Source organism: Hyperoodon ampullatus, assembly GCF_949752795.1.
Source record: "Hyperoodon ampullatus genome assembly, chromosome: 1".
NCBI classification, from domain to species: domain Eukaryota; kingdom Metazoa; phylum Chordata; class Mammalia; order Artiodactyla; family Ziphiidae; genus Hyperoodon; species Hyperoodon ampullatus.
Window position 1 is genome coordinate 100016885 of NC_136914.1, and position 1153433 is coordinate 101170317.

A 1153433-nucleotide genomic window follows, 5' to 3' on the forward strand; every position below is an offset into this window, starting at 1 on the left:
AGAGAATTCTCAAACTTAGGTATTTCCTGGCATCATAAAATACAAGAGAGCTTTAAAATATTTTTTAAAAAATATTCTTTTTTATGTTAAAACAACATGAGAGTGGTGGGAATGATAGCTGAGCCTTTTCCGGTCATTAAGTAATAAGAGATTTAGCTTTTAATTAACAACTAAATGTACTACGTGTGAATCAGAGCTCTTTAAATTGTATATATCCCCTTATTTTTTGTTTCCATGTTTCATTGTCTTAAATTTATTTTTTTGAGAAAATATTTCTAAATTTGACCTTTTTCAAATATTAAGTTGGCATATAGACGATTCATGTAAATGTTATTAGTTATGCATTTTAAAATAATTATGTTGGTTTTATTATAAATATGGGGAATAATTCCCCAAGATCATAGCAGAAATAATTAATATCAATACTTAGACATTTTTCTAGCTCTAATGATTAAACGATTGCTTCAGTAGTGTAATTTTTCACCTCTACATAATTAATGACTCTGCATAAGCAATTAAGTTATGTTTAATTTTGATAACTGTTATGATTAAATAATTACATGTTTTGTTATTTCTAAAAGTTAATCGTTTTATTAGCTGTGATGTTGATTGAGTTCTCAATTTATTGATTTTTGTTTTATAGGAAATGTTTTGCAAGTCAAAGAAAAAGCCCATGATACAGCATGACAAAATCTCTATGTGTTTATTATGCTGGCAGGAATAAAAACTGTGGTCCAAATACAAGAGCAGTTCTGCATATTACTGATTCACGAACTATACCAAGAGGATGGTCATTGATATTTTCTGAAAGGAAGTCCTTAGTGGCATACTACACGTTTCTGTTTCTTTTGTCCTCTTATGAAATAGTCAACATTTTATTAATGACTTGAAAAAAGACATCAAAAGGAATTTCTCCAGATTTGCAGAGGACACTTATTTGGTAGCAAAATATTACATTTCAGAAATAAATTCCAAAATTGGTCCCTACAGGCTATAAAATTTGCATGAGTTATAGAAGAGGTTTATGGTATCTTATTTTCTTCAGGAAGCCATCTGAGGAAATACTCTGTCAGGATGAAGTGGGTTAAGAGCTGCTCAGTGGGATAAGACTGAGGGATTTTTATTCATTTGTCAAACCTGTCTGAGGGCTGACTACATGCTAGGTTCAGCTGCTGCTGTGCCTCCAAGGAACTTATAGTAACTGCTGAAATAGATATACACAAATTAGTGATGTTCAGTAGTATAGATGCTCTGTCAGAAGTAGAAGGTTTGCACAGAAACAAAATTAAAGTCATTTTAATGTGGGCATTGCTTCGGATGTTTGAGGTTTCAGTTGCCTTACCACAATTTGACTTTGTGGAGGTATCATTAGTGACAATTAATATTATCCAGAATAAGGCAGTTATATGTAGTATTGAAAAGAAAGAAACTTAAGAATTAGGGCCATTCTTACATACCCTATATGATAAATTATGGTGGTGAAGAAGGTCCAGACCATATTATGTAAAGAAATATTGAAAGACTATTTAGCCTAAGGAAGAGAATACTTAGGGATATGACAGCTTTGTATTGATGCCTGCAAATGCCATAATACATGCTTTTACTATTCTTTGCCCTACTATAAGTGTCCAGAATATTTGTGAGATTTAAAACAACTTTCAGAGTACCCTAAATTATATACAGTGAGGGTATAAGGAACCTTAAGCTCCTCTACTGGTATGTGAAACTTCCTTAAAATGGTTATGAGGAGAATTGCTTTAAGTTCTTTATATACCTTTCCTTACACCAAAGTTAATATTTCCAACTATAAGAAGAAAGAAAAGATATATACTTCCTACTATTAAGTAGGAAGAAGGTATATTCAATTTGATTCATCCTGGTAACTAAGTCTCTTCCTATAGCTATAGGAAGGTGCATTAGGTTTTCCAGGCCAGCAGGTATCATTATTCAAATAATAGAGCTCATTGTGTTATTAATACACCAGTCTGGTTTTTAGTATATAACCACAACTACTTAGAATGGTGTTTGGAATTATAGTCCTACAGTATGATGTTTGAGTTCACCAAAACAAAAAAGCCAATGTATTGTATGCGTATATTAAACCTGATTTATGTTTAAGGTCCCAGGGATGACTGTAGCTTTGCAGTATAGTCTGAAGACATGGAGCCTGATACCTCCAGCTCTGTTTTTCTTTCTCAAGATGGTTTTGGCTATTCGGGGTCTTTTGTGTCTCCATATAAATTGTAAGATTTTTTTGTTCTAGTTCTGTGAAAAATGCCATTGGTAATTTGATAGGGATTGTGTTGAATCTGTAGATTGCCTTGGGTAGTATAGTCATTTTGACAGTATTGATACTTCCAATTCAAGAACATGGCATATCTTTCCATCTGTGTTGTCTTCGATTTCTTTCATCAGCATCTTATAGTTTTCAGAGTACAGGTCTTTTGTCTCCTTAGGTAGGTTTATTCCTAGGTATTTTATTCTTTTTGATGCAATCGTAAATGGGATTGTTTCTTGAATTTCTCTTTCTGATTTTTCGTTGTTAGTATATAGAAATGCAACAGATTTCTGTGTATTAGTTTTGAAACCTGCAATGTTACCAAATTCATTTGATGAGTTCTAGTAGTTTTCTGGTAGCATCTTTAGGATTTTCTATTTATAATATATCAAGTCATCTGCAAACAGTGACAGTTTAACTTCTTCTTTTCCAATTTAGATTCCTTTTATTTCTTTTTCTTCTCTTAATGCTGTAGGTAGGACTTCCAAAACTATGTTGAATAAAAGTGGCGAGAGTGGACATCCATGTCTTACTCCTGATCTTAGAGGAAATGCTTTAGCTTTTCACTGTTGAATATGATGTTAGCAGCAGGTTTGTCATATATGGCTTTTATAATGTTGAGGTATGTTCCCTCTGTGCCCACTCTCTGGAGAGTTTTTATCATAAATGGTTGTTGAATTTTGTCAAAAGCTTTTTCTGCATCTGTTGAGATGATCATATAGTTTTTATTACAAGAGACACATGAAAAGATGTTCAACATTTCTAAGTGTTAGGAAATGCAAATCAAAACTATCAGAGAGGGCCTCCCTGGTGGCGCAGTGGTTGAGAGTCCGCCTGCCGATGCAGGGGATACGGGTTCGTGCCCCGGTCTGGGAGGATCCCATATGCCGCGGAGCGGCTGGGCCCGTGAGCCATGGCTGCTGAGCCTGCGCATCCGGAGCCTGTGCTCCGCAACGGGAGAGGCCACAACAGTGAGAGGCCCGCATACCACAAAAAAAAAAAAAAAAAAAAAAAAAAAAAAAAAAAAAAAAAAAACTACCAGAGATATCACCTCACACCAGTCAGAATGGCCATCATCAAAAAATCCACAAACAGGGCTTCCCTGGTGGTGCAGTGGTTGAGAGTCCACCTGCCGATGCAAGAGACACAGGTTCATGCCCTGGTCCAGGAAGATCCCACATGCCTCGGAGCGGCTAGGCCCGTGAGCCATGGCCGCTGAGCCTGCGCGTCTGGAGCCTGTGCTCCACAATGGGAGAGGCCACAACAGTGAGAGGCCCACGTACCACAAAAAAAAAAAAAAAAATCCACAAACAGTAAATGCTAGAGAGGGTGTAGAGAGAAGGGAACCCTTCTACACAGTTGGTGGGAATGTAAATTGGTGCAGTCACTATGGAGAACAGTATGGAGTTTCCTTAAGAAGCTAAAAATAGAGCTACCATATGATCCTGCAATCCCACTCCTGGGCATATACCCAGAGAAGAATATGGTCCAAAAGGATACATGCACCCCAGTATTCATTGCAGTACTGTTTACAATAACTAAGACATGGAAACAACCTAAATGTCCATTGACAGAGAAATGGATAAAGAAGATGTGGTACATATATATAATGGAATATTACTCAGCCATTAAAAAGAATGAAATAATGCCATTTGCAGCACGATGGATGGACCTAGAGATTGTCAATACTGAGTGAAGTAAGTCAGACAGAGAAAGAGAAATATCGTATTATATCCCTTATATACAGAATCTAAAAAGAAACGATACAAATGAACTTATTTACAAAACAGAAACAGACTCACAGCCTCAGAGAAGGAACTTATGGTTACCAGGGGGAAAGGGTGGGGTGGGGGAGGGATAGCTAGGGAGTTTGGGATCGACATGTACATATGGATAACCAACAAGGACCTACTGTATAACACAGGGAACTCTGCTCAATATTCTGTAACAACCTAATTGGGAAAATAATTTGAAAAAGAATAGATACTTGTATATGTGTAACTGAATCACTTTGTTGTACAACTGAAACTAACACATTGTTAATCAACTATACTCCGATATAAAATAGAGTCCCAGGGAAAGTAATGCCTTTATTCAGATGAAAGGACCTATCACAAGTACTTGAAAATCTTGGATATTCTGTGAGAAAAAAAATGTTGAAGTTTTGTACTTGCTCAAAACCAGGATGAAGAGATGGCTTCACCAGTTTGACTCATGGTATGTTTCTTCACTGACTCATATTTTGTACATCTTATGTATAGAGAGTTTTCATTTATCTATCCAAATAAACTATATTCAGACTTTTTCTTCTTATTTCTCAAAAAGATTCTGTTAGTGAATTATTCTACTCCTAATGGATAATTTCTTGTCTATCATTTATTAAAATCAGATAAGCTGCCTTGTTAATATTTCTTCATCATCTAAACCACCAGAGAGCACTCTTGGATAATTTTAGCACTTTTTCTAGACTTGTAATAAAAACAAATATTATTGGAAAAATAGAAAACATGATTACCAAAGAGAAGGAACCAAATCAAATCAAACCCCCAAACCCAAAGACAGACACTTTTTATTCTTTAATGTACATGTGAATGTTTTAATGAAAATGATTACAAAATAATTATTTTCCTATGTAATTGATTCTCTATTTTACATGTATTTATATCATAGAATTTGAAATTACTTGGAGGGTAATTTTTGAATGTGCATCAAGACATATGTTAATCTTTTTATTTAAAAAATAAGTCACAGCTGGTCTTTCAACATTTTATAATTATTCTTCCTGGAGTACTTCAATGAGATCATGTAATAAATACTCCTTATTATTGCAAAGCAGAGTTGTGGAAAAAAACATGGATACTCAAACGAGTATCCTAGTAGTACTGCCAGAATAAATATATGTTCTTTAAATACGTTAACAAAACTTGTATTCTTTGGAACATGGAAGCATAATTCTCAACTTAAACTTTTACAAGACAGAATTAAGGTTATTTAATGGGTGAAAATAAATTTCTGTAATACAGAAAGCTTAAATGTGAGAAAAGGACTAGTCGAGTTATAAAATATGGTAGCTATAATAATGAATTTAAAAACCTTTGTAAATCATGACTGTGCCATTTTATTAGACGTTGTTTCATAAACTGGAAGTTCTGACAATCTGATAAATCTGTCTTTTAATATTCAGTGGTTAATTTTTTAAATAAATTATTCCTTTGTCTTCTAATGCAGTAGTTAGCTAAATATGTCTTAAGGAATGTGGAAATCTGCAGTCATGGCAGAGTAATAATGCAAATGTAAGTAAAAAGTTCTGAACTTAAATCCAAAACTATTATTTTAACCAAGTTCTTGTTGTAATTTCAGAAGAGAATTTTGTAGTGAAGGTGAATGGGTTGGAAGGGTAGTTATTTAAGATATATACATTTCATTTAACTGCCTTAAAGTATTTATTTTATTTCTATAAGAATTGATTATGTTTGAATGCTAAGTAAAACATTTTTATCATGTTACTAGTTTCATGTAAAAAACAGGCAGTGCTATTTTTAAAAATAACAGGACATTTTGAATCTTAGGAAGTAGTGAAAATTGATAAATAAACAGACTTTTAATTTTGGTATTTAGAGATGTGTTCCATCAATATGTGGATTCCTTTCCTGAATAGAAGAAAACAGTAACAATTTTTAAATATTTTCATTACACTGAGAACCATTTATTGTACGTTTTTACTTTAAAGGTAATTAAGCATTTGGTTATTGCTTTTCTGCCAGTGCTTACAGAAAATGCAACACAACAATAACAACCTATGGTTATTTTAGTAGTAAATCTCTTCCTCTTCCTAAAATGCTACACCACAATTATGTGTATTCTCTCTGTATTAGGCTCACCATACAATAAGACACAGTGTCCCTTTATAAATATTGATCAAGTCCAGCCCCCTGACTTCATTGCACACAAGGGTGTAACAACTTACCTCTTTTACCATCTGTTAAATGGAATAGTATTAGTACTTGTCTTATAGGTTGTCGTGGGGATCAATGAAATGAGGCTTAACAAGTGCAAGTACCTTTATATAAAATAACCTGTCAAAAATGTTAGATGTCATTATTTTCCATTAAACTCTGGGGTCAATAGGACTTTGTTTTCTGTAATATTTATCCATGGCTCCTCAAACTGTGCCTTCCCACTGTCAATATATGTTAAATGAATCAGTGAATAAATGAATGAATGTTTCGTGGATGGCCTTTTCACGCTATACCTCACTCCTACTCTTTTTTTTTTTTTTTTTTGGTACGCGGGCCGCTCACTGCTGTGGCCTCTCCCGTTGCGGAGCACAGGCTCCGGACGCGCAGGCTCAGCGGCCATGGCTCAGGGGCCCAGCCCCTCTGCTGCATGTGGGATCTTCCCGGACCGGGGCACGAACCCATGTCCCCTGCATCGGCAGGCGAACTCTCAAACCACTGCACCACGAGGGAAGCCTCCTACTCATTTTTGAATTAGCCATTGGAAATTTAAAAACATGTATTACTTCTTTCATTCATTCTACAAATATTTATTGAGTAATCACTCAGAACCAGGATACCCTCTGAGGCTGTCAGTAGATTAGGATGTATTTAGTTATTTTAAAGGTTCCTTAGTTTCACAAATACATACTGAGTACTTACTGTAGGTATGGGCCAGGTGTTGTAGAGATTATTTCAGAAGGGGCTGAAATTGGAAGCAAGGAAAAAGGTTCAAACATGATATTGGTAACAATCAGAAAACATTATTTCAGATCTGACATCAGTGGAGTATGAACCAATATGTGTACTATTTTCAGTTAATACAGTCTTCCTTTTCCTTTTTGGATTTTGAATTCTATACTGAAGAGTAATTATGAAGTGGAAAGTGTAATTTTTATGAAAAGGTGTGCCTCCCCCCAAATATTCTCATATAGAATATTTTCTTTCTGTCTAGGCAAATCTATACCTTCATAATAACTGTTCTGTCAGAAATATAAAATTAAAAGCAGTGATGTGGTGTTCTTTCTGTTATTCATAACTACCACTTTAGTACATTCAGGCACCTAATGATTTGAGTGATGTAATGAATCTGAAAATATTCAATACCTGTTAGTTCCTACACTTGCAGTTCAACATGAATAGAAAGGACCTGAGTCTCTCCATCTTTTTAACTCCTGGTTCAAAAATCCCAAGAGAGGAGTTTATTTCTGTCTAGCTACTCTAGCTTAGGGAGACAGCCCCTAGCACTTCCAAGAAGGAGGAGTTTGCTGATGTTCTGGGCAAAGTGATCCAGGTGATCTAAGGTACAATTTATTTGTGTGCTTTTTTTTTTTTTTAATAAATTCTCCTTAGCACTATGTTTGTTTATTTATTTATTTATTTATTTATTTTTAGTTTATTTTATTTTTGGCTCCTTTGGGTCTTCATTGCTATGCGCGGGCTTTCTCTAGTTGCGGTGAGTGGGGGCTACTCTTCCTTGTGGTGCGTGGGCTTCTCATTGCAGTGGCTTCTCTTGTTGCAGAGCACGGGCTCTAGGCGCGCAAGCTTCAGTAGTTGTGGCTCATGGGCTCTAGAGCTCAGGCTCGGTATCTGTGGCTCATGGGCTTAGTTGCTTTGCGGCATGTGGGATCTTCCCGGACCAGGTCTCGAATCCGTGTCCCCTGCATTGGCAGGTTGATTCTTAACCACTGCGCCACCATGGAAGTCACTGCATTTAGTATTTGATATTAAATTTGTTAAAGGATGATAGACATAGAAGGAGTTTGATATGTGACGTTACTGGATATAATTAGGGGAGAGCTGCAAAATTTAAGTTACAGGTAAAAACGTGAAACTGTGTTCTGACCCTGTTTTGAGAAGTTCTGGTTCTTTTGGCGGGTGTATTGAAAGAAGCGAAAAACTTGGGAAAATTTTGAAAAGTATTTATGATTAGATTAATAAGTCTGAAAAAATGTTGTATAACTCAAAAATAATAGTTGGTGGTTGTGGTATATTACTAAACTAGTTAATATTAACATAGGAAAGGTGCGACTTAAAAATGTACCACTATGGGAGGTGGTCTCTTCTAGATTAAAAGATCATTAAAAGCCATATTTAAATATTGGATATGAACCATTATTAAATCCTTTTTGAACAAATCAGCAGTAAATAATGATAAATTGGATAGTGGGTGATATTAAATAGTGATTGTTAAATCAGGTGTGAAAATAGAATGGTGGTTAAATAGAAAATATTATTATTTTTTAATAATTGGCAATGGAAGGCATTCTGTGTGTAGTTAATTTTAAAATACTCGGCCTCTAACCACCATCTGAAAAGAGATGAAGAGGGGAAATACTTAACAGCTTTCAATATGTGGATGGATGTGTATAAAATTCGTGCTTTGCATTTTTCTCTTCACTTTTCTAATTGGAATTAGTTTTTTTTTGAAGTGATAAAGTTTACCAGTATGGTTTCCTACTTTTCTTTCTAATTCCACAAATGGGTTTAATAGTGCCATTTTCATTCTCTAGGTAGAACCTACACCCAGCCATATTTTGTATTTATGTCTCTCTTCTTTTCTGACAGAAACATATACTATATAAATAATAACTGCAATACCAAATACTTATTGGTTGCTTACCATGTGCCATGTATGATCTAAGTGATTGACTTCTCTTAAATTTTTAAATCCTTATAACAGCCCTATGATATAAGTAATGATATACTGCCTTTTCATAGGGGAGCACACTGAGGTATGGACAAGTCAAGCGACTTGTCTTAGGTCTCACATCTAGTCATTGGAGCATCAGGGATGGGATCCTTAGCCATTTGTCTTCATTGCTTATGCTATTAACCACTGAACTATGCTGCTGCTTATAAAATAGTTTATTCCAAATACCTGGAAGTTCTAAGTATACTATGTTACAATATAAAATTTACAGTCAGAAACAAAATTGTTTTAAGAAAAATAATATGTCATGGGAAATACAAATAATTGTAGAAATGAAGGAAGAATTTAAGAAGAAATGATAATGCTCGGGGTTATTTATTTGGGTAATAAAGCATGATGGCATATATTACAAATTTCATATAAAGTCCTCTACTACTTGGAGTTGATAAGACTGTTTTTTTTTGGTGCTTTAGTGACCCAAATAAAATTCAGACTTTGAACTCTGACTAAATAAGCTATTGTAAGATATATAACATTTTCAAAATTATTAATCAGGAATGTGAATGATCTACCCATTACATCTGGGTTCAGAGGGGCCAGGACAGTGGGTTCCGAAGAAATTAGCATGATTTATTAGTAGTTCCAATTTGTATTCATTTCAATTTATCAGCACGACTTCGCTAAGACTCTTTAAAAAGCTTCTAGTGTTCACCTTGAGTCTCTGTTCTGCGTAGGTTTGAACAGTGGTATAGTTTTATACTTGCTAGAGCAAGTCAGTCTCTGATTTCAACTTTTCCTTCTGTCACAGTCTGAATTGATTGGAATATTTAAGGTCAGTGGACCAGAATAATTTGTCCTTGGTCCTTTCTTGAGCTCCTTAAAGGTAGGAATAGAAAGATTAGATTCATTTTATAAAAATAGTAGCAGAGATCTCTTTTCTGTTACCAATTCTTTAACTGCCTGGTAGGTAATATTAGAGGAGACACTTAACTAAGTAGTTGGATATTTTCATCTGAAAATCTGGTAAGATGAAGTATAACATGTTTACTGTTCAGAAATGTAAAATTCAAGTAAGATAAAACATTTTCATCTGCTACAAACAGATCCCACATTATATCATTATATTATTATTATAACTGATTTTTTTTTAATATTCTCGTGTTAATTTTTTAAGCCTCTTCCAAAAAGGCTTCCTCTCAGAGATATATTTTCCTCTTAGAATATATACATGTGTATCCATAGTCCATCTTTTTTGATGATTTCTTAATCCTTAAATAATAGCGGTGCATTATTCACTCTACATAAATAAATTTGGTTCCTGTTATATAAGCACAGCTATTGTGCTTGGTTTAAATGCATTTCTAAGTTCTCGAGTGAAGAAGGTACATATCAAAATATGGAAACCTCTACTGGTAAAATAGAAAGGTAATAGATAGGTAATATCTTTCTAAAAGTGGTCATTTGAAAATTAAATTGGGTGTTTTCAATTTGTGGAGGGCATGCAACTGAGTCCTTTTTGGCCATGTCTATCTTGACACAATATGCCTTGGCAGTCAGAGCAGACATTGACCTACTCTCCTTAAATGTATATGTATATATGTAGCTTTTAGTTGCTGACCATTTCACTTCTCAGCACAGCTGTGCTAACCTTCCTATGGGAGTTATGCATCTAGCAGAGAATAAAAGGAATGAAGGATTTTCAATAAATGTTGGTTAAATGAATGAAGAATAAATTCAAGTTTATGTTTCAAGGATAGTCTTTTGGCTTCGGAGATAATGTTTATGGTGATATTCAAGTTTTAAGTGTAATCCTGAATCTATTAGTTAATGTGGTATTAATTTGTTCTTTTTAATTTAGCTTTAGTGATAATAATAATTTATTATTTGAGCCACACAAGGATAGGTAGCTAGCTAGCTAGCTAGCTAGCTAGATGCTATTTCTGTAGGGAAGTTTTGACGCTAGATCCTTGTATATAGAATGTGATATTTATGACTGGTGGATAGAGGAGATTATACACATTTGACCACAGTTTTGTTCCTTTTATCTGTGATAAATTCCTTTTCTTTTCTCTAAAAATAGAACATTTGCCACTACTTAGGCAGATTACCCACTTACTGGTATTCTCATTGGTGTCTAGGTAAGGTTATAGATTTCTGCATTCCAAAGCAGCGATGTTGGAAAAGAGTGCATTTAAGCCCTAAAAAATATGTTACGTAGAATTTTTTTCTGCAAAACAGTTAAGACTATACCAAATGCACTGTTCTGGCACCTCATTAGTAAAATGGTACATTGTTTCTGTTAATGCAGAAAAAATGATTCCACATATTAAGAGGAAGAATCCAAGAGTATTTTTCCTCAAAGAGGAAAAAAAATTGTTATGTAACTAATGACCATACACAATAGCTTTTTTAAAAATTCTATAATACTAATCATAGTTTTTATTTAATTTTTGCAAGCATTTTTTAAACTGTAGTGAAGCAAACACAACTCATTCCATGTGTATTTGACAAGCTCATTGCATTAAATGGCTTCTTCAGTTTTTGCTTCTTAATTTTTTTTGCTTGGTCTCATTTTAAATTAAAAACAAACATTAAATTTTTCCTTGTAGTTTCTCTTCATAAACAAAGTGGTTTGCAAATGCATTTTATCATTAATCATAAGAAGGAAAAATTTAGGAATAATTGTTTTGTTCATTACTTTATTCTCTCTTAGAAAAAAAATTTCTAGCACATAGGAAAAGCTCAATACATTTATTGAAATAATTAAATATTTTTTGAATGAATGAATTTAAAATCAGTACATATTCAGTTTACACTGTGTATTATTAGTATCATGTTATTGTTTTCATTATTATACATAGTATTATATATAGTATGGATTAGTCTTTATCTGTAATATTGGTTTACCAACTGATGGTACTTGGGACCTAGACAATTCTATGTTGTGATCTTAAGGATCATAAATATTTCTAACTGTAAATTTGAATACAGTTTATAATAGTCAGTCCAATGTAGAAGGGGCAATTTATTAGATGTAGGAATCCTAAAAATGAACCAAATCATTAGAAAAGATGGTATATGTAAAATTTCTAAAGAAATTGAGATTATTCAGCCTGAAGAAGAGAAATGGCAGGCTTTATGTATATGACCAAGGTTATTATCCAAAAAGTTTCTATAACTACCAAAACAGACAAAGTAGATTAAAAAATGATCTTTGGCCCTAATTGTAAAAATTTTCTTTAAGATAGAGTTGTTGAACAAGAGGATATACTACTAATAAAATTATCTTTCTATGATAGTTTTTTTTTTTAAACCCTTTCTCTGAAATGGATCTATAACCTAAACTCTAAGAAGGATTTGGATTATAGGTGCCTAAAAATCGCTGCTCAATGCAACATACTTCGGTGCACTTTTCTCTCTTACAGTAAAAGATAGTTAAGGCTAAAACCCTTCAGACATTTAACGAGCATCTTTTCATTGCCTACTGAATACTGAGATTTTTGAGGAAGTGAACTTTCAAATAGCTCTTTCCCTACTAGGTGATGATGTCGTGTAAATAGCAATTATAATAATAATAGCAGCCAAATTTTATATATTAGGCTCTTTCAGTGAGCATGTGCCTGTGTTATTTCATTTAGGACTTCAAACAGTACTGTGAGGTAGACACTATTTTTTTTTAACATCTTTATTGGAGTATAATTGCTTTACAATGGTGTGTTAGTTTCTGCTTTATAACAAAGTGAATCAGTTATACATATACATATGTTCCCATATCTCTTCCCTCTTGCGTCTCCCTCCCTCCCACCCTCCCTATCCCACCCATCCAGGTGGTCACAAAGCACCGAGTTGATCTCCCTGTGCTATGAGGCTGCTTCCCACTAGCTATCTATTTTACTAGCTATCTATTTACATGGATATATGTCCATCCCACTCTCTCACTTTGTCACAGCTTACCCTTCCCCCTCCCTATATCCTCAAGTCCCTTCTCTAGTAGGTCTGTGTCTTTATTCCCGTCTTACCCCTAGGTTGTTCATGACATTTTTTTCCCCTTAGATTCCATATATATGTGTTAGCATACGATATTTGTCTTTCTCTTTCTGACTGACTTCACTCTGTATGACAGACTCTAGGTTCATCCACCTCACTACAAATAACTCAATTTCAATTCTTTTTATGGCTGAGTAATATTCCATTGTATATATGTGCCACATCTTCTTTATCCATTCATCTGATGATGGACACTTAGGTTGCTTCCATGTCCTGGCTATTGTAAATAGAGCTGCAATGAACATTGGGGTGCATGTGTCTTTTTGAACTATGGTTTTCTCAGGGTATATGCCCAGTAGTGGGATTTCTGGGTCGTATGGTAGTTCTATTTTTAGTTTTTTAAGGAACCTCCATACTGTTCTCCATAGTGGCTGTACCAATTCACATTACCACCAGCAGTGCAAGAGTGTTCCCTTTGTTAGACACTATTTTTATATAGATATTCATACCAGTGAAGAAATTGAGGCTGGTAGGTACCACAACCCAAAGGCTGTGAATCTACTAAGTAGGAGACCCAGATATGAGCCCAGTGCTCCTCATCCTGTTCTCTTCTCTCCAAGAGCAATAGAATGCTGTGTGCTGTGCATGATGTGGGGAGCACAGCTTCTAAGGTTGAATTTTTACCAGCCACGTGACTTTTTAAATGCCTTTGGTCTTCATTTCTTACATTTATAAAGTGGAGATAATTATATTACCTATATCGTTTGTGAGGTGACTCATGTATAGGAATAGTGCCTAGCATATAGTGAATATTAATAAGTATAAGGGATCAGAGAAGAACAGGTACATGGGATGAGGAGAGAGAGGGAAGCTTCGTTTTGACTGATTGCCTGATTGTAAAAAGCTTTTTTGAAATAATCTGCTTTTGATTTGAGCCTTGAAGTATAAATAACATTAAACCAGTCAAAGAAAGTAGAGACCAAAATGAAATGGTTAAGACTGTGGGCTTTGGGGTTAAATAGGCTTGATATCTAGTCTAGGCCCTGCCAATTAGTAACAAATTTCTAGACCTCCATGGCTACATCTTAAAATCAGAACAGTAATGATAGCTACCCTCATGATATTGGGAAGATTAGATGAGTCCATGTATGCAAAAAGACTTAGAATGGGGCCTAGCATATAATAAAGTTAACTATTTTCATTATGAATTTACCTGTATTTTATGACAGATACTCTGGAAGCAATAAACAGTATGAATTAGCAGAAAGAAAACGGGAGATGTAGAAAACTATGATAGACTTCTGTAAATAAAAATTAGCAAAAAAATTTGTCAGAATACCACAGAGCTTAGTGTTCTTTAGAAATAAGCAAAAATTGTGAAACAGACCTATCCAGTCATAAAGTTGAAGACAAATATACAGAAACAGTTAAAGGAATTATGAAATTGTGTGTGAGCTGAAGTAAAGAAGTTCTCTGAGGAAGGATGCATTTTATTTTATGCTGCAAGGATATATTTGAAAGTGCTATTTTTATGATATATATATGTAAGAAAAAAGATTGCTTCCTAGATACTTCTGCTATAGTATATCCCAATGCCTATTGTTAATGTCTATTTTTCAAAGCTTTGTGTAGCCATTTACCCATTTACCAATGACGAGCTCATCTTCCTGTATTTTATTTATTTATTTATTTATTTATTTTGGAATTTTATTTACTTTTTTATACAGCAGGAACTAATAAGAACCATTTTCCTGCGTTTTAATTCAGAGCATAACATGTTGACACCAATGTCCCATGACTAGCCCTTAACTACTTTTTCTCTGATTTTAAATTCTGTATTGTTGCTACAACTGTCTAGCTTGAGGAGTTTAAAATGTTTATTTTAGAACTTTATATTGGATGCCTGTTAGAATGGCAACTTCTCTGTTTAAGCAATCTGTTGATATGAGTAGCATTTGTCCTAACTAACATTAATGTTAGATGAGATTATTGTAATAATCATCATGTAAGCCAAGTGAAACTCTTAGATGTGTCCTAGCTTCCTAGTCCTGGGAGGGGAAATTTCTATTTCAGTTGTTGAAACAATTATTGTAGTGTCGAAATTATTGTGTTGTATTGTTGAAAATTATTGTAATTATTCTTTCTAAGGCTATAGGAGAAAGCTATTAGTGTAAATTTCATTAACTAAATTAATGAATTAATTAAATGATAAATTGATAAATATAAACTTGATAAGAAACAAAAGCCAAGTACATAATTTCATCTAAAATGCCATGCATTTTTTTTTTTTTTTTTTTTGCTGTACGCGGGTCCCTCACTGCTGTGGCCTCTCCCGCCGCGGAGCACAGGCTCCGGACGCGCAGGCTCAGCGGCCATGGCTCACGGGCCCAGCCGCTCCGCGGCACGTGGGATCCCCCCGGACCGGGGCACGAACCCGCGTCCCCTGCATCGGCAGGCGGACTCCCAACCACTGCACCCCCAGGGAAGCCCGAGGCATTTTATTTTTTAAAAAAGGAGTAATGGGGGCTTCCCTGGTGGCGCAGTGGTTGGGAGTCCGCCTGCCGATGCAGGGGACGCGGGTTCGTCCTTTTTTAAAAAATAAAATGCCTCGGGCTTCCCTGGGGGCGCAGTGGTTGGGAGTCCGCCTGCCGATGCAGGGGACGCGGGTTCGTGCCCCGGTCCGGGGGGGATCCCACTTGCCGCGGAGCGGCTGGGCCCGTGAGCCATGGCCGCTGAGCCTGCGCGTCCGGAGCCTGTGCTCCGCGGCGGGATAGGGGACACAGCAGTGAGAGGCCCGCGTACTGAGAAAAAAAAAAGGAGCAATGGTACTTAGCAGCTTTATTTTAAAACAACTCTTCTCCTTCCAATGAGTATAGGGTCACTAGAGATGCAGATAAGGCTCTAGGTTTCTGCAAAGCCACAGTCTTATGGAACATGTAAGTGACAGTAGTTCTGCTAGCTTTACCATTAGCCACATAAACATCAGTTTCTACTGAGACATTGTAAAGGCACAAGTGGAATGTAGCCTGGCATGCTGCCGTCTATGCTGAGTTTTAATAGTGCATCTGCATCATTTTTCCCAGTGGAAAATAATAGGATGTCGCCTTGTAGTTTTTTTTTTTTTTTTTTATAACTACTGTATAATAAAATATAGCCATAATAAATAGCATCTAAGCTAATAAAGCAGATTTGGACTGAATCCATTTTGCCTTCATCACTTAGTGTAGCTCAGGCTTTTAAGTAGTTGTGTATCCTAAATTGGCTTAATTGGATCAGGTTGCATTTGACTGCAGTGAAGTAGAGAAAGATTTTATTTTTATTTGCTGTTTAGGTAATATTTTCAGTATATTTTTCTTTGTACTGCACTGTGCTATTAACACAGTTTGCCCAGATTGTAATGTAAATTGCACTTTGATTAAGGTAGTTGACCTCTTAAGCTATTTTTGTTGTTGTTTTGTTACTATTATTATTCTTATTCCTAATGCTGGTAATTAAATAGCTCCAAAGAAAGGTGTTGTACATTGTTAAGAATTGGACCTGAGTGTCCTGGGAGCAGGAATAATGTTTACTTCAGTTTTGCAGCTCTGTTAGCTAACCCAGATTCAGGTTTTCTGTGGCTTTGTTTATCGGATTGATTACTGAATGAAAATGGCTATGAATAGTTTTCTTCCTTGAAATCTAAATATATAAATAGGTTTGCTTTTTTAATAAATTTAAAATTTTCATCCTTTTTAATAGAATAATGGTTAAAATTACAAGTTGAAATATAGAATTTAAAAGCTGTTGCCTATCAGTAGGAATTTTGCCAAGCATTAGAAGAAAAAAAATTAATTTTGGGGGTGAAAAAATGATTTCAGCCAAGTTTTTCAAACCCTTTCTGTCTTACCCTTCCAGAAATACCTTGTTCATCTTTGATCTTGATTCGTAACTATAATAACCGTAGCTTGCTGTGTTTACAGTTATAATAGGTATGTAATAATCATGTAAGAGGGGATATATGACTATGTTTTCTATAAATCATGGTCATTTAGTTCTAAATGCTATTTGAAGGAACAAGAAACATGCAAAATTTTATTTTCATTTATAGTTATAGGTAACTTTATATTTGCATATTTTATCTCATGAATTTGAGAATTTCACTTTATTTGTTAATAAGAAAAGTAGAAAAAAATAGAAAAAAACATTTTATTTTAACCATTAGTATTTCCTTAACATCTCCTGAAAGCATACTTTAAAGTAAATTGGTTATATTCAATAACAAAGGAAACTAAATTGCAGTACCAAGTAAATTTAAAAAACTCAGTATTTTAATTCAGTGATTTCCCTTGTGCTATGTTCCTTGACTTGTTATTCTGAAAAGTACTGTTTCATTTTGATAGACCTTACTTTTTAAGGATTTGTGTTGATTGCTTGCAAGCAATATTTATTACTGTTAAAAGAGCTCTGAATAAATATGGTTCCCCCAAACCCCCACCCCAAACCCCCAACTAATTAAAAATATTCTACTGGACATTGTTTAGAAGGAGAGATATGAATTTCCCCCCTCATGGGTATGTGATATTTAAATAGCTTAGGGACTTCCCTGGTGGCACAGTGCTTAAGACTCTGCACTTCTAATGCAGGGGGCCCGGGTTCAATCCCTGTTCAGGGGACTAGATCCCATATGCATGCCACAACTAAGAGTTTGCATGCCACATCTAGGGAGTCTGCATGCCTCAACTAAGGAGGCCACCTGCTGCAACTAAGGAGCTAGCGAGCTGCAACTGAGACCCGGCGCAACCAAATAAATAAATAAATATTAAAAAAATAAATAAATAGCTTAAAATATGGGTTTATGTGCTCTTCTTTTGATGTACATAATTTATAGAAATAAAATAGACATATTTAAAAGTAACATCCTCAAAGGGCATGTGTCAAACACACACGTATATACATATCCTTTAAACTTTATCAAGGGTGTTAACTTTTTTTTTCTTATTTTTTGCGGTACGCGGGCCTCTCACTGTTGTGGTCTCTCCCGTTGCGGAGCACAGGCTCCGGACACGCAGGCTCAGCGGCCATGGCTCACGGGCCCAGCCACCCCGCGGCATGTGGGATCCTCCCGGACTGGGACACGAGCCCCCATCCCCTGCATTGGCAGGCGGACTCTCAACCACTGCGCCACCAGGGAAGCCCGGGCGTTAATTTTTAATTGTTTATAATACCAACATAGTTTGACCTTATTGAACTGCACAAAAGTAAAAATTCAGTTACATAGAATCTTGTTTGGGCAATGTGTTCTTTGCATAGAGAAAAACTTCTGAAAAATTGAAGCAAACACCTACCCGATTAAAGTGGCAAAATTCCAAATGTTTGATAATTTGAATAAAACAGTTTCCAAGGTTCTTTTTAGATAGATTTCATTTTTCCTCAGAACATCAGGTATTCGTGGTGGTGGTTAGTCTGTCATTATGTCATTGTGCTGCCTCTGCTTCTGATTTTTACTTGATAGAACTCTATAGAAAATAAAGAATAACTAAGTGTTGACTGAGGTCCTGTCTTTGAGTCAAGTGGATTGAGTTTTAGTGCAGTGTGACTGTTTTCTTTTTTAAACATATTTCTTGATTAAGGACTGTATGTTAGATCGATCTGATTTCCAGATGGTGGAGTCTCATGATAAGGGACTTTTTACTGTGGCATATAAAGCACATCGTTTTAAAGATCTCAGTACTCAAGATTTTCTGCTTGAAATCTTATACAAATTGAGAATAAAGCTGCATGCAATGAACTACAGGAAGTGTTAAGAATGGAACAGAAAAAAGGAGGAGAAAGCAGAGTAGCAGTGCAATGGAAATCTGATATTTGATATGTAAGCTATTCCCTTTTAGTCCTGCAGCCAGATTTTTTTTTTTCACTTGTGCAGAAGGATTTCTTTCTTTCTTTCTGCTTTTTGATCCCACACCCTGCCCCCTGCACAGTTGGAATGTCCCCAAAAGACTTTGGCAGAGGTCACTTCTCAGAGGCTTTTTAAACTTTAGTTAGAATACATTTATTGATTTTTTTTTTTTTAATGACCAGTGGAATGAGGATTTTTGGAAAAAGCTCATCTGAGATTCAGTGTCTGACTTGGCAATCCAAACTCTTTTAAACCTTTGAGAACACTTCATTAGATGCCAGGTCCTCATCGTTAGTAAAACTCTGTGAGGATTCTGGCATATTGGATTTTCCTTGGGATTGATATCAGCTGACAATTTGGCCTCACAGATATCAGAGATAAAAATCATTTTTCTGGAACTGACAGAAACTGCATAGGTATTTAAAAGTTCAGTAACTCTTTTTAAAAAATTCAGTCATGAGTCTGCTGAAAGTATTTGGTAGCATGAGTTTGCACAATAACTTGTTCTTAGGCTCTTTTCCTTATTTGTAATCATTTGAGATTAAACCGTTTTAATTGTGTAAATTAGCCATGAAGAGAAAGTACATTTATGTCAACTGAAAACCTGATAATTAAGGATAGGATAATGTTTAAAGAAAAATATCTTTTCATATTTCTGCTTCAGTGCATTTTAAAGTTTCTTGTTTAAATTTTGAACATGAGATAAAACTTGACAAGGTTTCCTACATCCTTAATTCTGAGATAATTCTCATATGAATCAGCGAGTGTACTCCCCAAGTTATTCTGGTTGATACTGTTCTAGCCCCCATGTTTCAGGTTAGGCTCTGGTGTCTGACTGGTGTGAAAGGAAACAAGATTGATTGATTGTAGAGTGTTTAAATAAAATACACTGAAAGTTGATTATTATGCATTGTATTTAAAAATTACTATACATTGTATTTAAAAATTATTTAGAGGTCATTTAAATAACAAATATCTGCAATACATACAAAATGAATTAATTCATATGCAACCTTTCAAAAATACATCTTATAAAAAACAAGATAACTGTACTTTTTTTCTTTTTACAATCCACCTTAAAAAAGGAAACATTATGAGCTTTAAAATGTATATTCAAAGAAGCAATAGCGATCAATATCACTTGGTTGATGTATATATTAAATTCTATATAATTTGTGAATCATAGTTTTGTATTTTAACAGGAATTCTGAGACCACATTTTTTCTAACTCCTGTGTTTGAAAAAAATGTTTATTATTCAAAATTTACTATATTGCTACTGAAGTTGAAACAAATGGATATTGATCTAAATAATCCTCTTTTAAATAAAACTTCTTGGGTACTCAATTACTGTTATATTTTCATTACTTATAAAGCAAACTGTTCAAATTATTTTGAACTGGTTTGTCATAGAACATATAAATGTGTGTGTGTGTGTTTTTTTTTTTTTTTTTGCGGTACGTGGGACTCTCACTGTTGTGGCCTCTCCCGTTGCAGAGCACAGGCTCCGGACGCGCAGGCCCAGTGGCCATGGCTCACGGGCCCAGCCGCTCCGCGGCACGCGGGATCTTCCCGGACCGGGGCACGAACCCACGTCCCCTGCATCGGCAGGCGAACTCCCAACCACTGCGCCACCAAGGAAGCCCAAAATGTTTATTTTTTATAACAATTAATACTTCATGATATAAGTAATGAAGTGGATTTCAGTGTGTTCTACCAGAAAATGATTATTTAAAAGTATAGAGAATAGGCATTTTTTATTATAAATGAAAGAAGCTAGATGACTCCTTTTATTGTATAACTTAGAAATCATGATTAGGATGCAAATATGTGTTGTTATAGTTAAAACATAACCATTTTTAAGCGTTAAAAACACAGATTAAATTGTATGAAAAGAAAGAATTGGAAAGAAAAGAGCATACATTGCACAGGAAATAATCTTCCTGGAATCCCACCAACTCTTCTTAGGGTTAGAGCAATGGGTTGATGACTACTTGTAATGCAGAAATGTTAAAGGGAAAGCAGGAAACCCTCCTGCCCTCAGCCCTTAATCCATCCTCCCCACACAGAGTTTCCATTATGAACTGAGTCTTTTTCTAAGTATTGGTTCTAACTTCCCATAGTCACATCTGTTGCATATTTTACCATCTTTTCTCCCATCATAGGAAGCTTCTTGTTTTCCTGTAAGTGACAGAGTGCTTGAACTCCTTTTGATGGTGAATTATTCACAGCAGGTCACATTTTTTTCCTGATTATGCCATAGGGCAGTAGCTGCAGAGGTCCTTACATAGGAACAAGCTGAAGCATCTGTGACTCAGTTCTAAGGCCAAGCCCGAAGAAAGAGGTGCTTGTGCGTACAAAAACTTGGGAGAGAATAATGTTCTTGCCTTTTAGTATCTTTATCAAGGCCAAAAGAGTACAGCAGAAACAATCCCCTGAAGGAATTACCACTCAAGTACAACGCCTTAACCAAGATGAGAGTTTTGGTGTTACATATGCCATGAACTTCTGATTAATCAGGAAATTACCATATCTGTGGGGCAGAAACAATCTTTATGTAATTGAATTACAAATGAAGTAAAAGGCCTATTTTTGGTTTTGATTTTAATAAATAAAAACTGTTTTCTGTGAAAGTAAGAACTTTGTGTATACTATTCTAATCCTTGTTATTAACTACGGAGGCTGGGTATACAGGAGACACTAATTAAGGGTTTTCCCCTTCCCTTCTGTTTGTCTACCGTGTCGTATCCTATTCTACTTTATCTTATCCTGTCCTACCCAGTCCTATCCTCTGTATGCAGGCAGCCAAACTGACTGTCACCATAATAAATTTCTTACCTTGTCTTGTGTTAATTATAACATTTTCATATTCATTTAAACAAAATGTAAGAAGTTCAGCATTTTATAAGTAAAAATGTTGGGTAATACATTGATTGAGCTCTGAGGATTATTCCCTGTTTTGGATTGTCTGTAGTCCTTTCCCCCAATGAACTATGAGTTGTCCATGTACTGTATATTATTTATATCCTTTGTAGATCTGTTTGCTGTTCCAAATAATATGTTAAATTTTTTCCATGAGGAGGAAGTTTATAAGTAATTTATTCTAATTTATCCACTTAAAAATGAAGATACTAAGGACTAGAAAAGGGATGGGATTTTTCATATTGTAAAATAAATAATTAGTGGGAGTGTTTTCATTTTAATATTGGTCTACAGTCAACATTACACATTCTTTCCTTTATTATTCCCTTGTTTTTGTTAACTTGGCATTGAGTTTGCTCTACTTTTCTTACTTCCATTTAAGGTAGAAGCTTTAGTTATTGATTTGGGAACTTCTCTGCTAATATAGATGTTGAAAGCTATACATTTGCTTTTAAGCACTACTTTAGCTGCATTTCATAAATTTTGTTATGTTGTGCTTTAGTTTTCCTTAATTTGAAAATATTTTAAGTGATTTCTTCTTTGATGAATGGGATATTTAGAAAAAAACATTTTTAAAAAGTCCAAATATTTAGGGATTTCCAAAACTTCTGTCTTTTTTATTTTGAATTTAATTATGTTTTGGTTAGAAAACTCACTCTGTATGATTTCAATTCTTTTAAATTGGGAGAAAGATGGTATAATTCCTAGGTAAAAATGCCACAGCATCCCTACTGTTCTTACCAAAAGCAGAGTAGTTCTTCTGGCATAAGCACTTAATTTATTATATGACTAGTCAATTTCCATTGTCCTGAAATAGTAGTTTTTGGCAATTTTGTCCAGTTTTATAATTGATTTAGAAGTCTACCCTAAGGTACTCTCCTTTATAAAATAGCATACATTCTTGGGGCCTCTAAACTATCACATGTGAAAAATATGGTGCATTTAGAATTAAACTTTGCCTCTCGATTTAAAATGCACCAGGAGGGCTTCCCTGGTGGCACAGTGGTTGAGAGTCTGCCTGCCGATGCTGGTTCGTGCCCTGGTCCGGGAGGATCCCACATGCCGTGGAGCGGCTAGGCCCCTGAGCCATGGCCATTGAGCCTGTGCATCCAGAGCCTGTGCTCCGCAACGGGAGAGGCCACAAGAGTGAGAGGCCCATGTACCGAAAAAAAAAAAATAGTAATAAAATAAAATGCACCAGGACTTTAGAGATGTTTTTGTGTTCAAAGTGTTGAGGCTAAATTCATGGAGTTTACCTTAACAAGCTACTCTATCTTAGCTGTAATCTGTCCGAGGAACCAGCCAGCAACCCAAGCTGGCTGATGGGGAAATTCTGTTTAATGGAGTAGAGTAGTGTCAAAAAATGTTTATAATGGAAAAGAATGTATTCATCCTATAGAGGGTCTTGAAAGCCAGAATCTATGGAAAGCAATAGGGTGCATTTTTGGATTACTGAGGAAAATGAGGTCTTAGATTATTCTGTTAACTGTTTTCAAGGTAGATTTAAAAGGGGATAGAATGGTGCTCTAAGAGTACCAAGGTGCTGTTGCAGTATGGCAGTAATGGGGGCCAGTGGTGACAACATGTAGTAGCAGGTGGTCAAACTAAGTGTCAGATGCTTTGGATTCTTGTTTTGGCACTATTACTTGATAACCATGATAATCTTTATGAGTTGAAGCTTTCTAATCTGTAAAATAGGAATATTTTTGCCTCTGCCTTATTACTTTATACTGATAGAACAGTGTCATGTGATATACCTTTTCTTGCCCTTCTCTGCTTTTCTATTCCCTTTACCTGTCCACTCCTCTTTTCCTTTCTGTGTTTTATCTCAGACCTGGCCTTCCTCCTCTTAGGAGGCTAAGTGACCCTGTGTGTGCTTGTTCTTTCCTCTGAGTTGTCTACAACTCTTAAGTTCCTTAAGTGGCTGTAATTGAGTGAAGTACTGAGACATTGAATAGCCAGACTGTAAGTTGGAGAATCTCTATTCTTCTGTATCAATAGAAATATGACCTACAGAGATACTTATACAAACAAAATCAAAGGCACCTATAATGGTGCACTTTTGTTCTTGGTCTCAATTTATGTAAGGTCAATACAGACAGTTTCCAATTAATAATTTTAATTTTTAACTAAAAAAATTGTTCTGTTCACCCAGTCAGCATTTTTGAGGCTGTATTAGGGGCTTTGTTCTTTAGGGAGGGGTAATGGAAATTGAAGAAGTAGTAACAGTCCCTGTTCTCAAACAATCCACATTACAATGTAGGGTTCAGCAAAATAGAAGAATATACAAAGAGGTAACAGAGCATCAGGGAAAATCTGCTTGGCTCTGTCTGTGGTGTAGTTGTTCTGGTGCTATCAGGGAGAATGTTGTGGAATAAGTTATGTATGGATTTCAGGATGTATTTTCTAAATGGGAAAAAAAAGATCTAAAGCACGAGGATATTTGGAGGAAAACCTGTGCTGTCGTTACCCATGATTGCCCAGATATGTAGAATATTTACAAGGTGGGACATGCTTTTTCTTCAAAAAACAGAGAAAAATACCTTACTGGTATTTTAGCCAATAATTATTCAAGGAACATATTCAGTTTGTTGAAAGAAGAGTTGTACATGGAAATTCAAGAAGTTGATGAAAAAATTGCTTTCAGGTTCCTGTTCAAGTGGTCAAATGCACCATTCAAATATGGACTTGGATTGCTCTTGTACCAAACCTCACTGATTGGCCAAATATGGGTAGATAGTCACTGGAAAAAATACAGCAAGTTCTATTGCTTTAATGTTTTAAAATGCTCAAACAAAAAATAATGATTCTACTAGTGAATATTTTTCCACTAATTTGTTTTTATACATATCTGATGGTAATCAATAGTGATTCTGTAAAGGAGAACTCAATTTTAGTTTTATGCTAATGACTTTCTGCCTGTATCTAATTCCTTATCCATTTGGGGGACAAGATTCTAGAATAGATAATAGATTTTGTCATTGTTTTGGCATGTACATGATTACTTAACCTTCTGGTAATAGCATAATACTACTAATAGTGTAATAAATACTAAGTATCATAATAATTAATACAGGTGATGCTTGTATAAAGCATTAAATGGACTCACTGGAAAGTTCAAAATTTGATAGGACCAGTTGCATAACACTTAGAAAACACTGAAATCTCAAAGAGAATACCTTGAAGGACATTACTCCTTTTTACAATTTACTTTATATGTATATATAAAATATACTATATATATAGAGTATATATATACTTTATATATATATATATATATATGTCTTTACATTATTCCTTTTTTGGTAAAATGTCTGACATTGATATTATTTTAATAATAACAAAAATAGAAAATGCTATGGTAATTTACAGAAAATGAAGACCAAAATCTACCATTTAAGTAAACTCTCATATTATTGTTTATTCCTTTCTAATATTTTTAAAGTCTGAAAATGTCTAAATTATTGTAATCATAGCTTCTGTATTTATACATGAATACACAGAGTATGTGTATTTTTTGTTTTTGTGTGTATGTGTATGATAGAGTAGGGAGATATAGTAAGGTCTTCCTCCAATTTTTTTCTCACAGCAGTTCTAGTAATAAAAGTGGTTAAACACACCCAGAATCTTAGCTAGAAGTGCCTGTTGCAAAAAAACAGAACCTTTCTTGGAAATCTCAGAATTTATTTTAAAACCTTGTGTGTTCATTGAATTAGGAAAATATTTAAATTCCATGCCTATCAAATTCATTCACTTTTCCCAGTGAACATTATAGTAATGTGGTGGCATAGGAATATAGGTCACATGTAAATTGAAATTCATTTTTACACATGGTTCTGCTGCTATACCCCACGCACTGTGGGAAAAAATACACTTGACAAACAATAAGAAATACGCAAGTCTAGGGGCCTCCCTGGTGGCGCAGTGGTTGAGAGTCCGCCTGCCGATGCAGGGGATACGGGTTCGTGCCCCGGTCTGGGAGGATCCCATATGCCGCGGAGCGGCTGGGCCCGTGAGCCATGGCTGCTGAGCCTGCGCATCCGGAGCCTGTGCTCCGCAACGGGAGAGGCCACAACAGTGAGAGGCCCGCGTACCACAAAAAAAAAAAAAAAAAAAAAAAAAAAAAAAAAAAAAAAAAAAAAAAAAATACGCAAGTCTATTCAAGTAGTCCTACATCTATAACCATAAAATAAAATGTATATTTTTTCTCATCATCTAATTAACTTTTTTTTACAGAAATGTTTAAATGTTCAGTAAATCGGAGGAAAAAAACATGGATTTTTAGCAACTGAAGAGCAAATTAAGGTAATTATTAAATTATTGTTGGGAATCATGATTGTTAGTAATTTCAAAGGGTATTTAATATGTTTATATTCAAGTTAGTATCTGCTTTTATAAGTATCATATTGAAAATTTAACATTGTTTAATGGGCTACTGAAATGAAATTTTACATATTTTTGGAAAATAGACATTTCTTGTGAACAAAAATGTAAATAATATACGTCAAAGTATTTGCTGTTGTGGGGAAGTGTACTCCAGCTATATGAAAAATAAATGAGCTACTAAAAATAAATAATTTCGGTAGCTTTCTACCTCTTTTAAAAGACACGTCGCTGTCTTACTCTCTTAACTAATATGGGATAACTATTCAGATTTTTAAGAAATTAGTACATGTATATGACAGTTCATTAAAGCCACTTTTGTTTAATTCATTCCATTTGCTCTCAATTACATATCTGTGATAGTGAATGTCAATATTAGGAAATAAAATGTATGCATTTTATAGACCAAGCTGTTTAACATAAAACACATCCTTTTCAAAAGTGTTTTTATTTATCACAAACATATTTATAGAGTACAACCTGAGAGACTTCAAGGAGTATAACAACCTTAAGCCAGTACACATATTTGCATCTTCTTCAGCAATCATTTGAAGGCTAAACAGGCTTTTATATTAATCAATCAACAATAAATTGGAATTTCCTTTCTTCTTAAAGTTACTAAAGTTAAGTTCCTTAAAGCAATTTTGTAATTTCTAGAATGTAAATTCTTATAAATATGCAGCTTAAAAGTAGAAATAACTTTTTTATTTTCTTTATATTAAAATCATGTTCATTTAATTTTGAATTGTTAATATTTGTATGTATTATAAATCATTATAAACCTATTTTCAAAGATTCTGTATTTTCCTTTTTACTCTAAGAGTACTAACTTAAGACTATAAAAACATTACACTCACCTTTGTAGATCCTAAGTTTTCCCCTTGATGTCTCTTCTTTTAGATATTTCTGTTTTAATTTCTTTGTGACTGCTTTCTTCTGCACACATTCACAAATGCAAACAAATAATATTATCCCTCTTTTCCAGAATAGATATGATTGAATCTACTTTATTTGTATTTGCTAGCTTATCTATATGTTGGCAGATAAATTTTACAGACATTCTTTTACTGACTTGAATAAAATGAGTTTTTTGGTACTTAGTGAAAGAAATAAATTTAGGCTGATTGAATCATTTTTTTAAAAAATAGGCTGATTGAATAGGCTGATTGAATTATTTTTTTTTTTAAATTAAGCCAAGCAAAACTTAGACGTCTTGCTCTGGAGAAATTAAATGCTAGTGGGAAAGATATGAAGCTCTATAGAAATTACTGTATACATTTTAAAAGGGTCAGTGGCAAACTGCTAAGGAAACAAACGTGGGAGCAGCTAACTTTTGCTGGAGGCTCTTGAAACCTTCATGGAGGCTGTGAAATTCACTGAGGAGGTTGTTGAGACAGAGAAGGTGAGGTCATGCATTCCAGACTAACAGAACAGCTTGTGAAAGAGCATATAGAGCAAGGGATGGCCACTGAAGGATTGATATTTACTTTGTTGCTGAAGGGTTACACACGTGGTAGAACAATGTTAAGATATGAGTCTGGAAAAGTAGATTTGGAGCAGCCCATGTAATATATCATGTTTGCCAGACGAATGCTTAATTTTCCATTAAGCTGCCTCTATGGAGTGCTCAAGGGTATCTGTAAGGTTGTGAGAAGAAAATTTCAGAACCTCTCCTGATGCTTGTTTTCATTAAGACATATAAGAAAGAAAGGCCTTATAATATTTAATATAATGACTGCTACTGGCCCCACATATGAAGTTTCTGGAAAATTGTAGGAATTTTTACAGTGTTAAATGATTGACAATGTTTGCTTCCTTGTTTTTTAATTGAAATATAATACATGTACCATAAATTCACCCCTTTAAAGTGTACAATTCAGTGTTTTTTAGTATATTCACAAAGTTGTGTAATTCTCACCACTATCTAATCTAGAAATTTTTTTCATTCCTAAAAGAAACTTTGTACTCATGAGAAGTTACTCCTTATTCCTCCCTCACCCCATCGCCTGGCAGCCACTAATATACCTTTGGCTGCTATGGATTTACCATATAAATGGAATCATACAATATTTTTGTATCTGTCCTTTTTACTTAACATAATGTTTTCAAGTTTCATCCTTGTGTGAATCAGGACTTAATTTTTTTAATGCACGGATAATAGTAATAATATACATTTTGCTGATCCATTCATCAGTTGACAGACATTGGTTTTTTTTTTTTAATACCTTTTGGCTATTATGAGTAATGCTACTATGAACATTTATGTCTAAGTTTTTGTGTAGACGTATGTATTCATTTCTCATAGGTATATACCTGGGGTGGAATTGCTGGGTCATATGGTAACTGCATGTTTTATCTTTTGAGGAATTTCCAAATTGCTTTCCAAAGTGGCTGTACCATTTCACAATCCCACCAAAATGTATGAGTGTTCTAATTTCATCGTATTCTAGCCAAAAGTTATTGTCATTTTGAATTATAGCCATTCTGATGGATGTCAAGTGATAACTCATTGGATTTTGATAGCAGTGTTTGTTTTTAAGAGTATTTTAGTGTACTGATGTTACATGAGTTTGGATAAGTGCATTAAATGTAATTATTGCCAAATTTAAACTACACTGGTTCTCATATTTAAAAAATACATGCATAAGTCAACAGTAAAAAATGGTAGAGCTGGTGTTTTCTCTATTCCTATTAAGGGATATTTTCAGAGTCATTATATGATAAACATTGTAAGCTACTCAGATTTATTAAGGATAGCAAAAACAAAATAATCTTATACAATATGTGATTAAACTTGGCCTAAGGACATATTTGTCTTGCAGTATAAGTTAATGATAGTACACAGCATCATTAATAGCAAGACTTTTAATAACATCTGGAACACAAGTGCACACCTCTCTGGGTTTTTCAGCAGTGTTTGAAGTCATGCTCAATCTAATCATTTACAAATTTTCACTAAATTTATGATAAATGTTTAGAAGCCTTATTTGAGATTTCCTGGGGGGAAGGAATGAAATCATTGGAAAAAACCCTAGTTCTTCCTGCTGTGGTAAAAATGGTTGAAATCACACAAGATAAATTATATGGCAACAAATAAAATTGTATTACTTTATCACCAAATCCTGTTGGAAGATGACATGAAAAACATTATTTTAACCAGAAAAAATAAAGTATTCGGACAAATTATGTAGTATGAGAGATTTGTTTTGCCTTCGGACAAAATATATGTTTTTCCAACATGCATTAATTTATGCTATTTGTTAGATTATTTTTTAAAATCAGGTTTATTGATATATAATTATGTAATGTACAATTCTATTCTGATGCATAAAGTTGTGTGAGAACGTACCACCAAAATCAAGATATAGAATATATCTTTCACCCCCAGTTCTCTTGTGCCCCTATGTAGTCATTCCCTCCCACCACTATCAGCCCCGGGAAACTCTAGATTCTTCTTTAGAAACAAAATACAAAACAAAAACAAAAACACCTGAGAGGAAGCAGACTAAAGAGGTCACGTTTTGAAAACAGATTCTATATATGACCTTCAGGGTGTTACTTATCCTCTCGCTGTTTCCATTTCTTTATTAGAAATATGGGATTAAAAAAACCGTCTACCACATATCATTTAGGATAGAGCTAGGTATATTTAAGCGCTTATAAACACTTAATGTTTTTAAAATAAACTATAATTTTTTGAACCTTTAAGGAAAGATATACTGGAGAAGATGTATTTTCCACAGTAAATGACCTCTTAGTATGGATTCAACCACAAAGCGTCAAATCAAGTTTTCAAAATAATAAAACCAATTCAGGAACATCATGTCCACACAAGTTTTGGTTAATGGCTCCATTCTTCCAATTCCTTAGGCACAAATGCTTGAAGTGCATCTCGAATTTTCTTTCACCTACATTGCACATTCATTAGCTACTGAGCACCTCTTCGGCTACTACCTTGGTCCAAATTGCAATCCCCTTTTGGCCGGAGAATTACAACATTCTCCTGTTTTTCTTGCTCCACTGTTTTCACTGTACAGCCCTGAGAGCCTCTTTCTACCCTCAACCTCCCCTGCCCTCCAGACGCCATTTCCATTTGCTGAACACAAGAGGCCGCTCTACGCAGGAGCCTTAGCTCCTTTTACCAATCACACTCTCCCAAGTTACACCCATGGCTTATTTCCTAGGCTTCAAATATCCTCTTCTCATGGCAGCCTTCCTTGAACAACCTACTTAAAATGGAAACTTTCTGGGGGCACTCCCTGCCCTCCTCTCTTGCTTTATTTTTATCCAGATCATATAATACCACATTACACACAATTCTGTTTATTGTCTCATCCCATTAGTTAATGGATTTTAAATATTTCCTCTTTATGGCATCCTTTTAATTTCTACTTTTATGTGTCTTTTATATTGTACCACTGGCCTTGCTCATGGATTTGGATATTAGAAAGTTAATTTTGGAAGCAGGCAGTGTGGGGGGTCATGTGACTAGAGGAAAGGAGGATTATCTGGGAAATATTTGCAATATCTCATGTAAGGAATTATAAAGATCTGGTTTAAGGCAACAACACCGGGGATTGAGTGGTAGTAACACATTTGAGACTATGTGTTTAAAAAGTAAAACTGACAAGTCTTAGTGACTATATTTGATTAGTGAGAATTGAAGTCTCAGTGGGACAAGTCTCAGGCTTGAAACTGGCAACCCCATGGATGGTGACGCCTTTTACTGAGCTTTAGGGAGCAGGGTTCTTTGTGTGTTTTTACAGAAATAATTAATGGTTTCACAGAAATAATAATGCTTGTGTTTTACAGAAATAAAGTCCAGAGCTAGATGTTAATTTTTTTCTTTAGGTAGAAATGATCTCTAAAAATACAACACCTTAAACTGAAGGTCATTAATGTCTCAATTCTTTACCCAATTGTTTATAGAAATTAAAAAATATTTTGACTTGCTATGAAATTACATTTTCTAATTAATTTCAAAACCACAGTCAGAAAGTACAGGATGTAGAAACTGGCCGTGGGCAGAGCAAAAGCACATTAATTATTCAGACAGTCATCCCTGCTTATCCCATTCTTGGAGATAAAGTGGCTGTCAGAATCTGTCAACTGTATAGTTAGTGCCCTTCAGAATTTACATGCATAAATGGTGACCTTTGGAAATTTGCATAAAGATAAGTCTGGCATTGGAATGATAGCTGCCAGTCAGTTTTGCAAGGCAAAAGTTGTCAGCCACCATCTAAACCATAGAATGGGCAGTGAAGCAAGAATAGCAAATGGAGTATATACAAAACAACAATAATACTTATTTCACCAAAACAAAAATACAACCTGTTTTTAATAGAGGTTTATAATGGTTACAGAAGTTATAACCAATTACTGAATATACTTGAATCAGTATTTTTACTTTTCTCACTAAACATTTTTGTTAAAACTTTTGTTCTAAAATATCAAAAATTTAAAATTTAATCATTAAAATGTTTATTAGATGTTGTATTAGAAAATCAATGTATACTCATTATAGAAAATTTAGAAATATTGCAAAGAGTTTATTATCCATAACCCCATACCCAGAGGAAGCAGCGGTTAAAGTTTTTGTGTAAATTTTTAAATAAACAAATATACATAAACATATTCATAGCCTCATAAGTGGGCAAGTACCTTCTTACTAGCATTTTACTGTATTTTACTCAACATAAATACTACTGAGAGAAACTGAGATAAACGTATACTTATATAAATCTTTTGGTATATAAGTGATTATTTTCTTGAATAGATTTTTAGCAGTGGAATTATTGGGTTTAAGTTTATGACTCTTTTTAAAGCTTTTGATACATATTGTTAAAATTTCCTTCCAGAAGGTTTCATTTCCATAAGCTCTCAATTTACCTAAATACTCACCTTCTTTACTTAGTCATTTTCAAATGTTATATTTTAAATGTCTGATAAAAGCCTGCCATTTAGGGAATGTTGTATTAAAATCTTTGTAAGGTAGAAAATCATTTTCAGTTAAAAATATATTTTCTTTGATAACTGTTACAAATTTCAATTTCTATATATAGTAGCATGTCACTTTATAACTTACCACACTCATCACCCTAAACCTGAAACATTCATATTTCAGAACAGTGCTGAATATCTAAAATGAAACTAAAATATAATGAAAACAAAATTCAAAAACTTTGAGCATTCAAAATAATTATACATAAATTGTGTGATAAGAGAGACTGACTAGCTGAGCAAGCAAAGTTTATTCTTCATCTCCTCTTCTTTGGACACCTATGACTTTTCCTGCTTTGGCAAACAAGGTAGTGTCCACTATAATACTGGAATGCAACCAGACCTCCTTTAGTTTTTTTCATCTTGAAAATACCTGAACACGTTTTTTTTTTTTTTTTTTTTTTAAGTCGGTACATTAAAAATAAAACAAAAAGACTAGTTGAGAATAAACTATAAATGGATATACAGCTTTTTCCTGGCATAACAGTTAATCTTAAATTTGGACATTATGTCAGAAGTATACTAGTTTAGTCAAACCTCTAGGACAATTGTATGTTGACTTTCCATTATTTCTTATTTTGATGGGTAAACCCTGAGCCGGCAGTGCCCTGGACAGAATCTTGTGTCCTGAACCTTATACTTGACCAGATCTTCTTTTCCTTAAACTATCCAGTGCTGCCTCTAATTTATGGCATTGAAAATAATATGATGGTTCAAAAAGACTGGTCTTTTCTGCCTAAATCAGGGATGCTATGTTGAATATAGAGAGATCTGCTCTAGGCCATAAATATTTATAGATTGGGGTTTTGTGCCATAGCTAGAAAGCTAAAAATAGTTCATTATTGACTATTGATTTTATTTGTTTTTTGCAGGAGAGGGATTTTTTAATAATTTTTAAATTGAGTATATACATTTAAAAATTTTTATTGTCTGTATGTATTTAAAATTACTTAGGAATTTGTAAATACTGGAGGAATTTTATTAAATGTGTATACCCATGCAACCATGAGTGTTATTTGTCTGTCTTTATAGATCTGTGTATCTATGCTTATAGTATTTGTTTTGTTTTGTTTTCTGCATGCAATTATATGAGATTTAAGACTTGTACTTGTATAGGGCTTCCCTGGTGGCGCAGTGGTTGAGAGTCCGCCTGCCGCTGCAGGGGACACAGGTTTGTGCCCCGGTCCGGGAAGATCCCACATGCCATGGAGCGGTTGGGACCATGAGCCATGGCCACTGAGCCTGCGAGTCCGGAGCCTGTGCTCTGCAACGGGAGAGGCCACAACAGTGAGAGGCCCGCATAGCGCAAAAAAAAAAAAAAAAAAAAAAAAAAAAAAAGCAAAAAAAAAAGACTTGTATAGAACTGTGTTTTTATCACCACAAGTAGGATACAAAATAGTTCTATCACCTAAAAATTCCCCCATGCTGCCCCTTTGTGGTCATTTTCTGCCTGTGTCTCTAACCCCTAACAACCACAATTCTGTTCTTCATTCTTATATTTTCAGATTTTTCAGAATATCATATAAATGAATCATACAGTAAGTAACCTTTTGAAACTAACTTCTTTCACTCATCATAATGCCTTTTTTACTTGTTTTTGAGTATAACAATAATTCATTCATTCATTATTGCTGGGCAGAATTCCATTGTATAGATGACTCATGGTTCAACTATCCATCCACTTGTTGAAGACTTTTGGGTTGTTTCTAATTTTTGGTGAAAAGATAGTTGCTATAAACATTCATATGCAGGGTGTGTGTGTGTGTGTGCACATAAATTTTCATTTCTTTAGGGTAAATACCTAAAAGTTGGATTGCTGGATCGTGGTAAGTGTATATATTAATTTTTTATTGTTCGTATTTTGTATTTCTAGCTGTATTTTTTTCTATTTTATTTGTATTTTATGTGACATTGTTATCATATAAATTGTTGTGCAAAAGCATTAATCTTCAAGTGCTAAATTAAGCTGTTAATTTTTTAACACTAGCTTGACTATGGCAGGACCTACTTTTATTGGTCTCTGAATTTAAGTAGAAAAAATTATACCAGCCAAGTGGAAAATGCAGCTTTCATGATTTTTCCTTCCATGATATTTTTCACTTTTCCTTAGGAGTGTGTCATGTTTCCTTTAGTAAGTGATCCCCAAACAACTAACCACAGGAGCCGCAGCTTAACTGTTTCTGCACTGGATACAACATGAACTGTTTTATTCTAACTAAAGCACTTTTTACATAGAAAAGACCCTCATTGAGAAAATAGTTTACAATATGTTCTAACAAATTTGGTCGTCTAGCATCCAAGACCCAGGAGATGAAAATAAAAATTATAAAGGGTGGAAATACTAAAAACTAAACATGAATCTGTATATTAAGGATGGAGACCAAATAACCACTGAAAGTCATCATAAAAAATTTAGTAAACATAGCAGTCTGGATCTATTGTATGTCAGAGCAAAGTTTCCATATGTATCTGAGAGCCTTTGAATTATACATATTTTACAAATGTGGTTCCTATTAGGAACACCTCTGGATCAGGTTACCTTCCCTCTAGGCCTGGTCTTGCCATTAACTTGCTGTGAGACCTAGGGCACATCATACAATCTCTCTGGATTATAGTATTCTCTCTGGATTATAGTATAGAGAACACTATATAGTGAGGGTAGTACTAGATTATCCATAAAGGACCTTCTTGCTCTTATAAAATAGGATGCTGCAATTCTGTGGTGATCTTGGGTCACTGAGAAAGAAAAGTTCGTTTGTGTGTGTTTAATATACTTTGTCAGAAAGCAAGGATATATACGGTACATTTTAAAAGACTTTTAAAAAATACATGTAACTTTGAAAAACAGTTTTGGTGCTTGGAAGAAATCCACTAGGTATTCTAGAAAGCTTGACTATTATAGAATCATTAATTTCCCTATTATTTTTAAAAAGTTAAGTAATTTGAAAAATTCTGGATTTTGTTTTATATTAAGTGTTTACATGAGTAAATATAAATTGATATCCCCATTTTTTAGTGTTATAGATCTTTATAGAAAATTGTATTTTAAGATTTTTCCAGAATTTCTAATGTCAATAAAAATTTATTGAATTAGTGCCTCCCCTTAACTATGAAACAGAGGCTTCATAGTAAATTCTCAACTTTTTTCAGAATAAATATGCATTTTTTTCTAAACAATTTCAAGCTTATATAATCACAAGAAAAGGAGACTGATTAAAAGCATCATCTTTGGTTACATTTGCTTAATTCAGAATAACTACTACATTAAGTAACATGTTTCAAATGCTAAAGAATGTCATTGTAAATCTTGAAGAGGAATGAAGATTAAAACATTAATCTTAATTTGCTTTTAAAAAATTTAGTACATATTATATTAGTGTCTGGTGTGTGTAAGACCTCTGCTGTGTTCTGGAGTGATGGTGCTGTCCTGACATAGAGAAAATCACAAGTCTAGCTGGGTATACAAAAACATGTAAAACTAGATATATTATAATGTCCTAAATACTATAATAGAAAAAGGAAGTAAGTAATTCTGAATAAAAAGCCTTAGTAAAGTTTTGCAGAATTGGTAGCATATGGGCAGGATTTTACTACTGGAGAACAGAGAATGGACATTCTAAGAGAACAGATATTCTTAGAGTATTCATTAGAAAATAGTGAATATTTTGTTCTGGGGAATATAATTTTCCTGGATGATAGAGTATTAGGTAAAGATACTTGAGGAAATTTAAGTACATTAAGAGACCCTTTTAATATTATTATGTATTTAGTAGAGACCTAATAATATAGCTATTATTGTGATACTGGTTTTTTTAAAGAGCAACATCTCTTGGAAGTGTGAGAGTTTCATTAAAGGTGGGATAAAACCATCAGATAAGAAACATGAAATAGAGGGCTAAAACTGATAGCTACCATCTTCTGTGAACTTTTTGCAAACACCAATGCTCTCAGCATTGATGAAATTCCAAATACTGAACTTTCTCCACTGAATTTTTATATGAACCTTTGAAATATATACTTTTAGAACTTATTTAGCTCAGGAGGACTACATTTTTTCTTCTTTAAAACATTATAAATTTTACACTTAAATAAAAGTTTCTTTTATATCTTTCTAGTTCATCTCATATACATTATATGCATTTTTTCTTGAGTCCTAAGATGTGTTAGTGGAGGAGAATTTAATTGTTTAAGAAAAAAAAGAAATAAAGAAATTGGATTTCTTGGTTTGGCTTAGTGCTGCCTTCAATATTCTGAGAACAATAATGAAATTAGCTAAAATGTTTATCCACAAAATTTAATTCCTGGGGAGTAGCTTCTCAAATTGCCTCTTACAAGTGTAATGGAAGCAGGCAGTTGTTTGCTGCTTTGTTGCCAAAAATTGTGAATGGCTAGATTTTTATAAAACTTGGTGGTAATGCATGTATAATCATGTAAACTCTCCATTGTCAATTTGAATGAAGAAACTGAATTTTGTAGACACTTTTTCTTATATTGTGTCTCAGTGTTCTCAGCCATGAGTGAACAAATCCTTGATGTTATTAATTATTCCACAAATGCAGTTTTTAATAGAGTTCTTTCTCATTTCAATTTAATTTCATCCCTGATTAAATACACTGAATTAGTAATATTTTGGATTGTCATTTTATGGATAATCTAGTGATAAGTAGTTGAAAATGAAAGTTTGGATATTTATTCTGGGCATAAATAAATATCCAAAGACAATGAATGCTTCTTATCATTATACCTGTATCAGTAAATATTGTAGCAATAATTCCCTCTGGTACTACCTTCTAAAAGAATTTCTAATAGGGAAAGAGCAGAGGAAGTGTATTATAAAACCTTTGCTGAATATATAGCTTCTGAAAAGTTATCCCTGGGCAAAATCCTATACAAATCCCTTCTAACAATTTTGCTTTATTGTATTATGTTATTTCAGGTGCTTTCTATCTCAACTGGACTGTTTCCTAGCTGCAGTTAAAATATACTATTAGGTTAATCCTATGCAATAAATATAATAAAAATATGAGGGCTATCGGGGCTTCCCTGGTGGCGCAGTGATTGAGAGTCAGCCTGCTGATGCAGGGGACACGGGTTCATGCCCCGGTCCGGGAAGATCCCACATTCCGCGGAGCGGCTGGGCCCGTGAGCCATGGCCGCTGAGCCTGCGCGTCTGGAACCTGTGCTCAGCAACGGGAGAGGCCACAACAGAGAGAGGCCCGCGTACCACCAACAAAAAAAAAAAAAAAAAAAAGAGGGCTATAATAGGTTAAACCCACTCAGCAAAATATCACAATGAATTACAGCTTTCATTTAAGAAATAGCCAATTGCAACCCATTTGTAATAGATAAGAAAGTGATAGCTGAAAATATTTTAATTGGCATGTACTTCAATAGAATGCCAAGGAATAAATTTAATATAAAACAATTTAGAAAACATTGATATGGTGGGGAATAGCTCAACTGTTGGTTTAGAAAGAGTAACACTAATTGCTTTTTTATCCTTTCTTCTAAGAGAGCACCTTGGGCTAATGCTAATAGACAGACAAGGAATAATGAGCTAATGGAGTCTCCACTAAACTATATTTGCCATAAATTGAAGATCACATCTGAACTGAGATTATTTACAAATTGCATTTACTTATAGCCTATGTTAGCTAAAGAGGGAAAGGATTTATTTGTGAAGGACTACTTACATTGTGCCTTTCACTCAAATGCTTGCCACATTTCCTGTACGTATGCGATATCCAGTAACAAAATTCTTTTAACTTTAGTTATAGCAGAAAGTAAACTTCTAAAAAGTTTAAATGAATTAAATAACATTAGATTTTTTCCGATTATGCATATTCATCTTTAATACATTTAGAATGCAAACTCAAAGTGCCGGCCCATTTCTGCCGTTAATGATGGTAAAGTCTTTAAAGTAAAAAACCCACATTTTTTACTATCTTTGATAATGCCATAGAGCAACAAAAATTGCATACTTTGAAACTTTTTAAAGAATGTACATATATCAAATTACATTAAAACACATCTATTATATTAATCTGGAAGGAGAGGTTCATATTTTGACTTATATTGGAAAATCATTGCCATCTTGACTCATTTGAACTGAATTCTTGAGTATTTTATCATTTGAAGGGCTTTGATCTCTGACAACATATTGTATAATATAGGTAAATATGAAGAGTAACCAAGACACTTTTGGCTTTCCCCCGTCACTGACTTTTTTGTAACATCCAACTTTAACTTATCTAGGAGGAAAATTTTATTGTTGTTATATTAATGTATAATGTAGTTACTATAAATTTACTATAAATCTATGTATTTTCCAGCTACTAAATTAGTTTATAAATTGACACCAATAACATGTATTCATGCAGTGTTTTGACTGGTGTTTTTTTTTTTTTTAAGATTTTTTTTTGATGTGGCCCGTTTTAAAAGTCTTTGTTGAATTTACAATATTGCTTCTGTTTTATGTTTTTTTTTTGTTTGTTTTTTTTTTTTTTGGCTGCAAGACATGTAGGATCTTAGCTCCCTGACCAGGGATTGAACTTGCACCCCCTCCATTGGAAGGTGAAGTCTTAACCTCTGGACTGCCAGGGAAGTCCCTGACTGGTGCTTTTGATGCTTCTCACATTCAAATTCACATCACTGAGTGTCTATTATGTCCCAGGTACTAGGAAACATATTTTCATGAAATTTTTAATAATCCATTGACCTAGTGAAGAAGAGACTACCCACTGAGAGGAATGGAAATTTGATTTAGTAGAATAAGGTTTTATATTTCATAGTTTCCAATACAATAAAGATATGTTAAAACTGTAAAATAATGTATAACAACAACAGCAATAGTGCAGTTTCTAGGAGTTCACTTATATAAAAAATGTCATCAAATCACTACACCGTCATTCACCAGTTATTACAAAATTGTATAAAGTTAGGATTTTAAAGCAACAAACTTTTTCTTTTTTGCATGTTAATATAACTTCTGTTTTTTTCCCTCGTAACGATTTTGTCTTCTTGTTCTTCTCACAGAACTTTCTCAATTTCAAATTTTAAATAATTTTACAAAAGAAATTAAGGAATAGGACCAATGTGATTGAAGCAGAATTACCCTCCATTTCTGTGGTCTGGTCAGCATTAAAAACTAATCAATAAAAAAAAAACAAAACAGATATCCAAAAGGGAAATAGGTGCAGATGTGGGGATATGAAAATACGAAAGCACATGATCTCTGGAGGTTTTGCTTTTTAAAACTCCTTCAGAGACCACCTGAATCCTCCAGAAAATTGTGAATTTCACAGTATCTTCCTACCTCTCAATTCCTAGTTAGCTATGTTGTCTATTTCCTCACCAACTTTTCTTCCCTCCTTTGCACTGTAGAGCTGGAACACCACTGTTTCTAAGATGCTGGTTGAGTTTAGTCCTATTCTGTTCCTTATGTTTTGTAAGTGTCACATGTGAGTACCTATCTTGGGAAAATTTGAATAACTGCAGGAGTTGCTAATCTTTCATAAAAATAGTAATTGGTCTTTTCAGGCTCCAGAGGGCTATGTTGAATAATCTCTTATCTCTTAAGGATCATTTCTTCAAAGAAGGGATTTTAAAACCTAAAGATTCTACTTCTTCTCTGTATTGTACTCCAAAGATCCTTTTAGTGTATAGTTGTAGAAATGGAATGGATGAGTAATAAATTAGTCACTGGAGAACCATACCAAACTATATTTTGAACAGGTAAGTAAATCTGGAACTGTTGGAAGCTCTGGAATGAACCATTCTTCATATTATTTTAGAAGACTTTATCACACCCAACAGGTTAGATTATGAATAATGAAATAACAAGGTAATGTTAGTTTTGCTATATTTTATTTTGCCTTGAGAAAAAATTCATTGAACAATGTTTCCCTGAAACTACAATCCTGAAAATTTGTCAGTGTCCTTTGTGAAATGTCTAAGAGTTAAAATTAAGAAATAGTTTAATGATATAAAATAATTTATGAAGTAAGAAATCAGCCTTTGGAAATCTAAAATTCCATATAAAATATGAGATTTTAGCTTTGAACTTGGATTTTGATCTATTGAAAATATCCATTTAAGCAGACCCTTCATTAGATATCAGAGGGTGAAAATTATTAGCCTCTGTAAATGTATTGACAGTAAATGGCACCACAGTTCAACTTGAACAACGTAGTTTTTCAATTGAGATAAGTTATCTTTTTTCTTGTCTCTTAACATTTAAAACATGGTAAAGGATTTCATATTTAAAGTCATCATCTGGACTTGGTTAGCAAGTTTAATTCATGATAATCCTATCTGTCAACCTTAGTCTGATTCAGTTAATACCTGGTAAAATAGCATCTTCTTTTCTGCCTTTCCTGGCTTCCCTAGGTTGGCTGGCCACTCCACCTTTTTGGCTTCCTCTGTACTTTTGTCCTCTCATACCATATATGGAACCACTGGTACAGAACAGCTTTTTTTTAAAAACACATGTTTGACTTCCTTGGTATACCCTTGAAATATGAACCAACATATTCAAAGGATCTGTTAAAATCGAATATTCATTTAAATAAGCAAATCATATCTGATGCAGAGAACATTTAAATAAAGGAAATCACTCTTTCTTTTTCCCTTCTTCTCTTTTGCATGTGCTTTTTCTCCTTCTACAACTGTCTCCCTGACCACTCCCCCCCACCACCAGTCCTTTTTTCTTTCTTATTGCAAAGGAAAGAATAATGTATACTAGGGTTACTTGAATTTATTCACATATTCTAATTAGAAATAAAAGTACTGAATGGACCATTTATAGGACAGGACAATCCCTTACTTGTAAGTAGAAAGTATACAGAAATAGAAATTGTCCATAGAATTGAATGATACTACAATTATTTTTTATTCAAATGTCATGATATATGAAATGAAAATTGCTTACTTCAGTTAGTATTCAGATCTTTACTAATAGATAAATAACATTAAATGAACTGTGTGAAACAGGAATAGAGATTATTTTTTATATTTTTCATAATAGGAATTAATATAATTTAGAAAAGGGCACTGCTGACTAGTTTGGCATTGATGTTGAAAGTGTGTTTTTATGGCTAAAGATACAATCTTTAAAGTGGATTATTTTCCATACAAATCCAATTTTTAAATGATATAAATCATATATTAGACAATGATGTATAACAGAATTATTAATTTATTCCTATTTCATCTTCTGGGCTAATCTCATTAATTTTAAAGATCTATTTTACAAATATTATCTATACTTTACATTTTTAACGTATTTAGGTTTGTAAATAAAAGTAGAAAAAGTTATCAACTAATAATAAGAGAAATATCACTCTTTGTAATGAATAAAAATACTAAATGAGTACTTAAAACTACTAGTACTGGTTCTATTAGTACATATTAAAGATAGGATTTTACTTCCATGGACTTGAATTTCTACCGTAAAATCTGAGATCATTGAACTAAATGACTGAGGTATCTTACTGGTGCTAAATGTTTCATATTTAAATCTTCCCTCTTGCTTTACTAACTTAAACTCTTTCCTTTGGGATTTTAGAAGTGAGAAGGAATGCCATTCATGTTTGCTCTTATGTATGGTAAGGTAGACAAGAAGCTCAGTCAGGATGGCAGGATATAATTTCCAGATTTAAAATGTTGTGTTGACGAATGCAGTAAATTTGTACTCAGTTTTAAGTAGAGGTGATGAGTACCAGGGCACATGATCAGTGCAAGTGTGCCCCTGAGACAATATAATTTTCTGCAAATCACAATAATCAGCAAGAGAACATATATTTCCTTAATGGAGTACTGAGAGTTTATCAGCTTCTATTAGAGTGTTCATTTTAAAAATGAAGAAAAGGGGAAAGATGTAGTTGAATTTTTAAACCTCAGTTAAATAAAAAGGTTTTGCCTATGTGGTATCTTAATAATTAATATAGCTGAAAGAGTTAATTCCATGTTGAAAGCAGTGTAATAATTATAGAAATGAGTATAATTATTATGAAAAGCTTCTGCTCCAGTGGAATAGTCAAATGAAATAAATATAGAATTAAAAAAACTCACAGTATAAGAAAGAAGAAAAATGATATAGTTTGTTTTATACAGGAGACTAGAAAGTCAACTAGAAATAATTCCTGTTTAAACCTGGCATTTTGTAAAAGAGAGCCATCACTATAGATTGTCCATGAGATTCCCTGTGAATAACTGGCGATGTGAGGCTATAGTAGTCAGAGCTCTTTATTCCTTCCAAACCAGTTATTGTGCTACTAATTAGAATTGGATATTGGTGGTAGTGGAAATGAGGGAGACTATCAATGTTACTTTGTGTTAAATTTTAATCACACAAGTTAGGACATTCAGAATTATGGTTTCCATGGTAACCACAACACTGAGCCCTGTGTGAAGGCATTACAGTGGGGGTCTTTGATTAAAAGAAAGTAAACCAGAAGTGAAACAAAATGCTCCATATGTGCAGCTAAAGTTACAAAAAAAAAAAAAAAAAGTCCAGCTCCCTTGTCCTTAATTATATTAGCTTAATAGTATGTCACATGTTTGTGCAGTACACTGAAAGGCCTGTTGTAATTCTCATGTGGATGCTGTGTTTTCATTAGGTTTTAAATGATTATTTTTATAGTACCTTTAATGTTTTTAAAATTTATTTATGATTTTCATTTTTAACACATCTGCAGAATCTGACTTTAGGGAACTCATGATAATGCATATGGAAGAAGATTTTTTTTTTCCACTGAAAATTTTTTAGAAAATGTGTAAATAGAATTGTAGTACTGGACTTTTGCTTATAAGCTTTCATTTTTAAGATTTAGGTTAGGACAACTGTTTAAAATTCCATTTTTATTAAGTTAATTTTTATCATCAACATGAAAAGAGTCTCAAGGAAGAAATGAGATTGAGTAATTCAAGGTGTTTAAGAACACTGGACCCATAAAGATAATTCCCTGGCCGTCCACTGGTTAGGATTCTGGGCTTTCACTGTTGGGGCCCCAGGTTCGATCCCTGGGGGAGCTAAGATCCTGCAAGCCACACGGCATGGACAAAAAGCAAAAAAAAAAAACAAAACCCAAAACAAAACACAAAACATTGTACACATAAAAAGATTGGTACAGTAAAAAGTAGTTGAAGACACTGATCGCTAAAGATAAAATGTATTTGGAGATTTATTTATTTATTTATTTATACACTTTGGTCGCGAATGGGGATAATAATCATTAAACTGTTATGCTACATTCCTGTCTCATTTTTTATAGAAATGTAATATTTAGCATATGCTGGAAAACAAATGTGTTACATATATATAGGCATGACCGGGTAATGTTTGTGCTGTAGAAACAGTAGAGACCTGCTCAGGTAAGGAATTTTTCTTGTATGATGGTAGTGGTGCTTTACTAAGCACCTATTATAGGCTTAGTTATGCTAAGTTTGTCACTGTCTGAATTTATATGCTTTAAGGAGCATGTGATCTGGCGACATTTTTGACAAGAATAAGTAAAAATAAGAACAAATATTTTTCTACATCTTCATCTCTAAATACAGAAAATGCTAATAGGCTAATACTTCTCATGAAATAGTTCAAAAACTTATAACATATATTTGAATCAATAACATAGATTAAGTACTTCTCTATGAATACTTAGTCATGTAAGAATGCCAATGGATCAGATTTTAAAATTAAACATCATTTTACAGACCATTAGTCTGTTGCAGATATTAGCAAACATTTTCTATAAAGGGCCAGATAGTAAACATTTTAGGCTTTGCAGGACATGTGGTGTCTGTCCTAACTGCTGAACTCTGCTGTCATAGTGCAATGACAGCTGTAGTCAATATGCTAAAAAATGAGCATAGCTGTGTTCCAGTAAAACTTAAGTACATGTTGAAATTTGAGGTTTATATAATTTTCACATGTCATGAAATATTCTTCTTTTAACTATTAAAAAAAAAAATTCTGAGCTTGTGGGATGTACAAAAACAGGCAGTGTGGCAGATTAATCTTGTGGGCTGTAGTTTGCCAAACCGTGACCTTTTTTATTTTCTGATTTTTGTTTTATTTTTATTTTTATTGGGGGGGGGTTGTTTGTTTATTGAAATGCAAAGTATAATGTTTACCTGCATGACAAAAATTAGTACTTCAACACTAAACTCTTATGTATCCCAAATTATTTTTTTAAATTCTATATCAGTTCCCATTGATGATGTGAATATTTGATGATACATTCTATTTTGAAACAATAGTAATATCATCTACATGGGTTTGATATGCCCCCAAAGTAACATGTTTTTTTTTCCACATGTGAGGTTTAATCAGGGTGAGAGCTAGGCAAATATTTGTGTAGATGGGGGTCAAAATGTTGATTAAAGTGACTGGAGAATGTAGCTTATGCATATAGCTGCAATGTTAGCTTCCTAACATTGCATCCCAGAATTAAGCAGTGTCAAGCTCAGAGGGATACATACAGGCCTCTCCATCTAGGGTGATGCCACTGTAAAATTTGCGGTATGGACTAATACACTAGAATCTGTGTTTCCTTTGTGTGCCTGGCCACCCACAGATGGAAGAGGGGAAATAATTTAGCCGGATATGTCAGGTTCTTTCCTAAACTCATCAGTTAGATAAGTCACATTTTTTACCTTTGGTAGAGTGAATAAAGGCTGGCAAGTGCCAAAAGTTACATTAAACGCTGTTCTTTCTCATGAAAGAATGAATTTAGAGAAAAGGTTTTTGTTTTTCCTATCTTTTATTCATTCACTTATTCAATCAATCATTCAGCACATCTTTTTAGTTATCCACTATATTAGTCAGCTCAGGCTGCCATAACAAAATACCATAGTCTGGGTGGGTTAAACAACAAAAAATTATTTTTTCATAATTTTGGAAGCTAGAAGTCCCATCTCACAGTGCCTGTCTATTTGGTTCCTGGTGTGGACTCTTTTCCTAGCTTGTAGGTGGCCGCCCTCTTACTGTCCTCACATGACCTTTCCTCCCTACATTTTCATGGAGAGAGAGAGAGGGAGGGAGGTCGCTGGTATCTCTTTTTATAGAGACACTAATCCTATCAGATCAGGGCTTCATCCTCATGATATTTAACTTTAATTGCTTTCTTAGAGGCCCCATCTCCAAATACAATCATGTATGAATTTTGGAAGGGAACAATTTACTCCGTAACACCTACTCTGTGCTCTGTTTTAGTTAATGTATATGTATTAGTCAGCAAGTTCCTGGTACCATGGTGTTTATAGTCTATTGGCAGAGACAGACATCACTCAAGTAATTTCACTAATTAATGTGTAATAGCAAACTGAAATAACTTCTCTAAGGAAAAGAAAAATATTTTGAGACCATTAAAATAATAAAGAGTATATATGTAATATATAATAAAAAACCTAACCTAGATAGGTTCAGAGAAGGCCTCCCTGGGGACTGAAGAGGAATGTTCTAGAGAAAGGAAGCAGCTTTGTGGGAAAAAAACAAAACAAAATCCTTGTCATTGTGGGGTACATGCATCTGTAGTCTTTCCTGTTCAGTTACTATGAGGGGAATAGTACCTTGCTTTTTTCCAATTGCAGCTTACTTTTTGGTCTGCAGAAATACAAGAATAAATCCATAGTCTGTAAAAAATTATTTAATTACATTTAAAACAAGTTATCTGAAAAAGCTTAGAATCATATCATTTGACATTTCTTTATCCTGGCTTTAATATTTATTAATAGAGGATGCCTCAACTAGGTGTTACTGCTAAGAAGTGGAAACTTTCAATCCATCAATTTTTTATCATCACTCTGAATGAAATATAAAAATCCTGATAGTGTATATAAGTAGTTTAGTCTAAATTGATACCATGTTTACCTTTTTCCTTGGCAAAAAATGTTTGGTTAATATCAATCAAAGGGAAAATCTGTTCATGTTTTCAATATTTTTTTCAAAAAGTATCAGAATCATGATTAAATAATGCCTTAAATAAAAAGCTTTTTGTCTTTTTAGAACTCTAGTATGTTAGTAGTGTCCTAATACTACAAAAGAATATTAAAAATATTTGAAATACTCATGAGAATAAAATAGAAAGTGATGATATATACGTATATAGACAACTGAGATGCAAATAAAGATGTGGTGCGTATGCTTACAATGCACTCCACTTGACCAGAAGTTTTTTGCTAAACCCTCTCCCAGACTGGGGCTTGGATAGTTTTCATAGTAACTACTTACCTCTTTGAAAAGAGATGGGATTAATTGAGGAGGGAATGTAGATGTCAAGTCTTTGGAAACACTGCTACTTGTTCATCATGGAGAATACAAAAATATTGGCAAATTAAAAAATGACTTGATTTCACAGTGAATGAACAATTCTACTTGGAAAGGAAACAAAAATTTCATAGGCTTTGATACGTTTTTCCATGTGTGACAGGAACTTAGTCTTAATTGCACTTAGTATTATAGTAACTATTTACATTTCTTTTTATTATGTGTATAATAAAAGGGCACAGTTCTGTAAGTGGTACTATTTGTAGACTCCTAGAACTTAATCTTAATTGTATTAGTTATGATCTACCTAGTCCTGATACATATCTGTAGTAATACCCAAAGGGATTCTTTAACTTGAGATTTATCATGACAATAAAAACTTTTGTTAAGAGTTAAGTTTTGTTAAGACTGAAGCATTCCTATGGCATGAGAACTCGTCATTAAGCCCAATGGAACACCAGATTGTATTCTGGTATATATCACTTATTGTGATTCAAATTCCTCTTAATTCTGAAGTAAAAAATATACAATGTAAAATTATAAGTAAATATTAGTAGTGGCTGTAAGACAGATTTTTTTTTTCTTTCTTTCTTTCATCTTCAGCAAGGAACAATGAAATCATGTTTTATGGCTAACACTAGGTGGATAGATTTGATCATTCTCTCTCCTCTGCAAACAAATGAGAAAGTATTATCTAAATAACTACTTACAGATTTCATCATTAGTAGTAATGAGTAGTAATAAGTTTAAGAATGGCCAGTAGAAATGTGGGAAACAAAATGTTTTTTTTATTGTAGTAATTAGATGTAATTAGTATTAGTAACTAGTAGTAATAAGATGAAAAAGATAATAATCACAATTTCTCCCTTTCCAAAGTTGCATCTATCTCTATTTGATTTGGGTTAGTCTATAAATCCAGTCATTTTGCTCTAAAAAAAGGAATACTAATATGGATGTAGCATCCAGCATCTCAAAGTTCTAATTAGGTTAGAATTGAATTGAATCTAATATTTGAATGTGTCATAGAAATAAATGTAAAATACTATAGTTGTATCCAAAAACTTACTGCAAGTATATAGATGAAGAAGATGTAGTTTTACAGAATCTTACATGAAAATGAATTACGTTTCCTTGACTATAATTAACAATGTGATATGTAAGACTAAGAGCTAATGTTACTTTAAGCTACATTAATAGAAGTAGAGAGCACAGAAGAAAGGATGTAATAGTTCAACTGCTCTCTGCACTTCTGGAGATTTCTGCCTCACTCTGGAGACTCATTTTTTTTTCTAAATGATCAAAATGATGAGATAACTTTAAATAAAATGATCATATATTGTAAAACAGAAAAAATAATATTTATGGAATGGGGATGGAGTAAGGGGATAGTATAGTTTATTTACTTGAAGGACAGTTTAATGAGAGGTTAATATGTTCCATTCTTATCCTATTACACATTCCTCATGTCAAATTTTTCATTTAACTCAATACATGTTTATTGAGTGTTTACTATATTTATTCCTCTTAATTCTGAAGTAAAAAATATACAATGTAAAATTATAAGTAAATATTAGTAATGGCTGTAAGACATAGATTTTTTTTTAATTTAGGGATGCAAAGTGAAATTTAGATTTGATCCTAACTTTACCAAATTCTTATGTTGAGAGGCTTCTTTGTATTAAATGCAAAACATGTTTTTCACATTGCCAAATGCTAAGCTTTCTAAGTATTGATAATTACCCTTACTCAGTGTAGTGGTAAGACACAGCAGAAAAAGAATGCATTTTATTCTGTATAATTCAACATCTGGTTGTCACTATAATGCTAAGCCTACAGAAACACTCTTTGCCAGATGTGACTTATGGTTACATTGTATTTTATTCAGTGCAGCAAAATGTATTTGAAAAGAAGTCAAAGACATTACCAGGAATAAACAAACCTAAGCAGTTTATTCATTCATTCACTGAAATGGTAAAAACATTCGTAATGAAAATAGTTAACATTTATTGAGAAGGACTTGCACACCTGCTATTTGCGTATATAAAACCTTGTTCAGTTTTCACACTAACTCTTTCAAGGTCAAATAACTTACTTTTTGTAATGTTAATGAGAACTACATGCCACTTCTATGAATTACTAGTACATTTTAAAGATGATATATATTACTGAGGGAGATAGAGAAGGCAATATTTTATTAAGGTGTTTTTCTCTGGTGAACATACAGACTTTCTTGTGTTTAAAATTATTTTTAATATATCTGCATTAATAGATAATCCACTTTATTTTTAAAAAGTCATTTCCAGATTTGTATATTTTAAATTTGTCCTTTTTCCTTTTCTTATCAAAATACAACAGGATAGGTAATGTGGCTGATAAATCATTGCAATTATTAAACCTTTGCAATATTATGCATTCATGTTGGGAAAGGCAAAGGTAGTTCAAATATTTTAACTATAATGTGTTTGTAGAAGAAAATATTCTGTGCAACTTACTCGACATGTCAGGTTAGTAAAATAAAACACTGTTAGTATTGTTCTTTAATAGGTGAGCTTATCTCCTGTAATGGCTAAATGATGTCATTGGTATTTCCTTTAGCTTAGAACAGTATGCTGTATGCCACAAATCATTCCATGGAACCAACTGTCATAAAATGGGGTGTAAGGTTTTATATTACAACTAAGATTAAAAATAACCTTATGAATGGTATGGATATGATTACTTTAGTCAGATTTGTATAGGTTTTATTTCATTCCTATGGCATTCAATTTAGGCAAGTAATTGTATAAGTAATTCAGCAGGACTTTTGTACTTGGATTTCAGTGAGAAAATTTGTATTCAGTGTCTAAATCTGATAACAATGAAACCTTATAGTACTTTATTGTACTTTTGCAGAATTAATAATAAAGATAATTTCAGGTAATTTTTTTCTAACTGGAAGCCAAGGTTAGAGCCATATGGAAAAAAAACTGTTGAAGAATTATCCTAAAGTAATATGCTTAAAAAATAATTTGTTTTGATATTGCAGAAGTGGATATGTCATTAGTCTTTCACATATTAATATTCTCTTTGCACAAATCCATAATGAGAGAATACTCCCAGGCCTTTAAGATTTGGACAGAGTCTGAAAGCATAATTCAATAAAAACAGTAGTTAATCCTTTAATTTCCTTCCTTTATGCCCTATGAAACCCTCAAACTTCAAGGTTTGAGGTTCTCACAACCTTTCTTTATTTGTAACGTCTTGATGATGTCTTAGAGTTGTCCACAAAAAACCAAAAGAAAACGCCAGCTTTGTAAACCAATATTTAGTTTACACTGCATCTTCCAGACAAAGTTTTACCTTCCAGACAAAGCTCTGTAATAAGTTTCTCTGTCATTATTATAGAACATCTTAAAGGATTGGGAAAAGGCAAAGAGTGTCAAATCCCAAGGGGCGAAGGAGACTGGATTAGCTCATATGTAATGTACATGCTTTGCCATTAATTTCACAAATGCCTGTATTTAAAGCTATAAAAATTCTTTTGGGGCTTCCCTGGTGGCGCAGTGGTTGAGAGTCCGCCTGCCGATGCAGGGGACACGGGTTCGCGCCCCGGTCCGGGAAGATCCCACATGTTGCAGAGCGGCTGGGTCCATGAGCCATGGCCGCTGAGCCTGCGCGTCCGGAGCCTGTGCCCCACAACGGGAGAGGCCACAACAGTGAGAGGCCCGCGTACCGAAAAAAAAAAAAAAATTCTTTTGGCTTACATTCTTATGTATATGTGTGTGTACTCTATAACAGAATGAATGAATTCATTAGAGAATGAGAGAATAGATTAGTAAATGAAGGGATTCTTTTGTAAATCATAGACTCAAAATTATAAATTAGTTCTCCATAACAAACATTTTGTGGACTATATTTATGAGGAATGCATCTGGAAAAATAACCATCTAATCTAAGTACACATGATTGTGAATCTACATTATATCATATTTTGTGACGTAGAGGGCAGGGGGAAGAGGGAGAAGGAAAGGAAAATAAGATAAAAACATATTAAAATAAAGAGTCTTATTACTATTTATAAGATGGATCTGTGATTCTCAGAGAAATTTTACAAAATTTAACTTCCAGGAAGATTCTTGTGAACACTGCATTAAATTGACTATTATACTCTTCTGTATGCTTTCTTCTTGTGGATATTTTCCCTTCTCTTTGCCGACAATGAATTCCAAATGTGCCAGGCTTATTAGTTTGGCCCTTACTTCTCTTGCTGGGCCCCAGTTGGCCAATGAGAAGGCTATTTTAAACTACTGACCCTGCACCTGGATATTTGTAGCTCATGGGGGTATTAGCTGCTGTCCATTTTTTCCCTTTCTCTAGTGCTTGTAAAGACTTGCCTGGTTGTGGACTGTACAGAGATTAATTTGATCATTCCCTGCTTGTGAGAATAGGTTACCAGAAGCCCAACATCTATCTTCCAGCTCTTACTGGTGTGGAGGACTGATTTTGGACTGAAGCTTGGTTTTCTTTCTTAAAAAAAGTCACCTGCTTACCAGTATTTAACTTGGAAATTGCTTTTTTAACGTGGATTATTTTATTTATATAAACTACAAAAGAGTCAGTAATGATGAATTTTAAAATTCTTGAAACTAATACGTATGATTTTAGATAGACTGAGGTTCAAACCTAAATTCAGTGATAGCCTGATTTTTTTTTTCTGGAATTTCAATAAGAAAACACTGAGTTTATATGATGCCAAAGTGTATTTCCTCTTGCTAAATCTAACAAGCTATTAAGCTTATTTCTGACAGTTTTAAAATTATTCTTGTAGATTAATTTAAGAGTCATTAGTAATAAAGAAAGCTGTTGAATCTTCAGCTTACATATATTGACTTTTAAGTCTAAATAGTGCAATTTACTTGTTAATTTTGTCTTGACTCTTAACACTTCATAAGAACAATGATTTTGGCTGTGGAAATCTGATACTGGCATTTTATGCCCCAGGACTAGCTCTGCTTGTTTTATTAGTTTGTTTTTCCAGTTATCTTTTAATAAAAGCAAAGATATGTTTTGAGAAAAATCACTGAAAATTCTAATTTTGTTGAAAAATTTTATGATAACTATGTCCATCTCTTCCCGCACTTTTCCTTTTCATATTTATCAAGCAGGAAAAATATCATTTATTTTCTTTTTCGATATGTCTAAAAAGTTAGGCACTGTGATAACCTTAATTCATTCACAATTCCAAAACCCTAGACCAGTTGAACTAAATGAAAAAAAGGAATCCAAAAAAACCAGATTGTGTAGAGGTCTAAATGTTTCCGTTATACAAAAAGTCACCTCATTCATTTTTTATTCTTTTTAAGCAATATCTTAAAAAAAGAATATTACCATAAGCCCTTTTAACCAAAATTTGAACCAGAAAATAAAATGTTGTATCAGTACTTTCTTTTTAAAGTGACTTGTAAGCATTAGATAATATACCTTTACGGGGACTCTAAAAATGATTTCATTGATTTTTATGTTTGATTTATATTATTATTAAAATAAAAAATATTGACAATGATTTGATCTGTAAGGTTAATTCAAAAGAAGATTGGGTTTTGCTGTGCCTTACTTTTAAAGAAGTGTTATTCTGACATTTTAAAATGAACTTTTCGAATATTTAGCCTTTCATAGAACTAAAACTTAATCCAGAGTTTAATTAAGGGATCACAGAAAGGGAAGTTTAGAATAAAGGTAACACATTATAGTTACATTTTTGTCTATGAGTATAGATATACTAGATTTTTACAATAATTCAGATGAATGTGTGTGCGTGTGTGTGTATGTGTGTAATGTTCTTATTGGAAAAGAATTGCTTAAATCAGCATTTTGGCAAATGCAAGGGAAGAAAAATTAAAACTCGAAAAGTTGTTTTCAGTTACTCATTACTTTAAAAGAATTGGTGTTGGACACTTTAAAATAACATGTTTTTCCATAACTTTATTTTCGTAATTCTTTAAGCCTAGGTTATAAAAATGAGTAGTATTGAGAGGTGAGCTAGATAGAACAGGATATTTTTTCTTCTTTTAATTTGACATATTGCAAAAATTATACAAAAAATTTCTGGGGCTTCCCTGGCGGCGCAGTGGTTGAGAGTCCGCCTGCCGATGCAGGGGACACGGGTTCGTGCCCCGGTCCGGGAAGATCCCACATGCCACGGAGTGGCTAGGCCTGTGAGCCATGGCCACTGAGCCTGTGCTCTGCAACAGAAGAGGCCACAACAGTGAGAGGCTCGTGTACCGCAAAAAAAAAAAAAAAAAAAATTCTGTATATCCTTCAACCACATTACCCCAAATATTAAACTTTTACCTGTAACCACAGTTGCTAAATTAAAAAAAAAAAAAGACTACCTTTTTTAGCACAATGACATACGTTCTCTGTCGTATCATTGGGCTTCACATGCAAACACAGATGCAAAGATAAAATTATGAAGAATGTCAACATGGTTAATGAAGAGCATTTAACCCAAAGTGTTGATCCTTTTGTGCATGGGATTCGTGTGACTACACTGGTTGCGTGCCCATGAAGCCAGCCCTGTTTATAAACCTTATTCAGATGTCGTCAGTTGTACCAATAATGTCCATTATAGCAAGAGAAAATCCCTAATCATGCATTATGTTCAGTGATTGTGCCTCTCTAGTTTCTTTTTTCCTTTTTTTTTTTTTAGGCGTTTCTCAGTCTTTCTTTGCATCTCATGACATTGACATTTATGAATAGTATAGGAAGTTATTTTACAAATGTCCCTCAGTTTGAGTTTTTCTGATGTTTTCTTATGATTAGATTCACGTTAGACGTTTTTGACAAGAATACCACAAAAATGATACGGTGTTCTCAGTGCGTCATATCAGGAGGCAAGTGATGTCAGTAATAATAATTTGCCAGCCCTCCTTCCTCTGTAGAGATTATATTGTAACAGAATAAGCAGGATTCATTCTTAAATACTAGCTTTCACATTTTTGTTCACCTCTTATATGGATAACTGGCTGTTTCACACTGATATGATGCATATTAATACTTAAGAGCAATATTTAACTTCTAGGTTTGAATTATTAATGATATTTCCATTCTTTTACATGCAATTTTGGCTAATAGCTCTTTCAGTGTTTATCTTATGTTAGAAAAATGATCAATTACCTTATTTGAAATTTTGTTTTCTCCACATTTGTGACTTGTCAGAAATTTCAAGTACATCTTAAGCTGAGTTGCTGGAACGACTACTTATATTTTACTTACTGGATGTCAGGAAATACTTGCGAGATTTGAGGTATTTCCCAAACACTTTCAAATGTAGTGATATTTCTGAGAAAATCACTTTAAAAATTCAGTGAATGAAGTGATAATTCTATTTTAAGATGAGAACCAGTTTTTGAAAGGATTTAAATATAAAGTCATTAAAACTTTTACTTTTTAGATTAAATATTAAGAATGTGTTAATATGAATGTTAAACCTTATTCATTCATTTTAATAAACACGAATTGAGTTCTGGGTAATACATTACCTCTCAAATCTCCACTCCAGCCGACCAAGTGCTGTGATAGCTCGTCTCTAAAAGCTCACTGTTTTGCCAGAGTCACAGACAGGTAACTCAATAATTTCAGTTCAGTGTGGCTAAGTCCTATGAAAAGGGCAGGGAGAGGATGTTCTGGGAGCTCTGATGTGGGTGCCTGACTCACCTTAGAAATTTATTGAAGTGTTATATTTCCCAGTAAGCTTGCCCGAATATATGATAAATTATGAAAGATGATTAGAGGCTAGGGACAACATTCTAAATGGAGGAAATAAATTAGAGCTGTTGTGCTTATATTACCTTTAATGGTTATTCATTTTATAATGCTTTCTTAGTAAATTTGGTTTTGTTTTGTTGATTCCCCCAAAGAGGTTTCATAATTCCCTGAAAGTATCCCACCTACCACAAACAGGAGTGGAAACACAGCATTAATAAATAATTATTTAGCTAAACTGAATCTGTAACTAATGCTGCAATGAACATGGGACACATATCTTTTTGAATTAGTGTTTTTGTATTATTTGGGTAAATATCCATAAGTGGAATTGCTGGATTATGTATTAGTTCTGTTTTTAATTTTTTGAACAACGTCCTCCATTTTGTTTTCCATTGTGGCTACACCAAAATACATTCCCACCAAAAGTGCCCAAGGGTTCCCTTTTCCCCACATCCTCACCAACACTTGTTATTTCTTGTCTCTTTGACAATAGCCATTCTAACCAGTGTGAGTTGATAGTTCATTGCAGTTTTGATTTGCATTTCCCTGATGATTAGTGGGCTTTTACATTCTTATTTCACTCTACTATATATTAAGGTGAAAGATTTTCTTTAAAGTAGTTTTTAAAATTTATTCATTAATCTCCAATGAAATCTCTCAAGTGTCTTAGGTTTTCAAGGAAAATGATTTAAAAGAAGATGTAACATTATTGCAACTAAGCTTTGACAGCAAGCTTTGCGATATTCCAAATAAGCTTTTCTATACTATCTTGGGGAAAAAAAAATTTTTCTGTACAATTTAAGAGGTACATAAAATATTTTATACAGTGAATAATTTGAAAAATATTTTGTTATATTACAAATTGCAACCTATGACAAGAGGCTTGGGTCTGATACTGTTTTGTAAAATAATAAATATAAAATCTGATTAAAATACCCACATTAAAATATTCCCATATATTAACTGAACACTTTGGTATATTAACTTCATACTGAGGAATTTCAAATACATCAAATATATTAAATTTATGTACTGACCCTTAATATTTCCATAGTGTACAATGTTTGGAATCTACTATGTACTAAAAAATAAAATACTTTTTATTAAATTACATCAATTTTATAATTTTCATAGAATTTTTAGTATTGGGGTGGCCAAAAATTTTCGTTCGGGTTTTTCCATAATATCTTACCGAAAACCCCGAAGGAATTTTTTGGCCAATCCAGTAGTATGTAAACAGGAAGAGACGGAATTAATTCCTGAAGTTATAACTATATCCTAAAAAATGATATGAAACACTTTTAGTTTTGCAACTTACAAACCAATTAATGGTGTGAAATTTGTCCATTTAAAATAATCTACTAGAGGGCTTCCCTGGTGGTTCAGTGGTTGAGAGTCCGCCTGCCGATGCAGGGGACATGGGTTTGTGCCCCCGTCCGGGAGGATCCCACATGCTGCGGAGTGGCTGGGCCCGTGAGCCATGGCCACTGAACCTGTGCGTCCGGAGCCTGTGCTCCGCAATGGGGGAGGCCACAGCGGTGAGAGGCCCGTGTACCGCTATAAATAAATAAATAAATAAATAAATGAATAAATAAATAAAATAATCTACTAGAAATAATTGTCTAATAAATATGCAATTACTCTTAACTCAAAATTATAAATTATAAAATGTTTCTATTTTGAAAGTTTATAGTTTATGTGCATATCTAATAAACACAGTTGAATATGTATGCAAATATTGAAAGTTAAATTACACAATTTCCCTAGGATTTACTATACTAATCACTTTAGTAAATCTTTGGACATTTTATTATTTAGATCAAATTTTTGATGTCTTTGTGAAAATTATTGGAATAACTTAATCATATTGGTATTAATTTAAAAATATGCATAATTATAATGCCTCATTATTCCATATTATAATTCCTAATTAAGGCCCTGTAGTAAAGGATTATAAGCAAACATTATTTCAAAACAAAGTTTAATATTTAATTTTTTACTCTGTTTTGAATTAAACTTTTTATATATATAATTTATAAATAGATGTAGATTGACATGTAAGAAATATTACAGAGAGATTTCTTTTACATTTTACTAAGTTTTCCCCAATGGTGATATATGGCAGAACTGCAGTAGAATATTACAAACAGGGTTCGACATTGAAACAGTGAAAATACTTTTACTTTCAATCTGCTTATATTCGAAGTGAGTTTCTTGTAAATACCATATCTGCCAATCCTTGTCTTCTACTTGGTATAAATTTATATAATATAGTTATTGAATATGTTAATTTAATGTTAAGGCTTACATCTTTAGTGTTTTTGATGTGTTTTTATATGGTTGCTTTAGGTATTACATTATATATAAATGACATCACAGTCAACTATTGTCAACATTTCACCAGTATGTCTCCCTTATCGTCTCTTCACCCTCCCTCATTTATAATATAGTTGTCTTATTTCTCTACATATATTCAGAACCACACCAGTGTCAAAATTTTGCTTCTAATGTCAAATATAATTTAAGAAGAGAAGGAAAGTCTGTTGTATTAACCTTTATTTTTTCTTACTATATTCTTTTTTTTTTCCTGATAATGAATGATTCCTACTTTTATTATTTCCATTCGATTTAGAGGACTACTTTCAGACATTCTTTTAGAATAGGTTTTTGGCAACACATTTTCTTAATTTTCCTTCATCTGAGGATATATTTATTCCCTATGATTCCTGAAGGATATTTTTCTAGACAAATAATGCAACATGTTCACAGGTTCTAGTGATTAGTATGTGGATATCTTGTGGGGGGTGGCATTTTGTGCCTATCAGAACAGGAATGGTAGACCTTTTATTATAGTTTCTGTGGCTTTTTTCAATTTTTTTTTTCATTTTTTCTTCTCTGTGGTTTAAATTGGATAATTCTTTTTTTGTATATAAAGTTAACTAATTCTATTATCTGTCCTTTCCATTTGGCTCTTGAGGCTATACACTGAGTTTTTAATTTTGGTTATTGTATTTTTCTGCCCTAAATTTTCCATTTGGCTGTTCTTTACATTATATATGTCTTTACTGAAACTTTCTATTTCTTTGCTAAGATTATCTGTTTTATTTGATTCAAGTGTTTTTGTAATTACTCCTTGGGACATTTTTGTGATAGTCCCTTTAAAATATTAGATAATCGTGACACCTCTGTCATCTCAGTATTGACATTATTCAATTTTTCATTTCTTTGAGATCTTATTGGATAGTTGTATGATGAATAATTTTCAGTTGAAACCTGGACATTTTGTGTATTATGTTATGAATCTCTGGATTTTATTTAAATCTTCTGTTTTAGCTGATTTCTTTTGTCACTGCCCCAACTGGGCAGGTTGAGTGCTGCCTTATTACTGTCGTATGGAGATAGAAGTTCACGTTTCCCATTTGGCCACTGTTAATAAGGGGGCTCCTTATCACTGCTGGGTGAGGCTGGGACATCCAGTTCCCAAAAGTCCTCTACTGATACCTCCCTGATTGGGAGGAGTAAGAGTGCTTTGTTACTACTTCCTGTGTGGCCTCCACTGACACCACAGGGCAGGGGAGCATCCTAACTGTGGGCAGTGGTGAAAGTCTCCACTTGGCCTCTGCTCACACTACCTTATAAGAGGTGCTTCATTACTATTGGTTGGGTGTGGGTATCCAAGTTCCCCTTGTAATCTTTATTGATAATATGGAGTTGGGAGTCCTTATTATTGCCTAGAGGGGATGAAAGTCTGAGGTCCCCGCTATGCCTTCCCTGATACCATCCTTCTGGGGGGAATATTAAGCTGTCTTGTTATAACCTACTGGGGGGAGAACTCTAGGCATTTCTTGGCATTTGATGGCATCGATGGTGGTTGGGTACAGTGTTTTCTGTGTTGTTTGCCTTGGGAAAAGTGGTTTTGTTAAAAGTTTCCTGAATTACTGTGATGCCTCTTTCCTGGTTCTTTGGCTCAAGAGAGCAAGCTTTAGTTGGACAGTTTTTTGTCTGCACCTGTTGTTGTTTTCAGGTTGCCAGATTTTTGGGTTCCACGTCTAGGTTCTGTAAATCCAAAAGAAAACCTAGGAACCAACTACCAGGTTGTTCCTTGAATCTTAAGGTCCCTAACTTGTCTGCCTATTCTCTCCAATTTTCAGGGTCTTCTTATGTTTGTTTTATGTATAATGCTCAGGGTTTTTAGTTTTACTTAGTTGAAGAAGTAGAAAAAAAAAAGAAAAAAACTTGTATACCGTCTTCCTGGGATCAGAGTTCTCTCTACCTTGTTATTCAGAAGAGCAATTCCAGATACTACCTGATTTCAGAAAATGTATCCATTTGGATTTATTTTGTAATGTATGTAGATTCAGGATCAAGGGGAATTAATGGGTTATTGCTAATTTTTGACTATTAATGGAAAAATATTAAACTCACATGTTCCACTGATATGAAGTATCTTTGTGTAAAAAAGCCAGATTAGTATGAAAGTTTATATTTAATAAGATGCTTCCATGTTACCAATCCACACCTTTGCCATTAGCTTCTAACTTTTCATTGTTTTAATTTTATTTTTATAATCTTATTCCCTTTCTCTGAGAGTATTGTCTTTAGTGATCCATATTAATTCCTTCATTTGACAAATTGATTGTAAAGACATCTTCTGTATGACCAAGTTAAAAAAAAAAAACATTCTTTACCATTTATGTAATAAAAGTTTAATGATGAATATGTTGAAGAATGAGAAATTATTGTGGTTTTTCTTTTTGAAATATGAGAACATATTTAACCTTCATTTCCTCCTATTCTTTTCCTTTGTTCCTTTCCTTGTTTTACGTCTTGGTACCTTAGAATAAGAAGCCAAACAAGAGTCAAATGTTGACATGGCATGTCTTGGGTCTTATTGTTTTGAAACCAGTTTATTAAAAATATGCATTTTCAAATAGTATATGCATATTTGGCAGCTGTGTGATTTTCCTGTAGTTATTGTAAATATTTATGCTCCAAAGTCCTATTTCTAATATTAAGTTAAACCATATTGTTATGACTTGAATTCATCAGCCTTGTGAGAAAAAAGTCAGAAAATCATCTCAGAAGTCACTCTTAGGCTGTCTCATATAATTTTGAAGCGCAGAAAGCATTACATAAAAACAGGAACCCAGGAGCTAACTCATCTGGAAAAATGGGAATAATAATATCAAAGGTTTTTCACCTGCCTCTGGTTGGGTTTAATTAAAGTACTATATTTACTTAATCTACATTGTAGTTTTCTGGTTGTTGTAAAAATAATCAGAAACGTGCAAATTCTAAGTAGGTTTCTGGATTGAATCTTAATGGAAGGAGATGCTACATTTTTATTACAGCTATTTCTTATTTTTTGCTTTGACATTAGAAAATGTTTTATGTGTTTCAATGGAAATAGTCTTGAATAAAAAGATAAGAACCTTTAAAGATAGGCTTATTAAGGGACTTCCCTGGCGGTGGTTAAGACTCCACCCTTCCACTGCAGGGGCATGGTTCCATCCCTGGTTGGGGAACTAAGATCCCATGTGCTATGTGGCGCAACCAAAAAAAAAAAAAAAAAAAAGGCTTATTAAGATATATTGCTGAATGCTAATTAAGCTTATTGTAGTAATTATTTCTCAGTGTATACATATACCAAATCATTATGTTGTACACTTTAATACAAAGTTATATGTCAATTATGTCTTTTTTTTTTTTTTTTTTCGGTACACGGGCCTCTCACTGTTGGGGTTTCTCCCTTTGTGGAGCACAGGCTCCGGATGCGCAGGCTCAGTGGCCATAGCTCACGGGCCCAGCTGCTCTGTGGCATGTGGGATCTTCCCGGACTGGGACACGAACCCGTGTCCCCTGCATCGGCAGGTGGACCCTCAACCACTGCGCCATCAGGGAAGCCCTGTCAATTATATCTTAATAGAACTAGGAAAAGCCTATTTATTAGAAGTCATATACAAGAAATTTACAGTTATATTAGTTTGCCTTTGGTATTGGTAATTCATTACTGAAAATTTTATTTATTTGTAAATAATTGCCTTATTTCCATGAATCCTTTTTATTTTAGGAAGTCTTTTTTTTTTTCCTGAGGAACTGAAGAGTTATTGAGGAAAGACAGAGTTTTGTTGTGTTTTTTTTTCCAAAGTAGTGTATCCAAAACAATTTTTGTAGAATATTAATACTAAGTAGTTAGGAAAACTCCAAATCTAGAAATTTATTGCATGAAGGAAACAACAATTTTAAAGTTGTACTATCTAGCACATCATTGTTTGCTTAAGATTGAGATGCTTATTATAAAGACAGTAAGCTTCTAATAAGTAATGGTAACACATAAAATTGACCATTTTTAGTTTATCTCATTTTCCTCTATTCTTTTTCTCCACTTCCTCTTACCAATCTCTTCTTCTTTCTCTCCTTTTTCCTTCTCTTCTTCTCATTTAAAAAAAAGTTTATTTAAAGTATTTTTTTTTCTTTTTCAATATAGTACGTATTTTCAGCTTTTCAAATAATCACTTGATAGAGCCAGGAACATACATTTCAATAATATGGCAAGTGATATCTCAGTGTAGGGAATCCAGATGAGGACATTTTTTCCCCAAGTTCTGACACTAACATATTATTCTTGTTTGAGCTATTCTTATAATAAAGAATTTTAAAACTTAATAGTAGTCTATGCCTTTTTAAGCCTATCTCTTCCCTCCCTCTGTCTCTTCTGTGGTTTAGTGAGTTAGACATTCATCAAAATTCTGCAATCTCATTGTTAAGAAGTTTAGTTATTATAGAGTGTAATTTTTAGAATATAAAAAATACATTTTTCAGTTATATTTTTCTATGTCATTTTTAGAATAGGTGAAATATGCAAAATATTATAATGTGTTATTTGAAATTATTGTTAGTATATTTTCACAAGCATAATATTGACTTATATCTGTCTCAGTTTTGGCTGAAAACATATGACGGGAGGTAAGAAACACTACTTCTTCAGTAAAAGCTAAAATTTCAAGTATTTTTAATAGTTATATACCTATTAGTAAAAATGAAATAACTTTTAAATTTCTCTCAAAAGTCATTGAACCTCCTTATCTTCTTCATCAAAAACTTCCCCAGATTCCTCAAAATGATGTTATTTTATTCAGTTTCAATTTGTGGTAAAGTGTGGTTGAGTACTAAATTGAGTCAGAGTATGTAAGAACAAAGTTTAGAAAAATATTTTTGCCTACATTTTTGGATTCCAATATAAATGATTTAGAAAGATGGTAAAAAAGTACAGGCTGTGGATAAATTCCAATGTGCTAATAACTGCTTGTTTCCAGTGTGCAACAAAGCAGGGAAAAGTTGAGATTAATTTTGGGGAAACTTTTATAGCAATATGTTATTTGTTGCAACATCCAAACATATGATCAATAGGCTTGTTTTGTTAAGAGGGATATATTTCATGAAAGAATTGGTCTGTGACACATTGTATTGAAAAAAAAAAAAGTCTTTTACCACAGATAGTCTGTAAAGCAATGGTTTAGAAAAACAATCTTCTCATTTGGTTTGATTGTTTTATGTATGGCTATTTTTTAGAAAATTTAGAAAAGTTTTCCTAAGTGGTAAATATTATGATAATAGATGTTTTAAAATAGTTTGTCAAATTTTATACTTTTTCACTTTTAGAGGAAGTGTCTATAAATATAATTGAGGATCCAACTTTGTGCTTAAATTGTGTCTACACCATGAATGATACATAAGGGTTATGAACTTTGATGAGGGAGATAATTTTAGGGGGAAACCTTTTACTGCTGAAGTAATAGGCCCAAAGGGATCTGATTCACTGTATGTTGGTAGTGGAACAGTGAAGATTTTTGGTAAACATTTGTTCAATTTTTTTTTTTTAATGAGATACACATTTTAGGCAAAAGTGTATCAGTTAGCAGTTGAGCTTGGTCCAAATTGATTAAAGATAGGATTTTTAATTTTTTCCTAAGATGAGTCATCCAGACACAGGGAAGAGAGACTGGTGGGTTTTCCTAGGACTAAGCTTTTCTGTTGTCCTTATGTGTAACCTTCATTTTCACCCTTGCAAAATGGTTACTAACTAGAGTGCCAGTCACCACGTTCTGGCTAAAAAAGAAGGGCCAGAAGCAAAAGAGACATTTCATCTAAGACTGCCATTCATTTTGGAGATTTTTCTAGATGTCGTTCTTAATAACTTTGTTATATTTCATTTGGCAAAATGATGCCACGTATTCTCTCATATCTGAAAGAGTGGAAGTGTAATTCCTTTTTAAGGTGAGAACAGAGCTTCTGCGAAGAGAAATGAAATTATAGTAAGGCGGCATTAGAGAATGGATATTGGGTAATCACCTGGCAGTCTCTGCTGTAGCAATGGTCTGATATTCTGCAACTGAGCATATTTCAAGCTCTGAACATCTGACCTGCTTTTGTCTTCAAAATGGCAGTAAATTTAGATCAAATTCTGTTTGGGGTCATCTCTGTTCATTACTTCAGTGTCTTGAGTACTGTCTGATTTTTTATGTTCTTGCAGTATTTTATTCTTCCTGACAGTCTTCCTATTGATATTATTTCTTTTCTGGTTTTGTTTTTTGTTTTTTTTGCTCTCGGTAAGAGCTTTGTTCTTTGATAAAATGATACACATTGATAAATTCTGCAAAAGAAAACCACTTTCAATGAAAATAGACCATTTGAATAGGGAAATAGCATTCTGTTCAGAAAATTCTCAGTAAGGCCCAATGTTTGTTTTGTTCATTTTCTAGTAAAATGCTCTATTCATCATTAATATGTATTCATATAATATGGCTCAATACCTAATTTTATTAACTGTGTTGCATATTCATTATTCTATGAGTGGAGTTTAAGAGGAGATACTCAATTGGATATACAGGTAGCACAGAGTAAAATTTAAAAGTTCTGTAATATTTAGGAAGAAAACGTATGTGAATTTAATTCAGATATTATTTACATATTACTGATTATAAATAGAAATCCTATGTCATACATTTCAATAGTTTACTTGATTTAGAGTGGTTTTTATGGCTTTACAGTTTTACAAATTCATAGATGACAATTGTTGTATTAAGAATGTATGTATAGGGCTTCCCTGGTGGCGGAGTGGTTGAGAGTCTGCCTACCAATGCAGGGGACACGGGTTCGTGACCCGGTCCGGGAAGATCCCACATGCCACGGAACGGCTGGGCCCTTAAGCCGTGGCTGCTGAGCCTGTGCCTCCGGAGCCTGTGCTCCGCAGCGGGAGAGGCCACAGCAGTGAGAGGCCCACGTACTGCAAAAAAAAAAAAAGGAAAAAGAAAAAAGAATGTATGTACAATACATGTATGATACATGCAAGTAGATTTTTTTGTATCGTTATGACTATATTTTACTTTGGTGTTTTCAGAGAAGTAAAATATATTTGTATATTTTAAATAATCTATTTTTTTTACAACTCTAGATAGATCTGGTTGTGCATGACTAAACAGTTAAAAATTTTAAGGCACACCTTTTTTATTTTCTTCACTTTTTTTCTTACATGGTATCTTTTACATTAGGGAGCATGTCTCTGTGAATGTGCATTAGATTTACTAATCAGTAATTTTAAAACATTTTGGTTTCTGTAAATGTACTCATGGGTTAGTACTTCATACATCTTTTTATCATGATAAATTCTAAAGAATAATAAACTATTTGTACTGGATAAAAGTTTAGAGACTAGTTCAAAGTCTCATTTTTATAGATGAAGAAACTAAAGCATAGAGTAATTCAGAATCATACCCAAGTTCAAAAAAAAGCCACTTATTGAGTGAGGTGAATTAGAACTTCATTCTCTAAATCTTTATTTTTCTATCACCTGACTCAAAGAAGAAATCTGCATACCAGATGAGAAATGCCATTCTAGTTATTTTGGAATACTAGTGGAAGATATATTCAAGTTTTAGCTCTGTCTTTTAAGAACTGCATAACTTGGAGCAAAATACTTGCCTGTCATCAGTTTTCTGTAAAACTGGCAAATGCCGTCTTACTAACAAATTTATTCACACAATTGCTGTGAAGATCAAATAAGATGCATGTGAAAAGCACTAGAAGTCTAATAATAGTACCATCAACAAGAATAATTTATATCTCTATGGCACTTTTAGGAAGTACTATTTATTATTGCTCTAGTGCCTAATTCATTTGACCTGCTTATTTTTCTTTCATTTTATACAGAGAAATCATGAAAAATATTTCTACATGCTGTGATGCTAAATACAAGTAGGAAAATTTCTCTCATGATTTCAGCAGGATTAAATTTAATTTATTAATTTATAAATTTTGCAAGTTATTTAAAGTTAATGTATATAAATTTTGCAAATTATTTAAAGTTAATGATTAAATTTAATTTATTAATTTATAAAACTTTCAAATTATTTAAAGTTAATGTATATAAACTTTAATGTTGTTAAAGTTAATGTGATCTATAGTATCAAATAACTAAATATTAGGAACTTTAATGAGTTCATCTGATAATAGTTCCATAGATGTGATTAGTACCAAGAGTCAAAACTCCTTGATGGTGCTGATTTTACTATCTATTTTCAAGGAAACAAAAATACACCTGACTACTAGGAGAAGCATCCCTAGTATGTCTGTGGCTAAATACCATTCACAGTGTTTATAATTAGATAGGAATTTTCTTTAAACATCATTAATTTTTTCCATCATTCTTTCTTGTCCTTGAAAACATCTATTCATCCTTCAAGTCCCAATCTGATACTACCACCTTTGTGAATCTTCTCCTAATTTATCCTTTAATTTATATAACTTTTATAACTTGTGTAAAGGATGTACTATGAAAATTTGTCCCCAAAAGGCATATAGAGAGTTACTGCTTTGCATTTTCAGGTCTTTCCATGTTTTAAAGAGAATAGTCAGCAGATTTCAATGTGTGTATTTTGAGGGTAGAAAGTCTTGAGAATCTTTCATTTAAGATAACCTTTGAGCCTTAGAATTCAAATGGATGTATAACCTTCTTATGCAAATGTTAACTTTAGTATCTCTGAAAAGTTTACCAACTAGAGTATCCTCTTTAAAACATCCTCCTTAAAACATTCTTCAAAATTTTGTTTTTTTTAAATGCTTCTTTGATTTCTAGTTTATTTGATTTCTCATCACATATTTTCAGCTAAGATTGTGACAAACATATGACATTATTATGCTTGTCAATATACACAAACATTCACAAACATATCATGTTTATGTCTATACACAGATAAGACAAAATGGTTTATGGTTAAATACTATGGAGCATCTTATTATATACTTGGTTGTATTATGTACTGAGGTTTCCAAGATATTTTTTGTAAACATGATAAAACCAAAACTGGTCCAAGATATTTTTCTATGTAGTATATGCAAGTAAGTAATTTTAAGGCTAATATAAATGCTGCAGAATATCTAAGTCATTGGTATTATAAATGTTGATAAAGTCTGGCATGGGGGTATGGTATCATACTGTCTTATTAATTAGTAAATTTTTGGTTATGCGATTTTATTTTTTTATAAATAGTTTTAAGAACTTATATATTCTTAAAATATAAACCATATGTGTAAGATTATATATTCTTAAGAATAGATACATTATATAGATAGATAGAAAGAAAGAAATTAGAAGTCACTGCCTTGTTTTGGCCTAAAGCATTATGTTAAACAGATAACAAAAAAAGTAACAATTTTCATAGTGAAATTTTGATGAATATAAAAATAGATAAAACATTAAATCCTAGCCTAAATATAATGAAGAGGTATTTCTGAGAGTTCTAAGGGGACTATGTTATATGAATTTTGACATTAATTTTGGTGTGGGGGAGCATGACGGATACTTTTTAAAATTGAGAGGAACCAGATTTTGTTTTGAGATAAAACTATATAGTTTGTCTGAGTTGGTTACATCTTGACTACTCCCAAAGTTTTACAGTTCTACTTATCTGTCTTACATAGTATTTGTGTTGCAGATAAACCTTGGAGTTGACAGTTAACTACCCTAATAAAACAACAAGAAAGGCACTGATCATTTCACTAAAGAAACTGAGTTATTAAAGTTCTACTAGGTAGAGAAGTAACAGGTGGAAAGAGGACTTAGGGAACAGCATGGATAAAGCAAGAGGCCGTGAACTTTCGTTATATTCCAGGGTACGTTGAATCCGGTGTGGAGAAGATTAGCAAGAGATGAGCTGGAAAGGTATAATGCAGTGGAATTTCAAGAGTTATTGAGTGTTATGGTAGGGAGTTTGAATTTCATGCTACAGCAACATGAAGTCATCTGAGACTTGATGAAGAGATAGGGAAAGGCCTTCTCAAATAGACCTGTCTAGCAGCAGTGTGGAAGGTAAGTTAGGATTCAGACAAAGAATTCACAGGGCCCTGAACTTGTGGAATGACAGAAACAGAATGAAGGGGATGATGTTAAAAGAGTTATTATGGATTTGGTTTAAAGGAATTCACAGGCTTATATGGGAAGAAGAATGTGGAAGAGGGAGTCTCCACCTTAGTAGCAGGATTTGTAATGTGACTGACTGGAAGACCAGTGATGTTATTTTAATATATTGAAATCACAAGAAGTGAAAGAGCTGGACTACCAGGAGAGGGTAATGGTTGGGGGATGTTTCAGAATTGGCAAAAATCTTGGTTGTGTTGTTCATTTTGTGGTTGGAAATGCATTGTTTTAGAACTTAGAAGCAAGGCCACAGTTAAACTGAGATATGAAGAATGGGACAGAATGTTTATAGGAGTCATAAGCCAAGGATGGATTGTAGGCTAAGAACATGTTTAAAAATGGGACTTTGATGAACACCTCCATTTAAAGATGAAATAGAGGATGAGGAGTTAGTGAAGGAAGCTGAGAAGGGTTAACATTAGAGATTCAGAAAGAAACACAGAGGGGGAGGACAATGTCACAGAGTTAATACTGAAGAAAATTTCGAGGAAATCAACAGTGTCAAAGGTTACGAAAGTTAGGTCTGAAAAGACTGTGGGGTCTGAAAATGTAGTTTGTATTCAGATATTGAGAAGAAGTATATAATTGCATATTGGGTGAGAGTCAGCTCAGAAGCACAGGAAATAAAGGGAATTGAAGCTTGAGTAATTTAAACTGAGATTTAGCAAAGGACATTTTGCTGCCTAAAGAAGTACTTCCAGCAATACCAAATTAAAGACTCACATCAGTACAGAAAGAAACATCACCCTCAAGTTATTTCCATTGCACCCTGTTGTCTCTCCAGAAAAGAGAACATGGGTAGAAAGCAAGCTGAAAAGTTAAAGGTGAAGGAAAATAAAGCATATATTAAGTAAACAGTTGGAGAGAGAAGACACTTTGGACTACCATTTTCAGGAGTAAGTAGGTTCATGTATCATATATCTTTTTTTTTTTTTTTTTTTTTGCGGTACGCGGGCCTCTCACTGTTGTGGCCTCTCCCGCCGCGGAGCAACAGGCTCCGGACGCGCAGGCTCAGCGGCCATGGCTCACGGGCCCAGCCGCTCTGTGGCATGTGGGATCCTCCTGGACCGGGGCACGAACCCGTGTCCCCTGAATCGACAGGCGGACTCCCAACCACTGCGCCACCAGGGAAGCCCTCATATATCTTTTAATATATGCTAAAGTTTTACACATGGTAATTTTACACTCAGTGTAGTTGAATTGATTTTTACCCTCACTTCTCTTGTTTAGAGTTGAGAGAAATGATTACAGTTTTTATCAGGTTATTCCTTCTTTGAACATAAGAGGTAGCTCTATACATTCTTATGTACACATTTCAAAAAGGCCAATAAATGGTTTTTAAAAAGTTCCTGTTTTGTAGGCAGTATGATTTGAGAAATTGGGGCAGTAGCTTGCCTGAGTACTGGATATTTAAGAGACTCTCAGGTTATTATAAATTACAGTTCAGAAATATGAATGGGAAATAGTCATTTTAATTAGGAAGATACACTTGGAAATGAAGTAATTTTTTTAAGGTAATTTCCTTGGTGAGTGTTTTACTGATCACTTGAACTTATTTACCACACAGACGTCACTATGAAATAGGTATTTATGGGGTAGTTTTTAACTAGAAATAATGTTTTTTAGAGTTGAAGTGATGAATCATTTTATCCATATCTTGGCTTAAGCGGCCCTAGTAAAAGGTGATCCCATTGATAGATTTGGCATATCCTAACTGAATGCTTTGTCTTCTAAGACACAACAAAATCTGTCTTACATTTATGTTCAAAAGCTCTACATCAACAATGAGGTACAAAGATAATAAAAATATTAACCTGTACTTTGGAAACAAACAGGTAATTTTGCCTTTCATCATAACTGAAGCACTTTATAAATTAATAGAAAAATAAGTTATATGGCTACATATTTCTAAATGTAAATGGGATTGGAAGCAAGTCAACCAACCTAGTCAAATTTATGAACACAAGTGCAATAGTGTAGCTGTTGAGATGGCTTCACAGGTATGAAGAATATGTCATTCAGAAGGACACATTGATTCAAGTTAGTTCTTTTCTGCTTGTTTGCATTTAATTATGTCCTAAAAGGATTGCTATAGAGAATAAAATATACATGAACTAGCACTTCTGATTTACAAAAGTACATCAATGACATTTCAATTTCGAGTGCAACCTCTGCAGGGAGAATAAGATTGTACATGCAACTTGCATTAACGATATTGAATTCAAATGAACATTTATTCCTATTTCTCATTCATCTTTTAGCCAAGATATTTTATTCCTACTGAAATGTACCTTTTAACATTGCTTGTACTTAAAACCCACAATCAATAAAACCAAGATACAAAAATAAGTAAATAAAGCTTGAAAAAAATTATGTTCTTAATTTCATTCTTTGTTAGTCCCTTATAAAGGTGGTGTTTCTCAATGCCCCTTAGTAAATATGGAATTAAGAAATTGAATCCGCCAGTAACTGACTATGGAGAGAATTAAAACGTTTTCTTGTGAATGCAGCACATATCTGATATGTTGATATCATATCAGAATATACTCCACCTAGTATTTTGATATTAAGTATAGCAGAGGTTTAGTGGCAACATTAAAACCTTGAGCTCAGGAAAGCGTTAGGGTGATTTTAAAAAGAATAATGAGTGTTAAACAGTAGTTTGAAACTCAGTGTCTTTGATGTTCCAATAATCATTGAATGCTACTAATATCCATTCTCCTTCTGTAAGTCTTTGTTTTTTTCTCAAAAGTTTGAGTCACAGCAAGGGTAAGATAAACTGCCTTTCTCTTTAATTTTAAATTACTTGTCATTGTAATCATTATTATCACTTGTAACCAAAGAAAAGAGGTGGATTGGGAATGCAGTCTATGTATAGTTTCTGTCATTTTAATTGAAACAGTCTGTCTTTGTTAGGAATCTGAGGTAAATTGCACCAACCATGAAATAGGATCTTTAAGGTGCTTAAACAATCCCTCTATAAAACAAAACCAGTAGATGTGAGGGTCATCTGGCAGTAGCAGCTGTCCTCCGTCGCCCCTTCCTCAATGGCTGTTCTCATTCCACAGTAGGAACCCTTCCTTTGTCCCGGGACGTTGTTGTCTCTTTAGAGACTGAACACTCAGCAGAAGATAGCCTACTGAGATAGAAGACAACTATTTTTTGTAGGAATACTCAGTCTCAGGTAACTGGACCTGTTTGTTACCACCTATAACAAGTTCCATTGACATTAAACTGTTCTAAATATTTTTGGGTTGTACAGAGAGCAAACTAAATATAGCTGACCCTTGAACACCACCAGTTTGAACTGCACAGGTCCACTTACACATGTATATTTTTCAACAGTAAATACTACAGTACTACAGTCCTTGGTTGGCTGAAACTGCGGATGTGGGGGAAGGGAGGTTACCCGGGCTGAATATAAATTATAAGAGGATTAACCCCTGCATTGTTCAAAATTTAACTGTATCAACAAAATGAATTGGAATATAACAAAGTTCTGTTGTAAAATCACCATGTAAGAAATGATTAGGAAAGAATGAAAGCAAGAAAATCTGGAAAGATAGATTTTAATATTAAATCTGCCTCAGGAAGAAAGCTATTTTAAGTCATATTATTAATGTCAATAATAGCTTATAATGTACTTGTCTAATAGGGCCAGTATTTAAAAAATAACTTAAGTTCTTAATAAATTAATAGCAATAACGTGCCCTGTCCCAGTAACCATAGATAAGCTAATTAATTTATCTGCTTCAGTTTTCTCATAAGTAAAATAGGGATACTAATAGGTACTTTATAGTTTTGTTACAGTGATTGAGCCAATATATGTTGAGTATTCAGAAGGGTTCTAGGACAGAATAAGTTAAATATTTGCTATTATTTTTAATAATTACTAATAGCAAACTGGACTTACTGGGCTTTCCTTTACCCTTTTGCAGAATCACTTGCTTTGTTATGAAGTATGTAAACCAACTGATCTTTTCCCCTGAAGAATTAGTGTAAGACCAAGTTCTTGAAACTGGTTTATTTCAAGATATAACTGAAATTTCACTGTCACTTTTATGATTCTGTAAATGTCATAAATTTTTGTTTGTAGTAATTGTACATATAACAAGTTGACTCTTTTAAATCAAGTTATTATGTTATATATTAACCTGATTATGACTGTTCTGCCATGACATATTTCATCCATGCTCATCCATTTTTAGTCCATTTCACATCTCTGTATTACCTATTATGCAATTAGATTATAATATAAGGCAGGCTTTAACTTTGAAAAGACAAGAGAAGCCTGATAGGTAACAAGTACATTGGACTCTCACCTAATCCTGAATTATTGTTTCAAGTGTCTCATTAATTATAATACTTTTCTTTTTTATTGTTTTTGTTTTTTTGTTTTTTTGTTTTTTTTGCGGTATGCGGGCCTCTCACTGTTGTGGCCTCTACCGTTGCGGAGCACAGGCTCTGGATGCGCAGGCTCAGCAGCCACGGTTCACGGGCCCAGCCGCTCCGCGGCATGTGGGATCCTCCCGGACCGGGGCACGAACCCGTGTCCGCTGCATTGGCAGGTGGACTCTCAACCACTGTGCCACTAGGGAAGTCCCTATAATACTTTTCTTACTCATGATTGGTGTTTTCTGTGTTTCTAGTGCTTCATTTAAGCGTGAAGTTACTAATTTCCTAAAGCAAAGGATCAGGGTATGTTACAAAACCAATAGCCTTATAAGAGTTCTTTTAACATTTAGAAGTAGCAGTTCTAGAATAAAAATGCATAGAATAGAGAAATTAAATGATTATTTTCCTGCATTCCAATGATCCCGGTACTTCACTACGCCCTGTTTCTATCTGGTATTTTCAGTGTTTCTTATGTATATTTTTATCATTATATTCTGGGCTCATTACGTATAAAGATTGCATCTTGTGTATTATTCCTCTTTGAATTGTCAGCTCACAGTAGATTGCTTGTCAGTAGAAATTTAATAAAAGTTTGTTAAGTTTAATTGATGAATGTATACATAATAAGATATCTTGTATAAGATATCTAGATATTGTATTAGTGAAAGTTTACAAAGGTGTGACTTTTGATACTTTACAGTGTCAGGATTGTGAATAGTTTTTTTCTTTTTAAAATTAACCTATCAGGCCACCTCGCTGCTCACTAATGCTATAACTTCTGTGTTGATAAATACGATGGATAATTTCCAGTATCATCTGACTTAAGCCTCAGTAGCATTCAAAGCACTTAATGACTCACTTTTTTCTGACACTTTTTTTTTTAATGTGATGAACTAAATCACGTCTCTGGCACTTCCTTTTCAGTTGTAGGCAATGCCATTTGATTTTCCTCCTTTCCCTGTTTACTGAGTTCTTTCTTTGGGTTTTCTAGCCTATTTGTCTTCTTATATTCCTATTCTGTAAATACTGATTCTGTATTGCTGACTCACAAATTTTTATCTGTATGGACTTGGTTCCAGACTCATATATTATATATTCAGCTGCCTCTTGACCTCTCAACTTGGGTGTCTTATAGGCTTCTCAAATTAACATTTTCAAAAATATTTTTAAAAAATCTCTCTCTGCTTTCCACAACTGTTCTACCTACCTACCAATCTTCCCCATATCAATATGTAAGACTTCCATTTTGCCAAGGACTTTTGAATGATCCATGATACCTCTGTCTTGCTCACTCCAGAAGCTGCTCCTTTTGATTGGACCCCCCCAAAATATCTCTCAAATGGAGCCAGTTTTCATTATATTCCTAAAGGCTATTGCTTAGTCCAAGCCACTTAGTTTTCTGATTTAGTCTACTAGAATGTAACCTCTTAAGGGCAATAATTAGATATGTTTTGGTTCTTGCTATTTTTCAAGTGACTAACCTAGCAGCTGCCTCACAGTAGGTATTGAAAGGTATCTGTGGAATAAATGGATTGATTGTGGCTTCCTGGAGGAGCCTCTTCTATAATCACTGATAATGATATCTTGATAGAGAGGTGTGCCACAGTCATGGTGGGAAGACTGCTGGCAAATCCTGCATTAATTGACCCTGATATTATTCGAGGTAAATTCTAGTGCCTTTTTGGTGAAATCTTTCTAGAACTTTGATACAGTGATACGTTTTGACAAAGTGATTCATGATTTACATAAAAGCAGTGTTGTGAATGCCATGTGCACATATATCTTTAACTCAAAATATATGGTATCTAACTATGAAATTCCATACATTTAAATATTTATAAAATCAAATGATATTCTGATTTTAATCCTTTGTTTCTATAGTCAGAATAGGTAATGGGCACACACAAAATAGTTTCCTTCTTTAGCATTAATGAAAGCTTAAGATTATCCTGAATCCTGCTGACTATTTTAAAATTATTACTGAGATGTAATAATTTTGAAGTAGAAAGAGTACTTTATACTACAATATTTAGTGAATATTTAGCCTCTTATTCATTGAGTGATTTCAAAATTAACCAAGGTACTTCACCTATGCTGGTTTTTTTTTTTTTTTTTTAGTTTTTGATTAGAGCTGATTTTAAAACATACAGCTTGGTTTTAACTGACATAACTTGTAAAATGGAGATCTGTAAAACTGAAGATGTGCATGTCATCACTCTCATTTTTTTTACTTCAAAAGGACTCTGCAGATATTTTTAATATTACTTAATCATAATTTACAGTTATTAAAAAAACTAATTCATTTGTTTATATGGTCACTGAGATTAAAAATATCACTCAAATTCTGTGAAGAGAAAGCTTTCAAACATTAAATTGAGGAAGATAGAATTCATAATTCTGTTTATTGTAAATGATGAAATAAAAACAATGTAACCCATATTTTTAAATGCCAGGACAATTTGACTTGCTATTTATGTTGAAAATATTTTTCAGTAATATATTTGGTCATATGCAATTATGATATTTTTGGTAAATTTTTGTGTGATGTGACCATTTAAATTTGATATGCTTTATGCAGATGACTGTTGTTTTTTATGGTACTGTAGCCCCTGAAATAAAAGATGAATCATTGATTTTGCCATTTATTTCATTTTTTTCATGATTAGAATTGTCATTGTTTCAAAAAAGAGTTCATGCTTACTAATAAAAAATAAAAGAAAAAATAACAACAGATGTAGAGAGTAAAAAGTTGAGGTTCCTTTCCAATCCTCTGCTTAAATTTCAACTCCCACCAGACACTTATGGATTCATCATATCTTAAGTTTTCCATATTAGTGCATTTCTTGATAAATGTATATGTGCCTATAAATAGAAACGTTGGTTTGGGTTTCTACGTATAGGCTCAGAAAGCTATTTTTGTCTGTGTTGTATTGTCTATATAATATTGTCTCATTCTAAAATATGTATTAATCTGATTACTTTTCACCATCTCCTTTAATCAATGCATAATCCAAATGTTTTATCCCTCACCTGAACAGTCTTCTTTCTGGTCTTCTTCCTTGTTCCCTGACAGTGCTTTTTCCATTAAAACAGTAAGCGAAATCATCCCAAAAGATAAATCAAATCTCATCATTTTGCTGATTAAAACTTTCAAATTACACATTGATATTTGGTTATTTTGGGAGGTGTGAATTAAATTTATCAATGGGAAATTAATCTTCATTGTGTCAGTTTCATTCTTATAGTTAGTATTCCTACTAGACCTTTATTAGTAATCACTTTTGTGATAATCAACATTATAAAATTTTAAAGATCCCAAGATAGTCACTTTTCATGTTAGACTATGTCAGACATTTTTAGGAATATTTCAGCATTCAAATTAAAAACCTTTGGAACACTGAACCCTTTACTATTCCTTTCCATGTTTACATAACCATTTATTGCCTATGTATTACATATTTCCCTTTGCAGGCTATTCTTATGTCTAGACTATAGTCTTATGTATATGTGTATTAGTAGTAGGTATATTGTAAAATGTTGAGGTTATTCTTAAGCCATTTATTTCTAAAAAGGTTATAAAATATTGTTTATACAAAATATAGGAAATATCTTTGCTAAATTGGAAAAATTCAATCTTAGGCAAAATTAGAGGGGGGAGAGGAGCTCAAGAATTATTTGAAAAGATTATTTACATTTGCGACACTTCATATGAAGAAAACATGCACTTTTGCATTAGCTCACAAGTGAATATGGATCTATACCAGCTTAATAATATTTATTCTTCTTTACAAGTGCCTCAGTTTTAATAAGGACAAGGAGAGTGTGTGTGTGGTGTTGTGCCTGTGTTCATTCTTTTTTTTTTTTTTTTTTTTTTTGCGGTACGCGGGCCTCTCACTGTTGTGGTCTCTCCCGTTGCGGAGCACAGGCTCCGGACACACAGGCTCAGTAGCCATGGCTCACGGGCCCAGCCGCTCCGCGGCATGTGGGATCCTCCCGGACCGGGGCACGAGCACGTGTCCCCTGCATCGGCAGGCGGACTCCCAACCACTGAGCCACCAGGGAAGCCCCTGTGTTCATTCTTGTGCATCTACTCTTTTGGTAATAAATATATAAAATTATATTTTGAGGTTTTTCATGTATATTGATGAATATACATACTATTTTAGTTATTGCTTGGTGGCAGGTCAGTTAAAGGAGAGAGAGTACATTTATTTTTAGGAGACATATAATAGATACGATCGATCAGATTGAGACATATTGAGAGGATGCATCTCATTTTATGAATGTTTTCATCTTTTCTAGTTCTAGTGTGTTTTCTTGTCCTTACTCATCACCTTTCTTCACATCTCTTTCCACTGTTAAGTGATTTTTGTCCTATTTTTCTTAAAATACAAAACCAAAAGGAATGTCTCAGTTTTATATAATCTAGCATATTTCAAAGAATGCATTAAAAATTAAAAGTCGTTCCTAATATATAATATGTATTCATAATAAATATGAACCTTGCATAATAGACACTTTTTACAAATTTGGGGTTTATTCTAAAAATTCAATTAGTATGTAATGCTTGCAGACCTGATGTACTCTGAACAACTTTATTAGTTTGAAAGGAAAAAAATAATTGATTTCATTTTACCTGAAATCAAGAGTAAGAGGTGATTAGTACTGAATTAAGCTCATGATTCCAAATGTGAGCAGCTTTTGTATAATAATACTTTTGTCAATACTGGTTAATTCATTGTCTTTAGCATCTATTTATTGTTTGTTTAAAATTTATTTTTTTGGTTCTTGGAAAAATTAAAGATGAAAACTCTAGTTCATTTTTGGCTTCTACTTGAATTTTAAAATATTTTTGTATTTTGATTTTATTTATGGAATAAATGTTTATGGATATGCAATTTGATGAGCACCTCATCCTATAAAAGACCATGATTAATAGATCACTTATCATGTGGATAAACTCATTCTGATTCTTATATGTTCATTCACTTATTCATCCATGAACAGTTCCTGAGTGTCAGACTGTTTTCTGTATTAGTACTTGTGACACACGTCTGGCTGGACAGTTTTTGCTCTCAAGGAGCTCATAGTTGAATATGTCATAGTTGATTTGGGAAGACCAACATAAATAAATAGTTACAGGAAAATGTAATGAGTTTCTTAAGAGATGTATGTGCAAGGGGCATTGCAGAAATTTAGGACAGCAATGAACTCTGCCAAAGTTCACAGAGAAAAGAAGCAAGTACTAGGAGATTATGAGACCTAGCACTGACATCTGTCCACTCCAAGTAGAGAGAATATGTTCAAAGGGACAGTGGTGTGAAACAGTGCGGTGGTATCCAGAGTTAAAGTACAGCAGTAGAGCTGCCTCCCTGTAACTGTTGAGGCCAGTTTTCTGAAAACTCTAGTGGCAAAGTTTATAGATGAGAAAATTAACACCTCATATGAAATGCAGGGTGGATACAAAGCCATTGTCCATATGAAAGACTCTTAGAAAAATGCTTTTGAATTTGTAATATTTGTCATTGAAGAGACAGGTCTAGGCTGGCGACAGACATTTGGGATTGGTCAGCATATAAGTTCAGAGAAAACATGGGCTTGCCTGAAATTTCCAGGAACCTTGAACTTGATAGACCTTCAGCACTTACCAACTTTGTTTCTTGTTAATGCATAAATATCTAAAGATCACAAGTAATACTGGATTAAATAATGTTGATAGGAACCTAAAAGTGGGAAGACAGAAGGTGAATTTATAAAAATGTTGTTATATATGAATATAGAAAAAACATATTTGAGGTGAAGAGCATAATGACTGGTACACCATTGATCTAAAACCAAAAATTCGGTATGTTTATAATTAAATTTTATTCATTGATTTGAAAAGGTGAGTATACTCTCATATAAAACATACGCAATGTAATGGATACTTTAGAAATCTTTAAGGTTTATGTTAAAAATATAAAGACATCCTAAAATCTATCCATTGAATTTTTGTGACTGCTAAGTTTATTCAACAGTAGTCTTTAATACACCATAATATTACTGGCAGTGAGGCAGACACTTTGCGTTGTTTTCCTGGCAATGATAATAAATTTAACAACTCCCTTTTTCCATGCTCTTTACCTCCTCACCTCGTCAGTCATGATGTCTTGTCTATTGGATCTGTAACAGTTTTATATATGTACTTTCTTACTGCAGCTGTGTTTATGTTAAACTTGTCACCTTCTATTTGTAAATTTCCTGTCATCTTCCTTTTAAAAGTGCATACTGGTCTCAGAATCTCATTTGTAAAATATCATTTTCATCATGTCATTCTCCTCAGAAATAATTGAATTACTTGATGAATACAGATAAAAATCCATGAACAAGTTTCTCCTCAAGTAAACTTCCCTTTCAGTACAAGTTTCTTCTTCTCTATAAGCCCCACCTCTGACAAACTTCTTCCATACTTAGTTCATCCTCTTTTCTCTGCTTACAATTTTCTTTGCCCTCCTCCCTCCCTTTCCTCACTTCAAGGTCCAGATCAAATCCTATTCTCCTTCACTGGACATCAATGATATTTTTTCTCTCAATTCTTTCAAAACCCATCCACACTTGGAACTTAATCCAAACAAATGGTTAACATTAGTAACAGATTTCCATTATTGACTTCTCAGGCCTATGTACCTTGTTTTCCCTAGCTACCTGGAAAACTCCACCAGGGCTGTCTGCACATTTTGTACTTCTTGGAATTTCTTATACTCAGTGTTGTGTTTCTCAATATACAGTCTTTAAGCATTTTTTGATGGAGTGATAAGGCAGATGTACCCTCAGTGAGATGATGAATATGAATATGACAGAGTGAAAGAAGATATGAATATTTTAATACCCTTTTTAAGAATTTGCATGCTAAAATGCATACAAAAATATAAAAGTATAAGTATCAGAGACACTCTATCACTCTTTCACATTAGCCTATTTCATTTCCTTCCTAGTACTAAGTATCATCAGAAATGAACTTATTTATTTACTTATTTAGTGACATTTTTGTCTAGTTGATACATAGACTAGGCTCCACAGGAGACTTGTCTGTCTTCACTGCTGTGTCGCCAGCATTAGCATAGTACCTGGAACGTAGTAACTATTAGATTAATTAATTAATTAATCAATTAACTAAGCTAAAACATACAATGCTAATACCCTAAAATGGGGCCTACAGATTATATGTTATTCTCTATCACTGGGTTTTAAGTTGAAGGAAAGAGAAACCAGGAGAAAGCTATTAACCTAAATAAATGATACTGAGTGCCAATTTAAGGTACTTGTGAAAACATCATTATGTTGTAGTATTCTCTTCAATTCTAGCTTCCTGATTTGGACTTCATTTGAGAAGGAAGGTTCTCTGTAAATCTGTCTCAGATGTGTTAACTCTCAGGTCACTGTTCTTCGAAATTATTGAATGAGTAAAACAGACCCTAGGAGGTAGAAAGACAGTACTTGATAGAGCAGCTTTTTCTTAGCTTAAACTTCTGTCAAGATTTGGTCTCAAGTAATTCTTGAGAGTGACCCCCCTCCCCTTATAAATAAGAGGTGACATTTTTCTTCTGAAGGAAACATATGAATATCATATTGGCTGAAATTTTATTTTTAAACAGGTTTCCTTTTTATCTTTAGAAGATGATCCTTAGAAGGATACATTTCAGAAAAAATATTCTACTTTTTCCTTTTCTTCCTACATACATCCTGTATCTCCCACCCCTTTTTATCTATTGCAACACCTGTCTTACACGTGCACTATACATGGATATGTACACACATTGATTTAATATGTATGCCTGTCATATGCAATAAAATTATTGCAAGCAGCTATTTCCATCAATGATGTATCTGCCCAATATTTCTTATAATATAAAGTTTATGGTTCTTGCATTTAGAATATTTTTTCACACTTCATTTGGAAACTGACAAAGTTTAGAAGAAGGTATTATAATTGGGTGGGTCAAGGCATGTAACAGGTGATTCAAATCCTATTTATAAAACACCATCTGTCGTCTCAAGGGACTTCTCAGATGTATTAACCATGTCAGTAGATTTCTTATAGTTTGTGAGTGGCTTTTCTGAAGAGAGCATGAGCAGGATGATTTCATAAGAGGTTATCATCTGCAGATGGTGGAAGCTGAGTTGCTACTTGAAAATTTGAGATAGAAATACATATAATGTATCACAATATGTTGTTGACCCATGATGTCCCACTCATTTTTCCTATCATGATTTCTATTGTTCTGAGTTGTCCTGATTCTCATTGTTCCTTGACTTTTCTCTTTTTTCCCCTAATAAGTAGTGGAGATGATGATGATGATGATAACAACAGTAGCAGCAACAACAAAAATACTGATAAAATTACAGTTAATTTACTGCAGTCCTACTATATAATAAGTCATGTTCTATTTAATTTAAACATTATGCCAGTTGATCATCACAACATTCTAAGACAACATTCTAAGTTAAATTATTTTTACAGTATTATGCAACTATAAATGATAGAACCAATGTCTGAATTCATGTCTCTTTGAGAGCATGTAGAGTGACTCTAAACTTTATTTTTTTCCTGTTATTCCTCTTCTTTTTGTACTTTTTCTTGCTAAACTGATTCATTGTTGCTCCATCAATTTTCATCTCTTTGTAGATAATTCTTAAATTGATATCTATAATCCCATCTCTCTCTTTCTTCTGACTTCTAATCTATATCTCCAGATGTCTGATCAATGCCTCTGCCTGAAAATGCTCTGGAAATATCATCATCTTTCTATGAATATTTACCCCAGATTCTTCTTGGTTAAATCATCATTATCCTTTTAAATACTCAGACTGACAACATTGTTTTTGTCCCTATTCTCTACTTCAGTTGCTATCTACAAACAGTAGGCATGTAATGTTGATTTTTATCTTGTTCCCTAGTTTCCTTCATTGTTCTATATCTACAGTATCCCTCAGATATATAACATTCATTTAAATATTATTGCTATTCAGCATGTTCTAAAGCCTGCAAGTAGCCCTACAAATTACTCCTACATGTTACTGCTGAATAATCTTTCTGAAATTATTGAAAAGATTCTCTTTATGCTCTTAACAGTCTTCATTGCCTGCACATTTTCAAAAAGAATTAGAGAGGGCACACTTGCCATATTTCCATCTTGGTATTCACTATCTTACAGTATTGTATGCCAACAAATATTGGTTACATCCAGAAATCTTCACAAATCATAAACTCCAATAAGCTGGACAACTTTTCATTACTTATCAATGTGTCCAAGTCCTTGTTCATGGCTCTTTTATCTCGCTGGAATGTTCTATTCTCCCCACCCCCTTATTAACTGCTTTTCTGAATTCTACCCTTCATTCATTCTGTTTAGATAACTTTTCCAATGGGAGGTAATCTCTCCCATGAACAAACTGACCATGCCTGGCTGAGTGTTCTTTCTGTTGTAGATGTTCAATGAATAAACATTCATTGAATTGACCATGCTTCATCCAAATTCGAAGCTTGGCTATTAAGATATAGATAAGTTTAAAGCTCTAAGTTCACAAGAAGTACTAGTTTTTGCTGGAATCATATTGATTCTGATTATGAATATATTGTTTGAATATGCTTTCTTTCTTTCTTTTATTTTTTTTGGTGGTACACGGGCCTCTCACTGCTGTGGCCTCTCCCGTTGCGGAGCACAGGCTCCGGACGCGCAGGCTCAGTGGCCATGGCTCACGGGCCTAGCCACTCCGCGGCATGTGGGATCTTCCCGGACTGGGGCACGAACCCGCGTCCCCTGCATCGGCAGGTGGACTCTCAACCACTGCGCCACCAGGAAAGCCCTATGCTTTCATTTTTGACTAGATAGTATGGTTCACAATGATGTTCATAAAACTCTTGCTTAAAAGTTGATAATATTTTTATGGTATTCAGTGAAAATTAGGAATAGTAGTTTCAACTAAGGGAATAATTTGAATTGCAGGGAGTAAATAGCTTTCTTCATAAAAACTGTAAATATTTTATTTTATTCCTTATAAAGCGTTACTCAACTGTACACCATATTAATTCGATTTTTTTGAGTTTTAGAAAATATTTATATCACTTAGTGGATGCAGTGTACTGAGTGCCTGGAAGATGAAAAGGAGCCCCTGTCCCTGTTTAAAATAGAACACTAGGTATTAACAAAAATCCTTTGATGATAGCTATAATGCTAGTTCAAATAAAGTATTTGAGAAATAGATACGGTTGGTTATTTCACAGCAAGAGTTATGTCTGAGTTGAACCTTGAAGCATAAACCTGAGTATAGGAAAGATATTACAAGTAAAGGGGAGAATTTTAGACATATTTTGGAGGAATGACTAGTGTGTTGTGCTAGAGGAAACGTAAGAGCTGATGAAGCAGAGTATCAGATACATGGGAGAAAAATGACAAGAGGTTAGGCTTAAAAAGAGGCTGGAATAGGTCAAAGAGAGCCATTGGATCCTTTTAAGCAGAGAGATGACACAGTCATATTTATGGCACTGTAAATGCTGGATTGGAGAGGGAGAAGACCTGGTCATGGAGATCATTTAGGAACCACTTCCAATAACCTCAGAGAAAATATCATGCTAGGGCTGGGTTGGGGGAATAAGAGTGGAATGAGGCAAGTGTGAGAAATCAAAGAAATTAGTATTCCATTGAGTGTGGGTCTAAAGGGGAGGAGGGTTACTTAGATGTTCACCTTGAACGTTGGGTGGGTCATAATAGTACTACCAATTTAATACAGAAAGCAGGAGAGTTTAGGAGGTGAAGAAAGCATAATGAATTTGTCTCAAGTTTATTAAGTACTTAAGCTTATGTCTTGGTTTCTTGAAGTCAAAACATGCTTATGCATCTTAATAATTCATACTTTAAAAAATACAACATAACCATATATTTCTTATTTTAGTTCTCCATTCCAAAGCAAGGGAATTTTATTTTATTTTATTTTATTTTATTATTATTATTATTTTTTTGCCAGAAAGAGAAAGGAAATGTAAAATATTCTTATTCAAGGCACTCATGGCTATGGGGCATTGTTCAATTTGAATTCATTTTTGTCCTAAGTTATGTTTAATATAATGTATCTTGGAAACACAAAATGAACTGTACAGCATTTTAAACAGAAGTTAAAAGACTCTGATACAAAACCATTTTGTTCTAAATCTAGTGCACTGTTTCTGACCCCTTTCTTGCCAAATTCAGCCAGTTTTATACCAATGAAGTCATGTAGTTTTCTCAGCTAAAGGCCACTTAGTCTTTGTTTTATGCAACACAGTCTGTTTACCAGCACATGAAGTAATTTTCCAAATCCCATTGCAACATACACAGTTACATTCTTTACAAATACTCCATTTATTTTTAGATATTAAATGAAGATTTACAGGAACTCATGCTCTAAAGGATATTTTAGTACATGTTATTTAATCTTACTTAAAATTTGTTATTTTTTTTCCATTTAAAGCATTTAGAGCTGTGTCATTTTATGTTTAACAAGGACATTACTTATTATCACTGTTCAATTTTTTTATGGTTATTTTCTGTTCTAAGAAAGACCCTTAAAAAGTCCAAATAATCATAGCATATAAACCAGCCAACATTTCATTCTGTTATTTTTTTTTTAACATCTTTATTGGAGTATAACTGCTTTACAATGCTGTGTTAGTTTCGGCCTTATAACAAAGTGAATCAGCAATACATACACATATTCCCCATATCTCCTCCCTTTTGCAACTCCCCCCATCCTCGCTATCCCACCCCCTAGGTGGTAACAAAGCACCTAGTTGATCTTCCTGTGCTATGTGGCTGCTTCCCACTAGCTATCAGTTTTACATTTGGTAGTATATATATGTCCATGCCACTCTCTCACATAGTCCCAGCTTAACCTTCCCCCTCCCCATGTCCTCAAGTCCATTTTCTACGCCTGTGTCTTTATACCAATCCAGACCCTAGGTTCTTCAGAACGATTTTTTCTTTAGATTTTATATATATGTGTTAGCCTACGGTATTTGATTTTCTCTTTCTGACTTACTTCACTCTGTATGACAGACTCTAGGTCCATCCACTTCACTACAAATAACTCAGTTTCGTTTCTTTTTATGGCTGACTAATATTCCATGGCATATATGTGCCACATCTTCTATATCCATTCATCTGTTGATGGACACTTAGGTTGCTTCCATGTCCTGGCTATTGTAAATAGAGCTGCAACGAACATTGGGGTGCAGGACTCTTTTTGAATTATGGTTTTCTCATGGTATATGCCCAGGAGTGGGATTGCTGGGTCGTATGGTAGTTCTGTTTTTAGTTTTTTAAGGAACATCCATACTGTTCTCCATAGTGGCTGTATCAATTTACATTCACGCCAACAGTGCAAGAGGGTACCCTTTGCTCCACACCGTCTCCAGCAGTTATTGTTTGGAGATTTTTTGATAATGGCCATTGTGATTGGTGTGGGGTTATACCTCATTATAGTTTTGACTTGAATTTCTATAATGATTAGAGATGTTGAGCATCCTTTCATGTGCACATTGGCAATCTGTATCTCTTCTTTGGAGAAATGTCTATGGAGGTCTTCTACCCATTTTTGGATTGGGTTGTTTGTTGTGTTGATATTGAGCTGCATGAGCTGCTTGTAAATTTTGGAGATTAATCCTTTGTTAGTTGCTTCATTTGCAAATATTTTCTCCCATTCTGAGGGTTGTCTTTTCATCTTGTTTATGTTTTCCTTTGCTGTGCAAAAGCTTTTAAGTTTCATTAGGTCCCATTTGTTTATTTTTGTTTTTATTTCCATTTCTCTAGGAGGTGGGTCAAAAAGGATCTTGGTGTGATACATGTCATAGAGTGTTCTGCCTATGTTTTCCTCTAAGAGTTTTATAGTGTCTGGCCTTACATTTAGGTCTTTAATCCATTTTGAGTTTATTTTTGTGTATGGTGTTAGGGAGTGTTCTAATTGCATTCTCTTACATATAGCTTTCCAGTTTTCCCAGCACCACTTTTTGAAGAGGCTGTCTTTTCTCCATTATATGTTCCTGCCTCCTTTATCAAAAATAAGGTGACCTTATGTGCATGGGTTTATCTCTGGGCTTTCTATCCTGTTCCATTGACCTATATTTCTGTGTTTGTGCCAGTACTATACTGTCTTGTTTACTGTAGCTTTGTAGTATAGCCTGAAGTCAGGGAGCCTGATTCCTCCAGCTCCGTTTTTCTTTCTCAATATTCCTTTGGCTATTCGGGGTCATTTGAGTTTCCATACAAATTGTGAAACTTTTTGTTCTAGTGCTGTGAAAAATGCCATTGGTAGTTTGATAAAGATTGCATTGAATCTGTAGATTGCTTTGGGTAGCAGAGTCATTTTCACAATGTTGATTCTTCCAACCCAAGAACATGGAATATCTCTCCATCTGTTTGATCATTTTTAATTTCTTTCCTCAGTGTCTTATAGTTTTCTGTATACAGGTCTTTTGTTTCCTTAGGTAGGTTTATTCCTACATATTTTATTCTTTTGGTTGCAGTGATAAATGGGAGTGTTTCCTTGATTTCACTTTCAGACTTTTCATCATTAGTGTGTAGAAATGCAAGAGATTTCAGTGCGTTAGTTTCGTATCCTGCTACTTTACCAAATTCATTGATTAGCTGTAGTAGTTTTCTGGTAGCATCTTCAGGATTCAGGTAGAGTATCATGTCATCTGCAAACATGACAGCTTTATTTCTTTTTGTCCGATTTCATTCTTTTATTTCTTTTTCTTCTCTAATGGCTGTTGCTAAAACTTCCAAAACTATGTCGAATAATAGTGGTGAGAGTGGGCAGCCTTGTCTTCTTTCTGTAGTTAGAGGAAATGGTTTCAGTTGAGAATGATGTTGTTTCAGTTGAGAATGTTCTCAATGGTTGAGAACAATGTTGGCTGTGGATTTGTCGTATATGGCCTTTATTATGTTGAAGTAAGTTCTCTCTGTGCCTACTTTCTGGAGAGTTTTTATCATAAATTGGTGTTGAATTGTGTTGAAAGCTTTTTCTGCATCTGTTGAGATGATCATATGATTTTTCTCCTTCAGTTCATTAATATCACCTTGACTGATTTAGGTATATTGAAGAATCCTTGCATTCCTGGGATAAACCCCACTTGATCATGGTGTATGATCCTTTTAATGTGCTGCTGGGTTTTGTTTGCTAGTATTTATTTATTTATATTTTTTGTGGTACATGGGCCTCTCACTATTGTGGCCACTGCCATTGCGGAGCACAGGCTTGGGATGTGCAGGCTCAGCGGCCATGGCTCATGGGCCTGGATGGTCCATGGCATGTGGGATCTTCCTGGACCGGGGCACGAACCCATATCCCCTGCATCGGCAGGCAGACTCTCAACCACTGAGCCATAGGGAAGCCCTGTTTGCTAGTATTTTGTTGAGGATTTTTGCATCTGTGTTCATCAGTGATATTGGCCTGTAGTTTTCTTTCTTTGTGACATCTTTGTCTCGTTTTGGTATCAGGGTGATGGTGGCCTCATAGAATGAGTTTGGGAGTTTGTCTCCCTCTGCTATATTTTTGGAAGAGTTTGAGAAGGATAGGTGTTAGCTCTTCTCTAAATGTTTGATAGAATTTGCCTGTGAAGCCATCTGGTCCTGGGCTTTTGGTTTTTGGAAGATTTTTAATCACAGTCTCAATTTCAGTGCTTGTGATTTTTCTGTTTATATTTTCTATTTCTTCCTGGTTCAGTCTCAGAAGGTTGTGCTTTTCTAAGAATGTGTCCATTTCTTCCAGGTTGTCCGTTTTACTGGCATATAGTTGCTTGTAGTAATCTGTCATGATCCTTTGTAGTTGTTACTTCTCCTTTTTCATTTCTAATTCTATTGATTTGAGTCTTCTCCCTTTTTTTCTTGATGAGTCTGGCTAATGGTTTATCAATTTTGTTTATCTTCTCAAAGAACCAGCCTTTAGTTTTATTGATCTTTGCTATTGTTTTCTTCATTTCTTTTTCATTTATTTCTGATCTGATCTTTATGATTTCTTTCCTTCTGCTAACTTCAGGTTTTTTTTGTTCTTCTCTCTCTAATTGCTTTAGGTGTAAGGTTAGGTTGTTTATTTGAGATTTTTCTTGTTTCTTGATGTAGGATTGTATTGCTGTAAACTTCCCTGTTAGAACTGCTTTGCTGCATCCCATAGATTTTGGGTCATCGTGTATTCATTGTCATTTGTTTTTAGGTATTTTTGATTTCCTCTTTGATTTCTTCAGTTACCTCTTGGGCATTTCATAGTGTATTATTTAGCCTCCATGTGTTTGTATTTTTTACAGATTTTTCCCTGCAATTGATATCTAGTCTCATAGCATTGTGGTTGGAAAAGATACTTGGTATGATTTGAATTTCCTTAAATTTACGAAGCCTTGATTTGTGACCCAAGATATGATCTATCCTGGAGAATGCTGAATGAGCACTTGAGAAGAAAGTGTATTCTGTTGTTTTTGGATGGAATGTCCTATATATATCAATTAAGTCCATCTTTTTTAATGTGTCATTTAAAGCTTGTGTTTCCTTATTTGTTTTCATTTTGGTTTATCTGTCCATTGGTGAAAGTGGGGTGTTAAAGTCCCCCACTATGATTGTGTTACTGTCTATTTCCCCTTTAATATTTGTTAGCATTTGGCTTAAGTATTGAGGTGCTGCTTTTTTGGGTGCATAAATATTAAAGATTGTTATATCTTCCTCTTGGATTGATCCCTTGATCATTATGTAGCGTCCTTCTTTGTCTCTTGTAGTAGTCTTTATTTTAAAGTCTATTTTGTCTTATATGAGAATTGCTACTCCAGCTTTCTTTTGATTTCCATTGCATAGAATATCATTTTCCATCCCCTCACTTTCAGTCTGTATGTATCTCTAGGTCTGAAGTGGGTCTCTTGTAGACAGCATATATACGTGTCTTGTTTTTGTATCCATTCAGCCAGTCTGTGTCTTTTGGTTGGAGCACATAATCCATTTACATTTAAGGTAGTTATTGATATTTATGTTCCTATTACTATTTTCTTAATGTTTTCAGTTTGTTATTGTAGGTCTTTTCCTTCTCTTGTGTTTCCTGCCTAAGAAGTTCCTTTAGCATTTTTTTGCAAAGGTGGTTTGGTGTTGCTGAATTCTCTTAACTTTTCCTTGTGTGTAAAGTTTTTAATATCTCTGTTGAATCTGAGTGAGATCATTGCTGCATAGCATTATCTTGGTTGTAGGTTTTTCCCTTTCATCATTTGACGTGTGTCCTGCCACTCCCTTTTGGCTTGCAGTGTTCCTACTGAAAAATCAGGTGTTAACCTTATGGGGATTCCCTTGTATGTTATTTGTTGTTTTTCACTTTCTGCTTTTCATGTTTTTTTCTTTATATTTAATTTTTGATGGTTTGATTAATATATGTCTTGGTGTGTTTCTTCTTGGATTTATCCTCTGAGGGACTCTCTGTGCTTCCTGGACTTTATTGACTATTTTCTTTCCCATATTAGGGAAGTTTTCAACTATAATCTCTTCAAATATTTTCTCAGTCCCTTTCTTTTTCTCTTCTTCTTCTGGGAACCCTATAATTCGAAAGTTGGTGCACAATGTTGTCCCAGAAGTCTCTGAGAGTGTCCTCAATTCTTTTCATTCTTTTTTCTTTATTCTGCTCTGTGGTAGTTATTTCCACTATTTTATCTTCCAGGTCACTTATTCGTTCTTGTGCCTCATTTATTGTGCCTTTGATTCCTTCTAGAGAATTTTGAATTTCATTTATTGTGTTGTTCATCATTGTTTGTTTGGTCTTTAGTTCTTGTAGGTCCTCGTTAGACATTTCTTGCATTTTCTCCATTCTTTTTCCAGGATTTTGTGTCATTTTTACTCTCATTATTCTGAATTCCTTTTCAGGTAGACTGCCTATTTCCTCTTTATTTGTTTGTTCTGGTGGTTTTTGCCTTGCTTCTTCATCTGCTGTGTGTTTCTCTGTCTTCTCTGTTTGCTTAATTTACTGTGTTTGGGGTGTCCTTTTTGTAGGCTGCGGGTTCGTTGTTCCCGTTGTTTTTGGTGTCTGCCCCCAGTGGCTAAGGTTGGTTCAGTGGGTTGTGTAGGCTTCCTGGTGGAGGGGACTTGTGCCTGTGTTTTGGTGGATGAGGCTGGATGTTGTCTTTCTGATGGGCAGGGCCACTTCCAGTGGTGTGTTTTGGGGTGCCCGTGACCTTACTATGATTTTCGGCAGCCTCTCTGCTAATGGGTGGGGTTGTGTTCCTGTCTTGCTAGCTGTTTGTCCAGCACTGGAACTTGCTGGTCATTCAGTGGAGCTGGGTTTTAGTGTTTAGTTGGAGATCTATGGGAGAGCTTCGCTGTTTGATATTACATAGAGCCGAGCGGTCTCTTGTGGACCAATGTCCTAAACTCGGCTCTCCCACTTCAGAGCCACAGGCCTGACACCTGGCCGAAGCACCAAGACCCTGTCAGCCACTCAGCTTGTTTCCTATTGTACTCCTACCTGCTCACTCCTTTCTAGTCTTCTAATTTTCTTGCTGAATGTTGAACACACTAGGATTTTGCATTTGCAGTTCCCACTTGCCTGGCATGCTCTTCCCCTGATATTCAATGGCTCATACTCTTTCTCTCTCATTCTGTTATTTAAAAATATTTCTTTAAATTTGAAGATATTGCTGATCATGTTTCATACACTTATGTGATCATGGTTTTCCTTCTTTGGACCAATGGTGTGTAAGCAATATAAAAATTCATTCATACATTTTGGCCCTCTATACTCTGTATTCCTCACTGAAAGACCACAGATCAATTTTTCAAAGGAAAAACTGGATGGATATAAGTCATAACTAACTTCCAATATGAAATCCTTTTGTTGTTACTCAGTGAGTGTGATTATAGGTACAAGGACAAATTGCACTATAAATTATGTGAGATTTTATATGAAAAACTTATTAATTACCTAACACTAGATTTAGATGGTTTCATTCTCCTTGGGTGTCACTTTAAGTACATTGCAGACATATTTGATTCTGATTCTTGAATCAGTGTGTGCTGTTAGATGAGAAACAGTGACAGGAATTTATTTTATATTATGTAGTATAGGCAAAGGGACTGTATTTGCTGGAATAAATAGGCACTCTTTGTTCACAGTATCAGATCTGTTCTATGCATTTAATAATCATAACATTTCAGGGTGGAATGACATCCTATTTAAGAGGGCACATTTGCATTGCTTCTCACTTGGTGTATCTGTTATTTTAATGTGATTAATTCTTTCAGATGAGCAGCTTTTAGGAATACTGGAGCTTTGTCTGTGGTCGTAAGCCTTTGATTCTGTTTTCCTAGGTTATCAATTCTTGAATCCTTAGCCTTGTCTCCTTTCCAAAGCTTTGGATTGGCCTATGGACGCCTCCCCCATCCTCTCTAGGCACCAAATTCAGTAAATGGCTTTTGTCTTGATATGTGAACGCAGCCTCTGATTTGAGCTCAGTTTGCCTAAACCTGCTTTTTGTTCCCTTACTCCAGTTTGTTGTATGCCTGGATACCTGATGTTTGTCTCTTTTGTAATCTTCTAATAAATTCCATGGATCTTGGTCTTGGCACTAGATCTTACTTTATGGTGATTCTTGCATTCTGTATATCATTTACATTTGTAGTTTGATCTCTTATTGTTGATGTCCCTTTAGGTCAGTATTTCTCAATTCACTGAACTTGCACTTTGTTTTTTATAATCCATTACTGGTTTTCAACTAACCCAGCGTGGCCTGTATTGCCACAGGCCATGCCATGGTTATAAGCTAATCATGAACCAGGTTTCATAGTTGTTTTTTTTTTGTTTTTGTTTTTTTCCTCCCCTCAGTAATCCCTGTATTCTTGGAACAAACAGTTTAGATTAGGTCTCTTGAACCTATGATACAGGATTGACAACTGACAAATTATTAAAACATGCCACTTCTACGTGGGATTTCCTTTCATGTTTGTAGGTTCTGAATCGTGGAAGAAAATCTAGGCCCTATGCCAGGCTTAATGCTGATAGCACTGCCTGTAGGAAAAGATGTATTCTGGATGCCCTGGCTATGGTAGTTGGAGAAAATATAGATGAGAATACCAGAAGTCAGAGAAGATTCATATAAAGGCAAGGGCAATCTTGTTTTCATGAAATCCCCAGAATTTTCCTCTGTGGCAGGCACAGAGCAGTAATACACATTGGTTGAAATCAGTAATAGTGTGCTGATAAAATCTTCCCCTGCTTCCTTCTCAGTTGTTGGCAGCCAGGTGTATATTTATTTAACTGCCGGTAGGCCTCGCCTAGAACAAAAAATGTATTTGCTAGCAAATTGTTTGCTGCTACAAAGCTGAAAATATACCTATTAAGGAGAAGTGGACACAGGGAAAATTGTGAGAGATAAGAGACTTGGGGAAATAATTCTAAGCAACCTAGAATTGTTAAGGATGAGCCTCTCTTGGGGAATTTTAGGGAAGTGATTTTACCTGTCTGTGCTTCAGTTTCTGTCCTTATTTGTGGAATGAAAATAATAAAAGTACTTCATAGATTATTGTTAGGTTTAAATGAGAAAATGTATTAAAAGTGCTTAGAACACTTCTCAGCATATGCATCATTTTATCAGTGTTACACCTTACATCCTGTGAACGTCAAATAATTAAGTTGAAATGTCATTCAAATGCATTTCATTAGCAGCTTTAAAGGGCAAGAATGGCATTGAAGGTTGTAGGGAGGTTGAAATTAGAAATATACTTAGTTACTTAATTTTTTCGTTAGACCTAGATTCTTAACTCATCTTGATAAATATTTAGTGAGACCCCTTGATAAATTGTTTTAGAATTTGGAGTAATTTTGTTTGACTGTGTCAGGCCAGAGAATAATGTACATGTAGGGAAAAAATAATCTATTGTTTTTCCAGTCTTTTTTTTTTGCGGTACGCGGACCTCTCACTGTTGTGGCCTCTCCCGTTGCGGAGCACAGGCTCCGGCTCCGGACGCGCAGGCTCAGCGGCCATGGCTCACGGGCCCAGCCGCTCCACGGCACGTGGTGTCCTCCCGGAGCGGGGCACAAACCCGTGTCCCCTGCATCGGCAGGCGGACTCTCAACCACTGCGCCACCAGGGAAGCCCTGTTTTTCCAGTCTTTTGGAGTCTTTTACTACAGGTATTTATAATCTGTAGAGTTTATAGCGTGCTAAGAATAATGGTGTATGAACTGATAAGTTGCCTTTACTTTCCCTAAATGAAACAAAAAGAAAAGATCTGAAAACCTATAGAATAATGCTATTTTTTTTTCTCTTTCTCTCTGCTGGTGTTCCATTTGATTTTTCTCATAGCAGTAAAATTTTCAAAGCCAAAAAACAAAATATTTAATTGCATGATATTTTGGACTACTTTTTCATGTGCATTGCTTTCTGATATTTACAGGGTTGTCATGTACGATGTATGGTTTGTTTACTGTACAAGTCAAGGAGACAAATAAAGCCTGAAACGCAGACTCTGCTTTACTTTCCAAGGTATATGCTCTAGTATGGGCTGAGTATGCACAGATCGGTCATCTTTTTCGAATCAATTTGCACAGAGTTACCCTATAGGCTAACAGCAGCCCTGAATATTTGGCTTTGACATTCATCTAATGTACAAGTGACAGTAAGCATTAGATAATATAATTGAATTCTCTGTCACAGATGTCCTGCATCCTAGAGTTATTCAATGGCAGTTTTAATTATTCTACAGAGATATTCCAAATGAATATGGCACATCCTTATACTCACCTTTTAACTCTGTGGAAAAACTCTTCTTAGACATTTTATTATTCTCCTTCTATTAACTTAAACAAATGAAGTCAGACAATGCAATTTTAATCATGACTGGCATTCAGAATTGTAATGTAGACCTAGAGTTGAACGTTAAGATCAGATTATTTCTCTTTATTGCTTTAGATTGATAAAATATTCAAACAAATAATAATAAAGGCCCTAGTAGAGTATTAAGAGAGAGTGGCAGGCATTAATGTGTAATTTGTGAGAAAATGGAATTCTTTCATGTATGGTTTCTTTGCATTACAAAAGAAGTAAAGATAATTTAATCAAATATGGAAAATATGAAGGAGTGTTTTTTATCTTTTTACATCAAACTTTCTCAAAGGAATAAGAATTCTATAGCTTCCTTTACCTTACTGTGGATATACTGAGATTTCCAGCTTTTTTATACCACTGCTGGGGTTTGATTTCTGGCTCACTACTTGGTGGTTGTATATTTACTTTGTTCCTTGGTTTTACAGATTATGAAAAGAGGGTGATAACTGTGGGTACCATTCAGATTTTTGTAAGGTTTAAATATCATAATGTACATAAAGAAATAAGAACAGGGCTTCCCTGGTGGTGCAGTGGTTGAGAGTCCCCCTGCTGATGCAGGGGACACGGGTTCGTGCCCCGGTCTGGGAAGATTCCACATGCTGCGGAGTGGCTGGGCCCGTGAGCCATGGCCGCTGGGCCTGTGCATCCGGAGCCTGTGCTCCGCAACGGGAGAGGCCACAACAGTGAGAAGCCCACATACCGCAAAAAAAAAAAAAAAGAAAGAAAGAAAGAAAGAAAAACAACAGTGCTGGTTAAAATTCAAATCAATACCCATTTTAGCATTTTAATACCATTTCGTATAGTAATATGATAGAAATATATATATATATTTACTTTAGTGTTACTTTCAATTTAATGACAGTATTGGATGTTTTGGATGTTTAAATGACAAACGGATAGATGTGTGACAAATAGCCACCAAAGAATTCATTCTTTAAAAAGAAGTTATTGCATTATCACTACCTTCATCATAATCAATTAGTAATTTGTAATGGTGCATATTCTACCCATGCAGAACTATTTTAAATCTTATATTTTTATAGATTTTTCTAAAGCTATATCAAAATTAATGTTTTAAAAAGATCTGGTGGTAGTTAGACAATTCAGGGAAGTTAAAAAATGGTTGACCAGGGTTACATTATAACCTGTTAAAAGCATAAATGTTTATTCTATTCAGAGCATTCTCTGATACAGTGACTATGTACCACATTGTTCCTCAGCAAGACTGAAGACACAAGTCTGTTGGGCTTCTGAGCTCTTGCTGTTATTCTTTGTTGGCCCCAGCAGATTGGTTGTTGATGAGCCATAAAAAACAAAAATCTAAATAAGACAATTCTTATTATTTTACAGTGGTAGAATACTACATTGCTTTTTCTAGCAGACATCATGCTTAGAAAACACTATTATGTTCTTTATTTTGTAAGACTACATATTCTAATATGATTATTAAGTGTGATGGAGAAACTCAGTTGCCATAGACTGGCATTAATTGTATTCAGTGAAAGTGCTGAATATGAGCACTTTACCTTTTGTTAGTTTCAAGGGTCCTTATTTAGTCAACTACAAATTAGGTAAGAAAAAAAATAGCTAAAGAAATTAAGGTTCCGTTCTCTAGATGATAACTTGTTGTGTGAACATACTTTAAGTAACTAACCTCAAGTTAGAGAATGTTACATACAACAGAGTGCAATGTTCATAGTCCAGACTGGGCATCCAAGAAGTTTGTGATTTGGAGCAAGTCATATCACTTTATTGGGTCTAGTTATGCTTTGAATAAATAGATGAGACTTAGAGTTTTCAAACTGTAACTTCCTAGTCACACAGTCCTGTAGTTATTTATTTTTTTCATCCACATATTATGTCACTAAAATAAAGAAAAGAAAAAAAAAGGACAATCCCTGAATTAGAAGATCTGTTCAGGTTCCCCTGTCTTTAAACTCTGAGTGCTCTAAATAAATTATTTTGTCTCAACAATTTATTTGGTGCCTTATTTAAAAAGGGAGGAAACATAAATCTCTACTATGAACATAGTTTTCTCCAAAAAAATCTACTGATTATTTATTTCATTAGTCTTTGCTGTTAGTCCTGTTTTTTATGAAGCTAGATAACCATTGGAAGCTTTACAACTCATATTACAAGTTATATCTTTTTTTAATTATTATTTTACTTTAAATTATTTGTGTCTTTTTGTATGTTTCTTTTTAAAAAAATGTTTCTTCTAGTTACATAACACAGTTATAAGTGACAATATTTAGTTTAGTCTTACATTTTATCTAGCCTATCAATCTCTGCCTGTTTAGTTGGCATATTGAGTCTACTCATATCCACTATAATTATTTATATGTTTGGTATAAGACTATGATTCATCCGTGTTTGCCCCATCTGCTTTTTTGTTCTTTCAGCTCATTTTAAATGCAATTGTTCCTTATGGAAATCTATGTTTAATAATGTGGTCTGGTAAAAAATAAAATAAAAAGTTTTCTTATACATGGCTTTCTTATGCATAAGCAAAAGAAATTTGAAGTTTTGCTGAAGAAATTTCTGTACACTAGAGGCTTAAACATTTCAAACATCTATGAATAACCCTAATAAGAAATATTTGAGAACCGCTTAGTGAGTACTTATTGTTTGCTGACTATTTCATTTATTATCTAACAGTTTAAATATTCTTAAAGGAGTACATTTAATACAAGAATAGTGAGACAAGTCATTAGAATAGAGTAGATAGCCTAGAAACAATTCCTGGTGCATATATATGACCTGATTATGTGATAAAATAGATGATTCAAACAAACAGAAAATAGATTGAAATATTTAAGAACTGTTCCTCTGTTAATTTCTTAGATACTTCTATAAAAATCCATTTCTCCTCTTACATACCACATGACTAATAAATTACAGATGATTAAAGACATCAGTGTAAAATATATAACTTTTTTTTTTTTTTTTTTTTTTGTGGTACGTGGGCCTCTCACTGTTGTGGTCTCTCCCATTGCAGAGCACAGGCTCCGGACACGCAGGCTCAGTGGCCATGGCTCACGGGCCCAGCTGCTCCGCGGCATGTGGGATCTTCCCGGACCGGGGCACGAACCCGTATCCCCTGCATTGGCAGGCGGACTCTCAACCACTGCGCCACCAGGGAAGCCCAATATATAACATTTTTTAAAAAAAATATGTAATTATTCTATGAAATACGATCATTCTTTTTTTAAAATTAATTAATTAATTAATTAATTAATTAATTTTTTGCCATGTTGGGTCTTCATTGCTGCGTATGGGCTTTTCTCTAGTTGTGGCGAGCAGGGGCTCCTCTTCATTGCTGCGTGCGGGCTTCTCATTGCGGTGGCCTCTCCCATTGTGGAGCATGGGCTCTAGGTGCGCAGGCTTCAGTAGTTGTGGCTCACGGGCTCTAGAGCGCAGGCCCAGTAGTTGTGGCGCACGGGCTTAGTTGCTCCGTGGCATGTGGGATCTTCCTGGACCAGGGCTCGAACCCGTGTCCCCTGCATTGACAGGTGGATTCTCAACCACTGCGCCACCAGGGAAGCCCTAATATATAACATTTTAATGAAAAAAAAAAGGGCAAAGTACAACTTATTCTGAAAAGTGAAGGATTTTATTAGCTTTCAGGTAATGAAAAATACTGTACAAGGCTGTACAGCCACTATGTTGAATGTCAATATATTCAGCAATTTCCAGATTGATGGATAGGCCAGTTCAGATACCACTAAGGTAAAGAGAAGAGTTTACTTACATAATATGTTTTTTAAAATCTCAGAGCAGTCTGGATACTTTGCAAAGACATGAGCAATATTTTCTAATATAAATGGACCTTCAAATTTTGAGCTCATGTTCCTCACCAGAGGATACAGAGTTGCAGAAAATAACATTTGATTGAGTGAGGATTACTTTATGTCTTCTGGAAGACCAATTGTAATCCTCAGACTCTCTTTCTATCTGTATACAAATGTCCATATGTTTGGGGTAGTCCAACTCATAGCCTAATCTGGACATATTCTGGACACCACTTTAGCTGGCCAGTAGTCCTCCTTAATCACTTCTGATCTACATAGAAGGGAACAGGGGTCAGTTTCCCAGAAGTCACAGGAATTCTCTGTAACAAGAAGACCAGCTAAAGAGTTTTGGCTATAGTATACTAAGCTTAATATGTGCTGAACTCTGATTTTTCATTATTTTATTTTCAAATCCCTTTCCTTCTACCTACACAAAAGAAATCACTGATTGGTGATGGGTATTTTATACAATGTCCAGATTCCCCTGCTTTAGAGCTGATTCCCCCAATTGCCTGGACTGTGACTGCTTTGGGCTGACATCCAAATTTCTCTATAGGACTTTCCCTTAGGCAAGGAGTTGCCTTGATCAAGGTTATGTCTCTGTCTTAAGGAAGTCTTCCTCCAATGAATGGTCAATGCGAGGGTACCCAAACCCTCTCCATTGCCTTGCACGACTACCCTCACGAGGCAATCTTGCCTTGCAGTCTCCTCATTAATAGGGTGAGGTCTCTGACTTCTATCACAGTTCAACCTTGCCCTCTGCTCAGCTCTGCTTTCCTTACTCCTCTCGGGTGTTGTTCTCAATAATCTTCCTGCAAAGTATCTTGGACTCAGAGTCTGCTTCCCAGGGAATCTGACCTAGAATGCTAGTCATATTCATGATAATATTCCAAATCTTGCAGATATTGTCTCAGTTTTTATTGATTCCTGAAACAGGAAGACAAACCTGTTCTTAGTTGAACTTGTGATAATGTTTGAGAATCTTTTAAATGTATCTTGCTTGGTGTTTGAAATTATCTTTAGCATCTTTTAAATCGTTAACAGGGCTTTAAGACACAAAACATGTTAAGACTATTTCTGTATTCTCCTCATTCTCACTAAAATTTTAGGTATAACTATAATAAATATGATGTGTTCACCATCCATTTTGAGATTTGGAGCATTTGTGACATGATATCTCATGATGTACCTTCACTAGATAATGGAATAGGCAAATGACACAGCTCTTATTTCACAAAATGCCTGAAACAAAAATACCAGCATGTAAAATAGCTTGGCAATTTATGGACAATTTATTATTATTATTTTCTTAATTTTTGAAATTCTGTTTTACAGACTACTTAGGAGAAATTCCCCAGAAGTTTAATGTTAAGTTTGCTATGCTTCAGAGAGACATGCATAGATTACATTTTTAGGAATCATAATACTAAATTATAATTAAGTGATTAAGTCCATAAGTGCTGCTGTAGTTCAGAAGTATCATAGTGTGATTGGAAAGGATTCATAAAAGAGAAGAGACTAGGTCATTGGTGAAAGATTTGGGTATAGCAATGGTAGAACATTCTGAGTGTGAGTAAAGTCAAGTAAGATGGAGGTAAGTTGTAAAAGATTTTGAATGTTAGTCTAAGGACATTGAACTTTACTTTTTAGGCAGTATGAAGTTTTAAACGATTCAAGGGATAGGTGACATGTAAGAAATATATTACAGATGAAAAAGTGATTCGTAAAATGAATTGGTAAAGGAAGAGAGTGGTGGAAGGGCCCTATTTAGGAAGTGATCTCAATAAGGTAGGACACAGATCTACTTGATTATCATATTCTCAGTTCCATTATTCAGAAATCTTACAAGTATGTTTATGTTACATATCCCTTGGGTTGATTCCTGGTTTTACTATTGACATGGATTATCTCAGATAATTGTATAGCTGATAAACCCCTCTTAGGCAGTGGGGTATTGGTGTGTTTAGTCCCAAAATTGTCATTTTGGTTTATAATGAGTATTGCATTGATTAAAATCAAAACAGTCACTGAAGTCCACAGATTAAATATATTGCTTTCTCTTTATCTCATTGCCTCTAAGTTTATCCCAGGAGAAATTTAATTGGTTTGGAAGCATTTATACTTTACAAAGCCATGTTGGATCTACCTAGTATCTCACACGTCTGCAGATAATGGAAAATTGATTTGAACTTACAGGTATACATTAATCTATACTTAGAATTATTGTCCTTTTTTTTTTTTTTTTTTTTTTTTGCGGTACGTTGGCCTCCCACCGCCATGGCCTCTCCCATTGTGGAGCACAGGCTCCGGACGCACAGGCTCAGTGGCCATGACTCACGGGCCCAGCCGCTCCGCGGCATGTGGGATCTTCCTGGAGCGGGGCACGAACCCGTGACGCCTGCATCAGCAGGCAAACTCTCAACCACTGTGCCACCAGGGAAGCCCTGTCCATTTTTTATACAAACACTTAGCTTATCTGTAGACCTCTGTTGTCTCCACTAACTTGCTTATTTCATTTAAAAAACATTATACTAGGTAGTAGCCCTAATATTACCTAAAAGTTGCATAAATACCTGTATACATACACATTTTTTACATATATGCACAAAGATATATATATATACACACACACAGATACATTGATATATAAATATGTATTTACTTGACTTCCTTTCAAATGGCTGTCATTTTTCGATTGTTCTTTTTAATTGAATTAGTATTGGTGATTCAGATAGCCAGTATTTCAAAACTGAGGAAATTGTTTGGTATTGGCATTTATAATTCACTTGTTTTAGATTCTATGAACTTCACACTTGCTAAGAAAGTTCCCTGTTTTCCATGTGGTTTATGGAAATAAGTAGTATCACCTTTCAAACTAAGATAAGCATTGCTCTAAATCAAACGTGTATCTTCCTGATTTCCAGCTATTTCACTTAATTGTAAATATGACATTATTAAAAGCTATGTGACTTATGTAAGCAGAGATCCTGTTTATGTTAACAGAGGTTTCATGAAGAGGTGACTAAAAACTTGAAGTGTAAAGTTGGCAGAAGAATGAAAATTTCAGATAAATTATGTTGATTGAATCATTTTATTTTTAGATTTATCATAGAGAAATAATTTCTGTTATATTCAATACTGTTCAGGAATTCTACAAGCAGGTAGCAAAACTATGAAAGATATATAACATATGTGTGTATATATATATATATATATATATAAAGAAATTTTAAGAAAACTTATCCATTCCATCTATTAATAACAGTGACTTTGCTTGATTTTATTTATATTTTGGAAGATATTACACATTAAGAATATTATTATTTTTTAATTATTTTATTGCTTCAGCTCTCCTTTCCTTTTTTCATATTCCTGTTCTTTTCTGTAGTAATATTCTTTAGGGCCTTTGCTGTACTTATAGTGTAAGATAAGAAAAAGTTGCATAGATGACCTTGGTAGAAATTACTATAAAGTTAGTTATCAGTGAGAAATAGGATTCTTATGTAGAAGTTATAAAAGAAAGAATAAAACAAAATATATGATTGATTTCTGCAAATTCACAAGTAGTGACTGTTTATGTGCAAACTTTTGCTTTCATATATCTTGTATTTATTTTTATTTTCAAATCTGTTTTTTTTTTACCTTGAAAAATTATATCGAATAACTTTCTGCAATTTGGATATTATTTTCCCTATACTGAGCATGCAGTAGACTTTCATTCTGGGTTTGGTTAATGAATTTTTCAAATGAGCATTGTTAATTTTCATTACTTTCAGTTTAAATCTAATGAATATAATAGAAATAGTACATAGTTAACGTTTAACACACACATGACTATAGTAGTATCTATATGTGTAACATTCCTCCTACAATGAATTTTTAAGTTGTACACATATACTTAAATATTGATATTTACATGATAATATATATTGTTTTCAAGTGTGAATTTGTTACATGAGCCAAATATTTAAATGTAAGTGATAAAAACTTAAAAGCATATGCTTCTAAATCTTCAAGACAAGCTGAAATTGAATCATTTCACTCTTCAATCTGTAAATTAGATTACTCTTTGTTTGTTTCTTATTAATGTGGCTTTTTGAAGCAAACGTTCTCTGAAGTATTTGAGATTTAAAAGATAATATTTATTTATGCATATTGTTTATACTACAACGTCTTGATAAGTGATTTTGAATCTATTGGCCAAACATGTGTTACATATATTTTACTGTGAATCCATACAAATGATGTTTATTTGTAAAATTTTATCTTGAATCCTTTCTTCCTCTCTTCCCACCTGCAAGGCAGAAAGGTTGTTAGACATAATGAAAATATTCATTGATAGAGTGTTATATTAGTCGATTATTTTTTCTTACTGGAGTGAGATTTGGAGTTTGACCTAGGTGAAGATGGAGGCTCCTTTCTCTCTCTGAATGATCAATTCTAATAGCAAAAATAGAAAATGTAGATGATGTTAATGTATTTTAAAATGGTAACCTAAGATAAATAAACTCAACTGTTTTGAGGATCATATGTGGGTGATTCTTTCCACCCGGGCCCTCCATGCACACCCAATTCCAATTGTGAATGGCAGACCCTAGAGGTAGTGCTAATGGGCAGAGGGGCAACTATCAGGCTCGTTGTGATTCTATAGTGGCTTGCTGTTTTCCACAGCTTCACCTAAAAACAAAGCAGCACATTTTAGACTATTTTTTCGGAACTGTCAATTATCCTTAATTTAATGTATACAACACTAAGCTAGCTAATATATTGATTAAAAATACAGTTATTAATGCTCACGATTTTTAACAGAATATTCTAAGTAGCAATTCTATGATTTGACATTAATAAAAGTTCTTAGGAAACTTCCAGGGTTTAAAATTGCTCTTAGATGTAGTAATAGCTTTCTCCTTGCAATTTATAGATCATTTTGGAATAGCAGCTGATATGTAGACATTAAAATGTTTTGAAACGTCTAGTGGTAAAAAATCTATTATTGCTACATTTTTCTGGGGAAGGAAGTACTTGGACATGAAAAGACCTAAAAACCCATGTCTGGACATTTGAATTTTTTTTTTAACATCTTTATTGGAGTATAATTACTTTATATTGTTGTGTTATTTTATGCTGTATAATAAAGTGAATCAGCTATATGTATACATATATATACATATCCCCTCCCTCTTGTGTCTCCCTCCTAACCTCCCTATCCTACCCCTCTAGGTGGTCACAAGGCACCAAGCAGATTTCCCTGTGCTATGTGGCTGCTTCCCACTAGCTATCTGTTTTGCATTTGGTAGTGTATATATGTCCATGCCATTCTCTCACTTTGTCCCAGCTTACCCTTCCCCCTCCCCATATCCTCAAGTCCATTCTCTATGTCTGCATCTTTATTCCTGTCCTGCCCCTAGGTTCTTCAGAACCATTTTTTTTTTTAGATTCCATATATATGTGTTAGCATATGGTATTTTTTTTTCTCTTTCTGACTTACTTCACTCTGTATGACAGAATCTAGGTCCATCCACCTCACTACAAGTAACTCAATTTCATTTCTTTTTATGGCTAAGTAATATTCCATTGTATATATGTGCCACATCTTTATCCATTCATTTGTCGATGGACACTTAGGCCGCTTCCATGTCCTGGCTATTGTAAATAGTGCTGCAGTGAACATTGTGGTACATGTATCTTTTTATTTTATTGTATTTTTTTTTTAGCTTTTATGTTTTAATGCTTTTGTGTTTATTTCAACATGTACTAGAAATATATACATATATATACACATACACGTACACACATATATAATTTGTAGAATTTCTATTCAGGTTAGTAATATGATTTTTTTTTGTGATAAAATACATATAAGACAAAATTTACCATTTTCATTATTATTATTTTTTTTTGGCGGTACGCGGGCCTCTCACTGTTGTGGCCTCTCCCGTTGCGGAGCACAGGCTCCGGACGCACAGGCTCAGCGGCCTTGGCTCACGGGCCTAGCCGCTCTGCGGCATGTGGGATCTTCCCAGACCAGGGCACGAACCCGTGTCCCCTGCATCGGCAGGCAGACTCTCAACCACTGCGCCACCAGGAAAGCCCTTCACTATTTTTAAGTATACAATTTTGTGGTATTTCATACAACCACAGTGTTGTGCAACCACCACCACTATCTACTTCAAGAACATTTTCATCACTCTGAGCAGTATTTCCCACTCATCCTTCACCCCAGGCCCTGGCAAATATTAATCTGCTTTCTGTCTCTATGGATTTGACTATCATTGATATTTCCTATAAATGGAAACATACAACACATGGCCTTTTGTGACTGGCTTATTTCACTTACCATAATGTCTTCGAGGTTCATGCATTTTGAAGCATGTGTCAGAATGCCCTTCCATTTTAAGGCTGAATAATATACTGTATGTATAGATCACATTTTGTTTATCCATTAATCCATTGATGGACACGTGGGTTGCTTCCACTTTTTGACTATTGTGAATAATGCTGCTATGAATATAAGTATACAAATATCTACTCAAGCCTCTACTTTCATTTATTTTGGGTAAATACCCAGAAGTAGAATTGCTGCATAATATGGGAATTCTGTGATTAAGTTTTTGAGGAATCACCAGCATTTTCCAAAGCAGCTATCCCATTTTCCAAAGCAGCTGCCCCATTTTACATTCTCACTAGAAACGCACTAGGGTTCTAATTTCTCCACATCCTCGACAACACTTGTTATTTTCTGTGTTTTTGATAATAGCCATTCTAATGGGTGTTAAGAGATATCTTATTATGGTTTTGATTTGCATTTCACTAATGACTGGTAATGTTGAATATTTTTTATTTCCTTACTGGCCATTTGTATATTTTCTTTTGTTTTAAATTTTTTTTTTCACATCTTTATTGGAGTATAATTCCTTTACATTGATGTGTTAGTTTCTGCTGTATAAAAAAGTGAATCAACTATGTATACATATATCCCCATATCCCCTCCCTCTTGCTTCTCCCTCCCACCCTCCCTATCCCACCCCTCTAGGTGGTCAAAAGGCACTGAGGTGATCTCCCTGTGCTATGCGCTGCTTCCCACTAGCTATCTATTGTACATTTTGGTAGTATATATAAGTACATGTCACTCTCTCACTTCGTCTCAGCTTACCCTTCCCCCTCCCTGTGTCCTCAAATCCATTGTCTGTGTCTGCGTCTTTATTCCTGTCCTGCCCCTACGTTCTTCAGAACCATTCTTTTTTTTTTTTTCTTTAGATTCCACATATATGTGTTAACATACGGTATTTGTTTTTCACTTTCTGACTTACTTCACTCTGTATGACAGACGCTAGGTTCATCCACCTCACTACAAATAACTCAATTTTGTTGCTTTTTATGGCTGAGTAATATTTCATTGTATGTATGTGCCACATCTTCTTTATCCATTCATCTGTTGTTGATCACTTAGGTTGCTTCCATGTCCTGGCTATTGTAAATAGTGCTTCAATGAATATTGTGGTACATGTCTCTTTTTGAATTATGGTTTTCTCAGGGTATATACCCAGTAGTGAGATTGCTGGGTCATATGGTAGTTCTGTTTTTAGATTTTTAAGGAACCTCTATACAGTTCTCCATAGTAGCTGTATCAATTTACATTCCCACCAACAGTGCAAGAGGGTGCCTTTTTCTCCACATTTATTGTTTGTAGATTTTTTGATTATAGCCATTCTGATCGGTGTGAGGTGATACCTCATTGTAGTTTTGATTTGTATTTCTCTAATGATAAGTGATATTGGGCATCCTTTCATGTGTTTGTTGGCAATCAGTATATCTTCTTTGGAGAAATGTCTATTGAGGTCTTCTGCCCATTTTTGGATTGGGTTGTTTGTTGTTTTGATATTGAGCTGCATGAGCTGCTTGTAAATTTTGGAGATTAATCCTTTGTTAGTTGCTTCATTTGCAAATATTTTCTCCCATTCTGAGGGTTTTCTTTTCCTCTTGTTTATGGTTTCCTTTGCTGTGCAAAAGCTTTTAAATTTCATTAGGTCCCATTTGTTTATTTTTGATTATACCTCCATTTCCCTAGGAGTCGGGTCAAAAAGGATGTTGCTGTGATTTATGTCGTAGAGTGTTCTGCCTATGTTCCTTTAAGAGTTTGATAGTGTCTGGCCTTACATTTAGGTCTTTAATCCATTTTGAGTTTATTTTTGTGTATGGTGTTAGGGAGTGTTCTAATTTCATTCACTTACATGTAGCTGTCCAGTTTTTCCAGCACCACTTATTGAAGAGGCTGTCTTTTCTTCACTGTACATTCTTGCCTCCTTTATCAAAGATAAGGTGACCATATGTGTGTGGGTTTATCTCTGGGCTTTCTATCCTGTTCCAGTGATGTACATTTCTGTTTTTGTGCCAGTAACATACTGTCTTGATTACTGTAGCTTTTTAGTATAGTCTGAAGTCAGGGAGTCTGATTCCTCCAGCTTGGTTTTTCTTTCCCAAGATTGCTTTGGCTATTCGGAGTCTTTTGTGTTTCCATAAAATTGTGCAATTTTTTTTTCTAGTCCTATGAAAAATGGCCTTGGTAGTTTGATAGGGATTGCATTGAATCTGTAGATTGCTTTGTGTAGTATAGTAATTTTCAAAATATTGATTCTTACTATCCAAGAACATGACATATCTCTCCATCTGTTTGTATCATCTTTAATTTCTTTCATCAGTGTCTTCTTTCATCAGTTTTCTGCATACAGGTCTTTTCTCTCTTTAGGTAGGTTTATTACTAGATATTTCATTCTTTTTTTTTACAATGGTAAATGGGAGTGTTTCCTTAATTTCTCTTTCAATTTTTTCATCATTAATTCATAGGAATGCCAGAGATTTCTGTACATTAATTTTGTATACTGGTACTTTATCAAATTCATTGATTAGCTCTGGTAGTTTTCTGGTAGCATCTTTAGGATTCTCTATGTATAGTATCCTGTCATCTGAAAACAGTGACAGTTTTACTTCTTCCTTTCCAATTTGGATTCCTTTTAATTCTTTTTCGTTTCTGACTGCTGAGGCTAAAACTTCCAAAACTATGTTGAATAATAGTTGTGCGAGTGGACAATCTTGTCTTCTTCCTGATCTTGGTGGAAATGGTTTCAGTTTTTTACCATCAAGAACAATGTTGGCTGTGGGTTTGTCATATATGGCCTTTATTATGTTGAGGTAAGTTCACTCTATGTCTACTTTCTGGAGAGTTTTTATCATAAATTGGTGTTGAATTTTGTTGAAAGCTTTTTCTGCATCTATTGAGATTATCATATGGTTTTTATCCTGCAATTTGTTAATATCATTTATCACATTGATAGGTTTGCATATATGGAAGAATCCTTGCATTTCTGGGATAAATCCCACTTGATCATGGTGTATGATTCTTTTAATATGCTGCTGGGTTCTGTTTGCTAGTATTTTGTTGAGAATTTTAACATCTATGTTCATCAGTGATATTGGCCTGTAGTTTTCTTTCTTTGTGACATCTTTGTTTGGTTTTGGTATCAGGGTGATGGTGACCTCATAGAATGAGTTTGGGAGTGTTCCCCCCTCTGCTATATTTTGGAAGATTTTGAGAAGGATAGGTGCTAGCTCTTCTCTAAATGTTTGATAGAATCCGCCTGTGAATCCTTCTGGTCCTGGACTTTTTTTGTTGGAAGATTTTTAATCATAGTCTCAATTTCAGTGCTTGTGATTGGTCTGTTTATATTTTCTGTTTCTTCCTGGTTCAATCTTGGAAGGTTGTGCTTTTCTATGAATTTGTCTGTTCCTTCCAGGTTGTCCGTTGTATTGGCATATAGCTGTTTGTAGTAAATCTCTCGCGATCCTTTGTATTTCTGCAGTGTCAGTTGTTACTTCTCCTTATTCATTTCTAATTCTATAGAGCTGAGTCTTCTCTCTTTTTTTTCATGATGAGTCTGGCTAATGGTTTATCAATTTTGTTTTTTCTTCTCAAAAAACCACCTTTTAGTTTTATTGATCTTTGCTTTCATTTCCTTCATTTCTTTTATATTTATTTCTGATCTGATCTTTATGATTTCTTTCTTTCTGCTACCTTTGGGGTATTTTTGTTCTTCTTTCTCTGATTGCTTTAGGTGTAAGGTTAGGTTGTTTATTTGAGATGTTTATTGTTTCTTGAGGATGGATGGTATTGCTATAAACTTCCCTTTTATAACTGCTTTTGCTCATCCCATAGGTTTTGGGCTGTTGTCATTTCATTGTCATTTGTTTTTAGGTATTTTTTGATTTCCTATTTGATTACTTCAGTGATCTCTTGGTTCTTTAGTAGCATATTGTTTAGCCTCTATGTGTTTGCATTTTTTACAGTTGTTTTCCTGTAATTGATATCTAGTCTCATAGTATTGTGGTTGGAAAAGGTACTTGAGATGATTTCAATTTTCATAAATTTACCAAGGCTTGATTTTGTGCCCCAAGATATTGTCTATCCTGGAGAATGTTCGATGAGCACTTGAGAAGAAAGTGTATTCTGTTTTTTTTGATGGCATGCTCTATAAATATCAATTAAGTCCATCTTGTTTAATGTGTCATTTAAAGCTTGTGTTTCCTTATTTATTTTCATTTTGGTTGATCTGTCCGTTGGTGAAAGTGGGGTGTTAAAGCCCCTACTATGATTGTGTTACTGTCAATTTCCCCTCTTATGGCTGTTAGCATTTGCCTTCTGTACTGAGGTGCTCCTATGTTGGGTGCATAAATATTTACAATATTTACATCTGCCTCTTGGATTGATCCTTTGATCATTATATATTGTTCTTCTTTGTCTCTTGTAATAGTCTTTATTTTTAAGTGTATTTGGTCTGATATTAGAATTGTTAGTCCAGCTTTCTTTTGATTTCCACTTTCATGGGATATCTTTTTCCATCTCCTCACTTTCAGTCTGTTTGTGTCTCTAGCCCGGAATTGGGTCTCTTTTACACAGCATATATTTGGGTCTTGTTTTTAAATCCATTCAGCCAGCCTATGTCTTTTGGTTGGAGTATTTAATCTATTTACACTTAATTTAATTATCATTATGTATGGTCCTATTACCACTTTCTTAATTGTTTTGGGTTTGTTATTGTAGGTCTTTTCTTTCTCTTGTGTTTCCTGCCTAGAGAAGTTCCTGTAGCATTCGTTGTAAAGTTGGTTTGGTGGTGCGGAATTCTCTTAGCTTTTGATTGTCTTTAAAGATTTTAATATCTCCGTTGAATCTGAATGAGATCTTTGCTGGGTAGAGTAATCTTGGTTGTAGTTTTTTCCCTTTCATCACTTTAAATATGTCCTACCAGTCCCTTCTGGCTTGCAGAGTTTCTGCTGAAAGATCAGCTCTTAACTTTATGGTGGCTCACTTGTATGCTATTTGTTGTTTTTCCCTTGCTGCTTTCCATATTTTTTCTTTGTATTTAATTTTTGATAGTTTGATTAATATGTTTTTGGGTTGCTTCTGCTTGGATTTATCCTGAATGGACTCTCTGTGCTTCCTGGACTTGATTGACTATTCGTTTTCCCATATTAGGGAAGTTTTCAACTATAACCTCTTCAAATATTTTCTCAGTCCCTTTCTTTTTCTCTTCTTCTGGGACCCCTATAATTCTAATGTTGGTGCATTCCAGAAGTCTCTAAGACTGTCCTCAGTCTTTTCATTCTTTTTTCTTTATTCTGCTCTGCAGTAGTTATTTCCAGTATTTTATCTCCAGGTCACTCATCCATTCTTCTGCCTCAGTTTTTCTGCAGTTTATTCCTTTTAGAGAATTTTTAATTTCATTCATTGTCTTGTTCATAATTGTTTGTTTGCTGTTTAGTTCTTCTAGGTTCTTTTTAAATGGTTCTTTTATTTTTTCTATTCTATTTCCAAGATTTTGGTTCATCTTTACTGCCATTACTCTGAATTCTTTTTTCAGGTAGACTGCCTATTTTCTCTACCTTTATTTGGTCTGGTGGGTTTTTACCTTGCTACTTCATCTGCTGCCTATTTCTTTGTCATCTCATTTTGCTTAACTTACTGTGTTTGGGGTCTTCTTTTCACAGGCTGCAGGTTCATAGTTCCCATTGTTTTTGGTGTCTGCCACCAGTGGGTAAGGTTGGTTCAGTGAGTTGTGTAGGCTTCCTGGTGGAGGGGACTCGTGCCTGTGTTCTGGTGTATGAGGCTGGATCTTGTCTTTCTGGTGTGCTATACCAAGTCTGTTGGTTTGTTTTGGCGTGTCTGTGAAAGTATTATGATTTTAGGCTGCCTCTCTGCTAATGGGTATGGTTGCATTCCTGTCTTGGTAGTTGTTTGGCATGGGATGTACAGCACTAGAGCTTGCTGGTCATTCAGTGGAGCTGGGTCTTAACGGTGAGATGGCGATCTGTGGGAGAGCTCTCGGTGATTGATATTACATGGGGCCAGGAGGTCTCTGGTGGTCCAGTGTCCTGAGCTCTCCCACCTCCGAGGCTCAGACCTGACAACTGGATGAGCACCAAGACTTGTCAGCCACATGGCTCAGAAGCAAAGGGGGGGGAAAAAAAAAAGAAAGAAAATAAATAAATTAAATAAAATAAAATAATTAAAATTTAAAAAATATATTATTTACTTAAAAAATAAAAAAGTAATTCAAAAAAAGAAGGGAGCAAACAAGCTAATAAACAAATGCACCAATGATAAGAAGCACTAAAAACTAAACTAAGATAAACGTATAAATCAGAAACTAGTTAGTTGCATATAGCAAATCCCAAGTACACTTGCTCCGAACGTTCACTGCCTCAATTTTGGGATGATTTTTTGTCTATTCAGGTGTTCCATAGATGCAGGGTACATAAAGTTGATTTTGGATATTTAGGCTGCTGCTCCTGAGGTTGCATGGATAATTTTCCCTTTCTCTTCTTTGTTCACACAGCTCCTGAGGTTCAGCTTTGGATTGACATGGCCCCAACTTTGTATGTAGGTTGCCTTCTGGCACCTGTTCTTTGTCCAGACAGGACGATGTTAAGGAAGCTCATTAGGGGCTTCTGGCTCACTCAGGCTGGGAGGAGGGCAGGGTACACAATGCAGGGCAAGCCTTTGGAGGCAGAGCCCGGCATGACATTGCAACAGCCTGAGGCATGCCATGTGTTCTCCCGTGGAATTTGTCCCTGGATCACTGGACCCTGGCAGTGACGGACTGCACAGGCTCCTGCTAGGGGAGGTGTGGATAGTGACCTGTGTTTACACACAGGCTTTTTTGGGGCTGCAGTAGCAGCCTTAGCATCTCATACCCGTCTGTGTTGTCCACACTGATAGCTGTGGCTCGTGCCCGTCTCTGAAGCTCATTTAGGTGGTGCTCTGAATCTCCTCTCCTCGTGCACCCCAAAACAATGGTCTCTTGCTTTTTAGGCAGGTCCAGAGTTTTTCCTGGACTACCTCCTGGCTACCTATGGTACACTAACCCCCTTCAGGTTGTGTTCATGCAGCCAACCCCTGTCCTCTCCTTGGGATATGACCTCTGAAGCCCGAGCCTCAGCTCCCAGCCCCCACCCGTCCCAGTGGGTGAGCAGACCAGCCTCTCAGGCTGGTGAGTGCTGGTCGGCACCTATCCTCTGTGATCCTCCGCTTTGTCCTCTGCACCCCTTTTTTTGTGCTCTCCTCTGTGGTTCTGAAGCTTCCCTCTCCACCTACCCCTTGTCTCCACCAGTGAACGGTCTTCCTAGTGTGTGGAAACTTTTCCTTCTTCACAATACCCTCCCCGAGGTGCTGGTCCCATCCCTATTCTTTTGTCTCTATTTTTTCTTTTTTCTTTTGCCCTAACCAGATACGTGGGGAGTTTTTTGCCCTTTGGGAAGCCTGAGGTCTTCTGCCAGCATTTATTCAGTGTTCTGTAGGAATTGTTCCACATGTACATGTATTTTTGATGTATTTGTGGGGAGGAAGGTGATCTCCACGTCTTACTCCTCCGCCATCTTGAAGGTCCTCTACACATATCAATTTATTGTGAAGAGCAATTAAAATAAGATATTCTTGAAAAGGAGCTGAATATGCAGGACCACATAAAGTTTAAACTAATATATATTTTGTCAGAAATACTTATAATGGAGGAGTAAAGTGTAGTCGTGAAGAGAATGGATGTGGGCCAGTCAGGTTTCAAATACTGGCCCTGCCACCTACTTGGTGAGTGGCCTCCAGCAAGTCACTTATAGTCTCTGTTCCTTACCTTATTATTTTTTTTTTTTGTTTTTGTTTTTTTGCGGTACGTTGGCCTCTCACTGCTGTGGCCACTCCCGTTGCAGAGCACAGGCTCCGGACGCGCAGGCCCAGCAAGCCATGGCTCACGGGCCTAGCCGCTCTGCGGCATGTGGGATCTTCCCGGACTGGGGCACGAACCCGTGTCCCCTGCATCGGCAGGCGGACTCTCAACCACTGCGCCACCAGGGAAGCCCCTCCTTACCTTATTTACATACAGATTAGGGGTACTAAGAGTCCTTACTTTGTAAGGTTGTGGTACATATTAAGTTGATTAACGTATGTAAAGTGCTTAGCACAGTGCCTATTAGAAAGGAAAGTGTCAGCTATCTTGGTTGCTTGTTCTTGAATTACAATTCTTTCTGTAGCTCTGAATCCCATGTGGTTTCAGTTGAACAGCTCCTATAACTAAGTTTCACCTTAACTTAGTGGCCTTAGAAAAGAAGCTAAGGGAATTCCCTGGCAGTCCAGTGGTTAGGACTCTGTGCTTCTACTGCAGGGGGCACAAGTTCAATCCCTGTTTGTTCCTGTTGTGCAGCCAAAAAAAAAGAAAAGAAAAGTTAAGAAAATTAGTCCTCTACTTTCTGAATACAGATTTCACTGAGAGAAAAGAAAAGGGTTTATTTAGGAAAAATAAGTGGTTTTGCTCATTGATTTTCTTTTTTTTTTTTCTGTTTGAGTTGTTTTTCATTCTTACCTTTCTTTTAGCATAATACTCAGATAAATTATAATATGACACAAATGTTTTGTATTTTAAGTTTACTTCAAAACAAAGACTTATATTTAAAAGAAAACAGTGAGAATGTATGCAAATAGAATTATTTTGGTGAAAAATGTAATATATTATTACATTGTACTGGAGTATGAAGAGCTTGATTTATAACCATGGATAGTTAATATGAATAAATCATACATTACAACAGTGAGCTTCTTCTGAGATTTAGAATACAGTATTTGCATATAGTCAGAATGAATTTGGCTGAACAAGTGTTAGCTTTTTGTTTGTGTGCATATATATATATATATATATATATATATATATATACACATACATGTACATGCACGTATGTATATATGTATACACAGCTATGGTCTTTAGTCTTTTGTCCATGTAGACTAATATACAAATATTTTGTTTTTAATCATAAACTAAAGATAGAAATTTGTGATTTGACAGAATGGAAGATTTCCCCCCCCCCCCTTAATCTGTGAGAGAAGTCTTTATCTTTGGAATGTCTTTTGTTTAGAGCTTACTTTACCAGAAAGGCCTGAATGCCTTTCACACTGGAAATCCTTCCTCAGTGACAATGGTATTATAGATTAAAGTTGAGAAATATAATTATGTAGTTAGTAATATATTTTACCTGTTTGTTAAAGCAAAACAAAACAAAACTCTTAAAAAATGACTTCATGATCTTGGACTAAAATTTAGTTGGTTTTCCTTTTATGTACGTAAATGTAATCACTCTAACATAGTGGTGGTGGGGTGGGAAAAGACATGTTTTAGATTTGAAACACTTCAAAGAGGTTATTTTCTAACTAATGATGACAATTGAAGCAGAAAGAATATCGTACGAAGGCTGGAGGAGTAGACAAGGCAGTGAGAAAAACATCAAAGCATTATTATTAAAAATGAAAAAGAAGAATTAATCATAACTTTGGAATGTTTTCAAAGTTGAAAATGTTTTCCTATGACAGGGATTACAGTTGAGAATATTTATAACTAGAAAAGGTAAAAATATGGTCAAAGCTTAGCTATCTATAGTTGAGGATGGATGCTGAGACTAAAGTATTCTAAATAATAAATTCGTTTATTTAACAAATTTACTGAGCATCAGCCATGTGCCTGGCCTAGAAATTGTAGGTGTGAATAAAATAGACAGAAAACATTGTTTTTCTGTAACTATTACTATATTACTATAGTAATATAATAATAGTAATATTGTAATAGTCTGTAACTATTTAACTCAGCTATTCTCTATTCTAGTCTATGCTACTCTACTACATTCTATTGTTGATTCTGAATTAATAAGAAATATTTCCAGATAATAGCCCTAGTCTACTTAAAGAAAAACTCTTTTACATCATTTAGATATTTGAAATTGAATAAACCTGTTACTTCATCATTAGATGTAAAGGACCTTTGATCAATAACAACATAGAGATACGTGTTTACTTATTTGTTACACACACACAGAAAAAATAATTTTCACACAGGTACGGAGTTGTATCTGTTTTATTCATTTGATCTCTACCAAATTGTCTATTAGTTTCATGTGTATTTAATAATAAAACAAAAAGAAGATATTTGAACAGAATGTTACAAAACATTCCTAAAGGAATTCAATGAGTTATTTAAAGAGCCTTTATTTCATACCTACTGCTTGTCTTTGCTTTATTACTTAGGCTGATCAAATGTAAAGAAAAACACAGTCCCTAGAGTTTTGGGAACAAGTAAGAACAAAGAAAATGATATGTGACTCAGATAAAACTATGTTGGTTTACTTTTGAGTCTAGAAGAGGTAAATAAGAGTTTTGAAATGTGATGTATTGAGGTAAGTCTCAAAATATGCATAAGCAGATGTCAGAAGGAGAAGATTGGAAATGACCTCCCATTTATTGGTTAACATTTAGTCATACAAATTTCATTACATGGTAAAATGTAGGGAGTTATATAACTCAGTTCCTCTTCTAAATTACTTTTAGATGTTTGTCTACCAGTTAATATCATTTATTCATATTTTGATATACTTCTTTTTAGTCTTTGAAAAAAATGCACCTATGATGTTTTTTCTGATATAGAGTCTTTATGGACCAGATGCATGTACAATTTGTGTCTTTTACTTAAATTAATACATCATGAGGTACTCTCCTTGCCCTTAAATACTTCTCAGAATGTGATTCATTGACTGTTTGCATTGTTGCCAAGAAACTAGTCTCCCTTTATTAAACCATGGTTTGAAAATATATAATTGCCCAAGTTAATAAAAATTTTTCCAGATATAAAATTGGCATTTAGTCATTAAGAAAGTTATTTCACTAGGTTGTATGTAGTTATCCTCAAAAACTTAGGGGTTGGCACCTGGTAGTCATAGTGCTTAATTTGAAAGATGATGGGAAATTGATTATTAAATATAAAGTAATAAAAATATGATTTTCATTAAATCACTTACCATGACATATATTAAGAAAAAATCAAGAAAAACTTAAAATTCAGGAAATTCTGACCATTGACTTATTCTTTTCTCTGGATACAGTTTTGATAGCAGAGATCTCAGCTTAAATCATGTAATAGTCATGTTCCTGAAGTAGCTTAGTTTGAAAACCTCTGTTAAAATGCAAATTACAGACGGTTGAATAATGGGAATTTAATTAAATTAACGGAGCTTTAATTTACATTTTTAATTCCTTCTGACGTGTTTCTTGTTCTTTATGACTGGTCAGATTCAGTATATTCTAGAATGAGACCTACACTGGCAATTAAGATTCATGGGTTGGCTTTTAAGGTCTGCTACTATATGAGTGAATTTTAGGAAAGTCATTTAACATCTCTTATTTTACTGACATAAAATTATTAGATTGGACAAGGTTGGAGTTTCTTAGTTATTCCTGAAGACCTTGAGTTTCTGTATAAATTCATATGTGTGTGTGTGTGTGTGTGTGTGTGTGTGTGTGTGTATGTGTATGAATGCAGATTTTGCTTGGAGTTCCTAATCTCCAAAAGTATATAAACAACCATTGATTTTTAAGGCCTCTTGCAAATATAGAATTCAGTTTTTCTGGAAGTCTTCAGATTTCATGAAATGCTTTTTGCCATAAATTTGTCAAGATGCTTTGTCAATGAGTTAACGTGTCTGTAGATAGTAACTATATAAAAATAGATTGCACGTGATAGTATTCTTCTTTTTGTCATATAAGTGGGGTACTTTGCATTATGATTTTGGACCACTGCTATTTGATTTGTATTTGTTTCATGGGAAGTGAAAATAACTAATTGAATATGTCCATAGATATAAATAGTAGTGTTTTAGTTCATAAAAGTATGATGAAACAACTTTTAAATATCTTTAGTTCACCAATAAAAATTCAAATTTTCTTTATTTTTAAAAGCTGAGTTAATTGAATTACTTTACTAATTTTCAAGGAGATTTCTGAAAAAATTAATAAATAAAACCTTCATTAATAATTGTTTCGTCAGAAGGATAATATTATTTTAAGACTAAAATATCACCTCCAGTAATGGTTCTTTATGTACTAAATAGGTACTAGATACATGATTTATAAATGTACTTAAGATATGAGTATGATCTAATAATATTCTTGTTAGCTCTCAAATAGTGATTTGTCTTAGAAGAAATGAATTTGTAAAAATAATAGGAATAGAAATAGGTAAATTCCTAAATTTTGATCTTGAATACCCATTTATTCTAATTTATAAATAAGAAAATATAATGCTTTCTTGCCAAGTAATTGAATTTACCGCATCAAATTATCCAACACAAATTATTCAGGTCATCTAACATTACTGACCAAAATTAATTTAAAATTATATAGAAATACATTTTAAATTATGAAGCATTTATTTATTTCCTTTTGGCCTGTTATCTTTAGATGTTCTTGAGATATTTTATTTTTCAAAATAGCAAAACTGCAGTGTGATTAGCATGACACTAGTATCTTAGAATTTCAGTTCCATTTATTTTTCTAATTCCTATTTGTCACATTTTCTTTTAAAGGTTTTGGTACATTTAAAATATCACCAATAAGGTGTTTGTTCAAAAACATGTTAATATTTAATGACATAACTTATGGTGATTTTTTAAGGATGAACTTTATATCGCAGTCAAAAATCTATTTTAGTTTATCTTATTTAGCTCATGTTCTACTGTATGTGAATTATCTTTATAAATTTGTCTCATTAGATATTCAGGACAACAATTTAATCTTAAGTTTTAAACCCATTCTCATTCATTGACACTAACTTTTTAGGCACTTATCTTAAAAACCATTAATAATTTAAAAAGTCATTAGAAACTGAATTGTTTCATCTTTCTAAGTCACCAGTACAGATCTTAGTAGACACCATATTGAATGGATTTATATAAACACTGTATGGTAACAAATTGATTTACCTCAGGATTACAGCTAGTTCCAGTTCCATGCCTCATAGCTGGTGTGAGTCAGCTCAAAAGTGCATCCTTTATTTTCTGTTATTCATCTGTTTAGAGAGGATGAATTATTTTTCCTAATAATAAAAAATAGTAATTAAAAAATCAAACACAAAAACATCATAAATGCCTAAGGCATGTATTATTAACTGCATGAGGTAAAATAAAATATAATATTTATATTTGTAATTAAGGAGCATCTTGTTGTAAAATTTATACCTGACATTTCATTTTTATAGCCCTTTTAGGAACCTGGTTATCTCCATTAAATGCATAAATAGAGATAGGAAGAAATACGATTTCAACAAGTATTTCTAATTTGAGCTGAACTTAATAACAGGCATAGTAAATTGTTGTCTATATATTGTTATTTCAAGGGCTCCAGAAAGTCCTTGGATCAACTAACCTCTTACTTTGCTGATGAATTAAATCTCCAGTAAGATCAATTCTTGGTTTTTATTGAAATGCAGATGTTCTTGGGAAGGATAACTTGAGCCCTAGCAGAACTTTATACTTTAGGTAAAGGAGCTTATCACATTGTTTTCTAAGTAAGGCAAGTAAGAAGGAGTGAGAATTTGAGAAAAGCGTGCCTCTGAAGGGAAAAGGAAACAGTGTGGGGAAAATAGTTTCAAAATAGAGGAGGCTGGGAGGCTGTCCTGGATGCTTTGGGCTTGGTTTGGTCCAGTTCACTGAATCAGTAGAAAAATTTGTTATGTACTGAAACATAATTAGCAAAGAATATGATGACTTGATAGTGTTATTGTCCCTTGGTAAACTATGTCTTAAATGTCATTTAACAGAAGGAAGTAATAGATCTGAGTATTTGAGAGAAATTAAAAAAAGAGAAAAAGAGATAGAAAGTTCTGTTGAGTTCTGTTTTCACCTTGGCCGAGTACAGTGGGCCAATCAGCCTAGCCAGGTGTTACGGTGTTACCCAGGATACACAGCCGTTGTTCAATGAGTATAATGGTTGTACTGTACCTGCTTCTTGGCAAAAGATAGAGGGCCAAAGCAAAGTAGCACAACTCCTACACCAACAAGATTAAGACTTAGTCACATTTGGGCCTATTCAGAACGGTTTCAGTGGCCCCCTTCTCAGTTGTTTGCTTGTTCCCACCTCCAGAGTGTTCAGTAGAAAAATATAAGCCTCAGTTACAGAGCTAATATTCTTCCAAAGGTGGAATAGTTTAAAAGTAAAGTGAATGTAGAAAGGAAATCACCAAAGGAGCAGACATGGGCCATTTAAATTTTCCTTGTTCCTAGGTATGGTTAAAGGGGCGGGTAGGGTATGCATAATGACTTGCAATTCTAAAGACATACAGATATACAGCATATACAAGCATATGCTGTTCATTTGAAATTCAAATTTCACCTAGCATCCTGCATTTTTTACTTTAATCTGGCAGTCCTTATTTAGCGGACACATTAAAAAGAAAAAAATGAACATAATAAATACAATGTATATGGTGCTTTACCTTGGAAAATATTTCAAGTTTATTGTAGAAGTGTGTGTGAGATTGTGAGTTATTGTGAGGAAGGAGTGGATATGAAGGTTATCTGAAATTGGATGGAAAGTTTCAACGCCAGAGTGGACAAACTGAAGTCACCAGTGGACCTTTGAATGTGTGTCTATGCATTTTGTGTGTCACTCTGCATCTGGATTCAGTTGAGTACAGCATTTTCCTAAGGGGCTAGAGATGGTCTGTTACAATTACTTGACGTTTGAAGCCTGAAAGCAGTTATATAGACAATACATAAAAGGGTGGGCATGGCTGTCTTCCAATAAAGTTTTATTATACAAAAACAGGCTACCTGCTGGTTTTGCATGGGTTTGCAGACGCATGGCTTAAAATTTCTTGCCTACAAAGTCTCACATAAGCAACTACAAAAGTTGCATTATGTTCAAATAATTTCCCAACCACACCAATTGCATTGGAACAAATTTATATTTTCAGAACAAGTCATTCTTAAGTTTGGCATATTGGGGTACATGGACATATATATAGCAAGAGGGTGAAACTTAAAGAGTCATTAATGCCTGTCCTGGGAATATAAAAATGCAAATTTGTTAGCTGGGACATGCTAAGTCAGGTTCACATTCTCTGCCAAGGTGTTTTCATATTTTCATTTCTTTAATTTCTTAAATTTAATTTTTGGTTTGCACTGTTTTTGTATATGATATTTAAAAATATCTGTTTATTCCAGCAATCTCTATAGTGCCTTTTGCATTTAAATTAGACTTTTAGAAAACGTTTTAACTAAAGTTCTGAAATCCAAACATTTAAATATGTATGTCTATTCTTTTAAAGTAACATATAACTAATATTATAATTCCTAAAGAATTTACACTATGTAATACACATTTTAATATTAGAACTAGGAATATGCATTACTTGTAATTGATATGGAAGGTATCCTTTCTTGACCACTTGATTTAAAATTGCTTTAAATTTTAGATAGTGTATTTATTAGTTATATGTTTCCCTAGAAAACTTACCAAGGTTGGAGCATATAAATACATTCTTTACAACCTTCTCTAATGTAGGTAACCAGTTTGTGTTTATGGTATATATAATTGGTGAATGCCTCAAATAGTACTATAAGCATATTAGTCTGCATAACAATATAACTATTTCTCTGATATCTGTATCTTCTGAATCTCAAACTGAAACAAAAGGCTTTTAGAATTGTTCTTTATAAATTGTTGTCATCAACTGATCCTCAACACTGGGATCCTGATGTCAGTGCATGTTTTGGGAACATACATTTAAGTAAATGTTAAAGTATGTGATTATTTTAGAAGACCCATGTAGACATGCTACATTTAGAGTATTTTGTATATCAATAAAATATCAATTAAAAAGGTATCTGCAAATATATTTATTTATAGGTGTATATATGCAAATATAGAAATACAATTAGTTGCAAGACTGCAAATATATTTCATTTTATATTAAATATTTTTTTCTGATTTAAAGTTGGAAAAGCTTGGCCAGAGGAAGATAGGAAGGATTTTAGGAAATAATTGTGAGAAGTTTTTAAATAGTATAAATACAACCTACAAATAGCTACATTTTTGTCCTAAACAAGCAGATTAATCAGCTCTGACACAATACATAATATTATGTTTAAATATAATTGGGATACAATTGCAAAGACATATGGTTGTCCATTCTATAAATAATCGAGATGAATTTATATTGTATTTTATTGAAAGGAAAACAAATATTGTGCTTTCTACGTATATTTCTTATAATTTTAAAATTGAGTGTTCAAAAAAATCCAATAATTACTTGAGTATGAATTATGTATTTCTAACTGACAAATGATTTTGCCAAAATTTATTTTTTCTATTGGTAAGTTAGTTCAACATGATTGTGGAATACAAAACTGTTGTTTGTTTTGGATGTGGGGGCTGGTTCTTGAATGGTAAAGTAATATACATAAATTTTATATGGGATACATATTTTTGTTATATAGTCATCATTCAATACAAATAAGCCAACTCATTTTTAATGTGAAAACTGAAAGGATTTAACAGTTGATAATCACATTTAAAACAATTTCCACTAACTGATCCCTTTCGATCTTATTTCTAGATTAACTCATACACTAGCCAGCATCAGAAAACAAAGCGTTGGGGAAATTTGTCATCTCTAAAAATGACTGTAAAATACATTTCAATTCACCATATTATTTTCTTATATGAAAGATCATTTTTAAAAGCCCTAAACATTTTTTTTTTTTTTTTTTTTTTTTGTGTTACGCGGGCCTCTCACTGTTGTGGCCTCCCCCGTTGCGGAGCGCAGGCTCCGGACGCGCAGGCTCAGCAGCCATGGCTCACGGGCCCAGCCGCTCTGCGGCATGTGGGATCTTCCCAGACCGGGGCACGAACCCGTGTCCCCTGCATCGTCAGGCGGACTCTCAACCACTGCGCCACCTGGAAAGCCCAAGCCCTAAACATTTTGTATCGTTAGCATTTCATATGGGTGCCAAGAGCAAAATGTCCACTGGATAATTCTATTGAAGTTATAGTTGGTTTAGTCGTGGTGAAGCAAGGAGGATACAAAAATCAGCTTATGGATGAGTGTGTTTTACATTACCTTCTTCATGCCATTAAATTGCCAAACAGTGGATCCAGTACTATTTAGAGAATTAAGTATCCTCAAGAGATTATATGTTCCATAAATTCAGAGACTGCTGGCTTTGTTTCCTGCTCTATCCCCAGACTTAGAATGTCTGGTCACAAAGTAGACACTGAATAAATATTTGTTGAACAAAGGATGTCTTCCTGTGTTTGTTAAACCAATGAGAGTTCAATTAAACCAATAATCGTTTGGGAAAATTTATTTATAAAAATTAAGGAAGTAAATTTAAAATCAAACAGAACCCAGCTTGAATGTCAGCTTTGTTGATTTTAGAAAAGCACCTGACTGGCCACATTAATAAAATATGGATGATGATACCTAAAATACAAAACTATTATAAGGACCAAATAAAAAAATACATTTAAGGCTCTTAGCACAATGCATAAGATGCATGGTGCACATTTTAAAAAGTAATTATTTTTAAAAACTATGTCTATGGACTGGTTTATTCATTAACCGTGTGATTATCACTTGCTGTGCCAAGCTTTGGTTTAGGTCCTGGGGATGCAGAGATGAGTAAGACACAGCCTGGATGTGTTCAAAGTCAAGGAGAAGCAACATTTATAAAAGCAAATAATTACAATAAATTTTTAATGTCCATAATAGTGGTATGGACATTACAGTGTTAATGGAGATATGCATTTTGTCTTTAGGTATGTTTTGTTCCATGTCTCTCTCACCTATCAATGTGAAAGCTTGGTAGTTGCTTAAAGCACTGGAGAGTATTCCTGTTACCTTTGACTTCTATGCTCTAGTCTTGAAATTATTTTTATGGTGTTGTAGACCATACATTTAGCTAAGGAATTTCAATCCTTGACATATATTTAGTTAAAGAAACTCAGTGTCTGCTACTCTAAAAATAATTGTTGAATGGATGAGTGAATGGACACATTAATGAGAAGTTTGATTGCATTTTAAGTGTGGACATATGTATATGTGAAATAGATGAAGATTGAGGTAGATGTAGTTGCAGAACAATTATTTCTTTAAGAAGTGTGGCAGTGAAAGGCACCTCATTTCAAGTTGAAACACTCAGGAGTAAAAGTGATCTCTAGTTTCCTTGTCACAGTTTGTGTGAATGTAGCTAAATCATCTCCTAATTATTTGACACCTCATCTTATTTGTAATTTTGCAGTTCTTGCTTTCCTTCAACAATTTCCCTTTTTCATTAAAAAAATCTTTGATTATTTTTCATTATTCTCCACCTCTCTCTCTCTCTTTCTCTCTCTCTCTCCCTCCCTCTCTCCCTCCCTCTCTCTCTACTTTACTTTCATCTATTTTTGATTCCCGGAACATTGAAAATAGTTATGAATAACCACATATATTCTCTTCTCTGTGCATGACTATGGCTGCATGTCTGTATTTCTCTGTCTTTTTAATCACTGAATTGATATGTACACCAGGAAAAATATTGTAATTATTGTAGAAAATTATGTTCTTTCTACCTAAATGTGTTTTGTCACACCTTTGGCCTCTGTCAAGGGAAGGATAGATTAGACCTTGGGTAAGGCAAGTATACCATGATATCTCAGGTAATATAGATAGAAGGGGACATGGAGAAGAACACAGGTGTCCAGAGAAGAGAACGTGAGTTTCTCTTTGTGTGTTGGGGGGAAGGGGATGAATTAGAGAAAGAAGTAGCTACCTTAGATGTGGTTTATCAAGCATTAGTCAGTAAACTAGGGTGAGACAAATGCCCATTTTTAAACTTTGGAATAATTTAGCTGGTCAAAATGCCTCTTTTATATGAAAAAGCCAGAACTGTGGAAACAAGCCAACAAAAAACCTTAAGGAAACTTTAAAACGGCAGCATTGACTATTGATGCAAAGTTCTAATGATATCAGATTATTTGTCTTTGTTTCTTTGAATGTCTGTTGCCATCCTCACAAAATACTGCTTTGTAAAAGTCCACATGTAATAGTTCTATGCCATGTACAACAATTTAGGATTAAGTAATTTAACATACATGAACTTATGTTCTGACACAGTCATACACATATTGCTTTCCTTTACTTTTGTGCTAGGGAAGCAATAAATAGCCAGGCTCTAACAGGTTTTCCCCTGTAGTCTTTTTTTTTTTTTTTTCGGTACGTGGGCCTCTCACTGCTGTGGCCTCTCCCGTTGCGGAGCACAGGCTCCGGATGCGCAGGCCCAGCGGCCATGGCTCATGGGCCCAGCCGCGCTGCGGCACGTGGGATCTTCCCGGACCGGGGCACGAACCCGTGTCCCCTGCATCGGCAGGCAGACTCTCAACCACTGTGCCACCACGGAAGCCCTCCCCTGTAGTCTTTATAGTTACAAAAATCACTTTAGGCTAACAGCTCTCTAAATCATGGCAGCATATATTGCAACAGGTGCTGCAAAGGAATTACGCATAAAAGGGAATAAAACAAAGTAAAAACCCCATTGTTGAAAAACGGTTATTACCACAGGCATAATTTCTTCCATCCCTTCTCCTGAGCCCCTGCCCATATAGTGGCCACCATCTCTTAAGCAATATCAGTCAGGTAACTTTGTGAAACAGTGTATGTGTTTTACTGCCTGGCATATAAATACCAGGTAGCTCAGCTTCAGCAACTGTTTTCCTGACTTCGTGGCTTTGGTGAATCATTATAAGGTGCAGCTGGGATACTAATGCTAGAGGGCTAGAGAGAGATCTCTTTTTTCAAAAAGGTCTGCCTTTGTCAAATCACCCTGAAAGGAACCATTTTTCTCTAAAAGACTTTTTCAGAGTGTCCCAAATATTCTGTAATATACAGGATGATTAGAGTTTAGAGAAGATTTTACTTTATCAAAACCTTAGCCTCAACTGAGTTAAAAATTCTTTCTCTTTGTCCAGGATAATAGTGTCTTATGTAGCCACATGTTGGAAATAGTGGAGAGAGCGATCTGAGACTCTAGCAATAGAGGCTGGAAGTAGGACTAGGATAATGATTAACACCTGTGAGAAGTCCTTGTTTCTTGTTTAATGGACTTAATAACTTAATGGATGCCAGCTCTGTTACACTGGCTGGCGTCAAGAGAGGGAATGTCATTTAGCAGAGCCTACGCTGCAGACTCGACCACAGAAAGAAGGACACCTAACTTCTCTACTTCAGTCATTGAGTATCAACCCAATCACCTCGTCGTACTGACAGCTTCTCATTTCTCAAGTAATAGGTAAAATGAAAGATAAAAGTAAAATAGATTACTAAAGTATAAAAATGTTATAATTAAACTCTTCGTACTTCTTTGTGTCCCTGGAGCCAGACTCAGAGTTCTGGACTGTGCTCTCTGTTTGGCTGGGCTTTGTCATCTAACCCTGTCCTAACTCCAGGGAGCATGGAATTTTTCTCTGTTCTTAAAGGGAGGTCCAGCTACCATTATTTCTAATTGACTCCCAGTCAACCCTCAAATCTTAGAAGGAAAGGCAATACACTGCCTTGTGGTTCTGAGTTTAGGCTCTGTAGTCAGCCTGCCTGGTTTGAATCCCTTTTTGGCCACTGTGTGACTTTGTGAACAGAGATGTCTTCTTGGGAAATTCTTAATTATTCTGTACCTCAGTTTCCTCATCAGTAAAAGTGATGAAAATAATAGCGTGTAACTTAAAGAATTATCCTGAGAAATAAATTAACCTTTGTCAAGAATTTTGAATGAAGCTGAGTACATCGTAGGTGTTCAGATGGGGAGGGCTTTCCTAAGTAAAGACCTCTGTTTAAAAGCTCTTACACAGCCTCATAAATTTCTCTTTAGAAGCAATGGTCAGAGTTGCAGTTTTACCTTTGTGTGTGTGTGTGTGTGTGTGTGTGTGTGTGTGTGTGTGTGTGTGTGATTTGTTTGTCTCTTCATTTGAAAGCTATGCTCTTGGACATTTAAAAACTTGTTTTATATTAAAACTTGTTTTTACATCAATCTAATAACATTTTATCCCGTGTAAAATATTTTTAGTTACTCTTTTGAGATTGAATTTGCATAGAAAAAAGAGATAGATTTGGCCATATGAAGATTCATAATTTTTAAACATTATCCAATTTTAAGGCAAATTGTAGTTTACCACATGACAATATTGCACGGAATACAAGTGTCAAGAGAATATATAATATGGAAATTAATTTAGGATATAGTTACATATATTAATTGTTTTGAAAAGTCAGATACAACCCCAAGAGCCCTAACTGTATGTGCCTAGGAAGAAAAAGAAGACATGATATTTTTATCACTGTTGTACCCCCAGTAAGAATTTGTTTCACTGTGTCTTAGTTAAAGAAAAAAATACCCTAAAGAAATGGGTATACTTTCTACCAGGTGGGTGCTTTATTTATCATTATTGACTATATACACTGATTATATAAAGCTAATTTAAATTCTGATTTTCCATTCTAATCACTTTGTCACACTTTTAGATGGTACATCATAGTAAGATTCTGGACAGCTGAGAGGAAAGTCTTTTTTGATATAATTGGAAAAACTATGATTTTGAATGGGGAGGAAAATATTGATCCTAAATACCTTCTGAGGCAGATTCATTTTAAAAAGAGAATAGGTTGAATTTTAGGATCTGGAAATTGATTATGTTAAAATTATCTGTATCCCGTACCTTTTAGAGAGTCTTTACATATTCCCAGAGTAAGCATACCCGAGTTTAAAAAATACTGTTTTAAAACACTTAAGTAACAAATAAAAATAACAATAGAACCAATAAGACAGAGAGGTTCTTATCCGACAAAAGCATTTAGATAACAGTGATTTTTTAGAATTGCAGAAGTGGTCAATATAGGTATTATTTAACAGAATTTTTGCTAATTTGGAACTTTTTAAGTAATATTTCAATACCTATTCTAAGGTTACAAATTTGTCCCAACCACAAATAGCAGAAGGAAACCACTGTATATATTTCAGAAACAGTAAACCAGCTAACACAAAGTGGAAGATTGTGGTTGACTTTGGGTACTAGATTCAGTATTTTTAACATATTCCTGGTATGTTACTACATTTATGACATTGCTTATGGGACATTGATTAACAAAATAGCATGGTCAGTGTAATGGTGTTGGTGGGATAATGGAGTAGAACAATACAAAATGCTTTGGGTTGAAGAGATATTTTAACATTACAAGTAGTTTCAGGATAAGATGTATTATCTTTGTTGCATGAGAAAAATTACACAAATTATCATCTTAAAAAAGCATTTTCTCATAATTTTGGTGGGTTATGAGTCTAAGTGTTACTTAGCTGAGTGCCTCTGGCTCTGTCTGTCTTGGGAGGTTGCAGTCAAGATATTGGCCTAGGCTGCAGTCTCATCTGTAGATTCAACTGGAGGAGAATCCACTTCCAAGCTTACTCAACGTGGGCCTGTCTACTGGCTACATCATGATATAGCAGCTGGGTTCCTCCAGAGTGAACCATACAAAATAGAGAGTACCTACGATAGAAGCCACAATATATTTATTATCTAATATTGGAAGTGATATCCAATCACTTCTTCCCTATTCTGTTTGTTTGAAGGGAGTCAGTAAGTCCATTCCAGCCTCAAGGGGATGGATTACATGTGAAGGTAGACACCTGCAGGCAGGAATCATTGAGGTCCATCTTGAGGCTGCCCACCAAAGAGAAGAAAGCCTGAGATGTAGATTTGGTAGAAGTAGAAAAAAAGATCTACACTGAAGAATGTATTGATGAACTTTGGAAAGATAGCCCTAAATTTTAACCATTGCTCTGTGTCTAACTCAAGATATGATCTTGAGAGAACTAACTTATTTTCTTTAGGCCATAGATTTCCCATTTGTAAAGTGAGGTGTTGAGCTCAATTATACCTACGGTTTCATTATTATTTAGTGTTATTTCCTTTTATCCTTTGCATATGATTGAATTTTAGGTGGCAAGGAATCTGATTGGTATAAGGATCATCAGTGCTACAGATGAATTAAGTAGATTGAAAACTATGAAGAGGCTATTGGATTTGACAATTAGCCATTAGGGAATTTTTTGAGAGACTTTTCAGTGAGTGAAGGAGACAGACCTGGACTGGAAGTAATTAGAGGTTGAAGTGGCTGTGAGGTAATAGAGCCAACATTTATTTGCTAAGGTGAGAATTTTGGCAGTGAAATGAAAAAGATACCTCTTCATATGTTTTTGAGTGTATGTATGTGTTTTTTTAAAGCATTAGAGACTTTTATGTATTTCTGAGAAAGACAGAGAAAAGAGGTAAAAGGGATCCTCAGCCTTATTCACCTTTGTACCTTAGGTACTTTGTGCAGTGCCTGGAGCAAAGCAAATGCAGGGCAAGGGTCTGATAGATGAATGAAAGCAGTTTTTCCTTCTCCCATCATCAGAGGCAGAGCTATACGGCTAAGAGCAGGCACTAGATTGAAACTACTTGGACTGAAGCCTGGATCCCACACATTTTAGTTTGGTGACAAATATATGAGCAAGTTCCTTAAGGTTTTTGTGGCTCAGCTTTTCCATATGTAAAATGGGTATAATTCCAGACTGAACAAGAAATAAATGAAGAAACAACAAAGACAAACCAAAAACATATATAGTTTATAATAGGGCATGAGACATGCTAAGAGCTTGATGTATGTTAACCTTTATTATTAACTAGTTTTATTTAGGAAAAAATATTTTCAGTCATTTTCTCTTTGACCTAATAAACTCTAATTTCTCATCATCTGGAACCTTAATCATTGGTTTATTCTGTTACAGTTTAGTGAAGCAGACATTTATTGACCTTCTATTAGATGCCAAGCCTTGTGCTAGTTGATGTGAACATAAAAATGAATAAAATATGATCTTGTACTTTTGGGCCTTATTGTCCAGGAGGAGATACACCTATGTGAACAAATGAGAGTAGTAAAGTATTCTTGACCTTGTGATAGAAATGTGAATAGACATTTTTGGGAATTTGTCAGGAAAACATTTGCAGAATAAAAAATTGTGAATATTATAGAAGTAGAGTTTATTTTGTGATAGAAAGATTAATGGATGTATTATCAATATTGACAATTAGCTCTGTTTACAGAGCTCATACTTGAATCTTTACTTTTACAATAGTAAAAATCCTTACTTTTACAATATTGTAAAAATACTTTTACAATACTTTTACAATACTTTTACAATAGAGCCAGCAGACAAAATATTTTGCAGGGCTAAGTTTCAGTGTACAATAAGAAGGTTAGGACAACTTGTGCAAAATCCCTCTGAAATATTCAGAATGTAGTTGCTATTTAGGTATAACTGTCTTATATGAATAACTTTTAAATAAGGAAAAGAATGTGAATATCCTATCACTTCTTGTTAATGACGTAAAAACAGTTAATTCGAGTCTTTTCTGTGGGAGGCTTTGTTTTGCCTCCCTACCATGTGAGGTTCTAAAAGTTAAGGACATGTAACAAACAAACAAGTCTCACTGAGTGTTATGGTAAATAGCACTTTTGGGATACTGAGATAATTTATGTACATCATTCATTGAACACAGGGGTTTTATAGATTATTATTAGTTGCCAAATTCATAGAACCAAAAGGATATCATTGCCCTTAAGTGTTGATTTTTTTTTTTTTTTTTCGGTACGCGGGCCTCTTACTGTTGTGGCCTCTCCCGTTGCGGAGCACAGGCTCCGGACGCGCAGGCTCAGCAGCCATGGCTCACGGGCCCAGCTGCTCCGCGGCATGTGGGATCTTCCCAGACCGGGGCACGAACCCGCATCCCCTGCATCAGCAGATGGGCTCTCAACCACTGCGCCATCAGGGAAGCCCTTGATAATTTTTTGAGGGAGAACGTGTGAAAACCATTTGTCTAGCAAGAAGGAACAGTGAGAACACTTCAAATAGCAAAATAAACAAAAACTGAGAAATGTCCTTATTGTGTTACTTTTATAATTTTTCTCACCCTAAACAGTAGAGTATATTAACATCATCAGCACCATTACAGATTTTATTAACATGAAAAGACCTGCATATCTCAAAGCTTTAGCACTAAGGAATTACCAGCTTTTTAGTATCTAAAGCATAAATTTATTTCACTTGAGTGCTATTATACTTCATCTGTTTATTCAAATGTAGTGTATTTCCTCCAAAGATAAATCCTTTTCCCCCACAAGATTTTGTTGCTGGTTAAATTAATATAACTTACTGTCCAACTCTCATTAAATCACTATTGCCTGGGCTTCCCTGGTGGTGCAGTGGTTGAGAGTTCACCTGCCGATGCAGGGGACACGGGTTCGTGCACCGGTCTGGGAAGATCCCACATGCCGCGGAGCGGCTGGGCCCGTGAGCCATGGCCTCTGAGCCTGCGCGTCCGGAGCCTGTGCTCCGCAACGGGAGAGGCCACAACAGTGAGAGGCCCATGTACTGCAAAAAAGCAAAACAACCCCCCCCCAAAAAAAACCAAATCGCTATTGCCCAATTGCACAAAGTTACGTTTTTAATTTAAAATGATTAATTGCTCACCAAAGAACATGTGCACTTCATAACAATCAAACTATTTTAGACTAATGTAACAAAGTATTTTAGAACGTGAGGGAAAATATAAAATAAATATCTTCTCACTGTGCTCTAATTGAATGTTCTGAACAGAGTTTTCAAAAGCTGGGGCATTTTCTTGTGCTTCTTTGTTTACTATTGATTTGTTCTATAGTAGTATTTATTGCATGTCGCATGTCATAGGGTCCCTTGATTCTCTGTGTTAAAAATAACGGTATTTGAATCATGAAATTTTAAGCATGTTTTATCAGAACCTGAGGGAGGTGAAATAAGTTGGGGTACTATTAACAAAACTACTGTGTTACCTCAGCCAAGAGAAGAAGAAAACAGTCCATTCTGGTTGAATTCAGGGCTCGTTTCTGAAAGTGACAAAGATTTATAGTTTCTTTTCTGTCAGTCCTGCTTAGTCCCCATGTTACCAGGTCTTTCTTGAAGTACATAAGAAACGGTTAGTGCTAACGGCAAGATATTTTCTATGAAGGTGTATTTTAAAGGTAGATTTGAGGAATGTTAGCAAAGCAACTCTGATTTTTTGAAACCATGATGAATTATGACTACCAAGTATAGGTCTTGATGAATAGTCATAAAATAGATCTTACATTTTCTTTGTTTTGTCAAAATACCTGCTAAATCTTGTGTTAACTGCTGTGGCCACAGAGATTCCTCAGAAGCCTTGATAATATTTCAAGGCTTTAAACTTCAATTCAAGAATATTAAATCACGGACAAATGAAACTTCTAAATTCTATTACCTCAGTAGATTTATAGACTATGTGCATTTAGTATTGAAATCTATAGACATCATTTTATTCATTGTAAAGAGCAAGTCTGCAGATCCTGTACTGATGAAAAAATAATGACAACCTTTAATTTCAAAAAGTACATGATGTTACACAAACACTTTAGTTAAGAATTTAGACTTTGCTCTTAAAAGATAAAGTGGCTTTTCAGAAAAATATGGGTGGATTAGCAGCTTCACAATCTGTCTTGGCCTAGGGGCACTTTTTGGGCTGTGCTCAGTTTGGGTCATAATACTTCTATTATTTATCTTTGTATTTATAAGTCAGATTTTCTGTTGTGCGATAGCTACTCTTCTGTCGTCTGGCTAATTCCTTTCTAAATTAAGTATTTGAAAGCCTTTGTTACCATAATCAAGTATTCAACAAATATCCTTGCGTATCAGTAATTTATAAGGATAATTATTACTGCTGGGTAGCTTCAGTCATGTGAAAACATTGATGAAATATACAGAAATAAATGAAAAGGCATTGCACCAAATTTTAATCTTTGTGGTTTGAGAAAGCACTGTACTGTAATATGTCTGATACATAATTTTAAAAAATCTTTCTTTCATAGCTTTTCAAAATTTTTTGTTCAATACATCTAAACTAATTTCAACTATAGTTTCGGTCTCCATACAAATAGTATAAAATCAAAACAGTGAACTTCAATAGAGAAGTTAATTAAATTTCTCATTATTAGGTTAGAGTATTCATGGCCAGAATTTTTATCTGGCAGTATGGTCAAGCTTTGGTGTGGTGGTCATTTATGTTTTGTTATTATTAAGCTGTAGTAGTATTTTTTTTTTAAATGGTGATAGTTTATTTAAAATAGCAATGATCCACATCAAAAATTATAAAAAAAGAGTTGAACCAAAAAAGCCTGCTTTCTTTTCTTTTTTCTTTTTTTTTTTTGTAAAAATATTAATGTTCCAAGAATAAGTGAATTCTCTGGACAAAACTGCTTAGTACAAAAATATGTGGAATCAAGAATTTGAACTGTACCCTTACCCTTTAGCTACTTGTAAACAGACGTTACCCCCAACTGTATTTTACATTTCCTTCAGTTTCTCTAAGACATTTGTAAATGCATCCCAGTACTAAAGTGTGTATAGGGGAAGGATGCAGAGAGCTTAGGGAAGTATACAACATTATCTCCTCACTTGGCTTAAGGGATTTAAAAGTCTGTGCAGGGGCTTCCCTGGTGGCACAGTGGTTGAGAGCCCACCTGCCGATGCAGGGGACACGGGTTCATGCCCCGGTCTGGGAAGATCCCACATGCCGTGGAGCGGCTGGGCCCGTGACCATGGCCGCTGAGCCTGCGCGTCCGGAGCCTGTGCTCCACAACGGGAGAGGCCACAACATTGAGAGGCCCACATACTGCAAAAAAAAAAAAAAAAAAAAAAAGTCTGTGCATACACATTACTATATCTAAAATAGATAAACAACAAGGACCTATTGTATAGCACAGGGAACTATATTCAATGTCTTGTAACCTATAATGGAAAAGACTCAAAAGAATAGATATGTGTGTGTGTGTGTGTGTGTGTGTGTGTGTCTAAAACTGAATCACTTTGCTGTACACCTGAAACTAACACAACATTGTAAATCAACTGTACTTCAGTTAAAAAAAAAGAAAATTAAATTTATTTTGTGGTTTGGGGTTGGAGTTACTACTTTCTACCTTACTATTATACTCCTTATTTCTCTTTATTATTTTAAAAAGCTTTAATTATTTTGGCAGGAAAATATATTACTAATAGAGTATTCATAAAATAAACTAGTCGATTTTTAATGTTCAATGCATTGCACTTCTCCTCTTTAAAAAAAAAGGCTTGGCGGAGATCACCTTCCTCCCCACGGATACACCAGAAATACAGCTACACGTGGAACAACTCCTACAGAACACCTACTGAACGCTGGCAGAAGACCCCAGACCTCCCAAAAGGCAAGAAACTCCCCACATACCTGGGTAGGGCAAAGTGGAGAGATTCCCGCACAGAGGATCGGTGCCGAGCGGCACTCACCAGCCCGAGAGGCTTGTCTGCTCGCCCGCCGGGGCGGGCGGCACTGGAAGCTGAGGCTCAGGCTTCGGTCAGAGCGCAGGGAGAGGACTGGGGCTGGCGGCGAGAACTCAGCCTGAAGGGGGCTAATGTGCCACAGCTAGCCGGGAGGGAGTCCGGGAAAACTCTGGAGCTGCCGAAGAGGCAAGAGACTTTTTCTTCCCTCTTGGTTTCCTGGTGCGCGAGGAGAGGGGATTAAGAGCGCTGCTTAAAGGGTCTCCACAGACGGGCGCGAGTCGCGGCTGAAAGCGCGGAGCCCAGAGACGGGCATGGGACGCTGGGGCTGCTGCTGCCGCCGCCAAGAGGCCTGTGTGCGAGCGCAGGTCACTGTCCACACCGCCCTTCCGGGAGCCTGTGCAGCCCGCCACTGCCGGGGTCCCGGGATCCAGGGGCGGCTTCCCTGGGAGAACGCACGGCGCGCCTCGGGCTAGTGCAACGTCACGCCGACCTCTGCCACTGCAGGCTCCCCCGCACTCAGTGCCCCTCCCTCCCGCCCGGCCGGAGTGAGCCAGAGTCCCCGAAGAGGCTGCTCCTTTAACCCTGTCCTGTCTGAGCCAAGAACAGATGCCCTCCGGCGACCTACACGCAGAGGCGGGGCCAAATCCAAAGCTGAGACGCAGGAGCTGTGAGAACAAAGAAGAGAAAGGGAAACCTCTCCCAGCAGCCTCAGAAGCAGGGGATTAAAGCTCCACAATCAACTTGATGTACCCTGCATCTGTGGAATACATGAATAGACAACAAATCATCCCAAATTGAGGAGCCAGGAGTCAGTGCTGTGCCTCTGAGGTGGGAGAGCCAACTTCAGGACACTGGTCCACAAGAGACCTCCCAGCTACACATAATATCAAACGGCGAAAACCTCCCAGAGATCTCCATCTCAACACCAGCACCCAGCTTCACTCAAGGACCAGCAAGCTACAGTGCTGGACACCCTATGCCAAACAACTAGCAAGACAGGAACACAACGCCACCCATTAGCAGAGAGGTGGCCTAAAATCATAAAAAGTCCACAGACACCCTAAAACACACCACCAGACGTGGACCTGCCCAACAGAAAGACAAGATCCAGCCTCATCCACCAGAACACAGGCACTAGTGCCCTCCACCAGGAAGCCTACACAACCCACTAAACCAACCTTAGCCACTGGGGACAGACACCAAAAACAACGGGAACTACGAACCTGCAGCCTGCAAAAAGGAGACCCCAAACACAGTAACATAAGCAAAATGAGAAGACAGAAAAACACACAGCAGGAGAAGGAGCAAGATAAAAACCCACCAGACCTAACAAATGAAGAGGTAATAGGCAGTCTACCTGAAGAAGAATTCAGAATAATGATGGTAAAGATGATCCAAGATTCTATTTCCCAGATCCAAAATCTTGGAAATAGAATAGACAAAATGCAAGAAACAGTTAACAAGGACCTAGAAGAACTAAAGATGAATCAAGCATCGATTAAAAACACAATAAATGAACTAAAAAATACTCTAGATGGGATCAATTGCAGAATAACTGAGGCAGAAGAACGGAAAAGTGAGGTGGAAGATAAAATAGTGGAAATAACTGCTGCAGAGCAAAATAAAGAAAAAAGAATGAAAAGAATAGAGGACAGTCTCAGAGACCTCTGGGACAACATTAAATGCACCAACATTCGAATTATAGGGGTTCCAGAAGAAGAAGAGAAAAAAAAAGGGACTGAGAAAATATTTGAAAAGATTATAGTTGAAAACTTCCCTAACATGGGAAAAGAAATAGTTAATCAAGTCCAGGAGGCACAGAGAGTCCCATACAGAATAAATCCAAGGAGAAATACATCAAGACACATATTAATCAAACTGCCAAAAATTAAACACAAAGAAATCATATTAAAAGCAGCAAGGGAAAAACAACAAATAACACACAAGGGAATCCCCATCAGGATAACAGCTGATCTCTCAGCAGAAACTCTACAAGCCAGAAGGGAGTGGCAGGACATAATTAAAGTGATGAAGGAGAAAAACCTGCAACCAAGATTACTCTACCCAGCAAGGATCTCATTCAGATTTGATGGAGAAATTAAAACATTTACAGACAAGCAAAAGCTGAGAGAGTTCAGCACCACCAAACCAGCTTTACAACAAATGCTAAAGGAACTGCTCTAGGCAAGAAACACAACAGAAGGAAAAGACCTACAATAACGAACCCAAAACAATGAAGAAAATGGGAATAAGAACATACATATCGATAATTACCTTAAACGTAAATGGACTAAATGCTCCCACCAAAAGACACAGAGTGGCTGAATGGATACAAAAACAAGACCCATATATATGCTGTCTACAAGAGACCCACTTCAGACCTAGAGACACATACAGACTGAAAGTAAGGGGATGGAAAAAGATATTCCATGCAAATGGAAACCAAAAGAAAGCTGGAGTAGCAATTCTCATATCAGACAAAATAGACTTTAAAATAAAGACTACTAGAAGAGACAAAGAAGGACACTGCATAATGATCAAGGCATTGATCCAAGAAGAAGATATAACAATTGTAAATACTTATGCACCAAACATAGGAGCACCTCAATACATAAGGCAAATACTAACAGCCATAAAAAGAGAAATCGACAGTAACACAATCATAGTAGGGGACTTTAACACCCCACTTTCACCAATGGACAGATCATCCAAAATGAAAATAAATAAGGAAACACAAGCTTTAAATGATACATTAAACAAGATGGACTTAATTGATATTTATAGGACATTCCATCCAAAAACAACAGAATACACACTTTTCTCAAGTGCTCATGGAACATTCTCCAGGATAGATCATATCTTGGGTCACAAATCAAGCCTTGGTAAATTTAAGAAAATTGAAATTGTATCAAGTATCTTTTCCGACCACAATGCTAGGAGACTAGATATCAAATACAGGAAAAGATCTGTAAAAAATACAAACACATGGAGGCTAAACAATACACTACTTAATAACGAAGTGATCACTGAAGAAATCAAAGAGGAAATTAAAAAATACCTTTAAACAAATGACAATGGAGACACGACGACCCAAAACCTATGGGATGCAGCAAAAGCAGTTCTAAGAGGGAAGTTTATAGCAATACAATCCCACCTTAAGAAACAGGAAACATCTCGACTAAACAACCTAACCTTGCACCTAAAGCAATTAGAGAAAGAAGAACAAAAACATCCCAAAGTTAGCAGAAGGAAAGAAATCATAAAAATCAGATCAGAAATAAATGAAAAAGAAATGAAGGAAACGATAGCAAAGATCAATAAAACTAAAAGCTGGTTCTTTGAGAAGATAAACAAAATTGATAAACCATTAGCCAGACTCATCAAGAAAAAAAGGGAGAAGACTCAAATCAATAGACTTAGAAATGAAAAAGGAGAAGTAACAACTGACACTGCAGAAATACAAAAGATCATGAGAGATTACTATAAGCAACTCTATGCCAATAAAATGGACAACCTGGAAGAAATGGACAAATTGTTAGAAATGCACAACCTGCCAAGACTGAATCAGGAAGAAATAGAAAATATGAACAGACCAATCACAAGCACTGTAATTGAAACAGTGATAAAAAATGTTCCAACAAACAAAAGCCCAGGACCAGATGGCTTCACAGGCGAATTCTATCAAGCATTTAGAGAAGAGCTAACACCTATCCTTCTCAAACTCTTCCAAAATATAGCAGAGGGAGGAACACTCCCAAACTCATTCTACGAGGCCACCATCACCTTGATAACAAAACCAGACCAGGATGTCACAAAGAAAGAAAACTACAGGCCAATATCACTGATGAACATAGATGCAAAAATCCTCAACAAAATACTAGCAAACAGAATCCAACAGCACATGAAAAGGATCATACACCATGATCAAGTGGGGTTTATTCCAGGAATGCAAGGATTCTTCAATATCTGCAAATCAATCAACGTGATACACCATATTAACAAATTGAAGGAGAAAAACCATATGATCATCTCAATAGATGCAGAGAAAGCTTTCGACAAAATTCAACACCCATTTATGATAAAAACCCTGCAGAAAGTAGGCATAGAGGGAACTTTCCTCAACATAATAAAGGCCATATATGACAAACCCACAGCCAGCATCATCCTCAATGGTGAAAAACTGAAACCATTTCTACTAAGATCAGGAACAAGACAAGGTTGCCCACTCTCACCACTCTTATTCAACATAGTTTTGGAAGTTTTAGCCACAACAATCAGAGAAGAAAAGGAAATAAAAGGAATCCAAATCGGAAAAGAAGAAGTAAAGCTGTCACTGTTTGCAGATGACATGATACTATACATAGAGAATCCTAAAGATGCTACCAGAAAACTACTAGAGCTAATCAATGAATTTGGTAAAGTTGCAGGATACAAAATTAATGCACAGAAATCTCTGGCATTCCTATATACTAATGATGAAAAATCTGAAAGTGAAATCAAGTAAACACTCCCATTTACCATTGCAACAAAAAGAATAAAATATCTAGGAATAAACCTACCTAAGGAGACAAAAGACCTGTATTCAGAAAATTATAAGACACTGATGAAAGAAATTAAAGATGATACAAATAAATAGAGAGATGTACCATGTTCTTGGATTGGAAGAATCAACATTGTGAAAATGACTCTACTACCCAAAGCAATCTACAGATTCAATGCAATCCCTATCAAACTACCACTGGCATTTTTCACAGAACTAGAACAAAAAATTTCACAATTTGTATGGAAACACAAAAGACCCCGAATAGCCAAAGCAATCTTGAGAACGAAAAATGGAGCTGGAGGAATCAGGCTCCCTGACTTCAGACTATACTACAAAGCTACAGTAATCAAGACAGTATGGTACTGGCACAAAAACAGAAAGATAGATCAATGGAACAGGATAGAAACCCCAGAGATAAACCCACGGACATATGGTCTCCTTATCTTTGATAAAGGAGGCAGGAATGTACAGTGGAGAAAGGACAGCATCTTCAATAAGTGGTGCTGGGAAAACTGGATAGGGACATGTAAAAGTATGAGATTAGATCACTCCCTAACACCATACACAAAAATAAGCTCAAAATGGATTAAAGACCTAAATGTAAGGCCAGACACTATCAAACTCTTAGAGGAAAACATAGGCAGAACACTCTATGACATAAATCACAGGAAGATCCTTTTTTACCCACCTCCTAGAGAAATGGAAATAAAGACAAAAATAAACAAATGGGACCTAATGAAATTTAAAAGCTTTTGCACAGCAAAGGAAACCATAAACAAGACGAAAAGACAACCCTCAGAATGGGAGAAAATATTTGCAAATGAAGCAACTGACAAAGGATTAATCTCCAAAATTTATAAGCAGCTCATGCAGCTCAATAACAAAAAAACAAACAACCCAATCCAAAAATGGGCAGAAGACCTAAATAGACATTTCTCCACAGAAGATATACAGACTGCCAACACACACATGAAAGGATGCTCAACATCTTTACTCATTAGAGAAATGCAAATCAAAACTACAATGAGATATCATCTCACACCAGTCAGAATGGCCATCATCAAAAAATCTAGAAACAATTAATGCTGGAGAGGTTGTGGAAAAAAGGGAACACTCTTGCACTGCTGGTGGGAATGGGAATTAGTACAGCCACTCTGGAGAATGGTATGGAGGTTCCTTAAAAAACTACAAATAGAACTACCATATGACCCAGCAATCCCACTCCTGGGCATATACCCTGAGAAAACCATAATTCAAAAAGAGGCATGTACCAAAATGTTCATAGCAGCCCTATTTACAATAGCCCGGAGATGGAAACAACCTAAGTGTCCATCATCGGATGAATGGGTAAAGAAGATGTGGCACATATATACAATGGAATATTACTCAGCCATAAAAAGAAATGAAATTGAGCTATTTGTAATGAGGTGGATGGACCTAGAGTCTGTCATACAGAGTGAAGCAAGTCAGAAAGAGAAAGACAAATAGTGTATGCTGACACATATATATGGAATTTAAGAAAAAAAAATGTCATGAAGAACCTAGGGGTAAGACAGGAATAAAGACACAGACCTACTAGAGAATGGACTTGAGGATATGGGGAGGGGGAAGGGTAAGTTGTGACAAAGTGAAAAAGCGGCATGGACATATATACACTACCAAACGTAAGGTAGATAGCTAGTGGGAAGCAGCCGCATAGCACAGGGAGATCAGCTCGGTGCTTTGTGACCACCTGGAGGAGTGGGATAGGGAGGGTGGGTGGGAGACACAAAAGGGAGGGGATATGGGAACATATGTATATGTATAACTGATTAAATTTGTTATAAAGCAAAAAAAAAACAAGTGAAGACTAAAAAAAAAAAAGAAAAATGGCTTAAAGAAGATGATTTTGAGAGATTTCCTTAGTTCTGACATGCCATAATTACCCAAATATGGACTTTATACTTTTTACATATATTAAACTATTTTAGTTAATTTCTCCATAAAATGTCTTGAGTCACATTTTTCATTTTTATTTCCTTCTAAATTTTCTTGGAGAATAGAACATAAAATAATAATTACTTCATTTGGAATAAAATCTCCCATGGTCAATAAAATGTTGATCTCTGTCAGAGTAATTTTTATAGTTATCTAGGATTAACTCTGTGCTAAAAGGATTAATGCTACATTTTTTCCAGATAATTTTGTATATTCTGGTTAATTTTAAGATACATATGCTCACATTGAGATACATATTTGCATAAAACCATCTGCATTGATAGCAGGGTGATTCTTTGCATTCTTGGCTGGACCACTGTAAGTCAACAAAGCAAAAGAGAAAGAAAAAAAAGAGGGAAACATAGGGGGTCATATCTCAGAGGAGCTAATGGATGCTTTTGGTATAATGATACTTGAAAAATATTTTTTAATGTTCCTTAGAATTCAAAGAAACTTTTCCATTACAGTAACTGTTTTAATCCCTGGAAACACTGATGCTCTCCAGACTGCCCATCACATTTCTTTTTGCTTCTGCTATATATCTTCATTTCTGAATCTTTTTAAAAAAATAAGGAATCCAGTGTGGGGCTATTTGAATCTTCTCTGTTTGAGATAAAGAGAATCATTGTAGTATCTGTGTCTTGGATTTGGATGATGAAGATGTTTTACAGTGGATGTTTACTGGCAGTATTCAACAAATTTCCCCTATCTATTAATTTACAATAATACATCCGTTTCTATCTAAAATTTTTAAATGTGCCTGTGTGTGCACATGTGTATATGTTTTATTTATATTCATATGAAATAATAAAATAATTATTTCAGGTAATATTTCCATAGTGAAAAAAAAGAATGTATAGATACATTATAAAAACAGCTCATTTTTTCTATAGCATTTGTCACATAGGAATTACTCAATGTATTTTTGTTGTTTGGTTAACATTTGTTGCTGTACTTCAGCTGAACAAACAAAGTTTTTACTTTTTTTCTTTTTAACATCTTTATTGGAGTATAATTGCTTTACAATGGTGTGTTAGTTTCTGCTTTATAACAAAGTGAATCAGCTATAAATATACATATATCCCCATATCTCCTGCCTCTTGCATCTCCCTCCCACCCTCCCTATCCCACCCCTCTAGGTGGTCACAAAGCACCCGGCTGATCTCTCTGTGCTATGTGGCTGCTTCCCACAAGATATCTATTTTACATTTGGTAGTGTATATATGTCCATGCCACTCTCTCATTTCGTCCCAGCTATTCCTTCTCCCTCCCCGTGTCCTCACGTCCATTCTCTACATCTGCATCTTTATTCCTGTCATGCCCCTAGGTCCTTCAGAACCATTTTTTTTTTTTTAGATTCCATATATATGTGTTAGTATATGGTATTTATTTTTCTCTTTCTGAGTTACTTCACTCTGTATGACAGACTCTAGGTCCACCCACCTCACTACAAATAACTCAATTTCATTTCTTTTCATGGCTGAGTAATATTCCATTGTATTTATGTGCCACATCTTCTTTTCCTCTGTTGATGGACACTTAGGTTGCTTCCGTGTCCTGGCTATTGTAAATAGTGCTGCAGTGAACATTGTGGTACATGACTCCTTTTGAATTATGGTTTTCTCAGGGTATATTCCCAGTAGTGGGATTGCTGGGTTGTATGGTAGTTCTATTTTAGTTTTTTAAGGAACCTCCATACTGTTCTCCATAGTGGCTGTATCAGTTTACATTCCCATTAATCTCCAAAATTTACAAGCAGCTCATGCAGCTCAATATCAAAAAACCAAGCAACCCAATCCAAAAATGGGCAGAAAACCTAAATAGACATTTCTCCAAAGAAGATATACAGCTTGCCAATAAACACATGAAAGGATGCTCAGTATCACTAATCATTAGAGAAATGCAAATCAAAACTACAGTGAGGTATCGCCTCTCACCAGTCAGAATGGCCATCATCAAAAAATCTACAAACAATAAATGCTGGAAACGGTGTGGAGAAAAAGGAACGCTTTTTCCTTTTTTTTTTTTTTTTTGATATTAGTTATTAGCATATTAACTCTAGACAAAATTATCAAAGAGATGCCTCTTTGACATCTTGATTCCCAAACTTCTTTTGTGTTTTGACACCAGGTTCCCAACCAGATCCACATTTTTCTTTCTATTAGAAGAAAATTAACATTAATAAGCCACAAATCCCTCAGTATAAATCAACTACCCATGCTAGAAACCTTCCGTATTTATAAAAGTACCTTATGAGAGGATATTTAAAGTAAACTTAACACATAAGCTTTATAAACTAAACACATGTGGAATACACACACATGCACAAATGCACACCTTGGTGGAAGAACGGATATTCAAAAATATTTGGTTATATTACTTAACTGTCTTCCTATAGAGTTCCTTGGTGAAAAATACATTAGGACCATAAGGCATTCCTCAATTCTGTAAAAATATAAAATGTAGGGAGTCATTCTTTCTGCTGACTGATAGGAGTGATTCTTAAAGAGAGCTATTCTTTGGAAATTTTTAAGAAATATCTTTTAAGTAAATATTAAAAAGTTTAGGAAATTAGAGAAGATTTAAATCAGAAGCTATTTATTGAACCCACCACTGGAGAAAACACCATGGTGCATAAGTCTTGATTAAGGTAATAAAGGAATTTTTAGGGGTAAAAATACAGTGTAAATTCACTGGAAACATGTACATCAAAGGTGAAATTACCATATAGTGTTTACATGATTTTTTAAATATTTGAGATCCATATTAATGTTGTTCCCAATGATATAATTTTCCTTTTTTAAAGTTAGAATTGTTGTTACATTCCAAGGTTGCATTATGATTTAATTTTAAATCATAATGAATTACTCTAGAAGACATTAACTTATCCCCTAAACAGTTTATAATGGTCAATACTGATATTTTATATATAATTATAAAATTAAACTATGCTTAACACACCTCTAGGAATATACTGGCTGGGATAATGAACATTTATTCCAAACAGCCAGAATCTGAAACAATATAATTTTCAGCAATCTAATTAATAAACAGTAGTAAGTTCAGTGATGAGATTTAATCAAAGAATTTCATGCACTTCTTCATCTGACTAAAATGACTTGGTGATCTCAAAGTTTTCTTTGTACAAAGAACAGCAATAAAAAGGCAAAGAAGATGAAAAAAGGTAGGATGATGCTCTGTAGATAGCATATACTGATTAACGATTACACTGTGTAGACCTTGGCTTTCTCAGCTTCCTCAGATGTAGTGAGGGAGCTAGAGGAAGATGGGCTTTGGAGTTACCCAAATCCAACAGGTGAACAAGATCCACCAGAAACGTACATGTTCTTCATGTGGGCAAAACTGATGCAGTGTGTTAGAATAAAAAAAACACTCATGACAAGATTATGAAAAGCCACTAAATATAATTAATCTATTGAGATGTTTATGTTAGGAATAATTGGAATTTTATATATTAATTAGGTTCCTTTATCAAGGCCACAGGGAAGTTTGAGAGTATATTTATCTGTGTTTTATTTTTTTCTTCAAGTTTTATTGAGATATAATTGACATACAGCACTGTATAAGTTTAAGGGGTACAGCATAATGATTTGACATATATTATATACATCATGAAAAGAATGCCCTAACAAATTTAGTGAACATCTATCTCCTTACACAGGTACAAAATTTAAAACAAAAGAAAACAATTTTTCCTCGCAATGAGAGCTCTTAGGATTTACTCTGTTAATAACTTTCATAGAAACCATACAACAGTGTTAATTATATTGATTGTACATTACATCACTAGTATTTATTTATCTTATAATTGGAAGTTTGTCCCTCTTGACCACCTTTGTCACTACACAAAGATACTACATTATTATTACCTATATTCCCCACTCTGTACATTTCATCCTTGTAACTCATTTATTTTGTAACTAGAAAAACCAGTTATTAAAGTATACATTTTCATTAAAAGTAAAAAATAAGACTTATCATAAAGAAAAAAGAAATAAGCCCTTTCAAAAGGCCATGATTTTAATTGACTAAATAATCTTATTGTTTCACAGAGAAAAATAATGATCTCCCTTTTATTTTAACAGTTTTAGGGAAAAAAAGTAAAGGATATAAGCTTTGTGTTTAAACCATGTTATGTTTCATGCATACCATTAAAAAATTATTGCTATGGTAAATCTTCATAAAAGCAAGACTATGTTTCTTTGGAAATGCAAGTTCCTGAGATATTTCATGGAATACCTTATTTTTCTGAAAGATAAATTAATGTCTCAAATGCAAGGAGAAATAATCTTTGGGATGCTTTCAACTATATCTTATTCAGTAATCACAGACATGATAGAAAAAGCAAAGCCAGAAAACATAGATATCTCTTGATTCTAAAAAAAAAAAAAGAGATAAGATTCGTAATTATTCTAATTCACAAAAAAAATTAACTACAAACTTAACACAAATATAGTTACTGTTTTTTTTTTTTTTTTTTTTTGCGGTACACAGTCCTCTCACTGCTGTGTCCTCTCTCGTTGCGGAGCACAGGCTCCGGACACGCAGGCTCAGCGGCCATGGCTCAAGGGCTCAGCTGCTCCACAGCATGTGGGATCCTCCCGGACAGAGGCACGAACCCGTGTCCCCTGCATCGGCAGGCGGACTCCCAACCACTGCGCCACCAGGGAAGCCCTAGTTACTGTTTTTTTAAAAAATAGTTTTAACCTAAAGTTGTTTCCACAGTTTACATGGTAGGCAGTTATCTGCTTTGGCTCTTTATCTGCCATCACTGTGAAATATCTTAGAAGAATATTTAAATAAAATGTTAGTTAAAATCGATCCAGATAGCACTGTGTATAATACTCTGCCAGCTTTGTTGTTTCTGATGGATTTTCCATCACAGTTGATCTGTGTTCCCTTACTTTATTTCTAGCTAGAGCCAAGTAACAATGACACTATATACCTTTTTGTACAATTTGCCAATTTTGGTTATTTTAGAAACTAGGTACTCCTGAATTGTCCTTGTGAATCACCATTCTACAGAGAAAGGACTGAACAAAGAAATGTTTTATGTACTGAAGCATCAATGTGATTTTGAAACTACATAACTCAAAGATATTTTTACCAAAGATGGGGAGAAGGGCTTCTTGTAGGGAATCAAAACAGTGGTATCTTTAAATAAATAGGAGCCATTAAGCCATTTTAGATGTCTTAATTATTAAGAAAATCAAATTTCATGAGAAAACCTTCTTACAGGCATTCACCTTAAATAATAATCTTTATCAAAGTAATTTTGGATAGCCACTTTTGTACTGCTCTTTTTCAAGTTTCTTTCCTTATGCTTTTTATTTGCATAGTCTCTAGAATGGATTGCTTTTGGCCTAAATTCATTTAAATATAACTTGGAGATAATTGTATAACATATCCTCTTACCTAATGGTAAATAAAAAACAGTCACCCTATAGAATTGTATCTTGCTCAAATCAGTGAGATGATTTTGTTGACGTGTCCAGTTTTTGAACACTTTGGAAAGTACAAACACCTAGAGGATGCAGTGTAAACACCTCTAGGTGAGATGTGTATGCCCGTTTGTGTGGTTAGGTTTTCATACGTTTTCATATTTCTTAAATGAGGCTGTTCCTTTTCAAGAACAAAAAAACAACTTGGTTATTCTTCCCATTACCCAAGACTCTTTTGTTTTGTTTTGGTTTGGTTTGGTTTTACAAGTTGTCTTAAGTCACTGTATTTGATTGGTTTAATTATCTTTTTACATCAGAAAACGTGTACTATTATTTGTGTGGACATCTTTAGGAGTCATTTGGTGTAATTTTTTTAAATGTCAAGTGTTTGACATTATTATAATTTGAGGTGCCACTTATTTTTACTATTATAAAATAACCAGATACACAGAAGGTACACTGAGAAATAGAAATTGACTATTTGAATGATAACTTTGGATTATGTATTCATATACATTCTCTTCTTGTACTAGGTTACTAAAATCACAAAAATTGTGAGTTACAATATTTATTGGATAAAAATATGAATGGTATGATAAAAGATTATATGTTATCATTGTAGTTATGTGTACATTTATATAAATTATATATTACATATATACAAATGAATAAATCCATATATTAATAACTATAAAAGTTCTGTTATAAAATTCTCTAATTATGGGAATTTGAACAGGACCTGAATTACGTGTTCCTTCTCTAAATACATCTTTTATTATCCTGTATTTAAATACATTAGCCAAACCAGTTTAGTTATTCCTTTTCCGCTGAGGTACTACTTTTAAGTGGAAATTTCCACTTAAATTTCTTTTTTTCTTTTTTTGATATTTTCTTTCCCAAGCTTTTGCTTACTTATCCCCAGACCTAATTGGTGCTTTTTAGTTTTTCCTAATGCTGATCCACATCAGCTTCTATAGTGATAGGACCAGAAACAAGATGAATGAAACATAAAGATGGTTTCATTCTGATTTCGTTTTACTTCCTGTTTGCCATTTTGCCTAACAGTTAAAACCACAGAAGTTGAGGAAATGTTTTTAATGTGACAATAGGCTTCTTTACCTTAAGCAGCAATGCCAATATCTCCATCATATACTTGTTTTATAGCTCCTGTAGAATTGATGTTATGATGATCATTATTTCTACTAAATTATATACATTTTACTATAAAGATTAAATATATTTTAGATATATTTTTCTTCCCAATGAAGAAAAATACTTTGACATCTAAGCAGCTATCTTAAAATTTAAGTTTTGTAAAGTGACCCATTTCATAATTTGGTAGCTACCTATAAATGCTAATCATCAAAGCATTAATATAAAATGTATTGATACATTCATATTTTTAATCTGTGTCTTGGTGTTATGCTAAGGCTCACTATGGTAACTGTTGATTTTAAAACCATAAATATGTATTTAAATAAACTACCATCAGAAATATTGCATCATATGCTACAACCTTAGAAACTCTCCCTTGACAGTAATGGTCCCTGATTGCCTTTGGGTATTTTAGGCATGATACTCCATAATGGGCCATTAAGGAAGATATTTAATTTGAGACATATCCAGGTTTACCCTACTGAGATGAGATAATTTCAAAATGTGTATTTTCTGTCCTGCCTGTTTACTACTGATACACTAACTACAAGGAATGAAATATAGCAAAGTTACCTTTATGAATCACAAAAGACAATGTATTTCTTTTGTAATCTCAAGAACAAGGTATTTAAAATATATAGATATCCTATGTCAGGAGGTTCTAAAGGAATTATTTTAAGACATTGTCTGCTATACATTTAAAAATATTTCCACTATTTTACAATAATCTCTTTCTTATTAATACTTGTTTAATTCTTATTAATACTTGTTTAATTTAATTTTGAAAAAGAGACTTGAAGTTTTTAAAAAATGTGAATATCAAGGGTTTAAATTCAAATTGTTTATATGAAAGAGATGAATGGGACTGACTAGTCATGATAACTAAACCAGAGTGAAACTCTGATATAAGCATCTACCTCATAAAGAGATTTAGCTTCCCCTGCATTCCTCTTGGTTTTGGAAAGTCTTTAAATAAATTGTAAGTAGATGTGTATTTTTTTCTTATCTCCCTGAAGGAATTGGAATAGAATGAATTTGACATTACTACCTCATTTCTTGTAGCTTTTCTATCCTAGGCTTTATTTTTAAGTCAGTTATTTAGTAACTGTCATTGCTTTCAGAGAAATAGTGTTAAGACTTTTTCCCCCAATTCAGCCCCCTAAACCCATGCTGTAGCTTGATATGATAATTTGACTTTTAAAGTTTATTGTTCCCAGCTATGGAAATAGCTTTTTCACCAGTCTCAACTGTAGTGCTATCTGTAATGATATTTTCTACAATTTTTCTGGAGAAAAGGTGGTTATGTTGGTTTTAAATCAAAACCTGCAACTTCACTTGTAAATGAAACTTAGAGTACATATAATATATTGTCATAGTTGTCAGTTATGAAGTATCCAGGTGATTTCAGTTACAAAATTGTCAGAAAGGAAGTGACATAAGGCAGTACTAGTTTATCCCAATCATACAGCCTCAGCAGATAATAAAAGTTCAATAAATATTAGAAACATTTGAGGTCAGCTTTACTGATCATTTGTTAATTTGATTCTTGAATTTAAAATAAGTGTGATAAAGTCACAAATAATTTTAATACTTTGAAGATATATTTTCTTCTTCTCAGTAACGTTCCAAGTAATCTCAGTTCCCTTTTTGGAAAAATTACTAACAGAATTAGTCATGCTGATTGGAATTAAATTGATACATTTTGAAGCTTTTTCAGAATTTCACTTGGGAGATATTTATTTTTTTCCTGATTGCTTTCAACTTTTTATATAATTTGAGAAGCACTTGCTTGGCTCTCAAGAACCTCAGAGATCATCATTTCTGGCTACTCACCTAATAAAGTCTGTGGTCTTGTCCCTCACTCACCCAAAACACGCATGAATAAAATGGATCATTGACATCTATTCAGATATGCCAGAGATATATGATGCCAGCTAGTAGATTTTCAGAAGTGAAGACAATGAAGGGCCTCTGTTTATGGCATGAATCTCTCAATCTGAAGTTTGTTTGAATATTTCAGTGTACAGCGATATCCTAGATCTTTATCTCACTTCATTCAACCCATAATCACTATCATAACTAGCTTAAAGCTCCTTACTTTTATATAAAGTATTGTTTTATCACAGGCTACTCTAAGAAAAATACCATAGGCTGGATATCTAAATAAACAACAGAAAGTTATTTTTCACAGTTCTGTAGACTGGGATTCCAAGATCAGGGTACCAGCATGGTTGAGTTTTAGAGAGAGCCCACTTCCTTGGTTATAGACAGCTGTCCTCTTGCTGTGAGCTCACATGGTAGAAGGAGCTAGAAAACTCTCTGGGGTTTCTTTTCTAAGGTGCTAATCTCATTCATGAGGATTCAGCTCTCTTGACCTAATCACTTCTCAAAGGCCTCACCTACCGATTCCATCACACTGGGATTTGTATTCAACATATGAATCCTTGGGGAGGGACAAGCGCAATCCATGGGTCTAGACTGTTTAGGTGCAAATCCGGGCTCTTTATTTTCAGTCATGTGACCTCAGCAAGCTCTTTTAACTTCTTTTTCCCATAGTTTCCTCATTGGCCTGTTAGTAATAATAATAGCCCCTTCCTTTGGAGTTGTTATAGGATTAACAATAATGTTTATATTTAAAATCAATTAAATTATTTACTATGTGGGAAGCTCTTACAACAGTGCCTGATAGTAAGGGCTCAATAAATGTTAGCTGTTGTTATGAAGAAGACTATATTTTGCCTCATGCTCTAGATTTTGGACTAGATTCACATGCTTCTGTTAGAAATGGAATTATTTACTTTGAAGTAGAAACTTGTTAAATCTTCATGTTTTAACTATAGCTTGCTTGCCCTTCCTAATTTCTACTTCCCTTGGAAACAGACATCAATTCTTGATTATTATCGGAAATGATGTATTTTAAAGCAATTGTTAATTTTTTGAATATCCTTTTAAATAATGGCTATATTCATTCAAGCTTATTTTTCACAACTAATATTGATGATAAAAATTTGAGTTTTTATGAGTATTTTCATTTGTGAAGAGCAGAGTATCTATTTTACAAATCATATACATGGAAAGAGTGTGAGATTCAGTTTTTAGTTTTAAGTTATCTCATTTCAAACAGAATTATTTCCCAAGCTAGTTACTTTAATACAATTATTTATAGTTAGCTTAATTTCAGACTCATTGATTCTTATTTCCTATTGAACATATCAATGGAGGAAAATATTGTCTTATCCAAAGTCCATTGGAAACAAACTCCAATCAGATGCCTTGTGGGATCTCAGGGAGAAAGTTAACTCGAGGACACTTGGCAAGAAAATGATCCTCAGTAAAACATCAGTCTATTTTATGGTTAAATGATATGTTGCCCTAAAGCTAAAAATAGCATTGTTCATTAAATCCAAATTTGTTCCTAAACATTAATAGACACTTGTTAGATCATAACATTATCTGAAAGACAATTAGATGGGACTTTTACTCTAGAGAACTTCCTTATTAAAATTACCTTTCTAGATTACATGTTTTCTAACGTAGCATCAAATTATGTTTGAAATATAATTATATGGCAATATGTGTTTTACTTAAGCAATAAAAAATATTGTTTGTTAACGTTTCAGACAATGTGTAGAGATTTAGAATTTCATTGCTTGAAAAGTGTGGTAAGTAATCTTTAAAAAAATTTAATTATATACAAATAGGTCTTTCTTTGCTCTGATCACTTTGAAACTTGTGGAAAAGATAGTAGGAAAGGAATGAGGGAAGAATGAAGACTTGAGTGAAAGTTCTAGTGGAAACATAGTATTATTTCTGAACTATTCTCCCTACTTCTAATCTGATTTAATTTTTTCCTGTATCTTCTGTTTGCAGTGATTTTTATTTATTTCTGTAATTTGTGCTTTTAAAAATTAAAAAGATAATATTATTTAAATTTTCAAAATTCATAGTTGGAAACTAAGCAAATTGAATTCAAATTCCTTTCTATAGCCCTCAGAACCTTTCCTGTTTTACCCAAATGCATTGTCTGTATGATTTTCTCTTGTTCCTTACTTGCTCAATAGACCTGACATACCAGATAACTTGCAGTTCTGTAATATGCTGTTTCTTTTTCCTGCTCTTAACTTTTTCATAACAACGCTTAACTTAGAATAATCCTTCTCCAACCACTGTTTAGTGAAATTTCATCTATTCATATCCTTGTATCCTGAATGATACAAGTATTATTCTCTTCTTGCAGGTCTTCCAGACCTTCCAAGCTATGTTATCTCCTTTATTTTTTTAACTCCCTTCTTTATCATATTTGGATTTAAATTTTATTGTTTTTAATTTTTTGCATTATCTCTTCTCCTCCTCTTTTCTGTCCCATTATTGTCCTCCTGCTACTCCTTTTCCTCCTCTTCCTTCTTTAATGCAAGAATCATGCCATATATATCTCACATATCTTCTATGACCACAGTTTACATTGTTTGTATTCAGTGACAATCTCTTGGAACACAGTGATGAAGAAAACATATGTGGGTTGATCAAATTTAACATTTCTTGAAAATATTAAACAAGATGATGGAGAATTTGTTTTCTGTGAATCTCCAAAGGGATCTAGTACTATTTTAAAAAGTATTCACTGCTAGAACATTCAGCTCTTTATTGTTATCAGACTTGATAAATACTTTTGAATAGTTATTTAACATAAAGTTCTTTGACTCCATAAATATTGAAAGAAAGATCCTTGAACCTAATTGCAGTACTTCAGTTTTCAGAGTCAAAATATTGAGAAAGTACATGCCAAACATGCAAAAGCAATCAAGCTCTAAAAAAGACTTAAATGACAAAACATGTAAATACACGAAATGTAGATTAATAAAAATTTGTAAAGTTGATATGGAGTAAAATTTGTAGTTAGCAGAATTTGTAATAAGTGAACATTTAATAGGTGGGGAGATGTAAAAATATTATAAAAAGATATAGTGTCTTTTCTAGGCCATTATGAGGGGAAAGGTATAATTATAACATGCAATTTAATTTGGGAAAAGATTTAGAGTAAGTTATACATATGTGATTAAGAGTAGCTAAAATAGAAGTAACAATTCCAAGATGAGTGACATTCAGATTCTAATCCTAACCTTTATTTAGAGGGTAGAAAGAAAGCTAATATAAAGTAAAAAATAGCTTTCAAATATGATTTAAGAAGAAGGATACATGAAAAAATTAAATGGGAAAAAAGTTATGACATCAGAATTTAAGGTGCCAGTTTCCTCAAAGTAAAATCAATGTCTTAAGTTTAGAAGAACTTTTGTTTCAGCAATAATGAAAAAAATTCAGATAGTTCCAGAGTATAATTGTGCTAGATATGAATAAAATTTAGTCTAAATGTAAAAAATAAGGAATTTTCCATGCAGTTTATGAGGAAAGACTTTATTTACATAAAGCATTCATAGACTATGTTTAGATGTGATTTAAAAATAATATTTAGTGGAACATGAGTCAGATCACACAGTTACATACTTATAATCTTAAATATTAATGATATAAATTAGGACCCTTTTAATCAACCTCACTGTTTAATTTTGAATATTGTGAAGTGTAGTGAAGTTAGGTAGCTTTGTTGGAAGACATATAAACTTTACTTACCTAATCAAAGTCTGCATTAGAAATATATACCTTCCAAGTTTTAGATAGGGTAACAGGCAAAACTGCCATATTGTGATAATCTATGGTAAAAATTAGAAACACTGTCTTTCAATAATAATTTTTAAAGCATTTTATGTGTTGATTTGTTACTGGAAATTAGTAGCCTAAGTAACAAAGTATATTTCAAACAAGAGAAGCATACTGAAAATCCTTTTTTTTTTTTTTTTTTTTTTTGCGGTACGCGGGCCTCTCACTGTTGTGGCCTCTCCCATTGCGGAGCACAGGCTCCGGACACGCAGGCCCAGTGGCCATGGCTCACGGGCCCAGCTGCTCCATGGCATATGGGATCTTCCCGAACCGCGGCACAAACCCGTGTCCCCTGCATCGGAAGGCGGACTCTCAACCACTGTGCCACCAGGGAAGCCCCTGAAAATCCTTTATTTTAAAAATAAAATCTCACATTGTTTTAGTAGCCACCATTCAGCCATAGAATTCTTGAGTATGCATCTCTCTCAAGGAGAGTGTGTTATTAGTTTCCTAAATATGTAAGTGAAAGGTGTGGGAGTTGGGCTTGTGGTCTCTTCCTCAGTTTTGAAAGAATTAAGGAAACAAAGGAATCGGCGAATGATAGACATGCACTGACAGACATGCACGATGACAGGACATCTCTGCATCAGACAATAATTTATGCTGTCACTAATCTTCTCAACCAACCTACAAGGTGAATATTGTTTTCTTTTTTGTAGTTCAAGAAACTGAGTGTCAGAGAGGTTTGTAAACTTGCCTAGCACCAGAATATTCAGTTTGCATGCTTTTAAGTCCCTTGCTGTTACATGCAAAAGAAAATCTGGCAGTTTTTGTGCGTGTGTGTGTTTCTAGATTATCTCACATAACACATATCACATTTTGCACAGCTTTAATTATTGGTGAGTATACCTTCTAACATTCCTATTTTACTGCAAGTTGTTTTAAAACGGTGATCATAGACTTGTAGACACACTCTCCTCGTTTGACCCATAGTGTTAACACCAAGCTTTGTACATAGAAAAGGCTAAAGAAATTTCACTGGAGATGGAAATACATGTTGAAATTGACTTTTCAAATGCTTTTTATCATTAGTAAATATTTTTTATGAGTAATTATTTTGTCTATATATGACTTAATGAGCCCCTAATGTCTTTTCTTGCTTTTTCTTCTCTATGTGTTTTTGAAGAGCTATTTTTCAGAAATGACTTGAGTGAAAATCCCTTTTATATGAAAACTGGTTTGGTTAAGTTAATGACAACACATAAATTGGAAAAAAATAATAATCCCAGAAAGTTTTTTTTTCTTTTTTTTTTTTTAAAGTTAGTATTTAAAGAGTGGTAGTTTATCTTTCTGTAGATTATAAGCATACTTGTCTGGAACATTATTAAAATTTATATAGTTTACTTATTGCAATTTTATTATATATATGCCCAAATTAGCACATTATCGTGGAGCTGTGGGTGCGAGGTCCATGGGTGGTGAGGCTAGGGTGTGAAAACATATTACCCTCCTCAAGTAATATCTTCTATTCATCTAAATTCCTTCCCCCACCTTTGTTTACAGAGTAATCATGCAAACAAATTCTTATGCTCAAATCAAATGCAAAATAATCTTAGTAGACATGACTTTATGCCCTGCTGTGATATCTTAAAATAAGCCATTATTATAAATAATAGATAACACTTCATTATCCTTTCTATAAAGTAACTCTCTCTCATTGCTTCACCAAGGTGAAAATATACTATGTCATATGAAATAAACTACTCTGGTTTTCACTGAAGCTAGACTTAACAATTGCAATACTCATACTTCACTATGGAAATAATTTTCTGGCTCCTCCAAAAGGTACAATGTTATAATTAGGCTGGTTCCTTCTTTAACATGTCCTTCTTCTCCTTTCTCTTTGTCCCTCCACTTCTACCTCATATATCCATGCTGTTCCCTTTTTCTCTACTTGTCGCAATTGGGTAACACATTTAAGCAAGGCCTAAGTCCTCCTTGGAAACTTGCTACATTGTCCCCCTTCCTTTGCACAATTTCTACCCCTGGTTATGCTCATACATCTTCTTGTTTATTCTACCATAGAGAGAGGAAAGAGCACTGATGTTGGAGTCAGACATTTGGTATGAAATTCTTGCTGAGTAACATTGTCTGATTTTACTTCTCAGTCGACATGAGACAATATTATCTGCCTGATAGATTTGTATGGAGAATTAAATCATATAATTGTATAATATCTAGAACATTGTTTGGAATATGATAGGAACTGTAAAATGTTGCTTCTTCTCTTTATTTTGAGACTTCATTTACTACGTCTTTTCCATTACAGTGGGAGTTTTGAGAAAAATTGTTCTACTTTATTTGTGATTTCAATAATATCCACCATGGTAGATATTTAGTATATATGTTTTAAATAATGTATAAATAACTCGCCTAGATGGCTGCCCTCAATTTTTTTTCAGTTGCAAAACAGTACTGTATATATTTATCTTACGTATATGTGTGTAGGTGTTTGTGTATACATGTCTGTGTGTATATACATATCTCTTGGTGCCATAGTTATAGAGGGGGGAAAAGACAATAACTGAATGTGAGGGGGTAATTGTTTACTTGTTGATGCATCAGTCAATTTAAGTGTCCTCCTTTAAGTATCCACTAATTATTACATGCATGTAAAAGAATGCAATTTTAAATTAGCACCTGCTTTCAAATTTATTTTCAGAAAAAGTTAAACACTTATGGCACTTATGGTAATTAAGGAAAAATTCTAAATGTTTTCTTGTAAGTCAGAGTGTGAATAAGGAAAACAAAAGAAAAATGTTAAACATGATTCCTTTTTACATAATTTATTTTATCTTAGCCACATTTTTTTGTTGTCAATGCCTTCTCTGTTGTAAAAGTAAAATGTTATGAGAGTGTTTATTATGAGCTTCATTTTTCTATAATGTCTTTGAGTTTAGAAAGAAAATTATTATATCTGTTATTTCCAGATTTAGCGTTCTCTGAGCCTGTCTGTACAATAGTGACTCAATAAATATTTTTGGCTTGATTTATCAAATGGTCTTGCTTCTTACACAACCACATTAAAAAGTAAGAGTAGGATAAAACTGAAAAGTAATGAGATATATAATAACTGTTAAGATATATAGCACTTATTATATACTAGACACTGTTCTGGGCAATACATATTTTTATGTATTGTATATAACTAAAATGACAATTTTTAGTTTATTTAATGTTCATATAACCATATGAATTAATATTACTCCCCCACCATTAGCAGATAGGAAACCAAGGAACCGAGGGCTTAAATGACTTGCCCAAGGTCTTAGTACTAGTAGAGCTAGTAATTGAAATTGGGTTGTCTTGCTTCAGAATCTGTGCTCTTAATTACCATGCTATTAAGTGTGGTGCCAGAGATTCAGATAAACCTGTGTAATTTTGCCTTATAACGAAAGCAAGTACTTCAAAAATACTTTGGAGTGTGTTTTGGTAGAATGAGACTTAATACAATCCTCAGTAAACTATCTCTATTTTGAATATTCCTTTCCAGAAAAATTTTAAACTTATACTCAAAATGTGAAATGATTTTAAATATATACCATTCACTTGAATAGACAATAGAGAGAGAGAGAGAGAAAAGGAAAGAAGGAAAGAAAAGGAAGATCCAGTTTGCATTTGATCAGTTTTAAAAATGCTCACTGTGAAAAACATCTTCAAAATTTGGGTCATGTTCCTTTAGTATTTTCACTTCCTAAGATAAGTCTGTGCAAACTTTAAAGAGGGGGCAGCTATATCAGTTTGGTTCAGTAAAATAACTTTACAATGCTAACAATTTTTAATGTCTTCCATATGCACTTAACACTTTTAAGCCAGATTCCTTATTTTAAGTTGTAAGATCCTGGAGGATAGGTTGCATGTTTTACTCAGTATTCTATTCTATGTTCCTAGCACAGTGCTTTGTATTTCAGCGGACACTCAATAAACTTGTGTTGAATGAATTGATTATGATTGAGCATAATTAATTAACATAAACCTATAATTTTCACAAATTTAATTATAAAAATATTTAGAAAAGTAATATAGTTAATATGTGGAATGATTTCTGAATGATTATTAGGCCTGGAATGAAAGTAAGACTCATGCATTTAACTTTGTTTAAACACACAGTAATGGTAATGAATGATTTCTTTTTTTTTTACTTTTCTATTATTAGTAAAAATTATATTTGTGGAAAATGTTTACACAGAGTTTAGTACCAAATCTATTTAAACACATTAACAAATTTACAAACTAATCATTAATTATTATACAAATGAGTATAGTATATTTATACTGCTTTGTCCAGTGAGACTGAACTATTTGTTTCAGTCAGTTTGGGGGCTGGGAAGTAAACACTGTGCTAATACATGCATAAATAATGTACCTTAGGTTACTTACTTATTTTTATACATGATGCATGTATTCATTAAAATGAAGAAGGGAGACAGTATACAGATGTTCTATTCAGGAAAGAAATTTTCAAGGAAATGAGAAAACCTATATTTGTTAACCCTTTTTTTTTTTTTCTTATTTGCAGGATTCAGATTTGGGATATTGGTGTTTCTGTTCTGAAGAATATTTCCTTTTGAGATTTTTTTTTTTTTTAATCATCAGTCTTGGACTACAGAAGAATCAGAAAGACACTTATTTTGTTTCACGTTTGGAACAGTCACTCTTGAGGCACTCTCATGCCTGAGAACATGACCATGTGGCCATCACAGCTACTAGTCTTCATGATGCTCTTAGCACCGATAGTTCATGGTAAGACCTTTAATTATATTTTTGTGTGATGCTTAATGTTGTCTTAGTTGTTTACACTAGACTCTTTCTTCTAAATTTTTGCTCTATGATTTTGCAGCTTTTGCCTACCATATATTAATAGCAGTAAGTAATGTACCTTAAGCTGCAATAAATAGGATTTTGAGTTTGATTTCTTAAAATACCATTTAAAATGTATATCTAAACAAAGTTTAAAAAAAATAATTCATGTTTTATTCTTTGTTTTACCACACTTAAGGAATATCGTCTGAATTGTTAGCTATATCATTTATTTTGAATTATTTTTATTTACATATTTTAGTAGGTAAAATAACTTTTAATACAGTAAGTATGCACAGTTGAAAGAAAACACTCCAAAAATCTGCTTTCTTGAACCAAGTAATCATTTGTTTCTGAGTGTTTACTAATCTCCTCAATCTTTAACAAACAGAATAAAAATTAAACCTCTCATTAAAGCAAAATTCTCACATCCCTTTCAATGCAAAAAAAGGAAAAAAACCCAGCAACATCAAAATGATATCAACATATGCAGAAAGGTATTTTTCTTGAAACATGCTAATATACTCATAAAAGACTGTGTTCTTTGTTCATTTAGACAGCTTGGTATTTATAACATGAGTATGATAGTTAAGAAATGATCTCCCTTTGCAAATTTTATAAAACATATAATTATTCAATAAATAAGCAAGATAAATTCTGTACCACTTAGTACAATATTCACGGGATCTCTCTAAAAATTGGCAAATTAAAGTCTATATATATGTTCCTTTTTCACAATTTAAAGTTTTCTACTAATTATCGTTGGTTTTGCACTAAGATGAAAATGGCATAATATAGTCACTATCTCATACATTAATGGTAATTAGAACAAAGAAAAAGGGACACAGCTGTATTTGCCACTGCTTAGAAGGTCTCAGAATATTATAGTTTAGCAAGCAGCTGAAAAGCATTTTTAGCCTCTTCAGCTCACTTTTGGTTTTTAATTGACTACAGGAATCTATTGTAGTTCGTCAGTGATGTGAATCTGAATTTGGCTCATATTCATAAGTTTCAACATGAATTCTGCATTCTGCTGTCAGTATAAAAACCGGATATGATCACTTCTCTCTTGACATTTTCCCTAAAGTTCCCCTGATTTAACACCTTTATTTCTAACAAATCGCTATATGATAGTGTTTTTTTAAAAAATGAAAGTAAAATTATACAACCATCTACTTTTAAACAATGTAAATTTGTCAAATATTTCAAAAATTTTCCTTAATTCTTATACTGATGTAGCACTTACATACTCACATACTTGGGCACATATAACATTTTGTGATATGGGACAGTATAAGAATTATACAGGTTTAAACAAGTGCTTTTCTGATTATCTGTATATCTAAAGATGATTCTAATTAGGCTTTTAGATGTTATAAAAACACCTCACTCATAAGGTTACTTTGAAGATTAAATAAATAGCATATGTAAAGAATCTAGCACAGTGCCTGGCAGATATTAAGTGACTGAACACATTAATTTCCTTTATCATACTATCTGCCCCTCCAGTTTATTTTTGTTCCAGTAAATTGTAACAACTAGGAATTAGCTAACCCTGAGAGCTTTTTCATTTGATGTTGATATTCAGAAAAAAAAAAAAAAAAAACTCTATGTATGTACAAGTCAAGTTTAAAAAGTCAGTCTAAAATTGCACTGTTAGAGCAAGGTAGGTTAAAAATAGCAGAAATAGGTATTGTAAGAAAGACTCCCTTTTCAGAGGTGAAATTTCTGGTCTCCAAAAACTGACACCTACTATGTATTTCAGTGGGCCCCAAACATGGCTGAGCCTTAGATCATAGGTCTTGAGTTAAGGCCTGTACTGAACACACATACACACACAAAAAAAAACACACACACAATCTCTCCAAGTAAGTCTGAGAAGTATTTGAAAACTCCTAATAGGGCACGGAGAATATTGAGCCTGGTATATAAAAAATATAAAACATTTTGGCTAAAAACTAAAGTAATTCTTTCCATTGTATGTGAACTACTTTATATTATCTTGACTTTGAACCATATCAGGATAAACAATATAGGTGTTCCACTTATAAACTTTATTCTTATTACTTTGTGTAAGTATCTTAAAACTTCACACCAGAGAAAATGCAAATCAGTTTTGTCTGCCTTCCATAGGAGGCTTTCTCCATTGCCTTTGTGATACCACTTTGGGCTGGTAAATAAAGGGCTTCACTTGAGCAGCCTTTTGGAATCCAGCATGCTCATAAACAGAGGAGTGTGTGTACTTTTGAGCAGTGATGAAATCTAATAGGATGGGCATTTTTAGAGTCCCATATAGCTTAGAGTCCCAGTCCTGGCTTAAAGGAATACCATATAGCTCGAAACCTTAGAGGACTGAGGTAAAGTGGATGTCTCAGTTATAGAAGTACTCTTGTTTCCAAAACATCCCTTGATAGCATCTCTTTGCATACTGCTGTTGAGATGCCTAGTTTCATTTGTCCTTGAGACCATAGAGAATTAACTTTTCTGGGTATTACCCGAATTGCTGGCCTTTTCTCCAGAGTAAATAATAATGATGACTATAAATTATGTAGCCATAAACTTTAGAGGTATTGGTACAATTAATTATCACAACATTCTCATGGGTTTAATGTTATTTATTATTATCATCATTATCATTATCTTCTTATAGTAAAATCATTGAGGTACCAAGTGGCAAAAGAACTTGACTCAAGTTGCGCATGAGACCCAGAGAGGTTTTAAAACAAAGGACTTAGCTTCTTAAGCTCTTGTCTTAATGCCAGTAGATAATCAGTTACTATCAAGGCCATTCTTCCCTACAGGAAAATCCCACCTCAACTCTCCTGGTTCTTTGGGAGCAGATAAGGTAGAAAGGTAGATTACTTGCTTCTTCCATGTTCTGGGCACAGACAGACTGGGATTTGAAGTCTAACAGAACTGAGATAAAATTTCAGCTCTACTGCTTACAAGCACTGTAACACTGTTACCTGGTAAACTAGTTAACACATGTCATTTATCATAGACTGTGGGCCAGAAAACTGTGCTAGTTGCTAAAGGTAAGGTAGTGAACAAAAGATTCTTAATTTTTCCCTCAAGCTTACAGTAACTTAAACATTTGTAAACCTACTTCTCATCCGCAACAATGAACACTTACTCCATGTGTGGTTATTTTAAGAAATGGATGGAATGATATGTGAACAGTTTCTAACATAGTGCTTGGCATTCAATAAATCTTTATATTTTATTTTCCTAGCCTTAACTACCTTGAAATAGAACTAAACCTCTCAGCATTACATAAGGAAAATGAGTAATTATCATTATTCTTACCCTGATAATTGAAATATTTTGCTACTTGGACCTCAGCATTTAAGTTTTGCCAGAAAATTTTAATACTAGTATCTAAACAAAATTATTATCAAACTGAAATATATATATATATATATATGTGTGTGTGTGTGTGTGTGTATATATATATATAAAGGCTTAGTATATAATTGTCAGTATATAATAATATAGTATATAATTGTCAATTGTCAGTAGTAGTAGTATATAATTGGTAGTATATAATTGTCAGAGAAGCATTTTTTGCATGATTTCTACATGGGTAAAATTAGAAACTAAGCTGAAGAATTAATTCTGAATAATGTTTACATTAGTTGAATAATCTCCCACATCATCCTAGAAAGTCTGGCCAGTGTTTTTTATAGGAAAACAAATTAATTAGTATATCCACATTGTGTGTGTATATGTGTATGTATATATATATATACACACACACACACACACACACACAATTTTAAAATTAAGAAATGTCTCTAGTTCTGTGTTTATCTGTCCATATTTTATGTCTCTGTGTACCTCTGTATTTCTCTTTTTCTGTTTACCATGACTGTGCCCCCTTCTTGTACAGCCATAAAATCCTTATCTATAATGCTATGAGACCTGTCAGAAGTAAAGAGAAGCAGCTAAAGCAGGTGGCCAGTTCTTTGCTGTTAAATAATGTAGTGTTGCATGAAGATAAAAGTTTTTTTGTCCTATTGATCTTGTTGGGAGCAAGAGAAAAAGGGGAAATCAGAGAACAAAAATCAAGAGATAACATGGGCACCTGGGACTCATCCTTATTGGCAGTAAAACAATATGCTTCAGTGTAGGACCTGGACTAGGACATCTGGTCCTGGGAGGGATGTCACACAAGCCACAATGGGTTGGGAGTTGAGAAGGTGATTGGGGTGCTCAAATATTTTAACTGCATCTCATCTTAATTAAGCTGTGTTTAGAAACTGTCACAATTAAAAAGATAGAAAACAGGATCATTGGAGCTTACTGCTTACAATATTTTTTATGGTACCTTTGCAGAAAAAAGTAGAATTAAAAAAAATTCTTCTGTGGCCACCATATGTGTACTTTTTTCTGCAAGTCTATTTTTTTGTCATTAAAGTTGAATGTATATTTATATATTAATGGACTTTACAGGCAAACCTGCTCTTTATTATGTTCAAGAAGTTAATTATTATAAACAGTTCTTAGCAGGGACAAAACAATGATCGAATGCATATATATTTCATACTATATGTTTTTATGTAATTTGCATTTTATTAACTATTTTTACAGTTATAATAAAATTTAATATGTCAATGATTTAAAATAATAATTTAAAATATTTTTAACCTCTAATAAAATGTAAAGCTTGAGAAAGTACAAAATTACATTTTATAACACAACATATTACCATATAATTTTTTTTATGAAGTCATGTTTTATTAATTGTGAAAAAGACAGGTTGACTTCTAAGCTCTGCTTAACTTTGTTATTTTTTGAAATTAATCATCCTTTAAATGTTTATAATGTTTGCCAGCCTAGGCAATTTGTAATACTTGCAGTAATATCACTGTTTTTATGGTCAAATATGTTATACAGAAAAATCTTTGTCATTATCATGTTATATGAGGTTACTGCGAACACATCCAACACCATCTACGTTAGCCACTTGGTACTGAAGTTCAAAATATATATTTCAAAAGTTAACTATGCAGTCTCTAATATCACAATATTTACTACAAATATGCACGTCTGACAGCTTTCCTTTGTAAGAATGTGTTTAGGAGCCTTCCCTACACATTCGGTATGCAGGTTGGCAATTGGAAAATAGTTTTATTTTGCCTTTGCATTTGCAAAACATGTTATATGTGAATTTTATTGTAGTGATACTCTATGAGTAACACAGGTATACCTTGAGAATAAAATAACATTTTTTATTTTCAGATTTTAGGTACTGTGACTATTTGGGGGGGTTAGGATCATATTTTTTTGTATTTCTTGGCTTTGGGGTAGACTGTGACTGCACTAGGATGGTCATCATACACTTGATGTTGAATGAATTTCAAAGTATTTTGATATATAATATATAAATAACTAATTATCTATTTTCCTCTTCTTTGCATTGCTATTTACTTTCATTCTCAATGTAAGAATAGTTCTCTTATATTTATAATTTAATATAAATAGCCATAGTGTATTTTTCACACATTTATTTCCTACATTCTGATTGGGAAATGATTCCTTAATGACCAAATAAAAAATTGAAATGCAATAGGAAAGAGTCTTATTGATTTGTCATGCAAATAAGACACTATATATTATATTATGATCTGTTTTAATTTGACAGTTTAGAATAAGGCCCTATTGAAACATAGGGTTAATTCATTCTTTATTTCATGTTTTTAATTGATAAATTGAAAATAAACTATTTACATTTTAATACTTACATTTTTGTTTTAATTGCATCTATATTTGCCCTATATTACCATCATGGCAGAATTAGTTTCTTTAAATAAAGAAAATTGTATTCCTATCAGAAAAATTATACATGAAGGATTTGATCAAATAAGCTAGGCTAGCTAAGGATTTGCAAGAGAAATATGCTAGTTGTACTTACAAAAGTAATAGATAGACATCTTTGTACAAAAATAGATTCTCACAATGACATTTGATAAGATTCCAGTGTTTATTTCATCTACACATATTATAGTTTGTTGTGATTTGACTGTCCAGAAGCCAAGGTTGTAGCTTACTGTTAGAGCACAAGAACATAGTCTCATGTATTTTTTTGTTTGTCATTACCAGTGTCTCCTACTTTATTGTCAAAGTAATTCTCCTCATACAAATTTAGATCAGAAAGAAAAAATCCAATAATCCCATGACCCAGTGGTATAATTAATATTAATACTTGTTAGATTTTTTTGCAGTTATGTGTATGCACATTTTTTTAAATTGGAATAATGCTAGAAATAAAAGTTATATCTTTAATTTTGACTTAACCTTAAAATTCAGACATTTCTAGCATCTTATTAAAGTTTCAAAAAATTATGATAACATGTCATATGAATGAACCATTGTTTAACCATATGTCAAGGGCTCAGCATTGAAGGTCATTGATACATTACCATTACAAAGAGCAGTAAAGTGGAGCACGGTTGTATATAAAATTTGACTGCATCTTTGTACCCCTGGAAGAAAATCTCTTGAGATATGGAGGTAAAAGAATGATTCATTTTTAGGTTAATTAATAATTACTTAATAATTGATAATGAATAACTTAATAATTAATGCTATTTAAAATGAATGGTAGTAAATGATCAATACAGCCTTGCTTGTTATCATGACTTTTTGTTTAAAAGAATTCCTCAAAGTTTGGCTACTATAATAATGAACAAAATATAAATAAGAAGAGTAAATATTCAAATATTAAGATATAATTATTATTTGTAGGAGTATAATGATGTACTCAGAAAATTCAAGAAATAATAACTTTCCCAGAATTAATGGGAGCACTGATTTCAGATGTATGATTCAAGCATACATATATGATTCCATCAAAACAGCAATGAAATGCCTGAGCTACGTAGGAAGTATCATAGCAGGAACTACATGGAACCTATGAGAAGAAAAGTGTGAAACTTACTGGGAGTTATAAAAGAAGACATGCAATATACCATGTTCCTAGATGAAAAGACTAGGAATAGCAAAATTGTAAGTTATTTCCAAGTTAATTTATATATATATGTTCACACACTGCATTCAGAGTACTGATGTGTGCTTTTCTATGTAGAAATTCAACAAAATTATTCATATATATATATATATATATAGAATATTAAACAAAAGTTAATAAGAAACGAAAAGAGTAATAGGATGACAAATTGAACATAAATATATATATTATGAAAGTATAGTAATTAAGATAAAGTCTCAAAATTAGGCAAATTGATCAATTGTAAAAGACATCCCTGAAACATTACTGCACTCTGTATGTTTGTGGTGTAATTTGATAGGAACGAGTCCTCAGAAAATCATATATATCTAAAACAAGAAGTAGTCAAATAGGGATCAAATCAAGTGTGTGTGTGTATGTGTGTGTGTGTGTTTCCAATTATATATTATGAAATTTCTGGAGAAAGAAATTTGAGTTACCTACTTTAATCCATTCTTCAACAATGTATTAGATAGGATAAACTTCGGCTATAGTCACAGTAGATTCCAAAATGAATAATGGATTCTAGAGAATATTGTCTTGTTCACCAAGCATTCCAAGGCAGGTAAGTGTTTCTGGTTGGATGTGTGTGTGTGTGTGTGTGGTAGGGGCTGGGAGGATGCCCTTCTCTTGTTCTCACAGTTATTCAGAGACCCAGTCAGATTTTGGAACAAGGGTTCCAAAATCTTTCTGAGGCTCATTGCCATTCCTGTCTACAGGAAAGAAGAACAAGCATTGGGAAGATTCCAATGGAAAGTTTTTATGGATATGCTTGGAAATAGTGCACTTTACTTTTGCTTCCATTTTCATTAATTAAAACTCTTCCTCATAGCCACATCTATAAATGAGTCAGAAAAGCATAGTCCTCTTGTGATAAAGGAAGAAGAAAATATTTATAAAAGATGCCATGTAATTTTTAAAAAAACTAGATCTGATGCACCAATATCTTTTTTAATGTATAAATGGGGATATAAAAATATATTTATTGATTTATATTTCACATACCATAAAATTTACCCACTTAAAAGTGTTTAGTTCAGTGGATTTTAGTGTATGCATAGTTGTGCACCCATCACTGAATCAATTTTAGAATGTTATCAGTCCTCCAAAAAGAAATTCTGTACCCATTAATAGTCATACCCAGTTTCCCCTTCTCCCCAGTCCCTGGCAACCACTAATCAATGTCTCTATGGGTTTGCCTATTGTAAACAATTTGTATAAATGGAATCATACAATTTTTTTTTTATCTTTTGCAACTTGCTTCTTTCATTTAACATAATAATTTTAAAATTTATTTATATCATAGCATGTATCAGTAGTTAATTCTTTTTTTGTTTCCAAATAACAATCTATTGTATGAAATATACCACATTATATTTATTAGTTGATGGAAATTTAGATTATTCCTACTTTTTGGCTAATTTGTGTGTTGCTGTTATGAAAATTCATGTACAAGTTTTTGTGTGGACATGTTTTCACTTCTTGGGTATACACCTAGGAATGGAATTGCTGAGTCATGATAACTATATTTAGCATTTTGAAGAACTGCTAAACTATATTCTAGAGTAGTTGCACAGTTATACATTCCAAACGGCAGTATGAGGGTTCTTACGTTCTCACTCACACTTGTTATTGTCTTTTTTCTTTTAGCCATTCTTGTCAAGATGAAGTAGTATCTCATTGTACTTTTCTTTTTTTTTGACAAACTGAATTAAACATTTTTTTGTTTTTTTTTTGCGATATAATAGGTCCTTTTTGTTTATCTGTTTTAAATATAGTAGTGTGTACACGTTAATCCTGAACTCCCAATCTTGATTTGTATTTCTGTAATGAATAATGTTGAGCTTCTTTTCATGTACTTATTGGCCATTTGCATTACTTACTTGAAGAAATATTATTTAATCATTTCTCAATTTTTATCTTTTATTGTTGATTTGTAAGCTTTCTTAAATATCTTTTTTAGAAAACATCACAGGATATCAATGTTAGAATACATTTAGATTTAAGGATTCTTTAGACTGCATTTTGTAAAAGAGGATTTTTGCCTGGATTTAGCCACTTAAATCTCATCTATTTTAAATTCACTTTGAAATCATATATCACTTGTCTAGTCCCACTCCATCTCTTTTACTTACATATTTGATTCCTAAAAATAGTTCATTAATCTGCTTTTTTTTATGATGGCAAAAACTAGTAATTGACAATGATTGAAACTTTATTCTGAGATGTGAACTGTATAGTGGTGAATTATACACAAAACAGCAAGGTAATTCATTGGGTTCTTCTAGTTAGTTTCCAATTACTCCTCCTTAAGAAAATGGTAAAGAATATCAAGCTTTAATTGTAGTGGCCAGAAATGTTTCTGGTTTTGTTCTAGTCTGAATTCTTGTCCTTCCAGATTCTGGAAATCCCCCTTTTTTACATTTTTTTGTATCATTGCTCAAATTATATTATAAATATTGAGTATTTTATTTAAATAGACTCGTTTTCTCTGATATGTTCTACAAACAACGCAATACCTCTTTTAATTCATCTCAAGAAATTTAGGCAATTTATTGTGTCTCTCTATCAAATCTACATATTTTAATTGGTGTCCTCTGGACTCACTCATATCACATCTTTAAACAAACAAACAGAAAAAGATGAGAAATGGAAAAGGACCTGAGGTTTTATATGGAAAGGATCCTAGTAAACTTGCACTATTTAAGCCCATTGGGCTTATCTGAAATATTACTATTTGGGGAGAAAAGATTAGGAGAAAACTAAATAAAGATAATGATTTATAAATGTTAATACTGTGAACAGCTCCTACAGTTTCAAGGAACCCTGGATAAAGGAAGATGTCAGTATTTAGAAAGTAATACTTAAATGAAGCCCAGAAACTGAAATTTAGAGTATTATTCAATCTAAACTGCTTTAGAATCCTAATTTGCATGGTTCTATTGAATGAAGTAGAAGGATTTCAAGCCTTAGAGTCTAATTCCAATTCTATTACTTCCAAGAAACATGACCTTAACCAGTTTGAATCACAGTTTCTTCATTTATTAAAGGGGTAATTAGGCCTACTTTGTTATAGTATGAGGATTAAGTAAAATAATGTATAGAAAGGCCCTAACACAAAGCCTCACACATTTAATCCTGGGAAAATGTGGTCATTAAAACATACCTTTAGGAATTAGAACTAAAAACCAAATGACCTGGATAGTAAGCAAAATTTAAAATACAACACCATCTTGGGTCACTTACTTTCCATAGTGGTTTTCAAAGACTGCATTGTATATTCTTAATCCCCAAATGTGACAGTTTCTCTAATTATGAGCCTACACATTTGTACACACATTCCATCATTATATTCAGGACTTACCCACTGGACTGTAACTAAGTCTTTAATGAGTTACTAATGAACATCTTAAGCTTAGATCAGCAAAAAAAAAAAGTTAGAGTGTTGAAAAGCTATTCATAGTTAAGCCTGTTGCTTTTAATTAGACTATAAGCCCAATCAAATTTCCTGTCTTCACTATTCTTCCCAGGTTTGAAGAAATTGAATAACCAGTGACAGATGTACCCTTACTTTGATATTAGTTTAATGTGAAATTAAAGGGGATAAATACATTGAGCTAAATTAGAGAAATCATTGCTTATTAAATACAAAGATAAAATAATATGCAAAATTAAAATAGCATTTTACAATGATTCATTTTTTTCTTGGACTCAGATGACTTCAAAACCGATGAATTTTGTTGTTGCATTAAGAAATAACAGATGACATGAGGGAAAAAGATCCAGATTTGATTAGACCATGTAGAGGGAAAAAAACCCTCTATATTTATAAAAGAAAAAATAGCTTTCCCACATTACTTCTCTCCAGGCTGTTAGAGATACTATGAGAGTAATGATCAATAGACGCTACCTGAATTAGATTACAACTATTCTTTTATGTAGTGCTTGTTACAAATCAACATGGTGGTGACTATTTAGCAATGATCCTTTTTTAAAAAATTCCTTTTGATAGTGAAGTTGGTGAAACCATGCAAACCTTAAGGGCACATGATTTAATAATGCACACAGATAATACATAAAATTCAAAGCAACAGGCTGGTATGATGCTCCCTCCAAGGAACACTACATATTTGCTTAAAAGGAAGCCTTTTATATTAGTCAAAATGGCTCAGGCCAGTGGGAAGAGCTGTGATAGCCCAGATGTTTTATGGGTTACAGGCTGTTGTTAGAGGCAGGCTTGTTGTCGTGGCTCTGCACAAAGATTAAAAACCACTATGCTGATTTTTTAAAAGTAGGTGTCCAATAATAATTACACTCTATGTATATCATCAACATAATATAATCGATCGTTTTGACCTGTGAGCCTGTTAACATATCAACTTTTTTGTGAACCAGCATTTAAACATTCATTTAGTATGTGTATTGAGAAGGGGTGGAGGGGTAAAAGTCTCTTATTACCAGAAAAAAGTACATAAAAAGTTTTCATTCTTCTCAACTACCTTCAGAGATGCCAGTTATGGTTAACTTAGGATGGGGAGAAAGAACTCGCTAATGAGACAGATCTCTGTCAAAATATGTATGGTTTTGCTGTTTTTTCCCCACATGTCGAGTACAATTGGCAACATGATTAAGAAAAATGCCCCATTACTACAGTTATAAAGATTTTTAAAGAAATTATTTACATTCTGAAAGCACATTTTCTATACCATTAAAATTTTAATATCCTTTAAGAGGAGAGTAGAGGGAGGGCAGTTAAAAGAAAATCTGTATTTTCCAAAGAATAAATTCCAGAATTTTCCTTTTGTTGTCATGAATTGAAATCTGTTTGCATTATGTTTACAAAGAGGCAGGTGTTTTTAGTTTGAAAAAAAAAGCTATTAGTTATCAATCTTCTGAGGAACAAGATATGTAATAGGCATTTTATTTAATTTGAATGAAAATAATGTCTTTTTGTCAGAAACTGATTTTTTTTACAAATTTACATCAATAGCAAAAATCATACTCTGCTTACTCATTTTAACAAATGTTTGAGATATTTACATTACAATATTGCAATCTAGGCAACCATTACAATGAATAAGCCACGATTTTTCTTCTATGTTTAAAACATGGAAGATGCCATACATGAAAGACAATTAAAAATAATCTTTTAATGTTGTTTCTTTTGTTTTTTAACACTAGGAATTAAGTTTCCCATTAGCCTTATACATAACAAGTGTTTGCTTGTTCCACTAGCCTCAGGATGTCTTATATAGCTTTCATAACTTGACTGTTCAGTCTTCTGGTGAAAGTTTAACCATATTATATTTTATTTTACTGTAACAGCTGTGTTGTAGAGAAGAAGAGCAAGAAACCCAGTCTGAAGGGAAAATTGCTTGCCCACACAGGACATACCAATGCTTCATAAAACAGTTCAGCCCAGAGAAGGAGTCTGTTGAGTTAAATTGAATAATATTCACATATACTATGAAGGTTGCTTCATCATACATAGGTAGACAATTCATCACTTCGGAGCCATTTTCTTGTAAGACCCAGAATTAAGTCAAATTTATCTCTGTGTTAGAACTTCCATGATGTAATTTCTACTTGGTGGCATCCTTAGTCAGGTGCTTGGATTGGAACTTTTATGACGGTTGTTAGAGATTACTACCCAGCCTAGAAAGAAATTTTGCAGCTGTTCACACGCACTTCTAGGGAGAAATCAGGAGAGTAGTAATTTATTTATATGGCCAAAATGAAGGTGCTGGGAGAAAGGTAGAGCATTTCAGATATGCAAAAGGAAGCAGAATTGGAAAATGACCTTTACTTATAAGAAAAGAAATGAAAGCACTAGTCTGTCTCCCTTTCTCTCTCTTTTCCCTCCTGCTTCCTCCCACCCCTTCCTCCCTCTCTCTATACATAGATAGAGAGATATAGTTATAGATATGAGACTGAATTGGATTAGACATTCTGTATCAATCAATCATTTGTTGTTATAAGTATTTCAATATAATTTCTAGCATTTATGTAGCACTTTGCAGTTAGCTGAACACTTTTGCACACAATAGCTCAACGAATAATCACAACAATCCCTTGAATCATAGGTAGTAGTATCAGTAATTTTAAGATGAAGAAATATACTTGGAACCGTCAATCTAATGATGCAGTGACATTTCAAATAGTTGTTAGAAGAGAAACTCAAATCAAAATTCCTTAACCATCTCATGGAGACTTCTTCCAAAGGCATTTTAATAACCTACTGAGAATTGCCTTATTTTGTAGACCTATGATTTAAATTAGAAATAAACCAACCAAATCAGCATATAGAAGAACGAGCTAGAAACAAAAGAAGAAAACAAAAGAAGTAAAGTTTGTAAAGTTTGATTTAAGGAGAGCAGTATTTGCTTAAATCTTGGAAATAAAAAAGAAATCAAGATTTTAAATGTTTAGAAGATTTAAATTTTAATTTAAAAGTAGATTTAAAATTTTAGATTTTAGTAGAGAATAGAGGGAAATAGTGTGAAATTTGGTGCTGATTATATACATAGTGAATAGTTTAGAATAATTATGGGAAGCATGATACCGGGAGTGTCATTTGTAAAGCCTGAGCAGTAGGGGAAAGAATTTCCTGTTAAGAAGGATAATTTGAACAAAGGATTTGGCAGGTACATATAGAGAATAAGTTTTGTATTCAAGAGATAATAGTGAAAGGCAGAATTGAATATGTAGGTTAGGGTCATAGCTGTAATTACAGTACATACATTATAGTACAGTTAAACCCTGTAAGACTCATAATTAGCTAATTATTAAAAAGATATAGTAAACTCTTACCCCAAAACACAAAGACGAATGACTCGTGAATATGAATGTTAAATCACGTGTAACTCTGATAAATAACACTCTGATGATGTCTTGTTGTAAGCATTCTCTCTCCTTAGAAATATCTTAGTACTGCAGCCCATTGCTATGTCTAGATTCCAGGCTCACTATTATGATCAATAGATGTTTGGAGGAAGAAGCTGAATAATTGAATTACATCGCTACTCACCTAAGGTGAACAAGAAAATAGAAGAAGTTGAAATTGGTTAGAAACGATGCTTATTTAGTATTTTTATTAATTATAAATCAGTTTTGATCTCTGAAGGCATATATTATTGAAATCTGATATTTTAATACTTATTTCAATTATAAGCTCCACAGATAATATGAAAACTCTGAACTCTGATACCAACATCACGAATACTTTACCTCTTACATGCTCATTATTTTTCCTTTTCTTCTTGCCTCATATTTACCCACAGCCAATATTCAGAGACTTTGATATTCTGATGGCCTTTGATGTTTGGAGACTACACATAAACCTAGTGGAAACATTTTGATCATTTCAGTAGGTTGTGAAATATTAATTTTTATATTTCATGCTTGCCCACTAGGAAAGCAGAATCAAAGTGTTTAAATAGTAAAAATATCTGAATATGAATTAATTATGTGGACAATTTAAGTATGGCAATAATTTACATTACTTATGATGAACTTTTAATATTATTAAAGATTAAAGCAACTCACATTTTAAAAAAAGTAGTGTCCCTCTTTTAAAAAAATGAAATCTAAATCAGATATGTAATTTTTAAAGAAGTTAAGAATGAAGGTTTTCTCTCTTTGAAGAAGGATAGAAAGAAAGAAGAACAAGATGTATTGGCCTCATCGTTACTTCCTGCCCTGGAACCAAAATTACCTTTGAGACATCCTAAAATTACATACAACAAAGTTTGAAAATGTGGTCTCAAGTAGAGATGGGTGTGGGGCATAACGGGGATACCTTCCAAGTACAGATAATGTTACAACATTGTGGGGTATTTTTTCATAGTTAATTTGAAAGAAACCTTTCCCTTATGAATCTGGAGAAGAAAAGAGACATTCAGAATGTGAAGGCTGTCTTCAGATATCTGAAGACAAATGCCTTCTAGGATTAGCTTGATACGTTTTGCACATAACCCATTTGCATCAAATTTAGACAAGTGGATGGAGAATGCCAGAGTATAGATATCACATCTTTTTCAACATGAGGAAGAACTTGCTGCTTCAAATGGAATTGGGTGGCCCAAGAACAGAGTGAGTTTGGGATCACTGTCTCCTTGTGTGAAACTTGGAGATTTTTAGCAAGGATGCTCTAAGGTTTATTATCTATTGTGTGCATTGAATAATTCTTTCCAGACTTGAGATTCAATGCTTTTAAGGGAATACCAGACTTATAACAGTGATGTTTATCTTGAAGATTTATTTTTATAATAGCTTCAGGAAGAAAAATTAGATTTACATTTATACTTGAATAAATATTTCCCCAGAATTTTTATAATACCTTAAGTATAACATATACAATATTTCTTAAAACAAAAATTAAGATTTTGGCTCTGTTCTAACAACCCTTCTCCATGTGGGCAGTATAACGTCCCCTCCACTTTTGCTTCCAGTGGTCTGTGACTCTGGTTTCCTTTAATAGAGATGGGCAGTTTAAAGGAGAGGCTGATCTATAGACATATAAAATAACCCAGCTTCATGGAACACCTTGGAGTCTAATCTCCTTTAATTTACAAGTAAAAGTCTACTTAACTTCCTGGTATTTTTATTTTCCTCAGTCTTACCACATGGAATTATTTTGTTCTTTGATCCAGATCCATTCTTTCTAGGTCCCTAGACTTTGCTTTCTGGTTATAGTTCAAACATTTTTGTCTATTTCTTATTTAAGCTGAGATTCTTTCATTTAATGCAGGCACTATTACATTTTTCAACTGATGGTGATTCCACTCTATATGCATTTTAAATCAATTATAATTCTCTGCCTACTCTAGCAATTGACCTTTCCTGAAATAATTGATCTTTAATTCAGTAGAGATCATTATTCCTATGTCTTTTTCCCTATCCTGCCCTAGTCTTTTTTTCCCAGGAGCTTTATTCAGTATCCTAAACAGATGGTGGATTGTCCCCAAACTAAAAGCCTTACCCAGGTTTACAAAGCCCATGATCTGGCTGCTGATTACCTTTCTGATCTCATTCCAGATTACTCTTCTCCCAGTCCACTATATACAGCTTCATTGGCCATTGTGCTATTTCTTGATCAGACCAAGGTGGTTCCAGCCTGAGGCCTTTGCAGCAGACTGGAATGCTCTTTACTCCTGATTTTTGTATGACTAGCAACTACCAATATTTTGAGATCTCAGTTTAAATTTTACTCCCAATAGATATGTCTTCCATAAAAACCTAAACAGAGTAGCCTTTACATATTACCCTACTTAAACTTTCTATGGTTTACCCATATCTATATTGTATTAAAATTATTTATGTATTTGCATTATTCTCCATCTCCCACACAAGAATGGGTGATTTATTAAAGTAGGTATGCTATCTGTTTTGTTCACCAAAATCTCCAGTACCTAGAAAAGGACCTGGAATATAATGGGAGCTCAAAACATATTTGTTGAATGAATGAACAAGTAAATGCATGTTCCATCACTCCGAATGTCCTTATATGTTAATTTGGCTGAGGGTGAAATCTTTCAACTTTATTATAACTGAAGCTTGCAAGATAAATAATAGCTTTATAATCTTTTCCTAATTTCCTTCCATAGAGCAGTAAAAAAAGGTGTTAGTAAAAACATACTTGTATATATTCATGTAAAAATAATCAAAAATTAGTCACATTGTCATTTTGGATAACAAAGAGAATGATAGTTTGGAAGTTAAAAGATCAGAAAAGATGCCACTGGAGGTAATTATTTAGAGATTTTAATTTTCACAGCTTTTTTGGTCTTAAAACTTGTTTCCTTCTTTGACACCTGTTCATTCACATGAACTATCAAAATAGCACTCAGATTACCTCTTGCCTAGATATTTTAGTACACACATTTTATAATGAGTTTAAATAAAAATGTTGTTTAAGGGTGACGACTTAAAGTTATATTCTAAACTTTTTCATTGTAGATGGATTGTTTGACAGATTTCTTAATATAATTTTTGTTTTCTATAAGAGCTGTATCATTTGTTGTGATTTGGAGGAGACCATGTTTTTCACTCTTAATTTGCAAATAATTTGTATATCAAGAAATTGTAGCGCTACTTTATAAACTTCCAGTGTTAGAAAGATGATCTAAAATTATCTTGCTTTATCGAATTTATTAGTTTCTCTCTTGGCTATTGAATGGTAGCCCTATAGCATTATTATCATGTTTTTAATATGCATGTTAAAATGTTAAAAATAATTATATAAAGCAAAATCTTCTTCCTTGTAAAGTCTTTTTCTTTCTGTTAATAGGAACATTTTCATTATCACTCCTATTTATTACACTAGTTGCAATTAGTGTAGAGAAATATGTATCTGTACCAATTCATCAAAAAAACAAAATCCTGTACTTATATTGTTCTGTTTTTCATATCATATAATGTATGACTGTTTTGTGAATATTAAAAAATAGTCGTTTGTGGAATTTTATTTTTTCATTATTGTCTTGGTCTTCCATATCTATTCATTTATGTAATATGTACCATTTGTCAGTAAAATCACTGTGTATGTAAATGGCAAAAATGTATGTATATCCTTTTCACCCTAATGTCCACCATAGACCTTAATACAGCATCTTTCCAAAAAGGTTAAGTGACCTGAAACATATAAATAAATATAAAACAATCCATGTAAGTGTAATAGTACAACAAACAAAACGAATAAAAAGAAAACCTCTCTGAAACTTTCTTCACCCATTACTTTATCAAGCTTTTCATGTGTAAATATTTAGTTCAATAACCAGTATTTTTGTTGACACAGATATTAGTGCCCATAAATTATAACAGAATGCTGTGAATCTTTAACAACATAAATAATCTTTATATTTTTTTCAGTTAGCTTTCTCTGCTTTCAATAATTATATTTAATTTTCTAACCATTGTTAGGAATTAGGATGAGGTTTTTGGCTTACTTAAGATCGTGATTAACTAGGACAGAGTTACACAGTCAGTATCACACTAACGACTAGGAGATACGATGTCCTCAGCTTCAGGGTTGTCTGTGGGGCCTGGGGTGGTGGAGTCCTGGGCCTATGGCTTGCAGCAGAGAGCAGCCTGGGAATAGCCCCTAGCAGGGCTCCTCTGAGGCCAGACTGAGCTGAGCGGAGTCTGATGGTGCGCCCTGCGGTCCCCGCAGGTGGCAAGCACAGTGAGCGACATCCAGCCCTTGCTGCTTCACTGCGACATGCTGAGCGCAGCCCAGGAGGCGCTCTACCTCCCAGACATCTCCTTCAGCAGCCAGCTGCGGAGCGTGCCACTGCTCATCGTGGACAAGGGCCCCGTGGAGCTGCCAGAGGAGTTCGTGGTCCAGGTGCCCAAGGAGCTCAGATCTCAGCCCAAGGTGCGGCCAGCGGTGGGGAAAGAGGGCTGCGGGTGGCTGGGCAGGGGCTCCTGGGAGGCTCAGCCTCAGGCAGTGGCCCAAATGTGTCTTCTCATATACTTGGTCTCTGCATTCACTCATAGTGGCTGATGTTTGCACCCACTGATATCCTGATCTGTTGTTGAACAATGCATGCTTGTTCTACATTAGAGCCTCATCACTATCTCAGAACGTTTGACTTTAAATTTCTGATTGGGTTTGAAATATCTTTGCTTTATCACAGGAAGTTTACAATTACTCTTAGTGACAATGTCAATGGTTGTAAAATTTGAATGGTTGTAAAAGACACGTTTTAACATTTCTGATCATCTGCTTGTTTGAAATAAAATTCACATCAGTGGAAACTACCAAGATTTTTGAGGCAATTATGGTGAAAACATCTTGGTTAGGAATTGTATAGAGTCATCTAAAGCATGAAACCTGATAGAAAAGTGATTTTTACACAAGCAACCTAATTTTCTTATGAAAATGTTGGAAAGTGCTTTATTTCTAATATTATCTCTGTAGCTGGCAAGTACAGTGAGTGACATCCAGCCCTTGAAGTTCCAGTGAGGAATATTATACCATATTTGCACAAAATTCAATACTGCTCTTTTCCTCAATACTTTGTATATATATTTTTTACCTTTACATAATATTTAAGCAATATAATTTTTCTTTTTACTCACCAAACTCAATACAGACACTCTTATCCCTCTAATTTCCCTCAGGGAATATAATATGTATAATGTAATATAACATAACATAATATACAAGCATTATATAATATTTATATATTTATTAAGTATTTATATAATTATATAAATATTATATTTGTAATTTTCTTTGTGTCTGCAGCATGAAAAAGGCTGAGAAGCATTTGGCAGGTGGAACCATGAGTATCAAGACTTGTTCCAAAACACACTCACCTCTCCTATAGCATAATTTAATAATTATACAGGAAATACTGGCAAAGGAACATGAAATGCCACTATATTAGCTGAGCTTATCTTCTAAGCCCCATTACAGAACTCCCTGGAAAAATAAGCTGGAATACTGTGTTTTAGTTCAGGGACTAAGGTTAATGCATTACCCTTTGATCAATTTGAGATTTAAGAGACTTGTGAAATTTAAAGCTAACTCTTCAATTACTGCAGCCACATAAAAAGAGTAAGTGTGTGGTGACTTTCACACTCACAGTGGCTCTGTCCACTCAGTCACATTGTTCAATCAGTGGCCTAGAATCTTTCAGTTCAGATTAGCATTTCTTCCCTAGTGGTGATGATTGGGGGTCAGTGGTGGTGGGTAAGTGCATATGTTTCTACAGAAGCATGTAGAATTGACTCCAGTGTGTTCGGAAAAATCAGGGGAAATGTATGGTAAACATTCTTTAAGAACTACATTTTTTTCTTTTCTGCTTTGCTTTGCATTACCATTTCAAACCTGAAATTCTCTAAATTGGGTGTAGTTACATTTTTCACAAAATGTGCTTCAGCAATCACAAAGTTTTCATAATATTGGCTTTTGATTTATATTGTAAAATAGTAACATGAAATTAATATTCTTTAATTTACCCAATACATATATGTTCATCAGTTTCTAGTACTAGTGAAGAAGAAATCTAGAAATGAATTTTAATTTTTGAGTAGATGTTATAAATGTTTAAATCAGCAACTATAACATAAACACACACACACACACATAAACACCTGCTGGCATTTCTGTCTTGTGACAAAAATTTAGAATAGCAGTCAATTAGAATAGTTTTTCCTATAGTTACTTTACTAAGATGTTGGCTGAATTTTTACATTCCCCCACTTTTATAGCTTAATAAGATTTTTCTATATTACGGGCTTTTACTTTTTGCCGCGTATGTGGCAGATTACAGTGCGGTAATGGGATTAAGTCAGGTTTTCTATCAACTTACAAATAGGAAAAGTGTATTCTATTCTGTTTTGGCCAAAGACAAAAATGAGGGTACAAGGCAACCTTTACGTGATCTTGTAAATGAAGACTGATGTAAATGTCATGTGATTTAAAAGGAGCCTACAGATCATGTTAATCTGCTATGATGAGGCCATACTTTCTGAAAGTTGCTTTTGTACAAAAGTAATTTTATCAGTGAGATAGAGAACAACTGAAGGTCATCTTAAATGTTCCCTATAGAAAGAATAAAGGAAGCGAAGTAAATATTACAGGGGCATACTCTTTCTTGATATAGAAGATAGTACATACAGATAGAACATTTGGACCATTATTAAAAATGAAATTAAAATGGGAGATACCACATTACCTTGAGCTCTTCAAATTGAAAAGACATGAAGAATTCAAACTAGAAAATGTCAATGAACTCCAGCTTCCTTCCTTCCTCCCCCTGTCTTTCTAAAACAAAAACAACAGTATGTTATAGAAACAAGATACTTTAAGATATAGAAAAAAATGGAAACAATGAAGACTTATATTAATGCAGTCTTTGATTGGAAAAAAAAATTGATATTACTTTATAAAAGTTAACCTCTATTTGTTCTATCGATAGCCAAACAAGCAAATAGAAACCCAACACACACAGCCTTAACAATATAACAAAAACCCTTTTATTTGTTTGAAATTAAACTTTGCCCCCTTTTTCTCCTTTTACATTCATTTGACTCCAGAGAGCTAATAGCAGTTCTTGAGAGTTAATGAGTGTTTGGATTCACAGGAATTAGGACTTCACAGTACAGCAGCAAAGCATAAAGGATTAAAAAACATTGTTCTCAAAAGACCTGTTTCTCTTTAGCGTACTAAGGCAGAAGGAAGTCTGAGGGCAGATTGCACAGTTAATGACTAGATATCACGACATTTCCTTGAAGCTAAAGGAATGTTGATGTGTTCTTTATCAGCATTTTCCTTGCTTTAATTGTGATTTTCATGCAGGTGCTTAAAAAGTTCATTGAGATGATCTACAAATAACCCTCCTGCAAGCCATACATACAGTGTGCAGGGCTCATACAAGTGTTCTCTCAGAGTACAGCTAAAGCATTTCAATCCTGACAAGTCATAAAAACTCTACCCTGTGCTCATTTTTTTTTTAAACATCTTTACTGGAGTATAATTGTTTACAATGGTTTGTTAGTGTCTGCTTTATAACAAAGTGAATCAGCTATACATATACATATATCCCCATATCTCCTCCCTCTTGCGTCTCCCTCCCACCCTCCCTATCCCACCCCTGTAGGTGGTCACAAAGAACCGAGCTGATCTACCTGTGATATGCGGTTGCTTCCCACTAGCTATCTGTTTTACATTTGATATTATATATAAGTCCATGCTACTCTCTCACTTCAGCCCACCTTACCCTTCCCCCTCCCCATGTCCTCAAGTCCGTGCTCTACGTCTGCATCTTATTCCTGTACTGACCCAAGGTTCTTCAGAATGATTTATTGTTTAGATTCCATATATATGTGTTAGCATACTGTATTTGTTTTTCTCTTTCTGACTTACTTCACTCTGTATGACAGACTCTAGGTCCATCCACCTCACTACAAATAACTCAATTTCGTTTCTTTTATGGCTGAATAATATTCTACTGTATATATATATATATATATATATATATATATATGCCACATCTTCTTTATCCATTCATCTGTCGATGGACACTTAGGTTGCTTCCATGTCCTGGCTATTGTAAATAGAGCTGCAATGAACATTATGGTACATGACTCTTTTTGGATTATGGTTTTCTCAGGGTATATGCCCAGTAGTGTGATCACTGGGTCGTGTGGTAGCTCTATTTTTAGTTTTTTAAGGAACCTCCATACTGTTCTCTATAGTGGCTGTATCAATTTACATTCCCAACAACACTGCAAGAGTGTTCCCTTTTCTGCACACCCTCTCCAGCATTTATTGTTTGTAGATTTTTTGATGATGACCATTCTGACAGGTGTGAGATAATACCTAATTCTGGTTTTGATTTGCATTTCTCTAATGATTAGTGATATTGAGAATCCTTTCGTGTGTTTGTTGGCAATCTGTATATCTTCTTTGGAGAAATGTCTATTTAGGTCTTCTGCCCATTTTTGGTTAGGGTTGTTTGTTTTTTTGATATTGAGCTGCATGAGCTGCTTGTAAATTTTGGAGATTAATCCTTTGTCAGTTGCTTCATTTGAAAATATTTTCTCCGATTCTGAGAGTGGTCTTTTCATCTGGTTTATGGTTTCCTTTGTTGTGCAAAAGCTTTTAAGTTTCATTAGGTCCAAATTGTTTATTTATTTATTTTTTTAATTTCCATTTCTCTAGGAGGTGGGTCAAAACGGATCTTGCTGGATTTATGTCATAGAGTGTTCTACCTATGTTTTCCTCTAAGAGGTTTACAGTGACTAGGCTTATATTTACGTCTTTAATCCATTTTGAGTTTATTTTTGTGCCTGGTATTAGGGAGTTTTCTAATTTCCTTCTTTTACATGTAGCTGCCCAGTTTTCCCAGCACAACTTATTGAAGATGCTGTCTTTTCTCCATTGTATATTCTTGCCTCCTTTATCAAAAATAAGGTGACCATAGGTGCATGGGTTTATCTCTGGGCTTTCTATCCTGTTCCATTGATCTATATTTGTTTATGTGCCAGTAACATACTGTCTTGTTTAGCGTAGCTTTGTAGTATAGTCTGAAGTCCAGGAGCCAGATTCCTCCAGCTCCATTTTTCTTTCTCAAGATTGCTTTGTCTACTCAGGGTGTTTTGTGTTTCCATACATATTGTACATTTTTTTGTTCTAGTTCTGTGGAAAATGCCATTGGTAGTTTGATAGGGATTGCATTGAATCTGTAGATCTCTTTGGGTAGTATAGTCATTGTCACAATGTTGATTCTTCTAATCCAAGAACATGGTATATCTCTCCATCTCTTTGTATCATCTTTAATTTCTTTCATCAGTGTCTTGTTGTTTTTTGCATACAGGTCTTTTGTCTCCTTAGGTAAGTTTATTCCTAGGTATTTTATTCTGTGTTGCAATGGTAAATGGAAGTGTTTCCTTAATTTCTCTCAGATTTTTCATCATTAGTGTATAGGAATGCAAGAGATTTCTATGCATTATTTTTGTGTCCTGCTACTTTACCAAATTCATTGATTAGCTCTAGTAGTTTTCTAGTAGCCTCTTTAGGATTCTCTATGTATAGTATCATGTTGTCTGCAAACAGTGACAGCTTTAGTTCTTCTTTTCCAATTTGGATTTCTTTTGTTTCTTTTTCTTCTCTGACTGCTGTGGCTAAAACTTCCAAAACTATGTTGAATAATAGTGGTGAGAGTGGACAACCTTGTCTTGTTCCTGATCTTAGAGGAAATGGTTTCAGTTTTTTACCATTGAGAATGATGTTGGCTGTGGTTTTATCATACATGGCCTTTATTATGTTAAGGTAAGTTCCCTCTATGCCTACTTTCTGGAGGGTTTTTATCATAAATGGGTGTTGAATTTTGTCAAAAGCTTTTTCTGAATCTATTGAGATGAACATATGGTTTTTCTCCTTCAATTTGTTAATATGGTGTATCACATTGATTGATTTGTGTATATTGAAGAATCCTTGCATTCTGGGGTTAAACCCCACTTGATCATGGTGTATGATCCTTTCAATGTGTTGTTGGATTCTGTTTGCTAGTATTTTGTTGAGGATTTTTGCATCTATGTTCATTAGTGATATTGACCTGTAGTTTTCTTTCTTTGTGACATCTTTGTTTGGTTTTGGTATCAGGGTGATGGTGGCCTCGTAGAATGAGTTTGGAAGTGTTCCTCCCTCTGCTATATTTTGGAAGAGTTTGAGAAGGATAGGTGTTACCCCTTCTCTAAATGTTTGATAGTATTTGCCTGTGAATCCATCTGGTACTTGGCTTTTGTTTGTTGGAAGATTTTTAATCACAGTTTCAATTTCAGTGCTTGTTCTTGGTCTGTTTATATTTTCTGTGTCTTCCTGGTTCAGTATCGGAAGGTTGTGCTTTTCTAAGAATGTGTCCATTTCTTCCAGGTTGTCCAATTTATTGGCATATAGTTGCTTGTAGTAATCTGTCATGATCCTTTGTATTTCTGCAGTGTCAGTTATTCCTTCTCCTTTTTCATTTCTAATTCTGTTGATTTGAATCTTCTCCCTTTTTTTCTTCATGAGTCTGGCTAATGGTTTATCAACTCAAAGAACCAGCTTTTAGTTTTATTGATCTTTGTTATTGTTACGTTCATGTCTTTTTTTGCCTATTTCTTTTCTGGTCTTTATGATTTCTTTCCTTCTGCTAACTTTGGGATTGTTTGTTCTTCTTTCTCTAATTGCCTTAGACGTAAGTTTAGGTTGTTTATTTGAGATGTTTCTTTTTTCTTGAGGTAAGATTGTGTTGCTATAACCTTCCCTCTTATAACTGATTTTCCTGCAGTCCATAGGATTTGGGTCGTTGTGTTTTAATTTTCATTTTTTTCTCGGTATTTTTTATTTTTTTTGATACACGGGCCTCTCACTGTTGTGGCCTCTACCGTTGTGGAAAACAGGCTCCAGATGCACAGCCTCAGCAGCCATGTCTCACGGGCCCAGCTGCTCCACGGCGTGTGAGATTTTCCCGAACCAGGGCATGAACCCGTGTCTACTGCATCGGCAAGCGGACTCTCAACCACTACGCCACCAGGGAAGCCCTCTCGGTATTTTTTGATTTCCTCTTTGTTTTCTTTAGTGATCTTGGTTATTTAGTAGTTTATTGTTTAGCCTCCATGTGTTTGTATTTTTTACAGATTTTTTTCTGTAATTGATATCTAGTCTCATAGCGTTGTGCTTGGAAAAGATACTTGGTATGATTTCAGTTTTCTTTAATTTACCAAGGCTTGATTTGTGACCCAAGTTATGATGTATCCTGGAGAATGTTTGATGAGCACTTGAGAGGAAAGTGTATTCTATTGTTTTTGGATGGAACGTCCTATAAATATCAATTAAGTTCATCTGCTTTAATGTATCATTTAAAGCTTTTGTTTCCTTATTTATTTTCATTTGGATGATCTGTCCTTTGGTGAAAGTGGAGTGTGAGAGTCCCCTACTCTGATTCTGTTGCTGTCGATTTCCACTTTTATGGCTGTTAGCATTTGCCTTCTCTATTGAGGTTCTCCTACATGGGGTGCATAAATATTTACAATTCTTATATCTTCTTCTTGGATTGATCCCTTGATCATTATGTAGTGTTCTTCTTTGTGTCTTGTAATAGTCTTTATTTTAAAGTCTATTTTGTCTGATATGAGAATTGCTACTCCAGCTTTCTTTTGGTTTCCATTTGCATTGTCTATCTTTTTCCATCCCCTCACTTTCAGTCTGTATGTGTCCCTAGGTCTGAAGTGGGTCTCTTGTAGACGGCATATATACGGGTCTTGTTTTTGTATCCATTCAGCCAGTCTATGTCTTTTGATTGGAGCATTCAGTCCATTTACATTTAAGGTAGTTATCGATATTTATTTTCCTAGTACCATTTTCTTAATTGTTTTGGGTTTGTTGTTGTAGTTCTTTTCCTTCTCTTGTTTTTCCTGCCTAGAGAAGTTCCTTTAGCATCTGTTGTAAAGCTGGTTTGGTGGTGCTGAATTCTCTTAGTTTTTGCTTGTCTGTAAAGGTTTTAATTTTTCCGTCAAATCTGAATGAGATTCTTGCTTTGTAGAGTAATTTTGGTTGTAGGCTTTTTTCCTTTCAGCACTTTAAATATGTCCTGCCAGTCCCTTCTGGCTTGCAGAATTTCTGCTGAAAGATCAGCTATTAACCTGATGGGGATTCCCTTGTATGTTATTTTTCTCTTTTTGGTTTTAATATTTTTTCTTTGTATTTAATTTTTGATAGTTTGATTAACATGCGTCTTGGTGTGTTTTGGATTTACCCTGTATGGGGCTCTCTTTCCCATATTAGGTAAGTGTTCAACTATAGTCTCTTCAAATATTTTCTCAGTCCCTTTCTTTTTCTCTTCTTCTTCTGGGACCTGTACAATTCAAATGTTGGTGCGTTTAATGTTGTCCCAGATGTCTCTGAGACTGTCCTCAATGCTTTTCATTCTTTTTTCTTTATTCTGCTGTGTGGTAGTTTTTTTCCACTATTTTATCTTCCAGATCACTTCTCCATTCTTCTGCCTCAGTTATTCTGCTATTGATTCCTTCTAGAGAATTTTTAATTTTATTTACTGTGTTGTTCATCATTGTTTGTTTGCTCTTTAGTTCTTCGAGATCCTTGTCAAACATTTCTTTATTTTTCTCCATTCTATTTCCAAGATTTTGGATCACCTTCACTATCATTACTCTGAATTCTTTTTCATGTAGACTGCCTCTTTCCTCTTCATTTATTTGGTCTGATGGCTTTTTACCTTGCTCCTTCATCTTCTGTGTGTTTTTCTGTCTTCTCGTTTTGCTCAACTTACTGTGTTTGAGGTCTCCTTTGCACAGGCTGCACGTTCGTAGTTCCTTTTGTTTTTCGTGTCTGCCCCCAGTGGCTAAAGTTGGTTCAGTGGCTTATGTAGGCTTCCTAGTGGAGGGGACTGGTACCTGTGTTCTGGTGGATGAGACTGTATCTTGTCTTTCTGGTGAACAGGACCACGTTTGGTGGTGTGTTTTGGGCTGTCTGTGACGTCATTATGATTTCGGCAGCCTCTTTGGTAATGGGTGGGGTTGTGTTCCTGTTTTGCAAGTTGTTTGACATAGGGTGTCCAGCATTGTAGCTTGCTGGTCGTTGAGTGGAGCTGGGTGTTAGTGTTGACATGGAGATCTCTGGGAGAGGTTTTGCCATTTGATATTACATGGAGCTGGGAGGTCACGGGTCAACCAGTGTCCTGAACTCGGCTCTCCCACCTCAGAGGCACAGGCTTGACACCTGGCCAGAACAACAAGACCCTATCACCCACACGGCCAGCTACGTGGGGTGTTTCTTGCCTTTTAGTAAGTCTGAGGTCTTCTGCCAGCATTCAGTAGGTGTTCTATAGGTGTTGTTCCATATGTAGATGTATTTCTGATGTGTTTTTGGGGTGGAACATGATCTTCACGTCTTACTCCTCCGCCATCTTGAAGGTGTCCAGCTATTCTCACTGACCAAAACACCTTCTCATGCCGTTTACAATAGCCATTTCCACCTCTGTCCGGGGGCTTCACTGCTGCGAAGCTTATGGCTTTGGTTCTGTCTCTTTAAATGGTGGGGCCCACTGTCCCTTTGCTCATTTTTAAGTGTACCTTTTGCAAGAGCCAAAATGCTTTTACAAGGGGCTTGTGTATTCTCTCAATCATATTGGTGAATCACATAGAACTCTGCCATCACTTACTTTTTCATTTACTCCCATTCTTGGGTTTTTGTGTTTGTAGATTAGAATGCTTTTATGATAATTACAGCAAGGAGAAACTCCATTTGATTTTTTATTGCATTACACAAATATCAGCCTTCAAAATTAATCTGAATTATTAAATACTGGTGGTTCCTTCATTCATCCTTGCCCTCACTTATTTTTTCAGCTTTAATTGAGTGCTGATTCATGATGGGTACTGCACTAAGTGGCAGGAAGGCAATGATGGAGAACTTACAATCTTTGATCTCTCAGTCAGTATTGGGAGTCAAAAATTGTACAGTGTGGCAAACATTTGCTAGAGGATACCTCTTCTCTGCACCCAAGGAGACGAGCTTTTTTTGTAAAATGGTGATTAACATATGTCTTTGTGTGTGTATAGGTGTGTGCTTGTGTGTGTGTATTTGAGGGGGAGTACTAACTGTAAGAGCACAATTTTAAGAATACATAATTCTTATGGAAATCTAAGGACACTCTTGAGTATTGGACCTTGGTTTATCAGTTAATGATGCCAAGTGTTTTGTTTTTTTTTTCTTTCCTGTGGGCCTAGTTCTTCTCTGATTCTTCTCTTACTTTCCAACAGCTTTCTTTGCTCATTAACATTGTAAGTGACCACTAGCCTGAATTGTATACCACTGCTCTTAGCCACAGCACTAACCAGTGACTGGCATTTGTTGTCTTGCCTTTAGGTTTGAATTTCCAAAAAGAGAATTTAATCCTCATTGAGTAAGTCCAATGTCCCTGATTTAATTATTCATGTCACTGGCCATCTCATGACCTAGGCCCACATAGAAGCAAGTTTGTGTAACAAAGAAGCAATACTGAGAATACCTTTTATAAAAGTGAGTATAAAGTACTATGGAGTATGTAGAGAGATTGTCAACCCAGTCTTGGAGGATCAGAGAAGATGCTTTTGAAGAAAAGTGCATTTAAGCTGGGACCCAACAGTCAAGTATTAGTTAGCCAAGCATAGAGGTAGAAGAAAGATACTATTATAGATAGGAAAGAGTAGCACAAAGGCCTAGTTTAGTATGATTGGAACTTAACGTGTCCAAAGGATAATTTCTAGTTGTCAGTCCAGAAATCATCTGGAGAAGATCAGGATGGCACGATATAATGTTATGAGGAGTTCAGAATTTGTCTGATGGCAGTAAGGGAAAAATTAAGTTAATCTTAGAGGAATTAAGGGAGGAATGACCTGCCACGTCCATTTGAAGAATAAACTAGAGGCTTCAAGACTGAAAATGGGAGGTTATTCTATTGATTCAGATAAAAAAAATGATGGTGGCACTGACTCTAGGGGTGAGTGACATTAGTGATAATGAGGACCAATTGACAGGAGTTAGAGATTCATTTGATAAGTGAGTAAGACAAAGGGAAAACCCAAAGAGTACCACCGAGTTTCTGGCTTGAATGGTTGTATGAAGAATGTTCGTCTCACTGAGATAAGAAAGACAAGAGGAGGCACAGAGTGTTGGTAAGGAATGATGGTGGTGTTACCCAAACATTTACAAATGATTTCCTCAACATACTCCTTTGAATAGAAACCCAATTTTCTGGTCCCAAATTTAAGAACACTTAGCTTAAATATAATATATAAACCTGTAAAAACTTAGTTAAACATGATGTTTGTTGAGCATGTTATTCTCATTAGAAAGAACAAAAAATATTATCATTCATTGTTAGGATTCTATTTTGGCTTAGGTGTCATAAGATTCTGCCACAAAAGATCATCTGCTAAGCTTTTCATTCAGTCCTTCCTTCTACTTCCCAATAATACCTAGCAGGGCTCTAGTGGAGCCAAGATTAGATTTGATTTTGAGCTCTCCTGTGTTCCCATGAAACAGCTGAAAGAATTCTTACTATATATGTTTTTTTCCAATGTATATTTTTCAGTACTATGGCAAGGAGACAAATTGAATGAGGTTAAGACAGTTGATCTGCAGGCCTAAGTATACTGGGCATTCATTCAGTTCTTAGTACAATGTTCCACGTTAAAATTTGGAAAGAAGTAGGAGACTAGTCTGCTCATATTTGGGCTCATTAACAGTGTAACATAGCTCACAGTTTAATAAAATAATAACAAAAATAATCTTCATGTGTCTTTTGAGAATGCCTCAGAAACAAATCTTTATTGATACTCTTGCCTAATTAAAACTGATTATTAAAATAGAATATCACTTGATGCCATTGTTAAGTGATACTTTATCTTAAGGAAATGTTTAATGTTCTCATTGGTTAAAAGTCTAGAAAAATAAAAGCTGCATTCCAAAAAATAAACACTTTTAAATTCATAGATCCAAGGCCACAGTTGCAGAACCCACCTAATTCTACATATGAAGGCATTATAATAAGCTGATAGAGGCAGGGAAAGGGTGGCAAAAGCTCATTTATTGGAATAATTGTAAGACAGTGATTTGGGAATGGAGCCAAGTCTTTAGTATACCATGAACTTACCAACATGATAGGGCAGGTCATGGACACTGGATTAAATAAAGAGCAGGAATGCTTTAAAACCTATGAACCAAAACACATACATCCAGTAAATAAGATTAGTAGACAACACATTTTTCTCTTGCCTCAAACTACCTCTCCACATGACTTATCCTTCAGCCACATGGAAGTTCTAACAGTTTATTAAACAAACCATGCCCCCTTCCTTCCACATCTTTGGCAAGTGATATTATCTTTGCTGGTTGGAATGCCCTATACCACCTGAGTCCTCCTCAGCTCAGCTAAAAATTTGATGTAGGGTTGACTTGAATTGATTTTCCTCTGCCTGCATTCATCCTTAGCTCTATTCTTGACCAAACAATTTCTATCCTCCCTCTGATTCTGAATTACAGTGGCCTGAAAGTTGTGTGTGTGCATTTGGTAAACAATTTCTCTTTACTTCCTTCTGGCTTTTATATTTTCATTTGATATAACTAATGATCATAGGAAAACCTGATACTTTTTTACTCAATATGTTTTTTTTTTTTTTTCCTTGACCCTAATTTTATTTTTTTTTTATTTTTTTTTAGTAACTTTTTTTTTTTTTTATTAATTTCTGCTTTATAACAAAGTGAATCAGTCATACATATACATCTGTTCCCACATCCCCTCCCTCATGCATCTCCCTCCCTCCCACCCTCCCCATCCCAACCCTCCAGGCGGTCACAAAGCACCGAGCTGATCTCCCTGTGCTCTGCGGCTGCTTCCCACTATCTATCTACCTTACGTTTGGTAGTGTATATATGTCCATGCCTCTCTTTCCCTTTGTCACAGCTTACCCTTCCCCTTCCCCATATCCTCAAGTCCATTCTCAAGTAGGTCTGTGTCTTTATTCCCGTTTTACCCCTAGGTTCTTCATGACATTTTTTTTTTTTTTTTTAAATTCCATATATATGTGTTAGCATACGGTATTTGTCTTTCTCTTTCTGACTTACTTCACTCTGTATGACAGACTCTAGGTCTATCCACCTCATTACAAATAGCTCAGTTTCGTTTCTTTTTATGGCTGAGTAATATTCCATTGTATATATGTGCCACATCTTCTTTATCCATTCATCCGATGATGGACACTTAGGTTGTTTCCAGCTCCGGGCTATTGTGAATAGAGCTGCAATGAACATTTTGGTACATGTCTCTTTTTGAATTATGGTTTTCTCAGGGTATATGCCTAGTAGTGGGATTGCTGGGTCATATGGTAGTTCTATTTTTAGTTTTTTAAGGAACCTCCATACTGTTCTCCATAGTGGCTGTACCAATTCACATTCCCACCAGCAGTGCAAGAGTGTTCCATTTTCTCCACACCCTCTCCAGCATTTATTGTTTCTAGATTTCTTGATGATGGCCATTCTGACTGGTGTGAGATGATATCTCATTGTAGTTTTGATTTGCATTTCTCTAATGATTAATGATGTTGAGCATTCTTTCATGTGTTTGCTGGCAGTCTGTATATCTTCTTTGGAGAGATGCCTATTTAAGTCTTCTGCCCATTTTTGGATTGGGTTGTTTGTTTTTTTGCTATTGAGCTGCATGAGCTGTTTATAAATTTTGGAGATTAATCCTTTGTCAGTTGCTTCATTTGCAAATATTTTCTCCCATTCTGAGGGTTGTCTTTTGGTCTTGTTTATGGTTTCCTTTGCTGTGCAAAAGCTTTGAAGTTTCATTAGGTCCCATTTGTTTATCTTTGTTTTTATTTCCATTTCTCTAGGAGGTGGGTCCAAAAGGATCTTGCTGTGATTTATGTCATAGAGTGTTCTACCTATGTTTTCCTCTAAGAGTTTGATAGTTTCTGGCCTTACATTTAGGTCTTTAATCCATTTTGAGCTTATTTTTGTGTATGGTGTTAGGGAATGATCTAATCTCATACTTTTACATGTCCCTGTCCAGTTTTCCCAGCACCACTTATTGAAGAGGCTGTCCTTTCTCCACTGTACATTCCTGCCTCCTTTATCAAAGATAAGTTGGCCATATGTGCGTGGGTTTATCTCTGGGCTTTCTATCCTGATCCACTGATCTATCTTTCTGTTTTTATGCCAGTACCACACTGTCTTAATTACTGTAGCTTTGTAGTATAGTCTGAAGTCAGGCAGCCTGATTCCTCCAGCTCCGTTTTTCGTTCTCAAGATTGCTTTGGCTATTCGGGGTCTTTTGTTTTTCCAAACAAATTTTGAAATTTTTTGTTCTACTTCTGTGAAAAATGCCAGTGGTAGTTTGATAGGGATTGCATTGAATCTGTAGATTGCTTTGGGTAGTAGAGTCATTTTCACAATATTGATTCTTCCAATCCAGGAGCATGGTATATCTCTCCATCTATTTATATCATCTTTAATTTCTTTCATCAGTGTCTTATAATTTTCTGCATACAGGTCTTTTGTCTCCTTAGGTAGGTTTATTCCTAGATATTTTATTCTTTTTGTTGCAATGGTAAATGGGAGTGTTTTCTTGATTTCATTTTCAGATTTTTCATCATTAGTGTACAGGAATGCCAGAGATTTCTGTGCATTAATTTTGTATCCTGCTACTTTACCAAATTCATTGATTAGCTCTAGTAGTTTTTCGGTAGCATCTTTAGGATTCTCTATGTATAGTATCATGTCATCTGCAAACAGTGACAGCTTTACTTCTTCTTTTCCAATTTGGATTCCTTTTATTTCCTTTTCTTCTCTGATTGCTGTGGCTAAAACTTCCAAAACTATGTTGAATAAGAGTGGTGAGAGTGGGCAACCTTGTGTTGTTCCTGATCTTAGTGGAAATGGTTTCAGTTTTTCACCATTGAGGACAATGTTGGCTGTGGGTTTGTCATATATGGCCTTTATTATGTTGAGGAAAGTTCCCTCTATGCCTACTTTCTGCAGGGTTTTTATCATAAATGGGTGTTGAATTTTTTCGAAAGCTTTCTCTGCATCTATTGAGATGATCATATGGTTTTTCTCCTTCAACTTGTTAATATGGTGTATCACCTTGATTGATTTGCGTATATTGAAGAATCCTTGCATTCCTGGAATAAACCCCACTTGATCATGGTGTATGATCCTTTTAATGTGCTGTTGGATTCTGTTTGCTAGTATTTTGTTGAGGATTTTTGCATCTATGTTCATCAGTGATATTGGCCTGTAGTTTTCTTTCTTTGTGACATCCTTGCCTGGTTTTGGTATCAAGGTGATGGTGGCCTCGTAGAATGAGTTTGGGAGTGTTCCTTCCTCTGATATTGTTTGGAAGAGTTTGAGAAGGATGGGTGTTAGCTCTTCTCTAAATGTTTGATAGAATTCGCCTGTGAAGCCATCTGGTCCTGGGCTTTTGTTTGATGGAAGATTTTTAATCACAGTTTCAATTTCAGTGCTTGTGATTGGTCTATTCATATTTTCTATTTCTTCCTGAGTCAGTCTTGGTAGGTTGTGCATTTCTAAGAATTTGTCCATTTCTTCCAGGTTGTCCATTTTATTGGCATAGAGTTGCTTATAGTAATCTCTCATGATCTTTTGTATTTCTGCAGTGTCAGTTGTTACTTCTCCTTTTTCATTTCTAATTCTACTGATTTGAGTCTTCTCCCTTCTTTTCTTGATGAGTCTGGCTAATGGTTTGTCAATTTTGTTTATCTTCTCAAAGAACCAGCTTTTAGTTTGGTTGATCTTTGCTATCGTTTCCTTCATTTCTTTTTCATTTATTTCTGATCTGATCTTTATGATTTCTTTCCTTCTGCTAACTTTGGGGGTTTTTTGTTCTTCTTTCTCTAATTGCTTTAGGTGCAGGGTCAGGTTGTTTACTCGAAATGTTTCCTGTTTCTTAAGGTGGGATTGTATTGCTATAAACTTCCCCCTTAGAACTGCTTTTGCTGCGTCCCATAGGTTTTGGGTCGTCGTGTCTCCATTGTCATTTGTTTCTAAGTATTTCTTAATTTCCTCTTTGATTTCTTCAGTGATCACTTCATTATTGAGTAGTGTATTGTTTAGCCTCCATGTGTTTGTATTTTTTACAGATCTTTTCCTGTAATTGATGTCTAGTCTCATAGCATTGTGGTCAGAAAAGATACTTGATACAATTTCAATTTTCTTAAATTTACCAAGGCTTGATTTGTGACCCAAGATATGATCTATCCTGGAGAATGTTCCATGAGCACTTGAGAAAAATGTGTATTCTGTTGTTTTTGGGTGGAATGTCCTATAAATATCAATTAAGTCCATCTTGTTTAATGTTTCATTTAAAGCTTGTGTTTCCTTATTTATTTTCATTTTGGATGATCTGTCCATTGGTGAAAGTGGGGTGTTAAAGTCCCCTACTATGATTGTGTTACTGTCGATTTCCCCTTTTATGGCTGTTAGTATTTGCCTTATGTATTGAGGTGCTCCTATGTTGGGTGCATAAATATTTACAATTGTTATATCTTCTTCTTGGATCGATCCCTTTATCGTTATGTAGTGTCCTTCTTTGTCTCTTCTAATAGTCTTTATTTTAAAGTCTATTTTGTCTGATATAAGAATTGCTACTCCAGCTTTCTTTTGATTTCCATTTGCATGGAATATCTTTTTCCATCCCCTTACTTTCAATCTGTATGTGTCTCTAGGTCTGAAGTGGGTCTCTTGTAGACAGCATATATATGGGTCTTGTTTTTGTATCCATTCAGCCACTCTGTGTCTTTTGGTGGGAGCATTTAGTCCATTTACATTTAAGGTAATTATCGATATGTATGTTCCTATTCCCATTTCCTTAATGGCTTTGGGTTCGTTATTGTAGGTATAGTCCTTCTGTTGTGTTTCTTGCCTAGAGAAGTTCCTTTAGCATTTGTTGTAAAGCTGGTTTGGTGGTGCTGAACTCTCTCAGCTTTTGCTTGTCTGTAAACGTTTTAATTTCTCCATCAAATCTGAATGAGATCCTTGCTGGGTAGAGTAATCTTGGTTGCAGGTTTCTCTCCTTCATCACTTTAATTATGTCCTGCCACTCCCTTCTGGCTTGTAGAGTTTCTGCTGAGAGATCAGCTGTTAACCTGATGGGGATTCCCTTGTGTGTTATTTGTTGTTTTTCCCTTGCTGCTTTTAATATGATTTCTTTGTGTTTAATTTTTGACAGTTTGATTAATATGTGTCTTGGCGTATTTCTTCTTGGATTTATTCTGTATGGGACTCTCTGTGCCTCCTGGACTTGATTAACTATTTCCTTTCCCATATTAGGGAAGTTTTCAACTATAATCTCTTCAAATATTTTCTCAGTCCCTTTCTTTTTCTCTTCTTCTTCTGGAACCCCTATAATTCGAATGTTGGTGCGTTTAATGTTGTCCCAGAGGTCTCTGAGACTGTCCTCTGTTCTTTTCATTCTTTTTTCTTTATTTTTCTCTGCATCAGTTATTTCCACTATTTTATCTTCCACCTCACTTATCCGTTCTTCTGCCTCAGTTATTCTGCTATTGATCCCATCTAGAGTATTTTTCATTTCATTTATTGTGTTTTTAATTGATGCTTGATTCATCTTTAGTTCTTCTAGGTCCTTGTTAACTGTTTCTTGCATATTGTCTATTCTATTTCCAAGATTTTGGATCTGGGAAATAGAATCTTGGATCAGCTTTACTATCATTATTCTGAATTCTTTTTCAGGTAGACTGCCTATTACCTCTTCATTTGTTAGGTCTGGTAGGTTTTTATCTTGCTCCTTCACCTGCTGTGTGTTTTTCTGCTTTCTCATTTTGCTTATGTTACTGTGTTTGGGGTCTCCTTTTTGCAGGCTGCAGATTCGTAGTTCCCGTTGTTTTTGGTGTCTGTCCCCCGTGGCTAAGGTTGTTTCAGTAGGTTGTGTAGGCTTCCTGGTGGTGGGGACTAATGCCTGTGTTCTGGTGGTTGAAGCTCGATCTTGTCTTTCTGGTGGACAGGTCCACGTCTGGTGGTGTGTTTTGGGGTGCCTGTGGCCTTATTATGTTTTTAGGTATCCTCTCTGCTAATGGGTGGGGTTGTGTTCCTGCCTTGCTAGTTGCTTGGCATAGGGTGACCAGCACTGTAGCTTGCTGGTCGTTGACTGAAGCTGGGTGCTGGTGTTGAGATGGAGATCCCTGGGAGATTTTTGCTGCTTGATATTATGTGGAGCTGGGAGGTCTCTTGTGGACCCGTGTCCTGAAGTTGGCTCTCCCACTTCAGAGGCACAGCACTAACTCCTGGCTGCAGCACCAAGAGCCTTTCATCCACCCGGCTCAGAATAACAGGGAGAAAAAGTAGAAAGAAATAATTAGTAGAAGAAAGAAAGAGAGATTGAAAGAAAGGAAGAAGGGAAGTAAGGAAGGAAGGAAGGAAGAAAGAAAGAAAGGAGGGAGGGGGGAAGGATGGAAAGAAAGGAAAGAAAGGAGGGAGGGAGGGAGGAATGAAAGCAAAAGGAAGAGTGAATGGAAGAAGAGAGGGAGGGAGGGAGGAAGGAAAGAAAGAAAGAAAGACAGGAGGGAGGGAGGGAGGGAGGAAGGAAAGAAAAAGAAAGTGGAAAGAAGAAGGGAGGGAGGGAGGGATGGAGGAAAGAAAAAGAAAGAAGGAAAGGAGGAGCGGAGGGAGGGAGGGAGGAAGGGAAGGGAGGAAAAAAAGAAAGAGCAGGTAAAGTAAAATAGAATAAAGTATGAAATATAGTAGCGTTATTAAAATTAAAAAGTAATTATTGAAAAAAAACACGGACCGAAAGAACCCTGGGACATATGGTGGAAGCAAAGCTATACAGAGAGAATCTTACACAGAAGATTACACATACACATTCACAAAAAGAGAGCAGGGGGAAAAATCAAAAATCTTGCTCTCCAAGTCCACCTCCTCGATTTGGGATAATTCGTTGTAAAAAGAGGAAAAGGGCGAAAAGTCTGAAATCTTGCTAAGTCCACCTCCTTAATTTGAGATAATTCGTTGTAAAAAGAGGAAAAAAAAAAAAGGGGGGGGGGGAAGTCTTAAATCTTGTCCTCAAGGTCCACTTCCTCAATTTGGGATGATTCGCTGTCCATTCATGCACTCCACAGACGCAGGGCACATCAAATGGACCGTGGAGCTTTAATCCGCTGCCTCCGAGGCTGCACAGAGAGATTTCCCTGTCTCTGCTCTCACAGCTCCCGGGTCTCAGCCTTGGACCTGGCCCCGCCTCTGCGCGTAGGTCGCCGGAGGGCGTCCGTTCTTCGCTCAGACAGGACGGGTTTAAAGGAGCCGCTGATTCGGGGGCTCTGGCTCACTCAGGCAGAGGGGAGGGAGGAGAATGCCCTCTCCTCGCGCACCAGGCAACAAAAGGGAAAAAAGTCTCTTGCCTCTCCGGTAGCTCCAGACCCTTTCCCCGGACTCCCTCCGGGCTAGCACTAACCCCTTCAGGGTCTCTTCCTGCCGCCAGCCCCAGACCTCTCCCTGCGCTCCGACTGAAAGCCGATACCCGAGCCTCAGCTCCCAGCCCCGCCCGCCCTGGCGGCCGAGCAGACAAGTCTCTCGGGCTGGTGTGTGCCTGAGGGCACCGATCCTCTGTGCCAAAATCTCTCTGCTTTGCCCTCCACACCCCTGTTGCTGTGCTCTCCTCCGCTACTCCGAAGCTTTCCCCCTCCGCCACCTGCAGTCTCCGCCCTCGAAGGGGCTTGTAGTGTGTAGAAACCTTCCCTCCTTCACGGCTCCCTCCCACTGGTGCAGGTCCCGTCCATATCCTATTGTCTCTGTTTATTCTTTTTTTTCTTTTGACCTACCCAGGTATGTGGGGAGTTTCTTGCCTTTTGGGGGGTCTGAGGTCTTCTGTCAGCGTTCAGTAGGTGTTCTGTTGGAGTTGTTCCACGTGTAGATGAATTTCTGATGTATCCGGCCCGCCGTCCGCACGACTGTCGCGGCTTCGGCCTCCGGGGCCCCTCCAGAGCCGGCAGCGTCAGTGAGGCCGCCCTCGCCGCGGGCTCCGGGGCAGTTCCGTGAAGGCGGAGGGAAGAGACCCCGAGCCGGGAGCTCCAGCCTCAATATGTTTTTAATAGTGTTATTTATATTCACTTTGATGAGTTATCCTTCTGGCATGTTCTCATGTTCTTATTCCCCTTACTCCCAGATTTTTGGAAAAGCTGGTTTTAATTTTGTTATTACATTACAGTCTGACGTGTATAGGTGAAGTCCAGTAATTCATGGGGAATTAGAGAGATGAAAGAACTTGTAACAGAAGAACAGAGATTATTGTTTCTACAGCAATGGGAACCCTCTGTTTTACAAGATCAGCCTTTTGGATATAACTGTTACTGCAAGAGAATAATATAATATGGCCTTCGAACTGCTGTTAGCTTCTTGTTTTATATGACAGTATAATATTGTTTCAGATAAAAACCCATTCACATTTATTTGTGTCTTTCAGTGAGGTTTGCCAGTTTAGACAAAATGTCAGGTCTAATTGATATGCAAAATAAATTATTAGGACATCACCCTTTTGAATCCTTATATACTTAATATTATATGTTATTCAGAAAGGGTCAAAAGGAGAGAGGAGACGCCAGTCCATATGTCCTACCAACCTCCCAGAATCCTTCTCGCTGGAATCCATCTTGGCTGAGCGATATTCGTGCCACCAGGAAGGACCTTGAGTCAGTGATTGGCCAGAGACAACCCGGAAACTAATCCCATCACCATAAAACCCGAGACTGCAAGCCGTGTGGCAGAGCAGTTCTCCTGGGTTCCCTTACCCTGCTGCTGTCTGCTAGGGCACCCCTTCCCATTAAAGTCTCTTGTTTGTCAACAAAAAAAAGGAAAAAAAATTATATGTTTATGTGGGAAGAAAGATAATAGGCTAATAGGCATTTAGGGAAATAGGTGTTGAGGTTAAAAGACAATAATAAACTTTTAAGCCCTAAACATGATTTTAAAACATTTTTTTTAGGATCTTGTTTCTTTCCCAAATGGTATAAATACCAGAATGATGTATCCAGTTGAAAATAAATGTGTTAGTGAGTTTGGCCTTCAAGTATTTTCAGGAAAATGTGATAAACTCTTTTGTTTCTATTGGCATAAATTACAAATTATTTTCCCTTTCCATCTGAGAAGTAAAATTTGAGTAGCTTTTCAAAATGCTTATGGAAATTATATTTTTCACCATTACATTTTTCTTGTTACAAAGAATATTACTAATGGAAAATGGATGCTAAACCTTGACATTCTGGCCAAAAAATTATTTAATTAGGAATATATAAGTTGTTTCATTAATTCATTATTTGAGTGTCTGCCACATAATAATAATTGTGTATATGTTCCAAAGAACCAAATTTTACCCTACCAGTCACAGATGCCTTTCAGAATAAATTAGTTAATTACTAGAAGATTTTTTTCCTTTTTCTTTTGTTTCACTTCAACTCAAACAATGTGTGGTAGTAAAAGAGATCTGAAGTATATCCCAGATACAGAGAGGAAACTTCCATTATATTTATAGAAGCCTTAACCTCAAATTAAGATGAAAGGGGAGAGGAGAGCAGGTGTTGTTTTGCATAGAACATCATACTTTCATAGACTGGTTTACGTCTGTGTTTTCAGATTTTGCATTATTCATATAGGTCTCCAGTACAGCAATGCAAAAATTTGGCCAGGCACTCTAATTTATACTTTCTCTCTTTCATATGTATAGTTAAGTAAATTGATGATTCTCCCTCTCCCCCAGCTATTACTTCCTAAAGAAGAAATTTCTTTTTCTTGGCTATAGACATATCTTTAACTCTTTTTTTTTTTTTTAATTGCTACAGAGAAGGTAGTAGTATGGAATTATAGGTACTCCCTGAGCTTTGGGGTCAGACAGATTTGGGTTCATTCTCAGCTTTACTGTTTATTAACTGTCTTAACCAAGGCTAAGGACTTACATTTAAAAAAAACTTTGTTAACTCATCTGTAGAGTGTGATAATAAAAGTACCTACATTGTAGTGATGATTAAGCATCATGTGTGAATATATTAAAATGATTAAACTCACAGTTTTTGAAACCTAATATGTGTTACCTATTACTATTTACCCTTTTTTTGGCTTTCTGTTTTGTAGTAATCATATCAGAGATATGTAATGGAAGATCCATGAAGAATTTTCAATGAATTTTTTAGTTACTTGTTAATATTTTTGTTTAGGTTTGGGGAGAGAAAAAGTGCTGTAATAAAATACTGGCTTTATATTTTTGTCACAATCATGGGTTCCTAGCTTGGGTAACTGAACATTGAGTATAAATGTTTAGGAGAGAAAATAACTTAATTTAATTTACATATTTCTTGTGCCTATAATGAACATAGAACCCTCCATAATGCTGTTTTTTCCTCAAGGACTTACAGTCTGTTGCTGGTAACAGAGAGAATAGAAAAACCAGTAGGCATTTGACTCAATGATTTGGTGAAATGTGGTGTCATACAAATGCTGTAGTATTTTATTTTATTTTTTATTAATTTTTATTGGAGCATAGTTGCTTTACAATGTTTTCTTAGTTTCTGCTGTACAGCAAAGTGAGTCAGCTATAGGTATGTATGTATATATATATATATATATATATATATATATATATATATATATATATATATATCCCCTCTTTTCTGGATTTCCTTCCCATTTAGGTCACCACAGAGCATTGAGTAGAGTTCCCTGTGCTATACAGTATATTCTCATTAGTTATCTACTTTATACATAATAGTATATATATGTCAATCCCAATCTCCCAATTCATCCCACCTCCCCCTTCCCTCCTTAGTATCCATATGTTTTTTCTCTTCATCTGTGTCTCTCTTTCTGCTTTGCAAATAAGTTCATCTGTATCATTTTTCTGGATTCCACATATAAGTGATATTATATGATATTTGTTTTTTCTCCTACTGACTTACATCACTCTGTATGACAGTCTCTAGGTACATCCACATCTCTGCAAATGGCACAATTTCATTCCCTTTTATGGCTGAGTAATATACCATTGTATATATGTACCACATCTTCTTTATCCATTCCTCTGTTGATGGACATTTAGGTTGCTTCCATATCCTGGCTATTGTAAATAGTGCTGCAATGAACATTGGGGTGCATGTATCTTTTTGAATTATGGTTTTCTCTAAGTGCTATAGTATTTTAAAGAAGGAGGAAATGGCATCCCTGGTATGTGGAGATAGTGGAGAAAGGAGGGCAGGTAAAGCTTTCTTAGATAATGTGATATTTTTACTAACTCTTAAAAAATCCCTAGGATCATTTGGGAAGTGCTGGCAGAGGGAGGGTGTTCCAGAGAAGTGAATTATGTGAACAAAGTTATAGTTGGAGAAAATTATGACATTTTCATCAAACAGTTAATAGTCTAGTTTAACCAACAGTAAGAGCATGAGGAAAGAAGTGGTGGGGCAGGAAGTTTGAAAGGTAGTTTGTAGCCATCTTGTAGGGGGTTTTAAATGCCCATGTGTACATAATTTTGTCTGTAGTGGGGATACTTTGGAAGCTCTTGATCAGAGTTGCAGTTTACAACCTGTCAGGATTGTGTGGGAAAGTTTAGTGTGGAGAGAGACTTGAACATGGAGAGATCAGTTAGGTTGTTGCCATAGGGCAGAAGGTAATGAGTGTCTGAACTGGAGAGCGAGTAATCGGGATGGAAAGAAGAGGAACGATGTGAGAGATGCACAGAGATCGAATCTGCAGTGCTTGGCTACTAACTGGATGTAGGAAGTGAGGTTGAGGGAAGAATCAAAGATGCCTAGGTGACTGTGTGCTCCCATTCGTAGAATTAGAATGTCAAGAGGAAGCTTTGGTTTTCAGGAAAAAATAGATGAATGTGGTCTTAGAAATACTGAGTTAGAGGTGTAAATGTGAAGTAAACTCTGAAATATTAATCTAAATATCAAGGGAGAAGTTATTGTTAGTAACAGAAGTTAGACATTTTCAACATAAAGGTGATAGTTAAGGTCACTGGGGTTTAGGAGAACATCAAAGCAGAGAAGAGAATGGGCAAGGGGAGAACTGGGGGATACACTTTCATTTAGAGAAGGGGAAATTATAAGCCAGTGGAGGTGATCATATCATGGGTTGATACAACTGGTAAATAAAAGTCCCAAACTTTTCTTATGCTTTGCCCCTCTGGTAGCCTCGGCTAATGCTAATCCACAGAAAGTTCATAAATGCATGATAAGATGATGACAGAGCATGAGATAAATGGATGAGAAAATGAAAGTGTTTTTGATTCTCACTGAAAGATTTGTGATGTGTGCTGATCTTTCTCAAATACCCTCTAGCAAGTAGAGCAAATAATAGATTAGATTTATGAATATAAATGATGGAATTGGGGAAATATGACTATGTCTAGTGATTTTCTTCTATTTTGGAAATGTAGTTCCCTGTTTTTTTGTTTTTGATCATTGGTTAATTGTGAATCATCAGGCTAAAGTAGTGCTGGTGTGAACATATATTAAGAGTGTATGAAAGTTTTTAAAATGTTAACTTCTGGAATGTTGTGATACTGTTTGAGATTAATAGAAAAACACTGGGATATTTTTTGATGAGACTTGGAAATTAATAATTAAACTAAAATTATATATTGTAATGAGTTCTAACTGGTTGAATCTAAATATATGCAGTCAATAGCAAAAAAAAGTGAAGACTTCTTTAAATACTTAAATCACTTTAAAATTTAAGAATTATACCAAACAGATTAACTTCTCAATTTTATTTGAAACTACTGGTCTTGTAAAAGTAATTTATTCCCACAGTTTCAAATCTGAAAGGAAAACTGTACCATTTGTTCATCTGATATTTATAAATCTTGTTTCATTTATATTAAGTAATGTGATTATTTATAGCATTAGAAAAATAATGTGTTTATAATGGGAAGATATTCTACCAGAATTATTTGAATAACCTATGACGATGTGTGTCTTGTTGGTTTACTTCTTACTTCTTACCTATATTTTATTTGTCCTGTTATACAGATTTGTTTACCATGTTAACATCTATGACAACATATTATTGTTGAAAAGCTACTTGTATGAGATCTATTTTTGCATTTCAAACATTTTTAGTTGACATATACATATACGTAAGTGTGTATTCATAGAATTATATATAATAGTTACATGTGTGAAATTTAAACAAAATAAAAACGGTTATATAACCTATGGGTAGAACTGTACTACAGATTAGATGTAAGTTCTGTTAAAATCATTATTTGTATTGCATTGTAGTTCAGAGAATGTTGAATTTTTTTATAAGATACTGCCTTATCTTGAAAGAAAGTTATCACTAATTGAAAATTTCAAGGCTTGTTTCATTTTTTGCATTTCATGCTGCATGATGTACTCACTTGTTTTCCCCTATAACATTGTGATGTAGACTTTGAGTTATGGGGTCATGTGACAAGGAAGGTGATGAGGTGTTTTGATAAGGCCTTTGGTAGTCTCATTTTCTGGGCCCTGCCTAATTTAACAGCTTCATCTGTTACAATTCCTCATATGCATGCCATGTTTTAACTCTCTTGAAGTATGTCGGTTGTCTTGGTTTGGGTTCTCACGTTACCATATCCTTCTCTCCCTTTTTTGCCTTCCTAACTCCCATTCATATTTTAGTTCTTGGCACCTGGGATATGATGCAGTGTAATTTAGTGATTAGGTAGTTGGTTTCTTGGGCCACAATGCTTGGCCTTCAATCCTGACTCCTTCACTTGCTAGATATATGACCTTTCTATGCCTTCCTTCTCTTATTTTTCAAATAGGAATAATAACAATAATGACTCATAGGGTTGTTATGAGTATTAAATGAGTTAGAAAATTGTTGTGGTATGCAGTAAGCAATAAATGTTAATAAGTCTATTTTTCTCTTCTGGTCTGTTTTGTCCTATTCTATATTCTTTGCTGTCGCTTCCTCAGGGAAGCCTTCCTTGATCCCTGGAGGCTAGGATATGACAACACTATCATACCTTGTCTGTTTACTCATCTGTTTTCCTCCTTGGACTCTGTTTGAGAACAGAGGCTGTTGAGAATTCCCTGGTGGTCCAGTGGTTAAGACTCTGCACTCCCAATGCAGGGGGCATGGGTTTGATCCCTGATCGGTCCCTCATGCCACACTGCGTGGCCAAAAAAAAAGAAAAAAAAAAAGAAAGAACAGAGGCTGTGCCTTTCATTTTTATATTCCAGGCACCCAGAATTGAGCATGCTGTGTGGTAGGTACTCAAATTTGTTGAATGAGTAAATAAATCAATGGGATTTGGGGTATATGTGCTGTTGTGTGGGAATTTATATCAATGCAATAAAAGCCTCTACATAAACTACCAGGCAAGCTATAATAGAAGTCAGGACTGCAAGGCTTACAGACCAAGATGCCAAGATTCTGGAATCATGTGCTGTATTTATTCTGTCATGGGAAGCCAAGAACAAAGCTATAGGATATGTTTGCACAGTTGGGATAGGGTTCCATTGGATGGTTGAAAGGTTCACACTTTCTTAATTCTGTTTAATGTAATGTTGCAGTATCCTGATTCAGTTTCCACTTCATCTGCTATTTCTGCTGATGGTGTGGTTACACAGACCAGATAAACATTGAAGGACCCAAATTTGTAGCAAATTCCATGGCAGTTTTAAAGTTGAGCTGCTGTAGTAAACTGGGCATTCTTGATACTTGAACATGGAATGTGTGCACAGGGAAAGGAAATAACATTGCGCTTTATAAGCACTGTATTGTAAGTGGAAAATGCAATGTCTTAAATAAAACTGTATTTAAAATTGGCACCAAAAAGAAAAGCTCACTGGTTGGAAGGTATCTGCAGGTAACACAAGCTCAGTTTGTCGGAGAGATGCAGAGACTCGTACACCTGACTGCAGCTATACCTCACTGTTTAACGTGTTGAGCTGTGTGGCTTATATCTGTCTTTCTCAAGTGGAGAATACATGGGGTCAGAAACAGACCATAATAGATGTCACTAAGGGAGGCAGATTTAGAGGGAAATAGCTATCAATATAGAGGTGATATAATCTGGGCTTTATGAATACTTAAGATTTATGGTCTTTATATCCCTTTCTAAGTAACACTCTATTTGTTTCATTCTTGTAATTGTTCCATTAATTCTGTATTATGTGTACGGGTTACTAACTTACTTTCTATTCTTAGTACATCTTATGAATTTTGCCTGTCTCCCAAGTTACTTGCCTGTACATTATGTATATTTAACACATAAGTCTTATCTATCCCATTTGTTTCTTGTATCTATAGCAGATTGAATATTCTCAATTGAAATAGCAAATACACATTGCGTGTGTTACAGTTAGACTAACTGTATATTCTGGTTTTCCCAGAGAGACCCAGTTTATACCTGTTGTCCTCCAGTATTAGTAATAGTAATAGTAATAGTGATAGTAATAATCCTTAACAGCGTCCTCTCCCATTCTCAGAAGTGTTCTGATTTGGGTGATAATGTATATTGCCACCTTAGTATTAATCTACCGTCTGCTACTTGTAAAACTATGTAAATTGTGGTAAATTATATAATATCCCATCTATAAAATTTGTGGATTGGCTATTATTTGTAAAGCCCTTGCCAAGTCCAAAAAACCTTTGATATTTATAGAAAAAAATATAAAGCATTTTACTTCATTGAGTCTATTCATATGACTACTACCCTGAAGACAAGTATGTTTATCCATTAGAACTGGATCTAAATGCAAGTTGCATATAAATGTATGCATTAACTACTTTGAAATGTGCAAAATTACAGTTTTAATTTATACTTGGGGTGAAATATTTGAGACATTGTAACCATAGACTTTAAAGTTGAAAAAACTAAAAGCACTTTTATTAATTTCTTTAAAAATTGAGTGTATTAAATAAAAGTTTTTGAAATTACTATATGTGGTTTTTAAAATACTTTATGGCTGTGAGTTCAACCTATGCTTATATTCCTTATCTGAATATTGAATTAAATAGTTGGCAAGGAATACTTGTTTTTGAGGAAGATAATAATTTTAGTTTTCACTATGTTATATTTTCAGGTGTCCATAGCCAGTTCTATAGGGATTTTGAGAATAATGGGAATTAAGGTAAATCAGATCTTTAGCAATGGATTTGTATATTACCTACAGAGAGGAAATCACATAAATGTATGAACTGTCCCAGAAGGTTAGTGTAGACATAGAAGGGAAGTGAAGAAAATCTGGATAGCATTTCTGACTTTTGTTTGCAGGTCAGTTAATTCTTGTTTTGTGGGTCTTTCAAGATTGACAACTAAAAACCTTACCATATAGTAACTGGATTTGCTCTGCCCTCCAGAAAAAAATCTTCCTAGAATATATATCTGTATTATTTCATTTTAATGCAACATTGCTTATTTTAATTTTTGTCATGGGTAGAAAATCCCATGGCCCAGAAATGAGTTTGTTGAACACAGACCATAGGGAGATAGATTTTGCCTTTTGGAATTTTGCACTCATATTGTTATTCCACTTTGAAGAGGCTGAGGGTAATACATTCATTCATTATTCAAGTCTCCCTGCACCCCTGCTTAGGTGATGATCTGACATGACTAAAAAATGGTTCTAATAGCGTGCTGTGGTAACACATTAATTTTGAAAATACCAGGAGATTTGATGGATGATTAAATGACTTTAGCTTAGTGGAAACTTTCTCATTTTTGTAGGTGGATGGAGAAGCAAGAGTGATGGAAATGTATTGATCTGTGTGTAAATGACAGTTTATAGGAATTAGTATAGGTTAGATGGCAACACTTGACCCTTAAATGTAGTAGAGAATTTATCACACTATCATATTACAGTTATGTATATATGTACCTTTTCCTCCTTACTTGATTATAAAAGTCTTGAGATGAGGAACTATTTTATTTATCATGTGTTTGCCAGGGTACTTAATATTATCTGTGGCTTATGGTATTTACCCAATAAATATTTCTTTAATGGTGTATTAATTATAATGCAAATAGCACAATATTTGTCCTCTGTAGACTACCACCTATGAAAGCAGGAGGTAGCTGATAAAATATTGGCATGCTTCTATGACATAACACTGACGAGCTTATTAAGCAAATATAATAAAATGAGTGTGCATGTTTTCACACATGTTCTTTCACAGACCTGAATCTCACTAAAATAATTAAGTGCTTTGCTCCCACCCTTACCCTGCAGGAGACACGTTTTTCCCCTAGTTTAACTTGTTTTATACTAACAGGCTGCAGTTCAGATTTCAGTTGTTTGCTTCTGGGCTTTGTGGAAGCTGCTCATTAATTCCTTTGGGGTTGTGGAGGGGAGGAAAGGTGAGTATCTTGCATCATTCTGTGATAGCCTCAGGGGTTCATTCAAGAACCTTTGTAGCTTGCTGTGGTGAGAGCAATGAACAGCCCTCCAGTTGGAAAGACATTATAATTAAAGCATTTCATTTCCTTCATTCAGCAAGCATTTACTATGAACCTACAGTGTGTAAATGAATAACTGTTTAGATAAACAATAGGAATCTGAAAATTTAACTCCTGCTTGGGAAGAAATAATAAACCAATAGATAAGATAGAAGATGAAGTAGAGAGGAGAGCAACCCTGTTTTAAATCATTGAAGGATAGGGGATAATTGTTTGAATAGAATTCCCATACATGATGTGCTCTCTAATTTTCTAATAGTATGCCTTGTGTTTCCTCCTGCCTGTATGACTTTGCCCTTAGTACTTCTTAAGAAAAGCAGACAGTTCTTTTTATCCTCTAGTATATTTTTTGTTAGCCTGTAGAAGTATTATTTTTACCTCCCATAGGATAGTGTCTGTGTTTCAAATGAAGGTGGTGTGTTTTCTACCACATGCATATAACATAAGGAAAGGAACATTTTGGCTCTCTGAGTAAATTACTTAATTGATTCCATTCCGTCTGTTTTATAATACTGAGTAGTTAATAAGCTAAAACAAAATACTTGGCAGGGTTGACGATCCCTTTCCTTAGGAGAGATTTTGGAATTAGAAAGCGTACCTCAATTTATATGAAGGTCACCAGTTTATACCGAGTATGTGAGGAAAGCAGGCAGTCAGATATGCGCGGCTGCATCTAGACAGGAAAAGTTTTGCATTTATAACCAGGGTAGATCTTTCTTGATCTTCAAAGTTAGAATAAAAGCTTGTATGACTTGGAGTGGGGAAAAAAGTTTATCAGCAAGATCATTAATAACTTGGTACTCAGCTTTTCAAGTTACAATTAGCTGCTCAACAGCTGTGACCTTCAAGAATTACTCATTGTTGGTCCTGATTGTTCACTCCCACTCTAGAGCTCTTTTCCGAAATAGTTTCTCTGACATCATTGACCCCAGGGGTCAGAGTGAGAAATGAGTCTTCAAGCACTCATTTGTAAGTCTTGTTGCTGCAGGATGCTGTGTGTGTGTGTGTGTGTGTGTCTGTGTGTGTGTGTGTGTGTGTCTAAGGAATTCAGCCGACAGTTAATGCTTCATTGTAAATCCAGCTGTTTGGTCAGATCTCAATTAGTATGATGCCTGTTGCAAGAAGTGGCACTCCTGGGAGTAGTGAGGAGATTTAGTGGCCTGAAAAACAGAGTAAACTTGATGGTAACATAGACTGCATTTTATTTAGTTTTTTTTTTTTAAGTCTCAATGCACATGCTTGCCAAACTCTGTCATGCACTGTGTAGCATCTCAACGGATCAGCAGGGATTTTAAACATGCTGTGTATTTGGCATACCCTGCAACCCAAAGAGAAAGTGGGGATTAGAGAAACTGTAGTGAAGTATGAAATGAAAGCTCAGCTGGAAAAGGAGGACTGGATTATGTTCAGCTTCTTTGCCTCAGTTCCTTTGGATATTAAGAACATGGGGCTCTTAGGAAAAAGGGATTTGCTTTCTCAAGGTGTAGTGCTTAATCTCTATGTTCTGAAAGGAGGCTTAATTAGGGAAAAGCTATCTGTCATAAAACAAAGAATAAGCAAATCGACAAGAAGGTTGATAGAATTTGTTACTGAAAAGGACTTCTCTGGCTAATTAAGACTCAAATTTATATCTTTTACTCTTTGGGGAGTCTGGTCAATAAAAGGTATATATAATGAAGCTCGTGAACATGCAGCCTTGGCAGTTTCAACCTGAGATCTCAAACATGTGAAGTCCTTGTGACTCTATATGGGGATCTCTGGATAGGACGAGACGGTCTGGTTTCTAGTTCTGACTCATTTCCTTCCAAACCATGTGATCCAGGACAGCATCTCTGACCTGTGTGCTTCTTAGTTCTCAGTTGAGAAGATGTGTTAGACTGTGTTGGACTTGAATGATATGTAAAGTTCTTGGGGAACTGCAATTCTCGGCCTTGTAATCTCTCTGAGAGCATTTGTATTTCTCTATCACCTTCATTTTAACCATCTGCCCTGGTTTCACTATTACTAGCTTGAGTGACTGAAAGAACCCTTGAATAAAATTTAAATACATATCGGAGGTCTTTTCTTTTGTTTTCCGACATTAGCCTTTCTACCACAACACTGTAATTTCTTTGCCATGTCTAATGTCAAATGGTTAGGTTATCTAATTTCAATTTTTTGAAATGTCCATATTCATGAATTTTCTAATTTTATGATTTTTAAAGCATAGCTTTGCATTCAAATGTCTAAGTTTTCTCCAAAACATAACATATTAATGATGAAATTGAAACTATTATTGATACTTTTAGCCAAAATAAGATACAGATAAACAATAGCAATAGTAAGAATTTACTTATTAAAAATGTACTGTGTACCGAGTACTTTTTGTTAAGTACTTCACATTAATATATGTACTTCACATATATTAACTTATTTACTCTTCATAATGAACCTCTGATATAGGAACTATTATTATTTCTTTTACAGATAAAGAAATTGAAGCACAAAGAAATTAAATGACTTGTTCAAAGTTATGGCAGAAGTAGGATTTGAACCCAGGCAGTCTGTCACACAGTCTGAAATCTTTAAATCTGTAACCACATTAATACTGAATGAAATACAATGGATTTTCTTCCAGGAATATAACATTTCCACATGTTTTAGACATTAGAATTATGAAACACATTCCTAAAACTGGATTAAATATAGTAAAATCTTGGGGAAGAAGATTTGAGAATACAGCAGAATTGTCAGGTTGAATTCATTGTGCTTGAATATTAACCTGAACTTAATACCCAGGTTGATATTTCAAAGGGACATTTAAAAAAATATTATATCTGTGCATATTGGAAATCTACCACTGATTAACTACAACTGATCACGGACATACGGGGGCATCCTTGGGTGTAGAAAAGAAGTTAAAATATACAACATTCATCTCACTCAACTTTTATCAAAGGTTATATATGATAAAAAGGGAAATATTCCCCCAAAGGAAGAAAATTAGCCACACGCCTTTCACAAATAATTAGGATCAGCTGGATTAAGCTGGGGAGGTAATGACACAGAGGCTTGGTAAGCAGAAACCTCGAGGACATTGTTTTCGGAGGCAGAGTAAGAGAAGCATTCCAAGTTCATAGAAACTGCTGGTGGCCTGGAGAGCCATAGGAAATGAAAGGTCCGGGGCAAAATAAGCAGGAGTTCGTGGCCCCAGCAGCAAAATAAAGTCCTGAAGCAGCTTGATTTGCTCAGTCTTGGCTGTCTTTATTTGTTTCACCCCCAGTGAGAATTCATCCTGAGAGAACCTGGTCAGCAGGCGAGAATAACTGAAAACAGCTGGCTGTTAGTGAGGGTGTGGGTAGAGCAGATGCTGTTTTCTGATAGAGTTTTTTTTTTTCCCCTGACAACTGAGCAAGTCACATGTAGTTTACTCTTTTAGCTAGACATTGTAATGGTTCTTCTTATAATCCCATGCCCACAAGTCTGCCATTCTTATATGCTTGAAGGCTGATGTAGCTAAGGAAATATAAAGAAAGGATTGGGAATGAAGTATTGATATTCTTCAGTAAGGTTGATTTGCTTCCATCTCATAGCTAAACTCCAAAGTCATCTTGATAGGAGAGCTGTCATTGGAAAGAGGAAGAATGCTCCCTAGAAATCCAGAAGGAATGTCTGCTCTATTCAGCTGGATTACCTGGAGAGCAGTTCCTCTGTACATTTCCAGAGGGAGCCCTCTGCTGAAAGAACTAGATGATTACCCAAAGTTACCTTGAGCCTGTAAGTGTGTTCTTCCTTTCTCTCTCCTATCAAAGCAAACAATCTGTAAAGAAAGGTAACTAACCAGGCAAATGGATATATTGAGACAAATATATATATACACATACACACACTAATTTTTCAGTGGCAGTGCTGGTTGAGTTTTAAACCTATTTTAAATTGGTTTAGTCTATCCTTGCCTGTGACCGTATTTAGTGGCATAGAGCTGTGGGGTTATAACAAATGCGTCCAAACTTTAACAAATCCTGATTACTAGAAGTAGCCCAGGAAAGTTTCTTTTTTCTGATAATTTTTTATCTAAGTAAATTATATAGATTTTTATATAAATAAAGATGGTTCTGTGAAAGTAGGAATGCAGTTTGAATCTGGATATTCTCATAAAATGTTTAAGCTTAGAAGGGACCGTTTGAGATCATATCTACAATCTATTTATTTGTAAATGAGGAAATTGTGGCCTGGAAGTTTCAAGTAACTTCCCCATAGTTAATGGGCTGACGTCAGTTATGGACCCAGTTCCATTTCCAAACAGGTTTCACAGTTTCTTTATTGTGAACACGTATACATTTTTTAAAGTGAAATATTTATATTTTGATCTTAGTTGTTCAAACAAAAACATTTCTGAGGAATCTTATTATTTCTAAATATTTACATTATTCCTGGAAATTAAAAAGTAATTCATGTTCATAATAGAATACTGGAAAAACTCAGAAAACTTTTAAAGAAAAAAATCATATATTGAGCTGATAAAGGCAACTGCTATGAAGAGTTTTATGTATTTTATCATTTTATTTATGCTAGCTATGTATCGATATATTTAATGCAGTTGTGATTATACTATAATATTTTTTATCTTTTAACTAAGATTTTGAAAACATTGGACTCTTTTAAAGTGTTTACAACAGTTGCATTTGCATGATATTCCATTAAGAAATAGAATAATTTATGTGCGCTCTATTTTTTGGCATTTCATTTTTACTAATAGGAGATTTTTGCATAATACAAATACAGCTTAGAGAAGTGACATTGTGCTCTCTCACCATTTCCTCATCTCACATTCTCTCCTCAATTCATTTTAATGCTGCATTATTTGCCAACACTATACTCAGATTGCTTTTATTAAGTTCACCAAGTAATACCATTTTGCAAATTCAGTGTTTGTTTCCTCTATCCTTATCTTAATTGACTTCACAGCATCATTTGACACAGCTGATAACACCACAGTCTCATATTCCTCTTTTTTCTATGCTATTTTAGGACCTTGGACACACAGAATTGAGTTGATTTGTTCCACAGTGGTGTCACACTATCATCACTCTTCCCAGCTTGTTCAATCTTTGTTTATATTTATTTATTTTTATCTTTCCCTGTGGTGTGCAAATAATGGCCTCCCAAAGGTGTCACCATTCTAATCCCTCGAACCTGTGAATATGTTACCTTGTCTGGCAAAAAGGACTCTGCAGGTGTGATTAAGTTAAAGACGTTGCTGTAGAAAGAATATTCTGGATTATCCAGGTTGGTCCAGTGTAATCACAAGGATCCTTAAAAGTCGACTTAGGAGGAAAAAGGGAGAGACAGAGGGAGAGGGAAGAAAGGCACAAGGGATGCACCATTTGTTGGCTTTGAAAATGGAGGAAGGGGCCTCTAGAATCTAGAATTCTCCCCTAGTGGCTGGCTTCAGAAAGAAACACAGCCCTACCAACTACTTGAGTTTAGCCTAGTGACAATCACATCAAATTTCTTACTGCTAGAACTGTAGAATAATAAAATTTGTGTGGTTGTGAGCGATTTAGTTTATATTAGTTTGTTACTGCAGCAACAGAAAACTAATACCTACTTTTCATCCTCCTATCTCAAGCTCATTTTCCTTCCCTACTCTAGTGTATTTAATATATATTCTTCTGGTCATACCTTCAAATATACCTGTATCCTTAAAATATTAGAAAATATTTTGAGTGTTTTTTAATACACATAAATCCATAGGTGGTATCATTCTATTCATCTTATCTTTTTATTACTTTTTTCACTCAGTGCTGTCATTGAACTCTGTCCATATTGTTATGTTTGTTCAGTGATTCTGACATACTACATTATTGAGTATTCCACTGCTGTATCATATTTCATCATATGCATGTACCACATATTACCCATCTAGTCTTCTAGTGATTCTGTCTGCTTATCTAGGCCATCATATGTGTGGTTTGCATTTTACTTACCCAGTGATGGGTACTTAGGATGCTTCTAACTCTTTATGATCAAAAACGATGTGCCAAACATCCTAAATGTCTCTTTGTGTATCAGTATGAGAGTTTCCTTGGGAATACATTCCAGAGTAGGTCACACACATAGATAACTAACTTTGCTAAGCAATGACAGGTTGCTCTTCAGAATAGCTGCAACAGTTTTCACTTGGGCTAGAGCTTCCCATTCTTCTTAGCTTCTCCATAGCTTAATAGTAGAAGCCAGCTTTTTAATTTTTGTCTGTTGGATAGATATTATGTGGTGTCTCATTGTTTTATTTTATTTTTTTATTATTATTATTATTTTTTGTGGTACGTGGGCCTCTCACTGTCGTGGCCTCTCCCGTTGCGGAGCACAGGCTCCGGACGCGCAGGCTCAGCGGCCATGGCTCACGGGCCCAGCCACTCCGCGGCATGTGGGATCTTCCCGGACCGGGACACGAACCCGTGTGCCCCGCATCGGCAGGCGGACTCTCAACCACTGCGCCACCAGGGAAGCCCTGTCTCATTGTTTTAATTTGCATTTCTCTGATTACTAGTGAGATTGAATATCCATTTTCAATACTAACTAACCATTTGGATAGTTTCTTCTGTAAACTAACTCTTCGTAGCCATTACCTATTTTTCTCTTTGTTGTTTTCCCCCCCTAGGTTGTAAGAATTCTTGATAGTAAGCCTTTGACATTTTTAATTGTGCAAATAGCTTCTTCCTCTCTGATGCCCTTTAGATAAGTTTGGGCAGAAATCTTTCATTGAAATATAATCACAACATGCCATTTTCTCCCTTTTGGTTTGTGATTTACAGGTGTTTGAAAAACCATTCCTCACCCAATATCATACATATTTTACCTTTCACATTTAGAGTCACTCTTAGAATTCAAGTAGGTTAACTTTAAGTTTTTATATGTTATGAGTTAGAATTAAAACGTTTTTTGGATGTAGTGAGTCATTTTTTTCAATTCACATTACCAAATAATGCAAGCTCTCTTCAGTGGTTTCTGATGTTATTTCTGTATAACAAATTCTCCTGTACTCTTAGACTCTTTATTCTCTTTCACTGCTTCATTAGCCTGCATCTAATCCAATATACCAGTATGGTTTTGCAATATTGCTTAATACCTGCAGGCATAAGTTCCTTTTTTTTTTTTTTTTACTCCTTTTTCAAAATTGGCTTAAAACATTTTAAACCAGATTGTCAAGTTCATCCCAAATTTTATGATTGAGTTTTCATTAGAAATTCATTGAGTTTAGATTGATTTGTAGGAGGTTAATAAATAAAGTGAATCATATTAATAAAGTAGTCAAAAATCTAGAAATCCTCTTCCATTTCTCTTTTTTGTTTACCTCCCCCTCTTACTACATTGCCTTTACTATTTGTGGGGCTAGAACAGGAGCTTAAATAGAAGCCTGCATATCATACATCGTAGTTAAAAGTTATAAATCAAGCTATCCTCAAAACTCTGCCCATGTTATCATCCTGAAATATGGAGGCTGAAGGAGTTTCCCTCCTTGTGGGACGCTAATAAACCTGAAACTTGTACTGTTCTGCTGGTTGGAAATGGTAGAAGCTGGGTTTACTCAGGATCTACCCAGAGGTGGGACCGACATAATCAAACTCTCTAGGGAGACAAGGGTGGGCAATGCATTTCCTTTGTATCTCACTTTTCCAACTCAGGATTTCCAGGCAGTTCTAGGCCCTTCCAAGCAGCAAGGAAGAGAGAGGGAACTCTGTCTCCCTAGATATTGACTAAAGCTAGTTTGAGAAAGACAACTTTAGGCAAAAGCAGCCACTCTTTTCTCTGATTTTCTACTGCATAGTTTTTCCTCAGTTCTCACCTTCTACCACCATCCTTCCTCCTTCCCCCAGCTGTCAGACTTGCCAGCACTTTGGAGACAGTTCAGCTCCTGGGTCTCTCCCGGTAATTCTCCTTGGTTATTGATCTATCAAAAAACTTTCATATGACCTACAAAAGAGTTTCTGTGAATGTGATTTGTGGGTCTTAGTCTGATCTAAGGGCTGTGCTGCCTCTACCTCAATCCATCAATAAGGCTAGTCAAGCTACCTTGAAAACATCATTGTAATGAGTACCTTTTTAAAGCCGTTATTATCACTCACCCAGGCTTCTACAGTAGCTTCTGTCTGGTCTCCCTGTTTCTGTTTTCACCTTCTTGAAATTAACTCTCCTGAGAAGGAACTGAGAAGGATCATTTTAGAACACAACTTGAGTCCTATCTGTCTCCTGATTTCAACCTTCTGGGGGCTTTTCCTTATTCTTTCAATGAAATAAAAACTCCCTTCATTGGTTTATAAAACCCTTACCTGCTCTGTCCCTGTTTACATCTGCAGCCTCATTTATATCACCTTATATGTATATTGAACCAGTGTGCTAGAGTTGGCTTGCATTGACCTGTGAGACAGAATTGGTAAATTTTCAGAAAATTTGCAAGCAAGCTGTTAAAACCAACTATTAAAAATAGTATATAATCTTACAATTAACTAAATTAAATGGCAAGCAAATGTAATAAATACTCCAAGCTCATCACTTCCTAATCATTTTATTACCTTTTAGTATTATTTATGCTCTTGGGGTCTTTTCAAGTATATTGTATGTGTATAGTTGAAATATTATATAATGGTTTTGCTTTTACACATCTCTTCCCAACTTCATGTATAGTGAAGTCATGTTGATAGCTTGATATCAGCTATGGAGGGAGAATTTACACCATTGAAAAGGGCAAATGTTATAAATCAGTGCTTACTTAATGTTTTGTTGATTGTCTGGACATAAGTAAGTGTTGGAGAAAGTTAGTAATGCAGAGTAAACTTAACAGTGAGTTGTGTCTAGCTGTTACATTATGAATAGCACAAAATTTTGAGGAGATACTCCAGAATTTAGGAACTATAATGCAGTATAACAAAGAAGTTACTCACATTACTGATGAACCAGTAAAATTTCAACATTTGTTGTTTTATTTTCATCTTGCTCATTAAACAGAAATATCAATCAACATTAACTTTGGAACTATACTTTTTCATCAGTTACAACCTTACTTTGGCTACAGATAAGAGTTCAGCAAGTCAATGACAGCATACCATGAGAATCAATTGGCTGTATGGAATTTACAACATAGGGTATTGTATATGTTATTATTGTTTACAAATTGTATGCTAGACATCTTTTATATTAGTAAAATTTATAATAAACTTAATGTTTCTATATACACACATGTTTTTCTAGAAAGCCAGTTAAACATTTGTCAGCACATCACTGCTCTCCACCCCTATCCATTAAGCTCTCACTTCAGGGTCTTTGCCTTAGTTATGCTCTCTGCCTAGATTTTTCTTCCTCCTCATTTTTGCTTGGATATTTCTTCTGCAGTCTTCAGCTTAATTGTCACCTTTGTAGAGACCTTCCCTGACCAAAAAGTAAAATAGTTCCTCTTTATCACAGCATCCTATTTTAATTCTCTGCAGAAGATTAGATATTATCATTATTATTTTTGTTTATTATCTGCCTCCCAAATTCTACCCTTATCCCTCTAAAATATAAGGTATCATGAGATTTGGTATCTGGCTTAATCATTTTATTCAGAGGTCCTTGAACAATATCTAGCATTTATTAAACACTAGGAATTATTTAGCTTATTTTCTCTTTTTGTTTATCATAGAAATGTTACATTTAAAGATTGCAGCTTGATTATTAAATTACATTTAAAATACTCAAATATGGTTATATGTATTGAAACTAATGTTGCTTGGACTTGAGAGTAATTGTAGAATATAATTTTATCTTATTGAAATGCTGCAGGAAAAATTTAAATTAGTTACCTTACTGGAAAAATACAGAAATATCATGAAATATACCACTTGAAATTTTATTCTGTCTTAATCCTCAAGAATTATCTAGTATATCTGTTATAGAGGAAATACACCACCCTAGAGACTGATGCTGGGCTTTAAATACATCAAATATGTTTGCTTTTTAAAATCCACACAGTATCTTCATCTTTGCAAGCAATATTTTTGGATCAGAATCATTTTACTTTGGGATTCAGTTGAAGTCCAGAAGATAAGTAAATTCAGAGAACTAGATTGTTTTTCTTCTGCTGTGGTTTCTGGTATAAGAAAACGAACTGAAGAGTGCTAAAAAAAGACAATATTGTTAATAATGAGAGAGAATTTTGAATTTGTGTACTTTTGTTGCCGACTCTCCCAAGTTGGCCCCCTGCAAGGGTCCTTCTGCCTGATATCGTTCGAGCCAATAGAACGAGACTGAGTTCAGTTCAGAAGTAAAGGAAAGGTTTATTCTTCCATCAGAGAATGGAGAGGTGGGAGCTCATCATCTCCAGTGCAAGCTCTCCGACAGGCTGCGGGTGGGGCTGCTTTAATAGGACTCTCTTAAGTGGGGAGGGAGTTCTCTTGGGGCCGGCACAGCTGTGCTGTTCACGCTCCAGACCCCAGTGCCAGGCGCAGTGGCTCTGCTCATGGCCCGCTGCCGCCATCTTGAGTCCAGGTGTCCTGTGGAGCTTCTGCCCGCGCCCGCCCAGCTGAGGTGTTGGGCGCAGCCATTTGGCAGGAGGAATTCTGGTCTGAAGTGACAGGCTAGAGGCCTCTGCACGTGACACCCTATGAGCACAAAGGTAAGGAAAAGTAAAAAGAAAAAAAGTTAGACTTTATCTCATTACCTAGATTCTATTTTTATTTCCCAGGAATTGTTAATGGACTTTGCTGGTGACACTTTCTCAGAAAGAGGCCTGCCTTATTTGTATAGTAATTCATATATGCATGCACAAACGTGTATGTATTCTAACTAGGTATGTCAATAAAATATTAAGGGAATAGGGATTACTTCAGTGTCCTATAATCTTTGTTGATTCACTTTATGAAGCAACAGACGAACTATCAATATTTTGGATATTTTGCTGTGGTGAATGGTGAATCATTGATAAAAACATTAGTCTAGGGATAACAAAGGAAGAAGTATAAATATGATTCCAGAAGTATTCTTACTTGTGAGGCTAATTGATTTTGAGGGGCTGACTAAGAGTTATGATATATTTATTAATTTATGGGTCATTAATCTAGGGAGCTGGCCAACTAAGTAGTTACCGTATTAAATAATGGCACTATAAATCCAGGTAATTCCTAAATATCTCACTATTTATATTATAAATTGAGCTAGTCATAGGACCTTTCAGTTCTCAACTGTCAGCTCGTATGTGTGTGTGTGTGTCTCTGTGTGTGATTAGACACTTGTATATTTTTACAATGAAGATACTAATCACGTTGTAGCTTCATAGTCCTTTCTCATATCAGCTCCACAGTTAGTAGACTGTAGCTAAACATAGGATCCAAGAGTCACTGTACATATTCCTTTTAGATTAAACTAAGGATTCTATGGGTATTTTTCCAGCACCAGACCTTGAGACAGGTGTAACTGTTTGAAATTATATAGTAGATCCTGGCTTCTAAATTTAATTATTTAGAAACTTGCCTATCAAGTATTAGCAAATTTCTAGCGATGTTTTGTGTAATTATAAAACCAGGTATGTGCTTGTGGGGGAAGAAAACATTTCCCTTCTTCCCTTCTATGTTCTTTGGCTGGTCTAAGAATTAAGTTGATATAAAACAGAATAACAGGAGAAAAACAAACAAAATGGCATGTATATGTAGGAGCCCCATAAAAATGAAGACTCAAAAGGCAGCCAGGTAATTAAAGCTTATGTAACATCCTGAGCTAAGGAAAGGGCTAGGGGTGTGGGGATTCAAAAGAGTCAAAGGCCATGCACAGGAAGGCAGGGGAGATGTTTAGAAAACAAATGTTGCCCTGTTATAAGTTATCAGTTTCTTAGGTACAAGATATTTCTGGTAACAGCTGTCTTCCTGGTACAAGCCCCTTTTCCAATGGAAATTAAGGCTGTTGAGGGGGAGGTAAAGAGCTGTCCCTCAATCTGTTGGGTTTTTGATTACCTTTAGCTTATAATAATCCTCATGCAAAAGTGACATATTAGGCAGGGGGTGACAAAATCTATGCACCTTCATGCTCAATGAAAGAAAAAAAGGTATACCTCAAAGGTCATAATTAATCAGAATTCTTCATTTTAGGTAGAGTTGAAAGTATTCACAAAATCATGACACTATGGATATTTGAATGTTAAAAAAGATTTTGGCCTTTTCCTCTTTCTTATTTTACTTTCATCACATATGAAAATTAAAAGTAATAACTCTGGAGGAGACTGAAGGAACTGTAATAACTGAGAAACACTAGAAAAGTTTATTCATAGGATGTACTGTCAGCATTTATACAAGCTGTGATTGCACTTATATATAACTCATTACAGTTGACCCTTGATCAACATAGGTTTAAATGCTCAAGTTCACTCATATGCAGATTTTTTTCAGTAGTAAATGCTACGGTACCACATGATCTATGGTTGGTTGAATTCAAAGATGTAGAACAATGGCATCGGAGAAACTATGCATATAGAGGGCCAACCATAAGTTATACACAGATATTCGAAGGCATGGAGGGTTGGTGCCCCTAACCTCCACATTGTTCAGGATTCAACTGTATATAGACTTGGACATGACTCCTTTTGTTAAGATAATCAAGATCTTATTTTTACCCCTTGGGTTAGTAAATCCCTGATTCTAGGGTAATTTGTACAGATTATATAACAAACAAACTGAAGTTTTTTAATGTGTATACCTCATATACATATGGGAAATAGAAACAAATAAGCAATTCCCTGAGGTGGGCTAAGCCACCACCTTAATACCATCCTCAGCTAAGGAAAAACAGTTGTGTGAGGGTGAGGGTTGGAGTAGATGGGGAGTTGATAGGAGGGGAGAGGGAGAGGAGGCCCTTTATGAGAAATTGCCAGGAAAAACAAGATAAACAAAGGTAAAGTGTGCTATGCAGATTTTGGTTGGTGACTTTCCACTGATAAGATTCTCTTGTGATTTAGGGATCCTTCTCTTCCTGGTATAGAGAAGGAGACACTCTTACAAATGAAGATTTCTTTTATAAATGTAAATGTCCCTTACAAAAAAGTGACTTCTGTTTTCAGAGCATCTTTTTCAATTGCTGTTTCTCTAAATAATCTTCATAACAAAGAAGCATGTATTTTGTGGTAGCTTATTCTGCTACCCTTCACAACTTTGCCCCAAATCTAGACGTTACCAGCCCAGTAAGGGAGAAGGGGAAACACCACTTTTTGTTAGGTGGATTACATTTATTTAATAATATGAATTTGGGGGCTATTATTTTAAGTGTTTATGATACATTTTTTATATGATTGATTAAATTCATGCTTGGTATCATTTTAAAAGAATGAAGCTTTAGCAAATGTATATAATGAAGTGAGATTATGTTCAAATTTTAGGTTATTGTTATATAATTTTTTTAAAATTTTATTTTATTGATTTTTTTATAGAGCAGGTTTTTATTAGCTATCTAGTTTTTACGTGTTAGTGCATATATGGCAATCCCAATCATCACACCACCAACCCCCCCAACCCCCCTGCTTTCCTCCTGGTGTCCATAAGTTTGTTCTCCACATCTGTGTCTCTATTTCTGCCTTGCAACCAGTTCATCTGTACCATTTTTCTAGATTCCACATATATGTGTTAATATACGATCTTTGTTTTTCTCTTTCTGACTTACTTCACTCTGTATGACAGTCTAGGTCCATCCACGTCTCCATAAATGACTGAATTTTGTTCTTTTTATGGCTGAGTAATATTCCATTGCATATATGTGCCACATCTTCTCTATCCATGCATCTGCCGAGGGGCATTCCATGACCTGACTATTGTAAATGGTGCTGCAATAAACACTGGGGTGCATGTGTCTTTTTGAATTATGATTTTTCTCTAGGTATATGCCCAGTAGTCAGATTGCTGGGTAATATGGTAATTCTAATTTTAGTTTTTTAGGGAACCTCCATACTGTTCTCCATAGTGGCTGTATCAATTTACATTCCCACCAACAGTGCAAGAGGGTTCCCTTTTCTCCACACCCTCTCCAGCATTTGTTGTTTTTAGATTTTCTGATGATGCCCATTCTAACTGGTGTGAAGCGATACCTCATTGTAGTTTTGATTTGGTGATGTCTCTAATGATTAGTGATGTTGAGCAGCTTTTCCTGTGCATCTTGGCCATCTGTATGTCTTCTTTGGAGAAATGTCTATTTAGGTCTTCTGCCCATTTATGGATTGGGTTGTTTGTTTTTGAATATTGAGCTGCATGAGCTGTTTATATATTTTGGAGATTAATCCTTTGTCCGCTGATTCATTTGCAAATATTTTCTCCCATTCTTGGGGTTGTCTTTCATCTTGTTTATAGTCTCCTTTGCTGTGCAAAAACTTTTAAGTTTCGTTAGGTCCCATTTGTTTATTTTTGTTTTTATTTCCATTACTCTGGGAGGTGGGTCAAAAAAGATTTTGCTATACTTTACGTCAAAGAGTGTTCTTCCTAAGTTTTCCTCTAAGAGTTTTATAGTGTCTGGTTTTACATTTAGGTCTTTAATTCATTTTGAGTTTATTTTTCTTTATGGTGTTAGGGAGTGTTCTAATTTCATTCATTTACATGTAGCTGTTCAGTTTTCACAGCACCACTTATTGAAGAGACTGTCTTTTCTCTATTGTATATCCTTGCCTCCTTTGTCATAGATTAGTTGACTGTAGGTGTGTGGGTTTATCTCTGGGCTTTCTATCTTGTTCCATTGATCTATATTTCTGTTTTTGTTCCAGTACCATATTGTCTACATTACTGTAGCTTTGTAGTATACACTGAAGTCGGGGAGTCTGAATCCTCCAGCTCTGTTTCGTTCCCTCAAGATTGCTTTAGCTATTTGGGGTCTTTGGTGTCTCTATACAAATTTTAAGATTTTTTGTTCTAGTTCTGTAAAAAATGCCATTGGTAATTTGATAGGGATTGCATTGAATCTGTAGATTGCTTTGGATAGTATAGTCATTTTGACAATATTGACTTTTCCAATCCAAGAACATGATATATCTCTCCCTATGTTTGTGTCATCTTTGATTTCTTTCATCAGTGTCTTATAGTTTTCTGAGCACAGGTCTTTTACCTTCTAGTTAGGTATATTCGAGGTATTCTATTCTTTTTCTTGCAATGGTGAATGGGATTGTATCCTTAATTTCTCTTTCTGGTCTTTCGTTGTTAGCGTATAGGAATGCAAGAGATTTCTGTGCCCTAATTTTGTATCCTGTAACTTTACCAAATTCATTGATTAGCTCTAGTACTTTACTGGTGGCATCTTTAGGATTATCTATGTATAGTACCATGTCATCTGCAAACAGTGACAGCTTTACTTCTTTTCTCATCTGTATTTCTTTTATTTCTTTTTCTTCTCTGATTGCCATGGCTAGGACTTGCAAAACTATGTTGAACAATAGTGGTGAGAGTGTACATCCTCATCTTGTTCCTGATCTTAGAGGAAATGCTTTCAGTTTTTCACCATTGAGAATGATGTTTGCTGTGGGTTTGTCATATATAGCCTTTATTATGTTGAGGTAGTTTCCCTCTATGCCCACTGTCTGGAGAGCTTTTATCATAAATGGTGTTAAATTTTGTCAAAAGCTTTTTCTGTATCTATTAAGATGATCATATGGTTTTATTCTTCAATTTCTTAATATGGTGTATCACATTGATCAATTTGCATATATTGAAGAATCCTTGCATCCCTGGGATAAATCCCACTTGATCATGGTGTATGATCCTTTTAATGTGTTGTTGGATTCTGTTTGCTAGTATTTTTTTGAGGATTTTTGTATCTATATTCATCAGTGATATTTCTGTGTAATTTTCTGTTTTTTGTAGTTCCTTTGTCTGGTTTTGGTATCAGTGTGGTGGTGGCCTCATAGAATGAGTTTGGAATTGTTCCTTCCTCTGCAATTTCTGGGAAGAGCTTGAGAAGGATGGGTGTTAGCTCTTCTCTAAATGTTTGATAGAATTCATCTGTGAAGCCATCTTTTCCTGGACTTTTGTTGGGAGGTTTTTAATTACAGTTTGAATTTCATTACTTGTGATTGGTCTGTTCATATTTTCTGTTTCTTCCTAGTTCAGTCTTGGAAGGTTGAACCTTTCTAAGAATTTGTCCATTTCATCCAGGTTGTCCATTTTATTGGCATAGAGTTGCTTGTAGTAGTCTCTTTTGATGCTTTGTATCTACGGTGTCCGTTGTAACTTCTTTTTCACTTCTGATATTATTGATTTGAGTCTTTTCCCTCTTTTTCTTGATGAGTCTGGCTGAAGGTTTGTCAATTTTATTTATATTCTCAGAGAACCAGCTTTTAGTTTTATTGGTCTATATATGTCATTTACTCACTATTTAATTCAAGCAAATTTTTTGAACACCTACTATAGTATCAAATCAAGTACTGTTCCATCATAGTCTACTGTCTCAGAGTTTATTACCAATTGCTTTCTTTACTTTTCTTTTTTTAAATTGAAGTAATGTTGATGTACGATATTAGTTTTAGGTGTGCTTTCTTTACTTTCTAATCTGTAGTTTAGGTAACTGGTTACAAACACTTGATTTATACTTTTAAATTTAGAAGTATTCTTTCCTTGTGTAATAAAAAGGAACTCCTCAGAAGATTGCCAAACTTTGCATCACAGGGTAGTACTACCAAAGTGAATCGTATTTTTCTTTTATTTGTTGAAGGCCTTTTATATTTGACTTTGTTATATCAGGCCAAGTCTACATTATTACACCTTGTATGCTAAAAATATCAAAAGTTATTTCTCCGTCTAGCTTATTTCCTTGTGTTCTTGTTTGTTCTTCACATTCTGTCCTACATTCAACTCCTTACCTATTTCTCTAAATGTTTTGAGAGGCTGCAATGTGTCCAATGTCATGGCAAGTTCTGGGAAACAAAGAAATATACTATCAATCATTGCTATATGTGGGAAGCAACACACGCTAACATGTAATTTCAACTTATGTTAAAGGTATTTGGTTTATTGCACCTGCACCATTTAAGTTATACGATGCCTCCAGTCATTTTTAGAAATGGGGATAGTTTATAGGTGATTGTTTTACATTTGGATATGTTACTAAGTTGGCCGGCCAGATTTCTCTTAATTAAATTTTATATAAATGGCCTGTGACAAAAGTGAAACAGCTGTTATTTCTGCATTTCCACTCTCTTTTCGTTTGAAATTCCAAAGCCAAAGAAAGCATGTCTATGTACCTAAGCATTGCTGTACCTAAAATATATAATCGAGATCAAAAATAACAATAAAAATAAGAATAAATAAGTCTTTAGTGCAGTAGGCAAAATGGAAAAATAGATTTAGATTTTTAGGCAGGGAATTATGCTCCCAGAGACATACAAAATACTTTCCAGAATGCTAAATAAAGAAAGCTAAACAGTATAAATGATTTAGCATTAAAATAGATTCAGCCTCCCCAATTGATTATATAACTGGTTGGTTGTGTGATTTTTAACTGTTATTTAACTTTATTTTTTTCCCATATGGACTTATTAATTATTGGCTGACCTTACAATATAATAAAAGGAATGATTTTTAGGTATTAAGATCAAGTGTAAGCATAAAAAGAAATCACAATAATTCTAATTCATTGCACATTTTTCTATCAAGTGCTCTGAAATAAATAGATCACCAGATATTTCTCCAGCAAAGATGGGTTTATTTGGGATCAGCAGAGAATTATAATTTGGAATCTGTAACCATGGTGAGCCACATGTAAGTCTTTACACTACAAGGGAAGGAAAATACTTCTATAGAGGAGAAAAGGAAGTTGGGAGGGCTCTAGTAAAAAAGAGTCCATGGCTTTTCATTAGCTGAATCTTTGCCACGAAAGAAGAGGAGTCTTTTTTCTTTCTGTTGGGCTCTGTTATCATTATAGGGCATGAGAGCTCCTCCTTCTGGTCTCCCAACTCTATTTAAATGACTTGTCTGTTTATTAATTTTCACAGTATGTTGTTCTAAACACCTCACCCAGTGGAAGTATTTGGTTAATTGGTGGCTAGGCAACAGGATGTTTTGTAGACTTGGTGGAAATCTTCTAAACTTCGCAATTAACTCCTACAATTGACATCTTTGGGTTTTCAGATTCTCAATCTTGAAACAGGGTTAACAGCCCATTTTTAAATTAGCTTATGCAAATGAAGAGTATTTGAGCTGAAGCAATCAGAATTTACATATCAATGTTATGTGGAATTTTCTTTAAATTAGTGCTAGGGCAGTGCCTCTACATGTTGGAGGACCCAGGAGAAAGTTTTTTGTGTGAAAGCTATTAAAAGGAAAAAAAAAGGGGTCCATTTTGTCAGTCTTTGTTTTAGGAATTCATTGTAATCCTCGTTAACTCATAAGATTATTAAGAAATACTTTTAGTCAAGTTTGGAATGATAGCTCTTTAATAAGGATCGCAAAGTCATATTAAGTACAGACTTTTACTGTAAATTACTTGGACCTTTAAAATGTTTGATGCTGTTTACTTGTAAAAAATTTCTCTCCTAATTTTAGGTCTTTAGTTCTGTCATTTATATTCACATTTTCTGCTATATGTTTCCTAACCCACCATCTGTGTGTGTGTGTGTCTGTGTGTGTATGTGTACCCATGAGAGAGAGAAACTGAAAGAAGGAGAGACAGAAACAGAGAGAGAAGAAAATTGATTATGTGTCTAAGTGTTTAAACAATAATTACAGGTTTTAAATTTTATGCATTTCTACACTTTAATTTCAGAGGCACACTGAATTAAATTGTATGTCAACATAAGGCAGCTAAAACTTTCCTTTCTTGTTTCTTTGGAGCCTCCACCTTAAAGTGATGCAAGACTTTGGAGGCCTCTCAGGTACAGAATCCCCTCCACGTCCCTCATTTCGCATTTCTTATAGACTTTAGCAGGAGAGAAGTTTTATTTTGTATGCTTATGAGGAGCAACACAGAAAGGAAGCGAAATCCCCCAAAATGAGTTACACCTGGGGGCTTACATACCATTTTAACAAAGTGTGAAAAAGTGTGGATTGGAGACTTTTTATAGGGAATGTTTTGGGGCTTCTGGGGGAGGGAAGGAATTGTGGAAAGGTAGGGTAATAAGGGTCCTCTAAACACATTTGTTATGCAGACTCCAGTCATCTCAGGTGATAAGAGTTGTCTCCAGAGTAGTTCTCTCATACCTGGTAAGGGAAGGAGAACACCTTTACAAATGGAAATTTCCTTTACAGAAAGGAAATTTATATACTGCTTTTAGGTAGCAAGTGGAAGGGCAGAGAGCTCCTCTTGAGTTTTCTATTTCTTAATTGCTTTTAGCTCAAAATAATCCTTGCACCAATGTGCCATATTTTGGGGTAACATGTTCTGATCCTTTTTATCTGCTTTAGAATGCCATTGAATGTCCAGTAAGAGAATTTTCTTGCAATTAATATAGACATGTTTTGATTTTAACTTACTGTATACCTTAGCTCTTTATTTCCTACCTAAAAGGTAGAAGAAATCTATAGTGAATGCAAATGACAAATGAGACTATTCAAAAAACAAAGCCCGGGTTATATTCATTCTACCTTTTTTTCAATAAATATTAATTGACTATCACTGCGCTCTAGTAACTGTGCTAGATACTGAGAACACAGCAGCAGGATAAAAATGAGCAATAGACAATATTCTGCTTTCTTGGGTAGGCAGTCTAGGGGGAGCAGATAGAGAAAAAAAAGAATGGGAATATAATTCATTGGTATACTGTATCAAAGGAAAATAATCTTCTACCATTCTACCTTCTTCCAGTGTTCTGAACCTAACTTTGGTCCACTCACCTGATGCGCAGCAAAGCCAATTTACTGATACTAAGTTGTGGTGAAGGAAAGTACAGTGTTTATACAGAGTACCAAACAGGGAGAATGGGCAGCTCTTCTCAAAAGACCTGAACTCCCTGATGGCTTTCAGGGAAGGGTTTTTAAAGGTAACATCTTGGGTTAAGTTTGCAGGGTACATGACTTCCTTCTGATTGGTTGGTGGTGAGGTAACAGGTGGTATTTTGGGAATCTCAGTCATCAATCTTCTAGTTCCAACAAGTTTGGGGTCTACATGATTGTGGTCAGCATTTAGGCACCATCTTCCACCTGGGTAGAGGTTTTAGGTTTTGCCTAACAACTCAAAGATGTGCATCAGATTGTTATGTATATCTTTTGAGGAGGAACTTGGACTCTGTTTTATGGCTGAACTATTGTTCAACTTACCTTGCTTAACTTCTTTTCCTTTGTTTCTGCATTCCATCACTTCTGTAATTAGTCACTGCTTGAATCTGCTGTTTGGAATTTAGCAAAAGCCTAGGAGATTAAAACCTTTTTCTACAAATAAGAAATGAGGGACGTGGAGGGGATTCTGTACCTTGTGAGGCCTCCACAGGGACCTGCTTGGTTTCAATTCCTTCTTTTTTGATACTCCTCAATTCTAAGGGGAACAGAGGTGGGACAAGAAAGGGAATAAAGTTTTGAATAGAGATGTTAATCATAAACTTGGCAGGAGAACTTGGTTTTAGGGGACACTGTTTCACTGACTGGTCTAAGGATTAAATTGACATGACACAGATTAACAGGAGAAAATTGAATTTAATTTCATACATGTAGTAACCCCATGTACATGAGAGGTTCAGAGACAGAAAAGTAAAATGAACTATATATGACATCCTGGGCTAAGAAATGGGCTAAGTGCCTAGGATTCTCAAAGACAGGAAGGTCATTCACAGAACAATAAAAAGAACAGATACTGGCTAACTAGATGTTTCCCTGCCATACAGATGGAATCACTTAGATAAAATTTCTCTCTGGTAATAACTCTTTTTTTTTTTTTTTCAGGAAAAAAACCCCTAATTTCTTCTAGGTTGTTAAAGGGGGCAGTTATTTCTCTTGAACCTCTGGGTCTCCATTGCCTTTAGCTTAAAATAATCCACATGCCAAGATGGCACATTTTGGGGAGGGCTGTTTTAAAGCCCTGCAATATCATAGATCAAAAAGCATGGTATATATCAGAAAGTGATATAAAGAAACATAAGGCAGGGTAGATGAAAAAGGTTGCAAATATAAAGAATATAGTCAGAAAAGAATGCAATGAAAAAGTGACTTCTGATCGATACCCTGGGGAAGAACATTCCAAACAGAAGGAACCAACATTAAAAGAAGGCTGTGAGACAGGAGTGTATTTGAAGAACGGCAAGGAGATTGGTGTGGCTAAGGCAGAATGAGAAAAGGGATGAGTACTGGGGAATGGCAGTGTTATGGAAATGCGAGTTGTGTGTTGAGGGGGTTAGTTGGGCGAGAGTAAGGACTTTGGATCTGAGGAAAATGTGGCTTTGAGTAACAGGACTTGACTTCCCTGTATCCAAGGATCATCCTGCCTACTTTATAGATAACAATGGGGAAGGACCTTGCTCATTTTGAATTAAAAGGTTTTCCTAAACAACTAAAGCTCCACTCAACAAACACATGTGCCTACAGGGCCAGGAGATAATGTCAAAGAGTAAAGCTAAAGATTGAAAGCAGCTGGGTGTTAAGAGGATAAAGGCAGTAGGTATTTAGCCTCAGTGGAGGATTTTAGGGAGTGGTGAAGGCTGAGACAAATCAGAATGAGGGTGCACATTGTGGAGGTACTGTCATTGCTCATCTCCAGTTTTTACAATGTGATAACATGGGTCCAGGTGTTGCTAGGTCTTCAGATTTTTTATGAGAAGCCAAAAATATGAATTTTTATGTTAAATCTGCCGATCTGTATAAGTATGGCCACGAGCTCATATTTAAAACACTCAATAGCCCAATACTGTCTGGGTTGATTAAAGGATTTCTGAGGGTAGGATATAGCAGAAAGGTTCCAGTTTGCATTCTCTAATCTACATACAGCAAGATAAAGCCGGTAGATTCAACACTGATAAATAAGAGATGAGATAAAGGTGAAGGGAGAGAGATCAGTCCTTATATTCTGATCTTTTTAGGTAAAAGTCTTATCAAAATTTTCTTCAGAAAAATATTTAGTCATAACCCAATAATGAGTATGACTTAAATTATTATGCCTTAATGATTTTCAATTTGCTTATCAGAATAAAATGATCCTTAACACATTCAGATGCTAGAATACTCTATCCTTGTATAGCAGGAGCTTGTATATATTATCTAAAACAGATTTTCATTATGGACCCTTAATGGATGCCTGGTACAGTCATTTTTGTAAAATTATAAATACATCATTGATTGACAGACATGAGACACTAGGAATTGCTGGAATCCATAGACTCACTGTGTGGTTTTGTTAAAAATAAGGTGGTAAAAGTTGATAACCCATTTATTGTCAATGGGTACCCTTTACAGAACTGGGTATTTTCATGATGCACTGCCTGTTCCAGTGGGTAGATCTATCTAACAGGCATTTATAAGTCATTACTAATGTAAAATTATCCAGCAGGCTAAGTGCCTGTCTTTTACTCTGTAATGCTAAAGTGCTATAGGTCCCCAGAGTTTCAGTTAATAAGAGCACTCAAAAACCAACTTTAGGAATCTCTCACAGGGTGTGGTTTCTTTAGAATGAATGTATCTATATATATACTTTGGCCATTTTGCCTTAAACCATTGATCAGATTTTCTGTAGTTTTTTATTTTCTTTTTATTTTATAAAATAATATTAAAGAACTGTGATTGACTCTACCAATTTTTCATGAGAAGGGAATAACAGGTTGCCTGGATGAGAATATTTACAAAACAGTTGAGGTAATATGGGTCTTTATCTTAAAACCTGGTGCAAAACTTATGGGTAAAAATGGCACCTTTGATATAGTGGCTTGTGAAATATTTAAAAAGTGTCCCAACTTTTGGGAAAGTCACAATGTATATCTTGCATTTTATTAAAGTACTCCTATTGAGTTAGCTCAGATTTTGAGGTTATTGATTTATATTCTTTCCCATAACAATATATTTAATTTTCTGTCTACAAAATCTGATGATAGTCTGGTTGAATGGAGCTTTGATAGAATTGTAATACTTTTAAATTATTTTTCTTATGTGTTGCTGGCTCCTTTCCCCATGGACTGTTCCAGTCTGCATTGGATGCCCATTTTAGGGGCTGAGTAAAAAAAAGTAGCACTGTGAAATTGGTGTTTAGCCCTTTGGTAAACATCTGATACACAATATTGCTTTTGGTTCTACTCTCTTTTACCAGTATCGGAGATAAGATAGATCTCTCTTTTTCTATCCAGACATTTACCTACCCACCTTTCTATCTACCTAGATTCACTGTCTGTAAAATTGCTTGAAGAAATTATTATTATTCAATCATTTTTTAAAAATCCTCTTAAGATTCCTACAATGGAACCATTTTATTTTAAAGAGGGATGCTATTAAACTTCTGGCCAAAATGAGTACTATTTCTAGAACATATTGGACATATCCAAATCTCTTATAAAGTTTCAAAGTGCTGTTGAACAATGGGTGAATGACTTGAATTTTCTGAGTCTTTTTTTCGCATTGGGAAATGCGGATTATAATGCTCCTTGGGTTATCATAAGAATTAAAGGAGAATATTACGTATACACAACAATTGTACTGATAATTAAAAGAATAATGATTAGCACAGGTTCTGGTGCAGTAAGTGCTTAGTCATACTTCAGGATTATTATTATCATCACATACTGTGCTATGTAAGGAATAAATGAGCCAGGTTACATAATATATTTAGTGCTGTGTTTGTCACAGAGTAAGCTCTCTGCAATGGTAGCTTCTTATCATTATCACCACCATCACCATCCCTAACCATTGACACTTTCTCAGTACATAAAATTCCAAATTTTATTTTTTGAATCATAAATAAAGCAATCTATTTGCAGAGAAATGAGTCAGTAATTACAACTGGTTTTCAGTTCCCTTTAATTTTTGCGTGGTGACTTGAAAGTCTTCTGTCAGTTGCCCTCCCTTTGTCAACATAAGTTGCTTTTGTTTATGGCCTGGCTGAAGACTTAAATAAAAATTAGAAAATGAATAAGTTTAAAAATAAAACCTTGGATTGAACCCACCACGGCATTTAGTGTGATTAGTCTGAATTTGCCTCTTGCTTATCTACTGATAGTCAGTGCATCTGACACATTGGCAGGAGGTTTTTCCAGCACACATGTTCATGCATTGTAATATTTTGTACTTAGTGTGTGGACATATTTGTTATGTGTTACTTTTTTTCTGGCAGTGCCATAAGGAGATGAAAGTATAACTAAAAATGTAGGAAACAAGAAAAGTATGAGTAAAATATGTGTCTTTCTTCCCATTTGCTGATGTCCATATTAGTGTGTATAGTCTGCTGACCAAAAGAGGAAATAATAGGGCATTTATGCATAATCATAAACATGTTAGTTTTTATTCTAGTGTTATATATGTTTTATAGAACAAAAATTAGCTTTGAAGGAATTGAGGAACTAAAGATGGTATTCGGTTCACTTGTTACCCCCTGCATATGCTATGTTCATTCATGCCTATTCCCTCTATATGTAATTATCTTCTTTCTGTTTGATCCTTTTTTTTTTTTTTTTTTTTTTTTTTTTTTTTTTTTGCTTTATCACAAATTTAATCAGTTATATGTATACATATGTTCCCATATCCCCTCCCTTTTGCGTCTCCCTCCCACCCTCCCTATCCCACCCCTCCAGGCGGTCACAAAGCACCGAGCTGATCTCCCTGTGCTATGCGGCTGCTTCCCACTAGCTATCTACCTTACGTTTGGTAGTGTATATATGTCCATGCCGCTCTTTCACTTTGTCACAGCTTACCCTTCCCCCTCCCCAAATCCTCAAGTCCATTCTCTAGTAGGTCTGTGTCTTTATTCCTGTCTTACCCCTATGTTCTTCATGACCTTTTTTTTTCTTAAATTCCATATATATGTGTCAGCATACAGTATTTGTCTTTCTCTTTCTGACTTACTTCACTCTGTATGACAGACTCTAGGTCCATCCACCTCATTACAAATAGTTCAATTTCATTTCTTTTTATGGCTGAGTAATATTCCATTGTATGTATGTGCCACATCTTCTTTACCCATTCATCCAATGATGGACACTTAGGTTGTTTCCATCTCCGGGCTATTGTAAATAGGGCTGCTATGAACATTTTGGTACATGTCTCTTTTTGAATTATGGTTTTCTCAGGGTATATGCCCAGTAGTGGGATTGCAGGGTCATATGGTAGTTCTATTTGTAGTTTTTTAAGGAACCTCCATACCGTTCTCCATAGTGGCTGTACCAATTCACATTCCCACCAGCAGTGCAAGAGTGTTCCCTTTTTTCCACACCCTCTCCAGCATTTATTGTTTCTAGATTTTTTGATGATGGCCATTCTGACTGGTGTGAGATGATATCTCATTGTAGTTTTGATTTGCATTTCTCTAATTAGTAAAGATGTTGAGCATCCTTTCATGTGTTTGTTGGCAGTCTGTATATCTTCTGTGGAGAAATGTCTATTTAGGTCTTCTGCCCATTTTTGGATTGGGTTGTTTGTTTTTTTGTTATTGAGCTGCATGAGCTGCTTATAAATTTTGGAGATTAATCCTTTGTCAGTTGCTTCATTTGCAAATATTTTCTCCCATTCTGAGGGTTGTCTTTTGGTCTTGTTTATGGTTTCCTTTGCTGTGCAAAAGCTTTTAAGTTTCATTAGGTCCCATGTGTTTATTTTTGTCTTTATTTCCATTTCTCTAGGAGGTGGGTCAAAAAGGATCTTGCTGTGATTTATGTCATAGAGTGTTCTGCCTATGTTGTCCTCTAAGAGTTTGATAGTGTCTGGCCTTACATTTAGGTCTTTAATCCATTTTGAGCTTATTTTTGTGTATGGTGTTAGGGAGTGATCGAATCTCATACTTTTACATGTCCCTGTCCAGTTTTCCCAACACCACTTATTGAAGAGACTGTCCTTTCTCCACTGTACATTCCTGCCTCCTTTATCAAAGATAAGGTGACCATATGTCCGTGGGTTTATCTCTGGGCTTTCTATCCTGTTCCATTGATCTATCTTTCTGTTTCTGTGCCAGTACCATACTGTCTTGATTACTGCAGCTTTGTAGTATAGTCTGAAGTCAGGGAGCCTGATTCCTCCAGCTCCATTTTTCGTTCTCAAGATTGCTTTGGCTATTCGGGGTCTTTTGTGTTTCCATACAAATTGTGAAATTTTTTGTTCTAGTTCTGTGAAAAATGCCAGTGGTATTTTGATAGGGATTGCATTGAATCTGTAGATTGCTTTGGGTAGTAGAGTCATTTTCACAATGTTGATTCTTCCAATCCAAGAACATGGTACATCTCTCCATCTATTTGTATCATCTTTAATTTCTTTCATCAGTGTCTTATAATTTTCTGCATACAGGTCTTTTGTCTCCTTAGGTAGGTTTATTCCTAGATATTTTATTCTTTTTGTTGCAATGGTAAATGGGAGTGTTTCCTTGATTTCACTTTCAGATTTTTCATCATTAGTATATAGGAATGCCAGAGATTTCTGTGCATTAATTTTGTATCCTGCAACTTTACCAAATTCATTGATTAGCTCTAGTAGTTTTCTGGTAGCATCTTTAGGATTCTCTATGTATAGTATCATGTCATCTGCAAACAGTGACAGCTTTACTTCTTCTTTTCCAATTTGGATTCCTTTTATTTGCTTTTCTTCACTGATTGCTGTGGCTAAAACTTCCAAAACTATGTTGAATAAGAGTGGTGAGAGTGGGCAACCTTGTCTTGTTCCTGATCTTAGTGGAAATGGTTTCAGTTTTTCACCATTGAGGACGATGCTGGCTGTGGGTTTGTCATATATGGCCTTTATTATGTTGAGGAAAGTTCCCTCTATGCCTACTTTCTGCAGGGTTTTTATCATGAATGGGTGTTGAATTTTGTCGAAAGCTTTCTCTGCATCTATTGAGATGATCATATGGTTTTTCTCCTTCAATTTGTTAATATGGTGTATCACGTTGATTGATTTGCGTATATTGAAGAATCCTTGCATTCCTGGGATAAACCCCACTTGATCATGGTGTATGATCCTTTTAATGTGCTGTTGGATTCTGTTTGCTAGTATTTTGTTGAGGATTTTTGCATCTATGTTCATCAGTGATATTGGCCTGTAGTTTTCTTTCTTTGTGACATCCTTGTCTGGTTTTGGTATCAAGGTGATGGTGGCCTCGTAGAATGAGTTTGGGAGTGTTCCTCCCTCTGCTATATTTTGGAAGAGTTTGAGAAGGATAGGCGTTAGCTCTTCTCTAAATGCTTGATAGAATTCGCCTGTGAAGCCATCTGGTCCTGGGCTTTTGTTTGTTGGAAGATTTTTTATCACAGTTTCAATTTCAGTGCTTGTGATTGGTCTGTTCATATGTTCTATTTCTTCCTGATTCAGTCTTGGCAGGTTGTGCATTTCTAAGAATTTGTCCATTTCTTCCAGGTTGTCCATTTTATTGGCATAGAGTTGCTTATAGTAATCTCTCACGATCTTTTGTATTTCTGCAGTGTCAGTTGTTACTTCTCCTTTTTCATTTCTAATTCTATTGATTTGAGTCTTCTCCCTTTTTTTCTTGATGAGTCTGGCTAATGGTTTATCAATTTTGTTTATCTTCTCAAAGAACCAGCTTTTAGTTTTATTGATCTTTGCTATTGTTTCCTTCATTTCTTTTTCATTTATTTCTGATCTGATTTTTATGATTTCTTTCCTTCTGCTAACTTTGGGATGTTTTTGTTCTTCTTTCTCTAATTGCTTTAGGTGCAAGGTTAGGTTGTTTAGTCGAGATATTTCCTGTTTCTTAAGGTGGGATTGTATTGCTATAAACTTCCCTCTTAGAACTGCTTTTGCTGCATCCCATAGGTTTTGGGTCGTCGTGTCTCCATTGTCATTTGTTTCTAGGTATTTTTTTATTTCCTCTTTGATTTCTTCAGTGATCACTTCGTTATTAAGTAATGTATTGTTTAGCCTCCATGTGTTTGTATTTTCTATAGCTCTTTTCCTGTAATTGATATCTAGTCTCATAGCATTGTGGTCGGAAAAGATACTTGATACAATTTCAATTTTCTTAAATTTACCAAGGCTTGATTTGTGACCCAAGATATGATCTATCCTGGAGAATGTTCCATGAGCACTTGAGAAAAATGTGTATTCTGTTGTTTTTGGATGGAATGTCCTATAAATATCAATTAAGTCCATCTTGTTTAATGTATCATTTAAAGCTTGTGTTTCCTTATTTATTTTCATTTTGGATGATCTGTCCATTGGTGAAAGTGGGGTGTTAAAGTCCCCTACTATGATTGTGTTACTGTCGATTTCTCCTTTTATGGCTGTTAGTGTTTGCCTTATGTATTGAGGTGCTCCTATGTTGGGTGCATAAATATTTACAATTGTTATATCTTCTTCTTGGATCGATCCCTTGATCATTATGTAGTGTCCTTCTTTGTCTCTTCTAGTAGTCTTTATTTTAAAGTCTATTTTGTCTGATATGAGAATTGCTACTCCAGCTTTCTTTTGGTTTCCATTTGCATGGAATATCTTTTTCCATCCCCTTACTTTCAGTCTGTATGTGTCTCTAGGTCTGAAGTGGGTCTCTTGTAGACAGCATATATATGGGTCTTGTTTTTGTATCCATTCAGCCAATCTGTGTCTTTTGGTGGGAGCGTTTAGTCCATTTACATTTAAGGTAATTATCGATATGTATGTTCCTATTCCCATTTTCTTAATTGTTTTGGGTTCGTTATTGTAGGTCTTTTCCTTCTGTTGTGTTTCTTGCCTAGAGAAGTTCCTTTAGCATTTGTTGTAAAGCTGGTTTGGTGGTGCTGAACTCTCTCAGCTTTTGCTTGTCTGTAAAGGTTTTAATTTCTCCATCAAATCTGAATGAGATCCTTGCTGGGTAGAGTAATCTTGGTTGCAGGTTTCTCTCCTTCATCACTTTAATTATGTCCTGCCACTCCCTTCTGGCTTGTAGAGTTTCTGCTGAGAGATCAGCTGTTATCCTGATGGGGATTCCCTTGTGTGTTATTTGTTGTTTTTGCCTTGCTGCTTTTAATATGATTTCTTTGTGTTTAATTTTTGACAGTTTGATTAATATGTGTCTTGGCGTATTTCTCCTTGGATTTATTCTGTATGGGACTCTCTGTGCTTCTTGGACTTGATTAACTATTTCCTTTCCCATATTAGGGAAGTTTTCAACTATAATCTCTTCAAATATTTTCTCAGTCCCTTTCTTTTTCTCTTCTTCTTCTGGAACCCCTATAATTCGAATGTTGGTGCGTTTAATGTTGTCCCAGAGGTCTCTGATATTGTCCTCTGTTCTTTTCATTCTTTTCTCTTTATTTTGCTCTGCATTAGTTATTTCCACTATTTTATCTTCCACCTCACTTATCCGTTCTTCTGCCTCAGTTATTCTGCTATTGATCCCATCTAGAGTATTTTTCATTTCATTTATTGTGTTTTTAATCGATGCTTGATTCATCTTTAGTTCTACTAGGTCCTTGTTAACTGTTTCTTGCATTTTGTCTATTCTATTTCCAAGATTTTGGATCATCTTTACTATCATTATTCTGAATTCTTTTTCAGATAGACTGCCTATTACCTCTTCATTTGTTAGGTCTGGTGGGTTTTTATCTTGCTCCTTCTCCTGCTGTGTGTTTTTCTGTCTTCTCATTTTGCTTATGTTACTGTGTTTGGGGTCTCCTTTTTGCCGGCTGCAGGTTCGTAGTTCCTGTTGTTTTTGGTGTCTGTCCCCAGTGGCTAAGGTTGGTTTAGTGGGTTGTGTAGGTTTCCTGGTCGAGGGGACTAGTGCCTGTGTTCTGGTGGATGAGGCTGGATCTTGTCTTTCTGGTGGGCAGGTCCACGTCTGGTGGTGTGTTTTGGGGTGTCTGCAGACTTTTTATGATTTTAGGCCACCTCTCTGCTAATGGGTGGCGTTGTGTTCCTGTCTTGCTAGTTGTTTGGCATAGGGTGTCCAGCACTGTAGCTTGCTGGTCGTTGAGTGAAGCTGGGTGCTGGTGTTGAGATGGAGATCTCTGGAAGATTTTCGCCGTTTGATATTATGTGGAGCTGGGAGGTCTCTTGTGGACCAGTGTCCTGAAGTTGGCTCTCCCACCTCAGAGGCACAGTACTGACTCCTGGCTCCTCAATTTGGGATGATTTGTTGTCTATTCATGTATTCCACAGATGCAGGGTACATCAAGTTGATTGTGGAGCTTTAATCCGCTGCTTCTGAGGCTGCTGGGAGAGGTTTCCCTTTCTCTTCTTTGTTCTCACAGCTCCCGGGTCTCAGCTTTGGATTTGGCCCCGCCTCTGCGTGTAGGTCGCCGGAGGGCGTCTGTTCTTCGCTCAGACAGGAAAGGGTTAAAGGAGCAGCCTCTTCGGGAACTCTGGCTCACTCAGGCCGGGGGGGAGGGAGGGGCACGGAGTGCGGGGCGAGCCTGCAGCGGCAGAGGTCGGCGTGACGTTGCACCAGCCCGAGGCGCGCCGTGCGTTCTCCCAGGGAAGCCGCCCCTGGATCCCGGGACCCCGGCAGTGGCGGGCTGCTCAGGCTCCCGGAAGGGCGGTGTGGACAGTGACCTGCGCTCGCACACGGGCTTCTTGGCGGCGGCAGCAGCAGCCCCAGCGTCCCACGCCCGTCACTGGGCTCCGCGCTTTCAGTCGCGACTCGCGCCCGTCTGTGGAGCCCCTTTAAGCAGCGCTCTTAATCCCCTCTCCTCGCGCAGCAGGAAACCAAGAGGGAAGAACAAGTCTCTTGCCTCTTCGGCAGCTCCAGAGTTCTCCCGGACTCCCTCCCGGCCAGCTGTGGCACACTAGCCCCCTTCAGGCTGAGTTCTCGCCGCCAGCCCCAGTCCTCTCCCTGCGCTCTGACCGAAGCCCGAGCCTCAGCTTCCAGCGCCGCCCGCCCCGGCGGGCGAGCAGACAAGCCTCTCGGGCTGGTGAGTGCCGCTCGGCACCGATCCTCTGTGCGGGAATCTCTCCGCTTTGCCCTACCCAGGTATGTGGGGAGTTTCTTGCCTTTTGGGAGGTCTGGGGTCTTCTGCCAGCGTTCAGTAGGTGTTCTGTAGGAGTTGTTCCACGTGTAGCTGTATTTCTGGTGTATCCGTGAGGAGGAAGGTGATCTCCGCGTCTTCTGTGTTTGATCCTTAATCATACTCCTCTGATTGACATGACAAACTCCTAATTATCTTTCAAGATTCAGCTTCAAGACTCATTACATCCTAAAGAAGTCCTTCTATGCTATTACTCCTTCCCTGGCCAGGTAGAATTAGAGAGGGCCCCTCTTTGCTCCTATGTCCTGCTTTCCAGAGTTCTATTATGACATTTAGCCTATTATATTGTTATTGATTATTTGCCTGAAGCAAAATAAAAGTACAAACCGGGGAGGAATGCTGGATGTGTCTTTTTGTTGTTGTTTTAAATCTCTGATGCCTAGCATGGTGGTGACTAGCTTGTGATGTACAATAAATAATTGTTTGCTTCATCAAATAATGCATGCTAACTGTAATAGTTAATAAGGTAGCTTTTATGTATCTAGAAATCACTTGTATGTAACATAATTTCCCTACATTTCGAAGTAGAAATTGTAAAAACTAATGGTAATCTGACTATATTTGACCGTTAAGTGAACAGGAGAATCTAAATTTCCAAGGGTCAAATTATTATATCCTGAAATTGTTGTGATGGTTGTTGTTTGTCTTTTGGGAAATGGTGTGATAATCTGAGCACCTAAAGTAATTATGGTGGATACCTGCCTTTGTAAGTCACTAAGTGTTTTGGGATAGAGAAACCCAATCCTGCCAAATATGTCCAAATATTCCAGATCCCATTGAATTTGCCTTTTTTTCTTTAACCTTACTTAAAAAAAGGAAGGATAATCTACCCCTTCATAACAACCTAAAGAAGTCTTTTATCTCCATCTGGCTGCTTCCTTATGGCCAACTTAATGGCAATAAGACAGTGTGAGAGAGATATGCCTAATTGTTCTCCAGTCATAGGTTTGTTTTCATTGTCACTAAAATACAGATTCTCTGATTTATTTATTTATTTATTTATTTATGGATGTAACCATTTTCTTTAGGTGAAACATGATAACTTGGGTTGCTAGTAACTTGAAAAACGTTGAGAAAGATATAGTACTGTACAGATAGATAAACATGGTATGTTTTATTTTAACTTTCTAGGTGCCTAAAGAGTATGAGTATGCTTTGTTAATAATACTGATCAGTACTTACACTGTAAGCTTTTATATCAAATTTTCTGCCATCCAGGGAAAACTAATTCTGCCATTCAAGACTCATTTCTATTAGGATGCAGTGCTCCATGTTGAATACCTTATTTGGCAGTAGGTAAAAGAGGAGTTAATTCTGCTTATCTTACATTATTTAACAGCACCATTTAAAAATAATTTAAAAAAAAACATGTTTCATTGCCAATCTTCTGACTGAGGAAAATTGTCGAGAAAGTAATACATGTTTTGGATAACAATAGACCTTTTAATTTTCAAGATTTAATTATTTCAACGTGTATCATTTATAATCTCATTTAACTCTAGGTACATTAGGTTTCCTGATATCTCTTCCCTTCTCCAAAAAGAAAAAATAAGTAATTTACTGTTTGTTGGTTGGTTTGTTTTTTAAAACAGATGATTCAAGGAGGTGGAGAAAGAGAAAGAGAAAAATCTCTTCAGGATATTTGATCTACTTTGAGTGAATTTTTGAATACCTGAAATTTTCATAGCCTTATGCTAAGTAAATATTAGTCAAGTCCTTGTACAGAAAGCAAATATTTTCTGCATATGTTTCTCTCTATTATGAAACACACTAACAGTTGTTCCATTTCTGTTTCATGGAAACTTTCAAATTACAACCTATAAATCTCATAAAAACCTACAAAATAAATATGAATTATTTTAATTCTCAGTAAGGTTGACTTCAGAAATTATTTTTAGCTGTATATCATAATGTTTGCTCTTATCTTGTCATACTATCTATACTATGGATTACTAATTCTAAGCTCAAGATTGCCATCTTGAGAATTTATTTATTACTTGTAAGATGTCTCTAACTCTTTTAGTGTTTTAAGTAGACTTACAATTTATATTTAATCACATATTATGTTGGCACTGTTGATGATGATATAAGGATAATAAATCTTGTCTAATTGCCAATACACTGGAACCAAAATAGAAAGCCAAATCAATGGTACTTAGATATATCAGTTTAGGTATGTGTTGTCTTCAATTTTCTTTGACTTGGGGATCTATTATTAGCTATGATACTGCTGAAATGATCCTTTCTTCCCCTCACTTGCTTGATTTTATATGGATTTATGAGCTTATTTGAGATTTATGATTTCCAGTCATAGTTTTGAAGAGAAAAGTCTAAAAGTATATTGATTCTGAGAAAGGGAGAAGAGAGGATTTGCCCAAGAATATTGAGCTGTAGGAAGTTTATTAGTTTGTCAGGGCTGCCGTAACAAAGTACCACAATGTGGGTGGCTTAGACAACAGAAATTTATTGTCTCTTTATCTCTCAAGACAACAAGTCTGAGATCAAGATATCCACACATTGATTCCTTCTAAGGTCTGTGAGGGAAGGAACTGTTCCAGGCCTCTCTCTTTGGCTTATAGATAGCTGTCTTCTTTCCGTGTCTCTTCATGCAATCTTCCCTCTATGTTTTGTCTCTATGTCTAGATTTTCTCTTATGAGGGCATCAGTCAAACTGGATTTCACTCTATCCTAATAACCTCATTTTAACTTGATTATCTTTGTAAAGTTCCCATCTCCAAATAAGGTCACATTCTGAGGTAGTGGGGGTTAGGACTTCAACATAGAAATTTTGGTGGAGGACACAATTAAACTCATAACGGGAAGGAAAAGTTGCATTTTGGAAAAAACAATCTGTAACTTTTTTTGTCCTAGTAAGGCTTTACCTGCTATTTAAAGTTAATTTTTAAAATATGAACTGTTTCTCTTGGCATCTGTTAGAGGAGATTTAACAAAATATGTTTTGGCATATACTCAATAGTTTTAATGTGTCTGATGAAGGTAAGACGTGTATGGTTAAAAACTAAAATTAAATATTACGTATCAATGCAATTTTGATGGTTTATACAAGGAATTTTGTTCTTAAAGTATAAATAATTGAATAATAAATAATAATTGAATAATTTAGTATAAAATTTGTACAATTTTACTATCATTAGCAATACATGTGTGCCCATTTTTATTTAAAAATGAGTTCCTGTCTTTTTGAGTAAATCTGATCTATTTGCTCAACAAAAATATAGCATCCTAACTTGTAGAACATGGGATTGCCCATATTGTATCATCAATCACCTATTCAACTTGGACTCTAAGCTTGAAGAACATTATTAATCATTTACTTCCTATGTCTTATGATAAGGAAATAGATGCCTGAAGCAGAGAAGAAACTTGCCAAATGCTATGCAATTAGTAGAAAATGTAGGGCAAGAACCCAAAAATTACAGAATAAAAATTCAACAAATTTAACAACTTTAAATGACCTTTGAGTTCAACAGCTTTGTAATTTTCCAGATGAGGGAATTAAGGCTCAGAGAAGTTAAATAATTTGTCAAAGTCATACAGTTAGCTCAGTGGCAGAATAAATATTAAAATGCACGTTTAATTGCTGCACTCATTTAGAAATCAGTTCAAGCAAGGTCAGTGTCATGGGATGTTTTAGGGGCCATTAGGTAACCTACACTGATCTTTATCACCCCTTCCTCCAAAAAACACTACGTGTAACTGCTAAATGTAGTTAAGCAAATACATACATAGGTAGGAAAAATAGGGAGAATATCTGAAATCTTCAGACTATTGAAGTCACAGCTCAATTTGTACAATTGTTGGAATAAGTAGCCAGTCATTAGGAAGAAAAGTATATTAAAATTTAAGGACAAGACCCTCTGTCCTCCTACCATCTAACTCCCCAACTAGATTGCTATTTCTTAGCCCCTTCTGGAGCCTCTGGTGAATTCACTGATGTGTCCCATACACCATTCTTGTCAAGGCAGAAAGGAAATTAAGTCTAACTGTCAATTCATTTTGGTGTGGTTTTTCTAATTATTATGGTGCCTTATATTTTCCTTATTCAATTTTCATTTATCTTTTAATCAACCTAAGTATATTATTAGTGTATTATCTGGCTTTATTTGAAAACTTCCTTTTCTATCAGGAAATTTCTCCTTTCATTTTTAATCTTTTCACGTGGCCCCATATCAAATATTTATAAACAGTTTTAAGGCTTCTCCAGCAAGACAAGCAAACAAACAAAATAATAACAATAATTTCTAAAAACCTGTACACCATACTACCCTTCAACCTGTTCTCTTCTGATACTTTTTTATCAAATCATACTAATAATTTGTAACTAAATTTATTCTTTATCTTTAGTGGGTTCAAATTCATGTTTTCCTTTCTTTCTGACTACTATAGAACCAATTCTTGCTAAGCGGAAGCAGTAGAAGAGGCAATGTGAAATAATTGCTTACATTCATAGTTGAGGATGTGAGGAATTGAGAAATTTTACAATGGTTATACACTTAACAAATGACGAAGTCAGAACCCTTAACAAATAATTTTTCCAAAGTTTCTATTAGTCCCACTATAATGTATTAATGCAAAGGCATTAACTAAATTCTTAGTCTGGGATGCTATAACAGTTATGCCACTGACTGGGTGACTTTTAAACAAAAGTTTATTTCTCACAATTCTGGCAGGTGGGGAGCCCAAGATCAAGGAGCTAGAACATTTGTTGTTTGATGAGGAGGCTTTCTGATTCATAGGTGGCCATCTTTTTGCTGAATTCTCTCATGGTCGTAGTGGGAAGGAATCTCTCTGGGGTCTTTTTTATTAGGGAGCTAGTCCCATTTATGAGGGCTCTGCCCTCATGATTTAATCACCTAACAAAACCCCCCACCTCCAAATACCATCATATTGGGGATTGAGTTTCACCATATGGATTTTGGGGGGAGGGGAACACAAACATTCAGTCTATAGCAGTAAGTTAATCATCTTTTATACTCTTCATCATCAGTGAAAATTCTACATTACTCAATATTAATTGCTAGTTCCTTCATGATCCCCTTCACTCCATTTGATTCTGTAGAGCATAATCATGGTTCTCTTCTTGCTTCTTTAACTCTCTTTTCTTTTCCCTTTATGATTCCTTCTTCTATTTTTACCCCTTCTTCCAAAAATGAGTCTAATCCTTAGGATAATCCTCAGCTCTCTTATGTTCTCCAGAATAGGTTTTTTTTTTTTTTTTCAATCTATGGATTATGATGATTGAGTTAGAAAATCAATTTAATGGATTGAGATTAGAATATTCTAATGAACCACAAGAGAATAGAGTGAACCTCATATAGTGAACATTGGTACCGGTTGCAGAGACTTGTTTCCATTGTGTGTGTGTGTATGAGCTTTGTATTGGGTAAAATATAAAAATGTATTTATTTCGATAGGGTCATGGTCAAAAAAGTTTCAGAAATACCTCCCTGTCTAGATTGTCTTCCTTGGCAATTAAAAAAAAAAAAAAAAAAGCTTTATTTAGATGTAGTTCATATGCCATAAAATCTGTCCTCCTATAATATACAATTCAGTGGTTTATGGTATGTTCGCAGAATTGAGCAACTATCATCACAATCTAGAATTTAGAATATGTTCATCATCACAGAAAGAAAAACTATACCTATTAACACTCATTCACTGTTTTTTTTTTTTTTCAAATTCCCAAGCCCTAGGCAACCACTAATCTACTTTCTCTCTATAGATGTGCCTATCTAGAGATTTAATATAGATAGCATAATACAATATATTGTAGCTTATGACTGGCTTCTTTTACTTGGCACAATGTTTTCAAAGTTCATATAACTTACAGCATGTATCAGTACTTCAGTTGTTTTATTTTAATTTTTCTATTGAGGTGAAAGTCGCATAGCATAAAATCAGCCATTTAAAATTGTACACTTATATGGCATTTAATGCATTCACAATGATATGCAGTAACCACATATATCAACTTCTAAAACCTTTTTGTCACCTCCTTCATTCTTTATTATTGCCGGAAGATCTTCCATTGTGTGAATATACCACATTTTGTTTATCATTCATCAGTTGATGGACATTTGACTTGTTTTCATTTTTGGCTATTATGAATATTGCTGCTGTGAACATTTGTATACACATTTTTATTGGCAACCTTTTAAAATTCATGGAGTTCATGTATCATTTTAAATTCAGGTAATTATCACTTATGTTCCTCAAGATTGATTTATATGAGTACTTGAGGTTTAAGGGCTAGATAGTTTTTGAGTCTTTTTCTATGTAAAGACTTACCTTAAAGTGAACTTATCTTTGCCTCCCTTCCCACCAATTTGAATACTCCTGACTTTCCCTTTTTCTGCTACTAATACAGCCATCCTTGTCAACTTTGATACCATCCTACCCTTTCTTCCCACATCCTGAAAGTCAACAGAATTTTGATTAATTTCCACAAGTCTCTTAAAGTCACACTCTCTATTTTCTTTATTAACATCATCATTTCGTCTTATTTGGGTGAGTACTATTGTTATCTTGTTATTCTTTCTACTATTTTTTCTCTCTAAATTCTCTCAAATCCATTTTGATCATCTCAGACAGACTATGTTTCCTAATGTGCAGTTATAACCAAATCCAGACTCCACCCAAAGATATCAGTGCCTCGTCTCTGAAGCCCCTCCTTATCCCTCATGGCCTGTGTTCCCTGGGTCCTGAGCCTACTGATGGCAGTGCTCTCAGCTAGGAACACCAGACTCATTCACTCGAGCCTGTATTACTTGTAGTAGGCTCCACAGACATTTCTGCCACTGAGGCCATTGTAGTGGCTGGTTCTTACTGTGATCTCAGGACTCACTCTGGCAGAAACTACCAAGGAACTTTGAGGAACAAGATATATTACTCACAGGTCCTGCAGGGCACACAGCATGCACAAGGGCCACACAGAAAGGTTGTAGACAGAGAAAGAGCAAATATGGACCTGGGGTTCTGCCTTTGTTAGTATCTGTGGGTTCACTCTTTATTGGCTAAGTTGAAGCATAAGAGTGGGAGTTAAAGTTCATGAAAGGAGAAGCAGGATCACTCAAGTGGTCTGTTCTCTAGGTTATCAAGTGCTTTCTGAAAGAGGGAACTTCATGGGTGGGGGTGGCCTAGTTCCTTATCTGATTGTTTCACTATTAACTGTGTCATACAGCTGGAAATATGTTTATTCAATATGGATGTCTTTTGAAATGGGTACCTTAGCAATCAAAAGTTTAATATCAGGTACTTATAATCAGAAAGCTTAATGTCAGGAACATACACTACAGTCTGTTCCATTTTTTTTGCCATAATACTTACCACCAATGGACACAACATAAATTGATGGTTCATTTTATGTCTCCCCCAATCAGAAGTTAGGCTCCATGAGGGTAGAGATTTTTTTCTGTTAGTTTACTGCTATGCTCCAGCTCTTTGGACTGTGTGTAGGAGCTCGATAGTTATTTGTTGAATTAACTAAAAGTCAAACCTAGACCTCTCTTGAACATAACCTAATATATATTTTCACTAGTAACATATATTATTTCTTGTCTTATGCCTGTAGCTATAGCAAAAGTAGATTCCTTGCCACTTCCTAAATTAACTTCTGTGTTAATTTCAATTTAAACAAAATGGAGAAATGGGTGAGAATGGAAATGACTGAGTCTAGAGTGGTATGGCTCAGGATTATGGAGAAGGGTTGGTCAAAGTAGTTCTGAAATCAGGGTTATCTCAAAAGACATCTTAAAGCAGTGGAGACACAGAAAAGGACATAAAATATGATCTGATAAAAAGCATAAAAACCAAATTAGATTTATATTGGAGACCAAAAGCATGAGATCTACATTGTAGACATTGAGGCAATTAGAGGGCTCAGATCAGCAGAATGTGGAGGTTTTGGGCAGCATAGAGGCAGACAGTTGTTTTATTGGTTGTCTGTGTGTACTTCGGGCTCCCAGATGACTCTCTATGGCTTTATTTATACCATTTCATCTACTAGGAATGGTTTTGTATATAATTCTCATATTCACTTAAAACTCTGGCAGTATAGAAATATACTAGATGTGTAACTTTGATCAAGCACTTATTATGTGCCTGGCACTATGCTTGACAATTGATTTAATTCCTATGAAGGAGGTTCAAATTATTATCCTCACTTCATACAGAAGACGACAACTACTTAAAAAGTTTGAGAAAGTTGCTCATGAATAAATAGCTTTTGGATAGGAACCATAACATTTATATTCATTACATTCATATTCATCTCCTAGAGAATAAAGCTTATTTTTTGGCATATAATAAAACTCAACAGCTGTTTGTTGAATGAATGGCTGAGTAGATAGATAAATAAATTGTATTAACTTACAAATAGTAATAAGAGGTTCACATCAGATGATGTTTCCCAAATGAACTGTTTGAGTGTTTTTGAAGATTTTAATAATATTTGTTAGAGAGTTTTTGAAAATTCTCTTGGCTTGTTTTAAATCCTTTTTCTTGGCAAAACTTGCTTTAATAGATTTAGTGTTATGGTAAACAAGCACATAAACCATACAAAACACTATAATTATGTAATTCACCACTTTTTTAAAAGTGCAAATATTATTCCGTGGGCTTATGTTTCCTCTACAGAAACTGATCAGGGGACCACAGGTACAGAAGGAACTTCATCTCTTCGTAAATCCTATCTGTGCAGTTATTCTTCCTTGTGTCATTTTTTGCTTCAGTGAAAACCACAATTACTTCAGCTTCACATGGTCTCCTATTTTGCCTTGTGAACAAATTTATAGACAGAGAAGTTAAAATTCTTAGTTTATCCAGATGTAATGTGAGAAAAGAAATATAATTTAAATGCATATGTTTTTTAAAAGAGCAATTTATGAGAAAGTGTGAATTATCTAAGAGACTATAGATGAATCTTTTTTTAATATATATGTTTAAAAATATATTTCCCAATATTAGAAAATTTAAACCATGTGACTTGAGATATTTATGGCAATGTGCTATCTCAGGATACTATAAATTAAATAACATACCAGCAAATTGTGATTAATAAAAACCTCACTTATGTCACAATTTGTTTTCTCCATAAATTTCACTGCATTAATTCGTGTCATGTGAAATTAAATACTGCAGCGATTTATAAGTATTATAGATGTGAAAATTCCATGTGTTCTCAAGGCTCCCTTCTGTGATATGACCTCATCTTTGAGACCACCCAAATAAAGAAATGCCTTTGACACTTTGAGTCTCCAAGCATCTTTATGTAAATGATCATCTTTTGCAAAAGTTCAGGCTTTTTGTGATGAATTCTTAGTGCATTTCTGAAATAAGATTTATGGGTGATCCAAGCAAAATTGTAGGACCAAAATAACAATTGTTTATTAGTTCAGCAAACTAGAGATAGAAAGGCACTTATTCAATAAATACATGCTAAGCATAGTGTTAGGTATTGGGCTCTGGTGGGATCTGTTCTGTTGTATTTGAAAAAAAAACCCATAAAATAAATATGATGTATAAATTACTTGCATTGACCCTAGAATTTTATAACCTTGAATACTCTGGAGATTTATATTTTCTCTCAATAACTTTTTTCTACATAGGAACTATCAATTTGTTACCTTAGATTTAAATGTTATCATTATAGTACACATATTTTAAATATATCTGCATCCTGGCTCCCTGGAGAGGAAACATTTTATTTTCATTTTTAAACTTTCAAGTGCCTAAACATATTTCATACATGGTAAATAGACATTTAATGAATATTGAATGAGTGAGTGATTGAGTGAACCTGCATCTGATTTCTAGTTCTTCCAATTTCCCTACTGTTTTTTTCAGGAAAAACCCTTATATTCACAACATGATGTGAGTTTTTTCCTAAATTAATATTCATATGTTATTAAATTATGCTTTGGTAAAATAGAAATCAAATGATTAATATTTTCCCATAAATTTATGAACTAGAATAGAATCTCTTATTTGGAGAGACTTTGGACAAAAAGTCTGTTCAATTAAAATTGATATATATAAAAAGAATATTTTTAAATACCTCTACTGACTTGCATTCAACAAATACTTATAAAAAGCCTGCTAAATTGCATTCACTTGGACAGATGTAAAACATAACTAGAGAAAGCCTTCTAATTACGGAAAGCTAGATATTATTCACACTTTATTATAGAATGATAGTTGATTTTTTTAAAAATAATAACAACTGGTCTCTTTTTCTTGGATGTTCATGTGCGGGAAAAAAACCAATACAAAACTTTGGCCAAATAAGTGTACAAACAAGAAGAATGAAGAAACTTTGAAAACTGCATTAATGGTTATTATTAAACTGTTTGTTTAAAGTGAAATACTTTCATTCTCAAACCAAGTGGCCTCTGTCATTCGACCTAATTCTATTTTCTTAATTGGGCATTTACTGATAAACAGATATGTTGAAAGCATACTTCAAATCAAACCAAGAGAAAGAGAATAACTCCATCATACCTACACCATCAGCAGTACTAGAAAAATAACTTAAAAATTGACATTTTCATAAAGCAGCCTTATGGGTGTATGTATGTATGGTGTGTCTGTGTGATTTGTAATCCTTGTATATATTGAAAAAGCAAGCATAAATAAATGTAATAATTGCAATAAGGTATATGCATATAGTCATCATTTGTAAATATCAGTATGTCACTTTAGAACTTTAATAATTAAGTTCAAATTTTAGCTTTTAAATAATAAACTTGGCAAAATGCCTTCTGAAATCATTATCAATTCAGTAAACAAGGTAATTAAAAAAAAAAAAACTTCCTCAAATATTAGGAAAAGAATTCTGTTTAAATAATAGGGAAATGTATCAGCCATAGTCAACAATAACAAGGATCTTGGAAATACCAGAGGATTCCAAGTGATAAATAAATATGAAATTAGATGATCAGCAGTATATAATTAAAATTCAATCCTGTGACTCCAATATCATTGACAGGAAGATGTATCAACTGTGGAAATAATTTTGAATTTATGTATTTTTAGTGATGGATTTGTTTCTTGGAGTTGGGCAAATTTCTAGGCATTAAAATGATTCTTTCACTAAAAACAACTTACATTTCACCTTGTAATCTTGAAATGATAATTTGGAAACTTATTAAAATCTGTAAGATACCTTTGCTGCCATAAACTCTTTTAGAAATAGAGAGATTGGAAAATTAATATTAGATTAACTCAGTATATTATTTATTATTAATATTAGAAGGCTCCTCTATATTATCTATTAAAAGTTGCATACATCTTTTTTATAGCTGCATTCAAAGAATATTATTACATTTTATGCCAGTTAAATCAAAGATCTGAAAATCTCTTTACAAATGTCAGCATTTTCTTTTTATCACATCTGTTTAAATATACTTATAAAGTGATATGGTTTGATTGAAGTGTGAAAAATAATGAAGTTTATCCCTTCATTCTTTTTTTGGTATGTATCACAGAAAGCTAATTATGAGTGTAATCATCTTTTCTGCTCTCCCCTTCAACAACTTATTGATTCAAGTAAATGTCTGTTTGTAATAATACATTTTCGAATGCTTCCTCTACTAAGAGTTTGAGCAAGACTTAATGAAATAATTCATTTTGAATAACATTGAGCATTATAAGATTTTAAACTTGTGTTTTAATAATTTTATAAACACTCTCGTTAAAATCAGTTTAGATACTCCCAACTTTCTTGGGTAAACCAGAGACAGACATGCTGTTCAAACCTCAGTTGGTGAAGCTGTGCTGTTTTCTTTCATAGTGTCATATTTTGTTTTGTTTTGTTTTTCCATCATAGTCTTCATGATTATTTTGGGGTTATTTAATCATTTGTATATTTAATTATTTTTAATGTTTATCCCCTGCCTCCATTTATGTTGTAAATTCCATAAGGTCATGAATCAATGTTTTATTGACCATTGAATACCCACAGCCTGGAACAGTTGTTGGACACTTCCTTTAATGATCTATTTTTATTTGTTGAATGAATAGATAAAGCTAATCATTGATTGATATTTATTATTCAGGCATGTCAGAATATGTATTTCTCAACCATCATTTTGAAAACTGTTTTTTATTTCATAACTTTTTTTTTAATGATTTGAGGAAAAATCAGGGTAGATGTTTAGAACTTTGATTTTAATCTATTTCAAGAAACTTGCTATGTGATCCTGAAAATGTATTATATAAAAACTTTCCATTAAATATTTTTGTAGGTGGGAAAATTTTACTAACCTCAGTGGTATATTTTGTAGTTGAGCTGAACAAATAAAATAGAGTGCTGGACATGCCCTATGTCATTTCACGACAGTTTTCCCATGTATACAAATAATCCTGGGTATAGCCTTTATCACCTGTTTCCTGTGATTTTTTTAAATGTGGTTTTTGAAGTCAATTCATAAGTCTTTTGAAATTTAAGTGTGTGAGGTGCTTTTCTGCCTTTCAGAATATTTTTGTTGTTTTTATTGTTGTTAGAGAGAAGAGAAAAATCTGTTTATTCAGAATCCTTCTGGTGGCTTTGCCTCAAAGTTGGGGAAAGGTGAGAGTTCACTTCTGACCCAGCCCAACATATTTCACTTTCACTCAAAATATCTTCACTAGTGTCCAGAATTATCCAGTGTGTGCTCAGGTTTTTTGTTTGTTTTGCCTAGGGTTTATGGTTTCATTTTGGCTAACTTTTTTCACATTCCTTTTTTTTGGCTGCGTTGGGTCTTCGTTGCGAGCGGGCTTTCTCTAGTTGCGGTGAGCAGGGGCTACTCTTCGTTGCAATTGCTGAGGCTTCTCTTTTTGCGGAGCACAAAAGGCTCTAGGCATGTGGGCTTCAGTAGTCGTGGCTCGTGGGCTCTAGAGCACAGGCTCAGTAGTTGTGACGCACGGGCTTAGTTGCTCCGCGGCATGTTGGATCTTCCCGGACCAGGGCTTGAGCCCGTGTCCCCTGCATTGGCAGGTGGATTCTTAACCACTGGGCCACCAGGGAAGTTCCTTTTTTCACATTCTGACTGTTTATTTTTCCTACTTTGTAGGAAAAATTGTCATCAGTATTTATGAAAAGAAAAACTATCTGGCTACTCTTCCTATTCTACAGTTTACATATTTAGCAAGTATCTGGACTTTCCTAGGCTGAGAGATTTGGTTGGTTAATACATTCCTAATTTACCAATATCACCAAATAGAGATTCACTGTATTTAAAGCCAGGATTTACATTCAGTATTTAGTGTTTAGTTAACTTCTTAATGAAAATATATTTGTTTTAAAACATTGCTAATAAAAGTTTTCACTGGGAGTAAAAAAAAGAATAAGCATTTCATTTTGCAAGCAGCATTGTCAATCTGCAAACTTACTCCTAACAAATACATTCTAGTGGAATGAATTTTAACTTTTAGCTTCTGCAACCAGGTAGTAGGAAACTTTGGCTAGAAACCGTACCAATGTGGAGATGTGGATTTGGTCAGGGTCTTTATGATTAGATTTATTTTTCTAATCTCAGGTGCATTACACAGACACTAATGTTCAGCACTGACTCTGCGAGTTTATATATGTGAAAGCTGTTGTAAAGCTTGTGGATAAAGGATTTATAAACCCTGTTGTATATGTTTTTCAATATTGAAGATTACCAAAGAGGTTATTATAAGGTCTTTTCTGCAGAAGATTTACCCTGCTGAATTAGAAAATGTCTTAGCATTGCTTTCCTTAAGGATAAAACAAAACAAAAACTTTTAAGCCACTGAAAGCTCTTTATCCTTTCCAAGGAATATAATGTGTTTGGGGGGAGAGAGGAGGGGACGAATGTAAGTAGGTGCTGCTTGTGTATTTCTGAATGGCATTTGCAGTGCAGTAGAGAGTTCATTCACTGTTCAGGAATTCCTTCCCTTCAAAATTAAATGTCATTTAGTCTTAACCTGAGTCATCACTGTTTATTCAAAACTTATATATATATCCTTCTCTAAATTTACTGTATATTTCTTGTTAAAATCTATATGACTAGAGATTTTCTCTGTTATATGACAAGAATAACATAAACTTTAAATTTTGTGATTTGCAATAAAGGAAATCATATATTTATATACTTCAGTAAAAGTATAATGACTACATTTGAGAATTAATGTCACATTTTAAAAGTAAAGTAGTGATTTTCCATCTCACTGCAATAGATTTTCACACAAAGGAAATTTTCATATTAGTGTTTGTGATACAATATTAAAATGTATTAAAATGTTAGGAAATAAATCTTAAAATTCTTAAAATAATAATATTATGCTGTTATGTTTTGTGTTATTAAAAAAAGACCCCTGTCAGACACAGTAAATGGAATATTTAACTTGCATTTCACATTTGGAAATAAGGCTTCATTTCACCAAAGGAATGGCAATCCCTTAACTTTATATTATTGATAACTAGTGTGATATCCTCACATTGCCTTATGTATTTCCTGACAGAACTCCCCTTCCTTTGTTCTTTCTGTTTGTGTGACACACAAGGAGAGTCATTGCATCTTTTCTCTCACTTGTATGACTTTCTAGTTCATGCCTCACATTCTTAGCATTTTGGGCTAAACCATATTTTCCTAGTGTACACTAAATGGGGATGATAATATTGACAAGCTTTTATAGTTTGGAGTTTGAAATACAATGATACTTTTTTTAAATTAATTTTTATTTGAGTATAGTTGCTTTGCAATGTTTTGTTAGTTTCTACTGTACAGCAAAATGAATCAGCTATACATATACATATATTCCCTCTTTTTGGATTTCCTTCCCATTTAGGTCACCACAGTACATTGAGTAGAGTTCCCTGTGCTACACAGTATGTTCTCATTAGCAATGATACTTTAAAAAAAATAAAATGATACTTTTAAAATTAAGACACCCAATATGTATTAGCAATTACCATCATCATATCGCCTTTTGTCTCATCAATTTCCAGACTCTGTTATCTTTCACCTAATCTGTTTGAATAATTATTGGTTTTAGTGCTTTTTAAGATTAATTTCATTAATATTATTATTACCTTATTCTTTTATACTGTAATCTTCCACTACCCTATATTTGGACTATATTCTGAATCTAATTTGAAGCCTTTTTCTGATTTGACTGCTGTTTAGTTCTGTCTGCCATCTACTCCCAAATCTCTTGTGAATATAACTTCTTTTCCCCATACTTATTGAGTTATAATTGACATAGAATATTGTGTTTGTTTAAGGTGTACAGCGTGTTGATTTGATACCCATGTATGTTGTGAAATGATTACCACATTAGAAGTAATTCACACCTTCATCACCTCACATAATTACCATTTATTTTTTTGTGATGGGAACATTTAAGGTCTACCCTCTTAGTAACTTTCAAGTATATAATACAGTTTTGTTAACTATAATCACCATGCTGTACATTAGATATTCAGAACTTATCCATATTACAACTACTGGAAATTTAAACCCTTTGACCAACATCTCCCCATTTCCCTTAACCCCCAACCCCCAGAAACCACTATTTTCTTCTCTGTTTCTATTAGTTTGGCTATTTTAGATTCCATATATAAGTGGTATCTTACAGTATTTGTCTTTCTCTGGTCTGACTTACCTTACTTAGCATAATTTCCTGAAAGTTCATCATTGTTTGTTACAGATGGCAGGATTTCCTTCTTTCACATGAGTGAATAATATTCCATTGTATATGTATACCACATCTGCTCTATCCATTTATCCATCGATGGATACTTAGGTTGTTTCCATATCTTGGCTATTGAGAGTAGTGCTGTAATGAACAAGGGGGTACAGATACCTCTTTGAGATCCTCACTCAAAATGCTGAATATAGCTCTCTTTGCTCAGAATTTCTGCCTGGAATATTTTGTTATCTTTTCTCCTATATTCATATATTATTTCATCTTTAAAGAACATCTCAAGTTTGCTTCCTTCAAGAAATCTGTCTTAAGAAACTAAACAAATTTATTGCTTCATTACTTTGTAATCTGTTTCACATTTTCATTGTACTTTATGATGGTTAAACCTTACATAGGTTGTGCACTCTCTCTACAACTCTAAGATTCTAGAGTGAAATGGAGACACTTAGGAAGATTCTCAGTACTTTTGCTCTGGATGATCTGTCCATCTGCTCTCCCCTGCTGTGAACTTTCACCCATCTGATCTTGTTGATATTATTCTATAATCTTTTGGTTTTAGTAATCATAGATACTATCTTTTGGCTTTGGGGATTTTGCTACACTCACATTATTAGGGTTCTCTAGATTGTTTTCCAGTTATATTCATGGGATGAAATTTCTAAACTGTCAACTTTCACATATCACAGTTATCTGTATTATCTATATCTATCTATCTATCTATCTATCTAGATCAATATGAAGAGATTTATTATGAGGGATTGGCTAACAATTATGAAGACTGAGAAGTTGCATGATTTGCTGTTTGCAAGCTGGCAGCCCAGGAAAACCAGTGATGTAGTTCCAACCCGTACTCAAAAACCTGAAAATCAGAGGGCCACTGGTGTAGGCTCTGGCCTATGACTGAAGGCCTGAGAGCAAGGAGCACCAATGTTAGAGGGCAGAAGATAGTTATCCCAGCTCAAGCAGAGAGAAAATTTACACGTCCTCTGCCTTTTTGTTGTATTCAGGCCCTCACTGGACCACCTTAAATTGGTGAGGGTGATCTCTGTTAGTCTACAGAATCAAATGCTAATCTTTGTTAATCTTTTCCAGAGATGCCCTCAGAGAGATGCTCAAAAATAATGGTTTAGCAGCTACCTGCGCATCCCTTAGCCCAGTCACAATGACACATAAAATTAACCATCGCACACGAATGTTTATCATTTTCTTGATTTCATATGATACCTCTGAAGCTCCTTCTGCCAGACTTTTGGAATCCCAATCTGTATAGGACCACTCCTAGGCCTGAGATGATCACCAATGTGGATGGAGAATTTAAACGATATCCATGTCTTGTGTTTAATTAACTCCCAGCAGCCACATTGTAACTGATAAATATACATTTAGAGTTAAATTGTCATATCTTTTAAAATTTCTTTTGAATTGTATCATTCTTTTTACTGGATTCTTGTTTATCTTGAAATTATAATTTTACTCTTAAGAACACTTTGAACAGCCAGTTTGGTGTTTTTGACATTTAGGAAAAGGATGTGAAAATAGTGATATGTGAAGTTTGACTCAGTTTTAGAAATTTTGTCCCTCATGAATATAATTGGAAGACAATATAGAATATAATTTTATTAAATGTTGAAAACTTATAACAAGTAGATATGAGTTCATTTATTCAAACACTTGCTACATTTTTTAGGCAATCTCCATGTGGATAATGTCACTTAAAGGTCACCATTTCGTATGTATATCCTCAAAAAGAATGATTAATGTTACGCTCATGCTGAAGCTCCATAAGTCAGAAGGATAGCTTTACAGTAATTGTTTTATGATATTCCTCTCATTAGGACATTTTTTTCCTGTAATTTCAGAAATTCTAAATTTCATGCTTTTCTTTTTGACCTCAGAACATAATTGTCTTTGGTTATTTCTTTATGGTGTCAATTTTAATTGTCACTGGGTTACACTTAATTAAATACTAAGGTATTTAAATTATATGTATTCTTTGTTGAAATAGACTTTTGAAATTCAGTATATTAGATGCTTACTGGTAGTAGGTGTACTTTTATAGAAAGTAGATGATAGTTTGATATTTCACTGGGTTTCCAATGTTATTTTTGCTGCCAAACATTTCAGACTAGATTTTCAGAGCACATTTTTAAAAATTTGGATAAGTGTGTTGGCATGTAAAACAGCACAGAGAAAATACGTATATTTAAGAAAATTATATCATAGGTTCTGCTGAAACTTAAAATTGGGAATATTTGCTTTTTGGCAGCATTTAAGTAATGAAGAATTTTTAAAAGGCATTGCCAATAATTTATTATAGGCAGTAACCCACTTCCAGATATGTAAGTGTCCTTCTCTATAATTAAGAAACGCCTTTAAAATCATTAGCCTTGACCTACAAATAGTTTAATTTACTTCTTTCTTATAAGAAACCAGATCTATTTTCTTTTTATTTTAAAGTTTTCAAAAGAGCCTTTTTTTCCCCCCTTCTTATGATCATTGGGATACGGGGGGGTAAAAAAAAACTTAACACCTATTAGTAATCTGTTTTTAGTGCTGAAACTGGATTATTTATGTATTATATATAATGCATAATATAAAATATGTGTGTAATAAATTATATGTATATATGGAATGTTATATTTTTTTAAATTAATGGGCCAAACTATGTTTAAGCAAAGAGATGGTAATATTAGACTATCTGTGTGGGTCATTCATAGTATTTTTCTTTTATTGATTTGGCAATTCTTCAGTATCATCCAACAGTTTCAATGTCCACTCTTTAAACATTCCTTCAGAATTGATTCTGCACTGTATTTGTAATATATAGCCCAAAACTTAGTGGCTTAAAACAGTATACGTTTATTATCTTCTGTGGTTTCTTTAGGTTAGGAATCTGGGAATAGTTTAATTTGCTGGTTCTGGCTCCAGTTCTCTCATAGTGTTGTAGTTACCCAAAGGAAGGGTTTCTTGTGGCTGGAGGGTCAGCCTCCAAGATGCCTCACTTGCCGGCCTTGCAAGTTCATTCTGGCTGTCAGCATAGTGTTCCGTTCCTTTTCTGGACCTCTCCTTGGGGCTGCTTGAATGTGCTCAGGATTTGGTGACTGGCTTTTTACAAAGTGAGTGATTCAAGAGAGGTTAAAGCTGCAATGTCTTGTTAATGAACTACTCTTGGAAATCACACACTTTCTACCAGGCTGTGTCCATTAGAAGTGAGTCACTAAGTAAAGCCCACATTCAAGAGGAAAGGGAAAAAAATGGAGAAGTAGCAAGGGATTATGAACATATTTTAAAACTGCCACATGGACATGTTTAATATAATCTTTCTCCCTCCATGGGTTATCTTATCTACTGCTCTGATTTGAGTACTACCTTACAATTCTCAAATTTATAAAGATCTCTTTTCTAAATCACTGACCTGTATTCAACTTCTTACTAGATTTTGTTCATGGCACTACAATCTAATCACTTGCTTATGCCAGAAACCTTGTAGTCATCCTTGTACACTCACTTTTACCCTTCATGTTCAACCAATCATCAAGTCATGTAATTTTTTTTGTCCCTAAACATAGTTCAAATATGTTCTCTGTCATTACCCATTTAAAGCAACTGTTTTATCTTTACTGCTGCAAAATAGCCTTTTAATTTGCATTTTCTTATCTATGCTTAAAATTTTTTCTTAGTAAACTTAATTTTATTTAATACATGGGATTTGGGGTAAACAAAGTATAAAAGTAAGGAAATGAAAAATAAATAAAAATATAAGCTGTATTGCTAATAGTTTTTAATATCACAACAAACACACACATAGGGCAGGCTGAAGATTTTAGTTTCTGACTAATGGAGAATAGACTGCACCATTTATTTTTGAGTGGATCATTGAATATGTAGAACAATCCATGGAAAACCAGATTTGAACAGTGCATTGAAGGCTTGGCCCAGGGAGAGATATATATAAGTGCTTGATTCATCTGTCCTAAAACTAAGTAGTAGTGGCAGGCATATTGTCCATTTAGTGAAAATCTAAATGAAAATCTTCCTTAAATAGATACACAGTGTTTTTCTCTATGTTATATATATGTCCAGCAACTAAGTAGTACACTCTTCTACATTTCTCAGTGGCTACTGATACTCCACCTTCTGCATTTATTCTCCTCTACATCTATCCTCTTCAGCTACTTACTGTTATTACCATGGTTTTAGCCTATAGTCTACTCATACATTCTAGACTCATGAACCCAAATGAAAATTAAACATTCCTGAGTGTTATCCTGACACCTTAAATTCAACATGCTTAAAAACTTAATTAATTATACTGGGGTTATGTATGACTGATTCACTTTGTTATAAAGCAGAAACTAATAAAAAAAAAAAATTATACTGGGTTAATGCCCTCAACCAAATAACTGGCTTCTTACCTCTTAATCTGTGTTTAGTCTTTTACTTATTGATATCCTTTGTCCTAAAATCCTATGTCTCAAGTAGCACTCCCTTCTTTGAATGCTACCCTGTAAAGCCCTAGGGTTATCCTAGCAAATCTCTGACCCCTGTCCTTGAGTCCAGGAGGAATCAATTGACTCTTTGGTCATCAGCTTTTAGCACCCTTCTCCCGCCCTTACCCCATCTTTACACTGGTATCTTTAGTTATCATAACCCACATTCACCAAGGATTTAAAGCATTTTGAGTCAAAAGTCACCAAGCAGGATTGCAGTAGGAAAGCCCAAGAAGAGAGTAACAAAAAACAAGAAATTTTAACAACAGATTGGCTGAGGTCTCAGAAAAGGAAGAATAAGAGTGATTTGTGCAGAAACAAGTGAGCAAGAACTGGGAGCTAATTCTCCTGTTGTTTAATCCTTGGTCAGGAGCACTTTTAATTAGGGATGTGTTCGACATGGAACTTGGGCAATTCCTGAGGTTCTGGATGTCCTTAGCAGAGAAGCTTAGTTTCATTTGTGTCCTCTTAGTCCCGTGGTCAGTGGGTAGTTCCAAAGTGCAGCATCTTAACAGAAGTCTACCAGATTTCACATCTGAAGCTTTTCCAATTTATTCAGCCAATGTCTATTACACACCTAATAGGTGACACTCTGTTCTTTGTTACCACAAATTAACTCATGGTATGAAAATGAGAAGGACTTCAAGAATATGCCGTCTTTTCCCTGTATTATTTTTCCATAGCCACTTCACAGTTCCCAGTGCAATATTATCCTGATACAAAATACAATAGACTGTTTCACTGGCTAACTTGCCTTGAATTGTTGACATTTTCCGTGTCTTAGTTGTTTTCTCTAGTAACTAAAGTCTCTCCGTTGTTAGCATGATAACTGAATGGTAAGAAAGACAAAACAACAACAAAAATCTTTTAACTTAAGCATATTTTTCCATTGGACTTTAGTTGCTGATTAAAGCATTTAGCAATGTAATTAAAATAATTTAAGTAGCTAATTAGATATGTTACAGAATAGTTTCCAGTAATACATTCCTTTAAACAAAGCATCCATTATTCAGGAATGCAATTTATCACTGAGTTACTGATACTAATGCAATTATATGATAAATGGAAGAAAGCATCCACAAATCAACCCTGGTACCCTGTAAAAATTTCCATATCTATAACTTTTGAATAGTCCTTATAGGCTCAAAAGAGATACATGGGAAATTTGCCCTCGACATTTTAGTTGACTTTGCCACTGTCTGGTTCTAAATCATGTTTTTGACAGTTAAGGCCCAGATTAAAGCTATGTCTGTGTACGTGTTTTAGCAAAATTGACTGATGAGTTTAATCAACCAAATTGTCCACTTAGTCAGACAATGCTTTGACTTTATTATTTGCTTATTTTTATTTCTTTGTTAAATTAACTTTTTTTTTTAAACAATATGACTTAATAGGTTAGGTTAACAAAATATAGCAAGATCAACTCAATGTTTGGGGGCAGTTTCAGTGTGATTTTTAAAAAATGGCTATACCAAAGTTAAGAAAAAAATTGTCTCAGCAAATGCTCAAAAGTTTATTGTAAAACATTCTGAAAAATTCTGATTTCAAGAACATTTTATAAAAAAAAGTAAGCAAAAACTATCTGTTATTCTATTTAAACTGATTGAAATTGTGAAACTGGATTCCCAAATTGGAACATTTTTATTGTCCAATAATTTTATTACTTAAAATGCTATATACAGTAATGAAAATACCTTTTTCCATTAAAATAGAATCTGACTATTAAAAAGGACTTCATGTTTAAACAGCCTTCTAATTTCTAAATGATAGATAAATACATATATTTTAGGAATCATAGAAACACACATTTCAGAAATTCAGTGTCTATTGTGAAACTACCCTGTCAAAATGTTGACTCAAGAGCAAACTTTTTTTTTTTTACAACTTTATTGGAGTATAATTGCTTCACAATGGTGTATTAGTTTCTGCTTTATAACACAGTGAATCAGTTATACATATACATCTGTTCCCATATCCCTTCCCTCTTGCGTCTCCCTCCCTCCCACCCTCCCTATCCCACCCCAAGAACAAACTTTAAAAATATTGATACCGGGCTTTCCTGGTGGCACAGTGGTTAAGAATCTACCTGCCAATGCAGGGGACATGGGTTCGAGCCCTGGTTCGAGAAGATCCCACATGCCGCAGAGCAACTATGCCTGTGCACCACAATGAAGAGTAGTCCCCTCTCACCATAACTAGAGAAAGCCCGCTTGCAGCAACGAAGACCCAATGCAGCCAAAAATAAAATAAATTTATTAAAAAAAATAATTATTACCACCAATCTTTGTGTTAACTCTCTTTGATCAGTGCTGTGGATGTGCTAGATTCAGGTGTGTGTGTATGCATGTGTGCATCTCTCTGTCTGTGTTTGAGGGGGATTGAGGACAAAACAAGAAAGATATTGAATGACAACCAGAATGGAATTAACTGTGCAGTGCAGCTTGAGTGACCTATTCGGAAGTTATGCGTGGGGTCTTTGGTACATGTATAGTTTTTCCAAAATGGTATAGAAATGGGGTAAAAACTAATGTCATTTTCTATTTTGAAATAATAGGTATGGTTTCATAAACCAAATCAATATTTTCTGTAGAGTTTCAAGTGAAAATATTTATAGTAATAAAATCTCTTTTTCCCTATTTCCGCTCTTTTTACATTTCCTTGCTTCTCTCCTCCCTTCTTTGCTTTCCACATTCCATGCTTACTAAAAAAGCCATAAGAAAAGGTGAATGTATTTATTTAAATACATTTTTATGTATGTGCCAACATTAGTGAGTTAATCAACTATCAATGCAAATTTATAGCTATCATGTATTTATCTCTATAATTAATTCTCTTATGTGAAAATCAACTTACTAGCTGGTTGGTAAAGAATTTAAGAATTTCAATTATGTGCTTTTAAAAGAAGACTTGTTGAGTTTTTACAATTAAACATTTGACTGTCTTCCAATAATGTACTGATTATATTCACAGCCTTGGATTGTGAGACTGTTAAATCTGACGTGAAAAGATAGACAGTTTGCTGTATAAAAATGAAATATATATGTTCAGCAAATATATGAAACGAAACAACAAACTAGAAAAACATATTTACCACAAGTATAAAGGACAACTTTTCAATTTTATTCTTTCCAAAGAACTTTTACAATAACAATGTATAATAAAAAAAAGATGAAGGGCCAAGAAACATGGAAATATATTTCATTGTATAAATGAAGTGGTGAAAATTCAATTAAGGATGTTATATAATTCTTTGTCTATCACATTGGCAAAATATAAAGGAATTGGTAATGTGTAGTTTTGAAGAGGAAAGTACTGCTGGTGGAAGTGTACAGTTGTATTAAGCTTTCTGGACATCTAGTTGTTGATATTTGCCAAATTTGAAATATATATTATGCCTTCATCAATTTCATTTATTAACATATACTGTAAAATATATTTGGATACTTATATATTTTTCTAAACTATTATAGCCAAGATACACAGGTAGGTTTATACTTCTTGCAGTATTATGACACAAAAACACTGGGACATTTTTTTTTTTTAATTTAATTTAATTTATTTTTTTATATGCAGGTTCTTTTTAGTCATCCATTTTATACACATCAGTGTATAGATGTCAATCATTTCTAAGTGCCCATTAACATAAGACCAATTAAATAATGTTTTATATGTATATGTAATGTAGCCATTAAAAATGAGGGATACAATATAGGAATGAAAAGATTTCCACCATGTATTGTTAAATTGAGAAGTAAAATAAATCAAGATATGAAACAATGTGTGTAGTGTGATACTACCGGATTAAAAATTACTTAAGTAAAATTAAAAGAGGAATGGGAAGAAATATACAATGTTTTTGTTTTTTTTCTGTAGATAGTTTTAATAGAAAAGTCACCACGTTGTTAAGTGCTTACCTCTTGACATTGGGGGAAATGTGTGGGAAGGGAGCTGAAGGAAAATTTAATTTGTCTCCTTACAAATCTCTATTTTCTTAAAGAACATTCACTATTTCTATAATTAACTCAAAAATATACTGATTATGTTATTACCTGAAACAATGAAACTGTTTCAAAATTGAAATAGATTATTTAAATAAGTATATATAAACTCAAGAGCAGTACGTTTTTTGTTGTTGTTCATGGTTTCTATTTAAAAAAACCAAACAAATACACACAGTATTCCTGAGGTTAATCTGAGAATCTTGTTTTACAAACTGCATGATATTTCTGTATAGTCTTTACCTCACATACCAGCCAGTGTTTTAGAAAATCCAGAGTGCTTTGTTCCATTTATAAGAAAAATACCTGTGAGATAAGGTTTCTAAGAAATAATTGTTATAGCTAGATTTTTAAAAATTCTGTCAAGTTACTGAAGTGAGAGATAGTCTACTTTTAGTTAAAATTATGAATTGCAACTGCTTTATTCCTTTATATTAGTATATCAGAAATGGGTACTTTTCCTTTCTATGTAACAAAGATGACTTATTTTTCTTCCTCCTCCTGGTAGCCTTCAGCCGTGCCCCAATTCCGATGGCTGTGGTCCGCAGAGAGCTCTCCTGTGAGAGCTACCCCATAGAGCTCCGCTGTCCAGGAACAGATGTCATCATGATTGAAAGTGCCAACTATGGGAGGACTGATGACAAAATTTGTGACTCTGACCCTGCTCAGATGGAGAATATACGATGCTATCTGCCTGATGCCTATAAGATTATGTCTCAAAGGTATGATATTTCTAATATTCTTTGTGCATTTAATATAAACTCTCAACATGCATCTGTGTGACATATTGAGCATAGGTACACATAAAATTGTGTACTTTAGGATACTTTGAACTACTTTTTCAATGTCAAACTATTCCCCATATCACTAAAATGCTAGTGCTAGAAATTGCAAATGGCATTTGGAAAATATTAGAATGTATTAGATTATTTATTGTTTCATGTGTTCTATTCTGTGTTCTCTAGAACTGAGTTCATTAGTTGAGAAACTAAATTTATTTTTCAGTTTTCATAAACAGAATTATGTAATTTTCTCCAGAAATTACAGAAAAATTATTTTACTGCTAACAATGATTTCCATTATTGTGGGAAAAAGAGTAAAATTTAAATTCAGAGGCAATTTTATAACTATTAATCAAAATATAATAAAGACTATTGACTAATGATTATTTGGCCTTGGAAAACAATAAAAAATATTACTTTGATATCTAGTATATAAATTAATTTATTTAATACTTTTAAACTATCTGAAATATTACCATAGTAAAATAGTATAAAGTACCATAGAATATCACTGGATAAGTAAAAAAAATATTCAATTCTAAAGAGACTGGTCAATTAGAATCTATACTACAGAAAGTTTATATTAAAATTTCTTGATAAATTAGTTAAATATTAAATATATCTCAAATATTTGTTCACCTATTATGACTTCTCAGAAATCAGTGAGAGTCATTCTTTTATGATAAGCCTTCATACTTTCTGACTACTTGCTCACAAAGTAATTTTTAAAAACTTAATCAATATATTATTTACTTAGTAAATTTGTTTTTCATTAGGATTTCTATTTAGGCATCTCTTTCTTTTGTTTAAGGACTTCTTAAAATATGGGGGAAATCAAACATATGTAAAAATAAGTTGAATTATAAAAGCAAAGACAGTGGGTTTTAAGGATTACCTTTCTTGTACTTAAGAAAGCCTGCCTTATTTTTAACCTTCTTGATACTTAAAATTCTGATATCTACATTGATAGTCAATATTTTTATAAATTTCTGTCATATAAATTATTCAAAGAAATTACCACATGCCAGGATTTTAATGATCAGAGCATCTGAGGTATACTTGAAGGATAGTGGTCTCTGGGCAAATCTGAGAGCTTTTATTTGTCTATTTCTAAAATGCTGGCTCATGCTAAGGTGAGTGTTAATGAGAAATAAGATTTTAAAATTAGCGATTCCATTTGATATGTTTGGTTGCATTTGGTTCTTCTTGTTGTCTCTTGTTGTTATATATTGACATACCTCCAACTATGGCTAAATTCTCTGACATTATACTTAAAAGAAATCTGATCATTTCGCTGCCTATAAGTGTTATAATCATCTTTCAGGAGTGGTTATTCCATAAGTAGTATGGAATGGGCACCATGACTAAATTGTTAGTTTATTTGTTTCAGTCAGAAAACCAAACACAGGATTCTTCAGAATCCATTCGAGAAGTGGGTTGAAGAGGATTTTCTGTGATTAGGTTTTCATTTAAAATGTAGCAGAAGCATTAACTTCACTAGCTTTTTGATCTCTATATGATTTTCACCAAAATTGTCTTAATCCTTTCATTGATATTATTAATGGCTCCCAAAATAAGCCCTTAATCTTATAATTATTGCAAAAAGTAGTTACAATGGATCCTCTGGAGCTACTGAATTATATGGGATGCATCTGTAAAGTGACAAATCTGCAGAGTAAAATTGCTTTAAGAACCCTGAGTAAACCATTTGTAGGAGCCTTCCTGGGGGGTTCTCAACTAAGAATTGTCAGTTAAAATAGCTGTGGTTGATTCTCCATGGAGGCAAGTTTCTTGCTTGTATTTAGACCATTAAATGTACTACATTTACACTTGTCCAAAATAAATGGAGAGAAGAAATCTGGTCTCATTTTGTAAGCTACCAAGATATGGGATGATCACGTCCACTTAAGCTGCTTTATAATGAACTCTCACTGTCACGCCAATGATAGCATGTTAAATAATGTTCATAATTACTAATTATGATATGGGCACATCATATTAATTATGATGTCAACAGTTTAAATAATGTGTTTGAATTAAAATAATAGTAGAAAAAATCTTTTCCAAAAGGTGTTTTAGATTATTGTGTTATCTTTCATTTAAACTTCTAGAAAGATATCATATCAGGCTAAAAGTTTTAAGCATGTCTCTACATGGGAGGATTATCACTAAACTCAAAAAATTATTTGTGTGTCTTTGCATAACCTTGTTAAAAACGCTTCCTAGCTTACTTCAGCCTCATAAATTAGACATATGTCACAGGCAAGGACAGATGTGAAATGTTATTCATGCAGATCTTTGAATACACGTTGAATAAATGGATAAATAAAACCGTACACTAACATGTTAGTTAGGTGTGAAAAAATGGGGACTTGAATCAAAAAGGTTATGACGTGTGATTTCCACATTTTTTTCCCCAGTAGAACTATGCCATCTGATATCTGCTCTAGAGAAGCCAGTTTCCTCACTGCCTTTCAGATTGAGCCTGGTGTTCTCAAATCTAAGTGTGTTCTCATGCCATTCTGTCCCCGACTTCTCTGAGTGTTCTGTGCTTTACTTTTTTCATTATACTACCAGAAGACTTTTTCATTATACTACTAGAATATATTTATTTATCCTTCTCAGAACTTCTGAGGCCACTCACCTGTTATCATCTACATCCATCATTTTTGCATCCAAACAATAAATGTGTAGTATCATATTTTAGACAATATTCTTGTATAAAATAAATTGGAGGCTTCTAGAGGGCAGACTTTCTGTTTATCTTACCTAAAACTAACTTTTAATATGTAATAATCAAATATATGTATATATATATATTTCAAATCAAACCAAATATATATATATTTCAAATCAAATATATGTATAAATTTAGAAATACACCATCCAATATTGTCATGCCATTTAAAAACTTTCTTAACTTTATTTTCTGAGTCATTTTTGTTTCTTTTTACTTTATATTTATATACTTAAAAGTTTAAAAAGATAGTACACATAGCTTTTGAATATAAATGTGAAAATGACTGTTGGCAACTGATAACTACAGAAGTTTTACATTTTAATGCAGCTGAGGTGTTTATGTTTTCTTCAGCTATTAATGGAAATACTTGAATTTTTTTCTCTTCAATCATTTTTATTGAAGTATAGTTGATAAAACTTGCATTTATTAATTCCACCAATACTTGAAAGTCCATGATATGCCATTCACTATGACAAATACTCTGCAGTTTGGTGGTTAAATAAGTCTGGCATGGTTCCTGTCCACAAAACTGTAGTTTTTTGGTGAATAAAAAACAAATAGCTATATCATTTGTTCAGTAATTTATTTTTATCTCAGTTACATTTATTGAAGAGTTCAAAACAAGAAAGCATACTCTTTTACCTAGATGATACTAGGGAGTATTCACTGAAGAGAAAGTGTTAAGCTCGTCCTTGAAGGATTGCAGCGTTAGTGGAACCGGAAGAGACCAAAGTGATATTAGATATATAAGTGGATGAACGCCAAAAAAGATCGTGGGAAACAGCTTCTCTTCAGTAACCCTTCACCCATCCTTCTCTGTCTTCACAAGCTTATTGGTGTCTGCTGTGCACAACTTACTCTCTCTAGGCCCTCTTCCAAACGTGCCTGAAGCCAACCCTCCACCATCATCCACCCCTATAGACCCAGTACACCTTGACAATTCGATGATAAACTAGCTTGGATGCTATTCCCTTGTCATTAAAAGCTCCGAAAAGTCCTTCTTATAAATTGGACATAGATTCCATCTAAATGTGGGAAGTTTGAATATCATATGTAATGATATCTTCATGCCAGCTTTTTATGAGAAATATTTTAAACATGTGGCATAACAGCCTTATTCTGCATAGAGTTGCTCATATTTTTATAGTTGAAAAAGAATTTTGAACAAGCATGTATATATGTATATGAAGTACAGTGATTTATTGAGGTATAATATATATACTGAAAATTGCACACATGATAAGTGTACAACTCAGTGAATTTTCATAAACCAAGCTTATCTAACAACAACTAAGTAAAGACAGAACATTAAGGGTACCTCAGACACCCCACCTTGTGCTTTGTACCAGCCATCCTCCTCTCAACCAAGAATTGCTGCTATTGGGACTTCTATCATCTTAAATTAGTTTGCTCATTTTGTAATTTAAATAAATAGATTCATATAGTATATTTCCTTTGGTGTCTAGCTTCTCTCATTCAGTGTATTCAGTTTTAAATATAACTTTATTGAAGCATTTTTATATATCAAATTCACCCATTTCGAGTGTACAAAGATTTTTTTTTTTTAGTAAATTTACCAAGTGATACAATCATCACCACAAGTCAGTTTTAGATCATTTACATCACCACAGTAAGATTCTTCACGCCCATTGTTGTTAATCCCCATCTCCTTCTCCACCCCATGCAATGACTAGTCTATTTTCTGTCTTTGTGTCCATCCTTCATGCATTAGTTTTTTAAGCTAAAACCTGAATATTTGAAGTCAAGTTAGATTTAGTGGGTGTTTCAGCGGGGATGTTGTCAAAGAAATACTAGCAGTTATTCCTGGAGGCATGGACATAAATATGTTGCTTGCCTTTTGAATTATGTTAGAATCAAAGATCATGAATCTACACATTTAAAAAGTACCCTCTTTAGAGTTTTCTATCAAGGAGAGATGTTAAATGTATAAAGTAGGGGTAATTTTTTTCTGATTAAGTGAGTGATTTAAGTTTTACTTTTAATCTTACAACACCATTTTAGCAATATTACATTTTCACATGTCATAGGTACATCAAGAACATGTGAAAAAAAAAAAAGAAAAAAGAAAAGAAAAAGAGGCAAGGAGGGAGAATTGTTTCTCACCTTTCCAGAAAAGTTATGTTTCAGTTTATATCAGTATCACTTCAGGGGATTTTACAGTATACAAAAAGGCCTTTGTTTTTGTTGTGTTTAATCCTGGGGAAGTTAAGAACTCTTTCAATAGCAGAAGAAGAAGAAGAAACGCCAGTGGCAGTTTTTGTATGTACATTGCTGAATAAATGTTCTGCAATAACTGTGTATGTAGACATGAGTTTTTCAATTTGAGTATTCTCCTTTTCTTCCTTGACAGATTCATTACATCATGTCTTGTATTTCTCTTATGAATTATAGCAGATCAAAAACAATCCCACATATCAGGGACTTTTCCATTGAATCCATGTTCTAATGCAGTAAAATTAACAAAAGAACAGATAGGCATAGAAATAGAAGGAGAAAAGGAGGGAAGGAAATGAAGGAAGGAAGGAAGGAAGAAAACTCCCATTCCCAAAGCCCAAATGTAGAGAATATGAAGAAACTGGAGAGTTTCTATCTGGAAGGCATTTATCTCTTCTTCTCTAATATTTTGTCCCATTTTGATTCTGAGAATACATATTTGATAATATTCTACTAAAATGCTTCCTAGTAATCTTTACTAATATTAACTTAATTTTGAATGAAATTATATGTTATGTATGTGTAGTTTGAAATTCAAAAAGTTAGTAAATGATTCAAGTATTTCAGGATAGCTTAGGATAAAAGTTAAAGGGAGTTGTGTTGGCTGTCTCTTACAGGTCTTGGGGAGTATTAACCCTTTGTGCAACCATTTTCTAAGTACTGTTCATGGAAACGTGGACTCCCTGAGTCCTTTCTTGGGATTCCACAGGGTCCAAACTATTTTCATAAAAATTCTGACATAAAATTTGCCATTTTCATTGTATTTGACATAGGCACTGATGGTGCAAAAGCAGTGGTAGGTAACTGTGGGCATCTTAGCAGGGATCAAGGCAGTAGCAACAGTGTAATTTTAAAAATGTCAGGTATTTTAATTTCTAATATGATAAATATTGATAGCTGTAACTCGTATAAACTGATAGTCTTTGAGAATCTTAATTATTTTGAGAGTTAAAAAGGTCATGAGACAAAAACAGGAAAATGGATGATTCATCAAACACAACTATTTTTTCATTTCTATTTACTGGCTGAAAATTAGTGATTTATGTTTTGTTTTCATTGTTTTTACATTGCATAATACTCATTCTATTTGCTTTAAAATCATCTAGATATTTTCTATGAGTGAATTATTTTTGAAGGGAAGAATATCTGCATGTTATAGAGTAGCCCCTGCTAATACAGAATCAAATGAGAATTAGACTCATTGCCTGAAAATTACTAACATAATTTTCTGTTCAGACATTAATAATTTTCATAAAATTATGAAACCTCCTTAAATTAAAGATAAAATGATTAAAACAATAGAAACTTAGAATAGCTAATTTTTAAATAAAAGTACTGCACAGGTTAACTGTATGATTTTGTAGGAGGGGAGGGAGAGCCCTGCCATGATATTATTCTAAACACAAATAGGTTGGAAGAACTAAATTTATAAGTGTGTATACTAGGAAAAACATTTTTCAATTTAATGTATTGTTGATGTCAATTTTCTTTTTTAAAAAGAGTCAACCTTGTAAAGACAGAGTTTAAGAAGTTTTGGGCACTCTTTGTTTCCAGGCACTCTTTAAATTTTCTGAGTTCTTTGTAATTTAGCAGTGTTAATGGTAATTCCAATGCTTGTAGCCATTAGTAAATGCATTGGCAAACAAACTAAACAAAATAAACCTAGAAAGGACCTAGAAATACAGGTAGAATGAGAATGATAGATTTACCTGGAATTTTCCCTGTTTCTCATAGATTTATAAAACATAAGAATCACTTTTTTTCATTCATAGTAAATGACAATCATAATCGTCTCCCCACCTCTAGCTTTTTAGAAATTTTTTACTCTGTGGTCATTATGTAGAACTTGACATCTTGTGTAAAGTGTTTAGAAGATATTACCAAGAGAAGAAACATAAGTAGTTTCTGAAAATTAGAGAATATAGGATAAAAACACTGAAGCAATTATCTTGAGTATAGCTTAAATCCAAATGGAAAATAACTAAGCAGATTATGAACATAAATTCTGTCACTGATTAATGGGATGTCACTGGACTCTGGAGGAAAATAATTTACAGTGATATGTAGCAGATATTTAGAATAAATACCTCAGTTTCTCTATCATTACAATGATTTTAAAGATTGCTGAGGATATTGGGGCAGTGGCTTTCGAAGTACTTTGCCTTTCAGTTTTTGTTTTACTGATGAGGAGGCTAAGTTACACAGAGTTAAGAAATTTACCTGAAATTACTTAACTTACTGTATGATGGTGCAAACATACCTGCTCTCTTTGGGCACAAGGCCTGTGATTTTTTACTGTGCTCTCTTTTCTTCTTCTAAGACACTAAGAATACTTTTTTTTTCTCTTTTTTTAAATTAGAGTGTAGTTGATTTACAATATTGTGTTAGTCTTAGATATACAGCAAAGTGATTCAGTTATATATATATATATATATATTTTTCCAATTATTTTTCTACTATAAGTTATTATATTGAATATTGTTCCCTGTGTTATACAGTAAATCCTTGTTACTCATCTGTTTTATGTAGAGTAGGTTGTATCTGTTAATCCCATACTCATAATTTATCCCCCCCTTTCCCCTTTGTAACCATAAGTTTGAGTTCTAATTCTGTGAGTCTGTTTGTGTTTTGTATATAGAATCATTTGTACTATATTTTTAGATTCCAGATATCAGTGATATAATATTTATCTTCATCTGACTTCCCTCAGTATGATAACCTCATACTAATTGCTGCAAATAGTAATATTTCATTCTTTTTTATGACTGAGTAATATTCCATTGTGTTTATATACCATATCTTCTTTACCCATGCATGTGGTGATGGACACTTTGGTTGCTTCTATGTCTTGGCTCTTGTAAATAGTGCTGCTATGAATATTGGGGTACAAGTATCTTTTCGAATTAGAGGGGTTTTTTCCTGGATATATGCCCAGGAGTGGGAATGCTGGGTCATACGTATGGTAGCTCTATTTTTAGTTTTTTAAGGAAACACCATACTGTTTTTCATAGTGGCTGCCCAATTTACATTCCTACTAACAGTATAGGAGAGTTATTATCTATAGACTTTTTGATGATAGCCAGTCTGACAGGTATGAGGTGATACCTCATTGTGGTTTTGATTTGCATTTCTCTGATAACTAGTGATACACTAAGAATAATTTTTGTTACAAAGAAAGGTCTTTTCCCTTTTTTAGTACATCAGAAAAAGCAAGTCAGATAGTCAAATCTACATTTTATATAATTCCATCTGTTGGTTAAACAAGAGACGGGTTTTAATAAAACCAACCTTACAAAATTGATCAGTGTAGCCATTTAGTTTCATCTTCAGGAAAATATCCTTAATATTTAGGATATTATGTGCTTGAATAACTAGAAAGCATATTCAGTTGTTATTGATAATAATAATACCTGTTAACATTTATCGTGTGCTTTTTATTTGCCGTAAACTCTAGTAATGAATTTACCTTTCATTATCTCATTTATTCCTCTCAATAACACTAAGAGATACATATTGTTATCACTTCCATTATACAAATAAGTAATTAAAGCACATAGAAATTAACTTGCTGAAGAATTTATTTTAAGCCAATGTACTGTTGCCTTATTTGAGGATTTGGGGTTTTGTTTATTGTAGCAATGATGATAAAATGATAAAATGTTAAGATTAGTTAAGAACATGCTCCTGATTATGATCATGATGGTGAGAAAAGAAACTCATTCCATCTCATGGAAACATTCAACCAAATATTGGATTGGTTTGTCTCAGCTTTGATTAATGTTCAGTTACAGGCATACATAGATTTTTATTTTTGAAGTTTTTGATAGAAATGATTAAATTATTGTGAATCTGAAACTCTCCAGCCTCTCAACCCCTTTTTTATTTGAATCAATTATGTTTATAAAATGTTTTGTATGATGTCATGTTTCTTGGAAAAACATGCATTGATAGAACAGAGCCAATTGTATTACTAAATATTCCAGCTATAACCGTATATAAAGCAATATTTATTGACAACTTTGTATGAGCCAGGCAGTGTTCTAAGTACTTTATATGAATTAACTCATTTAATTCTTTGTTCATTCCTATGAAATGGATACTATTGTTATCCTTACTTTACTGATGGGGGAACTAAAGCACAGAGAGTTTGATTAACATCCCAAAGTTACACAGTTACATGGCAAAGCTGCAGTTTTAACCTAGGAAATCCAGCTTCAAAATCCAGGATAACTACTTCAATCTCTTGGCTGGTGTGCTCTGTCTAAATTTTCTATTTTTAATAAAAAGCCTAACCCAGGAAATAAGTATGAACCAGTCACTCTTCCTGAAAAGAAAACACATGTGTGTGCGTCTGTGCAGGTTCACGGACACACATATGTACACCGTTAAGTGGTTTGTTGTCATATTCACATACAAATAATGAAAACATGACATGAAACTTATTAAACTATATGACATTTATTTTCTGCCTTAGGATAAGTTTTCAAGAAAAATCACTCAAGTACTTGTGATAAAATTTTTCATAAGAAAAACTATGAAATCAGATTTTGTTATTGTTTTTAACATTTTAGAGTTTATAGGGAAACAATTATCTATAGAAATATTCAGTAAAGGTGAACTTATGGGTGATAATGGGAATAATACACCAGTTTCTATATGTCTATGGAAATAAAAGAAAATAGGTATCAGTTAATGTGCAAACTTTAGAACAATGAGGACTCATGAGAGAAGCTAAATATATCATGTGGGCACTTTGAAATACTTGTAAATGAGAAAATGTATCATGCCAGCCTTTTTTACTCAAACTTGAATGTAAGTAACAGTGTGCATTAAAATTTCTAATGTTTTATATAATGAGATTTTAAACAGCATTAAACTCCACAAAGTTTTTGATAATAGTTATAAAAATGAAAGTGGATCTTTATTTGTACCACACTATGGTAACTTTGCTTTATTATACAGGTCAGTTTATTCTTATTTGATATTTTCCATTTTATTTTTCATTTTCTACCAAGTTATGCTGAAAACATATTGGTAAATTTGTCTCCATGAATACTCTATTAGACACAAGATTTAACTGATTTATTTTTTCTTTATTCTTAAGAATATGACTAAATAAAATATAGTTAATAAATCATCTGCGTAATACATTTTCAATTTCTCATTATGTGATCTGATTAGTTTAACTCTAAGAAAAATGGTATTTCCCAATTGTTGGGGAATAGCCATTACTCTAACATTTGTTAATATGAAAAAATGAATTTATTGATACCAGTTTCTATAAAATTAGATATTTACTTTATCACGTGTGTTGCAGGAAGATATGTAAATCATATTTATTTGTAACTTGGTTTACCAAATGGTAAAAGCAAAATATGTTTCTTCATGTATATGGGCTTATTTCTATATATAAATATATGTTTGTGAGCTATGGCTCAAAAAAAACTTTGATCTTTCCAAAAATGCTAGTACCCATGACTATTAGTACTATCAACCTTATGAAAATAAACATTTGGAACTGTTTCTTGGACTTGTTAGTGTATTGAGGAAGTAATATTAGGAAAAGAATATAATTCTACAAAAATATTGCCATATAAAAATGAGAAAAACGTACTTCAAAAGTATTGTAAAAGACAAAAAGAGAAATTAAATGGCTATGGGTTCAAACTTTCAAAGGTAACAATATAGTAATGTTATGTGAAAGATTTATGAGTCCTCTACCAACATGAACATCTTATTAAAGACAATATTCTAATATTATCTCCTGATTTAATGGCATTGATTTTTAATTTCATAGTAATAGTACTTTTTGTTTTAGTTTCAGAATTATGCCCACCAAGGCCAGACAACATGCTACATCCTTGAGCATTTCTGTTATATATGAATATTTATATATGTGATTCTGATATATATCTAAATGTTCCTAATTTTATTTAGATACTATTTTTTATTATCTTATTTCTCTCCCCAAACCACAACTTTTTGTCTTTCCATTAGCATATGCTGTAAAAGTACCTGAAATCAGTCTCATTGCTTACAGTCTTCTAGACAGTGTGAATTATTTCTCTGAAGGTACTTTAGAAATTAGGTTCACAAACATATACTCCTTTTTCACAAATTAGTCTCTGCAAAATTTGTCACATTAAAAGGCCTTTCACCTTTCCAAGGAATTCAAGTAGATCATTCTTGCCTGAGGAGATAAGATTCTGAATTATTTCCAAGTTCAGGTCTTAAAAAACAAAACAAAATAAAACAAAACAATAACTAGAGTCTTTCAAATGACTTTACATTCAATTATTTCCTCCAATAGCATTTCCCTGCTGTGACATAAAAAAAAAATACTACAACTATAACAACAAAAATTATATATAATCTTTCAATAAAAGACATGGAAAAGCATAAATTAATAAAAGCAACACAAGCCCACATGGATATTGGAATGGAATATGAGCCTCATTATGCAAATTAACAGAAAAAAATGTGTCTCAGAATAAGTTGTGAAGTGCATAACATGTATCTAAAATGTAACATTATTATATGTAAAGGAAAAGATAATTATCCATGTGATATAATGAATACATATTTTATAGCTGTAATTGCATTATAAAAGAAGGTCAGCGACAAATGACAAAAGGAGCTGCAACATAACTCTTATCCCCCAGATACTTTTAGTCTGTTGTACCACAATTTCTTGTGGGAAACAATTGAAAAGCATGTTGTTTTGATGGTTATAGCATGAACTCAGTGTATCCTTAGAGTGGCAGCTTTGAAACTGTTATGTCAGCAGTGTTGGCATTACATGTGTATACAGACACATGTACACAAACACAAATAAAAGAGAACATAACTTCTGAGATATAAGTATAGAGCATTTATGATATGTGCTTCTTGAATGCAGATTAATTTTAAGAAAAAATGTATTTGCCCTGTAATCACATAGTTACATCGTTATCTAATGGGTCAAGATTTCAGGCGATTTTCTTTTTTCTATCATTTATTAAGTAGAGGGATATATTTCTCATCGATTTATTTGATTATTTTATTTTAAAATATTTTTATTTGTGTTAGGATGATAGAGCAGATATATTTATTTTATTTTACTGTTGATGGTACTGATGCTTAAACAGATAAAATGATTAATCCAAGGTTAAATGTGACCCTGTGCCTTTAAATTTATTTATAGATTCACTAATCTATTTTTAAAACTAGTTTATTTGGAAAACAGATTGACTCATATTTGGTTTTATGAAATAAAAGTATGTCTTTCATTAATTAGCAAAATGAAAAAACAGTTTAAATTCTTAGACTTTACAATTCAAAAATAAAATTTCCTAATTATAAGTGGAAGCAAATTAGAAATGAGATATTCAACAAAGGTGTAGAGACTTTTTAAGAAAAAGTTGTCTCTTGGAGCTCCAAAATTATATTAGCTTTAGGAAGATGTTTAGAAACCACCCCCTTACTGCTCGAACACGTATGCCTCATCTTGTAGGTTCAGCATATGTGCTTTGACATCTTTGCAGCAGACTTTGGTTTGAAATCCAAGACGTGTCCTGGTGCACATTGCTTCTCTGAGCAAGTTAGAAGTAATATACTTGCCTTGAAGGGCCATAATGAGAATCGAAAAGTTTATGTTTTTTCACATGTATAATAGCACAATATTAAAGTGGTTATTATTATGACTAGCGGTAAATGTTTCTGTATTATCGTCTATTGTTGAATAAGAGGTGTCATTCTGGATTTTAATATTTGTTTTCCTATGTAAGTCAAAAGAGAAGTGCTTAAAGAATTCCTGTCTCAGAAAGACTCTCCATTATGTCTTTAGCAATACATCAAGTTCATATTTCAAAGAAATATGATAGGATTTATTTACACTTGTAAATGTTTGTCTGGCTGTACTTATTTTAATTTTCTTTTTTAAGTTTATGATCTCTGTATAAAGAGTTCTGGTTCTGGGAAAATCCTTAAAGCACATGAAGTTTATCATTGAAGCCAGAAAGGTTTTTTTGGGAGGCAGGGTTGGAGGCTTTCACTTCTTTATGTTCTGGGACCTCAGGCCTCATTTTTTTAGTGTGTATAGTCTCTGTTCCCTATCCTAGTCCTTGCTTTATAGTCCTATATAAGAATGTCATTACTTTCTTACTTTAAAATTATCTCTGGGGTTTCCCTGGTGGCGCAGTGGTTGAGAGTCCACCTGCCGATGCAGGGGACACGGGTTCGTGCCCCGGTCCGGGAAGATCCCACATGCCACGGAGCGGCTGGACCCGTGAACCTTGGCCGCTAAGCCTGCACGTCCGGAGCCTGTGCTCCACGATGGGGGAGGCCACAGGAGTGAGGGGCTCGCGTACCGCAAAAAAAAAAAAAAAAAAAAAAAAAAAAACCTCTGAATCTTAGAATTGTTCCAATTTCAGGTGAAGCACATGCCTCAAAATGAGGGAAGAAGGCTCACCAAAGTTATATCTGTATGGTCCTGACAGAGAATGAGATAAATAGATGCTGGGGAGGTAATCAAAACTATCCACTCCTGCTCCAAATTCAGAATTTTATGTGGAATATCACAAAATGATTTACCCTTAAATAGGAATAATGCCAGGTGTAATACTGTATAATATATTACAAAGCTATTATTATTTCTTGAAAGTGTTTGTTTCCCTCTTAGGAATTCATCTACATACTTACAAGAGGCTATATTTCGAGCTATGAAAATGTCACTAGCTTGGCAAGAAATGTGGCTTGGGAATGTCTGCACAAATCATTTCTTTAGTCTTGGTGTTGAATAATCAAATTTTGTAGATATTCTCTCTTCTAGTTAAGGAAGTGATTTCAAATAATAATCTTCGTAGATTTTTAAAGGAAGTCTTATACTTGTGAATTCCGTCTCACCAGTGTCATTTCATTCTGTCATTATTGTTGGAAACATCTTGATAGACCAAGGAAGAGTCACCCACACACTGTTTACATCAGTAATTAACAGAGATAGAATTTTAGGAGGGATTTTAGGCAGTGTCATCACTCCAGAATTTTCCTCTTAATGAAGTAACTAGCACAGTGGGCGGCCAGCTGAATTTTTAAACCCAGCAGGCAAGATTGTGAAATAGAAACTATTAAGTGTCAGAAAGAAGGGTTTGAATATAACGTTTGCTACTACTGAAAATGATAAGAGGCTCTCTTGTAAGGAAATGCCTCTTTGACAATCCAGTCTAGGAGCTTAGAAAACTTCAGGGCTCTTTCCAAATACATGTTGCCATACATTTTCTAGTATAGCTGGACATTTTGTAGGCTAAGGCCACAAAGCCTAAATAGGATCAGAATTCTCTGGCTTGTGAAGGCTCTCCTCCCTAAGACTAGAACCAGAATTATTTAAGTAGGCTCTTTTACATATACCTATAGGTTTGGGAATAAACTAGTCGTCTCTCAGCACCGAGGTATTGATATTTTCAGAAGGAAAAATTGAAAAAGGAACAAGCAGCTGTTTGAAAAACTAAACATACTAACTACCATTCCTCTTAGTTTTTTTCCTGCCTTTTCCTGACCTCTGGCCTTTGGGTTAATGGCATCAATGGCTAAGAATGGTTCCAATTGCAGGGAGGCACATGCCTAAAAATAAGGGAAGAATGCTCACCAAAAGTAAATCTGTATGTTCTTGATAGAAAATGAGAGATATAGATGCTGGGGAGATAATCAACTCTATCCATCCCCTACTCCAAATACAATTCAGTATTTTATGTGGCATATCATAAAACGACTTCCCCTTTACTGGAAATAACAATGCTAATCACAAAGACTCAGAATCTCAGAATCTTTCAGGTCTCTGCAGTACCACCTCCCCCACATGAACCAAACCAAGCCAAAGAAGATAAACGTTGTTCCCACATGGTAGTACTTCACTTCTGAAAGAAAGAGAAGCAGTGCCTCTGTTTCAGCCTCATAGCACTGGATGCCTTATGATCTGATTGGAGATCTTGCCTGAAAGAAGAGATTTTTGGCACTAATTAAATTTGAGTTCAAATTTTAGTTTTGTTGCAAGTTTTACATAGGCCTTTGTGAATTCTCCCTCTCTTTTTTTTAATAAGTTTATTTATTTTATTTATTTATTTTTGGCTCTATTGGGTCTCCATGCTGTGCACGGGCTTTCTCTAGTTGCGGCGAGAGGGGGCTATTCTTTGTTGCAGTGCACGGGCTTCTCATTGCGGTGGCTTCTCTCGTTGCGGAGCACAGGCTCTAGGCACGTGGGCTTCAGTAGTTGTGGAACTTGGGCTCAGTAGTTGTGGCTCGCGGGCTCTAGAGCGCAGGCTCAGTAGTTGTGGCACACGGGCTTAGTTGCTCCGTGGCATGTGGGATCTTCCCTGACCAGAGCTTGAACCCTTGTCTGCAGCATTGGCAGGCGGATTCTTAACCACTGCGCCACCAGGGAAGCCCTCCCTCTCTTTTCATCACTCATCTGAGGAGACTAATAATGAAGCCCTGGGCTGGCATACACCCCTGAGTGTGTGCTGGTGCTTCTGACCTGAGACCTGGATGCCTCCTTTATGTTGGCATCGGCCTTCCACTCCAGCTTGTCAAGGTCAAACTGCTGAAAGAAACTGGATGTGGGAAGCACTGGTCAGGTTTCACACTAACCGCAACCTCTAAAATTACTTAAAATTTTTAAAATCAGTGGTATTTTCGCTCGGAAATAAAATGTTTGTCCAAGTTAAAAATGAGAAATGCCATCATGTTTTGCTCTTAGAAGGAAATAACTAGCGAATTCAGTAATGAAAGTTTTTAAATGTTTAAAATTTTGTATTATGACAACAGAAAAAAAGTCTTAAAACGATGTAAAATCTCAAATGATTTCTTCTTCCCCTTTCTTTAGCTCAAATTGCACTTTTAAATTTGATAAAACAATTCTATATGTTCTACAATAAAAATAATTGCTGCAGTTTTTACAGCATCCTAACTTCTCTTGTTAACACATATACTAAATGAACCATTGTTAGATATTGCATAGTAAATTGTGTAATTCATTTGTAGCAGAAAATAAAAATAAACAAACTATATACTGCTTTTAGCAGTAACCAAACACTTGAAAATCATTTTCCATTTCCATCTGAATAAATAAATAAATAAAAAGTCTATTATAAACATATGAGGCCTATTAATCGACCAAAAATTAGGAAACTTATTCATTATAGGAAGAAACTACTGTGCACTAAAATGCAAATCAAAAGTTCACTCTTCTGGTTATTTGGAAACCTTTAAAGTTGTCTTATTTGAAAAGACAGGAAAGGAGAGAGTCAGATATTAGAGGAAAGAGAAAGGTATTTCTATTTAAATCCCTGGCCTTCAAGAACGCAACTAATTAGCTGCTTCCAAGTTGTCAGCCTTGTTACCTGGCTAAGGTTTCCAAACCAGAAAGGGAGGAAGGTAATGGAGGCTTCTTCACCCTGAGAGCAGGGTAGAGGAAGGTGGAATGCATAGGGAAAAACCATAGATAGACAGCTTCCCTCGGTCTGTGTGCATCTGGCCTGTAACTAGTGTTCACAACAGCCAGTCTTTAGCTTGTTTGTACCGTCCTTCACTGTTGCCATTTCCCCTATCAGAAAATGTAAATCATTTTAATAGTAGGCCCAAATAAACAACCTATATGGTATATACATCTCAAAAAAGTAAAGCAATGCATGCCAACCAAACTAAAATCACTTGGATTATCTACTTCTTGGGTCATCAGGGGTTCACAGAAGATTGTGAAAAGAAACTACACTTTATTGAGGACATTTTAGTTCCTTATACCACCTCAGCAGAACTTTGTCCAGGCTCTCCTTTTACCTTTGTGCCTTGACTGTGGTCCTTTGTGTCAAGATGCTTTGGTTGGTAAAACATAATTTGGAACAAAGGATCCACTGAAGTGGAGGGAAAAAAAGGAAGAAAAGAAGGAAGTAACTTTTGAAGAATTTGGATCATTGAAAAGTAATCTTTTTCACTTTTTATGTATATGCATTGAGTAAAGAAGACTGTTAATTTTGTTTTGTGAAAGAGACCTTGATGTTTCATAAGAATTGTCAATAGCAAACGTGTCTGCAACAATAGTAAATAATGTGATGCTCCTTCTTAGAAGGATCTGGCAGCTCTACTTGAGTCATTTGTAATGAATGCAGTGATATGTACTCTCATTAATCATTCCATATTCTATATAAACACTATGAGGTACAAGTAGTTCAAATACTTATAATCTAGGGATATGATTATATTATGGGTAGTTCAAGATCCTTGATTTCAAACTAAAAGCATAAGAAAAACCAGAAGCCTGCTCTGTTTTGTCAATAAAATTACTTCGATACAAAAAGTACAAGTTTTACTTCTCAAACATCCAACAAATACCCACAGTTTCTATATTGCAGTTGACCTTTATTAAAAGCTTATATATGTGAAATGAGTATTGAAAGCTGATGGTAAACAAGTCCAGGCTTGGTGGCACAAATAGACTCAAATTAACCACAGAGATAAGCTATTACTAAAGATACTTCCACTTAATGCACCTTTGCCACGAATCCTGATAACTGCTAGGAACTTAAACATGACTAAAATCGTTCCTCACTATAAGGAAGTTTAAGGGAGAAGATTACATAAGCAATTACATTGAATAAAATGTGGTAGATACAGTAAGAATGATACAGATAACTAAAGGACTAAATGAAAGGGCTCCTAATGTAGCCTGAAGTGGACTGGGAAGCTAAGGGGTAAAATCTTAGCTAAGTCTTAAAGTGGACATGAGAAAGGCATCAGAAGGGTATTCAGGGCTAAGGAGAGATATGGGATTGCACAGATGTGAAGGGAACTAATGTAGTTCAGTGACACTGGAAGTTAAACTGTAAACCAGAGACTAGGAAAACATGAGGTATATAGAGACAAAATAATGGCCTTGACTATCATGTTCAGAATATTGGATTTTATAATGACTGTAGTAATTTGCTAGGGCTGGCATAACAAAATACCACAGACAGTATAGCTTAAACAACAGATATTTAATTTCTAACAGTTCTGGAATTTAGAAGTTTAAGATTAAAGTGTTGGGAGATTTGTTTTCTCCTGAGGCCTCTCTCCTTGACTTTCAGATGGCTTCTGTGTGTCCTCACATGGCCTTTTCTCTGTACATATGCATCCCTGGTCTCTTCTTCTTTATATAAAGACATCAGTCCTATTGGATTAGGGCCTGTCCTATAGCTCATTTAATTTTAATTACTTCTTTAAAGCCTCTCTCTCCAACTGTGGAAGTTAGGGCTTCAGCATATGATTTGAGGGACACAGATCTGTCTGTAACAGTAATTATGAAGAGGGTCCGCTGAAGGGTTTTAAGTGAAGAAGTAAATTCCTGCATTAGGAAAATTTGTGTCTACATGCATAATGAAGATAGATTTGAAGGGGAAAAATAATGGAGGCCTGAGGACGAGTTAGAAACATATAACAAGTTTTTCACTGTGAGAGGCTTGATCTAGGGCAGTTGTAGAATGAATGGAGAAGGGGAGACTGAGTTGAGAAAAATCTATCGTTAATGGGATACAGAGGGTAAGGGGATAAAAAAATAAAAGTCCCAACTTCTGTCTTAGGAAAATAGATAGTGGTATGGGCTGACACAGAAAGGGAATAAAAACCGACCTTCAGCGCTGGACCAATCTGCCTCCACTACCTGTCTCCCACAGTTGCCCACACAGCTTTGCCTCTTTGATCTTGTCTCTTTGTACACCCAGTCTTGCTCCTTCTAATCCAGCCACGATGGTGTGTCCTTGAACATGACAGACACCCACCACCTAACAATGCTATGAGTTGATCAAGGTAACAGCAGAAGCATTGTTCTCATTACCTTGCTGTGGAATGCTGTAGACAAAAGTACATACAGAAAAATAGAAAAACCTCCTAAGTACAGTCAGCATTATAAATAAACTGAGAAAAAAAACAAAACAACACAAAAATCCCAAAACAAACAAAAAGTGAGGCAAAATTAGAAATGTAAAAGGGAAAGAAGTAGCATTTTGCAGACTCATTCAATCAGTATTTCTTTATTTATGTATTGAAATATAAAGACACACTCTGGTGGTTTTGGGTGATAATGATAAGAAATGTTAAACTAGGGGTATGTACACTCTCTAGAGGTTTGCCATTGGAACGCTAACCATGTGCGGTTAGGCCTTTTTTATTAAGGAGAAGTCAGAAATTGGAGTTTTATAAAAATCTCCTAAATTCTATTGGATCACTTAAAAAATACATTAGGTGGGTTGAACAAAGTATATCTGAAGAAGAGATTCAGCTTGTATTTGACTGGTGTCTACTAGAATCTGGGGATTCAAATATGAATTATCATGAATGATGATTATTACTTCAAGAAGTCAATGAATAGGGCTCTATTTAATCTTCTGTTTAAAATGCATTTCAATCATTCAAGGATCTTAATTAGTGTAGACAATCCCTTAAGTTCACAAAACTGACAATCTCAGGGTTTGTTTCAGTTTACTTTCAAATTCACAGCATGCACTTACATTCCAAGATTTTTCTGGGTGGTGGTAATGAAAAGAGGAGCTAAAGACCATCAGGGTATAGCTTTGCAACACAAACTGGAGTTATGTCAAAGCTAGGTTTTCATAATTACATTTGGCCAGAGCCAGATAGTAAAATAATAAATGATTATAGGCTTATTAAAAATGTTTTCCCTCAGACATGATGTCATTAGAAATGGTATGCCTTCACTTATTTGTAATTTGAGAAGATGTTGCCTAAGTACAGCAAATGAGGCAGGACAAATTATCTTTGATTTTCATACTTGAAAAATATGGAAACATAACTATTTACAAATTTCCAAATATAACTTATTTATTCAGGGACAAAACACCTCAGATCTGTTACAGAGATATTCTTTTATTGATTTGACTCTTTTGCTGGCATTTTCACCTACTTTACCTTAATTGTACATAAGTGTAAGGGTGAGAAGGAGGTGAAATTTTCATCTATTAATATTATCTTTTAAACATGTGTCTGTTTTAATTTCATGAGTTAAGTCTTTTATGGGAAGCACTACAAGGTCATGGGTATATAGAATTTACTATACGTTTATTTACACTATTAATTGAGAATGGTCTAAGTCATTGATATATGCAATAGCATAAGGATATGACTTAGATTAGAAATATACCTGAGGGTATTGTTAGTGACCTCCAACAGTTCGATCATGTGGCAGTATTCTGAAACAAGATTATAATCTTTTTTGGAAAATTAATAATTCACTGACTTACCCATGAAATTATTTGTAATTTCTTGCTTAAGATTACAATAAGAAAAAATAATAATTATTTTTTGTATTAAAGCTGTCTCTCTATTTTATATTTTACAGTTTAACATTCTGTTAAGTATGTGATAATGCTTATTTGTTTGTGTTTATGTAGATAAGCCTTATCAGCTGTGAAGCTATGGAGAGGAAGTCACAGCAGGCATGAAGTAGGAAAATCCTTGCCAACAATATTCTTATTGGTTAGTCTGTTTGCCAATTTCACGTGGAAAATGATATCTGAGTTCCAAATTGTTTAATTTTGAAATTAATTAAAATTTACTCATCAGTATTCCCAGAGAAATCTACACTCATGTGTTATTCTGCACCTTCTGAAATAATAAATTCTAACTCTGCAGACTCGTGCAAATACATAATTAATAAGCAAGGTAAAATACTCTGTATATACTATATTGGACTACACCCTAAAGATGACTTTAAAACCTTTGTTAGGTTTCATAAAGTCATTTATGAGTAAGAATGTACCTGATTAATTTTCATAGCTATTAATATTTAATGGCATAGCTCTTAAATTTAAAGAAGTAAACATGGTTCATGGGGAAAACACCCAGAATATATGGGATTCATTTTTAAAGAATCATTTTATATTTTAACGTATTTCTTAATTCAGTTTCTCTGTAAGTATTTTGAGTATTTCAGAAGTCTTCCTTCTGAATTTTCTTTCCTGTATTTATATGTACAATCCTGATTATGCAACCCAGCTTCACCTAATATTATTACGTCTTAATACTTCCATCCCTTTGGCATGCCCAATGTTATTTTCAAATGTGTAATATTATGACAACAAATATTTCAAATTAGAGCCCTCCAGCTTCTGATATGAATTTTTAAAATTGCCTATGAGTACTTGGTTTTAATATACAGAATAAAATGGGCATAAATTATCAATGGTTATTTTTGCTACCTTCAATAAACTTTCCCCCCAAAAGAAACTGAAACGAAAAAAATATATAATAGTTACCAAAGATATGTCATATGCAGGCAGATACAAATTTTTGTTTAAAGAGAGACACTTCTGAAAGTCAAAGTGGGCAGTGTTAGTAATTATGTCAAGATAGTAGGGGTATACAAGAAGAGCCCTGTACTAACGAGGCCATGTGTATGAAATCTATCTCCCAGAATTATTTATATTTTTATGAGCATTTCATATTAAAATAAGAGAAGTTATACATATACATCTTTTATAAAAGGAACTCATTTCATTTTTAATGTAAGGAGATCTATGATGTTAACATTTAATTATAGATTTACTAACTCTCTAACTTAGTACTTTTCTTTAAGACAAGTGTCACGTTCTTAAAATCCATTTTTTTAACGTCTTTATTGGAGTATAATTGCTTTACAATGGTGTGTTAGTTTCTGCTGCATAACAAAGTGAATCAGCTGTACATCTACATATATCCCCATATCTCCTCCCTCTTGCATCTCCCTCCCACCCTCTCTATCCTACCCCTCTAGGTGGTCAAAATCACCGAGCTGATCTCCCTGTGCTATGTGGCTGCTTCCCACTAGCTATCTATTTTACATTTGGTTGTGTATATATATCCATGCCACTCTCTCACTTCGTCCCAGCTTACCCTTCCCCCCACCCGCCGTGTCCTCAAGTCCATTCTCTATGTCTGCGTCTTTACTAAAATCCATTCTTAATTTTAAACGTATGTGAGTAATGCATTGATTCTTCACCTCTAATGGGCCCTATTTCCAAAGATTGCCTGGGGATAAGTCAGCAAACTACATTTTAAAAGATGTGTAATTTCAAATTTAGACATGATAGGTCACCTTCTTATATCAGAACTGATCTTTAAAGGATGTGATGGACCTCGGAAAAATACCATTTAATGTTTTATACCGTAAGTGATCTGGCAGATTAAAAAAATAACCATAGTCTTTGTTGAAGAGAAATCCTCTAGAAATAACTTCACAGAGATAAGAGTGAGATGGTCCGGTGATTAGAGCATATCATAGTTTTCCTTGAGTTTTAGCAAGAATATAGCAAAACATTCAAATGTTCAATTTATTCTTCTAACATGTTATCTGCTTGTCAGTGGAAAAAGAAAAGAAAAAGGTTTTGACCATGGTGAACAGAACACTACATGAATACTTTGAAAGATGAAATCTTTTATTTCTTTTAGATTAGAAATTCATTTTTTAGAGATCAAAAATAAATACTGAAGAGAAAGTGAAGAATGTTTGCATATAATCAGCATTAGCAATTTGACTAAAAAGTGACAACTACTTATCAAAATCTTTTACTATTTTTATGCATAGGGAAAATATTCTTTTTCTTTTTGTTCCCCTCAAGTCCATTATGTCAAAATGTCAATATATGCAGGGCCATTCTGTTTTAGGGAGATGCTAGATGCTCTCATAAACCCCAGAATTTCAGAGGCTGAAACCATTGAAGTTTATTTCTTGTCCTTATTACAGTGGTCCCCAACCTTTTTGGCACAAGGGACTGGTTTTGTGGAAGACAGTTTTTCCATGGATGTGGGGGGATGTTTCAGGCAGTGATATGAGCGATGGGGAGCAGCCCATGAAGCTTCGCTCGCTTGCCCACCGCTCACCTCCAGCTGTGTGGCCTGGTTCCTAACAGGCTGAGGACCAGCACCAGTCTGTGGCCTGCGGGTTGGTGACCCATGCTTATAAAACTTCGGAGTTGATTCTTTGACAGGTGATTTTCTTTCATATGGTTAGCAAAGAACCTAGAATCCCTCTATCCTGTGATTCCCCATCTTCCCTAGGGCCTAGGATTTCCATGCATCCAGTGGCAGGGCAGACAGGGGACATGGACTAGATACAGAGGAACTCCAACAGATCTTCAAAACCCTGGCCTGGAAAGGTCACCTCTTGCTTCCAGTCACGATCCACTGGCAAGAACTAGTCACATAGCCACACCTGATAAAGGTGTCCTGGGAATTCCCTGGCAGACCAGTGGTTAGGGCTCTATGCTTCCACTGCAGGGCGCCTGGGTTTGATCCCTGGTCAGGGAACTAAGATCCCTCATGCCGCGTGACACAGCCAAGAAAAAAAAAAAAAGTGTTCTGCTGGTCTCTAGTTTCTATATGTGGCTACTTCCTACACTCTGGAGTAAAGAACACAAATTTCTGTTGACTAACTATCTCTATCAAAGTAATTATGGTAAATTTAATTTGATAGTGAAAGTTCATTCAAAAGATGAGTATTAACAAGCCATCAGAGTGGTGCCTCTAAAAGGGTGAGCTGTGTCCCCAAGGGGAAAAATATCTTCAGTTAATATCATTTTATAGTTTGAATTAATACCATGTGCATGAATTGATTAACTTGTCTATGTAAATTTAATGGAAAAGAATTTTAGGAATCAGTAACTCATCTACCCTAGTGTTTTACTGTAAACCATATACATCTTCTATTTACTTAGCACATTACAAAATGGGAATTTGATCATTTAAGGAGAATAAAAGTTAAAAAGGTGAAATAGGGTTTGCTTAATTTTCCTGTTGGAAAACATTCCCACTAGTTCACATGATGAAAGAAAACAAAATCCCTTTATTCTACTCAGATTGACACCTGGCCAGCTTAAGCATATGATAAGTACTTTAGAGAAAAAAAGCAGATATAGCACAATATAATTGGCATGATTTTGCTATCTTTCTATCATTCAGCCATGAGGTTATTGTGAATTTTATCAATTGAAGCATTTAGTGGTGGGAAGCCTGCTCTCTTCACTTCTGAAAAATCTCCAGGTGATTCATTCTGCTAAAAGACTCATGAGAAAACAGAAATGATAGTCTACAGGCTCACTAGACATTAGACGGTGGAAGGAATCATAATTATCCCTGTGTTTGGTCCTGAAAATATACACCTTTACTTATTTGTGGATCAACCAAAAATATGAAGAGTCTTTTAACTAGTTCTAAAGAGTTCACCTTACAATAATGACCTTTTCCTTACTTATACAAGTTGGTTATTACCCTTGATAGAGATGATACTACACTTTGAGGGAGAATTAAAAAAATGAAGGCGGGACTTCCTTGGTGGCCAAGTGGTTAAGAATCTGCCTGCCAATGCAGGGGACACAGGTTCAATCCCTGGTCCGGATCCCACATCCCACGAAGCAACTAAGCCCGTGCACCACAACAACTGAGCCTGTGCTCTAGAGCCCACAAGCCACAACTACTGAGCCTGTGTGGCACAACTACTGAAGCCCATGAGCCTAGAGCCCGTGGCAACAAGAGAAACCACAGCAGTAAGAAGCCCATGCACAGCATCCGGCTTGCCGCAACTAGAGAAAACCCACGTGCAGCAATGAAGACCCAATGCAGCCAAAAATATAAATAAATAAATAAATAAATAAATAAATAAATAAATAAATAAAAATACATTTATTTAAAAAAAAGAAAAAGAAGGCAGTCAAAAAAAAATATCCTTAAATGCAAAGAGCAGTTTCTTTTGCCATTGGGAAAGTGGATTATATTACTAGCTACAAAAAGGTGATGGATTTAGGCTTTTGCAACCTAGTATGTAGAATAAAGGACCATTTATAGATTTCACTACTCTGAGCACTGCTAAATTATTTATCATTATACTTGGGATGTCTGAAATGGTGTGCTCGCCAGTTTAGTCTAGCCGATGTGAACATGAAATTGGCAGTCCCATGTTAAAAAAAACTCAAGGGCATGACTGTGAGCTGCTGTCTACTTCAAGGGAGAAAAGGAGAAGAGGAAATCCTAAAGCTTCTTTAAGTCTCAAGAGGGTTAATTTATTTGTTTTTTGTTTTTTTAATCATTCTAAATCATTCTATAGGATATCTATGTGCAATTTAGGCAAAATTCCTACCCTCATACATCTGAAGTAATTTAAAAAAATTTTAAAGGAGCAGATTATCCCTTAAATAATCATATTTTGTGCCTTACCATGGCCCTCGAGACTGAATATGATGTGAACTCCAACTCCTGTCTGATCTTATCTCCTACCATGTTCCCCATTTTTAACAAATTCCACCCAAATGTTGTTTATGACTCTGGATTCATTCCTTTAACATTTTCTTTATATTGGTCTGGGGAAGTTTTGAAGCTGACTTAAATGAGAGCATAATTTCAATTTCTCTTCTCTATTTTTCTTGTTTTGCATATTTTGCTACAAAGAATGATATATTTGAGGACTAGTTTCACTGATATTTTCTAAGAATTGTTGCATGTTTAAAAAATTGATCTAGAGTGGGTCCTGCAGATATGTTGTAGTAGTAGATTCAATTGTAAATGAAATATATACACTAAGGTACAAATATGGAAACATATCATGTGTAAAAATGAAAATGTGATGGCAATGCTGCAGCTTGATACTGTTGAGTGCAGGATTCCAACTGTGAAGACAGAGGCACTTGTTAAATTCCTAAATGGTATATGCATCAAAATCATCAGTGTGAATTTGTCCAGCATTTATTGGTAGAGATGCTTTACGGATAATGAACTTATTCCTCACATGTTTAATTTTTAATAAAGTTGAAAAAGTAGTATTTTACAAAGGAAGTGAAATATCTAGATCTCAAGAAAAATATTACAAAGTAAAAAGGTACTACTGCTAACTGTATTTACAATACTCACAGTCACCAGCCAGCACAGAAGCGAAAGTTGTCACTGGAAGATTCAAAGGCTGCCAGCATACTACTAAACACAGTACTCTCACTAATAGCATTATGCATGCTTACACTGGAAATGATCTCAGAAACATTGAATTTATACCAAGTGGCAAACTTCAGAAGGATCTCTTTCCAAACTTCATAGCATGCAGTTCAGAAAGTGATTGATCTTATTAAGCAGCTGCTGTTGTCTGCTATGAGGCAGTGATGCTTAAGGTCACTACTTATTCTGTGCACCATTTATCCCTACTGAGAATATTTGCACTGGAGGATGTGAGCAATCAATTGGGATCCTGATGGCTAAAATATAAAGGCTAGCTTCTGATAGTTTAAATAAGCCACACTAGATTTAAAACACCTTTTAGCATAGGACTCACCCTAGTGCTAAGAGAATTAAGATAAGTTCATCAAGTCTAATAGAGAAAGAAAATCCAGGGTGCCAAGAAATAACATACTGCACATGGAATGATGCTCACTTTATTTAGTCTGTGCTTAAGACTCACCTCTTAAAGAATCCTTTATTTTATTTATTTATTTTTTTGCTCCGGACGCGCAGGCTCAGCGGCCATAGCTCACGGGCCTAGCCGCTCCGCGGCACGTGGGATCCTTCCAGACCAGGGCACGAACCTGTGTCCCCCGCACCGGCAGGTGGACTCCCAACCACTGCGCCACCAGGGAAGCCCCAAGAATCCTTTCTTGACCTCCATGTCTGAAAGAACAGTTGTGACCCCCTACCCCCAGACACACTTATTTTATTTCCTTCTTCTCATTTATTTTTCTTCAGACATGACTACCAATCCATATAAATCTATTTAAATGTATGTATGTATGTATGTGTGTATGTCTCACCCAATTAGAATATCATCTTTATGAGGGTAAGGACTTTGTCTTTTTTAGATCACTGAAATATGCCAGTGTCTAAGACAGTGCCTGTAGTATAAAAGACCTTTTAAAAAAAATAAATGCATGATGTGTAGTAAAAAGAAATGTACTATCCTTTTTTTCTCACTAGAACCAAAGTAAGGATTTTTTTTTTTTTTTTTTTTTTTGGCGGTATGCGGGCCTCTCACTGTTGTGGCCTCTCCCGTTGAGGAGCACAGGCCCCGGACGCTCAGGCTCAGCGGCCATGGCTCACGGGCTCAGCCGCTCCGCGGCATGTGGGATCTTCCCGTACCGGGGCATGAACCCGTGTCCCCTGCATCGGCAGGCGGACTCTCAACCACTACGCCACCAGGGAAGCCCCAGGAATTTTTTTTATAGACTATCTCAGAATATAGAAAGAGTTTTACAGAGAACCTTTTATAATGGAAAGGAAGCTATTAATTTATAAGATAATAAGAAAAAAGTACAGTTTGAAAGGAAACAAAAATTCATATTTATATGAGGTATGCATAAGGATGAAGATTTTAAGAAGTCTAACATCTTGAATTATGACTGCTATAAATTGTTTTTTAATAATTATTAAATTATGCTTACTATGCCTGACATTACACTAGACATTATGCATAAAAAGATTAATAGAGCATATGTCCTGCCCTTCAAAGGTTCACAGTCTAGAGAGAGTTGCAAACAACTACAATATATTTAAATCAATAATGTATGTGTTAAAATAGAAGCCCAAGGATCTGTGGGAACAAAGAGGGGAAATGCCTTGCAATGTTGAGGGAAGGCTTTGAGAAAGAGGTACTATTTAAATTTAATTTTGAAATATGATAGAGATTTGTTGGTTGGTTAGACAAAAAGGAGCAAAGATGTGAGAAATAATTTGTATGTTCTGGTCAGAATCATGTGTGTGTGTATGTGTGTTATGTGACAGAATGGAAGGAGACTGATAGAGAAAGAGGGAGCAAATTATGGTTCTGAATATCAGATTAGAGAATACATTTTAATTTTATTCTCTAGGTGATAGGAAGCTGCCAAAGAATTTTAAGCAAGGGAATATAGCTTGAACAAGTTTGTGTTTTTTTTTTTGTTTTTTTTTTTTTGCGCTATGGACCCAGCTGTTCTGCGGCATGTGGGATCTTCCCGGACCGGGGCACAAACCCATGTCCCCTGCACTGGCAGGCGGACTCTCAACCACTGCGCCACCAGGGAAGGCCAAGTTTGTGTTTTTAAAAAGTGATTTCTATGTCTAGAATGTGGTTAGTACATTGGAGGGAGACAATATCGCAAGGTAGAAGATTGATATCTGAGACCTCCAGTGTTCCCCAAATTTTGTTCAATGGAACACTGGTTTAAGGGGATGTCCATTGAGAGTGTGTGAAAAAAGGATCACATGATCAGCTATGCTTTGGAAATATTAAGTTAAGCACAGATAAAAAGTTTATTATTTCTATTGTTTTATTATTATTATTACTACAGAACTTCTTATCAAATTCAGTACATTTATGTGCATCATGAACCTCCAAGTTGGGGGAATATTATGTCGTGTTTTCCAAACATGATTGGCCATGGAACCATGTACCTTTCCTCCTCCTGTCAACTGCCAATTTTATATATGACACTCTTGAATCCTCAGTAGGGCTAGCATTTAGGTGGACTTTCTCAACTGGGCTTCTATGAGAAATTAAGCCCTTAACGAAAATTATTTGAGTGAGTCTCTTGGCAATTCTCCCAAGTACAGTTCATAAGTAATACCATTCTAGATGCATAAAAGAGAAGCTAATTTCTTACATACAGTGAATGCACTTGGATATTAGCAATCAATTCTTTAATGGGGCCCCAACTGAAAGGAACACACTTTGAGGGCTTGAGTTAAAGCAATAGGAGTGTTAATGAAGAGACTGCCCCAAACACTTTAGTGAGTTATTTTTATTTGGGGGGGGGGATTTATGGCTTGAATAGACAACTGTTATCATAGATTTTCTTTATTGAAGATAAATAAATATGCCAAAAAGAATCTCAATACATATATATTTGAATTTAAAAGTCTGACTTTTTCCTCCTCATAATTACATGACAGCAAGGCAGAGTTCTATTCAAAATGATTTAGAGACACCTTAATATAAGGAACAAACTTCTTCTATAGAAAACAATGGGTAGGGAACATTTGCATCTCAAAGAGTCTGGGAACATATGTTTCAACAAAACTGACCATTTTGTTGAAACACAGGAAAGACATCAAAAATATACTAAAGATCACATTGAAAATTATGAGGAAATAAGACACTGAGAGAAAATGGTCCAAAATATTTATTTTTAAAGGTTGACAATATAAGTGGTAGGAAAAGAAAACAAAGACTTGTTATTTGATCAGAATGATAAGTTGTTACAGAATAGCTCTGACATAGGGATATGTTGAAAACTAAAACATTATTAGAAATAAAAGTTTTTAAAAGCAGTGTCTTACTGAAAATATGGAAATTTACATGGCAGATGACTAAACTTCATACAATTAACATTTTAAAGTATAATTTAAGGCCATTTATATTTTTAGTTTTAGAATGAAAGCTGTTAAATAGTTTAGTGGGCAAAACAATTTTATCACTACTGTAGATTAATTTTTACTTCAGTAATCATGGAAAGGAATTTAAATTTTTCTATCCTTAAAAGATGTCATGTAGAATTTGAAGCAACACAAAGACCACAGGAGAAGGCTTGTTTTTCACAAACAGCTTGATTGATGGAAGGTTTCTTTCTTTTTTTTTTTTTTTAAGGAGTGCTGTCTTGCCAGTGAGATAGTCTCTATCCAACTATTGACTACAACCTTACCATGTTGACAAAGTTTTTTTTAAATTTTTTTCTTTATAATTTTGATTGGTACCTGGAAGGAAAGGCTAGATTTCTGATACTACTTTGTGAATTTCACTTCTGTTATCCATACTATACAGTGTGACCAATGATTTAAAAAATAAGCTTTTGTAAGTATGTTATATTCTCTTATGTTGGGATCCAAAATTAGAAAAAAAATATTAATGAGTGGATTCTTAATATTTAAACATGATCCTATAATTTATGATTTCCTCCTATAATAAAATCTTATCTGTATGTTACAGTGAATATTTATTTTGTTAATTCCATTTCATGAAAATCTGGACTTGCATGGGAGCTTTCATAGACATAGGATTAATTAATTTTGATTCCTAATGAATTTGACCACAGATGTAAATGGTCTGTGTTGTTCATTAGAATGATTCTCCCTGTATTTTAAATGTGTGAAAATACAAACTTACATATAAACACATTGCATTTTTATTTAATATGGGGGTTATCAATTTTGATGTTTATGCTATTCAGGACAAATCCTGGCCTTTAGAATTTTTCATGATTGCTTGAGCACATTCATATTTTCCTTTTTATACTTCTTTCTTCTTTTAAACTTTTCTTTCCATTATAGCATTTGTATTTTCTTAAGCTTCAAAACCCCAAAGCACTTGCTTTCTCTAAGCAGTTTAAATGAGCACTTTCTTTCCAGGTGTTTAATGCCTCTCATTACTTTTGGTGATCACTAATTAGTTCTTCCACCTCTTGCTTTTTTCCCAAAATTACTTTGAGTGCTTCCATGAAGGCTGGCACCTCTGCTGCTCAATCAAAAAGAACCTTCTTCTTCAAAGCTACTCCATATATAAAATGGACAGGTTAAGAGGCGGCCAAGAATTCAAACAGCATCTGCCCCCATCTCAAGTCACTTCAGTGTTTCTTGTTCAACAGCTCTATTCAACTATCGATCTTATTGACATAGCTTGAATTCTGAAGACATGCTTACTATTTCCTTCCCTAAGCAAAAACCTTGACCTATCTATTCTGTTAACTTTTGTTATAAATCCTACTTGCGTATCTACTCTATTATCTACCTAGGTTCGCTCTGGCTGCTCTGTATCAATCAAATTCTGTATCAGTCAAGTTCTAGTAAATTCAGCTCAGTAACATAGTTTGAATATCTACTATTTTAAAATCTTTATTTTTTAAAATCTTTATTTGGCCTGAGTATTAGGGCTTCACTGACAATAAGACATCTTCCTGACTTTGAAGAGTTAAAAGTCTAGTAAGAGAAAAAGTCACATAAATAGATAATTTCAGCCTAATATTTTAAGCCATGAAATTGAGGGTATAATCAGGATTCTGTTGGAATCTAGAAATAAATTCTTGGCTCAATCTTAGAATTGAAGGAGAGCTTCTTGAGAAAGATTCTATCTTGTAAAAGTAAGCAAAATAGGAAGATATTTCTAACAGCAGAAGCCCAGATATGAAACAGAGTGAATGTGATGAAAACTATAAGTTTTAAATTTTTATTTAATAAAATACTGTTGTATTAGTTTTAATACTTGTTTCAAAGTGTTATTTTTTATACTGTGAATTTTAATCAAAGTAAGACAGTGCATAAAATTGGTGTATCAGCTGTTTCTATTTAACAAATCACCCCCAAAACTTGGGGTCTTAAAACAATAAATGGTGATCAGATTCACAGTTTTGTTGGTCAACTGTGTGATTTTTCTGATCAGATTTTGGCCTGCTAGGCTGAGGCCTGATGGCCTAGGATATAGCCTCACCCATATTTCTAGTGGTTGGCAGAGTGATTCCTTTGGTTAAAGGAGAGTTGGAGGGATCAGATGGAACTGGCTGTCTGAGCTTTCCTTGATCTCCAGTTCTCCAGGCTTCTTTAAAAGCTGGTCTCAAGGTTCCAAGAAACTGCAAGCAAGAGCAAGGTCCACTATGCTAGTGCTTTTCAAATCTCTGCCTGAGTCACATTTTTTTTTTTTAAGTGAACCATTAACCAAAGCAAGTCACATGGCCGATCCCAGAGACAATTGTGGAGAAAGAAACTTCACCTCTTTTTAAGGAAATAGTTGCAATTCAGGTTTCAAACAGATTATTTGTATAGGGATAGGAACAATCTGTGTCTATCTTTGTAATTTACCAGCCACCCTGTAGACTTTGTAAAATTTTATCATTTCATTTTTTTTTTCCCTTCATTGTGTTGTTTCATATTAAAAAGCACATTCCAATTTGTCCTGGGACCAATTATTATAAATTTACAATAAGAAGAGCTGATGTGTTTTTTGTTTGTTTGCTTTTGTTACTGTTAATTTAGTACATTTGCTTCCTCACAGATCTCCTTTGTTCTTTCTACTTGATCTTTTTTTTTTTTTTTTTTTTTTTTTGCGGTATGTGGGCCTCTCACTGCCGTAGCCTCTCCCATTGCGGAGCACAGGCTCTGGAGGCGCAGGCCCAGCGGCCATGGCTCACGGGCCCAGCCACTCCACGGCATGTGGGGTCTCCCCAGACCAGGTCACGAACCCGTGTCCCCTGCATCGGCAGGCGGACTCCCAACCACTGCGCCACCAGGGAAGCCCCTACTTGATCTTTTTTAATGTAATCTTCCGTAAAGAAATTCCCCCAAATATTTTTTTTTTCTAGAAATCAAAGCAAGAAAATAATTATTTTCTCTGGAAGGAGATATTGAAATTATTTTTAAAAGATACTTCTATGCTACTCAGTACCCACATTTGAAATACTCTGGTAGCTTTATTGCTAGGCTTTTGCAGAGTGTGTTGTAGATATACATTTTTTGTCATGCTTTTGGATATATAGCAACTTTTATGATATTTTAGATCCAGTTGTTCCCTGGTGTCCAAAGTACTCCTAGCTAGTAATTAAAACTCACAAGGCTCATTGCTGCTCTCTGGCTACCTGGGTGCCATTCAGAGCAGATCCACTGTAGCTACTGCAGTTCACCCTTGAAAGCTCTAGAGACTGCAACTTCTCTCACATTTTTCTTTCTTTCTTCACTCAAAATATATCAACTGTTTCCAAAGAAACATATCCTACCAAAGGACTTTACATTCTGTAGAAAACAAATTTAATTTCTGGAGATTACTGCTGATTAAGCAAAACTGTGCTACTACTCATCCTGGTAAGAACAAATAGTTAAAATTTCTCTGCATCAAGTTTCTGATGGAGTTTTTACTAGTAGAAAGAATAGAGCAGAGTAAAATTATAAATAAAATATTTAGAATCTGTTCTGAGATAATTTAGGATACTTTTTCATATTTTAGATATATATACACAAGTATTTATATAGAAGTATATATACATATAGATGTATGTATACATATATAAATATATAAATAAAATAAGGCTGGCTTTAGGCTTTTTTCTAAAAAAAATGTTGAGGGGGGTTCTTTAATAATGTAGAAAAGTACAAACAAGAACATCTTCCAATAAGTGTAGCAGATTTAACTCATGCAAATGAATTTCTCTCCCTTCTGAAACCCATACTAATGACAGTAAAGAGATTTTTAAGACATAAATTCTACAACAATGGGAAGACTAATAAAGGAAACAATAGCTAGGCAATTTTGGAAGCTGGAAGTAAATGGATGAATGGTAACTATTTGAGAATAGCTGAGAAATTTCCGTTCTAAACTGACATTGCAGAAAGCCTAAAACCAAGCCCATCCAAAGGTCTAAGGGATTGATGGTACCAGGTCCTTCTGGAGGTGGAAAATAAAATAAAAATGAAGTTATTTAATAAGCCACACTCGCAGAGAAGCCTGGACACTTGAATCTACACAAGTATCTCTAGTGTGCCTTGTATTCTTTCCCTTATCTCTTATGCAGTAGTAGACAAAGAAAAAGTTTGGCTGACTTATTTTCTACTCTTGTGTATAGTATATGTAATGTAAATTATGCCTTCCTGTAGTTCATTTCTGTAACAAATTTTACGGGTTTATTTGGTTCTTTGTTTCTGTTTTTCCTTTTTGTTTTTTGTTTGTTTTGTTTTAAACAATAAAGCCTCCATAGGACTGTGGAGGATTTCCCTCACTGAAGTGTATGTTAATAATGAACAGTCTTGTGGCTTTATTTAGTATTGATTAATGCTTTTTAATCTTTTTTTCATATTTATTATAACTTTTTTTCCTAGCTTCTTCTTTGCCTATATCTTTCCTCTATTATATAGTTTATTTTAATAACATGGATGAATTGAAGCCTGCCAATTATAATGAAATTATCACAGGTTAAAGTTTTATCTGGAATTTAAATAATAACAATGATGACAAACACACAGTAATTTCTAAGAAAGATGTTTCACCACCACCACCACCACCCCCATTCCCCTACTGGACCTCAAGATGCAGTTGGCTTGCTGTAAATTTCTTAGCATTTATAATTGGGAGAATACTTTTTCTGGTAAATTAGTAAAATCTGAATGAAGCAAGGAAATTCTATTAATCTTGAATTTTTTTTCATTTTAAAAGGTCTTCAGTGTTGGGATTTTATCATATGTGTTAACATTTTGCTTCTCTTTGCTCAAATGTTTAAAAATATTATGCTCTTAATATTAATAAAAGCCTTTTTAAGTATATTAACTGTTCTCAGTAAAACCAACATTACCCTTTATTGCTCAGTGTGCTTAGTTAATTCTTCCAAACAGCTAATTTTCCTTTACTTACTGTCACAAGGACAGCAGAGCTAATTAACTTGAGTACAAAAAAGGCAGTTTTTAGGGTTTTTTTGAGTGCTTTTAATTTTTGCTGTGAAATTTAATATTAAAGAAGAAAAGTAGTTATATTTCTCATTTCTTGTCTTAAAAAGGGAAAAAGGCAATTAATTTCTACTTCCATAATTTATTCAAATGAAGACTAAGGAGAAAAGAAATTTCTGTTTTCATCTTTGTCTGTACATGTAAGCAAAATTTTAGTCAGACAGTTAGACCACAGTAATCATTCATCAAGAGATTGCCTGTATGTCTGTGGCTGCTGTTGGTATACTTATATCAAACCAGTCAGTATTGCTTTCAGCATTTTCTGAGAGTTTACAAAACCAAGTCTGAGGCATATGTACAAAACAAAGAAAACTTTGAAACTGCATCTCTTCTATACATTGCAAAAAAACCCGTCTTTTAAAGGAAAGTGATCTATAATCATTGACCTAACATCAGTGAGCCAAATCTCCTCAGTTTCATTCAAAAGATTCCATAAATTTTCTTGTATTCAGATTGAGGATAGTCTGTTAAAGTAAGAGAGAATAGTAATCCAAACCAATATTGATATTATGGCTGTGGGATTAAAAAATGTCCATATGAAGTTCTCACTGTGCATTATAAAATCTTCTATCTTAACATGCTCATCATTACCTCCCATTTCTCCAAAGCTTTTCTTACAAATTCAGTCTGATCTGTTAAGGTATCTTTTTATACATGTGGCAGGATAATAATAAAGTAAAAATGAAAATACTAAAAATGAAAAAAAAAGATTAGTAATGATATGATGAAGAAAAGAATAGTTAGCATTTATTAAATATTTGCTCGGTGCAGGCATTCTGGTGGGTGCTTAATGTGGATTATCTTGTTTAATCATCACTATTAAGTAGATAAAAACTTTGCTTCCATTTTAAAAACTGACGCAGACACAGAGAATGGACTTGGGGACATGGGGAAAGAAGGGTAAGCTGGGACGAAGTGAGAGTGACATGGACATATATACACTGCCAAATGTAAAACAGATAGCTAGTGGGAAGCAACCGCATAGCACAGGGAGATCAGCTCGTGCTTTGTGACCACCTAGAGGGGTGGGATAGGGAGGGTGGGAGGTAGACGCAAGGGGGAGGAGATATGGGGATATATGTATATGTATAGCTGATTCACTTTGTTATGCAGCAGCAACTAACACACCATTGTAAAGCAATTATAATCCAATGAAGATGTTAAAAAAAAACAATAAATGAGGTGTGGCACACACAAAAATAAATACATTTTTAAAAATAAAATTAAAAAAAGACTGGAGCAGGGAAAATTTAAAAATATGTATTTCCCAAAGTCATACAGTGAGTAAGCAAAGGAGCTGAGATTGAAATCCAGGCAGTCATTTTCAAGGATTCCCTATAACCATAACATTCTACTTCATCTTCCTCCTTAGTGGGTAAGTGTAGTCATATCATAAAGTAACTATGATGATACCATTCTTCTCAGTAAGAATTATGCAAAAATTGAGAAAACCAGCTGTTCAGTTTTCAGTCTTTACATCTCAGAAGGAAAAAAAAAAAGATTGAAACATAAATGTTTATTATAACGGTCATATTATTTGGCTAGTGAATAGGAAAATTTTTTAAAAGATAACCTGAAATTGGTTATTTAACCAGGTATCATTCTTTCCCATTGTGGCCTAGAGTAACATTTCTGCAATTTCAGAAAATGACCAAGTCTCATCTTCTTCAAACCTTATTCTGCTGTCCTATTTTGTCTTTGCCACAAGTCTTCCCTAACTTAATGTCCTAACTTTTTCTTCTCTGACTCATTTTATACATTCACATCTTCCTAATAAAACCAGTCCTTACTCAGCAATCTTGATTTTCCTAGAAACCATCCCAGTAAATGTGCATTAGCCATTTCAAAACAAAAGGTAACTTTAAAAACTGAAAAAGAAGAGAGATGGTGTTCAAGCAGAACTGTGTGGTCACAACCCTATCATTTAAAACGATTTTAATATGAACTAATTGTCAACACAAAAATCCTCTATTATCTTCTTTCATGTTTGAATCTTAGAATGTAATCCTTCTAGAAATACTTCTTTGTAGATTTTTCCAAAGATAAAACACATTCATCCTTCAGAAACTGATACAGTTTATTCCATCATGACCTGTACTTTGTCAGTAATTGGCATTCAGCTTGTCCCTGATTGTAATAATTTCAGCAAATATTTATTGTGTTCCTGATATGTGTTAGGTACTATGCTAGGGGTTACGGAGAAGATAGTGTCTATTGAAGAAGACAAACATTCGAACAATAACCCCAACAAGTATATTATTAGTCTGGTAGAAGTGCCCTGAAGGATAGGAACACGGTTCTGAAGAGTGTTTAACAAAGAAATCTGAACTAGTCTGAGTGGGCATGTCATGGGAAATCACTCTAAAAGAGACATGAGCTGAAACACTGGAGAAGGGTCAGGAGGCGTATGGAGGTGAGATGGGAATAGGTTCTAAGGAGAGGGAAAGTATGGACAAATGCTCTTCCAGGGAACTTAAAGGTTCCACTTGTAGTGTGGCTGGTGCTTGCAGTACAAGGCGAGTGAGGCTAGAAATTTACTCCTTTCCTATGTATCTAAAATGATACCAGTCTTGTAACATCCTTGGAAGAACTGAGAAAATAGTCATCTAAGTCTTTTTATGTAGGGTTTAATTATCTTGCAGAACACTAGTTGAGAAAGACTGGTTTGCTTCATGCCAGATACAATTTTACCTATGTCTTGAATGTAATGAATATGGGATATCTTTAAGCATTTTAAGTGGAGAAAAATCATTGTCATGATGAGATTAACTATAACAGCTTAACTGTATTTAATAGTTAAGGTACCTCAGAAACAGCTTATATATTTTTTATATATAGTTAAGGAATACCTTTTAAATACTCATAAAACATGTCCTTAAAAATTACACTATAATAATAGATGTGCATCATTTTTTTTTTTTTTTTTTTTTTTTTTTTTTTTTTTTTTTTTTTTGCATTACGTGGGCTTCTCACTGCTGTGGCCTCTCCCGTTGCGGAGCACAGGCTCTGGACGCGCAGGCCCAGCAGCCATGGCTCACGGGCCTAGCCGCTCCGCGGCATGTGGGATCTTCCCAGACCGGGGCACGAACCCGTGTCCCCTGCATCGGCAGGCGGACTCTCAACCACTGCGCCACCAGGGAAGCCCGATGTGCATCATTAATGTACCCTTTCTCGGATGCTTTAGAGATAAAATTTTTGCTTTCTATTAAAAATGCAAATGCTGCATATTTACAATTCTTTTTGAAGTATGCATAGCTCCTTATTTTGAAGTAGAAAACTGGAAATTATTTTGAAAAATTGCCTGAATGGTGATAAAGATCCCAAAAGAGACTAGAATGTTGAAAATGAAATGTAGAAAATGAAACAATGGCATCTGAACTTTGAACTTTAGATGTAATTACATTAAGGTAAAGTATTATTTTTCATCCAGTCATTCAGTAGTTATTTATTTAGTGCTTGGTATATGCCAAGCAGTATTTATGGCACTGGAAAAATCAGTGAACACACTAGATAAAATAAACGTTTGTGGGTGGGATAGGCCAGATTGCTATTTATATAAGATGTTCAGAAAAGTTCTTGTTAAAAAATCATAAGCAAGATTGAGAGTATTTGTTACAAAAAGAATATGGACTTAGTTTATAAACTTTAGGTATTTTCTGCTATTATTTTGTTCTTTTTTGGATAATAAACTTAAGTGTTAGAGGGAATAAAGCCTATATATATTAATTAGTATGTAGAGACCTATATATTGATTACAATACATATTTAAAATTTTTAAAAAATCTGTTTATGCCGACCCTAACTTAGGTGTTTTCCATTTCTTAATTTGAATATTTTTGAATTTGATCATTTGTCCATTTACAGACCTGATAGTCCTAATGAAGGTCAGGCAGACATATAAAAATGAATAATGCAAAGCTAAGAACTTGGATAGGGTCTTGATTCAGCATGGGGGTGGTGAAGGAGACTTCACAGAGAAGATGTTAGCTACTTGAAGGAAGAATAAAGTTAATCATTGGTGTGGCTGTGGGCACTGTAGGCATATCACTAAAACTAATTTTTAACAATGAGTACATAATGGGAAGCATTGCATCAATTGACAATATTTTCTTTTGCTCTATTTTATGTACCTTTGTATACCACAGAACAAAGATCAAGTGGTTCTGCAAGTGGCAACTATTTATTAAATAGAACTCTAAGTATGTGTAGAGTAACTTAAATGCCATTAAATTACAGTTGACCTTTGAGTAACAAAGGTTTGAAGTGCATGAATCCACTTATACATGGAAGTTTTTCAATAAATATATATATTTATTATTGGTTGAATTCATGGATGCAAACCCCATGGATATGGAGGGCTGACTATGGGAGTTGATCATCTGCAGATTTTGGTATCTGAGATGGGTCCTAGAACCAATCACCCATGAATACCGAGGGATGACTGTATATTTTCTCACCGTTTCACAGTGTAGAATGGATGTTTACAGAGCCTTTTATTTCATCTTCATATCAAATGAGAAAACTATGGGTAGAGATGTTAAATAATTTCTCACTTTAAAAGTCTGTAAGAATCTAAGGACTGATTTATTTTTTACGTGATTTATTGATTTATTTTATTCAGAAATATTACTGTTTTAGTGATTAAGTGAATGTTTTACACAGAATAACTTTTGTCTGTGTTTGTCTTCAGCTTCATTTTCTCTCCTCCAAATACCTATTTATTTAGATTAAACCACTTATCAAGTATTCGTATTTTCATACAATTCATGATTCAGCATATTTCTTCAAACAGAAAAGCTTGATAGGAACCAAGTTGGAGTCATTGACTGTATGCTACTTATATTCTCCTCAAACTTTTTTAAAGGATAATTTTTTTTTCTTTTGATCTCTATTGTATTATCCTGATAGTATTGTCTACCTTCTGACAGGTTGAAAAAGTAAAACTTTTTCTTCCTCAAGAGGGATCAAATACAACAACTAAAATTAATCATTAACTAAAACTTGTATTTCAGGTCCATAAATTTCCTAATTTATGCTTATTAATTGCATAATTTCTAATTCCATTTTTATTATACCGTTATGAAAGAAAATTCTGGAAATAGTTTGGTGCCGATGATCACAGGCTTTAAGGTGATAAAGACCTAAGGTTAATAACAATTTTTGTTTATCCGTGAAATTACCTTTACTTAATATTCATGGTTGTTACTATCTTAATCTCTAAAATGGGAACAATTATATCAAATATATTGTTTTATGAAAATTAAAGGAAATATATACTAGTCACTCTTGCAATGTATCTGACATAGAGGTAATGCACAGTTGTATATCTTTTTGACTTTTCATCCTCATTTATTAAATTAGACACCTACCATTATATTTGAGCACCTAAAACAATAATATTCTGCGTCAGTTTATGATTTTAGTCTGGATATCCCCTTTTCCAAAGAAATTGGAAAACCTCTCTACCCTTTTTTCCTTCTGATACTAATATTTTTAGTATTTCCTTCATGTATCAAGGGACATGGTAATTCTGATATTCTGCAGAATTTTTCATCTTTACTAGACCCTATATTCATTTTGCCTTATTTAAAATTTGCCTTTTCTACTTGTACCTTGTGAAAAATAATAGTCATCTTTCCCTAAGTGTTCACACATTTTCCTTTAGAGCTGGTACATTTAAGTATTAATAACAAATCCTAACTCTCAGTATATTGGAATTACAATACCAGATTGATACGAAAAAGTAGAATAAGTGGCGGTGTTTGGCTACTTCAAGGGGACAGTACCCTCCTAAGCCCCCTCTGCTTGCTTATAGTGCCTTAATTTCCCAATCATTTAAACTCATTTTTTTTTTGTTTTTGCATTAAAGTTTCTTTTAAAATGTCAACCCATTACTTTGTAGATTATCTTTGAGTCACTATCATATATTTTGTGATTGGGTGGGATAGTGACGGAAGAGACAAAAGGAGGAGATGCAAAAAAGCAAGGATATACAGGTAGGAAGTAAACCTGGGTAACAGCGACTCTTGGACCAAATTGTTGTATATTTCATGGTAACTCCCCTTGGAGTTAACTTGATAGCATGATAGAAAGAATATAGTAATAATGATAATAATAATAGCAGCTAATGCATAACATAGCTATGTACAGTTTAATGATTAGTAGGACAAAAATAGTGCGTGTTTCAGATTCTTTGACACATTATTTGTTTTAAAACAAAGGAGTTCTTAGAGAGTAATTAATATTTATAATGTGGTTTACTCATGACTGAGTTCATTAAGCAGTTTCATTTAACATTATGCATCTCACTGATAACTGGAATTTAATTATAAATGAAGGATAAAAGCTTAAATCACAGTTTGACATCTTAACCTGCCTACTTGGAAAATTTTGGTATGGCTCTCTAGCATGAAAGATGGTTGCTTCTCTTCTCTCACGTATTCTTTCCATTTTTTGTTGTTGTCCTTATTAAAGTTTTGAGGGCAGTGTTTATTTCTCAAAGAGATGGCTGTAGGGAGGTTGAGAACTGCTTTGCCAAGCTCAACGTTTCCTGCTTCAAAATATAGTTTAGGGACAGTCCTGTTTAAGAATCTCAGTATTAAAGAAAATAAAATTGGACCTTGCTCTTTTTGATAGTATCTAAAATACCTGGAGAATAAGTGCTGCCACAGCATAGCAGTGGTACTTTCTGCTTACATAGCACCTATTCCTGCAAAGCAAATACAACCTTGCCTGCATGAGAGCCTCTGAGTCTCTGAAATGTGAGATCTTGCTACCTCACTTGACTAACAAATCAATGCTGAAAAGACAAGTGAGACTTTGGTGAGAATGATATGATTTGCAGATCAGCAAGGTGAGAATGAGTGAAACTTACCATATATAGATGGAGATTCTCTTTAGGAACCTTTTTGCCTCAGAAGTGCTATGGAGATAGAAAAGATTTGTTTTCATTTTCTAAAAGGACAACTCGTAATATTCACAAACAATTGATGCTGACACTATTAGAAATTTGTAGGGCTAAATGTATATTTTTATGGTAATGTAGTGACATTAGTTATTTCTGTCCACATTGTTACTTATTTGTAGTTGCATTTGTAGTTAACAACATACATCTTTCGTAGTTATTCAGGGCCATACGCTATTAGTATCTAAAGTTGTACTACATGTTTTTCCTCCATCTTTAAAAAAGTCCAGCTAATTTGGATTGATCTAAAAATCATAATGCAGATTGCTAGATTCATAGACATTTGCATTGAACATGTGTCCTAATTGTATCCATGTGCTGGCATGATATTCTGTAGAGACTAATTCTAATCAGTTCTGTCTAAACATTCTGGATTTCCACAAATTACTATGCTAAGTCGTTGACAGAATTCCTGCCAATCTTTGGGCAAATGCTTCCCAGTGCTGCCATTTTAACGCTCCAGAGTGAAAGCAACATGACAGCTCTCTTCATCTTTGTATTTTGCATACCCACCTTATTTAAATGTGAAAGATTACTCTTGTGAAATCTCTACTTCAAGGGTATTATACTTTTCATGGATTTTATTGTACTGTATATATTGGAACAGTATATTACCCCAGTTTTCTGAACTGAATTGGCAATTGAATTATTAGGGTATGTTTATACACATGTAATACTCAGACGTATTTTAACCCTTCTAACTAATATAACGCTATTCAAAAGGTGAAGTAATTTTTTCACTATTGACATTGTTATAATTTAATATGTATATAATATTATTCATGACATTTCTCTTTTAATCATGTCTCTTTACTGTAAGTAATAGGATCTTAGTAAAAATAGTTTGATTGAGAAAGAATTTTTTTTAGAAATATATTGTGTTGTCTACTGACTTTACATTTTCCTGGAACAAAGAACTATGAAGACTTCAGCAGGACTTCCCTGGTGGCGCAGTGGTTAAGACTCTGTGCTCCCAATGCAGGGGGCCTGGGTTCTATCCATGGGCAGGGAATTAGATCCCACATGCATGCCACAACTAAGAGTGTGCATGCTACAACTAAGGGGACCACAAGCCACAACTAAGGAGCCTGCCTGCCACAAGTAAGACCTGGTGTGACCAAATAAATTAATTAAATTAAATTAATATATTAAAAAAAAAAAGACTTCAGGGACTCAGTAAGCTCTGTGTCTTTCTCTCTTCCCCTTACTTTGTCATTCTTTTTTTCTCCCTTACTCTCTTTTTTTTTCACTTATTTTTCTCACTATTAAATGTTTCTTACAGCTAATGTGTACAAATGGCCAAAAAAAAAAATCCTATAGAAATCATGTTTACATATCTGCAGTTCAAGAAACCAGCCCAAGCTGGCTAGCCAAGTACCCAGGAAAGAACATTTGGGTTAGGTTGTAAATCTTGGTCACAAAGTAAATATATGAGTGAGTGAAAAGTGCATATATAAATATGGAGCATTTTTTATGGACAGAGATATAGGTGGTAGTTCTCAAAGAAGAGGTGGGAAGACACCCTGAAAGATGTCCACTTATATTATATTTTAGAGGATATTGTATTCAGTCATTAAACTATGATGGTTGAAACTGGATTATAGTTTTTTCTTCACTGGCCACCTTCCTAGCCTAAATAATTCAGAATGCCAAATAAATATTTATTGCATAATTAAATGAGTGAAGTAATGGTTGGCAGGCATACCTATTGGTATCTCAATTTATGTTGATAATTCCATTATTTTCCCATATTCCAAGCTAAAAACCATGACAATTGTCTTTGACTAGCCCTTCCTTTTATGCATCTTTAGTGCATTCTCAGAGGTTCTTCTTGTTGTTCTTTCACTATGCTTAATGAATTTGTACCTTTCTCAGTATTTCAAATGGCATCTCCCTAATCCTGACTTCGCCTAAATCAGCACTTTCTAAATTCAGTTTTGTGGAATAGTCATATCCAGTGAGATATTAATGAGAGTCCTGGGAAAAAATAATAAAAGGTTTCTGCTTTCAAATAAATTTGGGAAAGCTGCATCCTCTATCACTCCTTGGAGATTCATAGTGTACATTAGTGCTTTGAGAAGTTCTACAGTAAAGAAACCTGTTTAATGTTGATTATCCTAGCATTTCTTTAAAACATTTGACCAATGAATTCTTTTTTTTCTTTTTTTTTTTTTTTTTTTTTTTTTTTTGCGGTATGTGGGCCTCTCCCTGTTGTGGCCTCTCCTGTTGTGGAGCACAGGCTCCGGATGCGCAGGCTCAGTGGCCATGACTCATGGGCCCAGCTGCTCCGCGGCATGTGGGATCTTCCCGGACCGGGGCACGAATCCGTGTCCCCTGCATCGGCAGGCAGACCCTCAACCACTGCACCACCAGGGAAGCCCCAATGAATTCTTTTATAATGGAGTTTCTGTTAGAATCTCATGAGATGGTGTTCTATAGATAAATGATTGAAAAATGCTGAGCTTTAAAGTGTTAGAAGGAATTCTTAACCACTTTCTCTATTTCTTATCTTTCTGAGTCTCTGCATCCTATACATTGCCGTTGAAAAAATAATTATGAAATACCACCATGTAATGGGAATATAGAAAGTGATTACTAATCCTGTTGACTAGATTTACTTCCTAGAGAAAAAAGAAAATGAGTTTAATTAAAATCAGGTATTACTTACTAGAATGTAACATATGTTAGTTACTTAAAATAAGCTTAAGGTAATTTCAAAAAGAGTAATATAACTAGTATTGTTTTACTTAAAAACTAACTACTATTTACATATCTATATCAGCAAGGCCCCTATAAGGGAACTATGAAACAAAATATCTAGATAGCTTCTCATAACATACATACCAACTCAAAGGTAATAATTGATAATAGGACAAATCAAACTGTATTAATTTTGATCATTGCTTCCTTAACTTTTATTTGCCTCTTATGTATTATTTTCTTTTAAATGGTGATACTGGGAAACGTTTTACATTTCAAAATTCCTAACCAGAAATATATTATTTATTTTGGTGTACTAGAAATCTTAAGGTCATAATAATTTTTCCATGTAAAGTAAAATGTTTATCTAAATATTTTGAAAGTCAGAATGAAAGTGAGAATGTGTTATTGAGTCTTTAAATCTCCATGAGTATTAGCTTGTTCTTTTTTTAACATCTTTATTGTAGTATAATTGCTTTACATTGTTGTATTAGTTTCTGCTGTATAACAGAGTGAACCAGCTATACGTCTACTTATATCCCCATATCCCTTCCCCCTTGCATCTCCCTCCCACCTCTCTAGGTGGTCCCAAAGCACCGAGCTGATCTCCCTGGGCTATGGACTTCTTCCCACTAGCTATCTGTTTTACATTTGTTAGTGTATATATGTCCATGCCACTCTCTCACTTTGTCGCAGCTTACCCTTCCCTCTCCCCGTGTCCTTAAGTCCATTCTCTATGTTTGTGTCTTTATTCCTGTCCTGCCCCTAGGTTATTCAGTACCATTTTTCTGGTAAGATTCTACATATATGTGTTAGCATACGGTATTTTTTTTCTCTTTCTGACTTACTTCACTCTGTATGACAGATTCTAGGTCCATCCACCTCACTACAAATAACTCAATTTCTTTTCTTACTATGGCTGAGTAACGTTCCATTGTATATATGTGCCACATCTTCTTTATCCATTCATCTGTTGATGGACACTTAGGTTGCTTCCATGTCCTGACTACTGCTGCAATGAACATTTTGGTACATGTCTGTTCTTGAATTATGGTTTTCTCAGGGTATATGCCCAGTAGTGGGATTGCTGGGTTATATGGTAGTTCTATTTTTAGTTTTTTCAGGAACCTCCATACTGTTCTCCATAGTGGCTGTATCAATTTACATTCCCACCATCAGTGCAAGAGGGTTCCCTTTTCTGCACACCCTCTCCAGCATTTATTGTTTGTAGATTTTTTGATGATGGCAATTCTGACTGGTGTGAGGTGATACCTCATTGTAGTTTTGATTTGCATTTCTCTAATGATTAGTGATGTTGAGCATCCTTTCATGTGTTTGTTGGCAATCTGTTTGTTTGTCAAAAAAAAAAAAAAAAAATTGAACACAGGCTCCCAGGAGGGGAGGTGTGAATAGTGACCTGTGCTTGCACACAGGCTTCTTGGTGGCTGCAGCAGCAGTGTTAGCATTTCATGACCATCTCTGGTGTCCGCGCTGATAGCCGCGGCTCGTGCCCCTCTCTGGAGCTCGTTTAGACAGTGCTCTGAATCCCCTCTCCTCGCGCACCCCAGAACAATGGTCTCTTGCCTCTTAGGCAGGTTCAAACTTTTCCCGGACTCCCTCCCGGCTAGCCGTGACGCACTAGTCCCTTCAGGCTGTGTTCACGCCGCCAACCCCAGTCCTTTCCCTGCGCTCCGACCGAACCCCGAGCCTCAGCTCCCAGCCCCGCCCGCCCCGGCGGCCGAGCAGACAAGCCTCTCGGGCTGGTGAGTGCTGGTTGGCACCGGTCCTCTGTGCGGGAATCTCTCCGCTTTGCCCTCCGCACCCCTGTTGCTGTGCTCTCCTCCGCGACTCCGAAGCTTCACCCCTCCGTCCCCCGCAGTCTCCGCCCGCGAAGGGGCTTCCTAGTGTGTGGAAACTTTTCCTCCTTCACAGCTCCCTCCCACTGGTGCAGGTCCCGTCCCTATTCTTTTGTCTCTGTTTATACTTTTTTTTTGCCCTACCCTGGTACGTGGGGGAGTTTCTTGCCTTTTGGGAGGTCTGAGGTCTTCTGCCAGCGTTCAGTGGGTGTTCTGTAGGAGTTGTTCCACATGTAGATGTATTTCTGATGTATTTGTGGGGAGGAAGGTGATCTCCGAGTCTTACTCCTCCGCCATCTTTAAGGTCCTCCTAGCTTGTTCTTTTAAGTTAATGAAAGGAAGCAGTAGTCATCATAAAAGCATGTATTGTTTAAAAATCAATGAGGGAACTGCCTTCTATTGTGCTCTTTCCACTCTAATTTTTTTTTTTCCTGTACCTCGAAGCTTAGGAAGAGTCCTTGCTGAGCCTTTAGACGTACAGTCTGGTGTCATGCCTGTTAACTCCATGATAAAAATGAACTACTGTCCCAGTCTAACCTAGATGGTCCTTGATGTTTTATACCTGGAAGGTAATTCTTGTTTCCCTTTTCAGAACCTCATTACCCCAAAACCACTTTTCTGTGCTCATGCTTATTTTATTTTCTCTTGCTAAGGATAATTGCATATAGTTCTTATTGCTTTTCTTAATGGTGTAAATATAAATTATCAATACAATGTAATTGTTGGCTGAGGTAAATGACCTTTCTGTGTTTCCAGAATGTTTTCTCCTTAGTTGATCTACCATATATGTCTGGCATTGGTGTACTGTATGTGAATTCACATTATTAACAATTTAAAAGGTTCATTAACTTTATTTTTAGGAAATAACATTGATAACTTTTAAAGTTTGGAGCTTCCCAATAATAACAGTGATGTTCATAGCTTATAATTGAAAGTAATTTACATGTTTGCAGATATGCCTTCACATATATTATTTTATCCTTGTAGCAACCTTGTTAAGATCATGGATATTATTATTCCATATAATGAAGGGATGAAGTTTATATTGTAGAGTCAATTACATTGTGTCCTCATACACATAGGAAGTTTTGGAGCTGGGATTCCAAAGCCAGTTTTTCTTACTTCTTTATTCCTGAGGTAGTAATTTGATAACATTGGACCCATGTTGCTATTTTTGGTTTTAAAGAATGGTTATTGTTTGGCACACACACTTAGGCTTAACATCTACTTCATGTACAGTCCTAAGTTTACTTTATCTTTTGTGTGCTCCTTTTACAATGCAAAAATAAAGTGGGCAGTATCTCAGCATTAATGCTAATTGCAAATCACTTCTGTGTTACTGTACTCTGTAAGCATATGATTTCACATATTCTAAAGGCACAGAAAGAAGCAAATATTAGGGTGCTGGGAAGTAAAAGCAGTATACCAGTCTAGATATCCTATAAAGTCAGACCACATGGGTTTTAATTCACTCCTTCCAAGCTGTGTGATCTGGCCCAAGTTACTTAAGACTCATTTTTCTTATGTGTAAAGGGAGTATCATTAAAGTATTTTCCTTGTATAATTGTTCTGAAAATTAAATGGCATAATATGTGTAATGAATGCCCTTAGTACAAACACTTGCTAATTTTTAGCTATGAAAAAAACTAATGGAATGGAAACTTCAAACTATATTGAGACCACTGGAACATCAAAACACACAGGCATGAAGAAGAAGAGAGAAATGAAAAGGAAGGAAACAGGGGAATGAGAATGGGTAATTAAAAAGAAATGTGATGGGGCTGCTATTTCGATTCAGGAGGTACAATGTTGCAAGAGAATGTTCCTCTGAACCTAACAATAAAAACAAGCTGAATAAACTATAAAATCAGTTACTTTAGCCCATCAAAGAATCAGGCCCAAAGCAACTGAATAAATTAAAATCCAAAATTTGACAAACCTCTCTTAGAATATATAGCTGCTTTCATTTTTGAAATGTGGGAGGAAGAAGTCACTAAAGTAAAAATAAAGCAGCTGAACTTTTAAAGTTTTTAAATGCCATATGTGGGCTGGTGTCGGAGCTCAGAATTCCTAGGAGTCCTAGATACGAGGGGAATCTTTACTCTCTCCTCATCTTTTTCCCATTGGCTTTCATTTGCGAGCTCATGAGACAGGACAGGATAAGGGCAAGAGAACTGAGAAGTGCATCCTGTGAGGAGCAGGTACACCAAGTCTGCTGTAGTCTCAGTGTGATAAATGAGAACTAAGAGAAATGCTTCTGCATTCTGGGACTTATGTTGAACAAGTGCAGAATCAATCTGCCACAGGACGGGGGCAGGAGAGATCCCCACTGCTCCTGATCTGGAGTGGGAGTGGGGAGTGCTAGGAGAGCTGAGACCTCCCATACAGCCTGCTAAAGTTTGAGGGCAGGCAGAACAGAGAGAAGCCCACAAGCTCTCTCCCCTGAGTCAGTGTCTGTCTTCCATTAGGGGAGGGAGAAGAGAGTTGAGAGAGAAAGCCCCTAAATAACAGGTGCAGAGACCCTGTTGAATGAAGTCACAAGATGGAGCAGGAATAGGTGCCACCAGTGCACTGGGGGGGGGGGGGGGGTGAGATCAGAACCAGGAGAAACCTGAGAGGCACTCCCGGCTCTTGAAAGAGTACCAGGAAGTGGGCCTATAGTACTGGGACAGGAAAAGGATTGCTGAGACACATCTCTGGGGCATCTGAAGGCAGAGTATGACAACTAAGACAAAACCTTCTGTCACTTAGACTCTAAAGTGAAGTTTCTAATTCCACCCTCAGCATTTAAGCCTATGGTGAACTGAATTTAGTGAAAACAACAGCAAAGCCCCGGGCCACTGTATTAGTTTGCTAGGTATGCCATAACAAACAACTAAAGGCTGAGTGACTTAAACAACAGAAATTTATTTTCTCTTGATTTTGGAAGCTGGAAGACTGAGATTCACCCTAATGAGTACATACAATCTTAATTAACTATTTAAAGACCGTTTCTTCAATCACAATCATATTCTGAGGTACTGGGAGTTATGACTTCAACATATGAATTTTGAGGTTACACGGTTTAACTTATAATTCCTACGTAAACTGTATTAACATCTAGTCCAAACAGGAGTTGTACCCTTTTCTGTGTGTAAATATTATTCACCTCAACCCTTATTGTTCTTTCATACAATGTTCATATTCAATCAAAAATTACAGTACACAAAAAAAGCAAGAAAATGTGATCCTTTGCTAAAAGAGGAAATAATCAATAGAACCAGATCCAAGATGTGGCAATTATCAGATTGGATTTTAAAATACCTCTAATGCATTAAGGGATTTTCTTGAAAAGATGGACAACATGTGTGAGCAGATGGGGAATTTCAGCAGATAGAAACTATGAAAAAGAATCAAATGTGAATGCTAGAGATGAAAAATACTGCATTGGAGATGAATAATTCTTCTCATGATCTTATCAGTAATCTAACACATGAAATATCAGTGAACCTGGTCAACATAGAGCAATAGAAAATTTTCTAACTTGAAACACAGGAAGAAATATAACAGAGTAACTGATTTCTGTAAGACTATGTTTAAGTAGAGTCCCAGGAGGTGAAGAGAAAGAGAATGAGAGAAGAAATACTTGAATAATAATTGATAATTTTCCAACATTAATGAAAAACATCGACCACAGATCAAAACCCCAGAGAACTTTAATCAGTGTAAATACAAAGAAAAACATACCTAGAATATCCTAATCACACATAGAAAATCAAAGATAAAGAAAACTCAAGGAAGCAACCAGAGAAAGACACATTAAATATAGGGCAAGTGATGTAAATGATACCCAGTTTTTCATCAGAGGCAATGAAAGCCATGAGATAACAGAATAGCATCTTTAAAGTTCTGAAAGATAGATCTGTCAACCTAGAATTGATACCCCACAAAAAAATATTTTTCAAAAAAGAACGTGAAATGAAGACATTTTTTTCTAAATTAAAAAAGCTGAATTTTTCTCTGCGTTCTCCATTACAGATATGTTAAAATTTTTAAAAGAATTAAAAAGGAAAGCTTCTTCAGGCTCTAGGGAAATGATAGCAAATATGTATCTGTGATCTTTGAGGTGAAGAATACCTCAAAGGTATGGAATATATACATATGAATATATTTACATATTTGGGGATATGGGTATATAGTATATACATATATTTTTATAATAAATATACACACATTAAATATATTATCAATCTAGTTAAATTCATTTGTGTGATTAAGGATAGATAATAGCAGTATAATATGTTTATAGCATATATAGAAGTAAAACACGATAATAAGAGCACAAAGGATGGGAGGATGGGGCTTCCCTGGTGGCGCAGTGGTTGAGAGTCCTCCTGCCGATGTAGGGGACGCAGGTTCGTTCCCCGGTCCCGGAAGATCCTACATTCCTCGGAGTGGCTGGGCCCGTGAGCCATGGCCGCTGAGCCTGCGCGTCCGGAGCCTGGGTCACAGCAGTGAGAGGCCCGCATACCGCAAAAAAAAAAAAAAAGGATGGGAGGATGATAATTGGAAATATACTGTTGTAAGGTTTTTATGTTTCTTGTGAAATAATAGAATATTTTTTTAAGTAGAGGGTGATAAGTTAAATACGCATATAGTAATGTTTTGAGCAATAACTGAAGTCAACAAAAGAGGCATTGTTATGGATTGAATTTTTTCCTCTCCCCCTAAATTCATATGTTAAGTCCTAACCCCAGTGCCTCAGAATGTGCCCTTCTTGGAAATAGCATCATTGCAGGTGTAATTAAGATGAGTTCTACTGGAGTTAAGATGAGGTTCTATTGGAGTAGAGTGGACCCCTAATTCAATGTGACTGGTATCCTTATATAAAAAGGAGAAATTTGGACACATACAGGAACCCAGGGAGAATGCCATGTGAAGATGAAGGCAGAGATCATGGTGATATTTCAATAAGCCAAGAACACCGAAGTTTGACAGCAAACCACTAGAAAGCAAGGGAAAGACATAGGAGAGATTTCTCCTTCACATCTTATACTTCTAGCCTCTAAAACTGTGAGACAATTAATTTCTGTTGTTAAGCCATCCAACCTGTGATACTTTGTTACAGCAGCCCTGGCAAACTAATGCAGGCACAAATAAAAAGTCAGTAGCAAAGATAAAATGGAATACTAAAAGTACTTGGTTAACGCATGCCCAAAATAAGGCAGAAAGAGGAAGAAACAAAATACAGATTTCATGAAACAAAATCAAACACCTGAATAGTGAATTAAACTCAAATATTGCAGTAATTGCATTGAAGATAAATGGACCAAACACTCCAATTAAAAGGCAGAAATTGTCAGACTAGATAATAACTTTGTCAGATTCTCAAAAAAATGAACATACATCAACTTTATGTCTGAGTAATTCCAATCCTAAATATTTATCTATGAGAAATGAAAACATATATCCACAAAAATATTTGTACAAGGATGTTCATACTAGCTTTATTGATAATAGCCAAAACCAGGAAATAGCCTGCATGTTTATCCATATGAGAATGGATAAACAAACTGTGGTATATTGTGAATACAATATGACACTACTCCCCAATAAAAAAGAACAAACCACTGATGTATGCCACAAAAAGGAAAACTCTCAAAAACATTGTTGAGTGAAGGAAACTAGACACTACTAAGTAAATATATACTGTTTGATTACTTGGTAATGGAAATCAGATGAGTTGTTTTTCTTGTGTGTGTTCCAGCAGAGTAGGGATTCAGTGAGAAGGGCATATATGAATCGTGGGGTAATGGGACTAACCCATGCTTCATAGGGTGGGTTAGGTGAATCTAGGCATTTGCCAAAATTGATCAAAATATGTTTAAGATCTCTTTACTTTATGTATGTAACTTGGGAACAAATTGGAATAAGAAACACATTTACTTATACTGGCATGTGGTCGCTTTTTATTTGAATTTATCTATCTTTAGTGAACAATGTACACCATGTTTTAATCTACTAGTATACTACTATCACAAATATTTAATATTAATGTTCATACTGAGTTTCAGTTTACAAAGTATACTGCATACATACTATATTCAGGCTTCAAAATTACTCTGAGTTAAACAGGAAAGGCTCAGTATGATTATCTCTGTTTTATAGAGGGGATGATGTCACTCATGTTTATTTATCCAGAATCAGTGAGGTGATCAGTGGCCAAGACAAATCTTAAGTGACAATATTTTGACTCTGACTCATTTCAGTGAATGTCTTCTACTGAAAGCTCAATAGTATGTAAATTTAGTTCCTCCCCTTCTCCCCCTCACTTAACCTGCTTGCTTATGTCTCATTTATGTTAAGTGGTTCTCTTTGAGCATTAGGTGGCATAAAGCTTGGTGGCTTGTTGAATTGACCCAATGTTCTAAACCAGTCGTATTGTACTTCCATGTCCCTGAATAAAACCTAGTTATTGAAAACAGCCAATGACAAGAGCGAGATTATTTCCTTTGTGCATATAGTAAGTTTAGAAGTAGAAGAAATGCCAACTCAAAATGTCTTTGTACTCTAAAGTAGAAAACCTATTTGTTTTAACCGTATACTTCTGCCATCCTCCTTCCTCCACCTCCCCAAGGCTGTGAGATGTGTTGTGGTGATTATTAAAAGATCTTAGGTTGTTGAGGCATTAGTTACTTTCTTATGAGGAAGATAAGACTTTGGAATAATATTTAACACAGTGTGTGAATAATGCAGCATCTTAATAAATAAAATGATATGCTCAAATTCTTTTTAAAAAATTAGAAAATGTATCTCCCAAAATAGTATTAAACATTACTGCTATGTTCTGAAATTGGTCATCAAAACTTACATACTTGTGAGATCTTAGGAAAGACATTTCAAGAGTTACTTTTACAACTCAAATAGGAAAGGGTGAATATAAATTAGAATCTCTCTGGAAAGTAGGTTTATCATGCAAAATAGGACTGATTCATTAGGGGGATTTATTTTACTCAATTAATAAAATATGATATCCTGCTGAAGACATGACTACAGCAAGTATAAACTGAAGTAGCAGAGAGGTCATAAAATCTCATTAAAAAGGATTTTAAAATTGTAGTCTCAGTAGTGGGTTAAATTAAAGAAAATGAGTGCACATATTTCTCATTCAGAATTATGTGTTCATAACCATAATTTTTAAACTTCAGTCATAGAGTCCATATTAAGTTCTAATTAATATTGACCATCTTTTCAAATAATTTTAGTATCTATCTAGATTTCTACTTAATCCTTCATGTTACAGATTACATGGAAAAACAGTTGAGACCATCTGTATTTCACAGAGGCTAACCAATACTCACACTCATTAAAAGAGAATGGAAATGCCTGAGTAAATTATTTCTGACTTTACTGCTGACAGCTGGAATCTAGAGAACAGTTCAGAGTATAATATCCTTATCTCCCTAAGCAAGAAGTGGTCAGAATAGTTAACACCTCTTTTTACTTTCTGCAGACTTACAACTTAGAATCATTTAAACTTCTGTGATCGAATAATCAGATTGGATCATGCTGCTGCCCAACTAAATCTGTTCAGAAAGCGGAATATGGCAAGAGGAAATAACTGAGTGTGTCTTCATTTTGAACAGAAAAAAGCAAGAAAAGTAGTAATTAAATACAATACCATGTTTTCAACAGATGTCATCTTTTGAGAATTAGTTACATAACACATTGTTCAGCCTCTGACAGTATCCATTGGAGGCTACTTTTGCCTTCTGTAGTGTAAACTAAGAATGTTAATGGTACCCCACAGAAGATCGCTGTTACATAGTTAGCCATAATTGCCTTTTTAGGATACACAGTCTCATTATGTGGGATTTTGTGAGCAAACCCTCATTCACTCTATTCTCCATATGACCTTATAGTTGTGACACATTTCCATCATACTTTCTGATCTATTTGTCCATATCCATCTCTTGTCCATGGGATAACTCTGGGTGTGAAAACTCCATTTTATTAATTTATCTATCAGTGATAGTGATCCCTGTCAGGTCTTGACACATACTAGATACTCAATAGTTAGTTTTTATTTGTATGTAACACTTTCTCTTTTTTAAAAAATTATTGATTTCCACCAGTCAGTACTTAGAAAAATAGACCATTTTTAATCATTTTTTACAGGTCATTGTGTCTCATTATCATTCTGGAGTTCTGCTTGGATGGGCTTCTTTTTTTGTTTGTTTTAAAGAAACAAAAATGATTTATTTTTCTAGAATAAACTTGTTTTCCTTTGTAATTAACCAGAATTTGACACAGCTGTATAATTTTCTGTTAAATTTTCTTTAACTATTTAGTGCTTTGGATTAATGGATACACCTTTCAATTTTTTTAAAGAATTTTTTAAAAGCAGTTTTAGGTTAACAACAAAATTGAGAGGAAGGTACAGAGATTTCCCTTACACCCCCTTATACCCCTTGCCTCCCCCATTATCAGCCTCATTCGCCAGAATGATACTTTTTTTTTTTTTTTTTTTTTTTTTTTTACCAAGGATGGAGCTACATAGGCACATCATTATTATCCAAAGTCCAGGATGTGCTTTAGAGTTTAGTTTCGATGTTATACATTCTATGGGTTTCGATAAAAGTATAGTGGCATATATCCATCATTATAGTATCATATGGAATATTTTCATTGCCCTAAAAACCTCTGTGATCTTCATACTCCACCTGCCAACAACCACTGATCTTTTTTTATTGTCTTTATAGTTTTACCTTTTACAGAATGTCATATAGTTGGAATCGTACAGTATGTAGCCTTTTCAGATTGGCTTATTTTACTTAGTAATATGCTGTTAAGGTATTTCCATATCTTTTCATGGTTTTATAGCTTATTTCTTTTTAGAGCTGAATAATATCCATTGTCTGGATGTACCAGAGTTTAGTTATCCATTCACCTAACGAAAGGCACCTTGGGTGCTTCTAAGTCTTGGCAGTTATGAGTAAAGCTGCTATAAACATCTGTGTGCAGATTTTTGTGTGGACATAAGTTTTCAACTCCTTTGGGTAAATATCAAGGAATAAAATTGCTGGATCCTATGGTAAGAATATGTTTAGTTTTGTAAGAAGCTGCCAGACTGCCTTCCAAAGTTCGTTGTACATTTTACATTCCTACCAGCAATGTATCAGAGTTCCTGTTGTTCCACATTCATGCCAGCATTTAGTGTTGTATATGTTCTGGTTGTTGGTCATTCTAATATGTGTGTAGTAGTATCTAGTTTTGTTTTGCATTTCTCTAATAACATACGATGTGGAGCATCTTTTCATTTGCTTGTTTACCATCTGTATACCGTCTTTGGTGAGATGTCTGTTAAGATCTTTGGCTCATTTCTTAAATCGTGTTTGTTCAAGAGTTCTTTTATGTTTGAGATAACAGTCGTTTATCAGATGTTTCTTTTGCAAATATTTTCTCCCAGTCTGTGGACTATCTTCTCATTCTCTTGACACTGTCTTTTGCAGAGCAAGAGTTTTTAATCTAGGATTTTAGTGAGTAGGCTTGAAGAATTGGGGAATGAAATCTGCATATACTTTTAAGTTGAAAACAGCTCTTAGTGAGTGATTTTCTGTTCAGCAATGTTGGAATGATACACATTCCTTTCTAGGTCACTAAGTTAATCAAGTTAAAGATTTGTCTCCATTGCCAATCCTATTGGTTACAGATATCATTACTAGGAGGGTTTTATGGGGGTTTTTTTGGTTTTAAAGAAGTCTTTTCCTATGCTGAGTAATCCTCTTTCAAGTCTGTGAAGCTAAATGTCTAATAAGCTATGTTTCTATTCTCATTAGGGGAGAAAGAACAGTCTAGAATATGAAACATCATTGCCTTTCACTAATGAACAAGGGAGGAAAATGAGCAAACTGGCATTCATGTAGTAACTGCTATGTGCCAGACACTGTTAAGCACCTTGCATATATCATTTCAATTACTTCTCATCTAATCCAGGCATTTAGATATTGTTTCAGTTTTATTGATGAAGAAATTGAGTCCCATGGGATGTGATAATTTTTAAAAATAGTTTTTCATCTTAAAAGTACTAGGGACATAATAAGAACACAGTTTCCTATGACTTCAGCCATCTCTTTCCAGTATTCTATATACTATATTTCTCTCTTTTAAGTTCTTTAAATTACAGAAATAATGTTTTCCAAAAAGAAAAACAAAAACACATTCTAGTCCTTATAAGTAACCACTTTTAACAATCATATTTTAATGCTACATATATGAACTACATATAAGAAAAGGCGATCTTACTCTATATATTGCTCTAAATATAGAGCAGTTAAAAGAGGTACTTGCAGTTAAAATACATTCTGGAAAAGAATGCTAGTAGAAACAGTGCTATCTCATTCTTTTTAAATAGTTATATATCAAGGTAACATCACATACTAATTAATGAAAAAATCAATCTCATAATTTTTTTGATAATATAACAAGATATGTATCCTTCTAGTATTTTATATTTTATTAATAAGATGAAGGTCTATAATTAATTCATCCTTAATAGCGGCAACATCTAAATTTGCTAAATAAATTTTTAAGGCTTTAGGCCTCTTTTTATTCTCAGGCATGTTTATCTTTTATTTGTATGCCTTCAGTTCTCAATAAATTTATAGGTTGAACTTTGCTTTGTTTTTTTATATTATCGTTTATTTTTTAGAGGTCCTTTATTTTTTTATTAGATTTATAGGTTATTTATATACTTTGTACCAGGGTTTAACCTTTTGTCACGTCTCCTTATTTTAATGATCTATCTATCTATCTATATATATATATATATATATATATATTTTTTTTTTAAAGCACTAAGCAAAACACAGAACGTCTTTTGGGGTGATCCTAATGATTTGTTATCATCATTTTACACCCTTGTTGTTTAAGATGAAAGTTTTAGAGAGAGTCCAATCACTTTTTTAAAGATGAGAAAATTAATGTATCAGTACTATTTTTCTTTGACCTGTAAATAGCAAAGTTAGAACCACAACCAAGCCCTCTCTAGTTATTATTTCTAGAAGGTACCCATCTACACACACACACACACACACACACACACACATACACACACACACACTCACACACACATATATGGATTTGAGTCCACATCTCAGTTTGCTTTCCTATTATAGAGATCCTTCATATTTTAGAAGGGAATTGTAATTCTTGTTCCAGTAAAGGTGACAAAGGTTTACTGATCTAGCCTTGTCTAGGCTTCATTATAACCTTTTTCAGGATGAGCAGTTGGAACTGGAGCTGCAATCCATTGTCTGGCATCTTTTCTGCCCTTTTGGAAGAGTATCGTATTCAGTTAACAATAACACATGTATATTGTAACCAGCTAAAGGTGTGAAAGTGGAGAATCAATTTAGGGCAACTAAATCTACCAAGAGAAATAAAGACTTTTAATCTTTGTCTTGAACAATAGTAAATGTATCCATATATCCTCTTATGTTATCAGGATTTACAATGGAAATTTATTAAGGAGGATAATCAATAAAATACAACACCATTTTATAAAGTATAATCAAAATTGGCCTTGATTCTATCTCAAAATGCTCATTACTTTCTAAGAATTAAATTATAATTGTTGGTAATACATACTCAATAACATTAGAAACGATGTATTGAATGGAGGCATATTATAAGACTTTCAAAAGTTTTACCAGATTCAGTATGCAACTATATTATTAGCACTGTCTATCTTGCGTGAAGTTTCTCTATTTTATATTTTTGTAATGATATATTCCTAAAACTTAAATATTAAATTCCAATTATAATTTTTTTTTTTTTTTTTTTTTTGCGGTACGCTGACCTCTGACTGTTGTGGCCTCTCCCGTCGCGGAGCACAGGCTCTGGACGCGCAGGCGCAGCGGCCGCGGCTCACGGGCCCAGCCGCTCCACGGCATGTGGGATCTTCCCGGACCGGGGCACGAACCCGCGTCCCCTGCATCGGCAGGCAGACTCTCAACCACTGTGCCACCAGGGAAGCCCCAATTGTAATGTTTTTATAATAATATTTATTTTTAAAGTTATGACTAATATCCTTCGTGTTTTTGTAATTTTTTGGTATTTTTATTTTAATATGTTTCTGGGTTTTTTTGTTAATTTTTTTGTTTTGTTGTTTTGGAAACTTTTGACCAAAAGTGACTACCAAGTGAACTAAATGAATAAATGATATTAATTTGACCTGGATCCTTATCAGTTGAAGAAGATAACTTGACTTCTGACTACAAGGTCATGATGGAGATTATCCTTCACCTTAACCATAGTATATAAAATAATTAAAATAAAATAAAATACGAAAACAGTGAAAATTAACGTGGCCCCTGTATTTATATATGAAGTGATATTGAGCTGGCAGAATCTATGCTAATTGTGGACAATGAGCAATAAATCATTTTTAGAAGGGTGTTTTTTGAATATCTGTTCAAATATCTGTTTGCCTGCTTAAGAAAAATAAAATGGAATAATAAAATAATACAGACAAGGATCAACTGAAGGACAAAGAGATTTGAATAATATAATCAACCTCAATCAGTGTGATTCTTGAACAAAATGATTTTTTTTCCTATTAATTTGGTAGTTTTAAAATGTTGGGAGGAAAGGTTTTAGCTTATGGAGGCACTTTCCATATGAGAATGAGGTTAGAAATCTTAGCAAATCATTATTGGTCCATTAGAAAGCAGAAATGATTCCTTTTTTGGATCATATTACAAGGGTAATTGCAGTCCCCAAACAAATACAAATGGGGTGATGAAAACTGATAAATAAACTGATAAATGTGTACAATGATTATAAATCCTTTGTATTTACACTGTTTCCTAAATCACTAAAATACCACTAAATATATTTATACTGTTTATTGAGTCAATAAAAACAATTCACTAAATTATTAACATTTCTTGTCATTAATTGCTATATGAGAGCACTTCTAATATACAGTAGCCTGATCTACCAGCTGCAATTTTGAATATATATTTCAAGGTGTAGTGTTTTTGAGATTTGGAATGAAAGCTTTTCATACAGAGACCAGTTTTACTTTCAGGGGCAGGCTTAAAACTTTTATTGAGTAATGTTTTCAAAATAAATTACTTTTTAAGATAATTTTAATAATGTTTTAAGAAATAAAAATTCTATTAAAAATATTTATGCCAAAGAAGGAAATATAATTGAATTAATTATTATTTTTCAAAATTTCTGACAATGTTTGCATATGCATATTAAAAAATAATTTCCTTAATACCCTCTAACAGAATTGGATAAAGCATAATTTATTCTCTATATTTTGCCAAGCATCTAAGGGATGGCCTTAGTATAGATAACTTCAACAGGATATTGCAGAATACTGGAATCTTTTTGTTGTTGGTGGTGGTAGTGGTAGTTTTGTTTTGTTTGTTTGTTTGTTTTGTTTTAGATATCAACATATGCATGGAATGAAAAGCTATATAATTTTAAATTCGGGAAAAATTTTTTGTATTACTTGATGATGGAATGCATAGGATTTTTAAAAAATTTTTATTGGAATATAGTCGATTTACAATGTTGTGTTAGTTTCAGGTGTTCAGCAAAGCGAATCAGTTCTATACCTACATATATACATTTTTTTTTTTTTAAGATTCCTTTCCCATATAGGGCATTACTGAGTGTTGAGTAGAGTTCCCTGTGCTATACAGCAGGTTCTTATTAGTTATCTACTTTATATATAGCAGTATGTATATGTTAATCCCAATCTCCCAGTTTATCCCTCCTCCTCCCTTATCCCCTGGTAACCATAGGACTTTAATAAGTATTTTTCATTTTATTTTTTACCCAATCTCAAAGTTAAAGATAGCTATTATTGTTGAAATCAAAATAGAGGTTTCTTTGGATTGATTGATTAAATAAATCAGGGGAGAGCAAACAATGGCCCTCATACCAAACTAGGCCTATTGTAACACAACTTATTTATTTGTTTTTTGTCTGTGGATGCTTTCTTGCTACAATGACAGATTTGAATATTTGTGACAGAGCCCATCAGTTCAGTGAGGCCTAAAACATTTACTACCTGACCTTTAAAGAAAACTTATGCTGACCTCTCAAAGGAATACATATATATATATACCATACATAGATCATCACCATATTATAGTGCATTTTAGAAATTGTTTTGAAGAAAAATGTTTGGGTATAGAATCTATAAACTCTTCCAAGTTTATCAGATTTTGCTTCCCTGACCTACAATACTTGTATTTCTTTCATAATTATAACCACCTTTTTTTTTTCTTGTAAGAGCATTTTTTATATAATGGCTGCCAATGGAATAATTACTTAATGCCTTAATCAATTACTGAGCACTTGGTAGGCACAGAAAAAGTAAGTACTAATGATATAAAAGTGAATAATTTTGTTCACAATCCACTGGGAGAATCAGAGATAATCTAAATCAACACATGCATTATAGGCACTAAACAAGATGTAGTCAGGCCTGCAGGAAACTCAGCTATTCAGGACTCTAAATTGCAGAGCTCAAGTCTGACTTAAAATGACTTACAGAGCAAGAAATTACTCTTTTACCTGAAAAGCCCCAGGTTTAATTGACTTTAGGTCTCTCTTCATCTATGTTCTCAAGAGATGCGATCAGAAATCTGCCTTTCTCCACTTCTCTTGTCCTTTGTGTTGGGTTTCATTTTTAAGTGTTAGCATATTGGCTTCAGGAGTAGCAGACTTAATGTATGTGACCTTTCAATCTCAGTTTTAGGTTACCAGCAATCTTTTCTCCAGTGTTCTCAGCAAAAATTCCAAGTTTGGATATTATTGACTTCTGTTGGATTGCAGGCCCATCCCTGATTCAGTCAGTGTGACCAGGGAGCGGCATTAGGCAGGTGAGGCTCACATGCACAAATAGATTGAACATATGAGCAAATGATTCTTCAGGGCAAAATCCAGATGCACTTATAGGAGTGGGTGCTAGGTAGACAAATTGATATTGACTACATGCAGTTAACCTGAAAACCTCTTCTAGGGAAACTTTTCAATAATGTGTAATTCCATGTAATTAGGATTTTCTACATTAATCTTTCTTTGTGATATTTTGGGCTAAAAAGAATATGACTTTTGTCTTTGGTGATGTACAATGAAAGAGTATGGGAGAAGACTACAGAAACTTTTTTTTTTTTTTGGTAAAAGTTTGTATTTCTTATGTATATCCTGGTGATTAGTTAATTTAGAAATTTGAAACTTTTTTTAAAAGTTTCTGATTTTTTTATATCCCTAATAATGAAAATTTTTGTAATGAATGTGATTTATTTCATTAAGAAAAAAAAAATGTATGTTTGAACTTTCTCTTAGCACCCAAAATTTAGATATGAATATAAATACAGCATGGTTATTATATTAAATTGGATTCACTTTTTCATTATTATCTATGAGGTGAGTTTGAAATGTTTCCAGATGAATATATAAAATTGTTCATATGTTGTAGGATAAGTACCGACTTGAAAATTAAATATGAAAATGATTTTAACACTTTTGTATTTCTTAAAATTCTATTCCATGTTCTATTATTTCCTGAAATAAAAGTGATTATGAAATTTGTATTATATAGTAAAAGACCTGAGTCTAAAGAAAATGTTATTCTTTAATTATTGTATATGTAAGTATATTAAAAAAATGGAAAGGAAACAGTGTTTTGAGAATGTGGTTCTCCAGGAATCTGACCTCTTTAAATGAGCTGCCTTTCATTGTTATTATTATTTTTATTTTTTTGGTATGGCTCCTGTTATTAGCACTATTAATACCTAACTGAAAGTGTCTTCTTGGTGACCAATATTGTATTTACATATACTTTATGATTTGCCTCTTTTAATTCATACAGGAGCCCTATGAAGCATGGGTACAATTATCTCCATTATATAGGTGAGGTGTTTGAGGCTTAGAAAGGTTAAGTAACATAAACTATAATAGCTGATAATTGACTGACCCAGGATTTATTCTCAAGTTTGCATAATTTTTAAGCAAGTGTTTTTAATTTATGCAAGGCTACCTCCAATTATCTCTATCATGTAATATGAAAATCATACATTTGAAAAGCTTTATAATAAAAACAATAGTATATACATAAAATTTCACTAGCAAATTTGTTATGATTGCATTTAATAGTAATATGCTTCCTCAGGCTTACCATTAAGTCAATTCAGTAGTAACTAAGATAAAGGAAATAAAATTTAAAAATGAGAGAACAGTTTGAATAACCAATTTTTTACATTAGGAAAAAAAAATAACCTAAAGTTTGAGTTGCTTTTATGCAAATGCTTGTCTTTCCTAGTTAAAGCATTTTTGGCTCAAGGTTGTGGTGGTGGTTAGTAACAACTGAGGCCTTCATTTTTCCTTCGATAGATAGATTCATTCAGAAAACTTTTTAAATCCGTGATTTCTATATGCTGGCCACTATGATAAATCATGGTACAAAAATTGGCAAATTTGACTTCTGCATAAGTCAAGTTTCTAAAAAAGATTTATTATACTTTTCTTCTTATGCAATTCTAAGTACACAGTTGACTTGAATTTAATTCAAGTAAAACAAATGTAATGTTACCATAGATTTAGATTTTGAGTAAAAACATGTATTTCCTTTGGATTTACGAGATTCTAGATATATGTGGAATATACTTTCCTAACTGGTATAAAAGAAAAATACCTGCTTCCTTGTCAATGTTAAAATTCAAGATCAGTGGTTGACTTGGCCCCAGCTGTTTGGTTTTCTCTAGTAGCTTTTGATGTCTTTTCTTAATCAGGTTCTTAACGTTGAAATAAAGCATTAAGTGTCCACTTTATTGCCAAAAGGATGTTTATTGTTTTAGTGAGGCATACATTCCATCTTTCAGCAGACAGCGATACAAATTTCATGAATGTCCCTTAGTGCTCTCTTTTGATGCCACCAGTTGTATAAGTCTGCATCTTAAAATATCTTTGAAATATTAGTATGACTCAGTAATTTAATTTTTCTCTATGAAATTAAACTTATATATGACCATTTGCTGAGTTAAAAAAATCTTGCAACAAATGTACATATAAATGGGTTGAAACATACAAAAAGTGTATTCTGTTACACTTTCTTTCATTGCTGTGTGCAGTGAGCTCAAGAAGTCCTTGAAGATCAGGATAAATATATATTGGAACCCATATCCCTTAATTTTGGTATCTAAATTTTAAAACTGCGTGTTATAAATGACTATATACATGAGTTATTTAGCTCCTAGGTAAAATACAAGTCAAGTTTTTTTTTTTATATTTTTATCTTACTATTTTGTAAATTTTGGCAAGTTGAGATGCAGTAGTTGTATGCTACACTTCTAGAGTGGGTCTCCACTGAAAGGGGAAAACAGCCAATGTATGATTTAGAGAATTGAAACAATGAATTTCCTAACTTTTCAGCCTCCTCACCTAGCATATACCATCTTGCTTGCTAGTTGACTACTTGTTCATGTCCACTTAGACATTTCAAATTCAGTTAGCCATTGCAGCTACTTAATTTTTATCCCCTGCTATTTCTCTCTTTGCTAAACTTCCACTGATTTTCTAAGTTGGTGTGCTATTAATGGCAGTCTCCCAGTATTCTTTTCACCTTGTAAAAGCAGCAAACACATCCTTCAGTTTGCATACATTTGCCAAATCTCTACCCTTGTGATACGTTTTATTTGTAAAATGTGTTTACTTATCAAGTGGATTAATATGCTTGAAATATGGTAAGCAGTAAAAAGCATATGTGTTTTTTCACCTTTCCTCCTGTCCATTCTTATACTTCCCTTTCAGGCTTCTCCATTTACTTTCCATCATTTTTATGTAACTTGCTTCCCACTGAGAAGCCATGAGAGTGGCTTTCCCTCAAGCTGACGCAAGTATCCCTCTGTAATTAGACCACAGGGAATGCTGCAGAAGGAAACAGCCACCTTCTTCCCTGACTTTAGGGACTATCATCTCTGCAATACACTCAAACTTTATAACCCTCAAGAGCTAATTCTACAGACATACATATATGCCTTAGGTAAATAAATGTTTATTTATAATTGCATATGTTCAAAAATATTTTGCCAACTGATAGTAACTCTAATCAATTTCTGACAGTATGGGAATTTTATTCACATAGGTATTATTATCTCTGGAGACTCAATTCTTTAAAATTTGTTGTAAAAATTTCAAATCAACACCAAAGCCAAGAAACAAGGTTGTCCTTTTAATTCTGTAGCTAACCAACTGCTCCAACCACTTCTTATATTTGCTCTTCTGGGAAATATGAGTCTTTCTGACTAATTTTGAAAATGTTTCTTTCTTTGGAGAAAGAATAAACAACAACAAAATCTGGTTATTTGAATGTGTATATTGCATTGGAAATTGCTAAACATTTCAGATTATACATTAGAAAACCAAAGGATGGATACCCAAGATATTTCTTTTGACATATGAGATTTAGGTTTATATCTTAATCTCTTTAAGGACAACAATAAACATTGGAGAGCAAGAGAGTCTGTTTGGAGTCTGTTTAACAGAGTGCTGCTATCTGCCACTCTGCCGCCTTATAGCACAATATAGCAGAGGAGCAGTGCTTGTCAAAGGACATTGGGCGTTTACCAGCAGTCATTCAGAGCTCCTATTATGTACACATCAACCCAGAACCAGTACTTCATGTATCATTTTCCTAATGTAGATCTACTGTAAATTTTGCTCCCTCTTGTATTCTCTGCCTTCTTGGATTTCACCACCAAACATTCAATTTCCAAAGCTATAGTCTGCCTTGGTTCCTCCCTCATTTTAATTCTTGACATTCTAACCAATTATCAAGACCTTTCAGTTTTTCATAAATATATTTTGAATTACTTAAAATATATATTAAATATATTTTGAATTCACTTTTTTTCTCCATCTCTGTTATACAACCCCTATGCCTGTAGGCCTTTACTTCACAGATTATTTTCTATAGAAATGGCAGATTAATATATATCAAAAGCAATGAGAGCTATTACTTCCTTGCTTATAACACATTCTATGATCTTACTTAACCAAGTAGATCAAGTCCAGACTCCTTTAATAACTAGGTGGATAACCTTTACATAAATCACAATTTCTCAAAGCCTTGCTTTTCTCATGTATACATGTATACAGCACTATTAGGGTCACTGTGAAGATTAGGCAAGATAATGCACATGAAGCACTTTGCACAGCGCTGAACACAGAGGAAGCAATCGATATATGTTAGCTACTATCTTTATTAACATGTCATACAAAATCTCTGTATTTGAGCCTCTGCTTGCCTCTCTGACCTCTTCTCTTGTCAGCCTGTCTTCTACTCCAAGAGCACCAAGTGGCTTCTGGGTCTCTATGTAACATTGCTGTTTCAATTTTCTTTCTCTTTTCATCTGCCTGAAATGCCTTCTCTCTTCTTCCAGTCATTTCACCAAGGTGACTGTTATTCATCTCTCAGCACTCAATTCTGATATCATTTCCAGGAAACCTGCCCTGATATCGCCTATTCTGTCCAGGTTAGGTATCTGTATTATTTTCCTATGGCTGCCAAAACAAAGTACCACAAACTAGGTGGCTTAAAACAACAAAATTTATTCTATCACAGTTTTGAAAGTCAGATATGCTAAGATGTCATAGGGCCATGCTGCCTCTAAGCCTCTGGAGAGAATCCTTCCTTGCCTTCCTAGCTTCTGGTAGTGGCCCTCAATACTTGGTACTCCTTGGTTTGCAGCTGCATCACTCTGATTTCTGCCTCAGTTATAATATGTTCTCCCTGTGTGTCCAAATTTCCCTATACTATCATATTGGATTAAGGGCCCACACTACTCCACTCTGACCTCATCTTACCTAGTTACATCTGCAACAAGTCTAATTCCAAATAAGGTTACATTCTGAGGTACTGGGGGTTAACACTTAAACATATTTTTGAGGACACAATTCAACCAATAACAATGACTCTCATGTGTGGGTTTTTTTTTGTTTTGTTTTTTTTTTTCGCGGTACACGGGCCTCTCACTGTTGTGGCCTCTCACGTTGCGGAGCACAGGCTCCAGACGCGCAGGCCTAGAGGCCATGGCTCACGGGCCTATCTGCTCCGTGGCATGTGGGATCTTCGCGGACCGGGGCATGAACCCGTGTCCCCTGCATTGGCAGGCGGACTCTCAACCACTGTGCCACCAGGGAAGCCCTCTCATGTGTATATTTATATCACCTATAATACAGCTATCATTGCACTTAACTCCTCATATGTTAATAACCTGTTCGTGTATCTCCTATAGTAGATATCAAGCTCTCTAGAGCATGTGCCAAGTGTAATCTATCTTCCTAGCACAGGACACATGGTAAGCTTTTAATACATGTCAATTAAGCGAACATATCATTGTTCACTATTTAAAAAACAGGTCTTGTGATACAAAAGATTACAAGAGTTGATAATGTCATATAATACCTAATAATCTGATTTTTGTTTTCCCATTACTACAAAGAGAAAGGAAATAGAAATACCTTGAATCAGGGGCAAAGAGAATATAGTTATTTTCCCAGGGTCCTCATTGTTAGTCCCGCTTTGGGGAAATTACTTAATTCCTTCATGCTTATCTATAAATTATAAATAAAAAGTTATAACTTACTGATTCATTTTCAGCATCGTGTACTTTGCCTTCCAGAACCATCAGATACTTAATTTAATCAGAAAATAGACGCTACTTATGAAGAGCCTGGTATGTCATGTTTAGCTTCTAATCTGGAAGAAATGAAGGGTCATGAAAATCAAGTGAGGATTCTGAGAAAAGCTGAGCTAAAACAGCAGTAGAGAATCTGGTTAAGAAGGGATACTGGAGGGCTTCCCTGGAGGGCTTCCCTGGAGGGCTTCCCTGGTGGTGCAGTGGTTGAGAGTCTGCCTGCCGATGCAGGGGACACGGGTTCGTGCCCCGGTCCAGGAAGATCCCACATGCCGCGGAGTGGCTAGGCCCGTGAGCCATGGCCGCGGAGCCTGCGCGTCCAGAGCCTGTGCTCCGCAATGGGAGAGGCCACAGCAGTGAGAGGCCCGCATACCGCAAAAAAAAAAAAAAAAAAAAAGAAGGGATACTGGAGTTGAGGGGGGACACACAGGTAGGGGGCTGGGAAGGAAGAGAAGGAGGTTCAGGAAGCACTGTTGAATGACTCTTTGAACCCGTTCTCAGATGCCACATATGATGTTATGGATGCTGGAATCTAAAATTTTAGAATTTAGTAGAATGATATTTTTGAAAATATCGGAGGCTTTAAGTGTCTTTCTCTGTATTTGCGTGCTTCAATGAGACCTATACTGAAGTTATTATACCTTGTAATTATAAAATATTTACATTTCCCTCACTGTTCCCACTTCATATTAACTTTGATGTAGGGAAAGCCCTGTTACAGTTATTTTACACATGAGTAGAGTAAAACTCAGAAGGATAAATGGTTTGCTTGGATAATTGTTACTTTGAAAATGGTCTTTTGATTCAGAATTTTTTTCTTAAAGTAAAACATATATGTAGTTTTAGTCTGCTTTCTCTGACTACATCAACATGTATTCATTCCCTTAGCTACTAAAAATCAACAAATGTTTCTTAGTCATTATCTATCATCAAGAAAGTCTCCTATAATAGTTGAAAATACCGTGTGTATGTGGAAATGGGCATGGTCTTAAAGTGCAGCACAATTTTCCCAAACCCAAACTAAATGGTTTCCTAATTTTGTCTCCAATTAATCAAGAGTATTTTAATTAAAATGTTCATGAATAAGATCTAATGGCATAGTGATATAAAGATTTTAGTTGATGGCAATCCTGTGTGAAGGAAGGAAAGCGAAGTGCACACTGCCAAGTGGCTTCTTTCTACTGAGTAACCACATTGAACCCAGTTGTTCAAAAATGAAACTGTGAGGTTTGGATGTACAATGCTTTACTTCGTTGCCTGTGAATTGTTTCATTTTATTTGGAATGCCAAATTAAAGATTTTTTAGAATGCATTTATTTTATTTTTACCTTATAATAATTTAATTCTTACCTTTTTTAGAATTAATTATCATATATCTTGATTCAGTAACCCAGCATTTATTGAGTACCTACACCATCCTGGGTTATATGTTGTATTATCCTATATGTTATTGCTTTTGAGTCTTAAAATAATCACAGATTATAATTACACATACACAGAAATTGAGGCCCTGAGGGGTTACATATCTTGTCTTGTTTACACCATAATATAGGTTCAAATGTAGGCTTCTGAGCTTAATTCTAGGATACTTTCTGTATTACTAATGGTATCTAAACTTTTGGCTGTGGATTTTTTAAGTAACTTAAAATTATTCTACATTTCAAGCATTGTCAGTAACCTGAAAACTACCTCTGCACATTTTGAATATTTTTCAAGTGTGTATAAAATTATTTGAATAATACAATATAAATCCATTTAAAAATAGTAAGAATAAAATGATCACTTTCCATTCTAGACTTTTTAATCAAACAACAACAAGAATACAACTACTATTCTGTAATAGAATAGTATTTTTCTTAAAAATGAATTCTATATTCTTGAAAAGATTGTAAGCCATTGGCTTATATCAGGGCATTCTTCTAGTTAAGTGTTATATGTGAATAACAAAAAGTCTAGTACATAGTAAGCACATAGGAGGTATTCATAAAAAACTTTGTTTTTTTATTGTGTTTATTAGTTGTTATAAATATTTATGAAACTTTTTTCTCTAAAGAACGCAATTCTTAGAGCAATGTAATGACTGTTCAATTATATTGATATTTTTTCTCTCAAGTTTGACATAAATAATTGTGTGTATTTCATTATAAATTTTTTAGAACAGTGCATTATGCATTATATTACTTATTTTATTTCTATTTCATATATGTGATTTCATAATAATAAGGGAAATGTTAATAAAACGTAAGTGTTTAAGCTTGTTAGGGTTCAGTAAAACAAACTTCTTTCACTTAAACTTCAAGCTGTGTAGATTAGTTATTAAATATCTATCTATCTATTTATCTATCTATGATTCCAAATGCAAAAGGAAACACCAAGTACCAATCATTGAAAATGGCAACCTGGCAACCAAGAAAATAAATATATCATATTTACCTAACTGTTGCTTATTCTCTTTAAAGGCAAGTTGTGATACCAGGTTTTTTTCTGCTCTTTTCTCTTTTACCACAAATTTTAAATTACTTAAGTTTTCTTAAATAAAAAGAAACGAAATTGAGTTATCTGTAGTGAGGTGGTTGGACCTAGAGTCTTTCATACAGAGCGAAGTGAGTCAGAAAGAGAAAAACAAATACCATATGCAATGCATATATATGGAATCTAAAAAAAATGGTAGTGATGAACCTAGTAGCAGGGCAGGAATAAATACGCAGACATAGAGAATGGACTTGAGGACACGGGGTGGAGGAGGGGGAAGCTGGGGCGAAGTGAGGGAAGCATCGACATATATACACTACCAAATATAAATAGATAGCTAGTAGGAAGCAGCAGTATAGCACAGAGAGATCAGCTTGGTACTTTGCAATGACCTAGAGGGGTGGGATAGTGAGGGTGGGAGGGAGGCTCAAGAGGGAGGGGATATGGGGATATATGTATGCATATGGCTGGTTCACTTTGTTGTACAACAGAAACTAACACAGCATTGTGAAGCAATTATACTCCAATAAAGATGTAAAAAAAATATTGGTGGCTTTCCCAACCATGCATAAATTATGAAGCATATGTCTCAGATAATCACTGTGTTGGATTGAGCATTATAGTATCACTTCAATATATTTCTCTCATATATGGAATAAGAGCCACCACTTTCAAAGAGACAAATGTGAAACACTCCCTGAAGACAGTGTCGATATAAATTGTCATAAGTTGTCATCAGAGTCATTCTAAGATGAATCAACTAATACTGTTATCATCTTAAGGCCCTTAGCAACTGTAGCAGAGGTTATCCAGTTGTGAATGATATGTATCAGCTTTCTGGACATGTGGCAATCTAGATTTTCATTATGCCAGAATTGCTAGGTGATCTGCACCTGTGCATTATCTCTAGAAAGAGGCTATTTCTCAACTCAATATTAAAAATAAATATAATATTTTAGAGATGTGCAATAAATACAGGAGAAACTTTGTTTTACAGAAATATAACTTCTATGAAAGCTGCATTCTATAGATGTTATTATATAAATTTTTTAAAGAGTTAAAAGGTTATCAGAATATGAAGTAGTCAGTATGGATAGTCCTGAAAGTATTATCATTCTCTTTGAATTGTATGTACACTTTGGAATGATCATGAAATAGTAAATGTTCACTTTGTTTTAAAGGGGGGAAAAGCTATTAAGAAACTGACAACTCACACTTATTCTATATCACAGTGATGATCAGTTGGTACTAATCCTTCATAGATATTCCATACATTTATGCGTGTATTCAGCTATACAATTTTTTTTAATGCTTTTATTTAAAATTTCATTATGAAGGGTTTTTTTTCAGGTTAATAAAGGAAGAGTTACTTCATCATTTTTAATGGCTGTCTCACATCACATAGTAGAGACTCATTTTAATGTATTTAACCAGACTCTGTACACTAGAGTGCACATAGCATATACATACTTTCAAAGTAAAATATTGTGGTTTAAATTTGAAACAAGACTTATTTTATATGTCCCAATATTTTTTTGGTAGCTGTGCTGAAAACTTTGTAATATCTTAAATATGAAGTGCTTTTTGCTAGAGAAAGGAACTTGAGAGAATGGTATATCAAATATATTTGCCTACGACAAACCCATCTTCACTAGCAAAACCATGATTTATTCACTCTCCTATAAGCGGCTAGTGCTTCAGAGGAGACCACGTGCCTCTCTGGGCCTGTGATAATGAAACTTCACTGGGTAAAACCAGTCATGTGGATGTCCTTCCCCTTGTGTGATTGTTTTAGGAGTAGGCATTGGCTCATTTTGGTCACTGCTCTTTAAGGGTAGTCTGCTGAGCGGCTTATGTGTAGAATATCCTTACTCTTAAAATGAGACACAAGATAGGAACTTTACTTTTTCTGGATTTTATCTTCAAGTAACATCTCCAAATGCAGTGGCTATCTTAGGACCATAGGACATAAATCCAGTAAAATTTCACAGACTCCAAGTCACAGCCGTGACTTTGTAAATCTCTGAATTAACCAACTTGAATCAACTCATCTTCCAATTTTTAATATGTGAGATAATACAACCCTTATTTTTCAGCCACTTTAATTTGTATTTGCTGTTTTTTGAAGCCTAAAGCATTCTGCTACCAATAGAAATGTCTTTGCATTTCTCTTGTACTTATTGCTTCCTGGTGATACCATAATTCAAAGCAGGTAGGATATATGCTTGAGATGAGTCTCTGTGTGAGGTCATGACTGGACTTAATTCAACAGAGGTAGCCCAACAAGGCCAAGTACCAGAAGTGAGAGATGAAGCACCTTAGAGGGGAGGGGACCATGATAATTATTGGTCTTCAGTCACTGGCACATCGGGGCTTTCTTTCATAGTTTGTTGTGCTGCACCAGGTACATTATATTTACAAAGCATGAAGATGACTAAAATTATTTTTGTGTAATATGAATCTTACTACCGCACCCTTCAAAAAATTTATGGATGAGGACACAGACAAAGTTTATTTCTGCTGTGTATTCTGCTTAGGAAGTCTTTTTATATGTATATAAATGTGTATATACGAGTGTGTGCATGTGCATACATGGGTACACACACACACACACACACACAATTATTCATTTGCTTTCATTTAGCACTTTATTGAAAGCAAATGTGAGGAAGCCAAAGACATTTTTCCAAGCTCATCTTATGTTGTTCCTTGGTTTTCATGTTAACTGACTTCAGTAACCAACATTAGTAAAATTCCTTTTCCATTGCAATTCTCTTTCTCAAGGTTTGAATTTATTTCTTTTTATTTTTCTCATACATACATAGTTTGATTTGGAAATTTTATACATTGACAAGAAAAAAGACTTAACTAAATGAATCAGTATGACATCTCTTGTCTTAGCTGTGTCTTGGCAGATAGGGTATTCTTGTAGCTCAGGGAAGGAAAGAATGTCTTGCAGCACTCTTAGGAGGTGTAATCAATTATGTCTGTCTCTGACTTTAAAAAAAATCTAATTCTCTGCGAAGTGAACATTGTCTTCACTTAAGAAAAATACATACATATAAAATATTGTTCCTTTTTATTTAGAAGAAAACAAGTAATACCTCCATTTGCTGCTATACTTTCAGATAATGAATTCATACACACACACAGATTTATTTGGTTAACCATACATGCAAGTAAAGCATGTTCTGCTCTGATATGCTACTGCAAGTAGACAGTAATAAACTAATACAGATGCAATTCCAATTATTTTTAAATGAAAAGTTTCTCATAATTCTGTGAACCATTGTTATAGCATTCAGCTACTACTAGAAGATTATAGCTTAGAAATCACTGACACATAACTCAGGACTGAAATACTTTTCCAAGCAATGTTTGTGACCATGTTAATTTTAAATTCCATTTATTGTGAACACATGCTTCTATGAATTGTATTCATGTCTAACATAGCTAATCATTTTATTTTTGGAATGAGCTCCATAAATATTCTGTGGATGCTGACTGATTATTATGATAATTTATTCTGTCAAACATTACCCAGAGATATGTGGAGTATTTGGAAATTGGACTTCCTTGCAAGATTACTGCATTTTCAAACATATTTCAATGTTTTCAAAATATTATTAAGTCAGTTTGAAATATTCCCAATAATAAACCCTTAAGGTTCATAAACTTGTAAATTTATATTATAATAAGAGAATCTGAAGTTTCCTACTTTTCAAATTGCTACTGATATAGTTTAGAGCATAGACAAATAATATCTTTTTAGTGCAGTACAGAATTAGTATTTTAAATTGAATTTTGTCAAAATAAAATTATTTAAATCTGTAAATGTGAAATAGTCACCTTTTATTTATTCATAGAAAGGTGTAATGACACTGAAACATGAATTCAGTTTAACATGAGTCAGTTGGGTTTCATTAATAATTTCTTAATGTTTGATATTTCACATTTTATGAGGTTTTATGTTTGATATTTTAAACTTTATGAAGTTCCAAGTTGAAACAATGACCCAATTTCTGTAAAATGCTCTAGAAGTAACCTATATGGGTCAGGCAAATCTAGCTCAGTTTCTCATATCTATCACAATAAGCTTTATGCACTGAAAATTCCATTGTGATCCAACAAAACAAACATATAATATGATGTCTTTTAGCCAAACTATAATCAAACCATTTGTTTGTACTAAAAGATAGTGTATGTAAGTGGAGGCCTATGCATCCTTTTAATAAATAAAACTGTATATTAGGGAGACATTAAACACCTTAGCCATGTTCCACTGTAATGATATGCATCTTCCCATGTAAGACTTCTACAAAGTGACCACATCAGGAGACAGTCTCAATATGTCTTTTTGCTTAAGCACTTGTGGTGGGCCGAATAATGACCTCCCAATGATATTGGCATCCTTATCCCCATAATCTGTGAATTGTACTTTATATGGCTAAAAGAACTTGACTTATGTGACGATGTTAAGGTTCTTGAGGTGGGCACATTATCCTGGATTATGGAGGTGAGCCTTAAATGTGATCACAAGGGTCCTTATGAGAGGGAAGCAAGAAGGGCAAAGAAGGAAGAAGACAGTGCCATGTCAGAATCAGGGTGAAAAAAGATGATGTGGTGGGTGGTCACAAGCCAACAAATGAGGGCACAGCCACTAGAAACTGATAAAAGGCAAGAAAACAGATTCTCCTCGCAGCCTCCATGTGGGACAAACTCTGCTAACACCTTTGTCTTAGCCATAGAAGACTCATTTTGGACTTCTACCTCCAGACCTATAAGAGAATAGATTTGCATTGTTTTAAGCCACTAAGTTTGTGATCATTTGTTCCAGAAGCAATAAGAAAACTAACATAGTATCCTAGTTTCTATGGTTCTCCCCACTCATCATTTTGGTCATGTTTTCACTTGCTTGTGTCACATCACATTTTTCTAATGTAAAGAATGTTTGTGAAATGAAATATAAAAGAATATAGAAAATGAAAGACTTGAGGCTAAAGAATCACCTTGTGAATCATAGAACTTGGTTTAAATACATTGTCACGATGTGTTCTGTAAGATCTTACTATATTTTTAGTTTATGATTTAGAATCAATGTTCTCAAAAATAAAAACATCAAACAAGGGCCTTATCACTTCTGTTACTCTTCTTAACTTGCCACTTAAAATGTATGTGGACAACATTGGCAAATTCCTGTGTGAATGCTAGGTGTTGATATACAATATAAGAATTAGAGAATATTTTTAATATTTATGATGATGATTGATTACGTTTTTTCTGACCATTTAGTTCTCTTACTAGTTGAGATCTACATGATTCCTTTATTTTATATATATATATATATATATATATATATATATTCATATTCACCATGAGATATTTGCCTTATTCTTCCCAGGCAAATCCAAAATGAATGACGTATTTGCAGGTCTCAGAGCGACAGGCAGTGGCACATAGGGAAAGTACTGTCTTGAGGAAAAGAGAGTTGTTCTGTTCTGTTTATGGACGTTGAGCAAAATACTCTTGATATTAACATATGAATTTATGGGGTTTTTTTATATTGCTACATTCTAACCTGAGAATTAAAAACTCCTAGTTACCCTGATTACTTAAAGGACCAGATGGCTTCACAGGCAAATTCTATCAAACATTTAGAGAAGAACTAACACCTATCCTTCTGAGACTGTTCCAGGAAAATTGCAGAGGAAGGAACACTTCCCAACACATTCTATGAGGCCACCCTGATACCAAAACCAGACAAAGATACCAAAAAAAAAAAAAAAAGAAAATTACAGGCCAATATCACTGATGAACATAGACACAAAAATCCTCAACAAAATACCAGCAAACCAAATCGAATAATACATTAAAAGGATCATACACCATGATCAAGTGTGATTTATCCCAGGGATGCAGGGATTTTTCAGTATCAATCAGTGTGATGCAGGGATTTTTCAGTATCAATCAGTGTGATACCCCACATCAACAAATTGAAGAATAAAAACAATATGATCATCTCAATAGATGCAGAAAAAGCTTTTGACAGAAATCAACACCTATTTATGATAAAAACTCTCCAGAAAGTGGGCATAGAGAGAACATACCTCAACATAGTAAAGGCCATATACGACAAACCTACAGCTAACATCATACTCAGTGGTGAAAAGCTGAAAGTACTTCCTCTAAGATCAGGAACAAGACAAGGATGTCCACTCTTGCCACTTTTATTCAACATAGTTTTGTTGAATATTTTGTTCCAAAAAAATATTTTGTTGAATAAGCTACGCCAGTCAGAGAAGGAAAATAAATAAAAGGAATCCACATTGGAAAAGAAGAAGTTAAACTGTCACTGTATACAGATGACATGATACTGCACATAGAAAATCCTAAAGATGTTACCAGAAAACTACTAGAGCTCATCAATGAATTTGGTAAAGTTGCAGGTTACAAAATTAATACGCAGAAATCTGTTGCATTTCTATACACTAACGATGAAAGATCCGAAAGAAAAATTCAAGAAACACAATCTCATCTAAAAGAATAAAATACCTAGGAATAAACCTACCTAATGTGACAAAAACCTGTACTCTGAAAACTGTAAGACGCTGATGAAAGAAATTAAAGATGACACAAACAGATGGAAAGAGATACCATGTTCTTGGATTGGAAGAACCCATATTGTCAAAATGACTATACTACCCAAGGAAATCTACAGATTCAATGCAATCCCTATCAAATTACCAATGGCATTTTTCACAGAACCAGAATAAAATATCTTAAAATTTGTATAGAGACACAAAAGACCCTGAATAGTCACAGCAATCTTGAGAATCATTTTTAGATTTTAAATACTAATGTGTCATGATGGTAGTACCTTGGGTTTTGCATGAATAGTTATCTTTAAAACATTTTTCTCTTGGAACATAATGCCTTATTCTTATATGATTTAGACACTGATTTGCCATATTTTAGATGCTGTGAATTACTTGAGTATACACAGTGTATGTATTTCTTCATCAGTCATTTGATAAATACTAATATAAATTCATATGACTAATTTTGCTAACAAAGAGACACCCACAAAGGATGTTTTTTTATGCCATCATATCTTGTTATTCGAATTATTTTAAATGGAGTTTTATATATGAAGCATTAATAGAGACGTTTCTGAGCATTCGTAGGATTGGCTTTTTTGTACACACTGATTTAAGAGCATAATAAGAATATGTAATTGGATTTTTTAAGGGAGAGCCCTATGAATTACCCTCCTAGTAGAGAAATACAACAATATTTTATTTAAATTATTTTAATTGTACCATATTAGATTACTAGAGCTATGGAACCAACCAATACAATCCTTATATGTCTCTTATGTAAGAATGTTTTAAAACATAGTTATACTTAAGATTCATTTTATATGCTTCGTCTATAAATTTGTTGTAACTAAACGGGAGAAAATGGGCTGCTACTTTTTATCTAGGTATGGACGTTAAAACAAACATCACTTTCCTAAATTTAGCAGAAAAGAGGTTGGTTCATTTATTTTATATATAATAAGAACTTACTGAATAGATGATATGTGCATAAACCTAGCAATATCATTTTTATTATAAACTGCAGTACGTTGTGGCAAATAAAGGAACTTCTTTGCCCCAGAGGTGACTTTTTCATTATCGTTCTTAACCAATTTTGTTCTTATACTGCTATGAATCATATTGGAATGAATAAGTTAGCATCAAATAATTCTGTATCTAATTTCTAATCCTGTAATTATGTTTATCTTCCCTGGCAGTCATCATAAGACTTCTTTTTAAGTTAAGCAATACTACTTTAAAATTAGTGCTAATAACCAATAGCATTCAACATATTACATAATATTTATTAAATAAACTTTATCAATAGATGGCAAATATACTTAAGATGGAGCTTTGAATGTGGGTTGAATGAAAATGGCATGTTTTTGTGTTTCCTTTTTTCTTTGGAATAGTCTATATATAAAGAAATACTCATTTATCTTATTACTCCTTCCACCTTATGTTCAGAGATTGATCTTTCTGATTGCTGCATTCCAATTTGAACTGAGAGGGCCTGGTTTTGTATTGTTAATTTAAATTCAGAGCTTCCTTGGAATGCCTGATTCACACCACAACTGAATGAATCCTGGGCCAGTTAGATATTTCACAGCTGATCTTTACCTCATCGGATCATCATAGTACTGCTGACAACATATAAGAGTCAATTAGGGCTTCCCTGGTGGCGCAGTGGTTGAGAGTCCACCTGCCGATGCAGAGGACACGGGTTCGTACCCCGGTCCGGGAAGATCCCACATGCCACAGAGCGGCTGGGTCCGTGAGCCAAGGCCACTGAGCCTGCGCGCCCGGAGCCTGTGCTCCGCAACGGGAGAGGCCACAGCAGTGAGAGGCCCGCATACCACCAAAAAAAAAAAAAAAAAGAGTGAATTAAATTAGTTTCCCATAGTGACCATGAGATGTATGACTCACACACTCAGGAGACAATAGGATAGTGGTTTTCAGGTCACTGTTCTGGAGTCCAGTGACTATTATTTGATTACTGAGAGTCTGAAAAGTTATTCAACATCATCATACCTATTCCCTCCTCTGTGAAATTGGTACTAGTAACATTCATCTCAAAAAGAAGTGACAAGTAGGATATATGTGAACATGTTTGATAAGTTTAAAGCATTAGTATAAATTTCAAATTTATGGTATCCTGGATAATGTACTTTGCATACAACTAATTTATTTGACTTTCTTTTTTAAAAAAAACATGAATCTGTTTTTTCCTGTTTCTACTCTCAGTTCAAAGCATCTATGTGCTTGTCTGTGTGTCACTTCTTCTATGTTGTAGGTTTCTCTCAAAAGACTCAGTCTATATGGAATGAAGTGTTATTAATCCATCACAAAGCAAATGACTGATGTTAATAATGATAGCAATGTGGATAGTTACAGCAACAAATAGTATACCGTGTGCATTTATGTGATACTTTACAAATTTTTAATGCATTTTTATAAGCACGTCAACTCTGTGAGGTAGTAAAATAACTGACCTCCATGTTATATATGTAAAAATTGAAACTCCAAGAGATTCCTTTCAGAATTCTATCTGGTATTTGTTATTGTCATCTGCTTTTTTTTTTTATCAAATACTTTATTTGAAAATTGTCTATTGTTGGGGTAGAAAAATTTTATTGCATAAATTTTCCGATGAAAAAATATTGAAACTTTTATCAAAAGTTGAAGCCTTAATGGTTTTATAAGATTATGGCAATTTTTTCTGTGGTTATTAGTAGATTAGGATACATTTGATCATATCATTGTAGTCTTTTCTCATCCTTTACTATGGGTTTTAAGAATATCCTTAATATCAGGGTTACTGAAAATCATTTTTTATATTTAAATTAAAAGTAAATATAAAGAAAAATCTGAGTGTAAAGCATATTGGAACATTCAATTATTTTATTTCCCTTTTATCATCAATAGTATTTAGGATGAATTTACTTTTGATGACTTTGATATAATTATAAAAGTACTCTTACTGGTGTAAATTGATCAATAATCTTTAATCTAATATTAAGGTTAATTTAATTTTGACTCACAGTGACTGAAATCATAAAAAAGAAAGAAAGACTTTTAAACTCCTGTTTTTGAAATGTAGCTAGTCTTTAAACAATCAGTATTGTATCTTTACAAAAATAATATTCCAGATGTTACCTACGTTTTGATTTTTCAGTATCTTAATTTATAAAAAGCATTTGGTATAGAAATCATAATAGAATATAAATTATTTTGAAAAGTAAATGCTGTAAAGAATTGTTTTCTACAGAACAATGATAACAATGACTGCAGTATATTATTTGTGTAGAATGTGTTGGTTTATATACCTCTTCACATACACTATCTCATCAGGTAGAAGGCTTTCTTGATTCTTCTTTGGTTAACATTAAGTAAGATATTTGGGACTCATTACAGTGTCTAATGTTCATAACAAATGTCGCTTATTTCAGTTTTTATACATATACATAAATAATTAGTATTTTTGTAAATTAAATAGTATATAATATGCAAATGATCAGTTCACATGTGTAGATAACTAGATGGATGGATGGATGTGTCTAATGTCCATATTATATTTTAATATCTGATCTATACATATATAACCATGTGAAATTCTTTTGATTCAAGACAATTTTCTGTGAAACAAACACTTCCATAATTGTAAATTTTAACCTTTATGCCCTACTCAAAAATGACTAGTAATTTGGTTTGTTGATATCAAACATTGATTGTTTAAATAATAAAAGATTTGTAATTGCCCATTTACATCTGAAAATTATAAGAATACACACAGATTGTAAATTAATTTTATTATTATAAGAGCTGTAGTAATTAGAAAAAAAGGATGATAGTAGGCAGTAAATCAACAGTAGACCAAGAGAAAAAACATAATATATATAATATGTATATATATATATATATTTATTTTAAACATTATAATTTAATTATTTGAGATCAGCAATAATATTATATTTACAGAATATTTAAATATCATCAAATTTTATCATGTATACTTTCGTTTTTCATTATTTCTACTTTGACTACATTTCTGATAATAGCTGATTGTTTCTGTAACAATTATGGATATAACTGAGTTTATACAGCTGCTCATTGTATAAAATCCTGAGATAGATTTATGAGTTTATTTTTTCAAGGCGTGTTGTGAAAACTGTATTGCTTTAACTGCAAAAACATGTCTTTTAACTTGAGACAGCTTCCTCTAAAGGGTTTTCTATGTAACAGGAAAGTACCGCTATTTTTAAAAAGTGTCAGTACACTAAAATATTTGCACTACCTATTTGTAATGCATGTTGAGGACAGCCACATTTACATTAATGTTATTATACAATTGTCTGATAATCATCTTTAGACACTAAATCTACACAAGAGAACTTTAGAACATGTTAACCCTCAGGATTAGCTGTTATGCTAAACTGACTGATGAGAATGGAATATTGGCTTTTATTAATCTTTCACTGATAACACGAAATGTATTTTTCAGTTTAAGACATTTACTAATGAATCAATTTTAATTTAGGGACTAAATAAAATCCTCAGTAAGCCTGGCAAATGATAGCCTTGAGTAAACTCAAAAAATTTTCACTCTAAATCAAAATGAGTTCTGCCCTAAATGCTCTTTATCCAACTAGTAGCCTAGCAAGGATTCAGAGGTATTGGTCATATCAAAAAAGGAAGCATCTTTTTAAGAAAGGAAGGAAAGAAAGAAAGGAAGGAAAGAAGGAAGGAAGGAAGGAAGGGAGGAACTCTATTGGGTCTAGAAAGTTTCGGAGTAAAATTTACTGTAACGAGGCCACTCTGACCTTGAGTGTCTTTTTCAGAGTAGGAATCAATTTCATTATATGTATATTTATTTACCCATGAGTGAATCAGCTAACCCAGATCTGTTTAGCCCAATTGCCAAAAAATATGCCTAGTTTGTGTTTCTGTTTCAATAGTGATGTCTGATTATTCTCTTTGGAGGTTTAAAGTTATTTTAAAGTATAGGATATTGGCATTTGTGAATAGAAATCTGTAAGGTTAGTGTCGTTATTTGGCTGTACATGAGGAACAGGAGTCCATTCTTTATTTTCTTCTTTTTTTTTTTTTTACATCTTTATTGGACTATAATTTCTTTACAATGGTGTGTTAGTTTCTGCTTTATAACAAAGTGAATCAGTTATACATATACACATGTCCCCATATCTCTTTCCTCTTGCATCTCCCTCCCTCCCACCTTCCCTATACCACCACTCTAGGTGGTCACAAAGCACCAAGTTGATCTCCCTGTGTTGATATTCCTTTGGAAGAGTTTGAGAAGGATAGGTGTTAGCTCTTCTCTAAATGTTTGATAGAATTCACCTGTGAAGACATCTGGGCTTTTGTTTGTTGGAAGATTTTTTATCACAGTTTCAATTTCAGTGCCTGTGATTGGTCTGTTCATATTTTCTATTTCTTCCTGATTCAGTCTTGGCAGGTTGTGCATTTCTAAGAATTTGTCCATTTCTTCCAGGTTGTCCATTTTATTGGCATAGAGTTGCTTGTAGTAAACTATCATGATCTTTTGTATTTCTGCAGTGTCAGTTGTTACTTCTCCTTTTTCATTTCTAATTCTATTGATTTGAGTCTTCTCCCTTTTTTTCTTGATGAGTCTGGCTAATGGTTTATCAAATTTGTTTATCTTCTCAAAGAACCAGCTTTTAGTTGTATTGATCTTTGCTATCGTTTCCTTCATTTCTTTTTCATTTATTTCTGATCTGATCTTTATGATTTCTTTCCTTCTGCTAACTTTGGGTTTTTGTTTTTTTTTTGTTGTTGTTGTTCTTCTTTCTCTAATTGCTTTAGGTGCAAGGTTAGGTTGTTTATTCCAGATGTTTCCTGTTTCTTAAGGTAGGATTGTATTGCTATAAACTTCCCTCTTAGAACTCCTTTTGCTGCATCCCATAGGTTTTGGGTCATCCTGTCTCCATTGTCATTTGTTTCTAGGTATTTTTTGATTTCCTCTTTGATTTCTTCAGTGATCACTTCGTTATTAAGTAGTGTATTGTTTAGCCTCCATGTGTTTGTATTTTTCAAAGATCTTTTCCTGTAATTGATATCTAGTCTCATAGCATGTGGTCGGAAAAGATACTTGATACAATTTCAATTTTCTTATATTTACCAAGGCTTGATTTGTGACCCAAGATATGATCTCTCCTGGAGAATGTTCCAGGAGCACTTGAGAAAAATGTGTATTCTGTTGTTTTTGGATGGAATGTCCTATAAATATCAATTAAGTCTATCTTGTTTAATGTATCATTTAAAGCTTGTGTTTCCTTATTTATTTTCATTTTGGATGATCTATCCATTGGTGAAAGTGGGGTGCTAAAGTCCCCTACTATGAATGTGTGACTGTCGATTTCCCCTTTTATGGCTGTTAGTATTTGCCTTATGTATTGAGGTGCTCCTATGTTGGGTGCATAAATATTTACAATTGTTCTATCTTCTTCTAGGTTCGATCCCTTGATCATTATGTAGTGTCCTTCTTTGTGTCTTGTAATAGTCTTCATTTTAAAGTCTATTTTGTCTGATATGAGAATTGCTACTCCAGCTTTCTTTTGGTTTCCATTTGCATGGAATATCTTTTTCCATCCCCTCACTTTCAGTCTGTATGTATCTCTAGGTCTGAAGTGGGTCTCTTGTAGACAGCATATATATGGGTCTTGTTTTTGTATCCATTCAGCCAGTCTGTGTCTTTTGGTGGGAGCATTTAATCCATTTACATTTAAGGTAATTATCAATATGTATGTTCCTATTCCCATTTTCTTAATTGTTTTGGGTTTGTTATTGTAGGTCTTTTCCTTCTCTTGTGTTTCTTGCCTAGAGAAGGTCCTTTAGCATTTGTTGTAAAGCTGGTTTGGTGGTGCTGAACTCTCTCAGCTTTTGCTTGTCTGTAAAGCTTTTAATTTCTCCATCAAATCTGAATGAGACCGTTGCTGGGTAGAGTAATCTTGGTTGTAGGTTTTTCTCCTTCATCACTTTAAATCTGTTCTGCCAGTCCCTTCTGGCTTGCAGAGTTTCTGCTGAAAGATCAGCTGTTAACCTTATGGGGATTCCCTTGTGTGTTATTTTTCCCTTGCTGCTTTTAATATGTTTTGTTTGTATTTAATTTTTGACAGTTTCATTAATATGTGTCTTGGCATGTTTCTCCTTGGATTTACCCTGTATGGGACTCTGTGCTTCCTGGACTTGATTAACTATTTCCTTTCCCATATTAAGGAAGTTTTCAACTATAATCTCTTCAAATATTTTCTCAGTCCCTTTCTTTTTCTCTTCTTCTTCTGGAACCCCTATAATTTGAATGTTGGTACGTTTAATGTTGTCCCAGAGGTCTCTGATATTGTCCTCAGTTCTTTTCATTCTTTTTTCTTTGTTCTGCTCTTCAGTAGTTATTTCCACTCTTTTATCTTCCAGGTCACTTATCCGTTCTTCTGCCTCAGTTATTCTGCTATTGATCCCTTCTAGAGTATTTTTAATTTCATTTATTGTGTTGTTCGTCATTGCTTGTTTCACCTTTAGTTCTTCTAGGTCCTTGTTAACTTTTTCTTGCATTTTCTCTATTCTATTTCTAAGATTTTGGATCATCTTTACTATCATTATTCTGAATTCTTTTTCAGGTAGACTGCCTATTTCCTCTTCATTTGTTAGGTCTGGTGGGTTTTTATCTTGCTCCTTCATGTGTTGTGTGTTTTTCTCTCTTCTCATTTTGCTTATCTTACTGTGTTTGGGGTCTCCTTTTTTCAGGCTGCAGGTTCATAGTTCCCGTTGTTTTTGGTGTCTGTCCCCAGTGGCTAAAGTTGGTTCAGTGGGTTGTGTAGGCTTCCTGGTGGAGGGGACTAGTGCCTGTGTTCTGGTGGATGAGGCTGGATCTTGTCTTTCTGCTGGGCAGGTCCACGTCTGGTTGTGTGTTTTGGGGTGTCTGTGGACTTATTATGATTTAGGCAGCCTCTCTGCTAATGGGTGGGGTTGTATTCCTGTCTTGCTAGTTGTTTGTCATAGGGTGTCCAGCACTGTAGCTTGCTGATTGTTGAGTGAAGCTGCGTGTTGGTGTTGAGATGGAGATCCCTGGGAGATTTTTGCCATTTGATATTACATGGAGATGGGAGGTCTCTTGTGGACCAGTGTCCTGAAGTTGGCTCTCTCACCTCAGAGGCACAGCACTGACTCCTGGCTGCAGCATCAAGAGCCTTTTATCCACACGGCTCAGAATAAAAGGGAGAAAAAGTAGAAAGAAAGAAAGAAAGAAAGAAAGAAACACAGAAAGAAAGAAACACAGAAAGAAAGAGGACAAAAGAAAAAAAATAAAGTTATTAAAATTAATTATTAAGAAAAAAATTAAAAAAATAAAACCCAGACGGATAGAACCCTAGGACAAATGGTGAAAGCAAAGCTATACAGACAAAATCTCACACAGAAGCATACACATACACACTCACAAAAAGAGGAAATGGTTTCAAAATAATAAATCTTGCTTTCAAAGTCCACCTCCTCAATTTGGGATGATTCGTTGTCTATTCAGGTATTCCACAGATGCAGGGTACATCAAGTTGATTGTGTAGCTTTAATCCGCTGCTCCCGAGCTGCTGGGAGAGATTTCTCTTTCTCTTCTTTGTTTGCACAGCTCCCAGGGCTCAGCTTTGTATTTGGCCCCGCCTCTGCATGTAGGTCGCCGGAGTGTGTCTGTTCTTAGCTCAGACAGGACAGGGTTAAAGGAGTCGCTGATTCAGGGGCTCTGGCTCACTCAGGCCCGGGGGAGGGAGGGGCACGTTGCGGGGCGAGCGTGCGGCAGGAGAGGCCGGCGTGACGTTGCACCAGCGTGAGGCGTGCCGTGCGTTGTTCCGGGGAAGTTGTTCCTGGATCTCGGGACCCTGGCAGTGGAAGGCTGCACAGGCTCTCCTGAAGGGAGGTGTGGATAGTGACCTGTGCTCGCACACAGGCTTCTTGGTGGCGGCAGCAGCAGCTTTAATGTCTCATGCCCGTCTCTGGGGTCCGCACTAATAGCTGCGGCTCGTGCCCGTCTCTGGAGCTCCTTTAAGCAGCTCTCTTAATCCCCTCTCCTTGCGAACCAGGAAACAAAGAGGGAAGAAAAAGTCTCTTGCCTCTTTGGCAGGTCCAGACTTTTCCCCGGACTCCCTCCCGGCTATCCGTGGTGCATTAACCCCTTCAGGCTGTGTTCACGCCGCCAACCCCAGTCCTCTCCCTGCGCTCCGACCGAAGCCCGAGCCTCAGCTCCCAGACCCGCCCGCCCCGGCCGGTGAGCAGACAAGCCTCTCGGGCTGGTGAGTGCCGGTTGGCACCGATCCTCTGTGCGGGAATCTTCCGTCTTTGCCCTCCGCACCCCTGTTGCTGTGCTCTCCTCCACCGCTCCGAAGCTTCCCCCCTGTGCCACCCACAGTCTCTGCCCGCGAAGGGGCTTCCTAGTGTGTAGAAACCTTTCCTCCTCACGGCTCCCTCCCACTGGTGCACGTACCGTCCCTATTCTTTGTCTCTGTTGTTTCTTTTTTCTTTTGCCTTACCCAGGTACGTGGGGAGTTTCTTGCCTTTTGGGAGGTCTGAGGTCTTCTGCCAGCATTCAGTAGGTGTTCTGTAGGAGTTGTTCCACGTGTAGATGTATTTCTGGTGTATCTGTGGGGAGCAAGGTGATCTCCGCGTCTTACTCTTCCGCTGTCTTCCCCCGACTCCCATTCTTAAAAATGGTTTTACTTATGGGATTAGTTTATTATTATATTAATTTCTGTAAATTAAATTTTTAGATATATTTTAATATTTTTACTGTTTTTATTTTTTAGGTTTGGCTAAAAGCATTTCAACACCATATGTTCATTGCCTATAAAGTAAATAATATGATAATCAGTGAATTTATTTTACTACTGCCTAGTTAAAGCTCTGTGGTTCTATTTTCTTAATTATTTTTTTATAAGAGAGTGAGTTTTTCCTACCAAATCGTCCTGTCTTCACGTTGGGAATATCCTATGGTCCAGTTAATGTTGCTTAAGCATTATTTAACTGCTACCTCAAAATCATGCTGTGTTCAATCAAATATTAAATTAGTTAATATGAATAAACTGAATGAATTTTTTAATGTCTAGGTTTTTTTTAGGTATACTATAGGTATTTCCTTAACAAGTCTGAAACCCTAAATTGACCAAAACCTTATTTAAATCGTGTAATTAGGAACTAAAATAAAATTGGTGTTGGTGTTAATAATGATTTAACTATGTAGAAACTTATTATTCTTTTCTTTTCTTCTCTTTTGACTTCAGGTGCAATAACAGAACCCAGTGTGCAGTGGTGGCAGGTCCCGATGTTTTTCCAGACCCATGTCCGGGAACCTATAAATACCTTGAAGTGCAGTATGAATGTGTCCCTTACAGTAAGTATATTCCTGTACTTTTCTTGTAAAAAGGAAAGCTATTAACCTTTGTTTTGCATGCATTGACAACATAGTCTCTATGAAAACATAAAAATAATCACATAAATTGTATTAAAAAACTGGCTAATTTTAATTTTTCAGGGTCTTACATTCTCACCACCCTTGGAAGAATTAGGTGTTGCCTGCATGATGCTGCAGCATTTAATTTTGACTATATATTTCTGTATATCAGTATCTATTCTAAAACTCTTTTCTTAATGCAAGAATATAAAATATTTAGGAAAAGGATGAAAGAGTGGTATGTCAGTACTATATCCCTCCAGGTCCAAGCAAACAGAAATGAAAGTGAATAATATACTTGTATATATAGTAGTATAGAAAATGATAAATCTAGAATTTGATAGGAGCAATTATATCTAAGCTTCCTGTGCTGCCAAGATATTGAGAAGTAGAAATATATTCACCCAGAGGGAGCAGATTGGAAAGAAAATGCAAGGATTACATGGACTAAAACACTCTTCAGCGAATGTATCTTTTACAGTCTCAAGAACTGCGTCTTTGCAACCTTTATGTCAGAAATGATATATACCAACAACTTTTCTTTTTTCTTCAGGAATAATGAAAAATCAAACAATCAAAAATGACCCATTTTTTTTGCCTTTTTTATCCAAGGGTAGAATCATCATCTCAAAAGAAATATTTTTGATCTGACTAGTTAATTATTCATGGGATACCTTAGTGAAGATCACTCAGGAAATCCTGTATTCTCGTATTACATATGCAGCTCATCCCAGTGGTAGAAAACTCCTGGGATCATAAACAAATCCCAGGTTCCAACGTCCCTTGACATCTCAGAAAAAACAAAGCATCTGGGGGTGAGCAAGTTTACTGTGTCAAGAGGTAGTTTTGCCTCCTTGATGCTTATTTAAAAAACAGCACATTGCTCATGAGCTGTAAGTGTGTGTACTCCAATAACAATAGAGAAATTTGGCCAGCAAGAAATGAATTGAAATTTAAAAGTAATAATGAAAGCAATCAAGAGAAAATTTCATTGTTCCTTTATTTGCAGTGTGAGTGAATAGAGAAAGTTTATCTAGGGAAGTTTTATAAGCTTACTTTTTTTGATGTGAAAAAGCATAAGTGTGTAGGTTTTATTGAAATCTCAATTGTGGTTATGCTTCTTATATTGTTATCTCCAGGAACCTCTCTATAAAAATATAAAGCTAAATGACCATTTATTGTTCATTAGTGATACTTTAAAGAAATAAAATTTGTAGTCCACTTTAGAACTGTGACAGTTATACTTAGGTTGCCTAATAAGATCCTTGTGAAATATGTAGAATAGCTATTTCCAAAGGCATTTAAAAAATATTAAATATGGTATGCCTCATTTTTAAAGACAGTTTTAAGAAACTTACAATCATATTATTGCAACATGAAAGCTGAAGTTTTGTCATATTTTTTTTCACAATTTTTAAAATTTAAAGAATTTCACAGGTGTTTCTTCAGTTTTCTGTATTTCTTCAGAATTCCTTTAAGGATAACTATTCCAAATTCCTCTGCCAAACTCATTCTGAAAAATCATCTTCTTAAATCATTTCAATATAGATAAGAACTTGCTCATACACTTTTGTATAAAAGGATTGTGGTTTACCACAGATTTCCTCTCTCTTATAAATTTTTAGAGGGGCAATTTGATTCCTGAATATCCTATATTTTCAGGTTTCTCGTAATCCTAAAATGTACTGATTGCCTTAGAAGTATGTTCATATTATATTAAAATATTTAACTGATTGTTTCATTAAATAAGAATTATAAACACAGGTGCAACCACTTTCCAGTTTATACACAGTTTAATTTATATGATATAGTATAATTGCGTTTGTTTAAATTATCTTCAGTATGTTTCAGTTAAAAGTGTGATGCGTACCTGGAAACTCATTTAGAAAATTTAATATGAACTTAAAAGAAAATAATCCAAAAGAAAGTAAAAACCATAAAATAAACTATAGTGACTCATTTGAAAGGTAGGCTGGTTTAGTAGAAAAATGGCCAGATATCAGGAATCCTTGTTACTTAACAAAAATTCTGGATCCTTTAGGCCCAGGTAAGCTATTAAAATTTTCTGGATCTCACCTTATAGACTTTCCCTCATCTATAGTACAGTAGTCCCCTGTTATCTGTGATTTCACTTTCCTTGGTTTCAGTTATCCATGGTCAACCTCAGTCTGAAAATATTAAATGGAACTTTCCAGAAATAATTAATAAGTTTTAAATCATGTGCCATTCTGAGTAGCATGATGAAATATGCCATCCTACTCAAGACATGAATCATCCCCCTGTTTAGTGTATCCACTATATATGCTACCCACTTGTTAGTCAGTTATCTGTAACAATTCAGCTGTCACAGTGCTTGTGTTCAAGTAACCCATATTTTAATGGCCCAAAACGCAAGAGGAGTCATGCTGGAAATTTGGATATTTGGATATTTTCTTACTGTGCCTAATTTATAAATTAAACTTTATCATAGATATGTATGTATAGGAAGAAAAACAGTATATACAGGGTTTGGTGCTATCTGCAGTTTCAGGAATCCACTGTGGGTCTTAGAATGTACTCCCTGTGGATAAGGGGTGGACTACTACAAGTTCTGATTTAGTTAATAATAAGCTCTTTTTCTTTTGTCCAGCATAAAAAAAAACACTGATTTTTCCATTGCTGAAAATATTCACTTATTAAAATAGCTTTCATTTATTAACATTTACTACATGGCTTATATGTTTACATACATTATTTTATTTAATTCTCACACTCTCCTCCCTGTTAGGTATGAGTGTCAGCACTTTACTGAAGAGGAAACATACTCAATAGGATACGTAAAATGTTTCATGTAAAATGTAGAATAGCTAGGAAATGGCAGAGCCAAGAGTTGAGTTTGTCTGTAATATCTGTTTTTAAGGACACAGCTATAGTTCTCTCCCTAGATTTTACCCTTTATATTTTCAAGAGTTATTCAATGGTGTTCAATATTTACCTTTCATCGGTACAGTAATGGTACATAGTGAAAGCAAATGCTTCAAGGGCCTGGACCCTTTTTCTTCTTTCTTTTGCTACTTACTTTTAAGAGGTTTGTATTCTTTTCTTAAAACAGCTGAATCACTGCAAATTTTATTTTCCCAAACACCTAATGAAGCTTTATGGCAAAGACTAATTTGTGCTGTAAAAATACCACCGACAATTTAGAATTAGGCTCTTATCTAAGTAGTAACTTAAAATGTTGTTTAAATTACCTGTATTATAGGAGAAAGTCCTTGTACTTAATTCATATGCTTGTTTAAAGACCCTATTGTATTAGTAGCAGACAGACTTCATATTTAGGTTTCAATATTAATATTTGAAAACTGAACAACTGAATAAACAACCAAACAACAAATACTCTTAGGTTCTGTTTGTTATATAATTTAATAATATCCATTTTCATTTTGAATTTAAGATGACAAACTGCAGTGTATATGGTGATATACTTTGTTATGAATGTTTTCTTAATATTGATATGTGGAAAAATATCATTGATATTTTCTTTTTTTATATATGCTCTGTGTGTATATGTTTCTATGGTAATATTGATTTTTAAGGTGATACTTTTTCATGGAAAATATAGAAAGAAAATATAGAAATATAGAAAAACAAAAATATATAGAAAAACATATCAATATTAATGATATATAAGTATATAAGAGGTAATATAGAAAAATTCAACAAAGTTTATTGTATCACACAGAAGAAGGAAAATTAAAAACATCTAAGATAAGCTTGCAGTAATTTTTGAAGAGTTTTAGGAGTCAGTAAATCGGTGTATAAATGAACACTGGAATTTTTAAGAGGACTTTAACCTAAATCAACCAAATGTTGTGGCTTGTTTTGAAAAGATGACAGTAGGAAATAAAATAAGGAAAATTAGGAAGTTTAAACAATTTAGTGAGGCTACTGAATTTGTTTTATGCTCAGTTTTTTTAGTGTCTTGTACACAGTTTTTTTTCAAAATCACTAAAGTTGTATTTAATGTTTTATTTCTACTGTCTGTAATTTCTTGTTTGGGTTCAACAGATACCCTGTTTTGGGGACAGTTGAATCAATACTTTTCTCTGTTCCTGTGACACCTTAGTTCCAGTATGACTTTTATAGCCTTTGCCTTTTCTTTTGAAGTTTGATTTTCCTCCTTCGTGATATTTCCTCCCCAGGAGATGACCCAAATATTCAAGAGGTTAAACCTCAGCATTTACCAATGCCACAGTTTTCTTTTCACAGCTTCCTTCTTCTCACCCCACCCCATCACTTCTAGCCTGATTTGGGATGGAAATTGTGGCATCTTTAAGTAGAGCTTCCTTCATTTAGTCAGTTTACGGGAATGACTGGTGTTAGAGAGAAAACAGTAAAACAACTAACCACCTACATAGAGTATTTCTGAGCAAAAAATCTTTACTTTAGCTTTACTTTATATCCTGCTGATAATTTGTCTTTTTTCCAAGGCATACAGTTTCACACACATTACACTCAAAAAGTGTTTGTCTTCTCTCACAGTCCAGCATTTCTCTTCAGTTCTTTGTTTCTTCTTTTTAAAAGTACAAAGTACATATTACTTATTCTAGTAATCTTCTCTGCTGGTAGATTTTCTTCGAAATAGATGGGGGAAGCACACAATTGGAGAGCCACTAGAAATGAGTGTTTGGTTAAACCAATCTTATTTTATAGCACTTACAGACTTTCTCACCATTCATATTAGCCATCTGAAGTTATGTATGTGATTGTCTTTATGGAAAGACGTGCAAAACAAGTAATGTTGGAAATTAATATTTACAATTAATTATATAATCTTATTTTGTCTTTTTTTACTAAAAGAAAAAAGTACTATCTTTCAGCATTTAAAATGAACAAAAGCCTTTAAATATTTAATTATAAATAACTACATTTTGCAACTAATATTCAACTGAGTGCATATTTTAATATGTTCACACTTTGGATCCTATTATGTAAATAAATAATTACATATTTTAAAACTCATGCTGAAATTAACCCATATGTTAAATTTTAAAAATATCACAGAATGTCAAGATATAAATTGGTTCCCAATGCCTCAGTACCTTTTCCAGTTTCTGATACATAGGAGACATTCAATAAAGGTGTATTGAATGATTGAAAGAAAAAAAGGAAATATGGTCAAAATTTAATCCTCTAAAATCATTATGTTCATTGAGAAAATGATAAACAAAAGAAACTCTTGTCTACACACAAGACCTTATTAATTCAAAGGGAAGATCTATGGTAAAAAATACAGATTATATGAATTTTAGTTTTTCCAAATTGTTTGATGTTGTAATTGTATTCCTCAAGAATGCTAGAATGCTCCTAGCAACCAATTTGTTTTTCATATTATTCTTCTGTGTGCCTCCATATAACGTATCAAGTATTGTCCCTTTATAAGAGGAATGTCAGTTATCTAAATTCTCTTTTTTAGAATGATACTTATAACAAGAACAATAAAATTCTTCATTTCTTTCTCCTTTTTCTTCCCACCAAAGTTTCTTTCTTTTGTTTTGTTTTCTTTTTTTTTTTTATATATTTGAAATACAATTTTATTCTGATTCTAAACAAAAAGGAATGGGAATGACAGTAACAAACAAGATTCCACCACTGAATATTGTGATGTGACTGTAGCAGTCTTATATTTGGAACTCAAGGAGGAAACAACTGTGTTCCAAAACACCTAAATATGCAGGTCCAAAAAAATGAAGGTTTTTTTTTTTTTTTTTTAACTGCTACATTCACTCCGAAGCCCACTCATCTCCTTCAGTATCCCAAAGATTAAGCACATGTTCTGCTTAGCTATATAATAAAGTGGCAAACACTCTGCACCACTGATATCACAGGACAGTTGCCTATAAAACTAGACTTCTGACGCTGGGCTCCAGCTTCACTTTCTCACAGGTCATCATCTTCATCCGGGAGGGCAGTTGTCTGAGCAACCTCTAGATCGTGCTCTTACTGCGCTGCCAACTCTGGGCCCATGATCACCTCTGGCAGGGCGAGAGCAGGCATGGCAATGAACTCCAAGTTAAGGTCTCCCATCAGTTTTCTAGCAAGCCAGAGGAAGAGCTTTTCAAAGTTGTAGTTACTTTTGGCAGAAATGTCATAGTACTGAAGATTCTTCTTTCGGTGGAAGACAATTGACTTTGACTTAACCTTTCCCTCCTTAATATCCACTTTGTTGCCACACAACATGATGGGGATGTTCTCACACACTGGTACCAGATCTGTATGCCAGTTAGGTACGTTCTTGTAAGTAACTCTCGATGTTACATCAAACATTATAATGGCACCCTGAGCTTGGATATAATAGCCATCTCTCAGTCCACCAAGTTTCTCCTGACCAGCTGTACCCCATACATTGAACTTAATAGGTCCTCTGTTGGTATGGAACACAAGGGGATGGACCTCAACACCCAAGGTAGCTACATACTTCTACTCAAATTCACCAGTCAGATGACGTTTCACGAATGTAGTTTTACCAGTACCACCATCCCCAATGTAAGTTTGAACTGAAGTTGGGGTTCTCCTTGGGCAGCCATCGTGATGTTAATGCAGGCGGGGGCTGCGAGGGTGCACCATGGCGACGGCATCTGGGGCGCTGCTCCCCCCCGTCCTCTGTTCCCCCGTCCCCCAGGGCCCGGCTCACACCTGCTCCAAGTGCAGACTGGACGGAGCGGAGTCCTGCTCGGCGCGGAGGCCCGCTCGGCACAGAGGCCAGGGCCAGGGGCCAGTTTCTTTCTTAAATAGTTTCTACTTGACAGTATCTTGAACCTAACATATAATTCATAAAACTTTTGCAAGTGAATCAGTAATTACTTAATAGTTAATTTAAACTTCTATTGTATGTCCCAAATATGAAATATTCATAAAAATTGCTATTATAAGTTTGGAAAACAGGAAGCGTAGGTGGACTATATACTTTCTTAGAAGTTATCACCCTAAATTCTCTCCTATTCTTGTCTAGCTGCTTCATATGTTTATGGAAATTATTCTCAACTAGATTATATCATTTGTTTTCAAGACCTCCCTCTTTTATCTTCCTTTCATCACACAACGTCTGTTGCAGACCAGGCACTATGCTAAACACTAGGTAGAATGCTAGGATAAAAATTCTGCCATAGAGGAATTTAGCCAAATGAGGCTCAAGGTCCCCAAAGTTACTCTTCCTAGTTCAGCAAAGCAACTGAGCACTTCATGTTAGCAGTGCACCTAGAAGACATGCCCATCCCATAGCGGCTGATGTTTGTAGGGGGTGTGTGGGGGTGTATATCTTCAGGGAAGGTTTATCTAGAGGAGATGACTCTTGAGCTGAATCTTAAAGAATGAATAGACTTTAATGAGAAGGGCAATCATTTTTGGCAGATGGGACAATGTAAGATAAGTAACTGTTATCGTGAAGATAAAACCAAAATAGTTTGATGTTTGCATGAAAAACAAAACACAAGAGTGACAGGAGATGAACCCATAGATGGGCAGGGTAGAAATCATGACTTACGTGTATGCTGGGATTCTTCTGAGCCCTAATACCCATCACAGTGTGGAGCATAAAGATAATAAATTATTTTTAATGTAATTAACTAATATATTAATAAGAAATACTTGTTTGCAAATCTGCAAAAACCAATTTTGACTAAGTTGAAAAATGAAGCCTTTTGTGGCGGGAGGGAGGGTGGGAAATACAAAGTAATAGTTCAAGAATCAAAAGAAGAAAGGTGAAAAACAGGTCTGAAAAAATAAGATCTAGTGATCTAGAGAGCAAGAGTTAGTGGACAGTCTCTTAAGTACTCTGCGTTTGGATGAATCAGTTACAAAAATGGTCCATCTGATCTAAGTCCTGTAATGATCTAGGCTAGGACATCAGGACTGCATGAAATTCAGTTGTTTCCAAGGAATGAGAATGGGGCTGGCAAAGAGCCTATATATAATTAGAAAGAATCAGATCCCTCAGTAGACTTTTGAGCAAGGGCTGCGGGTTAGTGGTCCTGGACCAGATTCAGCCTGAAGAGGGTTTCCTTAGGTCTCCCAAATCCCTAAAACTCAGATTTAACCTGAAGTCTGGAGAAACACTGGACCTGTATTCCCTTGGGCAACAATAGACTAGAGCTGAGTAGGTGCTGCACCTTTTAAATAGAGTCTGTTCTTTGATATTTCCTGTAATTTCCATTACTTATTTTATTGTACCTGGTTCATTATACTCTTTTAAAATATCTCCTGGCTTCTGAATATACTTAAATTTGCAACTCTTGTTCTAGAGTTTGTATCTAATCAATGCTAATAGGTGTAAAAGCACTCTAAATAGTTACTATATTTTTTTTATTTTCAAAATATATAGTATTAAGTTCTTGCACCAACAATAATTCTACCAATAGAAGTTTATCCGTACATATTATGGGTTAATAAGTGTGTTAAGTGCTGGGTAAAAGTAGAGTTCGGCCTTATGGATCTGGTGGTCCCATGGACAAGGCAAATAATAAACACATGAACCAATACATATAATCATAAATGATAAAATGCAAGAAGAAAATAAACACAGTTGTACAATAGAAAACAATAAAAAGGCTAACTTATATAGGTGTGATAAAAGACTGCTCTCAAGAGAGTGTATTTGAAATCTGAAGAATGAGAATGAGACAGTCAGGCAAAGAGCCTGGGAAAGAGCTTTCAAAGCAGAGAGATCATTAGCTCCAAAAAGCATGAGGTTGGGAAGAGGTTGGCCTGTCCTAATACCTGATGGAAAGTCAGTGTGATTGCAGTCAACATGGGGGAGAGTGACTTGGAGACATACCAACCAGTAATTAGTACTATCAATACCATTAATAATGAAGCAGCAATTTCTTTCAAGTTTGTAGGATTTATTAAGAATCAAAATATGTTTACAGAATGAACCTTAATAAAGTGATATTTCCTTTAAAATATATATTTTTGAAAATATTACATTCTACAATAACATAAAGGTAAACTTATATCAAATAAACCAAATATCAAATGGCATCAACAGCTAGAAAAAATAAATAGATATATTTATAGTGGATTAATAATATGTAAGTGTACACATGATGATAATTGTAAGGAAACAAGATGAATTGAGAGTATTAAAAAATTAATTGGATTGGCAAAGTTAGGAAAATATTTGATTTGGAAGTAAAATATTATTACAGACATAAATAAAGTTGGGGGAATAGTTTACCCATGCTCACTTGCTTTATTTGAAATAGTGAGATTATAGAACTAATGCACTTAAACTTAATTCAAATAAATGTTTATAAGATCCTCAAATTGAATAGCATAAACGTGAGGTTTAAAGAGACATGGAATATAACATTTTGTTTTTAAAATATACTGCATATGTATGGGAAGAGAAGTAGTGAAAACGTGAAGGTGAGGTGTTTTTTTTTTTCCCAAAGTGTTTATTGCTAAAAAGATTTATAGCAAACTTGACGTATGAGATCTAAAGAGTTAATTTTCCAGATAAAATTTTTCTAAATTCTTGTAAAATTAACTGAAGTACTATGAAAGAGCATTGTTAATTTTCTTGTATTCTAATCACTAATCTTATGAAACTAGAAAAGAAGGAATCAATTTGCTTGGAAAGTACTTCATTCAAATTTTTCAATTTTAACATAATAGTACTTTGTTAAAATGATTAGTTAGTAAAGGGAAAAATCTACATAAACTTTAATGTTTTTGTTTTATTTTTGAGGAATTTCTCAAATGGTAGGAGATCACAATTCCTGTGAATGTTGTCAAATTTTTTAATTGCTTAAAAAATTTCAAAATCCTGCTATAAAACCCAAATTCTTTTACACAATTAAATACTTACATGGTAGATTCAATAATGGTCCCTCAAAGAAATCCATAATATGTTATTATAAATAGCAAAGAGACTTTGCAGATTTGATTGAATTAAGGATCTTGAGTTGGGGAGATTATCCTGGGTTATCCATGGAGACCCAATCTAATCATAAATATCCTTATAAAAAGGAGGCAAGAGGTTAATGTTCGAAACAGGAGCTATGACAACAGAAGCAGAGATTAGAGTGATGAACATTGAAGATGGAGGAAGGAGCCACTAGCCAAGGATTGCAGGTATCCTCTAAGAAGCTGGAAAGAGCAAGGACATAAATGTTCCCTAGATCATCCAGAATGAGCACAACTCTGCTGACCTCTTAATTTTAGCCCTTAAGACCCATTTTGAACTTCTGACAATTTGTGTTGTTTAAAACCACTAAGTTTGTGGTAATTTGTTATAGCAGCAGTAGAATACTAATACAACCTGCTATAATATTTTTTTCTGAAATGATTAATATAGTTTAAAAATTCATTTTTTTACTTAGGACATGGAGCAGTAAAAACATAGTTTTGTTTTCTAAATAAAGATTATGGTGTATTTCTGTAACAATATTTTTAAAATGTAAACATAGAAACCTTCCCTGTCATGGACTGGCTCAATGTGGGAAGCACAGCATGTTGTTATAGACAAAAATCATTTTAATTCTATAAATATACAAAACCCAAGGCAAACTGAAGTCAAGTTAGTGTTTAGTAAAATCAGTTTTACTGTATTACACCTGTCTACTATTTATATGAGGCAGCAGAAATAGTGAATGGATAAATAAGTGGTTGATTATAAATATATGAGCTAGATAGACAGGATGAATAAGTGTAGTGAATTTCTGTTTAAATTTTCTTATACTTTAAACAAACAGGAAATTTTCACAATAACTAACTTGTAATACTTGAATTAAATCCATATTTATGGACTTCCAATTCTACTCTATATGTACTAATTTAATTTAGTTTTATCAGCCCTTAATGAAAATGTACTTGTTTTTTAAAACATTGTACAATGTCTACATGCCCCCATAGTATAAATATGACTGTTTTCTAACTTCCAGGAAACCATAATCTTCTCATTATTCTTTAATCCTTAGAGTAATCATATCAACATAGAATCAGACAGGGAAGGAACTAATATTGCTTACTTTTTGTTTTGTTTTTTAAATTTTTAACATCTTTATTAGAGTATAATTGCTTTACAATGGTGTGTCAGTTTCTGCTTTATAACAAAGTGAATCAGTTATACATATACATATGTCCCCATGTCTCTTCTCTCTTGCTTCTCCCTCCCTCCCGCCCTCCCTATCCCACCCATCTAGGTGGTCACAAAGCACCGAGCTGATCTCCCTGTGCTATGCAGCTGCTTCCCACTAGCTATCTATTTTACGTTTGGTAGTGTATATATGTCCATGCCACTCTGTCACTTTGTCCGAGCTTACCCTTCCCCCTCCCCGTATCCTCAAGTCCATTTTCTAGTAGGTCTGCATCTTTATTCCCGTCTTGCTCCTAGGTTCTTCTGACCATTTTCTTTTTTTTTTTTTTGGATTCCATATATATGTGTTAGCATACGGTATTTGTTTTTCTCTTTCTGACTTACTTCACTCTGTATAACAGTCTCTAGGTCTATCCACCTCACTACAAATAACTCAGTTTCATTCCTTTTAATGGCTGAGTAATATTCCATTGTATATATGTGCCACATCTTCTTTATCCATTCATCTGTTGATTGACACTTAGTTTGCTTCAGTGTCCTGGCTATTGTAAATAGAGCTGCAATGAACGTTTTGGTACACGTCTGTTTTTGAATTATGGTTTTCTCAGGGTATATGCCCAGTAGTGGGATTACTGGGTCATTTGGTAGTTCTATTTTTAGTTGTTTAAGGAACTTCCATACTATTCTCCATAGTGGCTGTATCAATTTACATTCCCACCAACAGTGCAAGAGGGTTCCCTTTGCTCCGCACCCTCTCCAGCATTTATTGTTTGTAGATTTTTTGATGATGGCCATTCTGACTGGTGAGTGGTTTTACCTCATTGTAGTTTTGATTTGCATTTCTCTAGTGATTAATGATGTTGAGCATCCTTTCATGTGTTTGTTGGCAATCTGTATATCTTCTTTGGAGAAATGTCTCTTTAGGTCTTCTGCCCATTTTTGGATTGGGTTGTTTGTTTTTTTGATATTGAGCTGCATGAGTTGCTTGTATGTTTTGGAGATTAATCCTTTGTCAGTTGCTTCATTTGCAAATATTTTCTCCCATTCTGAGGGTTGTCTTTTCATCTTGTTTATGGTTTCCTTTGCTGTGCAAAAGCTTTTAAGTTTCATTAGGTCCCATTTATTTATTTTTGTTTTTATTTCCATTTCTCTAGGAGGTGGGTCAAAAAGGATCTTGCTGTGATTTATGTCATAGAGTGTTCTGCCTATGTTTTCCTCTAAGAGTTTGATGGTGTCTGGCCTTACAGCTTAGTTTTTATTAATATATTTTATAAATATATTTACTCCCCTCTGTGCTGCTTTCTACTTCAATTAAAACAGAAACCAATGAAGAATAGAATAGTAAGTGATATGGAGACAAAAGAAGTGACTGTTTTCAGGTATTCTTCATGGCAATGATATATTTCTAATTATTACTTAGGCAGGTGGCAGGTCCTATCACATTTTCCCTATTTTTGCCTTATCAGTTCTCTCAAGCACAAGAGCATAACATAGTGGTTAAGAGTAAGAGCCTTAGAATTTATGTTCTGATTTTGCTAATTAATAGCTGTTTTCTAGTGAAGTTGTCTTACTTCTCTGTGAATGAGTCTCTTCACATAGAAAATAAGGATGATAATCAATTCACACAGTGTCTATGAAAATTAAAATCAAATATATGTAAAAAGGTTGTACAGTGATGGCCATGTTAGAAATTCTCAGTATATCATAGCTATTAAAATTAATATGGCTCTGGCATCTCATCCATTTCTGAAGTTTTTTGACAATCAATACTATCATGTACTGGGGCTTAGAATTATGTTATGCTGTTAACTTATCTCAGGGAGCCCCAGGCATCATAGAGTTATAGCCTTCTCTATTGCTCTTGACTATTGGTATAATTTCACAGACAAGACTTTTGTCTTAGCTCCTCATTTTTTATTTCAGATCACCTCTGGATTTTGAGTCTTTCTCAGAGCTAGTTACACAGGCATCTGTCATCTGATTTAGTTCTTGAACCAGTTCTCTTTTATGGGGTTGCTCTCTTTAACCTAAAAGTGATACTAAGACACATCAAGCAAGCAGATTTTCTGAATCTACCCTCAGCTCAGTTGTCTCTGTGGGTTCTTTTATCACGTATTTCCTGCTCTGCATCCCCTTCAGACTCAACCTGTTGGTGCTAGAATTTTTTTTTTTTTTTTTTTTTTTGCGGTACGCGGGCCTCTCACTGCTGCAGCCTCTCCCATTGCAGAGCACAGGCTCCGGACACGCAGGCCCAGTGGCCATGGCTCACGGGCCCAGCCACTCTGCGGCATGTGGGATCCTCCCGGACCGGGGCACGAACCCGTGTCCCCTGCATCAGCAGGCAGACTCTCAACCTCTGCGCCACCAAGGAAGCCCTGGTCCTAGAAATTGCATGAATCACACCCAAGCTTGCTATGGAGTTTGAGCATTGCGCCTTCTAGTTTCACACTTTTCTTACTGGTGTTAGCTTTTAGTACTAGATTATTTACCTCCAGACCAATTTCTCCCCATAAATAACAATAGATAAAGAGGTGTCAATGTCCTCAAATAACTCCAGGTGGAGCCTGGCCATGTTCATTTATTTCATTCAACAAATATTGGTTCAGCCTTTATTGTATGAGTTTTCACATACTGGATCTAGGTGATAACAGTGCAGTTTAATCATAAAGCAATCTAAAACTATCTGTTAGGTTTTTTTTGTAGGTTAACAACCTAAGACTCAGAATAAGTGAAATAGTTAATGATTATATAGTTATAACTCATTGATACCTAATTGTAAGTTGAGTTGTCAATCCATCATTCTACTCTGTTTCTTTAAATTTCAGAATAGGTTTCTATAGCCTAGAGACAGAAGCAGTGATTAAGTCATACTCTCAAAAATATAAAAGATTCAAATATATCCCCTTTAGTTGATATTTGTCATTCTAATTCAGTTCCTCATTTTAATTCACATTCATCCAGGAAGATTTCAAAATTCAAAATGGCCCTCATGTGACTACTGGATTATTTTGTCTTTGTTTGCCTTCAATATAGCCTGTAATTAATACAATTACATACATACAATAGCATATTGAGTTATCAAAAAACCCAACTTTCTCAATATTATGAAAGAACAGTCTTTTCTGTGCATACAGCTAGATTTCAAGCCTCATGGACTTTCTCATAAATTTATTTCAAAATTGCCTGCAGAAAGCCAATAAGTGAACATTTTTGGGGTGTGCAATTTGCTTTTATGTTCACTATAAGCTAACTATTTACTTTTGGAAGCCTTTGTCGGATATGTATCCAAATTTCTGTGGCAAATCCTTTCTTGTTTCAGTTTTTAAAGCAGTTTGAAATAAGTTCAGTACTCAGTTACATTGAGCTTTCATAGTTGCTAAAAACCGTCTGCAGTCAAAAACAAACAAACAAACAAAAAACCCAGCTAATGTACTTACGGAGAAAATAGAATAATGCATATCTCTCCAAAGGCAGAATACAGGATTTCCTTTAATGTGATTTTCCTTGACTTGCTCTCTCCCCTATTCTTCTTATACTTGGAGAACTCTTTGCTGTTAAGTTTATGAAGATAACAGGAAAGGCTCAGAAGGAAGATCTTATTCAAATTTGTTGGAAATAAAATGCATTTATTTCTACAACAATGCTTTCTTTTTTTCTTTTTTTTTCTTCTGTATTCATTCTGATTGCTCAAGCACCAATAGAACTGGTAGCTGGCTACTTGTGTGTATCAGAATCTAACAGAAATTGTTCTTATGGCCATATTTTGGTTTTATCCTGATCTGTTACTTATCGAGCTATCTACCCAGACTCATCAAGGCTTAACTTTAAGAAAAATGCTTGCCTAGTAAAAGAATATTATTGGGGAGATTATCAAGGCAAAGCTCTAAGAATTCCTGATTCTACTTTATCATGTACTCAGTAATACTCATATTAAATGTTTTCAAGTATCAGGCTCAGATCTCATAAATTATGAATGACTGCCCTGCAACAGATGGCATGTGTTATTCTTTTTAAGAATGAGTGATAAGTGTAAAGTGAAAAACATAAGCTATTCTTTGTCTTTAGGATTGGCAATCCTTCTGTCATTTATCAATGATGGCCTACATTTGTGATTAACACTGTCTCTAATACAAAATTCAAGAGTTTATGATGAGTTATATTACTTGACTGAATCTCACCAGCTGCTGCTCCTTGGGGGTATCAGATGGTATTTTCTAAAATGTTGAAATACCTTATCTTTATCATCAGGCAGTAGCTTGAACACTGGAGGAGCTGTTCACTAAAAATCCCATTTATCATTGTTTCTAAAAGTGCTCAAGATTCAGAGCTAATAGGGACCAACCTACAAAGGTCATTTTATTTTACCTAAGTAATGGAAAGCCAGGATCTTTTTTGCCTCATTGATGGATAATAGAGACGAAGAGTCTCATTGTGTACCAGAAATATCCAAATCAATCTAATGCTTTAGAAATATGATTTACCTCTTCAATGTAAGCACTACATCAAAATTATTTTGACTCTTCAAATAACTAATACACACAACAGAATTAAAATAGTTTGTGGCATGTAATTAGTGCTTGATAAAAGTTTGCTATTATTATTTTAGTCTTTCATACAATATGGATAGAGTGTTTAGCCTATTGTTGAAAACACTAAATAATGAAATTCTGAATACCAAGCTATAAATAATATTGCACACTCCCAATTTAGGCTCTTGAGAGCCTACCTGGGTGTGTTTTTAAGAGTTAAAATTCTGACATGGACTAGTATTTATCTATCTTCGAATCCTTTCAGTAGATTGTAGACTTTTACAGAAACTCAAGTCCAATTTTATATTAGTGATGGTGGCCATGTAACCATTTGATGCAAATAGTTCATTACACATTTAGCAGCTCGTTCTCTGATTGTAGTGGAAACTGGAGTGACTTAGAAGCTGACAGCCCAGGAAATTATTGAGAAAGAATATCTTAGAGTGTTTAATAAAAATAGATTATATCTCATCTACTTGATTTTCTTCCTCTTCGTCAAAATTAAAATATAAAGAAGAAAAATTACTGGAGAAAAATGAGTTTTTTTCCCCCTAATAATAGATATTGTTCTCTGAGCAAGAACTAAGTGCTAACACTATGCTAAATACTTTGTATCCAATATCATTTTATCCTCATAGCAGTTTATTTATGTTGTATAATTCCCATTTTAAAAATTAGGAACACAAGACTATAAATTAAGTCCTTAGTTTGTCCAAATTCCCATGCCTAGTAGATGGGTGGGGAGAGGGGCTGGGTATTTGAATACAGGTCCCTTTGACTCATGTGATTTTGTTGATTTTGTTAAAGGCTGGTAAAAATATCTTCTTGTCTGAGAATTGAGAAGCCTAACCATCTACCTTTTACAAAATATTTTACTACCCTCTAACCTGATGCCTAAAAATTAGAGTTGTGTGTGCTGAAGTTAGCTTGACTTGAAAAGAATTTCTATCAGGAGGTAGGAATCATTGGTAGGAAACTGTGTTAATACAGGGAGGGAGAGAAACTTCAGTTAGTGAGTGGGGTGATCACAATCACTGATTCTGTAAGTCTTGCTCTGAACTGAATCTGATTTATAGTGCTTTGTTGCTGTTAATAATTGTTAAACTTTTGCATTAGTTTTCTACTGCTACTATATCATGACATGGTGATAATTTTACTCTCTTACAGGTGTAGAGGTCAGAAGTCTAAAATAAGGGTACTTGTAGGAGTCTGTTCCTTTTGGAGGAATCTGATTCCTTGACTTTTCCATCTTCTAAAAGCCACATGCATTCTATGGCTTCTAATCCCTTCATCCATCATCAAGGCACATCACTCTAACCTCTACTTCTGTCCTCAGGTCTCTTCTCTGACATTGAATGTCTTGCCTGTCTTTCATAAAGACTCATCATGGGTTCACCTGGATGATTCAGGATTCTCTTAATATCTCAAAATCCTTAACTTAATCACATCCATAAAAGTTCACTTTGTGATGAAAGGTAAAACATTCACAGGTTTTGGGGATTAGGGCATGGACAATTGAGGAGGGGTCATTATTCAGCCTTCTACATGTTTGTTTTAATTAAAGTGCAAATTTTTATTTTAAAAAGAGTACAATTCAGTATAGAACACATGTGAAGTTCTATTGCTCTATTTCTTAAAGACCAAGTATACCTGATTATTGAGTATTAACAATCGCAGAACGCTCATAGTATCAATATCTAGGAGAAAATGGGCAGTCCATGGCTGATTTAAGACTAATGAATTAAATTGAAACCAATCCACTTGCCTTTTTTCTTCTAAAATAAAATGTCTTTTTTTCTGGTTACATAAATAAAGAATAAATGATCAATTAATAAAAATATTACAAAAATATAAAGGAAGATGAAAGTACAGTTTACTTCAGTTTCTTTAACTGGAGATAAATTCAACTAACTTTGTAATTACCATTATTTTAGGCATTGCTTTATGCATTTATACATACATGCATGATTTTACAAGGATGGGAGTTATATATATATATATATATATATATATGTATGTATATATATATACACACACACATATAAGCACACACACACACATACACACACATATATATATATATATATATATATATATATATATAAACAAACATACAATTTAGTGTCTGTTCTTGACAGTTCTTCCTATACTCAGGCATCCTTTGGAGATTTTTACATGAATATAGATTTATATATGTGTGTGTCTGGGTGTGTGTGTATATGTCTTTACAAAAATGGGATCATATCATACATGCATCTTGCTTTTCTCATTATATGATATCTTGTGAAGTTAGCCAGAGTCAGCTGGTATAACTTCGATTCTTTTTAAGGGCTTTATAATATTTCATGGGTTGATGTAGACGATGTATTCAGTCATTCCCCTATTGATGGAAATTTTTATTTTGCTTCATATGTGATAAGATGAATGATCTTTACCAGTAAGATGATCTCGGTTGGTTTACTAAGAATCATTTGTGTTATCTTACTTTTCAAACAGCAGTGAGACACTTGCCACTTGACACAAGAGCACCTGTCTGCTGACTGAAGTTAAAGGTTCAAGGTATAGAGTCAAGCTGAATGGGATTGAACCTGTGACTTTTAATTCTCTACCAAAATGACTGACCCAACACCACTGACAAATCTTAGCCTTTGCTAATTTTTGAGGCATGTGTTCTATGAATCTGTGTCACTTGATTTGGAGAGTTTTCATTAAATAGACTTTAGAAGTATCTGTCACAGGTAGTGCAACTACCTTAATCAAAATACCTATGGTAAGAGAACCAAAGTAACTTTGAACTACTCAGAAACAGAGGGACTACTACACATGTGAACTAATTTCTGTAGTGGCACAAGGCTGGGAGGTTTTTTGTTTGTTTGTTTGTTTCTTAACTTAATGATATTCCTTAAGCATTTAGTAGCTACCTCCTCGCCATCTTTTCCCTCCACCGATTTACTGGTAACATTTTATCAAAAACCATCTGAAACTTTTTGAGTCAAACTTTATTTTCTCAGAACATATTCTTCAATATCTCTGCAGTAGTTGTGACCATTTACTATCTCCTCCTTTACTAAGCTCTTCCTCTGACTTATGTGAAAATACTATCTTTTACATAATATCTAATTCCACCCTCTCAGTTTTCTTTCTTAATTCATTTTGGCATTCCTCTCCTTCCCTCGTCTCTACACTTCTTTTGTCCCTCTCTATTTTTCAAACTCCATATAAAGAACTGTACAATCAAGGTACTGGTTGAGTTTTGTTTGCCTTCTATCTGACTGTTAGTCATTCGGTCTGTCTATCTGTCTCTCTCTCTCTCACACACACACACACACACGCGGAGAACTGTTTTTAAATTTTGAAGAACCGTCGCCAATTCAATCTCATACTACAATTATTATTTTACTTTGTTGAATTTCTTATACTTTGAAGAATTCAATGACCCTAATCCTTCCACAAACATGTAGTGGGTAGCTTCAGTGTGTTCTTGACTACTCATGGAAAAATGTGAGTTTTTCTTGAAAATTAACATGTTCCAATCCTTTTGCTCCTTAGCGATTTCTTCATGTCCCGAAACTATTGTATAATTTCATTTTTTATAAAAATTCCCTGTGTGAAAATAATTTAGAACTCAGGGAAAAATGCCAAAATCCATGAACGAAAGTACTTAAAGTTAAGGACAGTTTTGTTTTTTTCTTTCATTCTTAGTCTTGTGAGGCATAATTATCTTCACTTTTGTGAAAAGAAAAGCAATAATTGGAATAATAACAGAAAATGTATCCTTTTGTTTTGCACTCTTCTATTATCATACTTTAACTCAACATTACCATTGTTCATTTAGTTTCTTACATAAAGTAACCAGATTAACCTTTAAACTGCCATGTTCACTTTTCTAAAGCTTCAAAGGAAATGGATCACTTTAGCTCCAACCAAAATTTATTCTTTTTTTTTTTTTTTTTTTGTGATACGCGGGCCTCTCACTGTTGTGGCCTCTCCCGTTGAGGAGCACAGACTCCATATGCGCAGGCTCAGCGGCCATGGCTCACGGGCCCAGCCGCTCTGCGGCATGTGGGATCTTCCCGGGCCTGGGCACAAACCCGTGTCCGCTGCATCGGCAGGCGGACTCTCAACCACTATGCCACCAGGGAAGCCCCAAAATGTATTCTATTTTTTATGAGAGTTTTATGCAAACCAAAGATTTAGCCTGCCAGAATTCTAACTGGCATTCCTAAAGCTTATAATGTTATACCCTTAAATTGAGTATTATTAAATCACCAAGAAGGTTCAAAGTGGTAGAATAAAGATTATGTTAAGTCTGAGATTAAGCTGTCACATCAGAGTAATTTGATTTTAAGTCTCGCTCCATCACCTCCATAAGTAGTCATATCCTTGACAGAGACAAAGTTCATCCAATATGAGTTCTCACTGCAGATGAAGTATTGATGTTTTCATGTTACTTTGGTCAGTCAATAAGGTTAAAAGGATAAAGTTTATTTAGTTTTTAACATTGCCTTCTTGAAGTCAAGTGTCTATTTAATTAAAATTTTGAAAATTTGGCAAGAAAGGACTGGTCATGTCAGCTTTCTTCAGCTTGATTTTTTTTTTTTAAACAGGAGAAAAAGAAACACATTTTAATTTATGTATATGGAGGTCTCATAGATATAGGACCTAAGAAAGAAGTGGTCAAAGCAGGAAGCTTTTATACTTCTTAGACAAAGAAACAATACATTTGTGAAGAGTGGACAGGACAAAGAAACATAGCCATTGGGTGCTTAATCAGTGAAGAATCTAAACAGAGTTTGGGCTTAGGGTAGTAAATTAAAGAAGTAACAAGGTTTGTTTACGCAGGCTTGTTGGTCCCAAATTCCCTATCTCTGGTGATAAGAGTGTCCTACTTCCAGATGCAGGGAGTGTACCTGTCATATGAGAGATTTATTTCCTGCTTTAGGGAGACAGAAAGGAGAGTCAAACTGTCCTTCTTGCACTGGCTCTTTCTTTTTTTTTTTTATTAACTTTTTTTTTATTCAAACAGAAAGTCACAAAAATTATAATTATCCTCATTCAGCTTGATATTAAATAGCATATTGTGGAATTTGATAGAGACTATCTACAGTAACATGAAACAGATATACTTGGAGTCTACTTAGAAGAGCATCAGGAGGTCCAAATTCTTTTTCAAGGTAGTTAATAACTTCTAAGAGTCTCCTAATGCTAAAAGTTTGAATTACATCTGCAAGTTTTAAGTATGATATTCATTTTCTAACTGGCTTATGGTAATATGTAGTATTCTGTTTCTTCAAATATTGAGCAAAAAGTATATATATTATGTAATTCACAAAATTGTTTCTGAACCAAGAGATGATAATGACTTCAAAACAGTATGTCTTCTACATTTTATTTCTAATCCAGGCACCTATCACATAATCATCTTATCTGCCTAGCCCTTTTGAAAATTTATAGTTGCTTTTTTAATATGCTGGTGACATATACAAAGAAGAAAAAAATAGAAATTTAATTTATGAAAAATATGACCACATTTGAGGCATTAACATTTTATTTCCTCAACAACGTTGTGTTTTTAGTTTAACTCAAAAAAATTACAAAATTTACTCAACAGTTGAATCTTGTATGCAATTAATATAGGTACCATGTTAAGCAGTCAGCATGCACCTGTGAATAAGATGGATAAGATTCTGGCCCTTATCATGTTTTCTTTCTGATATAGCATATAGTCATTAAATATAGCCATTAACTACATTTATAATAAATATTACAGGGCTTCCCTGGTGGCGCAGTGTTTGGGAGTCCGCCTGCCGATGCAGGGGACAAGGGTTCGTGCCCCGGTCTGGGAGGATCCCACATGCCGCAGAGTGGCTGGGCCCGTGAGCCATGGCTGCTGAGCCTGTGCGTCCGGAGCCTGCGCTCCGCAACGGGAGAGGCCACAACAGTGAGAGGCCCGCAAACTGCTAAAAAAAAAAAAATAATAAATAAATAAATAAATAAATAAATAAATATTACAAAAAAAAACCCTCTAACAAAACATGTGAGTCTGGTGGTAAATTCTTGAGGGTAGAATTTCTTCTTCAAATTTATTATATGTAGATTTCTGACTCTACATCTGCCTTGAACCCACAAAGTCAGGGGGAATATCCTATTCCAGAAAAGAGTGTGCTTCCCAGGGCAGAGTTTTGACTGCCAATGAATTTTACAAGTTACCTGCAGGTCAAACTTAATCTTCATGGTAATTTTCCTTCCATAAACAGATAATAGAATGACTGTGACTTTAAGTATCTACTTTATTTCTTTTTGTTTGTTTGTTTGTTTTTTAACATCTTTATTGGAGTATAATTGCTTTACAATGGTGTGTTAGTTTCTGCTTTATAACAAAGGGAATCAGATATACATATACATATATCCCCATATCCACTCCATCTTGCATCTCCTTCCCTCCCTCCCTGTCCCACCCCTCTAGGTGGTCACAGAGCATGGATCTGATCTCCCTTTGCTATGTGGCTGCTTCCAACTAGTTATCTATTTTATATTTGCTAGTATATGTAAGTCTGTGCCACTCTCTCACTTCATCCCAGCTTACCCTTACCCCTCCCTCAGTTCTCAAGTCCATTCTCTACATCTGTGTCTTTATTCCTCTTCTGTACCTAGGTTCTTCATAAATTTTTTTTTAAGATTCTATATATATGTGTTAACATATGGTATTTGTTTTTCTCTTTCTGACTTACGTCACTTGGTATGACAGTCTCTAGGTCCATCCACCGCACTACAAATAACTCAATTTCGTTTCTTTTATGGCTGAGTAATATTCCATGGTATGTATGTGCCACATCTTCTTTTCCTCTGTTGATGGACACTTAGGTTGCTTCCATGTCCTGGATATTGTAAATAGAGCTGCAGTGAACATTGTGGTACACGACTCTTTTTGAATTATTCTTTTCACAGGGTATATGCCTACTGGTGGGATTGCTGGGTTGTATGGTCGTTCTATTTTTAGTTTTTTAAAGAACCTCCATACTGTTCTGCATAGTGGATGTATCAATTTACATTCCCACCAGCAATGTAAGAGGGTTCCCTTTTCTCCACACCCTCTCCAGCATTTATTGTTTGTAGATTTTTTGATGATGGCTATTCTAACTGGTGTGATATGATACCTCATTGTAGTTTTGATTTGCATTTCTCTAATGATGAAGATGTTGAGCATTCTTTCATGTGTTAATGGACAATCTATGTTCTTTGGAGAAATATCTATTTAGGTCTTCTGCCCATTTTTGGATTGGGTTGTTTGTTTTTTTGATATTGAGCTGCATGAGCTGCTTGTAAATTTTAGAGGTTAATCCTTTGTCAGTTGCTTCATTTGCAATTATTTAATCCCAGTCTGAGGGTTGTCTATTCGTCTCATTTATGGTTTCCTTTGCTGTGCAAAAGCATTTAAATTTCATTAGGTCCCATTTGTTTACTTTTGTTTTTATTCCCATTTCTCTAGGATGTGGGTCAAAAAGGATCTTGCTGTGATTTATGTCAGGGAGAGTTCTTGCCTTGTTTTCCTTTAAGAGGTTCATGGTGTCTGACCTTACATTTAGGTTTTTATTCCATTTTGAGTTTATTTTTGTGTATGGTGTTAGGGTGTGTTCTAATTTCATTCTTTTACATGTAGCTGTCCAGTTTTTCCAGCACCACTTATTGAAGAGGCTGTGTTTTCTCCATTGTATACTCTTGCCTCCTTTATCAAAAATAAGCTGACCATATGTGCCTGGGTTTATCTCTGGGCCTTCTATCCTGTTGCATTGATCTATATTTCTGTTTTTGTGCCAGTACCATACTGTCTTGATTATTGGAGCTTTGTAGTATAGTCTGAAGACAAGGAGCCTGATTCATCCAGCTCCATTTTTCGTTCTCAAGATTGCTTTGGCTATTTGGGGTCTTTTGTGTTTCCATACAAATTTTGAAACTTTTTGTTCTAGTTCTGTGAAAAATGCCCTTGGTAGTTTGATAGGGATTGTAGTGAATCTGTAGAGTGCTTTGGGTCCTATAGTCGTTTTTACAATGTTGATTCTTCCAATCCAAGAACATGGTATATTTCTCCATCTGTTTGTATAATCTTTAGTTTCTTTCATCAGTGTCTTACAGTTTTCTGCATACAGGTCTTTTGTCTCCTTAGGTAGGTTAATTCCTAGGTATTTTATTCTTTTTGTTGCAATGGTAAATGGGATTATTTCCTTAATTTCTCTTACAGATATTTCATCATTAGTGTATAGGAATGCAAGAGATTTCTGTGCATTAATTTTGTATCCTGCTACTTTACCAAATTCAATTAGCAGCTCTAGTAGTTTTCTGGTAACATATTTAGGATACTCCATGTATAATATCATGTCATTTGCTAACAGTGACAGCTTGACTTAGTATTTTCCAATTAATATTCCTTTTATTTCTTTTTCTTCTCGATTGCTGTGGTTAAAACTTCCAAAACTATGTTGAATAATAGTGGTGAGTGTGGGCAACCTTGTCATTTTCCTGATCTTAGTGGAAATATTTTCAGTTTTTCCCCATTGAGAGTGATGTTGGCTGTGGGTTTGTCATATATGGCCATAATTATGTTGAGGTAAGTTCCCTCTATGCATACCTTCTGGAGGGTTTTTATCATAAATGGGTGTTGAATTTTGTCAAAAGCTTTTTCTGCATCTATTGAGGTTATCATATGGTTTTTCTCTTTCAATTTGTTAATATGGTGTTATCACATTGATTGATTTGCCTATCTTGAAGATTCCTTGCATTCCTGGGATAAACCCCACTTGATCATGGTGTATGATCTTTTTAATGTGCTGTCGGATTCTGTTTGCTAGTATTTTCTTGAGGATTTTTGCATGTTCATCAGTGATATTGGCCTGTAGTTTTCTTTCTTTGTGACATCTTTGTCTGGTTTTGTTATCAGGGTGATGGTCGCCTTCTAGAATGAGTTTGGGAGTGTTCCTACCTTTACTATATTTTGAAAGAGTTTGAGAAGGATAGGTGTTAGCTCTTCCCTAAATATTTGATAGAATTCGCCTGTGAAGCCATCTGGTCATGGGCTTTTGTTTCTTGGAAGATTTTTAATCAGCATCTTTATTTCAGTACTTGTGATTTGTTCGTTTATATTTTCTATTTCTTCCTGTTTCAGTCTCGGAAGGTTGTGCTTTTCTAAGAATTTGTCCATTTCTTCCACGTTGTCCATTTTATTTGCATAGAGTTGCTTGTAGTAATCTCTCACGATCCTTTTTATTTCTGCACTGTCACTTGTTTCTTTTCCTTTTTCATTTCTAAATCTATTGATTTGAGTCTTCTCTCTTTTTTTCTTGATGAGTCTGGCTAATGGTTTATCAATTTTGTTTATCTTCTCCAAGAACCAGCTTTTAGTTTTATTGATCTTTGCTATGATTTCCTTCATTTCTTTTTCATTTATTTCTGATCTGATCTTTATGATTTCTTTCCTTCTGCTAACTTTGGGTTTGTTTGTTTGTTTGTTTGTTTGTTCTTCTTTCTCAAATTGCTTTAGGTGTAAGGTTAGGTTGTTTGAGATTTTGCTTGTTTCTTGAGGTAGGATTGTATTGCTATATACTTCCATCTCAGAACTGCTTTTGCTGCATCTCATATGTTTGGGTCATTGTGTTTTCATTGTCATTTGTTTCTAGGTATTTTTTGATTTCCTGTTTGATTTCTTCAGTGATCTCTTGGTGATTAACTAGTGTATTGCTTAGCCTCCATGTGTTTGTATTTTTACAGATTTTTTCCTGTAATTGATATCTAGTCTCATAGTGTTGTGGTTGGAAAATATATTTGATATGATTTCGATTTTCTTAAATTTACCAATGCTGGATTTGTGACCCAAGATATGATCTGTCCTGGAGATTGGTCCATGTGCCCTTGAAAAGAAAGTGTATTCTGTTGTTTTTGCATGAAATGTCCTATAAATATCAATTAAGTCAATTTTGTTTAATGTATCATTTAAAGCTTGTGTTTCCTTATTTATTTTCATTTTGGATGATCTGTCCATTGGTAAAGGTGCGGTGTTAAAATCCCCTACTATGATTGTATTACTGTCGATTTCCCCTTTTATGGCTGTTAGCATTTGCCTTATGTATTGAGGTGCTCCTGTGTTGGGTGCGTAAAAATTTACAATTTTTATATCTTCTTCTTGGATCGATCTGTTGATCATTATGGAGTGTCCTTCTTTGTCTCTTGTAATAGTCTTTATTTTAAAGTCTACATGTCTGATATGAGAATTGCTACTCCAGCCTTCTTTTGGTTTCCTTTTGCATGGAATATCTTTTTCCATCTGCTCATTTTCAGTCTGTATGTGTCCCTAGGTCTGAAGTGGGTCTCTTGTAGTCAGCATTTGTACATGTCTTATTTTATATCCATTCAGCCAGTCTGTGTCTTTCGGTTGGAGCATTTAATCCATTTACATTTAAGATAATTATCTATATGTATGTTCCTATTACCATTTTCTTAATTGTTTTAGGTTGTTATTGTAGGTGTTTTCCTTCTCTTGTGTTTCCTGCCTACAGAAGTTCCTTTAACATTTCTTGTAAAGCTGGTTTGGTGGTGCTGAATTCTCCTAGCTTTTGCTTGTTTGTAAAAGTTTTAATTTATCCATCGAATGTGAATGAGATCCTTGCTGAGTACAGTAATCTTGGTTGTAGGTTTTTCCCTTTCATCACTTTAAATATGTCCTGCTGCTCCCTTCTGGCTTGCAGAGTTTCTGCTGAAAGACCATCTGTTAGCCTTATAGAGATTCCCTTGTATGTTATTTGTTACTTTTCCCTTCCTGCTTTTAATATTTTTTCTTTGTATTTAATTTTTGATAGTTTGATAAATATGTGTCTTGGCATGTTTCTCCTTGGATTTATCCTGTATGGGACTCTCTGTGCTTCCTGGACTTGATTAACTATTTCCTTTCCCATATTAGGGAAGGTTTCAACTATAATCTCTTCAAATATTTTGTCAGTACCTTTCTTTTTCTCTTCTACTTCTGGGACCCCTATAATTCTAATGTTGGTGCATTAATGTTGTCCCAGAGGTCTCTGAGACTGTCCTCAATTCTTTACATTCTTTTTTCTTTATTCTGCTCTGTGGTAGTTATTTACAGTATTCTATCTTCTAGTTCACTTATCTGTTCTTCTGCCTATGTTATACTGCTCTTGATTCCTTTTAGAGACTTTTTAGTTTCATTTAGTGTGTTGTTCATCATTGTTTGTTTGCTCTTTAGTTCTTCGAGGTCCTTGTTAAATGTTTCTTGTATTTTCTCCATTCTATATCTAAGAATTTGGATCATCTTTACTATCATTACTCTGAATTTTTTTTCAGGTAGACTGCCTATTTCCTTTTCATTTCTTTGCTCTGGTAGGTTTTTACCTTGCTACTTTATCTGCTGTGTGTTTCTCTGTCTTCTCATTTTGCTTAACTTATTGTGCTTGGGGTCTTCTTTTCTCAGGCTGCAGGTTCGTAGTTCCTGGTTTTTTTTGGTGTCTGCCCTCAGTGGCTAAGGCTGGTTCAGTGGGTTGTGTAGGCTTCCTGGTAGAGGGGACTAGTGCCTGTGTTCTGTTGGATGAGGCTGGATGTTGTCTTACTTGTGGGCAGGTACACATCCAGTGGTGTGTTTTGGAGTGTCTGTGACCTTTTTATGATTTTAGGCAGCCTCTCTGCTAATGGGTGGGGTTGTGTTTCTGTCTTGCTTGATGGTTGGGATAGGGTGTCCAGCCCTGTATCTTGCTGGTCGTTAGTGGAGCTGGGTCTTAGCGTTGAGATGGAGATCTCTTGGAGAGCTTTCACTGTTTGATATTATGTGGAGCCAGGAGGCCTCTGGTGGACCAATGTCCTGACCTCAACTCTCCTACCTCAGAGGCACAGGCCTGACATCCGGCTGGAGCACAAAAACCCTGTCAGCAACATGGCTCAGAAGAAAAGGAAGAAAAAAAGAAAGATAAAAATAAAATATTGAAATAAAATAAAATAAAATAATTAAAGTAAAAAATAAAATAATTATTAAAAAAGTTATAGAAGTAATAAAAAAAGAAAGAAAGAAGAGAGCAACCAAACCAAAAACAAATCCACCAATTATGACAAGCGCTAAAAAGTAAACTAAAAATAAATAAATAAATAAAACTGAGAGAAACCTAGGTCAAATGGTAAAAGCAAAACTCTACAGACGATATCACACCAAGAAGTATACACGTACACACTCCCAAAAAGAGAAAAAGGAATAAAGTATATATATCATTGCTCCCAAAGTCCACCGCCTCAATTTTGGGATGATTCGTTGTCTACTCTGGCATTCCACAAATGCAGGGTACATTAAGTTGATTGTGGAGGTTTAATCCACTGCCCCTGAGGCTGCTGGGAGAGATTTATGTTCCTCTTCTTTGTTTGCACAGCTCCTGGGGTTCAGCTTTGGATTTGGCCCCGCCTCTGCATGTAGGTCGCCTGAGAGCCTCTGTTCTTAGCCCAGGCAGGACGGTGTTAAAGGAGCAGCTGGTTAGGGGACTCTGGCTCACTCAGGCCGGTGGGAAGGAGGCGTACGGAATGCGGGGCGAGCCTGTGGCGGTAGAGTCAGGCATGACGTTGCAACAGCCTGAGGTGCACCATGTGTTCTCCCAGGGAAGTTGTCCCTGGATTATGGGACCCTGGCAGTGGCGGGCTGCACAGGCTCCCGGGAGGGGAGCTGTGGCTAGTGACCTGTGCTTGCACACAGGCTTCTTGGTGGCTGCAGCAGCAGCCTTAGCGTCTCATGCCCATCTCTGGTGTCCTCACTAATAACTGTGGCTCACGCCCATCTCTGGAGCTCGTTTAGGCTGTGCTCTGAATCCCGTCTCCTTGCACACCCTGAATCAATGGTCTCTTGCCTCTTAGGCAGGTCCAGACTTTTTCCTGGCCTCCCTCCCTGCTAGCTGTGGTGCACTAGCCCCCTTAAGGATGTGTTCATGCAGCCAACCCCAGTCCTCTCCCTGGGATCTGACCTCTGAAGCTCGAGCCTCAGCTCCCAGCCCCCACGTGCCCTGGTGGGTGAGCAGACAGCCTCTCAGGCTGGTGAGTGCTGGTCGGCACCGATCCTCTGTGCGGGAATCTCTCTGCTTTGCCCTCTGCACCCCTGTTGCTGTGCTCTCCTCCATGGCTCTGAAGCTTCCCCACCAGCCATCCCCCATCTCTGACAGTGAAGGGGCTTCCTAGTGCGTGGAAACTTTTCCTCCTTCACAGCTCCCTCCCAGAGGTGCAGGTCCCATCTCTATTCTTTTGTCTCTGTTTTTTTCTTTTTTCTTTTGCCCTACCCAGGTACCTGGGGAGTTCCTTGCCTTTTGGGAAGTCTGAGGTCTTCTGCCAGCATTCAGTAGGTGTTCTGTAGGAGTTGTTCCACATGTAGATGTATTTCTGATGTATTTGTGGGGAGGAGGGTGATCTCCATGTCTTACTCTTCTGCCATCTTGAAGGTCTCCTCTATTTCTTTTTCAAATTAATTATTTTTTATTGAAGCATAGTTGATTTACATTGTTGTTTTTCAAATTATTTTCCATTATAGGTTTACTTTATTTGTTTTCTATCACTATTATCATGGATTTAAGTGATGATTTATTATATTAATTAAGATACTTGAAGTCCTACTAGTTTATATTTTAGTTTTTTTTTTTTAATGTTGAGCCTTCTTTTAATTTATTTATTTTTATTTTTGGCTGTGTTGGGTCTTCGTTTCTGTGCAAGGGCTTTCTCTAGTTGTGGCAAGTGGGGGCCACTCTTCATCGCGGTGCGCGGGCCTCTCACTGTCGCGGCCTCTCTTGTTGCGGAGCACAGGCTCCGGAAGCGCAGGCTCAGTAGTTGTGGCTCACGGGCCTAGCCGCTCTGTGGCATGTGGGATCTTCCCAGACCAGGGCTCGAACCCGTGTCCCCTGCATTAGCAGGCAGATTCTCAACCACTGCACCACCAGGGAAGCCCCTATATTTTAGTTTTAATTGCAACAGATGCTATATTTTAAAATCCCACCAACCACACAAAAAATGTTGTCATATACTTTCAACAAATATTTACTGAATGCCTTCTATCTAAATAAGTGATATATTCACCAGGTCCCATGTGGTCAGGAACTATATATTTCTTGTCCATGTTTATATCCTGTTATGAATCACATTGCTCAATATATAGAAGATACTTAGTAGTATTTTTTCAATGATCAGTTGAAGACTAAATACAAAATAACCTTAATATCCTTTAAAAGCTTATCTCCAAATAGGAGAGAAAATGCAGATTCACGAATGACTGTTATAGTGCTATATGTATAAAGTAAAAATTATCATGTACCAGTTTCTATAGAAGTAGAAAGAAATATTTAAAAACAAAAATAAGCAAAGATTTCAAGGTAGAAGAAATACTCATAATGAAGTGAATTAAAAGATAAGCCTCAATAATTTTTTAAATCAAACATATTTGATATTATTTGAAAATTGATAAAAATAGGTGGAAATATCCAAAAGCTCAGTGAAACATCAGAGGACCCTATAAATGTGGTTGTAAGTGACAGAGGTGTTTCCAAGAAAACACTATCAACTGTATTCTGTCCATTTCTGAATTCTCCAGGAGCTGGCCTAATAATTGTAGCATACTGTGGTTATGCATAGGGAATTTTGCTGTGTCTTTGAACTTGAACCAGTGTCCACTTTGGAAACCCACAGAGCTTCTGCACCAGTTCTATGCTGTTAGCATGGAACCTCATTTACTCATCTCAAGTTAGTCTGTTTTATTCATCTCTTAACCACAGAAAAATTTCTGCCACATGAAGGCTAAGAGAGATTATTGGACTAGAGTAGATCATTCTAATCTATAGCATTATCTCTCAGCTCTGGAGTAATATTTAGAATTACTAAATACTATTCAAGGGGCTTCCCACCATTAGGAATCGGGAGCCATAGAGGAGAATATCGCTCATCTTAATTTTCTCTGTTGGATTTCTGACTCTTCCTTTGAGGCACTAGTATCAAAACTTATTTGGCTATACAAAGTTATAAAATATTAATGATTGTGAATTTTATGATTTATTCAAAAAATATTTATTGAGCTTCAGTGCTATATGTCAGGCACTGGATAAAAAGCTGAGGCCAAAATTGAAAAAAAATAGTTGGTCACTGACATTACAGAGTGAAAAGAGGTTTCACACATTCAAGTTCTTGTGACATTCTCAAATACTTAGTTCTAAAATTCCACTAATTATACATTAAATAAATTATTTACAGAAATCTTAGTAGTATGTGAGATTATCTTAAGAAAAATATGTGATTAAGTACTATATTCATTTTGGCTTGTGATTCTTCATTCAGTCACAGTGTATTGCAATCTTTGATTCCAGCCCCTGCTTATAAACTGAGATAATTGCATATTACATAGACTTCCAGAAAATCCACTTTAAAATTATATCTTATGTAAATGGCAGACTGTTCTTTTGCAATGGGTGACATTATTTAATCCAGTTAAAATTACTTTCTTTTTAACTCTGGAGCTTTGACTTAAATTAGTTTATCTTGAGGCTTCAGCATCTCACTTAAACCATTAGTGTGCTTCTTCCTCTAGGGACTCCCATTTATACTTTCTCATTCAGAATATAATCCTATCAGAAATGGTAGTAATACTTTATACTTAGTAACATCTTTCATCCAAAGGCATCTTGAGCACTTTTAAATATGACCTTGTTAATGTTTGCAGCATCCCTGAGATGGAGCCACTAGCTGAGAAGAATTTCTTCAGTTTTACAGATGGAAGAATGGGGTGAAGGAGAAAAGTGTTCTCCAAATGTGATTTTAAGAGGGAAATCTAATGTGATGTAATGTGCATTTAAAAATGAAAGAAAAACTGTGAGAAGGAGTATGTTGCATATCAGAGTTACTCCAGAAGAATATAAAATTTTTTTAGAAATATACTTATAGTCAATTATAATATTTAATTTTAATTTTAAAAAACATTTTCCACTAATCATTTATTAACTGGCTACTCTGGGCCCTCTGGTATGTTATGCACTGAATACAGCAGGAAGCAAAATAGAACCAGGGTGGAGAGGAAAACACAGGGTTCAGATCCTGCAAGGCCTGTGGGCCAGGGAAAGGGTTTTGGACTTGGTCTAAGTTTGTTGAAGGGCTTAAAGCATGTATTAGGTTAAAAAAAATATCACTCTCAGTGGAATGTGAAATAAGGGATTTAAGACAGGGAGCAGAGAAAACCCATTAGGATTTTTATTTCTAATATTGTATATTGGCTGTTTTTGCTCTTATCTCTTAACCACGTGCTCAATGGTTCCTAAACACATAATAATAAAAAATGGCTTTTTGTGATTTTTTTATATACATTACATATATGTATATGTCAATCCATGAAAATGTATATAAAAAATTCACAAAAAGCCATGTCACTTTCCAAACACTATGGAAAGTTATTAAGAGGAAATGGATGTGAATAAGACATTGTATTTGTATTCATAGTGCTCATAGTCTATTGGAAGAAATAAATACTTGCATAAAAAGCTCTAATACTAGGCAAAGTGTCATAAGTACCACAAAATGGAATATGAAAGAAGAAATTTAGTACTACCCCAAAACCCAAGCAGATTTTGAATTTGAGAATAGTACACAATAAAATATCAAGCTTTAATTTAAGAGAGAACAGATCTTACCTTAAATACCAGTTTAAAAGAAGACAAATGTATCAGAGAATTTTAGAAAATGTTATGACAGTTGCATTCAGGTGCCTTAGATACCAGAAAGAATAGGTAAGGAGATGAATTCCACAGTCTAGATGCTGAGTGATTCCAACTGAACTAATATGCCGATGATGGTGATGGGGATAAATGAGATTGGGGTGACATGGTAAAGAAAATTTGACAGAAACTAACAAATTCTTAAATGTGGTGAAAGAAAAAAAAACACCAAGAGCTGAATTTTGAGCCATAGTGATTGTGCAAGTGGCAATATTGCCATTATTTACAATAGGAAAATGAAGAAATGTTGATGTTTAGTGTTCAGTGAAGTGGGGTTGGAAGCAAGTCTTAAACATCTAAAGTTTAAGGTGCTGATGAAATTTATAGCCCTCAGCAGTGGTGATACCCTTAGGGCCAGAAAAGAGCTTGGATTAGGAAAGAAAAAGAATAGCTAATAGTGGGACTTCCCTGGCGGTCCAGTGGTTAAGACTCCGCACTTCCACTTCTGGGGGCATGAGTTCAATCCCTGGTCCGGGAACTAAGATTCTGCATGTCATGCAATGCGGCAAAAAAAAAAAAGAATAGCTTTTCTTAGTAAGTATTTGAGGCATTTTTTTCTGAACTCTAACTTAATTCTCAAAACTTGCTGAGCAAATACTACTGAAACCCAAGGTCATACAGTTGATAAGTAGACCTGAAGTTTGAACTCCTTCACAGTCATTTCACTGAACCAAACTACTATGCTGACACTTAGGAAGGAACTAAACATTTGAGAATCATTTGTAGAGAGGTACAATTGGAATTTTGAGAGTGGTGCAAGTATCTGAAACAAACCAAAGACAAAAGGTAGATAAAAAATTTGGAAAACAGGATGGAGATACATATGGAGAATGTTTGTCAAAGTTGAAAGATGCTAATCCAGAATCCAGGAAAAAAAAGCTATTGTCACAAAAACTAGGAGAAAGAAGTTTAAAGTAAAAGAAGTGCATTAGCTTGTAGAATTCTGTAGAGCAACATTTCTCAAAGTATGTTCTATGGAATATTAGCCATACACCATATTTGAGGGGGGCGGAGGAAGGAGTCCATCCATCACCAAGTAAGTTTGTTAAGACACAAAATAACAGGTTGTCACTACCCTCTTTCCCCTCATCCTCTAGAATCACAGTGTAAATTAACACATTAAAGCTACAGAGAAATAATTAAAGGAAGCTCACTTCATGGTAGCTTAGAAGGCATCTTCTTTTTTTATTTTTGAACCTAGAAATTACATATTTGAATATATTTTAACAAAAGAATCATATTTAGGGGTAGGATGAAGGTTCTAAAAGAGGGGGCTCTTGAGTTACTAAGATCTAAAGAATGTTAAAAGAGGTGGTGCAGAGATAAAAGAACAGTTTAAATCTGGATGGAGGATTAGGGGTAGAAAATGAAAGAGAATTGTGGAATTGTAGAATTAGGACAAAAGGGTGAGGCCCACTAGTTTAATGACTTGTGTGTTAGAATTACCCTGGAGACAGATTGGATACAGAGCTCACAACAGGGTATCTGGGATGTGCAAAGCATGATGGGAATACCAGGCCCTGAATTATCTTGTCCTGCTAATGACTCCAAGTTCCTTTTTCATGGTTTCTAGACCCCAATCCTTTCGAGTTTCGCTCTTTGAACTAGTCCACCTTGATTATATTGATCTCAAAAAGTGTTGCTCAGAACTGAAAACAGGAGTTTGTTGCCTTTTGTAAGGCACTGTGTTTTGTTTTTTTTTAAACATCTTTATTGGAGTATAATTGCTTTACAGTGGTGTGTTAGTTTCTGCTTTATAACAAAGTGAATCACTTATACATATACATATATCCCCATATCTCCTCCCTCTTGCCTCTCCCTCCCACCCTCCCAGTCCCACCCCTGTAGGTGGTCACAAAGCACTGAGCTGATCTACCTGTGCTATGCGGCTGCTTCCCACTAGCTATCTATTTTGCATTTGGTAGTATATATATGTCCATGCCACTCTCTCACTTCGTCCCAGCTTACCCTTCCCACTCCCTGTGTCCTCAAGTCCATTCTCTACATCTGAGTCTTTATTCCTGTCCTGCCCCTAGGTTCTTCAGAACCATTTTTTTTTCTTTTACATTCTATAAATATGTGTTAGTGTATGGTATTTATTATTCTCTTTCTAACTTACTTCACTGTGTATGACAGACTCTAGATCCATCCACCTCACTACAAATAGCTAAGTTTCCTTTCTTTTTATGGCTGAGTAATAATCCATGGTATATATGTGCCACATCTTCTTTATCCATTCATCTGTCGATGGACACTTAGGTTGCTTCCATGTCTTGGCTGTTGTAAATAGAGCTGCAATGAACATTGTGGTACTTGACTCTTTTTGAATTATGGTTTTCTCAGGGTATATGCCTAGGAGTGGGATTGCTGTGTCTCATGGTAGTTCTATTTTTACTTTGTAAAGGAACCTCCATACTGTTCTCCACAGTGGCTGTATCAATTTACATTCCCACCAACAGTGTAGGGGGGTTCTCTCTTCTCCACACCGTTTCCAGCATTTATTGTTTGTAGATTTTTTGATGATGGCCATTCTGACTGGTGTGAGGTGATACCTCATTGTAGTTTTGATTTGCATTTCTCTAATGATTAGTGATGTTGAGCATTCTTTCATGTGTTTGTTGGCAATGTGTATATCTTCTTTGGAGAAATGTCTCTTTAGGTCTTCTGCCCATTTTTGGATTGGGTTGTTTGTTTTTTTGATATTGAGCTGCATGAGTTGCTTGTATGTTTTGGAGATTAATCCTTTGTCAGTTGCTTCATTTGCAAATGTTTTCCCCCATTCGGAGGGTTGTCTTTTTGTCTTGTTTATGGGTTCCTTTGCTGTGCAAAAGCTTTGAAGTTTCATTAGGTCCCATTTGTTTATTTTTGCTTTTTATTTACATTTCTCTAGTAGGTGGGGCAAAACGGATCTTGGTATGATTTATATCACAGAGTGTTCTGCCTATGTTTCCCTCCAAGAGTTTTATAGTGTCTGGACTTACATTTAGGTCTTTAATCCATTTTGAGTTTATTTTTGTGTATGGTCTTAGGGAGCGTTCTAACTTCATTCTTTTACATGTAGCTGTCCAGTTTTCCCAGCACCACTTATTGAAGAGGTTTTCTTTTCTCCATTGTATATTCTTGTCTCCTTTATCAAAAATAAGCTAACCATATGTGTGTGGGTTTATCTCTGGGCTTTCTGTCCTGTACCATTGATCTATATTTCTGTTTTTGTGCCAGTACCAGACTGTCTTGATTACTGTAGCTTTGTCATATAGTCTGAAGTCAGGGAGCCTGATTCCTCCAGCTCTGTTTTTCGTTCTCAAGATTGCTTTGGCTATTTGGGGTCTTTTGTGTTTCCATACAAACTGTGAAATTTTTTGTTCTAGTTCTGTGAAAAATGCCCTTGGTGGTTTGATAGGGATTGCATTGAATCTATAGATTGCTTTGGGTCATGTAGTCACTTTCACAATGTTGATTCTTCCAATCCAAGAACATGGTATATCTCTCCATCTCTTTGTATTATCTTTAGTTTCTTTCATCAGTGTCTTATAGTTTTCTTCATACAGGTCTCCTGTCTCCTTAGGTAGGTTTATTCCTCGGTAGGTTTATTTTATTATTTCTATTGCAGTGGTAAATGAGAGTATTTCCTTAATTTCTCTTTCAGATTTTTCATCATTAGTGTATAGGACTGCACGAGATTTCTGTGCATTAATTTTGTATCCTGCTACTTTACCAAATTCATTGATTAGCTCTAGTAGTTTTCTGGTAGCGTCTTTAGGATTCTCTATGTATATTATCATGTCATCTGCAAACAGTGCCAGCTTTTGTTCTTCTTTTCCAATTTGGATTCATTTTATTTGTCTTTCTCCTCTGATTGCTGTTGCTAAACCTTCCAAAACTATGTTGAATAATAGTGGTGATAGTGGACAACCTTGTTTTGTTCCTGGTCTTCCAATAAATGGTTTCATTTTTTCACCATTGAGAACAATGTTGGCTGCAGGTTTGTCATATATGGCCTTTATTATGTTGAGGTAAGTTCCCTCTATGCTTACTTTCTGGAGGGTTTTTGTCAAAAACCAGTGTTGAATTTTGTCAGAAGTTTTTTCTGCATCTGTTGAGATGATCATATTGTTTTTCTCCTTCAATTTGTTAATATGGTGTATCACATGGATTGATTTGCCTATATTGAAGATTCCTTGCTTTCCTGGGATAAACCCCACTTGATCATGGTGTGTGATCCTCTTAATGTGCCGCTGGATTCTGTTTGCTAGTATTTTGTTGAGGATTTTTTCATCTATGTTCATCAGTGATATTGGCCTACAGTTTCCTTTCTTTGTGACATCTTTTTCTGGTTTTTGGTATTAGGGTGATGGTGGCCTTGTAGAATGAGTTTGTGAGTGTTCCTCCCTCTGCTATATTTTGGAAGAGTTTGAGAAGGATAGGTGTTAGCTCTTCTCTAAATGTTTGATAGAATTCATCTGTGAAGCCATCTGGTTCTGGCCTTTTGTTTGTTGGAAGATTTTTAATAACAGTCTGAATTTCAGTACTTGTTATTGGTCTGTTTGTATTTTCTATTTCTTCCTGGTTCAGTCTCAGAAAGTTGTGCTTTTCTGAGAATTTGTCTATTCCTTCCAGGTTGTCCATTTTATTGACGTATAGTTGCTTGTAGTAATCTCTCATTATCCTTTTTATTTCTGCCGTGTCAGTTGTTACTTCTTCTTTTTCATTTCTAATTCTACTGATCTGAGTCTTCTCCCTTTTTTTCTTGTTGAGTCTGGCTAATGGTTTATCAATTTTATCTTCTCAAAGAACCAGCTTTTAGCTTTATTGATCTTTGATCTTGTTTCCTTCATTTCTTTTTCATTTATTTATGATCTGATCTTTATGATTTCTTTCCTTCTCCAACTGAATATTAATATTTGAGTGATCAGTATGAAGGACAGAGGTTTGCTGAAAGCTGCTAGGAATCATTGTCCAACTTTAACTTACCCAGATATCCTCTGAGTACAGTTATTAATTGTATCCAGCTCATTGGGTGCAGCTTTAAGTCCTCTTAAATGAATCATCATTGTTGTTTTTATTTCTACAATCTATTCACTTATATATCAGGATAAAATTTGTCAAAGCCATTTGGTGTCCTGTAAAATCTTTATTCCTGCATTTCCTGATTTTCTATGAAAAAGGTGGTATTACTTTGATATAATTTGTAAGTGATTCCATTTTCATGTATTTATAACCCATCTCTTCAATCATTCTATAATCTAGCTTGTGTCCTAACTCAGTATCACTAATGTGTTTCTCTAAACATACATCCCCTCCCTTTCTACAAAAGGTATGTGTCTTTCTTCTTGCCTCCCCACAACTTTCATTTGTATTTTATTATTTTATTTGTGAAGTAGTTTATCATAGTGGCTTTGCATTCTTGAATAAATGCCCTCAAATTCTTTGTACCTCAGTTTCCTCATCATTGTGAAAATTAAATAAACTTAAGTGCTGAGAACATACTTTACACAGTAAATGCTCAACAAATCTTTTTTTGTTATTTTTTTTCCACACGCTAGTGTTTTCGAAGAAGCATGATCTATTTACAACCCTAGAGTGAAAGTGCTTTTGGGAAATGTAAGTCTTTGAATAAATACAAAATTTCTTTCAATTACTAAGCTTGAGGAGTGAGTGCAAGTCTTATGCTGTGAACTTAGTATTTAATTATTTCTACAAAAAACAGCTTCTGGGAGACATCTATCCAGTTAAAAATATGTAATAATGAAGGGTGCTGTTTATCCATTCAACATCTGAAAATAACTTTCTGAATTTGAAGTTACAATGCCAAGTATCAGAAAAATAGGGTACGGTTTTAGGAAAAATGGATCAATTTATAAAATAGACATCAAGACTGGTATTTCTATTGTTAGGGATAGAAAATTAGGATGGTCTTGCTGGGCAGTGACTCAGAGAGGCAGATGATAGAGAAAATGAGTGCTATAAAAAGACCAAACCCTGTCACCACAGAACTTACATCCCCTTCCTCCACTGGACTATAGAATGTTCCTTTATGATGTATTTCTTCTATTGTTTGCTTTGATGTTATTTTAACCATTGTTCTTTTTACATAAAAAGGTTTGTTTAGAGAGCAGAATGGAGAAAATTTAAGGAGTAGTATCTGCACCCTAGGGAGATGGTCACTTTTCACTGGAGCTCAGAATCACTTGCTTCAAAAGTGCTGAGCAGGAGACAGCTTCTTTGGGGTAGCATCTATGCTCTCTAGAAGATGTTTAACAGTAAAATTTAATTAATAGTGCTTCATGGGGCAACACTATTACTAGCTGAAAGATTTTAATGGGAACATAAAAATGTATAATTGCTAAAGAAGGTAAGTTTGCCCAGGCTTTGTTATTTGATATCATATCAAGTCCAAGATTGACTAGAAAATATGTATCAGTCTCTCCACTTACCAGTAAGTAAACATTTCCATAGGAGTACAAATACCTGGAAAGAAAGGTAAACTATAGCAATATAAAATAAATAGCAGTTTGTTGATTTCTTTTTAATGTGTTAATATTACTATCTTTTCAATGATTTTAAAGGTGTTTGCTTGACCTTGATTTTTTTAAAGCTGTATTAGTTTAGCCTTGTTCAAACATGCAAACATTTTTAGCTGTCTAATTGGATCTTAGAAATACTTTTCAGCGTGTGTAAGTGTACTTTGAATTTTTTTAAGCCAACGAAGAAGAACTATGGAAAAGAAATGAAAAACCTCAAGTTTCATGTGTTTGTCTCTCTTCATATGTATCCCAGCATATACTCCTTGGTGTGTAAGATTTTCTGCTGTTCTAAGACCCCCTGATGAAAGGCCCATATGTACTTGCATATTGGCTGCAAGTCTACCAGGACCCCAATATGAGAACAGTGGAGGGCTTAACTCACCATGTCACTGCCTGCACTACTTTATTTCAAATTCAGCTGTGGATCACCCCATCTTACTTCTATTCTTTCCCTTCTTTTGTGGCTATAATGTGTAATTTAAATATGTCTTCTTCAGTTGCATTCAACTTACCCAAATTTCAGACGTTCTTTTCTTAAAATCAGCTTTCCTGGGTCATTTGGCACAGTTATTGGCTTATTTCCAAACTTGCCATCTCCCTTTTGTTTAGAATTGCTGACATTTTCATGTTTATTCATGAAAAATATCATGTGAATTTACACTGGCACTGGGAGAAAGTGACTGCGGTGCCAACAATAAGTGTCATTTGGGATGTAGAGGGATTTAGAGACATAATAAATTGTCTCATTCTAAGTAAAGTAATGTATCAGAGTCATAAATCTTACCTTTCAAATGCCTTTCTTTAATTGCAGTTTTTTTTTCCTACACCACTAGCAAGAAAGATTTGATTATTCTTAATATCTTTAAAGATGGTTTAAAACAAGTTTTTAATGGTACTTATTTTTACTAAGTTACTGGTTGTTTAAACTCTTAAGGTCTTAGGTTTTTTTAATACAAAGTTTCCAAGTTGAAAATTCAGAATTTCTTAGATCTAGTTTTTTAAAGTAAGAACTAGAAAACTCAATGAAAATTCAAGAAACACATGATGTTTTCTACTTATATTTTTTTAAGTTATAAATGAAAATTTATTAAAGTTAAAAGATCACTTATTCCATTTTTAACAATTCTTAATCTTTCAGTTTAATCCCCACCTTATCCATAGAACGTTTCATAGAGTCATATTGATCTTGATATTACACCCTTCTGATGATTTGTAGCTCATTGTATCTACTTCTTAAATTTAGCCTGTTATTTTATTCCATTTTATTTTAGTCCAATTTATATCTAAGCTGGTAATTTATTTCATATTTAAATGTTACCTAATTTGCTCATGTATTTAATTTTCTAATTATTCAATCTGTAGAAGTCATACCTTTAGTAGCAAAATTATGAAAACCATAAAAGCAGGGAAACCATGTGTTTGCTTGTCTTCTATTTACCAGTGACCCTTCTGTCATTTTAATAACAATTAAAAACAGTAATAATAATACCTAGTAGTTACCAAGCATTTATTCTGTGCCAAGCACTGTTTAAGCTTCATAATAAACCAGAGAGATAGAGACTTATATTATACTTTTTTTTAAAAAAACGAGGAAACTGAAGCACAGAAACATGTTATTCACCCAGTGATACATAGCTATCCAGTGGTAGAGCCAGGATTTGAGTCTGTTTGAAACTATGTGACTCAAAACCTGTTCTCTTCACCACTGCAATACTCTGCCTGATAAAAAAGTACCGTGCAATGAACTATTTGTTGAATTAATTATTTTTAGTGGACCAATCCAAATTCTGCCAGTAGTGGTTAGTATATACTTTATTAATGATTGCAATCTAATGTCTGGTATATTCAGGGAAGTTAATACTTGGGTATAGAGGAGTACACATGATATAATAATAGAATTGAAGTAGGCAAATGCAGCTAATTTCCTGGAGTGACTTGAGAGTCCTAGGTCCTAGTGACCTTTATTAGGGTGTGGGCATGCTATTTCCTAGGCAACAGTTATTCAAAGCAGCATATGTTTTTATGGTAGCCAAGTTGGTTTTTCTATTGCTAAAGCTTTGAAAGAATTAACATAGAAAACATGCTTATTATTTCTTAAACTGAACTTGGTAATGGAAGCTACTCTTACAGATGTTTAAAATGGGATGGGTTCTTTATCTTACCCAAATGTCTAAACAATGGCATTAAAAGCGGTTCTGAAGCCAGTGACTGGATGGTGGGTTTACCCAAGGCTTTGAGTCAAAGCTTTTATGAGATTGTAGATTTCCATATTTATAAAAGAAAGATTATTCATGACTTTGTTGTTCACAAAAAAAATTGATGATATTTACAGAAAGAAAAGCCAATGGATTAGTCTGTGGAATGGCCAATGGATCCAATCTTGAGCTTTAAAATATCCTTAAATTTATACTAGGAGAGGTCTCTCTTCACAGTGTCCCTTTACTCTCCTGGAGATCCTCACCTGCAGGATGCTACTCTCTTTGCCTTGAATGGTGGATTCTGTGATTCTTCTGGCCAAGTGGCAGGCCAACAGGAATATAGCAATTTGTTGAATATCTGAATTCCCAGATAGTATTTGGAAAGAATTAAACTAAGGTTATTGCAGATTATGCTTAGAGTATATATCAATGGTTCTGAACCTGTGTATGTACATGTGTATATTAAAACACCTCCAAATACCAGAATATTTGTGGTTCTTTTGAATGAATTAAATTTCATTCACAAATATAGCACTGTATATTCATTTTGGTGTGTTGCCCTCTCAACATAAACGTTTTCTGACCTACTACCCTTATATACTTGTCAAACAAAGTTCATAGATTTCAACTAAATATCACTGATTTGGGTTTTTGTAAATCTGTTTATTTTGGAGGAGTTTTTTTGGCATTGGCTGTACTCTAAGTTGCACCCCACATGTTACCACGACTCCACTTAATTTAACATTTCATCCAGCAGACGTTATTCTTCTCAGCTGTATTTATGATAATGATTTTGCACATTGATCAAAATTTGGTACCACGTCTGTGAAGAGTTTGTGGTATATTATGAATTCTATAGACTTTTGCAGACTGTCCAGGAAAGTCAGCCACAGGTGGACATTATGTCTTGGGGAAAGACCAATCCCAAGATTTCAATGACCTAATTAGACACGTTTTTAAAAAAAATACAGCCTCTTCTTATATCAGAAGATATTTCTTTGCTTATAAAACACATATTGTAGCACGACTGTCAGCATTCACAAACAATGTGAGCAATGTTATTTGCCTGTTATAATTTTAATGGAAAATATATTTCACTGAACTGGCTATATATGATATTTAGTTTGCAGTATTGATTTCTCTTAAATAAAGAGTATGCAGTGATTGCTGGTGCTTCTTTCTGTCCTTTTTGTCTGTTACTAAAGTTAGGATCCATTTGGCAACAGGGAATACTATGAACCTAACAGTGCTGTCTTAAAACATATGCTTCAGAGATTTTGCTGTGATAGTTCAATTATAGAACTAATAGAGGCAACTATTTCAGTAAGTCAATTAAAATACCACTAGCTTTGAACAGTATCAGGGAAAAACATTTTTGAGAGTTTTCAGCATCATTGCAAATAAAATTATATTTTACATTTGCATTTCATTCTATACTCTGTTATAGAATGTAGGTTTTGTAATCTTTTGGTTAGAATGTAGGTTTTGTAATCTTACAAATCTGGATTGAAATCCCAAGCTTTTCCATCACACTTGTGTGATTTGTGTCCTGGACTATTCAGTTCACTGAGCCTTCATAGCGAAATGAAGACCTTAACCTGAGCGTTTTTATATGGAAGTTGATAAAGAGTAGGAAGGTGTGAGAAACCATGAGAAGACTAAAGGTATGAGTGAAGGTTGGTAAGCTGGGAGAAACTGTTCTTTTGGATTCCTCTCAGCATCCCTCTGTCTTTTGGGTATAGGGAGGGCACCTCTCACAAGAGGGTCTTAATGACGTGATTCAGGGGGGAAGGGGAAGGTTAGAGAGTCCTTCCTGTACCTGCTGTTTCTCACATTTCTTCACTGTAAAAATATTATTTAATATGCCAAGGCGCCATATCTTAGGGTGGCATATTCTGATCCCTTTCATGTCTATATAGTTATATGGCTGATATCACTATGTGATCATACTTGCCATCTATTTAAATTCAAGTGGTGGCTGCCATCTGCACGAAAGCAAATTATGCCTTATTCTTCACTGTGATTTTGGTTGCCTTTGTCTCTTGATGTAGTACTCTCTGTATACACTTATCTTCTGTGTTTCTTCTTGAAAAGTGTTGGTTTAAAATTTAAATTGCCCTTTTTGACAAAAAAGACTATCATATGGTTTCAAAATTGTCTATCAGTTAAACCTGAGTATCTGAGTTGCACAACACCCAGATACGTGGAAAACGATGAGGACTGATATTGCAGCTACTTCCAAGTACCCTGCTCATTAAAAAGTTATTATATTTATATGCAATGATAAGACTTTATTATTATTTTAGTATGTAAGTATGAATGCATATTACTACATTACTAGCTTGATTCTGTAGCTACTTTTACATTAATAAACATACTGTCATTTTATATTAATTATATGAGTAGTTAATGGTCATTTGTGTTCATTTCCTCCAAAACATTTTGGAGCCAATTATGCTTGTATGGCGAGCACTGAGTGTACTCATTTTTTTTTTCTGTATGTTCTTCCTCCATGTAGAAATTAGTTCTTATTAACTCATCATTATGTTCATTAAGTCGATAAATCAGCAAGTATTTATTATGTACCCAGTGCTCAACAAAGCATACATTTTGTTGCCTTTAAATTGCTTATAAATATTTCAGGTTGCTTGCTAATTTACTGTGTTAAGTTAATTGACCTTGATCTACTTCTAGGTTTAAATTACATCTTCTCAGAATCTTAAAATTTGCAAGGGTTCACTTTTCTGTATGTGAGTTAGTAAATGAAAATATTTGAGTTAAAATTGCAAGCATTGCCCATCCTTTCATTCTTCATTCTTCATTCAAGAATTTTAGACCGCCCTGTAACTGTACTGAACTACAGGTGATTTATTAAATTCAATGCTGTATTTTAAAAGGCCAAGAAATAAGACCCCCAAAAATGAATAATGTTTTCTACATAGGAAGTATTTTAATAGTTTCTCATTATGAGGTCCATCTAAACACATTTTCTCTTATGAAAATAGGAAGGGCTATCAAAAGCCCAATTCAAGTGAAAATAGGAAGGGGTATCAAAAGCCTAAATTTAAGTGACTGTTACCATAAAAAGTAACAGAAAAGAATTATTACTTCTCCTGAAGCCCCACTTGTCAGCTGGGTCTTAACTGCTTGTGAATTTAGGATTTGTGATCTAAGTGATTTATCCTTCTCTCTCTTCATTCCCAGAATTGACATGAGAATAGACAGAATCAGTCACAGCAAGTTCTATTTTTCCCTTTCTGTGCCTGCAGGAAGAGTTCTGTGGAATGTGTAAATTTTAGACCTCTAGCAACAATTCTTTTCTGAACTTTTCACTCTCAGCTGTGTGTAACCGGAAAGGATATTACAAAAATAAGCTAGTAGGGGTTTCCCTGGTGGCGCAGTGGTTGGGGGTCCGCCTGCCGGTGCGGGGGACACGGGTTCGTGCCCTGGTCCGGGAGGGTCCCGCATGCCGCGGGGCGGCTGGGCCCGTGGGCCATGGTCGCTGGGCCTGCGCATCCGGGGCCTGCGCTCCGTGGTGGGAGGGGCCATGGCAGTGAGAGGCCCGCATACTGCAAATAATAATAATAATAATAATAATAAGCTAGTACTATTACAGTAGTGAAGATTTTTTGGTTGTTGTTGGAGAAAGAGTGAAGAAAAACTGCTGTGTAAAGAACCATATGAGTAACAATACCTATTGCTGTTTCCAAAATTGAAGTGACTGCTAAATAAATGTGAAACTCGGTATCATGAGAGAATAGAAGTTAAAGATTAAGGTTTAGGTACCTTAAACCTTAATTTTAAGATTTTGTTCATGTGCACGTGTACACACACACACACACACACAGCAGATGCCTCTGGCATACATATAGCATCCCCTTGGCTCTACTCTGATTTTACCCAGACCCACAATAAACTATTTTGTGGGCACTCAGCCCTACCTCAGTTACCCCGTTCTCACCTCAAATGCCTTTGTCTTTTAGCATTCTGCCATAAGACTTTCCCCAAGCCCAGAAACTTGTTTGGCTGGCACCCAGCCATTCACTTGTATGAAGGGCTTTCATCGGGTGAAATTGTCCTCAACCACTGGGGAGGAAGGGCCTGTGTATCATTACTCCAGATATATATTACTCAGGGAAATATCTCAGAGATCTGGGCAGAATTTGGTCCTCCTTTCCAGCAGTGGCAACTCCAATAATAATGCATATTGTGACTTTTCTTCCTTTTCAGTTTCTCTCTCCCTGTTCCTTCACACTTGTTTCCTGGTATCACCTCCCAAATAAACTACCTACATCAAAATTCTTGTCTCAGGGTCTACTTTCCAGGAATCCCAAATTAGGACACTATACCACATAAGATTGTTTGGATTCATTATGTTTGAGTAACTCAAAGCATTTGTAGGCATCATCAGTCAATAAGTATCTACCAACCATTATGTAATTATTTAGTGTTATTATAAAAATATTACATAGTCTCTTGTAAATCTGATTTGCCAAAACATTAATCATCTTATCGCCTCTTTTAACATTTAACATATTATCTACTTTCTTGGAAAGCAGCTATAATATTGTTGATGAAGTAAGATTTATATGTTTGAAACAGTTGGCCAATAACATAGAGAATCTGCTCCTTTCTGGGATTCTACTGATTACTGAATTTCTTGTTAACATATTAATTGGAGTGATGTCTTACTCCATATCTCCCAAAGTGATCAGTTTCTACAAAACTTTCTTCCTAAGGCTTATCTTTTGAAAGCAGGCCTTCCTGAAAGCAGTGGTTCACGTGGGAAGTTGTTCAAAACTTCATAGAAGAGGTGGGATTTCAACAAATCTTAGATAAATGTATTGGAGATTGTGAAAGTCAGTATTAAATGATAAGTGGTATATGCAAGGGCACAGATATAGGAGAATTACTGTGTTTCATTGCAAAAGAGATGGTTTGGGAGAGAGTGGCCCTATAACCAACTTGTTTTTGTTTAAAAGGGAAGTTTGTGTGCAAGAAAATTGTATCAATATATAAAAATGAAAACAAGGCATTAATTCACACACAGCTTTTCAGAAATAAAATCAAGTGTATCATAATAAAAATTCTGGCATTTATCTACTGAGAGATATTTTGTACTTGTGGTAGGTGCATAAAACGTAGAGTATATCTATTTTACAGCTGTGGGCATGATCTGATTTAATAAACAACAATGTTTTTCTTCCATTGTATTGTCATAACCAAGGATAAAGTGATTGCCATATAGAACTGGGAGAGAGCAGATTGTATTATCAGTGAGCATCTATTCTGACTGTTGCATGCTTGACCAATTGGTAAGAATTGCTCTAGGGGACTGATTATATAAGCTGTATCTATAACCATCTTCTGTGGGAAGTAAGGAACTGTAAAAAGGAAGAGTTTATCTGTCTTCAAAGTAAAAAATCTTTTCCTCTACAATACTGTCAAGAAAAATGCTGATCATTTCCAATATTTCAATTATCAGTTTAAGAATGTTGGACTAAATTTGCTTTTATTTTATTTTTATTTGTCCAAATGGAAATAAACTAGGTTCATCAATAAGCTAGTTTTCTGTACTAAATTTTAAAAAGGCATCAAACTAACATTATAAAATTCAGCCAGTTAACTTAAGCTCTCTTGCTTCTTTCTATACTGAAGAGTTGTATGGCTCTAGAAACAATACATAGAATGTTTTAAAGTCTTAATATACTCCTCATTGACCCTCTTATAAATATTCCCAAGTATAATATATATCAGAAATATAGATCTGGTCCTATTAAACTGCCATTTATTAACATTAACAAAGTAACATTGCTGCCAGGGAAAGAAAAGGGAACTTAACCTCTCTGCCTTCTTGAAGTTTGCAAGATAAATATGTACTAATTTTAAGTGAAAGTGAACATCAGTAAACTAGACAGATTTATTAAGATAGCTTGTAACAAAATGAACTTGCTCCGTTTTCACTTACTTTCTGGTAGTGAATGTTTTAATCTATGGATGCCATGGAGAAATGCTACATTAGCTATAAAGCAGAAAGAGGGCACTGTTCAGAGACAGAACCAATAATATATATAGTGCAGCAAATACTTTTCAAATATTTAATGGCCCTGAATTCAGATAGGCAATATATAATTTACTAAGCTGAGAGAGAAGAAACATAAAAGACTGCTGCCTTCTCCAAATGCATAAACTTAACTTGGACATGAAATTAAGACATTAGTTTTACAGCGGTAGAAGAAACTCTATTTGATTTCAAAAAGAAGGAAAATCCATTTTCATAGCACTGCTGCGCACTAGAATTTTGCACTCTGTTCATTCTTTCGTAGTATAAGCATTCGACTTTTACTTTTGCTTCTAAGGAGTTGTAATTTTTCCATCACAAATCTCTCCTCTCTCTAAAATTGGTAGGCACAGTAGAGCATAGATCCTCACCGTGGTCTCATGAGTCCATGCTACGTGCGTAACAAAAGAACTGATGCTAAAAGAAGACTTCTGAGTTAAGATGCTATTGCTTGTGACTAGAAAATATCAACTTGAGAAATCTAAGAAATCTAAAACTTACCTCACACTCTCTTTCCAAATGTATATGTCATTTATTTGCAAGTGGATACCAGATTCTGTGGACCACATAGTTTTCATATGAGTATCAAACCAGCCAAAATTCACAACTTGAGATTTCATTCAAAACATCATACTTTTGAATCTATTTTTCAAATTTATTGACATTTAAAATAGGGCATCAAACTGTTGTGTTACTCTATTTTCTGAGTGAGAAAAATTAGTCAGTATAAACTGATAAGTAATCTTCTTAAAAGATGATGTAGACCATCTGATGAGCATAAGCTTTTGGAACCACATTGTCTCTTTTCAAATCCTGCCTCTGTTTCTTACTAAATTTGTGACTTTAAGTAATTAACTTAATTTCTCCTCACACTTTCTTCACCTGTAAAATGGTGATAGTATACTTACCTTAAAGAGTTATTTTGATAATTAAATGAGTTAATAGTAAGGGTTTCCACACAGTAAACATTCAGTAACTGTTGGCTGTTGTTGCTATAAATGCTTCTTGTTTCAAAATTATGCATTTATTGTCATGTTTTAACATGCCAAAAAATGCAAATGATTTTGTTTCAATGTTCATTATTTTAAAATGGAGCATGATGGAATAGAGTATAGTACTTGTTTTTTTTTAAGTAATTAGATATTAACCTAAAATATCAAATGAGTTTATTAATTAAACATCATATGCAGAAAACTTTTACTTCAGTATAGCAATTACGCAATCCACATACACATATCATTTAAATTATTTTCCTTTTATTTTGCCTATGAAATATGAGTAAAGTTATACCAGTTTTTCAAGACCATCATAGATAGAGATACTTTATACTGATTTAACAAATTCAATATATTTATTGAGTAGCTTCTATATTCCAGGCACTTTTCTAGGTGCTGAGACACAGTGGTGAATAAAATGGTGAGAGTCCTTGAATATATACAACTAACATTCTAGTAGATTAATAGAGCAGGTCATAATATGAGTGTTCTTGAGGAAATATATAGTTTCTATTTGAAATTTATTTTGTCTTTAATGTTGGATTTTTTTAATCACCTTATGTGGTAGATGTAATGATAACATTTATGTAGTAGATGTAATGATATGTGGTAGATGTAATGTGGTAGATGTAATAATAACATTTATGTAGTACCTACAATTACACCTGTAAACGTGAAATTAAAAATTTAAATAAATACCATCTACATCAGTTTACTAGATGTTAATTGCTTTTTTGTTTGTTTACAGGACTTTTTAAATTAAAAAGTGAGAAAATTATATATAATAACGTTACACTGATGATAGTTCGTTCCTTAATGCTCTAATCAGCAAATTCGTTTTTATGATCCTACAGATAGCTTTTAAGGCAAAATTAACAAACAAACAAACAAACAAACAGTTGGAGCCTAGTTAGTTTAAACAGACTGTAAAGTATCTTGCCAGTGTCCACTAGAGCAAAGAATAAAGTGATCATTTATTTCATTCTCTAAAACTTCCTTTTCCTCTACTTTGACATATTTTACTAAACAAAACAATACATTTAGTGAATTACTGAACAGATGTTGGCTGAGTATTATAAAGAATGGAAGGGACAACACTCTTTATGTTTTGTTTTAATTTGATTTTGAATTTAATATTTCAGCTTTGGGTGTCGTACCACACTATATACATTTGAAAGGCTGCCTGTTCATTATTTCCTTTCTCAACTTTCATCTAGCTAATTTACAACAATCTTTTAAGGAATATTTATTCCTTCTGTTACTGTCTCTCAAAAGAAGAACATAAATTCACAAGGAAATGAGGGAAGAATATGCTCCCATTCTTAGAAGCATATACTTTTTATGTCAAATATTATAACATTGCAGAGCTAAATTCTATTATGAATGCTCTCACCTATGAGTGAGAAAAAAGTAGAACCCTTTCACTATACAATTAACTATGTTTAACTAGGCCAATGAAATCTTGCTACTAAATTGTTATAGGCACGCTATGATGGATACTGAGGAATTAAGAAATAGGAGACTCCCATGAGAAATCTGCTACGTCTACAGTTTACTCTAGGATGCATAATTAATAAAACATGTGTTTTTCCTTCAAGTAGGAAAAAAAGTGGCAAATAGTTTTATGTATGTCACCTTTATTTTGATATACCTAATTCTTCTACCCCTGCATTTCCTCCAGCTCTGTCCGACATTATTGATTTAAGTCAGATGCTAGTTCCTGCCTTTACAGGTGACCAGTGTATGCCTTGTGAGTCAAAAAAAGTGTCAGAAAAGAAAGCCTGTTGTCTGGAAAGAGATCTTAAATAGATGGCTCTGACAAGAGATTCTTTAACAAAAATCAGTGTAGCACATTTTTTTCAAGTTAAGTTATTGGTAGTTGTTATTACTAACTTTTAAAAGGTTTTGTTTGTTGAAATCACAATCAGATATTTTCCTTGCGATCATGCCATCAACTCATTTCCTATACCTGATAAATATAATTTAGTGGATAAAGCACTATTGGCATTTAGAAAGTAATAGGGATAGCTGAGGCTCTATTCCTCATTCAGTTGATGGAATTATTCAACAGTAGTAGCTTGCACTTGAAAGATACTGGTTTAGCAATTGGGTTCTTGTATCAGAGGCCTGGCATTGGATCCTGGGTCTGCCATTTACTATTTATTTAACTTATCTGCATCTAGTTTCCTTCTCTGTAATATGGAAATAATAATACTGTCCACTTTATAATGGTAATGTGACTATTATGTGAATAGTATATGTAAATTATTTTAAACAGTAGACCACCTAGTAATTAGTAAGCACTCAGATAATATTAGTTGTGCTCATTATTTTCATTATTTCATCACCTTCTTGTTTGCCAGAGAGTGTAGCACAGAGGTTAAGAGTGCAGGCTCAGAAGTTCAAATAGCAGCTCTACTAATTGTTAATTATATGGACTCTGAACTCCTCATCTGTATAGCAGTGACAACATTCTCAACAGGGTTGTTGTGACGATTAAATAAAATAATATAGATAAAGTATTCGGCAAGTAGCCTGACATAGCGTAAATGTTAACTAAACATAAAAAATCTAAAAATAACATGTTTCAACATTCTTAAGGAGAAATTCCACAGGGATTACAAAATCTTTCTTAGCAATTGATTGTAGAAGAAATATTTTGCAGTGTACAACTGTTTAAGTAAATAGTGAGAGTTACAATGGACTCCATTATAGAGAGATAAGAAGTAGTACCTAAGTGGGATTTTATGTGCCTGTTTAGCAAAAGTACTTTGCCATCTGTAAGATTTGTCCCCTTCTCTTTTGTTCACATTATGAAATAAACCATACCAAGTTCATATTTGGAGCTATTTGCCTGTGATTTTAAAAGCATGTCAGTGCCAACATTTATGGACCAGCAGTTATAACAAGACATTTAGAACCTTATAATGCCTGAGTGAATGATACAGAGTCCCTTGCCTTCAAGAACCTCTCAGTACAGTTGATCCTTGAACAACTTAAGGGTTACTCTGAGTATAACTTATAATTGGTCCTCCGTATCCACTGATTCAACCAACCATGGACCGTGTAGTACTGTAGTATTTACTATTGAAATATATCTGTGTATAAGTGGACCTGCACAGTTCAAATTCACATTATTCAAGGGTCAACTGTGCTTCCAGAAGAAGGATAGAAGGTTAAAATACCAAGGGCCAGGAGAATAGTAAATGAGGCCATATAAATGAAATTAACTAGAATAGATATTAGCAAGCTATGGCCAAGGGATAAACATCCAGTGGGTTGTTTATGTATTGGCCCATGAGCTAAGAATATCTTTTACATTCTTAAAGAGTTATTTAAAAAAAAGAGAGAGAAGAAGACAACTGTGTGACACAGCTTGTATGTGGCTCACAAAACCTAAATTATTTACTATCTGGCCTTTTGCAGAAAGTTTGCCAATCCCTGGACTGGGACATTGTGGAAACCCCCCTCCTCCATAAGCTATGTTGGAATTATGCAGTTATTCATTATGGAGCTGGAAAATAAAGTAGTGTTCATGAAGGAATAATTTAGAACCTAAAGATAACGTTTGGCTTAACTGGGATATAAGGTGTGAGGCATTCTAAGTAGGGGCTACAGAGTGAGTAAAAGTTGAAAAATAAATATAGGTGTGGAGTATATGAAGTAAAATGAATAAGCCACTGTGAAGAATATGGTTAGCATATAGAATTAGTAAGACACAAATTTAGAAAAATGTTATAAAGAACACATTTTTGGAGATTAATCCCTTGTTAGTTGCTTCATTTGCAAATATTTTCTCCCATTCTAGGGTTGTCTTTTCGTTTTGTTTATGGTTTCCTTTGCTGTGCAAAAGCTTTTAAGTTTCATTAGGTCCCATTTGTTTATTTTTGTTTTTATTTTCATTACTCTAGGAGGTGAATCAGAAAAGATCTTGCTGAGATTTATGTCAAAGAGTGTTCTGCATGTGTTGTCCTCTAAGAGTTTTATAGTATCTGGCCTTACATTTAGGTCTTTAATCCATTTTGAGTTTATTTTTGTGTATGGTGTTAGGGAGTGGTCTAATTTTGTCCATTTACATGTAGCTGTCCAGTTTTCCCAGCACCACTTAGTGAAGAGACTGTCTTTTCCTCATTGTATATTCTTGCCTCCTTTGTCATAGATTAGGTGACCATATGTGTGTGGGTTTATCTCTGGGCTTTCTATCCTGTTGGACTGATCTATATTTCTGTTTTTGTGCCAGTACTAGTTTTGATGACTGTGGCTTTTTAGTATAGTCTGAAGTCAAGGAGCCTGATTCCTCCAGCTCTGTTTTTCCTTCTCAAGATTGTTTTGCCTATTTGTGGTCTTTTGTGTTTCCATGCAAATTGTAAGATTTTCTGTTCTAATTCTGTGAAAGATGCCATTGGTAATTTGATAGGGATTGCAATGAATCTGTATATCGCTTTGGGTAGGATAGTCATTTTCATAATATTGATTCTTCCAATCCAAGAACATGGTATATCTCTCTGTGTCATCTTTGATTTCTTTCATCAGTGTCTTATAGTTTTCTGAGTACAGGTCTTTTGCCTCCTTAGACAAGTTTATTTGTCGGTATTTTATTCTTTTTGACGTGATGCAAAACATACAAACAGTTCATGCAGCTCAATATCAAGAAAACAAATAACCCAATCAAAAAATGGGCAGAAGATCTAAATAGGCATTTCTCCAAAGAAGACATACAGATAGCTAAAAAGCACATGAAAAAATGCTCAACATCACTAATTCTTAGAGAAATGCAAATCAAACTTACAATGAGGTATCACCTCACACACTTCAGAATGGCCATCATCAAAAAATCTAGAAACAATAAATGCTGAAAACGGTGTGGATAAAAGGGAACCCTCCTACACTGTTGGTGGGAATGTAAATTGGTACAGCCACTATGGAGAACAGTATGAAGGTTCCTTAAATAACTAAAAATAGAGATACCATATGATCTAGCAATTCCACTTCTAGGCATATATCCAGAGAAAATCATAATTAGAAAAGATACACGCACCCCAATGTTCATTGCAGCACTATTTGCAATAGCCAGGACATGGAAGCAGCTTAAATATCCATTGACAGAGGAATAGATAAAGAAGATGTGGTACATATATACAATGGAATATTACTCAGCCATTAAAAAAAAGGAAATAATGCCATTTATAGCAACATGATCTAGAGATTGTGATACTGAATGAAGTAAGTCAGCCAGAGAAAGATAAATATCATATGATATTGCTTATATGTGGAATCTTTAAAAAGGTACAAATGAACTTATGTACAAAACAGAAATAGAGTTACAGATGTAGAAAACAAACTTACGATTACCAGGGGGTAAGAGGGGGAGGGATAAATTAGGAGATTGGGATTGACATATACGTACTACTATATATAAAATAGATAACTAATAAGGTACTACTGAATAGTACAGGGAACTCTGTTCAATAATCTGTAATGTCCTATAGGGGAAAAGAATCTAAAAAAGAGTGGATATATGAATATGTATAACTGATTGACTTTGCTGTACACCTGAAACTAACACAACATTGCAAATCAACTATATGCCAATAAAAATTTTTTAAAAAAAGAACACATTTTTGGAAATTTATAGCAATGAATCTAAAGACCTGAAATGTATTCAGATGAATTGGTGTTAGCATCTTAACTTTATCAAATGCCAAAATCTAAATAAGTAAGTATCTTAAATCTACTTTCAAGAGATTTGATTGACGTGTATGTGATATTTTTGGTGTATATTTTCTACTAATGTATTCTGGGATTAATTTTGTTTGTTTTTTTGTTTATAGTTCCAAAAATCATATTTATTTTATTATCTATGCTATTACTGAATACAAAATATTTTCTGCTCTTTGACTAGTGAATCTAGTTCAGGTTGGTTGGGATATTTGGAAGAGTTCTACAAAGTACCCTAGTACGTAGTAGCTCCTCAGATTCCTAAGCTGTTCCTCAAAATGTTGTTTTCTTTTTTTCCTTACTGAATGTCACTGTGGGTTTTGTGGTCCCTTTCTCTTGCACCAAGTGATGATAAAAATTTTCAGTTCCAAGAATAATTCACAAGATCTTAAGAGCACTGGTGAAGACTGAAAGAATAATGTTTAGTCAAAAGTAAAGTAACTTGACTTCTTTCAGCTTCTGGTTTTTCTCATCAATAAAATTAGGATAGCCATTTCTGCCCTCACAATGCATAAAGTTGTTAAGTGTCTCAAAATATTCACATTACTTAATAATTTGTTTTTAATACTATTAAAACCATAATTCAAAAATTAAACTGATTTGGGGCTATTATCTTAATTCTCTGGCTTCATTTTTCTAATTTGTAAAATACTGGCTGGGAATAGATATCTAAAAAGAACCTTCAGTCCTAGAACCCTGGGAACATTAATTATAAGGTATTTACTAACTATCTAGGACTTTATTTAGATTCAGTTTGAGTATTTTATTTTTTTAGATATGCAGAGCTGGATCCATAGAACCTAGTAATGGACATCAGTCAAAAATATATTTTTCAAGAGCAAATGGATAACATTTTCCACAAGAAATTTGATGGTAGTCAAACTGTTATGCTTTGTGTTTCTAACTTCAGCTTCTCTTAACAATTCCCCCTATCTCTGCCTTTCACTTCTATTCTTGTCTTTTTTTTTTTTTTTTTTTTTTTGCGGTATGCGGGCCTCTCACTGTTGTGGCCTCTCCCGTTGCGGAGCACAGGTTTTGGACGCACAGGCCCAGCGGCCATGGCTCACGGGGCCAGCTGCTCCGCGGCATGTGGGATCTTCCCAGACCGGGGCACGAACCCATGTCCCCTGCATCGGCAGGTGGACTCTCAACCACTGTGCCACCAGGGAAGCCCTCTTGTTTATTTTTAATCTTTTTATACTAGCTCCTTTGAAAGCATTTGAAAGGAACTTATTGTTGGTAAACAAGTAGACTGAAAATCAGCACTTATTATAAGCTTCCCTAAGGCAGAGATCAGTTCCTCCCTTGTAACATATTCATAATAGTACCAGCAAATCCAGTTTCTCTGTGGATTAAAGAAAATGATCTACTACATGACTATTCACATAGTATATGTTCAGTAACTGTTAGGTATTATGATTGTTATTAGTTATCTCTGTATTCACAGCTCTGAGGGCCTCACACATAAAAAATGCAGTCAGCAGATCTAATATAGAAATATGCATATATAGTCTAGTACTCTCTGAGGGGACTCTGCCTTTGTTTTTTATTTAGCAACTCTAAATGCCACATGGTTTTTACATAGTGGTGACAAATCATTATGACAAGGGTACATCCTAGATGAACCAAATGTGATGTTGACTTTAACCGTTACCAATAATAACTTTGAAATTACTATTTTCACTAGAAGCTATTACCAGTAGATTCACAAAGGAGTCAACTAATAGCACCATTTTCTTTTAAAAGGCTAAATTAACAGTTTGAAAGATTTTACAGATACATCAATGGAATGGAAAGTTAATACAAAATAAAAGACAGTCTGATTTTCTGCAGCATCTATAGATATTGTATTTAAGTGCTTAAATTATAATGGGACTAGTGAAAGCATTTTATGAATTATTGACATTTTCCATCTACAAACTCCAGGATGAAATTCATTAGGAGGTGATAATTTTGGAAACACATTATGTAAAGCCATTGTAATACAAGGTGCTTGAGCGGCACTTTTCTTCACTGGTGCATGGGTATCATTTGAAAAACATAATTTAGAAGCTGAGCTGCAGAGATTACCCTTGTCTTTCATTAAATAAAGGATTAGCACTTTGTTTACTGAAAGAGACAGATGTCTGTCAGAATTTTTGATATGTAATATACCAAAAAATTAATGAACTTCATAGATCTTTTTATTTCTGTTTATTGAAGTGTTTCTGTATTTTCTTGGTGGTTGTGAAATGGAAGAAGAGAGAATTTTCTCTGCTTCAGAATAATAATTAACAGGACATGAGGTATTCAGAACTAGTTTGTTTCTGCTGATAAGAAATATCTCGTTTCCTTGGCCAAGAAATGAGGAACCCATTTTTTCTATTTATCTTCTCTGGAGATATGCTTTGCATCACCATTCTCAGGCTTGATAGCACTGAAAAGTATGACATTCAGTTCCTTTCTTTGAAAATACCACAGCACAATTCATCATTTCATCGAGGCATAAGAAATATTAATTGAGCTCTTTCTGTGTGCTGGGCATTGAAGATGCAGTGATGAATAAGATCAAAACTTGGATTTGAATTCCAGCTCTGCTACTTATTAACAAAAGATCCATGCATCTTTGTGCCTGTTTTGTCATTTGAAAAGTTAAGATAATGAGAATATCTACCTCATAAGGTTGATGTGAGTTGATTAAATTAGTATCATAGGCAATATGTGGCATGCGGTACATACTTAATTAATGTTAGTTTTTATAACAGACACAGTGCCTGACCTTAGGGAGTTTCCATTTATGTTATTTATCTCCTCTAAAGTACACTCCTGCTTGGATTTGGTGACAGAAAGGAAATGGAGAGCAAGAACGCAACAAACTGTGTTTCATTGAGTTTACATGTTGTGAGAACCAGTGTATGATATTAGACAAATGATAGGACTCTGCCACCTACCATTGTTGACCTTGGTCAAATCCTTTTGAGTTTCAGTTGACTTATCTCTGATATGGTAGTACCTAGCACCATATCACAGTGTTGTTTAAAGAATTAAAGCAAGTGATTCATATGAAAACATTTTGTTTACTTAGAAAGTACTATACTGATATAAAATATTATTGTGAACTTTTGGTTATCCACTTATAGATGATTTTGTTTATAGATAATGCACGGGCAAATTTTCATCAAAGACCGATTTGTTTATTACTTACTTAGTTTGCCTTTCTCCCATCTCCTTAACTGCCCAGCTGGCCTGTGATAAGTGTACCCAAATGTATTTTAATAGTCTAAGCCAAATGTAACCAAGAAGATAATTCTGTTCAAAATACTACTACATGGGCTTCCCTGGTGGCGCAGTGGTTGGGAATCCTCCTGCCGATGCAGGGGATGCGGGTTCGTGCCCTGGTCTGGGAGGATCCCGTGTGCTGCGGAGCGGCTGGACCCATGAGCCATGGCTGCTGAGCCTGCGTGTCCAGAGCCAGTGCTCCACAACGGGAGAGGCCACAGCAGTGAGAGGCCCGCGTACCGCAAAAAAAAAAAAAAAAAAAAAACCTACTACATTTCAATGATAAAAATATTTGTTTATAAATTATTTAATATTTCATTACTATTCTATGCTACTCATAAGTATCTTTTTATTTATATATTACGGAGATCCAGAGGCATCATAACATTCTACTCATTTGGAACGTTTAAATCGTAGATATAAAATGTGTTGTATGACTTGCAGTTTAAAAGAAAAGAAATGTTAAGCTACATTAGAATTAGAGACAATTTCATAGTTCTTAGTTATAGCAATTTAGTTCTAACAATTTTTGGAGTGCGACAATTTTATTTCTCTGTAATTTTCAATACAACTTAAAAAACTTGGCAATGCATGCATATGCTCTCTCATCTATACCTTTTCTAATTAAGGAACACAATTCAAAAGTATTGCATATGGTACAAATATGGACAGAACTAATATAGAACTAATAACATCTTATTTTTCTAAACAATAACATGATTATATTATATCTATTTTATGAACTGTTGGGGAATGAAGGGAAAATTGACTACTCTTTTTTTTCCTGTTTCTTCCTTTTATACAGAATACAATTACCCTTAGTCTGAATTTGTCATTTACTCTAACCACAGGATATAGCTTGAGATGTTAAGGAGGACAAAGGACAACAAGGAAATCACTTTAAGGACATACATAAGTATATTTATGGAGGTTGAATGGACAATAAAAATAGTTTGGGGGTTAAAAGTGAAGAGAGAAAAGGAGAGAAACTAGTTCCATGGAAGTTTGGACATGAACAACAACAGCTATAATGTGGAATTCAGGATATTGGACCAGGCTAAAGGCAAGAGGTCCTGAAGAAGGCCTAGCAGAGTTGTCCTCATACAATTCATTTATTTATGATCTCATAACAGAGAGGAGTAAAGGGAGTGTTTTCCACTTGTGTTTTTAGATTGTCACAGGCTGTTTTATAGCAACAAATTTTTCTTGCCAATATAACCCTCAGAACCATTCATATACTTTTTCTTCTTTGCCTTTTTTTTTTTTTTTTTGGTCTGGTTTTACATTTAATTAGTTGAAGAAACAAACTGCTTATAAATTTTTCTTTCCTCCCCATGCATTAAAATATTCAAAGACATCATGCAGATATGCATTGCATGTATGAATCTATATAACAAGTCCAGATTGTCTTTTGCCACGTTTTTCTTTTTACTAGATGCTTAAAATATCAAGAAGCAGAATTAATCACCTCTGTGGATTTTGTATTAATTCAATAGCTGTTCATCAAATATGTATTATGTGCCAGGCATTGTGAGCTTGTGAAGGATACAGTGGTAAGCATGTTTTCTGTATGAAGGCAATTTGTTTGCATGTTTTTGTTTTTTTTTCAGGTGAGGGAAGTTTCTAGAATCAGAATTAGATGATGGACAATGACTGACCAATCCTAAATGTTACTAAGCTTTTCAGTGACGAATCATGTTTGCCTTGCCAGTTTTTGTTATGGGAGTATGATTTGTGTGTACTTACTTCAACTAAAATTATAGGATATTTTACTTTAGTCTTGAAACTAGCAAATAAATGATGAATGGGCTACAGCCAGTCATGACATAGGCAAGACCATAATAATTTTCTCCAAAGTACAACTGCCTAATAAATCTTAATTTTGAGTCACCAGCAGTACCAGAGGCACACTTTACTTATGCTATAGTTCATGCCAATTTCTTCACATTAGACCAGGACCAGAGAATTAAAAGTTAAATTTTACCTAATGACAATTTAGAAAAAAAGTAAAGGTTGTTGGAAAAATAAAAATGTCCATTAAATTGTAAGATAGTATTTATAGACTATAATAAATACCTTATCAATACTTTTTACCATATATGCCATCTTCCTCATTAAGTATTTGTTGGTGAGAGAAATACTAATCACTAAGAAGTTAGGGCAATTGCAATCTAAGTGGAAGAATTTTATGTGGAATAAGACTAAAGTTCTGTGAGTGTACATTTTATGTTGTAGAATATAAATACCTTCATATATAATTCAAAGGATATATATTTAAAGCTATTTCAAGGAATGAAATTAGTTCTAGAAATCCCTTTATAGGCTAGTGATTGAAAAATGTCAACTTTAGTGTAAGATTCCACTCCCAACTTCATTGTAAAATGGGCCTCAAGTCCAAACTTTTGAGATGATTGATTAAAAAAATTTTTTGCACTTTTGAAATCACATTTAATTCATTATTTTCATGGGGGGCATTGGTATAATCTTTTATGTTTCCTTTTTAAACAGTTGGCTTTTGATTAAATAATTTTTTTAACGTCTTTACTGGAGTGTAATTGCTTTACAATGGTGTGTTAGTTTCTGCTTTATAACAAAATGAATCAGTTATACATATACATATATCCCCATATCTCTTCCCTCCTGTGTCTCCCTCCCTCCCACCCTCTCTATCCCACCCCTCCAGGTGGACACAGAGCACCGAGCTGATCTCCTGGTGCTGTGCGGCTGCTTACCACTAGCTATCTATTTTACCTTTGGTAGTGTACATATATCCATGACACTCTCTTACTTCGTCCCAGCATACCCTTCCCCCTCCCTGTGTCCGCAAGTCCATTCTCTACATCTAAGTCTTTATTCCTGTTCTGCCCCTAGGTTCTTCAGAGCCTTTTTTTTTTTTTTTTTTTTTTTAGATTCCATATATATGTGTTTGCATATGGTATTTGTTTTTCTCTTTCTGACTTACTTCACACTGTATGACAGGCTCTAGGTCCATCCACCTCACTACAACTAACTCAATTTCATTTCTTTTTATGGCTGAGTAATATTCCATTGTATATATCTGCCACATCTTCTTTATCCATTCATCTGTTGATGGACACTTAGGTTGCTTCCATGTCCTGGATTTTGTAAATAGAGCTGCAAGGAACATTGTGGTACATGACTCCTTTTAAATGATTGTTTTCTCAGGGTGTATGCCCAGTACTGGGATTGCTGGGTCATATGGTAGTTCTATTTTTAGATTTTTCAGGAACCTCCATACTGTTCTTCATAGTGGCTGTATCAACTTACATTCCCACCAACAGTGCGAGAGGGTTCCCTTTTCTCCACACCCTCTCCAGCATTTATTTTTTGTAGATTTTTTGATGATGGCCATTCTGACCAGTGTGAGGTGATATCTCATTGTAGTTTTGATTTGCATTTCTCTAATGATTAATGATGTTGAGCATTCTTTCATGTGTTTGTTGGCAATGTGTATATCTTCTTTGGAGAAATGTCTATTTAGGTCCTCTGCCGCTTTTTGGATTGGGTTGTTTTTTTTTTTTTTTTGATATTGAACTGCATGAGCTACTTGTAGATTTTGGAGATTAATCCTTTGTCAGTTGCTTCATTTGCAAATATTTTCTCCCATTCTGAGGGTTGTCTTTTCGTTTTGTTTATGGTTTCCTTTGCTGTGCAATAGCTTTTAAGTTTCATTAGGTCCCATTTTTTATTTTTGTTTTTGTTTCCATTTCTCTAGGAGGTGGATCAAAAAAATGTTGCTGTGATTTATGTCATAGAGTTTTCTGCCTATGTTTTCGTCTAAGAGTTTTATAGTGTCTGGCCTAACAATTAGATCTTTATTCCATTTTGAGTTTATTTTTGTGTGTGGTGTTAGGGAGTGTTCTCATTTCATTCTTTTATATGTACCTGTCCAGTTTTCCCAGCACCACTTATTGAAGATGCTGTCATTTCTCCATTGTATATTCTTGCCTCCTTTATCAAAGATAAGGTGACCATATGTGCATGGGTTTAACTCTGGGCTTTCTATCCTCTTCAATTGATCTATATTTCTATTTTTGTGCCAGTACCATACTGACTTGATTACTGTAGCTTTGTAGTTTAGTCTGAGGTCAGGGAGCCTGATTCCTCCAGCTCCATTTTTCTTTCTCAAGATTGTTTTGGCTATTCAGGGTGATTTATTTTTCCATACAAATTGTGCAATTTTTTGTTCTAGTTCTGAGAAAAATGCCAGTGGTAGTTTGATAAGGATTGCATTGAATCTGTAGGTTGCTTTAAGTAACATAGTCATTTTCAGAATGAAAATTCTTCCAATCCAAGAACATAGTATATCTCTCCATCAAGTTTCTTACTAGGTATTTTATTCTTTTTGTTGCAATGGCAAATGGAAGTGTTTTCTTAATTTCACTTTCAGATATTTCATCATTAGTGTATAGGAATGCAAGAGATTTCTGTGCATTAATTTTGTACCCTGCTACTTTACCAAACTCATTGATTAGCTCTAGTAGTTTTCTGGTAGCATCTTTAGGATTCTCTATGTATAGTATCATGTCATCTGCAAACAGTGACAGCTTTAGTTCTTCTTTTCCGATTTGGATTCCTTTTTTTTTCTTTTTCTTCTCTGATTGCTGTGACTAAACCTTCCAAAACTATGTTGATTGTAGAGATTTAATCTGCTGCTCCTGAGGCTGCTGGGAGAGATTTCCCTTTCTCACACAGCTCCTGTGGTTCAGCTTTGAATTTGGCCCCGCCTCTACGTGTAGGTCGCCTGAGGGCGTCTGTTCTTCCCTTAGACAGGACGGGGTTAAAGTAGCAGCTGATTCAGGGGCTCTGGATCACTCAGGCCAGGTGGAGGGAGGGGTACGGATGCGGGGCGAGCCTGCGGTGCTAGAGGCTGACGTGACGTTGCACCAGCCTGAGGCGTGCTATGCATTCTCCCGGGGAAGTTGTCCTTGGATCACCGGACCCTGGCGGTGGTGGGCTGTACAGGCTCCCAACAGGGGAGGTGTGGATAGTGAACTCTGCTTGCACACAGGCTTTTTGGTGGCTGCAGCAGCAGCCTTAGCGTCTCATGCCTATCTCTGGGGTCCGCACTGATAGCCGCGGCTTCTGACTATCTCTGGAGCTCTTTTAGGCGGCGCTCTTAATCCCCTCTCCTTACACACCAGGAAACAAAGAGGCAAGAAAACGTTTCTTGCCTCTTCCGGCACGTCCAGACCTTTTCCTGGACACACTCCCAGCTAGCTGTGGTGCACTAGTCCCCTCAGGCTGTTTTCATGCAGCCAACCCCAGTCCTCTCCCTGGGATCTGGCCTCCGAAGCCTGAGCCTCTGAGGCTCCCAGCCCCCGCCTGCTCTGTGGGTGAGAAGACAAGCCTCTCAGGCCGGTGAGTGCTGGTCGGCACCGATCCTCTGTGCGGGAATATCTCTGCTTTGCCCTCCGCACCCCTGTTGCTGCGCTCTCCTCCGTGGCTCTGAAGTTTCCCCCCCCCGCCACCCGCAGTCTTCCCCTGGGAACGGGCTTCCTAGTGTGTGGAAACCTTTCCTTCTTCACAGCTCCCTCCCACTGGTGCAGGTCCCGTCCCTATTTTGTCTCTGTTTTTTCTTTTTTCTTTTGCCTTACCCAGGTACGTGGGGAGTTTCTTGTCTTTTGGGAGGTCTGAGGTCTTCTGCCAGCATTCAGTAGGTGTTCTGTTGGAGTTGTTCTACAGGTAGATGTATTTCTGATGTATTTGTGGGGAGGAAGGTGATCTCCACGTTTTCCTCTTCTGCCATCTTGAAGCTCTTCTGATTAAATAATTTTTAAGGTGCTTAGTTATACTTCTTCTAGTTGTCAGTCTGAACTCAGGTTTGTTAGTAATCTAGCCATAGCATGAAGTGTGTCTCTTAGGTAAAGCTTTTAAGTGACCTATAATGAGGCATACAGTCCAGTGAACACTACAGTTACTTGATAAAGATCCATAATTAAGGATGATGATAAATTTTAACATTATGAGTATCATAGAGTTTTTAAGAGTCCTAGAAATATTGCAAAAAATAAGATTTGTAAATTAATGAGATAAGGAATCTTAAAAAGAGAACCCCATTTACAACTTCCTAAGCATAACTTTTCATATATACCATTGTTGTCTTCTAACACGTGTGATACTGAGCTTTTGAAAAAAGTCAATGGAGAGAAATGAGTGTGATTTTGCCAACAATTGAAGACATGAGCTTAGGTCAATGCACAAAAATCTCACCTAAAAGTAACTATCCAAAATGGTATTTCTCCCTTGTTTTAAAAATTTCCTGTAGTTTTATTTATTGTGCATAGTAGCTCAATTTATCCCTTCCACTGAAATTATCTTAGATTTGCATCACTTGAAATCTGTGATTTTTTTTCAAAGTTTGTATTATGAACCTATTCTTTCCTGACTTTCTCTTTTTTCCCATTGATTCTTTTTTTTTTCTTGTTGTGATCTAGGCAAATTGTCTCCAATGAGACAAATGTTTATAAGATAAAGAAGATGCTGCTTGATGAGTTTCATGAATATGTTATAATTTCCCTGAATTTTCCCTGACTTGTATTAGTCAATATCTTAAAATAATAATGGAATCTAATTTGAAAGATACATAACCATAACGTGTTTGAGGATACCAATTTATTCTTTTAAGAGTTTGTTGAAAGACTCACTTAAGAATTTCAGAAAAGCCCATGGCAGGTGGCTCATTATTTATATCAACCTTCAGATACAAATTTTTCTGAAAGACGGTATTTTTCCACAATAATATAAAATATTTTTGAGTGAGAGGAATAGAACTTTCTTCAATAAGGATTCTAAATATGTTTATTCAGAATGAGATCATTCCCTGTTAATGTGTCACCCCATGAAGTACATTTCTCATAATACTGACAAGTTATAGAAAATATTAGGCCTTAGGAAATGAATTACAGAGTAGTTTCTTCTGAAGAGATCAATTTTTGAGATGGGTTAAAAGCAAGACTATTATGTTAAATAGTGATATTAACTATAATATTTAATAAATGAGACTATCCCAGCTATCTGAAAGCTTTCTATGTATAGTTACCAACCTGTCTTTCAAATGGAAAATATTTGTGTTATTATTATGAATATTGTATTCCCTATGTCTATAATTTGGAATGGTATGTTTATTCAGTCTTAGCTTGATTAACTTTTGCCTTATTTTTTTCCAAGTTTGTACTGTATTTTTAAGCTTATAATGTGATTGTTTCTTAAAAATAATTTTATAGAGGAATGGGTTTTTTTAAAAAAAACATAATGTTCAGTAAAGCAAGTATGAGTGAAATAAATTATTTACTTTCAGTTTGGAAGAGGTGAATAAAAAGTGCTTGGCCAATATCGTACCATTAATCTATTCTCTTTTCTCCTTTCTCTCTTTACTTCTCTCTCTCCAATAGAAGTGGAACAAAAAGGTAATTAAATACCTTTCATAAATTATATACTATTTATAGGCTAAGTTATTTAACAGTTTAACATCTAGTTAAAATAATTTTGTTATTAATTCTTCTCTATTTTATGAAAATTTATTTACTACTTCTGCTGCTCAACTTCACTTTAGTCTGTTGTACTGACCAGTGCTGGTTTGATTTTTTTAATCCTAAAACAGTTTAATAGTATAAAATTTTCAACCGTGCATTCTATTCCTCTTTATTTAAGCAGTTAGAAAAACGGTAGATGGTTTTGGATAGTTACTGTTTTAGATTTGTTTTTGTTTCTATAATAGATAATTTTCCATAGCTCTGGTGTGGTTCCCCTGTTCCTTTAATTTTTAACTATTAGGGGAAAAGGGGAGATGGTTTTCTAAAATACCTTAAAAATAAAATGCTTTAGTAACCAAGGGCTGATTATTAACTAGCATAAAGTTTATATACAATTTTGACAATAATACCTCCCCATCCTTTATAATTATAAATATCATATTAGAATCCTAAGAAATTCTTCTAATAATCAATTTTATTATCGAATATAATTTGATGATGGCCCTCTATCCTTGCTATGGAAGATTTTGATAGTTAACTTTTCCCCTAAACTTTTCATTTTTCCAAAATTAAAACTTTGGGCATTTTAATAATGTACTTTCCTTTTTAATAATCTGTAAACCCTAGCTGAATTTCATCTTAGATTGTTTTCCATTGGATGTAGCTTTATAGTTGTTGTTAAAGAGCTAATCACTAATACCAAGAGAATAATACTTTAATCATTAAAATATGGGTCAACATCCAAATTTCTTGTAATTTCCTAATTTCTCCTCCCAATACACTTCTAATCATTTCAAACATAACAGTGGACTGCATGATTTTTTTTCAATGTGTTTGCTCTGCAAAAATATTGGAGCACTGTTTCCCATAGCAGGTTCAGCGGAACATTACACCACATCAGGCTCTGTAGAAAGGGTTCCATGATCAAATTAGTTTGTGAAATTTGCTCACCCTCCCCACTTCCATCTTGGAGATTCACTAATGTACCTCAGCTATTAGAATCCTGGTATTATGTTTAATATGATATTTCTTAAACACAAATGGCTAGGGATCCCTGTTTTCTTTCTGTGTGTGTAATATGTGGCTAAACCACTTAAAACAGGTGCTTCAAGGACCTCCCTTTGGGAAACATTGCTTTTTAGCCCCTTCATTACAGTTGAATCAGCCAAGTTTTTTTTTTTTTTTGCCACCACTCATATGATGTACTACTGAATCATACTAAAAATCAACTGAATCAGATAATTCCTGCCCATTTTCAGTCTGAAGTATGAGCAGCAAAATATTGTAGCAAGTAATCTTGTTTTTTAATGTTCTTCTCATGTAACAGTAAAAGGTACATGTTTTTAAGTTCCAATACTACTGTATTTAACAGGACATTTTTAACTGATTAAAATCTAGATCTTGGGTTCTTCTCTGTAACCTTTCACCTTTTCTTCTTTCCTTATTCCTTCTTTCCTTTCTTTTTCTTCCTTTCTCTTTTTCCTTCCAGTATCCATCCATCACTCATTTTTAATTGTGTGGGTTGCATGCTCTGTGTGTGCTATAGCTTTAAGAGCTTTTTTCCTAGAAGGCTTAGTGGCCTGTATTACAGGGCTTTTCTTTTCCCTTATTATTATATTTTAATTACTATTGTATTTTCATATGCTTCTTAATAAGTATAGAATAGTTAATAGCATCAGAATGAAAACAATATCTTTAAAAATTCCAAATAAGATATATAAAACCATCACATATAAAAATTTATATTTGTTATATGTCTATAGAATACATAGACATAAGTCACATTTATATATATAGCATATCCAAAATTATTGTAACACACTTGCAAAGGTAAAAAGCAAAGGAAAGCACAGCCACTCTTTAAAAGGCCAAATTTTTTCAGCAAATGAAATCAAAATGATTATGAACAAATGTTAAAATTAATGTGGATGACTACTTTATGTTCTCAGAAGAATACAGCAAAATAATTAAGTGGTGGTGGGTATTTCTTGTTAGAGTTGAACTCTATTTGGTGAAAAATAAGAATATATGACAAAATATTAAAATTAATACATTTATTATTTTGACTCTTTCCCTTCCAACAGTTTTTCTTTGTCCTGGACTACTAAAAGGAGTATACCAGAGTGAACATTTGTTTGAGTCCGACCACCAATCTGGGGCATGGTGCAAAGACCCTCTGCAGGCTTCTGACAAGATTTATTATATGCCCTGGACCCCCTACAGAACTGATACCCTGACTGAGTACTCATCCAAGGATGACTTCATTGCTGGAAGGCCAACTACAACCTACAAGCTCCCTCACAGGGTGGATGGCACAGGATTTGTAGTGTATGACGGAGCTTTGTTCTTCAATAAAGAGCGCACCAGGAACATAGTAAAGTTTGATTTGCGGACTAGGATAAAGAGTGGAGAGGCTATCATAGCAAATGCCAATTACCATGATACCTCCCCTTACCGTTGGGGAGGCAAATCTGACATAGACCTGGCAGTGGATGAGAATGGGCTATGGGTAATCTATGCAACAGAACAAAACAATGGTAAAATTGTCATTAGTCAGTTGAACCCTTACACCCTACGGATTGAAGGGACATGGGATACTGCATATGATAAAAGGTCAGCTTCCAACGCATTTATGATATGTGGGATTCTGTATGTGGTCAAATCTGTATATGAGGATGATGACAATGAGGCCACAGGGAATAAGATTGACTACATTTACAACACCGACCAAAGCAAGGATAGTTTGGTGGATGTACCCTTTCCCAATTCATACCAGTACATAGCAGCTGTGGATTACAATCCCAGGGACAACCTTCTTTATGTATGGAATAACTATCACGTCGTGAAATATTCTTTGGATTTTGGACCTCTGGATAGTAGATCAGGTAAGTTTGACTTTTGATGGTACTTTAAGGGGAAATATTTACAACTTGCTCTTAGTAAGTTGATTGTATATTTTGACTAGACATCCTTTTGTGGTCTTCTGGCCTGTGTATTGAAAGGTATTCATTGTCTTTTCAGCTAAAAAATTGTTGCTGTTAATCACTTTCAACTTTAAAAAAAATATAAGCATAAGAAACTGACTCTTCCTCCTCTGTGCAGCTAGTCTCCAACCTGCAGCCCTTATTTGAAGGGCATTTTCATTATCAGCTAGTTAGTTCTTTGTGTAGTGAAGTACACAAAACCTTTGCAAAAATAGAATGCCATCCCATCTAATTAATTGTGACATGCCCTGTGAAGTGCTGTCCACTTGGAAAATGTCAAAGGGTTGGCTTGATATAATTCTTCAGGAGGCCTGCACCAATATATTCAACTCACCAAGAGCATCATATATGACCACCCCTACTGGGAATATTGTCAGTTTGACTGTAAATATGTCTGAATGTATCTAATTAATACTTACAGAAAAATGTTCATAACTGATACAGACAAAAAAATAGATCTCAATTTTATAAGAAACAGCAGTGCAAAACTCAGTTTTGAAAAAAAATGAGACAAGCTTTAACTCCCATTCTTTAAAGTTGTATTTTTCCTCTCTAGGACATACTGTTTACTTTTAATATTATTTAAGGACAGTCATAAATTGCTTTATCTTTTACATTTCTGTTTGCACAAGTGAGCAGAATTATCTTAGTCTAGAAGTTAAATTATTTTAACTAGCAATAATATTGTTCCTCCTGATAAAGTATAATGGAAAAGTAAGATATAGGTGTCTGAATTTTGATAGTAACGTAGCAATTCATAGCTTAATTTTTTTCTTCTAGTGCTTACATGTTAATATTTCTTATTTTCTGCATTGGTTTTACCTTGCTTTTACTAGCGTGTCATTCTGCTTACTAACTTACTTCACTATATACATATCTTCTTATACAATTAGATTCTAAGTGCCATAGAGCCAGTAATCTTGCCTACCCATCTTTTTATTATTTTTCATCTGACCATTATTTCTGCCTTCTTAGACACTAGTGTCATATATGGCATATAGAAAATAAAGCCTCAATAATTCTTTGTTGAATGAATGAATGGATGAATGAATGAATGCCTTTCCACTTCTCACTGTGATAGAATGTCAAATTGGGTAGCATTTTCTCTAATCCCTGTAAGAGTGACAGCAGTTCTTTCCATGGCCAGCAATGCTGATACTATGTTGAATTGCTTTGTGTGGAAGGAGAAGCCTAATATGCAACAGCAGCAAAAGCAACTTCTCCTTACTAAGTTCTCAAAAATCTCGTAGACCTGGCTAACCTCTGTACAGGTAAGGTTTCTCAATCCAACACACCCTTCAATTAAAAACCTAAGCAAATCATCTGGAGTATTCTGGGAAGACAGTTCTTTCAGATCTGTGATGTTCTTAAACCAAAATTCATATTTTGGCAGTGAAAACTTTTGATGAGTGGTTCTTAGCCTTTTTTGACTTTTAATTGTAACTGGAGTAATTTCTAATTGCCTCCAAAGAAATAATATATAATAACTCACCATCTTTTAATGTTTGTGAATAAGGGACAGTAACATATTAATTTTATTTATTGGAAAGATCATGCATTATTTTTGTTTAGAATAATAGATAGGTTAAAATTAACATTCCAGGTTTTGATTTGATGGACTGAAGCAAATTCTTAGCTTAGTTTTTATAAATTATTCCTAAAGAAAAAGATGATACCATAACCTCTTGTATTTAGAGACTTGCCAAAAATATTTCTAACGTACATTAATAAAATTATGTGTGTATCCATATGTATGATGTCATTGTAATTGTGGACATAGGAAAATTATACCACTCATTTAATTTTGTTTGTTTGATTATGGGAGTTAAATTATCAGCCATCTTGCCCACTTGTACTAGTGCACCTATTTGTTAAAAACATGCTTTTAAAGTGACAAACACTGAGAAATGATAAAGTTCAGCTTTTGAAACAAATTCCTAACTTAAGCCAGGAGATTCAGTTTTCACGCTTTTTAAATGACAGTGAAGCTCTCTTATGTTTTGCAAAGAGTGAGATTTCAGCTGTATTAAATTTGTATATATAATCACAAGAAAAATTATCAATTTTCATGCATGAATGCTCAAATTAAAAAGCTAGTACTTTGGTGTGGACTTAGTTTAGAGGTAGAAAGAATAAGTGTAGAATAATAATAAGTGTACATTTTATGCATGAATATGAGAATTTCAGTTAGCATTAATGGAGGCTGTTCACCTTATTCTACACAAAGTTTCAACTGAGTGTTTCTCTTTAGTATAAATTACATTGACATTTTTCAAAGAAGTTTCCTTTAATGAATTCTTATTATGGATCTTCTTATGTGTCTATGTATGGAAACCAACTTACTATAAATATGTTAGGGTCAAAAAGACTAATTCTGACTAATTCTAAGTCCATAGATCTATATAGTATATTTTCTGTTGCCATCTGTTGGAAGCAAGCTGAGTATTTTTGTTCTGATTTCAACTGAGCTCTAATCATTGAAAAGTCACACTTGAAGTTTTTATGTAATGGGGTATCTGTGTTTTACTTCTACTGAATATTACTATTCTGTAAATTAAAAGATCTGGGTGTTGGAAGTTGAGACAAATATGTTCTCTCAGATGTATAAAAATCCTCAGGTGAAGCATCCATGGAGGTGGCATACTGCTTCTGAACATGGGTCTGGGAGCCTGAAGGACTTATGTTTTAATTCTGCCTCAGGTGCTTGTTTGACTATAGGCAGGCTACTGAGCCTCTTGGTCTTAGTTTCCTCAACTATAAAATGGAAACAAAATAATACCTATCTCGGAAGATTATTGTTATGATATATGTAATAGACATAGCAAAATTAACATAAAATCTACATGCCAACCCTACAAGGACCATTATTATCCAGATTATCTGATTGAGGGGCTTAAGGCACTACAGCTCGTATAATTTATTTAAAAATTACTCAGCTATTAAAATGCAGCCCAACTTGAGATTCATGCTCCCTTCCATGACACTAGTAGTGGAAAGTATGCCTACTGAGGCTATGTGCCTGGATGCATTCACTTGACAGAAGTGATCTCAGTATCCCCATGTGTCAGACACTCTCCAGATGCAAATCTAATTTGTAGTTCTCATGATTAGATAATTACCATAGATCTGCACTCCAAACAATTGCCTTTATTTTTCAATGGTGAAATCATACTGTGTCAAGATTTGTTGAATAATTTAAGAAATAAATTAATGAATTATAATATATATATATATTATATATATATATATATATATATATATATATATATATATATTAAACCTTCTTATTCAGCATATTATGGGAATGGGAGTATTAGTCCTAACATTTGTTTTATTAAGATTACATGTATGCTTCTCAGGTAGTCCTCTTCACAGTTTACCATGCACTCCTATGATCTAGAAGTGTTATGTCACCCCATTTATTCCCCACACACCACCCATACCTACTTCTCCTCTTCACTCAGATTGTAGCGATATTTGATAACCTAAAGGAAGTTTAGTCTGTTAAAAAGTTCCAAAGCACTTTAACACCTAATGCACTTTCTTCCAGAAGAAGTAATTAGAGAAATTAGTCAGTGTTTACAATGGGAAAGAAAGTGAACAACTGAATGTTATTTTCGGAACATATTCTCAAATTTTTCAGTTAATGAATTACAGGAATTTTTTCAACTTAGAGAAAATAGAAAGTGTATTCAAGTGAATAAGTGTGTTCCTTTGAAAATACATTTTGTCTGCAGAACAGGCGATTGATTCGGTTTTGAACACCAGTATCAAAAATACCTGTAAGCATTAGCACCTGAGGATAAAGTAAATATGAAAGTGCTATTTTTTTTTCTGAGCAGAGAACCAGCAAATCTAGAATTTTTCTCAAATGTACTTTTAACTGAGCCTTTTTCCTGTCTTATAAAATACGATAATACTATACATTCATCATTGCCTCCAATTGGCTATCTTTTGTAAGATACACATTAAAAACCTCCAAACAATACTTAGCTATTTCACAAGTTATTTGAGTGATTCTTATGTCAGCATCATAACTCTAAAATTCTACCTGATGTCCTGATATATCCGGTGTGAGGGATTTAAATAGTTGTTTTACTTGCCTTTAGTTAACTGGTGTTGAATGACTTTCACTCTTGAGTTCTTTCTCCTAAAGCACCTTGTGCTGAGTTCATTATTCATTGATAAATAGGAGATGTGAGTTACTTTCTTTGACTCTTCCATTTTGTTTCTAAAGTGTCCACTGAATAATCCAAACTTTCCTTGTCAAATATACAAATATTTTCCACTATTTCCTACTGAAGGAAGAAGAAGTAGGCTCAGGTTGATAAGAATAGACAGAGAAGCTCAGAGCCAAAATTTTTCTGAAATTAGTGTGTCTAACAGATCTAAAAATATGATGGTTGAGGTTTAGTGAAACACATCAAGCAGTCAGTATGAACCACAAATGATAAGGACACGTAGCTACTGTCTAGTGCCTACTCTTCTGCTTCCCAAATACAATCCACATTTTCTTGAAAGCCATTTGAGATTATGTAAATGTAATCATTCTTGTATATGCTGAAGAGAGTAGACTCTAAAACCACAACAAAAAGCCTACACATAACAGTTTAACAATGCAGATAAGGTGAACCTTCTGTCCTTATAATATGCTAATTAAGTGCATCTGTGTCTCCAGTAAAAGCTGTGGTTATGTAGTGATGAATAAGAACTTTAAACACACATGACACCTCGTTAAAATGTAATTTTCACATCATATATCTGAGCCCTTTACTTTGACAGCTGAGTAATGTGAGTGCTGGGCAGAGAATCTTGAACATTTCTAAACTGTCACGTGTTTATTAATAAGTAGCTGAATCTGCTTCCCGAACGATTTAGTTAAATGTGTTGCACCCTAGTCACAAAATAGAGCCTGAAAGTAGTGGGATTTTAAATCAAACTTGTCCTCAGTGTATAGGTTATGATTGCTTCACAGTTCCACTTGAGATGCCACATTGTCTCTAAAGTTTAATTTACATCTATCTTAGTAGCTGAGTGAACTTTACAGAAAGAAAAAAATAGCTACTTGTTGCTAATTTCAACCAGGTCTGTATTTTTATGCATCATCTGTTTGCCTGTCTGCAGAGGAGCCCCTTCTTTTTCTCTCCAATGCTTCTTCATTGCCTGTAGTGACAGCTGCTGCCTGAGGGCATTGCTGCTGGTGATTTTTCAGGGAGCACAGCCAAAACTTGCAAAATTTGCAATAGCTATTCCATTGCCACTTAACATCAGCTGAATTCTCTTATGTTTGTTTTTACATGTCTTGTATTTTTCTTCTTCATAATTGAAGGCTAAACCTTTCCTAGAACAACACCTTCTGCTTTTCGGGCTCTGAATATCAACATCGCAGTCCTGTACAAAGCACAACTAGCTGGACCTGGCTTTGTACAGCTGAGCCCGGTGTTAGCCATTCATCCCACATCTAGGTGACCCTCCTAATAAAGGAGACAAGCTGCAAGGTTCACAAATGTTACTAAGTTATTAATTTTTTTTCCTACAGAGTGATATCCCTGATAAATGTATAATTACTAGGACAGTAATCATGAATATTTCTACATGTAGCTCACAGTCATAAAAGATGACTTGTGAATAAGCTTCCCACTCACACCAGCTGTCTTTTCTGTAGCCATTTCACTGCTCATTAGCACATCCACCAGAGGGCAGGCAGGTGGAACTGAAATAGTTTGGCTGCTCATTATTAGCACATCTTGTCAGGGTTGGCAATAGTGATTATAATGGGATTTCTGGTTATCAAGGGGTTCCACTTTAGAATACTCTGCTTCTATCCATATTGGCATGAATAAGTGAGAATTAACTTTATTATATAGCAAAGTCTGACATTTGCTTTATTTCTGTTTTTTTTTTTATTTTAGACAATGAACAAATATCTTAAAATAGGGTGGCCAAGCAAAAATATTAATTTAAGCAGAAGATTATTTCCCTCTTAATAACTACTTTCCACCACAGAGCTAAATTCTCCGATAATAATGATTAATGATCAAAAATTTAAGATACCTAAATTACAGGAATAATCTACGATGTTGTATAATTTTATGGGATGAGACATGTCAGATTTCCCTGAAAACAATGGATAATATCTTTTTTGTTTGCTTAATAAGAATTTTCCTGTTTCTCTTCATTCCCTTCAGTAGTACAAATTCATAGCCAAACTCTATGCATCCACTTACCCAATGAAAATACAAATTAAAATTATCTAGGACTTTCTCTCTGAAGTGTCATGTGACTGAAATATTTTAGCCTTAAAATTTGGATTTTTAAAACTAATGTTAGAAAAAACAATTCTACCAAAAATATACAAATGCAAGTGAAGTTAGGTATTTGTTGATTTCATAACTTAGAATGATCTCTTATGCTAATTTTTTAAATAAGAAATGTTTTTGAAGAAAGTTTTGCCTTTGAGAGAAAATGGCACTTAAAAACACTTTGTTCAATAAAAATATAAAATCATAAACTTTTTAAATTTTTGAAAACAAAATTTCAAAATCTATGATAATTTTGCTGTATAGTATACATATTTACATATTAAACAAAAAAAAAGAGACTTTATAGAGAAGCCCACTGAAAGAAATCTGAGACAAATAGTGATAATAGTGGGGAAGGGGTTTCTGAAAATGCATTCTTTATTTTGATACAGAAAAATAAATCCTTCAACCTGTTTGTGGAGAAGAAGCTTGAAAGTGGACTTGGAAATATTAAGATAACGTCAAAGGTGAAAAGTGAAATTCAGGCATAAAATCAAACGTGCTGCAGAAAGCAGAAGCAGGGAGCTAGACTGGGCTTAAGTCAGAAGTCCAGTGATTGATTGATAGGTCTTTCTTCCTCTCTTTCTCTCTTCTTTCTCCCTTCCTTACTTCCTTTCATTACTCACGAGACTTGGCTTTAGGTAGCTGAGGCCAAGCACTGTGCTATACTCTGTGATTACAGCTGTGAACAGGGCAGGCATTGGCCCTGCCCTCTTGGAGTTTACAGAATAGTGAAGACAAATAAGAAACAGAAAGAGAAAGGGGGAGGGGTGTCAGAAAATAATAATACTTATTAGCTACTGTTTGTCGAGTGCTTTCTTTTCTGGCCTTTTACATAGATTACCAACTTTCATCCTAATAAAAATCATGCAAGAAAACATTATTCTCATTTCCAGATAAAGAAATTTAGGATCAGAGATGGTAAATAACTCAAATGTCACATACAGGGCTTCCCTGGTGGCGCAGTGGTTGAGAGTCCGCCTGCCGATGCAGGGGACACGGGTTCGTGCCCCGGTCCGGGAGGATCCCACATGCCGCGGAGCGGCTGGGCCCGTGAGCCATGGCCGCTGAGCCTGCGCGTCCGGAGCCTGTGCTCCACAATGGGAGAGGCCACAACAGTGAGAGGCCCGCGTACCACAAAAAAAAAAAAAAAGAAAGAAAGAAAAGAAAAAAGTCACATACATAGTCCAGAGTTACAGTTAGAATGTTAGTCTGTCTGACTTTCTGCTATGTCATGTTGCTTCCAATCAGTAATTAAAAAGAATACAGGTGCCATAGCTAAGGAGCAAGGGAAAAGCAGGAAGGCAATGTACAGGTAATAGAATATAAGTAAAGCAGGTAAAATGAAGTAGCAAATGCAAAGTAGCAAGGCCACATCAAGCTCATTTAGAATAAGGACAAGCAAACAGCAGCTAGTGTTATAAAGCACCTACTGCACTCTGCCCTGCATATGGCCATCTGGGCAGTGGGGTGGAGGGCCCTCCTTGGCACGTGCCTTGCTCCAGTGCTTGGCAAACGGTATCAGTGTATGAAACAGTATCAACATATTACAACAGGGTGGCTGGCAGACAGGCAGGCCTTCCTCACCTGGGTCTCTGGTCTCATTTGGCTGAAGACTAAGAGAGAGCAGTCTCCACTGCTTTGCTGTGTACTCCCCTCCCCCCATCCCCGGCCAAGACCTGCTCTAGTAAAGTAGAGGTGCAGCGTTCTTGTCAGGAGGATGGTGTAGGATGTAAGAGCTACAGGTGTTTCTGGAGAGGACTTTGGAGAACTGAAGAGATGGTTCCAGATCACTTCCGTTTTCACACACACACACACACACACACACACACACACACAAAGCACCTGCCATCCCCTCCAAATTGTACTGGGTTTCACACATGCCTTAATGCTTTAAAAAAATGCTATGAAGTACAGATGTGGAAAATAAGTCTCAGAAATGTAAAATTATCCGTCCAGAGAAACCCAGTTGATAAATTTAGATGTGGGTTTCAAAGAAACCCAGGTTTATTTGACTAAGTCATGAAGCTGAAGCAGTTTATATTTACAGGGGAAAAAAATTATAATACAAACATACAATAGAATATGATATAATGGTGCATAGATTTGATGTAGGGTGTGTGTGTGTGTGTGTGTATGTGTATGTTCCTGTTCCTAGAAATGCTTGAAGAAACAGATTGAATTATTGGAGGATTAGAAGACTTAGAAACTTTTGTGGAAATTCTGAGCAATTTAAAAGACCGTACGCTAACAGAAGTGTATGGAATCTAAAAAAAAAAAAATGGTTCTGAAGAACCTAGGGGCAGGACAGGAATAAAGATGCAGACGTAGAGCATGGAGTTGAGGACACGGGGAGGGGGAAGGGTAAGCTGCGACAAAGTGAGAGAGTGGCATGGACATATATACACTACCAAAGGTAAAATAGATAGCTAGTGGGAAGCAGCCACATAGCACAGGGAGATCAGCTCAGTGCTTTGTGACCACCTAGAGGGGTGGGATAGGGAGGGTGGGAGGGAGACGCAAGAAGGAGGAGATATGGGGATATATGTATATGTATAGCTGATTCACTTTGTTATAAAGCAGAAACTAACACACCATTGTAAAGCAATTACACTCCAATAAAGATGTTAAAAAAATAAAAATTAAATAAAAATAGAAGACTTTAGAGCTTTGGGGACTGGCTCTTTGTTAGATTTATTTCTACTTAACTTATTTCCATTTTATTAATCCAGATAGTTTGCTAGCAATACTATTATGGTTACGATCTATGAGCAAGATTAGCAAAATGGGGAAAAAGGAAAACGAAGAAAGAAAAGGAGTTAGTGAGGCAAAGAATGAGGGAAATAAAGTTTTTTTCCTAAAAATAAATGGACAAGAAATGAATGAGTTCCCTCTCTTCAAAGGGAAGGTGATGAAAGAGCATGCATTTAAAAATGTTATTTTCCAAGATTGATTTAAGAAATAACCTCAAGTGGCTAAAGATAAAATTAAAGACAAAGTATGGAATACTTATACCTTGCTGGTTGAAATATAAATTGTTGTTAACGACTTTTGAGAGAAACTTGGCAATATCTAGTAGAGCCCATGTCTACATGATTGGCATAGCTTATATACTAGCAAATCCACTTCTAGGTTTGCTCACTGGAGAAACTTTCTTACATGTGTGCATAGAGAGCAAACTTTGTGTGTGGTTGCCCAAGTGACTAATAATCAGCTGGAATAGGAGACATGAATGTGACATCTATCTTCGCTGGCACAGAGATATTAAAAGCCCTGGTCAGTGTTGAAGGTAGAAGGAAGCATTATGTGATCAGTTATTCCTTAGAAAGAAATATACTAAGTTAAGTACTGGTACCATGAAATGATAAGTAAGAAAATATCTTATACTGAAATTTACTCTTTCTAGTAATATCATTCCATTTGGTCTCAAGCTGGCTGTAATAACTTAAAGAAGCCAGGATTACAATTTGCCAAAATACCAACAACCTTTAACTTCTGTAACTCTTTCTCAGAAATCATTACATTGTTAGTAAAAGAAGCCCTTTCTTGTCAGAAAAGGAAAATTTTCCTCTGAAATTTTAATTGAGTGTGACATAATAATAGCTGTTATGTGTTTCAGCCACTGTGCACATTAAAAAATCCTTGAGAATTTAATTGCTTTAAAAGTATGTTTATACCTCCTTCACTGAATTTCCCCCCTGAGTATGAATAGATTCATATATTCTGGATTCCTATAACAGCTTTTGGTATAACAATCATTTTTAAGCTTTCACGAACATGGCAAAGTACTTCAGGGGATCAACAGGACTACCGAGTTAGCTGATCATGTCCCAAAGTTAAGAATTTACAATGCCATGACACAGGTTCAAGTGCCCAGTTTCTGCAAGCATGGAAAAGCTAAAATTTTCTAAACCGAATGGTGAACTAGAAAACATATGTGAATTAAGGTGGAGGTTTTAGTTCTCTGAGTTATACAACTGAAAAAGATGTTAATCTTAAGAGATGCGTGCCATGAAAGTATTGAATTTCAGGACAAAATATCACATAAGGAATATAAAAAGTAATTATCTAGTGGAGTTAAATTGTATATTGGGGTTAGAGTCTAAAATCATCTATTAAAGTAAAAATTAAATATAGTCAAACTTATTTTTGAAACTCCTTTAGTAGTTTATAAAATATAGTGAGTTTTTAAAAATATATCCGTATAGAGTACAGAGATAGCATTATATGTTATTGTGCAATGTATATAGTGCATAATAAAAGGTACCTTTACAGAGTATAATTTTATAATTTTTTTTTTTTTTTTTTTTTTTTTTTTTTTTGTGGTACGCGGACCTCTCACTGTTGTGGCCTCTCCCATTGCGGAGCACAGGCTCCAGACACGCAGGCTCAGCCGCCATGGCTCACGGGCCCAGCCGCTCCGCGGCATGTGGGATCTTCCCGTACCGGGGCACGAACCCGTATCCCCTGCATCGGCAGGCGGACTCTCAACCACTGCGCCACTAGGGAAGCCCTATAATATTTTAATTACATAAAAGAACTACATGAATTCATTTAAATTGAATGTAGTATCTGTGATACAATTACTCTGTATTAAAAAAAAAAGAGTTCCATCGTTATTTCTGTGTAAATTCTTTCAGTGAGAGCTTTTTTCCCTAAGCAAGACATGTATTCTTCTTGAATATATTGATTTGTACTTTCCCATTAAACTTCTATACAATTATTAGATCACTTATTAAGTGCCTCAGCAGTACAACTAAAAAAAGTCATGTGACATAAGAATATTTAATGATATCAGAAATACTCATTATGTATTGCTAATTTTTCTTAGAAAGCAGGTTTAAATGATTTGGAATTCAGGTCATTATACATTTTTCTACTATTGTTTATGTTTGAAAATTTTTTTTTAAGTCTTTAAAAAATGATTTATGTAGAATAGCCCTATTCATTATACCTAGTACTTTTTTTTTTTTTTTTTTTTTTTTTTTTTTTTGCGGTACGCGGGCCTCTCTCTGCTGTGGCCTCTCCTGTTGCGTAGCACAGGCTCCGGACGTGCAGGCTCAGCGGCCATGGCTCACAGGCCCAGCTGCTCCGTGGCATGCGGGATCCTCCCGGACCGGGGCACGAACCCGCGTCCCCTGCATCGGCAGGCAGACTCCCAACCGCTGCGTCACCAGGGAAGCCCCCTAGTACATTTTTTAACAAGTTGAGGATCCAGAGTTTTAATGATAGTTAATTTCTTACTGGTTCAGATTTGAGCTTTTCTGGGTTTTCCCAAATTTCTTTAGTGAATATGTTAAGTCTCTGAAATATTTGAAATAAATTTCTGAAAATTAAACTAATATTCCACATGACTAGAGTAACAATAATCTATTTAGAATTCTATGATGGAATGTAAAAAGGCCTTCTAACTGTGTTCAGGACAATTACCCAACTACCTAATTCCCACCCTCTTGTGACTAGGACACACAAATAAGAAATTGCCGTAGTCTTACTGAGATAATGAAACTGTAAGAGAGGAGCCTTACTCCATTTCTAGGGTTTTTTTTCTTTGCTAAGGAAGAAAGTTTGTAGTTCTTAAAAGTATTGGGCATTCCTAGAAACTTTGCTTCTACCCCTTGACTACAGATTCATTATATTGTTTGATTTAGTGGTATTTTCTGTCAATTTTGACTTCTAAGCTTTTAAAGCATTAGTTTTCACCAGTTGTTTGTAAGGATAAAAATTGAAAAGGCGAAAACACAACCATGAGTTTAAGTATACCCACATTGAATCTGAATGAAAAGAGTCAACCATTCTAATAAGAGATGAAACAAATATTTTACTTTTAGCTTTGACAATAAAGCAGATAAATTGCCCATCTGAAACTTTCAATATTATTTTTTTATTTATACAACTATTCCCTTTTTATGTTCATGCTTATATTTTCTAGGAAGAAGTAGGTAAGTATGTTTATTGAACATAGACTATATTTTTGATGAAGGAGAAGCACTAATGTTTTTTATTTTAGTGTAATTATATATATATAGTTTTTTTTGCGGTACGTGGGCCTCTCACCGCTGTGGCCTCTCCTGTTGTGGAGCACAGGCTCCGAACGCTCAGGCTCAGCGGCCATGGCTCACGGGCCCAGCCGCTCCACGGAATGTGGAATCTTCCCAGACCAGGGCACAAACCCGTGTCCCCTGCATCGGCAGGCGGACTCTCAACCACTGCACCACCAGGGAAGCCCGGTGTAATTATATTAAAAACCATTCATAGCGAAAGTATTAGAGTGTTTTGCTGCAATTTCATGTAGTTATTTTGGGAGGCAAATAATTTTGTTCTAGTGAACAGTGGGTTTAAATACTTTGGTGAATTAAAGTCTCTTTTTATATTTCCTTGTGTAATAGAACTTAAGTGTGTGCAAGTAGGTTATAGGCAAGTGATTCCTAAGTTATATAGGATAATGGATCTCAAAGTGTAGTCCAGCAGGAACTTGTTACAAATGCAAATTCTCAGGTCTCACTCCAGATTAAATCAGAAACTCTGGGGGTGAATCTCAGTAATCTATTTTTAATAGGCTGCTAAGTTTGAGAATTACTGTGTAGGCCATAACCCCTAGGTTGTATATACTAGGTTAGTATACACTATGGAGTATAATTAAAAACATCAAACTTTTTTTTTTATTTCTAAATTTCTGTGATATTTGTTGATTGCCTTTAAATGTTTCCCAATCCCCTATCTGATGACTCCTGCAAAGAGGCTGTAAAAATCACTGAGGGAGCATGTTAAAATGCAGACCTGTCTCTTTCAAATCACAGCCCTAAAATGTTGATTCAGTATGCAAAGTGAGGCGTGGGGATAGTATATTTTAAAGGTGATTCTGGGTTTGGAAAAAATCACTACTCTAGATTCCCTAAGGTTTAAATAAAATTTATATCTTAGCAGGAATGTTATCTTAATGCATTAAGAATCTGTGGAGCGATATATACTTTCTACCTCCTCTCTGGGCTAAGGCTGTTCTGGCAGTGAAATGCATCACTTTGTTTTATTAAATGACCCTGTTTTGTGTCCTCATAGAATTACTACCTGTGTGGTTGACAGAAAAGAACAGCAGCCTGATACAGGATGGACACATCCCCTCTCAGGCTTGTCCTAGCAATGCAAGATGCCATTCATCTTCACCTTGAATAGCTGGAATAAATTAACACAGTGAGAAGAGCAATGAGACTCCAGGCAATCATGCAGTGCCTCACAACCACTCATGGTCTAATCATATGTTGGGAAACAAACAAACAAACAAAAAAGGTGAAAAATGTGCAGGAAAACAAATTAGACCTGTCACTATATTTGAAGGAACGTAGCAACCAGTATAATCCCATCCTTAACCATGAGCAATACCTCAAACTTCCATATTCTAATTTAAGGCTAAGTTTTGTTTCATAATCGAAAGTGAGATAGGTAGAATTCTGAATTTTTCATTTATGCTCATAATTTTACAAGTATACTAACACATAGTCTGGAATACATGATAGTTCCTTCTTCTGTCCATCCCCACTGACTTTTGTAAACATGGAAAGATGACAAGCTGTTTTGAAATGCTATTTTGCTGCCTGAGTCTGATCACTCTTTCTGACTGTTCATTTATTCTGGCTATTCAAGGCCGGCATGAATGGCACTCAGATTTGCCAGCTGAGATCTGAGTGGATGCAGAAAACGTGTCCATCCTGAATCAGGCTGATGTGTAATCTTTGTTTGGTCCAGCCCCCTGATGCTCTCATTTTTCTCTTTTAAGACAGAAACATCTAGTGGCTTTGACCTAATAAGAATGTAAAATTTAAAAGGATGTTTTCAAATGTGAACCTGTTGAATTAAATATGCTGATATGCTTAAAAGGCACTCAAAATTTTTATATCATTTTAATTTTTAAATTAAAAGTGTGCATGGAATTGCTGTTCCACTAAAGGAGATAACTATTTTTATGAAAAACTTTATGTTAAATTTTCCTTTCGCCTTTTAAAAAAATATCTATTATTAGAGTTATCTCTAGAAATATTTGGCTTAGTGACTAGGGTAAATAGTAGTTGTTTGTTCCAAAGATTTTTTGTTCAGTTTCCTCTAATTATTTTAATTTTACACCATCCATCCCCCTGATTTAGAGCTGAAAATACAGTCATTCATTCTTGTTACATGAAGTTTGATTTATTTGTTTTGACTGTACTCTATTCCGATTAGTATGTAAGGCAATTCTGCTATTTTTCCTGTTTAAAATAATATGAAATAGTAAAAGCAATAAAATAATATGAAGCCTCACACAAGCTTTGGGGTTTTTTGCATTGCTAAGCTATAGGAAAAAGGAAAATCTAAGAGATGGAAAATCTAAAAATCTTGTTTTACTAATAGCTGTCATGATTTCTGATTTTAGATTCTAAGTATATTCTCTTTGAGATAATTCAGAGGCCTTTTAGATTTCCTTAATTATTTTATATAATAAGGCAAAAATTTTACATAATTCATTTTGTTAACAAGTACTTATTTAATTCTTAATTTTGTGCCCAGCTCTGTATTCAAGATCTTAAATTAATTAGAATCAATATGTGATGGAATTTATGCTTTTAAATTTCAAAGGAATTCATTTTAGTGTTAAAGTGGACTGATTATACTGCTTGAAATGGGACAAGTAGGACATAGTTTTCATTTGGCAGGGTATTGATGGGTACTATAGGCAGAGATACAACACTGGCTGCATCCTAAATATGTGAGCTCCCTGCTATTTTGACATACTCAGCTTATACTAGATTCCTTTCTTTTTCCATTAATGAGAAGGAATAATATTCACTGATTCAGTCTGTAGCACTTGGCCATTATTTGTTGAGCTGTATAAACAATGAGCAGCTGTATCATTGTTTATATTACATGATTTTGTTTATTCATTTAAAAATTTTATGACAGTAGTGTGGCTTAGCAGCATGCTTATGGTAATGAAGAAGTTAATTAGCAATGTTGAGCAAGACTTCAGGAAATGAGTTTTAATAAGTAGTACTGAAAATATTATAGTAGTTTTCTGCAGATAAACCTAATAAGCCTCAGACAAATGGGAAAAATGTTCAGATTACAAAAAAAAAAAATCACATTAGAATCCTTTGGCTTTCAGTTTCCAAAGAATAGCACAGATAAACACATACTCATTCAGATACCATAATTTCCCTGTTTTGTTTTGTTTTTTCCTTAACATAAAACTACAACATGGGTAGAAAATGGAAGATTACTTGAATAGAAAATAAGCAATCATCTTTAAATAATAAATACACTCTGAAAGACAACTCTGCCAGTAAAACAGTCAGACAGCTTACCAAGAATCCTGGAATTGCATGAGCTTTCCAGCCCAGAAATATTGATAGACATAGTCTGAGTGTCTTAGTCTGCTTCATTTTAGAGCCAAAGAAGTCTTAATTCAAGGATCAGGAAATCCGTAATTGGAAAGAATCCCATAATCACTGCTGATATTTTCCTCTAGTTATAAGTGACTTTATTGTGTCATAAGCTCACTGAAGAGCTCTGGATTTTGCTAAGAAAAGTATTCTCAGGCTCCATTTGCTAGACCTGGTGTTCACTTTTGCTGGCTATGCAGTAGCATGTCATGTAGTATTTGATAGAGTGATATGAAAAAGCTTATATTGGAGTATTTTAATACAGCATCAATTTTGCCTGAGGGTTAAACAGAGGTTAAACTTACATTTCTTGCCATTTGTAACTTAGTGGATACTATGACTCATTTTGGGAATTCATTATGATCGTGGCAGGTGACGTTACTTTATTCTTTTGTCATGCACCATCAGCAGTGTCTCCATATCTGGGCCAAACCCATTGGATAACTTAGTATATATTCAATTCCCATAGACCTAAAGAGGTTATTTTTAATGAGGTAAAGGAATTTTTTTTCTTGATTATAAATGTCAGATATATGAGTCTCATATGAGTGGGAAGTGCCAAAAGTTATTAAAGCCAAGAGAAGTAGATTGGTGATAGGAGATATTTTGAAAAGAGATCGTTCCAGGAAATTGTACATAAAGCCTCTCAATGAAGATTTTTTGTTGGATGAGTTATGCACACACTCAAAATATTATTTTATTTATTTAACATTTTGTGAGTGTTTATTATGTGCAAAATACTTTACTGAATGCTGTGAGAAATAAAGTAAGAGCCTTGGCTCCATAGATAATAAACATATAATTCAGTTGGGCGGGCAGTGCACTGGAACAAAGTCAAGTTATGCCAAGTAACCAATATTTTTAGTTTTTAAAAAAACTTACCAAATTAATAATAATATATCTTAATAAAAGATAATAAATCTTGCAAAAGTCATATTCAACTTGGATTTAGTTTTATTTAAATAAGGTATTTAGCCAACTCTTATATGATAGTCTTAAGAGAAGATGAAGAAATATGGATTGGATTAGATTAGGTTACATTATAGAGAATTGCCAATATTTTTGCAGTTTTGATTTACAAATTACCAGTTTCATATGACTTGACTTAATGTAATGTACCATCTTCATAAGTGGCTTGAATTAACAAGTGAGACTAAAGAAATATGTTGATTTGTCAGAGTAAGCCTAGAAGGTGGTCTTTTGGGCATGTTGACAGGCTTTGTCATTGGCCCTCTCATGCTCAATATTTTTAATGAATAACTTTGATGAAGATATAGAAAATGTGACAGTTAGCATTGATAGATGACAGATTATTGGGTGGAAATATAATTGACCAGGTGATAAAAATCAGGAACCAAATGGATCTGGACAGCTTGTATCAATGATCTAAAATGAAAAAGATGAAATCTGACATGGGTAAATGTAAAGTCCTCTGTTTAGGTTTGTTTGTTTGTGTACTATATAATACCCAAATGAGAAGACTCTGCTAGACAGTTGTTCATGTGAAAGAAAAAACAAAACAAAACTTTTAGTTCATTTTCAGTAAGCAAATACAAATTAGTTGACTCACAACATAATATACTGGGAATGCAATGATCCAAACCCAGTTAGTCCCTATATTCCCAAGCTTATAGGATGTGGAGGACCACAGATGAAATTTATATCAACAATTTGAAATATGGGGTAGAAAAGGTGAATGCAGTCTTCAAATGTGTTGATGATAACAAAAACAATAACAACAACAACAAAATACCTGGAATAAAGAAGAAAATTTCATGCTATTCCCAATCTTTCAGACCATTTCCTAAGAATTTGGTTCAGAACTTCTGGGCACCAGCTTTTAGGAGCAATGTTAATATATGAGAGCTCGTCCAGTGGAGGATGTCTAGGTTTGTTGTGTATTCTGGGAACTATGATCCATTTGATCCATTTGAAGGATCAGGATATTTAGCTAACAAAGATGAGATCTGATTGCTTGAGTTTGAAAATGGCTTCTCCACTTACTAGCTGTGTGACTTAGGGCACGTTACTTGGCCTATCTTCACCTTAGTATCCTCACCTATAAAATGGAAATTGTAATAGTAGCTACATCTCAGATTTGTTACAAAATTTGGTTAATATTTGTAAAGTACTTAAAACTATGAATGACGTATCAGTGACATATAAGTGCTAAAAATGCATAAATGGCTAGCAAGGGAAAGAGAGTGATAGAGAGAGATTATTAATAAATAAATAGAAGGGTTTAGTAGGGAAATCAGAGGTGTCTTCAAAGATCTGAAGAGAAGTCTGTGGATGAGAAGGTATTTGTACTTCATTCTTCCTACAGTGAACAAGGGCAAGTGGTTAGAAACCACAGGGTGAAGAAAAATCATAATCTTTTATAAAATATAATTTAAAATTTTTACATTTAGTCAATTGTATTTCTGCAGTGCTCTCCTCCTTCCTAAATTTTGGTAATTGCTAAAATGATGCCGAATTGGCAAATTAGCTTCAACAACCCTGCAACTTGACAGCTTTCATGTGAACTAAGCAGCAATGTTTTTAAGGTCTAAACAAATTTCAGAAATATTGTCAACTCCTAATATGAAAACAAAATGTATTCTAATAATGGTTTGGGACCTAATTGAGTACATGCCATGTTAGGGCATGACTGCCTAGTGACTGATAATACAGCTGACTTACAGTGGTAACCAGAGGTCGTAAAGTCTATTCCAGCAGCACTTCTGCCAGAGATTATCTGAATAAACTCAAATAATTTTCTTAGCCTCTCTTTTTCTTTAACCAAATAAAATCTCATCAATGCAGTGCTATTGCTAACATTATCGGAGATTTCTTATAGTAACTGGTGCTACTGTGGTGACTTCTTCCTTTGACTATTCTTAATGGATTTAGTGAAACCTCTCTTGCTAACATTAATATAATGTAACATTTTCAAAGTAAAACCATGGTTATGAAGAAACAGAGGAACTTTTGAAATGATGTTTCTAAAAGTGACTTCCTTAAAAGGGAATTGCTTTTTTCCCTGTTATGCTAAGCCTACAGTGTTTTTAGGCCAACCACAAATAATCCAGAAAAATAAAAGTGTTAGCACATCCACTGACACTGTGCCTCAGTGATATTAGCTGTGCAGTGTTGTATAATTGGACAACCGAGGTTTTCCTTATAAACTTGGAGGCTGTATACCTAAGATACTTGTATGTATACTAACTGTAATATTATAGCTTCATCTGTAGAATGTTAGTTTTGTGTCTCCACTGATACATATGTACATTCATGCTGTTAGAAAGCCATTTAACGTTGTTTTGGCTGTTTTAAAAAAAACCAACAATTTCTCCTTACTAGAAATGTGTAAGGTTTGGGATGTGATTAGTAAGCAGTCAGTTTTTAGCATTCAATAAATAGTTCTCTTATTCATCTTCCTACAGTTTAAACATTTATTCATTCACTCACTCTGTTTTCATGAGGTTGCTTGGTGGACACTGTGTGTGGATTTAACATATATAAAAAAATATATATTTTGCCCAAAATGAATGCAGTCCAGTTGGGGCACAGACCTTAAATGAATAAACCAAATGGAGAAAGGAGAGGAAGAGCATTCGTAAAATGATGAAATAACACTCAAAAAGGCAAAATGCATGAGTGACTATGGGGAAAAAAAGGAGATATAAGGTATTTGATAAGGCACCCATTCCTTAGTTGCTATTGCCATTAACCAACAGAGTATTACATTTCTCATAGCTTTTATTTATTTTTACTTTTTAACCAATAACCTACCTGAAAAAGGTATTATATTGGACAATATAAACAATGAATTTTTTAAAAATTGCAGTTTTTGCTCACAGATGAGCTTATGAACTAATAGGATATTCTTACCCTAAGTGAGTTTTTGATACAAAAACATTCTAATGTTTGCCCATTATGCTTTCATATATTTATTGTAATATAATTTCTCAGTTGACAGATTTTATTAAGAGCCACTCAGCTTTCTGAAAAATTAGAATGGAATTCATCATTTGGTACCCCAAATAATCCTTATATTATGATGGTGATAAGCCATACATCCAAAATAGACCTATTAATTTACTAATAAAAGCAAATGTTTTATATTCAAGAACTCTCATTTTACAGTATCAATAACAAAAATTTGATCTTTGTGAAGTCTTATCCTGATTATTTAAGAGTTTCTTTAGTATTAAAAAAAGAAAATTTATCACACAAAGCGATGCTAATTCTAATGGCATTCACCAGTACAAAAAAGATAAGGAGAAATCTAGAATATAAATTAATTAATTAAAAATAAATTTATTAACCGTTCTTAATTTCCCATATAAGTTATGCCCTGGGAGGTTGTTACAGGCAAGGGAGTTGTTATTATATCCTGTAAATGACATAATTTGTGAATAATTCACTAACCTCACAATGGAATAGATCATTTCTTTTTGATTGATATGTCAGCTAAGAGTATTGTTTTCCACTAATTTCATATGTTATCCAGGCATTATTGGGCATCCTAGAATTTTGTGAAAATTTCCAATTATCCTCACATTATTTTTCAAATATTCCAGATCTTAGTAAATATAAAAGTGACATCATGGATTTAAAAAAGCATAGGCCCATATAACAGTGAATTTGGATTAAATAATATTTTGCCACTGTGTTATTTGAAAATCTTATTATATGTTCCTTCAATATTATGAAGTAACACCATAAAGAGTTTTATGGGAATTTCAGCTTATGCCTGTGAAAGAAGAAAACAAGCCAGTGAAATTTGAGGTCCAAAACAAACCCATTCCAAATCTATTTTTCTTGCAGTTTACCATTAATTGAAAGTTTGCCAGAACTCCTTGTATGTTATTTTCTTTATTTTTTATTAAGGTCCTACCTGATTTCAAAGAGAATTTTTAAAATTTTTAAAATTAAAGAATAAATTGTATACAGTAAAATTCACCCATTTTAATATAGGTTTCTGTAAATTTTAACAAATGTAGTCATAAATTCACTACCACAATCAAGGTATAGAATAGTTCTCCAAAAATCAGAAAAAGTTTAATATGTCTTATATTGGTACATAGTATAGAGTAGGAGCACATAAACTAAAACCGAAAAAGACTAAGAAAAACAATAAAGAAAATAGAGTGAAGAAAGTAATGAGGCTAAAAATGCATACTACATAACGTGATATCTGGCCACAATTTTGACAGTAAAGAACTTTTTCTATAGATGAGAATATGATAAAAAAAAATTATGTGTATATGTGTGTATGTAACTGAGTTATCAAATATTGCAGTCAAAAATGATTAGATAATATATATATATATATATATATATATATATATATATTCTCTCCCTATGTGGAAATACCTGTTATAATTTATGTGCCGATGGCCATCATTTTTCTGCTTTGTATGATATGGGTTCCCATTTTTAAGAATAGATTCCATTGTTGAGAACTGATTCCATTATTCCAGTGTAATAAGTTTTTCCTTACATGAAATCAATATCTTTTACCCAGTTTTTTAAAAGTTTTCCACTTTCCTTTGGAGCAGGATGCAATAAATCAACTTCCATTTAAATATAATGGTCCATCACAAATTTAATAATTGCCCTTTTTCAGTCTTCTTCTCCAGTCTGAGCATCATGTATCATCATAACAAGGTCCTTAAGACTCCCTATCTCCTTTTCTCTTTCTATTCTCAAAACTGGGCACAACATAGAGATATAATGTGATCAATGTAGAGGTGGTTTGACTGTCATCAATGGTAAGCACTAAAATTTATTGAGCTTTTCTAATGAACTGTGAAGTTTTATTTTTCCCATTTTACAGATGAAATAGGGAGTTACAAAGATTGGACTGTATCTCTATGATCACATAACTAGTAAGCTTAAGAGCTGAGATTTCAATCTACATTTGACTCTGTTCAGAATACTAAACCATTTTAATACAGACTGAGAGTATATCAGAGTTTAAGCATCTGTATCATTCTATTGATTCATGATGAATTTATGGTTAAGAAAACCAAGTTGAGCTTTCCAAAATATGACTTCTTTATGTGAAATATAAAATTATGTCTCCTCAACCCTATATATATATATATACATGTACAATCCATATTTTAAAACTTAAATTCAGCCCAATTATGAGACCTTAAATGAAGTCATTCTTCACTTTTAAAATTTAAGTAGAGAATAGGAAATATTTTAATAAATTTTAATATTGGAGCCAAAATATTAGAAATTTATAGATTTATGGCATGAAGACATGCATTAAAGCTGTTCTATTTATCTAGACTGTTTATATTTTTTACTTTTTCTCAAAATATTTTTGTTAAAATATGTCTTACATTTTAGGTTCTATCTATTATATGAATGAAAAGCATGTGTTTATATACTGAATTTATGTTTTATTGCAATACTTTTCACTAAATTATATAAGTAAAAAATATGGATATAAGTTGGTCTTCATTAAGGAAAGAAGAAACTCTCAAAAGAACTGTCCTATAAGGTCTTCATATGACACATTTAAACACACCCTCCATAATAAAAATGACTGATAGTCAACTTTCAAAGAATTCTCTAAGGAATGAAATGTCTTCATTACCAGCAATGTGTAATTTTTTTGTTTTTTTGCATTTTACTTTATGTTATTTTTATTTTATTTTACTTTATGCAGCAGGTTCTTATTAGTTATCTGTTTTATACATATTAGTGTATATATGTCAATCCCAATATCCCAATTCATACCACCAACACCACCACCTCCACCCCCTTCCTGCTTTCCCCTTCTGGTGTCCATACATTTTTTCTCTACATCTGTGTCTCTATTTCTGCCTTGCAAACCGGTTCATAAGTGCCATTCTTCTAGATTTCACATATATGCGTTAATATATGATATTTGTTTTTCTCTTTCTAACTTACTTCACTCTGTATGACAGTCTCTATGTCCATCCACATCTCTACAAATGACCCAGTTTTTTTCTATTTTATGGCTCATTAATATTCCATTGTGTATATGTATCACATCTTCTTTATCTATTCGTCTGTTGATGGGCATTTAGGTTGCTTCCATGACCTGGCAGTTGTAAATAGTGTAACAATGAACATTGGAGTGCATGTGTCTTTTTGAATTATGATTTTCTCTGGGTATATGCCCAGTAGTGGGATTGCTGGGTCACATGCTAATTCTATTTTTAGTTTTTTAAGGAACCTCCATACTGTTCTCCATAGTGGCTGTATCAATTTACATTCCCACCAAGAGTGCAAGAGGGTTCCCTTTTCTCCATTTGTAGTTTTGATTTGCATTTCCCTAATAATTAGTGATGATGAGCACCTTTTCATGTGCTTCTTGGCCATATGTATGTCTTCTTTGGAGAAATGCCTATTTAGGTCTTCTGCCCATTTTTTGATTGGTTTGTTCACTTTTTTAATATTGAGCTGCATGAGCTGTTTATATATTTTGGAGATTAATTCTTTGTCCGTTGATTCATTTGCAAATATTTTCTCCCTTTCTCAGGGTTGTCTTTTTGTCTCATTTATAGTTTCCTTTGCTGTGCAAAAGATTTTAAGTTTCATTAGGTCCCATTTGTTTATTTTTGTTTTTATTTCTGTTACTCTGGGAGGTGGGTCAAAAAAGATCTTGCTGAGATTTATGCCAAAGAGTGTTCTTCCTATGTTTTCATCTAAGAGTTTTATAGTGTCTGGCCTTACATTTAGGTATTTAAACAATTTTAAGTTTATTTTTGTGTATGGTGTTAGGGAGTGTTCTAATTTCATTCTTTTACATGTAGCTGTCCAGTTTTCCCAGCACCACCTATTGAAGAGACTGTCTTTTCTCCATTGTATATCCTTGCCTTCTTTGTCATAGATTAGTTGACCATAGCTGCGTGGGTTTATCTCTGGGCTTTCTATATGGTTCCATTGATCTATGTTTCTGTTTTTGTGCCAGTACCATATTGTCTTGATTACTGTAGCTTTGTAGTATAGTCTGAAGTCAGGGAGTGTGATTCCTCCAGCTCTGTTTTTTTCCCTAAAAGTTGCTTTGGCTATTTGGGGTCTTTTGTGTTTCCATAGAAATTTTAAGATTTTTTGTTCTAGTTCCATAAAAAATGCCATTGCTAATTTGATAGGGATAGCATTGAATCTGTAGATTGCTTTGGGTAGTATAGTCATTTTCACAGTATTCATTCTTCCAATTCAAGAACATGGTATATCTCTCCAACTGTTTGTGTCCTCTTCAATTTTTTTCATCAGTGTCTTATAGTTTTCTGCCTACAGGTCTTTTGTCTCCTTAGGTAGGTTTATTCCTGGGTATTTTATTCTTTTTGTTGCAGTGGTGAATGAGATTGTTTCCTTAATTTTTCTTTCTGAACTTTTGTCATTAGTGTATAGGAATACAAGAGATTTCAGTGCATTAATTTGGTATCCTGCGACTTTACCAAATTCATTGATTAGCTCTAGTAGTTTTCTGGTGGCATCTTTAGGATTATCTATGTAGAGTTTCATGTCATCTACAAGCAGTGACAGTTTTACTTCTTCTTTTCCAATATGTATTCCTTTTATTTCCTTTTTTTCTCTGATTGCTGTGTCTAGGACTTCCAAAACTATGTTGAATAAGAGTGGCGAGAGTGGACATCCTTCTCTTGTTCCTCATCTTAGGGGAAATGCCTTCACTTTTTCAACATTGAGAATGATGTTTGCTGTGGGTTTGTAGTATATGGCCTTTATTATGTTGAGGTAGGTTCCCTCTGTGCCCACTTTTTGGAGAGTGTTTATCATAAACAGGTGTTTAATTTTGTCAAAAGCTTTTTCTGCATCTATTGAGATGATCATATGGTTTTTATTCTTCAGTTTGTTAATATGGTGTATCACACTGACTGATTTGCATATATTGAAGAATCCTTGAATCTCTGGGATGAATCCCACTTGATAATGGTGTATGATCCTTTTAATGTGTTGTTGGATTCTGTTTCCTAGTATTTTGTTGAGGAATTTTACATCTATATTCATCAGTGATAGGGGTCTGTAATTTCCTTTTTTAGTAGTGTCTTGTCTGGTTTTGGTATCAGGGTGATGGTGGCCTCATAGAATCAGTTTGGGAGTGTTCCTTCCTCTGCAATTTTTGGGAAGAGTTTGAGAAGGATGGGTGTTAGCTCTTCTCTAAATGTTGGATAGAATTCACCTGTGAAGCCATCTGGTCCTGGACTTTTGTTTGTTGGAAGAGTTTTAATCACAGTTTCAATTTCATTACTTGTGATTGGTCTGTTCATATTTTCTATTTCTTCCTGCTTTGGTCTTGGAAGGTTATACCTTTCTACGAATTTGTCCATTTCTTCCAGGTTGTCCATTTTATTGGCATAGAGTTGCTTGTAGTAGTCTTTTATGATGCTTTGTATTTCTGCAGTGTCCATGTAACTTCTCCTTTTTCATTTCTAATTTTATTGATTGTGTCCTCTCCCTCTTTTTCTTAATGAGTCTGGCTAAAGGTTTATCAATTTTGTTTATCTTCTCAAAGAACCAGCTTTTAGTTTTATTGATCTCTGCTATTGTTTTCTTTGTTTCTATTTCATTTATTTCTGCTCTGATCTTTATGATTTCTTTCTTCTACAAAATTTGGGTTTTGTTTGTTCTTCCTTCTCTAGTTCCTTTAGGTGTAAGATTAGTTTGTTTATTTGAGATTTTTCCTGTTTCTTGAGGTAGGATTGTATTGCTATAAACTTCCCTCTTAGAATTGCTTTTGCTGCATCCCACAGGTTTTGGATTGTCATGTTTTCATTGTCATTTGTCTCTAGGTATTTTTTGATTTCTTCAGTGATCCCTTGGTTACTTAGTAACATATTGTTTAGCCTCCATGTGTTTGTATTTTTAATATTTTTTTCCCTGTAATTGATTTCTAATCTCATAATGTTATGGTCGGAAAAGATGCTTGATATGATTTCAGTTTTCTTAAATTTAATGAGGCTTGATTTGTGGCCCAAGATGTGATCTATCCTGGAGAATGTTCCATGTGCACTTGAGAAGAATGTGTAATCTTCTGTTTTCAGATGGAATATCCTATAAATATCAATTAAATTGATCTGGTCTGTTGTGTCATTTAAAGCTTGTGTTTCCTTGTTAATTTTCTGTCTGGATGGTCTGTCCATTGGTGTAAGTGAGGTGCTAAAGTCCCCCACTATTATTGTGTTACTGTCAATTTCCTCTTTTATAGCTGTTAGCAGTTGCCTTATGTATTGAGGTGCTCCTATGTTGGGTGCATATATATTTATAATTGTTATATCTTCTTCTTGGATTGATCCATTGATCATTATGTAGTGTCTTTCCTTGTCTCTTGTAACATTCTTTATTTTAAAGTCTATTTTATCTGATATGAGTATTGGTACTCTAGCTTTCTTTTGATTTCCATTTGCATGGAATAACTTTCTCCATCCCCTAACTTTCAGTCTGTATGTGTCCCTAAGTCAAATGGGTCTCTTATAGGCAGTATATATATGGGTCTTTTTTTTGTATCCATTCCACGAGCCTGTGTCTTTTTGTTGGAGCATTTAATCCATTCACATTTAAGGGAATTTTTGATATGTATGTGCCTATTACCATTTTCTTAATTGTTTTGGGTTTGTTTTTGTAGGTCCTTTTCTTCTCTTGTGTTTCCCACTTAGAGACGTTCCTTTAGCATTTGTTGTAGAGCTGGTTTGTTGGTGCTGAATTCTGTTACCTTTTTATTTTTTTTTTATGGTACACGGGCCTCTCACTGCTGTGGCCTCTCCTGTTGCGGAGCACAGGCTCTGGACGCGCAGGCTCAGCGGCCATGGCTCACGGGCCCAGCCGCTCCGCGGCATGTGGGATCTTCCCGGACCGGGGCATGAACCTGTGTCCCCTGCATTGGCAGGCAGACTCTCAACCACTGCACCACCAGGGAAACCCTCTCTTAGCTTTTGATTGTCTGTAAAGCTTTCGATTTCTCCATTGAATCTGATTGAGATCCTTGCTGGGTAGAGTAATCTTGGGTTGAGTAATCTTCATTGTAGGTTCTTCCCTTTAATCACTTTAATTATATCATGCCACTCCCTTCTGGCTTATAGAATTTCTGCTGAGAAACCAGCTGTTAACCTTATGGGAGTTCCCTTGTATGTTATTTGTCGTTTTTCTCTTGCTGCTTTCAATAATTTGTCTTTAATTTTTGTCAATTTGATTACTGTGTCTCAGCGTGTTTCTCCTTGTGTTTGTCCTGCCTTGGACTCTTTATGCTTCCTGGACTTCAGTGGCTATTTCCTTTCCCATGTTAAGGAAGTTTTCAGCTATAATCTCTTCAAATATTTTCTCAGGTCCTTTCTCTCTCTCTTCTCCTTCTGGGACCGCTATAATGCAAATGTTGTTGTGTTTAATGTTGTCCCAGAGGTCTCTTAGTCTGTCTTCATTTCTTTTTATTCTTTTTTCTTTATTCTGTTCTGCAGCAGTGAATTCCATCATTCTGTCTTCCAGGTCACTTATCCATTTTTCTGCCTCAGTTATTCTGCTATTGATTCCTCCTAGTGTATTTTTCATTTAAGTTATTGTATTGTTCATCTCTGTTTGTTCTTTAATTCTTATAGGTCTTTGTTAAACATTCCTTGCGTCTTCTAGATCTTTGCCTCTATTCTTTTTCCAAGGTCCTGGATCATTTTCCCTATCATTCTGAATTTTTTTTCTGGAAGGTTGCCTATCTGCACTTCATTTAATTGTTTTTCTGGGGTTTTATCTTGTTCCTTCATCTGGTACATAGTCTCCTTCCTTTTCATTTTGTCTATATTTATGCGAATGTTGTTTTCATTCCACAGGCTGCAGGACTGTAGTTCTTATTGCTTCTTCTGTCTGCTCTCCAGCAAGGTGTAATTAATTCTAAGTTTTTTCCACTTTTGCCAAAATACATTCACACACTAGAATATACATTATGTAACGTCAATGGAAACGGTTCCAAAAAGACCGCAAAAAATTGTTACATAATCAAAACTTGAATGAACAATATAAAGTGCAAATGCATAAATGAACCATGCCCTTTTCTCATCACCTATTATTAAAAATAGAATGAAAGTTTTCCTTTTTGAATCCCTCAGAGAATGAGTCATTCTGAATAGCTGAATTCTCCTTCTAAATGAGAATGTTTAAGCACTAAAACATTTACAACATATTTTAATCATTTTGTAGAAATCCTTTCTGTACTTTTTTCTATACACTAACTTTCTATTTTTTTACCACACTTTTTTTCTGTATCAAAGCTAACTCACTGTAACTTTTAACGTTTCCTTGGTCACTCCAGTTTATCATTATGTTTGTGGCTTTTGAATTGTCTTACATATATTTCATATTTAAATTCCTGGTTTCAAGATAAGTGGGTTATTTTTACTATGATATTATGAGAAATTAAGTGCCCTTAACTTAAAATATATGTTCATTACAAACATTTATATTTCCAAATTAAACTTTCATAGCTCCTATTACAATAGTTGGCTATACATTTATTTATGTAATCATGAATTACTTGGATTATACTGAATGCATGCATTTGTCTTATTATTTAAAATAAGCAAAAACAGAAGTCAAACAGTGTTGACACTGTAAATTACATCACTTGTATCAATTCTTTTCAAATTCTGGGATACTGGATTTATTTGTATTTTTAAAAATCACATAACCTTGGCATCCCCTTTTCTACCCCACTGTCATAGTTTTACTTCAGTCCACTGATTTTCTATTCAGTTGAGGGATAGGGACCTTGCAAATTATGTATTATAATCACCTGAACACATCAAGCTTCCAAAACCTCCTCATCTTCTAGAGTTTCACCTGTTGAGAATGATTGCTGGGTGAGTCACTGTTTCTGGTGGAAGTTTGTCTTTCCTTTACATATTTGGAGGCTGCAATTCAGGAGAACTGTTGGTTGAGGTTCCCAGCATCACTTGCCTATCGTCTTGCAGTAACTGATTTAACTCTCAGCCTCCAGTCTCATCAGACTCCTCTCCACCCTCATTCCCACTCTCAGTCTGTCCTCCATACAACTACCAGATAGTTCTAAAACTCAAAACAATAATCTAAATCCTATAGTTTGTTTTCTTCACTCCCTGTTGATTTTATTGTAAACCCTATGAAACCTGTCATGAGAAATATGACCTCAATATATAGACTGCACCATAAACAATGTGTTGTCATAATTTCACCTAAATTTGTACTACGAATGAGAATGAATTTTATATATTTAGTTCTAAAAATAATATTAATTTAAGCTAATATTTTTAAAAATAGATTTTAAATACATTAAATAGCTGGAGAAGTTACAATAATTCCCTGATAATCATCAGCATATTAACTCATGGGAAATCTGTTTTACAAAGAAGGATTCTAGGTGGCATTTCCACAATGTCATAACCTACTTTGCAGACACAGTCATAGCTGATAAGGTTATATGCCTTGAGAGAACAAGGTAGATCATATATATTTTTGTAGTTAAAAGAGTATTAAACATGTGATCTACTCTAGTTGACAGTACTCTCACAAAATGTCATTTAGCCATTTTTCCTGTTTATGTTTGTTTACCATTGAGGGGTAGGAGTGGATTCATTGTCACCTGAACATTAGCCGAGGGTAATTTTATCCTCACAAATGTAAGGATGTAAGTGGATGAATTATTCCAGCATGCTGTCTTTAGTATTTTTCCACTGTAGGAGTTCACACCTTTGTGATGCCCTTTCTTAGCATATTCTAAACAGGATGGAAATTTCTGCTTGTAATACTTTCTGAAAAGACCAAATTGGTTGGTTTTAAAACCAATTAATCTAAAAAAGAGAACACCTGTCTCTTCTTAAATAGTGAGTGTGATGTTTTCCCATGAATTCAGCTTAAGAGATAATGTAAAGCTGAATAGCCATGATTCATTTGTAGTTGTCTATTTCTTCCAATTTGAAACAAATGAAAGCTTCCTGTTATTGAGGTTTCTGGAAAGAAAAGACAAGTGATTGTTCACTTGCCTATGGAGATATTCTTAGTGAAGAGGAACTCAAATGCACTTGGTGATGATTAACTGACTTAAAGAATAAGGTAGCAGAGTTTAAGACGCACTTGCTCATTTGTAAGCTGTGGAACCTAAATGAGGAAAACTATTAGGTGATGGCTCCTTCAGTTTTCTGTCATGTTTGCTTGTGAACTAATGACCATTTTCAGCATAGATCTTAACTGCAAATTATTCTAAAGAAAGTCACTCATCGCCGTTGCATTCACAATTACTTCCACATGAATAACTTCTTATCTCTTAACCTCTTTTTATGCCTAAGTAGCTCAAAAAATTCCTATGCAATAAATGCATTTTACATGAATGGTTTGATGTCAGGTCACTGAGGAGAAATTGAAGAGCTTATTCATTGGATTTTTCTGTATATCAAATAGAAACAATAATAGCTATTTTCTAAAAATGAAAAAAATCAATTTGAGCTCAACCTAGATTAAAAAAAGATCAGATCAAGAACGATTAGAGAGCAAGTACTGATTAGAATTCTTGAGTTTCATTCTTTTCAGTTTATATGTGACCTTGAAGAAATCATTTGAACTCATCTCCGTTTAACTATGGCTAGGGAGTACATATATTATGCAAATTTTGAAAATAAAATATAGAAACATAAATAAAATGAGTCATTTTCCAGCTTATCAACTACCATTTGGAAATGAATACTTTTTAGCTACTCACAATAAATGAGTCACTTTTCCAGCTTATCAAGTAATCTCTTCAAAGGAACACTTTTCAGTTATTCATGGGGGTTTCCATTGTTTCTTAGAAGTATGGTAAGTTCAGACAGAAACCAAAGATCCTTTGCAGAAAAGGATAATTTTTTATTTCACTCCCCCAAAAGATTATTCTGTGACCATGTTGGAAAATATATCCAGAATCTACTCCTGCTTACATCTCTTATCCCATATCCCACTTCTTGCTCCTTACTCAGTACAATAGACTGTTGTGTCCCTGTGCTATTTCATGCAAATGAACCTCCCCACATGCTGCTACATTGATGCTGCCTCTCTTTCCTCACTATAGAAGCGAACTCCTCTGTATCTTTTGAGATTGGGATGATCATAGAATTTATCACCCAAATTGGGACACAAGTAAAAAGGAAAGTTAACCAGACGGGAAGTGTGAAAATAGGTGTCAACAGGGATGTATGGTCCTCTTACTTAAGAGCCATCTAAAACATTATGTCCTCTGTGGTGGTTTCTCCCAAAACAGAAATGCTTGTTTCCTATTTTAATTGCTGTTGTACCTGTTATGGAACTTAACACATTGTAAACTTACTGTTTGTATACATGCCTGCCTCTTAGAAAGGGATCTTTTAGGGCAGGTTCTTAATGCCATAATCATTTCAAATCCTCATCATACATACTTCACAGGAGACATTTTTTTTCCACCCTAACATATCTGAGGGACATCCTCCTCTCATCAATGTCTGTGTCTCATTATCAGAATAACTCTTGGTGGAGATGGAAAGGCCATCTCTCCCTGGCTTAAGGATAAAGGGATCAAATCAGAAAATGCAATCAGAGCTCTTACGAAATTTGAAAATGCTCTGATGGTGATTCCGTGGGTGATGGGCTAGAGAATCACTGGTGTAACACATCATGTGGATTTAATAAACATTTGTTAATGAATTAATAAAAGAGGTGTTTGTTGTAATAATAACACTTGATGAAATCTGTGTTGAAATAATAACACTATGATGAAAAAAGGCTTTACTGATTTCTCTTTTACCTCTGTTTTTCCATGCTAAATCTAAATGTCTATCCTTTTTCGTGTGTTTGTTGTTTTAGTTCATTGTTAGTTATTTACCAGATATGATTTAAATTTTTTCCTTAGAATAGTTTAAACATTGATGGATTTCATTCTAACAAAGTAGAAACAGATTTCAAAAGGAAAAAAGAAAGCAGTTTGCACCCCTTCTGGTATTTTGGGTTTTATAATTGAACAATTTGATTTTGTGGTGGAGTTGTTTTCCCCTATTCTTTAGAATTTTTAAAGGTCAGCACTTACAACCTTCATTTTTCTTTTTTCTTCTCTCTGGCTTGCTTTACCTTTTCTTCTCAAACACAGCATCCCTTTGCTTATCCAAAGAATTAAAAGGATTTCTCTGAAGTTCTTGCCTTTTTTCCTTACATGACCAATTCAAATGAAATTTGGTAATACTTTCCTTCTTTCAGTTTTTTGATAGCTTTTCATTCACAGAGAAGTTAAGCAATGTAAATTTATAACATAAGAAAATCAGAATTTTGGTTAGAACTCTGGTATCTAAGAATGATATTCAGACTCTATGATGCATGAAGAAGAATGTTTCAAAATATCAGTTGTTTAATTTTAGACCAATATGGAAATTAAGTACCCTATAAAAAGGGTATTTCTAAATTAAAGTCCTTAGTTTTAATTTGAGGGTCATATTTTCTCTGAAATTACCACAAATTTGAGGCAGAGTATATGGGGGAAAAACATGTTTAAACTGAGACTTAGTTTCCTCATTTGTTAAACAGTGATGACTAGAGCAATTACCTCATGGATCTGTTGTAAGGGTAAAAATGTGTTTATAAAATCCTTAACAGAAAATTTAGCACTGAGCTAAATATTCAACAAATATCATCAACGTTACCATTATCTTCATTTTTATATTATCTTTTATAACAGTTTATCATTACACAAACCAATTGATAAACCAAGAAAAAGTCTGACTATTTAACCAAATACTCATGCTATTGGGGGAAAAAACCCAAAACACATATTCCTTTTTAGATTAAATTTGACCATATATGTATGAATTCTCAATTCCTAATGGATAGATTAATTTTCTCCTTCATGTTCAACTTGCATATCAGAAGCCATGTCATTATAAATGTTAAATAATTAATGTGTTGTCATTTTTGTTAGCTATTTTATTTCCACACCCACCTCTTGTGGACTTAGTTTGTGACTTTAGAAAAATCACTGGATCACATTCATCTCTCAGTATAGGAAGGCATAGCTTTCTATTACATTTGACAAGTGGAAGAGTTAGAATGATCAAGGGATGTTTAGAAAATGTATTTCAGTCTTTATTATTCATATTTTGCACCTTATGGACAAAAATCAGGAGCATGCATTTTCTGAAGCAGCTAACTCCCATTGTCTTGTGTTGTACTGATTAGTAATAAAATAGCAAGAGGGACAGTCAACAATTGCTAGGTTTAAAAACTTCTCAGAGGTAAAATCACACCAAATCACAGTGGGAACTTTTATCATTTCTGAGTTCAATAGTTTGTTAATGTCCCTTATGATAAAACTGAGCCAACAGTAGGTACACACAAAGCAGCACCCACAATACTTTGTGTGTGTGTGTCTGAATGGAAATCTTTGATGTAGGACTCACTCCTGTTAAATGCAGCTGCATGAACCAAAATGATCTAAACTATATTTGCCAAATAATTCCTTGCAAGCATAATATTGTAATCTGTCTCTGCCTTATTTATCATATTTCTTTAACCAGAGAAAGAAGAGCCCTGTTGGAAAATTCTTTCTAATGAGTTTGGAATTTCATATATTTTCACATCAGAAGTCAGAGGTGACACAAGAAGTATTACTGCTTCCTTTACTATGGCTTTTAGAAGAAGGCTTAGGTTAGTAGCAGGAATATTAACTATAATTATGCCAAATCCTCTGCTTAGCATTTACTTATATATTGGCTCCTTTAATATTCACAGTAATTCAAAGACAGAGATCAACAAAATTTTTCTTTAAAAGACTAGATGATAGGGCTTCCCTGGTGGCGCAGTGGTTGAGAGTCCTCCTGCTGATGCAGGAGACACGGGTTCGTGCCCCGGTCTGGGAAGATCCCACATGCCACGAAGCGGCTGGACCCTTGATCCATGGCCGCTGAGCCTGCGCATCCAGAGCCTGTGCTCCGCAATGGGAGAGGCCACAGCAGTGAGAGGCCCGCGTACCGCAAAAAAAAAAAAAAAAAAAAAAGACTGGATGATAAATATGTTAGATTTTGCAGACTACATATGATCTCCAGTGCTGCTAGTGATGCTCTTCCTCCTCCTTTTCTTCTTCTTTCCTCGTTTTCCTTCTACTTCTTTTTTTGTTCTTCTAATCTTTTAAGAATTGAGAAACAATTCTTAGATCACAGGCCATGCAACATCAGAGCATGGGTTAGATTTGGTCTACAGGCTGTAGTTGGCTGACCCATGCTTTATGAAATATCTTTAACTATCCCTATGTCCCAGGTGGGGAAATGGAATCTCCAAGAGGCTAATCAGCCTTCCCAGTGTTCCTCAATTAAAGAAAATGCTTTGATCTTCAGCTAAGAATCTCACCTCTAATGCCATCTCCTAATCACCAAGCTATTGATGATATACCCTCTGCTCAAAGGGGTTTGATGGACAGTGCTGAAACTGTCTCATTTGTCTCAGAGGAAACAAGTGTGAGATAGTGATGATGCAAACAGTTATAATGACAAAACTTTAACATTCAGGCACACTTAATATGTGGCAGGCACTCTGCTTCATATTTATTATTTCTTTTGCCCTCACTACAATCCTGTGAAATAGGAATGCTATTGTTTGCTTTTTACAGATGAGATTGACACTAAGAGATGAATATACTCAAAGCCACAGAATCCGTGAGTGATGTAACTGTATGAGTACCCATAGATCTTATGTCTCTAAAACCTGTGTTCTTAACCATGGTACTATACTGCCTCACTACTGAAACTCATGTGTTCTGGGATACGTGACTTTGATTAGAGTTAGTGAAACCTATCTCATTTCACCCTGTAAATAAGGTCTAGCAAAGACTAACCTTCTTAACTATTTAGTAACAGTGAGCAAAGAAGTAGAACAAAAATAGGAAAAAAAATGCACACATACATATATGTATATGTATTTGTTTTTTAAGATTTCCTTAGTGAGTACAGTTGAAGCAAAATGTAAGCTATCACCATGGGATTCAGCAGGAATGATTGTTGTTTGGGGATACTGAGTGACACTTTGAAGACTGAGCAATTTATCACAATTCATTAGCTAATTATTTCATATTATTTCATGTTATTTTCATTCTGTTGTACGGGATACTTTCTTGTCTGCACCATCTTTTTGGCTGTTTCTTGATAAGAAGAGTGGCATTCAGATAAGGATACTATTCATAAAGTTTCCAACCTCAACTGAGATAAATTCAGGTATGGCCACAGAAAGATAATATCTGGCCATCGGTATATTGAAAATAATTGGCTCAGAGCTGAGATAATGAAAACAGAGGTTCAAGATAGAACAAAAAACGCTTTGTGTTGTTTTGATAAGTAACCCTGAAAAATCGAGATGTTCCCCTGGAGTTATCTTAAAATATAACCGAAGATATTGTTCAAACATCTTTGGTCATTTTCTAATAATCTAATTTCATTTAATGGGTTATCATGAACAGCACGATTTGGACTAAACTCCTCTAGAGCATAATTCTAAAGAGGATTTTAATGAAAATCGTCCCTCCATGTGTATAATATTTTCTAGATAACGTGACAATAATATTCTGGAATAACCACTTAATTTTTTCCTTTAATAGTACACTATATGTCAGATAAGTCAAATTGTTTTTTTGTGACCAGCTTTTATTTCCTCAGCCATGTTCTAGTACTGATGTCCTCCTTCATACCTGGCTTATAGGACTGCTGTCCTACACAGTTAACTGTCAATTTGATCAAGTTGAAAAGATAGTTGAGATGGTCCACTAGCCTCAAACCTTCCATGGAATTAGTACAGTGTCACCTTTGATGTTCAGTGGCAGATGATTCAGTATTCAACATTGTTTTTCTGGTTTTGCAATTGTAGGTAAGACCTCGTGCTCTTCTGTGCAGATAATCTACTTGAAAATATGCTTATTTTTAGAAATGAGGTTAGTGATGGGTACTTGGTAAAGCCGTCACTAAAGTGGAGGCCATGGATAATGGCTTTTGGAAGGTTTATATGCTTTTTTTTCTTGAGATAACATTTCTATGAGCATTTAGAACATCAAGGCTATTTGAGTACAGCACCAGCACCTGATGTAAAATATTAATGATAAGACACAATGGTTTATATACATAACATGGAACAAATTTTCAATTAAATTGAGATTATTTGAATTCTATTCATTCTCTAGCTTTTATTATTTTAATAGAATCTTACATTCATCTCATGAAAATAAGATGTTGGATAGTAGAATAAAGTGAAAAAAGCATCATTCCTTTATTGAAACCATAACTTCTTGTTACAAGTAGAACCTTGGACTATCACATTCTAAGTCACTGTATCAGTGAAACACAAAAAGAGAAAAGTAAAAATATTATGATGCATCATGGTCTCATGATATAAGGCATCAATTATTCATTCTATACTAAAGGAGAGTACAGTAACAAGTCTAGCATTCCTATGTAATACAAGCAGCTCATAGTAGGATTTGCTAAGAATCTTGATTGATGCCTAGTGTCCCTAAAAAGCATTTTCAAGATATAAAAGTACTTCAAACGTGTTGGATATTGACATAGTTAATTTCCAGAGCTGAATATTCTCCTTAATGGTTTAATGATTTCATGCTTTTCCCTCACCAATATATGAAGTGATTTAGCAAGTTTCTCTATTTTTTGTAGATACCGCTGTCTAAAATTTCTAAGGTGTCTCCCCTTTATTGCTAGTTAATAAGCATTTTAGGGACTTTGATACTGAGTAATTTTAAAAGAATTATATATTAGCCCTCCAAATATTCCCATTCAAAACAGTGATATATTAAGATGTGTTAATTGAGTTATATGTGGCTGAATTAATTGAACTGAAACTATGTTAGCAAGTTTTTGAATGGTCAAGGGAAAAAAGCTGAAGTGATTAGCTTCCTTTTATAGAGTGCACTTAGTAAAGGAAGAAAATACTTCTGCTTCCTAGACACACAGGCACATGTCTACACACACAAAATGTTTTTGTTTTAAAGTAAGAAAAACTCAACTCAAATTGGCTAAAGCTAAAATAAGGCATTTGATGTCTCAGGGAACTAGACTTACAAAGAGAGAGGCTTGCTTCAGATCTAAAAAGGAGGTGTTCATTTCTGTTATCAAGGTTCTATCTCACTCGGTCCCTAAACTCAGCTTCCTTCTGATTGGCTCCTGTTTCAGATATACTTCTTCCACATGGTAATAAGATGATCACCAGCATCTTCAAGCCTATGTTTTTCATGGAGCTCAGGTTCTCAGAGAAAGAGCATTCCTTCTTTCTATTAGCATTAGCAAGTTCCAGGGAAAATTCTGATAGGGTCTTCTGATATATTTGATAGAACCCTCTGAGTGACCAAACCTGGGTGGTGAACTCACCTCTCAGATTTTAGAGGATACTGGAAAGGGTGAGCCCTACCCAGTGTATTTAGAGCAGGATTAATATTGAATGCTATATGTATCCTGAAACAAAGGGATGCTGAACAACAAAAAAAACAGACTACAATTCCACACAACAACAAAAAAAATCATCTAAATTTACACTAGTAGAGGTTTTTTTTTTATATATAAACATGTCCTTGGAGTTATGTTTATTGCTTCTTTGCTTGTTTCCCCCAATATAAATCTTAAAATCCTTTATGAATAAGAATTAACACTTTCAGATCACTTGAGGAAAGCTAAAATATCTATCAGATGGTGTTTCCTTGAAGTCTGAAGGAAAAAAATAAGACTATAATATGCAAAATTTTCACCAAAATTGAGACATATTAGAAGCTGAGATATTCGTTTAATCATACATTAAGTTGCAATAATGAAGTATGATGACCTTTTTAGAAAAAAGAAAATAATATATCTGTCTGTTAAAGAGGAAAACATAAAACTATGAAATAATGTGGCATAACTAAGAAAAAGATATTTCTATTAAAATATACAGTATCTTAAAATCAATCAAACTCTATACTATTACTTTATAAATATTTTCACTTTTATGACAGCTTATACTTTTCATAGATAACTATAATATAAATGCCTAGTACCTCCAAATTATGCTAATAGTGCTTCCTATTCTTTGAGTGTAAAGCTAAGTTCTAACTTTTCCAAATTCCTTTGATTAAGACTGCAAACATAAATGTAGGATAAATCTGTCAAAAATGAACAATTTGCACAAAGAGTTCAGATGTTTCAGCTGACAGCTTTTTAGCACACAGAGGGGAGTTGTCAAAATTTCACTACAGGCAGTTTCGTTCTATACAATGATATATTTTAGACTTTATTGAAACGAATTAGGTGGTAAAATTCACTGTCGTCATCCTGGAAGAATATCCATATCCTTTTATTCTCGATTTGAAACTCTGGTCTTATTATGCTTGGGTCACTCTGATCCCACTTTTTTAAGCCTATGCATGCAATACCTTTTGCATGGAATTTTCTGAATTCAGGTCTTTTGGGGTGTATATTGATCTCTGTCAACTAACTGAATAATCTGGCAGGTCCTGCTGAGCTTTCTTCATGAAGATCCTCTCACAGATCTCATGGATTGATGAAAAGGGAGAAGAGATTCGAACCTAATTGTGGGGGAAATAAGCATCTCCCTTTCTCTTTTCTTTGAAAAAAAGTTAATTTCATAAACAAACCTCATATATATTCTTGTAAAAAAAATCTCCTCTGATTCTTCATTATTATTATTATTATTATTATTTATTTATTTATTTATTTTGCGGTACGCGGGCCTCTCACTGTTGTGGCCTCTCCCGTTGCGGAGCACAGGCTCCCGACGCTCAGGACCAGCGGCTATGGCTCAAGGGCCCAGCTGCTCCGCGGCATGAGGGATCTTCCCGGACCGGGGCACGAACCCGTGTCCCCTGCATCGGCAGGCGGACTCTCAACCACTGCACCACCAGGGAAGCCTGATTCTTCATTATCTTGCCTAACTGTATCATTTTACATATAAAGAACTTCTTTGAACACTGGACCTGTAATTAATATATTTGAATTTTTCTACTCCTCTTTTAAATAAGTTTAGGTATATTTAGTTTATTATACTCTAGTATCCAAAGGTCTCATTCTAATTCTCCTATAGATATGCCTTCTCTAAGATTTACTGACTCAGAAGCTGAGAGGATAAATGCCTGATGAGCATCACTTGAGAATAACACCTGATGAGTAGTTTTTACTTTGAGATCTATGTTGTCACACTTCTCCACTGATAACCTTTATCCAGTCAAATCCAGGCTGCTACGTTTCATATTCTGGACCCTTCCTTGGGGTGGGGCTAAGGGCAAGGTGTTAGCATTTTGTTGCCATCCACCTATGAATTTTTCCTCAGGTACATTTAACATGCTTTACCATTCTTCTTTGTGGATTAGTGTTACTGGATATTTTCTGATCTATCAGCAGGGAGGACAAGAAAATTTAACATGTTATGCTTTTCTTAGCATGCTAGGATAGTCTTTAAAGCAGAACTTTAAAAGTATAAACACAGCAGGCCAGCTTCTTAGCTCTGTACTCTAGGGAACAAACTTCTTTGTTGTGAAGACCCTGGTCTATACTTTTCTTCTTGCTGCTTGCTTCTGTGGTTCTAGAAGCAGATTTTCATTTGCTAGTTCTCCTTTGAAGTAATTCTAATGTCACTTTTCAGGCACTGTAACCCTTTATCCTAAACACATAATTCCAATCTTTCCTTTATGACATTAACTATTTTCAATTCCATTAAATACAGATAAATAATATAAATATAGTGCCAATTTATCCAATTTTTTCACAGTTTATCATAATGATGTAATTGCCACCTACTTAATAAGGGGGAAAATAAAATTGATAAAAGTACATTAGAAGAGTATTTTTTTAAAATCTACATAAATGCATTGGGTTAAAGTCTGTACTAGGGAATTGCTGTGCATCTCATTTGGTAAAGACCTCTTCAAGAATTCCATGAACCTTTTCTGGTAGAAATGGACAGGCTGAGATAATTTAATAGTTAGAAAATTTGTAACATTTCTCAAACAAAATTAGTGGCACTATGAATTTATTTCCATTTATGAAAGAAATTTTCACAGTTTTACTATTTACCTTGTTTATAATTTGAAGTGTAGCAGTTTTAACATTCATCTTAATTTTTATGTCATTGATGTGAATTTTCACAGAAATACACTGAATTCTTACAGTGACTAAGACATTTGAGTGAGTCCTAGGATGCCAGAGAATACATGGAAACTGGAGTTGTTATGCTTCCAACTCTCATGGTGTTTTATACCTGGATTGACCTATGTAAAGTCTTTGCTATAAATTTGTTCAGTTCTCTTACTCTTCCAATGAAGACAGATTAGAGAAGTGAAAGGATGTTTCAGTTTTAATATTTACAAAATTGTAGCAAATGTTAAAACAAGTTTAAGAAATCCTAGAATAATTTGAGGATATTCAAGATGCGTATGTGTGTGTGTTCACGTATTCATGTGACTATAAATATAAATATATAAATATAAATACACACACAAAATTGCTATTCACATTTTCCCACATCGCACATAGTTTCTGGAGAATACACATTTTTAAATATTATATAAATTTTCATAACTGAAAATGAGTATAAAGACTACTTCACCCTTTTTATTTTCCTGGAATTTGATATCTAGGCTGCATGTTGAAAAGGTTAAATAATTGGTATCTTCTTTTGACATTAAGTTTTGATAGGTGAATTTAATTACAAGTAAAAATGTGGATTCATTAAACTAATAGACTATGCCCTTTATGTATTTTTTGCTATAAATCAGATACCATGTAAAACACCTCATCTTTTTCTCTCTCTTAAAAAGCACTTTATAATATGGTGAATCATATTTCCAAATATCTCATATTCCAAATAAGAGAATTAGGAGAGTGAACATGACAACTTCAGTCTTACATAGTCACAGTATGCGCCTGATGCTGGTCCTCTGCCAGCCTTTCCTGAGTCACCCAAGGAGATTTTACTTCTCAGTAATCAAGGTTATTTTTGCCTTTCTTATAGGCAAAAATAATAAGTATTTATTGAACACCTACTCTGAGTCACATACATATTTATTAGGCCCCCTTTACCTTAATAAGTGGATTTTTCAATTAAATCCCATAATTTTATATCTCTGATTATAGGTTCCAAGAGTTAACAGTTTACTTGCTTATTTCCAGTAGTTGGTACCAGTAAATAGTAGGCACTCATTAAATATTGCCCTAAAGAATAAACGAGTAATTAAGGAAATTAATGAAAGCTCATTCACAGTTTCTTTCTCTTTTGCCATTATTTGTGCTAAAGAGTTATTTTACTCAGTCTTTGCAAGTTCGATAATCAATAACTGCTATAAAATTAACATTTGGTAATTTATTTTAAAAATTTACAATTTTAGAATGACCCATTCTTGAACAAAGATATATCATCAGGAAGATCATATATACTTCATTATCACAATCCTGCACAGAATATCTGCTATATTCTTAAAATACCACAAAGTATCTGAATGTTAATAAGAAATACAGCTGATACATAACAGAAATTTTGAATCAGTAACCAAGCTTGCCCACATTTTAATATCCCACTACACAATTAGATTCTGAGTATTGGAAAACATGACAAAGAATGATTCCAGCTTGATCCAAAATTCTCATGTCTTAATTTACTCCTCCCCAAAATTAGATATTGAAAAAAACTTTTAAAAAGTAAGTTATTTTTCATTACTTATACTTATCATTTTTGTTTATTGATGAATAAGATGTCAGAAATGTACAACACAGCAATAAAATAACCCGAAAGGAAATATTTATTAAAGAGGTAGGAACTAAACTCATTTAATGAAGCTTGATTCTGTACTAGACACTAGAAATCTTTATGTCACTATTGATTTCATTCTCACAGTAAACCTGTGACCTAGGTAATTTCATAACAGTGGATAAACTCTAAATCTTCCTTTTATACAAAACTTTTATTTTCCTGTAATGCAGCATTCCTAGCCCTAATCGTTAGCCAACAAAGTTTCTATACTTTCTACACTTTCTGTCATAAAAATAAGAGAAATAAAGGAGGAGAGAGGATGAATAGGCAAAGCACAGAGAATTTTTAAGGCAGTGAAAATACTCATATGATATCATAATCATGGATAGTTGTCATTATACATTTGTCCAAATCCATTAACTATACAACACCAAGAATGTGCCCTAATACTATATGGACTTTAGGTGATTATGATATGTCAATGTCAGTTCATCAATTGTAATACACGTACCACTGTGGTCGGGGACATTGATAATGGCTACCTATACCTTAGTGGGGACAGGACACATGGGAAATCTCTACCTCCTTCTTAATTTTGCTATGAATATTTAAATGTTCTAAAAAAATCCTAATTAAAAAAAAATAAAGAGAGTAGTATAAAGGAAAGAACACATAACTAGGGATTATATAACTATTATGCTATGTCTGCCTCTTGCCCTTAGCTAGAGGGTGACTTTACATGAGTCCTATATCTTGTCTAGGCCTATTTCCCCCTGTAAATTACAGCAGTTGGGCTAGATGATTTCTAAGGAAGCTATTCTATCTCTTTGATTTTTGTTTTGTCTATCTCATTATATATAGTTGTGTTTTATGCTTATCATTTAGTTGCAGTCATCAAGTTATTACATTACCTCGTGAAGTAATCTCCTCTTTCTGATTAAAAGAACTATCTGTGCCACTGGTGATATTTTAGGTGATGGTACATTCTTAACAATGTATGCAAGAATTTGTATGTATTAGAAAGATGTGGTTAAACGTTGAAGCTCTAGCACTGTCTTCTAGAGCAGTCTTGACAAAATGCAGAATATCAGTGTGTTTTAATATGGCAGTAATTCAAATAAATAAATATATGGTAGAGTGTGTGTATATGTGTGTGTTATAAAGGTTTAGAATAACTCCAGAAATGTACACAAGATACTGGAAAGAGAGATTGCCTGTGGATAGCCATCAGGTTGATTAGATGCTTTCATTTTGTCCCAGTTGAATATATACCATATCCATGTATTAGCTGTTCAAATAATTAGTATATTTAATTGAAAAGGATATTTTTAGAACTAAAATAAATGCCAGTTATTATATCATGTCTTAGTTTTCTATCACTGCTGGAACAAAGTACCACAAACTTAGAGGGTTAAACAATGCTAATTTATTACTTTATATTTCTCTAAGACAGAAGTTCAACACAGGCCTTTTTAGGCTAAAAGTAGTTCTTTATGTAGACTCTGGAATGGATCTTTGTCTTTTTTAGTTCTAGAAGCAGCCCCAATTCCTTGGTTCTGGTCCCTTTCCTCCATCTTCAAAGCTAGCAATAGCTTATGTAGTGTTTCTCACGTTCCACCACTCTGACTTACTCTTCTGCCTCCCTTTTCGACTTTCAAGAACTACTGTCATAAGGATAATCTCCCCATCTCAACCATAATCACACCTGCAAAGTCCCTCCTGCCGTATAAAATAACATATTTACAAATTCTGAGGATTAGGAAGGACGAGTGTTCTATCTACCATAAGCTATAAGCAAAATATCTGAGGAAGCTATAATTCCTAAATCAGAATTGCTCTGGAAGAGAAGGAGGCTTAGGGACAGCCTCTTGTATGTCCTGTGCTAATTGACCAACTGAAGTTATTGACCCCTGTGTTCATGCTAACATCACAGTTCTGCTCGTTAGGTTCACCTGTGTTTTTTCTAAACTAGCTTTTCACAGCTCCTCACCCTGAATACACACCTTCAGTGGAATAGCCCTGAATATTAACTACTTCAACAGTAAAATATTTTCTCCTTATTCTACTGTATGCAAAACATGGGCTTAGTACAATGATGATAAACAATAGAAAAGATGTGAGGGTGCATGTGGGGAGGAGGACTGCTTCAAGTGTCTTTTTTCTTTTTTCCAGTTTTGGAATCACAATGATTCAAGGAGATCTGTATTACCTACCCCTACCATTTTTAAGACCTCCATTAAAATTTAAAAAAAAAATGTCCGGGGAAGGCTAATATAGTTAACCTAGTGTTAAGTAGAACATAGTGTTTTGCTCATTGTTTGAGAAAAGTGATTTTAGAGTCCTGATTGTTCTGTGATTTAGTCTTTTATTAATGTAAACACTTAATTTTAGGTTAGCCTGGAAAAGCACTAAGAATTTCTAATGTTTCAGAAATTTAGTATATTTGCCTCTCTCCACCCTCGTAGGTCTATTTATAGGGTGTGGAGGCAGTAAGCTACATAGTAAGAACATGGTCTCTGGACTTGAAACCTGATTCCCACACACACTGTTGTGTAACCTTTGAAAATCCACTTAACCTTATAAAGCTTTAGTTACTGCATTTTTAAAATGGGAAGCAATATTTACCCCACATGGTGCTTCTTAGTATTAGTCTCTTAGAAAATTAGAAAATAACTATTTTTATTACTATGATCTTCAGTTTCCAAAGTGTTCATTCCTGTTTATTTTTGAAGAATTATAAAAACTAGAAATTCAGGGAAGATAAATGCTCTGATTTATTTTTCTTTTTCTATTCTGTTTCTAGTTTATTTCTGTAAGGCTTGCTACAATAGGTTTCTGAGACTTCAAGGAATAATTTTGAAGCGATGCATCCAAAATTCGGTGTTTATCATTTTAACTACCAAGTCTGCTTTTCACGCTTGTGAAAGAAAGGAAATCATTTGTATGGCTTATAAGATAGAGTCCCCTCTATATCTGTGAGCACCTGAAATTCATCATTGATATAAAACATTCCTCAGTCCAACACAATTTCAGCCCTAGAACCAATGAAGTATTTTGCAGGCCAACAGGTTCCATTTCTTTCAGACTGGCTGATTTCTTCCTGACAATTGCTTCATTGAATTTTACATTAAGTTCATTTCACAATGTATCTTCCTAATTTTTAGGTATCATAATGGTATTGTGGTTGTTTTTAAAGAACTCATATTTTATAGACACTCAAATATATATTCAAATAATTTACTCAAAAATATACTCAAATAATTTACAGATGAAATTATATGATGTTTGGGATTTGCTTCCCCTTATTCTGGAATGGGAAAAGAGGCATAGGAGGAGAACGGTGAAACAATATAGCCCCTGAATTAACCATTGATGAATCTGGGTGATAAACATGTGTAGATGTAGAAAACTTGTCCCTTTTCCCCTTCTAAATTCTTTGGCTGGTCTAATAATTAAATTGACATAAAGATTAGCAAGAGAAAAACAGATTTGATTTTGTTTGTACTGGAGGCCCAAAAAAATATGACTCAAAGAATTGACCATTGTAAGACAAAGGAGTTTGATCTTGGGGTAGTAAATTAGTGAAGAAGTAACAGGGCTTGCTTATGTAGCTTTCTCAGCCCTGAGTTCCCTATCTGGGATAATGATGCCTTCTGTCCTCCTCGTGCAGAAAGGATACCTTTCACATGGGAGATTTATTTCCTGCTTTCAGGGAGACAAAGGAGGCTCAGAGTGTCTTTCTTGTACCATTTGTTTCTCAAGTAACTTTAATTCAAAATAATCAATATGCCAGAGTGACATGCTTTGGGGTGATATATTCTGTTTCTCTTCGCATGTATTTTTTATTCTTTCCTATTTTGTACATTTTTGAATTTTTACATTATTTTTAATCATCTTTTCTGCCCACCCTCCTTTGTGGGTCCCTGTCTCCTAGCCCTCTCACTTATCTGATCAGCAGGCATCCCCTCATATCATTCCTTCTGATTCCCCGTGTCTGCCATACTCTTTCACTAGACTACTAATTGCTGTTCCCTCAGTCTCATCTTTCTCCAGGTACTGTTCTTCCCTCACTTCACTTACCTCAGTTCAATGCTATTGTTGTACTCTTTTCTCTCACCTCTATCAAGGTACATATCATACTTCACTGCAATTTCTTAACCCTGCATCTAAGCTGAGGTCTCTCTTTGGAGCACTGTATTATCTTGTTCATATGGTAATGTTAATACTGGTCACAGATTGGGAGTGGGTACTGAAGAAATATTTGCTGGAAGAACTACACACACACACACACACACACACACAAAACACAAGAAAGTTACCTTTGCTTCAAATTACTCCATTTGTTTCCTTTGTGGCAAGAAATATCCACTGGAGAGAAGCCCATCAGTGACCTTTGCACCTTCATCAATGACTTTATATCCTCAATAAGAAGTCAAGCATGTAGTTGTTTCTCTGCTATTTCATACTTTACTAAAGTCACTGAAAATAAGTGTGAGTAATAAGATGAAGGGGGAAAAGGAAACCAGAGTGAAAAGATAGGTGTTAAATTGACAACTTTACAACTCTTTTCTTTGATGATTAATTTTGATTGGTGTTTATATCTGCACCTGAAAGCTGACTTTTTGGATGCCAGATGGTTATAGACAGACTGGGATTTAAAGACAAAAAAAGCAAGCTGTTATAATGCTAGGCACACCCAGTTTTCCATCAGCACAACCAACACATTGACCTCTGGTATTTTTTTTTGTAGCTGAAATTATTTTCAACAAAAAATTAACTTTTTTTTGAGGAGTCTCATTTACTTTCAGAGTATTTGAAAAACTTAGAAAAATCCCATATGCCATTCTTCAATGTAGTTTAGTATAGGTTTCCACATTCCACATGGAATCATTATTATAATAGGGCAGATAAATGCAGTGATGTAACTTGCTATCATTCTAAAGCTTGTAAAAGGAAAATGGCAATATCATTAAACACCCCATGTTCAAAAATGTGAGATCTATTTTATTGTTTTTAAGGAGGGGGAAATGTCATATCTCTAGAGGAAATAATTAAAATCAGAAGTTGAAAATTTAAAGGAAACGAACAAAAAGAAGGCATGGAACCTGCCTGGAGAGCCATTAACTATTAAACTTGTTTACAGTACTATATAGAAAATGAGGAAAATTTGAGTTGAAAGGTAGTATAACTGGAGGAACCAATGGGGACTTTATGGTAGTAAAATGTGTTTTTACTTTAGGAATAAAGTTGTGTTCATTTTCCCAATTACATATCACCGTATTTTATTTATGTCTTCTTTTACTTATTGGTCATTGGTGTCATTATTAATATGTCTATGAATATGTGTAAAATTTGAAATAAATGTTAGGCAAAAGCATCTGCTACCAGCACATTTTGTTCTTTCATTCTTAATTAATAGAATTAGATTTGGACTCTTATCTATACTTTTATCTTTTTACAATTTCCTATAAAAGTCAGATAATATCTCTTGCCTTTTCTTGAACTCTTCAAAATCTATTCATAGAAATTAAATTAGGCCTTCCCGATCACTCTATTTAAAATTGCAACCTGCCCCTCCCACTTCAGATCCCCTTTAGCCTGTTCTAATTTGTTTCCATTGCCCTCAGCATCTCACACATATAATATTTACTATGTTAAATGCTTACTATATGTCTTCCCCTACATAAGAGTGTGGATTATCATTTATTTTGTTGTGTGATGTATGCCAACTGCCTAAGAAGGCACCTGTCACATATGAGGCACTCAGTTAATACTGTTTGGTGAATCAATGAATGAAAGAATGAATTTAGCATAATAATAATAATAGCTAAAAATTCTAAGTACTTTGCTACATACCATGCACTCTTCTAATTACTACATATGTATATATTTATCTAATTTTCAGAACACCTCTATGAGGTCAGTGCTATTATAATCCCCATTAGACAAATGAGGAAATCGAGGCACATAGAAGTTAAACAGCTTGATAGTTGCTGGCTAATAACTTATATGGTTAATAATTCTATGGCTAAAATGTGGCAGAGTCCAAATACCAACACTGGCAGTTCTGCTTCCTGGGCATGTGTTTACATGTTATGCTAAGTTGCCTTTAGTTTATAGACATAGCCAAATCGAAAAAAAATTACATATTTTTATAAATAAATAGTTTTCAACCCTTTTAATGTCTCAACAACCTGAAAGCTCATGGCCCACACACCTTGAAAATAATTGCTTGCTAAGTAGGGCTTCAGAAGTAAGAGAGGGTTGAGGGCAGTTTTCTGCAGGCTAGCTGCATCCCCTTTCTTACTGTCCTCTGACATCACTCTTGACAACCACCACCTTGATTTGACTTTTGAAAGTCACCAATTTATCAAGATGTCAGTTTCCTTATTCTAAAATGTAGGTTTGGGATTATAAGATATCAAATGTCTTTCTCCCTCCAAACTCTATGGTTCTAAAAATGTATTGCTGTGCTCTGATGTGCAAGTAAAGTACTGACAGTAGAAAGAGGACAAAAAAATGCTTTTCCTGTGCTTACGGCTGGTCAAGTCTTTTCTATATTTGAACTTTAGTAGAAATTGCAGAGAATTCCTCAATGAAATAGAAATTAAATGAAAGTTGAAAAAGAGATTGAAAATAGAAAAATAATGGCTTTTCCAAAATCCATAATGGCCTTTTGGGTTCTACTAACTAGCACCCTTAAATCTTCTACATCTTTGTCATACCTAACACTGGATAGTTCACACATTTTCATTTCAGAATGTGAGCAGCTCTTTGTTTTCGTTTTTTTGGCCAGATCATTTTTTTCCTTCTACTCTCGCAATGTGGATGAACTGTACAACTTCTGACCCAAACCCTATGCTTTATTTTTCTGTGTTCATTTGGGGAGATTGTTCCCTTCCCAGATTTCACAATTGTCTTAATATTAATTATTTCAGGTTTCATCAATCCTGATTAACTAGACTATCACCTTAAAATGAACAAACAAGCAAACAAGCAAAAAAACCCTGAAAAACATCTCTGTGATAGTGGAACCCTCATTCATTCCTAATGAAAACTAAAATGGTATAGCTTCTTTGGAAATCAGACCGACATTTCCACAAAAGTTTATACATGGAGTTTACTATACGACCCAACAATTCCACTTCTAGGTATGTGTATTCAAGAAAAATGCAACATATGTCCACACAAAAACTTGTAAATGAAGGTTCATAGCAGAATTATTCATAATAGTCAAAAAGTGGAAATTATCCCCAAAATCCATCAACCAATTAATGGATACAATAAATATGGTATGTTTTTACAATGGAATATTATTTGGCAGCATAAAGTAATTAAGTACTGATTCATGCTACCATATGGAGCCTTGAAAAATTAAATTGAATGAAGGAAACTAATCACAGAAGACTATATATTTGTATGATTCCAATTACGTGAAATGTCCAGAACAGGTAAATCTATAGAGATGGAAAGGGGATGAGTGGTTGCCCAGGACTAGGGTGGGTTGGGAGGAAATGGGGAGTGACTTCTGAGAGGCTTCAAATTTCTTTTTATGGTGGTGAAAGTAGTCTCAATTGATTGTGGTAGTGGTTGCACAAATCTATATATGTACTAAAAACATTGAATTGTATATTTGAAATGGGTGAATTGTATGATATATAAATTATATAAGTATATATTTCATATAAATGTACACATATATACAGGTATGTATGTACATACCTGTATATATATAAATGCATATATATGACACCTTCATGCAAATGTATCATTTACCTACACTAAAAATTGAATAAAATGTAATTCATAAGCTACCCACCCATTACCCTGTTGCCATTATTCTTCTAGACTCCTAAGCAATGAACCAAGAAGCATTTTTTCTCCCACTTTTTAATTCTTCATAATTCTTTTATGAAATCTGTCATTAAGCAATGCTTATTCCTTTGGTAATTACTTTGTAGGGACTTAAAGATAAAATGACATGTAAACAGCAACACCAGGAAACTCTGTCCCCTAAAATGCATGTCCTATAAATTCAATCTTTAAAATTTAAATTCTGCAGCACAAAATAATTAAATACAAGGATATATAGACGAATCTTAACCTGGGAATACACTTCTTACAAGAAAAAAAGATCACAGAGCATCACCAAAATATTATTATCAGTGTGTCTAGCTCTAAGGAGCTAGTAAGGTAGACTCAATAACTAATAATTACAACAATAAAGGTCAAAAAAGTTAAATGAAAGTCATCAAGAAAATTTAGAAATTTTATTCAAAATGGGGAAAATAGAATACTTACACAATGAAATATTCTTATAACCAAAATATAGAAAACTTCAAAAATAATTTATTCCTATTTATTAAAAAGCAATTCAAACAAAAAGCAGTCCATTTAAAATACATGAAGACAAACTATTTAAAATATTTATTCTCCATGTTGGTTTATAGAATTAATATAATTCTAATAAAATCTCAATATGATTTTTTACTTTAAAATTTAGGAAAAAAATGCAATAAAATTCAGAAGGAAAAATAAGCAGATATTTATCATTTTTAATTTGGAAATGTAAGAACAAAAATAAAAGGAGCACATCAGATATTTAGATATACAAAACTGTGGCTATGAGGACCAGGTGAGACTAGTATAAGACAGTCAAATATGGTGGAAAATGTGTCATATTTTTAAAACATGTGTTTGTCATGCTTTTTACCTCCCTATGCTCTTTTTGAGCTGACTGCATTTTTTGCTGAATATTATTCACCATAAAGTCCAAGATAAATTTTTATGAAAGTTATTTATGGTTTTAACTGGAGTTTATTATTATTACTATTATTTTGCATGAATTCTTAATATTCTCTCTTAATATTTAATTTTTGTCATTTTAATTACAATGAGTCTTGGCGTGATCCTCTTTCAGTTCATCCTGTCTGTGAGTCTCTGTGCTTCCTGCACATGGATGTCTATTTCATTTCTCAGGTTAGGGAAGTTTTCAGCTACTATTTCTTCAAATATTTTCTCTGTCCCTTTCTGTCTCTCTTCTCCTTCTGAGACTCCTGTGATGAGAATGTTAGTACACTTGAAGTTGTCTCAGAGACCTCTTAAAATGACTTCATTTCTTTCTATTTTTTCAGTTCAGCTTTGGTGATTTCCATTATTATTACTTACAGCTCACTGACTGTTCTTCTGTATCATCTAATCTGTTGATTCCTTACAGTGTATTTTTTATTTAAGTTATTGTATTCTTCAGGTGTGTTTAGTTCTTCTTTCTATCTTCTAACTGTTTGTTCAACTTCTCACTGTGTCCCTCCATTCTTCTCCTGAGTTCTTTGATCATCTTTATGGTCATTACCTTAAAATAAACTCTTTATCAGGTAGATTGCTTATCTCTACTTCCCTTAGTTCTTCTTCTGAGGTTTTATCTTATTCCTTCCATTGCAACATGTTCCTCTGTCACCTCATTTTGCCTAATTTGCTGTTTTTATTTCTATGTGTCTTGTAGGTTGGTTACATTTCCCAACCCTGGGGAAGTGGCCTTTTGTAGGAGGCATCCTGTGCATCCCAGCAGCACACTTCCCTCTGGTCACCAGAACTATATACTCTAGGGGTGTCCCCTTTGTGGGCTGCATGGATCCTTCTGTTATGGAGGGCTGACTACGGTGGGTAGTCTGGTAGGTGTGGCTGGCCCCTGGTCCAGTTGGTTTCCAGACCCTGCGAAAGCTGACAGCTGCTTGGTGGCAGGGCTGGGTCGTGAGGCTGCTCACTGCAGAATGCCACAGGGTCCTGGGGCTAATACTGACCCACTGGTGGGTAGAGCCAGGTTCTGGTGTGGGTGGTTCCAGGGCTGGGGTTGACAGATCTACTATCAGCCTGCTGGTAGGTGGGCCGGTTCCTGACATGGCTGGCTATGGGTTCTGGGGTGACCCAAATCTGGTGTCAGGCCTCTGGTAGGTGGGGCTGGATCCTGGGCCACTGGCTGAGGAGCCCAGGGTGTTACAAAGCTGTTGTTGGGGGGACTTCCCTTTTGGTGCAGTGATTAAGAATCCACCTGCCAATGCAGGGGACATGGGTTCACGCCCTTGTCCGGGAAGATCCCACATGCCATGGAGCAACTAAGCCTGTGTGCCACAACTACTGAACCTGTGCTCTAGAGCCTGTGAGCCACAACTACTGAGCCTGCATGCCTAGAGCCCATGCTCTGCAACAAAGAGAAGCAACCGCAATGAGAAGCCCGTGCACCACGACAAAGAGTAGCCCCTGCTCACTGCAACTAGAGGAAGCCTATGCACAGCAATGAAGACCCAAAGCAGCCCAAAATAAATTAATAAATTAATAATTTTTTAAAAAGCTGGTGCTGGCAGGCAGGGCCAGGGCCCAAGTGATCTTAAGGCTGGTGCTGGCCTTTTGGTGGGTTGGCTGGGTCCTGACAAAGCAGGCTGCAGGGCTTTGGTGGTCCTGGGGCCAGTATCTGCCTACTGATGGGCAGGGCTGGCACCCAGGGTCTCTGGATGCAGAGACCTGGGGGTCCCAGGTCTAGTGTCTGTGCAGTAGTAAGTAGACCCAGATCCTGGGCCCTCTGGTGGACAGGGCCATGTCCTGAGATGGCTGTGGGCTCAGGGGGTCTTAAGGCAGCCTCACCTAGTTAGTTACTTGTCTTTATGCATCCTAGTACTGGTGCAAACAAGCTGGTGGGCAGACCAGGTCCCAGTGCTAATAAGCTAGAGGGAAGATTCCAAAATGGCATTTACCAGTACCAGTGTCCGCGTGGAAGAATGAGCTCCCCAAAATGGCTGCCACCAGTGTCTTTATCTCCATGGTGAGCTTCAGTTGCATTCTGCCTCTTCTTAAGGCTCTCCAAGAACAACTGGTGGGTCTAACCCAGGCTTCTTTCAACTTACTGCTTCTGCCTTGGGTCCTGGAGCATGTGAGATTTTGTGTATGTCCTTTAAGAGTGGAGTCTCTATTTCCCACAGCCCTCTGGCTCTCTGGACACTAAGCCCCACTGGCCTTCAAAACTAAATGTTCTGGGGATTTGTCTTCCTGGTACAAGACCCCCCGGCTGGGGAGCTTAATGTGGGGCTCAGACCTCTCGCTGTTTGTAGAGAACCTCTGCAATTGTAATTATCATCCCCCCTTGTGGGTCACCCATCCAGGGGTATGGCTCTTGACTATATCGTGATTCCACCTACTCCTACTCGTCTCATTGTGGTTCCTTCTTTATGTCTTTAGTTGTAGAAGATCTTTTCTGCTGGTTTCCAGTCTTTGTCATCAATAGTTGCTCTGAAAATAGTTGTGATTTTGGTGTACCTATGGGAGGAGGTGAACTCAAGGTCTTCCTACTCTCCCATCTTGGCCAAATTCCTTTTTTAAGTAATTCTTTATGAGGGGGGTGGAACTTTGAGAGACAATGATCTTTTTTTTCAAACTATGCACAGCATCTCCCCATGTTTCCGTATGCCCTTCCTGATGATGATAGATTACTACCCTGAGAATTGTTGCCTTAGATTTCTTATCTATTAGTTAGTTATCCTTAGTTAGAAGTATTGCCTACTAGAATGTGTTTTTTTTTTTTACCTTTTATGTGTTTTTGTGGAGATAAGTGTGTGAATACCACTGATCTAAAGTGTGGCAGGAATCTTTTCAAGAATTTAATTAATTTAATCAATCAACAACAACCTCCATAATTTCTAGTTTTTATTCTGTAGATCAGAAATTTCAGTTACCAGATTGGAATCCATTGCTGCATTTCTCACCTTTCTCTAAGGCTTAGAGTCCCAGTCAATGCCTACCAGTGTGACTTTCCCTGCCATACTGCATCCTGCAGTTTGCTAGATTTCTCCTTGGAGAGAGAATGGAAATTGTGGCAAACCAGGATCAGAATTTTACCATCAATAATCCCCATTCCATTCCACTGGCTCTTTGATATCCCCATTTTCCCTTAGGGATATACACACTGTGAACTTGTGCTGCCTAAAGTACCTGTGTTGAGTACTGTTGAGGTTACATGCTTATCCCAAGAACAAAGGCAAATGTGGCATTTAAAGGGGCTGTTTACTTCATTATAAATGTAGAGGTAACAGTCCCCAAAGCAGTTACTTGTCAGAGTTTAATCACTAAAATCTATATGCATTATTTTCAGGTTTAATATACCTTCTTTGAGAAAAATATTATGATATAGATGAAAACACTTGAAATTTGAAGTCAAAATATGACTGACCTTGCTGTTTGCTATCTGCATGTTAGTTACTTAATCTCCTCTGCTTGTATCTTTGATTTAAAAATGTGTGTGTACTTACTAATGTATTACCTACCTTTAAATCCTTATAGTGATATTGGTTGCATAAAAGGAGATGATGTATGTATGAATGCATAGTGGTTATTATTATATGTAGTAAAAGCCATGTTCCTTGGTTTGACATGAAATCAATACTATTTTATATGCTGATGTTATTTTGAACCAATATAAAGTGAAAGATTCTTATTTTCATTTACATGATCAATAAAGTTTCAAACCAATTCATTTGTAATGGCACAAGACCTTAAAAATAAAAATGTTTTTGCAACCAAGTATGCAACAAGGTAAACATCAGGTGTTTTTATAATTAAGATAATCTGAAGTTTTTCATAAGCTATATTACACATGGACTGCTAGCAGTGCACAATCGCTGTCATTTCTTTTATAATAGTGCTTTTAGTATTCCACTGAAACATGACCAGTGAAAGCATAATATTCTTAGTTACCATTATGAGGAGCTCTGTATATTACAGCCTCTCCACTGTGTCTGCTGTTAGCTAGAAAAATGCTGGGAGCAATAGCAGCTACTATCAACAGGGAGCCATATTAATTATTTGAAATGTGTCTCATAAGAGAAATCAGCAGAGTTTATTACAAGTCGAATATTACTTGAAACAGGAAGGTTACTCTAACTGTTATCATAATCTATGTATCATTAACTTTCCTTGTTTAGGAAAAGAGACTAACAACCCTGTAGACTGCTATAGTAAATGTATAAAATATAACTGCATATTCCCATTATAGAAAGAAAGCAGTGGGTTCTGTACTTTTACCCAAACCTTCTTTATATAAAGTAGCTTTAGAAATTGAACTCTGTAATTATGCTTTCTTGCCTTAAAATCTTAATTGCTTACTGGATTATCAGTATACAAGCTATAGCTACTTTGAGCATTAGAAAACTCTTTTGTTTTTAAGCTAGCAATTTTTTTCAGTCAGTGTCTAGTCCTTCAAATCAGCTTTAACTCATGAAACAGAAAATGTATTACAGGTATGCATGTGAACTAGCAGAATGCTTTACAAGAAACAGAATGAATCCATCTACCTGCTTTTTTATATTGTGGTTAGTTATTTTTTCATCAAATACAATAAGCAAGTAGGAGTAGTTTTCTACTCAAATAATAGGTAAAAAGTTTAAAAGTAATCATAAAAATAAGGTATAAATTAATTAGGGTTGTAAAGTTATCTAAATAAGTGCTATTCAAAGTGTTATCTGACAAAGATGCCAGTCTGCAGACCATTTACTACTGATCTGCAGTGAAATAAATGCAAAAATTAAGAGTAAATGTTTAGAAACACTTAAAGCAAATTGATAGAGTACTTAATGTCTGTTTAACAATGAAAAATGGGGACTTGTATTTTATGTCCTTGTTTTTAGTTTTTGCATTTCATTTTTCTTGTCAGTCATTTTTATTGTATTTTTTAAAGTGTCACTCAAAAATAAACTTATGATTTAACAACAACAACAAAACTAGATGGCTTAAGAAGGACTGATTTAATTGCTTGATGTTTGGATGACACATAATGATTCTGTGTTTGGATAGATCTGTCTGCACTCTATAATGGTTAGTAATTCAGTGTGAAGAAAGATGTATGACATCATAAAACCAAAAAAAATGTAAGAAGACATAATTATAATATCTTAACATTTATTTTTGGGTCCACAGGACAGGCACATCATGGACAGGTACCATACATCTCTCCACCAATTCACCTTGACTCTGAGCTAGAAAGACCCCCTGTTAGAGGTGAGTTGTATTCTTTTTTTTTTTTTTTTTAGTTTAAAGAAAAAAAAAATTATTCATTCTTTGTTGAAGACAATTAATTAAATTAAAGATAACTGTAAATATGTATCTTACAATGCAGTGCCTATTTAAAAAACAGGAGGAAAATGGTGTGTAATGAACGTAATAACAGAAAGAGTAAGTCTTATTTATAATAAGATGTGAAATATTGTTTTGAGAAATGTTGGTAAACCAAATAAGAAATGAGGGTCCATAGTGGAAGACTAGTTGAAAACAAACCTAGATTTAGAGATTACCAGATACCCGTTACTTTTTTTTATTGGAAATTTCTTCTTCTACTATCCTTTTTTATTTTTAAAATAAATTAAGATGTCTTAATCTAAATCATATTGACAGATTTATTTTCTTGCAAAGTGATATCTTATATTTTATTATTCCTTTTAAAAGTCATTTTATTATTAATATAATTTAGTTTTAAAGTATATAAATTAAAATTATGTATTTAAATTGATGCCATCTGTTTAAAGATTTTTAAAAATAACTAGTCATACAAAATAGAAGTTAAAAGTAACATTTATCTCATAATCTAAATACAGAATTTATCTTTCTACTTTTAAAAATTAATGATTTTTAAATGTTTTATAATGTTCAAACTAATGTAATAATAGACAAACTTTTAATTTTATAAATACCAAATATCCTAAGGTTAATTTTTCAGTTTAAAGTAATATGGTATATTTTCTTTTCAAAGAGGAACATAGCTTTATTTTTATTTTATTTTTTTAACATCTTTATTGGAGTATAATTGCTTTACAATGGTGTGTTAGTTTCTGCTGTATAACAAAGTGAATCAGCTATACATATACACATATCTCCATATCTCCTCCCTTCCAACCCTCCCTCCCACCCTCCTCACTTTGTCCCAGTGGCATGCTATATTTTCTTATACTTTCAATAGTATACAATAAAAGTCATTAGATCTGACTTTTATGAGCATGTTTTCTATACATGCTATTTCCTCCGCCAGGAGTCTCTTACCTTTTCTTTTCTACCCAATAAGTTTCTACCAGTGTTGCAATGCTCTGCTTTACCTTCAGTTCCTCTGTTAAGTCTTCCCATGTACTAGGCGGGAGCTAAGTACATGCCTCTGTCCTCCAAATATCCCCTGTGCTTGTCTCAGTTATTATTCCTAAAACACTTTATTTTTCCTAATTTCCTATTTTCCACTTTATTTTTCCTATTTTTCCTATTATTCCTAAAGCATTTTATTTTTCAGCTTGAATGTCCCCTTTCTCTTCTGTAAGATCCTTGAGGGCAAAGAGTGTCATAATTATTATTTCTCCTCCAGCCACTGGTCTGTGCTTGGCACATAATAGGAACTCCTACAATGATTTCTAAGTGACTGAAAGTGAAGGTGACAACCTAAATTGTGAAGGATGTATCCTCATTTTTCAAGAAGAAAACTGAGCAGGGACAATAAGAGAACCTTACAAAAAAGAAGCAGAATGAACCAAAATATGTATATGTGAAAGTTGTGATATTTTTAAGGAAATGTGCTTGAGTGCACAGTAAAATGGGAGCAGTTTTAGAGGAAGAGACCGGGAAGATGTAATGAGGAAGATTGTGAAGGATTCTGTGTCTCATGCCAAGGAGCTTGTACTTTATCCTGGAAAAAAATCATCAAATATTTTTAATTTTTAAAAAAAAATTCCTAAGTTAGTGGGGTGTTACATCATAACAGAATCAGTTCTTGATATGAGAAAAGTATCTCTGAAATCAGTGTAGATGATGAAAGATTGACAGAGGGAGGCCATTTCAGTAATCCAGGTAAAAGATGATTGGGAAATTAGTTAGGAGTGTGTTGGTGGCAATGGTAGGGTCTGAGAAGTGTTTTGAAGAGACATGGCATTGGCTGAACTGATACAGGGAAAAGGGCAGAAATGCCTCTAAGGTTTCTATATTGATTAACTACTTGGATGCTTATGACGTAATTTCTCATCATGAGGAAGAGATGAATTTTAAATGGATGCCTTGTTTTAGACATGTTAATGCTTAGTAGAATGTTGTTCCCACCAAAGATGGAGACCTATTTATGCAAGTTGGTGACTTTAATATAATTCAATTCTTCAGACATGATCCCAGTATGATTTGGGAAGAATACTATAGTCATGGATGTGACAGTGTAATAATCTACTCCAAAAGTTAGTGGCTTAAAACAGGAAACATTTTTATAGTTCTCAGAGTTGGTTGAATCACATATGTGCTGACTTGACTGAGGCTGGATGTTTAGTAGTTAGCAGGCTGGTTGGATTTTCAGGGGAGGAAATTCATTCACATGTTTGGTAGTCACCTTGATGTCATCTGCAGTGATGGCCATATGGCTCTCATCTTCCAGCAGGCTAGCCCCAGTTCATTCCCATTGTGACAGGATTCCCTGCAATGAGTAGGAAAGTCCCAAAGTTCAGGTATTGTTTAAGACTCTACTTGTGTCATGTTTTTTGTGGCCCATTGGCCAAAGCCAGTCACATAGCCAGCCTTAGACTTAAGAAATGGACTCCATCTCTTGATGGAGGAACCACAATCCAAAGGACCATGGATACAGGAAGGAGAGGAATTTGGAGCATTTCAACCTACTGTAGCTAGGCAGATAAAGAGTAAAATAAATTTAGTATGAAATAAGACAAAAATTGAGTGATAAAATGAAGGGATTTATAGCCAATAAACTTAAACTTGGGAGTTCTAGACCTTTCTTATCTTTAATTTCCTCAACTACCACACAGAAGTTCAGAAATAAGAAATCCTCACAGTGTCTGTGTGAGGATTAAGGATGATACAGGATAGAGTCTGGCATCTGGTAAGCCCTAGATAATATGTGGCTATTACTATTGATACGAACTTTGGCGTTTGCTGTTGTGACATATGTTAAGAGACTGGGCCTTGGAGCCAGGCAGACCTGCACGACCTTAGGCGACTTTTGTCTATCAACTGTAAAACAAGTTTTTAAGGATGATTCAGTGAAACAGTTAGTGTCAAGTTCCTGGCAAATAACCTGACATAAACTAGACCCTGAAGAGTTAGTAGGCAAGTAGACATTATTAAGAGCTTCACTTTAAAGCAGCATCATCTTAGTAAAAGTAGTGATGGTATTAACCTGGTGAAGAATGATTTACTAGAATCCAGCAGTGATCTCTGCTTTATATCTACCTCAAATTGTGCTCTCTACCTTAGAAGAATTGTCTTGATAACTTCTAGTTCTCACATAGTTCCTCGACATGCATTGACCCAGAGACGCTCCTAAAGTACTGTGATTAATGCAATTGCAGTTATAGTCATTAGCTCATGTGCCATAGTCCTGTAATTTAAAAAAAAAATGAACATTTAATTGAATAAATAAAGAGGTTTGTATGAATCACCAAAATAACATTGCAAAAGATCTTGTGCTTTTTTCCTTAAAACTATCTAATATTTTATTTAAAAACAAATATTGGAAATAGTAAGAGTTGGCAATATCATTGCTTTGGAACCACAAAGTATTTCTTTTCAACTTTCAACTCTCACCCCTCATCTGCATTTACTGTTTCTAATTATAGTGTACATTTTTGATATTTATGCACAGTCAAATTACACAAATGACCTGTACATTATCTATATCTATGTACAGAGAGGGAATCTCTCATGTATATTATAGGTTTTTATTTGAATTTATACAATAAGATAAATTAGGTTCTTTAAATACTTTGAAATTTTGTCTCTAATAATTTTTGTGTGATTATATAGCAATATCTTTTGAACTACCTGAAAAACCACATTAGATAACTATTTTTTCTATTTTTCTACTATAATTTTATACATATTGAGAATATGAGAGCTATGTCTTCAGAGTCCCCTTCCCCCACTGACCTACAGTTCTCTGTATTCTCTTTCTTTCCCTCCCTGTACCAGTTTCCACTAGTGTACATGCATGTTCATGTTTTAGGAATTATTGCTTTATATATTAATTCCCTGTGTATTTTACAGACTTCACTATATTTTCATAGGAAAATCTTACTTAAGCTTTTTGATATCCATCAAGAGAGCGATACAAAACAATGTTTAAAATGTATTAATATAGTTATCAATATTAGAACAGGGAATTTTTCAGTAGAAAGTATGAATTCTCTAACATACAATTACATATCAGATTGTTTCAGATACTTTGACATTTTATTCTGTTCTTATCTCAAATATTTTGAATTACTTGGTACCTTTTTTTTTTAACAGTAATTGTGCTTTGAATATTTGAGATAGTGAACTAATTATTGGTAACTTTGGAATTGTTTTTAAACCTCTATTTTTAAAAATAATTATATAATTATTTTTCAAAAAGTATATGTGACATTTTCATTTCTTTTTCATCCCCTTAAGTTCTATATGTAGCTTATGAATCATTTTGGTTTTAATCCACATGTCACCATACTACCTCCTTTCTATTCTCTTGATTTCTTTCATTTTTGCACTCACTTTTTAGGGAAAAAATATTTTGTGAAATTGATGCACTTGTTTGTCAAAATGTATTTCTTTTTTGGTATTGTGTATTTCAATTGTGACCAACATGCTCTTAGTAACCATATGGAAAATGTAGTAACAAGTTACCAAATAACCTTGAAAAAAATGTTGAAATCTATATTCAAAATAGCTGAACTATATAAATTCAGTGGCACCTACCCCCAATGAGTAAATTTGAGAGATTCTATTGTTTAATGTGATCATACATGGCATTTGGCCACATAATTTATGACTGTGATAACTTTATATGCATTCTTCAACTTATAGACTTTATTACTGAATAGGAGTGTAAATTCCAATAGTTTACTAGTGCATTAATGTCACAACACATTACAAGGTAATTAACCAGAGCTGCCACTATAAATAGAAAAAATAGTCACAGCCCTCACTATAAACTACTTAATAAAAATAAGATCCTGAGTCAGCATTCACCATTATAGTAATTTTTCTTCCCATACGTCTCATTAATCAGGACTTTAAAAAAAAATAGTTTCATCTGGAAGCACTATTATTCTTAAACCTTTCATTATTAAAACAAGTTTGTTACAATTTTGTACTTAATTTAATGGGATTATTATATATTTCTGTATGCAAATAAGTTATCTATGCTTTTCAGACATATTTCCCAATTTTGTGTGTTATAACTGAAATGAAAGTCTACTTTGTTATTTTTGTATCAGATTTGTAAATCAGCACAATGGAATTCTTAGCAGGGCTCATTAGAAGTTGCAGTTCTGAAGGACATGTGTCCTCACCAAGGACCCTCTGTCCCTAACCTTTAGTTTGCTTTCTAACTACTCACAAAATACTGTGCCCCAAAATAATGTCTGTATTACAGATAGAAGCACTAAATAAAGGTGTTTGGGTGGGAATTTATTTTGGAAGCTGAATTAGAATCCTAATCAGAGGTGAATATTGAGACTCAAATATACCAGTTGAGGCACACTCTTCAGTTGAAACTCCGTTGTTTTATTTTTGGTTTGGTTTTGTTTCATTGTTTTTCTATACAGTTTGTTGACAGCCTTAGCAGTTAATGATAGAACCCTACCTATGAATTCTTCACAAAATCACTAGCAATTCAGTTTAGATAAGTTCCTGTAAATAACCAAGAAAAGACATTAACTTCTGAAAAATGTCCTCCATTTTATTACTAAGGATGATACTTTGAATACTTTGCTACATAAAAATTTGCCAGTTACCAGATACATTCCACCTTCTAATATGGTAAACCACTAGTAATAAAGCTGGTGAAAACAGTACTATATTTATTCTGTATAGTAATGTGTATAGTCTTCCTTTAGGTAGCATCTTATGTTTGATCAGAAGTCTAATACTAAACACTAATTTATACAGTTGCTAATTGTTGACAGTTACAATTTATACTCTGAAAAAAAATCTAAAATATTTGGGCACATTTGGAAAACTGTGTCTATTTTTTTAAACTTTTTTTTCTATAATAAAATGAGTAATATAAACATGGTTCCATTGGCAGATAATCAATGAACTAGAATAATGCAAGGCATTAAGTTTCATGTGCAAACTAAATTACATTCAGCACATCCACACACTGACCATATTTTTTTAAGTTCAGAATAAACAGATGGTCCTGCCTGGTGCATATATATTAAAAATAGGCTATGGCCAAAGATTCAGCATCACAAACTTGAGACGTTAACAAGCTATATTATTTAGTGAAATATAAAAGAATTTGATGTTGATTAAAATAAATGAACAGAAAAATTAACAAATAAGTGGACGTGATAATTTCTGGGACATAATGAGAGGGGGGACTGGGGATACAGGCAGAGTATTTAGGCAAGACTCAGATCATGAAGGGCCTTTTCAAGGAAAAACCAGAGCTGGACAGTAAAGGGATAAAAAAAGTTTTGGGTTTTTTTCCCCAGAGCTATTCAGTAGAGGAATAAAGACCCTGGGATAGAAGGGACATCAATTCCAAATACAGCACAAACAAGTGGGAACTTATAGCCAAGGAACAAGGTTGGGGGGGGGTCACTAGATGAAAAATTACTAAAAGGAAACATCACAGGTGAGGGGGATTCTGGAACCACCTTACTAGGATTCTTGCTGAAGACAGGCCAGGGTGATAGGACATCACCCTGGCCTGTCTTCAGCCAGGGGATGGTGGAGGATGAGAATCTGATCAGATATGGAAGGTGATCAGATATTGAGGGTGGGAGTTCTGACTAAACTGACTTAACAGGGTCCTTGCTAAAACTGGACTGTACAAGGAAGTGCACAGATGGACTTAGAAGAAGGTTCAGGAGTCTAATTAAAGTTTGATCTAGCAGGGAATCTTTGTCAGCCTTGTAGGCCATGAAAGGAGTTTGGCTTTTATTTTAAGGTCTGTGAGGATCCCTGAGGAATTTTTACACAGAATACTGCATAATCTGATTTTGATTTTAAAAAGATGACTCTAGGGACTTCCCTAGTTGCACAGTGGTTAAGAATCCGCCTGCCAATGCGGGGGACACGGATTCGAGCCCTGGTCCGGGAAGATCCCACATGCCGCGGAGCAACTAAGCCTGTGTGCCGCAACTACTGACCCTGCGCTCTAGAGCCAGCGAGCCACAACTACTGAGCCCGTGTGCCACAACTACTGAAACCTGCGTGCCCTGGAGCCCATGCTCCACAACAAGAGAAGCCACTGCAATGAGAAGCCCGTGCACTGCAATGAAGAGTAGCCCCCGCTCCCCGCAACTAGAGAAAGCCCGTGTGCAGCAACAAAGACCCAATGCAGCCAAAAATAAATAAATAAATAAATAAATTTTAAAAATAAAAGATGACTCTAGCTATAGGGTGGAAAATGGCATAGAAAGAGGTAAATCCAATCATATTGGTGTGGCCTTTATTTAAATTTCATTTAGAGAATTGCCTTCGGCCACTTAAATTTTTTGAAGATTTTCTTGCCTGCTTTTCACTCCATTTTCCACATTACTGGCCTTTGGGTAATGTGAGACTTCTCTGATCCAGAAATAGCAGAAAAATCTGGAAACTGTCTGTGGGACTAAGTGCTGAGCCCTTTAGAAATAGGACCTGAGGGAACACATCCCTGGATTCCAACAAATGACTGGGGGTTACAGTCCCTGGAGGGAAGAAGGGCATTAAGTGCTAGCAGATAACCCATGAAAACACTGCATTTGCTGAGCCGAGGCTGGGTACACTGAATATTGACCCTGTTAAAGCAACAGTAGTCTCAGTCACTTGGCTGGGTGACTGCTAGGCTGTTAACCTATTGGTCAGGTTGGTCTGCATTGCCTCTGAAACTGGGAAAGGCTTCATTGTCTACAATTGGTATGGTGTGAAATGGGAGAAAAGAAGCTGGCAAACGGGTTTGTAGCTGAGATTATAGCAGATCTTTGTGTATTAAACTTAGCAATTCAATGTATTCTATAGAAATCACAAAGGACTTTGGGTATAGCAGGCATTAATACCACTATTTTGCATAGAGATGTTGACTACTCTGTTTAGGATGGATTAGGAATAAAGAAAATTAGTAGGTTATTTAAGAAAGGATTCTTAGGAGTACAAACTTAAAGACAGTAGCAATGGGAATCCAAAAGATGTGATAGACTCACAGACATTCATATATGCAGTTAAAACATAAGAGGATGTGGTGATTGGTTGGATATACTGGAGAGGAAAAAATAAATAATTCCTTGATTTCTAATTTGGATAATTTGGGTAAATATTTATACCATTCTGGAAGATAAGGGAAATCCATGTTCAAACTAAAGATTTCCCATTATTTATTTTTTGAAAATGCATGTAACATGAAATATGATTGGAACTCGTTTCCTTTCAGTCTATGGGAGATATGAAAAATAATTTCAGGGGTATCTGAGACCTTTAGCCTTTTAGAAGTAATTGAATTGGCCCTTTGGTCACCAGGTGGTTAGTTATCCTGGGATGTAATTTATTTAGTAGAGTATGACTAGTGGATTTATGTGATACTGAGTCTGATAAAGCTCTTTCCTGGAACCTGAAAGGCATGCCTGCCAGACTTTATTTAGGTTTTAATGAATGAATAAATGAAGGCAAGGCTATAGAGTGAAAACCACCTCTGGTCACCAAATGGTCCATGCCTTTCCTTTGTTTCACTCTTTTGAACAATTGTACTTCTTCATTTCAAATGCGTGTGTTCATTTGAGAGGGGCACCTCGGGGCATACTTGTTTTTTTGTTAGATAAAACCATTCTTGAAGATGGAACATAGAATGTACAGGCTGTACTGCAAGCACATAAAACCTGAAATACCAGATGGAAAATGTCTTAGCCTTGTACTTCTGATTTCTTAAAGTTAAAAAATGGGGGGTATGAACATTCAAATTTTGCTTCTCTTTTCCCCGTTATATAAAAACATGATGTGGCTATCTTATAGAACACGGGTTTTCAGAAGCAAATCCTCAGCATTTTTAACCACCACCCCCCAAAAATGTGGTTTTATTTTTCTTTATAAAATCTATCCAGCTAAAATATTTTCTGATAAGTTTAAATGCATATGGATTAATGCTCTGGAGAATTTCTTAATGGAGTACTTCATTTTGCACCTTACTGAAATGTGTAATTTGAAAACATTGGTGAAATTTGCCATCCCCCACCTGGCACCAGCAGCTGCTGGAACCTGGACCATTTCTGATGACCTACACTCAGGCAGCAGTAATCTAAGGCAAATGACACATTAAAAGCCACCTCCCCACCCCTTCTTCTGTTAAACGTATCTAAGGTAAAAGAAAGAGGATAATATTTTATTTAAGCTCCAGTTATTTTCCTTTTTCTCCTCTTCTCTTTCCATTTCTGTTACTCTAAAACTATGATGAGTGGTCATGCTCTTAACATTCAGATATTTATGGGAAGAAGATTTGTCTTGAATGAGCAGATGGACCAGTTCTAAGACAAGCTGCTGTATTAATAAACATGTGTGGTGCTTTATCAGCAAAAGAGCCTATTTTGACATTTCTTCTGGATGATTTGTATAACCTATCACTATCACACCTGGTACAGGGACAATAAATGGGCACTTAATAGTCAAGCAGTGTGTGAACACCTTCCATTATAGCTTCATTATGTCAGATATAATCATCTATTACTGAATTTCAGACATTTAATTTATGATCAGTTGCCCTACAGAATTAGTGGCCATACAAATGAATGGTCCATTCATGTCACTTTTACTGTAAATTTCCTTCTCCTGATACCAGCCCCTTTTTTAAACACATAGAATTAATTTGATATCCTTTTGGGATTTCAAAATATAAGATATTTTGTTTATATTTATGAAATTTGAGAAGATAAATATGAATCACATGTGATATAAAATTCCATATGTTAATGCACATATCTATTTAAAATAATAGTACAGTTCTTTAGTTTCCTTTACTTATGAACTTTAATTTGATTTTGGTAAAGAAGTGACAATGCTCTTAGTAAAAAACAAGTTTCCCTAGAAATCTGCAAAGATACAACAATGTGCATATAGTTTTCAATACTTTACTGTACATCTAAATGTTCATTGAGAGTAAATTTCATCTATGTATTTTTTACCATAATGATAATAAGAATTCCATTGGACCATAATCAACTGTGGCACTGCCAAAAGATAGGTACAAGACAGACAGTAAAAAGAAAAGAGAATCTTAGGTTTGTGAGAGAAAAGCTGAGGGGAAAAAAAGAGAGCCAGGAAACTAGCACCTTGTAGTGTTTCAGAATTAATGCTCCTACAGGCATCTTTAGAACTCTCCAGCCCTTTTCTTTGGACTTAAGTAAACACAGCCAGAACTTCACCACGTCTATTTTCAAGATCTCTATTAGAGAGAACTTCAGTTCTTATGAAGACTTCAGACTGAAATTACTATCTATGAAAAAGTTCTTTAAGAGATGTCTCAACTGCTGTCTAATAAGGACCTTAGGACTGGGGCGATGGTAGGATCCACTACATGGGAAAAGGAGTCTCAAAGGCTATTAAACAATAATGCAACTTTGGGACCTTCCAGATTAGAAAGAAAATGAATGGTACAGACAGGAAAATATTAACAAACTGATAATAAAATTGGATCGTATGAGGATGAATCTACATTAGTACCAACACCATATTACAATTGCCTTTGGCTGTTTGAAAGGCCAGAGCTGCCAAAAAGAAGGTTCCACCTGTATATTATGTACCTGCTTGTCTTCTACCCAGTTCTACCTTTCAGTGTGATGAGTGGCAGCACTCACACAGGAAACCAGGTGGCAGAAGATTATGAACTTCTTCATTAGAGTTATAAACTTAAACCATGCATTTTGGAAGGGATGTCTGACATAACTGAAAAATGTCACCAAGGACAAATAAGGGGAAGATGCTGAGTGGGGGATATTTAATTCTAATATCCTAAAGAAACAAAAAGCTCTAGTAGTGTGAATGAATTCAATTGCAAAACCTCACTACACTGACACATTTCTAATTGGCATGGACATAGCTGCCTTTTATTTCTATTTTCTATAGACAGCAGTGGTCAATAGACATATTAGTCCATAGAATATTCCATTGACTCACATGTCTGGAAAGCTCATAAAGGGACCCAGGTTGTAGAAGATGATCTTTTAACAACCAACCCAAATAATGTTGTTAAGATTTATTTGATGAAAACTCATGCTAAGGTGACTTAGATTGATTCTGGCTGAGACTCTTCAGGGATGCAAGCTCCCCAAATGAACTGATTAAGACTACTGTCTTTTACAGATCGGAACCTTTGGGCAAGTATAACCAGAATCAAAGGGAAGCAGGCATCAAGTCTTAGTTGGCTGGGGAAAAAACCCAAAACCTTCATAGTAAGCCTTACATAGGAGAGCCCTCACCCAGTCCAAGCATTAGACAGCTGACTAGACCTTAGTGCCTATTCTAAACCACCAGACTGATACTTGGCAGGGACCTCTGTTCATTTACTTTCCTTTCCCCATCGTCTTATATGTATTTTTCTCACAGCTTCATTGGGTCTGCTGTATCAAAAATTTACATCATCTGGAACCATATTGGAAAACCTGGTTTTATAATCACTTGACTGGTCCAGAATCATTGTTTTTCTCACCTTTCTAACCGTCATGTTTATGTAGAGCCAGGTTTATTTCCTGCTGTGTCTTCAGGCAGGATCTTCAGTTGTTTTTGTGTGCAAAATGAAAACTATTAAGAAACATTACCATCTGGAAATTAAAAGAAAAGATGCATTTATTTGAATTTGTATCCTCAGACTCATTTTATTTTTGCTGATTATGCCAAGACTGAATAGAGAATAGATGCATATATCATGATGTATAAGTCGTAGGAAAAATATGAAATTTCATGTAAAATAACTAGCATAATTCTTGCAAGGGCACTTGGCTCATACTACATTTAAAAAAAAGTGCAAAGGTGAATACTTTGACTTTTTGTTTCCAGCTATAATTACAATCTGTAAAATCCGTATTAGTAACTTTAGTCCTCATACTGAATTTGGGCTTAACTGCTGCTAATGCACAAAGCAAATTCAAGAATATATATGAACAAATATTTTAAATGTTTAACAAGGGAAAATGTTAATAAAAGTGAAAATACTTTTTAGAAATTTTAATGAAATAACACATGGTAGAAATAGCGTAACAGTAATTTGTAATGGCAACATGGAGGAAGCCTGTGATCTAATTATAATTTTTTCAAGGTGTGTACAATCACAATGAAAAGACTATAACTAATATTTACAATTCTTACCTTGAACACTAATCATTCGATAAATGTTTATGGAATTTAACAGAAAACTTTAAGATATAGCATCTGTTTTAGGCTATAGAGCAGCAAAATGTTAATTGCTTTCAGTAGGCAAGAAATGGAATAATTCCAAAATGTAAGCAGCTCCCTTTCCCTCTTGGGTATAATTAGAACCATTATTAAATCAGATCCATTAAACTGATGGGAATTTGGGAACAATAATTAGATTTATCTGCATAAATTGATTGAAGAATACCTAGCCTAAAGAAAAATGACATAAATTTTTGAGAATTCATACTTTTTACTTATTGTATTCCCTTTTTATATTTCAAGTAGGTCGTGGCTTAATCTCTTTTCATTTTCTAAACTAGAAAAACTACTCATTACATTAAAGCTTCAAAATTCTATGTTCTCTGAGAAAAAATATTATATAACTAGGTTCCTATCAAACTATGTAAACTCACTATTGTCTGTACTATTGAATAATATTTGTGATGCAAATAAGTGAAACCTTTGAGTCATATAGTTGTAAAAGGCAAGTGGAAACAATTTAAGTGCATTGTTTCTTGTATAAAATCCACTAGATTTTTTTCTTTCTTTCTTTTTTTATTCTATGGTTTAGAATAGACAGTGTTAGATAATTGATATGAAATGTGACAGTCTCTTGTTCATTTTACCAATAAAATCTGGATGTGTGATATTCAGGACACTATGCATTTCTAAAATTATATGAATCTGAAGTACCCATAATTTCGAATCAAGAGACATGTAAAACCCAAATGTCTTCCTTATGCTAATATTTTTCCTTGAAAAAAAATATTATTCATGAATGCTTATTATAGTACTTACTAACATTTCATTTTTAAATGACTGTATTTATCATGAAACAAATTTACTTTGGGGGAACTTTTTCATGTGTTCTCAATTAAGAAAAAAATTAGTAAGTGATTTCTATTTATTCTGTCATGTGAAATCTTTGCCTTTATAAACATGTGATTTAAAATATGACTTTTAGTGCTTCCCTGGTGGTGCAGTGGTTGAGAGTCCGCCTGCCGATGCAGGGGACGCGGGTTCGTGCCCCGGTCCGGGAAGATCCCACATGCCATGGAGCGACTGGGCCCGTGAGCCATGGCCGCTGAGCCTGCGCGTCCAGGGCCTGTGCTCCACTGCGGGAGAGGCCACAACAGTGAAAGGCCCGCGTACCGCAAAAATAATAAATAAATAAATAAATAAATAAATAAATAGAATATGACTTTTACTCAGCTTCTATCCAACTGTAACCATAGGAGTAATACTGAATAATAGAAGAAAAATTGAAATCTAAGACTTAGGAAATATCTTTAGAAATGCTATTAGCAAACAAAATAAGAACAAGAAAGGTCACCACTGACTGAATGGCAGTTTTAAGCCTCATACACTGTTTGGTACTTCACGTAGGTTATTTCTAATTTTATGAAAACTTGGGAAGGTAGGTCTCTTTATCCTCATTATAGAAATAAGAAGCTGAGACTTAGAGAAGATGAGGCAACTCATCCAGGGTTGTACAGCTATTAAGTGCTAGAGCTGGGACTCTGGAAAATATTCCAAACAGTAACCTCATTTTTTATAGTCAGTGACAGATATGATAAAAGTAGCAAAATACTAGTATCTCTTAGGAAACAACTTAAAAAAAATCATGGTAGCATTCTAGGAAGAAAAGATCACACACTATTACCAGCTAATAGTTATCTCTCAGGGGTGAGGGTTGAGAGGATGGCATTGCATTATGGTTTTAAAGTGAAATGAACTGGATTGAATTCCATTTGTCATGATATACTATATGCAGTTAGGAGTAAGGTTTAGAACTGTGTTGTTTGTTGTTGTTGATAAAATTTGTTTGTTTCTCATCAAATCCTCATTATCCTGGGTCACATTACTCAGATCCCAAGCTGTAACTAAATGTAAACCACATTGTGATGACATCAGTAATAATTACACTTGCCGGATTCTGTCACAGGGGAAAGAGGAAGAAATGTGTTCATAAACTAATTTGACCATCTCATTATATATAAAGATAAATGTCAAGTTTAAAATTGAGAAATCTTGTGAACAGATTCTGAAAAAGGCAGAGCTATTTTAATTGTGTTTACAGTGGTTTAAAATTACTTGAATATGAACTTAGCTCTATAAAAAGGAAACAAACAGGAATTTTTTACGGATTTCTCCTGTTAGTTTAGCATTTGTCTTATTTAAAGTAAGATTGTCAAGCAGGTAAATTCAAGACCATTTTCTATTTGTTGAAACTTCAGATTTTGTTAGAACTACATATGAACATGTACAATTGAGTTACTTTGGTTACATGTAGATATAGATATCTAATATATAAATATGTACTGAACATCTTGAAGAATCACCAACTCTGTTTATAGTAACGAATGAAGTTTTAGCACAAGAAAAACTATACCTTCTCTGGTTGGAAGTAAAAAAAATGTCTGTGCCTTTTATCTTTAAGGAAAGGTCTGAAGATGCTGATTCATTTAATTTCTTCCCTTTGTTATATTTTATTTTGGAGGAGATAATGGGATTGGTTTAATTTAATGAAAAATAAAAACCTCTTTCTATAACTAACTCCCATTCATTTGTATGTCTAAGTGTCTAGATAAATTAGAAATGATCTTTTAAAAATTTGAATTGAAGACTAGTGAGACTAGTACAGAAGTGATCTTCAGAATCACTTAATGGAAAGGGTTGTGCTGATAGAGTGATTTTCTGTTAAGGAGACTTGGTAGATAGGGTGGAGTAGGGGGAAGCAGGAAGGAAGAGGGTGTGTGCTGGACTATTTAAAAGTATCATACTTTATGCAGTAGTTTCAAAATGTGTTGCCACCCATGGTATTCTTTGTTTTTATATAGCTATAGAGTTTATAGTTATAGTGCGACTCTTGAATTAACAGGAGAAAATATATTCATGTGGTATTTTTTTTCTTTTTAATCATCATAATTTTCCAGATTCTCTTCTTTTTAATTGGTTGGTTACTTTTGATTTAGTTATAGGTTTTAGAGATAAGATGTATAAAAAGTTACAGCCTGTGAAAGTATGTTTCTGATGTAATGGCATAGAATGATGCTACCTTTTTTATTTAAAAGAATTAACCACTAACTAGCTTGTATCATTTAACTTTAACAGAGACACCTGAAGTGATTATAAAATCCCATTTACATATGTTAAAAGATAAACTAAGTCAAATTAAAATTTTAAGAACTTATTTCAGCAAAAGTTGATTCGAATCAGGCAGCAGTCAATCTAGCAGATAGAAACGAGGTCTGAGGAGCTGTACAAAAGGAAAGACTTTTATAGGCAGAAGGGAGTGGAAGCAAGGAAGTTATACTAGGCAAAAATGCAGACTGGTGATTACAAGATTACTTTCCTTTAAGGAATAGCAGGGGCAGATTATCTAACTAGTGCTGATCAGGCAATTCCTGACTGACTGGCTTAGGATTCCATTTCTGGGAGAGCCAAAACTGTAAATAAGTTGTGGTTGGTTTAGTGACCTGGGACTTAGCATAAGCAGCTCCATTTTGGGCCTGTTGTCTTCCTTTTTTTTTACACATATAAGGAAAGGGAAGCTCTAACAGTTTGTGACTGGTAATAACACATTTTAAGTGTACCCTTTTGTGAGTCTAAGTCTGAGTTCACTCTTCTGAGTCAATTTGCAGCTCCATATATTGCCTTTAACTGATCTTTTCTATTTTTGTTTCTCTTTTCAGTGTTTATTTTACTAGCTACTGTGCTAGTGCATTTGGGAGGTTCTAATAAAAGTGTTCATTGTTTGTTTAGTTTTCTTGCTGTGCCATCTTGAAATGAGAATTTTTCCCTAAAAGAATGGGTAAGATAATTTGGGAAACAGCCTATTTTCCTGAGTTTACATCTGGATTTGGAGGAAGGAAAAGGTTACAAGAATGCTTCTGGATGATCTATCAAAATATGCTACTTAAGTGAATGTTTCCCTCTTCAGCCAAAAGAGAGGAGATGGCTTGTGTGTTTGTTTTTGATTTTTTTTTTTTTCGCTGCGTTTGGGTCTTTGTTACAGTGTGCGGGCTTCTCACTGCGGTGGCTTCTCTTGTTTCAGAGCATGGGCTCTAGGCTCGCAGGCTTCAGTAGTTGTGGTGCACGGCCTTAGTTGCTCCACGGCATATGGGATCCTCACGGACCAGGGCTCGAACCCTTGTCCCCTGCATTGGCAGATGGATTCTTAACCACTGCGCCACCAGGGAAGTCCCTTGATTATGTTTTTTTTTTTTTTTTTTTTAAAGAATTGCTTCCTTCCCTCCTCCCTTTTCTTCTTCTATTTCAAGCCTAATAAAGATTTCCTACTCAAACTTTCCCTAATCTCAAGGGAGAGCAATAACTAAATTCCAGGTGAAATTTACCAGTGTAAACTAAAAATGTACATTGGATACGTTTTTAAAGTCATATACTCCGTATTCCCCCTAAAAGGCAGCCATGAGCTAGGCTTTCCACCACCATCCCCCCACCTTTCCTTTTTTCACTAGGTCCTCTCCTTTTTCTCTCTCCTGTTTTGCCTAAATAAAAACAACCTTGACAACAATTAACATCCTGGTTCAAACTTTTAAACATTTGAAAACTCAAAGTATGAAAATTCTTTGGCATAACTGAAAACTGTTGGTCTCCACCAGGCCTTTCCAAGATGCTGGAGGCTCACTTATGTATTTGCATATAAATTATGTAGTTTCTTGTATTTTCACATACATCCTCAGGCCTAACAGATATTCTCAGGTGATTTTCAAGTCAAAATCACAATAGCCAGTACCCTTAAGGAAGTTCTTTTTGAATTTTCTGTTCTCCCTACCTTTTCATTTCACTGCTCATCTTAATTGGCTCAAAACTTCGTCAGCACCACGTAGTAGTTGATAGAGATTTTAAGAATGAAAATTGAGGAAAAAGGTTAACAAAGCAAAGCAGATCTGTTTCTAAGAATATTTCACACAAGAAGGATAAATTGTCTTTTCAGAGAGGAAGAAACATATCCATGAGATCATTTAAAACCATGAGATAATTTTGAAATTGTAGAATGGGAGAATTTTTTTTTTTTTTTTGGACAAGGTAAATCAGTTTTGATGAGGAAAGAATAATTTCCATAGCGAAATCATTTGTACCTGCTTGCTATTTTCTTGCTAGTTCCTTGCTGCCTAAAGTATTTTACTATTATCTTTGCACACATTGCCATTAGAGTAATACCTGTAGTGGGGGAAGGAGAGGGCATAGGAAGAGGCCAGCACAAATAGAGATAAATGACTGAAATTTGGCTTTAGTTGTACCTGGAAAAAGCCAGCAAAATTGACACTGTGGGTATTTTACAATGATTTGTTTAATTAGCTGAAACTCCAATGATTTGTTTAATTAGCTAAAACAAAATTTTATGAAATGGCAAACTCCCAAAGCCTAATGTAAATCTGTTTTTCAATGTATGACAGAATTTCATAATACAGAGATGTTAAAAAGGCACCAGTGAATAAAACTCCATACAGTCAAACCTTTTAATACCAAAAGTAACATCTTACAGAGAAATGTGAAAATAAGTTCTATAGGTTAAAATATTATTCACCTGAGAGAATTAAGGTACATGTTTGCAGGTGGCTAAGATAATCGTATTTTGGCTAGGGGGATTTTCTTTTAACTCTCTCCATTTCCTCTCTTTCTTGTTTCCTGTGGATTTTTCTATATAGGTAAGTATGTAATCAAGTTTACATTCTGTTCTTACCTAATGGATTTTTAAATCTACAAGATAATTCACTTTTGGAACAACTAAAGGCTATTAATTCTTCATCATTCTGCTTTAGTGCTTTCAGAGTTTGGATTTAGGTAACTGGTTGACTGAAAAGGCTAGAGAACTAGGTTTTTTTTTGCATTTGGTTACACAGGCACAAAAACATGGTGAGTCATCCTCCCAGGGGAGAAAATAGCAGCTGGCCAAAGAGCCATCTCCTCAGGTGTTCTTAGTTTCATTTAGAAAATCAAAATCTTATTAATGTACTGATTCCAGATGAATAAAATCCATCAGTTTTGTTATAATCGTGAAGCTAGAGGATGACTTTATATAAACTGTAGTTGAAAGCAGTTTGTTTTTTGTATGAAGCTGCATCATTTGCTGTTTTCAGTAACTGATGAATTTTCTTGAAAAGATTAGCTAAATGGAGGCTTCTAGTCATGAATTCATGTAGTCTACACTAAAGATGTAGTTTATACATTGGAGATTGGAAACAGGTGTTCCAGCATTGGTTCTATAAGCGCTGTTACAAATTGCTTTCAGTAGGAGGCTATAAGGAAACAAATGTAAGAAAAAGAACAACTCATAATTCTTATGATTATTACCTCATCTATACAAGTATTGAATGACTCAAATGGAAAAAGAGAATAAAGAGCAACAGGTGATTAAATCTTTCAAAATGTAAGCCTAGGTGGGAAGGGTGTGATAGGACAGAGACAGAATCATTGTTCATGCTGTAAAATTGTTCCATTTCCTTTATTCTCAGAAGTAATTGATGTCATTTCTAAATGAATATATATAAACTTATAGATATGAAAAATCTATGTAGCAGAGACAACTAGATGTCCAGTATCTGTTTACCATTTCTTCTGCAGTAATGGAGCCCTCATTTTTAGCTGGACCCTTGGCTAGTGGGAATAAAGAGATTTTCCCTTATACCTAAGGATGTCTTAGCTAATAGCACATAAATAGAAGTGGTGTGTGCAACTTCCAAGAAGTGTTCTTGAATGAAGGTGGCATTCTTCTTCCCTTTTTTTAATCCTTCCTACTGGCTGGTTGCAATATGCTAGAGGAGCCACTATAGATCACAAAGTAGACTCTTATGTATTAAAGAAAGAAAAGAACAGAGTGAAGGTGCCTGCTTCCATATTAACCCTGGAAGCCTGTTTTCTCTTGAGAGAGAAATAAAATGATCTCTTGAGTTAGCCATTCTTCTGTTGAATTTTCTGTCACCAACAACTAAACCTCATCCTATTATACTTTAGCATGAGATCCAATAATAATTTCACTAGTAGACTGTGCCTATATCAATTCATGAGGGTCTCTGCTTCTCAAAAATGCATAAAAATGTGAAAATTATATTTTTATGTGTTTTCTCTTTCATCTTTGCTTTATTTTTTTGCTGTGCTAGTTTTACTGGTAGCAATTACAGTCAAAAAGGTTTCAGAAAAAAATTTAAGTAAAGGCTCTATATTTACTTCACTCTTGTAAAAGTTGGGGAAAAACTGGCTAAAAGTGAATAATGGCAATAAACTCACTGTTTCATAGTTTGAACATTACTGCTTTAAAGATCCACATTGATGTAGCCTTTATATCCATTCCAACTGTCCTTGCCTTTTTGCAAAACCCCTTTGACTCTTGTTTGTGTTATTCCAAGAGACTCAAACTACATGCATTGCTTTTGGACTGTTTCTTTGCCTTCTCTGACCAGCTCCCTCTTTCTCTTGTGCTATGGTATATCTCTTTAACACTTAACCACACTCTGCAGTCATTCTTTACATGGCAGTCAAAACCAATGGAACTGTTTGTTCCTGAAGGGCATTTGTCTATCTAGACTAATGGGCATATAGTAGCTATCCACTAAATATTAGGAAATAAAAAGGGATGGAGGGTAGGCAAGATGGAAGGGATTGTTCTTAGGGTAAGCCAGCTTTCCTGTTTATATTAATTTTAAAAATTTTATGTGGACAGGTATAGTCATCATATACATTTCTAGTATGTACAATAAACTTTTTATTACAATTTTGTGTTTTAATAGTTTAAATCTTGACATTTTAATTTTCTTTTAGGCATAAATTCTCTTGGAATGCCCCCTTACCTCTTCTTTTTTGGACAATTTCTTATATTAAGAAAAAGGAGGAAGCTATTCATAACTAGTGGTCACGAGTCCCATTATATTTTTCTCTTGTATTAACAATGATCACTCTCCACTGTGTTCTATTTAATTACCCAGAATTTGCTTAGTCATAATATTAACCCTTAACAACAGAAATCAATAACTTCTGTGGGAAGTGTGGCAGTTTGGGGGAAAATTGGAAAAGCTTATAGGGATACAGAAAGACACAAACTGAGACAGTGTAGATATTTACAAGATGAGATGTAAATCAATTTTTGCCAGCAATTGCCTCCACCAGTACTATTCTATTAATGTGTACTGTTCAGTACACTTTTACAATATTTATTGGCATGGCATTATTTCATCAGCGATTCTTTCATTCTTTGGTTGCAAAATTCTATATTTACATAAAGTCTTTATTAAAAATTATACTCTTGCTCATGTAGAGCACATTAAAAAGTAAAAAAGAATAAAATTAAAAATTACTCATATATTCACTTCCCACAGATTACCAATGTTGTCATCTTAGTTAATAGCCACCTAGCCTTCTGCTCCACTTCTACAGGGAATATTATTCTATAGTCTGTTTGCAATCTATTTTATTAACTTCAAAATCAGTCATGAAAAAAGTTTACATCAACAAATGTTTTTCTACAGTATTATTAATGTTGGTATGATATTTCATTTGTATGGGTATAATATATTCAAATAATTTAATATTATGGGATACTTAGGATAATTCCAATTAGTTCATATTATAAATAACACTGCAGTGAATATTCTTGCAAATTGTGTGATTATATGTTTTGTGCCCATCTATGACAGTGTCCTTAGACTAAATTCCTAGGTAATGAACTTCCTAAATTAAAGGGTAAGCAAAATGCTATCACATCTTTTTAAGTACTCATTGACAATTGTCCTGCAGAAACGTTATACTAGTATACAATGTAAATAGGGCTTTCCCCCAAATCTCACCAACTCTTTAGAGCCACTTAAAAAAATGTCTAGCAATTTAAGGAGAGGGGTTTGTGTGTAGGTATCACTTGAAAATAGATATTATACTTTTTGTGTGAAGAATCATTAAATTTTTGTCATAGAATTCTGTTGCTTAAAAGTCCCAATTGGGAATTTATGTTAACTGAAAATAATATTTACATATTTAAATGGTAATAGAAGAAGGGCAGAATACTTTTTAAATCATGTACTGTATCTAAAATTTTATCTTATAAACCATATTCTTATTTAGAAACCACATGTATTAGTTTCTTAAGGCTGCTGTAAAAAATCACTACATATTTTAATGTCTTCAAAAGGCAGAAATTTATTCTCTCCATAGTTCTGGAAGGTAGAAGTCCAAAGTCAAGATGTCAGCTGGACCATAATCTCTCCAAAGCCTCTAGAACAAGATCCTTCCTTGCCTCTTATAGCCCCAGGAGTTCCTTAGCTAGAGGCAGAGTAATTCCAACCTCCGCCTCCATCTTCACATGCTGTCTTCCCTGTGTGTCTCTATCTCAAAATACCAGTCAAAAAAAAAAAAAAAAACGATAAACACCAGTCAAGTTGGATTTAGGGCCTACCCTCTCCAGTATGACCTCATCTTAACTTGATTACATCAGCAAAGATTCTGTTTTATAAAGTAAGGACACATTCAGGTCAGGAATTCAATCAAGCTCTATTTGGAGGACACATTTTAACTCATAACCCCGTATATCTTAAAATTTATCCAATAAATTATCTATTTTGATAATGAGGTAATAGTAGTTCTTACTTGTAGTCAATAATTTTAATAGTATTACCTCATGCAAGGAGAAATTAATTAAATGACCAAACTTTTGCATCCTGTGACTACTTTCTGTTCTAGAGACCCTCTTATATACAAATAATAGGAAAATTAAAATACACTGAGGATTTTCTGAGACATGCCACTGATCTCACAGGTGTCTAGATTATGACAGAAGGCAGTGAAGAAAATTCCAACCCATTCAGACCTCTGTCCATACCAGTGTTTAGAGAAGTGCTTTGTAAAGCTGTCTAAATACTTCAAAATAACCAAACCAACTTTCATAAATAGAAGGTATATGCATTTTAACAAGTTCAGCTTTTAGCGATATGTAGTAAAGTTACAATAATAACCAGTTTTAATCTACTGAAAAGTCTTAGCCACTGTTGTAAACAAAATTATTCATTTTTAGCTGGTCTGGTCATTTTTAGCTGGTCTTTAGCTGGTCTTTTCCTTTTTTCTCTGGTTTAAGTTCTTTTGATCCTTTTCTATTTTTGAACTTTTTTTCCCCTCACAATAGCCTACTATTCTTTACTAGGGCACTTACTACTATTTGTAAAAGTCCTGTCTGCTTATAGAGATGCTCAAATTTCACTTTAAATCCAATGATATTTAGCATAGTATTACCAATGAAGTATTGGTTCTTTAGGGCACAAACTTCTAGATGCTGTCTGCTGTATTTATTACACAGCTTCACTTAGTGTGAAGCTCTCTGGATCATTAGGGTGGATTCTAATGTGTTTTCTGCTTTTCTGTAAAGAGAGGAATATTTTATATGATTTTTGTGGGATGTGATTCAAAAGCTGTAGCCCCCTTCTTTCATTGGGCACAAACTGGTGTATCTTAACTCTTCCTTAGTAACCCTTTCCGCACTCTCTGCAGTGTTTGTGGGGGGCCTTTTTATCCATTTTATATAGAAGTTATATATGTAACCTTTTGAAACAATTCTGTATCTTCTTGTTCTCATCTCTGACTTTAATTGTCTTTAGGTTAAATTTTCAATTCTTTCTTACAAATATTATACTCATTTAATATCTAAATGCCAGCTATGACTTTATTTCTTAAAAACAAAGAGAAAATGCAATGAACACAACCAAACACATTTAGTTTCCCCCTAATTTGAGGACTGCTTAAAATATTTTCATACTCCTCTAAACATTGCCATGGGTATTTTAGGTATAAACACATTACATGTAAACAGAATGCTTTTGCAAAACAGATTCACTTGTAAAATATTCACTTGAATTATAAAGGCATAATATATACAGCATGTTTAGGCAGATTTTTGGCATTATTTTATTTTCCTAATTTTACCTGTTGTGAACATCAGAATCTTAACTACTAATAAATATGTAGTATCCTCTGATCCAGGTCTTGATGTAAACAGTTCCTTAATTCAGAACATTGGATGGTCAGTCCATATTCTCTTAATATTTACTGAGCACATGCTATGGGCCACATGCACTCTGCTTATTAACTTTATGCTTATTATCTCCTTTATCATCACAACAATTGTGGATTATTATTATTAATTTTTTTTCTATTTAAAAAGTAAAGACACTGAATCTTAGAGAAATAAAATAATTGCGTTTTCTGTCCTAGTTTTAAATGCTATTATTCAATTTACTAGTACTTACCATCAGTGAAATATAAAAGTAGAATGGGTTTGATATCCGACTTTAGCTTTTCTTACCGTTATTAGATGATAAACTTAATTTTAGTAACTAAGTGAATAGTCCTGATCCATTTTAGATCCTTTGTCCTAATTTTGTCCTAGGCTAAAGAGTTTCAAATTATGCAGGAAAATTGTATTGTTAATGATAGAAAAGATGTCAACATAACAATGTTAGTTCTCTGGGATCTTTCTAGATGGCATTTTCTTCTCAGCATATTGCACTTGAAATGGATACTCTGGGCAAGGCTATTACTTCTTTATAACAGCATTAAATGTCTTCCATGTTATATAAGATTGTAGTTAAATGGAAATTTAAATATAGATGGAAAATCTAAAATTTTTTGTCAGTAGTCTAATAGAAAGTATCATCTGTGCAACAAAAGGGAAAAGAAAAAAAATAACTTTAGATAGAGCAAACTATAAATTATTCCCTATCAAGATATACTGCTATGCTATTGAAAATTCTATTCCCAAATGGAATCATCTTTGCCCATGGCGTTTCTCATTGAAATAAAGAAAGGCACATTTCCTAATAATGGAGGTGAATTAAAAAGTGAGCCAAATGGCATTTTTAATCATTCAACAGTAGAAATTTAAATTGAAAGTTTCATATCTTTTATTGTAAAACAGATGTAATTTTATCTTCTTTATGTACTATTTTTATCATATATATTATTTTAATGTCCAAGTCTTTTATGTATTTATTTTTAAATGTAGTGATTTATCCAAAAGTCATATTATACAGAGAACTTATGAAAATCTTTAGTATTAACTTAAGTGAACAAAGATGTATATTTCAGGAAAAATATGTATTTATTTCAAGAGCATTTATTAAGGACCCATAACATGAATAACAAATAATGGTTCTTGATTTAGTACATTCAAGTGGCACTTTTAGGGGATAGTTATTACACAGTAACTTTGGTAGAGACTTTGTTAAAAATTTCACCTTAGACCCGTGTTTCCTGAAATTATATTTTAAAGATTTTTTTTCCCTTTGAAGTATTAGAATAAATCTCTCCAATAACATGTGAAACTGCTTATGTGTTTTTGACATAATATAATGGATGCAGTGGATTTAATTCTTTAAATCTTGAAAGACATTGTCAACATACAATAGTAAAGACTTGTTTTGCTATAAACTAGAAAAAAGATTGACATAGCCTTTAGTTTGTCAGCAGCTGATTATATAATTATGTATGTGTTTATGGAGGAAAAAAATGTCATAGCTAAAATATATATTGTTAGTGTCTAAGTATTTCCTAAGCAATTTAAAATTTAGATCTTAAATTTATATGTTGGGAGACCGCCAGGATGGAAAATAACAAATTTGAGGGTGACCATATTATTCTGTTTTTGTTTACTTCTTAGGACAGTTTTTTAAAAGATAAAAAAAAAAAAATAGGAAGTTTGTCTTGGTTTCTCTAAACCCTGCTTAGTTAGCACTGTTATTACATTGATGTATTATTTAGTATAATTAAAAAAAAAACTTTTTAAAATGCAGATGCCATAGTTATTTAGTCCATTTATTGCATTTAATTAGAGTGTGTGAAATAAAATATGGAAAACTCTTTATGAATCAAGTCTCAAAATGTGTGAAATTACCAGTTAGGTATTTTTGCCCACAGAAGAAGTATCTTGTTTTAGAACTCAGCTTCTTACTTTTTAAAACTACATCTAACTTCCCTCTTGAAATCACCAGCTACCAACTGTAGAAGAAAGAAACATGTTTTGTGCCCTAGAGGTGTGTGCCTGTCAGAGCTCATCCCTCTTTGTACTCCTGTTCTTAACTAGCACAGTGTCTGTCATGGGGACTCACAGAGGCAAGATTTACTAATCCGGTATTCATTGAATGCCTTACACAATCACTATTTCTTAAAGAAATGTAAACATATAGAATAAATGTAAACCAATATCTACTTAAGGATCTGGTGGGCTTCACACTGTAAGATCCATAAGAATTACCTGGGATGCAGATTACCAGGAACCATCTCCCAGATTCTAACCCTTTAGGCTCATGATGGTGAAACAAAATTTGCATTGTTAACAATCAAATTTAGGAAATTTTGATAATTGTAGCCCATTTATCCCTCTGATCTTGGGATACCCCACTAACACTACTATTATTATTGACAGCTTGTGTTACTAATATTTATTAAAAACTTGTCACGCGCTTGACAACATTGCATGCACTTTTTAAAGTACTCTCTTTTTATATCCTTACAACACCCTTATATAGTAGGCACTATTTCTGCCCATTTTACGGACAAGGTAACTAAAGCCAGGAGAGTATTGTTAACTTGCACAAAATTACAAAGTTAATAAATTGATTTATGGAGATCTCTCACTTTAAATTTCATAACATTTATTTAACAATTAATGATGCCCCCAAGTGGTTTTCACAAGATGGATGAATCAAACAAAACAATAAACCCAGACTACTCTAACATACACATTATACATCTGCAGGATGATATCTACTAAACAATGACTTAATTTATCTCATTAGAATAGCACTGATTTTTTTTTTTTTTTTTTTTTTTTGTGGTATTTGGGCCTCTCACTATTGTGGCCTCTGCCGTTGCGGAGCACAGGCTCCGGACGCACAGGCTCAGCAGCCATGGCTCACGGGCCTAGCCGCTCCGTGGCATGTGGGATCTTCCCAGACCGGGGCACGAACCCGTGTCCTTTACATCGTCAGGCAGACTCTCAACCACTGTGCCACCAGGGAAGCCCACTGATTATTTTAGAAACATTTTTATTGTAGTATAATTTCTTTACAATGGTGTGTTAGTTTCTGCTTTATAACAAAGGGAATCAGCTATACATATATCACCATATCTATTACCTCTTGCATCTCCCTCCCTCCCACCCTCCCTATCCCACCCCTCTAGGTGGTCACAAAACACCAAACTGATCTCCCTATGCTATGTGGCTCCTTCCCACTAGCTATGTATTTTACATTTGGTAGTGTATATATGTCCATGCCACTCTCTCACTTTATCCCAGCATACCCTTCCCCCTCCCTGCGTCCTCAAATCCATTCTCTAGTAGGTCTGTATCTCTAATCCCATCCTGCTCCTAGGTTCTTCATGACCTTTTTTTTTTTTTTTTTTTTTTTTTGATTCCATGTACTTGTGTTACCATACGGTATTGCTTTTTCCCTTTCTGACTTACTTCACTTTGTATGACAGACTCTAGGTCCATCCACCTCACTACAAATAACTCAATTTCGTTTCTTACTATGGCTGAGTAATATTCCATTGTATATATGTGCCACATCTTCTTTATCCATTCGTCTGTCGATGGACACTTAGGTTGCTTCCATGTTCTGGCTATTGTAAATAGAGCTGCAATGAACATTGTGGTACAAGACTCTTTTTAAATGATGCTTTTCTCAGGGTATATGTCCAGTAGTGGGATTGCTGGGTCATACGGTAGTTCTATTTTTAGTTTTTTAAGGAACCTCCATACTGTTCTCCATAGTGGCTGTATCAATTTACATTCCCACCAACAGGGCAAGAGGGTTCCGTTTTCTCCACACCCTCTCCAGCATTTATTGTTTGTAGATTTTTTGATGATGGCCATTCTGACTGGTGTGAGATGATATCTCATTGTAGTTTAGATTTGCATTTCTCTAATGATTAATGATGTTGAGCATTCTTTCATGTGTTTGTTGGCAATCTGTATATCTTCTTTGGAGAAATGTCTATTTAGGTCTTCTGCCCATTTTTGGATTGTGTTGTTTGTTTTTTTGATATTGAGCTGCATTAGCTGCTTGTAAATTTGAAGATTGATCCTTTGTCAGTTGCTTCATTTGCAAATATTTTCTCCAATCCTGATGGTGGTCTTTTTGTCTGGTTTATGGTTTCCTTTGCTGTGCAAAAGCTTTTAAGTTTCATTAGGTCCTAATTGTTTATTTTTGTTTTTATTTCCATTTCTAAGAGATTGGTCAAAAAGGATCTTGCTGTAATTTATGTCATAGAGGGTTCTGCCTATGTTTTCCCCTAAGAGTTTTACAGTATCTGGCCTTATATTTACGTATTTAATCCATTTTGAGTTTATTTTTTGTGCATGGTGTTAGGGAGTTTTCTAATTTCCTTCTTTTACATGTAGCTATCCAGTTTTCCCAGCACCACTTACTGAAGAGGCTGTCTTTTCTCCGTTGTATATTCTTGCCTCCTTTATCGAAGATGAGGTGACCATATGTGCATGGGTTTAACTCCGGGCTTTCTATCATGTTCAATTGTTCTATATTTCCATTTTGATTACTGTAGCTTTGCAGTATAGTCTGAAGTTAGGGAGTCTGATTCCTCCAGCTCCGTTTTTCGTTCTCAAGATTGCTTTGGCTATTCGTGGTCTTTTGTGTTGGCATACAAGTTGTGAAATTTTTTGTTCTAGTTCTGTGAAAAAAGCCATTGGTAGTTTGATAGGGATTGCATTGAATCTGTAGATTTCTTTGGGTAGCATAGTCATTTTCACAATGTTGATTCTTCCAATCCAAGAACATGGTATATCTCTCTATCTCTTTGTATCATCTTTAATTACTTTCATCAGTGTCTTATGGTTTTACGCATACAGGTCTTTTGTCTCCTTGGGTAAGTTTATTGCTAGGTATTTTATTCTTTCTGTTGCAATGGTAAATGGGAATGTTTCCTTAATTTAACTTTCAGATTTTTCATCACTAGTGTATAGGAATGCAAGAGATTTCTGTGCATTAATTCTGTATTCTGCTACTTTACCAAATTCATTGATTAATTCTTGTAGTTTTCTGGTAGCATCTTTAGGATTCTGTATGTATAGTATCATGTCATCTGCAAACAGTGACAGCTTTACTTCTTTTCTGATTTGGATTCCTTTTATATCTTTTTCTTCTCTGATTGCTGTGGGTAAAACTTCCAAGACTATGTTGAATAAGAGTGGTGAGAGTTGGCAACCTTGACTTGTTCCTGATCTTAGTGGAAATGCTTTGAGTTTTTTGCCATTGAGAACGATGTTGGCTGTGGGTTTGTCATATATGGCCTTTATTATGTTGAGGTAAGTTCCCTCTATGCCTACTTTCTGGAGGGTTTTTGTCATAAATGGGTGTTGAATTTTGTCAAAAGCATTTTCTGCATCTATTGAGATGATCATATGGATTTTATTCTTCAGTTTGTTAATATGGTCTATCACATTGATTGATTTGCATATATTGAGATGATTTGCATATATTGAAGAATCCTTGCATTCCTGGGATAAATCCCATTTGATCATGGTGTATGATCCTTTTAATGTGCTCTTGGATTCTCTTTGCTTGTATTTTGTTGAGGTTTTTTGCATCTATGTTAATCAGTGATATTGGCCTGCAGTTTTGTTTCTTTGTAACATCTTTGTCTGGTTTTGGTATCAGGGTGATGTTGGCCTCGTAGAATGAGTTTGGGAGTGTTCCTCTCTCTGCTATATTTTGGAACAGTTTAAGAAGGATAGGTGTTAGCTCTTCTCCAAATGCTTGATAGAATTCGCCTATGAAGCCATCTGGTCCTGGGCTTTTGTTTGTTGGAATATTTTTATGCACAGTTTCAATTTCAGTGCTTGTGATTGGTTTGTTTATATTTTCTATGTCTTCCTGGTTCAACTTTGGAATGTTGTGCTTTTCTAAGAATGCATCCATTTCTTCCAGGTTGTCCATTTTATTGGCATATAGCTGCTTGCAGTAATCTCTCATGATCCATTGCCTTTCTGCAGTGTCAGTCATTACTTCTTTTTCATTTCTAATTCTATTGATCTGAGTCTTCTCCCTTTTTTTCTTGATGAGTCTGTTTAATGTTTTAAAATTTTCTTTATCTTCTCAAAGAACCAGTTTTTAGTTTTATTGATCTTTGCTATTGTTTCCTTCATTTCTTTTTCATTTATTTCTGATCTGATCTTTATGATTTCTTTCCTTCTGCTAACTTTGGAGTTTTTTTTGTTCTTCTTTCTCTAATTGCTTTAGGTGTAAGGTTCAGTTGATTACTGGAGATGTGTCTTGTTTCTTAAGGTAGTATTGTATTGCTATAAACTTCCCTCTTAGAACTGCTATTGCTGCATCTCATAGGTTTTGTGTCATTGTGTTTTCAATGTCATTTGTTTCTCGGTATTTTTTGATTTCCTCAGTGATCTCTTGGTTATTAAATAGTGTATTGTTTAGCTGCCATGTGTTAGTATTTTTTGCAGCTTTTTTCCTGTAATTGATATCTAGTCTTGTAGTGTTGTGTTCAGAAAAGATAGTTGATATGATTTCAATTTTCTTAAATTTACCAAGTATTGATTTGTGACCCCAGATATGATCTATCCTAGAGAATGTTCCATAAGCACTTGAGAAGAAAGTGAATTCTGTCATTTTTGGATGGAATGTCGTATAAATATCAATTAAGTCCATCTTGTTTAGTGTATCATTTAAAGCTTGTGTTTCCTTATTTATCTTCATTTTGGATGATCTGTCCATTGGTGAAAGCAGGGTGTTAAAATCCCCTACTATGGTTGTCTTACTCTCGATTTCCCCTTTTATGGCTGTTGGCATTTGCCTTATGTATTGAGGTGCTCCTATGTTGGGTGCATAAATATTTACAATTGTTATATCTTCTTCTTGAATTGATCCCTTGATCATTATGTAGTGTCCTTCTTTGTCTCTTATAATAGTCTTTGTTTTAAAGTCTATTTGGTCTGTTATGAGAATTGCTACTCCAGCTTTCTTTTTGTTTCCATTTGCATGGAATATCTTTTTCCATCCCCTCACTTTCAGTCTGTATGTGTCCCTAGGTCTGAAGTGGGTCTCTTGTAGACAGCATAGATATGGGTCTTGTTTTTATATTCATTCAGCCAGTCTATGTCTTTTGGTTGGAGAATTTAATTCCTTTACATTTAAGGTAATTATCAATATGTATGTTCCTCTTACGATTTTCTTAATTGTTTTGGGTTCGTTTGTAGGTCTATTCCTTCTCTTTTGTTTCCTGATTAGAGAAGTTCATTTAGCATTTGTTGTAAGGTTGGTTTGGTGGTGCTGAATTTTCTTAGTTTTTGCTTATCTGTAAAGGTTTTAATTTCTCGGTCAAATCTGAGTTAGATCCTTGCTGGGTAGAATAATCTTGGTTGTAGGTTTTTCCCCTTCATCACTTTAAATATATCCTGCCACTCCTTTCTGGCTTGCAGAGTTTCTGCTGAAAGATCAGCTGTTAAACTTATGGGGATTCCCTTGTATGTTATTTTGTTGTTTTTCCCTTGCTGCTTTTAATATTTTTTCTTTGTATTTAATTTTTGATAGTTTGATTAATATGTGTCTTGGCGTGTTTATCCTTGGACTTATCCTGTATGGGACTCTCTGCACTTTGTGGACTTGATTAACTATTTCCTTTCCCATATTAAGGAAGTTTTCAACTATAATCTCTTCAAATATTTTCTCAGTCCCTTTCTTTTTCTCATCTTCTTCTGGGACCACTATGATTCAAATGTTTATGCATTTAATGTTGTCCCAGAGGTCGCTAAGACTGTACTCAATTCTTTTCAATCTTTTTTCTTTATTGTGCTCTGCAGTCGTTATTTCCACTATTTTATCTTCCATGTCACTTTTCCATTCTTCTGCCTCAGTTATTCTGCTATTGATTCCTTCTAGAGAATTTTTAAGTTCATTTATTGTGTTCTTCATCATTGTTTGTTTGCTCTTTAGTTCTTCTAGGTCCTTGTTAAACCTTTCTTGTATTTTCTCCATTCTATTTGCAAGATTTTGGATCATCTTTACTATCATTATTCTGAATTCTTTTTCAGGTAAACTGGCTATTTCCTCTTAATTTGTTAGGTCTGGTGGGTTTTTACCTTGCTCCTTCATCTGCTGTGTGTTTCTCTGTCTTCTCATTTTGCTAACTTACTGTGTTTGGGGTCTCCTTTTCGCAGGCTGCAGGTTCGTAGTTCCCATTGTTTTTGTTGTCTCCCCCCCCAGTGGCTTAGGTTGGTTTAGTGGGTTGTGTAGGCTTCCTGGTGGAGGGGACTAGTGCCTGTGTTCTGGTGAATGAGGCTGGATCTTGTCTTTCTGGTGGGCAGGTCCATGTATGGTGGTGTGTTTTGGGGTGTCTGTGACCTTTTTATGATTTTAGGCAACCTCTCTGCTAATGGGTGGCATTGTGTTCCTGTCTTGCTAGTTGTTTGGCATCGGGTGTCCAACACTGTAACATGCTGGTCATTGAGTGGAGCTCTGTCTTGGTGTTGAGATGGAGATCTCTGGGTTATTTAGCCGTTTGATATTACATGGAGCTGGGACGTCTCTCTTGGACCAGTGTCCTGAACTTGGCTCTCCCACCTCAGAGGCACAGCCCTGATGCCCAGCCGGAGTGCCAAGACCCTGCCATCCACATGGCTCAGAGTAAAAGGGAGAAAAATAGAAAGAAAAAAACATAAAATAAAATAATTAAAATAAAAAATATTTATTAAAAGTGAAAAAAATTTAAGTAATAAAAAAATAGAAAGAAAAATAGAAAGAAAGAAGAGAGCTACGAAACCAAAAAACAAATCCACCAATGATAACAAATACTAAAAACTATACTAAAAACACCAAAAAACAAACAAACAAAAAATAGACAGACAGTACCCTAGGACAGATGGTAAAAGCAAAGCTATACAGACAAAATCACACACAGAAGCATATACATACACACTCACAAAAACAGAAAAAGGGAAAAAAATATATATATCATTGCTCCCAAAGTCCACTGCCTCAATTTGGGATGATTCTTTGTCTACTCACATTTTCCACAGATACAGGGTACATCAAGTTGATTGTGGAGATTTAATCCACTGCTCCTCAGGCTGATTGGAGAAATTTCCCTTTCTCTCCTTTGTTCTCACAGCTCCTGGGGTTCAGCTTTGGATTTGGCCTTGTCTCTGTGTTTAGGTCTCCTGAGGGTGTCTGTTCCCACTCAGACAGGATGGGGTTAAAGAAGCAGCTGATTCAGTGGCTCTGGCTCACTCAGGCTGGGGGTAGGGAGGGATACAGAATGCGGGGCGAGCCTGCAGCGGTAGAAGCCAACATCACATTGCAACTGCCTGAGGTGTGCCATGTGTTCTCCAGGGGAAGTTGTCCCCAGATCACAGGACCCTGGCAGTGGCGGGCTGTACAGGCTCCGGGAGGGGATGTGTGGATAGTGACCTGTGGTTGCACACAGGATTTTGGTGGCGGCAGCAGCAGCCTTAGCGTCTCATGCCCGTCTCTGGGGTCTGTGCTGATAGCCGTGGCTCACTCCCATCTCTGGAGCTCATTTAGGTGGTGCTCTGAGGCCCCTCTCCGCATGCACCCCGAAACAATGGTCTCTTGCCTCTTAGGAAGGTCCAGACTTTTTCCTGGACTCCCTCCCGGCTAGCTGTGGCACAGTAGCCCCCCCTCAGGCTGTGTTCACGCAGCCAACCCCAGTCCTCTCCCTGGGATCTAACCTCCAAAACTGGAACCTCAGCTCCCAGCCCCCACCCACCCCAGAGGGTGAGCAGACAAGCCTCCCAGGCTAGTGAGTGGTGGTTGGCACCGATCATATGCGAGGGAATCTCTCTGCTTTGCCCTCCGCACCCCTGTTGCTGCGCTCTCCTCTGTGGCTCCAAAGCTTCCCCTCTCTGCCACCCACAGTCTCCGCCTACAAAGGGACTTCCTAGTGTGTGGAACTCTTTCCTCCTTCACAGCTCCCTCCCACTGATGCTTGTCCCATCCCTACTCTTTTGTCTCTGTTTTTTCTTTTTTCTTTTGCCCTACCCAGGTACGTGGGGAGTTTCTTGCCTTTTGGGAGGTCTGAGGTCTTCTGCCAATGTTCAGTAGGTGTTCTGTAGGGGTTTTTCCACATGTAGATGTATTTCTTATATATTTGTGGGGAGGAAGCTGATCTCCATGTCTTACTCTTCTGCCATCTTGAAGCTCCTCCAAACTAGGGCCGAATGGCACTGATTTTTAATGCAAAATTCGAACAAAGATCCTCTCAGTCAGGTTTTCCTTCAAGCCCCTACCCTCCTTGGTCTAAATCAGCATTGCTTCTTCTTGTGTCAGTAGCTAGTTCGTTCTTCACAGTCAAGAATGAGCACAGTCATCAGTAGTCCTCACTGAAATTTAGTTGTTACTAAGTAACTTCAAGAAATGTGATAAATGCATTGCTTTTCAGTGATACATAATGCAGGATTTTTTTATCCAGCTCTGTGTTCCACCCTTGTTACCTAATCTGTTGATACTATTATCCTTTACACAGTTTACCGAAACTGTTCTAACAATTCAGGTTACATACCCTAAAGGGACCTTTTTGTACTAGTAAAACTTAACCAAATAAATACATATATACATAAACAAAGGATGAGAAACACAAGATTGACAAGTTATTTTTATTTTGCCAAGTAAATATATTAATTATATATAGTTTTAAAAGCTATTATTGCCCTCATTACATAAGAAGAAAGAATATTTTAGACCCTTCTCCAGTGAAGAAAGGGAGAATAAAAGTCATAATCTCAGAGTAAATGATATTGTTTTCAGTTTCGGGAAGAAGGGAAATGGATTGGTATATGTTCCTGAGCTGGCATTTTGCAACCATTGTTTTCAGCAGTTACCTATATTGTTTTTTCAAGAGCTTCCTAATGAGTTATTCCCTACTTTTATACTTACTTATAAAAAGCCCCCCTTCAAATTTTCAACCATTCTGAAAGATGCTTCCATCTTTCATTCCATTTAGAATTCAAAATTTTGTAGCATCATTGCTATATGCACCATTTCCTCTCTAAGTGAGTAGCAATCTGCAGTTTTTTAATTTCTGTAAAAATGTATTCCTAGTGTTATTCTCTCAGCCTTCTACTTCCTTTTTTGACTAAAAACATATTTAGAATGTATTGGTGCCTAATATTGTCTTTAAAAAAGGAAAGAGAAGTTCTCAGTTGCAATTTCAAAACAATAGCAATAGTTCTTTTGTTTCTATTTTTTTGTTTTTCTTACTACTGTATTGAAGGCACTAAGAAAAGGAAGTCTGGAATTAGAATAGTTAGGGACAATCTGGTGTGTCTTTCATTTTTTAAGGTATATTTTCATATTGTTTGTATCTATTGTTTTCTGACACCAACCAGGTGTCCAATAATTCAATTCAATTCTGTTACTAAATCCCAGAGTAAGAGAAAACCCTACAGGTTAAAGGCTCAGTCCCAGGAGGACTGCCACCACTCAGAGGCCAGCCACAAATGAGTACCCAGGCTACCCACAGTTCTGCCTACCTGACTACAAATTCAGAGGGTTCCCGTGACTCCCTCCCCCCATCTCAGGTTCCATAATTTTGTAGAACAACCCATGGAACTCTGAACTCATGCAAGTGCTCTATTTAGGATTCCAACTTTATATGCAACTCAAGAAAAGCCAAATTGAAGTGATTTGTAAGACGATGTGTGGCTTTCTGCACAACCTCAATGCTGGGTGTCAACTCCCAGTGCATTAATGTGTTCAACTAACCCAGAAACTTTCAGAATCTTATGGTTCAAGAGTTTGTATGACTGAATCTCCAGCCCTCTCTCCCCTCCCAGGCAATTGGGGAATGAAACCTAAAAGTTCCCACCCTCTAATCCTGCATTTGGTCTTTTTGTTAACCACCCACCTCCTGAAACCATCAAGAGGCCCCACCCTGAGTCACCTCATTGGCATTAACTCAGAATTTGTTATTAATAACAAAAGACGCTCATAATACTTAGGAAATTCTAAAGAATTTAGGAGTTCTGTCCCAGGAACCAGGGACAAAGACCAAACACCTTTTTTATTTTGCCACAGTTTGATTTCTGCAGAGACTGGAATATTATGACCAGATTTTCCTCTCCCAAACCATCAGTAGGCTTTCACAGTGTGTTTACTGTCTCATCATCTGCTTCTTATGTTCTACTACATAATTTCACTTTGGCTGCAGCATAATGGCTATGAAAATACTTGGAAAAATTTAAAAGTAATCTCTGCCATAAAGTATTATTATTACCTTAATTATTTTGAAGAACATTTCTCTCTTAGACACTAAAGAAACATGTTTATGTCCCCTGCCTTTGACCCATCAAGAGTGTAAACTCAAAGCCACCTGCTGAAGCATTTTTTCTTTACATGATTTGCATTCCTTGTATTAATGTTTATATATAGTTCCTAATATTTGAGATTTATTCTTACTTTCCAAGAGCCCCAGTCTCAGTCCCAAGGGACAGGTTCATCTGTGAAACTCAACAAGGGAGATCCAGAAATGGAAACTATGAACTATAATGATTCCTGAACATAATTGTTTTTACTTATAGCCTCTTTTCTACAGCCTGGTCTTGAGAGCTATACTTGATGTATAAAGCATATCTATCTTTTTGTGTACTTATGGATGTTAATACATTACAGTTATCATTTGCAGATATGGTTTAGTTTATTTTCTAAGAAATCTTCTACCTTAGCCTATTTATAAGCCAGAGTAGTTGGGAATTTATTGCCTCTTTATTGGTAGAAATGTGTGTGTGTGAGTATGCTTATATTCATATTCTTAGACGGATTGATGGAATGATTGAGGGCATCCAGAAAGTTGACTAGTCAATACCTTCCTTGTAAAACTGAAACCAATATCAAAAATTTAAAAAGCCATGTAACACCCAAGTCTTGGTTTCTAATATGATTCTCCAGTCAAAGAAACCAACTCCTTGGAGGGGTGTCTGACTCTGGGACTGAGGCAGAAAGTGTACAGAATGAGCCTGGAAAATCTTATAGTGTCAGAAAGTAAGGGGGGAGTGTCTCAAAAAATAAAACAATGGGGATGTGTCAAAGAGAGGTGAGAGTAACTAACAAGGAAGAGCACCCAAGGCCAAAGCAGAAACAATTTGTGCAACAGTTTAAATTTCGTAACACTGGATTACAACCTACAGTATAAGATGAATATCCATGAGTCCATACTGATACAGATAAATGATTAAATAAGTAAATAAGTGGAGGAGAAGAGACAAATCTCCTACAGAAAAAAATTCCAAATAATTTGTGTTGATACTCCCTCCTCAATGAAATGAAGCTTAATTCCCACACCTTCAAGTTACTAAGTGTAACCTACTAAGTGTAGGTTACACTTAGTAACTTGCTATCAGAGAATATAATATGGAAGGGGAAATAAAAAACAAAAAGTAAGTTTACAGTGGAGAAATTTGGGAAACACTACCTAAGGCAGATGATCAATGCTGATATCTTTATCAGTCAGACATGGTAATAGCATATACACTTGGCATGGTGTGATTAAAATGGCACTTCACTTCTGTGGCCGTCTTCCCAAAAGCCTACATTCCCAGTCTAAACATGAGAAAAGGACAAGAGACAAGCACAAATGTAGTGACATTCTACACATTATCTGACAAGAACTTCTCAAAATTATCAAGATCTTCACAAACAAGCAAAGTATAAGAAAGTGTCACAGTCCATAGAGAGCTAAGGAGACACGAAAACTAAATGTAATGTGACATTCTGGATGCGATCCTAGAACAGAAAAAGGACATTAGGGAAAAGCTAATAAACTATGGTGTTTAGTTAATTATTTATTTATTAATATTGGTTTATTAGCTATACTTAATAATAATTTATTAATATTGGTTTATTAGTTATGACAAGTATACTATAGTAATATAAGATGTTAAAAAAGGGGAAACTGAATGCTGAGTATATATGAAACCAGTTGCAAAGTAAAGTAACCTTTACAAATTTTATGCAGTAAGCTAGAAACCATTTTTTTAATTGTAAAATAAAAAGGTAACTTCTAAGAACAAAATAAAATTACAAAACCGAAAGTCTCACATTTATAGAGTTGATTGAGTTTTTGTATTGAATATTTTCTGGAAGCAATCAAATCCAGAAACTGAAGAGTATATGGTATTTGCTTGCTCTTCAACAGATAGGAGTTCTGATTTAAAAGACGTTGTTTAGTTAGTGAACTATCAATGAAGAATATTGAGATAGCAATAGGGAATATCAGTAAAGATTATTTTTCAGTTTTAACAATTTTCCTGGGACTATTGCAGAGATTGTGACAGATTTAATTTTGTTCCTTAGATATCAGCACCTTCTTCCTAGTAAAATGTACAACTGGCCCACCTTGGGACTTTAATAACCCACCTTGAATCATTTTAAAGGAGTTTTATGAGGGTTATGAGTTATTAATGAAGAAAGTACTTGCCTAATAGTCACTGAAAGGCAGTAGATTTAACTCCTTTAATTTTTTCAGCACACATTTATTGAATGCCTACCAGTTGCTAGGCTCTGGAGGGAGCAACTTAGTCCCTAATTTCAAGGAAGTTACAGTCTAGTAGAGGGCAATGGGCAAATAATCAATAAGAGTAATTAAGTAAACTATTTGCCTGGGTCCATTGAGAGCACTGAAGAAGGAATCATAGATTCCAGAGGATAGGGACAGTTTACAAAGGCTTTGCAGAACAGGTGATTCCAGAGCTTAAATATCTTTCATAATGCCAAAGAAGTTGGGAAACCTAAGGCATAGTCAGAAGCCTGAAGCAGTATGTCAAATTCAGGCAACTGCTAGTGTTTGAGAATTTTTCAGTCATGGTGGGAGTAGAAATTCTGTAGTAGAAAAGCTTCCATAAGCAAAAAACCTAGAAATAGAGGCATGCTCCAGGTTACAAGGAGCTTTATGAACATGGCTAGAGTTTTAAATAAGGGAATAAGATGATCAAGTTATTCTGGCAGCTGTTTATCAAGGACAGTGAAGGTGGCTTGCCTGTCAGAAAGTCTTGGGGCTTTGTTTTAACTTCCTACCACCTAAGCACTGGTAATTTCCTCCACAATGGTGAAGAAATACACCTAAGAGTGGCGTTACAACAGCCATTAAATGTGTCCGGTAAAACATCAAGGAAAGCTTTGGAAGAGCATAAGATGGTAGACAGCTGAGAAAGGTGTTGAATGACTGTTTTAATAGTCCACATAAGAGATCTGAATTAAAGTACAGCAATAATGGTAGAGAGGAAGACAAATGTGAGATACTGGGTGGGCCAAAAAGTTCATTCGGGTTTTTCCTTCACAGCTCACCACAAACCCGAACGAACTTTTTGGCCAACCCAATACTTTGATGAGACAGAATCCTTTGGAACTTAATCACTGATACGTGGTAAGAGGAAAGATATCCCCAATTACCTTTCATTATTGAAAGGAACAGAGGTCGGCTTGTGAGGAAAGATTATGAACTGTTTTAGCACATTGAGTTTGAGATACCAATGGGAAGCAGAGGTGACATACACAAAAGGTAATAAATAAAATGATCTAGAGCAGAAGTTGGCAAACCTTTATGGTAAAGGACTAGATAGTAACTATTTTCGTCTTTGAAAGCTATGTAAGGTCTCTATCACAGTTACTCAGTTCAGTTGTTGAAGCTGGGAAGTAGCCAGAGACACTATGTAAACAAATGAGGGAGGCTGTGTTCCAATAAAACCTTATGAACACTAAAATTTGATTTCATATCATTTTCATGTCATGAAGTATTCTTTTTTTCCTAACTATTAAAAAAACAGGAAAAAAAATCTGCACTCATGGACTATAAGAAAACAGGCAGTGGGGCAGATCTGGCCCAAGATCCTTAATTTGCTGACCTTTGATCTAAAAAGAGATCTGGCTTAGAGATGGGAAGTTTTTGTTATTAATCTATAGAAAGAAGTCTGAAGTGATGGTTGTGAATACCATAATGACTATGGATTGAGGGAGAGAAGAGTATGGCTAGTATGTGGTTAGGGAACCAGAATTTATGGGATAGGAGTCAATAAATGAGATTTTAGAAGTAAAACAAATCCTGTATTGTTATGAATAATCCCATAGTCACTATTCTATACATATGTTAACTATGAATCTATTTACTATGAGTATATATACTACACTGCTGCTTCTGGGCTCATTTTTCTATGTATTTTTCAGTGTTTAGTGTACCACCTGAAATAGAGCTTGCATTTGAAAAATATATAACGGAGGATGGATGGTTAGTAAAAATTTTAAATACCGTTATTTAGAACTATTTGATTTAACTGGGGAAGTTGTAGGGAAACTAAGTGAAATGCTTAGAACTTTAAAATAATTTGCAGATCGAGTAATAATAAAAGAATTAGTAATGGTAATATTGCAAATTAGTGGTTACACTTAACTTTTTCATACTCGTCATGATGGTGCTAAATGTTTTTGTTTGTTTTTCCTAATTCATTAATGGTTAAAAATAATTAACTAAAAACATTTATTAGTGAAGCCCCTAATCACTAGGTAAGTTTTAGTGAACCAGAGCTCTGTATTTTCTCAATACTATTGGTATCTTTCCAATTTGTAAGTTGTTTTTAGCATAACATAGAAACAAGAGTAACCTCTTGCAGTTCGGTAAGAAGTAGAAGAAATTAAAATGTCAGAAAAGTTAAAAACATTGCTAAATGATATTTATAACAGTTCTGATAAAATGCTAGGAAATAACTGTGATTATGGATCTGCAATAATGATCTGTTTCTGCAATATGTACTATTAAAGTGGCATTATTCTCACTAAAGAGTCAACTACTAAACAGAACCAGTTATTTCATCAGTAAAACCAGTTTTAAAGGAAGTAAGTTAGTGCCTAATTATTCATATTAAAGAAATAAAGGACATAATCTTTTTCTGATGCTTGTCTGGGTTAGAGAAATATGGTCTCATTGCTTTTAGGTTAATAAAATAACACTATGCTAAAAGCTATTTTTCAAAGTACAAATCTTTATACTTACCTTAAAAAATAGAAGTAAATGTGTATGTATATGTTTATTGTTTTGGAATAAAGCTTTTAACTACAGGGTATTCTTCAGAATTACTTGTGGAGAGTTTTGATTCAGTAGCTTCAGGGTGGCAGGGCTCTGTAATTTTTAAAAGCACCCCAGGAGCTTTCTAACATGCAAGTCAAAGGCAAGAAGCACAAATGTGTTGTGTGTGTGTATATATACAGGTTTGTGTATTGTTTCCTTGCTTCCCTGCATCCAGCTTAGGACAACCAACCCAAGAACAGTGACATTCTCTCCTCTTTTTGTCTTTTTCCTTAACAATATGGAGATAAACTTAAGCCAGAAAAACATTTTTTTTGGAGTATAATTACTTTACTATGTTGTGTTACTTTCTGCTGTACAATGAAGTGAATCAACTGTATGTATACATATATCCCCTCCCACTTGGACCTCCCTCCCACACCCCCCATCCCACCACACCCCATCCCACCTGTCTAGGTCATCACAAATCACTGAGGTGAGCTCCCTGTGCTATACAGTAGGTTCCCACTAGCTATTTATTTTACACATGGTAGTGTATTTATGTCAAACCTAATCTCCCAATTCATCCCACCCTCTGCTTCCCCTCCTGTGTCCACACATCCATTCTCTATGTCTACTCCTGCCCTGCAAATAGGTTCATCTGTACCATTTTTCTAGATTCCACATATTGTGTTAATATATGATATTTACTTTTCTCTTTCTGACTTCCTTCACTCTGTGTGACAGACTCTAGGTCCATTCACATCTCTACAAATGGCCCAATTTTGTTCCTTTCTATGGCTGAGTAATATTCCATTGTATATATGTACCATATCTTCTTTATCCATTCATCATTTAGGTTGTTTCCATGTCCTGGCTATTGTAAACAGTGCTGCAATGACACTGGGGTACATGTTACTTTTTGAATTATGTTTTTCTCAGAGTATATGCTCAGTAGTGGGATTGCAGGGTCATATGATAGCTCTATTTTTAGTTTTTTAAGGAACCTCCATACTGTTCTCCATAGTGGCTGTATCAATTTACATTCCCACCAACAGTGCAAGAGGGCTCCCTTTTCTCCACACCCTCTGCAGCATTTATTGTTTGTAGATTTTTTTTTGGGGGGGGGTAATTTTTATTTTTTTATTTTTATTTTTTTATTAGTTTCTGCTTTATAACAAAGTGAATCAGTCATACATATACATCTGTTCCCACATCCCTTCCCTCTTGCGTCTCCCTCCCTCCCACTCTCCCTATCCCACCCCTCCAGGCGGTCACAAAGGACCGAGCTGATCTCCCTGTGCTATGCGGCTGCTTCCCACGATCTATCTACTTTACGTTTGATACTGTATATATGTCCATGCCTCTCTTTCACTTTGTCACAGCTTACCCTTCCCCCTCCCCATATCCTCAAGTCCATTCTCAGTAGGTCTGTGTCTTTATTCCTGTTTTACCCCTAGGTTCTTCATGACATTTTGTTCCTTAAATTCCATAGATATGTGTTAGCATACGGTATTGGTCTTTCTCTTTCTGACTGACTTCACTCTGTATGACAGACTCTAGGTCTATCCACCTCATTACAAATAGCTCAGTTTCGTTTCCTTTTATGGCTGAGTAATATTCCATTGTATATATGTGCCACATCTTCTTTATCCATTCATCCGATGATGGACACTTAGGTTGTTTCCATGTCCTGGCTATTGTGAATAGAGCTGCAATGAACATTTTGGTACATGTCTCTTTTTGAATTATGGTTTTCTCAGGGTATATGCCTAGTAGTGGGATTGCGGGGTCATGTGGTAGTTCTATTTGTAGTTTTTTAAGGAACCTCCATACTGTTCTCCATAGTGGCTGTGCCAATTCACATTCCCACCAGCAGTGCAAGAGTGTTCCCTTTTCTCCACACCCTCTCCAGCATTTATTGTTTCTAGATTTCTTGATGATGGCCATTCTGACTGGTGTGAGATGATATCTCATTGTAGTTTTGATTTGCATTTCTCTAAGGATTAATGATGTTGAGCATGCTTTCATGTGTTTGTTGGCAGTCTGTATATCTTCTTTGGAGAAATGCCTATTTAAGTCTTCTGCCCATTTTTGGATTGGGTTGTTTGTTTTTTTGCTATTGAGCTGCATGAGCTGTTTATAAATTTTGGAGATTAATCCTTTGTCAGTTGCTTCATTTGCAAAATTTTCTCCCATTCTGAGGGTTCTCTTTTGGTCTTGTTTATGGTTTCCTTTGCTGTGCAAGAGCTTTGAAGTTTCATTAGGTCCCATTTGTTTATCTTTGTTTTTAGTTCCATTTCTCTAGGAGGTGGGTCCAAAAGGATCTTGCTGTGATTTATGTCATAGAGTGTTCTACCTATGTTTTCCTCTAAGAGTTTGATAGTTTCTGGCCTTACATTTAGGTCCTTAATCCATTTTGAGCTTATTTTTGTGTATGGTGTTAGGGAATGATCTAATCTAAAACTTTTACATGTCCCTGTCCAGTTTTCCCAGCACCACTTATTGAAGAGGCTGTCCTTTCTCCACTGTACATTCCTGCCTCCTTTATCAAACATAAGTTGGCCATATGTGTGTGGGTTTATCTCTGGGCTTTTTATCCTGATCCACTGATCTATCTTTCTGTTTTTATGCCAGTACCATACTGTCTTAATTACTGTAGCTTTGTAGTATAGTGTGAAGTCAGGGAGCCTGATTCCTCCAGCTCCGTTTTTCGTTCTCAAGATTGCTTTGGCTATTCGGGGTCTTTTGTTTTTCCAAACAAATTTTGAAATTCTTTGTTCTAGTTCTGTGAAAAATGCCAGTGGTAGTTTGATAGGGATTGCATTGAATCTGTAGATTGCTTTGGGTAGTAGAGTCATTTTCACAATATTGATTCTTCCAATCCAGGAGCATGGTATATCTCTCCAACTATTTGTATCATCTTTAATTTCTTTCATCAGTGTCTTATAATTTTCTGCATACAGGTCTTTTGTCTCCTTAGGTAGGTTTATTCCTAGATATTTTATTCTTTTTGTTGCAATGGTAAATGGGAGTGTTTTCTTGATTTCATTTTCAGATTTTTCATCATTAGTGTACAGGAATGCCAGAGATTTCTGTACATTAATTTTGTATCCTGCTACTTTACCAAATTCATTGATTAGCTCTAGTAGTTTTTCTGTAGCATCTTTAGGATTCTCTATGTATAGTATCATGTCATCTGCAAACAGTGACAGCTTTACTTCTTCTTTTCCAATTTGGATTCCCTTTATTTCCTTTTCTTCTCTGATTGCTGTGGCTAAAACTTCCAAAACTATGTTGAATAAGAGTGGTGAGAGTGGGCAGCCTTGTCTTGTTCCTGATCTTAGTGGAAATGGTTTCAGTTTTTCACCATTGAGGACAATGTTGGCTGTGGGTTTGTCATATATGGCCTTTATTATGTTGAGGAAAGTTCCCTCTATGCCTACTTTCTGCAGGGTTTTTATCATAAATGGGTGTTGAATTTTTTCGAAAGCTTTCTCTGCATCTATTGAGATGATCATATGGTTTTTCTCCTTCAACTTGTTAATATGGTGTATCACATTGATTGATTTGCGTATATTGAAGAATCCTTGCATTCCTGGAATAAACCCCACTTGATCATGGTGTATGATCCTTTTAATGTGCTGTTGGATTCTGTTTGCTAGTATTTTGTTGAGGATTTTTGCATCTATGTTCATCAGTGATATTGGCCTGTAGTTTTCTTTCTTTGTGACATCCTTGCCTGGTTTTGGTATCAAGGTGATGGTGGCCTCGTAGAATGAGTTTGGGAGTGCTACTCCCTCTGCTATATTTTGGAAGAGTTTGAGAAGGATAGGTGTTAGCTCTTCTCTAAATGTTAGATAAAATTCGCCTGTGAAGCCATCTGGTCCTGGGCTTTTGTTTGTTGGAAGATTTTTAATCACAGTTTCAATTTCAGTGCTTGTGATTGGTCTATTCATATTTTCTATTCCTTCCTGATTCAGTCTCGGCAGGTTGTGCATTTCTAAGAATTTGTCCATTTCTTCCAGGTTGTCCATTTTATTAGCATAGAGTTTCTTGTAGTAATCTCTCATGATCTTCTGTATTTCTGCAGTGTCAGTTGTTACTTCTCCTTTTTCATTTCTAATTCTATTGATTTGAGTCTTCTCCCTTTTTTTCTTGATGAGTCTGGCTAATGGTTTATCAATTTTGTTTATCTTCTCAAAGAACCAGCTTTTAGTTTTATTGATCTTTGCTATCATTTCCTTCATTTCTTTTTCATTTATATCTGATCTGATCTTTATGATTTCTTTCCTTCTGCTAACTTTGGGGGTGTTTTGTTCTTCTTTCTCTAATTGCTGTAGGTGCAGGGTCAGGTTGTTTACTCGAGATGTTTCCTGTTTCTTAAGGTGGGACTGTATTCCTATAAACTTCCCCCTTACAACTGCTTTTGCTGCGTCCCATAGGTTTTGGGTCCTCGTGTCTCCATTGTCATTTGTTTCTAGGTATTTTTTAATTTCCTCCTTGATTTCTTCAGTAGTCACTTCGTTATTGTGTAGTATATTGTTTAGCCTCCATGTGTTTGTATTTTTTACAGATCTTTTCCTGTAATTGATGTCTACTCTCAGAGCATTGTGGTCAGAAAAGTTACTTGATACAATTTGAATTTTCTTAAATTTACCAAGGCTTGATTTGTGACCCAAGATATTATCTATCCAGGAGAATGTTCCCTGAGCACTTGAGAAAAATGTGTATTCTGTTGTTTTTGGATGGAATGTCCTATAAATATCAATTAAGTCCATCTTGTTTAATGTATCATTTAAAGCTTGTGTTTCCTTATTCATTTTCATTTTGGATGATCTGTCCATTGGTGAAAGTGGGATGTTAAAGTCCCCTACTATGAGTGTGTTACTGTCGATTTCCCCTTTTATGGCTGTTAGTATTTGCCTTATGTATTGAGGTGCCCCTATGTTGGGTGCATAAATATTTACAATTGTTATATATTCTTCTTGGATCAATCCCTTTATCATTATGTAGTGTCCTTATTTGTCTCTTCTAATAGTCTTTATTTTAAAGTCTATTTTGTCTGATATAAGAATTGCTACTCCAGCTTTCTTTTGATTGCCATTTGCATAGAATATCTTTTTCCATCCCCTTACTGTAAATCTGTATGTATCTCTAGTTCTGAAGTGGGTCTCTTGTAGCCAGCATATATATGGGTCTTGTTTTTGTATCCATTCAGCCAATCTGTGTCTTTTGTTGGGAGCATTTAGTCCATTTACATTTAAGGTAATTATTGATATGTATGTTCCTATTCCCATTTCCTTAATTGTTTTGGGTTCGTTATTGTAGGTATTTTCCTTCTGTTGTGTTTCTTGCCTAGAGAAGTTCCTTTAGCATTTGTTGTAAGGCTGGTTTGGTGGTGCTGAACTCTCTCAGCTTTTGCTTGTCTGTAAAGGTTTTAATTTCTCCATCAAATCTGAATGAGATCCTTGCTGGGTAGAGTAATCTTGGTTGCAGGTTTTTCTCCTTCATCACTTTAATTATGTCCTGCCACTCCCTTCTGGCTTGTAGAGTTTCTGCTGAGAGATCAGCTGTTAACCTGATGGGGATTCCCTTGTGTGTTATTTGTTTTTTTTTTCCCTTGCTGCTTTTAATATGATTTGTGTTTAATTTTTGACAGTTTGATTAATATGTGTCTTGACATATTTCTCCTTGGATTTATTCTGTATGGGACTCTCTGTGCCTCCTGGACTTGATTAACTATTTCCTTTCCCATATTAGGGAAGTTTTCAACTATAATCCCTTCAAATATTTTCTCAGTCCCTTTCTTTTTCTCTTCTTCTTCTGGAACCCCTATAATTCGAATGTTGGTGCATTTAATGTTGTCCCAGAGGTCTCTGAGACTGTCCTCTGTTCTTTTCATTCTTTTTTCTTTATTTTGCTCTGCATCAGTTATTTCCACTATTTTATCTTCCACCTCACTTATCTGTTCTTCTGCCTCAGTTATTCTGCTATTGATCCCATCTAGAGTATTTTTCATTTCATTTATTGTGTTTTTAATCGATGCCTGATTCATCTTTAGTTCTTCTAGGTCCTTGTTAACTGTTTCTTGCATTTTGTCTACTCTATTTCCAAGATTTTGGATCTTGGAAATAGAATCTTGGATGAGCTTTACTATCATTATTCTGAATTCTTTTTCAAGTAGACTGCCTATTACCTCTTCATTTGTTAGGTCTGGTAGGTTTTTATCTTGCTCCTTCACCTGCTGTGTGTTTTTCCGTCTTCTCATTTTGCTTATCTTACTGTGTTTGGGGTCTCTTTTTTGCAGCCTGCAGATTCGTAGTTCCCGTTGTTTTTGGTGTCTGTCCCCAGTGGCTAAGGTTGTTTCAGTAGGTTGTGTAGGCTTCCTGGTGGGGGGGACTAGTGCCTGTGTTCTGGTGGTTGAGGCTCGATCTTGTCTTTCTGTTGGACAGGTCCACATCTGGTGGTGTGTTTTTGGGTGCCTGTGGCCTTATTATGTTTTTAGGCAGCCTCTGTTAATGGGTGGGGTTGTGTTCCTGCCTTGCTAGTTGCTTGGCATAGGGTGACCAGCACTGTAGCTTGCTGGTAGTTGACTGAAACTGGGTGCTGGTGTTGAGATGGAGATCTGTGGGAGATTTTCTCCGCTTGATATTATGTGGAGCTGGGTGGTCTCTTGTGGACCCGTGTCCTGAAGTTGGCTCTCCCACTTCAGAGGCACAGCACTGACTCCTGGCTGCAGCACCAAAAGCCTTTCATCTACCCGGCTCAGAATAAAAGGGAGGAAATGTAGAAAGAAAGAATTAGTAGAAGAAAGAAAGAGAGAGAGAAAGGAAGAAAGGGAGGAAGGAAGGAAGGAAGGAAGATAGGAGGGAGGGAGGGAGGAAGGACGGAAAGAAAGAAAGAAAGAAAGAAAGGGAGAGAGGGAGGAAGGAAAGAAAAAGAAAGAATGAAAGGAAGAAGGGAGGGAGGGAGGAAGGATGGAAAGAAAGAAAAAGAAAGAAAGAAAGGAGGGAGGAAGGAAAGAAAAAGAAAGAGTGAAAGGAAGAAGGGAGGGAGGGAGGAAGGAAGGAAAGAAAGAAAGAAAGGGGCGGAGGGAGGGAGGGAGGAAGGGAAGGTAGGAAAAAAAGAAAGGGATGATAAAGTAAAATAGAATAAAGTATAAAATATAGTAGCGTTATTAAAAATAAAAAAGTAATTATTGAAAAAAAAAATGGATGGATAGAACCCTGGGACCTATGGTGGAAGCAAAGCTATACAGAGAAAATCTCACACAGAAGCATACACATACACATTCACAAAAATAGAATAGGGGGAAAAAATCGAAAATCTTGCTCTCAAAGTCCACCTCTTCAATTTGGGATACTTCCTTGTAAAAAGAGGAAAAGGGGAAAAAGTCTGAAATCTTGCTCTCAAAATCCATCTCCTTAATTTGGGATAATTCGTTGTAAAAAGAGGGAAAGGGGAAAAAATCTTAAATCTTGTCCTCAAAGTCCACCTCCTCAATTTGGGATGATTTGCTGTCCATTCATGCACGCCACAGACGCAGGGCACATCAAGCGGACCGTGGAGCTTTAATCCGCTGCCTCCAAGGCTGCACAGAGAGATTTCCCTTTCTCTTCTCTGCTCTCACAGCTGCCGGGTCTCAGCCTTTGACCTAGCCCCGCCTCTGCGCGTAGGTCGCCGGAGGGCATCCGTTCTTCGCTCAGACAGGACGGGTTTAAAGGAGCCACTGATTCGGGGGCTCTGGCTCACTCAGGCCGAGGGGAGGGAGGGGTACGCAGTGCGGGGTGGGCCTGCGGCGGCAGAGGCCGGCATCACGTTGCACCAGCCCGAGGCGCTCTGTGCGCTTTCCCTGGGAAGCCGTCCCTGGGTCCCGGGACCCCGGCAGTGGCGGGCTGCAAAGGCTCCCCGGAAGGGGGGCGTGGACAGTGACTTGCGCTCGCACACAGGCCTTGTGGCTGCGGCAGCAGCAGCCCCAGGGTCCCACGCCCGTCTCCGGGGTCCACGCCTTCAGCTGCGGCTCGCGCCCGTCTCTGGAGCTTCTTTAAGCAGTGCTCTTAATGCCCTTTCCTCGCGCACCAGGAAACAAAAGGGAAGAAAAAGTCTCTTGCCTCTTCGGCAGCTCCAGACTTTTTCCCCGGACTCCCTCCGGGCTAGCCGCGGCGCACCAACCCCTTCAGGCTCTTCCTGCCGCCAGCCCCAGTCCTCTCCCTGCGCTCCGACGGAAACCCGATACCTGAGCCTCAGCTCCCAGCCCCGCCCGCCCCGGCGACCGAGCAGACAAGCCTCTCGGCCTGGTGAGTGCTGGTCGGCCCCGATCCTCTGTGCGGGAATCTCTCCGCTTTGCCCTCCACACCCCGTTGCTGTGCTCTCCTCGGCTACTCCGAAGCTTTCCCCCTCTGCCACCTGCAGTCTCCGCCCGCGAAGGGGCTTCTAGTGTGTGGAAACCTTTCCTCCTTCATGGCTCCCTCCCACTGGTGCAGGTCCCGTCCCTATCCTTTTGTCTCTGTTTATTCTTTTTTCTTTTGCCCTACCCAGGTATGTGGGGAGTTTCTTGCCTTTTGGGGGGTCTGAGGACTTCTGTCAGCATTCAGTAGTAGGTGTTCTGTAGGAGTTGTTCCACGTGTAGACGAATTTCTGATGTATCTGTGGGGAGGAAGGTGATCTCCGCGTCTTAGTCTTCCGCCATCTTCCTCCGGACTCCTGTTTGTAGATTTTTTGATGATGGCCATTCTGACTGGTGTGAGACAAGCATGGTCCAAAATCAGATTATCAGAGTTGGAGTGAAATGTGGAATTATTTGTGATGCTGATCGGAAAGTGAACAAATTTGCCCACAAGCAGAGCTAGGATAACAGCAGCTGCCAGCTAATTCTTTTATCTCTCTGAATCTGGGTGGAGTAGAAGACGTTAATGATGCTGGCATCAATGCAGTGTGCTGATGCCAATATCTGGGCCCTTTTGTTCATGCCAACATTATACAAATCTTCTCATCCACTCTACTCCAACTGTGGTATTTCCCCTGGGTGCTACATCTAAGAGTTGTCACTGAATGCCCGATTCCAGTGCACTTACCTCTCAGAGCCCCTTCAAGTTATTAATAGCTGCCATGAGAATGCCTGCCATGTGGCCACTACTCTTTGGAGCACTTTATGTCTTCTCATTCAATAATCATCACAATATTACAAGACAACTACCATCATCATCATCATCATCATCATCATCATTCTTCTATTACAAATAAGAAAACTGAGGCTCAGCAAGTGTAAATTAGCTTATCCAACAATAGGAAGTGATAAAGCCAGGATAAGAACCACATTCGGCCTAATCCTTAAGTCTGCTTTTTTCCCTAAGCCATGCTGCCAGATATTACTGTGTTAAATCACTCATCATTTTGTGTCCAATTGGCAAGTATTTCTACATATGAAATATTAAAATCTATTTCCTAGTATAGTGAGGATGCAGAATGCTGCTTTGTGTCATAGGATAGGTATACAAGGGCAGTTACATCCTCTCGTTTTAAAAAAAGCATAGTTCCAAATTAAGGAAACCAGCTTCAGGATTATCAGGGAAAGACCTGGGAAAGGTGAGAGCAAAGGAATATATCATGATTGTTAAAAGCAAGGACTTTGGAATGAAGTATGTATTTGAATTCAGACCCCAGTGTTTGTAAGATGTCAACCTGGGCATCTGTGCAATGGGGACAGTAGCATCACAAGGTGTGAAAATTACATAAAATAATATAGGTGGTTAATTTAGGGTAATGCCTGATGAATATTTAGTGCTTATAAAATTTTCTTTAGAAAAAAAGTATTCCAAAAGACTAGATTACTAGATTGGATTAAATCAAGAAATCAAAGGGATGGAAGATTAAATTCAACTGAGGAGCAGCATGCTTAAGCAACAATCTTCATAAAGCCAAGTCTAAATAGAAAAAAGGTTGGTCCCCTTTTAATTAGATGGGATTTTGATTACCTATTGGTGCATAACAAACCACCCTAAATTTAATAACTTAAACTTTCATTTTATTCTGCTCATGAATTCTGGGGTCAGCAATTCATCCTTAATATGCTGGAATTGGTTTGCTTTTGACTCATGATATCAATAGGCTCAGCTGAGAAAACTTGAACAGGTGACTTGAATGACCAAGAATGGAATCATCTGGAAGCTTCTTTATCACAAGTTATCTGCTGGGGCTTGATTACTTAAATCCCAAGCCTACCTGGAACTGACAACCAAAACACCTACATGTGGCTTTTCCACGTAGGATTGACTTCTCAGCATGGCATCAGCTGTCTGAAAGAGAGTGCCCCAAATTAAAGCTTCTGGACAGCAAATGTTCCAGAAAACACAGTAGAATCCACACAGCCTTTTCTGACCTAGCCCTACAAGTTGTGTAGCATCACTTCACGAACATTCTATTGGTGCAAGGCAGTCACTAAGGAAAGCCAAGATTCAGGGGAGATGAATGAGACTCTCCCTTTTGATGGGGGAATGACAATGTAGTGTGGCCAACCCCCTTGGACTTAGAGAGTTACCATGACATGAGCCTCTCAGTTTTAAAACTGGGAATGTCCCAGGATAGCCAGGATAAGTTGGTTTCTCTGTGGTAAGCTCACATTCAAAAGAGCATTTGGAAGAAGATGACTTGCTCAAAATATAGTCTGCACCAAAGATGAAAACCATGGGGCAGAGCTGTAACAATGAGAAGGCAGAGTCTAGATCAGCAAAGCATAGGCATTTGCATGTTTCAGCTGGCCTGACCCACTTTTAGCTAGATTGTTGGTTGGCATTGTCAAATGTGGGTTAGAAGAGAAAGAGACTGACCTATGATGGGATATTAAGTAACCTGGCCCTGAACGAAAACAAAGCAGACCATTGTCCCCTCACACATGGTCCTTGGTGTTATGTGTAGAACCACTGCCAACAGTACCCTTGGGAAAACCTCCACTCTAAGTCTCTGCATAAGCTAGTGACCTTGCTCTCCATAGCAGTGCAATGCAGAGTGTAATCCCTGGACCACTACTCTTAGCCTCCCCAGGAGCTTGTTAGAACTACAACTTCCTGGACTCTATCTCAGAATGACTAAACCAGAATCACTGGGAGGTAACCCAGGAATCTGTGTTTAAACTCACTCTCCAGGTGATTCTGATGTTTGAGAAAGTATGAAAAGCAGGGATCCAGCACAACTACTCCAGCGCAACTGCCAGGTTAGTGGTTCTCATCCTGGGTGTGCATCTGAATCAATTTTTAATTTTTTGGTGCGATAGGAGGTATATTTTAAAATCAGACTAAAATAGGCTTCCTATTTTCTATCACCGAAGTGATTCTGATTTAGAACATTAGGGAAACAGTAGATAGGCAAAAGAACTTGGATTTCAGAAGCCAGTATTTGCAGCCCAGCTTTGCCACTTAAATATTGTGTGACTCCTCTCTGAGAAGGGCAAGTTGAGCCAGATGAACAGTATGACCTTTCTCTGTTCTGACATTCTGTGATGTACATGATATCCTGAACTCACTAACACAGACGAATACATTGTTGACTGGGAAATACTCTACTTCACATAGTGTCTGGACATCATTCATTCTCTAATTCCAGTCCCACATCTTTTAGGGAAGGGGGGTAAAAGTGGATATTAATGTTGATAGCAGCAAACAGACACACACATATAGATACACATGAAATTACTTTATTTTCAAACATTAACACAAGTCTTACAAATATATCACATTAGTTGTGGAGGAAGGTAGATATTTCATAACTTCAGGGCTATAATTTATTATTGGCAACAAAAGGCAAAAAACCTCACTGTCAGCATGAGGGCACAGTTTGAAGCAATTGAAATCATACAAGCATTGCTTTATAAATATCGATTTCTGAGCAGTATAGTTTCAGAAAACATTGATTTTTAAAGGATATTTTAATTATTCTCTAACAGGTGTTTGGAATGAAATGGTATATTGCAGCTATATATATGAAGGTTTGGTCAGCATTGATTATTTGGAATGTCTAGCTTTGCAAGAGAGCAAAAAGGAAAGTGTTTTGAAATAGACAAACTCTTGTAGCATATAGTTTATATGACTAGAGGTTGTCATCAAATCTTGAAAATAGTCTTGATGTATTTAAGTGAAAGATAGTGGACACTAAGCTGTCATAGGAACAAATTATCTGGGTTGCTTATCCTTGGAAATCAAGTTACTTAGTTTTAAAAACTAATAATAATCCATTTAGATCTTCTTTTCAAATCAGTTTACTCATGAATGACTGCCATGTATACATTCCAATTTGTCAATGAATTGGCATGAAATGTTGGAAATTGATCTGTTTTTTCTTAAACATCTTTATTGGAGTATAATTGCTTTACATTATTGTGTCAGTTGCTGCTGTATAACAAAGTGAATCTGCCATACGTAAACATATATCCCCATATCCCCTCCCTCTTGCCTCTCCCACCTTCCCTCCCTCCATATCCCACCCCTCTAGGTGGTCACAAAACACCGAGCTGATCACCCTGTGCTATGCAGCTGCTTCCCACCAGTTATCTATTTTACATTTGGTAGTATATATATGTCAATGCCACTCTCTCGCTCCATCCCAGCTTACCCTTCCCCCTCCCTGTGTCCTTAAGTCCATTTACTTTGTCTGCATCTTTATTCCTGTCCTGCCCCTAGGTTCTTCAAGACCATTTTTTTTTTTGATTCCATATATATATAGATAGATAGATAGATAGATATGTTAGCATACAGTATTTCTTTTTCTCTTTCTGACTTACTACACTCTGTATGACAGTCTCTAGGTCCATCCACCTCACTACAAATAACTCAATTTCCTTTCTCGTTATGGCTGAGTAATATTCCATTGTATATATGTATCATTCTTCTTTACCCATTCATCTGTCAATAGACACTTAGGTTGCTTCCATGTCCTGGCTGTTGTAAATATTGCTGCAATGAACATTGCTGTACACGACCTTTTTGAATGATGTTTCTCTCAGGGTACATGGCCAGGAGTAGAATTGCTGGGTGAAATGGTAGTTCTTTTTCTAGTTTTTTAAGGAACCTCCATACTGTTCTCATTAGTGGCTGTATCAATTTACATTCCCACCAACAGTGCAGGAAGGTTCCCTTTTCTCCACACCATCTCCAGCATTTATTGTTTGTAGATTTTTTGATGATGGCTATTCTAACTGGTGTGAGGTGATACCGCATTATAGTTTTGATTTGCATTTCTCTAATGATTAGTGATGTTGAGCATTCTTTCATATGTTTGTTGGCAATGTGTATATCTTTTTTTGGAGAAATGTCTGTTTAGGTCTTCTGCCCACTTTCAGATTGGGTTGTTTGTTTTTTTAATATTGAGCTGCATGAGCTGCTTGTAAATTTTGGAGATTAATCCTTTGTCAGTTGCTTCATTTGAAAATATTTTCTCCCATTCTAAGGGTTGTCTTTTTGTCTTGTTTATGGTTTCCTTTGCTGTGCAAAATCATATAAGTTTCATTAGGTCCCATTTGTTTATTTTTGTTTTTATTTCCATTTCTCTAGGAGGTGGGTCCTAAAGGATCTTCCTGTGACTTATAACATAGAGTGTCCTGCCTATGTTTTCCTCTAAGAATTTTATAGTGTCTGGCCTTACATTTAGGTCTCTAATCCATTTTGAGTTTATTTTTGTGTATGGTGCTAGGGGGGGTTCTAATATCATTCTTTTACATGTAGCTGTCCAGTTTTCCCAGCACCACTTACTGAAGAGGCTGTCTTTTCTCCATTGTATATTCTTGCCTCCTTTATCAAAAATAAGCTAACCATATGTGCGTGTGTTTACCTCTGGGCGTTCTATCCTGTTCCCTCGATCTGTATTTCTGTTGTGGTGCCAGCACCATATTGTCTTGATTACTGTAGCTTTCTTGTATAATCTGAAGTCAGGGAGTCTGATTCCTCCAGCTCCGTTTTTCTTTCTCAAGATTTCTTTGCCTATTTGGGTTCTTTTGTGTTTCCATACAAACTTTAACATTTTTTGTTCTACTTCTGTAAAAAGTGCCATTGGGAGTTTGATAGGGATTACATTGAATCTGTAGATTGCTTTGGGTAGTATAGTCATTTTCAAAAATTTGATTCTTCCAATCCAAGAACATGGTATATCTCTCCATCTGTTTATATCATCTTTAATTTCTTTCGTCAGTGTCTTATAGTTTTCTGCATACATGTCTTTTTTCTCCTTGGGTAGGTTTATTCCTAGGTATTTTATTCTTTTTGTTGCAATCGTAAATGGGAGTGTTTCCTTAATGTCTCTTTCAGATTTTTCATCATTAGTGTATAGCAATGCAAGAGGTTTCTGTGCATTAATTTTGTATCCTGCTACATTGGCAAATTCATTGATTAGCTCTAGTAGCTGTCTGGTGGCATCTTTACGATTTCTTATGTGTAGTATCATGTCCTCCGCAAACAGAGGCAGTTTTACTTCTTTTCCAATTTGGATTCCTTTTATTTCTTTTTCATCTCTGATTGCTGTGGCTAAAATTTCCAAAACTATGTTGAATAATAGTTGTGAGATTGGGCAACCTTGTCTTTTTCCTGATCTTAGTGGAAATGCTTTCAGTTTTTCACCATTGAAAATGATGTTGGCTGTGGGTATGTCATATATGGCCTTTCTTATGTTGAAATAAGTTCCCTCTATGCCTACTTTCTGGAGGGTTTTTATCATAAATGGATGTTGAATTTTATCAAAAGCTTTTTCTGCATCTATTGAGATGATCATATGGTTTTCTCCTTCAATTTGTTAATAGTGTGTATCAAATTGATTGATTTGCATATGTTGAAAATTCCTTGCATTCCTGGGGTAAACCCCACTTGATCATGGTGTGTGATCCTTTTAATGTGCTGCTAGATTCTGTTTGCTAGTATTTTCTTGAGGATTTTTGCATCTATGTTCATCAGTGATATTGGCCTGTAGTTTTCTTTTTTTATATAATATCTTTGTCTGGTTTTGATATCAGGGTGATGGTGGCCTCATAGAATGAGTTTGGGAGTGTTCCTCCCTCTGCTGTATTTTAAGAATTTGAGAAGGATAGGTGTTAGCTCTTCTCTAAATGTTTGATAGAATTCACCCATCTGGTCCTGGGCTTTTGTTTGTTGGAAGATTTTTAATCACAGTTTCAATTTCAGTGCTTGTGATTGGTCTGTTTATATTTTCTATTTCTTCCTGGTTCAGTCTTGGCAGGTTGTGCATTTCTAATAATTTGTCCATTTCTTCCAGGTTGTCCATTTTATTGGCATACTGCACTTGTAGTAATCTCTCATGATCATTTGTATTACAGCAGTATCAGTTATTCTCCTTTTTCATTTCTAATTCTGTTGACCTGAGTCTTCTCCTTTTTTTTCTTGATGAGTCTGGCTAATTGTTTATCAATTTTGTTTATCTTCTTAAAGAACCAGCTTTTAGTTTTATTTATCTTTGCTATCATTTCCTTCATTTCTTTTTCATTTAATTATGATTGATCTTTATGATTTCTTTCATTTGGCTAACTTTGGGGTTTTTTTGTTCTTCTTTTTCTAATTGCTTTAGGTGTAAGGTTAGGTTGTTTATTTGAGATTTTTCTTGTTTCTTGAGATAGGATTATATTGCTGTAAACTTCCCTCTTAAAACTGCTTCTGCTGCATCCCATATGTTTTGGATTGTTGTGTTTTCATTGTCATTTGTTTCTAGGTATTTTTTGATTTCCTCTTTTTTTTTTTTTTTTTATGGTACGCAGGCCTCTCATTGTTGTGGCCTCTCCCGTTGCGAAGCACAGGCTCCAGATGCACAGGCTTAGCGGCCATGGCTCACGGGCCCAGCCGCTCCACGGCATGTGGGATCTTCCCAGACCGGGGCACGAACCCGTGTCCCCTGCATCGGCAGGTGGACTCTCAACCACTGTGCCACCAGGGAAGTCCTGATTTCCTCTTTGATTTCTTCAGTGATCTCTTGATTATTTAGTAGCGTATTGTTTAGCCTCCAATTGTTTGTATCTTTTACAGCGTTTTTCCTGTAAATGATAGCTAGTCTCATAGCGTTGTGGTAGAAGAAGATACTTGTTACGGTTTCAGTTTTCTTAAATTTTCCAAGGCTTCATTTGTGACCCAAGATATGATGTGTCCTGCAGAATGTTCCATGAGCACTTGAGAAGAAAGTGTATTCTGTTGCTTTTGGATGGACTGTCCTATAAATATCAATTAAGTCATCTTTTTAATGTATCATTTAAAGTTTGTGTTTCCTTATTTATTTTCATTTTGGTTGATCTGTCCATTGGTGAAAGTGGGACATTAAAGTCCCCTACTATGATTGTGTTACTGTCGATTTCCCCTTTTATAGCTGTTAACATTTCCTTATGTACTGTAGTGCACCTATGTTTGTTGCATAAATATTTACAATTGTTATATCTTCTTCTTGGATTAATCCCTTTATCATTATCCTTCTTTGTCTCTTGTAATAGTCTTTAAAGTCTATTTTGACTGATATGAGAATTGCTAGTCCACTTTCTTTTGATTTTCATTTGCATGGAATATCTTTTTCCATCCCCTCACTTTCAGTCTGTATGTTTCCCTAGGTCTGAACTGGGTCTCTCGTATACAGCATATATACTGTCTTGTTTTTGTATACATTCAGCTAGTCTGTAGCTTTTTCTTGGAGCATTTAATGCATTTATGTTTAAGGTAATTATCGATATGTGTGTTCCTATTACCATTTTCTTAATTGTTATGGATTTGTTATTGTAGGGCTTTTCCTTCTCTTGTGTTTCCTGCCTAGAGAAGTTCCTTTAGCATTTGTTGTAAAGCTGGTTTGGTGGTGCTGAATTCTGTTAACTTTTGCTTCTATGTAAAGGTTTTTATATCTCTGTCCAATCTGAATGAGATCCTTGCTGGGTAGGGTAATCTTGGTTGTAGGTTGTTCCCTTTCTTCACTTTAAATATGTCTTGTCAGGCTTCCCTTGTGGTGCAGTGCTTGAGAGTCTGCCTGCAGATGCAGGGGACATGGATTTGTGCCCCGGTCCGGGAAGATCCCACATGCTGCAGAGTGGCTAGGCCCATGAACCATGGCCGCTGAGCCTGCACGTCCGGAGCCTGTGCTCTGCCACTGGAGAGGCCACAACAGTGTGAGGCCCGCGTACCACAAAAATAAATAAATAAATAAATAAATAAAACCCATATGGGGATTCCCTTGTATGTTATGTGTTGCTTTTCCCTTACTGCTTTCAATATTTTTTGTTTGTATTTCATTTTTGATAGTTTGATCAATATGTGTCTTGGAATGTTTTTTCTTGAATTTATCCTTTATGGGACTCTGCTTCCTGGACTTGAATGACTATTTCCCTTCCCATATTAGAGAAGTTTTCAAGTATAATATCTTCAAATATTTTCTCAGAACCTTTCTTTTTCCCTTCTTCTTCTGGGACCCCTATAATTCAAATGTTGGTGCATTTAATGTTGTCTCAGAGGTCTCAGCGACTCTCCTCAATTCTTTTCATTCTTTTTTCTTTATTGTGCTCTGTGGTATTTATTTCCACTATTTTATCTTTGAGGTCACTTATCCATTCTTCTGCCTCAGGTATTCTACTATTGATTCCTTCTAGAGAATTGTTAATTTCATTTATTGTATGTTGTTCATCATGGTTTGCTTGCTCTTTAGTTCTTCTAAGTCCTTGTTAAACGTTTCTTGCATTTTCTCTATTCTATTTCCAGGATTTCGTATCATCTTTACTATCATTACTCTGCATTCTTTTTCAGGTAGATTGCCTATTTCCTCTTCATTTGTTTGGTCTGGTGGGTTTTTACCTTGCTCCTTCATCTGCTGCATATTTCTCTGTCTTCTCATTTTGCTTAACTTACTGTGTTTTGGGGTCTCCTTTTTGCAGGCTGCATGTTTGTAGTTCCTGTTGTTTTTGGTGTCTGCCCCCAGTGGCTAAGGTTGGTCAGTGGCTTATGTAGGCTTCCTGGTGGAGGGGACTGATGCCTCTGTTCTGGTGGATGATGCTGGATCTTGTCTTTCTGGTGGGCAGGACTGCATACAGTGGTGTGTTTTGGGGTGTCTGTGACCTTTGTATGATTTTAGGCAGCCTCTCTACTAATGGGTGGGGTCATGTTCCTGTCTTGCTAGTAGTTTGGCATAGGGTGTCCAGCACTGTAGCTTGCTGGTCATTGTGTGGAGCTGGGTCTTAGCATTCGGACGGAGATCTCTGGAAGAGCTCTCACCAATTGATATCATATGGGGCCAGGAGGTCTCTGGTGGCCCAATGTCCTGAACTCGGCTCTCCCACTGCTGAGGCTCAGGCCTGACACCCGACTGGAGCACCAAGGCCCTGTCAGCCAAACAGCTCAGAAGAAAAGGGAGAAAGAAAAGAAAGAAAGAAATTAAATAAAATAAAGTTATTAAAATATTTTTAATTATTAAAATAAAAAAACAAAAGGAATAAAAAAAGAGAGGAACCAAACCAATAAACAAATCCACCAATGATAACAAGCACTAAAAAGTAAGCTAAAATAACCATATAAATCAGAAACTAATGAGTTGCATACAGCAAACCCCAAGTCTACAGTTGCTCCCAAAGTCCACCACCTCAATTTTGGTTTGATTCATTGTCTATTCAGGTATTCCACAGATGCAGGGTACATGAAGTTGATTGTGGAGATTTAATCTGATGCTTCTGAGGCTGCTGGGTGAAATTTCCCTTTCTCTTCTTTGTTCACACAGCTCCTGGGGTTTAGCTTTGGATTTGACCCTGCCTCTGCATGTAGGTCACCCTCTGGCATCTCTTCTTCACCCAGACAGGAGGGTGTTAAAGGAGCGGCTGATTAGGTGTCTCTGGCTCACTCCGGCCAGGGGGAGGGAAGGGTATGGAATGTGAGGCGATCCTGTGGCAGCAGAGGCCGACATGACATTGCAACAGCTTGAGGCATGCCCTGTGTTCTCCTGGGGAAGTTGTCCCTGGATCACGGGACCCTGGCTGTGGTGGGCTGCACAGGCTCCGGGGAGGGGAGGTGTAGACAGTGACCTGTGCTTGCACACAGGCTTCTTGGTGGCTGCAGCAGCGTTAGCGTTTCATGCCCGTCTCTGGTGTCTGCGCTGATAGTCGCGGCTCATGCCCGTCTCTGGACCTCATTTAGTGGTGCTCTGAATCCCCTCTCCTCGTGCACTCTGAAACAATTGCCTCTTGCCTCTTAGACACTTCCAGCCTTTTTCCTGGACTCCTTCCCGGCTAGCTGTGGTGCACTAGCCCCCTTCAGGCTGTTTTCATGCAGCCAACCCCAGTCCTCTCCCTGGGATCTGACCTCTGACGCACGAGCCTCAGCTCCCAGCCCCCGCCCGCCCCGGCGGGTGAGCAGACAAGCCTCTCCGGCTGGTGAGTGCTGGTCGGCACTGATCCTCTGTGCGGGAATCTCTCTGCTTTGCCCTCCGCACCCCTGTTGTTGCGCTTTCCTCTGCAGCTCCGAAGCTCTCCACCTCCGCCACCCGCAGTCTCCACCCGCGAAGGGGCTTCTAGTGTGTGGAAACCTTTCGTCCTTCACAGCTCCCTCCCACTGGTGCACGTCCTGCCCCTGGTCTTTGTCTCTGTTTTTTTCTTTTTTCTTTTGCCCTACCCAGGTACGTGGGGAGTTTCTTGCCTTTTGGGAGGTCTGAGGTCTTCTGCCAGCGTTCAGTAGGTGTTCTGTAGGGGTTGTTCACATGTAGATTCATTTTTTATGTATTTGTGGTGAAGAAGGTGATCTCCACCTCTTACTCCTCCACCATCTTGAACGTCCATGGAAATTGATCTTTAAAGATAGCTTCTCTAAACTAATAATGATTTCCCCCCTGAATTCAAGCTCCTGATCAGAGCAGGAAGGCAAACTAGTTTTCCTCTCAGTGCCAAAGGCCTTTCAGGAGCCTCAGTATATATTTGCATGTCCAACATAAAATTTTGTTTCTTCCCTATCTTACATTTGATTTGAACATTTCAAAGCCCCAGAGTATCAGATACTCAAGTTAAACTGAGCTCACCAGAAAGCCAAGCTTTCAGATGTTATTGTGACAGTCACTTACTGCCTAAAACGCGTTCAGAAACTATAGTAATGCTGGCTTTAGAAGGTCAGAATTTTGATCTACTATTCCCTTTTATTTGTGGTAGAATAACTTTATACTGCTGAGGCAACAAATAAAGCTGAGGTCACCAGCAGAAACTGGAGAAAATAATGGAATTTTCAAGCAAGATTCTTTTCAATCTGGTGTTGAACTGACTGAGGGGAAAAAGTGTTACATTTACTGAACTGAGCAAGTTCTGTGAATAGTGCCCTGAAAACACATAAAAGGAACAGGTTGGAAAAACTGGTATAGTTGTGAAGCTGTTGAACTAAAGTGTAGTCACCAGAAGCATAGTATATAATGTTTCATTTAATCATATCTTGAGGTTGTTTTATTTGGGGGACATACACTATCACATGTTTGGTACTTCGATCCAGAATGGCCCAAATATCTAAATAATGATGCAGTATGCTGCATCGATTTCTAGCCTGTTAGGAGAAAATGTAGAAAGTATTATTTATGTATGAATGTTTGTAATTTGCTTAGTAGTTTACTTTATCTCTCTGAATGAGGTTGGTTAAATTTAAGCAAAAACTATGAAACAAAATTTTCATCTAGAATAAAATGATTATTTTTAGATGAGAAATTTCAACCATCCAAGGAGGGGGAAAAAAATGGAATTGAGTGAATCAGTTTCTTCAGAGCCTTAGTGTAACTCTCTTGTATCCTGATAGCACTTCACTCAACATGCAGATCCTCAGGAAGTCTAACTGGCCTAGCTTGACTCTCAGACCCACTGCTGGACCAGAGAAGGTCAGGGCATCTTGAATGGCATTTCACAAGTTTATAGACACATGAGGCTGGATAGATTCTCAAAGCAAAATGGAGATGCTTTCCCAAGCAGAAGGAATGAAAGCCCGGGAAGCCAAAACATAAATATTCAACACAGAAAGCAAAGTGGGAATTCATTCTTATTAGTCCTGGTAATGGAGGATAGTTTCTTACCAATCTGACACTTTTCCACTTCAGTTAACAGATAGATTGCCAAATATCCCTGAAACACACACACACACACACACACACACACACACACACACACACACTCTTTATTTGATAGCAAAAAGTAATCCAAACACGCTTATGCCCATTCCTTCCCCTCCTTGCCTACTTCAAGGTTTCTCACCCTCCACACTTCAGGCAGGTATCCATTTGGCATTTTGACATCTGGGGCAGGATAATTCTTTGTTGTAGGAGGCTGTCTTGTGCATTGTGGGTTGTTGAGCAGCATCTCTGCCCTCTATCCACTGGATACCATCCCTCTCTGTTGTTACAACCAAAAATCTCTAGATATTGCCAAATGTCCTTAGAGGACACCATCATCACCATCGAGACCCACTGAAGTCCTAGACTATATTTGAGGAAAAATCTCTTTTTTCTAATGAAAATAAATGATAAGTCTGCTAATACATTTTAGCTATTTGAAAGAAATTTCACATAGAGGAAGATTGCCCAATATACTAATATTAACATTTCTTTTTGTAATGGTTAGTCTGTAATCAGCACATTAAATAAGGATTCTGAGTTCAGTCATAAAACACCTTTTTTCTGATCCTACCAAGTTTCTTCCCTGCCCTTATAGCCCCCTTTTCCCCGCAATCATCATTTCCGTCCAAAGAATAATCTAATTTTTGAAGTTCCAAGTTCCATGTACAGTTCCATATGATAGCAAAATTTCCAAACTTCATTTACAGTAAAATTTCTTCGAAACGTTCTATCTCCTCAGTGCTGTAGGTAGGAAGCTTGCTGTGTGAACTGGGTGCCTAGACTGCTTCCTCTCTGTTTTTTCACTGGATGCTTCCACTTGTCTTCTGTGGGACAGACAGCCTCTAGCTCCTAAAGCGTTTAGCATGGCAGGTGAGGAGGGCAGGAGAAGTGAGGCACAGGAAAATTCTTATGTGATAGATTTAGATGGAATAAGAAATAATTTCTCCTTAGGAAGATGGATAAAAATTAATCTGTCTTGGGCAGTTATTTGAGAGCTGAAAGGTCCTCTTGAGAAATATTTGACTGTGTTTCATATGAAAAAGCAAATGATGCATGTTCTTCCAGCTGGATGGCCACTTACATTTCCTCCTTATGCCCCTGGAAATTCAGTGGTACACTTCTTCTGCCGATATCATTTCTCACCTCCAAAAGTCACCTTGGGCTTGCAGGCCACACCCTCCCCTGGTTCCTGAGAAACTTATACAGCCTTGTTGTCATCTTTAGAGTAGAATTATAGCTAATTCCCTATGCATCTTGGTGTTTCTTTCTCTGCTTTGTCCCCAAACTCTGGGAAATACATATTAAGCTTCCATGAATCCTTTCTCATTAGGTGTAAATGAGAGGGAAACAATGCCACAGCCGTTCAATAACTTAAATACACTTGATGGTGTATCTCACCATTCTCACTGTAGTATGTTCCTCAGGGTCACATCACTTGTACAAGCTGCAGTGAACTTCCTCAGGACTGTCTGCAATCTAATGACATCAGATTTCTCTGCACTGGAGCTAGTCAGCCTGACCTCAGCATATATGTTCTCTGTGGCAGGAGGAATTCAGATGCTATTGGTACTGGCCTAAAGCTACTTCATTCTCTTCCTTCATGTCCATAGTATAGCTGGAGAACACTCAGATTTCAAAATGTCTCCAAGCTTTCCAGTATAACTTCTGAAACCTTATAATTAAGGAACTCCCTGTTCAGCCAGTCTTTTCACTGAAGACTCCTTTCACTTCCTGGCATTAACTAAAATGCATGTCTCCCCTGAGCACACCCTCAGTTTCTCTGAAGGAAGATTATTTTCTCATATCTGTCATAATTCTGTTTTAAGGATTAAAGGTAGTGTCACATTGATCAATCATCCACATGCTTGTAGAATAGCAAAAGTAAACAAGACAAAAGAAAAACTCTGTTCTTTTGAAGCTCATGGCATTCAGCTGTTTTCCCTGAGAGTCAACTATAGGCACAGTAGAGATTATGTACGGACTGTATAAGAATCATATTGACTTTGTTGTAGTTTCTTTTGATTACAACATGGAAAATTCTTATGTACTTGGCCTTCAAATTCTGTTGCTTAGGTTAAAAATCATAGAAAAGGGATTACGATATTAGCCCATATCTATTTTTAACAGATATGCTAAGGAGTATTTGCATTATAACTGGTTAAATTAAACCAAACAGAAACTTACATCTAAATGTAAATTTTTTGAGATAATCATATCAGCTCCCGATAGTAAGTTAAAGAATTAAACTTAAAAGGTAAAGAGGAGGAAGACCATTATGAGGGCAAGAGAGGCAAGAGGTGGAGAAGGTAAATGTGTGAGAAGGTGTTCAGCTGGGTGAAATAGGAGCAGGAATTGAAAAAAGGTAGTAAGGAATGAAACTTGAACAAATTTCACCTGATTAACTAAAGATCCACCATAGGAGTCAGATAGATCTTATTTTGACTCCCTGCAATACTTCTAAGAAGTTGTTTTCGGTAGTTACTAGCATTGCCCTTCCAAATGACAGTAAGGTTTTTTTTTTTTTTCCCCCTAAAACATTACCAAAGAAATGAATTTAAGTGAAGTTGATTTTAAGGAGGATCTGGTGGAGTCTAAGATCAAATAGTGTGTATATCCTTTAAAGTAGGAGCGGTAAATGCAACTTGAATTGTGCATTAATAGTATACAGAGTCTTTTAAACAACACATTAGACTAGTAAATTTGTCAAATGGTTATGATAAAATATGAGTGAAGAGTTTTGTTTTGCTATTTGAAGTTGTTCCACTGAGAAAGAACAGTACCATATGTTTAGTTTTTAAAGTTATTTGAATAACCCTTATTAATTTTTTTACCAAACACATTTGGAGTACTTAATAAGAATTAATGGATTTTTGCTTTCATGATAAAGGGGAATTTATATACCTTTTCTTCTTTATGGGAAATGTCACTAAATCAAAATGTTGCCATTGTATTTTTGATGACAGTTATTTATTTCTCTGAACATATGCCATATTCCAAAAAAAAGAAATATAACTGAACTTATTTTATAAAAGGGTATAGCAGAGAACTTTTCAAAATTACTTTCACATTCTGAGTGTCTTTCACTACATACAGGTTGACATGAAATGTCAATCTTTTATTAGGTCATTGTAATATATGACAGATTGATTTTTGTCTTTAAGTTTTCTGATTAAATATATAGGGTAATAAGTGATAATATACATAATATAAATGTCACCATTTTGATGTGGTAAATGCAATATTATTCTTGACAACACTGCTATATAAGGTTTTATCTTTGAATATATGCAAATATTTAAGTCCCAGTAAAGTAAGCAGTTTGAGACAAAATCAAAGAACATAAGATGGTCTATATAGAACAATATAAACAGCAGGGTTTTTTTCTCTCTATTGATTACTTAGCAAATCTATAGAAGTCATTCCCGAAATGTAAGCTATACTTTTAGCATGTATTAGTATTTATACTCTATTCCAGTGCTATGTCAGTTACTCAGTTTTTACATGGCTGTAATAAGTAGACACATATTGTTGGGTCTTGTACATTTTCTCTTGGATTTTGTATAAACTCTTAGATATATCTGTGCAGCTTATGTATTTATCACTTTTAGTGGCAATAATCTATAGCCACTTAAGCCATTCTAAAACTGTACATATTTGTATTCTCTTCATCTCCTTTCTAATATACAGCACACATATACATCATTTTATATACATATTTGGATTTCTTTTGTAGAATTTCCTTGTGATATAGTTCCTGAGATGGAAATATAAGGAGAAAGGGTTATGATGTCTTTTCCATTAACAAACTAATAATGGGACCACATTTTAAAATACATACTACCTTTTCTATTACCAGTGCCATTATTACACTATTGTCCTTTAACTCTACTGTTTATTATAATAACTTCCAAACTGTTCTTTAACACTCTTCTTTCTTTCTTTTTTCTCTTATATTCTATGTTTGATAGCCAAATTATTCTTCCTAAAACAGAACTTCATTCTCTGTTCATAAACTTCAACAGAAGTTTTAATTTCTAATTTAGTAGGCAATTACAGTTCTTAGCAAGACATTCAAGTTACTGCAAAGTATCACTTCAGCCCACTTTTATAGCTTTGCAACCCAAATTTGGATGACTTCCATGGGTACTATAGTCATTAGAGTACTATCAATTATTCAAGATCCATCTGAAAGGGCTTTCTTTGACTTACCAAACAGTTACCAAGTGCCTACTACGTAGAAGGCACTGAGATATTCAAAAATGAAAGAAAAACAGAACAAAATATAGTTTTTATTCTTGCAATACTCACTGCATGGATTTGAGATTGAAAACAACACATTTGTGTAATTGTTGACAGCCTGAGTAGAACATGAGTTGCTTTGAATGATGAGTAGGTGCACACCAGACACAGGAAGTTAAAGACAAGACAATTCAGTGGGAAAAGAATAGTAAACTTTTTAACAAATTGTACTAGGACAATTGGATATCTTTTTTTTTTTTTAATTTATTTATTTTATTTATTTATTTTTGTCTGTGTTGGGTCTTTGTTGCTGTGCGTGGGCTTTTTCTAGTTGCAGCATGCGGGGGCTACTCTTTGTTGCGGTGTGCCGGCTACTCATTGCAGTGGCTTCTCTTGTTGCAGAGCACAGGCTCTAGGCATGTGGGCTTCAGTAGTTGTGGCACGTGGGCTCAGTAGTTGTGGCTCGCGGGCTCCAGAGCGCAGGCTCTGTTGTGGCACATGGGATTCGTTGCTCTGCGGCATGTGGGATCTTCCCGGACCAGGGCTCGAACCTGTGTCCCCTGCATTGGCAAGCGGATTCTTAACCACTGCACCACCAGGGAAGCCCGACAATTGGATATCTACATGTCGGTGAGTAGAGTTAGACTACTGCCTTATAACGTACACAGAAATTAACTAAAAATGGATCATAAACCTAAACATAAGAGCTAAACTATAAATCTTAGAAGAAAACATGGGAAAAATCTTCACAATCTTAGATTAGACCATAGTTTCTTAGATATGACACCAAAAAGCAGAAGCGACACAGAAAAAAATAGATATATCATACTTCATCAAAATGAAAACCACTGTACTTCAAGGGGCACTGTCAAGAAAGTGAAGACACCCACATAACTGGATAAATTATTTGCAAATCATATCGTATAGGAGAATTGTATTCAGAATGTATAAAAATTTCTTACTACTTGATAATAAAAAGATAAATAACTAATTAAAAATTGGACAAATGATCTGAATAGACATTTCTCCAAGGAAGATATGCAAATGTCAAGTAAGCATATGCAAAGGTAATCAGCATTATTAGCCATCAGGGAAAGGCAAATCAAAACTACATTTGTAGGACTTCCCTGTTGGTGCAGTGGTTAAGAATCCACCAGACAATGCAGGGGACACAGGTTCACGCCCTGGTCTGGGAAGATCCCACATGCTGCAGAGCAGCTGAGCTCGTGCACCACAATTACTGAGCCTGCGCTCCAGAGCCCACAAGCCACAACTACTGAGCCCATGTGCCACAACTACTGAAGCCCACTCTCCTAGAGCCCATGCTCCACAACAAGAGAAGTCACCACAATGAGAAGCCCAAGCACTGCAATGAAAAATAACCCCCGCTTGCTGCAACTAGAGAAAGCCCATGTGCAGCAGCAAAGACCCAATGCAGCCAAAAATAAATAAATAAATTTATTGAAAAAAAAAAACTACAATTGTATATCACTTCTAACCACTAGACAGGCTGTAATCAGAAAGACAGATAACTATAAGTGTTGACAAGAATATGAAGAAATTGAAACGCTCATTCACTGTTGAGGACTGTAAAATGGTGTGGCCACTTTGAAAGACAGTCTGATAATTTTTCAAATGGTTAAACATAGAGCCACCATATGACTCAGTAATTTTCCTTCTAGGTATCTACTCAAGAAAATTCAAACATATGTCCACATTAAAAAAATACACAAATGTTTATAGCAGCATTTATTCATAATAGACAAAAAGTAGAAACAACCCAAATATCCATCAACAGACGAACGGATAAATAAGATGTGGCATATTAGTAAATAGACTATTAATTAGCAATAAAAAAGAATCAAGTACTGATTCAGCTACAACATGGATAAAACTTGAAAACATTATGCTGAAGAAAATAAACAGTCAAAAAATTCACATATTGTATGATTCCATTTATATGAAATGTCTGAAATAAATCTGTAGAGATACAAAGAAAAGTAGTTGCTTCCTAGAGCTAGGAGGTTGGGGAAAATGGGGAGTGACTTATAATGGGTATACAGTTTCTTTTGGGGGTGATGAAATTATTCTAAAAGAGATCATGATAATGGATACATATTCATATGAATATACTAAAGACTATTGAATTCTGCACTCTAAATGGCTAAATTATATGGTATGTGAATTATATCTCAATACAGCTGTTACTTTTTAAAAGTTAAGGAAAGTAGGGTACAGAAAGGCATGTTCCCTTTACTTATATACTCTCTCTATATAGAATGATCTTCCCTAGTTATCTGTAGCACTTACTGCTTCATTTTCTTCAAATGTCACCTTACAGTTGGGCCCACCTTTATTACCAATCTAAATTTCAAAATTTTCTCCTTTGCACATATTACTATCTAACATAAATATTTTACTTATCTTGTTTGTTATTTGCCTTCTCATGAAGGAAATAATTTTTGCATCTTAATTTGTTGCTGTATCTCTAGTCTCTAGCACATAGTAGATATTTGTTCAGTGTGTGAATGGTATTACATGAAAAAAAAAAGTGACAAGTAAACCCAGGTCTCAAACAGTGTGGCTTGTTTTGACACTACAAATAGTTCTTAAATAGCTGGATCAGAGGATAGTCAATGGGGTGTGGTATAAATAAGGCTGTAGAGGAAAGGAGAAGCCCTGTTTCTAAGGATCTTACATAGACACACTAAAGAGTTTAATCTTATATCCTATAGACAGGAGAGAACCATGGAAAGGTGATGACCAGGGGATTGTGATGATCATTATTAGTTCGGTTGACTTGTAGAGGCAGAGAATTCTCTCTCTCTCTCTCTGTGTCTCTCTCTCTCTCGTAAGAAGGGGTCTTTTTTATTTTTCATTTTCCCACCCATTCTGTAATAGTATATACTGTCATGTACTTGGAAGTCCTGGTGACACTAAGGACATATAATTTATAAGATTATTTACATTTGTTTATTTATCATTTTATTTTAGACTATTCCCCATTGTTTAAATTAGACATTTATTTAATCAGTCTCAAGTCAGTTTTTAGTCCCAATGTTAACCTTATTTTTAAAAAAATGAGTAGAGATTCAGAAAAAATAAACAACACCCCCAAAGACTGAAAACAAAACAGAGTAATTTTCCAATTTAACTTGATAACAACAGTATTTAGATTTTTCACACTAAAATCAGGGTAACTTAAAAATTGTCCATAGGCAAGTAGTACTTGTGAGAAAAGTAGTTCTTTTTTTGTTTAGTTTTTAAATTATTATTTAGACCAAAAATGTGAACAGAAAGTGACTCGAGTTTATTCTATTCTCTTAAGGCAAAAATCTATTTATCAACCCATAAGGAAATTACAAGCCCTGGTTTCTTTCAGTTCTTTGTTAAAAATGCACTGTAGTGCAGTATGATTTGCATGTTAATGATGTGAATCCAACTGTATAATAAATGAGAAGGGGAAGATATAAACTAGTTTCAGAGAGCAGGTTTGTTTATTTTTCATGATTTCTTCCTTAAACGTTAACTTGAGAACACATCTATGCGGTATGCTTATGTGAAAGCTGATAATTTGTGATCATCGAATGCAATAGCATTCAAGCAAGAAGTTTCATTCTCAGATTTCTCACTCAGAAAGCAACTGGACAGTAGAGGCATTTGAACATCTTTGGAAGGCAGATCTAATATAGTAAACAAGAGGCTAGCAGAATTTATTCTGTGAAGTGTGATCCCTGAAATCAGAAAGCATGAAGCCACCACAGTTTCTCTTTCTCTCACCAACTTCCCCTGTCCTTGACCAAATTCAAGCATACAATTGAGATGCTTTGTATTTTGTGTTTTTCATTAGTTTCCTGGTTTGTTTTTATGCATGTGCTACTTAAGATAAACAGCAAAACAAAACCAATTTTTAAATATTAATGTCTGATTTGTGGAATTGTGTCTTAGAAGCATGGAAACACTAGAAATTGAAATGCATAATCTATGTTTTTGAAAGCCATCCAATTTCCTTTATTTACAGCCTTTGAACCATTTCACAAATTGAAAAGCAACCATCCAGCCACTTCATGTTTAGATTAATATATGTTTAAAAGATCCTAAAACCATTATCAGCATACAGTGGCCCTCTCATTGAACAAACATAGATTAGAGGCAAATGAAGAAATTCCTAAATAGAGGTGATTTTCCCCAAAACAGGCATTTGGCAATCTCTAGAGATATTTTTGATTGTGACAACTAGGATTAGTGAGTACTACTGGCATCTAGTGCATAAAATCCAAGGATGTTGCTAAACATCCTAAAATGCACAGGACAACCCCCTTCCCCAACCCACACACACATACACACGCATGCACTAAAGAGTTGTCAGTAGTACCAAGGTTGGGAATTCCTGCTCTCACTAAAGTTGTGGAACCAAATCATATCTTAAATTTTAAATTCTAATTCACAAATGTTTAAAACTTGGAGAACAGTTAGGACTTGTATTATCTACTGGTATATAAAAATGCTACCACAAACTTGGAGGCTTAAAACATGCACATTTATTATCTCAGAGATTCTGTGGATCAGTAGTCCAGGCACAGCTTAAGTGCATCTTCTATAAAGCTGAAATCATAGTGCCACTCAGGGAAGAGTCCTCATCTGAAGGCTCAACTGGGGAAGAATCTGTTTTCAAGCTCATTCAATAGTTGGTAGAATTCAGTACCTTGTAGACTGTCAGATTGAGAGTTTCAGTTTCTTGCTGGCTGTTGTCCTCAGCTTCTTGTCCCATGGCTCTCTATAGGCAGTTCACAACATGGGCAGCATGCTTCCTCAAAGCTAGAAGGGAAAGTCTTGTCACAGAAAGATATTATGTGTAATGTAAATCATGCACATAATCACATACATCCTGCCACCTTTGCCTATTTCTATAGGGTAGAAGTAAGTACAGATCTAGCCCACATTCAAGGGTAAGGAATTACACAAAAGTGTGAAAGTGTCCACTCCTCTGTCTGTTTCATTTTCTTTCTCTGTATTAAAATTTTTCACATTATTTAGGACTTGGAGGTTGGGTGTTTGGGGAGCAGAAAGGCCATCTTGGGTTCTTGTTCATTGCTAGTGATGGGTGAAGATTCGTCTGTATTTAAAATATACAGTTGTAAATATGATAAATGGAATAACTAATGAGTGAACGTTATATGAGTTACATAACACAAAAATCGGTATTGAATCTCTCTCCACTGTACATTAAGCTTAACTTATTATAATATATTTGTCTTGTTATTATAAATTTTGTTTACTATATCCTTACTGGAGAACTTCTCTGTTTACTTTAAGTTTATGCTGAATGTTCATTTTCTGATATGCAACTATGTTTCCCTTTGGCTTTTATACAAGCCAGATTAATTTCTAGTGTTGGAAATTAATTTCAGCAGTAAAACTGTGATACTACATACGTTATAATATTAAAGAAAATTATTGTTAAGCAAGAAACACACACATATTAATGAGAAATAGTTTTATGATTACAATAAATCTTTTATACATTTGTGTTCTTTTAAGATGTACAAATAACTATAGTTCTTTCCATATACTGTAAGACATATTCTATGGTATTTAATACATATGTGATGACTGATAAAATTGCATTATGTAGATATCAAGTGTATCAATTTTTCACTTTCATACATGAATTCAGAGTTTCTATTTTATAGAAATTTTATTCATAAGCATAATTTAGGGAGACATGAAAATTACATAGTGAAATAGATTTTTTTGTTTCCTTCAAATCACTTTCTTGGACATTTGTACCATTTGCATATCTTACATGGATACTCACATATACGCAAAATATTTATTAAGCACCAAAGGGAGCTAACGCTCATCCTGGTTTATAGACTTCACCAAAGTTTCAAAGCTAGAAAGTGCAAGAGCTGGTACTCATATGCAAACACCCCTTCATGTGGCTCTACCTAACTAGTAAGAATGAAATCTTGAATTCTTAGTGTAAATTAACATCCTAAAAATAATAAACATATATTGAATACAATTATGAGTAATCTAAAAATGACCATTTCATTCACTCTTTCTCCTTTTCTGCTTGCAATCACTATAAATCACAGCTATCGAAAAGATTAGTGATTTAGCCAAGTAAAGGAAGTGGGATGTGGGTGAGAAGAATAGTTAAGACTGAGAAGAGTGTGTTCCAGAAACAAATGTTAGTATCATTGAAGATGAGATGGGGCCTTTTTGGGACACAGGAAATAAATCCAGGATGGTTAGAAGGGAGAGAACAAAGGCAAGGAGGCTTCAGTGGAAGCTTGAGAAGTAGGCAGGATGAGGATCAGAGGGCTTTTGAAACCATGTTTAAGCATGTCAAATTTATAATAAGATCAGTTGGGAGCTTTTAAAGAGCAACAACATGAGATTTGTGTTTTTCAAGATCACTCCACCTACAAGGTTATAGGTGGGCTTCCCTGGTGGCACAGTGGTTGAGAGTCTGCCTGCCGATGCAGGGGACACGGGTTCGTGGCCCAGTCCAGGAAGATCCCACATGCCATGGGGCGGCTGGGCCAGTGAGCCATGGCCGCTGAGCCTGCGCGTCCAGAGCCTGTGCTCCACAATGGGAGAGGCCACAACAGCGAGAGGCCCGCGTACCAAAAAAAAAAAAAAAAAAAGATAGATTATAGATATTCATGTGATGATTCAGGGAGATAACTATTGATAGCTGCAACTACCTCAGTGGACCTCAAGAGCATTATGCTTAGAGAAAAAAAGTAAATCCCAAAAGGCTTCATGCTTATGATTCTACTTATACAACATTCTTGAAAGGATGAGACTGTAGAGGTGGAGAACAGATAAGAGGCTGCCAGGAGATAGGGATGGGGATGTGTGGGTATGAATACAGAGAGCTTGCACAGGCAGTTCTTCTCTATTGATGGAACATTTCTGTATCATTAATGTCGTGGTGGTCACACACATGTATACATGAGATACAATCACATAGAACTATATGCATGTGTGCATAAATGAATGCAGTTTAAAAACGATGAAAACTGAATAAAGTCTGGAGTCAAACTAAAAGTTATGTACCAATGCCCATTTCCTGGCTTTGATATTATGCTGTAGTTATATAAGATCTCACCATTGGAGGGAAGCTAAAGGAAGGGATTCTTTGTACTATTTTTGCAACTTCCTGTGAGTCTATGCTTATTTCAAAATAAAAAGATTTTTAAAAAGCTATTGTAATAGAACAGGCTTAGGTTAGAATGGGAATGGCGGTGAAGAATGAGAAAGGCAATATTCTCTGGGCTCAACGACAATCAAATTTGCAAGTCCCAGTGTTAATATTTTGTATGGAATCAAGGCAGTTGATGTTAGAGTGCTTTTATTGAGCAAATATTAATTGAGCAACTCTCTGTGTCCCATGCTATTGAAGGCACTGAGGACCACTGTTGAGCAAAACAGCAAGAGTGTGTCCTTATGGGACTTTGGGGCTACCAAAAGAGTCTAAAACATGCCTGCAGAGTGTTACACAAATTTTTGATACTCTCCTATCTGAAGACCAGGCAATGCTTCTAACAGATCAAGCTACTGATAGCTCGTGGACTTCTAAATTATGTGAGCCATCTATAATTTTGATTCCATAGTAGTTTCATCTTCTTCATATAATATATTTCAATATTGATTTAAAATGTCTTTTTCCTTCCCCATCCCTCCCATTTTACTGTCAAAACTAAATATTGAATTTTTTTGGAAAAAAAGATTTGTTATATACTGTATGCCCCCGAATTTCAAGTTTTGAAATACCACAGAGCAGACAAACGATTTTGAAGAAATATTTGCTCCTTATTTACATTATTCTTGCTTAAAAAAATATTCCCCATTGAAGTGCAAGTAACAATATCTTATGTTTTCCAAAGCTGGTTTGGATAAAGTCAGTGCTAGTGGGGTTTTAAATATCCTTCAGAGATTGAGGTGAAAAAGATAAACTTTATAATTGTACTTCAGGCTGGTCTAATTTCAGTTCTTGTTATATAAATTCAGTTCAACCTTCTAAATTAGATGGCTGTTTATAACTTTCCTAAAACAGAGTCAGTGGCCTCTCAGGATAACCTGCATTTGATATAATAATGCTATTATTAGTGAATGTCTATTTTATATCAGTATTACTGAAGTAAACGTAGGAATCCACATTTTTAAAATCCATATTTTTAAAGATAATTAAATTTTTACTTTCTGGAAAATTAACTTGCCCAGATCCAAACAGCTAATAGCTGATTATCTAATATTTGAAGCTAAAATAAATGTTCTTTCCAGTACACCTCACTGTCTTTCATTGTATTATTACTACAGTAAATACACTGTTTAATGAAGCCTTTGAGGGCTCTTCAGAGGTCTCTGAAAGTGAACATAATTTTTTTGGAGTAGAAGGGCTCAATATAATCAGTATCCATTTTATTTACTTATTTTCCTAGCAATTTGAATACATGTGATACGCATATATTTCTGTGCATAAGTGTGTGTGTGTGTGTGTGTGTGTGTGTGTAGAGAAACCTGAAAATTATTATACTGTGGGCAGATTTTTTTCCTAAGAAATTTGCTTCTCTGACCCATTTATTACTACCTGTGCAATGCATGACTCCATATTCTTAAAAGGAAAATCATCAGGAGAAAGCAAAATGGGGAGGTTTTTATTACTCTATTAATTTGGAAGGTGTTGAGTAGGCATGGTTGGCATGAGAGTAGGAAAAAAATAAATTGTTTGGTACATATTTGAATGAGGAGAAGTTACTAAGTTCCCAACTTGAGGACTGGAGAAAAAACAGTCTCTTCAATAAGTGGTGCTGGGAAAACTGAACAGCTACAAGTAAAAGAATGAAATCAGAGCACTCCCTAAGACCATACACAAAAATAAACTCAAAATGGATTAAAGACTTAAATATAAGGCCAGACACCATAAAACTCTTAGAGGAAAAGATAGGCAGAACACTCTTTGACATAAATCACACAAACATCTTTTTTGAGCCACCTCCTAGAGTAATGAAAATAAAATAAACACGTGGGACCTAATTAAACTTAAAAGCTTTTGCACTGCGAAAGAAACCATAAACAAGACAAAAAGACAACCCTCAAATTGGGAGAAAATATTTGTAAACAAAGCAACTGACAGAGGATTAATTTCCAAAATATACGAACAGCTCATGCAGCTCAATATCAAAAAAACAAACAACCTAATCAAAAAATGGGTGGAAGACGTAAATAGACATTTCTCCAAAGAAGACATACAGATGGCCAACAAACACATGAAAAGATGCTGAACATCACTAATTATTAGAGAAATACAAATCAAAACTACAATGTGTTATCACCTCACACTGGTCAGAAGGGCCATCATCAAAAAATCTACAGACAATAAATGCTGGAGAGGGTGTGGAGAAAAGGGAGCCCTCTTACACTGTTGGTGGGAATGTAAATTGATACAGCCACTATGGAGAACAGGAGGTTCCTTAGAAAGTTAAAAATAGAACTACCATATGACCCAGCAATCCCACTACTTGGCATATACCCAGAGAAAACCATAATTCAAAAAGATACATGCACCCAAACGTTCATTGCAGCACTATTTAAAATAGCCAAGATAAAAAGAAAAACAAAAAATAAAATAAAATAGCCAAGACATGGAAGCAATCTAAGTGTCCATCTACAGAGGAATGGATCAGAAGATTTGATACATATGTACAATGGAATATTACTCAGCCATAAAAAGGAACAAAACGGTGTCATTTTCAGAGACGTGGGTGGACCTAGAGAGTGTCATACAGAGTGAAGTAAATCAGAAAGAGAAAAACAAATATACATTAACGCGTATATGTGGAATCTAGAAAAATGGAATAGATGATCTTATTTGCAGAGCAGAAATAGAGACACAGACATAGAGAAAAACCATATGGATACCAAGGGGGAAGGCGGATGGTGGGATGAATTGGGAGATTGGGATTAACATATATACACTACTATGTATAAAATAGATAACTGAGAACCTACTGTATAGCACAGGGAACTCTACTCGGTGCTCTCTGCTGACCTAAATGGGAAGGAAATCCAAAAAAGAGGGGATATATGTGCATGTATGGCTGATTCACTTTGCTGTACAGCTGAAAATGACACAGCAATGTAAAGCAATTATACTCCAATTAAAAAAAAAAGTGACAGAGCTGTTGAGGATATGACAAAAACTGGTTAGAACCAACTAGGCCCAAGATGGTGGAAGATTCTACCTCCAGTAGACCTTGAGACTCATTATATGCTCATTGTAATACATTAGCATGCTAAATGACACACCCACCAATACCACAACAGTTCCAATGCCATAAAAGGACAAAAAGTAGGCACTGGCTCAATTCCTAGAAATCCCATACCTTCCCCCAAAGTAGTTGGAATAAATCTCCCACTCTTTATATATTTATTTTTAACATTTTTGAATTTTATTGTATTTATTTTTTATACAGCAGGTTCTTATTAATTATCTATTTTATACATAATAGTGCATATATGTCGATCCCAATCTCCCAATTCATCCCACCACCACCACCCCCTGCCACTTTTCCCCCTTGGTGAACATAGGTTTCTTCTCTACAACTGTCTCTCTATTTCTGCCCTGCAAACAGGTTTATCTGTACTATATTTCTAGGTTCCACATATATACGTTAATATATGGTATTGTTTTCTCTCTTTCTGACTTACTTCACTGTGTATGTCAATCTCTAGATCCATCCACGACTTTACAAAGGACCCGATTTCATTCTTTTTTATGGCTGAGTAATATTCCATTGTATATATATACCATATCTTCTTTATTCCTTCGTCTGTCGATTGGCACTTAGATTGCTTCCATGACCTGGCTATTGTAAATAGTGCTGCAATGAACATTGGGGTGCACATGTCTTTTTGAATTATGGTTTTCTCAGGGTGTATGCCAATTAGTGGGATGGCTAGGTCATATGGTAATTCTATTTTTAATTTTTTAAGGAATCTCCATACTGTTCTCCATAGTGGCTGTATCAATTTACATTCCCACCAACAGTGCAAGTGGGTTCCCTTTTCTCCACACCTTCTCCAGCATTTGTTGTTTGTAGATTTTCTGATGATGCCCATTCTAACTGGTGTGAGGTGATACCTCATTGTAGTTTTGATTAGCATTTCTCTAATAATTAGTGATGTTGACCAGCTTTTCATGTGCTTCTTGGCCATCTGTATGTCTTCTTTGGAGAAATGTCTATTTAGGTCTTCTGCCCATTTTTAGATTGGAGTGTTTGTTTTTTTAATATTGAGCTGCATGAGCCATTTATATATTTTAGAGATTAATCCATTGTCCGTACATTCGTTTGCAAACAATTTCTCCCAATCTGAGGGTTGTCTTTTCGTCTTCTTTATGGTTTCCTTTGCTGTGCAAAAGCTGTTAAGTTTCATGAAGTCCCATTTGTTTATTTTTGTTTTTATTTCCATTACTCTAGGAGGTGGATCAAAAAATATCTTGCTGAGATTTATGTCAAAGAATGTTCTTATGTTTTCCTCTAAGAGTTTTACAGTGTCCAGTCTTACATTTAGGTCTCTAGTCCATTCTGAGTTTATTTTTGTGTATGGTGTTAGTGAGTATCCTAATTTCATTCTTTTACATGGACCTGTCTAGTTTTCCCAGCACCACTTATTGAAGAGACTGTCTTTTCTCCATTGTCTATCCTTGCCTCCTTTGTCATAGATTAGTTGACCAAAGGTGCATGGGTTTATCTCTGGGCTTTCTACCTTGTTCCATTGATCTATATTTCTATTTTTGTGCCAATACATATTGTCTTGATTACTGTAGCTTTGTAGTATAGCCTGAAGTCACAGAGTCTGATTCCTCCAGCTCCACTTTTTTCCCTCAAGATTGCTTTGGCTATTCAGGGTCTTTTGTGTCTCCATACAAATTTTAAGATTTTTTATTCTAGTTCTGTAAAAAATGCCATTGGTAATTTGATAGGGATTACATTGAATCTATAGATTGCTTTGGGTAGTATAGTCATTTTCACAATATTGATTTTTCCAATCCAGGAATATGGTAAATCTCTCCATCTGTTGGTATCACCTTTAATTTCTTTAATCAGTGTCTTATAGTTTTCTGCATACAGGACTTTTGTCTCCCTAGGTCAGTTTATTCCTAGGTATTTTATTCTTTTTGTTGCAATGGTAAATGGGAGTGTTTCCTTAATTTCTCTTTCAGATTTTTCATTAGTGTATAGGAATGCAAGAGATTTCTGGTCATTAATTTTTTATACTGCAACTTTACCAAATTCTTTGGTTAGCTCTAGTAGTTTTCTGGTGGCATCTTTAGGATTCTCTATGTATAGCATCATGTCATCTGCAGACAGTGACAGTTTTCCTTCTTCTTCCAATTTGTATTCATTTTATTTCTTTTTCTTCTCTGATTGCCATGACTAGGACTTCCAAAACTATGTGGAATAATAGTGGTGAGAGTGGACATCCTTGTCTTGTTCCTGATCTTACAGGAAGTGCTTTCAGTTTTTCACCATTGAAAATAATGTTTGCTGTGAGTTTGTCGTAAATGACCTCTATTATGTTGAGGTATATTCCCTCTATGCCCACTCTCTGGAGAGTTTTTATCATAAATGGTGTTGAATTTTGTCAAAAGCTTTTTCTGCATCTATTGAGATGATCATATGGTTTTTATCCTTCAATTTGTTAATATGGTGTATCACATCAATTGAGTTATGTATATTGAAGAATCCTTGCATCTCTGGGATAAATCCCACTTGATCACTGTGTATGATCCTTTTAATGTGTTGTTGGATTCTGTTTACTAGTATTTTGTTGAGGACTTTTGCATCTATATTCATCAGTGATATTGGTCTGTAATTTTCTTTTTTTGTAATATCTTTGTCTAGTTTTGGTAAGAGGATGATGGTGGCCTCATAGAATGAGTTTGGGAGTGTTCCTTCCTCAGAAATTTTTTGGAAGAGTTTGAGAAAGATGGGTGTTAACTCTTCTCTAAATGTTGGATAGAATTCACCTGTGAAAACATCTGGTCCTGGACTTTTGTTTGTTGGAATATTTTAATCACAATTTCAATTTCATTACTTGTGATTGGTCTGTTCATATTTTCCATTTCTTCCTGGTTCAGTCTTAGAAGGTTATACCTTTCTAAGAGTTTGTCCATTTCTTCCATGTTGTCCATTTTATTGGCATAGTGTTGCTTGTAGTAGTCTCTCAGGATGCTTTGTATTTCTGAGGTGTCTGTTGTAAATTCTCCTTTTTCATGTCTAATTTTATTGATTTGACTCTTCTCCCTCTTTTTCTTGATAAGTCTGGCTAATGGTTTATCAATTTTGTTTATCTTCTCAAAGAATCACCTTTTAGTTTTATTGATCTTTGCTATTGTTTTCTTTGTTTCTATTTCATTTTTTCTGCTCTGATCTTTATGATTTCTTTCCTTCTACTAACTTTGGGTTTTGTTTGTTCTTCTTTCTCTAGTTCCTTTAGGTGTAAGGTCACATTATTTATTTGAGATGTTTGTTGTTTCTTGAGCTAGGCTTGTATTGCTATAACTTCCCTCTTAGAACTGCTTTTGCTGAATCCCATAGGCTTCGGATTGTCCTGTTTTCATTGTAATTTGTCTCTAGGTATTTTTTTACTTCCTCTTTGATTTCTTCAGTGATCTCAGTTATTTATTAATGTATTGTTTAGCCTCCATGTGTTTGTGTTTTTTACTTTTTTCCCCTTGTAATTGATTTCTAATCTCATAGCATTGTGGTCACAAAAGATGCTTGATATGATTTCAATTTTCTTAAATTTACTAAGGCCTGATTTGTGACCCAGGATTTGATCTATCCTGGAGAATGTTCCATGTGCACTTGTGAAGAAAGTGAAATCTGCTGTTTTTGGATGGAATAACCTATAAATATCAATTAAATCTATCTGGTCTATTGTGTCATTTAAAGCTTGTGTTTCCTTATTAATTTTCTGTCTGGATGATCTGTCCTTTGCTTTAAGTGAGGTTTTAAAGTCCCCCATTATTATTGTGTTACTGTAGATTTCCTCTTTTATAGCCGTTATCATTTGCCTTATGTATTGTGGTGGTCCTATGTTGGATGCAATTTATAATTGTTATGTCTCCTTCTTGGATTGATCCCTTGATCATTATGTAGTGTCCTTCCTTTTCTCTTTTAACATTCTTATTTTTAAATCTATTTTATCTGATACGAGTATTACTACTCCATCTTTCTTTTGATTTCCATTTGCATGGAATATCGTTTTCCATCCCCTCACTTTCAGTCTGTATGTGTCCCTAGGTCTGAAGTGGGTCTCTTGGAGACAGCATATATATGGGTCTTGTTTTTGTATCTATTCAGCAAGCCTGTGTCTTTTAGTGAGTGCATTTAATCCATTCACGTTTAAAGTAATTATTGATATGTATGTTCCTATGACCATTTTCTTAATTGTTTTGGGTTTGTTTTGTAGGTCCTTTTCTTTTGTGTTTCCCACTTAGAGAAGTTCCTTTGGCATATGTTGTAGAGCTGGTTTGGTGGTGCTGAATTCTCTTAGCTTTTGCTTGTCTGTAAAGTTTTTGATTTCTCCATCAAATCTGAATGAGATGCTTGTCGGGTAGAGTAATCTTGGTTGTAGTTTCTTCCCTTTCATCACTTTAAATATTTAGTGCCACTCCCTTCTGACTTATAGAGTTTCTGCTGAGAAATCAGCTGTTAACCTTATAGGAGTTCCCTTGTATGTTATTTGTCATTTTTCCCTTGTTGCTTTCAATATATATATATATATTTTTTTTTTGCCTTTAATTTTTCTCAGTTTGATTACTATGTGTCTCAGTGTGTTTCTTCTTGGGTTTATCCTACCTGGGACTCTCTGCGCTTCCTGGAGCTGAGTAGCCCTTTCTGTTCCCATGTTAGGGAAGTTTTTAATATAATCTCTTCAAATATTTTCTCGGGTCCATTCTCTTTATCTTCTCCTTCTGCAACCCCTATAATGAAAATGTTGTTATGTTTAATGTTGTCCCAGATGTCTCTTAGGCTGCCTTCATTTCTTTTCATTCTTTTTTTTTTATTCTGTTCCATGGCAGTGAATTTCACCATTCTGTCTTCCAGGTCACTTATCTGTTCTTCTGCCTCAGTTATTCTTCCATTGATTCCTTCTAGTATATTTTTCATTTCAGTTATTGTATTTTTTCATCTGTGTTTGTTTGTTCTTCAATGCTTCTAGGTGTTTGTTTTTTAATTATTCTAGGTTTTTTGTTAAACATTTCTTGCATCTTCTCGATCTTTGCTTCCATTCTTTTTTCGAGGTCCTGGATCATCTTCACTATCTTTAGTCTGAATTCTTTTTCTGGAAGGTTGCCTATCTCCACTTCATTTAGTTGTTTTTCTGGAGTTTTGTGTTGTTCCTTCATCTGGTACAAAGTCCTCTGCCTTTTCATTTTGTCTATGTTTCTGTGAATGTGGTTTTCCTTCCACAGGCTGCAAAATTCTAGTTCTTCTTGCTTCTGCTCAAATCTCCCACTCTTTAAATTATGTAATTACCCAGCCCATAAAAACTGTCCACCCCATATTTCAGGGCTGCTCTCACCTGAGACAGCTCATACTCTGTATGTGGAGTGTGTATCTCCCAGGGCCACTCTGGCCTTTTGAGATGGACTGTGTTCTGCCTACAGAATGTGTTTTCCTGTTTTCACTTTCCTATGGCTCACTCTTGAATTTTTTCCTGAGAGAAGCCAAGGACCCTTACTTGGTGGCCCATCCCAGGAACTTGCCCGAGACCTGGGACATGACCATCTTCTCAAGCCCCATTTTCCTGCAACCTCTTTACAAAGGGTAATAATAAATCTATCTACTTTTTACCTTAAAGCAAAACAGACAAACAAAGAAAAAATTGCCTTAGAGATAAATGTCTTGAATTCTATTCCTGAATGTATAACAGAAAATACCTTGGCCTAATCACTCAACCACTTAATTCTCTTAACATAGACAATTTCTACCCCTACCCTTATTTTAGAGGAAAGTAATCATTAATTACTATTATCTATGTAAATATTATGCTTCTTGAGTGTCTAGGTCTGTATTTTCTGATACTTGTATTATAACTGAATATTATGTAAATTTGAATTTGAAACTCCTGAATATTAAATCTTACAAAATTTAATCTGGAGTGGGTGATTAAATTATTTAATCCAACTTTATTAAAATCTGAATGTAATAAGATACAGTAACATATGTTCATAGATCTGAAAATACTTTTCAAAATAAAGCATAATTATTCTATCACTCACCCATCATGCATTATTGAGTATGTAATATATGTCAGGTAGTATATTTTCATGGAAAACAAAGTAGAATATCAAATTTCCTTTCACTCAGTAATAGCTGTAGAATTGTACAGTTTAAATGTGGTTTTGGAAGAATGACTTAATTTATCAAGTCTGTAATCTGTAAGCTGATTATTAAGTGACTTAGAAAAATATTTATGGTTTTACTTGAAATTAAGAATCATTTATATGACAATTAATACAGCTCTTTTTCTTTTTTATAATTTAAATTACCTGAAAAAAATGAAATGTCTAGCGGTCTCATCAGTGTAAGAAAGATGATGGGCACAGCGGAGAGCCAAGATGTGACTCTCTACAACCCATAATACAATGAGCCTGCCCACCCTGTAAACTCCTTGAGGAGAGGGGCCACGTTATATTCAAACTTGTATTCCCTTCCTAGCAGCTAGGATCCTAGCAGTTGGATCTCCCATTTGTGTCACTGTTAGGTTTAATTGGTTAAAAAAATAAAAGTCAATGCTTGAGTTTAACTGTTTGCTTTTAAGAAAGTGCTTAGAAAGCAATATAATGACCTTCTTTTTTCCAGATTCTACATGTAAACAGCAAAACAAATAACCAAGAACTGTAGCCACCCTGAAAAAGGGCCTTATATTTTGCCAGTTTCTTGGAAACTTGTGTATATGTAACAGGGGCGAGCACATATATATTATTTCAAGCATCTGCAATAGATCAAAGTTACTAAAATTGCATTCTTTAAAAAAATCTTGGAGCTTTAATTATGAGTTTTTCTTTGCTATTCACTTTGAGTATTTCATTTCTAAATACAGAGAATAATTTTATTTTTCTTGAATTTATTTTAACTTCATACTTACAAATAAGTCATATGTAAGCCTTACAGTTTGGAATCACTTTGTCTTCATAGGTAAACTACAATTCACAAGTTAATAATAAAACATATGTCATTGCAAATATTAGGCAATAATTTTAGTAACTGGATAACAATGATGTCAAAAGTAGGGGAATAAAATACAATATTAAGGCTAGAAGTAAGGAATTATTCTAAATCCTAACTCAATTTAACTACTTACACTCCTTGAATGCTTTGCTGGTTGTTGAGAAATCAGTAAACTCAAATTCAGTTGAATTTATTCTCCCAGTTTTTTTGTTTGCATGGTTTTGTCACCACCAAAGTTTACTTAATATTCTCATAAATCAAAACTTCTAAATATTTTGCAGTAATGAGAAAACCAACACAACTCTGTTGGTTATAACTCAGGAATCCTTGGGAATATTTTCATACTGTTTGAAGTCAATATGTCTATGTGGTTGTTTCAATTTTAAATAAATAATAGTAATTGAGATGGAGCTGAAGAAGAATTGACATTAGAAGAGCTAACTCTTCTTCTGTTAAAATGAAGAATCAAACATCAGCTCAATTCCACCAGCATTGTTCAAGGCCTACTATGTACCAATGAGAATCATAGTTTCCATACTCAAAAGCCATCACCTCTCTCACACTCCCATACTCTTGTATATATGCACATGACCCATAGCATTCTAGTCATTATGATCACCACTTACACCTCAGACGTATAGTCAAATAGATACTTGTTCTCCCTACTTCTGTTCTCTTCCCATTGAGTCACTCTTAAACACACCAACCCAAGTGAACCTAAATCAGATCATACCTTTCCTCTGCTCAGACCGTACAGTGGCTTCCCACACCAGACAGAATAAATGCCAAAGTCCTCCCTATAACTATAAAGTGCTATATGCTCAGCCCCTCACCACATCTCTGATCTCATTCCATACTTGTTTTCTTTAACATTGCTCCAACAACACTGGTCATCTCACTGCATATAGACCTTTGTGGATGCTCTTCCCTCTACCTGGAATGCTCCGCAGTTATTCACATCTCTCACTCCTCCACTTCCTTCAGGTCCTCCTTGTCACCATAACAGCAAGGCAATGCCTGACACCCTATTAAAAATTGCAATTTCCTCTACTAACACTTCCGATTACTTTCCCTTCCCCTGGTTTGTTTTTTTTTCTTCTTATCCTTAGCACTTTTTAATATCTAATATGCTATATATTTTAAATTTTTGTCCTATTTATCCTAATAAAATATAAGCTCTATGAAGGCAGGGATTTTTATTTTTTATTGTTTTTATTGTTCAATTCTCTATCTCCTGCATTTAGACTAGCAATCGGCACATGGTAAGCAACCAGTAATTCTTGGTTCTATTAGGAAATAAATAACATTATTACTGATGGTAAATGCTTATTAATCTGTTCTCTGTCATTTACTTTGCTAAGTACTTTAAACCCATATTGACACTTTTTTCTCAAAAATATATATATATTATTGTCTCCACTTAGTGAAAAACACAAAAAGAAAACTAAAGTACAAAGGTATTATAATTTGTCCAAAGTCACGTTTCTTTTAAATGATTATTTATCTCATTGTATTATAAAGAGACGGTTCTGTTACTACAGAATTTTATTAACTCTAGGATTCTCATGATTTCACCTCTTAGCATTTCATTAGTTGGAATGTACCTAACACTTGAAGATATGTCACAGTTTAATTGGCAGAGATTTTTTCTAAGTGGCACAAAGAAAAATTAATTGATCTTGTACCTTCCAAAAAATACACTATATTAAAATCTTCTTGAGGGCAGTGCTCTTTGCTTAATCTTTGAATCCTTGATACCCATCACAATGTCTAGTATAAAACAAACACCAATAAATATTTACTGAATAAATAATATTCTTAGTATATTTCTGCTCTATTTCCTAACTTCTTCAGTAGATTTTCTATAAAGCTTCTTAGGGCTTCATGAGGGCGAAGAACATGATAACAATATTCAATGTTTTATTCCCAGTACTACTCCTGTCATATGGTAGATGATTAATAAATATGGATGGGATGAATTAATCTTATAATCCCTAGAAATTAGCTCTCTTATAGACCAATAATATATTCTAGACTTGATACTTTAAAAATTGACTTCAAATCTTTGTCAGATAATATGGATTACACATGGGCTTTGGAGTCAAACTATCCATATTAAAATCCTGGATTTACCACTTCTGAACTATGTGAAATTAAGAAATTATCTTCACCTCTCCGTACCTCAATTATGCATGTAAAGCATTAGCACACTACCAGGTACATAACATATGCTCATGAAAAAGCAGCTATATTTCACATTCCTGTTTGCTGATTGTTTATTGCCTACTTGTGTGCCCAACACTGTACTCAATTTTCTGGACTTTATAGTTTTTTCTTGGGGGTCCTTACGTTAAGAGACTTAGACATGCCATAACAGAAAGAAATTAGCTCAAAGAGGATTACTTCCTCCAGTCTCACAATCAGTGGGTAGGTAATTTCCTGTGGATCAAGTTCAGGTTATCAATATTCCTTCTAAGTTAGTGTGGTTAAGAGTGTGCCTAGGTTGTTTCTCTGTTATGAACTTTCAACCTTAGAAAAATTACTGAATCTCTTGGTACTTCAGTTTCACCATCTGAAAATCATGAGAATTAATAGTACAGATTTGTTGTCAGAATTAAATGGGCTAGTTCCTGTGAAGTGCTCAGAATAGTGCCAGATGCATAATAAGTACTCAAAACTACCCAATAGGTCCAGGCCATAGCAATACCAAGAAAGTATATGTGAGCAGTACTGGGGACATATTAATTTCCAAATTTATTGAGTTTTTACATATATGTTTCTGTCATTACATTTTGTCTAAATTTTTAACAATAGGATAATCCTAATAGAAAGGGAGAGATTTTGATAGACTTGGATTAGAATCCTGGTTCTATCACTTTCCAGCTATATAAGCTTGGGAGAATTGCCTAATTTGACTTCTTTCATCTCCAAAATGAAGATCAGTATAGCTACCCTAAGGTTATCAGGAATACTAAATTAGTATTTCTTATAATACATATATAAAACACACAATGCAGTTCCTGGCATGGTAAGGGCTAAGTATGTAGCAGATAATTCTTATAAGATGCCCCCAAAATCCTTTATTGTACCTTAATATCTTACATGATAAGGCCATTACAAGTTCATGTTTATTAGAACAGATAATTTTCTTTATATACAGTAAGAATATATTCTATGAGAGAATCAGAAAATATAAATGGATCAAGTTACAAAAATAACTTTACCCCCACATGGCTGATAGTATGTGGAATTTCACTATTTCAAGGGGCCATGGAGCCAAGTATTATAGATGGATTCTGAAAAGAATTGGAAAATTTCATGATTTCATGACTGATAACGTTTCTTTTTAAAAACTAAGTGTAATCAAATCTTCTGCCACCAACTGACATTCATGGAGGTTGGGCAGAATTTCTTTCTTCTACCCAGAGCACTGCACAGGTAGCCAAAAGCCACTTGCAGCATTGTTATGGTTTTGGTTTTCATTTTTCCTTTATCACACCCTTGGGAGGATTTCTTCAATAATTGACCTTGGATTAAATGCTTGGAAGGTGGGGAGAAGGAAATGCTTCTGTAGTCAACCAAAATACTTTATGTTGGGATGATGTTAGCCCAAAAGAAAGGCTTGTAAAGGGAAAACCATGAGGGGAGGTACATATTTTAAAGAGGAAGGGGAAAAATGGAGAATCAAAAAGAAGGTCCATGTATTTCATGAGTAGAAAGAAAACATTTCTTCTATCATGACGTTTATCCTATTTTTGATTCCATGGTTTATATTCTATTTTAAGTATTACATTTTTCAGAAGATGCCTGTATTAGTCTGCTAGGGCTGCAACAACAAAATACCACAGACAAGGTGGCTTAAGCCAACAGAAATTCATTTTCTCACAGTTCTGATGGCTGAAAGTTCAAGCTCAAGGTGCTAGCAGGATTGGTTTCTCCTTAGGCTTCTCTCCTTGACTTAAGATGGTCACCTTCTCACTATATCCTCACATGGCCTTTACTCTGTACCCCTGTATCCCTGGTATCTCTCTTCTTATATGGATAACAGTTCTATTGTATTAGGAACCCACCCTTATGAATTCATTGAATCTTAATTACCTCTTTAAAGGCTCTATCTCCAAATATAGTCATATGTGGAATAGGGCTTCAACATATGAATTTTGGGGGAAAACAACTAAGTCCATTCACAGTGTCAATCCCAAATAATAAATGTGTTTTGTGATCAAGAATAGTAACGTTGGGCTTCCCTGGTGGCATAGTGGTTGAGAGTCCGCCTGCCGATGCAGGAGACACTGGTTTGTGCCCCGGTCCGGGAAGATCCTACATGCCGCGGAGCGGCTGGGCTCGTGAGCCATGGCCGCTGAGCCTGCGCATCCGGAGCCTGTGCTCCGCAAAGGGAGAGGCCACAGCAGTGGGAGGCCTGCGTACCGCAAAAAAAAAGAAAAAAAAAATATATATATATATCTTTTATCAGTGTTATTGCTTCACAAAAGTATGTTCAATTTAAATATGATTGTTCTGAGATAAGGTAATTTGAGGAAAGAGGGGCTTTGTATTCTCCCTGTTTATTTTCTCTTAGAGTTATTTCTTTAAGTTTTCTTAATGTAGAGTAAAATGCATTTATCAAATAACTTTTTCAGCCCATCAACTGTAGGGATTCTTAGCTACCCCATTTGCTATTTCTTTTTACTTATCCTTTCCCATCTTTTGTGAATTTTTACAACGGGACCCTCTCCTGCTTCCTTGACCTATCCCTGATGGTCATCTATCTTGGCTGAGAGCTTATTAACTCTTAGTCAGACAGAAGGCCAAAAGTTGAGGAAATGATATTGACAAAACACATTGTAGTATAAAACCCTGTCTTGTTAAATTTGAAAAGGTTCCTTGATGGAGATGGTATCCAATCTAAGCCCCACAGAATACATAGGAATTACTAGGTGGAAATGGGGGCAGGAGTACTGCAGCATACACAAAGACCCTGAGGCTAAAAGAACAGGGGACAACTGGGAAACTACTGGTAATTTTGTATGGTTTACGAGTAGAAGTAAAAAATTAAAATGCATTATAAATGAGCTGGAGAAAGAAACTCCTAAGGGCTATAGGCATGAAGAAAAGGGGTTCAGCTTTATTTAGAGGGCAGATAGAAACCATCTGGGAATTTTAATCTGGGGAGTAACATATTCCAATGTATACCCTAAGAGATGCCTTTGGCAAAAGGTGAAGAATGGTTTGAGTAAGCTTATTTTAGAGAAAAATAAGAACACTGATTTTCATTATGTGATGCTATTGTTAAATACTTATTGGTGGTATACTATAGTTTTTAAAAATCTGAAATCTGGATCATTTAAATAGAGCACAATGATACATATATAAAATCTATGCTAAAAGACAATTCTATTCAAACTTGGCAAGTCTGGAATCAGAGCAAACAAAAGTCTTATGATAATATGGCATTGCTCCTTGTGCATGATTTGTGTGATTGAGAAAATAGGCCAGAGAATCTTCTCACCAGAAATGTGATGATGCAGTTTTATCAGAGCAAAAATGATTACAAAACAAATCCCCTCTTCTCCCAGAGGGTTGTATGTTAATTAAAATTTCTAAGTGAAGAAGGCTACATTTATTTAGAAAGCATTCTTTAGTACCTATAGAATTCTCAGGAAGAGAAGGAAGACCACTGAAAATCACAGCTTCTATTTTTAAATTAATTTCTTCTCTAGATCAAAAACTTCTTGAACGAGTAAATTTGACCATGAGATTATTTCACTAATACAGCTAACTGATATGAGTCTCTGTTTCTACATGATCAAAGTAGACTACAAAGAACTAAAAATACCTTTTTTGAAACAAAAACTGTAGTTCATTATCAATGAAAAGATTCAGAGTCCCTTTCAAAAATTTGTTATTCAAAATCATCCCTTCAAAAGTACAAATGAGAGATGGCATTACTGAAATTGGAGTCAGAGGAAATAACTTGAAGTTAGATTTTAACTATTGCCTTACTACTCCATCAAGTAGTATGAGGTCAAAAATAATTTTTCCATCAACTACAAAAATTTGCACAAAAAATGTGCTTATATTCCCAGCAATGACACAATTGACACATATTTTTTAAAAGCCAATGCTAAGTATTAATACAATTATATTATTTACTTTAACATTAATTAACATTAATAAATAATATTTGATTTTCAGCTTATTATTATTAAATTTTCTTACTTTTATGTTTTCTTTTTGGAAATTCTGATAATTTTATATGTAAACAATATATACTATAATAATTTTTACTGTTTATAATTTTAAGACTTCAATTACACTTGTTTAAAAATACATTGCTAAATATTATATTTGAACTGTGTTAAATGCTTAGTGCCAAAAATTTTGTTTACTAAATCCTGAATTTCTATTTTGCAAAAGTACATATTGAAATACCAGTATTGGCATTTTCCTCTGGTGTTGCTTTTATTAGGAAAAGTGTTAAAAGGCCACCGTTTTCATTCATAGATGATGGCAGGTTGAACACAGATAATGGTGATTGGGAAGAAAGAGAAATTTTTTTTAACATCTTTATTGGAGTATAATTGCTTTACAATGCCATGTTAGTTGCTGCTTTATATCAAAGTGAATCAGCTATACATATACATATATCCCCATATCTCCTCCCTCTTGCATCTCCCTCCCACCCTCCCTATCCCATCCCTCTAGGTGGTCACAAAGCACCAAGCTGATCTCCCTGTGCTATGCAGCTGCTGCCCACTAGCTATCTATTTTACATTTGGTAGTGCATATATATGCACGCCACTCGCTCATTTCATCCCAGCTTACCCTTCCCTCTCCCCATGTCCTCAAGTCCATTCTCTACGGCTGAATCTTTATACCTGTCCTGCCCCTAGGTTCTTCAGAACCTTTTTTTTTTTTTTTTTAGATTCCATTATACATGTTAGCATACGGTAATTGTTTTTCTCTTTCTGACTTACTTCACTCTGTATGACAGTCTCTAGGTCCATCCACCTCACTACAATTAACTGAATTTCCTTTCTTTTTATGGCTAAGTAATATTCCACTGTATATACATGCCACATCTTCTTTATCCATTCATCTGTTGATGGACACTTAGTTTGCTTCCATGTCCTGGTGATTGTAAGTAGTGCTGCAATGAACATTGTGATACACATATTTTTTTGAATTATGGTTTTCTCAGGGTGTATGCCCAGTAGTGGGATTGTTGGGTCACATGGTAGCTCTATTTTTTGTTTTTTAAGGAACCTTCATACTGTTCTCCATAGTGGCTGTATCAATTTACATTCCCACCAACAGAGCAAGAGGGTTCCCTTTTCTCCACAACCTCTCCAGCATTTATTGTTTGTAGATTTTTTGATGATGGCCACTCTGACTTGTGTGAGGAGATACCTCATTGTAGTTCTGATTTGCATTTCTCTAATGATTAGTAATGTTGATCATCCTTTCATGTGTTTGTTGACAATCTGTATATCTTCTTTGGATAAATATCGTTTTAGGTCTTCTGCCCATTTTTGGATTGGGTTGTTTGTTTTTTTAATATTGAGCTCCATGAGCTGCTTGTAAATTTTAGAGATTAATCCTTTGTCAGTTGCTTCATTTGAAAATATTTTCTCCCATTCATCTTGCTTATGTTTTCCTCTGCTGTGCATAAGTTTTTAAGTTTCATTAGGTCCCATTTGTTTATTTTTGTTTTTATTTTCATTTCTCTAGGAGGTGGGTCAAAAAGGATCCTGGTGTGATTTATGTCATAGAGTGTTCTATGTTTTCCTCTAATAGTTTTATAGTGTCTGGCCTTACATTTAGGTCTTTAATCCATTTTGAGTTTAGTTTTGTGCATAGTGTTTGGGAGTGTTCTAATTTCATTATTTTACATGTACCTGTCCAGTTTTCCCAGCACCACTTATTGAAGAGGCTGTCCTTTCTCCACTGTGCATTCCTGCCTCCTTTATCAAAGATAAGGTTACCATATGTGCGTGGGTTTATCTCTGGGCTTTCTATCCTGTTCCATTGATCTATATTCTGTTTTTGTACCAGTACCATACTGTCTTGATTACTGTAGCTTTGTAGTATAGTCTGAAGTCAGGGAGCCTAATTCCTCCAGCTCCGTTTTTCTTTCTCAAGATTGCTTTGGCTATTTGGGCTCTTTTGTGTTTCCATACAAATTGTGCAATTTTTTGTTCTAGTTCTGTGAAAAATGCCAGTGGTAGTTTGATAGGGATTTCATTGAATCTGTAGATTGCTTTGGGTAGTAGAGTCATTTTCACAATGTTGATTCTTCCAATCCAAGAACATGGTATATCTCTCCATCTAATTGTATCATCTTTAATTTCTTTCATCAATGTCTTATAGATTTCTACATACAGGTCTATTGTCTCCTTAGGTAAGTTTATTGCTAGGTATTTTATTCTTTTTATTGCAATGGTAAATGAGAGTGTTTCCTTAATTTCTCTTTCAGACTTTTCATCATTAGTGTATAGGAGTGCACAAGATTTCTGTGCATTATTTTGCTGCATCCCATACATTTTTGGTCATTGTGTTTTCATTGTCATTTTTTTCTAGGTATTTTTTGATTTCCTCTTTGATTTCTTCAGTGATCTCTTCTTTATTTAGTAGTGTACTGTTTAGCATCCATGTGTTTGTATTTTTTACAGATTTTTTCATGTAATTGATATCTAGTCTCATAGCGTTGTGGTTGGAAAAGTTACGTGATACATTTTCAATTTTCTTAAATTTACCAATGCTTGTTTTGTGATCCAAGTATGATCTATCCTGGAGAATATTCCATGAGCACTTGAGAAGAAAGTGTATCCTGTTGCTTTTGGATGTAATGTCCTCTAAATGTTAATGAAGTCCATCTTGTTTAATGTTTCATTTAAAGCTTGTGTTTCCTTATTTATTTTCATTTTGTATGATCTTTCCATTGGTGAAAGTTGGTGTTAATGTCCCCTACTATGATTGTGTTACTGTCAATTTCCACTTTTATGGCTTTTAGCATTTGCCTTATGTATTCAGGTGCTCCTGTGTTGGGTGCATAAATATTTACAATTGTTATATCTTCTTCTTGGATTTGTCCCTTGATCATTATATAGTGTCCTTCTTTGTGTCTTTTAGTAGTCTTTATCATAAAGTCTATTTTTTCTGATATGAGCATTGCTACTCCAGCTTTCTTTTGATTTCCATTTGCATGGAATATCTTTTTCCATCCCCACTTTCAGTCAGTATATGTCCCTAGGTGTGAAGTGGGTCTCTTGTAGACAGCACATATATGGGTCTTGTTCTTGTATCCATTCAGCTAGTCTATGTCTTTTGGTTGGAGCAATTATTCCATTTACATTTAAGGTAATTATCTATATATATGTTTCCTATTACCATTTTCTTAATTGTTTTGGGTTTGTTATTGTAGGTCTTTCCCTTCTCTTGTGTTTCCTTCCTAGAGAAGGTCGTTTAGCATTTGTTTTGAAGCTGGTTTGGTGGTGCTGAATTTTCTTAGCTTTTGCTTGTCTGTAAAGATTTTAATTTCTCTATCAAATCTCTATGAGATCTTTGCGGGGTACAGTAATCTTGTTTATAGTTTTTTCCCTTTCATCACTTTAAATATGTTCTGCCACTCCCTTCTGGCTTGTAGAATTTCTGCAGAAAGATCAGCTGTTATCCTGATGGGGATTCCCTTTTGTGTTATTTGTTGCTTTTCCCTTGCTGCTTTCAATATTTTTTCTTTGTATTTAAATTTTGATAGTTTGATTAATATGTGTCTTGGCATGTTTCTCCTTGGATTTATCCTGTATGGGACTCTTTATGCTTCCTGGACTTGATTGACTATTTCCTTTCCCATATTAGGGAGTTTTCAACTATAATCTCTTCAAATATTTTCTCAATCCCTTTCTTTTTCTCTTCTTCTTCTGGGACCCCTATAATTCGAATGTTGGTGCATTTAATGTTGTCCGAGATGTCTCTGAGACTGTCCTCAATTCTTTCCATTCTTTTTTCTTTATTCTGCTCTGTGGTTGTTATTTCCACTATTTTATCTTTGAGGTCACTTATCTGTTCTTCTGCCTCAGTTATTCTGCTATTGATTCCCTCTAGATAATTTTTAATTTCATTTATTGTGTTATTCTTCATTGTTTGTTTGCTCTTTAATTCTTCTAGGTCCTTGTTAAATTTTTCTTACATTTTCTCCATTGTATGTCCAAGACTTTGGATATCTTTACTATCATTAGTCTGAATTCTATTTCAGGTAGACTGCCTATTTCCTCTTCATGTGTTTGTTCTAGTGGGTTTTTACCTTGCTCCGTCTTCTGCTGCATATTTCTCTGTCTTCTCTTTTTGCTTAACTTACTATGTTTGGGGTCTCCTTTTTGCAGGCTGGAGGTTCATATTTCCTGTTGTTTTTGGTGTCTGCCCCCAGTGGCTAAGTTTGGTTCAGTGGGTTATCTAGGCTTCCTTGTGGAGGGGACTGGGGCCTGTGTTCTGGTGGATGGGGCTGGATCTTGTCTTTCTTGTGGGCAGGACCATGTCCTGTGGTGTGTTTTGGCATGTCTGTGACCTTTTTATATTTTAGGCAGCCTCTCTGCTAATGGGTAGGGTTGTGTTCCTGTGTTGCTAATTGTTTGGCATAGGGTGTCCAGCAGTGGAGTTTGCTGGTCATTGAGTGGAGCCAGGTCTTAGTGTTAAGATGGAGATCTCTGGGAGAGCTTTTGTTGTTTGATATCACGTGGAGCCGGGAGGTCTCTTTTCAACTCACCTCAGAGGCACAGGCCTTAAACCTGACTGGAGCATGGAGACCCTGTCAGCCACATGGATGAGAAGAAAAAGGAGGGGAGGGGAGAGAGAGAGACAGAGAGAGAGAGAGGGAGGGAGAGAGAGAAAGAAAGAAAAGAAAGTTATTAAAATTAATTTTTTTTAATTATTAAACATAAACAAATTACTGTAATAAAAAAATAAGAAAGAAAGAAGAGAGCATTGAAACCAGAAAACAAATCCACCAATGATAATAAGCACTAAAAACAATACTAAAAATAAAAAAAAAAAACTGACACACAGAACCCTAGGACAAATGTTAAAAGCAAAGCTATACAGACAAAATCACACAAAGAAGCATACACATACGCACTCACAAGAAAGAGAAAAAGGAAAATAAATGTATATATATATAGAAGGAAGAGAGCAGCCAAATCAATAAACAAATCTACCATGATAATAAGCTCTAAATACTAAACTAAGGTAAACATAAGACCTGAAACAAATTAGATGCAAAAAGCAAATCCCATGTCTACATTTGCTCCGGAAGTCCACCACCTCAATTTTGGGATGATTCATTGTCTATTCAGCTATTCCAGTGATGCGGAGTGCATCAAGTTGATTGTGGAGATTTAATCCACTGCTCCTGAGGCTGCTGGGAGAAATATCCCTTTCTCTTCTTTGTTCGCACAGCTCCTGGGGTTCAGCTTTAAATTTGTCCCTGCCTTTGCATGTAGGTCACTTGAGGGCATCTGTTCTTCGCTCAGACAGGACGGCATTAAAGGAGCAGCTGATTAGGAGGCTCTGGCTCACTCAGGCCAGGGGGAGAGAGGGGTCCAGGATGCGGGGCCAGCCTCTGGTGACAGAGGCTGGCGTGATATTGCGACAGCCTGTGGCGCACCGTGTGTCCTCCCAGGGAAGTTGTCCGTGGATCACGGGACCCTGGATCACAGGACCCTGGCAGTGGCAGGCTGCACAGGCTCCCAGAGGAGAGGTGTGGATAGTGACCTGTGACTGCACACAGGCTTCTTGGCAGATGCAGCAACAGCCTTAGCCTTTTATTCCCATCTCTGGGTCCGCGCTGACAGCCGCGGCTCGTGCCTGTCTCTGGAGCTCATTTATGCGGTGCTCTGAATCCCCTCTCCTCCCGCACCCCAAAACAATGGTCTCTTGCCTCTTAGGCAGTTCCAGACATTTTCCTGACTCCCTCCCGGCTAGCTGTGGTGCACTAGCCCCCTTCAGGCTGTGTTCACGCAACCAACCCCAGTCCTCTCCCTGGGATCTAACCTCTGAAGCCTGAGCCTCAGCTCCCAGCACCCACCCGTCTGGGAGGGTGAGCACACAAGCCTCTCATGCTGGTGAGTACTGGTCAGCACCGATCCTCTGTATAGGAATCTCTCCACTTTGCCCTCTGCACCCCTGTAGCTGCACATTTCTTTGTGGCTCCAGCGTTTCCCCGCCGCCCTGCCAGTGAAGGGGCTTCCTAGTGTGTGGAAACCTTTCCTCCTTCACAGCTCCCTCCCAGAGGTCAGGTCCTGTCCCTATTCTTTTGTCTCTGTTTTTCCTTTTTTCTTTTGCCCTACCCAGGTACGTGGGGAGTTTCTTGCCTTTTGGGAAGTCTGAGGTCTTCTGTCAGCATTCAGTAGGTGTTCTGTAGGAGTTGTTCCAGATGTAGATGTATTTCTGATGTATTTGTGGGGAGGAAGGTGATCTCCACATCTTACTCCACCCCCATCTTGAAGGTCTCCAAGAAATTTTTTAAATGAGATGGAATCTGCCAGACTTGGCAATTTGGGGGATATGGTGTATACAGAAAAAAAAAAGGGGAAAGAAGGATACTCTGGTTTCTTGTATGAACTTTGAGTAAATGTAGTTATGAACATTACCATTCATGTGGAGAGGGAATGAAAGAGAAAATGGAGGAAGAAGGGGAGAGGAAACAGAAGAACAAGCAAGAAGACAAAATAGCAAATAATATCATTTCAGAAATGCTACAATTTCAGTTATTAAATAAGTGTTTAAAATGGTTCTGATGAACATAGAGGCAGGACAGGAATAAAGACACAGACATAGAGAATGGACTTGAGGACATGGCAAGGGGAAGCTGAGACCACGTGAGAGAGTGGCATGGACATAAATACACTACCAAATGTAAAATAGATAGCTAGTAGGAAGCAGCCACAATAGCACAGGGAGATCAGCTCGGTGCTTTCTGACCACCTAGAGGGGTGGGATAGGGAGGGTGGGAGGGAGATGCAAGAGGGAGGAGATATGGGGATATATGTATATGTATAGCTGATTCACTTTGTTATAAAGCAGAAACTAACACACCATTGTAAAGCAATTATACTCCCAATAGATTTTAAAAAAATAAATAAATAAGTGTTTGAAAAATTCATAGACCCTCCCCCTGCAATCTCTATTCTATTTTATGCACCAAATACACTGTGATGGATTTGGCATCTCTTCTGGGGCAGCAGAGTCTACTTGATGACATGGTAAAGCAGACCATGAATGACAAACAACAGGAGGCTCATCACAGTTCTCCCTTCAGTTTCTTAAACCTGTGCTACTTTGAATCTGACCAGAGCCAGTTCCCCCACTGTTTATTGCCAGTGAGTGAGATTAAGAGTAGTTTCTGGGCCTCCCTGGTGCCGCAGTGGTTGAGAGTCCGCCTGCCGATGCAGGGGACGAGGTTTCGTGCCCCAGTCCGGTAGGATCCCACATGCCACGGAGCGGCTGGGACCATGAGCCATGGCCGCTGAGCCTGCGTGTCCAGAGCCTGTGCTCCACAACGGGAGAGGCCACAACAGAGAGAGGCCCGCGTACCGCAAAAAAAAAAGAGTAGTTTCTAATCTTACAGTTAGGAAAGCAGTATATGTATGTGGAGGCCTGGTACACGCTTGCATTCCTATGATGGGAATCTGAATATACTTTACCAGAAAGATAATTCTCTGCAGTGATTATTTCTATAGTATCATTAAGACATTGCTTTGTATACATTATAGATTTAATAACCTGTTAATATCTAATCAAGGAACCTAACCACTTTTATCTGGAACTTGGAAAATGCCACTTTAAAAATCTAGTTAGAAAATAATTTATGAACACTAATTGGAAGTTACTAATGTGAAGTTTGAAAGTTTTGATACAATGGGTCTGTTTTAAGAGCATCAGCGTAAATCACGCTACTCGAAATCGTGTTAAGGATATTATACTCAGAATTGCTCTTTACCTTTTAGCTTGTGAGCACTTTAATTTCGGATTTTTTTTTTTTTTTGCTACATCTTTAGAAATTCATGTTATAGTTAATGTGGAAAAAATATTGTATATAGCTCTCTCCCTTCCTATACCGAATTTGAAGATTCTAAGGAGAGGGCTGTAAATGTTTTAATCCCCTAATTGTCCAAAAGGCCAGTAAGCTTCTTAAAGCTTACTGAAGAGTTGAATTGTGCTGTAACTTTGTTTTCTGTAATTGAAGTTGAGAAAAACTAGAAACAAGCCTACATTTAGCATTAGTCAAATGACTGTCTTGATATTCAAGTAGCACTCTGATATTTTGATATTGGCTTATTTTTCCCATGTTTAAGGCTCCATGAATTGTCAAATAAAAATGACTTCTGAAGTATTAGGACGTTTTTAGGTCCTACTGTGAACAAGCAATGTAGGCGTTTTCTTCTGAATTTTATTTCAGATATCTCTACCGCAGGACCTCTTGGCACGGGAAGCACCACCACCAGTACCACCCTTCGGACCACAACTTGGAGCCCAGGCAGGAGTACCACCCCATCGGTGTCAGGAAGAAGAAACCGGAATACCAGCACCCCGTCTCCAGCAGTTGAGGTACTTGATGACATTACCACACACCTTCTGTCAGGATCATCCCAAATCCCAGCTCTGGAAGAGAGCTGTGAGGCTGTGGAAGCTCGAGAAATCATGTGGTTTAAGACCCGTCAAGGACAGATGGCAAAGCAGCCGTGCCCTGAAGGAACTATAGGTAAGTCTGTCCTACAAAGCTGAGCTAAAAGTGTATTGTTACTTTGGCTTGCTTTCCTAGTTTTTTTTCTTTTTTTTTTTGGTCACAACGTAGTTTTGTTACTTAACATTTGATTAAATTCTGGACTCAGCCAAATTACAATTTATAGCCAAGTATTTTCAGAGTTTGAGAATGCAACCTGAAGAAGTCACAGGTGAGAATTTGGTGGGAATACCTGTGAGATCAATAGTTTTCACCCATGCTGTGGGGTCAAGTTACAATTAAGCTATGGATGTCCCAGCTACTCCAAAGGGCCAGCTCACCTATGCAACAACCCAGAGTGAATCACTGGATTGGTGGGAGCTAGTTCTCATGCTTGTCACCAATTGTCAAATGTTTATTGCAGAAAACTAGATCAAGGACTTCTGTATTAGATGATCATTGAAACTGCCTAACATTTAACAAAAGAGAAGATTTGACTATCCTTTATTACCAGTCATCATAGCTGTCCTTTAATAGTTGGAGCCTCTTGACATTGTCAGGGATGATGCTGGCAGGAGCCAGCCTCCTCTTACACAGCATCCACTAGAGAGATCAATCCTGCATTGTTTTCTCTAGGAGGTAGTCAAGAACTTGATAGCGCTTTGTCCCCCCACGTTTTTCTTTTCGCTGATGTGATTCATAATATCACCAAATGGTAACCATATTATTATTTACAATTTTAAGCCAGAAATAGTTTGATTTCTTATTGTTACAGATATTGATCTTCATAAAACTAATACTTGACACCCTGCATAAAATTTGCATTATTGCATAAAATGTGTAAATAAAACAAATGCATAATAGATGTCACTAGACCAGCATTGTTAGGGGCTGTGATTTTGGGTGTTATTGATTTGGTTACTTCAATAGGTTTGTCTTAACAAAGTTTCAATGTGGAAATGTCCTTCTGAATTCCATGGTATATGAAGTGGTGGGAAGATAAGAAGATACATAAAAGTGCACATTTAATTTGTTTTCATCAAAGTGTTTAAAAATATTCTGAGATCTTCCTTCCCTTTATGAAGGGGCACAATATTTAGTTCCAGAGTTTTCTGTGGTATTGGAATCAGAAAACATTTTGAACTTTTCTCTTAGCGCTGTCTCCTTAGTTCTGTACCTCAGTTCCTTTATCTCTAAAAGAGAAATAATAACAGCCCCCCTTTCTTCAGATGTTTGTTGTAGAGGTTAGTGAAATACTTTATTTGAAAGCAGTTTGCAAACTGCAAAGCACTACAGAAATATGTTGTTCTTGTTCTGTGAAAATTGAGAAAGAGATTTACAGGAAACCTTCTGAAGCCCTCCCTCCCAGGTGACTGTGCTTACTCTGCAGTCTTCTTTTTACCCTTTCTCTGCCCCCTCTGCTATGCCCCTGTCCAAGGCCCACACATTTTTTTCTCACCTGAATTATTGCAATAGCTTCCTCACAACTTCCATATCACTCCCTGAAATTCATCCTCCATGCTGCTGCCACAGTTATCTTTCTACAGCCTAAATCAGCCCATTTGTCTCCTCTGCGTAATGGTCTTCATTGATTTTCCAGCACCTACAGATGACAGACAAGGGCGTTTATGATCTGGCTCTGCCAGCCTTTCCAACTCCATTAAATACAACTCCCCTACCCACTAGACCTCAATTCAAAACACTTGATGATTCCCAAGGACAGCATATTTTTCCTTTGCCTGGAATGCCCTTACCCACCTTGTTTTCCTGAAAAACCTGCAAACTGATTCCTTTAAGACTCAACAGCTACCTTGCCTCTGAAAACTCAAACAGTAAGCCCCATGGAGTCAGGTACTACATTCATCTAATTCATGAAGTTATTCCCTGTACCTGGTGTAGTTGTCAGCAAATGCTTTAAAAACATTGAGTGTTTGTTGTGTTATGTTTCTCTAATGCCAATTGCTTGCTAGGCACTGTACATGGTGTTTTAATAGACATTACCTCAGTTTAATGATCATAGTCTTACCTTTGCTCATATTTGAACATATTATGGATATAAAGTCATTATAAGAAAGATGGTTTGAACATTTGAAACAGACCTATTTCTCTCATTATTTTAGGAGTATCAACTTATCTATGCCTGGCTCCTGATGGAATCTGGGATCCCCAAGGACCAGACCTTAGCAACTGCTCTTCTCCTTGGGTCAGCCATATAACACAGAAGGTAAATCATGTCACTGACAAGGAAGACTTTGCCAGATCTAGATCCTCTGTTGTTGACTATAACTGCTGTAAACAAAATAGTCAATAATTTTTTTAATTAATGTGGAAAAAATTCTCCATTTTATTTTAAGATTTAATGACAAGCCTAATATGCTATGAGCTAATTCTAGAATTTTGTTGTTCTTAAAGAGGAAATCCATGTACTTCCTCTAAGCCAGGCAGTTTTATTATTAATAAAATTTTTATGGTATTGTGAACTACAGATATAAAAGTCCAAGAGGTATTATAAATCAAGCAAGCAAAAGCTTCTAGCATATATACATATGGATTTTCCTGTGGAAATAATAATTACAAAAAAAAAGTCTACCTTTGGAATCTTAATCCATTTGATAAATGTTCTGTAACCTAATCATTTATCAGTGTTAAAAGTATACACACATGTGACAGAATCTTGAAGACTCAAATTTGCAGGGCTTATTTGGTTGCAATATGTTGAACATTTTTATTATTAATGCACTGTGGGGCTTTGAATTGATTTCATTGCAAACAGAGACCAGATGTGCATTTATGCCAAAAGGGCTATGGGATGAATCCTTATTATAGCAATTTGTGCGGATTTATGCACTCTTAAAATGGAGAGTCCTTCTATGTTACATTAGCTATGCTGAGGAATTTCTGAAAGAGATTTTTCCTGAGAAGTATTACAAATGATGGCCTTACTAAAAGCCTCTCTGTGCCATTTGCTCTTTTCTCTATTTGTTTATAACCAGGCTTATCCTCAATAATATACTGTTCAATAATCCATAAATATCTACCCAGTAGATTGTTTAGCAGATGAGCCATAACCATCTATTTACCCTAAATCATGGAAGAACAGTGGTTATATTGACTCCAGTTACCCTCTTACATGTGCATCTCCATACTTATTGCTATTCATAATGATGCTTCTCCAATTTCAGTACTGTTCCTGCCACAGTTTTTATGTCCTTTGATTTTTATTACAATGTAGCTCAGACCCCAGGGCAAGTAACTCTTCCTGGATGTGATCAGATTAAAAGATCAGTGGCATATCTCCTTACATTAGTGACTTTTAAAAAATATTCCCTATGTACTAAGCCTGGCGGTTAATATTAATTCAGTAATAATTCACTTAGAAAGTGAATGTTTTCATGATAATTCCTGAATATGTTTGGCCTATTTCATTGCAGAAATTACTGGTGACTTTAACTGATAATGATGCTTAATTATTTTCTTTCCTCTGCAGACCTGCTAATCTTGTGACAAAAGGCACAATTCCTTGCAAAGAGCAGACAGCTCTTGCCCATTTGATTTAGGGATGGAATGTTTTTGTTTTATAGCAAGTATGTTCCATTCTTTTGGAGCATTTCTGTGTAATCCTGTAACACCTGTAAAATTATGTTGTATTATAATTATATTAAGATTATACAACTTAGAGAGTTGGAATTTTTAATAATACCTTAGCTTGATTACTTATAAATTTATAGAATTGTCAAAAGTATAACAGGAGGTTTTTGAACCCTGTGAATTGGCTTATGTAACTATTGCCAGGTCAGTGCTGGAGCTGGTATTTAGCTGGGTCTACCTTTATCAACATGTCACATTTAGCCACAACACTGGCTACACTGTGAATAGATCATGATGACCTTTATATCCCACACCCACTTACCTAGTCTCTCTTCACTTCTCTCCACTCTTTTACTTATACCTCCAACTATTTATGCTATTCATTAAACATAAATGATAGTTGAACAGGTTACCACAAAACTCAAACACTTTTAACTATTCACATCATAAGCTTCTGAGAGAGAATTTGTATGCGCTGTCCACAGAGTTATTTGTCCCTATTTTCTCTCCCTTCTCCCCAAAGCATCTTCCACAGAATTCATCCCTTTGCTCATTTACTCCCTCAGTACCTGAGTCCCAAAAACAAACAGATGGAACCTTTGAAGAGGGTTTGTTTACAGTGGCATTTGTGGGAGCAGAGGTGAACTGCAAGGGATTGAGAGGAACCCAGAGCTAGTAATAGGGATGGAGCTGTTCCCAACCCCAGGCCTCTGGTTGCCAGATCAATGGAATGACAGAAAACTGGTAACACGGTATCCTTGAGAGGAAAGATGGAGCTTCCCTGGTGGCTCAGTGGTTGAGAGTCCACCTGCCGATGCAGGGGACACGGGTTCGTGCCCCGGTCCGGGAAGATCCCACATGCCGCGGAGCGGCTGGGCCCGTGAGCCATGGCCGCTGAGCCTGTGCGTCCGGAGCCTGTGCTCCGCAACGGGAGAGGCCACAACAGTGAGAGGCCCGCGTACCGCAAAAAAAAAAAAAAAAAAGAAAGAAAGATGACCTATAGACAAGAGACACAACCTAGCCTCAGGCAAACCTTCAGAAAAGATCTAGGCGAATAAATACTCTGATCTCACCCACTCACCTCTTCCAGCCTCCTCACGTGCCCAGCCTCACCACTGGCCAAACCCAAACAAAAGCCAGAGAAGAGGGGTGCTCTTACTAACATCATGTAAGTCCACCTCCTAGGGCAGAGAGAAGGATGGAGGAGGATGGAAAGTGGCCTTCCTTGAATTAGCAAATGGAAAGTAACCAACAGAGTTCACAGTTTTTGCTTCCCTTCTCTCACACCTCCTCCCTTTCCCATCCCCCTCTCTTTCTCTCTTCACTGCCCCTCTCTTCCCTCCTTCCTTTCCCTTGTTCCATCCCCCTTCCTCTGTTCTGACCTCCCTGCTTTTCTTTAATTTGTTTTTTATGCCAGTGTGAAAAAGTAAAAGTGAAATAGGTATCCGGAATGATTTGTTCCTTCCCTCCTCTGCTCATTGTGGTTCAGACTTTTAAAATAGAGTAACACTTGTCACCCGCAATAAAAGCATAGAAGACAAAAGAAAAGAAGGGGTGATTCTCTCATTTAAACAGAGTTTTCAGTTTTCCCTCTGCAAGTTTGTGGGTGAACGTACCTTGGAACATGAGGCCCATCTCTTATGGCTTTATAGTGCCTGTGGGGAATTCCTGAGGGCTTTAAAGATAAGACCACCCTGGATCACAGTCACTGCATCTTTCCCATGGAAGGATCTTTCATGTTGTTATTGGTACTATTCACTCACTGTATGTCAGGCACCACTGTAGACAACAAGTATACACAAATAAATGGATCAGGATGCTTACTTTAGTTGGAAAAAGCAAACCTTAAATTTTCATTTTCATTAAGAAATGAGTAATATTTTTTTTTCCCCTACAGTCAGGCCAGGAGGGAGAAAACAAGCAAAGAATCTTGATGGTTTCTGATTCACAAATGAATTTAGGCCACTTACATACTGGTGAAATTATAGATTAAATTTTGTGTGATATTAAAGAATAGATTACATTTCACTAGAGAAAATGTAAACCTTTAAAGGCAGAAGAAATTTGTTACAAACTGGCCAGTATACTTTCATAATCATGAGATTTAATAATTTGTATAGAAGGGGAAAAGCAAAAGTTGTACAAAAAGATGCAGTGGTGGAGTGTAGGGGCAGAGAGGGAAAGAGAGATTGATGGGTGGGTGGGTGGATGAATGGGTGGACAGAAAGGTAGGTACAAAGATAAACAGATGATTGGATACAAAGGTAGATTAAATAGATAGTGAGATTAGGTATATATGTCTTCAAATTAATGTTTTAAAAATATGTTTCTGGTCATATTGGAAGCCAACAAATTAGTTTAGAGCTCTGCCTTCTCTAACATATGTGGTAAAATATCCTGTTTTCTCACATTTCTTAATAGCTGTTTGCTGAAATCATAGTCTCTGGCTTCAGCGTGACCTCTAGCTTGGACTCAAGTTATCAAAAAGGAGTTTATACTTTCTATTTTGCATACCTTTAAATAATTCATTGCACTTTATAATCCCTCCTGTCTTTTTTTCAATTGGAAACTGTGAAATTAAAGTTGTGAAGACATTCTGTATTTATTTACATGTAAAGTAAGGTCTGCTTCCTACTTCATTACCTGGTCCAACTATTATATGAAAAAGATATGCCTGAACTGTTACTGGGAAATAGTCTTCTTATTTCTAGCAAACTGAAATATCTTTTCGTTTGTTTGCACACAAACTACTGACAGCTTCTGAGATAATGTAAGATTCTTCCTGCATTTTCTAAAGAAGGATGTGAAGATCTAGAAATGATGTTGCTGTTTTACAGTATAAAATAAGCCGGTGATTTGCTCTGGAAGACTGGTTGAATCCTGTCACCCAGATCTTAATTTCTCCATTCTTTTAGCCTCTGTAGATCTACTATGGAATGAAAGTAAATTGCGTGTTAATTTAATCAGAGATTAGTGGAATTTCCACATCTTCAGGCTCATTTAGCCCACATTCAGTTGTAAGCTAGAAGCATTTTATTGTTTATATACCTACTTGACTCAGATTTATAGAAAAAATAGGCAGATCTTTCAAAGAAATGGTAGCTTTGTACTTAAACAATATGAGTAACTTCTTCATGAATTGTTTTGACACCTGATTAATGTTTGATATAATAAATCCCATAAAATGTCGAAGCTTATTTCAAAGAAAACTGTTTTTCCTTGTGTCAAAATTTGAAATGCAAATAGTATCCATCTCTGTCATAATTATTATCCTTAACTTCAGGGTTTCCCCTCCCCTATTGAAGCCCTAGGTATAATCCCACCATTTCAATACAGGCATTAATTTACTAATCCTCAAAAACTCATAAGATTTCTCAGTGTGCATGTACTTATTTCTGAGAAATAACTTAAGCAGAATAAAAGAAATGTTTAGACATTGTAATGATGTCTTTAAGGTAGAATATATGAAATAACTATTTCAATCCTGCCTCTTTGCACAGAAGACTTGAGACAGATTCAATATATGTGTATATTTTTGTATGGAAATAAGATAATAATAACAGTGGTGAGAGAAATCAATAGGACAATCAGAAAGAAGAGTAGCTTCTGGATGCCCCTGGAAAGAATATGGTTAGTGAAGGCCTGGTTTGATAAGGCAACCTTTGAACTGAGCTTGAACCTTGAGGTCACAGTGACTAGGAGAGAGTCCAGTTGATGGCACCACTGCGATTAACAACAAGAAAATTGGAGATGACTCTTGGTGCCTCCCTTTCCTTCCCCTCACACGTCCAATCAGATAATAGGCCTGTCAGGGTACTTGTAAATCTCTCCCGAATCAGGCCAGTTGTCACTTTTCTCCACTGCTACTACCCTTAATCCACAACAGCTCCTTCTACTGCTGTGGCAGTAGAAGACCTCACAGCAGGTCCCCTTTCATTCACTCCTGAACCCTCTAATCCATTCTACTGAGTTTGATTTCAAATGTAAGACTGATTAGACCACTCCTATTTAGACTCTTCAGTACATTCACATCACTCTTTCTTTTTTTTTTTGCGGTACGCGGGCCTCTCACCATTGTGGCCTCTCGCATTGTGGAGCACAGGCTCCAGACACGCAGGCTCAGCGGCCATGGCTCACGGTCCCAGCCGCTCCGTGGCATGTGGGATCTTCCCGGACAGGGGCACGAACCCGTGTCCCCTGCATTGGCAGGTGGACTCTCAACCACTGCACCACCAGGGAAGCCCCATTCATATCACTCTTAACACAATTTTCCAAAATCGTCATCATGACTTCCAAAGTGGGACTACTCAATCTTGCTTACCTCTCCAGCTGCCTAAACCCCAGTCACAAGTGCCCTTTGTGCAGCACCCTTCAGACTCCCTGCCCACCTCTCCTAAAAGCTGCTCTCTCTGCCTGGAAACTCCTGCCCTCATCCCAACCTAATTCCCTCTTTTCTATTTCATCTCAGATTACACATTCTTTCTCAGAGAAGTATTTCCTAAATTATTCCCTAACTTCATACACCACGTTAAAATGCCTTTTAACTACTCTACCACACTGGGATTCTGTATTGCTCTCAAAAAAAATGAAATCAAATTCTTGTGTAGTTAATTTATTAATAGCCCTTCCCTTGCTAGTATGTAAGGTCCTGTTATTGGGAACCATTTTATCCCCAGACTTTAGCATAATACTATTAGAAATTAAAATTTTGGTTAAATAACAAATGAACATTTAGACTGAAGGAACAATTGTTGAAAGTAGAGATAGAGATATTCTATTTTTTAAAAACTAGATATATATATTTAATACATACAGACACACAATTTGTGCTATGTAAGTACCAAACTGAATTCTGAAGATAGAAAAATGTGCTTTTTCTTTCTGTTCTGCCTTTAGTACCCTGTCTTCCCAAACCATGATTACTTAGACTTCGCTTTTTATATAACATCCTCTTGGCTCTCTTTCCCCACCAGTCCCTACCAGAATTTTATCTTACCAAGTCACGCTCAACTTATCTTTTAACTTTCAACTTATTGTTACTTTCTGTTGCTTTCCCACCTAATTTCCAGGTGTTTATTACCTCTGTACTATATTTCAATAACACCTCATATACATTCTGTTATTATAATTGCATTGTTGAATTAGTATTATCTGCCTTTATGCACCCTCCCCCGCAATACCAACTAGTAGAACGTGAGATTCCTGAGTGCAAGAGCCACATATAACATTTGTCTTTATTTCCTTAGGAAATAACAAGTGTCCAAATGATTGTTGAATGAATGAAAGGATTTTACTATGATTTCTTCAATTTTAAGAGGAAGAGAGGATCATAATGAATAACTGCTTATATTAGTTTTTATTTTACTTTAAAAACATGCTTATCACATTTTTATTATAAACATTTTTATAACTTATTTGTACTTTAGTTTTTTTCTTACGGCTTTCTTGTTGGTGAATATTGAGTTCCAGAGTTCTTTTGTGGGATTAATTAGATTTATTCTTCATAAATAAACACTTGAGTGCTAAAATGTAGTTACTATTTTTAAGATAATCCACTAGAGATTTTCATATTTGACTCACGGTTTTACAACACTACACTATCGGCTATTGACACATATATAGGCAGCATCATTATCTTTTATGTTGAGAGCAGTAATATTTTGACTTATTAGTCATTTACATTTTCAACTTTTTCATTACTGTACATAAAGAAAAAGTTTAAATTTTTATATTAGTAAATTACATAGGCCTCCTTTTTCATCTTATCATGTCCTACCCCAATGTTATAATAATTAATAATTGAAGACTATGTTTGTACAACTACACAGAAAAAGAAAAGAAATTGAATTACAATGTGAAAATACCTATTTTTTTCTGTTTGATAAATAATTTTGTTTTTTATAATGTTCCGTGATAGCTGTAATGAAAGTCAGTACTTGCATCTTTAGTTTTGAGGATAATGTATGAAAGAAAGCCTATTATCTAGTAGATCTCAGCCTTTTTCCAACAATGCCCATTTAAGTGAATCAAAAGACTCCAGAGGTGCATGTGCCTTGACATTTTCTCATCGAAAAAATATTACATGGTACTAAAGGCATAGAAGAAAACAATACAGTAATAATGATGATAAAACAATTATACAAGTGCATAATGCTTAAAGTAAAACAATAGTAATTCCACAAATAGATTCATTTTTATAAGAATAGCGTAGGTAGGAAACTACAACAAATGCAAGACTCTATGGATGGTGGATGTATCATCTGTCACCCCACTGATCTCCAGGGTTGATTTGGCTTATCTGGCTGGCTAGGCGTGTGTCCCCTTCCTCCCTCACCACTCCACGTGCATCCCTTCCAAAGCTGCTCACTTGGTTGAAGAGGATGACCTTTCCCAATAGAGAAGGACCATTCTTCAGTCAAGGGTATATAAGTAGGTGTGCTCCCCCGCTAGAACCTCCAAACAAGCTCTCAAGGTCCATTTGTAGGAGAACATAGGGTAGTCAAGCTTCCAAGACTCTAGACATATCCAAATGAGGTGCTGTATGTGGCAGTCTGCCTTTCTATAAAAAAAAAAAAAAAAAAGACTCTATGAGTGATGCATTGATTAAAAGAATATCCCTTTGGAAAATTATAGGATACTCATGTGCACAGGAGTTTTGCAACATTGCCAAGCAATTGTATCAGGTGTTCAGACTTACTGATGGAATATTGAATTTGAATACTTCATGAGTACTAGCATTTCACCAATTTAATTAACGAATACTGAATTTTATAAATCATTAATTGATTTACTAGATTACCAGTAAGTAACCCTAAATTATATGTAATGATTAAATGTATGGATTATAATCACATTTATGTCACTTTGTGACCACTTAAAAGTACTTTCATGATCCATCAGTGGGTCTACATTGACTTTGCTACACACTTATCCTTGAACCTTATAATCTATTCCATTTGGTCTTACAAGTATCTCAGGTTTTCAGGTCCTGACCATAATTTACAAATTCAATAAATTTAGTGCAAGTGTTTTTATATTTTAAGGGTTTCTAAAAAGTACCAATTAACTATATAATAATACTTTAATATATTCTTCTTGTAAAATTTAAACACTGCAGAAAAGGATTTGTTTTTTGATTTCCATCTTTCAGATTTTGTTCTATGTGTTTAAACATATACACATATATATATAAATGTAAAATATTTACATATAATATTATTTTTATAGGTAACATGTTTATATGCTACTCAAGTTGTGTTTATATTTCACAAATAACATGCCTATATATATTAGCATATAAATAATTTTTATACTTGCATTTATTTTAACTCAATATTACATGTTGAAGATTAACGTTAACAATATTGTTCTCTTTCATACTTTTAAACTGTTGATTAATATTCCATAGTATTTATATACATGAGCAGTTTTCCACAGTCATAACCCATTTTGTTTTCTATTATAAGCAAGCTAGAATGAGCATCTTTGAACATATCTCTTTCATAACAGTGGGATTATTTTTTTATGGTTGATAGTGATAAGAGAAATCTCTGTCTTATACAGTCTTCACATTTCAGAGTTTAATAGACACTAACAATTTACTCTACATAGGAAGTATGCAAATATACACATTCAGTAGTAGTTTATGATGGTCATATACATTTTTACAAATCTTTGCCAACACTTTGTTATTAAACTATTTTTATGTTTTTGAATTAGGATTTTTCTATATACTTGAGAATGTGATTGTTAACAATTTAGTTATTCCAATTTCTCCAATTTATTCATGTTTCTTTAACATTCAATACCGCTACAAACATTTATTAAGCATCCCTGAGTAGATAGTGATAACCTATTTCACTAAGAGTTTTTGTTGTGCCCCTTATAGCTTTCTGGATATCCATTAGGAAGATAGCCTTACGAAGAGAGGACCTTTCTGTTTGGGATCCTAAGTTCTGTATTAGACTGTGTTAAAGATAGAAAAAGAGAAGAAAAGAAAATTTTCTAAATAATGACACTATTATATATTTAAGTAGTAATAGAGCAGGCTAAAGTCAGGAAAAGTCCGTGCCAAACCATTAACAATCTCTAGGAAGTGGGAATATATAGAGGCAAAAGAAGAGACATTCATGATTTTTGCATTGCATACCTATATCTGTATTGTGTAAATGTTTTATAATCTTATTTTAGTCTATTAGTTTAAAAATGATAAAGGACATGATAAATTGGGAAATTACACTTATTTTTTTTTTTAAGTTCCCCAGGCCTTCCTTATAAGCTAATATATATTCCTGTCTTCTTATTACCCAGAGCTATCAAATTTGCTCAAGTAGTCATAGGGTATTAGTCTATCTTTTTTTTTTTTTTTTTTTTTTGGCGGTACGCAGGCCTCTCACTGCTGTGGTTTCTCCCGTTGCGGAGCACAGGCTCCGGACGCACAGGCTCAGCGGCCATGGCTCACGGGCCCAGCCGCTCTGCGGCATGTGGGATCTTCCCAGACCGGAGCATAAGTCCGCGTCCCCTGCACCGACAGGCAGATTCTCAACCACTACGCCACCAGGAAAACCCAGTCTATCTCTTTTAACATCTTGGGATTGTTGACAATTTGAAAAATTCTTGTAAAATATACTTGAAAAAGCAGCACGTACTTTCAGAAAAGGAGAGTGCTAGAAACTAAGCAATAGTTTGCTACCTGGTACATTGGGAACAAAATCTCTTAGTAAGAAGATGAAGAGCACTTTGAAAGGCAGGGATTTTATTTGGAATTAAATTTTCACAGAGTTTAGCAGCCAGTGAGTATTCGTTGTGAACTAAGTGCTAAACTAGGCATAATGGAAAATTTGTACTGGCCTCTGTCAACATCCAATTTAGAAATGCATAGAAAAAAGTCATAGGGCAAACCTTAGACTTAACCACTCAGATGGGTAAACTAAGAACAATTTCTAGAAGTTAGATTCCTCAAGAGGAGCTTCCTAAAGGCATGAATTTCAAGTTAGGTATTGAAGAAAATAATGGATTAGCAGGAAAACTTAAGGAGTGTATACCAAGTAAAGATGGGGTTTAATAACTTTCTTGCCTCAATGATTAAAACATATGCAAAAACAATTGTCCGAAGAAACCAATAAAATTACTTATTTAAGATCTCTTACCTTTTTCTTCTGTTTTCAAAATTGTAGTTGAAATCTGGAGAGACAGCTGCCAACATTGCTAGAGAACTGGCTGAACAGACAAGAAATCACTTGAATGCTGGAGATATCACTTATTCAGTCCGGGCCATGGATCAGCTGGTAGGCCTCCTAGATGTACAGCTCCGGAACTTGACCCCAGGTGGAAAAGATAGTGCTGCACGAAGTTTGAACAAGGTAAGGACCTTTGTTACATGTATCTTTAAAGTTGTAAAATCAGTGAGACTTCCCTGATTAATTTATTTCTTTCCATAAAATCAGATCATTCTAAAGAGAATTGCTAGCTATATTCAATTCACTTCACTACTGTAGTATAATAATGACCTTATTTGACTTTCAATCTAAGGAACAATAAATGATATCTCTCTATATGTATTTTGAGTTTACAATTCTATTTTCCATAGTACTCTTTTGTATGCTAAATTCTGACAGGGTTATTATAGATAAATGCCATTTCTTTTGGGTGTTTTTTCCCTGTCAAACCTTTATATTAATATAATTAACAGTAAAACAAATGTCTAATCAACAAGCAGAAAGTTAGAAAATACAATGAAAAAGGATATTAGTAATACATTATAGATTTTTAAAAAAATAATTTAACCTAATTCATATTACATTAAAAAACTCATAGGGCAAGTATTTATTTTAATTTTTATTTCCTTTTGATTTTTAAATTACTGATTTTGTATCATTACCATTATAACTTAAAAGGTTTAAATGTGTTTCAGCAACTTTGAATTGTAACTAATAAAAATAATTTGTTTTTAAAATTTTAAGGAATTTTATGTATTTTAATTTATATTTCTAAATCTACTATATATTTATATACATTATATACTCATATATAAGCATTTTATATATAACCTATACACATATAAACATTTTATTTACATAAGTATGTAAAATATATTTAATATATTTATAACGAATATCGTTTATTTATGTAACAAAATATCACATGGTGAAAAGATATTAGAATGATGCCATCAGATAACATGTATTCCCTGAATGGCATTTTTGTAGTAAAGATAATCGGTTATTGAAACTTGATTTTAAGATCTCAAATATCAGTGATAATCTTATTACTTAAAAAAGCAAGAATTTGACAGTGACCGTCTAATGTCCTGTATGGAATTCACTAAATGAACATTCCCCTTTAGAATGAAAAAATAACTTTGCAGACTGGTCTTTATTATGTTTATTTCCTTTCTGTCTTATTAGACTAGGAGTCTCACTCATGAACCGGAAGAAATTTTTTTAAATAATAATGGTTCGACATTAAAAAGCTAGATATTTTATCTGTCAGTTTTTTCTGCAATTTCATCCTCAGAAAATAGATTCAGCTTTATCAATTATATATAAATTATTACTAAAGTTTTTTTCATGCTGAGCAGAAAGGAGTTATTTTTGTCATTCATATTCCTGATAGAATCTCAACCAAGTCGCTGGCAGAATATAATCCACAGCTGCCTATGTAGTCTGGGCATGCTGTGATTTTAATGTGTTATCACCCAGGCTGACTGGAGGCTATTAATGAATATTGCTGCCAGCTATTGTTATCATAATGTACTGGATATAGTAATTTCTATTAATGTTACATATCCATACCATTACTTGTTATAGCAATACTTTGTATCTTTATTTAAAAATGGTGTCGATGTCTGACAATATCAGGTAAAGCTGGCAATTAATGTCACATTCTAACTAGCTACAGCTAATCAGCTCGCCTAGTCTGAATATCAAATAACTGCATAATGGACAAATTTTCATTTGTGAAGCTTTTTAATGCTCTCTTTTGTTTCTTATTTGGCTCTTTTCAGCTGTTTATATAACGTGGTTTGTTATATGTTAATTTGCATGATGGGGTAAGAAGATGGGAGGGCAGAGGTTATTCACATGCTTCCTGGCTTGCTCTCATTTCCTGTGGTTCCCACTGTTCCCTGAAGCAGTTTTAACCCATCAGATTTGCAAAGTCAACTTCGTACAAATCAATTGAGCTCCACATTGAAATTCTGAAGAGTTTAGAGACCTGCTAAACCAAAATGAGAGTCAGTGATCCAAATGACAGTGCTGACAATTTACTTGCACTCATTCCTCACTTAATTCTTTAGAGAAGTAACTGCTCTATGCTCATTGAAGATGCATGAATTAAAGTGGGAGAGTATTAGCCACACAAAAGGCATCAGAGTAACTGCTTCTTAAAACTGGTTAATTTTCTCCTTGAACAATCGAGGCTCCTGAAGGAAAATAATAAGGAAAAGGAGGAAAACTACAATCTAATTTATAAAATTTGCATTTATTTAAACAGAGCAAATATATGTATTAATTATTCATTTTATCACCAGGAAAAAATGTTTGGGACTGAGTATGAGTTGCTGTTAACCTTTTGCCCAGAAAAACATCATTCTGTATGCAAACAAAGAAACACACAGAAACACGCTTCTTATCCCACAGAAGTTCCTAAAATGTATAAATTTTTTGGTCAAAACCATCAAAAGGAATTCTTCAAGAAATAAAAACAAGATAAATAACAATATCGATTGCATTCTTTTAATCAGAAGTTACTTATCTCTTGGTATTTGTCCCTTAGAATCAAATAGTCAAATGAATGGGCATTCCTACTTTCTCAATAAATAGAACTTTCTGTATGTCTGAACAAATGGTTTGTGGGACACATTAACCACCTAAAAATCTGTAAACCACAGACAATTTACTATCTTTAAAAAATGGGTTCCAAATTTTTGACATAATTTACTTAACTTCATAGATCTTCATTTGTGGCCCATGAATTAATAACTAACCTCATGTGAAATGAATCATGTCAAATGAATGAAATATATTGATTTTTACTAATTTCTACTAAATTTAGTCTCAGATTTCTTTCCATCATTAACAGCTTTATACCATCCACTTATCACTTGGGTTCTGAAAAGCTGTTAGTTTCTGTTTTTCAAGCCGTTGCTGACATTTTGCTGCTGCTTAGCTTTCATTCTCTTCTTGAAAGTAGTGCACAACAAAATAAGGTGTTTGTGTAGATGTGTTCTTTTATTTTTCTTGTTTTCTTCTGTCACTAACTTGTTTTTTCTATTCTGTGTTTAATCTGCTGTCTTAATGGATTCAGCTTCAGAAAAGAGAGCGCTCTTGCAGAGCCTATGTCCAGGTACTTTCTGCGTTTTTATAAATGTGTTAAGTTGTTGAATTGTCTCTGTTGGTGACAGCATGTATGGGCATCAGATAGAAAGATGATAATGTATCTTGTTGAACTAGAAGAATTTCAGGGAGGGCATGGAGGGTGGGAATGGAAAATTATATGAAAGGGTATGTGCTAAAAATAAATTTGACAGTGCCAGTGCTCTATCATACAAGAGGAGCACAGACTAACATAGAGGTGCAACCTTGGGTGTGAGAATTTTGATCATCACTGAAAGGTGAGTTGGGTGTAATATATAATAAATCTCTAATTTCTTCAGAGAGGTGGGTATGAAAACATTTCATTCCTATGTTGGTCTAGCTAATATTTGAGTAGCAAGTCATCCAGAAATGACAATCAAATAAGACAACAATTCCAGGATACTTGGAATATCATGCTTCTGTGCCAAATTAATCAAGACAAGCTGTGACGATCTTACTCTTCCACTTATTATAAACACATGAATCTGAATGTAAGTGTAATTTTTCCTCCAGTTAACATGTTGTAATTTGTTTCTAAGCAAGATAAAAAACACTTCTACTGTTTATGAGTTCTTTGTGAAAAAGAATCCCAGAAGCAAGCTTCATAGTTATTTTTAGAATAAGGGAAAGAAGGGAGGGGAGGGGAGAAGAGGAGAGAAGGGAAGGAGAAGGGAGAGGAGGGGAGGGGAGGAGGGAGGAACAAAGGCAGGCAAGGTCAAATGACAAATTCAAATGACAAAGCTATTTAGTAATGACTTTGATGTGCTTTATTCAAGGGAAAACAATCCATGGGTTGAGGCAGTAAGTGCCTCACCATCAGTGGTGCACTCTCCCTGAGGGACGTTGGACAACAGTGAGTTTTATAGAGACAACTCTAAACAGGGTGCGATTGGCAAGGAGGTTGGGGATTTCCTTATAAGGCTAGCAGGTCCTGTTTTCTAGGGTAAGGTGAGCTAGCTAACTCTGAGTTGGAGGATTGTGATCAGTGTATGTGAGGTTTCCTTGAAAGTCATTTCCCATAAGTGCAGATTTAGATTTGTGATGTGGACCAGGCCACTGGAGTGGCCTCCATTTTGTGGGTCCCAAAATACAAATTAACTTTATCAGAAGGAAGAAAAAATATGAAACTGTGTGACTGTCAACTTTATTCCCTATGTGTATATATCATAACATTTTTAAGGGGAAGGCCAACTACATTTATGAAGAGAGCTGCCTTCAAGACCCAAATCACTGGTTCTCAGATTAGTAGTCCAGAAAATACACAGTATCAGTTTATTCACAATAAGGGCATTTTGTGAGACAGTCATTTAAAGGAAAAAAAAAAAATAATCATTTGAACATTGAACAGAGATTAGGAAGAAAAGCTTTTAATTTGCATTTAACTTTATAAATTAATGAACCTTTGTATATAAGAAGCTGTTCAGGTTTATTTTTCTAAGGTTTTGGGAAAGAAATTGCTTGGGGGGGTTATGTATATATATATAGCTTAGTGTGTGCCATAGACAGAGAAATGAAGTACTCTTCATCATTGAAAGCTGAGGATCATTTTTGAGAAATATTAGGATTGTTTTTTATTGTAATCTATGCTATCCCTTTAATGGGGCCTTGGAGATAATTAGCCTTTCAGTATTTAAATCTATGAAATGCATGGTCATTCAAACATGAATCTCTGATGGAAAATTAATAGCACAGTTTATTCAGTAGCTGATTTCCTGGTGTTGTAATTGACTGGCTAGGAATAAATGTTTCAGCTATTGACTAAACATCTGATAAGACCAAATACAAACAGAATATTGGTGAAGCAGAAATGCTGTGCTCACTATAACACAGCATTATTTCTGTTCCTTTTATTGTAGATCATTATTCTATGAAATTCTAGAGGGAATAATACCTTAAACTTTAGTCTATTTGAATTTTAAAGGCTTATGTTCCCTATTATTTCTATGTTCAGAGCACATTCTGAGCTACCTATGAAATAGGTATGAAATACACTTGAAATGTTTTATGCATTAAATTTGAAAAAAAGATAATTATTTAGTTACCACAAGATTCTTAAAAAAAAAAAAAAAATTCCTTTCCATGGGCACAAGCAGTGATTCTCCTAGGTTTGATTTTGACCATCTAAACACATTTAGCTTTTAATTTTTTAGAAATACAGTGTTTATTTTATGAATTATCTAGATCTATTTTTTGTTTCTTGCTTCCCGCCTTTTATTCCACACACACACAAAAAAAGTGAAATCTGGACTGTCGGCCGTCAGCTATGATAACTCATCTGTAGGTGAACAATTAAAACATAGTTGCTCTGATTTTTTAAATAATATGTGAATCTCCTAAAACCCATTATTCTTTTGTCTCAAGAATTTTAACAAAAACAAAAAATTGGATCAAATATATTTTATTTTTCTTTATTTAGTTGTAATTTTAGATTACATTAAAATCCTTGTTGACTATCAAAAGATAGTTATTGACATAATCATATTAAAAATAGCATTACCATATTGCAGGCATAATGCATACCTTCATTTAGGAGAGGGTTTTAAGTTTTATGCCAGAGATAACAAATAAAGTTTGTGTTACATATGCATATTAAGTAGCTACCATGATATAATATTACCAAGAGGGACCTTAGAGATGAAGATGAGTGAGTTGAGATCTGGAGAGATGAAATGACTGGACCAAGGTCACACAACTAGCACCAATGGCACTAATGCTGCTATCCTGATGTGCATCCAGTGCTTCTTCAACACCATGATTAAGAATAGGGTTTCCGGGCTTCCCAGGTGGCGCAGTTGTTGAGAGTCCCCCTGCCGATGCCGGGGACACAGGTTCGTGCCCGGGTCTGGGAAGATCCCACATGCCACGGAGCGGCTGGACCCGTGAGCCATGGCCGCTGAGCCTGTGTGTCTGGAGCCTGTGCTCTGCAACGGGAGAGGCCACAACAGTGAAAGGCCCATGTACAGCAAAAAACAAATAAATAAATAAAAAATAAAAGAATAACAGTGATTTATTATGAAGAATAAATATGTTTATTAGGCACTGTGGCCATAATTGTGCAAAGCATTTTGCATAAATTCTTACTTAATATTCAAAACAACCCTATGATATAAGTTATTGCTATTCTTAAAGTAGAGAAAATGTGGCACAGGAAGCATTAAATGACTTTCACAAAATTACACAGTAATAATTGAGGGGCTCCTGAATTCAAAGTTAGGTCTTCCTGATTCAGAAACTCATGCTCTCATTCGCCAAAATAATGTGATTGCAAAACTGACATTATTTGGTGTTAGAAGTCAAGATATATTATTTGGTTTATATTTATTGATTTATGGTACTGTATTTCAGGAATGGTATAAAGTATAACAATTGTTTTTTTTTAATTTCTCCTTTTTTTGAGATTGAGCTCAAATGGCTGTGTGGTGATTATTTTGTACTCCTATAGCCAGGTCAAATACAAACATAATTTACTTTGAAGTCATTTGGTTTTCAGAGGAGACTGTGATTTAAAAATTATCATATTGAGAGAAGAAAAAAGCAAGTAGAAAATATTCTAACTGTATGTTAAAGGAGGAACAGTCAAACTGTTTTCCAAAGTGAAAACACCATTTTACATTTCCACCAGCAATACGTGAGGGTTCCAATTTCTCCACATCTATGGCAGCACTGTTATTTTCTCTTTTTGATTATAATCATCCAAGTACATGTGAATTGCATAAGTTCTTAACTCTAGTGGTGGAATGGGGGCAGGGGAAGTTTTAGGAGGGTAATCCATGAATGAATTAAAAAATTATATGGATCCAAAGAGAGGTCTGTGTTTTCATGAGAATCTGAAAGTAGCATGTGACCTCAAATAGCTTAAGAACAACTGCCTTCATGTTCTATAAGTGTAACCAGAACTTATATTTATATTTTTTTCTCATTTTTCAATCCCAAGTTCCCATCTTCTAAATAGAAATGTTTGTTAACATTGTTCTTCTCTTTAGCAGGAACTATTAAAAATTACTAGTGTTCATTTTTTACTGCTTTAAAAGCAGGACATTTTCCTAGTTAAGAAATATATTTTGATTTTTATCAGCAGTTTCTTTTGTCCTCCAAATCTCAGAGGTGGCATGGACTCCCTAGAGTCTGCAGTAGATCTTGCTTAATGGGAAATATAAGTACATACAGTTTTTGATGTGAATCTTTTGAGTCATTCTTTGGAACCTACTATTATTTGCATAGTCGGGCTGAGAACTGATCAGAAAAAAATTGGTAAATAGATGCAAATTTTTGAAAAAAGACACATATACATGCGTACCTGGTTTCCTCCCTTCTTCCCATCCTTCCTTAAATTTTTCTTTACTTTTTTTTCAAAGGCAGGTAGTCTATGTGTTCTTTAAATCTTACCAAGTATTTGTAATAAGGTCTCTTTTTATTTCAGTTTGGAATTATAGTTTGCTTTTTTTGTTTATTTTTTTTATTTATTTTGTTTGTTTCACCTTCATTATCCACTAGAAATCTGTATCCTAGGTACCATCAGTGTGAAAGCAATCTCTATCTTCAAAACTATGTAAAAAACATCACATACTAGTTAATGACAAAAACATTCAAGAATTACTAGTTCAGCACATGTGCCCAGTAATTTTATCAGTACTAGGAATATAGCAATGCCCATAACAGGCCAAAATCCCTGCTCTCTCTCCTAGGGTGAAACGTCCAGTAGCAGAATATAAACAGTATGCTAAGTATATGAAATATATGGTATGTGAGATGATGATAAATGTTACAGAGAAAAATAGAGCAAGAAACGCATCACTGAGGTGACATTTCAGAAAAACTCTGAAGGAGTGAACTGTGAAGATATGCAGGAAAAAGCATTCCAACAGAGAAAACAAAGTTTCTGAGGTGGAAATATGCCTCTGTTGTCCAGGAAGCGAATGCAACTGGAGGAGAGTGAAAGAGAAGAGGGTAACAGGACATTAATCTGTGGGGCAGCGAGGGCCCAGATCTGATAGACCATCGTAAGGACTTCAACTTTTACTCATAGACACACAGGAAACCACTGCAGGTTTATGAGCGGAAGGATGACATGATGTGATGTGTTTTAAAAGTGGAGAATAGGGCTTCCCTGGTGGCGCAGTGGTTGAGAGTCCGCCTGCCGATGCAGGGGACACGGGTTCGTGCCCCAGTCCGGGAGGATCCCGCATGCCGCGGAGCGGCTGGGCCCGTGAGCCATGGCCGCTGAGCCTGCACGTCCGGAGCCTGTGCTCCGCAACAGGAGAGGCCACAACAGTGAGAGGCCCGAGTATCGCAAAAAAAAAAAAAAGTGGAGAATAGATTCTAGCAGGAAAAGTAAGGGCTGAAGCAGGGTGACCATTTGGGCAATAACAACATTCACTTGAAACAGGATATGAGTGTGGGATGCTGAGATAATTCTTCAGCTTTGGGAATTCTTTTAAGTGGAACAAACAGGATTCGCTAAGGGGTTGTATGTGAAGTGTCAGAGATAGAGAGGAGTTGGGATGACACAAAGTGTTTTGACTGAGCAACTGGAAGGAAGCAGTCACCATTTATTGAGATAGTCAATCTGTGACCAATTTGGGAGGAGCACGAAAAGAACTTCACTCAGGGGCATGTTAAGTTGGAGATTCTTATTAGGTATGCAATATTGATGGTAAATATGCAGTTAGATATACGAGCTTGAAATTTACCTGAGAGGTCAAGCTAGACATAATCATTTAGTAATGTTTCACTTAGAGTGGCATTTTCAACCAATGTACTAGATGAATTCATCAAGGAAATGAGTGTAGAAAGAGAAGAGAATCTAGAGCTGAGCCCCAGGACACTGTCATATGATGAGGTCAGGGAGAGGAAGAGGAACCAGCAGTAGACACTAACAACCAGCCTTAAATAAGGAGGAGGACCTGGAGAATATGGATGGCATCCAGGAGTCAACTCAAGTTCTTGTTTCATGGAGGAGAAAATGATGTCAAGTGCTGTCGAATCTGCTCAGAAATGCTGATACAGCTTTTCAATGATAAAAGTAATGTCAACTTTTGATGAATTTTAAAAAATTCCAGGGCTTCCCTGGTGGTGCAGTGGTTGAGAGTCCGCCTGCCGATGCGGGGGACACGGGTTCATACCCCGGTCTGGGAAGATCCCACATGCTGTGGAGCGGCTGGGCCCATGAGCCATGGCCGCTGAGACTGCGCATCCGGAGCCTGTGCTCCGCGACAGGAGAGGTCACAGCAGTGGAAGGCCCGCGTACCGGAAAAAAAAAAAATATACATATATATATATATATATATATATATATATATATATATATATATATATATATATATTCCAAAGCCCAGATATCTGTATTATTATATGTACTGCATAAACATTTTTACCTATTGCTTTCATTTTTTTGGTCTGTAATGCAGACTTTCTGTGAACCAAAGTTGCTACTTGCACCTTTGACAAAGTGCAGATTGAATTATGCCAGTTTTATTTGTGCGCCTTTGGTGCATGAGACAAGAAAGTTTCTAACCTCCATTTATACTGCTAGGAAGAAATTTATGAGTATTTTCAAGTTTCTTGTTTGGTCACTTAATTGGCTGTGTGACAAAGAGCTCCATGGTGCATGTCAAACGACTTTCTGAGTCCTCTAATGATTTGTGCTTTGCTTGACTTGTGATACTATTCTGTGTGGCCTGTCAGGCTGGATATCCTTGTTAAAGTGGCTAGAATAAATTGGCCAGTGGTGTGCATACAATGTAGTATATTAACTGCAGCAACGGGGAGTAGTTTTAGCAGCTCTTTCAGGCTATTTCGATGTTTGCCCATAAGCATCAAAGCCAATCCAAACTTTTATTTAATATAATTAAAAGGACATCTGAAAGTAGTTTGAATCACACCAGGTTTTGAGGTTTGGTAACCCTTTGTTAAAACTTTGTGAACTTAATATATTTCACAGCTTGATAAATCTTCACTTGATTTGAGTCAGTAAGAGAAAAAATATAAATCTGCACCCTGCATGTTTCTGGTGCCCTGAACCTATTTCTAAAACACTTTGAGATCAAAGAAAGTAACTTCCATCTACAAAGCTGAGTTTTCTTTAGTTAAAGAAGATATAGTAATTCTTTTCTATAAGTTGCAGTCACTAAATGCTGTTGTAAAGCAATTGTTGAATCAAAAGATAGTAAAACCATATGTAATGTAAGCAGTGTAAATTATTCAGGTTATTTTTTAAGAGCATAGGTAGGTCAGTTGATAAATCTAATAATTTGAAAACCTCCAAAGGACAATGACAGATGTTGATGATGGAGTTCCTGCTTTGACGTGCAAAGAACATCATTTTGGGAATCTCTCAAAATTCCCGTGGCTAATGTGTCAGGTCAGGCAGAGATGGCCACTTTACAAAGTCATTTCTGACTCTTCCAGTTTGCACATTTCCTATAAGTAAACAAAATGTTCCAGCTGCTGTTTGTATATACATGGCTTGTAAATGCTTCAGGAAGTAATTCTAATAAGGGTGAAAAAAAAAAAAAAGCCCTTTTGTTTTTAAATAAAATGTTTTCACTTAAAACAAAAGTATTTTCTCACTTCTTTTCACCAAATTTTATTTTCTTCTCTCTTATAACTTCTTGATCAAAGCCTAGATAACTACTTAATTGTAAAATTGTTTATTTAAAGTCCATTCTAATGCATCATTGCTTTCCGAACATGAGTTTACTTTCAGAAAAGTTTTAAATACATAGAATATAAATAGATATACTTTCTACGCAAACACAAGAGAATGCACATCAATTTACTTTGCTATTTTTCTTTTTTTTTTTTTTTTTTTTGCGGTACGCAGGCCTCTCACTGTTGTGGCCTCTCCCGTTGCAGAGCACAGGCTCCAGACTTGCAGGCTCAGCGGCCATGGCTCACGGGCCCAGCCACTCTGCAGCATGTGGGATCCTCCTGGATTGGGGCACGAACTCGTGTCCCCTGCATCGGCAGGCGGACTCTCAACCACTGCGCCACCAGGGAAGCCCTGCTTTGCTATTTCTTTAACAGCATTATGATCATGTACCTAACTAGAAGGAAAAAATACATTTAAAATAGGATTACAGATTTAAGGTCCTACTTGCTGAAACTATCATTAGCATTTCTGGTACAGGTCAGGAAAGCAATGGAAGTTTTAAGGTGTCATTTTCAGTAGAGTAGTTCCTTGATGGCTTGGAACCAAACAAATGATTTTTTAATACTGCTCCCAACAGAGTTATAATTCTGATATTTTCCCTTATCAGCCAGTAGTAACAGAAACTTAACTATGACAACTTAAACTAGGGCTTTATTTTCATTAAGTAAAAAGGAAATGCAGCCGAAACTGTTCAGGATTAGCATGAAACTCCGTATCAGAGACCAAGGTGTCATCTGCTTTTCTGCTCTATTGTCTTTAGCACATGGGTTTCCATCCTTAAAATGACAAGATGGTTACTTAGCATCCATGCTAATTTTTACATAGAAAGAAGCATAAGGACAGGTAACTAAAATATTCATCTCTGTTAGAACTTTCCAAATGTCTCACCCAACTATATTTGACCATTTTCCCTACTTCTGACCGTATCCCTTGGGCTACTCAGGGATAGCCCAAGGGATTTAGCTTTGCATAGCTAAATGCTTCATTAATATGTATACTTTTGCAGCTGGGCATAACTATATCTATTAATATCCAGTGATTCTATATTTAAAACAAGAGAATTTGTGGGCAAATAGTATTCTTAGATGCAACCAAAAATACTTTTTTCTTATTTAATGGTACATATTGATATATTCATCCAGTTTTGATGTAATAATCTACCATAGAGTTATGACAATACCAATGGTTACTTTTAAACCCTAAGTATAGATTAAAATGTTCTTTTGATTGTTCTCTTATAGTTATAGTATGAAAGCAATCATTTTTGTTAAAAGGAAAAAAAGATTATTTCAGATTATTTCTGAATAGCTAATATAGGTATATGGTTTAAAATTCAAAAAGTAGAATAATAGGTATGGCTCCTTCCCACTGAGGCTGCTGCATTGCTAACTCTGGGGCATGCCACTGACATTGTGACCTACTTCAGTGGTGCCCCCTTGGAGTTGTGTGGTGCAAGCAACCCTGCCTCTCTCCTCAATCACTCAGATCTCCTTCCTTACTGTTACCAGCCTCTTAAATATCCTACCAGAGAAGATAATTTTTACTCACATCCATGTTTCTATAATGTTTCTTTATAAATTTTGTCATACAATCACAAAACAGTGCTGTTCTCTTTACCTACAATAGGACTTTGGGAATAGCTGTGGCAGACCCACATTATGTGGTAGCATTCCACCACTGAGAAGAATAAGCATATAGAGATGATCACAAGGTACACTTGTATCGCAGTTTATATCAACAAAAAGACTTAACTGTATCAGTAGGAAACCAGTTGAATAAAATGCTACACCAAATAGTGGAATAATCTTTAGACACAGAAAGAATGAGGTAGATCTCGTACTGACTTAGAAAGATGGGTATAATACAGTAGCAAGTAAAAAAAAGGCAAGCAAGCAAAACCAAACAAATAACATTATTATGGTGATCACATCTATTTGTATGTATCTGTAAATATTTACGAGTCTGGAGGGGTCCACAACTAACTGTCAAAGAAATTCCTTTTGGGATAGGTGAGTGTTATTCCATAAATAGACTTTCCAGTTTTAATGTATATACTTATGTATTTTCAACTGTTCACAACGTATGCTTTTTAATTTTTTTTTTTTTACTAGCACAGAGTATTTATTGGAAAAGTTTTAGACTTACAGAAAATTGGTCAGTTAGTATAGAGTTCCAATACCACATATACCTCCTACACACAGTTTCCTTTATTATTACTACCTTACATTAGTATGGTACATTCATTATAATTAATGAACCAATATTGATATATTATTATTAACTAAAATGCATAGTTCAGGTTCACTTAGGTTTTAACTATGCCTTTTTTCTGTTTCAGGATCCTATAAGGATATCACATTACATTTAAACATCGTATATCCTTAGGCTCCTCTAGGCTGTGACAGTTTTTCAGACTTTCCTGCAAGGTTGTCCTTTTCAAAGTCAGAAAATATATTTTCCTTTTGAAATAATTAGTGTGTATACTTTAAGAAGAGCATAGAAGTATTCATTCATTCACTCACTCAGACAATATTTGTTGAGCTCCTGTGCTTCAGGCACTGTTCCAGGTGCAGTGATTCAAAGGTAAAGACAGACAGGATTACTATTCTTGCAGAGCTCACACCCTAGTTTAGCAAACTGGAGTTTGGGAAGGAAATAGTAAAGCAATCGAAATAATAAAAGAAGATAATGGCCGAAGTACTATGCAGAGAATTAAAACAGAATCATGAGTTAAAGTAACTGCTTCATTACTTTAGACTGTGTGTATCTGGGAGATGAGAGTGCAGCTGACTCCTGGCAGTATGAGATCAGCCATTTGCCTATCTGGAGAAAAAGCATTCTAGAATCAGAGGTCACCCATCATGGCCAAGTGAGGTTGGAGAGTCCTGGAAATAGAAAGAAGGCTAATATGCCTGAAGCAATGGGTTGAAGGAGAATACAGGGCTAAGAAAGCTATGGGAAGGAGTCAAGATTCTGAATGCCACTGAAGAGTTTTAACTAGGGTTGTGACAGTAGATTTTTGCAAGATTAATTTGGTTGCAAATTTAGTTTTCCTCTGATATCCATTATTGCTGCTTCAGTTATCACCTTTATGTAGGTAATTCTCAAAAAACCTTAATCAACCACTTTAAACACTTAGAAATTTTGTCATTCCATTCTCCCTACTGCTGAATAATGTTTTAAAGATGCAAATCTGATTAAGACTTGATCCCACTCAAAGACTGTCCATTACTCTCTTTTTCACTAAAGAAAAATTTTCCTGTTTTGGACTACAGTGTTTGAGAATTTGACTCCTCTTTTCCCATACCTGATTTCCCATACCTTTAGCTGGCCCCTTCCATATTCTTAGATTCTACACTCCCAAACCACCTAAGTACTTGCAGTTCATGTCTCTGTGCCTTCTTAGTCACAGTTATGTTCTGCTTGGATTTCTTCTATATTTGTTCTCCTTTCTCCATCCTTTCCTCTCAGTAACGTTGACTTATCTGCCAACACCTGCTTTATAAGCCAGTGACTCTAAAGAAGCATTCTTTCTCCCACCTAGTCTGGATAAATGCCCTCTTATACATCCTCGCTTTTCCTCTTATTACAACAATTATCAAGCTATAATTTTTTAATATAATTTAATTTATTTTTTACACAGCAGGTTCTTCTTAGTCATCCATTTTGTACACATCACTGTATACATGTCAATCACAATCTCCCAATTCATCACAACACCACCCCCATCCCCCACTGCTTTCCCCGCTTGGTTGTCCATACATTTGTTCTCTACATCTGTGTCTCAATTTCTGCTCTGCAAACCAGTTCATCTGTACCATTTTTCTAGGTTCCACATATATGTGTTAATATACAATATCTGTTTTTCCTCCTTCTGACTTACTTCACTCGGTATTACAGTCTCTAGATCCATCCACGTCTCTACAAATGACCCAATTTCGGTTTTTTTTATGGCTGAGTAATATTCCATTGCATATATGTACCATATCTTCTTTATCCATTTGTCTGTCGATGGGCATTTAGGTTGCTTTCATGACCTGGCTATTGTAATTATTGCTGCAATGAACATTGGGGTGCATGTGTCTCTTTGAATTATGGTTTTCTCTGGGTATATGCCCAGTAGTGGGATTGCTGGGTCATATGGTAATTCTATTTTTAGTTTTTTAAGGAACCTCCATACTGTTCTCCATAGTGGCTGTATCAATTTACATTCCCACCAACATTGCAAGAAGGTTCCCTTTTCTCCACACCCTCTCCAGCATTTGTTGCTTGTAGATTTTCTGATGATGCCCATTCTAACTGGTGTGAGGTGATACCTCATTGTAGTTTTGATTTGCATTTCTCTAATAATTAGTGATGTTGAGCAGCTTTTCATGTGCTTCTTGGCCGTCTGTATGTCTTCTTTGGAGAAATGTCTATTTAGGTCTTCTGCCCGTTTTTGGATTAGATTTTTTTTTTTTTTTTAGCTGCATGAGCCGTTTATATATTTTGGAGATTAATCCTTTGTCCGTTGATTTGTTTGCAAATATTTTCTCCCATTTTGAGGGTTGTCTTTTCATCTTGTTTGTGGTTTCCTTTGATAGGGATTGCATTGAATCTGTAGATTGCTTTGGGTAGTATAGTCATTTTCACAATATTGATTCTTTCAATTCAAGAGCATGGTATATCTCTCCATCTGTTGGTATCATCTTTAATTTCTTTCATCACTGTCTTATAGTTTTCTGCATACAGGTCTTTTGTTTCCCTAGGTAGGTTTATTCCTACGTATTTTATTCTTTTTGTTGCAATAGTAAATGGGAGTGTTTCCTTAATTTCTCTTTCAGATTTTTCATCATTAGTGTATAGGAATGCAAGAGATTCTGTGCATTAATTTTGTATCCTACAACTTTACCAAATTCATTGATTAGCTCTAGTAGTTTTCTGGTGGCATCTTTAGGATTCTCTATGTATAGTATCGTGTCATCTGCAAAAGGTGTATACAGTTTGACAGTTTTACTTCTTTTCCAATTTGTATTCCTTTTATTTATTTTTCTTCTCTGATTGCCGTGGCTAGGACTTCCAAAACTATGTTGAATAATAGTGGTGAGAGTGGACATTCTTGTCTTGTTCCTGATCTTAGAGGAAATGCTTTCAGTTTTTCACCACTGAGAATGATGTTTGCTGTGGGTTTGTCATATATGGTCTTTATTATGTTGAGGTAGGTTCCCCCTATGCCCACTTTCTGGAGAGCTTTTATCATCAGTAGGTGTTGAGTTTTGTCAAAAGCTTTCTCTGCATCTATTGAGATGATCATATGGTTTTTCTCCTTCAACTTGTTAATATGGTATATCACATTGATTGATTTGCATATATTGAAGAATCCTTGCATCCCTGGGATAAATCCCACTTGATCCTGGTGTATGATCCTTTTAATGTGTTGTTGGATTCTGTTTGCTAGTATTTTTGCAGCTATACTCATGAGTGATATTGGTTTGTAATTTTCTTTTTTTGTAGTATCTTTGTCTGGTTTTGGTATCAGGGTGATGGTGGCCTCATAGAATGAGTTTGGGAGTGTTCTTTCCTCTGCAATTTTTTGGAAGAGTTTGAGAAGGATGGGTGTTAGCTCTTCTCTAAATGTTATCAAGCTATATTTTAATTTCTGTTCACTTTTGTATCTCGGAGCTCCTTGAAAAGGGACAGTGCCACTTTTATTTCTATATCTCCAATACCACTTAAATTCTACTTAGCACACAAAAAGTGACTTCTAAATATTTACCTTTTAATTGAGGCTTCTGGCTAATGTTTCCTATTGCTTGCTGGTATTTCCACTGCAGTAGAAATTCTCAAAACACTTGTCTACACTCACTATCACCAATCCCTCTCCTCGTATTCTCTCTTGATTTCACCTCATCAGGCTTTTGCCCTCACTACCTTATTGCAACTGCACTTGCTGAGGTCATTAAGGATTTCATGCTGCTAAATTCAGTAGTCAGTTGTCAATCCAACATACTTAACCAATCAGAAACATCCAACACAGTTGATCACTCTCCACTCCCTTTTCCTTGATACATTCTCATGAGGACAGCTCATTCTCTTGGTTTTCCTCCTCTTGATGCTTCTTTCCAGTCTCCTTTGCTGGTTCCTTTTCTCCCAAACCCTTGGGTTGGAGTGCCTCCTAGCTCAGTCTATTCTTGTTTTCTCTGTCCCCACACTCCCTTGGTGAGCTCATTGATTTAAATACCACCTATGTGCCTAAGACTCACAAATGTTATCTGCAGCACAGACCACTTTCCTGAACTGCAAAATTCATTTCAAGCTAACTTCTCAACATCTTCACATTTTTTTTTCTGACACCTCCATTTATAACTGAATTCCCAATCTTCACTTGAAAACTATGTTTTTGTGCAGTGTTCGCCTACTCAATTGATGTGGTTCAGTCCCACCCCTCCTGTTTTCTGTAAAAAGCTCCAAACGTGGGCCTCCTTAAGGTTTTGGAACATGCAGAGCATGTTTCCACTTGTGGACTTTTATTCTGTTTGTTCCCCCTGATTGAAATATCTCCTCCAAATACCTGCATGGGTAACTTTCTCAGCAACTTTGTATTTTTTAAATTGTTACACTTTCAAGGAGGCCCACTGGACCATCCTAGGTAAAATCACAAGGTACCCTCCCCCAACGCTACCCCTAGCTCTAGATCCCCCTATCATGTATATTTTACTTTTATTTTACTAGATAGTTAGATGATAGATAGATAGATGGATAGATAGATAGATAGATGATAGATAGATAGATAAATCTGTCTGATTTTAAGTTTACTTTCCTTGCCAGAACATTTAATTCTAGGATTTTTTCCCCTTTTCTGCTTTGTTTAAGATGTATCTCAAGAGTCTAGAACAGTATTGAGACATATTAAATGCTCAAGAAATACTTATTGAATGAATAAATGTCCTACTTCAAAGTAAAGATACTTAAAATTGAACTGATTATCTCTCAAAAGCAGCTTCTCCATAGCTTTACTCTTTATTTTACAACCATTTTACTAGTTACCCAGAAAAAAATCTAGAGTTATTTTTATTTCAAGAAGGACTTTTTTGTTTTTGTTTTTGTGGTACACGGGTCTCTCACTGCTGTGGCCTCTCCCGTTGCGGAGCACAGGCTCCGGACGCGCAGGCTCAGCAGCCATGGCTCATGGGTCTAGCCTCTCCACGGCATGTGGGATCTTCCTGGACTGGGGCACAAACCTGTGTCCCCTGCATCGGCTGGCCGACTCTCAACCACTGCGCCACCAGGGAAGCCCAAGAAGGACTTTTTTTGATACTTTTATGATTGAGTTCATTTTGAAATTGATGGAAACAATCTTCCCTTGACTTCTGTGATATCACAATCTTCTGGCAACTTACTCTTTCTTCATCTCAGTTGTCGACTATTCTTTCTACATTTTCTTCTTTATCATTAGTGTTTGTAGGTCATCAGTTCTTCTCCTTGTACTCAGTTTATCTGGTAATGTCAGACATCTCAGTGGCTTCAATGAGCTTCCTGAATTTATGATGCCTAAACCTGTATGCCAAGAGCAGATATCTTAGTAAACTGCAGACTGAAGAGGTTAAGAATATGCCACCCCAAAACCTGTCACTTTGGCACATTGATTATTTTGAACTGAAGGCAATTGAGAAACAGCAGATGAAGAAGGGCTTTCTGATCCTCCCCTTTCTATCTAAAAGCAGATCATAAAATTTCCATGTGCCAGGAAGAGAAGAACATTCTTATCACCAGAGAGTGGGAATCAATGCCAAAATGGATCTGAGCAAAAAATTGTACAAATATGAAAATAACCCTTGTTTCCCCCATGTATTTCCTAGTCGCTTTCCCACAATTTAGTGCCCCTAGTAGCTTAATCCCTTTTCCTTTATGTTTACACTTCATCACAAATTTATCATTCTCTGGTTAAAAAAGCAGGTAAACTCTCAGTCCTAACTACTTCTTCAGGTTTTTATTTTTCCTATGAAGTATACCTTGTATTAAATAAAATTTGTGTGCTTTTTTCCCTGCCACTCTATGTCAGTTTAATTCTCAGGTCTCATCACAGAACCTAAGAGGGTAGTGGAAGGTTACATTTCTCCCCTACAAGTCTTCTCTAGACCTTTTAAATTAATTCAGTTCAAGTACTTTGCATTCAAAATAGACAAACTTGAATTCATCATGTTTTGCACACTCTCCCCGAACATGTACTTACATCCTCTACCTTTTAAAGATCAAACATTTGCTCCTTTTCCTTTATTCCCATTTTAAGTGAGTGCTACCTCATTGCCTACCCCCAAATTCTGTGCATTTCACTTCATTTCCCTTTCCAACTGTAAATTAATCATTAAATATTTTTGGAATCTCTATTTTTCTCCATTCCCACAGCCAGATTGCATATATTTGAACCCTGGTTCTGCCCTATGTTAACTAATTAGCCTTTAGCAAGTTAACTTCTCTGAGTCTCGTGCTCAATTCGACAGCACATATACTAAAATTGGAACGATACAGAGAAGATTAGCATGGCCCCTGCATAAGGATGACAGAGAGAAAAAAAAAAAAAAACTTCTGAGTCTCAGTTTTCTCACTGCAAGATGAGAATAATAACTACTTCTACCTGTTGGGTTATTCTCAAAATTAAAGAAGCTGATGCATATAAAGCATTTAGATGACAGTCTGGAACACACTCAGTAAATATTAACCATTGTATGTTATATCACTCCCCTACCTTAAATTTTTCAGTGACTTCCTGGTGCCCTTTGGAATTGCAAACATCTTAACAAGGTTTGCAAGCCTCTTTGAAAACTAGCCTTCACTTACTAATCTTGTCACTGAACACTTTGCACTCTGCTCTACTGTAAGGAATTTTTCTTCAGTTCCTCTGAGATGCCTGTTCTCTTTCACCTCTGTATGTATAAACACATGTTTACCCCTTGCCTGTTTGGTCAATGTTGTATTTAAGCTTGAAATTCTACTTCATGGAGCCTAATACAAAGCTTGAACCCCATGTTTCTGCTATTATAATGCTTGTCATGTCATATTTTATTTAGTGGCCTCACTATATTGTTATCACTTTGAGGGAAGGTAGAATATCTGTCCCTCTTGCAGTATCCCAATGGAAGGTACTTAGTTAATATTTGTTGAATGAATGTTGAGTTAACAAAAAGTTTGAGTCCAGTTTATAGCTCCATTTAATTCCTGTAACACAGCATAGATTTGACAGTGTTCAATCATTTAACTCTAAATAAGATTTTTAAAATAATACAATTACAGTTTGCTAAAAATAATACATTTTTAAATAACAAGGGGTTTCTTGAAGAGGCAGAGTCATTTCTATGAAATTTTAGTTTCACCTTGTTCTACTACTAAAGGTTCTTATTACTATATTAAGGTCAGTTGTGTTATGCAATCTAATTTAAGACTTGATAATGCCAACACTTCACTGTAATGTAAAAGGGAGTTCAGAGATTAGTGATTTTTATATGCTTAGTAATATTAAATGACAGTGATTATAAAAAGAACCTTAGGTTTATTGATCAGATGTGTAAATTATCAGTCACTCATCTTGACTTCTAATAAAAAACCTGCAAGTTTAAAACTGTTTTGAAGACTTCTAACATTTGACCTTTAAATTTTCAATTCGAATCAATGTCTAAACATAAATTGGAGTACAATGTGCCTTATTCAGGAATGATTGTTAACTTTTACTCTATTTTATTTTATTCTCAACTAATAAACTTTATATCAAGCAGTCAAAAATGAAGAATGAAAGAAAAGTTGTTTTTTATTTTTTTAATTATAAATCAATATAAACTCTCTCTCTGTATATATGTATGTATGTATATATATATATATATATATACATATACATATATATATAGTGAGGAAGCAAGAAATGGGAGTAGAGAAGCCCTGAAGACTTATTTCTCTTTCTCTATATATCCTGAAATTTATACATGAAATATATTTAAACATAACCATATGTATAATATAGTAAGAGAAAATAACAGTGTTCAGCATGATTACTATATATATTGGTAAAGAAATATTGCATTCAGGAGAACACATCAAAAAACAAAGATGTGGAAGTAAAGAGTCAAATAAAATTTCATGTTACTAGGCATTTTTTCAAAAGGATGTCAGCAATTTATTAATTTAAATTTATCTACTAGTAGGAAACATTTGCTCTTAACTTTCTAATGGGCTGCCTGATGATAATCTGCATATAAATCTTTGCTTCATTTTAACACAAATAACTTAAAAATATAATAAATGAACTGAAGAACTTAAGATCTAAACTTATAACTCCTTTGCTTAAATATCTTTAATGGCTGTACATTTTCTACACAATAAAGCCCAAACTTCTATCATACTGAAGATCTTCTAAAATCTGAATTCTACTTACCATTTCTCTCACTGTACTCATATTTTAAACTATCTTTCCACACAGTATACATGCTCCTCACCTCAACCCAACAAATTTCTTGCCTTGGTACCTTCTTTTTTTTTTTTTTTTTTTTTAAATCATCAACTTGCTTGTTATGTTCCTTAGCTTCAAATTTCCTCATCATAGTTAAAGAAAGTTTATTAATCTTTTAGTGTCCCACTCAAAACCAAACCAAACACCTCTGGGATCTTTTCTTGATCCTCCTCAGCAAGAATTCATTACTTTTTGTCCCATGTGACGTGCTTACCTTCTGCTTTGGAGTATAGGCAAATTGAGAACAGATTCCATGTTTTCCTTATTTTTCCTAACTTCACGCAATAATGAATTCCCTAGTTCTTTGCATATCATACATACTTAATAAAACCTCATTGAGTTGCATTGAAAGTGACCTTTGGTACATTTTAAAACATTTTGGGGAATTCCCTGGTGGTCCGGTGGTTAGGACTCTGAGCTTTCACTGCGAGGGCGTGGGTTCAATCCATGATCAGGGAACTAAGATCCCACAGGCCACGTGGCTCAGCCAAAAAAAACCCCAAATAAATAAATAAAACATTGTGGAAAGCTTTTTATAGAATATATTGTCATTATGCTTAGTGATCTGCATTCACTACAATAACCTGTGCTTCTGCTTTTCTCCTTAATTCCCTGTAATTCACCCTCCCTTCCTTCCAAACCATGCTGATATCTGAGCACTCAGAAGACTTCTTGGGAGACACAACAAAAAGTTATAGAACTAAAAGAAGATGTTTTCAGTTTCCCTATTTTATTAATGATTTGATATTAAAAGTAGGTTATTTTTGTTTGATGGACATCTATTGAATACCCAAAATGTCTCAAGACACTAAAATTTACCCTGGAAAAATACAAATGAACATGATGTATCCCCTGAGGACATCATAATCTAGTGAGAATGCCAGACCCAAATATGGATAATTCTATTAGAGGTGAATAAGTACTAAAATGGGAGCCCATTGTGACATTGAGTCTCTGAAATGATAATGATTCAGATAACATTCGCTAGCTAATAGGTTTTTTCATTTGTGCTTAGATAATCTTTGCTCTTATAAAATCAGAGATTTGTTTTCTGCTGGTGTGAAAAAGGAGAAAATTCACGTGTGAATCTTCACTGGATGGCAATCATTCAGCAAAGAGTTATTGAACACTTATTATGTGCCAGGCAGAGTTTTTGGCACTTACAAATGACACAGTCACCACCCTCATGAAGCTTGCCTTTTCTTGAGTGAGAGATCTTGAGTGAGAGAATCCTGAAGGTAAATAAATATCTGACATATCTTAGATAATGATACATGATACAAAGAAAACAAAACAGATCTTGGATTTAAGGGCGGTAGACTCTGCCTAGATATGCTGATAGTGGAAGAGCTCCTTGAGCAGTTGATACCTGAGTTAAAACCTGAATGAGATCATGATCAAAAAGCTTGTCTTCAGGGCTTCCCTGGTGGTGCAGTGGTTGAGAGTCCGCCTGCTGATGCAGAGGACACGGGTTCGCGCCCTGGTCCGGGAAGATCCCACTTGCTATGGAGCGGCTAGGCCTGTGAGCCATGGCCGCTAAGCCTGCGCGTCCGGAGCCTGTGCTCCGCAACGGGAGAAGCCACAGCAGTGAGAGGCCCGCGTACCGCAAAAAAAAAAAAAAAAAAAAAAAAAAAAAAAAAAAAAGCTTGTCTTCAGAAAAATACCATGGTGGTATAGTTGTATATCTTTTCACAAGACATTCATTCTATTTGGATCTTTATTCTAGTGATTTCAAGCAAAGGAAGAAGGGTAGCTAAGTTTTCCAGGTTGTTCTGCTTACCTAGTTTAAGATTTACAGCTCACCTTGGTAAGAAGTGCCATTGATATGTTTTTCACCATGGATCCTTTTTTTGTTTGTTTTTTTAACATTTTTATTGGAGTATAATTGCTTTACAATGGTGTGTTAGTTTCTGCTGTATAACAAAGTGAATCAGCTATACATATACATATATCCCCGTATCTCTTCCCTCTTGTGTCTCCCTCCCTCCCACCCTCCCTATCCCACCCCTCTAGGTGGTCACAAAGCACTGAGTTGATCTCCCTGTGCTATGCGGCTGCTTCCCACTAGCTATCTATTTTACATTTAGTAGTGTATATATGTCCATGACACTCTCTCAGTTCGTCCCAGCTTACACTTCCCCCTCCCTGTGTCCTCAAGTCCATTCTCTACATCTGCGTCTTTATTCCTGTCCTGCTCCTAGGTGCTTCAGAACCATTTTTATTTTATTTTTTTTAGATTCCATATATATGTGTTAGCATACGGTGTTTGTTTTTTTCTTTCTGACTTACTTCGACCATGGATCCTTTTATGTATACTTTTTTTTTTTTTTTGCGGTACACGGGCCTCTCACTGTTGTGGCCTCTCCCGTTGCGGAGCACAGGTTCTGGATGCGCAGGCCCAGCGGCCATGGCTCACGGGACCAGCCGCTCCACAGCATGTGGGATCTTCCCGGACCAGGGCACGAACCTGTGTTCCCTGCATAGGCAGGCGGACTCTCAAACACTGCGCCACCAGGGAAGCCCCCTTTTATGTATTCTTGCCAAGGAATCCTAGACTATTTCACAAGCACATTCTCCTGGAAAAATGACAAAAGTTGTTATTGGAAGGATATATAGCTGTTTTTCTGCAAAAAGTTTGATTATACAGTTTATAACATCTTTTAACAAACATACTACAATTATATGCTCTGAGTAAAATTAGTCAAATGAATTTGCTTAATATCTGAATTTAATGATAAGAGGTTCAATAATATTGTGTAATGCAAATATATGTCCAGAAGGGTATGTTATGTACATGATCTTGGTATGAATCTAAGTGACTTTTCACACTTCCTAATTTATATTTGATTTTTATAAAGTCAAAAGTGACTTTGGGGGCTTCCCTGGCAGTCCAGTGGTTAAGACTTCTTCCAATGCAGGGGGAGCAGGTTCGATCCCTTGGCTAGGGAGCTAAGATCCCACATGCCTCGTGGCCAAAAAACCAAAACATAAGACAGAAGCAATATTGTAACAAATTCAATAAAGACTTTAAAAAAAAGTGACTTTAGAGTCTAGTCCATAAACTGTAAAACGAGAAGAGTAATATCTAATAGTAGAATGCCCCTAACCACCCTCGAATTGAAACACAATGAGTTTTATTTTCTTTTGTAGTTCACACGTTGTTGATTGGTTAGAAAACATCAATTTGTTCAAAGGCACACAAATTTAGTGGCAGAACCAGAATGTAAATTTCCCATGTCCATCTCCTATTCAGTTTCTAGTGTTTTTAAAAAGATAATGGAGTGAATTAACATTTAGTTTCTGGCAAAGATATTGTTGACTAAATTAACTTCTCAAAATTTAAATTATTTCAGTCTATACATGTCAAAACCATTAGGTGTTTTTTGTTTGTTTGTTTTTTCCTTCTGGATCAAGGCATTGTGGTGAGAATATAAATTCTTTTAAGATAAATTCAGAACCAATCTTATTTCCGTCCAACTTTAGAATGTAAATTTTAGGTCAAAAAGAATTATAACAGAAAATAGAAATTAATGAGAGCTGTTGGACATTAAAGTAATGCCACAGCACCTCACTTTAATCAAATTCATTGTATATTTCCTGTTCAACTTTGGTTCTAAGTGTAGTCAAGCTCATTTCTTTGTAACCAAATACAATGAAAATCAACCTGTTTTTTAAAAGAAATATTGTTGAGCTAATGAAAACAATGGGAATAAGTAGTTTGACCAAAAAAGAAAAAAAATACGGAAAACTTAATTACCAGATGTCATCATTTATGGGTAAATATATAAATGCAAAATATATAGGGAAAATGAAATATATTCTTTTACCATCGAAGAGTTGTGACTATTTAATTGGCCTTCATTAAACTGGTAACAGGGACACATCAGCAACCTTTGGAAAGCTTACACAAATTGTATCAATTATAAAGCTATTAAGATTGACTTAATTGTGCTGTCTCACTAGCAGAAAACGGGTCAGTTAGTTCAAGCCTCTGGAACACACATTATGAACTATTTAATACACATGTTCCTCCCGTTCCTCAGTAGTAAAGTTGTGTAACAGGTCTGTTTATGAAGATCACATTGTAGAAGAGGTATTCCTTCCAGATCTCACCTCAGTGTGAATATTTTGCAGTTATCGCGTATGACTTGTGCTTTATTCAGTGAAGATCTCTTTTTTCACACACTGGACTTTTATATCAAATGAAAGTAAAGATTGCAACTAAACACTTATTATGAGCCAGGCAACCTTATGAAATGATTTTATTATCATCTCCAACTTACAGGTGAATACAGAGAAGTGAAATAACTTGCCCAACAGCACACAACTAGTAAAGTGGCAGAGGCCAGTTACAAACTCAGCAGATGTAGTTCCAAATCCTACACTAATTTTAGCACTAGAGAATTCTCTCTCTCAATTCTTGTGTTGACATTTCCTTTCAGTTATACTTGGGCAATCATAACAGGTGCTGTTTTAAGAATAAATAAATATTAGATTTGTGTCTTAACCCACCCAGGTTTTAGGGCCATATTTTAAGTCTGTCGTTTCTGCGATGAACTTGGAAATCCTTTGGCCTTTAATAGAAAACTTCTCTCAAGACTATATTTTATTTGGGAAGATGCAGTTGTTGAAATGTATACAAAATGTATAACTATGAAAAAATATTGCACCTTATACATTTTCAGTTGCAAAACTAAGATAATGGGGTGTGTTTGATTTATTTGCTGTCAATTTAAAGACAGTATTTTAGCTAAAGCAGTCTGTTGTAAACAGTTTTCTATTTAGAACATTCCCAGAGTTGACCATAGTTGCTTCTTTTTCATTTTTCTTTTCTTTCTTTCCTCCTTTTGCCTTTTTAAAATTTAAAACATTAAAAGCAATGAAGAGCAGAACAGAAACTTTGCATTATTCCCAAAAATTTTTCCCTGAGGTATGGTTTAAATTAATCAATGTAAGATTATTCACTAACGTTAAAATGGCTGCTCCATAAAGCACAGGCATAATTTCTGTTTCATATGGGGTTTTCAGAGCATTTCTAATGAATTCAGAGGATCATCTAATCCCAGAAAGAATACTTCCTTACACTCAAGAGGTCAGTGTCCTCTGTTTGGCATCAGAAAATATCTAAACATTTTTTTGTTTGATTTCTATCTGGCACCTCCTTTTTTTGCCATATCCTGTTGGCATCATCCCATAGAGAACTTCCTGAAAAGCAGATCAGATTGTTGTGATCCAGAACTGCTTTTGTCTGGCTTCTAGGTCATGCTTTAAACCCAGAACAAGTGACAGAGCTAAACATACTATGTGAAAATGACCAGTCATTAAACTCGAGAGGTTTTTTTTTTTTTTTAAATGATGCAAAATACTCAAGTTGCAAGTAGAACTATTTTCCATAAAAGTCCAGTGATGTTAGTTTTTGGCCAGAACTTGGAATAGCTGGGAAAAATATCAAGAAAAACAATTTTTATCAAAAGGCAAATTAGTTTTTGAAGCTGGTGTTAATTGGCAGCCAAGGTGTTTCATTATGAAGCTGAATTTTTAACAGTTGTTACTTAGTTACTATGAAAACACCAGCCAGAAGAAAACACTGCAGCTGTAATGGATATTTCTCCAGTCTTTCCCTGTCCCTCTGCCAATGTGTCAATAATGTGAGTCCTGTTTCTAAACACCTATGTGCTGCCTGGAAATTGCCTGTGTTGGCTGTTTATTCAACTTTATTTCCAGATTAGATGCATATTTGATAATCAACAGGTTCAAGGATGATCACTTTCAAACTGCCGGTGTTGTATTTTCCTGTTTTGCAATTCTCTATGTTTGAGTGAAACCTTAAGAAGACCTTATTGGAAGAACTGTCTTTTCTTGTAACCTGGAGTATTGCGCTAACCACAGGAAATATATAAATTGTAACTAGAAAGATGATTCTTTTGGATGAAGCAAAGAGAAACGTGGTGCCTTATCTCTATGTGTGAGTGTACCTACTGCTGTTTTTTTTTTAAGGAAAAACACCTGAGGGCCATAGGTAGCAAGTTCCAACTGTTTATTCCCCTCCCTAGTAATAAAGAGCATGAAGGTTTTTCTCCACACATAACACATCCAAAGCCCCTGGGGGTATGTATGCTTTGATATTTTCCCTATCCTGACATTTTACTAGCTGACTAAGAAAAAAAATTGGTTTGCTCAAAATCCTCAACCTATAGGCGAAGGCGACAGATTCTTGTATTGTCCTGTCTATAGTCATCCTTTTGATTTCTGTTATGTTTAGCATCTAGTTTTATGGTGATGTATAGAGAAAATCATTTTTTGTGTGGTGATGTGATAAAAGTATTAGTTTAAATTACTTGCCAACAGTTCACCAACCAAATAATTTAACTATGTAATTATAGTCTTATTGAAGCCTTTGCTATTGATTTTAAGAAGCAACCATGGATCTGTTTGTTGTCTTTCAGAACAAAAGAAGCTTTTCCTGTTGCCTTGCAAAGTCTCAGCTAGGGTTTTACAGAGCAAACTAATGAATGCTTCCACTGCAGCATGTCACAGGGGAGGCTGGGACAATACTGAACTCATGCACACCACTGATCCTTACTTGCTGGGCAACGTGTATGCCTGGATTTCTGACAGCCCTGTGGGTTCACTAGAGACCTCAGTCATTCTGTTCATCCTTTCGTAGGCAATGGTCGAGACAGTTAACAACCTCCTCCAGCCACAAGCCTTGAATGCCTGGAGAGACCTGACTACAAGTGATCAACTACGTGCAGCCACCATGTTGCTTGACACTGTGGAGGAAAGTGCTTTTGTGCTGGCTGATAACCTTTTGAAGACTGACATCGTCAGGGAGAACACAGACAATATTCGTAAGTGGCCTTTGTTCTACAGAAGGGCCAGAGAGGGACAAGAAAAAACTATCATCTTGTTCAGCAGAAGAGGGAAAAGAAAAAAGTATCATCTATAGCGGACCAGATATTATGAGTGATACTTTATTTCAGTGGAGATAAGTTATCCTTTTTCTATAATTAGGAGGGTATCACCTGTCATTAGCTTAGAAGTATCCTCATAATCATGTATGTATCCTCCTAAGGACATTCCAATATTGAATATATTAGCCTGAGATCACTTACAATGAGGTCCGTGTATTTTTTTTCCAGTTTTTATGTATGTGTGTATCTATGTATGTACAGTAGTATTTAAAATTTTATCCTTAGGGGTCCCTTCAGTTATAATAAGAATGTCTCTGAATTATAAACTATAAAGAAGCCAGTCATTTCCATGAAGGTGTTAAAACAATTTTTGATAATTGTGTTATTGGCTCATAAAGAGTATAAATCTATTTTTAATGTGTCTAAGGATGTAGCTGACAGTTTTATTTCAGAACATTTGATAAAGCTATTTCAAACTTATTACATTTAAAGATAAGTCAATATTGACATAATAGTACAGCTCTAGATTATAAAAGGATTTTCACTTATTTCATAAAATAAAGATAACATTTTGAAAGTAAACTTATAGTCAATGACAAATTGTAAGGATTTGAGCTTGAGTGTTAAAGTCTAGGCTTTGTAATTGATATCCTTGTATTCTTATCTACCTGATTTTAATAGCTTTTATTTGCTTTATTTTGAAAAAAATTAAAACACTAAAAAAACTTCTAAATAGAAGACTGACGTACTATAAAGTATGGCAAACAGAACATTAATTCCAGTGTTTTGATTTCAGAAATATTTCAATAATTAGGAGATTATCTTAAATTTGTCATGTTTCTCAACGACCACTGATATGTCTTTGCCATTAATAGAATTGGAGGTTGCAAGGCTGAGCACTGAAGGAAACTTAGAAGACCTAAAGTTTCCAGAAAACATGGGTCATGGAAGCACTATCCAGCTCTCTGCAAATACTCTAAAACAAAATGGCCGAAATGGTAGGTTAGAATTTATTTATTAAGCTTGATGGAATTGAACTTGTCATTAATTCATTGCATCTTGGCTTCAAATTTTAGATCTGCTATCTAAAATCTCTCCTCTCACTCCAATGTTCTCTTTCTTCACCTCCTCTTCCTCCTCTTTCTTAGCTCCTGCACCAACAATATTGCAATGATATTTGCTCTACAAAATTCTCAATTAGATTTGGAAATTGTTGTTAATTTTCAGTTGTAGAAAAATATCAGAAACTTGAATGTAAGGGAAATTAATAAACAACAAAATCCAGATGTTCTGACTTTTTTCCTTAAAAGGAGTAACTCTCACCGAGTTGACAGATTTTGTTTCTAAAATTTCAAATGGAAATTCTGCTTGTAATTTTAAAATTATATGTTTTTCTTTATTAACTTCTTTTTGAGGGTGTTTCTATGCTTTTCCTTTGCAAAGCATATGAAAAATATAAATGTAAGGAGATGCTTTTGGGAAATGGAACTGGTAGATATCGATCGATTTAGTACTAGGTTATATTCATTGAATATGATTAAAATTAAGTAAATAAATAATCCCACAGAGAAAGTATGTCTGAAGCCTCACTAATATTAATTATTTTTTAAATTTTCTTTATTTATATTTTGACTGCATTGGGACTTCATTTCCTCACGTGGGCTTTCTCTAGTTGCTGTGAATGGGGGCTACTCTTCATTGCAGTGCACGGGCTTCTCATTGCAGTGGCTTCTCTTGTTGCAGAGCACAGGCTCTAGGCGTGCAGGCTTCAGTAGTCATGGCTTGCGGGCTCAGTAGTTGTGGCACACGGACTTAGTTGCTCCGCGGCATGTGGGATCTTCCCAGACCAGGGCTCGAACCCTTGTTCCCTGCATTGGCAGGCAGATTCTTAACCACCACGCCACTTTAGGGAAGTCCCTAAAATTTTTTAAACATATTTTTTTTTGCTAAGGAAGTGAGATCCTTTAACCTGTTAGGTGATAGGAAGATGACTTCAGGTTGTAGCAACCAACTGAAAGCTGATTTTTCATATTACAAGGTAAATAGTTTTGAAAAAAGAAGAGACTGTTAAATAATATCAAGAAAAACAAATTATGTTTGTTACCAGCAGAACAAAATTCTTTATAAGTGTTGGAAATCTTATAAGACTGAATTTATAAATAGTACTATGTTGCTAAATTGACTATGTGAGTTTTGAGGCAGCAATAAGATTTTCCTTTTTTTTTTTTTACTCTATTTATTTATTTATTTAAAAATTTGAATTTTATTTAATTCATTTTTTTATACAGCAGGTCCTTATTAGTCATCAATTTTATATACATGAGAGTGCAAAACGATTTTCTATAACACGAAATCAGATTCCTGCATTAGCTTCCTAACCGGTTTCCCTTCTTTGACTCTTGCCCCACAACAGTATATCCTGTTGACAAAGTGTTCTTCCTGAAACATGAGTCTGACCAGTTCACCTCCAGTTATGCTTAGAATGAAACCAAGTGACTTAACAGGCCTACCACATGTTCCCCGGTCCACTTCCTTCCTGCCTCAGCTGCTCCACCTCACGTCTGTTTTTAGCATGCTCTCTGTGATCCAGACAGTCTAGTCTTGATTCTTTTTTTTTTAAATTGAGATATAATTGACATATAACATTATGTTTGTTTCAGGTGTACAACATAATGACTTGATATTTCTATATATTGTGAAATGATCACCCCAATAAGTCTAGTTAACATCCATCACCATACATAGTTACATTTTTTTTTTTTAGAGAAAAACTTTTAAGATGTACTCTTATATCAACTCTCATAATAGACAACACAGTATTATTGGGTTGGCCAAAAAGTTCGTTCGAGTTTTTCCGTAAGGTGTTATAGAAAACTCCAAACGAACTTTTTGACCAACCCGATATTAACTATAGTCACCATGCCACACATTACATCCCCATGACTTGTTTATTTTATAAATGGAAGTTTTTACATTTTACCTTCTTCCCCCATTTTGCCTACTCCCACCCCTCACCTCTAGCAACTAGCAGTCTGTTTTCTTTATTTTTTTTGTTTGTTTGTTTTTAAAATTCCACATGTAAGTGAGATATTTATCTTTATCTGACTTATTTCACTTAGCATAATGCCCTCAAGGTCCATCAGGTTATAGCAAATGGCAAAATTTCCCTTTTTATGGCTGAATAATATTCCATTCCCCATTTTATATCTCTATGTATAATTATATATATAACATTTTCTTTATCCATTCATCCATCAGTAGACATTTAGGTTGTTTCCATGTCTTGGCTATTATAAATAATTCTGCAATGAAAATGAGGGTGCATAGATTTTTTCAAGTCAGTGTTTCTGTTTGCTTCAGATAAATATGCAGAAGTAGAACTGCTGATCATATGGCAGTTCTATTTTTAATTTTTTGAGGACTCTCCATACTATTTTCCATAGTGGCTATATCAATTATATTTTTATCTACAGTGCACAGGGTTCCCTAATTCAGTCTTGATTCTATTCCTTGAACACACCAAGAGTGTTCCTTCATCAGATGTTTGCATTTTCTTTCTTCTGGAATGCATATTTTATATTTCTTTTTATAGAAACTTCTCTATCATTCACTGCTCATTATAAATCTTAACCCTTCAGGAAAGCTTTTCCTATCTCCTCGAAGGTGGACTACTCTTTCCCAATCACTATTTTCCCATTAGCCATTTCTGCCAGCACTTCTTCATAGCATTTATTTACTTACCATTATATGAAATTATATTATTATTAATTATTATTATTTTTAAGTTGCCTGCTTATTGTCTGACTCTTTCTCTAGAAGATGATCTCCATGAGAGCAAGAGCAAGACAGCTCCCTTCCTCCTCAAAAAAATGGAGGAAAAAAATTTATTGTCTTTATTCCCACTTGACTCTAACATTCAGGGATAAGGACTGTGACTTCCTCGTCTTAGTTACCACAGTGGTCATTGCAGTTCCTGTCTCTTGGGGATCCACCAAAATGAATTTATACTGGAAGTAAAACATAGGGCTTGACTTATTTTAAGAAAGGGAGTGACACAAAATTTTAAAAACATCCTAAAAGAAGGTTAACTTTACAGAGGATTACTTGTAAAAGATTGCCATAAGGGGAAAAAAATAAGGTAGAAGGAGGTATGGAGATAGTGATCTTAAAAGAGCATGATAATTGAATTTTAAGACAGATAAAGATTTTTTAAATTTATTTTATTGAAGTATAGTTGATTTACAATACTGTGTTAATTTCTGCTGTACAGCAAAGTGATTCAGTTATACATATATACATTCTTTTTATATTCTTTTCCATTATGGTTAATCACAGGATATTGAATATAGTTCCCTGTGCTATACAGTAAGACCTTGTTTACCCATTCTATATATAATAGTTTGCATCTGCTAATCCCAAACTCCCAATCAATCCCTCCCTCACACCCTCTCCCCCTTGGCAGCCACAGGTAAAGATTTTGAGTCTTTGTTTTGTTTTGATTGTAATTGAGATATAATTTGCATAAAATAAAATGCACATATCTTCTGTTTAGCTTGATGAATTTGACAGTTGTACATTCTTCTGTGATATCACATAAACTAAGATGAAAATCTCATGTATTACCCAGAAAATGTCCTGATACCTCTTTTCACTCTTCTCACCCCATCTCCCCACCTGATGAACTACTTTCTTCTCCTTACTATTTCTAAAGACAAATTTTACCTGTTCTTAGACTTCATGTAACTGGAGTCATACAGTATGTACTCTTTCTGTCTGTATTCTTTATCTCAGTATAATATTTTTGTGATTCAGTCATCATGCTCCATCTATCATTAGTTTGTTCTTTATTGATGTATAGTAACTCTATTATTTTAATAAGCCATAATTTATTTACTCTCCTATTGATAGATTTTTGAGTTGTTTCTAGTTTGCAGCTGTTGTGGATAAGGATGTTATAAACATTCTTATACAACCATTTTTCTTTGTGGATATATATTTTCTTGTATCTAGGAAGGGTAGATATATACTTAACTTTGTAAGAAATTGCCAAACATTTTTCCAAGTAGTTGAACCATTTTACACTCTCACCAGTAGTATGCAGAATTTCATTTGTTCCACATTTTTACTAACATTAGTGTGGCTAGTATTTTATAGTGTGGATTTCAGAGATCCTAGTGGGTATGAAATGGTGTCTCAATATGATTTTAATTTTTATTTCCCTAATTACTAATGATGTTAATTTTTATGTGTCTATTAGCTTTTTTTAAAATTAATTTGTTTAGATCCTTATTTTTGGCTGTGTGGGGTCTTTGTTGCTTCACGTGGGCTTTCTCTAGTTGTGGCTACTCTTCATTGTCACGTGCGGGCTTCTCATTGCAGTGGCTTCTCTTGTTGCAGAGCACGGGCTCTAGGCGTGCAGGCTTCAGTAGTTGGGGCACGCGGGCTCAGTAGTTGTGGTGCACAGGCTTAGTTGCTCCACGGCATGTGGGATCTTCCTGGACCAGGGCTCGAACCCATGTCCCCTGCATTGGCAGGCAGATTCTTAACCAATGTGCCACCAGGGAAGTCCCATTTAGCTTTTTATATATCTATTTTTAAAGTGTGTTTTTATGTATTTTGCCATTTTAGTATGTTATTTATAATTTTACTGTTGAGTAGCAGAAATGCTTTATATATTTGAGTCATATGTGTATATATATATATATATATTTCCTAGTTTGTAGCTTGCCTATTCATTTTCTTAATGTTGTATTTTGATAGGCACAAAGTTTCAATTTTGATAAAGTTTAGTTTACCATTTTTTATTTTATGGTTAGTGTTTTCTGAGTCCTATCCAAGGCATCTTTGCCTTCCCAAGATCACAAAGGTATCCTATATTTTGTTCCAGAGACTCTCTGGTTCTGATTTCTATATTTAGGACTGTGATCCATCTTGAATTAAGTTCTGAGTATAGAATGAGTTAGGGATTGAAGTTCTTTTTTTTTTTTTTAAATACTGGTATGTAGTTGTTTCAGTATCATTTGACTTTCCTCATTAATGACTTGGCACTTTGGTTGAAACGAATATTTGAATTTTGTTGTGAATATATATATTATACAGATTTGATTACAATCTAATTAGAACTCTCTAATTTAAGTGGGATGTACAAGCTAATCAGTTTCTTCCCAATTTATATGTACTTATTTTAGGAGAGATCAGAGTGGCCTTTGTCCTGTATAACAACTTGGGTCCTTATTTGTCCACGGAGAATGCCAGCATGAAGTTGGGAACAGAGGCTATGTCCACCAATCATTCTGTTATCGTCAATTCCCCAGTTATTACAGCAGCAATAAACAAAGAATTCAGTAATAAGGTTTATTTGGCTGATCCTGTGGTGTTCACTGTTAAACACATTAAGGTAAAGAAAATGGCATGTGAAGTTTTTTGTCCACATTATCTATATTCGTTATAACAAGAGCATGAAGTGTTTTAATTTTCTTTTTCTTTTTCCCTATTTTTTGACATATAGCAATTCATTGTCTATAAAATGATTAGTGATTTTTTTTCCAAAATGAGAGAGGAGAATAATTCTTGTATATGTATATACTTAAGGTAACAACATTCATAGATGGATTTATAAATGCTTCTCTATAATTAAAAAGAGCTAGCAATATGTTCAGTGGAACTCAGCATAGCTCAACTGATGTTACAAGTAGTTATGTCTTTGTGTGTAGATATATTTTTATGTATATGTAAGGATTGTATTGTAAATTGAACAAAGATTTTTTAAAACCATACTATCAGAAGTTCATTGTATAGAGCAATTCTTTGCTTTGCAGTATAAATTAATTGATGTGATTCTGAGACAATGATACTAGTATTCCTTCAATATTACTTTTGAAAAATGAAGTCACCTCTAATCAGGGGGATTAAATAACAACATATATTCAAATTTGCTTAGAATTGATAAGCCCCACTTAATATGAAAACTCTGGTAGACCTCTCCACAAAAATTGAAACATAGTGTGAAGTTGTGTTAGATGTAAAGAAAATGCCTACCTAATTTACATGATCAAAAAGTAGTTATTGGCTTTGTTGATGTTTTTTTCCTGTAGCAGTCTGAGGAAAACTTCAATCCTAACTGTTCATTTTGGAGCTATTCCAAGCGCACAATGACAGGTTATTGGTCAACCCAAGGCTGTCGGCTCCTGACAACAAATAAGACACATACTACATGCTCTTGTAACCACCTAACCAATTTTGCAGTACTGATGGCACATGTGGAAGTTAAGGTAAGATACATACCATAAAATAAAAATGGCTTAGCATACAGTTAAGACATTAACTGTAAAAAGTCCTAACTCCATGTCCAACTTGAGTGTGTTTCTACTTCCACAGTAATTCTATTCAAGAACTCTCTGTTGTTCAACCCATATCCTATTGATGAGTCAAAGAACCCTTTTTTTCTATTGTCAGTATAGTTTGTAAAATTGAAATTTGCTTATAAAATAAAATTTTGCTAAGAAAACTTCCCCTATTCTTCCCTGCTTTTATTTTGTGTGAGTAAATATCAAACCATATCCTCATGAACAGGGCAAGGTAGGACCCCAGCACCAAAGGCCAGTGTGATAGGGTTAGAAAGCTGGGATCTAGTAGGCTGAAGACTAAGGAGCCATGCATGGGATTAAATACTCTCAAAATGAGTATTGGGAAAATAGCTGTTAAACACAGTACACAAAACATTGTAATACATAGAGCCTGGCAAATTCTAACATAATGTAATCATTCTGTCCATTCAAGAAGACACTATTCTAAGGAAAAATCTAAGTGATAGGTTGTTTCCAAAATCAGAAACGTGGCTAACTTGGCTGCATCAGTCTGTTGCCAAGTGACTGGTAGTCTTGGAAGGCAGGAAGAGGATTTAGATTTCAGATATACTTAGGACATAAAAATACAAAGGGATTATTAGCTTGGTTATAGAAATTGATAGCTGGGTTAGTAACAAGAAATTATATACTTGTGAATTCTCATCTTCCTGATGTCAATAAAAATAGAGGAAGTATCACTGTCCAATACATTTTAAAACATGAAAACCATGGCAAAGGTTTTATCCACCTGATACCATTTATCCAATAATTTCATCCAAAATTTTCTTTGACTCTGTTGAACTTAGAGATGATGCAAGTATCTTAGAGGGAGACCAAATCCAAGCCCACTCAGGACCTTAGGAATAAATTACCTTAGCTGTGTCAATGCAGTCAAATTTGATCTTTAAAGGACTACAAACCGTAATTTGTCAGAGCTTCACGCATTGATCAAGCTTAGTAAGATTGGCTGCACTAACAAATGTTAGGTTTAAACCTGGAATGTATTCGTATCGCTCTAGGATTCTATCTTTTCAGTTTAGGGAATAAATTCAAACACAGAAAAATGGATCATATTTCAAGCAACCACAAAAAAATAATTTTTTGCTCAGTTCATTGCATAACAATCTCTACCCAGTCCATCACTCAAGCATCTCGACTGTGACCATTACTGTGTGTCAACAAGAGATAAAAATAGGTGGAAGTCAATATTTTCCTTTGACAGTCAGTCATACAGTAAGCATGCCCTGGATTTCTTGTATCACAATCTCTTGCAATTGCCTGGGTCATTCCCATCTTGATCACACCACATGATTTTGGCACTTGAAAAAACGAAAAACAAGCAGAATGATCATCCCTGGAAGTCCAAAAGGAAACAAATCAACCAAACTTACATTAGACTAATGTCTAAAAATGAATGCTAATTTATTCATGCACAGTGAGATATGCAACAGCCAGTTAGAACAGATATTTGTGCTTGCTAGTTATCACTTCCTAACTCCACAGGAAAATCTATAAAGGAAACAAAATTATATTCGAGAATTTTGCTTGATGAGAGCAAGAAGAGTTAGCTGAGTAGTCTTGTTGCTATTGCTATTAAGCTGTGGTGTCCTAATGAGTGGGTCTTCACTCCAGGGTTCTACCTGTGTACTGAGTAGCCTTTTCTATCATCTGTGTTACCTCTGCTATTCATTCAGTACTTCCTTCATTTTTTTTTCTAACAATTTTCAAACACCTGAGGAAAGGTATTGACATGTTGCCTGCTACACCGTAGGCTGTCAATAAATGTAACTTCCTCCTGATTTGCCAGAGATATCACTAGATTCCAGCATTCTGGTGAAGCTTCTGGCCCTCGTGGAACTTGCGTTTCTGAGGGGAAAGAAAGGACAGAGAAGTGAAGCTGCAGTCGTCAATGTGATGTCTTATAATTGAGGCCCACACTGTGATTTAGGGACACAGAGGGGGATCGTCTATCTAAAGCAGTACTGGTCAGAGAGGGCTTATCAAAAAAGTGGCCTTCTCTGAAGCATGGGTAGGATGAATTTAGTAAGGTAACCTGTGGAGAATTTGTATCAAGCACATTCTTGGAAGATTTTCTTCACTTTGCTTTGGGTGCACCATTCTCTCTTGCTTCTTTCCTTCCTCAGCAGCTGGTCCTTTTTAGCTTCCTTTACTCATTCCTCCTCATCTCCACATCCTCTTGTTGTTGCTCTGGCCCGGAGCGTAATCCTAGATGTAGTCTAGGCACTATCCATTCTTTCTCTGTAGTTGATCTCATATGTCCATATGGCTGTAAACATCATCTCATGATTCCCAGACTTCTATCTCCATTTCTTAACTCCAGACTCCTAGATACAACAGTTAACTTGATATATCCACCTAGATTTCTAATAAGGGTCATAATTCTAGAACTACACTTTTGGTGTTTTCCCATCTGTCCTTTCCTTCTTAGTAAATGGTTACTCTGTTCTTCCAGGTGGTCCAGCCCTAAACCATACACCATCTTTGATTTGTTTCTTTTCACTCACACTGCACACCCAATCTCATGAGCATATCCTGCCAGATCCAGCATCTGACAACTTAGCATCTTCATTGCTACCACCTGGATTCCAGCCCTTAACCTCTCTCCTCTGCTGTTTGGTTACAGCCCTTTAATTGGTCTCCTTGCTTTATTTCTTGTCCTTCTTAAATTTATTCTCAGCGTAATTGCCAGAGGGATACTCTTAAAATGTGAGTCACTCTTCTGATTTATTCTCAAAAAGCCATACTGTAATCCCTTTAAAATGCAGATCAAGTACTTCACACCTTTGATCCAACCTGAATAACTTCTTATCTCAATAAAAGCAAAGTCCCAAATCCTGACCCCTTTAGAAACTCTTGACCTACTCTGCTACTACTCTTCCCCTTGCTCACTTGGCTTCCTTGCCTTTCCACAAACGCATCAGGCTTGCTCAGGTTAGACTTAAAGTTTCCCTTCTCCTACCCTTCACCCCCCAGATAGCCACAAGGTCAGCTTTCTCATCTCCTTCAAGTCTTTGTTCCAGTGTAACCTTCTCAAAGAGGCTTTCCTTGTCTACCCTTTTAAAATTTCAGATTACCCCACTCCCACAAAATACTGTGGGAAATAAGGCAAAACAGGTCCCTGGCCTCAGTCAATTTATACTTCATCAATGGAGAGAAGTATTCAGGCTGGTTTTTGAATGGGGTGCTCAGAGAGGTTTCATAGCTCTGAGGTCAATTTCATAGGTCAATTTGAGCAGATAAAAGAAGGAAAGGGATGCCCCAAGGTGGCAGTGTTGCCAAAACCTGGCCTCAGTGTACGGGCACCAAGTTGAACCTCGAAGACTGAGTTTTGGGTGAAGTAGAAAGGAATAGCTTTATTCTTTTGCCAGGGATAGGGGGCCACAGTGGACTAATACCCTCAAAAGTCTGTGTCCCCACCTGGGGGTGGGGTTGTAAGGAGTCTTATAGTAATGGTTCAAGGGGCAGTGCTGCTGATAAGGATCAGCGTGCATGCAGGGCCTGCATTCCTTCAATCCAGAAATCATTTGGCATCCGGTGGTCTTGTGATAGGATTCTGTGGTTCTGGAGGTTATCGAACTGTGACCTTCTCTCTGCAATGAAGAATGCTTCATCAAGTAGTTAACATCTTCCATTTGGTGAGGGTTTTAGTTCTACAGAGGAGCTCAAAGATATTGTTATATGTATCTCTTGAGGAGGAACCAGGATTCTGCCCCAAGGCATCACTATTATTTCTTGACTGCTTCTCCCTTGTCTCTGTATCCCCTCCCTTCCCTGATTAGCAACTGTTTGAACCTGCCCTTTGGAACTCAGGGGAATGTCATGGAGATTGAATGAAGCCTATTTCCTACAAACAAGAAATGGGGGGCACAGAAAGAATTTTGTGCCTAGGAGCCCCACAGGGTCCTGCTCAGTTTCAGGAACACAGCTGACTAACTACTTTCGAGTTTTCTCTACTTCTCTTGTCTAAGGAAACATTTGGTTGTCTTCTCTTTTAGATACAAAAGTAATAATTATGGAAATGTATGTAATTTTATATCAAACTGTGGTAGTATGCATGACATTTTAAAAACTTTTCCATTATTGGAATCACCTGGAGGTTTATTTGTCTGTTGTTCAGTAGAGTGTTGAATACACTAAATTCAAATGTCTGTCTCTTCTCATACCAGTGATTCTCTTTGTGAACACTCTTTGTGGGTGGAGTATTTTAGTTTGCAGGATCATGTTTCAAACTAATTGACTAATTAACATTTCTACTATGGTTTTGTACACCGCAGTAACAAATGCTTTAGAAAATGGTCTGACAATTTATATCTCCTATAGCTTTTTCCTCTACCCAAATTATAATTCTTTAGGGATAATAAAAAAAAAGTCTCCCTACTCATTTCTGTCAGTTCAACTTGACATTGATTTTTATTATCTTTAAAAGGCTTCACTTTCCTTAGTTAGATGCTTGCATCTCTCTCTTTCTCCTTTTTTCTTTTGAGCTTAGTATATCCTATTGCCCCTACCCCAACTTTACCACAGTCCAAGTATAGGCATTATTTTGCTATTTAAAATCATTGTGTTTCTTTTTAATTTTAGTATTGATTTAAAACAATGACAATTTGGAAATTTTTAACTTCATACCATGGATTCTGTGTGTCAAATATTTTATAACTACACTTTTTCTAGGTTAGAAGAAAATACACTGTAAGGTTCTGCAGTTGCATATGAAGAAAAGTACTTGCATTTCAAACAGAGTATTTTTACTTTTTTAAAGTTCAAAAGAAAAGTTAGAGTTTAAAAAATGATTTTATTAGTGAAAAATAAAATGTTTAATGTATAATGCTAAAGGTTGTACACTTCCATTCCCAAATTTTTATGTTCATTTTGTATTTTGCCATCTATAGTGCAGTGGGACTGAGGTGAAGGTAGAGATTAAAAATCATAAATATTACATAGTACTTTAAACAATGTATTTATTTACAAGAAAAAAAAAAACTAGACAACTCACAAGTTGAATACCCTACAAATATGTAAAATTCCATGAAAACAAAATGGTTTCAAAAATGATCAAAAATGTAAGATTTTATTATATTATCTTAAATATTAACTCTATCAAAAAAATTGACAACCACTTAGAACCAAGAACTGTTCTTGGACCTTCTCATCAAGCAGTTTTATAATGATATGTTTCCTTCCTAGGTTTATTAAAATCTGAAATTATTTATTTGCTCTTTTATTTTCTGCCTCCTCCACTGGACCCAAGCTCAGTGTTAGGAGCAGAGACCTGAAAGAACTGAGAATCAGTCTTTCAGATTATCTGGGGAAAGACTCTTCCAGGAAGATGGAACAAGAACAAGAACCTGAAGCAGGGGTGATTCTGTGATTCTGAAGAACTGCAAGGAGAACAGTGTAGCTGGAGTGGAAAGAAAAATTATTTTATTACTTATTTTCTCCACTCTTTTTATAGAACTTTTATAGAAAAGTTGAAAGAGTGTTACAATAAACACTCATATACCCCTTTTTCTGAATTCATATTTAAATTTTGACATATTTGACTGTCACTCTTCTGTGTATGTACATGCATATATATTTTGCTGTATTATTTGAATCATTGGAAGTAAATTGCTGATTTTATAATATTTAATTCCTAAATTTTATAGCAAATAGGTTTCAAGAACATGCTCTACCATTAAAACACATAAGAAATTTAACTTTGACTAAATATTATCATCTACTGTATAATTCATACACAGATTTTCTAATTATCCTGATAATGTCCTTTACAGCCATTGTATTTCCACTTAGGGCCTGATCAAAGATCACAGTACCTTTAGTTGTGACATTTCTTTGCTCTTCTTTAGAAGTATCCCTGCCTGTTTCTGTCTTTCATGAAAATGACACTTTGCAGAGTCCAGGCCATTTGTCCTGTAGAATGTTTCACAATCTCAATCTTTCTGATTTTTTTCTCATAATTAGATCCAGGTTAAACATTTTTGACAAAAATACCCTGTAGGAGATGCAGTATCCTTCCCATTGTATCAGGAAGCCCCTTATTGGAGTTACTAAGTTTGATCATTTTGTTAAAGTTACATTGTACAGGAACATTGAAGTTTTTGTAATTAAGAGGAACATGTGGAAACATATCTGGAAAGTTTGTTTTATTAATCTCAGTTTATTTCATTGTAATCTGTTAAGTCTACCCTTTACTTGTTCCTCAAATAGTTAAGTACTGTCTTTGTGACAGGCAAAGTTTATGATCTAATTAGTAATACAGATAAGTAATCAGCATAATCTATATCTTATAAGAAATGTCTTATTGTTGTGGTAGAGAATGCTGTAGAAACACATGGGGAAAAGCCTTAACTTGACCTTGGGGGGTCAGAGAAGATGCTCTAGATGAAATGACATAACTTTAAGCAAAATGAGAGCAACAGGCTTGAAGTAACTTGAAGTAAGGCTGCATTTTTGTGGTTTTGAAGTGTATATTTTCAGTAAAATTTATATTCAAGATAGTATTAATTACACTCTTCTGATTGTTTTTATTTCTGAGTTGTAGTAGAATTTTTAAGCAGAAAGAGACCTGCAATCTTCTCATATGCACGCTAGATCCTTACCCTTACAATTTTCAGGTTCTTTATCATCTTCAGTAAATAAGCATGGCTAGAAATAGCAGCTGGAGATGCATCTGCAATTCTAGTGAGAAATATAAGTAATAAAGTTTATGGAGATTGCAAAAAGTAGATATCTGGTGAGGACTAAACTCTCAGAAAGGCCCAACATGTTCAATGATAGAGGAATTAATATCATTTCTTTAGTGTCTACATACATTATCTCATTTGATCCACAGAACCAGAATAGGAATTGTCATCATAATTTATTTTCCCATTTTATAATTTGCAGGGAGGTTGGAATAAGAAAAGTTTGGAGGCTTAGGGTCCTGATTCCAGTTCTTTAAGTAATTGCCTCTATCTTTAGCAAATCATTTGGATTCACTGTTCCCATTATTAATCAGTTAACGGAGAGTAATAGAATTATTTCTAACATTATCTCAGGATTATTTTGGGGGATTGAATAACAAAATCTATTAAAATCTTGTTGAGAATCATAAAGTTTTCTGAAAATATAATTTTTTAATTCACTATATGCTTAACTGTCCTCAAAACCTTTGAGCTCTTGATCCTGGGAGTAGTTAACTATCAAGACCCAAATAGTTAATTGAGTTTCTAATAACTGATAATCATCTACCTGCACCTGAAAGAAAGACATTTAGGCCAGTGCTTTGCATCACTGTTCACAGTGACAGATTCTTTTTATCACAATGAAATTGTCAATTTTTTTTAGTATATTGGCTCTACTCACCCAATTTACCCATGCTTGAGAAAGTATAATCAACCAGTCAAGTAAAAGACGCAGGCGTGAAAACTTTCTCCATCCTAATATTCTAAAACTATCCTTAATTGTTTATACTGTTCTTGGTAAAAATTAGTTGATATGTTTACTAACTGTAGTCTATTTGCTCTGGGTTGTAAAATTTTACCCCCCCCTTTTTTTTTAACATTCAGACCCTTCTGTGATTGTTTTTCTTTTTTCCTGGCCTATTTCATTCTACTGTGTCTAGTAAATAAAGTCATAAAGCTAGAGAACTATTGAACTCTAGAGGAATTAGGCTAGATTTTCCAGAATAGTTTTATAGATTTCTAAGATAGGCAGTAAGGTCAACTTGTGTGTAAGATTTTAAAAGCATGTGAACAAAAATATGGCTGAACTAAATTATTTTTCCTACCTTGTTATAGACCATTCAGAGAACTGCCAGTTTCCTTTGTGTATTCTCACAGCATAAGCATTATGGTTTAAAGATCTTCTATGGTTGGTTACTTGCTGATTTAAAAAGCCAATCATGGAACTTTTAAGTTGTTAATTTTGTAAAATTTAATGTTAGCTCAAGCTATTGACTCGAGGCCTTTGGGATATTTGTCCCCAGGGTTATTATTTGGAAGATCCCTACTCTGTTTAAAATGCAATAAACTTATTCATGAGAATGGAAAAAGGAAAGCCTAATAACCATTATCCCCTTTTTCTTTTTCCTGAATTTGGTATAGCTAAGAAAACCAAATGAATATGAATAATGAAGTAAAAATGAGATATATGTATGTGTGTATGTGTGTATATATTTATATTTCCATTTTGTTTTATTCAGTACCTGACACACAGTAGGCATCCAATGTTAGGATGAATCTACCAAATTTTATTAGATGTTTTTGGCTTGGTGTATTTCCTATTTATTTGGTTTTTATAATGTAGTTCTGCAAAATTACTTTCTCTGTTAAGCCTAATTCTATTTGTCTCTATTTTAAAATTTTCTTTCTCATTGTGGTAAATTTATCATTCCTTACATGCCAAAGGAAATGGCTCTATAAAAAGAATGATATTTAAATAATAGTAGGGGCTTCCCTGGTGGTGCAGTGGTTGAGAGTCTGCCTGCCGATGCAGGGGACACGGGTTCGTGCCCCGGTCCGGGAAGATCCCACATGCCGCAGAGCGGCTGGGCTCGTGAGCCATGGCCGCTGAACCTGCGTGTCCGGCGCCTGTGCTCCGCAACGGGAGAGGCCACAACAGTGAGAGGCCCGCGTACCGCAAAAAAAAAAAAGAAAAAGAAAAAGAAAAATTACAGGTAAATAATAATAGTAAACATATCTGAGTGATTCAAGTCTGGCATTTCTATGATTTCCCTTCACTTATACTTCAGCTCCTCTATCCCATTCCATTGCACCTAACCCTTTAAGAAGTACTTTCAAAAATTGTGTGTGTGTGTGCGTTTGTGTTTTAATGAAAACAATCTTAAACGAAGTTACCCATTTTGTCTGAGAATCAGGAAATTTGCTGAATGATCCCCAGCAAACTTTGTTTTAACAAAACCACTGGATTTAATCATTGTATTTAAAGGATAATCAAGAAGTTTTCACCTGTGAACCCTACCTCTGTTTAGTCCTAAGGGGCTTAGTATAATTGAGTCTACAAAAGAAATGTAGGAGAGGATCTGTGGTCCTCCGCACTGTTAGCAGTATTGTTAAGAGCATGGAGTATTCGGCCACCAGTTAGGGTGATCAACCTTTTAGAGAGCCAACCAGGAAACAGCACTACCAGATCAAAAAATATACTTAATATGCAATAAGTAATTATGCACCTATGTGTTATTACTACTTAAAAGTGACAATTAGAAGTATTTAATGCTAATTGATAGTAGTGCTAATAGTGTGAATACCTATAACAATATTTTTAAATGCGTCTTTCCATCCTCTGATACAGCAAAAGTCTCTATTGAATATTTAAAATTTCAGGCTATATTATTGCACATTTTATAAATGTGAGAATTAAATAAGTTAGTACAACAGAGTAATTAAACATATATGACCTATATTTAATAAAAATATGTTTTTTTCTATGTGTATTTTTCATTTTTTTAATAAAGTTAAAACTGAATATAGTCAAAAGTAAAATTCACTTTGATCTGAAGTTCTGATTTTATCAAGCCCATATTACATTGATTCCTGGTGTCAATCCAATAGATGACATCAAAATAAATATCTTCTCAACAAAAGTGTTCAGCTTAGAGTACTTAGGATTTTAATGAATAGCTTTACTTTGTAGCTTTGTAGACTTGTAGGAATTAGTTCCCAGCTCTCTAGAAATGCCCATCCACTTTGTATGTACAGGCTTGTTTTGGTAAACCAGCTGTTTGTCAATTTGTTCTTCTGCATCTGTGAATTCATCATATTAGCTGTCCATGTCTAAAATGTTCGTGATTTATAAACATTTCCAAGCACATTGGATGTCAGCATAAGCTTAAACACTATCAGGGATAATGGTTTTAGAGCACTGAAATAGTTGTACTTTATGAAGTAAAGACTGGATCCCAAGTAAGTTATAGTTTTAATAAAGAAATGCTAAAGTCCTGTTAACATGACTGTCCTTTTCTGATGACATTTTTTTTTTGGAAACAGTCTTAAATCCCCAAAATAAATCATGTTTTTCACTGTAATGATTTTTTTGTTCTAACCTACGCAGAAGTCCATGCAACTCGGGTAGAATAAGTTCATCTTTTTCCAGGTTCCCTATAGCCTCTTCAGAACTCATCAAACAGTTTTAGAGAAACATATAAATGTGTCTTACTGTAATATTTTTCTCCATTCTCATCTGTCATATATTTCAAAGTTAGAGAAAGACATTTTTCTTGTCCCACACTTTGGAAATATGATTTTACAGAAGGTCAGTATTTTAACATCTTGTCTATGGCCAGCCCCAGTAATAGCCATCTTGAAGGCACATGTCTCAGGACACTATCTCCTTCCATTTCTAGAAAGTTAAAAGGCTCATTAAGTACTTCTACACATTTTGAAGAAACTGAAAAGTGACCAAATAATTTCATTATGAAACCTCATTATCGCAGGTAAGCACATCACATTTCTTTTTAGCAGCCTTGTCTACAAGGTGTACAGCACATTTAGTGAGTAAGAACTGTTCATTTTCTTTTGTTAGAAGTTTATAGGCTGAATGGCATTTTCCAAAATTTACATTTGCACTGTCCATCAAATATACAGATAGATGAGCAAAGTCTAGTTTATATATGGGCAAGGTTATCAACAGTCTTTTGTTTCGTGTCTTCTGAAGTTTAATCAAAACCTTTATGGAAATCAAGAAGACAATTTGAAACTCCATTTTTCAAATCAAAATGCATAAGAGCTGGGGGAAACATTATTTTGTTGCTATGATCCAACACTTCACTTTATTTACTTTAGAAAGCATGATCTGACAGAATCAGCTCTACACTGTAAGGAAGCAAAACATTGGTTATCAAAATTTCTCCTTTTGTTTACCCATAGGACATTTCAATTGCAACCTCTGAATCAGGAAAATAACTTTACTCAGGTGCAAAGACAAATAAAGGGAAGAAAGCAATAATACATGTTTATCTTTTGGAATACTCAGGCTTACTCCACTACCATTAATTTCAACTGAACATTGGTACCTTTTGAGGGGAGGTTTAAAAAAAACATAAAACAAAAAAAAAACACTTTTTATCCTACAAAAACTTGCCTGTCTTATCCTAGATTTGTGAGATTCAGCCTCCATACGCACATTCACATGCTTCTGGTCCCAACTTCATTTCCACATTTTGTGTAGTATACTTTGTTTTGGTTATCTCTCTAATCTAACTTCATGTATCCTTCCATGTACCTTTAAAATAACACAGTTATTTAGCATTCCTTTTCAGTACTGTCATGTTATTATATTGTTCTCAGTTTCATCAATGAACTCTTAGAAAACAGTCACAATAGTAACAGTGTTAAAAATTAATTTAGCACAATCTTGGTACAAAGCACAACAGTTAATCCAAAGTCAAAGAGAAATTTAGCATCACAAGGCCCTGAAGTTGCATACTTAGGTTTCATCACTCAGAATAATACAACAATGTCTGATTCTCTACTAGGAACTGCAAATCATGGTTTCCAGCATCAGTAGTCAGGGAATAGAACAGCAGGAGTCACTAAGGAAGGTGGATATTCAATGCCACAGACATTTGATACTAAAAATAGTGTTGCTTCCAGCCTCTATTTTCTAGACTATCATATGGATTTTGTACTTTTCTTTCAAACTTCTGAACCCATCTCTGACCTCTGGAATAGTTTCATGTCTGGGAGAAGATTTTTCCAGGATAGAAAAATTTAATGCTAGAACTAAGACGTTCCTGAGCAAAACTGGATACTTGGTCATGTTACCATTAATACTATATCTACTGCATTACTAGTTGAATGATCTAGGGTAAATTACTTATCTGTGCTTCAGTTTTTTCATCTGTAGATTGGAAATAATAATAGTATCACATCACAGTGTTTTATAGGACTAAGTGACAACCCTAATAAAATAGATAAGCACTTCTAAAAGAAACTGATATTTTGAAAGTTATGTGTTAGCTATCATCATCATTGTTATTACCATCATCACCATTATCATCATCACTGTATTTAACTCAGAAATGTTAAAGATGAAATTTTCTATCTTCCCAGCTTCATTTTCTACCTTCACCCCATATATTCCTAAAATCTTTTTCTTATTTACTGCTTGATTACTTCATTTACTTTAAAAATTTCTAATTGGTCAGTAATTGTTTTTTGTTTATCAACTTTACTTTTTAAAAGCCTATATCTGTATTTAATTCTCAACTACTGTAAGATACTTAGTTTCTACATTTTCTACTATTTCCTTTTCTGTTTCCTCTATTAAGGTAGTTGTGAATCTGGTTCACCAAATATGGTGAGATTAAAAAAATTTTTTTTTCAATTCAAAGCAAGAAAACTTCAAATAACTTAGAGTATACAACACTGTGCTTCTGAAACCAAAGAGATATTCTGAATAAGTTCTCTTGAATTCAAAGGATAGTTGGATATGAATAGTTTTGTGTGCTTTTACTTGCCAGTGGTTCTCTCTCAGCAATTAAAGCTTGAAAATATTTGACTGATTTTTTTTTCAACCTGATACAAATTTGGAAATTATTGCTGAGTTATTTTGGCTAACCTACTATAAAAATCATAAGAAATGCAATCATATCATTCTTCATACTGTGTTACTCAACTTTGACCTTCATCCTATTGCTGCAAAGAAAATTCTAATTTCCTCAGACCATTGAGCCCTTTATTTTCCCAAGCATTCGTGTGGTGACCTATGTGTTCGATGATTGGTTAGAGCAATGCAAGGAACTTATTTCACAGAGTTCTTACCACATTTATCAGAAAATAGGCCTTTCATAACCCTACTAGCTTCAGTGGAATTCTTGATTCAAAGCAATGCCTTATGCTGATGTGATACATTGGTAGCAAAGTGAGTGCTCCTACATTTGCAAAGAAGAAAAAATAAAACTCATTTAGCTATATTACAAGTATTTCAGAACAAGATATGTTTAAGAGGCAATTTAAAAATCATATTATTATGCCTTAACAACTCTGACTCAACATTAAAATAATACACTTTAATGCAGAAAGTAAAACAGGTTCTTGAAAATTACTGTCCACATTTAATAATTATTATAGGGTGATTGTTCAAGCAATGTCTGGAAAATGCAACTTTCTAAAATTATAAAAAAGCCAAAAACATCCAGAGGGGTTCAGAATTAATTCATATAGTTTGTGTATCTGGAAATATACAATATATCTGGAAATACTTAGGCAGTTAAAATGGAAAACATTTCAAAATCTATTTCTCCATCTTGTTTGCTGACAAGATGCTTTTTGGACAATAAAGTTAGAAATATCAAGATTTACATAAAGATCTTAGTGTACACAGGTTGAGTTATTTTTAAATCATGAAGCAGAAGTCACATTTCACTCTTCCATGAATTTGGGCTTAGTTTCATTAAATATACCTATTGGTATATTTGAGGGTTTTATACTGACAGAGTGAGTTTCACAAAACATCATTGTTTAAGCCACCTTTTTTTCCTTCATTGTGGTACTCACCCCTTTTGTGGTATTTGAATTACTCAGTAATCCCACAGTGATAGGACAAAGCAGATTCATTGAGGTGAAAATAAAAGGAAAAATCAGGAACTTTCTGTAGCTTTTACAAAATATCTGGCATTTCATATGTGAATGTAAGCTTCACAGGAAGCCTGAAAAATGAGTATTGTTTTCATAAAAATTTCTTTCTAGAGTGGATAGAGTCAATGAATTTCCTGAAAGTATATTCTGATGAATCATTCTGTCGTTCTGCTTGTAGATTTTCTCTCACAGCTCCCCATCTTCTTTAAGAAATTAATTTCCTTGAAGTTTTTGATTATTTTTCTAATTTTTATTGGTGTATAACTGATTTACAATATCATGTTAGTTTCAGGTATACAACAAAGTGAATCTGTTTTATCTCTATATGTATGAAGTGTCTGATACTTTAAAGGGTAAGTAGTTGTTCAAGTTGTCCAATTGCAAAATTGGAGCGACAAGGTTAAATCCACATCTTCAGACTCTAATCATACTTACTCTGCAGTCCTCTTACTTCCACACATTTTAAGATATTATGGTGTAACGACCTCCTCATTCTCCAGCTTTAATTTTCTTTATCTTTTACTCAAGATTTTAGAGCAGGTAGTTTATGAACCAAAGAACCCCAAAGATTGCAATGGGCAGCATGATACAACTTTTAGTTTATAATCTAAATCCATTGCAGAAGGGAGGGTAATTCAAGAGAGATTAATTTATTCATTTCACACATTAATTGTGCATCCACTCTATGGGAGGCAGCTTTCTAGGACCTGGGGATACATTGGTGATTAAACAATTTATTCTCTTACAATGTACTTTCTAGTAAAGGCCACAGATGATGAACAAGAATTTTTTTTTTTTTTTGGAGTACAGTTGATTTACAATGTTGTGTTAGTTTCAGGGGTACATTAAAGTGAATCAGTTATACATATACATATATCCTCTCTTTTTTAGATTATTTTCCCATATGGGCCATTACACAGTATTGACTAGAGTTCCTTGTGCTATACAATAGGTTCTAGACTATGTATTTTATTAATATTTCTTGTTTATGTAGAAAACATAAATAAGATATATTAATAAAATATATAGTCTAGGCAAATGTTAAGAGGAAAAAAAATTCAGGAAAAATAATAGAGAGTCAGAGTGGGTAAATGATGTTTGCAATTTTAGATGAAGTGATTCAGAAAAACTCTGTGAGAAGGTGACATTTGAATGAAGAACTGAAGGAAGTTAGCAAGTAACTCACACAGCTATTTATTGGAAGAGAATTCCAGACCAAGGCAACATCAAGTACAAAGTCTCTGAGGCTGGAATGTGCTGGATGTATTCAAAGGCTAGAGGAGGCCAACTGGGATAGAGTGAACTGAATGAAGGGGAGAATAGGAAATGTTTCAAAGGAGTGCAGATCTTATAGGACATTATAGACCTTTGTAAAGACTTTGGTTTTTACTTTTATTGAGGTAGGAGACATTGGATGCCTCCATCAATGAATCTTATTATCTGGCTTGTATTTAAAGAGAAGCTCTCCATCTTGTTGAACAGAGAGGAAAGGGGGATGGATGAGGGTCATAGTAGGGAGATCATTTAGGAGGCTGTTTAAAAAAAATCAGGTAGCTCTAACCAATTTGGTGCAATTGAGGTGAGGAGCAGCTGTCAGATAGAAGACAGGAGCTACAAGATTTCTTGATGGATTAAGAGTAGTGTGTAAAAAAGAGGAATCAATATGACTCTTAAGTTCTTGGCCAGAACACTTCAAAGAACGAAGTTGCTGTTTACCGAAATGAGGAAAACAGAAGGAAGGGTAGATTTGGGAGTGGGGGCTGGGAGTGGAGGGAGAAACAGGATAAGAAGGGGCTCAGTTTTGAACATGTAATATTTGATATTGATACTTTTTAAAATCCAGTGGGGATTAAATGGATACTAAAACTATACTGATGTAAGAGGGTTCAACTCTTAGACATTTGGTTTAAGTGGAGTAGTGTTATTATAACCATTCAAAAACAAATATTTATTCATCTTTTTTTTTTTTTTTTTTTTGCGGTACACGGGCCTCTCACTGTTGTGGCCTCCCCCGTTGCGGAGCACAGGCTCTGGACGCACAGGCTCAGCGGCCATGGCTCACGGGCCCAGCCGCTCCGCAGCATGTGGGATCTTCCCGGACTGGGGCACGACCCCGTGTCCCCTGCATTGGCAGGCGGACTCTCAACTACTGCGCCACCAGGGAAGCCCTATTCAGCATTTTTTATGTGTCAAGCCCAATACTAAGTGCTAGGATATAATAATAAGGTATAAGACTAATAAGATCTCAAGTCACATAATGGTATATAGTTCATGTCAAGGGTGATTGAGTTATAGAATACTCAAAACGTGGAAGCTTGAAAATAGGAATACTTGCTCCATTATCACGTTGTTAAAACTATACCTAGGAGTTTTATTCAATTGACCATCCTCTTGAAGGGGGGTTGGTTTTTATCATGGCTTGGCCTCCTGAAAGTTCTGTTATGACAGACTATTATAAAGAAGGCTAAACTCATAGGTCTTGTTCGCGTTTAATGTCCATTGTTCTTTTTCTTTCATCTTACTGATAAAATTCAAGTGGTGAGTCACATTCGATCACAGTATAATACATATAAGGTAGCTGTTGTTTATGTTTTCTGAACTAGACAGTAATACCTGAAAGATGATTACTAATTAATTGCTAGACTTTTTTGTTATTTCTTTGAGTGTTATGTACTTTTTGTACTGTTGTTTTGACGTTTGGTATTCTTCTCTTAATAATTCTGCATGGGGTTTTTGAAAGACCTACAAAGGCACTAAGTAAAGTCAATACATTTCTAATAATGCAACTACCCAGGAAAAGCCGGAGTTATTTGGTTTCTTTTTTTTCTTTCTTTTTTAGTGTTTTAGGTCTTTAGGATATATTTGAGAATGTATTATACCTGCCATTATGGAAGACTGCTGTGCTGAACGCTGGTGCTTGATACTCAATTACAGCATCTTTCCTTTGAGTCAAAGAAGAGAGCAAATAGCCCTCTGTTCAGGGAACCGGGTAGCACTAACCACTCTCCACTCTCCAATAGTAAAAGTAATTTAAGCTATCAGAGACCCAACACTACTTTAGCAGTGTCCCCTGGAGAACAAAGCAGTTAAATCAAAATTTCATGTGGTTTTCTTTCATGATTTGAGCTCCTTCCGAGAAATACATCTAGAGTTATGCAGGAATAGTTTGAAACTGTTTCATTGACAGTGTCCTAGCAGAGTTCTTTATCAGATAACAACTGTGAAGTTGTATCTAGCAATATGCGAAGTGCTGTGATTCAGGTTACAGCATGGTGGCTCACGTGTAAGGAGAATTTCCACATTCAGAATAATCTTTGTATGAAGTTTATATAAAACATAAAGGTACAAAGTTTGAATAAAAACAAAAAATAGAAAACCTGGATATTTATGAATTTTTTAAGGTGAGCTAACAATGTGGGAGACAACTAAATGTAGTAACTTCCATCCTAAAACAAAAATCAATGTGTATGATCTATACAGTTGAAAAAGATGTCAATTAGAAACATATATCTTTGCTTTCAACTAAAAAATTTCCCATGCACATGTTATGCTTTCACTACTTATGCATATATCCATAAAAATCAATGCCATTGATTTGTGTCATTTAAAATTTTACATAAATGGTATCATACTGTATAGATACATTTGCCACTTACATTTTTTTAAACCTAATATTAGATTTTTGAGAAGTATATATGTTTGTGACTATAAATCTAGAACACTGATTTTCTACTCCTCTTTTGAATATCATTCCATAAATATCAACCATTATTTATGTATTCCCCTACTGTTGGAAGTTAGGTCTTTAATAATTTTCAAGAAACCTAGGAAGAAAAGAGGAATTGACAGTCATAGACAGTTTCTCGATTCTGCTCCAACATGTTGGCACACCGATGTGTTGGGCTACCATACGTTCTAAGCTTCACAAAAGTGGTTTCGATGGAGGCAAACTATCATAGAGTGGAAATGGAGTTTTGAATCTTAGAACAAAGACAGAAATGAGATAGTGGACAAACCAAGGAACATGGCAGGTATGGAACTCACAGGACTGTAACAGAGCCACATAATGTAGTTTCAGTGCAGAAGTTTTCATGAGCGTATTTCTTTTTCATGGCTCTACTATCTCTTTTGGGCTGCTATCGGGTATAGTAATTCTGAATACTTATTTTCCATCTGTGTATAACAGGTTCTATTCATGCAAAACCTTTCAGTGATCAAACTTCTTGATCTCCTTAAGCCATTCAATATGAATATAAATCCAGTGACTATCCTCATTCTTTTAGATTTTCCACTAAATAAATGGTACACATATGTGGCTGTCCATCAGAATTAACTGGGGATCTTTATGAAATTACATACTTTTATGAACTCAACCTTCGAAATTCTGATAGGACAGAGGAACTGTATTTTTTTTAATAAAAATTCTTCAGTGATTCAAATAAATTTCAGTTGTGATACCACTTTCCTAAGTGTATAACTTAATTTTTATATAGAGTATTCCCTGGCAAGAGTTGTAAAAATATTAACCTAAAAACATTATGTGGGGTAGAAAAACGAAAAGCTCTACCTTGAAATCTTTGGCCAAAATTAACTTGATATGCTTCAACTGAAAATATACATAGTTGAAAATGTACAACTGAAAATGTACATAGCTAAGAAAGGTGCAAACACTATTGACAAACTGATTTACACCTCACAGAAAAGATAAAATGCTTTACCTGTGGATTAGAAAACCCAAATAATTAAGTTATCTTATTCATTGCATGTGTGGAGGATATTTAGTACATTATTAAAATCATGCTTCATAGAAACAGGCCCTTATAAACTTTGTAATTGGTTATGCATAATTGCAACTTATGGCTTTCCTATTGTGTTTCCAGCACAGTGATGCGGTCCATGACCTTCTACTGGATGTGATCACATGGGTTGGAATTTTGCTGTCCCTTGTTTGTCTCCTGATTTGCATCTTCACATTTTGCTTTTTCCGTGGGCTCCAGAGTGACCGTAACACCATCCATAAGAACCTCTGCATCAGCCTTTTTGTAGCAGAACTGCTCTTCTTGATTGGGATCAACCGAACAGATCAACCAGTAAGCAATTTATTTTGGTATTAGAAAAGAATTTCTCCACTTCCAGCTTTCCAATACACAAAATATACTTGTTTGAAAGTATCCTCTCTTCCAGTTGTCTAAGATAGTTACTAATTTTGAGATCTTATTCAGTATTCCCTTTTTCATATCCATTGTCATAAAGAAGCAGTGAATATATGGATGTATGAATGTACATTTCTTCAGAAATTCTGTTCAGAAACTTGCCTTTCTAAACAACTGTGTTTCTTCATTAGTCTTTTTCTTTAATTTTTTAAATCACACAGCTGAATATTGAGAAAACTTAAATCATTTGGGGAATGGAGGAGTATCTTTTCTAACATGTAATTGTTATTCTTTGAAGTTTATAATATATATATTTTTTAAAAAACTGGAAATTATATTGAAAACTGTATGTCTAACATGAGTTGGGTTTTTGTTTTAATCTTTTTTTTAACATCTTTATTGGAGTATAATTACTTTACAATGGTGTGTTTCTGCTTTATAACAAAGTAAATCAGCTATACATATACTTATATCCCCATATCTCCTCCTTCTTGCATCTCCCTCTCACCCTCCCTATCCCACCCCTCTAGGTGGTCACAAAGCACTGAGCTGATCTCCTTGTGATATGCGGCTGCTTCTCATTAGCTATTTATTTTATATTTGGTAGTATATATAAGTACATGCCACTTTCTCATTTCGTCCCAGATTACCCTTCCCCCTCCCTGTGTCCTCAAGTCCATTCACAACGTCTGCATCTTTATTCCTGTCCTATCCCTAGGTTCTTCAGAAGTTTTTTTGTTTTTTGTTTTTTTTAGATTCCATATACATGTGTTAACATACGGTATTTGTTTTTCTCTTTCTGACTTACTTCACTCTGTATCACAGACTCTAGGTCCATCCACCTCATTACAAATAACTCAATTTCATTTCTTTTTATGGCTGAGTAATATTCCATTGTATATATGTGCCACATCTTCTTTATCCATTCATCTGTCGAGGGACACTTAGGTTGTTTCCATGTCCTGTCTATTGTAAATAGAGCTGCAATGAGCATGACACTTTTTGAACTATGGTTCTCTCAGGGTATATGCCAGTAGTGGGATTGCTGGGTCACATGGTAGTTCTATTTTTAGATTTTTAAGTAACCTCCATACTGTTCTCCATAGTGGCTATATCAATTTACATTCCCACCATTAGTGCAAGAGGGTTCCCTTTCCTCCATACTGTCTCCAGCATTTATTATTTCTAGATGTTTTGGTGATGGCCATTCTGACTGCTGTGAGGTGATACCTCATTGTAGCTTTGATTTGCATTTCTCTAATGATTAAGGATGGTGAGCGTCCTTTCATGTGTTTGTTGGCAATCTGTATATCTTCTTTGGAGATATGTCTATTTAGGTCTTTTGCCCATTTTTGGATTGGGTTGTTTGATTTTTTGATATTGAGATGCATGAGCTGCTTGTATATTTGGAGATTAATCCTTTGTCAGTTGCTTCATTTGCAAATACTTTCTCCCATTCTGAGGGTTGTCTTTTCGTCTTGCTTATGGTTTCCTTTGCTGTGCAAAAGCTTTGAAGTTTCATTAGGTCCCATTTTTTTATTTTTGTTTTTTATTTCCATTTCTCTAGGAGGTTGGTCAAAAAGGATCTTGCTGTGATTTATGTCATAGAGTGATCTGCCTGTGTTTTCCTCTAAGAGTTTTATAGTGTCTGGCCTTACATTTAGGTCTTTAATCCATTTTGAGTTTATTTTTGTGTACAGTATTATGGAATGTTCTAATTTCATTCTTTTACGTGTAGCTGTCCAGTTTTTCCAGCACCACTTATTGAAGAGGCTGTCTTTTCTCCATTGTATATTCTTGCCTCCTTTATCAAAAGTAAGCTGACGATATGTGCATGGGTTTATCTCTGGGATTTCTATCCTGTTCTATTGATCTATATTTCTATTTTTGTGCCCATACCATACAGCCTTGTTTACTGTAGCTTTGTAGTATAGTAGTCTGAAGTCCAGGAGCCTGATTCCTCCAGGTCTGTTTTTCTTTCTCAAGATTGCTTTGGCTATTCAGGGTCTTTTGTGTTTCCATACAAATTGTGAAATTTTTGTTCTAGTTCTGTGAAAAATGCCATTGGTAGTTTGATAGGGATTGCATTGAATCTGTAGATTGCTTTGCATAGTATAGTCATTTTCTCAATGTTGATTCTTCCAATCCAAGAATATGGTATATCTCTCCACCTCTTTGTATCATCTTTAACTTCTTTCATCAGTGTCTTATAGTTTTCTGCATAGAGGTCTTTTGTCTCCTTAGGTAGGTTTATTCCTAGGTATTTTATTCTTTTTATTGCAATGGTAAATTAGAGTGTTTCCTTAATTTCTCTTTCAGATATTTCACCATTAGTGTATAGGAATGCAAGAGATTTCTGTGCATTAAATTTGTAACCTGCTACTTTACCAAATTCATTGATTAGCTCTAGCTTTCTGGTAACATCGTTAGGATTCTCTATGTATAGGATCATGTCATCTGCAAGCAATGACAGCTTTACTTCTTCTTTTCCGATTTGGGTTCCTTTTATGTCTTTTTCTTCTCTGATTGCTATGGCTAAAACTTCCAAAACTATGTGAATAATAGTGGTGAGAATGGACAACCTTGTCTTGTTCCTGATCTTAGTGGAAATGTTTTCAATTTTTCACCATTGAGAACAATGTTTGCTGTAGGTTTGTCATATATGGCCTTAATTATGTTGAGATAGGTTCCCTCTATGCCTACTTTCTGGAGAGTTTTTATCATAAATGGGTTTTGAATTTTTTCAAAAGCTTTTTCTCCATCTATTGAGATGATCATATGGTTTTTCCCTTCAATTTGTTAATATGGTTTATCTTCCCTTCAATTTTTTAATATGGTTTATCACACTGATTGATTTGCTAATATTGAAGAATCCTTGCATTCCTGGTATAAACCCTCCTTGATCATGGTGTACAACACTGTAATATGCTGCTGGATACTGTTTGCTAGTGTTTTGTTGAGGATTTTTGCATCCATGTTCATCAGTGATATTGGCCTGTAGTTTTCTTTGTTTGTGACATCTTTGTTTGGTTTTGGTATCAGGGTGATGGTGGCCTCATAGAATATGATTGAGAATATTCCTCCCTCTGCTATATTTTGGAAGAGTTTGAGAATGATAGGTGTTAACTTTTCTCTAAATGTTTGATAGAATTTGCCTGTAAAGCCATCTGTTCCTGGGGTTTTGTTTGTTGGAAGATTTTTAATCACAGTCTCAATTTCAGTGCTTATGATTGGTCTGTTTATACTATCTATCTCGTCCCAGTTCAGTCTCAGAAGGTTGTGCTTTTCTAAGAATTTGTCCATTTCTTCCAGGTTGTCCATTGTATTGGCATAAAGTTGCTTGTAGTAATCTCTCATGATCCTTTGTGTTTCTGCTTGTCAGTTGCTACTTCTCCCTTTTCATTTCTAATTCTATTGATTTGAGTCTTCTCCCTTTTTTTCTTGATGAGTCTGGTTAATGGTTTATCAATTTTGTTTATCTTCTCAAAGAAGCAGCTTTTAGTTTTATTGATCTTTGCTACTGTTCCCTTCATTTCTTTTTCAGTTATTTCTGATCTGATTTTATGATTTCGTTCCTTCTGCTAACTTTGTGGTCTTTTTATTCTTTCTCTAATTGCTTTAGGTGTAAGGTTAGGTTGCTTATTTGAGATGTTTCCTGGTTCTTGAGGTAGGATTGTATTGTTATATACTCCCTTCTTAGAACTGCTTTTGCTGCATCCCATAGGTTCTGGGTCATTGTGTTTTCATTGTCATTGTTTCTAGGTATTTTTTGATTTTCTCTTTGATTTCTTCAGTGATCTCTTGGTTATTAAGTAGTGTAGTGTTTAGCCTCCATGTGTTTGTATTTTTTTTTTTAGATTTTTTTGCTGTAATTGATATATAGTCTCGTAGCTTTGTGGACGGAAAAGATACTTGATACAATTTCAATTTTCTTAAATTTACCAAGGCTTTTTTGTGATCCAAGATATGATCTATCCTGGAGAATGTCCCATGAGCATTTGAGAAGAAAGTGTATTCTGTTGTTTTTGGGTGGAATGTCCTATAAATATCAGTTAAATCCATCTTGTTTAATATATCATTTATAGCTTGTGTTTCCTTATTTATTTTCATTTTGACTGATCTGTCCATAGGTAAAAGTGTGGTGTTAAAGTCCCGTACTATGATTCTGTTACTGTCGATTTCCCCTTTTATGGCTGTTAGCATTTGCCTTATTTATTGAGGTGCTCCTATGCTGTGTGCATAAATATTTACAATTGTTATATCTTCTTCTTGTATTGATGCTTTGATCATTATATAGTGTCTTTCTTTGTCTCTTGTAATAGTCTTTGTTTTAAAGTCTATTTTTTCTGATATGAGAATTGCAACTCCAGCTTTCTTTTGATTTCCATTTGTATGGAATATTTTTTTCCATCCCTCACTTTTAGTCGCTAAGTGTCCCTAGGTCTGAGATGGGTGTCTTTTAGACATCATATATATCGGTCTTGCTTTTGTATCCATTCAGCCAGTCTATGTCTTTTGGTTGGAGCATTTAATCCATTTACATTTAAAGTAATTATTGATATGTATGTCCTATTGCTATTTTCTTAATTATTTTGTTTGTTATTGTAGTTCTTTTCCTTCTCTTACATTTCCCCCCTAGAGAAGTTCCTTTAGCATATGTTGGTGGTTTAGTGGTGCAGAATTTTCTTAGCTTTTGCTTGTCTGTAATGGTTTTAATTTCTCCATCAAATCTGAATGAGATCCTTGCTGGGTAGAGTAATCTTGGTTGTAGGTTTTTCCCTTTTATCACTTTAAGTATATTCTGCCACTCCCTTCTGGATTGCAGAGTTTCAGCTGTTAACCTTATAGAATTCCCTTTTATGTTATTTGTTGTTTTTCCCTTGCTGCTTTTAATATTTTTTCTTTGTATTTAATTTTTGATAGTTTGATTAATATGGGTCTTGGCGTGTTTCTCTTTGGTTTATTATGTATGGGACTCTCTGCACTTCCTGGAGTTGATTGATTATTTCGTTTCCCATATTAAGGAAGTTTTCAACTATAATCTCTTCAAATATTTTCTTAGTCCCTTTCTTTTTCTCTTCTTCTTCTGGGACCCCTAAAATTTGAATGTTGGTGTGTTTAATGTTGTCCCAGAGTTGTCTAAGACTGTCCTTAATTGTGTTCATTCTTTTTTCTTTATTCTGCTCTGCAGTAGTTATTTCCACTATTTTATCTTCCAGTGTGCTTATCAGTTCTTCTGCCTCAGTTAAAATGCTATTGATTCCTTCTAGATAATTTTTAATTTCATTTATTGTGTTGTTGATCATTGTTTGTTTGCCCTTTAGTTCTTTTAGGTCCTTGTTGAATGTTTCTTGTATTTTCTCCATTCTTTTTCCAAGATTTTGGATCACTTTTACTAGGATTACTCTGAATTATTTTTCAGGTAGACTGCCTATTTCCTCTTTGTTTGTTTGGTCTGGTGATTTTTACCTTGCCTCTTTATCTGCTGCATATTTCTCTGTCTTCTCATTTTGCTTAATTTACTGTGTTTGGGGTCTCCTTTTTGCAGGCTGCATGTTCATAGTTCCTGTTGTTTTTGGTGTCTGCCCCTAGTGTCCTGGGTTAGTTCAGTGAGTTGTGTGGGCTTCCTGGTGGAGGGGACTAGTGCCTGTGTTCTAGTGGATGAGGCTGGATCTTGTCTTTCTCATGGGCAGGACCTCGTCCGGTGGTGTGTTTTGGGGTGTCTGTGACCTTATTATGATTTTCGGCAGCCTCTCTGCTAATGGGTGGGGTTGTGTTGCTAGTTGTTTGGCATAGAGTGTCCAACACTGTAGCTTGCTGGTCATTGAGTGGATCTGGGTCTTAGCATTGAGATAGAGATATCTGGTAGATTTTCACCCTTTGAATTACATGGAGCCGGGAAGTCTCTGGTGGACCAATGTCCTGAACTTGGCTCTCTCACCTCAGAGGCACAGGTCTGACACCCGGCCAGAGCACCAAGACCCCGACAGCCAAACGGCTCCAAAAAAAAAGGGAGGAAAATAAATAAATAAATAAATAAGTAAATAAAATAAAAATAATTATTAAAAATAAAAAAATTAAAATGTAATAAAAAAAGAAAGAAAGAAGGAAGAGAGCAACCAAACCAAAAAACAAATCCACCAGTGATAACAAGCACTAAAAACTATACTTAGAAAAAAGAAAAACAAAAACAAACAATAAACAAAAAATGGACAGACAGAACCCTAGGATAAATGGTAAAAGCAAAGCTGTACAGACAATATCACACAAAGAAGCATACACATGCACACTCACAAAAAGAGAAAAAGGAAAAATATATATATTAAAAAAAGGAAGAAAGCAACCAAATCAATAAACAAATCTACCAATGATAAACTCTAAATACTAAACTAAGATAAACATAAAACCAGAAGCAAATTAGATTCAGAAAGCAAACCCCAAGTCTATAGTTGCTCCCAAAGTCCACCACCTCAGTTTTGTGATGATTCGTTGTCTATTCATGTATTCCACAGATGCAGGGTACATCAAGTTGATTGTGAAGATTTAATCTGCTTCTCCTGAGGCTGCTGGGAAAGATTTCCTTTTCTCTTCTTTGTTCGCACAGCTCCTGGGGTTCAACTTTGGATTTGGCCCCGCCTCTGCATATAAGTTGCCTGAGGGTGTCCGTTCTTAGCACCCACAGGACGGTGTTAAAGGAGCAGCTGATTAGGGGGCTCTGGCTCACTCAGGCTGGGCAAAGCGGAGGTATGGAATGTGCGGTGATCCTGCGGTGATAGAGTCTGGAGTGATGTTGCAACAGCCTGAGGAGTGCCATGTGTTCTCCTGGGGAAGTTTTCCCTGTTTCACGGGACTCTGGCAGTGGCTTCCGGGAGGGGAGGTGTGGATAGTGACCTGGTCTTGCACATAGGCTTTTTGATGGCTGCAGGAGCAGCCTTAGTGTTGCATGCCTGTCTCTGGGATCCGTGCTGGTAGCTGCAGCTCACGACAGTCTCTGGAGCTCATTTAGGTGGTGGTCTGAATCCCCTCTCCTTGCACACCCTGAAACAATGGTCTCTTGTCTCTTAGGCAGTTCCAAACATTTTCCCAGACTCCCTCCAGCCTAGGTGTGGTGCACTATCCCCCTTCAGGCCCTGTTTATGCAGCCAACCCCAGTCCTCTCCCTGGGATCTGACCTGCGAAGCCTGAGGCTCAGCTCCCAACCCCCACCCACAGCAGAGGGTGAGCAGACACGCCTCTCAGGCTGGTGAGTGCTGGTTGGCAGCAATCCTCTGTGCAGGAATCTCTCTGCTTTGCCCTCCACACCCCTGTTGCTGTGCTCTCCTCCGTGGCTCCAAAGCTTCCCCCCCTCAGCCACACACAGTCTCCGCCCACGAAGGGGCTTCCTAGTGTGTGGAAACATTTCCTCCTTCACAGCTCCCTCCCAGAGGTGCAAGTCCCATCCCTACTCTTTTTTCTCTGTTTTTTCTTTTTTTCTTTTGCCATACCCAGGTATGTGGGGAGTTTCTTGCCTTGTGGGAAGTCTGAGTTCTTCTGCCAGCATTCAGTAGGCATTCTGTAGGAGTTGTTCCACATGTAGATCTATTTTTGCTGTGCTTGTGGGGAAGAAGGTTATCTCCACGTCTTACTCCTCCACCATCTTGAAGGTCTCCTAACATGAGTTTTTCTAATTGACCTATTTTGGAAAATAGTTCAAACTCAGTGTCATTTTTATAATTTATATACTCTTCCCAAATTTTGTTTTACACTTTATATTTTCTCAAGTTCTGTTTACATCTTTAAGTGCTAACTTTGTACTTTATACTTTACTACTAACCACATTTAGCCATATCAAGAAAGGAAGGGAAGGAGGGAGAGAGATGGGGAGAGAGGGAGGGAGAGAGTGTGGGAGGAAAGGAAGGAGGGAAGGAAAGAAATAGGAAAAATGAATAGTACTAGCCAACTGTTCTTGATAAACCCAAACAGAAAATATGATCAACAGACAATACCTAATATATTAAACAGACTTTATGCAATTTGTAATTTTTGTGAGGCCCTTTCTACTAACTTAAGATTCATGCACATAATGTAAGTTGGTTCTCATGAGTAAAACTGCAAATGAAAATTTTCATTTTTTAGAAGACTTATAGGCATAATAAATAATTCATTCATTTAATGCTGTTCTCTGGTATGTGTCCATATGTATACAGTACGTTACAATGAAAATGCAGTTGGATTCATGTTTGTGATTACACATTCATGATTAATGGCTGTGAAGGGTACAATTATGGTGATTATACTTTTAACTGGTTATCATATACAAATGTGACAGTTTTTCCCATAAATGCATACAGATGAATAAGCAATCAAAGTGTGCATTTTTCTCCAAAAATGTAAAGCCTTCTGATAACAAAAATTAATAGTTGAAGTTCTAACTCTACAAAGCAAGAAATGGAAAACGATGTTATTTCCCAAGAAGAAATCATTTCATTCTCTTTTTAACCTGCAATTCAAATGCTCTGTGATTTCTTTTCATTTAGAAACCTTATTCTTATTTTTCCTTCTTGATGTTACATATGGTATGATAAACTTCTCCAAATGTTGCATACTGCACAAAACTTCTGACATATAGCATAAAGGACAATGATTGATATCAAAAATTTGGGGGCTTCCTCCCTGATGGCGCAGTGGTTGAGAGTCTGCCTGCGGATGCAGGGGACACAGGTTCGTGCCCCGGTCTGGGAGGATCCCACATGCCATGGAGCGGCTGGGCCCGTGAGCCATGGCCGCTGAGCCTGCGCATCCGGAGCCTGTGCTCCACAACGGGAGAGGCCGCAGCAGTGAGAGGCCCGCATACCGCAAAAAAAAAAAAAAAAAAAAAATTTGGGTTGAGTGCAGCTCAGCCCAACTTGTCTTTACTCTTTTTGCTGTATATGTGTTCTCTTCCTGCCTGTTATGTGGCAGTCAGGCTCTGCTTTCTCTTTCTAGCCCCTTTGACACTTGACTGCCTCATCTCCCCTTCATCATCATCTCTCTAATCCAAGGAAATAGACCTGCCCTTCGTCTCGTTTCTCAAGGACCATACTCGTCATTGAATCCATACTAATCAGTTAATTTCTATAAATTTGTTGTCTTTTCTAGTAGGAACTGTAGATTTTAGTTAGGACTTCTTATAAAAAATGAAGACCTCCCCTCCAAAGGAGAGAGAATTTCAGGAACTGACATAAGAAAATTAATATATGGTCAGCTGAAACTTATAGTACCTTAGAAAATATGCCAAAGTAAGGGCTAGCTGCCTTTTGTGACCAAGCTTGTATAGACCAACATTTAGTAAAATAACAAAAAATGAGAGAATGAAAGCACTCCTAGAACACTTTATTTTAACCAGATCTACAATTACACCTATGCAGTATGAACTTCCCAATGTCATCTTAAATCCTTTCTGAAACAATGCAAGGAAGAAATAAACAATAAATAATAATGAATTAATAATCTCATTATAAAACACTTTAATTATTATATTTTTTATTTTAAGAGCTTTTATTCTCCTTGACTTTAGTGTTTCTCTTTCACTTACACTGAAGAACTTAGTATGTTAATAAACACAGGATTATGACCAAGAAAAAAATTCATGAGATCTATTTTAAAACCTTTAGACTAATCTCAGTAATAATTATCAATAGGATCTTATTAGAACTTTTCCCTATATGTTATACTTTTTTCTTATTATAATGCTCTGCTGTCATCCATAGCCATTATTAATAAAATGTTAAATACAGTTTTCACAAATAAGTTATATTTAATTAGGTTTTAATGTCTGAATTTTAAGAATCTTGTCTCAATTATTTTTTTTGCAGACCTATCTTATTATTGCAGTCTTGATAAATATTTATTTTAATTTTATGGCAGTTGGTATTTCATTTGGTAGTTATTTGAGTGACTCATTTGTTCCTTTCCCTAGATTGCCTGTGCCGTTTTTGCTGCTCTCTTACATTTCTTCTTCTTGGCTGCCTTCACGTGGATGTTCCTGGAGGGAGTGCAGCTCTATATCATGCTGGTGGAGGTTTTTGAGAGTGAACATTCACGAAGGAAATACTTTTACCTGGTCGGCTATGGGATGCCTGCACTCATTGTGGCTGTGTCAGCTGCAGTAGACTATAGGAGTTATGGAACAGATAAAGTGTGAGTTTATGTTTTCTTTCCTTTTTTTCCTCTTTTAAAATCTAGTTGAAATTGAAACTTTGCATTTTCTCGGAAGCTAAGGTCTTTATATCACTTCATAGCAATAAACAACAGAACTGTAGAAGCAAATGGAGATAATTCAGTTCATGGGTTGTACTTTTGTTATGATGTAAAGAGAGAAAAATATTCCTGAGATTGCACATCTACATCACAACCTTGAGTAATTATAAAAGGATGATACTTTTAATATCTTTCAGAGCATTGAGACATTTGTCAAATGAAGAGCTAGCTGTATTAAAGATGTGTATTCAGAGGACAGTGTAGTCCCTTATTTTAATGGCTTCTCTTCTTCCTGACATGTCAATTCTAGTCACTAGAAAGTAACTTATATCATTAACAGAAAGGTAGAGTATATGAGCAGGGGCAGCTTGTGTTTTCCTTTTTTCCCCTAGGTGGCTATTGCGGTACAGTGATGAACTTTATTTTCAACATACCTTCAAATTGGTGAAACATACCCATAGAGATGATCAGCATACTTATGGAAAGGAATTCAGTGAAAAATATTTCAGTAATCCACATCAATATAATAGTTGGGATCCTGAGAATGAATGAGTTTCAATAGAAAAAGTTTAGAAAGAAGACCAAGATAGATCTCTGATGAATACTCACATTTAGAACATAGATTGAGGAGGGAGAATAAAAATAAAGAAAGAAAAGAGATGACCAGAGCCTTAAAAGAGAACCATGGGGAAAGTGAGAAGAAAGTTTCAAGATGGTATTCTCTGTCCATTTATCCTTTGCAACAACTATTTTGGCAAAGTGCTGGAAGCAGAAGCCAAATTGGAAAGTGTGAAGAGATAAGTCAGTGGCAATAAAGTAGAGTCTTCAAGTGTTATCTACAGCCTGAAAAAGTTTGATTGAGAAATAGTGAAAATATTAATTCATGGTAACAGTAATGAAGAAGGATTTTTAAAAATGAAGTCCCAAAATATCTAGGATGGGAAGAATCAAGTTGGTAAGAGGAGATTAGTAGAGAGAAAGTATCTTATGCCTCATTTGTATTAAATATATATATATAGGCTGAATGAAAAGAAAAGGTCCTAGGGGGGTAGAAAGATATAAGATTAGACATAAGATGAGAAAAACTTTGATTTAGTACTGGAAATGGCCTTAGAATTCCCCTAGTCCAAGGCATTATTTTCATAGATGAAAAACAAATCAAGAACCAGATAAATTAATTGCCTTGTCCATGGTGATGGAGGTAGATAGTGGCAGATGTGTGATGAAATAAGTCAGGCTTATTTCCACTAAAACTAGGACGTTTTTGAAATAGTCAGATGACCCCTGTCTTCTGAGGTGTGAAGGAAATAACAGAAAAGATAAATTTGGAAGTGGAGGAATTTTTCCATCAAATAGGAGATACTGATTTTTGAGTGAATAGGTGAGGTCACACTGAGAGGACAGATTTGAAAAGCTTTGAAATGAGCACTATGGAAAATGTGTTAAGGAGCCAATTAGACATTAATAAAATGATTTCCAAGCTGTAGTGTAGGCTCAGATGAGGTTAGACAGCATCAATTGTACAGAAGTTAGTAAGCCAAATTTCATGACTTTTCACCAGCAGTCAGCAGCCTGAATATGCTGGTAATAAAGCAGCTTGTTTCCCAGAAGGATTCAGAAGTAGAGAACAAAAAGAGGACTCCAGAGTTATAGGGAGCATAGTTAAAATAGAATATACGTTGGTGTAGAAGCACCAACAATACGATTAAAAAAAGACCATCTCGCTTCTGTTGAATTTTTTTCTTGAGTACAGTGACAAGCTACATAAAACAATTTGTCTAAATGTAATGAATAGTAATTATTTTTTAATCTAACCTTTGTGAATTGTGGTTGAATCTGAGGTCATTTTGTGTATCCCAGTGGCAATCATGGACCAGATTAGGATTAGGTAAAAATATTGCCTTCATTTGCTCCTAAAGACATTTTAGGGGAGGGGGATTAGATCATAGAATTTAATAAAAAACACCTTTATTGATATAATTTGCATACCATAAAATTCACTATTTTAAAGAATACAATTCAGTTGTTTTTAGTACATTCAATGTTAGGCATCCATCACCACTATCTAATTTTAGAATATTTTTATCCCCTCTAAAAGAAGCCCATTAGCAGTTACTGCCCTTAGATCATAGGATTTTATATTTTAATTAATGCATTTTCTCTCTAATGTATTAAATTGACTGATATTGTTATTTGTGACCAGTACTGTAAATATTGTCCTTATATAGTTCAATTTTGCTCTCTTGCAGTTCTTGACTTGCTTTTATTTTTGTTTTATGTTGTTTTTTCTCTTTAGATATTTGCAAATTTTCTCTTAGTGAACTGACAACTTGTTTGCTTTATGTTTTAGTCATTTATTTTGAAAGAGAGGTCATTTTCTGGATAGCATGAATCTATCTTTTCTTAGAATCAATACTATGTAGTCTCTTGTGACTTTGTTAAAGTTTTGGCTATCATTGCTTTAATTTCCTGCACCATAACTGGAAGATCTCATTTACTGACATTTTCACTTTGTGAAAACAGAGGCTAATTTTTTTCCCAGGCATTGATTTAAAACAAGCCTTAATAATAGTTCAGTTTCACCATTATGATTTTTCCCAACACAAAGAGAAGCAAAACAGATACAGGTAAAATAAATGGTAAATGAAAGAGGGATAGAAAAGGATAGGGAAAATTGCAGTAAAATTCTTTCACAGGTGGGCATAGAGCATTTAGTGTCTCATTTGTGCATTTTCAATGAATTGTCCAGAGAGAGACCTTCAAAATACATGGAAAAAAGATTTACCTTCTTCCTTTGGGAATTCATCCAACTCAACGTCTATACAGTGTTGTTTTGCCCATTGAGGAAGCAGGTGTTGAAAAAGAAACATTATTCAGTCATTTGTATTTACTTGATAAGCTGAAATGAGCAGATCATGTTTCTGTCAGGAGTTTAATCAAGATATTGTCTCAAATAAAAATATAAGCAATGAATTTTTATATACTGGAAGGATTTCTGCATATAGAATTATGTATCTTGTTCCTTATTATTAAATCTGTTTTTGTTTTCTGGTTTCTCTTACTATTGTTTATTTCTTTTATTTCAAATGACATTTTCTACTTCCTGCTCATCACATTTGGGGGCTTCTTGGTTGGTTTGTTTGTTTTTGCCAGTGTTACCTTCTTATGTGCTACATTGATTTTTTTAAATACAAATATGTAAAGTCTACAGTCATAAATAAACTGGAATTAGCCAGAATTCAGAGACATATTGTCACTCATTTTCTGTAAATTCTTATTAAGCTTAATACAGTAAATTTTTATTTCTCAGAAGTCTATTTTACTTATTTTTGGAATTTTGTTATTATTAAATTTTTACTTCTTAGTCTCAACCACTTGGATCACATCAAGACTAAAACCACTGAATACATATTACAGTAATCCAAATAACAAATTTCTCTTTCTTTTCTCTCCTCTTAATGTATTTTATTATAATAACAATGAGGTTTTATTTCTGAAACCTTTAATAATAATAATAGCTTACATTTCTGAAAAGTAGAGAATCGTATCAATGGTAGGATATAAAATTAGAGACAGAATTGTTTTTGTAGGTTAAATAAATGTTATTTTGATACAGATAGAGGTAACTATCATATTCCATTTGGCTGAAGGATTATGATGTGTTTTTCTATGAAATGTTATTAGGGCTGTTGAATTGATTATTATGTAGAAAACACATACACATAAAACATACATAATTTGATTTTGAGAAGTTGCTTAGTTTGCCATCAATTTGCAGTATTTATAAGAGAATCTCATTATTTTCTGATGTTATTTAATGAAATCTTTTTATCTGTGTTGACATTATTCTCGAGATAATTTACTTAGAATTACATTTAGTTACATTTAGTCACAATTATCAGACACTTAAAAAATCAGATTAAAGGTCCAATACAGTCATTTAAAAAAAAAAAATTCAGCTAGTGGACCACAGGTCTAAATTGCACTGACTATGGGGTGTTTTCCATTTTCTCTCTGTTTTTCGATCTACCATTAGTCTCTTATACTGTTATTCATATGAACATTCAGTGAAGGCATCCATGCGGTTATAGCTCAAAGGGAGAGCATTTGACTTTGGTGAAGCCGTCCAATATGATACTGTCAAAAAATAAAGGCTGGCATTGACTTAATAATTCAAACACATTGATACGGAAATTCTGTGCTAAGTACTTTGATTTTATGACCTGAAACTAATCAGTTCATGTAAACTTTAATTCCCTCAATATTACCTCCAAAAATGCAAACTGTTTGAACAGTTAATTTTTATTCAAAGGGAAAAAATTGTATTTAGAGTTTATAGCACTTTCCTTGAAATCTAACTTTGTGACAGAAAAAGCAGTGGTTAAAGTCATAGGTAGATTGGAAAAGGACTGGAAGTAGGTTCCAAGAAGAGGAGAAGGGAGGGTGCTGGGAAGGAGTAAAGCTCAGAGAATAGCCCAGAAATTAAAATGTGGGCTCAAAAATTAGTAAAAGTTTTCTGAAAGATGTTGATTAGGTCATGAACATTTATAATGGACCAGAAAGAACATCCTTGAGTTCTAAAAGCATAACTGAGCTTTTAAAAATAATTGAAATCAATTTTATGATCTGAAAATTGTTATAAATCATCTGTTAAGTCTTAGATTTGTCTTCTTAGCTCACTAGCTTAACAACAGCTCCTAAAGGAGTAGTCTCTCCTCTGCTAGTTAAAAGTCCCCCAATTTCTTTATTGCCACTTAATTCTCTAACCAGCATAATCATTTGGGTAGAAAAGTGATTATTGATTTTTAAAATACTAGGTTATATTATTACCCAAGAAGGAGCCGAGCCAAGGAACATTAAACTTGATAGTATCTGAAAGGTATATGCATAGTTTTATTCAATAGATTTTGCAATGTCTAAGCACGTCATCCTACTCATAGAACATTATATATTCATCTGAAAGATTTCTCTGAACATGTTATTATATGTAAAATATTCCTACTTGTAACATTGTGTTGACATGAAGCATTTACCTTGCTAAATATTTATCGCCAGGCATGTTTGACTTTAGGTTGGCCAGTGGGAAATAGTACAGATAATGAAGAAGTATTTATCATTGACATATATCAAGATAGTCATTCAATATGTGTATGGGGAATGCTCTGTATGTTATTTGTTCTGTTGTTAAAGCCAAGAGCTTATTTTATGTGTATGTATATCAGAGACTGAGGGCTTATTTTATCATCATTTCATCACCCAGGAACCCTATGACTGGCATAAGATTATCACTGTATATAAGAATTTGGGGTTGAGCATAATTTTTTTGGTTAAGGAGTTAACCATTCCAGAGCCTATATAAGAGAACATCAGGACTGCTGTCCTGTTATTTAGAAAATATAATTGAAGTCAAATATGGAACTTAAGTGCTTACTGGAACCAAAGAGGTATATATAATAACTTCCACATCTAGAGATTACCTTTTATCATAATTTCACCCACTAGAAGTTTACAATAAAAAAGACAGCTAATGACACATATTGGTGAGGATGTGGAAAAATCAGAATCCTCATATATTTCTGGTGACAATGTAAAATGGTGCAGCTAACTACTTTGGAAAAGAGTTTGACGGATCTTCAAAATGCTAACATTAGATATCGAATGACCTAGCAATTCCACTCCTAGGGATTTACCCAAGAGAAAATGAAAATATAGGCTCGTTCAAAAACTTTCACATGAATATTCATAGCAGCATTATTCATATTAGCCAAAAAAGTGGAAACCCCCATATTCATCAGTTGAAGAGAAGCTAAACAAAATGTGTCATATCCTTATGATAGAATATTATTTGGAAATAAAAATGAAGTATTGATACATGCTACAAAATGAACACAATTTAAAAACATTATGTTAAATGAAATAATCCAGTCACAAAAGACTACACATGTATGATCCCACTTGTACTAAATGTCTAGAATAGACAAATTCTTAGAGACAAAATGTATAGTGGTTACTAGGGCTGGGGAGAAGGTAGGGAAGCCATTACCATACCAAGGGAGTGAATTTGGTAGAGACAATGGAGGGTGGCTGTAGATAGGTACAAGTTTTCATTCTGGTTCCATGAAAATATTCTAAATTTAGATTACAGTGATCATTTCCCAACTTTTAAATATACTAAAAGCATTGAATTATATACTTTAAATGGATTATTCAGAGTATATAAATTATACTGCAATAAAGCTGTTTAAAAATACTAAAATTTTTACTAACTTATCTAGAGATCACCTTATATTTGGAAAGATCTAATATTTTTACTTGGGACATATTTCAACAATCTGTGCTTTATGTACAGCATATAAATTCCTCACCTACTCATTGAGAATTTATCATTGTCAACAAAACTATAGCTTTTATTTATTTTATAACTTGTATGTTTATTCTTTTTGAGAAACACATATTAGGTTCAGGGACTTTGGAGTCAGGTAGACTAGAATAAAATTCAGGCTCAACTAATTATTAGCCATGTGGCTGTGGGCAAGTCAGTTTGACTTTCTAATCTGTAACATGGTGGTTATTATATAAGTACCTTGCAAAACTACTGCAATATTTAAACTGTGTGTGTATGAGTAAATACATATGTATATGTATGTGTATGTGTGTGCATATATATGTATATATATTTAAGTATGCATGCATGTAAAATGTTTGGCACGTATAAGCATTTATTAAATTAAAACTATTATTATTACTGGTACTATTATTTAGCTGATGCAAATGAAGGAATATAAACTTTATGATTAGCAACGTTGTTTTAATTATAAAATAAATTATATTAAAAGCATCCATTTATAAGAGTAGTGATTACAATTCTTATGCTACTGCCTCCTGTTATTTCAAGAAACACGGGACCATGGGAATTATTCCAACATTTAGTATTAATAAATTATAACAGACAGCACTTTTCTTACCTTTGTAGTCCATCATAAACTTATAGGATGTATTTTGCTGAAGAAATAATGAAACACTTATTTTTAAAAAAACATATTGGGGGGAATTCCCTGGTGGTCCAGTGGTTAGGACTCCATGCTCTCACTGCTGAGGGCCCAGGTCCAATCAGTGGTCAATGAACTAAGATCCTGCGAGCCATGTGGCACGGCCAAAAAAAAAAACATATTGGGTGCATGAAGACAACCTAACCTATATTTGATGTAGGAGATTTAGTTTTGTGTTCTAAAATTCAAAATTGTAGCTGAACCACAAATGCCAGCCTTGAGTACCAGTGATCACACTCCATTCCTGCATTACTCTGCCAATCTTTCCAGTTCATGCACTTGCTCGCAAAGTATTTCAATATTAGATGCATGAGTGTGCTGTGATACAAATGTCATTTAAAAACCCTTATCAGATGTATTATGCAGTAAGCTTAAAACTAGAGTAGAGTGTGTATCTGTCCCTTTTCCTCTTCTCTTCCTTCTTTCTTGCCCCAATTCTCTTTATTCCTTCTTTTTTCTCTCATTCTTGCCAGATATTTGTAGTACAAATATAGAAAGATCTGTATATGCTACAGAGAAAAGAAGAATATGTAGTTTACAAACTCTCATAAACAACCTGATATAATTAAACTCTATAAATTTAATGGTCTATCAGTCACAAATATTGTTTACTGGTTACATTTAATACTCAACAAGGATAGTTTAGTCTGTGATTTAGGTCCTGTAGAAAATGAAGCAAATATCATTGTTGATTTACATTACTTCAAAGAAATGGTTAATGTTCAGATGTCTGCTTTGATAAGAGTGAATTAAACAGGCAAAAAAATACAATATCCCAAGGCATCTTAATGGAACAACGTTAAACTAACTTTGAATAAGGAACTACACTCTGGTAGTGTTACTGGTACCTAAAAACATTATAAAACATATGTTTTAGGTGACATTTATATATGTTGGGCAATTGGTCTTACCACTTTTTAGAATACAGAGCCATGCCTTTTTTAAATGACGATGATAGAAAAATGGTGAGGAGTATTTTAGTAGGAGAAGAGAATTAGCTTTAGAAGCATGGTTTTCTGTTGTCCTGTTTTGAGAAATTAATTTATTTCATTGTTTTATTTTTCTGTTTTCTGAGTAAACCTAAAGGTAGTACTTGCTTAATTGGCAATTAACATTTTTACAGGAGACTGATCCAGATTTCAACACCTTTATTATTATTTAATTTGCAGTGATGTTTCTTATATTTTGGAAGAAAATAATTCTGTAAGAGCATAATAATTTATCCATGCAGATTAGTATCAGTTGTTTAGAGTATTAAACCAATAAACCTGAATTAATGTAGTAAGACTTTATCAAATATATGACAATGTATGCTGATTTTATAATTTTTAAAAAATTGCTACAAAAAGAATTTCAGTGACATCTTTGTATAGGTAAATGGGAGAAAAAGTCAAGGTTTATGGTATGTGACAAGTTTTCCTTTAAATTCCAGAATGTATTTGGTCTTGTAAGATTTTTCAGTCTTGATTCAAATAAGCATGTAGTGTCATCAGAATGCATTTGCTCTTTCAACAGCAGGTTATCTCTTTTATTACAGTACTGATATAAACATAATTTATAGATTTTATGTATATGAGAGAAGTTCATTTAAAAAAAGAATTGATATATCTTAAAAATTAAACAAAAGTAGCCTATTAAAATTAATGAGTTCACAAATTAAATGATGCTTAGTGGATAAAGGCAATTTTCAGATAAATTGTATTTTTCAATGGCAGGTCTATCTGGCCATTTGCAAGTTGGACTTTATTATGTTTAATACAATAAGCTGTTCCTTTATAGCATTTGTTTCCCCTTAATCAGTGGTTTTGCATTGTATCTAAGTGACATTGAATGGCCTAGACTTAGAGAATACTATGAGGTAGGATGTATGTTCCCAGGCATGTAAACACACACACATAATACAGTCGGCCCTCTGGATCCATGCATTCAGCATGAGTGGATATGGAGGGCCAGCTGTAAGGCACTTGAGCGGCCATGGATTTTGGTATACACGGGGGATCCTGGAAACAATTCCCCATGGTTTTTGAGGGATGTCTGTACTCTCCCTCACCTTAAAGCCAGGGTGAATTCTTTCAACGTTGGCACAGGAAACTCAGGGCACAAATCATACAAACTTTTAAGGTAGTTAATGGGAAAGAGGAAATACAGAAAGTTTTGAGAAAGCCAGCATGCGGCCAAAAACAGCAGGTATGGCCATATGGCAATTGAATTAGAAACGGGATTCTTGCCACACTGTGGTCCAGAAGGTAGTCAAGCCCAGGCAGCCATCAAGGAGAGAGGATTTATTTACTACATGTTAAGTGTTTCATATCGCCTCTTTCACTGTTCAGTTCCTCAGAGAATTGAAATCTGTTGTACCGAATAGATATTGAAGAATTTTCTTACAGAAAAAAATAACTTCTAAAGTAATTTCACTTCTACATTTAGACATCACTATGCCAAAAGCATATTTATTTCCAAATAAAGCATTTGCAAAACAAAGACCTTTTTCGAAAAGTATAAAAGTTTTTTAAGACTAAAATTTAATGACATTATTTTATTTTAACAACACATTTGGTGAAATTATGTAAATTTTTTAAATTCTCTATTTTATCCAAGACATTCTGTAATATTGTAATTAAAGTTGTTTGTCTAAGAAGTCATTAACCTGTAGAATAACAGTTTTCAGAAATTCTTGAAATACATTTTCCTTTGAAAACAGCTTGCTGAAAATGTGTTTTGGTTCTCACATTAGCTCTCTAAAACTCGTCTGACCTACAGAAGAACAGGGGCTGTATTATTAACAGTCATTCTTAAATGTATTATTAGTATATCATGCTGTTACAATTTCAGCAAGATTCTTGGACTCTGGTGTATGTGTATGCTTTTGTATGTTTTAATTTGGGAAAATGTCCATGATTTGTCCTTTATTGTCCTTATCTTGAGGGAAAATGTGGTCTTTGTTGGGAACCCAGAGAGACCCACAAATATTTCCCCTTCTCTGGTCTCCCTACAACACACTCCTTTGTTATTAGGGCGCTAAAAAACTAGCCTGAGGTCAGAATGAAGACAATGTTCGTACTTCAACCTTTGTGTTCTCTGGTTTGTTTCTGCTTATTGGCAATGCCACACTCTTATTTTCCATGACCAAATTTTTTGAACAACAGCACAACAAAAAGATAACCAATTACTCAAACAAAATAATGGCTAATAGTTTAAGTATTGATTGGCTTCCTAATAACATTTTTTTTCAAATTGGATTATTATGTTTATTTTGAATAAAGAGAAATTATGTCTATGTAAAAAATATGAACTTGTAGTCAGTTTCTTATTGGACTGCTAATATTATACTCCAGTTGAAATTAGTTTACATATATTTAACTTAATAGAATAAGGCCAGATTTTCTTGTTTTGAAATCACATTTTTTCAGGGCATTTGGTTATTTCTTTACTTAAAAATCCAGCTTCTAACCTTTTAAAAAAATGAAGTTACATAAAAGTAAAAAAAAAAAAAAACAAACATAATAAACATCACTGCCTCTATCACTCAAATGTTAAAACTATTAGTATTTTGGCACATAGCTTTCAGTAACTACTAAAATAAAGCACATGGCTAAAGCCCCTTTCGTCTGCTTCTGGTCTTCTCTACTCACATATGAGAGTCAATCACTAATCTGAGTTTGATGATTTTTCCCATTTCATTAAAATAATTACATACATATATGTATCTGTCAAAAATATGTGTATTATAGTTCAAAGATGTATAGATTCTTCACTTTACTTTTTCACTAAACTTTGTTACTGTGGTCTATTCTATTGACATATAAAGATCTACTTCCTCCCTCTTGACTATTTTATAACATTTCATCATATGAATAGGGAACATTTTATTTATTTATTCCTGTACTGACATATATAAAGTTCTTTCTACATAGCTTTTCTGGTATTCCATTATTGCTGAGGTTTAAGTAACAGTTACATGATAATCAGAAATATTTACATACTTTGGATTTGCTCTTTTAGAACACTTAGCAAAGCACTTGACTGTTTTCCACTGGAGATGTTTTCTTTTTTAATTATGCCTCAGATATAGCCAAATGGCAAATAAGTCAAGATATGATTTTTAACATCAAATGTAATTTGTTCAAAACTTACATTAATCTTTCTCATAACTAGTCACTTCCATTTTGTCTCCCTGTCATCCTGAAGAATGAAAATGTAATTTCCCAGAGGCTTTAAGAATTGAGGGAGTATTAAATGTAACTGAAATTAAGTGATTAATAATTTACTTTTGGGTCATGAATCAAGTTCATGGGATGCTAAGGATAATTTGCAACCCCAGAAGCACTAGCAGTAACAATGCACTTTTTAAGACTTAAGAACTCTCAAAGGTTGTCTGCCCAACCTAATTAAACTTCAGTTTTCTGATACCAAATTTATTTCTTCTTTGTACTGAATTTCCTCAGATCTTCTTGACAGGAAAATGTCACTTTACCTGACAGCTGATAGACAGGTTATGTAGCACCATAATTGGAGAGAAAAAGATAGCTTAAAGCTACTCGATTTAATGGCTATGTGTATGGCTTTTTCTTTCTTTCTTTTTCTTTTTTTTTTTTTTTAAGGTTTCTATGACAGACACAAAAGGCCCTAGCAAATAGGCCCAGTGCCATTTTTTTCCTGCTTCCTCTAGGGGTGATTATCTTACTCCATCAATAGTGCTGTCAGAAATTGGGCACATAATTCAGCATTTAAATGAACAAGCAATGTAATATTTCCTGTCTCCCAGTGGAATGCTTTGCAGCTCACATTCTTCTCTGTCACTCGCTCACTCTTGATGTATGTCCCATATCCAGTCCTTGAATGCCTTCTCTTCCTTGTGTTTCATTGCAGATGTTGGCTCCGACTTGACACCTACTTCATTTGGAGTTTTATAGGACCAGCGACCTTGATAATTATGGTAAGAACTCCTAATTAACTATGTGTTTCCCAGGTCAAGAAATAAAACTTTCACTATCCTTGTGCTGTCTATCTTTAATTTACATAGAGTAATTTGGGGAAAGCATGTACTTTTTTGACCCTATATAACTCAAGCAATTAGACACTCATTGTAGTCTACTTTTATATTGTAAAATACTTAATCAAAACCCTTGGGAGAAGAAAACATGCATTTGCAAGAGCTTATGCAGTACTGTGGCTCCTCAGGGGCCTGATCTAGCATAATCCATTTGGTTTTATAGGTTTTAAACAGTGATGACTTTGTTTGACAATAGTACATTTTCTTTCTTTTTCATTTGGATAATTTGAATTATGAATGGAAACAGAAATTGGAAATGTGGTAAAATAACCTTCCTGTTCCAGTTTTGTTTTTATATAAATCTCAAAACTTTAAAATGTAAGAGGATTTCACTTGAGAATGATAAGTAAGTTAGGTAAACATTCTGGAATCATACTTTCTTTTTTAATTTTTAAATGCATAATATCTTGATTTCAAATATGCATTATTTTTCCTAATTGAGATACTATTGGTGGTAGCATTATTTATATACTTACCATTTATATACTTATATCATTATTTATATACTTTAAAATACAAAATAACCCCAAGTAGTTCTGGAATATATAAACTAAGTAGGTGACAATGACAATTCAACATGTGGTTTTCTATACAGTTTACATATGTGTGATATTTGAAATTTACACTGGAGCTTTTATTTTGTTTTGCTTCAAATCATATGTTCTCTCTTGGTCCAGTGATATAACAATGTCAGTGGGGGTTCCCTCTACTTTAATCCTAATTTGTTGTAGCATCAAAATTTAACCAGCATTTTATAATCCTTTTGACCTATCTATTCAAAAATATTATTATTTTTGTATTTATGTTTTGTAATGTAGCACTTGAACAGTAAATCAAGGGCCATGTTTAAAGGGTAGATATAGTAACACACCTGGAATAATTACTGTCTTTTTAAAAAACATATACTTGACTTGGCTTTGTCTTGCAGTTTCCATATCATCATTCCAACTGCTGCTGATTTTGTATGTGTGTGTATTTGGCATAGCAGTGCTTTGTAACTCATTGGTATCCCGAGTTCCCAACTGGCCTCTTGCTTTTACTAAAATACTAGGCAGTCATCTATGATCCGATTCCTTTATAAGTGTAGGAGAGCTAATTTCCCAGAACAACTCATCTGTCATAGAGAATACACTTACTTTTTTTCTACTCCAGTTATGCTATATAACAGTACCTTTTACATTCCAGCTTAATGTAATCTTCCTTGGGATTGCTTTATATAAAATGTTTCATCACACTGCCATTCTGAAACCTGAATCGGGCTGTCTTGATAATATCAAGTAAGTGATTTTTCTTTTTCTTTTCTTTAGTCTACCTTACTTTGATACACTAAACTATCCCTACTTTTCATTGTATTGAAATCTTATGGCAAAATGATAAAGGTCAATGTGTTGTCTTCGCTGAATAAGATCATTTATTGACTATTGAGGTGACTTGATCTGCCTGAAAATAGGTAGAGTGAAGTTCTGTCTTCAAAGAAACTTTTCCCCCTAAATTCTTATTTACAGTATGATAAGTTTTTATTAGATGCATTTATTTATTTTGTCCAGGAAACAAAGTTGCTGTGTCTGGGCAGACTATTCTTTGTTACAACTATAACCACACCAGTACTCAATACTCCATCTCTCCCTTCAGAGCAGTGTGAAGAGACTGAGCTGGTGGCACCTGCAAGTGCCAAAAGGGGGATTTTTACACCAGAAGAGAGGAACCCTGAAATTATTAACCTGGGTGTTTGCAGAGGAGCTGTTGTACAGCTGCCCTCCTCTCCTCCTGAGAGAGAAAAGGATACCTCAGCTCCCTAATGTAAAATCCTTTTGTATACATATATATGTCTCCAGGTTGTACCCCCTTTGAAATGTTAACATTTACCTCTTGGGAAGTAAATCTCTCCATAAGACTGTCACTACCTATTCAATCATCTTTTAATTCCCAAGGTTTATCCTTTAACCCAAATTCTACTTTTTTATCCTCAAAAACCTGAACCATGCAGAGATATGAAAATATCCACAATCCTTTCCTCACTAGTAGTACTTCTTTTATATATACGCAAAAATAAGACAATTTACATTTTCTGGGAAAAAAAAGTAGTTCTTTAGTGTAATCAAAAATTTTATCTTATTCCCTTAGAGGCTGTGACACTTGAGAAAGAGTAATGTGAACATGTACTTTAGTCATTAATATATATTCTATATCAAGTAGCATTTGTATATGATTTGCCTGTGCTATGTGTTAACTTGGTTAAATGTTTTTATTTAAATGAATGCACTTTCAGATGAACTTTCATGAGGTTGCCTGTGACTTTCATGTGTTACTGATATTCTCCTTGAACTACCTCAGATAGCAGCTATATCACCCATTTTTCATCCTCCTACATTCAGTGCCTGACAGTTCCTTGCCCATAGTAGGCCCTCAATGAATGTTTATAGAATAAAGTAATACATTAAAGACTGTAGTGACAGAAGTGTATTGACATTAACTATTTAATTTTGTTTAAGGGGTCATCTGTCTACATTAGTTGAAAAGGTAGCTAAGGAATTAGAAAAAATAATGTAATGGAGCAAACTAGAAGTTATCTACTATGAGTAATAGTCTTTTGTACTTCTTAATATTACTTAGTTGAGTCATTATACTGTTGAATTATGTACTAGACTACCCTTCTAAAATGCAGTATTAGTTCCTTGGACCGTTTGCTCCTGATGATATTGAACTTGGATTGTTAAATTGGCACATAAAGCATAATTTCTTTATGTTATCATACTTCTACTCACTTTAGTATATATTGCATCTTTATATCTATTGTGTAATATAAAACAAAATGCATATAATACTTTATTATCATTTTTGTTATGCTTTTAAAGTACTATCAGAGAGAAGTGAATAATACGTTGATATTTATGTAACAGCTTTTACCAGATTAAAAATTTCAAAAAGGCCTTGTACTTAGTACAGTCACATATTTAAAAGATAGATTTGTATTCTCATTATTCATGTGTATTTCTTTAGGTAATATGGGTTGAATCTCTGTGATATTACTATTTAGGAAAACAAACACACAAAACCTAATAATTACATTTAATGATATTGATGGCATCAAACTTTATATTACAAAGCAAAATAAAGCCTTAACTGAGACTGTCTTGATTTGAATTCTGTCTAAACAGCTTTATAGTTTATAGCCTTTGGAAAGTTTAGTTAACCTTGTTGAGGCTTCCTATACTCTTTAAAATGGGTATAATAATGAAACATACCCAGCCATCAAATGAGCAGAGGTATGTAATCAGCCTTTGATGATACTTTTTAAGGAAAAATCAATAAGGCTCAAGGAGAGAAATTAAGTAGCTATTAGAAAGAATATGGAGGGTGCTTTTAAGATGGAAAAAAAGGGGATATGGATATGCTGATGGGAAGGAACCAGTAAAAAAGTGGTTAGAAATAGAGGAAAGGAAATCAGTGTTATAGTCATGACCTGAGGAACTAAAGGGAATGAGATCCAGAATAGAGGGAGAGTAATTTCACTCCATTCAATTTCATGAAGGACACTTTTCTACTGAGATAACAGAAGCCAGCTAGGAGGATCCTTTTCTATTCAGACTAGATAAAATAAATAATAGGCGTGATGTAGATATGTTGGTGGAACCAGGGTAGAGCAGTAAATTGAGGGATTTCTGCCTATTCTCCTCTACAAAGTAGGAAAAATGATCATCTACAGGATATGAGAGCATGCAGGAGAGAGATAATAAGAGAGAAATCTCAAGAAAATAATCCTTAGAACTTTACAGAATCTGAAGGACATTTTATTTCATTTAAAATATGTTTAACTATTTAATAAATGCTTGTAAAAAAATCACCAGGCCATAATTGATAAGGAAAGAATTTAAGAAAGGTTTAAGCAGAACACAAAATCTGGCATCCTTTTTGTTTTTAACAAAAATAAGGATCTGTATAACACGAATTTTTAAGTGATATGGATGATGTGAGAGTATTTTAAAGGCATAGCATCATTTATTTGCAATGTCTTCTTTTTTTAGTACAGGGAAAGGGCATAAAAGTTAATAATGTTTTCTTGGGTTTTTTTTTTTTTGTATTTTTGTAAAGTGATGAATAAGATGCACCACCTTGGGCAGTTTATTGAGAAAATAAACTCACCAGATAAGGCCTTTTGCTGGTCAGTGTCTTTCTAAAACCATTCATTCATTTATCAAATATTTTTTACTCTTATTACACACATTCTTTCACATAGAAATATCTTCTTTATCTAAAATGTGTTTGCTTCTTCCCATGTTCACAACCACCACTTCCTTTTTGGCCACCATGAACTTCTGCAAAGCTGCTTCAGTGGTCTCCTGACATTGTTCCCCATACTGATTCTTGCTCCTGCCTTCATTAACTAGAGTGATCTCTTGAAAAGTTTAAGTCTGATTATGCAACTCTTTTGGGTAAAACTCTTCAGTGATTTCCAGTTACTCTTACACTAAAGTCCAGACTTCCTACCATGGCCTACTTAGCCTTCCTGGTCTAGTTGTCCCATTTTAAGCCATGTGCCCCTCTGGCCATTCTGGGTGTACTCACTTGTGCTTCAGGTCTTATCTGCTGCTACTCTACAGATTTTCTTTTCCCTAACACTGCATGGCTAACTCTAATTTACTCTAATTAATTTAATTATTATTTTTAAATAATTTAATTATATTTTAATTTTAAATTTACTTCACAGTCATCATAATAAACACATTTTGATATTAGTATAAAACATTCATTTCATTGGCTCATTACTATATTAATGATATACTCTGGGAAAAAATAATAATAGAGTAAATTCCTATAGTTAACATGATTACAGAGGAAATGAGGTACTCCAAGTCTCAGATTTAACTTAAAAAGTACTTAAAACTAAATAATGTATTTCGGTTTGCTGTTTGCTTACTTGTCCTTTGTCTTCTTTTCATCAAAATAGGTAATTATATTTGGAGGAAAAAAGTAATTCCAGTCATTTGAATTTTCTGATTTAATTTCAAACAAGTTGAAATTGGAGCTTACAGTAATCATAGCAAAAATCTAACCTAGTTCTTAAAAAATAATATAAATATAAATAAAACAGTTAATGAATTGTTATCAGTACAAAATTAATTTATAGTATCGCTGTAGTATTATGACAGTTAGAACTTTAATTCTTGAGGATCATTTATAGCACGCTTGACATTTAACTTAGAAATAAAAATTGATCATTTCTGTAGTTATCAACTACTTCTCTTGTTGAAAAAATATTTAACAGCATCACAAGTACTTTGCAGAATTAAAAGAAATAATAGAAGCTTTTAGGGCTAAGAAAGAAAATTGGTGCCCGTATGGAGAGACAAGGAATCTACTAAGCTTCCCTTTCCTATGTCTGACCCTTTGCTCTTTTCCAGGGACAGACTTCTGCATCCAAGATTCTGATTTTGACCTAGTCCAGTTTTCCAATTTCTGGTATCTCCCCTTAACTTGGGTTTTACATGAGTGATGGGCTGGCAAACACAATGTCAGATGGTTTAAAGAAACACCATTCACTTTCCTTCCTTCCTCCCTGTGCTCTAATTGCTAAAGGAAGGTGTAGTGCTAAAGAGGAGCAAAAACTCGTGTCATACACAATTTCAATTTGAATTTCAGTTCAGTCCTGTGATGGTTATATGATCTTGCAAGTTATGTCATGGCTCTCAGTCTCAGTATCTCCTCAGAATTGGGAATAATTGATTCTACTTTGTAGAGTTTTGCTATAATTAAATATAATCATATATGTATAGCATACAGCTCATAATTTAGTATTCATACAGTATGGTTTGATTATTTTTAACCACTCTATGTGGAAATATATTGCTGCCTTTGGTTCTCTGTGTTTTCCTTAGTGAAATTTGCTCAACCTCTTATCAAAATCTCATTAGAATTTGACTGGCTTTGTTTCTTATGTAGTGTCATAAAGAATTTGCCTGATATGATCCTTTTTTTTTTAAGCCAAAGTTATCCTATTATGAAAGAATTGGCTCTAGGAGTGAAATGCTCATTTGATTAATAAATAGCAAGTTCTGTAGTTAGCTCTAAATTTAAAAAAAAAAAAAAGTGTCTTAGTGAACTTGGGCACCTGCCTTACATAACGAAACCTAAGAAGGCTTCTGAGTAGCTTCAGGGATGAATAGAAAAATGTTTTGCCTTACCAGTATCCATAATAACTTATTTATTCCCTAAGAAGGTAACTTTTGCTTTGTACTGTGTTTCCAGATATTGGTAGAATCGGTTAAGTAATTTAGCTTGACTAGTATTACATTAGTACTTCATGGAGTTAAATGTGGTAGGGTTCTAAAAAATTGAAAGTGGAAAAACAGAATGATATAATCCTGAAAAATGCAACAACATCACAAAAAAAATTCAATGCTTTAATTTTTCTTTTTTATATTAATATATTAAGATGGAATTATATATATATATGGCCTGCTTTTCAAAATGGTAACATTTTTATACCGTAGTCAGAGCAATATCTTAAAAAGAGTTTGATCCTTTATGAGAACAGTAAACCTAGTTCTGAATTATACTTAATAAAAATATTCATCCACTTCAATGTTTTCTGGATGAGTTTTGAGGAAAATATTTATAGTACTTTCTCATTCTTCTTAAAATATTAGCTAGTGATGTAAAAAGGTTGAAATATTGTTTTGGGTTTTTAAACAGGAAGCTCAGTATAGTTTATATAGTCCATGCCGACTTTAAAAAAAAACTTATGTCTCTATTCACTTGACTTTATTCGTTGTTTACCTTCCACCACCAAAACTACTCAATTTAAATGAAAACATCACAAATTTCTAATTATTTTAAAATATTTCTAAATATTTAGAGATGTTGTGTTTAAAAACTGTCACGTCCAGGGCCAACACACTATACTGAAGATATGTTTTTTTCCAAACCTTTTTAATCAAATATACTTTTCAACACCCACACACACATTGAACACTTTAGTTCTTGAGTCAGAACCAATAATTGATTTATTTTATTCATTGTTATAAGATAAAATACTTTTTAAGAAATTCTGAAAGGAATATCATCTGTTATCTCCTCCATTTCCTTGTTCTGTGGTTAAATATCACTGGAAATATACCATAACATTATCATAAATGATCCAGTTGTATTTGAAAAGTAATACAATCTAAACAGAACTGTTTGGAGCCCTGTGTATTGTTGACACCACTAGAGTCGCTTCAAATAAGTTAATACCTTCCTTAGGTATTAGTTAGTCCTTTGCTGATTAACTTAATTTCAACTTACAAGCATTTAACAATCACTTCTATGGAAAGTGAACTGTAGCCACTGGTTCACGAAGCTGTACATTCGCCAAGTGTTGTTGCCAGTCTCATTGTATTATGCGCTTTACGCTGTAGTTTTAACTTTTCTGGAATGTTAAAAGTGTTAGTCTCTGTTTTGAGTCTTTCTCTTTAAAATTCATTCAAATCCCTATGTGATCTTTCTAGGAACCAGGTGTTTTATGTATCACTGTATTTGGCATACTTCATACTCTGGGAGCTGACACTTGAGAAAAAAAACAGTTTGAAAGATGACTGTCACAGGCACACTGGAACTGTTAAGTGTTATACCTTGAGATCAAATAATTCTTTCACTTTTCCCCAAAATAATTAGGTTTATATCAGAACTAGGAGAGTCAATTGCAGCCTAAGGATGAGAAAGCCTGAGAGACTACCTAAGGGAAAAATAATTCTTCTTTATGAGAAAAATGTAAAATTTAGCAGCTCCTGTGTTCTTTATATGTGGCTGGACTCAGATTTCCTTTGTATCCTATATGAAACATGCAGTCAGCTTTGGGAAAGCTTGGTAATCAGAATTGTATTATGAAACCAAAATTTCTGAAGTAATCATACACACAATAGCAAAATTAATCTAAAATAAGTAGTCATAATAAGGCTGTAGTTTTTCCCCCCAAATAGTTCAGAGCAAATATTCACTTAAACTTTTATAAGAGTGGAAGACATCTGAGAATAGTTATAATTAAATAATATTTGTATTCCATATTATTCACATATTTTATTTAATTTTTAATGTATAAACTTTGATATGATTTTTTGTCCTTTAATTATTCATTAATTTATTTAATAAAAAAGAAGTGCTAAAATTTTGGATATGTTTTGAGGATAGAACTTACAGAATTGCTAATTTATTTTACGTAGACTATAAGAGAAAGGAGTGGAGTGTGATTCCAAGGTTTTTGGCTTGCGGTACTGAGATATGGAACTGTAGAAAAAAATCACATTAAGGGTAGATTAGGAGCTTTGGAGGAAGTGGTTAATAGCATAACTTTGAAAGACTTACTAAACATTACAGTGTAGATGCTGAGTAGGCAGTTGATATAATGAAAGCTGAAGATTTAAATCTGGATTCATTGGTATATAGATTTTATTTTATTTTATTTTTGCATTTAATGGTTTTCAGGTTTTATTTATTTTCAGTATTGATTTTGTTTTATATATCTTTATTACTGTCTATAATGGTAAATGATCCTGTTTTACTTATGAAAATGATATATTTCCTTTTAAAACATTAAGCAAAGTGAGATATTTTGGGGAAAAAAGTAATAATGTAAAGGTGGTATGCAGATATGACAAAAACTTAAGATAGTGATTTTCCAGCCAGACTGGTTTCTGTCACTTAGTCACTGTATGTTTCTGTTAGGATAGCTTTGCTATGAGTAGCAAATGCTGACCAGTATGGGGCCTAAATCATAATGATACTGATGATTTACAGAAACTAAAATCCAGAGGTCGGTGGTTCCATAGTTGGTTTAATAGCTCGGTAATGGTAGTAAGTACCTAAGCTCTTTCCATCTTTTATCATCCTTAGCATGTTGGCTGTTGTCATTCACAGTGTCAACGTGTGGTCCAAAGATGGCTCCTTCAGCTCCCACCATCATATCCTTTAGCAATTGTGTTCAAAAGCAAAAATGAAGGAAGAAAATAACGCTTTCCTCAGAAGCCTTTTCTCATGCCTTTCTCTCTCATGGTCAGGGTAGAAGATATTTCCCAGAAGCTCCTTGCTCATATCACATGTATAGATCAGATGACCACCTCTTAATGCAAGAGGGTCTGGGAAAGCAGGGATCTGGCAGAGGGGACTGGCTCAACCCTGTGGGCAGGAACAAGCTAGTTTCAACGTTTGCAGAGCTCAGGGCAAGATTACAACATGATAAATTAAACATATCCTAACCTCTTACTCTAACAGATATACCTTGAAAACCACCTGGAAGGCCAGGATTGAATTTAGAATCCTTCAGTTCCCTGGAGTTCCATGTCGGGATATTGCCATTGACTCACTACCCATCTTCCTTCTCTTCCTACCTCGACTTCCATCCCACACCATGTGGGGCCTCACACAGGCATGGGGACACTGCAACCAGCACATCCAACTTCTGTCTGTCTCTCCCACAAACAGCCACTGCTTGGCCACCCCTCAAATGTAGGAGTGTGGGTACTGGCTACAATCTTGGGAGAACGGGTCATAGTAGATTTTGTTTTAAACCCATGTGACTGGATAAAATAAAGGGATTGATGTAGACATATAAAAGAAAAAGACCAAGGACTGAAACCCTGGGTCACTCTAAATTTTGAGATCTTGGAAATGCAGAGTCTACAAAGTAGATTTAGAAAGAGCAACCAGTGAGATAGGAAGAAAGTTAGAGATACTGGAAGCTGGCAAATGAAGCATTTCAATTAGGATGGGGACTTACACTTGACCACTGGATTTAGCAACTTGGAGGTTCTTGTGTCTTTGGCAAAAGTTGTTTGATGAAGCCTTATTAAAATGGGTTGGGGACAGATGGGAAGAGAGGAGTTAAAAAACACATGTAAAGACATCTCTTTTCAGATCTTTTTCTGTAAATAAGAGCTAAGAAGTATAGTAGCTGGAGAGAAGTGTTGGATCAAGGGCATTTTTTTGTTTTGTTGTGTTGATTGGTTAGCTTTTAAGCATGATAGAGATTACAGCCTCTTCCTTTTAATCTGGTATGAATAGACAATTAGTTGATGCAGGCAAGAGAGGGGAAAATTGTGTGGTTTCTGCATTTAAGTAGGCAAGGGAAGATGGGATCTAGTGTACAGGTGAAGGTAAGAAGGAATACAGACAAAACAGTTCATCCTTTATATGATGAATTTATGACTCAGTTTTGTTAATTTATTGACCAGCAGATATTTTCCTTTAAAGTAATGCAATAAGTTATCATGGCTCATAAGCAGTAACTACTCATTGTGTTCAGAAACATTTATCTACTTGGAAAGAAAGTTATATAATCTTGAAAAATACAGTGTTGTTACAAGATTACTTTAATCCTCTATTTTCCCTTTTACATTAATATATATTAATGTATATACTGTTATAAATTTAATATTATATTAATATATTATAAAATCTATATCTATATGTAGGTATGTGTGTATGTATGTATATTATATACTATGCATACACTATATATAACCTATATACTTTATATAAAATGCAAATGTCCAAATACTTTGTTGATAAGTAAAAATATTTTATATTTTGAACATATTTAGTAACTTTTATGTGTATTTTTCATTAATTTAAGAAACAAAATCAATAGATCATACAGTTTGGAGAGGATTAATCATCAATAAAGATTACTTAAGCAACAAAATTCCTTTTCCTTCAAGAAATAATAAGATACACATTTTTATACCTGAGATGATCTTTTAGTTAGCTGTCTTTCTGAAAATAAAATACAGAGTTATATATATATATTATAAAATTTTATCAAATATACTTTATAGGATAGCTGAGTGCTAATATACCTTTTGGGATATAAAATGAACATTCTTATTCCTCATAAATGACTGATTATATATGCAGAAAAAAAACCTAAATGGAAATGTACTAAAAAGTTAATAATGGTCACCTTTTAGTGGCAAGATTGTGTGTACTTTAAAATGTTCTTTTTCATGGACTTGAGTGGTGTTTTTTGACACCAGTTCCATGTTGTTTTTACACACACCAGCTGATTCTCCAACACCAACTAAGTTTCCAGCAATTCAATTCAATTCTAACACTAACACTAACTCGTAGAATTAGAGTGGATCCCACAGGTTAAGGGCTCCCCACTGCAGATGCCAGCCACAAACAGAACGCCCAGGCTACCCACACTTCTACCTGGAGAACTACAAATTTAGGGCTTCACAAGACCACCTCTCAGGTTCAATAATTCACTAGAACAAATCACAGAACTCAGGAAACTGCTCTACTTACAACCGCAGCTTTATTAAAAAGGATAAAACTTAGGAAAAAACAAATGGAAACAATGCACGGGGAGAGGCGGAGGACTAAGGTTCCATGGACTCTCTGGGCCCCACCCTCCTAGCCCTTCAAAGTGTTTGCCAAACCTAGAAGCTCCTTGAACCACATCTGTTAGGGGTTTTAGTGGAGGTTTCATTACAAAGGCATGATTGATTAAATTATTGACCACTAGTGATTCAACTCAATCTCCACCCCCCTTCCTTCCATGGGCATGGGGTTGTAGGTGGGAGCAGGACTGAAAGTTCCAACCTTCTAATCTTGGCTTTGTTTCTCTCAGACCACTTCCCACTGAGGAGCTACTTAACCCACACTACTGTCTTCCATTACCTCTAGGCACCCCCCCACCCCCATCATCTCACGAGCATACAAAAGATACTGTTACCACTGCAAAGATTACAAGGGTTTTAGGAGCCCTGAACTAGGAACCAGGACAAAGACCAAATATTTGTTTCTTTATTGTACCACAGCAATCTGAATTTTTGAAGTTGGTATTATGAATATATAGTACTCTTATAAACAATTTTTTCTTCAAAATTGCTTGCCCTACATTATGTCCATAAACATATTAGTAATAGAATAATCTTAAAATGTCATTTTTCTGCAAGTCATTCTATATTTCTAACCTCTGAAAAATGTTTCCCAAAAATCATGTTTAATTGTCTACTATTAATTGTTTACTGTGAATATAGCGAGATAATGAAAATTCAATCAAGTCTGATGAAAATGGGAGCATTAGATTACTATAGTTCATTTATCTCCAAATTCTTTGACAGATGGAACTCATTTCAAGGTTTTTAATTGCTTTTGTTTATACCATTTAAAATAATTAATGTAAGAATCTAGTTATGATTTGGGGATAAAAATTTTTTAACTTATTTTTTTATTTTTTTCTTCATTAAAAAAAATTTTTTTTTGAATTTTAGAATTTTATTGACTTTTTTATACAGCAGGTTCTTATTAGTTATCCATTTTATACATATTAGTGTATCTATGTCAATCCTAATCTCCCGATTCATCACACCACCACCCACCCCCCCGCCACTTCCCCCCCCTTGATGTCCATAAGTTTGTTCTCTATAACTGTGTATCTATTTGTGCCCTGCAAACTGATTCATCTGTACCATTTTTCTAGGTTGCACATATATGCGTTAATATATGATATTTGTTTTTTGCTTTCTGATTACTTCACTCTGTATGACAGTCTCTATATCCATCCACGTCTCTACAAATGACCCAATTTCGTTCCTTTTTATGACTGAGTAATATTCCATTGTATATATGTACCACATCTTCCTTATCCATTCATCAGTTGATGGGCATTTAGGTTGCTTCCATGTTCTGACTATTGTAAATAGTGCTGCAATGAACATCGGTGTGCATGTGTCTTTTTGAATTATGGTTTTCTCTGGGTATATGCCCAGTAGTGGGATTGCTGGGTCATATGGTAGTTCTATTTGTAGTTTTTTAAAGGAACCTCCATACTGTTTTGCATAGTGGCTGTATCAATTTACATTCCCACTAACCCTGCAAGAGGGTCCCCTTTTCTCCACACCCTCTCCAGCATTTGTTGTTTGTAGATTTTCTGATGATGCCCATTCTAACTGGTGTGAGGTGATACCTCATTGTAGTTTTGATTTGCATTTCTCTAATGATTAGTGATGCTGAGCAGCTTTTCATGTGCTTCTTGGCCATCTGTATATCTTCTTTGGAGAAATGTCTATTTAGGTCTTCTGCCCGTTTTTTGATTGGGTTGCTTGTTTTTTTTTTTTTTTAATATTGAGCTGCATGAGCTGTTTATATATTTTGGAGATTAATACTTGGTTGATTCATTTGCAAATATTTTCTCCCATTCTGAGGTTATCTTTTCATCTTGTTTGTAGTTTCCTTTGCTTTGCAAGAGCTTTTAAGTTTCATTAGATCCCATTAGTTTATTTTTGGTTTTATTTCCATTACTCTAGGAGGTGGATCAAAAAAGATCTTGCTGTGATTTATGTCAAAAAGTGTTCTTCCTATGTTTTCCTCTAACAGTTTCATAGTGTTCAGTCTTACATTTGATCTCTAATCCATTTTGAATTTATTTTTGTGTATGGTGTTAGGGAGGGTTCTAATTTCATTCTTTTACAGGTAGCTGTCCAGTTTTCCTAGCATCACTTATGAAGAGATTGTCTTTTCTCCATTGTATATCCTTGCCTCCTTGGTCATAGATTAGTTGACCATAGGTACATGGGTTTATTTCTGGGTTTCCTATCCCGTTCCATTGATCTATATTTCTGTTTCTGTGCCAGTACCATGTTGTCTTGATTACTGTAGCTTTGTTGTAAAGTATAGTCTGAGGTCAGGGAGTCTGATTCCTCCAGCTCCGTTTTTTTTCCCTCAAGACTGCTTTCGCTTTTCAGGATCTTTTGTGTCTCCATACAAATTTTAAGATTCTTTTGTTCTAGTTCTGTAAAAAATGCCATTGGTAATTTGATAGTTGTTGCATTGAATCTGTAGATTGCTTTGGGTATTATAGTCATTTTCACAATATTGATTCTTCCAATCCAATAACATGGCATATCTCTCCGTCTGTTTGTACCATCTTTAATTTCTTTCATCAGTGTCTTATAGTTTTCTGCATACAGGTCTTTTGTCTCCCTAGGTAAGTTTATTCCTAGGTATTTTATTCATTTTGTTGCAGTGGTAAATGGGAGTGTTTCCTTAATTTCTCTTTCAGATTTTTCATCATTAGTGTATAGGAATGCAAGAGATTTCTTTGCGTTAATTTTGTATCCTGCAACTTTAACAAATTCACTGATCAGCTCTAGTAGTTTTCTGGTGGCATCTTTAGGATTCTCTATGTATAGTACCATGTCATCTGCAAACAGTGACAGTTTTACATCTTCTTTTCCAATTTGTATTCCTTTTCTTTCTATTTCTTCTCTGATTGCCATGGCTAGGACTTCCAAAACTATGTTGAATAATAGTAGTGAGAGTGGACATCCTTTTCTTGTTCATGATCTTACAGGAAGTGCTTTCAGTTTTTCACCATTGAGAATGATGTTTGCTGTGGGTTTGTCGTAAATGGCCTTTATTATGTTGAGGTATGTTCCCTCTGTGCCCACTTTTTGGAGAGTGTTTATCAAAAATCGGTTTTGAATTTTGTCAAAATCTTTTTCTGCATCTATTGAGATGATCATACAGTTTTTATTCTTCAATTTGTTAATATGGTGTATCACATCATTTGAGTTGCATATATTGAAGAATCCTTGCATCCCTGGGATAAATCCCGCTTGATCATGGTGTATGATCCTTTTAATGTGTTGTTGGATTCTGTTTGCTAGTATTTTGTTGAGGATTTTTGCATCTATATTCACCAATGATACTCGTCTGTAATTTTCTTTTTTTGCAGTATCTTTGTCTGGTTTTGGTATCAGGGTGATGGTGGCCTCTTAGAATGAGTTTGGGAGTGTTCCTTCCTCAGCAAATCTTAGAAGAGTTTGAGAGAGATGAGTGTTATCTCTTCTCTAAATGTTGGATAGAATTCACCTGTGAAGCCATCTGGTCCTGGACTTTTTTTTTTTTTTTGGAAGATTTTAATCACAGTTTCAGTTTCATTACTTGTGATTCATCTGTTCATATTTTCTATTTCTTCCTGGTTCACTCTTGGAAGGTTATACCTTTCTATGAATTTGTCCATTTCTTCCAGGTTGTCCATTTTATTGGCATAAAGCTGCTTGTAGTACTCTCTTAGGATGCTTTGTATTTCTGAGGTGTCTGTTTTAAATTCCTCTTTTTCATTTCTAATTTTATTGATTTGAGTCCTCTCCCTCTTTTTCTTGAGGACTCTGGCTAATGGTTTATCAATTTTGTTTATCTTCTCAAAGCACCAGCTTTTAGTTTTATTGATCTTTGCTATTGTTTTCTTTGTTTCTATTTCATTTTTTCTGCTCTGCTCTTTATGATTTCTTTCCTTCTACTAACTTTGGGTTTTGTTTGTTCTTCTTTCTCTAGTTCTTTTAGGTGTAAGGTTAGATTGTTTATTTGAGATATTTGTTGTTTTTTGAGGTAGGCTTGTATTGCTATAACTTCCCTCTTAGAACTGCTTTTGCTGAATCCCATAGGTTTTGGATTGTCGTGTTTTCATTGTAATTTGTCTCTAGGTATTTTTTGACTTCCTCTTTGATTTCTTCAGTGATTTCTTGGTTATTTAGTAACATAATCTTTAGCCTCCATGTGTTTGTGTTTTTTACTTTTTTTTCCCCTGTAATTGATTTCTAATCTCATAACACTGTGGTGGGAAAAGATGCTTGATATGATTTCAATTTTCTTAAATTTACCAAGGATTGATTTGTGACCCAAATGTGATCTATCCTGGAGAATGTTCCATGTGCACTTGTGAAGAAAGTGTAATCTGCTGTTTTTGGATGGAATGTCCTATAAATATCAATTAAATCTATCTGGTCTATTGTGTCATTTAAAGCTTGTGTTTCCTTATTAATTTTCTCTTTGGATCATCTGTCCATTGGTGTAAGTGAGGTATTAAAGTCCCCCACTATTATTGTGTTATTGTATATTTCCTCTTTTATAGCCATTAGCAGTTGCCTTATGTATTGAGGTTGTCCTATGTTCAGTGCATAAATATTTACAATTGTTATATCTTCTTCTTGGATTGATCCCTTGATCATTATGTAACATTCTTTATTTCAAAGTCTTTTTTTATCTTGTATGAGTATTGGTACTCCAGCTTTCCTTTGATTTCCATTTGAATGGAATATCTTTTTCCATCCCCTGACTCTCAGTCTGTATGTGTCCCTAGGTCATAAGTGGGTCTCTTGTGGACAGCATATATATGGGTCTTGTTTTTTTTTTTATCCAGTCAGTGAACATGTGTCTTTTGTTTGGAGCATTTAATCCATTTATGTTTAAAGTAATTATCGATATGTATGTTCCTGTTACCATTTTCTTATTTGTTATGGGTTTGTTTTTGTAGGTCGTTTTCTTCTCTTGTGTTTTCCACTTAGAAAAGTTCCTTTGGCATTTGTTGTAGAGATGGTTTGGTGGTGCTGAATTCTCTTAGCTTTTGCTTGTCTGTAAAGCTTTTGATTTCTCCATCAAATCTGAATGAGATCCTTGCTGGGTCGAGTAATCTTCATTGTAGTTCCTTCCCTTTCATCACTTTAAATATATCATGCCACTCCCTCTAGCTTGTAGAGTTTCTGCTGAGAAATCAGCTGTTAACCTTATGGGAGTTCCCTTGTATGTTATTTGTCATTTTTCCCTTGTTGCTTTCAATAATTTTTCTTTGTCTTTAATTTTTTTCAATTTGATTACTATGTGTCTCGGCATGTTTCTCCTTGGGTTTATCCTGTATGGGACTCGCTGTGCTTCCTGAACTTGGGTGGCTATTTCCTTTCCCATGTTAGGGAAGTTTTCAACTATAATTTCTTCAAATATTTTATTGGGTCCTTTTGCTCTCTGTCTTCTCCTTCTGGGACCCCTATAATGAGAATGTTGTTGCATTTAATGTTGTCCCAGAGGTCTCTTAGCGAGTCTTCATTTCTTTTCCTCCTTTTTTTTTTTTAATTCTGTTTCACGGCAGTGAATTCCACCATTCTGTCTTCAAGGTCACTTATCTGTTCTTCTGCCTAAGTTATTCTGCTATTGATTCCTTCTAGTGTATTTTTCATTTCAGTTATTGTATTTTTCATCTCTGTTTGTTTACTCTTTAATTCTTGTAGGTGTTCTTTCTTTAACTCTTCTAGGTCTTTGTTAAACATGTCTTGCATCTTCTCTGTCTTTGACTCCATTCTTTTTCTGAGGTCCTAGATCATCTTGACTATCGTTATTCTGAATTCTTTTTCTGGATGGTTTCCTATCTTCACTTCATTTAGTTGTTTTTCTGGGGTTTTTTCTTGTTCCTTCATCTGGTACAAAGCTCTCTGCCTTTTCATCTTGTCTTCTTTCTGTGAATGTGGTTTTCTTCCTACAGGCTGCAGTATTGTAGTTCTTCTTGCTCCACTGTCTTGCCTTGGGTAGATGAAGCTATCTAAGAGACTTCTGCAAGTTTCCTGATGGGAGGGAGTGGTGGTGGGTAGAGCTGGGTGTTGCTCTGGTAGGCAGAGCTCAGTAAAACTTTAATCCGCTTGTCTGCTGATGGGTGGGGCTGGGTTCCCTCCCTGTTGATTATTTGGACTGAGGCAACCTAACACTGCAGCCTACCTGGCTCTTCGGTGGGGCTAATGGTGGACTCTGGGAGGGCTCACACCAAGGAATACTTCCCATAACTTCTGCTACCATTGTCCTTTTCCTCATGGTGAACCACAGACACACCCAACTCTGCAGGAGACCCTCCAACAGTAGCAGGTAGGTCTGGTTCAGTCTCCTATGTGGTCACTTCTCCTTCCCCTGGGTCCTGATGTGCACACTACTTTGTGTATGCCCTCCAAGTGTGGAGTCTATGTTTCCCCCAGTCCTGCTGAAGTTCTGCAATCAAATCCCTCTAGCCTTCAAAATCTCATTCTCTAGGAATTCCTCCTCCCATTGCCAGACACCCAGGTTGGGAAGCCTGACGTGGGGCTCAGAACCTTCACTCCAGTGGGCGGACTTCTGTGGTATAAGTGTTCTCCAGTTTGTGAGTCTCATACACAGCAGTTATGGGAATTGATTTTTTGAGATTGCACCCCTCCTACTGTCTCATTGTGGCTTCTCCTGTGTCTTTGGATGTGGGGTATCTTTTTTGGTGAGTTCCAGTGTCTTCCTGTCGATGATTGTTCAGCAGTTAGTTGTGATTCCATTGCTCTCACAAGAGAGAATGAGCACACGTCTTACTCTACCATCTTGAACCAATCTCTGTTTCTTCATTTTTTTAAAATATAAGTGCTGTGTATTTTCCTTGGATGTTAAACATTTGAATAAAGATTCAAAAACAGGTACATATATTTAGCAATATCTCGTTTAATTCTGTCTTGTAAATTTAAATCATATATACTATGGCGTAAACTCAAATTCCTATCCTAAAATGATTTCATTCACTGTTAACATATTTATTTTAATATAGTTTCAGCTTATAAGCAATTATACAAGGAATTCATAGAATTAGAACTGTAGATTTCAACTCTAAATGAAGGCATTTGAATCACTTTTGAATTACTTCCAAGCAGATAATTTTCCTTTTCAATATATAAGCCAATTTTTACCCCAGTGAATACTTAGGGTCCTAGTTCTTTAAAGTATAAAGTGGAAAATAGGATTACTTACAAAGGCTGAATGAAGTACATATGAATTCTCATGGATATCATAATCTGGCGGCTTTTAAGAGCTGTCTTGGTTGCTATAGTCAGAACCAACTAGAAATTACATTTTTCCTAATATAGCTCTGTTTGAAATGACACAAATTATTTTAAATTGAAATTTTTATTTAGTACAATGATTATATGTTTATAAATTGGGCTGAGAGACTTTTAGCCTGCAAATCCTAATCAATCCATGCTTCAAATTCTTCTTGGAAATGTTTAAAGTAAAATTTTATGGGTAATATTAAGTTAAATATTATATCCTGTTTTGAGTCACATACTGTAGGTAAAAATTTAGTCATAGATTCTGAAATAAACAACCTGTACTCTCTGGTTCTGCCCTTAAATCAACTATAATGGCTGCACTTGATCCAACATCAATTTGAGATTTCATGTTTGTGTCTATTTGAAACTATGTGCAAAATAACAAGACAGATACTTAATTATTGAAGTTTTGCTATGTGGTAGGTACAGTTCTGCAATCCTCTACATGTGTAAATTTAATCTTTGCAATAACCCTTTGAGGTTTCTAAAAGGGTAATTATCTCACCTTAAGACCTCACAGCTAGTTAGTGCCAAAACTTGGATTCCAACAGGCAGTCTTGCTTCGGTGTCCATTTTTTTACTCATTACCATATATTCCTTGTTATATCACATTGTACTTCTATAAATAAATTAAATTGTGCTTTATTTAAGAGTTTTTTAATAAATATAATTTTAGATTGAAGACATGCTTAAAGAAGCTTTAAATTCAAATATTGATTGGAATGCATGACCTAAGAGCCCCATCTTTAAAATCCTGTGATTATTTTAATATTTTAAGTTATGAACTGTAAAATCAGTTTAGAAACATTCAATTTTCAGGAGTCTTAATGTCACAGCAGTCTTGTGAGAATTAGAGGTAGAGTTTTCAGAGTTACTAGTATTCAAAGTGAATTACTGAATGAAACCACCCAAGAAGAATGTTATTTTGGTAAAGGTGTCTCAGAAAGTACAGTCAATAAGGTAAATAAAAAATTATGTCATATAACCCAAGAATAGAAGAACTATAGTTGAATAGTTCTATTCTATTCAGCTATAGAATATTGCTGAGTACTCAAGTATGATAAGATGGAAAAAGTTGACAAGGGATTTGGCAATGACAGGGGCATTGTGGAGTTAGAACATATGCCTAAATAGAGTGGCTTTTATGAAAATGATAAGTGACAGAGTATGAATTACAAAACTCTTGATAAATTTTTCAGGAAAGGATAACACAAAAGATTCTTGGAGAATCTCTGGGATCTGGAAGGTGTTTTGTTTTGTTGTTTTGTTTTTTAAAGTAAGAAATACTAAAGTATGTTTGCTGATGGGAATGAGCCAATAGAGGAGGAGATATTGATAAAAGCAGGAGAGACAGGAGCACAGTTCTTGAGAAGCGTCAGAATGAGTGGATATGTTGGCTTTATAAGAGCAGAGGCCCTTCTCTCATTATAATAGGAGGGAAGGCAGTGTGTGTGGCTACTGTTGAAAGTAGTTGATAGATGTGGTGTTGGAAAGATGAGAATATTTCTGTCAGTAGTCTTGTTTGAGTTCTCCCAGAAGTGGACTCTGAGCCAAGGATTCAGCTCAAACAATTTATTAAGCAAGCGCTTTCAGAGAAAATCAGTAAGAAAGTAAAGGGAAGCAAGGGGATAGATAAGAGGAAGAAGCTATGCAAGGTTGTCATTTTGGTTGAAGTCTCAGACAGACCCTGGTCCTAAAGGGAGCTCTGGAGTGTAAATTACACTTTGGAACTGTCCAACCTTAAGGCATAGGAGCTGGAATTCTGTAACTTCACACCTGTTAATAATTGATTACAGGCTTGTCAAAGGGGGATGGGGGCGGTTGTGAGAGTGGAATGTAAACTTCCAGACACTACTGGCTGTATGGACATAGCACTTCTGGTGCCCCAAAACAGTCACCTGTGGGTCATGGGGGCAAGTGTTTAGCAGCTAAACATGCAGCAGATGAATGATAAATTCAGGAGCTGTGCAAGCGATTGTGAGGTCTAGACAGTGCACCAGTGCATTTGCAACTTTTAGATTGTTTCTTTTCTTTTCTTTTCTTTTCTTTTTAAGAAATAGGAGGCAATATTCAGCTAAGGGGGTTGGGATGAAAAGGAAGTTTGAGACTGAAGGAAGATGTGAAATATTCCTTATGGGGAAGGGGGAAAGCATATGTGCTAGGGGAGTTTAGTTGGCTTTTGGATATTGGCTGTTAGACATTTGTTGTCATGAATTTAACGTGTCTTCGGTAGTCATGGTTGTGTGTTTTATCCATCAATGCTCACCTATCCAGGGTTGCATATTTTTTCAAATCATTAAGGATGAAAGAGGAAGTAAGAAAGTAAAGGTCACAGAATCTAGTCTGGCCAAGCAGGAAAGGATGGACACAAAAGGGGTGATATATAGTGAAAATGTGGAGAGACAGAAAAATGGGAGGTCTGGAGATGCTACTAGGATAACAAAAACAAGAAGAAATAAATGGTGGTAGTAAATATTTGATGGCAAGAACCTCAAAGGAGCTGGGGGTTTGGACAGAAGAGAAATAGTAGTTTGGCAGTGCCACTTCTACTGCCTGAGTTGTAAGAGAACCACTTTTTGAGTTTGTGTGGTCTTCAGGGAAGGCACTGTCAGCAGGCAACAATTTTACTTAAAGCATGAAGGTGACAAAAACACACAAGGATGAAGATTAGAATGTAGGGGAATTTGTTGATATTGGACCTTGAATTTCAAAGGACAGTATGGAATTTGCGGGTAGGAAGAGAAATGTGGAAAATTGGATTGGATTAAGGGATATACAAAGAAATTTTAGAGTAAGTGGATGGAACAAGCTTGGAACCATTTTTGTTGTCCAAATTCATTACTTACTATCTTCTTGCAGTCACTTACAAATTTGGGCAATAGAGTTCCTACCCAGTATCAATGGAAAATCCCCCTAGATGGATGAGAACACTACTTACACTCTGCCTTAGATACATACATTTTCTCCCCAAATTCTAGAAAATACCAAGATACATAATCTTAAGAATCAAATCTCAGGCTATTTAACTATATTCCAATTTCATAAAAGAAGGCTAAAATGCTCTATGATTAAAGGTAATAAATAGATGATCACTGATTGGCAAATTAATTATCTCAAAGGTTATGTGCTACACAAATGGACTGCCAAACTTACCAACACACTCTGGGTTCATATCAGTTTTCCCTAATTCCAAGGGAATACCTCTCATTTAAATAAAAACAACATTAAGGTAAACAACACTCTTTAAGACTTCAGCTTTTCTCATTCTCCTACTCTCCAGGAGTGCTTTTTAACAGGAGTGTTACTTTGTTTTAGAAAAGTTTACCTCATATTAAAAGTGACAAAAGCATGTAAGTCATAGTTATTTTAAATAAAGGGCTGTGTAGTAAATCATTGGATTTGGAATTAAAACGTGTAGACAGTATAATGGAATATAAAGTGTCTCGAGCTACTCAGTCCACACTTGAAAATTTCCTAATCTGATTTTCTCTTGGCTGAATCCCAATTGTTGTTGGATTTTTCCACTACATACAATTATGTATTTTTAAAAGATCTGTCAACAAAGTCCCTGGCACTTTTATAAATGTGCTATTTGAGTATGTATTCTAGAATACTTTGGAATGTCATCTGTAGAATTTAACATTTTCAATCAGACATTGAAACATGCTAATACAAAAATTCTCTCAGTTCCAGAACTGAGATTGATAGTGTAAGATTATAATTTCAAACTGTTTAATTATGAGATAAAGGAAATAAGCCATCAGTATGAAAAGTAATAATTGATCAGCAAAAATATTGACATGATTGAATATTAATATATTACATATACCAAGATGTAAGTTTTAAAAATGGCACATATTCTTTACAATAGTCATTGTCATTGCACTTTTCTCATTTTTCTGCCTTCTTTGAATTTACCACATCTTGCTCGGTTAGGTGTAGAAAGATCTCTAAAATTGCCAGATCTCCCACTCAGTAACTTTCATTCATTCAATAAAACAATAAAAATGTAACATCTCAGTTAATACCCACAAGAACCTTATTAGTAAAATGATTATGCTCATTTATTTCTATTAGATTTTTTAATGTTTTAAAAAATGTTTTAATTTTTTCCCATTTTTTTCTGTTAGCTTTTCAGTAAACTTTCCCTTTTGCTTGCAAACATACAACTTGAATGCTTTGGCTATTGCATGTATCTTCTCCCAGACTATCATGTCTCTGTTGATTTTGCCTTTGTTACAGAGAGCAATAGATATATTTAAATCATCATATTTTTTTCCTCTATAACTTTTGAGGTCTTTGGAGGACATTATGTGTTCCTTATATAAAGAGCCAAATTTCCAACATCATTTGCCAAATAATCCATCCTTTTCCTCCAGATTTTTGCTGCTACACTATTCCATATCAAATCTCTGTTTCTGTGCTCTCTTCTATTCCAAGGACATACACTTCGTTCCTCTACCATTACCACATTATTACCAAAACTTGCTTAGTATCTGGTAGAATGAGTCCTCCCATTTTTATCATCTTCTTCAAAACTGCTTTAACTACTCATAGACTTTCATTTTCTTTCACATAAATTTCAGAATCAGTTTCTAAAGTTCTTCTGATATATTCCTTACCATTCTGGAATAATTGATCATGATATTTATGCACCATTAGATTTTGCTATTTAATAGCTTATTTAGGATTTTTATGTAAGATTTTAAATAAAATGTTCTTATTTATTTTTTATTCTCTTAAACTGTCCCTACGTAGTAAGTTATAGTAGTCTCATAAAGTTTTTCTTCTTTTTTGTTTAGGCCTGTCCTGTGTGAAAAAAAGGATTATTTGTTACTTTAATATTAGATAGAACTTATTTGTAAAATGTTTGGGGTCTAGAGGCTTTTTTGGAGATGTAGCAACAGAAGGATAATAGTTCATGTGCATCTATGCATATTTTATTAGTTATTGATTTCTAATTTAACATCACGATCATCAGAGAATACATTCTGATTGATGTTGATTCTTAGTACTTTATTGAGGCTGCCCTTTGGCCTAAAATGTGATTGATTTAAGAATTGTTATTTTGGTATTTGGAGCTTTTGTTTATCTATAAAATTGGTTTTATTTACTATATTTGCTTAAATTTTCTCTAACATTTAAAAATTTTTTCTCACTGACATAAATTTAAGATTATATTTAGATTTCTAGTAATAAATTTAATTAGGAACAACAACATCTTACAGGGCTTCTGTATTAGAAGCAGAATTGTGGTAGAGATTTTGTGTCGTTAACTAGGTCTACTCATTGTCCAGGTAACTAGCCGAGGCATAGACTATTCTTTTCTTGGTCCATTAAACTCTAAAAAAACTCTAAAAAAAAAAAATCCTAGTAAGATTGTTTTATTCATTGTGAAGGTGAGTAAACTAAGTAATGAAGGTTAAATTACTTGACCAAAATTAAATAAAACTTGTCTGCTTCCTATTGTGTTTCGAGACCTCCCTTTGTTCCATTTATTGGCATCTTTAGTAAGTACAAACATGTTTTAAATACTCAGTTGTGCTTTTTTTATGTTTTAGTTGTTCTTACAAGCAGTTTAGAATAAGGTGTTTATTCACAGAAGGGTTATGATGAATGTTGCTGTTGCAAGTTGTTGAAATGAGAGGTGATGATACCATATGGTATGAGAAAGAGTATAACAGCCATTCAACCTGTCAGAACACATTTGGCAAGAATATCAAAAAGTTATGAATTTCCTGACTTATTTTACTTAAGTTAAAAGTTTGTGTATCTTCTAAGTTGCAAAAAAAAAAAAAAAAAAAAAAAACCTGAAAGTAATATATTCTTTAAAGTACTTCCTCTCTTTACATTCCAATGACCAGATTTTATCAGCTCTCTTTTTCTAAAGAATCAGTGAATTCTAAGACTCATGTAAGTCTGAAAAACACTGGCCCTTCAATAGTGAACCAGGAAACAGGATTTTAACTATAAGTATTAATAAATAAAAGATAACTTGCCATTATTTTACAGATCTTGAGATGTTTCTTACTAAAACCACAGTTTTCATAGATTACAAGATAAAAATTACTAATTAGAAATACAGATTTCTCTTTATATATTTTGTTACTTTATCTTTCCTATTCAAAGTTTCAAGCTTTCAAAAAATCATAAGAAAATATTAATAAAGTTCAATTTTAGAACATATATCTCAATGAATTTTCATGAACATTTCACATAATTTTATGTCCTTTGTTTGTTACTTTATGATCAAATGATTACATTTAGTGAAACATTGCAGTTATTTAGTGGACTTTTTGACACTGAAGATACAATATATTTATGAATTAAATTTGGATTTCTCATGTAATCCAGAGGACTCTGGGTTTCTATTTTAATGTTCATTAGGCATCTGAATATATCCCATTTCAAGTGAGAATGTAAAAATTCATAGCATTTACTAAGCCTGAAGAAATCTTAGAATGAAATATTGCATAAACTGAAGCTTTCTAAATATAAATAATAGAGATCATTTCAGAAAGAGACAGTGGTTCCCTCTTCCTCTTTGGATTTCTACTTAATATATGAATTTCCAAAACACTTAAAAGGAAAACTGTGTTTTTTCCCTATAGCTTGTTTTTTGAGGTCAGAAGATCAATACACAACAGTAAATGTAATAGCACATATGTATATAGTACTTTTTTTTTTTTTTTTTTTTTTGCTGTACGTAGGCCTCTCACTGTTGTGGCCTTTCCCGTTGTGGAGCACAGGCTACGGACACGCAGGCTCAGCAGCCATGGCCCACGGGTCCAGCCGCTCAGCCTTATGTGGTATCTTCCCGGACTGGGGCACGAACCCGTGTCCCCTGCATCGGCAGGTGGACTCTCAACCACTGCGCCACCAGGGAAGCCCTGTATATAGTACTTTTGTATGTTAAAATTTTGTGTATTTGAATAATTTTTGTATCTTAAATTAAAATTCCAAGCCCTTTTATTTAATACACACCACAGCCCTATGAACAGAGTTCTGTATTTATCTGCATTTCACAGATGAAGAATGTGAGGCTCAGAGAATTTGAATAATTAGCCCAAGTTTGAAGCATTAGTAGAATGCTCAGCTGGCATTGAAATGTAGGCAGGCTGATTCACAAATCCATACATTCAGTCACTATGATATACTATCTTTCATATATTAATAGTAATAAGTAATCATACAGTGATCTTATTTGCTTCCAACATGATTCCAGAATTTTATATCTTATTTGCATGGAATCTTCCAATTCATTTTTATAAATCTGATAGATGGAGATATTAAACTGTAATAGTTTGTAGCGGTCTGTGTACAATATACTAATCCATTATTCATTCTCATAATTGATACTCCTAATTCCTTTCATATATGTTAGTTCTTTGACCATATTATATTGAGTTATAAAAATCTGTATAACATTGAGTTGTGGAGATAATATAATTAAAGTTTTATTAGTCATTGATTTAATATTTATTGATCCTGATTTATTATACTCAATTCTGCCTAATTTCAGACTTACCCAATTCATCAGCAGTGTGAAATCTGTGATTAAAAATTTAATATTGATGTATGCTCTCAAATCTCCAATACTATTGTAAGGAAATTGAGGCATGGGAATGAAAATGTTTATGATATTTTCAAAACCATTTATTTTAGTTATTTGGTTCATTTCATTCTCCTCAATATTTGTATATGAACAAAATGTAGAAATATAGCTTTTAGTAGTACTACTTTAATAGTAGTAAAATCCACAGTTGAAATAAAATCATCTTCTCTGTTTATAATTTTTATTAAATAACAAATATTTTGAAAGGATTTTTAATATCTTTTATAGTTAGTGATTTAAACATAAGACCATGATGAAACATTGCTTATATTTTACTCAAAAATGTTGAATTACATTCTAAATGACGTTTCCTTTTAATCTTCCAATACTGGTTGAATAAAAGAGAGACAATTGAATAATAATGTAATTCTAGGATGGTAGAGTCCCACTAATATAAAGTACATTTGAAAGAAATATAAAGCTGTCAAGATTTCTATAATAAGAGTTACTAACTGATTGAGCATTTTCAATACAGTGAGGTATAAACATTGATATGTTTAGATTTTTCTCTGATCACTACTCTTCCAACTGTGCTATATCAAATATCCCTTAACCAACCTGGTAACAGATATCTTAATGCCACCTTAGACAGATCTTGATGCTTTGCCAGTCCATTCTGGTTATTAAATGTCTGACCAATTTAAAACTTAAATAACATCCCATTTAAAACATACTTCCTTTATTGCCTGTTAAGATTTGTGGCTGGGGGATTCGTATAAGTAAAGGTATTTTTTTCCTTCCTCTTTGCACTATTTTATGTATTCTATGAACATTGCAATCTTAAAAGGCCATGTCTTTACTCTTCCAGTTTTAAAGATTGGGTACATATATACACTATTGATACCATGTATCAAATAGATAACTAATGAGAACATACTGTATAGCACAGGGATCACTACTTAATGAACTGTGGTGACCTAAATGGGAAGAAAATCCAAAAAAGAGGAGATTATGTATATGTGTAGCTGATTCATTTTGCTGTACAGTAGAAACTAATACAACATTGTAAAGCAACTATACTCCAATAAAAATTAATTAAAACTAAATAAATAAAGACTGGGGACCCTGGATTTGGTATTATGACAAAGCAGTGTCTCATAGATCACTTACAAATGAAGTCTGTTAGCTTGGGTTGCTAGAATATGGGTAACTGAATCCTCTTTATCCTCAGTTTGAGAACCTCATTATCGATGAGGGGCAACTGGGAAAGCCCACTCAACATACAGATACATAAGTATTTATTACTTTTTTTTCTTTAATGAAAAATGAAGAATACTTTAATTTTGAGAAACTTACTCATATTACCTTTATCATTCCTACAGTAACCCAAACCAAATCCAAGGGGAAAAACCTTTATTCGTTTGATATAATTAGTTTTATATCAGGGAAAGTAAATTCAGCTGCATACTGAACCTACAAATACTGGAGCACTAACCAGAATGTATATATACATCATGATTGCACTCCTTCTCGCTGTTAAATATACAGTTCACTCACCAACAGCAATTAGCTAATTTGACAATTCCAGAGGATCCCAGAATGTATTAGTCTTGAAGTTGATGAGATCAATAATTCTGCCTAAAGGCATTCATTTTCCTTTACCTGTTGTGGTTTATCAATGACCAGATCTTTTGGCTTGGGGATTAAATTCTCAAATATTGCTCTCATGACTCCATCTTTCTTCACACCAAACCTTACCCATGCCACTATTTTTTAAAATTCTGTACTATTTTATATAATAAAAGGGAAAGTTTAAAACTATTTTTTAAATTAATGTTCTTTATATCTTGAATTTTATGTAATATTTCCTTCAAAAATTTTGTCAAAAAACATTATACTTTGAACTGTTAAAGTCAGAGAAAGAATATCCTATAACTAATCTGATTCATTCATATTGTTTCTGTCCATTTATCATCTGTCTATACTGATATACTATATTATGAATCTTTATATCATAGCATTAATTTATAAATTAATGTTTTCATTAAGAAGTCTATCCTCTTGAAGATATATTTTTTGCTAAGCTTCTATGGGGCTAGATTTTAATGTTCTTTGGAATTGTAGAATATACAAGCATATGCATAATTATTATCAATCTATTCAGAGGCCCCTAACAATTCTGATCTTGATTCTAATGATCACTTTTAAAGATGATTTTATGACATTAATGTTTAAATAAAGCTTTCAAATTTAGATGTAAGAATAAAATGATAAAATGTCTGATAAAAGAAAAGTGAATATGCTAAAGAAAGGAGGGTCTTTTTTTCTTACTGTGCCTTGAAAATTGTTTGTACAATATGTTTTACCTCATTTTCAGTGTCACCATTTATAAATTCTAAGATAACCTGTAAGTTCCTATTAATGTCTGCCAAGATCATCTTAAGCCTTTGTGCCCATATTTTCATAAAACCTTAAAATAATTGCAGTAAAATTGTTTCAGTCCTACACCTTGGAATGAAGTTTTATTTCAATGGACCTTCATTGGTAAATCAAAATGAAAATTATTCAGCTTTAGAAACTAGTTACGTAGATATGTTTATTTTTTTTTTTTATTTTTATTTTTTTTATTTTTTTTATTAGTTTCTGCTTTATAACAAAGTGAATCAATCATACATATACATCTGTTCCCACATCCCCTCCCTCATGCATCTCCCTCCCTCCCACCCTCCCCATCCCACCCCTCCAGGCGGTCACAAAGCACCGAGCTGATCTCCCTGTGCTCTGCGGCTGCTTCCCACTATCTATCTACCTTACGTTTGGTAGTGTATATATGTCCATGCCTCTCTTTCCCTTTGTCACAGCTTACCCTTCCCCTTCCCCATATCCTCAAGTCCATTCTCAAGTAGGTCTGTGTCTTTATTCCCGTTTTACCCCTAGGTTCTTCATGACATTTTTTTTTTTTTTTAAATTCCATATATATGTGTTAGCATACGGTATTTGTCTTTCTCGTTCTGACTTACTTCACTCTGTATGACAGACTCTAGGTCTATCCACCTCATTACAAATAGCTCAGTTTCGTTTCTTTTTATGGCTGAGTAATATTCCATTGTATATATGTGCCACATCTTCTTTATCCATTCATCCGATGATGGACACTTAGGTTGTTTCCAGCTCCGGGCTATTGTGAATAGAGCTGCAATGAACATTTTGGTACATGTCTCTTTTTGAATTATGGTTTTCTCAGGGTATATGCCTAGTAGTGGGATTGCTGGGTCATATGGTAGTTCTATTTTTAGTTTTTTAAGGAACCTCCATACTGTTCTCCATAGTGGCTGTACCAATTCACATTCCCACCAGCAGTGCAAGAGTGTTCCCTTTTCTCCACACCCTCTCCAGCATTTATTGTTTCTAGATTTCTTGATGATGGCCATTCTGACTGGTGTGAGATGATATCTCATTGTAGTTTTGATTTGCATTTCTCTAATGATTAATGATGTTGAGCATTCTTTCATGTGTTTGTTGGCAGTCTGTATATCTTCTTTGGAGAAATGCCTATTTAAGTCTTCTGCCCATTTTTGGATTGGGTTGTTTGTTTTTTTGCTATTGAGCTGCATGAGCTGTTTATAAATTTTGGAGATTAATCCTTTGTCAGTTGCTTCATTTGCAAATATTTTCTCCCATTCTGAGGGTTCTCTTTTGGTCTTGTTTATGGTTTCCTTTGCTGTGCAAAAGCTTTGAAGTTTCATTAGGTCCCATTTGTTTATCTTTGTTTTTATTTCCATTTCTCTAGGAGGTGGGTCCAAAAGGATCTTGCTGTGATTTATGTCATAGAGTGTTCTACCTATGTTTTCCTCTAAGAGTTTGATAGTTTCTGGCCTTACATTTAGGTCTTTAATCCATTTTGAGCTTATTTTTGTGTATGGTGTTAGGGAATGATCTAATCTCATACTTTTACATGTCCCTGTCCAGTTTTCCCAGCACCACTTATTGAAGAGGCTGTCCTTTCTCCACTGTACATTCCTGCCTCCTTTATCAAAGATAAGTTGGCCATATGTGCGTGGGTTTATCTCTGGGCTTTCTATCCTGATCCACTGATCTATCTTTCTGTTTTTATGCCAGTACCACACTGTCTTAATTACTGTAGCTTTGTAGTATAGTCTGAAGTCAGGCAGCCTGATTCCTCCAGCTCCATTTTTCGTTCTCAAGATTGCTTTGGCTATTCGGGGTCTTTTGTTTTTCCAAACAAATTTTGAAATTTTTTGTTCTACTTCTGTGAAAAATGCCAGTGGTAGTTTGATAGGGATTGCATTGAATCTGTAGATTGCTTTGGGTAGTAGAGTCATTTTCACAATATTGATTCTTCCAATCCAGGAGCATGGTATATCTCTCCATCTATTTATATCATCTTTAATTTCTTTCATCAGTGTCTTATAATTTTCTGCATACAGGTCTTTTGTCTCCTTAGGTAGGTTTATTCCTAGATATTTTATTCTTTTTGTTGCAATGGTAAATGGGAGTGTTTTCTTGATTTCATTTTCAGATTTTTCATCATTAGTGTACAGGAATGCCAGAGATTTCTGTGCATTAATTTTGTATCCTGCTACTTTACCAAATTCATTGATTAGCTCTAGTAGTTTTTCGGTAGCATCTTTAGGATTCTCTATGTATAGTATCATGTCATCTGCAAACAGTGACAGCTTTACTTCTTCTTTTCCAATTTGGATTCCTTTTATTTCCTTTTCTTCTCTGATTGCTGTGGCTAAAACTTCCAAAACTAGGTTGAATAAGAGTGGTGAGAGTGGGCAGCCTTGTCTTGTTCCTGATCTTAGTGGAAATGGTTTCAGTTTTTCACCATTGAGGACAATGTTGGCTGTGGGTTTGTCATATATGGCCTTTATTATGTTGAGGAAAGTTCCCTCTATGCCTACTTTCTGCAGGGTTTTTATCATAAATGGGTGTTGAATTTTGTCGAAAGCTTTCTCTGCATCTATTGTAGATATGTTTTTTAGAATAAAAAAATGAATCTATAGCATACAGCTTTAGCACCATAACTGGTGGCAACATTATCATCAATTTGAGATTTGATGGAGAGACATTCTAAAACTAGACACTCTGAGCCAATAGAATATCTGTCAAAATGATGGAAGGCCCTGAAATATTATAGATAATATTTAGTGATCTTTAGATTTTGAACCATTGTATATTATTCATGTCATCCTGGAAGTAAAATTAATGAATAGTTCTTTGCCATTAGCATGAATTTCTATACTGAATATGAACTAAGGATTCTTATAGCTAAAAGATACAAATTAAATGCTTTAGCAATTATTGCATAGGCTAAGACTCTATAAAAATTACTCTAAATTATAGTTGCTTAAACGTATATGGGTCTAGAATAAGTGGTCTAAATCTAATACGGTGGCTCCACATCAATAAACAGCTTTCTTTCTAGGTCTGTCACTTTCTCCTAGAGAAAGAGAAGGAAAAAAAAATGGTCAAAGGAAGGCCAATTCCAATCCCTTAATTGGCAAGACCCAGAAATGCCACAGTTCACTTCTGTTCACATTCCTGTGGACAGTACTTAAACACATAGGTATAGCTAACTCTAAGTAAAGCTGGAATTGCTATCTTTGTTATTGAGTAGAGCAAGCGGCTGATCCCTACAATTACCAACAAAAACTGCTGAATTGCACCCTGATATCTCTCTTTAATGATTCTTATTAAAGGCAAATATCTCACTCCAGCAATTACAGTGCAAGATCTGTATTTTATTTTTTGAAATATTTGTATAGCTTAATAAAATTTTGTGGAGTATTTTTGCATGTTTTCCTACATGCTAACATCTGAAACTTTCTTTACTTAACATTGTACTATACAGATTAAGATACAGTGATTCCAATCATGAACTTGGCATCACAGATGGAATATATTGATGCAATGGGAATGCATATAATGGAATAAATATCATTTTATTAAGTTCTGTAAGTTTTCAATGTTAGCAGAAGTACAGGATTTTCTTGTTTGGCACAGTTTACAGCTGTTAAATATGATCAATTCTTAGAAATTCTTCTCTCTTTATCTTTTCACATATATGGCTTTATTTAAATTTCTCTTGGAATTTCATTTCCTGGCTTAAAACTCTAGTCCAGCACTGTCCAATTGAACTTTCTGTGAAGACAGAAATGTTCTAGAACTACACTGTCCAATATGGCAGCTACTGAAGCTTTTAAGTACTTGTAATGTAACTAGTGTGATTAAGGAACTGAATTTTAAACTTTATCTCATTTTAATGAATTTAAATTTAACCAAACTCATGTGGCCAATAACTCCATATCAGACAGCATGGTTAGTCACTCCCTGCTCCATCTACAAACTTACTTCTGCCACATCTATTTTACAGCATAATATTGCTCCTGAAACATCCTCAAATAATTTAGCTGTTCAACATTTATTATTTGGTGTTTTTTAAAAATATTTATTGGAGTATAATTGCTTTACAATGGTGTGTTAGTTTCTGCTTTATAACAAAGTGAATCAGTTATACATATACATATGTTCTCATATCTCTTCCCTCTTGCGTCTCACTCCCTCCCACCCTCCCTATCCCACCCCTCTAGGTGGTCACAAAGCACCGAGCTGATCTCCCTGTGCTATGAAGCTGCTTCCCACTAGCTATCTATTTTACGTTTGGTAGTGTATATATGTCCATGCCACATTCTCACTTCGTCACAACTTACCCTTCCCCCTCCCCATGTCCTCAAGTTCATTCTCTAATAAGTCTGTGTCTTTATTCCTGACTTACCCCTAGATTCTTCATGACATTTTTTTTCTTAAATTCCACATATATGTGTTAGCATACGGTATTTGTCTTTCTCGTTCTGACTTACTTCACTCTGTATGACAGACTCTAAGGCCATCCACCTAAATACAAATAACTCAAATTTGTTTCATTTTATGGCTGAGTAATATTCCATTGTATATATGTGTCACATCTTGTTTATCCATTCATCCGATGATGGACACTTAGGTTGTTTCCATCTCGTGGGTATTGTAAATAGAGCTGCAATGAACATTTTGGTACATGACTCTTTTTGAATTATGGTTTTCTCAGGGTATATGCCCAGTAGTGGGATTGCTGGGTCATATGGTAATTCTACTTGTAGTTTTTTAAGGAAGCCCCATACTGTTCTCCATAGTGTCTGTACCAATTCACATTCCCACAAGCAGAGCAAGAGTGTTCCCTTTTCTCCACACACTCTCCAACATTTATTATTTCTAGATATTTTGATGATGGCCATTCTAACTGGTGTGAGATGTTATCTCATTTTAGTTTTGATTTGCATTTCTCTAATGATTAATGATGTTGAACATTCTTTCATGTGTTTGTTGGCAGTCTGTATATCTTCTTTGGAGAAATGTCTATTTAGGTCTTCTGCCCATTTTTGGATTGGGTTGTTTGCTTTTTTGTTATTGAGCTGCATGAGCTGCTTATAAATTTTGGAGATTAATCCTTTGTCAGTTGCTTCATTTGCAAATATTTTCTCCCATTCTGAGGGTTGTCTTTTGGTCTTCTTTATGGTTTCCTTTGCTGTGCAAAAGCTTTGAAGTTTCATTAGGTCCCATGTGTTTATTTTTGTGTTTATATCTATTTCTCTAGGAGGTGGGTCAAAAAGAATCTTGCTGTGGTTTATGTCATAGTGTGTTCTGCCTATGTTTTCCTCTAAGAGTTTGAGAGTTTCTGGCCTTACATTTAGGTTTTCATTCCATTTTGAGCTTATTTTTGTGTATGGTGATAGGGAGTGTTCTAATCTCATACTTTTACATGTCCCTGTCCAGTTTTCCCAGCACCACTTATTGAAGAGGCTGTCCTTTCTCCACTGTATATTCCTGCCTCCTTTATCAAAGATAAGGTGACCATATGTGCGTGGGTTTATCTCTGGGCTTTCTATCCTGTTCCATTGATCTATATTTCTGGTTTTATGCCAGTACCATACTGTCTTGATTACTGTAGCTTTGTAGTGTAGTCTGAAGTCAGGGAACCTGATTCCTCCAGCTCCGTTTTTTGTTCTCAAGATTGCTTTGGCTATTCGGGGTCTTTTGTGTTTCCATACAAATTGTGAAATTTTTTGTTCTAGTTCTGTGAATAATGCCAGTGGTAGTTTGATAGGGATTGCATTGAATCTGTAGACTGCTTTGGGTAGTAGAGTCATTTTCACAATGATGATTCATCCAATCCAAGAACATGGTATATCTCTCCATCAATTTCTCTCATCTTTAATTTCTTTCACCAGTGTCTTATAATTTTCTGCATACAGGTCTTTTGTCTCCTTATGTAGGTTTATTCCTAGATATTTTATTCTTTTTTCTGCAATGGTAAATGGGAGTGTTTTCTTGATTTCACTTTCAGATTTTTCATCATTAGTGTATAGGAATGCCAGAGATTTCTGTGCATTAATTTTGTATCCTGCTACATTACCAAATTCATTCATTAGCTCTAGTAGTTTTCTGGTAGCATCTTTAGTATTCTCTTTGTATAGTATCATGTCATCTGCAAACAGTGACAGCTTTACTTCTTCTTTTCCAATTTGGATTCCTTTTATTTCCTTTCTTCTATGGTTGCTGTGGCTAAAACTTCCAAAACTATGTTGAATAAGAGTGGTGACAGTGGGCAACCTTGTCCTGTTCCTGATCTTAATGGAAATGCTTTCAGTTTTTCACCATTGAGGACGATGTTGCCTGTCGGTTTGTCATATACAGCCTTTATTATGTTGAGGAAAGTTCCCTCTATGCCTACATTCTGGAGGATTTTTATCATAAATGGGTGTTGAATTTTGTCAGAAGCTTTCTCTGCACCTATTGAGATGACCATTTGGTTTTTCTCCTTCAATTTGTTAATATGTTGTATCACATTGATTGGTTTGTGTATATTGAAGAATCCTTGCATTCCTGGAATAAACCCCACTTGATCATGGTGTATGATCCTCTTAATGTGCTGTTGGATTCTGTTTGCTAGTATTTTGTTGAGGAATTTTTGCATCTATATTCATCAGTGATATTAGCCTGTAATTTTCTTTCTTTGTGACATCCTAGTCTGGTTTTCGTATCAGGGTTATGGTGGCCTCATAGAATGAGTTTGGGTGTGTTCCTCCCTCTGCTATATTTTGGAAGAGTTTGAGATTGATAGCTTTTAGCTCTTCTCTAAATGTTTGATAGAATTCGCCTGTGAAGCCATCTGGTCCTGGGCTTTTGTTTGTTGCAAGATTTTTAATCACAGTTTCAATTTCAGTGCCTGTGATTGGTCCTTTCATATTTTCTATTTCTTCCTGATTCAGTCTCGGCAGGTTGTGCATTTCTAAGAATGTGTCCATTTCTTCCAGGTTGTCCACTTTATTGGTATAAAGTTTTTTGTAGTAATCTCTCATGATCTTTTGTATTCCTGCAGTGTCAGTTTTTACTTCTCCTTTTTCATTTCTAATTCTATTGATTTGAGTCTTCTTCCTTTTTTCTTGATGAGTCTGGCTAATGGTTTATCAATTTTTTTATCTTCTCAAAGAACCAGCTTTAAGTTTTATTGATCTTTGCTATCATTTCCTTCATTTCTTTTTCAATTATTTCTGATCTGAACTTTTTGATTTCTTTCCTTCTGCTAACTTTGGGTTTTTGTTTGTTTGTTTGTTTGTTTGTTCTTCTTTCTCGAATTGCTTTAGGTGCAAGGTTAGGTTGTTTATTCGAGATGTTTCCTGTTTCTTAAAGTAGGATTGTATTGCTATAAACTTCCCTCTTAGAACTGCTTTTCCTACATTCCATAGGTTTGCGGTCGTCGTGTCTCCATTGTCATTTTTTTCTAGGTATTTTTTAATTTCCTCTTTGATGTCTTCAGTGATCACTTCGTTATTAAGTAGTATATTGTTTAGCCTCCATGTGTTTGAATTTTTTACAGATCTTTTCCTGTAATTGATATCTAGTCTCATAGCGTTGTTGTCAGAAAAGATACTTGATACAATTTCAATTTTCTTAAATTTACCAAGGCTTGATTCGTGACCCAAGATATGATCTATCCTGGAGAATGTTCCATGAGCATTTGAGAAAAATGTGTATTCTGTTGTTTTTGGATGGAATGTCCTATAAATATCAATTAAGTCCATCTTGTTTAATGTATCATTTAAAGCTTGTGTTTCCTCATTTATTTTCATTTTGGATGATCTGTCCCTTGGTGAAAGTGGGGTGTTAAAGTCCCCTACTATGAATGTGTTACTGTCGATTTCCCCTTTTATGGCTGTTAATATTTGCCTTATGTATTGAGGTGCTCCTATGTTGAGTTCATAAATATTTACAATTGTTATACCTTCTTCTTTGATCGATCCCTTGATCATTATGTACTGTCCTTCTTTGTCTCTTCTAATATTCTTTATTTTAAAATCTATTTTATCTGATATGAGAATTGTTACTCCAGCTTTCTTTTGGTTTCCATTTGCATGGAATATCTTTTTCCATCCCCTCACTTTCAGTCTGTGTGTGTCCCTAGGTCTGAAGTGGGTCTCTTGTAGACAGCATATATATGGGTCTTGTTTTTGTATCCATTCAGCCACTCTGTGTCTTTTGGTTGGAGCATTTAATCCATTTACATTTAAGGTAATTATCGATATGAATGTTCATATTCCCATTTTCTTAATTGTTTTTGGTTTGTTATTATAGGTCTTTTCCTTCTCTTGTGTTTCTTGCCTAGAGAAGATCCTTTAGCATTTGTTGTAAATCTCGTTTGTTGGTGCTGAACTCTCTCAGCTTTTCTTGTCTCTAAAGGTTTTAATTTCTCCATCAAATCTGAATGAGATCCTTGCTGCATAGAGTAATCTTGGTTGTCGGTTTTTCTCCTTCATCACTTTAAATACGTCCTGCCACTCCCTTCTGGTTTGCAGAGTTTCTGCTAAAATATCAGCTGTTAACCTTATGGGGATTCCCTTGTGTGTTATTCGTTTTTTTTTTTTTTTCCCCTTGCTGCTTTTAATATGTTTTCTTTGTATTTAATTTTTGACAGTTTGATTAATATGTGTCTTCGAGTGTTTCTCCTTGGATTTATCCTCTATGGGGTTCTCTGTGCCTCCTGGACTTGATTAACTATTTCCTTTCCCATATTAGGGAAGTTTTCAACTATAATCTCTTCAAATATTTTCTCAGTCCCTTTCTTTTTCTCTTCTTCTTCTGGAACCCCTATAATTCGAATGTTGGTGCCTTTAATGTTGTCCCAGAGGTCTGTGAGACTGTCCTCAGTTCTTTTCATTCTTTTTCCTTTATTCTGCTCTGCAGTAGTTATTTCCACTATTTTATATTCCAGGTCACTTATCCGTTCTTCTGCCTCAGTTATTCTGCTATTGATCCCTTCTAGAGTATTTTTAAGTTCATTTATTGTGTTGTTCATCGTTGCTTGTTTCATCTTTAGTTTTTCTATGTTCTTGTTAAATGTTTCTTGCATTTTCTCTATTCTATATCCAAGATTTTGGATCATCTTTTCTGTCATCATTCTGAATTCTTTTTCAGGTAGACCGCCTATTTCCTCTTCATTTGTTAGGTCTGGTGGGTTTTTATCTTGCTCCTTCATCTGCTGTGTTTTTTTGTTTTCTCATTTTGCTTATCTTACTGTGTTTGGGGTCTCCTTTTTGCAGGCTGCAGGTTCATAGTTCCCATTGTTTTTGTTGCCTGTCCCCAGTGGCTAAAGTTGGTTCAGTGGGTTGTGTAGGTTTCCTGGTGGAGGGGACTAGTGCCTGTGTTCTGGTGGATGAGGCTGGACCTTGTCTTTCTGGTGGGCAGGTCAACTTCTGGTGGTGTGTTTTGGGGTGTCTGTGGACTTATTATGATTTTAGGCAGCATCTCTGCTAATGGTTGTGGTTGTGTTCCTGTCTTGCTAGTTGTTTGGCATAGAGTGTCCAGCACTGTAGCTTGCTGGTCGTTGAGTGAAGCTGGGTGTTGGTGTTTAGATGGAGATCTCAGGGAGATTTTTGCCGTTTGATATTATGTGGAGCTGGGAGGTCTCTTGTGGACCAGTGTGCTGAAGTTGGCTCTCCCACCTCAGAGGCACAGCACTGACTCCTGGCTGGAGTACCCAGAGCCTTTCATCTACACTGCTCAGAATAAAAGGGAGAAAAAGTAGAAGGAAGGAAGGAAGGAAGGAAGGAAGAAGATAAAAGAAAAATATAAAGTAAGGTAAAATAAAATAATTAAAATTAAAAAATAATTATTAAGAAAAAAAAGTTTTTTAAGTAAAAAACAAACAAACAAAAAACAGACGGATAGAACCCTAGGACATATGGTGAAAGCAAATCTATACAGACAAAATCTCACACAGAAGCACACACATACACACTCATAAAAAGGAAAAGTGGAAAAAATAATAAATCTTGCTCTCAAAGTCCACCTTCTCAATTTGGGATGATTCGTTGACTATTCAGGTACTCCACAGATGCAGGGTACATCAGGTTGATTGTGGAGATTTAATCCGCTGCTCCTGAGGCTTTTGCGAGAGATCTCCCTTTCTCTTCTTTGTTTGCACAGCTCCCTGGGTTCAGCTTTGGATTTGGCCCCGCCTTTGCATGTAGGTCGCCATAGGGCATCTGTTCTTCGCTCAGACAGGACGGGGTTAAAGAGCCACTGATTAGGGGGCTTTGGCTCACTCAGCCCTGGCGGAGGGAGGGTTATGGAGTGCGGGGCAAGCCTGCGGCAGCAGCGGCCATTGTGACGTTGTACTAGCCTGAGGTGCGCTGTGTGTTTTCCCGGGGAAGTTGTCCCTGGATCCCGGGACCCTGGCAGTGGTGGGCTGCACAGGCTCCCCGGAAGGGGGGTGTGGGTAGTGCCCTGTGCTCGCACACAGGTTTCTTGCTGGCGGCAGCAGTAGCCTTAGCATCTCATGCCCGTCTCTGTTGTCTGCGCTGTTAGCCTCGGCTCGCGCCCATCTCTGGAGCTCCTTTAAGCAGCGCTCTTAATCCCCTCTCCTCATGCACCAGGAAACAAAGAGAGAAGAAAAAGTCTCTTGCCTCTTCAGCAGGTCCGTACTTTTTCCCGGACTCCCTCTGGGCTAGCCGTGGTGCACTAACCCCTTCAGGCTGTGTTCATGCTGCCAGTCCTCTCCCTTATTATTTGGTGTTTTATTCTTTGGGTAAGAAATTCTGTATTTTCATTGTGAAAATAGTCTAATAATAACTATGTGATATTTATCAAACACAATATGTCAGACACTGTTCTGAGCACTCGATACACAGTATATCATTTCATTATCACAAGAAAATTACCACCATTTTATAGATGTATAAAGTGACACAACCACAGGCTAATTAATTTTTGCCTAAGATCAAATAGCTAGTAAGTGAATTAAGTTAGGATGTAAACCTCAGGCAAACTGGCTTCAAAGCCCAGGCTCTCACTCTATTCTTTACCCTTTCATCACCCTGGAGAGTAAGGTTTTTTTAATCAGTGGTTCTCTTTGTTCAAAATGCATCACAGTTGGAGCCTTTCTAAGAGCTTTACTTGTATATGCATAATATCAGAAACGATTGCCTCTTGCAAGAGGTAAGAGAAAAGAGGACACAGTTTTCTGTTTCTTTTCTGTCCTATCACAATTCACTGAGCAGCAACTATGTTTGTAAAAAAATATCCCCTAACTAGTCTTTACTAATTTGGTGCTTGGATCTCATTTTATCAGGATGATACTAAATAGACTAGTATATATAAGTGATAATGAACAGGTGCCATCTGTTTGCTCCTATTACTACAAAAGATTATTCAAAATTTTTTCTCAGTGCACTATCAGAAAGAATTTTAAAGTAGTTGGGTTGATTATTTTTAAAGAGCTATAATGTTCAGATTTAACTCAGGTCAATCATCTGCAAGTTAAAATTACTCAGAAGTGTACTGTCCATAATTAAGTAATCTTACCTACTAATATTATACAATAAGAAGACCTTTAGGTGACATGAAATCTGTCATTTTAAGTATGCCCCCAAGCCTTTTCCAGGTTGCTCATAAGATTTCTCATTCTCTAGAGAAATGTGATCTCTTAGAAATAAATGTCTCTGTCAAGTCACAAGTAATATGAGCACATGATGAAAAAATGGAATTTTTTAGTCTCATAAGGGATATTGCAGTATTGTAAAATTGATTTTATTCCTCGTTATTTAAGTTCTCATGGTCATTTTAGCATTTACCTTTTAGATATAAAGGGAAGTTTATGATGCCTTTTAGGGAGGTGGGGGACAGAGGCCTTTGGGGACCAGGACAATATTTTTCATATGAAATTCTTTGTCATAAAATGCTAATGTTGGTGTTCTTGTCTTTATGTCTATGCATTCTTTAGCTATGAGGATAACAGACCCTTCATCAAGTAAGAATGACCTGAATGGCTGATAAATTCCATTTATCAGTGTGGTCCCATGAACCAGCTGTCAGATCAGTACTGAAAAATCATTAGAGCTTCTGTCATTCACATTGAGGCAGAAGAGCAAACTGTGCAGGAAAATAATCAGGCATACAACTTCTATGCATAATAAATATGCTGCAGGTGTTTTGCCAGAAAAATTCTGCTTCACCTCTTTTAATTGGATATCACCTGAATTTAGCGCCACAGTAATAGCAACTTCATGTGGTACAGACTTGTTTTGCTTTTAATAGATTTCTCCTTTCACTTCAGTGTGCTCCTCTGTGTTGCATATGTCCTCATTTCTGTTGTTTGTTTGGACATCATTCATCTAAAATTATTTCGTGATTTAGTGTTATATCTTCAAATGATCTCAGGGGTATGAAACTACCCAATTGCAAATGAAACTAATGAATTTTTAGGTTAAATATCCAAAAGAGGGGAAAATACCTCCTTCAAAAATTAAACTTTATATATGCAAAATTGTCTCTTTCAAATTCGATACGTCACTTGATTGTTGATCTAATTGTTTATGAACGTATCTTTTAAATTTCTAAAACAAAGCTACAAGTCTGTACTAATCTATAAGCATAAACACAAATGCTAATATTTGGGCTTTTTTTCCTTTGTACATTTTAAAATTACATGTCCTGTAATTAAGATTGGCAACCTTTGGGTGACCTTGCTGTAGACTTTCAGTTTGTTCTTCTGGTGAAGAGTCCTTTGTTTTCATATTCTCCAATACCATTTCACTTACTTCTTCATGTTCTTGGTTATTTTTTTCTTTGGAAGTTGGGCTCATCACTCTTTTATATCATTAACACTTGGGCCCATCATGTGTTTTCTAGTGGATAATAGCTGGCTAGAGTATTTTATCCTATCATTTTATTTCTAAATCTGAATAGCAATTTTGACTTAATGGCGACTCTTCCCATTTTTCCTTATTCCAATACCTGTAAACAAATAAAAGCTTTACCTTGAAAGTTCTCATACTTCTGAATCTGCTTGTAAAATAAGATATTAATATCTAAGATGTTTTCTAATTTGTATAAGCAAACATGCCACATACAATGGCAAGCTTCCTTTAGGGATTCTTTATTCAAGAATATTAAAGTTTTAAATTAAGCACATTAAATTTAGTGGATGTTTACATTTGAAATATAGTGGCTGATGGTTGTAGAAGAAAAATGGTAAATATTTGAGATTAATTTTAATAAGACTTTAATAATATTTGACTACTTTGGGACATATCTTTCTTAAGACGTAGTTCTCTCTGAAAAAATTATTAAACCCAGCTTCAGATTATAGTAAACATATGTGATTTTCCCCCTTCATTTTGCAAAGTTTCAATCCCCATATTTATTCCTTAGACAATGTAAACAGCAGATAGTAGTCTGCTAAAAATAAATATTAGATTACCATGTTCAGGAAGGTATACTGGGAAAGAAAAAGGTGGGTTCATAAGAATATAGAGATCTAGACTGTTTTGGTCCTATTCTATATACTTAGAGAGAAGTTGAGAAGATTCCATTTTCAGTTATTGGATTCCCATCTATTGGAAAGATTTATTTTATTTTGATAGTAAATACATAATACATAACTACAAATATATGGACTTCTGTCACCCATTTATTACTATTGTGAATGGCAGCTTGGAGGAAACTAAGGGAATGGAGTGAGAGTGAGAATTTGTCTTCAATTCTGGACTACTTTGTTCATCCCTCTCCATCCCATTCTCAGCTTCATTTTCTCCCACGAGTTTGCAGACACTTCAAAGACATGAAGGTGTCCTGAGCTGTTGGGCTTCTTTTCAACAAAGCTGCCAATTGCCTGATGTCCGAAGTCTAGTCCAACATAACACAAGACACAGCAATCCAAAGGCTGAAACAGTAGATGGTGATCTAGAGGGGAACTATTTTTTCCCATTTACTGTATCTCACACTTGTTCTACTTAACTATAGAATCAGAAAAATAGAAGTTTCAAATTTTATACAATCTTCCATATACTGGTTCCTTCTGTTCTTGTCTGTAAACACTAAATTTTTTATGGAAAAAAAAGGAAATTTGGAAAAATGGGGTAAAAGTGTATCAGATGAAGAGTCCAATGAAACAAATGTTTGATTAATGGAAAGAGTCCAATCAAACAAATGTTATCATACCAATGAGACCAGTGGAGGCTAACATAGCTTTACAGACTCTTCCCCCTTGCCATTCACCATAATTACATCTCCATACCATTTGCATATGTGCTGCAAATACATGAATAATTTAATAGTACAAATCTGCTTTTGCATAAGTGAATTTCTGTGTTTATAGCATTTTCATTCATGTATATCTCCTCAAGCTTGAAAACATGTAAGTTCTCATTAAAATCTTAAAGTACTTATACCACCTGTCTTACATTTTCTGTCAATAAAACTGTAACATTTTTTTCAGTGTCAGTATTGTTGATACAACATGACTGTGTTAATTAAAGACAAATTATTTGATAACCCTTAATTTTCTCTTCTCTCTGCAGGTCATGGGTTATAGGTGCAATAGCTCTTCTCTGCCTATTAGGATTGACCTGGGCCTTTGGACTCATGTATATTAATGAAAGCACAGTCATCATGGCGTATCTCTTCACCATTTTCAATTCTCTACAGGGAATGTTTATATTCATTTTCCATTGTGTCCTACAAAAGAAGGTAAGCTAGCATTCTCTGTTCAAGAATAAATAGCATATATTCTATGACAGCAAAGTACCCATAACATAAATCATTCTTGATGTGTTTGTCTCTAAGAAATAAATATATTACTTAATTGATTTTATGTTTATAATAGTAAAGACAAAACAGACATAAAATGAAAGCATAGGGCTTCCCTGGTGGCGCAGTGGTTGAGAGTCCGCCTGCCGATGCAGGGGATACGGGTTCGTGCCCCGGTCTGGGAGGATCCCACATGCCGCGGAGCGGCTGGGCCCGTGAGCCATGGCCGCTGGGCCTGCGCGTCCGGAGCCTGTGCTCTGCAGTGGGGGTGGCCACAACAGTGAGAGGCCCGCGTACTGCAAAAAAAAAAAAAAAAAAAAAAAAAAAAAGAAAGCATAAAGATTGGCAAATGTGCTTAACAGCAAAAAACAGAATCAAAATATTTTGATTTGGACAATGTACAAAAATTATATTCTTATAGATTTGACCTTATAGTCTTTAATATTTTTATTGGCAGACACATGGAATTTGTATATTAGGGAGTAGATTTTCTAAGATGTTATGGAGGCATGGGATATATGTATATATATACATATATGGCATGGCATAGCAAATATATATTTTTCTTTTTAAAAAAACTAATTTGTATTGATATATTCTAGAAAATATAATTATCTAAACATTTTATGATAAAAACATTTATTTTTTAAATGAATGGTGGAAACTTAGTAAAGATCTCTGTATTTCTTTTTTTTTAAATTAGTTTCTGCTTTATAACAAAGTGAATCAGTCATACATATACATATACATCCGTTCCCACATCCCTTCCCTCATGCATCTCCCTCCCTCCCACCCTCCCCATCCCACCCCTCCAGGCGGTCTGTATTTCTTTAAAAGCATCTTTTATAAAATCTATGATTTTGATTAGAATGCAATATTTAATTTTAATATTGGTCTATTTTTATGATTTTTCACATCTATAAGGACCAATATATTCATTTTCAAAGTTGATTTTAGCAACTAAGTACTTACATTGCATTTTTTATCTCAAGATTGATTTTCTCTTCTTACACTGTTTAACTCTATTATAAATGTGGTCTTTGTAGTTCTGACCATATAGACCCCTGAGCCAGGACTGGGTCCAAATCCTAGCTCCTCTACTTAAAGGCTTATGTGACTTTGGGCCATTTAATTAACCTTTATATGCCCCAGTTTCCTCATGTGTAAAATGGAGGTAATAAAAATAATTATGAGATATTGAGAGGTGGCTCTGAAAATGAAATGGCAAGAAGTGAAATTTTTTTTTCTAAGAAAGAAACTATAAGACTTAAAATTGTTTTTGGAAAATAAAGAGTAAAGATATCCACCTCTATGATTTTTGGCTTAAGAGACTAAGGGAACCTCAAATAAAAGTTGAGAAAGGTGTCTACTTGTTGAGATGCATCCAGTTTTATCCTGTTTCAGTTTTATGTGGTGGTAGGTATTAAAAATGTGTTGGCATGATCTTAAATACAGGCTAGAATAGCATTGATTACTCAGACCTGTAAATGTAAGTTACAGAAAAGAAAAGAGTTTATGATGTTAGAATGGATGGATTCTAATCTAATGGATTAGAATTAACTTAGAAAAGAGGTTGTGTTGGAAGGGATGAATCTTCCCAAATACTTAGTGTACATACACCCCAAATTGCCACCATTTAACCTAATAAAGGTATTTTTTACTCATTGCCCAATTGATGAGGGTGCCTCATAGAGGGACACAGGCCAATGAAAGCTCAGCCAACCTCACTGTTCAATTTCCACAACCACCTTGGCTGTTGACATCTAACAGATAGTCTGAGAAAGAGAGAGAAGATCTTGTTAAAAAGTCTGGAAGTGGTTCACATCACTTCTACTCACCTTCCATCAGATAGGACACTATAAATAATACCAACTAAACTGCAAGGAAAACTGGGAAACATACTCTACTTTTTGTACCCCAGGAAGATGAGGAATTGGGTATTACAAACAGCTAACAGTCTAACACACTTGATGATTATGAAGAGTAGGAGACATTAGTAATGAGTAAGAATAGAAATAGAAGGAAGAAAGTGTTTGAGGAGAAGAATGAGAAGATAAGACCTAAATGAAAGATAAGGGGGAAATGTCCAGAAGTAGACACTTGTCAGTATTATAAAACACTTCAGAGAAGTCAGAAAGACTAAACACTTGGAAGGATTTCTAGATTTTGGTAGAAAAAAACTATCACTGATTGTCAAGAGCAATATGTAGAATGATGGGTGCAAAATCAGGAGATTAAGGGAAAGGGTGACATTTGTCCATATAAATAAGGGAATATTGGGCCATCATATTTAGTTATACTAACATCTTCAAATATAGGGAACCAGCTTTATCCATTATTTTATGTATTAGCTGGAAATTGGACTAACACATTTTTAAATTTTAATGTTTATATTGAAGTTTTCTACAGAACAGAAAATAGTTTTGTGCTTTGTGCATGAATGATTTTGATTGTAATTATTTTTTTATTAGCCAGTACCTATTAGTTTTCCCAATTATTATTTTTATTGTATTACAAATATATGTCAATGTTTTGATGTCCAGGTAGAGATACCAGACCTCAGGATCCAAAAACAAGTCTAGAATTTTTAGTATATTGAACATATTTAACAGAAGTGAAATTTTAAAAAAAATATATGTCATCAAGCTCAATTTTGTGATTCATTAGAACAGAGTTCAGCAAACCACAGCTTGTGGGCCAGATTTGTCCAGGTGCTTTTAATTTTTACAGTCAGTCAGCCAAGAATTGTTTTTGCAGTTTTAAATGGATACATTTAAAATTTAAAATAAGTACACACACAGCATTGTTGGTTTTGCCTCTTGGTTCACAAAGCCTGAAATATTGACTGTCTGAAAAAAAGTGCCAGGCCCTGATTCAGAAGCTTATTTTTATGATTTATAATAACTATTAATAAGCTTATTTTCTTTCATGCATTCTGTGTTTTGAATTTTTCAATTTTGGTGGCATTTTTATTGGGTGTCAAGAACATAGCCCAACATCAGAGAATATGGACATCGAATTATCATTCACCGTTTTTTTTGCCTACAAAAAATCCAGATACTTCTCTTTGAAATTGCAGAAACAGTCTTAGGAGATTTTTCTTTTATTCCTTTTTTAAAAATTGAGGTATAATTGGGATATAACATTGTGTAAGTTTAAGGTATACAATGTATTGATTTGATACACTTATGTACTGTGAAATAATTACCACCATAGTGTTAATAGCTAATACCTCTATCATCTAACATCTTTTCTGTGGTGAGAAGACTTAAGATCTCCTCTCTTAGCAACTTTCAACTGTATAATACAGTACTGTTAACTAGAATCATCATCATGTACCTTAGATTTCTAGAACTTATTCATCTTATGGCTAGAAGTTTGTACCCTTTGACCAACATTTCCACACAGCCAACATCTGGTAACAACTAATCTACTCTGTTTTTATGAGTTTGGCTTTTTTAGATTCCACATATAAGTGATACCATATAGGATTCATCTTTCTCTGTCTGACTTACTTCACTTAGCGTAATGCCTTCAAGGTCCATCCAACATTGTTGCAAATGGCAGGATTTCCTTCTTTCTCCTGGCTGAATAATATTCCTAGATATATGTAACACATCTTCTTTATCCATTCATTCACTGATGGACACTTAGGTTGCTTCCATATCTTGGCTGTTGTGAATAGTGCTGCAATGAATATGGGAGTGCAGACATCTTTTCAAGATCCTGATTTCATTTCCTTTGGATATATACCCAGAAGTGGGATTGCTGAATCATATGGTAGTTCTATTTCCAATTTTATGAGGAACCACCATACTGTTTTCCATAATGGCTGTACTTATTTACATCCCTACCAACAGTGCACAAGGGCTCTCTTTTCTCCATATCCTCACTAATACTTATCTCTTGTCTTCTTGACGCTAGCCATTCTAACAGATGTGAAGTGATATCTCATTGTGATTTTATTTGCTTTTTTCTAATTAGTTATGTTGAGCGTCTTTTCATGTTAGCCATTTGTATGTCTTCTTAGGTAAAAAACTTCTATTCATTTCTTTTGTCCACTTTTAAATTGGATTGTTTGTTTTTTTGCTTCTGAGTTGTATGAGTTCTTTATATATTTTTGGTATTAACCCCTTTTCAGATATATGATTTGCAAATATTTTATTCCATCCTGTAGATTGCTAATAAGTTCTGTTGTTTCTTTTGCTGTGTAGAAGCTTTTTAGTTTAATGTAGTACAACTTACTACTTTTGCTTTTGTTGCTTGTGCTTTTGATGTCATATCCAAAAAATTATTGTCAAGACCAATGTCCAGGAGTTTTCCCCTGTTTTCTTCTAGAAGTTTTGTGGTTTCAGGTCTTATATTTAATTCTTTAATCCATTTTGAGTTAAATGTTGTGGGTGGTATAAGATGGGGGTTCAATTTCATTCTTCTGCATGTGGTTAACCAGTTTCCCTAATACAATTTATTAAAGAGCTTGTCTTTTCTCCATTAATTATTCATGGCTCCCTTGTCAGATATTAGTTGACCATATATGCAAGGGTTTATTTCTGGGCTCTCCATCTGTTCCACTGTCTATGTGTCTATTATGCCAATACCATACTGCTTTGATTACTCTAGCTTTGTAGTATAGTGTGAAATCAGGAAACATGAAACCTCCATCTTTGTTCTTTCTCAGGATTGCTTTGGCTGTTTGAGGACTTTGGTGGTTCTGTACAAATTTTAGGATTGTTTTTTTCTATATCTCTGAAGAATATCATTGAAATTTTTTTGAGAGATTGCACTGAATCTATAGACAGTATTGGCTCTTATGGACATTTAACAATCATATTTCCTATAGGAGTTTTTTTGGTTTTTTTTTTTTTTTTTGTGGTACACGGGCCTCTCACTGTTGTGGCCTCTCCCATTGTGGAGCACAGGCTGTGGACGTGCAGGCTCAGCAGGTATGGCTCACGGGCCCAGCCACTCTGCAGCATGTGGGATCTTCCCAGACCAGTACACGAACCCGTGTCCCCTGCATTGGCAGGTGGACTCTCAACCACTGTGCCACCAGGGAAGCCCTTCCCAGAATCATTTTGAGGGAGGAGACTAGCGTAGTTCCTAGCAAATAGTGATTAAAAAGTAGAAGCTTCTTCATCTCACCCTCCCAAAACTCACACATGTCTTGGACACACACAGGTGGGCACAAACTTCTTTTAAAAAATAAACAAAATATGAATTGGCTTGTAAATAGTGAATAAAAATAATTATTTCTAATTATTGAGAAATATAGCATAGAAGAGGTTGGTTGGAAAACATTAATATAACTTAAATATATTAAATAATATGTAATTTTGACATTACAAATCAGAGAAAGGCTTCAAAGCTTAGCACATCATGCCTCTCTGTTTTGTTCTCCCTGAATGCCTTTTTTTCTCTTAACTATCCATTCTTTCAACTTAATCTTCAAAACCAACACATTCCAACCTATCTTTTAAAGATAGCTTGAAGAAGTCCTCTTCTCTGAGAAGCCTTCCTTGGTCTGCCTACCCACTTCCTATCAGGCTCTCCTCCTCCATGCTTTGATTCACCTCACTCTGTATCATTGTTCCTATCACATAGTAAGTATTTAATGAATGTGAGTTCTTCAAAAAAATCTGAATATAGTCAGTCTCTGATTTTGCTATATCTTTGATAGAATGAATGTTACTACATTAAGATGTAAAGTTTTATTTCAAATACTAATTTTAATGTGTCATTCACACTCCTTTTTTTTGTTTTTGATTCTAAATAACACTTCTCAAAAAAGCATGTTTTTATAACTTTGTTTTAAATAATATTACATTGTCACAAATTCTGGAAACTATGAACTCATGTGAAATCAATAAAGTGCTAAGAATAACATATATACGGTGTTATTTCATAATGAATGTAAAATTTGTGACTATAAAACCAGTAAGTCATCCTAGAATGTGTTTTTAGTTGATGAACAAGTAGTTGGTGATTATTTTTCTTGATGTTGCTAGTGGAGGTGAGATTTAGAACAGTTACTGTTTATTTTTGTATGTCTTGTTTGATTAAATAGGCAATAATAAAAATTTTTAAATAAACATGATCAAAGTTTTCCCCAAAATTGTTGATATATTTTCCTGTTTGAAAACATCAGCTAAAAAATGCTTATCTCCTTTTATCCTGTGATTTTTATACTACAGCAAGGATTAATAATGTAATCACAGTGCTATATAGAAAAACAATCATATTTCTCTGTAATTATTGAATAGAACTATTTTGAAGGAATGAATTTAAAATATTTTGAGAATATTTTATAGTCTCAAGTTGCAAATTTGACCTCTTTTAAGATAAATAAATTTCAGAGAAATATAAAATTTTTAAAAATGCTTAGCCCAACACATTCCTTTTTTTTTCTGTTTTGTCTTTAAATATTCTCTCTCCTCTCTTTCTCTCTCTCCTTCTTTCTGCATTCCCTCTTCTCTCTAACTTCCTCACTACACTTCTGCCTAAAGAACAGTACAACTGTTCTAGTGAGGAAGTTAGAGAGAAAAGGGAATGGAGAAAGAGTTAGATAGGCTACTTCATATCAAATCTATGAAGCTAAAAATAGTGTCTTGAAGAGTCTTAAGTTTTTGTTTTTTCAACTGAGACTGTATCATTAAAGTGTGATTGGACATATGTGTGTTTGTGTGTTTTAAAAGGCTCCAATTATTCAAAATTTGAATCTTGACAGTATGAATATTATTTTATATTGTAAAAAAATGTATAAAATATATGCTGAACAGACTTTTTTATATCTGTAGGGCAAAAAAAATTATATTAATTATCTAAAATAAAACACAGGCATTTTATATTTCCTAGCTGAAATGAATTACTTACTAACAGAAATTAATATTTTTGGCTAGGTACGAAAAGAGTATGGGAAATGTCTGCAAACACACTGTTGTAGTGGCAAAAGTACAGAGAGCTCCATTGGCTCAGGGAAAACATCTGGTTCTCGAACTCCTGGGCGGTACTCCACAGGCTCACAGGTAAACAATATTTGTTAACTAAAATGAAATATCTCTTTCCTGTATTCTGTTATGGGTTGCTATCCTTTCTTGATGAGATCTATTTTCTATCCCAAGTATTTAACATATCAAATTTGTTGTTTTGTTTTAGTGTGTCTCAAATGAAAATGGTTATGACAGAAATTTAAGAAACCAAATTGCAAAAAAAGTGAAGTTTAGGGTCTAAGTTTGCATAATAATTCATGATTTCAGATTATTCCCAATTGAATGAATATAGAAGGTAAGGAAAGGAATTTTGCATTTCACCCAAAATTCTAAGAAAGTAATATTTTACATAGATATATGATTCTTGAGTTAATTACTTCTCTTAACTAGTGTAATAATTCTTTATCATATACTGTATTTACTTATTAGATGGTATGTTTAATAAAAACAGTTCTAACTCATACCATATTGTATGCTGGTAAATCGAAGGGCAATTCAGGTAGTGAAGAATACTATAATAGCATCATTGACTTAACTGATCTAAGTGCTACTCCCATCAGTCCAGCATTGAATATAGTAGCTACATTATCCCTCATCAAGGAAGTTTTAAACTTTTAGGTAACCTGTCTGTCATTTTTCCCAGGCCACAATGTTAGTCCAAAGATTATTACATAGAAAGTTCAGCAACTCTAGGATAACTAAAATGAGCCAGTCAAATAAAAGACATATGTGGGTCATGCATGAATGAGTTTGGGTTCCAACTAGCATACTAATATTTTTAAGATTGTATGGTTCAGTGGGAAAAACAATCATTTTTTTCAGTGTTGTTAATAGCAATTTTCTGAAGAAGACTTGAATTTTAATTCCTAGATAAAGTTATAAATCAATAACTTTTTTAAACTCAGCTCAACTTATAAATCTATTTTTTTAACTTGGTAACTTTACATATAATATAAAAAAGAACACTTCATTTGTTCTTTGACTAATTTCCAATCAGCTTGTAAATTTAATCAATTAAATTCACCTAAACAATTCCATTCATATGCTTAGAAAATTAAATACCCTCGTAACCTTTAAATATCATTTACAAATCTAATATATCTGATTCTCTCAAACACATTCACTGTCAGACTGGACCGTTGTACACACCTAACTAGCACTTGGAAAACTCTATAAACCAAAGATAATGAACAATATTCTCGGAAATAAACATTTTCCTCACACTAAAGGAGTTCTCTTTTATCTTACAAATAAAACTACACATCTAATATCAATCTAATATTTCCGACTAAAAATTCTAAAACTAACCTATAACTGTCAAACCTATCAGACTATCTCAACACCTAACAAGCACTAATTGTCATAATGATCATGAACTTATTCCTACATATAATATACAGCTATTAATAATTTGAATTTATTTTATTATTTCTGTGCCTTACTGAGGTTGCAAAGTTGTAAATTAGGGGAAACAAATGTTCCAAGTTAGGTGGGCTGAGATTTCTTAGTCTAGGACTACTAAATTTGTCAGTTAGAAATCTGAAGTTTCACATAAGAGTTGGGGCATACCTGGATGGTGCTTACAGCATGACCTCCTTGTAATCCATTCCTTTATTTTCAACCTGATAATGCTTAACTCTCTTATTTGTAACAATCTTTTCCACAACTTTTAAATTGCCGAGATTCTCTATGTCATTTAACTTGATTTGTTTGTGCATCCTTCTCATAAAACCGAGCTCATCAACCATTATCCCGTAGTCATTTTATTGACATATGCCCTTAATGAAACAACACTTTGGAGCTTCATTTATTACGTTAGAACAGAGTTGTGCAGTGTTTAGTATTACTTCTAAGCTACATGATAGGGCAGTGCAGCTTAATAGAATAACCATAAACTTGGTGGGTGGGGAGACCTTGGTTTGAATTCTAGCCTTGCCATGTACCTACCAGCTGTGACACAAAACAAGTTATTAAATCTCACTGACCCTGTTTTTTCATAAGTAAAGTGGTTTCTGATTTCTTATGTTGTTAGGAAGATCAAGCTAATGTATACCAAATACAGCATACTGTACATGCTCAATAAACTGGAGCAGGTACCACTTACTAGTGTCATTATTGCAGACTATAATTTCAGGTATATATTTTAAAGCTGTGTCATTTTTTTCACTTTTACAGTTATAACATCACAATTCTAATATTGGGAAAAAAACCCAATATTAGGTTTTTTATTATGCTTAATATAATACTAATTCTGATTAACTACAACAATCCAACCCTACATAAAATGATAGTCACTTAAATCTAGTCTGTTTAGGTAAAAATAATAAATATTTCATATTAACTGTGAACTTCCATGAGCAAAGTCTAAAACACTCACTGATATTAAGGTAAACTTTGGGGAGTATAGTTGCCTTTTTCCACATCAGAGAACTTCTAAAATCACAATTGTTATATTTTTTTTGAGAAACATTGAGTTTCTCTTTAAATGCCAAGCAGTCTTGTAAGCTCTGGTGATAAAATGGTTGAAAGACAAATAACTTTCCCCATGATCTGGAGCTTTCATTCTAATTGTAAAATGCAGAAAATTTATTAACAAACAAATAAACCAACAGGGAATATCAGATTATGAGAGCTGGTGGATAACCAAATATGGTTATGTGTTACAGAAAGTCCAGGTAGTTACTTAGATTAAGCGCTAGGCAAAGACTATTTGGGGAAATGACAGGAAGGGAGTTCAGGGAAAGAAAATTCCAGGTGAGAGAACATCAAATACAAAGCCCTTTATGTGGGTGAGACCTTGCAAATTTGGGAATAAGAAGAATGTCATTGGCTAAAGTGGTGAGAGAGTGAGTAGGAGATGAAGTCAAAGAAGGCTGGAGACGGATCCTTAGGTATTTTAAGAGTATGGGAGTTCACATTTTATTCTGATTACTTTAGAAAGGTAATGGGATCATTTAGAAAAGGCAGTGACAGGAAATCATCCACATGTAATAAAGATCATGTGGCTACTATGTAGGTAATGAAAGAGTGTGACTGGCAAGACTAAAAATTAAAAATCCTCTCCACCCTGGTTGATCCCCTGGTGCTAATCACTTATAAAAAGTTGGGAATATCCATAATCTCACACAAATATATATTCACAGAGATGTGTATAGGATTGGTATGTGTGTGTATTTTTAAAAACTGTGAGCTGAAGTATTGTCCTTTCCACCTTGACCTTCCATTAATTGTTCTGTCATTTATCTTTCATTTGTTTTACTGACTTTGTAAATGTATTTACTTTTGTTACATAATATTTGAAACATAAAAAAATATATGTGGCATATATTAAATTGTGAAGCATAGTATAATAAAATCAATACCTGAGAACTCACCAACGAACTTAGGAAACAATATTTTCCATATGTTTTTCCCTTGTTGAAACCCCTCCCTAACCAATCCCTCCCTATGCCTCCCTACCAGAGACAGCTACTAACTTTTGTTCTTCATTTCCTTGACTTCTCCAATAATTTCTTCACCTCCAATAAAGATGTTGTTTACTTCACCTTTTTTAAATCTTTCTTTAAAATGGTACCTTATTGTATGTAGTTTTCTGTGAGTTGCTTTATTCACTGCCATATTCTAAGGCTTGTCCTGATTCGTTCCATGAACATTGAAGTGTTGTCTCTGTGCCACATAATGTATACTTTTCTTCTGCCTGCAATACTTTACCCTTTTCTCCATTTCCTTTTCAGCAATTATTTGATATAATGTAGTGAGCTGTTAATCTCCTAGATCAGGATTCAAATACTGGTTATGCCACTTATTTGGTCTGTGATATTGGACATGTGAACCTCCAAACCTCAATTTTGTAATGAATAAGAGAGTGAATACATGAAAAATACATAGCATAAAACCTAGAACATAGAAAGAATTGAAATATTTAAATATTATATTTATCATACATATTTTATGTATATATACATATAATAATCACTGTGTACTAGTCATTATTTCTGGTGTGTGATACATCACTGAACAAGAAAAGACAAAATTTTTGTTTTTCTTTTTTTCTTTTGGCCACGCTGTGCTGCTCACAGGATCTTGGTTCCCCGACCAGGGATTGAACCTGGACCCTCGGCAGTGAAAGTTTGGGGTCCTAACCTCTCGACCACCAGGGAATTCCCAAAATTTCTGTTTTTCTAGAGCCTCAAACCTAATACAGACATTGGACATTAATTATTGGACATTAAATATAAATATAAGAAATAACTATATTATAATAATATTATAGAAGATGGTAATGCTATGGGGGCAGAAATTGCAGAGTTGGGTGGGTGCACTACAGTTCTAAATAGGGTGATCAAGTTAGGTCTCTTTCAGGGGCAAAAGTTGAAGAGGTGAAAGATTTATCCATACCAGTATCTGAGGAAGGAGCACTCCAGACAGAAGAAATAATCATACAAAACCTAAGTCAGGGGCTTCCCTGGTGGCGCAGTGGTTGAGAGTACACCTGCCAATGCGGGGGACACGGGTTCGTGCCCCGGTCTGGGAGGATCCCACATGCTGCAGAGCAGCTAGGCCCGTGAGCCGTGGCCGCTGAGCCTGCACGTCCAGAGCCTGTGCTCCGCAACGGAAGAGGCCACAACAGTGAGAGGTCCGCGTACCACAAAAACAAACAAACAAACAAAACAAAGAAACAAAAAAAAAACCCCTAAGACAGAATTGTGCTTGGTGTGTTAAGGAATGGCAGGGGAACAGGTGTGGCTAGCCCAGGTAGGGGAGACTAATGAAAATAATAATAGAAGATAATGGGGGCAGCTCAAATAAATGTCACCTAACAATGATCATAATTCCATCAACTCTCAGCTGAGATGTCACTTCTTCAGTGCAATGTTCTCAGATTTCCTAAACATGTTCTCTTGTTACGTGCACTTAAAAATTATTTCAATTAAGCAGTATAAAAAACATTTTAAAAGCATGCAAAATATAAGCGTATGGCACGGTGATTTATTGCCCTTCCCCAAGCCAAATATTAGAATATTGAGAGTGCCTCAGAAACCATTTAAACCCTTCTCAATCATTCACCTCAAAACATAGTCACTATCTTAACTTTTAACAGTACTTTTTGTTTTGCATGTGTTTGATACTTATCCACATGAAATCATCCAATACATATTCTTTTATGTTTTCCTCCTTTCCTTGGACATCTACGTTGCTTCAGGAGGCTATGTTGCTCTTTTATTTTCATCGCTGTATATTGTTCTATAATTTATTCATTCATTCTACCATTGATAATCAGTTGGGTTGTTCACAGTTTTCAGCTATAAGTAATGCTTCTATGGAGATTTGTGGGTACATTGTACTTTTGCATTTATTTTTGTTAATTTATATTTGATTAGTCTGTCACTTACTAGTCTAGCAACTCCATGAAAGCAAAGATGTCTGTGTTTGCCTTTCTCCATTGTATTTCCTAGATTAGTATTTGGTGTGCAGTAGAGGGTTATTAATATTTTTAATTAGTTAACTAATAAAACAAATGTGACAGATTTGTTCTCAGTATTTCAGTTTGAAGTTTTGAAGTATTTTTCAAGTGCAGGTTTTACTGCACCAGTTTTCTTATTGTACTTTTATTAGTTTTGCTGTATGTGTATGTGTATGTATGTATTTGCTGACCTATATAACAATATAGACATTTCTAAAAGATAAACATATCCCAATATTCATAAAACCAATTGTCTAATATTTTAAGATTAAGTACTCCTATTATTCAAGGAATTCAAATATATTTGGAACATAACCCATTTGTGAGCTTGATTTCACCATTAGTACTAGTAATAGTTCTAAGAAGTTTTTCATCCTTGGAAAAGCTTCTGAAAATATTTTGTTTCCTGCTCACAAGATTGTTAATACTTTTTGATCCCTAACTCAAATAAAATAGCAAAGCAATAAACCAGAAAAAAGTCCCCCCAATGCAAAAATATTACACTGCTTTCTTGAATTATCAGACACTTGGAAAATTGAATTTGAGAATATATATAATGATGTAAGAATTTTCAGTTCTCTATAAAACTTCCTACTGTCTAGAAATGAATAAAGGTGAATCGACTTCCTTTATCTCCTTCAAAAGAAAGAAAAGTTGAGGTAGTATGTAACCTGTAAAATTACATTGGTCTTTCAAAATTTATGGAAAATGTTAAGTTTAGTAACATTGTAATATACTCTGTTCTTTTCTTACCAAACTGTTTCTTCTTGCAAGATTCTGAATTCATAAGTAAATCTTTTGTTAATAAAACTTACAAATTAATGCATATTTAAATATCCCATTCCCATAAAAGTTACAATGAAAATAATTTGTTTTACCTTAGAAATTTAAATTATTAAATTCTATCTAGAGTACATTTCTATGTATCTTCCTGTTTAAATTGGTATAGTATGTTACATTTATTCCTTTTAAATAGTTATAATTATTTCTGGCATAGGCATTTAAGAATACACTTAATGAGAACCAATTATTATCATTAATTTAGTTCCTGATGTTCTCATGCTACTGTACTACAAGCATATAGAAGTTGTACATTTGCCAGATGCCAGAAATATAAGCCTCATATAACTGTAATAGAAACAAAAAAGAACAATATGTGTGAAAATTCACAGTGTGGTGAGTGCATTTCCTTTTTTTCCTTTCCCTCATCCAGAGCCGAATTCGTAGGATGTGGAATGACACGGTCCGAAAGCAGTCAGAATCTTCCTTCATTACTGGAGATATAAACAGTTCAGCGTCACTCAACAGAGGTAATTAGAAATAATTTTTCATATTCACTCTTTTTTGTGATTACTTTAAGAAGTTCTTAAATGCATTGCTTTGTTTGCAACTTCTGGACCTTGTTCCATGTGATAGGAATATTGCAAGGATATAAAACCTGGTTGAGTGTAGTAGTGTGTTCCATTATTCATAAGCCTTTTTGTTTTTTCAATCCAGAATTTTCAGGAGATCTTTTCTGAAAATAAGTTAAAAAGTGAGAAACTTCTTTCTCTAGTCATCTGCCATTAACTGGTGAGCTGTCAGGCCTCATTGGAAGCAGTGAAAATGGGCAATTATGTGGCTATATAGTCTGCTAAACATCATAGAGTTCCACATTATCCCACGTATAGAGCAATTTCATAGTCTTTGTGGAAGTAAAATTATACTCTCTAGTACATACTTAAGGCAACCTGTGTATTTGGGGAAAAATCCCACCTAATCTTAATATCAAAAAGATGTGCCCAGATAATATTGGATATTTAAAGATACAGAAGAAAAAAAACACTATATATAAATTTTATATATATATAAAATGATTTTTTTGGTGTGTATGTGCTTCTGGTTAAAATGCTTCTGGGGTATCATTTTGATTTTGAAAATGAAGTTCCCTTAATCTACTATTTTGTTTGTGGTTGATCTTTTTTATTGCCTCTGTCTCTCTTTCTCCCTCTTCTCCCCCTCCCCACTGTGTGTGCGTGTGTGATTAAAATTAAATTGACTGCAGTAAAAATGAATAGATATAATGTTTGTGGAGAGCTAGAGTACACTACAGTCTCTACTGGGAAATATTTAGAATACACTTTTATCTGGGGGGTGACACTTCTATGAGCACATTCTAATTGCACTGTCCTCAAAGAGACATTTTTTATGCATATATTCAGTGGTTATTTTTATGATTGACATTGTTATTTTTTTAGCCTCCAAGCTAGAATTATTTGTTTGTTTTAAACCTGTTTCTGAGAGCTTTCTGTTATATTAAATGCTACTTAGAAACAAATAATTTAATAATTATGGTTTACGATTAAGAAAGATTCAGATGCTGGTGATGTTAATTACTTTTACTCAAGTAAGTTGCATCTTATTTATATAAAAGAAGTTACAACAAGTAGTGTCTAAGTTGAATTTGATATAGGGATTCATCCATATTATATTTAATCTTGATTGATTTACATACTTTTATTTGTGGTAGTGATATAGTAACTATAACCTAGTAATGTTATTTAATTTTCTACATCACTTTTGCTTAAGTTAAAACAGTGAGCGCAAATATTCCTCCAAATATGAAGAAAATACATTAAAATAAAACAATTACCTTCTTTTATTTTGTTTCATTTTTACTTTATTTTACATAATATCTCTCAAGTATTCTCATTTTAAGTTTAGTTTTACTGGTTAGTTTGTGAAAATTTAAATATGAATACTTTTAACTTTCTGACATACTTTCTAAACCACAGAGAACAAATTACTTACACATGCCTCCAAAGTTTAGGAACAAATTTCCTTTCATAGTGACAGATTGTTCTTTTTACTTTAAATAATACATAGAAAATTTACAGTATGTTCCTTTAAGAAAACTATCCTTATTAATAAGATTTATTATTAGAAGTATCTTGCATCTAATGGTCACAGCAACCATAGGATAAGTGTCATTTAAACAAAAGATGAGATTTAATTTTAATGATGCACTGTTTATTTGCCTACTGTGTAGACAGATAAAATATGTAAAATAACTATTTGGTTTAGCATTATGATCTAAATTTATGTAAAGATAGTAAGGTTTGCAGCTTTATTAAAAATTATTTTAAATGAATAATTTTTATGACCTTGATTTTTAAGGTCAATCACATTATATAACATTGCTGTGCCCTTTTTAGTTCCTTCTCAGAAAGTTCAACTTGGAATATGTGCTATGAGGATGACTATGTAAATTTGAAATATATTTAAAGAAAATAATATTTTATATTATCTGATTATATGTTTAAATCTGTTTTTAAAATCTTTAGCTTTAAAAGATATTTCTTAAAGTTATTGAAGAAAGGGTATAAAATTTCTTGTGACATACGATAAGTTACTTTGATGATGGCTTTGGGGAGGGGGTTAAATTGAATTTATGACTTGTATGTTCATGCAGTGATCTTTTCCTTCAGGATATATATTCTTCCTTTCACTCAGTGACTTTAATGGTGGTAGACATCATAGTGATCTTCCTGATCTCCTATACTAATTTCCTCGTTCCCCTAGTCAGAAACTCCTCATTTTATTCTCATCTCATTATTTTTTATCTTAGATGAGTGCAGTATTTTAAAATTTTATTTCTTCGTATTATATCTCTGAAGCTAGTCTTTAACTTCCTTCTTTAATCTTGTCTTATTTCCCAGGGTCCTATCCTCCCTGCATTCAGACGTGTGTATCATATTTAGGTAGGTGGCATCCAAGATTCACCTTTCCAGATAAACAGTTCAGTCACCTCAGCAACATAATTATTCACATCTATTTATTTAAAAAATTATATTCCCTATTATTAAAATAAAATGTTAGGCACTGCATTTTTACATCTTCATGTACAGTATTCTAACTTCCCATTCATTCTTAGTTTCTTACAGCTGCAATTTTTTTTTAATTCCAACTCCATTTTCCTTTCTTTCTAACAGATATATTAAATCTCTTATGTTTGCCTTTAGAATACTTCTGACCTTTGAAAACTACAAGAAGTTGTCTAAAAATTAGTCCTATTTTCACTTCAGGTTTTCTTTCCTATTCATAACCACTGCTCAATTTATCAAAAGAATAATTATTTTAAAATTCTGTATGTCTTATCATCTATTCTTCCAAACAAAAATCCATCATTATCATCTTTGGGATTCATTAAGAATAAAGCATCTACCATGCAGTGCAGAAATCTTTCTCAATGTTTTTTATTTTTTCAAATTATCTCTAATACTCTGTTCTTGAACCAGCTTGTTACATCCTATGTATCAGTTTACCTGTCCAGATTTCCCAATGTGATAAATTTGATTACTATTGGGATTTTACTCCTTGTAATCAAGCAAGACCATGGAACATTTGTTGATAATTTTCAATTTATGTAATCATTCTTATATATTCTCTTTGGGATTTTGTTATTTGGTCACCTCATCTCTTTAAAAACTTTAATTACATTGTCCTTTGAATATATTTATGAAAATGTTTTCCAGGTGTTCTCTATACATTTTCAAAAATTCTTCTTCTGCTGACTTGTTTGCTACAATGCTACACACTCATACGAAGCCAGAGTTTCTTGAGGGCAATACCAAATACTCCAGGGTTACCATCAAGTTAACTTCATCAATGCCATTGTATACACAGGTAGAAGGAGCTTTTTGAGAGCCCTAAGGTGATGGTTGATTACAGAGAGTTTCAAGGAAAGTTAACTCTTATCCAAACCCAAGTTTCACAAAACCCACAGGAGGGTTTATTCATTTGCTCATTTAAACATATACAATTTGCACATACCTCGAAGTCAGTCCTCAATCCTCAAGCTCCTCCCAGGCCAATAGAACTCTAATCCAAATTTCTGGTAGTTCTAAGTTCCTGATAGTAGTAGAAACGATTTGCAGCTAAGGTAATCTTTTTCACCTGTATCCCCTACCCACAATCTCTGTTAGCCAAACAGCATTCTGAATGATTTAGATTAGCAATACCTATAAAACTTGAGTTTGATCCAAAAATGAAGCATTTGGGGAGAAATTTCTCTGGTAGTTCAGTTAATTGTTACACATTTCCACTCTTTCTGTAGATTTATGTGGAAATTGGGATTTTTCTGAAATGAGATTTTACTAGGCTTTATCATCATGAATAATATAATTGCATTTCCCACTTTTTTTTTAATAAGTTGAATTGACATCAGAAATTTCAGTTTAAAATCAAGGTTTGCTAGGTAGCTGCTACCAATATGGTATTGCTATATGAATTACCAAAAGGTGGCCCCCTCCCAGCTGTGGATTGCAAAAATGTGCCGCATCTGAGTGGCAGAATTAGTAAAAAGGCATTTCTCCTTCTGCAACAATGACTTGGCCTGTATTGTGGGTTTTTATTTCCCCTAGCTCCCATTCTCCATCTTATCAACCTCCCACACAAGTTAATGCAATATAGATTTTTATTCATGGAGATCTGACCAGTAAAGCTATATTTATTTAAGCCAGATTTAAGTGTTATATGGCAGAAGAATGTCTAATCTGTAGTTGTTTTTTGCATAGAAGTTTTGAGTAAGGAGTTTTAACCCAGCGACTTTGGGTAAATTGCTTAACTTCTCAGTGTCTATGTAATAGGGATATAAACAGTACCCACTTCAGAGGGACTTTGAGAGGACTGAGTTAATATGTGTTAATTGCTTACAACATGCCAGGGACATAATAAGTACTATTATTATTCTATTCAGAAGTTCACTTATATCTTCTAACAGATGAAAACTGGTCCTTGCCAGTGCTCTCAAGAATGTTATTAAAATTCATAATTCACTACCAAAGGTTTCTTTTACTTTGTATTTTCTAATAATAGGTGGGAGGAATGAAGTGGTTACCTGAATGTCAAGTAAAAGAAATAATTTACCTAAAATGGTGCTCCCCTTGATGCTAACAAAAGGAAATAAACTCATAAAACTGAATTATCTCTTTTAAATTAGAAATTAAATGCAAATTACATCTGCATAGTTGTACTTTCCATTTTTGATTTGTAACTATATATAATTTTATTTTATTTTAAATTTTATTTATTTATTTATTTATGGCTGTGTTGGGTCTTCGTTTCTGTGCGAGGGCCTTCTCTAGTTGTGTCAAGCAGGGACCCCTCCTCATCGCGGTGCGCGGACCTCTCACTATCGCAGCCTCTCTTGTTGCGGAGCACAGGCTCCAGACGCGCAGCCTCAGTAATTGTGGCTCACGGGGCCAGCCGCTCCACGGCATGCGGGATCCTCCCAGACCAGGGCTCGAACCTGTGTGTCCTGCATTGGCAGGTGGACTCTCAACCACTGTGCCACCAGGGAAGCCCCCTGTAACTATATTTTAGCAATGAGGAAATAAAGGCACAATATTTCTTCTCCCTACCTTAGATAATGATATAAACAAGCACTGCCTTCTCTTTCCTCCAAGCCCTCCTACCCTTCAGGGGTTTAGAGAACACTAGTTAGGCCTGCTAAATAACCAGTTATGTAGCAGAGTAGGGATGTGACTCATTCCCTTTTTAAACTCATATCTTCTCAGAGCCTGTATTGTCTTTCCCAAGAGGCTGGTCACTGGCACAGATGAAACTTCACAATAAATCACCTGCTGTCTCATTAATATTCAGGCTACTAAACATATTTTGTTTTTATGTTTTTAAAGAAAAATACAAATGAAAAGGTATAAGTGGTGTTCACCACGATTAATGATTTCTATAAATTAAAGCTACTAGGGTGAACATGCATACTCATTCACTCCATTTTATTAATGTTAGTAAATATAATTTGGCTTATATGCATAAAATGTCATATTGCCCCAAATCCTTGCTGTTTTGAAGGATTATAAAATCATTTGTTATAAATATTAACCAGATTCTAATATAATCTGACATTTGCCAAATTTGCAGAAACAGTTAATCATATGCCTAAGAGTACTTCTTGCAAAGCTAACAAGTCAGACTAGGCTATATAACAAATTATTTTTTGTTTTGAGAAAGTATTACAATGATAGGAGCACAAATATAATAAGTGTCCCATGGCATGGAGAAATTTTTCATTTGAGATTCGCCATTATATTTATATCTAGTATTTTTTGACCTTTATATTCTTGATTGTAAATGAGGCAACAGTGATTTCTGTGTTAATTTCTTTCCTTTGTACGTGTCCTCAATAATCAGAAAATGTACAATAAAATAAGGATATCTTCTGTTTCCGGAAAATCAGTTTAATATACAAAACAAAATAGGTACAGATTTTAAAAACTGAGATGCTGCATCAAATAGATAACTAAACAATACTACTAATACCCTGATTCCTAATTCTAGGAGACCAAATAACTTACAGAATGAACTTTTCATTGTAAAATGGAATATATTAAATATTGATCTCTAGTCAATCTGGGGCAAATGTTCTTTCTATTAATTGTTAGCAGGAACTGAAAAAGAAAAGCTTTTAAAATGCTTGCCCAGTGAGTCCTTCTTATGTTTTGATCTTAACTTTGTCTCTTTGTTCAGAATCCTTCAAATCATCCAGCCTCTCACAGCCAACTACACAATATTAAAAATGGTTTTATTATTATTATTATTATTATTATTATTATAGTTTTCAAAGATCCCTTCACAAAGGGCTTATTTATGTAGAGAAGATTTCTCATTTTTATGGTTTATTATCTTACTGCCTTTATATATAGTTAGCAGTATCTCTTACCTCTTTGTTATAAATCAGACAAGCCACAGTGGGTTACCTTGATAACTTCTAAATATGGTGCTATAGAACATTTCCAATTGGTTTTAAAATATTACTGTTTTGTATAAGTTGCTGAGGATGTAATTTTTTTTAGAAAACAGTATCTTTTTTGAGAACTAAATGTGAATACTACAACTTATCTTCAAAAATTAGTGGTAATCTTTTCTCTGATAGAACACAATGTGCCTCTTTATAGTCTTGGTGAAGTTGGGATTTCTCCTTTAGTGTGTGTAACTATCATTTACCTGTTTTACACTGTTCATTATTTATTATCCATTATCTTTAAATCCATGAAGAACCTAGGTTTTCTGGCTTTTTGTCCAAAATCACATGGCTAATAAAGAACACAATCTAAATTCCAAACGAGGGCTTTCTGACCACACAGTCCTACTTACAATAATAAAAATTTTCATTATTTTCTTATGATGACAGTTTTACATGAAGCTTGCTGAAGACTAGAATTAAGTTTCCAAGAATGTATTTCAGAATGATTTTTATCACCTCATGGAAATAAGATATTCTTAAAGCACAATTATTCACATCTTTATTTCTTAATTTCCTTGATGTACTATTCATTTCTTTCCACTTTATTTTGTTCTAAGTACAATTCTTTAGAGTGGATTCATTCATCCTATTTACTTAGGGAAAGAGAAGCTTTAAAATATTGTGAATATATGGGGAGATGGATTGACCAATAACCTTTTTTTACAAAACTATTTGATATCAAATATGCTGAACTACTATACATAACTGTTCAGTTGTAGGACTTAGATTGCAAGAATTTTATAATCATTCTTTTCTCCTGGAAGTTCTCAAATAACAAAAATCTCAAGATATTTTTTTAGTAGAACCCTTTTATCTTTAATTTTTAATTTCTTATATTTCGGTAAAAGGATGAATATTTTGGTCAGAGCAAAGACTGTATTTAAAAAATCTGGTAAATAGCTTCTGCCTATAATCATTTAGTAATAGAACCAAAGATATAACTTTCCCAAATCTCCATACTCCAGAATTTGATATTCCTTGAAACTGTGTCCTCTGTCAGGGCAATATAATAATGCCTAGAACAGATAGGAAATTTATTTGAGTTGACTTCAAATAGGTAGTGATAATGTTATAAATTAAACTTTGTATTACTTTTATGTGCTAATTCCAGTTTTTTAAAAACTATGAAATGCCTTATAATTCAAAATTTAAAAGCAAACAGAACTGGACTCTACCTCTCATCTGGAAAAATATTCCTACTCTATTATAAGCATAAAATTGTGATGATATAAATGTGGTATATAATATCCAAAGTTAACTAAAAGTCATCACTTGTTCAGATTATTTTTTCTAAGAAATAGATTATATTAACCTATATCTGCTATTTGGAAATGAATAGAAGTTAGTTCATTTACATGAAAAATTAAAATATGGAAATGGGATATATGTTTAGCATAAGAAGGTCTTATTAGAAAAAAAATACATAAATACCAATAATTTTGTATTATCCAAGATAGCCCCTTTTTGTTGCATACTGGGGCTTGCACTTTATATAGTTGAGCCTTATATACTGCATGCCATTTAAAAATAAGTGTTTATGTGATAGGCTCTCCTATGATCTTCATAATAGGCTTTCCTCATAATTTATTATTATAAGGAATATGGGTGCTTTAAAAACTAAAACAAGTTACCCATCACATTCATAGATAGTAATTTATAACCCCAGAAAATCACTGGAGAGCTAAGAAAGATTTAAGAGGATATACAGATTGAAGAAAGATAGTTAGTTTTTTTTTTTTTTTTTTTTTTTGCGTTACGCGGGCCCCTCACTGCTGTGGCCTCTTCCGTTGCGGAGCACAGGCTCTGCACGCGCAGGCTCAGCGGCCATGGCTCACGGGCCCAGCCGCTCCGCGGCATGTGGGATCTTCCCGGACCAAGGCACGAACCTGTGTCCCCTGCATCGGCAGGCGGACTCTCAACCACTGCGCCACCAGGGAAGCCCGATAGTTAGTCTTGATGTAGAGAAATAGAAACAATATGTTTCCTGAAACAGTCTCAGTCTAAACAGAACAGAGCTGGTTATGATTATATGACAAAATAAGCCTTCTCTGAACAACATAATTAAGAATCTCTTTATTCATAGATATCTTGTTTTAATTTATATCTACTTTTCTCTCACATACTTTTTTACAAATAAATTTCCAAATATAAAATTCAGGTTTTAGCTGGTATAGACTTTCTGCATACGAGTTTGTATAATTTGTACAATATAAGAAAGTATGCCAATATAGGTCAGAGAAGTATATGAAAAGTCATTTTCTTCAAATTGGTAAATTATTTTATATTGTTAAATAGTTATACTTTCCTTTGTTCTGAGGTTTGTTGTATTCAGCAAAAATTCACAAGCAGTGTGAATTTACAAATAAAATGTAAAGCAGTGTGTGATTTACAAATAAACATAGCTGTGGGAATGACTACATTCTTACTAGAAATAAATGGAATTTACTGCTATTTTACCTGTGGATAAGCATAATTGACCCATTATCTTTGAGCTCAGTATTCTTTGTTTTGAGTACTATGCCAATGTATTGAAAATGTCCAAGTTAAAAGCACACAGAAATACATGACTTTGACCACAAAAAATGAGTTTTAGAGATGAATGACTGAGTAGTATAGGTTCATCATTTCTACTTGCAAATCAGCCACTTCCTATACTGTAAAGCAAAGATTCATCAAGAATTATGATTTCTAAGCCTACCACTGTTGGCTACAGCAGTCAGAAAACATAAGATCTTTGAGAAGCTTCTTTTTCAATAAAAAATAACAATGAGTATGTAATGGTATCAGTTTCTTCATTGCAACACAACTGGGTTGTGTTGAATTTCAGGGCAAAAAAAAAAAAGTATATACATAAAATAATACTTAAATGCTTTTAGAAGAAAATATATTTTAGATTTTAGGTTAAAGGAGTTCTTAAAAACAAAATAACAAAGATCATAAATTATAAGAAAAAGACAGATAAGAGTCCTATCTCAAAATTTAAACAGTACTCAAAACAGGTGAGCTACTGGAAGGAGGTGTAAACAATACATATAAAAAACAAAATGTTAATGCATATATTGTATAAAGAATGCCTACAAATCAATCAATAAAATTCAACAACCTAATATGTATGTGGGCAAAAGATAAGAACAGGCAATTCACAGAATAAGAAACTTTACAACCAATAAATATATGAAAAATTATTCCATCTCTCTGGTAATCAGGAAAATGCAAAGTATAACAGTAATTTGAGATACTTCATACTCTATCAAATTGGCAAAATGTCAGCCTGACAATACCATGTCCTAGCAAGAATTTAAGAAATATACACTGCTTATGGGAAGTGTGAATTGATACATATTTGACAGCATTGTGGCAATATGTTGTAAAATGAAAATGTGGACCACATATGACACAGGAATTTGACTTCTAAATGTTTATTGTAGAAAAACCCATGTATCTGATGAAGAAGACATGTGTAAAGCCAATTAGTGCAAAATAAGGGAGAACAGAACACGTAATTTCTAGGGTTCCCAACTCTAAAGCTTTGAATTTACATATTGAAATAGAGGCAACACCTCTACATTAACAATATTTCATTTTATACTGAACTAACGATGACCCAATCTGTACTCTGGAGAAGACATGCCTTTGAAATCCATATTAATAGATTCCCAGTGAATGAATTAGCTATTAAAAGAAGCTGAAGTATCCCTGAACCATTTGAAAGAAATTTAATAGGCAGGTTGATTAAAATTTAATAGCTAACTTGTTGGCTATTAAAAGAGCACAGTGTGATAAATCAAGATGTCAGCTCTTCAATTTATGACTTTAGAAAAAAAATGATGAAAAAGATTTTGGCTTTCAATAAAACATTTCTTTGACACTTTGTAATTTCATTAATTGTTTGAATAAAAACAGTAAAAAATATAAAATTATGGTTTCTATGGCTTTAAAACTTGTATAACTTTTAAGGATAGTATGCAGATTATTTTAGCTTTGTTTATTATTATAAACAACTTGGTCTTGATTAATATGGCTGTCTCTATTTTATAAAGTAGCCCTTTAAAATTGAACTAATCATTGCTTACACTATCTTTCTGTAGATTGCATGTGTGCTGATATTGTTTTGTTACATAGAAAAGCAAAAAATAGGAAACAAAATATTTAAAATAGAAAATGTCTATTGAATCAGTTCTCCACAGTTCTAGAAGTCTCTTTTATCTATATACTTTTATTTTTGTTTGTTTATTTATGTTATGTGAATTAATATGTGAATATGAAAATAAAATAATTGAACATTACAGAAAAGCATATTATAAAAAAGTAATGCACTCCTATAAGGCTCCTAATAAAATTTTGTTGAAACATATTTTTGGGAGAGGGTGCTAAAAAATGTTTGAAAATCGCTGATATAAATATGTTTAAGAAAAACTACCAGAGTCATGTGTGACCTTGAATAAATTATGAACATCTCTGGAACTGTGTTCCTTTACATATTGAGTGATGATAGTAGATTAGATAAGATTAAAATCTTATTGCATTGTAAATTCTGGATTATAACCTTTCTCCATTATGTTATACTGCAATTGATTAGGTGATACTTACATACATAAGATATATTTTGGGTATTCTGAATCATTTTTTCCAGTTTTCTTGTTTATATTATAGGTCACTCGCCAAAGAAAGAGACATGTCTTTTTTCCTGTATACCACTTTTCTTAAATATTGAAAAGGAAGTAAAAGCCTCAGGACCCTTTCACCGGAAAGAAGTGCAGGCATGTGTGTGCACAACGGAGCACACAAACATACACCAAAAGCATTTTACATACAATTTTAAGGGTTTCACAACTTCATAGATACCATCTCCTGGTGAAAGATTCCTTGCCTTACACTGAAGTTAGTATTCTAATTCTATAGAAAATACCATCATTAGTGAACTTATTTTTACTTGTTACAAAATGAAGTCTCTGCTTTGTGCCAAAATTAATGTCTGAAAACAAAAGCACAAAGTCATCACTCAGTAGTAACTGCTGTGTGTATAACTCTGACTTGTATGCATCAGTCAATATATATAATGAAAATGACTTCATAAAAGAAAAATATGTCAAACCAAAGAAGAGAGAACCGTGAGGGAATTAAGTGGAGGATGAGGTACATTAAGAAAGAAAGAATCATCCAGGTAAAACTATTTTATTGAAATAAAACAAACAGAACATTTACCATGTTACATGTTTATACATAAACATTTGAAAATTGACGTATATTGGTATGTGACTATTAGAGAATGGTTGTATTCATTTGGTTCATTAGATCACCGAGGTCTTCATTTATAAAACTTTGCCCATTCAATACGATAAAATAAGAATGTAACTACATTTTTTAAAAAATGAAGTGTGAGGGGTGAGCACAGTGATGGTTCAAGTTATTTTAAGAGCTTCTCAGTATACTTTTGTTAGCATGCTCTCAAGAAGAAATGTTGTTTGAATTATGTTTCTGAATGATATAATATAGATTCAAGTGAGATCCAACTGTCACCTTGTTTCAGATATGTTCTTAACTTCACAATTTCAAAGCAGGCAGATCTGCCTTGGAGTTTCAGTCCTCAATTACATGTTCACATTGAACTGGCCTAGGCAGTGCTGTCATTCAGGGCCTGCCAATGTCAAAACACCTATTTTATTTTCATAAGGAAATAAATGTAGCAGTTTTGTGGTAAAAACTACACATTTGGAAAAAGTGTACTCATTATTCCATTCAAATTTCACTCACTTAAAAACTTTTATATCAAAAACCTCAGTCTTCAGGTATAAAGTCAAAAGAAAAAAAACTCTTCTTAAAATGATTATCTGTGATTTTTTTTTATATAAGTTTATTTATTTATTTTTGGGTGTGTTGGGTCTTCGTTTCTGTGCGTGGGCTTTCTTCAGTTGCAGCGAGTGGGGGCCACTCTTCATGGCGGTGCGCGGGCCTCTCACTGGCGTGACCTCTCTTGCTGTGGAGCACAGGCTCCAGGCGCGCAGGCTCAGTAGTTGTGGCTCACTGGCCTAGTTGCTCCATGGCATGTGGGATCTTCCCAGACCAGGGCTCGAACCTATGTCCCTTGTATTGGCAGGCAGATTCTCAACGGCTGCGCCACCAGGGAAGCCCCCGATTATCTGTGATTTTAAACGTAGTCTTTTTTCAGTAACTTGCGGTCTTACAAAAAATCATCAGAAAAACTTCCCTAAGTTTTTCAGTGTAGAATATGAAAATCCTCTTTTGCTTTCTATCATGCTTTCACCAGAAATAAAGATTTTGTGCTTGGTTTTCTGTTGATAGCCTTGTTAATGATTCACATATGTTGAAATTCAATGTTAATTCCTTTTCCATGGTTTTATGAAAGAGCTGACCCTTGTTTCTGATAGCAAATATGCAGGTATGACTAGACTGTAGCCAGGATTTAAGGACTCAGAGAATTAAAGAACAGCTATTTTTCACAGCCACCTTGTGCTGTTTTACCCTATTTTAGCTTTTTGAGTCATGGCAGGTTGTACTGTTTTTTTTTTCCCCTCTAATTAATATCTGCAGTTAGTATTCAGGTAGCATTTTCTATTTCCAAATAATTACATGAATGTTTATCTTTGCTTTAAGAGTTTCAGTATTATGGCCACTGGTGTAGTATTAGAAGGAAATAGATCATTAGAAATTAGACAAACGGCACTATTCAAAAATTTACTCAAAATATAAAACTACTTATAATTGATAAAAGGACTTGTTTTAGTTTTCATATTTTCAGGATGCCATGGATTTCACATAATTTTTTTCTTTAATTAAGGAAATATTTATTGAGCTCTAAGAACTATCCTAGACATGCGGTATAGAGCAGTGAAAAAACAAAAAACCTATGTATTCCCTGTTTTCCTGGGGTTTACATTCCAGTGAAATTAGCACACAAACATGCTTTTCACATACATGGCTGTAACTACCTTCCAGCATCAATTTATTTGTGTCTTCAAACTGACTAACCAGTAAGCTTAACTTTTCAGCTGAAAAACAGTGACAGATGGTCTGTAAACACTGATCTTCTTGGAAGTCTTCAGCAATTTCACAGCTATTAGAAGGGAAGTTTACAAATCAGAAGTTAGTTGGAGGTTAGAGAAAGAGGCAGGATGGACAGAACCTTGGAAAATAGTATCAGAATTCAAAGTGACCCTATTAAATTGGAGAAGCAGCTAGAAGCAAACAGAATAGACTGGGGCAAAGACAAGTGAAATGCAGTGCAGCTACAGAGAAAAGACAAAAGTAACTGTGCACATAAAAGATGAAGGAAGACAGATTCTGTGCAGGTTTTTAGGAAAAGATCTAGGCATTGGCAACAAGCAGGTTTTTTTAGCACAGTCGGTGCTACCTTTCAGAAGTATAACTGAAATGCCTATATGTGAGTGGGTGCTGTAGGCAATACTTTCTAGGAAAATTGCACTTGTTTGGCATGCCAACAGGAAAAATGGCCTCTTGAGGTCACAGCAAGCTGTGAGTGTCCATTAAAAATTATTAACTTCTTACACTAGGCAAGTCAAATGAGGGATAATTGGTCAGTTATTCAGACATCTCCCTCATTCTTTCAAACTAGCAAACTCATAGAGCTTACCCATAACCTTACATTCTTTGCAAAACATTAATCACCAAACTTTACATCCTGCTCTGTAATTCCTGTGACTGAGCCCTCACTGGTGTTATAACCCTCCACTTTCAGGACTAAATCAGTTTCAGTGACACTAATTATATTAGTTTTAAATGGTGCATGAAGTATAAAAATGAGCGGTAGTTAAAAAGCAACTTAATTTAAATAGTGATTCTTTTTCTATCAGGAAAAATTGTCCTTAATACCAAGGATAAAGAGAAAACTGATTTTATTTTTAAGTTTTAAATTTTTTAATAAGTGTTTGTGTGGTTTTAGATTTAACGGCAGGTAGATCTCCAATCATGTCACTCATTAGGGCTGTAGATTAGTAACAGATTCTGTTGCACCTGGATTTGAGGAAGCACCCTACCAAAGCCATGTGGCGGAGACTGAATATTGTTACATTTCACCAACATTGTGTCATAATACAGCTGTATACCAATCCATTTCTGCTATTGTTGCTTGCCTTTCTAGCTCAGCAGGAATTGATGATAAATAAGTGAACTTTAAAATTCAGTCTTCCTATATTAGTGGATTTCACTGATATAAGTGCTTTAAATTTAATGTACATTCAAAAATTAGAAAAACACTAAGAAAAGCTGAAAAGGAACTTTATGCTAAGAAAGATAGAACCAGATAGATTATCTATACAAATTGTGATAGCTTTGTTAGAATTCCATTATGGATCTCCATTTTTGTATGATTAAACTTTTTTTATTCTCACATTATTAGCTTTTTTGTAAACTGAATGCTAAACAGAAACCAAAATATTGAGTCACCTGCTTCTTTTTTATGCTTGATTCTTCCCAACTCAATTGTTTCCTTATTCTAACGTACAGATCATCTTTTTTTAAATTACATTCTTTTATCATTTATTTATTAGTTTTTGAATTCAGGTAAATTGAAATATAACATTATACTAGTTTCAGGTGTATAACAATTAAATACTTGTATATATTATGAAATGGTCACCACAATGAGTCTAGTTCACATTCATCACCATAAATAATTACAGTTTTTTTTCTTCTGATGAGAACTTTTAAGCAGATCATCTTCTTTTACATCAGCAGGTAAAAAAAAAAAGGGGGGAAATATTTTCTTTTATAAGCTATATGAAGCCAGAGAAAACAGTGACGAGCCATCTTTCCAGTCTACTGTTTGTTTTCCAGTTAGTTTAAATTACATAATGTGTAGGAATAAAGGGAAATGTGCAGAGATGTACATATAAGTCCCAGACATAAAGATCTTACCCTTATTTGATCTATAAGGAAGTGTAAAGAGTTTGAACAATTTTATATTTTTAAGGTTTTTACCCTAGTTCATTTTAAGTTGCTTACACTTTTCATTTTTTATTTAAATGCTTATTTAGAGTAACTTTAGAAGACAGCTACTTGTGTTAGAAGACTAACTTTCCTTTTAACTTGAGAAAAGGCTGCAATAATAAATATTAGGTAGCAGATACAATTTACAGGTAGTTTACTTTCTAAAAATGTTGGGCAGACCAAATCCTGTCTCAAACAATTAAGCTTCATCAACAATATCCATGTTTAAGATTAACAATATTCCATTTCGTATCTGAAAGGCACTGTAGCCAACTCTTTTTAGCTTTTCATACTAATATACCATGTATTTAATTCATCAATGGGAAATAATAACCTGATATGCCCATTATATGATAAATTGAAGATCTGTCATCTCACTGTGTAAAGACATCTAAATGTGTATGAAGTACAATTTCAGCAAATATTCATCGAGCACACAAAACTTCTGTGCTAGCTCTATGCTAGTTCTTTGCAGAATGTGTAGGATGCAAACATATAGCTTATTTCCTGACAAAACTGAAACTTTCTAGCTCTAGCGATCAGACAAGCTTTATTGTCCTTTAAATCAATAGTTCACTTTCCCAATTTTGAGGTTAAAATGTTTATTTGACTGGTAATTTACTATATAACAAAGAACTATGATTAAGAAAAAATTAAAACTGCCATGGCCAAGTTTTCCCTTTTCATTTTTTTAACATTTCTATGAGTGACTGAATGTTCTTGTCATATTCATTCAATATAGATTACTTTTTATTTTGAAATAGTTGTAGATTCACTTGCAGTTGTATGAAATGATACAGAGATTATGTACCTTTTACCCAGTTTCCCTCAATAATATCTTGTAAAACTGTACTACACTGTCACAGCCAGGATATTGACATTGAAACAGTCCTCCAATTTTGTTCAGATTTCTTCTATTTTACTTGTATTTAATTGTATTTGTGTGTGTGTGTGTTTAGTTCACTGCAATTCTATCACAAGAGTAAGTTTGTGTAGCCACCACCATAGCCAAGATACAGAGTCATACCATCACCTCAAGGATGCCTCATGCTGCCCTTTTATTACCATACCCACCTCCCTCCCATTTGCATTTTTAAACCCTGGCAACCACTAATCTATTCTCCATTTCTATAATTTTGTCATTTCAAGAATATATGCATTTATGGAATCATTCAGTTTTTGAATTGTCTTTTTTACCCAGTATAATTCTCTAGAAATTCATCCAGGTCATTATGTGTATTGATAGTTGTTCCTTTTTATTCCTGAGTAATATTCCATGGTATGGATGTGCCACAGATTGTTTAACCATTCACCAGTTGAAGGACATCTGGGCTGTTTCCCATTATGGGCTATTACAAATAAAGCTGCCATGACCATTCATCTGTAGGTTTTTGTGTGAACATAAATTTCCAGTTCTCTGGGATAAATGTTCAAGAGTACAATTGCTGGGTGGTATGGTAATTGCATGTTTAGTTTTATAAGAAACTGCCAAACTGTTTTTCAGAGTATTTTAGTATTTTACATTCCCACCAGCAAAGTACAAGTGATCCAGTTTCTCTTCATCCATGCCAGCATTTTTGTCACCACCATTTTTAAGTGTGTAGTGATATCTCATTATGGTTTTAACCTGTATTTTCCTAATGACTAATAACAGTTCTTTTCTCATTATGAGCTTGTTTGCCACCTGTATACCCTCTTCCATAAAATGTCTGTTTATACCATTGGCCCATTTTCTAATTGGATTGTTTTTGGTTTTGTTTCTTGTTGATTGTTTTTTACTGTTGACCTTTGGGAGTTGTCCAAAGTCCCATATATCCCAGATACTAGTCCTTTGTTGGATTGCAAATATTTGTAAATTTGTTTGAAAGTATTTTCTCCTGTTCTATATATTTCTATTCTCTAATATATATATTTAAATTAATATATACCTGTGTTTTCAACCTATCCTTATATAATTTGTGTTTTTCTTTCTTCATTTTTCTTTTCTTTATCATCTAACATAAATATACATTCTGCCTATCATTTCCATACATGGCCTAATTATATTTAATAAAACTGTCATTCTCAATTTTTTGCTTTTTTGATTAAGTGACTCTTGAGGGTGGGAGGTTGTAATGCATACTGACAGTATGTTAGAGATTAAGTACATCTGTTCATAAAGAGTTAAAAGAGTTTATCTTTGTTACTTTGCTATGCCAAAGTACAAACAACCAGTTGGAAAATGGAAAATGGAATTATATATATTGCTTGATACAATGAAGTTAATATTTTATTTAAAATATTTAAAAATAATATCCTTATGATCATTTTGTCAGATTTGTAAGTTCACCTAATTAGTATGCTTATAATGGTGTACTAATAAGTGTGATTGCATTTTAATTTATTTCAATTTAAATAATTCTTCTTCATAGAATTTTAAGTAATGTCAAAATCTTCTGTTGTGTCAACAGCTGCTCTCCAAATGAGTGTTTTATCATAAATGTTGCCTTTTATTATTTCATTGAAAACAACCCAATGGTTTCCGTGATTGAGGGAATGTTTTGTTTAATTTTAACTTTTCTTTCTGTGTTTTAAACTTTTCTTTCAGCTTTTGTTTTGTGTTATATGTTTTGTTTATATGGAAGACTATATTTTGCTTTTTTTTAAATTTTTCATTTTTCATTTTTAGCAAGCATGGGAATATATTTTTGCTTACACTCTGGGAAAGAGAAGACCCTAAATGTGGCTTTATCAACATTGTAAATCATTTAATTTCTTTCCCATTGAGTTGGATATGTGCCTTGTTGGAAACGTGTGCTTTAGTGGCATATATTTTTGAGTCTAACTAGCTGCCTGCCTGTTATCAGGACTATATCAACTGTTGTCATTCTAAATGTTTCCTTTCCTTTTTTTCAAACACATTTGCCTGATTGACCTTTTTTTTTTTCTCTGTCTTTCTATGGGGCTGCTCCAGGAGCCATGGCTAATCATCTTATAAGCAATGCTCTGCTTCGTCCGCATGGTACTAACAATCCCTATAATACATTGCTTGGGGAACCGGCGGTCTGTAACAACCCTTCTGTCAGCATGTACAACGCACAAGGTGTGCTAGAGTTTATCTTAATTTTTTCAAGTGAGAGTCCCAGTTTATGTAGCTTTTATGGCCACATTCTATTTTTCTTTCTTTCTTCCTGCCTTTTCTTTCTTTTGGAAGCAGATGCACAGACTCTTTTTGCCTTCCACCCCTCTTGGTGTTTTTATTTTCCATTTTCCTTAGGTTTTCCTTAGTAAGAGATGGATTCCTTCCTTCTGATAAACAAATGCTTGATTCATCAATATGTGTTTGTTTCTCTGTAATGTTGTAAAATGTATTGTGGTTTGTCAGTACTTTTCTTGTTGTTGATTGATTTCTATATTAAATACCTATGTATTCATTTTAAGAAATGAGATATTTGCCCAAGGTAAGTAAGATAAAGGAAGACTTGATTCAGCAATCTTAAGATCAAGAAAGTAATCTTACTCTGTTATATCATGAAGCACACTCTAGGCACAAACATCACTACTGATGAAAGCACTTAGGTCAACTCCATGGAAAACACTGAAATAAGCTGTGGTGGAAAGAACAGTGAATTGAACAGTAGCAGATCAGGTTCTACCATAACTTGATATTGCCTCTGTGAACTGGCTCAGAAAGGTCATGAAATGCTTTTTCTACTGTGGCTGCATGTTAAAAACAAAGGTTTTGAATATGGTTCCTCTGTGTATCCTCCAACTTTAAATGATTTAAAAATTTAATTGTATCTCAAACACATAAGCATAAATCTATTTAAAACCACTTACAATCTAAGCATTTTTACGTGACTTTTTACCTTTTCTAAGCTAAAAAAATGTATTGGAGTACAAGAAATTAAAAATATTCATATCACAAATAAAGTGACCACAAGAAAATATTATTCAAGTAAAAGTGTCATAAAAGAAAAATTTTAGTCAGTGATACACCTATTTAAAATTATATTTGAAAGAAAATTCACGATAACAAAGAGACTTCGGTGGTTCCTTCAAGTTGGATGAGACAGATTAGCAATATTTTAAATTTTTCCCAGGCAATCTTGAATAAAATTTCTATTATCCTCTTTGGAAATCTGTGTGTGTGTGTGTGTGTGTGTGTGTGTGTGTGTGTGTGTGTTTTCCTTCTCAGTCAGAGGTAAAAGATTAGTGGCATGAGTGTGAAAAACTTGGTGTGCATGATTATTCCAGAAAAGCATGTTTGTTGCAACATGGTCATTTGGTGTCTAAAACCATCTGAGTTTCCCAGGTGACACCTTGTCAGATACGAAGGATAATTTTAAATTATTTCAAAAATACCAAAGCCAGTAAGTCAGGAGTGACTTCAGGAATAGTCAAGTTGTTTTTCAATAGGATTAAAGAATTAAGCAAACTGTCAGTTTTATCCAGTTTCTTAAGGACCTATACCTAAGAATCATAGACTTAGAGTCAAAAGAAGAGATAGAACTCATTGAATCCTCTTTACCACATTGTGGACGTTCTGTCAACCTGTGCTTAAGTATTTCCTCTAATGAGGCCTTTCCTACCTCGAGATTTTATATATTCAATTGTTGAAATGCTCCATTCATTATAAATATTTTTTCTTTCCACCAAGTTGAAATTTGCCTCTGGCTGTGATGCTTAGGTTTGCCTTCTAGAACAAAGATGAGCAGAGCATTTTTCTGCTGTCTGTGGCAATCCTTTAAATATTTGAAGGCAGTTAATCTGGCTTCTTTTAGTCCTCCATTTTCTAGTAAAGCAACCTCAGTGCTATCAGGAGGGGAAAGTTTCTTCATGGTTGTTCCCCTTTACATTGTCTACCATTTGTCAATGTCCCAATTTCATTGTAGCACTCAATGATGTGTATATTACATAATGCACTAAATGTGGTTTGTCAGAACAATTTTGCAGACCTTATAGAGTCTTGTTTGGGTTTTTCCCTTTATTTTCATTGGGCTAAATGACATAAATGTGTCATTAGAGTATTTTAAATTGTTCTGACATATTAATAAGTTTTGAATGATGTTAAATGAAGATTTACACCATGTTTGCATATTAAATCTATTCTACATTATTCACCTTATGCAAAGAGTTGTTGGAAATTTTTTAAAATAAGTAATAGTTTAGATCATATTTTGTTTAGCTTTTTTGATTATTCAGATATAATTTCTAATGTCTTAAATAATGAAAAACTAACAATCATTAATCTGTATGTTTTCCTTAATTCAATATCTGCCTTCTTGTCTTATTTTACTCCTAGTATCCTAAATTAGGAGATTTTTCTAAGGATGCAACACCATTATAAACACTATCAAAGTGAAATTCTCACAACAAAATTTAAAGTAATACCATATAAATCCAAAGTTTTATTCCTATCAAGCCTATTACTGAATATTGCTATTAAGATTATCAAAAAATACACAAAGGATTCTTCGGAATGGATTTAATGTTTATGCCAGTAAATTAAATTCTACTGACTTTTCTTAAGAACAAAAGTAAATAATTTTATTATTGGTTTTCAGAGTCAGAAATGGAATTGTTCAACTACTTTATGTTTTAATATTTTTGAGATGTTAAGAAACTATGGTAGAGCTTAAAATAATTTTTTTACCACTGAACAAAAAACTTGGTGATTGTCATATTGCTACTAATCTTATGCTTTCAGATGAATGCACTTATATTCTTACTGGCAAGGTGAAATCTTACATGAAATATAGGTGGCTCGGTATGTACTGGAGTGGTTTATGTTGAATTACCACTTGGTTCTGTTCTGTTGGTCCTTTAATTCTGTTGTACCAATGCCATCCAAGCAAAGAAGCATTAAGATTTAAAGTATCCATTTTTGTTTGTGATGCCTTTATTTAAAATATGTAAAGATATGTTACAGTATTACTAATGCATATAGAGTTAGGAATAAAGATGAATAATATAATTTTGTTATATTAGGTTCAGATTCTATCTGTGGAAATATTTAAAACTTCATGCATGGTATTTCTGGACCATTATCTTCTTGTCAGTATTGGAGAATTTAGTTTTTGTTAGATAAATCTCATTATAGATTAACCTGCCAACAAAATGTAATACAGAGAAGTCATGCTTTTACAAGTTAATTTACATTTTAAAGTAATTTAATTCAATTCTAAAACTTTAAAGAAAAAACATATTTTTAGGATGGGATATAGTGAAGAATACATTATAGTTGTCAAGAATACAAGGTTATAGTATAAAGTATATAAATAAATATTCTGTTATAGCTTTCAAAGCCTAAGGCAGATGTGAAGAGAAGGAGGTAGATAGTAGTGCACGGAGTCAATCTAGAAGATTCCTATTATGATCCCAGTTCTGCCACTGTTAGCAGAAGTGGCGTTAGATAAGGTTCAGTCTCTTTTGGTTGAAGCTTCCTCATCTTAAAAAGCAGGAACTGAACTTCAGTTATCTCTTATGTGCTTTCCAGTTCTAAAATGTTATCATTTACGAAAGGAGCCATAATGAGACTACTAGCAATTTCCATCTGCTGCTATACTAGTTTGGCTTTTTATTTCCAATTCTTTTTCTAAATGTGTTTTGAAACTTTAAAAGAAATTTTCTCTCCATTTTGAAATATTGTTGGTCTTTTGCTGAGAAACAAATCGACTTTTAAAGTACAAAAACTGTATCTCTAAAGCAATGGCTAAATTATAACAAGTTGGAATCTCTTGAAATGATATAGCCCAATGACTTCGCTGGTTTTTATTTTGTGATGATTTAACCTTCTTATAAACAAAATCAGCAAAAGCAGGTTTTTTGTCAGGATTAAAATATGAGGGTTTTCTTTTAAAAATAATTTTGCTACTATTGTTTTTAAAGGATTAACTTTTAAAATGTTAGATTGAATATGATTGTGCAGCAATCCAGAAGAAAACCTGATATTGATTGGTGGTATTTTTTCCCCCACACATTTTCTTGATACAGAATAATGGTTGCATTTAGCCTTTTTCTTTCTCCATAGTTATACAACTTTTGAATATGAGCTCCAGAAATGACAGTATCGATCAGTATAATTTACAAATGATAAAAAGCACTTGTATAAGTACAGTGGGAGAAAAATAATCTTTGTACATGAAAAGAGAAGATACATAAAAGAAAACACAATTATGAAAAGTTCAAACTGTGGTATTTTTCCCTGTATATAAACAAAAGAATTTATTTATAATCTTACTGAAAAAATTTTAAAGTTAAATGACATTCCTTAGAAGCAAGTATGTCCTAACCTATACACACACACATATACATAATACTGAATTATAGTTGTGGAAATAGTCATAGCTTGCCCTCAAGATTTTATTCTCTTTGGTTGTTGTGATAATTATAACTTTAAAATAAGTGTGTATTTGTTTGAAATTTACAAACTGCAGAAACGCTTATTAAAGACTCATTAGCATGTATTATGGGGTTTCTTATTTTCTGACTAACATTTCAGTGTTTTTAATTATGATAAACCATGTAACACAGACCCATGAATTTTGGGGCAGTGGAACTATTTCCTTTGACTCTTTTTTCTGCATATCATCAATTTGCTTTTTACTCATGTTTCTTCTACTGTCGCTGTAAGCTTACTTGTTGTTTTTTCTTTCCTTTTCTTCATGCTGTCGTTTAGAGCCCTACAGAGAGACAAGTATGGGAGTAAAGCTAAACATTGCATATCAAATGTAATTTTTTTTAGTTCACTTTTATTGCATCACATATAGATGATGTAGTTATTAAAAACAGTTCATCTCACAATTTAAAAACTAAAGAACCTATGAATCAACTTATATAAATATATGTTAATAGAGATTAGACGCTTTTGTTGTCTGATTCTTTTATTGTGTCACATAACATAGTTGTTAAGTCTCATGTAATGTTTGTGTGAGTTAAATTGTTTTTAAATTAAGCATTTATTTTTGCTAAGTAATTCATAAACTTTTAATTTTCATTACTACATTCCATCATACAAATACATGTCACATGCAACATACCCAGTTTATTTAACTATGGCTGTTTTCAAGCCATACCCAATGCATTGACAACAGAAATAATAAACACATGTTTCAATGCATCAGTTGCTCAACCATAACCATCAAGCCTACCATAGCAGCTTCTGCAGCAGCAATCACCCATCACATATGGCCCTTTAAAAAGCATTTACTTTTATTTTTTCTTAACATTGTGGATTTGTCTACAAGATATCTTATAACATGAAAATAAATCGCTTCATCCTATGTCTGTGATGGCTGTTTTTTTAATGTTTTTAATGCATTGCTATTTTTGAAAACTGTGTTACTTGAATATAGAGTATGCATCAGACGTCCATATAAAAATTGTTATATTTGGGATACTTTATTTAAACAAGTAACAAACTAGTTCAGTTTTGGTAAACATAACTGCATCACAGATATAGAATGAATGCTATATTTTCACAAGTTAGTGATGTTTTGACAAGTTTAATAGAATTCTTCAATTAATTGTTCTATAAAGAAATACCCTTTATTATTTAGCAGTATTCGTTAAATGTTTGTGTTTTATTTTCTTTTGTGTTTACATTCGGAGAGATTTATGGAACTATTATAGATCCTTGGATTTCTTTTCATTCAAGAAAATGCAAAAACCTTGAAGAAGCATGTGGTCAAATTTATTTCACTGCAGCTGTTTCTTCCCAGAATAAGACATTTAATCTCTTTTAAACCCAAAGTTTAATATGCACACAAAGTCATCACTCATTATGAAATGGAACCTTTAATACTGACACTGTTTTTAGGAATCAGATCCCCCATATCTTTACACAGTCTTTTGTAGAATTATCTAATGACCCTAAACAATTACTAATGGCTTAATATATAATAGTAACCAAAGTACTTATAGCAGAAAAAAAAATTAGAAAGTAAATCCAAATATTTTTGTTTTGAAAGTTCCTATGTGCAAAGTATTTTGAAGTGCCATTTATTTGACTAGGCATTATTTCATGACTATATCATTCTGACAAATTTAACATAATCCTTTTGTGGTTTTTTCTGTAGGGATTATTTTCAATCTTATAAATTACATATCAGATTATTAGAGCCTGCTCAAATCTTTTACTTTGACCAGTATATTCAAAGTACCACACATGAATTATGTTAATTTTATACCTATTTTAATGTTAAGACAGCACATAAAATTAAAGGTAATGAATTATTGGATTGACTTTGGTGTGTATAAATTGAAAGCTATGAATGACTACAGCAAAATTTTGCACTTTTTCCCCTAAGTTATAACCAAATGTGTTTCAAATACTGTCAAACAATGTGTGGAAATTGCAAATTTATAGGGGTTTTTAAAATTCTTTTAAAGATTTACTTTAAATAATTTTCTGTTTATAAGATTTCTATCAATTGTCCGAGTATACATATATATAGATATAGATATGTACATATAAATTTAATATTTTTTATTTCCAATCATTTTATACTTAATTAAAATTGCTAGCAATTTATACATACTTCATAGTCGAGTGTTTTCACTTTTGTGTTTGTGTGTGTGTTCTATAGCCAATTGGATATAAATGTCATAATGTTTTGTAATCTTTTTCAGAGGGGCTTCTGAACAATGCCAGGGATACAAGTGTCATGGATACTCTACCACTGAATGGTAACCATGGCAATAGTTACAGCATTGCCAGTGGCGAATACTTGAGCAACTGTGTGCAAATCATAGACCGTGGCTATAACCATAACGAGACCGCCCTAGAGAAAAAGATTCTGAAGGAACTCACTTCCAACTATATCCCGTCTTACCTGAATAACCATGAGCGCTCCAGCGAACAGAACAGGAATCTGATGAACAAGCTGGTGAATAACCTGGGCAGTGGGAGTGAAGATGATGCCATTGTCCTGGATGATGCCACCTCCTTTAACCATGAGGAAAGTCTGGGCCTAGAACTTATTCATGAGGAATCTGATGCTCCTTTGCTTCCCCCAAGAGTTTACTCCACAGAGAACCACCAGCCACATCATTACACCAGAAGGCGGATCCCCCAAGACCACAGTGAGAGCTTTTTCCCTTTGCTAACCAACGAGCACACAGAAGATCTCCAGTCACCCCATAGGGACTCTCTCTACACCAGCATGCCGGCACTGGCTGGTGTGCCCGCCGCAGAGAGCATTACCACCAGCACCCAGACCGAACCCCCACCGGCCAAATGTGGTGATGCCGAAGATGTTTACTACAAAAGCATGCCAAACCTAGGCTCCAGAAACCACATCCATCAGCTGCATACCTACTACCAGCTAGGTCGCGGTAGCAGTGATGGATTTATAGTTCCTCCAAACAAAGATGGGACCCCTCCAGAGGGGAGTTCAAAAGGACCTGCTCATTTGGTCACTAGCCTATAGAAGATGACAGAAATTTAAGCCAACAAAACTGCTAACACCTGGTTGACTGTTCTGAGTTGATATAAGCAGTGGTAATAATGTGTGTACTCCTAAATATGCTGTTCTTAAACGACAAACACAAACTCTCAGACTTCTTTTTTTTTTTTTTTAAACTGGGATTTTTTTTTAGGTCAGCCCAGGGGAGAAAGATCATTGCTGAAATTCCCCTGTGCCAGCTTCTTTCCTGTCCTTCCCCCCTCAGATGGAGACTTCATTATGTTAATGAACGAGATTTGAAGAAAATGGCGCTCATTGTGGCCTTGTTGAATTATGTTGTGTTTGTTCTAACATCTCTGATGCTCTGTTACTATAATTACAAGGACCTGATTTTTTAAAAGGCCAGAACACTTGTTTGAAATTAGTAACAATGCTGCATCTAGATTGGAGTGTTGCACAAACATAAAATCAAAGCAAACTATCACATAGTGGTTTTTAGTCACTCACAACCTGAATTCACCACAGCAGGAATAGCTGAGGTGTACAAAATAAAACAACACAATTGATAATGAAATGGAGGGGAATTGTAGAATTATATGCTAAATGCATATTTTATGATTTGCTGTATTAACTGATGATAAAACTAATGGCAGAAAAAATTTGAACAATTCTATGTAATGTACAGATACTAGCATTGCACATGTAGTCTGCTTTCTGTTCCTCCAGAATTTGAGTCCTGTTAATGTAGTGGAAAAAAAAGAAATTTTCTTTTTCTTTCGTGCTGGTCTTGCAAGTTTGTCTACCAGTAAGAGAGCAAAGTTTCCTTCCTTCTTTCTTTCTTCATTTTCTTTCTTTTTTTTTCTTTCTTTCTTTTGTCCTTTTTTTTTGCCTTTTTTTTCTTTAAATTTCACATGGCAAAAAATAAATAAATAAATAAATAAATGAAGCTATCACTTTATAAGAATCATTTTCTAGTAATGCAAACAAATTATTTTTTACAAAAAAAAATAAAATAAATAAAATTAGACTTCCTTCCCTCACTATATATCTTTATTCAGTCAGAATATTTCCAAGAACATTTTTGCAATTAGAGCAGAAAGAACTTTTCTGTTTACAGTGCACATCTGTTGTAATGCAAAGCATATTTGGCAAGCAGTTCATCACTAAGAGAGTAGCTATGATTCTACAAGTAAAGAGGTGTCAGTAGAACTAGTGGGGCTTCTGCATGTGAGAAATGGTATCCCATGGGTGTGAAAGTGCTGAATGTTCAGTCTGTTCCTCAAGTGGGCACCTTCACTACCAATTTTTAAAAGAAATTCACTCCCTCGTAGAAAGAATTGAAAGGTCAATTATTTTGAAGTGATTTTTTTAAAAAAAAACTTTCTGTTTATTAACAGGAAAATTTATTTATTTGACAGGATTTTAAGTAATGTAGGAATACAAGAGGTAAATTAGCAGCACATATAATTTTTTTTTTAAATTTATGATCCATTTTGTATGGTCTCAAAGTTGGATGACCTCATTACTAATATTTGTTGTAAAAGTGAAACTTGTTTGCCAACCAATAAACAACTGATTGAGATTTAGAAGATATTGTATTGATGTATGTACTATATGATTAATTATTCTTTTCATTTTTCTCGTCTTTCCTTCTGTTTTCAATATATAAACTTTGCTAATCCTCTATGGCCTAAATGAGCCATGCAAAAGAAATCAACCTGCCTAAACTAAGCACAAAATTATACAGTTTTTGCAAAGTAATCCAGAAAAATAGGATGGGCATGTTTATGTTGGCTGAAATAATATGCATAATGTACTTTCGAGCAGGTTAATATATAGGTTACTATGTGCTTATTTATAAGCCAACTGCATTCACACGGCTTATTATAAATAAGTCAGCTTCAACCAGAGATTTCAGTATTGAACTGGGGAAGGGAGGATCATATTTTTTCCTCCCTTGTATGCTTCATTTTGATGTTGGATATTAAATTCACTCAATTGGCTAAAAATGCAAGAATAATGGCAAGGAGAATATCCATTTTATAAAGATGGTACTATAAGACAGTTTTTTGCTAATTCTTTGTTTTTCTATATATGGATAAAATGGGAGGGAAAAAGTCCTTTTAAAGAAACTTTCTAGATCTCCAATTACTGAAGAATCTTTACCAGCAGTGTCCAAGCATGGAGATCCTCCTAGGGCAAAGTTAGAATGAATTTGGCAAATTGTAATTTCTGTTATATTATGTGATATCTTGGCAATTTCTTTTTCTTTATTTTTTCAAAAAAAAAATTTAAGCACCAGCCACTTATAAATGAATTTCTTAAGATTAGAAGGAGTAGTTTAGAAAATAGCCAGTAATCTATACATACAGTTTTAAAATATATAACAAAAGAAAAAATTCTGTGCTGGGCCAGAGTACATCATAACCTTAAATTAATATCACCTCAAAATATCTTATGCACCATTCCTTTTTAGTCATTTGACATAAGTATCTTTTAAGTCTACAGATTTTCTCTAAGTTGCAGGAGAACCACAAGCTTTAATAGTAATTAGGTTTTCTCATACCACATCTGGCAATATTAGCACCTGAAAGGTGGTTAGCCTATCTGTTACATAGAATACATTTGGTAATGAAAGAATCCTTTTTAGACATGTTTAAGGTAACTTCAGAAACACAAATGTAGTCTGTGGATTTATGAGTATTTATGCTAGTTTTGCCAATCCAACAGTAATCTATATGAAAGCAGCTCCATCAATAAGAAGCTAGTTTCACAGAATAATGGGGAAACTACCTCAGTTCAGCTTGCTGATGCTGCCGATTCTGATTTTCTGCTTTTGCTACCTCCCTGCCCATTATCTTTTGTGTTTCATTATATGGAAATTTGAAGCCAATAGCTTCCCATCTCTACATAGTCCAAATTGAAGAAAATCACTTGAATACATAAACTGGTATGGAAAGCCATTCAGTCCTGTTAGTTACTACCAAGTTCTTACATCAAGATGAAAGGGTGAGATTTTTGAACTCGCATACATCGTAATTGGTGTACGTTCAGCAAGACTTAAGATCCCAAAGACCTTCACATGAAGATATTATTCCCCCAAATTGAAAGAGACTATAATGAAAGCAAAACTGGATGAAAGTTAATTATGTATACATTTCAATAGAAATTTGTGTATGTCTAACCTGTTCTCATTTAGTCCTCTTTACACTAGCAAGGGTTGAATTCCTGAACTTGAATCTTTTTTTTACATGCATTTTCATGTATAGCAACTGATAAATTAATAACTTTAAAATTTTCTCATTTTTTTGCCATTTTGGCTGACTATATTTGCAATACCCTGTGACATTCATGACCTTATTTGCATATTTCTGATGTGTTTATCTGATTTTCCATTAAGAAGTAAATTTTCACCAAACATACTATACATACATAGCACATTATTTGGATAGCTGGAAGTAAAAGTTATGCCAATGAAACAAATTATTATTTCCAAGTAAAATAATATTTTCATAACATTTTACACTTTCTTTTCCTCTTTGAGGTCTATTTCACTTGATACTTTATTAGGACACTAGCGAACAAACCATGTTATTTGATTCAGAAGCTGTTGGATTGTTGCACAGCTCACATTCCTAATTGGTAGTATTTATGGAGAAATATAAATTTTGTGAAGGAAAATAGGCTGGAATTCCAATTCAATTTTTGAACATCCCTCTTTGTTTTCACTCTACTAAAATTAAAAATACTATACTTAAATAATAATTGCTATGCTAAAATAATCATAATGACAAAAAAGTACTGACATGAGGACAATCATCTTGAGATAAAAATAGTGGGGAAAATGTAGTAATCAAATGCAGGTAATGGAAACCCCTTCCTATAATACAAATCCAAAATGATTTAAATTAAAATGTAGTTTATGATGTGTATTTTTAAATTCCGCATTAATCTAAATATGTTGACATATTGATGAAAGGTCTTTAAAATTTCATCTTGTAATTTTTTAATATTAACTTGGTGTAACATGTTTTCATAATAATGGAAATAAGCATGTAAGTGAATTAGTAATTTTATAAAGAACACATAGCATAAATTTCGGCAATATCTTCAGCTTTTCCCCCCATGCTTGTTCAGATCCATTGACTAATTTGCTTATTTTTAAAAAATGACATTAAAAACTTCAAAGACTGACTTTTTGCTCAATTATAGAGACCAAAAGGGTTGTCTAATCTTCTGGGTTGTCTAAGGATCAACTTCAAATTAATCAATCATCACCTCCTATTAGTGAAAGAATAATTCATTTTTAGAAGTTGTCCATCAGTAATGTACCAAAGTGCTACTGCTTCGGGCATTCTTCAAAAAACACAAAACACTGCAAAACTACAATGCATTCAATTAAAATTTGGAGAGAGAGAAATTTAGAGAGAGGAAAAATAAGAAGAACCCAAACACTAATTTGATTTTGAGCAATTCTGAAAATATTGACATGAATGTCCTTTCTTCTCCAACAAAATATTTTAGATAAAATAATAATATGTATGATCTTCCAGTATATTATAGTATCAAGGTATTAAGAATTAAATAGTTCATTTAGCAATTCATAACTCACCACATAGATAATTCTTACACATTTCTAAGTAATACTTTAAATATATCTCATGTTAGATTTCTGCACATCAGTAAATTAGGAATATGGAAGCACAAGAGTGAAGAAGCAACTTTGCAAAATAGTTTATGGAAGAATCTTTGTGCAAATGGATTCTACATGAGACGCTTCTTTGACCTTATAAAATAGATTCAGTGGATCCAAACTGTAAATTCAATTTTGTAATCAGCAAATAGATCCTTATTAAACCATCTGGGAAATATTGCTAAATATCTAAATTTTCATTTCTAGACTAGAAGAAGTTAAAGTGTTGGTAGCCACTTCTTTCCTGCTTAGGCTGTAAGAGGAATCTTTCCTGTTTACTAATTAACCTGATTACTTCCTCTTTGCTTTAAAAGGGAAATCAATCTTCAACTTTCACCTATACACATACTTACATACTCCATTCCTTTTATTTACAGCCTGCAAAGGAAATAGCTTGTTTACATTATTGCAAACTTTGTGATTTTTGCAATTAAACAGGTAGTTACTATGGTTTTGCATATTCTCATTTGAAATAAAGTTATTGCTATTCCCTCTTTTAAAAGTTAAAAGTCAGCACTTCTTTAACATCTAGGATCTTTGTTATTATTCAAATGTCTTGATTTCAACTATGTTGTGATGTTTCTTTCTCTCTCTTAATATTACATCACACAAGTTTTTCTTAATTTGTGTCCCTTTAGAATATATATTGCATTTAGGTAAATACAAACTATGATTTTTAAGAAGGCATGTGAAAGGAGAACTTTGATTTACGTGAAGAAGTCAAGGAAGACTATACAAGAAAAAAACCTCTATTGAGATAACAAAGTGTTTTCAATCACAATAGGAACAGGAGAGCAGAACCAAGTTGACAAATTCATGGTGGGGTAACTGGGCCTAAATTAGAGATACAGAGAAAAATTATCCAGGAAAAAAATAATAAAATTCCTTAGAGTGATAAAAATCTTAAACACTGTACCCAATGCTATTGATGTGTTGAAAAAAATAAAATTGAAGTTTACCATATTATAATTTGAACCTGCTGATCCCACAGAAAACACTAAAGTACTTTTAACACTCTTTAGGCATTTCTTGTCTAAGTATTTTTGCCTCAATTCACGTTCACTCTCTAATTTGCTTACTCTGTTGTATGCCAACGCAGTTAATGCTACTAGTAGCTTTGTACCTTTTAGAGCTTTATTATGAATCTTTCTAATAAACATTAAATTAATATTAAATTGGAATTATGTAGCTGTGCAAAATAATTCATAACCAAGCAATAGTCATAGGATAATTCATTATATATATGAATATTACTTTGAGACTGAACAAATAATTACAATGCTGAAAATATTATTCTCAAGTCCTTCTCTCTCATCAATTATTGTAGTTAATTCATAAAATTCTGCAGACAGTTGTACACATGATATGTTATCAAAATGCTTCATAATCCAAATGTATCTAAAAGTATTCCAATGCTTCTTTCATTCTAGAATGCTAAAGGAAAGAGCTTGAAAGAAGAGAAAGTAAAGCTGTCTTCTAAGTATCTAATTTAGGTAAACATTGTCATTCAGAATGAAAAATTTTGAAATGAGAACGTTCCAATTTGTGTTCTGAGGGAGAGGTTATTAAAGATTACACTTAGTCCAGTATTGGAGGATTTTAAATTTTAAAAAAAGTTAAGTTTGTCTCAGTGGCCCAAGACTGCAGAATTTCACAGTACATTGGCAAGGAAATGTGTTTAAAATCCATACCCAAAGTGGCTTTTTAAAGGTTAAAAATTCCTCTGATTCTTCTGAAGGTGAAACTGGCAAAATAGTCCTGGCTTCAAAATGAAATGTATTAATTGACCTAAAAAAATGGCAAAATTCATGAATGCCATCAACTCTTTAATAGTAGGTAGAGGTCTTTGGGGATGGAACTCAGTATACACTGACTAGAACAGAGTGTCCTCTTATGCAGACCACTGCCTAGTCCTCTAGAACATTTTTAATGCCTTGAATTTCAACTTGTCACAATGTCTTATGTTTTAAATGACATCATGAATCAAGAGATGAGGAAAAAACATTTAAAGTTGGTTTTCATGCCACATTTGAAAATAAAGATTTCCTTTACCATCCTAAGTAATAAAAGATGATATGTCTTGAAACAGCTGTGGGCAATCAGAATGTTTTCATTTATAAACAAGTCTTATTTGTATATTCTAACACTGCTCTTTGCCTATGAACTACAAAGACAAGAATTGTAGAAAGAGTCAACTTGATTTCCCTTAATGGCTTCTGTGAATGTATTGGAAAATGGAAGGATACTTGAAAAAGTTTTTTCATACTGTTTTCCCACTTGCCAAGCATTAAATCTAATTCAAGATACATCTTTTTAAAAAATGATAGTTTACTTTAAAAACTAACAACTAATTAGGCTATTTCTCATTGATAAGAAAAATCATTTTTTTAGGAACAAGAATATAGCTATTGCAAGCTTTTGTCTCTTACATTCTCATATATTACTCATGGCATTAATCTTACCATATACACCCACCAGATTTCAATCTATTGGATTTTTTTCCCTTGTACAGCCTTTCCAACCTCTTTTTTTCCCCCTTAAATCTTCTGTACAATCACATGTAAAGTCATGAGCTACAAACCTCAATAAAAAATATCAGTGAACAATAAGTGATGTAGTCACTGTTATTATATGATAATACTCAAACATTGGTTTGGGGACAGTGTTTCAAACTGCAGGATAATAACTGAAACATGGACTCCTAATATATTTTCTTACTATCCCCGCACCCTTCAACCTCCTCTCATATATTGAAAATAAAATGTGAGGCTTTTTTCTTTATGTTGCCAGAGAACTGCTGCCACCCAACGTGTCTGTAAGTCAGTTTGTTCTTTCCAGGAAGATAGGAAGTTAAATTAATAACTTACAGTTTGCCCTTAAAGTTTGCCAATGATGTGATATAATCAGATGTAGTCCTGTATCTGCTGCCTGATCAATTTATTTCTCCTAATCTTAAACTGGGTAGTAGGAGAGTCAGTCACCAATGAACCTTTGGTCCAAAGGAGAGTTAGGAACTCTATGCTATTCTCCTTTTGAATAAAGAGCACAATAAGTATTAGTATACACTGTGGATCACAAAGGTAGACATTATTTAACCATCATTCTGTAGTGTCAGGGATTCTGATTATTTAGTTTACTAACTCTTAACATCAGTAATATGAGTACAAGTATCAGCTAGAGTAATCTAATTTAGATGCCTCTACTTCATAATATTGAAAATACATTTTCATAAGAAATATTCCAAAGAGGAAACAGAGAGAAATCAGCAGCTCTGAGTGGCTAGTACGTGCCTGGCACTTTACATTGTCTCATTTGATCTTTTCAATAATATGGTGAAATAGATTTTTTCATACTTGCTTTATGAAGGAAGTTGAAATTCAGATCTCAGAGTCATAAAGCTAGTAAGTTTTGAACCAAAATCTCTCAAAGTCCATTTTATTCTTTTTCAACCATGTTACATTGCATCATCTAAATGATTAGTTGAACCGAGATTAACCCATCCCTTCTCATTTAAATAAACGGGTGAAACAGGCATTCAAGGAAACCTTAAAAAAAACATGGAGCCTGCTTTTAAAGAGCTTGAAGTTTATGCAAACTCCATTTTACCAGGCAGTTGGGAGAAATAAAAAGAGAGAGAGAAAAAGAGAAGTGTCACTGATTCTATACTTTTGAACAAATTACTTTTCTAAGAATAAGCCTTCTCATCTCAAGTAAATTCAATACCTAATTTGTATGTGACACATAATGTACTTGGCACACATGAAATTCTCGAGAAAACTCTTAAACAGATTTTTGGTTAGCACTAAATAGACTCTGTGTGTGTGTCTTGTTTTTCAGCAGGTGTCATTTGATGAAAAAAATGTTTTTGAGTTTAAATACATTTGGCAGATGTCAGGCTAAAGTAAAATAGCTTTTTTATTACAAGATTTCAGAGAATGTGCTGCAAAGTAGAAGAGTGTTTATCGTGCTGTTTCCTAAACTAATTTGGCCCTGAAATCCTCAAGGAACCTGAAGAGCAATGATTTAAAACTATTAACCCATGGAACTCAGTTTGTAAAACACTGCCCCAAATATTTTTGTTGCAACTGAGTTTTTTCCCCGCGTATTTTACATCAATGAGATGCTGGAGGTGTGACTCCTCCAATATTAATTGGTTTTATAACTCATCATAAAATAATGTTACAAAAGTTTCTCCACTAAATGTATGGTCCCAGTCTTCAGGTAGAGACAGAGCAATTAATAAGATGAATGATGGCTTAAGTACTCTACCCTAATCATAGAATCCCTTGATTTTAGTATAGCTTCCTATCTTCCAATATCAAATATCCACTTGGCTACAGGAGCTGGAGACAAAGAGTTTTTACTCAACAATCGTGTTTCTCAAAATAAAAATCAACTGGATTATTAAATATATATTTCATTTTTTAATTCATAGAACAAAAACTCTTGTTCAGAATATCTCGATTTCTATCACCATTTTCAGGGTCCATGAATATTATCATACAGAAAGAAGTCAGTTATTAATTTTAAATCATGCAGAATTCACAGATAAATATCAGAATTATTTACATGGAACAAAAGCCTCTTCAAGTTTTTCCTGGAAATTTGACTGTTATCAGACCATATATCTACCTGGTATTTAGCACAGTGTCACAGCTATTCAAAAATCTACTCATTGTAAAAGTGAATTGACTGTAATTCCACAGAATAGAGCTGTAAATTGATGAAGCATATTTTTTTTATTATTTAAAATGCATGATAGTAAATCGAGTTTCTTCAGTATAACTCCCAGCTTATATTTATTTATCTGTTGGCCACCCAATTCACATTCTTCTTTTGAAGTTTTAGTAAGCAACTAATATTGATTCCTACAAGTTTATCTAAACAGGAATAGCATGGAGGACCCCATGGAAGGTAAGAGAAAAATTAGTAACCATTCATTAGATAGAAATAACCACTACTCTTGGGTTCTCACAACCACTAGTCTTCTCCTTCAATGGTTAGTAATAATATATAGAATTAATACATCTAAATTACCAAGCTACTTATCACATAACTTTCTTGGATAAAGTGATAGGGTGTCAAATAGTTTTTACTCTGGTGACAGCTAATCCAATGGTAATGCCTGTTTGGAGCACGTCTTCAGAAGGCTGCATCTAAGATTAGTAAGAAAGAATTCCATGGTGGGTTATTTATGTCTGCTATGGTCAGGGAAAAGAACCGCAGGGTAATAATCAACTCACATGCAATTTACATATAAATTATATATCTATTTATCTCTTGTATACATATTGTTAATACAAATATCTGGCACATATTTTATTTTATTTATTTTTATTTATTTATTTAAATTTATTTATTTTTGGCTGTGTTGTGTCTTTGTTGCTGCACGAGGGCTTTCTCCAGTTGCGGCAAGCAGGGGCTACTCTTTGTTGCGGTGCACGGGCTTCTCATTGCAGTGGCTTCTCTTGTTGCCAAGCACGGGCTCTAGGCATGTGAGCCTCAGTAGTTGTGGCACGTGGGCTCAGTAGTTGTGGCGCACGGGCTTAGTTGCCCCGCGGCATGTGGGATCTTCACCGACCAGGGCTCGAACCCGTGTCCCCTGCATTGGCAGGTGGATTCTTAACGACTGCACCATCAGGGAAGTCCCTCTGACATATATTTTTGAAGAATCCAGTGCTCTAACTCTTTTTTGATGATAGCTACTTCAATTATGCAATGATAGAACATATTGATATTTTACAAGGGGAGCAGAAATATTATTTATATCATTCACTCCACTTATTTCTCATGTTTGCTTTATATAACTTATTGGGCTATGTTTAGAAAGCTTTTTTCCCATTATTTTCCCAGAGCTATACCTAAGCCCTCCCGTCCTCTATGTAGTCATCACCTCCATCTGACCACATCCCTGACCAGTCTCCCTCAGATTCAGGCTAAATTCCATCTACTCTCATAGAAATATGAGATCTCTTTTCTCTTTAATCTTTTCCTACCTATCAATCTCATTCTCGGTCTCCCTCTTATGTTTAATCTTAGTTTTACTCGTTTTCCCCTTTTATGTCTGTGTTTCACAAGTCATTTCTATCTTATCTGATGTTTCTTTAACTCCAAATATCAGCAGCATCTTCTCTCACTCAGTCTAGAGATTTACTCATCAGATACTCCTTTTCTTCGTTTCTTCTTTCTCTCAAAATTCCCAGACCCAACTTTGTCTTAGACCTCAACCACATTTTTTTCTAGGTCATTTTCATCCATCTCTCTGAACTTCTCCGCTCATCACTCTAAGTCGTTTGTTTTTCCTATGTACAGTGTAAATTCACAGAATTGCAGACCTGAAAAAAACCTTGAAATCATTTAGCTTAATCCCTTTACTTCATAGATAAGTAAACTGAGGACTACAGAGGACATGTGACTGTTCAATGTCATAGCTCATTCATGCTGGAGCTAATTCTTGAATCAGGGCTTCCTGACCAGCATATTTTCTACTATGTTATTTTTAAACTATTTTCCTGGCTAAGCCTTTCTACAGCAACATGTCTGCCTCACCTGTGATCTGGTTTCTCCTTTCTTACTAGATGAGTATTTCAGGATCCTTTGATTTTAAGCAATAGAACCATAATTCAAACTTGCTTGAGCTAAACAAATGAAAAACATCAGATATTATTTTTACATTTTTACTGGAGTATAATTGCTTTACAGTGTTGTGTTAGTTTCTGCTGTATAACAAAGTGAATCAGATATATGTATACACATATCCCCATATTTCCTCCCTCTTGTGCCTCCCTCCCACCCTCTTTACCCCACCTCTCTAGGTGGTCACAAAGCACGGAGCTGATCTCCCTGTGCTATGCAGCTGCTTCCCACTAGCTATCTATTTTACATTTGGTAGTTTGTTTCATTTCTACTCTCTTACTTCATCCCAGTCTCCCCATCCCCCTCCCCCACACCCATGTCCTCAAGTCCATTCTCTATGTCTATGTCTTTATTCCTGTCCTGCCCCTAGGTTCATCAGAATAATATATATATTTTTTAGATTCCATATATGTGTGTTAGCATACGGTATTTGTTTTTCTCTTTCTGACTTACTTTACTCTGTATGACAGACTCTAGGTCCATTCATGTCACTACAAATAACTCAATTTTGTTTCTTTCTATGGCTGAGTAATATTCCATTGTATATATTGCCACATCTTCTTCATCCATTCATCAGTCGATGGACATTTAGGTTGCTTCCATATCCTGGCGATTGTAAATAGTGCTGCAATGAACATTGTGGTACATTTATTTTTTTGAATTATGGTTTTCTCAGGGTATATGCCCAGTAGTGGGATTGCTGGGTCACATGGTAGCTCTACTTTTAGTTTTTTAAGGAACCTCCATACTGTTCTCCATAGTGGCTGTATCAATTTACATTCCCACCAACAGTGCAAGAGGGTTCCCTTTTCTCCATACCCTCTCCAGCATTTACTGTTTGTAGATTTTTTGATGATGGCCATTCTGACTGGTGTGAGGTGATACCTCACTGTGGTTTTGATTTGCATTTCTCTAACGATTAGTGATGTTGAGCATCCTTTCATGTGTTTGTTGGCAATCTGTATATCTTCTTTGGAGAAATGTCTATTTAGGTCTTCCTCCCATTTTGAGATTAGGCTGTTTGATTTTTTTTGATATGGAGCTGCATGAGCTGCTTGTATATTTTGGAGATTAATCTTTGTGAGTTGTTTCATTAGCAAATATTTTCTCCCATTCTGAGGTTTGTCTTTTCATCTTGTTTATGGTTTCCTTTGCTGTGCAAAAGCTTTTAAGTTTCATTAGGTCAAATATTTTAATGGGATTTACTGACTCACCTAATCATGGAGAAAAAGTGTGAGGCCAAGGCTAATTGGGAACCTTTTGAACACAGTAAAGACTTTCTCTGTGTCTTATCTTTTCTGTTTTTCCCTCTGTGCCAGCTTGATTTTTTTTCCTACTGAGAAGCAGTATCTGATGGTGGTTGAGTTTCCAGACTTTGAATCTAGACTCTGTGAGTTAAAAGCCTGCTTCTCTATTTTCTAGTCTTGGGATTATAAGCAAGTTCCTCTCTATAGCTCAATCTCTTCCTCTATTAAAACAAACAAAAAAAAGGTAATAAAATCTACTGAATAGAGTTATTGAGATAATAGAGTTAATATCATGAGTTAATAAAATGTTTAGAACAGTGTCTTACACATAATACATGCTTAAGAACAGTTCCCTCTTCTTACTGTTACAACAAGACAGTCTCTTTTTTATAGAGAGACATGTTTGGCAGCAGTTTTGGACTTTGAATCAAATAGCTCCTTGAAAATATGAAAGGGCATTTGGTTAGAAAAATCTCAAGGAAGCATTCAGATTCACCATGGTTCTTATACCTTACCCTGGACCACTTTTGCCCAGAGGATTGAGTACCATGATGATGAGTACTAGGAGTCTAGGTTACTGTTCATATCTCCAACTAGGACAGCAAAGTCTTTCTAGGAGCTAGTGTGAGGGGAATGCTGGACAAACACACTTGGAGTAGAATCAGTTCTTACAGTGTTATGTCTTACCTAGTCCATCTGAGACATGAACCTTGCAAACTTCACTCTTTCTTATCTAAATCATGCTTCATGTCTGACTGACCTGAACTGTTTATCTTTACTCAGTTCCGTGTTCTATCTCACCAGTATACTGCTAATCAAAATGCACCTAGTAAACCCAATAATTCAATCAATGCTACAAAGTGACACATTTCCATCAGTTACAGTTCATTTCTCTCCTCTCTTTAATATGCCTTAATTGTAAACATTAGAAAATCAGAAATGAATGTTTTGTTCTTCTCACTCTTCTCTCAGATCAAGGTCTTGAATTCCACTCTGTAAGTCTGAAATTTTCAAGTAGAGAAATACTACTTTTTCTAAATACTATGTATCCTTAAAAAGATAATTAAATTGGTTTTGATGAAAACTCTTTCTCAAAAAAAAAAAAAAAGGTAGAAATGAAAATGCTATTAGGTTTAATCCAGGATTAGCAAGAGATATCCAGAAAAGCTGTTATTCTTACTAAGCCTGAAGGCTTAGAGCTGAGGGATACATCCTACCACAATAGTACATCTAAATAAAAGAACAGTTATATTTACAAAGAATGCTGCCACCAGTCAGAAACAGTCTTTCAGATAAAATTGTCGGGACTTTTCCCAAGGTATGCCTTGCACGAAAAGCATTTTATTTGAACATGGGTTGCCGATCTTACTTTTCAACACACACGCAACTATTGGGAGGAAAAAACAAGTGAAAAATATGTATACACAATTCTAGCAAACAAAAGTGAATACTATCAGTTTTCCCCCAATTTCACGAAGGATGTGTATGTATACAGCATATTCTGGGGTTCTCCACATTCTCTGAGTTAAGGAGAAGATCCAACCCTTAGTATAGTGCCATAGGCTTTCCAAAGTCAGAAGTGAAAAACAATTACAGTCCTGCATCTTCTGCGCAGTGATCCATATGGCTGTAGAGTTGTGTTTTATTTATTAGTATCTTCAGTTTTATTTTAAGTGGAAGTGGTTATTGAGATTTTTGTGAATAAACAAAGTAGAAGTGCTACTAAATTTTGATTTTTCTTTTGAAGCATTTACTGAAATGTTAAAAGCTAGACAAAAATAAAAAAACTGAGTGGTCTCATTAAAGAAAAAGTTTGAAGTGTTACAAATTGCAAAAACTTGGATATATGTCAGAAGAAATTACTATTTCGAGTAGATTTAATTTAAAACAAGCTACAGGAGAGACCATAATAAGAAAATGATACAAATCTTTAATTCAAATAATTAAAGTCTAATAGTGACTTAATTACAGATAAGATTAAATTTTGTCAAGTTTACAAGTAAAATTCAATTGAATGTTAATGCTTTATTGAAGGTTTGCTAGATTTAAAAGCCTACATTTTGGAATTGTGGAATTGATTACTAAAAAGACCTCTTCCTTTATCTATATATGCTTTACATTAAAGCAGTTGCATAATCTCAGGACACTAAAGTTTTTAAGATGATAGAATGTTCAACCATTTCTTGTCACCCTACATAAATGCTAACAACATAAAAAATCAACATATACTTTCACTTTTCTCAGAGGAATATCAACTTCAAGAACAAACCAAAATACTGAGGATTAAATCACACTTGGGGCTTATAGAGTCACATGCCCAAAGTGTTTGAAAATGCTTTCAAGAGAAGGGAGTGCTTAAAAGGATTATAACTCTCAAGACTATTGTAACTAAGCACATTGTGCTACAAATAAATCCTGATGTGACTGTTACAGAAAATAGGTGCTGTAAAGACCATTCTTTAAAGAGAAAATACAAGCTGTCTATACAAATAATAAAACCTTTCTCATTAAATGAGCTGAAGCTCTGATGTCTCCAGAGTTTTAGAATGCTATTCAGCAATTATGTCCCTACTGAGATTTAATTATCCCATTAGATATTTATTTACTACTATATATTAAGTTACAGTACTCTTAGAGTCAGTGAACTAATAAATACATAACTACAGCTAGATAGAAACAACTTAGCCAAATAATTATTTCCAATTATTTCACTAATATTTAACAATATCCCCAGAACAATCCTCTGCCCAGAATAGGCATTTAATAAATCATTTTTGGAAATGAGAGGATAGAGGAGGGATGACCTGACTTGCATGTTATTTGGCTGCTATTATCTGATTTCCTTTGCAATAAATCTTATGGCGATCCCCTTAGAACTTTGAGTCTCAAACTACATTAAGCAGGCTTGGGGAAGGAAAGTAACATAGAGAAATGGAAGAATGTATAGGGTCACTTACAAGTAAGTAACTTTTTAAACACATCCTGCTAGGGTTATTTTCTCTGCCAAAAGCTACCATAGGTTGGCAAGAGAATGTTTACTGTGTTAGGAACCGAGACACAAAGCACTAGAGATAAAGCCTTTGAATAATTATTTCTGTGTTGTAGTTCTGCAAAAGAAGAGAGAGAGAAAAAATAAAAAAGATCTACTGATCTCAAAGTAAGCTTAGTGTTTCTCCAGTAAATGAATGTTTATATTACACCTCTTATGCAAAGAGTTTGGAAAAGTTATCAAGCCTTCAAAATAATCTCTGTCATGATGACACTACTCCAGCAATGAAGCGTTAAGAAGTTATTCTAAGAGGATAATATTCCAGATTATGATAGGATATAAAAGAAGGAAATTAAAATAGAAAGAACATTAGACATCCATTACTAAGTTCATGATCCGTTGATTTCTAAACCTATTTCTTGATCAACAGGATCTCAATCATGCTCTATGTTGTAAGAAGATATTGGAGAGGAGTGACAGAATAGACTCACTCTTTGGTGAATAAGCAATTGCACGTTACTTACCCAGTCATCCTTGTCCCTCTGAGAGAGGTGGGATAGCTATTTGTGGGGGAATAAACAAAGTCTGCCTTGAAGGTATTACTGGAACACAGCCATGCCCATTCATTTAGTTTCATCTATTGCTGCTGCTTTTGATTTACAAGGGTAGAGCTGAATAATTGCATAGAGACATTATGGATGGCAAGCCTAAAGTGTTGAGTATCTGGCCCTTTTTAAAAAAAGATTGTCCTGTCCTGCCACTAGATTCATCAGAACCATTTTTATTATTTTTTTTTAGATTCCATATATATATGTTATCATACGGTATTTGTTTTTCTCTTTCTGAGGGGTGGGATAAGGAAGGTGGGAGGGAGGCTCAAGAGGGAGGGGAGATGGGGATATATGTATACATAGAGCTGATCCACTTTGTTATACAGCAGAAACTAACACAACATTACAAAGCAATTATACTTCAAAAAAGATGTTTAAAAGGAAAAAAGGTCTAAGAAGGTCTTTAAGAAGGACCACTTCTTGGACTTTGCAGTGTTGAAAAAAAAAAAAAGGTTTTCAACCTCGGCATTACTAATTAGGGGTACACATTCTGGAACCATAAATCAGGCTTCAAATCTTGGATTATTCCTGACTTAGGTGAGTTACACAACCCTTCACTGTCTCAGTTACCTCATCTTCAAAACATGAGTAATAATTTTACCTCCCTCATAGGGTTGTTATAAGAACTAAATAAGTTAATCTAGGGAAAGCACTTAGAACTTGTGATACACATGTATGCCTGACACATATAAAGTGTACATAAGTACTAAACTGTTATTACTATTACTAATAAAACCCTGATATTATATACCATTGCAGTTTGCTCAGCTACAAATCAATATTACCCATCCTTTCTTTTAGCTGGAAGTGATCAATGAGATATAGCTGAAAATTATTGATATTGCTTCGAAGAAGACTCCTTAAAGGGAGTTGCCTCAGCTGGGCAGTGTGACCTTCATCCTTCTTCCTCTTCCTCCTTATCCTCGTTGGAATATAACTGTGATGGTTGGAATGCTATCAGCCATCTTGGACCATTAAGCAACCTTGAAAAAGAAAGCTATATGCTAAAGATGGCAGAGCAAGAGATTGTAGGAGCATAAGTCCCTGGTGACTGTGCAGTTTCTGTATGACCCCGAATTGTCCACCTTCAGACATCTTTCACCTGAGCAAAAATAAATCACAAACTTATTTTAGTCATTGCTACTTAGACTTTTCTAGCACATGTAGCTAAACATAATTCTTAACTGATAGAACAGTGAATCAATTAAAATTATTATTTTCTTTTTTTGATGGGGGTGGGAAAAGGTAATAATACCCCTTTTTTTAAACATAAGGAAAGAGTGGCAAAGCTTTACCCTTCAACATTAAAATACGGCTTTGCATCAAGGTTTCACTTTAGACCGCTTAAAACAGGATGATTCCATTTAATTTTAATCTCTTCATGGATTATAAATCATTGTGGAAAAATCTCAGCTATCATTTAGCTCCAGCACAGCATGATTTCTCAATACTAACCTACAGTTATCAGAGGAGTTTCCTCTCAAGGTTGCAATCATTATGAAAATGGCAATGACATATTTAGTTGAAGGATAGTAAAGTATGCTTCAATTAAAACCTGATAGCAACACAAATCTTTCTTTTCTTTTGTGACTCATGCATAAAAGCTGTTTATATCAACACTTAACTACTCAATTAAAAAAGAGCACTAGATAAGGTATAGCAAGGGCCATAATGGCAAACACACCATGAGATGGCTATTTAACAAATGCTGTGGTATCTTATTGGGGAAGGGGGAATGATGGCCAGGTATGTGATTTAACTTTCCTCTTGATAAGGCCATGCCATTTTACCCAATGTCAGTAAGATACAACTCTCTGTCTAAATAACACAGCACACATGACTAGCATAATATAATCAAGCTGATAAGCAATTGGTTGGTAAAACACTTAATAAGTGTTGCTTAGATGGACATTTCTGAATATTTCTGCGTTCTCCATCTTTTGCACATATACAGGCACCTCCATTATTTGAAATTAATAGGAACAAACAGGAAGAGTATAATTAGATGTAGTGGCAAATGAAGAAACTATTTTCAACAAGTGGTTACAAGGAAAAATGGTGAAGATTGTTATAGCTAAACACATAAGTATTTATAAATGACTCAAGGTTTGATTTGATATGTTCTCAAATAGATCACTGCCAATTGACACCCAGGCTAATGTTTTCCTTTTCTGCAAACGGTCATACTTCCAAATTAAATGAAGACAATCACAGATGTCTTTTTATAAGTATTTTCAGGTGCGAATGATACAAACTTATAAATCACAACAAAATAACTACATAAGAAAAATCCCCAAAGCTAGCATTGCAAAAAACAATAAAAAAAAGTCTGATAGCCTGTCTCATCTCACTCAGTGTCAAAAAAGTAAGTCCTTACTAAGACCTACAAGATTAGGCACCCAGTTCCCTCTGAATTCATCTCCTATACTCTTCCCTTCATTCTCTCCCCTCAGCCACACTATTCTCAGCGCCAGTCCTCAAAGATAGGTGTGCTCTTGCAAAAAGTCCTTGCAATTGCTATTCCCTCTGCTGCAGGGCTCCCTCCCAAGAAAATCTCCAGAGTTACTGCCCACAGTTCCTCAGTGAGGCTTGTGCTGTCCAACCTATCTAAAAATTCATCAATCTCCCCCTCCCACTCTTTCTTTGTTTAATTTTTCTCATGATATGCTATAATTTTTACTTATTTATCTGGAATATTATCACAACCCACGAGAATAGTGATTTATGTCTGTGTTATTCATTAGTGTATTCCCAGTTCCTGGAATCATATATGGCACATAGTGGCACTAAATAAGTATTTGTTAAATAAATGAGTCGATGAATGGATAGGCAATAATGAAAAATTTTTAAATAACGTATTATAAAATTTGCCACTGATATCAGTTTGGTGCATATTCCTTCTAAAAACTTTCTAGGGATATGCCAGTGTGTATTTGTGCCTGGGTATACATTCACACACATATATATATATATATGTTGATATGCATATATAAGCATGCTTTATAAAATTATATATTTTACACTGACACTTTTATATATTCACATTTAATATGTTACTTATGTTACTTATGAGAAATTATTTTCAGCAAGTGGCTTTTTTTTTTTTACATTTTGAGTATTTCAATGGCAACAGAGGGAATAGCACTTATTCTTTATAATAATTTTTCATTACTGAATTAATTTTTTTATTTCTAACTTTTTTTGTTCAATCACCTTGTCTAAACTTTCAAAGTTCTGATATATATTGTTCTTTCATAACTTCTATCATTTTATTATTTTTTTTACTTAATTTTAAAATTTTATTTTATAATTTTTATCTTTTTTGAGGACATCTGGTCTGCTTTCGTGTGTGTAGGAAGTTCTGCTCCATATTCTTTTCTTACTTCCAAAAACTTTGTATGGGTTTCAAACCAATCACTTTCCGTAGCTCAGTTCTATCTGAATTTAGTTTTCTGAACTTTTAGAAAGGAGAGGTGGATCAGAATTTTTTTTTTTTTTACGGTACGCGGGCCTCTCACTGCTGTGGCCTCTCCCGTTGCAGAGCACAGGCTCCAACAGTGCATGGCTCAGCGGCCATGGCTCACGGGCCCAGCCGCTCCTCAGCATGTGGGATCTTCTCGGACCGAGGCACGAACCCGTGTCCCCTGCATCGGCAGGCGGACTCTCAACCACTGTGCCACCAGGGAAGCCTGATCAGAATATTTTTTTAGCATATTTCTAGGAATCCTTCTTGTTTTCATAAAGGGTTAAAAAAATATGGTTTTATATTTTCTGAACTCTCCTGATCTGGTACCCTTCTTCTGTTTTTATTCAGACCTTCTCTTTTCTTATATTTTATATCATCCCTGTCTTGCTCAAGTTGCAATCTGTTCCCAACAATTTCTTCTCATTGTGGGACTTTGTCCTAGATGGAAGCTTTGGCTGGTTAGTTTCGAGTGTTCACAGAGACTATACTGTTCCATGCTCCATCCTGTCAGACCTTACCATGGAACTCGTGCACCCAAGAATTGAAATGTGCAAAAACTCTCCCACTTTTAGCTCCTGTGCTTTCTGGTAAAAAATCTGTTGGAATTCTGGAGTTCTCCTCCTTTCAGATCATTCAGATTTCCATTTGCTTCATTTTTATCCCTCCAATGAATGCTATGAATTGCAGTTTTGTAATTATTGGTGGTCTACCCCCATCTGCTTGTATTTTGGAGTCCATGGAGATACTTTGCCATTTTCATTGTAGTTGCTAGCTGTGAGGTTTTGTTTTTTGCCATGCAGTTTCTGCATTTCTTTTTTTTTTCTTTTTGCGTTACGTGGGCCTCTCACTGTTGTGGCCTCTCCCGTTGCAGAGCACAGCCTCCGGACACGCAGGCTCAGCGGCCATGGCTCATGGGCCTAGCCGCTCCGCGGCATGTGGGATCTAACCAGACTGGGGCACGAACCCGTGTCCCCTGCATTGGCAGGCGGACTCTCAACCACTGTGCCACCAGGGAAGCCCTCTGCATCTCTTTTTATGGTGGGATTTTGGAAGATCCAACATTATATCACTACAACAATCATTTCAGAATATTCTAGAAAACAGGGTATGTGGCTTTTTTATTTTGATGGGTAGGGGGAAATTTCCCTCAACAAAATCTTAGTCATTGTGCTCTCACATACAGTTTATGAGAGTTTCTTTTCCCACCCCATGGCTAACATTAGATATTATTACTTTTCATCTTCAGCAGTCTATCAACTGAACAGTTGTAGATCACTGTTTTATGTTGCCTTTCATGAAAGAAGCTTAAGAAGAAAGGGTGATTTGAGCTGTTTTCATGGATATACTGGGCAATCATGTATGTTTTCCTAGGAACTAATGTTTTGTATCCTTTGAACATATTTCTAACAGGTTGGTGGTCTTGTTAGTATTGATTTATTATTTTAATATATTAATAAATTAGTTAAATTATTTAGAGAATTTTAATGTAGACTGAACTTGGATTGATTAATGGGCATTTGATTCTGATTCACTTGAAGAGTCTGCCTACTCTTTTCTATCACAATCCATTTAAAATTATTATCTTTACAGTATATTTTAATATTTATAAGGACAATTTTCCTCTCAACACATTTTTCTTAATGTTTTCTTTCTATCAGATGAAATGTAATTATAATTTTTACTTTTTTATTTTTTAATTTGTTTTATTATTTTCTGCTTTATAACAAAGTGAATCAGTCATATATATACAACTGTTCCCACATCCCTTCCCTCTTGCGTCTCCCCCCCTCCCACCCTCCCTATCCCACCCCTCCAGGCAGTCACAAAGCACCGAGATGATCTCCCTGTGCTATGCGGCTGCTTCCCACTATCTATCTACATTACGTTTGGTACTGTATATATGTCCATGCCTCTCTTTCGCTTTCTCACAGATTACCCTTCCCCCTCCCCATATCCTCAAGTAGGTCTGTGTCTTTATTCCTGTTTAACCCCTAGGTTCTTCATGACACTTTTTTTTCTTAAATTCCATATATATGTGTTAGCATACGGTATTTGTCTTTCTCTTTCTGACTTACTTCACTCTGTATGACAGACTCTAGGTCTATCCACCTCATTATAAATAGCTCAGTTTCGTTTCTTTTTATGGCTGAGTAATATTCCATTGTATATATGTGCCACATCTTCTTTATCCATTCATCCAATGATGGACACTTAGGTTGTTTCCATCTCCGGGCTATTGTGAATAGAGCTGCAATGAACATTTTGGTACATGTCTCTTTTTGAATTATGGTTTTCTCAGGGTATATGTCTAGTAGTGGGATTGCTGGGTCATATGGTAGTTCTATTTGCAGTTTTTTAAGGAACCTCCATACTGTTCTCCATAGTGGCTGTACCAATTCACATTCCCACCAGCAGTGCAAGAGTGTTCCCTTTTCTCCACACCCTCTCCAGCATTTATTGTTTCTAGATTTCTTGATGATGGCCATTCTGACCGGTGTTAGATGATGTCTCTTTGTAGTTTTGATTTGCATTTCTCTGATGATTAATGATGTTGAGCATTCTTTCATGTGTTTGTTGGCAGTCTGTATATCTTCTTTGGAGAAGTGCCTATTTAAGTCTTCTGCCCATTTTTGGATTGGGTTGTTTGGTTTTTTTTGCTATTGAGCTGCATGAGCTGTTTATAAATTTTGGAGATTAATCCTTTGTCAGTTGCTTCATTTGCAAATATTTTCTCCCATTCTGAGGGCTGTCTTTTGGTCTTCTTTATGGTTTCCTTTGCTGTGCAAAAGCTTTGAAGTTTCATTAGGTCCCATTTGTTTATCTTTGTTTTTATTTCCATTTCTCTAGGAGGTGGGTCCAAAAGGATCTTGCTGTGATTTATGTCATAGAGTGTTCTGACTATGTTTTCCTCTAAGAGTTTGAGAGTTTCTGGACTTACATTTAGGTCTTTAATCCATTTTGAGCTTATTTTTGTGTATGGTGTTGGGGAGTGTTCTAATCTCATACTTGTACATGTCCCTGTCCAGTTTTCCCAGCACCACTTATTGAAGAGGCTGTCCTTTCTCCACTGTACATTCCTGCCTCCTTTATCAAAGATAAGTTGACCATATGTGCGTGGGTTTATCTCTGGGCTTTCTATCCTGTTCCATTGATCTATCTTTCTGTTTTTGTGCCAGTACCACACTGTCTTGATTACTGTAGCTTTGTAGTATAGTCTGAAGTCAGGGAGCCTGATTCCTCCAGCTCCGTTTTTTGTTCTCAAGATTGCTTTGGCTATTTGGGGTCTTCTGTTTTTCCAAACAAATTGTGAAATTTTTTGTTCCAGTTCTGTGAAAAATGCCAGTGGTAGTTTGATAGTGATTGCATTGAATCTGTAGATTGCTTTGGGTAGTAAGGTCATTTTCACAATATTGATTCTTCCAATCCAGAAACATGGTATATCTCTCCATCTATTTGTATTATCTTTAATTTCTTTCATCAGTGTCTTATAATTTTCTGCATACAGGTCTTTTGTCTCCTTAGGTAGGTTTATTCCTAGATATTTTATTCTTTTTGTTGCAATGGTAAATGGGAGTGTTTTCTTGATTTCACTTTCAGATTTTTCATCATTAGTGTACAGGAATGCCAGAGATTTCTGTGCATTAATTTTGTATCCTGCTACTTTACCAAATTCATTGATTAGCTCTAGTAGTTTTCTGGTAACATCTTTAGGATTCTCTATGTATAGTATCATGTCATCTGCAAACAGTGACAGCTTTACTTCTTCTTTTCCAATTTGGATTCCTTTTATTTCCTTTTCTTCTCTGATTGCTGTGGCTAAAACTTCCAAAACTAAGTTGAATAAGAGTGGTGAGGGTGGGCAACCTTGTCTTGCTTCTGATCTTAGTGGAAATGTTTTCAGTTTTTCACCATTGAGGACAATGTTGGCTGTGGGTTTGTTATATATGGCCTTTATTATGTTGAGGAAAGTTCCCTCTATGCCTACTTTCTGCAGGGTTTTTATCATAAATAGGTGTTGAGTTTTGTCAAAAGCTTTCTCTGTATCTATTGAGATGATCATATGGTTTTTCTCCTTCAAATTGTTAATATGGTGTATCACATTGATTGATTTGCGTATATTGAAGAATCCTTGCATTCTTGGAATAAACCCCACTTGATCATGGTGTATGATCCTTTTAATGTGTATAATTTTTACTTTTTAAGGAAGTAAGTGGCTTGCCTGAAGACACCTAACTAGTGGTGTGCAGAGGCAGCATTTGAAATAAAATCTGCCTTGCTCCAAAATTGATGCTTTATATACATGATTCTTCTTTTTTAAAACTTCAGTTCATTCATAAAGAAAAACAAATCTGTGATGTGTACTGTGTGCAGGATTCTGTGTTAACCACTAAGGATACAAAGATAAATTACTTTGTTTTTGAACTTGAGAGCTTATTGCCTAATATCCGATTGTAACCCTTTTTTATTGCCAATTTCCCTCAAGAAAAATCATATATGAGTCTTTACAGAGCCTTTTAAAACCATAGAAGTAGCCATTTTAAATATCATAAATATGTCATTTATACACAGAGACAGTTTCTAAAATAATTTTTCTTTGGATTCGTTTTTATAGGAGAATACTACTTTAAAAAAAGCAAGCTTTATATTTAAAAAAATAACAGAGTAAGTATAATCTCTACTACAAAACAGTTGCTTTACACAGTTTATACATAAAATCCTAATTCATGTTCTCTAATTCCCCTTAAAAGATTGTTAGAGCTATTGGAAAACATGGCTTAGGTTTCAAATCATTCCTCCTTATATTAGTTATCTGTAGCTGCATAAAATATTACCCTGACACTACATTAAAACAACAATATTTATTATCTCACAGTTTCAGTCGGGCAGGAATCCAAGTGAGGTTAGGCTGGGTGTTATGTTTCAGGTTACAATCAATCAAGATGTCAACCAGGAGAGCAGTTATCATCAGGTTCAAATGACTAAGGGTCCACTTCCAAGCTCACTCACCAAATTGTTGGCAGGATTTAGGGCCTCAGTTTTCACTGGCTGTTGGTTCGAGGCTGCCTTCAGTTCCTTGCCAGTTGGCCCTCTCTATAGTGCAACTCAGAACATGGCAACTTGCTTCATCAGAGCAAGCAAGCAAGATGACAAGAGAAAGCTGTGCTAGCAAATGGCAGTCAGATTTGAATCTAGTCTTGGTAACACCATCCTATCACCTTTGCTGGGTTCAATTCATTAGAAGTAGGTCACTAGGTTCATCCCACATACAAGTGAAAGGGATCATAAAATGACATGAATAACAGGAGGGAGGAGCCATTACAGGTCATCTTAGAAGTCTGCCTACAACTCTCCTTTCTGTACTGATTCTGCTACCTTGGTTTGTCTGTGTGATAGAGAGAGAAGAAAAGAAATATATTTACAAATTATTATCAATAAAATTAAATCTAGATATTCATGGAATAAAATTTTGTCAATATTTTCTTTATTTTTACTCTTACTGATAATAGTTAACATCCATTAACTGTATGGCCAGTGCCGAACTAAATTTTGTACAAGATTTATCTCCTCTAATATTCACATAAGATTACTAACACAATCTTAAGTTAGGTGATCACTATGTCCCCTTGTTGTATTTGACAAAACCGGGTCACAGAGAATCTAAGTAACTTGTCCCAAGTCATACAACTAGTAAAAACATGCCAGCCTATCTCCAACTTCATGATTGCCACCACCACATTGTAAACAAAAGTTGTGTTTATTTTTAAAGTCTCTCTAAATACTGTAAACTGGAAACTCTCTACTGCATTGCTAGTAACTAATGCTGAGACCAAAATCATCTTCTAAGTAGGACTTTGGGTGTTTTTTTGAAAAAAAAAAGTCAGCTATGAGTTAAAGTTCACCTAAATATTATACAGTAAGCCTTTGCTGCACAGAAATTTTATAAGCCTGCAGCAGTTATTACCCTGAACTGTGAAAAAACCTGAACAGACACGAACCTTTTGCAGATAATTGTGCTGACATTCCTACTTCATTACTTTTAATAGAATTGAATTTGTGGTGCTCATGCCCAGGTACATGAGTGCTACCTTCAGGAGGAAGACGTGTCAAGTGTCTTTATTCCCAGGTGAATTGAATGCTTTTGGCAGGAAGTCACTGTGCAGCACAAAGGACACATTCATTTAACCATCTTTATTAAAACAAAATAATTTTTAAAATGATTTCAGATGATCCTATGCATCTAGCCTAGATACAAGTAAAAGAGATGTGATGATAGAAAGCAATTATAGAATAGAGCTCTCTGGGCAAATTTGGTATCCATTCCAATATATATCAAGAATTAACTAGATAACCCACTCTTTTAAACTGTGAGGAGGAGTCAAACAAATACACATTGTCAAGGGTTACTTTTGTATTCAGTGAGTGATGAGATTGAGAAAACTTTAAAACATTTAATATGAAACAAAGTTAATCAATAATATTAAACAGTTAAATATAATACTCAGGTCCTTTGCCTATCCAAATGAACTTTTTTCTAGCCCCGAAACCACTCCGTTTTGTCATTCAAGTCACCTTATTAAATGAATATTCATTGAAAATAGGTTGTATAACACTGCTATTCCTGCACTCATTCAACTAGTGATTTTATATGCCTTCCTAAGAGACTTTTCCTGATTAATGCTACTTCACACATTATTGGATTTTTCTTTTTTTTTTTTTTTTTTTTTTTTTTTTTGCGGTGCACGGGCCTCTCACTGTTGTGGTCTCTCCTGTTGTGGAGCACAGGCTCTGGACGCGCAGGCCTAGTGGCCATGGCTCATGGGCCCAGCCACTCCACAGCATGTGGGATCTTCCCAGACTGGGGCATGAACCCGTGTCCCCTGCATCGGCAGGCGGACTCTCAACCACTGCACCACCAGGGAAGCCTCCATTATTGGATTTTTTTTAACACATCTTAAGATTATAAAACATATATATATATATATATATATATATATAATGGTGATACTCTCCAAATTGATCTAAAGATTAATTCAAATCCTGTCAAAAATCTCAGGGACCTGTTTTTCAGAATTTAGCAAGCTGCTTCTAATATTCATATAGAAATGCAAGGGACCCCAAATGACCAAAGCAGATTAAATTTAAAAAAAAAAAGAATTTAAACTTCCTGATTTTAAAACTTACTACAAAGCTGCTTATCAAGACGGTAGGATGCTTGCATAAGGATTGACATGCATATCAATGGAATAGAATTTAAGTTCCAGAAATAAACCTTTACATTTATGGTCAATTGATTTTGACAAGGGTGCCAAGTCAATTTAGTTGGGGGGTGGTTGTGAGGATAGAAGCCTTTCTATAAAAAGTGCTTGGGCAATGAGACATCCACATGAAAAGGAAAGAATTTGGTCCTCTACATCATATCATATGTAAAAACTAGCTCAAAATGAGTCAAAGACCTAAATTTAAGAGCTAAATATATGAAACTCTTAGAAGAAAACATAGTAGCCAATTTTCATGAACTTGGATTAGTAGTTTCTTAGATATGATGATCAAAGCACAAACAACGAAATAGAAATAGATAAATTAAACTTCTTCAAAACTAAAAATGTGCTTTAATGTGTACCATCAAGGAAGTGAAAAGACAACCACAGAATGGGAGAAAATATTTGCAAATCATAAGGGATTTGTATCCAGAATATATACAAAACTTACAATTCAACCAGGAAAAGTTAAATAACCTAATTAAATAATGGGTAAAAAAAAACCAAATAGACATTTCTCCATAGAAGATACACAAGTGACAAATAAGCACATGAAAAGAGATGCTCAGTATCACTAGCCATTAGGGAAAGGCAAATCAAAACAATAGTGAGATACCCCTTCACACTCACTTGAATGGCTGAAACAAAAAAACACAGAATAACAAATTTTGGCAATTGTGGAGAAAGTAAAACCATTAAATGCTGCTTGTGAAATTGTGAAATGTGCAGACACTAAGGATGACAGTTCAGCAGGTCTTCAAAAGAGCAAATAAACATAGAGCTATTATATGTGGCAGGAATTCTTCTCCTAGGGATATCCCCAAGAGAACTGAAAACATATGTCCACACAAAAACTTCCATACAAATTTCACAGCCGCATATTCATAATACTCAAAAAATGGAAACAAATCAAATTCCACAAACATAAATGTATAAACAAAATATGGTATATTCATACAGTGGAATATTATTCATCTCTAAAAAGAAATGAAGACTGGTACATGCTACAACCTGGATGAACCTCAAAAATAGCATGCTATGTAAAAGAAGCCACTCACGAAAGACCAGATATTCGATCATTCATTTACACAAAATGTCCAGAATAGGCAAATCCAGAGAAAAAGAGAGTAGGTTAATGGTTGCCAAGGACTGGAGGAAGGAGAAAATTTGGAGTGACTGATAATGTGTATGGAGTTTCTTTGGGGGGTGATAAAAATATCTTGGAACTAGGTAGTGGTTGTGTTTGCGCAATTCTATGAACATTAAAGACAACTCTATATTTCAGATAGGTGAGTTTTATGTTATATGAATTATATCCCAATAGAAGTGTATAAGAAAATCGTACTTGCCTTATTATGTATTTGCCTAGTTTTTCCTATTACATTTTAAGTTTTTGTTTTTACCTGAATATAAAAATTCATTAAAATTAGAAGGGTTCTACTTCCCTGCAAAATTGTACTTATTCTCTTTAATAACTATCTTTAACTGTACTTTTTGACATAAAGTCTATTTGTCTATTGTTTTCAAAGCTACAACAGCTTTCTTTGATAAGAATATGGTGTGTTATAACTTTTTAAGAATTCTTTTAATTTCAACTCTCTACTTTCAATTCTAAATGTTTCTCTCACAAGTAGCAAAGCCCTTGGAAAGGCTTTAACCAATGTATTCATTGGCCATATGTTTTGGTTAAATTTGCAGTAAACGATATTTTGACTGTAATTGATTGATTGCTCATTTTTTCCACTCATTTTTTCCTCAGTCATACTTCCCTACCTTGTTGATGGCAGTAGAGTGGCCATGGAACTTTTGGGGATTCAGCTAAGGGGATAAGTTCTTTAGGTGTAGATAAATGTGTTTATGTGGTTTATGGAGTTAACTTTCCCGGATTTTTAATTCTTGTTTGCTGTGTTGGGGTAGGAAAGCCTTCCAGGAGTTCTCCAATCGCGCATCTTGCAGTCTCACCTGGCATCACAGCACAGAACTTATGGCCCTGAAACTGAGCTGCCAAATGAACTTGTCCTACAGTTCCTGGCAACAGAAATATATGTGAAGTGAAGGAGAAATAAGTTTTGAAAAGCATGAATGCAGGAACATACTTGTGGAAAATTCTTCCAAAGAGGTTTAAAATGGTAAGCAGAGGGTGTGGTTATTCTCAATGCTTATTCAGAACAGAAGCTCTGTCCTGTCCGATACACACCCAATAATTCACAGGTACAGTTATAAATACACACTTTTTTTTTAATGCTAACAATTTTAATTTGTATCTCTTATTTTTGTTTGTTTCTGCTTTATAACAAAGTGAATCAGTCATACATATACATCTGTTCCCACATCCCTTCCCTCTTGAGTCTCCCTCCCTCCCACCCTCCCTATCCCACCCCTCCAGGCAGTCACAAAGCACCGAGTTGAACTCCCTGTGCTCTGTGGCTGCTTCCCACTATCTATCTACCTTACGTTTGGTAGTGTATATAAGTCCATGCCTCTCTTTCGCTTTGTCACAGCTTACACTTCCCCCTCCCCATATCCTCAAGTCCATTCTCAAGTAGGTCTGTGTCTTTATCCCCGTTTTACCACTAGGTTCTTCATGACATTTTTTTTTAAATTCCATATATATGTGTTAGCATACAGTATTTGTCTTTCTCTTTCTGACTTACTTCACTCTGTATGACAGACTCTAGGTCTATCCACCTCATTACAAATAGCTCAGTTTCGTTTCTTTTTATGGCTGAGTAATATTCCATTGTATATATGTGCCACATCTTCTTTATCCATTCATCCGATGATGGACACTTTGGTTGTTTCCAGCTCCGGGCTATTGTGAAAAGAGCTGCAATGAACATTTTGGTACATGTCTCTTTTTGAATTATGGTTTTCTCAGGGTATATGCCTAGTAGTGGGATTGCTGGGTCATATGGTAGTTCTATTTGCAGTTTTTTAAGGAACCTCCATACTGTTCTCCATAGTGGCTGTACCAATTCACATTCCCACCAGCAGTGCAAGAGTGTTCCCTTTTCTCCACACCCTCTCCAGCATTTATTGTTTCTAGATATCTTGATGATGGCCATTCTGACCGGTGTGAGATGATATCTCATTGTAGTTTTGATTTGCATTTCTCTAATGATTAATGATCTTGAGCATTCTTTCATGTGTTTGTTGGCAGTCTGTATATCTTCTTTGGAGAAATGCCTATTTAGGTCTTCTGCCCATTTTTGGATTGGGTTGTTTGTTTTTTTGCTATTGAGCTGCATGAGCTGTTTATAAATTTTGGAGATTAATCCTTTGTCAGTTGCTTCATTTGCAAATATTTTCTCCTATTCTGAGGGTTGTCTTTTGGTCTTCTTTATGGTTTCCTTTGCTGTGCAAAAGCTTTGAAGTTTCATTAGGTCCCATTTGTTTATCTTTGTTTTTATTTCCATTTCTCTAGGAGGTGGGTCCAAAAGGATCTTGCTGTGATTTATGTCATAGAGTGTTCTGCCTATGTTTTCCTCTAAGAGTTTGAGAGTTTCTGGACTTACATTTAGGTCTTTAATCCATTTTGAGCTTATTTTTGTGTATGGTGTTAGGGAATGATCTAATCTTATACTTGTACATGTCCCTGTCCAGTTTTCCAGGCACCACTTATTGAAGAGGCTGTCCTTTCTCCACTGTACATTCCTGCCTCCTTTATCAAAGATAAGTTGACCATATGTGCGTGGGTTTATCTCTGGGCTTTCTATCCTGTTCCATTGATCTATCTTTCTGTTTTTGTGCCAGTACCACACTGTCTTGATTACTGTAGCTTTGTAGTATAGTCTGAAGTCAGGGAGCCTGATTCCTCCAGCTCCGTTTTTCGTTCTCAAGATTGCTTTGGCTATTTGGGGTCTTCTGATTTCCAAACAAATTGTGAAATTTTTTGTTCCAGTTCTGTGAAAAATGCCAGTGGTAGTTTGATAGTGATTGCATTGAATCTGTAGATTGCTTTGGGTAGTAAGGTCATTTTCACAATATTGATTCTTCCAATCCAGAAACATGGTATATCTCTCCATCTATTTGTATCATCTTTAATTTCTTTCATCAGTGTCTTATAATTTTCTGCATACAGGTCTTTTGTCTCCTTAGGTAGGTTTATTCCTAGATATTTTATTCTTTTTGTTGCAATGGTAAATGGGAGTGTTTTCTTGATTTCACTTTCAGATTTTTCATCATTAGTGTACAGGAATGCCAGAGATTTCTGTGCATTAATTTTGTATCCTGCTACGTTACCAAATTCATTGATTAGCTCTAGTAGTTTTCTGGTAGCATCTTTAGGATTCTCTATGTATAGTATCATGTCATCTGCAAACAGTGACAGCTTTACTTCTTCTTTTCCAATTTGGATTCCTTTTATTTCCTTTTCTTCTCTGATTGCTGTGGCTAAAACTTCCAAAACTACATTGAATAAGAGTGGTGAGAGTGGGCAGCCTTGTCTTGTTCCTGATCTTAGTGGAAATGGTTTCAGTTTTTCACCATTCAGGACAATGTTGGCTGTGGGTTTGTCATATATGGCCTTTATTATGTTGAGGAAAGTTCCCTCTATGCCTACTTTCTGCAGGGTTTTTATTAAAAATGGGTGTTGAATTTTGTCAAAAGCTTTCTCTGTATCTATTGAGATGATCATATGATTTTTCTCCTTCAACTTGTTAATATGGTGTGTCACATTAATTGATTGGCATATATTGCAGAATCCTTGCATTCCTGGAATAAACCCCACTTGATCATGGTGTATGATCCTTTTAATGTGCTGTTGGATTCTGCTTGCTAGTATTTTGTTGAGGATTTTTGCATCTATGTTCATCAGTGATATTGGCCTGTAGTTTTCTTTCTTTGTGACATCCTTGCCTGGTTTTGGTATCAAGGTGATGGTGGCCTCATAGAATGCGTTTGGGAGTGTTCCTTCCTCTGAAATTGTTTGGAAGAGTTTGCCAAGGATGGGTGTTAGCTCTTCTCTAAATGTTTGATAGAAGTCACCTGTGAAGCCATCTGGTCCTGGGCTTTTGTTTGTTGGAAGATTTTTTATCACAGTTTAAATTTCAGTGCTTGGGATTGGTCTATTCATATTTCCTATTTCTTCCTGATTCAGTCTTGGCAGGTTGTGCATTTCTAAGAATTTGTCCATTTCTTCCAGGTTGTCCATTTTATTGGCATAGAGTTGCTTGTAGTAATCTCTCATGATCTTTTGTATTTCTGCAGTGTCAGTTGTTACTTCTCCTTTTTCATTTCTAATTCTATTGATTTGAGTCTTCTCCCTTTTTTTCTTGATGAGTCTGGCTAATGGTTTGTCTATTTTCTTTATCTTCTCAAAGAACCAGCTTTTACTTTTATTGATCTTTGCTATCGTTTCCTTCATTTCTTTTTCATTTATTTCTGATCTGATCTTTATGATTTCTTTCCTTCTGCTAGCTTTGGGGTTTTTTTGTTCTTCTTTCTCTAATTGCTTTAGGTGCAGGGTCAGGTTGTTTGCTCGAGATATTACCTGTTTCTCAAGGTGGGATTGTATTGCTATAAACTTCCCCCTTAGAACTGCTTTTGCTGCGTCCCATAGGTTTTGGGTCGTCGTGTCTCCATTGTCATTTGTTTCTAGGTATTTTTTAATTTCCTCTTTGATTTCTTCAGTGATCACTTCGTTATTGAGTAGTGTATTGTTTAGTCTCCATGTGTTTGTATTTTTTACAGACCTTTTCCTGTAATTGATGTCTAGTCTCATAGCATTGTGGTGAGAAAATATACATGATACAATTTCAATTTTCTTAAACTTACCAAGGCTTGATTTGTGACTGAAGATACGATCTATCCTGGAGAATGTTCCATGAGCACTTGAGAAAAATGTGTATTCTGTTGTTTTTGGATGGAATGTCCTATAAATATCAATTAAGTCCATCTTGTTTAATGTATCATTTAAAGCTTGTGTTTCCTTATTTATTTTCATTTTGGATGATCTGTCCATTGGTGAAAGTGGGGTGTTAAAGTCCCCTACTATGATTGTGTTACTGTCAATTTCCCCTTTTATGACTGTTAGTGTTTTCCTTATGTATTGAGGTTCTCCTATGTTGGGTGCCTAAATATTTACAATTGTTATATCTTCTTCTTGGATCGATCCCTTTATCATTATGTAGTGTCCTTCTTTGTCTCTTCTAATAGTCTTTATTTTAAAGTCTATTTTGTCTGATATAAGGATTGCTACTCCAGCTTTCTTTTGATCTCCATTTGCATGGAATATCTTTTTTCATCCCCTTACTTTCAATCTGTATGTGTCTCTAGGTCTGAAGTGGGTCTCTTGTAGCCAGCATATATATGGGTCTTGTTTTTGTATCCATTCAGCCAATCTGTGTCTTTTGGTGGGAGCATTTAGTCCATTTACATTTAAGGTAATTATTGATATGTATGTTCCTATTCCCATTTCCTTAATTGCTTTGGGTTCGTTATTGTAGGTATATTCCTTCTGTTGTGTTTCTTGCCTAGAGAAGTTCCTTTAGCATTTGTTGTAAAGCTGGTTTGGTGATGCTGATCTCTCTCAGCTTTTGCTTGTCTGTAAAGCTTTTAATTTCTCCATCAAATCTGAATGAGATCCTTGCTGGGTAGAGTAATCTTGGTTGCAGGTTTCTCTCCTTCATCACTTTAATTATGTCCTGCCACTCCCTTCTGGCTTGTAGAGTTTCTGCTGAGAGATCAGCTGTTATCCTGATGGGGATTCCCTTGTGTGTTATTTGTTTTTATTCCCTTGCTGCTTTTAATATGATTTCTTTGTGTTTAATTTTTGACAGTTTGATTAATATGTGTCTTGGCGTATTTCTCCTTGTATTTATTCTGTATGGGACTCTCTGTGCCTCCTGGACTTGATTAACTATTTCCTTTCCCATATTAGGGAAGTTTTCAACTATAATCTCTTCAAGTATTTTCTCAGTCCCTTTCTTTTTCTCTTCTTCTTCTGGAACCCCTATAATTCGAATGTTGGTGTGTTTAATGTTGTCCCAGAGGTCTCTGAGACTGTCCTTTGTTCTTTTCATTCTCTTTTCTTTATTTTGCTCTGCATCAGTTATTTCCACTATTTTATCTTCCACCTCACTTATCCGTTCTTCTGTCTCTTTTATTCTGCTATTGATCCCATCTAGAGTATTTTTCATTTCATTTATTGTGTTTTTAATCGATGCTTGATTCATCTTTAGTTCTTCTAGGTCCTTGTTAACTGTTTCTTGCATTTTGTCTATTCTATTTCCAAGATTTTGGATCTTGGAAATAGAATCTTGGATCATCTTCACTGTCATTATTCTGTATTCTTTTTCAGGTAGACTGCCTATTACCTCTTCATTTGTTAGGTCTGGTAGGTTTTTATCTTGCTCCTTCACCTGCTGTGTGTTTTTCTGTCTTCTCATTTTGCTTATGTTACTGTGTTTGGGGTCTCCTTTTTGCAGGCTGCAGATTCGTAGTTCCTGTTGTTTTTGCTGTCTGTCCCCAGTGGCTAAGGTTGTTTCAGTAGGTTGTGTAGGCTTCCTGGTGGGGGGGGAGTAGAGCCTGTGTTCTGGTGGTTGAGGCTCGATCTTGTCTTTCTGTTGGACAGGTCCACATCTGGTGGTGTGTTTTTTGGTGCCTGTGGCCTTATTATGTTTTTAGGCAGCCTCTCTGTTAATGGGTGGGGTTGTGTTCCTGCCTTGCTAGTTGCTTGGCATAGGGTGACCAGCACTGTAGTTTGCTGGTCGCTGACTGAAGCTGGGTGCTGGTGTTGAGATGGAGATCTCTGGGAGATTTTTGCTGCTTGATATTATGTGGAGCTGGGAGGTCTCTTGTGGACCCGTGTCCTGAAGTTGGCTCTCCCACTTCAGAGGCACAGCACTGACTCCTGGCTGCAGCACCAAGAGCCTTTCATCTACCCAGCTCAGAATAAAAGGGAGAAAAAGTAGAATGAAAGAATTAGTAGAAGAAATAAAGATAGAGAGAAAGAAAGGAAGAAGGAAAGAAAGGAAGGAAGGAAGAAAGAAAGAAAGGAGGGAGGGAGGGAGGAAGGATGGAAAGAAAGAAAGAAAGAAAGGAGGGAGAGAGGGAGGAATGAAAGAAAAAGGAAGAGTGAATGGACGAAGGGAGGGAGCGAGGGAGGGAGGAAGGAAAGAAAGAAAGAAAGAAGGAAAGAAAGAAAGAAAGAAAAAAAGACGGGAGGGAGTGAGGAAGGAAAGAAAAAGAAAGTGAAAGCAAGAGGGGTGGGACGGAGGGAGGAAGGAAAGAAAGACAGGAGGGAGGGAGGGAAGGAGGAAGGAAAGAAAAAGAAAGAGTGAAAGGAAGAAGCAAGGGAGGGAGGGAGGAAGGAAAGAAAGAGAGAAAGAAGGAAAGGAGGGGCGGAGGGAGGGAGGGAGGAAGGGAAGCTAGGAAAAAAAGAAAGAGCAGGTAAAGTAAAATAGAATAAAGTATGAAATATAGTAGCGTTATTAAAATTAAAAAGTAATTATTGAAAACAAAAACGGACAGATAGAACCCTGGGACATATGGTGGAAGCAAAACTATACAGAGAGAATCTTACACAGAAGAGTACACATACACATTCACAAAAAGAGAGCAGGGGGAAAAATCAAAAATCTTGCTCTCCAAGTCCACCTCCTCAATTTGGTATACTTCGTTGTAAAAAGAGGAAAAGGGCGAGAAGTCTGAAATCTTGCTAAGTCCACCTCCTTAATTTGGGATAATTCGTTGTAAAAAGAGGAAACGGGGGAAAAGTCTTAAATCTTGTCCTCAAAGTCCACTTCCTCAATTTGGGATGATTCGCTGTCCATTCATGCACTCCACAGACGCAGGGCACATCAAGTGGACCGTGGAGCTTTAATCCACTGCATCTGAGGCTGCACAGAGAAATTTCCCTGTCTCTTCTCTGCTCTCACAGCTCCCGGGTCTCAGCCTTGGACCTGGCCCCGCCTCTGCGCGTAGGTCGCCGTAGGGCGTCCGTTCTTCGCTCAGACAGGACGGGTTTAAAGGAGCCGCTGATTCGGGGGCTCTGGCTCACTCAGGCAGAGAGGAGGGAGGGGCGCGCAGTGTGGGGCGGGCCTGCGGTGGCAGAGGCCGCCGTGACGTTGCACCAGACCGAGGCGCTCCGTGCGCTTTCCCGGGAAAGCCGTCCCCGGGTTCCGGGACCCCGGCAGTGGCGTGGTGCACAGGCCCCCCGGAAGGCGGGGCGGACAGTGACCCGCGCTCGCACACAGGCCCCGCGGAGGCGGCAGCAGCAGCAGCCCCAGCGTCCCACGCCCGTCTCCGGGGTCCGCGCCTTTAGCCGCGGCTCGCGCCCGTCTCCGGCGCTTCCCAAAGCAGCCCTCTAATGCCCTCTCCTCGCGCACCAGGAAACAAAAGGGAAGAAAAAGCCTCTTGCCTCTTCGGCAGCTCCAGACCCTCTCCCCGGACTCCCTCCGGGCTAGCCGTGGTGCACTAACCCCTTCAGGCTCTCTTCCTGCCGCCAGCCTCAGTCCTCTCCCTGCGCTCCGACTGAAAGCCGATACCCGAGCCTCAGCTCCCAGCCCCGCCCGCCCCGGTGGCCGAGCAGACAAGCCTCTCGGGCTGGTGTGTGCCTGAGGGCACCGATCCTCTGTGCCGGAATCTCTCCGCTTTGCCCTCCACACCCCTGTTGCTGTCCTCTCCTCCGCTACTCCGAAGCTTTCCCCCTCCGCCACCTGCAGTCTCCGCCCGCGAAGGGGCTTGTAGTGTGTGGAAACCTTCCCTCCTTCACGGCTCCCTCCCACTGGTGCAGGTCCCGTCCATATCCTATTGTCTCTGTTTATTCTTTTTTTCTTTTGACCTACCCAGGTATGTGGGGAGTTTCTTGCCTTTTGGGGGGTCTGAGGTCTTCTGTCAGCGTTCAGTAGTTGTTCTGTAGGAGTTGTTCCACGTGTAGATGAATTTCTGATGTATCTTGGGGAGGAAGGTGATCTCCGCGTCTTACTCTTCCGTCATCTTCCCAGGGTCCCCTAAATACACACTTTTAAAAAAGTAACTTATACAGTAGAATCTATTAGACCTCCAGTGTTTTGTAGGGCACAAACATGTAGACATGCTGCAAATAAGTACACCAGCGTATTCAACCTTGTTTTATACATCTCAACATATGGGAACACATCTTAGTATATTAAATGCATTTGTCTTTTAAGTTCCAGATGTATGGCTCATGCTAAAAAAAAAAAAAAAAAGATTTCTTGCTGATGTGACCCAAAATACTAACATTGATGAATATACCATAAAATATACCACACAATAAGGCTATCAATAATTTGGTTAAGGGGCTTCCCTGGTGGCGCAGTGGTTGAGAGTCTGCCTGCTGATGCAGTAGACACGGGTTCGTGCCCTGGTCCTGGAGGATCCTGCATGCCGTGGAGCAGCTGGGCCCGTGAGTCATGGCCGCTGGGCCTGTGCATCCGGAGCCTGTGCTCCGCAACAGGAGAGGCCACAATAGTGAGAGGCCCGTGTACCGCAAAAATAAATAAATAAATAAATAAATAATTGGTTAAAGAATACATAATTCTTTAATATATTTCCCTGCACAAGAAAATGTTAAATGCCCTGAAATCTCCTAGCTCATATATGAAACAAACTTACAGAGGTTTTCCTAATTTTGACAAAAATCTTTAAAAAAATCTAAATGATATTACTAATAAGTAATAACGCTGAAACTTTTCTACACTAACAATATTAGAAACAAACTTCAATCATGTTAAAAATTGGAATTATCTTTCTATTCCCTTCACTAAAAATTTTCCAAAATTATTGTTATCAGTATATGAAGAGCAATAAAGAAATTTGCAGCCATGGGGAATTCCCAGGTGGTCTAGTCGTTAGCACTTTGTCCTCTCACTGCCGAGGGCCCAGGTTCAATCTCTGGTCAGGGAACCAGGATCCCACATGCCATGGGGCTCAGCCAAAAAAGAAAACAAACAAAACAAACAAACAAAAGGGTAGGAGGGAATATGCAGCCAAAAAGTTCAGGGACATACCATTATAAGATATATCCAAAAGGAAATTTTTTAAAGTTTTTTTGTTTATTTGTTTTGGCTTATGGTGTTTGTGGTATTTATCAGCTTTTAAAATTTGTAATTCGCTGTGATTTCTCTTTTTAAATAAATATTAAATTTTATACCTAATTTGTTATTAGTTATTCTTTATTTCTTTTTTCTTAGAGAGAGAACCCCAAATTAAACCCCTGGATTCTTACAAAATCTGGATTTGTGTCTATCACTTATTTTAATTTTTGTCATTAAGTGCATATAAAATGGTATTTCACTTTTTTTTGTTTTTTTGTTTGCTTTTTGTTTTCTTGGTTTATTGGGTTTTTTTGCATTTCCCTGTCCACTACTAATGTTTTTATTGGCCATGTGAATTTCTTTTTCTTTGAAAAGTCTCCATCCCTTTTGACCATTTCTTTTATTATTTAAAAGTTTTTCATATTATTTTTTTACTACATCTTTGCTGTTATATATATTGCAAATATTTTCTCCCACTTTGTAACATTTTCACTTTAATACATCTTTTGATTAATAACAGCTCTCAGTTTTGATATAGTTAAATTTATGTCTTTTTATTTATGGTCAACTCTTTTTTCTAAATGTATTTTAAAGAAACTTTCATGTCCCTAATTCTAAAAACTTTTTAAACAGGTTTTTCTACCAGACACTTAAGACATTTCAGTTTTGACATTTAAGTCTTTAAATCTTTGCACTTTATGTTTATATATGAGATGAAGTGGCTTCCTTTTTTTTTTCTTTTTTTTAAAAATCTTTTTTCCATATGGATAGTCATTTTTTCCCCAAACATCTTTCCTTTCCCAACTGATCTGAAATGTCACCTCTGTCATGTATCAACAAGTGTGGGTATGTGTCTTAGTTCTCTATTTCACTTGTCATTTTGTTTATTCTTATACCAGTTTAACTTCCCACTTATTATAGGTTTATAATAATTCCAGGTCACTCTTTGGGCAATTCCTTTCCCATTCATCTCTGGCTACTATTGGCCCTTTACTCTTCCACATAACATTTTAGAATCAGATTATGTTTCATGAGTAACATTGGTATACATTGGAATTGTATTGGATAAAATCATTATCAGAAGATATACTATTTCCAAATATCAGTCTTTCTAGCCAGAGACATGGTACATTACTCAATATACTTAGGTGTCTTTTAATATCTGATAATAAAGCTTTTAAAAAATGTCAACTTAGCAGTCTTGAACATTTTTAAAGATTCTTGATCTTCTGTGATAATATTGTAAATTATGATATCTATTTAATTGTATTTTCAGAATGCTTATTACTGGCAATTAGAAATGCAACTGATATAAATGTTGTATTACTATTTAATTAAATAATAATTATATGTAACCAATTTACTAAGTTATTTTTAGTAATTTATAAACTTTTGTTTTCTATGTAAATTATATCTTTCCTACTTCACATCTTTATGTCTCATTTTTTTCTTATTACACTTGCTAAGACTTCTAAAGCAGTGTTGCATAAAAGGACTGGTATTGTGCATCCTTGTCTTAGTCCTGATTATAAAGAAAACTCTTCTAAAGTTTCCCTTTTCAGGATGGTATTAACCTTAGGTCTATCCTCTTTATAATATTAGGGATGTTCTACTCTACATTCCTTGTTTACTAATAACATTTATTATGATGGGTATTGGATTTTAATAAATGTTTTTTTTTTTTGCAACCTAAATTGATGATCACTTTTTTCTCCTTTAATCTGTTAATGTGCTGAATTAAATGTATGAATTTGAAAATATTGACCTAATCTCACATAACTGGGATACCATTTTGGCCAAATATATTATTTGAAAAATACACTTGGATTCTATTTGCTAATATTCTGTTTAGGATATTGCATCTACATTCATGAATGAAATATTCCTGTAATTTTCCTTTCTTGTATTTTTCTGGGTTTAATATCAGGCATGTCCATGAAGAGTAGAATGAGTTTGGAGGATTTTTTTTCTTTTTCTATTGTCTATAATATTTGGCATGATCTGTTCTTTGAAAAATTGATAGAACTCTCCTATCTTCTGGATTCCAATTTTGTTATTAAAAAGTTAACTGTCTAGGGTACATTCCTTTGAAAATAACCTGTCTTTTTCTCTATCTCATTTTAATATTTTATGTTTTTATTTGCTGTCTATAATTTCATTAAAATGTTGCCATATATGGATTTCTTTAATCTATTCTATAAATGACACATCAGACTTCTTGAGTCTTTTGTTTGGCATCTTCCATTAGTTATAGAATATTGTCAACCTCGCTCTTTTTACTAATTAATTTATTTCTCTCTAGCTGGATCAGTAATTGAACTATGTTAGATTTTCTCAGTTATTTTTACCATCTCTTAACCTTTTTCATAGTTTCTAAGTTTTACATTCTGTTCTGCATTCTGTGTACTTTCTTCTTACCCAGCTTCCATTGTACTAACTCTTTCCCTCTTTTGTGTCTAATCTGATGTTATAATCATTTACTGAGCTTCTATTTTCAGTTTTCACATTTTAAATTTCTATAAGTTCTCTTTTGGTTTGTTTGTTTGTTTGTTTGTTTTCCAAAGCTGCTTGCTTTCTTTATTGTTTCCAGTTTCCTGAAGATAGAGTCAAACTAATATTTTCTTTCTTTAATTCTAGCCAGCATAATTTCTGTTTATTTTCATAATGTGAATATTTGATGCATTCATGGTTTACTTCTGTGGTCTGATTTATTTTTTTTTCTTTTTTGCTGGTTCTTACATATAGTGGCTTATTTCCTTGAATGCTTTTTGATTTATTTTTCTTATAACAGCTTCTGTTTTCGGGAAATTATCCATGAGAGTTCTTTGAGTCCTAAGATGAAGTTTTGCTTCTCTAGAAAAGATTTTTATTTGCTTCTTCCAGATCCCTGGAAGTAATAGCAATCTCCATCAACTTTATTGTAAATTTATGACAAGTTTTCATGTACTAACAGTACAATGTGAATTTTTGGCAGCAAATTCACCTTGGGACCAGTCTGAGTTACTACTTCACAAAGTCAGTTCTATGTTATAGGTTTGCTCTGGGAATTTAATTATAGGTGATTTATTCAAACAATTTTATTGGTTGTGTTATGATTAGCAGCCATACTTTGAGTTTGTATTGCAGTTAGTCTAAACACTTGAGAAACAGGAAATTTGATATTTCCTTCAGATTCCAGTTTATGATAGCTTTATAACACCTGTGTTACTGAAATGATCTGATTGCTATAAATGTGTGGATTCAGTTTAAGATTAAGGTTAGATAGGTTTAATAGCTATTCAATTATAGAATTCATCATTGCATGTTTACAGGAAATTGATTTGGCCAGAGGCCAAAATGTGGAGATGTTTTTATGGCATTGCTTATTTGTAAACATTTTGCTTAGGCTAAGCTTTTAAGCAGTTAAATATGAATAGATACTGTGAATAATAATGTAAGCACCAGAGTAGTTTAAAATACCTTTATCTAAAGGAAAATATCATTCTGGTATCTTTGTTAGCAATCAACATATGTATTTAATGTAAGGTTTTTCATAATCGTTATTAACTACTGAGCTTCTGAAAGGAGAAATGCACACGTTTTTAAAAAGCAGTTTGCCTAGATTATAAAGATATAATATTCACTCATACATCATTTAATAGATTTTTCTATCACTGCACATCTTTAAGTTTAATTATTTCTGTCTTTATTTACTTAGAACCAAATTCTAAAGCAACAGATGTACTGAAATAATATATTTGATGCAAAAATTCATTACAACAATATGCATGTATGTAATATATATTATTTTATACATAATTGTGCCTGCTTAGCACAAATTCCTAGCACTTCACATAAATGAGGCGGTTGTGATTATGATTCCCAAGTTCATGTGCTTTTAGATGTATTATGTTAAAATACATTACACTTCAGAGTATAATGTTAGCACTCAGGTTGTATGAAATGGAAACCCACTCAGATTGAGGAAAAAGCTAATTTATTAGGGCAGCAATATATCTGAGCCTCAGGAATAGAAGTAGAATGGGAACACACTAACGAATACATTGTTACTCTCTTTGTTCCTCTTATGTCTATTTTTCTCTGAATATCATGCTTTGTTTTTCTTCTTCATTGAAAGACAGTTTTTCTCTTTCCCTGTCCCCTGGGTAGAAAATGACAACCAACACTTGCTCTGGAATTTAAGTAAAGTCATGACGTCATTGAGAAATACTAAATTGACTCTCCCTGGGTCTCAGTTCTCACTATTTGACAAGGAACTGATTGGTTGATTTCAGGGCTCACTCCTGGGGTGTGAATCAAATAGAATCTTGAGGGCTTCCACTGTATCATTGTTGATGGAGAGAAAAGGGAATATTCCAAGAAAAGAGATGCTGGACAACAGTTTAGTAGTATCTCTTGTATTTGTCTAGAGACTGCATTCCCTAACAGCTTGCCACTCAAACTGTGGTCAATGGAATAATAAGGCTGGTATTATCACGGACCTTGATTGAAATTTAGAATCTCAGCCGCACTCTATCTCTTATGAATTCGGATTTGCAATTAACAAGATCCTCAGGTGATTTGAATGCAGGTTAAAAATTAAACACGGTTCTAGTCTGTTTAAAAGTCAGGACCAGGTGCATAAAAATTGATGCTATTTCAAGGTACCTTTTACTCCTAATCAGACATAACCCTTTAGCTTCCCAAGTTAACCTTTTACATCCTGGCAGAATCCCCATCAACTGATATATATACATTTAATATATAGACACAAGTATAGATTTAATTATAATATAAAGGTAATCTTGACAGTGTGTAGATCACTGCAAATTCATTTCCATTAATGGAAAGATCAAACAATTTAAGATTTAGATCCTAATAATTTGGGTCAAGAGTCCCAATTTTACATATGAAGGATAGCATAATATATCTATTGACAATGTATTCCTAATATTTTAAAATTTTACTAATATGACATATTTATATTAATTACCATAAAAAAAATAATTACTGATTGGACAATTCAGATGGGAACAAGAAATCCAGGTAACCTTTATGAAGATGCTTAAGATCATGGAAATGATCAGGTCTTAGGTTATCATCTGCTTTAATTTTTATGTAAGCATATCTTATGGAGTAAAATATTATTAGCTGGGTGTTATTAATGTTTATTACATGCCAAAAACCTTCCTAAATAATTTACATAGATTTTCTGGTTTATATTTGGTGGTGTTCAGATTGTGATCTACCATTAATTGAACTTTTACGAATATAATTGTTTTTAAAAGCTAAGTTTTCTTTTCTGTCTTTATCACGGTAGTATCCATTTTAACTTGAGCTTGGGATATGGTATTGGACTGATATTGGATTTGAATTCAGGTTTAACTTCTTACTTGTTGTATGTACTTGGGCTATTTACATCACTTCCCTAAGCCTCAGTTCCTTGTCTATAAAGTAGAAATAATCATTGCAATTTTTTATAGAGTTGTGAGACTTGAAAGAGAAAGTGTATATGTCCTGGCAGATAGCATCATGTATGGTCAGGTCACTCAAGATGGCTGTGCTCTTGGTCTCTGTACATTCCCTGCTTGACTAGTCCCTGCTTCCCTTACACCTTACTCACATGAACATGCTTGCCCTCAGCTTCAGCTAGTGATTGCCCTAATCCTTAGGCCTGAATGGGTCCACCTGCTAGTTCATTAAAGGGAAAGCCCTTGTGATGGTATTAACCTGAGGGGCTGGGAGGGACATGCCCCAGCTTCTGGTTTCCCTGGTAACTGATGAGCCAGCCTGACGCCAATTTCCCCCGTAAATGGTAACCTCCTTCTCCCCTGAGTAGTGAGGATGGCTGTCTGTCCTGTCTGCTACTCGCTGTCCACAGTGCGATGTCACTCCAGGACCTTTTGCTTCAGATAGGTAAGATTCCCTGTCTGGTAAGTCATCAATGTCTCTGTCTCCGTCTCAGAGTTCTTTCTTTGGTCTCGAGGCTGGGCTACTACAAGGCTTTCAAGCCTGTGGGGTGTAGCCCAATACTTCAGTAAGGATTAGTTATTATTATTATTATTTACTTATACAGTCACCCTTACTTAATTTCATTTGGTTCCTGACAGGAAGTTTTTTCATGCTGCTTTTGGAAACATTTTTACTCTATCTAACCACTAAGAAAAAGAAACTTTCTTCTTTGGTCAGATTATTTTCACTAAGCCAGATGTGGCTAATTTGGGTTAGAGATTTATTGCCAATAGCTCTCCTTCTTGAATGGGAACTTGAAAATAGTATGTGTTGCCTATATTTGGTCATACATTATGTGTTGCCTGAATTTGGTTATAAACTCCACTGGAGTTTTCAACTGTATCCTTATTTAGGTTGACTTCATGTAATCTTATACCATTGTATATATACTGTGTCAGAAACAGGTAAGCAGAGAAAAGTCAACATGAAAGACATTGTTTGATGATGTTTATATATATATATTAAACATAAATAGATCTCTAGCTTCCTTACCTCCTGATTTAATATTAGATTTGCCACAGAAAATTCATACAACGTTTTAGAGGTTGGAGCCTCCAGTTTAGAAGTTTTGTGGTAAATTTATACTTTCCTATAATCATAAAGGCAATTCTTGATCTCATAAAAATTTATTTTAAAGAACTTTGCAAATATCCTTTTAATATTTCTGTATGACACAGGGTTAGGTGTAATATTATTCTGATTCAATATTGCTATTTCTCATATATTTCATGAGATGAAAAATTCAGGTAGAATGTATCTCACATAAAAACACGTTGAATTTTCATTTCTCAAGGTTTATTCTTTTTTCAGGTTTGGAAGCAACTGAGAGATAGACTTGAAGAACAGACAAAGAACAAAATGTCACATTCATTTCTCTCATGAGTAATTGGAAAAGGTAAATTTAGATGTAAAGCTAAATTGGCTTACTAATAATCCATCTCTGTATCAGACTAACTCACCCCATTAATGGGAGAACTGTATAATACCAGAGTAGTTGTACCAGACTTTTTTCCCCTTACAAATAAGACAGTAAACAGACCAGAATAGATGCCTCCTGCAGACAAAATAGAAGCACAGAAGTTGCCAAGAGACTTATGCTTAATTCTTTCTTCTAGCACCATCATCATCATGAAAATCATTCCTCCTTCTACGATCAAGGTAATTTGAACTTTATTTTTTTTTCAAGGTAATACAGTGAAATAACACAAAACTTTAATATTACTATGGAACTGAAGACATCTTAAGCACTGGTAAATAATAGCATTCTAACATTCTGGGTAGTTTTCAAAATCTAAGGATAGATTGTTCACCTTAAATGTATTATCATTTTAAGTTTGTGTAAGATTAAATAGAGATCTGTGATACCCTCAGAAAAGTAAAATCTAGGCCAATCTTTGGAACTATGAATTTAAGCTATAAAAATGCTGTAGATTTCCTCTTACCATTGACTATTAAAGGGTGCACCTTCTTTACTAAACCTCTTCTAACTTCATGTATTTCCTTCTGCACAACTTTTTTTCTATTATACCAACAGTTTCAGGGTGGGAGGAAGCTCATTGGGTAGGATCCAAGGCAAACCATTAATTATGATGCAATTGCAATGATAAAAATCTCAAACATCGAATCTAAAATTTACTTTTACTTTTTTTTCTTCATTGGATCAACTCAGTTTACTTTGATTCCTCCAGCTCCAACCTCACTCATTACATCATCATAAGAAGCTAATCTCTTCCCATGACATTGTGTATATGGAATGCATAAGAAAGCCACAGAGACAAGATTTATTTGTCAAATCTCTAGCTCTAAAGTTTCATGAGTGGACAAAGAAGTTGAAGTTCTGCTTCTCTTTTCCTTTTTTTATATTTTAATTGTAGAATTCAAGACTACTGTTTTTGTTTTTAAAAACCTGCAACTTTTATCATTTAATTTAATTGAGCATTGTCTGAAACAGATTTTGGGACATCATTTTTTTCAATATAAACACCCATTTCAAAATACACATGTTGGGTATTAGTTACATTCTTAAAGATGATTAAACTATTCTCTCTGGACAATTTAACAGCATTCTTACTGTATTCACTTTAACCATCTGGTTTACCTAAAGAGAATTTAAGGATGATGTCATCAGATTACCTCATCTACATTGAGAGCACTACACAGCATACACAAGTGTGTTATTAGAAACATATGTTTGGTTTAAAAACACCTTCCATTTCATTCACTGTGAGCCAGACTCTATCAGTGACAAAAATTTCTCAAGAAGTTGGCTAGCACTTGAATTTATTTAATTACTGCTGAAAGGCACAACGTCTTAAAACTACTTTCAAATATCTGTTGCACCAATCAATACTTGATTTACTCTAAAGAGAACATTCTCCTCTTTAAAAAAAAAACCAAAAAACACAACAGCTGTATTATAGTTGAGAAGGCATAGCAAAGATTTAGTGAGTCTATATACCACCACTTATATTGTCTCATGTTTAAAGAAAAGAAGGTCAACATTTAGCCTCACAGTGAAATTATTGACCTATTTCCACAAAGGGTTAAAAAAATTAAATTGTCTAGCTTCAGAGAGGAAATGCAAAAGACATAGGGGAATATTTAAAAGAAATAATCAGAGCAAAATATTCTTTTGGGGCTAACCTAGTGTTTTCAGTGACTTAATTTTTAAAAGAAAGAGCTGTTTATAATATTATTTTAGAGCTTCCTCCTCCAAACCAATTGTCTCATAATTTCTTTTTAATATGTTTTTCCTGAAAGACAAAAAAACTTTGACTAGCAAAATTCATCTTACTTACTTTAAAAAATAGTCTAGAACAAGCCTGGAAAATGGGTGGTAAATATCAAACAAAATCATATTTCTGAGAACAAGGATAAAGATCGAATGTTCTTTAGATAGGCAATCAACCACATGTGCTTCTAAGGGCTTATATGAAATCAATTTTGATGTAGTCAAATTATTCAATGTACTTGAAGTATGTTATTGCATTATACATTAATCTATTAATTGCTGTATTTCTTGTGAAAGCTAAAGCTCTCAAAATAAAAAAAAAACATTTTCCAGTGTAAATGACAGAATAAAAATATACCTTAAAGTCAATGAAACTGGTAATATGAGTACAAGATGTAAATAACCTAGGAATAATGTGGTCCCCTAAAAGCCTTGTTTGTTGATAAACCAGATTACCTATATAGAATGGTCTTTGACTTAGCAAATGTCATAAATTTAATGTCATACTAAAATGTGGTTTATTCTGTAAGCTTGTGAGTATCCATAAAGTTCAACGACTTCCAAATTGGGATACATTTTAGGAGATAATGTAATAAAGTGAATGGGGCATGGGTTTTGGAAAAACAAACAAATGTCCCCCAGACAACAGCATGAGTTTTAATCCCAATGTCTTTATATACTAACAGTGTGGGTCAGAGTGAGTCATATAATCTGAGCCTGTTTTCACTTCTGTAAAATGGGATAATTTTAAGGTGCTGTGTATATGGCTTCATAGCAAATCACCCAAAAGTTAATGGTATACAACTGTCCAAGTGTTCTGTGGGTCCAGAATTCAGCCAGGACACAATGGGACTGGTTTTTTATCTGCTCTACAATGTCCTTCACCTTAGCAGGTACTTCTTCTCATAAGCCTCTCTGTGTGAGGGCTAGTTTAGGCTTCCTTACAGCATGGTATCTGGGTTGCAAGGATGAGTGTCCTGAGAAAGCACCAAGGGAAGCTGCATCCATTATGCAACCTAACCTTAGCAGTCAATAAAATTATTCTGCCATACTCCGTTGGGTAGAGCACTTACAAACACCTGCCCAGACACAATGTAACCCTACCTCTTGATGGGAAGATTTTCAGTCACACTGTGAGAACATGTGTGTTGGGGTACATATATTCTCTGATCATTTTTAGAAAATAAAATTTCCTACAGTACTCAACATATAGAAACTATTATTATTACTTTTATATGATATAGTATAGAATTGTGGAGAAGGCAAGGATTTGGGATCAGGATACTTTGCTACTTAAAAGTCCTTGTTAAGTTATTTGGTGTCTCTGACAAATTCTTCACCTATTAAATTAGTATGATACACTTATTTTGAAGGATTATTGTGAGGATTTAAGAGATAATATGCAAAATTATTTGACAGATACTACGTGCTCAGTAAATGCTCCCCCAAATTTTGGCTCAATAGGTAATGGCACTAAAAATGCCTCAGTCTGTTACAAAATCAGAGTTTCCAACAAGCCAAAGTGGTTGTGAATAAGCCAAAGGGATGGATTTCTGTTTAGAATCAAACTTTGAGCAGAGTGTTCAGGACCAGCAAAATATAATTTTATACAGAAAAATACAGTGTCACCAACAAGTTTGAGGAATGAATTGAATCACAGACTCATGGAACCTTAGAGAAGGAAGGTGGTTGACAGATAAAACTCCACATTTTATAGATAAGAGAATCAAGAGAGGTTAAATTGCTTGTTCAAGATTATACTCTAAGGAGCAAATCTGCAGCTGAAATTCATGTCTGCTAACTGGTAAGTTGAAATCTTTAATAGTCAACTATGCACAAGTTCAAATCTTCAACAGTCAACTATGCACATTATGAATTTTCTTTATACCTTTTCCCCTCTGGAATGGAATCCTGCATTAATTACAATTGAGCATATTATTTGTGTGAATACAATAATAATGTGATTACAATAGCTAATGAATTAATGTCTTATGAGAGTTTTTCAAAATTTTAATACAATAGAAGGAATTATTATTCCATTAGGTGAAACAATCAGGAATTTGAGGCTTTAAAATAGCTGAAAAAAATTTACAGTTTCCCAAAATGTATATTTCCAGTTTTGAATTTTTGACATTGGTTAACCAAAAATGCAAATATGGTTGGATCGATCATAGATACATACTGGGCAAGTCAGTCAGCTTTCCCATGGAATACAGTGTAGCAGGTAAGGATAAGGGGTTTGGAACTAGACTACCTGGATTGGATCCACACTACCTGGATTGGATAAGTAAACTGTGTTTCCAATAATAGTTGGTAAATTGAGTAGTTGTGAGAACTAAGTGGTGTATTAGTTTCCTGCTGTTGCTGTAACAAATTGCCACAACATAGTGGCATAAAACAACACAAATGTACTTTCTTACAGTTCTAGACTAGAAGTCCTAGATAAGCCTCATAGTTTCATTTGGATAAAGTCAAGGCGTTGGCAGTCTCCTCTGGGGGCTCTGAGGGGAGAATCTTTTTTTTTTTTTTTTTTGCTTTTTTCAACTTCTAGTGGCCACCTGCATTCCTTGTGATTACATTTAGGGCCACATAGATAATCCAGAATCATCTTTCCATTTCAAGATACTTAAGTAAATCACATTTGTAAACTCTCTTTGGTCATATTTGAAAACATTCACAGGTCCTAGATATAGGTAAACATAGGAGTCTTTATTCAGCCTACCATAAGTGGGATGATACATACATAGTACTTTACCTCTTGCCTGGCTCTAAGCAAAGGCTCAATAAATGCTAACAATTATTATGAAATACAGCTAATTTATAGTTATACACATAGACATCATTTGTATCCCTCGAAGCCACACTATTGTGTATGTTATTCAAAGAACGTGGGTGGCAAAAACAATTTATTTAAAAATGATCTTTGTCTCTGAGCATCACCTAGTGGAATCACTAGAAACCAAGCACACTCCATAGCCCTTCCTTCCCCTCACATGATCCTAGGAGGTCACCTCTGTATTCTATGCACTTTTAAATCTTCTTCTTTCCACCTCTTTCCTGATTCTCACTTTTGATCTGCAAAGATGTCCACCTTTGCGTTTCCTGTGTCAGTGACATTTTGGCACTGCTGCTGATGCATCCTAGCTCTGTCCCTGCCAACCAGGGTTGCTCCATTCACCAAGAATCCTCAATCATGGGTGAGATGCCCCACCCTTTTCTCTCTTTATCACTCTGATGATTCAAGGCCATTTGGGGCCCCTTCTGTTCCCCTAGGTTTCTTTTTTTCTTTCTTTTACCAACTTGAATATTGTATACTCCTTTATTAATTGATGTCTGTAGGTCTCTCATAGTCTTCTCTTGCAAGGCACTCCAAGCAGTTTTCCTATGCTAAAATGGAGGACATTAACATCAGCTGTCTCATTGACAGAAGATGTTCAAGATGAAGGTATTCTTTTTGCCAAGCACAGAGTGAGTTTTCTGTTGATCTAGGACATGAATAATGATTAAAAATTTAGTGCACATCAGGCCTGTGTTGATGAGCATGAAAGCCACAATCTCTGCCTAAGAAGTTTATTAAATATGAGGGAAAAAAATCATGAAACAGGTAATTATAATCCAGAGTGATATACTGGAGAATATTAGACATTTAGGGTGCTACAGGAGCACATAGGAGAGGCAATTAATTCTGATTTGGAGAGTTAGAGGATGGTTCCTGGAGAAAGTGTTCAGTAGGATGAGACTTAAAGGATCAACAGGGGCTTCCCTGGTGGCACAGTGGTTGAGAGTCCACCTGCCGATGCAGGGGACACGGGTTCGTGCCCCGGTCCGGGAAGATCCCACATGCCACGGAGAGGCTGGGCCCGTGAGACGTTGCCGCTGAGCCTGCGCGTCCAGGGCGTGTGCTCTGCAACGGGAGAGGCCACAACAGTGAAAGGCCCGCGTACCACAAAAAAAAAAAAAAAAAAAAAAGGATCAACACTCCTTAGACAAATGAAGTGCAAGAGAGGATAGTACTGATTGCTGCATGGAGAATACAGTTTTCGAAGGAAAAAGAAAAGCCTAAAACAGATACTTAGAGATTAAGAGAGGCTGGTGTGTGTAAAATTCTGAGTGATTTCAGAATGGCTGAAGCATTTGGTGTGACAGAAGAATGGGAAGAGAGAAGACTGGAGAGGTTAGCCAGATCCTGAGGACTTTAAGAGTGCTTTTAAGAAGTTTAGATTTTATATAAAGGACGAAGAGGAATTCTTGAAGTGTAGTGGTATTTTAGGAGTGGTGTTTAGGAAGATCATTCTTTAACTCATATTGCAATGGAAAAAGGGCAAGACTGGAGATTGATTGGGTAGGGCAGAGAGGAACCTATTGCAGTAATACAGTTGAGCTTCATTTTAACTGGTGATCGTGACAGAGTAAAGTGGACAAGTTTAAGAACTACTTAGGAGGTAAACCTCACAGTATTTTATGCTTGTTTGAATGTGAATGTTGGAGTGAAATGAGAGAGAGGAGTTCCTGGTGGCTGTCATGTACAGATTCTTGGTTCTGAGGTTAACTGTCAGACTTTAGGATCCTTTCACGGTTTTTCTAAAGAAACACTTCATTTTTGCATGAAAAGGACTGACAAGCTAGAATTCATGGTGCACTCATAGATTTTGCCCTTCAACTAGGCCTCTGTTTCACATATACTTTTTATTATAATCATTATTGTTTAACCATTGCATGGGATTCATTTCTGTGCCCCTCCCATAGAATTAGATGGAACTGATTTTCACAAGCCCCATAAATCAAGAAAAAGTTAGGAAACATATGGCTACAGATTAGTCAGAAAGTCTTGTTGTTTAGGAGACGAAGACATTTTGATGAAGCCCCTGGGAATCTTTCAGCTGAAATATCTTGACAGTTTCCTTCTGCTCTTTAGGAGGTATCAGAGGCAATGGTCTTGTTAGAGACAGTGAGGCAAAATTTTCCTACTCAGCTCCTGTCTATTTTTAGGGTCATTTCCTAGTGTGATTCCAGAATGTTGTAAGGTGCTGAATTATTAGTAAATCCAAACAATAAGGCAGAGTAAAACTTTTATAACTAAGCGATGGAAGAAAAACTTTATCCAATGGATTGTTTCTTCTCCCTTCTGAGGAATGACCTTAGACTGTCAAATCATATCCAACATGACCACAATACATACTACACAGCCATTAGGAATTCATCTCCTGTTATGATGGGAATTGTTAAGATCTGTGGTTGCAAAGCTCTATACAGTTGGCTAGGCTTTGCAAACAATGTGGGAGAAGCACAATACGTGGGTTTCTAGAGTTTGACAGAATCCTTTAATTTTTTATTAAAGGATGTGAACAGTTTATACAGTTGTCTGCATTTTCTAAGAGAAAACCAGGCAGGTCAAATTTCAGAAAGATATACAGTACTCTTTTGGCATGCCAATGTGTTTTTCTTTGTATGCTCTATGGAGGACCATGAACAAAAATACTAAAATTACTGTTCAAAAATAATACAAAACAAAACAAAAAGCAATACAAGAATAAATATGTGGATAACTTTGGATTGTATTACAGGGAGGACTTTTAAAATCATAAGACAAGTGAAAGAAATGACAAAAGATAGACAGTTTATATCCCTTAGAAAAATATCTATATGCAAATATTAATCAAATCAAATGAATGACAAACTGGACAGATATGATTAAGAAATATGACAGAAAAATGGTTTAGAACCTTAACCTCTTGCTTTTCAAAAAAACAAATTCACAAGGAAATTTTAATTACTTTAGGACAAAGTTTGGTAATAGCTCACAGAGAAATACCAATAGCCTATAAGTGTATTGTGATGACCATTTTTTCCTTGAACTCTCCAGCAGTTATTCTCTTCTGACATCACTCCATGAAATTCATTTGGGGACTCCACCTCCGACTCCAGTAGTGAACCATGTAATCTAGGCTCAAGGCAATCAGTAGTTCAGAGCTGGACATGTGTCCTAAGAGGATCCATTCAGATCTTAGCCTCTTTCTGGGGGCTACTTGTAAAGAGGCTTTCCCACTGAACTTGAACCCAAGAATATATGACTTTGGAGTTACTGCAGCCATCCTGCCACTCTGTGGTTCCTGAGAATAAAGTTTACGTGTAGAAGAAAGAAGAGTATAGCAAGTAAACAAATAAGGAGACTAGGAAAGGATGACATTGTTTAGAGCCTAGAAATTCATCTGTGTTTGGAAAGTAGTTACAACCTTTTTGCAGAACAATATGTTAATAATATTAGCTCGTATGACGAAGAATATATGTTAATACAGTAAAAGGTTAACGTACTAATATTGCATATATTTGGTTGATATAATTACTAATGATTTTAATTTCCTTTTTCATGTTTTATTTCCTAAATTCTTCTAAAATGACATTTATTACTTTTGTTTTTTATTTTTATCTTTTTGTACTACCTTTATAAATAAGAAAAATATACATTATTAATGTATGTTAATTAATTTGATCAACTATATGAGCAACAGGACTTAATTCACATATTGTGAATTTAGTTAGACTTAAACATTTACTCTCACAGATATAATAAGATGTTACCGGTTTGCCAGATTGTGAGGTTTGAGGATATATACATCTAGACTGCCAAGTGTGCCCAAGATTTCTGACATCAGCTGCAAGTTTTGGGGGTTACCATAACCACTCTAAATTTGAACAATTATCTAGAAGAACTCACAGAACTCATTGAAAGCCAGTATACTCATGGTTACAGATGATTATAGCAAAAGACAATATATGAAAATACCAGTCGAGGGACGAGATGCATAAGGCAAAGTCTGGGAGGGTTCCAGATGTGAAGGTTCTATTGATTTCTGGGTGATTTACTCTCCTGGCATTGGTGGTGACAATACACCTGAAGTATTGCCAACCCAAGAAATTCACCTGAGTTTCAGTGTCCAGAGTTTTTACTGAGGCTTTGTTACATAGGAATAATTGATTGATTGGTTGCCCATGTGGTTTAACTCAGTCACCAGGTAGATTACTCTGCTTGGACTGCCATAACAAAATACCACAGACTGGATGACTTAAACAACAAAAATTTATTTCTTATAGTTCTGGAGGCTGGGAGGTCCAAGATCAATGTCTTGGTAAGTTAGATTTCATTCTAAGGCCTCTTCTCCTGGCTTGTCAATGGCCACCATCTTTCTTTGGGCTCACAGAGAAAGAGCTATCTGGTGTCTCTTATAAGAGCACCAATCTCATTAGACCAGGGCCCCACCCTCATGAACTCATCTAACCAAAGTTACCTCCCCAAAGCCCCTTCTCCAAATACTGTCACATTGTGGCTTAGGGCTTCAATATATGAATTTTGGAAGGACAAAAACACTCAACCCATAAAACCAGGTCAGTTGATACCATGGGATTCAAAGCCTCCACTCTAATCCACATGGTTGGTCTTTCTAGCAGGACCAGCTCCACACTAAGGTCTAGTGTGGCAAGAGCCCTCACCTTTAAACAATGGCATAGAATACCTGGCAGAAGCTGAGGACAAAAGCCAAGCTCTTGTGGGGCAAGGTCAAATTCTTCACCACACAGGTGCCATATATATGTATATATGGTTAGTTTTTAAAATAACAGGTTAACTTAGTCAAGTGCAATAAGGGAGCAGCTTTATTCTTTATTCTTTCCCTTTTTCTGTGTTTTGATATAGGCTTTTCATTCCCTACCTGATGACAGTATCTCTGGAAGATCCTGTGGCTGTACACAGTCACTGTCAACTATAAAAATAGACTTATTTAATCTTAAATAAAATTTAAGTCTTTTCTTCTCCCTTTCCTCACACTGAATCTGTGGCCTGGTACCTGCAGTAGGGATGAGACCTAGTCTCTTTTTCTCTTTCTCTCCACCTCCTTCCCAATCCTTCTGATACTGCCAGGGTAGGGTTTAGATTCAACAGAGAAATAATTCAACAGAGAAATAGAGCAAATATTTTCATTGGTTGGATAGCGGTGTAAACTGACTCTCAATACACTCTGCCATGTCAGGCATGCATGAGTTTATGTAGGCTCATACACAACAGATAATACTTTTGGGCTGGTCTCTTTCTACTCTTTTATTAATTCTTTCCCATCCAAGTTGTTCTGTACCCTAGTCCACAGCTCCATGTCAAGCCACTTACCCATAGTGGCATTCTTGTGGTCCAAGGAAACTCATGCCTCCTGGCTCTACAAAATGCCTAATATAGCTAAATATTTTAGGTTGATAGCAAATGCCCCATTCAACATCCCATCAAATGTCCCATAACATATGGCATATGTTACTATGCTCACTTGCTGCCCAGAAGAACTAAGGCATATGGCTGCCTGCTTGCTGTACTGTCCTCTCCCTTCACCTTGTCAGTAAATGTTACCAAGGCTGGCATCATTGCCTCCTCTTAAGTTCCCAAGATAAGTGTGTACAGTCTTTCTCTTCACATTACCCCCAAATCCAGAAGACTCACATCAGTTTTTCTTAAGAAGTCTTTCATGTTTTACATCATTAGATCTGTAGCTTCACAAGCATAAGATCCAAATAGTGAGAGAGATGCTAATATTCCCTCTTACAGAAAACTCTTATTTATATTAATAATTTTGGGGGGCACCTCTCTTCACTTGGCGGTGGTGGGACAATGGAAACACTCTCCTTTCCATGGATGAAGGAAAGAGTGAGGCACAGGTTTCTCTACTTTTATGAATTTCCTTTAAGTAATCTCCTTATGAACTTTCCAGTCATTTTTAACAAAGACTGGAAGTGGATGATGGTCATTGATAGTCAAAGAACCAATTTAATCACATGTTATTAAGTTCTGTGGGAATGTTTGTAGCTGTCTTTGGGTGAGGGAGTTATACATCACCTACTGTCTGCAGCTTGGTGATTTCACCAAATTTTTCAAGTTGATAGGAAACGTCCCATTCAACATCCTAAAACATATGACATATATTACTATGCTCATTTGCTGCCCCCCAAAACTAAAGAGTATTGAACTAATATAGACTTAGGGAAAACTATTATTTCTTTATTTTTATTTTTATTTTTTTGCGGTACGCGGGCCTCTCACTGTTGTGGCTTCTCCCATTGCGGAGGACAGGCTCCGGACGCGCAGGCTCAGTGGCTATGGATCACGGGCCCAGCCGCTCCTCGGCATGTGGGATCCTCCCGGGCCGGGGCACGAACCTGTGTCCCCTGAATCGGCAGGCGGACTCTCAACCACTGCGCCACCAGGGAAGCCCAAAAACTATTATTTCTGATTGATCTTATTCTAATCTAGCACTTCCTAATGCTGTTTTAGAGAAGGACTCTTCTAATGAAGGGATTCTCGGGCTCCCAGCATAATAAAGATTCTGAGAAATCACAACAATGATCTGTAAGAAACCATCCCAAAATTCAGTGGATTGAAATAACACATTTATTCTTGTGTATCTGTTTGTCTTGTGGGGCTTGGCTGATCTCAGTTGAACTTGACTAGGTGGCACTCTGCAGACAGTGATGCCTCAGATTCTAATTAAAGGTTGAAGTCAGAGTGGGCATATTCAGTATTTCTTATTTTCCTTGTGTCAGAGAGGTAGCCAGAGATGTCCCTTCCTCTCATAGCACTGGCACACAGGTGCAAGATAATAAGCACAAACATGCGTCCTTCTAAGGTTCGGGCTTGGCACTGGCACATTGTTACATCTACCCATAGACCTTTAATCAAAGTCAGTCATTTGACTAAACCAAATCAAGGGGTGCTGAAATATATCCATGATGAGGCCACGGCAAGGTGTGGATGCATTGTAGGGGAGAAGAATCAGGGCAATAATTCAATTTAATCTGAAATTGCATTGTTTGATGAAAATTTTGCAAACTTTATATATATATATATATATATATATATATATATATATATATATACACACACATATGTATGTATGTATGTATATATATATATAGCCATGAAGTTCTTTTTATTAAAATGCAATACCTAATAAAATCCTATGTGCTTTGGGAAATGTTATTCTAGACCATTCTCAAATATGGACAGTAGGGGCTTCCCTGGTGGCGCAGTGGTTGAGAGTCCACCTGCCGAAGCAGGGGACATGGGTTCATGCCCCTGTCTGGGAGGATCCTGCGTGCCGCGGAGTGGCTGGGCCTGTGAGCCACGGCCGCTGAGCCTGCGTATCCGGAGCCTGTGCTCCACCCCGAGAGAGGTCACAACAGTGAGAGGCCCACGTACCGAAAAAAAAAAAAAAAAAGTGGACAATAAACTGTCTATTGGGTCAGAGATAAGTTCTAATGGTTTACCTCAACAACAAGGAAACTTACTTCAAACAAGTAACGATGAAGTCATTAACCAGGCTTCAAACTCAGAGTCAGAGCCTATCTGTGGCACCCTTTATCTGAGTGACCATGGGTGAGACAATCCACTTCTCTAAAGTTTAGCTTCCTCATATGCAAACCTAAGATAAAGAATAATAGATTCCACTTCACTGAAAAGTGGTGAGGAGTAAAAGAGATAATATGAATGATTAAATAATAATCTATTTTCTATATCATCTTGTTTATTTTTTACCAGTATCATCTGTGTATTAAATTTTACAACTGCCATGCCTTTTTAAATCGATTCAACTCCCTTCCGTTTTAGACAGTAGTTGTAAACTTTTCAGTGCTTTATAACCTGTATCCTCCAAATAATTTTCTTCCTCACCACATCCTGCTCCATCCTGGTTGCAACCATCACAGACTTAGACATTCTCAATAGTTTCCTAACCTGGATCCTCACTATCTCCTGTTGCCTTACTATCCACCAACCCATTCTCCACAGTGTACTCCACAGTGTACTAATGTGGTACTGTAAATAGAAATCTACTCCTGTTCATACAAATGTACAGATACACACATGTGCATGCACACACACGTCTCATTTTTATTTTTTGTTTGAATTTATCTTTTATTTATTTATTTTTCAAACAATTATTTCATTGTTTTTAAAAAGGTCAAACTCTTTAACATGAGATAGAAGATACAAAGTCTTGCATTGTATTTTATTCCTATTTTCCTCTAGTCTTGCAACGTTCTTCCCCTTGATCTTTTTACAAAAGCCACATCAATCTCATATTTCCTTAAAAGTGTCAAACTATCTTCTGTTCTTGCCTTTCCAGGGACTGTTTCCTCTACCAGGAGTCCTCTCTTGCCTTCACTAAACTCTCCCTCACCTTCACGTCTCAGTCAATCACCACTTTCTTGGTCAAGCCTTCCAGGACTTTCCACCTTGGTCATTTCCTCCATTACAAGTTCTCATAATCACTGTGTTCCTTCCTGAAACATTTGTAGAGTAAGAAAAGTTTCTTTTCCTCTACCTACTTTAGGTTCTCTAGCTGGAGCTCTGTAAATTAGACTGGCCAAAGACAGATTAACAAGAGAAAAAGAGCAGAAATTTATAGACATGTGCATCACACATATACACAGAAAAACACCCAGTGATGACTAACCCAAAGGGGTATTTAGAACTTAAATTAACATAATATCTTAAGCTAAACCAATGAAAAAGAAGTTTTAGGTTTCCAGGCAGGGGACAGTAACCTGGAAAAGCATAGTCAACAAAGGTTTAATAAGGTTTGTTATGCATATTTAAGTCAGTAGGTGCCTTCTCCTTTGACAAGAGGTATTAAAAGTCCTCCTCTTCCTAGTATGGTAGAGGGAGACACCTTTTACAGATAGAAATTTCCTTTATAAATGTAAATTTATAAATGTAAATTTCCTTCACAAGTAGAAAACTTGTGCCCTGTTTTTAGCACTTTTTCTGCATCTGCTGGTTCTCTGTGGCCTTTAGTTCAAAATAATCCATACGCCAAAGAGGCCTATTTTGGGGTAACATATTCCTGTATCCTTCACATTACTTATTACAACGGCAATGTTATATTTCTTTGTGTGATCATTTAGTTAATGTCTCTCTTACGAACTTGAATATAAGCTCCAAGAGCACAGGAGACATGCTGGACTCACTCACTGATATCACTAATGTCATGCAAACCACCTCCCCAAATTCAGGAAATACATTTATTGGATTATTTTGACTATTATTTCTTATAATGTAGGATAAGAATAGTTTATAATATCTGGGATTACATTATTGTAGCACAAGGGAAAAAAGGAAATATCTTGTATAGATATTCATTTATTGTCATAGAATGATTCCAAGTTTTTTCCTTAGAGTCTGATTTCTTTTTTAAACAAGTTTTCTTTTAAATTATGCCTCAATAAAGAGGTTCTACCTTTGTTTATAACTTCCCTTTCTACCTTCTTTCACATCCTTCTATTCTTTTATCTTTAAAATGTATCTTTTAATACTGAACCCTAAACTAACCTAATTCTATACCCCAAAAGCCTGAGTTTTGGAAAATCCCAAGGGGTTCCGCATCAAGCTAAAGAAAAACACTGATTTACGTGAGTGGATGAAGTCTCTACCATCTCAAATTCCTGTTATAATTAGTTTCAGAAGAACAGATTCATGTTATGTCTATTTCTATTCCTTTCCCTCTCTGCAGCAGGGGAATGAGTCATTAGAATTTTAACGTCAGCATTACATACCAGCAGAAGTCTGTTGTTATGCTTTAACTACTTAAATATTCTGAATTCTGACTGGCTTATCCGTTCTACCTTTCATTGTAAGAAAACAGGAATGGACTCCTAATCAAACAAAAGAGCATGGAAAGCATGGAAAAGGTCAAATAAGTGCAAAATCGTCTGTCAATCATTAAATGGTGACAGAATTAGAAGGCTTGCTTTTGTGACTAAGATTGAAACTGAAACACAGAATGTCACCACATAAATCCTCTAGATTCACAAAGAAGGCAGTTGGAGTAGGAATGGAGAAGAATTAACTATTTTAAAACAATTGTGTTTAGGTCTTCTGCCCATTTTTGGATTGGGTTGTTTGTTTTTTTGTTATTGAGCTGCATGAGCAGCTTGTAAATTTTGGAGATTAATACTTTGTCAGTTGCTTCATTTGCAAATATTTTCTCCCATTCTGAGGGTTTTCTTTTGGTCTTGTTTATGGTTTCCTTTGCTGTGCAAAAGCTTTTAAGTTCATTAGGTCCCATTTGTTTATTTTTGTTTTATTTCCATTTCTCTAGGAGGTGGGGCAAAAAGGATCTTGCTGTGATTTATGTCATAGAGTGTTCTGCCTATGTTTTCCTCTAAGAGTTTGATAGTGTCTGGCCTTACATTTAGGTCTTTAATCCATTTTGAGTTTATTTTTGTGTATGGTGTTAGGGAGTGTTCTAATCTCATGCTTTTACATGTACCTGTCCAGTTTTTCCAGCACCACTTATTAAAGAGTCTGTCCTTTCTCCACTGTACATTCCTGCCTCCTTTATCAAAGATAATGTGACCATATGTGCGTGGGTTTATCTCTGGTCTTTCTATCTTGTTCCATTGGTCTATATTTCTGTTTTTGTGCCAGTACCATATTGCCTTGATTACTGTAGCTTTGTAGTATAGACATTTCTCCAAAGCAGATATATAGATTGCCAGCAAACACATGAAAGAATGCTCAACATCATTAATCATTAGAGAAATGCAAATCAAAACTACAATGAGATATCATCTCACACCGGTCAGAATGGTCATCATCAAAAAATCTAGAAACAATAAATGCTGGAGAGGGTGTGGAGAAAAGGGAACACTGTTGCACTGCTGGTGAGAATGTGAATTAGTACAGCCACTATGGAGAACAGTATGGAGGTTCCTTAAAAAACTACAAATAGAACTACCATATGACCCAGCAATCCCACTACTGGGCATATACCCTGAGAAAACCATAATTCAAAAAGAGTCATGTACCAAAATGTTCATTGCAGTTCTATTTATAATAGCCCGGAGCTGGAAGCAACCTAAGTGTCCATCATCGGATGAATGGATAAAGAAGATGTGGCACATATATACAATGGAATATTACTCAGCCATAAAAAGAAATGAAATTGAGTTATTTGTAGTGAGGTGGATGGACCTAGAGTCTGTCATACAGAGTGAAGTAAATCAGAAAGAGAAAGACAAATACCATAGGTTAACACATATTTATGGAATCTAAGAAAAAAATGTAATGAAGAACCTAGGGGTAAGACAGGAATAAAGACACAGACCTACTAGAGAATGGACTTGAGGATATGGGGAGGGAAAAGAGTAAGCTGTGACAAAGTAAGAGAGTAGCATGGACATATATACACTACCAAACATAAAATAGATAGCTACTGGGAAGCAGCCTCATAGCACAGGGAGATCAGCTCGGTGCTTTGTGACCACCTAGAGGGGTGGGATTGGGAGAGTGGGAGGGAGGGAGATGCAAGAGGGAAGAGATATGGATACATATGTATATGTATAACTGATTCACTTTGTTATAAAGCAGAAACTAACACACCATTGTAAAGCAATTATACTCCAATAAAGATGTTAAAAACAAAACAAAAAATAATTGTGTTTCATTGAAACTGCTAAAAGGACACATTCTTTAGCCACAGGAAATTGTTCCATAATGGGATGGTGATAGTGTGCTGTTCTGAACTCATCGGAGTGCAGAATTTTTTGGATAAACATTTAAAAGGAAGCCAAGGGCTTCCCTGGGGGTGCAGTGGTTGAGAGTCCGCCTGCCGATGCAGGGGACATGGGTTCGTGCCCCGGTCCGGGAATATCCCACATGCCGTGGAGTGGCTGGGCCCGTGAGTCATGGCCACTGAACCTGTGCATCCGGAGCCTGTGCTCTGCAACGGGAGAGGCCACAACAGTGAGAGGCCCATGTACCGCAAAAAAATATAAATAAATAAGTAAATAAGTAAATAAATAAATAAAAAATAAATAAAAAGAAGCCAAGTCCTATTCTTGAAGCATTTCATAAATTTCACTACTAAGATAGTATATCTTTTCAAATCGACCTTGTGCTTGTATTTTTTTAATTTAGAAATAATTGTTGTGAGTTGTAAATTGTGAGGTTCTATTTTTAGAAATGAATTTGTCTCTAGTTCATTTATTTTTTGGCTACATTTTAATCTTCATACTCATTTTTTTTCCCAGAAAGGCTGCAAATAGTACTCCTTTAGATTTCTAGTTTATCATATATTTAAATGGACTTTCAAATAAATCATTCTAAAAGTTGTTATTTCCTTTGCTGTGGATTAGTTCAAATTTGCTTTGAACTTATTTCTCATTGCTTTTAACAGTCACAGCAATAGAACTTTGCCATCATTTCAGGACTGAAAGCTATGTACCAGCCACCAATTTAGATATATATTTTTTTAAGACACTCATGTTATCTGTGGACTATTCAAAATGTTCGTTTTCCCTTCCACTCTCTCCTGCAGATTTCCTTTTTCTGCTGCACTACATTTCAGAACCTTCATTGTAGAAAAAGGAGAGGAGATAAAACTATAAGAGTGAGGTTCAGTCCAATGACTAAATGAAGTTTGTAATGTTATTTGTATGGTTCAGTCTCCTCTACCCTCTTTATCTTCCTGTCTTTGGAAATTAAATTTATTTGTTCCTTTGCCAGGTGTTGAGACTGTTACCAAACTCAGGTTTGGCTGTTTGCCACTCAAAAGACAATACTCAAGAGGGAAGTGTTGGTAAAAAGGAAATGTTGCTTTACTCAGAAGGCCAATAATCTGTGGAGAAGGTGGATTTATGTCTCCAAAACCAACTCCGAAATTCTGCTTTTCTGTAACAGTTTTTAAAGGGAAAAGGGTGAAAGAATATCAGTGAATCATCGAGGCACGAGGTTAGTTTCTACATCATTCTCCATTGTGTGAAGACTGGCTGATTCCTCATTATCTTCCTTCAGATTTTATCTAGACCATGTGATCTGCCTGCAGGATTGCTAAGGGAGCTTCTGGTGGGTATAGAGCTAGTCATTCCTAAACTACTTAATTCTTCATTCTTATTTACTTTAATCTAGGAAAAGAATCAACAGGTTAGGCAAGGCATGGTGCTCATTCATTACAGCATAAGTCAGGAGTTAGGTTAAACTGCCCCATGATCTCCTTTCTGTGGTTAGGTTCTTCTAATGTTAAAGGGGAACAGGAATGGGCAAATAGGAAAGAAGCAAAAGAGTTGCTTTCAAGACCTGTACAAGGTCATCTGAATGGATCTTTTTATATATGGAAAACAACTCTAAAGCACTTAACCATTTATCATAAATTGGATTCTTTGGCTTAGCAACTGCTTTGTTAGCCAGCCAGCTCAGACAAAAGTTTTTTGATCACTGGTGTTATCTATAGACATGCAGTCTGTAAGAGCAATAGAAATCTTGGAAGTTAAGAAGCAGCTGTGGACAGAAGTACAAGAAGTACAAGATAAATTATTGTCACTCTCATAACAAAGAGCTAAATTAGCTGATCCAGAAGTAAATCAGAACAACATGCTTAAGGATATAATTTTGTATTCCATGGAAGTTGAGAGGTAGACAACAAAACCCAATGTGAAAACTATTAGAAAAATAGAGAAGGCCCAGAAAATAGAAGTCACTATTAAAACATGTGATTTATAGGTCTGCCAGAGGGGACTCTAAGAGTCTCAATTTCAGTGAAATTATTTGAAAAATCTATTCAGAGAGGTGCAATGAAGAGGGCAAGGGAAGAGTGGAATAAAATTGATAGAATCCTTCATCTTCACATGCTCAGCACATGACTTCAAGGCTCAGTAAAAGTGCAGTTGGCAGTATTTTGAGTCCATGATATATAAAGGAAACTGTATTATTGTCATAAGTCTTCATTAAAACTGACTAAAATTCACAGTCAGATTAGGCAAGTTCAGTTTGTTCAATATGTATGCATATTGATTATAGCACTCTTTTTGTCATTGCAGAAGGGAAAAACAATCAAACTTGGAGAATGCCCTGGACCTAGGACTTTATGTTTATAAATCCAATTTTGTTTTCATTATACACCCTCTACATTGTTTTAGTCTTGAACCAGAAGATGAATGGGTCAAATAAAGGAATGCTTTGTGGGTATGTGGATTAACAAAAACATGTAAGAGGATGAAAAGCATAATCTGATATGGGCACGGGCAATATATGTGATGTGGTAGTAGAGTGTGGCTTAAATGTGACAGCACATTCCAAGACCTCTGACAATTGCAAATACCTAATTTAGTGTGTTATTTCAGGCTTGCTGTGTCTGAAACATGCATAAGAGCATCTTATAAGGCTGACCACGGTTGGAGGAGTCTAAGTCACTTTGTCAGTTGCAGCTCTTTAATGATATTAAATTCATTATTTCACTAAGATTGAGGTGAGAATAAGAAGTACTCACAAAAAATATACTATTTCTATGGTCTTTGAGTTTTTAAAGGGCTCTTAGGGGTAGTTGAAGAAGCAATCTGTCAAAAGAACTGAGTACTTATTATGCTAGAGGCAGTGTGCCAGGTAAAGAAGTGGGCTACAAATAAACCATAAGACCCAGTTAAGACTCTGAAACAACAAACTATCTTGCTTGAGAAATAAAATCTGAAACAACAACCAAGAACAATTGAAATCTCTGAGATCCAGCCTATCAATGCCTAGACTGTATTGAACATGATTAAAAGTTGAATAGAATTCATTCATTCATTCATTCATTCATTTGAGGAGGGGAGACACCATCAGAGTAGGCACAGTAGTACATGCCTCCTTTCTTCAGTATTTTTTGACACCACAACATCCTCCTAAATATTGGAACATGGGAAGTGAGAATGGGAGGTGGGGGAGGTTGCATATGGATTGGCAAGGATGACCTTTTGATAATCTCTGTTTAACTCAATTGCACTTGGATATATTAATGTAGAAAAATGAAGAATATAGAGGAGGAAAGATAATTTTTCCTCTGTCTGAGTTCTTGTCTGAGATCCCTGTAATAAAAGACAGATTAACAAAAGAAAACCAAGAAACTTTATTAACATGTACAACTCAGGTATACTTGGGAGATACCCAGGAAAACAAGAATAACTCTCTGGGGTGGCTTAGAACTCAGGCTTAAATGTCATTTTAACCTAAAGATAAAAGAAAGAAATGTGCGTGTTTGGCAGAGACCAGTTATGAAGAGGTTACTAGGAAAAGCTTAGTAAATAACTATAAGGTTTGTTATGAAGACTTAAGCGAGTGCCTTCTCTACTGATAAGATTCTCTTGTGACTTAGAGTCATCCTTCTCTTCCTGGTACAGAGAAGGAGACATGCTTACAAATGAAGATTTCATTTATAAATGTAAATTTCTCTTTCAAAAGGATACCTTCTACTTTTTTGAGAGCTTTTTCTGTTGTGTTGTTTCTCAAAATAATCAGCTCAAAATAATGCTTATGCCAAAGAGGCATATTTTGGGGGGGCATATTCTGCTGTCCTTTATAGAAGAATATTGTTTACATAATTATGTAGGTCAATATGACCTAGAAGAAATTTTAAATTGCACTTATATGTGTTAGCTTCATTAATTTTATATATATTTTGGAATATACAGGAAAGGTGTACAAAACTATCAGGCAGTTAACAAATACAAATATTTTTTCCCCTCAATTTTATGTTTGTGTTATTTTTTTTTTATTATTTTTTTGCGGTATGTGGGCCTCTCACTGTTGTGGCCTCTCCCGTTGCAGAGCACAGGCTCCGGACGCACAGGCTCAGCAGCCATGGCTCATGGGCCTAACTGCTTCGTGGCATGTGGGATTTTCCCGGACCGGGGCACGAACCCATGTCCCCTGCATCGGCAGGTGGACTTTCAACCACTGCGCCACCAGGGAAGCCCTAAAAGATGTTAGTTTTTATTTTTATTTTTGTTTATTTTTTATTTATTTATTTTATTTATTTATTTTTTTTGTGGTACGTGAGCCTCTCACTGTTGTGGCCTTTCCCGTTGCGGAGCACAGGCTCCGGGCATGCAGGCTCAGCAGCCATGGCTCACGGACCCAGGCGCTCTGCGGCATGTGGGATCCTCCCGGACTGGGGCACGAACCCGTGTCCCCTGCATCGGCAGGCGGACTCTCAACCACTGCGCCACCAGGGAAGCCCAAGATATTAGTTTTTAAAAAGATGTTAGTTTGTTTATTTTTCTTCAGTAGACTCCTCCAAATTATGTGAGTTTTAGGCCTCATAAAACTTTTACCCATCCCTCATAAATATTTAGCAGTAATAATTAAAAAAATACATTTGGTTAAAAGCATGAACTCTTAGTCACTTAACCAGATGTAAGTTATATTTTTGACATAGCTTTCTGTCAAGCTTGTGATAGTGAGCTTATAAGTATTACTGACTCACAAATGACAGAAGGGGCCACTGCAGCTAGCAGAGAAGTTAGTTGTTAGGGTCATTAGATGAATAGGAAAAAAGCTATAAAAATGTTAGTGTTATGAATATCACTGTACGATGTATACAAAACTTGCCACACATTGCATGAAAAATCTTAGTACAGGAAAAATACTTTGATATCTATAAAAATATAATTATTTGAAGTCTTAGGCATCATCTTATTTGAAAAAATTGACTTTCATAATTTTTCTTCATCAGGGCTCATCAACACTCAGAGGTCAGTACCTTTGAATTAGCACAGGAGATTTGTTAACAGAAATTCTCTTATAATAGTTTTTGAACAGAAAACAAATAATTCTAGGAGACTTGGTCAATAATCATTTTTTCCTATATAAAGCATGGTGTATTGTGTACATTTTTTAATAGTGGTAAACATGTCAGACTCTAAAATGAGACTAATATATTATCAAGGTATTTATCTCATTAATTTGTGTTTTCAAATACTGCAATTTTTGATTAATGCAATGTTTGGAAAAATAAATCTGCATCTGCAGATGTGATTCTCTCACCCAACAATATCTCCCTACAATTGTTCTTCTATTCTTCAAATTCCACTTCTTCAAAGAAGACTTCCTGACTGACCCTCTTTAACCCTCTCTCCTCTGAAATCTTATATTACTATTGTTTTACAAATACTCTTTATAAATTATTCCTCACTGCGATCTTAATTCTTCATTGTTCAAGTCTAATCTCCCCAATTAGCTTTTAACCTCTATCAAGACATGATCTGTGTCTTTTGACTTCTTGGTACTGCTCACAGTAAAATGTAAGTAATTAAGATTTAATGTGATTGAATTTAATTTAATTCGATGTAGATTCCAATGGATTTTTTTCCAATTAGATGGTTTGGGATTTTTATCCATTGAAAAATATGCTATTATTACTAATTTTAGCCCTTCACACTTATCCAAAGGATGAGCTAAGACTTGTTATATTTTACAGTCTGGAGACACATTTCATAGGCTCTTCATCTAATCACTTTTCTATTCATTTTCTACAAATTCTATCCATAAAATATAACATGCAATTGTCTCAGCTCAGATTTACTATAAACCCTTGTTCTACAAGAAACCGTATATTTATAAATTTATGAAAAACATTAGATATAGGAGAAAGGACATATTGAAAGCATTTTAAATATATTATTCAAGAAAGAGATGATAATGTATCAGATCAGATTTAAGTACTGAATAAAGAAGATAACTTCTAGATGGGGGGATCTGATTACTGTGTCTTGCCCCTTTCACCCACAATTTGGCTACTCTCTTCAAACATTTAAAAATATATATATTTAAAACCATTCAAGGTTTAAATAATCAGTTTGTTGAGCCATCTAAATTCAATTGCTTTAAAAAAAAATGAAGCAGCTTTATTTTTCTTCAATCATTGCCTTTAGCTATGCTGTAACTTATCTCCATTTCTGGTCCCTTAAAAACTATTTGAGAGAGATTCCCTATTCCCAGTCAATCTCACTTATTATAACCAGCCCAGTTAAAACATTGAAACTTAAACTCTTTATAAATCTCATCTCCTCACCTCTACTTAGCACAGACCAGATTCCTGGCTCCAACACATGAAGGGAGTGCTGAGGAGCATGGATTTGGGATACATCCACCACTTCTCTCTTCAAGGTCCAAAATTTTTTCCAGTAGTAATTGAAGGTTCAGCTTAGGTGACAAGATTACTGTCATCATTTCAGAGGGAAGAGATAGAATCCCCTGTTTTTGGCTACAAAGCTTCTCAGGACAGATGGCAATTGGGTGAATACTCACCCTAAAAATATATGTCCAAGTCCTAGCCCCTGGTATCTGTGAATGTGACCATATTTGGAAATAGGGTGTTTGCAGATGTAATTAAGGATCTCAAGATGAGATGATCCTGCTTTTATAGGATGGTCCCCAAATCCAACAATGAACATCCTTATAAAAGAAAGAAAAGGAGAAAACACAGAGACATACAGAGAGGAAAGTCATGTGAAGTTGGAGAAAGAGATTGGAGTTTTACATCTACAGGCCAAGGAACATCAAGCATTGTTGGCAGCCATCAGAAGCTAGGAGAGAGAGACAAGGAATGAATCCTTTCTCAAGCCTTCAAAAGGAACCCACACTTCAGACACTTTGATTTTGGACTTCTGGACTCCAGAACTTTGTGGTAGTAAGTTTTTATTGGTTTAAGCCACTTAGTTTGTGGTAGTTTGTTATGACAGCTGTAGTAAACTAATACAGACTCGTTCTTGATACCTGTGTGTGGCAGATATCTAAATGTTTGCCCTGTCGGGCTGTATACTCGAGTTCTTAAGAGAATCTTAGGCAGTCTCCCACTGTCATTTCCCTGATCTGAAAAGTCAGCCTTGAGCTCAAATTTCCCTCCCCATCTTAACCCCTGTAGCAAGCAGTATATCCAAAAGTTTGTGCTGTTGTTATCCTCTTGCCTTGAGGTCAATTCTCATTTATGGCTCACTGGCAAGATAACTCAGATATTCTGTTGTATTCCCCTGATCTCTGAGAAACCCACACATTTTCAACACGACAAATACTGAAAACAGGTCACTCTAGTCCTTTCACTTCTGTACCTCTCCCTAATTTTCTTGTCCTGCTCTGAGGAGTCTAATGCCTAACAGTCAACTAACTTAGGGAATGGTATGCCAGCTCTTTCTCCTGAAGGACATCTATTTCTAAGAGTACAGCATGGTTTCAGACTTTTTGAGAAGCAGCACCCCCTTCCCTGTGGGGAAGGGGATTAATAATATTTTCTTTAAGAACTTATAGTTTCTACAAGAAAAATAATCTAATGTCTTTCTCTCTCTTACTCCACATGGATCCAACCTCTTTCTTAGATTGGGAAAGAAGATGGAATAGCAGCTGGTGGTATAGTTGAGGCTGGTTCTCCAAACCCATAATTAACTCAGGAGTCAGGGTGGGGGTAGACAGTGTTTGCCCTTAGCTGTTGACCAGCTCTCCTTAAAATGTTGGGTAATTAGTGCCTCTTTGTCTTCAACTTTGGATGCTGGACACTGATTTGGGGCACACTGGGAGCCATTTCACTCAATAACATTACATATACTTTACGTGAAATCCCTCCACCAGTTATCTTCAAGTTTGTGGATTAAAATCTTTAATGTGAAAAAACAGTTAGCAAGATTTAATTTTACTATTTATTTTGATGTCCAACTGAACTCTTCAATTTAATTCTCTGTAAAGTAAGAGAATTGGACAAAAATCAGGTATTTCTTATGCAACTGGTTTTTAGGAGATAGAAGGGAAAATAAATGCGCAAAGTAGTCACTGTGAATGGGGGCTGTGATCAACTTAAAAGTGTCAATACTTACCTGAGATATTGACATTGTTAGCCAAGCCAATCATAGCAGCTCTTCTGGAAGCCAGTTCCTAACCTCTGCTAGATGGCCTTTAATGTCAATTCCATATTTAATGGTCTATGCATCTGTTCTCTATGCCACTTAGACAGTATGAGACCATATTTTTCTTGTCATAATGATCAGAAGTGGGTGCTACTAGTCTTTTTAGTTATAAGGGACCAGAAATATTATATGTGCAATTCTCCTTTGTTCCACATGATTTTCAAATGGCACATAGGACATTCATGCAGCAAAAAAATCTGTTCTTATTTATTTGAATAGAAACTCAATTCTGTTTTTTATATAGAGAGATATAGACAAAGACCCCTTGCATAATTTTATAGAGATATTTTTCCTGAAATACACATTACTGTGTATATTGAGGGATTATTGCACTTTATTTTGTTTAAAGTCTTACCCAGCATTGCTTAGTATTGGCCACTCTTTCACAAAATCATTTCAGCAACAGCAAGTTATTCATAGAATTTGAGTCCCCAATCCTTCACACCTGAATCAGGTAGCATTTTTAGTTTTGCATTTATGTAATTATATGGATAGAGGCCAGCATCTGACTATGTCATGAAATCTTCTTGTGTAGCTATGCCTAAGAGTGTACACACTGAACTTCAGATTTTTTCCCTAATAAACTGCTTTCTTATTATTTATACTTAAATAGCAGATAGGGCATTATATAGATTTTAAATAAAATATGTGTAGGTAGATCTTCATATCTATGGTCTTCATTTTTGGGTGGTAAACCATGTATTACAAATTATTTGCTATAAAAAGGGAAAGATGGTTTGATAACACTGATCTATACCTACTTCCAGAGATCTATAAAATTCCAAAGTTCATCAAAATTCCAGAGTACCCATATATGTACATATATGGATCTTTACCTATTTCCTGTTATATACATCTGCAATGTCCTTTACTTTGTCATTGTCCTCACACTATGATATTTTTTTCAGAGTCACGAGGGGTTTAAAATAGTTTGTTCTTATTGTATCATAGTAAAAATTTCAACCTGACTCCAACTTCCAGAGAAATTATTCATTTGATGATTTCCTGAATAGAGGCAGTTTTCAATTCTAGATTTAATATGAGAGAAGTGTGGATCCCTAAATATTGTCTATGGTTATTTTTAGAGTTTTACAGAACTCTTTTTTTACCATGATTAAAATATTTATGAAACTGAGGAATTTTAAAATTCAAACGAATAAATTGGAAACTCAGTGTTAAATGGCAAATGATTTTCAACATTATAATGAGGATGGATCATTTTATTTTCAGATACTTTTTCTTTCTAATTGAATCTAATTAGTGAGCACATGCTAAAAAAGGTGAAAATATTAATGAGGTATTCATAGATGTTTCATAGAATGAAGTCAAATATTATCACCTATATATATATATTTGTATATATGTTACAGAGAAAATTCTCATTATGCAAGATAATTGTCACTTGTCACAAAAATTTTCCATAGCAATTACAGGTGGCATAAAATTGCAGGAAGCCATTTATCTGATCTTTCCCCTTTCAGTTATTTACTACCTTTTGTCCACAAATGAATCTTCCCATTTGCTCACATCTTTAATTACCACTAAAAAATAAGAGAGTGAGAGAGCAATTTTTACTACAATTTTAAACTAAAAGTTTGTTCATTCTGCAAACGTGGTGAGCACCTGATACAGTTAAAAGATAGTGTAGATGTTGTCAGGGATAGAAAGTGTGGGAGACGATTTATATCTCTTATTTCTCCCCATTCTGCAATTATAGAAAAAGATAGTTTACATTAAAAATTTACATATTCTTTAATTTGTTACATTTATTAAATTGGGCAACAAAAATAAAGTGATTTTTAGGATAGGCATTTCTGTATCTTCTTTTTCCCTAGTTTGTATTTTCATTATTTTTATATTATTTTCATTTCCTTCATAAAGTTTTATATATCTGTGATATAATGTCTAAATTTGCAGATTGAAATAAAGCCCAGGTTGACAGTATATATGAACAGTAGTATAATCCAGAAGGAATACTTTTATATTGTTCATAATTGTTTCTAATTTGAACTATAATTATTAAGGGAATCTGCTAACAGAAGATTGTTTGGCAGAGGATATAACTACAGTGTTATGTAACACACAAATTACTCCTCAGGGTAGCAACCAGCTTGAAGGAACCTATAACTGTCATGTCCCTGAGGGGTGCTTAATCCAGAGTTCATGACTGAAGTTGTATGTAATATTTTAAGCATTTTTCTGTGTGTGTGTGTGTGTGTGTGTGTGTGTGTTTGTGATTTTTGCGGGGTGGGGGAGGGTATGGCCCACTTATTATCATCAGATTCTAAAACCTTAAGATTCTAAACCCGCTAAACCTTAAGATCGCCTGAAATCTCAGCTTTCTACAGGAAAATATTTGATTTCTCCCCTATTTTAAGTATTTCATGGAATAAATAAATTATCCTGCTCTTCAACTGATAAAGGCAATATATGGTTTTGGTCATTAAAATCTACTAACACGGGCTTCCCTGGTGGCCAGTGGTTAAGAATCTGCCTGTCAATGAAGGGGATGCGGGTTTGAGCCCTGGTCTGGGAAGATTCCACATGCTGCGGAGCAACTAAGCCCGTGCGCCACAACTACTGAGCCTGCGCTCTAGATCCCACGAGCCACAACTACTGAGCCTGCCCACCTAGAAGCCTGTGCTCCTCAACAAGAGAAGCCACCGCAATGAGAAGCCCGTACTGCAATGAAGAGCAGCCCCCACTCACGGCAACTAGAGAAAGCCCGTGCGCAGCAACAAAGACCCAACACAGCACCGGCCCCCCCCAAAAAAATCCACTAACACTAGGCTCTGCTCAAATAAAGACTAGTTTCACTTCATTTTTAAGCCATTCAGCTTTATCCAAGTGACATTCCTGAAAGTTGTACATTTCATTTGTGCATTCTAATAATTTAATTTAGTAAGCTTAATAAGCTTATCTCTAGTCAAAGATAAAATGATATTTATATGACTCTAGGGTGTGTGCTAAGACTGTATTCTTCCTGTTTCAGTTTCAACGTAGACTCTATTTTGATAATATCAGATACCAAAGTGAGTGTGAAAGAAATCTACCCAGGAAGATTTTAAAAGAGACTGATTAAGAACCTACTCTTTTATTTCTTGAACACTCTCACTTACTTAGAGACTATACAAGAAGATCACGGTGTAAAGAGAGGATATTATGAAAAGAATTAGTAAAGATGTTTCTTTGGGGCTGTTGCCCTGCTTGGCTTTTCCATCCTCTTTTGAGGAAGAGGCATTAAGAGGGGAGTTACTTTCCAACCCCAAGCTTTAAGAGGCTGGGCTTCTAGACTCATAACTGGTGACTTTTGAAATACTCAGGAAACTTTATTTGTGCCTGACCAAAATAAAGCAAGGTAAAGCAGAATGAATTCTGAGGTTTTTCCGACCCAGGAAACCCAAAGGAAGAGAGAAGTTCTGAGCAAAAGCTGTTGCTTTGTTGGCTGCGCTGGGGTAGGCCCACCCTCTCAAATCTTGTCAAGGAAAAAGAGGTGTGATTATTTCTGTGAACCAGACATGGATGTCCTTTGAAGATTTTGGGGGGGCGGGGGGCTTGCCCATTAGAGATCTCAGGAGGAAGTGATGAGGGCTGGAAGTGTTCTCTGGATGCTCTGGGACTAGAGCAGAGTCACAGGAGGCCACATGTTGTGGAGACAGATCAACCCAGGACAAGGGCATTTCAGGTAAGAGGAGGAGCATAGAATGATTCTGAAGCTCATAAAATCAAGATCATGAGAGAAAGCATCAGCTTTGATTATCTGCTAGGTGCACTGAAGGCACCCAGAGGTTCACCCATCTCCTCTGCTCAGACAGCACAAAGCTACCCAGTCAAGTAAATCTGGTAAGGAACCAAACAGCAGCTTGCAAGTAGAAAGAGAAGCTGGCAGACAGCAGAAGCCCTGGGCACCACCCTCATCCACCTTCCTTGAGCTTCCACTTAAAGAAGAAAGAGATTTCAAACAACATCGACTGGAGTGTTTTGAGCGTCTGATAGTGGATATTCTAATTACTAAAATGAAATAGTATCTGCAAACTGAAATGACCATATTTTGATGTATTCCTCAAGAATGTACAAAAAAAGCATTGGGACCCACTGAGCTTCCATCCAGGGCTACAGAGAGATGGTCTTTATTGTAGAAAGTTTAAAGGGATGGTGTTAGAGCAAAAGAAAGTAGTGTTTTATTAATGTCTCAAGTTCTATTTGTTCATTATACTAGTTATACTGCTTAAATGGAATCCAGGCAATTAGTACTCATATTGATAACTGATTCTTTCTTTTAATGAAACATATAATTTTTTTTACAGTGCCATAGATGAATAGATGGGTAGAGTCTAACAGTACTTAGCTTTCAACTGATATGTTTTAGTCTCCATCATTTTCACTATTAAAAACATAAGTCATACATGTTTAATCTTTGATGTGTTTTCCATACTATTTCAGGTCATGATATAGTTCATTTCCAAACTTAGTGATTCTCAGAAGAATCTGGGTGTCCCTTATGTTAGTGAGAGTATGTCTGTCATCCAGGGTCAATACTCATGATTCCACACAGCCTTGCCTCCCACCTCACTCACTGGAGATGAGAAAACTCTGACTTTTAGAGACAGACTGTCTGGAAGTCATAATGTGAAATTGCCTTCTAAACGAATTCAGCTAAATCCCATTTAATATCAGATTTTAGTGACTTTCTCATGACTGTTTATCAGCTCTCTAAGCTCCTAAATGACTCTTTAATTAATTGTTTCTCCTTTAGTGGCTCATTATCTGTCAGGTCCTAGAGCACTGTTTCACCACCCATAGGGCAGAAAGGCTGTCTGAGATTCCACTACTGTTAAATGTAGCCCAGTATCATTTAAGTATGTTACCTTGATGACGGTGATGTCACTCAGGTATTTTTCCTGCAAGGAACTAGCACAATTTCACTTATTTCATTTTAATGGGTCCCCTTGGCTTTGAGGCTATAAACTAAAATACCATTGCAGTCTCCTCTAGCAGTCTCAAACTTAATTATTCCACTCCAGGAAGCTGTCTGATGACCCTGCAGAGACATACTTTTGCTCTCAAATGCAATCCCTGATTGTGTGGCAAAATTACCTTTGCTTCACATTCTTTTTTTTTTTTAATTTATTTACAAACAGCATGGAAACACTTCTCAGCACAACTTAATAGGTGATTATCACACATTTGATTTCAAGAAGTTAGATTGGATATTTTTCAGGGTTTACTTTTTATTCTTTCCTATGTAATCATGAAGACTTCTTAAATACTATTCCAACTACTGGGCATTGTGGGTAATGAGGTGTAAATTGCCAGGATAGCTGACTCAAATCTTTTCCCCTACTAAGTTTTGATATTATTTATTAAGTTTCATAGTTCAGATGACACATCTTATATGCCCATCTCTACCAATATCTTTTTTGCTGCTTTGAGCAAATTTAGTTTTCTAAACTAAAACTTCTAAGTGATTTTGCAGAAAGCAGAGAGAGTGACAGAGATATATTGCAAGAGAAAGAGCCAGAGATATCAGATTTACAGATGTCATTTGCAATACACAGTTATTTATGAAAATGGAAATGGTCACTAACACATTTGATGAGGATTGAAATTTTCTTTTTAAATTTTACATTTATGGGCTTCCCTGGTGGCGCAGTGGTTGAGAGTCCACCTGCCGATGCAGGGGACACGGGTTCGTGCCCCGGTCTGGGAAGATCCCACATGCCGTGGAGCGGTTGGGCCCGTGAGCCATGGCCATTGAGCCTGCGCGTCCGGAGCCTGTGCTCCGCAACGGGAGAGGCCACAACAGTGAGAGGCCCACATACCGCAAAAAAAAAAAAAAAAAAAAAAAAAAAATTTACATTTATAATATGGAATAATACTAATATGAATATTTTACAATTTGAATAATAACCAAGAAGAATTCAGTTCATAGTCAAAAAGTAGATTGAACTGAAAGCCAGAAACTCTGTAATATTATACACAGGAATATTTCAGCTCTATTCAACACTTTGGTCTATGAAGACTAATAAGAATCTTATTTCTTACTTCTGTCTCACATTGTTTAAAGACAAAGGGGTAGCCCATGCATGTGTTATGTTTCCTATTAATAACATTTTCTTTCCATTGCTAGTCTTAGGCTTTGGAGAAAAAAAATGGTGAGGTGAGAGAGAAAAAAGTGAGAGAGCTTGGTTTTATTATACTTTATGTGTGCAAGTAGTTTTTCATTTTGTTCTTTTCAGCCTAATGCTCTCATCTGTGCAAGAAATTAAGTGCATGAGAATTGATATACTCCAGTCAATAGATGAAGCAATAAAATATAACTTAAGAGAAAGGACCCCCATCATACACAAACTTTACAGACATTTAATTCCCTGTGTGGATGGGATATTTACTTCCCTGGACTGAAGCTTCACACAAAACAAGAATTAGATTTTCTTCATTTTGAGTTTGCAATCCTACTTCATTTAACAACTGTGGAACTGAGAAAGAAAAACAGATGCGCGGACAGACAATATTTGGAAAAAGAACCAGAATGAAGTTGAATCCCACTTGTTTGTTTTGGGTTTTGGAGAATGTGGAAAAAAAGAGATTGAATTTAAACACACAAAAACCACAAACACTTTTTTCTAAAACTCATTTTAGTTATCCTCTCTGAACAAACTGAACAATATTTAGTGAAGCTCTGTCTCAATCCCAGTGACCAGTTTTACATTACTGGATGGTCAGGGGAGAATTGGTGAGCACATCAAAGATTGACAAGTCATTGCAGACAGAGCAGGCTGATGCAGGTTTCACATAATTTATTGTTTCACCATGAAAGGTTCCCCATAAAATGAGTTACTATATGTTGCAGACACATTGAAAAACATATAGGTATTCATAGATGTTATTTGCTTAGGCTTCAAGATAAACAAAAACTAATACTAAGTTTTTAATATTAAGAAATGCCAATTTCTTAATATTAAAGAAGACTTTATGATTGAAGGCTAATATACCAAAACATAAAGTCTATATATTGTTACCACATAAGTGAAGTATATAATTTCTTGCTCAAAAGGAACTAATAGGTTAAAATGACACAACAGTCCTGAAAAAACTTTGAAAACGTTTATATAAACCTATAGCTTTGACTTTCATTTTGACCATAATAAATTTCATCCTCTTTCTACTCTTGCAAAGAGATTATTTTCCATATTCAACAAAGTAAAAATTATGTTTTTAAGCAAGTGTCTTTCTATTATTTTTTTTATTTTATTTTTTTTACATTTTATTTTTTTTATTTTTATTTTTTTTTATTAGTTTCTGCTTTATAACAAAGTGAATCAGTCATACATACACATCTGTTCCCACATCCCTTCCCTATTGCATCTCCCTCCCTCCCACCCTCCCTATCCCACCCCTCCAGGCGGTCACAAAGCACCGAGCTGATCTCCCTGTGCTCTGCGGCTGCTTCCCACTATCTATCTACCTTACGTTTGGTAGTGTATATATGTCCATGCCTCTCTTTCGCTTTGTCACAGCTTACCCTTCACCCTCCCCATATCCTCAAGTCCGTTCTCAAGTAGGTCTGTGTCTTTATTCCCGTTTTACCCCTAGGTTCTTCATGACATTTTTTTTTTAATTCCATATATATGTGTTAGCATACGGTATTTGTCTTTCTCTTTCTGACTTACTTCACTCTGTATGACAGACTCTAGGTCTATCCACCTCATTACAAATAGCTCAGTTTCGTTCCTTTTTATGGCTGAGTAATATTCCATTGTATATATGTGCCACATCTTCTTTATCCATTCATCCGATGATGGACACTTAGGTTGTTTCCAGCTCCGGGCTATTGTGAATAGAGCTGCAATGAACATTTTGGTACATGTCTCTTTTTGAATTATGGTTTTCTCAGGGTATATGCCTAGTAGTGGGATTGCTGGGTCATATGGTAGTTCTATTTTTAGTTTTTTAAGGAACCTCCATACTGTTCTCCATAGTGGCTGTTCCAATTCACATTCCCACCAGCAGTGCAAGAGTGTTCCCTTTTCTCCACACCCTCTCCAGCATTTATTGTTTCTAGATTTCTTGATGATGGCCATTCTGACTGGTGTGAGATGATATCTCATTGTAGTTTTGATTTGCATTTCTCTAATGATTAATGATGTTGAGCATTCTTTCATGTGTTTGTTGGCAGTCTGTATATCTTCTTTGGAGAAATGCCTATTTAAGTCTTCTGCCCATTTTTGGATTGGGTTGTTTGTTTTTTTGCTATTGAGCTGCATGAGCTGTTTATAAATTTTGGAGATTAATCCTTTGTCAGTTGCTTCATTTGCAAATATTTTCTCCCATTCTGAGGGTTGTCTTTTGGTCTTGTTTATGGTTTCCTTTGCTGTGCAAAAGCTTTGAAGTTTCATTAGGTCCCATTTGTTTATCTTTGTTTTTATTTCCATTTCTCTAGGAGGTGGGTCCAAAAGGATCTTGCTGTGATTTATGTCATAGAGTGTTCTGCCTATGTTTTCCTCTAAGAGTTTGATAGTTTCTGGCCTTACATTTAGGTCTTTAATCCATTTTGAGCTTATTTTTGTGTATGGTGTTAGGGAGTGATCTAATCTCATACTTTTACATGTCCCTGTCCAGTTTTCCCAGCACCACTTATTGAAGAGGCTGTCCTTTCTCCACTGTACATTCCTGCCTCCTTTATCAAAGATAAGTTGGCCATATGTGCGTGGGTTTATCTCTGGGCTTTCTATCCTGATCCACTGATCTATCTTTCTGTTTTTATGCCAGTACCACACTGTCTTAATTACTGTAGCTTTGTAGTATAGTCTGAAGTCAGGGAGCCTGATTCCTCCAGCTCCGTTTTTCGTTCTCAAGATTGCTTTGGCTATTCGGGGTCTTTTGTATTTCCAAACAAATTTTGAAATTTTTTGTTCAAGTTCTGTGAAAAATGCCAGTGGTAGTTTGATAGGGATTGCATTGAATCTGTAGATTGCTTTGGGTAGTAGAGTCATTTTCACTATATTGATTCTTCCAATCCAGGAGCATGGTATATCTCTCCATCTATTTGTATCCTCTTTAATTTCTTTCATCAGTGTCTTATAATTTTCTGCATACAGATCTTTTGTCTCCTTAGGTAGGTTTATTCCTAGATATTTTATTCTTTTTGTTGCAGTGGTAAATGGGAGTGTTTTCTTGATTTCATTTTCAGATTTTTCATCATTAGTGTACAGGAATGCCAGAGATTTCTGTGCATTAATTTTGTATCCTGCTACTTTATCAAATTCATTGATTAGCTCTAGTAGTTTTTCGGTAGCATCTTTAGGATTCTCTATGTATAGTATCATGTCATCTGCAAACAGTGACAGCTTTACTTCTTCTTTTCCAATTTGGATTCCTTTTATTTCCTTTTCTTCTCTGATTGCTGTGGCTAAAACTTCCAAAACTAGGTTGAATAAGAGTGGTGAGAGTGGGCAGCCTTGTCTTGTTCCTGATCTTAGTGGAAATGGTTTCAGTTTTTCACCATTGAGGACAATGTTGGCTGTGGGTTTGTCATATATGGCCTTTATTATGTTGAGGAAAGTTCCCTCTATGCCTACTTTCTGCAGGGTTTTTATCATAAATGGGTGTTGAATTTTTTCGAAAGCTTTCTCTGCATCTATTGAGATGATCATATGGTTTTTCTCCTTCAACTTGTTAATATGGTGTATCACATTGATTGATTTGCGTATATTGAAGAATCCTTGCATTCCTGGAATAAACCCCACTTGATCATGGTGTATGATCCTTTTAATGTGCTGTTGGATTCTGCTTGTTAGTATTTTGTTGAGGATTTTTGCATCTATGTTCATCAGTGATATTGGCCTGTAGTTTTCTTTCTTTGTGACATCCTTGCCTGGTTTTGGTATCAAGGTGATGGTGGCCTCGTAGAATGAGTTTGGGAGTGTTCCTTCCTCTGAAATTGTTTGGAAGAGTTTGAGAAGGATGGGTGTTAGCCCTTCTCTAAATGTTTGATAGAATTCGCCTGTGAAGCCATCTGGTCCTGGGCTTTTGTTTGATGGATGATTTTTAATCACAGTTTCAATTTCAGTGCTTGTGATTGGTCTGTTCGTATTTTCCATTTCTTCCTGAGTCAGTCTTGGTAGGTTGTGCATTTCTAAGAATTTGTCCATTTCTTCCAGGTTGTCCATTTTATTGGCATAGAGTTGCTTATAGTAATCTCTCATGATCTTTTGTATTTCTGCAGTGTCAGTTGTTACTTCTCCTTTTTCATTTCTAATTCTATTGATTTGAGTCTTCTCCCTTCTTTTCTTGATGAGTCTGGCTAATGGTTTGTCAATTTTGTTTATCTTCTCAAAGAACCAGCTTTTAGTTTTATTGATCTTTGCTATTGTTTCCTTCATTTCTTTTTCATTTATTTCTGATCTGATCTTTATGATTTCTTTCCTTCTGCTAACTTTGGGGGTTTTTTGTTCTTCTTTCTCTAATTGCTTTAGGTGCAGGGTCAGGTTGTTTACTCAAAATGTTTCCTGTTTCTTAAGGTGGGATTGTATTGCTATAAACTTCCCCCTTAGAACTGCTTTTGCTGCGTCCCATAGGTTTTGGGTCGTCGTGTCTCCATTGTCATTTGTTTCTAGGTATTTTTTTATTTCCTCTTTGATTTCTTCAGTGATCATTTCGTTATTGAGTAGTGTATTGTTTAGCCTCCATGTGTTTGTATTTTTTACAGATCTTTTCCTGTAATTGATGTCTAGTCTCATAGCATTGTGGTCGGAAAAGATACTTGATACAATTTCAATTTTCTTAAATTTACCAAGGCTTGATTTGTGACCCAAGATATGATCTATCCTGGAGAATGTTCCATGAGCACTTGAGAAAAGTGTGTATTCTGTTGTTTTTGGATGGAATGTCCTATAAATATCAACTAAGTCCATCTTGTTTAATGTATCATTTAAAGCTTGTGTTTCCTTATTTATTTTCATTTTGGATGATCTGTCCATTGGTGAAAGTGGGGTGTTAAAGTCCCCTACTATGATTGTGTTACAGTCGATTTCCCCTTTTATGGCTGTTAGTATTTGCCTTACGTATTGAGGTGCTCCTATGTTGGGTGCATAAATATTTACAATTGTTATATCTTCTTCTTGGATCGATCCCTTTATCGTTATGTAGTGTCCTTCTTTGTCTCTTCTAATAGTCTTTATTTTAAAGTCTATTTTGTCTGATATAAGGATTGCTACTCCAGCTTTCTTTTGATTTCCATTTGCATGGAATATCTTTTTCCATCCCCTTACTTTCAATCTGTATGTGTCTCTAGGTCTGAAGTGGGTCTCTTGTAGACAGCATATATATGGGTCTTGTTTTTGTATCCATTCAGCCACTCTGTGTCTTTTGGTGGGAGCATTTAGTCCATTTATATTTAAGGTAATTCTTGATATGTATGTTTCTATTCCCATTTCCTTAATTGCTTTGGGTTCGTTATTGTAGGTATATTCCTTCTGTTGTCTTTCTTGCCTAGAGAAGTTCCTTTATCATTTGTTGTAAAGCTGGTTTGGTGGTGCTGAACTCTCTCAGCTTTTGCTTGTCTGTAAAGGTTTTAATTTCTCCATCAAATCTGAATGAGATCCTTGCTGGGTAGAGTAATCTTGGTTGCAGGTTTCTCTCCTTCATCACTTTAATTATGTCCTGCCACTCCCTTCTGGCTTGTAGAGTTTCTGCTGAGAGATCAGCTGTTAACCTGATGGGGATTCCCTTGTGTGTTATTTGTTGTTTTTCCCTTGCTGCTTTTAATATGATTTCTTTGTGTTTAATTTTTGACAGTTTGATTAATTTGTGTCTTGGCGTATTTCTCCTTGGATTTATTCTGTATGGGACTCTCTGTGCCTCCTGGACTTGATTAACTATTTCCTTTCCCATATTAGGGAAGTTTTCAACTATAATCTCTTCAAATAGTTTCTCACTCCCTTTCTTTTTCTCTTCTTCTTCTGGAACCCCTATAATTCGAATGTTGGTGCGTTTAATGTTGTCCCAGAGGTCTCTGAGACTGTCCTCTATTCTTTTCATTCTTTTTTCTTTATTTTGCTCTGCATCAGTTATTTCCACTATTTTATCTTCCACCTCACTTATCCGTTCTTCTGCCTCAGTTATTCTGCTATTGATCCCATCTAGAGTATTTTTCATTTCATTTATTGTGTTTTTAATCGATGCTTGATTCATCTTTAGTTCTTCTAGGTCCTTGTTAACTGTTTCTTGCATTTTGTCTATCCTATTTCCAAGATTTTGGATCATCTTTATTATCATTATTCTGAATTCTTTTTCAGGTAGACTGCCTATTACCTCTTCATTTGTTAGGTCTGGTAGGTTTTTATCTTGCTCCTTCACCTGCTGTGTGTTTTTCTGCTTTCTCATTTTGCTTATGTTACTGTGTTTGGGGTCTCCTTTTTGCAGGCTGCAGATTCGTAGTTCCCGTTGTTTTTGGTATGTGTCCCCCGTGGCTAAGGTTGTTTCAGTAGGTTGTGTAGGCTTCCTGGTGGGGGGGACTAATGCCTGTGTTCTGGTGGTTGAGGCTCGATCTTGTCTTTCTGGTGGACAGGTCCATGTCTGGTGGTGTGTTTTGGGGTGCCTGTGGCCTTATGTTTTTAGGTAGCCTCTCTGCTAATGGGTGGGGTTGTGTTTCTGCCTTGCTAGTTGCTTGGCATAGGGTGACCAGCACTCTAGCTTGCTGGTCGTTGACTGAAGGTCTTTCTATTATGAGGGCTGATTTATTAAATAAATATTAATTAATGGTACTAGCACTGTGTGACTAGGTTTGCTTCACTCCTGGTCCATCAAACAGAAGACTTTTAGTTAGGGAAGATACAGATTTTGTGGTGTCTGAAGTTTCTAAAATTTTTAAAGGAATGAAGTACAAAATTGCAAACACATAACTACAAGGGACCCCTCCTAGGGTCTTGGAAGGGGTGTGGTCTAGTGAGGGCCCCAAATTTTAAGCTATATTAGCTTAATAGTTAATCTTACCCTGGTCTCTTGTAATCTTATGGAAAGCATGATTCTCCTATCCTTTGAATTTGAAAAAAATGGTGTCAACCTGAAAAAACAAAAAGAATGCACTCTCCTTTGCTTTTCAATACAATGCTGAACAAGCTTTTCTTCAACTTTCCAGCATCAAATGGTGATAAATATGTCTTTCCCTACGTCTTTAGTGGTATTATGATAAGGACACATTGTTTGGGTGGAAATTGATCTAAATGACAGGTAGCAGGAGATGAATCCCACAGCATCAGGAAGTGTATTATGGAGATATGGTACAATACAAGCAACTTAAGATCTCATAAATGTAAGAGATAGTGTGGAGCCCAAACCAGGAGTGAACCTAGAGGTGTCAGAGCAGGGATTCAGGCTAGGGAAACTGAGGTCATGACAGCTATTCATATACTAACTGAGCCTAGGTTTTGGTAACACATTTATGGAGCACTCACCTATTGGCCATGCATTATGCTAGGCCCTAAAGATATATATGCAACAGAAACCAACACCCAGGGAATTAAAAATCTTGTGGGAGAGGTACCTTCTTCAACAGGTGGCATTGAAATAACTGATTTTTAAATTATAAAAACCTATATAAATCATGAAGTTCCTTGAGTGATTATAATTTGTTTACTTAATCAATTTGGAAATCACTCCAGTCCTCCACTCTACGTGCAACATATCCCCTTGATTCAGGAGGCATATCTTTGATTACCTTCACTATCATTTAATCCAATCCCTATGCCATTTCAGTTTTTCACAGATGCTGGAACTTAGTTAGCTCTTGGAAGGTGCACCTGGGGCAGGACTTGTTTTGCATGGTAAAGTTAGTGGTCCCATGTTTGGATGTGAGAAGAATTAAAAATAATTTTAATTTTAAAATTAAATAATTTTAATAATTTTATTGATATGCAGATAATTTTATTGATATGCTACCTTCACTATAGAAGTGAAGGAATACCTTGCTTCATGATCTCAGGAAAGAGGAGGCTTCCTTCTTCACATAAGACAACACTTCCTTAGAAGTCACCCTATAGTCTCTGGAGAGAAGATGCCGTCATAGAGTTTTGGGCTCCCGGCAGCTTTGGATAGCACCAGTGACTTTCATGGCGTCAGATGCTGACTTCATCTATCAGCAGTGTAGGGGAGGAAAAAGGGTTACTCAATCCTCTTGCAGTCCTTGGCTGCGTCTGAAAATTAAACTAACAAAAAGCAATTAGCAGGAGAAAAGTACATAAGTTTATATAAGTTTTATGTGACATGGGAGATTTTGTTAAGGAAATGAAGACCCAAAGAAATACACCTGAGTATTTTAATGCTAGGTTTGATGAAGAATGCACAGTCGTGTAGATATAAGATAGGTCAGAGAGCATGAGGTAAGTATAGCAAACTGGGGAAACTTAGCAAGGCCTATTTGTTCAGATTCTTCTTGGTGTCCCTTGTCTTTGGAGATAAGGATGCTCGTTTCCTCTGGGTATAGGGAGGACACCTCTCACATAGGGATTTCATGTTCTGTTTCAGGGAAGAAGGGCAAGCTTGGAGCTGGAGGTCAGAGTGAACTTCCTGCTTCTCAAACTCCTTCAGCTTAAAATATTCAATATGCCAAGGTGACATATTTGGGAGTAGCATGTCCTGAAACCCAGCAGCAGCAGCACTGGAAATATTTGAGCACTCCTGTCTCCTTAAAACACTTTCTTCTGAATTCCGGGACACAATTCTCTCTTGGTTCTTCTCTACCTCATGAGTTGTTCCTCCTGAGTCTGTTCTGTCAGTTTCTTTCTTCTTAATGTCTCCAAGTTGGAGTGCTCAGGGCTCAGTCTTGAAGCTTTTGCCTTGTCAGCCTATCTACACACTTCCAGTGATCTCATCAGATCACATATATGGCTTCAAATAACATTGATATTGTGATGACTCTATATCTCCAGCCTGAACCATTTCCATGAAATCCAGGCATGTATGTTAAACTGCCATAGATATCTCCACTTAGATTTCTTAAATTAATATATCAAAAATTGTGTTCCTGATTTCCCATCCTAAACTAACTTTTCTCACCTATAATCCCACCTCTTAGTCAAAGTCAATTCCATTATTCTAGCTGTTCAGACAAAAACTTTGAAGTCATCATTGATTTCTCTCTATAGTTCCCACCCTATATCCAAACCAACAGTAAATTCTATCATCTCTGTTTGCAGTCCAATATAGAATTTAATTCTTACTACCTTCATTGCTACTGTCTACATACAAAACACCATTATTTCTTGCCTGGACTTTTGCAATAGCCTTATAACTTGTCTCCATTATCATCCTTCTCTCACTACAGATTAGTCTCTTTCCAAAGTCAGGGTGATTCTTTCTAACATGTCAGATTACGTCATCCCCTACAAAGCCCTACAATGTTTACCCATCTCCACAGGGCTAAAATCTAAAGTCCTACTTATCTGGCTTCCATGACATTTTTATGCTTTCCACTTCTGGTCTCCCCCTTGCTCACTTAGGTCCAGATATGCTGGACAATGTGCAGTTTCTTGAACATGTAGAACATGTTCCAACCTCAGAATCTTTGCACTTGCTGTTCTCATTATGCTCTTCGCCAAGATATTTGCAGAGCTTATTCTCAGTTGGTTCTTAACTTTCATGAGACAGAGGGGAGAAAACACCTACCACCTGAAATTCTCTATACATTTTACCTTGATTTATTTTCTTCATATACGGTATCATCATTTAACATATTATTGAATATATATGTTGTTTTCAGCTTTATTGAGGTATAATTGACATATAATTTTGTGTAAGTTTAAGGTGTATGACATATGATTTGATACACTCATTTTGCAAAACTAGCATAGTAGTGTTCCTTAACATCACCATCACCTCACATAATTACCATTTCTTTTTTGTGGTGAGAACATTTAAGATCTACTCTCTCAGCAATTTTCAGGTATATAATACAGTATTTTAAACTATTGTCACCATGCTGTACATTAGATTTCCAGAACTTTTTCATCTTATAACTAGGAGTTTGTACCCTTTGACTGACATCTTGCCATTTCTTCCACCCTCAGTCCCAGGAAACTATCATTCTACTTTCTTTTTCTATGAGTGTGACTTTTTTCCCCTAGATTCCACATAAGAGTGATATAATGCAGTGTTTGTCTTTCTCTTTATGACTTTTACTTCACTTAGCATAATGCTCTCAAGGTTCATCTATTTTGTAACAAATAGTAAGATTTCCTTCTTTCTCTTGGCTGAATAATATTCCAATGTACATATGTACCTCATCTTCTTTATCAATTCATCCATTGATGAACACTTAGGTTGTTTCATATCTTGGCTATTGTGAATAATGCTGCAATGAACATGAGAGTGCAGATATCTTTTTGGGATCCTGATTTTATTTCTTTTGGATTTATACCCAGAAGTGGGATTGCTGGATCATATGGTAGTTCTAAATTTAATTTTGTGAAGAACTCTGTACTGTTTTCCATAGTGGCTGAACCAATATACATTCCCACAAACAGTGCACCAGGGTTCCCTTTTCTTCTCAACCTTGCCAACATTTCTTATCTCTTGTCTTTTTGATAACAGCCATTCTAACAGGTGTGAGATGTTATCTTTTGGTTTTGATTTGCATTTCTCTGATGATGAATGATGTTGAGCATAGTTTATTTACATGTTGGCCATTTGGATGTCTTTTTTGGTGAAATGTCTATACAGATACTCTGCCCATTTTAAAATCAGATTGGTTATTTTTTGCTATTGAGTTGTATGTGTTCCATATATATTTCAGATATTAACCCCTTATCAGATACATAATTTGCAAATATTTTCTTTCATTACATAAGTTTTATTTTGTTGATTGTTTCTTTTGTTGTGCAGAGGCTTTTTTGTTTGTAAAAAGCCTCACTTATAGTCTCACTTATTTTTGTTGCTTGTGCCTTTGATGTCAGTTTCAAAAACTCATCTCTAAAACCAATGTCAAGGACCTTTTCCCCAGGTTTTCTTCTGGGAGTTTTATGGTTTCTAGTCTTACATTTAAATTTTTAATTAATTGTGTGTTAATTTTTGTGCATGGTATAAGGTAGGGGTTTGATTTCATTTCAGGTGATTACCCAGTTTTCTCAACATTATTTATTGAAGAGACTATCTTTTCCTCATTGATTATTCTTGGTTCTCTTGTCAAATTTTAGTTTACCATATACATGAAGGTCTATTTCTGGGCTCCTGAATCTGTTCCATTGTCTATGTATCTATTTTTATTACAGTTCCATACTGTTTTGATTACTATAGGTATCTAGTATAGTTTAAATCAGGAAGTGTGATGCTTCCAGCTTTTTTCTTTCTCAGGATTGCTTTAGCTATTTTGGGTCTTTTGTGGTTTCACATAAATTTTAGACTTGTTTTTTTTTTCTATTACTGTGAAAAATGCCATTGGAATTTTGATAGGAATTGAATTGAATCTATAGATGCCTTTGAGTAGTATGGCCACTTAAACAATATTTGTTAACAATATATAGAATTAGTAATAATATTTGTTAAATGTCTTAAGGGATGCTTAAAAAGATTTGGAAAAAATAATTCCAATATCCTATTATATAAAATTTAGTGTTAATATATTTTCAGGAAAAGGTTTCTAAAAAAGTCTACCTCAAATGAAAAGGGCTATTTTCCAGACAGTGTAAAAAATGGAATTTAGAATAGCTTCTTGGCTATCTGGCTTTTCCATCTTCTACAGTGTGCATGAAGAAGACCCTTGTCAATTTGGTTGGTCACTCTGTTACTGTTGGTGTATTTCCTTTTTAACTTTAACAGATTTTATTTGAATAGATGTCATGTGCACATATTTCTGTGATGGCCTGTTGTTGCTCACTTGGTTTACAAACACCCAGGGATGCTGGATTTAGAAGCTGCCAAGATATTCAGCACCCATGAGACTCTTTTTGGTCTGTGTCAGCTTTGCTTCTCAGGTGGGGTTAATGGCTGTTCTTTCTAGAACTTGACAGTTGTATTTCTAGTATGCAAGAAGTGTTTCTAACTGCTTTTAGTATTAGGCTTAATCTAGGAGTAACAAAAATCTTATTTTTATTTTTTCCCCTGGGGTCCTTCAACACTTCAACATGTGGGACCAGAAACTGTCTTTTTTAAGAAGTGAGAGAAATTGCAAATATATCTAAACAATTTGGGGGAAATATAACCTGTGAAAACAGTTTCGTTGTTCAACACATCTGAAATGTGAAAATGAAATAAACAAAACAAGGCAAAAGCACCATGGGACAGAATAGTTTGTAAAATAGATGGAAGAATTAACTAAAGCCTACATATTTTTGGTGGCTTCAGATTCTTAACATGAAGGCAATATGGACGAGAGTGTAAGAAAATGGCTTCATGACAATATGCCAGGAAAATAACCCTATAAATGCTGAGTTATCTGTATCTAACCAATGTGCAGTATTTGGCAAATTTCTTAAACTTATATTTGTAAGAAATATCTATAGAACAGTTGTTTGGCTTCCTTAAGTTTTAATTCTTTGTTAGATAAATTTTTACACGTTTTGATGGAGTTGAAATGCAATTCAATTATGCTTTGTAATTACAAAATATTTTTGCAGGAGAAAATGTCACACCCTAAAATTCAGAAAGATTGAAAAAAGGTAAAAAATCGTGAAAGGTCTTTCTAAGGAAGTAAAAATTAGGATCAATTTATCAGTGAAATGATTTAGCCTAGAGCCTAATTTTAGTTAATTCTAAGTCATTAACGTATATTTTAATAGCTTTATTGTGTATGTATTAAGCTTTTAAAATATCTTAAACCACCTTTTAAAAACTCTGGTTCTCTCTATTATATTAAATTATTAGATAGAAGGTAGACATAAGATGATAAGCCTTTTAAGGAAGATATATTTACTTCATATAGTTTTTCTACTTTCCAAAATAATCCCAATTTTATATCTATTTTCAATATAATCTGACAGTGCTTGGCATAACACTTGGCATATCATGGTTATATAAGTCTGGATTCTGGGTTGCAAGCCACACTAACAATAGCTGGCTAACTTATCAGAAAAGAAATTTCTTGGAAGTATATCAGGCCATCACTCACAGACTTAATGGGAAAACTGGAGAATCAGGCTTAGAGAATGAATAGGAAACAAGGAAAGATCAACATCAAGATTTCCAGCTCTGGTCACATTACAAAGTTGTCTGATCTGGTCTCCATAATAAAATGCTGCTGCTGCTGAAAGTTGCCCCCTGAGAATATATTAAAAATTATGCCTTTGTCTTCATGTCACAAGCTTTCACGTCCATCTCGAGATTCAGTGTCATAGGTAATAACATTCACTTGATTGATAATAGTTAAGTGCCTGACCCTTACTGCCAAGGTTATGGAGAGACAGTACCTGATACCCTTCAGCTTGACAATTTGCACTCCAACCAAGGCTTAAACAATGGAAGAATCCCCTCCATTAAATAAGAAGAAACTTTGAATAATGGGAAACTAAAGACAAACAGATGTCCTCTAAACTTGGCATTCTATAATATATAGACAGTTGATTATTGTTATTCATGTTTGTTATGTTCTATAAAGTCTCTTTCAACACTGAGTTAGCCAATGTTAAACATTGCAATTAGGGAAAAATACAGAATTATGTTCCTGTGAGCCACTGGCTACAACATTTTCATCAGCCAAAACAAATGTATAACTTTGTTTTATTTGTGTTTATGTTTAAAGGCACCTTATTTAACATATATTGTTGATTCATTAACCTTGGACTTATGACCAACAGCACTACAACTGATGTCTGAATGAAGCTTGTCTAACACACATATTTTCTCCATAGGACACATCACAGCCTTCTTGACTTCTGTAACACCAGATAACACATTGGCACTAGGCTTGGGGGCCATTTTAAACACCAAAATCATCAACAAAAAGCAAAAAAATGCAAAAAGTGTGGTGCTAAATAAACTGTGAAAAGGACACTTGTTTACAGTATGAGAGCTAAAACAAGAAGGTAGAGTGTTGCCTTGTTCAATTTCCAAAGGGAATGTGAGTGCTGGCAGCTGAAATTTTTTGCTGCTCTGTGCTTGAATATGTCTGCAAATGACAGCAAAAATACCATGAGTATTGATTTTGGGGTTACAAATAAATTTCAGCAAGTAGTTGAATTAACAAATATGAAAGGTGTATACATATATATATTTGGAATTAACAAATAGTGCTGTGTTTTTGCAAACTGTAGAGCATAAACATGCATGTAAAACTGAAAGCATAGTAGTGTAAGTTAATCATCAAACATACCTGAAAATTCTGTATCAGCATTGAAAACTTTTAACATTTAAAATCCTAGTATATTTCTATTATTAGATAAATGTGATAATGTGAGAAGTTATATATCTCTTTTCTATTTGGTTGTCCAGGTTAATTGCTAATACTTTGAAAACCTTTTTACATCTATGAATTTGCTTATCACTTGTGGGTTTTAGTTTTGCTCAGTTATGTCAAAATCTCTTAGTCATTATTCAGGTATCCATTACAAAAAGCTAGTACCAAAGTTCTGTATACTACTTTCAATCTCTAAACTACATTTAAAGGTAATCAACTAAATAATTAATTGCTCTCCATTGTTCAAGTATACTCAGATTGAAATAATTTTTTTTTTTTTTACTTGCACATCTGATGAGTTGGATAGACCTCATCAGTCAAATGACTTCCCTGAGCATCTGGTAAATTAAAGATATCAAAACATAAATAAGCCTAATTCCTGTCAACATTCCCACCTTTGGTTTCTTTCTGGACATTAGCAGAAAGTCAGTATGGCTTAGTGCTCTCAGTACCTTAAAGTTTTCAATCTTTCTCAGCCTTTTCTTGGATCACTGACTTTTGACCTTTGGTTTATGTCAATGAAGATAATAATATGAAATATATTTTATGAAGAAATGAGGAGAAATAACTATCAGATCCAAAAACCAAGTTCCAGATGGAAAACCTTGCCAGTCCTATAGTTAAAGTTGGCATTGTTGATAACTCTGGCAAAGGTAGAACAGAGGATAGTGTTAGGACTTATTTGAAGCAAAGGTTTAGATCAATGATATAGTAAACTTTTACATCAACATGAGGTTGAACAAAAAAAAATCACAATAAGTAGGAGTGGTGTGGCAGACACCTCAGTTCTAGACTGAAATATATCAGATAGAACATCTAAGAAATCAGGGAATGAATATGATTGATTCTAGAAATTGCAGGCTGCTTGGCCTCTGCTCCATTTTATACTACCTCCTAGAGTAGGTAGGCTCAGGTCTTGAGATATCATTTTAACCAAGAAAGGTCGGAAGCTTGCAGGATAAGGTCAGACATGTTAAAATAATATTTTGAAAATAATAATTATATGATAAAATTAGGTACAAGTATATGAATTTCTGAGGGAAAGTGAATTTAGTTCTTAGAAAATAATAAAGAAAAATGGCAAAGCCTCTAAGACCTAATATTTCATATATTCATTTATCTGAAGTAAAAGCAATTTTTCATGTCTAAAATAAAAAAGAAATACTATAATTCATTGATTCTAAGATGCATTTTTTAACATTCTTAACACCTCTAGAACCTGGAAGCATCTTACAATTAATGGCATCCTACAATTAAAATTGAATAATATTTTTTCTTCATGAAACTTAAAATAATGAGGCATGTTACAATTGAAGTTAATTTTCCTTTGATTAAATATAGTAATATGCCTTAAATTTAGAAACATATTCATTAGTAAAAGTAAGATTAATAAACTGTACAAAATAAACACTTTAAAATAAATTTAATGTAATACTTCACAATTCAAACCTAGAGCTCAGTGGACCCCTTTCAAGGGTCAACTTTCTGTTATTTTGTACACAATTCTTTTGTATATATGTACATGTATTTTTCTTCATAAAGAGTCTGTAGTTCTCATCTAATTCTAAGTCAGTATTCAAAAACTGAAAAACATCTTAAATAATTAAGATGATTAATTTTAATATTCCAAATAATGGTTATATAGTAAATATTTTCTAATGACTACATTTAACAATTTACATGAGTAGCATTTTTTTCATTTTTGATTCTTCATTACTCTCCTAATATCGCATTTTTTTCATTTTTGATTCTTCATTACTCTCCTAATATCACACAGCTTAACAGACATGAATCCACCTAAATTTATAGTAGAGTCCATCACTTATACACAGGAAGAAAAAGTAGAAAGGATCCTCTACAATTTGAGTTCTCAAATATACCCCTATATTACATTTGAGTGTCTAGAAAAGTGTCAATTTTCATATTGACATTTAAAAAATAAGTTTAAATCAAACTTTATAATGTAGAATAATTTCTTCTAATTTTAAAAACAATGTGTTATTTTTTGTAAAATACATACAATGGGAAGAAAAAATATCACACAAAATTGAACTATATTCACACCCTAATTTTAGAGGGAAAAGAAGCATTGATCAGGGATAATTTTTTTTAAGATCTAAAATTAGAATATTAGTTCTTTTAGTTATGAAGTTCAAAGGCCAGGCTGCCCTGGAGAGGTGACAAAAAATAGATATTCTTTCTTCAGAACAATAACAGGAAATTTGAGTTGTTCTTTTCCTGTTAAAGACTCAAGAGGGGTGTCATTGGTTTGTGTCAAAAGATTCCAGGCACAGGGAAAATGGGAAAAAGGGACCCTAAAAGGGGAACAGCAACATGAGAAATTGGGGAAAAAAGAGAGGAATGTAAGTAGAGATTCTTTGGGCAGAGATGGCTAGGAATTGAGGAGCAATAATGGCTGCCATTCAATTTTTAATCTTTACTTTTTTGTTCTGCAGTAATGGTGCTCCAGTATACCATGGAATTGGTTGAAGTTTCACACAACAGCATTATGTTAGTTACGTCTTGGGGAATGAAATAGAGGCAGAGCAGACATATTTGACAGTGAAGATTTTGCAGCCAGACTTGCCTAGGTTCAGATCCTGGCTCCACATATAACTACCAGCCTCTTTGTGCTTCATTTACCTTAGCTCCAAAATGGGCCTAAGTGTGCTTAATCCAGAGAGTTGTTTGAGGATTAAATCTGTTAATGCAGCAGTCCCCAACCTTTTCCGCACGAGGGATAATTTTTCCATCAAGGGGTTGGGGGTGTGGGAGGAGGTAGGGAATGGTTCAGGCAGTAATGCAAGTGATGGGAAGTGATGGGGAGTGGCAGATGAAGCTTCGCTAGCTCACCTCCTGCTGTGCGGCCTGGGGTCGGGGGGTGGGTTGGGGACCTCTGTGTTAATGCATATGAAGTTCTTATACCATTGCTAGGCATAGTGAAAATATTAAACACAAGTTTTTTGTTTTGTTTTGTTTTTTTAAACCTCATAATGAGGCACAGACATTAAGTGATTTGCCCATGGTCAAATGCTATGAAAAGGGAGAAAGGGAATTTGAACCTAGGCCATTGGGCTTTGGCACCCAAGTTCTTTTTTTTTGTTTGTTTTTTTTACATCTTTATTGGAGTATAATTGCTTTACAAGGGTGTGTTAGTTTCTGCTTTATAACAAAGTGAATCAGTTATACATATACATATGTTCCCATATCTCTTCCCTCTTGCATCTCCCTCCCTCCCACACTCCCTATACCACCCCTCTAGGTGGTCACAAAGTACCGAGTTGATCTCCCTGTGCTATGCAGCTGCTTCCCACTGGCTATCTATTTTATGTTTGGTAGTGTATATATGTCCATGCCACTATCTCATTTTGTCACACCTTACCCTTCCCCCTCCCTATATCCTCAAGTCCATTCTCTAGTAGGTCTTTGTCTTTATCCCTGTTTAACCCATAGGTTCTTCATTACATTTTTTTTCTTAAATTCCATATATATGTGTTAGCATATGGTATTGGTCTTTCTCTTTCTGACTTACTTCACTATGTATGACAGACATTAGGTCCATCCACCTCATTACAAGTAGCTCAATTTTGTTTCATTTTATGGCTAAGTAATATTCCATTGTATATATGTGCCACATCTTCTTTATCCATTCATCCAATGATGGACACTTAGGTTGTTTCCATCTCCTGGCTATTATAAATAGAGCTGCAATGAACATTTTGGCACATGACCCTTTTTGAATTATAGTTTTCTCAGGGTATATGCCCAGTAGTGGGATTGTTGGGTGATATGGTAGTTCTATTTGCACATTTTTAAGGAACCTCCATACTGCTCTCCATAGTGGCTGTACCAATTCACATTCCCACCAGCAGTGCAAGAGTGTTCCCTTTTCTCCACACCCTCTCCAGCATTTATTGTTTCTAGATTTCTTGATGATGGCCATTCTGACTGGTGTGAGATGATATCACATTGTAGTTTTGATTTGCATTTCTCTAATGATTAATGATCTTGAGCATTCTTTCATGTGTTTGTTAGCAGTCTATATATCTTCTGTGGAGAAATGTCTATTTAGGTCTTCTGCCCATTTTTGGATTGGGTTGTTTGTTTTTCTGTTATTGCACTGCATGAGCTGCTTATAAATTTTGGAGATTAATCCTTTGTCAGTTGCTTCATTTGCAAATATTTTCTCCCATTCTGAAGGTTGTCTTTTGGTCTTGTTTATGGTTTCCTTTGCTGTGCAAAAGCTTTAAAGTTTCATTAGGTCCCATTTGTTTATTTTCTTTTACTTCCATTTCTCTAGGAGGTGGGTCCAAAAGGATCTTGCTGTGATTTATGTCATAGAGTGTTCTGCCTATGTTTTCCTCTAAGAGTTTGATAGTTTCTGGCCTTGCATTTAGGTCTTTAGTCTATTTTGAGCTTATTTTCGTGTATGGTGTTAGGGAGTGTTCTAATCTCATACGTTTACATGTCCCTGTCCATTTTTCCCAGCACCACTTATTGAAGAGGCTGTCCTTTCTCCACTGTACATTCCTGCCTCCTTTATCAAAGATAAGATGACCATATGTGCGTGGGTTTATCTCTGGGCTTTCTATCCTGTTCCATTGATCTATCTTTCTGGTTTTGTGTCAGAACCATACAGTTTTAATTACTGTATCTTTGTTGTATAGTCTGAAGTCAGGAAGCCTGATTCCTCTAGCTCCGTTTTTCATTCTCAATATTGCTTTGGCTATTCGGGGTCTTTTGTGTTTCCATACAAATTGTGAAATTTTTTGTACTAGTTCTGTGAAAAATGCCAGTGGTAGTTTGATAGGGGTTGCATTGAACCTGTAGATCGCTCTGGGTAGTAGTGTCATTTTCAGTGTTGATTCTTCCAATCCAAGAACATGGTATATCTCTCCATCTATTTGTATCATCTTTAATTTCTTTCATCAGTGTCTTATAATTTTCTGCATACAGGTCTCTTGTCTCCTTAGGTAGGTTTATTCCTAGATATTTTATTTTTTTTCTTGCAATGGTAAATGGGAGTGTTTTCTTGATTTCACTTTCAGATTTTTCATCATTAGTGTATAGGAATGCCAGAGATTTCTGTGCATTAATTTTGTATCCTGCTACTTTACCAAATTCATTGATTAGCACTAGTAGTTTTCTGGTAGCATCTTTAGGATTCTCTATGTATTAGTATCATGTCATCTGCAAACAGTGCCAGGTTTACTTCTTCTTTTCCGATTTAGATTCCTTTTATTTCCTTTTCTTCTCTGATTGCTGTGGCTAAAACTTCCAAAACTATGTTGAATAAGAGTGGTGAGAGTGGGCAACCTTGTCTTGTTCCTGATCTTAGTGGAAATGCTTTCAGTTTTTCACCATTGTGGATGATGTTGGTTGTGGGTTTGTCATATATGGCCTTTATTATATTGAGGAAAGTTCCCTCTATGCCTACTTTCTGCAGGGTTTTTATCATAAATGGGTGTTGCATTTTGTCGAAGGCTTTCTCTGCATATATTGAAATGACCATATGGTTTTTCTCCTTCAATTTTTAATATGTTGCCTCACATTGATTGATTTGCATATATTGAAGAATCCTTGCGTTCCTGGAATAAACCCCACTTGATCATGGTGTATGATCCTTTTAATGTGTTGTTTGATTCTGTTTGCTAGTATTTTGTTGAGTATTTTTGTATCTATGTTCATCAGTGATATTGGCCTGTAGTTTTCTTTCTTTGTGACATCCTTGTCTGGTTTTGGTATCAGGCTGATGGTGGCCTTGACAATGAGTTTGGGAGTGTTCCTCCCTCTGCTATATTTTGGAAGAGTTTGAGAAGTATAGGTGTTAGCTCTTCTCTAAATGTTTGATAGAATTCGCCTGTGAAGCCATCTGGTCCTGGGCTTTTGTTTGTTGGAAGATTTTTTTTTTTTTTTTTTGGCGGTACACGGGCCTCTTACTGTTGTGGCCTCTCCCATTACGGAGCACAGGCTCAGGACATTCAGGCTCAGTGGCCATGGCTCACGGGCCTAGCTGCTCCACGGCATGTGGGATCTTCCCGGACCGGGGCACGAACCCGTGTCCCCTGCATCGGCAGGCGGACTCTCAACCACTGCACCACCAGGGAAGCCCTGTTGGAAGATTTTTAATCACAGTTTCTATTTCAGTGCTTGTGATTGGTCTGTTCATATTTTCTATTTCTTCTTGATTCAGTCTTGGCACGTTGTGCCTTTCTAAGGACTTGTCCATTTCTTCCAGGTTGTCCATTTTATTGGCATAGAGTTGGTTGTAGTAATCTCTCATGATCTTTTGTATTTTTGCAGTGTCAGTTTTTGCTTCTCCTTTTTCATTTCTAATTCTATTGATTTGAGTCTTCTCTCTTTTCTTCTTGATGAGTCTGGCTAATGGTTTATCAATTTTGTTTATCTTCTCAAAGAACCAGCTTTTAGTTTTACTGATCTTTGCTATCGTTTCCTTCATTTCTTTTTCAATTATTTCTGATCTGATCTTTATGATTTCTTTCCTTCTGATATCTTTGGTTTTTTTGTTCTTCTTTCTCTAATTGCTTTAGGTGCAAGTTTAGGTTGTTTATTCAAGATGTTTCCTGTTTCTTAAGGTAGGATTTTATTGCTATAAACTTCCCTCTTAGAACTGCTTTTGCTGCATCCCATAGATTTTGGGTCGTCGTGTCTTCAGTGATCACTTTGTTAATAAGTAGTGTATTGTTTAGCCTCCATGTGTTTGTATTTTTTACAGATCTTTTCCTGTAATTGATATCTAGTCTCATAGTGTTGTGTTCAGAAAAGATACTTGATAAAATTTCAACTTTCTTAAATTTACCAAGGCTTGGTTTGTGACCCAAGATATGATCTATCCTGGAGAATGTTCCATGAGCACTTGAGAAAAATGTGTATTCTGTTGTTTTTGGATGGAATGTCCTATAAATATCAATCAAGTCCATCTAGTTTAATTTATCATTTAAAGCTTGTTTTTCCTTATTTATTTTCATTTTGGATGATCTGTCCATTGGTGAAAGTGGGGTGTTACAGTCCCCTACTATGAAAGTGTTACTGTTGATTTCCCCTTTCATGGCTGTTAGTATTTGGCTTATGTATTGAGGTGCTCCTATGTTGGGTGAATAAATATTTACAATTGTTATATTTTCTTCTTGGATTGATCCCTTGATCATTATGTAGTTTCCTTCTTTGTCTCTTCTAATAGTCTTTATTTTAAAGTCTATTTTGTCTGATATGAGAATTACTACTCCAGCTTTGATTTGGTTTCCATTTGCATGGAATATCTTTTTCCATCCCCTCACTTTCAGTCTGTATGTGTCTCTAGGTCTGAAATGGGTCTCCTGTAGACAGCATATATATGGGTCTTGTTCTTGTATCCATTCAGCCAGTCTTTGTCTTTTGGTGGGAGCATTTAATCCATTTACATTTAAGGTAATTATCAATATGTATGCTCCTATTCCCATTTTCTTAATTGTTTTGTGTTTGTTATTATATGTCTTTTCCTTCTCTTGTGTTTCTTGGCTAGAGAAGATCCTTTAGCATTTGTTGTAAAGCTGGTTTGGTGGTGCTGAACTCTCCCAGCTTTTGCTTGTCTGTAAAGCTTTTAATTTCTCCATCAAATCTGAATGAGGTCCTTGTTAGGTAGAGTAATCTTGGTTGTAGGTTTTTCTCCTTCATCACTTTAAATATGTCCTGCCAGTCCCTTTTGGCTTGCAGAGTTTCTGCTGAAAGATCAGCTGTTAACCTTATGGGGATTCCCTTGTGTGTTATGTGTTGTTTTTCCCTTGCTGCTTTTCATATGTTTTCTTTGTATTTAATTTTTGAGTTTGATTAATATGTGTCTTGGCGTGTTTCTCCTTGGATTTTTCCTATATGGGACTCTCTGTGCTTCCTCGACTTGATTAACTATTTCCTTTCCCATATTAGGGAAGTTTTCAACTATAATCTCTTCAAATATTTTCTCAGTCCCTTTCTTTTTCTCTTCTTCTTCTGGAACCCCTATACTTCGAATGTTGGTGCGTTTAATGTTTTCCCAGAGGTCTGTAAGACTGTCCTCCATTCTTTTAATTATTTTTTCTTTATTCTGCTCTGCCGTAGTTATTTCCACTATTTTATATTTCAGGTCAGTTATCTGTTTTTCTGCCTCAGTTATTCTGCTATTGATCCCTTCTGGAGTATTTTCAATTTCACTTATTGTGTTGTTCATCTTTGCTTGTTTCATCTTTAGTTCTTCTAGGTCCTTGTTAAATGTTTCTTGCATTTTCTCTATTTCTAAGATTTTGGATCATCTTTACTATCATTATTCTGAATTATTTTTCAGGTAGACTTCCTATTTCTTCTTCTTTTGTTAGGTCTGGTGGGTTTTTATCTTGCTCCTTTATGTGCTGTGTGTTTTTCTGTCTTCTCATTTTGCTTATCTTACTGTGTTTGGGGTCTGTTTTTTCAGGCTGCAGGTTCGTAGTTCAAATTATTTTTGGTGTCTGTCCCCAGTGGCTAAATTTGGTTCAGTGGGTTGTGTAGGCTTCCTGGTGGAGGGGACTACTGCTTGTGTTCTGGTGGATGAGGCTGGATCTTGTCTTTCTGCTGGGCAGGTCCATGTCTTGTGGTTTGTTTTTGGGTGTCTGTGGCCTTATTATGATTTTAGGCAGCCTCTCTGCTAATGGGTGGGGTTGTGTTCCTGTCTTGCTAGTTGCTTGACATAGGGTGTCCATCACTGTAGCTTGTTGGTCATTGAGTGAAGCTGGGTGTTGGTGTTGAGATGGAGATCTCTGGGAGATTTTCACCATTTGATATTACGTGGAGCTGGGAGGTCTCTTGTGGACCAGTGTCCTGAAGTTGGCTCTCCCGCCTCAGAGGCACAGCACTGACTCCTTGCTGGAGCACCAAGAGCCTTTCATCCACATGGCTCAGAATCAAAGGGAGAAAAAGTAGAAAGAGGATAAAATAGGATAAAATAAAATAGTTATTAAAATGAAAAATAATTATTAAGAAAAATATTTTTTCAAAAAGTAAAAAAAAAACAAAAACGGATGGACAGAACCCTAGGACAAATGGTGAAAGCAAAGCTATACAGACAAAATCTCACACAGAAGCATACACATACACACTCACAAAAAGCGAAAAAGGGGAAAATATATAAATCTTGCTCTCAAAGTCCACCTCCTCAATTTGGGATGATTCATTGTCTATTCAGGTATTCCACCGATGCAGGGTACATCAAGTTGATTTTGGAGATTTAATCCGCTGCTCCTGAGGCTGCTGGGAGAAATTTCCCTTTCTCTTCTTTGTTCTCACAGCTCCCGGGGTTCAGCTTTGGATGTGTTTCAGTCGCCGGAGGGCGTCAGTTCTTCGCTCAGAAAGAACGGGGTTAAAGGGGCCGCTGATTAGGGGGCTTTGGCTCACTCAGGCTGGGGGGAGGGAGGGGAACGGAGTGCAGAGCGAGCCTACATGGCAGAAGCTCCATGACGTTACACCAGCCTGAGGCGCGCTGTGTGTTCTCCTGGGGAAGCCGTCCCTGGATCCCAGGACCCTGGCAGTGGCGGGCCGCACAGGCTCCCCGCAAGGGATGTGTGGATAGTGACCTGTGCTTGCACATAGGCTTCTTGGTGGCGGCAGCAGCAGCCTTAGCGTCTCATGCCCGTCTCTGCGTCTGCACTGTTAGCCACGGCTCGCGCCCGTTCTGGAGCTCCTTTAAGCAGCTCTCTTAATCCCCTCTCCTGGCGCACCAGGAAACAAAGAGGGAAGAAAAAGTCTCTTGCTTCTTCGTCAGGTCCAGACTTTTTCCCAGCCTCCCTGCCGGCTAGCCGTGGTGCACTAACCCCTTCTGGCTGTGTTCACGCAGCCAACCCCAGTCCTGTCCCTGGGATCCTACCGAAGCCCGAGCCTCAGCTCCCAGCCCCGCCCACCCCAGTGGGTGAGCAGACAAGCCTCCCCGGCCATCTTCCCCCTCTCCTCTCCGGCTGGTGAGTGCTGGTCGGCACTGATCCTCTGTGCGGGAATCTCTCCGTTTTGCCTCCCGCACCCCTGTTGCTGTGCTCTCCTCTGCAGCTCTGAAGCTTCCCCCCCTCTGCCACCCGTAGTCTCCGCCTGCGAAGGGGCTTCTAGTGTGTGGAAACCTTTCCTCCTTCATGGCTCCCTCCCACTGGTGCAGGTACCATCCCTATTCTTTTGTCTCTGTTTATTCTTTTTTCTTTTGCCCTACCCAGGTACGTGGGGAGTTTCTTGCCTTTTGGGAGGTCTGTGGTCTTCTGCCAGCATTCAGTAGCTTTTCTGTAGGAGTTGTTCCATGTGTATATGTATTTCTGTTGTATCTGTGGGGAGAAAGGTGATCTCTGCGTCTTACTCTTCTGCCATCTTCCCCCTCTCCTCCGCCATCTTCCCCCTCTCCCCTAAATACAAGTTTTGGTGTAAAATCACACACAGAGAACTGGAGCCACTTGAGGTAGCATTGAGATTTACTAAGTAACTTAAAATTGAACTGGGAACAGGGATTTAGAGTAAAGCATCTGTGCAAGTCTAAGAGTCCCTTCTGCAAGTGTCCTTTCTAATTCTGTGTGATACCTCAGGAAGACTCAGAAACAGGGGGTAGAGAAATGAACCTGCTCCAGTTTCATTGAATGGAGGCTTGGGTTTTCTTTATAAGGCTATTAGTAAAGGGTAACTCTGGACGGCTGCATAACTTCAAAATGTTCTGGTTATATATGCAACATAGAAAGTGAAATATCTCAGTCATCTTGCTCCTCAGAAATACCCTCTGTTGTGAATTTAATGTACAGAATATATATATTTTTTCATAGTCTTAATAAAATTATTTTACTTTTGAAGGATGAAAAATAAGTGTCCAACAGTCATTTTCATTTCCCTGAATTTACCAGTGTGAGAACACCCCTGTGTTTTCATTGCATTCAAGGTAAGATGCTGCCTTGAAAATTGGGAGGCACAGTGGACAAAACTTGGGTCCACTCACCTGTGTGTGGTAAAACCAATCTACTGACACCAGGTTGTGGTGAAGGAAAGTGCAGCATTTATTGCAGGGTGCCAATCAAGGAGTCCAGGGCAACTAGTGCTCAAAAATACCCAAACTCCCTGGTGGGTTTCAGGAAAGCATTTTTAATGGCATGGTGAGAGGGGGACATCCCGGTGTATGTGATCAGCTTATGCACAATTCTCTGATTGGTTGTTGGCAAGGTAACAGGGCTGTGTCACAGGGGTTAACATTGTCAATTGCTAAGTTCCATTAGGCCTGGGGGCTATGTGCTCATGGTCATCAAGTAGTTAATATCTTCCAGTTGGTACTGGTTAAAGCATCTGTAAAAGCTGTTATCTAGGTATTTGAGAGAGGAGCTAAAGCAGGGGATATGGGGGAGGCGTCTGTCCCAGGAAGACCCCATAGGGTCCTGCTAAGTTACAATAGGTCTTCTGGTTTTAATTTGTATTATTCTGTGTAAATTGCTTCATATCTGAAGGACTCAACTTCATCATATTTTAAATGAAAGTACTTAGCAAATCTTCCCTAAATCACCTTCCACATCTAAAATTATATAATTTTAAGTGTTCAATAGCAATTTGGCTGATTGGATTATAACAAAAGTGCTTTTATTTCTAAAAGCAAGTATTTCCTTTTTCTTTTTTGAAAATGGTGATTCAGTAGCCCATAGTCCACAACCTCTAGGTTTCACCAAACAAATCACAAGTCTAAATACTTTAGAGTAACTGAGAATGTGAGTTTTAATGATTTTTCTCTGTATGGTGTAGTATTACATCTCCACTGTATTTATTTACATACCTCTTCATTCTTTTAATCGCGAAAGATTTGATGAGAGGTTGAGTTTTAATCTAATATCTGTACTTGGCTGCAGGTATACATGACAATCTCAGTAGACTGGAGGCCATTTGATGGAAGTAGATTGACTTGCCCTACCTATTTTTAAAGAACCTTCAGTCAGAATGACCAATTTATAACAACTGGTGTTATAACTGGTGGTGACAGTGGAAAAGGAAGCAGGTAGATCTATAACATAATCTGGGGAAAATAAAAGGAAAAGAAAGGGTTAGTCAGAGATTACACTAGATAAAGCAATAATTTCTTGAAATTTTTCTTCTCCAACCTCCTATAGATTTTGCCTTAGTTATCCATTACCACCCAATCTGCAGTTGTAATATAACTCACTGTAGGTAGATGTTCTTTAGAATGAGTAACACATAAAGACATTATTCATTTAACTATTGGTATTTAAGCTAACCTGTTTGTTTCTGTCATCAGGACCAGTAAACAGAGACAACTTTGTGGAATACTGTGAGAATCTAGAGTTGGGAGAGCCCATATTAAGTAGATAACTGAATGAGAATTATAGACACATTGATGGGTGACAGGGTTGGTATGAAGAGAATGGTGCAGAGAGGGAAGAGAAACTTGCTTATATACAAGTTCTCTGAAAACTTCCTTTGAGTTTTAATTTTCCCTGAAAGCTGGCCCCCAATCAAAGTTCCTAGGGAAACTGGGCTAATTCAAAATGTAGATTCTGTAGTCTGAGATGCTTTGAATCTATTTATTCAGCTCAAGGCATTTGCTCTCTATACATGTTATTTTAGGATTATGATGCCAGATGTTTCTTGTGCAGGATGCCGGCAATGAAATTCTTCATATATTTACCTTTCGATTTTTATCTGGGAGGCTTTGACTGAATGCCACATGACCAGAATTAAAAGAAATATGCAATCCAGTTTTTAAACTTAATATTTAATAACTCTTCTCACAGAGATATACTTATTAATCTTAATGTCATTGATATTGGGAACTTTTCTCAGTTTTTGTTGATTTTATCTTGTCTTCAATCATACGCTGTGAAATAAAATTAAACATATATAATTACAGTCCTCTTGGTAGGCTGTTGACTATTTTGAGTTAAAAAGCATTCTGTGCTGGCAGCAGAAATAAAGCAGCAGTGGTCTAATTTCCTCTAATCCACTAGGTGCCTGCTTAATTACAACCTTCCATTTACTAGCTCTTTGGCTGTATTCCATCTTTGCTTGTATATTTTTTTCATTCAGTTTATTGTCCATTTCTATTTCATCGAGTAACATAATATAGACTGTGCCTGTTTTGCTCCCTAGCTTGCACACATTCAGTTGAGCCATTTCTATATTTTGTTATGGAATTGATTTTAACTTTTTGTTTTTACTCAGAGAAGAAAGACGTTCATATAAAGTTTAGTGTAGAAAAGTTTTTTTTTTTAATGTCAGAATATTATTGGAAATAACAGAGGAGTCTGAAAGTCATTTCAACTATCAAATTGAAGATAGATAGATACTGGGGGAAAAAAAAACATGTTGGTGGAAGAGTTTTGTTGCCGTATAATATATTTTGTTAATTAGTTTTAATGAAAGATTCTTAGAACTAGTTTTCAAAACTGTCTTATGTATATATAACGATATAATTCTTTAAACCAACCAAATATTTTTTAATTAAAAGAAGTAATTGAAATATAGTTGATTTACAATGTATTAGACAAACCAACCAAATATTGAATGAAGTAAATGAATGAAAAATACGAAATTTATTTATTCATTTAGTGTACAATGATTATTTGTTTAAGTACTTATTGATTATATGCATTTACTTGTAGACATGTAAAATGTATGGAGTTTCTATCAGCTGAAACAGTTTTGTCATTTTTGTGGTGTTAAAATTGCACAGGGTGTGTTAGATTCAATAGAATTAATGATAATGGGTTTGGTTTACAGTAAATTTATTCAACTTACTTAGATTGTAATCCACATGAGGGTGGGGATCTTGTGTAACTTTTTTAGCACCATAGTCTGAGACTGATGCTAAATATAATGCCTGGCAATGAGTATGAGGATTTAAGTGAATTTTTCCTATACAGACATAAGGTGACCTACACTTACAGATTTAACAACAGTACACAACCAGATATACACATGAAGTTTGGCCAAATGCAGAATGAGTTTAACCTTGTGAAGGCTGTCGTCAGCAGCCAGAAGGCAAAATCAAGAAGGTTAGAGACAAGCAGAGACAGGAAATTCGATCTACAAGTTAATAATTCAAATGTTAGCTTTTTTAGATTAAAATAAATGATGGCTAGGAGTTGGGGGAGGTATCAAATGGAAAGGGGAACAAAGGATTATTTTAGAGTGATGAACATGTCTATATCTTGATTGTGGTGTTGGTTACATGTATGTATAACATTTGCCAAAACTCATAGAGCTATTCTCTTAAAATAAGTGCTTTTTACGGTTTGTAAGTTATAGTCCTCAATATGGTTGATTCAAAGAATGTTCTTAGATAGATAGATAGATAGATAGATAGATAGACAGACAGACAGGTGATGTCTCATAATGTGCCTTTTAAAAATCTTTAACCAGAGAAACATTTTACAGCCTGACTGGAAGCCTAAGCTGGAAATAATTTGTCAACTTGGAATTTGTTGACTAGAAAATCAATGACTCTGTCATTTTCATTTTATTCTTTTGCCTTTCCTGGCTATTAATCCCTGTGGAAGCAATGCATAGAAAATAGTAAAGGCTAGAAAGGACCAAGAAATCTCCTTAAGCTCTTTAATTATTATTAGAGATGAGTTAGTTAGAAATTAGGGTCACTCAATATAACTCGTTGCATTTCTGAATAAACATTTTTGTAATGACATCAAAATTCCATTTTTTTGAAGAGAATTTTTTTAATCTCTAATTTTGCTGTCATTGCTCACTTTTATTCAGTTAGCAATAGACCTGCCTCATTTGCTGGGACTATACTTTGAGGGTCTGATCATAAAGCCCTGTCTGACTTCAAATTATGTGATTCTTTAAGCTTTCCCAGTGGAATGCATGCTCACTCTTGTAACTTTAGTGCTTAACAATGAAACCATCATGTCATATGCTGTAAATAAATAACATGGATAAGTGAATTACTCTCTCCAGCAGATTTTTTTAACTTAGGTTAAGAGAGTCTAGATGAGACAATTTGGGTTTTGTTTTGTTTTGTTTACTACTATATTCTACAAAAAAAGTATGTAATATGTTCTCATTTGATTCTTAGCCTCCATTACCTTAAATTAGAAGGTCAATTCCATTTGCATCTAGGATCTACAGGTATGTTTCAATGACTGTTCTTCATACTCAGTGGTTTGCCACATTTTGAACACTCCTTTTCATCTTTGGGGGAATTTTCTTCCTTATAAGTCTTGTCTTCTCAAGGAAAATACCAGGAATTTACTTTCCCATCCTCCCTTGAAACTAAGCTTTGGAATTAGAGGGTTCTGCCAATTAGAAGCATCCATTCAAGAGTTTAATTTGGAAGAGGAGCTATCATTACACGTTGGATGTTACCTGGTGTACCAAGCCGTATATTTGGGCATGTGCAGTAAACCTCCACCATAATGTAAGTTCATCCATTCCATTAATTTACGCCTATGATTTCATGAGCACTTAATTAATGGAGGAAGAAAAAATTGAGCTTTGTTTGGATTATAGACCGTCTTGCATGATATATCAGGAATGTGGACCTCTGCAGTGTTAGAATAGTACTCAGGGATGTTCCTAAAAGACAGTGGGGAAGAATTAATATCCTAATGGGGAGAATTAGGGGATATACCTCTCATTGTCTATTTGTCTTAGAAGGAAAAATGACACTAGGTACCTTTCACACCCATTCATATATGCTGATTAATAGTTAGGCTGGATTGGCTTGGACTTACTTAGAAGGAATGAGAATGGTAGATAGCTGGCAAATAAACTCACACTCTAGGTATATTTTATTTTCTATCTAAATAGCTCTTTGTGGAATATAGATACCATCCATACTTCTGGGTAGAGTATGAACTAGTCAAGAACTAGTCAACTAGTATGAACTAGTTACCATGAACTGGACAATAATTTGGGCTTACAGGAATAAATTACTATTTTGGATTTGGATATTTGGATTTATTTTCTCTCTTTTCCATGAATAATATCTGTGGACTAATTGAATGCCTTGTGTTCCATTATGATATCCATGTACTGGTGCTTCTGATCCTGGAACTGATTTTACAGGGACAAAATGAAGACATAGATGTATACTCGCTGTATTTAGAGGTCTAGCTTTGTACCCTGTCACCCAAAAGTTGCTGGTCTTGCTGTGTATAAGATTATTGAAGACACATTACAGCACCAGTCTTATGAGGCTAGAATGCCATCTTGCAGAATGTGGCATATGTTATATACTATTCAATAATATACAGTGCTTTTTCTTTCAAAGATCTGAGAACAAAGTGATTGGGAGTCAGAATATAACCTCTCACTTTTAGACCTCATGACCTATTGGCAAAAATTATAGTTAATGGTCCATAACTTTTGGTTTTGTTGGTTTGGAAGTCTCAGTACTCAAGAAAATATTGCTTTCATCCTGGCACACAACTGTGTTTCCATATAACTGGGATCAGAGACTGCTTCATGACCATTACAAGCTTCTTATGAACAGGACAAGAATGGGAGTTAAAGTGTTGCTAGAGTGATTGATTATCAGAGGTGATAGGAGACTACATAATGGGTATACGGATGAATATTTAAAATATGGGGGATATGCTGGTCTTCATAGTACTATTATAGCTAGTGATAAAGTGAATGGAAGGCTACCATAGGTAGGTACACAAAGGAAGGACCACCAAGGTCCCTGTATCTAAGGAATAAAATGTGGTGTACTATGTCAGGTAAGAACCCTGAACAGTTGAGGAACTGGTCGAGGGAAAAAGAAGCCTAGAATATGTAGTAGAGAAAGAAAATCAAAACTTGACATAATAAGCCATTCCAGAAATAAAGAATATAGTATCTACTCATATTCCCTGCAGTGTCTTGCACATATTTACATAATTTAAAATATTTTTTTCTCTTTCCCATTCTATTATTATTTTATATTTATATATTTTTATTTCACAATTTAGTATATAAAAGAATATAAAGATGGACTTATGACTTAGAAAAATAATGACTATCATCTAGATACCTTAGATTTGGAATTGAATGGGGAAATCTATGGAGCTTTGGATTTACTACTTGTTTAGACTGAGGGCACCTGTATTTTCATTTGTATGAAGAAAATTGCAATATGTTAGCCTGGGACATTTTCTTGTTGGAAATTTAAATATGAAAGGAAAATATGTGGTGATGTTGGGATGTCAAGAAATGAATAATAGTGCATATTTGTCATGTGTTGTGGCCATCAGCATGCTTTGAACATTCCTCCTCTATTTTTGAATTTCCAGTGTTAGGAACCCCACATCTCCAAGGTGGAAGTCCCCTTCCCCAGGTTCTCTTATGGCTAAAATGTAGATCCGTGACCTAAGTGCTACCAATCAGACATACCACTCAAGAATTCTGTTTGGAAGAGAGTGGCTTGAAGAAGGATGTACTCATAGGATCTTTCTGGCAATTGTGGCAGAGCCTGGTGGAGACATTTCTTTTTTGGGGGGGACATAAGTAGGAGAGGCCCTAAAGGCCATTTTTTTTCTTCTTTTTTTGCGGTACACGGGCCTCTCACTGTTTTGGCCTCTCCCGTTGCAGAGCACAGGCTCCAGATGCACAGGCTCAGTGGCCATGGCTCACGGGCCCAGCCGCTCCGCGGCATGTGGGATCTTCCCGGACCGGGGCACGAACCCGTGTCCCCTGCATCGGCAGGCAGACTCTCGACCACTGTGCCAGCAGGGAAGCCCCTAAAGGCCATTTTTTACATAACCTGCTAAAATGGTTTCTATTGTTTGCAATCCTCACTGAAACTTACATTGAAATATATGGCACCTGAGTGTGTGTATTGTGTGCATGTGTGTACATGTATGTACATGCATTTACACACATACATAATACACATTTTTTTCCATATGTGTCTATTTATTTATAATATGCTCCCTAAACATAGTGGAACTCAAAAGACAGTCTGGATGAACAACGGATATATGTGTGTGTGCACGTGTGTGTGTATGACATAGCATAACTCAATTTGAATATTTCTAGTATGTAAGTTTTCAGACTACCTCCCATTTTTATATTTATTTGATGTAATAAATTATTCATTTTCCAAGTATCTTGATTATGAAAAAAATAGATTATGAGATTCTCAATATCACCCAATTGAACTTTTTTTTTTTTTTTTTTTTTTTGCATTACGTGGGCTTCTCACTGCTGTGGCCTCTCCCGTTGCGGAGCACAGGCTCTGGACGCGCAGGCCCAGCAGCCATGGCTCACGGGCCCAGCCGCTCCGCAGCATGTGGGATCCTCCCAGACCGGGGCACGAACCCGTGTCCCCTGCATCGGCAGGCGGACCCTCAACCACTGCGCCACCAGGGAAGCCCCCAATTGAACTTTTGAAATAGTATCACAGCATTTTTTTTTAATTTCAAGGTATTTCTACTCATATAAATCCAATGGCAAGGAAAATTCACAACTTCACTAAATAATATGAAAGGGTATATATCAGATATATAACTTTTAGAAAATTATTTCTTACTTATTTAAAATAATTTTTAATAGTTTGAGGCTACTATTTTTATTCTTTGCTCAGTGATTTGGAAAGTCCCAGCACTTACTAATTTCTTTTTAATTCCAATCATGCATACATATTTTACAAGAGTAATTTATATTTTTAAAAAAAATACTCTTGAAAATGTTTACTATGATTTCTTCTCATTGTTAATCAAACCCAAGTTACATAACTGAATTGAACACATTTTGAGTGAATTAAGGAACATCTAAAACAATAAGTTTTTAACTATTTAACCAAGTAGATCATGTCAAAGACATTCTTTTCATTTGTTCAGCCAAAGCCAATAAACTGGTCATTTTCCAGTGTGGTGCTTGTCTCTGGATGGGCAGATTCTCATTCAGGATGCTTTGCTTCTTTAGCCTTTACTATACTCTCACACCTGAGTTAGGAATCTGAGAGGCACACAGTCTGTGCAGGTTTATAAGGTTAAGGTACTGTTGTATTTCTTTTGCAGTTTAGAGTGGAATCTATTCACACTTAAAGAGGGGAAAAAACTCCAAACAATAGAGAGGGCTTCCAAAGTGTCTACCTTCAGGCCTCTCTCCATTTAAATATTTCTTCTGGGTTTTCTGTGTCTATTTCCTCTGGTTTCTAGTGCTTCCTTTTATTCAAGCATTTAAAGAGGAAGTACTTAAACAGACCATAGGAATCCTGTTCTAGGTAAATAGATTCAAGAGCTCAGTTCTGATGTCTTCAGGGCACACACAGCAAAACAACAACTGAGCCTAGAAAGGTTTTGGGGAGGTGTAAGGAGCCTGGAAACAATCCAGCTATTCTCATCAGAGTTCGTGTGTACTCCTGTCATCAGCAGGGAGTAAATGTGAAAGAAAAGAAATTCTCTACTCTTCTCACTGGCTGTTCAACAGGCAAAGCATTAAATCTCCAAGTCCCTTCTACTTGTGAATTTTAATTGATGGGGCTGGTCCACAGAATAAAGCCATTTTGGCACAAATGACATGCATGGCATTTAAACAAGAATGGCAATTTTCATTTTATCTTCATTCCAAATTAGAAAGGCAAAAAAAAAAAAAAAAAAAAGGAAGAACCCTGTTTTTTGTCAAACAAAAAGGGCTCTTTTGTTTGTTTGTTTTTCATTTCTGTTTTTTTCTGTTTTTTTAATTTGGTTTACAGGTATAAAGAAAAAAATAATTAAAACTTGCCTATGTCCTTTTAAAGCAGTTGGTTAATAAGCTTTGGCTTACAATTTCAATCTGGAATTTCCCTAGACTACCCTATTTATGATAGAGGCTGGATCTTACAGTGGCATTTTATGTGCCTGGTCTACATTTTAAAGCCCAGCGCTGTTGTTTAGGACCAGAAATGGACACAATTTAATTCTGTTTATTATAGAAATCAAGTGCTTTTGGAGGGAGACTTGTGAGCAGCTGTTTAATATTGTCTTTCTGCTAATATAAAGGTTCATTTCTATTTCTCTTGCCCTCTGAGGAAATAGCAATTCATGAGATTTCTGGAAGCTCTTTTCTATAGAAATACAGGTCTGCTGCCAGGATTTAGGAGCAAAAAAAGATTTGCTGTTAATTGGTGGGGCTGGCTCTCTCTGACAGGTGTCAAGTTAAGAGCTGTACTCCAGTAGAATATCAGAGGATTCTGCAAAGAAGACATCAATAATCAAAACAGAAAAGAAAACATCATTTTTGTCATACAATTTCTTAGTTTTTTTTTTTTTTTTTTTTTTTTTACTTTTTGTAGCTAAATTCAATATGAAGTAAGTTTTTGAAATGAAGATGGGCAAGAATTATCTGCCTTCCTTCCTCAGAGACTGTGTTCAATAGTTAAGGAAATTTAAAATTTTCTTTTGGAAACAATGCAGTTAAAATAATTGAGCAAGCTTTAAGGTGAGATGATTGTTTAAATAATTGTACTTACAGTGATAAGTAACTGAAACTCACAGTCTCTTGAAGCAGGGCCTTGAATATAGCAGTTGATGTGTCTTACAGTGACGTAAAGGAGACTATTAGACTTGGAAAATTTAAATGGCATTTGGCTCTTAAGCCATTCCTTTATTTGGTATTGATATGAGTAAAAACATACCTCCAGGATGGGACAGCTCATATTCTCTTAAGGGCCAGTTCTGGCTGTATATTCACTGTCTCAAACCTTAGGGTCCTTTTTGTTAGTGTTAAGAGAGAGACAGCCAACTGTATCTAAGAATTTCAGTGATGCTATGAGTCAAAGAATAACAACATCCAGGTAATTGCCTTATTCTTAAGGAATTTTAGGAATATAAACTAAATGTGAACTACTTTGACAGTTGGAAAAACATTGAAGAATTATTAAATGGAATAGGATTTCTACTACACATAAATTTTGAGCCAAATGCCCATTTAATATACACCTTGAGAACATACCTCGGTGTATTTCTGAAAGTATGCTGGTGGTCTTATAGGTGTGTGCTTTCTGGATTAAGACTACATGGTGTGAGGTTATTTCTCTTTGTGTTCCACGATTACTTTGTTTTTGTTTTCCATGATTTTGGAAAACCTAGTTTGGATTTCTTCTTTCATGGGTTTTTCCTTCTGTAAAAAAAAAAGGTACTAAATTTAAAATTTATTGCACAAATATTGCATTTTGACTGAGTTGTGTAAAATGATTCAGAAGCAAATTGTTTGAGAGTCAGGTAGTGTTTGTCACCTGCCTGCCTAAGAAGCTGATGTATTAGAATACAGATTTTAAATCTTCCGGTTGGAAGCACCTTGTGAATCTGCATTCCAAAGTTCTGTTTTTTTTTGGTTTCCAACTCAAATAACAAGTATTACTGAATTAGGTGGTAATCAAAATATACAGGATGTTTACCTTGAAAACTTGGCTTGTGAAGAAAAGCTCTTTGAAATAAAAAATAATAGACATACACTTACTTTATGGAAAAGAAAAATTTTAATAAGAAATTTTAGTCCCTGAGACTTTTTGGGTTTCAGGAAGCATGCAGCCTCAAGATCTCAGAAGCAAGGATGCTGGAATAAATAAATAAATAAATAAAGCCTCAAGTTTCCTTTCCGTAAAAGGAAACTTGAGGACTTGATGACTGTGTTGCTGCCATCTTCACCCTGGACTATCTGTTAGAGAGAATGACAGTTTTTTTGTTAAACCCTATAAGCCCTGTTTATTTTTGTTGTTATATAAAGGTGAATGCAATACTAACTGAAACATTTATTCAAGCAAAATGGGGTGGGGAATCTGCATGAATCTCTCTATGTTTTTCTCTCTTACTTTCCCTCCTGTGCCCTCTCCTTTTGGGTTGAGAAGTGAGGTGTCATAGTCATACACATGCCAAAATACACTTCAAATGAAAAGGAAATAAAGTTTGATTTGAAGTTGTAGGCTCTGTATTCACACTTGTTTTCTCTACTGCACAGATATTTTAACAGTATTTATCATTTATGTGCATGATCCTGCTGTTATTTTATTCAAGATTAGACTGATGATGAATGAAATAAGATAAGAAAACAAAACTTGACACAGAGTGGCAGTCAAAAAATGTTGTTTCCTCTTTCTCTTTCCTTTAGGAAATGAGGCAATGTCAGAATTCACAGAGTTCACATAGGGATTAGAGCACTTTTTCACATTTTAAAGGTCATGTTATTCTTGTATGTGTTTTATCCTGAAATTACTGATAGTAACATGTAATTATGCTGTAGAATACTATTTGGGAAGGGGGGAATTACATTTATATCCTACATTTGCAAGCATGTTGTCCTCAGTTGAATGGAGAGAAGAATCAAATTAGCTAGTGACGTTTAAAAGACAGTACAATTTCTATTTTCAAGAATTTAATAAACTTTGGCCAAGCAGATCTTATCAGCCTATAAGAAGACTGGTATTCCTAAAAAAAAAAAAAATACTCTTCAGTATCTTACATGGGAAATAACAATTCTTGTTTCACTGTATGTGAAGAAATTGGTGGCTTTCTTAAGTTGACTGTTTTCACAATTTAGTTTAGGAGAAAGCTATCACCTAAACCATTCACTTTTCACCCACTTGAACTGCCACATGGGAATGCATTTAAAGCAACTTGAACTTTGTACATGAGCATGATCCAGCTTTAGTCTTGTCCTGTATTACAAAAAAATGTGGGTAATTTTCATCAATTACATTTACATATGTTTCTAGTCCTCTGTTATGGCTATATCAAGATGCAAAACTTGTGGAAATAGTACCAGACAGTGATCCTGTTTTAATAAGATTTTCAGTCTAATTATATGTGTTCTAAAGGTTCAAATAACATTTGGATCAACTGCCGAATTTTGGGAGTGCTTAGCTGAACTGAACTTCTGAACTTCTGAACAAGCTTACTTTTCAGTGCTTGAAAGACTCTTTTAGTGAAAGCAAATCCTTTGGTCTGGTCAGGATTTATTTATATATATTTTTTACTGTCTAGCCTGCTACATCTGACCTGTATATATCTTTTCTACTCAGCTTACTACTAAGGAAATAGAACCATCAGTTTCAGAAAATGACAGATTTTTTTCTAAGGTGGTGAATACATATTTTGAACTGTGTCCTGTTATGTTCAGACTGGGAAAGAAAAAAATTTCTTTTTTTATGTTTGTAATTTACATTAAATTAAGCTGATGGCTAGATGATGTCATCTCTGACTATAAAAGATAATGTTTTCCAATTAATAGTAACAACCAAGCTTTCTGTGGATTTTATAATGCCCTCCCCATTTGTTTTAATACACATGTGATCCTAACAATTCCCTGTGAAATTTCTTATTAATCTCATTTTACCAGAAATGAAGGAGTCTTAGTAGTATAATGACTGGCTGAGCATCTGAGTTAGTTCTCAAACTGAGATATTCTGACTTTTGGTCCATTTTTCATTCCAGTGTACCACAACTACCTCATGTGATTAGGCTTTTTCAAGAGACAGAAGAAAACACAATGAGTAATATGGAAATAGGTAGATTTTGTCTGTGAGGGTGGCAAGTTTAAGTAGAGCTGGAATCTGTGCCACACATAAACCGAAGTTATGGCAGAAGAGAAGTGATTGAGAGGAAGTGCCTCCAACAGGATGGGAGGTGGCCCTGGTTTCCTATTTTGTAGCTTCAGTCTGTGGCCCACCTGGATCATGAGGTTCCTCTCTACAGTTTTTTTTTTTTTTGAAAGAAATAAGAAGAATAACAACATAAGAATCGAATGTTCTCCAGTAAGTAATAGATTCAAAAGGCATTTAAAATTTTTTTTAAATTTTCAGAAGATTGAAAGATAGCTCTACTTCTTTCCAACATGTCCACCCAAAGAAAATTTTAAAATTCTAAAATATTTAAATGATTTAACCTGAATCTAGAAAAATAACCATTCAAATTCTGTCATAGATCCAGTTATATTATTATGAATTATGGCAATTGTTTGAAAAATATCTCTCTAGCTGAATTCAACCGTTTAAAGGAGTCTCTAAATATTAATCTCAGGCAACTATTTCCTCTCCTCTGAGGATTCTTCTGAGATCACAGAAAAACCTTAACAAAAACAACAAACATACAATATTGTCATTAAAAATCAAGAAAAGGTTTTGCCAGAACAACAAAAGCTTAAAAGGATTCCTGGAGGGTAGAAAGCAAGCGGTGAGACTGAAGGAGGAAGAAAAGAAAACTGGCCCTGGGCACTAGACAGAAGCATAGATCTTCTCTAGAAACTCCAAGGTCATAATCTACAGGTACAAGTGAGAATGGGCCAGGGAGCGACCAGCACAGCGATTCATTACAGATCTGCCTCTTTCTCATTTAAATAATTAGGCTGGCAGTAATAACTTTTACCCTTAGGCTCAAACCAGGGAGCTGCTCTAGAAAGAGTTTGTCATTGGCCTCAAGGGTGAATTTACTGGGTCCAGAGAGAGAGACAGAGAGACAGAGAGATAGAGAGAGAGAAGCACAGTGGAATTTGAGGTAAACAGATTTAAACAATGAATGCAAGAAAAAGACTCCTCTATTCTCAGCCTCGCACCCCACCCCACCAAAAAAAAAAAAAAAAAACCCAGAAACTATATACCCTCCTTAATTTGTAAAATGTTGTTGGAAGGAAGGGGAGTTTCCAGTTGCCTACCTAGTTGTTCTTTATCCGTATACCCTACTGACAAAACTGTCACTAGGCCCCAGCCCAACAATAACCTGAAACCATGAATTAGTGTCCCCATTCAAGGAATGTTGTTTATTGAGAGGAAAAAAATCTATCTATCATCTGTCTATATCATCTTATACCATCTCTGTCTCTATCTCATCATCCTCTATGTACACAGGAAACCCATGCAAGCCAACTAACTAACGTAGTATTTCCTTCAAAGTAGGACTGACTCCATGTGTAGTGGGTACATTAAACAAGAAAAATTTATAGGGTATAATCATAAAACCAACTTCATTTTTATCTTCCACTGTCCTTTTCATCCCACTGGTCAGGCAGAATGTATTTTCCTTACTTTTTGATGAAAACTCATGATTATTTTGAGGTATTGCTAATCTAGACAGAGGATAGAGCATCAGACAAAACAGACAAGTCCTTGCTCTCAGGGACCTTATACATTCTTAAGGGATTTTAGCTTAAGCAGTATTTGTTATGTGCCTTCCTGAGGGTCTTGGAAAAGTGATTTTTCTTGGAGTTGGCCCAGGGTTTGAGTGAGACCAAGGTGTGGAAAGGTGATATAATCTTGTTCTTCAGGCAACAGGTACTTTATAAATAAGTTGGTTTTCAAATTGGGGTCACGTCAGTTCACTCTTGGAAGCAGGAGTGGTGAGTGAGCTCAGCACCTAGTAGCTACCACTAATACCATATTTGGGAGATTTTGCTGTGGCAGCTGAATCAACAGCTGGGATTCTAAAATCCCTAACTTGCACATAGGATTTAGCTTTCTCACCCACAAAATTACGGTCCTATATTTACCATCTGTGTGTCACTTTATATTTATGAAATTATAAAAATAAGGATTTATTGGGAAAGAAATATTTTTGAAAATAATTTAAAAGCATAAATCTGTGGCTTAGAAATGCAGTTCTTGATAAGACATGGCCCATTAGACATAACAATAGCTCATTAACAAAAAGTTGATATTAGCTAATAATTTTTGAAAGGAATCATTATTAATTAAAAAAATCATGAGATATTGAAAAGGCTATCTCCTTTACCAATAATAGCAAAAAGCCTTCTAAATTGCTACAGAGTTCATCCAATGCTTTATTCTTTTTAACTGTATCAAGTTCAATATACAATGGAAAGAACAATGAAAGCTAATCCTGTGGCACCTTTGAATGTTTTTTATTTTTTGCCTTGTATTCAAAGGGCATTTGCTTTTTGCTAGAGGGTTTGAATTGAAAGAATGTCTGTCAAAATGCGGGTCACTTTGTCAGGTGGATGACAGGTTGAGAAACAAAGAAACATGATTCTACCGGGCTAATATACACCTGGTAGACGCAAATCTCTTACCAACTGTTCCCATCGGTGTCATTAGCCCGCCTGTCCATAAATAAACAACCTCTCTGAGAAAGAGCTTCTAGGTATTATGCTGCTCCTTTGAATGGCATCATCCTACAAACAAGGAAAAAGTGATCAGAGAGAAGGTGTTCCCCAGATAGGTTATCACCATAGACTGAGCCTTTGTGCTGGTCTGGGGAACAAAGGGCATGACTTCTGTGTGCTTCAATGGAGTAGTGTGTCCGTTCTCATATACACTTTTCTCTTGATAAGGAATCAGTGAGTGTTTGTACGTCTCTGCAGTGTCTTAAGTTCACTGTTTATAGTATTTCATAATAAGGAATCTTAGAGATGAACCTCTTACAGAGGAGAAACCTTTCCACATTTGCCTTTTCTGGGAACTTATTCTTCTTATTGCAAAAGACTGAGTTTAAGTGGGAGTGGAAGTGGTTTTTTGTTTTTTGTTTTGTTGTTCAGCGAATTACCAATTTAAACATACTTCTTAGTTTGGGAAAGAGAAAAATCAAGTAGAATTCTCCTTGAAATGTTTAGTTACTCTTTCTCCAGATTTTTGGAAATGACTGAACATTAACTTACAAAGACACATTTTCTTTGTTTCAAAATAGTTTTGGGTATTTAATCTGATGTTAAAGTTTATAATCAGAGATGATTTTATTTGTTTTTCATGAAAGATTTCCAGTGTCAGTAATTCCATAAGTGTATGGTCCTAATTTAACATAATTGTTCTGAAGTAAAAATAAGCAAATCTGTCACTGTGACACTTTAAAAAGAAGGGGGGTAGTCTTCCAAGCAAATTATAAACAAATTGACCCTCTTAAGATTTTCATTCTTATCTAAAAACCCATTCTTTGCCAGTAAGCCTCATGATTTTTTTGTGGCTAGGAAAGCATAGTTCTTAATGGCTCATTATCCTCAGCCTTCCTGCTCCAGACAAGTAAATGTAAGCCCATGCCTCATGAAGAATGATTGATTTAGTTACAAGGGCATAATTGTTTTATTAGAAAGAATCAGTTCCTTAAAGCTTTAGGGGAATGAGTAAGTTAGAGGTGAGGCTAGCTAGAGTTACTTTGACATGGAGACAATCAAGTGAGGGGAAATCAATTGGCATCTATTTAATACTCCATGATGTGTGAAAACTATCCCAAGAAATTGTTTCTTTTTCCTTTTTTTCTGTCAAAAGAGAGAAATCAGTACTTTTTGTTAAAATTTACATTCCATTTATGAATAAATGTAAGATGATTTCAAGGTATATGAAGCTTCTTGAGAGACAGAACTTCATTATAATTTATATTTATACATACTACCAGTACAGACTCCTCTTTGTAGATAAGGCTCTTTTACTTAGGCTTACAAGGCATAGAGGAGCATCTTATAGAAGCAAGTTGATATAGTAAGAGTAAAGAATATATATATATATATATATATATATATAACTGTATTATTCTGTGAGCAATATGATATGCCACTAATAGATTTATAGGGTTATAGGATTATAATAATAACAGTACATTGAATTTTGGAGCTTTTGCAGGGATATGCTTTTTCACAGAGACACTGCAAATTAGCCACTTCTATGTAATTCCAGTTACTCATGTGGAAACTGAATTTCAAGGTCACCTTGGTTGTGGGAACCAGACCTAGACTTGATTCTAGGCCTTTTTGGACCTGGAGAATAGTTAGGTAATCCTATTATTTTATATATAATGAAATAACATTTTTAAGATTTCTGAATTGTTCAAGATCATAGCTTAAATTGACTCATATTAAACTTTATTGAATCATTTAAGAATTTATAAATACATTTTATTGTAAAGAATTTAAATCATATAGATGCAAAAGTTAGGAAGTCACCTTTCTTCTCTATCTATAACCTTGTCAGATTGCTGTGAATCATTTCAGACATAGCCCTCTGCATTTAACCACAAACGAACATGTTTACACACATACACATAGCCTCTCTCTCACACATCTGATTCATTTATTTATAAAATTAATAATAATTTTCATCTTTTTTCTGCAATCAGATTTTTAAACTTAATACATGCAGAGAAACTCTTGTATTTAGAATAGCTATACTATTCTTTGAAATTACTACATAGTATTACATAAGAGATAAAAACCTCTTATTTATGTGATCTCTAACCTATTAAATAAACTGTGCATTCCCTACTGATTTCAAAGGTCAACTCAATAATGTACTAAATTCTTATTTATATATAACATGAAGTGTATAGTCCTATGATTGGGCCTCAGTCTTTTAGTGAGCCTGCACTTCTGGACTGTGTACTTCACTAGGGTGTCTCAGTGTTGTTTTTGTTTTTGTTTTTTTTTCCTGTTAGGTGGGATAGTATGGCTAGAGTGGACTGGAGTTGGGTATTTTCCTTTTCCAGCTTCTCCAGAGCTGTTGCAGTTAGAAATTTCTCTTGCCCAGGTCAATTAGGCTCTGATAATACTACATCAGGTTAGGCTTTGGTTAACTAGTTTCCTCTGAGGGCAGGCCTTGTTAAGAAGGACAGAGTGCTCTGGTGTATTTCACAATGGCTCCCTTTCCCTTCCCTCTGCAGGAAGTCCAAGGGTATTTTCCTAAAATATTTCAATATATACCATGGGAATCTGGTCAAGCTCCTGGAGGTAAATCTCACAGTATTGTGGGGCTCCCCTGTGACAGGATCTCCTTGGGGCTTTTACTTGTCAGAGTTGTCTGCAGTTTGTCAAGTACAGTTCAGATTTTCCTACCAGAGCACTGCTTCCTGCAGCATAAGTCTTCCACTCCAGGAAGCAGCCATTTCCTGTATTCACCTGTCTCTCCAATCTTGTGGGCTGCAGATTGCCCTGTGTCATCACCTTTCTTAAGAATCCTAGAAGAGTTGTTGATTTTTGGGGTCTGTTCAGCTTTTTATTTGTTGTTAGGATGGTGTGGCAACTGCTATTCTGAGAGTATGTTTTATTTTACACTGATTATTGTTGTTTATAGGAAGACTATTGATTTTCACCTGATTAGTATATGGCAAATGATAATTAGTAGATCTAATAGTGCTTCAGTTTATATTTTTATTTTCTAGATGGAAAATTATATCATCTATAAAATGATAATTCTCATTTTTTAAATTATACATACTTATTTTCATTAAAGAGCCAATTTTGTTTTATTGTCTTCTGTTTTTTACTCTATTTAGTTTGCATGATTCTTTTATTTTCTAGTTTCAGAATTTGTGCTTTAAGATTTGTTACTTTCTTTTTGCATCTTTTAATTCCCTTTCTTGTATATCTGAAAACATTTCAATTTAGGGGTTGTTTTGACTGAATTCAAAGTTCAAAAAAAATAGTATTCCTTTTATGGTGTTATTTTCCAAGATTCAATGTTATTGATGAAAAGATATTTATATAATTCTCATTCTTTGTAAGCATACTGTGTTAAAAGAAAAAGCACACCCCCTCAAAAAAAGGCCAATTTATGAAATGCAAATAAGGGAAACCTAAAAGGCTAACAGTTTTATGAAGAGATGCTCATATAAATTGTACCCATCAGACAGGGGAAAAATGATATAGTTTTATAATTCCAAGTACTGGAAGATATTTAGATAGAAAGAAATCTTGTGCACTGATGTTGAAGGTACAGACTGGTTCAACCACATTGTCAAGCTATCTTATATCACTTGGTGAAATTATATATGCCCACACCGAAACCCAGCAATCCAGCTCCTAAGTGTATATCCCAGAGAAATTCTACAAAAGACGTTAGGAGACATTGATGATGATTTGTAGTAGCAGAGAGTTAGAGGCAATTGTCTTTCACTGGGAGAATGGACGTGTGTGATGTGATGGTTACACTTCAAAATGTACCATGAAGCTGCTAGAAACAATGACTAGATATACACATAAAACTTGATCGCTCTTAGGAACAGTGTTGCATGGAAAAAAAAAAAAAGAAAGAAAAACATAATGTTCCCAGCAAAATACCACTTACATATTCTAAACATATAAATACAGAAAATAAAACTTTATATGTCTTTCTTAACATGAAAGAGTAAAAGGCCAATAATAATCAGGATGTTTCTGAAGAATGAAATTAAGAATAGAAGACGAGTCCTATAAGACATCAGGACTTATTTTGAAGCTTCAATCATTAAAACAGGTACTCCAGTAAGGAATAAAATAGAATAGAACAAAACAGAAGATTTGGAAACAGACACATGCATTTATTGCACTTCAATTTATGACAGAAATGACATGATCAGTAAGTGAAGAATTGAAGGGCATTTAGTTAGTGAAATTGTAAAAATGCTTATTGACATAGAAATATCAAAAGGAGGGGAATACACTCTGTGCCCACCAAAAATAGAAAAATAGAATATTCATGAAGAATCCTAATTACCACTACAATTATATTCTAAATAATCAGAGGTTCTTAAGTAGTTTTTAACTTAAGAGTAATTTAAGATAACATTTCCAATTGTTTAGGTACTTTTGTTTCTAAGGTTTAAAACTTTTCAGAATGATTACATGGTTAGCTAATAGAATCTGTAGTTTAAAATATATTTTGCAAATTATTGAGGATTTCATATAATCAATGTGTATAAACGTTCCACCATCTGTTGAAAAGAAAATATAATGTAATTTCTACTATCATAGTAGTATGTTTATATTCAATATGAATTGTATGTTATACTTCTGTCATTTATATTTTCTGTTTTAGTGCTTTGTTTATAGATTCTGCTATTTAGTTTTAAATACTTTTGTTTTTTTATAAATTCTATTGCTACTAATTTTGGAGGTTTATACTTTTATTTTGGTACTCATTGAGGTAACTTTATAAGTTTATATTATATGCTTAAACATCTATACTGATTCATAGGCTTTAGAGAGTGTCTTCTATTGACTATTATAATGGTTAAAATAGTACATTTATCATTCTTCATCTCTCTTTATGGCCACTCCAGTTATTTGGTAGTTTTGTTGGTTTTCATAGATATTAAACACTACCGAATTAATAGATACAAGCCAGAACAATTGTGGATCTGCTTTTCTCTTGAAACACAGTGTCCCCTCCTTAGTTCTTTTCAAATAGGTTTGCAGGGAAATGATGATTACAGATTTGATCCCTGCTCTTATCTTCTTGTAATTTTGTTAAAAGTTCTATTCTGAGGTTCAGTTCAACTGCCTGAGTGTATACAGCTCATGATCTTAAGATTGCCTTTGTATTTTCTTTATTTTTTTCCCCACTCAATTCATTAGCTTCATTGAATTCATCATTTCTTCCTGGCAAAAGATACAAGATAACAGAACTTGAGGTCTCTGGCCAAGAAGCTACTAGGGAAGAACATAGGAAATAGAGTGTTCCTTGAAACTTTGCCCTTGACCATTCACTTCCTTAGAGCTTCTACTCTATTCTCTCTTTTGATCTCTGTTCAGATTGAATATGGCTTTCAAGACTCAGGCAAATGTTTATTTTATTTTTAAAAGAATCCACATTGCAAGTCTTTTTTATGAAAAAAAAACATACTCAAAGAAAATTATATAATATATCCCCATATATTCATCACTCAGCTTCTATAATTATCAACTCATGTCAATTGGATTTATCTATATTCCTAGCCTGTTCCTCTTCCTTTCTCTTGGGTTATTTTGGAGAAAACACCACGTATCATATTACATTGTCTGTGTGTATTTTCGATGTATCTCTAAAAGATGGCTCATTTTAAAATAGAATCTCTCTTATTACATAAAAGACTAGGAGGGATTCTTTAATATAATTGAACATATAAAGATTGTTTACATTCCCACAACTATATCTCACTTTTTAAAAACAATTTAATGCTTCAAATCATGATCCAAATAAATTCCATGTACAGCAATTGGTGGATATATCTCATCTCTTTTAATCTATAGCTCCTACCTCTATCTTACTATTATTTTCTCACAGTTATTTGTTATAGCTTGTGTTATAGAATTTCCCACAGTCTAAATTTTGCTGATTGCATCCTGTGATATATTGGTCCTCTACTTTTTTCCCTATAAATTGATCAGATTGAGGCTTGATGTTTTTGGACAAAGCTACTTGATGGGTGGTGCAATATTTTTATTAGAAGGGTCATTATATCTACTTGTCTATTTTTTGTGAATTTAGCAGATGATCACTGCTAGATCCATTATTTCATAAAGGGTTGTAAAAGGGTGATATTCTAATGCAATCATTCCTTTTCAATTATTATCTGAAAAAACTTGGATGAATAAAAAATTCTCCCCCGTCAACTTTTTGTTTATCTGAACTCAGAGCATGTAGGGATAGAACTACAGCGTAGATGATTGAGTCTTTTCCCTATTTACCAGATTTCTAGATAATGAGTTGGCTTCCTAGCATGCTTTCAAAATCATGAATTAGTTCTATAAAATATGTTTTTTAAAGAGCTTATGAATTTAAATATTTGATGTATTTTAAACAATTGAAATTATTATTACTATTTATGTTTGGGTTTTCCTAGATTTGGATAGTAGGAGTGTTTCCCAGTTGGCTTCTGAGTCCTTTTGACATGATTTCAGTAATGTTTGCCTCTTTACTGTGTGGTTTGATAACATGTTCTCAGCTCATCTTGCATAATTTCTACCCCAGCTTGAAATTTAAAAAAAATTTGAGGGGCTCCATTTCCTTTGTGATAAGTGATATCTGGAAACCAAAATCTGGTTTAAAGTGATATTTATTGTCCCTGTGTAGGTCTTTTTAGTGAAAAGAAGTAGGACACATTTTTTTTTAAAAAATCATATATTCATGTTTATGCTCCAATTCAAATTTAACAAATTTAGGAATTCAGGATTAAAATTTTTTTTTTTCATTTATTTATTTATTTATTTTGGGCTGCATTGGGTCTTCATTGCTGTGCACGGGCTTTCTCTAGTTGTGGCGAGCAGGGGCTACTCTTCGTTGTGGTGTACGGGCTTCTCATTGCAGTGGCTTCTCTTGTTGCGGAACACCGGCTCTAGGTGCATGGGCTTCAGTAGTTGTGGCACATGGGCTCAGGAGTTGTGGCTTGCGGGCTGTAGAGCACAGGCTCAGCAGTTGTGGCACATGGGCTCAGTTGCTCTGCAGCATGTGGGATCTTCTTGTACCAGGGCTTGAACCCATGTCCCCTGCATTGGCAGGTGGATTCTTAACCACTGCGCTACCGGGAAAGCCCAGGAATTCAGGACTTTTGCTTAACCAAATTCCTCTTACATGTGAGTCTTCTTTCCTCATGACTAAAATTCCAGTTTTCAATGACATCATTATTATTATTCATTCATTATGTTCTGTACAGCACACTCAGGAAAACAGTGCTAGCTCTCAAAAATATGATTACTGAAAATAGTTTGAGAATTTTTTTCAGTTTTTTCCCTTTTAGTGTATACTCTATTAAGAATGAACAATTGATTTATTGTGTTTTAAAAATCACTTGAAACAAATACTTCCTCTCAGTGTAGTTATTTTTATCATCTCCATAAGGCTGTGCTCATTTTTTTATTAATTTTCTGTTGGGATTAAGGTTTTTAAAAAGTTCTTTTTTTTGTATTTATGGAAAATATTTGTTATTCTATCAACTCTGTTTTCTTTTTGAAAAAAAAAAAACTGCTTCATTTGTTTTTGTTTATTTCTCCACTTGGAAAAAGTACAAGCAAATATGCTCTTTCTTAGGTCAATGGTAGGATTTAAAGATGAATAACATCTGTGTGTGTGTGTGTTTGTGCATGAGAGAAAGAGAAAAAGAAAGAGGGAGAAATAACACAGTTTCAAGAATGTGTGCTAAATTTTGGCATGGCAAGTGAATTTGTTTGAATTTATGGAAATTTCCCAAGGTAATTTCACTGTACATATTTATAACTAGTAGTCTGTTTAATTTGACTGTTAATAGGCAAAGTTTTATAATTTACATGACTTTTTTTCTAACATATCCTCTGGGGTTTTTACAAAGCCTATGTGATTCCAGAGTTTATTTGAATAATTGTGAATATGGTTTTCATTTATATTTTAATGTGTAAATATATCTTTGACAAATACAAGGTCATTTGGAAATATTCTTTTCATTAAAACACTGCAATTTAGTAATGAGTTGAATGTGTCTTGATAATATTCACTTTTAACTGAGAATGAAATAAGCCTATCATTATTATATATTAACATTGCTATATTGATTCTTCAAATTTAATTTAACATAGCTCTAATCTTTGAGAATAATTTTTCTAGTTTGCCTATTTGGTGACTGATAATGATCCTTGCCTCATGGTATTTATGCCCTTATGTTGTCTCCTTCCACCTTAGACCCAGCTTGATTCGGTAAACGTTTCTCCACAATTTTCATTCATTTTATTACTTCTTATAGTAGTTACATATATCAATAACTGTCAAATCAATGACATGTTAAAAAGAAGACTTTATTTACTAGGATTCTAGGCAAAATGCTCATTTCAAAAAAATGCAATTAATGGAGGATGGATGACACTTTTCCAGTGACTAGTCATCGTTGAAAATATGCCAAGATTTGGAGGAGATGTAGTGAGAGGTGAGCAGTATGACAGTGTAGTAGTGCTGGGACAGAGTGGAAGGAAAGAGGGATTCTTAATACCTTGAAAATGAAACTTGGGAGCATGAGGGTCTAAAGGAAAAATTTAAAAAATGCTTACCAGTATGATGGCACAGTTTATGATATCCTTGGCCACACTTTCAAGAAAACCTATAGTCAAGTGCTTCTGACTGGTCAGTGTGTAAAGAACTGGACTCATATTTCTTTGTGGTGGATCCCGGATTTTACAGCTGGAGGATGCTAGCCTAGTTTTACATAGATTTTATCTATTGTTTCATCTCTCTTCTTCCCTGAACTCATCCTATCCACAGTCCACATCTGCTCTTCTGACTCTTGTTTCAATGCATGGAAATACCATCTAACTTATGACTCAATATAGAAACGAGAGCCATCCTTAACATTTGTCTGCCCCTTCATTTTCATAATCATTCATTGAGTCTTGTCAAGATTCTTCCTGAAATATCTCTCAAATTTGTCCTCTCTGATCACAACCTCCCAAACATTGCTTTAAGTCAGAAACTCCACAGCTGTGTTCTGATCTATTAAAATAGCTTCATGACTCTTGTGCCTATCTTCAGAATCTGTCTAGCTCTAAACTATTCTCTCCACTTCCATTAATTTTTACTACAAAACACAGATATAATACCTCCAAATTTTAGATAGAAAATCTTAAATGGCACTGAATTACCAACTGCTAGAAGTCCAGATACCTCAGGATGACATGCAAGTTTTATCCCATTGACCCAATATATCTTTGGGGATTGCACTGCTATCCAAAAGAATCCCCTTAACTGTAAAGAGAATCCATTACTGAGGGTCTTGGTAGCATTTGGTTGGTCCAGGGATGGGCAAAGGACAATGCAAGCAATCCAAAACCTTTTTTATGGGGTGACAGGAGGAGAAAATTTGGAGTTGGGCTACAGAAATGGAGAGAGAGAAAAATAGAGATTGAAACTTGGTCTCTCCCCTTATGACTGGACCTCTTTCATGTAAATTTAAGGAACTGTTGGCAGTCATCTTCCTTCTTTCATGTGACCTGAGTAGTAGAGAAAGTAGATATGTTGAGAAAAATTATTTAAACATGTTATCAGAAAGAAGCACATATGAAAGATTACACAGCTTGCTCCCCAGGTCCCTTGAAACCTTCTAGTTGCTGATATCCTGAGATGTGGGTTTCTACTTGTCTATAGAAAAAAAAAAAAAAAAAAAGTAAAAAAAGCCAATGAATCTAGTGGTATTGGGGAAAAATAGAAGATACAAGTAATTCTGCTAATTACTAAGTGAAAAGGATAATTTTATTAAAGTTCGTTCAATTTTAACACACAAAAAATTAACAGAGATTTGAAATTTGTTATATCTTTATAAAAAGTTATATATATATATTATATATATAAATGTATATATGTTTATAGTATTGAACATTAAAGTTAGATAAGGAAACCATTAACAGGATTGTAATACAGTTATTCATCCATCTTTGTCTTTAGTTTATCTGAAAATTTACATCTTTGCCATTAGTTCAGAAAAAAAAAATTTGTCTGCAAACAGTACTTTATGTATAAATGGAATGAGATGTATTTTCTCAGTCAGGTGTGAATCGAGGCAAACTATGCCCTGTACCCCACCTCTAGCTCACCTATTCATGATTACATGTTAGATTCTTGTCAAATAGCAATATCAGTGTAAGCTATGTGGAGCTTCTCTGCTGTCCCAAAATTGAGTATGAGGCTTAACGCTAAAGATAAATGGGCTCTAAGTACCCAATTTCTAAAACAAGCCACTGGCAATTAAGTCTAGAATCTTCCCACGCTTCCCACTCTTTATCCCTGGATATTAAACTTGAGTCATGTCTCCTATATTGGCTAGACTTTATTGGACACACATATATATATGTAACTAGTGATTTAAGAAGGGTAATTTCTGAGAGCAATAGTTGCTCTGAAGGATACAAATGCTGAATGTGATAGAATGTGACTGGGACAGGGACTCAGGATAGGATGGCCCACAAGGGACTCTGAAAAGATGACAGTTGGGCCGAGATCTGAATGATGATATGGATTCAGCTACCTGAATACTCACAGGAAGAGTATCCAAAGGAACAAGTGCAAAGATCAGGATGTTGGAACATGTCTGAGGTGGTTACAGAACAGAAAGGCCAGTGGGCATCTGAGAGGCATAAAGCAGAATAGTTAGTATTATGATTTTAATGTATTTGCTAGAATAAATCTGACTCTAATAATATAAATTATTTGGCCTTTTCAATGTTTCAATTTCTTATTTAATAACAGATATATCTTAATTTTATATTCAGTGTTTATTTGAATTATTATAATTAATCATAAAAATTGTGAATGATTCTTAGATACTCTTTGCAAGATCAAGTCATATGCTCTAAATGTAGAATGGGGCTTGTTTTCATAAGAAATATTGTTCATTATAGACATGAATATCCAGAAATTTTATATAAAGTTCTATTAACACTTTATAGTGAGAAATGAAAGAGTCAATAGCATTTAAATACTTCTGTTTGTATATAAAAGGAAATACTATCTATTCCTCATGTCAGCTATCCTGGACAGTTTGAACTTGTTCACCTAATGTGGTTATCTGGTAGGATTTTTCTCTTTTTTTTTTTTTTTTTTGGTCAAATCACATATCTCTTTTCCTTTGCCTAGAGGAATCGGCAAGTATATACTTTTTAACTTACTGTAAAACTTTAAAAGTGATCACTTTGAGCAGATCTTTATTTTAAGATCTTAAGACTATCAATAACTGATGGAATACAACAGGATTTTTATCCATTAATAACTTGCAGAAAGTTATTGTAAGTCGTTATACAAGGTTCATCAGCCCACTGGTTAAAGCAGCAGAAATTCACTTGAAGGCATGGGTGTACTTCAGTACTATAGTTATTAGCTCCATTTGTCAATGGAGAAATGAAGGCTAAGAAAGATTAATTAGGTTTGCCAAGCTTACAAAACATTGGAGTGACAGAACTAGAAGAAGAGCCTGTGTTGTCTGACACCCAAATCTCAGCTCAGAGTCCTACATAATTTTGCCTCCAGCTAAATGTTACTGGTTTGGTGGATAATAGGCTCAATGAAGTGCTTTTTAAAAAAATTTTTTTAAATATCTTTATTGGAGTATAATTGCTTTACAATGTTGTGTTAGTTTCTGTTGTACAACAAAGTGAATCAGCTATAAGTATACATATATCCCCATATCCCCTCCCTCTTGAAGCTCCCTCTCATCCTCCCTATCCCACCCCTCTATGTGGTCACAAAGCATCGAGCTGACCTCCCTGTGCTATGCAGCAGCTTCCCACTAGCTATCCATTTTACATCTGGTAGTGTATATATGTCAGTGCTACTCTCTCACTTCATCCCAGCTTCCTCTTCCCCCACTGTGTCCTTTAAGTCTGTTATCTACGTCTGTATCATTATTCCTGCCCCGCCACTAGGTTCACCAGTACCATTTTTTTTAGATTCCATATACATGTGTTAGCACACAGCATTTGTTTTTCTCTTTCGGACTTACTTCACTCTGTTTGACAGACTCTAGGTCCATCCACCTCCTTACAAATAACTCAGTTTCATTCCTTTATATGGCTGAGTAATATTCCATTGTATATATGTGCCACATCTTCTTTATACATTCATCTGTCTATGGGCATTTAGGTTGTTTCCATGTCCTAGCAATTGTAAATATTACTACAATGGACATTGTGGTACATGACTCTTTTCGAATTGTGGTTTTCTCAGGGTATATGCCCAGTAGTGGGATGGCTGGGTCATATGGTAGTTCTATTTTTAGTTTTTTAAGGAACCTCCATACTGTTCTCCATAATGGCTGTATCAATTTGCATTCCTACCAACAGTGCCAGAGGGTTCCCTTTTCTCCACACCCTGTCCAGCATTTATTGTTTGTAGATTTTTTGATGATGGGCATTCTGACTGGTGTGAGGTGATACCTCATTGTGGTTTTGATTTACATTTCTCTAATGATCAATGATGTTGAGTATCTTTTCATGTGTTTGTTGGCAAGTCTTCTTTGGAGAAATGTCTATTTAGGTCTTCTGCCCATTTTTGGATTGGGTTGTTTATTTTATTGATATTGAGATGCATGAGCTGCTTGTATATTTTGGAGATTAATTCTTTGTCAGTTGCTTCATTTGTAAATATTTTCTCCCATTCTGAGGGTTGTCTTTTTATCTTGTTTACAGTTTCTTTGTTGTGCAAAAGCTTTTGTTTCATTTGGTCCATTTGTTTATTTTTTATTTTATTTCCATTATTCTAGGAGGTGGGTCAAAAAGATCTTGCTGTGATTTATGTCAAAGAGTGTTGTTCCTATGTTTTCCTGTAAGAGTTTTATAGTGTCTGGCCTTACATTTATTTTTTTAATCAATTTTGAGTTTATTGTTGTTTATGGTGTTAGGGAGTGTTCTAATTTCCTTCTTTTACATATAGCTGTCCAGATTTCCCAGCTCCACTTATTGAAGACGCTGTCTTTTCTCTATTATATATTCTTGCCTCCTTTGTCAAAGATAATGTGCCCATATGTGCATGGGTTTATCTCTGGGTTTTCTATCCTGTTCCATTGATTTATATTTCTGTTTTAGTGCCAGTACCACATTGTCTTGATTAATGTAGCTTTGTAGTATAGTCTGAAGTCAGGGAGCCAGATTCCTCCAGCTTCATTTTTCTTTCTCAAGATTGCTTTGGCTATTTGGGGTCTTCTGTGTTTCCATACAAATTGTAAAAATTTTTGTTCTAGTTCTGTGAAAAATGCCATTGGTAATTTGATAGGGATTGCATTGAATCTGTAGATTGCTTTGGGTAGTATAATCATTTTCACAATGTAATACAATGCTTTTTATTGTGACTTTTGGGTAATTAATGACTAGGGATGCCTTCTCTGTTCTTTCTAAGTTGTTAAACTGTTTCTCTGTGAGTTCTCAGTTATGAATCTTTGTTCTGTACTTGTCTATATTTCTCACCCCACTGAATTCACAGTGAGATGGAATACAGGAAAGATGTAAAGCCTCTTCCCTTTTTTCCATGAGTGAAAATATTTTTCCTGTTCAGTTACAGGTGTAAGCATAGGCTCTTTGTTAGCCAATTCATCCAATACCTCACTCACACAGAGCCCAAAACATACAAATGCTTCCTAAATCTTTATGTTCTTATTCTATTAATTTCAGAGACAAAGTAATGGGATGTTTTTACTTTATATCTTTTTATCATGAAATTTACGAATTCTGCAATAACTTATTGGTAAGATAGGTTACCAAGGAGTATTGATTAAATCCTATTCATTTGTGAACAAATACATTTTAACCCCATTTCTCATGGGCTAGGATTTGTTTCATAAATCAGATATGCCTTTGTGAAATGTAGCAATATTTTGAGAAATGCAAATAATGACATTGAAGTTTTCCAGTCAATAGTATGATATAATACATTTAATTAATTTTCTTGCCACATCCCAAAGGCAATTGAAAATGGAAGATTTTTCCTCGTCAAAATGTGCTGAACCCACTTGTAATAGTATATCTTGATAAAAAAGACTATGGCTGTGTGCAAGGGAAAGAAAATGCATTAAAGGGCCTTGTGTTGTGGAAGCAAAAGTACCTGGATAATAAGTTGCCAGTCAATTGAGATTTCACCCTAGGTAACAGAGCAAGATATTAGTGATACTAAATGTAGAGAGAATATACCCAAAGCTGATTCCTAGTTCATGATCTTTAAAATATTTGGGTGATTTGTTTATCATTTGTACTTTTTCATTTAAAATACATGTATTATAAATTCTGAATACATTTAAAAAATTAGAAGTGAAGGTTTATCTTTTTTCAGAAATTTCACACATTTTGCCATTGCATTTAACCAACATGACTTAAAATTATAGTTAACATGTCTGTTTCCATACAGTTTCATTTTATTACCTGTAATTTAATTAGCAGTATTTCAACAAAATGAATAAAACTCATTAAGTTTTTCAGAATAGGCCCTTCTGATTATTACAGTCCCTAGGTTTTTCTTGCATGGAGAATATTTGGCATAACCATATACATCTGTTAAAAAAGTTAACATCTAATCTAAAGAATTTTTTTCTTCTTTGATTGATGGGCAATTTGTAAAGAATGCAGTTTGTCAAGAAGCCTTTCCTTTTTCCTTCCTGAAATCCCTGTTTCAAACCAGTAGTAGCAATTTCCTGTCTATGTTGGCATTCAAGGCATGAGATATCCTTGTTTTTGACAGCAAAGGACATTTGTTTTGTTTGAGCTGCACTCTTATCAGGGACAACAATAAAATTGTCAAGTGTGTTATTTGAAACATCAAATTCAATACTAACCTTTGTGTAAGTAAGGGAAATTGGATATAATAATGTTTTCTTTCTTAACCAATGGAGCACACAACTAGACTTTGGAATAGTTGTGGATTAAATGATAAATACTATATAATTACAAAAGAATGTAATTACAAGGAATCAAGGAAGACATTTTTATAAATGATAGAGTAGAATGTAAGTTATTTGTTGAATTATATATTTGGAATCAAGGGGACTATAACAACAAATAGTTTAAAATTGCAAATAAATTTCAGTTCTCAATGAAGATTTGAAGTTAAATATCTGAGTTGCCACTAAAAAATGAATGAAACAAGACAAAAATTAAACTTCTGTACCTCTGTTGATTTAGAAAATCTCACTGTCATTTGGAAATAATAATAGTCATTCATTCATTTTCCATATTGGTTGAATCCATATCCTTCTGACCCAACTCAGACCCATATTTCTTCATGGATTCAGTCTCTGTAAATGAAAAGAACTAACTACCTTGTGACTTGCTGAGGTAAATTAGATGAAAAGAATTTAAGGATTAAATTTAAGATTCACAACTTTTTTTTTTTTTGTGGTACGCGGGCCTCTCACTGTTATGGTCTCTCCTGTTGCAGAGCACAGGTTCCGGACGCGCAGGCTCAGTGGTCATTGCTCACGGGCCCAGCCACTCCGTGGCATGGGGGATCTTCCCGGACCAGGGCATGAACCCGTGTCCCCTGCTTCGGCAGGCGGACTCTCAACCACTGCACAACCAGGGAAGCCCCAAGATTCACAATTTTTAAAGTTTTACAACTTATTCTACTCTTGGAAAAATCATAATTACACTGAATCTTAGAAAAAAATTCAGTTAGAATAAAATTCACAGTCCTATGAATATATATCTATATTCTATTAAGTTAAAATAGCTGTAAATCTGTCACAATATAAGATCCTATGCACAGTGTAATAATTATGGAATTATTAAAACAGTCACCAGCAATTTTTATTTTTAGCATCTGTGAAGCAACTCTAATTTATGTTAATAATTATAAGTAGATCATATTTTTATTTTACAAGCACAGAAATATCTGTTTTTAATTTCTTGGTTTCTTGCTTTTCAAGATTCCTAAAATATAAATTTAGACAATGTATCTTGAAACACAAAATTAGTAAACATATATGACAGGGATAAGACTATATATTTTCTTATTTTAAATGTATTGCATTTTCTTGGAACACCCTATAGCCAAAGGGAAAAAAATACATGGTATTGCAGTCCTTACCTAAATAAAAAATTTTAGGTAAGAATTGTCATATCATTTTTTCTTAAGTATAACTGAAAAATATCCTCTGAAGTTCTTTTCCTTCTGGAGTAATGTGTAAGCTACATGGGTCCAAGAAGATACAACTTCTTTTTAATAGATGGGGGATATAATGTGTTATTTCCTATGTGTAAATACATCTGAAGAGGTGTCCAGAGTAGAATCCATGAATGTTTAAAATGCACCTAGGGGGCTTCCCTGGTGGCGTAGTGGTTGAGAGTCCGCCTGCCGATGCAGGGGACACGGGTTCGTGCCCCAGTCCAGGAAGATCCCACATGCCACCCAGCAGCTGTGCCTGTGAGCCATGGCCGCTGAGCCTGTGCGTCCGGAGCCTGTGCTCTGCAACGGGAGAGGCCACAACAGTGAGAGGCCCGCGTACACCCCCCCAAAAAAAAATGCGCCTAGGGTTGCATTAGTGTCTAAAATAGAGAAAAGGAGAAGGGTAAGATTGTCATTACAGTCCTTTCTGTTCTTCATTTTATTTCCTCTTTGCTTCTTGTCTTCCTCCCTTACTTGTTTACCTATGCACACCCCTGATTCACATATAGTCCAAGACTGATGGGCAGATTCATTTCTAGATTTGCAACTGAATTGAATCAGTTTCCCTGCCACTGAGTGAGCAAACTGCAGGAAACTATTTAGGCATTTGGGAAATAATGATTTTATTTTTAAAGATTTTGCTGAGAAAAAGCATTAGCTCTGAATTAGAGGACTTTTTAGAAGTTGAAATTAATAGGTGAATGCATAATTAAAGTTACTTAATTTGAGAGGTATATATCCTTTAAATTTTTTCAAGCCATTGGATATTTAATTGGTAAAGTACACAAGAATGAAAATGTCTTGGACCCATTTACTCTTTTTAAAGCATAAAAAATTATATATTCATAATATATATATATATATATATAATTATTATGTATGTAGTTACTAATCTAATGATAATGCCTGCTAAATATCCTAGAATTCAATCGACAAGTCACATGATTTTTCCCTCTAATGCATAGTGTACATACAGCTGGAATTCCACCTGACTATGTTATGTCCAGGCTTTTACCAGATTACCCTACTTCTGGCAATCTCCAGGGAATGCATGTACGTAAGTTCTGATCCTTGTTGGCACATCAAGTAACCACCTGCCTCTAGAATCCAGCTCTCCACTCTGCTCAGTTTACTGTGTGTTCTGTGGTTTGTCATCTCACCCTCTGTCTTAAGACTTACTTCTCTCAGGTGACTATTGTTGGTCCAAACTGCTTCATTTTAAGTTTGGGCAGAGAGCTGGCTTTTCAACTCCCCACAGGAATGAATCCCTGAGAAAAGGTTGTAATGTTTAACAAGGTTTTGCTGAAGACTTGGGAACAATAGAAGAGAAATATATAATATAATATAATACAAAGAACTTTTAAAAGCATGCTCTACAGGACCACTCTCAGTACACGCCAGCATCAGCTCGGTTCCTCCTGCACCTGCCACAGAGTCTGACACATAAAGGTGCTGGGTCGGTAATTTTTTTGTGAATTCCTTAATGGAATTAAATGTTTGTAAAATCCACATATTCAAATATATTCACAGAGTTTTTGAAGTAGGAGCTTCTTGACCTCTACCCTGCCAGCTTGCATCGGGGTTCAGTTTACCTACCCTCAAAGAGAGTCACTTTGAGAAGTTCTCTAATCCAGGCCCCATCTCTTTAAAACTAGCACTAACTAAGCCATTTTTTCCTTCTTGTCCAAGTATGAGGATTATTTCTGAAGTAGTGATTGCTATAATACCTACAAAAAATACACATTGTTATAGTTGGTGTTATATCAGTCAGCACCTCCATTCCCTTTCTTTAATTTCTCTCCCTTTCCTCTGCTGCCCACCACCCCACCTTTTGGTTTTTCTGACTCTTTCACCCTTGAAACTTGGTACTCTCATTGTCAGGCCCTTAACTATTTGTCTCCACACAGTTCCTACAAGCTCCTTCCCACCTGTTCCATTTCTCCATGGCCCCCTCTGGTCTGGCAACCCTACCAACTCTCCAAGTTTATCTTTCATCTGAAGAAGGGGAGAAGTTAGATTTTAAAAAGGGACATTCTGTAATCAAATGTTCTGCAAAATTGCCCTTAGGAAATTTCCTGGGAACTTCTGTCAGGGTAAATAAACATGCCAAGGAATTCTGAAGCCTAATAAGCCCAGCTCTCCCAGAGTTAGGAATTCATTCTGAGGCTGCCTTGGGTGTGCTGGACTAAAGTTAAAGGAAACAACTGAGCCTGGAGCAGCTATCAACTTAAATTAGCAAGATGATAACTGATACACAGGCACATGTATGCGTTTATGTTTTACCCAATGTTTTCCTTTAAAGTAAAGTTATTTGTGTTTTCATAATTTCTAACACAATATTATTATGCAGTAAAATACTAGGAAATTTTTGTATTAAGCTATTTCTTTAAGAAGTTTTGAACGTACATGATATTTTATTTAATAAACTTTTAATCTTCCTATAATCGGGTAGTATAGAAAGCTTAGAGAATTACAAAATTTATCACTAATATTTATTGATTTGGTTATTCACTACTCATTGAAAAAATGTATCACTTACACATGTGGATTATCAAAGGAATGATGTTTGAGTCCTTGGAGAGAGTAGTTTTGACATTCTCAAAGTGAAGTGGAACACTGGTCAATGTCAGAGGTAGAAAAGAACCTGTTATATTTTTGTAATTGAAGTGTAGTTGATTTACAATGTTATATTAGTTTTGGGTGTACAACATAGTGGTTCGATATTTTTATAGATCATACTCAATTTAAATTTATTATAAAATATTGGTTACAGTCCCTGTGCTGTACATTACATCCTTGTATTTTATTTATTTTATTTTTGTTTTGTTTTGTTTTGTTTTTTGGCCATGCTGCGTGGCTTGCAGGATCTTACTTCCCCAAAAAGGGATTGAACCTGGGCCCATGGCAGTGAAAGCACTGAGTCCTAACCACTGGACCTCCAGGGAATTCCCATATCTTATTTGTTTTGGAATTCCCATATCTTATTTATTTTAAACCTAGTAGTTTGTACCTCTTAATCTCCTTCTCCTATCTTGCCCCTCCCTACCCAGGAAGCACTAGTTTGTTCTCTGTATCTATGAATCTGTTTCTGTTTTGTTATACTCTTTCATTTTTTTTTTTAGATTCTACATATAAGTGAAAACATGCAATATTTATCTTTCCCTGACTTACTTTACTAAGTATAATACTCTGTAGGTCCATCCATGTTATTGCATATGCAAAATTTCATTCTTTTTTATGGATGAGTAATAGTCCATTGTGTTTTGTCAGTGTGTGCATGTGTGTTTATGTATATCACATCTTATTTACGCATTCATCTGTTGGTTGATACTTAGGTTGCTTCCATTTCTCAGATATTGTAAATAATGCTGCCATGAACACTGGGATGCATATATCTTTTCGAAGTAGTGCTTTCCGTTGAAGAGAACTTATTTTAGTGACAACAAGATAAAATTACTTAGAAGGCAGTAGTGAGTATTAGAGAATTATGGGAGGTGCATCTGGATTGATAGGAGAATTCTTATTTTATTTTATTTTTTTGGAGAATTCTTATTTTCAAGTCAGTAAATAAATTTTGCACTGAGGGAAGCAGGAAATATTGAGTTCAAAAATTTTTAGTTTGTTAAAGAAATCACAGAAATCGTACAGTTTTTTATTTAGTGTGTTGATGCTGCAGCTAGCCTTGTTATCCAACAAAATGCAACATTGTTGTATATTATGCTCTCAGAGCAAAAGGAATAAAAATGTATGCCTTCTGTCCATTCTAGAGCTGAAACTATAGTGGCACACCCTATTACTTACATAAAATCCAATAGTTCTCCGTACTTAAAGATGATGAATTTGCAAAAAATGTAACCTCTGAAATAAAACTTAAGTGACAGTTATTTAGGAACAAATCCCAAGTGCAACTTTTCTTGTGAAGTAAAATGTTCTGAGTCATTTTCAGACATTTGATAGAAGCTGTGAATCTCCTTTGTGAATCTATAAGGAAAAAATCTAGTGAAAACAACCGAAAGTTATCATCTACTTAAGAAAACAAAAATATTCCTTTATATGTATTGTGTGTGGGTGTGTTTGTGTGTCTGTTTGTACTAGATCTTGTACTGATTTTGCTACTAATGTAGGAAGCACCATAAGCCCAAGCATCCCATGCCAGCTAGAGAGATACAAAGTAGGAGCATAGTGTTATTCAAACTTTGTGGAAAATATTGCTGCAGGTGCCAAGGCAGGTGCAAAATTTTCAAATTATCACCTGGTTTGTTTGCAAGAAGGAAAAGCGTCATGCTGTTTAGCAGAAATGTTGTAGCATTGTGATTCTAACACCTACTCTCTGTGCAAGACAAACCCTTAAACTTTTCCATCTGTGATGGTACCACATTTCATTGAGAAGAATCTATGCCAATTGTACAGCTGTGTGATGGCAGCCAAAAATAAAGAGATTTTGTAGTTCAAGGATTACAATCTATTAAACTATCTTAATTTTAGAAACTAGGGATTCATTTTGATTTCTTTAGGTCATGTATTTGTTGGCTTTCTAAAAACAACCCACAGTTGAATCAGTGAAGGATTCACTATTCATACCTCCAGTCCTAAATTGAACACATATACAAGAGTAAAAAGAGAATGCCATTGCCATGTTGGTTTTTTTTAAGTGAATGTATTCTACTGATTTATTCTAGATACTCATGTGCTGGTTAGTTGGCTATCTGTAACACTCCTATTTTAGAACACTAACTGCTCACATTGAAAGTGTTATCTGTTGCCATTTGCTTATGTGGCATTGCTCTTGTGAGCTACTGATACTCATAAAAGACAAAGAAATATAGTGCATTGAGATGTTGGAAAATCTTATGCATTATGTAATATTCAACTGTAAAAATAAGAGTGATTATTGATAAGGGGTCTATGTACATTCGTTGTTCTAATAGCCTGCTGGTTTTAGAAATAAAATCACAAATTCATTTCACATCAATATAAAACTTCTGTGAATTGCTACAAGAAATAGTCTGCAAGTTAAAATGATATTAGAACATGTCTGTCCAGTTTGGTTGGAGCAAGAGGAATTTAGTATTTGAAAGTCCATAACCTTGATTTTGCTTTCTATCTCCTGATCCCTTGTTATACTTTTTACACATTTCTTAATAGTAACTAGTTCAGTGTCAGTAGAGCTCCTTTCTCTCTCATGAAAACACCTCAGGTTTCTCTGTGGCTTGGGTCATTATCCCCTTTTGTTACCTATCCAGTGCTCCATTTCATGCAAGTTCCACCTATTGCTGTATTTTATGCTTTCTTCTCCCTTCAACTGAATGTGCAGGACCAAATAAACCTGGCATCTGGATTTGTAGGGGCCAATATTTGAGAGTCTGCTCTGTATCTTAGGATCTAAATTCCATCAACCAAAGACTCATAAGTTCTGGTTTGATTGACATGCTGTTTATATTATGATTTGCATATTAAATATCTGTAAATTCAGTACTTTGAACATGTTATCATACAACTGTCACCTTAACAGTAAAATACTTTTTGCATCTTTATCTTTTTGCCTTGTGACCCATTTTTATTTCCACCACCATTTTGTACACACACACACACACACACACACACAGAGGCACATCTCCAAAATCCCTTGTTGAATTAGACCTGGGGAAGGATCCCTTATGGTGCTGTATAGGAGAGAACAAAAATTCCTACCACCACTGAACCGTAGTTTGGAGCCTGAATTTATTTTCTATGAGCCTCTTGAACCACTAATTTAGAAAAAGGATAGATTATTTAATGCTAGCAGCTTTCAACTATTTTTGCTTTAGACTAGTTGAATATTATTACATTTTTAGTTGCACTGGCTTTATAAATTGATCCCTATGGAACTATCTTTTCCATAGGTAGTGTGCCTTCTTTTAAGCCTGGATTAATGCCACTGAATTTGACCTTTGATGTTAATAATTAAAAGAGGATAAATACTCCTTGTGGATTTTTTCTTCAATGTAATTTAAGCTTCATTTCTTTCTCAGTAGTAGCTATCTGGTAAGATTTACATCAATGATAAAGACTAATTGGAATTTGTGGTTCATTTTTGAACTGTTGGGAATAATACTAAGTATGTTTCTGTAGTCTCTCTGGAAACATCAGGCTCTGTACAGAAAATCTTTTGATTTTCAGAGAGTATATATAGTGAGTATATTTGGTGTCATTCAATATAGAAGTATATATCATGCTTGAGCCATTTTGAATGATGCTATGTAGGAATCAAAACAAAAAGATATAAGGTGACTTTCTCAAGTTACTATAATGTATTAGGGAATATATGCCAATTGCAATTAACTGTATTAAAAATAAAACATAGAAAATGTTCTAAAAATGGTAAAATGCAATGTAGGAGTACAGAAAGGAGAGTTTTTTCATTGTTGTTCTATTCCTAAGTAATAACACATGGGTAGCTCTAAAATATTTGAGGTTTTGGTATGGCAATTTATTTTAAAGTCATCCTCTTCAAATTTTACTAAATTACCACGTTCTTACTTTCAAAATATTCTTGGAGAAAAGTTATTTGTAAAATCAGTGTTTCTGATTTAAGAATATGCAATAGTTACTTTTACTTGATTTTAGCAAATAGTGAAAACCTTGTAGAATATCCTAGATACAGTACATAACTCTGAAAAAATTCTAATATGTGAGCTTTAATTCCACGTAAATTATTATAAACTGGTAAAGGTAGAAATCACTGGTATAAATTATTTCAGCCCACTGAAAAATAGTATGACTCATTGATGAGATGCTGGGTCATGTGTTTATTTTCAGAAACCCAATGGTATTGAAACTTCTACAGCTACCGGGAAACCAAGAAAACTTGAAAAGCCTGCAGGAGATTCACACTAATACTAGAAGTTTCATTAAGTAGAGTGTTAGGGCCAGAAATCTGGTTAGTGCACTTACCTTGTAGCTGTGTTTATTTAGGAAGTACATTATTTTTCCTTAGCGTGTAGGTATATTGGGATGGCTGGAGGCTGATAGAGAACAGGGGGTGGCAAACTCCATCCTCACAACAACCCATGTCATAACCATGAGATCATTAATTGAAAGATTTTACTATGTTAAATAACCTAATTTCTTATGATTAGTTTCTTGGGGGAATTTTCCATTGGCCTGAACAACTGAAGTTACTTGCAATGGCATTAACTGAGAAAGAATATTTGTAATAGCATAGTATTTGCTATTCTTCCTTAACAGGTATGTTTTTAATATTATCACCTGAACTTTAACATGATCTCTGATAAATGTGATAAATTTCCTATATGTTTATGGTGAATTTGCTCTTTAGACAAATTCTGCTTTGGGGCCTGTATTAGTTTGCTAGGTCTACTATAACAAAATACCAGAGACTGGGTGGCTTAAACAACAGTTCATTTTCTCATAGTTCTGAAGGTTGGAAGTCTAAGACCAAAGATGTCAGAAGTTTTGGTTTCTCCTAAGACTTATTTTTTTGGCCTTCAAATGCCCATCTTCTTGTGGTATCCTCACAAGGCCTTTTCTCTGGTGTCTCTCTATGTAGGTCCTAATCTCCTCTTCTTATAAGGACACCAGTCATATTCGACCCTATGATCTCATTTAACTGTTATTACCTCCTTAAAGGACCTCTGTCCAAATATAGTCCCATGGGGGGTGGGTGTTAGGGCTTTAACATACAAATTTGAGGGCGACAGCATTCAGCCCATAAGAGAGTTACAGGGGTTTAGATTTGCTGAACAATGAGAAACTCTAAAAAGTACCCTGAGTAACTAAGGAAACAGTATATGCTGTGAAAAGAGGCTTTATGTGATACCTACTGGCTGCTTGTTTTACCCATCAAGAACAGCAACAGTTGCTTGAGTCAAGAATCTGGGATTCATTCATTATTCCTCACTCTTCTGATATTTAATGAGTTACTTAGGAGAATAAAATCTGTTCTGTCTCCTGAAGATCTGTCCAGACCATCAACTTTCCTCCAGTCTCAGTATGAATATGTTAACTTACATCCTGGCTAGATTACTATGGCAATTTCCTCATTAGTATTTCTGCCATTATCCTAATTTTAACTCCTTCTGATTCATTACCAATTTAACATCCAGAGTGATCATTGTATAAACTCTTCAATGTTTCTCCCTTGAACACAGAACTGAGTGAAATTCCCTGCATGATTTAATAAGCTTCTGTCTACTTCTGTACCCTTGTCCTGTCTCCTTCTCTTTTCTTCTCTCACTGACCTCTTACATTCTATGCTTTAGCCAGACTAAGCTGCATTTCTTGAGGAAGATCATGTTCCCTCTTGCCTCTGGTACTTTGTACATGTGGAAATTTTAGCCTGGAGCACTTTCTGCCAAGAATCTTTTCCATATTTAAGGTCTTAGTTTACACAGCATTTTATACAGGAAACCTTTATTGACCCTCAAATCTGGGTCAGATGCTCTTTTAAGCTATCACCAAAACCTATTTTTTTTTTGTAATTAAGTAATCCATACTTCTCCCATGATAATATTTCTCTCAGTGCATTAAAATTGCATTTTTTTCTAGCATATGTACTACTACAATATAAGCTCCTTGAGAAATAACAATCCTGCCTTGCTCACTGCTCTAATCCTAGTATCACTGTTGAGCCTGGCATATAGTAGGCCTTCAACAGGATGAAGTTACTGAATGAATGATTAGATTATGGAAGCTCTTCTAATATATATAGGTTTTTAATAGGTCAGGGATTAATGGCAGGGTAAAATTCAAAAATTATAAGTTTTCTTTAATTATATGATTTTTCTGTCTTCAATATTTTCTTCTTCTGTTTCTATCATTTTCTGTACTGAAGAGTTTTCCATATTTTTGATCCCAAGAATCAGGTCATCACTTTTTTTTTTTTTCACCTTGCACGTTACAAAGACAAGCTTGAAAGATGCTGATATAGTGTATAAACTGACAACTGGGATGAATTGAAAAACTGAAGCCCAGCATCCAAATTAACCAAGAGGAAGAAAGTAAAAGGACAGCCTATGTGACACAGGGGATACTTTAGGGCAGCTGAGGCTGCTGCTGTTGAGTTTCTGCCTGGTAACAGAGCTGGTAGCTATCATTACTAGATTGCTTTCAAAAGACAGGAGACTCTGCAGCTGTGTGCGCATGTGCATTTTAAGAGAAGAAATGTCCACCCAAACAGCAAGATTGTAAATTGTGTGTGACAATGAATTAGGGCTTTATTCTTCAAACAATGAAACTGAAATGTGATTGAAAGTGAGTGAAGCATGAAAAGGGAACTCACATGCAAAACACTCCTGGAAGAAAGAATGCCTGTGTAATGACTGTGTTAAAAACGTATCATTTCTAAATATATGCTATCAGTTTCACCAGGAATTGGGTCCAGGTTTGTACACATTTAGTCAAATAATAAATTTCAGGATAAAATTACTCTTTACTTTAGACAAAGACTTTGACTATTTGATTACTATGAGAAATGCTTGTAGCCTTTGTTCCTTATGTCTTACATGCCCTCAGTTCTTTAGAAACCATTATGATATATTACTATTGTATCCCTTTAAATGAAGTATTGAGTATATTGCTCAATATATATTGAGCATATCAAGTCCTCTGTGGACTGTGAGTGAAAATGTTAGAAAATCATATTTATACATCTTGCTGCTTTTGTGAGTATAAAGAAACTGCCTTGTTGCTCCTGAGAGGAAAGTTGGACTATGTGGACTGAGGTAATGCCCTGTTACTGGAATTTTACTTCTAGAAAGGGAAGTCTTTAGTAAACAAAGTACAAATTGACTAGAGAATATATTTGTCCAGTCAGAAGTAACAGACCAACAGTTTAAATCTTTCCCCAAAGAATTACAACATCACCAGGAGTAGGCGTAGGTTGCCTTGTGTGTACTCTTTTCACAACTACTTTGATATCAGTAATTAAACACACATGTATTGAGTAATGACCATGATGTCTAGGACTGTGCAGTGCAATAGAGATGCAAAAATACAGATTTTTGTCATCAACTTGCTCACAACCACTTGGAAAACTCATGATTTTTCTCAATAATATTATGTTTTCAAAGTTTTAATCTCATCATGATCCTTTCTTGCTAAGCCTTCAATATTTACCCTTTACACCTGGAATAAACTAAAACTAGACACCACGATTCACCACAGTGCAACTGACCTAGTCTAAGTTTCTGGTCTCTTCCACCATCTCCTCAACCCTCACTGTGATCTTTCAGGTCTTTATATGGTCACTACTTCTCACAATGTTATCCTCTGTTGTATGTTTCTTCCTCAGCAAGACTTTCCCTGACCATGATATTTAACAATCACTTCCCACTCCACACCCCTAAGTCAGTGTCTTTCCCCTTTCACTGCTTAATATTCTTTATAGCACTTATCATTACCTGAAATGTTTGGTTACATTAAGAAAATCCCAATGAAATTAAGCTCCATGGGGGAAAGACTTCTTGGTAACTGCTGAATTCATATTGTATAAACGTGTGGCTCACAGAAGGTGCCTGATGGGTGTGTGTTATGCAAATGAATGACATTCTGGAGAGGCCTTGGCAGTTCAGCTTAGGGCGCCACAGTCCTCCACACAGCAGTAGTTTCCACACAACTGCAACAGTGGAAAAAGTTCAGGAAGCCAATCAAAACGTTTATGGACAATGTTCTCTCCAGTCTCCCTTTAAATGTATGTTTATAAAATGTAATTTGGCACATAGATGTAGGAAGAGATGCAGAATTTCCCCTCAGTTAAGACCTCAATACTGAAAGACCTCTCTAGACATGAGATCTTTCCCATGAACTTACACATCAAATGAAGTCCTTAACATTCATTTCTTGAATATATTCCTAAAAACTTGGTTATAAAATCAGTTTTTACAAAATAATTTTTTGAAAATGTAGTGAGTTTTGGTAGATAGGTCTCATATTAAATGTGATTTTTTATAAAAATATGCAGATATTTAGAAAGCTGTGTTTTCATGTCAGAATTTCCTAACATAGAATGTATCTGTAATAGGTATATATGTTGTAAAATTAAAGTGGCACTTCTGGTTATCTTAAAGCATGGCTAGGTTGCAAACTTTACAAATGCTTTATAACAGTGTGCCAAGAAAGCCAATTTCAAAAAACAATTTGGACTAAACGTACACACATGTTAAGCCCTGAACCACATGTTGTTTAAACTGCATCCTTCTTATTTTAAAGACTGCACTTGCAAATACTGAGGATGCATTGAGAATGTTTATTATCTACCAGTTTCTTTTTAGCTTGAGAGACAGTACTCAATATGATAAATTACCTTTCTGGTAGAAAATCCATTCCACAGAAACCTTCTGAAGTGAATACCTGTTAAACTAGAAGATATTTTAAATGAATACATTTTATAATGAGAAAAAGAAATTGAAAGGCGAAGCAGTGAAATAAAATGCCTGATGCTTGAAGGAAAAAATGAAACTGGGTAACATGTAAAATTTACCTTTTTGAGTCATGCTTCATTAAAAAAAAGATATAACAATAGAGGTATCATGACATGGTAAATGTCATGTTCAAGATAGGTTTTTGCTGTATGTAATTATGTTATTTTAGTTTATATGATTAAACTGTAGTCTTGTAGATTGCTTTGAGTTAACTTAAAAAAATCTGATATTGTAAACTGAGTTTTTGGGAGGACATGATTCATGGATAAGTTTTGAGTTGTACCACTGGGAAAACTTCAGATTGAATTCTTCCACTTTCCATCTACCCTTCAGGTTCTTCAGAGCAAATGTTGTTGAAGAACATACCTCAGTAATATTTCCTTAGAAACACAGTCACTTCTGAGTGGAAAAATATATTCCACCTATAACACCTAAATAAGTTGCTTCTGTATAAACCTCTCTCATTCCCTTTTCCACCTCCTTACGCATCCCCCCCACCCCAAGTCTGTCTGTCTCCTCAAACTTCCTTCCTGACAAGTTACCTTAAAAGTGACTCAATGACTGTTTTCTCATTCAAGTCTCAAGTCAAATGCAGTGGAGTTTGTCAGAAGGTAGTCACTCCTGAACTGCTGTAATAAGAGAAGCTCTCCTAACTTGAAATTTGCAACATAAAATCTCTCTAGGGAGAATGAAATGGCAGCTGGGAACAGCATTTTAGGCACTGGAAGCAATATAGCAGCTGTTAGTGGACAGCATTCCTCTTATAGACGTCTATGTGATTTTCTTAGCCAGGGACACATCTGCGGGGCATTATGAATCTGCCAGAAGATTAAAAAATTCATTTATACTTATCGAAATGTCTGAGGGAACTATTTGAAGTGTGAGAGCCCTTTGTAGCTTTTACGAGGAGGCCTTTTCAGAAGCAAGAAATGTCATGTGTTACAAAGGCCAGTTTTAAATTCAAACTAAAAAAAAAAATCTTATTTTAGGACCTGAATAGTAGAGTGAATGTTAAAAAGTGAAAAAAAAAAAAACAAGTAGCATTCTTCTATGAGCTAACAAAATGGCTATGAGTAGAAAATTATCAGGAGACCAAATTCTTTTAATGTTCCAACTTGTGTTATCATTTATGTATTAATTTATCTCTCTGAATATATACATATATGTACACATATATATTCTAAAATAGTATACACCTGAGACATCTGCTCAAATGAGGATAATTATGTAAATGATATTTACATAGGGCTTTTATGTTTAAAAAAAATTTTTAATTTAAAATTTGAACTTCAAAATAGAAAGGTAATATAGGGCAAATATTTTTGTTTTCATAGTACAGACTGGGAAAACTGACATTGTGAAAATTTGTCTGTGGTTCTCCAAAATTGCCACAGCAATTGAATGCAATACTTCTAATTTTAAGTCAACACAGGGCCCAGTACAGCACCTAAAATAGGGTAGATATTCATTTCTTTTACATTAAAGAGAAATATGTTTAATGTTAAAAATTTCAAGTGATGTGTTAAAATTATAACATGAGGAATATAATTTAATAATATTACTTATATAGCATTGGTAAAACATAAAAATATTGACAATAAATTTAGATGGCATGTGGTTTTTAATGAGATATGATAGGATTTATCCTGTTCTTGGAGCAAAATAAATAAGTGGCCACAGATTACTGCTTAATATATATAATTAGATGATCAAGAATGGGCATGTAGAAGTGGAGGTCACTTACCTCCATAGAAAGTTATGATCTCTTGCTTTTTAGTTCCTAGATGCGAGCCAGTTCTCACACCCAGAAATCATGGATTGAACAGCAGTGATCTCCCTACTCCCTCCTGTAAAAGGACCTAGGGCCACTTGTTAGGGTAACCATACACTGGGGCATGGGGAATAATAGATCTTTAGAGGACCCTTGGATGTAAGATCTGAGTTGACACTGACATTTGGCACCCAAAGTGTTGTCATGGCACCCCTGTTAAAGGAGGGATTAATATGATCAGGTAATAGAGCTCAAGTCCATCTCACAGTGGGTCCACTGGATCAACTTTGGCCCAGCCTATGCTCATGTCTCTGGTACTTAAACTGATATTCTTAGCTGTTTGCACAACCCTCATACTTCTTTCTTGACCTGCCGAGTAACAGCTAGAAGGAAAGGACTAAAAGTCTTGAAAGTTACTCCTTTTTCAACATAGTAAATGAAAAAGCACTGGCAATTCTCTAACTGGCAAGGAGATAGGGCCACCTCTGCAGGGCAATGATATCCCCAAGCTTCCCTATGGGATCAGATTGAAGCTAGTCTCTGGCTGAGACCACATTCTTACTATGCTTTTTTCCTCTGCTCCTTCCACTTTGAGTTCTCCCTTTCTCCTGAGAGATTTTACCAATAAGTCATTTGAACAGTAACTCCAGACTTAGGCTCTTCTTTAGGGAAACTATAATATTTTTTTAAAAATTTTTAAATTTTATATTTGAGTATAGTTGATTTGCAATGTGTCAGTTTCAGGTGTACAAAAAAGTGATTTAGTTATACATATTCCTATATCTATTCTTTTTCAGATTCTTTTCCCATATAGGTTATTACAGAGTACTGAGTATAGCTCCCTGTGCTATTCAGTAGGTCCTTGTTTATTATCTGTTTTACATTTAGTAGTGTGCATATGCCAATCCCAACCTCCCAATTCATCCCTCCCCCCACTTTTTCCCGTTGGCAACTACAAACCTGTTCTCTAAGTCTGTGAGTCTGTTTCTGTTCTGTAAACAAGCTCACCTGCATCATTATTTTAGATTCCACATATAAGTGATATCATATGATATTTGTCTTGCTCTGTCTCACTTACTTTACTTAGTTTGATAATCTCTAGGTCCATCCATGTTGCTGCAAATGGCATTATTTCATTATTTTTATGGCTGGGTAATATTCCATTGTATATATGTACCACATCTTCTTTATCCATTCATCTGTCAGTGGACATTTAGGTTGCTTCCATGTTTTGGCTATTGTAAATAGCCAATGAACACTGGTGTGCAAGTATCTTTTTGAATTATGGTTTTCTCCAGATATATGCCCAGGAGTGGGATTGCTGGATCAACTGGTAGCTCTATTTTTAGTTTTTTAAGGAACCTCCATACTGTTCTCCATAGTGGCCATACCAATTTACATTCCCACTAACAGTGTAGGAGGAGGAACCCATAATATTTGAAATAACATCCTCCACTCTCTACCACCTTTTGTTTTCTATCCTCTCACCCATGTTATTTTACTTTTTACATACCTCAAAACTACTTCACATTATATTTCTAAATAATTATTTTTAAAAGTATTCAAATGAACTCCCTAATTAGATTCTAAGCTATTCTGAGGTACTTTGTGTTGTTTGTTACTTTAGCTCAGACAGAATAGGACCTAAGCAATAGTAGACACTCCAATAAATTGTTCATGTGAATAAGCAAATGAATTTGAAATGGTCGGCATTCGTTTACCTTTAAATTTTGTTGTACTTTATTGGGTAGTTTGTTAACTTATTCCTAAAGGGAAATTTAGTAGCTCAGTTTAACATATACTTTTTTCTATTTTTATTGTATGTGTAGATTTAAATAGGATCAAGAAAATATTTTGAATAAAATTAAATAAACTCATAAGAATTTAGAAGTTTATATTAATATAAGTTTAAGCTAGATTTAAACTTAGATTATTTTTCCAAATTTACAAACTGAGTTCTTTCCTTTTTATGTTGATAATCTATATCTTGGGTGTTCTAAACTTAAATATGATGATATACCTATATTTTGAAACATAGCAGTTTCCTAATTGCTCCCTACTGGTTAATAGTCATTTTATAAATGGAGCAGTATAATCTTTAACTATCCCAATATGCTATCCATTTAAAGAATGTCAACCTTTTGCACCTTTAGACTTCTAAAACTTGGTGTAAGGTAGTGGATATATTTTACTATAGCCAGTATGTTATAAAACCTCTATAATTTTTGGAATTGAGTAGATTTTTGAAATCGTTATAGTCTTTATACCAATATTAACATATGTAAAGATTTCCTTTCTTTCACTTAAACTAAATGAATTATTTCACTACATATTTTATAGTAGCCTTTAAAATATAGTGAGATAACTTAAAAATATAGCACATTAAATCAAGAAGTTGACATATACTGAGAGAAAGCAGACACTTTGAGTTTATCTCAATCTGTCCTGCATATTACAAAGCCTAGAGATTTAAAACCTTGAAACAATATTATTTGGTAGGAGTTTGGAGGCAACAACAACCAGAACAAAAACAAGACAGTTCAGTGCTTTTAAAAGTATCATCAAAGAATTAAGTCCCGTAGAGGAGGCATCAGGAGAACTGATTTGTCGTCCCAACTTTGTTTTATCTAGCTATGCAATCTGAGATATAAGTATTATCATCAATAAAGTGATTTATTTGATCAATATTGAGTGAATGTAATATAAGTTGCTACTATATTTTGACTCCATCCCATTCTTCGCTTTAATCCCATGCATGAGCCCATTTGACTTATGAGGTCACAGTTGCTCATATGGTCACAGTTGCCAAACCAGTAAATAGGAACTGTACATGCTTGACTTTTAAGTAGCAGTCCATGGATGACATTAAGAGATCTGGAAGAATACTTCCTGAATGCTACCAACTGAGTGTTTATAACTCTCCAAATTCGTGTATTAAATCCTAACTCTAAATGTCATAGTATTAGGAGATGAGAGCTTTGTGAGGAGATTAGGTCATGGGAGGGGAACCCTCATGAATGGGATTAGTGGCCTTATAAAAGAGACACCAGACAGCTTCCTTGTCCCTTCTGTCAGGTGAGGTTACAGCTAGAAGGAGCCATCTATGAACCAAGAAGTGGGCTTTCACAAGACATTGAATTTGTTTTGACCTTGGACTTCCTGGTCACCAGACTGTGAGAAATACATTTCTGTTATTTGTAAGCCACCAGCCTATGGTATTTGTTATAGCATCTCAAACACTCTAAGGCCCTTGGTAAGTTGTTCCCACACTAGAAGAGATTAAAATTCCTGGCTGAATTTTAGACATGACAATGAGAGGAAGCAAAAGTAAACTCTAGTGAAAGAAGAGTCTGTGTGTTCTAACCCTTCAACCCCTGAGTCTTTCTATTCAAGTTTGGGATAATAAAACTGCCAGCTAAATTTGGGCAGCTAAGAGTTTAAAGGAGCTGTGCTCTCCAAATTTGTCTGTAAAACTGGAAAACTGCAGCCTTGCAGGCATTCACTATGACATTTTGACATGAGAACAAGAGAAGATAGATGGTTATCGGAGTTGGACACAGGGTAATTACATAGCCTAGTTTGCCCAGGACAGTCCTGATTTACATCTGCTTTTCAACAGCATTTGTCTCAGACAACATGTCCCAGTTTCAGATGATAAATTAGATGATCACTCTAGCTGTAAGTGGCAAATAGAGTTTGAAGTAGCCTTACAAAGTTTCTCATGGCACTAGATTGGAATAAGAATGTAGATGCATTTTACTGTGTCCCAGTCTATTTAAGGAGACACAACAGTTGAACGAGACATACATATGGAGACTGCATTTAACTTGGGGCACCTAGATGAATAGAGAAGTGCCTACGACCATGTAAAAATTTACTTGGCTGTAGATACAAATGGCAGCATAGTAAACAATATAACAAAATATTATTATCTCTGTCCATTAATGTCAACATGGCACTGTCAAATCCCTGGATAAAGGAGCCTAAATTGACTGATTATAACCTGAAATGACTGTTTATCTGAGATTGAATAAGATTAAGTTTTGGGCTATGTTTTGAAACTAAGTTCAAACTTAGTTCAGTGATCGTTAAAAAGGAAAAAGTAATATATAGATTGAGGAATGTTACCAGCTACATGTATTTTTCAAACTGTTCTCTGAGATGTTCTACAGGTCCTCAAAGTGACATCAGGGGCAGTAGGTTATCTTGGGGGAGGGATCTGAGCTTACCACCCCTGCTTCAATCAGTTTGATTCTGTTCCTACTTATTACAAAAGGTTTAATTGAAGAAAAGATTTTGCTACTAATACAATGATATTAGAATAACATTTATTCCTCTATTTTTCTCACAGCCTCTATCCAACCCAAGTTTTACTGCTTCTGTTTTCAAAAGTTTGATCATTTCCTACTATCCCCACTGTTAATCACCATATTCAAAACCATCATCATTTCTCACCTGGATTAATGTAAAGACATCCCAACTGGTTCCCTTTGGCTACCTTTATTACCCAATAGTCTATTCTCAACAGAGCAGCTGGAATAATCCTTTTAAAAAGATAAGTAAAATCAGGTCATTTCTGTGCTCATGACTCTTCAACAGTATCCCATATCACTTAGGCCTGACATGACCTGCCATTTAGGGTACCTACTATCACAAGGCCCTATTTGAGCTGCCCTCTTCCACCTACTATGTCTCTGATCTTATCCTTTTCCACACTTTCTTATTCTCTCTGTTCAGCTGGCTTCTCAGCATCACTATGTGCACAAACATGCTAATTATTCATCCACTTCAGGGTTTTTGCATTTTCTATTCACTATGACTAGCCCACCCATCCCCCAGAGCAGGCACTAAAAAATAAGTTTAATGACCACTAGACCCAATGATTTCTACAAAATCATTTTTATAACTTTAGTTATGTAATTATGAAAAAATTTATGCATTGGAATACCTGGAATTGAACGAGATGTTCTCTTAAAACTCTTTAAAGTTGAAGAACTCTGTCTCTCAGTTATGCAGTTCTATGGTGTCAATTTCCAAAATGTCTGTTTGTCTCCTGATAGGGGAATTCTGGACCACTAATGTCAATGCCAAAGAAATTACAAATAGCATACATTCAACAACCAATATTTATACAAAAAGGATACCATTGCTATCTTATACCATGTAGCAAAGAATTTAAAAAATTGCATTTGTTGTTAAAATTTACAAACCTTAAAATCTTCACTCTAATAAATTCAATGAATCCTGTCTTGTGTTCATTTTAGTCTTTCCTGTAGTTTTCACTTAGTTAGTCATTCCTTACAAAATTAGCTTTATAATCATTTCCATAGTCTTCACATATTTAGGTATTGCTTCTAAAATTAGGTTTAAGATCAAGCCAAAAATACTGTCCAAAAATACTGTCCAGATAATGTAAGCAGCCATACATTATTTCTAGAAATAGACCTTGAATGCAAACTTGTCAAGAAAACTGGAGTCCAATGATCAAGTCAGTTAACTTTTTGAGGATGCAGTTAATTTGTTTTTCTCATGTGGAAGGCAGCCACTACAGTGGCCCTCAATTATCCTCACCTCCTAGTATTCACACTCTTATTTAATCTGGCCCCCTTGACTGTGAGATGCACTTAATTCTGATGAATAGAATATAAGAAGTGATGGATAGTCATTTTTGAAGTTAGGTTATAAAAAGTCTATGGCTTCTGTCTTGGGTGTTCTCCCTTTCTCTGTTACCTTTCCAGTTCTGGGGGAAGTAAGTTTGGTGTCCCAAAGCATCCCTGTGGAGGATCCCACATGAGTGAGCTTGAAAGCAGATCTTCTGAGCTCTCTCAAGAGCTATGTGAGTGAGTTTAGACACAGATCTTCTCAGGGCTAAGAGCCATGTGAGTGGACTTGGAAACAATTCTTCCCAGTTGACCCTTGAGGTGGCGGCAGCCCTGGCTGCCACATTGATTGCAGCATTGTGAGAGATGCTGAGGCATAAACACACAGCTGAGTTCTCTTGAATCTCTAACCATGACATAATAAATGTTTGTTATCACATGATATCATTGACTATAATGCTAGGGATATGTTACCTAAGGATAAAATTACTGATTACTGTAAAGTTCTTTCCTCTCTTAAATCCCTCCCTGCTTTTCTAGGGATAATCGGATTAGACTATAAGAATTGTCATTCTCACTGGTCAAAGTGTAAAAATAATCAACTTGAGGAGAAATGTGATTTTGCATTGTGATAACTCTCTTGAATGGCCAATTGGACACATCAAATATGTTTCATATATGTTAATTTTGTAATTTTGTCCTAAAACTCTAGACTTTCCAAAAGTTAGTTTCCTAAATCACCTGCCCAACTTTAGTCTAAAGTGATAAAGTTAAGACAGTCAAAGACTGTCTAGCCCTCTTGCATAACAAAGTTCGCCTAGAGGAGACTTAGTTCTGTTTAGATCTGGGCTGCCTCAAAATGACAGCAGTAGACAGGCTGGTCAGGAGGCAGCAGCCTTGATCTTCATGACTGCTGTCCTTACATTCCAAGCTTATACCAATGCCCTTTGAAATGACATATTTTGATCCTTCTGGTCCATCCACATGGGTATGGTTTTAATTTGTCAGAGTCCATTGATATCCATCCTTCACTCATGCCCTTGTTATATTATGGCTCCAGTACCAGGGAACTCTAGCATCACTGAGCTTTTTATTTGTACAAAAGGAGAAATCTTTCAACATTATTTATATAACTAGCACCTCCATGGCTCAAAGCAACAGCCTGCAGCCTCAGATTTCTCCCAATTTTTTACAGCCTTTCTGTATATATAGGAGCACCAGTATTTTTATCTCTACCATTTTCTCATAGCTAAACTTCAATGTGCATATATATATAGATACATGCAGACATATGATCATACACACATACACACAAATATAAGAATTTTTCTTTTTTCCAGCTAAACACAGTGTAATAATTATGTAACAGTTAATAAAGTAGATAAAATAATGATTACAATAGTTTTTACTATAAACAGGTGACACCTTATATTAAAATGTACAGAAATAACTTAACTCTATACTAAAATTAATCTGTTTTTATGTCCCCACAAAATAGAAAACAATAGAAAGTTGTCTGTTTACACACTCTCACATACACATACATGAACACACACATGCCCATGCCCACACATTTCTCCTTGGAGAACATTTACCAACAACATGTTGTTATTTGTTTAGGTATTTTCATAAGCTAATCATCTTTAGAGTTCTCTGATAATAGTCCCCAAGTGCACTTCTTGGGTTATTTTTAGTTAGGTGTTGACTTATTATATACTAACAATTCTCAGGTCACATATGTTTGAAAAATGCTGGATTAAACAAGGTGAAATAAAATTTGTCACCTCAGGAAATACTAGACTTTAATATGCTTATATGTATTATGAATGTGCAGTGGGGGACTGCAGGATGCAGCATTCCTCAGAATAACTGATAAAGAATTGTTTTTTAGATAAAATATATTTGGGGAAAGAAAAAGGAAGAAAGGAGAGAGAAAGAGAGAAAGAGGATGGAAGGAAGGAAGGAAAGAAGGAAGAGAGGAAAGGAGGAAGGAAGGAAGCAAGAAAGTAGGAAAAAAAGGAAGTAAGTAGGAAAGAAGGGAAGAAAGAGAAAAGGGGACACATATTACTTTTCCAATTGGTTAAAAGACAGAAAAAATAGAGAATTCACTGGCTGGAATCTACCTAGCATACAATTGTGCTTTTACATATATAACTATCACATTGTAAGTGATATGACTACTTAAAAAAAAATCAAGATATCTAGAAACATAATAGGTAAAAGCTCTTTAAGATGTACATTTAACCTTTTTAACAGGCTTGTTTTTAACATGAACCCTTATTTAAATTCTTAAAGACATCTTCATGTATTTTTTGTTCTTTGAAGAAAGATTTAAATCATATCAATGAACTTCAATTATAAATAGCCCTCATGAAAATATTATTAACCAATTCTCCCACCTGAGAGACATGGGAGAGTTAGGAGAGAGCAAGGACTACAGGTGTTTAATGAAGATATGAAATGTGAAATACCTAGTTAAGTAGTTCTTAATAATAATTATTACCAACACAGTATGGTACCACTTGATATTTTATTGTGCTATAAATCTTGCAGCGACTTTCCTGCATAAATACTAAAGTGTGCAATTTAAACTATTTGCTGAAAGGGCTTGCCAGATCTGAAGCTACACAATGGAAAAACAAAAACCAAAAGCCAAAAACATAAGTAATCTTATAGTCAGAGGAGCTCCTCCTGACACTTCAATTCCCCATTCAGCCAGCACAACATAGACTCATTTTTTTTTTCCTGAGCTGGTTAAAATATATGTGTGTATAGTATTCTTGAATGAATTAACCAAGAAGAGTGGGTAGTGACACATAAAGAGAGATGATATGGTATTGGAAGAATGTCAGTCCCCTGAGGCACTACAGAGACAGTACATAATGTTAAGTGGATGATAATCCTAAATTACATCAGTCAAAGGATGTAGTCAAATCTATGAAGGCCACCTGTGTGATTGTCTTGTACAAACAAGAGCATTGGTTTTTCATTTCAACACCTTTGCTTGGCCTATCTCTCTAAAATGAGGCATCACTCATGGCTAGATTTCCATGTGTCTCTCCTCAAAATTACATGTATTTTTACATGTATTGAAACATTTACATGTATTAAAACATTTGAGAATCACGTTTATAATCCACCCTCCTACCCAGTGCTGGAAGTTGGATGTTTTAATCTTTATTTAATAAGTGCAGGAAGTGAAGCTCCCAAAGTTCAAGTGATTTGACAAAGGACACCCAGGTCAGAAGTGGACAAACCAGATTTGATGCCATCTTTCTGTCTCCAAGACAAGAACACATTTACTTATACCAGACTATGGAAAGAACCAGCCTGTAATATCTATTTGCTAAAATTTCATGGCAGAGAGATCTTGGAGCAGACTCTCTGAAATGATACTGTGGATTTTACTACATCTACTGATATAGATGCTTGACAATCCTGCAGCCTGTGGAACAAAAACCACATTCACAGAAAGATAGACAAGATGAAAAGGCAGAGGGCTATGTACCAGATGAAGGAACAAGATAAAACCCCAGAAAAACAACTAAATGAAGTGGAGATAGACAACATTCCAGAAAAAGAATTCAGAATAATAATAGTGAAGATGATCCAGGACCTTGGAGAAAGAATGGAGGCAAAGATCGAGAAGATGTAAGAAATGTTTAACAAAGACCTAGAAGAATTAAAGATCAAACAACAGAGATGAACAATACAATAACTGAAAAGAAAACTACACTAGAAGGAATCAGTAGCAGATTAACTGAGGCAGACGAACGGATAAGTGACCTGGAAGATAGAATGGTGGAATTCACTGCTGTGGAACAGAATAAAGAAAAAAGAATGAAAAGAAATGAAGACAGCCTAAGAGACTTCTGGGACAACATTAAACACAACAACATTCACATTATAGGAGACCAAGAAGGAGAAGAGAGAGAGAAAGGACCAGAGAAAATATTTAAAGAGATTATCGTCGAAAATTCCTTAACATGAGAAAGGAAATAGCCACCCAAGTCCAGGAAGAACAGCAAGTCCCATACAAGATAAACCCAAGGAGAAACACGCCGAGACACATAGTAATCAAATTGACAAAAAATAAGGACAAAGAAAAATTATTGAAAGCAACAAGGGAAACACGACAAACAACATACAAGGGAATGCCCAAAGGTTAACAGCTGATTTCTCAGCAGAAACCCTACAAGCCAGAAGGGAGTGGCATGATATACTTAAAGTGATGAAAGGGAAGAAGCTACAACCAAGATTACTCTACCCAGCAAGGATCTCATTCAGATTCAATGGAGAAATCAAAAGCTTTACAGACAAGCACAAGCTAAGAGAATTCAGCACCACCAAACCAGCTCTACAACAAATGCTAAAGGAACTTCTCTAAGTGGGAAATACAAGAGAAGAAAAGGACCTACAAAAACAAACCCAAAACAATTAAGAAAATGGTCATAGGAACATACATACTGATAATTACCTTAAACGTGAATGGATTAAATGCTCCAACCAAAAGACACAGGCTTGCTGAATGGATACAAAAACAAGACCCATATATATATGCTGTGGGAGAGACCCACTTCAGACCTAGGGACATATACAAACTGAAAGTGAGGGGATGGAAAAAGATATTCCATGCTAATGGAAATCTAGATTAGCAATACTCATATCAGATAAAAGAAAGTTAGAGTAGCAATACTCATATCAGATAAAATAAACATTAAAATAAAGAATGTTACAAGAGACAAGGAAGGACACAACATAATGATCAAGGGATCAATCCAAGAAGAAAATATAACAATTATAAATATATATGCACCCAACATAGGAGCAGCTCAATACATAAGGCAATGGCTAACAGCTATAAAAGAGGAAATCAACAGTAACACAATAATAGTGGGGGAATTTAACACCGCACTTACACCAACGGACAGATCAGCCAAAATGAAAATAAATAAGGAAACAGAAGCTTTAAATGATACAATAGACCAGATAGATTTAATTGATATTTATAGGACATTCCATGCAAAAACAGCAGATTACACTCTCTTCTAAAGTGCACGCAGAACATTTTCCAGGATAGATCACCTCATGGGTCACAAATCAAGCCTCAGTAAAATTAAGAAAACTGAAATCATATCAAGCTTCTTTTCTGACCACAACGCTAGGGGATTAGAAACGAATTACAGGGAAAAAAAGTGTAGAAAACACAAATACATGGAGGCTAAACAATATGTTACTAAATAACCAAGGGATCACTGAAGAAATCAAAGAGGAAATCAAAAATACCTATAGACAAATGACAATGAAAACACGATGATCCAAAACCTGTGGGATGCAGCAAAAGGAGTTCTAAGAAGGAAGTTTATAGCTATACAAGCCTACCTCAAGAAACAACAAAAATCTCAAATAAACAATCTAACCTTACACCTAAAGGAACTAGAGAAAGAAGAACAAACAAACCAAAGTTAGCAGAAGGAAAGAAATCATAAAGATCAGAGCAGAAATAAATGAAATAGAAACAAAGAAAACAATTGCAAAGATCAATAAAACGAAAAGCTGGTTCTTTGAGAAGATAAACAAAATTGATAAACCATTACCCAGACTCATCAAGAAAAGGAGGGAGAGGACTCAAATGAATAAAATTAGAAATGAAAAAAGGAGAAGTTACAACATACACTGCAGAAATACAAAACATCCTAAGAGACTACTACAGTCAACTTTATGTCAATAAAATGGACAACCTGGAAGAAGTGGACAAATTATTAGAAAGGTATAACCTTCCAAGACTGGACCAGGAAGAAACAGAAAATATGAACAGACCAAACACAAGTAATGAAATTGAAACTGTGATTAAAAATCTTCCAACAAACAGAAGGCCAGGACCAGATGGCTTCACAGGTGAATTCTATCAAACATTTAGAGAAGAGCTAACACTCATCCTTCTCAAACTCTTCGAAAAAATTGCAGAGGGAGGAACACTCCCAAAGGCATGCTATGAGGCCACCATCACCCTGATACCATAACCAGCCAAAGTTATTACAAAGAAAGAAAACTACAGGCCAATGTCACTGATGAATATAGATGCAAAATTCCTCAACAAAATAGTAGCAAACAGAATCTAACAAACACATTAAAAATGTCATACACCATGATCCAGTGGGATTTATTCTAGGGATGCAAGGAGTCTTCAATATATGTAAATCAATCAATGTGATACACCATATTAAAAAATTGAAGAATAAAAACCATATGATCATCTCAATAGATGCAGAAAAAGCTTTTGACAAAATTCAACACCCGTTTATGATAAAAACTCTCCAGAAAGTGGACATAGAGGGAACTTACCTCAACATAATAAAGGCCATATATGACAAACCCACAGCAAATATCATTCTCAATGGTGAAAAACTGAAAGCATTTCTTCTAAGATCAGGAAAAAGACAAGAAGATCCACTCTGACCACTATTATTCAACATAGTTTTGGAAGTTCTAGCCACGGCAATCAGAGAAGAAAAAGAAATAAAAGGAATACAAATTGGAAAAGAAGAAGTAAAACTCACTATTTGCAGATGACATGATACTATACATAGAGAATCCTAAAGATGCCACCAGAAAACTACTAGAGCTAATCAATGAATTAGGTAAATTTGCAGGATACAAAATTAATGCACAGAAATCTCTTACACTCCTATACACTAATCATGAAAAATCTGAAAGAAAATTAAGGAAACACTCCCATTTACCATTGCAACAAAAATAATAAAATACCTAGGAATAAACCTACCTAGGGAGACAAAAGACCTGTATGCAGAAAACTATAAGACAGTGATGAAAGAAATTAAAGATGATACAAACAGATGGAGAGATATACCATGTTCTTGGATTGGAAGAATCAATATTGTGAAAATGACTGTACTACCCAAAGCAATCTACAGATTCAATGCAACCACTATCAAATTACCAGTGGCATTTTTTTACAGAACTAGAACAAAAAATCTTAAAATTTGTATGGATACACAAAAACCCCAAATAGCCAAAGCAGTCTTGAGGGAAAAATACAGAGCTGGAGGAATCAGGCTGCCTGACTTCAGACTATACTACAAAGCTACAGTAATCAAGAAAATATGGTACTGGCACAACAACAGAAACATAGATCAATGGAAAAAGATAGAAACCCAGAGGTAAACCCAGGCACTTAAGGTCCACTAATCTATGACAAAGGATGCAAATATATACAATGGAGAAAATACAGTCTCTTCAGTAAGTGGTGCTGGTAAAACTGGACAGATACATGTAAAAGAATGAAATTAGAACACTCCCTAACACCATACACAAAAATAAACTCAAAATGGATTAGAGACCTAAATGTAAGACCGGACACTATAAAACTCTTAGAGGAAAACATAGGAAGAACACACTTTGAGATAAATCACAGCAAGATCTTTTTTGAGCCACCTCCTAGATTAATGGAAATAAAATGAAAAATAAACAAATGGGACCTGCACAGCAAAGGAAACCATAAACAAGATGAAAAGACAACCCTCAGAATGGGACAAAACATTTACAAATGAATCAATGGGCACAGGTTTAATCTCCAAAATATATAAACAGCTCATGTAGCTCAATATTAAAAAAGCAAACAATTCAATCCAAAAATGGGCAGAAGACCTAAATAGACACTTTTCCAAAGAAGACATTAAGATGGCCAAGAAGCACATGAAAAGCTGCTTAACATCACTAATTATTAGAGAAATGAAAATCAAAACTACAGTGAGGTATCACCTCACAGCAGTTAGAAGGGGCATCATCAGAAAATCTACAAACAACAAATGCTGGAGAGAGTGTGGAGAAAAGGGAACTCTCATGCACTATTGGTGGGAATGTAAATTGATTCAGCCACTATGGACAGCAGTATGGAGGTTCCTTAAAAAACTAAAAATAGAATTACCATTTGATCCAGCAATCCCCTTACTGGGCATATACCCAGAGAAAACCATCATTCAAAAAGACACATGCACCCCAATGTCCATTGCAGCACTATTTATAATAGCTAAGTCATGGAAGCAACCTAAATGCCTATCGACAGATGAATGGATAAAGAAGATGTGGTACATATTTATAATGGAATATTACTCAGCCATAAAAACGAATGGAATTGGGTCATTTTTTGAGACTGGGTGGATCTAGAGAGTGTCATACAGAGTGAAGTAAGTCAGAAAGAGAAAAACAGATATCGTGTATTAACGCATATATGTGGAACCTAGAAAAATGGTACAGATGAACCAGTTTGCAGGGCAGAAATAGAAACACAGATGTAGAGAACAAACATATGGACACCAAGGGGGGGAAGTGGTGGGTGGGTGGGTGGGGTGGTGATGTGATGAATTGCGATTGGGATTGACATGTATACACTGATGTGTGTAAAATTGATGACTAATAAGAACATGCTGTATAAAAAAATAAAATAAAGTTCAAAAAAAAGAAAAACAAAAACATTTGAGCTCCTTTCCATTGGAACTGCCATCTTCCAATAATTTGCCAAAATGACTAACACAAGAATAAAGAGGAGAGACACCTGCTACATGTTTTCTAGGACTTTTAGAAAACATCGAGTTGTTCTTTTGGCAACATACATGTAAATATACAAGAAAGGTGATACTATAGACATCGAGGGAATAGGCACTGTTCAAAAAGGAATATGCCACAAATATTACCATGGGAAAACTGGAAATGTCTATAGTGTACCCAGCAGGCTGTTGGCACTATTGTAAGAAGTTAAGGGCAAGATTCTTGCCAAGAGAATTAGTGTATGTGTTAGGCATATACACTCTAAGAGCCATGATAACTTCCTGAAACTCATGAAGGAAAATGATCAGAAAAGAAGGGAGCCAAGGAGAAAGGTACCTGGGTTCACTTGAAGCCCCAGTCTGCTCCACCCAGAGGAGCACACTTTATGAGCACCAATGGAAAGGAGCCTGAACAGCTGGAACCTATTCCCTATGAATTCACAGATTGTAATAGTTGTAAAAGTTAGGACTTTGTTTTTTTCTTAATTGAATAGAATGTAGTATCTCCTCCCCCAAAGAAATATTTAAAGCAAACTTTGTGTCCTAATTAATTAGGTAATATCTTCACTATTAAAATTTAGTGTTTTTCTTGCTAAAAAAGAAGTTTGAACTACTCTCTGGTCTGTATAGGACAGTATGATTCAAACATTCTGCTGCACTTCTGGCTCAACAAGTCACAATGAACATAGAGTGTGTTAAATGGGGCAGATATAGCTTTCTTCAAATCATTTTGCTCTTCCATATTCATAGAAAACTTCCCTTGTTTGTCAGATCTGTTTATTTCCTTTTCTTGTTTTTTCATTAATTATTAACATCCATTTTCCCCACTAATCTCTTCCCTCCTGCTTTTTCTTTAAATTAGATCAACTCCATTCATATTATTCACTGTTCCTGGAGGTGAGGAAAAGATAAGCAAACATAACTGGAGAGGTTAAAAAGATAAACTGGAGGGCTTCCCTGGTGGCGCAGTGGTTGAGAGTCCGCCTGCTGATGCAGGGGACATGGGTTCGTGCCCCAGTCTGAGAAGATCCCACATGCCGCAGAGCGGCTGGGCCCGTGAACCATGGCCGTCCGGAGTCTGTGCTCCGCAACGGGAGAGGCCACAGCAGTGAGAGGCCCGCATACCGCAAATAAAAAAAAAAAAAAAGATAAACTGGAGAGCTAGGGGTAGGGCTAAAGAAACCAGAAGTCTAATGGGGACTGAATTGTAGAGATACAGCTAAATGTGTTTCTCTCTGAAGGAAACAAAATTCAGTTCACCAGTTAATAACTTGTTCTCCCTTCTGCCTGGTACACACTCTTCTAGATCAATACCTGCTCAGCTCTTTCTCATAAGTTAGGACTCAGCTCATAAATTACTTTCTTTGAGCAGCTTTTCTTAATTTCGCAATGTAAAGTAATGCCCCTTCATCACTTACATCACATCACCATGTTTCAGTTTCTATATGTCACCTGACACTATCTGAATATATTTTATGTCATCACACATTGGTTGTCTCCTTCAAATAAAAAGTAACCTCTGCGTGGGCAAAGTTCTTGTTTTTCTTTGAAGTCTCTATCACTGGCATCTAAAAAAAAGACATAAAATTTTTTTATAAAGCTAGATCTTTCTCTTCATAGAAAGTTATAATTTAATTAGAGAGTGGAATAACTAGAAAAAGACTGAATAGTACAATGCACCTTGTGAGCCATCAGTCCAGGTTCAAGGATGAGAGAAATCGATACCGCTAAAAACATTTGGGAAGACTTCATAGGGGATGGGAGCTTTAAAATGGCCTCTGAAGAACAGGTGAAAAGAAAGAGCATTCCCAGGGAGGGGAACAGCATGCACAGAGATAGTGGGGTAAGAATTAGCCTTAAACGCTACTAAGTGGTTTATTTCACACCACCAGCTTCTAAGTTCTTTCATGCAAGAGTGCCATTTGAAATTATCCTCCTGAATTTTTTATATTGAACGCCATGGTTTCCTTAAGGAACTGGTTGTAAAAGCATCACTTGTCTTTGTGCTCAAGTGTAGTGCTCAATAAGCCTATGTTCAATGAAGTGCTGTCTTTCTGACAAGACAGATGAGGCAGTGACATTGTGAGCAGCAATTGTAGACTGTGTGGGCTGTGGCTTTCACAGCAGGGATTTGTCAGGCTAGTCTGGATTTCATTTGGAAAACCTTAAGCACATTTTCATGAGGATGTCTACATGGGCTGGCATAAGAGTTCCTCACTATTGCCCTAGGCCAGCGTATACACATTGCCTTCTCTCACCTTTTGATTTAGAAGCTGTCAATTTACCACTTTCTCCATCTGATAAAAACCCTGCCTAAGGATCATTTTATTCCACAGGGTTTTTAGTTACTGGAAGGGAGGCAGCTACGTATGAATTTTTAATATTGGGGAGCGGGGAATTAGCAAAACCAAATTTTTTCTTGTGGCTACCTTTGATATTGTCTTGTGTGTTTGTGACTTTGTGTGGATGCATGTGTGTGTTTTGTGTTTGTCTGTGTGTGTATGTGTGAGTGTCTGTTTTCCTGCTCCTTTTCTTTCTTTTCTTTTATTGTATTGACAGGACTGTGTCCTTCTGGACTGTACAATGTCGAAATAGAAAGCAATCTATTTTGAAACAGATGTTTTAAAGAATAATTGATGGGGCTTCCCTGGTGGTGCAGTGGTTGAGAGTCCGCCTGCTGATGCAGGGGACACGGGTTCGTGCCCTGGTCCGGGAAGATCCCACATGCCGCGGAGCGGCTGGGCCCGTGAGCCATGGTCGCTGATCCTGCTCGTCCGGAGCCTGTGCTCCGCAACGGGAGAGGCCACAACAGTGAGAGGCCTGCATACCGCAAAAAAAAAAAAAAAAAAAAGAATAATTGATGGAGATGGAAACCACTAGTAGGAAAGAAAAGGAATACAGGTGATAAATTACTAGAGATCTGAGTGTTACGAACATTAAAAATATTGAGACACACTCATGCCAAGAGGTTCTGATTTCCTAAATAATAACCTTAATTGGAAGCATCATTTTCTTGATTTCTAGTAAGACCATATCTACAACCAAAGACAAGAGCTGACACACAGATGCTGAGGGTACCATTATATTTAGAAAAGATAATCTTATCTTTGAAAGTTTCTATAGTTATGAATGACATTTTTTATGGCTATTAGTGATGTCCTTAAAATTTCTGTAAAACAATTCTAATAAAGTATGAAGATAAACTGAATATTGGGTTAATTTTTATTTAAAAATCTTTTCCCAATGTGTATATACTCTTATATATGTTCAGATCTATGTTATGGTGACATATTTTTATAAATGTACTGTGAAGATTGTCAATACAGCTGTCACCTAATATAAAAGTTTACTATCTGTGATGGATGTTGGATGACATTTAAAAAATAAAAATAATTTTTAGCAATACTTAAAACTATTAAAGATATTTTCATTTAAAAGAAAACATTGTAGAAAAAGGTAACTTAAGCAATGATATTTTGGGTTTACATTAAATGTAAATGATAAAGCAGGATAAAACAAATAACCAACGTAATGCTCTTGGTTTAATAAGCTCATAACTTGGAAATGTGCCACTGGTGCATTCAAAATATAACAAATTTGGGGTGAATATTTAAATATTATGGAGAAATAACATAAAATTAAAAAAAAATTCAACCATAAATCATTTATATTTACTATGAAATGTTATATAATTATTTCAAATCTACTGGATTTGATAAAACATAGAAAGTAAAAATACTAAAAAGATTTATAGCATTCAGACAGCAGTACAGCATATCTCACCAACTGTGATAAAAGATTTAGGCTAAATTACAGAACTGTACTTAATTGTCTATATGCTTATTCATTTATTCAATCCCTCATTCACTTACAATTTAATTGTGCTTGTTAACAGAACATTTGGTTAGCCAATTGAATTAATTATTTGTTTAGTCTAAGTTAGGAATATCTTAATTGTTCCTGGTTGGATTTGGACCAAAATTTTCCATGCCTTTATTTATAAAAGAGGTTATATGTCTGTTTACTAGTTTGGGCTCACCTAAATGCTAGGTTGAAAATTAAAATACATTTGCCTTATGGGACTACAGTTTCACTTTCTGAATGTTTTCTGTTTGTCCATATTCCCTTCTTTTACTGTTGGCACTTGCATCCTCAAACCCACCTGTTCTGCTGTTTGTTAGTCACTTTATATAAGGCAAGTATTTCACTTATTAACAATATCTGTAATTTTGGAATACAACATCTTCCTCTATGGTAATGCAGTCCACTATGTAAACAGGTGTCATATGACTCCCTTATGTTGCCCTATGGGAATTGGCAACTGGGGAATTGGCACAAGAATGCGGGTACTCTGGCTACTGCTAATGTTGTGAGTAATAAACTCTTAATCTCTAACCCAGGAATCTCATGTCTTCTACCAGCTTTCATGAAACTGTGGAAAGCTAACTTGTTAGGTTCCAAATAGAGTAAAATTGTGGACCCTTTACAGTTCTTGGCAATGATGCCATGATTTGACTGGTAGCTTTATTTTCTTAGTGGTACATGAAGTAATGGTATATTCAAAAATTAATGGCTCCTTGGATTCAATGAAATGTAGTATCTGAATATATATTCCTACATTTACCATGAATAGAGTCAATGGAATCCACAATTTCTCTCTAAGAATCCTGTCAAATTTCAAGTTCTTACAGCACAGAGCTGACCAGAACATGGTATAATCCCAATATTTTCACTTAAAATTAGACCTAGAGAGAAACCTCATATTAGCTTTACTAGAGCTCTGCTTTGGAAAGCATTTGATACTGGCCCACCTAATCAACTCATACTTTTATTTCTCTTTCTGTTCCCACCTTGTACATAGTCTCCTGGGAAACTTCCTGGGAGGAGGTTTGTCTGAGAAAGCTAGCTTTAGGAATTTTTGGCTGTGACACTCTACTCCTTACTCTTTTTTAATGAAATCAACAAGAAAATTTATTATTTTAGAGTGAGGAATAACTGTGAAAGGACCAAGACACTTCTGTCTTGTACATTATCTCCCTGTAGACAAGCAACATGGGAAGACAAATCATCATTACAAGATTTTGTGGTAGGCATAGAATTAAACAATATTAATGTCATTATGTTGTTTACTAGCATCTGATTGAAAAAAAAGCAACAAAACCCATTAATATCCTTTCCCTGGATGCCAGTGTCTAGTGTGTCATTTACCCCATTGGCTTAAGCCTTATCTCAATGGTTTCATTCTTCAGGATAAGTGCATTAGTTTTGGGCATCAGAAAAAAATTCAAGCTGCTGAGATACGAAAGGAAGGAGACTGAGGATTTCTGAAAAAGAGACACATTTCCTGTGGGCATTGTTTGGAATGGGCATTTGAAGATGGATGGAAATGTAGTAGCCATCTTCAACCATACACAGAGCTAGCCTGTAGACAGGCCAAAATATACTTAGAAATAGCAAGATGGAAATCACCAGATGCAAATTCTGTCACTCTGTACTAAGCAGATAACTTTCCTGGGCTAACCTTGCATGTCTTTTTTGCCTTCCTTCCCTGGCAGGAGTTGAGGGGGGTAGTGGGATAGAGTAGATTTGAGCAAAAGACATGGGCTCTCACTTATTTCTTATTACAGCTCTTCTCATTAATTTTCAGCCTAGTTTGATTCTTCGCTAGCTGAGAAAAGAGATATTAGTTTTCTTAATTCATGAATAATTGCTGGTCTTTTTTTTTTTCTCTCTCTTTCTGATTCCAGGTATAGAATTATTTCAGTATTGAAGATTACAATGTAGTGTTCTTTTTCTCCAATGTCCTTTTGAGGGACAAGAAAAGAGTATTGAATGGAAATGAAAGTAAACCAGTTTTGGAAATAACAAATTTCTAACAGCCACAAATGAACGATCCATGTACCATATTTTTATATATATCATTAGCCATTATACTTTCTTATTATTTTGACTTTTAATCATTATTCCTCTAAACAAACTATGGCTTCATGCATATCTTACTCTGTTTTATGTAATTTCTGTTAGTTCTTATAAATTTTATATTTCTTTGCTTTCATAAAATTACTATTACATTTATTTTATGGTATTTGATTAAGAGTTTCAACATATCAGATATTGAAACTCATATTTTTCAGACTATTGCTCTTAATAAACTTATTATCTGATTGAGTTTTTTTCTGTTTTATACTTTAATATTTGCTCTTATTGATAATCATAGAAGAAGTTACATGTAAAAAATAATTTTCCCATTTCATCCATGCTATGTGCATTGTTCTGTAGGGAACAATTCTCTTTCATAATCACAAAAGTGCTTCCAAAGATAGTTTTGTAGTATTTCTTTTGAAAGTGTCTTTTGAAACACCATATTTTCATGACCATATATAATTTCCTGAAGCGTTTTTATAAAAGGTTAAATGGTCGCTTTTATCTCACTTTCTTGATACAATTTTTCACATTTCTATCACAGGTTTTACTTTTCTTTCAGCAACATTATTTTTAAACTTCAAATAGTAGTAGAATTCAATGTCACTTCCAAACCATTGATCAGGCTATTGTAAATAACACCTCATTCTCCATCATGATTCTCTGTTACTTTCTTTCACACTCGCTGCAGTTACAAATGAAAGAAGGGTCAAGGTGAGGTTACTGCAATTGCTTTGAATATGACTGAATAGTGACCTCTGCAAGGTAGAGCGAAAGCTTGGGGTTTGAGTATGGCAACAAATACAGGGACCTGTTAGTTCTACGGATGCCCACCAATAAGAGAGCCAGAGTATGTTAAATATTGGGGATCAGTATATAGGCCAGCAAGACTCAAATAGATTTGGAAATGTGTTTGAACTGACTTCTAGATCCAAGAAGCTGTCACCATTTTTATTTAACAGGGTCTGTAAAGCCCTGCCAATATAATAAGATTGTACACAGTAAGTTGTTAAAAAAAGAAAAAAAATTGTCATTATTTCCAAATAATATAGGTATTATATTTGTTCAAAATTGTATCTCACCTGAGAGTCCTGAAAAACAATGGATTACACAAAATTAATATTTATTATTGTTATTATTATTGTTGCACATAAAAGAATACCAGGGGTAGGAACTTCACTATTGATATGAGTTTTCCTGACATCATCAGAGAATGAGGCTTCTTCTAGTTTTTGCTCTATCTTCCTTAGTATGTGATTGTTGTTAATGTTTTCACGATAGCTAATGGGCAGGAAGGATCAGGACAAAGGGAAAGAAAAAAAAAATCATGGCTAGGTGAGTCTGCCCTGCTATTTAAATATTATTTTTCCTAGAAAGTGCATTTAAAAATTTCTACTTATACAGACTATGTCCCATGATCATCTCTACTCTCCAAGTGAGGCTGAAAGACAGTTTTTAAAGCTGCATTGATATATTAAATAACATTAGATATTTTTTAGTAAGAGAGAGGAGGATGACCATTGGGTAGGAGAAAAATAGTCTCTACCACAATTAAACATTAGAAAACCAAAGAGAAGAAACTGAAAGTTCTTGGAAATAATGAGAACATTTGCTATGTGGATTATGGTTAAGACAGATACACAAAATCAAAATGCATTTTTGTATGCCAGAAGTTGAAATGTAGAAACAATAACAGTCACTACCCAAAATAAACTGTAAATACTTGGAAATTACTCTAAAAAATTCATAATATTTATTTGAATCTCTTCATACAACTTTCTTGAGATACGTGAAAAAAAATTTTAATGATTGGAGACACATGACATTCTTGTATGAAAAATAGAATGTTTTAAAAATATCAGTTAGTTCCAAATTAGTTTATTGGCTTAGTGTAAAGCCAATGAAATGCCAATTTTTTCCCATCTTCAACTCAATTCTCAAAATTAACAGGACAAATAGTAAGAACAGATTATTAAGATTTTTAAAATTGTAACAAGGATAGATTTGTGCTACCAAACATAAAAACGTGTCATCATGTTATAAAAACAAAATAATGCAATTATGAAAAATCATAGTACTGAGCAAGGTTTAGAAACCAGATCAATAAAACAGAACAAATTGTCACAAAACAAAGTAAAATATATACATATATTGTATTTGTCATATTCTTAGTATATAATAAAGATATCATTATAAACTATTAGGAATGAAATAGACTTTTCAACAAATATATGAAAAAAGTGTACTTAAAAATAAAAAATCAAATCAGACCATTGTTGTATCCAAAACACCCAAATTCCAGATGAATTAAAATGTTGAAAGTAAAGTTCATAAACAAATGAACAATAAACAAATGAATTAAAAATCTAGAAAACACTGATCTCAGATCAGAAAGGGCTTTTTGAGCCTTCTAGTTCCTGAAAATTATATCACAAGAAAAAGACTGATAAATTAAAATTTTGAAACATCTTGATGGTAAAATACCATAGAAAACATTGAACAGTCAGAAACATATTTAAAGTAAAAGTGACAAAGAAAGAGGATGTAGAGACATAATTGAAGCCTGGCACTGGGCAATGGTATACAAGTTATAAAAATAACTATCTGGCAAGTATTTTGTTGATAGCATAGTATAACTAAACACCAGGATTTACAGAAAAGCCTTAATTTCAATTTATATAAGACTTACTATTGGCAGGTTTTTATATTATATTGATAGGTTTTCTCAATATGGACACATCTATGACATGTTCATAACTTCATCATCTTGAGTTATATTAAATCATGGCTTAAATCCCATAAATTCTGATAGATCAATCCAGCAGCATTTGTCCTAATGTACATGTATCAATAAAACATAAGGTATGGGCTTCCCTGGTGGCACCGTGGTTGAGAGTCCGCCTGCCGATGCAGGGGACATGGGTTCGTGCCCCACTCTGGGAAGATCCCACATGCCGCGGAGCGGCTGGGCCCGTGAGCCATGGCCGCTGAGCCTGCACGTCCAGAGCCTGTGCTCCACAACGGGAGAGGCCACAACAGTGAGAGACCCACATACCGCAAAAAAAAAAAAACAAGAAAAAAAAAAAAACATAAGGTATAAAACTTGTTCATTTACTTTATCACCTCTCAAGTTTTGTTACTATGTTCTTCCCAGTAGTGTATTTCAGCTTAATATATTTTATTGCTTTGCTGCCATCCAAGAGATTTCTACAGTTCTCATGTTTCTGTTTGTTCTTAAAGCGCCTATGTGAATATATTTTATTTCAACAACTATAAAATGTCTGCCAGCTACTTAGAAATCATTACATTTTGGAAAAGAAAACCACCTTTAAATCAAATTGAATATACATGGGTCTTTAAAAGGTCTAACCCTACTTAAACAAATGGTACCTTAACAGAGCAATTGATCTCAAGGAGGATCAATTATGATGAAAATCACTAACTTCAAAAGAGAAGTCTTGTCTTTGGAACTGAACATGAAATTATTTCCTTCAATTCTAATAATACATATACCATTAGAAAAATGAAATGCCTTTATCACAGAGAAGATATGGAAATGTGTGTGAGAGAATTGATTACATAATAATTAGTTCTTGCTCTTTAAGTTCATTAATATTATTCATGGAATAAATAGACTATATATGCCAAAGCTAGGTCTTCTTCTAAATTCTGTGAACTACTTTAAAGGGAATACTGCCTTTATTCTTAGGGAAAAAAATTAATAAGACTTTTCTTGACTCAAACAAATAATGACTTTATTTTGGTTAATGTTAATTCAAGATCTAAACTGATCACTTTTCTGGATATATTATCTTTGAACATATTAGGGAATGAAATACTTCTTTCAGATAAGAGAACTACTTGTGCATATAAACTATCTATAATTTATCTTTATTATTGTTAAAACAGTGGCAAAAATTCTCATTTACCCTATTATCTTACTCGCTGAAAGTAAAACTGAGCCATGTCCACACAAACCAACATATTTAAGTGAAAACTAAAAGTTCATTTTGATCTGTGTAAACCTCTGTAATTAACCAAATATGTGGAATTAAGAAAACAGATCCTTATTTAACTGATTCATGTATTACACAAAATTTAACAGCAGTTAAATGGCCAAACATTCATTCCCTTCTTACACATTTCTAGCTTAAACAAATTTTTACACAAATATTTAAAATTTAATAGATATTTTAATAAGTTAAATTATTTTGTCTTTTCAAAAATATACCTTGTTCATGATAAAATGTCTTTCTTTAAGGGAGGATATTGGTGTATATAATACTCACTGCTTATGATGCATAGACTGTTAGAGTTAGATAATAATGAGTTTGAAATGATTAAATGAAAGCCCTTCCTAAATTTCTGTAGTATGAAGACTAAAAAAGAAGGTGATTTTAATGTGCTTGCAAAAGAAATGTCATGATGTCCCTGTTTGGCCAGTGTGGATGTGTTTTCTGCTTGGGCCTTGTATTAGTTTGCTAGGGTTGCCATAACAAAGTATCAGTACAACATACTGCATGGCTTAAACAAGAGAAATTTATTGTCTCACAGTTTTGGAGGCTAGAAATCCAAGATCAAGGTGTCAGCAGGGTTGATTTATTTTGAGCCGTCTTTCTTTGGCTTAGAGATACCCATCTTCTCTTTGTATCTTCACATGGTCTTTCCTCCATGCCTGTCTGTTCTAAATCTTCTCTTCTTATAAGGACACCAGTTATAATGAATTAGAATCAACCCCAATGACCTCATTTAAATTTAATTACCTCTTTAACAGCTCTATCTCCCATATAATCACATTCTGAGGTACTGGGGGTTGGTACTTCAACACATGTATTTTGGAGTGACATAATTCAGCTCATAACATACTTCGAACAAGAAATGAATCTTTCTGCCAAAGGAATTTAAACATCTCTATCATCATCACAGTAGGCAAAACTGTGGTGATGATGATAATGCTGACTAGGGAAGAAAGAATATAGCTTATAATCAACACAGAGTAAGAGAGCTAAAATTAAATAGTGCAGTAATACCCAGCCATTCTTTTTTAACGAAGCTGGCAGTCACCATTTTGGATACATATTGCAAGGAAGACAACTGATATGATTAGTTCTACTAACTTAAGGTGTGAGTGCTATTATGTTTAGTTTTTGTCTATGTACCAGAATGCACAAATGGTCCCAGAAGACCAAGAATAAAATAATCAGGTGGCAAGTGCTTTGACCGTCCAAACTGAAGTGCTACATACTTATGCCAGACATGCAAATGAAGAGGTCAAAACTCAGTTTTGCAATCCTTGGCTCACTATCTACCTCAGCCTCAAAAGTTGAGCTTGGGAATTAGAGGGATGATTTTTCTTCAGCAGAAACTTATACTTGTTTAAAAAGGGATAGGAGAGGGCTTCCCTGGTGGCGCAGTGGTTGGGAGACCGCCTGCCAATGCAGGGGACACGGGTTCGTGCCCTGGTCCGGGAAGATACTACATGCCGCAGAGCGGCTAGGCCCGTGAGCCATGGCTGCTGAGCCTGCACGTCTGGAGCCTGTGCTCTGCAACGGGAGAAGCCATAGCAGTGAGAGGCCTGCGTACCGCAAAAAAAAAAAAAAAAAAGGGGGGGTAGGGGAAATTGTGCTTTACCTAATTTCAAGTCAATGGTGATGGTCTTGACTTTGGTGCCTGCAGTTGGGGAGCATATTGAACTGGCATAAGATGCATACCTAAACACTTTCCCTACTTATATTCTCCTCTCAAAAAGTGTAGAGGCCAGAGGCTGGCTGAAATGACCTATAGAAGCAGAATAGAGCTCTGTATTAGGACAGTAACGGCACTCTAACTCCCAACACAATAGACCAAGACTATATGTTTTTTGTTGAAAAAATCTGGGCCATATGAACAAGAAAAAGCTGGCCATGGGCTGACTTAGACATGATCCAAGAGCATAAGACATCTCGAATAATGAGAGAGAATCCAGAGAATCATAACACTACTCTATGAAAGAAAGTGATAGCTTTAAATACCTACCTGGTCCAGAATGTACCATAACCCTCATGACAGTACTGGTCATACATGACCTTCCCACTAGCATCATGTCCAAGTTAGGGAAGAAGGGAAACTTATACTTGAAATGTAATTCAGAGTTCTGACTGTTAGATACAATAGACATTTAAATTGTATAAATGATATTAGGCTCATAACTAAAAGTGAACAGAGAGCTTTTTTTTTCTGAGAGTCAGGAGCTAGGATTCAAGGCCTGCCCAAGATTTCACATGGTGACAGGAAAGAACCAAACCTACAGGATAGATTCGAATGTGTACCCAGGAGAAAAGAATATTTGTTTCTGAATTACATGCAACCCTCGTTTATTTGATTAATGCTTAAAAAAATTAAATTCTGCTCAGGTCTCTGGAATTATGGAAGTATTCTTTTTTTTAATAAATTTATTTATTTTTGGCTACGTTGGGTCTTTGTTGCCATGCGTGGGCTTTCTCTAGTTGTGGCAGGCGGGTGCTACTCTTCGTTGCAGTGAGTAGACTTCTCATTGCGGTAGCTTCTCTTATTGTGGATCACGGGCTCTAGGTGCTCAAGCATCAGTAATTGCGGCATGAGGGCTCAGTAGTTGTGGCTCACGGGCTCTAGAACGCAGGCTCAGTAGTTGTGGTGCACGGGCTTAGTTGCTCCGTGGCATGTAGGATCTTCCCAGACTGGGAAACGAATCCATATCTCCTACATTGGCAGGTGGATTCTTAACCACTGTACCACCAGGGAAGTCCCTGGAAGTATTCTTTAGGGCTCCCTTCTTGCCAGATTGTCCAAGAAACCTGACAGGCTTTCAAAAAGTGAGAAGTAACTCCACCTTCCACATTCTTGTGGATTTACCTTTCTGTGTTTCTCCGAGTTCTTTTCACAACTTCCATGTGTTGCTATGGTCGAGTCTTCTTTATCTGAAGTGCATGAAATTTGTCTGGGCTCTAATTCCCAGAAGAAGCTAGCATGATCCCTTGAAGGTGAAGAATTGCACCTTGTTTATGGTAGGATCCACTAAGAAAGCTTCAGTTAGATTACAACCTGTGGTCTTCTGTAATTTTTAACAATATACATAGATATCATCTTCATATACCCTGCCACATTTTATGTGCTATACCAGAGTGTCCACCAGGATGCTTCTATTGCTGCCATTCATCCTAGGAGACCAGACAGGTTTCACTTGGCTACTATTCAAGGATGGCAGTCAATACACTGATTCCTTTCTATAGAGGCACAGTCCTGTCAGCCCTGACCTACCTTTCCCATCCCCACCCACTGCTAGTAGATATTCATGGAGAAAGGTGCAGAAAGAATGACATGCTCTCTCAGCCCTCAACATGTCACCCTACTACATCAACTTTGTAAAGAACTGGCACTTGATTTCTTTCCTTTCAACAAATAGGTTTGCAGATAGTAATAAAGTCCTTAAAATATAAATATACATCCTATTGCAAACAGCCTGGGGCAAACTATAACTTGTTTGTAATAGGAAGTATGCCTTGAAAAGTTCATAAATTAATCCATACTAGATCAGAATAAAGAGAATGATCTTAACAATACCAGTTAAAAATCATTGTTTCCTTACTCAGAAAATGAAATAGATTTGAGAATTTTCTAAATATCACACACACACACATAGTACTCTAAACTGTAAGCATGTCACATTACATGGTAATAATCCATTCAGTTTCAGTAAATCTTTTTATCATCTTCATAAAGTGGTAAGTTAAAAAAAATCATTGGTTTAGGTGGAATTTCTCTGTCCATTAGCATCAAACTTTTGTACCTAAAGTTGGAAAAACCAGGGAAACAAAATGTATTACAGAATAATGTCTTCAAGATTTTAAATTCCACCTGGTTCAACATAATAGCGGAATACATTCCATGGTTATAATAGTCTATTTTAAGCTGGAGAGCTTAATTATGACTGGCAGATGAGTTTTTCCCCTGAAGCAAGTATATTTGTAAAACTATTAAAAATGCTAGGGAAGGTAAACAGCTATCTAAATTTGCATCTCATTTGATAAATATTAAATGCTTTGGAAAGATGGGATGAATCTGCACTAAGACCTAATTGATCTTGATTAAACCCATCAAAGTCTTTGCCATTGATAAAATTGATTTCAGGAGTTAGGACAAGGACCAGTACATAAAATACTCTGGTAAGATTCTCTAAACAACAATTAGTTCCTTTCCAACCCCTCTGATATCTGCTGTATTATAAACTCAACACGAGAATTAGAAGTAAAGAAAACAGGAACTAATTAAGCAAAAATAAGCATAAATAATTTATAAAGAAACCATTGGGGGGGGGACTTTCCTAGTGGCACAGTGGTTGGGAATCCACCTGCCAATGCAGGTGACATAGGGTTGATCCTGGGTCCGAGAAGATCCCACATGCCATGGAGTAACTAAGTCCGTGTGCCACAACTACTGAGCCTGTGCTCTAGAGCCTGTAAGCCACAACTACTGAGCCCATGAGCCACAACTACTGAAGACCGCATGCCTAGAGCCTGTGCTCCGCAACAAGAGAAGCCACTGCAGTGAGAAGCCCACGCACTGCAAGGAAGGGTAACCCCCGCTCGCCACAACTAGAGAAAGCCCACGTGCAGCAATGAAGACCCAATGCAATCAAAAATAAATAAATAAATTAATTAATTAATTAATTTTAAAAAAGAAACCATTGGGGTTGGAGTGGCTGAAGTGTATCATGGATATGGTGTGTACAACTGGATTTTCTTTATTTATTAGAGTTTTCATAGCTTTTACAAGGAAACAAAATGTTACAATTTAGAAGAGGAAATACCTAGGAAAAATTCGTATAGTGTTCTATTCTCTACATTTTCATAATGATCTATTTTCTACATTTTCAGATATTTTCCAAAAACAAATGACAACCCAAACAACAAAACACATTTACCAAACTTCAGTGTTCCTTACATTGTAGACACTGATGATAAACAGGGAAAGTAGAAACATATTAGAAGACAATATCTAACAGGGAAAGTAAGCAAACAAAGCAGTGTTCTTGAAATATTGCATGCTTCTCTCACATTTTTTTCTTTATTCAAAATTTCTGTGCCCTGAGAAACTCTTATAAAATTCATCACATTATTTTTGTGATGGCGGCAGTGGAACAGCAATCAGGTGATCACATTCTGACAGACTTCAGTAACACACAAATAGCATTAACACACAACCCTTGGTCTAAGGCAGTTGACTATGATATACCAGACAACACTAATCAATCAGAGTTTGAGTTCCCTTTATTCTGACAAGGCTTCCTAATATAAGCCATCAAACGTAGTTTAAAACTTGGTAGTCTTGAGTGCCGCCGGGACCATTGACGAATGTGGCTGCGTTGTAGGTTTTGTAGTAATCAATCGCTGGGCGCTGCGAGCTGAAAGAGCCGAGCTCGCAGGCCAGTCATCATGTCACGTTACAGGCGGTACGGAGGAGAAACCAAGGTGTATGTTGGGAACTGGTGCTGGCAAAGGAGAGTTAGAAAGGGCTTTCAGTTATTATGGTCCCTTAAGAACTGTGTGGATTGCCAGAAATCCTCAGGGATTTGCCTTTGTGGAATTTGAAGACCCTAGAGATGCAGAAAATGCAGTGCGAAGCCTGGATGGGAAAGTGATTTGTGGTTCCCGAATGAGAGTTGAACTCTCAACAGGCATGCCTTGGAGATCTCGTTTTGATAGACCACCTGCCCGACGTCCTTTTGATCCCAATGATAGATGCTATGAGTGTGGCGAAAAGGGTCATTAGCTTATGATTGTCATCGCTATAGCCGCCGAAGAAGAAGCAGGTCACAGTCTAGATCACATTCAAGATCCAGAGGTAGGCGATACTCTTGCTCTCGCAGCAGGAGTAGGGGAAGGAGGTCAAGATCAGCGTCTCCTTGGCGATCAAGATCTGTGTCTCTTCATAGATCAAGATCAGCTTCACTCAGACGGTCCAGGTCTGGTTCTGTAAAAGGATCGAGGTATTTCCAATCCCGGTCCAGGTCGAGATCAAGATCCAGGTCTCTTTCACAACCAAGAAGCAGCCGATCGAAGTCCAGATCTCCATCTCCAAAAAGAGGTCATTCCCCCTCAGGATGTCCGTGAAGAAGTGCAAGTCCTGAAAGAGTGGACTGAAGTTCTCAAGTTCACCTTTTAGGGAAAAGTTATTTTGTTTACATTATTATAAGGGATTTGTGATGTCTGTAAAGTGTAACTTAGGGAAGGGTAATTTAACCATCTAATCAAAACGGATCTGGACTATTACTCTGTAAATTCACAGCAGTAAGGTAATATAAATTTTTGTTGAATGTATTAACATCCTATGGTCTGAAAATATGGGTTTTTATTTGGCACATTTAAAATAAAATGATTCTAATTAGATTTTTTATTTCGTTCAGTATTAATGCTCCTCAATTTGGTAGGCTTCAGGAGTCAAACTTGATATTAACCATATTCATACAGACCTACATTCAAAGTTTAATGGTATTATTTAAGTCTTGGACGTCACTGAATAGTATATATACACTTGGAAGATTCCTTTCTATGCTTAGAGTTTTGGGTAAGAACTCGAGTGAGTCCCCCTTAGTAGCATGAATGCATCATGACAAGTCCCTAAATTAATCTATTGGAGTTGGCATTATTAGATGTTATCAGGCTAATGATCTCTTTTGTCAGGTTGTAGGAACCACTGACTTGCTATAAAGTGAGTGCAACAGGAACTGAGCAAGAGTAGCTGGACTTAATGCTGGAGAAACTGAATATTCTGAAGCCTATTTAAGTATAGTAACTAATTGAGGTTTTCAGCCTATTAGATAAGATGGTGTCAAAGTAGAATTCTCCATTCTAGGAAGTTATACTCAATGTTCCTTTGTTTTCAAACATTAACCCATTTTATGCCAAAATTTTTGCATGTCTGAAGAATAGTCTGAATTTGGGACAAAACATCTTCATGTAAACCAGCTTTGCAAAATTTTCCAGCCCAGATATTCTCCTCTGTCTCTTCAAATGGATTGCCTTACTCTGAGCAGAGATCTGTTAATTTCCAAGTTAGGTTTTTCAGTTCCCAAACACCAACATACTTTATCTTATTTTGCCAGGCTGGTGCAAAGTAATTAAAGATGTCAATCAGAAATGTTAAAAAGACTAAAGTAGTTTTGTAAATCCAACCTATATTTAGCAACACCTCATGTAGTTATTTTTTGGTAGCATCTGGTAAATTTTAGAATGTTAGAGGAAGTAGATCCTTTATTTGGACTTTAAATATCTTTAGTATCATAGGGCAGTAACAATTTTGAGTTTTCTCGTCAAGCTTTTGGTGCAAAAAATTTTAGTGCTGGTGGCACAGCTGTCTGCCCTTGTTTCTTATGCTTTTAAACAAAGTTATTGGATAACTTTACAGTTTGGGAATACTGATCTGCTTCAAATTTATTTACTGGTCTGAATGATCATTAGTATGTTGGAAGTTTGGATGTTCTGTTTTTGGAATTTTGACAACTGGCTGCGTTATATGGTTGGTATAAAGCTATGTGTGTAATCAGCAGGCTTATTTGTTGCACTTGGTCAGCTTTAATTGTTCCGTATTATATGAAGATAAGATTACTCAACAATAAATCTGCAGAGAATAATAAAAAAAAACCCCAAAATTTGGTAGTCTTGCCACACTCTTTTTAATAGAACAGGTACATACCTCAGCTGCTGTCTTTTCCTTTATTGAAAAACTAACAGAGCATTACAAAATGCATCTGCCTTAAATATTTGAGGCCAACTATAAAACATCAAGATACGTGGTAATAAAAATGCATCCGTGATGATGTGCTGTGAAAAGAAATATGCATAAAACTGTCAAAAGGCCAGCAAAACAAAACAAAACCCCCAAAACTTGAAGAGCAGGAATGAAGTTAGAAAAATAATTTTGCTAACAAGGCAAAAATATAGTGGAAAAAAGCCTGGATTTAGTGGTCAGGAGACCTGACTTCTACTCTTTCCATGGGAGCTAAAACCTGGGTAATGTAGGCAAATTGCTAAGTCTCTCCAGGCTTCCCTGCACAAATTTAGAAAATAAGGAGGCAGACTGGATGATTTCGAAGCTTCCTTCCAAAGCCAAAATCTGATGAGTTTTTAGTGACTTGTAGTTGTTAGAAAGAAGACAAGAAAATTCAAATTCTTGCTTAACAATCTTCAGATGAAAATAAAATTTTCTTTTTTAACTTGTAGAAATTGTAATTGAAATACAAAGGGCCACAACTCTCTATATATGTATTTTTTGCTGCTTATTTTTCTTACACTTGGTTTGATATTTATTTCTCATGATCCATTTTTACAAATAAAGAACTCAATATCATCAAAATTGCTATCAGATATTTATCAAGTACTCACATGGCCATGAAGCAAATGTGTATGGAGTTCTTAACAAATTCTTTCCTTAGACCTAATGGTACTTAAAGGAGGCTCTGTAAATATTTACTGAGCTTCTACTATGTGCAAGGAACTATTCTAGATTCTAATAATAAAGTGGTAAACAAGACAAGCAAGATATTTGATCTGACCTATTTTACATTCTAGAGGAGGATGATGAAGAACAGATTAGCAAATTAGTAAACAGATAAAGGAATAAGATCATCTCACATGATGGTAAGTTTTATGAAGAAAGTAAAATGAGCTAGATGTATGCAAATGTATTTCTATCAGTTCCTAATTTTCCTTTCCTATCATAGGGAGATTGCCTTCTTTATTATATGATTAATGGCTACCAGTTTAAAACAAATGTTCAACCTGGACAACCAGACACCTATTCCCACACCAAACACAGAAACCAGCTTGGCCCAATAGATGTAACTTCTGTGTTTCTCCTCCTTGTCCTAGTATTTTCCATTTCTATTTAAATCTGGAATTTAAGATATCAAAATGGATCTCTAGGGCAAAATCTGGAGATAAAATTTACCATTTTAATTAATGTACTAGTTGATGAAATATTTAACATATATGAGAGAGGCTGACTAATATTAATTTAATGTGTTTTTTTTTTCCTTTAAAGATTTGTACTGAGTTGTGGTGAGTTTTGAGATAATACTATATCCCTTACTTTTTATTATTTGGATTTTCTTTATTAGATAGTTTTTGGAGATATATTACCTAAAAATATAATTTGATTAGTGGGAAGGGAGGATTAGTGGATGAGTGCCAGGCTAGATGTGGTCTCCTCAAAGCCACTGACAAGTCCTTGTTTTTCTCTGTGACAGCTGCTGAAACAAAGAGCACCCTAGGCTGTTTGCAATTCTCTATTTCATTGTGTGAATAAGAATGAGGTTTTCCAGGCCACAGGACCCTGGGAACTCAGCCTATTCTATGTTGGAACTCTCTAGCTGCCCTTGGGATGGAGTGGGCTCACCCTGTGGATCTGTGCAATTTACTGCTTACTTAGTTGCAGGTGCAACTTGCACCTCTGGGCTAGGTACTCCACCTTTAGTTTCAAGGGGAATTAGCACCTTCTACAATGGCACAGAGAAAAGATAATTATTAGTGGTCAGAACCTGAAGTTGAATCCCAATGGTTCTAATTGTTCCAAACAGTTCTAATACTACTATTACCAAAAATAAAAATCATGATAATAAGAGCTAATATTAATTGTGTTTTAGGCAGTGCAAAATGCTTTATGTGTTATTTCAATTAATATTTGTAACAACCCATGGAGGTAAGTATCATTGTCCCTTGGTATCTGCAGGGAAATTTGTTCCAGGACCCCTGTAGATACCCAAATTCAGTGACTCAAGTCTCTTATATAAAATGGCATAGTGGAGTCAGCATTTGGTATCCAGGGATGTGGAACCCCTGGATACAGGAGGGACAACTGTATTATTATTAGCACAGAGAGATTAAATAATTTGTTCAGGTTGAGAGTGGTCATTTTTTTAACTTAAATTCTCTTGTTCTTAGCCACTTTGTGTGACAATGTTATTTAGCTTTCCTTAGAGTCCTAGATTTAGTTTCCTCATGTAAAATAGGAATAATAATGTTTCCTCCTCCTCACATATATGAATGTTATATATATAATATGTATATATATATTCATAGAGACATATCTATCCCTGTCTCTTGTTTCTGTCTTTTTATCTCTTTTTCTCTATCTCTATCTCTAACTCTATCTCTACCTCGTCATTTAGCACAAAGCCTGACCAGTGATACATTGTTAATAAACAGTAGCTCAGCTTTTCTTTTTTTTATTTTTAAAATTAATTTCTTTTTAAAAAAAATTTTATTGGAGTATAGTTGATTTACAATGTTGTGTTAATTTCTGCTGTACAACAAAGTGAATCAGTTATACATATACATATATCCACCTTGTTTTGGATTCTTTTCCATATAGGCCATTACAGAGTATTGAGTAGAGTTCCCTGTGCTACACATTAGGTTCTTGTTAGTTATCTATTTTATATGTAGTAGTGTGTGTATGTGTATGTCAATCCCAATCCCCCAATTTATCCCACCCTCACTTATTCCCTGGTAACCATAACTTTGTTTTCTACATCCATTACTCTACTTCTGTTTTGTAAATAAGTTCATTTGTATGCTTTTTAAAAATTCCACATATAAGTGATATCATATGATATTTCTCTTTCAGTGTCTGACTTACTTCAATCAGTATGACAATTTCTAGGCCCATCCATGTTGCTGCAAATGGCATTACTTTGTTCTTTTTTATGACTGAGTAATATTCCATTGTATATATGTACCACACCTTTATCCATTCCTCTTTTGATGGACATTTATGTTGCTTCCATGTCTTGGCTATTGTACATAGTGCTGCAATGAACATTGGGGTGCATGTGTCTTTTTGAATTATGTTTTTCTCTGGGTATATGCCCAGGAGTGGGATTGCTGGATCATATGGTAGTTCTATTTTTAGTTTTTAAAGAACCTTCATATTGTTCCCCATAGTGGTTGTACCAATTTACATTCTCACCAACAGTGTAGGATGGTTCCCTTTTCTCCACACCCTCTCCAGCATTTATTGTTTGTAGATTTTTTGATGATGGCATTCTGACCAGTGTGAGGGGATACCTCATAGTAGTTTTGATTTGCATTTCTCTTATAATTAGTGATCTTGACCATCTTTTCATGTGCTTTTTGGCCATCTGTATGTCTTCTTTGGAGAAGTGTCTATTTAGATGTTCCACCCATTTTTTGATTGTGTTATTCCATTTTTTGATATTGAGCCACATGAGCTGTTTGTATATTTTGGAGATTAATCCCTTGTTGGTTGCTTCATTTGCAAGTATTTTCTCCCATTCTGAGGGTTGTCTTTTCATTTTGTTTATGGTTTCCTTTGTTGTGCAAAAGCATTTAAGTTTAATTAGGTCTCATTTGTTTATTTTTGTTTTTATTTTCATTACTCTAGGAGGTGGATCAAAAAGATCTTGCTGTGATTTATGTCCAAGAGTGTTCTGCCTATGTTTTCCTCTAAGAGTTCTATTGTGTGTGACCTTACATTTAGGTCTTTAATTCATTTTCAGTTTATTTTTACGTATGATGTTAGGGAGTGTTCTAATTTCATTTGTTTACATGTAGCTGTCCAGTTTTCCCAGCCACTTATGGAAGAGACTGTCTTTTCTCCATTGTATATTGCCTCCTTTTTTATAGATTAGGTGACCATAGGTGCGTGAGTTTATCTTTGGACTTTCTATCCTGTTCCATTGCTCTATATTTCTGTTTTTGTGCCAGTACCATATTGTTTTGATTACTGTAGCTTTGTAGTATAGTCTGAAGTCAGGGAGACTGGTTCATCCAGCTCCAGTTTTCTTTCTCAAGATTGCTTTGGCTATTCGGGGTCTTTTGTGTTTCTATCCAAATTGTAAATTTTTTTGTCCTAATTCTGTGAAAAATGCCATTGGTAATTTGATAGGGATTGCATTGAATCTGTAGATTGCTTTGTGTAGTATAGTCATTTTCACAATATTGATTCTTCTAGTTCATCTTTCCTTTGCTTGTGCAAGGTGCCTACTCTCATATTGAACTGAACCCAGAGAGGAGAGCAAGAAGTTGGTATGCATCAGTGACAGATACATTTAGTTTAGTTAGGTATGACAAATTTAATGAATTTACTGAAGACAAAGTCAAGTCTGATCTTTTCTAATTCCTCACACAATGGCTAGACTAATGTCATTACCAGCCATTTATTAATTCCTACACATTTATAATTTTTTATTCATACTGATAATGCAAAACTATTGTTATCACTTCCTTTTTATAGATAAAGAGAGGAGGGCTAAAGAGATGAAATGATTTGTTCTAAGTCATACAGAAAGTGACAGTAAGGGTATGTGTGTGTAACTACAAAGCTCATGATATGTTTTGTAAATCAGATTACCTCTGTGGCAGACAGATCCTAGGGTAGCCCGCATGGTTCCCTACCCCCTGATGTTCATGTTCCTTGAGTGTAGGTGGGACCCATGATTTGCTACTAGTCAGTAGAATATGGCAAACATTAAAGGCTTCTGCAAATGTAATAAAAGTCCTAAATCAGTTGGTTTTGCATTAATCAAAAGAGAGATTATCTTGGGTGGGCCTGACTTAATCATACAAAAATGCTTAAAATAAGAACTGGGCTCTCCCTAAGGTGAAAGATTCTCCTTATGGACCTGATGAAGTAAGCATCCATGTTAGAGAAACCTACATGGAAGGAACTGTGGATAGCCACTAGGTGCAGCCTCTAACCAACTGTTGGAAAAAAGCTGAGACCCTCAGTAATACAGCTGCAAGGAAATGAATTCTGTCAACAACTTGCTTTAGTTTGCAAGTGGATTCTTCCCCAGTCAAGGCTCCAGATGACAGCACAGCCTGGCTGAAATGTTGATTGCAGCCATGTGAATTGCTGAGTAGAGGACCCATCTAAGCTTTGCCCAGACTCCTGGTACATAGAAAGTGTGAGCTAATAAAATGTGTGTTAGTTTAAGTTACAAAGATTGAAGTAATTTGTTACGCAACAATAGAAAGCTACAGCAATATCGAAAGTATTCATTCAACTAATATTTGTGGAGTATTTTCTATGTGCAAAGTACTGTGCTAAGGCCATGTTAAATGTAAATAAAGCTATTTTCTAGAATCCCTGTCCTCAAGAAAATTACAGCTGCAATAGTAGAATCACATTGGCATCCTGGTACAATTTGATGTCTTCTAGGAAATTTTATTAGCCTTTATTTGCAATCCTCCATTAATCAGAACATGATAGCCAGGTAGTAGTATTTATTTCTTGAATTTTGACAAGGATTGGGCTAAGAAAAATACTTTCAAATACAGGGATATTAATTTGGACCTGGGTTCTTTTCTAAGCTCATATGAAAACATGATATCCAAAGATAGCCAAATTAAATAGATATTTTTATGATAACTTCAGGTTTGGTTACATTTGAAGGTTATAACTCTCTTGAATCCCTTTTTAATTTTAAAAATGTATCAATATTTATTACTGTAGTAAGTCCTATTGTCCCCTGAATTTGAACAATATAGTTCCTAAATTAAGGGAATAAAAACAGATGATATAAATTCAATACTAATTTACATGGAGTTATATTAGAAAGAATGTTCTTTGGATTCCAATCATGGAAATCTTGGGAAAAAAAAAAGATTTCCAAATCCAATTCAAAGCATACAAAGTTAAATAAATGTGTTCTTATTGCAATCTAAATTTGTGTTTCTTAACTGACATAGGATTTTCAACATCAACATTCATTCAAATTTGTTTGCATACTGTAAAAGTCAATTAAGCTGAATAGGTCATTCTTATGTTGTAGGGCATATCAATTTAAACTCCAGAGGAAATCTTCTAACTCCTATATAAGAGAGCTTTTAGTTCTTGGGCTTTCAAGCAAGAAGTATAGAAAATATTTCCTTATACTTTGTTAACCTCAAAATAAATAGCTTTTGTAGGAGGTATCCCATGTTTTGGTCTTTTCTGAAGTCCAGGTACTATCCAGATAATATTAAACATCAGTATGCTCAAATTATTTACAAATTAAGCATGCTAACATCAAATATAGAAAACATGCAAATTAGCATGATATATTATCAGTAAGAGGTGAATATTCTGAAGTAAAATTATACAATAGCAGGTACACTAAATACAAGATCTCAGAATAAGTAAGACAGAGATTAATTATATAGTAAACAGAAGAATGGATTTAAGTTTTGTCCTCCTTTAAATCTAGTTTTTCTCTTAACTCTTACCTTGTGTATTCTTAAAAAACAAACAAAAAACAAATTTCATGGAATATCTCACGTTAGTGAAAAATATCCTTCTTTAATCGGAATCTCTCAGAGAAAACTCTCTTTCCCCCCACTTCTTTACCTGATTTACATTGAAAATTCATAGTAAAAGAAGAAAAACAAAAAAGCTTTTACTCTTAGAAAACCAAAAAAGCTGGTAGAAAGCTTTGAAATGTCAATACAAAAATTTCTTTCTATCTAAAGCTCTCTCTCACACACACACACTTACACACACAGACCCTAGTTATCAATACTACTGATTTTCTTTATTTTCTGAGTCTGTCACTCCTACCAGAAGTAGCTGCTAGGCTTGATTTCCTCCATTAATGAGATCTGTTCAAGAGTGTAATTTTCCCAGTAATACTCTTGGAGAGCTTTTTGTCTCAACAACCCCATGCTTCAAAATCTCAAAGTTGCAGTCCATGTGTACAAACATGTACCATCAAGAGATTTCATTTCCGATCATTTCTCCTACTAGTAGTGCCTGTAGTCCCTGCTAATGTACCATACAGAATAAAATAAAAGAAAATAAAGGAGGTATTGAAGTGAACATCTTTTTCCTCTCAGTTTATCTGCATTTGGAGGGCCTCTCTTTCTGTGCAAAATACACTAGAGAAAGCATGATTGTTTGGATGCTCCCAGCATGTCATTATCTTTTGGAGTTTTTATTTTTTGCTTGCTTTGTCTTTCTTTATCATTATGGAAGTTTCTCTCTGGATCTCTGAGTTACTGTGTTTTGCCAGTTAAATCCATGAAACCCTTTATTTGCAGAAAGAATTTCATACCAGTACTGCCAATAATGAATGGTTATTGTAAAAAGGGGCTCAGAGAAAATAATTAAGAGATGGAAATCTCTTAAGAAACTTTTGCAAACCAATTGTAGATGTAATCTATTTATGTAAATGATGGGTTAACATGTGTATAGCACCTTTCTTCCAAATAGATTACTAGATACTTAACAACTGTGACTATTCTTGAATGCATAGTATATTCTTTCCTTTCTCTGAAGTTGTTTTCATGATGAAATGTTGCATCTGTTTGATAAAGTTTGTTATGGATTATTTAAGGCAAGAAATATAAAAGAATAGATGATCCATTTGAGGCAATTAAATTACATCAGCGTGGTTCAATGTGCACATGTCCAAAACTTTGGGATTGGAAAGGCGATAACTGGACCTAGGGGACCAAAAAATAACTGTTTTCCCTCTGTTATATCTCCCATCTTGTAACCACGACTTGACACATTTACCTACTACCACCACCTCACCTTTTCTTTGCTTCATGCATAATTCCCTTCATTTTCCCTTTCTAAATCAGAAGTGTGAGAACTTCTATTCAACACGGTTATTGTAACTTTCTCTTCACCAAACTGCAGTTGTTTCCAGTTATTTGGCGGGACTCTTATCCCTGTATTTTATAAAATCCAGCTTTTCTAAGATCTCACTCTATTCCTACATCCTCCCTATATTAGTAACACCCTAATCTCTTCATTCATTTTGTTTTGTGAAAAAATAAATTTCTCTGCAGGTGTCAAATATAGAAACTTACATAGTGGCTGTATATTCAAACCAAGATGAATTTGTAATTAAAAATAACTTCAAGGTGTGTTGTTGCTGTGTGGACATGAATTAGTTGCAAATGGGATTGGGTAAATACACGGAAAATATGTGAAAGATGTGTTATTCAGAGGATGATTTGTTTTGAATAGTGGAAGAAAGCATTAAGAAATAAGTGCTGCCTCTCTAAAAATAATATTAACAGAAGTTATTGAAATGTTCTCTGGGAGAACCGGTAAATGAAGTGTGGAAGCTAATTGAATTCTCAAAAATTGACCCCCGCAGTATTCTTGTTTGAGTATTGTCAGTGTTAGTATACAGTATGCAGAGATCCAATCACTGAGGACAGACTATGTTCTGGGCACTGTGGATGAAAACAGGAAGAGGGCACAGCCTTTGCTTCTGATTAATTAGTGCATGTGAGTTTATATGGCTAATTTTAATGATAAAAAAATGAAGAGAAGTTCTTTATGGTTGCAGTCACTCAAAATAAAAGCCTATTACCCAGGATTAGACAAAGACAGGTAAATAGTAGTATCATTTTCCTGGCTAATTTGTAGTTTGTGACTTTAAATATATTTTGATAGTAATGCAGGCATACCTTCAATTCTAAGCTTGGAACCTTCTATAAGGCAGAGTAATAAACAAAATTCTCTCAGGGCAGGTACATGCCTATTTTATATCTTTCTGACTTTAAAAATTAATTGACTCTTAAAGCATGACATTGGATATATCTCCTTACTGGAGTAGTTGAAAGGAATGATTTAAGGATAACTGGAAATTACAAAGGGCTTCACAAATTAAGTTAATTCTCCCTTGCAATAGACTTTCTCGGTAGAAAAATATTGTCCTCCTATAAATGGCAGTTAAAATGGTAGCTAAAATAAATAAATTAACAAAGAGAAAAAGATCAAGATTAACATTATATTGGCCTTTTGGTCTGATGATAAAAATCTCTTCTTCCTTATTAAAGGTAATACCCTCTAGAGTTACGGGTTTCTTAAGGCATGTATCTTTTTGTATCATCATCATCAATGACAACATTATTATCATTATTTTCATTGTTATTACAACACTAGTCACATTAGCATTTCATACTAACATATTTAATAACACTCTCCAGATACTGACAGTATATGATAGATAGGCCACTTCTAAATAGTTGCAGTTCAGGCTTTCTCTGTTCTGGTCTATGTGTGAAAACACAGTAAAAAAGAGAGGCCTGGAAAGCAGAAGGACAACCATTCCTTTAAGTTGTTTTTTCGGAATTTGAGCTAGGGAAACAGTAAGTGAAATAGCTCTTTGTTGACCTCTGCACTTTATCTTCTCTTTTTTTTCTTGGCTCTAATTCTGGATTTATTTTCTTATATTGTTTCGTATAAGCAATGTTGGGATTTGTCCTGACTTCCAAGCACTATGGGATACTTTATATTAGGGTTCTTTTAGTTAAAATCTGGTATAAAAATGTGCTTTTATATGAAAGCCTGATTGTATAATTTTGTTGTTCCAGCTTTTCCTTTTCTCTTACGTTTTTTGAACTATAAGTTTCAAGTAATTTGAAATGGAGCCCTTTTGCTTACTCTGGTTTTAAGAATTTTGTATATGCTTACTGGGAAGAACTAGGACACATGTTTAGCCTGGCTTACTTGTTTATTATAGAAACGATCCTGAAAAGGACAGTATTTTCCAAACAGATCAGTAGTGACAACGTTGAACTAAGTGTTGTGATCCTGGAAGAGTGAAGGTTAAAGAAATACCTCAACACTTTTGTGCTCCTGAAAAGGCCTTACTTGGAAGAACCATCCCTCCCGGGTGACATAGATAAGACTCAAGATGCCTCCTACTTTATTGATGACAAGCCAGATACAGACCCACCAAATTCCCCTTTTTGGCTTCTAAATGACTAGCGGAAAGGCTTGCCCCACTGGCCAATAGGAACAAAATGCTGGTTAAGTAGACCTTGGTTAAGCTTCTCTCCTTCCCTCAGGCCCCTAAACATTAACACACCCTCAGCCTGACCAGCATACAACCTTCCTTAGCAGCCTCTCCCAAGCTGTATTTCAGGCCTTGGGATAAAACATTTTCTGATCTACTACCTACTATCCGGTCACCTCACTTTCCCACCTATTTTAGCCTTATTTAATCCTTATAAAAGAAAACCCTTTTATTAAAAAAAAAAAAGAAAGAAGAAGAGAACCGTTTTCTGCTTGACCTCTGAGACACTGGCTGATCTCGTGGTCAGAGCTTCTCCCTCTGGAAACAGTCCACTCCCCAATTACAATAGTCCCTTTCCCTCTCTTGCAATAAGTTTTCTAATAAAGTCTTTCCTTAGCAATGTCCAGAGTTGTTATTTGAAATCTGTAAATATTTGTTAGTTAATGATATAGCATTATATTCAGCTAGTGCCTTAAATATGGTAGATTAAATAAGGTAACTAATGTATCTACAGTAGATTATTATCAAAAGAATTAACACATAAATGACTGTGCCAATTATCAACTTACTGTGTTTAAGTTCCAAATCTACCCTTGTTTACCTTGCTTCGAGACATTGGAGCTGTGCTCTGTAAACTCCTTTGCCAGCTGACAGAACGTTAAGCTTCATCAGTAGAGGGCACTGGAGTGACTGCAAGGTGGTAGCAGTAGGAAGACACTTTTCTTTCCAGGTTCAAAGTCTCCATTTATTATTATTATTATCATTTTTAATCTTTATTGGAGTAGAGTTGATTTACAATTTTGTGTTAGTTTCAGGTGTACAGCAAAGTGAATCAGTTATGCATATATATATATATATCCACTTTTTTTTTTTTTTTTTTTTTAGATTCCTTTCTCATATAGGCCATTACAGAGTAGTGAGAAGAGTTCCCTGGGCTATATGGCAGGTTCTTATTAGTAATCTATTTCTATATATAGTAGTGTGTATACATAAGTCCCAGTCTCCCAATTTATGCCTCCCTCCTCTTAACCCCTGGTAACCATAAGTTTGTTTTCTGCATCTATTACTCTACTTCTGTTTTGTGAATATATTCATTTGTACCCTTTTTTTTTAGATTCCACACATAAGTGGTATGTTGATATTTGTCTTTCTGTGTCTGACTTACTACACTCAGTATGACAATCTTTAGGTCCATCCATGTTGCTGCAAATGGCATTAATGAGTTGGGGACTCCAGGGGTCTCTGCAGACAAGCAACAGCTGTGCCCTCATGCCATGTTCTCCCCATCAGCAGCCCTTCTGAAGGCTCCCAAACCCCAAAAGTTCATTGCTTCTACAAACTATTGTCAGCCAAGCCCTCTGACAAGTTTCTTCACCACTGGCAGCCTGTGTATCCCTGTGGCAGCCATGCTCTCTTTGCTGAAGTCTGAATCTCAGCATTGGCTGGGCAGTGGTCTCTCCTGGTTTTTAGTTTCTCTTGTTTCTCATCCTCTAGAGGTAGTAGCTGCCCTTTTGAACCCACTGCTTCCAGATCTCTTGAAGTCCATTTTATTAACTCTTAGTAGTTAAACCATTTTTTACTAGTTAACAATTCTTTATATTGAAATTTCTCTTTTTGAATAACCAGTGTAGTTTCTGTCTCCTAACTGCTACAATGCAATGAGTGAGAAATAAAATTTCCTACAAGTATTCTTGGTCTCAATTTTCAATATTAGTGGACTCTAGTCTTAACCATTTCTCCAATTTTATCCATCTCAGTAAAACATACCCATGTGATAAATCACATGACCAACTCTTCTGTCTAGAAATCTGGGAGTCATCCTTGACACTTCCCCTTTTCTCTCACCTAAAATTTAATTCATCATCAAGTCCTGTAGATTCTACAGATGTATGCCAAATTGTATACTTTTGACAATCTCTATTCCACTCCACCATCCTACATTACTATAGGCTCTTAAATGGTTCCCCTTCTAGTATTGTTTCTCAATCAGCTTACACAATTCAGACTGATCTTTTAGAATACAAACTGGATTATGTTATTTACCTGGTTAAAATATGTCAATAATTTACCATTGCACTTTGGATAAAATTAAAATTCACTCATATAGCCTATAGGCTACTATCATGATTTGGCTACTGACTACCTCTTCCCTCATATTACATTTACATTGACCTATCCTGTTTCTCTTTTTTTGTGTAGAAAATAACATTTTAAATTTCAAGACAAATCAAAGCATTACCTTTCAGAGGTATTTAAAATGTCACTGAAATTCACCAGTGTGTTTTCAACAATACACATAATTCAACATAAGTGACAACAATGGACAGCTTGCTTATATACTGACAATGACAACTACACCATGGGTGCTGCCTGGTTTTCAGAAATTGTAAAACACCATTGATTGTAAGACACAATAGAATGGTGAAGCACAATAAAACGTAAAAAACAAAACAAAACTTGTGTTTAAAACTGATGATATACAATATATAATTGTTTGTGCTATTATTTATTTAACATCTGCTTGTTGACTAGACTGAAAGCCATGTGGCTTCTGTGCACCATTTGATTTCTAGCATCTTATGCATTTTCAGGCATTAGGATGTATTCCATAAATATCAGTTAGTAAATTTGCTCAACTGTTCTAAGTACTAAGTGGTAAGATTCAAGATGATTTTTGTCAATGGGAGAGAAAATGGTGGCTGACTTCAGTCTGCATGACTATTCACACCTCAGAGACTGACCTTGAATAAGGTCAGTCTAACCTAAGTAGGTGCCACCAAGCCAGGGATTAGAGAACCAAGAAAAGAGGGTGTTTTAGTCTCATTGAAGCTTACCACAAAAGGAGCAGTATACAAACTTTATATACGAAGGTTTTTGGGAGACCTTTTCCTCCCTGTATTTTCTCAACAGAACCTACAGGCTGTGACTTTAAATCTCAAGACAAGCTATGTGTCACATGGGCTACAGAGCATTAGAGTATGTGGTTTTTGCCTTATAATTTTAGCATTGATAGTTAGTTGGCACATTAAATCAATAGCCAAAACCATTGTTCTACTTTATCTTGTTATTAGCTGTATTCAGGACCAAAGAAAAAACATTGCAGAGCTGATAACTTACTATATTTATGAGGCCTGTCCATTAGTTGGAGGGCCAATCCCCTCCCCTAACACATCCTTCAAATCATGTTTGATTTATTGATTATATAAGCCTTGACTGTGAACTTTGGCTTCAGGAGCCAGTCAGCATATTCAACCACAGAGGAGTGGTGAATATTTATTGATAAACAGATGAATAGAGAGGGGGACTCCATTTTAACAGTAATATTGATTCTTTCTGAAAGTGGTAGAAGAAACTTTGAGATTACCACACATCCCAAGATCAAAGTAAAAAAAATCTTGTATGTAGGGTGCTTTGTTGTGTAAAATCTGTTGGCATCAAAAGAGTATAAGAACTTTGGACATCAGAAAAGTTTCAAGATGTTAGATGAATGAAGCTCGGGGAATTATTTTAACTCTGGAAATAGCAGCAAGCACATTGGGGGAGTATCAAGGAGTATTGGAGAAATGTACTTAAAAGGAGGCAGGGTCATTGAAGCCAAAGTAGATCTATCTGACAGGCTAAAAAAATAGTTTTATTTATTTATTTAAAAAATACTTAAGCACTTGCTATACTGCACAGAAAAAAAAAAAAAAAAAGGAAAAAAGAAGCCACAAATCCCTGTGCTCTATAGAGCTCATATTTTAGCAGATATACTCAGAACTTACTGCTGTTAAAATGGTATTATAAGGGCAGCTATATGTGACTTATTACTAGATTGACTGGGGTCAGAGAAACCTAAAAGAAAACAAGAGGCATGAGCTCATGGAGTAAACTGGAGTCATACCCCTGAAAAATCCTGGATCCAAGTAAGTACACTTTTGAGAAGCTCCCTGTTAAACTTCAGACATGAAATCCGTAATTAAAACATTCTTGGGTTAATTGTTCATTGAGGAATGGGGCACATTAATGTGGTAAGAAGAAAGATATGAAAGGAGCCTGAGAAGACAACCTTGACATATCATTTTTAGATTAGTTTCAACAGGACATTTATCCTTAGATAGTACACCAGGGAAATATATGTAGTTAGGGCTCAAAGGAAAGGCATAGGGAACATAAACTATACTAAAGGGAAACCAAGCAAGACATTAACAGATGAAGTCTAATTCTGAGTTATTTGAGCATTTAATACTAACAATAATTTAGAAAAAATTAATAACCTGACCCAAAAGCAAAATGAAAAAAAAAAGTAAAATATTTACACTTTGGAGAGAAGAAAAGGGATAATTGAGGTAGATTAAAATCTGCTGAGCCTGCCTAGAAGAAGAAACAGAAGATAACAACACTAGAGGGTAATCCTATTAAAGCAGAAAAACATAATTGGCAAAACAAAATGTTTCAGCTGTTGTCGAAGTAGTAGAATTACTCAAGGTATGGAAAATAGAAAAGTTTTCAAAAGGACAGTTTATTTATTTTTTTTTTGCGGTATGCGGACCCCTCACTGCTGCGGCCTCTCCCGCTGCGGAGCACAGGCTCCGAACGCGCAGGCCCAGCGGCCATGCCCCACGGGCACAGCTGCTCCGCGGCACGTGGGATCCTCCCGGACCGGGGCACGAACCCCCGCCCCCCGCATCGGCAGGCGGACCCCCAACCACTGTGCCACCCGTGAAGTCCCAAAAGGACAGTTTTTGAGGTAGGTTTATGGCCTTCTTCAGAATTCCGAGACACATGTTTCAAAATGATCAGTTGTACTTTTGATTCAAGATTCTGCTGAGGATAATTTTCCAGCTGGGGAAAAAAAAAATATGCTGAGAGACTTTCCTTTAGTAGGCAAATTTCCCAGGGCTAAGACAATTTTCAGAGCAAGAAGCAAAGGTAAGTAAGTGGGTTACAATGACGGAAGGCTTAGCAGGAAACTTACCATGTAAGACTCAGGGACTGGGGATCACCACTGCAGACTTCTGTATTTTACATGAAAATGGGTAGTCACTTGCCAGGAAAGGAGGCAGAAAGAATAGGTTGATCCTGCCCCACCTTCCTTCCCTACCTCCCGAGATAGGGTAAACATGGTGACATAATGAACCACTTATTTTATCCATTGAGATTAAATTTATAGATTGTAAGCTACATCAGTTTGCACAGGCTAATTGGCACCCTGCTGAAATGAAGCCAAGAGAATTTTTCCTTTATTCTCATAGCATCTTTGTGGTCTGAACCTTCCTTCAGATAAAAGGACCCTTTTATAACATTGGTATGGAGAACAAAAACACTAAGAATGAAAGATTGCTTATGGACACTTGTGAATTTCTTGTGTTCTCTAAATTTTGTGGGCATATGGCTGGTTTTGCAATCACAAGACATGTCCTTGTAATTATTAAGGGCCTTTTAAACAGCCATATATGCATTCATATAATAATAATAATAATTTTATTGATCATTCTTAGTATGTGCCAGACACTGTTGTTCTAAAGTTTTAATTTAAAACATAAATAACCTTAGGGTCCAATTAATTCAACCTTAAAGTCTAAAAGCCTAAAAGAGCTTTTTTTTTTTTTTTTTTAATTCCTGGGAAAACTAAGTCATGAGACTAATTACCTGGGATTCCATGAGAACCCTCTAACTGAGAGTGAGCAGAGTAAGAAATTGAGGATGGTAATTATGGATTTCATTTCTTGAGATTTTTGTAATTTTGAAGTAGAATTAAATTTTGGACTTTAATTTCTTCCTGGACTTTGATAAATGGGAGAGGAATTAATAGTATTTAAATGTTAGACATTTGAATATTTGTGTTCTTTGAGGTATATTTCTGACATCACTGAGCTGATTACCAAATTTCTAGTAAGCTATATCCATCCTTGGGACAAGATATAATATTTAGGATGGGGATTATTCTAGGAAGCAACTTTATTGGCTGGTGGGGGTAGTGTGGCCTTGAAATTAATTTTGTGCAATATTTTGAATTAATCTAATATTTTCTTGAGGCAAAAGCTAAACCCACATCCAGTGGTCCCAGGATGATATTCCAAAAAAGCGGTATTTGGTATAGAGAAATTATATTAGGAAGTGGGAGTAGGACCAGCCTGAGAGAATAATGATCTTCTCCACACAGGGGCACAGCCACATCCCTGCTTTTAATTACTAAGGGTTAATTGTTAAGACCCATAGGTTAAAATAATAAAATCTGGGGAGTGATAGAGTGCAACTTATTTCCTTATAAATCTATTCCCGGAGAAATCATTTATTCCAGTCCTGGGGAGAGAACAGTATTGTGAAGTTAATTTTGCTGTTCTTCGAACCTCCCACCTCCTTCCCTTGCTAACTGCCTAAAGCAATTTAAGAGAAAACAAATTGATCAACATGATAATTATTGTTGAGAATTGAGTCTCAGTTACTAGTGTTTTGAGCATTGGCAATTTTGGTGTATCATGTAGTTTTTGAAAATTATTTTGGATCTCTGCTTAGTTGGTTTTTTTAGATTTTTCTCAACTTTGTACTTTTTATAATCAACTTTAAGTCAATTATATATACATATCACTATTCATAACATAAAAAAACTTGTGCCAATTTTAATACCAAACAGTAGAACATTAGTTAGAAAACTGAAAATATCTAACCCTAATATACTGTGTGGAGCAATTTTAACAAGAATGGGTTAGTTGGAACCCTTTAGGGTTTCACAATTGATGGAATGCTTGTGTAAACTATGATAGTGTGCCTAAAGTCTATAAAATTTACTTAAACATAGACTAGGATTTGGAAATATAAAAATCAAGGTTTTATTAGTGGTGTTATCTGGGTATGTGAAAATATCTGGAGGCATGTGATTTTCCTATGACTTTTTTTCACTTAATTGTATCAATTATTCTGTAGTATTTCATTTGTAATAGGAAAACTATAATTAATCTAAAAATAAAATTTACTGTAAAAGGAAAATGAATAGGTTTGAGGGATCTCAGTGATTAAAAATTATAATTCATTATAAACCAATTATTTCACTTCTGCTGGTTTGCTATGTTTTAATTTTATGCTTAGTTGTGAAAAACAGTTTGTTCCAATTAATTCCTCTTGCTGGACATTTAATTTTACTTCCCAATTAAACCCATATTATTGGATATTGAGGTTGTGCAAATTATTTTCAGTTAACTCATCGGGCAATTGCAATGTATAACTCTTTAATTGAAACTAAAGATTTTAAATGAATTAGAATATAATTAAATATAGCTTTAAAATCTACATATGCTTATATCTTAACTCTGCAGAATGCAACTTTATCTTTTTGTTATTTTGATTCCATTTTAGGAACTTATGTCTCAGGGTCACCAATAGTAAATATTTATTATAGTAATAGTCATTGTGTACTTATCCCAAATCACTTGGCCTTTCATAAAAACACTTGAGTTTTCTTTAGCATTTAATACTGTTGAAATCTGCTTATAACTCTCTCCATTACTTTAATATAGTCCTACGATATCATGCTTCTTTTTCAATCTTTACTGTCTTAATTGTTATTATCTTCTACTGTCTGCCACTTCTATTTGTCCTTTCTCATTCCCCCTTTCCTCTCTTTCACCAGTTGTTTCCTTCTTCACTTTCTTTCTCCTTATCTCTACTCTTCCATTTTTACTTTCTTTTTGTTTCTGATTATATTTTTCCCCTTTTTTATTTTCTGCTATGATCTTCCTTCTTCTCCTGCTTTTGTTCTTTTCCCTTCTAAATGGAGGCAATCCTTTAATTCCTAATTTTAATTCTTAATTCTAAATCCTAATCTTAATTCTTTTGAATTTCCTCTACACCAGTGAATTGCAAAATGCGGTCACTTCTTTAACTGCATATTTGTGTGAGGCCACATTTTTTTTTAACATATTTCAACCAAAACAACTTATCACAAAGAATTTTGCTCCTGCTAGGTGGCTACACCCTAATCCCTGAAACCTGTGAATGTTTTACCTTAAGTGGATCAAAGACTTGTAGGTGTGATTAAGTTAAGGCTTTTAGGATGGAGACATTTTTCAGGTGGCCCCAATGTAGTCACAGGTATCCTTATAAGAGGGAGGAGGAGCGTCAACGTCAAAGAAGTGAGGATGGAATCAGAGGCCAGAGTGATTTGGCCAAAGTCAGGGAATGTTAGCCACTTCTAGAAGCTGGAAGAGGTAAGGAATGTGTTTTTGCCAAAAGCCTCCAGAAAGAAAGCAACTTTGATTTGCTTCATGAGACCTGTTTCAGACTTCTGACCACCAGAACTGTAAGATAATACGTTTTTATTGTTTTAAGCCACTAAGTTTGTAGTAATTTGTTATAATAGCAATAGGAAACTAACACAGGATTTGTGTTAGGATGGCTGTGTCAGGCTGGTTGTTGAAGAGCTTTAAAGATTGTAGGTTCCTACCCTCAGGGAGTCAGAGTGTTTTCAGATATGGAAGGGGAATTGGAAGTTATTATTGTTGGGTTTTTTGGCCTTAGTAATTTGAGATGTTACCTTTATCATATCATAAGGGTTTTGTGTATACTTGAGCCAATTTATGGGCTTTCTATTCAATTACACTCATCTATTTTCTATTTCTAATCCAGTGCCACACTTTTAATTATAGAGGTCTTATAGTATGCTTTACTTTCTGGTGCCGTTAGTCACCTATCCTAGTTTTTTGTTTTCCTGGCTATTTTTGCATGTTTTACTTTCCACTCTAGAATGAACTTTTTAATCTCTATAAATTATTTTTATAAATTGCCCAGTTGACTCTGGAAATCAGAAAGGTTTAAGAACTGCTGATGAAAAGCACAGATAGGAATTTAAAGGGCAGGTATAGTCTGTTTAGAGGAAGGTAAAGTGAATCTGTGACAATTGCAAATTGAAAATATCAGTAAATAATTATTTGTAATCCACTTGATGATAATTGCCTTTAAAATCCACTGTAGTCCAGTTGCTTTAGGAAATCTTTTAACCTTAATAATCTGTACTGATACTGAGTAGCCATTGCCATAGTAATTTTCCGGGTTGATATGTGAGAAAATTACAAAAGTTTATTCTCGTCAGTAATCTATTCAGTGTAATTTTCCATAACTATAATCTTCTTTTCTCTTATCTCTTTAATTTTTTAAGGGCTCTTGATTCATAATGAGTTGACAGTGTTAGTTTATTTAACTTGTGGGTAAGGAAACCACAGCTGGGATGGGGAAGATTTATTTAACTTGTGGGTAAGGAAACCACAGTTGGGATGGGGAAGATTTTAGAGCAGTAAAGGAGATTCAAGGGTGTCATTTTTTGCTTGTAAAAAAATATGTATTTCTTTTAAACACACTCACACATACAAATATGGAAGCAGAATGTAGAAAGTGGTATAAATAGTTATAAATAAAATGCTATGTATGTAAAAAAGAAAAAGGAATAAGTACACTGCTCACCCAAATGGCTGTTATTGAGTTATTTATTGAGTTATAATTGGCAAATCAGGTTTTTAACAATAAAATGGGGTAAAGAGTAATTTCAGCTATTAGGCTAGTTTCAAGAATGAAAAGTAGCTTACAAGTATTATGGTGCTTGGTTAGTGGGAAGTCTCTCTAGGAGCAATGTGTAATAGAACCTTCTCCACAATGAGGGAAATATTCTACATCTGTGCTGTCCAATATGACAGCCATTAGATATGTGAGTCTACTGAGCACATGGAATGTGGCTAGTGCAACTCAAGAACATAACTTCTAATGTTATTTAACTATAGTTAAAATTTTATTTAAAGTGACATGGAGCTAGTGACTACTGTACACACTATCATTATTGCCTCAAATAGCTGATTCAGGCTTCTTGGTTAAAAATGATGGTGCATATATCCTGAGAAAACCATAATTCAAAAAGAGACATGTACCAAAATGTTCATTGCAGCTCTATTCACAGTAGCGCGGAGATGGAAACAACCTAAGTGTCCATCATCAGATGAATGGATAAAGAAGATGTGGCACATATATACAATGGAATATTACTCAGCCATAAAAAGAAACAAAACTGAGCTATTTGGAATGAGGTGGATAGACCTAGAGTCTGTCATACAGAGTGAAGTAAGTCAGAAAGAGAAAGACAAATACTGTATGCTAACACATATATATGGAATTTAAGAAAAAAAATGTCATGAAGAACCTAGGGGTAAAACAGGAACAAAGACACAGACCTACTTGAGTATGGACTTGAGGATATGGGGAGGGGGAAGGGTAAGCTGTGACAAAGCAAAAGAGAGGCATGGACATATATACAGTACCAAACGTAAGGTAGATAGATAGTGGGAAGCAGCCGCATAACACAGGGAGATCAGCTCGGTGCTTTGTGACCTCCTGGAGGGGTGGGATAGGGAGGGTGGGAGGGAGGGAGACACAAGAGGGAAGGGATGGGGGAACAGATGTATATGTATGACTGATTCACTTTGTTATAAAGCAGAAACTAATAAAAAAATAAAAATTAAAAAAAATAAAATAAATGACCACTTACAAATAAGAGGAAAAAAATGATGGTGCAATATCTAAGGTACATGGATATATTTGTCTCTATAAAGGTAAACAACTACTTTTTTTTTTTTTTTCATAAATTTATTTATTTATTTTTGGCTGCTTTGGGTCTTTGTTGCTGCGCACGGGCTTTCTCTAGTTGTGGCGAACCGGGTCTACTCTTTGTTGTAGTGAGCAGGCTTCTCATTGTGGTGGCTTCCCTTGTTACTGAGCATGGGCTCTAGGTGTGTGGGCTTCAGTAGTTGTGGCATAGGGGCTCAGTTGTTGTGGCTCACGGATTCTAGAACACAGGCTCAGTAGCTGTGGTGCATGGGCTTAGTTGCTCTGCAGCATGTGGGATTTTCCCGGACCAGGGCTCGAACTCGTGTCCCCTGCACTGGCAGGCAGATTCCTAATCTCTGCACCACCAGGGAAGTCCCTAACAACTACTTTTCTTTGGCCACTGCTAGCTGATCACTGTATAGATAGATAGGCTTGCTTGTAACCTTTACTTAGCTATTTACAAGACTATTTACTACACCTCACTGATGATTTAGTTGTACTTCTTGATTTCCTATGACAAAATAATGTTGTTAAACAATGTTAGTCTCAAGCAATCTATGCCAGCCTGTTCTGCAGTAACAATGCAAAGATACGATTAAATTCTATAAACTTAGATTACACGCTCTGTTTGAGCTCATTAGGAATAAAAGTAGTGGTATACCACCAGCCTTGCTTACTGCTATTTAATCTACTCTAGTTATTCTAATACTCACCTGTGCCTTACAAGAGAGAATATAAAACAAAATTTTTGTCCTTTGTATGATATTTCCTAGGTTGCTGAAGATTCTCTTTCCAAAGTGTTCTTTAAGACTCATATTCTGTCATACAATTTATCTCATCATAAATATTTGAAGGCTGAATGCTCAGTACTGTTTATTTATTCATCATAGGGTATTTCTGAATTATTTCATTGGTATGGGATTTTTGATGCCAAACTGAAAAAAACAAAAAAACTAATAAACCAAAAAATTCCCAACTTTTTGAAAATACATGCATACTTTTAAAATAGAATAATAAAAGTGTGTAATGAGAAACTTTTTGGAGTTGCATATATATTTAGAGATAAGATAAAAATCTTTTTAATATAGAACATTTGAAACATATGTAATATTAAAGATAATAGTGAAAAGAACATGAAATACCTATCATCCACTTTCAATGATTATCAGGGCACAACCAATCTTGTTTCATCTATAGCCCCATCCTTTGTCTCCCACATGGTTATTTTGAAGCAATTACCGATATTATATTGGCTCATCTGTAAATATTTCAGTATGATCTTTAAAATACAAAGTCTTTAACAATCACAATGACAAATCAAGTATCACATCTAAATAATACTAATTTCAATATTGTCAAATATTCAGTTAGTATTCATTTTTCATCATTGTTTTGAACACAGTTTGTCTGCTTAATTCAAGGTTGAAATAAGCTCCATGCATATAGATGAATGACTGATGTTTCTTGAGTCTTTTTGAGGAATGGGTTTCATCTCCATTGAATATTTTTTCTTTAGAATTTTGCTATTAAAGAGACCAGGGTGTTTGTCCCATAGAATTACCTGCAGCCTGAATTTTGCTGATTTTAGAGCATAAACTAGACTTTGAGTAATACTGCCATATTTTACTCAACAAATTTGTTATGGATAGACTTCTGAGTGGTTTGCACACTTTACTACTTTGATAATGCTGTAATAACTAGCTTTGTGGATACTTAGTTTGTATTTTTGCCAGGGTGTATTTCATATAGGTAGCTAGACATGGGACCATAGGGTCAAAAAGTAAACCGTATGAAATTACTAGACATTGCCAAATTCTCTGCCATTAGAGTTGTTCCATTTGCATTTCCACTAGCAATGTTTTAGTATGCTTGTTTCGCTACAACTTTGCCAACAGAGTAGGTAGTCAGACTTTTGGATTTTTGCCTAATAGTTGAGAAATGCCATCGAAGTATAGCTTTTCTTTGCATTTATCTTACCATAAGTTAGGTTAAACATACAGAGGAGATAACTTTGCACTGTCAGGGCGTTAAGCAACATATTTTTACTAAAAAATTATATATATGTATGTATATATGTGTGTATGTGTGTGTGTGTGTGTATATATATATATATATATATATATATATATGTAATATAAAAACAGTGGCTAGCCTAAAAAGTTACTTTTAGAGTGGCTTATTGGGATATTAAATGTTAAGATGATTTTGATAAAAAAATATTGTGGAAATAACTAATTTAAACATTTCAACTTAATCAATTGTGGTATATCTGAAAGTATTTTGTAGAATGATTTTCATCTGATAAATGGAAAAATTGGTAAAGGTGCACTCATAGTCCGTTAAATATTTTTCTGTCTTGGAAAAAATAAAACTTAGATTTTTTAATTCTTGATATTTTAATATGGCCTTTGGTTTCTTTAATTTTGCAAACGTTAATTATCTGGTAATAATGTCTCACTTTGAAACATAGGATGTGAGAAAGCAAAGAAAATATTTTTCTCCCATCTCAAGAATGAAAGGCTAAATAGGCAAAATGGAATACTTAATATACAGAGTGGGTCTGAGATTTAAGAGGGCAGAGGCAGAAGGGGAAGCTAAGAATTTAAAAGCTGTCTCTTCCAAAAGGAATGTCTTTTTTGGTATTTCTTAAAATGTCTGAAAAACTCTTTGTTTTGTAACATTATCTTTTTTAGATTTGGCCTTTCCTCTTCTTCCTCTTTCCATGTGTGGCAAGGGTAAACTGCACTTTCCGTCCTTTAGGAAGTCGCATGGAGGCCTGGAGAAGCCAGGATGAGGTCTAGTGGAAATCAGGTACAGAATTGGCAACTTAGGAAAACTTTGTTCAAGTATGTTATAATAAATTTTAGAGTAGTATATCCCAGAGCCTGGTTTTGACCTAGGAGAAAGCAGATAAGGGTATTGCTCGACCTACTTTAATTTGAACAAGTCAGTGGGTAGAAAATAGTATTCGAAGATCACAAGGCTAAGATATCACTCATCACTCTGGGACCAAAGGGCTGCATGGTGTTTCTCCCTCAAAGTCTTGAAAATGTATCAGACTGCTGGCTTAGACTTTGGCTTTCCCAGCTGTTGTTTTTCAGTGGAAGCAAAATTAATGTCTTCCATGTGCCTATCACATGGTAGGTTATGAACCAGTTTCTGAGGATATAAAATGATAAGACCTCTGTTCTGAAAAAGGTTGTAATATACTCAAAGAAGCACTAGAACACAGTGGTTAAACATGTGAATTCTGGAACTATATTCTTAAGTCTGGGTGACTTTTCAGCAAGCTATTTAACCTCACTGTAACTCAGTTACTTCATCTGAAAATTGTTAATAGTAACTGACAATATTTGTAAAATGTTTAAAATAGCACTTTGTACCTAGTGAATACTTAATATTAGTATGAGTATAGTTATTTAAAATAGATCTCATCTTTGATTTGCCCCTGTTAAAAAAAAAAAAAAAAAAAAGGATATGCTCTTCATTGTTCTAATATCTCCAGTTCCATCCCTAAGGCTAAGTGCAGATAATCTTCCCTGATCATCCTGCTAGAGGTCCAGGGACACATATACTCCTGTTTTTCTTGATAGATGAAGAAAGTGCTTAGTGGAATAAGCAATTTTTTTAGCCATACAATCTTTTTTGTGCCACGAATTAGCTGTGCATCCAAAATAGATGATTTACTAGCCAAGGATCTTAGTTTATCCACTTACAAAATATGGAAGTTTATCTTTAAAGTCCATCATATCTGTGAAACATCATCATTAATGCATAGTCTTGACACAAATATGCTTCATTTTAAGCTACTATATGAGAAATTTAGACAAATTTTCAAATACAGCCAAGTACACTATACCTACTGAAAACCTTGCAGTCAGTTATTGCTAATTCTTGGGCTGGGAGGAAATCTGAGGTCTCAGGTTTATAGTCCACTGAGCTTAAAGTTAATCACAGGGTGTTTAAGATTAAGTGCTATATTTACAGAACTAACAATTCTCTTTAGAAAACATACCCAAATTGGGTTTGCCACATATGCCAATCTCTTCAGAACCTGCAGATACAGAAGGCCAACTGTACAATGCTTTTTTATACAAGGGACTTGAGCATCTGTGGATTTGGGTCTCCACGGGGGGGGGGTCCTAGAACCAATTCTCCATGAATACTGAGGGACAACTCTAATGGAAAATATGTGATCATTGGTACTACTTCTCCGTGTGGGTGAGTGTGTGTGTATATAAGTGTGTGTATATATATATGTATTTTGATATATATACATTATGTATGTGTATATATGTACATACATATACACACATGTATATATACATACATGTATAGACTCACATACATATATTTGACATGCACATGTTTACATACATGGCATACACAGAGGGACAGATACAATCATGGCAATGATGTGTGTGTGTATCCTTAGAGCAGTGGAATGATTAAATCATTGCAGATTTCTGATTTACAGTAACTTGTAGACTGTAAGTAAACATTCTGAACTTAACTTTTATAAGACTCAAAAACACTTAAGATATTGAACTCTAATAATTATAGTTATTTATAACACAAATAACTATATTAAATAATTTCTAACATATACTGAGGTAAAATAGAACAAACATTTGACATTGATATTAATAAAATCTGCTACTAAAGACTAAAAATTGAAAATGTTTATAGGGATTGGTTCATATCTGTAAGTGGAGAAGTTTCCACTAGAGATTGTATGGTTTAAAGTAAATAAGGAATATGGTGGGGGGGGACCTTCAAGATGGTGGAGGAATAAGATGTGGAGATCACCTTCCTTCTGACAAATACATCAAAAATACATCAAAGTGTGGAACAACTCCTACAGAACAGCTAATGAACGCTGGCAGAAGACCTCAGACTTCCCAAAAGGAACAGAATCCTGTGGGCAACCTACATGCAGAGTGGGGCCAAAACCAAAGCTGAACCCCAGGAGCTGTGAGAACAAAGAATAGAAAGGGAAATTTCTCTGTGCAACCTCAGGAGCAGTGGATTAAACTCCACAATCAACTTGATGTACCCTGCATCTGTGGAGTACCTGAATAGACAACGAATCAACCCAAAATTGAGTCAGTGGACTTTGGGAGCAACTGTAGACTTGTGATTTGCTGTCTGCAACTGACTTGTTTCTGATTTTTATGTTTATCTTAGTATAGTTTTTAGTGCTTGTTACATTGGTGGGTTTGTTTATTGGTTTGGTTGCTCCCTTCTTTTTTAAAATAATTTTTAATTTTTTAAATTTTAATAATTAAAAAATTGTTTTATTTTAATTATTTTTGAATTTTTCTCTTTTTTTCTCCCTTTTCTTCTGAGTTGTGTGGCTGACAGGGTCTTGGTTCTCCTGCCTGGTGTCAGGCCTGAGCCTCAGAGGTGGGAGAGCCAAGATCAAGACATTGGACAACCAGAGACCTCCAGGCCCCATTGTAATATCAATAAGTGAGAGCTCTCCCAGAGATCTCCATCTCAGTGCTAAGACGCAGGTCTACCCAATGACCAGCAAGCTCCAGTGCTGGAAGCCCCAAGCCAAACAACTAGCAAAACAGGAACACAACCCCACCCAATAGCAGAGAGGCTGCTTAAAATCATACTAAGTTCAGATACTCCAAAACACAATCCCACTACTGGGCATGTACCCTGAGAAAACCATAATTTAGAAGGAGTCATGTACCTCAATATTCATTGCAGCACTATTTACAATAGCCAGGACATGGAAGCAAACTAAATGTCCATCGACAGATGAATAGATACAGAAGATGTGGCACATATATACAATGGAATATTACTCAGCCATAAAAAGAAATGAAATTGAGTTATTTGTAGTGAGGTGGATGGACCTAGACTCTGTCATACAGAGTGAAGTGAGTCAGAAAGAGAAAAATAGAGACCGTATGCTAACACATATATATGGAATCTAAAAAAAAGGTTCTGAAGAACCTAGGGGCAGGCCAGGAATAAACACGCAGATGTAGAGAATGGACTTGAGGACACGGGGAGGGGGAAGGATAAGATGGGATGAAGTGAGAGAGTGGCATGGTCATATATACACTCTCAAATGTAAAATAGATAGCTAGTGGGAAGCAGCTGCATAACACAAGGAGATCATCTTGGTGCTTTGTGACCACTTAGAGAGGTGGGATAGGGAGGGTGGGAGGGAGACACAAGAGGGAGGGGATATGGGGATATATGTATATGTATAGCTGATTCACTTTGTTATAAAGCAGAAACTAACACAACATTGTAAAGCAATTACACTCTAATAAATATGTTAAAAAAATATATGAGGCCTATGGTTTGATAATGTGAGCTCTTGAGATGGACTGCCTAAGCAAAATTGACTTTGTCATTTATTAACAGTGTGATCTTGGACACTCCATTTCTTCATCTGTCAAGTATATATAAGGGGTGTGGGACAGTGCTTGGCACAGTTAAAATGACCATAATTGTAATGAAATAATGGAGATTCTTCCAGGTTTGTAATTCTATGAAATGATAATCATGTCTGTTTAAAAGAAGATACTAAGGTTTTCTTTAGCCATATGATACTGAAGAATCTGAGCTGTTAATGAAGTAAAAACTTCAATTCTTTTTTATCATATGCATTTACAATATAAAGAAATAGCTTACAGAACTTAGCTTGGAACTTGCTACAGTTGGAGGTGATATGAGAAAGGCAGTGTATTTGTGGAGCTCTCAAGAGAAATAGAATCCTGTTCTGAGAGGAGAGAGGGGAGCAGAGAGAAGAAAAGGATTATTAGAAATTGGCTCACTTGATTGTGGATGTTGTGAGTTCCCACACTCTGCCATCTGTAAGCTGGCATTATACAGGAGAGCTGGCAGTATAATTCAGTCCGAGTCAGAAGGCCTGACAACCAGGAAAGCTGAGATTTGTAAATCCCAGTCCAAGGGCAGGAGAAGATGAGATGAAATGTCCCAGCTCAAGCAGGAATCTAGAAAAGAAGGCAACTTCCTTCTTCCTTCACATTTTGTTCTATTTATGCCCTCAATGGATTGGATAATGCTTACCTACATTGGGGGGTGCAATCTACTTTGAGTCCATAGATTCAAATATAATCTCACCCAGGAACACTCTCAAGATACATCCAGAAAGAACATTTAATCTGCCACACCATGGCCAGTCAAGTTAAAATTAACCATCACAGGTAAATACGGTGATAACTGGAGGAATAGTACCAATTTATTTATATTTCTAATCCTGACATATGAAATGAAGGACTCATGTAAATATCACTCATGTTTTATATACTATTAATTTAGCTTTGTAGTGACTCAGCTATTTGCTATGTCTGAACTCTTTATAAGGAGAATTTTAAACCTGAGCATCAATTAAACAATATATTCAGGGAATATACTTGGTGGAAAAGAGAAGGCCAGTGCTTACACATCGACCTCTCTTCTTTCTCTGTAGAGAATAAACTTTATAAATCTGAGGAATAGAGATAAAATTAGATGATTTTAATGGTACTGGCTATTGTTTCCCTAGAGTAATTCAGTTAAAGTTGCCCTATGTTGAGCATCAATGAAACAATTTCTCTTTCCTCTTAAGTTCATGCTGTATAGAGAATTAAATGGGAAAAAAATATTCTAGATCATTTTTACAAGGCCAAAACTTTTTGGCCAATGTTTTTCATTGTAAAGAGTTGTGTAAGTAAAGATTATTCATTTAGACAGTGTTCTCATTTCAACAATAGCTCATTTCTAGTATTTAATTACATGATGTTCCAAATGATATATCATACCAGTAGAATAGGAAAACTTCCTCAATCACTGGAATATCTCATCTAATTAGAGGACAGAACTTTTATGTTGTGAATATAATCTAATGTAGAATATAATTTCTATTTTATTATTTGGATAAAGAAGATAGAAGAGTGATCAAGAAAGAAATGTTTGAATAAACATTTAAAATAAGTTCAAATGCTCAAATGTGTTTTTATTAATGTGAAATAGGTTACATTAGAAAATAATTGTTTATTTTGTAATTTTACTAGTCTTTAAGGATTATATGAATGAAATGCAGACACTAAAAACTTATACCAGAGTCACAAAACTAGTGGGAAAATTAACATGACCAATTCTAGTAATTTATTTAAAAGAACTTTAGACCCAGAAATAGACCCCAACAAATACCAAGTTTTAAGTTTTGATGAAGGTGCAACAGCAAGAGAAAGAGTAGTCTTTTCAACAAATGGTGCTGAAATAATTAAACACCTACAGACAAAAATAATAAACCTCAATGTGTACCTCACACCTTATCCACAAACTAACTCAAAATGGATAATTCAAAACTATTTAAACTTTCAGAAGATAACATAGGAGAGAAACTAGAGCTTGGTCAAGTGTTCTTTAGAAATGACACCAAAAGCATGATAAAAAAAAATGGATCATTGGACTTTATCAAAATGAAAACCTTTACCTCTGAGAAAGATGGTTAAGAAGATTAAAAGACAAGCTGCAGACTGAGAAAAGAATTGCAAACTGCATATCTGATAAAGATTTATATCTAGAACATAAAAAGACCTCTTAAAACTCAACAGTAACAAACAAACAAAAAACCCAAACCATTCCAAATAGAAAGTGGGCAAAGAACATGAAGAAATAGTGCACTGAAAAGGGTGTAAGGATGGCAATAAACACATGAAAAAATGTTCAACATCACTAGCCATTAGGGAAATAAAAATTTAAACCAAAATGACATACTTATTGGAAGAGCTAAAATAAAAAATAATTACAATACCAAATGCTGATGAGGATGCAGAGAAAGCAAATCTCTCTTGCATTGCTAGTGCCACTGTAAAATCCTGAGTTCATGTGACATTCCAAAACAAGACATAGAACTCAAGATTATTATCTTCTCCCTGATTTACTACCATATCTTAGCACAATATTTCAGTTAGGACATGCCTTGAGTCTAATTTCTTATGAGTTAAACTTTAAAAATTTTTATATTGTATTATGTAGCATTTATTATACTATATATTGTATATAAAATATGGGTTGAGGGCTTCCCTGGTGGCGCAGTGGTTGAGAGTCTGCCTGCCGATGCAGGGGACACAGGTTTGTGCCCCGGTCCAGGAAGATCTCACATGCCGCGGAGTGGCTGGGCCTGTGAGCCATGGCTGCTGAGCCTGCGCGTCCAGAGCCTGTGCTCCTCAACGGGAGAGGCCACAACTGTGAGAGGACCACGTACCACAAAAAAAAAAAAAAAAAAAAATGGGTTGAGCCCTCAGTGTTTCCACAAATTTTTAAAAATATATATATTTATTTATTTATTTTTGGCTGCGTTGGGTCTTCGTTGCTGCGTGCAGGCTTTCTCTCTAATTGCGGCAAGCAGGGAATACTCTTTGCACTGCACAGGCTTCTCATCTTGGTGGCTCCTCTTGTTGCAGTGCACTGGCTCTAGGTGTGCGGGCTTCAGTAGTTGTGGCATGCGGGCTCAGTAGTTGTGGCTTGCAGGCTCTAGAGCACAGACTCAGTAGTTGTGGCACACGGGCTTAGTTGCTCCGTGGCATGTGGGATTATTCCCAGACCAGGGCTCGAACCTGTATCCCCTGCGTTGGCAGGCAGATTCTTAACCACTGCACCACCAGGGAAGTCCCCCACAAATTGTTTCAATATGACAAAGGCATACAATTTTACTTAACTAAAATAGCTTGTAATAATGAATATCTTTTTTAATGAATAACTGCCAGAAGTGGTTAAGCCTATGAATACTTACAATGTTACCAATGATATAGACAACGTATTCACTTAATTTTAATTTTTAGACTGTTACTTTAAGGTCTTAGACTAATATCTTTCTGAGTTAATAACTTTATCTTTGGTTACTTGGACAATTTCTAAGAAGAAAAAATGAAAAACACTGGTCATTAGTCCTTGTCTATATCTACCCTTTTCTTTATTTTTATATATTATAGAATGGTTTTATAGTAAAAGTATATAGAATTGCCTTTGAATGATCAACCTAAAAATTTATTAATCGGATAGAGTTATGCTTATGAAATAATATTTGTTGGCTTTCTGCCTTTATTTTTTACTTTGGAAAAACAAAATTTGGTTACTTTGGATAAAGATAGTAATTAAAAATAAACTATATTTAGGTAACACTTGGTTCAAGAGTTACAGAGAAATACCAGTGTGTTAGTTTGCCAGGGCTGCCATAACAAACTATTACATACTGAATGATTTAAGTAACATAAATTTATTTTCTCACAATTCTGGAGACAAAAAGTTCAAGATCAATGTGTCAAGCAGGGTTGGTTTCTTCTGAGCTCTCTCTCCTTGGTTTGTAGATGGCTATCTTTTCCCTGTGTCCTCATGTGTGCTTTCCTCTGTGTTTGTGTTCAAATCTCCTTTTCTTATAAGGACAGCAGTCATTTTTGACTAGGGCCCACTCTAATGATCTCATTTACTTAATTACTATTTTAAAGACCCTATCTCTAAGTATAATCACATTTTGAGGTACCAGGGGTTAGGATATCAATATATGAATTTTTGGGAGATACAATTCAGCCCGTAACATATATACATAATATATATTTACATATACAAACATACTACATATACACACAAATGTACACACACAAAGATGATAAATATGCTTTGGTAAATACCCCAGTATCTCTTTCTATTAGATTGGTGAAAGGATTGTTCTCTTGGTTTAATTTGGGCACTTTTATTCTTTAGTCTAGAAGAAAACTAAAAACTCTGATCATGATCTTTTCTTAGTATTTACTATGCTGCAGTACTCAATTTTATGATCTCTAGAGTATTAAATGCTGTTATACAGCTACTGTCCCCAAACAATCATATACCAAAAAGAATGAGAAAATCTAAACTTTGTAGAGATTGAAATGACCACAACTAGAACTTGTTACATGATCGCACTCCACAAAGCATGGTGTAGACTTGGACTGATCACATCCCTAGATGATACTGATTTATTGTTCAATACAGATATAAGAATTACAAGGGAGGATAGAGAACTGTGGTTACATATGATAATAAGACACAACTCTGTCATAGGAAGTTCTTTCTCAGGAAGGTAAGGGTGTAAACCAAGAAATAACTTTACTGTTTACTTCAGGAAATTGCTGTAAATCAATTTATCTGGGCAAACAATTTGCTCCTCTGGGCAAACAACTCTCCTGTCAGGAAAATAGAATGATTACTGGTTCAAAAACTCACATGTCATGTAAGATTTTACTCATCAAAACCCTCACTGTGTTATGTCCATCAGTTCTAAATTATTATGTCATATTCTATGCTGAATATCAATCAAGTTCTTGTCTTGAACTTTGAACCTAGTCTCCCAAATTTTTTAAGAATCCTTTCTTGATCTCTCTCTTTTTAGGTACAACTAGGACTGTCAAAGCGGTATTCTCTCTTACAGTCCAAACTCTAAGAAACTTAACGTTGCTGGAAAGACAGATTTTTGATGTTCTTTTAGGGGATGTGACAGTTGATACATTTTACACCTAAACCATGAAAGTTAATGTTATTAGGAATAATCTGTTTTATATATTTACATATCATTTTGAGTATTTTAGTTTTCATTTCCTCAAATTTAAATTTGTCTTCCAAATAAATTAAGTAAAAACCCACAGAATCTACATTTTTGATGATTTAACACTTAATCCATTAAATTATTTGAGTGATTAACCTAAAAATTCGATTCAATGCTATAATTTGATGAGGTAATGAAGCAGTGTCAGACACTGTGCCTTGACGTTTAACCATTTCCTCTTTTTTACTTCCTGCCAAAGTGCGCCTCTCATCATAAAAAACGAAAATGTCAGATTCTGACATTTCAGCCTACTTTACAGTAAGGCTAGGCCACAGCTCTGGCCAAAGAGATAAAAAAAAGCAGAATTGTGTGTGTGTGTGTGCGCATATGTGCATGCACATGCGCATCTGATATTTTCCTTGATTAAAAAAAATAGGGAGGATAGAATAGAACCTTAATTTACTTTCTACTTTGGGTACTGTTTGAGCATGTGATACAAAGACATGCAACATCAATCCTGAAACCACGAAACCACAGCCTGAAAAGAGAAGCCAATCTGGATCTTTGGTGACACTGAGACATTGAACTAACCTTTAGACTTGCTGTTTATAATAAATACTTATTATTTGAACAGGTTATTCCATAACTTACAGCCAATAGCATTTCTGATTCAAATATTAGACCCATTAATTAATTTTTTTTTTTTAGTAACAGGTTATTTGGTTAAAAACAATATGTATGTTTTTGGTGGCAAATAAAGGGTCTGCTCATAGTACATTGTGTTATAAAATAATAATTGTTTTAGAATCACAACAAATGAAAATAATATTTTGATTGTTAGACATATGAATGGATCTATTATTGAATTTTCAGTGTTTTTTTATTTTTTGTGGATTTTTTGCATTTTATTGATATTTGCATAGGAAACTCAGAGGAAAGTAGATGTTTATGTCCATTTCAGCCTCTTACAAGGAAATCTCACAGCATTTTATATTTAAAATTTTACATTTATTTTGGAGGGTTTTTTTTTAAGGAAAACATGATAAGTATTCAGATAAGTTAAAAACAGTGAAGCATTATCACATTATTTTCAGTCTTCTCTAAACACATTTCCTTTTCTTTCCCATTTTTCCTCCCTTATATATTTGAGCAGATCTGGATTTGAGCAGATCTTTCACCTTTATGAAAGGTAAAAAATGGGTTTTTGCTTATGATTGTGCTCTTCAAATACAGGAAAGTGTTCTGACACATTTTTGAAAATGATAGCAGTGATAGCATTCAATCATAACTCCATGACTCCATTTAGGACAGGTTTAATGAGCAGGCCTATCTCTATTTTTTTATTAGCAACATTATACACTGAGCTATACTGAATACTTTTCATTGCACTGTATGGAAAAAAATATTTGGACAAAAATTTCACTAGGAACTTTGTAATCTCTGCAATTTATTTTTGCAATTGTGTGAAATTTAAATGTGTACATGGATATAAATGGAACTAATTTGAAAACTTAATATAGTCACAACTTATAGTTTTAAACCTTTTTCTTCAAACAGAGGGAAAGCTTTAACTGTATTCAATTATTAAGGGTATTTCAAGCTTAATAAAGGGGTATTGTCTAAGAAGAGTCTATATTTTTGGGTTTTCTTAACCATTATCCAATGTATTTTTAAACAAATTATCTTTTTATTTGGCCTGTAAATGCATAAAAAGTATATGACCTCTGTTCATTTTTTGTGTGACAATTTACCTGGTTTAGAGACCTTGGTTACTTTGCATATAGTTCTAAAAGGCAAAATTAGCAGACTACAGAAATTGTGGAGAAGGAAAAGAAAAAAGAAATATATGGTTGTTTTGGGAGAATCTAGCAGAAAAAGATTCTAAGATAAATAAATTCTTAAATAGTCAAATATAGCACTCAAACAGTCACCTCCAAAGAAGTCAATGAGAGACAAACTCCAGTCGATTGAGAGATGAACAAAAATAAAGTAAAAATTGTTGTGTAAAAGGACTTACAGTAAGTACTGAATAGTTAAATAGACTTAAATCAATAGTTTGTAAATATATTTATTATAAAAATGGTAACTGAGTTAATATCTTAATGTTAAATTGTATTTTTTTGCTCCCAGTATGTACATTTCTATGTGATACTTGTGTCATGTTTTCTAGAAAAGATTGAGTACCTAGGCCTCTGTGGAGGAGAGAGCAGACCATTAAATTTCTTATTTTCAGATTTGCATTTTAAGATGGACTTTTGAAATTTCTGGTGTAGGTAACAGTTTGACTTTAGAGTATCCAGAGTCAAAATACATATCTTAATAATAGATTTGGGAAAAATGCATCATTAATAAGTATAAGATTTCCTGATGTAGATGTAATAAAGAAAGGGAGCAGATTGGAGAAGATAGCAAATATTAGAAGTTTGCATCCTCACCCAGGCTAAGGGTTGGGGTCTATGATAGCAGCTTTGTGATGGTGGGGATTTGAGGACAGAAGGGAGACATTTTCTAATTTCTCAGGTGGTGCACAGAAGGTGAACAGTCTTCTGGAATTGAGTTTTATTGCTCTAACATGGTGCCTCCAGGAAAATAAACATGGTAGCTTGTGGTTTTGTTACAGAAAAGGTCTGATGCCAACAAAAAATGGATTTCAGTGCCTCCCAAAGGCAGCTTGTTCCTGATGCAGTGATGCTATATAAACCTGCTGCCCTCCTCAAATTCTACCCCTAGATGCCACCACAGATAAAAGGAAGAGTAAAGGCCAGTTCTCTATTAACATATTTTAAAGTTGAAATTATTAGTAAACCTCAGAAGTTACTGAGTTTACTTGAAAATGTCTAGATTCAGTTTTTTGCAATTGCATGAAACAGGAGTTTGAAGTGAGACTAATTTTAATTTTAAGAATATTTTCAAAATAACACTTTTGTGTACATCAGTTTGTTATGAGAAAACATATCTGCTGAAAACTAAAATTTCAGTGACTAATTACTGAGATAAAAATACATAAAATGTAAAATGTTAATAATAAAATTCTATATAAGATACACAAATAAACAAGAAGTGGCTATTAATTTCTTTATAATTCCCAGTGAATCAGGATGCTTTTTCATCTTGATGATTTGAGAATTATAAGTCTAAATGTAAATTTAATACCTTAACGTCCTTGTAAAAGTAAAAATAGTATGTACATTATATAAATTATAAGAATGAAAAAATCTAAGAATATGTTGTACACAGAATAAAATATATGTAATAAAGGAATAGCAAGAAAGTACAACAAAAAACAGCAAGTATGGTAAAATATAGAAGAAAAGGAAATGCATTAACTTTGACAATAATTGTAAAAAGTTGAACTTGTTTATACAGCAAATAGTTTCTTGGAATGGGTTCCAAATCAAAATCCATCTATATGATGCTTGCAGAGCTACATTTAAGATGATACAGAAAGCTAAAATGCAAAGAATGCATAAAGCAAATCCAAAATGAAAAATAAAGAACAAACTTAAAAAAGCAGGTGTCAGTATATTCTTAGGAGACAAAGTAGAATTTAAAATAGAAAAAGTTAACTTGAAAAAAGACAGCCATTCATATTTATAAACAGTACAATCCACAAATCACTGTATCTCTCATGAAACTATGAACCACTATGCAACACATAATAGAATATAAAAATATATAAAGGGAAAGAGAAATAGTAGAGAAAGAGGTAGAAACTCTATTCTACTAAGAAATGTTAGTCTTTTATGGCTGGCGGAGGTAAAATTAAAACAAAAATAACATTAAATGTCTTATATGCCATGCACTGTTTTGAGTGCTTTGCATGCATTTATTTAATCCTTATAACAGCTTTCTCAGGTCATATTATCCCAGTTTTTCATATAAGAAAACTAAGACAGAGATAGTTTAAATAACATCCTTAAAGTCACACTGTTAATAGTCATGGAGCTTGAATTTGACCTAGGCAACTGAACTCCAGAATTCACACTCCTATCCACTACATTATACAAATTATAGGTAACATAGTCTCAAATATGATCTTCAGACATTTAAATGTACCTTTTTAAGTATCAATATATTTAAAGATCATTTCATAAACAAATTTCAGTAAGTTAAATAAATTAAAAACAGGATATTGGTTACCAGTGGGGAGAGGGAAGGGGGAAAGGGTAATATAGGTATAGAGGAGTAAGAGGTACAAACTATTAGGTATAAAATTAGCTACAAGGATACATTGTACATCACAAGGAACATAGTCGATATTTTATAAATGGAGCATAACTTTTAAAATTGTGAAGCACTCTATTGTACACCTGTAACTTATATTAAAAAGAGAAAAGAGTTCCCAGCTGAGAGAGGGAGGTACAGGTAAACATGTATGTGGAAAGAGCATGGAACAGAGGTACTCTAGCTCAGCCAGGAGTGATAAGTAAGGAGTAAGATGAAAGAAGAGGTCAGGGAAGAATTCCTGGGGAAGTCAATATCAGATCAGAGTTCCTTCTTCAGAACTACACACGTGGCCGGATCAAGTAAGAGGTTTATGAAAATTAAGTGAGAGGGAGCTCCTTCTGGTCCTCTAAAAAATTGACAGTATTAGACGAGATTGTATTAGTGACTATTGTAATAATCCCAGTGACTATTAATCTTAGCTGTAATTGAAATCCACATAGCATTAACCTCTGGGTCTGCTGTTTTGGAGTTTTTCAGGTTCTTCTCTGCTGGAGGAAGTGGTTCATTTGTCCCATGACAATGAATTCCTTTGTGCCTGTCTTTCTAGTTGGCATTCAGGTCTTCTGAGCTAGTTATAAAGTGGTTCTCCTGCCAAAACCCCAAAAATCACAGAATAAAAGCCAAGTAAGAATTGTGAAATCTCTTAGGATGCCCCTTAATTCCCAACCAATATTTCCTCATAGAGATACCAGTTTTAAGATGACTCAAATGTTCGTAATTAATTGAAACTCTGGTGATTCCATTATCCAGTTAAACAATCAGTCAACCCAGTATTTATCGACTGCATGATGCCCAGCTCTATTTTAGGCATTGAGGATTCCATTGTAAGCTAGGAGTCAAGGTCACTTCACCCACAGCATCTCTAGCCTGGTAAAGAATATGAATAAATATGCAAACAAATTAATTTGTGGTGATGAATGCTTTCATGGGACAAGTTCAAAGTTCAAGATCTCAAACCAGGTGTATCAGGGAAGACTTCTCAGAAGAAATGATATGTAAGCTTGGACCTGAAGGAGTAGGATAATCAGGTAAAGAATTCACAGACTCAAAGAGATGGAGGAGGGGAATGATGAAGAATGTTCTTGTTGACTGAGCATGAGACTGTGGGAGGGGCAAGGGGAAATGTGACTTGCTTCAGAAGAGCTGAATGTTCGGTACCACTGAAATATAAAGTAGGAAAGAAGAATGTGAACAATGAGGCTGGAGGCGGGTAGCAGAGGCCCAGGCAGAAAAGGTCTAATTAACCATGTTACAGACTTTATATCATTGAGCAGTGAGGACCAATTGAAGTATTAAAACTGTGATTATGTATGGAAGTAACTTAATCAGATTGGTGTTTTTGCAAGCTCACTCAGGATACTTACTATGTGGGAGAATAGATTAGAGTGGAGCAAGAGGTAGGCAGGGAAATCAGTTAGAGATTTTTGAGCTCTGTGAAGCTTCCTAGATTTGGGAATTGTCCTTTCCCTTGATATCCAAATCTAAATAAAATAGAATAAAATAAAACAAATCCCATCCCACATAACCCAGAATAATGTTACATTTTCCTCTTAATAGTCCATTCTTCTAGCTCAGAATTCCTGCTTCTGAGTCAGTTCTTAATCCCTTTCCCCATCATCTCATGTAGCTGATTGTCTCTCTACAGTGCTTTGCCCCAACCATGTGGGGAAAAAACAAAAAACAAACCAAAAAAACCCAACAGAAATTCCCATTTTCTGACAAAGGTGAAGAAACATGAGTAAGTTAAATAATTAAACATAATGTGATAAATATTCCCATTGTGGCATGCACAGGACACGTAAGTTGACAACTCCACCACACAGTTTGCAGTTCAGGGGAAAGGAAATCTAAGCTGTGTCCAGCCCATGGAGCAGGATTCAGACAAATGAGAAGGTGCAGGGCAGAGGGAAGGTGAGTGTGCAGGGAAGGAAATGTCCTGGGAAAAGCTGCACAGACACAGGAAGACAGGTTTTGGGAAATTGCATACAATTTAGTATTGTTGGGACATTGGTGCAAGATGTGAAGTTGGAAGAGTTAAGTTGGAAAAGATGATGAAGGTCAATCTTTTCTTTAATGGTTTAATTCTGGAGGACCTCTCAAAATTTAAGTATTACTTCCATCAAAATAATATATCATGTTTAAAAAGTAAAATTCGTACTATAAGGAATATAAAAATAGCAGACCTCTGTCTAATTCCATCTGGAAGCTTCCACTTTACGGTGTTTTTTTTTGACATCTATTCTAAATAGCATGAGTATATCAATGCTTTTTACTTTCTTTTTAAAACTTATGAATTTAATTTTTTGGTCATGTTTTAAAAATACATCCCCAAGTTTGAGTTGCATATTCCCCCACCTTGTCTTGCAGAAATAAAGACATAAAAGATTTAAGTCAGTTGCCTAAAGTCATAACAAATCTTTTAAGTAAAGCCAGGTAATTTTCCACACAAAGCAAATAGGAGGTAATATGATAAAAACTAGGAGAACTATACCATCATTGGGTTTCTTGTGTGTGTGTTTGTTTGTTTTTCTGTAGGACAGTAGTGCCATTTGTGTTTCATGATTAATTCTATATAAACTTGCAAGTATGATATGTTGCATCTAATAATTCCTTCTTTTTTAAAATTTTTATTGATTGATTGATTGATTGATTGATTGCTGTGTTGGCTCTTCGTTTCTGTGCGAGGGCTTTCTCTAGTTGCGGCAAGTGGGGGCCACTCCTCATCGCGGTGCGCGGGCCTCTCACTATCGCGGCCTCTCTTGTTGCGGAGCACAGGCTCCAGACGCGCAGGCTCAGTAATTGTGGCTCACGGGGCTAGTTGCTCCGCGGCATGTGGCATCTTCCCAGACCAGGGCTCGAACTTGTGTCCCCTGCATTGGCAGGCAGATTTTCAACCACTGCGCCACCAGGGAAGCCAAGAATTCCTTCTTGAAAGAACAAAATACCAAAATATTTTGCACTGGAATTTATTTGAAATTACTTTTGCTTTTGTGGATTTATACAGTGTTCGGTCTCTGAGATTATTTTTCAAATTGGATTTCAGGAGGGTTTGAAGCATGTGCTTAGATGGTTCCCAATATTTGTTATAATTTTATTTATGATTTAAAATTTTTTTAGATATTAATATCCTATAAGAAAATAAATCATCTGTCTTTCATCCTCCCTCCCTCATGTATACAAATCTACTTCCTTCTATTGTTCCAATATACTTATACTACAATTTTGGGTTAAATAGTCATTAAAATAACTGTGGATATTTTTTACAGCCAAGACGTACTATGTGCTATGATCATTTTCCCTTTATTTTACGTTTCAATTTTTAAAAAAGTAGTCAATAATATATTTTCATTAGCTTAGCTTTCTGTCCACCCTATCAATAATTTACCCCTAAGTTATCTGATAGAATTGAAAATAACTCCTGGACATGTTAAAACACATCAGATATTCTACCCGTTTAATTTTCTTCTAGCAGACAGGACTCTCAGAACACTTTGTCCTCCTGCTTTAGTTTCAGCTCTTTGCTCTGTAACTTGTTTCTCACACTATCATCTTGAAAATCCCTTTCTTTGACCAGCATCTATTATTTTTTGAATTGTTGTTTCTAGTTTACTGATTTATTCTCTTAGTTTGGTGGACTACACTCACTATTGGCTTTCTGAGGAAAATTCCTGAGTTATCCATTGGTTAGCTTCTGTTTGACTTTATCTCTCTGGGGTTTAGGTTTCAGGTTTCTCTGAGTTACTAAATCATCTTAAGGGTTTAGGTTGTAGCTTTTTCTGACTATTAAATCATGTACTATTAGTCCAGTTACTTTCTTGGTTTCTTGTCTGCTGTTGTTACTTTTTCCATTCACTTGGTCCTGCTGGCTTAATTCCTGTTTTATCCTTTTATTATCTATTTAAAGGGTTTGGTAGGTAGTCTCTGAAATGGCCTCTTATAGTCACTACCTCCTGGCATTCATGCTCTTATGTAACCTCCTCCCCTTAAATATGGGCCGGACCTAGTGACTCACTTATAAAGAATAGTATATGACAAATGTAATTTCACCTCTAAGATTAGGTTACAAAGAGTCCTTGATTTTGGTCTTACTTCCTGTCTCCCTTGCTCTCACTCTCATTCTTGCTCTCTCAGTAGCTCTGAGGGAAGCAAGTTTCTGATTGTGAGCTGCCCTATACAGAGCCCACATGGCAATGAGCAAAGGGAGGTCTCTGGTCAATAATCATCAAGGAATGTAGGCCCTCAGTGCAATAGGCTGGGAGGAAGTGAATTCTGCCACATGAATGAGCTTAGAAGCAGATCCTCCCCCATTCAAGTATTCAGGTAAGAAGACTTGACACTTTGACACCTTGGTTGTTGGCTTGTGAGAAACCGTGAGACAGAGGTACTCAGATAAGCTGCACCCAAGTTATCCTAACTCTCAAGGTGACAGTATTAGTAGTTGGGCCCCTGGGAGGTGATTAGATCATGAAGACAGAGCCCTCATGAATGGTATTAGTGCTCTTATAAAAGAGAACCCAGAGAGATCCCTTGTCCCTTCCACCATGTAAGGATACAGTGAAAAGGTGTCTGTGAGTCAGGAAACAGGCCTTCACCAGACACTAAATCTGCTAGTGTCTTGAGCTTGGACTTACTGACCTCCAGAACTGTGAGAAATAAATTTCTGTAGTTTTTAAGCTAACCAGTTTATGGTAGTTTGTTATAGCAGCCTGAGCAGACTAAGACACTGAGCCACGGAAACTGTGAGATAAAAAATGTTTGTTGTTTTGAACTGCTAAATTGATACTATTTATTTTATAACCATAGGTAACAAATACAGAGAGATTTTTAAGAAGGAGTAGAGAGTATCACGTGTTTTATTTTTCATGTCTGAACAAAAACCTGAAGGCTTTTCATTAGAAGTCATGAGATAATTTTTTAAAAGGAAGTAAAAAGATAACTATTTTAAAGAGTTACTATATGGAAACCTTGTGGGGAACATACTGGAGGGAGCCAGACTAGAAGAAAGGAGCTATTACAATGATCAGATGAAAAATGATGAGGACCTGAATTAAGTCAGTATCAGAGGATATGGAGGAGAGGAGGCAAATTTGAGAGCTATTAGTCATTGATACAACGTGATTGCTGAGTAGATATTTGATTAAATAATAAGCAGATTTCTCCTTGATTCCAGTCTTGAGGGAATGAAGTGGATTATGGTTCTGTTAATTAGGGTGAAGACTAGAGAAGAAGGAGTGAAAGTGGAGAGGATAAGAATATGTTTAGTTTTGGACATTCTGAATTTGAGATGTCCCGGTACATCTGCATGAAAATAATAATGATGATAATAAGCAGCATGCATTAACTACTTAATTATCAATAGGCCATCTTTGATGCAGCCTACATGAATTATTTTGTGTTATTCCCGTGACAATATTATCTAATAGTTGCTATCATTATTTCCATTAAACAATGAATAATTTGAGTTTTAGAGAGGTCAAATAACTTTCCCAAAGGGCATAGAGTGATTTTGATATAATAATTTAAACATAAACAGTCTGTTTCTAAAGCTCAAGCTTCCTGTCTCCCCTCCACATTGTTCTTATAGGACCAGCTCTCAAAAGGAAATAATCGGGCATTGTCTTCAGAAATTCTGAATTCCTTCTGGTTGCCCTAAACATTTTTGTAACCAGACAATTCTGGTTCTAATTACATGACTGGGCCTACAGCCTGGTGTATAATTATAGGCATTTACAATTTTCTGGTGAATTATTGCATTTTGTGGATCAATTTCATGTAAGATATGTTGTTGATAGATATGGAAGAAGACAGGCCTAGCTTTTAGTGTTAAATTTAATAATCATTATAGAACAAGCCTCCTGGGTGATGTATCTCACATTCATTTAAGTAGGTTATGATAGTGACTGTTTAAATCCAGGATCTTCAGTAATCAAAGACTGCACAGGATAAAGGTCATTTTATCTTAATTATGCCATTGAGAAATTATGACCCAAATAGTGTTATGTAAATATCATTAAATTTGGTTTATTTTGACTTTGCTTTACTTAAAAAGAAAAAAATTCTGCAAATCGCTGCTTGGATGGAACAGAAAAGTTCATTATATTTTCTGAAATAATCATCAGTTTGGAAGAACATGTAAATTGCAAAGCTATATATAAAAGAAAAAAAAAGAGAGATGTACTCTGGGTATTCTTAGGACTGCTAGAAGATGATTTTTATTACTGAAATGAGTAAGTGAACTTTTGTGATGATTACAGATGCCTAAGGAGAGTGTAGGAAGATATTTAGATAACAAAGCTATAGAGATATGGAATGGTCAAGGCCAAGGGCATTAAGGGAAGACTTGCACATGGGCATTAATTCAAAGAATATCAATTCATTCAGTGACCTCTTCTCTATACTGTTTGCATTCTGTCTTCTATTATTTTTATATCCATACCTTGAACTCATCTCCATGCTATCACCTTATGAAGCCTCTTTTAATCCAGCTTATTATTATAAAAATATACAACAAAATATAATACAATAAACCCCTGATACTCTTCATCTAGATTCGGCAATTGTTAATGTTTGCTATATTGGTGTGTGTGCATGTGTGTATGTGTGTGTGTATTCTAATTCACCCTTGAGTATTTTAGTGTGTGTGTTTAGGAATAAGGGATTCTTTAGGGACTCTTCAATGCCTATTAGAAGAGAGTTTGATGTAATGATTAAGAGCAAAAGCATTAGAGAACTAAGTTTGGATCCTGACCCTACTACTTACTATCTATGTAAAATTGCTTTACCTCTTATAAACTCAGTTTTGTCATACATAATGGTGGTGAAATACTTCTCAACCTGACAGGATTACTATAAGATCAAATGAGAGAGTATGAGCAAAATGTTTCAGCCTAATCCCTCATAAAAAGTGAGTGCTCAGGAAAAAATGAAATTTTTATTAGGTACTTGTCATCTCTTTCCATCCTTGCCTCACTGCTCCCTCTTTCTACTGTTCAGGCATTGCATACTCACAGTCAACATTAAATCAAACTAAGACTGAAAATGGAAATCTGAAGAAAAGTTTGGAGAAGGTATAATTCTGTTGGTTAACATATTTTTACTTAATTCAATTTTAAACTACTCTGAAAAGGAAAAAAAGAATTTAACAGAAAGGCTTTCTTGCCTATGTTGTCCTTCGCTGAGAATTAATGAATCTGAGTTTCCTTTGGCTCAAGTTAATTTTGCATTATTTAGGAAGACTTTCAAAGATAGGCAGGGCATGAGAACCTTTAAACAGTCCCCATTCAAGTGAGTTTATAGCCAGTGATCAGTGTCTGTCATTAGAAAGAAACCTTTTGCTATTTGGCTATTTTCACAGAGAATGAAATAAGAGTAATTGGGAGGCAGCTGGTGCCCTTTGGCAGCTCTTAGAGAAAGAAGGGAAGGATTGTGGAAGGATTACTAGTAGTAATCCTTTATTAGAAAAAACACCTATCTTGGGATAGAGTCAGTGATACTGGCTTTGCTGTAGCCCAGAGTGGAGAGGTTGCTGCTTCTTTGTGAAGAAAACAACTGAGCTTGGAAGAGCAGAGAAAAGGGGAAGAAAGAGAGTGAACATTTATAGAACACTTCTTTTAGTCAGATACTGGCCTAATGTTGTGTGTGTATGTTTCTAACTTTAAGTGAATCCCCATAATGACCCTAAGTAGTGTTGATTGCCATCTTTCATATGTACAAATGAGGACTCTGAAAATTTAAGACATTGAGGCTTTTGCTCAATGTCACACAGCTAGCAAATAACGCAGTTGTAATTCAGACTTCTAAAGTTGATACTCCTTTCATTATAACAGTGGATCTCAAAGTGTGGTCCTCAGCCCAGCATCATTGATACCACTTGTAAGAAATACAGATTTTTCAGACCCTAACCTATATCTACTGAATCATAATCTCTGGGCATGGGGCCTGGCAATCTGTGTATTACAAATTCTCCAGGTGATTTTGAGGCACACTAAAGAGTGAGACCCCTTGCACTATATTATCTCTCTATCCCATTATATTATAGTATTTCAGTTTTTGAGAAGGAAATAGGTATTAAGGGTATGCAGTTCCAACTTGGAATTTATTGTTATGATGACACTTCTCTGAAGGCATTGTAATCACAGGCTAGATCAGGAAGAAAACCAGGGGACTTCCCTGGATAATATCTATGAAACCTCTAGAAAACTGGGATGAGGAGAATCCATTGAATTAGGACTTCCAGCAGAGGAGCACATTGGTGGAGGGGAAAGATGGATCAGACCAGTGGGGAGATCATAAGATTGTACATTGTGAAGACCACTCAGCAGAGGATATTTTAGCTGACCCTCTGGGAATTATTGACTCTAATGCTTATTAGAAAAAGATTCTTCAGAGACTATTTTGGAAAATATTTGACATATGAGGCACTGTGGTAGCTGTGATTTGCTTCTTTACTTTATCAACTTTTAATAGAATTTACTTTGAATCCACTGTGGCCAGCATCTTGCAAGTTGGGCTACAGATGGCAGCCTACTACACTATAAATACTATTTGACAAATGCGTATTGAAGATCTATATTAGACTAGGTGGTAGGTAAAGAGTATAAATTTCCTAGTTGGGGCTCTAAGCCAAAAGAAGAAAGTCACATACACATAAAAATATTAAGATTTTTTGTGGCCCTAGAATTTTAGACAAAAGCAGGAGGGTAAAATTTTGTTTTCTGATTATACTTACTCCAAACTGTGAGCTAAAGGGTTAGGCATGAAGTTGTCATTTATCATACATCAATTAAAAATAAAGATGGTAAGCAGATGTGACATTATAACTAGAGGAAACAGAAGCAAAAAAAAAGACAATTTTACTTAAATGAACAGATGCGTGTAAGAAAACAAAACCAGCAAAACAAACAAATATTTGAAATAAGAATTTTTAAATTAAAAAAATGAATTAAAAAGGAACTATGTTCCTAAATTGAGATATCTAGTGTGTTGAAGTGTCTTCCGTCAGCTTCCTTGGCAAATATTTTTTAGGCATCTGTGATCAGCATAAAGACTACTAGCTTCGAGCTCTGAGTTTCTCCCACATTTAGATCTCATGCAAGCCTTGATGTGGGAGGAATATTGCCACCCATCCAAGGTTTCTGGACATTTACTATTCAAGATGGTAAGTGAATGTAGCAGAGCCTGGAATGTGTTCACTGTGGCCATGCCTGTTGTTCCTACACTTCCAGAGTCTTTGGACTGCCAGAATAAATTTGGCACTACCAAGGTGGGTTCTTCCAGTACTAGGATTAAGCCTTGTTTGGACCAATTTTCTGAATATCTGGTTGATTGAGAATTTCCTTCTTATCACTAGTGTACTAGGAAAATACAGAAATACATTTAAAATAATTAAACAAGATTAAAAAGAAAAGATGTAGAGAAGCTTTCTTATAGGTTTCACATAAGTAGAATTGTATAGTTACAGAGTTGAATAAGCTAAACTTTAACCTCTTTTTACCATCTTTGGGCAATCTGTGTATTAACAAGTTTTCCAGGTAATTTCAATACACATTTAAGTGTGAGAACCATGTGGATGGACTTACTTTATTCAAATATCTACTCTTTCTTCTATAATATCATCTCTACAATATTAAATTTTCAAACCTATATTATAGTCCTCTAGCAAAGCATTATATTTGTACAGAAATGTATAGTACACTATACATGAATACTATAAGGCTTTGCAATAGAGCAGAGAAAGTATGAGGTATGTAGACAAAAGATCTAATTTTGAATCCTGGCTGGGTCATCGACTATTTCTGCTACATTGGAAAAGTCATTTATTATTTCTTACACTCAGTTTTCATGGTTGTAAAGTGGGATAGTATTTGCTTCTAATTCATAGAGTGGTTGTGTTACTAATGAAAAAAATTAATTATTCAGCTGACATTTCTTGATCACCTACTGAGTCTGGAATGGTGCTAGGAGATAGAGTAAACAAGACATAGTCTTTTCCCTTAAGAAACGATAGATGATACCAAATGTATTAGTACTTCTGGGGGTTAAGGTGAGAACATAACCCATTCTGTGTATATATGGTGGGAAAGAATCAGGAAGACTTCTCAAGGGGTTGTTCTGTTCAGAGAAACATGCAAGTAAAGTAGGAAGAAAAATTCTATAATGGAAGTGGGTGGTGGGTAGGGCATTCTGGGTAGAGGGAATAACATGGAAAAATTTGAAGGTAACAGAGTATTGATCATTAATGAAACTGTAAGTAGTTGATGTGCTAATTGAGACAAAGGTAAGAGTCTTAAGAGATGAACATGAACATGTAAACAGCAGCTAAATTAGTAAGGGCTTTAAACACCATAATGTGTGGAATGTGGAGTCACCAGTGTGGAATTTTAAAAAGACATTGGCACAATGAGATGGATATTTTGTAAAGACCAATTGGCTGTATTACATAAGATGGGGAAGGAGTCCATCTAGGTGGTCATTGTGTAATTCGGGCAAGAGGTAATGATGACCTAAACTTGGGATAAGGCAAGAGGTAGAGATTTGAGATGATAAAGTTATAGCCTAAATGCATTTGGAAATGAATAGGATATGACTGAGAAAATATATTAATATCAGTTTCCTAGACCTTGCAAGCCTATAGTTACAAAATTATTTTTAATGCCCAGATTAGCATGTATTGAGCTCTCACTGGTTCTAATTGTTAGCAATCCATCCTCCTTAAAATGACTTTCACCCCAGAGGTGATTTCCAGGGTGCTGCCTCTTATGCACTCAAGGACAAGTCCCTGAAGTCCTTCTGCTCTGTCCCTCTGTCATGCCGCCCTATGACTGCCTGTTTTGCAGGTCATCCTATAGTCTGTCTTTAGACACACAAATTTTCTACTGGATTGGTTGTTGCTTTCCCCATCCTAGCCATGAGAGCCCTGTGATCTATGGTTCAGACCTCTGCTACAGTAATAGATGCATGGCTCAGCATCTGATTTGGGGAGGCTAATTCTACAAAGTGCAGCTGAGACCAGTCCATAACTTTAAGGATATTTTCCCAAAGGTCTAAGGAACCAGATTCTAGGGAAATACAACACAGAAATTGATTTACAACTACATGTGTGTTCCAAGTCATTTTAGAATTCCTTATCCTGCCTCATTGTCCACTGCTCTTCATGTGGTCAGGAGTACTGAACTCCTTTACTGAGACTTACCAAGATCTCCACACCTTGAATTCAGGCCAAATCTACTTTCAACTCTAAAAAATAAATAAATAAACTTTTTCCTCACACCTAACTAAGGCTTGCACCCTTGACTTGTGACTTATTTCTGGAGCCTGAATGATAGCAAGTATATCCATTTTTCTTCAGGAGAAACCTCATCTCCATTCACAGTTTTCTGTTCTGTTCCCAAGGCCTCAACAAAAAAACATAACGTAATAGTAAGACATCAGTATACTTCTCAGAGTCTAGATTATTTGATTTTAAGCATGAACAGTCTTATCCTGTGGGCTAATAAGACATAGTTTAGTTTCCTTTTTGTCTCATTTCACCAGTGATTTAATAACCTTGGGGTTAAAACTCATTCATGGTAACCTTATTACTTATATATAGGTGCTTTTTATTAACTGTTATACACTAAACAAATATAAACATTATTATTTTATGCAAAAAACAAAGTCTAAATTATTTAATACAATTCAGTGAATTGTATTAAAGAAACTGGTTGCTCCTTATCCAGAGTATGATGATATAAAGCCCTATACTTTATTGAGTTTGACTTTATAAGATAGCATGAATAACAATATCTGAAACAAAATCTGTTTACAACAGCTTGCCTCACTAAGTCACCAAAATCCTAAGCAGATATGATTTTCACTGGAATTTATCTGATAATAATTTTTCAGTAAGGTGAATGAAAAGGAAATTATAATACCTTTGTCAGACTGATTCTTATTCTTTTTATTCTTCTTTTAGAGAATGAGCATCACTTTTTTCCTGAAGCTAAAAGGAATTTTTACTTTGTGTGTTAATTTTTATCAAAATTAGCACCAAGAACAGCTATATATCCCTGGTCCTAGAATCTGGACAATATAAGTCATATGGCAAACATTTCAAGCTTCAAGAAACTGATAATTTAAGCTAAATAAGACTGATATAGGAAGATAAAACCATTTATTAAAAACAATCAGAATAAAGAATGTATCATTTAGTAAGTAAGGATAGACAACAATTGAAAATGAATCTTAGGCTCTGGAGTGGGAAAGGAAAAAAATTCCTTTATGTTGGGTTCAAATGGTAAAATATTATCCATAAAGTCCACAAAGTGTTGGAGATGGGGGAACAGTTTCTTACACCATAAAACAGTCCCACACCCACATCCCCACCAGGCTCATTTTCTCCATAAAACTTAGGACATTAATACTCTACCTTCAAACCTACTTGGCCATACCTTCTTAGTAAGCAAAACTCCTTTTCTTTCTAGATTCCTTTCTCCTCTCTTGCCCTATTAACTCTCAGCCCCCTTAAATGATTTTCTGTCCCATTGAGAATCTTTTACTGGCTCTACTTTCTGCTTCAATAGTCGGTCACTTGGATCCCTCTACTTCCATTGCTGACTGGAGATGACAGGTGAAACGGAGGTTGGAAATGGTTCTCTGATCATGAACTGGACTCAGAGTGGAATAGATAAAAGATGATCCAAGTTCTCAGTATCCAGAAAATTCCTGCTTTCATGTTGCCTCTATGATAAGAAAATGATGGCTTTCTCTGTTTGTGGCCAAGAAGAGGGCAGGGAGGTGGACCAGAAGCTACTCTACCACCTGCTGCCCTCGTAGAATCCCTTCAATCCTGAACACTCCCTCTCTTCATAGTAGATAAAAAAGAACTCACTTGAAATAATGCTTGTTGCACAGCAGGGAGTTAATAGTTTCCCTACCCACTTAGCTAGCTGGTTTACGTCCTGTGGGAGCTTGTCATTTATTGTTTTGCTTTTTAAACTGGCTACTTTATAAATTCACCTTTGTATATACTCATTCTTCTGCAGTGGTCCGGGATTCTTAATTTTTCTTCCCTGAGATACAATGATTTTAAATGATTTCATTTAAAGCCTCCTACTTGCTTCTTTGAATGTATTCTACCAAAGAGGACTTACCCTGGCACATGTTGAGACAGAAAACATTCCATTGCCATCCATGCCTGAGAGGATATAGGGCCTCTCACAGGTTTCTAGGTCCCTCATTCTCTACCTTCTCAATATACACCCTTCACTATCTGTTATATATGCCACAGTTATTGACAGATTGTGAGGTGGCATACATTCTCCTCTGAACTAATTTATGAATATGTAGAAAGATATTTCTGTACACAGCCTTAGCATTCCCGGTTATGGCTTTACACTTTACAAGGTATACTAGAAAGAATTCTAACTCTTCTAATACAAAATGTGGATCTATGTGCATTTGTCTGCTGAAATTATTTTGTGAGACTCAATGTCCTTTTGCAGCTTCTGACCCTGCATCTGCATATCATAGAATTTTTATCTGTTCCACATATAACCAAAAGCAGATGTATTTGCTGGAGCATCTCCTATACATTTTTAGGTTAAAAGAGTATCTTTCTCTGCATTAGTAGATATTCTTAATGTTGTAAATGACAGAATCCCAATCAAAATTGACTTAAGCAAAATTAAATTTATTGGGTCCCATAACTAGGAAGTCCAATGGCTTCACAATGCAATGTCATTAGAACTCGTTGTATCTTCCATCATTTCTTGCCTTGCTTTTACATTTTTGATTCCAAGTGGTAACAAGATGATTGCAGGATCTCCAGTTCCGATGTAATTTCAGGCCTCACAGGAAAGGGTAGGAATATCCTTTCCAGAGATTAGAGTAAAATCATCTTCCATCTCACAAGCTCAGCTTAGGTTATGTGTCTGTTCCTTAACAATTGACGTGGCCAGGCAAATGCTGTACTCCAAATTTCCAGGTCTAAATCACACAGTATTGGGAGATGGATTCAAATCTAACAGAAGCAAATGGACTGAGAAGAAAATTAGAATGTGGTTATCAGAAAGTGCTGGGCAGCAAAACCAACAGATGTTCACTGTAGTCTCCCTCATCTTGGTATGTGGCAAGATCTAGGAAAGAAATGCATTGAAAAACATAATGATCCAAATAGAAAAAGATGGCATCATAGGGAATATTTAGTTTTGAGAGTATTTGAAAAGAAGATAACTTGGCATAGAATGATCTTCTGGACATTGAGATTTTGAGAAAGACAAAAATGTAATCGTTTTTGGGTGTCCAATACATGATATAATATATTTTTAAATCTCAGTAATTGTCCCAAGCAAAAAAGATTTCCGACATCAAGAAGGAAATATTTGAAAATGATGCAGCAATTACAATTCTTCCAGTAGTTATATACATTTAAATGCTCCAAATATTCTCCTTTGTATTACATAGGTAACATTTTAAAATGCCATTGCCTATTAAATACGGTCTATGTATTCATTTAAAAATACCTTTGACATATACTCTAATGTACTGCTATAAAGAACAGATAACTGTTCTGAAAAGGACAGATTGTTTATATTTAATTTTATTTAAAACAATATTAAAATAGTTCCAGAGGGAACAAGTAAAATATCAATAATAAGAAAATATATTTTATCCATTAATAAAACCTGTATTATACGAAACAATTTAGGCAAATAAAAATCTTCCAAAGCTCAGTGATTCACAGACAAAGAAGATAAACATTTTCCCTCCACATACATATTTTTTTAATAAATTATTTTATAGCAGACAGGCAATTTTTCATGCAAAGTCTGTATTTCTAATTGTGAATTTATAAACTGAGAAGAAAATTATGCCACATGAATATCGATGAAATTCTAAATTAGGGTTACCTTTCTTGTTGGGAGAAACTCAAACCTTCATAATCAAGATGGCAAAGTTTGAATTTTGGGAAGTGTTATGATCAGGTTTGTTAGGGGTTGAATTGTAGACTCTCAAATTCATATTAAAGTCCTTAGCCCCAGTACCTTAGAATATAACTGTATTTTTAAAAAATTTTTATTGGAGTATAGTTGATTTACAATGTTGTGTTAGTTTCAGGTGTACAGCAAAGTGAATCAGTTATACATATACATATATCCACTCTGTTTTAGATTCTTTTCCCATATAGGCTATTATAGAGTATTGAGTAGAGTTCCCTGTGCTATGCAGCAGGTCCTTATTACTTATCTATTTTATAAGTAGTAGTGCATATATGTCTATCCCAATCTCCTAATGTATCCCTCCCCATGCCTTACCCTCTGGTAACCATAAGTTTGCTTACTATATCTGTACCTCTATTTCTGTTTTGTAGATAAGTTCATTTGCACCCTTTTTTTAGATTCCACATATAAGCGATATCATATGATATTTGTCTTTCTCTGTCTGACTTACTTCACTCAGTATGACAATCTCTAGGTCCATCCATGTTGCTGCAAATAGCATTATTTCATTCTTTTTATGGCTGAATTATATTCCATTGTGTATATGTACCACATCTTCTTTATCCATTCCTCTGTTGATGGACATTCAAGTTGCTTCCATGTTCTGACTATTGTAAATAGTGCTGCAATGAATATTGGGGTGCATGTGTCTTTTTGAATTATGTTTTTCTCCTGATATATGCCCAGGGGTGGGATTGCTGGATCATATGGTAGCTCTATTTTTAGATTTTTAAGGAACCTCCATACTGTTCCCCACAGTGCCTGTACCAATTTAACATTCCCACCAACAGTGTAGGAGGGTACCCTTTTCTCCACAACCTCTCCAGGATTTATTGTTTGTAGATTTTGTGGTGATGGCCATTCTGACCAGTGTGAGGTGATACCTCATTGTAGTTTTGATTTGCATTTCTCTAATAGTGACGCTGGGCATCTCTACATGCTTTTCAGCAATCTGTATGTCTTCTTTGAAGAAATGTCTATTAGATCTTCTGACAATTTTTTGATCGGGTTTTGTTTTGTTTTGTTTTTGTTTTTTTGATATTGAGCTGCATGGGCTGTTTGTATATTTTAGAGGTTAATCCCTTGTTGGTTGCTTCATTTACAAATATTTTCTCCCATTCTGATGGTTGTCTTTTCTTTTTGTTTATAGTTTCCCTTGCTGTGCAAAAGTTTTTAAGTTTAATTAGGTCCCATTTGTTTATTTTTGTTTTTATTTTCATTACTCTAGGAGGTGGATCGAAAAAGATCTTGCTGTGATTTATGTCAAAAAGTGTTCTGTGTTTTCCTCTAAGAGTTTTATAGTATCTGGCCTTATATTTAGGTCTTTAAACCATTTTAAGTTTATTTTTGTCTATGGTGTTAGGGAGTGGTCTAATTTCATTTGTTTACATGTAGCTGTCCAGTTTTCCCAGCCCCACTTATTGAACAGACTGTCTTTTCTCCCTTGTAGAGTCTTGCCTCCTTTGTCATAGATTAGGTGACCATAGGTGCATGGGTTTATCTCTGGACTTTCTATCCTGATGCATTGATCTATATTTCTGTTTTTGTGCCACTACCATACTGTTTCGATGACCATAGCTTTGTAGTATAGTCTGAAGTCAGGGAGACTGGTTCCTCCAGCTCCAGTTTTCTTTTTCAAGATGGTTTTGGCTATTCAGGGTCTTTTGTGTTTCATACAAATTGTAAATTTTTTTTGTTCTAATTCTGTGAAAAATGCCATTGGTAATTTGATAGGGATTGCATTGAATCTGTAGATTGCTTTGGGTGGTGTAGTCATTTTCACAATGTTGATTCTTCCAATCCAAGGACATGGTATATCTCTCCATCTGTTTTTGTCGTCTTTTATTTCTTTCATCAGTATCTTATAGTTTTCTGAGTTCAGGTCTTTCATCCTTAAGTAAGTTTATTCCTAGGTATTTTCTTCTTTTTGATGCAATGGTAAATGGGATTGTTTCCTTGATTTCTCTTTCTGATCTTTTGTTGTTAGTGTATAACAATGCAAGAGATTTCTGTGTATTAATTTTGTATCCTCCAACTTTATCAGTTTCATTGATGAGCTCTAGTAGTTGTATCTGGAGATAAGGATATTTTAAAGGGTGATTAAATTAAAATGAGGTCTTTAGGGTGGACCCTAATCTAACATGACTGGTGTTCTTAAAAGAAGAGGAAATTTGTACATATGAACCAACACCAGAAGACCATACGATGACATCAGAAGAAGATGGCCATCTACAATTCATGGAAAGAGATCTCAGAAGAACTAAACATGCTGTCATCTTGATCTCAGGCTTCCAACCTTCAGAATTGTGAGGTAATAAATTTCTCTTTTTTAAGCTACCTTGACTGTGATAGTTTGTTGTGGCAACTCTAACACACTAATACAAGGTTTAAAAACACTGGAGTCCCTGATAGAATAATATAGTAATTAATTGATAAATAATGCCCTGGTCTAGATAGTTCATCACCATTCATTGAGTAAGCATTGTGACTGCACCATAATAAACAAAAGGAAAATTGTGTGAGATGAAATAGTAGAGTAAATAACATCTAGAGCATGTAGAGCTTCTTTAGTTCTTGAACTTGATCCAAAAGATGTTATAAATTTACTGAAGAGAGTGACAAAATCAGACATGCCTTTTAGGTAGTTCAATCTGGTGGTAGTAGGATGGATTAGATAGGATCAAAAGTAGATTCATAGAGTTTTGGTAAGAAGTAAGGCTTCTCTCCACAGGAAGTAATGGGAATGGAAAGAAAGGGAGGATTGTAAGTAATATGGAAGAGTGTATTAGTAAGACTTGGTTAGAGGATATAAGTGATAAGGAACATTAGAAAGGGAGGGGACAAGAACAGTGATCAGGATTTAAGTTGAAAACTTGGTAGACAGTATGAACATGCAGTAAACGGGAAAAACTGGAATAGGAGCAAGTTTTAGGGGACAATTATACATTTAGCCAAAGAATATTAATATTAATAACTGATAGAGTTGTTAAATGTCTTTGAGAGGGAACAGCCAGAAAGATAGGAAAAAAATTAAGGAAATAGCTTGTTATGAAAGCTAAGGTGAGGAAGTGTTAAAAGAATTAGCTAGTGGTGAACCATATCAAATGACACTGGGAGTGGGGTGGGGAGGATCATATAAGATGTGGCCTGAAAGATGACCATTAGATGGACTGACATAAAAGTCTAAAGAAACAGAGTGAAAATTTTCTGGCAAGAATTGAGGAGTGGTAGAAGGAGAAGAAATGTAGACAAGAAAGAATTTAACCTGGTCGGTTGAATCTCTCTTTCCTTAATCTACCTCTACACATCTCTTTACCATTTTCTCTCTCTCCATCCTCACGTAAAGAAGTGTCTTTAATTGGTTAGAGCCCAGGGCATTAATTGAGTTACATTTTACTAGGGGGATGGTTTAACTTTAAAACTGTATTTTATTTATTTATTTATTTATTTATTTATTTATTTATTTATTTATTTGCAGTACGCGGGCCTCTCACTGTTGTGGCCTCTCCCGTTGTAGAGCACAGGCTCCGGACGCACAGGCTCAGTGGCCATGGCTCACGGGCCCAGCCGCTCCGCGGCATGTGGGATCTTCCCAGACCGGGGCACGAACCCATATCCCCTGCATCAGCAGGCGGACTCTCAACCACTGCACCACCAGGGAAGCCCTAAAACTGTATTTTAAAGTTTAGCATCTCTGTACACAGCCTTGTTTTTCTAATGTCGGTCCTAGGCAAACTCTACATACTAGGGCAAATGATGCTCAATCTTTATTTGTTCTCTAAATTCTGACCACATAAAATGGATATAAGGTAAGGACAGTGCCTGTTCTCCAGACCTGCTTTTTCTTATTGAGCAGAAAATACAAATGTGGCCTCACATAGAACTTTAGTAATAAAGTTGATTCTCCAAACAACTTTGGAGCTTGTGAGTTAACTAGGTTATCAGATTCTTGCTTACTCTTAATAAAGTAACATGCTGATTATTTTTGCCATGGTTCCTAATATTTAGATCTTTCTGTTGATACCCTACTGAAGAGAATTAACAGACAGATTAAGATTTAAGCAATCCTGGGTCCCTGTTCTGAATACTATGCAATCCCAACTACACTTTACACCTCAACTTTTAACAAAATGCAGGGAAATAGAAGACAGTAGCTGGGTGAGGAAATATGATCAAAGAATTTTTTAAGGTGGATATAAAGAAGACAATAAACAGGGAGAGGTTAATAATATAGGAGAGAGAAGATAACTGAATATATTATTTTTCTAAAGGAAATAAGCTTAGGGCACAGTGGGAGGGATTGCATATTTACTCCATCATAAAAAGACAAAGGTAACAAAGAACAGCAAATGTAGTTAAGAAGTTAAGAATTGTTCTGAGCTAGTAACTTCTAGTTTCTCTGTAGTAGAAAGGGTCATCTATTGAGAGTGAAAAATGAAGAAAGCTTGTCAGAGGGTTAAGGAGAGTACAGAAGCTTTGAAATATCATTGCTGCAGAGGATGGGAAGATGAAAAGATAAGAAAAAGATGATTGCCCTGCCAGGGCTATTGAGGATCCAGCTGAGTTTGGAGAACAAGTACCAATATTCCTGGTTAGGCTTTTTACTCCAACAATGCCAAGAAGCCCTGGGAGGTGATAATTAAATGAAATAGGGTTGGTACTTTGAAAGAAGGGTGGGAAAAATGACAGAGGCAAATAAGTGAAGACAAGAAAGGGGATGATGTATAGAAAGCAGGGGCCAATGGAGTAAGTCCAAAATGAGCTGTGATATGATAAGTAATGAAGCATGTTAAAACAATAAGAGCTTGTGATTAGAAACTGGGATACATGAATTAATGATGGCATCATTTGAATTGTCTATGTTGGAGATAGAAGACTTTTGGATATTTTCATCAAGAGGGGTTGTCTAAATAATCTAACCGTCCATTTTCAAATCCAGAGCCTCTTGTCTTCATAGTTATATTTCTAATTGGATTCTCCAGTTAGTAAAACAGGAGTCAAGTAATTCCTTTCAAAAGCTGTGACTTCAGTGTTATCTATATCATATTGATAAAGATAATTAACACTGCTGTACATTATAAATGAAAGTTAAGAGAGTAAATCCTGAGTTCTCATCACAAGAAAAATTTTTTTTCTATTAATGCTATATCTATATGAGATGATGAATGTTCACTAAACCGATTGTGATAATTATTTCATGATGTATATGTCAACTCATTATGTTGTACAACTTAAACTTATAGAGTACTGTATGTCAATTATATGTCAGTAAAACTGGAAAAAGAAAAAAAGAATCCCAACCCACCAATCCCAACATAATACATGGTAAAATTTTTGTTTTAGTAACAAAGGCTATGTGATCCTAAGAAGTAATTTTGACTATTTTTTAAACTAAATTAATAAAATTTTTGGTGTCAAGTAAATACAAAAAAAAAAAAAAGTCATTAGGAGAATCTCTTGTAACTTGAACACTTTAAAAAGTTGTCACTCTGTTATATACTAGCACACCCTAGGATTTTTTTTTTTTAAATTGAATATTTGGAATAATCTTTTAATTCTTACTTGTTCTTAAATCTTATATAACCTCTTTTTGTTTTTCACCCAAGCTTTTCCTAAATGATGACAGGACTTCTGTATAATATATTGCCAATATTTTCCTACATGTGGATTTAATAAAAAACATAACTGAATATCCAAATATACCATATATGAATAAGATGGGTTTATATTTTCTTTTTTATTCAAAAAAGGTTTCTCTACTAAATTAGGTTTTATAGTATGCTTTGGTGTTATATAGATATGAAAAAATATGTATTAAATGACAAATTTTAGTGTAACCCATAGGTTATAGAAAATTTAATGTAAGAGAATCTTAAGAATGTGTTATGTTATTTTTTTCTGCTTTAGAAGAACAATTTTGAATATCCTTAGGGTTTGGGAGACTGTCTATTGCATTGTTTCATAGTAACTATGACTGCTATCTCCATATGTATGTGTGAATATATAAATATGTGTATATGTATGTTAAATTTTGCCTGATATATACATATATATGCACACATGTGTATACAGTTTAAATTATAAATCTGAGTGCTATTGCTAACAAGTTTATTTAAAAAAAAATCTGTCCTTCCTGAAGTTTAATCACAAAACATGATATGTACATTTTCAGTCTTTTGAAATTTATTGAGACCCATTTTATGGTTCAGTATATTGTTTGTCTTGGTGAATGTTACATGTGCAGGTAAAAAGTGTGTAAATGTGTATCCTGTAGTTATGGGATGTACTGTTCTAGAAATATCAATTAACTTATGTTGATTGATAATTCAAATCTTCTATATCCTTACAGAATTTTTTTTGTCTAATTGATCTAACAATTATTAGAAAATGATAATATCTCCAATAAAGATTTTAAATTTCTTTATTTCTCTCTAGTGCTGTCAGCTTTTCCTTCAAGTGTTTTGAAACTCTATTATTTAGGTGCATATGTTATTTAAAAACTTCTGTTTTTCTCATGATAGTTTCCTTTCATAGTTTGAAATATACTTAATTATCTCTGAAAATACTTGCTGTCTTGAAGTGTGCTTTAATATTAATTTAGCTAAACAAACTGGAATTCTTTTCATATTTTTTCTTTCTATATTTCATCTCATATTTCAAATGCATTTACAGACAACAGAATATAGTTAGGTTTTCTTTTCTTTTATCCAATCTGACGATCTCTGTCCTAAAATTGTAGTGTTTATTAGATTTGTATTTAATACGATTATTCCTATGATTGAGGTTTAGATAATATCATGTTGGCATTTATTTTCTATTTGTTCCATCTTTTTAAATTTTAATTTTGTTGATTTCTTTCCTTTCTGTATTCACTATTTCAAATTACCCTCCCCCAAAAAACCAAAAAACCTTTGTAATTCCATTTTAACTCTTCTAAAACCTTTATAGCTGTAACTCTTCAATTTCTTTTTTCTAGTAGTTGCTCTAGTTATTACAATGTACACCTTTAACACACTAAAGTCTACTTAGAGTTAACATTGTACCACTTCATGTGAAATGTAAGACCCTTATAAAAGCATAATTCCATTTATGCCTTTCAACCCTTTTGTTATTTTTATCATAAATTTCACTTCTTTGTGCAGTATAACCATATAGGAAAATGTTATCATTTTTTCCTTGAAACAGTGTTAAATTAAAAGCAGAAAAACAATTTTTAAATTATCTACATATTTATATTTCCTATATTTTTTTAGTTTCATTTGATAGACCTTTCTTTAGCACTTGTATTCATTTAGTTAAAGCATTCTGGCAATTGTTTTGTTTTGTTTTGTTTGTCTCAAATGTTTTAATTTTAGTATCATTTGTACTGGATGTATACTCCTGTGTTGGCACACTTTAAAGTAGTTTTTCCATTATTTTGGATAAAGAGCCAGTCATATTTTGTATATAATGGTCTTTCTTTCCTGGTTGCTTTTATTCTGTCTGCTTTATTATAGGTCTTCAGCAATTTGCCTATGATACACCTAGGTGTGGTTTTCTTTTTATTTATCATGCTTAGATTTTAGTATCTGTAGTATGAATTTTCTAAACAAATTTTGAAAAAAATTGACTATTACTTCTTCAAAAATTTTTCGCCCAATTTTTTTATTTCTCTCCTTTAGAAATGCAAGGTAAGTATATGTTAGATCACTTGAGATTGTCCAACAAGTCACTTAGGACCTGTTTTTTTTTTTCTCTCCTTTAATAGAATAATTGCTTTGGTTCTGTCTTCATGTTAACTGAGCATTCATTTTATTGTTTTCAATATGCTGTTAAACCCATATAGTACAGTTTTTTATTTCAGATAATGCACTTACCATCTTTGAGATTTCCACTAGGTTCTTTTCTACATTTTCAGTGTCTTTGCCGATATTCCCTATTTATTCATATGTTCTTCTGTTCATTTAATTTCTTACAGGTAATGATAATTGCTATTCAAAAATCCTTCTCTACCAGTTCTAATATCTGGGTCTTCTGGCTTGTTTCTATTGGCTGCTTCCTCCACCCCTGCCCCAATCATATGTCATATTTTCATTCTTCTTTGCTCTTCAGTGAATTTTTTTGTTGTATGCTATATATTATCAGTTATGTTGTAGGGAATCTTGCTTATTTTGTCTTCTCTTAAGGGTATTAAACTTAGTTCTAGTAGGCAGTTATTTATAGGGGAATCTTTTGATGTCATCAGACATAACTTTATTCCTTGTGAATGATAATTTCAGTTTTGGCTTAGTACTAAAGCATGCCCATTAGTGTAGGAAGCATTTCTCATCCTTGATGTGTGACCATTCTGGGGTTTCAGCTGAAAGCGTAGGTGTTCAGGGAGTTATCTCTACTCTGGCTGGGCCAGAACTTAGTACCTCACAGCACTGCACTACCTTAGATCAGTTCTTACTTTGTTTCTTACTTAGTGCTCTTAGTGCTCACAGAATCTAACCCTGCTTATAGCTACACTCATGTCGAAAGTCTTACAGTAAATCCCCACACAGATTTTTGATATCTTCTTCTGTATTGCATTTCTATTGCTGGGTAACCAATTACCACAAATTTAGCAGCTTAAAAAACACCCATTTATTAGTTCACAATTCGATAGTTTAGGAGACTGGCACAGAGTGGCTGGGTTCTCTCCTCAGTGTCTTCTAAGGCTGAAGTCAAAAGGTTTTGACAGGGCTACATTTCTTTCTGGAAGCTCTGGAGAAGAATCCACATCCAAGCACAATCATATCGTTGGAAGAATTTAGCTTTTTGCAACTAAAAAAACTAGTTGCAGGACTAAGGTCCCTGTTTCCTTGTTGGCTCTCAGCCAGGGACCCCTCCGCTGCTAGAAGTTGCCCATATTCCTTACCATGTACCCACAATAGGCACTTTACAACATGGCTGTGGCTTTTCTTTCCAACTGGAAAGATTGTCTCTCTGACTGCTTCTTCTGTGACCAGCTAGAGAAAACTAAGGGACTCACCTAAGCAGATCAGGCTCATCCCAGATCATATCTTTTATTCTAAGTTAAATGTGCCATATAAGATAACCTAATCATGTGAGTAAAATCTGTCATATTCACAGTCCTGGTGTCTATAGAGATATGTACACTAAGGACAGGGATCTTGCTGCCATTGTAGGATTCTATCACACCCTCTATATATCTCCTTTCTCTCTGATACCCTAGCCTTAAAATTCCACCCCATTCTGCTATCCCATCTTCTTCACCCAATGAGAATCCCATGCTGTGCTTATACTCTATCTCTCTGCACCATGGTGTGCGAAGTACCACCAGGCAGAAAGCTGATGCAAATTTACCTTATACGTTCTTCTTCCTTCAAAGATCACTTTGCTGTACTGCCTTTTGCAAAATGCTTGAAAACAGTTGACTCACGAATTTTGTTTAGTATTTCAGTTCTTTACCTCAGGAGGGCAAGTCTAATTCCAGTTATTCCATCATAACTTGAAGAACAATGGGAAGTACTTTTATAAAGTGATGAGTCATGCAAATATCTGAGAAAAAGAATACCAGGAATAGGTACCAACAAGTGCATACTTGTTTCACATTATCCAAACTGGATTAAACACATACACACATAATAGAAGGGATGACTTTCCTTTGGGAATGTAATTTGTGTGAGGGAGTTGGATCACTTGAAAAACTTTATTTTCCATATGCAATCTTAGTGGGTATCAACAAGAGGTATTTTTGAGTATATAGACTGTCAGAGCACAAATACCCTTCTCTTTGTTATTTGCATTCAGTGCCAAGGTAATTCATTCAGTTCTGTGGCTCAGACATTATCTTATGCTCAAATTCTGATTATGTTCAAATACATCTCTTGAGCCTTGATTTCTCTCCATGACTTTTTGGCTAATATATCTAATTCTCTACTCAACATATTATCTTGCTTGACTAGGAGGCAAATCAAAATTAACATGTGCAAAATCAACTCTTGATAATCTTCCCCCATCCACCTGACAAAAGAATTTACCTTCCCTGAGTCTTTCCTATTGTAGTAAGTAATCTATTCTTTCTGTTGCTCAGGCTAAAAACTCAGAGAAATCCTTGACTTATTTATTTTACAACTCATCACACTGATAAACAAATCTTATTATCTTTGCTTTCAATCTTGAATCCCCTAAGGCAACAAGATTAGTTGGATCTAGTTCAAAATATATTCCAAATTTTACCACTTCTAATCCCCTCCAGAGCTACTACTCTGGAGCAAAATCACCAAAATCTCTTACCTTGATTACTACAATAGACTCCAAACAAGTCTACTGTTTATAGTCTACTCCCCAGCCCTAACAGTCTCTTCATACAGCAGTCAGATGATCCCTCAAAAATATAAATCATAATTCCCCTGCTCAAAACTCTCCTGTTTCCCTACTGCACCTAGGGAAAAAAAATGCCAAACTTTAGTAAGATTAACAACCCAGGTAATTAGCTCCTATCTATTTTTCTAACCTTATTATCTATCACTCTCCCTCTTGCTTTCTCTATTATAGGCACACTGATCTCACTGATTTATTCCATTAACAAATCAAATGTACTCCTACCATAGGGCCTTTATATTTGATAGTCACTTTCTTTGGAAAGTTCTTCCCAGAAATTCACATGGTTCTCTCCCTCATATCACTGTTTTCTGCTCCACAAATAGGCTTATCACAACCATCCTACCTAAAGTAGCAATTCTTCCACTCTACTTTATCTTTCTCCTACTATTTGTCACGTTTTGACATCCTATTATACCTCAATTGATTGTTTATTAATTGTATTCCTTTGCCACTGCCACATAAGGTCATTGAAGGCAGAGACCTTATCTGTTTTGCTTTGTGTTGCTTTCCCAGAAACTTTACCAATGTGTTGTTGATAGTATGCAGTCAATAAATAAGTGCATGAATGACTAAATATTTTCCTGCTCTGGAAACTGTATCTTCTCAATTCTGTGACCATTGAGACACTGATAAATTGGTATTACTTCCTAGATCAAAGAGCAAGTAATCAAGCCTGAAGTTTAAATAAAGGGGCTTTAAAAAAAGAATTTGTTAGCATTGCATTTTTCTCCCCTTCATTGCAGATATGCAACCTATCACTTGGAAAGAGCACACATAAGCTGTTATATTTTGTTTAACACACTAGATACAGACTATTAATGTCATATGTTTCATGAGAATGATGGTGTCAGGATTTTTAAGACCTCTGTAATGAATTTTATAGAGGGTTTCCCAACAGTTATTCCCTATCAGAGAATGGCTGCTCTCCAATATCTACTCTCTTTTCTTTTTTATTAATAAACTTTAACAGTTATTATTACTGTCAAACATGGATTTGTATATCTGGTGTGTTCTTAAATAACAAACTGCTGACCCCCATGATAGTTCATGAGACACAAGACAGATTTGGAATCATCATAGGTTAAACTTTCACTTAGAAGGAGCTTCCTATTTATAAGATCAAGCCCTAGGTGTTTAGGTGAACACAATTTAAATTCTTTATTATTCTTTCCTTTTGTTGGCATTATTGCATTTTTCTCTTTTCCCTGATGAAACACTTCACTGTTTATTGCATTTGCTAATTAGATTAGCAATTACCAATTAAGTTAAATTTCAAAGTACCAGTCAAACTTTATATCTTAATTTGTTACACCATTACTAATTAAGATAGCAGTTTTTACTTAATGGATTACATGTGAATTAAGATGATTCAGTCCATTTCTCAAAGCCTACATATATTTTACTAATTGGCATAGTAATCATTAGTTTATATTTTAATTTAATATGTCAAGTTAGTAAAAAGTCATGTGACAGTTCAAGTCTGTGAAATACAGGAAAAATACTAGGATAAACAAGAGTTAATTGAATTCAGAATTATCCAAAGTTTGAGTTGAGATGAGTAATGTTTTGGAAGACATGTATAATCGTGCTTTTGAAGACAGATAATCTAAGTTCTCTAATAAGAATAAACAGATTAAAATATATTATTAATATTCAAAGAACACTTTGTAGAAATATGGTCCTTTCACCTGGCAGTTAGTGATTTACATACCTTTTGGTGGGTAGTAGCTGAGGGTGCACTGGTTCTGCCAGAGGCATGTAAATGAAATTATAATTTTTAAAGTTTTCATTGGGTTTTTACATCTGGACTTCGAAAATTTTTCAAATACTGATTTCCTTTTACTGACTTTTAACAAATATTGTGAACAATTCTACTGCCAGATGTTTTCTTACTACATTGGAGATACATCAAAGAAAACATATAAAATCTTAGCAGTGTAATAGATATATATTTGTAGTAAAGAAAATATTCTATAAAATGCTTAATTATATTAACAACTTACTACACTTACAACATCAACTACATTAACTAGGTTAATATGCTATCATCTGACTATACTTACCACATTTAATGATTATTTTAGTCAAGCACAAAAGTTTATATTGTTTAGCATAGTTCTCTAGCCCTGGGCCAAACAGGAGAGGATAGAAAGAAATATAGCTTTACTTAATTATAAACTTGTATAAATTGTGAAATTGCAATCTGGCTCACAAGACTGTTATTACTTAATGCACTCCAGCTCTTTGGTCTTAGTTATAAACCTAGTATAGTGAAAGATGATGCAAATTTACAAATTAACAGATACATATATTTTAAGACACTAATAATTAAAAAGGAGGTCTACTAACCGATTTGGGTAAAAATCAGTTATTGTGAATACCTATTCCTGAGTTGTTGATGTTTGCATATCTGTCTTTTTGCAAAGGGGTCTTTTATGGAATCCATCTAGGAATCTGGCATACAAATGGTTAAGCAGTAGGTCTGCAATCAACTCTCTCCTTTTTGGGAGAGCTTCTGGTCAGAAAAGAAGCTGACCCAGTCTAATCTCCCTTTAAACAAGTTAATGACAAAAATTTTGGCAAACAAACCAATGATACTTGTTAGTGGAATAGTTCATATCTATGGATGCTTTTAGCAGGTTGGACCAGGGTTACTATAATATGTTATGGTAAGAAAAAAATTCAAAGCTTTCAATTTATGGGGCAGTTCTCTGGAAGAAAAATGTCTTATAAACTATGTAACTATCTGATTAGAAGGTGCAGATGTCTTATGATCCAGACAGTTCTCTACTGTGTAAGGTATGTAGTTGCATGCATTATCCTAGATCTCTCCTTGCTGACCTGTACCTTGAGATTATTCATGTCATCAAAACTATTAGTAAAACTGTGTTACTGGCTCAGAGCTCTGATTCATGTGAGTGAGATTTGACAATCTGGTCTTTTGTGTTATCATAGTATACATTTAATATTTTAGGTTAACTATATGGCAGACTAAATATTTTAAAAAAATTATATGGTTGGATGAAAAATACAAAGTTATAACCACTTAAAGTGGCTATAATATCCTGGTGTTAGGCACAAATGTCATTAAAATTCACCAGGATCCTAAGATCCTGGTCTTAGGCACAAATGTCATTAAAATTCACCCTTTATTTAAGAATCCAATAGTTAATGGACTCTAAAAATTCTTTGTCTATTAAACTTAAGTATACATTAATTCAATTTTTACTAGAATTTGTGGAAGATGAATTACAATAAAAAAGCCATTAGCTTTGGTTTTTTGTTTTTTGTTTTGTTTGGACAAAGTGTAAAGAAGTAGGAAAGGAAAAACTCAAAGTATTAATTTTCACTCATCTCTTTCAATACTATTACAACTTCCTCCCATTTACTTTAGGTTTTGATCTCTTTAATTTTACTTCATTATTTTATTTCCTTCTAGTTTTGTCTCTTATCTTTAGTCATAGACTCTGTTTTCTCTTAACCATATTCATCTCCTGCATATTTCTCTCCCTACAAATAACTTCTGTTATATTTCTGCATGTGTCTTTCTGGATATGTTTATGTCTGTATGCATACATAAACTTTTACATTTCTTTCTCTATTTCCTCTGTTTTTTTCTAGTGAAAAATGTGCCATTCTATTAAGTAACTTGCTTTTTCTTTTATCAAACTGTATTTACTATCATTAAATATGAGCTCTTTAAAAATGAAAAAACTTAATATTCAGAAAGATTCCACAATTTTGATTTTAATGGGAGATTTTCCCTAAAATCATCTGACTATTTTCCAATCTCATTCTGCCTTTCTCCCACTCCTGCCCAGTTCTTCCCAACAGAAGAAGGGCCTGATACAGGTAAAACTGGGAAAAACTCATCTGGCTCCAGAGAATGTGAGTTAGTTTCTACTTCTTCATGCTCTAAGTCTTCCCAGGTCATCTGTTAAGTCATCAGGGGGAAGTTTGCCTGAGATTAGTTATCTAATAGTAGATTAATATGTCTATCTAACTCTGGGATTCACTGTTGGATTGAATATTTCACTCTCAAATAGGCTGTGTGTCCTAACTTACCCCTTATTGACGTTAATGATAACAATATTGCTCTCAAATATCCATCTGTTCAGGAATACAGTGAGGAAAAGGGTAAGGAACCAAACTAATTATTAGGTTCCTTTAAAGACCTCAATGAGTCATCATTTGTTTAAACTATCAGTGGACAATTAGGTTGTTTTTAGATTTCTGTGTTTACAACAAATTAGTAATGAAAATATTTATAGCTATATTTTTGCATATTTGTGTGATTTTTATCTTTAGGCTAAATTTCTAAAATTTAAATCACTGAGCCAAATATTTTTGCACATTAAAATTTTTATAGATATTTCCAAGGATTATTTAAATTTTCACTAATTTATACTCACAACAATAATATGTTAAGTGATTTATTTCTGCTATGACATCTGATAAGTTGATTATTCATTCTATTTTTATAGGGTTGAGCAAAGTATCACATATTTACTGTCATCTGTCTATTCTTCTGTAAATTTCATATTTATGTCCTATAACATGTTTTTCTATTTTTCTTTTCAAAACTTTATTTGTGAAGACTTTTTTTATATTAAAGAATTTTATTCCTTCTCAGCATATGTATGTAAATAGTATTTTTAAAGTTGTCCTTTATTTTTGACTTATTGTATCTTTAACATGCTTATGTTCTTGGATTTTATGTATTTAAATTGCTTACTGTTTTGCTTTATGTCTTCAGAACATCAAGTTTAGAAAATTCTTTTTTTCTATCCACTTCAAAATTATACAATAGCTATCATTTTCTTAACTCCCACAATTTTCTCTGCATTGAATGGGAAAATGGGGCGATGTATTAAGCCTGGCTGTTTTCAAATTTTCCTTCCTATAAAAATTGAATAATGTTTAAAGATGGACCAGAGACAGCAGAACGTGAAATAAGTTGAGTCAACTTAAGCTGCTAAAAAAGCCAAAAACAAATGCAGAAAAAAGAGTCATACACAAAGAACTCTTGGAAGAACATAGGGGTCAGAAGTATCTGTGATAGGGAGGAGTTGATAAGCTTCTCTAAAAAAGGATGATTCAAAAGATTGAGAGATTCCTGCTGTGTAATGTAGAAGGAAAGGCAGATAATAGGTTGTGTTTTCCTTAACACTGAGTGATGGGAAGATTGTATCTATTTTTGTTTCAATTTGCTCCAATTTCCAAAACAGCTTTAAACATGATGCTCTACTTTATTTGTAGCTCACTTACCAATAATTCTGACTTATTCAAGCATAAGGAATACCTTAACATCCAAAAAGTACTTATTCCCTTATTACCTGCTAGTAAATTATGCAATAAATGTTATTGTCAAATATGGAATACTAAAGTCTGACTTGTAATCTATTATTATAACTTTAAATTGGAATTAGCTCGAGTCAAAATAGATTATAATTTTTTAAAATTTTAATCAATTTAATACTTTTTGTTAATAGGATGACTTAACATTAACTTTATAATTTTAAAATTAAGTATTTCACATTAATTGGATTAAAGATTTAAATATATTAAATATCTTTAAGTACTAGAAGCATTAGTGGAAAATTTGTATGATTTTGGTAAGTGACAAAAATTAATATGGACAAATCAAAAGCAATTTAGGGAAGGTAGACACAATTAACAAACTATATAGAACTAATTTTATTATTTTATTTTGGTATCAGAAATACCTACCATAAAATGTTATATAGCAAGTAATAGAATAAATATTTAAAATGTATATGACATTAGATGATTAATACACCTAGTACAAAGAATATCACAAAGTGATCAGAAAAAGACCAATCCCTTCCCAAATTGACAAAATATTTCAGTAATCAATTTAAATTAGAGGGAAACCTAACAGCCAAAAAAATTGTGTCAGGAATCTAAACCATTTTTGATTAATGTCTGCATTAATGAGATTTATTTTACACATCATTTTGAAAGACAAAATAGAGCTACAGCCTCTAATTTTGGTGAGAATGTGAGGGATGGGCACTCATATGTTGTTAATAGAAATAATCGTTTGCTATAGCTTTTTTTTTTTTTTTTTTTTTTTTTTTTTGCTGTACACGGGCTTCCCACTGCTGTGGCCTCTCCCATTGCGGAGTACAGGCTCCGGACGCACAGGCTCAGCGGCCATGGCTCACGGGCCCAGCCGCTCCACTGCAGGTGGGATCTTCACGGACCGGGGCACTAACCCGTGTCCCCTGCGTCGGCAGGCGGACTTTCAACCACTGCGCCACAAAGGAAGCCCCGCTATAGCTTTTATGAAATGTAAATTGCCTCTACCTTTAACATTAAAAGAATAAACCCACCTCCTACCATTTTTCCAGAAATTCTACTTTTGGGGATCTAGCACATAGAAGGAGTAAGTATCCATATATGGATACAAATTAGAGAGTTGTAGATGTAAATATATGTATACATATATACAGATAGATATATAGAAATATATTGCAACATTGGTTTACTGAAAAGATATTGGCAAAAAATTGAATGTCTATCAGTATTTACCATGAAAGAAATCATTAGTGTCATGTAAAGATATTGCATAATGCTACAAAACTATTATAAAAAAAGAGGTAGCTCTATAGTTATTGACTTGATATACTATAAAAAAATATGGGAAAAATTTGAAAAGTATGATTACATTTTGGTAAAATAACAATAAAATGCCTTAAGTGTGAGTGTGTGTATTAATATTATGGAAGGAAATATTTATATCAATCTGTTAGTGGATGGAGAGGGAATTTAAGGTTAGGAATTCTAGAACAGCTACTTACATTATGCATTGTTTAATGTTTGCAGAGAATAGATTTCTACTGTTGTAAATATTAAATACAAATTTAATATAAGAAATGTGCAAATAAAAGACAATTGGAATCAAAGTAAATAAGAATGAAAAAACGAAAAGGGTTTTTTAAAAATTATCATTATTATTATTATAAACACATGGCTTGGGGTCCCTAAATTTGTACATTTTATTTTTTAAAGAATTCTCACAAAATAGGAAGTTAACAATTCTATCATGAATTGGCCATTTCCATTGAACTACTTGAGTGTAAAAATTTAAACACATATGATGCTATTGTAAATTATATGACAAAAGGATGTTTAGCTTACATAGGATTTTTTTCCAATCTATGCTGGAATGCATTCATTCTTACATTAGTTTTCAATTTAAATTTAAAATGTATATATAATTAAAGGGTTAACAATGTGCTGCTTGCTAAGGTCAATTCAGACAAATTAGGGAATAGCTGAGCATTTAAATAGATTATCATTTTGAACTGTTTTCATCCAATTAGGATGATTTTAAATGAAACTTGGAATTTTCTAAAATAAAAAAATATATGTCTAGGGCTTCCCTGGTGGTGCAGTGGTTGAGAGTCCACCTGCCCATGCAGGGGACACGGGTTCATGCTCCAGTCTGGGAAGATCCCACATGCCATGGAGCGGCTGGTCCCGTGAGCCATGGCTGCTGAACCTGCGCATCCAGAGCCTGTGCTCAGCAACGGGAGAGACCACAACAGTGAGAGGCCCATGTACCGCAAAAAAAAAAAATAAAAAAAAATAAAAAATAAAAAAATATATGTCTAGACATTATTGATCTTCTAGTTTAGTAGTATAAGGTAGTATTAAAACAAATGGAATCCTTCCTTTCCTGGGATATCATTAGTCACAGTCTCAATACAGGTAGGTCTAAAGCTGGTTCAGTTGAGTACCCTACCTAGAGATATTGGGGTTTCTACAACTACCACCTCCTGCTCCCACCCCCTCATCATGTACTATGATGCTAAATGGACAGGGGAAAGGGGAAATATGGAAAAACATAGATTTTTACAATGAAAGTTTATCCCAGTCACATCCTGCCTGAATGACAGATAAAAGCAGAACTGATTTGCTCTTCTCCTGAGTGCCTTTCCCAAAAGTGCCACATATCAACACTTTCAAAAGTAATTTGTTGACAGGATAGTTATTAAAACTGTAAAAGTAGAGGAAGTGTGTAAAAGTAAAACCTGGAAGCTGTCAGAGGATTGTGTTATTAGTACAAGCTTCTTCCCAACCAAACAATTGGACAAGCCCTGCTGAGACTTGCCCCTTGGCTTGGTTCCTTTGATGATGAAACCCTGACTTTCCTAAATCCTCCCACCTCTCCCCAACGCAAATACCACAAAGGAATCTGGGCCGCTATGGAGCTCAGTTAAAAGCAAAGCACAAAACTCACTGTTTAATTTTTAGGTGCAGCAAATAATAGTTTAAATTTTTTTTTGAATTGGAGAAATCTGAAATTGCAAGTGGAGTTTGGAGAAATATGAAATTATAAATGTTTACATGGCATATCCCCCTTTATTATTAACCATTTTCAACTCACATTCTCCATAACTTATTAGATTGATGACTGACTTACTGACTTATTCACTCATTTGTTTATTCATCTGTTAGATCAAAATTTACTGTATGTATTATTCAGAGTTCTCCAGAGAAACAGAACTAATAGGATGTATACACACACACACATTTATGAGTATATATATATATATATATATATATATATATATATGTATATGTATATCTATATTTATATATCTGTCTATCTATCTATCCATCCACCCATCCATCCATCTACCTATCTATTGAGAGAGATTTTAAGGAAGTAACTAATGCAATTGTGGATGCTAGCAAGTTCAAAATCTTTATGGCATCCTGACAGGCTGGAGACCCAGGGAAGAGTTGATGTTTCAGCTTCAGTCTGAGGACAGTCTGAATGTAGGCTTCTTTCCTGTGTGAGGGCCCTTAGTCTTTTTTTCTTAAGCCCTTCAACTGATTGGACAAGGCTCACCCACATTATGGAGGGTAATCTGCTTTATTCAAAGTCTACTGATTTAAATGTTAATCACATCTAAAAAATACCTTTCACAGAAACATCAAGGCTTGCATTTGATGAAACAGCTGGGTACTGCAGCCTAGCCAATTTGACACGCACATTTAATCATCACTGATTTTCAAATACAAAAAGCCTAAAAATCTGTTCAGTACATAACCTCATGGTAGAGATGGAAAGGGAGGGAAGAGAAGGTGAGGGACAGGCACAAGGTTAACTAACTGGATTGCAATAGAAGAAGCAAGGTAACAGATACTTACAAAATGTCAAGGGAGCTGAGAATAGGAAGTGAATAATTTTTCATGAATTAAAAAAAAAAGATGCATTGATGTTCAAGATGCCTTCCTCTTGTCCAGATATTTGGCCCAGAAGAGCAGTTGCTCTAGTCAGAGAGAAATTTAAAGAGATGTGTGAATCTCTACCTTGGGGCTCATGTGGAACTTGTTCAAGACTCAGTTCCAAAATATTTGCAAACTTAAGCTGGGATTCAATTTTATAGTGAAATTTAATATGCATTGGGATCTTACTTAGTTTGAGGCATTGTCTTTAAAAATCTCATCCCCCCAGATAGATTTTATTTTATAAGCATTGTATATGACTATTTGTTTGAATAAATGTGCAGAGTTTTTGGAAGACTGTTTTTAACTGCTTTAGACTGTGAGCTATGCAGTTTTTCCATATGAAATTTTCATAGTAGAATCTTTGCTTCAGCAAATTGCAAAATGTTTTTTTTTCTTTTGTTTCAGAGTTTTGGCAGCTAAATTCACTCTGAGCACAGTGGGCTGTCTTTCTCCAGCACACTGCATTAGAAAAAGGGTTTTACACCCTAAGGGTTTTAGAGTTTCTTTGTTCAGCAAAGAATTGAATCATATTCCTGAAAGAGGATCTATTTCTTTCAAGGCTTAATTTAAATGATCATTGACAAATCAAGCTAGACATTAATTAGCTCTCCTATTGAAATTAATGTATTTTATATGTATTAATGTGAATATCACAGGAGGCACACTGTCAATCTAGATTTTGTAAAGGAATGTTACATACCTTCCAAATAATTTGTACTGGCAAAAGTTTCTAGAATTCTATCTCATCCTGTACTATTCTCCCTGCTATTTGTGTTTTGGTCACACTGGCCTCCAAGTTCCTTGATTGTTCAAGATTTTTCTCATTTTAGGGTCTTCATATTTCCAGTTCCACCTGGGCCTGGAAAACTAATTTCCTGTTTCTCCCATGACTTGCCTTTCCTTATCCTTTGAGTCTTAACTTCTATTTTACCTCCTAAGAGAAGCTGTCTTTGGCCATCCTGCTGTAGTAAGCCTCCTCACCACCCATTTCTCATCTGTGGTCCTCCTCTCTCTATTGCAGTACACTATTTATTTCCATCAGATTATTTATTGTAATCTTAAATTATTTTTCTTACTTATTTACTCAGATAGAGTCTGTTTTCCCCACTAGGAAGTATGTTTCGTTAGAACAAAGAACTTGCCTTTTTTTTTCACAGCTCCATCCTTAGCACAAAATGTGAACATATTTATATTTCTTGATGAAACACTGGAAACAAAACAATGTATTCATGACAAGCAAAATGTTATTGAAAGTAAGTTTCTTAGAAAAAGTTGAGTATGTAATAACATCATACTTTCTGCTTTATTTTAAATGAGATGTCAATAACGATACACATCAGACTCCTAAGTATATGTGAAATAAAAGGCCATACACAGAATTTACAAAACGAAATTGTTTACAACTTTGGACCCTCTGTCAATGAAAAGGATACAAAAGAAAGGGTCATATTTTATGGAAGCAAGAAAACTTTGTGAAGATATTGCTTTGGGGAAAGTTGTTGCTCTGTTGGTCACCTGGCCTCCCACATCATTCACCCTTCTCAAACCTAGAGAGGTGATAGAAATAAGATCAGAATGAGACTTGGAGAATATATAAATCTGGAGCTGACTCAGCCAAAGAAATCCAAAGGCTCCTGGGCAGTAGGATAAAAATGATAGTTTTGTGAGCGACTTAACATTCTCAGAAATTTTCATTGCTGGAGGTGAACACATATTCCTTGGGGCTTAGAAAGCAGCCACAAACAATCATCTAGAATTAGAATAGAGATACCTGTACCCAGGTCAAAGAATTAGCAGGAGAAGAGTACCCACCTAAACATGGAACTCTCTGAAGGACCTAAGAAACCCCACAAGAGAAGGTGTAAGATTTAAACATCTACCATGTTCAAAGAGCATAAAGTCACTCATACAAGTCAAATGATGAGGATGAAGTACGAATTGGTTTTCCATCCTTTACCTTTTCTTACCATCTCTCCCAACCTCCCCCTTCCCTTCCATGCCTCCTTCAACCTTAGCCAAAGTCCGTAACACTGACTAAGAAAATATAGAACATTAGAGCAGGGAGAGAGTGTAGATGCTAACCTCACTCCATACACCAAAGACAGGCAGTATCTATTATAAATCTTAGTTCAGAAGGTGTTGAAAAGTTCTAATTTTGAATGGAGATTAAAGCATTTGAGTCATAGCTGAGTAGTACCACAACTGGAGAAATGCCTCTTGACTAAGATGAAGCAGAAAATTCGTGGAATCTGACTAAATATGCATCCCTCCACGGGAGGAGATTACTCCAACTGAGTAAGTTTTAAAGGGTCGGAGAGAAAAAAGAAAATGTGTATTGATTTCATCTCATGAATCAGGTATTCCAACACATCAGTTACAGGAAATTTTGTTACCCTAATTATTCTTTTACAATTTATGGCTGAAATTTGTCTCTCTTTCAATCTATTCTCCATACAGCAGTCACATTTTAAAAGCTCAAATTAGATTATGACAATCTCCTGCTCAAAACTCTCCAAGTGCCCTTTAACGCCTTTAGAATAAAATTTAATCTCCTTGACCATAGTGTATAGGGGCTATCTGTTTTGCCTGTTGCCCAATTCACTGACACATTTCCTTCAATCCCTGTTCCTTAAACACGTTGCCTTACTTTTCATTCTTACACATGCCAGGCTCATTCCTGCTGAGAGTACTGTTTCTCCAGGCTGATATATTTTGGTCCTGGATTTCATGGCTGTTTCCTTAGACACACAGGTCTTACCACAATTCTTCCCTCTTCAGTTAGATCCTCTCTGATCTCATAAAGACTATCCCTGGCCCACTGTGGACCAGCTCTACCACTCTATACTTCATCAATGAGTTTTATTTTCTTCATATGATTTATCATGTGAGATTACTTATTTATTATAATGTTTGCTTTCTCTTGTCTGTGACTTGCATCAGATTATAAACTGCGTGAGAGTAGTGAATAAATTGGTTGTTTACCACTGAATTCTTTGGGACATAGTATGTGCTCAATACCTTTGACTGGATGGAAAATTAAGACCAAAATCTTTAATTAAACACGAAATTATCATATAGCTGAATTTATTTTTCTTTTAAAATAAATTGACTGTGACCTTAAAAAATCAGTTACATATAACTCATTATTTTTATGCCACAGTAGCTTTAAATTTGTGTCTTTATTTTTCAGATAGTTCAATTAGACATATATAGGCTATGTCAAACATATCAATAAAATATAAAACATAATTATTTTTTTATATGGAGTCAAACATTTAAGTATTTTTAGACAGGGTAGACAAGTTTATACAGAACAGTTGGCCAATAGGATAGTCCAGTTTATAGAATATTTTAAGTTATCAAATAGAACAGGCATTGATAAATAACTTCTCTGGAATCAGATTAAAGAAATCAATTTAAAACTGAAGGTCGTTTTTTCTGTTGTTTTGATGATTGAATACATTCCAGAATTTTGCTGGACATTATTAGAAATACTGTAGAATCACGGGAATTAGTGCTGGGTAGGGTCTTAGGATCTTCTTCATCTCTAAGGGTCCACTTGTTCCTACTTCTCAACTTCCAATAAGTAAAATGCTATTCAGAGGGGTGGGAGTGGGGGTGTAAGTAGAGCTGAATTCCATGCTTTTTTTCTTCACGTAGAAGTGCCACACAATCTTAACAAAACTGTCTAGGAATAGAAAGAATTTATTCCTCATAGTCAAATCTTATTTCCGTCTCTCAATATCTTGATAGAAATTACTTAATTTTAGTTTTGTTTTTTTCCTCCAAGTCTGCAAACTTCCAGAGCTGAATTAGACTACTGTGTAATAGGAAGGATGAGATATGAGTTTGCCTAGCAAGCGTCTAAGTGGAAATGCTACGAGAGTTATAACTTGTTCATCATTAGTTAAATGTTCATCTCATAAATCACTGTATGTTTATAACCGTCCTCTTAATATCACTCAAATATGGCAAAAAAACATCATAATATGGTACAGTGGCTCTTTATGTACCACTTTATAGTTTTTTTAAATTAACTAAAACTTTATCTCATTTGATCATCTGTAAAAACAGGGAAAAGAAAGCACCAAATCTCCAAAGTAATTTTGCATGAGGATCAAGTGAGATACAATGTGTGTAACAGTGTTTTGTTCCTATAGGATGTTGTGTTTTCATTTAACATGGCTTGTACTACATTGCATTCCAATTAATTTTTAAATTGAAGTTTGTTATAGTGGTGAGTGTTAGGTTATTAGGTAAAGCAAAAGTTTTAATTAATTAATAAAAGGTTTTATTTTATGTATCTACCTCATTTTTAACAACAGTCTTGGCCTGATATTTGGGAGGAGAGAGAGAGCTGAAAGGGGAATGAGAACAGATCCAAAGTAGTCTTTGAAGGAAAAAAAAAACTTACTTATGGGTGATAAAATATAAGTAGTTCAATACTTTGAAAATATTTTTTGAAAATGTAATTCATTTTCTTAGGAAGTTGGACTGTGGAAAGCAGTTCTCCCTGTAACAGGCTGTAATGTCCCCAACAGAAGTGTAGGTATATGCCACCATGAGAAGGAAGGGCAGGACTTAGAAGAAATCTTGGCCTGACGGAAAGAGCAGAAAACTGGCACTGTCTGATCTTTTTATACTTGTGGGAAGAACTGGATACAGAGGGGAAGCACCCAGTGAGACATTTTTGTCATGATCCTTCAGATCCAGACAAAATTTTATTTTCCATATGCGGCTCTGTGAAGAGACCAGCTCTCTGTTCCCTGACAGCCTGGGGCACTTAGGAATCAGTCAGCTCACACACAGATACAGCACTCCCAAACCTCCCTTGGATGCCATGTAGTGTGAAGGACCTGGAAATTCCTCTACACCCCGAAGAGAGTTGAGACAATTGCTGAATCTGAGTGGGTAGATGGCCAAAGGGAATCCCTGAGAGGTGGGGAGTAATCCTACTCTTGAGGTCTTTATGGATGACCAGTTTTCCTGGGGAAAAATGAAAATTATAGCCAGTACTCAAATTGTGCCAAAAAGTACTGGATCAAGGGGTACTGGGGGTGTCAGTGATCACATGTTCTAATCTACCTAAGATTCATCCCACCTGTTAACCAGACTCAGATTTCAGCATTAAAAGCCAGCATTACACCTAATGTCCAGGTGACAGGAGGCATCATCATGGAAATCAGAGGAGCCAGAAGATAGCACAAAGTCTCACTCATATAGATTGGATGCATGTGCTCCCAACGTAGGAAGTTATTTAAGGTCCCACTTTCTACATATATTGCAGATGCCATCTGGTAGTAATATGGAAATGGAAAGGAAGCCTCAAAGGTTAAAAATTTATCAGTTATAAAGCAGAAACTAACAAGCCACTGTAAAGCAATTATACTCCAATAAAGATGTTAAAAAAAAAAAAGTTGTCACACGAAGCTTGTTTTCTATGGCCCCAAAGTGTTCATCTTAGTATATTTATCTTTCAAATAATATAAGAAAGCCTTATTGTAACTATTCCAGTTAGTTGAATTATGATACTAATAAACACCCGTTGGAATAAATTCAGTCAATAAAGAAGAGTCTAAACACACACACACGCACAAAAAAAATTATCAAGAAAGTAAAAAGAATGAGTTATCCATAGTGACTCTTTACATTATTGGATAGGATTAAGTTTATCAAATTGGAGTATCCCTATCCTCTATATGTCTGTCTGTCTATCTACCTACTACCTACCTATCTATTTTTTTCCACACTACTCCCTAGTGCCTAGTATGGTAGATTAATATAAGCGAGAAAAAATATGATGAAAAATTATCTTTGATTATCTGAATGCATCCCTGATAAATGCACTATAATAAATAGATTCATATTAGTGTTATCTTACAAACACAAAAAAAGGAAATACTTCTGTTTATATTATTGACAATTTCTTCAGATGAACTTTAAAGTTAAAATTAGAATTGGTTTGAAGGAAAAGAACATTTTAAGAGATGGCTTTTAAAGAGAACACTTAAAATTGAACATAATCTAACCATTTATAAAACCCTTCATCATCTCTTCCACTTATTTTATTTTTTTAATTAGTATTTTTATTGTCATGTATTTTATATTATTTTTTGATAATTTTATACATTGCAAAATGATCACACAGTAAGTCTAGTTAATATCTGTCACCATACATAGCTACAAAAGAATTGTATTTCTTGTGATGAGGACTTTTAAGATTTACTCTTAGCAACTTTCAAATGTACAATACAGTAGTACAGTACTAACAATATTTAATTTTTAAATACTAGTTACTTTTTCAAAAAATTGCTGCAGAGTAGTAAGTTATATTTGCAGTATGCTTTTATCATTGTCCAATTATGATTACAAGTGGAAATTAGTCTTTTTTTCAGCAGTCCACTTGCCTCTATTATCAGAAAACATAGAATTATTTATTAAAAGATGTCTTCCAGAATTGGACTCTATGTGGATTTGGGGGTTTATTGGTAAATTCAGCAAATTAATGGCTTGACATTTTGATTTTTTTTACCCTTTCCTTGCTCGGGCAATTCCTGTCTGGACAATATGCTGCAGTATTTGTGATTCTTTCCTGAGCACTTGAGCAAAATCCTGCTATCTTGTTAATCTGAATATCCCCTCATCTTACATCTCAGATTATTCATTTGATACTCTCAATTCAACTTGCTATGGAAACTGGGATAGCGGTATGCATATTGGAAATCCACAGATGAATTAATATATTTATTCAATAATTCAGTTTCTCGCGCTTTTTTTTTTTTTTTTTTTTTTTTTTGCAGTACGTGGGCCTCTCACTGCTGTGGCCTCTCCCGATGTGGAGCACAGGCTCCAGACACGCAGGCCAAGCGGCCATGGCTCACGGGTTCAGCTGCTCTGCGGCATGTGGGATCCTCCCAGACTGGGGCACGAACCCGCGTCCCCTGCATCGGCAGGTGGACTCCCAAAAACTGCGCCACCAGGGAAGCCCTCAGTTTCTCTTTGATTAAGTTATTTGCTAGAGATGCTAACAGAGTAACTTAGAATTTTGTCCCTAAGCACCTGGTATAGGTGTTAATACGTAAATAAGCAAAAGAGCAGTTCCCAAAGGAGAGCAGCAGCAACCGCTGACGGGAAGATGCATCCATGCATAATGAAGAGCTAGATGCATCTCACTTTAGCTGTAGGACAGAAAAGCATGTCATAGGTCTGTCAAGACGAGGCAAAGGAAAGGTTAATTCTCATAAACTCATCATTCTCCACCCTAACAGATTAAAAATAAGATTCATTAGAATTATTTAGCTTATAGATATATGAAATTTCAATTTTCTTTTTCTCCTATAATTTGAGAATAATCCTATAGATGACACAGGGAGACCTATTCTACATAAAATACTTTATTTATTTTTTTACATTTTTATTAGAGTATAATTGCTTTTCAATGGTGTGTTAGTTTCTGCTTTATAACAAAGTGAATCAGTTATACATATACATATGTTCCCATATCTCTTCCCACCTGCGTCTCCCTCCCTCCCACCCTCCTTATCCCACCCCTCTAGGTGGTCACAAAACACTGAGCTGATCTCCCTGTGCTATGTGGCTGCTTCCCACTAGCTATCTATTTTATGCTTGGTAGTGTAAATATGTCCATGCCACTCTCTCACTTTGTCATAGCTTACCCTTTCCCCTCTCCATATGCTCAAGTCCATTCTCTAGTAGGTCTGTGTCTTTATTCCCATCTTACCACTAGGTTCTTCATGACATTTTTCCCCCCTTAGATTCCATATATATGTGTTAGCATACAGTATTTGTCTTTCTCTTTCTGACTTACTTCACTCTGTATGAAAGACTCTATGTTCAACCACCTCACTACAAATAACTCAATTTCGTTTCTTTTTATGGCTGAGTAATATTCTATTGTATATATGTACCACATCTTCTTTATCCATTCATCTGTCGATGGACACTTAGGTTGCTTCAATGTCCTGGCTATTGTAAATAGAGCTGCAATGCACATTTGGTACATGGCTCTTTTTGAATTATGGTTTTCTCAGGGTATATGCCCAGTAGTGGGATTGCTGGGTTATATGGTAGTTCTATTTGTAGTTTTTAAGGAACCTCCATACTGTTCACCAGAGTGGCTGTACCAATTCACATTCCCACCAGCAGTGCAAGAGGGTTCCCTTTTCTCCACACCCTCTCCAGCATTTACTGTTTCTAGATTTTTTGATGATGGCCATTCTGACTGGTGTGAGATGATATCTCATTGTAGTTTTGATTTGCATTTCTCTAATGATTAAAGATGTTGAGCATTCTTTCATGTGTTTGTTGGCAGTCTGTATATCTTCTTTGGAGAAATGTTTATTTAGGTCTTCTGCCCATTTTTGGATTGGATTGTTCGTTTTTTTGTTATTGAGTGGCATGAGCTGCCTGTAAATTTTGGAGATTATTCCTTTATCAGTTGCTTCATTAGCAAATATTTTCTCCCATTCTAAGTCTTCACTTTTGGTCTTGTTTATGGTTTCCTTTGCTGTACAAAAGGTTTTAAGTTTCATTAGGTCCGATTTGTTTATTTTTGTTTTTATTTTCATTTCTCTAGGAGGTGGGTCAAAAAGGATCTTGCTGTGGTTTATGTCATAGAGTGTTCTGCCTAAGTTTTCCTCTAAGAGTATGAGAGTTTCTGGTCTTATATTTAGGTCTTTAATCCATTTTGAGCTTATTTTCGTGTATGGTGTTATGGAGTGATCTAATCTCATACTTTTACATGTCCCTGTCCAGTTTTCCCAGCACCACTTATTGAAGAGATTGTCCTTTCTCCACTGTACATTCCTGCCTCCTTTATCAAAGATAAGGTGACCATATGTGCGTGGCTTTATCTCTGGCTTTCTATCCTGTTCCATTGATCTATATTTCTATTTTTGTGCCAGTACCATACTGTCTTGATTACTGTAGCTTTGTAGTATAGTCTGAAGTCAGGGAGCCTGATTCCTCCAGCTCCATTTTTCGTTCTCAAGATTGCTTTGGCTATTCGGGATTTTTGTGTTTCCATACAAATTGTGAAATTTTTGTTCTAGTTGTGTGAAAAATGCCAGTGGTAGTTTGATAGGGATTGCATTGAATCTGTAGATTGCTTTGGGTAGTGGAGTCATTTTCACAATATTGATTCTTCCAATGCAGGAGCATGGTATGTCTCTCCATCTATTTGTATCATCTTTAATTTCTTTCATCAGTGTCTTATAATTTTCTGCATACAGGTCTTTTGTCTCCTTAGGTAGGTTTATTCCTAGATATTTCATTATTTTTGTTGCAATGGTAAATGGGAGTGTTTTCTTGATTTCACTTTCAGATTTTTCATCATTAGTGTATAGGAATGCCAGAGATTTCTGTGCATTAATTTTGTATCCTGCTACTTTACCAAATTCATTGATCAGCTCTAGTCGTTTTCTAGTAACATCTTTAGGATTCTCTATGTAGAGTATCATGTCATCTGCAAACAGTGACAGCTTTACTTCTTCTTTTCCAATTTGGATTCCTTTTATTTCCTTTTCTTCTCTGATTTCTGTGGCTAAAATTTCCAAAACTATGTTGAATAAGAGTGGTGAGGGTGGGCAACCTTGTCTTGTTCCTGATCTTAGTGGAAATGCTTTCAGTATTTCACCATTGAGGACAATGTTGGCTGTGGGTTTGTCATATATGGCCTTTATTATGTTGAGGAAAGTTCCCTCTATGCCTACTTTCTGGAGAGTTTTTATCATAAATATGTGTAGAATTTTGTTGAAAGCTTTCTCTTCATCTAATGAGATGATCATATGGTTTTTCTCCTTCAATTTGTTAATATGGTGTATCACGTTGATTGATTTGCATATATTGAAGAATCCTTGCATTCCTGGAATAAACCCCACTTGATCATGGTGTATGATCCTTTTAACGTGCTGTTGGATTCTGTTTGCTAGTCTTTTGTTGAGGATTTTTGCATGTATGTTCATCAGTGATATTGGCCTGTAGTTTTCTTTCTTTGTGATATCCTTGTCTGGTTTTGGTTTCAGGGTGATGGTGGCCTTGTAGAATGAGTTTGGGCATGTTCCTCCCTCTGCTATATATTGGAAGAGTTTGAGAAGGATAGGTGTTAGCTCTTCTCTAAATGTTTGATAGAATTCGCCTGTGAAGCCATCTGGTCCTGGGCTTTTGTTTGTTGGAAGATTTTTAATCACAGTTTCAATTTCAGTGTTTGTGATTGGTCTGTTCATATGTTCTATTTCTTCCTGATTCAGATTTGGCACGTTGTCCATTTCTAAGAATTTATCCATTTCTTCCGGGTTGTCCATTTTATTGGCATAGAGTCGCTTATAGTAATGTCTCATGATCTTTTGTATTTCTGCAGTGTCAGTTGTTACTTCTCCTTTTTCATTTCTAATTCTATTGATTTGAGTCTTCTCCCTTTCTTTCTTGATGAGTCTGGCTAATGGCTTATCAATTTTGTTTATCTTCTCAAAGAACCAGCTGTTAGTTTTATTGATCTTTGCTATTGTTTCCTTCATTTCTTTTTCATTTATTTCTGATCTGATCTTTATGATTTATTTCCTTCTGTTAACTTTGGTTTTTTTTTTGTTCTTCTTTCTCTAATGGCTTTAGGTGCAAGGTTAGGTTTTTTATTCGAGGCATTTCCTGTTTCTTAAGGTAGGATTGTATTGCTATAAACTTCCCCCTTAGAACTGCTTTTGCTGCATCCCATAGGTTTTGGGTTTTCGTGTCTCCATTGTCATTTGTTTCTAGGTATTTTTAAATTTCCTCTTTGGTGTCTTCAGTGATCACTTCGTTATTAAGTAGTGTATTGTTTAGCCTCCATGTGTTTGTATTTTTTACCGCTCTTTTCCTATAATTGATATCTAGTCTCATAGCATTGTGGCCAGAAAAGATACTTGATACAATTTCAATTTTCTTAAATTTACCAAGGCTTGATTTGTGACCCAAGATATGATCTATCCTGGAGAATGTTCCATGAGCACTTGAGAAAAATGTGTATTCTGTTGTTTATGGATGGAATGTCCTATAAATATCAATTAAATCCATCTTTTTAAATGTATCATTTAAAGCTTGTGTTTCCTTATTTATTTTCATTTTGGATGATCTGTCCATTGGTGAAAATGGGGTGTTAAAGTCCTCTACTATGAATGTGTTAGTGTTGATTTCCCCTTTCATGGCTGTTAGCAGTTGCCTTATGTATTGAGGTGCTCCTATGTTGGGTGCATAAATATTTACAATTGTTATATCTTCTTCTTGGATGGACCCATTGATCATTATGTAGTGTCCTTCTTTGTCTCTTGTAATGGTCTTTATTTTAAAGTCTATTTTGTCTGATATGATAATTGCTACTCCAGCTTTCTCTTGGTTTCCATTTGCATGGAATATCTTTTTCTGTCCCCTTACTTTCAGTCTGTATGTGTCCCTAGGTCTGAAGTGGGTCTCTTGTAGACAGCATATATATGGGTCTTGTTTTTGTATCCATTCAGCCACTCTGTATCTTTTGGTAGGAGCATTTAATCCATTTACATTTAAGGTAATTATCGATATGTATGTTCTTATTACCATTTTCTTAATTTTTTTGTGTTTGTTATTGTAGGTCTTTTCCTTCTCTTGTGTTCCTTGCCTAGAGAAGTTCCTTTATCATTTGTTGTAAAGCTGGTTTGGTGGTGCTGAACTCTCCCAGCTTTTGCTTGTCTGTAGAGGTTTTTATTTCTCCATCAAATCCGAATGAGATCCTTGCTGGGTAGAGTAATCTTGGTTTTAGGTTTTTCTCCTTCATCACTTTAAATCTGTCCTGCCAGTCCCTTCTGGCTTGCAGAGATTCTGCTGAATGATCGGCTGTTAACCTTTTGGGGATCCCCTTGTGTGTTATTTGTTGTTTTTCCCTTACTGCTTTTAATATGTTTTCTTTGTATTTAATTTTTGAGAGTTTGATTAATATGTGTCCTGGCCAGTTTATCCTTGGATTTTTCCTGTTGGGACTCTCTGTGCCTCCTGGACTTGATTAACTATTTCCTTTCCCATCTTAGGGAAGTTTACAACTATAATCTTTTGAAATTTTTTCTCAGTCCCTTTCTTTTTCTCTTCTTCTTCTGGAACCCCTATAATTCGAATGTTGGTGCGTTTAATGTTGTCCCAGAGGTCTCTGAGACTGTCCTCAGTTCTTTTTATTCTTTTTTTCTTTATTCTGCTCTGCAGCAGTTATTTCCACTATTTTATCTTCCAGGTCACTTATCCATTCTTCTGCCTCAGGTATTCTGCTATTGATCCCTTCTAGAGTATTTTTAATTTCACTTATTGTGTTGTTCATCATTACTTGTTTCCTGTTTAGTTCTTCTAGGTCCTTGTTAAATGTTTCTTGTATTTTCTCTATTTCCAGTATTTTGGATCATCTTTACTATGATTATTCTGAATTCTTTTTCAGGTAGACTGCCTATTTCCTCTTCATTTTTTAAGTCTGGTGGGTTTTTATCTTGCTCCTTCATCTGCTGTGTATTTTTCTGTCTTCTCAGTTTGCTTATCTTACTGTGTTTGGGGTCTCCTTTTTGCAGGCTGTAGGTTCGTAGTTCCCATTGTTTTTGGTGTCTGTCCCCAGTGGCTAAAGTTGGTTTAGTGGGTTGTGTAGGCTTCCTGGTGGAGGGGACTAGTGCCTGTGTTCTGGTGGATGAGGCTGGATCTTGTCTTTCTGGTGGGCAGGTCCACGTCTGGTGGTGTGTTTTGGGGTGTCTATGGCCTTATGATTTTCGGCAGCCTCTCTGCTAATGGGTGGGGTTGTGTTCCCGTCTTGCTAGTTGTTTAGCTAGGGTCCAGCACTGTAGCTTGCTGGTCGTTGAGTGAAGCTGGGTGTTGGTGTTGAGATAGAGATCTCTGTGAGATTTTCTCTGGTTGATATTATGTGGAGCTGGGAGGTCTCTTGTGGACCAGTGTCCTGAATTTGGCTCTCCCACCTCAGAGGCACAGCACTGACTCCTGGCTGCAGCACCAAGAGTCTTTCATGCTCATTGCTCAGAATAAAAGGGAGGAAATGTAGAAAGAAAGAGGATAAAATAAAATAAATTAAGATAAAATAAAATAAAGTTATTAAAATAAAAAAATAATTATTACGAAAAAAAAATTTTAAATTAAAAAGAAAAAAAAACGAACGGACAGAACCCTAGGACAAATGGTGAAAGCAAAGCTATACCGACAAAATCTCACACAGAAGCATACATTTATACACTCACAAAAAGACGAAAAGGGCAAAAAATAATAAATATTGCTCTCAAAGTCTACCTCCTCAATTTGGGATGATTCGTTGTGTATTCAGGTGTTCCACCGATGCAGGGTACATCAAGTTGATTGTGGAGATTTAATCCACTGCTTCTGAGGCTGCTGGGAGAAATTTCCCTTTCTCTTCTTTGTTCGCACAGCTCCTGGGGTTCATCTTTGGATTTGGCCCCGTCTCTGCGTGTAGGTCACCTGAGGGCATCTCTTCTTCGCTCACACAGGACGGGGTTAAAAGAGCCGCTGATTCGGGGCTCTGGCTCACTCAGGCCAAGGGGAGGGAGGGGTATGGATGCGGGGCAGGCTTGCGGCGGTAGAGGCCAGCGTGACATTGCGCCAGCCGGGGGCGCGCCGTGTGTTCTCCTGCAGAAGTTGTCCCTGGATCACGGGACCCTGACAGTGGCTGGCTGCAGAAGCTCCCGGGAGGGGAGTTGGGGATACTGACCTGTGCTCGCACACAGACTTCTTGGTGGTGGCAGCAGCATCCTTAGTGTCTCATGCCCTTCTCTGGGGTCCGCGCCAATAGCCACGGCTCACGCCTGCCTCTGGAACTCCTTTAAGCAGAGCTCTTAATCCCCTCTCCTCGTGCACCAGGAAACAAAGAGGGAAGAAAAAGTCTCTTGCCTCTTCGGCAGGTCCAGACTTTTCCCCGGACTCCCTCCCGGCCAGCCGTGGTGCACTAACCACTTCAGGCTGTGTTCACGCAGCCAACCCCAGTCCTGTCCCTGGGATCCTACCGAAGCCCGAGCCTCAGCTCCCAGCCCCGCCCACCCCAGCGGGTGAGCAGACAAGCCTCTCATGCTTGTGAGCGCTGGTCGGCACCGATCCTCTGTGCGGGAATCTCCCCGATTTTCCCTCTGCACCCCTGTTGCTGCACTCTCTTCTGCGGCTCTGAAGCTTACCCCCTCCGCCACCGGCAGTCTCCTCCCGTGAAGGGGCTTCTAGTGTGTGGAAACCTTTCCTCCTTCACGGCTCCCTCCCACTGTTGCAGGTATTGTGGCTGTTCTTTTGTCTCTGTTTTTTCTTTTTTCTTTTGCTGTATCCAGGTACCTGGGGAGTTTCTTGCCTTTTGGGAGGTCTGAGGTCTTCTGTCAGCATTCAGTAGGTGTTCTGTAGGAGTTGTTCCACGTGTAGATGAATTTCTGATGTATCTGTGGGGAGGAAGGTGATCTCCGCATCTTACTCTTCCGCCATCTTCCCCCTCTCTCAAAAATACTTAATTTAAATTTAAATTAAATCAGCTCTTTTAATGACTTTTCTCAAATGTAGATCAGTATTTTAAATGCTTGAGGGTAGAAAACAGTGAAGAAAAATAAGATGGTGGAAGGGATAAGGGATTACAAAAAACATACTTGTATGTTTGTTGCAGTGAATTCATAATGAAGCCAGAGCATCAATATAAATTGAATACAAACCAAAGATGAACTTGATAAGACTTTCAATTTTATGGAGATATTAGATTTATCAGTGAAGCAAACATTTATTTAGGACCCACTATGTGTCAAACACTATTAAAAGGTGTTGGAAATAGAAAGTGAACTACAGAAGAGGAGGGGGAGAAAGACTCATAGTAATGCTTACTCAGCATCAGGTATTTTCTTACAGATCTATCTGAATTATTTGATTTGATTCTCATACTTATTTTATGAGATATTTTACTCCAGTTTTACATATAAGGAATCTGTGAAACTGATCACTGAGTTTAAATTGTCCAGGGCTATGTGGTTACTCTATTAGTCAGGAAAGTTGAGGCCATGGTACATGTGAAAGAAATACCAGAATCGCTAGAGGTTAACAGAATAAAGTTCTATCAGGTCTATTTCTTGACAATGTCCTAGTCTTATATGGTTCAGGAAGCCCTTCTCAAAGTGGTGGCCCAGGGATCCAAGTTGCTTCAGTGTTGCAGCTACGACACTACAATCACAACATCAGAAATACTTACCTCTCACAGTCATCATAGAGGGATTAAGGGGTGTAGGGATTGCACAAGGGGGATAATGACCAACCCTCAAAATGGCCAAATTGCTTCCCTCATATTCATTGACTATACCAGTCACGTGGGTCCAATGTATTATAAAGAAACCTGGGTAATATAATTATCTTACGTGCTCACAGAAGGAAATGGATTGGTGCACATCTAACAAGTCTATACCGTGGTTACTAAGTAGCACAGTCAAGATTTCAGCTTAGACTTATAGGGCACACCCTCTTAATCACTAAGTGTTCCTTATGAAGAAATATTTATACTGCAATATGGTAAATAGAGCTAAGCAGAAAAAACCCAAACCAATATGGGAGAGTAAAAGAGGGCACTTAGTAGTCAGCAAGTCCTCATCAAACTCATACCAAAATCACATGTAACATTGAAGGTTGGTATTTGTCCTTCTGAGTGAACAAAATGCTTGTCAGTGCTGCACTCTGTTCTAATGCAGTGCTTCTTTGTAAAGGAAAGAATATTCTTAGGGCTTACCAGTTTTATTGTGTAGTTTTATTATAATGTTGTTTATATATCTAACCTAAAAAAGGGGATAAACTCTTCATGCTTTTCTCTTATTCAACTTTAAATAAAATTTACACATGAAATATAAACATATCTGCAAAACCAATACAATTCAAATAACATTAAGATGACATATAAGATTGTTTTATTGAATCTAAATTGCAATTCCCATTGTGTCTATGATTTTGATTGCTCTGTTGCTGTTCCTTTGATTTTGGCACATTTCAAGTGCTGGTTACCCTCTGTGGCCTCACATTTCCTACCATTTTTTCCTATTTGAATAATTGGGAAACATTTGTTCATGCAGCACTTTCTAGTATCATTTGGCCTTCATGTGGTTTTGGTGCAAACACAGCGTTTACACGTTAAGTTGGGCTCTGTCTTATCTTTATTCCCTGTGACTTCTAAAGTAGAATGGACTGCAGGCAGCTTAATTATAAATATAACTGCAATCATGGGCACTAAAACTGTCTAACAGAACTCAAAATGTAAGGAATATCTTTTTAGTGTAGAACTTACAGATTTCTACAAATACCTGAGGATATATAGGGTCCTGTCCACAAACTGATAAGCAATGTCTTAGGGGGTGGGCTCTTTAAAACAGGAGAAAAACAGATATACCTTGTTTTTATTGTGCTTTGCTTTATTACAATTTGCAGATATTGCATTTTTTTACAAATTGATGGACTGTTGCAACCCTGTGTCAAGCAAGTCTGTTGGTGCCATTTTTCAAACAGCATTTGCTCACTTTGTGTTTCTGTGTTTCTTTGGTAATTTTCACAATATTTCAAACTTTTTCATTCTTATATTTGTTATGGTGATCTGTAATCAGTGATCTTTGATGTTCCTATTGCAAAAAGGTTACAATTTACTGAAGGTTCAGTTATGGTTAGCATTTTTACCAATAAAGTATTTTATTTAATTAAGATATGTACCTTGTTTAGACATAATGCCTTGCATGCTTAATAGACTACAGTAAAATATAAACATACCTTTTATATGCACTGGGAAACCCCAACATTTGTATGACTCACTTTATTGTGATATTCCCTTTATTGTTATATTTACTTTATTGTGGTGGTCTGGAACTGAATCCACAATGTCTCTGAGGTATGCCTGTAGCTAACTTGTTTTTTTTTTTTAAAGAAATATGAGTAAAGGTCTCTACAGAAGACAAGGAACAGGGCTCTATTTCTTGATCCATAGAGGCTATGTGTAATCTAAGCCAGATTGGAATTCCATTCTTCTTTTCCATGTCCTGGCACTTTATTGCACCTGATTTGTAATTTTTATGCATATTTGACATGATATATTTTCTGAAATACACATGAAAACATGAAAAGTATGTTTGTTGAGCAGGCATTGTTAAGTTTAGAAGTTACAGCCAATGCTAAAACCTGAAACTCTGGTGGACACCTACAGTAATAGAATTTTTTTATTCTAACAGAAGTTCAGAGTCTTTTTTTTTTCAGAGTCTTTTATTTTTAGAGATCTGAATTACCTGAGAACACAATAATATATTATTCAATGAAACAGTAATTCAAGCCCAAATGAGAACTTAAAGCAAAAACTTCCATTTTATTCTTTCTTTCCTCATTTTTTTCTACTTCTCTACTTTTTTGTTTTTATATCTAAAGCTGTCCTCTCTGTCTTCCTACTCCTCTCTGTCTTCATTTGCTTCATCAGTGAACAAGGATTATGGAACGCATACCATTTTTCAGGCATTATGCTAAGTACAGGTGATTCACAGATAACTAGTAAATGGTCTTGAATTTCAAGGAGATTGCAGTCTTTTAGAAGTAGACTGAAAAGCAATCACTAACTTACTGAGGTAATGAGCTGAGTGCTGTAATTGCCTAGGGAAGGAAACAGCTAAATTTAAATAGAGGGGGTTAAATGAGAGTCAGGGAAAGTCCTGAGGCTAGATGAGGGTCAAAAGGGCTGTTAAGAGGTCTCTTTTAGGTTGAGTCTGTAAGGATGTATAGACTGCTCAGGTGGTCATGGAGACCTTGGGGAGAATGGCTTTACAGCACACAATACAAATGAAAAAAATATTTACACAAATGAGGATTTTCTTTCAGATAGATAGCCTGTTAGTTCTGTCCAGCCTATTATTTATGATATTACACTCTCATGTCCATTAAAAACATCTGCAGTGTTTAATAAGCAAGGAGGTATCTAAGTCCTCTCCCTAAAGATTTGTATCAGGATGGAGGAATCAGCATTTTAAACAACCCTGGTTGTTTCTTAAGCAGCTGGTCTAGGGACCGTAGTTTTATAAATTCTCTACATTTGCTTTGCAAATATAATGATACAGCTGCGGTTGTTTTTGAGGTGTAGGGGTCAGTACAGTTAAACAAATTTTCATACGAGAGTGAGAAGGATTGTTCAGGGTGCAGTGGTTAGGGGTTATGAGAGTACATTTATGGTAATGTAACAGGGATAAAGAGAAATCTCTGAGAATACAAGAAGGGGGAGTGCCTCCTGAGGTGAAATGAAAAGAAAAAAAAAATCTGTGAAAGTCACAGTAGTGCAGAGGATGAAGAATTTCTGAGAACAAAATATATGATGGTTGACTTGAAGTTCTTGTGTTTTAATAAAAGTCCTCCAATCTCAACCAGCTCTTTAGTGGAGACCACTGAACAAGCACAGTCTGCTTTGTTTGAGCATTTTTTTTTTTAAGAAAAGGAGAAAGATGCTCTGTCAGTGATGTGCTGGAGGCAGACTGTAGCAGCTTGGAAAAGCCAATTTTTAAAATTTCAGTGATTTTGTGAGTTGGTTGTTAAACAGGGCCATTATTAAAAATTATCTTATGTAAACTTATAAGCAAATAAATCACATTAAAAACAAAGTTAATAAATACCGAAAACATATCACTTTCTAATTATTTTACTACATAGTACTATTGTGTTTTTGAGGTTATTGATGTTGATTGTATCTGTGTGTGTGCATGTGTATATAGATATACTACTGTACATCTTTACCAAACTCTGCATTTAGTGACCTGATATCTTGAAATCATCATGGTGGGAGAATTTGCTGTATAAAAATTGTCAAACACTACAGAGAAATTCTTGTATTTTGTTTTGTTTGCTTATTTATTTTTTTGAAGGCTGATTGTTAATTATTTACCTATACACCACTGTCTTAGTGGACTATTTTCTATCATTTTTCCTTCCTCCCTCCTTCCATCTCTCCTTTCCTCTTTATAATTTTGCCTTCCTCTTCCCTCCCTCCCTCCCTCCCTTTCTTCCTTTATTTTTCTCTCTGTTCTTCAGTTCCTTCTTTCTTTCCTTTTTGCCCATCCAGCATTCATTTTCCTTTCTAAATATGTTCATTTTCCTTTTGGGAACCACCTACTGGTACTAACAACCTGTCTACTTTGGATGACATGATTCAGTGGACCGTAGGATTTAGGGTAAACCAATCCAGACATCCACAAGTTCCACCCCCAACCATAGCTGATTCAGGGAAATGTATTTGACTGAAGTCAGGCTAGGCACAGTTGAAATTTCTGCTTGAAATTCCAGGATTCCTTTTTTAAAGGCCTAAGAAATAGTCAGTTTCTTTTCCTCTGGCTGTGACTCCTCAGGTAATAGCTTAGGGTTTGCTGGAAGTAATTTAGTGGCTAAAAGAAAAGATGGCTTGAGAAGAAAGCCGAAACTGAAAAAGGAACTAAGAACACAAGAAAGTAAAGTGGGTCCTGATTGTATCACCTGAGCCCTAGGTTAAGCTACATCTGGACTATTCACCTTCTTGAGCCAAAAAATTGCTTTTTTTCATTAAGTACATTTGGGAGGGCTTTTATGCATAGTTATATAAAACTTTCTAACTGAAATAGATTGAGACTTGTGTCTTGGTCAAAAGAGTATAAAGCAGAGATCATTCCTATGATAAAATAATTTACAAACTGGAGAAGAAAGAGTCCAGAAAGAGTGTGTGGTGACAGTAAGGACACACATGTGGAAAAGAAAAACTGAGCTCTCAGACTTTGCACTGGTGATGATCACATTACTTACCATGTTTAACTTTACTATTGATTAGTATTTGGCCTTCTAATAGTAGTTACTTTTCATTCGATTGTTACACTGTTATAGAATCTGTTTTCTTGGTTTGTTTTATGTATTTTATCTATAGAGTTAGTTGAAATAGAAATTTCTTGAGGTTAAAGACTACATTCTTGTTAGTTTTTTAACCTCACATCACCTGATATTTTACTTTGAAATACTGTGTTCATTAAATACTTTTGACTAACTACGTCTTATTGCATCTTAGAAATATTTTAACTTCAAAATTTTCCTGTATTTCCACTATTTATTATGACTCTTTTGAAAATTATGTATTACCCTAAAGTGCTTCAGTGATAAATGGATAATAAATTGGGCAAATTAGATCAATAATCTCTATGATAACTTATAAAGAAGGAGATTAGGGAAAATGATAGAAAATAAATTTTCCTGTTAAGAAGTCCATGCATTAAGTGGGACTTAAAATAGTTTATTACTAGGGTGACCATACATTCTAGTTTGCCTCTCATTCTGGTAAAGTTATTAATAGCTCTCTCTTTAATTCTCAACAGTGTCCCAGTTTGGATGATAAATTACATTGTTCAGTCATTATTCCAATAGTTCCCAACCATGGATGATGATCTGTATTACCTGGGACAGAATTTTTAAAAGATATAAAATACCCTAACTATATAAAAAAATAACAAAATAACAGTAACCTGTATACCCACAGTCAAAACTTGACAGTTAACATTTTGCCATTATTTTCTTTGTTTATTCCTTAAAACGAAAAAGTTAATGTCACAGTTAGAATAAAAGAATTCTCTTTCCCAGTCCCATTTTCTTCCTTCCCTCCCCAGAGGTAAACATTAAGAAGTTGGCACATGTCCTGCCTATGTATGCATTTATATTTTGATGTGTATATTAAAAAGTTAGACTGTAGCAATTTGTATATAGTTTAATACTATTTCTGTAAACATTACTAAAACAAACAAAAAGCCAATATATATTCTTATGGGAACATTTAAAAAGTATGGATTTCTGAGCACCTTTTCCAGTCTATTAACTCAGAATGTTTTGAGGTTGGGGCCAGAAATATATATACCCTAAATGATTCTGATATTCCAACAGACTTGGGAAATTTGATTAATGTCAGATCCCAAACTAATTTACAATGTTTATTTACATTTAAAATATCTGGTTTGATGGGCTAGAGGTTCAGTATTGAATACGAGCAGTAAACATCTCAGGATCAAATCTGACAACCTAAGCAAGTCAATTTTTTAGTAACCTTTTAAAATATAGCCTTAATGGTATATTTTCCCTTTGTAATACTGGTATCTTAATTTCACATTGGTTTTCAGGGTTGAGAGAACTACGAACTTTACACCTATTATTTCAATTCACAAATGAAAAGGGGCCAAATCAATGGTGATGGCTGCATAAGATAATATATTAAAAATTAAATTTAAGGAACACTTACGTGAATAAAACACAATGCTGATACGTAATAGGACGTCAGGAATGGCCAGAAACATTTTGGAAACCATTAATGGGTTCAGAGACTAAATGTAAAGAATATGATCTTAATGTGCTGTATAAAGAGAGTGTAATATGGAAAGCACCATCAATGGGATTTCAGAGTAGAAATAATTAAAGTAGAATATAAAAGTATAAATCTAAGTAAATTAATGATTCCTGGAAAGCACTGAAAGGTATCTAATTTCAGAGAGTTCACTAAACTTATTGAAGTCTTTACTGTATTGTATATTTAACTTCCTTAATCATTGAATGTTTGGTCTCTCTTTAACCAAAACCAACTGGTTCAGTGTACTTTGATTATATGAGTGTTTATACAGTTGTCCTTGAATCCTAAAGCAAAATGTGGATTCATTTCATATAATGGTACTAATGATAGAAAACAATTTAGAAGATAAACTTTGAGACCCTGCCAGAAAATTTCAAGTGATGTATCTTAAACACTTACATGTGTATTTACATGAGACTCCATTGACATTGACATGAGATTCTCACCACCATCCTTCATCAATCAGGCATCAATCAGAGTTAATTGGAAAGACAGAGATACATTCCCAAAATTTCATCAAAAAACAATGTCACTCTTTGTTTCTAAAAGTTACAGTGAATTTGGCACGTCATCTTTTACTCAGTCTTTTGGAGTCTCAAGATAATAGAAGGGGAATAATGGAATGGATAGGATAATTTGGGAAGAAATTGTGTTTGCAACTGAGCTATCAAATAAATCACCCTCTAAGGGAGACAACAATAGAAAAGATTTTGGCTCTAGCAATTGCATAAAGATAAGCATTCAAAATGAGACAACTGGGGCTAGGATAGATAATAGCTTGTCCATCAGGGGCAATGTTACCAATTAATGCTAATAGAAGCATACAGAATTTCACAATATTGCTGCTAGCTATGCTTAGAATATTGTAACATTATTATGTGTATCCTTTATTAAGCACCTAGAATGAAAACATGGGGGAAAATAGAATCAAATCTTCTTTATTGAAGGTAAGGGAGATTTTAATTCAGAATCACTTTTTCAAAAAGTGTTTTAGAAGAAAAATAATGTGATTACACATTTTCTTTTATTATACAGACAGTTCTCAATTGTGGACTGACAAAATTTGTGACCTCATTAATCTACTAATTAAATATTACAAGTGTCTGGATCTGTATGAAGCACTGGAGATAGAGAGGTGAATAAGACACTTGAGGTCACTGCCAATTATAGTATTCCATGGTAAGGATAATGAAGGGGAATTATCGGTGCTATGGGAACATATAAGAAAGTTACTTAACTCAGGCTTGAGGGTCAGGAAATGTTTGCCAGTCAGTGAGAGATAACTAGATGAAGAATTGAAAGAAAACTTGGAGTTAAGCTAAAAGAGAGGGGACGAGGGGTTAAAGTTCCTGGTAAAATTAACGGCATGTGCAAAGACCTGTAATAAGGATAATATGCTTATTAACTAAAAGAAGTCTGCTTTGATGGGAGAGTTCAAAGGGGAACGGTTAGAAACATAGCTGATATATCATGCAATGATAGATATTTGAATTTTATTATAGAAAATGTAGATAGTTATTGAAGACCAGGCATGATCAGACTTGGGATTTAGAGAGATAGCTTTGATTCATTGTGGAGAATGGATTAGGTGAAGGTGCAAATGAAGACAGGGGTGGGTGTGCTTTCAGTGGTCCAGGTAAATCTAGATAAGAGTAGTGACTCATTAGTGAGGTAGGCAGTTTTGACAGATTTCAGGGATAGTTGAGGAAGACCTTGGTGATTAATTGGATGAGGCTGATAGGGAGTAAGAAGAATTAAGAATGATGTCCAAGTTGATTATGTAAGTGGGAATACAGTATTGTGATGCCCTTGAATGAGGTAAAAATCATTGAAGCAGAAGATTATGGGAGAAGATAAAAACTGAGTAGAAGGCAAATGTTTGTAATAGGATCTAAGCATTTGCATGTAAGACGTGCATGATGTTTATTGGAGTTTCTTGGTCCGGGATTATGTTTTTGAGATACAATAACCTTCAAGTATGAACTGGAATTGTAGGAATGAGTGAGATTTCTTAGTATGTAGAAAGAAAAGACAAAGGCTCAGCATAAGCTTTCTTTGAGAAAACATCTAACTTAGAAAAATGTATCTCCAAAAGGAAAAGCCAGAATGTGGAATGAAAAATAGAAGATGGAAAACTCCAGAAGAATTAGAACATGTAGAGAAATCTGTTTGTCATGGGGTGGGACGTCTACAGAATGCAACAAATGGGATAGACAGGGAGGGATCAGTTAGAGACAGGGAGAAACAGAATTGCATAAGCTCAATCAGTTTATGTCTATGATGTAAGATCAGAACAGGAAGCACGTTGTGATGAACTGAACTCATGTTTTAAAAGGAATAATCCTAATGGTTCCCTGGCAGATGAGTTTGATGTCCTCCTCTCCCACAGGTACTATATTTTCAGAAACTATGTAGAACTTTTATAAATAGTAAATCTGGAATTCTCATATAACAAAATCAATTTCATACCTCTGTTGATGTGGTTTCAGTACTTCAGTAGTTAATGTCTAAAAAGTTGTGCCTTTTTTTTTTATGATAGAACATGATAGCAAAGCCATCAGGCATCAGATTTCAGAGATTTGGTCAGTCCTATATAAGGAGTTGAATGATTTTCTTAAAAGTTATGACCACCAAGATTTTCATCTTTTCTCCCTTATCTGACCATAATATTGTAAAACAGAAATTGTAATTTTTGCTCTTCACTCTTATTATTGTTGCTAAAATTTCATAATATGTGAATTTTAAAATCATCATTCTTCAGTGACATATAATTTAAAAAAATAATAATCATAAGCCAAGAATCATTTTTTAAAAAATTTTAATTGAAGTATAATTGATTTACAATGTTGTGTTAGCTTCAGTTGTACAGCAAAATGATTCAGTTATATATAGACATATATGTATAATATATATATTCTTTTCCAGATTCTTTTCCACTATAGGTTATTATAAGATATTGAATATCTTATAATAGTTATAAGATATTGAATATTCCCTGTGCTATACTGTAGATCCTTGTTGTTTATCTATTTTATACATAATAGTGTGTATATGCTAATCCCATACTCCTGATTTATCCCTCCCCTCCCCTTTCCCCTTTGGTAACCATAAGTTTGTTTTCTATGTCTGTGAGTCTATCTGTTATGTAAATAAGTTCATTTGTATCATGTTTTTTAGATTCCACGTATCAGTGATATCATATATTTGTCTTTGTCTGACTTACTTTACTTAATATGATAAGCAACCATCTGTGTTGCTGCAAATTGCATTATTTCATTTTTTTATGGCTGAGTAATATTCCATTGTATATATATATATGTGTGTGTGTGTGTGTATATATATATATATATATATATATATATATATATATATATATATATATATATATATATATATATGTACCATATCTTCTTTTTCCAGTCATCTGTCAATGGACATTTAGGTGGTTTCTATGACTTGGCTACTGTAAATAGTGCTGCAATGAACATTGGGGTGCATGTGCATGTATCTTTTCGAATTAGTTTTCTCCAGATATATGCCCGGGAGTGGCATTGCTGTATCATATGGTAACTATATCTTTAGATTTTTAAGGAACCTCCATACTTTTTCCATAGTGGCTACACCAACTTACACCCCCACAAACAGTGTAGGAGGGTTCCTTTTTCTCCACATCCTCTCCAGCATTTATTATTTTTAGAATCATTTTTGTTGTGCCATTTTTTGAGAATAATGTTGTTAGGAAATATATGGAAACTTAAGTTTTCTGATGAGAGTCCTAGTTCCCAAAATATGTTACACTTCAAGATGAGACCTGCTTTAACATACGAAAGAAGAAAAGTGAAGTCTTCCAAATAGTTTTTAAATTTTAATTTACACTTTGATCTTACATTTCCAGTTTACCTTTTGAAATGTGCATTGTGGATGACAACAAACTGTACTATTATAGCTTAAATCAAAGGAATTATTATTTCTTTTATCTGAGAATTAGGCATGAATTTTTCATTTCTCATAAATGTATAATAGATGAAGACACTTGTATTTTCAGATTAGTTGGCACAGCAACAAGATCAACTAGAACTAATCTGTGAAAGTAATGAGATTCTGACAAGTATTTTCACTGAAAATTAATATTTTGTTTTGCTATTTAGCATAGCCAATAATTTTATTTCCTTAAATATATTACAAAAAAACCTCTCTCCTCTTTCTTGCAGGAAGCATTAAGGGACTGCATAAAATAAGATTATATACTCATATTTAGACCCAAACAATTTATTATACTTTTTTTGGCATATAAATTAGGGCAGATATCCACTCTGGCTAACCAGAGCAAAACTTAAACTGCAAAACCCCAGTTGATTTTTTCTTGTTATGAAAAATTAGATACAAGTTGAGCAGCTTTTTTCCATCTTAGACTACACCATGTGGAACACTTGGATGCTGTAGAAAGAAAGAAGAGGAATACCAGTGGTGAACTGCCTTGGGCAGGAAAGAATATTCATTATTCTGCTTATGGTCCATGGATCAGAACAGGTTAAATAGCTGCAACTTAACCACAAAAAAAAGACTGGGGAGAGCAAACGAACACACGAAATACTGGGCACTAACTGTCTCTGCCCATTATAGAGTTTGTAGAGCTAGATAATTAATTAAAGAATCCAGACTCCAGAAAGCCTGGAGCCAGAGGATCTAGGGGATCAGGGACCTTAGAGGAAGGGACACAGTTCTCAGAGAGTGCGCACCTTTCTGCTTTTTGTTTCTTGATTCTTCCTTGTTTGGGTCATTCGCTCATGTGGTTTGTAACTATTTATTTATGTGTATTTTTCTAATTGATTTCTAGGAGCTCTTTATGTATTCTAAATGTGAGCCCTTTTAAAATTTTGTGTTGCCTATATACACTTGCATTCTATGGCTTGATATTCCATTACCTTAATTATTTTTTAATAAATAAATTAATTAGTTTGATGAACTGATATTCTTATTTTTAACATGAACCATTTATCATTTTCCCCCTTATGGTTAGTGCTTTCTGTAAATTATTTAAATATTTCCTACACAAGAATATGAAGATATTTTTATATTATTTTTCAGAAGGCTTTTATTTGTCTCATTCATATTTATGCCTATAGTCTCCATGAAACCTTTTTTTTTTTTTTTGTAGAGGTAAATGTCCAATTTATTTATTTTTCCTATTTAAGAATATCCAGTTTCCCAGCATCACACATTAAAAAGACTATCATTTCTCCATTACTCTGCAGTGCTGCTGTTATAAAAACTCAAGTGATCATTTAAAAATTCATAGGGTTCTTTTTCTAGGCTCTATTCTGTTCTGTTCCATTCCATTCCATTCTTCTATCCTTGTGCCAATAGCACACTCAGTTGTACAGTTTTATAAGTCTTAAAATCTGTAAATATAATTTTTACTATTTATTTGTGTTTTTCAAGGTTTTCCTGGCTGGTTTTGGCCCTTAAACTTTCTATTTAAATGTCAGATTCAGTTTGTCCTATTCTACAAATACACACACACACACACACACACACACACACACAAACATGCATTATGTTAATTTTGGGAATGTATTAAATCTGTAAAAACTAGGGGGGAATAGACAGCTTTACAAAATTAAATCTAGTAGTACAGAAACATAGTGTGTCTTGCTGTTTTAGGCTCTTCTTTTATTTCTATCAGTAGAGGTTTGTAGTTCTCTTAATATAGGTTTTGTGCATCTTTTGTTATATTTATTCCCAGATACTTGACTTTTTATTCTATTTAAATCTTTTAAATATAATACTGTATTTTGTGCTGGTATATAGAAATACAATTGATTTTATATTGTATTTAAATATGTCCTGCAGATTTGCTAAATCCTCTTAATAATACTAATAGTTTATCTGAATGTTTTTCTAGAGTTCCAATGTACACAATCATTTTATCTGTGAATAGATAGTTTTCCTCCTCTTTCAAGCTCAATAACTTATTTTTCTCATTTATTTTACTGCTTAGAACCCTCAAAACTAAGTTAAATAGAAGTGGTAATAAAGATTAGCCTTGCCTTTTTCCAGATCTCAAGAGGAACACTAATTTTTTATGATTTTCTGTGATATTTTCTGCAGGATCTTACTTTTATAGACATTCTATCAGATTAAGTTTCCTTCTATTTCAATGTGCTAAGATTAGAATTTTACCAATATTTCTAAATGTATTGAGATGATCATATGATTTTTCTCTTTAATCTATTAATGGGGGAAATGGAATATTGATCCAACTTCACATTCCTGGAATTATATGAGCTTGGTTGTAATGTATTATCAGTTTTTATATTACTTTTTTCAATTTGATAATTTTTTTTTGTTTAGAAATTCTGCCTTGGGATGATTTCCACATTATCTTTTAATGTCTATGAGATATCTAGTGATGACTTTCCAAGCCCAATACTGTACTGAATATGTGTATACCTTTTTTCCTTTTCTTGTCCTGTAGTCTCACTAGAGGTTATCAATTTTATATTTAGTGGCTTTTCTTCTTTTTCAAATAAGCTACTTTGGTTTTGTGGATCCTGTAATAATTTTTTAAAATAATTTTTACTCTATTCTTCCTCTTTTCTATTTGTTTGTCTATTTTGTTCTTCATTTTCTAATTTTGAGTTGTACACCTAACTCATATTTCTCAGCCTTTCCTTTTCCTCATGTGTGCTTTTAAAACTATGAGTTGTCTTCTATGTACTGTTTTGATTCATCTTACAATTTTGATATGTAGTATTTTTATTTTCAATAATTTCAGAGTATGTTTTAATTTTTCTATTATGACATCCAAACATTTGGGCACTTTTTAGTTATATTTTTGTTATTGATTTCTAACAAAAGTTTGTTATAGTCAGAAAATAAACTCTATATTTCAATCCTTTGAAATATTGAGACTTGATTAATAGCTCAGTATATAGTCAATTTTAAAAAAAAGATTTCATGTGTGCTTGCACAGCAGATATATTCTGCATTTGTTGCATTATCGTGTTGTTCAAATAATGTACCTTCTCCAGTTCTTTTGTTATGTACCTAGAGAGGAACTTTAAAATCTTCTATTATTATAGATTTTTTTCCATTTATTCTTGTATTCATGTCAATATTTGATTTTTAATATTCAAGGACAGTTATTAGATTAAAAAATTAAAATGTTTATATAGTCTTGGTGAATTAAACTATTATCATTATGAAGTGGCCCTCTTGATTTCTAATAATGCCTTTGCCTTAATGTAGATGTGTACTGATATAAATATATCTATGTTGGCTTTCTGTTTTTTGTTTTTTGTATAAAAATATATTTTTCTATCATTTATCAGATGACTCTCTATCCCTTATGTTTATATCATTTTAATATTTAAATATTCTACAAACAATAAAGGTTTTAAGAAATTAATATAGCTGACAATCTTAAATTGGGACACTAAATTCTTACATAAAATGTAATTTTTCATAGTAGACTTTATAGTTTTTGTTACAATATGATTCCATTTGTTCTGCCTATTCTAGCTTTTTTATTTCCCTTCTTCTTCTTCTTCTCCTCCTCCCCCTCCTCCCCCCCTCCTCCTCCTCCTCCTCCATTCTGAGAGATGTGAAGTGGTATTTCATTGTGGTTTTGATTTGCATCTCACTGATGATTAGTGATGTTGAGCATTTTTTCATGTGCCTGTTGGCCATCTGTATGTTTTCTTACAAAAAATGTCTATTTGGGTCCTCTGCCCATTCTTTAATTGTTTTTTTTTTTAAATTGAGTTGTATGAGTCCTCTATATGTTTTAGATATCAACTCTTTATTATATATATCATTTACAGATATCTTCTCTAATTTAATACATTGCCTTTTCATTTTGTTGGTGGTTTCTTTCACCGTGTAAAAACGTTTTAGGTTGCTGTAGTTCCATTTGCTTATTTTTGCTTTTATTGCCCTTGCCTGACAAAATATATCCAAAAAAATATTGTTAAGACTGCTATTAAAAAACGTACAGATTGTTTTATTTTAAGAATGCTATGGGTCCAGTTATTACATTCAAGTCTTTAATCCATTTTAAGTTTATTTTTATACATAGAGTGAGAATGTAGTCAGTTTGATTTTTTTTTTTTTTTGCATGCAGATGTCCAGTTATCTCAACACCAATTATTGAAGAGGCTGTCTTTTCCCCCACTTTATATTCTTGGCTCCTTTGTCATAGATTAACTGACCACAAGTATATGGGTTTATTTCTGGCCTATCTATGATGTTCCATTGATCTGTTTGTCTGTTTTTTGTGCAATTACCATACCATTTTTATATTACTGTCACTTTATAGTATAGTTTGAAATAAGGGAGCGTGATAACCCCAACATTGTTCTTCTTTCTCAAGATTGCTTTGGCTATTCGATGTCTTTTGTGGTTCCTTACAAATTTTAGGATTATTTGTTCGAGTTCTGTGAACAATGCCATTGGTATTTTGATAAGTGTGACTTGGCTGTCTAAAATGGGAGTTATCACTTCATTGAGAGTTTTTGTCATAAATGAATGTTGAATTTTGTCAAATGCTTTTTTAACATCTATGGAGATGATCATTTGATTTTAATCCTTTGTTTTATTAATGTAATGTTTCACATTAACTAATTTACAGATGTCACACCATCCATGTATCTCTGGAACGAATTGCACTTGATCATGGTGTATGATCCTTTTAATGTATTATTGAATATGGTGTGCTGATATTTTGTTAAGGATATCTGCAACTATGTTCATCAGGGATATTAGCCTGCAATTTTCTCTTTTTATGGTGTCTTTGTATGATTTTGACATCAGAGTAATACTGGCCTCATAAAATGAGTTTGGAAGTGTTCCTTCCTCTTCAGTTTTTTGGAATAACTTGAGACGGATAGATATCAGCTCTTCTTTAAATGTTTGGTGGAATTCACCTGTGAAGGCATTTGGACCTGGACTTTTGTTTGTTGGGTATATTTTCATTACTGGTTTAATTTCTCTATTTGTAATTGATCTATTTAAATTTCCTATTTTTTCATGACTCAGTCTTGGAAGGTTTTCGGTTTCTAGGAATTTATCCATTTCTTTTAGGTTGTCTAATTAGTTGGCATATAATTGTTCACAGTATTCTTTTACCATCCTTTGTGTTTCTGTGGTGTCGGTTTTAATTTCTCTTCTTTCATTTTTGATTTACTTACTTGGCCTCCCTCTCTTTTTTTCTCGATGAGTCTGGCTAAAGATTTGTCAATTTTATTTACCTTTTCAAAGAACCTACTCTTAGTTTCATTGATTTTTTTTCTATTTTTCTTTAGTCTCTATTTTATTTATTTCTGTTCTGATCTCTATTATTTTCTTCCTTATACTCCTTTTGGGCTTTGCTTATTCTTTCTTTTTCTAGCTCTGTTCAATGCAATTTAGACTTTTTTCCTTGTTTCTTGAAGTAGGCTTGTATTGCTATGAACTTCCCTGTTAAAATTGCTTTCGCTTCATCCAATAAATTTTGAAAAGTTGTGTTTCCATTTCCATTTGTCTCAACATATTTTTAAATTTTCTCTTTGATCTCTTTATTACCTATTGTTTAGTAGAAGGTGCTTGTGTTTTTTTTCCAGTTTTCTTCTTGTAATTGATTTCTAGTTCCATACCTTTGTGGTCAGAAAAAAATGCTTGATATGATTTCAGTCTTCTTTAATTTATTGAGACTTATTTTGTGGCCTAACATGTGATCTATCCTGGAGAATGTTTCATGTGCACTGGAAAAGGATGTATATTTTGCTGCTTTTGGATAAAATGTTCTGTATATATCTATTAACTCTATCTGCTCTAATGGGTCACTTAAGACCAGTGTTTCCTCACTGAATTTTTGTGAGTGATCAATCTATTGTTGTAGGGTACTAAAGCCCCCTTTGATTATTGTATTGCTGTCTATTTCTTCCTTTATGTCTGTTAATATTTGCTTTACATATTTAGGTACTCCTATATTGGGTGCATAAATGTTTACAAGTATTACATCCTTTCATTGGATTGACCACTTTATCATTATGTAATGGTCTTTGACTTTTATTACAGACTTTGTTTTAAAAATCTATTTTGTCTGATATGAATATTGCTACTCCAGCTTTTTTTTCTTTTCCATTTGCATGGAATATCTTTTTTCATTCTTTCAATTTCAGTCTACGTGTGTCTTTAGATCTGAAGTGTGTCTCTTATAGGCAGCATATAGATGGGTCTTTTTAAGAAACCATTCAGCCATCCTTTGTCTTTTGATTGGAGCATTTAGCCCATTTACATTTCAAGTAATTATTGATAGGTGTGTACTTATTGCTATCTTATTGTTTTCTGGTTGTTTTTGTAGTTATTCTCTGTTCTTGTCTTCTTTCCTTTATTTATTCCCTTGTGATTTTTGGATTCCTATAGAGTTATGTATGAATTTCTTTTTTTTATATTTCGTGTATCCATTGTAGGTTTTTGATTTGTGGTTACCATGAGGTCATATATCAACCTATATATATATAGCAGTCTAGTTTAAGCTGATGGCCACTTAAGTTAGAATGCATTCTAAAAGTACTACATTTTTACCCCACCCCCTCCACATTGTATGTTTTTTCTTTTTTTTTTTTTTGCGGTTTTTGCAGTACGTGGGCCTCTCACTGTTGTGGCCTCTCCTGTTGCGGACCACATGCTCCAGACGCACAGGTTCGGCGGCCATGGCTCACAGACCCAGCCACTCCGTGGCATGTGGGATCCTCCCGGACTGGGGCATGAACCCACGTCCCCTGCTTTGGCAGGCGGACACTCAACCACTGCACCACCAGGGAAGCCCCTCCACATTGTATGTTTTTGACATCATATTTTACATCTGTAGTTTGTGTATCCCTTAACTACTTATTTTAGTTATAGTCGATTGTGCTACTTTTGTCTTTTAACCTTCATACTAGTTTTTTAAGGAGGTGATCCACTGTCTTTTTTATATATTTATCTTTATCAGTAAGATTTTTTTGTTCATATATTTTCTTATTTCTAGTTGTGGCCTTTCCTTTTCCCCTTAATGAAGACCTTTAACATTTCTTGCAAGGTCAGTTTAGTGGTGATGAATTCCTTTAGTTTTTGCTTGTCTGGGAAATTCTTTACCTCTTCTTCAATTCTGAATGATAACCTTGCTGGATAGAGTTTTCTACATTGTAAGTTTTTTTTCCATCTAGCACTTTAAATATGTCTTGCCCTCCTTTCTATCCCATAAAGTTTCTGCTGAAAAATCAGCTGATAAACTTAGGGGGATTCCTTTTTATGTGACTCATTGTTTTTTCCTTCCTGCCTTTAAAATCTCTCTTTATCTTTAACTATTGTCATTCTAATATAATATATCTTAGTGTGGATCTCTTTGGGTTTGTCCTGTTTAGGACTCTCCGTGCTTCCTGGATCTGTGTGGTATTTTCTTCCATGGGTTAGGAACTTTTCAGCCATTATTTCTTCAGTTAAGTTTTTTGTCATTTTCTCTCTCCGTCTTCTCTTTCTGGGACTCCTATAGTGTAAATGCTAGTATGCTTGATATTATTTCAGAGGCTTCTTAAACTATCCTCATTAACTTTTTTTCTTCTTTGCTGTTCTGATTTGGATGATTTTTTCTATCCTCTTTCAAGTTGATTTTCCAGTCTTCTGGATCATATAATCTACTGTTGACTCACTAGTGTAAATTTAAATTTCAGTTATTATATTCTTCAGCTCTATATTTTCTAACACTTTGATGAAGTTCTCACTAATTTCACAGATCCTTCTCGCAAATTGAGTTAGTTAGACCATTTAAAAAATTCTTTATCAGGAAATTTACTTATCTCCATCTTATTAAGGTTTTTTTTTGTTGTTGTTGTTGTTGTTTTTCCCCTTGGGTTTTATCTTGTTCTTTTATTTGGAACATATTTCTCTGTCTTTATATTTTATTTGCCTTTCTGGTTTTTGTTTGTTTGTTTGTTTTTCCCCTATGAATTAGGTAAAGAGCTACCTCTCCCAGTCTTGAAGGAATGGTCTGGTACAGGGAAGTATCCATGTACCTGTGTGTTCTGGGCATTTTTCATAGGCTGCCTGGAGGTGGAGTGGGTGTGGGCTATGGGAGTCCCAGGGTACTCCTGGAAGAAGTCACATTTATGATATGGCTGGAGCTGGAACAGGCATGGGCAGGGAGGTATCTTGGGGCATGTTATGCTGTGGATGTCTTGGTGAGATGGCTATATCAAAACCAGATGTGGGTCAGGGGTTGTCCCAGGGGGCACTGCACTGTGGCTGCTTTGGTAGGATGGTTGGGAGCTGTAGTAGGTGTGGGCTGAAGGCTGTTCCAAGGGTACTCAAACACTGGTGCTCACCAGTGCCTTTTACTCCAGACAGAGTTCCAGGAGTTCCTCTCTCATTTGGCAGATGCTCTAAGGTTAGTATTTGGATCTCCTTCTGTATAGTTTAAGTGCTATTTAAACTTTGTTTTTTTCTGCTGTGTTTCAGGGTGGGTGAGTCTGTGCTTGGGCTCCTCAATGATATCCCTCTCTACTGCAGGTCACTATGTAGGGGGTGGCTTTCCCAAGGATACAATTTCTCCATCTTTCATCCAGTTTCTATGTGGTTCCTCTATGTGCAGAAGCTGTTAAATCAGCACAAAGGTCTTCTCCAAGAAGAATTGCTCTATCTATAGGTTTAGATTCACTGTGTCAGTTGGAGGAAGTGGCCTTAGAGTCTTTCAATGCCATATTTTTACACCCCTTCTCTCCCATCACTTTATATAATTTCAAATCACCTTCTTAAATATTCAAGTTTAGCATTTGTTTTTATCTCTGGACATAACAAGTACAGCAGTTCTACAGTTTTACTTATAACTTTAGTGTCATAGTCCTTCTGTATCTTTTTTATTAGTTTCTGCTTTATAATAAAGTGAATCAGTCATACATATACATCTGTTCCCACATCCCTTCCCTCTTGCGTCTCTCTCCCTCCCACCCTCCCCATCCCACCCTTCCAGGTGGTCACAAAGCACTGAGCTGATCTCCCTGTGCTATGCGGTTGCTTCCCACTATCTATCTACCTTACATTTGGTAGTGTACATATGTCCATGCCTCTCTCTTGCTTTGTCAGAGCTTACCCTTCCCCCTCCCCATATCCCCAAGTCCATTCTCAAGTAAGTCTGTGTCTTTATTCCTGTTTTACCCCTAGGTTCTTCATGACATTTTTTTCTTAAATTCCATATATATGTGTTAACATATGGTATTTGTCTTGCTCTTTCTGACTTACTTAACTCTATATGACAAACTCTAGGTCTATCCACCTCATTACAAATAGCTCAGTTTCGTTTCTTTTTATGGCTGAGTAATATTCCATTGTATATATGTGCCACATCTTCTTTATCCAATCATCCGATGATGGACACTTAGGTTGTTTTCATCTCCGGGCTATTGTGAATAGAGCTGCAATGAACATTTTGGTACATGACTCTTTTTGAATTATGGTTTTCTCAGGGTATATGCCTAGTAGTGGGATTCCTGGGTCATATGGTAGTTCTATTTTTAGCTTTTTAAGGAACCTCCATACTGTTCTCCATAGTGGCTGTTCCAATTCACATTCCCACCAGCAGTGCAAGAGTGTTCCCTTTCCTCCACACCCTCTCCAGCATTTATTGTTTCTAGATTTTTTGATGATGGCCATTCTGACTGGTGTGAGATGATATCTCATTGTAGTTTTGATTCTCATTTCTCTAATGATTAATGATGTTGAGCAATCTTTCATGTGTTTGTTGGCAGTCTGTATTTCTTTGGAGAAATGCCTATGTAAGTCTTCTGCCCATTTTTGGATTGGGTTGTTTGTTTTTTTGCTATTGAGCTGCATGAACTGCTTATAAATTTTGGAGATTAATCCTTTGACAGTTGCTTCATTTGCAAATATTTTCTCCCATTCTGAGGGTTGTCTTTTGGTCTTCTTTATGGTTTCCTTTGCTGTGCAAAAGCTTTGAAGTTTCATTAGGTCCCATTTGTTTATCTTTGTTTTTAGTTCCATTTCTCTAGGAGGTGGGTCTAAAAGGATCTTGCTGTGATTTATGTCATAGAGTGTTCTGCCTATGTTTTCCTCTAAGAGTTTGAGAGTTTCTGGCCTTACATTTAGGTCTTTAATCCATTTTGAGCTTATTTTTGTGTAAGGTGTTAGGGAATGACCTAATCTCATACTTTTACATGTCCCTGTCCAGTTTTCCCAGCACCACTTATTGAAGAGGCTGTCCTTTCTCCACTGTACATTCCTGCCTCCTTTATCAAAGATAAGTTGACCATATGTGCGTGGGTTTATCTCTGAGTTTTCTATCCTGTCCCATTGATCTATCTTTCTGTTTTTGTGCCAGTACCACACTGTCTTGATGAATGTAGCTTTGTAGTATAGTCTGAAATCAGGGAGCCTGATTCCTCCAGGTCCGCTTTTCTTTCTCAAGATTGCTTTGGCTATTCGGGGTCTTTTGTTTTTCCAAACAAATTGTGAAATTGTTTTGTTCTAGTTCTGTGAAAAATGCCAGTGGTAGTTTGATAGGGATTGCATTGAATCTGTAGATTGCTTTGGGTAGTAGAGTCATTTTCACAATATTGATTCTTCCAATCCAAGAACATGGTATATCTCTCCATCTATTTGTATCATCTTGAATTTTTTTCATCAGTGTCTTATAATTTTCTGCATACAGGTCTTTTGTCTCCTTAGGTAGGTTTATTCCTAGATATTTTATTATTTTTGTTGCAATGGTAAATGGAAGTGTTTTCTTGATTTCACTTTCAGATATTTCAGCATTAGTGTACAGGAATGCTGGAGATTTCTGTGCATTAATTTTGTATCCTGCTACTTTACCAAATTCATTGATTAGCTCTAGTAGTTTTCTGGTAGCATCTTTAGGATTCTCTATGTATAGTATCATGTCATCTGCAAACAGTGACAGCTTTACTTCTTCTTTTCCAATTTGGATTCCTTTTATTTCCTTTTCTTCTCTGATTGCTGTGGCTAAAACTTCCAAAACTATGTTGAATAAGAGTGGTGAGAGTGGGCAGCCTTGCCTTGTTCCTGATCTTAGTGGAAATGGTTTCAGTTTTTAACCATTGAGGACAATGATGGCTGTGGGTTTGTCATATATGGCCTTTATTATGTTGAGGAAAGTTCCCTCTATGCCTACTTTCTGCAGGGTTTTTATCATAAATGGGTGTTGAATTTTGTCGAAAGCTTTCTCTTCATCTAATGAGATGACCATATGGTTTTTCTTCTTCAATTTGTTAATATGGTGTATCACATTGATTTGTGTATATTGAAGAATCCTTTCATTCCTGGAATAAACCCCACTTGATCATGGTTTATAATCCTTTTAATGTGCTGTTGGATTCTGTTTGCTAGTATTTTGTTGAGGATTTTTGCATCTATGTTCATCAGTGATATTGGCCTGTAGTTTTCTTTCTTTGTGATATCCTTGCCTGGTTTTGGTATCAAGGTGATGGTGGCCTCGTAGAATGAGTTTGGGAGTGTTCCTCCCTCTGCTATATTTTGGAAGAGTTTGAGAAGGATAGGTGTTAGCTCTTCTCTAAATGTTTGATAGAATTCGCCTGTGAAGCCATCTGGTCCTGGGCTTTTTTGTTTTTTGGAAGATTTTTAATCACAGTTTCAATTTCAGTGCTTGTGATTGGTCTATTCATGTTTTCTATTTCTTCCTGATTAGTCTTGGCAGGTTGTGCATTTCTAAGAATTTGTCCATTTCTTCCAGGTTGTCCATTTTATTGGCATAGTGTTGCTTGTAGTAATCTCTCATGATCTTTTGTATTTCTGCAGTGTCAGTTGTTACTTCTCCTTTTTCCTTTCTAATTCTATTGATTTGAGTCTTCTCCCTTTTTTTCTCAATGAGTCTGGCTAATGGCTTATCAATTTTGTTTATCTTCTCAAAGAACCAGCTTTTAGTTTTATTGATTTTGCTATCGTTTCCTTCATTTCTTTTTCATTTATTTCTGATCTGATCTTTATGATTTATTTCCTTCTGCTCACTTTGTGGTTTTTTTTGTTCTTCTTTCTCTAATTGCTTTAGGTGCAGGGTAATGTTGTTAACTAGAGATGTTTCCTGTTTCTTAAGGTGGGATTGTATTGCTATAAACTTCCCCCTTAGAACTGCTTTTGCTGCGTCCCACAGGTTTTGGGTCGTTGTGTCTCCATTGTCATATGTTTCCATGTATTTTTTTTATTTCCTCTGTGATCACTTCATTATTAAGTAGTGTATTGTTTAGCCTCCATGTGTTTGTATTTTTTACAGATCTTTTCCTGTAATTTATGTCTAGTCTCATAGCATTTTGGTCGGAAAAGATACTTGATACAATTTCTATTTTCTTAAATTTACCAAGGCTTGATTTGTGACCCAAGATATGATCTCTCCTGGAGAATGTTCCATGAGCACTTGAGAAGAATGTGTATTCTGTTGTTTTTGGATGGAATATCTTATAAATATCAATTAAGTCCATCTTGTTTAATGTATCATTTAAAGCTTGTGTTTCCTTATTTATTTTCATTTTGGATGATCTGTCCATTGGTGAAAGTGGAGTGTTGAAGTCCCCTACAATGAGTGTGTTACTGTCGATTTCCCCTTTTATGGCTGTTCATATTTGCCTTAGGTATTGAGGTGCTCCTATGTTGGGTGCATAAATATTTACAATTGTTATATCTTCTTCTTGGATCGATCCCTTGATCATTATGTAGTGTCCTTCTTTGTCTCTTCTAGTAGTCTTTATCTTAAAGTCTATTGTGTCTGATATGAGAATTGCTACTCCAGCTTTCTTTTGATTTCCATTTGCATGGAATATCTTTTTCCATCCCCTCACTTTCGGTCTGTATGTGTCTCTAGGTCTGAAGTGGGTCTCTTGTAGACAGCATATATATGGGTCTTGTTTTTGTATCCATTCAGCCAATCTGTGTCTTTTGTTGGGAGCATTTAGTCCATTTACATTTAAGGTAATTATTGATATGTATGTTCCTATTCCCATTTCCTTCATTGTTTTGGGTTCGTTATTGTAGGTATTTTCCTTCTTTGTGTTTCTTGCCTAGAGAAGTTCCTTTAGCATTTGTTGTAAAGCTGGTTTGGTGGTGCTGAACTCTCTCAGCTTTTGCTTGTCTATAAAGCTTTTAATTTCTCCATCAAATCTGAATGAGATCCTTGCTGGGTAGAGTAATCTTGGTTGCAGGTTTTTCTCCTTCATCACTTTAAATATGTCTTGCCCCTCCCTTCTGGCTTGTAGATTTTCTGCTGAGAGATCAGCTGTTAACCTGATGGGGATTCCCTTGTGTGTTATTTTTCCCTTGCTGCTTTTAATATGATTTCTTTGTGTTTAATTTTTGACAATTTGATTATTATGTGTCTTGGCATATTTCTCCTCGGATTTATTCTGTATGGGACTCTCTGTGCCTCCTGGACTTGATTAACTATTTCCTTTCCCATATTAGTGATGTTTTCAACTGTAATCTCTTCAAATATTTTCTCAGTCCCTTTCTTTTTCTCTTCTTCTTTGGGAACCCCTATAATTCGAATGTTGGTGCATTTAATGTTGTCCCAGAGGTCTCTGAGACTGTCCTCAGTTCTTTTCATTCTTTTTTCTTTATTCTGCTCTGCATCAGTTATTTCCACTATTTTATCTTCCACATCACTTATCCATTGTTCTGCCTCAGTTATTTTGCTATTGATCCCATCTAGAGTATTTTTCATTTCATTTATTTTGTTTTTAATCAATGCTTGATTCATCTTTAGTTCTTCTAGGTCATTGTAACTGTTTCTTGCATTTTGTGTATTCTATTTCCAAGATTTTGGATCATCTTTACTATTATTAATCTGAATTCTTTTTCAGGTAGACTGCCTATTTCCTCTTCATATGTTAGGTCTTCTGGGTTTTGATATTGCTCCTTCACCTGCTGCGTGTTTTTCTGTCTTCTCATTTTGCTTATCTTACTGTGTTTCGGGTCTCCTTTTTGCAGACTGCATATTTGTAGTTCCCTTTGTTTTTGGTGTCTGTCCCCAGTGGCTAAGGTTTTTTCAGTGGGTTGTGTAGGCTTCCTGTTGGAGGGGACTAGTGCCTGTGTTCTGGTGGATGAGGCTCGATCTTGTCTTTCTGTTGGACAGGTCCACGTCTGGTGGTGTGTTTTGGGGTGCCTGTGGCCTTATTATGTTTTTAGGCAGCCTCTCTGCTAATGGGTGTGTTGGTTCCTGTCTTGCTAATTGCTTGGCATAGGGTGTCCAGCACTGTAGCTTGCTGGTCGTTGAGTGAAGCTGGGTGCTGGTGTTGAGATGGAGATCTCTGGGAGATTTTTGCCCCTTGATATTATGTGGAGCTGGGAGGCCTCTTGTGGACCCGTGTCTTGAAGTTGGCTCTCCCACTTCAGAGGCACAGCACTGACTCCTGGCTGCAGCACCAAGAGCCTTTCATCTACCTGGCTCAGAATAAAAGTGAGAAAATGTAGAAAGAAAGAATTAGTAGAAGAAAGAAAGAGAGAAAAAAGAAAGAAAGAAGCAAAGAAGGAAAGAAAGGAATGAATGAAGGAAGGAAGAAAGAAAGAAAGAAAGGAGGGAGGGAGGTAGGAAGGAAAGGTAGGAAAAAAAGAGAGAAGATAAAGTAAAATAAAATATAGTATGATAAAATATAGTAGCATTATTAAAATAAAGAAGTAATTGTTAAAAAAAAAAAAACAGACGGATAGAACCCTGGGCCAATTGGTGGAAGCAAAGCTATACAGAGAAAATCTCACACGGAAGCATACACATACACATTCACAAAAAGAGAACAAGGGGAAAAAAATCGTAAATCTTGCTGTCAAAATCCACCTCCTCAGTTTGGGATAATTCGTTGTAAAAAGAGGAAAAGGGGGGAAAGTCTTAAATCTTGCTCTCAAAGTCCACCTCCTCAATTTGGGATAATTCGTTGTAAAAAGAGGAAAAGTGGAAAAAAGTCTTTAATCTTGTTCTCAAAGTCCACCTCCTCAATTTGGGATGATTCATTGTCTATTCATGTATTCCACAGATGCAGGGTACATCAAGTTGATTGTGGAGCTTTAATCCACTGCATCTGAGGCTGCACAGAGAGATTTCCATGTCTCTTTTTTGTTCTCACAGCTCCCGGGTCTCAGCTTTGGATTTGGCCCCGCCTCTCCTTGTAGGTCACCAGAGGGCATCTGTTCTTCGCTCAGACAGGACGGGTTTAAAGGAGCCGCTGATTCGGGGACTCTGGCTCACTCAGGCCGAGGGGAGGGAGGGGCACAGAGTGCGGGGCGAGCCTGCAGTGGCAGAGGCCCGCGTGATGTTGCACCAGCCCGAGGCACTCCGTGAGCTTTCCCGGGGAAGCCAGCCCTGGATCCCGGGACCCAGGCAGTGGCGGGCTGCACAGGCTCCCCGGAAAGGGGGCGTGGACAGTGACCTGCGCTTGCACACAGGCCTCTTGGCTGCGGCAGCAGCAGCCCCAGCGTCCCACGCCCATCTCCGGGGTCCACGCCTTTTGCCGAGATTCGCGCCCGTCTCTGGAGCTCCTTTAAGCGGCGCTTTCAATCCCCTCCCCTCGCGCACCAGGATACAAAGAGGGAAGAAAAAGTCTCTTGCCTCTTTGGCAGCTCCAGACTTTTTCCCGGACTCCCTCCGGATAACCGTGGTGCACTAACCCCTTCAGGCTCTTTTCCCGCTGCCAGCCCCAGTCCTCTCCCTGCGCTCCAACTGAAACCCGATACCCGAGCCTCAGCTCCCAGCCCCGCCCGCCCCGGCGACCGAGCAGAGAAGCCTCTCGGGCTGGTGTGTGCCTGAGGGCACCGATCCTCTGGGCGGGAATCTCTCCGCTTTGCCCTCCACACCAGTTGCCGTGCTCTCCTCCGCTACTCCTTAGCTCCCCCCCCCCCCCCCCCCGCCACACGCAGTCTCCGCCCGCGAAGGGGCTTCCTAGTGTGTGGTAACCATTCCTCCTTCACAGCTCCCTCCCACTGGTGCAGATCCCGTCCCTATCCTTTTGTCTCTGTTTATTCTTTTTTCTTTTGCCCTACCCAGGTATGTGGGGAGTTTCTTGCCTTTTGGGGGGTCTGAGGTCTTCTGTCAGCGTTCAGTAGGTGTTCTTTAGGAGTTGTTCCACGTGTAGATGAATTTCTGATGTATCTGTGGGGAGGAAGGTGATCTCCGTGTCTTACTCTTCTGCCATCTTCCCCCGGGATCCTTCTGTATCTTTTGTATTTCTGTGTTTTCCCCCTGCTCCACTTCTTATTTGAAAAAAAAATATTTATAGTAATTATTTGATGACACGGTATTTTTTTCTCCCTTCAAGGATTATGCTAGATACATGGGGACACTAAAAATTCAGTTTCTCCTTAATCTTATTTCAAATATCAAGATTTTCTGGTCTGTCCAGATGATTTTAAGACTGGCTATAATAGAGCTAGTTTAGTTTCAGTTAATCTTATTTCTAGTTTATAACTATTTCAGTATCAGCCAAAAGTGATAGGAATAATTTAGCATTTCCCCATCTTGGTGAACACTAGAGAAAAAGTAGATCAAAATTTTTGTTCTCCTAATCCTGTGAGGCTATAAAATTAGCAACTCAGTTTGAATCTGCTAATCTCAAGCTCCCAATTTATCCCTCCCCAACTCCCCTTCCCCCTTGACAACCACAAGTCTCTTCTCTATGTCTATGAATCTGTTTCTTTTATGTAGATAAGTTCATCTGTGTCATATTTTAGATTCTACATATAAGTGATATCATATGGTATTTGTATTTCTCTGTCTGACTTACTTCACTTAGTATGATAATCTCTAGGCTCATGCATGTTGCTGCAAGTGGCATTATTTCATTTTTTTTATGGCTGAGTAATATTCCATTGTATATATGTACCACATCTTTATCCATTCATCCATTGATGGACATTTAGGTTGTTTCCATGTCTTGGCTATTGTGAATAATGCTTCTATGAACATAGGGTTGAATGTATCTTTTTGAATTATAGCTTTGTCCAGATATATGTCCAGGAGTGGGATTGAGGGATCATATGGCAACTTTATTTTTAGTTTTTTGAGGAACCTCTATATTGTCCTCCATAGTGGCTGCACCAGTTTACATTCCCACCAGCAATGTAGGAAGGTTCCCTTTTCTCCACACCCTCTCCAGCATTTGTTATTTGTATATTTTTTGATGATGGCCATTCTGACTGGTGTGAGGTGGTACCTCATTGTAGTTTTGATATTGCATTTCTCTAAAAATTAGTGATGTTGAACATCTTTCATGTGCCTGTCAGGTATCTGTATGTAAGACCTTAACTTCTGCCTCCATGGGCAATTAAAATCTATCCTCAGACAGACTGTTGGGTCAGAATCAGATTTTGAGGCCCCTAAGGCTACAGTGGCATCACTTAGTGAACTTATCTTTCTTGCTTTATAGTCCTTCCTTATTTATTCACAGGGAAATTTTCTCTCTTTCTTTTCTCCCTCCTTCCTTTCTCCCTTCCCTCCCTTTCCCTTTCTCTCTTCCATCCCTCTCCCTCTCTCCCTCCCTTCTTTTTCTTTCCTTCCTTTTTTCCTGCTTTTTTTTAAAACTCAACTCAACCTTTGCTTTTGTTGTTGTTGTCCACAATTTTTTTTATTTGTTTGGAGGAAATAAGAACTGTGATAGCTCAATATGCCATGTTGCGAATACCAGAAGTGTCAGTGCAAGAATAAAACAATACTTTAAAAAAATCAATTCTTTACATTTGGATTATTAATTAACTAAACAAGTCTCTACAAATTATACATATTTATCAGATGTTTATTTAGCAGTGTGATATCAAGATGGCAAACTGGCATGAGCTGTTGGTTTCCTCCGTCAAAATCACTAGGGAAACTAAAGAAGTAAAACAGATGTGTAGACTCTGGGAATTAAAATCTACAACATAAAGAACTATGAGAAACATCTGCAGAGACCAAAGTTTGACTTCAGGTTTAGAGAAAGTAATTGATAGTGGCCTTGGTGGGGGAATGAGTGGAGGAAAAACTGTTTCCATACTAAGATTTCTGTTCTTTTCCCCTCTACTCTCACAACTTCTTTTAGATGGTCAGTGGTCAGTGACTGTGCTTCCACTGCAACAAGTTCTACCACTGGTTCAGATAACCAAGTATAATATCAAGATAGCACAAAAGTCCTGCAGTTGTGAGGAGTTGATGAAAGCAGTACAATCACAACAATTCTCCTAGGGAATTTATTCTTCAACACTTCTCCCTCCATATCTCCATTATTGGTGAATTATAACCTAAGGAGGCTGCTTCTTCCCAATGCTGCTTTTTCCTGAGCATTTAACAGAGAGTTTTTGAATATAGGAGATGTCTCAAGAGTGCCAACCAAAAGGAGTGATCAAAGATGTCTTATAGGTTCTGGGGCTCTCTGCTCTGAACTCATCCCTTCTCTCTTTCTAAACTCCTCAGTACGAATACACACTAACCTGGCCTTTGGATCTTTCCCAATATATGTGACCAGATAAAATAATTCATACCCTTGGGAAGTATATCCTCATAGGACAAAATAAATGGACACCTAAGGAGTACAACACCCTCAGGGGAAAGATAGCAAACCATTGGATTCTTATACCATCCTAAGACAAAGTTTTGTATTAGAAGGATAATGAGTGATATCATTTAGTTAGAAGATTGATCTTTCTTGTAAGTTGTGTGTGTGTGTGTTTGTGTGTAAATTGAATGCTTAGTAGATTTGCTATAGGTTGGAATACTAGAGAGCATTATGTGTAAGAAGGAAGTTATAATCAGTTTGATTCGAGTGACTTACCACTAAGTGACTTACTTGTGGTCTTGAACCACAAGTGCCATTATTTTTATAAAATTACATGTGGGGTGATACAAATAGTTACCATATATGGAGTGCTCATATACCAGACACTGTGCTAGGCAGATGGTAGACATTATTTTAATCCTTAGATAAGTATTATCTGTTCAAATGAGGAACTCGAGGTTTAGAAGCTTCAGTGACTTGTCTATGTCCAAATTATGAAGGGGGGTTTTCACTTCTCAACCTGGTCAAAGCAATCCTTGGGGGATTATCTCACACTATAAATTCAATTTTGGGGTGGTGAAGAAGGTACTATTTTACTGTTATCTGGCAGTGATGGGAAATGGAGGGAAAAGGAGATGTTCTGCCAATTGCTCCTAATAAAGTAAAAGACCTGATGTGTATACACTTAGGGCTGGTTCATAAATATATTCTCTATTGCCAAGCCAAGTCTTCATCTGATCTGTGTCCATGTGTTCCATTTTGTGAATTTTCTCTCTTCCAAACTTGCCTTTAATAGTGTTTAAACCTGCATCTACCCCAGAGTAGAATTTTTCTACTGCATCCAGCTAGAGACGACCAGGCATTTCTAGTTTGTTCATGGAAGGCTCAGGACTGCTGTTTCTCAGCCGAATACTCGGAGCACTACAGTGGCCATGGGTGTGAGAGGACAGTACAAACAAACAATAAAAATCAGAGTAGTCCTGGGTATATAACTATACATTTCTTTCCCTCTGGCTGCTACAAGTGAGGAAGGTAGACCTTAGGAGCCAGGATGGTTCTTATCTGTCTTAATCCTCTTCGACAGCACAATATATGTTTCTCTAGGCTATGTACTTCTTATATTACCAAAAGTTGATTTCATGCCAGGAGGTAAATATGGTGAACAAAAGCAAAGTGTTACTAGTTTCACATATTTTATTTAAAGAAATGTAATTCTTAGTGCCACCAAAATAAGCTTGCAAAGTTCAAGTTTCCTTTTGTAAACTTAGGTTTCTTTTTAAAAAGACCTCTAGATGCAATTACAATGTTTGTCTCAAGGTGGAAGTGTATTGTGATAATACACTGAAGTCTACTCCCAGCTGTTTGAAATTATTCTATGAGTTACATCATGATTTTCAAGATGTAGCCTCTTTGAAATTAAACATTTATTTTAAGAGTTACATATCAATCACACTGTCGTTTGTAGTAACAAAGTTTATGGGAAAAGAAAAACAATGTAAGGTGAGAATATTGGAATATTTATCTTACACATTCAAAAGTTGTACAAAGAATTCTCTGAAGACTGCAACCATGAAACAATCTTACTTTGTCATCCTGGGGGTTTATTTGTTCTACAACTTCAAGATTTAAGGGAGGGCAAATTCTTTGGTAAACATCATCTAGAAGTTGATGTTTTGGGGAATAATAGACCTAATCCTTCTGTATTGCTTTATTTTAACCCCAGGAAGATATTAAATATTATTGTAAGAATTCCTTTCTTTGGCATCAAGTCTTTGCTTATATTATACCCTAACACTTGCATTAATAACTGCTAAAAGTGTGATTCTATTAAACTGTTTCAAACTATGGGTTGCTCTCTAATTTTACTATTGTTTCCACTTTTTTAGACATACAAGATAGAATAGTCTCAAGCAAACAATTGGCAAATGTTGCTAATTTCATTGCTGGGATTGTTTTATTTAACATTTCAAGGAAAATGCTCACACCATTTAATCATGAGTTGTTTGTCTCAGTAGCCCAAACTATGAAGCCAATTGATTAGTTTCTATCAGTGATGAGATGTTTTGGTTTCAAAAAACTTACATGGCAGGAAAGTTAAACAATATAATTATGAGTTTAAATTTGTATGTCCATTTTGAATGAAAATTCATTCCCATCCCCATCTGCATCTTCATCCCCATCCCCAAGAGTCTTCTAGAACCAGTGGTGAAAAAGAGAAAAGTGTGTATGGCCCACCTTCACTTTGCAGCTGACATAGAGAGCTGAATCTACCTAGTATGTCCAGCATCTTCAGAACTCTGAGGAATTACTATGCTTTGGATTTAAGACTTCTAATTTATTTATTTATTTTTTTTACTGGCTCTCAAAATTCTTTGCTAGTGATACACAGAATACAAAAGGAATCGTTTGAAAAGTTACAGTCAGTTTAGTTTGGGATACATTGTTTGAGTATGAGTGTGAAACTCCAAGAAGAGTACTAGATATAGAATTAAGTTGATTTTTTTATACAAAATTATCTAGCACAATATATTGATTAATCAATATAATGCCAATTTATAATAATACCAAGTTCTCATTATATGCGGGTAATTTCTTGAGCACTCTGAAATGTTACATTGACATACAGTACCTGCCCACTCCCAGGCAAACATTACACTAGTTTTATTTTAAAAGTCTTGTTATTGCATAAATAAGTCTCCACACCTTATCATTACCACATCTTCTTCCACTTCAAAATTGTCTTGGTTGTTTTAGTTCTTCTTCTTTTTTTTTTTCTTTATACAGCAGGTTCTTATTAGTCATCAGTTTTATACACATCAGTGTATACATGTCAATACCAATCACCCAATTCATCACACCACCACCCTCACTCTACCGTGGCTTTCACCCTTTGGTGTCCATACGTTTGTTCTCTACATCTGTGTCTGAATTTCTGCCCTGCAAATCGGTTCATCTGTACCATTTTTCTAGGTTCCACATATATGCGTTAATATACGATATTTGTTTTGCTCTTTCTGACACTTCACTCTATATGACAGTCTCTAGATCCATCCACATCTCAACAAATGACCCAATTTCATTCCTTTTAATGGTTGAGTAATATTCCATTGTATGTAGTACCACATCTTCTTTATCCATTCATTTGTCAATGGGCAATTAGGTTGTTTCCATGGCATGGCTATTGTAAATAGTGCTGCAATGAACATTGGGGTGCATGTGTCTTTTTGAATTATGGATTTCTGTGGGTATATGCCCAGTAGTGGGATTGCTGGATCATATGGTAGTTCGATTTTTAGTTTTTTAAGGAACCTCCATACTGTTCTCAATAGTGGCAATATCAATTTACATTCCCACCAAAAGTGCAAGAGGGTTCCTTTTTCTCTACACACTGTCTCCAGCATTTGTTCTTTGTAGATTTTCTTATGATGCCCATTCTAACTGCTGTGAGGTGATACCTCATTGTAGTTTTGATTTCCATTTCTCTAATAATTAGTGAGCAGACTTTCATGTGCTTCTTGGCCATCTGTATGACTTCTTTGGAGAAATGTCTATTTAGAACTGCTGCCCATTTTTGGATTGGGTTGGTTGTTTTTTTAATATTGAGCTGCATGAGCTGTTTATATATTTTGGAGATTAATTCTTTGTCCATTGATTCATTTGCAAATATTTTCTCCCATTCTGAGGGTTGTCTTTTCGTCTTGTTTATGGTTTCCTTTACTGTGCAAAAGCTTTAACGTTTCATTAAATTCCCATTTGTTTATTTTTGTTTTTATTTTATTTATTTGTTTACTTTTTTATTTTATTTTATTTCCATTACTTTAGGAGGTGGATCATAAAAGGTCTTGATGTGATTTATGTCAAAGAGTGTTCTTCCTATGTTTTCCTCTAAGAGTTTTATAGTGTCTGGTCTTACATTTAGGTCCCTAATCCATTTTGACTGTATTTTTGTGTATGGTGTTAGGGAGTGTTCTAATTTCATTCTTTTACATGTATCTGTCCAGTTTTCCCAGCACCACTTATTGAAGAGACTGTCTTTTCTCCATTGTATAGCCTTGCCTCCTTTGTCATAGATTAGTTGACCATAGGTGTGTGGGTTTATCTCTGGGGTTTCTATCTTGTTCCATTGATCTATGTTTCTGTTTTTGTGCCAGTACCATATTGTCTTGATTATTGTAGCTTTGTAGTATAGTCTGAAGTCAGGGAGTCTGATTCCTCCAGCTCCGATTTTTTCCCTTAAGACTCCTTTTTCTATTCGGGGTCTTTTGTGTCTCAATACAAATTTTAAGATTTTTTGTTCTAGTTCTGGAAAACATGCCATTGGTAATTTGATAGGGATTTCATTGAATCTGTAGATTGCTTTGGGTAGTATAGTCATTTTCACAATATTGATTCTTCCAATCCAAGAATATAGTATATCTCTCCATCTGTTGGTACCATGTTTCATTTCTTTCATAAGTGTCTTAGAGTTTTCTGCAAACAGGTCTTTTGACTCCCTAGGCAGGTTTATTTCTAGGTATTTTATTCTTTTTGTTGCAGTGGTAAATGGGAGTGTTTCCTTAATTTTCTTTCAGATTTTTCATCATTAGTGTATAGGAATGCAAGAGATTTCTGTGCATTAATTTTGTATCCTGCAACTTTACCAAATTCATTGATTAGCTCTAGTAATTTTCTGGTGGCATCTTTAGGATTCTCTATGCATAGTATCATGTCATCTGCAAACAATGACAGTTTTACTTCTTTTTTTCCAATTTGTATTGCTTTTATTTCTTTCTCTTCTCTGATTACCATGGCCAGGACTTCCAAAACTATGTTGAATAATAGTGTTGAGAGTGGACATCCTTGTCTTGTTCCTGATCTTAGAGGAAATGCTTTCAATTTTTCTCCATTGAGGATGATGTTTGCTGTGGGTTTGTTGTATATTGCCTTTATTATGTTGAGGTAGGTCCCCTCTATGCCCACTTTCTAGAGTGTTTTTATCATAAATGTGTGTTGAATTTTGTCAAAAGCTTTTTCTTCATCTATTGAGATGATCGTAGAGTTTTTATTCTTCAATTTTTTAATATGGTGTATCACATTGATTGATTTGCATATATTGGAGAATCCTTGCATCCCTGGGGTAAATCCCATTTGATTATGGTGTATGATCCTTTTAATGTGTTGTTGGATTCTGATTGTTACTATTTTGTTGAGGATTTTTTCATCTATATTCCTCAGTGATACTGGTCTGTAATTTTCTTTTTTTGTAGTATCCTTGTCTGGTTTTGGTATCAGGTTGATGGTGGCCTCATAGAATGAGTTTATGGGTGTTCCTTCTTCTGCAGTATTTTGGAAGTGTTTGAGAAGGATGGGTATTAACTCTTCTCTAAATATTTGATAGAATTCACCTGTGAAGCCAACTGGTCCTGCACTGTTGTTTGTTGGAAGATTTTTAATCACAGTTTCAGTTTCATTACTTGGAATTGGTCTGTTCATATTTTGTATTTCTTCCTGCTTCAGACTTCGAAGGTTATACCTTTCTAAGAATTTGTCCATTTCTTCCAGGTTGTCCATTTTATTGGCATAGAGTTGCTTGTAGTAGTCTCTTAATATGCTTTGTATTTTTGTGGTGTCTGTTGTAACTTCTCCTTTTTCATTTCTAAATTTATTGATTTGAGTCCTCTCCCTCTTTTTCTTGAGGAGTCTGGCTAATGGTTTATCAATTGTGTTTATATTCTCCAAGAACCAGCTTTTAGTTTTATTGATCTTTGCAATTGTTTTCTTTGTTTCTATTTCATTTATTTCTTCTCTGATTTTTATGATTTCTTTCCTTCTGCTAATTGTGGGTTTTGTTTGTTCTTCTTTCTCTAGTTCCTTTAGGTGTAGGGTTAGATTGTTTATTTGAGAGTTTTCTTGTTTCTTGAGGTAGGCTTGTATAGCTATAAACTTCCCTCATAGAACTGCTTTTGCTGCATCCCATAGGTTTTGGATCGTCCTGTTTTCATTGTCATTTGTCTCTAGGTATTTTTTGATTTCCTCTTTGATTTCTTCCCTGATCTATTGGTTATTTAGTAATGTATTGTTTAGCCTCCATGAGTTTATGTTTTTTTATGTTTTCTCCCCTGTAATTCATTTCTAATCTCATAGCATTGTGGTCAGAAAAGATGCTTTATATGATTTCAATATTATTAAATTTACTGAGGCTTGATTTTTGATGCAAGATGTAATCTATTCTGGAGAATGTTCCGTGCGCACTTGAGAAGAAAGTGTAATGTGCTGTTTTTAGATTGAATGTCTTATAAGAATCAATTAAATCTATCTGGTCTATTGTGTCATTTAAAGCTTCTGTTTCCTTATTTATTTTCATTTTGGCTGATCTGTCCATTGGTGTAAGTGAGGTGTTAAATTCCCCCACTATTATTGTGTTACTGTTGATTTCCTCTTTTATAGCTGTTAGTAGTCGCCCTATGTATTGAGGTGCTCCTATGGTGGGAGCATATATATTTATAATTGTTTAATCTTCTTCTTGGATAGATCCCTTGATCATTATGTAGTGTCCTTCCTTGTCTCTTGTAACATTCTTTATTTTAAAGTCTATTTTATCTGATATGAATATTGGTACTCCAGCTTTCTTTTGATTTCCATTTGCATGGAATATCTTTTTCCATCCCGTCACTTTCTGTCTCTATGTGTCCCTAGTTCTGAAGTGGGTCTTTTATAGAGAGCATATACATGGGTCTTGTTTTTGTATCCATTCAGCAAGCCTGTTCCTTTTGTTTGGGGCATTTAATCCATCCACGTTTAAGGTATTTATCGATATGTATGTTCCTATGACCATTTCCTTAATTGTTTTGTTTTTGTAGGTCCTTTTCTTCTTTTGTGTTTCCCACTCAGAGAAGTTCCTTTAGCATTTGTTGTAGAGCTGGTTTGCTTGTGCTGAATTCTCTTAGCTTTTGCTTGTCTGTAAAGCTTTTGATTTCTCCATCAAATCTGAATGAGATCCTTGCTGGGTAGAGTAATCTTGGTTGTAGGTTCTTTCTTTTCATCACTTTAAGTATATCATGCCACTCCCTTATAGCTTGTGGAGTTTCTTCTGAGAAATCAGCTGTTAACCTTATGGGTGTTCCCGTGTATGTTAATTGTTATTTTTCTCTTGCTGCTTTCAATATTTTTTCTTTGTCTTTAATTTTTGTCAATTTGATTACTATGTGTCTCGGCATGTTTCTCCTTGGGTTTATCCTGTATGGGACTCGCTGCGCTTCCTGAACTTGGGTGGCTATTTCCTTTCCCATGTTAGGGAAGTTTTCAATATAATCTCTTCAAATATTTTCTCTGATCCTTTCTCTCTCTCTTCTCCTCCTGGGACCCCTATAATGTGAAAGTTGTTGCATTTATTGTTGTCCCAGGAGTCTTAGGCTGTCTTCATTTCTTTTCAATCTTTTTTCTTTATTCTGTTCCGCAGCAGTGAATTCCACCATTCTGTCTTCCAGGTCACTTATCCTTTCTTCTGCCTCAGTTATTCTGCTATTGATTCCTTCTAGTGTAGTTTTCATTTCAGTTATTGTATTGTTCATCTCTGTTTGTTTGTTCTTTAATTCTTCTACATCTTGTTAACATCTCTTGCATCTTCTCTAGCTTTGCCTCCATCCTTTTTCTGAGGTATTGGATCATCTTCACTATCATTAGTCTGAATTCTTTCTCTGGAAGGTTGCCTATCTCCGGTTTATGTAGTTATTTTTCTGGTGTTTTATCTTTTTCCTTTATCTGGTACATAGCCCTCTGCCTTTTCATCTTGTCTATCTTTCTGTGAATGTGGTTTTTGTTCCACAGGCTGAAGGATTGTAGTTCTTCTTGCTTCTGCTTTCAACTGTCTGGTGGATGAGGCTATCTAAGAAGACTTCTAATTTAAATGGGTGGTAACTACAGGGGGGTAAACTGTAGAAGTTTCATCTTCATAATCTAGTTTTGATATCCAGTAATGTCTGGACTAAACTATATCATTTACTAACACCAAAAAAAAGAAGAAAGGAAAAAAGTGTATACATATATATGGAATCTAAAAAAAAAAAAGAAAGTTTCTGAAGAACCCTGGGGCATGACAGGAATAAAGACACTGACATAGATAGTGGATTTGAGGACACGGGTAGGGGGAATGGTAAGCTGGGACGAGTGAGAGATTGGCATGGACATATATACACTACCAAATGTAAAATAGGTATCTAGTGGGAAGCAGCCACATAGCACAGGGAGATCAGTTCAGTGCTTTGTTACCACCTATAGAGGTTGGATAGGGAGGGTGGGAGGGAGATATAAGAGGGAGGAGATATGGGGAGATATGTATATGTATAGCTGATTCACTTTGTTATAAAGCAGAAACTAAAACACCATTTTAAAGCAATTATGCTCCAATAAAGATGTTAAAAAAAAGAATGAAATAAAAATTATAAAACTGAAAGCAACTCTGTCGTACTAGAAACAGGGCAAGTTCTTCTAACCCCAATGTCATGTGTGTGATATGTGCTTGTTTTTCCCAGTTGGATTACCATTAATAGTGAAATAAAAATAAACCTTCAAAAAAAAGAAGTGTGTATTCTGTATATTACATAATTTGTGCTGACTGTAATGTATATAAATGTATTTAAAATACATGTAAAGTAAATGTGTATATGTGTGTCTGTTTTAATTGAATGAAAGTATGTGTTACTTTGTCTCAGTAAGGGAGACTGAATTTGAAACAGCAACTGTAAGACTCTTCTTCATTTAGGGGAAAGTAACAAGTTAAATGAGGGACATAATAAGTATCTTCACCTGTGTATCTTTCAAGTCATTGATGTTGACCCTAATCTTCAAAGTTCTTCCCAAAATGGGATACTGTTTTTGCTTTATTACTCTGGCATTGAGGTGTGGTTTCAGAAGTTTTCACTGCCCTTTTCTTTTAAAATAACATTTACTTCATTGGTTAGGAAACCAATGCCATGATATTGCTAGTCCACTAAGATCACTGTAAGACCAAACTCCATTCATTATTTGACCCTCATAAATTCCCACTTTCATGGCTGGATCACCATAATATTCTATGTGTTAAGTTTACAGCTTGGTGGTAGAATAATGACCCCACCCCCTGCCCAAATGTGCCCCTGCCTTACTCACTAGAACCTGTGAATGTGTTAGGGAATTAAAGTTGTAGACCAGATAAATGTTTCTAATTAACTGACCTTGTGATGGGGAGATTATATTCTATTATCCAGAGGGTCCAATGTAATCACAAGGGTTCTAATAAATAGAAGAGGGAGGCAGAGACAGTTGTGTCAGAGTAATGTAAAAGACTTGACCAGTTTTTACTGGCTTTGAAGATAGAAGTGGGCCAGGGACCAAAAATGTAGGAGCTTCTAGAAGCTGCAAAGGCATGAAATCAGATTCTCCCCTACAGCCTCCAGAAAATTATGAAGTCCTACTGACATCTTTATTTCAGCCCAATAAGACCTATTTCAGACTTCTGACTTCCAGAACTGTATGTTTGTGTAACTTGTTACAGTAGCAATAGAAAAGTAGTACAGAGCCTGAGTCAATAAATCCCAAGAAGTCTGGATATTTCTCTTTCCCAAATGCACAGTTATTTTGGTTAATAGCAACAAGTTATTTTGTGAAAGAAAACTTATAACAGGGACTTGTGATGTTATTGCTTATTTCTTTCTCAAGGGTGCCCATTCTCCTCCTCATTCAAGGAGCTCTAGGTCTTTGAACGGACTTAAAGGTTCTAGTTCTCTATTTTGTTTGCCGAAGTCAGGCCTTATTCATCTGAACTAGAGGCTTTTCATATATATTGGCACAGTGAGACCTTCTTGAGCTTTTTATCTAGGATGATTTTAGAAACCACCAAACAATGCCAAACAATTCTGATTACTACTCTTCCCTTGCTCCCTTTTATGGTACTAGTACCCTCCTTTGTCTTGCCAGCTAAGTGTTGCTAGTTAGTATCATCCCTGGACTTCATGATCCTCATGGAACTCATTGCAATGATGTTATCTCCCATCTTTATCCATGGTCTACACTGGAGAGCCACCATGTTATTTTTTCAAGAATGCCATCAATGTGATTCTTAATGACTTTGTGAAACAAAGTCTAATATGGCCTGTCATATGTCTTAGTTCAGGCTGCTATAATAAAATACCATAGACTGGGTGGCTTAAACAGTAAATATTTCTCACACTTTTGGAGGCTGGGAAGTCCAAGATCAAGATGTTGGCAGATTCACTATCTGGGAGAGCTCTGTTCCTGGTTTGCAGACAGCTGTCCTCTCACTGTATCCTCACATGGGGGTGGGGAGGAGGGAGGAAGGGAAGGAATGAAGGAAAGAAGGAAGAAAGGAAGGAAGGAAGGAAGGAAAAAGGGAAAAGAGAGAGCTCTTATCTCACCCTCATGACCTCATCTAAACATAGTTATCTCCCAAAGGCCCTACTTCCTAATACCATCACACTGGGATATAGGGCTTCAACAAATGAATTTTGGGGAACAAAAACTTTCAGCCCCAAATACAGCCTCTCTGGAGAAAGGATTAAGGGCTGTCTGTGTGTGTTGTTCATGATACATCTACTCCAACAATTCTATATCACTAAATCTTCGAGCCTTGCAAGGAATTTGGGGTGTTCAGTTTCATTTACAATAGATCTAAAAAGTTTCAGCCAACCATCCAAGCAAGAGATAAAATCCTCCTCCTTGAGTTTGTATACTGAATTTAGTTAGAAGCAGCCTGCCTCTCCAGTGTTTTTTAATTCTTTGTTTCTCTTAGTTATCTGTCATTATGGCCATCATTCCGCCAAAGCTTTCCTTTAAGTCATTTATTTCTATGTGTCCACAATTTTAATGAAATTAAATAGCTATTTATTGTATGGCATTGGTTAATAGCCTCACCTTCTAATGTCAACTGGATTCTATCTTCAAACGGAAATAGGTTAGAAAAATAATCCAAGTTTTCTCATTGCTTGATGATCTGTTGTTGACAAGCACTTTTGTTCCTAATTGTCTTCTTGGCTAGTATTTTATTTGCAGTCAGCTATATCCACTGTAGCTAGTTTTGCAAGTAGGGATTTATCAGAAAGCATGAGTTACCTGATAAAATTTCTAGGAGTATCAGGGTACCAAATATTCAAGATGCAAGAGAAGTGTAGATATGAGAAAGCATCCAACTGTCAAGTGGTTATTCAGACAAAATCTTTCTGTCATTACTATCTTGAGGGACTCTAGGAGAGGAGAAATGGAAAAGGTTGGAAGGATAAAGGAACCTCTGTTACAACTGTTGCAAAATAATTAAATACCTTTCCACAGTGCTCATCAGAAGAGCCACTCATTATTGACTTACACTAATCTTTTTGCCTTCTAATTCCCATGTAGATACATTTGCTTAGTAGAACCTAAGTCATTTGTGAACCCTGAGCTACAGAAAAATTCTAGAAAATTTAATTTTACTTTCGAGAAATAGCACATTTTTTTTACAGTTGTCTGTTACAGCAGCATAACCTAATCTATCCTGACTATAGTAGAGTAGTATATGTATGTGTGTATATGCATTTATACACATACACACACACAGATACACTCATACAAACTAAATAAAGATTGGCATATATTCTTTAGTAGCATATTTTTCTTGGCTAAGAAATATGTTTATTATTCAAAAGTTGTTTATTGAGCACTTACTATATCTTTACACTTTTCTAGATGTTGATGTTATATTAGTTAACAAAACAGAAAAAAACCCACCCTCAATGGAATTTATTTACATGGAAATTTTCCATGTTTATATGTATATATTTATTATTCTTTTATTTTTTACCATCTTAACCATTTTTTGAGTCTGCAGTTCCATGGTGCTAAGTTTAATCACATTGTTATCAAAGAGATTTGCAAAACTTTATCATCTTGCAAAACTGAAGCTCTATATCTATTAAATAATGACTCCCTTTCTCCTCTCCTCCCAACACCTGATAAACCACCCTTCTACTTTCTGTTTCTATGAATTTGACTACATTAGTCACCTCATATAAGTGGAATCATATATTTGTTGTTTTATGACTGGGTTATTAAAATTTTAATCTTTAGCTTTTTAATCTCCAGTGTACAGCAAGGCATAGTAGAAGGAGGTTGAAGGATTTTGTTTGGTTAACCTCCAGAGTTTTCCATAGTTATTCTTTTAAACTTTCTTCACTGGAAAGAGAAAGTAAAATCAAATGCAAAAAAAAAAAAAAAAAAAGTGGGGGAGAGCTAACGCAGGCCAATTTAGTTTAGGTTCTCCAAAGGCAGACCATGAAAAAGAGGTTATTGTATAAGGGATTAATTCAGGAAGTTCTCTTAGAATAACTATGTAATATTATAATGACAGCAGGGTAGAGCAGAGGAAGAAGTTGGGCAAAGATGTCTATCAGAGAAGTATAGCCTCAGCTTGATCTCATGGGGAGTGTGATCCCACTGATACTTCATCATGAGGGCAGGGCTGCTATAACTCCACTTTAGGGAGTCATTGGCTAGGAAAGACCCAAGAGATGAGAATTCCAAAGATGATGAGATTCAAAGGAAAGGATACAAGTTTGAGTCAAAAAAAATAAAGAAATATAAACTCAATGAGAATACATACACGTGCACATGCACACACACACACACACACATATAACATAGAGAGAGACAGATATATATTTATTTTGCAGCATTGCTTAAATAATGAGACAAGAATCAGTGGCAACCAAGGAGAAAGTCTGAAATGGTATATCTTAGGTCTAAATTACAAATTTTCTGTAAATATTTTAGTCGTGACTACAATTATAAGCTGTTGTTTCTATAGAAATAAAACTGGGAGAGAAAGACAATGAATATTAAAAACAATATTTGAAATTATCTCATTCATCCAATGTAAGTCTAGGTATTTCATTGATGAGTCCAAGGCATTTTGATATGTGTTGAGAAAAAGTTATAATCAATATAAGCAATGGTCCAAAACCAATAAAAAGAAATATAGTGAGGCAAATGTAGAGCCCTGAATTTACATTTTAAAAAATAAATTTTTATGACCATTAATGCTCCTATTGGAAAGGAACTTCCTAGACATAACAGTAATAAGCCCCAAACAAAATACAAAACAAAACAACAAGAATGTGGAGAAAAGGAAACCCTCAAATACTGTTGGTGAGACTGTAAATTGGTACAGCCACTATGAAACACTATATAAAAATTCCTCAAAAAAATTAAGAATAAAAGTACTATATGGCCCAACTATTCCACTTCTGGATGTATATCAAAAGAAAAAGAAAACACTAATTCAAAAAAGATACATGCACCCTTATCTTCATTGAAGCATAATTTACAATACCCAAGTTATGGAAACAACCTAACTATCTATCAATGGATGAATGGATAAAGAAGGTATGGTTTATATATAAATGGAATACTATTCAGTCATAAAAAACAATGAAATCCAACCATAGTGGGCAACATAGATAGGTTTGAAAGTATTTAGGCTACATGAAATAAGTCAGATAGAAAATGACAAATACCATATTATTTTACTCATATGTGGAATATAAAAAACAAAGCAAATGAACAAACAAAATAAAACAAAAGGAAATCCATAGACACAGAGAACAGATTAGTGATTACCAACAGGGAAGAGGGTTGGGGTTGGGTGAAATGGGTTAAAGGGGTCAGCCATATGGTGATGGATGGTAATTAGTCTTGTGGTAGTGATCATTTTGTGATGTATACAGGTGTTGAATTATAATGCTGTACACCTGAAACATAATAAAAATAAATAATTTCAAATTACAGACAGTATGTTCTCTTATCACGGAAGAATTAAATTAGAAATCAATAACAGTAAGATGCGTAGGAAAACCTCAAAACATTTAGAAATTAAATAACACAGTTAATTCTAAATACACAGATCAAGGAAGGAATCACATATGAATTTATAAAATATTTCAAACTTGTGTAAATGAAAATACAATATAAGAAAATGTGGCTCACTGCCAAGTTTTTGGAACACAGCCACACCAGTTTATATTGACTGGCTGCTTCCCTTCTACAATGGTAGGATAGAGTAGTTGGGACAAAGACCATATGGAAATGGCCACAAAATATAAAGTAGTTACTATGCAGCCTATTATAGAAGCAGTTTGCCAACTTCTGTCTTAAGCTATCATTCAGAACATTTTCCTCTTTTGATGATGGGGGAATGGATTTTAGCATACTGATTATCTGGTTTCCACACCTGTACTAATTAAAAATCACAAAGTCACTGTCAGTTGGGTGAAAGTTGTGGGTTTCAGGGTGTAGGAGAACAAAAGTGTCATTAAAATGTACCAAATACTATAAAGATATTAATTGGGTGCTGAGTGCAGATGGTATTGCTGCAGAGAATAGTAATTGGGTTCAAAGTCATGGCCATATAGGACATGTTTTTGTTAATACAGATATAATTCCAATGTATTTTTTTGAAAAACATGAAATGTATGTAACACAATATTAAAATCTCTCCTCTGAAAATGGCTAAAAAAGGAAGGAAAAAGAACTTGGAAAAACCCTCTAAACTCTGTTGGAATCTATAATTCCAAATGTAACTATGCATTAGAAATTCAAGAGGAAGTGAATTTCTTATTTGAGTTTAATTTCCTGCTAATTGATTAGACAATTGAGAACAAAGTCCCAAAGCTAAAGCAAAATTTGGTTTTAAAATGTGGATGTAACTGGCTAACATTCATACATAGGAGAGTCCAATCTAGACAAATTTAGATATCAACTACATTTGTATGAGTTTTGTAAGGCTTTGAAATGATTTGCATATGTTGGGTGTACCTGTGCCTGGCACATGATAGACATTCAATAATTATAGTAGTATTTTTTATTGTAATTATTTTTATTTACCTCTAACACCATGAAGGCATTACTACCATCCCCACCACTGCTACTCTGAGATGGTCTCATCTATAACATAAACTATGTCAAAGGGTCTACTATGTACTTGGTATGTATTAGGTATGCTTTCTACCTCTACAGTTTTTGTCCTTCTTGTGTTCACCTCTGGATTTGTAAATTTTTAAAGCCCTAATATAATGCTTGTTATTGACCCAAAATGAACCGTCATGGAGAGAATTACACACATGCATGTATGTGTGGGACAGACATACTTCTTCAATATTAGAAATGCTTTCAAGGTAAAGATGGTAAATTATAACTCTTTGTGAAAGTCACAGCTTTTAGAAGACAGATGGATTTTTTTTTATCCTCCTATAAGGGCTAATGTATGTGTCAGTGACATTTTACAAACAAATGAAAAATGCTTCTTCTGAGGCTGCTAAATTTGAAACCAGAAGAGATGATAGGTAACACTCATCACATAGCTAAATGATGCTTATTAGCTACTGGATGATAAGATGTAGTTTAGGCAATCAGTCAATTTTGGAACATATTTTTAATTTCTCCAGGTATTTGTAGGGATTGATTGCTATTTTTCCATTAGGTAACATCATTGCATTATTTTAAGGTTGATATAATTAGCTGCAGGAACATGCAAACTATAAAAACTAAATGTTAAAAGAAAAGGTGACCTTCCAGCTTAGAACACAGATAAAGAGTAAATGAGCTCTGTAACCTCCCACGTCGATGTTTCAAGGTAATTTAATATTAAGACCCTTAACTGAAATACTGAAGTGTGATACTGTATATTACAGTCAGAGGCATTCACAGACTGTAAGAACAATTAGTTACAGTGACTTTTCCAATCCCACCATATTAAATTCAATTAATCTATCATTGATTGAAAGATACCTTGGTTTTATTAGACATTTTCTAGGCATTTTCTGTCATTAATAAAACTTGTATATTTATAGTTGTAGCCTGGAGAGATGGGTATTATTCATTTCCAAGACAGTGGTTCAGACATTTGGCTTAGATTTTTATGAAGACTGTCTATTGGTCAAGGTAACGTGCGTGCATGCATGTCTGTGTGTGTGTGTCTGTGTTTGAAGGAGGTGGGGAGAGAGAGAAAGAGAGATAGAACTTTATCGCTAAGTTCCTTTTTCCTTTTGACTTTGGAAATGAAAACCTCTATCCCAGCCCCACGGCCCCGCGGGCTTTTTGCATTAGACTGCTATCTCCAAGAAGGTAGAAACTAGATTTCAGTGTTTATAATACATGTAATACTTTGCACAGAGTTATGTTCTTATAGATATTAGTTCTGATTTCAAAGGAGCAGCAGTTGATATTAAAACTGTTACAAAGTAAAGAAGGGAAATGCATGGAACAAGAATTCATCTCAATTATTATAAATGGCAGTCCTCCAGTGACATTTAGGTAGTGTATCTTAGGCATTAAAAACTCCAGCTTCAGAGTCAGAGAAACAGAAGCTTGAGTCCTAGCTTCTCTGCTGAGATTTGCTGATGTTGGGCAAGGTAATTAAATCTTATTTTCTTCATTGATGAATGGGAAAACCAAAAATACCTATAATATTTGCTTGTTTGAATTCTTATTATCATTGTTATGTATTTTTTTCATGATGTCTACGTAAGCAATTACATTATTGAAAATGTGTTCCGTCTCTAAGATGTTCAAAGAATGTACAGCACTCTGCCTGGCAGACGGAGTATACTAAGGAAATAGTACCTGCTGCTGCTAGATGCCTACCAATTAGGCATTCTTCTTCTCAGTTTTGCAAACAGGATGCTGATTTTATTCACATTTAGGGGAAGAATTGTGCTCTGCTCAGAGCATGACTATTGATTGATGTAGTCAATTACACGAATCCTTTTTGTCGGGTTAAGGATTGAGCATGTGACCCTGTTCTGGCTAAAAAGACATAAGAGTAACACGGCTGAGGGACTTTGGGAAAAACGTTTCCTCTCTAATTAAACGGGAGAGGTGAATAAGGGGGCCCTTCGTTTCCTTCCCACCTTCGCCTTTCAACAGTTATATGTGAGTGAGGCTTGCAGCAGCTTTGGGCAATGGTGAGGGAAGAGACAGGAGAATCATAAATGATTGAGAGGGCTGACATTGGTTGGGCTGCTGAAATAACCTCTGAACTTCTTGTTATTCAAGATTTATTAATATAACCATATGTTTAAGTCATTGATAGTAGGTATGTTGTTACTTGAAGCCAAAAGCATTTTAGGGCTGCTGCTCTGGTTAAAACGCATGATTTTATTAAATTCTTTCTTTGGGAGGTCTCAAATGAAAAGTCTTATAATTAATCTAATAATTAATATGTTTCATGTATTCACCTATTCAACACATGTTTCTTAAGCTCAAAAAGTGAAACAAACATTTATTACGCACTGGATGGGGGATACTGAACAAATTAGCATAGTTAATGAGCAACAACACCTGGTATTGAAATGCCATGGGCTTTGAAGTACAACAGGACCGAGTTTTAATCTGGGTGTTACCAATAGCAAGCTCTATGGTCTTTAGGACAATACTTAAGAGTCTCTGAAAAATGAGGATAAAATGATCCCTACCTCTAACATTGCTTCAAAGATTGGTGATTAAAGTTATGTCGAAAAATTACTCAGTCGATCTAAGAAACAAATGGAAAATTTTATTCTAGCCAAATTTGAGGATTATAACCCTGGAAGAGCATCTCAGAAAACTCCGAGAGCTGTTCCGCCAATTAGAAGTCAAGGAACAGTTCTGTAAGTTTTTTTTGAGACAGAGGGATGTACATTAAATGATGTCTTATTGACAGTTTACACAATCCAGATCTAAATGTCGTGTGGCCCCTTACAAGATTGAGACAGAATGTTATTATTTTTAAGAAGCTGTTTTGTTGGTGCTAGGAGAATGCTACTCTTTATTGTTAAGCAGGTATTGCTGCCAATGGGGGAGGTTTGGTCGATGCATAAGGCAGATACACAATGTACAATTAGAGGAGAGAGGAGGCCAGAGGTCAGAGAAAATTTTTTATGTTTAAATTTTTCTTGTCTTACCATAAAATATGAATTTTATTTCACAGTTATCACTTATTATTTAGGCACAATCTCTAACCTTAATAAATAATCGTTGAATGAGTAAGTGGTATATTTTCTCATTTTCTTAATAACTATATATATATATATATATATATATATATATATATATATATTGCTTAGAATTTAGTTTTCTAAAAAGAACAGAACAAAATTTATTTTAGAACACCTCACTTAAAAACCAGTTATTACAATTGTAAATAAAATTGTTAAAATGTTCATGAACCTAAGACCCCTGGGAGGATACCATCTATGCTCCATTTTCTCATGCACTTTCTATTCTGCATTACATTGCAGCACTAGTCACATGTCTTTTGCTTCAGTGACTTAAGCCAAAATAAAATGTGTGTATTCTCACTTATTTTGTTTGAAAATAGCAGTCTAGGACAATCAAATAAAATTCCCTCACTTTAAAACAGTCAGGTGAGTATAGCCTCTCATTCAAACTGTAATTAATGCACATAGGACATTTTATTGACATAAAATTAAGTGTATATAATGACTATTAGGACATAAATATATGTGTGACCTTTATTACTTTTCACCTATATTTTACTGGTATATACAGAAAAGTCATATAGGGGAAAATTATATACAGCTAAAGAACTTGGAGCCTTATTGAATATAACCTAAAAATAAGACATATACTCAAATCACTTAGACAGGTATTAACAATAGTAATCAATCACATAATATCACTTATATGTGGAATCTAGTAAAATGGTTCAGATGAACTTATTTGCAAAGCAGAAATAGAGTCACAGATGTAAGAACAAACTTATGGTTACCAAGGGGGGAAGGAGGGGTGGGAAGAATTGGAAGATTGGGACTGACATATATACTCTACCATGTATAAAATAAATAACCAATGAGAACCTACTGTATAGCACAGGGAACTCTACTCAGTGATCTGTGGTGACCTAAATGGGAAGGAAATCCAAAAAAAGAGGGGATATAGGTATACATATAACTGATTCACTCTACTGTACAGCAGAAACTAACACAACATTGTAAAGCAACTATACTCAAGTAAAAAAAAAAAGCATAGAAAAGAAAAACATAACAAAACAATAGTAATCAAAGTTAACATTTATTGAGCGCCTACTATGTGCTAGACACTTGTTCTAAGCACTGTATGTGTATTCACTCACTTAAACCCATGATGTTACTGTTATTATTCCTATTTTACAGAGAAGGAAACTGAGATACAAGGGAATTTATTAGCTTCCTTAAGAGTATACAGCTATTAAGTGGCAGATATGGGATATGATCTAGGCATTCTGCTATAGAATCTATGCTCTTAACCATCATACACATTACTTGGAGGAGGTGAGATTTATATTAGTACATCATTAGTAAGTGCCAATGGTTCAGTTCTTAAATGCTTAGGGATTCTGAGAAATAAAGAAAATCAGTAATGCTTTGAGTAAATATTGGTGCTGGCTTGTAGGAAGAAGGATCTTGCTAAAAACCTGAAAACAGATTATGTTTTGGATAGGCAGTGCATAAAAGGTGTGCATTTGAGCAGGGCAAAGAGCATGAGTAAATACACTAGTGCAGCAATGAGCATGTAACATAGGGACACTAAGGACGTGGATGAAAATAGTCTCAGAAAAACATTTTTTAAAAATCTTTTTAAAGTCCATTCTTTTTCTTTATTGTTTCCATGTTTCCCTATTCCCTTCAGGTCCTCCTCTCAATTAAATGAGGTGACAGGCTTATTAATTACTCCCCAAAGATGCCCACATCCTAACTGGAACTTTTGAATAGGTTGTTGCATGGCAAAAGGGACTTTGCAAATATAATTTAGATTATGCATTTCAGAATAGGCAGTTTACCTTGTATTATCTGGGTGGGCCCAATCTTATCACATGAGCCTTTGGGAGCAGAAATATTTCCCTGTTTGGAACCAGAGAGATGCAACAGCAGCAAAAGCCAGACGGGATGCAACACAAGGGTAAATCAGAGAGGTCCCAAGCCTGAGAGGGACTCACTATTCTGTTGCTGGTTCTGAGATGTAAGTGTCCCATCAGTGAGGACTAGAAAGAGGCTTCTAGGAGTTAAGGTGTCTCTGGTTGACAGCAAGTAAAGACAGGGAATTAATCCTACAAATTTATAGAACTGAAATCTGCCAACAATTCAAATGAGCTTAGACTGGATACTTACCCAGAGCCTGCAATAAGGAACACAGCCCTGATGACACCTTGGTTTTTTTCCAGTGAGACCCATCTCAGGTTTCTGACCTACAGAAACTGTGAAAAAATGACTGTGTTTTGTTGTAAATCACCAAGTTTGTGGTAATCTGTTATAGCAGTAATAGAAAACTAATACAGATGATATGCCAAATATTTTATTTGAACTATGGAAGAGGCAAGGGCAAGTAGTGGTAACATTTCTGTCATTTTTCCTTACTCCTCACTTCAAATCCTGACAATAATGGGGATGCATATAAATACTCCAAAAATCTTTTTCTCAGATTACTCAGGAGACTGATATTAAAAATGGTACATTTCTACTTTTTTCTGTCTTGATTTTTAAGTAAAAGAGTTATCATTCCTTAAAGTGCTTTAAAAATGGTAAATTAAATTGATACTCTATTCATTTTCCCTCTCTCCACAGCAAGAGTTTTCATTTAACTGGGATATTTTTAGCTTAGTCAATACTTATAGGAAAACAGTGGAACAAGAATTTTGCTTACTTTGAGAGTTCTATGAGATCATGAGAGTTCTATGAGATAATAATCTAAAGGATTATTATTCTTTATGGATTTTTATAGGGAGGGAAGAGAGAAAACAGTTTTTTCCTGCTGGTATATAAAAAGAAAAGATTTATTAGTCATGAGAAAGATATTGGTAACTCAGGTTAGTTGTGGTTTCTAAAATAAGAGGCTATGCCTCTTGCCAAGGGAAAGAATTCCAGCATTGAATATGCATTTCCTTTTGGTGTATCTTTCTGTCACTTTTCATATTCCAGGCTTTATCATGGTCTACTGCCCTCATGTGGATCTATTTGTGAGGATTAAAAACAACTGATTAATTAAAGACAATACTCATGTTAATACTCCATCTTTTCTCTTTTTATCATTAATCTGTTTAGTTTTATATTTACAGACATGACAACACTTAAATTTTGAATAAGTTCTTTCACATCAAAAGTGCAAAATGTATCTAAAAGAAGTATTCTATCCTAAACAAAGTTTTATCTGAAATTTAGGAAAATAATAAGCAAAATTGCTGAGCTTAGGGTAGAGGCTGTATTTTCTTTCTTTGGTTGAATTTAAATTAGATTTTTTTTGTTGATTAGCTGCTTTTTGTTGTTGTTTTTACAGTGAGATAACTAAAGCTATGTTGAATAGAAATGTCTTTTTTTTGGCAATTGTATTTCTAACATGACACTAAGAGAAATGAACATAGAATCTAAAGTGCTACAGGCTTAACCTTAAGTAAAAACAGAGTTATAGGGATTGTTAAGCTGAACTGAATTCTAGTGACTTAGGTTATGTCTGTCTAATTTGTTTTGAGAATAGCTCTCATGTTTTAATATGTATGTTTTATATCATGTTGATTCCAGAACTTACACCATTGATTATCTCAGTGATTAAAGAAAAAAAATCACACATAAATAATTTATTGCTCTGTTTAATTCAGGACAAATTGTTTAGAATCTCCCCATCTTAACTGGAGCTAGTGCTTGCCTGCTGTAACTCCATGATTCAGGTTAATAGAAACCAAGCACTTTGCCCCACACAGATACTAAATAGTTATGATTTATGTTTTTAGATTTTTATAAAGTGTCTCATATTTTTTTAACCTAGTTATAAGTATAATACATCATCATTCTAAAAAGTTTGGGAAAATTTTATGAAGAAGGCAAGAAAAATCACCTATGACTACACCATCAAAATATTAATATTTTGGGTGATGTTTATTTTAAGACTTTTTATTATGCATATGTAATGAGATAATATTTTGAAAGAAAATTAATACGATTTAAAAACAATTTTATTGGAATATAGTTGATTTACAATGTTGTGTTAGTTTCTGCTGTACAGCAGAATGAATCAGTTATACAGACACATATCCACTCTTTTTTAGATTCTTTTCCCACATAGGTCATTATAGAGTATTGAGTAGAGTTCCCTGTGCTATACAGTAGGTCCTTATTAGTTACTTATTTTATATATAGTAGTGTGTATATGTCAATCCCAATCTCCCAATTTATCTGCCCCCCCTTTCCTTCCTGGTAACCATAAGTTTGTTTTTTACATTTGTGACTCTATTTCTGTATTGTAAATAAGTTTATTTGTACCATTTTTTAATGCCTTTCTTATCACAAGATCTTTCTCTTAGTTGGCCCAACACATTCTTTTAACTGGGGGAACTGTATGGATTGTTACAGAATATATATAGAAAAAGAAAGAGTGACAAACTTTTGACTTCAAAATAAGATTTTTCAGAACATCTTCAAAGCCAATCTTCATAAAAGCAAACAATTTTTCTAAATTTATTTTAACTACATTTAACCTATCAAGGGGCAGATTGTAGAGTTTTTAATAATTTAGAGAAGATACTTTGTCTTCAGTTAAGACTTAAGATGTTTGAATTGGGAAGAAGTTGGGAATGTGACCAAGGAAATGTGGAAACCTGAGAGGGACATGAAAGAAAACAAACAAACAAAAAAGGGATTGAGGTGGTCAGAATCTAGGGATAATTATGTTCCCTTATTTCCTTGTCCCTGATGCAAGCCAAGGGCTACGCTCAAAATGCATGGGGGCAGACAGTGGGGGGAGGGGGAAGGCATTGGTTTAAAAATACCGTTGACTCTTGTACAACATGGGGGGTTAAGGGCCAACCTCCACAGATTCAAAAATCCACATACAATTTTTGACTCCCCAAAACTTAATAGCCTACTCTTGACTTGAAACCTTATTGATAACATAAACAGTCAATTAAAATAATTTTTGTGTTATACACATTATAAACTGTATTCTTACAATAAGTAAGCTAGAGAAAAGAAAATGTTCTTAAGAAAATTGCAAGGAGAAAATGCTTTTATAGTAGTGTACTGTACTTATTGGTACTGTAAGTTTGTGTTGTCTGTTTACAAGACAAATCCTCTGTCAGTACCTATATCAATATTTTATCGTATGATACATAATACTGTAGATGTTATATATATTACTCACTCTAGACATCAAAAATGAAAAGATAATATGAAAATTTCACTTTTATTTACAGGTATAATTCAGGCATTGATACCAGAGAAGCAGCAATATAATTGCCTTATGATAGCCTGGCCTATAGACTAATGAATGGATCATTATAAAATCTTTATGGCCTATGTTATTATAGTCATATTCATAGTACAGTACTGGAAACACTGTTACATTAAAAACACATGTGATGATAGGCTGATACTCAGTTCTTCCAATTACAAGAGAGAGGCGTACTGTATGGTAATACACTTCTTTGAAAGCAAAGTTCAAAACAGAAAGGAAACTAACACATTATTAATTTTAAATTAAATATCACTCACCTTATGCCTGTTAAGGACAGACTAGTATCTACATCTATTTTATGCATTCATAATGTACCTAGCTTTTTCTTAATTTTTATATTTTTCTAGGCTCTATGGTTAGTCTGTGAATTTTTTCAGATTGTCACAAATCTCCAAATATTTCCCCAATATATTTATTAAAAATAAATCCACATATAAGTGGACCCACAAGGTTCAAACCCATATTGTTCAAGGATCAACTTGAATACAAATAAAAAGTTGAGGAAAGCACTGAGGGCAGAAAGGAACTGAAATGAGATGAGGTGGTCATTTAAAGGGGACAGAGCTGTGAACTTAGGCAGAGAGAAAGAGAGGGAGTGTAGTTAGTTGATGCATAAGATTCATTTGGTTTCTATACAGTACTGTGCTGAATTGAGTGTCACTATGCCAAGGGGGCCAGGCAATTGTATGAATGAACTAGACTTAAAACAGAGGCTACAGATGGATCAGCAGGTAGAAGGAAAATATGGGAAAGTCTCAAAAATGACTGTAGCCAGTGAGAGTTATGTGGAGGCCATGCCAATAGGAAGAGTTACTGAGATAAGACTAAAGGAGTAAAAGGATCTTGAGTTGTGTCATCTGCTGACATCAACCTTACATGCCAACAGGAAGAGCCAAGAAGACAGTAGAGCTCAGAGCAGCCACTGGCCTCCCTGCTGATGCAATGACCTGCTTCTTGTAGCCAACAAAGTCACCTTGTTGCCTACATTTATCTAAACATTATCTTGAAAAGGAGCAGGAATTTGGGGAGGAACGGAAATAAGAGAAACTGAATCATTATCTAAAATTCATTACATTTTACATTTAAAAAATATTTGGTTTAACTAAAGATTAAGTCAGAATTAAGTAAATATAGTTTTAGCTGCTACTTTAGGGGTAGGGACTTGGGAAGAAGATCACATTGGTATATATATATATATATTGCCATACACAGGCCTCTCATTGTCGTGGCCTCTCCCGTTACAGAGCACAGGCTCTGGACACGCAAGCCCAGTGGCCACAGCTCACAGGCCCAGCCACTCTGTGGCATGTGGGATCTTCCCGGACTGGGGAACGAACCCGTGTCCCCTGCATCAGCAGGCGGACTCTCAACCACTGCGCCACCAGGGAAACCCCTCGTATAAGTAAATTTTAAGCTGCATTACACAGCAAAGTTTAAAATATGTGATTAAATGTTTATACATCTATTGAAATAATTATGTAAGTATATATATATATATGTGAATGCACACACAGACATACACACACAAAGGAAATCCTGCTACTCTATTTAATATTATAACATATTTATCTTCTCTTTTCAAGAATTGATTGAAACTATGCATTTAAAAGCATTATGTTTGTATTGTGAAATATAACTAATTATAAAACATACATTTATGGAATAAATTCACACTTCAGAAGCCTACTATATATTCCTTCTTAGTCATAATCCTCTCCCTACTCCAGGTATTTACTAACATACTTTTATAAAAATTATTCTCTTACTGCTATGTACACTTTATCACCTATATAATTTCCCTTAAAAATATGGTACAGTTTTGCTTTTTTGAGCTTTATATAATGAGATTACACTGTATGAATTATTATTATTATTATTATCATTATTTTTTTTGTGGTACACGGGCCTCTCACTGTTGTGGCCTCTCCCGTTGTGGAACACAGGCTCCGGACATGCAGGCTCAGTGGGCATGGCTCACGGGCCCAGCTGCTCCGCGGCTTGTGGGATCTTCCCAGATCGGGGCACAAAACCGTGTCCCCTGCATTGGCAGGCGGACTTTCAACCACTGCACTACCAGGTAAACCCTGTACGAATTATATTTGTATCCTGATTTTTAACCCAACATTGTCTTAAATATGTAATCCATTTTATTGCATGAAGCTATAGCTAGTATTCTTAAAGGTACTCAATGATATTGTATGACTATATCAGAAATGTTTTATTTTTTCTATTATGGGTAACATAGGCTATTTTCAGTACTTTGATGTCACAAACCACACTGCTCTGATCATTCTTGTATATATACATATTATGCTTAACAGTGTGAATTTCTCTAGACTATATAATATGGGTGGGATTGCTGTATCACAGAGTATGCATATTTTCCACTTTATTAGGAATGCCAAACCATTTCCCAAATGGGTTAGACAAACCAAATCATGCTTAGTAGTCCTTGGAAAGTTTTTACTTGAATAGATTCTCTGTGGTGTGTGTATCCATTTCTTTAGCTTGGAATGTAGGTTGTTTTCCTTTCTTTATGATTACGTATGCTACAATGAATTTCTTTGTGAACTTTACATACTATGTCAAAGTTTCTATTTCTTTCCCTATAATCAATTCTTAGATTTGAAATTATTTTGATCAACAGATGCAATTATTTTGGTCAACAGTTGATAATTTTTGTGGTTCTTGGTATAATTTTTATGCTTAAATACACTCTTATTTGGGACCATTTGCATATATCTTTATTCCTTTGCCACCTTGTGAAGCATAGTGCTGTTACTGAAAGTCAGTTTTACAATAACACTGAGGAAGAAATAATGTATAAATGTGGCAGAATTGAATATATTATTTATATCTTTTCTTATGTATATCACCTATTTCTTATAAACAGGGGTGTTTCCTAGAATAGTAGAAATGCTTTTCCTACTCAAATTCTTTTCATTAGGATACTGAAATTATGTTCCTGAAAACACTTTTTAAAAAAATATATACATGATTTCTGGGAGTGTCTTTTGTTTAAGAAAAAAGGCTCATGTCAAAACTTTTGAGCGTCCTGTTCTGATGAACCAAAGAGTCATGCACTTCTGTTCTGACTAGAGCTAAGCAAAGCAATAGATGTAAAATACGTTTTTATAAATAGTCACAGCATTTGTAGGTGAATATTTAGGGCTACCAATATTGAAGTATACCTGGAAAAAAATGAAAGCTCAAATAATTCTAAAAATGTCCTCAAATGTATATCAAATCTGCAATTGTTCTATATTTATTTAAAATGGTATTGGCTATTCTCAAACATATTTAATTTTTTTAGTAGCCACATATTTTCTATGAAATTCCCTGAGATTTTATTTCAAAATATATTTTGTTTCGGATGCACAGTTATTTTTAAAAGCTTAACCATGCAGAAAAGTAAGTTGTGCCTCAAGAATAACCATGCTGGGGATTAAACTCCAAGGGAAAGGTAAATCTACTGAGACTGTACAAGACGGAACTGCACTAATGCCCGTTTATTTTCTTTGGATTGAATTGCCTACAACTAGAGCTGAGTTAACCAGAGCCCTCAATTTCTTTTTTCCCTTTTAGAAGTGGCCTGACTGATTTGATTTCAAGTCTTTTGGAGTTGTAAGAAACAAAATCCTCCCCCGTTAAAACTGCATGGTGTTTATTACCACCACAGGGATGATTTAAAAAACAATGAAAAAGTTGACTTATGAAAAACAAAGCTGGTTAATTACAGCAAATGGACTTAATTTAAAAACCACAGGTGTCTCTTTTATAAGCTTTTGTTGAGCTCTTGCCCATAGCATGTTTATATGACATGGATGGAGATGAAATCTTTGCTGTGGCCAGCTTCAAATGGGAAACATTTGGTTCACCACTATATACAGTTCAGACCACATGTGATGTCATATAAATGATACAACCTATGAATACTGTTTGGAATACAACCTGTGAGTATTGTTTCTGCCTTGAAGAATACTGCATCTGCTTCATTATTTATGGAATTTAAATAAAATGAGATCAATTAATGCCCTGGCAAAGAACTCATTTGCTATATATTTTAAGTAGAAATATAAAGGGATTTACTTTATAGTTCATACAATTTTACTTTTAGAAATCTGTGATTTTAGAAGCATTAAGATATGTTTAGCAAAAGTATGTTTTGCTAAAATAACTTTAGTTACAGTGGATATCCATAAGCTTATAGATAAATTGTGCATGATTTTGTATTCTAGGGATTAAAATATTTCCTCAAGCATATGTGTACATTTTTCACACTAACATTTCATTTGCAAGTTTTTATTTGATTTGTTTATTTTAGTGATGTTCATCTCTTACAAGTGTAATATATTCTATTCAGAAGACCCTTTAATCTCAGAAGGAATGAGAATGTCTGTTTTTCTCTTTGCCTAAATCCTGACACATATATTTTCTTGATATATTTTTCATGGATGTGATAAACTTCAAATCTCCTTACTCTAGGTGCTTAGAGTTTAGGTTAGCTCCTTGAGGTCCTTGTGTTTCTAAATCAAGCTGGCATCTAATCTTCTTCTTATCCTTGAGTAGTTAGAACTTCTGGGCTATAATCAGATTTAGAATAGAATCATTTAGAATCAAGGAGGAAGCCAATGAATCCCACAGATTGCTGTACTGAAATTAACCGAAAGCAGTAGAGAGAACAGCAAAACATACATATTATATGTTTCCAATTACTTTTCAATACAAGCATTACATCCTAAACAAACCATCTAAAATTTACTAAATAACACCATTTCAGGTACCATATTGAATCTGTGCACAGATTATAATGAACTCTGAAATCTCTTACATAGTCATAAGTATGCATCTATTGCTTTTTATATTTAAGAGGAAAAAATCTGTGCAAGCTGTTCCAATTTGATTATCTTTTATACTAGCTTTATGATTATGTTTAGAAAGCATATGTTATGTCACAAAATGAGACCCTCAGGTTCTTCATCTGTTAAATCCACCTGACAAATCCTCTCTTGTAGAGTTCTTGGTGGAATTGCAGGGACTCAGTAAATGGTAGAATTATGTTGTCATTGTTGCATTAATACATACATTTAAAGTATTTATTATCTAAAAAATCTCTCGCTGTTTTGCAAAAATATTTTCTTTATTGACAATCACTAATTATGAGCTTTGGAACTCAATCTCAGGTGCAGGTCAAATATGTGCATATATCAATAGCAACCAGTATGACACAGATTTTAATATATTTTTTAAATTGATTTTTATTGGAGTATAGTTGTTTTACAATGTTGTGTTAGTTTCTGCTGTACAGCAAATTGAATCCGCTATATGTAAACATATATCCCCTCTTTTTTGGATTTCCTTCCCATTTAGATTACCACAGTACATTGAGTAGAGTTCCCTGTGCTATATAATAGGTTCTCATTAGTTGTCTATTTTATACATAGTAGTGTATATATGTCAATCCCATTCTCCAAATTCATCCCACCCCTCCTTCCCTCATTGGTATCCATTCGTCCTTTCTCTATGTCTATGTCTCTATTTCTGTTTTGCAGATAAGTTCATCTGTATCATTTTTCTAGATTCCACATATAAGTGATATTATATATTTGTTTTTCTCTTTATGAATCACTTCACTTTGTGTGACAGTCTCTAGGTCCATCCATGTCTCTGCAAATTGCACAGTTCTGTTCCTTTTCATGGGTGAGTAATATTCCATTATATATGTACCACATTTTCTTTATCCATTCTTCTGTTGATGGACATTTAGGTTGCTTCCATGTCCTGGCTATTATAAATAATGCTGCAGTGAACATTGGGGTGCATGTATCTTTTTGAATTATAGTGTTCTCTAGGTATATGCCCAGGAGTGGGATTGCTAGGTAATATGGTAGTTCTATTTTTAGTTTCTTAATGGACCTCCATAATATTCTCCATAGTGGCTGTATCAATTTACATCCCCACCAACAGTGTAAGAGGGTTCCATTTTCTCCACACCCTCTCCAGCATTTATTGTTTATGAAAATGATTATGCTACTAAACACAATCTACAGATTGAATGCAATCCCTATCTAATTGCCAATGGCATTTTTCACAGAATTAGAGCAAAAATAATTTACAATTTGTATGGAAACACAAAAGACCATGAATAGCCAAAGCAATCTTGAGAAAGAAAAATGGAGCTAGAGGAATCAGACTCCTTGATTTCAGACTATACTACAAAGCTACAGTCATCAAGATAGTATGGTACTGGCACAAAAACAGAAATATAGATCAATGGAACAGGATAGAAAACCCAGAGTTAAACCCATAGACCTATGATCACCTAATATATGACAAAGCAGGCAAGAATATACAATGAAAAAAAGATAGTCTCTTCAATAGGTGGTGCTGGGAAAACTGGACAGCTACATGTAAAAGAATGAAGTTAGCATATTCCCTAACACCATACAGAAAAATAAACTCACAATGGAATAAAGACCTAATTGTAAAGCCAGACACTGTAAAACTCTTAGAGGAAAGCATAAGCAGAACACTCTGACATAAATTGCAGCAAGATCTTTTTTGAACCACCTCCTAGAGTAATGAAAATAAAAACAAAATTAAACAAATGGGACCTAATTAAACTTAAAAGCTTTTGCACAGCAAAGGAAACCATAAACAAGAAAAAAAGACGACCCTCAGAATGGGAGAAAATATTTGCAAAGAAAGCAACTGACAAGGGATTAATCTCCAAAATATACAAACAGCTCATATGCAGCTCAATATCAGAAAAACAACCCAATCAAAAAATGGGCAAAAGACCTAAATAGACATTTCTCTAAATAAACCATACAGATGGCCAAAAAACACACGAAAATATACTCAACATCACTAATTATTAGAGAAATGCAAATCAAAATTACAATGAGGTATGACCTCACACTGCTCAGAATGGCCATCATCAGATTTTAATATATTTTAAGGAAAATTCTACATAACTTTATTTCCATCAAAAATATTTCCATCCTTGTCATTATTTATATTTTAAAGAAGGAGAATTATAATTATTGAAGAAAGATAAATATGAAATTTTCCCATTATCACAATCATTGTCTTAACAGCAGATGGATTTTATCTAGCACCTATTATTGGGTTGGCCAGAAAGTTCGTTTGGGTTCCATAAGACATTATGGAAGAACCCAAATGAACTTTTCAGCCAACCCCGTACATTGCAAATGCTATGCTACACATAATAACCATATCATTGCTAATCCTTACAACACAAATATTATCTCATTTTTGATATGACAAAAGTGAGAGTTGAGGAGGTTATGTAGTTTTTCCAAAGTGACCAAAACGTGAACTGACTACAGGTTTGTCTGACTCCTACTTTCCCGATTTTTCTAGAAATGCAGGCATCATCTTTCATTGGGGTAGGCTCAACTAGCCCACTGATACATGCAGACTTCTAATCCTAGATCTGTGTTACCTGCATTTGGAAAGTTTAACATAGAAATAGTTTAATATTGTTAATCTGTTCTGTGCTACCGTTGTTACAAGAATATTCAATTGACTCAGTTTTTCTTGTCTTAGGATATTGCTGACAACAGTAGAGCTTAAATGCTTTGCTCAGCAACAACAAATTATTCCAGCCAAGATACACTGATATTTCTATATTCTCCTTTAAAGAGTAAATCTGTGCAAAACTGAACTGCATAAATACTACAGCATAGCTAAGACTTCAAATATATATAATGAGAATGGCATTTGATATTTCATTTGCCACAGAATTATGGAACTTTAGAATTCAAGGGTCACTATAAATTAGTTCAAAATCAAGATTGAGTCCCAGAGGATTTGCAAAGAACTAGGACTAGAATACGGGTCTTATTCATATAAATGGTGTCCACCGAAAGGTTGAGATAAATGTATGAATGCATTAAAATTCAAGTTGAATGCTAGGTTCATTTGTTTTTTAGTCCTCATTAAATGCCTTCCATTGTCAGATATTGTTCCAGGGAATGGAAGCCTGGTGATAAATAAAATAGGTAAGGTCCCTGCTCTTATGGAGCTTATTCTTTAGTGGAAGGGAAAACAATTCACAAGCCAAAGAACAAACAAATGAAGATACATTTCATATTTTGATAAGTGCAATGATGAAAAGTGCCTGAAGATTAAGGGATTTGAATGTGTGTATGGGCATGTGTGTGTGTGTGTGTGCACAAGAAGGTGTATGTGGAATACTTTAGGGAAGACCCACCTAGAGGATGTGACCTGTAAACTAAGATGTCCCTGGAAAGTTAATATTTGAGACTCAAATGATAACAAGAACACTATGTGAAAATCTGGCATCAGAGTGTTTCAGAAAACGTAAAGTCCCTGAGGTCTCTAAAAGTTTGCATCGTTTGAGTAAATAGAATTAAGTCCAATATGGTTAAAAGACAGTGAAGAGTGGGGCTTAGTATTTTCTACATGGAAGGGGCCTGAGGAATAAATCTGTTTGGAAGTAGAGGTTGGGAGATTATCATGAGCCTTACAAGCACATTGTTTTTACTTTGACTACAAATTTCTCTGGGACAACTTTGAGAGGGCAGATAGAAATTACAGGGATCTTAAAGCTTCCACTTTGACATGCACAAACTACCCTGGTGTCTGCTTGGGGAGCTGTAGACAGACATTAGATCATGTATGTCTGATCAGATCATGTGGTGCATATTAGGTAGTTTAGATGTATTCTAAATGTAGTATTAAGTGATATGATATATTTAGTATATTTTCAAGGATCAGTCTAACTGCTACATGAAGAATTTCATGGGAAATCTATTAAGAGATTAATGTTCTATGATTTATTCAATCATTTATTCAACATCAGGTTCCTACTATGGGTCAAGCACTCTTCTAGGCACTAAGGAAATAACAGTGAATATAACAAAGTGAGGGCAGGAATACAAAAATAAGTAAATACAAATATCAGATGGTGATAAGTGCTTCATTTTAAACATAAAGCAGGAGAATAAGATAGAAAGTGGTGTGTCTTGTTAAATTATACAAGTGGTTAGGTCAAGAATTTTCTGATTATATGGCATTTCAGCACAAACTAGAAGGCAATAAGGGGATAAATAAGTCAATATTTATCTGAAGGACATTCCAGGCAGAGGGCCACTGTAAGTGTAAATGCAGTGGTGGTGGTGGTGGGGTGGTAATTTTTATACACTTTTTTTCCTTCATTTTGCCAGAAAACATGAAAGAAGAGTCAGAATTCTGGCTTGTTTTCCCTGGCATATTTGTTGATTAAATATATAAATACAATATTTATATAATACATATTTATAATTATATCTATAACATAAATTAAAAAATATTGTAAAATCTTTAGCCACTATATATTACAACGTCTAGCATACTTTGAAAAAGACGCTACCATTCAGAAAGTGGAAGAATGAGAGACCTACAGTAGTAATTCCCAAATCCTGCAGGATAAATGTGTTGTACCTCTGCCCTGGTGATAGGAAATACTCCCTGTTTAGGACACAGTTTGGCACCTGCTCTAGCTTTCCAGTTCATTTTTTTCCATGGCTCTTGGATTCTCCTTCTGGGAATTCTTTCCATTTCTATTATGTCCCTTGGCCTCATCTAAGGAGTTTACTGAAGAATATGCCCCCTTTAAAGGCTGAACAATATCCTGCCCATAAATGTTTGGGGGTCTCAAAATTCCTCTTCAAAGAGTAAATATCTGTCAGTAATAATTTAGTGTTACCATACTGGGTGATAAATAACATTCTGGTTGTATCATTCATGTATTAATCTGTGATTAATATTTCTATCTCATTTTATTATAGACTAAAATCTTTTTTTCTCCATAAATGTTTGAGATTAACTAAAGCTACTAGGCATAGTGGATACAAAGAATAAGATATATTTCATGTCCAAAAATTTTTCCATGAAGGAGATTGATAAGAATATGAAAAGTTATAATATTACCTAATAAGTGCTGTGATATTAGTTGTGTTGTGCTCTAGGGAGAGTGAGGGGTACCAAACATAGATTTGTACATATGGTAATTCTTTTCTGAACTCAAATAATAAAGAGTAATTAGACAGAGGACGAAGGAGTTTCCAACAGAATATGTATAAAAAGAACAGGGGCCTGAGATTTTGACATTCATTTGGGAAAAATCAAATGACCTTTCATGGCTGAAATATAGCCCATCTACGAGGAAGTGAGAGATGGAGAGTTGAGTTGATAGAGGTATGTTAAGACATTTGTATTTTACCTTGAGGATAATAGGGGAGATAATGATGTGTTAAAATAAGTATCAAGCTTAAGGATGAATAAAGAATTTGCAGGTGGTGAAGGAAAGGAGAGAGAGGTGATATTGGAGATTGAAGGAAAAGATGGAAATCTAGACATTTTAATGAACTGAATTAGAGTAGTGTCAGTAGGTCAATGTGGAAAGAGAATGAGAATGTAGACGTGAGAGAATTTTTTGACTGAGGTTGTGGGGTGGTGGAACTGGAGAAAAATTCTCAGCTTTTTTTGTATTAGTTTTTTTTAAAATTTTTATTTTATTTATGTTTTTATACAGCACGTTCTTATTAGTCATCAATTTTATACACATCAGTTTATACATGTCAATCCCAATCGTCCAATTCAGCACACCACCATCCCCACCCCCATGTGGCTTTCCCCCCTTGGTGTCCATACATTTGTTCTCTACATCTGTGTCTCAATTTCTGCCCTGCAAACCAGTTCATCTGTACCATTTTTCTAGGTTCCTCATACATGTGTTAATATACGATATTTGTTTTTCTCTTTCTGACTTACTTCACTCTGTATGACAGTCTCTAGATCCATCCACATCTCAACAAATGACTCAGTTTTGTTCCTTTATATGGCTGAGTAATATTCCATTCTATATATGTACCACATCTTCTTTATCCATTCATCTGTCGATGGGCATTTAGGTTGCTTCCATTACCTGGCTATTGTAAGTAGTGCTGCAATGAATATTGGGGTGCGTGTGTGTTTTTGAATTATGGTTTTCTCTGGGTATATGCCCAGTAGTGGGATTGCTGGATCATATGGTAGTTCGATTTTTAGTTTTTTAAGAAACCTCCATACTGTTCTCCATAGTGGCTGTATCAATTTACATTCCAACCAACAGTGCAAGAGGGTTCCCTTTTCTCCACACTCTCTCCAGCATTTGTTGTTTGTAGATTTTCTGATGATGCCCATTCTAACTGGTGTGAGGTGATACCTCATTGTAGTTTTGATTTGCATTTCTCTAATAATTAGTGATGTTGAGCAGCTTTTCAGGTGTTACTTGGCCATCTTTATGTCTTCCTTAGAGAAATGTCTATGTAGGTCTTCTGCCCATTTTTGGATTGGGTTGTTTGTTTTTTTAATATTGAGCTGCATGAGCTGTTTATATATTTTGGAGATTAATCCTTTGTCCATTGATTCATTTGCAAATATTTTCTCCCATTCTAAGGGTTGTCTTTTCGTCTTGTTTATGGTTTCATTTGCTGTGCAAAAGCTTTGAAGTTTCACTATGTCCCATTTGTTTATTTTTGTTTTTATTTCCATTACTCTAGGATGTGGATCAAAAAAGATCTTGCTGTAATTTATGTCGAAGAGTGTTCTTCCTATGTTTTTCTCTAAGAGTTTTATAGTGTCCGGTCTAACATTTAGGTCTCTAATCCATTCTGAGTTTATTTTTGTTTATGGTGTTAGGGAGTGTTCTAATTTCATTCTTTTACATAGAGCTGTCCAGTTTCCCCAACATGACTCATTGTAGAGAATGTCTTTTCTCCATTGTATAGCCTTGCTTCCTTTGTCATAGATTAGTTGACCATAGTTGCGTGGTTTTATCTCTGGGCTTTCTATCTTGTTCCATTGATCTATGTTTCTGTTCTTGTGCCAGTACCATATTGTCTTGATTACTGTAGCTTTGTAGTATAGTCTGAAGTCAGGGAGTCTGATTCCTCCAGCTCCGTTTTTTTCCCTCAAGACTGCTTTGTCTATTCGGGGTCTTTTGTGTCTCCATACAAATTTAAAATTTTTTGTTCTAGTTCTATAAAAAATGCCATTGGTAATTTGATAGTGATTGCATTGAATTGATTGAATTGGGTAGTATAGTCATTTTCACAATATTGATTCTTCCCATCCAAGAACATGGTATATCTCTCCATCTGCTGGTATCATCTTTAATTTCTTTCATCAGTGTCTTATAGTTTTCTGCATACAGGACTTTTGTCACCCTAGGTAGGTTTATTCCTAGGTATTTTATTCTTTTTGTTGCAGTGGTAAATGGGAGTGTTTCCTTAATTTTCTTTCAGATTTTTCATCATTAGTGTATAGAAATGCAAGAGATCTCTGTGCATTAATTTTGTATCCTGCAACTTTACCTAATTCATTGACTAGCTCTAGTAGTTTTCTGGTGGCATCTTTAAGATTCTCTATGTATAGTATCATGTCATCTGCAAACAGTGACAGTTTTACGTCTTCTTTTCCAATTTCTATTCCTTTTATTTCTTTTTCTTCTCTGATTGCCATAGCTAGGACTTCCAAAATATGTTGAATAATAGTGGTGAGAGTGCACATCCTTGTCTCATTCCTGATTTTAGAGGAAATGCTTTCAGTTTTTCACCATTGAGAGTGATGTTTGCTGTGGGTTTGTCATATATTGCCTTTATTATGTTGAGGTAGCTTCCCTCTGTGCCTACTTCTGGAGAGTTTTTATCATAAATGGGTTTTGAATTTTGTCAAAAGCTTTTTCTGCATCTATTGAGATTATCATAAGGTTTTTATTCTTTAATTTGTTAATATGGTGTATCACATTGATTGATTTGTGTATATTGAAGAATCCTTGCATCCCTGGGATAAATCCCACTTGATCGTGGTGTGGGATCTTTTTAATGTGTTGTTAGGTTCTGTTTGCTAGTATTTTGTTGAGAATTTTTGCATCTATATTCATGTGTGATACTCGTCTGTAATTTTCTTTTTTTGTAGTATCTTTGTCTGGTTGTGGTATCAGGGTGATGGTGGCCTCATAGAATGAGTTTGGGCGTGTTCCTTCTTCTGCAATTTTTTGGAAGCGTTTGAGAGGATGGGTGTTAGCTCTTCTCTAAATGTATGATAGAATTCACCTGTGAAGCCATCTGGTCCTGGACTTTTGTTTGTTAGAAGACTTTTAATCACAGTTTCAATTTCATTACTTGTGAGTGTTCTGTTCATATTTTCTATTTCTTCCTGGTTCAGTCTTGGAAGGTTATACCTTTCTAAGAATTTGTCCATTTCTTCCAGGTTGCCCATTTTGTTGGCATAGACTTGCTTGTAGTAGTCTCTTAGGATGCTTTGTATTTCTGTGGTGTCTGTTGTAACTTCTCTTTTTTCATTTCTAATTTTATTGATTTGAGTCCTCTCCCTCTTTTTCTTGAGGAGTCTGGCTAATGGTTTATCAATTGTGTTTATATTCTCCAAGAACCAGCTTTTAGTTTTATTGATCTTTGCAATTGTTTTCTTTGTTTCTATTTCATTTATTTCTGCTCTGATCTTTATGATTTCCTTACTTCTGCTAACTTTGGGTTTTGTTTTTTCTTCTTTCTCTAGTTCCATTAGGTGTAAGGTTAGATTGTTTGAGGTTTTTCTTGTTTATTGTGGTCGGCTTGTATAGCTATAAACTTCCCTCTTAGAACTGCTTTTGCTGCATCCCATAGGTTTTGGATCATTGTGTTTTCATTGTCATTTGTCTCTAGGTATTTTTTGATTTCCTCTTTGACTTCTTCCCTGATCTCTTGGTTATTTAGTAACGTATTGTTTAGCTCCATGTGTTTGTGTTTTTTATGTTTTTTTTTCCCCTGTAATTCATTTCTAATCTCATAGAGTTGTGGTCAGAAAAGATTTTTGATATGATTTCAATTTTATTAAATTTACTGAGGCTTGATTTTTGATGCAAGATGTGATCTATCCTGGAGAATGTTCCATGCACACTTGAGAAGAAAGTGTAATCTGCTGTTTTTGGATGGAATGTCCTATAAATATCAATTAAATCTATCTGTTCTATTGTGTGATTCGAAGCTTCTGTTTCCTTATTTATTTTCATTTTGTATGATCTGTCCATTGGTGTAAGTGAGGTGTTAACGTCCCCCGCTATTATTGTGTTACTGTCGATTTCCTCTTTTATAGCTGTTAGCAGTTGACTTATGTATTGAGGTGCTCCTATGTTGGGTGCATATATATTTATAATTGTTTTATCTTCTTCTTGGATTGATCCCTGGATCATTATGTAGTGTCCTTCCTTCTCTCTTGTAACTTTCTTTATTTTAAAGTCTATTTTACCTGATATGAGCATTGCTACTCAAGCTTTCCTTTAGTTTCCATTTGCATGGAATATCTTTTTCCATCCCCTCACTTTCAGTCTGTATGTGTTCCTAGCTTTGAAGTGGATCTCTTGTAGACAGCATACAGATGGGTCTTGTTTTTATATCCATTCAGCAAGCCTGTGTCTTTTGATTGGAGCATTTAATCCATTCACATTTAAGGTAATTATCATTATGTATGTTCCGATGACCATTTTCTAAATTGTTTTGGGTTTGTTTTTGTAGGTCCTTTTCTTCTCTTGTGTTTCCCACTTAGAGAAGTTTCTTTAGCATTTGTTGTAGAGCTGGTTTGGTGGTGCTGAATTCTTTTGGCTTTTGCTTGTCTGTAAACCTTTGATTTCTCCATCAAATCTGAATGACATCTTTGCCAGATAGTGTAGTCTTGGTTGTAGGTTCTTCCCTTTCATCACTTTAAGTATATCATGCCACTCCCTTCTGGCTTGTAGAGTTTCTGCTGAGAAATCAGTTGTTAACCTATGGGAGTTCCCTTGTATGTTATTTGTCATTTTTCCTTTGCTGCTTTCAATAAGTTTTCTTTGTCTTTAATTTTTGACAATTTGATTACTGTGTGTCTCAGTGTTTCTCCTTGGGCTTATCCTGTATGGGACTCGCTGTGCTTCCTGAACTTGGGTGGCTATTTCCTTTCCCATGTCAGGGAAGTGTTCAACTATAATCTCTTCAGATATTTTCTATGGTCCTTTCTCTCTCTCTTCACCTTCTAGGACTCCTACAATGCGAATGTTGTTGTGTTTAATGTTGTCCCAGAGGTCTCTTAGGCTCTCTTCATTTCTTTTCATTGTTTTTTCTTTATTCTGTTCTGGAGCAGTTAATTCCACCATTCTGTCTCCCAGGTCACTTATCCGTTCTTCTGCCTCAGTTATTCTGCTATTGATTCCTTCACTTGTAGTTTTCATTTCAGTTATTGTATTGTTTGTTTGTTCTTTAATTATTCTAGGTCTTTGTTAAACATTTCATGCATCTTCTCTATCTTTGCCTCCATTCTTTCCAAGGTCCTGGATCATCTTCTCTATCATTATTCTGAATTCTTTTTCTGGAAGGTTGCCTATCTCTACTTCACTTAGTTGTTTTTCTGGGGTTTTATCTTGTTCCTACATCTGGTCCATAGTCCTCTGCTTTTTCATCTTGTCTATCTTTTTGTGAGTGTGGTTTTTTTTCCACAGGCTGCAGAATTGTAGTTCTTCTTGTTTCTGCTGTCTGCCCTTTGGTGGATGAGGCTATCTAAGAGGATTGTGTTCCTGATGGGAGGTACTGGTGGTGGGTAGAGCTGACTGTTGCTCTTCTCAGCTTTTTTATTTCACAAAGAATATTTGAAGAAGAGGAAGTGGTGTGGTATATGTGATATGTTTATTTATGTGGTGACTGAGTGGTCTATGTTTCATTCAAATAGATAGGTAAATATAAACATGGATACAAAAGTCTGGGGCTCAGGAGAAAGAGAACCACCTATATACAGGTGATGTGAACCCATGGAATAGTTAGAGGAAAAGTTACTGGTAGAGAATGAGAAAATGGTAGAGAAGTAGTAGAAGGGAGAAACGTTTTTCCTGGAAGTGAAGAGAAGAGGTGTTATTAATGGAGAAGAGCATGCATGATATTGAAGTCAAAGAGAAGTCAACCAAGGAAAGGTTCAGTGAACTTGACCGATAGGAAATAATTGATGATATTAGGGGGAACAATTTTAGGATAATGTACCTATGTAGATTTCTGAAAACTGAGATGGAAATGTAAGGCAAGGAAGTAAAGGTGATGAACTTGGGACTAATATTTATTCTTGATAATGAAAAAAGGGAGGATGTTAAGGCAACACTAAGATTGTCTATTTTCTTAATGTCTGAAGAGACTCTAGCATTCTGTTTGGCAAGTGTTGGGAGGTAGCAGAGTGGTGGGGAGAAAGATAATGAATCAAGAAGTGGTGCTTGTTTGATCAATGCCCTAAGGAGGTGGCATGGATTGAAGAGGGAGAAATTGGAATCAAGTGAAGAAGGACAAGATGATTCATCTTTTAAAAAGGAAGTACACAGAGGTTTTTTTTTTTAAGATGTTGGGAGTAAGAGTTTATTAATTAATTTATTTATTTTTGCTGTGTCGCATCTCCATTTCTGTGTGAGGGATTTCTCTAGTTGTGGCAAGCTGGGGCCACTGTTCATCGTGGTGCGTGGTCCTCTCATTATGGTGACCTCTCGTTGCCGAGCACAGGCTCCAGTCACACAAGCTCAGTAGTTGTGGCTCACGGGCTTAGTTGCTCAGCAGCATGTGGGATCCTCCCAGACCAAGGCTCGAACCCATGTCCCCTGCATTAGCAGGCAGATTCTCAACCACTGCGCCACCAGGGAAGCCCACACAGAGCTATTTTTGAGAATATAATTGGGGGTTATTTCTAAGTTTTTAAGTGGCAAAATTAACGTTTTGTAGAGTTCAATTTCTCTAAGTATTTTCCTTTTCATTTGATATACAAAGATTTTACTGTTGAGCTAAATAGCAATCTGAATTCTCTGAAAAAATCCACAATCCGAAGCAACAGAAATAAGTATTGACTGGATATATTGAATCAATAATCCTGTCTTGGAATAGGACTAGAAAATAATTACTTTGGAGAATTACACTCTGACCTCATAGAGTTCAATGTGATTGTCACACTTATCCTGCAGTTCTGTATTTTATGTATGTCAGGCTGATCTCCTTGAGGTTATAACTGTTCAGTTATGATTTATGAAGAATAATAACTTGATCTGTTTTTATCTCTAAGTATGAAGTACAAAATGACACTTGAGCATGAAATAGAAATCTTACTTTTGCCATATATTCAAATATACATCCAACAAATAATTTGAGTTTTGAAATGATTATTCTTAGAAGCAACATTGCATAGTAGATTAGACAGTAATAATAACACTATTGATAAGGACTGTGTACCAGTATATGCTACTATTATATTTATTCACTGTAACCCTCATAACCAATTATAAGTAGAAAACACAGAAATCAATCATAACGTATTATAAATTGTCACAAAATTTAAAAAATATTATCTACATGTCCATTCTCTGTAAAGCAATTATATTCTAATAAAAAATTTACATATCATCTATAGATCGAAAGAATTTAATCTGTAGATCTGGGCTTCTTGGTACCTAAAGATGCATGGCTGGGTTAAGAGAAAGAGAGAGGAAAACTGGAGGGAAGGGACAGGTGCCAGGCCTGTGCAATTTAGACTCTGGATGTAGGAGTGAAAGGGTTCCACCACTCTTAATAGATCCTAAGATTAGGAGTTTAGATAATGTACCTGGGTCATTCCTCAGGGCTGATCTTCTGTATGGCCATACCTACTAGTCTTATTGTAAAATGACTAACTGCATGAGTTAAATGGCTTATTCTCCTCTCTGCTATACGTGCCATTTCCTTGTAAAAAAATTCCTTTACCAGCCGAAAAGTTAAAAGTCTTTTGTTGTAAGTGAGAGTTAACAGGTTTAAAATGCAAATATTCCCAGGAAAGATAGCACTTTTATATAACTTGATTTTAACAGAGATAATAACCACAAGTACTGGTTGGTGTTAGATTCATTTTTGTTTCAAAGCTTAAGGTAAATGGGGGTGAGGGGCAGACATACATTGGATGCATGAAATGAGGCATAATTGCATATAGGAAGAGCTTGGGTGTATAAAGGATGAGTCGCACTCAATTACAACTGAGTTCCTATAGGAATTCAACAGATTTATAGAAAGCCAAATTTGAGAGTATGTGTGCCTTCTAGAAGCAAAACAGACAGGTCTTTATTAGATATAACTTTTTTTGCTTGCTTTTAACCAGTCTCACTTCATATAATGACGTTTTTATACCAGAGATTTGTCAATGTACAAGAGAATTTGTCAAAAGAATCTCATCCTAAAACCATATTTTGTTTTGCATATCTAATGAAGTAAAGTAAGTCATAAATACATTGGCACTTTGTTCCTGTGTCAGCATAATAGGCCTTTTTATATTTTCTAATCCTTCACATATTGACTATAATAATAGTTATTTGCAAGTGAAGAACACACTATCCCAAATGACCACAATTTGAAATGCAGGTATAATTCCCTAATGAATAATAGCACACTTCAGTATTAGAAAGGGCTGTCTCTGAATTCCATTTCCACCTCTTAACTAATTTTTAGACTTTCAGTAACTTATGGTTTCTAAGGCTCAGTTTCCATATATACTTAGTAGCCACTTCTTGCAGTTTTAATGAATATTAAATAAGATTAGTATGTAGCACATAGTAAATACTTAGTAAATGTTAGTGAACAGGAGGAAAACTGCCAGTAATAAAGTAGTGAGTTGCTTGCCTTTAATAGTAGAATAGTATTTGTTGCCTATTACTGTCATTTAGAAAATGATCTTTTTCTTGAATTTAAAATAGGTTGGAAAGAATAACCAGAAAGCCAGAATTTTTTTTACTATATATGTGCATAATATATATGTATACATATATATGTGACACAGATTTATTAGTAATAGAAAATTCTCAGTTTTTACCAGTTTCCTGATCATGCTTAACTAAGATAACATCTTTGCCATAAAACTTATTTTCTGCATGTTATTGTACTTTCTAATAAACAGTGTAAATGATTGGAAAGAGAACTGGGCTTCTGGAAATGGTGAGGTTAGTGACAAGGGTCCTTGAAAGTATTAGGTAGACAATATTTGGATCAGGCAAACTCGTTTGGTGGGAGACAAGGGTAAACATGCCTGACATCCTCTGTGTCTGATGTTAACTCTGGGCCCTAATTTGTATCCAGTAAACTAATACTACTTTTAAGGTATTGGAAGTAAAAAGATCTCAAGAGACTGTTGATTCCTGCTTTCATAGAACCTACCTACTCAGAGAAGAAAACCAGATCTATACATCTTAGAGAAATAAAGACATAGTTTTTCAATACCTTTAGAGCATTAGTTAATTTTTTAAATAAACATTGTTTCAAGAAAAACAGTCTTCCTATAGAACCAACATACTTTATAACTAACCACTTATTTATTAACTACTACATTCTACACATTTTTGTATCAAGATTCCATTAGCTCTTTACAGAAAATTTCTTTTTTTTTTTAATTGAAGTATAGTTGACTTACAATATTATATTAGTTTCAGGTGTACAACATAGTAATTTGATATTTTTGTAGAGTATATTCCATACAAATTATTATAAAACATTGACTACATTCCCTGTGTTGTACTTGTTACTTATTTATTGTACACCTAGTAGTTGTATCTTTTCATTCCCTTCACCTATCTTACCCCTTCCCTCTTCCCTCTTCTTACTAGTAACCACTAGTTTATTTTCTATACCTGTGAATCTGTTTCTGTTTTGTTATGTTCATTCGTTTTATTTTTAGATTCCACATATAGGTGACATCATACAGTATTTGTCTTTTTCGCTCTGACTTTTTTCACTAAGCATGAAACCCTCCAAGTTGATCCATGTTGTTGCAAATGGCAAGTTTTATTCTTTTTTATGGCTGAATAGTGTTCCATTGTGTAGATATATACCACATCTTCTTTATCCAGTCATCTGTTGATGGGCACTTAGATTGTTTCTGTATCTTGGCAGTTGTAACTAATGCTGCTATGAACATTGGGGTGCAAATTTTTTAGTCTTGTTTTAACGATGAAGAGTAACGAAGCTCAGAGGATTGAACAGTTTGGGCTAAGAAAGCACAACTGGTGGATGGCAAAGCAGAGTTTCACTGCTGATGAGTTACCATTTTTCTGTTCTTAGTTACAGTAGGTAATGGTTGTATAAAACCATTTAATGAATCTTCTTATATGAACTCTGTTCCCAGCCATTTTTTCTTTCTTGTCAAGGAAAATGTACATATACTTTCTTTTTTTTTTCTAAAGGAAATATCCATTGACTCATTCGTAGTGGGACATTCAGTTTGAACTTATTTCCTAGTATTGGTAATGCATATTCATGAGACATTTCAGTGTTCAGGAACAAAGTACAACAATTTAACATAGTTGTTAAGATTTAGCTTTGGAATTCAACAGACTTGAAATCAAATATCAGGCACATCACTTCTAGGTAAATTACTAGGTAAATTTTGTTAAGTTTCCTAATCTATATAAACCACATTTTCCTCACATGGAGAAGAGCTATAATAAGACCTCGGTATAATTAAAGGTATTATTGAATAACACACTGCATGTAAAGCAAAAGGTAAACATTTAACTAATGGTACCATTAGTATTTTTAAACTTCAGAAACTTGATTTAGTCAAAGGCCAAGCTACATTTGTTTTTCTCTTATACATCTCATTTTCTTACAACAAAATAAAATATATTACATTTTTCTGAACTCACCATCTCATTTTTCCCAGACTGTCCAAATGCTCAAATCTAATAGCCAGTGAATTACACTATTTGTCTAATTCAGGGGTCAACAAACTTCTTCTGTAAAGTTCCGAAGTAAATATTTTATATTTCCTTGGCTATTTGGTCAGTTGCAACTACTCAGCTCTACCATTGTAACATAAAGGTAGCCACACGTAGTACATAAACCAAAAGTATGACTGAGCTCCAACAAGACTTTATTTTCAAAAACAAGCTGTGGGTGTATTTGCCCTGTGAGCCATAATTGGCTACCCCTGATATAAATTACTGATAAATAATCACTGATGTTTACTGTTATTCAGCATATATACATATAATCACTTGTACTTATGCACAGTTAAACATTTAAAAATACTATATACATTAATTATTTACTTAAAAAGGATGACCTGTTTTATCAATTGGCACTGTTGCATACATTAGTGTGTCTCTCTTTTTTAATGTAATTCTGGATTTGGAGGAAAGGAAAGGAAGAAGCTACAAAAATTAGGAAAAATGTAATTGTCTAAGTTAGGTAGCTTTCAAAATTTTTCACTGGACCCACCATAAAAAATATCTTTTGCAGCATGACACCTGCACACCATGTGTACACATGCACGCACCTGTGTATATGTGTTTAATTCTGATCTAAGCTATGCCATGCCATGTCATGCCATTTTATTATATACTATTTCAAGCAAACATAACATAAAACTAGACTCACTAAAATGACTTCATGATCTAGTAATGAATTATAAATCACAGTTCAGCAACCATTGGCACAGGGATCTTGGAAACTCAAAGGACAGACCTCTAGTGGATTACTGTCTCAAACATCTTCCCTCAGAATATCTAAATAAAATGACTTGTCATAAAATTATCAATTAACTTGGATCAAAACTCTTCACTAAAAATCATAGTAATACATGCACTTTAATAAAATATTTTTTAAAAATCCCTGCTATCCTTCCACCCATTCTCATTTCTACATCCTACTTTACAGAGTCCATCACTTTGAACTATGTTTACTTTTGGTTGTTACTTCCATATATCTAACTAACTTTCTATTGCTATTACTTGATGTGTTCATTTGGGACATTATTGAATTACTTCCTGCATGGATATCACTATTATTATCTTCCCTGACTCATTCTTCTCTATCACCTTTTATCCAAATTAGCATAAATGAGAATAGATGTTGGGAGACAGGAAATTCTCCCACATTTAGTTTTTGTTCTGAGATTTTCAGTTATCTTTATTCTTGTACTACTCTTTTCTAATAATCTTTACGTGTGTGTACGCATGTGTGTGTGTATGTTTCAAACACATTATATCAATATTTGAGGGTTTTTTTTTTTTTCTGAAGTCCTCCTTCCTAGAGCCCCCATCCTCTGGGTTATCTGCATCTACTTTAGGCAGTTTCCTCTGTGGTTGATCTTGAACTCCTTTCCATTCTCTCCTTCTCAAAGAAGCAAACATTGTTTTCTGATTTCATGGTCCTCCCTTTCTTCTATACCTCATTTTGCTGTAATGCAGGGTGGGCAGGAGAGTGATTCCTGCATATCTTAAAATATTTTATTCCATCCTTACTGATTTTTTAAACGTTTAAAATATTTTGAGACAATTATATGCTTACAGAAAAGTTTCAAGTACAGTATAAATAACTTTCTACCTCCCTCTCTCTCTCCCTTCTTCTCACTCTCCATTTCCTTCTTTCTTACCTTCCTCCCTTCATCTTTTTCTCCAAATAACTTTCCTGAAAACTTTCAGAGTAACCTGCTGACATTACTACATTACTCCTAAATATTTTATTGTACATTTCCTATAAACGAGCACATTCTCATACATAGCCAAATTCAATGATCAACATCAGGAAATTACTACCATCTAATCCTCAGACCTTAACTTTCTTCAGACAAGTTTTAAAAACTGTCCCAATAAATTTCTTTGTAGCCGAAGGATTTGGTCCAGAATTTCTCATTGCCTTGAGTTGGTATGTATACTCTTTATACTTCTTTAGTCTGAAGAATTTCTGTTTCTTCATGACTTTCATGGACTTGACACTTGAAGTATACAGACCAGGAATACACGCCAGTTATTTTTTAGAATGTACTGTAATTTGCATTATCTGACATTTACTCATGCTTAGATTTGGTTGTGCATCTTTGGCAAGGCAATCACACACATGATGCTGTGTTCTTAATGCATACTGTTAGGTAATAAACATTTTTGATTTATACCATTTAGTGCTGAGGTTTACTTTGATAACTTGATTAAGATGGTGTCTGCTCAGCTCCCATTGTAAACCTTTCCCCCTTTGTAATTGATAATTACAGATCTTCCTCAACTTATGATGGGCTTATGTCCCCACAACCCCATCCTAAGTTGAAATGATCATAAGTCAAAAATGAGTTTAACACACCTAATCTACCGAGCATCATAGTTTAGACTACTCTCGCTTAAATGTGCTCAGAACACTTCCATTGGCCTACAGTTGAACAGAACTAAGTGTTGAATATCTCATGTAATTTATTGAATACTGTACTGAAAGTGAAAAACAGAGTGGTTGTATGGGTACAGATGTTTGCAAGTATATGGGTTGTTTATCCCTGCAATCGAGCAGCTGACTAGGAGCTGTGGCTTGCTGCTACTGCCCAGCACCATGAGAGAGGATATTATCATGTATCAGTGGCCTGGGCAAAGATAAAAATTTAAAAATTGAAGTTTGGTTTTGACTGAATACGTTTCATTTTGTAGCATTATAAAGTTGAAAAATAGTAAGTTGACCATCTGGACTATCTGTATTTTGTTGGGAAGTACTTTGATACCTATTTTATTCAATGGGTTATAATTGATGACTACCACCATTTAATTAAATACTCAGCTGCCCCATATTGTCTTGGAGAAGTCTCTTCAGTTTGAGCTTCTATATCATTTTGACATATCTTCAGAATTCCTTGAGCAATTACTTGCTCTGTGGCATAAGATATTCTAGGCCCCGTTTTTCTTTTATGAGCATATAGTTGATATACAATGTTGTGTTATTTTCAGGTGTATAGCAAAGTGAATCTGTTATACATATCCATATATTCACTCTTTTTTAGTTTCTTTTTCCATATAGGTCCAGGCCCATCTTGTATTTTCCCTAGCCTAGCTCAGAAATCAGACATTTCTCCAAGAACCCTTGCTTTGTTTTATTGGAGAATACTATTGATACTTAGAAATACAAATCTGGATGCTAAGTTTGCTCATTGCTTATAAGGTGTCACTGTTTGCTGGCCATCTCAGTTGTCAGAGTTAAGGAACTAAGGAATTTATGCATATTTAGATAGATATACACACATAGTTCCTGAAAACTGAGGCTACTACATCAACATGGCTTAATTGGATTTATTATTGCATCTGCTGTTATTTTGATATGTTCAACTGCACACACACATACATACTCACATTTACACCTACATTAATTTCCTTATCTAATTATCTCTCTGTATCTATATATCTATATTTGTACCTGTATCTAAATCCATTTGTGTATATGTGTATGTATGTGTATATATATATATATATATATATATATATATATATATATATATATATATATAAAATAAATTGAGAGTTCCTCTGTAGTTAAAAGTATAAGTATTCTAACCAAATTATTTTTAGGGTTGAAGTAACTCCTACATCAGACTTCTATATGCCCATTAAACACTAGGAAAAGTGAGGCACAGATGGCCTATTCCTGTAGGTCCATCTAGTACCAATATACCAGAAGCACTTTGCCAAGCAAAGACATCAAGCTAATAACACAGATTCCACTGTTTTTAATTTTCACATTGAATTATTAAATAATTATTAAATTAGTATTTCAAGGAATATATTAAATGTTTAAAAATGAGGATACATTAAATGTTTATAACTGTACATTCATTTTAAAATGGTATATACATTGCATAAAATACAAAAAATTAGCTAGGTGGTTTGTGACTGCCTAGAGGGGTGGGATAGGGAGGGTAGGAGGGAGGGAGTTGCAGGAGGGAAGAGAAATGGGAACATGTGTATATGTATAACTGATTCACTTTGTTATAAAGCAGAAACTAACACCATTGTAAAGCAATTATACTCCAATAAAGATGTTAAAAAAATACATAAAATTATATAGCTATACATTCATTAGTTTAATGTGTACTAGTATATTCACTTATTCCTACTTTGCTTGCCTTAGGCTGAATAATGTTTCTACTCCACAAATAAGGAAACTAGCCCATTGGATACTAAATGACTCTTAGCAAGGGAGTGATATAATTAAGAAAATTATCTAGATCAAATGCATTCTTTTTAGTCATCATATAATTTTCTATAATACTGGGCTAACTACATTATTCTATCATTCTTTTATGGTTGGACATTCAAAGTTTATCCTGTTTTGTTTTGTCTGTTTAGATTCCAAGAATTATAAATGCCCCATAAAAGTTTAGGAACATTTAAATTTTAATAAATTTTGTTGATGTGTTTATACAATAGTTATTTTAAATATTTTCTCATAATCTAGGTCATTAATATGCAGAAAAGGATGACACCTTCCAGTGGCTTAAAACTAAGTGTTCACTGCATATTTTGCACTTGTAAAGTGTTATGGGGTCTAAAAATAATAAAATTTAAAAACTCTGGTTTCTAGAAAACTGTATGTGGAATAAAGATTTAATATTATTTGTGAAGATACACTGAATGTGATTCATATTAGGGCTCTACAAATAATGAGTAAAAATGCAGGATAAATGTGAATTTTGAGAGGGTTACTTAGCCAAGACTTTTGAATGAGATGAGTTTTCAGCTGCTTTTAGCAGGAGAGAAGGAGAAAGTACAGTTAGAAATCAGTAGTTCCCAAATATTTTTCTGTTATCTGCCAGCTAAGGCAAAATCCTACCAGCCGTTAAAAGTACCTTCCTTATATACATTTTCTCAACATTTATGATAAATTTAATTTTGTAAAGTTATCATTTATTACCATGGAGTAATTTCCTGCAGACTTTTTGAGCAAAGCTTTCATAGATAAATTTAATCTTAGTACAGTAGCCCTTTCTCCTAGGCTATATTTGGAGCTTCCACTCATTTAAAGCATATAATTTTTTATAAAAGATTGCAGCTATGAAATAGCGTCCTGTTATAAGCAAAATCATAATGATGAAAAATATCACCTCTATTTTGGTACCTGTATGAAATTACCAGCAGTATTTCATATAGATGAAAAAGTGCACATTGACATTTAAATCTATTACATATTATGCCCCTTTCTATATTTTTGATTTAGTAGTGTAAATCCTCATACAACTTTGTTTTTTACGCTACATACTATAATTATAGGGAATAAATTTTTTTCATGTAAATTGAGCTCTTGGGGAAATTTTATTACTGGGAACATCTTCTTCTGGGGGAGAAAATAGATTATATATTCTCATAACCACATAGAAAAATTCCAAGTTTTCGATTGCTGTCAGTATCTTAATAGACGACCCTCTTCAAAAAATAAAAAACATACTGGCACTTTGGGCCAAGCTAACGTTGTACTCAGGAAGACTGTGTTTAAATCCAGGCTTTGAGTGTCATCTATAGTTATAACCCTAACAAGTCCCACACTGTTGTTCCTAAGTGTCCAGATGAAAGAACTTTTTGGTTCTCCACGGTTTTCTTCATGATAAAGAGGTCAACTTCACCTTTAGATATAGCCTTCTCTTTGGCGATACTTGCTATGTACACTTTGGGAATAGATTTCTTTCTCTGTATAATGCTTGGGGTCTGCCATTGAATAAAAGAAAAAAGGAAAACATTTTCAATAGAAGCTGTGTTTGTGTGTAGAATAAGACAGGAGTTGGCCTTCTATGTGGATTTTTCCTCTGAGGCTTTTTTACCTGACTCCAGTTTCTACTTTTTGAAGTAGCCTGTGAAAGTTTAATAAGCAGTTTGTGGAATCCATAAGGAATGCAAGCCTTTTGTGTTCTGTTGTTGAAATACAGAACTGATTCTCAGGTGATGTCCAAAGTGCTACCTCTATTAATAAGTTGACAACTGTTCCAAAATACATCTTTTTGGAGAACATTTTTGAATTGGAGAAATAAACTAGAAGAGAAATATAAACAAAACAAAAAGTAGAACATTAGCCATTTTTTATTTTTCTACTTTTGCCTAGTGACAATGCAATGATAGGCAGCAAGTTTGTATCTTTTAAACATACTTCTCCCAAATTCTTTTTTTTTAATTTATAGAATTTATTTATTAGAGAAGTTTTGGGCTTACAAAAGAAAAATGAGCTCTACAGAGCGTTCTTGTATATTTCCTTCTCCTTCCTGCATACCCCCTCCCTCAATAGTTTCTCTATGATTAACTTCTTGCATTAATGTGGTACATTTGTTGAGCCAATATTAATACATTGTAATGAACTGAAGTCAGTAGTTTACATTAGGGTTCCCTCTTCCTATCGTACAGTTCTATGGGTTTTGACAAATGATGTCAATATTATACAGAATAGGTCCACTGTCCTACAAATGCCTGGTGCTCCACCAATATATCCTTCCCTCCCCAAATCCTGGCAGCTACTGATCTTTTTACTGTCTCTATTAGTTTTACCTTTTTCAGTATATCATACAGTTAGAACCATATAGTATGTAACCTTTTCAGGCTGGTTTCTTTCACTCTGCAGTATGCATTTAAGGTTCCTCGATGTCTTTTCCTTGTTTAATATGTCATTTTTATCACAGAATAGCATTGCATTGTATGGATTTATCACAGTTTATCCATTCATCTATTGAAAGTCATCTTGGTGGCATTCAATTTTTGGCAATTATGAGTAAAACTGCTATAAACATTTGTGTGCAGGATTTTGTGTGGATGTAAGTTTTCAACTTATTTGGGTAAATACTTATGCATCTGATTGCTCGATCATATGGTAAAACTATGTTTAGTTTTGTTAACAAAACCTTGCCAAACTATCTTCCAAATTGGCTGTATCATTTTGCATTCCCACCAGCAAAGAATGAGAGTTCCTGTTGGTCCACATCCTCCCCAGCATTTGATGTTGTCAGTGTTTTGGATTTTAGCCATTCTGTAGGTGTGTAGTGATATCTCATTATTTTAATTTCAATTCCCTAATGACATATGGTATTGAGCATCATTTCATATGCTTATTTACCATCTGTATATTTTCTTTCATGAGGTGACTGTTCAGATCGCCTGTCTACTTTTTAACTGGGTTGCTTGTTTTCTTATTATTGAGTTTCCAGAGTTCTTGCATATTTAGGGGATATAAGTCCTTTATCAAATACCTATTTTGCAAATATTTTCTTCTAGTGTGTGACTTGTCTTTTCATTTTCTTAACAGTGTCTTTGCAGAGCAGAAGTTTTAAATTTTAATGAAGTACAACTTATAAGTGTTTCCTTCATGGATTATGTGGTTAGAGTTATATCTAAAAACTCATTGCCAAGCCTAAAGTCACCTTGATTTTCTACGCTCTTATCTTGTAGAACTTCATTTCTTCTACATAGACAATTATGTCATATGCAAATAAAGGCAGTTTTATTTCTTCTTTTCCAGTATATAAGGCTTTTATTTCCTTTCTTGTCTAATTGCATTAGCTAGGACTTCCAGAATGATGTTCAATCAGATATCTGAGAATGGATATCCTTACCATGTTCCTCATCTTAGGGGGAGAGCATCTAGTTTCTAACCATCAAATATAATGTTAGTCATAGGTTTTTTGGTATATGTTCTTTATCAAGTTGAGGAAGTTTCCCTCTTTTATTATGGAGCTTCCAGGGGGAGAATATATTTTCTTGCTTTTTCCAGCTTCTAAATCTTTCTGTATTTCTTGGCCTTCCATATTTAAAGTGCATCAATCGAAATTCTACTTCCATTTTTTCTCCTAGTTTTTCTAAATTTGACCTTCTTGCCTCCCTTATAATAAACTCCCCTGTGATTATATTGGATACACCCAGATAATTCAGGTTAATCTCATCTCAAGATCCTTAACTTAATCACACATTAATAGTTCCTTTTGCCACATATTTACAGCTTCTGGGGATTAGGACCTAAGCATCTTTGGAAAGCCTTTATTTTTTCAACCACAGTAAGCTTCCTTGCTTCCATCTTTTCTACTTAAATCTTCCATATTCCTTTTAATTCAACTGAAATATCACTTTCATGGTGAAATATCTCTGAACCACTTGTTTTCTCTTTCCTGTATAGTTTTTATTTTTCTTGACTTATTTAAATTTTTTGGACTCACTTAAAACTTTATTTCTTGTTTTCCTTAGTATTACTTCCTTTTAATCATCTTTCCTCTTTTTCATAACAATATGATCTTGAAAATACTATTCATTCAGCAAATATTTATTGTACCCTTATTTTATGTCAAGTCCTGTGATAGGCACTAAGAATGATATAGTAAGCTAAAGAGACATCTTTCTTATTTATTTTTTTGAGGATAATATATATTGCTTACATAGACAATGATTGAATTATGAGTCCAAGTTCAGAATGGGAAAATATTTGGGGAAAACAATTAAAAACATAACTACCATCGACTGGAACTGCAAATCTAAAATTTTCTTCTTTTTTTAATTTAATTTTTTATTGAGTTATAGTTGATTTACAATATTATGTTAGTTTCAGGTATACAACATATTGATTAAAATATTTATAAATTATAATCAATTTATAGTTATTAGAAAATGTGGCCTATATTCTCTGTGCTATACAGTATATCCTTATAGCTTGTTTATTGTGTACATTGAAGTTTGTACCTCTTAACTGCCTACTGCTTCTTGCTCATCCACTCTCCATCTCCTCACTGGTAACCAATAGTTTATTCTCTACATGTGTGAGTCTGCTTTTTTCTCATTGTATTCACTAGTTTGTTTTATTTTATAGATTCCACATATAAATGACATCATACAGTAATTGTCTTTGTCTGACTCATTTCACTAAGCGTAATACCCTCCGGGTTCATCCATGTTGATACAAATGGTAAATTTTTTTAAATTACTGAATAGCATTTCATTGTGTGTTTGTGTGTGTGTGTGTGTGTGTATATATATATATATATATATATATATATATACACACACACACACACACAACATCTTTATCCATTCATCTGTTGATGGCACTTAGGTTGCTCACATATCTTGGCTATTGTAAATAATGCTGTGATGAACACTGGGGTGCATGTATCTTTTTGAATTAATGTTTTTGTTTTCTTTGGATATATACATAGAATAGAATTGCTGGATCATATGGTACTTCTATCTTTTAGTTTTTTTGAGGAACCTCCATACAACTTTCCACAGTGGCCACACCAATTTACATTCTCACCAACAGTGTACAGGGTTCCATTTTCTCCACATCATTACCAACATTTATTATCTGTGTTTTTTTGGACGGTAGCCACTCTGACAGGTGTGAGGTGATGTCTCATTGTGGTTTTGATTTGCATTTCTCTGATGATTAGTGATGTTGTGCATCTTTTCATGTCCCTGTTGGCCATCTGTATGTCTTCTTTGGGAAAATGTCTATTCAGGCCTTTTGCCCATTTTTTAATCAGATTGTTTTTGTTACTATAGAATTGTATAAGCTGTTTATATATTTTGGGTATTAACTTGTTATTGGTCATATCATGTGCAAATATTTTCTCCCATTAAGTAAGTTGTATTTTTATTTGTTGATGGTTTACTTTGCTTTACAAAAGCTTTTAAGTTTAATTAGGTCCCATTTATTTATTTTGTCTTTTGTTTCCTTTGCCTTAAGAGACAGATCCAAAACATTATTGCTATGATTTATGACAAAAGGTGTTCTGCCTCTGTTCTCTATAAGGAATTTTATGATTTCTGGTCTTACATTTAGGTCTTTAATTCATTTTGAGTTTATTTTTGTACATAGTGTGAGAAAATATTCTAATTTCATTCTTTTCCATGTAGTGGTCCAGTTTTCCCAGCACCACTTATTGAAGAAACTGTCTTTTCTCCACTTTTCTTCATTGCATGTTCTTGCCTCCTTTGTCATGGATTAATTGACCATAAGCATGTGGATTTATTTCTAGCCTCTCTGTTCTGTTCCATTGATCAACGTGTCTGTTCTTGTGACAGTACCATACTGTTTTCATTACTGTAGATTTGTAATATAGTCTGAAGACAGGAAGATTGATAACTCCATCTCTTCTTTCTCAGGATTGTTTTGGCTATTTGGGGTCTTTAGTGTTTCCACACAAATTTTAAAATTCTTTGTTTTAGTTCTGTGAAAAATGTCATTGGTATTTTGATAGGAATTTAATCAAATCTGTAAGTGGCCTTAGGTGGTATGGTCATTTTAACAATATCAAATCTTCCAATCCTTGCATATATTATATCTTTCCATCTATTTGTGTTATTTTCAATTTCTTTTATCAGTGTCTAATAGTTCTTGGAGTACAGGTCTTTTACATCCTTAGGTAGGTATATTCCTAGGTATTTTATTCTTTTTGATGTACTTGTAGATTAGACTGTTTTCTTAATTTCTCTTTATAATAGTTCATTGTTATTGAATAAAAATTCAACAGATTATGTATATTAATTTTGTATCCTACAACTTTACTGAATTCACTGATGAGCTCTAGTAGTTTTTTGGTGGAGTCTTTAGGATTTTATTTGTATAGTATCATGTCATCTGCAAACAGTGACAGTTTTACTTCTGGCTCTCCAGTTTGGATTCCCTGTATTTCTTTTTCTTGTCTGATTGCTGTGTCTAGGACTTCCAATACTATCTTGAATAAAAGTGGTGAGAGAGGGCATCCTTGTCATGTTCCTCATCTTAGAGGAAAAGCTATCAACTTTTCTTCATTGAATATGATGTTAGTTGTGAACTAAACATATATAGCCTTTACTGTGTTGAGGTATGTTCCCTCTGTATCCACTTTCTGTGAAGTTTTCACCATAAATGGATGTTGAGTTTTGTTAAAGCTTTTCATGCACCTACTGAGATAATCATATTATTTTTATTCTTCAGTTTGTTAGTGTGGTGCATCACACTGATTGATTTGCTCATCCTTGCATCCTTGGGATAAATTCTACTTGATCATGGTGTATGATTCCTTTAATTTATTGTTGAATTTGGTTTGCTAATATTTTGCTAAGGATTTTTGCATCTATGCTCATCTTTGATATTGGCCTTAATTGTCTTTTTTATGTGATATCTTTGTCTGGTTTTGGTATCAGGGTGATACTGGCCTTGTAGAATGAGTGAGGAAGCATTCCTTCCTCTGCAAAGTTTTGGAATAGTTTGAGAAGGATGGGCGTTAACTCTTCTCTATATGTTTGGTAGAGTTGTTCTCTGTCCCTTTTTCTTTCTCTTCTCCTTCTGGGGCCCCTATAATGTGAATGTTAGTGCACTTGATGTTGTCCTAGAGGTCTCTTATACAGACCTCATTTATTTTTACTTTTTTTTCTTTTTTCTGTTAAGCTTTAGTGATTTCCACTACTTTGTCTTCCAGCTTACTGAGCTGTTCTTCTGTATCATTTATTCTATTATTGATTCCTTCTAGTGTATTTGTCATTTCAGTTATTACATTCATTATCTATGTTCAGTTGTTCTTTATTTTTTCTAGCTCTTTTTTTAAAAAAACTTCTAAATTCTCACTGTTCATCCATTCTTCTCCTGAGTTCTTTGATTATCTTTATAATATTTACCTTGAACTCTTTCTTGGGTAAATTGTCTACCTCCACTTCACTTAGTTCTTCTTTTGGGGTTTTATCTAGTTCCTTCTTTTGGAATATGTTCCTCTATCACTTCATTTTATCTAACTTTCTGTTTTTATTTCTATGTCTCTGATAAGTTGGTTCTGTTTCCTGACCTTGAAGCAATAGCTTTTTGTAGAAGATGTCCTATGCATCCCGGCAGTGCACTCCCCTCTGGTCACCAGGGCTATATGCTCTAAAGGTATCCGTTTTGTGGGTTGTGTAGGTCCTTTTGTTGCAGTAGGCTGACAATTCTGGGCAGTCTGGTAGGTGTGGCTGGCCCCCACTGTGGTTGGTTGTCAAGATATGCTTTGTGCAGAGCTTGCTGGCTGTTGGTTCATGGGGCTGGGTAATGAGGTAGCTGGCTGTGGAAGCCCAGGAGGCCTTGGCACTAGTGCTGACTCACTGTTGGGCAGAGTCAGGGTCCAAGAGATCTTGGGACTGGTGCCCATCCACCAGTGGGTGAAGCTGGGGCTGATATTTGTGATTTTGGTGTGTCTGTGTGAGGAGGTGATCTCAAGGTCTTTCTACTCTGTCATCTTGATAACTCCACCTCAACACCTTTTTTATTTTAATGGAGCTTACAGATCACAAAAATATATAATTATAATATGGGATAGATTTAATGGAGATAAGATTATATGAATTTAATAGTGGAACTGAGCTGGTCTGGTGGGGGCAGGAGTGGTGGTAGTGATAACAATGGTGGAGGTTAGCGACAGCTTAGACTTTTACAAGGATATTAAATTGATACTTCAAGTTCAGGAGGTGTTTCAAACAGAGAAAATAGTATATATAGAGGGGATGGGAAGGGAAAAAAAATGTTTAAGAAACTGAAAGAAGATCCGAATGACTAAGTATGGAGAAAACAGAGAATGGCATGGAATGGAACTTCAGAGGTAGGCAAGGGCTAGATCTCAAAGGGCTTTTTTAGTCATGTTACTGGTTCTCACTGGTACTTTTGGTTTTAAGTGGTGAATTATCATGATTATATCTAGGTTTGAAAAGGAATCACCATAATTACATTTCTCTTTTAAAAATACCTGATAGTTCCTTTTAGTCTATCTCACAGTAATTTTTCATACTACCTGCTGTATATTTCTACTGGTTTAAAAGATTTTTACCATGATTTATTGCTGGCAGTCTGTTTTTTTTTTTTATTTTAAGAAAGCAACTTTTTCACATTTGCCTTGAAAAAAAATTTATTGAAGGTGGAATTTTAAGTTGAAGGAGAGGAGAGTTTTAGATGCTTCACTTCCTGTGCAGACCTCCTCTGTACCACTTGTTGGTTTGTGTTGAACTTAACAGTTTACCAGTTTTCCCATATAGATTGCAAAGAGATCAGAAAAGGTGCTTCAGTCATGTTCCTGAATTCCCAGGAACATAGTAGGTGTTAAATACATTTAAATCATATGGATATATTTAGTTCAATTAAAAATGTTACATGGGGCTTCCCTGGTGGCGCAGTGGTTGAGAGTCCGCCTGCCGATGCAGGGGACACAGGTTTGTGCCCCGGTCTGGGAAGATCCCACGTGCCATGGAGCGGCTGGGCCCATGAGCCATGGCCACTGAGCCTGCACGTCCGGAGCCTGTGCTCCGCAACGGGAGAGGCCACAGCAGTGAGAGGCCCGTGTACCGCAAAAAAAAAAAAAAAAAGTTACATGAAGACTATTTGCTTACACTTAATTCAGGGAACTATAACATTTCACATAGAGAAATGGAATTTTACCAGAAAGAATTGGGGCATTTGTTCTCTTTTTTATTGCCATAGTAACAATGCACTTTTCAGTGTGTCCTTATAATATTCACCAGTTTTCCACTTTGCTGTCTTTTAAAATAGAAGGAAAACACTCTGCCCATCTGGAAAGAAAAAATAATGAAGGTAATATCAAATATAATTTGAAATAACAAATGCAATCATTTTTACTGGGTGCTATCATGTTCAAAAATAGTAAAAGATGTATTTTATAGTATAATACTAGTCTGAAAACTCATGGGAAAATTCATGACATCTCAGATGTATTTACCACTCAACATGATGATTTTGAGGTTTTATGACTGTATTTCTGTAAGAAACCATGGCAACTTAGGTAATGGCCTTCTTTTTTTTAAAACTTATTTATTTATTTTTGGTTGTATTGGGTCTTTGTTGTGGTGCACAAACTTTCTCTAGTTGTGGTGAGTGGGGGCTTCTCTTCATTGCAGTGCGTGAGCTTCTTATTGAGGTGGCTTCTCTTGCTGTGGAGCATGGAATTTAGGCTTGCAGGCTCAGTAGTTGTGGCACACGGGCTCAGTAGTTGTGTCTCATGGGCTGTAGTGTGCCGGCTCAGTTGTGGCACACAGGCTTAGTTGCTCTGCGGCATGTGGAATCTTCCTGGACCAGGGCTCGAACCTGTGTCTACTACATTGACAGGTGGATTCTTAACCACTGCGCCACCAGGGAAGTCCTGGTAATGGCATTCTTTTCTGACAATCTCCCAAACCTCAGGTTATCTGTAGATGACAAGTATCTTTTTTATATTGATACTATTCTGCCTCACTAATTGTGCCAGACCAATACAGCTGTTGTTCTCTTCAGGACAGTTCCACCAAATATTATGTTAATTAAGGTTAGCATGTTTGTTGCATCTAACGTGTTATGTGTCTGATTTGAAAAACTACTTCTCATTTTAATAACATACATAAGGGCAGGAACAAGTAAATTTAGGATATGTAAGAGATTGATTTGGCACTATATTTCACAAAGAGAAAAAAATGCAAGTGTCCATGGAGGTAGTGAAGGATGGGAATGAATGTTTGTTTTGTGTATGTGTGTGTGTATGTATATATGTATGCATACATGTATATATGTCTATACATAAACGTATAGGTTATATTACATATGTATATATACACACAGAATAACAAACGTACAAATTAATTGTATGAGAGTAATGAACTAAGCATAATTCACATAAACAATTATCTACTTTTCCTGTAAGACAAATATTGTCTTATTTCAGTGGAGACCAAAAGAAAAAAAAAGCAGTTATTATATGCTTGTTTTTATTATAATAAAGATTAACATCTTTCAATAACTTTGTCTCAGATTCATTGACTAACCAAGTTCAAAGAAATATATAAATATATACTAGAAAGTCCAACAGTTATGGAGTCAGGCATAGTATATTTAACTTTGCACAAGTTTTATAACTGCTTCTGTGTAAAGTTTTGATGGTGATGGTAATTGCTACCTTGTAGCATTAGTTTTTATGAGGATGAATTGGAAATTGCTACCTTGTAGCATTAGTTCTTATGAGCATGAATTGGAAAAGTATTTATATAGTGATCAGAATATGTTATTCCTCTCAAAATTGAGGTTAAGGAACAAAGAGATTGAGTTATTTGAGAATAAATCATAATCTCCAATATTCCTGTGGTACAGTTTAATTCCATTTTTTTTAAAAAAATTATTTATTTAATTTATTTATTTTTGGCTGTGTTGGGTCTTCATTGCCGCACATGGGCTTTCTCTAGTTGCAGCGAGCGGGGGCTACTCTTCATTGTGGTGCACAGGCTTCTCATTGAGGAGGCTTCTCTTGTTGCAGAGCACAGGCTGTAGGCACTCAGGCTTCAATAGTTGAGGCACGTGGGCTCAGTAGTTGTGGCTCACAGGCTCTAGAGCACAGGCTCAGTAGTTGTGGTGCACAGGCTTAGTTGCTCCTCTGCATGTGGAATCTTACCGGACCAAGGCTCAAACCCATGTCCCCCTGCATTGGCAGGCAGATTCCTAACCACTGCACCACCAGGGAAGCCCGATGCCACTTTTAATATAGATGGGAAAGGAAGTTGTAGACCTGGTCCATGTCAGACCAGAGATATGAACTCATTCCTTTTAAGTCCAATGAGTAGTGGTCTTTTCAAAATGCCGTGGATGACTGAAAATGATATCTGGGAAGGTTTTCTCCCATGAACAATTTAAGGCAAATTACATTAGCTTCTATCAGCAAAGATATATTCCAAGTAAATGGACAAAGGGAGATTATGATGGGAAGTTACACCAAGAAAATTCCACATTACAAGGACAAGGTCCAGAGGGCAATTGTGAATAAGAGTGTCGATTACTGAGATATTTATGTTGTTACCAGATATCTGTGGGTTGTAAGGGCCTAACTGAGAACAAGTAGTACAGAAAGTGTCATTAAGGAACCCTTAAGTATACTTTGTGATTTGGTTCTATTCCAAATTAACCTTTCTCTGTTCCTTGACTTGCAGATCATAATTTAATCATTCATTCAACCAACAGTTACTATGTATCAGGAACTATTCTAGATACTGGATTCATCTCTGAACAAAAAAGATGAAAAGTCCTGCTTCCATGAATATTAAATTGTAATTGGAAATAGTAAAATGCTTATGGATTTCTGCAGTGCTCTTTCCTTCCTCTTCACCTAGGTAATCTTTAGTAGTCTGCTTAGCGCTCATGTCTTTTAGGAAAGCTTCCTGAATCTTGTCATGTGGATGATATTTCCAATTTTATGTTCCTCTGATATTAACACTTAACATATCTCTTTACTGTTGTTGGCTTTTTTTTTTGCCTAAATGTAGGGTCTTGGTCTTCTTTGTATGTATATTACCTATACAAGTTTCTTGAATAAAGGAATAAACTTCCTTTGTGAATATGTCCAAGAACTATCCTTTTTTAATTTTATATTTAAAAATATATAAATATTATATTACTTATAATTAATTAAAATTAATTGTGAATATTAATAAGTGTTATCTATAATCATTATTATAAAATTAATTTAAAAATGTATGTTTATATGTATATGTTTGCTGATTGAATTTTGGTAAATATTTAGTTAAATTTTCCCAGATGTTGTTTTTATTGATCAAATAACTAGATATCTGCCAAATTTCTGCATCAACCTGGAACCATGTAAACATGTTTTTCCCTGTCCTTTAAGATTCCTTGAAATAAACAAAGGAATATAGAAAACAATTATTTTAATAGAAACATTATAAAGCATGATATTCAGTTAATATTACTGACACTAAATAACTGTTCTGTCTATACGTTTAAATTCCCTGTGTATTAATAGTAAGGTAATAGTTTGTGAATAAATGCACAGGCATGCACACACGCATACACAGCTAATGATTGACATTCTTACCACCATTTTCAAAGATTTTGAGCAGCATGTTAGCCCAAACACAATTTTAAAAAAAAAGAACAAATTCCAAACCCATTAGGGAGAAAAATTACCTATGGAGCTGGAGTTGATCTGATATATCCAGAAAAACTGGATATAGCAACTTGAATAATGATCCAAAAGACTGACAGGGTGATTGATAGACTTCTATAAACCCACGGGGCTCGTAGAGGATTTCTCCACTCTCTGTCTGGAGTTGCAGCAACTGGTGTGGTTCCTTTAATCTGCAGTTGAAGTATATTAGAATATATGATGAATTAACATGGATTTTTCTTCCTTTTATCACTGTCAGTTTTATAAAAATAGGAAAAATACACTATTAGACATACACATTAAATGATCTTGTTGTATTTAATAATTCTCCATTTCCTTTGTGATTTGTTCACTTATTATCTATGACTCCTCATCAGCTTAGTGAGTTTTATTTTGTTCTACTAAATGACCGAACACTTAAATTGTTGCTCATAGCACCTATTAGCCTATTCTTCACCCTTCCCTTCATCATTCTTGCTTTATGATTTAAAATTAAATCCTTTCCTCTTACTAACAACCTTGGTTATTCAGAAGCCATGTGTGGAGTGGGTAAATGAGCATACATGGACTGACTTTGCTGCTCTGTGACTTAACAGTTGGGTGACCTGGGCCAACCTTGACCAACTTACCCTTTCTGCTGTTTCTTACTTGTGAAATAAAGAAATACTTCACAGGATTGTAATGAAGATTGAATGTTACTGCAAGCAAATCATCTAGAACACTGTAAGCACCCAGAAGTGCTAATTACTTCCCTGTCCATGAGTATAACTATTTTTGTGACTATGTTTTCATGTTATTTTTCTCCATTATAATAACGAGCAGAAAAGAAACAAAGCTTATATTTACACCCTAATTTTACGCAGGAAGAAACGTAGTTACTGGCCCAAGTTCATTTAGCTAGTAAGACCTAGAGACAATAATCTTTAGGTCATAACCTGAGTAATCTGGCTCTTATAATTCATAGAATTTTAGATTAATAAAGGGGAATAGATGATTTCGGTGCTGACTACAATGTGAGGTTCTGTGCCAAGCACTTAATTTCCATTTTATATAAGCCCCTCCCCTACACAGTCTTAAAAGGCAGATACTTATTTTAAGAGTAAATTTAGACTCATGAAAGTTAATTAACTTGCCATTGCTCACCCAGACAATATGCGGTGAATTTCAGATTAAAATCCAGGAAACAATAACCTTAAAATCTATACTGTCTCTAATCATATTGGATCCATTCTTGGAGGCACTTTAGGTGTAATTTATGTCAACTTTCTCTTTTTAGAAGAAATTTGGTCTAAGGAAATCAACTTACACAAGGCAAAACCAAAACCTGTCTCCTCAAAACTTTGTCTCATATGTGATCATTCGATTTTTTTAAACCTTTATTTGACTCATTGCTTTCTTTTAAACATATTGACATATTTCAACAATTTTTATTTGTCTCTAAATCTCCTATTATTTTTGAATTTACGTGTCTTTAGGTCAGACTTTATATCAAGAAGAGATCACTGGGTTTTAGCCTTCAGCTGAACTCCAGTGAGGTATTTGGTAACATGTAACTCAATGTCTTCATCTCCTTCTTATATTGGTGTCTATTGTGAAGAATGCAAGTGAATAATTTCAAAATATCTGCCAAATATTAGATGACAAAAGTGATCATAACTGCTTATATCTAATAGCCTTGAGAGAACGCCTTAAAGTTACTTCAAGTATATTATGCAAAGAAATATAATGATTAAAATATGTATATAATTCATCCTTCTTATCAGTCCAGGTTTGTTAGGGAGTCTATATTTTTCAGTTGTCCCTATAAAAGTACCACAGTTTTTTCCTTCTATGCTATTTTTTAATGAATTTCCAAAAATTATCCACCTTTTCAGATCATGTACTCTTTGGCCTGACTGCCTTAGGAATCCTCTAGTTCTTCAAAATAATAGCCAAGAAGTTTTAAATATGGCTTTCTTCTCAGATATATGAAATATAGTTGTCATAATGACTGACTTTTGACAAGATGACATCATTTTAACATCATAAGAGAACTGAGAATTCTTAGTTCTGTCAATATAAAAGAAGGGCTAAAAAGTTCATTGTTTATACCAGTCCTGAAATGGATAAAACTAAACACACTAACGAGCTTATAACTGATCTTAGGATCAATGTCTTTTTTGGTAATCTCTCTTTCTTTATGATAATATCTTGTAAAAATATACCTGGCCATGAGTAGAAAGCTAGTTTTGCTTAGGAATAGTCTGTCACCGAGGTCAGAAGCTATCAACATTGCTTTGTATATGTAGCAACTCAAGACTCACTATACCATTCCTACTGTAAAGGCAACTCTTGCAGCATTTTTATTCTTTCTCCCATTTACTTTCACAGTGTATAATTGATCCTTCCATAAACTCTACAAGATAAAGTATCTCACTCAATATGACTTTTACAATTAATGATAAAATGTAAACCAACATGTTGAAGACTCAGTTAATACTGTCTTTTCCTCTGCTTTCTATAACGTTTAGTTAAATGACTATTTCAGTAGCACGTGCTCCAATGCCCCACACATGGTGAGGGCAAGAGTCAAGACTAAGCATTGTTCCTCTAGAATGGGTCTTACTCAAGTTATGAGTTCAGTACATGCTGACTGAATCAATCTATGTATAATTATATCACTTTAGATCTTTACATAATCACAAACGTATTAATATATATGGTTACATGTCAGTGCTACTGAAAGTACTCACTTAAACATATATTTAAACTTATTTTTAAAAATAATAAATCATGGGTTAGTTAGGATAATCACTTTTATCTTCAACTATGATCCTTTGTTCATTTATTTGAACAGAGCTCTATTTATATCAAAACATTATATTTATGTGGCTGCTTTCAGGTTACAAATTAATTTCAAAAACATTTTCCCATTTGATCTTTAGTGTATCTGCAGAAAGGAAAGCTAGGTATTATTTCTGTTTTACAAGTAAGGAGAAGAAATTTGAAGTTAGTTTGAACCAGTTTATTGGTACTAACACAGTGAATAGTTATTTTCGGAACAAAATTAATTTTCCAAATATTTATTAGAAAATTCATCAAAGTATTTTTTTTTTGTATATAAACACACATACTACATACTTATTCACCATAGCATTGAGTGTGTGTCAGAGAAGTAAATTTTGAATCTTTCCAGAAGGCTCTTTTCTAAGTGGATGTGCAACATCATTATTGTTATAATCAGCAATCCTTTATTTATTTATTTATTTTCCCTCTGGTATCAGCCTCCTTCCTTCAGATTCTTTGTGCTTCTGAGATTACAAGAGCATCCCTCTTGAGTAAGGATGCAGTCATTGTACATTCTGTGGAGAAGACGTAAGCTGCGGACAAATGAAAGCTGCTGCTGTGTTTTATCTGGCTTTTTAGAGATAAGCACTCTAAGGTCAAGATAAGTTTTTATGCTCCTGTGCTCTTTATTAACTGCTTTAAATTATAATAAGAGGTCAAAACACAGAGGTCCTACTAATTTATTTCCTATTATTATGCATGTGTGTGTGTACACACATGATGTCTCAAAAGGAAAAGGCAAAAAAAAAGTAATATATAATGAATTTAGAGACAAGAAATGTGAAGCGGGTCATAGTGGTATTTATATGATAGACAGAGTAGTCTTTGTTAAAGTATGGGTTTGTGGCCATGTTGGAAGAAGTTTGTCAGTTTGAAGAGGAAAAATCCAGAATCCCTGAAATGATTTGTTCACAGACTTAAAAAAATCTGAAATGTAAGATTAATTTTTATTTGTATAGAAATCCCATTACTCATACAGTTAATGATAATTACGTCCTCTAAAGTTATACATGTCCTCTAAAATTATGTATGTCCTATTCAGGACTGCATTGGTTTGTTTGTCTGAAAATATCTAGCTGGTAGGATAATGTTTGTCTCACCTAATATATTTTCATGCTACTATTAACATTATTAAATTTGTAATTTTGTTTTTATGCTTGTGCTGCATGATATTCCCAGTTCTCAAAAATGGACCCATGACTGAAATGTGATTCACTGAAGCCTGAAAAGCGATAGAAAGAGTTACATAAATAGTACAACCACAAATAACATCATAAACAAAGAGTGAACTGGTCTCCAGTGCTGAATATGGAGTGCAAATCTGTATATGCTGGGACACATAAGTCTGCAAGTGTCATGATTTCCAATATGCAGCAGGAAAAGAAAAATACAAATAGGAAGTACATTTATAAATATCTTAAAAAATTGAATTATATTTGACTAGAGATTAATTTACCACTATTCCCTACTTTATTTTCCATTATAAAGCCTGTGAAACAAGGACATAAGTGTCTGGCAAGACCATTTCTTGAAGGATTAATTGATGTGTTCCCCCTGCTTCCTTGTGAAATATTCAGCTTATAGCCTGAGAAACATTCCACTCTTCTCAGACGCATTAGTAAGAGAAATCACCCACTACGGAATCATCCACAGAAAGTCTAACATCGTAAAGGTAGGGAAGAAAATAAAGGAGTAAGGGAAGAAACGGAGCCGGGAGATGAAAGAAAGGAAGGAGTAGGCACAGAAGGGAAGGAAAGAGAAAGGAGGCAGGAAAGGAAGGGCTTGTCTTGTCTGAGGAGTAGGTAGAAAATACCTTCACTGTTAGGCACCAGAAGCCTACATGGATCCTGGCTAACTGTGGAGCGATTGTTTTTGTTTCCCATGGAGAGGTCCCCAAATAGAGAAACTGCAGGTCTTTGATTTGAACACCCAGTTACAATGTAACTGTCCTATACCCTGAAGACTCTACCTTCATTTTGTCCACTCCCAAATGTCCAGTTATCTGTGACTAACCCACCATCCTATAGTTTGGGATACATTCTGTACCTCCTCAGCAGAGGGGAACTTAGACATGAGTTGTCTGGTGGGCTGGTGGTGGTGGTGGTGGTGGTGATACTCACTCATTGCAGGAGTGGGGGGTAGAAGAACTGGAAATAATAAGTTGGAAATTGTCATTGATTCTTTTATTTTTATTTTATTTTTTTTGCGGTACGCAGGCCTCTCACTGTTGTGGCCTCTCCCGTTGCGGAGCACAGGCTCCGGACGCGCAGGCTCAGCAGCCATGGCTCAGGGGCCCAGCTACCCCGTGGCATGTGGGGTCTTCCCGGACCGGGGCACGAACCCGCATCCGCTGCATCGGCAGGCAGACTCACAACCACTGCACCACCAGGGAAGCCCGATTCTTTTATTTTTGATCCAGTAAACTAAGGGAGATTTTTTAAAAAATAACATGCAAAAAATAAAAATAATAACATGCATAAATAATTTCTATGCAGTAAAAGTGATTAATTTTTTTGCAAAACGTACAGAAGAGAAGCATTTAAGATTTCACTGTTTCTAGCAAAAACTACTTAAAAAACTATATAGCCAATTGCACTGTTAATGACAAATATTACAAACAAAGAGAAAGTAGAGGAGGTTATTGTCAAAAATCTTTTATCGAATGATATTTCAAAATGATGCATAATATTAACTATGTATCAAAGGAAGAAAAATAATTACTATGTGGTAGGTGCCTGTAGATATTTTAATAACCAGTTGATTGAAATCAACTTTGCAGATTATGAATAAATTCTTGACCCATGCACTGTACAGATATGAGAGAATCAGAGTTGATGACTTTTTATTCTGTTTATCAATGAGGAAGTCATGCTACAAGGATAAGAGATTTTTTATTTGGTTACCACTTATTTTGTGATCTTGGTCTTTGTAGCTGTGGGCTTTTAAGAAGAGTTGGGAGGAGGGAAAGGTGTTATTTTGTGGACTAGTATGAGTGTCCTTTGATACTAATCCACGTACACCTTCATTCATAGTAAATATTTTGTGAACATTGATGTGCTTCCTGACTGATTTCGTGTCAAGAAACAGTAAAAATGTTAATTCACTCCCATTGTGGCCACAAAGTCTTCTGCTTAGTGAAAAAGTGGGCAGCGAGTTCAAGAATCTGCTTTTCCGTGTTAAAGTACTCTCTCTGTGCTGGGTAAGGTACCTACATGACTTTTTGAAAATCTTGTTCAGGTTAATATGCTCTGCCTACACACTAATATTGTCCCTAAATAATATTCACATATTTCAAGTAATTTCCTCACTAGCATATCAACCATATATATTGAGTATGTTAAATTACTTGATCCTGTCCTTCAGAGCTGAAATGATAAAATATTCAATGTTGAAGATTAGACATTAAGATTTCTAAAGTTAATTGTGCAGCAGATTCTTTGCCTTTGATTAATTTCTTATTGGTTGATTATATTTTTCACTTGTTGAAGAAATGCATCGGGGTAATATCAAGTGAACTTAAAAATCACATTAAAACATGGTAAGAGAACATGCAAAAGAGAATTCTAGAAATGAATCTAACATAGAGTGGATTAGAAATTTATCCATTGATCTTCAAAGATTCAGGGTGAATGTGCCTTTCTCTCATCTTTAAAATTAACTGAGAAAATATTTTTAAATTCGATGGTCCTTAGTTAATTTTATAGCCATATTGAAAGTAGGAGTACTTTTAATATTCAGTCTTAATGCTTATTTCTTATCCACTGACTTCCTGTCTTGCTGAAGGCAACACACTTCACAGAGGGGAACAGCAGAGTGGAGGAGCAATTGAACAATAGGGAACTCTTAGTCCAAAATCCAACCATTGTTGCAATAGGTGACAAAATTGTCTCTAGCACCAGGAACTGCTTTACAGCCAACCCCCAAGGCCTATGAATTCATAGTGAGTGTTATGAAATCCATGGACTGCAGGACTGGACTGCAAAATATTTGGTACTGGTACATGAAAAGATAAATATAGAAACTAAGAAGAAGAATTTTGAATTTTTTTACAGTAATTTGACAACCTACTGCATACAAGCATGTGATCAGTGGTCTCACATCACTGAGAAGGTTTAGACTAGTTTTGGTAAAGTTCATCTTGGGGAGTAAGCTGGCGTAGGGTGAGATGCTTATGTGTAGTAGGATCACAACACAGCATGTGGCATTTTAAAGTTAGCTTGTTAAGTATAACTCAAAAGGATATATCAGAAAAACGTGTCATTGGTTTCTTAAGTCTTGTGTTTTGTGTTTTAATTAAGCCTGGTTTTTAATTTATAGTTTAACAAGACTTGGAAAAATAAGGAAGTGACATATATATTATTTGTTTTCACTCCTAATTTACAGATTATGAAACATTTTCACTGAACTATTTTTTCAAGAAAAGATAAAACTTTTCTAACTGTTGCAGAATGGTAGTGTAAAAAATTCTGATCTTAGGTAAAGAGAAGCTTTATTAAAAAGGACAGTTGCAATAGGAGGAAGGGCACTATTGCCATAGGATGAGGGAGACTTTTGCAATAGGTAGAACACTTTGACCATAATAATATCTGCAAGATTCTTCAATATCAGGCAAAAAGGTATTTTCTTTTATAGGATGACTAACAAGGCTAAAAAGAACTTAGTGAGTAAGAGGGGAATGATTGGGTGGTGTGATCAAACAGTTGATCAGAAAATGTCTTTCCTTAAGATCAACTGATTCTTGATTCTCCAGCGGGGTTGTTATGAAAGTTGGTTCACTTTCCAATACTGGCTAAGACTGGGCATGCATCAAAATTCAGTTTTGCGTGTTCTGAGGAAGAAAACAAATGAAACTAAAGTTTACTCAACTAAAGTTAGCAGATATATTGTCCAGATTGGTCAGTGAGTACAAATTGTTTAGCTAATCATGGATGACACAAAGAATGAGAATTTGGTCTGTGTCTAGCCTTGTCATAGGCGAGTAAGGTAGGAGGCATCATTGACTATTATCTAAGTCATAGAGGAAGAGGGTTCTTTGCAGTAAGTTGTTTTATAGAATACAAAATGATTAAAGGGGGATTTCTTACCTGTCACTGTTTGCTGGGAGCACGGTAATCTGGTAGAGTTTAACACTGTCAGCTCCCCCATTTGCTTAAGCCAAATGAATATCATTCATAGCTGAGTAACTCAGAGGGGATTGTAAATCAGAGTGGGGAAAAGTAGCTTCTAAGAAGTAGACACCTGAGGACTCTTGTTGGCACTGTTCCTGTAAAATCAGTTAAACTATCTGTTGAGAGATAGTAGCAAAGGTCAGTTGCATTAGGTTCAGGCATTTTAAAAGAAAGTTGCTTAAAATGAAAATAAAAATTATTAATGGAAAAAAATTGTACTAAAGTAAAAAGCCAGAAGTTGAACCCCATAAGGTATTCAGTGAATTTTAAGAGTTTGATGGATGAAAACCTTTCAGTTATGTAGCAGTGCTTGTTGAGCTTCTTGAAGCTAATAAGATGTCAGTGTTCCAGTTATCTCTCCTCTAAGAGCTTGCAAGACTTGAGCACTTTATCAGACTTCTTAATGACCCAGTCAGCAGATAGCTTAGGAAGAAATTTGTCCCATGCATAGTCTACTGTGGTGATAAGTCCTTCAAGGTTATCAGGATTTCAGAATTTCTCTCACATTTTTTTCTTCACATGTTGAAGGAAAGGGTCTGCTACATGGCTACCTAGAGTCCATATAAGAGTCTGGTTAGTCAGGTTTTAGCTCTTGGTAATACCAAGTAAGGAAGGAGGGAGAAAAATTGACAACATTAGTTGGGGGTATAGTCAAATATTGAAGAGAACCAGAAGAACGGAAAATATTGTAAAAGTTGACAATGCATGACAGATGAAAGGATACAGTCCAATTGAAATATAGGTAACAAAACTGGTTTTTCATATCCGTTTTTTACTTATAAGTTGTTAAGTGGTGCTAAATAGCTCAAAAACAATTGAGGGCCAGAATATGATAACCTGCATGGAGTGCTATGGTTGTCTACTGATACACAAAATTTCTTTCTATAGTCACCTTTTCTTTGATCAAAGATAATGTCAAAGAAAGGTTATTCTAGGGCTTCCCTGGTGGCGCAGTGGTTGAGAGTCCGCCTGCCGATGCAGGGGACACGGGTTCATGTCCCGGTCTGGGAAGATCCCACATGCCACGGAGCGGCTGGGACCGTGAGCCATGGCCGCTGAGCCTGCGCATCCGGAGCCTGTGCTCCGCAACGGGAGAGGCCACAACAGTGAGAGGCCCTCGTTCAGCAAAAAAAAAAAAAAAAAGAAAGAAAGAAAGAAAGGTTATTCTAGATCATAAATTAAGATGTCTTTCATTAGATTTGGCTCATTATTTCATAGAGAAAGAATGGTGATTTGCCCTTAGAGGCCTTCTAAAATTTACTTTGCTGAAAATTTTCATGAGGAATCTCAGATAACATTTCAAAAGCCTCTTAAGTCTAGGAAGCCAAACCAAGAACTCATCATTATACTTCACCTTCAGTATCTATAAATTTGGGTGAATTCCTCTCTTCTAGAGTACCTAAAATATCCTAAATTCCCTATGCCTGCAAAGAAATGCTAATCCTTAAGCCTGGAAGCTCTGTAAAGCTAGGTACTTCACTAGTTTTCCTAATAAGGCTTTGTGAGTTTTGGCTCCATAAAGTTAGCTTGAACTCCTTAATAGTGTCTAGTCATATGTGATTTAAAGCATCATTCTCAAATATGACATTCCAGTCAAGGCCTTGGTTTATTACCAATGTTTTCAATTATGTCCTGCTAACAAAGGAAGACACTTTGAACCTAAGCCAAAGTTATATTGCCATAAAATAAAAACATTCAATCCATAAGACTTTCCAAAATATGAAGGGATCAGGATAAATGTTTCATTTCTGTTTATAAGAACATAGTCTACTAAATTGTTAGGAATTATAGAGAGAAAAAGAGAAAAGAAAAAGGGGTTCCTCATATCCAGAAAATAGGATGTTAAATCAGCAGTATTCTAAGCAAAATCCATAATCATCCTTCATGAGTTCTTTCTGCCCTATGTAATTAATTCTTGGTCTGATAGACTCAGGGTTGTCTTGTGATCTCATTTGCTTCTACATTAGAGTTATGAAAATCCTGACTCAGTCCAATGGTATGATCTCAAAATTATTTAAGCAATGCCATCAGAAACCTATGCCCAAGAGTACCTGGCATAGTCATTTTCTAAGGGTCTCTAAGACAGTCCTTTTTTGAAGACAGCATTCTGGTCTGTAGCTAATTTGCAAGTGCTTTCAGGGAAGCATGAGAATAAAACAAAAAACTTTGTGTAGAGGATGTAAGACTTTAAACTTGTGATTAATTTATCATCGATAATTTTCAAAAGCAAAAGATCTAATGAAAGTTTATTAAAATATAAATGCAACTGACAAGGAAATTTGCTTGTTTTTGGCACACAAAACAAAATCAATCAAAAATCACTGCGACAATAAGGGGTTTTTTAAGTATACATAAGATGTAATACGAACTTAGCACAAAAATGAGAAAACTTATTTTCTTAACTAATTATGGTCATGATAAAGTCAAAATAAAATACAAGAAACAATTCCAATGTGACACAGAATTTTTGCCTCCTAGGCAGATTATTCAGAAGGTAAAGATACACATTTTACAACCTCTTGTTAATAACAAACTGATAATTCAAGAAAATTTGTCATTTTAACAGAGAGAAAACCAGATGTTAGTTTTGCATCAATGTACTATTTTACACAAAAGCACTTTTCAAACAATTCTTATAAATAAACATTTGATAGCTTTAAACATAAAAAAATAAAATTGCCTGTCTGTAGAACTTTACAATTTTCTATACCCATTAAGGTTTTGTTCTACACTTTCCTCTTTCTCACATGGAATAACTAATCACTTTACACTGGAACAAAATTACTCCTTTTTCCCTTAACGAAAATAATTCCTGAATACCCTGTATAGAAATTTGTTTTTCTCTGCCACTGTTTCTTCTGGTAGAGTCTCATTAACATATATTGGTTATAAATTTTAAATATATTAGCTTCCATTTCACAGAGAAAATTATAAAGTGGATAATTGTGAACTCAGTGTCATAGACCAGGGGTTTGTCTTAGAGCTTAAGAATATACATACACCAATTTTTATAACCGTTTATGTCCTTGTAATATAACTTGTAAATGTGACCAAAAATGAATAACACTAACAGACCCAAATACATAAAGTCTTAAAATTAAGCTTAGTAATTTATATTTCAATATTTCATCTTACATAGAAATGATTTAGGTATTGAAAGAATAGTCATTATTTAACCTAATGTAACATAAGTCTAGGAGATTTTTTTGGGGGGTCATGCTGCCGCATACGGGATCTTAGTTCCCTGACCAGGGATCGAACCCATGCCCTCTGCAGTGGAAGTGCAGAGTCCTAACCACTGGACCACCAGGGTTAGGGGTTAGATTCCTGAGTCTAAGATTTTAAGTTATCAAAATATCTTGGAGATTATATCTTCATATTGATGAACTATAAAACATAATTACTGTTGAAATAAAGTTTGTCAAAATAATTATTCAATTTGATTAATCATAAATTTACATTTTCATATCTTAAACATCTAGTAGATATAATGTAAAGTTAGTCAGTAAAATATAAGTTTAAGAGGAACATATCCAAATAGAAAAAGAAAAAGATTGTATTAGTCTTAATTTCTAGCAATTTTAGGAATATTCAACTTATATAAACTCTTATTGGTCTCTAAGCCAATCAGAATAGAGCTCCTTTGAGGAATTTTATAATTTAACTTGGTAATAACATCCAGAGTTAGGAAAATATTACACATGCATAACTTACCTACCTACCTACATACATACATACATATATACATACTATGTTAGTCTGCTCAAGCTAGCAGAACAGAATACTCCTTATGGCTCTTTCTAATGGCCCCTTCCACATTACTCTCTGTAGGCACCTTGCCCTGGGGCTCTTTATAAGGGCAGTGTGGTCCAGTGAAACCAAGGAGGTGGTTCTATCCTGTGAAATCAAGGAGGAATCAGCCTTATCTTCTGAGCCTGTGGTAAGAGGCAACCTCCACCTCCTGCTGTGATCTCTGAATTGTCTTTGGAGTTATTCTTCCCTGTTCTTGAAGGATAATGTATGTATATTCACAACTGAATAGATTTATGATCCTGTCCTGTAGAATCCCAGAAGTCTGACAGCTTTCCTTCATTCTGTCATGTTTTCTCTCCCCTTTAGTTCCAGTTGTATTTCTGCTGGTATAATTCCATCCCTATACCTGGCTTCTGCTGAGGTGGCTGATTAAATCCATGAGTTGCACCCATGATTTCTTTATCAAACGGTTGTTCAGCCGTACTCTTCGTGTTCTCTTCAGAACATGCTCCTTCACTTTTTACAGTATAGATAGGCTGAGAATTTTCCAAATCTTCAAGTTCTGTTTCCTTTTTCCTTCAGTTTATCTCTCCTTTTGCATTTTACTATAAGTAGTAGAGAGAAACTAAACCTCTCCTTCAATACTTCGCTTAAAAATCTCCTCAGCTAAATTATAAATTTATCATTCCCCAAATTCTACCTTCCACCAAACACTAGAGAGGAGTAAAGTTCTTTGCTACTTTATAACAAGGATTGTCTTTCCTCTAGTTTGCAAAAACCTGTTCCTCATTTTCATCTGAAACCTCACCAAAATCACTTTCAATGTCCATATTTCTAACAACACTCCCTTCCAAGATCATGTACGCTATTTCTAGCATAAACCTCAAAACTTTTCTGGCCTCTATCCATCACTAAGTTCTGAAACCAATCTCACGTTATTAAGTATTTGTTACAGCAGTACCCTACTTCACAGTACCCGAATTTGCATATTAGTCAGTTGGGGCTGGCATAACAAAAGACCACAGACTGAGTGCCTTAAACAACAGAAATTTATTTTCTCAAAGTTCTGGATGCCAGAAGTCCAAGTTCAAGGTGCTGACATAGTCAGGTTCTGGTGAGAGCTTTCTTGCTGGCTTGCAGATGGCTGCTTCTCACAGAGCCTTTCTTCTGTGTGGGGAGAGAGAGAGAGAGAGAGAGAGAGAGAAAATGCTCTAGTGTCTCTTCTTCTTCTTATAAAGACATCAGCCTTATCAGATTAGAGCTCCACCCTTTTGACTTCATTTAACCTCCTTAAAGGCCCTATCTCCAAATATTGTCATATTGGGGGTTAGAACTTCAATATATAAATTGAGGGGGAGGCGTAATTCAGTTCATAGCACATATATATGCATATACATACATGCATAGACAGACCAAACAGACCCAAATGCAGAGCTTATAGGTTCAATTCTAAAATTTCAGCTATGAGTCAGACATAAACACAGAAATACAAAACTCACTGGTTTGTAGAGAAGGTCTGGCTCTAATCCCCACCTTTATATTTTTACCAGGATTATGTTTCTGGTAGATGGGAAAATTTAAGGTTGCCTGTTTAATATGGGATTTAAAGGACACCCACTAACACTTGTGGAGGAGAGTGTTAATTTATTTTTTGCTCTGATATGTAGTCTTATTTAGCCTAGAGACTAAATTTTGGACAAGGGAAAAAGGAGAACAAGTGACCATCTTGAGGTCTCCAAAGCTCATATGAGTGATATGATACCCAGACTGTTTCCAGTTAGTTTTTTCAGTCTCAGGCAGTTGCTTTTAGGGTCCTGAGCCCTTTGAGAGCCCAAGTAAAGCTGGAGTATGGAGTTACTATAAGGAGCTGAGGGCCAAAGTGAGAAGGGAAAGGTCTGGCAGAGGTGGGCAGAGTGGTGGAGGAGTTGGAGATGTTGAAGAGAGAGAGATAAAAGATTCACAGAAGCTGAAGGAAGACCAAAGGTAGTACAAAGAAAGAAAGAGAAGGAATGGGTGATGGGACAGGGAGGCTTTAAATGGCCCAAAATTTGGGGCAGTCCCAAATTTTTCAAAAAGTCCAGAATATTGAAGTTTTAAATGGCTCCATGGTGAATTTTTCCATTTCTCAAGGTACCGAACAGAATTAGTGCCTGAACATTTGTGCTCCCCAAATTCACATGTTGAAGCCCTAACCACCAATGTGAAGATATTTGAGGATGGGTCCTTTAGGAGGGAATGATGGTTAGATAAGGACATGAGGATTAGTGCCTTTATAAGAAAAGCCACAAGAGAGTTTACCCGCTCACGTACTCTCTCTCTCCATGGGCATGCACATGAGAAAAGCCATGTGAGTACACAGCAAGGAAGCAGCCACCTGCAAGCAAGGAAAAGCGTTCTTACCAGAACCTAACTATGCTGGTACCATGATCCCAGACTTCCAGCACTGTGAGAACATAAATTTATGATTCTAATTTCCCCAATCTATAGTATTTTGTTACGGCAGCTCAAGCAGGTTAAGACAGCACAATTATGGAAAAGCATGTAGTCAATGGAAAAAGATGAGGCAGAGTGCCTAATCGGGTGAAAGTTACACATGGGACTAGATAGTTTAATCAGAGATAAAACCTTAAGGGAGCTGGGAAAAGGCCCACCTGATTCATTCCCTCACACAATCCCCACAGAACCAAGGAAATTCCTCCATGTAATACCCAGTTAAGGAGCTAAAGAAATTCCCTCAAATGATCCTCAGTTTGAGGATCCAAGAAGAAACAGAAAAGGCCTCACAGGAGGGCCAAGAAAATAGTCTGTTCATGAGAGAATCAAAGTAACCTTTTATCGTGTTACAACAGACATATGTCCAGAAAATGGGTGAAGAGTTGAGACTTACCACCATGGTTAAGAACCCCAGCCAGGAAAGAACAGAGGATCAGAGAAGCTGGAATGAACACAGAGGAAGACAGAGGGTCTGAGGGTGGTCAACACTCCATTCGAGTGTTAGCATCCAAAAACTTTCAAATAAAAACAGATTGGGACCTAGGTAAGGAGAAATTTTACTTAAAATGACCATTGCACTAAGGAGAGGTAGACCACTGCATTAGGAAAAACTCTCCAAGCATAATATCTAAAAGTGTCTCAAATGTCAGGCAGAAAAGAATTTTCTTTTATAGGGAGAGGTAAGTAAGGTTAGAAATAATTGGGCTTGGGGAGCAGGTTAAACAGGTATGTGATCAGACATTGGATCAGGGAACTTCTTTCCCTGTGGTCAGCCAATTCTTGGGCTTCTATGGAGGGTTGTTCCACATTTAGAAGTAGCAGAGAGGTTCAACCAAATTTAGGTTAAGTTAGCAGGTATTTTGTCCAGTTTGGTTAGTGGCTATAAATAGTTCAACTAATCATGTATGAGGCAAAGAATGGAAATTTTGGAGGATCTGTGTCTGGCCTTGAGACAGGTAAACAAGGGACAACCTTGAGTCTTATCTAATTCCTGTGGTACGGAAGGTTGGCTCTTCGCAGTAAGCCATTTCCCAGAACAAAATTGGGTGGGGAGATTTCTTAACTGTTGCTGTTTCAGGAGCACAGAGCCCAAGGAAAGATGAACTCTGTTGGTTGTAAACCAAATGATGGCAATGGAAGTAACTCTGAAGAAATCCCAAATATGTACTACTAATTTTACCTAGAAGCATGATGTCTTGTGTGCTAAGTTCAGTTTTGTAGCCATAATTAATGGAGGAATGTAAAGAATAGTATCTTATTTGTGGGGTCATAACATAGCTAATGAAGCAAGAAAACCATCAAAATCCGAGCAAAAGTTATGAACAAATCATAAAGAAAGAATTTCAAAACAAAAAATATTTGAAGGAAAAAGCATTGAATTAAAGGCTGTTAGAAACAGATGTTTCAGTTTACCTATAAACATTAGTGCTTTGCAGGATTCTTATAAAGTAACAGCCAAGACTAAAAAGATACAATTGCCATGATATTATATTGGCTTAAAAATAGTGGTGAATTTGTAGCAGAGAAAGTAGTGAAAATACCACTTTGCTCTGATACCATATCATGTATTCCAGAACAGGCTAGTGATAAGAAGAACCATCTCAGAAAACAAAGCTTTCAAAGTATTTTTCATTGCAACTTGGCAAATGCCCAGATATGGCTAACATGACAATTTTAAAAATGTATCTATGGGCTTCCCTGGTGGCGCAGTGGTTGAGAGTCCGCCTGCCGATGCAGGGGACACAGGTTCGTGCCCCGGTCTGGGAGGATCCCACATGCCGCGGAGCGGCTGGGCCCGTGAGCCATGGCTGCTGAGCCTGCGCGTCCGGAGCCTGTGCTCCGCAGCGGGAGAGGCCACAACAGTGAGAGGCCCGCATAACGCAAAAAAAAAAAAAAAAAAAAAAAATGTATCTATGATTTGAACATAGTAGTGATGGGAAGAAAGAATAAGTTTTTTTGGCTTCATTGCTGGAAACACAACAAAATTTATACTTTATAAAAATATAAAAGATTACATAGTTTGAAAATGTGGTTTGGAGTCTAAGTTTGGTAGAAGTGTGTTCTGAGGAAATAGCTGTGATATCAGAAAACCTTCTGAAGTAGTTATATAGATTAAAGAGTGAGATTGTGCCAGAATATAAATTGATACACTTCTTGCTTCACAGAGAAAGACTTGCTGTGGAAAAAAAATGTGCCCAGTGACATAGTAACATTTATTAATTATATAAGCTAAAACATTAAAGTTGTGATTATTATTACATGATAATGTGGAACAGATCATAAACAGGAATCAAAAGTTCTGTTCAAAGTGTTTTAATTACTGAACACGTAGTATTTCTACAAAATAACTATCAGTTTTGTCCCAACTTTTTAAAGCTATAAATTAGGCTGCTAGTTTTCATATTGTATATATTCAGCCTTTATAATATTTTAAATTTTTCATGCAAATGACCCAATACAACATGGCTTTCAAAGGGAGATAAGATCAAAGAACAAAAACAAAAGTTAGAAGTCTAGAAGAACCATTTCCACAGATTCTGTAACGTGTTTCTTAACTTAAGAATAATTATTATTTAGGTAGAGGATGTTCCTGTTACATATCTGAGGAAAGTTATCACTGAAAAACAAGAATTTTACAGAAAATTTTGATTTGAATTTTTCAAGAAGATAAGTTTCACATATGACAAATCTATGAATATGGGATTCCTTACTTTAATCATAAAATAATTTAAATTTAATCATAATTATATAGAATATGTTGTTGGAATTGCTATTGATGAGTAATGAAAACTGAATTTTGAAAAGCAGCACAATTTGCTTCATTTTGGATAAAAGTTAAAAATGAACATTCTGAGACTAAGTGAAATCACTTTAAATTTGATTTTTCATTCAGTTCAACAAACGTCCCTGAGATTGGCTTCTCTACCCATATTATCAAAACAAAATATAAATACAATGTAGATATACATTATCCCAAGCAAGCACCGTTGTCATCAATCTCACCTACATTAGAAAAACTAACAAGCAAGAAGCAAGCTCATTTGTCACATTAAATCTTTAAGAACTGACATGCATAATATTCATCAAAATGTTTGTAAAGAGATTTAATGTGGAAAATAGGCCTTTCACTCATAACTTTTCAGTAATCTATAGTTTGAAATTCCAGAAATGTGGGAATGTAATAGTTATTCCTTACATAGCATTTTTGAACATTCAGTAAAACACATGTGTAGTTCTGGTAACTCTTTTTCCCTATGTCTTTGAAATTTGGTCTTTTCTTGTGTATATGTATTTTTTTCATTTTATTTTTGCTAGTAATTTATTGTTAAATTTTATAAAGCTATCTAACCATGACAGATTATTAATTTTAAAAGGATAAAACTAGTCCTTCATTAAGTATAGCTTGAAAAGCACTATTCTAGAGCATTCTCTGATATCCTGTCCTAATTCTGGGCTCTAGCTTTTAACTTTACTCCCATCAACTTCTATGAGGTAAAATATAATGTCTAATTTTGCAAACAAGGTCTCACTTTAGCCCCCCTCAGTGAACTAAAAATCACCCTAACTTAAAACCATCCTTGGTAACTTGCATCTTCTCTTCATCATGTTTAGATTTGACATGGCTCTGCCTAAATATTTGCTTTCTCTCAGACACTAGCTTCAAAAGGTAGGCACAAATCTGCAAGGGTCATAAAATTTGCAAGGTTTCATAAAATATACTTAAAAGTGTTTATTTTTGCCATTTGAGAATATTGTCAAGACTTCAAAATATAGAAGTCGTAGTTGTCAAAATATGTCTGGCATATAACAGTGTATATTTTTATTTTTTTCAATGCACTTGTAGAGAATACAGCCAAGAAGGAAAAATAAATATTATAAATACAAGTTATTACAAATAAATAATTTTGATTCTGCAAAGACCTCCAAAATTTTTTGATTATGAAAATACAGGGTATATATGGAGTGTACAATGTGGGCTATGATAGAATGGATAATGGCCCCTTAAATATGTCCACATCCTAATCCCCAGAACCTATGGATACTACCTTTTATGGCAAAGTAGTCTTTGTACATGTGATTAAGTTCAGAATCTTGAGACAGGGAGATTATCCTGGATTATTATGCTATGTCTGATGTAATCATAAGAGCCCTTTTAAGAGGAGGAGACGAGGGCTTCCCTGGTGGCGCAGTTGTTGAGAGTCCGCCTGCCGATGCAGGGGACATGGGTTCATGTCCCGGTCCAGGAAGATCCCACATGCCGCGGAGCGGCTAGGCCTGTGAGCCCTGGCTGCTGAGCCTGCGCATCCGGAGCCTGTGCTCCACAACGGGAGAGGCCACAAAAGTGAGAGGCCCGCATACAAAAAAAAAAAAAAAAGAGGAGACCAGAGTTACTAGTAGGAGATGTGACCATGGAAGGAAGAGGTTGAAATAAAAGGAGGAAGGAGCCATGAGCCAAGTATGTAGGTGGCTTTTAGAAACTGGAAAATGAAAGAAAACAGATTTTTCCCTAGAGTCTCTAACAGAACCAAGCCCTGCCGACATCTTGATTTTAGCCCAGTGAAAATGATTTTGGACTTTTGACCTTCAGAACAGGTAAGATAATAAATGTGTCTTATTTTAAGCCATTAAGTGGCTTAAATAGAAAACTAATACAGGCACCTAATGTTTGTAGGTGAGAAGCAGAGAAGGTTTTCCATAGGAAATGATATTTAATCTGAGGTAAAAAGAAAAACCAAAAATTAGCCAGGTAAAGAGAAGGAGAAATTTCTAGGTAAGGGTCATATTGTGTATGTAAAGAATTTGAGGTCAAAAAGAACATGGTGAGTGTGTTAGTTACCTACTGCTTCTATAACAGATTCCACAAATTTACTAATTTAACACAGATTTATTATGTAGCAGTTCTGGAGGTCAAAAGTGCAAAATCAGTCTCACTAGGCTAAAATCAGGGTGTTGATAGGACTATGTTCCGTTTGGAGACTCCGAGAAAAATCCATTTCTTTGCCTTTTGACACTTCTAGAATTTGCCTATATTTCTTGCTTGTGGGTACCTCCAAGTCAGCAATCACATCACCCCAAACTCTCCTCTGACTCTCCTGCTTCCCTCTTTTACTTACAAGGATTATATTGGGTCCACTGGGATAATGTGGGCTTACCTCCCCATCTCAAGATCCTTAACTTAGTCACATTTGTGAAGTAATTTTTACCATGTTAAGATAACATATTCACAGGTTTCTGGGGTTAAGATGTGGACAAGTGGGTGAATTATTGTGCCTACCACAGTGAGTTTAAGAAATGGAAAAGCTTGTGATGTCTCAAGAACAAGAGTATGAGGAAAGAGTAGTAAAATACAGCCTTAACTGATAAGCAACTATGAAGGACATCTTAAACCATGTTAAAGGTTTCAAATGTTGCCCCAAATGAAGTGATTATATTCTACCCTAGAGCACGTAGAAGATTTCCTAGAAATTCATCTATTATTTTTTTTTAAGCGTAAAGGTAATTTTGACCTTCCTGTGAGGAGCGAACTAGATGTAAGTCATTAGGAGATAAATTCAGAGGCTAGGAGAGATGGTTGGGATGAAGGTAGTGGAATAGAGACGCAAATAAGTGGATAGATTCAAGAACATTTTCCAATGAAAAACTGAAAAGAATTCATGAGTGATTGGAAAGATAAGTGAGCAAACAAGCTTGGGCAACATGATTTCTATTAAACCCTGGCATGCATGTAGGCCATAAACTGAGAGGATAAACTGGATGAGCAGCACACTGGGAGAGGGGAGATCTTGAGTTTGATTATAGAAATACTATGTTTTGGTACTATAGGTACATTCAACTGAAGATAATTGTTCTCACAGTTTAGGAACACAGATACAAGGAGTAGACTGGGGATGACGTATTTGTGATTCATAGACATACACATCATAATTCAAACCAATTGAGTGGAGGGTATCACTCAGGGAAAGAATATAGATTCAGAAAAGAAAGGAGTTGAGCAATTCCAACATTTACTGGAGTAAGAGAAAGCAGAACAAATGTGATAAAATATTATGCTAGGGAGAGATAGAAAGAAGCCTGGAGGTTGAACCAAGAGATGAGAATATTTTAAAAATGAGATTTTTAATTAGGTTGAAAGTTGTTAAGAGTTTAATGAAGGAAAACCAACACTGTCTATTGGATTTATTAATGTTTTATTTCTTGGCAAACTTAACAAATATAAATTCTGTGGATTAATGGGGGCAAAAGTAGATAGATTGTGGTGGATCAAGGAAGTGAAAATTCCAACTGTTGACAACTCTGTTATGAAGGCTGATGGTGAAGAGGAGTAAAGAGATGCACAGTTAATTGAAATTTGGCATGTGGTCTGGGGATGATGATAGGAGAAACTAAATCATGTTTTAATGCCTATGAGAAAGTTCAGGGTAGCAAAAGAGAAGTGAGGAAAGTCTAGATGGTTTAATGTTCCTGGAGACCTTACTCAAAAAGTTGCTGCTTAGCTTGAAGGAGAGACTTTTGACCAAGCAAAGTGCAGGATTTAACCAACAATTTGATATTTTCTCATGTTACGGTACTATCTCTTGCCCAACATCCAACCAAGTTAAGATGTTACATTTATTTTTCTTTGAAAATAATTTCTGCAATTCTTTTTTTGTTTGTTTCTTTTAATTACTTTATTTATTTTTTGTATTAGTCATCCATTTTATACACATCAGTGTATACATGTCAATCCCAATCACCCAATTCATCACACCACAACCCCACCACTTGCTGCTTTCCCCACTTGGAGTCCATACGATTTTTCTGTACTTCTGTCCCTCAGTTTCTGCTCTGCAAACCGGTTCATCTGTACCATTTTCTAGGTTCCACATATATGTGTTAATATACGATATTTGTTTTTCTCTTTCTGACTTACTTCACTCTGTATGACAGTCTCTAGATGCATCCATATCTCTACAAATGACCCAATTTCATTCCTTTTTATGGCTGAGTAATATCCCATTGCATATATGTACGAAATCTTCGTTATCCATTCGTCTGTCGATGGGCATTTAGGTTGTTTCCATGACCTGGCTATTGTAAATAGTGCTGCAATGAACATTGGGGTGCATGTGTCTTTTTAAATTTCGTGTTTCTCAGGGTTTATGCCCAAAAGTGGGATTGCTGGGTCATATAGTAATTCTACTTTTAGTTCTTTAAGGAACCTCCATACTGTTCTCCATAGTGTCTGTAACAATTTACATTCCCACAAACAGTGCGAGAGCAATCCCTTTTCTCCACACCCTCTCTAGCATTTGTTGTTTGTAGGTTTTCTGATGATGTCCATTCTAACTGGTGTGAGGTGATACCTCATTGTAGTTTTGATTTGCATTTCTCTAATAATTAGTGATGTTGAGCAGCTTTTAATGTGCTTCTTGACCATCTGTATGTCCTCTTTGGAGAAATATCGATTTAGTCTTCTGCCCATTTATGGATTGGGTTGTTTGTTTTTTTGTTATTGAGCTGCATGAGCTGCTTATATATTTGGGAGATTAATCATTTGTCTGATGATTTATCTGCAAATATTTTCTCCCATTCTGGGGGTTGTCTTTTCGTCATGTTTATGGTTTCCTTTGTTGTGCAAAAGCTTTGAAGTTTCAGTATGTCCCATTTGTTTATTTTTGTTTTTATTTCCATTACTCTAGGAGGTGGATCAAGAAAGATCTCGCTGTGATTTATGTCAAAGAGTGTTCTTCTTATGTCTTCCTCTAAGAGTTTTATAGTTTCTGACCTTACATTTAGGTCTCTAATGCATTTTGAGTTTATTTTTGTGTATGGTGTTAGGGAGTGTTCTAATTTCATTCTTTTACATAGAGCTGTCCAGTTTTCCCAGCACCACTTATTGAAGAGGCTGCCTTTTCTCCATTGTATATCCTTGCCCCCTTTGTCATAGATTAGTTGACCATAGTTGCGAGGGTTTATCTCTGGGCTTTCTATCCTGTTCCACTGATCTATATTTCTGTTTTTGAGACAGTATCATATTGTCTTGATTACTGCAGCTTTGTAGTATAGTCTGAAGTCAGTGAGTCTGATTCTTCCAGCTCCATTTTTTTCCCTCAAGACTGCTTTGTCTATTCGGGGTCTTTTCTGTCTCCATACAAATTTTAAGACTTTTTGTTCTAGTTTGGTAAAAAATGTCATTGGTAATATGATAGGGATTGCATTGAATCTGTAGATTGCTTTGGGTAGTATAGTCATTTTCACAATGTTGATTCTTCCGATCCAAGAACATGGTATATCTCTCCATCTATTGGTATCATTTTTAATTTCTTTCATCAGTGTCTTACAGTTTTCTGCAAACAGGACTTTTATCCTCCTAGGTAGGTTTATTCCTACATATTTTATTTTTTATTTTTTTTGCAGTGGTAAACGGGAGTGTTTCCTTAATTTCTCTTTCAGATTTTTCATCATTAGTGTATAGGAATGCAAGAGATTTCTGTGCATGAGTTTTGTGTCCTGCAACTTTACCAGATTCATTGATTAGCTCTAGTAGTTTTCTGGTGGCATCTTTAAGATTCTCTATGTATAGTATCATGTCATCTGCAAACAGTGACAGTTTTACTTCTTCTTTTCCAATTTGTATTCCTTTTATTTCTTTTTCTTCTCTGATTGCCATGGCTAGGACTTCCAAAACTATGTTGAATAATAGTGGTGAGAGTACACATCCTTGTCTTGTTCCTGATCTTACAAGAAATGCTTTCAGGTTTTCACCATTGAGAATGATGTTTGCTGTGGGTTTGTCATATATGGCCTTTATTATGTTGAGGTAGATTCCCTCTGTGCCCACTTTCTGGAGAGTTTATATCATAAATGGGTGTTGAATTTTGTCAAAGGTTTTTCTGCATCTATTGAGATGATCATATGGTTTTTATTCTTCAGTCTGTTAATATGGTGTATCACATTGATTGATTTGCATATATTGAAGAATCCTTGTATCCCTGGGCTAAATCCCACTTGATCATAGGGTGTGATCCTTTTGATGTGTTGTTGGATTCTGTTTGGTAGTATTTTGTTGAGGATTTTTGCATCTATATTCATCAGTGATATTGGTGTGTAACTTTCTTTTTTGTAGTTTCATTGTCTGGTTTTGGTATCAGGGTGATGGTGGCCTCACAGAATGAGTTTGGGAGTGTTCCTTCCTCTGCAATTCTTTGGAAGAGCTTGAGAAGGATGGGTGTTAGCTCCTGTGAAGCCATCTGGTCCTGGACTTTTGTTTGTTAGAAGATTTTTAATCACAGTTTCAATTTCATTACTTGTGATTGGTCTGTTCATATTTTGTATTTCTTTCTGGTTCAGTCTTGGAAGGTTATACCTTTCTAAGAAATTGTCCATTTCTTCCAGGTTGTCCATTTTGCTGGCATAGAGTTGCTTGTAGTAGTTTCTTAGGATGCTTTGTATTTCTGTGGTGTCTGTCGTAATTTCTCCTTTTTCATTTCTAATTTTATTCATTTGAGTCCTCTCCCTCTTTTTCTTCATGAGTCTGGATAATGGTTTATCAATTTTGTTTATCTTCTCCAAGAACCAGATTTTAGTTTTATTGATCCTTGCTATTGTTTTCTTTGTTTCTATTTCATTTATTTCTGCTCTGATCTTTATGATTTCTTTCCTTCTGCTAGCTTTGGGTTTTGTTTGTCCTTCTTTCTCTAGTTCCTTTAGGTGTAACGTTAGATTGTTTATTTGAGATTTTTCTTGTTTCTTGAGGTAGGCTTGTAGAGCTACTAACTTCCCTCTTAGAACTGCTTTGCTGCATCCCATAGGTTTTGGATCGTTGTGTTTTCATTGTAATTTCTCTCTAGGTATTTTTTGGCTTCCTGTTTGATTTCTTCAGCGATCTCTTGGTTATTTAATAACATATTGTTTACACTCCATGTATTTGTTGTTTTTACATTTTTCTCCCTGTAATTGATTTCTAATCTCATAGTGTTGTGGTCAGAAAAGATGCTTGATATAATTTCAATTTTCTTAAATTTACTGAGCCTTGATTTGTGTCCCAGGATGTAATCTATCCTGGAGAATGTTCCATGAACACTTGAGAAGAAAGTGTAATCCACTGGTTTTGGATTGAATGTCCTATAAATATCAATTAAATCTATCTGGTCTATTGTGTCATTTGAAGCTTCTGTTTCCTTATTTATTTTCATTCTGATGATCTGTCCATTGGTGTAAGTGAGGTGTTAAAGTCCCTCACTATTATTGTGTTACTGTCAATTTCCTCGTTTATAGCTGTTAGCAGTTGTCTTATGTATTGTGGTGCTCCTATCTTGGGTGCATATATATTTATAATTGTTATATTTTCTTCTTGGATAGATCCCTTGATCATTATGTAGTGTCCTTCCTTGGCTCTTGTAATATTCTTTATTTTAAAGTCTATTTTATCTGATATGTGCATTGCTACTCCAGTTTTCCTTTGATTTCCATTAACATGGAATATCTTTTTCCATCCCCTCACTTTCAGTCTGTATGTGTCCCTAGGTCTGAAATGGATCTCTTGTAGACATCATATAGATGGGTCTTGTTTTTGTATCCATTCAGAAAGCCTGTGTCTTTTGGTTGCAGCATTTAATCCATTCACATTTAAGGTAATTGTCAATATGTATGTTCCTATGACCATTTCCTAAATTGTTTTGGGTTTGTTTTTGTAGGTCCTTTTCTTCTCTTGTGTTTCCCACTTAGAGAAGTTCCTTTAGCATTTGTTGTAGGGCTGGTTTGGTGGTGCTGAATTCTCTTAGCTTTTGCTTGTCTATAAAGCTTTTGATTTCCCCAACGAATCTGAATGAGATCCTTGCTGGGTAGAGTAATCTTGGTTGTATGTTCTTCCCTTTCATCACTTTAAGTATATCATGCCACTCCCTTCTGGCTTGTAGAGTTTCTGCTCAGAAATCAGCTGTTAACCTTATGGGAGTTCCCTTGTATATTATTTGTCATTTTTCCCTTTCTACTTTCAATAACTTTTCTTTGTCTTTAATTTTTGCCAATTTGGTTACTATGTGTCTTGGTGTGTTTCTCCTTGGGTTTATCCTGTATGGGACTCTCCACGCTTCCTGGACTTTGGTGGCTATTTCCTTTTGCATGTTAGTGAAATTTTCGACTCTAATCTCTTCAAATATTTTCTTGTGTCCTTTCTCTCTCTCTTCTTCTGGGACCCCTATAATGCGAATGTTGTTCCGTTTAATGTTGTCCCAGAGGTCTGTTCGGCTGTCTTCATTTCTTTTCATTCTTTTTTCTTTTTTTTTTTTTTTTTTTGTGTGGTATGTGGGCCTCTCACTCTGTGGCCTCTCTTGTTGCGGAGCACAGGCTCTGGACATGCAGGCTCAGCGGCATGGCTCACGGGCCCAGCCACTCCGCAGCATGTGGGATCTTCCCGGACCGGGTCATGGACCCATGTCCCCTGCATTGGTAGGCAGGCTCCCAACCACTGTGCCACCAGGGAAGCCCTCATACATTTTTCTTTATTCTCTTCTGCAGCAGTGAATTTCACCTTTCTGCTTCCAGGTCACTTATCCATTCTTCTGCCTCAGTTATTCTGCTATTGATTCCTTCTAGTGTACTTTTCATTTCAAGTATTGTATTCTTCATTTCTGTTTGTTTGTTCTTTAATTCTTCTAGGTTTTTGTTAAACATTTCTTGCATCTTCTCAATCTTTGCCTCCATTATTTTTCCGAGGTCCTGGATCATCTTCGCTATCATTATTCTGAATTCTTTTTCTGGAAGATTGCCTATCCTTATTTCATTTAGTTGTTTTTCTGGGTTTATATCTTTTTCCTTTATCTGGTACATAGCCCTCTGCCTTTTCATCTTGTCTATCTTTCAGTGAATGTGTTTTTTGTTCCACAGGCTGCAGGATTGTAGTTCTTCTTGCTTCTGCTGTCTGCCCTCTTATGGATGAGGCTATCTAAGAGGCTTGTGGAAGTTTCCTCATGGGAGGGACTGGTGGTGGGTAGAGATGGCTATTGCTCTCATGGGCCGACCTCAGTAAAACTTCAATCTGCTTGTCTGCTGATGGGTGAAGTTGTGTTCCCTCCCTGTTGGTTGTTTGGCCTGAGGTGACCCAACACTAGAGCCTACCCAGGCTCTTTGGTGGGGCTAATGGCAGACTCTGGGAGGGTTCATGCCTATCAGTACTTCCCAGAACTTCTGCTGCCAGCATCCTTGTCCCTTGGTGAGCCACAGCTGCCCCCTGTCTCTGCAGGAGACCCTCCAACACTAGCAGGTAGGTTTGGTTCAGTGTCCTGTGGAGACACTGCTCCTTCTCCTGGGTTCCAATGTGCACACTACTTTGTGTATGCCCTCAAGAGTGGAGTCTCTGTTTCCCTCTGTCCTTCTGAAGTCCTGCAATCAAATCCTTCTAGGCTTCAAAGTCTGATTCTCTAGGAATTCCTCCTCCCGTTGCTGGACCCCAGGTTGGGAAGCCTGACGTGTGGCTCAGAACCTTCAGTCCAGTGGGTGGACTTCTGTGGTATGTGTTCCCCAGTTTGTGAGTCACCCCCCAAGCAGTTATGGGAGTTGATTTTATTGTGATAGCACCCCTCCTACCATCTCATTGCTGCTTCTCCTTTGTCTTTGTATGTGGGGTATCTTTTTTGGTGAGCTATAGTGTCTTCCTGTCAATGATTTTTCAGCAGTTAGTTGTGATTCCAGTGTTCTTGAAAGAGGGAGTGCAATTCTTTTTTTAGTTAAAAAATATCCTTTTACTTTTAGCTTTTAATTCATGTTTTAATCTATGTATCTCAAACCTTCAACTCTTTTTCTTTTATAAAATTACCTTTGTTTCTCATCTTTATTTTTTCCTAGCTTTTTTAAAACTTTACCTATGTTGTGTTTACCATTGTTAGAACTTTAAGCTTCTTTCAATTATTACTCAATTATTTTTCTTTCAATATATTACCATTTTGTTGTTGTTTCTCTTTCATCTTAATTTTAAAGCAAAATCAGTCCTCTTTGAATTAGTTTTTTAAAAATCCTCTTCTCTATTTCAATTTTTAATGTAAAAATTTTGAATTTTTAATGATTATGAAATATTATTACAGAGAAGTTAGTATATAGAGCTCCTTTCCCATATACAGGAGATACAGGAGGCTTTGTTCATTTTCTTCCCATTATCTGACACTGGAGTAAACCACAGCTCCACTTTTTCCAGTGGATTTCTCCATCCTTTTAATGATAACTCTTTAAAACAATTAAAAATCTTTTAACAATTAGATTAAGAATAATGGGTTAAATCCTAGCTGAACTAAAGTTGTTTCTTAGAAGATTATATATTTGATACATATGAAATTATTTTTTTCTAGATATTCACACCATAAAGTGGTTAAAATATAATTTTTTTAAAATTCATTGCCCCTGGCATATCAAAGCACATGATTTTAAGCAAACAAATGTAGCACATCACAAGTGTTGTGATCATTCTGATAGATACTTATACAAATAGACCTGGTAAAGATCACCAACTCAATGCTGCTACATAAAAAATATTCTTCTCTTGTCCTTTGAACTTCTTTACTATGATGTTCTTTGCAGAAAGTTAAGCTCATATCTCATATACTGTTTTGCTTTTACCATTTAATATTGGGTTTTGAACATTTTACCACCTAAAGATGTTTTAAATGAATAATATTTCATTATATGGATGATTTGTAGTTTAAACATTTTCATATTATAGGACTCATCTTGTTTCAAAATCTTGCATGTAATTCACTTCACCTGATTATTACCTTTGGCTACATATTAAAAAAGGAAATTATTGGATAAAAGGGTATAACCATTTTTAAAGGTCTTGTAACTTATTGCCAAAATGCATAATCACACCATGTAATGAAGGTGTGACTGTCTTTTTTGTTTTAACCATACCATTATCAATTAGCCTCTAGCTCTGCTCCCTGAGATTGACCTCCCAGTCTGTTGTGCTCTATTGTTCTTGGCTATACTGGCTGATATATCCTCCTTTCTTTATCATCCTCCTTTCTTTATCACCCTCCTTGGCTACTTTAGAAGAAATTACTCCCTTGGGCATATGAGTAGATTTCTAAGTCTACTTCCTGCTGTTAGAGAGTTGGGAGTGCAAGATTGTTTTTATATTTGTAACAGTCTCAGTTCCTTTCAGTCCAAGTTGCTGATGCTTTTGCCTTATAGCTATTTCAAAAATATTGTAGTATCCTATTTATCTTGAATTCATCGAATGAGCCCAAAATTTATACCCAGAATTCTTTTGGACATGACTCTATGTAGACATAGTTCTGAGTTCTTTGGACAATGCTGGAAAATCCCAAGTTACAAGGTGACCCCAGAGTAAGAGTGGGAGAGCCCTACAAAGTTACACAGTGAAGGGCAAGGCTGTAGGGAGGGGTGAATACTTTGGGCTATTTTTGCCATCTAATACACTGTAGTGGAAGGAAACAATGGGTATTGGGGTGTAAAGAGGAATCTGAGCCACAGCTGTATGTGAAATTCTTAAGCCACGAGCTATTTTCTTTTTAAAATTCTGTGTAAGTTGTTTCATATAATCCTAATATTTAGTATTGCAGATGACAAGTCTAGGGCTAGCCTGGATTTTATTCCACTTAGATAACTATTTTTATGTTTACTCCTTTTCTTATTAACTTGCAATGCAAAAAATTTTTGTCTGTTTTCTTAATGTATATCTTTTGCATGGTTTAACATGAATTATGAAGGATGTTTTTAATGCGTATACTCAGAAAGTTTGGAGAGGTTTAGATTTTTTTTTCCCAAATTCTGTCTTTATGAGAAATTTCTTTTTTAAACTACAAACTCAATTTATTTAATAGATACAGTTATATTCAAATTTTTGGTTTCTTATTTAGTGTACTTTGTGTCAGTCAAAGAATTTGACCTTATCATCTAAGGTGTTTTATGTATTGGCATAAATTTATTCATAATATATCCTCATTTTTCCTGTAATGTCAGTAGGATAAGTAGTTATGTCCACCTCTCTTTCATTCTCAGTATTGGTTATTTTGGGGGGATAAATTTGGCTAGGGATTTATCAATCTTATTGACTCATTAAAGAACATGTAACTTTGGTTTCATTGATTTTCTTCACTGTATTTTTTCTATTTCATTATTTCTTCTCTTATTTTTCTATCCTCCCTTTTGCCTATTTCTGGTTTTGTTGGCTGTTTTTTTCTAGTTTTGTAAAGTGGAAGTTTAGGTCATTGATCTGAGATTTGATTTTCTAACAGACATTTAATGGATATATTTCCCTTGAGGCAGTGGTTTTGCTGCATCTCACATATTTTGTATGTAGTGTTTTCACTGAGTGAAATGTATTTCAAAAATATTTTCCAAATTCTGTTGTGATTTGTTCTTTGCTTCATGTATTATTTGGAAGTACGTTGACAAATTTACAACTGTTGGGGGATATTTCAGTTGTCTTTATGATTCTGCATTCTAATTCACAGAACGTAGTACAGTTTTAACCCTTTGATATTTACTGAGAGTTATTGTGTGGTCCAGATTATTGTCTATAATGGTGAATGTTTCCTGTACAATTGAAAAGAATTTGTATACTCCTATTACTGGGACATCTTTTTTCTCCTTCCTTCAACTTCTCTCTCTTTCTCTCTCTTCCTTCACCCCCTCCTCTTCTTCTTGTCATTAAAGTATTCTTTTTATTTTAGCTTTCAGTATTTTGATGCATCCTTGTGCATTTTTCTTTGTATTCATGTATTTATTCTGCTTGGGGTCCTATAAGTTTCTTGAGTCTGTGGTTTGTTTTCATTTCTTAATTTAGGAAATTCTCAGTCATTATATCTTCATATATTTCTTCTGCTTTACTTTGTTTTTCTTCTCTTTCCTGGGTTCCAATCATACATATATTTTAGGGCCTTTCATATTTTCCCAGGTTTTTGATGCTCTGTTCTTCTTTTTAAAAATTGCTTGTTACTGTTGTTTGTTTGTTTTTGGTATTTCAGTTTGGATCATTTCTATTTACATATCTCAAGTTAAGTGATTCAAGTGATTCTTTCCACTGCTATGCCCAGCTTTATAATAGTCTTATTGATAGATTTCTTCATCTTTGATATTTTTTTCCTAACATTCCTACTTGACTTTTTTTTTTTTTCTAATAGTTTTTGTTTCTCTGCTGAAATTCCCCCACCTGTTCATGGATTTACTCACTTTTTCCATTAGATTATTTAAATATTAATAAGTTATTTTCAAAGCCCCTCTTTGATAGTTCCAACACCTGGGCTATCTTTTATCTGGTTCTGTAGACTATTTTCTTTCTTGACAATTGATTCTTTTTATTGCTTTTCTATATCTCTCATAATATTTGATTGAATACTGGATAATATTTGTAAAAGAACAGTAGAATCTGAGATTAAAATATTTATGGCTGGAAATGGGTACCCTTGTTCTTGTCAGGCCATTGCAATGGTTGTTTGCTTTAATCCAGTCAGTAGTTGCATTGGGTTAGGTTTTAGTTGTTGGTATTTCTACCTTTAATACACTGTGGGATTGAAATGCCTTCAGAAGTGGGGTATTGTTATTTTATCTTGTGGGTATAATAGTTTGCTAGGGCTTCTGTAACAAAGTATCACAAACTGACTGGCTCAAAACCAGAATTTTATCCTTTCATAGTTCTGAAGGATGGACGTCTGAGACTAAGGTGTCAGCAGGGTCCTTCCAGAGCTCTTTCCTAGATTCTGGTATTTCTTTGTTTTGTGGCAGCATAACTCCAGTCTTCACATGGCATTTTCTCTGTGTAGGTGTCTGTCTCCAAATTTCCCCTTTTGATAAGACTACCAAACATACTGGATTAGGGGCGCACCCTACTGCAGTGTGAATTCATATTAACTAAATACATCTGTAATGACCCTATTTCAAATAAGTTCAACTTTTGAGATATTGGGGATTATGATTTCAACTTATGAATTTTTTTTAATTTTTGTTTAAAAATAAAATAAATTTATTTAAAACAACAACAACAACAAAAAATAAAGATAGTGTCCAGTTTAGAAGGGGTGTACTGGTCAGTTCTCTGTATGTCATTATTTGACAATTCAAATAGTTGTTAACCATAAAGTTCTGATCTAATGTTTTGACTACACATATGGGCATCTAATGTACACACATGCACACATTTCTGTTTGAGTCTTCATTATCACTGGGAGATGTACTCACAGTAGTTATCTCCAGTTGAGAAATACAGTACTTAAAGTTTTGATCGTTTGATAGAAGGTTGCCAAGAAGTCCAAGTTCCACAGGTTAGTTTTTTGTACAGAATCCTGCAACCATATTTATTTAATGTGAAGATCCTCTTATCGTTGTTATACTTTCTGTCTCTGCACATGAACAATTGATGGAAGGTCTTTGTCCATCAAATCCAGGGGCACTTGTTTGGCCACTTGAGGATATTTTATCCACCATTGTTTTGTTATGCAGGTATCAACTTATGAATTTTTGAAGGGACAAAATTCAACCCATAAGAATAAATAAGGGCCTTCCCTGGTGGTACAGTGGTTGAGAGTCCGCCTGCCGATGCAGGGGACACGGGTTCGTGCCCCAGTCTGGGAAGATCCCACATGCCACAGAGCGGCTGGGCCCGTGAGCCATGACCCCTGGGCCTGCGTGTCCGGAGCCTGTGCTCTGCAATGGGAGAGGCCACAACAGTGAGAGGCCCGCGTACTGTAAAAAAAAATAAAATAAATAATAATAAATAAGAGAGTGCTGAGCAGCTCTGTTCAGTGCTCCATCCTCTCCTTTCACCAGATCCTGTGACACCAGTATCACAAAGGGGTGACTTGCCTTGGCCCTTTAGCTGTGGCAGACTGCTATTGCTTGTTATTCAATGCAAGGCTTGTTTTGCTGAGGGTTGATGGGGGGCAGATTTGCTTCTTTGTCAGTCTTAAGCAGGCTTTGTTTTTCTGAGACTCAGGAATGAGGCTGTCTCTGAGTTCCTGGTCCTTCACTCACCACAGACAAATTCTATCTCATATATGGTGCAGAGTCTATAGGGCCAGTGTGTTCCTGCTCCTCCACCCACAGGGCAACCAAACTCTTCCCTGTGTTGCTAAGGAGTCTTGGCTGTGAGTGAATGTCCTGCTTTTACTACAGTAGTAACAGTTTTTACTTTTTTTTTTTTTTTTTTTTTTTTTTTTGCTGTACGCGGGCCTCTCACTGTTGTGGCCTCTCCCGTTGTGGAGCACAGGCTCCAGACGCGCAGGCTCAGCAGCCATGGCTCACGGGCCCAGCTGCTCTGCGGCATGTGGGATCCTCCCGGACCAGGGCACGAACCCGTGTCCCCTGCATCGACAGGCGGACTCTCAACCACTGCGTCACCAGGGAAGCCCAGTTTTTAGTTTTGTGTCAGTGCATGTTCTAGGCCTGAGCATATTTCCTGCCTTTGCCCCAGTGGCAGATGGCTTTGTTACTGCAGAGTGGAATTGGGAGGAAGTGGCAAGTTTTCTGTCCCTCCCTCAGAGGCATCCAACCTTTGCTGGAACCAGGGAATAGAAGAAGATTTTGTTCTATTCCCACATAAATATAGCCCCCTAAAGATAGCTTTAGCTTCCACCAAAATCAGTAGCAGCCTCTCTTTGCCTTGCACCTAGTGAAGTCCAAGGTGTTCAAATTTTCCTGTCAAAGTAGGGTTAGGTCCCAGACAGGAGTGAACTTTTTGCCCCTCCCTCAGAAGCAGCTTGCTTTTGTTTTGTTTCGGAAAAAGGTCTGGCGGGTTTTCGCCCTGGCCCCCACCAGCAGCTGATCGTCATTTTGCATTTATACACAGCCTGAGTCATTGATGTGCTTCTCTAAGTATGAATACTCCACTCTCAATACTCCTTCCAAGCCTGTGCCACAAGGGGAACTCATTCATTTCTCTTGCCCTGTACCCAGTCTTTCTCATGAACACCTGGTGAAGGCCTATAGAAAAGAGCTGCTGGATGGGGGCAAACTTACCTTGTATATGAGGCTCCCATGTAATCTACACCATCACTAGGGCCTACGGAAGTGTTCATCTCCCATTAGAATTAGGTTTACCTTATTACGTGGTAACCTCAGCTCCCTGTTGAGTTAAAAAAAAAAATCCAGATTTTTCTCATTGTTAGGGTTGGAGTGACATTCTGCTGCAGATTTACACATCTTAAGTGTTAGTAGAACTCTTTCTAATTATATCTTGAATTATTCTTCAATCCAATATTTCTGGTACATTCCCCAGAAGCACCTATTTTTTCATTTCAGGTTTCTATTCTCTGTCTTTCATAGTTCTTATATTTTCTTTTATAATTTCGCCTTGTCCATTTCCTCCGTGTTATCTACTCTAGATCTCTGCAGATTATTTCCTGCAAATAATTTTCTTACTGTTTCAATGGGTATTTTAAGATTGAATTTTCGGCCTTCCTCAGGACAAACAGCTAGCATTTTAGTCCAGAGCATCTCAGGTGTTGGCACTCCTTTGTGTATTACACTTCCTGCTTCCTACTTTTCTTTCATAGCAGATCTCCTTATAACCTACTGAGGACAATGAAGAACATTTTCTAATATTTCTTATGGTTACACTACAGAATCTTTCCTGATACAGTTTTCATTTGAATTTCAGGTTGATGTTCTTTTTATTCTGTATTGTAAGACAGTTTTTTTCATTGTCCCCAAATTTTGTTTATTTTGAAATTATTCTTTGTTTAGAAATGACTTATTTACCCAGGAAGCATGTGTGTGATCTACAGTTTTGCTAAGTGTTCTTTGCAATCTTGGTAGATTTGCCATCTCGTTGCCGTGACAAGAAGGCAAACTATATTATGCAAATTCTAGTGTAATTTCTAACAAGATTCTGATAAGAGGAAATAGGAATGAAGCATGCTAGGCAATACCAAAGAGTATCCACACTAATAAGTATAGATCTGCTGCCTTTTGATCAAGAACTTGATTGTGGATTGGAGCCACTTTCCACCTACTTCCAAGAACAGTTGTATGCTTTGTTTTGCAAGATAGAGAGGAAAATATGGTTAAATTAATTGAATTTGTCCATGTAGCTTCATGGTTTTTGTTACTTAAAGTTTCTCTTTAATTTTGTCAGTAAGTTTATGACTTGGTTTTAACATTATTGTATAAACTATATTATCCTTTCCACTTATGGGCACCTAGGAGGAAGTTTAAAAAGTTGAATCAGAGACTACTACTGTTCAGACTCCATTTTTAAACTGAAAACCTTACATGGAATTTTCAGACAATGACATATATTCTACAGTCATCATATTGATGCTGAAGTTGGCAATTTTTGATAAAGCAAATAAACAGCTGTTTGTTACTGATACGGCGTAAGAGGTGTGCAGTACTTAATCATTAAACTGCATCTGTGGTTTAATCAATCATTGTCACATATTTATTGAGTGCCTACCAGGCGGTCTGAGTTATCAAACCTCCACTGTGGCATCACACTATGAATTTCAGAGCTTTGATATTTGACAGAGCATTCTTTAAGCAGCCATACTTAAATTTGGCTTTCAAGCTGTTACCTAGTTATATAAAATATAACTTTTGTCAATTTTAATCTGTGCTAGGAAAGAACATCTAAATTAAAATCAAACAGAAAAGGTTTGCTCATTTCCCTTTCAGTTTTTCTCCCAATGTTACAGATAATTTACCCTCTAAGTTCAGAAGATACATAGCATAGCTCTGTGCTATGATGCTTAGGTTATCATTTCTGCATTTCTAGGGACAGTCTAACTGGTGTGAGTTATTTGATTTCTGATTGGGGTTTTCTGGAGATAGCAATGGGGTACTAAAATCTTGGTAAAAAGCAGTGCTGGAAAATACTAAACATTCTAGACTCTTAATCATAAATTGAATCAATGTGATAGATATGGGGGCTCTCAGAATAGAAAAAATCTCTCATGTGAAAACCTTCATGGTTTAGAATTTGAGGTCAGTGAAGTGGGATTGGGAACTAAGCACTGTTAAGTAAATACATTGTCCCCAATTTATTAGGTACTAGTACCTACACACCTACTTCCCCATTTCCCACTCTTTTAAACATGATTAATCTAGAGTATAGAGAGTTTAATAACTTATATTATCAATTGGTAGAGTCATATTTTGCACTTAGGTCTTTATGGGTACAAATCCTGTGTTCTTTCCCCTTTATATTCTGCTTACAGTGTGTAAGATATTATTTAGGTTTTGGAGTTACAGAGGTCTTGTTTGACTCTTCAAGGTTTAATGTCTAGTTAGGGGATTTGGATACTTCAATTTAAACAGCAAATTTGTATTAAAGATAGTCCATTAAAAGAGTCATTCCAATAAGGTGGAAAACTTCATAAGAGAAAATATTCATGGCTGAGACAGTTGGGTATATAGTTACAATTTGGAGGAAGCAATTAAGATATGTAATAAGTATCAGGCTGGCCTGAAAGTCTCAAGAGTGGGTTCCAACACTAAGAAACAACAACAAAAAATATTTAGAATTTTAAGTTTAAATTATAAGTCAAGGGCTTCCCTGGTGCTGCAGTGGTTGAGAGTCCACCTGCCGATGCAGGGGACACGGGTTTGTGCCCAGTCCAGGAAGATCCCACATGTGGCGGAGTGGCTGGGCCTGTGAGCCATGGCCACTGAGCCTGCGCATCCGGAGCCTGTGCTCCACAACAGGAGAGGCCACAGCAGTGAGAGGCCCGCGTACCGCAATAAATAAATAAATAAATAAATAAATAAATAAATAATAAGTCAAAACAGAAGCATATAATATCATACTGACATCACCAGGGCTAAGGAAAAACAAAGTCGTCTTCTCTCTTATTTATGTTTCCACTTGAGATCTATAGCCATGCAATTGCTTTTTAAACATTTAGTTAATATGGTAAACACAGTTAAGACAATAGTGTCTATCTGGAGCAGCCTAAAAGTGCCAGATATGTGGAAGCTATTTAGATTACATTAAAAGGTCACTTAACATTTGTGGCTTACAGGATTTCAGGAGTGAAGTGTACTGGGTGCCATCTTCACCTGACATTCATATGGACATCAACAGCCTAATCCTTTTACAAGGTTACAAAATACTTTTGATGTTCTGCCCAAGAGGCAGTTATTATCTGTAAATATTTTAAAACTTTCAAATATATATTGTTCAAGGAAAAGGATAAGAAGGGTACTTTAAGAAAGGAGGTGAGTAATGAGCTACAGGATAAACCAGGAAGTAGATGGTAAATGCTTTTGGAGCAATGAATCCATCAGTGTGCTGGAATGAATAAGTGCATTTTTAGGTGTATTTAAAGATAAGCCAGGAAAGGTAAGTAGTAGCCAGGTTGTGAATGATCAGGTTAAAATGTTGGGATTTTTCATCAGGTGATTGGGAACAATAAGACATTTGAGCAGTAAAAAGGAGAGTTCCAGTGGTATTATAGAGGTTAAAACTGGCAGAGGTGCATTCTATCAAACAGAGGAAAGAGAGCCTAAAGGCTGAGTTTTTGTTATATAACAAAGATCCTCAAAATATCAGTGGGTTACCACAATGGACATCTATAGCTTGTCTTTCATAGTTTTGCAGGTCAGTTGAAGCACTTTGCCTTCAGGTTGCCAATTGTCTAGGCTTGCTATAGATTGCAGGTTGGATTCAGGTCCCCAGACCCCACGGTGTCTCATTCTGGGATCATGGTCTACCAGGGACATTTCTCTTGGCAATGACACAAGCACAAGCAGAAACACCTGCTGACTCTCAAAGTCTCAGCTCAGAACTAGTTTTTGTCATTCTGCCTCACATTCCATTGGCCTAAGCAAGTCAATGTCCAATCTCAAGATCAGTAGAGTGGAAATATATACTTTACACATTATAGTAGTACTTCAAAGGCACATGGCAAAGGGTGTGACACTATAATTGTAATTTAGGCAGGGAGTGAAGAACTGGGACCAAGGACTAAATCTACCATGTAGAAAGAGACTATTTGGGGACCTACTTGAGTAATCTGGACTTATGGTGACAACAAACTTCACTAGTGTAATAACAGAAAAATTGCTGATTATATGATGGGAAGAATTCAGGAGACATTCCTAATGAAGAAGGAAGAGGATTTGCTGACTGACCTGATATCAGGAATCCTGGAAAAAGATTCAGATCAACACAAAGGACTCAGTGGATGACATAGGATACATAATTTTTCATAAACACTTGAAATTTAAAAATTGTCATGAACTTGAAAACCAAGTAGGATCATAATAAAATTCATAATCCCCACTACCATTCTGTGTTGTTACCAGTAATATTATTTCCAGAAATAAAGCACAATATGGGTTGAATATGTGGAGAACTGGTCAAGTCACCATTGCTCTTAACTGGATCCTTTGCTTCAGTCCCTTCCTGTAACTACTGGGATCTGAACATATCAATCTACATTTTTAAGAACAAATTTCACACACTCTCTTCAGAAATGACTGTGATCATAGATAATGCAAAATAGCTGGAGATTATGAGAGCTTCCTACAAGAAAATTTTAGCTTGCTCTGTTTTGGCCAAATTCTACAACATGCATTTCAAATTAGACAATTTAACTCATTTGTTGGCTGCATGGATTATTCTTTTCATAGAGCTTCCTTATATTGTGATTTTGGATATATAAATATTTTCATGACTCCAAGCTAATTTCTTCATGTGTATAACTGAGAAAAAAATTAAGGAAGGTGATAATATGTTATGAAAACTTATTGAAAGGATTAGTGCAAATATGAGAGTAATCCTTTTATTGAATGGATCTTAGAATATGACCACGATGTATATATAAAATAAGCCGTGGAAAATTTTTTAAATGTTAAATGGATCTTTAGACTTAATATTTGATAAAATTTTAAAGAAAAATCAAATTGATTTGACTGGCTGAATTTTAGTTACATTTAGACATAATTATTATCAGTTAAGAATATTTACACCAGTTCTTTATAACATAGAAGCTATTATGCCTGTGAACAGAAAACAGATTATTTAGTGAAAAAAAAAGCTATCAATATTATCATGTGACATCATGTGGAGAGATCAATAGGTTTCTTGAATGTGTTACTACTTATTTTGGTGTTGTATTGCTACAGCCTAGCAAAAACTTTTCTGTGTATTTTTCTCTTCTCTTTCAAGTCATGCTATCTTCCAATTATTAAAATAATCAAAGAAAAAGTGGAACATCATGTCATTTTCCCACAATATCACATCTATGACCTTTTAAAATTTACCTTTTTCTATCTCACATAAGGAAAGACTGCATATGTGATAAGCATAAATAAACCATCAAAGAATGGAAAAGAATATATTAGAATAAAAGATAGTTATAAAAATATTTTGCTTAGAAAATATAATTAAATTAAATATATTTACCACTATTTGAATTATTGTCATTAGGTCAAAATTTGGAAGAATGAAATGCAGAACTCAGTGAAATTATAACTGTAAATCTAAGTATTTTCCATACAATAGAGAACTTAAGTAAAAGTAAACTTTTTAACCCTACAGAGCTGTTGAAGAGCAATAAACGTTGCTGAGTGTCTTGAACCTAAATTCTCAAGTCAAACTCGAGGTTTGAACCCTTCCCACTGGAGCTGAATTTACAGCTTAACCTTGATATTCCCTTATAAAGAGAGGTGAAATGCAAAAGTGTTGAAGCAGAAGAGTAGAAATTGATTGTTATCAAAATGTCAATAAGCGTTACATTTACACAAAATGAATAGGGCCTATATATTCTTAAAACTCACCATGAATCAAAATATGAAGCTGGGGTTTAGAAAGAAAGACATAAAAAGGAATTCTGCATTTAAAAAGCAGTTATATTTTTCCTTGAGTCCTTGGCAGCTTCAGTGGTCAGCAATGGAAACAGTGATAGATACATCTCAGAATCTGCAAAACTGCGGTGCTTCTAAAGTGGTGAGAGATTGGATTCTTTAAAAGGATGAGAAAAATGTAGATGTTTGTTTGTTTAAAATGTCCTCATTAATATAAACTAACACAACAGAGACTACTGCAGTTGATGTAGTGGTTGAATATCAAATTTGTCATTTTTGTGTTGGACCATAAATTGCTTGTCTTATTTCAGAGCATTATATTTCTCCCTATATTTTATAATTTTTATCACTGTTAAAATCTCTGGTTTTCAAGATATAAGATTACATTTTGTTCTTTAAGCAATTAAAGAGAAATGCAACATAATGTCAAGGAAGAAATAATAGTGTTTTTATTATTTATTGCCTGAAAAATGCCTATATATTTTTTTCCAAACTTCCTAAAATGTATTGTTTCAAAATTTTAAAAAAAATCAGTTATTAAAGAGATTCATGTTCCAAAGTGATGAATCCAGTGAGAGAAAATGAAAATCCAGCAGTCTCTGAGCAAGCTATCAGATATAAAATATTCTAAAAATACTTTCTGTTTTTATTAGCATCAAATATGTGAAAATTATGGAGTGAAAAATATATACATATATAAGCAATAGAAGCTATTTTAGATATGAACATGCGAAAAATTTTATAAGAAAAGGTCAGCATAATTTAGCTGTAGTCATTCAGATTTCAGCCAAAATTAAGATTTTGCTAGTCACTTCTTACGTGACTATGTGTTTGTTACCATCCTCCCTTAAACTTAATTTCCACATCTCTTAAATGAGGGAAATTAAAAAAAAAACAAATTAATGGTTTTAATCTGATGATAAAATTAGATCATATGTACAGATAACTTAGTTCTAGAATATAATGCTTGGCACATAGTGAATTAATTATCTGTTATTGTTATTATTGTTATATTATTCTCATTGCAGAATACACTGAGTGCCAATCCCTAACACCTGAGGCCTGATAATTTGAAGACCATAGCATTAATTTTGATGACTTAGTTCAATTATTCTATGTAACTTTTTTAGCTACTTAAAAAAATTAACTTATTTACACTATATCTCTAGGTGATTTTATTTATAATTCTATGCTAGTGCTTTTATATTTTTATCTCAGGGCTAAAGTTTTCCTTTAAGTTCTAAACTCACATCCAACTGCATATTTGATATATCAACATGCATATCTTTCAGGTACATGTTCAAAATTGAACTCTTGATCAGACTGATAAACTGCTTTCCCCCAAAAGCAACCCCCCACAACACACACACACACACACAAATACCAAAAGCACTAACCAAGCAACTGTTCCAGTTACGGTGGCTGCATAACAAATAACTCCACAACTTGGTAGGTTAAAGCACAATGACATTTATTTTTCTCACAAGTCTGCCTTTTAGGTAGGGCTTGCTAGTGATAGCTCATCACTGCTGCAATTGGTGTCAGCTGGGATCTAGAATGACCTCAAGGCCCCTCCACTATGTCAGGTGGTTTGTGCTGGCTTTCAGCTAAGACCTTAACTGGGGCTGTTGGTTAGAGCACCTTTCTTCCTAGGTAGCCTTCAGTTCCTTACAACCTGATGGCTGGCTTCCAAGGATGAACCTCCTGAGAGTGAGATTGCCTTTTATGACCTAGCTTCAGAAGTCAGGTAGCATCCCTTACCTTGCATTCTTATTTGGTAATGTAGACAAAATGATCCAGCTGGGTTCAAAGGAGGGGAGATAGTCTCCCTAGCTAGAGGTAGAAGTGGATGTAGGATCAGAAATATTGCATCATCATTTTGGGGGGAAATATTGATATAATCTGCTACACTGACCAAGTAACAAAGTACCATTCCTTTATCAGTCATTCGAATTTCAGCAAATGTCTCTGTCATCTTTCTATCTGCTCAAACCCCAAACCAAGGAATCAGCCTTAATTTATTCTTTTCTTTCACTCTCACATCAGTAAGTCCAGCTGGTATTATCACCCGTATCATTTATCTTGAATTCCCTTCTTTCTATCCTTCTGCTTTGTCCCTACCAATCCCAACGTATTTTTTCCTTCTCCTAAACCTCACCAGTAAACTCCCAACACACAACCCGCTACATTTTTGTCTTTGCCCAATCCTTTCTCCACATATATTCGTTACCTTTAATAGAGAAATTAGCTGATATCACTTCCTTGGTTAAAACAGCCACACATAAACTTTTCTTATATGGAAATATGATATGGGTATATGAATCATTCCAATAGTGAGAGTTGTGTATGATGGAAAAGAGTAACAAATATGTCTCAATCACCTCTGATTGTTTAAAGATTAGTGGAGTTTATATTCAGTTGCTTTCTGCCTTGAAATGATAAATAAAGAAAAGATCAGCTGTGGTTTTTTAAACACCCAGAACATCATATGTTTTATTCTTATGTCTCAAAAAGTATATTATTGTTTTCTCCTATAAATGAGTATATGGGCCATAAACTCTTTTTCTTTCCTTAACCACCATTTTGGATTAGGTCCTAGATCTCTAATTTTCTATCTATTAAATGTTTCCAGCATATAATTACATAAGGCAAACAACAATCTTGAAAAGACATAGACTGTTTATACATTATTTACTATTTCTATTATGCAGCTTCATGTTCATATAAAATACATTTATTTTTATACCAACTGAGGATAAAAAGTAATAGGATTTTAGATAAGTTAAAAATGTATTTCTCAATATCCTTTGTACTCTATCTGCTTTGTATGTTTGATTTTCCTTACACTCAATAGTACTTCTACCCAATAAAAATGATCTCTTCACATATAATCTATAATCTGTAATCTATAATACAAAATATATAACATTTATATATACTTACCCACACACTTCTTTGGCAAGAATTTTAAATTGTTACATTTGTTTTCTTTAGCCATTGCATATTTTATGTAATGAAATTCACAGAAGGAGCTTGAAAACAGTGTAATTTATATTTTATAAAGGCTTATTTTTCTTTATTTTTTCCTTTGCTAGTGGTGGTCTTCATAGTGACAGCTTTTATTTTTCTTCCAAACTTTGAAAGAGCATGTATTGTGTATGCCTAGGGCATAAATGTATGCCTTTAAGCAATATGTGGATTTTTTTTTTTTGGATGGTTTTGCTGGATCAAAAACTGGACAGATATGCTAAATTTAGTGGTAGGATTTTACCTCTTTTCAATTCACAGTCTTCTAATAATACTTTAGCAACTTCACGAATTTGTGGATTATTTTAGTTTAATTGGAGGTATTTTACATTTAAGTTATTAATACAGTAAACAACATTTGGGGAAGTGTTCTAACCTTAATAAAGCTTTTCTTTTTTTTAAGTAGTGATTTTTTAAAAATCAGATGTTTTATCCCGTGTGTTTCAGACTTTTTTCTAATGACCTCAACTCTGAAAGATTATTTTTCAAATTGGTTTGCATTAAAAATGATCCTATCAAAACCTTCCATTTCATAGAAACTTTTTTAAAACTGAGAAATAAATACCCTCCCAAGAGATAACTTCCTCAATTTATTAGAAAAAATGATGAAATACAGGACACACTTCACATTGTATAATAATGTATGTGAGAAAACTTTCACCAATGAAATTATTCAATATCTTTACTCTAGATTTTTCTTGCAGTTGAGATATAATTGACATATAACATATTAGTTTCATCTGTACAACGTAAGATTGTAACTGTTGGATTTTTGATATTCCCCTTTACTGATTTCATCCTACATGTCCACATACGTGTTCTGAATTAGAAACAGATTTTTTTGTTAGATGTTTCATAGTAAATAATAGTATCATCCATCCTTCATGTGTTCTGTCTTTATCCTTGGGACTATAAGATGGAAGCATGTTATTTTTCCAAGGGAAGAAGAGCTTGACCACTATAGTGAGGGGTGAGGAAAAATGATTGTTCCATGTTTATAAAGGACCAAGACACCTTCTCTTCCCTTCTTTTTTTTTCCCCTCTTGAAAGGGTATCTTCCTTACTCTATCCCTTTGCTCTGTAAATAAAATTTATCCAGGAAACAGATAACCCTTGTGTCTGGTTTACAACCTAGAGAAGTCTCCAAGTTCCTGGGCCTCATTCCTCCTTGAAATGAAAATACTTAAGATAACCTTTGCAGTTTTCCTGGCATCTTGGGGGCTTAACCCAGAGTCCTACTCCTGGCCGTATCCACTATTCTTTTGAATTAGAGCAATTAACTAGACAAATGGCTATAGATCTAATTCTCATAGTATGTCAACTTGTAACCAGGAGACTAGGGGTTTTTATCTGAACATTGAGAAATCTAGGCAAGTTGTATTTCCCACAGTAACTTAATCATTGAAGTGATATCTCATCACTTTTATCATATTCTATTAGAAGGAAGTCACAGGTTCCAGCCACACTCAAGGAGAGAAGCTTATATACAGCATAAGTACTGGATATCAGGAAGTGGTGCTATATTTGGGTGCCACCTGAAAGTCTACACACCACAGCCACCTTTGAAGACATCAAATAGTTTGAAAGTAAACACAGGTAAAAATAATCATATCAACTTGTATTTGCAACAATAAAGTTTAAAAATCTAGTTTTATATCAACATTGCCTGGAACAGAAATTTTGGCTCAATCTGTGTAAAAAATTCCCAAATTGTTGAAAATTTATTATACCAATAATGAATCCACATGACATTATTTTATCTTTGGGCTACCTCAAATTCAGTTTTAATTGGTTTGCTTTAAAAAGTCTTGTTACCATCTTTCTAAAATCAATAGAGTTTTTTTAAATTAATGGTAAACTGTACCTTACACAAGTATAACAGTTTATAAGGTGCTTATCCTCCTCATAACAATGTGAGGAATATAAGGATTTTTAATTACAGTTTGCCTTCAAGGAAATTGAATCGAAGAAAGATTTTCTAAGTTACTCTAAGTTGCTACCAAGGCAGGGCCAGGTGTTTTAACCCAGGTTTCCCAATATTATCAAGGTTATTTCATATGTATCTCATAGTTTTTTTGGTCTACATTAAAGAGATCAAAAAGGAAGGGGGACTGAAAACAATTTTTTGAGAAATATATATTTTTCATATTATCATTTCCTTCCTTCCTTCCTTCCTTCCTTCCTTCCTCCCTCTCTCCCTCTCTCCCTCCCTCCTTTCTTCTTTCTTATTTCAATATAACAATCTTCCTAAAGCTATGAAAAATTAACTTCTTGTGAAAACTGTGTTACTTTTATCCTTAATATTGATAGGCTTCTTTGTTAGCACTTTTTCTTAAAACTACCAAGTGTGTGCTAGAAAATTAGAATTTTATTGAGAACTCTCTTTACATTAAATTATTAAAGTGAAAATTAATATAGAGAAATAACATGTTTCATGAGGCTAAGCTTGTACTTTTGTATAAGTTTTCTCATTTGGTTATTGAGAGTCCATCTAAGAACTCATCAGACTGTAGTAGCCAATCTGGATATCAGCAGTGAGGACAAGTAAAGCACAGAACATGATCTTATTTAAAACTGAAGCACAGTTTATTGAAAAGCTACAGTCCATAGAATGTCATCAGGTTTCACCACTAGCACTCCTGTGGTCAATGAATGAAAATCAGAAAAGAATAGTCCTGCTTAGTAAACTAGTAAATTATAGGTCACCTGAGCTGGCTGTGAAATTTCTCTGAAATATGAAAAAGTATGTATTTTATACTTTATAGTCTAATAGGTAATTAGATAATTGCTCCTTATGGTATAGACCAATTTTGAAATCAGCATTTTAAGAATTGTTTTGGATGACATATAGTTATTTTTCATCTTTGTTTATTGAAGAGCTGAAGTCTAATTTCTGGGTAACATTATTATCAGCATTTACTAAATTCAAAGCATATTTTTTTACTAGACTAGCACAGATAATTTTATATTTTGCAATATTCTGGACTTAGAGGCTCTTCTTTAGTGGTTTAATTTTCTTATCTGTTTAATTTGGGGTAAACTTCAAACTGTCTAAAAATCCCTTTAGTTCAAATATTTACTGACTTTTATTCTGTTTACATTTTGAAATCAGTATTTGTCAGTTTCATGTTATCCTTTTTTTCTTCTCCTCTAAGATTACTGGAATATTGGTAATTGTGTTTTCCAGGGATAGTTATATGGCACTGTAAAATTAAGAGTAGATTGTATTTTAAAATATATTAGGCATAAAAGTTTAGGAAAAGTAAACCAGGTGGATTCTAATTTTAATTGATTTATTAAGAAAGATATTAAATACTTTGACCTTTTTATACATAAATGTCCATAATTCATTTGTTCCTATAATTCAGGGATATTATGTTGATTTATCCAGACAGCTCCTTCCCTTCATAGGAAAATATAGCAAGTTTTATTGTCTTCAACTCCTCTGGTCATGTGACAGTCACCAATGACCTCCTTGTTGTCAAATCCATGGGCATTTCTCATTCTTTGTCTTACTTGACTTCTCAGCATTATTTGATTTATTTTATGTTAAAAATTGGCTGATTTATTTGTGTTAAAAATAGTCTTTAATTTAATTTCATGATATGTTCTTTAACTTTGGGTTTTTCTTTCTTCATTATGTTTTCTTCTATGTCTCTTTTGCTGGCTATTTCTTTTTCATACAGCCTCAGGTCTTTGCACTGTGGGGTTTTTGTTGTTGCTGTTTGTTTCTTTTTTCTCTCGTGCTAAATACACTTACTTTGTCTAAATCATGTCGTCTCCCTGCCTTTGGAAACCATTTATACGCTTACCTCTACCCAAAATGTATCACCAGCTCTGTTTTCACTTTTGAGTTTCAGAACCCATAAGTAACAATCTACTATACATCTACATTTGGATATCTCTTGATCATCTTGGTCTTAAGATGACCAAAATTAATTTTTTCTTAAATCTGCAAATAAACTTGCTCCTCTTCCAGTATTCAATATTTCAGTAAATGACACCACCACCCACTAGTTGCTCAAGGAAGAAAGTAGAACAACCCTCACATATAACTGAACGCCACATCCTGCCAATTTTGCCTCAAAAAAATACCTCAAATATGACAATTTATCTCCATCTCCACCCCACCACCCTGTTTTAGTCATTTTGCCTTATCTTCTATAACAATTGCTCTCCTAATCTTGCTCCTAACCAATCCAATCTGCTAATAGCAGCCAAAATAATCATAAAATAAAAATCAGGTGTTGTCACTTATCTGATTAAATTTTTCAATAGCTCTGCATTTCATTCAAGAGAAAACAAAAAATCTTTGACCTTGCCCTCATGATACCTTCTAGTTTTATCTCCAGTCACTCTCAGTATCACTTACTCTTTCCACATTTGCTTTCAGGTCACCTTGGCTTTTAGGCCTTTATAATTTCATCTCTCATTGCTTGAAGCACACTTATTAGTTGACTCCCTCTACTCCATGCTCCAAATACTTTTGCCAAGCTATTCATACTCTTTAATGAGGTTTTGGCTTAAACGTCAATTTCTCAAAAAAACTTTCCATGATTCTTTAATCTAAATAAATTCCTTTTTTTTAATAATCTCAGAGCATCAAGTTCCTTTACTTCATATACAGTATCAGTTTCTAAGCATGACTATTTATTTCAGTGATTATCTATATTCGTTCTCCTTTTACTGGACAACAAATAGTAAACTTTGTTTCTCTTTTGCTTACATTTTATCGCTAAAGTTTAGTACAATAAATAGTACATAATGAGGGATAGCTCATTTTGGGAATGCAATAGCTTCCCAAATTTAATTTTTCCAAAATAATATTATGTATGTTTATTTGCATTGTTCTTGATAACTTCTGGATTATCTCTTTTACCTCCTATTGTTCTAAAGCCCATCTTATCTCAACAGGATGTGCTTATCAGTTCTTCTTCAAAGCACTTCAGATCACTTTGGTGACCCTCTGTTGTGGAGACATGCAGTGCCTGTGAAATAACATTGTCAAGCTTCATTACTTTATAATTTATTTTTCCACCTTAATATTCCCTAACCTTGTCTACAATAAATTTGTCTAGAATAAATTCAAACATATATATTCAAGCCTCTTCTAAAATTTCTCCCTAGAATTTTTTTTTACAAACTTGCATTCCCATGGTTTTCTAATTTATCTAGTAATTCTTCTTTACTTTTTAATAATTTGAATTTAATAATGGCCATAGTAGCACAATAGTAACTGTTAAAATTTCCATGATAGTTTTCTATTTCAAGAACTCCTTTAATCATACACAAAGAGAATGCTTCTTTTTCTTAAAACTGCAGGAGGTCTGAACTCAGCTTTTGTGTATCTTTTTGTTAGGAAAGGAGAGCAAAAATGATTAAAGGATCTTAACTTTACTTTGCCAGAGTGGGAACCTCACCGCAGTGAGTGAGAATTTATGTAGGAAGTTGACTACCAGAGCTGAACACTAGGTTTGATTTTCTTCCCTACAACAAGAAAAAAATGTATTTTGGGGGTGGCGGGGTGGGAAAGAGCATTTAATTGAGATCATTAAATGCTAGGTGTGCACCAGGTCTTTTTTTTTTTTTTTTTATTGATACAATATTGTTTCCTTCCAGGAAGGTATCAGAGATGCTAATTATCAAGCCATTAGCTTTTATGGGCAAGAATGAAAAGATTATCAAGTAGGATGGAAAGTGAATTACTTGCTACATATCATATAACACAATTCATTCAGCCAGTTTATATTTGGTGGCTTTGTCAATAGTTATGTGAAAAGAGTTAATTCACCACCATAGCAGGCAGATTCCTTAAACTATTTTTCTTCTTTTCACAGACAGTTTTGTGTAATGTGTTACTTACTAAATCAATTTGGAGAGACTCCATAGGGAGAAGGCAAAAATAGATATGTACAAAATTACTTTGTGGGGGGGGCAGATGAAAAATAATTAGGTTTGAGTATGATTAAACTTTTTGTTGTCAATGTGTATATACATTTATTTGCACAGGTTTCTTTTACTAAAATTAATCATACTTGTAAAATAGGAGCTGTAAGGTACCCAAACAGAAGTGAGTCTTATAGTGATGGGATTTTATAAGTGGTGCCACATTTCTTTTTGCTCACTTGACTTTAAAGCTCATAATACATTTAATCCAATTGCCTACATATTAAATACTATTAAGGATTTTTTAAAAAGAAAAACTCTTGTCTTATTTCTACCAAATAGATTCACAGAGAATAACCAATTATACTCTATGACGGGACATATACTTATTTAATGTACATTATTATAAGAATAAATATTCAAAATAAATAAAATCATTGTTCACTGTATTCTGATAGTCAAATTACAATTCTTAATAAATGAAGGAAAACCACATTTATTCTGAGTCAGTCAAGATTTTCAATTTTTTTGCTGAATATTTTTCAATTATGACCATTTGTGCTGTATTCATTATGGTCAGTTGCCTGCTGTTATCTCACTCTCAGTGCACTTCTGCATAATTCCCTCTAATGGGGCCTCTTGTGCCTACTCTGTCCAAGGAGCTCTGCAAAGCTTCATGCTTGATTCATCTGTTAGGAGTGTCAATATTGTCAAATACATTAATCCTTGGGAGTGTCAATATCATCAAATATTTTATCCTTTTGTTTCCATACCCTGAATTCTCTTCATTTTTCTATGCTGGGCTCTTCTTCCTAGACATAGTAACAGTCTTCCCTTTGCAACCAAGGGCAGAACACCTAAAATCTCCTTGACTGTGAAGCATTAACTTGCTACTTGTATTTCAGGCTGAAAAAGAATCACTCATCCTACTGGATCATTATTACTCTGTTTCTGTCTTCCTACTGAAAGCAATGCCCAGGTGTTAACTGTTCAGTCATTTATTACCCAGTATAATGAAGACAACCAATATATGTCTTGTCTAAGTTTTCTTTAAATTTTTAAAAATCTGTGCCTTTATGACATAAATGACATGACAAAGCCTTTAAAAATTCCCAATTAGTAGTAGAAAAATACAATTTTATTTCTGGTTTAACTTTTTAATTTGCTTACATATTCTATAAAAATGACAGTTACTTATAAGATGCATATGTATGTGTATCTATATATATATGATATATAGTCGATTAAACCTGTTAGAAAATTGAATACTTTAATATCATAGAACAATCAAACAATGAAACTGTCTTAAAAATAAAGTTACAATGGTTTCAAATATCACTCAAATTAAATATTTCTAAATAAATACTGATTATTAGGAATTAATTCTAATAGATAACCGTTGTTTTACCAGAGTAACTATTTTTATGCCCCATGACCCCAAATGCACAATATAATGGTTTACTCTTACACAACCAAAAAAATCTTAAAATGGAGAAATAGACCAAAGTCTACTTTTATCTAATTATACATTTTTCTTCATAAATCAAGGAGAATGTGAGTTGTGGTGAAAAATTCAATGAATATATGATATATTACATAACTTACTTTTGAAGAAGAAAATTATCTTAGGAGGAAATGGAAATTTAATATTAATTGAGGTGAGAACAGGTTATTTTTTTAATGTTTAGTTCTTTGTAATCCCAATTTTATTAACAAAAATATGTTTAATATTGGCATTACAGGTATCACCATGTGGTACTCAGAATACTGGGAAATATATGTAATTGAAATAATAAAAATAGTTCATTCATTTAAGAAGTTTATAGTTAATAAGTAACATCTTATGGAAAAACACAAACAAATTTTTGGCCAGCCCAGTATTTATAATGTGAAATTAACCAACTTGATATACCAATTGCATAATTTATAAATATGATTTGCATTACTTTTTTGTGATTGAATATTTTTATAGATTATACTCCATTTAAAATTATTATAAAATATCAGCTATATTCCCTTTGCTGTACAATATATCCTTGTAACTTATTTATTTTAAACATAGTAGTTTGTATCTCTTAATTCCCTATCCCTTTCATGTCCCTCTGTCTTGTCTCTCCCCACTGGCAACCACTAGTTTGTTCTCTATATCTGTAAGTCTCTTTTTATTATGTTATATTCATTTGTTTGTTTTATTTTATAGATTCTACATATAAGTGATAGCATATGGTATTTGTCTATCTGTCTGACTTATTTCATTAACATAATACCCTCCAGCTCCAGCTGTGTTGTTACAAATGGCAAAATTTCATTCTTTGTTATGGCTGAGTAATATTCCTTGTATTGTATAAATATACGTACCATATCTTCTTTATTCATTTATCTGTTGATGGATACTTAAGTTGCTTCCACATCTTAACTATTGTAAATAATGCTGCTATGAACATTGGGGTGTGTTTATCTTTTCAAATTAGTGTTTTCATTTTCTTTGGATATATACACAGGAGTGGAATTGCTTAATCATATGGTAGTTCCGTTTTCAGTTTTTTGAGGCACCTCCATATTGCTTTCCATAGTGGCTGAACCAATTTATATTTCCACCAACAGTGTACTAGGGTACGCTTTTCTACATCCTTCCCAACATTTGTTGTTTGTGGTATTTTGGAGGACAGACATCTAACAGGTATGAGGCAATACCTCATTGTGTTTATTTTTTTCTTTTTCAGATTCTCTTCCATTATAGGTTATTACAAGATATTGAGTATAGTTCCCTGTGTTATACAGTATGTCTTTGTTGTTTACCTATTTTATATATAGTAGTTTGTATTTGCTAATCCCAAACTAATAATTTATCCCTTCTCCCCATTTTTCCTTTGGTAACCTTAAGTTTGTTTTCGATGTCTGTGAGTCTTTCTGTTTTGTAAGTAAATTCATTTGTATCATTTTTTAAAGAATCTACATTTAAGTGATTATAATATGATATTTGTCTTTCTCTGATTTACTTCACTTAGTATGGTAATCTCTAGGTTCATCCATGTTGCTGTAAATGGCATTATTTCATTCTTTTTTATGGCTAATATTCCATTATATATATATACACACACACACACACACACACACACACACACACACACACACCACATCTTCTTTATCCATTCATCTGTCAATGGACATTTAGGTTGCTTCCATGTCTTGGCTATTATAAATAGCACCGCTATGAACATTGGGGTGCATGTATCTTTTCAAATTATGGTTTTCTATGGGTATATGCCTAGGAGTGGGTTTGCTGGGTCATATGATAGCTCTATTTTTAGTTTTCTAAGGAACCTCCATACTGTTCTCCATATGGCTGTATCAATTTACATCCCCACCAACAGTGCAAGAGGGTTCCTTTTTATCCACAGCCTCTCCAGCATTTATTATTTGTAGACATTTTGATGATGACCTTTCTGACTGGTGTGAGGTGATACCTCATTTTGGTTTTGATTTGCATTTCTCTAATAATTAGCAATGTTGAGCATCTTTTCATGTGCTTTTTAGCCATCTGTGTGTCTTCTTTGGAGAAATGTCTATTTAAGTCTTCTGCCCATTATTTGATTGGGTTTTTTGTTTTTGTTTTTTGATATTGAGCCACATGAGCTGTTTCTGTATCTTGGAAATTAATCCCTTGTCAGTAGCGTCATTTGCAAATATTTTCTCCCAGTCCATAGGTTGTCTTTTTGTTTCGTTGATGGTTTCCTTTGCTGTGAAAAAGCTTTTAAGTTTAATTAGGTCTCATTTGTTTATTTTTGTTTTTATTTCCACTACTCTAGGACATGAACCCAAAAAATATTGCTGTGATTTATGTCAAAGACTGTTCTGTCTATATTTTCCTCTAGGAGTTTTAGAGTATCTGGCCTTACATTTAGGTCTTTAATCCATTTCAAGCATACTTTCATATATGGTGTTAGAGAATGTTCTGTGCTTTTTTTTTATTTTTTATTTTTGCAGTACACAGGCCTCTCACTGTTGTGACCTCTCCCATTGTGGAGCACAGGCTCCAGACGTGCAGGCTCAGCAGCCATGGTTCACAGGCCCAGCCACTGCGCAGCATGTGGGACCCTCCCGGACCGGGGCACGAACCTGTGTCCCCTGCATCAGCAGGTGGACTCCCAACCACTGCACAACCAGGGAAGCCCTGTTGGGTGCTTTTAATTTGTATTTCTCTGATGATTAGTGATGTTGAGCATCTTTTCATGTGCCTGTTGGCCATCTGTATGTCTTCACTGGAAAAGTGTCTATTCTGATCTTCTGCCCACTTTTAATTGCGTTGTTTGTTTTTTTGGGTATTGAGTTTTATGAGCTGTTTATATATTTTGGATATTAACCCCTTATTGGTCATATCATTTTCTTCCATTCAGTAGGTAGTCTTTTCATTTTGTCAATGATTTCCTTTGCTGTTCAAAAGCTTTTAAGTTAATTTGTTTATTTTGGCTTTTGTCTCCTTTGCCTTAGTAGACAGATCCAAAAAACTATTGCTACAATTTATGTCAAAGAAAGTTCTACCTATGTTCTCTTCTAGAAGTTTTAAGATTTCAGGTCTTATATTTAGGTTTTTAATCCATTTTGAGTTTATTTTGTATACGGTGTGAAGAAGTGTACTAATTTCATTCTTTTACATGTAGCTGTCCAGAGTTCCCAGCACCACTTATTGAAGAGACTGTCTTTTCTCCATTGTATATCTTGCCTCTTTTGTCATAGAATAATTGACTATAGGCACAGAGGTTTATTTCTGGGCTCTCTATTCTGTTCCATTGATCTATGTGTCTGTTTTTGTGTCAGTACCACACTGTTTTGGTTACTGTAGCTTTGTAGTATATCTGAAGTCAAGGATTGTGTGTTTCCACATAATTTTCAGGATTATTTTGTTCTAGTCTGGTGAAAAATGTGAGTATTTCAATAGGGATTCCATTAAATCTTTAGATTGCTTTGAGTCATATGGTCATTTTAACAATATTAATTCTTCCAAACAAAGATCATGGAATATTTTTCCATTTCTTTGTATCATCTTCAACTTCCTCCATCAATGTTTTAATAGTTTTCTGAGTATATGTCTTTCACCTCCTTGGTTAAGTTTATTCCTAGGTATTTTATTCTTTTTAATGTGAAGTAAATTGTTTACTTGCTTGATCTATGTATCTATTGACTTGCTTGATCTTGATCTATTGTTTTCTTGCTATCTCTTTAATAATAGTTCATTAATAGTGTATAGAAAAGGAACAGATTTCTGTATATTAATGTTGTATCCTGTAACTTTACTGAATTCATTTAGTAGTTCTAATAGTTTTTTTGGAGGCATTACAGTTTTCTATATATGGTATCATGTCATTGGCAAGTAGTGACAGTTTTACTTCTTCTCTTCCAGTTTGAATGCCCTTCATTTTTTTTCTTGTCTGATTGTTTTGGCTGTGACTTACAATACTATGTTAAATAGAAATAGTGAGAGTGGGCATCTTGGTCTTGTACCTGATTTTAGAGGAAAATCTTTCAGCTTTTCATCATTAAGTATGATTTCAGCTGTGAGTTTGTCATATGTGGCCTTTATTTTGTTGAGGTATGTTTCCTCTTTACTGACTTTGATGAGAGTTTTTATCATGAATGGATGTTGAAGTTTGTCAGATGCTTTTTCTGTGTCAATTGAGATGGTCATGTAATTTTTATCCTTCCTCTTGTTAATGCAATGCATCACATTAATTGATTTGCAGATATTGAAGCATACTTGTAGTCTTGGCATAAATCCCACTTGATTATGGTGTATGATCTTTTTATATATCATTGAATGTGATTCACTAATATTTTGTTGAAGATTTTTACATATATCTTCATCAGACATATTGTCCTATAATATTTTTTTGTTGTGTCTTTGTCTGGTTTGATATCAGGGTAATGGTGGCCTCTTAGAATGAATTTTGGAGTATTCCCTCCTCTTCGATTTTTTGGAATAGTTTGAAAAGGATAGGTATTATCTCTTCCTTATGTATTTGATAGAATTCCTCTGTGAAGCCATCTGGTCCTGGACTTTTGTTTGCTGGGAGATTTTTGATTGCTGATTCAATTTCACTACTAGTTTTTGCTATGCTCAGATTTCTTCCTGATTCTGCCTTGAAAGATTGTATGCTTCTAGAATTTTATCCATTTCTTCTAGGTTGTCCAATTTGTTAACATATAACTGTTCATAGTAGTCTCTTATGATATTTTTGATCTCTGTGGCATCATTAATAATTTCTTCCCTTTCATTTCTTATTTTGTTTATTTGGGTCCTCCCTCTTTTTTCCTAATGAGCTTAAGTCTTATCAATTTTGTTTACCCTTTCAAAAAACAGCTTCTGGTTTCACTGATCTTTTCTATTTTTCTGGTGGGGTGGTCTCTTTATTTCCTCTCTGAACTTTATTATTTCCTTTCTTCTGCTGACTTTGAACTTTGTTCTTCTTTCTCTAATTCTTTTACATGGTAGGTTAAGTTGTTTATTTGAGATTTTTCTCATTTCTTGAGGTAAGCCTGTATCATTATAAACTTATCTCTTATAACTACTTTTTCTTTGTCCCATAGATTTTGGAAAGTTGTTTAAATTTTTATTTGTTTCAAGGTATATTCTGATTTTCTCTTTAATTTATTCATTGACCCATTGGTTTTTTTAGTGGCATGTTGTTCAGTCTCCATATATTTGTGTTTTTCCTGTTCCTCTTCCTGTAATTGATTTCTAGTTTCATACTCTTGTGGTCAGAATAATTGCTTAACATAATTTCTATCCTCTTAAGTTTGCTGAAACTTGTTTTATGGCTTAGCATGTGATCTGTCCTGGAGGATGTTCCAGGTCCACTTGAAAAGAATGTGTATTCTACTGTTTTTATATAGAAGTCCTGTAGATATCTATGAAGTCCAATTGGTCTATTATATCATTTAAGGCCACAGTTGCCTTATTGATTTTCTGTCTGGATAATCTGTCCATTGATATAAGTGGGGTGTTAAAGTCCCCTACTATTATTGTACTTTTGTTTATTTCCCCCCTTTTGTCTATTAATATCTGCTTTATATATTTAGATCCTCCCAGATTAGGTGCTTATATGTCTTTTGATTAGAAGATTTTAGTCCATTGACATTTAAAGTGATTATCGATAGGTATGTACTTATTGCCATTTTGTTAATTGTTTTCTGGTTGTTTTTGTAGCTCTTCTCTGTTCTCTCTTTCATCTTTTAGTTTCTTCCCTGTGGCTTGATGATTTTCTTTAGTGGTATGCTTGAGTTCCTTTCTTTCTGGCTTTTGTGAATCTATTGTATGTTTTTGATTTGTGGTTACCTTTAGGTTCATGTATATTGACCTGTAACTATATCTACTTGCTTTAAACTGATAGTCATTCAAGTTCAAACACATTCTAAGAGATCCACATTCTTTTACAGATCTACACTCTTTTACTCCTCTTCCCAACGTTTTGTGTTTTTTGTTGTCATATTTTACATCTTCATGTTTACCCCTTAACTGTTTATTGTAGTTGTAGTTGATTTTATAATTTTTGACTTTTAAGTTCTATACTAGTTTATTTTATTCGTTGATCCACAGCCTTTACCATACATTTGTATTTACTAGTGGGATTTTTCCTTTCCTATCAATTCTTACTTCTTGTTGTAGCCTTTTCTTTTCCAGTTAGAGATGACCCTTTAACATTTCTTTTAAGGTCAGTTTAGTGTTGATGAACTCATAGTTTTAGCTTATTTAAGAGGTTCTTTATTTCTCCTTCAATTCTGAATGATAATCTTGATGGGTAGAGTATCCCAGGTTGTAGGTTTTTCCCTTTCAGCACTTTACATATATCATGCCACTCCCTTCTGGCCTGCAAATTTTCTGCAGAAAACATCAGCTGATAACCTTCTGGGAGTTCCCTTGTATGTGACTCTTGGTTTTTCTCTCACTGTCTTTAGAATCCTCTCTTTATCTTTAACTTTTGTCATTTTTATTAAGATGTGTCTTGGTGTGGCTCTCTTTGGGTTCATCTTATTTGGTACTCTCTGTGCTTCCTGTACCTGGATATCTGTTTCCTTCTTCAGCTTTGGGACATTTTCAGCCACAATTTCATCAAATACATTTTTGGCTCCTTTCTCTTTCTCTTCTCCTGCTGGAACTCCTATAATGTGAATGTTAGTATGTATGATATTGTTTCTGAGGTAATTTAAACTGATCTCATTTTAAATTTGTTTTTCTTTTTGATGTTCTGATTGGGTATTTCTATTATTTTATCTTCCAGATCACTTATGCATATTTCTGTATCACTTTGTCTGCTGTTAATTCCTTCTAGTGTGTTTTTTCATTTCAGTTTTTGAACACTTTATCTGGTAAATTATTTATCTCTGTTTCACTTTTGGTTTGAACAAATTCCTCTGTCTTCTCATTTTGCTTCACTTTCTCTGTCTCTGTGAAATTAGGTGAAACAGTTACCTATCCTGTTCTTGAAGGGGTATCCTTTTGCGTAAGCATCACTATGCAGTCTATATGTGCTCCATGGCTTTGTTGGGAGAGCTGGATTTGAAGTGACCACAAGTCACATCAAGGTGTGCTGACAGCTATCACCTTGGTGGGAGTTGGGATTGGTGGTGGAGGATCTAGAGCCAGAGCCAGGTGTGAGCTAAGGCTTCTCCTATTCTCAGTGGCTGTCCCTGCCCTATCAGGGGTGGGGGTCTTGTCCCAAGGTGCTATAGCAGAAGCCCTGAGGGTAGGGTCCAAGCTGGTTCTGTTCTAAGTGTGTGCACTCCTAGCAACAGCATCTTCTCCCCAGAGGGGAGTAGTGCTAGAGCAAGAGGGCCTGGGGTGGGTGCCCAGTGTAAGGCAGTGCATGTGCTGGGATGGTGTTGACCGCCTAGTCAGCGCTCTAGACTTCTCCCAATCTGTGAACATCACGAATGGCCAACCTTGCCCCACTTGGATGCTTTGCCAGGTCTGAGCCAGCTCCATTCCCCCCAACTGTACATCCTTCCCAGCTACAACAGCTTTTTCCCTAGTAGAGAGCTGCACTGGAGCTAGAAGTGCCAGAAGGGGCACTTGGTATGGGACAGGGCATGTGCTGGGGTAGTTGTGGGAAGACAGCCAGAGTCCCAGGCTGTTTCAGTCTGCTTCCTCCACCTTGTTCCTGGGAGTAAACAAGCATATACACACTGTTCATGAGTAGAGTCTAGTTTCTTTCAGCCCTCCTACTAGTCCCACTCGTTCTCAAACCACCTAGCGGACTCACTTTCCCAGTGTTGGATGCCAGGGCTGTGGTGCTCTTCTGTGTCCCCTCCTAGGGGTCCAGGTTCTGAGCTGATTGCATCTAGTTCCTTCCTAACTGACTCCATGTGGTTCTTTCTTTACAGCTTCTGTTATAGAAGAGTCTTTCTGACAGTATCCAGTTTGTTTTCTGTGAGAACTGCTCCACATGTAGCTCTATTTTTGATGTGTTCAAGGGGGAGATGTGGTCAGTGTCCTCCTACTCTGCTATCTTGATCTCCTCCTCCCACCTCCTTCTGCTTTGGCAAGGCATTACTTTTGAGTTCCTATAATACACCTAATTATTAAATTCCAATATAAAAAAACGTGTAATGGAAGCAAATAAGACACATGTCATAGTTTTGGAAGAAAATAATTATGAAAAGTATATTTTGACATAATTTTATGAGGTAATATATTTTACCAGTACTAGCAAAGGGAGAAGAGTCAAATAGAACAATTATATGTGAATGTTATAGTTAATTTTACTGTGTCGACTTGACTGGGTCATAGGGTGGTCAGATATTTGGTTAAACATTATTTCTGAGTGTGTTTGTGAGGTTGTTTCTGAATGAGATTAACATTTGAATTGGCAGACTGAGTAAAATAGATTGCCTTTCCCAGTGTGGATGGGCATCATCTAATTCATTGAGGTGCTGAATAGAACAAAAGTGTAGAGAAAGGGAGAATTTACTCTTTCTGCCTGACTGTTGAGCTGAGCCATTGGTCTTTCCTGCCCTTGGACTGGGTCTTATACCATCAGCTCTCTTGCTTCTCAGGTCTTTGGACTTGGACTTGATCTATACCACCAGCTTTCCTGGGTCTGCAACTTACAGACAACAGATTGAGGGACTTAGCCTCCATAATTGTGTGAGTCAATCCTATTGGTTTTGTTTCTCTGGTGACCCCTGACTGATACAGTGGGTAAAATTAAAGTATACTATTATAGTTCATCCATATTATACTTGCACAAAAGATGCTATTTACTTAAAGAAGTATAAAAGCATTCATTGAGATATACAAATAGAAGAAAGAATTTTCACACAAAGTAAATAAATTAATATTTAGTGAACTATAATATAGTGCAATTATTTGTTGCTTCTCTGAGGATTTTGTCAAGAAAGAAAGAAAGAGAAAGAAAGAAAAAGAAAATGAAAAAGGGAACAGAAATCTATAAATTCTAATTCAATTTGGAAAAAGAAACAGAGCTCCTATATTCTTATAGAGCTTTTATATTCTTACAGAAGAAAATTGTTTTTTCAACTGTCCAAATGACTAAAATATCCAAACAAAGGATTCATGATAAAATGAATTACAAAAGTGAAAACTATTAAAATGTCCTGTTAGTGAGGGAAGAATTCTGTGTGGTTCAGGGTGTACCATGATGGTGTGAACAGCAGTGTTGCCATTAAAATGTCCATGCTGTCACAGTGGCTGTATTCAAGAAAATGGACAGAGAGGTGTAGATCATAATATCATGGTTATGTAGGAATAGTGAACATTCTTAAATTTACATGATTTGGCAGATAACTGTTTTAGAACACTGAATTGGAAAATGCAAATACATATTATATGTATCATTCTTTTATGCAGACAAAGAGAAGAAGAAGGTGTTTATAATATGTTAAAGAAAAATCAAGAGACAGAAAAAGTCTCTGTTGTGAATATCTAATTTCCAGACATATTATTAATCCAGGAAAAAATTACAGAAGAAGCTTCAAATGTACTTTGACCTATTAGAAAATTCTGTATAATGAAACTAGTTATTAAAGAATATAATTTTTCACACCAAAATATAATTTTAACAGCCTAACAAAAAGCCACTGTTATTTGCTTAAATGGCAGAAAGCCAACCAGAGCAACATCATTATATTAACATTTTCTAGAAATGTTATTTTTCTTTTAGTTAAGAGTGAAGCACATAATGTCAATATTAATTTGAGTTCATCTACCCATGAAGTGATTCAGAATTGATTTTAGGTAGTATTTTTATATTGTTTTATTTATAGCACCAGTTAAGACTATTTCATTGAAACAATAGTTTAATATGTTTCTGTTTAGCCCTAATGTATTCTTAAAAATATACAACTTATTAGAATTGCCTTATAATGAATATTTTTGTCATTTTTGTTGCAAGATTTGGTGATATTCTTTCAGCTGTGCATCAAAGAAACTTAAGAAAAAAATTAGCCCTATAAAATGTGCACTTGCTTTGATCCTCTCACTGATTCAATAATATTCAACACCCTGAAAGAGTAAGATACTGCTTCATAAAGTCCATTAGTGAAGTATCCTAGAAAAGAGAGAACTGGTCTGTGTAGACTTTTAATAATAAAACATTATTACTTTCATATTGAAAAGGACTTTTCTGATCATTTACAGGATGGTAATTATTCTCTGTGTCATCACTAGTGATGCGTGTATTAAAACAACCCTTGTATAGAAATCAGTTAATAAATCAATGAGACTGAAATCTGCAGGAAATCCTGTACTGCTCTCTTTCATGAATAGGCTTCACCAAATGCTATGGGGATGAATGCAAAACAGGCCTGAAATACCAAGCTCGGCTGCAGGAATATAAGGAGATGGCTAGACAGGCCAGGCTGTTTTTCCATATCCAGGGAATTGTTAAGTCTGTAGAAGTGCTTAGTATTAGGTTTCAAAAAAGCCAGTCAAATGTTCCAAATATTAACCTTTTATGGGAGCACAGGTCAGAGAAACAAGATTAAAAAACCTTCTAAATTATTTCTGTATTCGAGGTTCTTGGAGAAGAAATATTTAATATTCCTTGCTTTTCATTGGAAAGTAACAGCCATCCTCAAACAGTCTTGTTTTTTTCTCTCTCTATGCCCTTTATGATTACTATCATCTTTATATCTTCACCATTTATCAGTGTTTTGAGGTAAACTACTGACTCTACACTATTATTGTTATACAGCAGACAGACGTTTTGAAGATTCTTTTCTGTTTTCCGTGAGAGCCAGATTACTGACAGCAATGGGAAAAAGAGTCCTAGATAGTCTCTGCTGGTTTTTCCAAAGTGCCCACTAAGGCCTTTATTAGTTAGTGGTTGACACAGCTGCCAGAGTTTCTGGCCCTTTTCACTGGGATCTGGGACCAGGACATGGGTCCTTATTTTTGGGGTGAGAGGATCATTATGAGGGGTAAGTGCTGGTGGTTCCTCAAGGAGATATTGTTTGCTGATGGACAGAGTCAACGAAAGGATGTAAAATCAATGACCAAAGTATTGAAGTCATAGCTATGTTTCTCAAAGCTTTTGCAGAGTATCTCTAGTGGCATAGGATAATAAACCAGAGGCACCTTGTGGACTGTTTGGTGTCCCACTGCCCCATTCTTAAAAGTTCATGGGAAGTTTACATTCAACTCTATAAAGCATCAGTTTTTTATCACAAAAAAATGATATTTTATATTACTTACTATATGAGATTTTTTTATTTCTCTTTTGCTTAATGGCTAAAATAAATGTCTATTTATTAAAAATCTAGGTTGAATGGAGAAACATCATGGCATACCAGCTTCCTTATCTGGGCAATTTTCTTTTGTAAAAAAAAATTTAGAAATATATATATATATAAATAGAGAGAGAGAGAGAGATATAAATGTGAACTGATATTCCCCAGCTGAATGAGAAATTCCTGAAGAGAAGTGCTGGAATAATATTTTCAAAGAGGAGACTCCATCCAATGCTGAAATTTTCAGTAAATGAATCTTATTACTGGGGAACTTAGTTAATTGTGTCATATGTCAGTGAAAGTTTCACTGACTTATTCTTCAGTCTATTTTACTAGACTAGACATATTTAGTAAAGAAAGATAACTCATGCATTCTTTTTAAGCACAAACACTACAATTTTTGTCACATGTAATGAAAGATAAAGAATTACCTGTATTACCAATAATCAAGTCTCCCTTTCCAGTTCCAACTGTATTTCAATTTTATGGATATCGTCAAGTACCTTACAACAATTTGAAGTTAAGCTTACACTTGTGGGGCGTGAATGCTCAGGCTAGAAAAATAGCTGCTAAATAATCTGAATTTGTGGGCAACTTGTTAGGTAAACAATGAATCATTTCACCTTATCCTCATGTTTATCCTTTGCCAGGGCACCATTATTTTTCTTATTTAAGAAAAGCAACAAATAAATTTTGGCTAATGCATTCTACATGCCAAGTAAGTATTTATCACTGTACCTGAAGAAAACTTATAAGTCACTTCAAATTCCATTATAAGTATGGCCAAAAAGGTTTAAATTATTATTTTAACTTACCATTTGAGCACTGAATGAAGATACTGAGAAAATCAGGTGAGAAAACCAGCTGATAAATCACACTGAAAGATTTTCAGGATAAACGATGGGTGCAGTGTGAACTCCCAGTCTTGCATTTTACCTGTTAAAGTTTTTGTGCCATATAAGCATATATTTCTATTTCTTCCCAGTTGAAAAAAAATAATATTTGAACAATTCTTTACAAGTAATTTCACAATTAAATCTGTCTTCACACATATAATTTTATGTGTGGGAAAACAAAATAAAACAAAACAACAAAATAACCAAAGTGCTGACTATCCATTCATAAAAGTTCAAGGTAACATTCTGGTTGATTTCAGTCTTTCAACCAATTATTCACAATATTCTTTAAGTATTATAAAATAAGGACACTTTTTTTCCAGCTTGGCTACGTTTTTACCAAAAATAGATTCATTCATATCCTCAATGCAGTACTTCAAAAAATTTCCCATAGCATGAGCTTACTTTTCTGACATGAGTTGAAAACTTGTAAGAATCTTCAATTATTTTTATTTGTTAAGACACAGGTAGAAATCTCATTTTATTAATTCAGGTGTATAATAAAGAGAAATTTATTTTTATAAAACTATTTTTTCTTTGGAGCCCTATTCCAACACAGTGTCAAAACTTGTAATCCAAATTATTTCTCAGTCTCTCCTTTCCTTTTCTAGGTACTGTATCAAGGTTCCATGGTCCTTACATAGTCCCAAGTCATTGGAGGGTAGGCTGGGCATCTAGTCCTAAGTGTGCTTTCTGCAGGCTGAATTCTATTGAGTCATTCATTGTCTTGCTAGTTTCTCAGTGGTCAGTGTGTATAGATTCCTACTAAATTATTGCTGGTTCTCAGCTGGTTCAGCAAAGCTCTTTTCTTCGGCAGTGCCGTGCTCAGGCAGAGAGAAATCGTTCTATTTTTTGCTCACACAACATTGTGCTTGGGGAACTTTCTGAGCATGGCTAAGCCCCAATCTGCCTACAAATTCCATGCAACCGTTTTTACTTTTCATTGCATTTTGTGTTGTATGTTTGTCATTCTGCTGTGGCTGTGCACACCGGGACATATGGAGCTCCATGACACTTTCTTTTTTTTTTTATTAGTTTCTGCTTTATAACAAAGTGAATCAGTCATACATATACATCTGTTCCCACATCCCTTCCCTCTTGTGTCTCCCTCCCTCCCACACTCCATATCCCACCCCTCCAGGCAGTCACAAAGCACCGAGCTGATCTTCCTGTGCTATGCGGCTGCTTCCCACTATCTATCTACCTTACGTTTGGTACTGTATATATGTCCATGCCTCTCTTTCGCTTTGTCACAGCTTACCCTTCCCCCTCCCCATATCCTCAAGTCCATTCTCAAGTAGGTCTGTGTCTTTATTCCCGTTTTACCCCTAGGTTCTTCATGACATTTTTTTTTCTTTAATTCCATATATATGTGTTAGCATACAGTATTTGTCTTTCTCTTTCTGACTTACTTCACTCTGTATGACAGACTCTAGGTCTATCCACCTCATTACAAATAGCTCAGTTTCATTTCTTTTTATGGCTGAGTAATATTCCATTGTATATATGTGCCACATCTTCTTTATCCATTCATCCGATGATGGACACTTAGGTTGTTTCCATCTCTGGGCAATTGTGAATAGACATGCAATGAACATTTTGGTACATGTCTCTTCTTGAATTATGGTTTTCTCAGGGTATATGCCTAGTAGTGGGATTGCTGGGTCATATGGTAGTTCTATTTTTAGGTTTTTAAGGAACCACCATACCGTTCTCCATAGTGGCTGTACCAATTCACATTCCCACCAGCAGTGCAAGAGTGTTCCCTTTTCTCCACACCCTCTCCAGCATTTATTGTTTCTAGATTTCTTGCTGATGGCCATTCTGACTGGTGTGAGATGATATCTCATTGTAGTTTTGATTTGCATTTCTCTAAGGATTAATGATGTTGAGCATGCTTTCATGTGTTTGTTGGCCGTCTGTATATCTTCTTTGGAGAAATGCCTATTTAAGTCTTCTGCCCATTTTTGGATTGGGTTGTTTGTTTTTTTACTATTGAGCTGCATGAGCTGCTTATAAATCTTGGAGATTAATCCTTTGTCAGTTGCTTCATTTGCAAATATTTTCTCCCATTCTGAGGGTTGTCTTTTGGTCTTGTTTATGGTTTCCTTTGCTGTGCAAAAGCTTGAAGTTTCATTAGGTCCCATTTGTTTATCTTTGTTTTTAATTCCATTTCTCTAGGAGGTGGGTCCAAAAGGATCTTGCTGTGATTTATGTCTTAGAGTGTTCTGCCTATGTTTTCCTCTAAGAGTTTGATAGTTTCTGGCATTACATTTAGGTCTTTAATCCATTTTGAGCTTATTTTTGTGTATGGTGTTAGGGAATGATCTAATCTCATACTTTTACA

General features: G+C 35.1%; 1 protein-coding gene and 2 pseudogenes across 35 annotated transcripts; 2 read left to right on the top strand and 1 right to left on the bottom strand.

Annotated features, from left to right (window-relative positions):
* Positions 1-153925: 153925 nt before the first annotated feature.
* On the top strand, positions 153926-736757 carry ADGRL3 (adhesion G protein-coupled receptor L3; the record flags this gene model as incomplete). 33 transcript variants are annotated; one of them, XM_079704517.1, is made up of 26 exons in its annotated part: positions 153926-153998; positions 172235-172438; positions 257223-257436; positions 343463-343572; positions 408174-408188; positions 410339-411139; positions 466629-466709; positions 564111-564413; positions 566495-566598; positions 577139-577324; positions 580269-580307; positions 605114-605297; positions 606236-606358; positions 611549-611757; positions 612455-612631; positions 631185-631394; positions 641395-641615; positions 653594-653660; positions 654963-655054; positions 694318-694344; positions 696896-697064; positions 704021-704146; positions 710788-710884; positions 729299-729427; positions 734006-734023; positions 735958-736757. In XM_079704517.1, 26 exons carry the CDS (start codon positions 153926-153928, stop codon positions 736755-736757), a joined length of 4779 nt encoding a protein of 1592 aa, XP_079560643.1. The 33 variants fall into 33 exon arrangements, with proteins under 33 accessions (XP_079560643.1, XP_079560654.1, XP_079560665.1 ...); XM_079704528.1 differs by lacking the exon at positions 734006-734023 and having other exon boundaries at positions 153944-153998; XM_079704539.1 differs by lacking the exon at positions 729299-729427 and having other exon boundaries at positions 153944-153998.
* Positions 349612-350198, bottom strand: LOC307056963 (GTP-binding nuclear protein Ran-like; annotated as a pseudogene). Its single transcript has one exon. The product of its transcript is annotated as a GTP-binding nuclear protein Ran-like (transcript).
* A 174653-nt stretch (positions 736758-911410) lies between the features above and the next one.
* On the top strand, positions 911411-912118 carry LOC307052930 (serine/arginine-rich splicing factor 7-like; annotated as a pseudogene). The gene has a single exon. The product of its transcript is annotated as a serine/arginine-rich splicing factor 7-like (transcript).
* The last annotated feature ends 241315 nt before the right edge of the window (positions 912119-1153433 follow it).